This window comes from Eublepharis macularius, chromosome 6 (genome assembly GCF_028583425.1).
Source record: "Eublepharis macularius isolate TG4126 chromosome 6, MPM_Emac_v1.0, whole genome shotgun sequence".
Classification (NCBI taxonomy): Eukaryota; Metazoa; Chordata; class Lepidosauria; order Squamata; family Eublepharidae; genus Eublepharis; species Eublepharis macularius.
The window spans coordinates 124,269,726-125,376,299 of NC_072795.1; the positions used below are offsets into that span (position 1 = coordinate 124,269,726).

Below are 1,106,574 nucleotides of genomic sequence, written 5' to 3' on the forward strand. Positions count from 1 at the left end.
TTACCTGCTAGGCCAGTGGCTCCCAGTTCAGGTACCAGGGACCCCTAGGAGTCTGTGGAGTTATTGCAAGCAGTCTACGAATCCATATGTGCACTAAATATTGTTTTGATCTTTTTGTTATTAATACATAATAAATTCTCAATCAACTGATATAACTGCTATTGTGGGGAAGGGTCTGTGAAATGTTTTGATGTTAAAAAGGGATCCTCATACTCGAAAAGGTTGGGAATCACTGTGCAAGACGAGACTCACGTAACCATCTCAGTCAGGTTTCTGCAAAAAGTCTGGAGGTTGCCATGCCGTACCACTCACCTGTTTTGAGGCGTCCAACAGCATCTTGAGGAGCTGCGGACCTCGGATTTAGGCCTGTGACCTCTGAGGCGCTGTGTTCTCTACCCCGGCTAGAGTAAACATGCATACAAAATCAATCTCTCACTCTAACTGAATGAGAAAATGCACATCCTAAAACAAATGAAACCTGCTTTTCCCTTAAGCTGAAAAGACCTGTCTGAAAAGTCAATAAAAGAGGGTTCCAGCCCTACATTCAGAAAGAGTGATTGTTTTTTTCTCCCCTCTCGATTTCCAGCAAACAGATTACTATCCACAGTCAAAAATTGTGATTTCTCGAAACTTCAAAACTTTGATTTCCCCCAGCGCACACCACAGTAAGCGTTACCGGTAAGACTTCAGACACGAGGCTTCCCTAGGTAAGGTGCCTCTCGATTTTACTACTTTGCAGGTCTTGCCTAGGGCGGGTTATTTGGCCAAGCACCTGAAGCGAATGCTTGGAGCAGCACAGCAAGGCTGCTGGCACACCGTGGGGACTTGGTGCACCCCCAGCCATCAAGGGCACAAGACGTGACGGTCGTCATCTCCTGGGCCTGGGCCATTACAGGCTGGGTCCCAACCAAGACCGTGCAGGGATGCGGCAGAGGCTTGGTTTGCATCCAGGCAGTGGCTGAGGAGAGGATCGGTGTGATCATCTTACTTAGGGCAACAAAGGAGCTGGGACCAGCCCAGGCTACGGCCTTAGACCAGGACCGGCTGCGGGTCATCGTTCTCCGTGCGCATCAGACTATGACAAGACACAAGAGGCTAAAAATGGCTCATCATAATTTATTTTTATGTTAAAATGTACAGCTTGTCTTTTTCTGTTTTTTTAAGTGACTGACTAAAAAGGTAACAGATAAATACAAGAGTGTCACTGGGTCTATTTTTATACATGAATCAAGCCACTTCTTGGCCCTTACAGTCACTCTGTACAGGTACAAAGGCTACAAAAAAAGGAAGCCATATAAACAGACACAATTACCTTCTGCTTTGTACATGCGCTCTGTAAGCTTCGTTTGAGCTATTCACACCCTACTGCTGTATTTATTTCTCTTAAAAAATAACTCCAATATTTTATAAAGATAGAAAAATCTACAGATGGAATGAAAATGTAAAGTTGGAGGCGTTTCCATAAAATAGCAACTTTACACCAAATTCACTTTTTTTAAAGTCCTGCCAAGTTATTTGGACATAAATGAAAATGTTTCAAAACCTCGATAAACACTGATACGTTTCATTTAATCAATAAGGGATTGCTTTAAAAACAAAACACAAAAGCTGCCTTTTCCCCTCCTCAGGAAAAAACGAAATCTGTCCCCAGAATAGAAAAAGGAATCAACTTTATACCAGACATTAAGCGACTGAGAGTCCTCCAGGATGCTCACCTGTACCAGCTCCACCGGGGGGCGGGGGGGGGGGCGGGGGGGATGGGAGTTGCAAAAGAGCACCGCAGCAATGGAACTCCCTGGTGGACTGTATCCAAAACTCTTTGAACTAACCAAAATCTGAATAGCTTTAACAGCTTCTCTCTCTCTCTTTCTCTCTCTCATTTTTACAAGATTTTTAATATAATTAACAAAAATATAATTTTTAAAAACCCCTTAAATTGGGGTGACCTAATCAAGGCAACAAAAAAAACCCCTCAAACCCCACAAATTAAGAAATGGCTTACTGTTAAGCACAACACTTGTACAGTACTACGAAACGCACTGTCACTAACAAAGACATTAGCGGCATGCGAAAAGTGTCACCTCGAGGAACAAAACAGACCATGAAGGCAATGCCAAAAAGCATTTACATGGCGGAAGGGGAAGGGGGAGGACAGAACAGGAGGGAAAGCTCACGGTCCAGCACAACATCAGATATACTCCAAAACTATGATCCACATTTTGAATGGGAGCAGGCACATAAAAATGGCTGTGAACCATCAGCTTATTTTGTGTCTTCGCAGTACAATGAAGAAGTTCCGCCTTTCCACAGAACTTGCTATATTAAAAAATTGCAAACAAAACAAGAATTACAAAAAAGGTAATGAGAACACATTTATATAAGGCTTTCTGCTGCATACAGTTTTTCATGGTGCCAACGAATGTTTTTGCATTCACACCAGTTGCTGGTTTTGAAATCATACTCTCCGCATCTTTGTGCAGGTCAGATCCTAGCACATCAGTTTGGTATGTCCACCACCCCCACCAATCTACCTCCGCATATAAGAGCCATTCAGAGACTGTTTGGACATGCCAGTGTTCATGTAGCCATGATGCGCCGGAGGAGTGTACATCATGTTGCTGTGGGGGGTGGTCTGCATTGACTGTTGTGCATATGGCTGGCTTCCCATCATTCCCATCTGCATCTGCATAGGGTACTGGGCTGTTTGATTCATATACCCGTGATTTGCATGGTAGCCACCATTCATCATGGGCTGGGACATACTATACCCATTCATAGCATTGAGGGTGTTCATATTCATGTTCACAGAGTTGACATTGTATGCTGGGGCCGGCATTAAGTTCACGCTCATGTTCATGCCACGCTGCATGGTTAAGGTGCGCGCTGGCCCTTGCATGGTCACAGTCTGCGAGGCGCGCCCGTAAATCTGTGGCTGATGGGCCGCCGCAGCTGGTGGCAGAGATGACGACTTAGTCCTCACTGAAACATGGCCTTTGCCAGGCATCTGAGTCTGCAGTCTCTGAGCATGGGACAGGCCAATATTGGAAGCAGCCATGTTACGCTGCAAAAGGGGAGGTGGCAAGTTCATGGGAGGAGGAGTAAGGTTAGGGGGTGGAGTCATCGTAGCCTGGACTTGGGCACCCCCTGGAACCGGATGAGGGGACTGAGAGAGCTGAACAAGTCCTGTGCTACTGAGAGGGGTAGACAAAGAGGCACTATTTGCATAGGAAGTGACAGCAGCTGAATGGCTGTAAGGCAACGAATGGTCCATTAGCGTGTTGGTCAACTGCTGCAGTTTGGCAAGGCTAAAGGTGGCGGACGGCTGCGGGTAATGCCCTGCGGCAAACTCACTCTGGCCCATTCTTTCATACAAGCCAATATTGTTGTTGCCAGTCTCTGGGATTTCATTTAACTGCATAGGCGGAGTGAAATTGGCAGCCATGCTACACTGCGGGAGCTGCTGGCTGCTGCTCGGGGGCCTTTCCACCACACAGCCTTGAGGAGACTTCACATTGCAAGGGGGTGGAGAGTTGATGCTGGTGGACTGCATCATGCTGCAGCTCCCGTTCATGTTGGACATCTGCTGGGTCACCGCACAGCTACTCTGCGTCATATTACCAGACGTGAGATTGCTATAGGAGCAGCTGTTTTGCGAGGAGGTGTTTCCACAGATGCCATTGCCCATGGTGGAGTCATAGCTGCTTGGGTTCTCGTAGTTCTCTGTCGTGCTCTCAATGCTGCCCAGGTCACTAAATCCACTATCCACTACCTGCTGCGAATGGTCAGAAACAGAAGGAACATCCATCATGGGACTGGTTTCCATGTTTTGTAGAGATGGCACAGAAATGGCACTTTGATCTGGGCTTATTTGAGTGTAACTGTTTTCCAGTGGAGGCACATTTGGACTATTAACAGAGCGGACAGACTGGCTGGGATGAGAATGGACAGACGAGACTGGGCTACTGTGGTCAGACTGCTGGCAGTCATCCAGTGTGATCATCTGGGGGCTTTGGTCGGTATTGCTGTAAGTCTGCAGACTTTGACAGGCCTCTTGAGTCTCTGTACAATCCTGGAACACATCTTCTTGCTCTGTTGTTTCTTGCGTCAGAGACTTTACTGCCTGTGCTGTCTCAGAATCTATCTCCATGGTTTCCGCGTTTTCATCCTTGAACGCAGAATTAAGTTCTGCACTGTCCTTTGGGGTGTCGTTTTCTGTTTTCTCATCACCGGGCTCAGATATGGGCTCTGGAATAGCAGGAAGCTCTTTATGGTCGGTCTCACACGCAGCGGCAAGCTCAACTCCACAGTCCATTAAGTCCTCCTGATTTGAACTGCCATTCTGTTCATTTGAGTCTAAAAAAGACTCCCCATTCTCGATTACTTCTTCGAGAGCTTCTCCTGGCTCCATCTTCTTCTCCCCTTCTGTTGAACTCATGTGGCTCTCATCTTCATCATCAGCATCATGATCCTCATTGCGAGATTGTTCTTCCTCCTCTTCCTCCTCCTCCTCCTCCTGTTCTTCCAGATGCTCAGGTTCATCCTTCTCCATTTCTGTTTCCTCTTCTTGGTCTTTATCTGGACTCTTTGCATTTTCTCTCTCTTCCACTACATTGTTTTCTTCTATTTCCTCTACTTCTGTGACATCATTTTCTGTTTTTTCAAATGTCTCCTCGGGTTGCTCTGAACACTCAGATACAGGCTCTCCTGCTTCATCCTCATGTGGCAGAATGGTTTCAGGGTCTTTAATCTCATCCGTACTGACAGAAACATGAGATGGGTTTTTTTCAGCCACTTCTTTTGATTCTTCTCCCATTGCCTGATAGTCAGGTTCCATAGGAGTCTCTGGTGGAGTGTACAAATTCAGCTTAAAACCTGCTTTTCTCTCTTTGTTTTGCCGCCATTTGGACGGACATCGCTTCACTCCTTTGAGCCATCCTTGTTTATCTGTTACAGGTTCAGGATTGTCTTTACTATCATCTTCCGGAATGGCTGCATGCTCTTCTGCATTAACTACAGACATGAAGAAATGAACAAAGAGAACAAAGCAGTCAAACATTCAGAAAAACATATTCAAGAAAATGTGAACCACTTCAGATACAGCAGGATTTGAGTCCAGTAGCACGTTAAAGAGCAACGAGATTTTCAGGGTATGAGCTTTTATGAGTCAGAACTCCCTTCTTCAAATATCATTAGGAATGGAGATCCCTGAGCCTTGATATCCCAGCCAAAAGGCAGGTGTGGTGCTACAACAGAATACAAAGGTACGATGCAGCTTGATTAGATGGGAGGGGCGTAGTGACGAATGATGTCAGGATGTAAAGGTACAATGGTACAATGCAGCTTGATTAGAGCAAAACTTAGCATCTGTAGTCAACTAAGTATCCTAAATCTCTATTCAGCCCAGGAGGGTCCATTGTTCTGAATTTGTGACTGCACTTCATTTCAGCAATCTCACCTTGTAATCTTCCTTTGAAGTTTCTCTGTTTGAGAGTCACTTCTAGGTCAGCAGTGGAATGTCCTGGAAGATTAAAATGTTCTCCCACTGGTTTTTGAGTGTTGTGATTTCTAATGTCAAACAGAGAGACTTCAAGGGAAGATTACAACATGAGATTTATGAAATGTAGTTCATTCGCACATTTAGAACAATGGACTCTCCTGGGCTGAATAGAGACTTAGGATTCTTATCTCACTACAGATGCTATGTTCTGCTCTAGTCAAGCTACATTGTACCATTGTACCTTTACATCCTGATGTCTTCATTCGCTACACACCTCCCATCTAATCAAGCTGCATTGTATCTTTGCTTCCTGATGCCCTCTCTTGTAACACCTAACCCATCTTTTGGCTGAAATATAAAATCTTAGGGATCTCCATTCCTACTTGTATCTAAAGAAGGGAGCTCTGACTCTCAAAAGCTCATACCCTGAAAATCTTGCTGATCTCTAAGGTGCCACTGGACTCAAATCCTGTGGTTCTATGCAGACCAACATGACTACCCAACTAATACTATTTCAGATATACTTATTCCAGCCATATTTATGATGGCAGTGTGTGCATCCTTTCATTCTCTCTCTCTCTCTCTCTCTCACACACACACACACACACACACACACACACAAACAGATATTTCTCCCATTCTAGACTGTTGATGCAAACTCATGCTGTCCAAACACAGGACATGGAATACAAAACAAGGTTGCACCTACCTGTAACTGTTGTTCACTGAAGTCTCCTGTGCAGGTATACATGGGACTACACATGCACAGTCCTGCTGATCAGTAAGTTTCTGTAGCTTTAAGACTGGAGCCGGGGTGCCTTCCCCTTCCAGAGCACCTGCAGGGCCATTTCCCACCTGAACACCCCACGCTCTGAGGAGGGCAGCCCCCCAATGCTCAGTTTTTCCTGAGCCTCCAGACTCTCCAAGGTAAGTAGTGAAGAGAACGCAGTGGGGCAAGAGGCAGGATATGTGTGCCTGCACAGAAGACTTCAATGAACAAGTTACAGGTAAGTGCAACTCTGTTTTCATGGTCAGTCTTCTGTATAGTCCCACATGGGAGTTTAGCAAGTTGCTTACCTTAGGAGGAGGGATGAGGCTCTTCGCTGAAACAGAGATTGAAGAACTGCTTGACCCACTGCTGCATCTCTCCTGTTATTGACATCCCGGGCATAGTATCTTATGAAAATATCAGCGGACAACCATGTTGCAGCTTCGCAGATGTCTTGTATGGGAACAGCTCTGATGAAAATCACTGAACAGTCTGAGACCTGGTGGAATGAGCATGTATCTCCAATGAAAAAGGTAGGTTGGCTTGTTCATAACTTTCTCAAGAAACTCGCTTGCTTAGTTTATTTCTCGTTTCAATCTATCACTTTGAATTAGGCTTTTGGCCTGGCTAAAATAAAACATGTAGGTTTATTGCTCTCTCCTTATGGCCCTCTTTGATTTTGGAGAGAGTTATTCTTTTGAAGACTGAGGCCAAGATGGCACTGCCAGCTCTCAGTCTCTGCAGGTGCACTGCTAAATGCTCAACAGAACTTTAGGAAGGCTGACTCCGGCATTCTGGTTAATTAGCACACGGCCTCATGGGAGTGGAGTTCTTCCCTTTCACGTGTAAGGGCTGGTCACAGGTTTGGCCCCTTTTGATTGGCTGCTGTGGGCAGTTCAACTTTAAAAAGTGTCTTTTAGTCTGCTTGTTGTCCTTTCCCTCTATGGATTCCTTCTTGGTTCCTCTTGGGGTCCCTTTTGTCCTTTCATCTGGGTCCACTCTGGCCCGAAGGATCAACCTTTTGCTTTGAGGACTACACTGCAGGCAGAGTCCTATAGCTGGTGTCTCTTTGGTTTTATCTCTTGGACTTTTGGACTTGTCATCTTGCAGCCCTATTGAACTTTGTGATCTGCCTGAAGGTAACATCTGGATTAGGCTATAGGTTTCTGCTGTATGTTAGCCTAAGGATTTAGCCTTTGTTGTTTTGCCCTTCCTTTAATAAATTCTATTAGCTACAGCTTGGGTGGAGTCATTCGTGTTACTGCTTCAATATGAATCCAATACCTTGGCCAATTTGCCATATGCTACCCAATTAACTTGTCTCTGGACTCAACCTGCAGGATGCCTTCTCTACAAGGCTGACTTCTGTTTGCGTAATGCTCAGAGGGTTTGAGGCTGGCCTCTTGGTCTCGAGCTGTGGGATAGTTAGAGGGGCTGGTGGTGGCTGCTACCTTGATAAGCGAGGATTCACTTTCCAGTTTTGTATTTTCGCTCTTGCCAACTCTAGGAAAGGGTTTGAACTACCCACCTAGAAATGCTTATGATGAGGCTCTTGTTCCCTTTTTTCGGTCCTGTGTAACTGACAAATAACTGTACTTTGGATCTAAAGGAGGCAGTACAATCTATATGGAAGAGCATCGCTCTACAAATGTCTAGTATGTAGAGATCCCTCTCTGCCTCAGAGGTGGGTGTCAGAAAGAACACTGGAAATACTATTTCCTGGGAAGTATGGAACTTAGACACCACTTTATGAAGGTATTGGAAGCTTGATCTAAGTACCACCTTTTCTGGATGTGTCTTAATGAAAGGTGGGCCCATTCTCAATGCTGCCAATTCACTTATAAGTCTGGCCGACATGATAGTCACCAAAAATGCCACCTTCAAGGATAATAATTTCAAATGGCAGGTGGCTAAAGGCTCAAAGGGTCTGGTCATCAATTTGGGTAATACCAAAGACAGTGACCATTGTGGTACTATTGGCTTCACCGATGGAAACATATTATAAAGGCTCTTGAGAACTAATTTAGAAGTATAATGCGAGAAGAGTGTTTTCTCATCTACTGAAGTGTGAAATGTAGATTATAGCTGCCAAATTGACCCTAATAGCAGAAAAGGACAAATCCTCTTGCTTGAAGCTCAGAAGGTACTTTAACTCTGTGGCAATGGGACAGGACTGGGGATTAATTCCTTTGTCCCTTGCCCAACTTACAAACCTGTCCAAACCTGTCAGGAACAAAATTAACTAGTGTTAGGTTTTCCGGCATTCAGAATAACTTCTGCTACCCTTTCCAGGAAATTAGCTTCTACAAGGAAATTAAACACTGTGAGTCTCAGTCTAGGTACATTGTGATGTTTCACTCTCCCGCATTGTAAGAAGTTCAGAGCCATAGGCAAATGGAGATAACAATTCCTGGCCGGCATCAGTAACCACTGAAACCATGGCTGACATGGACCAGTGATGCTACTATGCCATAGGTCCCATCTGTCTGCATTTTGCTGTTCATGCATGGATTAAGGTTATGGGTGGGAAGGCATAAAACAGGAATCCTGATCATTTGATTTGAAAAGGATCTCCTAAAGATCTTCGGTTTGTCCCTCTTCTGGAACAGAACATTGGGGCTTTGCTGTTTTCTTTGGGGGGAAAGCACTCTATCTCCAGTGAGCCCCAATGATTGAAAACCCATGGTATGTAGCACTCCTTTAGTGACCCACTTGTGAATGACAGATGCCAGCCTGCTCAGTCAGTCCGGCATAACATTTGATGTGCTGGGAATATGGACAGCCTTGCAGAGAGACCTTGTATTGTACAGTCCAGTCTCAGATTTTAAGAGATTCCTTGCACACAGTGCCTTCTTGTTTGTTTAAGTAAAACACAGCTGTTCAGTTGTCTGTGTATTTGAACCCTTCTGTAGTTCACGATATCTACAAAGGAGGTAAGTGCATAATGTATGGCCTGCAGTTCTAGTAGACTGATAAGTAAACTCTTTCTTCCTACCAACAAGGCTCCACGGGCTGAGATGTATTGGCAATGTGCCCCGACTCCTCCAGTGAAGCATCAGTGGTAACCGTTAGTCGCATCAGTTTTGGGAGAGCCAAATTCAACTCCTCTGAAGTGATATTACAAAGCCACAACCTTAAATAATTGACTCCTGTCCTCAGGGTGGAGTATTCTCTGGCTTATGAGTGTACCGCGGGATTATGAACTTAATGGAACCAAATGTGGAGCTGCCTCATGTGTAACCCTGCTGCTAAAAGCATCACAGCTGCAGTTGCTGCCATCAAACCTAGCAGCACTTGAATTTTCACTGCTGACTGGAATCTACAGCCCGACATGGAATGCGCTAGCACCTCTATCTTTCGCACCTTATCTGAAGGGAGAAAGGCTTGGCTTTGTGAGGTGTTTAGGAAAGCCTCTCTGGACTGTACTTTTTTGGAAGGAATTAAATTGGACTTTTTGAAACTGATCACCCTACCTGTTCAAACACCCTTACTATTAAAACTATATGACTCTGCAAGCCTTCGCTAGATTGCGCTGAAATCAGCCAGTCATCTAGCGACAGGTAAATTTAGCACCCCTTTGTCCTCAAGAAAGCAACCACGACAGCTATATCTTTGGTAAAAACAATCGAAGCTCTGGCTAAGCCAAAAGGCAGTACCTTGTATTGGTAAATCTGTTCCCCAAACTGGAACCTCAAAAATCTTCCGTATGATAGATGGATGGAAAAATGAAAGTAAGAATCCTTTAAACTGAGGACTGCAAACCAGGACCCAGGCAGCAGCAGTTGTTGAACCACAGGGAGTGTGACCATTCTGAATTTCTGCATCCTGACGGGTTTATTCAGATCTCTAAGGTCAAGAACGGGCCTAAAGCCTCCATTCTTCTTATCAACCAAAAAGAACTTAGTATGGAATCCAAATCTAGATTCAGACTCAGGGACTTGTTGTATCATCTCTTTGTTGATGAACACTAGACGTTCACTTGCTAACTCTGGTGATGTGTTGCTTATAGATATATAAGGGAGACTCAGACACAGGGAATGATAAAACTCAATTTCATAACCATCCTGAATTATCTCCAGCACCCAAGCATTTGTGGTGATAAATCTCCATTCCTATAAAAAGTGGGAGAATCTGTTGCCATATGCCACTAGGCCGTCGTCCCCTGTCAGAACAGGTACTTCTGACTTTGAGGTGGATCCTTGGGGGCAGAGATTTGGCACTCTGTCTCAACCTGTGCAAGGTTTTCCTCCTCTGATGTTGTATTTGAGTCTCTGGCAAGGAATGATGGTGAGAACACTGCTGATACCGGTGGTATGGCTGGTACCTAAACTGATGCCCTTTGTATTGTTGCTGTTTGCCAAATGCTCTGGAGCCCAACTGTAACGAGGGAGCTAAAATCCTGTAGGATCTGGTTGTCTGATGGTCTTTCCTCTTTTGAGTTTGGCCCTCAAACAGCATGTCTTCCACCTTGTTTGTTGCCTCTGTTGGTAATGCAGTGGAACATAGCTAGGCTTGCCTTCTGATGACTATGGAAGATGTTGAGGAGTCTGTCACATTCCATCCTGGATGACTCTGGCTAAAGCCTTTTGGCCTTCAGGTAAGCATTTGTTATACACAGCCTTTTATTCCATAAAAAATATTTGGTTGGCTCCCATTATAGCAGCATCAGTCACTATTTTAATGCTGAACACTGCAAAAGAATACCTTCTCTTTCCAAGAACATCGAGCTTTCTTCCTTCCTTGTCAGCTGAGATCCCTGCCTGTGTCAGGATTGCATCTTATAAAGCCCTTCTGCTTTCTTCGACATAGCTGGTATGGCTGCCAGTCTCTCACAAAGAGTGGACATCAATCCTATAAAGCCTTTAATCATAGGAAAGGCAATATTAGCTGGATTCCCAGCATACAGACATTGAAGGATCTGATCCTTCAGTTTTGACTCAATGAAAGATACGTCTGTGTCAAAGGACTTTGCCATCTTTAACATTTTTCTCTGTGTATAAGCAGAAATCATCTGTCAGAGAAGCTGGCTCTCTGTTGCCCACGGTTTCAACAGGAGAAGGATCGGAAGGGACACTCGGACTCTGACCCAGGGTGCACGGCTCCGTCTCTGACTCCAACAACTGAAAGGCCAAGGAAGACTGTGGAATATAATAAGATGGGTGTTGAATGGCCATAGGCTGTAACGGATCTGATTGACTCCAGTCAGTAGACTTCCTCCCAGTCAGTCCCACTCAGTGGCGGCATGCAGTTAAGAGTACCAGGTAGGGCATTTATGCAAACAGTCTTGATGGGGGACTCACCTATGGGCCCAATGCATCAGTTCTGGACGAAGATGGACCAGCTCGCCTTCCTGCTCTGAGGAACAGATCGACAGAGACTTTAAGTGAGCCAGCAAAGTACGAGGAATCTCGATGACTTCCAGTTTACCTGCATCCAGATCGAGTGATGCATTTTGGTGATGGGAGCCGGCTTTTTGTTTGGTGGAGTGCTTTGATTTAGTTTTTTCCCTTTTCTTGGGCTGTTCAGAAGTCTCATGAGTAAACTCACTCACCACCAGTGACTTCAAACTTTTGAGGTTTGGATCCAAGTGCGAACCAGTTGGTGTCAACAAAGGGGCCCTCGAGACCTACTCTGAGGGGTGTCTGGACCTGGAGCATTGTCAGATCAGAGTTGGGACAATTGGATATCATGGGCCCGGGGCACTCAAGTTCAAAGCGCTCAATTGCGCCTGATCCAGCGAACTCGCAAGCTCCACCAGGGCAGAAGACTTTGCTGCTGGGCTGTTGGTACTGGAAAGTGCCCTTTCCCAGAGAACTGCCTTGAGCCAGGTGGCTCTCTTGGTACGGGCTTTAGGTGTGAAAACCTGGCAATGCTTGCAGGTTCCTACACTATGCCTTCCTCCCAGAGAGATGAGACAAAGAGACTGACCATATGACTTGGACATCTTAGTGCTGCATTGTATGCACTTTTTAAACAAGGCTTTACCGGCCACAATCTCACAAGTATTTCTTTTCTTCCTCTCTCTCAGGCGAACGGTGAGAACACAGAAGGCCTAAAAAAGAAGAGCTCACTACAACTGTTCCTCTCCAACCAGTGGCAAAAGGAAACCGGAGGGTTGGGACGCTGCCCTTCCCAGAAGGTGGGCTGTTCGGGTGGGAAACAACAGCACAGATGCTCTGGGAGAGGAAGGCACCCCCTTTCCAGTCTTAAAGCTACAGAAACCTGCCAATCGGCAGGGCAGTTATTGTGCCCTGCACAGCACCATGCGGGACTGCATAGAAGACTGACAATGAACTTACATTACTTTTCTGAGTGCCTCCTGCCTCCAATTATGCTTTTAACAACAGTTTAAGAAAGTTTTAATAAGGTTATGAAGGTTATGTGAGGTTTAAGAAGGTTATGTGACAGTGATATCTATTAATGGAAATAATAAACAAGCACAATTTCACTTGGCTTAGCATTGAATGTACATTTTAAAAAAGGCATTCTGGGGAAAAGACAGATCTTTTCAAAGTGTGATTAATCAAATGTATTTCTGAGACATAAAACTGGCCAGCTGACCTCTGGGCACTTTGCTTAAATGCATGTTAGACAGACATTTAGAATATTCTAAGACACAAAGATGAAGAGTGTCCCCGACATGCATCTTAAGCAAGAATGGCCAGGAAAGCACAATTATGTAAAGAAATGGGACTGAATTTTCTATAAAAATAGAAGGCAACTGTTATGTACACCTGAGAGCAGCAAGCGCAACGCTTGTGTGCATATTATGTTTCGCAAGGCTGCACGCTGCAGATCAATGAATGCTAGATTCTGGCAGCAATGCCAGAAGAACAACTTTGTGCACCAATCTGGAGTGGGGGAGCACTTGTGGGGAAAGGTTTCACAATAACTCAACATTCACAGAGGTTCCCTGCAAGAGATCTCATGTGGATCCACATTTTGAAAGCTGGTTGGATTTTTTCAAGAATAAATTAATTGGGTATTTAAGAGAAAAGGTGTCCCCCCGCCTTTCTGATGGGGATAATGGCCAGACTTTGGGTATATGCAAGAAAATATTTGTATACCCATTCCAATGTGAGAACTTGTTGGATAGGTGAGTCACAGTAAAAAAAAATGTTCTGCAGATTACAAATTAAGATAACCAATTTTGTTTTGTTGCATATGTAAATTCTTACATATGCAAGAAATAATTTTCAGTAGCATGCATACAGGAACTTGTTGACACAACAAATCCAACACAGATCACAACGAGACATGAATGACAAATTCAGCTTGAAGAATACACACTGTGCAGGCACTAAGTTGACAACAGCAGCAGCTGTCCTTTCAGCAGCTAGATCAAGGAATGTTGCAAACTGAGCAGGCAAGTGCGCACGTGCATACAAACGAACGCTAGAAGGAATGTAAGGGAAGGGGGCGCACCTCCCGTGACGCACACGACTGTCTGAGTGCTCACATGCTCTGTGGGAGGTGCATCCCCCCTTTGGAGTTCTAAAACTAGGATTCCCTCTGAGCAGCAGGCCCACACACGTGCAGTTCCTGTGTGGGACTGTACAAAAGAATGAAATCTCATAATAGTTCTGGGAACTACAAGCTGCCCAAGCTTATATTCTGGAGTTTATTAAGTGGCAAACACTGGCAGCATTTCTAGGAATAGACCTGCTCTGATTAAGTTGCTGTTATATTTCTCTTCCACAATTGCCTCCCAAAGCAGCTTACAAGCTCTTCTTCCCTCAGGCTTATTGTCTAAAAAAAGGCAAGAACCCAAAAAGAAGGAGAATGGAGGAAAATGGGGGGGGGGGGTTCCAGCTGGACAGCAAAAATTTGTGTTCAGCTGGGCCTTCTTCTCTTCCTATAGCCTTGGATGGGTGGAACTGCCTAAGCCCCTGACTTCTCTGGCTGTTGATCGAGGTCAGATCTTTTTGTCCCGGAGTTCTTTCTGGAGGAAGAAGTGCAGCCTCTCAGCAGCTTCGGACCTTTGGCCGGGGTACTTGCCTCTCTTCTGCAGTCTTAGAGCATCTAGAAGTTGGACTAGAATTTTTTTCTGGCTAGGAAGGGGGGACATGAGGACAGGACAAGAAATGGAAAGCCAGTCTGGAATGAGAAAAGTAGTGTCTGAGCCAGTATGGCAGTGTTTTGATTCTGAATCGGTCTCCAACTGAAACAAAAATGTGGAAACTCAGTAATGCAATTCTAAAAAGAACCATGCACGTTAATTGGTTAACAAAGTGTCAGGAATGATGAAGAACAAATTAGCCCACCAGAAGACATAGCCTAGTTGATCACTGCCAAAAGAGTTTCAAAGTTCTGTGTTATTTGAAATGTGATAAAAAGGAAAGCTTTCAGCAAGATAACTGCGTATCTCCATCATTACAATCAATGTAAAAAAAGAAAACCATGCGAACTAAATTAAGAGACAAACGGAGCAATCCTAAGCAGAGTTACTCCTGTCTAAACCTACTGATTTCAATGGGCTAAGACTGGAGTAGGTCTGCTTAGGATTGGACTACAAACCCAGTTCCCACTCACCTCTGCACTGAACTTCGTTTTGGTAGCAATGATTGTCTCTCTCTTGTTCCTCCTCCTGTTTCTCTGCAGGCTGACACTGGCAGGCTTTCCTAGCCCCAGGTTTTAAGTCGTCCTCTTCCCCATCCGTCTCACAAGTGGGCTCAAGCTCTGGCATCGGCTGGTCTTCTTCAGAGTTATCAAAGGGCTCGTGCAGCACTTCGGTGGTTTCAGAAATTGTCTCTGTCGTAACGCTGCTATTAATCCTTCTGCGTTTGCGACCCCTTTTCTTTTTCAACATGAAAGTTCTCTAAAAATAATAGCAAAGTATTAAAGTCAGGCAGAAAAGCTAAATATGCTTTTAGGTAAACCATCCCACTCTTACGATACGCATTCATGGCAGACTAGTTTGTTTGATGTTCCAGATGTTACTGACCTTGACGCCTCTACATACGTTCTGCTCCAGACATCCCTCTCCCCCACAAGCTGCTCCTAACATGTTTGAGGAATTACCACTGAAGGACTCAAAAGCATGAACAGTTCCACCATGCGCTTCGCTAAGTGCTCAAAGAATCTTATCTTTGGATTTGAGCACCGTGAGTTGAAATCATGCAACAGCTTGAACATTGAGGAACCGTACGGACGAAGGTAACTTCATCTATTGTGCGAATAATGCTATTATGGCCTCTGTATATTTAAGAAAATACAAATACATTTGATTTTAGAATTATAGCCATAATTTAGATTTCCCTTCTCATCTACAGGTATTATTTGAAGATTTTCACCATAAGAGAAGGACGAGTATTACGTGACCAACAAAGCAACAGAGTATACAGTTTAATGGGACTAAACAGAAAAATCATCAAATCTGACCAAGGACACTGTAGATTCTAATTTAAGCAGATTCTGCAAAATCCTTTGCTCAGCAAATTTGCATGAGGCTTGCAAGAATAAAATGGGAAGGAGAAAATGAACATATGAGTCAGCGTACTCTGATACTCCCTTTAAAAAATAATGTGGCCATTTTAGGACTCCAAAGAAAACAGATTCAAATGTGTTTGCCCTGGAGGTGTCAGAAGACATGAGAGCCATTTTTCTTTTTTCTTGTTCACCGAAATCATCTGGATCGCTTTTGTTTCTTCAGGGTCACAGAATTACAATATTTTAAAAGGGAAACATTTAGGTACACGAATTCACATGCTCCGTTTTACCCTCTCACTTTATTCATTCAGGCCCCATAGATAAGAGTCAATCATATGCTTAGCTGAACAAAAGACTTGGTGGGATCTGGGCAAAAAAAGGGCATGTGACCAGGGAATAAGTTATTTAAAATGTATGTATATCCCACAAAATGGCTTTATATGTATGCCCTGGCTGCAAAAAAAATACGGGCCAATGCTGTACTTAAGGGATAACATTAATATTGTACATTGGGGATTTTTATTGTCTTTACTGTTTTAACTGTGTATACTTTTATTGCCCTATATGAACTTGACAACTGGAAATGGTTTAATGGCTGCATCTAGTTTTAAATTTTAATGATTTGACCATGTATCTAGTTTTAAATTTTAATGCTTTTGACCATGTCACATCAATTTTATTCAAACTTGTGTTTCTGCTCTGTTGTTTGTGACTTGTAATGGCCTACGGCTGTATACAATAAACCTATCTATCTATCTATCTATCTATCTATCTATCTATCTATCTATCTATCTATCTATCTATCTATCTATCTATCTATCTATCTATCTATCTATCTATCTATCTATCTATCTATCTATCTATCAATGTATGTATTTTAAGTTTTTATAAACCTACCTTTCTCCCAGACTGTTTCTAAAATAAAATGGTAGGGATGCCCCATTTTGCAAATACCAGAAACAAACTAAAGTTATGCTTTGACATATACTGGATTATTAAAATTTAAATCCAAGTAACAATTGTGAGTTTTAGGCTAAGGTAACAAGAAGGCCCTGGAAACAAGCTGCTTAAACATACTCATCTAAAGATACAGAATACTATGATTATGCTGAAAACCCTGGTCCTAGGGCCACAAGGATGCACTGAGCTCGAAAACCTGCTCGTCCCCCGCCTCCTATCTCTGAGCACATAAGCCAGGGTGGGAAAAAAGACTGGCCACTTTCATAGTCCTTTGGAGACAACAACATATATTGCATCCTCTTTTTCTGATGGGAAAAGGACACAACACAGCACTCTCCACTGTTTTGTGTACAGAACTCAAAGGACAGCTGTGCAAAGCCCCGCAATGGGAGCTAGGGCAAAAGTCTGTTCGTCAAGGGGTGGTAGGGGAGAAATATGAGAATTCTTGGTAAGGCTTCTTAGGGAAACCAGTCCAGATTCAACATTTCATCCAAGGCCCTAACTAAATTCTTATTGCTCGTCCCACTTTAACCCCTGCCCCACCTTCTCCCTACAGTGGGAAACAGGATCCAGGTACTTAAGCCAAAATGTACCTGTTGTAAATGGAAAGTTTCTTTAAAATGTAACTTGAAAAGTGGCTTAGAGAGCCACATTCCCAAGTTTTTCTTCTCCCAGACCCTTAGCCAGGACTCCTGCAAAAACTGCTATGGATATGCTACACCCCACCCCACCCCTGCTTAACTTTTTGATGCAACTTTTCCTGACAGCAGCAAACTGATAGCCTTATGTTGGGCTGTGACCTATTCATTCAAAATCAATGATGTAGGACATTCACAGACACCATGCTCTAAAGCAGATAAAGAGAAGTGTGGAAAAAGAATGACAGCAATCAACATTGCGCTAGTCTTTACAAAATATTTCCTGGACGGAAAGAGTTGTTAACTTTGAATGAAAATCCATGCCTTTGAAGGCATCTGGAATAGAAGCTTCCAAACAACGAAAAGGAAGGCTGCCGTCTAGTTGCTTGGGTTTCCACTGCAAGCTGTGGAGATCCATTGCTAAATGACAATTCATTAAAATCAGAAACATGTTAAAATAAAGAAACAAATTGGTAGGAGAGTGGTTGCGGGGGAGAGAATCGCCACCCAGGACTTTTTGTGCTCCTGAAATCACTAGCCGGCAAAGTGGACCCTCGCTACCCCTGACTGGTGACTGTGGGTATGTAACAAGAGTGTGGCTATTTACTCTGAGCTGGCTCCTTTTCCTCGGGTGAAAGAGGGAAGAGAGAGACCCTTCTGACCACTCAAAAAGGCAATGCCATGGGATCAATATGGATAAAAGGCCTCAGGGGGTGGGAGGTTCAAGTGAAAGGGGGAATCAGGCAGGATCCAGCAGAAAACCTAGAAGAATCTAATTCTTCATGCTGACAGAGTATAATGGGGCAAGAATGTGTACAGCACAAGGGCACAGGAGGATGTCTTTGGTTCAGATTTCTGCAATCCTAATCTGACTACATTCTTACTGGATGCCCCATTTGGTTGATTTCATGGACTTACACTGTGTGCTCCTGCCTTGAGACTCAGTGAGAAAGGCAGACTATAGATAAATGAAATAAGAAAGAGACGTTGCAGCATCATTTGTGTTCGTTTATTACTGTGGCAAGGACCAAAAAGGATCACCCCACTGCTGGCTCCTAGAAAAATCTAGCCAGCTTCCCAAGGTATGCTCTCTGGCATTCAACTAAGCTGCAGATCAACCGTGATCCTGGTTACCTTCTGCAAAAGTAAACACATGGAACAATATTGGAACGATGACAAAAACATGTTAACTAATGCCACTTAATGCCAGCAGAGGGCACTATTTTGACACGGTTCTTCCTTTTAATGAAAACCATCCAACGGGAATAAAAAACAGTTATGAAATACAGGAAGAGCAGCAGGCATTTAAAATTAAAGAAAGGAAGCGTTTAAAAGCTCAGCAAACAAACAAACACTACCCCCGACGGCAGTTTTACAGGTTGGCCTAAGACTATCTCTGTGTTACAATGAAGCCCAAACACATTTTTAAACACAACTGACCTTTCTCTTTACAGCTAGCAACTGGGGTTTTGCCAGCCTGGGAGGAGAACTTTGATGATGCCCACCTCCATCCTCCTCCTCCTCCTCTTCCTCCTCCTCTTCCTCCTCTTCCTCCTTCTCCTCTTCACTGCTCTCTTTTGGTGGATCTGTGGATCTCTCTGCCGATACTGTCACGCTCTCTGGAGGTCGCAGATAGTTGTTTTTAGATTGTGCTTTTGCCGGCGACTGCCTGTTACTCGTTCTTGTGGATAACATCTCTTGCTCTTCCTTCTCCCAGCAGCTTGCTTGTTCCATCAGCCGCTCCGCCTGAGGGGCAAAGAGGTTAAACAACGATTCACTGAAGGAGTCCTTAGCCATTCTTTAAACTCAGCTAAAAAGATACAATCACAATAAGTCAGCACTGATTGGAATCAAAAGGCTACCCTAGCAATCACAGCAGATCCATCTCAATGGCTCTTTTATAAGCATCGGGATAACAAACCAAAGAAGATTGCATTTCATGGGATATTTAACACTATTAATGATGCAGCAAATTGATTTTAGTTCTTCTGCACTACATTACATGCCCTCTGCCATGGATCACTTTGAACAACTTCATATACACAAAGAATCAATTGACACCAAGAGCCTTTGAGCCTTGCACAGAGTTCACGCTAAGAGCACTTTAGAAGCAATGAAGACCAAAACAATGTCATGCATCTTCCAAACTTTTCAGTCCCTGCACGTGTGCACACACGCACACACACAAAATTCTGAACACAAAATTCTGAACACACAGAACTCTGAACCTATTCCACAAACTTTGGGGCCCAACAGACGGAAGCCACCAAATATCATTAGCTTATGCCATTTAATTTTCCTCTTCATATTAATTATACTGATTACAGGCACAATACATCGGCTCGCAATGCTCCCACGTTTTACGAGTTTTCCCTGAATAGTTCTGAATGGGCTCACAATGCACCCGATGCTGCACATGCTCAGAACGTGCTGCCGGTGTCTGTTTTGGGCCCTAACTGCCAAAGGGTGGTGTTTTTTTTAAGGCTCCACAGAACAGTGAGCAGCTCCAAGGACACTCTGAAGCCACCCAGAAAGAAAGGAAGCAGCGCAATCCCTGAACGTGCCTGACCAATTCTGAAACCAAAAGCTATTTATGCACCGTCTTTTTATGGATTTATGTACTTTCTGTATTTTTGGTAAAGGGACAGGAACTGTAGACTACCCTACTGAGTACAGTACTGTGTATAGTGTTTGATGCTATAAGTATGCTCCTACTAGATAATTACTATATTGTTTAACATGTCACATGCTTATGCTTTTGTTTCAGATTTCAGCAACCCAAACCCTCTTTCTTTGTTTATTGGATGTCCCACCCTATTGATTGTAATGACTTACACTGTGTAATCCGCCTTAAGTCTCAGTGAGGAAGGCGGACTATAAATATATAAATAAACAAAGTTTTTTCATGCTATTTTGTGGCCCCATCGGTTCTCAAATGCATCACTATGAAATGCTGCTCCTTCTGCCTGGTACGTAGCATCTACATAGTGCCCCCTCACCCTCTTCTCTCAAGCGTCAAAAAAGAGAAAATGAAGAGCCCTGCTGGATCAAACTAGCAGTCCATCTAGTCCACTAGTCCATCCAGCATCCTGTCTCACACAGCGGCCAACCAGTTGCTACAGAGGGCTAACAACAGGCCGGAGGCCAAGGCCTTCCCTTGAAGATGGTTCCTGGCTCTGGTATTCAGAAGTTTACCGTCTCTGAATGTGGAGGTATCCTTTAGACACCATGGCTAGTAGCCTCTGATGGACCTATTCTCCACGAATCTGTTTAATCCTCTTTTAAAGCTGTGTATGCCTGAGGCCAACACTACATCCTCTGGCAGTGCAATCCACATTTTAATAACTTATGTAAAAAGTATTTCCTTTTGTCTGCCCTGAATCTACTACCCATCCGCTTCATTGGATGCCCTTCAGTTCTAGAATTTTGGGAGAGGGAAAAAGAGTGTGCTCTCTCTACCCTTTTATAAACCTTTATCGTATCTTCCCTTGGTCGCCTTTTTTGAAAGGTGCCAGACTCTTCAGTCCTCCCTCCTGGGAAAGGTGCTCCAAATCATTCCATCACCTTGGTTGTCCTCTTCTGTACTATTTCCAGCTCCTTTATGAGATACAGCAACCAGAACTGCACACAGTATTCCAAATGAGGCTGTACCATGCAGATGCATGATAATGTTGGCCGTTCCCCCTACCCACCCCCCATTTCTTAATAATCCCTAACACAGAGTTCACCTTTTTCAATGCTTTGGAACACTGGGTTGACATTTCCACTGAGCTAGCCACTGTATCTCCACTTGAACCTCATCCTTTAGCATTCAAGATGTTTTGTCACTCAAATCCAATTCCAATTTTGCCCCACTTTTCCACAACCATAAACAGAACATGGGTTCGTGGCAAATAACCTAATTTGCTGGGATATAATTTCACTTTCAATTTCTCTAGCGTCTAATATAGAAGACATTAATTTATTGCAAGGGATCATAATTCTGTGATCCTGTTTCAGTTCATGAAACAGGTTCTAGCTATGAAGCTTATGTTACAATAAGGTTGAGTCCTGGAAGAAAGAATGCATATTAATGGGTGTGAACAGGGCTTTTTGGGGATGGTATTCACCATTACTGAGTACTGGCACCATTTTTCAGGGCTCGCTCAAGTCCTGAGTGGAGAGTTGATGGGAAATTGGCATAACCTTATATATGAATACTGGCATTTTTTTTTTAAAAAGCACAGGGTGTCACAATTGCTCCCTTTCTTTACCAACCAAAAATGACTATTGAATTTATTGTAGCATAAATAATTGCTCAATTAGAATTTAACAATTGATTTACTTGTATAAGCCAGGGGCTTGGCAGACTTTGCTACAGCTTTTGTGAATGGTCACTGTACTTATCTTGTATTTTTTAAGTTCTGCCCTGAAATATCGCAAACTGTACCTCTTGATTTCCCACACCCCGCTGTTCACAATTTCTACCCTCTCTAGAGGATTCACTTCATGAAACAGGTTCTAGCTATGAAGCTTCTGTTACAATAAGGTTGAGTCCTGGAAGAAAGAATGTTTCTGAGCTTGCACAGGCTGCCTTCTTTTACATCTGCTATTACCTCTTTTTCAGCTTCTCTCTCTTCCTCAGAAACTGCTGCGTTAGGAACTAAAAGGGGGGTCCATCTCAAGCTTTCTGGATCTACTTCATTGATGCGTGGATTGGTTTTCAGTTTCTCCATATGACTTGAAATCAGTTTCTCCCTTCTAATTACTACAAATCTGCAATTTAAACACATGGAGTATTGGGAGAAAAATAATACCGACACCCCCTCCCTCACCAAGTAATCAGAAAGGAGTATCCTGCGCATCTGATCTAGCTTATAAACTTTGGTCCAGGATGGAAATTGTATGGCACAGAAACCGTTTTTGCAAATCCATCATTCTTATTCCTGCAATGGCCCTTTCAAGCTGCAGGTAAGAACCAGGGGCCGAGATACAATTAACCTGGGAAGACATTATAGGTGAAGGCCATCAAGTAAAATTAGGGGAAGTTATTTAGGGCACCACCATCACCTACTAAGAGTAAAAAGATAGTTTTCAAACTTACCGATATATTTTTTCTTCTCCCTTGAGAGGCCTGAGGGCATTCTTGGAAAAGCAGGTAGGAACAAACTTGAAGATGAGAAGAGAGGAAGGGACTACAACCATCGCCAGCTAGCTACGTGCAAGCCCCTCAAGTCAAAGCAAAGGCCTCAGGTGGTGGGAGAGTCCATGGCTTCCAAACTGACAAAACCACCAGCCAGCTCAAATACTTGACAGCCCTGAGGCAGTTATAATGGCTGCTCTCTGCATCCTGATTTTCACTAAACCCCTCGTTGATTACAGGATCTTAAAGAGTATCTAAGAGTCTCTTTGGAAGGAAATCTTGTGAAGAACCGTGGGACTAGATTCCATCCCGACTGTGGACAAGAAATCTAAGTACAGGGCAACTGAAAGATCAGTTGGTGGGAAAAGACTGTTCTGTATGATTCATAGTCTGCTGTGAAATGCAGGAGGCATTTTAGATGTTCTGCATCCATCAGTAATTAGCTCCTTTTTGCCCAGAGAAGACATGGTGCTTTCTTAGCAGAAGTCAAGATCGGGCTGGCTCTCAGGTGTGGAGAAAATGTTGTTTTGCTTGGCAAGAACACAGCTAGTGTTTGAAATGCCTAGAAATGCTTTTGAGACAGATGAATCGCCAAGTTCCAAGAAACTAAGAGCCAAGCTACAAGTGACACCTGACACAAGGAGGACATGTGTCAGTTTTCCGAAAGTTTTTATGGGAAGCGTAGGCCCAACCGTTTTCTTCCTCCGACTGGCTGTTGAGAGCCCCCTGCCTCCTGCCAGATCTCACACAGCTCTCTGGACCGAGACAGGGAGGGAGGGGAACTGCAGAGGCTTCCTCTGGATGATGAGGTGCCAGCAGGCAGGGCCCACAAAGGCCAGGCGGGCTGCGGCAGGGGGCAAAGCAGGCGCAGGGCAGGCAAGGCGCAGGGTGGCTCAGGAAGCTGTGCCGCTGCTGCTAGTAGAGCATTCCCTATTGTCCCAGCTGCTGGCAGTTTTGCCAGCCAGTGGCGAAACTATGTAAGGAGGCTTGGAGCGGTGGCAACCGTCAGGGACTCCCTTGGGCCCGCAGAAGGTGAGCTCCCTGGCTTGTAATAATTGTATGTAGTAAATACTAGCAATCTCTGTGCAGGCGCTGTGCCTCCGACTCTGCAAGTTGGACAGGTTTTATGGTGCTATCTATGTGAAATCCTTGGCAAACTCCAGCCCCCAGGGGCTGGGAAGGAGCTGAGGTGGCAGCGGTAGTCAGACAAGATGCCCACACTTCCAGTCCAAACTTTCGGGAAACTGACACGTGGTGTCCTCCTCGTGTCAGGCATCACTTGTGGTTTGGCTCTGAGGCTTCTACTGTAATTGGTCTCTAACGATGTCCCCTGTGTGAAGATGCCCTCGTCATTTGTACCTTAGATCTCCAGGCTGACAGCTTTATTTGTAGCAATGGTGATTGTAAGAGACCCCAAGAAATACACACCCTCAGGCAATGTGTAGAAATCCATGATTGCAGTGAGAGTTACATTTCGAAAATGAGACTGACCTCAGGGTGATATTTCTGTGCTACGATTGCTCCTATCAAATCCCTGAAATTTGGCCGTTGGATCCTGCTTTGGAACTTGAGGACTAAGTGACCAGACTTGAAGCTTTCCGATCCCTTTCCTTCAAAAGAATAATCCTTCACACTAATGTATGACATTCTACTCGAAAATACAGGGCCTGGTGAGGAGATGGGAACATGCACTTCACCTTGCTGTTTATGAACTTACAGGTAGGTAGAACTTAAACAGTTTAGTGACTCTATGTTCTGGACAAGAAGCAGATCATGAGATCTGTTAAGCTACAGGTACACTTGGATCTTTTAAACAGGAATGTGATTTAAAGGTATGAGGGGGGCACAGGGCTTTAGTATGTATTCCTCCTTTTTTGTTGGTATAGGAAAAGCCTCCTGTTCTTAGCCTTTATCAGGACCTGGTTCAGCTTTTTTCCAAAAAGATTTCTTGAGTAAACTTGCCTAAGCTAGATTTAGACAGAAGGTAAACTCCTCAAAGACAGAGCCCAAGGTCACACCTAGCTACAACATTGGAAGCCAGTCACCACTGCCATAGCAGACAGGCTGACATAAGCAAAGAATGATGCTATGATGGGATGAGAAGCCCTTTTTGAAGCATTCTAAGGTCTTCAAGTTCAGAAGGCGCTGCTAGCTCACTGCCACAGAGGTTAACTACCCTAGTAACAACAGACGCTACGAGAGACACTTGAGAGAGTGTTTCAAAAAAGTCACAAGAGGCCATTCCTGATACAGTGATTATTCTAGTCAATGGGCATCACCCTTTTCTGTTGGGATGATTTCAGCCCTTACACTATCTGCAATGTAGACATCAACATTGAGTCAGCCAGCACATCCTGGCATAGGATAACTGAAGTGGATTTGCAGAGTGTAACAATTCCTTCTTCAGAACTGCATCAAAAGGAGATGGAAAGAGAACTTCTGGATTTACAAGTGATCTTAAAGGGCCAGACTAGCACCTGCAAGAATTAGTGCTCTTACTGATGGAAGGAGCAGACTGAGTCCTGCCAGTCAAGAGTCATTCACAGCCTAGGAACACAGACATGAGAAGTGCAGTGCTGGCAACAAGAAGTCAAGGCTTGCCTACACACTTGATCACAGCCAAAAGGCAAGCAATGGATCATGGCTTGTCTTGACAACAGCACCTACACCTTCAGTTTGATTCTCTTCTTTTTTTTTTTAGCAAGGGGGGTAGCTTTCCTTGAGTTTGGAGTTTAACTGCTATGGCAGGTTTGAGGGTCTCAGGGTGGGAAGGAAGAATCAGCCAGAGGTCACGTTGCTACTTGCTTGCCTGGAACATGTGCTACAAAATTGCTTCCCCTAGGTTGATGCCAGGGCAATGAGACCTAACCCTCCCAGGGTAGCCCCTGTGGTATCTCCTGAATGCCTATCCATAGGATCTGCTCCTAGATTTATACCTGCTCTCGTAGCTTATTGAGTTATCATGATCCATCTTATATTTCCAGTAGAGTAAGACAGGCTGACTTGCTTTGAGATTGTGACAAAAGGAAAGAGAAATCTATACGAATAGAACAGGTTAACAAGCTGGCCACCTTTTTGGAGGTCCATGCTGAGAGCTTTAGATGAAGCAGAGGTCCTTCTGTTCTTCAGCAGAAGGGGCAAGACTGATCTTTGGACTTGGGCACCATATAAGGAAAATGCAACATACTCTGGCTCCTCTGGCTCCATGGGAAAATTAACCTGCTCTTACACAGCTTTTCTGGACAGACTAAAAAGGGGCATCACTTCTGTACATACCAGGCCCTTGCTTTGCCACCTCTTGATTGATCTTCAGAATATAATCGTAGTTGCTCTGGAGGGGGAACAGCCCTCTTTTAAACCCTTCCTTCATCATAGCTTTAGGTTGGCAGCTGCATTGGTCTGCATAGAAGAGCGGAATTGGAGTCCCATTGCACCTTAAAGACCAACAAGATTTTCAGGGTATAAGCTGTTTAGAGCTTTGATTCTCAGGTTATATCCTGAAAATCTTGTTAGTCTTTAAGGTGCCATGGGACTCCAATTCTGCTGTTCCTTTATCATGTCATTCTTTAAGCTATTCTTACAGAAGGAAGATTGTAGCTTGTTCAGGGCCAAGAGAAGAACCTGGGTAGCAGCCTCTGGCCTAGATTCCCCATTCAACCCTGCCTCAGTCACCTGCGGGGAGGGGCGGGCAAAGGTACTTAGGCATCATTCTGGCTTTTGCTACTTCTCCTTCTTTCTTTCAGCACAGTAAGGTAGTGGTGGAGAGGAGAGAGAGAAAATGGACCGACAGAAAATCCATTAAAATCTTGCTTTTCTTCTTCAATGCAGAGGCGCAATGGAGGACAGAGAGCAAAGCCCCTTCTCTTTCTGGATTTTCAAACTTGTTCCTGCCTGTGCAACTTTTCCCCATCCAGAATACCATCATGCTTACACAGGGAGAATTACAAGTGTGGATGGGTGGATGATTCCTACACAACAAAGGGGGGGCCAAAAGGACAGAAATGGGCGAAACGACTAGTACGTGCAATCCTAAAGCTAGCAAGTCTGTGCAAGCAACATAACAGCTACTGACTTTTCTTCTCTCCTGTCTATCATGTTGTGCTGCTGCAGGGTTGTTGCAATGTCGTGGGGACACATCCCAGTGGCCCGGCTCATTCCCTTGATGCTGATCTGCTTCTCGTGGTGGCAATAAAGGTATTCCAATACAACACTTTTCCAGTACGCCAAGTAGGACACACGACCCAGATCAGACAGCGGCTTTTCAGGAGATCCTGCTTGTCCCTCTCTTCGAGAAAGTAAGTAACCTGCCAGAAAAAACAAAAAACACAAACATGTCAGTGATGCAGCCCTCCATTGCCAGTTAGGCCTATTCTTTAAGGCAACAGTACAGGACAATACAACGAGGAAATATTCATTTTACACGTGTCTCAAAGCATGGAACCCCCACCGAAAACTGTGAGTCAGTTCCTTAAGTTGCTTAGAAAATAGGCAAATATTCAGCAGAATAATGTCAAATTTTTTTAGAAAGACCACTTCATTTACAAAGCAGCCACACAAGTGCTACATTGCAGACATCTTTTGTTTTCACTAGATGAAAACCCAGGAACTCACAGGCAGGGTCTCTCTAAAGGGACCCATGGAAATGTCAAGCCTGCTTTATTTAAGACATTCCATTGATCTCTGTCTTGTGCATCCCTCGTAATGAAATGTCACATAATGGTTCAAATGTAACCATAAAGGTAGCTCTAAAAAGAAGAACTGAAAATAGTATCATTTACATTATTTGGCTTTACAACACTCTCGCACAAGAAAGCTGTAGCCTGACACTTTTCTAAATGTATCCCCCAAAATATCCGTCAGGCAGCTTCAGCTACTAAAAGTGTTAATCATAAAAACAGAACAAACTTGCTTGAACGTATCCAAGCTGGCGGATGACCCCCCAACTGAGAAGCACTTCAAGGGACACAGGAATGGGTGTGGAGCTTCACTTTCCATTTAAGCCCAATGCTGACTGTCACAACATAATCCCACACCATCAAACTCTTGTAAATTGTAATTACACTCAGTCCTTTCAAATGTCTTATAGGGCTAGATTTTCCTTAAAAATTTTTCCCCAAGTGGATTTTATTTCTCAGACATCTCTACGTGCACTTTGAAGATAATCTACAAATTATGACTGGGAAAAAAACCATGTTAATGAAGAAAAAAAGACACTGCTCAGCAGACTTTTTAAAAGATATCATCTTATTTTTCTGCCTATTTTAATAAATACATTCAATTATAAAATTTAAGCCCATTCTGATTCTGTGAAAGGCATCCTGGGAGAGGGCCTTCTGTCTCCCCAGAATTTGCCTGTCCCCTTCTGTTGCCATCTTCCACCAATGGCTAAATACTATTTTGTTTTGTCTGGCATTCCCTCAGGGATCCCTCCTTCCTGCCCTGTGTTTTAATTGTTTTTATGTTTTTGTATGTGTATTTTTGCATGATCTTAACAGATTTAATGGTGTTTTTTTTCTATTTGGTTTCAATGGTTTTTGTCATGTTTTTATTATGTATGTTTTTATGTTAGCCACCTTGGTGGCCTCCTGATAGGGCAGAAAGGCAGGATATAAATTTTGTAAATAAAATAAAACAAATACATACATAAAATAAACAGGAGATCTTTCAAATGGGAAATGTTTTGAACAAACTACCTACAGTCAACCCTTTCTGATTTCCAAGATGCACAACAGGCCACACTATAAACACTGGACATCCCTTTACAAATAACATGGAGAAGTACAAAGAATGCAAACAGGTGTTCTGCCAAGTCTCTTTTCAGTTGTCTGTAAAAGCTCACAAATAATTACAACTGCTGGAGTACACTGACTCTTGTCTTGATAGATTAGATTCTCTTGCTTCTAATATTGTCACAAATTCTTCCACTAGAAACTGTTCCTATATTTCCATGTGTGACATCATGTATAAGCAACTTCAGTTAAATAAATTGGTATTACTTTTTTTAAAAAAGTACACCAGAAATATCACATACACACACCTCGCCAAATACTAAGTAAGCTTACTAGTGTAGATTTTAAAAACAGTAGCCAAGGATGGCTTACCTACAGCCACCTAACATGCTCATGGCAGAGGGGAGATTGAACAGGGGACTTCCCAATTTGCAGCTCAGTCTCTGATTCCGTCCACACTAGGTTTGGGCAATATAGAAGGAATATTATAGGCTACGACTGCAGGAAATAGCACCATATGCATGCAAAGTGCAGCTATGTTGCTTATTTGTACTGGCTCAAGTTCTAGACTTCTTCAGACACAACAGAATTTAAAGCTATTAAGGAGCAGCTAAGAAGTACTACCAAAGACCTCTACAGTTTGGAAATGTTGACACAGAAAGAAAAACAAGAGACTTTATTTAAAAGTATACCACATAACGGCAAACATTAAATCAGCGGTTTTCAAAATGTGCTCTGGGGAGCCCGAAGGTTTCCAGAAAGTTTTGACACTGAGGAGATGTGAGGATTCCCAGAAAGACAGCTTGTCATTCTTTCCCTTCCATATACAGTTTCAAGGGAGCACTGGGTGGAATCCAGGGCATATAATGAGACTCAACACACCCAGACAGTTGCCCACGTGAACTCTGTGCACCCCAGAATCCTCTGCAAGGTACAAGAGTTCTGCAGCAGACAAATGTTTCCTGAATAAAGAAAATCTATAAATTGCTGCCCCCCACAAAAAGATATAAAGCTGTTTCAAAGCAGCTCACAGTTAACTACCCTTTCCACAAAATTTACTCTCCCATCTTGTGGGATTGTATTCTGTGGAAAGATCCAGACCTTCCCCATTAAGGAGAGGAAAACCTGCGGCACCTATGAAGGATGTTGTACAATGAGCTTCTGTAGGCCACAACACTTTGCAATCATCAGAAATAGGAGAAAGTCTCACAACTACTGCTCCGGCATTTCCAAATCATAAATGTAACCCAAAGTGCATGACAAGTAGTAACATCCTGTACACATCAGCTACCAGGCTCATTTTACTTACAGCAAACATGATTTAATTGGTTGTGTGATTCAAGTTACATCCATTAAATTAAACTTACCAAAAAGATTCCAAATAATTGATCTAAGTTGCAGGTAAATAAAAAACATTGATCTTGGCTGCTCGTGTATTTATCCTGAAGCATCTGAAATGAGTACAACATGCCCCCGTTAAATAGATCTCCCCAATATCTTAATATCCATCCTGTCTAAACTCTGGATAGCCTTAATCCTACAGGATCCCTAAGAACTACAACCCAAGTGGAAAATGGCCAAGCTGGTTAGGTTTTAACTGAAACCATATTTACATCTGCAGCACCCAATCACTAGAACAAACTGTGTGCTATGAGACATAGTGAAGCTGAAGGATACAGGGAAAATCCCCCATCTTCTCTTCTCAAGCAATTTATGGCACTGGCTTCAAACTATAGTCCATGAATCTTTAAAGCAGGTAGTCAAGCTATTAGCCAGACTCACAAACATTTAGCAATGCTAATCCCACCTTGCATCACAAACAAAAGCAATCCAAATCAACATGGGGTTCCTAGTTGTATAACCTAGTCAGGCAAAGGGATTTCAATCAGACCGCACCAATCCATTTAGTTTAGTACTATCAAAACTGTCTGATGGAAGACTTCAGTCTTGGATCTCTCTGGTCTCTGAGCACAGGCGTCTCAGGGTCCTGTCATCTAAAATCCTTAGATAGTGTAGGAGCCAGATTTGTGGCTTCTACATTTACAAACCGTGCATTTCTAAGAAATCACTTCCTCTCCTCTACTACCCTCCACTTCATCCATCATGCAGAATAGTTAATTTTTAAAAAGTAAATCATAGAATAGGGAGGAAACACAATTTTCTGCATCAATAATGTGAGATGGCTGACATTACCACCATTCTATTCTTTGTTTGCAGAATCTTAAGCCTCCTGAACCCTACTCTGACCTCAATGCAGGCTTTCTGTAGAACAGTTACTACACACAGCCTCTGAGGTCTAGTTTATCACATTACAATGCAATCCCGGAATCACCCTGTTCAAAGTGAGCTTGACACCCCTCCCTTTTACATTTCTGTCCTTAGAGCTATCGCAAAAGCCAAAGTATTTATGCAGAACTGTTAAAATTTGTCATGTCGCATCATTTTTCACCAAAACCACCTGCGTAGAGAGTTTGTGGGGCAGCTAATGCATGGCTTTGGCCCTCATCCAGTGATAACAACATCCCTATATCCAGCCTCTGGCATATTACGCAATTCAACTCCTACTTCCCAGTTGGCAAGGAGCCACATCCCAGGATGCACCACTAGGATGGCACGTGTGTGTTGTTTTTGTTGGGTGGGTATCAATTGATGGACATATAAGGAAAACTGCAGACATCAGTACAGCTGCTAATTTTAACAAAACCAAGTATGGGCTACTTTGAACCATGTGAAAAGGAGTGGTATAAATGTTGTAATAAATAAATAATAAATTAGTAATATACCTCATTCTTAATATTGACTGAAGGGTTACAAGCAACCCTAAAAGCACTGGTTTTCTTTTTCTACAGGCCAAAGTGTGTTATTGTACTATACCAACTCTTTCTCCCTGTTGGTTCACGTGGCTAGCCAAGCAGTTAGATCTACCAAGTCGTCATGTACCTTTACGCACAACATTCAAAGCCTGGCTGTGTTTCAGGAAATACATATAAATGCTGGATTTTCAGAATTCTTCTTGGTGTTTGCAGTACTTCCTTTATCTACGGTTATAAAATAAACTGAGATGATTCTAAGGCAGAAATATGTTGTTATATTTTAAGGATTATCATAACACTGTGAATGTGTATACTAGGTAAAATGAATCACATTTGAGGATATTTATTACATGAAAGATTTTTTCCCCCAAAATAATGCTGCCGCAAATTTTTGTGGGGTCTGATTTTGAGGGTGAAAGTTGCTGGGGGAGGGCATTTGTCGGTGACCCCAAGTGGGAAGCAAAACAATGTGTAATGTGGTCTCTCTCCTTCTCTTAATAAAGGACTGCCCAAGGAAGGAAGGATTCCCTCCTTAAAATCACCATTTAAAAACAGGCAATCTGCACTTCTACTCCTCCCCTGGAAGAGTAGAACATTTTCACTTCAATTTGTATATGCCGCTTAAAAATAAGTTTCCATGAGACAGAATCCCCATTTCATTTCAGTGCTACCTGAAATTAGCGTAGGACTCAAAACAGTCATAAGCCATGTATCTTATGAAAGACTGTTTAGTGCCTAAGGTCACAGCTTCAATAGCTGCACATGCCGATTTCCTTTTGGAATCCAGGCCATTCACAACAGAACCACTGAATTAACTGAAGCTATTCAGATCAATTAAGAGGCCACTTCACTACAGTAAGAAACTTGTGGGTTGGCCAGTGACACGGGATTATATAGGATTCCTTGGAAATCAAAACAAGGGAAGATCAGAAGAGGCTTCTAACCATCATTTGTATTCTATTACATAAGAAGGGTACAATGAACTGGGATGGGGGGGGTCCCTCCCCCAATCTTCTCATTAAATATACTTAATTGTAATAGCTCGTGCTGCAACATAAACTGTTACCACTCATTATGACAAATTGATTTATTTATTTGCATGTCTCTCTGAGACTCAAGGCAAATATTTCAAAGGCATTTCAATACACATGTAATACAGCATAGACATGCAAATTTGCAAAGAATTAAATGCAGCAGAAATCCAATACAGAGTTGAAGAAATGCTGAAACAGAGCACAAGTAATTCTAAGATGGGCATATTAAACATCATAGGATTTACCCAGTAGAATCATACTTACAGCAATAGTAGTAAAGTCTATAGTCATTCCCTATCTCTTTAATGATGCATTTCTTTGAGACAGCTTCCTTGTTTTACAGCCCTCCTATCTTGATTAATTCATCTTTGCATAGTGTGCAGAAAGACAGGAAAGTGGGAGCTTTCCTAACCTCTTCAGGTAGGCCACCATAGGGAATGCACGTATAAGTGCAGTTGCTGATTTTGCGCATGTGTAGAAGGCTCTGTTCTACCGATGTGCAGTTCAGTAATCCCTTTAAAATACCAGATTTCTGCTGATTCAGTGGAATCCAGAACTACCAAATCAAAATAATGAATACTGAATCAGATTCGGTAATCCAAACTGAAGTTTATGGAATTAGTTCGGTTTAATTGAGTAAACTTTGGTAACCATGGATGGGCTGTTCTTTTGTAAAGGAACAGAAAAGAAACATTGTTTCTTGCCTTTTTCCTAGATGGGAAGGGGGAATGAGGCAGAAGCAGGAGGGAGGGGGAATGAGGAAGGAAGGGGGGAGTGAGTGGCCAATCCTTGCAGGAGCTCTCCTTCTCTGGCCTATGGGATTCTCTAAGAAGTAGAGAGCCTTTTTCAAACTGCTGTGCAAACAGTTAAATAAGCAGGCTTTCCTGAGAGCAGCCTCCATTTTTGTGGCATGGTCTGGCCTTGAGATTTGAGACATTGCCTGTGGCTGGCTGTTCGCTCTCTTTGGTCCAACTGCCCTGCTCTTTGGAGAGGATTCCCGCTGCCTGTCCTGTGCCTCTCCTTCTGCTGCTCTGCTGAGGAAGGATTTCTGTTCTGCACCTGGAGGACTTCTATGCCATCTGCCTGGTTTGACAGTCACAGACTCACTGAGTTTTTTTCTGTCTTTGGGGGGAGGGGAGTTGGCCTGGTGTCTGGGGAAAGTTTCTTTTGCATCCTTGTTTGCCATTTTCCTGACAAGGCTCATGCAAGACAGCCAAGTAAGAGTGATGCACTAAGCAAACTATAATTTAGTAGCTGGAGGCCCAAAAGAAACAGGAATTAATAGGATATTCTATCCCTCATCATGCAGTAGGACAGAACTGCTAAGTTCCTGTGCAGATTCTTGCTCATCTAAGCCCAGAACCTCAGCAGCACAGAACAATAGCTTCCACTTCCATGTTGTATTGGAGAGTTTGGGGGAGAACAGGAATACATACCTGATGGCATGTATCTACCAACTCTAATTTCAACTCCCATTGATGTTCTGCTACCTCAGAGGGGAGGGAAGAGCAAATGTGACAGTATCAGAGGAAGCTCTTCTCTTCCAATTTGGAGCCAAGCTAAAAGTGATGAATGACCCTTGCCTGGCCAGTGAACAGACTCACGCGTGTTCCTCCCTGTTCACTTGCCATTCACTTGCTCCCCACTTGATGGAGAGCAAGTGAATGGCAAGTGAACAGGGAGGAATACGCGTGAGTCTGTTCACTGGCCAGGCAAGGGTCATTCGTCACGTGTAGCTTGGCTCTTGGATGAATCTCCCTGCTAGTGCTCCTTTCAGTTCCAGTCACTTCCCTTTCCTCCTTTCTTTGAAATGACATGCAATATCCCACAGCTTCCAGAGGACAACAAATCACTCTCAAACTTTGTTTCTCAAGCCTTTCTAGGTTTGCCCCCTTCTTTAAAACCCCTCTATAAACTACTGTACTGCTGCATACCTAGTGAGTATCCTGAGCATGTGGAAAGCCACTATCTTGTCTGAGGGTGGCCCTGTTCTGCTACCATACTGACAGGCACTCAACCATCAAGTTTGCCATTAGGAGGAATGATTTCTTTGTTTTCATCCAATTCATTTTGATTGATATTGGAACGAGGCAATATTTATTCTGTATTCAAACACTTCAATAGCTCACTATAATGGAGGTGATGTTTCAGATTGTTTCTTTACAATTGCCACCTCATTTATCTCCCTACATGCCTCACACATCCTGTAGCATACAGAGCCAGAGCAGACACATTAATGTAATCATATCATACACAATGGGCAGGCTGCCAATCTAACAGCATGGAGAGATTTATGAAAATTGTGTGGTCCATAGATATAAGGCTGGATTCAATGCAATGCCAGCTGAGGGAGCTGGCAGAGAAAGAGCTTTTCTTCCTCCCTCTTCTCCTGGCAGCTGCTTCTGAGCCTTAAAAAGGCAATGCCAAGGTGTGGGTCATGCCTGTGTAGGAAAAGCCATGCAACACAAGCAACTATTTTGAAGAAAGGGGGGACAGGGGGCATCACCCCTGGAAGCTGTTCCACCAGTGGCACTTCTGTTAGCGCAAGAGCCTCTACTGACTGAATTGACTTGCAGGAAAGAATGAAAGTTAAGGGAAAACAGGAAAGGATATTTGGTGGTACAGAAGAACTGTAGAATGAGCTGTGGTACTGAAGATAAGGTCCTGAAGTGTATATGTGCTCCTCCAAGGCATCCTGCTCTTTATTTTTAAACATGTACAGAATAAGCAAAGTCTTTGTAGGGGAGGGGTATGGGACAATAACTTGCCCAAAATTTGTCTTGCCTAAGAATTAACATTAAAAGGATTTAAATTTGTAATATGAAATTAGCAATTCTGCAGTCTTCATCAACCTGGCCTGCCCAGTTCTGCCCAAGACTCTTTTTGGTTCAGGATGGAATTTTTGAGGTCTCGAACAGTAGTACAAACCTTTCATGAGCCTGGGGATGAATTTAGTTGCTATGGCTATCAGCAGGGCAGGGTAAAAGACATATAATAATCAAGAGAGGGGGCAATCCTACCAAGCTCCAAATGATGACTTTTCTCAAATGTGTTGCCAATGTTTGTCCTCCTTGCCCATTGGCCAGTGCACCGCTCCTGTCATTGCTTTATCACAGAAATGGATGCCAGCTGAGAGCAATGAGTGGCACCATCTCCCCTCACCAGTACCAGTTAGTCTTCCTTGCCAGAGCCTCCAGTGGGGCAAAGAGAAGATATCTCCAGTATACCACTTGCTATTGCTCATGCATTTGAGATTTCATTGCACTAAAAGGTTCGTTGGCATGGTGTGTAGCTCCAAGCTACAAAAATGAGACTTCATGGTTAATAACATAACTTGCTGTTCCTTAAAAATTGAAAACAAAAAGGGATATGCTGTCATGGATTTAATGGCTGGGCATGGGCGGATCGCTTAGCCTCAATGTTCCTGGATTAATATTAATTAGAAGCCTCTGACAAGATCTGTATAGTTTTGCTGCTATTTTAGTTTTATGTTAGAATTCCTGATCTGTAGTAAGTCAAATGTCATGTTATTTTTGTGTATGTCTCCATATATAGCTTCTGGGATACAGTAGGTAATTTGCCCCTGAACAATCATTCTGTATTGCCTGGTTCTGACTGGTAAAATAAATCACTTTGCTCTATAAAAAGAGACAAGGCTATCCCTCCACCCCAATCATCCTGCTAAGTTCCTGCACAGATACTTGCTATTTTTACACTCAAGGATCTCTCACGGAAAAGAATAGGTTAAAGAAAGCTGTCTTTGGAGAAAGGTTTATGAGTCACTGCCAAGTACAGTAAGATGAAGCCCGTGAGATGAGCAAGAAGGTAAAACCTTGGTTCATAAAACCCAAATTTATAAATAATAATAATAAAACGGAATGCTGTCACACTGTATGGTAAAAGGCTCAGTACCAAGTTAGAGGACAAGGTTCTCGAAGCAAGGTGGAAGAAGGGAATATCAGAAAGCCTTCTCATTTCCCAGATTAGAGTGCAAGTTTTGTCTGGAAACTTAACATGTGGTAATGCCTTAACATGTGAACAGCCCCTTGCTATTCAGGAGAGTTCTTTGCTGGACCAAGTGGTTATCCTGTAGATCCCTCTTTGGTCAAAACTTGAACCCTCACCTGATTCAGCTCAAGTCACAGTTATGGGGCATGCAATGGGCTCAGGTCATCGTGGCACTTGTATTTCATTTACATGAATGAGGCATGTCGGTTGCTCAGTCAAGACAGAACGTGCCATTTTTGATGTCTTCAAACACCTTTGCCTCATTAAATCAAATTAAATCTACGTGATGATTTCCTAATTTTATACATTACTATTGTTTTAAAGAAAGCCACTTGGAGTACTCCACTGAGTGTTCCAGACAGCATTAATAACGTGTTCATTTATTTTCTGCAGAGAAAATGGCCACCCTTATAGTCCCAGGATTTTGTTCCACCAAGGAAAACTTGCAAAGCGCAGTACTCACACTGGAAGGCGCAATATTGCCTACTCTTGCTTTTACAACTGAAAGCTGTCTGTATACCTTGATTAGGCAAACTCTCATTCCAGCTGATCACATGTCCAGGGCTGTGAAGAGTAACATATGGATCTCAATTTGGTAGTCAATTAATGTGAGTAGCTAGAAAATGAGCTATTAGGGCAACATATGCAAAGCCACAATGAGGGCATTACCCATGTTGGTTTTCTTTGCTTCATTATACAGCTTAATGACACGCATTGAAGTTCCATGGCGTTTAGTGTGCACCACTGAAGTTCCAAGTCCACTAAATGGGAAATGGAAGCAACAATGTGATGTTTTTGAGATGCATATCGAAAATGCCCATTAGGTAATACGAGCATTGTGCCCAATTAGCTGCAATGAGTAAAATATATATTTGAAACTTTACAATGAATATTAGTTGTCATATAAATTCTGGCCATGTATTACGTGGTCCCCAGCATTCTAACTGGGGCAAGAGAGGTGGCGGGTCTCAGGGTCTTAGATTCTACTTATATGCCCTTCATAATCGGTGGTAATTAAATAATGAACCAATATATTTATTTAACAACGAAGTAGCAGAATGAGTAAACCCATTTCCTGACCCCAAACTCTCATCAGTTACAAACCAGAAAACGAACCCATCTAATGCATGAAATATTGTACAGACAGGGGAGGAACAAGGAATGATTCTGCTAGTTAGCAGCACCTGAGTAACATCTTGTTAAGTTTGCTCTACTCTCTGCACACAAGGACTTAAAAGGTTTCTGGTATGGGAGTTTGTTTCTTCTCTGGTCATAGGTCCTTAAGGCTTAGGTGTGAGGCATGAGGCAAAAGGTCACAGCCTACAGGTGGGAGGAAGATGTTCTAAGAAAGAGAAAGAAAGACCTGTTCAGTATTCAAAAGCCTTCCTACTTTGGGTTTTTTTGTTTCTGGTATTCTAAGATGTTCTGGGTCCCTAGCAGGGACAAAAATATAACTAATCAAACTGTGTGTGGCTATATTCCAAATCAGAAATTTGTCAAAGATTGGACTCTCATAGTAAAAGAGAAACTTAATTATTTTTTCCAGAGAAAAGTTGCAAATAAGGCATTTACAGTAATATATAGCAGAGCAACATCAAAACCGAATTGCTGCTCATACTTGGCCACAGCTTAAGACCTACACACTTCTGAGGTTCTATAATCCCAGGTGCATAGGTGCAATTTTCCTCTAGAACAGAAGCTTAGGGTTGTACTGGATTCACCATTACTGCTGAAGAAGCAAGTGAATACATCTGCAAAAAAAACTGTTTTACAACTTAGAACCAAACTAAGTATTACGGCAGTCACTGGTCCAACCCGTGACCATGAATATAATTTTAGAGGAGAATTTAGCCATTTAAAAATTGCTGTGAGGGTTTAATCCCACAAACTTTTCCAAGTGTCAAAACAGCCCCCAATGACTATTTTGGCAGGGGGTGTGAGAGACAAGATTGTATGGTGGGAGAAAGATAAGACTGCATGGTGCCACCATGCAGCAATATTCAAATGATTACATTCTCCTCTAAATTGGTGTTTACGGCCATGGGTTGGACTGTGGCCACTGTAACATGTAGTTTGCTCTCTGTTTAGCCCAGAAGATGGCACCCTACCTTGACTCGGCTGATATGGCTTTCTGGATCCATGCCTTGGTAACATTGAGACTAGACTATTGTAATGCTCTCTACACTGGTTTGCCCCTTGAAGTCTACTTGGAGACTCTAGTTGGTACAGAATGCAGTGGCTTGACTATTATTAGGAGCTAGCTGGAACATGCATATCACACCCATTCTGCAGTCACTTCATTGGTTGCCCATCAGCTACCAGATTTAATTCAAGGTACTGGCTATCATATAAAAAGCCCCTCATGGTCTTGGACCTTCATATCTGCAGGAGTGCCTCTCTTGCTATGTTCTGCAGGGCTTTTCTATAGGTACCACCCTACAAACAGGCAAGGTCAACAACTGCTCATACACGTGCATTCTCTTGTGCGGCCCCCATCTGGTGGAATAGCCTGCCTCAAGTAGTCAGAGGGCAGCCATTCTTCTGTCGTTCCACAAACTATGTAAAACAGAACTGTTCGGGAAGGCATTTTTATACATATAATAGGATAATAGTATAAAAAAATGGATCACACGGGTGTTTTTTTTTTTTAAAGAATGGCATTGTGAACTATACCACTATGTACAGTATGAACAGTATGATTTTTCCTGCTCTCACTGCTTGTTTTTATGCTTTTGTAATGCCATTTTCTGCACCGTTTAACATATCATGTTCATGCCTAATACTTTATGCTTTGTTTCAGATTTCTGCCATCCTCTTCTCATTACATTGCTTATTAGATGTCTTATGTTAGAGACCGCATTGACTTACACTGCGTAACCCACCTTGAATTTCAGTGAGAAGGGTGGATTCGAAATAAAGTAAACACAAAATGCAAAATACATTATCAGCTGCCCTGCTCTTGAGCTCCAAGTGGCAGTGAGGAGCAATCAGGGCACAAAAGAGAGCCATAAGAGCTTTGAGCCCACCTTTGTTCTCCCCTCCCTTTGCCAGAAGACAGAAAAAGTGGCTTGCTTAAAATAATTTCTTCTTTCTTCTGCAGGAAAAAAATTGCAGAGACTGAACTACTTTGTCCCACATCAGGTCAGATGGTGATACTCTAGTGTGCTATGACTGACCGACTGGTGAAGAATACTTGACTACCTAAAAGGAAAGAACTCTCTCACACAGAAATCTGTTCAACTGGTTTAAGTAGCTCAAAGCTATCACCACGACTTCTCATCAGAAGTATATTGCGTGGTTATGCTCTTCAATGATAAGCAGCCAAACGTATCAAGCAGACATTCCACCATCCTCGTAACACTACACGACCATCCCTTGACCAGGGAAACATAATACAGTGTTAGACAGAGTAGACTTACAGCACTCTCTGCCTGTATAGCTTTCAAGGCCATAAGATAACCACACACAGTTACAGCACTGCTTTCCTGGGTGTGGAAGTGCAGCAATTCCATAGCAACTGTATGAGCTTTATTGTCTCCTGGCATTACAGACTTCTAGCACTATCGCTAAGACACAGAAGACAGAGAATGTGGACATATGCGCTGAGACAGGAGCTGACAATGCCATGCCAGTTCATTCCCTCAGTTTTTTATTTACACACATACATCAGTGTCATGGCAGCAGAGGGCACCCACACTCGGAGACCCCAAAAAAGGGAACATTATTTTAACATCTACTAATTTTATTTGAAACGATTATATCCCATCTTATCTTCACAAACTAAAGGCAGCTAAAATAACAGCAGAAGCTGCAGGGAGAAACATCGTAAGTATCCAGCCAGAGAAAAGCAATACCTGAACACAGGTAAAAAACAATACATACAGTTAAGAGCCAGTACACTAAATTAAAACCACAACCTCAAAATGATTTACTTTGCATCAAATACCCTCTGGAATATGACAGTCTTACATGTCTTCTTGAATGGGGCAAGCAAATGTGCCCACCACATCCACTCTGGTATGCCATGACATAGAAATGGACCCACCACAGAGAACGAATAGGATCTAACTGTTGCTAAATGGACTGTCCTAGGTGATGGTACCACCAGGAGAAGGCTGAGAAACGTAACTGGCACACAGGCGTATACGGGGAGATGCTGCCAAATACAACCTTAGATTAAAGAATTCTGGTTGGGGTGACAAATGGCCCCAAATAGTAAACTACTTTATCAGGGCTGCTGCTAGGCCTCAGCTCCAATGCCTTCTGGTGAACTCAGTCATATCATGATGCAGCATATCAGAGGCCTTAAGGCACATGCTGCACAGCCTAGAGTGCCTGGCACACATTCCTCAGTGTACAGAATTGCACTGTTGGCAACATCTATGCCCCTTCCTTGCCAACACCTCAGAGACCTTCACTTATCAGTGATAAGGTTTTCTTGGGCACATTCCTAAAACCCAACAGAAGACAAAAACATATAGGTAGGCACACCAACCTCCAAACTAGGAGTAGCACTCAACATTTATTAGATCAAATCAGAATTTTTAAAAAGTCTAAAAGCTTTTAAGTTTCCCAGAACTCTTCTTCAGCCTGGACATTAACCACAAAAACCCAGCATGTACTATGAAGATCTTAAGATGAGGATTCTAGAAGCTTTTTGCAAACAAATTCAGCTTGCATCCAGAACAAAAGGACTGAAGTTGCCACAAAGGTTACTGGGACAAAGCAGTAATGGCCAGTTTCCCTCAGAAACTGTAAGACTCATCACTATTCAGATCTGCCTTTAGACTGATCCAAACTTTCAGGCATTTTGTAAGGCACACTACTTAAACTTGGAAAGCCAGCAACTGATTCGAGACAACGCACTAGATGCAGAATCAAATGGCAGACCCAAGAAGACCATCGTCCTGATTGCGGTAGAATTTCTTTCTTGCATATTAATCTCACCTTTTCTTGAAGAAGCTTAGGACAAAATTCATGCTGGCCCATTTCAGTCTTAAAAATTCTATGAAATAAGTCAACCATAGACCTGTACACATGGTTTAATAGTATACAGGGGCACGTACAAAAATACTGGAATAAAATTCTAGAAGTTATAGAAAAGATCACAGGATTCAAAAAAGGAAAATGTCCAGAAGCTATCTTGTTCAACTTATGGAACAATAACGGTGTTTCAAAACTGAGAAAAGATCTTGCTTCATTGTTGTCAGCAGCTAAGACTGCATTCGCTCAAAATTGGAAGATAGTCAAGAATAGACCCCCACTGTCAAACAGTGATTGCTGAACATTTGGGACCTGGTGATAATGGAGAAAAATAACTGACCAGATAACATCCATGAATAATCCCAATTATCAATCTTCACAGATATAGAAAAATGGTCCCCATTTCTTGAATATGAAATTAACCAACTATTCTACAATTGACAACTCTGTACCAAAAAAATTAAGGATTTTCTTTTATATTATAAAAATGGTATAAAAATTTGTATATCACGTTGCTTAGTGCAAAATCTTAAATGTTGTTATACAGATCACTTGTATGGTGTTAAAGGTTTACATTTTGTTAATGCTGAAAAAAATTATAAAATAGAAATGAAGAGTTATTTTTTTAAAAAGAGTATATAGGGCAATGCACACAAAGGAAGAATGAGAGAGTGCGTACCGGCCCTGCTCATGACTGAGCATGCTGACCCCATTCCCTCTTATATGCGTTCATCCAAAGGGGGGCACAATGTCTAGGCATATACCAGTTGTCAGTCCTATACTGAATATTGTGTATATAGGAAGACAGTTACTACCCAAGCTACACACAGAAATCCATCCATTATCTCTCTGTTGTTACACTTTTGCATTACACCCACTAGGAAGTATATTCCTCTGAAATCAGTAGGATTTCAAAGTGGATGAGTTATGCTCACAGCTATCAAAAGTTACTCATCACATATTCAGCCTTCACTGTTTTGCCCTCAGCTCTTTACAAATGGGAAATTACTTGCAATTGAAATACTGATGGACTCCGCTGGAAAAAAAACCACACACCTTCCTTTGCTTTACCGGGATTGAAATAAAGTCTGAAACAAACCAGAGTTCTTTTTCTTCATGAGAGCACGCATGCCCAGGAACTGCATTAAATGAGACAGAGTAATCGCGTCATTTGCCAGTTTTCTTTGCATCATCACAACTCTGTTCAGAGAACTCATTCTTTCAAGAAGCTAGTCATTTAAATCTCATCTTGAGAGAATGGCAGCTTATAGATTTACTCAGAAAAGGCAACTGTGGTCTTTGATCAGAGGGTACTTGGTTTTCAAGAGAGGTAGTGTTTCTGTCCAAATTCACACTGCCTACACAAAGGAGACTCCTACCATCTGTTTGGAGAACTCACAGTCTATTAGCCTCTCTATACCGCACATGGTAAATAGTCTCTCTTGGGGAGAAAGAACAAGTTGAATGAAAAACCAATGAAAACTTGAACAATACTTCAGGTTTGGGCTCACATTACAGATGTCTCTTACCTGAGCCCTTCATACTACAAATCATAGCGGGGTTTCTTTTGTGTGTGTAAGCAATAACAAGATACAGAAGCACACAGAGAAAATGAGAGTGGATAAACAGCTTTTCAGCATTTATCCACTTCCAGATAACAGTGAAATCCTAAGCAGAGTTACTCCAGTCTAAGTCAATTGCTTTCAATGAGCTTAGACTGGAGTAACTCTGCTTTGGATTTCACTGCAAGCTGTGCTTCTGCTGTATTCTAATATTACTATATAGAAAGCTGAATTTTCCTCATTTGAATCTACAAAGCCACACAATTCTGCTCCTGTTCTTTACTTGCCATTTTTCTTTGTATTTTCTTGACAGTACAAAGGACTTTACTAGCTCTGGACTATTATTCAGCGCTGCTCTATCAGCCTGCCTTCTGAAGTATAAACATGGCATCACACTCTGCCCCCCTTCCCATTGCATCAATGTGTGTGTGACAAACAGGGATCTATGCAGTAGCACAATGCTGAATCAACAGGGGCAACGTCATATCTGATACATCTTCAATGTTCTGACTTGTTCCATGTTTGAGGCAGCAGCAGTACAACTTCAGACACTGGTGAGGGAAGAAAGAGGGTCGAAACAATCCAATACACATGGATCAAAACTCAAAAAACTGTATTTCATATGAACTCAAGCTAAATTCAGTTTCAGGATCTTTTAAAGAACTGGCCTCTTAAATGCTCCATCCCTCCTCTGAAACTGGGCTCTCAATATTGTGTAAAATCTATATAAGGTGGCTGTGGCAGGTTGGGGTGGCAGGAGCGAGCACTAGTATCTTTTTTGGAGGGAAACAGTTCACCCTCTGTACAATGTTACTGACTGTCATCACAATGGTAGAGTGTACTGATCTGAGGATTATCTGAGGACTACCATCAGCACCACACTTCCCCATCACACCATCAAGCTCAGCTGAAAAAGAAGCCAAAGGAGTATTTATTTACTGGCCTACCAGTGCTTGGTACTATTTACAGCTGGTCACCCCTGAGGTAAATTATAATGAAGCTTCTGAGGCACACATTCCCCTTCCTTGGTAAAAACTCCAGTTAATCTTTTCCACTCTGGATTTACCCTGAAAGAAAATATTTTTTTAAAAAATAAGAAACATTTTTATTGTACTGGGAAGGGGAAGTAAACTACGGATGTTTAAGGTGAACTTTATACAAATACAGCTTCATGAGAAAGTGAGGAAGGGTGATTTACCAATTTTTATACACACTTGTGTCTGTTTCAGAATGAAGGCAATGCCTGTACCTGCCAGACTACTGTTGACTGTAAAAGCTGTTTTCCCACAGTTTCCCTTATCTTTTAGCATTACATTACAGCCTTTTAAGTACAGGCCTTGGCCTGCCCTGTAGCTTTCAAAATAAAGAGGAGAACTTTATAGCAGTGTGGACCACTCCAGATCACCACACTGAACAGTCATCTTCTCCAGGAAGAGACTGGAGCTATAGTCAAAATCCCTGACTTTGCCAAAGAAACCTCTGAACCCTATCTGATCAAATATCTGTTCCCTATCCAATTAAAAATCTGTTCTCTTTTGCTTCTGCCCATTCTCCTCTCCCTCTGCCTCCAAAATTTACAAATTTCCTGACTCACCATTGCTAGCTTTCTCTACCAAACCACCAGGATACAAAGAGGACTGGCAGATATGAAAAAGGGGATGGACTTGACCCTGTACATCACAGTTCAACACAAATTCCACTGGAAGAGCCAATTTCCTTCTATTAAACAAAAATTGAGATCAGCCTCTCCTGTTACCTGCATTTAAAAGAGAGACTTCAGCTACTAGTTTAGTGGACAGCGGTTCTGTCACAAAACCTTGAACTATTAAAGAGTCAGTATCAAGTAAAAAGCTTTGGTTATATTAAAACTAGATCCCATCAGTGAAGGAACACAATCAAATCATTGCTGAAGGAAAACAAAATATTAGGAATAGGAAATATTAATGCAAGGAACGGATCAAAGTTGCTAACATGCTGAGCCACAAGACAGAGGTAACTCACCAGGCATAGCAATTGACAATAATAATATTCGCCCAGCAGGAATCTTATCAAATGCAGAAACTTGACATTATCAAATCTGGAAGCTCACCCCAACTCCCGACCGCTGAGTTGGAATGGGATGTTCATAAGAAAAGTATACAAAGACATTCCCTTTACTTGAAAAAGCCCGTAAGGGATGGAGACCATTGTCATGGAAAAGACTGAACCAGTGACGCTCTCAAACATGCTACCAGCTAGAAAAGCATAGCAGCAGATATATAAATCAAAGAAATATTTAATCTTCGTTAGCCATGCATGTCATACTGAAAAAATTCAACGTGCAAAACATTCATATTTCAACAAGAAATTCCGTAGTACTTTTAAGGCTATTAAAAATATCTGTGGCAGATGCTTTTGTGAGCCACAGCCTGCTTTGTCAGATACATGTAGCAGGTAGTTACATTTCAGATTTTAAACCTTAATATTACACTACAATACAGACCATTCCTCCATGTAAGAATAAGAGGAAAGTTGAGTTTGGACATTACGGTCAGTAAGCTGTTTATTTTGTTTAAAATATTTATATCCTGCTTCTTCTGGCGTTTAAGACTGCTGACAACAGTTTTTAAATATCAGGAAAATACATAAAATAACTGTTTCCAACTCTCTGTTCAATTTTTAGATGGTTTATTCAAGCTAAACGAAAATGCAGAACAGAATTGTAACGAATTAGATGCTACTACAGAGCGGAAGAGACCAGGGCTGCTAGTACTATTCTGCAAACGCACAAGAGTTGTTGTGCTGCTATAATGAACAACAGAAGAACAAAAGCTGTTGTAATGCTTATGCAAGCAGATGAAAAAAAATTAAATTTAGGTTCACATTTCTCAAACAATAATTTTACCGCTTGCACTAAACAGCTTTCTACAAGCAGAAGGACACCAAACCCCCCTCTGAAAATAGACCAAGTGGATAAACCTCTGTTTAAGATTCCACTATAGCCTCCACGTTTTAAAAGCATTTCAAACTCTTACATTGACCTCTTGTGAGTTTAGGAGTCAAACTGACCACCACTTAGTGCAGGTTTCCCCAATATGGCACTACCCAGTAGTACTTCTCTGGTGCCCACTGAGCTTTTCAGAAAGCAGTTGGAGCCGTTATAAGGCAGGGCTTGTTACTGGCTGCCCATCTGCAAATGAAGCCGTTTTCCATGGCTGCAACAGCAGCTGCATCTACAGGAGGACGGGTAAGCACCCAGGCTCCTGGTTCCATTCCCCCTTCAGGCTTTCCTTCTTTTCATCCCCCGTTCCTTCATTTCTTTTTATTTCTTTTTTGTGATTCTTTAGCAAAACAAGGAGATAGGTATTCTGTTCGGCTCTGCCTCCTGAGGCAGCCATTTTTGTGGTAGTGCTGCTTGCCCTCTCTCAGGCTGAAAAAAGCTGGAGACCCCAACTTAGTGTAATAAAGCTAGTCGCATATGATGAAAGAGAACAAACTCCCCCGTGAAGGGCAACTCAGATTCTATCTTGTATGTTTACAAAGTAAAAACTTCAAACACAGAACTAAGAGAATACCAGTTTCAACAGAACAGGAAAGAGTAGCTCGAAGCTTGAAACAGAATCTTAAAACAGTTCAGCTGCAGAGGACTATGAATGTAGTCTACTAAACACTGCCGACGGCACTGCCATTATTTTAACTAGGCTTCTATGTCAAACTTTTACAAGCCCCATTGAAAGGAATATGCTGGACTTCTTTTACAATGTTGCTGCCAGAAAAGAGGGAAAGGAGATAGAAAGCTGTCAGAAAGATCAAGTGAAAAAAGGATAAAGCAGATTTGCTCTGACAGTGAAACGCCGTTGTATTACGGAGGCTCATTTTTTGAGCACAGTATGCAAAGAGACCACAACTAATTCCACAGCAAACAATGGCAAAGTCCCAGCTGTGAGCAAAGTACTTCCTACCTGGATCATGGCAACTAACCAAGCCTCAGCTACAGTTCCAAGATCTTCAACAAGTATTCATCATAACACCAAGTGAAAGGCCCTGATTATTTTAGTTTTAACCTTCCTCTGCCCAGAAACTTTGGGGAAATAATTATGACTGTGTGAGCCAACATGCATTATCAATATGAATTGCTCACAAATCTTCAGACAGAGATGCTAGTATGGCAGGTGGGACAGAAAGAGGAGGAAGCTTCTCTCCCTGTGCCTCATCTTCACCCAGTGAGTGAGGAAACCATAGGTCTCTCCATCCCTAGAGAGCTCTGGGATGAGTCAGTAGGAAACAGTCATATTGCCCTGTGGATCCATGGAATCTGATGGATGGCGGGGCCTTGGAGAAGTTGGCACCATAATCCCAGAAAGCTGCAGGGAACTGGCACCAGTTTCTTCAAGACTTCCTCATCTTCCATATGACGAATCTGTGAGAATGGGGGGCGGGGTGAGAGATCTCCTTGTCATTAGACAGGACAAGTTGCAAGGGCCACTTCACACACAACATTAATATATACTAGAGATGTAAGTGTACAACACCTACAAATATAACGTATGAATGCAACAAAAAGTGTGTTTCATTACAGGTATAGCTGTTAGAGGCTTTGTGATTGAATTCAAGCAACAGAGAGCTACAAGCAGTGACAAATCATGTAACAGTGCGGGACTCTAATCTGGAGAGCCGGGTTTGATTCCCCACTCCTCCACTTGAACCCAGCTGGATGACCTTGGGCTAGTCAGGGCTCTCTGGAGCTCTCAGCCCCACCCACCTCACAGGGTGATCTGTTGTGGGGATAATAATGGCATATTTAGTAAACCGCTCTGAGTGGGTGTTAAGTCATCCTGAAGGGTGGTATATAAATCAAGTATTATTATTATTATTATTATTATTATTATTATTATTATTATTAACATCTGAAGTGGCCCTACTCTCAAAAATACAGTGTTTATGGGCTTTTGCATACAGAATGCAAATAATTCCCCTGCCCAGTTTCAAACTGTGAAGTAGTCAGAACATTTTATTAAGAGCAGAGCAGATTATACCAAGTTTTATTTATTAATCCCAGAACTTCTTTTCAAAGTCATGTCAATTAAATATTACATTGGTGAAATTAAAATATTCCACTAATCCTCAGGCCACAACCAATTTTTCTCTTGTTTTTATATTCTGCCTTGTTTATCCTTTAGTCATCTTCCAAGCTCTTCTGCAGGAAAAAAAAAGGCTACATGGCCCCGTGCTCTTTCTGATGCTTTAAAATAAAGACTAACAACATGCTACATGAGAGCAGTAGCATGGCTTTCAAAACGTGAGTTTTCACAAACCCTCTCAATGTTAAAAAGCAAAGGTCAGTTCAGAAGACAATAAGAGTATTTAAGTTGCATCAATTTTCCACTAAATTATATTTAAAGCTTTATTTTTAAATGATACTGGGGGTCGTTTAGGAAATGTTGTTTGAAATGTTCGAAATAGGCCAGATGTACAACTCTGCATAACAAAGAACCAAAGATATAAAGCATGAAAACCAATTTATATATCGTATTGCAAAAGAGTGGCTTTTACTCCAGAAGCAAAGTAATGAGATTCTTTGAAGAAAAGAGCAAAAAAAAAATTGAAACATTTTTCTCCATCATAAGCATTGTTCAGCTAAAATGTACTCCATGTTAAAAGAGATTTGGAAAGTAGAGAATGCCTTGGACTAACACCTTCCTTCGCTTTAATCACAAATAATTGCCTCTCTTTGTACTAATGAGCAGCACAAAATGAATGCAATTTAGACAATTCATTCAGTGTAATAGCTTTGAGAGCTAATATTACTGCAGAGAGATCTATTCTCAATTTCCTGGAGTACAACAGAGAGGCAGTAGATTTTTCACTCAAGGGAGCTTTCCTACCACTATGCAAATAGAAACAGAAATCCCATTATCTATTGGTAAAAACAACAACAACAAAAAGCAGGTTAAATAAAGTTTTATATGTTGCTGCATCCCCATAACAACCGCCAGCTCCCAGGATCATGAATGTAAATAAAGCCCTTCACTTACTGAAATCAATGAGAAACCTTCCAAATCCTTGCCTTTGGTACTGGGGCATGATCATTATGCAGGAGACATTGTACTTCTGCTGGCAAAGCTTTTCCTGAGGGAAGGAGAAACAGATCAAGTATGTCAAAACACTGCTGAAGTGGGCAGTTCCATGCACCTGCTTCTTCTATCTTTGTCAAATATTCCAGGAAAGCACACAGGCAGCAGGTCAATATCAAAAGAGAATAATCCTGTGGAAAGTATTGTCACACTAGCAAGGTGTAACTGCAACAGAGGTTATCTTTTAACGATTTTTTGTTGTTGTTATTTTATGGGATGGCACTAAGCACCAAAAGGAAACGCACAAGCAAATTTAAATGGAGCATTGGCATGGCAGGAGGGACTGGGAAGGGGAATCTTTTCATGCTCTACTGAGGTCGCTGTCAGAAAGATACAAAGGGAAATAATGCCCACATGTTTCCTCAAGGCAGCAGGTTATGTTGGAAACAACTGCCGCATAAAATAACTTGCCGCTTTCTAGCTACGTTTCTCATCCGCCTCTGAGCAAACATCTACCTCTCAGAGCTACTGATCGGAAGTTGTATTTGAAGCACATGCAGATTTCTCACAGCCAAGAGCACCATCCTCTGAATACAGAATGAACTCCTGGCGCTCCGGCCATCGGAAACGGGCAGGCAGGGGTGAACAAAAAGTAATCACTTGCCTACAAGCACAGTAGAGGGGAAGATTAAACTGGAGAACCTGGGAAGCTGCTCTTGTGAGAGGACCTAAAGGGCAGGGGGAGGCTGTTTGGGCTTGAGATGCTGGTGCGGGCGGAGGGGGGGGCAAAGAGGCTGGCAGCTGTATCAGCAGCCATCTCAGAACCAAAGCCAGATGAGTCACTTCTGTGGCCCAGTCCTGTCTGCCCCTTGGGCTGCTTAATAAGGTGAGGAACCTGCCAGAAGGAAGAAGTCCTCACCCCTGCCTGCATCCTGACAAGCCTTGCTAAGATGGAGAATTAGCAGTTGGAACAGCACTGAAGTCCTAACTCCATCTTATAAAATCATCCAGTGTAACATTCCAAATCCACAACAGTACACTAGCAGCATGACTAGGTGTCATCATGGGTAGATTCCAGCCAAGTGTCAAGCTCTGCCTTCCAATATGGGCCCTTTTGCAAGATGTTGTTATTGGATGTTGTTACATCAGCACCCCTATAGTCAGTCATCTAGGGCCTCAGGTCACCCCAGATCATAGAAAATGGGGCAGCTAAAGGCATACCCCTCCCCAGTCACTTTTAAACCCAAAAAACAGATGCCAAAGGCCAGGTGGGGGGGATTCAGAGGAAATAGACTGACAAAATCCACTAAAACGCAAAACGAGGTTTTCCAGGCACCCTTTTGCAAGGAAGTTAATCCTAAAAACAAACAACCCTAACTAATTAACAAACAATTCTTGCTAACATCATTAGAGACTCTAGCCACATAAACCATGGTCAGTGTTTGTGACAACAGAGGACAAATATAACAGAAGATTTAAAATGATTCTCAAGACAACGTCTAACACCTCAAAGAGAGCCAACGAGTCTCCTTCCTGAATTCATGGCAAACCTCATCTCTTTTACTGGATGTTCCAACACATTTGCAAGCTAGAATTCATTGTTTGAGTTAATCATATCAACATTATAATTTTCCTCCCCACACCAGACATGAAAGAGAAAGGCTTTGTAAGAAAGACACCTCAAACAGCTGCTGAGCCAAGCTGTAAGTGGAAGGTATGCTTTTGGGAGGGAGGAGCTTATTGGGCACACTGCAGATGGCGCTCCTTCTGCACCTTCTTACTCACCCCCCTTTCTCCAAGCACTGGATGAATCCACAAGATTTATGTCCCCAAACCATCTGGATGATAATTGTATTAAAAAACTACAGATGGCATTCACTGTCCTTAGCAGGGGGCGGGGGGAGGGTTGTCTACTTTAAAAATTAATTAGAGTATCTGCATTCCAGGAAAAGTAGAAGAATCTCTCCCTTCTAACCACACTGCAAAACATAAAAGGGAACAGCTCTGTGTGGGCCATCTTGGGGGCGATGGACAATGGACAGTGGAGGAGAAGAGCACAAAAGGACAAAGGTTCAAGGTCAAGACTTATGAACAGTGGAGCAGGAAGACAGAGACCCACATTATAAGACGGTGGCTGAGGTGCAGTTCCAGCGGTGAGGGATCATCAGAGAAGGAGTAGGAGGGCCACCTAGACAAGTGGAAGAGTGGTAGCTCTGGAAAGGAGGACAGGAGGACACACAGGCCCATTAGGACAAGCAGGTGGACAAGCAGAGAGGAATCAGAACACTGGACACTCAGATGGTGACCTCTTCCTTGGGATTCACAGTGGATAGGTCTATCGATGGCCACTGGCCTTACTGACTAAAGAGAACCTACATATACAGCAAACCTCTGGATACCAATGCTAGGAGGCCGCATCAGGGGAAGACCTTGGCCCCTGTGCCGTTTGTTGGCCCTCCAGGGCAACTGGTTGGATGCTGTGTAAAATAGGATGTGCTGGACTAGATGGGCCATTGTGCTCTGATCCAAGAGGCTCCATTTATGCTGAACCATGCCCTTCTGACCTAGTCTGAGGCTCTATTGTACTACACGGGCTCCTACTGGACAACCTCTCAAATGCTATACCATGTTTATGGCGCTATAGAAAAAAGTGCTCAGGGGTGTGTACACTGTTTTGTCAGGTTGGGGAGGGGACAATAAGGATGCTAATTCAGAGAAGAATGAAAGAAATACCAAAAGAGAACCCAAAGGAGAAGAATGGTGAATAATAGGTTATTGATTTCACACCAGACACAGAACCACAGCTTCAGATTTACCTGGTTGACACCTCATTTAGTACTCCGAAATGGCACAGAGAGCCTGCAAAATGATTTTATTCGATGACGCTTTTCTGCCTTAGAGCAGCTACAAACTTGCGGTTCCAATGGGATAGCAACCACAGAGATCTTTGCCGTGTGCTAATAAGGTAGAGGGCAGAGATCAGCAGCATCTCTTCGCATAAACTGGTGCTCACCCAGAAAGGACTCCCTCTGCAGCCTTTGCTGAGAATAGGACTAGGAATGAGAAAGCTACTTTGCCCAACCCAGGGTTATTTTATGCTTATTTTTTTAAAAGAAGAGGGGAACGGATTTGGCTAGAACAGGTACAGAAACTGCCCTTCTAAAAATGTAAGGAATGGAAAGGAACCCGCAACTCAAGAGCAGCAATGGAGGCTCTAACTACTTAAAATGTCATGAGTTGTGTATGGAGCACCTAGAGTTTTTTAAATCTCACTTAAGAAGCGACCTGATTTGGATTGGGACAACGGCATGAGGGAAGGGGTTTTTGATGTCTTCCCCTCTCCCCTCTGCGGTTGTCCTGCCTGATCAAAAACAGTCTTGAGGAAGCACTATTTGCCCTATTGTGAAACCATGTACATCTGGGATCACTACATGTGCACTTCCGCAGTGGAACAGACAGCATTTTCCTACAGCCCTTTTTGATTGGGAGAACAGCAGGTGGGAAAGCCTTAAAAGCCAAATCCTTTCATGCTCCAGTTCTGATCCAAATCAGGCCCACGCATGCCTGCAAAGCAAGTTTCTGAAAATTACAAAATCCCCAGGATCTCATGAAATTAGGCCCTAAGCACTTGCAGGCCCCATACGGTCCATCAGGTTTCAAGTACAATGGTGGTTATCCTCCATGGAAAGCCAGGCAGCATTCTTCTGAAGAACCTCTACAGAGCCCATGAGGTGGTCAGGGTAGCAACACAATTAACTTGAAATCTGACCATGGCACAAAAGCAGCACTGTTTGTTTGTTTGTTTGTTTGTTTGTTTGTTTGTTTGTTTGTTTGTTTGTTTGTTTGTTTTAAACAGAACAGGAAATAAAGAGCAGGACTGGTCGGACTGTCCATGTTTTGAGTGTGGTACCCAAGAAAGTCTTGGGCATGTTCAGGTTATAAACAGCATCTTTTCTATCCCCAAAGGACCACAGTCAACAATGCCATTGACACTGAACGCTGTTCTAGATGCTATCTATGCATCTGTGGACCAAGATGAGTTGATGGACCTAAGACTCCAGTGCCTTCATGGCCATTTTTTAGTTTCTCACACATACCTCTGTAATTTTAGCCTCCGGAGTTTCAAGTTCTACAGACATCTTTTCTGTTGGCTGAGAACACCTGAGTAGCCATGGTTTCTGAATGTTGCTTTTACTGAACAGAAAGTCAAGTATTCCAGAATGGTGGGGCTAGACCTGATGTGGCATTTGTATGTCAGAGAAATTTCCAAATAATGGAATAGCACAAAGGTGATCAATATGCCAGGATACTGAATGGTGTCAACAGCTACCAGAACCTCTGGAAATGAAGTTTCAAGTCTGCTGCATCCTTAGCAAGGACTGAGGGATTGCACATCAATACCCTAAGTAGACATGGGCTGGACTCAAAATACGAATCAAATTTTGTGATGAATTGGGCTGCAGTTTTCACAAAATGCATGACTTTTTGGACCAATTCGTTCGATTCTTGAATGATTCATGATGCCAGTCTGGCACTGATCCATTGATTCCCTAGGCAACATAGGCCCGGAATATCTGCAGACCTTTTGTTGCCATTGGAAACTCCAATCTTAGCCCACATAATCTTGATAGGCAACTCTCCCTGCCAACTGGAGAGCTTCCATTCTGCCCTATACAGCAAGGAGTAGGGAGGGCGGTTAATCCCCACGGCAACTAAGGAGATGGGCCTTCTGTAGCCATAGGAACACCAATCTCATCCCTCCAAACACTGTTAGGCAGGTCTGACTGCCAACCAGAGACCTCCTATTCTGTTCTATGTGAGCATTTCTTATATAAGGCATGGCTCTCTGCCTCGTGCTTTTCAGTTTCAGTAGTCAGAGGGAGAAGGAGGACCTGTTGCTGGGATTTGGAGTGAGAGAGTGGAATTGGGAGCTTTTGGCTGGATTTGCTGCGGCTTTAAAAAAGAGACTGAAAAGCCTTTCTTATTTTCAGCTCTTGACCTTGCTGGGAAGGTCATTGGGTGAGGGTGCCTTCTTTCCTCCCACCCCACCCAACCCCAGTCACAGAGCATTGCCTGGCTCTGGGGCCTAGCTTGACTGAGGCCTACCTTTTTTCTTTAATTTTCTTTGCTTATATTCTTATTTAGAGCATTTGTTCTTGCTGGCTTGTTGGGTGAGGGTGGGTGGAGGAGAGCCTGCTGAAGTCTCTCTGCAAGTTTGACATCTCTGGGTATGAAGGGGGCCATTGAGGTCCCCTGGATTCTGATGAATCACAAAACTAACCAATTGTTTTGTGAAACGGGACAATTTCGTGAAAGTTCATGATGCATGATTCGTGGAATGCAACAAAACACAAAACACTCGCTTCAGTTTTTTCCCATTTCGTGCCAATCTCTAACCCTAAGTGGTAAGTTAGGGTATGCCTAACTTATCAATACCCTGTGGTAAGTTTTGGGAATGGAAGAGTGGGTAGGAAAGTGAAATGCTTGAAATTTTGAATGAGTTATGCAAGAAAACAATCTAATTTCCAATTATTTGGGGAAGTATCCATTTTAGCCAAGTTCTGAACCAAATCAATAGTTTTAAGATCAGATATCACTGTAACAGAGCACAGCCTAATCCCCTTTCAAGAAAATTAAGTGGGTGGTGGTAGGGTGTATGTGAAATACCTATTTCATTCCAATGTTGTGCATTCTTCAAACATGGCATAAAAATAGCAGAAACGCCAATTTCCAGAGCAACATATCCAACAATGTGCTATAAGCAAACTAATAGGAAACACCTGAATTTGCACTACAACAGTCCTGGACTTGGAACAAGCGCCTTGCTAGAACATCACAACAACTCACCCTTGTCTCACTATCCCTTCAACATTCAATCTCTTTTCAAGCTACTCAGCGAATCCATCACAGGGGCTCTCCATATGCCATCCAACCCAATGACATTTATTTTGAAGAATCACCGTTACATTCAAAGAAATGAGCCTCTTGCGTAAATTAGAATGTGCTTCTTACTGAAAAAAAGGATGCAACATCCAAATACCCCCAGCTATGTGCACACCTGTGAAAAAAGTGCATGCTTCCGTGTCAGTCTCTAACTCTGCCAGATCTCTTTCTAAACTTACTTCATCCTCTTTCCCACCCGCTCCCACCCAATACCAATACTCTGCTCCCCATGTGTAGAAATTTTCATATGCAGTAGCAGGCAGACAAATGATTCCTATGAAGATGTATATATTGGGGTACTATCAACAGATGTGTGGCAAATCTGAATCCTGAAAATTTTCTGATTCAAATTTAAATATATAATTTAGGTATTTAAATCATGTTAGCAAAATTTAAATGTTATCAAAAGAAGGGAAGACTGGACTCGTACGTGCACTGAGGTTTGTCCATACTTCATATTCCACATTTAGCCTATCTAACATGACTGATTTGCAGCACAAGAGCCCTGGCAGGTATAGATAAATAGATTGTATTTACATAAGTGGGTCAGAACATTTTCCATGGAAAAATAAAGTGCTGGAAACTTTTCTGGGAAATTTTTCACCCCATATCACTGGCACTAGCCAACACTGGCACTAGCAGAGGACTAGAACACAGCATCCTGGGACTCCCTCATCCCCTCCTCCATGCACAAAGGGAAATGGTTAGGACAAAGTAGTATTTCTTCCTGAATTTCATTTCCCACAACTCAGGTTGGAATGATAGTGCACTGAGGTCCCCTGCCCCCCACTCTCCCCCCATTTCAGGCTCCTACATCCACAAGGAGCTACTCAAGAACTCAAGCACTGAGGACGCTCATTCAAATGAAAAGCCACTTCACAGATTGTTTTCTCAAGCAAAGACAGAGTGCTAGTAGGAGGGTGTGTTATGTCTCTTTCAGGCCTCTTCTTTCAGTATGTTATATGACAGCTACTTCTTACTTTACATCTCCTCTCCATCAACCCAGTGCACAGCACACCAGTATACCTCCAAAACTTACAAATTCAGCTCAACAACAGCTGTCCTGAACAGGCACAGAATTACCAACAGGCACTGCCTAAGCAAACTGACATTTTTGTACAATTCAAAATCAAGGGCACCCTGAGCAGGATGGCCCAGGCTAGCACAATCTCATCAGATCTCAGAAGCTTAGCAGAATCAGTTCTGGTTCATACTTGGATGGGAGACCACCAAAGAAGTCCACAGTTGCTATGCACAGGCAGGTAATGGCAAACCATTTCTGTTTGTCTCTTCCCTTTAAAACCCTATGGGGTCACCATAAGTCAGGTGCAACTTGATGACACTTTACACACACACAAAACCAAGCAGAAGAGATACTACCTATTAAGCCACCCGTGGAGAAACATGAGATAGCTACAACTTTGACTCTCCTCACTGAAGTCACTAGGTGAATACAAATAACCAACTGCTAACTTATCATGCATGCTATGCATTTATCCAACGAGTAGACCTATAAGGAACTCACACTTAGGTGAAGCTGTAGATGTGGCATGTAACTAGCCCAGGAGGTAACCTTCTGAGTATACTATTTTAGCACCATCACAAACAACAAGTCAGTTCTATCCATGATAAAATAAATCAGATCTGGATAAGCAAGCAATTAGGCACCTCAGCAGCTCCAGTCCTAACCCATATGGCAAACACAACAACACATCTGAAGTCATCGTCTCCAACTTCCTATTCTGTCCAAGCAGAAAACTCCGATCTTTTAAAAGGTGACAGTCAAGACAATCTGTTTTCAAAATATCAAAATAACACGCAGATGTGTTCAGCCAGCAACATATCTGAGATTTAATTCCAATTTGGAAAGTAGGGAAAAGAGAGGCTGAAAAATAATTTTCAAAAGTAGCATCACAGACTTCTTGAAGCAGAAGAGAAGCTCAGTTTCCAAGGCTTGTGACCCACGGAAGCAGACCTCACCCCCCAAGTCAACTAACAAGTTTCCAAGAAGACGAATTTTTGTCTCAAAAATAAACTTTATCACATTTATTTTCTATTCTGCCTTTCCTCCAAGGTGCTCACATGGTTCACCCCTCCTCAACAGATCATTTGCCACAATAATAAACATATTCCATCATTCATAATTTTTACAGTGGCTAAAGAGCATGAATACATTTAGTCTTCTTTTTCACATAGGTTCCTAGTGTATATGCCTTTTGTCTATGGCCTGATGTACAATTTAGATGCCCAACCTAAATTGGCCTCAATGAATTAAAACCAGTTGACTTCAGTGGGAGAAAACATTGTCTATTGCATTTACATGGGTTGTGTTTAAAACTGAATTTCCATAAGTATGCAGCAAGCCAAACAATTAGTGTATCTAGAAATTCAATTACAGTTTTACAAGAAATAAAATTTTAAAAGTGCTAGAAAATGTGTGCCCAGAGAGAAGGAAAAAAGTGGCTTCAGCAAACACAAATCATAGGACAATCACTTAACATTAATTCAAGAATATCCTGACTTCTTACAACTGGTTTACATATTCAAAAGGCGGATCAGATTCTGAAACAAACTGAAAGTTAAGGGATTCATCTTAGTTTCTTCGCAGGCTAAATTACTGTAAATAGCAGCAGAACTATATTCAGTGAGGTATGGGAATTCCCTAGAAATGTACTACATGAGCCAAAACTTTCAGCACACAGGCCCAATTCAAACAACTTAGAATACTTTATATGCATAGACTGGGGCTATTGCATCAGGATAACCATCCTCGGAAGCCATGATATACGCAACACACTTATTTGTAAAACTGATTAATCATCTTTTTGCTGAGCAGTGATGCCTCTGTACAAAGATTAAGATACACAATCCAAAAAGAGATGAAAAGTACAATTAAAGAAATTAATTTCTTGACTTGATTTGGGAAACAAAGATTGCATTTGTTGTAACTCAGACAGACTTCCATGCAAAGCTGAATAAATAGACAAAATACTGCACTTGTTTGTAATTCAGAGAATTATATAAATATATAACAAAACAGCAATTCTTATAGCTTTGGAACAGAAGCAAGGAATTACTATAATAATATGAAAAATTTACCTTAGAGAAGTATCCAACTAAGTGGCACCCTTTCTCATCATTTTTCGTGAGAACATAGAAAAGGAATGGCTCAACATCATAATATAAGGTTTTGTGGTCCAGAAAAAGCTTTGCTAACAGGCAAAGATTTTGGCAATAAATTTTGCTCATGTTCCCATCAACCTACGAAGTGAGGAGAAGAGAATTTTCAATATCATTATTTCACCATAAGGACAGAACAAAAAATCCATTTTGCTCAAAATCCGTTGACATTTCAAATACACAATCTTCAGAAGAATCTACACATTTAGCATGATTTACCATTAGATTTTTGTCATGTATTTCCCCTCTGCAGATAATTCTGTGATCATATTATTAAGGCTGCTAAAATACTGCAGTTATATCCTAGGAGGAGGGAAAGTGAATATTTATCCCTCCCCCGCTTTCTCCATGGAACTCAGACAAACAACTTTATTATATGGTGCAACAGACCTTTCAGTAAAACATCCATTACGACAGAAGATAGAACTTGTATATGCTTGATTAACAGAGTTTTTTCAACATCCAGAATCTAGTCTTAATGGCTACATCTCAAAAAGATAAGACACTTTTAGTATGTCCATTCTCTGCTGCAAGAGTAACTAGCTGTTCTATTGAATGGCCAGAAGCTCAGATCAGTTTCCTCCTCCTTTTCATTCTCACAACAATCCTAGGGGATAATATAAGATTATTCCATATTTAGTTAAAGTTACAGAAACAAAACTTCTCTGCGATGAAAGCTTATTTTAAACTATTACACAAACAGGTCTGCACTAGCCAGACAGGAAGTCCAGTTGCCCTCAATGATCAGCAAAATGATATGCATCTATCAAAACAGTCAATCCTTGTATCAGCCTGAATGAAGTTATTGATCATTCTAAGATGGCAATCCTCTGTATACTAATCCAGGTGAGAATGCCATTGACCTCTGCAGGACTTGGCTCTGGATAAATATGCAGAGGACTGGGCTCTAACACACATTTCCTTAGCTAAGAGCTAAGGCTCTTCAACCAGCTGTAATGGTGTCTTCAGGAGGGTATTTTTACACAGGTAATAGGGCTATACTGTAATAATATGTTTCAGAAAAATGCTTTGGTATAGGGACAGGGACTGTCATCCATGCTACTATATCTAGTAGGAAGTCTGCTGCTATAAGTATGATCCTACTATGTAATTTCTGAATTGTTTAACATGTCATGTTATCGTTTATGGTTTATTTCAACTTAGTTTCGGCTCTGTTTTCAGATTTCTGAAATCCAAACCTCTGTTGTAGCATTTATTGGATATCCTGTTCCTGTTGATCTAAATTGTCTTGCACTATGGATTCCGCTTGAGTCTCAGTGAAAAAGACAAAGTATAAATGATATAAATAAAGTTAATGAACAAAATAATGCATTTCGCAATGATAATGTTACAAAGAAACATTACCACTTCAAAAGGCTTGCTGTAAGACAAACTGGGCAAGCATGTTGCTATCAGAGAGTGATCTGCCTTTGAACATTCACAAAATCAGAAGCAGGGTAAATTTCCCGTTCGTGTCCATTCATTCCGCCCCCCCCCCGTCCGAAAAGTCTTTGTTAACTCTGATTAGCAGAGGTAAGGTAAGTGGTCCCCCACACCCATATACCCACAAAGGCATCTTACAAAGATACATGCTGGGCTTCCTAGCAGTCCATGACTTTTGGATTAGAATTTTTCATCCAAACAGTAATAAAACTTGAAACAAGGGCATGAAACAAGGGCAGCCCAAGCAAGCCGGGGAAGGTTGCCTAAATTGAATAGAAAGACTAAAAAGACACACACACAGTTGTTCTCCTTCATTTTCTAAAGGGAAAGCCCACATATTCTTTTACAGGCATGCTTTAGACTACCCATTACATTTTGTGCGCCACAGTTCTCTTGCTTATTTGTCATTATGTGTTTGTTTAAAATATTTATATCCTTTCCCCAAGAAAACAAAAAGTATAAACAAAGCCAACCTCAAAACCAACAAACAAGCACATAGCTCTCAGTAAAAGGTTATGCCAACCTGTCAAACCTATCATATAGCCTAATCGGCATAATAGTAGTTTACACAGAAGCAGTTGGGGCATCCTTCACAGAGATGACTGGTCTGCAATTCTCACCTTAAAGAAACCACAGAACTCTGATGGGTTCTAATCAATTCCCGACATTGACTTGGGCTGTTTTCACATGCTCCCCGGGAGATCATGCAAACTCACAGCATGAAGCGTCTTTCTAGCATGATCTCCCGGCACGATCGCCTTTAACGGCCCAATGATGCCAGAAAAAGGGCCATTAAACGGGATTGTGCCAGGAAATCGTGCTAGGAAGACACTTTTATGCCGTGAGTTTTGCGCGATCTTCCGGGCGCGTGGCCGTGTGAAAACGGCCTTGGGTTGTGCTCTTTCTGTCTTACAATATTGTTACATATCTTTTACTTAAGAAGACAGGAAAACAGAACTAGATTTAACATTTGCCAATTTAAAGATTTAACTGATTTTTCCCCTTCCAACGTAGCTGTAAAATTAACATAGTTTATAAATTTCAGCTCTTTCAACCACATTTGGCTATAAGAGAAATTTGGGTGGAGGAATGCTGACAGTTTATACGATTGTTTTATAAAGATACCTATATGTATAGGAAAATGCTGAAGATTAATTTCTTCAGTAGACTGAAGAGGAACGGGGAAAAATCTAAAGCAGATGTTTGCATTCTTCTCTGGGAAATGCTTATCACAATGAAATGCCTTTTCTCTGACCTGTCAAGGATTTGCACAGGAGGAGATGAGTATGAAAATACGAGTTCCTTGCATCTCTCTTGTTCATTGGAAAAACAGAAGGAAAATAAGACGCAGAGGCTCTTTAGTGTCTTGTTAAGAATTCAATGAATGATAAACACTAAAGACTCTTTGAAAAATTGTAGCATGTTCTCACTGAGGGCCATTTCCCATATTACACTTTCCAATTAACATTAATAGTCAGCTACTTAAAGAAGCAGCTGTGTGAAAAGCCCCTGGAACCTGCCCAACAATTTATCTACTAGCATATTATGAAGATACAAATATGTTTGAGCTTTAATAACAAAAGACGTTTACAGAGCACACACACACACAGCTACTTAAGTATACAAGTAACCACTACCCAACCATTCGAGTGTGGATGTTTCTTTCAACATCCATCTTCTAAGCAAACCATTCTAGTGGTCTATTACATTCTGGAGCACACTCATGGACAAAAACTTGTTCTGGCTGAAGCACAGCAATCTCATGGCACTTGGTTAAAAAAAAAAAACCTCACATGGCTGCCTTACAATGTCTTTCACCTCCAAATTCCCCAAGAACATTGCTGAAGCATCTCTTCCTATAACAAGTCCACTATGACACTAGAACAAAGCCCCCCTCCCTGATGGCTCCATAATATGTATCTATCATGAGCAATCCTGGCCATCGTGAGGACGTGATCCTTGTCACCGAAGCACCCAGTAAGGGGGCATTAAAAAAGAACTCTCCATTTCTAAAAATGGGCAATACTCTATACAGAATCCTCCTAATGTTGAACCATTACCCTCCCCTTTCTCACAAGCAAAAGTGACAACAAATAAACTTAAGCAGAACATGCTTGAGATGTTAGAAAAAAATAATTTACAACATAACTAACATAACAGGTACAATATCACAACATAACAATTATAACTTGGTGAAGAACACTGGACAGGATTCAGAGAACCCTGTCCATGCTCTCATTCCACCATCTTAACCAACACTCTCATTCTTCTGTATATGTAGACCCGGCCCTAGAAAGTTAATTTTAAAATTCTTTTAAGGAAAAGGACGCAACAGGTTGGAAGAATGAAGCCAATAAGGCTTTTAAGAACCAAACGGGAGATTCCAAGTTACACTTCTGGCAACAAAACGAAAACGTGCGAGTAGATCAAAGCCTTTCAAGATGCATTTCGGAAGTACAAAACCCCCACAAAGACTTGAACTATTCATTACTATAGAGCTCTCAGTCACACAAGATTATCATGCGATAGGGCAAGCCTGAAGAAGAATGCTAACTTTTACTGTAGTCTTGCCATCCAACCAGCATGCAAAGCTTATTGAGACAAATAAAACTTTGCCTACCTCAAAAACCGAAAGGTCCTTCCTTCTGTAGATTTCACTGGCTGGAGGATGGAACCAGCCACACTTCTTTGAATGTCTTAGCAAAATATTTTTACTTTTCATATATTTAAGACAGAATTCACACAGGAAAAGCTTTGACAGTCTGTTGAAGTTTAAAAATCAAGGTAGTTAATATTGCTAATGCTTTGCGTATTATAAAAAAAATCCCAACTTCCCCCAGCCATATTTATATATTAAAAAGCGTTGCAAGGAGAAAAGTTAAATAATGCTTTGTGTTTTAAAACAGAGATCATATAGAAGCACATTGTTCTCAGTAATAAGCTTATCATTAAAAGATCAGGATCATTACAATCCTGCCAAGGAAACACAGGCATTTCAGAAAATGTCCATTATGGACCAACAAGTGACACTGGTTAACATGGCTCTCAATCTTAATCAGAGACTGAAACTGTTTTAGACAAGCAAGCACAGGTATCTTAAAAACCACATGCAACTGTACAATATTTTATGTGAATTTCTGGAGCCCCCCCCACCCCCGGCCCCAATCTGTCAAAATCTATTTATGAAAATGGATTCTAGCCATCACAGATCCAGGACAGAAAGAAAATCCTATTTTATGTGTATATTTACTGTAAATGAAATATTGTATTTATGGTTCTTTATTTTTCCTTATGTGTAACACTAAACGAAATGTCATTATTTCCTGAGTAATTACATTGGCTAAATAACCCTGAACTTTTCCTCCATTTCTCTGCAAGGGCACTTAATGGAGAAGGAGGTAAGAGTGCATTCTCCTATTGTCACAACACAACTTATTCTTATTCAGAATACTGGCTTAGACAATTACAGGATTCTTAAATTACTCCACCACTAGGTCATGATGCTGATGTGACATGCAGGTAGAGGCAGGCAGAATCGGTTTATTCCCCATGAATTTAAGTGACTTGCACAGCAATCCTAAACAGAGTCCCATCCTTCTAAGCCAGTTGTTGTTAGAGATGCTGCTGAACTCTAATTCCCTGTGCTCGGAAATTCAAGCTTTGCAACTACCATCTCATAAGATGCACCTTCAAATATAAAGGCAAGCAAATTGCAAATTTTCCCCTAGTTCATATACAGAATCTGAGCCAGAGAATAGAACCTCCTTCCCCCTTCCAACCCTTATTCTTGTGCTACAGCTCCTGGGCCAAGCTGGTGATGGCACAGTGCCTCAGGAGGACATCCAGGGAAACAAAGGATGGCTGACAATGCATTCTCTGAACTACATCCCCCAGGATGCATTGTGAAAAGCCACATCTCGGATGCCTCCAAGATACCAGAGGAAAGAAGAGAGTCTCTTTCCTCACCCGTTGGCTAGCTAATTGGTCAGTCGACTGCCTACCTGGCCACTACTAGACTTGTCCAGGCACAGCTACATCCATAAAAAAGTATGGTTGGAGAAGGAGGGAGAAGGAAGAGGCTGAGTTCCTAGCAGAGAAAAAAAATCCTGAGCTCTGTCCCAGTTTTTTTGGCAAATGTTTTTGCATGCTGATTAAGTTTTCCTGAGCTGAAACCCGAAGTGAGCTCCAAGGAGCCTGACCAACCATTATTTCTCATTACTTCCTTCTTTTCTTCCTTCTGCCCTAGCACTACACCCAATCTAAATTCTGTAAAACTCCAAATACAGAGCTCAGAATACAGCCTGCAAATTAATAGCATTTAGGGAGAAAAAACAAGCTGGCGTATCTTTAACTTGACATTTGTACAAGGAGCTTGGAAAAGCACAGTGGCCTCCCAACAGTCAGGATCAGCTGAATCATTTGCTCAAGACCACGCAGAAAGTTTCATCGGCTGAGCATGGATTTGAACCAGAGTTCTCCAACTTCCGAGCCCAACATTTCCGCCCACCACTCCACTTAATACTCAGTTTCTTTGGGAAATTATCTTGGTGTTCAAGTCCAACGCTTCACTTAAAGGCCAATAAAAAGTTAACAATAAATCATAATAATATTTTAACAAGGTTCAAAGTGTTCATAATTAGACTGCAATTAATTATTATGGGGGTATCAAACATGAGTTTTCATGGCTCAGTATTTATAGACATTTCGTCAAGGAAGGACTGCTACAATCCCGGCTTGTGTTTCTGTTGGCAATAACAGATCTCCATTTCATGACAGACGTTTTCAAAAAACTACCCCAGCTCATTGAATTTATGATCTTGTAGGTTTAATGTCAGGTGAAACTATACCCGCAATTTCTCAGCAATGCAGAAATAGTCCAAATCTGTCATTTCAGACTGTTAGCTGAACAGGCTTCTCTCTAGCTGTGGTATTTCAAACTCTCTTCATTTTAGCATGGCCAACTTCACATTAAAGTTGTCTTCAATAACAATTATGTGATCAAGAATAAAACAAGCAGGAGATTATGGAGATATGGTGTTATAATTTAATATTCCAGAAATTAGCTTGAAAGGTTTTGTAAGTATATAAAAGGGGACCACTTTGTCAGCTGTGGGAATTTTAATGAATTTTAATCTGTCATGAAATGGGCTGTAGTTTCTTTCTATCCTGTGTATTAAATATAGGAATTGCCCTCTTACTTTGCATATTCCTGCGGGTAAGGTGAGGAGTACCAGGTCTGGATTTCATATTTTCCAAATTCAATCACTGAAGGGTACCGGCCATTTGTTTCACCACCATTTTTGCATCCGATCTTCTATTATTCATATAAGGGGTTGGGGGGGGGAGGGGAGAGAAAGATTTTTATGAATGCACAGCAAGCTCTCCTTTTTGAACACTATTAGATATCCTGGTTGCCGCTAATTGTTAGAGTGCAAGTTATCTCCTCAGAGAAGAACAAACAGCAGAGAAAGCTGCTATTTTCATATCACGAAAAATATGAACTTTTCACTGATGTCCACAAACAGCTCAACCAAAAGTTGTACATGTAAAACCACCTGACAAGGCCCTAACAAATGCTCCCTCTTTGGAAAAGATCAGTTTTTACTTCAACTCTTCTTTCTTAAGCTCATGAAGGCAGTTTTAACCCACCAGTCATTAGGAAATAGAGTGGTCAATCCTGACTAAATTTTCCAGTAGCGAAATGGAACAACCCTGCCTCACTTCTGCCACTGCAGCCCAATGATACCCATAAAATGATGCCTCGGGGGAACAGGGGACCTGAGGAACAACACGAGGGAGGGGGTCCTACAACGGGGAGGGGAAATCTGTGGAATTTAGTTTGGATCCAACCCATTAACTTCAGCCGAGTTAAATAAGAAGTGAACAGGAAACATCATATCGATCAGAAACAGGATGATTCTAAGATTGAGGAAAGATTCTCTTAAACAAAGCAAACACAACTGAAAATAAGGGCACTGGGAATTTAGTTAAAAGAAAAAGTACCGATAGAACACTGCTGGAATGTTTAGTTATTTGAGAGAAGTGGTAATTAGCGCAGAACGGTTCGTTTTCCAAAAAATCACCATGGCCTAACATAACACAATGGAAGCGAAGACAAAAAAAGAAAAGAACCACCCAGTTTGCATTTCAGTATTCAGAATTTAAAAACCACATTTAGGTGATTCGGTAAAATCCCAATATTCTGGATCAAAATAATGAATACTGAATCAGGTACAGAATATCAAACTCAGTTTTACCGAACTTGGTAAAATTCGGTAATACAGACTGGGACTTGGTAAAATTCGATAATACAGGCTGGGATGTTTGCTGTTTCTCTGCAAAGAAACATCAAAAAACCCTGTAGTTCCTGCTTTTTTGCAGAGGGGGTAGGGATCTTTTTCAACCAAACTCCATCAAATTTGCAGGGAATCTACCCGACTGTTCTCTAAAGACCCTCCAAGTTTCATGAAGATTGGACCCTGGGGGCAATTCTATGAGCCCCCAAACAAGGTGCCCCCAGCCACTCTTAATTGTTCCCTATGGGGGAAAAAACTATCTGGGGGCTGTCCAGGGGCTTGGGGTGGCATTTTTCAAGCAAACCACCAAGTTTGCCAATAACCTACTCCTGATTGTCCTCCAAAGACCCCCCAAGTTTCAGGAAAATTAGACCCTGGGAATCAATTCTATGGGCAAAGCTGCCATGGCCAAGGCATACTCCCAAATGCAAACTCACCCCAGAGCAAGCCCAACAGAAGCAAACTGAAGCACGAAAATGGAATCCTCCCCAGAACTAATGTGCAGCAAGGGGGCCAACATCATACCAGAGAATGACATCCATTCCACCCAAATCAAACTGATACATGAGATACTGATGTAATTTAGCCCAACAGAAGCAAACTGAAGCAAGGGAATAGAATCCCCTCAAAACCGATGTGAAGCACGGGGACCAACATCACACCAGAGAATCATATCCATTCCACCCAAACCAAACTGAAGCAAGGTACACTGTTGCAACTTAGTCCAACAGAAGCAAACTGAAGCAAGGGAATGCCTTGTGCTTGTGGTTGGGTACTGCTTGGTTCTGCTCTGTGGTGTTCCACCACTGGCTGAACCCAGTGCTTGGCTACTGTGAATGACCTTGGGTTCCAATCTTCATGAAACATTGGGGCAAGGTGTCTTTAGAGGACAGTTAGGAGCAGATTCCCTGCAAATTTGGTGAAGATTGGTTGAAAAATGCCCCCCTTTCTGCCCTCAGGATAACCCCTGGACTGAGTTGCCCATAGGAAACAATGGCCAAATTTTGCTGAATTTCTGCTATATTACTGAACCAAACTAGAGATTCAGTTCAGTATTCAGGGAATATCGATTTTTTTCCTCTGGTTCAGTATCCCCAATTCGGATTTACCAATTTTTTTTTGTGCACACCCCAATCTTCAACCTTCTTTAACCAAAGAAGAAATGTAAAATCTGACTAGTATACAAAATCAAAGGAGAATCAACTGGATAGGACAAGTTCAAAGCCACATAGTCTAAATCAGCATTTTACTAGCTTTGTTCAAAATATTTTAAAGAAACTCACACTTACATTTGACTATCCCACAGCTGGTCGCAGACTGTAATAATAAACTTGACTTGACTTGACTATCCTACAGAGATTAGCTATCTGGTATTTAATATGACTGCATTCCTTGCTGAGGCAGAAAAAGAATTGCCAAAGGAGAAGGGCACCCCCAGCCACGGTCCTGGGTAGCTCTGGTTTGTCCCCATCTGCTCTGCCACTGGAAGGAATCACCGCTCAGTCAAGAAGGACCTCCTCTTCTGAGTGAGAATGGACTGGTCTTGGTGGATGACTTTATACAAGACACAGAGAAAGCAAGAAAGTGGACATCTCTAAACTTCAGAAAAGACACAGGAGTGCGGCGAGAAGATTCATGAGCTATTCTGCTCTACATCCAGTGTGAAATGACCCAAAACTTATTCTGGTCCACTCCATTCAAGAGATATGGGTTCCGAGATAGAGAAGTACTAGATTAAAAGCCTATCTTTAAAGAATGAATGATGCAAGCATAGAATTTTTTTTTTGCTTCTTCATCTGGCAATTTACATGATAGCAATATTATTCATTACCAAGACATTTATTTCTTGGTGCCATACTGACCTCCATGGCAAGTTCTCGAGCCTGCTTAAACATTTCCAGGTCTTCTTCAGTAATAATGTCCTTGCTTCCCACCAGAAATAAATCTGTATTTTCTTGTTTGATGCTTATTTTGATTTCAGTACCTGTTGTTTAAAACCAGCAGAGAGTTTATTCAACAACACGATGGTGACAATGTCGTATGCACCCCTACTTCTACCATATTAGCAGCTATGACTCTTCAATGGTTTTCCCCATGCTTCCCAGATGAGATAGCAAGCTTTTATCATTGTTAGGCTGTTACGACTGCCACGCTTGCATGTTTGTTTAAAAGACACACTACCATCATCATCAGATCATCATCTGCATATACTGTCCTGTCCTCACTCAGGACGGAGTTCCCTTTCTACTCCAAGTCTATAACATATGAATATTTTAAAAGAATCTCTTCCAGACGTGCCCCATCCAGAGGTTGAGGAAAACAAATTAAACCTATATCAAACAATGAAGACAGCAGCATAGATTTCTAGTATTCTGGCAAATTTCCAATGCAACCTCTATTTTAAAAAAGTAAAAAACAACCTCCGACACTAAACTAAGCTCAGACAACACTATTTATAACAAGCTAGAACAGACTACAGCTAAGAGCACAGACAATTTCTCTTTAAAAAGGAAAGATTTATTTTTAAAAAATTGGGAAGAGTAAAATTGCACAGCAGTACAGATCCAGTGTTGTGTAGCAGGATGGAATTGGTCATGGAAAAGCAATGAAGGAGAGGGAAATGAAGAGTTGAAATGGTCGTCCTGATAAACGCTGACAGCACTACGGCCAGAGAAAGGGCAAGGGACAGCATGAAGTGGCTAACAATACGGCATCACAAAGGCATAAGCAATATCATGAAGACATGGAGGGGATCTAGTGCCGCTACATATGCATAAACTGACAAACAACAAGGTGGTACAGTATTAGTTGGAAAAACACTTTGGAGATTTAGTCAGCATTAGTTACAAGGTCAGAGGTTCACTGCTTTTGTATGAGAGTGAAGTAAGAACAAGAAAAATAGCTGAGACCTATGTGACAAAATAAGAATTTGGATTTGGACGGGACGCGGGTTTGGTTGGCGCTTTGACCTGTTGCTTACCATTATCCTGATCAGGTTTAATCCTTCCGTCTGCCAAGCTCCCCTTCCCTGGTGAGGGGGTCCCCATTTGAGGGGTCACTTTATACTTTAATCTGCCTAGAATCCTGCGCTTTTTAAGGAAAGTTGTTTGCTTGAAGTGAGCAATTGCTTTAAAAGCACGTCCTCTAGACATACCCCATCCAGAGGTGGAGGAATGAGAAATAAACCTACTTCTAAGATCTTTCTTTCCATAGAAAGCAGTATTAGACTTGGATGTGGAAGAGAATGCTGCTTTACGACGCAAACGCTTGGGTGGTGCATAACTTGGGTGCCCCTTTTTTCGAGACTGTCCCTGAGTGGTATAAATATGAGAAAGTCCATCAAAAAGTCCCTTTAGCTGACTGTTATTGGGAAGACTGCTAAAGGAGGGTGCGCTTGACTGACTGGAGGAGCTTTGGGGAGAGTTAGAAGAGATGGAAGTGCTGGATTTTTGTGAACTGGGGCTCTGACCAGAGATGGGGGTTGGGGGTGGAAGTGAAGAAGGTTTTAGCTTTTGTGTGGTACCTGTAGCCAACACATGAGAAGTACATGATTGTTTCTGAGAGGCCATTTTCCTTGGTCGATAATGCTTTGAAAAGTCTATTATTTCACCTCGTGATCTGCGACCATCGGGTGACGGTGTGAAAAACTTAGTAAGGCCATCAATGAGCCCTTTGGTTTTCTTGTTAACGTTAAGTGTAGAGGCAGGTATGTAGGTGGAGGTGGTGGTGGTGATTTTGGAGGTGGTGGTGGCACCAGGCCAGGTGGGGTCTGTAACAGCCAATCTGCTGCTTGAATCCTTCACAGATGCAGCATGACCAGATGAAGGTGTGGTACAGACTTTAGTCTTTTGACCCCTACCAGGTGACCCCCTTCCTGTGAATGCATTCATGGATCCTTCATCACTGGTTACAGACCTAAGCAAAGAAATTTGGAAAATAAGAAGTCAGCGCTGAAGAACCAAGGATAAGAAATAAAAAAGGAACAGGACGGCATTCAAAATATTCATGCTCTTTAGCTTAAACCTGAAAGAACTTGTGACCAAATATCAAAGAACTGATGAATAAAGAAGGAAGCTGGTGTAATTTCGTAACAAACCCATTGTCCAACTTTTTAAACGAGGGTCTTTTTGACAATAATGACAAACTAAAAATGACAGTCAGAGTGGTCCTAGGTCAAAGTATGTCTTCAAATTGAACACGGCCATTCACTTACTTGATGCCTTAGGGCAAGCCACGTTCTGTTAGCTTTAGCCCACTAGCCATGAAATGATTAAATCACAGAACTGTGATGACAAAAAAGGCAAAAACTATCAAGCACTCTATATAATGCACAGTAACGACGACAGGTGCAATGGGCCACTGCAGATGCAATACTGGTTCTCTGCTAAGCACACTTATTCTATCAAGATCCACCAACAGAACTCTTGTTTCCTCATGGCCAAGTTAAGACCTGCTAAAGCCCCAGACTGTGTCATATTTAAGAGTGGTTACGTGGTTGGGCTGTGAATCAGCACTCTGATGTGCGAATCCAACTACTGCCGTGAGCTCAGTTGGTGGCCTTGGGTCAGCCACTCAGCCTCAGCTCAACAGCTGTAATGTGGGGATAATAACAACACTGACTTTGCTCATTGCTTGGAATGGGGCACTAATCTGTCTAGGAGAGTGGTATACAAGCATAGTTGTTATTATTACCAAAAAAATGGTAATTTAGCCGTTTTTAAAATTTTAAAGACCTCTCGTAATCTGATGATCTAAACTGTAGTTTACTTAGCTTGTGCAAGAATCCAGCTCTGTGTGCCCTTTATATAGCATCCCCTCCCCCACAACTAACTAGTGTGAGCATTAATTGGGAATAAGACTAACTGGTCTCTCCTTTAAGTCAGTCTTCAAACCTAATTTGTTCTGCAGTTTTAGATGCTGGTCTAAAGGAAGTCTGCAGGAAGGGTGTAAACATTCCTGAAAGTGACTCCTGATTTACTGACATCAGCAATAAGCTAGTGTTAAGTCTGCACTGTCCCAACACCACATACAATTAAACATTCCATACACATCCACACACCATTTCAATGAGGCGCACAATTACTGTGTTGTATTTCATTACATTAGTAACGTTTCTCTTGAACGCTGATAATAACTATGTACAACATGCTCCCAGGAGATGCAAAGCGTCATGTGAGAAAAGCATCAAAACGTTTGACATTTTCAGATTAGCAACTATGAAGGTAACTGCTACTACACTTTAACAGGAGAAAGAGATACTCAAAGGCCAGTATGGCAGGCTTGTGTATGCTTTCAAATGAGCTCCAAAATACCACTAAAAATAAATGGCATTCATAAAAGAAGAATGATGCAGTTCCTTACAGCATTAAGTCAAAATGTACACCATGGTATTTAACTTTTAAAATGTGCAAGTTTAGCCCATGGAGAATCCTGCAGAAGGTTAAAATAAAATTATGATCAAAGGAAAATAAGAACTGGGAAAGGCATGACATGGAAGATAAAGCAGATCTGAGTTTTACTGGGAAGGTGCGTAGCACATGCTGATTTAGCTAAAAGCTAATGATGACTGAAGATGCAGAATCCCAGAGGTGATAATGAAGAATGGTATTTTCTTGAAATATCAGATTGCTACAAGTGTTTTCAGTTAAAGAAAAATACACAGACCTGGGATGAGTTATCAAACTGAAAAGCACCACAAAGCTGCACAATTGGATCGAATTCTTTTCCTGTCCCTGCTGGGCATACAACTAACTTTTTAACAAATAGAATGTGTTGTAGTGGATGGATTCCTTCCATAATTTTCCTTAATAGTGAAACTAATTGATACCAATAGAATGCGTATAATTAGAAATGAAGCAGCCTAGGGCTGCCATCTGGTTTCCTGAATAGCCAACTAGTCTTAAACCTGGTCCCCACCCCATTTTCCTACTCCAACACATGACTAAACACAGTTAGCTGTTAATCTTCTCAGTCTTAATAAAATCTTTTCACAGAAGCGTTGTTATTTTAATTCTAGAAATTCATTCCTATAGCTACAAAACGTATTGCTGGGTGCCACATATGCTAATAACCTTCTGCCTGCAAAGGTTAACAAGCTCTTCATGCTATATGATTTCACACTATCATTCAGTGCCGCAAACAAAGCTCTACTAAACAGTGCTATTCCGTTATTAATGCTTATGATGTTGAAATAAATTCAGTAATAGTATTATAGTCTCCCCATTTGATTGCATTCCATCAACAAAGTTAAATTCAACTTTTCCCTTATGTCTATTGACAATTTATTCTGCAGTTGATTTAACACACTAAGGGCAGCCACTCTTGCACATCAGCAATATATTTCTATCTATGTTACATGAATTCATTATGGAAGTGCTCTCACCTAGGTCACCAATCTTTATAACACAGCATGGGAAGGATTAGAAACAGAAGCTGCTTTTTAAGAATATACAGAAACTAAGGTCCAAATTGCAGAATAGAGTTCCCTGATTGGATATCCAGATGTATTCTTGTCCCTAAGCAGCAGCCGTCGGGCCACTGTCTGAATCAGGAGAAGAGATGAACTAACTCCCACCCCACCCCCTGTGATACCAAGTTCCTCATTGCCATAAAAGAAAATAAAAGAATACTTACAACATTCGTTGCTTTAGTTTATTTTTTGGTCGTCCAATAGGTTTTGTATATCGCCGCCTTATCTGTGTTGCTTTCTCATGAAGTAACTTTCTTCCTTTTTTCTTTGGTCGGCAAACCTGGCAAATCCACATACCTGCATTGATGTTAAAAATAAATCCCATGAACTATGCTAACTCTTTACAATCATCTTTTTACCAATTGGCAGCAAGACAAAATAATTTACTGTCCACTCTCTACCTCATTCTTCCTTGGTAGAAAATAAGGTCTAATGTAACCAGGGATCATTTTGTAGAAAAAAAGCGGGAGGAACTCATTAGCATAACTCATTAGCATAACTCATTAGCATAAGCCATGACCCTTGACCTAAGTGTGTCATTAGCATAACTGATTTGCATATGCCACACCCCCTGACATCACCTATCCTGGCTGTTTTGGACCCAATCTTGGCCATTCAGGGCCGAAATTGGGCCCAAAATGGCAAAAAAGGGCTGAAAATGGCTGAAAAGGGGCCCAAAATTGTCAGGATCGGCCGCTGCTGAGTGGGAGAGTGATCCACCATACGTCAGAGGCCCGATCCAGGCCGTTTTGGTCTGATCCAGGCCATTTCGGCCCCAATCCAGGCTGAAACGGGCCCCAAATAGTCGAGAGTCAGGTGGGCGGGGCCACCTGACATGTGACCTCTTTGGGGAACTGCCTGAACTGCGTTCCAGCACATTCCCCCTCAAAATGAGCCCTGGATGTAACAAAAATTGGTTCACTGCCTAGTATCTCTGGAACCTGCTATCTACCTTTCAGTCAGGGTATGGACAGCACGGTCATGAAAATATCTGGGTCCAGGTATACCAATACAGTACCATATCACAGGAAATTTCCACCCAGGAAGAGAAGAGGGAGTACGTCCAAGAAAGCCAAAAAGAGTCATCGAGATAAAAAAAAGTGTAAGAAAACAGCCAAACATAAGCCTATCATTAGACCAGCAAAAAAGGCATGAGAAGGAAAACTATTATATTGTTATTCTGCTTTACAGACAGTCTCCCAAAGTAGATCTGCTCATTTACAATTCCATACACAAAACTGGTAGTTCTTTGAAATTATGAGCTGGAAGGAATTAATTCCATCTTAAGGCAACGAAGATCACAGGCTGGGGTCATACGTAGCATAATTTGTATTCCAACTTTCTTCCTGTTACATGATTCATTTTCACCCAAGAAGCACACAATATTTTTCTCCAAAAAGCAGCAAAAGGCTTAGTGCTAACATCGTTAATGTTCTCTGACTTCAGGAATGATTTGATTTCCGAACGAGAGTATGCAGAAGAAAGTCAGAACTACACACATCCATATAGTAAAGTTATCTCTTTTTTTCCGCACACACACTGCCAACAAGTAAGGCATTTTTAATAACACTTTGGCTTTTAAACTATTAATCATTCAGTTGAATTATTTCAATACATCTGAGATGACCAAGGATGACCAAAGATATTTGATTCTGACTAATTTGCAAATAGCTTAAAGCTGCAAACGTATTAAGAGAATCAAGAGAAAGGCAAATGAGTGCTGTAACCAAGATTATCATCGCTGGAAACTGACATTTTAATAAGTGTGCAAAAAAATAAATGCGTCACTGACTCATCTGTCATCTTGGCAGAGAAAATCAAATTAGTGGTGGCACTGCTTCGCTTCATTTAGGAAGGCGAGAAGGATGATCTCTGTTTAGGCACCTCCTGAACTTTTCAACAAGAAATCCAAAGTTCTGCCCGCCAATGAGCAAGGCTAGAGAATCATTAGGCTCTACGCTGGGAGATTCAGGTTGAAGTTCACACTTTGAGATGGATTTGGTATGTCCTTTGATACCTTGCTAGCTCAGCCCTGGCTTTTCCTCTACAAGCTCCTGCCTGTACAACGCTCGACAGACTGGAACAGAAGTAATGACTAATACACATAAAAGAGGGACTGCTTCAAAGGGCCACAACAAATACACAGTCTGACTGATGCTAACAGCTACTGCATAAATAATTCACTAAATCAGTTCATGATACTGCACTGATAGTCAAGATATATATTGATTGAGCAAGACTACCCCACCAGGCTAAATGTATTTGAAGGATATTAATTGATCACCTTTTGGCATTCGGGAAAGAGGCGGGTCACAGCATTCCATGTGGAATCCTCTGTCGCAAGAATCACAGAAAAGCATATTATCCTGGATAAAGAAAAAAGGAGGGGAAAAGTAAAGTGATCTTACATACATTTTAAATATCTTGGTTAAGTAAAAACATTAATAAAAATGAAAAATATATAAATTTCATCCATTTTAAAAGAGTCCCTGTTAGCTAATCCTATAAGTTTGGTTCAATTAGCCCTAAAAACAGTGAAAATTATACTGAACATTGTACTGTATTAAGGGATTAAAATTTACCGCATTTTTGCCTTGGATTCTACAGGCACTGCATGTCTTGCATTCAATACACTGCCATCTTAAGGCCTTCACATTTGTCGTCAACTCCAGACAAAATTTCAAACATGATGGATGTCCTACAAAAAGGTAATATTTATACATGAAGTTTTACAGTGTTCCAGAACACCTTGAAGCTCTATGACGTCTTTTCACAGTAGACCTCCCCAGTGCTGTCTATTCCCAAGAGATTCATCTCATGGGCGGGATGAGGAGTGGCTGTTCAGGTTTTTAAAAATTATTATTATTATCATTATTATTACTATTGGAGCCAACAATATTTGTGTTTACTGTTCATGCTGCATGGCAAAACTGTTACAATTGTCTGACCTTTCATTTTATGTTAAACTACTTCTGAAAATACGTACTCTGGGTCATTTTCATGAAATACACTAGTCAGCTGACACTCAACAGCACTCTTAGCTTTAATTTCTTCGAATCTGACTGCTATTGGTACATGTTTCTACAGTGCGTACAACAGGAGGGCTAGAAAACTATAAAAATGCAAGAGGAAATGGATATTGTTCTAATTTGTGCTACTTGTATGTAGATTCTTTCCAACCAACAACCTATCTGCTGTCCTGAGGATGAACATGCCTATGGAGAGAAGGTGAGAATTGAGCTAGATACATTATGCAATGCCTGTGGAAACCTATGGCATGTCAGTAAGTACCTGGAAGCAGAAATAGGCAAAGGCAATGACCCCCAACATGGAGCCCAAGGGCACCATGGCACCCACCAATGGGTTTGCTTATTCCCCAAGATAAAGATCAATTCTAGCTTTCCTCCATCTCGCTGGAACAGGAGAACCTAGACACAACTGACTTCACAGAAGGAAGGTGCTTAGCTGGCAACTTGCTAACATTTTGTAACTGGCCCCAGTACCTCGTGGCAACCATTTTGTGGTGGTGCCCATTCCCTGTTATCAAAATTGCAAATGTGGCCACAAGGCAAAACAGATTAGGAATGCTTGGTCAATGGCTTTGCAAATCTTTCAACCAATGTTTACCTGGGCTAGCCCCCCACTACAAAACTTTCATAAAATGGAAGAGGAAAATGCCTCTAACCAATGTCTGTAGTTAGAGGGGGGAAACAGAATGTAGCTTGGAACTAATTTGCACATCCATTGTTCATTTGTTCTCCTTCACCAGATGACTCACTTGCTCAATGAATGTCTTAGCTGTCGATTATATTGTATTTTCACTTGCACTATGCAATCTGCCTTGGATCTCAGCAATAAAGGCAGACAATCAAATCAGAAGAGGCAATAGGAACACAGTGCCCTGTGAGTACAGGATAATGACCATTCCAAGCCCATCACAGGTCCTTTTAAGTCCTGAACTTTGCTGTTCAACTGTGGACATATTAAAATCTTTGGTTCAGAAGAAAGGCCTGAGAAAGTTTACAGAGCTTGCTAGCAGCTTAACTACACAGCGATCCCGGAGATAAAGAGTTAGTTCGTTATCAGAGCCTCCATGGCTCAAATTTGAACCAATTAACATTCCTGAACTCTAAGCAAATCTCACACCTGTGGGAAAGAGGCTGGGACCAAAGCTACAGATTGGTTTCACTTCTGCCCACTCACGTAGTCTTGCTAGCAACTGTGACTTCAAGTCTTAGGGTTCTGATTGGCTAACAGGCCTGAGCCAATTGAGACCCCTTTACCCATAAAATAAGTTAGCAACATGGAGTGGCTAGAGGCTAAGAGAGAGAAGCTAATTTCCCTTTACAGGATGGCTGCTCCACTGCAACCATCTTTTTGTCTGCTGTCATGGATCTAACAACTAAAGTTCTGTCTGTCTCTGAGGTTATTTGCCCCTGTGCCTAACTTACGTTTGCCTTCTGGAACTACTGTGATATGTGTAGTTAGAGATTATATGCTAAGGTTTAGGTTTTTTTTATCCCTACAGCCTGTCTTGTCTTTTTTGAATATCTTTGCACCTTAAATAAATATATATATTTTTATCTTGTGTGGTTCTTGACTCTGAAACCTCAAAAGGCTAAAACCTGTGTCTTGACTAGAGATGGGCATGAACAGCAATACGAACAAAAAAAAGCCACGAACAGCCCAATCTGCTGTTCACGAACAAGCTGTTTGTGAGGCCCCATTCTAAACGAACAGGTGGTCGTTGCAAGCCTCGTTCATTGCTGTTCTGCTGTTCGTCAAGCCAGACAGTCTGGCACCTGCAATCAATTCCCTTGGCAACTTAGGCAGGGATTGCCTGAACTCTGTCTGAACTCCTGCTGTTGCTCTGGAAACCCCAATCTAAGTCCAATTTAGCTTGATAGGCAGCTCTTCCTTTCAAGTTTGGAGCTCTAAATTTGTTACAACAAGGGAGCAAAGAGAAGGGGGGAGGGGGGCTCCCAGCTCTGACTTTGCAGACAGTGGAGAGGGAGAGAGACAGTTGCTGTTGGCATTTTGATAGAGAGAGTGCACTGGAGCTTGAATTTTCTTTGTGTGTGGTGGGATAGGGATCTACCCCTTCAAGTTCCAGGGCTGGTGCCAGGCTCTGGGGCCAAGCTATTATTTATTATAGGTACCTTTCCTGGTGCCTGCTCAGGTCAGGTTTCTGGGAGTGGTGCAGTAGGGATCTTGACTTGGATGATGGCTGGAGGAGAGCTTGCTGGCCCCCACGAACAGCCAACTACAAACATGTTCGTGAACAGGGGCATGTTCGTGGTTGTTCGCAAGTCCCTGTTAACGGATGGCAACGAACAACGAACATCATGTTTGGTTTTTTTTCTGTTCGTGCCCATCTCTAGTCTTGATCCTGAACCAGCTACCAGGTAAAACTTAGCTGAGAAACTCTGCTTGCAAGTCACTCATGCAAGGTAAACCTTCTATTTAGCTTCCTGACAGGCTGGGAGGTTTGTCCTTTTTTCTCCTGGGCCTTGGGATTAACAAAAGAACTGGTGGCAGCTATTGAGGCTAATGTGAGAACAGTCTCTCATTGGCAGTTTTGTAAAATCTTGTTTAACAAAGACCCAGAACTCTGTGTGTATTCCCCCCAGCCTTGGGCAGAAGCAGCAGAGCCCTGCTGTCTTTGACAGCAGTTCACTTTATTATTCATTTGTTTATATGGCACAACTGGGGTTCATGGGGCTTTACAAAGCACAAGAGGACAACTACTTATCCCAAGGTGCATACTAGCTAAATTGGACACAATGGAGACAGAAAACATAGAGAGGGAAGGGAGACAGGGATAAATAGGGAACTAATATGCATTGATTCCCACTGCACATGCCTGGCAGAGAAGCAAGGCTAAGGGCTTCAACCAAAACATTTTACTGAAAAAATAAGTCTCAGAAGAGATTTGAAGTGAGGGATGGCATCAAGAAGGTATCCTGGAAGGCAGTATGAAGCATAAAGGGCAGCACGAGAAAAAGGGAGAAGTCATTTGAAGGATCCAGAGAACTTCAGAAGGGTAATGGGGCTGTAGGAGTTAAAAATACTGGCAAGAATTTCTCAGGGCCCAGAGAGCTTTGAAGGAATCTATGCTGTATCTAAAAGTGGATAGGAAGCTAACTAGGGCACGAGTTTATGCATAACCAGGATAAGAAAGACAAACTATTTTGGTGTAAAGAGGGCCAAAGTGCAACAGCAGAAGACCAGAGAGCAGAAGGTCCAGGGCAAGAGATGATCAGAGTATGAAGCAAATTTTCCCAGGAGAACAGAGAGAAAGGACCACATATTTTTTGCAAAAGGGTAAAGGAGGCAGCAATAGAACTTAGTGAGAGGCTGAAAACTGCTAACAAAGAGAAAAGAAAGATACAGGCTTCATGCCTGTTCTGCAGCGTGTAGACACTGTCAATGGATATGAAGAGTACACGAGCAGACAAAGGCTTAGGAAGAAACGTATCTTGAACATAATGAGTTTGGAACAGTGAAGAGCTGTCCAAGCAGAAATATCAGAAAGGCAATTTGGAGATACAGGATTGGATTCGGAGTGAACATTCAAGGGTAGAGCTGGCTGTTAAGAGAACAGAAGAGGACCAAAGACAGATCTCTCGTGATCAGGCACAGTAAGAGTTTTCCCTTGTAAAACAATTAACAGATGATCTGATAGAAATCTGCTGAAGCGAAGAGCATCAGAGCAGGTCAGAGTAATCAACTGTATCACAGGCAGCAGAGAGGTCAAGGAACGAGAGATCTTTGGATTTGACAGTGAGGAGACAATGACTTTGGTGAAGGTAGTTTCAATAGCATGCAAAAGGCAGAAGCCAGAGTTGTTATGGGATCAAGTAAACTGGAGGATGGTCCTCATGTATAAACTTCCTCCTCTTTCAATCTCAAACTCTCTATGATGGTGACCACAATTTCTATGAAGAAATTAAGGGCTTGGAGCACCTTTCTTATGTAGAAAAGATTAAGGCGGCATGGTGTGTGTGTGTGTGTCAGTTTGAAAAAAAGACAATTAAGAGGAGACATGATAAAAGAAACAAGCCTGATTTGGGCTCCACAGCAGCCCCAAAACAGGCCCGATCCAGGCTGCTGCTGCACACGGGAGCACGTATGGAAGGTGTACCCCCCCCCTTGCTGGCCAGGTAAGTGGAGGCAGGGGGTGGAGGCCCCGCTGGGGATCTGGCATCCCTAACCTGAAGGCTGGCAATCCTATGTGAGGATTATAATAACACACTTCGTAAACCACTCTGAGTGTGGCACTAAGTTGTCCCGAAGGGCAGTATATAAATCAAATGTTACTACTACTATTACTACTACAGCAAAAAGTAGATTACAAAATGCCAAAGGTTTCTGATGAACAAGTTGAAATAGATAATACTTGCCCTAACAAGGTCATTACAAAGTTCCTAAGTTATGGGAGAATACTGTAACAACAAGACACATTATTGAAGATCTGAAGATCCCTAAACAAAGGCTCCTGGTTGACCAAACACAATTTGTAATGGGATGGCCTACAAAAGATACCACAACAGAAGAAGTATGCCACTACTAACGCTAAATCCTAATTAAGCAGGACATGGCAATGTGGATTTGGTTCCCGTGGCTATGTAATACTAACAACAACCCAGGAACCCAAAGCAATATTTCTTCTGAGCAGTACTAGATTAGAAAAACTCATCATTCCTATACATTGTATAAAGAAAGCAGGAACATAGCATGAGTAATCCATTTTAAGAGAACAGTTTTTATAATAAAAGTATTTATTTTTGCACAGTACAGAATTAATTTCAAGTTAAGCTCAGAAGTTATTATATCAGATTTCAATTTTTTTAAAGTCACCTGTAGCTAAGCTTTAGCCATCTGGCAATTTGACTGCCAGTCTCAACATGTCATTTTGTATATCTAAATACATCTAAGTAACTAATTAAACATAATTTAGCTTTAATGAGGCAGAGAGAATGCATCAGTGTTAATTCAAATGGAAGCTGATCCATGAAAGTCGAGTTTTCCAGCTCTGATGTTCCTTAGAATTGAGGGTGAATTGTTATAATGGAAAAATAGCTGACATGCATTAGGCACTGATTAATGAAAAGTTGCATTTGCAAACAGCCAGAGTGTAACAACTAAATTGGAGAAAAATATTTCATATACATTTGGTATCTAGTTAAAGTGCATTTTCATAAATTAGCTGGGAAGCCAATAGAGTCTAACAGAAAGTAGAAAGAAAAAATTATGTCATGAAGATACTGGGTAGGCCTTCTTGTTTCCTGTTCATAAGCTAGTTGCAAATGCGAGATAGCCTATAGTGCCTCCATGAGAGTGAATAAAAAGAACAGTAAAAGCTAAATAACAGGGAGGAAAGAACACCTTTAGGGCACAGCTTCATTTGGTGTACTAGATGGATATTCATTCCAAGATAACACTAATAAGAATAAGAAGTGGCGTAACATTGTTTTATCCATCCTTTAACTCTTAGCCACTTAGGCCCTGAAAAACTGTTTCACTTCAAAACTTAAAGGCCACATTATGAATTACATAGATAGCTGTATGCACTAAGGAACAAAGGCCTATGATAGCTCTCTGGTACCTGGACACATTTACAAAACTTCCCAGCCCTATAGGACTTAAGAACACAGATCAAGATGGGTAGCCGGCCGTGTTAGTCTGTCTGCAGCAGTGTAAAACAGCAAGAGTCCAGTAGCACTTATAAGACTAACAAAATTTGTGGCAGGGTATGAGCTTTTGTGAGTCACAGCTCACTTCTTTAGATACAGCTAGAATGGGGGTCCATCTGTCCTTATATCTTGGTGAGTGGAGTGATTTCAGATGTCAAATGATAATAACAGGTAAGTGACAAAAGCTAGTGAATGTCAATAGCAGGCGTGATTGGATAGGTTGGAGTATGCAGAAGGAGTGGTGGGTGTGGAGAAATCAGCATTATAATGAGACAGGAAGTCTAGGTCTCGATTCAATCCAGGTGGATGCATTGTCTTAATAATGAAGCTTTTGTCACTTATCTGTTATTGTCATTAGGCATCAAATCACTCCACTCACCAAGATATAAGGACAGATGGACTCCCATTCTAGCTGTATCTAAAGAAGTGAGCTGTGACTCATGAAAGTTCACATCCTACCACAAATTTTGTTAGTCTTATAGGTGCCACTGGACTCTTGCTCTTAAGAACACAGCTTTTAAAAAATAATTTATTCATTTATTAAAATGTTTATAGCCTGCCTTTCTCAGCATTCATGGTGGTTCACAACAGCTTAAGAAAAGCTTAAGAAAACTGACTGTCTGCAGTTGAACCAGTAATCTAAGGACACCTAACAGTGCTATGGTAAGAACACTTTCCTAGGAATAAGTCCTATTGAATTGATTTGAGTAGGATTCTACTTAGACCTCCTTAAGACTGTCCCTAAGTTAAGGAGTATTTTTCCACTACTAATGCCTACCCTAAACCAAAATCAGCAGCTACAGGGACAAATTTCATAGTGAGTTGTCTACTGAGTTACAGAAAAAGCTAAGCATTGAACACTGTTTTATTTCCTATATCTCCATTGATCCATTCCACATAAAGAATGGTTTTAATGGTCTATAAGATGTGATTTTATTATGTATGTTAATGTGTTAGTGAGCTTGGTGGCCCTGATGAAGGAAGAATGGCAGGGTATAAATTCTATAAATTAATAAATAGTTTTTGCATAGCCAAGCATTGCTGGTATGAAAATATATGTACTAGGTAAAGGTAGTCCCCTGTGCAAGCACCAAGTCATTACTGACCCATGGGGGGACGTCGCATCACGATGTTTTCTTGGCAGACTTTTGTTCCGGGGTGGTTTGCCATTGCCTTCCCCAGTCATCTACACTTTACCCCCAGGAACTGGGTACTCATTTTACCGACCTCAGAAGGATGGAAGGCTGAGTCAACCTTGAGCCGGCTATCTGAACCCAGCTTCCGCCAGGATCGGACTCAGGTCGTGAGCAGAGCTTGGGCTGCAGTACTGCGGCTTGCCACTCTGTGCCACAGGGCTTACTTATATGTACTATGCATTAGGATTTGCTGATTTTCTCATTACCCATTCATTTATTTCAGCTTGATCACCTGTTATTTCAGCTTGCAACCTGCTTCACAGTTGCAATCAGCACATTCAGCCACTTGAATGTTTACCAGTGTTCAGATATGTATCTGATTGTGTTAAAAAAAAAATTATGCAAGTGCAACCTTGTACTGCTTTCCCTGCAGGAACCCCGCATACACACACACCTGAGGCTACCATCATTACTCATCTAGAAGTTCACCATGTTCTTGAAGTTTAAAAAAAAAATCACAATGATTTAACGATGCAAGTTTTTTCTGTTCTTTACAGCTGCCTAAAATGTTTGTTAATACCACAGGCAGGGAGGTACTGTGGATGTTGATGAAATCACGGAGGTATGTGCTTACACTGCCTCACGGAAATTAACGGAAATTATAGTCCCCTCCACTAGGGGTGTGCACTAAAAAAAATTCCGGGTTATCCAGATCTAAGTTTCAGGGATCCCAAAAAAATTCCAGGATCTCTGAAATCTGGGTATGATTCTCTAATCCAGTTTGGCAAGTTTAAAGAATCCCAGATTTATCTAGCCAGTATTCCCTATGGGGGAAACTATCCAGGAGGCTGGAGGGGCAATTTTCAAGCAGACTCCAACAAGTTTGCAAGGAACCTACTCCTAACTGTCCACTAAAGACCCCCTAAGTTTCAGGAAGACTGGACCCTGGGGTCCAATCCTAAAGGACCCTGAACAAGGTGCCCCCAGCCACTTTCCATTATATCCTATTGTGGGAGAGTTCCCAAGCCAGATCTCAGGAAAAATATAAAAATACTGGCCAAAGGCACACTCCAAATGCAGGCTCAATCCAAAGAAAGCCTAACAGAACCAAACTGAATTCCTTCCACAAACTCATGTGCCCACAGCCACTTCCCATTGTTTTCTATGGTGCGAAAAAGCCAAGCTGGCTCTCAGGTAGGAAACACACAGGGGCAAGGCTGCCATTGGCCAAAGGCACACTTCCAAATGCAAACTCACCAAGAGAAAGCCCAACAGAACCAAACTGAACCAAGGGAATGGAATCCCCTAGAACCAAAGTGAAGCAAGGGGGCCAACATCAAACCAGAGAATCATGTCAAATCAGTGAATTCCAAACCAAACGGAAGCAAGGGACACTGCTGCTACTTAGCCCAACAGAACCGGTGCCACTCACAGAAGCCAGGCAGAAGCCAGGGCCAGTAGGGGAATACCACATAACCAAGCAGGTACACAACCGCTCAACCACAGTGCAATGGCAAGGAAGTAGAGCTGCTGTAGCATAGTGGTTCAAATCCCTCTACTGCCATGAGCTCAGTAGGTGACCTCGGGTAAGCTACTCCTCTCAGCCCCAGATCTCCACCTGTATTGTGAGGATGGTAATAACACTGACTGTAAGCTCCCTGGAAGCGTGGAGGCCTGCTTCTGGCCATCCACCATCTTGCCCTGCAGCTCCCCAAAGGCTCCTTGCAGGCCTCAGATGTGGAAGAGTGAGGCAGGTTCAATTCACCTTAGCCCTCACTAGCTCCTGGGGGGGACTGCCTCTGGTGCACGTTTGCATGTGTTCTCTCTCACTTGCACCTTCAGCTCTCTTCCCTCTTCTCAGTCTACTTCTAAAGCACCCCTGCTATCCCTCCCCTCATCTCCTGCTCTACCCCTCAATCCCCATCCCCAGATTCCAGGTCAATCCCACTGCCAGAGGCTGAAGCGCAGCCAGTAGGAAGCTTGAGAGTTGACCCGCCCTTCTTCAGACCACTTACCACTGTAGGTGTGGAGACTAGGCCCTGCCCTGCCTCAGTGGGTCAGGACAGAGTCTCCTCAAGGGGAGAGAGGAGTTGTCCATTGGCCTGCACAGCAGCCGAGAGCCCTCACTTCTAAAGCAGAACCCTGTGGAATAGCTCCTCCACTGTCTGGGAGCACTGGGGCTTGGCCACAGGGAGACTGTGGACAGGGATAATGTGAGTGCCACCCAGCTGGGCTGGGACACTGCGGTGTGCCCGGGCTCAGCTGAGGCTGAGCACCTGGGTTGCGCTGAAGCCACCTAGCCGGGCCATGAGGAGACTGCACACCCAGCAGTGGGGCTGCTGTGGACCTGAACAGTGTTGGAGCCACCTGCCTGGGTGCGGAGGAAGCTGCATCCCTGGGCAGGGTGGGAGCCATGTGGCTCAGTCGAGTGGGGAAGACCTGTTTCAGCCATGGGGGAGCCTCCTAACTTGCCTCTGGGATGGAGTGGCTAAGGAGAGCAGCGGTGTTAGGAAGATGTTGGGCACGGATGTGTCCCACAGCTGCTGGGGCTGCTGGTATATCCCACCCCTCCCAGGGCTGTGGAGGGTGGTGTCTGCATCTCTCTGGGGCAATATTGGCCCAAGTCCAGGGTACCAGTGGCAATCAAGAGCTGAAGGATACCTGGCTCCTACAGTGCTGGCACTGTGCATAGCAGGGGTCCTTCATCCTCTGGAAGTGCTCCCAGATGTCAGATGTGTAGGGGCACACATGCTGCCCTGCAGCTGCGGGCATTCCAGGAACCGCCTTCAGTGAGGAACTCAGGGCAGACACACCATGTCTGGGAGGGCAGAAGGAGATGGGCCAGGGGGAAGAGGATGAGATGTGCCACTTCCTCTTTCCCTTCCTCCTATTCCACCATCCTCTCCTCCTGCCTTTCCCTAAAAGGCGTGCTGCTGGCCTCAGAGGAAACCAGGGAAGGCTCATCGGGATGAGCTTTCCTCCAATTCCTCCGGCGTCCTCTGGGTCCCTGGGGTGAGCTCAAGAACCAGAAAACTCTTGTCCCCAAGCCCACCCCAAAGGACACCTCATGCTGCTCCTCCTCCCGCTGCTGGGTTTCAAAAGCTTATACAAACACTAGTTCTAATTTAGCACCTCGGCTGACTTCAATGACACTAAGAGACCCAGAGCAAAGGTCAGCAGCAACTTAGTTAAATATTTCACTATGGGCTGTCTATCTATTTGAGTAGAACACTATGCCTGAAGCATTCTTAATTCCTACACAAACCTGTTAAAGGGAAAACTCTGTTGTTCCAGGTAAGCTAAAAATTCATTTTTGCTTGTTTGTTAACAAGACTTACACCTACCCTCTGTTAAAAAAATCCTTTTGAAAAGTTCACGTGGTTCTCGGGACTACCCAACTCCACTAATGGCAAAAATGAAAATAACAGTAGCACAAACTACACACCTCATGGTGAAAAACAATCCCTCTTCTCCAAAAAATCAGAATAGGAACTAACAACAAATATAAAGCAGCAACTCTGGCCTTTACACTGAAAGAGGAAGGTCAACCAACAACAAGAGAACAGTTATTTTCCCACACACAAGAACAGTAAATCTCTCAAAAATGAAAAACAGGAGATGCTCTTACTTGCCTTTAAGCCACCATGCATGGCAGCAACAATAGGAGAAAACAAATAAAATGAACACTTGTAGAACAATGCCTCTACAACCCTCCTGCACACATGCACAACGGGCTGGATCCTGTGGGTGTGTTCTGCTTACAGCAAAGCTTTCCTCTGGCACAGGATCTCCTAGTGATGCAAGAGGCTCTGCTGCCCCCAGAAGACATTCATCAACATGACGCCGCTTATGCCAGAGGAAAGTACCCACCACTAGCAGAGCAGATCTACCCCAGTATTTCCCATCTTTATTCCACCAGCATTCCTTATATTCAACACCCCATCTTCTCACACTAGCACTTAACATAACTTGCATTACCAGCGTTGAATCATCGTGTGCTCTAAGAATGGCGTCATTAAAACCAACGTTTCTGACCTCTTTCAAAGCAGAACATGTCACTTCCCCTTACTCGGTTTTAGTGTAGCGGGTTTACTTCCCACACTCATAAAGATCAGGTCGTTATCAGACAAGAACAGATGGATGATATTTCAGGCCTGTGGCAAGAACAATGAGTATGCACCTAGCTCTTGGCACCATAGGTTTCAAATTCAAGATTACAGAATTCCAGAGTGGTAACAATATCTCCCAACCAACAGCCATTCATTTGACAAAAGCTTCACGCACACACACTCTGACCAAGCCAGCAGACTTACCACTACTGCCACAGTCAGCACAGGAGAGGAGTTCTTCTGGTTTTTTCTCACGGTTTGATTCTTTTGTCCCCAAACAGAAACTACATATTGGAATGGGATCCGCTCGTGGCTAGGAAAAGAAATTAATAATACTTGTCAGTTGTCTTCCATACATAATTCTATTTCCATTTTTCTTGATAAGTAAAAGAAAGCATTTTATTCCATTTAACTACAGGACATCACAATTTTTATCTAGACCACATATATAGTAAAACCCTTTTTGTTCTAAGAATAATACATATTGCACAGCATTGCAGAAAGTTGCCAACATTCAATTATGTTTCTCACTGAGGAATAATAATAAATAACTGTGCAGACTAAAATTAAGCCAAAATCAAGGGCAGCTTCAGCTCATTTTTACCATTACTTTTAAAAGAACTGAGAGCCAAGCTACAAGTGACGCCTGACACAGGTTGGACACTTGTCAGCTTCCCTCAAGTTTTGATGGAAAATGTATGCGTCCTGGCCTTGTAGCTTGGCTCTCCATTACAGCTGCAAGACCAGGATGCCTACATTTCCCATCAAAACTTGAGGGAAGCTGACAAGTGTCCAACCTGTGTCAGGCGTCACTTGTAGCTTGGCTCTGAGTATGCTCCTATCTGTGGCAGGAAGGTGCATGAAAAGCAGAGAGATACCTATTTCCCTCCATAAGACTGCCAATGAAGCAAATAAGATTCTTCAGGTCACAGTTATTTTGCATCAGCTTCATTTGAGTAAACTCGAGTGTAGGGATGTTCCAGTTTGGTTCAAGTCCTGCAACAGGGAGCTGATTTTTCAATTATCACTTCAACTCTGTCAATCTGTTCATGGCTGTTTGGCACACAGCTTCACTATACTCCTGCCTAACCATGCCATACACTACAACTGGCTTTTCACACAAGCACATTCTTACACAGCCTGACTGAGCGCTATTTCCCCCACCCTTCCTGTGTAACTGCTCCACTTGATAGCCGACTGTTTAAAGTGACAATTAAATCAGTCATAAATAAATGCTGTGTTTGATAGAATCCTACACTCTGTGTTCATTTAAGTAGTCCCTAGTGATGCCAATGGCTACTGTTCAATTTGAATTGGAACCATCTTTGTACATGCAGTTTTACGTGCTCGGCAGGCATTTGCAGCTCTGTGGCACAAACCAAACAGGCTGTGAGATTGGCTCACATCTGAAAGGGGTCCCAGATGTTTCGCTAATGAGTTAGGAACCATAGACTTCACTTCACCATTATGTTGCCTTACATATTATCTGTTGCTTTAAATATGTACTTCTATATACTACCTGTGCTTCATGTTGTTTAATGTAAATCCTAGAATTGAATATGTTCTGTTTCAGCAATTCTTCAACCTCATATTGCATCCTTGCTAATGCTATGCCTTTGTAAACTTGTATTCATTTATCCTATGACATTGTTTATGGAAATGTTCTTGACACAGTATGGAAATGCCTGCCCTTGTCCTTGCTCCTGATTGTACTAATCTCACACTATGTAATCCGCCTTGAGTCTCAGTGAGAAAGGAGGAATATAAATAACATAAACAAACAAACAAACAGTAACTTCAATGGTCAAAAAGTTTTTGGTGACATCACAGCATTTCAAGAGCACACCTACATATTAGTTCTGTGTACAATACTGTGTATAATATCTAAAAAAAAAGACTTGAGATTTGTTATATTATTTTGCCCTTAAGTGACAACCAGAAAAACATAAATAATAGGGGTGGGTATGGATTTGTCATTCTTTCACCCTGAAGAGCAACGTTTGGCCTGCTAGTCGGAAACCAACATGCAAAAGTAAACTGGACTTTAATAATCCTTTTCTAATAGGAAAGTCACATCTCCAACATACAAAGCAGACCAGAAACTAGCATTAATATATGTACAACAGGTAGGACTAAATCCTTATTTTTGAATACAAAACACCTAATATAGACACAGCGGCCAAAACTACAAATAATAACAACAACAACAACAACATTTGATTTATATACCGCCCTTCAGGACAACTTAATGCCCACTCAGAGCGGTTTACAAAGTATGCTACTATTATCCCCACAACAAAACACCCTGTGAAGTGGGTGGGGCTGAGAGAGCTCCAGAGAACTGTGACTCTCCCAAGGTCACCCAGCTGGCTTCGTGGAGGAGTGGGGAAGCAAACCCAGCTCTCCAGATTAGAGTCCTGTTCTCTTAACCACTACACCAAACTGGCTCTGAATTGGAGACAGTGATTCTTTCTGCTAAATCTTCCTCCAAAAGAGGAATACATCATCCAGTCTTTCACCAAAGCAAGACATACAGTGAAATCCTAAGCAGAGTTAGACTGGAGTAACTCTGCTTGGGATTTCATTGTTAGTGTGTCATGGGATCCAATTCAGTGTATAAAATAACAGATCCTTTGTAATTGTCTTCATCTGGGTTACTTTTGTTCATTAAAACAGCAGTTAAAAGCACTTATGAATGTAAAAGTCACAATAGTATTTTGAAATATTAGTGTTCCTAGCAGAATTTTAAAACTAATGACTTATGTCATAACACCTCATACACCAAGTCTACAGATTTTACCCTTTCATCGGATGCTTCATAAATTCCAAACTTACTGGCATTACTCTCTTCTATATTTTTAATATGTAAAAAAATTCAACTCATTAGGAGTTGGCAATCCAGCGTCTTCTTTACTCCAGGCCACTAAAACATTAAAATATTAAGATTCATACGTATGTGTAAAATGCAGCCCAAAGCAGCATGGCTAGGTTTGAAAGCTGCAAAGAACACAAAGTAGCTTCATGCAGGATGTTAAAAGAAAGGTGTAGTGGTACATGAGGTTTACAACCAGATGCCACTATAGCACCTTTGCTAATTTAGAGACTTGTTACCTGTACACATCAGTCCGCAAGTCATAATTTCTTGGCAACTGGTTCATTATCACTGTTCCATAGAGGTAAACATCTTAAAGGGAAAGCAGGTCCCCCCCGCTCTCTCTCTCTCTCTCTCTCTCTCTCTCTCTCTCTCACACACACACACACACACACACACACACACACACACACACACACACACACACTCCTTTACACCTTTCAGTTTCAAGTAGTCTTTCACAGTGTGACGTGTAAACTCTGGTTCCCACTCAAAAATCTTTAAAAAGAAATTGTATATGGCTACCCATAGGCAGAGACAAGGAGTTTCACTAGCTATGAATCTGCTAAGAAAACAGCACAGCTTTGATCTTATTTCACAACCTTGCTATCAAATATTTTGAGCTCAACTGTACCAGTTAACAGTAATTGTCAGTTATTAAAAACAAGGTCATAAGTAAGCTTAAGCAGAAAGAGCTGAATAATTTACTATTTACCATACCCTACTTTAATACACTCACGAACGCCTTAATTTGGCCTTACTATCACTAGAGTTGTTGTTTCTCCCAGGCAGGCATGCCCAAAAGCTAAGAGTATATATGCTATTTTGCTAGCACGTCACAAAACAATAGTATCACTGGATTACTTCCAGGGACCTCTTCCTCATCAATAGAAAGTAGGCAATATCTCTTGAAAATCACACATGCCACAGTCTACATAGAAGAAAACATCTGATCCTGTATCATAAACAAAGACTCACATCACAGAACAAACTAGAGAGTAACAGTTGGGGGCAATCTTTCTGAAAGCAAAATTCTCAAGGGGTCATAAAGGAGGAATGTGCATGCCCCATCATCCATAATCCTGGCCCTTTTAGCAATTCTAATCAAAAGATGTTGTATGCATAGCAAACAAAAAATACAGAAGAAATGGCAGAAAATGTAGCTAAAAAGTACAGAGGAGTTACAGAGCTACAATAATATAGCTACAAACAAAAATCATGCAATACCTCTTATTAAGGCCAACCACAACATCACAACAATGTGCAAGCTTTCAAGTTCTGCAGAATTCTTCTTCAAGCTTGATGTAAAACTAAACTGGGGGTGGGGGACACATTTTAGGCAACTTGTACATATGCTGTGTACATCCAAGGAGGCTGAATGGGGCCAGTGGAACCACCACCACCCTTTTGAACATCCATCTTGATGACGAGTTCTGGAGAACTCTAAAGCTTGCATTCAGTTCCCTTATGCTGATTGGTCTTAATAAAAAGAATCATATGGGTTTTGTTGGTTTCCTGTCAAAACAACTGTCAAAGCAATCAATTGGAGTTTGGTTTTATGGTTAGCAGAGGCACTTAGGTCTAGGGCCTTTTTCTTTTATGCCCCCCTCCTCCCTTTGAGATCTGAGAGAGAAGAGTGTTCCTTTGAAAGCTGGGGCTGGAGGGTACCATGGCTCCCAGGCTGATATGGCATAGCCTGTCTCTTGAGGTGTGAAGGTTCCCAAGGCCAAAGGTCTTGGACAGTCCAGCTCTGGCTTTAGTGGGACTTGAAAAATGACTTCCTTCCTCACACCTGCAAGGCATAACAACAGCGGTACTGGCCTTGCAGGCTTGCCTTCTGATTGGTTAACTCTGGGCACACTCCTGGCAGCGTGCCTTTAAAAGATGGCTTGGTTCCTCTTGGAGTATCTCCACGGTTTTCCCTAAGGATCCATTTTGCCTTCTTGTCTGCCTGCTTTGCTGAAAGCCTTGTCTCTGGAAGACCACGGCCTTAGCTAATCTCTCTTTGGATTTTTGGACCTTTTGATGCTTTTTGGAACTTGCCATCTTGGAGCCTGTTGTTTTCTTGAAGGTATCTGAAAATTAGATTAGGGTTTTTAGTATATGTTAGATTAGTTCATTAGTCTTTGTTATTTTGTTTGTTTGCTGCACTATTCCATAGTTCTTGATATTTGGTTTGCACACCTTAATAAATTTTATTACCTATAATTTGTGTGGAATCCATGGTGTTGTGCTCCAGCGCAAATCCAGTTCTTTGACCACTTTGCCACATGCTACCCAGCTAATTTCTAATAGAACTCAGTCTGTGGGGTGCCTATCTCGCAGGGCTGACTTTTGTTTGTTTAGTGCCCTGAGGGCTGGAGGCTTGCCTCTCAGTTACCAAGCTGTGGGGATTATCAGAGAGACTGGCGGTAGCCGCTATCTGGCTTTGGTTGCTTTGTCATCTAGGAATTTGTGGGCTGTTCTTTCTTGGAGCTAGAGGTTCTGGGTCAAAAGTCTCTTCTACAAGGGCATAGTTTGGAATGTACCTTCCTTGCAAGACTACTGAAGCCCTCAGTCAGCGTCTAGCTGGAACAACACTTGAAGCTCCTCTTTTGCTTTCATGCAGCTTAAATGATCTTGCCTCAGACCTGGCAGTCTCTGAATAATGTTACTACGTAGATAGGATTTCCAGGTGCCCACCAGTGACGGGCAAACTCCCAGGGGTCTGCTCCCTTGCCCACTGATCCCCAGCAACTGGCAGGAGGTGGCAAGCTCCCAGAGGTTGCCTGCAAAGAGCAGGCACTCCAGGAACACGCACCCTATGCACGCTCTCCCAACAGGTGCAACACTGTCATTCCCGGAAGTGACATCATCGCGCCAGCTGCAGGAGCACTACCACGCTTCGTTTGGAGCTGACTTTGACCCCGAACGGGAGAATCGGCCTCGCACAGAGGGCGGGGGTGCGTCACTTCCAGGAGTGATGTCATAGCACAGGCGCCAGAGCGTGCACATGAAGGAACACCGTGCTATTGGCATGAGGTAAATGCCAGGTCCCTCCCCCTCCCACTGGGAGTGTATAGGAACCTGGCAACCTTACCTGTAGACCTTGGCCTTGAACAGACCAGACAAGGAGAAAATTGAGAAAATATAGTCTTGTCAATTTCATATATTCTCATTTCACTTTCCCCTTCAAAGTAATTGAGAAGTAAGGACTTCAACAATGCTTGAATGTATACACAACTTTTAAAAAAAATTACAAGGGAGGGCATGAAATGCCACAGGGCATTGAGAATGAAGAATACATGGTGATGCAGAAGACTGGAGTGTTATTTTTCTCTCTCTTCAATATGACCCCATTTTATGGTCTCAGAAGCTAGAACACGGACCTGAGAATATTCTGTTCCTCAAATACTGCATGTGCACTTACTACCAGAATGTACAAGCAACAAAATGTACAGGACTGAAGGCCTAGCCAGACACACAACTGCACATGCTGAACAGTGATTATTCTAAGTTGATTTCTATATGCAGACCATAATTTCTTTTCTATTTGTAAAATGTCGACATCAAATTGCCTTTGGAATTATCCACCTTCCTAGGATGCAACTTTTAGCCGTTTTCTTAAAAGTATGGAAATAGGACTGTGAGCTTTAAGGGGGGCAAGGGGCAATCTGCAGCCTTGGGTAATTGCTGCGAAGACCCTGGAAGACAGAGTTCTTACAAAATATTCTACTGTATTGCCACCCTCCCCACCAGTTAGGCAACTTGGTTCTGACACTGCCCTCACACTCCAAGCCAGGGAAAAACAAATGCCTTGTCTGCTATTATTCCCCTGTCCAGATATTAGCAGTTGTAACAGCTCTCCCAAGTTGGGCTCCATAATTAAACGCTAAGGGTGTTCCCACTTTGCTGTGTGCCCCAAGTCCCAGCTATCTTGTTGCAAACCCTCCCAGCATGGCCACTTTTACATGCTCTTCCCACCTGGATTGTCACCCCACTAGTTTACCACCTGGTTTTTGCCCCAGGTCCCTGGCTCTGATCCCAAAGCCCTTCTTGGGACACATACTTCTCGGTCTGTGCAGGCTGTCACAGCTATCAGCTGCCCAGATGCTTGGCATTTCCCTAAATGAAATTCCATTCAGAACGGGTACTATAACCTCCACTTTTCCTGCTACCACTTCTTTGTCTTCCCACCTACCACTTCTCTAAACTTCCTCTGAGTTTACAACACTGCACAAGTGCCACAGAAGTTTTAGCAATGGCTATCACGTTCTTGATATTATTCTGACTACACAAGTGAATGTTATATCCCACACAGTAAACTGTTACCCATTTTTCCAATATTCCAAAATTCCTTGCCCATTCTACAGGAAAGTTTATATTCCTGCTACAGTGCTAATGTATGAATTACTTAATGAAATGCTTCTACAAATAATCCATATATATATATATACAGACATCAGATTCTTGCACATCATATGTTAATTCAAATGCAAATTAAACAAGCAGTCCTCTTCTCAACAAAGCTCTAAGAATCAGGGCTAAATGATCTTTTTTAGAAGTTGAACCAGTCATGACTAGTCATGGGTATGAATCAAAAAAATTTAATGAACCAGCGGTTCGTGGTTCGGTGCCGACGACAATCCCGAGGTCGCGAACCTTAACGAACATTTTCCACTGCTGAACCGGTTCGCAGGTGCGCGGAATGGCCCCTGTGGCACTTAGAGAGCCCATATTCCCGGGGAATGTTTTGCAAGCTCTCCTACAGCCACCACCCAAGTTTGGGCAATATTACAAAAGGGATCTTGGCGTTATACCCTCTCCAATCCAAGGCCCCCAGGAAACTCCCACAAAAATCCAAACTCAATTATACTCTTAGTCTCTCTCCCCAAAGGCTAGCAAGTAGCAAGCAACAGCTCTGTCACACTCCACTGCTCGCTGAAAGTGAAACCCAGCCTGGGAGCCCACGGCTATTTATAAGCACAGGTCCCATTGAGCAATGCAGGAGGTCTGTGTTTGGCCGTCAGAGCTGCCTATCAGAGTTTGAAGGGATGAGATTGGAGTGCCCAGGGCTACAGAACATCCCATTCTCCCTCCCTCCACTGGGTGTCTACTCCCAACTTGTAACTGCTTTTTAGCTCCGTGGTTGGAAGGAAGACCTGCTGATCAAGGTAAGCTGGGCTTCCATTCGGGTTTCCAGGGCGACAGAAGGAGCGCAGACAGAATTCAGGGATTCCCCCAGCTCCGTTGCCAGGGGAATTGGTTGCTGGCGCCTCACTGTCTGGCTTCCCGAACCGCAGCTTAACGCACTGAACCAGGCCTCTCCTGAACGCTGGTTCGTTGGCCGTGGACAATCACGAACTGCCGGATCATGATCGCTTGATTGCCAATTTCGTGGGGTTTTGAAGTTCGTAATGCAGTTCGTGCCCATCTCTAGTCATGACTGTGTTGATAGGACTGTTTCGGAGTTAACAGAACAGTGGTTGTGGATGCTGTCACAAAACCTAAGCTTAGCCCCTTCACCATTTCTCATAGTTTTATTAAAGCTATGACAAAAATGATGTCGTATATAAATAAATATATAGGTGACTCTGGTTGTCATCACCACAACAATAAGCACACTTTTCAAACTTGCCTAACTCTTCCTCAATTTCTCATAATAGCATTACTCATTTCAAAATTTCCATTTAATTGATTATTGGAACCAGTATAGAAAGCAAGAAGAAATGGTTAAGAAATGAATTCATCTACAGCTACTAAATGGTGTAGTTATGTTTAGATTACACAAGCAATGAAAAGAATTTCCTGTATATTTATGTTATACAACAAAACATTATGAGTTTTGGGTTGGATCCATCCAGCTTTTTGACTTAATCTTTACCAATTCCCCTCCTTATTATAGTCCCTCTTCCACATAGCTTCTGTCCATGCAGATCCATGATCCAAAACCCCAGCCATTTTGTTGGTTAAAGGGAACCCCTTCCTCCCTTTTGAACCAGTGGAAAAGCTGACTGGATCCAACTCATTGTGCTTGCTCTAAGAATTGCTGACACTACAAGGAAATCATTGCTGAAAATATTAGGTGCAACAATGAAATTTCTAGGCACCTTGCCAACCTGATGCCTGGGATTTGTCAAGCCCTGTTATGTAGTATCCAGAAAGGAGACTGTAAGAGAGCAACAATCAATATTTATATGAATCAGATGGCCAAGTAACAATTTGTATATTTCAACCAGTCTTCATGAAATGCTTTCTATTTTAATTAATTCAGTCCAGCTCGTCTATATAGTTCCTTTCTATCTGGAAAAATTACACTTTAGCAAACTCTAAGCCTTTTAAGACAATGTGATTATATCATATGGAAATTTACTGCTTCAAATGTCCCAAGACTTCTAGGATTTTTAATATTTTAAAGTCAAGTAACATATTAATAAAAATTAGTGGAAAAGCATGGTTCTTTTTGGTTCTCATTCGCAGAATCACTGAACTTACTATAGGCTTGCCATCCTCCAGGTGAGGCCAGGAGAACTCCCAGAATTACAACTGATCTCTTGATAACTGGGATCAGTTCCCCTAGAAAAAATGGCAGCTTTGGAGAAGTCTATGGCATTATACCCCACTGAGGTAACGCACCTCTCCAACCACACCCTCCTCAGGCTGTTCCCCCAGATCTCCAGAAATTTCCCAACCAGGAGGTAGCAACCATAACTTACTATGAGTATTCCTTCTACTCAGGCATAACAACAACAACAAAAGAGAATACAAAAGAAAAAAACATTATAAAATACCAATAGTATCTAGCTAGAAATGAGCCAATCCTCCAGTTCTCTCCTGATTGAGATTTGTTTTCTCTGGAGGCTTTGCTTCAACAACTGTCCAAAAATTTCACAGAAATTTGAAGTGCAGAATTGCAAGGGGTAGAGGGAGATAAGCATAAGCATAAGCATAAGCATAAGAACATAAGCAAAGCCATGTTGGATCAGGCCAGTGGCCCATCCAGTCCAACATTCTGTCACACACAGTGGCTAGAAATCCAGTGCCATCTAAAGGACTGTCAGTGAGGCCAGGACACCAGATGCCCTCCCACTGCCTTCCTTCCAGCACCAAGACAACAGAGCACCACCTCCCCACAAAGAGAATACCATCTATCTCCTGTGGCTAATAGCCACTGATGGACCTCTGCTCCATATATTTGTCCAGTCCCCTCTTGAAGCTGGCAATGCTTGTAGCTGCCACCACCTCCTGTGGCAACGAATTCCATGTGTTTATCACCCTTTGTGTAAAGTAGTATTTTCTTCTATCTGTTCTAACCCGACTGCTCAATAATTTCATAGAGTGCCCACGAGTTCTTGAATTGTGAGAAAGGGAGAAAAACACATCTTTCTCTACCTTCTCTAACCTAGCTGCAGGAATGCTCTTGTGCTTCGCTTGGGGACGATCATTCATCTTCACTTCCTTGATGCCCATGCAAACATCAGACACTGGGAAAAATTCAAATCCTAGTGGAATGCTCTTTTGGGACCCAGAAACTGAAAGCAAAGCATATATCCATGTACTGCTATTTAGAAAAACAGACACAAATTAGAAATCCCTTCAAAAAGAGCCCTTTGTATGAAGAATCAACTAAAGGTATTTTGTCACCCCATCATATTACAATTTTGCTCTCCCTCTACTCCTCAATAAACCAGTTAGTTCTTGTACAGAACAACATGGGTTTGTGGAAAATAAGCTACAGTTTCCTGACATATAATTTTCTTTTACTTTCAATCTAACATAAAACTTAATTTGTTGCAAGAAATCACACCTCTATATCAGAATGCATTTTAATAGATACTTAATGATCTTCTTCCTTAGAGACAAGTAGTTTTTGGTTCCTCAAAGACTAATAAATAAATTCTACTTCAGTGTTTAACAATAGATTTAAGCATATGAATAGGGCTGCCAGTCCCCTGGTGAGGGCAAGGGATTCCTCTGCTCCCAGCTTCCACCCCCAACCACCACACACCTGGCCAGTGGGAGGGGCAAGACACGGGGAACAGGCTTGGGAGGCAAAATGCCTTCTGGGCAAGCCTGCAGCAGGTGCAACAACATCAGTTCCAGGAGTGACATCATCACCCCAGCTGCAGGAATGCTCTTGTGCTTCGCTTGGGGACGATTTGGAGCATTCCTGTAGCCAGCGCGATGACATCACTCCTGGAAGTGATGTCAGTGCCGGAAGCGTGTACACTATGCACGTGCACATACATTTTCAAACAGTTGAGTACAGGACTCCCCTTCCAACAGGAGGGTAAGGGGACCTGGCAACCCTACATATGAACTTGGTTTTAAGAAGAAATCTGCTGACTACGATTAATTTCATGCAACTAATAAAACAGGCTCCATCATGACAATAAGAGTGCAATCCTAAACAGAGTTACTCCAGTATGAGCCCATTGAAACTCTACTTAGGATTGCACTGTTAGTCGCAAGTCTGTGAGGCAGCCAAATATTCCTTTTTGGGTTTGCTACAACAGATTAGCATATATGTACTCCTCTAGAATTCATCTCCAGAATTAATTAAATTTGTGCCAAGCCCTCACCAAGACTTAGCTCAGGACTCAAGTGTAGTGTTCAGAATAAATAAAAATGCTTTTGAGAATGCAGAGAGTGTCTTTTCCTCAGAACAAAAACGCTGCAGTCTTTTTTCTCCCCATGCCGAAGCAGATTGCCTTTGGGAGGAGGCAGAATTTTCAGATATAAGGGTTGAGGCTCATAACAGCTCCCTGCTCAGGCACAGAACAAGCTAAATCGTGTATGATATAACAAGTAATGCTCTACATTCCACTTGCCCCATTCCATACATGAATGATCCTTCAACTGGGGCAGGGCCAGTTTCCAGTAGCAGCCAACCAACTGGGTTTATAAGAGTAATCAGATATCTAGAGTATGTGTATGCCAATTTTAAAACAATAACTGACTTGTTTCCCATAAACCAAGGTAACACTCGGTTAAATAACTTCACTAGTCTGCGGATTACGGTTTACCCATGATTCTTCCAAGGAACACCTATGGAAAAGGCTACGAACAAAACAGTATCAAACGCTCAATGCTAGACAGTAAGTAACAATATGAACATATTCTAGAATATGCAACAGTTTTCTTTTAAGAGATGGACTCCAATTAGATATATGCATGCATTAGAGGTTTAAGTTTAGAACCTCACAGTCTGCTTTGGAAAACACACTAGCAAGAAGCTGCTGCTCTCCAGGGATCGGAGAAGGCAGTCTTAGTTTCTGGGAAGCACCTCTTCTTCGTCATAGGGAAAGCAGCAATCTCAAGGATGCCCACAGGAGATTTCCCACAATCTCTCAAATCAAACCTCTCTGTAACACAGGGAACAGGGTGCCAAAATTGTTCCTACTGGAGCTTCCTCAGATACTATAAAAAAGAGACTGTCAGCTCTCCCCCTTGCCCCCTTGCCCTCTCTTCCCATCTTAATTAAGGTCGTGGACAGGAGTAGCCACTTCAGGGCCAGTTCCTTGGGCAAGAGAACATTTTTTTTAATGTGATCCCCTCTTTCTGTGTTTTCACATCCTTTTCTTTTCGCTGTCTCACCTCATCCTCTTGGGCCAGAAGAGAATGTCTGCCTGGCACCAGCATCTCGGAACAGACACACCTGGCAGCTTTCTCCACTTTCAGGATGGAAATGGGCTTTCTTTGGTGGCGAAATAACTTGATATGGAGAACAGCTGGCACAAGTTTCCCACTTTCCCTTCATGGCTACCCAATGGAACATTAAAGCAACAAGCACCATGTTGTCTGACACTCGAAGAGGGAAAGGCCTGAAAGACACAATGAGTTGCCTTAATCTTATAATAATAATAACATACGATTTATATACCACCCTTCGGGACAACTTAATGCCCACTCAGAGTGGTTTATTATTATCCCCACAACAATCACCCTGTGAGGTGGGCTGAGAGAGCTCCTTGAAGCTGTGACTGACCCAAGGTCACTCAGCTGGCTTCAAGTGGAGGAGTGGGGAAGAAAACTTGGTTCTCCAGATTAGAGTCCCATGCTCTTATCCATTACGCCAAACTGGCTGTCTTCCTAGAGCATCTTCTTCTCCAAACAGCCCGTCCTTTTAAGCCAAGCTTGCTTCCCTGGATTAAGGAGGTTATTTCCTAGGGAACTATTTCTTTCTCTGGGACTTGAATTTTGTTCCAACCTAGGAAGCGACACAAGTCAAAGCATGAGGAAAATAGAATGCCCAAGGACCAAGTTAGGCATTCTAGTGATGGGTCTGACAAAATGGACAGACAAAGGCACAGGTACTTCCTTCACCATGCTCTGAGACACCTTTGCCAATGGGGCAAGGGATATGTCCTTGAACTTCATACCGCCCCATCATCATCTCCCCAACCTCCTGAGATGATGTAGAGGTAACATGATTTTCTTATTATTAAAATGTTAAACTTTATAACATGGAGGAAAAAGGATATCTAAATATGCTAGTAGTCAGGGTTTTTTTGAGGGGGAATGCTCCGGAACAACATTCCAGAAGCTCTAGAATCTGCCCATGTGATTCCTTCCTCCTTCAGCCCCATGGGCTCTGCAGAGGAGGCTTAGCTGCTTTGAGTTCATTCTGCTTTTTCCCCATTTCTCTCTCTCTCTCTCTCTCTCTCTCTCTCTCTCTCTCTCTCTCTCTCTCTCTGTGTGTGTGTGTGTGTGTGTGTGTGAGAGAGAGAGAGAGAGAGAGATCTGGGGCCCAGCACGAGCTCTGCAGAGGAGGTTTAGCTGCTTTGAGTTCATTCTGCTGTTTTTCCACTCCTTTGTGAGTGAGAGAGAGAGAGAGAGCTGAGGCCCAGCACCAGATCTGAAGAGGAGGTTTAGCTGCTTTGAGTTCATTTTGCTTTTTTTCATTTGTGTGTGTGCGCGTGTGTGTGAGTGAGAGAGAGAGTGCAAGCAGAGCTGCTGGGGCCGGCTCTCCAGAGGAGGCTTAGCTGTTTTGAGTTCATTCTGCTTTTTTTCCATTCCTCTGTGATTGATCTTTTAATACCATCCATAGCTTTTCATGATCAATACAGTCAAGAGCTTTTCTGTAATCTATAAAACACAGGGTGATTTTCTTCTGAAATTCCCTGGTATGTTCCATTAGCCATCATAAATTTGCAATGTGATCTCTAACACCTCTTCCTTTTCTGAATCCAGCTTGAACTTCTGGCATTTCTTGTTCCATATATGGTAAGAGTCCTTGCAGTAGAATTTTGAGCATCACTTTGCTTGCGTGGGAAATTAATGTGACGGTCCAACAGCTGATGCATTCTTTGGCAGCCCGTTTTTTGGAATTAGAATGTAGACTAAGTGTTTCCAGTCTGTGGGCTATTGTTTTGTTTTCCATATTTGTTGACAGATTCTTGTTAAGATTTTGTCGAACTTAGTTTCTGTAGCTTGAAATAACACTATTGCTATCCCATCTACTTTAGGAGCTTTGTTTCACCCAACTGGTTTGAGTGCAAGCTTTCATTTCACTTTCTAAGATTTCTGGTTCTTTGTCAAAAGATTCTTCTTTGAAGGTATCTGTTATCCTTCCATCTCTTCTGTATAGTTCTTCAGTGTATTTTCTCCATTTTTCCTTTATTTTGTCCTGATAAGATACGTATTTTCTTGTTGATCATTCAGCATCCCAGTCATGGTTTGAATTTCCCTTTGATTTCCTGGATCTTGTGGAACAGATCTCTTGTTCTTCCTTTTTTGTTGTCTTCTATTTCTTTGCACTGGTTATTATAATAAACTTCTTTGTTTCTGCGTTCAAGTCACTAAAACATGCATTTAGAATTCTGACTATTTCTGTCACCTTTTGCTTTTGCTTCTTGTCTATCTTTAGGAATTTTTAAGAGTTTTCTCAGTCATCCATTTACGCTTCTCCTTTTTTTGGCTACAGGAATAGTCTTTGTACATTCTTCCTTGATAATATCTCTGGTTTCAGCCCATAATTCTTCTGTTTCACAATCAATTAAACTTAGTATTGCAAATCTGTTCTTTACATGGTTTTTAAATTCTTCAAGAATATTATTTAGATATATTTCGGCACTATGATTCTTTTAGTGTTTCTTTTCAGCTTTATTCTAATTTTTGATGGTAGCAACTCATGATCACAATCAACTCATGGTCTTGTTTTAGCAGACAGAATAGGGCTTCTGCTTCCAATTATGTAATCTATTTCATTCCTGTATTGGCCGCTCGGTGATTTCCATGTATACAATTGTCTTTTTGGTTGCCTGAAGCATGTGTTAGAAATGAACAGATTGTTGGCTTCACAAAATTCTATGAGTCACTCTCTTGCTTCATGTTGTGATCTTATTCCAAATTTTCCAACAATGTTTGATTCTGCTTTGTCTCCTACTTTTGCATTCCAGTCACCTATGATTATCAGCACATCTTGTTTAGGAGTATGATCAATTTCTTCTTGGACACTTGCATAAAAGTTTTTGATTTCTTCCTCTTCAGCATCTGTAGTCGGAGCATAAATTTGAATGATGGTTATGTTAATAGGCCTTCCGTTAAGTCTGATCATTATTAATCAGTCAGACTTAGCGCTATAGCTCTAGATTGCTTGTGCTATGTCTCACCTCACTATTACAGCAACATCGTTTCTTTTGAGTTCGTCATTTACTCAGTAAAACATTTTGTAATTTTCTAACTGAAAATGCTCTGATTTGGCCCATATTGATTATGTTTGGGACTCAAACACTCTAAACGTTCCTCTTCATTGGATCTCCAAAGACATTTAAAGTAGGGGTGTAACCCCCGTTAACTTTTTACACTTCCCTTGAGCTTCTTTTAGTGTAAAGCACTTTTACCTGTGGAATGAAGACACTGCGGGTTTCTAACCTATGTCTTCCCATTTGTAGAGTTTCACAATGTTATGTGTCCAATTCCTTACCAGGGGTTGGCTTTCAGCCTTTATGCTCGTAACACTATCAGTTGTATTAGTCATTCAGGCTCTGAGAAAGACTTGGCAGTATCCTCACACAACTCTTCCTTTGTGGGTTGGTAGAGGCTACCACACTGTTCCTAGAGTGCATGACTGTTCAATACCCTTTACCTAACATGGTTCTCTTCCCACCAGAGTGTTGTTTTTTCCTTGCTGAATTCCTTCTTGCACTTTGGTAGGGAGTTCTCAGCTTCTTTAGAAGCACCTCTGGGTTAATGTCAATGAGATACTAAGCATCTGTTGGGAAGGTGGTCCTCCATAGTTTCTTACTCGGATGACATGTGATTTGGGGAGGGGAGAAGCACCAAGGAGAATAGGGACATTCCTAGTCTTCTGGAAAGCCCTGGATATCCTCAAACACTGACTTCTTCCCATTTCAAGCAAGTGTACCCAATACCTGAGAAAAGTTTCATACTGCTGCACTCTATTCTACCATAGCACATGTATCTTAATTTTTGCCATTTAAGAGGTAGGATAAAATAAAAGTTGACAGCAGAAAGCAAAGTCTGTAGTGAATAAAATAAAGTGTATTACTTGGGCAGAGACATTGTATTTTTATTTTTAAATTATTTTTAAATATTTTATTTATTTGTGCAAAATAAAGAAAAGAAACAATTAAAAGGCTAGCAAACAAAAACAATGCTGGCAAGTCTATACACAAGTTTCAATAAAATATCTAAAAATATCCAAATATCTAAAAATAAGTCCATACACAATTGCCATATGTATGCAGCAGCAACCTTTATTGGCATTACATCCATGTTAACAAAAACACTCGACACAACCAGAACTCAGTCTACAAATACACAACTCGCCTCATAGATGCAAGATACAAAAATTTAGCTACTGTTTCAATAACTTTTTGGTTCTGAGTAGCCAATAGGAAGATAACTTTACATTTATCAGATTTTCCAGTTTGCTCTCTCAACAGCGGGTCAATGAGTGTGGGACGTATATCACAGTAATAAGTACAATACAAAAAAACATGTTCCAGGGTTTCTATGTCTCACTGATCACAAGCGCATAACCTGTTAGCATATGGCGTTTTATGGAATCTCCCATAAAGTATCGCAGAAGGTAGCACATTAAACCCAGCTAACAAATATGCTCGGCGATAATGTGGGGGCACTAAACAAGTGAGATATTCTGCCCTATACCCATGGGGTAAAACCCCCAAACCTAGGGGTGAACATCTGCCTATTGCAAGACTCCTGAGATTCTGAATCTCGATGTCAAGGAGTCTTTGTCTGATCAGTGAATAAGCTGATTTTTCTGTGAGGGAAAACAAATCTTCAATATTAACCCCTATTGAGTTAATTATTTTTTGTATGTTGTTAAGCCACATGAATGACTGAGACTCCATCAGCATGTAAAAGATGAGGCTATCCTCATTATTCTTAAAATTTAGATGTAACCAAAATTTGATAGTATTAATCCATGCTTTAGTCTCAAGGAGTATTTGATTGGTTTCAAGGCAGATGGCCGCATAAGACACACACAATGTTGATATAGTCCTCATTCCAGTGATTTACAGGAAGTGGGCTTTTGAATTTCCAATGCTATAGTATACGTTTTTTTGCAACTGTAAGGGCATGGAGGTTCCATTTCTGTTGACCATTGGTTAGGTTCCAAAAGACAGGCAAATAGTTTAAAAGTACATAAACATCCTCAAAAATACATGAGTATTCTAATACAAAATTAATATAAGTAATGACTTCCTCCCGAAATGACCAAATAACTGGACATGTTCAAAGCATATGCTTAAGAGACATCTTGTAAATTGCAATGCTAATAACTGGGCACTGTACTTAATCCTTTACTAAATAGGTGCTGTGGTGTACAATGTACCCTAAACATAATTTTTGCTGAATATGTTACAGCTTACACGATTCATATCAGCAACAGGTATAAGGCTAAAAGCCTTATCCTATTGCTTTGGCAGAACTGGATGATCTAGCTCACTATTCCATTCATCGCTGACAATGTGCACGTAATATTCATTGAACAACATCAAATATTTATAAACAAATATTGTAGGTTTTGTTATCTGTGTCGATGCAGCAAGAGTTTCCAAAACTGGGGAAGATTCTGAAGCACTCAATGTTGCAGGGCCATATTTGAACACCAACAAATGTTAATTGCAAATTACCATTAAGCAGAAGTTGGCAAATCATATCTGGACCTTAGCTGAGAAAATGACAAAAATTCATCTTTATAGCCTATCAATTGATCTAAAGTAAAAATTCCCGTCTGTCCAAGCCTACCACAAAAAAGATTTCCTCCCAATGTTTAAATCTGGATTGGCCCAGAACGTTAGTTTAGTATGTGAGAATGGATAAAATTGATCCTGTTGTGGTATTATGTACCATACTGGTCTAACTGCAGGAGGAACAGAATCCATTTTAACATAAGTAGAACCTAATAGATTCCATTTAAAAAGTGGCCCCAAGCAAGAACCAAGAGAGCCCAGGACGGATAATCCAATTGAGAGGAGCAATGTCAATAGTTTGTACAAGTTAAAAAATATGCCTGATGATAAAAACTAAGATCAGGAAAACCAAATCCGCCTTCATTAATTGAAAGTTGCATCCTCTTTTAAAAAATCCATGGCGGTGATGAACTCCACATAAATTTCCAAACTAAAGTATTAATTTTATGAATATATCTACAATGTATATGGAAAGGAATTGCACGCAAAACATATATAATTCTAGATACAATATTCATTTTGAGAGTATTTACTTTACCCCCTAATGACAGCTTAAAGTTGCCCATCTGTCCAAATTCAAGGATATATCAGCATTCAACGTATTAAAATTGAATGTACTCATGTACTTAATATTTCTTGGAATCAAAGCTCTTCACTGCCTTGGTCTGGCATACCTACAGGATTGCCTCCCTCCCTATGTTCCTCCATGGCATCTTCGCTCATCTAAACAGGTGCCACCCTGCACATGGGCAAAATCAACAGTATCCTGTACACAGAATTTCTCTGTGGTGGCCCCTACCCTGTGGGACAGCATGCCTGAGGAGGTCAGGAGAGCCCCCAATCTCCTAGCATTCTGCGAACAATGCAAAACCAAATTGTTCAAAAAGGCTTTTGTATTGTAGGGAGGAGTCTCAGATGCTCCACTAATGATTTAGGGATCATAGACTTCACCCATAGCCTTCACTACTGTGTTGCCTTACATAATATCAATTGCTTTAAATATGTGCTCCTGTCAGCCCTAGAATTGCTTAGGTTCTGTTTCAGTTTTTCTTCAAGTCTACTGGATTCTCGCTAATGTTATGTCTTTGTAAACTTGTATCTATTTACCCTATGGCATTGTTTATGAAATTGTCCTTGATACTGACAGTACTACTCTCAAACTGTATAATCCGCCTTGAGTCTCAGTGAGAAAGGCAGACCATAAATGACATAAATAAAAATAAAATAAATTCCACCACTGAAAATGTCCATCAGTAATTGCACTCCATGATGTATTGTCTCCCAGTAGCATCAACTCTGGTTTTGTCCAATTAATTGAATAACCAGACAAATCACCAAAATTATTAATCAAGATTATTAATACAGGAATGGAAGACTGAGGTTCTGAAATACATAGTAACAGTTTTTGATAACAATTTTTAAATTTTTAAGAGTTATATATAATGGCACAAGCCAGAGGTTCTAAACATAAATCAAAAATAAGAGGAGAAAGAGGACAACCTTGTCTAGTACCCCTTTCAAGAGGAAAAGGTGCAGAAAAGATGCCATTGGTCTGCACCCTAGACCTGGGCAATGAATAAAGAATTCTAATCCATTTCCAAAATTCATGAAGCAAGCCAAATTGAGTCAGTTTGGCAAAAATAATTTACAGTATATTCCATAAAAAGCATTTTCAGCATTTTGTAAGATAATAACAACTTGATCAGATCTCTTACTATTTAACGTAATCACATCAGCAACCCACCTAAGATTATCAGAAGCTTGCTTGCCTCTTATAAATCCTACCTTGTTTACATGTACCAAAGTTCTAATAGCCTTTTGATGTCTGTTAGCAAGAATAGCAGTTAATATCTTAGCAGCTACATTAATCAAAGAAGTTAGATTGAAGGATTGCAGATTGAGTATGGTCTTTGCCTGGCTTTGGAATGACAGTAGTATAAGCATCCTATGGCTATGTTGGGAACAAACCGGATTAAAATATCTCATTGTACAATGGATATAATTTTGGAATTAGAAAATCTCAAAAGACAAGCAATCCATCTAATTCTGGAGATTTGCCAGTGTTCATATTCATTATCACTACCTTAATCCATATGCAAAAGTTCAGCACTTTCAATCATAATAGATACAGCTATCAGCATTTCTGGATATCAAGGTAGATTATATAACACTGAACTCTTTAATAATGAATTATCATTAGACATATTATACCTTAGCTTCTTCTATGCAATTCCTCCACCTCTGTCCTAGTCTCAAAGGAGAGGACAGTTGACCTGAGCCAAGAATGACATCTTATGAGGACAGTGCCAAACATCCTTCTTGCTGAAGTGCCAGCGACATGCCTACCTACATTCATTTGTTACTTCAATAATGTAATAGTCGCAGTCTGTACAAGATTAACCATGGCCTTCTTATCCTTCAGTGGGTCAGAGACAAACAAAAATAGTTTCTCCCAGAGGTATAGCTGATAAGTACCCATAATTATTTGGTAGTTGCCTATTCTCAAATTTAGGGCAGACATGGAATATTGTCTTCTGCTCATTCTATCAATTTTTCTGCCCTCCCTATCAGTAGGGGCAGAGTGAAAGCCAGGATTGTGCCTCTGTTGGACCTCCTCTGTAACTAGACAACAGCGAGAGGTGCTTCACTAGAGATGTTCAAGAATTCTGTTTTATTTTGTACATGAGCTCAATCTTCTTTCAGGTTGCTGGAAGAGCTGCAGGTTTCTCCCATATATCATTAATCAAGTCCTCCAGACCCTCCAGGATAGAGAAAGCCACTACTGAAGGTGAATCAGAGTATAGTCAGCTTACAATCTTGTCTCCCTGAGGTCCGAAGAAGATACATCCAGGTCCAGTGCCTTAGCCATCCTGGATATCTGTTATGAGAATATGGAAGGTCCTCATAGGTAGAGCCCAGTCTGTGGCCCACATTGTCAGCTGGTGAAGAGTCTGACACAGTCTCAAATCTGACCTCAGATGCTACCACAGTAATGTCCTCCTCATGAGTCATATTGTTGGAACTCTGACTGGGTAGGGTAGGGCGGAGGTAACCAACGCTGTCACATCCAAGTTGACAGAATCAGATCTGATATCTTGTGTTTCCCCAGGCCCTCAGGCCACTGGCAATGGCAGGAATAATGCTGACATTGGGTATGACATGGGAAATGGGCACTCAGATCTGATAAATTGCACAGATCTGACAATGGTTGTCTGGGACTAGCTTACCTTAGATCCAATGAAGAACAGAGCAAGTAACTTCCTTGGGCGCTGAAGAATCATCTCTCAGATCCAACAATGATGCCAAAGATGAAGCTGATTCAGGTCAGACACAATGATGGTGTTTATATCCAACCACAGATATAGGTCACCAAGGCTCCTCGCCAATCTGTTCCGGGATCCAAGGTTTGGCCTTTCCATCAAGGAAAGAGCAATCCAGGGAATGTGAGAAGGGGTTCTAGGTGTTACTACGACAACATCCTCACCCTCTGTTTTGGTCCCAGACAACCAGCTCCAATGGCATGTGGATCTGGAGTGAGACTTTGAGTGTTTTGCCTTCTTAGGTTTCTTCAGTGCAAAAAGAAGGTGCCCTCAATCTCTAGACAAAACTACAATTAGGAGAAGTCCCCACCGAGGAAATACCACAATTAAAGCATATACAATTTATCAGGGAATTTTATAGACTTCATGTGCTAAAGTGCTCTTAATGCAAACCCCCAATATCTTTTCAAATAGAATAAATGCCCCAATAAATACCTAAAAATATTCCAATGTACAAAAATGTCATTCAGTAAATACAATCCAATAATATAACATTTAACATCAAATATGTCCTTTTTTACAATTTTAAACACCAGAGAAATCAAGTCCCTTTAACCAACAAGGTAGATGTGTAATAGATGAAGCAACAGGTAAGTCTTTGATAAGTGCTCTTATCTTCTTCTTTTTTATTGTTGTGGATAGACATTTTCTATTATTTTCTTTTTTACAGATGTCAAGCTTAACAATGCAACGTTCTTCACAAGAATGCCTTCTACATCCACTGTTTTACAAGCCTACAAGTTTGCTAGCTGACTGCAACCCGTTTTTCTCCATCTGGTGATTTCCATTGGCAACTAACCAGCATGGTTTTGAGAAGCAGCATTGACTGAATAATTGAAATGGATAGCCTTTTGTACAACATTCATAGCCCATGAGGAAGTAAGGCGAAATGGGTGCAAGAGCACTCCAAGGGGCAGCATGCAATGAAGTGACATCATTGCACAGCCCAGGAGCACATGTGAAGACATCAAGAAAGGTGAATGTCAGGCCTCCCACCTCCCGCCCGGAGAGTAAGGGGACGTAGCAACCCTAATCATAGGGCCATTTGGCTGGGGAAATGGGCTGCTACATGATCAGAGAAGTGGCCCCTAATGAAGCTTTAAGGAAACAAGGAAAACTTCTCCAACTGGCCAGCCTGCGCATGCATAGTCTCAATGTGGGACTGCACTGAAGAAGATGAACCTTTTATTCCATTTAATTCATTCCAAAATAATAAAAATCAGGAGTTTCTGTGCACCCCCAAATTTCCCAATGGAAAAACTGAAAAATCATCAGAAAAGGGGAGGGGTTCTAATTTTTTTGGTTTCCCCCCTGAGCATTCACATCTCTATTTATAAATTTCATATACTTATTTTATATAATGTTCTAGACCCAGGACTCCAGAAGCTCTCAGACAAATTAGATGGTATACACTGAAATATTATATCCACTGTTTGCCAAGATCCTGAGGTTTGTACTTTGAAAAGCAAACTTTCCCTCCCCCTCCCTTTGACTGGGCACCCTTGCTTTCGACAGGCTACCACAGGGGTTGAGTCTCTTGAGGGCTTTCCCATTGCTTAGCTAACTGGCAGCCAGGCCGGGGGGGGGAGTCCTGCCAGCCATTCAGCTGAGGAGAACCTTGCCCATCACTATGCTTTTTAGTTCCAACTGGTAGGGGCATGGCTGGCGCCACCATTGAGGCGGTGAAGCAGGCGCCATGACACCAGAGGGGGTGCCAGAAGCAGAGGCACGTGCCACAGAGCTGGTGTGCCTGGCCTGCAGCTGCTGCAGGCCAGGCCCTGTGCCGCCGCCGCCGCCACACGCCCCCAGCCGGGCACAGCAGCCATCCTGGGTGGCGTGCAGAGCGCAGGCAGCCTCCACGCGCCTTCCCAGCCACCCGCTGGCCAATGGGGCTGGCTTTGCTGCGTGGTGACATCCATCACGCAGTCCGCGCACACATGGGGGCAACCACGGGCCCCAGAAATCCTGGCGCCGGCAGTGGGTAGGGGGATAGTGGATGGGACACATCTTAAAATTATTGATTTATCATACAGGCATTTTGTAAGAATGGATTAGAAAAACAGTAAGTTAAGCATATCTTAATACTCTTGTTGACAAGTTCATCTGATGTATTTTCAAACATACTGGCTGAAAAACTTTTTCAGTGACCTTTTGAGAATTTTAGTCTGAGAAAACAATAAAGGTTACCTTACCTCAAATAATTCCTCATCTTTTAAATGCTAAAATAAAATAAGGAAGACGTTTCCCCGAAATAGGAAAGCTATAAGGAAGGGATTGCATTTAGAATATTACCAGAAATTTAGATCTCTAGCTTTTTAGATAAGCACCATACCAGCCCAACAAAATCTAAGCTGCAACTAAGCAATTTCATCATCTCATCAAAAAAATACATGGTTAACAACACCCTAAAAACTAAACCTACTAAAAATATTTTTAAATCTGGATTCATAATTTATATAACAAATTGTCAAAGTCTAAATCTACTAAACATACTGAATACTGCATTCTAAATTCCAATAAGGAAAATATAGTTTTAGTAAGAAAACACAAAGTAATTTGATCCAGGCTGAAAACCTTTGGCTTTAGCCAAACACATTAAAAGTATGAACAAGTTATTCCACACACAAAGCAGCATTTTATGATAAACTAATTAATCAAAAACACAAGTTTCAGACATTACATAATTTTATAGACTAGCTTCCCACCCTTGCCAAATATAACAATTTTGTACCAGCTATAAATCTGTACTTGAAAGTATTATCAATAAAATACAAGGGTGGGGAGAGAAAAACAGAAATGAAATTGTTGTTTTTTAAGAAGTAACCAATTTACTTTTATTTCAGAAAGCATATCATTTTTCTGTGATATCAAAAATATATGGTGGTGTTGTGAACCGATATTCAAAATTTACCAGCACTAAAGACAGTCAGCATCCACTAAAGGTGGATATCATCTTTAAGAATATCACTAACATTTGACAGTTTATTTTCTAAGACTGTACTCATGTACTCCAAAAGTCATGGGGTGTGAGTCCTCCTTCACATGTAGAAGCTGCCTCCTTCAGTCACATGTAGAAGCTGCCTCCCCACAGCACTATTGCACCAGGCTGTGTAACTGCTGCAGACATATAGATGGAAAAGATCACACCAGTCTTTTCCACTTAAAGCCATCCCATTAAAAAGGAGACTGCCAAGTGGGTAGGAAAGCCCACATGACTGGCCTAACCCATACGGGGTCCAGTATTCACTAACAACCATACAAAAGCAGCTCTCCCTATGGCTGCAGCCGCATGAAGAATGCCAGAGTGTCTTAGACATTATGCCCAGTGTTAAAAGAGAGTGAATAAGTACGTTGCCCAAGGCACATCTGTTGCCCAGTGCCTTGGGCTGTTGCCCAGTGTTATTTGCAGCCACCAGAGTACAATATAGCATTAACCCAAGCAGGAACCAGCAGTGCAGGCTGTGCTTCTGTGTAACAATTGCTTTTAAAGTACAGTAAAAAGGGTTCAAGTAGGATTTTTAAAAGGCAAAAACATGCACCAAAAAGACACTGTTGTGGTTAAATATCAGCCCAGGTAGCTCTAAGAGATAGGGCAAGTTTAAGAAGTGGCGAGTGTCAAGGCTTGTTGCGGCCGCCGCTGGGCGGGGCGCCAGGCGGTCTTCTCCTGATGTCAGAGGGGTGCCAGGGATGCTACAGGACCCTGCTCTGTGAAAGGAGGGGCGGTATACATCACCCAAACTCCCTCTCATTCCACTCGCTGGTCTGCTCAACCTGTGCCACTCACCCCCTTTGGCCTCTGGCCTCTCCTCCTCCATCCACTCTCTTCCTGGTCTTTGCTCTCGCCACTCGCCACCCCAGAGCTCTTCCCAGCCATCCTTTATAAGGCTTCCTCTCTCTGCTCTGCCCTCCTTCCAGCCTGGTCTTGGGCTGCCCCAAGTAGTTGCAGCTGGGGTAGCTGATCTGGCTCCACTGACCAGCACCAGCTGTGTCTTGTTCTCTGGCTGCCAAGCGTCCCTGCCTCTGCTGATTGCCAAAGGCAGGTCCAGCTGCAGCCCCCTGGCTGGCTGCCAGGCCTCCCTGGCTGAGCCAATTGCTGAAGGCAGGCCCAGCTGTGGCCCCTTGGCTGGCTGCCCAGCTCCTCCAGCAGCTCCACCTGGAGGGGCTTGGCTCTTGGCATCTCCTGGGCCAGGCTACTATCCTCTAGCTGGAGCGTGGCTCAGGGCTGTTGGGGCTGCTGCGCCTTCTCTTCAGGTAAGGGCTCTGTGTGGGCGACTGCTGGGTCCCCAAACCCGCTGTCCTTGCCCCCTTCCTGTGCTCTGCTTAGCCCCCTTTCCTCCCCCAGGGGGGTGGGACTAGCTGGGCTCCTTTTGTCTCCTCTCGCCTTCTGAGGCCTTGGGGCCTCGCCCCTTCCCCCTGGCACAGGCAGGTTCTGGCTCTGTTTGCCAGTCAGAGTGGTTGAACTGCTGTCTCCCGGCTGCTCCCTGCCGCTGCCTCCCAGCAAGTCCAGGAGCTGGGCTGCTGACCCCGGACAGCGAGAATCAAAGAAAAATCAAAGTATGGTAAGACAGGTATAACTACAATAAGGTAGGTAACAAGAACCAAATATCACACACAGAGATTTTCATTTTTAAAACTCCTTAAATACATTAGAAGTGAGACAACAGTGAGAAAACTGAGAAATTTCATTATTTGCTTCTCCGTATATGTAGCGATTTATGTCTTCTTTAATAGCCCATGTACAGAACTATAGTAACTTGACTGTGCTAGGAAGAATAGGTCAGGACAGGAGGCAATATTAGTGCAAGGCTGCCCTGTAGCATGGATGGTTTTCTTCTTGGGGTTAAAGTAACTTCTTCAGTGCCTGTGTAGGGATGCACAGGGATGCACAGGCATTATAAACAAGGAGAATTTGATTAAAAGTAATTGCCCTTCGTAATGCCACCATCTAGAATAAGAGTGCCTTAGTGTAGACCTTCAGTCTGGGTCTCTGCAAAGGAGCTTAGTGGCAGCCAACACCACTCTCCCACTCAACAAAAAGAGGAAGGTCTCCATTAGGGTTACCATTTCCCAACCGTGGCTGGAGGATCCCCTGCTCCCACCCTTCTGGCCCCCATGCCCACTTATTTGGGTGGCAGGGGGCGCGCTCCCCAGAGCTAAGCGGTGCTGCATGCCCTGAGCTGAGCCAAGCCACACCACGCAGCTCAGCTCGGGGCGCAGCAGGAAAGCAAGGGGCATGCTCCCGTGCCGCAACAGCGTGCGGCGGCAGCAGCGGCAAGAGCAGGCTGCAAATCCAAATCAGTATTCTTCCTGCACAAAAAGCAATGAAGATTGTCAAAGCACAGAGTTGAGAAAACTATTTGGTAAATGACAGACATGGATGATTAAATTTGAGTATTGTGAAGCCTGAAAAAGGAACAAAGGTTTAGTAGCTGATGGAAGGGTAAGACGCTTTGGGGGGGAATTCAGGCTCAGTATCTAAACATTAACTTGAAACTCACCCATTTGTACAAAGAAACAACTGGGAAATTGTATGTTGAAATGTAAATTCTCTCCACCCACCGCAGATTAAAGTCAGACTTCATTTTAATAGTACTGGCTTCTGAATAACCATTTGCCTAGTTACTTATGAAAGAGATGGGGGAAACCCATCTACTTCTATTGAATGCATACACTGTTTTAGAGCAATTCAGAGGATTGTTAAGAAAAATACTTCAGGCATTTTCCACCTCCGAGTTCTGTAAAAGCTCAAAGAAACTTGGGCCCATTCAGGAGCTCTCTGCTGCCCAAGGTGGCCAGGTCCCCCTGACGAAGCTCAGAATGGGATCAAGTATATTTATGAGGATAGCCAATGCTTGGCTAGCCAATATGATCTGTATTTCCAAAATGCACCCAAATTCAAAGATTGCCAGCATCAAGAGCGGCAAATAAGAATCAATCTCCATACACAGAAATCTCATGTAAACTGGAAAATGTTTTTCTTGCAGGCTACTTCTATGAGACAATGACTAACAGTGTAATCCTAAGCAGAGTTACTCCAATCTTAGCCCACTGAAATCAATGTGCTTAGACTGGAGTAACGTTGCTTAGGACTGCACTGTAAATACAGGATTCGGTTTCGTTTTCTCAGCCATGTCGGACGCTCCTCTCCGCGGGTCCGGGAGGAAGCGCCCGAGCCCCCTGACCGGGCGGCTGATCTGCAAGGATTAGCCCCCAGGACTCCCAATTAGGGAGGCAGGGTCCGGGACGCTGCGGGAAGAACCCCCCGAAATCTATGCGGGGGGGGGGAATTGCCCGTTTGTCCCCATGGAGGCCGGCAGAGGTGCGCGGCGCCTTGAGTGCCGCCGGGCAACGAGAAACGGCAAATAAAAGAAACAGGCGGAAGCCTGCAAATAAGCGAATCCCTTCTGTTCTACAAGCGTTTGTGAAGGAGTGGTGGATCTGAAGAAGAGTCGCTCTTCCCCTTCAGTGAGTTCCAGAATTTGGCTGGCGCCCCCCCCCCCTAAAATGGCTGCAAAGAAGCAAAGTCCCGCTCTGGGTAAGTCAATCTCGGCTACCTTGCAGAAGGGAGAGTCGCTCGAAGAATTGGTGCACAGGGCGGTGGTGGAAGCCATAAAACCCTTTGTTGACAAGCTGAACGAAACTGATCAAAGGGTGGGCTTAATTGAAAGCGAAGTGAAAACCATTAAGGAAGCAGCGGGGGGGGGGGCAGAGAAGTCTGCTCTGGAAAGTGTGTCACTTGTGAAAGCTACGAAAAAAGAGCTGAAGTTGGTGGAGAACCAGCTGATCGGGCTACAGGTGGAACGAACGCAGACAATTTTGCGCCTCCAAAACGTGAAAGAGGAGGAAAATGAGGATCTGTGGGGTTTGGTCTCGGAACTACTGGCGACACCCGCGAGGACAACAAAAGAAGAGGTCAAAAGCGCCATTTTGGAGGTCCATCGGGCTTCTTCAAAATATGCAATAAAGCGACAGCTGCCTCGCGAGATCATCATTGACTTTTCATTTAAAAAGATTCGGGACACTATCCTATATAACTCATACAATGCGGATTTGGACTTTATGGGCAATAAGGTCAAGATTTTGAAGGACGTTCCATTTCTAGTCCGGAAAAGACGTTTTAAGTACAAAAAGTTCGTAGCTCTTCTGAGGGACCGCGGAATAAAGTACAAATGGTTACTTCCGGAAGGAATATGGTTTGGACATAAAGATCAAGCCTATAAGATATTATCAGAAGATCAACTAAGGGATTTTGAGGAGAAAAACCCGGAATTCCAGTGCACCAAGCAGGAAGAAAGGGAGAAGTCTGAGGGGGGGGGAGGAGACGAGCACCGCAGTTGCGGCTGCTCAGAGAGAATTGCATCCGGGACCCAGAAGGGGGAGGAAAGTTTAATTAGAATTTGGAATGTGTATTCTGTATGATTAACCACTCCATCATTATCTTATCGAGCTTTTTTTTATTATGGCAGTATGAAGGAAAAACATTGAAGTGTAGTGTTGATTGTAGGTTATCCTCCCTTTTTTTCCTATTCTCCCCGCCCCTTTCCCTTTTCTCCATCTTTTCCCGTCCTCTGTGATAGTCTTGTGTAGTGTTTTGTATACTGAAAAATAAAAAAAATTATTTAAAAAAAAGGGACTGCACTGTAAATACAGTTATGAGGGACAAGCAGACCAGAGCAGTTGGATGGGCTACTTTTTTTCAGGGGAAGAAGATAACTGCAGAAGTTGTAATATTAGGTGTATAAACATAATACAGAAAAACGCTGTTATAAACCAGTATAATATTCCTAATGAAAAGGCATATAACTTCCATAGTTCTTGTATAATTTTACCAGGCCATGGGAAACCTAAAAATTACAATAATAAATTTATTTTCTTGCTCTTTCTGTATTGTTTTTGGGGGAGGGGGGAATAGAAATTTGGGAAGGAAACTGAAATCTATGGAATATTGAATGTTCTATCGTATCCAAACTTTCTCTACTGCTTTAACATAAAATGCATTGTTTGTATCTGTTTACATATAAAATACTATTCAGCATATCTATGGAATTTAAGAGTACCAAGGCCTTAGTTTTTTTCAAACAAAATTGGAAATATACCCAATAGTCAAGGGAACGCTACAAACTGCTGCATCCTATGCCACATTAGCATGTGTGTCTTAATTTTTGCCATCTGAGAGGTAGTGGGGAAGAAAGCTGAAATTAAAAAACAAATTTTCTGGTAAACAGATGAGTATATGAGCCTGTTTCTCCCTGAACAAGGAGATCTTTTCTATTACATGGTGACAGCAGCAAGAGTATTATTTGCAGCAAAATGGAAAGCAGATACCTGTCCTGATGTGTTAGCGTGGAGAGATAAGATTCATGAATGGCTAAACCCACTACCTATCTACAAAATAGACCGACAGCCGAATTTGGGGGGAAATGGAAGGATTTCTTTGACTACTTAGACAGAAATTAACTTTAATTAAGGCAACTTAGTATAAGGACAAGAATTAAAAGGAAAAAAGCTGATATTGTAGTTTGTAGAGGTGAAACTAACCAAGGAAAAGGAAGGAGAACTAGTATGCAACTATGTTTAGGTATATCAGTTTTTGAAAGTATTATTTTATTAGTTCAATGTAAGTTTAAGTGTAGTGCTTATACAAGTCTTAAAATAATTGTATACGTACTGTTTATATAAGATTGTATAAGTCTCAACTCAATTTCCAATCTAGAACTTGTAGCTTTTATTATGCACTTTCTATTTTTACATATTTTTTTAAATAAAATCTTTATTTTAAAAGAGAGAGAGACTGTTTCTGTCCCCAAAATACTGTTACAATAGTATTACCAGCCAGTGAATTTGGATATCAAATTAAACTTTATAACACTGAAAGCACAGGACTCCAGTATGTTATCAAGCACATTATAGCATAATTGTCGAAGTAAGTATAAGGAAGAAAGTCTCCTCACTTCACTCCAAGAACCTACTGGCATAGGTTTTACACCTGGTTTAAGGGAATATACTCCCAGTGTAAGCAAGCCCACACACAAACAGCTGTAAGGGCATCTTCTGAGAAAATGGGGTAAGGGAGGCAGAAGTTTAGGGTAAGCTGCAGGAGGTAGTTTTAGTTACCTCACCAAGCAGGAATTTTCAGACAAATTCCAACCAGACAAAACTGAGTTAGTATGACTAGAGAACTCTCTGTACTGACTGAGAATGCTAATGCAAGCTTTTATATCTGTTGGTGAGAAAGTTAATGAGGTCGGATCCTATGCATGTAAGTATACCATGATTACTAGATTTCTCTCTGAAGGCCATTTTTTTCCAATAAGCATGATGAGATCAAGGTGGATATACACCCAATCCTGCTGGTTTTCAGTCTTTGTCTGGGAAATGGCCTGAAATTCATTTACTGGGCCTTCTGTAACTAGCAGAGAAGAGCTGGCTAATAGGCAGGGCTTTTTTTCAGGGGGAACGCGGGGGAACGGAGTTCCGACACCTCTTGAAAATACTCGACGAGAGTGCTTGAAAATAATATGATTTCAAAGAACCCCGTGTGTTTCTTCCTCATTTCCCTCTTGAGAGTTCCACCACCTCTTTTCCCAGAAAAAAAACCCCTGCTAATAGGTATAAGCTTAATAATTCTAAAAATTCCATCAGTTTATCTGGAATAGAACTTAGCCTAACCAGCCTTTAGTTTTCTCCCTCCCCACTAAATCCCCCCTTTTTAAAAAAAATCAGCATTACATTGACTATTTTTCAACTCTGTGGCAAGGAGGCTAATTTTATCAAAAAGTTACATATTTTTGCTAAAAGATCCTCAACTTCATATCTGAACCTGTATGCCACCCTGCATCAGGCAATAATAACTTGTTAATCTGTTGATTTGCTTTAGAACTTCATTCCTTGCCTCTTATATCTCACTCTGATCTTCAGATGCATTCCCCCCAAAAAGAAGCTGTTGACGCATGAATATCTGGTCCAGCATCTTCTGCAGTAGAGATCTGTGACTGAGGGAACATTTTTATATACACCAGGGTTCCCCCCAGAGGGCTTCTCCCCACCCCTTGTTTTCAATGCAAAAAAACAAAAAAAATTGATAACACTGAAATGAAAATTATATTATTATTATTATTATTATTATTATTATTATTATTATTTTAAATGAGGAAATTGCACAACAACACTGACGTTCACTGCTCCAAGTAGAGCTCTGATCTGTCTATAAGAGCAGTATGTAACACAATCATTATTATTAAGGAAAGGGTTTTCACATTCAAAATGTATAGCAAGAAATGCCTTTTTCATTTTTTTCCAATGGAAGAACTGCCCAATTTTGGATAGCACTGGGCGGGGGGACCCTCTTTTGAAATAGTTGCTTTTTCAGTGAGAGAAGCCTTGCCTTATAAAGCATTTCACGCATTTCAAATGTATGGTATGAAAATGTCTGAAGACTTTCTCAATTTTTCCTCTTATATTCTTAATACAATAAAAATGGGGAGGACCTTTTTCACCCCTCCCCCAGGTCTTTCCCCTAACTCTTGTAATGGAAAAATTGAAAATTTAGGGAGCACTACAAAAAACCTCTTAGACATATATAATAATTTTAAAGATTTTTTTTTGTTTAAATGTATATAATGTTGACAACAATTAATAAGCTATATAATGTGTTTAATGATAATACATTATTGAAGAGTTGTGTTTTCTATATTTTAAAGCTTAGCTTAATATCCAATCATGCTTGCAGTCCTACCTAGTGGGATTCTATGAGGAAGTTTCTGTCCAAGTAATAGACTTTCTTTTGTTTAATATAGAATTTGTTTTCTACTTTCTACTTTTATTTTTTCTTACCTCTCAGATGGAAACAATTCAAGATACTTGTGCTATGCAACAGTTTGCAACTGCTTCTCAAGTACTGGGTATAGTTACAACTTTACTTGTGGGAATTGAAGGTATGTATACCTTTTAATTCCATAACTGTTCCAAATAGTACGATCTTAACACAGTAGTTAAGTGGCTAGGATACGAATCAGCATTCTGCTGGTTCAACTCTGACGACTGCCATGAGCTCAGCAGGTGGCCCTGGATAAGCCACTCCCCTCAGCTCTCAACACTGACTTTGTTCACCAGTCTGACAGGGGTACTAATTTGTCCAGAAGAGCAGTATATAAGCCCACTGTTGTTGTTGTTGTTGTTATATGCAGACAATTATAATAAGTTGACTTAAGTAATGCATTTCACGTTGTTAAATCACTATAAGTAGTTCTGGTTTTACAGGAATAGCATTGCACATATTTCAATTTTCCTCCAAAAAATTTTTTCCAATGGCTTCAGGATTTCCAGAAATTTTATATCTCTGGCAGAGAAACACATGAGCAAGGTACCCAAATGGATACAGGCAGGGCTGGCTCCAGTGTTGCCGGCACCTGAGGCAGCTTAATGCTGCCTCTCTGCGCATGCGCACACGCGCGCGCACGCGCACACGCGCGTGTTTGTGTGCATGCACCAGACTGTGTCATGACATCACTGGGTATGACATCATCACGCAGGGGCTGGCGTGTGCATGGGGAGGCCTTCCAGCCCTCCCATTCAGTTGCTCTGTGGGCCAGGCACAGCTGGCCACCGGCTGTGTCTGGCCTGCAGAGCAACTGACCGGGAGGCTGCACACTCAGCTGCCCCATGCTGCCGCCGCCAGCACACGCTCCTGGTCGGCGGTGGCGGCAGCTCCGTGGTGCGTGCCCCTGCCCCCGGGCCGGCCCCCCAAGTCTGCAGTGTCTTGGACAACCTGAAAAATCAGCAGTGGCTGAACATAGCCTAACTCAAACAGGGCACAGTATCTTATTCCAGGACACCAAAATACTGGACAACACTTCCAACTACTTTGTCAGACTGCACAGGGAAGCCATTGAAATTCACAAGCATAAGCAAAACTTCAACAGGAAAGAAGAAACCTTAAGAATGAACAGAGCATGGTTTCCAGTTCTGAAAAACACCAGGCTAACAAAACACTCTACACCCGACAATAGCCCTGCAGAGAAGATTAGCACATCAAGTACCAATCCATATGCAAAAGAACCTCCTCAGGATACAGTGAAGCCTCCCGCCATTAGCATTCCACACCCGGGGAAACTCTTACAGGATGACTCAGCTCAACCCCACCCCTCCTGAGTAGATACAAATGACCTACATCTTTTCCACACTGTGACACTGAGAGATCTCTGTCTTTTGGTGCTACACCTCTGAAGATGCCAGCCACAGCTGCTGGCGAAACGTCAGGAACTACAATGCCAAGACCACGGCAATACAGCCCGGAAAACCCACAACAACCATCGTTCTCCGGCCGTGAAAGCCTTCGACAATACATAGTAACAACTTTATTAGCTATCTTTCAAAAACAAGGGTGTCTATACATTGCCTACAAGGTGAAGTCTCAGAGGTTTGCTTGATTCTAAAGGGCCACAATTCAACCCAACTCTTTGAGTGGAAGTAGTTTTGCACCGGAAGCAGCAAGAAGCTTCTTTGAAGGATACTAACTTCTACATCAGTGGTCCCCAATCTTTTTGAGCCTGCGGGCACTTTTGGAATTCTGATACAGAGTGATAAGCACAACCACAAAATGATTACCTTCAATCACACAGAGAAGATCCTTTTGCTGTGATGGCAGCTACAGCTGAAATAATGTTTTTTAAAATCTGCACAGCCCATCAAATCTCCAATGGCCAATCAGAAGACTTGCTGGAAGAAAGCTCCACCTGGCCCTGCTCATTTTCTAAAAACACTTGACATGGCCAGGAAAGATGTCAGTGGGCACCATGGTGCTCATGGGCACTATGCTGGGGACCCCTGTTCTAGATAGAGGCAAACTGAACCAGGTGAAAGGAGAAAAAACTTACAGATGCTTACAGACATAGAAAGAAACCAGCATAATGCAAAGCCTGCATTTATCAACCATGGGCACATAATGGCATCTCTTTCTCCGCTCTATACATTCAAAAACGAAATGAAAAACCAGTTTGGTTTTACACTGGAAGTAACTATGACAACCACTTTAAGACTGTGCCTCACTGATGCCACTCAGCCACTCAGTTTCTAGGACTGAACTGTTAGTTATCAGCAACTAGTCAACACATTTTCTGGCTGGTGCTCTCAGGTGATCTGGAAACTGGTGACTAGAGACGGGCACGAACAGCAACACGAACAAAAAAAAAGCCACAAACAGCCCAATCCACTTTTCACAAGCAAGCTGTTCGTGAGGCCCCGTTCCCGGCAAACATGTGTTTGTTCCAAGCCCTCTTCGTGGCGTCCGTCAGCCGTTCGTAAAGCCAGACAGTCTGGCACCTTACAATCAATTATTCCCCTGGCAACATAGACATAGACTGTCTGAACTCTGTCTGAACTATTTCTGGCTTTCCTTCTGGCTTGTAACCAGAAGGAAACCTCAAAGTAGCTTCCAGCAGACAGTCCAGTTTTTGCCATTGTGAAAAGAAAATGACAGGAAAGGGAGGGACCGATGGATCATGGCTTTGCCAGGGTCCAGTCTCTCTGAAACTTGGGGGGTCTTGAGAGGACAGTAAGGACTATGTCCCCTGCAACTTTGGTGGGTATTGGAGATTGGGAAGGTCAGTTTGTAACCCCTCAAAGTAGCTTCCAGCAGACAGTCCAGTTTTTGCCACTGTGAAGAGGAAATGACATGAAAAGGGGAGACCCATGGATCATGCCTTTCCTGGGGTGCAATCTCTCTGAAACTTGAGGAGTCTTCAGAGGACAGTGAGGAATATGTTTCCTGCAAATTTGGTGGGTATTGGACATTGGGAAAGTCAGTTTGTAACCCCTCAAAGTAGCTTCCAGCAGACAGTCCAGTTTTTGCCACTGTAAACAAAAAATGACATGAAAGGGGGAGACCCATGGACTCTCCTTTCCCCGGCTGAAGTTCAGCTAAGTCCCAAGGGGGCCGTTCTGGCTCCCATGAACCTCCAGCTATGAACATGTTCATGAACATGTCATGTCCATCGATGTTCGTGACTCCCTGTTCATGGATGGCAATGAACAACTAACATCATGTTCATTCCCTCCCACCCCCGTTCGTGCCTCTCTCTACTGGTGACTACGAGCTCACACCCTCTGAAAGTGAGGATGGCGGATTCTGTCCCCTTCCCCTGTTCCTAGAAAACTCATAGGGTTCAATTTTCACAAATAACCAGGTGGCACAAGAAGAGCTTGCCCTCTGTCCGTACAAAGGACTCATGGACCTCCCTGGAGTATCACGTGGATTACCTAAGTTTAAGAAATTGTGGTCTAGACCATTCCTACTGCTAATGAACTGAACAATGCTTTTGCATCTAAAACCCAGAGTCTGCTGTGCACTGGTTATCATTTTCTATAATAAGCTTATTCTGCTTGCAAAATTAAAATATAGAATAAGACAAGTCAAGTTTTCAGTACTTTTACTACCAAAGGTTCTACAGTAGCAATATTCACTGGTCCAGGAGCCACTGGTTCAGGAGCTCTTTGTCATGCCACCTGTGTCATGCCACCTGTGGCTTTTCTGAGCAACATTTCCCAGTTAGGCATGTACTCAATGTTTCAGAGAAGTGGGCAAGGCCTTTGCCTGGTAGGGCTTGTGGTGGGCAGGTGGTTTCTACCTTTAAACATACTCCACTATAGTATTAGATAAACTGAGAAAGCCTTCTTGATGTACAGGCCTTATGCTAAGGATGGAGGCAAATGCATCGCTTTTGGCTGATGGCAACTTGAAATGCATTTTTTTGCAAGCTGCGGAGAGAGTACCACTGTTCTATAGGGATGCTGTTATGATATCTATTACATACATTCTCACATATACATATGTACCAATTTTCTGGGCCATTTCATAGATGTGAAAGAGTGGGATTTAGTCCACTAAAGTTTATGCTACAATAAATTCAGTACTCTTAAATGGTCATTTAGATATAGCCTTAACTACCCTGATCCACTGGGATAGGGATTATATATATGTTAATACATAATTGTCAACTTTAGTATTATTGTATCATTTTATAATTCCTGTACTTTGACCACAGTTTCTACATTCTCTTCTTTAAAAATTAGGACTTCTGGGTGCAAACTTCCACCCTGCCACAGAAAGAAAATCCAGCCAAAAAACAGTTGTCCATTATCCATGCTCTCCACAAAGACAGTAGCCTTATTACATTATAAGTGTTTGAACAAGGTCGAGCGATCGGCATTTAATACGAAGTGTTTCCAGGTATAATGCTGTCAGGTCAGCTTAAGCAAGCCAACAGAGGCCTGAAGCCTGATTAAATATTAACATAGAATCATTCACATCTGTTTTTATGCAGGAACGAAGTAACTGTACTTCAAGCAGTTCATTAATATACTGCACACACATTTTTCAAAGGTTACAGAAATAGTAATGCTTTCAGAAGCATCTGTCGAGAAATCTACACAACACAGCCAGAAGAGAGGTCACTGCATACTTCATCAAAATGTCAATATTTCTTTATTAACACAGGAGATAATCAAGCTTAGCTACCTTTCAGATTAAAGACTGGAACCTCCAGTGAAATTAAACCACTTATGTTTGATTTGAACTATGTCATCATCATTCATCTCATTTACTTCAGTAGATCACTTGATAACAAAATATTCAGCAAGAACATTTTGATCTAAACAGCAATTATTTTTTAAAAACTGAATGGCTGTTATGTTTAAACTGAAATCTATTGCCCTTTTTTTTAATTTGCAGGCATAATTTTAACCAGGCTCAGAATCATCTCTTTTTTTAAAAGCATTGTTAATTGTCCTATCATGTAATAATAATAACAACAACAACAACCGATTTATATACCGCCCTTCAGGACAACTTAATGCCCACTCAGAGCAGTGTACAAAGTATGTCATGATTATCTCCACAACAAAACACCCTGTGAGGTGGGTGGGGCTGAGAGAGCTCTAAGAGAGCTGTGATTGACCCAAGGTCACCCAGCTGGCTTCAAGTGGAGGAGTGGGGAATCAAACCCGGTTCTCCAGATTAGAGTCCCACGCTCTTAACCGCTACACCAAACTGGCTCTCATATTAAGGGTAAAAGGCAAGGCATTTAATATGTCCAGCATCTGGATATTTATCATCAATACATACAAAAATAAAGAATTGAAATACACAAATCCAGACTCTTGCCCCAAGGCACTGGCAATTACATTTTGACAGTGGCAAGGACAATGGAGAGACAATGCGTGCACTTACCTGTAACTGTTGTTTACTGAAGTCTTCTGTGCAAGCACACATGGGACTGTGCATACACACACCTGCCAATCAGTGGGTTCTGTAGCTTTAAATCTATAGATGTGGCACCTACCCTTCCAGAGCACATGCATGGCTGTTTCCCACCCAAACAACCCACGCTCTGGGGAGTGGTGGCACTTCCACCCTCAGTATTTCCTGAGCCTCCGGGCTCCCTAAGGTAGGAGGGAGGGTATGTGTGCTCTTCACGACTTACCTGCACAGAAGACATCATTGAACAATAGTTACAGATAATTGCAACCCTGTTTCCATTGTCAGTCTTCTGTGCAATCCCACATGGGAATCCAACAAGCCACTTACCCTAGGCAGAGGGATGAGCCTCTTCACGAGAAGAGAGATTGAAGGACTGCTTGACCAACTGCTGTTTCTCTCCTGCTGTAGACATTCAAAGCTTTATGAAGGTGTCAGCAGATTACCATGTTGCAGCCTTGCATATGTCTTGAAAGAGAACCCCTTTGAGGAAGGCCACTGAGGATGCATGGGACCTGGTGGAAAGAGCATGGCTCTCCAATGGACAAGGTAAGTTGGCTTGTTCGTAGCATAACTTAACAGTCTGCACTACCCACCGAGCAACGGTTTCTAAAAAGGTTCCTATCCTTTTTTTTGAGCCTGCACAGCAGACAAACAATTGTAATCCTGACCTGAAAGAGGCAGTACAATCCATATAGAGAAATATTCCCCTACATACATCTAAGGTGTGAAGGGCCCTCTCTGCTTCTGACGTAGGAGTTGGGATTTGAGAACACTGGGAGTATCAACTCTTGGAAAGTATGAAACTTAAGCATTACTTTAGAAAGAAATTCCAGACTTAGTCTAAGTACCATCTTATCTGGATGAACTTTCATAAAAGGTGGGTCCATTCTCAATGCTGCTAGTTTACTTACATGTCTGGCTAACATAACAGCCACCAAGAATGCCACCTTACAGAACAGGAATTTCAAAGGACAGGCAGCTAAAGGTTCAGAGGGTCTGGTCATTAAAACCAAGGATAGTGACCATTGTGGTACCTTAGGTTTCACTGGTGGATACATATTACAGAGATCTTTAAGGAACAATGTTGATGTGTTTTATCATCTTCTGGAGTATGAAATGTGGATATGGCCGCCGTAAGAACTTTAATGGAAGAATTAGATAGACCCTCTTGTTTAAGGTTTAGGTGGTATTCCAGAATCATGCAATGAGGCCATTACGGAGAATGAAATCCTTATAAAACAAAGGATATTGGACACTGAACACCAGCTTGATTTAGGGAGGGTCCCTACATTTTTGTCCCCTATGAACACCAGATACATAGTCAAGCTGGCTGCCTATCTGTCCCTCTTGGAGGTGCATAGTCACAGGAGGGCCTTTACACTTGCAAGGTGTGTTGTACTCCCCTCTGCTGTTTTAGATGGGCAGTTTAACAGAATTCCCTACAAGAAAAGACTTTGTCCCTACAATGAAGGAGAAATTGAGACTATAGATCACGTTTTTCTACGTTGTCCATTCTATCAAGATGCTCGCATCAAGCTTATCACCCCTTTGATCAATAGAATACCAGGAAGAACGAGCTTGGAATACGCTAGGCTACTTCTAGAAGATGGAAATCCGACAACTACAGCCTCAGTCGCAAAATTTTGTGCAACAGCCTATAAAATCCATCAGATGCTTTCATTATCGGGGTTTATGTAAATACTACCCTATATTACTGTTTTAATTAACTATTTTAATCTTGTGCTATTTTTACTAATAATTTTAACTTTGTAATTTTGTAGTATTCTCTCTATGCTGGTCTTTGACCATATAATAAATCCGAATTTGAGATCCTTATGTCTCACTCAGTTCACAAATCTGTCTCATTTCCTAGCATTCAATAACCTGGTGTTGGGTTTTCTGGCATTCAACAGTACTTCTGTCATCCCTCCAGGAAAACCTGTCTCTAAGGGAAAATTAATCATGCTGTAAGTCTCAGTCAGGGTATTCTGTGATGTTTCAGTTCTCCAAACAGGAATAATTAGCTATTTTTATGTTGAGGGCAATGGAGGTATAGAACTTTCTCCCAAGTGCATTAAGTTTTTTACCTTTCTTGTCAGCATGATTCAAAATGGACCCCTAAATGACTAGGGATGGGGGAGGGCATATAGACAAGAATGAACAATTGTCCTCTTTCGCTTTATAAAGGCCTTCGGCCTTTTTTGATGCAGCCAGGATGGACACAGATCTCTTGCAGAGGGTGTTCATGAAGCCCACAAATCCAATAGGGAAGGCTACATTAGAAGGACGGACGGAGTACAGGTCTAACAATATCTTGTTTTAGGTTTAGAAGATTTGTCAATCTCTTGGAGCCCTTGATCCCTTGTGAGTCAGATCCGATTTTGAGACTGATGGTTTCTGGGTTGAAGATGGGGCTCTTGATGCTGAATCCGAAGACTCTCTAGACCTGGAGCATTGTTGTATCATTTATTCTGTATATAAACAGAAATCACCTGTTGGTGAAATTGTCTCCCTGTCTCCAATTGTCTCACTGAGAGATAGGTCTGATGGGATGCTGGGGCCCTGATTTGAGGTACTCAGTTCCATCTCTGACTCCAACAATTGGAACGCTATCGTTGATTGCAGGAAATGGTATGGTTGGCATCGGTGCGACTTTGATTGCACTGAGTCCGGCATGGATCCAACTGACTCCAGGCAGTATACCTCCCTCCCAGTTGGAGCCACATGTAGGAGGCACATAGTTAAAAAAACCAGGTGGCACATTTGTGCATGCAAGAGTCGCGGTGCAATGTCCTTCAATGGACCCTTTGCACAGGTTCCAGACAGGGCTGCAACAGCTCACCCTCCTCCTCTGAGGAATAAATCAATGGTAACTTACAATGAGTCAATGGTGTACAGGGAATTTAAATTATTCCCAGGTTGCCTGGATTGCTACAGATTAATGAGGTTCAGCCTTCCATTTAGAGGAGTGCTTCGATTTCAACCTCATCCTTTTCTTGGTTGGTCTGGAGGCTTTTCGCATGAGTTTGCCCATTCTTGGAGCCCTTGATCCCTCGTGAGTCAGATCCGATTTTGAGACTGATGGTTTCTGAGTTGAAGATGGGGCTCTTGATGCTGAATCCGAAGGCTCTCTAGCATTGTTGGATCCCACTCGGAGCCACTGGATCTGTCTCGAAGCACTTGGATCTGAAGTGCACATCTGTGTCAGATCTCACTGGTCTGTGAGCTCCACCAAGGCGGAGAATGTTGCTGCTGAGTTGTTGTTACTGGAAGAGCTCTCTCCCAAAGAACCACCTTAAGCTTGGTGGCCCTTTTGGCATGAGCTTTAGGTGAAAAAACCTACCGATGTTTACAGCCGCCTTTACTGTGCCCTTCTCCCAAGCAGATAAGGCAAAGGAAGTGACTGGTCATCTTCATGCTGCATTGTGTGCACTTTTTTAAAAAAAATCTTTTTGAGCCATTATTTCTGCAGTTTTCTTCCTTCTTCCACACGACATGTCAAGAAGGAAGGAATGTCACCACTGACATTCCTCTCCATCCAGCAGTAAAAGAGAAATAGAGAGCGGACTTGCTGCCGCTCCTGGAGTGTGGGCTGTTTGGGCAGGAAACAGCCACACATGCACTCTGGGAGAGGTACGTGCCTCTTGTACAGCTTTAAAGTTAAAGAACCTACCAATCAGCAGGCCTACATATGCACAGTCTCATGTGTGCCTGCACAGAAGATTTACAATGAAGATATTTCTAGTGCAAACCACAGTGGCCAGGAAAAGTGAGACAAAAAGTGCTAAAACCTGTTTACTGAAACACTTCAAAGATTGTATGTTGGACCTATTTTAATACAGTGCAACTTTTCAGAAGTTAATTAATCCCTTCTATATGAGAAATTCTCTCCTGGAAAGACAAAGAAATAACTAATGGCTTTCTTGAAATCTGTTGTGCATGACAACTGCAAAGCGGTAGTAGCCATGTTAGTCTATTGACATTTATTTCAATATGAACTTTCACAGAGATATTTGCTGTATCCCTAGGCAATATGGTGCTACTTTAAAAATAGTTCATCTCTCCTGAAGTAGAACAACAGAGATAGAGAATACACAGGTTTGCTTGTTAATGGAGCCTCAAAGACAATACATTAAATTCTTCTCCAAACTCAGAATAAAAGGAAGCTTTAGCTTGCACACCTACTGCAAAAGTATCTAGGAGAAATTCTTTGTCTAATAGACAGCACTAATAGAGGACACATCCCATCCTCAGTCAATCAATACAGACTCCTACCAAAAGACTTGTTCTATGCCCACCTTCCATTATTATAGAATTCCTACAGCACAGTGAACTATAACATGCAATAAGAAGTTAGTCCACTTTGGCTTCAACCAGTGAAAATCTAATGGCTCATGGCTCAGAAGCAGAACACAGGATCTGCAAGCAGCAGGTTCTGGGTTTAATCCTAGACATCTTCCACTAAAGGATCTGAGTCATAAAATACCTTTCCCCCTCCCTTAAACCTTTAGAGCCACTGCCAGTTAGAATGAATAACACTGAGCTATCAGACTAATGGTCTGGCAGCTTCTTATATTAGGCTCATCATCTCTTCCCCTGAAAGACAGCTCCTCTAAATCAGTGTTTCTCAACCTGTGGATCTATTCAGAACCCAGAAGTATGCTGCGAAGCCTCTGAAGGTGGGTCATAGGGCCAGCCCTCCCTAATGACTGCCCCTGCCCTTTGCGTTGTTCTCTTTCTCTTCCTCCATGCCAGCTTTTCACATTCTCACTTCCCCCACCCTTTGCAACTATCATGGGTGGGGGAAAGCCATCCGGCAACTAGTAACTTTACAAGTATCTAGGATGTGATGTTCATTAGTTTCTCAAAAACATGTGGCTGTCCATTGCAGAAAAAGGACTGCTAGATTAGACGGGTCCCAAGATCATACTTTGCCTAGGGCACCAGAAAATCTCGATGGGTCACTGTACCAAGTAAATTTGGACAGGTGGGTCACATATCCAAAAGGCTGGGCACCACTGCTCTAGACAGTACTTCACTTCCAATTTCTTGCACTATCCCAAAAGGAAATGCCAATAAGTGCCAATGTTACTACCACTGCTATCCTGCTTTTACTAGTATTTCCCCCAGTGCCCGCTGAGCTTTTCAGAAAGTGTGTAAGTGGGTAGGGCCTTTATAAGGCAGGGTTTGTTATTGGCTGCCCTCATTCAAATGAAAGGGTCTTCCATAGATGCAATAGCAGCAGCTGCCAACAAAGAATGAAAAGGATGAGTAACTAAGCACCCAAGTTTGTGGTTCCATCTCCACTTCAGATTTTCCTTATTTTTATTCCCCCTTCTCTTTCTCCTTTCTTCAACCAGGTGTTCTTTCATTTATTTTTGTTCCCCTTCTACGATTTTTCAAAAAATGAGGAGAGCTATTGTGTTTGGCTCCGCCTTGTGCAGCAGCCATTCTGGATTTGGCTCCACCTTCTGTGGCAGCCATTTTGGGATGGCACTCACCAATCTCTCTCAACATTCCAAAAGTGCCTCCAGGCATCATTAAATGTAAGTTTAATTTAAATGATTTATGGGAAATGGCACATACACACCCTTTTTCTAGGTAATTTTCAGCATAAAGTTGTCATTTGTTCCATTCATTAGTCATTTTTCAACTTTAAAACATCCTCTAAGCAACTTATAAAATAGAAATATTAATAAAGTTGTGTTACTATTCTTAACAGCCTTATGGTGGAAAAGCTGTTATTACAGGGAAGACCGGTTCCCATGAGAAATAGTAGAACCCAAAGGAGGCGCCTGCAGCCCTCTCAACTGACTGAGATGGAGTGGCTGTTGCATGGTCAGGTAGCTTATCTCCTCCTGTTTCCCTGGGAATTGGTAGAAAGGGTTGATTTACAGCTTTAAGACAGACTATAGCAACTCAACTCAGATTTTTAGAAAATCTAAGAAATTCAGATAATTGCAGAGAAGCTATGCATCACAAGTTGGATCCCACCACAGCCTTTCCCTGTGCACAATAAAGTTAGTTCCCGAGTCTGGACCAAACTTTTTCAGGCCTGTCCAGCTACATGGTGCATTTGCTGTCTTCTGTCAGCGTTTAATAACAAACTGAAGGAAAACTGAAACTCAACTGTGATTACTTTTTGTTTCACTTTCCTCAAGCATACAAAGCAGTGTAGGCCTGCCAAGCCCCCTGTGAGGGAGCCCGTGCTCCCAGTCTTTGCCCCCCGCCATCACTCACCAGGCTGGCAGGGGGGAAAGGCTGAGGGAATGAGCCTGGGAGGTAAAAACCTCCCATGCCAGCATGCAGCGGGTACACTTCCACAAGGCGCAATGACTTCCTTAACTGACGACACTGCACCTGGCATGCTCCTGCACTTCACAGGGTCCAATTTTGCCCCTGTGAAGCGTGAGAGCATGTCTGTCAGGAGCAATGATGTCATTCTGGAATTGATGTCATTGCAGCCAATGGCATGCATGCTTTGCACATGCACAATGAAATCACCCCAGTAAGTACCAGCCCCCGCCCCCACGACTGAGAGGGTAAGGGGACCTGGCAGCCCTAAAGCAGTGCCTAATTTCTTCTCTTAAATTGGAGAAGATAGAAGTGTTTCCGTAAGATCTGTTAGTGCTTTTGGTTACTTTGAATTAGTAACTTGGAAGTAGTACTAGATCAGATTGGTTCAATCTGAAATGGAACTCATAAACAGTGCAGAAAACAGTAAAGCTGAAGGTGCCGCAATGATTTTATCAAAAGGAGATTAAACCCTGCCAATATAAGATCGATAGGGGCACAGCTCTTCAGGGATCCTAAAAACAGTGCATTCCAAGTTGTAGTTTTGAGTTTTCTTTTTTTCCACCTTGAATGTAAACAAGCAACGTAAGGGAAGTATATGTATTGTCTTTACAATTTGCTTTACAATGTTATGAGTGCTCCAATAAAATAATTTCCACATGAAGCTTTGAATGTGTTTGAATATAACATTTAAACTACACTGTGTGTTTATCTTACTTTCCCCCCAAACAAGTATTTCCATTCAAATGCTTTGTAGTTATTGGGGAAACGTGTTATATTTATACTGGATATAAATTGACATGTTACATTTTTAGTTCTGCTTACTGAGGGAGAATGTGTGTTGGGAGTAAAAAACGAGTCAAACAAATATACTAAATCACATTTTTAGAGCACTGGAAAAATTTCCAATTCAAACTTCCTCAGAAAATCTACATCACTGATTTAATCCTCAAACACCTGGGTCTATAATCCATTGGTTATATTTCTACAAGCAATCCAATTAACTCTCAGCGGCCTGGATAACAATCTATAGAAAGCTTAACACAAAATATACCAGAACTATTCAAAGGGTCAGGCTACAGCCAAACTTCAAGGTAATTTAACCTAGCATTCTCCACAGTTTCCAGTCTGTATGTAAGTAGATGCTAGTGGGCAGCACATGAGACATGCTAAGTCAATAATATAATAGTCCTGCTGTTACTCAAAAGTACTCAACTCATAAACAACACACATGGAGGCTGTCTTTGAAGGCATTTAGAGAAACATGCCACCGATAAGCAGGTCTGTGCAGAAGTAAGTAGCTACCCAGCACTGCAGGTCATCATCAGCCTCGCCTGAGAGAAAAAGACAATTAGCACAGGTGTCTAAATGCCCAAAGTGACCCTTCCAACTAAAAATTCCTCTCCATCATAGTAAAAAAAAATTGCTTTCATGCTTTCTTATCTTGATTTCAAGACTAAGTTCTGTAGCTTCATTGTCGCCACGCTTTTCTGAACCACATACAAATTCAATAGGCCGCAACTAATTCTTTCAACATCCTTAGCCAAGGAGGATCAGTTGGCAGTTACCAACAGATAAAAAGAAGAAAGAACAGCAATTGGTGAAAAGTGAAGAATTCTTTAATTTTATTGCAATAAGAGCACATACGGGATAGACACTAAAAGGAATTCTGAAAATTCCCCTGACAAAGCTGATGCAAAATGTGTCGGGGTTACTTTATAACTAAAGAATTCCACCAATTGCTGTTTTTCGTTTTGCCTTGGTGCGCTTCCCCCTTCTTCATTATCTGTTACCAAGAGATAGCAAACATTTTTAAAAGTATATCTTTGGTGCGTTTAGGCAATAGGAAAACCAGCAAAATATACTACAAATTTTGCATTTGACATCCAGAGTGGAACTGCAACAAAAAATCTTGTTGCACGTAGACATTACTTGTTATTTCAAAATTTTCCATAACTACCATTGTCTTGAATCCTTCACAGATGGAAGTGATTCATTGCATCCCATGTCCACCCAAAATGCTGCCCACAAAGTGCTGCTGCTGGGTGACCGGGCCCCCAGGAAGCACGGGAGGGAAGAAATCACGCCCCCTTCTGTCCATGGAAGGCTTCTATGGGATCCAACCCATTTGTTATTTAAAAAATGCCCCTCGCCTCTCCAAGTACTCTGGAATTGCCAGAGCAAAATCAAAGAGAAAATCTGCCCGTATGACACCTTGGGACAATTATTCCTAACCTGTGCGCCTTGAGAAATAAAAGTCAATAATGAAAAGAGTTCTGTGAGTCAGAATTCCCACCTTCAGTGCTGCTAGAGGTTGCCGATGCATCTCTGAGTAAATCACTGCACTAGCCGTTTCTCCTTCCAACAAGCCTCCACTGGGGATGGGCAATTCTGCCACATCTCAGCATCAGGTATAATTGAATAATTAAATCATTCATGATATAGAGACACAGCAGGAGGAAAGGAGGTATGCCCAGAACTCACTGTGCAGAAATACATTAGGTGAACTCCTCTAAAGACTGATATTTCTTATCAACCTTCTTACACACACACACTAAAAAAACCATCTTGGATATAAGAAATGAGACTAAAATTCAGAGAAAACAGTGTGTCCTTGGCTATCAAAAGTGCAAGAGAAATGTAAGAAGAAGCTACTTCACCTAAGAATTTTTCATCACAGAAATGGAAAAGCCAGCTGTAAACTGCAACCCTTAAGCTAAGGAGGCACATCCCATTCAAGCACACATACTCCGGTAAGCTAAAAAGAGTTTTACATCCTGTCAAGTACCCAAATTAGTACATTTCATAAAGCCCCAGCAGCCATTTCTTGTGACATCACAGAATAATGAAATCCACTCTTAATTTATGCAATTTTCTTACCTCTCAAAGTCATCTATTCCATTCCCATTATTCTCTCTAAAATAATTGGCTAGCTCCAGAAGCGGGCGTTCTCCTTTCATGAATACTGTACACACCAAGTGCTCTAGTATCACAGTAATCTCTCTCAAAACAATTTCATATAATATACACCACTGGGCCCAAGTTTAAGTCCTGACAAGGCTTAAAATGCTTTGCCCTGCAGCCAACACAAGTTTTATTCAAAAAGCCACTGTACGGTAATTAGATTTAAGCAGCAGAATTACTTAAAGCAACACACTGACTGGTAGACCTTTTACTGTAATAGATTAGGCAAAGGAGCAGCATGAGCTTCATTTACTACCTTCAAGTACAAGAAATTAATATATTTAGCTTCCGTGCCTGCAATCGATGAGAGCCCAGATATGAATCATGCCGGTGGCAGCTAAATCATCAGCACTGATTGATACAAAAGCTCTGCTTTATCCATTCGTAGAGGGCTGAAACTTGCCTAATTGATTAGAACATACACAGCTGTTAAGTATATCTTTTTAGAATAAAATTTCATCTCCTTTATAAAAAGAAATGATTGTTATTCATAAAAGCACGGCAAAAGCCAAGGTTGTATGATGATTACATTAGAGAACAAACCCTAGCTGCAGACTTACAATACAGAAAAGGGCAAGATCATAAAGAAGAGAGGAAATGACACAAAGGAAAGAAGAAAGAGGAAGATTCTGAGGGAAGGAGAGGCTGACATTAGAAGCAAAAGGCTATGCTTTTGTACATTTATTTTTCATTCACTTATTAAAATGTATATCCTGCTTCTCCAACATACTTAGTTTTCATTTAATCTTGTTTAGCTTGTTAGCTACTTTAAACAAAGTACAACATTGCAAAATTCTTTTTTAAAAATAGGCAACTAATGAATTCTACATCACTACACGCATAACAGAGCTGTATCACTAAGCAATTTTTAAAAACGTAAGATGATGAAATCAGCCAAAAGCACATGGAAATATACAAGTGCCAAATGCCAATAATGGAAGCACCAGCTGAACCTCACAGCCAATAGTGCTAGAACCAAAAAGGCCTTCTCCCTGTACACCTTAAATGTCACAGAACCCAAAGAAGATTCTTAAAGGAAGCTATCAGTAAGCAGATAGGTTCATATCAGGGCAAGTCGACTTTCAGATACCCTCAAGCCCTTTAGATACTCCATTTAAGACTTTATAGATTAAAGCCAAACATTTTAAACTGCATCTAGAAACAGACTGAATGTTCATGTAGATCTTGCGAGAGGGGCAAAATCTCAGTGCAGCACATCCCTGTAAACATCCTAGCCACAGTACTTTGGACCACTTGAAGTTTCCAACAGATCTTTAAAAGGCAGCTCCAAAACGCAATACAACTGTAATATATCCTTGAAACAATAGAAGTGAGGATAATCACAGTGAGCTGGTGTACCAAACAGAACTTATTTTAAAAAGGGGCTTTAAGCTACAGAAGTCACTTTGAACATCCAAAGGCAAAGCCAGAACTAGGAGATTCTTTGGGGGGGGGGTGCAATCCCATATAGAACAACGTTCTTCCTGAAGTAGGTAATTTTGCAAAAGCCTTGACTTGTCTGAGTTGAGCTGAGCTTCTTTAGTCCTCATCTGTGCACAAATGCCAGCAACGGTGTCAGCCACTCTTTGCCACCACTACCCTTGGCAAACGAGCCACTATCACCTAAACCTTCTAGATTCCAAAATGCCTTGGGGGATCTTATAATTCCAGACACATGCTCCATGTAAGTTGCTGTAGAAACATGGAACAGAAAGCTCCTTGAAGCTATAGACACCACTGCTCCCCTGGGACAGAAGCCAGCCCCATGGTTTACCATGGAGCTGGCCGACCTAAAGAAGGTTGGAAGACATCTAGAAAGACACCTGCGAAAAATTTCGCACAGAAGCTGAAAGAGTATGCTACAGAACCCACTGGAGGACCTACAAAGCAGAAATTAAGACAGCAAAGAAACGATATTTCTCAGTAATCATTGCATCAGCTAGTTCACGACCATTCCAATTGTTTAAAATATCCAAACACCTTCTAACTCCTAAATCCGAACCTTTACAGTCCCAGGAACAGGCAATGAGCTGTGTGCCCTTTGCTAAGTTTTTTTGCTGATAAAACAGCACAACTACGCTCTGATCTAGATGTTAGCTGCAGTGCAGATGAGATAGAAGAAATGCTTAATGCACCATCTGGCTTATATTTGTAGTGCCTTGAGCCAATCACAATGACAGATCTTAACAGGATTCTGACATCTATGAAAGCCACTACTTGTGTGCTCGACCCTTGCCCATATTGGCTGTTAAAATCAAGCAAGGACCACATAAGTGAACCACTGAGATCTATTGTAAATCAATCACGAACTCAGGGCACCTTCCCCTTACCGCTCAAACAGGCGGTTATCCATCCACTGATTTCAAAACCTTCCCTAGATAAAAATGATATGGCCAATTATTGCCCAGTCTCTAATTTGCCATTTCTGGGCAAAGTGATTAAGAGAGCAGTAGCTGACCAACTCCTGACTTTCTTGGATAATGCTAGCACTCTGGACCCTTTCCAATCTGGATTTAGACCAGGGCACAGGACAGAGACGGCACTAGTGGTGTTAGTAGATGATCTCTGTCGAAACAAGACAAAGGCCATGCCTCCTTGCTGCTCCTCCTGGATCTATCTGCAGCCTTTGACACAGCAGATCATGCCATCCTGTTGTGGCATCTAGAGACAGAAGTGGGCATCAAAGAATGTGCCTTGGACTAGTTTAAATCATTTCTCATGGAACGGACTCAAAGGGTTGCTGTCAGAGATCAGCTATCTCCAGAATGGGTTCCACAGGGCGCAATCTTATCTCCTATGTTATTCATCCTCTATGTAAAGCCTTTAGGAGAACTCATTTGCAGCTATGGAGTTGGATGTCATCAATATGCAGATGACACCCAACTTTATATCTCGCTATCCAGGTCCCCACAATATTCAGTAGAAATCTTGGATCACTGCCTGACAGCTGTGGTGAAATGGCTGAAAAATGAACAAATTGAAATTAAACCCAGACAAGATGGAAGTGATGCTTGTTGGGAAGGCAGAGATTCTGAAGGACATTGTACTCCCCACTTTCGATGGGAGTTCATCTGACCCTTGCAGATTCGGTTAAGAGCCTAGGGGTTATACTGGATCCAGCACTATTACTAGAAAAATAAGTTAAGGCAGCCACAAAAAATACTTTCTACAATCTCTCCCTAGCCTGGAAAATGGCTTCTTACCTCAACATGGCCACCTGGATCCATGCTATGGTAACATCAAGACTGGATTATTGTAATGCACTATACATAGGTCTCCTAAATATGAGACTCCACTTGGTGCAAAACGCTGCAGCTCAACTGTTATCAGGAGCGAGCAGGACCATGAACATCACTCCCATCTTGCAGTCACTCCACTAGCAACCTATTAGTTACCATGCACAGTCCAAGGTATTGGTTATCATTTACAAAGTTCTTCATGGTCTTCGTCCATCATACTTATGGGACCGCCTCCCTCCCTATGCTCCTCCACAGCAGCTTCGCTCTTCCAAACAGGGTCTCCTGCAGGTGCCACTCTGGACATGGGCGAAATTAACAGCAGCCCATACACAGGCTCTCTCTGTGGTGGCCCCCACTCTGTGGAATGGCCTACATGAGGAGGGGCTCTCCGGGCTTTCCACAAATGATGCAAAACCGAATTATTCAAAAAGGCTTTCTACTCAGATAAGAGGGATATATTGTAGGGAGAGGGTCTTAGATGATCTGCTAATGAGTTAGGAATCAGAGACCTCATCACGATGTTGTATTGGATTCCTACTAATGTTATGTCTTTGTGAACTTGTATCTATTTACCCTATGGCATTGTTTATGGAAATGTTCCTGATACTGACTGTACTAATCTCACACTGCGTAATCCGTCTTGAGTCTCAGTGAGAAAGGCAGGCTATAAATAACATAAATAAATAAACCTTTTTCTGCTGGAAGGAGATCCAAGCTGTCACTGCTGCTTGCGTGTGGGGACTGATGAGCAAAGTAACAACAAGCAGATAACAGGGATCCCCAGCAGGGCTTTAGAAGATTGCCCCTGTGCAGATTTTTTTTTAAGTTGCTAATCTTAAAGCTGTTGAAGTTGCCGCTGCCCCCACAGCACAAGAATCTTCAGTTACTGAAGTTTTATCCATGAAAATATTTTTAAACAATATTGACATGTTTTGCTTAAACCTTTTTAAACCTTTGACTTTGGACTTTTAGTCCAGCTCCTTCTTACTTTGGTGATGGAGAGTGCCATCAACTCATAGCAGGCTTATGGCGACCCCTGGTGGGGTTTTCATGGCAACAGACCAGCAGAGGTGGTTTGACACCCCCTTGGTCTGCTACCCTGGCCTTCACTGGAGGTCTCCCATCCAAATACTAACCAAAGCCAACCCTGCTTAGCTTACAAGATGTGATAAGAGCGGACTTGCCTGGGCTATCCAGGTCAGGGTCCTCCAACTGTACCTAAAATTTATACCTCAGGAGGGCTCTGGTCACAACCAACACTCTTAATTTCTATTCACACAGACCTTCAGATGTTCTCTACTTTATTCGTTTTTACCTCAAGAACACTTTCCTTTTTGTATAACCTATATATTGCTGCCTCCCTGACTCCCTCAAAAGGTTTTCTCTGCCACCAAAGGCTTTTGCCTTAGACCTCCTTAATTTAACCGGTAATATAGGAAGGCTTATCAGAGATGGTAATGTAACAAAACAATTAGTATGTGGGGGCGGCTGCGAGGTAAAAAAGGGATCTTTTTTTCTTAAACGAAAGTAGAATTTATTTATAAGCACGATGGCTGCGGTTTTGATAAGCGTATTGATTTCAGAATAGTTCTTAAGCTTGGTATTTTCAAAAATAATTATATCTTCTTAAAGGTATATTCACAGGCTCTGTCACACAATCTAATTTTCCACACAGATCTTCTCTAGCAGAATAAACTCTCTTCTAAGCCACACAGACATAGATTCACTCAGGCCTTTCCTCACAGCTTGCCTGACCTAGACAGAATGAACATTTTCTCTCAGCACACGGAACAAAACCTGCAGTTTACTCCACCCTCTAGGGTACAGCTGCAGTCCAATCACAGGGCACTCCATTCACCTGTCTAGTCCCCCCTTCTTTTCTCAGAGGCCTGCACTGAACTCACAGTAACAGTTTTTACAAGCCCACATCAACAAGCAGAAATAAAATCCGAATTAAATGCATTACATGCAAAACATTACAAATATGTCTACTTTAAAAAGCATCCCGTTAAACAGAAATTTGGAAGAATTACTACGACTTCCCTCTCTGACATGATGTGGTTGGATCTACCTCCTGCAGCAGCCATTTTATAGTTGTGCCCACCAACCTGCGTCAGAATTCCAAAGGTGCCCACATGCGCAAAAAGGCTGGGGACTCCGATTCAGAGTGGCTGAGAGAGGAGGAGAAAGAATGAGGAGCCACCTTACACAGCAGTCGGTGAAGCAGCACTGTCAAGGAACAATCTCACAGGAGGGACTCGCCAACTCCTTCCAGTTTGGAGACTTCCACAGCAGTGTAAGCAATCTACTGGGAAAGGCTACTTATGCCTGTGTAAGTCTAAAGTGCCAGCCTCTCTCTCTCTTGGGGGCAGTGGTTTAGGACAAAAACAGGCTAACATCAATTTCTGGGACCTGTGAATCGAAGATCTTTAGAACACTCCCACTTCCAACACGTCTTGCTGAGGTGATGGCCCCTAATACAAATCCTTGAGAGTGAGGTATTCAGAGGAGTTTCATGCAGAGGTCCAAAGGGAGGTCCTGTCAATGCCTGGAAGACTATGTGAAGATTTCAGGAAGGAAAGTGATGAATTGTAGGAAGGCATGAAAGAGCTGGTCTGTGGAGGAACTGCTTAGCAAAGAATGTCTGGAGGTGTTTGTGGTGTCTCCCAATGATCAAGAGAAGACTGACCCCAGACTTGACAAAAAAAAACTGCAAATGCACCCACCCACCCCTGCGCACTGGGATAACTCTGACATCAGGATCTATGTTGATTGGACTTGTTTCCCTTGCTGGAATTGGAGAATAGACCAGAGCCTGAAGACTGAGGTCTAGCTCTGAAGGAACTCTTATCCCTAAACCTGGGGGAACATTTGAAACTTCTTTTGAATCTGGGAAGGGCTCTCTGCATCCAAAAGGACTGGTAACAAGAGTTTTTGGGGTACTCAGCCTTCTTATCCTTGGTTTGGACCAGGATGTCATCCAAGTTATCCCCAAATATTTCACCTCCTGTGAACACAAAGGATGCTAGAGTTGTTCTAAGAAGCCTCCACTTCCCAGGTTCTAAGCCAAGGGTGCCTATGGACTGCCAGAGCCAATGCCATGGCTCTGCAGGAGAAGTTCATGGTATCTAGCCTCAAATCTGCCATGAAGGTTGCCATCTGTTCCAGCCTGTTTAATCTATTTGTCTAATGCTCAAATTCTCACACACACAAAAAAAGATTTCCTCAGCAAGAGCCACCTCAGCAAGGCTCTATCTAGCAATGAGAGAGAATTCAAAGTTGCAGCCTTGGTGGCGAAGGCAGCCTCATTAGCCATCCCAAGCCGAAGTTCCATCTTACAGTCTGTAGAATCCTTCAGGGAACCTTCCCCATCTTTGGTTACTGCTGCTTCTGAAATAAGAGCTGCCGTTAGCCTTTCCTGGGAAAAGATCCTTCCTTCTAGCATGACAAGTGTATAGCTGGTGGGATATGGGGTTGGCCTACTCCTCTTCGATTTCCTCTTCAAATAAGAACTGGAAATGCAAACATATCTTCCATGCTTTTAAATCTAGGGAAGAACTAGGAATCTCCCCAGGTGCCCTGTGTCCAGTGACTTGGAGGGGATTTGCTTCTGGAGAATAAAGTTTCAGGGAGTTCGTGCCTTTTATTAAAAGAAGGGGCAGATCCTCCTGATTGAAAAAATAGTTGCTTTGCTTGTCCTCTGCAGTAGCTTCCTCTTCAGGCAATTCATGGTCTTTGCTTTTAAAGTCCTGTTCTAATGCTCCAGGGTCCCCTGGGAAACTACAGGCTGTCCTATGAAGGTACCATGAAGGAGAAGGAGACCTAAAATTCTTTATAAGTTGCCTTAGTAGCCAAGCCCAAGACCCATTTCTAGGAGCATCAGTGGGGAGGGATGAAAGCCTTAAACGCTTACTCCCCCTAGGATCTTGGGCCTTTTTGGCCATCTACATTATTTTAGAGCCACTGCCTGGTATCTTCATGAATTTCCTGCTCATCCTTAGAGCCTTGGGAGGAATGGGAGAGATTATACATAGAAATCGCTATCTGACTCACCCCTGTAGCTTTAGATGTCGTCTTCCTCTACATCCCCTTAAAGTGTGCAGGGGGCAATTCTAATTGGGACTGCAGTACATGGAGAGAGGGGATTAAGCCTCTCTGACCCCCTCCCAGAGCCATTTTCCAACCTGAAATGGTCCCTGATGGGTTGCGTATAAGATTCCCCAAGGGGGCAAAATGCAGCCTCTAGGGCTATCTCAAGTAGGAAAAATAGTACAGGGGAAAGGCTTATCCCACCCCTCCCGGCAGACCACTGCCCCAATCCAAATTAACCTGTGCATCTGGAAATGGGGTTCCTAACATGAAACTCACAGTACACACCTGGTCACCAGGACCTCAGGACGTCACCAGGAAATTGCCTCACATATTTATATGTATAGTCCACCTTTCTCACTGAGACTCAAGGTGGATTACACAGTGTAAGTCAATACTATCAATGGATGGGACAGTCCGTAAACCACACAATAGGGGATGGGTTGCACAAATTTGAAAACAAGCAAAAATCCGATACGACAATGCTGAAGCAAAACATAAGCAATTTGACAGAACATATTAATCAATGAAGGAACTGCAATCTTATGGGCCATTCAGGCTAGTTCTGTCTACTGGGGCTGAAAGCATCTCTGCAGAGTCGCAGGCAAAGATCTTTCCAGACCTGCAATCCACACCCTTTTGCACTACGGATATCACGTATCCAAACCCTGGATGTGTAATCCATGAGGACTACCTCCAAGTTATAGGCTCTGAACACATTTTCATACTGAAAACAGCAACCTTGTCATAAAAAAATCACTGTGACATGTTTCCAATCTCACACAAATCATATTTCTCAACAACATTAGGAAAATTACTCCCTTTTGGAATAAACTTCATGTTAAGAAGAGTTCCTACAAAAAGCCACATGGATATTCACACTGCAATCAAATGTACATGCTTCCTAGCATGCCCTATTGGACAAAGTGGGAGACATACTTCTAAGTACAAAAGCATAACTGGACAACTCATTAAATTTGCTGATAACATCAAACTGGGAGGAGTAGCAAACACCTCTGAATACAGAGATAGAATTCGACGAGATCAGAACACAATGGAAAAGTGGGCAGATTTGAATAAGATGCAATTTAACATGGAAAAGTGCCATGTTCTCCACTTGGGTAACAAAAATGCAAAGCCTGCATACTGAATGGGGAGATGCTTCTAGGTAGCAGTGTGCATGAACAAGATCTTGGGGTACAGGTGGATGGGAAGTTAAATATGAGCAGTCAGTATGATGCAGCAGCAAAAAGGGCAAACACAATCTTGAGGTGTATCAACAAAGGCATAACATCAAAATCACAGGACGTCATTGTCCCACTATATACCGTATTGGTCAGGCCCCACCTGGAGAATTGTGTACAGTTCTGGAGGCCTCATTTCAAAAAGGATGTGCACAAGTTGGAACAGGTGCAGAGGACAGCAACTAGGTTGATCAGGGGCCTGGAGACCAAGCCCTAGGAGGAAAGACTGAGGGACCTGAGAATGTTCAGTTTAGAGAAAAGAGGATGAGGAGGAGACATGATTGCTCTTATTAAGTATTTAAAAGGCTGTCACTTAGGGGAGGGAGATGTTTGTATTGGCAACAGAGGATAGGACTTGCAAGAATGGATTTAAACTACAGGAGGGATCAACTGGATATTAGGAAAAACTTCTTCGTGTTAAGAGTAATTAAAGAGTGGAATTGGCTGCCTAGGGATGTGGTGGGTTCCCCTTCATTGGCAGTCTTCAAGGAGTAGCTGGACGAATAGTTGTTAGGGATACTTTAGGCTGTTCCTGCATTGGGCCCGGGGTTGGACTAGATGGTCTGTAAGACCCCTTTCAACTCTATGATTCTATTTTAGAGCAGGGATGGCCAATTAGGGGACATATTTATCTAGCCACTCTTAATCAAGATGTACTAAAGGAAAGGCTCACAGATTTACTTTTAAGCAGGGCTTTTTTTCTGGGAAAAGAGGTGGTGGAACTCAGTGGGTTGCCCTCGGAGAAAATCATCACATGGCTGGTGGCCCCGCCCCCTGATCTCCAGACAGAGGGGAGTTTAGATTGCCCTCCAGCGGTGCAGAGGGCAATCTAAACTCCCCTCTGTCTGGAGATCAGGGGGCGGGGCCACCAGCCATGTGACCATTTTCAAGAGGTTCCGGAACTCCGTTCCACCGTGTTCCTGCTGAAAAAAAGCCCTGCTTTTAAGCAATGTGGTAATAAGGCTGTGTTTCATTTTCAATCTGCCACTTGTGGGGATCTTACAGGAAGGACACTTCTTTGTTAGCTCTCAAGCCCACACACGTGCTCCATATCTGTGAAATACTGTTAGGCTCTAAAATAGAACTGGCATTGCCTGACAGGTCACCTTGTTCCATCAATACAATGCAAATCTTTACATGAGACTTAAATCTTGTGGGTTTTCCCCAGATAAAGACATGAACTAAAGACTGTTGACTAAGCAAACATACATAATGAATACATAGTATTAAGTGACGTTTCTTTCAGTTTCCAATCAGAAATTTACTGGAAACATTTGTCACTCTTCTAAAAGTAGTACTGATATATTTAATAAAATGAATCACACAAAAATGTAAAGGATATAGCAAGCACAGGTGGAACCAATAAACGGCAAAACCAGAAAACCTCTGCAGCACAAAGCACCACAAATAAAAGAAAAAGAAAGCTCAGCCTTCCATCTGTTCCAATACATTTTTCTTGGATGGAAAAATTATTTCACTTACATAGCTTGCAAATTCTCTTGAATAGGAAACATTACATGCTAATATTTAGCCAAATATTGGCATCCTTGAATCATTTTTACCAGAGTGTTAAACAACTCCTTCATTTTGTGCAAGGCTGAATACCTGGCACAAGCCAGGACACTATTTAGCATAATCTTTGTATACGGCAAATGGGATGGGGGGGGGGAGAACCCAACAGCAGCTGTTCAGTGACTGATCTGAAGAACTCAATGAATGACAAAAGGTTACCTTAATTCAATGAGATAATCAGCACCCACCCACCCACCATGAGGAGTTTTCTAACCATCTGCAAAGCGACAGGGCTAACTGCCTCTAAAACAATTGGAAGCATGCTGACATGCCCTCATGTCAGTGAACATTTATCGCTTAGCAACAGCTTTTTTAAAAAGCTGAACTTTACAGAAATTTTCAAGAGGCATCATGAGCTGATGACTTAGTAAGCAGCTTTGATTGCTTTTGTCCACCAAACAGATGTCCAGTCTCACTGGTAAAACTTGCATTCAGAGCAGAGCAAAAGTTTACACTTTAAGACAATGGAGGCATTAGAGTTGGGTAATCTTCCTCAATTGGATATGCAATGGCCTTCGCATCATAAAATGGATTATATCAGGACAGAACAACTGGGAGGAGAACGAAATTGTTTCTTTAAAAATTAATCTCACAATGCATATACCACGCCGTGGTCCTGAAAAGTACCTTTTTCTTCTCACAGCCCCTCCCTTATTTGTACTAAAGAGTTACAAGCAATTCAAAAGCATGCTCACTACATGTGACAGTTGGGCTATTCCCTTTTATAAAAATGTGAGGGAAACAGAGAAATACAGTTTTTCTAGCAAACTGACATAGTCGCCTATAAGGCCATATTATGACCACCAAGTATAGAAGTGGGAAAGTTACATTAACAAGTTAGGCCCCACATTCTTCCGTCAAAATTGTGTTTTTACAAGTGGAGGACATGCAAGGGCTTGTGGAAAGGCATTTCTTTCCTCCTCCTTTTCCTCTTTCCCTTCCCTGAAAGCACCCATAACCTCTCCCTTTTTCCTGCTTCCTTCTCTCTCCCACTCACCAGCCAACCTACCTTAATCTGCCCCCAGTCTTCAGTAAAGCAGCCTTTACCTAGGAAAACTATAACCTAGTAGCATGCTGCCAGGCCAAGCCCAATAGCACGCTGCCAAACCCACACAGTCTTACAGGGAACACCTCATTTTCCCCTGAAGCCCTTCCCCACACTATGTAACAATAATAATAACAACAACAACATTTGATTTATATACCGCCCTTCAGGACAACTTAACACCCACTCAAAGCAGTATACAAAGTGTCGTATTGTTATCCTCAAGACAATCAGGGGGTGGGGCTGAGAGAGCTCCTAGAAGCTGAGACTGACTCACGGTCACCCAGCTGGCTTCAAGAGGAGGAGTGGGGAATCAAACCGGGTTCTCCCATCGCTCTTAACCACTACACCAAACCGGGATGTCTTTTACTTTTTTTCTCCTCCTGGCTAGGGCTGCCAGGTCCCCCAGAGCCAAAACCAGGGGGGTGAGGTGGTCATGGGGAGAGCACAGGAGCGCACACTGAGAATTAGATATATCAGTTACGTGAGGCAATTATTTTGATCACAGTTATTTTAAATCCAGAAAGAATGAAGTTTTTGCTAGATGTTAAGTTTGCCTCATGAAGTTAATTAATTAATAACTAGATTACATCTTAATACAACTAGTTACAAATTAATAACTAGATTACATCTTAAATTGAAATGTGAGAAGCACTACAATACTGAATGTGAAATCTATGCCATCCAATAATACATAGCATGCTATGGTGAGGCAAAGGATTTAAAGAACACAGTACTTCCCAACTGCACCCACTTCAGTGGGATGCAGTTGATCTTGCTGACTCAAGTAAAGGATGTTGGGGTTATACTAGATCCAGCATTGCTGCTGGAGAAGTAAGTAAATACAGTCGCCAAAAACACTTCCTACCAACTTAGTCTAGCCTAGAAGTAGGGCTGCCAGTCCCCCACTGGGGGCAGGGGATCCTCTGTTCCCACCCTCCACCCCGTTCCCAGGGGCGGCGCAAGGGTTTGTGGCACTCGCGGCCAGCTGGCCGGGCACCCCTGGCCTGTGTGATGTCATCACGGGAGCGCGCACGACAACGCCAGCTTGATCGCTGCAGCGGGCGGCCTCCGAGCTCTCCCGCTCGGTTGCCTGCGCCGCCACAGATGCCTGCCCATGGCGGCTGCGCCCCACCGGGGGCTTGTGCTGGCGGCAGTGGCAGCACGGGGCGGGAGGGATAGGAGGCTGCTGCTTTGTGGTGCACACTCCTGCCCCCCGCACCTCCTCCGGCGCTCCCTCCGGCACACCGTGCCTGAGGCCACCGCCTACCTGGCCTCAATGGGCGCGCTGGCCCTGCCTGTTCCTGCTTACCTGGCTGGCGAGGGGGGGATGCACCTCCTGGGGTGCACTCCTGAGTGGCACAGCACGCTCCTGTGGACCGCTGCAGAGCACAGGAGCACTCCTGCGCTCCTCAGCAGCTCAATTTGGGCCAGATTTGCAGCAGCGCTCCGCACTCTGCAGCGACCCAATTCCAGCCGAATGTGGCCCGAATTAGCCCGCCTTCAGAGTATGGGAGGGCCAAAACACACGTTAAGAAATACCTAGGTTCAGCACGTGTTCTCTTACCTCAAGGTTTGCCGGGATCTGTAGGCGTCCTGGAAGCTTAAAGTTTAGCATTTACAGAGCAGCAAAAAGGGGAAGGGAAATACAGGCGCCTGTATTTTAAGCTTTAAGCTTCCAGGACGCCTTTAAGCTTCCAGGATGCTTACAGATCCTTTAAGCTTCCAGGACTTTAAGCTTCCAGGACGCCTACTTTAAGCTTCCAGGACACCTACAGATCCCGGCAAACCTTGAGGTAAGAGAACACGTGCTGAACCTAGGTATTTCTTAACGTGTGTTTTGGCTCTAAAACCCAGTGGCACCTTAGAGATCAACAAGATTTTTAGTGTATAACCTTTCAAGCGTCAAAGCTCCCTTCTTCAGATACAGGGAGGAGTGGAGATCTCTGAGCCTTTATATCCAGTCAGGAGGTAGGTAGAAGCAAAAAAAAAAAGGAGTCACAATGTAAAGGTGTAATGAAGCTTGATTAGAGCAGAAATTAGCATTTGGAGTAAAATATGAATCCTCTGTCTTCCATTGTTCTAATTTTTTAAATAAACTCAAGTTCAGCAATCCATTATAATCTGTCCTTGAAGCTTCTTTGTTTGAGACCTGCAGTCAGCTATGGAATGTCCTCTTAAGATTAAAATGTTCTCTCACTGGTTTTTGAGTGCTGTGATTTTTAACGTCAGAATTATTTTTTTGTGTAGGTATTGACCTGTTTGTCCAATATAGTGTGTGGAAGGGCACTGCTGACACCTGATGGTAATAACAACAACAATCGATTTATATACTGCCCTTCAAGACAACTTAACACCCACTCCAAGCGGTTTACAAAGTATGTTATTATTATCCCCACAACAAAACACTCTATGAGATGGGTGGGGCTGAGGCAGCTCCTAGAAGCTGTGACTGACCCAAGGTTACCCAGCTGGCTTCAAGTGGAGGAGTGAGGAATCAAACCCAGTTCTCCAGATTAGAGTCCCACACTCTTTAACCACTACACCAAACTGGCTCCCACCCTCCTGGCTTTCTACAAACGCTGGAGAGACAGACAGACAGACAGACAGACAGACACAGACACAGACAGAGAATACTGGAAGATGAACAAGCGAATTAACCTGAGATGGTATAACTTGTTTTTTTAGGTCCAGTGAAGGTGCTGTCAGGAGTGAATATGGGGAAAGAGTTGGCATCTTTACTGCAGGCCCTGGTCCCAGAATCCATGTCCATGTTAGAAAATATATTATTGTGGACGAGAAGTTGTTTAAGATTAGGGTGCGGTATGTGGGCAAAAAAAGGTTTACCTCCCAATACTTCTGAGAGAAGGGTATCATTGTCCAGCATAGGTTGCAAGTCATTAATGGTGCGAACTGGTTCGAGCTGAGAGCTGTATGTGACCACTAATGGTGTCCACCTGTTGTTTTGTTTGGGCCTATCTTGTACCAGGTTATCCCTTGGTATCCTTCTTGCTTTGTCAAGCTATTTCCTTAGTACATCAGGTGGGTATTACAATTCCAAAAATGTCTGTTGTTGATCTTGCAGCAACAATAAATCTCAGGTACAGAAGGGTGTTAGTGGGTTGGAGCTGAGAAAGCATTTTCCAAGAGAGCCATGAAAATGTTAGCATATTGCGGTGCAATGCAAGTACCCATGGCTGGGCCATTGAAGGAATAAATCTTTACCAAATCTGAAGTAGTTGCAGGTGAGGACAAACCAGCTGAGCTTGGTAGTGAAGATAGTGGTGGTGCTGTCAGACATGATGCTCCTAATGGTTTGAAGTTCATCTTTTGGGGGAATGTTGGTTTACAGAGACTTAACATCCCTGGTGGCAAAAATAGTGTTTCCTGGAAGACTGACCACAGATTGTATTTTTTCAGGAAGTCTGTAGTGTCTCACACATAACTATGGGGCATTGATGGCATAGGGTCTGAGAATGGAGTCCATGTACCCAGACACCTCCACATCCTAGGTTGCCCTCCAGTGACATCACTTCTGGTGTAAAACGAGATGCAACGGCATCTCTTTAAAGCCAAATTGGCCTGAAACAGTGTTTTTGCAGCATTTGGGGCTGATTTGGCCCTGCTGAGACCCCAAAGCTTCTGGCTTTACACTGGAAGTGAAGTCTCTCTGGAGTGCATGCGTGCCCCATTTTGCTGCGTGCTCCAGGGCCCCTGTCCTACCTTTTCTCTCATTCCTCCCCAGCCCCACTGGCCAGGTGAGTGGGGAAAGGGAATTCCCCAAACCCACAAGCCAGGCTGGCATCCCTAATTGCATTGTTTTTGAATGTTTTAACAAACTGTTAAATGTTTGTCCATACTATACTGTGTAATCTGTCTTGGGTCTCAATGAAAAAGAAGGACTACAAACAACACAGATAAAAAATAAATAATCTACAAATGGGAAAGCAAAGGATTAGAGAGAAAAGCAATGCAACAAACAGTTTGATTTTTAAAACATAATTTTACATTATTGGTCCAACTGAAGACGTCCAGTATTTTTGCAAGACGCCCAGTAACCAACAAGAGTGCAAGTGGTCCACCAGAAACTAGCCAATGGCCCACTAGCAGTCTGCAGCATACCTTCTGGCCAACACTGTATTCAAAAGGACGGCAATTCATTCATGTAAGAAGGAGAAGCACTAAATGGTTTTAAGTAAATGTTTTTTCTTGTCCAGATATCAGTAACTAATGAGTTTGTGAAGACATTCATTTCACAATCTTGTACTCAAAGATTAAACAGTTAAATGTGTGTTTTAGAATAAATTGTCCAACTTGCCTTGTCAGACATTGGCTGGGATCCAAAGAACTACTTTTAAGTTTGCTCAGTGGAATTTTTCTTCTTCGGATAGGAAAACCCAACCCTTCCCTCCCTGACCACCCTATCATAAATCACATTCTGTTTTTGCCAAGGAACATCTACAACAAACTTGCAATACTTGCCACAGGTTAACTACATGAATTATGTAAACTCATACTGCCTTTTGGGGGGCTGAAAGGAGAATGGGAGCTTCCAAAGAGCAACTGAAGATTAACTCCAAGCACAGAGCACAGACCTGTATTAAACGAGGTGGCCTCAGGCAGGTTCCACAGGGGCCCACCTTCCTCACAGTACTGTATCAACAAAAAACAGACAGCAGTGAGAGATCAGAAAAGAAGGGAGGAGCAGAGCTAACGTACCTGAACTTTTCTTTACAAGACTGATCTATTGGGGGGAAAGAAGGTAAAAAATGACAGTGACAGATTTTCATGTGAAAAAACAAGCACAGAAAGCTATATAAACCATGATCAAAAACAACAGTTATGAAGTCTTACTAATAAGACCAATGTTGGAAACAATGATGCTGACAGTATATTCTGTGCTTTCTTGCTTAAGTTTTTATGAAGCCAGAACAAAGCAAAGGTCAAGCATTAATATTCTACCTGTGCTAAACTGCCCAATATATATCACACCAATGCAGCTGGCAGGAGTATTTTTTCCAAATGCTCAGCACCAATGCCACCTCTCTCTCTACATGAGACACCTTATACAGGAAACTGAAGTGTAGGGAGATGCAATGTTAGCCAGGAAGTGTACTTTCATGTCTCTACACAAGCGTAGTTTAAAAAGACAGACAGAGCCAGTGGAAATTGCTCCTCAGAGGGTTTGTTAATTTCATCTTGGTTCTGGAAGGGAAATTGACAGCCTTTGGGGAGGCGAAGAAGAAATTAACAAACCCTCTGAGGAGCAAGCTCTGCTGGCTCTGTCTTTTAAAACTACTCTTGTGTAGAGAGGTGAAATTGAACTACACTTCCCAGATAACATTGTGTATCCCTCCCTATGAGCATCCCCGAGTAAAATGCCTCGTGTAGAAAGACTCTAAAAATCACATCATTATCAGAGGTTCCAAGACACAGACTACACAATTTTGCCTATGGCCACACATTTCTCCTTTTACAATGAGCTTTTAAGCCAAGAAACCGTGGCCAATTTATACCAACTCTCAGAAGTGTTAAACACAAACAGAATTATAAACGCTTTAACATACACAAAGTCCTTGTTCCATCACATTACTGAAATAGCACTATCCAGATTATATACATTTCCCTTAAACCTGATTTTATAAGGATCTTCTGAAAACATAGAAGGTCAACATTATAAATCACTTCTCCACTCCCTTTGCTCTAGATATTTTATACACACACACACACACATACACGCACACCATCATCCTACTGCAGTGGATGCGTGTCATCTTGTAGTAACGCAAGGCAAGAGTCTATATGCATGTTTTTTTCTACTAAGACACAATTATTCAAGTGGACAATATGCCAGGAATAATATTGTAAACCTAGAAGATTTTATCCAAAGATTTGTTTGGGGGAGAAGCTGAGCAAGCTCAGAAAGACACACCACACTTTTAGAACAAGCAGTATCCTAAACACCTCCCTGTACTGCACATTCAGTGGCAGCAGATGCTGGATTTAAAAAGCCTCCTGGACTTGCTAGTCTGCAAAGTTAATTTGAAGTATAAGAAAGTTTGCTTTGCCAAAAAATGGGAGTTCCATCATGTAATAGATGGCAACACTTTGCAAGTCATTAATGCTTGGAGGGTTAATAGACAATCATGATGAATTATAGGCAATAATGGACTTGCCTTAAGTATTTCTACATGGGCATTACTACTTTCTACTAAAACAGGAGGCACGCCTGCGGGCACCTTTGGAATTCTGACAGTGTGGTAGGCGCAACCACAAAACAGCTATCACGGGAAGCTGAGCCAACCACCAAATGTCAGGGAGTGAGGTTATGCGTAACTCTAATAGTAACTTTTCAACACTTCATGCTGAAGCTGTTTAACAGGATGCCTTTTAAAATGAACACACATAGTACCACAGTGAAGAGACTTGGACAGCAACTGTTGCTAAAGTGACTTTTTAAAAATCTGCACAGCCAATCAGATTTCCAATGACCAGTCAGAAACCCTTCTAAGCAAAAGCCCCCTGGCTCTTCCCACTTTCTAAAAACACTTGGTGGGCACCAGAAAAGGTACTGGCAGGCTCCATGGCACCCACAGGCATGATGTTGGGGACCCCTGCACTAAATGCATATGGAACTACAAGTTAAAGGAACTGTGTACTCTTCTCAGCAAAGTTTGAAGTTTTCCTCCAGCAGAAGAACCACCTTGGACTATCAGAAGCATAGAAGGGTTCAGAATTATCAAATGGAAAAACTGGCAGAATCATAAACCAAGCAATAAAATGATGTGAGGAGACTTCCAAAGTTTCATAATAATCAGAATATTCCAACATATGTTAACAAATCACTGACATCTTAATATACTGGTAAAAAGTGTTTTTAATATTGTAAAACATTCTCTCAAATCCTTTTGAATTTTATTCTAATACAACACTCACTGGAAACTTAATTGGCTACATACATTGCAGAGTTCTGAAAATCTGAGAATCATTTCTGAACAGATTCATCTAGCAAATGGCTGGTACTTTTTCCAGAAGAAAAAAAAGGTAATCCGTTTAAGACAAACTCAAACTAAAATGATGCTTCTCCGTCTTTAAAGAGCTTCCCAACCAGAGACTAACTTTTCATACTACATCCTGCAGTGTGAACAAAGTAACACTCTATGAAGCAGCTATACACGACTATATTAACTTCCAACTACGTTCCACACAAGCTTTGACATGTATAGTCTATAAACCAATTTTTTTAAAAAAAAAATCTAGGGAAGGGACTGCTAAACATTAGTTTCAATGATCTGACTTGAATGGCCGAGGCTAGACTGATCTTACCAGGATCCACCCTGGTTAGTACTTGGATGGGACACCACTAAGGAAGTCCAGGGTTGCTACACAGAGGTAGGCAATTGCAAACCACCTATGTTTATCTCGTCCTGAAAACCCTATGGGGTCATCATAAGCCAGCTGCAACTTGACAGCACTTCACACACAGATTCAATGACAATGAAAAAATTACATACCACTTAGTACACATATTCAAAATAACCCCCTCCACATACACACACAAACAAAATTAGAGGCTCTACTCCCTTAAAATCCCAAACATTAGAAACAACTTTTCTCTGAATAAGGCAAGCAAGCTCATGAGTATAAAGCAATGATACTCAGTGCCTCGGGAGTCAGGAGCCAGCTGTGGTTTTTTGACATGCCACCTCTTATCAGCACCATTCCTCTATGTGGAATCTGCCCCATGCTTCAGGAAAGTGGGCCAGGCCCAAAGCCCAGTGGGGCTTGAGGTTGGCACGTGATTCCTACCTTGAAACAGCCACCATCAACGGAACAAATAAGCTGCTAGCCTCCCTAAGGTGCAGACCTCATTGCCAAAGTCAGAAAGTAAATGTGACTCTTTTGGTAATCACAAACGAGGTTCTCTATGAGCTGCAGTACCATTTGTATAAAGTAAAACTCAAATGCAATTCAACCAGATAAAGCAACTTCTGCAAAGCAAAATTTTAATAACTTTACACTGATACAACATTTCACACTTACCTGATCTTTTTCATGAGGCAAAAGACTGACAGGTGGGAGAGACACTGGAAAAGAACTGTATTTAGATGCTCCTTTACCTTCCAGACTGCCATAGTTCACCCTATACTGAGGGCCATCTTTCAATAATCTCCCATTATTTACAGCACGTTTGGCCCCCAGTCGTAATCTCCGTTGAAACACAGGGTTATTGAAAATACTTGCAAGGTCATGTTGACTTCTCAGATATTTTTCAATGTTTCTGAGAGATGAGCCATTTGGCTCCTGAAGCCCTTCAATTCCTCTCCGCAGAAGCTTATTCCAGTCCACATTACGAAGTTCGTTACAGACTCCTCTAGAACCTTTTGTTGGTTTAGGTAGCTCACCAAGTTTAACAGAAGAAAAACGTCCAGGATTATCTGGATCTTTGTAGGAAGCGAGGCCTTTGTTGGTAACTTTGAGAATAGAACCATCTTGGACGCTTAATTCCAGCTGTTCTGAAACTGTCTTTTTATCTAAACCATGGGATGCGCACACAGCATGACAAATTCTCTCTTCAGACGGCCTCTGCTTTTGCCTTTTAACTTTCTGTATAGCTTCAAGAATCCACTCTGTATAAAGTGGGTTGGCAAGTTTTACCATGGTTGACCAATAATTTCTTGTGGCCAAGGGTTACCCATAGAGTTCTTCCCTAATTGTGTTTTTTTGAAGCCTTCCAAGAACTACACACCAAAAGAATGAATAACTGCTTTTCGTTCTCTGCACAAGAAATCAAATATCCATCCTTGAGAAACCAGGAATGATTACAAAGTTTAAAATAATTCCTTATTTAACCAACATGGAGAGTTGGAATAACTTCATTGTACCAACTGGAAGAAATCTCTACGATTCAATTTTGCCTTTCTGGGTAATTCAAGTATCCTGATCTTCACACGGATCTAAAAATTAAGGGGAGAAAGCCATATAGTTAGGAAATCACATTTCATTATGTAACCGAAGTCTGCTAATGTCTTAACAAACACAGCGTTTTATTCAAGTAATGACTATAAATCATGCCTAGCCACTATGTAAGAGACACTAAACTTAGCATGAGCATGCACAAGGGAGGGGAAATAGAAAGGTTTACATTCTTTAGATGTAGACTACAGACTTGATCTCAAGTAACAGCTCGAAATCCATTCGATACAATTGACTTGCGTATCTGTTCTTCAGACTTTCAGCCCTGAAGTATGCTCTGATTATACCATGTATAGAATGTCTACTTTCTAATCGTTCAATTCTAATCAGGTTTTCCTACACGTAAATTCTATTCTGTTCAGTGGGATTTAATTTGTCAAGCAGATGTACATTTTGTCAAGTAGTTGCAGCCTTCATGCAATATGTGGACCTAGGCTACAATTCTAAGCTTGTTTACACTACCAGGGATGCTTCTACATGGTAATAATTCTCCAAGTAGCTTTCCTACCCAATGCAAATGTAGAAGCATTTGCAGTAGCAATAGAGCATCCACACAAGATCTCCTCACAGATTCCTTGCCTCAGCACCATGTGTTCCTCATTCCCTTGTGCCATCAGAGGGTTTTTAAAAGTTTTTTTAAATTTGCAATTGATATACAGTACAATTGATTATCTCTTCTGAATTCCCAGATTTCATTTTAAAAAGTCTCTAGCCCCATTCATTGCAGAAATATGCCTTTCCACATCTCCTTGTCAGCAAAGAGCCCCTGAACACCCACGCACATCACAGAGTATTCTGATAAGTGTCCTAAAAAACAGGGGGAAGACATTTATTTCCCTCCCCTCAAGACCCTTTTAAAAATGTTGCTGGAAAAACTGGAAATTTGGAAAAGTACTGGGGAGGAAACTCTAACATACTCTCTCGTGGAATGAGTGAAATCCTTTTTACAATAAGGAACTCAGTCATGTGTACCATGAAGATTTTCATGTAACACAATCTACATCACTACACTGTAGACATATATTTTCAAAGATATTGTTATTGCCAAATGTGACTAATTTTGTTCACAATATGTTACAATGTGCATGATGATGCTACGCTATCAAAGAGTTCAATATTCTTATTTTTAAAAAGTGTAACTCTATATCCAAATACATTGCTAGGGCCTGAAGTTCTCCCAGAATTACAACTGATTGCCAGACTAGAGATCAATTCCACTGGAGGAAAAGGGCTGATCCACACAAGCACGCTCATCACATGCATGGCATCGACAAAACACAACACATGTCATAGCTCAAACATTATCCAAAGTCACCTCTCCAGCACAGGAAAAGTCTCTGTTCCCTCTAAAACCAACACATTGGTTGCTATTATTTTATTTGTACATTGTTATCAATTTTAAATGCAAACTGCTGAGAACTCAACTGCGAGAAAAGGATGCTAAAAACCTCAATGAATGAGTAAAAGAAAATTACAGACAGAACTTTCCTCACACACAATGTTCCACAGTATATGCAGTCTATTCACACATCCGTTTGCCAAGGCCAACATATATCAAAGGCAGGGAAGTCAAGGACTGTTCAGGTTTGTGAATCATCCCCTGAACATATAAACAATCAAGTGGTATTTACACAGAGGTGAATAACAGAGGATGTATTGAGCACACCAAAGTTACACTTTCTTTGCCTAACATTACCTCACAACAACTGTGCAAAGGTGGGGAAAGGAGGAAAGAAAACAATTCTATTCCTTGCAGGAAAATCAGGAAAATCAGGATAAAAATGTGCCACCCAACACCAACCCACCTGCAGCTTAAGAGACAGTCTAGGGTAGGGGTGAATCATAAGCTATTGTTTGGGACCGAAAATATGCCAGAATATGATGCTACCTCACTTTTTACCCTCAAATCAACCTTTTGCAGATACTAAGCTCAGGGTATACAATAAATATTTCCACAAATACTCTTCATCCCTTACCAAAACTAGGTACCTTTCTCTAAAATAATGTAATAACATTCGATTTATATACTGCCCTTTAGGACAACTTAATGCCCACTCAAAGCAGTTTACAAAGTATGTTACTATTATCCCCACAACAATCACCCTGTGAGGTAGGTGGGGCTGAGTGAGCTTGAGAGAGCCCTCAGTAGCCCAAGGTCACCCAGCTGTCTTCAAGTGGAGGAATGGGGAATCAAACCCAGTTCTCCAGATTAGAGTCCCCTGCTCTTAACCACTACACCAAACTGACTCCCTAGTGTACTCCTACACTATTAACCCCCATCTTCTTTACTTCACCTGTGTTGAATGAATAGATGCAAAGTCCACCCTCCAAAGCTACCATTTCCTCCAGTGGAACTGATCTCTAATTTCAGGAGAACTCCAAGCCCTGCCAGGAGACTGGCAACCCTAGACAAGGCTTTTCTTGTTTGTGCTACTTTGCAAAAGGTTATACAGCTTTCAGTAGATAAACAATACAGAACCTCACCCTCACACATCCATCCCTTGTATATTTCTTTCTTCATCCCTCTTTCACCTATTTCAGCATGTAAGCTTCTTGGAGATAGAGACCCATCCAATCTGTGAAATTCTGAGTACACACCCAAAGGCACTGTAGTAGACTGAAAACAACAGCCACACACCAACCATATCCCCACCCCACCCCAGTAATGAAATGCACTGGCAAGCAAGCAGGCGCCATTATTTTGGAGTGTCACAAAATTAAAATAGGTGCTTTTATTAAGGCTGGATTCAGCGACCACTGGAGGCATGTTCTGTGTTGGAGGCCGGCAGGGCTGCAGAGGAGGAGGAAGATGCTCCCGCCGGGTACCACAGACGGGCTTCGCTCACCTCAGCAGCGGGCAACAGTCGCCACCCGCCTCGCTGCTGGAGGGAGGAAGAGTAGGAAAGCGAGGAAGGGCTCGCTCCCCCTGCTGGCAACTCCTCCTCAGCCCGCCGGGGCCCCCACCCACTCGGAAAGAGCCCCCTTTCGCCTTTTTAAGCGGCCGCCATTTTGTTTCGCCGCCATGCATCCGACATGACACTTAATGACGGCCCAACCGAGGCTCATTAACGCCTCAGACAACCCCCCACCCCCGCTCCGCGAAGTCCCGCCTACCGGTTTACCAGTTGCGCTGCGACGCTCATTGGAACGAACTACCCGTCAATCATCCTCACCCCCGCCCACCGCTTCTCACGACACGCCCAGAGGGGCATAACCATTGGAAGGCGCTCCGCGTCAATCACGCTTCTCTGCCACCCCTCCTCAGGGATTAAAAAAAAAAACCGCTATAAAGGAAAAAAAATCCCGCCCCAGACAGGAGGATGACTCTTTGCCTATTCTCATTGGCTACCGATTACAAGTGGAAAGAAAATATTACACACTCTGCCTGCTTATAGGCTGCCCGTGCCATCAATCACATACTTAGCTCCGTCTCTTTTAACCTCCTGTCGGCGCCGAAGTTTGTTCGCTGGCAAAACAGCGGCGGTTGGCTAATCACAGCGGGAGAAAGGGGTGGGGGATCACTTTAATACGTTTAGAGCGGAGGGGCGCGCGGCACACACTAATAATAGGCGGCACTTTACGTATTTGAGTTTCACGCCACGTGTCATGGAGCCTTTTGCCACCCGTCCGGTCGGGCGAGATTTGAAACAAACACGTCCTCAGCGCGATTCATAAACCCTCCTCCCCAAAGTGGGGAGGACAATAGGGGCACAAGGCTTCCCAGCTGCACGACCCTATACAGCGCCAGTATATACATATATCTATAAACAAACAAACAAGCATATATCTCAACCACACACGGCTGCCCAAGCTGCAGGCAAAGCTCGCTTAACCCGCCCCTTTTCTGCAGAAACAATTACAACCTCAAGACACAGGGTGGGAGTGTGCGTTACACACCCCAGAGGAGACCGGCAGCCACCCCCGGCGCCCTCTCCGCCGAGCCTGCTGCTGCTGCTCCGCACGCCCGCCTCAGCCCCCCACATCCCTGGGACCCCTGCCATGTCATGCGAGGCAAGGAGCCGGCAGAAGGGTCTGCAAACACGTGCGCTGGCCTTCCAGCGGCAAAGACAGGGGGGCAGCGCCCCCCACCCCGCGGCGGGTCTCCAGCAGCCCCTGGCCCAGCGCGAGGGACGGGGCGGGCGGGGGGCTCTCGGGCGCAGGGCAGCGCCGCCTCGCCCCCCGGCGCCCCCCTGCGCTCGCCTGGGCGCTCCCCCCGACCCCCCAAAACTCCTGCAACTCTGACCTCTTTGCAGCGGGGCTGTCCCCCCCGCGGGGGCTTGCAAGCTGCCCTCCTCGTCCCTGTTCTCTGCTGGGGGATGTTTCTGCAGAAGCGGTTCCTGCGGAATGTTGCTGCCGCGGCTGCCCCGGGAAAAAAAAATAACAAACCAGGCAATCGCGGCAGCAGCGGCGGCGGCGGCTCCTCCGGCTGGCTTTTCCCTCCTGGCCGCAGCAACCCGAGCCAGGAGCACAACACACACACACACGCAAGCCCCTTTCCCCTCCACCCTCTCCCCCTTCCCCAAATGCACGGAGACGGAGACCCAGCCAGGAGAAGCAGACAAGGAAACGGGGCGGGGGGACAGCCACAGCCAGGGCTCCCAAAACAGGGTCGGGGGAGACCGGGGGGGGGGGGAGCGTCTTTCGCGTGGCTTTTTTTTTTAATGCATCAAAGCTTGTTTGCGAGAACACCACGACAAAAAAAAAAGGAATACCTTGTTCTTTCCCCCCTCCTCTGCTTTTGCACGGCGCCTCTCCTTAATCTCCCCCCTCCCGCCCCACAACTGCACAACACACACGCGGGGTCGCAAACAAATCGCGAGGGGAGGAAAATCAACCGCGGGGCGCGCCACGCACACCCCGGAGCGGGGCAGATCCCGTCCCTCCTCCCAGCCGCCTCCCCCGTCCCCGGCATTTAAAAAAAAAATCCTAATTAATTGCAAACCCCCCCCCCCCAATTGCAAGCCGCAAACCTTTCTGGATGCTAAATGGCCGTAGATCGCCGGGACCGGTCCTAAAACCCGGGGCTTGATAACCGCTAATTGAAAGGTTAATCTGCATAGGCTCTGACAGGCGAGGTCCCTCCCCGCTCCTTTCTCTCGCTCGCTCCCTTTTTTTCATAATCTGCTACTGGCAAGTGGGAAATTGAGCTTCTTAGAAGGGGAGGGGGAGGCGGGCGGGCAGGGTGGCCGCTAATGAGCCCGGGCACCTGGGCTGGACCCAGCGCACCTTCGGGGGGCAGGTGGGCCGGGATGGGGGGGATGGAGGGGGAAGAAATTGAGGTTTCACAAACAGCCCCCGAGGGAGACGATGAGGTGCCTCACCTCCAGGGCTTCTCTTTCTGGAAAGGATGTTTTGGGTGGTGGGTTTTTGGTTTTGGTTTTTACCTGCTGCTATCATTTGAATGGAGGGAGGGAGGAACACTGGGGCCGCTGGTTTCATTCTGGGGTAGACCGCCTTCAGTAAAGCAAATGATAGTAAGAGAAAAGAGCAAGAGTCCAGTAGCAGTTATAAGACTAACAAAATGTGTGGTAAGGTATGAGCTTTTTGTAAGTCACAGTTCACTTCTAAAGAAGCTCATACCTTACCACAAATTTTGTTAGTCTTATAGGTGCTACCGGACTCTTGCCCTTTTCTACGGCAACAGACTAACACAGCTAACCATTTTGATAGCAAGAGAGAATGTTTGCTGTTCTCCTTAGTTTTCAGGTGTTCTTCATAGGGAGAGAATCTGATTCCGCACACGTTGGATAATGCACTTTCAATGCACTTTATCAATCGTTTGAGGCGGATTTTTTGTTCCGCACACAAAAAAATCCATTCCAAATGATCTATAAAGGGGATTGGAAGTGCATTATCCAACGTGTGCGGAATCACTCAGTGTCTTCACCGGGGAGAATGTTGAGTGAAATGGAACTGAATGGAAGATCGTAGGTCCATCAAGCTCTGAAGCATCCGCTTCAATGGGAAGCAGGTTTTTTGGGCTTCAGGCAGAGACAAGCGTCTCTCCAACCCTAACATCTTCATGACTGGAAATGCCAAGAATGGAACCTGGAACCTTCTGGATACAACCCCCATGTCCTAACACAGCATCTGAAGTGCAACTGCTTTCCAGTCTTTGGACAGAGGCCCTTCTTCATGAATTCCACAAAGATGCTCTGAAGGTGGTTGCATTCTGCTCTCCAGTGGACCCCTTTTTTGTGTAGTCAAGGACCGTGTGAACCACATGAAGAAATAGCTTCACCAGCAACATCACTCTGTGATTCAGGAGCCACCTGTGGCTCCACTGAGCCATGTTCCCCAATGTGGCAACTGCCCCATGTTCCAGGAAAGTGGGCAAGGCAGGCAGGGCTTGTGGCTGGCATGTGGTTGCCACCACGAAACAGCCAGTGCCAGAAGAACAGGTAATCTGTGGACCTCCCTGAGGTGCAGACCTCACCCCGTGGATGGAACTGGCTCTCTATAAACCACAAACAGAACTACTGCCCTAACCTGAGAATCATACTAGACAGGGCTGTTTTCCTCCAGTGGCTGAGCTGTCATGCCTCTAATCCACTCGCAGAAGGATTTGACCTCAGAAGGCAGTTTTGTGGCTGGCAAATTGCTGCTTCCTAGCACTGAGATTACATGGGGTTGCCAGAAACAGGATAAGTTTAATCGCAGAAAACATGACCAGACGATGTTTTTGGATGTGCATCAAAGATGCATTTTGGAGGTCCTGCCCATCTTCCCCTGTGTTTCAGGACATGTGACAATTCCTCAGGCATGCCTGCAATTTCTAGCCATCTCACTAGTTCTAGACAGGGCGCAGGGAGCTGGCTGCAGGGCAGTGGGTCCCCCGGGGCAGCTGCCACAGATACCCATGCCCAAGAGTACCCTTGTGCTACAGGCTGGTGGGAGACTTACTAGGAGGGCCTTTTAATCAACTTAACAATGTTACACACGGACATCACTCCCCAGGCACCCAGAAGTAACATCAGCGCATCCCTGGGAATACTCTAGCATTTGAGCAAAAATCTATGATTTTGCCCAAATGCTAGAGCATCCCTGGTGACGCAGTGACATCACTTCTGGGTGCATGGAGAATGAGGTCAGCTGTCTTTCACACACACCCCATTTTGCTGCCATTTTTCTCCTGCTGGCCAGCTGAGCAGTGGTGGGAGCCTGGCAAGTCTGCATACAGGTCAAGCCCTCCTATGATCCTGCTACTCTGAGGTCCTGGGGGATGGCGGCAGTGGGGCGGGGCAGTTGCAAGGAGGAGGAGCCCCATTCCCCCAGCGTTGCTTCCCCCCTCCAAAAGACTTTTTCCTCTTTTTCTGGCACAGAGGTAGACCGAGCCTGCACCCAAAGCACACTGTTGTTTTGTTTCTGTTTTTAACCCCAAGTATGTGTCTAACTTTTAAGATTTTTTTGTAACTATTGAGGAGGGGAGGGGGTTGCAGGTTGCAGAAATCTGTTTTGTTCTGAAATGGCCCCAATCCTTGGATTTAAGGGTCCACACAGCCAGTTCAGAATTAGGCATATGATAGCAATAATATTGGGGTGGAATCTGCTACTCCACTGAGCAATGTCTGAAGCTTTCTTGAGCTGCCTTCCAATGGAAGAGCCCCTTAAGTTGGAGAACAGCTTCCAACTTTGCTGGCATCCCATAGCAGCCTACAGAACCAGTTTCCTATCCAAGCACCTGATTGAGGTACCAAGCCAGCAAGGGGGCTCTGCAGGAGGAGGTGTGGTGCATCTGTCGTCACCTCCTGCACAGCTGCTGTTGCCACTAGAAAATGGCATTTACTCTCCACTCCACCTTGACCCCTACGTGGATGGCTTGAGAAGAGGCACACACTCTCATGTTGCTGCCCATTCACCCACCCAAGATCCATCCAAGATGGAAACTCCTGGGCAGGAGATGGCAAAGAAGATGCATGCATCCTCAAGAATCATGAAGCTCAGGAACCACACCTCTTCAGGAACCATGGCATAAATGTAACCTATCACATGCACAAAACCAATCCTGGAAAGAAGCAAAGGCACCCCTCGGCATGAAATAAGATGCTTTGGTGCAGCTTCTGTGTGACCCAGGTAGCTGACACACTGCGGGGATGCCTGCTGCAAAGAAAGAGTTCAAAGCTGCATGTACACATAGCATCTGCATTTCATAGCAGGCTGTGAACAAGCGGCCTTCACCTGGACAGCCCAGGCAAGCTGATCTCATCAGATCTCAGAAGATAAGCAGGGTCGGCCTGGTTAGTAATTGGATGGGAGATCTTCAGCGAAGATCAAGGTTGCAGAGGCAGGCAGGCAAATCACCTCTGTTAGTCGCTTGCCCTGAAAGCCCCACTAGGGGTTGCCATACATCAGCTATAATAATAACAATAACAACAACATTCAATTTATATACTGCCCTTCAGGATGACTTAACACCCGCTGAGAGCAGTTTACAAAGTATGTCATTATTATCCCCATAACAACAAACACCCTGTGAGGTGCATAGGGCTGAGACCTGACTCCATCACTACCAGTGAACAAGTGACTGAGATCTTGGTGCCCCAACGTGTTCTTCCAGTTCCCATATTTCTCCCCCTTAGAGCCAAGGTACTAGTGACGAATGACACTTGCCTGGCAAGTGAACAGACTCACGTGTGTTCCTCCCTGTTCACTTGCCATTCACTTGCTCTCCACTTGATAAAGTGGAGCGCAAATTAATATATTCAACAACCCTAGTCATCTGATACATGAGTGCAGGGCTTTTTTTCTGGGAAAAGAGGTGGTGGAACTCAGTGGTGGAACTCAAGACCGCACAATGACGTCACTTTGGATCAGCTGGAACAAGGGGGGGAGTTTTTTTAAGTTTAAATTGCCCTCGGTGAAAATGGTCACATGGCCGGTGGCCCCACTCCCTGATCTCCAGACAGAGGGGAGTTTAGATTGCCCTCTGTCTGGAGATCAGGGGGTGGGGCCACCAGCCATGTGACCATTTTTAAGAGGTGCCGGAACTCCGTTCCGCTGCGTCCCCGCTGAAAAAAAGCCCTGCCTGAATGTCCATCTGCCTGGCGCTTATACACTGCTGTTGGCATGCTGCAATTGGCTGTAGAATACTGCGTAGGGTGTGTGTGTCGGGTGGGGCGTGTCGGGTGGGGTGGAGTCTTTTTTTTTTTTTGCTTTTCATTTTGTTCAACAGCAGTGTTTATTCTTCACTGGTGTAAAGCTGCACTGTTGGGGGAAGACTCTTGGGCTGAGAACGCTTGGGATACCAATTGATTCTTATTCCTCTCCCATCATGCCCCACAAAATGTCATCGTTTCAACCCCTGTGTTGGCCACAGTGTGCTGGCCTCACAGTGACGACAGATCACCATAGAACCTCCATACCTGACATATCTTGAAGATTTAGTTAGCATCTCAGTATACTAACTAAATCTACTACACTGGCATCTCTTGAAGATACTGTGTTTGGGGGGCTCTTAAATCCATTGAATCAAGTTTGGGCTAGAAGTCCTTCCGAAGTTTGAATAGTATGCAAGAATTGCATACCTCCCCAAGTTTATTTACTTATTTAATATGTTGGATTTTGCTTTTCCTATAACATTCATAGCGGCATTCATTCCGGTTGTGAACTTCTTTGTGGTAAATGCAAACCGTATGATATTATATGACTTACAGTAGAAATATAATTACAATCAAAACATCATCTAAAAATATTAACAAAACAGAAGGTATAATTAGTCCACCCCCCCATATGGGTCAGACAGTGTTATATCTCTTCTATGTTTCAGTTTTACAAAAGCGATAAATACTTGGAGCATGTTGGGTGTTGTATCAATCTTATAAAAGATCATGGTTTTCACACCAACATTTATATATGTTATTTGCTCAAAATTGCCTTTTAATTTATTGAAAATCAGTACATTGTGACCTGACATGAGTCATAACACAGCTTGAGAGAGACAGTAATTGCTATTTTCTGTCCCAGAGAGAATAAACACATTCTTCACAACACGATAATTCCACGTCTCTGACCTTGTCCAGTATATATATGTTACAGTGAAAGTTTGAAATTTGATCATTCCAGATGGATTCTGTGAATGTCCGCAAGCCCAGAGATATACTGGCAGGCTGGATATTCATATATTTTGTCTGGGATTGTCAACATGTGCTACGTTTTTGACATTTACTGTAACTTTAAATGTGTGTATATGAGCAGGGCTTTTTTTCAGCTGGAACGCGGTGGAACAGAGTTCCGGAACCTCTTGAAAATGGTCACATGGCTGGTGGCCCCGCCCCCTGATCTCCAGACAGAGGGGAGTTTAAATTGCCCTCTGCGGGCAATCTAAACTCCCCTCTGTCTGGAGATCAGGGGGGCAGGGCCACCAGCCATGTGACCATTTTTTCCAAGGGCAACCCACTGAGTTCCACCACCTCTTTTCCCAGAAAAAAAGCCCTGTATATGAGTATATATGAGTACACACATATACATGCAGAAAGAGGAGCACATTTTTAAAGTTATACCAAAAAGTGTAAAGGTGTTGTCCAGCAAGCAGGACATTAGTTTCGGAACCCAGTTTGGAAAACTGGGGGTTCAAATCTCTGCTCAGAACTGGAACGATTACATAGTCTTGGGCAAGTCCTGTCCGGCAGCAAGGATACTGGATTACCTACCAGTTCAGTTCGTGTCCTCCTAGCTTGAAGAAATGCTGCTCAGCATGGCCTTGGATTCAGTATGTGAATCCATTGTGTAAGCAATGGGTTTGATGATGATGATGATGACGGTGACGACAACAACAACAACCGATTTATATACCTTCAGGACAACTTAATGCCCACTCAGAGAGGTTTACAAACTATCTCATTATTATCCCCACAACAACAATCACCCTGTGAGGTGGGTGGGGCTGAGAGAGCTCTGAGAGAGCTGTGACTGACCCAAGGTCACCCAGCTGGCTTCAAGCAGAGGACTGGGGGAATCAAACCCAGTTCTCCAGATTAGAGTCCCGTGCTCTTAACCACTATACCAAACTAGCTCTCATAACGTAAGTTAACCTGGCGTGTAGTTTATTGGAAAATATATACACTAAACCTTTTTAATTATTATTCTAACACCTTTAAAGGTTATGATTTTGTTCTCTGTACTTTAATAATCTTTGTAGCACACAGCTTTGTTTTTCTTGTCCCCTTTCTTTATCCCTCTTTTTTCTTTATTCCCCTTTTTGTTATAACAAAATATATATATTTAAAAAGAATTAAGTTAACCTGGCCTTCGTGTCTGAGTCCTCAGCCACTTTTATTGGGTCCTTCAGGGTTCCGTTTTGTGCTGTATGCTTGTTAACATCTACACAAAACCACTGGCAGGAGTTACTCAGACATTTCGGAAGAGACAACGTCAATATGCTGACGTCCCGCCGTTCGATTTCTCCTTTTCAGCTAAATTGGATAAGGCAGTGGATATGCTGAGTCTGTGTCTGAAAGCCATATTGGGCTGGGTGGCAATCAGAACAAATGGAGCTGAACTCATATAAACCAGGTGCTGTGGTTGGGATGGCCTTCAGACCTAGAGAGTGGTCCATGACCTGTCCTAGCACTCCCTTGGAAAAAGCAGCTTTGGGATGCTGCTGGAACCCATCCTTCTCTGTGGATGCTTAAGTGGTAACTGTGACTCACAGTGTCTTTTGCCAGCTCTGGTTAGCATACCAGCTGCGCCCTTAGAAAGAGATGATCTTGCCACAGTAACCTGCCAGGGGTGCCGCTATGTGAGGCGCCGGCATGCCTGACCTTGAGCCTGAGAGGCCATCAGGGACTGCGTAGGTTGCCACTCTGTGGAAGGAGGGGGGTATACATCACCCTCGCTCCTTCTCAGTCCACTTGCAGGCCTGCTCAGCCTGACAGAGCCCTGGCTGCCTTCCCTTACTCCTTGCCTTCCCATGCCTCCAGACTCCCCCTCCTCCTCCTCCTCCTCCTCTCCATCTTCCTTACTCTTCCTCCTCCCAGCTTCTCTCTCTCAGCCATCTAAACTCCACCACACTCCTACACAACACGCCCCATCCTCTGGGTGGACTTCCCTTATATCCCTTCACCCATTCCTACCTCCACCTGCCAGCCACGCCCCCCAGTACTCTAGCCATGGCCCAGGCTGTTCTAGGCAGCCACACTTGGTGTTGCTCTACTGGCTGCTCTGGCCAGCCACACCTGTGCCTCCTTTTCTGGCTGCTGGGCTCTCTTTGCTGATTGCCTCAGGCAGTCCCACCTGAGGTTGCCTTGCTCCCAGCCTCACCTGGCCCTTGCTATTCCCTTCCACCCTGCTTGCAGGTTGGGGCATGGCCCTGTACTGCCTTTCTTCCCCTGCCGGTAAGGTTTCTGGCTGGCTGGCTGGTTGATGGCTGGCTGTCCTTGCTTCCTGGGCTTTCTCCTTCTGGTCTGGTCCCCTCCTAGCTGTCCTCACTCTCCCTGCCTGAGCTGTCAGCCTCCCACCGGAGGGTGGGGCTAGCTGGCTTCCACCTGCCCCTTCTGACCCTCTGTGGCTTGGGTGGTTCTTTCCCCTCCTCTGTTGCCGGCCTGTGTGGGGCCTGGGTGACTGTCGGGGTGGCTGCTTCCCATCCCCTCTCCCCAGTAAGTGCAGGGTCTGAGCCTCAGACCCTGGACACAACCGATGCCTTGATCACACTGAGGTTAGATTACTGTTATGCACTTTATATGAGGCTGCCCTTGAAGACCTCTCAGAAGGTCTTAGAGCAGCTTGGGGGTTGACAAATGCAGTTCTCAGTGCTCACATCACACTTCTCTTAAGTAATCTTCATTGACTTCTGAGTGCAATTCAAGATGCTGATCTTAACCTCAAGAACTCTAGAATGTTTGAGTATCTGAAAGACCACCGGCATATTCTTTAAGCTCTTCATTGAAGGCCTCGCTCCAGGTGCCCCGACAGCTGAACAGAGGCGACCTGTTAGAAGGTGGAGAACCACACGTGTAGGAAGGCAAAAATAAATCAAATACATGAAAAAGCAATGAAGGTCAAAGTGAAGGTGTATGTTGAATATATTGTTCACGCTACCTTCTATATATACACTTACACTACATGGACCATTATAAACCAATAAGCAATTCACTGAAAAATCTTTATATCATTAATTATTGACAAGAAAGTTCAACAGGTACAGTAAACAACTCAAGCTGGGAAGACATCCAACAGGTAAGCTTCCAATTCAACAGGTGCAGCATGAAACTCCAACTGAATAGAGGCAAGCAGGCGCTTGGGACAAGGCCTGATCAATAGCTGAGCTCCATTTATTGAACAGCCTTTCCTTGGAGATTTCCTTCGGCGCCATCTCTGCCGTCAGCAGGCTTTTTGGTTATGATCATGAATCTTGGTCCGGATTCCAATTTTAAAGACGTTTTGCTGGTAGATAGTTACTGCTGCTGTGACAGTTTGCTACAAACAATAATTTATCTATCATGTAGAATCATAGTGTTGGAAGGGGCTCTAGGATCATCTAGTCCAACCCCCTCCACAATACAGAAAATTCACAACTCTCTCTCCTCCCCACACCCCCAGTGGCCCCACTCTCCACGCCCAGAAGATGGCAAAACACTGTCCGGATCCCTAGCCAAACTGGCCTGGGGGAAATTGCTACCTGACCCCAAAGTGGCCTCTGCTTAAAAACCTCCAAAGAAGGAGAGCCCACCACCTCCTGAGCAAGCCTGTTCAACTGAGAGACCACTCTGACTGTCAGGAAGTTCTTCCTAATATTTAGCTGAAAACTCTTTAAATAAATGTAAATAATACCACACGTAGGCTGGGCTTGAAGGCCCAGCAGCCTGAGATGAAGGCCTGTTCCTCCTCAGGGTATCTGAGGCTGTTTTGGATGGTCTCCTGAAGCTTCAGGTCAATCCTATACATGTATTTACCACACAACTGGGAGAGGAGAAGACCCCTGTCATAACAGTGGTAATGGGTCCACTCGTTTTTTCAAATCTCCCCATGTGCATCAGTCTAGGTATCTGCCTTCACTTACATGCTTCGAAGTGGAGAAATGGCAGGATGGGGGAGGGTTAAGCACAGTCTGCTCTGAATTTGCTGCTCTCGGTGTGTTAGCAAAAAAGATATTTGGGCTAAATTCACTGATGAAAGGGTTCGCATGTCAGACTAGTATCCTAGAACCCAGGCTGAAATCTGTCAAGGAAGCTTGCTGGGTGACCTTGGGCCAGTCCCACAATCTCAGCCTAAGCTACCGCACAGGGTTGCTGTGGATTGGGCAGAGCTGGATCTAGGGGCACGGGCACCTGGTGCAACCCTTGCTTGGGTCTCTGCTTGCGCGCACACTCCCGGCGCTGCGTGATGATGTCACTTTCATGACATCATTATGCAGGGCAGGAGGTGTGCCTGCCCGCACAGCAAGCTGGCCACCCCAGCGCCTGCTGAACCATGGAGCTGGCAGCACACGCAGGACCTCCCAGCCACCCACGCAGCAAGCCAGCTGCCCCAGCACATGCCCTCTCCACCGGCACCACCGCTGCTGCCAGCTCCGCAGCACCGGCACCACCGCAGCGCCACGTGCACTGGGGCGGCTGGCTTGCCATGTGGCTGGCTGAGCGCAGGGCTAGGACGCCCTCCGTGCAGTTCACGTGCCCGCTGCCCTGTGCCGCCCGCACAGTAAGCTGGCCGCCCCAGCAAACAGTGCCCCACGGAGCTGGCGGTGGTGGCGGTGATGAGGGCGTGCACTGGGGCAGCTGGCTTGCCATCGGCGGGGCTGGCGAGGGCCTCCCAACCCTGTGCTCAGCCTCCCACGTGGCAAGCCATGGTGCACTCCTGGGCAGCTGGCAGCCGCGCCCAGCACCCCCTCTTTGGCGGTGCAGGGGGCAGACTACCCCCCTGCCCCCCTCGATCTGGCCCTGGGATTGGGAGATCAGAAATCAGCTGGATTTCTGATCCCCACACACATGCACACCTAATTCGCTGCATCACAGCAAGTATGGGAGGCAGCAAAGCTTTGAGGATAGGAGATCCAAAGAACTCAACCTCCAGGTGATCAGCTGGGAGCCAGCTTCTGATCCTGCCCCTCCGCCCAATGTTTCCTGAATACAAAGGAAATTTCTTCCAGCAGTAGGTCAGAAGCCACCTTCCAGGAAATCCCTCAAGAGCTGGGAGTTGTCTATGAATAGTATTGATAACCTTTCCTGTGAATGCACACAAGCAAGTTGTGAACAAGTTGTGAACAGTCAAATGGCTCATTAAAGCCCAATCTCTACTTTCTTCTGAAAGCACCATCCAGTTTTGAGTTCGTATTCAACAGCCAAGGTGGAGCAGGCTGGTAATGAACTTCAACTTGCATCTACTGTGTGCATTATTAAGATATTCCCCTTCCCCCCCTCCTAAATGTTACTTCCTCTAAGATCTCAGGAAATGGCTGGGTAAAACATGAACAAATGAAATTAGTCCTGTTTTAAAGCAAAATATAAACATAAAACCAGTGCAAAAGAAAATTAAAAATAAACAAAACAAGAAATCAAATACATTATGGGATATGATAAAAGCTTCAACAGGGAAAAAATTTTGTAATTAAAAGCCATATTCAGATGTAGGGCAGAATCCTGCCTGTGCTTCATTAATTCCCCACACTGAAATCAGCAAACTTAAAAGTACTTAACATTGGCTGGACAGCTCCCACAGTTGTGGCATGACTTTGCTTGAGATACAGAAGTCACATATTGTCTTTCAACATCTCCAGGGTCTTGGACAAACAGGGAATTTGCACACCAGCTCTACAAAAAGAGATATGATTTATACTCACATCCCTTTAAAAAAAATGAAAATCAAAATGGAAATTTCCTTGAAAACTCAAGTTTCTGAATGAGTTGTGTATACACAGCTCCATTAAGTCACTACCAACTTATGGCACACTTCTAGGGTTTTAAGGACAAGAGGCAGACAGAAGTGGTTTGGCATTGTCTGCCTGTACTTCTTGGTGGTCTCCCATTCAATTACTAACCAAGGCCAACCCTACTTAGCTTCCAAGATCTGACCTCGGTCAGCATCTGAGTTACTTTCTAACAAAAGCAAACAAAAATAATACTATTAAAAGTGTCTCTTGCTTTCGTACTGATGGACTTGCATAAACATTATTGCTCATTAACTCTAAGATCCCGAATATACAGAGGTGTCTAGACAGATGGGGTGAAACTCCCCTTGCTTACAGATGTTCTCCAATAGTATCTGTCAAGATCAAAAGCATTATTATACGGTGCCTGTAGAAGGAAGTTGTATGGTCCAATTCACCTTACCTTGTGAATTGTCTCCTTTCTTCCCCGCTGTGACCCCTGTTAGGAAAAAATGTTCCAGCGACCAAAGACAAAGACAATTAAGTGGAACAGTTTTCCAGTGAAGCTGGCTCTTTGCTTTCTGAAGCTGACTTCGTCTCTCAGACAAATCCAGAAGGGTCATTACTTAGGGGAGGAAATCCACACAAGTATTGCTTGAGATCTCACTCAAGGCACAAGTGACCATTGCCATATACTAGACACAACAGAAAATATAACGAAGAACTCCAAACTGAAGTACAAACCATTTAACAGATTCCATCCCGCAAAGCTAGAATGATGTCTGCAGCCACCCCCAATTCAAAAATCTTCTGCAATTTGTTCATCTTAGGTAATTGGCTCAACCCCGTCAAGATTTTCACAACACTATGAATTTAACTTTTATCAGCAGTCAGTCTTGGGCACTTTACATTTCTTAAGTGAAAATAGCAATTTGAAATGTGTTGACTAGAAGTCAGTGTGTCATGTCTGTAAACAGTCATGTCATGATTGTTTGTTTTATTGCTTGTACCACAATATGCTGAAGCTCTACTGTTTTTATTACTCAATTGATGTATACTCTCTCTGATCATTCATACCCATATTAGAGATGTCACTTGCTTGGGACCCAGAATGGGCCTCCCATGTTATCTTAGAGAAATATGCGAGTCTCGGCTAGCCGTGACCTTGGTATGTCTAGATGCCAGCTTTCCCTGCTCTCCCCAGATGCTGGGAGAACTTTATTGTATGCCTGATGTGTAGTCATAACTAAATAGATTCTCACAGAACTCTTGTAGGCTTGCGCACCAAAACCTTAACTGTCATTTTGAGCACGGGAAAATCAACTATAACACAGACTGTTTGATTTGAATTGTCACTTCTGCCAAACTCTGTGATGGAGTACAGACCTGAACTGCATGGATTCTAATAAAGCTACTTTTGCTACAACCAACATGTGTTCCCTGCAGATGGGCGTGAGGGATCTACCTGCCAGGGACTGGGTTACTCCTAGTGACTCAGGTTTTTTTTTCCTTTTAGGATGCAGCTTACCTGTTCTGAAATCAACGGAGCTTCACAATATGTATCAAAGCTGACTGAACATACAGTAGCAAATGTAGCTTGTACATTTTGGGGGATGGTGGCAAAATGCAGGGTGCTAAACAGGAACACAGAGACAGCAAATATTTTAAGAACCGAAAAGAATAGAGAGAATCAGTGGGAAATAGTTATCCTGCATATCGAAAAGACAAGGAAAGCCTTATTTGGGGGCAGGGTGCACTATGCCATACATCAAAGAGTCCAGTAAACAAGGAAACGGAAGAAGAACAAGGTGCTCCACAGAATTGCGATGCATAAAAAAACCAAGCACAACAAGGTAAATTGGCACCATGAGATCACTCGGAGGGTGATCTCGAAATGGAGGAGGAAATCAGAAGAATAGTTGGAGAAGCAAGTATCAAAACAATGGGAGACTTCCATTTCCCTTTCACTGATCATGTAAATTTGGGTCAGGTCCAAAATACAAACTTCCACAATGCCAATAATGATTGCATTTGGAACAATCGGACATGGGCGTCCTGGATGCTCGTCAAGAGCAGCCAGGCAGACAAGCTCTAGCAGAGCTGTTGACCCCACAATTGCCCAGGCATGACTGAGGCTGTTTATTGAGGAGAGCGCACACGGCTGTCACCAAAACCAGAATCTGACGGGCACTTACAGCAGGGCTTAGTTCACCATCCTGCAAAACCTCATGACGGATCTCAGTTGTCACAAGCCTAATGGTTGGAAAAGAGTCCCCAGCATCCAACCGGGCACTCCATCGTCAGATCTGAGCCTCTTCCCGGACTCTCCATCTCCTCTGCTACAGGGGCTTTAGGGGGTGCCCATAGGATCCCTGGCAAACAGCAGGTTTTGCTGATGGTTTTTTCTGTGACCTCCATGTGTGGCTCCTGTTCAGGAGTCCTGTGGATTTCTGGTGCTGCGGTCTTAGCAGATGGCCTATCCAAGTCCAGGAGCTGCGTGGTCTGCCGCAATCTTGACCTCCTTCTGAAGAGGAGAGGACTCGACAGGCCCATCCCTGACAGTGGAACTAACTAGTAGCGATTAGGGTTGCCAAACTCCAGGTGAGGCCTAGGGGTCTAGGCAATTGGATAGAAGACTGCAAAAGTTCAAGGTCATCACACAGAGGCAGGCAATGACAAATCACCTCTGTTAATCTTTTGCCTTTAAAACTCTGTTCACCATAAATTGGCTATGATGACGTGATAGCAGTTTACACACACAATAAAGGGGGTATCATTAATAAAGGAAAATGAAAGGGAAAATCAAGAGCATAAAGCCAGTTTGGTATAGGAGAGCCAGTTTGGTGTAGTGGTTAAGAGCGCAGGACTCTAATCTGGAGACCCAGGTTTGATTCTCCACTCCTCCACTTGAAGCAAGCTGGGTGACCTTGGGTCAATCACAGCTCTCTTAGAGCTCTCTCAGCCCCACCCACCTCACAGGGTGTTTTGTTGTTGGGATAATAATGGCATACTTTGTACACTGCTCTGAGTGGGCATTAAGTTGTCCTGAAGGGCGATATATAAATTGAATGTTGTTGTTATTTCCTGGATGTTTGGAAGTTATTTATAACCATGGTAGCTGCAGCTCAGATGGAATGTACTCCACAGATCAAGAAAGATTGCAACAAGTAAAAAAAATAGAGATTTGGATGCAGATGTCAACCAATCAAACTGAATACACCCTGTTTTAGTTCAGCTAGAGTGGATGCAGCAGGGTTGGATGGAAAATGAACGGGTAGGTAACATAAGCAACAAGGACTTCGTCCAACCAGCTACATGTAACTCACCACTGAAAAGAGCTGCACTGCATGCTAAGTTCCTGCGCACAGTATTTTGCCAGGTGAGGAGGTGGGTGATGGGTCAGACAGGGCGGAAGAGTCCAAAGTCCAGCCAAAGTTTAAGTAGGAAAAGGCTCAACGACAGGAAATGATTCCATAAGGCTTGGCAGCTGAGTGGTTAGGATCAGACCAAGAAGTCCATAATGGCAGAAGGAGGGGGCAAGACCAACAGCCAGAAACGAGGAGCAGCACAACTAGCCCAACTTTCATACTGTAGCCATAAAGCTCAGCCTGGAGGTAGCAAATTTAAACACACACACCCCGGGCTAGATTTATTTTATTTTATTTATTTATTTTCAATGTATATTCCGCCCTCCCCACATTTCCAGCAGGCTCAGGGCGGATCTTATTGTACCCCCATATCGGATACTTAGTTGAAAGTTATGATAGAACTTCCATTTTTCCCCCTGCTGTACTGGGGAAGGACCTGTTGAGAGTGCGCATGCATAGAAAGCAAGGGCGCCATGCCTCTCTTTGCATGCACCCTGAGAGGAGCAGCGGGACAATGCAGCAAGGCTTGCTTTCTTGCCCTGCATGTGGAGTTCAGGGGGTGGGGCATCTGTGAGGAGCAGGTTGCTGGACTGGACGAACCTTCGTTCTGATCCAGGAGAGCTAAATGTTTATGTTCTTTAGTTTACATTTCCCTGAAAGAAGGAAAAAAGATTATTCCATCCATGGATTCCTTTGGAAAATCTCAGCCACTTAACGTGATTGAGAGTGATAACCTTGTCCGCTCTAACCACTGCAACGCGCTTCTCTTTGTTTCCTGCTCACCAAACAGCAAGCAACGTGAACAGACAAGAACAAAGCCAGTTGCTTGTAAAATAATACACTTCAAAACCTTCTGAGCCTTCCGGTTTTGTAGCAATAAGACCCTTTCAAGTCAAAGCAAGTTACTCTTACCCCTGAAGCGGGAGATGAGAGCTCCAGGCCTCTAAAGAAGTTTGAATTCTGAAAAACAAAGCAAGAGAATCAAATAGGGGCTTTTATGCCTGACGCAGTTGCGTTCCTTATCCGCAAAATCTCAAAGGCCCCCTGTGCAATGCATAAGCAAATCAATTTTGTCCAAGAAAAAAAAAATCCTTCATTTGCCTCTGAGCCTTTCAGCTCATTCATTTCTTTTGTAGTTATGTTGTTTCAGAAGCTTTCCTCCAACTATCTGAAAAATATCTCTTGCTTGAAATACATCTATTTTTCAGGCTTGCTCTCTTGTGGTCGAATCCCAGAAGGTGAAACAAAAAGGCTCTTTTTCATACACAAGATGCATGGGGTGGTGATTGCGGCGTCAGGAGACCCTCGGTAGGGCCTGGGCTGTAGCTCCTCCCTAGTTCCTGGAATTCCCCTGGCCATTGGTTGGAGCAACGATGTGATGGGGAGGAGCCACAGGAGTAGGGAGGAGCTGCCAGGCCTTCTGGTGTCAGGCGGCAATTATACAGGGAAACCCCCCATTGCAAGCCGACTTACTATCCAAATTTAACAATTCTTCAAAGAGAAATTTTCAAAAGCAGTATTCTAATTAGCAATTCCGATTATAGCCTCCATAAAGTGAATAAGTGTAAACAAGAATAAAGTGCAAATAGGCAAGTTAATATACAGACAGAGGTTAGTATAAGCCACAGAGTCCCAAAGTTATATTCTTTAGACTGTCCAGAAAGTGCTGTAGTGCCTTAAATATATTCATCAATGTCCAAAACTGATTGTCTCCTTGTATAGTCCTTCCAGACAAAAGAAGGTAAAAGGATGTTCAACGGGAATGTGTTGGGAGTGCATAGAACTGCATGCACGTAAAAATTTGTCTGACATTAATTGATTCATTGGATAATTTATTTTGAGGGTGGACTGTTTGTTGGCCCCTGAGGAAGTGATCTACTCATGAAACAAGCCAGGGAGACCCCGTCTTCAGTGTTCCACCTGTAAAACAAGAGACTTAAATCAACAGTTGTAAGAGACAACATTGGGGACCACGCGATCTCACTCATCTACTCTCCGTACCTTACACGGGAGGAGGGAAGGGGAACAGCGTTCCCCTACGGTGTTTTCTTCATTTCAACTTGGTTCAACATCTCCAGTGTTCTTTTGGAACTTATAACTAATAAGTGATTATCTTTTCAGAGACTGTGAACTGTGAACACTGAGAGGGGACTTATGGCCATACGGTCTTAACAGCTGTTCAATGAAAGGTGCTTGATTTTGTGAAGTAGATATTTTTGTATTGTCTGCATTGGTTTAAGAGTTTCGTTGTTAAAACTTCTCTCTGAAAATGGTTATACTGTACCTTTAAGTGTCTTCACCTCCTGTGAACCTATACTGTGTGCACGAGTGGTTTGTTCGTTTGGGAGTGCCTCTCTATTGAGTCATCCTACAAAATGGCAGCTATTTAGGAGGAGACAACCAATTACCAGTGAAGGGTCTGAGAGAAATGGCCCCTGAGGTGCTGTCAGAGTAGCTGGGGCTTGGCCACCAGCAGCCCTCTAAGGGACAGGAAACTTCCCTGTAAGTTAAATGGCCAGTCTGCTCCTGGTAGGAGAAGGAGGAGCTCGACTGTGGCAGCTCCTACAATAGGAATGCAATGGGAGGAGAACGCCTAAGAGTTTTCTATTCACAGTGCAGAATGTGGGAGACATGCATATCTACCTGACAGTGACTGCCATAACTGCTTCCATGGGCAATAGCAAGTTTTATGTTTTATGGCCCTTTCGTTTAGATGTAGTTTACACCATTTTTTTTTACTATTGATGAATCCCTTTCCTTTTTTGCCAGCATATTTTATATTTATATCTCCCTTCAGGAAATAGCCAACTTGGAAAACAATACAGTGCTTGGTTGGCAGTGCTCCAAATAAGCCAGTCTCTTGGTATCTTTTCTCTCCGGCGGGAAGTCTTACAGTTCAGAAGAGATTCAGGAAAATTATGCCCACCAGCCACATCTTTTGGCATTGACCTTGCTCGTTTCCATGGTTCTTCAAAAGTCAGGGCATCAGCTAGAGCAATTTTTTGATGGATATAATCTGTAATGTTTTCTGGCCACAAGCCTGGGTCTTTGAAAATAAAAAAATCAGATAACGTAGAACTATTCTCCTCTGCGTTTGTAAACCTTCTGAATGTGGTGGTGGTGCTACATGACTGTCGTCAAGCATGACAATGGAGTCACATGATGCATGTTTGGGCAGCTTTTCTTGTCATCCGTTGCCAGTGCCACAGACTCAGTCTCTATACTGAGATAATTTTCATCTTGATTTTCTTCAACTACTACCACCCCAGTTACTGTATTGGATGCCTTGTCTGATCTGGAAACCTGAAGGCCAGTTTGGTGTAGCGGTTATGAGCAGCAGGACTCTAATCTGGACAACCGGGTTTGATTCCCCACCCCTCCGCTTGAAGCCTGCTGGGTCACTTTGGGTCAGTCACAGCTCTCTCAGAGCTCTCTCAGCCCCACCCACCTCACAGGGTGATTGTTGGAGGGATAATAATAACATACTTTGGAAACTGCACTGAGTGGGTGTTAAGTTGTTCTGAAGGGCGATATATAAATCAAATGTTGTTGTTGTTTTTTCCTTTCTTTTATCTCATGTTTCTGGCTGCCTTATATTGTATTTCGAGCCACCACCAAACCTGGCAGCAGGGACTATCTATGTTTGTGACAGTGAGTGAATTACTAGGGTTACCAGGTGCCTGCCAGTGGCAATCAGAGGGAGGTGGGAAGCCACCTGGCAATCACCTGCCACCAGGACTTTTTTTAGCTGGAACACGATAGAACGGAGCTCCAGCACCTCTTGAAAATGGTCACATGGCTTGTGGCCCCGCCCCCTGGTCTCCAGACAGCTGCTGAGCAGAGGGCAATCTAAACTCCCCTCTGTCTGGAGCCAGCCACGTGACCATTTTCGCCGAGGGTGATTTAAACTTTAAAAAACTCCCCCCTTGTTCCAGCTGATCCAAAGTGACATCATTGTGGAGTCCTGAGTTCCACCACCTCTTTTCCCAGAAAAAAAGCCCTGCCTACCACCACCAGCAGGCATCCTGGGCAAATGGGCATGCACACCTCTACGCCCTGTCACAATAATGTCACTTCTGGAAGTGATGTTGTTGTCAGGGGCATGAGCGTGCATGTGCCTTACACTAGAGCTGATTTCTTAAGACTTGGTCCAAAACATAGTGTTTGGGGCTTATTCTTAAGGAATCAGTCCGGGCATGAGACACACATGCATTCCTACTTCCAGAAGTGATGTCATCATGGTAGGGTGTAGAAGCACATGTACGCTTTGCACATGGGGAATAACTCAGTAACTGCTGTGACCCCTGACCCTGTGACCCACATCCCCCCAAACTCTTGATGGTTGTGAGGGCAAATAGACACTTAGGCCAAATCCACACTTCTCAAGTTTTCCGCTCCCCCCCCGCCCATTATTCGCTTGTCAGAGGGCTGTTCACATACTCTTACCTCAATCCCGCCTTTCTCTCACGTCTTTCGTGTTGCGCCTTAGAAGAATTTGTCATGCGTTCAAACGCTTCTCTTGCGGGTTTCTCACCATGGATATGGACAAATAGAAGCATTTTACAAGGAGACCGCCCCCTTCAAACCACCCCACTTCCATGTTTGCAGCATTTCCGGAACACCATCCCTCTTTGCCATGCAATTATCAAGCTTTTCCACTCTCTCCGCAGCATGCCTGCCTGCCCGCCCTTTCCTTTTTTTTTTTTAAAGGGGACTTTCCCAGCATTGTTGCACAATCCCGGCCATAAATCTTAATCGGGGTGCTCCAAAATCCCCGCAGAGACATCAAGGGGTGGCGTCATTTCCATTTCCATGTCATTTTTAGGATACCGAACAGTTGGAAATATCGGTGGCTGTTAAAATTATTTTTTTTTAAAGAGTTGAAATTACCGTTATAGCAGAAATCCGTCATTCTAACATTACATTCAAGCATCAAATAATTAGTCTGCCCGTTTGGAGAGTTTGGATCACCCCCACCTTAAATATCAGTTCAAATTAGCCCGCCAGAATAATGGTCCAATGGATTTCAATGAAGAAGGCATAGAATAACATTAACCAATCACAGGCATCATAGGGGTGTGGCCTCGCCATAACATTTTAGCAAAAAAAACGCTATAGCGGAAATCTGATGAAAAAATGGAAAAAAAATGAACGTGATGTTGTCATTGGCGATGTCGGATCTAAACCCACCCCGTATTGCGCGATTCTACCAGGGATGTGGACAAAGTATAGCGTGCGGCAGTGGCAGTAAGAGAAGGGATGTGAACACAGACTGGGACATTGCGGGATAGAATCCAGCACGATTAATGCACATGAAAAGCGGAAGGTAGGGAAGTGTGGATTCGGCCTTACATGTATTTGGGGCCTGCAAATCCACCAGAAGCAGCAGCAGCTAAGGTTGCCAGCCTCCAGGTAGTGGCTGGAGATCTCCTGGAATTACAACTGATCTCCAGGCAACAGAGACCAGTTCTCCTGGAGAAAGTGACTGCTCTGAAGGGCGAACCCTATGGCATTATACCCCACCGAGGCTTGTCCCCTCCACAAACCCTACCCTTTCTAGATTCCACCCCCCAAATCTCCAGGAATTTCCTGACCTGGACCTGGTATCCCTAGCCTCAGCGCTGCTCCCACTGTCTTATGCTGCTCTGCTTTGCCCTTCCCACCAGGTGTCCCTCCCTCCCACCTGCCTGTGCACAAGGAACTCTGGGACTTGTAGTTCTTGTTATGATAGACCCAGGAGGCCCAGCAGCTCAGCGTATTGTTTTTTTTTTTTTTTTATAAACTTTTTATTAAACGAAAACAATTACAACATACAAACTTGAACATGTACAACAAACAAACAATCAATTCAATGCATGGAATTTTGTTACAGAAGGAGAGTCAGCACATGTCAACAAAGTTATATACATTGTGGAACTTTATAGTGTAAAACCCTTTGACATAGTTATTGTTTGAAGGATTTTTGATTTCGGCTGAATGTTATGTTTTTCAACATATTCAAAAAACGGGAACCATTTCTCCACAAAATTAGAGCTCACCGGAAACTTCTCTGCTACATAGAGATCGTTGTGTGTTTTTTCCACAATGAAATAATTCCACACTTTTTCCAACCATGCTTCAATTAAGGGAGCTGAGTTTTTCTTCCAAACCAAAGCTATCTCATTCTTTGCTACTACAAGAAAAGTTGCAATCAGATCTCTTCTAATTTTAGGTATAGGTAAATCACCCCACTGATTCAAGAAGATAATCTTGGGGTCTAACGGGATTATATACTCTGTTATTACTCTGATTTCTTCAAGCACTTTACCCCAATAATTTTTAATAAGTGCACATTCCCACCAACAGTGGGCGAACGTTCCTACCTCTCCACATTTCTTCCAGCACTGTGGGGAGGCCAATGGGTATATATGTGATATTCTCTTAGGGGTAAGATACCACCTGTGCACAATCTTGAAAGATTGTAACTTAGTTGAAATAACATTTGATTTGAAAATGTCTGATGTCCAAATTTTTTTCCAGGTTTCCAAGGATTGGTCTACCTTACTGTCTTTGGCCCAGCTGGATTGACATGAAATCTGTTTTTTATTCACCGTGTTTAGAAGGATAGAATAAAGTATCGATATCATACCCTTTTTTTGCGTTGTATAGGAGCGTAGCACCATTTCAAATTCTGTCAGTGGTTCTTTCATAATTGACTTCAGACCTATTTGTTCTGACATGCTTTTAACCTGTAGATATCTGAACCATAACAGTTTTTGTTTCAGTTTACGTTCTAGTTCTAGTCTTCCCAGCAGACCCGCGGGTGACGCTAAGTCAATTAATCTTGTCAAGTTGGCTTGTCGAAAAATGTTTTGGAAAACTGGATCTTTACCTGGAGAAAACCAGGTTTGATTTATGAAGGAAGAGAATCTGGATATGTCTGGAACCAGTTTATTTTTATGTTTATCCCATGAGTTCAGTATTGCAAATAAAAACCTATTTTTATGAATGCTATTGGGCCTGTTTGTTTGCTTATTCCACATTAGATCGTTGATAGTGTATGTGTCTATAAGCGTCTTGAAGAGAGTGACCCAGCCTGCTGTATTATTTTCGGAGATAAGTTGAAGTAAATTGAGAAGCCTGATTGCTGTTTGGTATAGGTTGAGGTCTGGGAAATTAAAACCACCATCTCTGGATTTCCGACGTAGTGTGGAGAATGGGATCCTGGGGTGTTTATTTTGCCATAGAAAGTTATTAATTAATGTCTGCCATTGAGTGATTAGAGTTATGGGAATTACCACTGGGATTGCCCTAAAAATGAAGAGAAATTTGGGTAAAATGAATGCTTTTATTTGTTGGTATCTGTCAAACCAGCTAAGTTGTAATTTGTTCCAATTAGAGATCTCAATCTTGATCTGTTTTTCTATCCTTTGGTGGTTTAATTTAATAAGGTCATTTAAATTGGAGGGAATATTAATGCCAAGATATGTTAGATATTTTGATGCCCATTGGAATTTGTACTGTGTGCCAATTTGATCTTCTAAATTTTTAGCTATATTTATGGGGAGAATTTGAGATTTTGATTGATTAACCCTCAGGCCAGAGATATTACCAAATTCCGATAATAAGGGATGGAGATGTTTCAAAGAATTTACTGGATGTGATAGATAAATAAGCATGTCATCCGCAAAGAGGGATAATTTAAGGGAGTCATTTTTAATGGGAATACCATGAATGTCCATGTTTTCCCTTAATGCTATTGCAAGTGGTTCTAAGGCAATTGCAAAAAGTATGGGCGATAGTGGGCAACCCTGTCTGGTACCTCTATTTATTACAATTTTCTCTGATCGTAACCCATTAATTTTGATGTTGGCCGAGGTGTGTGAGTATATAGCCCCTACAGCATTCAAAAATTTTTCCCCAAATCCAAAAAATTGGAGGGTACTACTCAAGTAATTTTTCTCCACAGAGTCAAAAGCTTTTTGAATGTCTAAAGACAAAAATAAGGCTTCAATTTTGTTGTTTTTGCAATGTTCTATCAAAGACAGAGTTTTGTAGATATTATCTGTGATTTCTCTTTTTGGGATAAAACCTGTCTGGTTGGGGTGGATATAATTGCTTATGAATGAGTTTAGACGCCGGACTAGAATGGATGTGAATACTTTATAATCATGGTTGAGCAGTGATATCGGTCTATATGATTCTGCATTTAATGGGTCTTTCCCTTGTTTATGTATTACGATAATGTCAGCCATGTTCCAAGTAGGGGGCATTTTACATTCATTCAAAACTACATTGCATGCATTGGTTAAGTGTTGAGCTAAAAGAACCGCATATTTTTTATAGAACTCTGATGGATAACCATCCGGTCCCGTAGCTTTGTTATTTTTTGCCAAGTTGATTGCTTCTAATGTTTCCTGCAAAGAGACAGGTTTGTCTAAGAGAGTCCTATGGCAACTTTCTATTTTTTTGACATTTTTGAGGGATTGTAAGAACTCCATGATTTTAGATTGATTAGGGTTCGTTGATGAGTACAAGTTCGTGTAAAATTCCCTAAAAATGTTTAGAATTGATTTGGAATCGTGAAATTTAACCTTGTTTACATCTTGAAGAAGATGGATATCATTCTGAGTGTTCCTCTGCTTTATTCTTTTCGATAGGGTCCTTAAAGCTTTTGGAGTATTAAACCAGTATCTTTGCTTGGTCTTAATTAAACTTCTATGTACTTTATTTGTTTCTAGCGTCTCCAAGATTTTACGTTGAGCCGTTAGAGCCATGTATGTCTTTTTATTTCCTGTTAGTTTATGTTTCTCCTCCAATATTTTAATGGACTCTTCTAATTCCTTCCTTTTCCTCATGTTTTCTTTATTTATTTTTGATGACAAAGCTATAATATGACCTCTAGCCACAGTCTTGATCGTGTCCCAAAGAGTGCTAGCCCCTATTTCTTCTGACATATTCTCATCTATGGTTCTTTTTAAAATTTTACCTATTTCTTCAGCTGACTGTTGGTTATAAATCAAATGCTTAGGCAGACACCATTGTTTAGAGCCTTGAATATGTGGTTCTACTGTTATTAACACATTGACCCAAGAATGATCAGAGCATGTGCTTGAACCAATATCTGAATCAGTCACTTGATCAATCACTGAATTAGAGATCAATATGAAATCAATTCTAGTGTATGTGTTGTGTCTTTGGGAATAGTACGTATAATCTCTTTCCCCTTCGTGTAGTTGTCTCCATATATCAGTAATTTTATGCTTCATTATTATGGGAAACAGTTTGGTTTTACTATGTTTCTGAGTGGAACTTTTCCCAAAATTTGATTTGTCCCACTTATAATCCATTATGTGGTTTAGGTCCCCCCCCAGTATGAGATGACCTTCCTGAAATGTTCCCAATTTATCTAAAGTTTCTTCTATGAAGTTCAGTTGTTGACTATTGGGGGCGTATATAGATGCCAAGGTATAAGGTTGATTCCCCAGTAAACCTTTCACAAAAATGTATCTTCCTTTAGGGTCTTTAAGAGTTTTTTTGTGTTGGAAAGGAAGACCTTTGGCCAGTATTATTGCCACCCCCCTTGACTTAGAGTTACCTGCTGCACAATATTGGGATTGAATCCAGCTTGCTTTTAGTAAGCATGGAACATCGTTTCTAGCATGAGTTTCTTGTAGAAAGATTATTTGAGAGTTAGTCTTAGCTAACATTGATATCACTCTTCGTCTTTTAATAGGGTTTCCCAAACCTCTTACATTCAGAGTAGTTGCTTTAAATTTGGAAGCCATATTATACTAATTAAATTTCTACTGTTGCACTAAAATATCGTTTCAGAATTCCTGTAATATTATCAGCAGCGATGAGCTTACAATATATTACTTTATATAATTTTACAAGTTTACATACTATCAATATACGTGCAGCCAAACCTTGAATCTTGTCCCTAGATAAATACCTTATTGATCAACCTTGCTTGCTTCTGTATTTTTTCCTTCTTTTTTATTTCCCACAGTTTCAAAAACGATGTTATCCTTGCTTGTGTTTTACGTTCCTTTGGGATTTTACTACCTCCTGCACTAAACTATCCTGTACAACACTCCCCCCCTCTTTCCCTTAGTATAAAACTTCCAATAAGAATGAATACAAGCCTCAAACGTCCCCCCTCCCCTCCCCACTCCCTTACCCCTAGAATATCAAGTAACTTTATGACTTTCCCAATCAACTTTAACACTTTTAACCACTTTTTAAACTAATATATATTTTCCTCAAAATTGTTTCAAACAAGCTTAATTTTCTATAACTTGTAAATAACAAATGACTTCTTATTAGTTTAACTTTTCTTTAAACATGCAAAATTCTGCACCTCTTCCCTTTCTTCTCCAAACACTTTGAACCTTGTTCCAACAATGAATTCCCCCCCTATAAACCAACACCCCCTCCCCCTCTTCCCAAACTATCTAACAGCCCTATAAACACTCTCTATCCCCCCCAACCTCCCAATTTGTCTAATAACTCTGTAAATATTCTTATATATAAGTATATTCTAACTAGTTATCACCTGATATCAACAATTCCAGCTCAATATAGAACTTTCAGACTAGAGCGATCAATACCCACTCTAGTCTTGGACAGCCCAGCTTCCAAATGAAAAGTTCTACAAATAAGGAGCTATGCCGAGGTCACCCTTCTCCCACCCTCCAAATCCCCATTTGGCATTTATTAAAGATATTTAGTACACAACGAAAACTACTTGTTACTGAGATATCAATCCTGTCTTCCAAGGCACCTTAAGCATGTCTTATGGGAATTTTACTTCCCTTCTGCGGAGAAAGTAAGTCCGTTGATTTCCTCTTCTGGTTCTGTTTGCTTGTCTCCATAGGGATCTCCACCCCGATGTTGTTGAGAAGTTCTGTTCCATTTTCCAAGTTAGTAGCAATATGATGCTTCCCATTCTGTATTACTAATATTTTCACGTAGTTTAGCCATTTATATCTAACGTTGGCTTTCCTCAGTGTCTCTGTGATAGGCTTTAGTTCTTTTCGTATCAGTAAGGCTTCTCTTGGCAAGTCATTGAATATTTGCACAGGGGATCCATTAAATAAAAATGATCCAGTTATTTTAACCTTTTCGATTATCTTCATCCTTATTCTTTGGTCAGGAATTTCTATAATTATGTCCCTTGGTACTGATTTATTTCTATATTGCTTGATTGTTCCAACTCGATATGCTTTGGTGATTAGGGGGGCTATACCCTCCTCTAATTCAATTTGCTTTACAAGCCAGCTTGTAATCACAGATGTTAAGTCCTCCTTTTGTGTAAAAAGCTCATCAATTCCTCTTAGTTTAAGGTGATTTTGTCTGACATTGATTTCAAGATTAATTAGTCTCTCTTGTTGGGTCTCGATGGTTTCTTGCAGCGTTTTTATTTCACTTTGTGCAGCAGAGCTCATATCCAAGGCTCTGTCTGCTTTCTGATTTGCTGACTGCAGATCGAATTTTATTTCAGCAAGTTGTGAAGTTAATGGGGCAATTAATTTAGACATTTGGTCTAGAATGTCAGTTTTCAGTTTTGCAAGCTGTGGAACCAGTATAATTTCAGAATTATTTACCTTTTCAGTCCCATTTGTAAAGCTTCCGTCGGCCATTTTGGCCTGCTCCGTTTTTCCTTCTTCGCTTAGTAGTGTCTCTTTTGATGCCGAAAAGAATGATTGTAAGTTTTTCACTGCTCTAGAATCGTTTTTCTTCTTTTTAGCACTTGAATTTCTCATACTCTATTGTTTAAAAGATCCGTTGTGTTGCTTTTAATGGGGATTCAGGGGATGGGAGGATCGGAGATCTCTCAGCATGCATCCATCCCGCAGGCAGCGATGCCACACCCCCCTCAGCGTATTGTTTGAGACTGCAGCTCTAACTTTGATTCTGATTGGCTCCAGCAAATCTCACAACATCTGGAAAATAATAATAACAACAACAACAACAGCGTTTCATTTATATACCACCGTTCGGGACAACTTAATGCCCACACAGAGCAGTTTACAAAGTATGTTATTATTATCCTCGCAACAAAACACCCTGTGAGGTGGGTGGAGCTGAGAGAGCTCTGAGAGAGCTGTGACTGACCCAAGGTCACCCAGTTGACTTCAAGTGGAGGAGTGGGGAATCAAACCTGGTTCTTGCACTCTTAAGAGTCCCGCACTCTTAACCACTACACCAAACTGGCTCTCCAAATAGATATATGGATAAAAGGACGTAAGTTTCTCTAAATATCCTCACACATGATCTACAGTTTATCCTGATTTTTTTTCTCAGGGTGAAGGGATTTCACCCTCAGCTGGACCTATACCCTCCTGGTAGGAGGTGGGGGACTTGGGACTTACCCTTTGAAGTGTTCTTATGCATGGACTTTGTGCACGCACACTCCTAAAGAAGCATGATGCTGTCACTTCTGATGTCACAGCTGTACTCCTTTGCTTTCCACTTGTGCCCAATTCGATATGATTGGAGCCCAAATCAGCTCACTGCGAGGCACAGGAACACTCTTGGGGCAGCGCAATGACATCACTTCCAGGGTTACATGGTCATGCCATGCCGGGAGCATGCCTGGAAGGTCCGTTTCTACAACCTTCCCCTCCATTGGCCAGGTAAGTGGTGGCAGGGGGGTCAGGGAGTGAAAACAGGGGAATGGGATCCCTATATGACACTCATGGTCCTGGCGGATGCAACAACAGCATTTCCAGAAGTGACATCATCACATCTGTGCCGGGAGTGCTCCTGCGCTTCTTTTGGGGTCAAATGCTCCTGCACTCCTGCAGCAAACATGATGAGAATTCTATCCCAGGGTATCCGTCATTCCTATATATCCCATTCCTATCCTCAGGGCCACATAGACCCGTGAAGGAGCCTGACGCTTCGGCACATTATTAAAAGGGAAATTTAAGTTAACTATTTTGGAATATAATTCCTGGAGGCAGCAATCTACCCAGAGGGAGGAAGAAGAAAAGGGGTAAAGGCAAAATAAAACTAACTGAAAAAGAAAGGGGGTCAACTCATAACAGTACCTGTGGCCTTCTTGTGAACAATCCTCAATAGTCAATGTAGCAAGAATCCTCACATCAAGCTAAAATGATGAAACTAAGGCTGTCATACTATTGTCGTATCATGAGAAGACAACAGTCCCTGGAAAAGCAATAATGCTAAGAAAAATTTGAAGGCAGTAGGAAAAGAAGACACAATATGAGATGGATTGGCTTAATAAAGGAAGCCACAGCCCTCAGTTTGCAAGACCTGAGCACAACTATCAATGACAGGATATTTTGGAGGGCATTCATTAGTAGAGGCACCTTAAGTTAGAAGCTATTTGGCACATAACACACACACTACCGGTTCCAGAAGCTGACAACCACTTGACCAATGTGTGTGTCCTCCATCCCTGTCTATCTCAAGTGAAGAGTAAAACCAGATGAAATTTGGTGTGTGGTGCTCCTATGGTTACAAGGAAATCATAACGGAGTGCTATCTTTGGCTCAGCCCCCATTCCATCACACTTCCAAGCAGTTTAGGAGCCTGCAGCCCTGTTAAGACCAAATCACAGAAAAACTGTGACTAAATTAAGGATTGAAAGATGATAAAATAGTGGTATCTAACCATTCCCCAAACGTTTAAATTTATATAATGTGCAAGAAAGACAAGGCAATTTCCCAGCGCGTGAAATATAAACTTTATACCTTGATGATATATAAAGAGAATTCAAGATACTTCTTGGACTCGGATGGAGCACATCTTTTGCAATTGACTCTCTTGGAGATCTGGGTGAAAGGGTGTCCTAACTCTGTTCCCTATTCAGGTAAAGTTAAACTAAACATCCTTTTTTGTTTCAATAAAAGAGGAAAAGAGAAAAAAACCCAAAACGTCTCCTAGCAGAAGCCCAGGCAGTAGGAAGGCAATGCTACTCGCTTCCTGGGTTGTTGTTGGTTATCTCATATGATGAAAAAATAAAAACAGGGGAGAAGGGGAAGGGATTAATCCAAGGGAGGGAGGAAACTGCCTCCCCAGGACAAACAGTAGTGCCAGCTGCACCTTGCAAGTTGCTAAATTAGCCAGTCGGTTGTTTCCGTCCCCCCTCCCTTTTTAATTTTTGTGTGAATTCAAGAATAGGTCACAGATCTCTTGGCAAATCATGAATGGCTCCCTTTATAGAAGAATTTACCTTGCTAGGAGAGGCTGGCAGATCCACTGGGCTCTTGCCATTAATTAAGTAGTGGTGGGGGGAAACAACCTTGTTCCCCCCATCACACTCTACCCTTTCTCCCAAGTAACCAGAGCTGAAGCTGTTCCCAGGCCATACTTTTTTGTCTGCCTGCCTTTTAAATAGTTCCAGTCATCCCATTAATCCTTGGCTACCAATGGAAAAAGCAGCAGGGGTTGTTATTATCATCATCATCAACAACAACAACAGCAAAACCTTAAGCAGTTCTTAATGGTTTTGTGGGGTATTTTTGATTGTTGCATAATTCATGCACATTGTAGCTTCTAAAATTTTTGTCAGCCATCTTGTAGATCTATAGATGGATATAGATATCTATACAAAATAGCTAAATTCAAAGTAACTAGTTTAACAAATAAATAAACAAGGTCCACAAGGGGCCTCTAACCTCTAGGACTGGATCTGTCCATGTGCACAGCGCAATGTGCCCTTGAGCCCCTGCTCTGCTCTATCCTATGGGTCATTGTACTCCCCCCTTTCCAATTTGGCTTCTTCCAATATTCTCAGAAACAGAATACTTGGAGCTCCTTCACATGAGTCAAGAGAGGATTGTAATTGATTATAAGTGGCTATTGAGGGTTAACACTGATGCAGACACAGGCTGGCTTGCCAAATGCTTATGATATAAAATGTTCCAGTCTGTAAGACATCTTGTTGTTTTATCTTGTAATAATTTAGTTTCCAACACATAATTTTTAAAATTTTTTACTTCATTTATGTTCTGCCTTTCTCCCCAACGGGGACCCAAACAGCTTACATTGTTTTCCTCTCTCTTTTATCCTCACAGCAACCCTGTGAGGTAGGTTAGAATGAGAATTTGTGATTGACTCAAGGTCACCCCGCGTGTTCCACGCAGAGTGGGGAATCAAACCTGGATTGCCCAGATCCTAGTCTGCCCCCACACTACACTGAGTACCAAAGTACTGGAAGGATCAGTGACTGCAATCGCACTGGCCTCAGTCCAGAAGGAATCATGTACGGCAACTGGAAGCTCTAAAAAGGGAAAGAAATCCTCTTCAGCATACCAAATGTCACTTCTGGCCAGGTCAGTGGGCATAGACAAGCTTCAGGATGGGATAGAGAGGCACACATCTGTCTCCACATCAGCCAGGTGTACAGATGAGTGAAGGCAAGTGTGGAGCTTCCTTGTTGGATTGAGGTGACTGCTTCTACCACACAGCACAGGCACACCAATTGCAACCTGTGGGCTACCACACGGTCCCTTCCATCAGAGAAACAGCAGGGCATTTAATCCAAAAGTGGAAGCGGTTAAAAGTCACTTTGCTCATCAGCTCCGTTGGTTGAGAACGTGGAGTAGCCTGAACGAGTTCCAACGTTTTTCACACTTCATTGCAGCTGAGCTTGAATTTTTCTGACTGGGGAGCAGAAGGCAGTCCTGTAATAAATGCTTCATCTTTCCCCAATCATCCCAAATTATTCACATGAAAGATCCTGTTTTCTCTCTTGGACTCTAATGAAGCTCCTGTTGAACCAATTATTCACTCACTATTCATGTATTGTCTAACAAGGAAATCTCTGAAGCGCTGTCATTAGGAAGAAGATGTGATTGGCTCAGTCCCACCCACCCCCCATACCCATTCTGCCTTTTTTTGCTCCAAAAGTCATTGCTTTTAGCTGGCAATTTCTAGTGCTATAATCTGATAGAAAGTGATAAAATGAACCCGGCTGCAGCGCTGAAAATGAGAAAACACTTCAGATTAGTGGGAATATAATTACGCTTTTCATGACATGGATTTTTTTTTTAAAAAATTCAATGATAAAAGTAAACAACTGAGAGGGGGAGGAAGCAGTGCAGAAAAACAACATTTAGACTTCAGTGGCATAATTAACTCCGCAATTAAACGTATTTTGTATTCTGCATTTGTCTTCTAGAGCACACAGCGTATGTGAAGCATGTCCTTTATTCACAACCTCAACCCTTGCCTACATTTCTTCCAAACATGAGCGGTAGCTGGCCAGTATAGCCCAAAGATGACTTCCTTTACTGGGCATTTTTAAAACTAGCTGTTAATTGTAGCCATTTGCTAGATATACCTTATTAAATACCGCAGGCTCAGGAGAGGAAGTCTGGGTCAAACATGTACAGCCAATTCACAAGTGGAACAGTCAGGAAAGTCCAGCTGGTTGAATTTTCCCATTGTGAGTTCAGTGAGCAGAACGAACAGCAGTGGCTCAGCAATCATTTATTCATTTTCTGATGCATATTCTACTCTACCCCATGTGTTCAGAGCAGCTTACAGCAATTTTTCCAAATGGATTTCTATCCCCAAAGAATTCCCAATCTAATGAATTATATAACTCTGGGGACCAGAGCTCAGCACTAGGTGTTGTGAAGATGGTGTCCCTAGGGCTCTGTCCTGGAAGAGATTATTGTATGAAGTGGTCAGGCATTTTGCCTCCCCATTCTGTGGTTACTTCACCTCCATTTTCATGGTCCAAAGAGGTCCATGGAAGCAGCAGGAATACTCAAGAAATAACCAGGGGTGTGCAGCCCAAAAAGATTCGGGTTTCCCGCTTCGGATTTACCTGAAGCGTGAAAAAAATCCAGAAATACCCTAATTCTGAAGTGCCAAGCTTGGAATATTTGGAGCATACCTAAGTGAGAGGGGGTGGGGGGTAGGGGGCCCAGGCTGGGGGTGGGTTGATGTTTAAAGGGCCCCACCGCTGCTTGCAAGCAGTGGCGGGGCCCTTTAAACTCAGCCCCGAAGCTTTACGAAGCATTACAAATGCTTCAGAAAGCTGTGATTCGGGATTTCTGAATCTTTACAGGTCAGGTCCAAATCGAGTATTTTACCCGAATCGGAAACCCGAAGTGCACATCCATAGAAATAACAACAGCAAGAACAACGCCACCAAGGGTGCCACCTTGCAGTGGTGGTGGGGCTTATGTATTCCAATTAGGCTGAGAGCTATGCTGGTGGTAGCGTTGCTACCAGTAGGGTCACCCAAACCAGACAGGTCTCGACTGAGGAGCCAGACTAAGCGCACCCAACAACTATCAATCATGATGAGACAAAATAAATCCATACCGGATCGGTCATTGCCCGGGTCAACAAGGACTGCGGCAGGTGCTATGGCTCCTGGACACCTGTCGACAAATGGGCTATGGGGCTCAGCAGATTCATTTGAGGAACCAGGACAGACTGCTGCAGAGCTACTGGAACAAAGTAAGCGCAAAACTTGGACAACTGCCGAAAATGGAGAAATAATGAAATGTTATTATAAGGTAAATCCATCTGTCCATGGTTTCCAGAAAAGAATGATGCAAATTTGGAAAGAAAATCACCCACAATGTGGTATAATAGAGCAAAGAATAATGGATCAAAGATCGTTCATTATTCAAAATAAAGTTTTCACAGAACTGGAATTGCAAGAATAGGAGAAATTGACAAAAAAGAAACAACAAAAATAATGACCAAAGAAGGGAAAACATCATGGCTGAACAGACTGAAGCCACGGTGGAAGAACGTGCTCTACCTGAAATACAAGCTATGGATCAGCCTGATAATAATGATGTGAATGAACAGCAAAGAGTTCTGAAAGAAAAAAATCTGAGTCATGTCAGCCAAGAAAGTGAACGACAAAGACTGCCTATAATTCGCCAAATACAAAGAAAACAAGTGAAAATGTTACTGAATGTAGCCAATTATGTCATCAATACAATTCCAACCAACACATTAAAAGAAACAAATCAACTCATGTATAGTACAGCTGCTATAATAACAGCAGAGCATGGCTACAAACTGCCAAAAAAGAAAAAGCCTGGCATACCAAAATGGACAATCCGACTGGAAAAGAAGATGGAGATACATGGAGATATCCGTAACCTGAAATACCTGAAAGATGGAAAATTGAAAAATGAGAGGATAAAAGATGGACTATGCCAAAGGTATGATTTGGAAAGGAAAACAATTGCTGAAACCATAGAAGAATTAAAACAATGAGTAACAGCAACAGCAAAGAAAATAGAAAGATATGACGGGAGAATAAAGCAGTATAAAGAAAATTTGCAATTTCGAAGCAATCAGCGATTATTCTATAAGTCACTGGGAGAAAATACAGTGCAGAAGAACATGGTACTGAAAAATTCAAGAAGAAGAAAGACGAATTTGAATATAGCATGGATTGACTACAAAAAAGCATTTGATTTACCGCCACACAGTTGGAGTAATACCTGCCTGTAAATTTTTGGAATTAGTGAAAACATCAAACTGTTCCTTAAGAAAAATATGCAAAAATGGAAAACCATGTTAATGGCCTATGGTGAAGAAACTGGGGAAGTCTGTATCAAAAGAGGTATATTTTAAGGGGACTCCTTGTCGCCTTTATTATTCAACATCTCATTAATCCCCTTGACAATGGTCCTAGAGAAAACAAAAATGGGTTATTATATTTCTGATCAGGCTGGGAAAATAAACCATTTCCTGTACATGGATGATTTGAAATTGTATGCAAAGAGTCCCACTGAAGTTGAATCATTGTTTAATACAGTGAAAATGTACAGTGATGATATTCAAATGAAATTTGGCTTAGATAAATGTGCAGTACTCTCCATGCAGTGGGGAAAAGTAAAAAATATGGACGGAATAGAACTTGAAAATGGTGACATTATGAAATCATCAAACAATGAAAATTATAAATATCTTGAAATACTAGAATTAGATAACATCCTGCATGTGAAAGTAAAAGAACTGAGTCAGAAAGAATATATCAAGAGAGTACGAAAAATTCTGAAGTCAAAATTAAATGGTGGAAATACAATCAAGGCCATAAATACATGGACAATTCCAGTGATCCAGCTGGAATAATAGATTGGACCCAAAGCGATTTAGAAAAATTGGATTGAAAAACGCGAAAACTAATGAACATGCATCACTCTTTACACCCAAAAAGTGATGTTGACAGGCTCTCTCTACCATGAAAAATTGGTGGAAGAGGACTGCTACAAGTTCATCAGGTAATGGAAGAAGAGAGGCCTGAATGATTACATCAGTAGAAGTGCAGAAAAATTACTTTAGGCTGTGAAAACAGAGAACATATTAAAAACAACCAAAACGAAGGCTGAATACAAGAAGAAACAGTTTGAGAATAGATTAAATGGCTGGAAGAACAAACCCTTACATGGGCAACATCTAAAAAATATTGAAGGAAAAAGTGACAACAGCCTAACTTGGGCATGGTTGAAGATGGGTACAATCAAGAAAGAAACTGAAGGTCTGATCTTCGCAGCACAAGAACAAGCATTGTAAAGGAATGTTATGAAAGCCAAAATTCAGAAAATCAGTGAAAATCCAAAATGTCGACTTTGCCAGGAAAAAGATGAAACTGCGTCCCACCTTATCTCTGAATGCAGCAAAATTGCACAGACGGACTACAAAGCTAGACATGACAGGGTTGCAAAGCTGATTCATTGGTCATTGTGTAAAAAGTATAACTTGCCAGTATCAAAGAATTCATGGGAACATCAGGTGGAAAAGGTGCTAGAAAATGAACAAGTCAAGATCTTGTGGGATTTCAGAATTCAAACTGAACATAATATACCAGACATAACAGTTGTGTAAAATTGAAAAGTCTGGGTAATTGACATTGCAATTCCTGGGGATGCCAGAGTCGAAGAAAAAGAACAAGAAAAAATGATTAAATCTAGAGATCTGACAATAGAAACTACCCAACTATGGAAGAAGAATGCAACAGTAGTCCCCATTGTCATCGGGGGGGGGGGTAGACATGGGCACGAACAGCATTACGAACAGAAAAAACCCACGAACAGCCCAATCTGCTGTTCGCAAGCAAGCTGTTTGTGAGGCCCCATCCCAAACGAACAGGTGGTCTTTAAAAGCCTTGTTCGTTGCCTTCCGCAGCCATTTGACAAGCCAGACAGGCTGGCACTTGCTGCAATCAATCCCCTTGGCAACCGGAGGGAGGGACTGTACTCTGTCTGAACTCCTTCTGGCTTTCCTTCTGGCTTTAACCCTTCTAAGTACTTCCAGCAGAGAGTCCCGGTTTTGCCACTGTGAAGAGAAAATGACAACAAAGGGGGAGACCCATGCATCATGCCTTTCCTGGGGTGCAATCTCTCTGAAACTTGGGGGGTCTTCGGAAGACAGTGAGTACTATGTCTCTGGCAAATTTGGTGGGTATTGGACATTGGGAAGGTCAGTTTGTAACCCCTCAAAGTAGCTTCCACCAGAAAGTCCTGTTTTTGCCACTGTGAACAGAAATGGACAACAAAGGGAATGACCCATGGAACATGCCTTTTCCGGGGTGCAATCTCTCTGAAACTTGGGGGGTCTTCAGAGGACAGTGAGGACTATGTCTCCTGCAAATTTGGTGGGTATTGGACATTGGGAAGGTCAGTTTGTAACCCCTCAAAGTAGCTGCCTTCCAACAGGTAGTTCCGCTTTTGCCACTGTGAACAGAAAATGACAGCAAAGGGGGAGGACACATGGATCATGCCTTTCCTGGGGTGCAATCTCTCTGAAATGGGGGGGGGTCTTCAGAGGACAGTGGGGACTAAAGGGGGAGAGCCATGGATCATGCCTTCCCAGGGTGCAATCTCTCTGAAACTGGGGAGTCTGCAGTGGACAGTGAGGACTAAAAGGGGAGAGCCATGGATCATGCCTTTTCCAGGGTGCAATCTCTCTGAAACTGGGGGGGGGGTCTTCAGAGAACAGTGAGGACTATATCCCCTGCAAATTTGGTGGGTATTGGACATTGGGAAGATTCTCCCGGGTGCGAGAGATGTTTATCCATCATATACTCATGAGTTATATGGTCAAATTTCTTTCTTGTACTATTGTTACAATAAACATCTATTGGGACTATCAATGGTGAGGTTGGGGACGTATGACATTTATTAAAAATTCTGGCTTGTTAGTTTATATAAATACTTTGCATCCAGTTTAAAATTTCTATTCCACAATTCATATTTTGTTGAACTTTCATTAAAAATAACCAAGACACGTTGTCAAAAGCTTTCTCTGCATCCAGGAACGTAAATGCTGTTTTTTTTCTCCTTTTTTCCTTGAATATTCAATTGCATACAACAAATATCTAATATTATCTTTCATATATTTTCTTGGAACAAATCCCATTTTATCTTTGTGAATTAAATCCGGAATGTATTTTCTTAATCTCTTGGCCATAATTGTAAAAATTTTATAATCCACGTTTAATAATGAAATTGGTCTATATCATTGTGATTCTTGAGCTTTCTTGACAAATGTCAGGATGTCTTGAAATGTCTTACTGAATTGCTGATAAATACCTATGATTTTAGCACAGTTTACAAGTCGCCTTGAATATTCAGTGGAAAGGAGATTAACAAATGCAGTAAATGAAATGTCATAAATGGGTTTGTGACAGTTCAGAAACACGTTTCAGAGAATTTAATGGGACTTACTTCCTTGAGGGCATGTTTAGGGCTTTAGCTTTACTGAAATGCAATTCAGTTTACCTGTCCACTTATGTTTAGGGACACTTGTTTACAACTCAGCAACAGAAACTCCAGAACCCATAAGGTCTATCAGACTATTTGGTGTTAGCATTTAGGGTATAATTTAGGACAAACAGAGGTATCACAAAATGTTACCCTTTCATTTACTGCTGAACAAGCGTGATTTATTAGATTTTAGAGATCACAAACATTTATTAGATGGAGTAATTTGAAAATGTGTGTGATTTATGCTGATCTTATTTGGTATTTCTGGTTGCAAATTTATTAAATCTTGGTAGTAAAACATCCCAAATGATCTATCCCAGCACTCTGGAGTTCTCTTATGTTTATGTATGTTAGAGCCATGGCTTTTTTTCAGGGGGAACGCGGTGGAACGGAGTTCTGGAACCTCTTGAAGATGGTCACATGGCTGGTGGCCCCGCCCTGTGATCTCCAGACAGAGGGGAGTTGAGATTGCCCTCTGCGCCATGCGGCACGGAGGGCAATCTTAACTCCCCTCTGTCTGGAGATCAGGGGGCGGGGCCACCAGCCATGTGACCATTTTCTCCGAGGGCAACCCACTGAGTTCCACTATCTCTTTTCCCAGAAAAAAAAGCCCTGGTTAGAGCAAACATACTTGATGGAAATGGTTGATACGATCCCAAAGAAAAGGGCAGACATATGAGCCCTTTGAGTAGAAATGAGGCCAATTACAGGTCTGTTTCAAAGACAAGGGGAGAAGAAGATATGTGGCTTCCTTGGTCATTTGGGTGATGAAGACAGAACATCCAGAATGGGTACTTGCATCCACATTTTACAGGTAACAATAGAATACCTTAAGCTTATCCACAAACTCCATCATATAACCACAGAAACTGAAGTAGTGTGAAAGAACTGACGTGAAAGACCTGTGGCTCACGTTGTCTTTTAAACCATGCAAAACCCAATAGCAAATACTGCATTTCAAAGCAGTCACTGAGCGTACAACTTCAAGCAATTTTGGAGATTCATTCAGGTCTTTTTACATTGCAACAGAAGATGGTACTGAATGATTTTTCATGTTTTTCAGTTGTATTTTGTATAGTTTAAAATGCAGCATTTAATATAAATGTAACATATGTTTGTAGGTGGACTTTTATGCTAATATTGCAAAGGAGATGGTCTTTATAGGTAGGCAACAGAACTGCAAACGAAAACCTTTTGGCCTCCGTTATTTGTCACAGGAAAAAACTACTCACCTCCTACTTCCTGACACCCATGTGGACACCTGTAGTAGATAAATATACAGAACCCAAGACAATATACAATGTGCCAGCCTCCAAGCTCCAGGTCCTATTTTGAAAGGTCAGCTGCGTAGCGAACTTGGGAGATGACCTGCTCGGCAGCTCCGGCTCATTTATGATCTGCACGTTTCCAGACTGACTTGGCTCCATTTTTACTACTCATTTTCTTTTTCAGGAACCAGACTGTTCAGCAGCTTTGGCAGCTGATGGCTATTAACTGTCACACTCCAGTAACCAGGGGATAGTTAGAGCAGCATTAAATATTTGCACTGTGCAGAGAGGCCGTACTTCATCTCAGCGCTCCTGGGCTGCATAGCACTGGAAGGAGACCCACCTTATTGCTATTCTGATCTTTCTCCTTTTTATTAGGGATGTGAAATCTGTCAGCTGCCCTGGCACAATGAAAAGCTTGTGCTTTATGCCAGTTCTGTGACACCTGAATAACCAAGGACCACAAACCTTTCTTTTGGCTGCTTTCTTAGAAAGGGTTTAATTGCTTCCTCTAGATACTAAAATTGCTGCGTGCTCCCCCCCCCCCCCAAGAGGTGCAATCTCACATACTGAACACTGAGGATGTTTTGACTGTGGGATTGTTTGATGAGCACACGTAGCCTGGAGTTATGTGCAGAAAATGCACACGGGCCAGTGACTGACTGAAAGGAAGTGCTACAATGTGGCTGGCTGGCTGAGACCACAAAGCCATGCAATTTAGCATTAAAAGGACTGTACTCAATGCTAAATAAATAATTTGTCTCGAAGCAGTCCAAGTTGTGCAACAGTTATAAATCATACACAGAGAGAAAAATGTGCATGATTGCATTGCAAAAATTGCCACAGATTTATTCTGGCTTTGGGCTTCCTCCCCTCCTCAGTGGGGAAAAAAATTATCTCATGCATGGGTTAACGGTCTACAGGGAGGTTTAGAAGAAGAAGATGAAGGAGCAGCAGCAACAGCCCTTATGTATTAAATATAAAATGTCTGGGTTTCATTCATCTGTGCCAGGGGAGGGAAAGCCAGAGGGTTGGGGTAGCTAGGCTTACCAATTCCAGGTTGGGAAATTCCTGGAGATTTGGGATGCCGCCTAGGGAGTATGGGGATTGGGGAGGGATCTCAGTCGGGTATAATAATGCCATAAACCCCACCCCTCCAAAGCAGCCATTATTCTCCAGTGGAATTAATCTCCGTAGACTGGAGGTCAGTTGCAATTCCAGGAGATCTTCAGGCCCCGCCTGCGGGTTGGCAACACACTCCACCTATGGAGTGTGGCTTTCACTTCACAGCTCTCACTGTGCTTAAGTATTCCCAGTTGCCATCTTCCCAAATGTCCCATCTGTCATTCATGTAGGAAGTGGCGTACAGTGTGACTTCAGTGTTTCCATGCTTCATCCTTCCGAATCCATGTTTCTTGATCTATTTCTGCATCACTGTGTACAAAGGGAGCCATACTCCCTGTTCTTAAGAAAGGAAGGTCCTCTGCAGGAAAGACCAGAAGGCAAGCAATAAATATCATTTGACACAGGCACTAGTTAGAGCTCAGAGTAGATTAAGAACACGGTTCAAAGACATAGCACTTGTAGGGGATTATGAGTGAGGCAAAGATGCTTAGGAAGCCATTTGGGGTGCTTGAACGAAGCACTCACTACAGGCACGAGTGTCTTGCAAAATCTGATACTGCATGCATTATCTTCAGGCAGTAAGCAGGCAACTTTAAAATAAAACAATAGAGGCAGGCCCTAATATGTACCCTTTGTGCAGCACATGCTTGTCTTTGTTTAATCGGTGTGGCACTCAGACAGCAATAATCAGCGCCCCAAATTAAGAGCCTTTGATCTTTAGTACAGACCAACGAATTGTATAATCTGCAACACCTTGGAAATCTTGCCAGTGAAAGGGGAGCAGCCCTACTTTCCCAACTAGAGTCTCAAGTTTATTGCACAGGAGCTATATTTAACCACCAGCCAATCACATATCTTTGAACAGCAGCCACACAAAGCCTTAAGGCTCTTGATCTGGTGCCTGCTATCTGTCTTTTGCAGGGTGATTCCTTTGCAATTGCCCACATGTCAGCAGCACCATTCCTGAGATGAATGTCTCTTTGCATAAACTGTGCCAAGTCTCCCTATGTCGGAAGTGTTTCTCCTCCAGGCAACTATAGTATTTCACAGGGCTTTTTTTCTGGGAAAAGCGGTGGTGGAACTCAGTGGTGGAACTCAGGACCGCACAATGATGTCACTTTGGGTCAGCTGGAACAAGGGGGGAGTTTTTTAAAGTTTAAATCACTCGCGGCAAAAATGGTCACAGGGCCGGTGGCCCCGCCCCCTGATCTCCAGACAGAGGGGAGTTTAGATTGCCCTCCGTGCTGGAGCGGCACGGAGGGCAATCTAAACCCCTCTCTGTCTGGAGATCAGGGGGCGGGGCCACCGGCCATGTGACCATTTTCAAGAGGTGCCAGAACTCCGTTCCACTGCGTTCCAGCTGAAAAAAAGCCCTGGTATTTCCAGAGTTTACTTACATCTGTCCTGAAGCGGGTCGCCCCTTCCCATACCAGAAATTTTATCAAGCTCTTTTAGAGAAAGAGGCCATCAATTCTTTTGTTTAGCAAACTTGGGAGACAAAATGTTAGTCTAAGAAGCTTGCTAAGATTTCAGAGAGTGGGGGCTTCATGTCCTGAAAAGCCCCCTCATGTAATTAGGCAAAAGCAGAATGACTCAAAATTGGGAATCAGTCATGCAAAGAGAAAGCAAGAGTATGCATACTTGCTAAATGTGCATCAATTCACGCAGGCCAAAGTGTGTGTGTCGATTGCAGAATCAACTATATATATATATGTATAGTGCAGAATCCATACAGCCCTGGACGTAGGTCACATTCTGCAACTGCACATGGGGAGGGACTTAAATACTACAAGGTCAAATACTGTGAAAACTATTCTCATGGGGGAATGCCATTTGGAGTTGAAAGGGAAAGCAACACAATAAAATCATGAATGAGTTTGTGAACTACTTCATGGGGGTGCCGCTTAATACTTAAGGATAATCAGAGCAAATATGTTGCTTTGCACAAGCATATGGCACGAAAGGATGCTGGGGATATAGGCTGCACGGAGGAATGACTGGTTTTGGACTGGCCCTGGCCACTTGATTGTAACTGTAGGTTGATGAAACACACCCAGGAACACAGGAAACCAAGCCTTGGAATATGATATCAAACGAAGAGCATTGTGTGAGTGCAGTTACTATGTGAAGCCATCCGTGGCCTGTGGCAACAATCTGTATTATATCACACAAGAGATAAGAGCGAAAGACGCATGGTCTGTTTTAGTGCTGGCCATTTGACTGTATCATCATCTGCGTACGGAGAACGGTTTACCTCTTTTTAACATATGTACGTAGCCTGCTATTCAGGCCCTATGTTTTTAACTTGAACATTATGTACACTGATAATAAATACCTATTTGGAACATATTTTAATATTTTACTTTGTAACTTGACCCTGTATTTTCCTGTTTGTTTGAGTTGAGTCTGTGGGGGCCTTCCCCTCCTTCTCTTCTTCCGTTGTTTGCCGGGCCTGGGGAGGCCCCAATTCAGACCCCTACAGGCACGACGCTTGTTCAGTTACATTCATCCTGCCTAAACTACCTCACGGATTGCAGAGGAATAGCTGTGTTATAGTCAGGGCATCACTGGCGCGGAGGGCAATCTGAACTCCCCTCTGTCTGGAGATCAGTTGGCGGGGCCACCAGCCATGTGACCATTTTCTCTGAGGGCAACCCACTGAGTTCCACCACCTCTTTTCCCAGAAAAAAAGCCCTGGCTATAGTGGATGCTGCAGCCAAAACAACAAAGAGTCTTGTGACACCTTAAAAACTAACTAGTCATTAACAGTACAATGATTAATTTCAACGGGCTTAGAATGGAGTGATTCTGTTTAGGATTACACTGTAAGTGTTGTTGTAAGGATAAAATGGAAGAGGAGCAAACCATATAACCCCTCCCCAGGGCTCTTTAAAAAAAAAAAGAGTGCGGCACACGATATCAAATGCAAGTTGGAACAAACCATTTTACATTTTCTCAGCCTTACATCTTCAACTTGCACTTCACAAAGCTTTTCTTCTTACGCTATGAAGGCTCTTCTGGGGGGCGGCGGCGGTTCCCACTGAATGATGTTCGTCTATATCTCTATGTGCCTTGAGCAGCATCAATGAGCTTGGCATGGCTTATATAGTCTCCCCTGTTTTATCCTCACAACAGCCCTGCAGTGATGTGGGGTGGAACATTTTCTGATGCTGTATTTGTCTGTGGAAAAATTTCTTCCCCCATGTGTAAATATAGTTTTATAGATGTCAGGGGGGCTGTTGTGCTGAAAATCAGTCACGTTAGACAGGCTAAATGTGGGATATGCAGCATGGGCAAACACCAGGGCTTGTTCATGGGCCAGGCTTGTACGAGGCCTATTTACATTCTTTTGCTAACATTATTTATTTTATTACGTTTATGACCTGCTTTTCCCGCAAGTGGGCCCAGAGCGGGTAACATCAAAATAAAATTACAGTAAAATACGTTAAATACATTAAGCACATTTAAATACATTAAAACATAAACATCAGCGCAAGAAGGCAGCAGTTCTTCACAACAACCCATATACCAAACTCAACCTAGTACATCCCATGGGAGGGGTGATGGCGTACACATTAGGTGGGTCAGCAGGCACTCGGGAGGGCTACATTCCCTGCTCAGCAGCAGATTGGCATAAAGGAGCTCACCAGCCCCAACCTCAACCACCTCTGTAAAACGGAGATGTTCCGCCAGGCCTTTGGTTGAGGACCAGTGGGTGCCCCCTCTTATCCTATCTAAGATCGCTGCCTCTTCTATGACTGCCCTCGGCTATGTGTTCTACTCACAGCTATGACTTATGTAGGTCTTTTATTAGTATCCAAAATAGCCTATGTATAATGGCGCCGGAGAATCTTAATATAAGTTTTCAAGTGTTTTTAAAGTTGACTATTAATTTATTGTGTTTTAATGATGATGTGAGCCGCTCTGAGCCTATTTGTGGGGAGGGCGGGATATAAGTCCAAATAAATAAATAAATAAATAAAAACCATATGCCTGGCGGAACATCCCTGTCTTACATTGCCCAGCGGAAAGACAGTAAATCCTGCTGGTTTCTACGGACAGAAAGTTCCACCAGGTTTAAATTTTTAAAAATTTGAATCAGAAAAATGTCTGATTCAAATTTCCCCCAGAAAACCCACATCGCTGCAGCCTTCTGGTTCTGCTGAGAGAGACGGACGGCCCAGTGTCACCCAGTGAATTACAACACCCACACTGAATGACTCAATCACAGGACCCATTGTAATGTCAATGTGAGCCTTAGCGAGGACAATTCCAAGGTCAAACCCTCTTACAAAGACTGTCTGGTGCTTTTTATTGTTTTTCACTGACCTCTTGTCCTTTCAGGAGAAAGCTGCACAAAGAAAAAGCCAGAGAACTTCTGTATCACAATTGTTTTATTTATCAGTATCAAATTACATACTAAAGTAAATGAATGGCATTTTCAGAACATCTCCCTTGAATACTGTACTACAAATAAAATTGAGAAGATTTCTTACTTATACGAAATACATTGTCTTAAAACTGTGCGTTGAAGTCCAAGATTCCATTTTGGCATATCCTGCTGAGATCGCCTGCATGATTATTTCTGTACTTCATTTTCACAAGCATGTATCCTTTGAGATGCAACCCTCAAGTCCACCAAGACAAGAGAGTGTGTCCTATTCTGGGCTCCGCTTACACTCCAAAAATATCCTGGTTCTGCCCTAGGGGAACAGAGACCAAAGAGCCTCATCCTGACAGATGCACACAGTGAGGCCTCAGCCAACATTTTATGAAGCTGGTTAGATGCCTTCAGGCCACAAGACCTCAGATGAGGCTCATGGGCAAATTCCTATTTACTGCAATGGAAGAAAGACTGAGCCCAGCGTGTATGCGAATGTAAGATAATCAGAGGGAAAATATGGATACAAATTTGCAAAAATGTCACTGGTTTTCAAACTAGTATAATATTAACTTATACCGATTAAACTTAATTATTTCTCGCCTGGATTTGGCAAGAAAAACTGCTCATGACTGAATATACTACGGAGCATTGCTAGACCAGAGCTGGGGTATTTTTTCATATATTTCTACTCCTGAAAACTGTTCAGGGGTGGGGGGAGGAATACAAAGTACAGGGGCGGGGGGTGAATGGAGCATCACCTGGTAGTGCGACCTCTAATTTAACACATGCAAGTCACTGTTTTGTCTGGAAGAGGGAAAGGGCCATCAGCACAGAGATTCGTGAAAGATAAATGTGAATAGAAGTACAGAAGCCTCAATGCAGGATAACTAGGAAGGGGGAGAATGCGGACGAGGCAGAGAGGCCTCTTCTTGATCCCTTGGGTGGCCTAATATCAGTGGAAGTCAGGCTTCTCTGGGAAGGTACAGCCAGAACGCTTTATGATCACACTGGCGGCATAGTGTCCGGCACGGATACACTCCGTCAGCGGCCGGTCATACACGAGTTGAGAGAGGAAACCTGGAGGGATGAGAGGGAAGGAGAGCATTACTGTTGAGAGCACTGAAAAACATGTGGGAACATGTCTGACCAACTCTTTCTCGCAGGGAGGGAAGGTGCTAACCGAAAGGTCCAGGCACCCTACCCCATGGCGAATGGGGGCTCTCTCAATTGCATAATACCGTTCAAGCCCATGGTGCACTCAGGCCCTTTCTGCTTCCCAGCATTTCTGACAGAAAAGGCTGTTTATCACCTCCAAGCGAGCAACTTCATACCTGCCACTTGACTGGCTTTGACATGTTTTTATTAAGCTGGGTGCTGTGAATTTTGAAGGTAACACACGCACTTTACTGTAGGTGTCTCATCAATAACTCCAGGCAGGTTGCTCAGTTCTGAATTAAAGAACAATGCAAGGGGCTACCATGGTCAAATAAATAAATGAAATGATCATTTATTTTTTTAAAATGCAAAATTTTCAAGTCAGCAAATGGAAAATTGGGGGTACAGGGACTGAAAGTGAAAATCAAGAGCCAACACTGCAGAAAAGCAGAGGGCAAATCTTGCCATTCATTAGATTTTAAAAGGTGTGTGTGTGTGTGTTTGTGCGTATGTGCATGTTCAGAAAAAGACGGGCGCCACTTTAGCTTCCAAGGCAGCAGCTTCTAAAGTAACAGATGTATACATCCAATGGTGTTTTTGAAGCCAAAGTCTGGCAGGCCACAATAGCCAGACAAGCGTTACGATTGAAAATGGGGAAGAATATTCCCATGGGTGGTCAGAAAGACAGCATGTAAATATTTCAAACAACAAATCAATATTGGGTATCCCCCACCAGGGTTCTCAAAGTCAGGCCATGATTAATGGACTTGAGCACGTTTTGAGGTTCTTTAGCAGGCACTCTAAGAAGATACATGAGGAAAGACGACAATGCTATCAGTTGGCACTCATGCATCTGGCAAAAGTTGACAAACCCAAGAAAGCAACATATTGAGTAACGGATCACAAACATACATCTAATTTGGCCTGCATATTTCAAAATGAAATGAGAACTGGCCATTCCAATTGTATCTTTACTGCCAACCATCACCACACCGACCAGGGCAGATTTTATTCTGATAGAGTTGAGTCCCACCTGAAGACGTAAGTGGCAACTCCACCTCATTCCCCTCAAAAGTGTGCTCAGTAAACTTTTTACCAGGTTTGGGGGAGGCCTCATCCTGTTATTCCTGGGGCTGCTCTGCAAAGCTAGGGTGTGCAGAATCCTGGCTTAGGCCTGGTAGCCTTTATCCTGATGAAAGATTGTATGGAATATATGCACTATGAAATTTGGCAGAATTCCACAAAACAGTGGGTTGGATCTAAAATTTCTGTGCACAAGATTTCCAGGTTATGGTAATGAAATTCCCCCCAGATGGAAATGCCCCCCCAAAGCTGCTCCTGGGGGACCACAAGTGGAAATTGGGGGACTGCCACGGGAGGGCAGTACTGGCAAAAATGGCTCCTCTTGTATGCAAAGATCTTTTTCATAGGATCCAACCCAATCATCACCAATGACAAAAACCCTAATGGTGTGTACAAGCAAATGTTGCTCTAACATGTACTCTCTTCTTCACACATTTAGGTATTTGCTAACTAACTTCATTTATGTCCTGAGTTGGATAGCCCGGGAAAGCCACATCTTGTCAGATCTTAGAAGCTAAGAAGCGTCAGCCTTGGTTAGTAATTGGATGGGAGACTTACACAGAAGATCAGAATTGCTATGCAGAGGTAGCTGGTGGCAAACCTCCTGTTAGTTTCTTATTTTCTTGCCTTCAAAACCCCAACAGGAGTTGCCATAAGTTGGCTATGACTTGACAGCACTTGACACAACTTCATATAAAACAGTTTCTTCTCAATGGAGATAAAAAGCACCTGACATCATTCTCCTCTTTTCCACTGCATCTTCACAACAACCCTGTGAGGTAGGTTAGGCTGAGATAATGTTACTGGCCCAAAGTCACCCAGTGAGCTTCCACGACAGAACAGGGATTCAAACCTGGGTCTCCCAAATCCTAGTCGTCTGATTCTCTAACCTCTACACCAGACTGGCTCTTAGTCACCTTGAGCAGGGCTCTGGAGAGATGGCGTGTAAGTTTCCTAAATAAATAGTTAAAACTTAATTGCCTCTGATGTGTTAGCAGTTATGAACTTGGAACTGCATGGTCCCATCAGTAAGATTTAAGGCTTTGGTATTCTAGCTCTACCTCTGCTGCAAAGAGGATTGTGTGTGGAACTATTACTTACTACATGATCTTGTATATGCATTTTAAAGAACACTCAAGTTCAATACCTAATTTGTGAAGAAGAGAGATGTCAGGATGCAGGTCTGATGAATGATACCGCCCTCTGATTAAAAACCCTCTGTGGGCATTCAGTGCTGAGAGAGAAGCACTCTGCACCAGCTCAGGGGGATTTTCATCTACTCTTACTTCAAATAGTCCACAGCATTGGAAACAGAAGTGGGATCTCTGGAACCAATTGAGTCATCAGAAACTTTACCAAACCTATCCAAAGCACAAATGCTTGGTTTTGTTAATTAAACATTTTGGCTTCTGTAAATGTGGTGTAAAACAGGTCGGGGGGATGGACTATGGGCTACAACATTTTAGTGCCCCTTCATCACCCATCAAGTTACTTGCTTTCATACAATGGTTGGGTTGCTGGTGGGATTGAATGGTGTGAGGGGGGGCTATAAGGGAGTCTTTGTCTGGGGCACGTGGTCGTTCTTGGCAGCTCTGGTTTAAAAAATTCTGCAGCCCCCCAAAACTCAAAGGCATGGGAGTGGAAAACTTTTTTGGGGGGGCTGCAATTTTGCTGTTGGATTCCAAGTAAGTATTTAAGCAACTCAAGTCAGAGTTTGGTGAGGTTTTCACAGACATGCTTGATACAAGGAGTCTAGCAAAGACAGCTGGTTTCCCTGGAAAACTTTCAGACCTCAGATGGAGGAGAACAAAGAATTCCCTGGACAGATGGAAAATACTTTGGGGGTAAACACCACAAAAATCTCCACTATGCACAACCCTCTGCCTAAGGGCTGTCCAGCACCTCATAGTGCACATTCCACTTCCTGAGTACAGACACACTTTCAAAAAGGCTGGCTAAAAACCAAGAGGCTTCTCAACAGCAGGATGAAAGTAACTTGCCATCCATTAAGTTAACATGTGTTCCTACAGGACATTTCCCAGGCTGCAAAAAGAACATCAGTCATTAAAACCGAACTGTCTGGTGAGCTTTTTGGTGCTTAGAACCAAAAGCTGGTAGCGTCTGTATGTATACGAAAATTAGGCCGTTAAACACAGCTATTTCTCAGTCAGTGTGCCTAGAATGTATTAGGCTGACCTCCCAACACACAGTGAGTTTTGCACGAGTCCAAATGGGTGGGTTATAAAACGATTAAAAGAGTGTTTTTCTGTTCCAGATTGGCCCATGTGAAAGAACATGTACAACAATAGCAAGTGACCAGGAAGATCTTACAGAGTACAAAAACCAATTATTGATCATTTTGGTGCTACACCTCTGAAGATGCCAGCCACAGCTGCTGGCGAAACGTCAGGAACTACAATGCCAAGACCACGGCAATACAGCCCGGAAAACCCACAACAACCATTGATCATTATACTTGAAAACAAAACTCCTCCATGTGATCAGACTTTTAAAGTCTGATCACATTCCCAAGAGAACTCCAGGCATCCACTACAAAAATGTAGCTAAGCTGGTTTCACATCAGACCCCCTTCCTTAGGACCCCTAGGAATTGTGCTTGGGACAATGAGGGATTTGAAACGAAGACTTCTCAGTAACATCAAACTATCATTTTCGAGACTCTTTGGAGAAGCCACGGCTGTTAAACCAGTACGCATTTGGCAACGTTTATCATGCACATATACCCCAAGAATTAGGTCCAGCACTGGAGGAGCAACCTTCCAGAGGCACCTACCAACACTGTCTCGTGCTATTATTAAAAACTGCAATGCGCTCTCTGCGGAGCACACTTGCATTATAATTGCTGAAAGCCTTCCAGGACCCAAGTCCTTAAAATATTTTTTTCCGTTTGGAATGCAAGATGTAGCCATCAAGATGACATGCTTGCAAGCCCTGGCTACCCACTGCTGAAGCAAAGGGCACGGCTGCCATCGTGGTCGGAGGCTCACGATCATGATACTTTTAGTCCTTTAAGGACAAGACGAGATAAGATTGCAATTGAATCAGCCCTGAACCAGAGTGTCTGGACTGACAGGAACATATGAGTTAGGTCACCGGATATAATCACCTGCTATTATCAGCTTCTTTTGTACTCTGACTCAGCTGCGCAGAACACACAGGGGGAAAGGAAAGGGAAGCATTGCCAGGTAGCAGGTAGGCAGTGCTCTCAGAGCCACGGAGAACACGCTCCAAGTTACCGTCTGTCACTTTTCTGGATCAGTTTAATAACCCATCTGTTCTGGGTCTAACAGCAAGCACCTGAAGCAGTTGTTCTGGAGGACTCTGGTCAGACTTAATTCAGATATAGGCATGCAGTTAAGAAGTCCCGAGCGTCTCATTAGCTTTCCTACAGCAAATCATTTAACTCCTGGCCAGAGGTACACCGCAGATAACGTTTTTGGTTCCTTACCGGATCTAGTACACAAGTATACACTGATGGAGTCTCTTTTAAGCTTTTATTATTACAAAATAATTATTCAGAATTCTTGATATCCACTGAATCAACACGAAATCATACCATCCAACTACATAGATCGTTAAAGTACAGCATTTACATAAGTCCAAAAAAGAATCTTACCAAAGATACGAAGGTCACAGGCAAGGAGCCTCCCCAAAGAAGACGTTTGCTATCAGTTTATTTATAGCGTTTCAGAGCCTTTTCTTGACGATAGCTGTTTCAGAAACTCAAATTCTTGGCTAACTATTACCTGACGATTTCATACACCATACAGTATTATCCATATTTGAAACATTTTCTTGAAACATAAAACAATAGCTAGTTCATTCTTGTTACTTTTTGTGTTAACCGAGTCTATGTAGAATTAGGGATTACAAATTTCTCATACATCTAAATATCTTTTGGCCCTTCACCAGTGTGGCTGTCGTCACACAGGCATCTCTTCCGTTAAATTTACAGCATATAGCGTCCTACCTGTTATCGGCACAGTAACGTTTCTTTGGGTCACCTAACGGCTCTTCGCGCCACCAGCTGTCCACACCGAAGCACTCTGTTCTGTTCTCTCTAACCGCGCAGAAGCAGCTCCTCCCCCCCTTTTTAAAATTATTTTGGCGTTTAATTCCGCTATAACGGAATAACAGCATATAAACATTCCGTTAGAGCAAAACATTATGACCTTTTTGTTTTTCCAACTTTGAAATGATATAAATAGCCCTTTGCCCGCAGAAAACTCCCTGTCTGACGTGATCCCCATCGCTGAAGACTCTGCCATGGTGATTGAGTCATTTTTACTTCAGCAGAAAGTTTGCATTGTGTTATGTCGTTATAAGGACATAATTAAATTTAAAAAAGGGGAGTCGCAGGAAGAAATGGATTCTGGGATTGAAGGGAGGGCATAGGGCGTTGCGAGGCGAAATACATCGATGTGAGGCATTCACACTGAGGCACAAAATAGCACGACTATCAAGCACAAAGCAGAAGAGAGAAAATCGCTACAGTGTTGGAATAAGGTGGGTGTTTGCCGGGAAACAGTGCCATTTTAGCGCTAAATAAAAGCCCGTGTGACGACGGCCTATGTCTCTAATACTGCCAGCTTCTATAAAGTCAGACATTCCTGCCATTCTCAGATAATCCCTGCATCTGGGCCTTGGGACATTGTATGCATTAGTATGAGTTAGATGGCTTCTAATCTACACGTGGCAATACAATTGTGGAGATAGATCAAGATGGGTAGCTGTGTTAGTCTGTCTTTAGCAGTAGAAAAGAGCAAGACTCCAGTAGCACCTAGAAGACTAAGAGCCAAGCTACAAGTGACGCCTGACACAGGTTGGACACTTGTCAGCTTCCTTCAAGTTTTGATGGGAAATGTAGGTGTCCTGGTCTTGCAGCTCGGCTCTCCAACTTCTGTCCAATGGACTTTTCAACTGTCACTTGTCCAACATTCTGCCAAGCTGCCTACATTTCCCGCCAAAACTTGAGGGAAGCTGACAAGTGTCCAACCTGTGTCATTCATCGCTTGTAGTTTGGCTCTTTTCTACAATACAACTGAGTAACTATTGTTTTATGCCCCTCTCCAAGGCTGTTTTATTCTAGACCTCTAGGCCCTTTGTGGTCTATCTAGTTATGGGACCAGACTAGCCCTGTTTCTGTGTGCTCAGGCGTCTTGAACAATTTTCGTCATCATATCCAGCAATTGTTCGAGTTCTAGTCATATCCATGACACAGTCAAAGGAAGCCATGCTAGTAGCTGGAGGCCATGCCATTCCTCTAAAGAGAACTGAAGTCAGTAGCTGGGTGCTGGGCTCCGGGTAATAGGTAGCTAGAAGCATGCTAGCCATACAAACTGGTTGAACAAGCAGGGATCTCTGTTTAGCCCAGGGCTGAAAGATCTGGAGATCAAAAAGCCCCATCTGTTCCTGGTCTTTATTTGATCAGAGTTTGATTGAGCCCTGATCCTGCAAAGCACTATATGCATTTAGCCAGTGATCTGACTTAGTAGTTGGAACATGGGTTGCCTTGCCAGCCTAGCACTTTGGTGTCGATGAGGTGCTTCCCTGTCACTCTCAACCAGATGAGAGAACCTGGGAACTGGAAGCCTGGGATCAGGCACTACAAGGTAGGGAGCTGGCTACTCTGGGGTCTGGCATGTTGACTGCATTGTCTGAAGCTAGGGTTGTCAGGCCAAGCCTGGCAAACAGCAGGAGAGTTGGGGGCAGCAGTGTGAGTTTAATGACATCATTTCCAAGGTAAACTTGGAAGTGATGGCAGGTAGCTCTAGAAATCCAATGAGACTCTATGGTTACTGTACAGTTTTTGGTGAGTCCTAGAGTTACTCAACGTAACTTCTGGGTTTTTCTTGGAAGTGATGTTACACATGTGATGCTACTGTTTAAAAAATGCTGCCACTTGGAATACCAGTGAGCAATGGGAGCTCAGGGCAGGGGATCCCCCACCCCCAGTGGGGGTTTGACAACCCTATCTACAGCAGGTCCTTTGACTGAGGCCTTGGGATTCAGGGACTCTCGTCTGGAAAAATTTCTGGGTCTAGAAGGGGACCTGCGGTGTTGGTTGTCCCCTGAGCCACCTGGTCTTCCCTTAGGGTTGCCCCTGGATTGTCCTGTTCATCCTCTGAGGAATCTGTTCCTGAGGTTGAGTCCAGCCCAGGAGGGATTACATGACACGGTGCTCAGTCAAAGCACTTTGGGTCAGGGTTAATTCAACTGCTGCTCAGGCAATACTCTGAGAAATATCTCATTTATACTGCAGAGTCTGAGCCTCTAGCTACAAGAGCAGCATCGTGGCTAACTTGACACCACTTGCAAATAAGTCATCATTCCAATCCTTAATGTACTATTGCAACTTTTCTAGTATGCCAAAACCGATGATATTGTTAAAAGAATGGATAATACTGGTGGGAAACTGTCATACACAGAATTATAGTGCAGTGCCTAAGAGACTATGTTTCTGGTTCAAATCTTGCCAACTCACCAGGCAGTTTTAGTCAAGCCATTCAGTCCCTGCCTGGCTCCTGCCATGTAGTGGTAGGATTTCATATGTTTATATTAAGATAACGCTGAAGCTCTCTGAATGTTCAAAAACATTCTGCAAATGCTACTATTATAATTAATTCAAGCAATCCAATAAAGCATGAGATTATTGCAACTGGATCTACAAGATCCAACGTTCAATCTCTTCTCTTTTGTGAACTCAATTGGTGGTGGCTATAGACGCTATCATTTTTTTGCCTGCAGAACAGGAAGAAAAGGATCTATTACATGAAAGATTATGAAGACATTTGTACAAGTTTTACACATACACACACATTATATAATTTGTACAAGTTACATATACACACACATTATATATATAATATATATACATGCATTATATATATGTGTGTGCAGGGCTTTTTTTCAGGGGGAATGCAGGGGAACGGAGTTCCGGAACCTCATGAAAATGGTCACATGGCTGGTGGCCCCGCCCCCTGATCTCCAGACAGAGGGGAGTTTAGATTGCCCTCTGCGTCGCCAAGCGGCACGGAGGGCAATCTAAACTCCCCTCTGTCTGGAGATCAGGGGGTGGGGCCACCAGCCATGTGACCATTTTCTCTGAGGGCAACCCACTGAGTTCCACCACCTCTTTTCCCAGAAAAAAAGCCCTGTGTGTGTGTGTGTGTGTGTGTATGTGTGTGTATGTATGTATATGTATATACATCAAAAATATTCTACATAAATGATTAACATGATGTTTTGCATTTTAAAAAGTTCAGATCAAAACCCTAAGCCAAATAAATGAGATTTTAACAAGAAAAGAGAGAGCGAGAGGGCATGCCGTTGGCTGTCAAATTCAATGAATAAAACCTTCTTCCAAATTATGTGTTATTTAACAGATTCCGTAACCTTCATTCTGTTTCCTCAAAAGGATGTTAATATATTAAGAAAAATCCAAATTGTTTCATGAAATGAAGCTTTAATTTTATGTTCTTCGTAAAAGATCCCTGAAAAATTCTAGCTGCACAACGTGTACTGCATTTTTTTTCCTAAAAAGAGAGGCAATATTCTAAACAGGAACACGCCGCTGCCAACTTGTTATGGTCTTACTGGCAGTTCCCGCCATGTTGGGTGGAGACAGCTGCTCACAATAGCCAGCCATGGGACATCTGCATAGGTTTCGCTCCTAGCTTTTTGTGAATGGTGTTATGATTTCTGGAAGTCTTCAGACCTGTGGGCATGGCTGATGTGATGCCCCCCAGGTTGGTCAAGTGCAATTAAGTCAGTCTGCAAAGCAAAAACCCAGAATTCGTACCAGACGACCTACGATTACTATCAGAGAACAAACAGACAAACATCAACATGAAGCAAGTTCTCTGATTTCATTCTGTAACAGATGGTACTCACAGCAGCCAAGAACCATGGCAGACTTGTCTTTATCAATCCAAAGACTAGCTACTCTAAATGAAAATTTATTATATTAATATTACTACGGATGAAAATTGGCACCTAATTTTATATCATTGGAGCTGAGATACAACATTGAACATGCACTTTCTGTGTAAACCCCATTGAAGTAAATGGAGCTACTTTTGGGATCACAGAGAGCCAACATGGTGCAGCAGTTAAGAGCGTCAAACTAGGATCTGGTAGACCTAAGTTTGAATCCCCTCTCTGATATGGAAGCTTGCTGGGTGGCCAACCCTCCTCCAGGTCTCTGGGTATTCGCAGAAAACTGGGCAGAGGAGGGTCAGGCTTGAGAATCTCTCACTACTTTGGACTTCCCCATATAAACATTTCTATGCTGCCTTTCCACAGAAATAGGGACCCCCAAGGTGGTGTGAAGCAAGGGAGTCATTTTACAACAAGCACTGATGTCGTCAGGAGGTAATGTGACAGACCCACATTGCAGTGATATTTTCCAAAGTCCATCTTAGAGTGAAAGAGGAGGCCCTCCCAGGCTTTCAGTTCTTTGCACATGTCAAACCACAGCAGAGATGAGTAGGGACTGGTCTTTTGCACATGATCCAAAAGAAAAGCCCTCCCGCCCGTTCATGGAAAACTCAAGGAAAGAGAGATCATTCTGAGCATTTGGGGCGGCGGGGGGGGGATATCATTACATTTACAGCCACTAGGGTTGCCAGTCCCCTGCACCCACCCTCCACCCCCTGCCCCCGCTTACCTGGCCAGTGGAGGGAAAGGCAGGGGAACACATCTCCTGGGTGTGCTCCCGGGCAGCACAACACACTCCCGCCCACCACAGCTGCCCAGATTGGGCCTGGACTGGGCCCAAATCGGCCCGAACCAGGCCCCTGCAGAGTGCAGCAGCACTCCCATGCTCCCCAGCGGTCTGATCTGGCCCAAATCAACCCCCTGTGGAGCACAGGAGCGCTCCCAGGGCCTGCACAATGACGTCACTTCCCAGAAGTGACGTTATTGTGCAGGCCAGGAGTGCGCACGCAAAGAGTAGAAGGGAAGGTAGGTGCCAGGCCTCAAGCCTCCCACCCGGGGCTGGGGGGACCTGGCAACCCTAACAGCCACAGCTACCATACAGTCACAACTATCTATCATACAACTTTCATACATCTGTTTGATGGCTGTGCCTAGGCATACTGGAGTAACTTGAGAAGGATCTCTGCCCTTTGAAGACCCTGACATCCTTTCATTGGAGATGCCAGGGACTTGCTGCTGCAAAGGGTATACTCTAACCACTGAGCCATGGCGTCCCCCAAATCGCAAAGTTAAATGCGAAAAATGAACGGGCAACATAGAGTGTAATTAACCTTTGGGTTGTGTTATTCACTGCCATCAGATACGCACATGCTTTAAAACAGAATGAGACAAATCCATGGAGGGTAGTGCTCTCTGTTGCTACAAGCCATGGTAGTCACAGGGAACTGCTCTTAGAGGTGGCATGCCTCTATGTGCCATGTTCCAAGAACAGACACAGAGGATGGTCCCTATAGTCATGCCATAGGAATTGGACTGGTTAGTTCCGGAGTTCCGGAGCAGAACGGAATTCCGGAGCAGAACAACTTTTGCTCTGATTCAGATAGGAAATTCTGGAGTGAGTAAGGATTCCTGAGTCAAAGGGAATACTGGACAAGACTTCTAGTGTCTATTTCAGCTGCCTGCAACACTTCCATTTCTCGTTCCTGATCCTTGCCCCTGCCTACTGCCTCAAGTCCCCTCTCTCCACCACCCTGATTTATGCACAAACTAATAACCCCCCCCCCAACCCCACATTCTAATCTTGGGGGGAAATTAGGGGCACAGCCGTGTTCAAGCTCCCCCTCTTTATTCCTGGGCTTGTTTTCTGGTGACAAGGAGGGCCTGCCTTTTTATTTATTTATTTTTTTAATTTAGTTTATATAATTGAATAACAGTTAACATTTCAACTTTCAGACAATGTAAAAGGGAGGGCCTGCCTTGGCTACACTTGGAGTCCTAGAGAAAGGAAGAAAATGCTGTCCCCAACCCATTCTTCCCCTCAACATTTCCTCGCTCTGGAGATGGACATTAAACAGGCAACAACCTTTGTCTCGCACATAAATGCCAAGGAGAAGAAAGTTTCAGTAACGTTTAATAACAGTACTACTTTCTACCTACCCCCCACCCCCAGCCCCACTGAACAATTTGCTGATTTTAGGGGCTACGTTTTCTTGCATTTCTTCCTCCTTCCCAGCTTTGTGCATCCATGACAAACAACAATGAAAAGCTGCCGCTTAGCTCGTCCACCCTGACACCACGCTAAGGACTTGCTTCCCCCTCACCAAGTAAAATCAATACCGTGTTTGAGCAAACACATTTACAGCTTTATTAGGATGTCTGGCTTGTTCTGTAACAGCCACTTGAAGCTGTGGTAGCAAATCGACTCCGCTCAGTTAAACCGAGAGAGCTGGGTAAAGAGGCTCGTCAATACGGTTGTTATAAAAATACACTGCAGGAGATTAGAAAGCAGGAACAAACAGCCTGGAATGTGTCAATATTTTTTACTCAATATCAATATTTTTCTTTTCCAAGAACGTACAAAAACTCCCATGAGTTTGCTGCTTATCAAATGGACCACATGCTAAATATCAAATACTTCTTTCCTAGCCAAGTTTGACCCCAATTGCAATACCCACTCACTGTTAATACTGTTATTTGTATTTCCACTGTTGCCATCAAAGAGACAGTTCCCTGCCCCAAGGAGGTCACAGAGGGAGGAGAGGGAAATGAAAATGTGGGCAAATCAGGGGGAAATCATGTGTTCAGTTCAGCTGCAAGGGGTCAATGTCAGTTTCTGTTAGGAACAAGGGCTCAGGGATCGGACCAAAGGCTTTGTAGGAAAGCTGGGCTTTGAGGAAGGTTCTGAAAGAGGACAGAGGTGGCATCATGTAGAACAAATATAACTAGGAGGGAGTTCCAGGCTTAAGGGGCAGCTGCTGAGAAAGGGTCGAGACATGTGGGGGAGCAGGAGAGGGCTGGGGGTAGGATCGGGGTGGAACAGCCAGAGAGACTTTGGGACAAAAAGGGGGGCAAGGCCAGGGGGACTTGAAGGTAAGGAGGAAGATTTTGTGCTGCACCCGAGAGAGGAGAGGAAGACACTGTTGGGACTGAAAGAGGGGAGAGATGGAGAGGGGAAAGAACTGTATTTTCACCGCGTCGTACAGGTAGCCTGTGGACAATGTCCCGGGGACTGGGCCCTCTGCATGCTGATCCCCCGAGGATCAGCGAGAGGGAGGCAGGCCCAGGAAATGGGCATGGTTATGCGCTTCAGTTGATGACGTCACTTCTGGCACAATGCTGTTGTGCCGGGGCCAATTCTTTAACACTCGGCCCAACTATGTTTTCAGCTAAGTATTAAAGAATTGGACCTAGTGCTCTATTTTTCCATGAAAATTTGTCCACCTAGTTTATTTATTGCTTGTTATGCTGCAAACCAATCATGTTAAATGGACTAAATGTAGGATGTGAAGCATGAGCAATCTCCAGTGCTTGTACATGGTATATTTGCCTTCTTTTGCTAACATTAATTTTTGTGAACATTATTTAAGCCTTTAAGTTAGCTATTTAAATTGAATTGAATTTTTTTTCTCCTAGAAAACCCACATCACTGTTCAGTGCTAATCTCAGGCAACATCCAAAAGCCAAATCTGATCTGTCTTCAATGTGCATCTGAACTGCGTTACCTATGCTAGTAACATACAGGAACTGGTCTTGGGTATAATGCAACAACATGTGAACTGCACCAGCGCTTGGGCGAAAATCCAACATCCAGTTAGAAGAGAGATTCATTACATGGTACAGTTACAACTCACATTCATAGGATCAAAGATGCAAACACTAGAAGTCACAGCCATGTCTTTGCATAGTTCCATTTCATTTCAATTGCTTTGCACAGGAGATCTTTCCCGTGAATTGCTGAAATTAACACTTAGGAGTGTCCTTTTCGTTTCAGCCATAAAAGATACTCTAAGGGGAGAAGTGACTGCTCTAACATCTACTACTCTTTGCATGGGATTGGGGCTGGATCCTAACTCTGAGCAACAAGCCTTGCTGTTAGTTTCAGGTGTATCTGATGAAGGGAACCTGACTCTGGAAAGCTTCTGCCCTGGAAAAAAATCTTGTTTTTTAAGGTGCTACTGGACTCAAATCAAGCCTTGCTGTGTGTTTGTACATTATTCAGTTTTGGCCAGATGTTCCTTACTGAAGAGGACATTGTTGTGAAATGGCAAATCTTACTCTTGGGAGATTTATACTTCAAATAAACGTATTTTTCTGCAAAAGAGAAACAGGGTTTTAGTTAGAAAATTCTTTTCCAGAACACCTATCCATCCCAATCAGGGTAATACCAGTTTAGCTAGTCTTCCAGTTAATTTAGACAGTTTATACCTACCTTTCTGCTCCAAAAACCACCTAAGGAGGCTTAACAGTAAAATAGATACCAAAAGCAACCCATCTAAAAACAGCAATAAAAGTTAAAACGAATGCTGAGAGCAACTGATAGAGTGTAAGGCACAGTAAAAACTCAAGACAGAGTGGCAGAGTAAGATCCTGCTACTCATGGAAGTGGAGTAAAGTTATCTTCACAAATATGGTGAAGATGATTTTGCAAAGAGATTCTCCCAGAGAAGGAGAGAATGAATATAGTACAGAGAAACAGGGAAGTCTTCCATCTTCCCAAGGGCAATCAAGTCACAATATAAGAGCTCTTGCCTAAGAGGATTGGGGAGAAACACTTGAAGAACCTTTTTTTCCTGAGTGCTTTTAACAATGAGTGGGGTGGGGGGAGAAGAAAGGGAAGTTACTCTCCTGGCTGCCCTCAGTCACAACTGATTCGTCTGTTAGAAGTCAAATGGTGCTCTTTCCGGTCATCTGGGGGCAAAAAATAAAACATGAAGAGGTCAGAAACTGCTCATCTGATAGCAGTTTACCGGCCATAGGGGTCCAGCCACTGTTCTTGGGTACCTCTGACTGCATTTATGCAAGTTAATTAGTCTAGTAGGAAAATTCTTATTATATACTTACTCCACAATTACATCAGTACTTGAGGATGAGCCACAAATCCCCTACTGCACAGCAATATTCTCAATTACTGCACAGAACCTGTTAGCCCTTTTGCCCGCAGAGAAACCAAAAGTCAAGAGGCGATCCAGGACAATGACGGAAGGTGTGACTGAAGATGGTTTTGGGGATGCCTCGTTGAGGGAAGTCCATGCAGGCAAGATGAGGTGGCCTTAGAAACTGGTTTGAAGAAGACTGACTTCATGTCAAAAACAGGATAAGGGGAGAGAAAGGGCTAACAGCAGATGAGATGAGCTTGTGTGGAAGAAGAGGGTGGACCTTTTCAGACAAAAAAATAAAACCTGCACAAAGAAGACTGGGGAGAAGGCTAAGTTGATCCCTTACATGTAAATTTTCCATAGGCAATAAATTTCCCACAAGGAAACATTCAACAACTTAACATCTTGAAGTAGTCTAGTTGTATAGGATAGCACAAACCAGCCCTTGCTGCATGCACCTGGGGTACGAGGCTGGAAATTTTTTTCAGAACTGTAGACAGAACACTCTGAATGCCACACATACCTTGGTACTGATTAAAAGGTAGATTTTTTTTTAAAAAAAATAACTTTTACATGTCTATTGTTTCCCAGTACGGCTGGAATTTTAAATAGCAGATTTCTAAACAGCAGTAAAACCACATGGAAAAATGAATAGTGCCATACAGTTTCCGCATTTATCAGAATAAGAAGGATTCTCAAAATGTAACAGAGAAAAAATCTACTGAAAGCATATAATTTGGCAATATCTCATTTATGGAAGGCCAGTTACAGAGATAGAGTGGCCTCATAAAAATCAGGATTGAGACGCAGCATTTATCTTGGTGGGTTAGGGATGACATAAATTGCCCAGCGGCGGAGGGGGACACGGGCAGAGGTTTCCAACAGTCACTCCCTTCCAAGCAAAGACACAGATCATCTTGCTATTACACCAGCAAATGCCGCTCCGAGAATGACAGCACTGAAAAAATGAGGAAAACAGGTTGTCAATCAAATGCTGATGATATTAAATAGGAATTCTCATATCAAGACTTTACACGGCTGCAACAAACAGGCCGCTGAGAGTGAAATCAGAAGCGCACATCAAGTGGATCACTCCCATATTTATCTTCATTTGGAAAGAAAGAGATGATAGTTTAAGCATTCTCCCCTTCCCCCTCTACTTCATTCATGAAGATAAATTTTAGAACAGGATTCCAAGGCAACGTGGACTATAAAGTCAGATCTATTTAATTGATTCGCAGCGCCTCCTGACAAATAATGACGTATCTCTAAGCACTGTGATAATCTCAGGGGCATATTTCATGGCTGTGGCAGAACAATCTCCATCTAGCCACCCTTTTTTCAAACGTTTCAGGGGAAATGTGAAGAGTAGAAATGAAGATTCAGAATTCTCGCCAGATTTGGAGGTTTCGAATTATTCGACTTTTTACCAGAACAACGCTTACAGTCAGAAATGGTACTTCTTCCTTTTCTTTTAACTGAATTGGGAGACTTTTGATAAGCGCTTTTTAGTCCACCTTGGCTTCTAATTACATCTGTTTTACTCCTCCTTTGCATACTGTATCATTTTCTGCAAGAGAACTGTAACCAGGCTAAAGGCTGGTATTCGCATATGTGGTGGGAATGCGCTAGAGTGCAGACATTTTGGAAGAAAGTATTGGATAGGATAAAAGATAAGACAGGGGTATCAATACCAATAGATAACAATCTAATGACACTGGGTACCCTAAAGACTGAGAAAATAGAGAGTAAATATCAAGAGGTTCTCAAAGCTATGGTATTAGCTGGGAAAGCTGTGATAGTATTGGGATGGAAAAACGAGAACAAATGGACTATGGAGAATTGGAACAATTATCTCTTTGAATTTGTACAATCAGATATTGTGGCTTTATTTACTGAAGAGAAGACCTGGGAGGAAAATTAGAGTTCGATTAATAAGAAGTGGTCACCTTATTTTGACTGGATCATGGAGGAAGAAGCCAAGAAGGATATTGACTGGAAACTTTGGACCTTGTGCCCGTGGCTGAAGCAATGACAGAAGAAGATTAGGGGAGGGAAGGGAGGGAGGGGAGGGTAAGGAAAAAGGAAACCTGTATAACAATACCAGGAAGTTTACTTTGTAAAAATTTGTGTTAAAATAAAAGGAACAGGTATTAATTAAAAAAAAAAATTCTGCAAGAGAACACTAGCAGCACAGCAGGAATTTGAAAATAAAATTAATATTAAAAAATTAAATACAAGTAGTAAAACACTGAGGAGAAAAATGGCCACATGTCCTGAAAAGTAAAAAAAAAATCACTCAATTTGTGCTGTTCTCTGGTGTCTTGCAGCAGGAGGGCCTCAGTTAGGGTTGCCAGCTCCAAGTTGGGAAATTCCTGGAGATCTAGGGGGTGAAACCTGGAGAAACCTGGAGAAAGTGGGATTTGGGGAGGGAAAGGACCTTGACATGGCAGAATTCCATAGAGTCCACCTCCCAAAGTAGCCATTATCTCCAGGTGAACTGATCTCTGTGGCCTGGAGACCAGTTGTAATTCTGGGAGCTCTCCAGCCGCTACCTGGAGGCTGGCAACCCTAGCCTCAGTATCCTGGCACAGAGCAAAGAGGTAAAAATTAAGAAAGTAAAAGAGATGCGGGGGGGGGGGGGGGAAGAGACATCATTTCCTCAGAAGGAAAATAGGTTTATTACTTGGAGATATTTTTAAGTGCCATGGGCCAGGAACACAACAGCACTCCAACATGGAGTTCAGATAGAAAAGAAAAATAACTTCCCTGGATAAAACGGTTTACTCCTTTCAATTATTTCTCAGAGAAATAAAGATTTTTTTTTCTTTCCAGAGAAGTTTATTTTAAAATGTTTTTAATATTTTCAATCCCTACCTCCTGCAGGAAAATGACCTTTAAACTTTAAAATAGTCCTCTTCTTTTTACTGGTCACTTCTTTTATATGCGTACTAGACCCATTACTAAAATTATGACAGATGCAACAACTTATCAAAAGCTGTCAAATGCCACCCTATGCCAAACAGCAGTTATAGAGCCACTCTTCAATACTACTGCAAACAAAACATCACATACATGCAAATGCGATATATTGAGTGACCCTGAAACTATTTTCTAGGATGTCCCTGAGATTTATGGAATCTTACGATGAATTTCTTAATGAAAAGACCAGTGAGCTTTCCCACCTACTGATCTTCTCCTGCAATGCACAGCCACAGGCGTTTGTTCAAGGCCTCACCACAATGTGCAATGATGAAACTCAGCAGTTACCCCTTCCCCATGAATTAGATAGGCACCCTCAAACCCCCCCCCCCAATAATCTGCAATATGCTAATTAAAAAAGCTGGAAAACCAAAGTGACAAGCCATTGTGTATTAGCCATCAGTACTGTCCATCACAAAATGCCACTGCACATCATTTAATATCAGCTGTGCAATAACACACACACACACAGGTGCTGGTAGTGCCATTAAGTACCATCCAAAAAAGGACCTGGTCCTACCAGAGACCCACCAATTCCCCCCCTTGGGAAAAAGTACAACTGCTCCCAAACTCTATATCTATATTTAAATAAGCGACAATCCTCATATCCATTTTCAAATAAAGCAAGCACTTCTTTTCTCCAGGTTTTCATTGTGCAAGCCACACACTTAAGAGGGCCTCTTGTTATGAGAATCTACTTGTGTAGATCTCTGATCTATCTGTGATATACAACACTAACTTAGCCTCTTCCAAAGTACAGTGAGAGAATTTGCGTGTCTTTGTAGGATCTTCCAATACACGAACCATTACATTCTGTATACACAAACACACACAAAAACTCCTTGGTGGATTTGCCAAGATGACAGTAACTTTCATCCCTTCTCAGGAATGCAGCATTTGTTTCCAGAACCACGTGCTGATTATGGAAAGAGGCTACACATTTTGAAGGGCTTTGGGAGACAAGCTCCCTGCTTCTGCATCCTCTTTTTTGGGTTGCTCAGGAGCCAGGTGCAGCCTTAAGCTGCGCTCTGCAAATTTTCATCACAATAGTTTCCACCTTTGGGACAGTGTTGAGGGAGGAAGGAGTCATTCCCTAGGCTTTCGTATCAGTGTTTTTAATTTATTCTATTTTCATTAACAGCTGTGTTTTCTCTAGCGATGTTAAAAGCAACTCAGCACTGTGTACTGAGATGTGCACCTTTGCTGAGCTTATAGGCCATCACAGAATACTTTCATTACTAATCATAGCATACCTTTCTCACTTGTTTCTGCATCAGAAAATCTCTCCCCACCCTTTGCCCTGTCTAGGCAGAGCAGGTGAGGGTGCAGGGTTTTTTTTCAGCTGGAACGCGGTGGAATGGAGTTCTGGAACCTCTTGAAAATAGACACATGGCTGGTGGCCCCGCCCCCTGATGGCCAGACAGAGGGGAGTTTAGATTGCCCTCCGCACCACTCGGTGCGGAGGGCAATCTAAACTCCCCTCTGTCTGGCCATCAGGGGGCGGGGCCACCAGCCATGTGACCATTTTCGCCAAGGGCAATTTAAACTTTTAAAAATGCCCCCCTTGTTCCAGCTGACCCAAAGTGATGTCTTTGGTCCTGGGGATGTGCGTGCACTTTGCGTGTGCACATGTGATATCAGGGGCACCACCTCCCGCCAAGAGTTGCCCCCTGTGCTGGCAACCCACCGAGTTCCACCACCCCTTTTCCCAGAAAAAAAGCCCTGCGAGGGCATAAAATAAAGTGGGAACGTGCATGGAGGGTTATCAGTTCTTGAAATTCAAGCCTAGTGGATCTTGGACCACATCCAACAAAAAAAAAGCCCTTTCTTCATCTCAGATGAACAGTTGTTGCCTATGGTTATGAGTTCTTTATCACCAAGGTATCCACATGTTTCAGGCCACCACAAAAAATGTGACCAGCACGCAAGAATTAAAAGTGCAGGCAGAGCAGGTAAACCGAACAGGTGTACCCATCTGCAGACTGCTTGTCAGATCAGGTGCACAGCATGTTATACATGCAACAATAATATTGGGGAATTCAACATTTGGGAGTTAAGAATTAAGGAATTAAAATATTTTAGGAAGCATTCAACAGATGGGAAGCACAGAGAGTCGATTTGCTTGAGTGAGCTGTTGCAAAACGTTGCTCAGTAGAACTCACCAAAAATGCCAACTAAAGCAGAGAGTGTCCAAAAGATGGGCACAGAGCCCAAAAGATGACAGCATTCCCGCACGCACAGAGAACAAAGCACAGAACAGACAGACAGACTCCTGCAGACAGACAGACAGACAGACAGACAGACAGACAGACACACACACACACACACACACACACACACACACAGGTGCAGGGAAAGAAATCACGGTCACAATGTGGGGGATGTTATGACCACTGCTCCCCTCCCTCATGCCACATCATAAGCTAAGGGTATTATGGAAATCCTCAGCACAGCAATATCTGGACACGTGGCAAGTGGTACTACATGTTATGCCCTTGGGCGTATAACTACAAGTGGAATATTTCAGGTAGCCCTAACCAAAAGGTCATCACAAGCCATAAGACAGGTGTGCAAAAAGAGACCCCAGATTGGATCTGATCCTTCAGTCTGAGCTTCAGGCTCATTTTAATTTTCCCTTGATCATCTCGCCTAGATTCTGCCTGCGTCCTTCCATGCTCTTTGACCAAGTCTCCCTGCATAACCCCCCCCCCGGGGGGGTTGCCAAATCTGGGTTGGGAAATTCCTGGAGATTTGGGGACAGAGCCTCAGGATGATGGAGTTTGAGGAGGGGAGGGAACTCAGCAGGGGTGTGATGCCATAGAGTCCACCCTCAAAAGCAGCCATTTTCTCCAGGGGACCTGATCTCCATATTCTGGAGATCAGCTGTAATTTGGGGAGAACTCCAGGATGATGTCAGGATGACATCAGGATGATGTCCCACCAGGACAATGTCAGCCCTACCCCACTGATTCGACAGGAGACAGACTTCAGAAAAAAGTTCTATACAGTGACTTCAATGGCCTTAGAAGGGTATAAATTTGTTCAAGACTGCTGTGTCATAAAGTGATGTATTTTGGTGGTGGCTCCTTTTTTAAATTCATGGACAGAGGCTTCAAGGCCTTTACTCTGGACAAAGTCAAAGTGCTGCCTCTGGCATCACGAAGAGGCATACAGATACCCAGGGCTTTTTTTCTGGGAAAAGAGGTGGTGGAACTCAGTGGGTTGCCCTTGGAGAAAATGGTCACATGGCTGGTGGCCCCGCCCCCTGATCTCCAGACAGAGGGGAGTGTAGATTGCCCTCCGCGCCGCTGCGCGGAGGGCAATCTCAACTCCCCTCTGTCTGGAGATCAGGGGGCGGGGCCACCAGCCATGTGACCATTTTCAAGAGGTTCTGGAACTCCGTTCCCCTGCGTTCCCCCTGAAAAAAAGCCCTGCAGATACCACCTGTAAACCAATGGAAACCAAATGGAAGCTACATTGCCAAACCTCACCGTAAGCTGCAAAGGTTAAAGGCATGGCAAAAGAGATATCTTCCTCAAACCCAATCCATGGCTTTACTAACACATTCTGTTGTCACACCTAATGCACTTTTCTAGGGTGTAAACTGCGTCCTGGAGGTAGACACAAAAAACAAAGATATTTTTGAAAGAGCTCAGATCACATTCAACGCTCCAGAGCTGAAAACATCTTACCAGCTGAAAACAGGGTTAACATACCTGTAACTTATGTTCATCGAGTTCTTCTGTGCTGACACACATGGGACTGCGCAGGCGCAGGCCAGCCGCCGGAGAATTTTCTAGAGCTTCCATGGCTCCGAAGGGGCCGTTTGTCGCGCGCCTCAGCGACCGTTTTCCCGCCCAAACGGTCACGTGATCCTCCAGCGACCAACGGCCCCTTCCCTCAGTTCTCCCTTGCCGCCGCTTGACCAACACACTTCAGCCGTAACACCTTAAAAACACCAATATCCGTTACAGCCATCACAGTATTGTGCATTGGAGTTCACAGCGGGGTAGGAGGGAGGGTTGTGTGTCAGCACAGAAGAACTCGATGAACATAAGTTACAGGTATGTTAACCCTGTTTTCATCTTCGTTCTTCTGTGCCTCCACACATGGGAGTGTACCAAGCTTCACACAATAAGGAAGGCGGGGGTGAAGTCCAACACAATTTTATTGAACAAACAAGATCAACAATAAATAGATATGCATATATACATCTATGTAAAAATACTGTGTAAGGACACATAAATATTCAATATTTACATATATACACACCCCCAGGTACATATATACACACTTTCACTCAAGGGTACCCAACAGGTACGCCAAGAAAGTCATACCAAAACTCCCTCAGGAAAAAAGGGAGTGTAAGACAGCCTTGGCCACAGATACATCCTGCTCCGCATTGACATCAACGGCGTAATGCCTGACAAAGGTGTCTGCAGAGGACCACGTGGCTGCTTTACAAATGTTAATCAGGGGCACCCCCCTGAGGAGTGCCGAAGAGGATGCTTGGGACCGCGTGGAGTGGGCTCTGACATGAAGCGGGCAAGCCACCCCTGCCAGGGAATAGGCCTTGCTAATGGCCGTCACAATCCACCTAGACAGGGTCTGTGAGGAAGCCCTGTTACCCTTGTCCTTGGCCCCAAAACATACAAACAGGTGAGGACTGGAGCGGAATCCCTTCGTCCTATCCAGGTAATAGGCTAGGGCCCTCTTCAAGTCTAGGGTATGGAGGGCCTTTTCCCCCTTAGAGGAGGGTTGAGGAAAGAATGCAGGTAGTGAGATATCCTGCGAGAGGTGGAAGGCGGACACCACCTTGGGCAGGAACTCAAGGCAGGGACGCAGGACCACCTTGTTGGGATGAAACACAAGAAAGGGAGGGTCAGACCGCAGTGCAGACAGCTCACTGACCCTTCTGGCCGACGTGACGGCCACCAAGAATGCTACCTTGTAGGATAGCATATCCAAGGGGCATGTAGCCATAGGTTCAAATGGAGGCAACATGAGATGTGAGAGCACCAAGGACAGTGACCACCGAGGCACTGGCGCTGGTTCCGGATGGGTAAAGATTGTACATGCCCTTAAGGAACTGGCGGGATTGTGGGTGAGAAAACACCGTAGCACCCTCAACTCGGGTGTGAGCAGCTGATATCGCTGCCAGGTGGACCTTGAGGGAGGAAACCTTCAAGCCCAGGCCACGCAAGTGGCACAAATACTCGAACACAACCCCCAAGGGACTGCTCTCGGGCACCACTCCTCTGGCAAGTGCCCAGAGCTCAAACCTGCGCCACTTGGCCGCATAAGCGCGCCTAGTGGATGGCCGACGAGCATTCAGGAGGACCCTCTGTACCTCGTCAGTAAAGCCTACAGGGGAGGAACGATCCGCCAAGCCGTTAGGTGCAGCTTCCTGGGATCGTGGTGGACTAGGCTCCCGTTTAGGAGAAGGTCTTGCCGAGGGGGCAGACTGACATATGTCCGTTGGGACAGCCGCAGGAGCTTCGGGAACCAAACCTGCCGTGGCCAGAAGGGGGCCACTAGGATGCAGTCTGTCCCGTCCTCCTCTATCTTGCACAGGACCCTGGGAATCAAGGGGAATGGAGGAAACATGTAGTGCAAGCCCTGCGTCCACGTAAACTGGAAGGCATCCCCAATAGAGAGGGGGTCGCTCCCTGCCCTGGAACAGAACGTGTGGGCCTTGGTGGTCGCCGCAGTGGCGAACACATCTATCACTGGATGACCCCACATCTGGAAGATCGGCCCAACGCACTCTACGTTCAGTTCCCACTCGTGTTCCAGTAAAGGGACCCTGCTGAGGGCATCTGCCCGGGCATTGTCCGACCCAGCCACGTGTATAGCACGGAGCGACACGCCGTTCTTGATAGCCCACTGCCAAGTGAGTGTGGCTTCCCGGCACAGGGCCATGGACACTGTGCCCCCCTGCTGATTCACGTAGTACATGGCAGTCGTGTTGTCCGTCTGCACCAACACCTGACGATTTCTCAGCAGTGCTGTAAGAGACACAAGTGCGAAACGAATGGCCCTTAGTTCAAGCACATTGATATGGAGGGTTTTTTCCCTGTCAGACCAGACATCTTGCACAGCCACATCACCACAGTAAGCCCCCCATCCCAACAGAGAGGCATCAGTGGTAACCGTGATGTCATGGTGTTGATACCCGAAAGGGGTCCCTCTAAACAAGTTGTCATCAGACAGCCACCAGTCCAAAGAGGAGAGGATGACCCTCGGGATAGAGAATTTGAGGGACGGAGGGTGCAGTAGAGCATCATACCTCCGCACAAACCAGTTCTGGAGAGGGCGCATACGCAGCCTAGCGAAAGGCACCACAGAGGTGGCCGCTGCCATATGCCCTAGTAAGCACTGGATAGTGCGCACAGACTGGAACCGGTTCCTTTTAAACATGGACACTAGACCCCTTAGGGACCGAGCCCTCTCCAAGGGGAGCAGGGCCTTACCCTCCACAGAGTCTAAAAGCGCACCAATGTAGGACACCTTGCAGCTGGGCACCAGCTTGGATTTCTCCAAGTTGACCAGGAGCCCCAGGCGTTGGCAAGTGCTAAGTACCAAGCCAATGTCCTGCACCAGCCTAGACTCCGATTCAGCCACGATGAGCCAGTCATCGAGGTACGGAAAGATGGTACAGCCTTCTTCCCGTAGGAAGGAAACCACAGGGGCCACACCTTTAGTGAACACTCGTGGGGCAGTGGACAGGCCAAAGGGGAGCACCTTATACCGGAAAACCCGTTGCCGGTAAACAAAGCTCAGGTACTTCCTGTGCTCCTTCCGTATGCCCACGTGAAAGTATGCGTCTTTTAAGTCAAGAACCGCAAACCAATCCCCCTGTTTCAGCAAGGCGATCACAGCCGCCAACGTTACCATTTTGAATTTGGTCACCTTGAGGAAGGCATTAAGGCCCCTCAGATCTAAGATGGGACGTAAGCCCCCATCCTTCTTAGGGACCAGGAAGAACCTAGAGAAGAATCCCTTTACAGAGTCCTCATAGGGCAATTCTTCCACAGCACCCTTGGCCAAGAGCGACACGATCTCCGCATCCAGCTCGGCCATAGTGTTATTGACAGCTGTCAGGGGTGAACTGCATCTAGGCAGCTCAACGAACTCCAGCCCGTATCCCAGTTCAACAATAGTTAAGACCCATGAGTCAGATGTTATTGACTCCCACTCAGAGAGGAGTGGACTAAGTTTGTCCGAAAAGTTCGGGGATACGGCTGGCGTGACCCGTCAGTACTGCCTCCCGGTGCCCTGCTGATCCTTCTGCTGGGCCGGTTGTTGTGCCGGACGAGGCTTGAAGGGCCGACGCCTCCTCTGCTGTTGTGCGGGAGGGTAAGGCCGCTGTTGGTAGGCAGGATACTGCTGGTAGCCTGGCCGCTGTTGATGGTATCTGCCCTGGTAATGGTAAGGGCCAGATCGGGGAGCGTACCGTGACCTGGAGGAGGGCTTGTCCGCTGGAGCCAGACCCAAAGACCGCGCCGTCTGCCGGTCCTCTTTCTTTTTCTTCAGGGTCTCGTCGGTCGCTTTGGAAAAGAGCGAATCCCCCTCAAATGGCATGCTCTCCACTCTGGAACGCACCTCTTGGGACAGGGCCGTAGACCGCAACCAGGAGTGGCGCCTGAGGACCACCGCCGAAGCCATCCCTCTAGCAGCAGTGTCAGCAGCGTGGCTTCCAGCGTTCATCTGCTGCTTAGACAGCCTCACAGCCTCTGTCTGCAGCAGGGACACCACAGCCTTCTGCTCAGGAGGGAGGTCTCGTGTATAGGATGCCAACTTCTCCCAGAGGTACAGCTGGTACCCTGCCATGATGGTCTGATAGTTGGCAATCCTCAGACCTAGGGAAGAAACAATGTATTGGCGCCTGCCCATGGCATCCAGTTTCTTGCCCTCCTTATCGGCAGGTACCGAGGAGTGACCCGATCGCCTGGGGTTGAACTCCTCTGTGACCAAGGAGGAAGGTGGAGGGTGTTTCACCAGCGCCGGCCAGGTACCCTGCTTGATCTTGTAGAGCTGCTCAATCCTCTTGGATGTTGGAGGTTGATCGCAGGGCACCTGCCACACCTTCTCCACGATTTCCTCAAGACCCTCGAGCATGGGGAAGCCAACATATGCCGGGTTGTCTCCGTAAATGCGTTTGAGGAGCTTGTCCTTGGTCTGGGGAACCGCCGAGGAGATGTCCATCTCGAGAGCCTTGGCCATCCTCGCCATCTGGTCGGCGTAGATGCGGAGGTCCTCGAATGGCGAGTCCGCAGAAGGTACAAGCTCTTCAGCTGGCGATGGTTCGGACCAGGACTCCGACTGGTAGCCGCCAAAGCTCTCCACATCCTCCTCATCGGAACCGAGCCGGGATTCCGGACCCTGGTGCGGAGGGGGAGCCCACGTCGACCTCGATGTCGAAGGCCTCGGTTCCGACACGGAGAAACCTGCAGGTGCCCCTTCCCACTGGCAATGGTATGGCGAGGGGAGGTAGGAGGCCTGTCGATGTCGGGACGCAGTGGACCGGACCGATCGGACACTGTCCCCAGACCGACGTCGCTCACGACCGGCAGCTGGTGGAGACGGACGGGCAGGCGACGGACGGCTCCGACGAGGAGACGGGCTCGGTTCCAGCCTCGGCGACTGAAGAGCAGGCGATGTTCGGATCCGACGGCGCGGGCTCGGCTCCGGTCCCGAAGAGAATTCTGCGGGCACCGTCTCGAAGGCCATCGGATCCGGCACCGGCACGGAGATGTCCTCTGGCTCCGGGGAATCCAGATGAGGGGAAGGCGTGTGAGGAAGCACGATGACCTCTTCCTGGGGAGCGGGATGCGGCGACCGGTGATGTTTGGTCTTCTTCTTCTTCTTCGCCGGTTCCGAAGAAGACCTCGGAACCGACGCGCTCCTCGCCTTCGAAGGGGACCTCGGCCTCGATCTCTTAGGTTTTACCGGAATCGACCCGGTCGTCGGTTCCGATCGGGGACTCGGTAGACGGATCCTCGGTTCCGATGTCGGTCTCGGATCCGACCTGGTGGAAGATGCGCTACGGGGCGGCCGCACCGGTCCCTGCGCTGGAGAGGCCGCTCTCGACGCCGAGGCACTCGGGGGACGCGGTTTCGACCCCGACCTCGCGGAGGCCACTGAGCCAGCTCCGGAATGCCTTTCGGCAGAGGGGCTAGGGCCGGCCTTGGAGGAGGGCAACGGGGCGCCTCCGGACATGACCTTCTGCCACAGGGAGGAGTTAAGACGGGCCTTGCGCTCCTGTCGGGCCTTGCTGGTGAAGCCCTGGCAAATCTTACAGGCCGTTACATTATGGGTCTCCCCCAAACAGAACAGGCACAGTTCATGGCCATCGGTCTTGGCCATTTTAGTGTGGCATTGGAGGCAATGCTTGAAGAGAGCCTTTGAGGCCATCTTCAGGGGCACGCCAAAGGAAGGTCAACAAACAGTCCGAGTCAAATTACCGAGTCCACAACAAAGTCCAAACGAGATCCGAAGAATAGTCGAGGTCACGAAGTCCGAAGTCAAAAGCCAAGCAATCAGTCAGAATAAAGCACGAAGCACAAAAGCACAGAGCAACGAAGCTCACGTTCTCTCCAAGCGGCGGCAAGAAGAGAACTGAGGGAAGGGGCCGTTGGTCGCTGGAGGATCACGTGACCGTTTGGGCGGGAAAACGGTCGCTGAGGCGCGCGACAAACGGCCCCTTCGGAGCCATGGAAGCTCTAGAAAATTCTCCGGCGGCTGGCCTGCGCCTGCGCAGTCCCATGTGTGGAGGCACAGAAGAACGAAGATGAACAACAGCTTCTCAGAATGTATGAGGCAAAGCCTGTATTCATTCAATATAATATGGAGAAATGTCTCACTGATCTTAGCAGAATTTAATGCTGGTTTCTGGCAGTGTTTCCAGCAGGGTAACTGGATTAGGCAACAAAACCAAGGCAGAAAAGCGGGAACTGGGAAGAGAGAGGGTCTGCTTGCTTTGGATAGACATTTACAACTGCATGTGTCTTGGCTACGCAATATATATTTTCCCAATGGACGTCACTGACCTTTTTTGGACAGACCACCGTGCACCTAGCAAGGCCAAAAGGAAGTCTCCCCAGAGCCAGGGGAACAAGACAGCGGACTGGATGGTTTGGCCATTCATGACAGCCGATCCCATACAGACAGTTGTTGACTTAGTGTACATTCTGATGGAAAGACTGTCATCTTGGTCAGCCATGTTGCCTCGCCTTAATTTCCTGACTCTGTACATGCCCAGATGCCTTTGCTGCCATCTCCATCCTTCTCTCACGAGTCTCACTTTATCTGGAAGAGCAGCAGTTCCTCGGCTTATCAAGACCATTCCCTCCTCACTTCCAGGCCACTGCTCATTACACACTTCCTGCCTAGCCTTTCCCAGTGTCACCAGAGGCTCGCCTCTTTGGTGCTACCGTACTGCACTTGCTGAACTTTGCACTGTGCTGATGCCTGGCATCCTTCAGTGACCCCAGCCTTATCCCTTAACCTTCCACTGCATCAAGGTTTTCATGATTGAATTTGTCTTTGCTTTTGCAGTGCTGGATGATGGATGCATCTGAGATAAAAGACATTTCCAGATTGATGTGGGCTGCTTAATGAGAAGGTTACCTTGATAGCATGTCCAGTGAGACATTCTTTTCATTAGTCCCTGAACCCATTTCTGACACCAGCCTGACACTCTCCTATTGCTTTCCTTTGCTCCGAGCTCCCTCCTGCTACACGCCGGAACACTCCCCCCAAAGTGGCCACTTCCTCCTCCTTTGCTCTCGACACCTATGGGTGTATCACACTGTCACCCTGAATGCTCTCTTGCATGGCAGTCAAAAAGAGGACTCTGAAGATCCACTGGGCGTTGATGTTAAACAAGAAAAAGAAATACAGACATAACATCATCTCCCTCCACCTCAACACTAGAATTCAAGCCAAAACAACAACAGAAAAGTATGGTTGTGAATGAATATGCAGTAGTAGCAGACGTTATTCTAATTCTAACTTTGCAAAAAGTTAACTCTTTCTGTTTCCATATTTGCATATCAACAGTGCAGGAAACAGACGCATTAAGAATATATATGTATACATTTCAAATGTCATACTTAAGTTATTTACATACTCTTTAATATTCACTACAACCTGTTTAAAAGAACGGCAATGTGCTAACGTATTAAAGCCGGGAGGGATTCTTGAGCACACCGCACAGCATATTTGATGCCATTTGTTTATGCAACATTCTGACAGATATAATTAATCTTGTGAAAATGATGTAGATGTTGCATAATAGCATATTATCTTTAAAGGCCTCAAACACACTTCTTCCTGAGAGAATTAAAAGTCCATTAAAACACAATCTTGGATTGCAAATAAAAGCTTAAAAAGAACAAATTCACATTCTGTGCTTGAAATAAAAGAAAGTTCTCTGATGGGGGGAGAGGAAAACTTCCAAAGAAAGCAACAATCAAAGGATCAAATACCTCCTACAAACGCATCTCCAGCTCCATTGGTGTCCACAATCTCACTTTGGTCACTGATTAAGACAGGGAAAGTTTGCACATCAGTATCTGAAAAGGAAAAGAAAAAAATGCCTGTGAGCCATCCCGAACGGCAACGCTGCAGAAAAGAACGGTCACTGCCTAACAAACCCATCTCGGACACCAAAATTCACTCACAAAGCACAGTGTATTGACTCGAGTATAGATTAAAGCTTCAGGACATCCACGGATGTAATAAATTATGGTTTGAAATCAGCTGGGTAATGTGAAAAAAGCTGTAAAGAGCAAGGCCATTGCACTTTTCAGGAAGAAAAATGCTGTGAAACTAGATCTATTATGTACAAAAGGAACCTAGATACCAGATCCACTTGGTTTGATAGCCTTAACAGAAACATTTTCTGGCCTTGTTTCCAATTTTTTTTTTTGCAAGCCTGCTGCCATTCTACAGACCATTAAAAGAATAAAAGAATCAAAGAAAAAGCAAGTTATGCTTACACTGCATAGGTATAACAGGTTTAGAAAGCAGGGACTAAATATATGCTCCTAATTAATCAGCTAGGGTTTTCCAGAGAGAAATGTCATAAGGATGTGATAAAAACATAATTACCACCTTGTTAATGCGCAAATTACCACAGTAAGAGAAGCCCACACAAGTTCTGCCTTGCAGTCAATATACATTGAACAACATTGAACAAACCAGAAGATGGAACTAGCAGCACCCACGGCCACAGAGAACCCTCCTAAATGCTGGTTATTTAAGGAACTATCAGAAAGAGACTGGCGTCAAAGTATTTAGGAAGGTGGTATAAACTACTCTCCAGAGCAGGTTGCAAAATGTATCTATCTAGTGTAATCTGCCTTGAGTCTCAGTGAGGAAGTCGGACCATAAATAATATAAAATAAATAAATAAATAGTACATTTTCATCACACCCTTTATGCAGGGAAGCACAGAGAAAGGCAAAACCTTCTCAATCAAAACTCAGGATTCGGGAAAGCAGCACTGAATATAGAATCACCAGATAGATCTGAGTTTCTGTACGGTTCTGTTTGCCACTTGGGCTATCAGATGTACAAGCACAGAGCTGCCTCCAGAAGGGAATCACAGGTTGGCCCTATTAGTAAAGAATTGGAGTAGTTACCTTCCCCATGCTATACTCTCATTACTTCCCTGTACTCCCATTAATTACTGACTTGCTTATATCTTTGGTAATTCGCTAACACACAACCGGGGAATCAATGTTAAGTTATAAATAACCTTTACTATTTAATGCTATGCAAAGTGGTAAGTGCAAAATTGTGCAGTGAATACATCAATAAATAAATAAATAAATAAATACATGCAATAAATACTGTGTTCAAAGTCTGTCATCCTAATATTACAAAATTCAATAAGCTCCAATGAGCAATGTCCAATATATGAGGAACGGAGTACTAGGAGGCGCGTCAGGAGATGGATGTAATAGTTAGTGGTCCACAGTCCAAAGTTGGAACGAAGTTGCCAAAAGGCATATTGCCGACGGGCTTATGCGTGCAATTCCCAATTCCCGTTTCGTAGTATAACTTCTTCTCGGGCAATATTATACTGGATCACTAATCTTTGGTAATGGCAATTCAATAGACATCCATGTCATTGCTTTCAACACACAACCTGGCTGTGTTAGTTAAACCCTAAGGAGAAGAGTGACTGTTCTTTGGCTTGAGGTGGTGACTTGGCTGACGTTGCCACGGGAGCTATGGTTGCTGAAGTGCCCATGTAACTCCTTCTCAACAGATAAATGAGCTTATTTTAGTTTTGTAAATACAAGTCTCCTGTGATCTTCTCCCACTGGCCTTGCAAAAGCAACACTGAAGTCCCTCTGTGGTAGCCACAGGGTGTTAAGCATATCATGATAATAAAGCATATCATGCCCATAATACACATAGGCTGAATCCACACTTACCGGCATAGCGCTAAACAGTCGGAATGATAGTGTCTTCCTGGAGCGTTTTATGACGTCATCTCGCCACGATGCCGCTCTCATGGCACGATGATGTCATAAAATGCACAAGGAAGACGCTATCATTCCAACTGTTTAGCGCTATGCCGGTAAGTGTGGATTCAGCCACTATCTGCACATTCTTGCTGTGTGAAATTTGCACATGATTTCAGAGATCTTGCCAAGGCATATATCCTGAAGGCTGGCATAAGCTGCACTGTTAGGATCACTGTGATGGCAAGTTCAAATGCAGCCTTTGCAGTTTCATCTTGGAACGAAGACAGCCACCAGAGCATAAGGCGGCTTCACCAACAGGAGTAGCAGAATATTGGAGCTATTAACAGAGTGGTTTCATATCTATGTTCCCAGACCGGATAGCTGTATTCACGTTTCTCAACAGCAACAATACTTTTAGCCCTAAACAAAGATCATGCAAAATGGATAAGAAGGATCTTGATGGGGCTGAGATGTAAAATTTCCAGAAATTTTGAAGCCATGGGGAAAAAACCATCCCTGTGTACATCAGGGTGGGTGAAGAGGAATTGCGCAGGAAAGGTGCAACCCCTCCCACGGAGCATGTGTGATCTGATCTTGTGTCCCTGGGGGAATGGATTTTTGCATCTCCTTTGTATTTCTAAAAGTTTCCAAAATTAAGCTAGGCATGAAGTGTGATACACCACAAAGGAGTACGTTTTCCCAGTTTAACAAAACAGAATCTATCATTTACAACTTAGCTAGCATATACAAATTGCACTAATTGTCAAATTTATGGAATTTAAAAGTATAAATGATTTAGTTTTCCAGGAGCAAAACTGCCAATATGCCCCATACTTGAGCTGTAAACGGCTGCACCCTATGCTATCTTAGCACATGCATCTTAATTTCTGCCGTTTGATAAGTAGGAAAAAGAAAACATTGAAATCAGAAAACAAATTTTGTAGTAAAGAAAAGAAAGTATATTATTTGGACAGAAATGCTCTCATACAATAGATAGGAATATCAGCATATCTAGATATTGTTAAAGCTTATAATACTGGCAACAATAAACTCTAACAAGTAATTATTAAATATTAATAACATCACTAATGTTGTTGTCAAAATTATTCACATTTAAACAATAAACACATCCTTTAAAAAAGACTGTATCTATTTACAGTATACATTGGAATTATTGTCATAACTTTTTCATGCTCTGCTGTTTGAGTGAATAAAACCTTGCCTTATAAAGTATTTAACTCATTTTCAAAGACCAGTCAATCAATTAAATTATAGGAATTTTCCCCACGGTGTTCCCCCAAATCTCTCAGTTTTTCCTCTGGAAAACTGAAAAAAGTCTGTATTTACTTTCTTCCAAATTTGTCTGTTCTTTTCCCAGGCTTCACATCACTAGACAAGGGTCATGATCACTGGCAACGTTAATTACCTATATTTGGTCCACACCCACAGTGTCCATAATTTAAACAAATGTGTGAGGGGCAGCGGAGACAACACCTTCCCCTCTCCTTCTCAGCTCCCCCACAGGGTCAAGCATGCAGCTACCTGGCCAAGCAAGTGGCCTGAAGCACCTTAGAAAGAGCTGCACACCAGCCAGCCAGCCAGCCAGTGGCAGCTGGCCCTTTAAGAGTCATGCAACCACTGACAGCCGGCCCTTTGAAAGACAGCTGTCTGAAAACCAGCAGTTGGGAAGCTCCACCTTGGTGGCAGGGAATGGGAGTATCAAGGCAGAAATTGCTCAGGAGGCACTACTGGTTCCTTCTAGGCTGGGCCACCCCCTCCTTAAGGCTTCTGGGCGGAGGGAAGCCACTTGGCCATGTCCCAGGCCTTTGAAAGGCTTGAGGGAGAAATCCGAGGTGGACAGACCAACTCTGGCTCCCAGCTCAGAAGGGAGCACTGCTGGAGAGAGGAGGTGGACTAGGGTGGTATTCAACCCCCTCTCTGCCTGAGCCCAAGCGAAGGCACTTAAGCCAAACTGGGCTCTGGTGCATGAGGGCTGCAGCCAGGATTCCTACAAAACTGAATAATGTACTTTGTCTTTTATTGTGGCTCCCCCCTCTTCCTTTTTCTCAAATAAAAACCCATTGAAAAGACTAGTGCTGCTAACATAGCCTGGAGCTGATGGGGAAATACCTCTCACTATTCAAAATTTAATGAAATTAAAATCCTCAAATGCTGATGCTCCCATCTACAGTGAGAGCTGCTGATGCTGCTGGATCCCACTCCTAAATTCAACTGGAATCAAAGAGGAGGCGTCTTCCTGACATACAGCAGTAAACACCATCAAACAATGATTACATCCAATTAGGCTGAGCACTTTTCTTTACTGGGTCATTTACCAGTCACTCTTGCTTTTAAAAGTAGATTAAATTTGTAAACTTGCATTAAATTGCCCATGACAAAAGTATTTAGGGTAGGGCCATGAAATACCCTTAATGTTGGAGGCGGGGGGGCGGGGAGGAAAAAGTTCCATACAAAATCCACTTCCCAAACAACCTGCCGTGGATTCAGATATTGATAACTGAAGTTGTGGATAGCTCAGCCCATTTTACTTTCTTTTTTTGCCATTTACAAACCTGAATTTTGCACCAGGGATAAACATTTGGTTTCACACCTCCTTCCTCTAAACAGAGGGCTATTTAGAGCAAGCTTTCTAGCCAATGATACAGAAGACACACAATCACAGTTTGAAGACATGAAGCACATTGCACCAGATGTTGTCCAGCAGAAGGGATGCAACATGGGACCGGTATTCTGGGCAACAACTCTGTATTTCTTGCCACATTGACTTTTCCCTGACTGGTAAATATTGTCTTGATCAATCTGACGAAAGCCCACCTACTCCAGCATCCAGCAGCCGTCAGAGCGGGGATAACAGAGAGAGCTATCTCCCACAGAGCATCCCTGGAGGCAGCAGCATCCTCAGATTATACCTGCATGCATTTTTAGACGCAAGAACACCTTCAAACCTTTAATGTAACATGGAGCATTAAAAGAGGCTCCAGTACAGAATAGCATCGTGCCGCTTCAGCTTAACTTGGGAGAGTGAAAAAGTCCATGAAATATGTGGTGGGTACCAAGAGGGAAAATGTCCATGCATGCAACACAGCATGCACTCGTGCACACGTGCAAAGTGGCCCTGATCCAGAAGAATTCCATACATGTAACAAGGCTTCTGAAACCCCTCTTTCTAAAAGCAGTCCTCCACACTTCCCTTCTAAAATGGGGGGACGGGGGGGGGGACTTCAGAAATCAGCATGAGGAGCTGGTGTCTGGAAAAAAGTGAGAAACTGCTCAGGACACACCACCAAGGAAAAGGAAATTGATTCCTAAAGGTTCTTCTTGGAGAAATTCAGCTAAGAACCAACCCTCAGTTCTGGCCTCGCTAAATCAGCTGAATCATTCGGCTAGCCTTAGCGACATGGAATTAATTTGGAATTATCTTTGAGTGGGTGCTGAGGCTGTTTCGGGATAATTTTTCAGTTTGCATGCCTCTTTACCCTGCTAATGACTGAAGTCGTGATTATAAGGAAGTATCATATGCTGGGTTTTATCACGCTCAGTTTATGATATTCTCTAACAAGGCTTAATAGGCTGATTTGACATTTCCTTCCACCCAGTGTAACACAGGAACATTCACATGTTACCCCTCTTTCACAGTGTGTCACAAAGAATGAGAGTTGTATTTCTAATCCGATTAGTCTTGCTGTTATGTTTAATGTTTTTCATTTGAGCATGGGGATGCTGGTTATTTTGATCAAAATGGTTGTTGATGCTGCCAATTGTTTTAGCAATGCTGCTGCTATTTTTTCATTTACATTTTACATTTATGTTGTACTTTACTGTATTTGGTTTTTAATATTGTGAGCTGCCTTGGACTTATCCCAGGAAGAAGGGATAAAAATCACTTAACCAAGAAAATGCACAAAACTGCACAGGCACCACCAAGGGTTTGCAAAACAAGAGACCATGTGAAATTCAGCCCTATCTGGGTGACCACTTTGCTTCAGTAACAGTCCACAGAATGAGGCCCAGGTACAGAAGCTTCTGAGAGTGGCAAGAATGTCCAACTTCACAGGAGATACAGTTCAAAGATAACAACAACATTCGATTTATATACCGCCCTTCGGGATGACTTAACACCCACTCAGAGTGGTTTACAAAGTATGTCATTATCCCCACAACAAAACACCCTGTGAGGTGGGTGGGGTGTATTGGGAAGAGGGAAGTTTTTATCAATTTTAAGAGGATACTCAAATACAGGTATCTTTGCATGGTGTTTGAAGTTATAAGATAATTAGCTAGCCAAGAATGTGCAGCCTTACCAAGTAGAACAGCTAGCTACTGTTAGAAGAAGCTTAAAAAACCTGAAAATATAGGAAGCTGAACTGATCAGGACTTTCTTCTCAGAAGGAGCTCCTTGCTTGTGACCTGCTTATCTTTGGGTATGATTTTGTTTTGGACTCATATAACTGCTCTCCTTTCATTAACTATTTAGCAGTAATGGATGGTATTATTTTGAGTTAATCTATATCAAAAATACAAATAGCTATGTTGCAATAAAATGATACATGGAAGCAAAGATTCTCTAATAGTATTACTTGTATACTACACTCATAGTGAACTAAAAATATGTTGAGGTGTACCTCTTGCCTGGAATTAAATGATCTAATAAGGAAAGCTAACTAGATGCCTATGGCTTCTTATATGGGAACCTATATCTGATTCAGGCCTGAACAGAGTAATCCAGAACAGAATAGTATACAAAAAATTAATAAAAATTGTACAACATGGTGTCAACATTAATATGGGATGTAACTTGCCAGCCCTACCTGAAACTGTTTTGCTATCTTACTGTCCAATGTTGAATTGTGGTAGCACAGTGGTTAAGTAGTTTGGCTGTGAATCAGTACTATACTGGTTCGAATCCCATTACTGCCATGAGTTCAGTAGGTGGCCTTGGGTAAGCCACTTCTCTCAGCCCCAGCTCCCCAGTTGTATTGTGGGGATAATAATAACACTAACTTGTTCACCACTCTGGGTGAGGCACTAATCTGTCTAGAAGAGAGATATATAAGCGCTGTTGTTGTTATTATACCTGCTCGATACAAAGACTGACAATGACAAAATAGGAGACCTGTACAACCTACTGAATCCCTTTAGACTTTCATCGTTGCTAAATAAACATTGGACAGGCATTTAGGGAATTACCAAATGTCAAAAAATATCAGATCTTGAAAGTATGGATTTGCTGGAACCACTTCTTGCTCAGAAAGATAATCCACCACTGGGAGCCAAAATTCTTGGAAAGACCTTTGATATGTTTCCAAATTTAGCCTAATTGAACTACTAATAATTCTGCTTTGAATGAAATGCTCCCACAAGCCATTATGCCACATTTGTAATGTTGGGCCCTGTTTCTCCTTCCATTTTATCACAATTGCGATTCTAGCAATGGCTAGAAGAGTTGTAATTAATGTGGTTTTTATTTTGGACCAATTCAACATTGGACAAGATAGCAAAACAGTTTCAGGGAGGGCTGGCAAGTCACATCCTGTAATTTTCTTTATCGCCAATAAAGAAAATTGCTGGATAACTGGGCAGTGCCACCAGCAATGTAAAAAATCACCCACCTGACCACAGTCCTTCCAACATTTAGGGCTAACAGGTGGATGGATTCTACGAAGCCTGGTAAGTACCATTTGTTTAAAACCTTAAACAAATTAAAATGTATGCTGAAATTTTTTTTATTTATAATTTGGAGCATTCATAATTTTTGGCCATTCAGTTCCCGGGATTCTGTGTTGGCAGTCCATTTGCCAAAGCACTTGGCAATTCATCCTTTTTTCTGTTTTCTGCTTTCTGGAATAAAAAAGCAGACACCAAATTGCTCTGGCATCTTGCAGTACAGAATGTGGGGACCCCAATCCAATTCAGCAACAATCAGGGAGAATATTCAAAAGCACCAGCTTAAGATGGGTCATGCAGAAAGCACCCGAGTTTAAGCTTGCAGACTAGGACTCTCTTTAATTTTTGTACAGCACCTAGCACTTGAGGGTACTTTATAAACATAAACAAATGATGTGTGCTGTGAGGCTTTGTGAAAATAATTTGTGATAAAAGTTAAGATGCAATAAACTTGATTATGTGACATCATGAAATTGATGATATATAATCCGGATTTCCCTTCACATGTCTCAGAAACGTAACTCAAGTGATAAAGAAATTACAATCTTTAAAAAAGAATGCTGAAAATTCATTTTGTAATGTCTTATTTTTATTTATGGTTTTTTGCAACCAAGAAAGCTAGAAACGAACAAAACAAAAGCTTGGATTCTCAAAATTCTGCTAAGAGTCCCCAGGCCGAAAGAAAGGCCTGTGTGTCAGACACTGTGCTGATCTCTGCTATGGAATTACATATTTTAAAAACCCTTCATCTGCTCGTTATCACTTATATGTTAAGAAAAATTAGAGGGTTATAATCTTTTTTTGGTTGCACCAACTTCTCCCTCAGGATTTGTAGCCTTTAATTAAGATCTCCACAGTCTACTATTTTTTGCTGCTTCAAAGAACCAGAGTTTGCTTACTAAGTGGGTTTTCTTACGACTCGAGTAGCTTTTATTTCTATTTGAAACAGAAGAGGATGTGAGCACAATGAGATCTGAAATTTGCGCTAATCTCCAAGGACTAGATTCAGCTCTCAACTATATTAATCACAATATGGAGTAAATCGTACCGATTCAAAGGAATTATTTCCTGAATCATAGAGGCAATAAGAAACAGAGAAGGATCTGCCCCTCTAAATGAAAGAAATTTATTCAACCTAAATTAGTTGTTGATTGTTCCTTTGATAATTAAGTACACAAGTCTATGATCCTTTTAGGATCACCTAATTAGTATCCAAATTATTTCACTTAATTGCTGCTGTAATTGGAATGTATAGGATTTACCTCCTTTCGAAATAATTACATGCACATTTTAGTATAAATTATGTAACACTTTATTTAGTTTATAGATTATTTCCCACATATGGAACACAACTCATTAGGATTCTTGTAGTTATAATCACAGTTTTGACAGACATTATCTAGCAAGGGCTCCTTGCAAATATTTATGGATTTGCATAGCAAACCCTCTCAAAGCACGACTGTGGGATAAAGATGCTCATAAATGTAGCCCAACAGGACTTCATAGCAAACACACACAATAAAAGGCACACACTTTAAAGTAAAACTCTGATGCTGTAACAATCTGGCAGCTCAGTACAACAGCTATAAATTAAAAATGTCCATTCTTCACATTTCCAGAACATTGTCAAGTTTATGCTACTGCATGCTATTTTAATTTATTCTTTTAAAGCTTTCTCTAAAGACTATCTGTTTCTTGGTATTAAGCTTTACTTTTTGACCTTTGATGGTGTATTCTTTTTTTCTGTTAAAATACATATCAAATCTAAATAGCATATTAGAAAAACATGAGTTAGGAACATGCTGGCAAAAAGACAAACATTAAATGCTTGGGCACATTATGAACATTTTCCTGCTTGCAGCCACTAATTATTATGAATGGAAAGAAGACAGAAAATAGAAATTGATTTAGTGCATAGATAAAGGGCTAAATTATCTGTATGCTTGCACAGGGGGAGACAGCGGAAATCAATGGGGCTGTATGCATTCATTTATAGATGTGGTATATTCAGTTTGACTTGGTGTGCTATTTAAGTTATTGAGCTAGCCAGTTATTGAGTGAGTTACAAGAAGGGCTGCTGTTTTGGGCTCCAGAGACAGGTGTCATGTTGAAATCAAGAAAATGTTGCATCACAGGTAAGACTGACTAATAGAGATTTCTGGCTTCACCCCTCTAGCATGGCTCATATACTAGATTTAATTTTTGTTCTAGAGTTCACTGGAGGCAACTTCTTGTTCTGTCTGTGGAATAGCGAGTGTGAATGGACATAAATCTGATATTAAAAAATCACAACATTCAAAAATCAGTGGGAGAACATTTTAATCACCAATAGAATATTTTAACCCCCCAGGACATTTCATTGCTGACTTCTTAAGAGTAGCAGTTCTCAAGTAGAGAAACTTCAAAGAAAAATTATAATGTGAGATTGCTGAAATTGAGTTTATTTGCACAGTTGGAACAATGGATCCCCCAGGGCTGAAGTGGAACATAGGGGTTTTCTTGGATTACAGATGCTAATTTTCTTCACTTTGCACCCCAGCTCTTTCAAGCTAATTATGACATGTATTATAGCTAGCTTCCTGACACTTTAATTTACAATATCCCTCCCACCCTCTGCCTGGATTATTAAGAATCCTTTCCCATCTCCTTTTATCTGATGAACGGAGCTTTGACTCTTGAAAGCGCATACTTTGGAAATCTAGTTGGTGCTATTGGACCCTGATCTTGCTCCCCCTGCAACACACAGAGGAAACCTAAGTGTAGAGGATAAAAAGGAATAATTTTTAAAAATACACTCGGAATGAGGAGAGAGAATAACATCAACATTGTGGTGGCAGCCGCTGCCAAAACAATGTTATTTTTATCTGCACAGCCAATCAGACCTCCAGTGGCCAATCAGAAGTCCCCTGGGCAGGAGCTCCACCTTGTCCTACTCACTTCCTAAAAATACTTGACAGATGCCAGGAAAGGTATTGGCGGGTACTATGGTCACCACAGGCACCACATTGAGGATACCTGCCTTAATCTAATGCCTGATGCAATACTTTCAGTCGTCCTAAAGTAAGGGCCACTCTTTCTTCCTGGAATGCAAATAGGCCACATAGTCTGTGAATTATTCCCGTCCCCATGTCCTTGATTCTAGATTCTATCTATGAAGATAAAATTATGCAATACAAGCAAGAATGACAGCAAATTCTTAATGGGAAGACTGGCTGAAATTATCTCTCACCAGCTGCCTTTACATTTGATTCAGCAGCTGTTGCTTTTACTTGCAACAACTGTGCTTATATACCGCTCCTCTAGACAAGATTAGTGCCCCACTTAGAGCGATGAACAAAGTCAAGTGTTGGTTGTTGTGGGTTTTCTGGGCTGTATTGCCGTGGTCTTGGCATTGTAGTTCCTGACGTTTTGCCAGCAGCTGTGGCTGGCATCTTCAGAGGTGTAGCACCAAAAGACAGAGATCTCTCAGTGTCACAGTCACACTGAGAGATCTCTGTCTTTTGGTGCTACACCTCTGAAGATGCCAGCCACAGCTGCTGGCAAAACGTCAGGAACTACAATGCCAAGACCACGGCAATACAGCCCGGAAAACCCACAACAACCATCGTTCTCCGGCCGTGAAAGCCTTCGACAATACAAAGTCAAGTGTTATTATTATCCCCCCACACATACACAATGCAGCTGGGGAGCTGGGGCTGAGAGGAGTGGCTTCCCCACCGCCACCTGCTGAGCTCATGGCCATAGTGGGATTTGAACCAGCAGAGTGCTCATCTGCAGCCCAATCACTTAACTAGTATCCGACAATCTGGCAGCCCAACCCGAAAGTGAATTTTCTAAAGCCGCTAATGACATGGCCCTCAGTTTAAAAAAAGAGATGCCGTTCTTTGTTATTTCTACATTTACACACACAGAATGCCCTTTCTGATATGCATGGTGTCACTCTTCCTAAGCTTTCACGCTGGCACCTGCTTTTCCCTCCACAGGTGTTTAGCGTCTTTTGGCTCACTGTCTTCTGTCAACATCTTTTATTTTTTTAAAAAAAATCTCTGCTCTTTGTTGCTGCTTTATTCCTGCTGACTGTGGAGACAGCTACTGGAAAGCTCAGCATTCGCCAGCACTTTTTGCATGCAGTCTTTTCTTTTTAAAGCCCGCATTTTGGATCTTTCTGCCAAAATGGAAGCACTGAAGACTTTTATACAAAGCAAATGCCAACAAACCCCAATGAAATAGTCTGCTATTTTGCTTTACCAGCCTTGGTGTGAGACTAAGATATTCACTGTTGAATCAGCTTCTTGGAAAAACCGCCAATTCTCGACCTTGCCATTTTATTACTCTTGCGTCTTCGTCTCATACTTATCTGTTTGCCTGCTCTTATTTGCACAGCCCCATACTGGATTTCATTTCTATATTATTCTAAAGTGTGACAGAACCTTGGGAAGCAAGTTTTAAAATCTATCTATACATCTATAGAAAGAGAGCAGCCCCCCATACAGATGAAGCCACCCATAGCTATCATTTAGAATTTTGCAGAAAAGTTTGTTCTGTAAAACAACAACAACATTCGATTTATATACCACCCTTCAGGACAACTTAATGCCCACTCTGAGCGGTTTACAAAGTATGTCATTATTATCCCCACAACAAAACACCCTGTGAGGTGGGTGGGGCTAAGAGAGCTCCATAGAGCCATGACTAGCCCAAGGTCACCCAGCTGCCTTCAAGTGGAGGAGTGGGGAATCAAACCCGGCTCTCCAGATTAGAGTCCTGCACTCCTAACCACTACACCAAACTGGCTCTCAGGGGGTGGGGTGGGGCGGGATTAAAAAACATAGTCACTCCAAAAAAAAAATTATCCACCCTGGAGTTTGGACAGCATTTTGAGTTGCAATGCCAAACCAAAACAGTGGCAATATTATGGCAGCTGCCACAAATACCAGGAGGAGGAGGATAAGAAAAAAAGTGTTGCACTTACCTGTAACTGCTGTTCATCAAATTGTCTTCTGTGTAAATGCACATTGGGACTGCAGATGTGAAGGCCTGCTGCTTGGGAGGATTTTATAGCATAAAGCACCTAATGGGGCACCCTTTCCCCCCAGAGTGCATGTGGCACTATTTTCCCACCTGAACCATCATGTGTTCTGAGGGGATGGTGCCCCTTGCCTCAGTTCTCTTGACATGCCACGAGCCCCTCAATACAACTTCAGGGAGAACTCACAGCAGGGCAGGAGAGAAGGAATGTCTGCCTGCACAGAAGACAACTCGATGAAGAATGGTTACAGGTAAGCCCAACACTGTTTTCATCTTCAGTCTTTTATGCAGTCTCACATTGAGAGATCAGCAAGCCAAATTTCTCCCTTAAAATTGTTATTGTCATCTTTCCACCAAATAAGAGATTCAACCACCCTACATGGAACGGAAAACCTTTTGTCCCAAGAGCGTACGGCTGGATTGAAAACCCCGAGAAACCAATTTTTTAAGGGTTCACATTCATAATCTTGCCAGTGGCATCTCTGCTGTAGTAGAAGCCATAAGACCTAGTAATGTCTGTATAAGAATAGCAGATTGAAAATGAACCTTAGAAAAGTGGGCAACTAGGCCTTTGATCCTATGTGCTCTATCCACACTGGCCAGAAGACTCAGTTCACAGTAGCATTCAACAGAACTCCCACTGATGAAGCTTTTGAGATGGTGTGATGGACAGCACTTTTTAAAAGCTTAGAAGTGCTGTACAAACAGCTGAAGGACTGTGAAGCTTTTCATTTCTAAAACTGGAAGAATTCCATCAATTTTATTCTTAACACTCAAGGCTATGTCCACAGTTCTTTAATTTCCCACTCTTGATTTCTGTGTATCCTAGGAAATAAGTTCTTCCACATCTAACATACACATAGGCCAGGGAAACTCAAACTTTGTTATTGCCAGCGCTTTAAATTAAAAAAAAAAACACAACTCCTCACATCCCCCCCCCCCCCCACAAAAAAACCCAGGTATTTAAAACACACAGAAAGACACAGAGGCCTTGTTTTCGTTAAGGTGGCAAGCATCTGTCCAAGCATTATCATTTTAGGCTGAGGGCCCACACAGTGAATGTTAGATCACACTCTCTGGTTCCATAAATAGGGGGTTGGGAAGGTCAAAGGAAAGAGAAGGCTGCAGGGCCTCGTAGACCTTCCACATGCTTCAAAGATTCCAGAGAAGGAAAAGAAGTCTGTGAAAAATTAAAGGGCTGTACTTGAGTTGTGTTACTGGAATGGGGTGGGTGGGTCTTCTCCAAAGCCTATGAGAACGTGAGTTGGGGAATAGAGCCAAGGTGTTGTTTGCATCTCCCAATGTGTATCTGCAGGGCATAATGGGCCCTGCAGACATAATGCTGTTTCTGTAATAGCATTATGCCCCCAGCGCTATGGGCGTAATGCTGTTACAGAAAAGCTATCCTGGAGCTACTTCCACTGCAGTTTTCAAGCCACAAATAACACTTGTGCCATGCAGAATGTTCAGGAGACTGGGCACCATTCCGCATAGTCATTAGGGAGTTTCAGAAAATCCTCATTCTTCCATAAGCGAATCGATAGAATATATATTTTCAAGTGTGTGTTAACAGGCAAGGTACCCTCAAAGAACACGTGCAAGAATATACCTACAGTGACAACCTAAACAGGTCTATTCAGAATCCTACTCAGGTCTATTCAATGGGGCTTACTCTCAGGAAAACGTTCTTCAGATGGCACTGATACGTAGTCATTTCAGGAGGGCTGAACCCTCAGTCCAAAGCATTTGGCGCTTCAAATACAAGGCTTTTTTTTTGGTTTCCAAGTTTCTAGTTCAAAACCAGGAACTAATCTCACGTCAACTAAAACCCCAACTAAAGGTTTTGAAATTTTAAGCTGCTCATGGCATACAGAACAAAATCTGGAGCCCATAACTACTGAAAATGGGCAGGAATTTCTACTAATTGATACAAAGTGTATAAGGATAGATACGTATTTTTAAAATGCATTCTTACTCTACAGCTTGCTGAAGGGCTCATAGACAGACTGTTAAGAGAGCTGAGCAGTGTGAACTAGGCGCTCCAATCTCACTTCCTGTAATTACACAATTATTGATGAACTTGCTGTTGATAAACAATGCCAGCTTTTGGATATCATTTTTTTTACAACTAAGTGACTAAGAAAGCTGTTTATCTCCTTTTCTGCTATGCCCTCTGTTAATAAGATCGGCATTGCAGATGTTCAAGTATGCGGCATTGATGTTTAATGGTGCGTGATGCTCTAGGTGGTTCCCATAACCTCGCTTTGTCTACTATGAGCTCACTCAATTGATATGATAATAGAGAAAAGAGGTCTGAAACAAGCTGGGCTGTCCTCGCATAATTTGCATAGCCTTTAAATTTGCCATTATTTGATCGCCAACCACTTACGGAGATTCTTGTTCAGTTGTCACTGACAACAATATATAGTACCAAACATCACCGTGGAAGTGCCTGAGCAGGTTAAAATGTTGAGAGCGGGTGGTATTGAGAAGCACTGAATAAACAGTTTATCGCATTTTTAGAATCAATTGTGCAACTGAATTTGCTGTTTCTGTTGTGAATAATTGCCAGTATCAACCACATTAGGCCCAGAATTCGTTAGGCATTACACTAATACTGGAATCCACATTCAAGTATCCTCCGTACCCATGCAGGCTTATTCTTTCCCTACAATAACAGCCTGCTAGCAAAGGTAGGCCAGTCAGTGTATTAATTCAGATTAAATGGATATGAATGTTTCCCCCCCACCCCGGCATCCTGTTCTACAGACAGATTCTCTTTCAGTTTCTGAGAAAGGCAAAGTGCAAGACAGAGTTTGGAAACTGGAGCCAGCTTTTAGGAAACTGCACTCTCTTTTCTCTCCCTAGCAAAAAGTCTTCCCATTCTCCTTTCAGCAGACATTGGAGAGGATGATCAAGTTACAAAGGAATAAGAACGGAATCAGCAAATACGTTTAACATGCACGGCACTCTTCACTAGAGTGATGTCATAGCACTATAGGAGCTGTTCTTAAAGAAGAGCGACCACGAAGGCATGTTTGAGATGATCTACTGTGTTTTCCGTTTATTGCAACACCTCCCCCCCCGCCTCAATTCTGTAACTTTGCTGAAAATGTCACTGGGTCCCAGTTATTTTATTCCCACAGCTTGGGCTACTACCAAGAGATACACGGAGTGAGTCTGCACACGCTGGATAATGCACTTCCATTCCTCTTTATAGATAATTTGGAACGGATTTTTTTGTGTGCGGAACAAAAAATCCACCTCAAATGCTTGATAAAGTGCATTGAAAGTGCATTATCCAATTGGTGCGGAATCAGCCACTGTCTCAAAGGGCTACTATTCCTACTTGGCTTCCTTTAAAGAGGCTTCATGCCCCCAAATATAGTTTTTTACAACAGTCTCACAAAATAATAGTATAAAAGCCAACAGTTTTATTCAGCGTTGTTGCCGTTCAGTTAAAACACTTACACACAAATCCAGATACACAGACAAGTTGTAAATGATAACTGTAATTGTTCCCTTTATTTCTGTGTCTTTCAATTCAAGAGTTCTTGCAATTTGCACTTGACTACAATCAGAAGATAGGAGCTGCAGTAGCGAAATTAAAGATGATAGGTGATCAGAGACTCGAAGGCATTTTTGAGCAGATGGAGATGGTACTGTTCAAAAGCTATGCAGACATTTTGCTATAGATTTTGTCTACATGAAAAAGTCTCTGCTAAACAAAACACAGTTGAGCTATCAACACCCCGCCCCCAGCAACTTCTTTGCAAAACCCTACAAAGAGAATATCTGAAGACAAAATAGGTTACGAACAATTCCCTATTTCATACAGAATATTGTTTTTAGGGATCCGTAAAAAAATCACTAGATAATGTAAACAGGAGCAGCAAATGAAAAAGAGACAAATCCAGTGATGGCTGCAATTATTAAATATTAAGGACACTCTTTAATGCCAATGCATGCTGTTCTTGAACCAATGACCACTTTGTTTAATAGGATAACTATCGATCTCTGTGGATCAAATCCCAAAGGCATGAACACAAAGATCCGTGGGACTGTTCAGATGAGGCAATACTTTCAAGCTACATAAATATTTCACATCAAGGCGCCATAGTATGTTTCTGCTGCTTTGACGCATCTTCTAGCTTATGACCAAGGTATGTCAACTGCACATCTCACAAGCATAAAGAGTAGCAAATTATTACATACCAGAAGGTTGATCGATATATATAGAAGTAATTCAAGTATTCAGGAAAAGAGACACATACAAACCAGTTGCATTGCTTCAGAATAATACAGCGGCCATCAGTCAGATGTTTGTCAGGGGTGAGTGTATATTCAGAATGTTACAATCCTAGTAGCTCTCTATCATAAGGTCTCTCCGAACGTTTGATTTATTCCTTGGCAGACTATCAGTAATAGTATGTATAAGAAAGCTATACTTAACAATAACAAATAAATTTGCTCTCTCCCAAAACGTTTTTAGCAACTTTGAAGTTAAACAGCAGAAAGCCGTGTTAGGATACTGACACCTAACAGGTTTAAAGCGAACCAACAGATTTAAAAACTGATAACTAGAGTTTTAAGTTCAAAGCAGCCTTGACCTTGGGCAGTATGACATTATCAGAAAACCATTAATGGTCTGAAACAAAAAAGAAATGCTCATTAATAAAAGCAAAAGCGTACAAAGGTAAAAAGGGAAGTTTTATTAAAAGTATTGATCATGACCTTGGGGCACCATGGATATTGATCTTTCTGAATCCCTGCAAGGGAAAAAATGTTAGTGGCAACATATTATTGATCTATTAGAAAGCCAGCTACAGAAGTCGGTGTTTAAATCTGAAACATTGGGAAAACCCCCCACCATCAAACAAACATTAAAAAGAGGATATGTTTCTTATAAACTCTGTAAATAAATTTATGACAACTTCAATTCTGGAATAACAAAATGAGCACATTTTACACAATCCACACACTTTGAAGTCAATGGTAAAAGATAACCGATCGTAATGGATCAGAACTGGTCCTGGTTACTAAATATTGTTCTAATTTTTAATTTTTCTTACTAAGAATATTTGAACTAAGAATGGGCAAATGCATGATAAGGTACTAATGACATACTTTGTAAACCGCTCTGAGTGGGCATTAAGTTGTCCTGAAGGGCGGTATATAAATTGAATGTTGTTGTTGTTGTTGTTATTACTTCAAACCCCCTCCCCCTTAAAGGTAAATGAGAAGAAGCCGAGTTCTTCCCAAAGAAGTGACTTTAAGGCATGCACAAACGTTATCAGTATCTAGGCTACAGCTGAGTTATAAAATTCATCCTCCCTATAATTATTCACTCTCCTGGCAATTTTGGGAGGAACCTTCTTGTGTGAGCTGTGCAGGTGTGGGCAGTGTTGTTACGGACTCCAGTGCAGTTGCTACGCTCTCAGCTCCTTGAAGATGCATCTTATTTTCCACTTCTATTTATTCATTTAGAATATATTTATATGTTGCTTTTCTCCTGGAACACAGGACCTAAAGCAGCTTACAAATTGTGAAGTCATAAATGCGCTCAAAACTCTCAAGCTACTGATGGCACTATTATTACAAAACTTCAACAGGCAAGCAGTTCCTTCTTGATTATCACTCACAGGCTTTTCCTCCCCAGTGCCAAGTAGCAGGTCTTTATATTGTCTCTAGGAGCTCTGCAAAAGAGAGACACTATGCGGATCCCCCACTACTGACATCCAGGTCTTTAGACAGATAATGCCCAAACATTGCTGTACAATCATGCAAGATCACACATCTGCCCAGATTCTCTCTTTTAGGGTGACAAACAGCGGCAATGCTATCCTTCTGACAGCACTCCCTGCTCTGTTTACTGGAGGTGCTAACGAAATCTGTACTCTTGACACTAGTACAGTTGGTTCATATTCTGTAGTGTGTATATAGCGAGACCCTGACCTGGATAACCCAGACTAGCCCAGTCTTGCCAGGTGTCAGAAGTTAAGCTGGGTCATCCCTTGTTACTATTTGAAATGGGAGACCACTAAGGAAGTCCAGGGTTGCTACACAGAGGTAGGCCATAACAAACCATCACTGCTTGTCTCTTGCCTTGAAAACCCCCTGTGCTTGCCTTGAGAGAGAGAGAGAGAGAACTAACCTCCTACTGCAAAGCTACTACTCCTTCCATTACATGCATGCTGATATTGAGTTCGGGTTAGTGAAGTAACTCGTGAAACACGAGACAAAACAGACTTGTTGTGATCTTTCAGTAACTGGTTCAAGAAACTCCAGCTCAGTTACTGAAATGTCACACTGACACTAAGTGTAAAGTAGAAAAGAGCAGGAGTCCAGTAGCCTATAAGACTAACAAAATTTGTGGTAGGGTATCAGCTGTGGCTCACAAAAGCTCCTCCCCTACCACAAATTTTGTTAGTCTTATAGGTGCTACTGAACTCCTGCTCTTTTCTACGGCTACAGACAGACTAACACGGCTACCCATCTTGAACTAAGTGTAAAGCTTTGTCAACTATCCTGGGCAACTGCAGCAGATGAGTTTTATGTCAAAGATTTCTGAGCAACATCTTTCATGCATCTGACGAAGACACCTGTGGTTCTCGAAAGCTTATGCTACAATAAAGTTGGTTAGTCTTAAAGGTGCTACTGGACTCTTTACTATTTTGCAACTACAGACTAACACGGCTAACTCCTCTGGATCTCTCATGGTGATTCTCAGGTAAGACAATGGGATTGTCAGAAAAGAACAAGGGAGGCTGGAAGAGTGATCCTCAGTGTAACAGCACTAAAGAGCCACTGCTCTTGGCCAGCAATTATTGAATGGTTTTTGTGAAGAAGTATCTATGAATAAGATTAATCAACTTTTAACCTCTGTGTGCTCTTTGACAAAGATTATATGAAACAGGTCACATGAGGATCTAGATAACCCGTCGGAGGACCAGACCTTTGTTTTTGGATTCCATACAGCAAGTATATACAACAAGGATTGACGTTGTTTTATTGGACATTCTCACTCACTAATTGGACTTTTGCTATCCAGCACATGTGGAATAGAAATATGCTGGGTTGTTACTATGCACTTGCACTTTAATAGTTATATGTGCAATGAATTCATGTAGCAATTGGTAGCACCAGCACTTGATTATCTTGAGGTACCTGCATTTTAGCAATTGTATGAATGGTTTTCCACCTGTGAAGTATAGAATTAATTGTATTGTTTATTGTATTGATAATTGTTCATTGTACATGCATTTTACTGTGTATTGAGTTTATGTATTGCATTAGTAAATACATTGTGACTGTCAGCAAGGCTAGTACATGGTCATTGCTGCTATACCTACTTTGTAAATACTACTCTTTACTCTCTTTTTTTGCTGCTTGGCCACCTGATGGCTGAGTAAAGCCCTCTCCAACTCTCTCAGTCATGGCTGAGTAGAGTCCTAAAAGGAACCCCCTGCCCCACAATGGTCTGATTCTTTTTATTTCCCCAAGTATTTTAGAACGATCATCAAGCAGTCCACCCTTATTTTTCTCCAAGCGAAACATACTTTAGTTCCTTTAACATGTCCCTTGATTTCTTTTTTGACCTGCTAACATATCTTTCATAGTTTCTTCAATAACAATTTTTTTAAAAAAAATGATGAAAGAAGCACAGAAAAAATTAGGCTTGGGTCTTTAGGAGCAGGTTTTGCGTTTCGATGAATATTTTACACATAGTATACAATGAAGCCAAATAAAGACAGACTATTAGGAAATGGTTATATTGTTGGAAAGATTTTTGTTCCACCAAAAAGGGAAGTCATTAAAGTAGAATTGTATACTGATACGGTTTAGTGAGAATTCCTTTGAGAACAAACTCTACAAACCCATACACACACGCACAATGCTGAATCATGGCTTTTACACATTTCTGAAAGTTAGCTATGAAACCTTGTGCCAGGGAAATTAAAAGACAGTTTGCCTTTATCGAATGAGTCTCAAATACGTACGTGCAAATGGAACATTTTCTTAAATAAAGACCCAGGATAACATTTCAGCAGCGTCAGCTCCGATAGATTCCTCTCTGCTTTAGTGATAAGCTTACAAGGGCATGCTCTGCCATGTCTGGGGCATCTCAAAAGCATCCATCGGTCTCTGTGCAGACATCCTCGGCATGCCTCAAGCTCATCAACCCTCCTGATTCCCTGAGAAGACTTACAGTGCCATGCCAAGGAGATGCCATCTGAGATCCCCAAGAAAGCCAGACCATATACATGATTTTTATAAACTTTAAGTCAAAATGAAATGTATTTTAAAAAATCAAGGACGTAATGTATTTTCAGAATAGAAGCAATTGTAAGCAGGGCTAGCATGTGGCAGGAAAATCCAACTCTCTCCCTAAACATGGGACACAATTTACTGGGAAGTAAGAACTTTCCCATGTTCTTCTGCAGCTCCAATTCATTTCTATGAAAAGGGAATTCTGGACTTACAAATCAATTCTTGTTCTTCCTAGCAGATATGCAGCAGTCTGTTGTCTGGGCCTGCACCTCCCCTTGGGAGCAAACAGGATTAAAAAAGCAAAGGTTTCCATTCTGGAGGAAGAACAGTGCTAGAATAGTACAGGACACCCCCACCCCGATTTCCAGACTGCTATAAAACACTGTCTGACAACAAACTATTACAGTAACTAGAAACATAAAAGCAAACAATTAACAGAGCCAAGTCAGACAGATGGTACAGAGGCTCTTCCCAGGTGTTCCTGTCTATCACCACCCAGTATGGGAACAACTTTGGAAATGTGCTCTGAGTGCTCTTTGTCCAGAAGAAAAGGCAGGAATCTACTGCCCAGCCCCAAATTCCATTTTCTCTCAGCAGGGCACTTGGCTCTCTGTGATATATATGAGCATTTTTATCCCTACATGGAAACCTGGATACAACCAGGAACTATCCCCCGAGGATTTTCTGCAAGATTTTCTTAACCCAGTCAATTCTACAGACTCATAAAGGTGTTACTGATTCCCTCAGGGCAAATAATTTCTTCTGAAGACTTAGAAGTGAAGGAAAGGGAGGATTTGGAGTGTTCTGTTTTCATCCAAAAAATTATCCAGTTGACTCCTAAACAATTTGGTCTCAATAAAAGACTTACTAGCCATTTGGGCTCTGGAACCTGGCTCCCTAAGCCAGTAGCCACACCTTTCTTGTGACAGTTGCTATTTAAGCCTTCGTTCTTACCTCAGATGCAGATAATGAAATATGTAACTCCTCCTGATAATGCTTTAGAGGCATCTAGGAGATTGGTCCTGTTCCTGTCTAGATGGCTCAACGTCCCAGTGAGACCCGTCTTTTTGTCACAGTCTCCTATTCTTGTCTTGGTCTTCTAAAATTCCTTACACTTCACTTTGCTACATCTCAGGAAGGGAAAACAGATTTCTTTCCCTCTCTTTCTTAAAGAATATTTTTTCTAGTGTGTTTCTATTCTGCATTACAAAAACCAAAAGATGGCTGGCTGTGCCCTATAAGAAATTTGTACCTTTTACTTTTCTTATTCTGATTGTGATACTTGGTGAGAGTCGGTTACCAGCTTTGCTCATGGTACTATGATGTGGCGGCCACCTTATCCTTCTGCATCAAAGTGCCTGCCTTTGTGGATTTCATTTGCTGTTCCCAGCAATTGAGTCAGAGATATTATTGCCTTTGGCCGCAACAGACTGGGCACTGCTGTGGAGAGTGGGGAGCTGTCCAGCCAGGCATCTGGGGCCAAAGAGGCAAGTAAGAGCTACTGTAGAGAGATGTTTGCTGCTGCATCAGCAGAGTTCAGGCAGACATTGATGAAGTTTACAGCTGTCCTTGCAGTCCCACCTCTTCCTGTGCCTCTACCTTAGAACTGATCCCACTGCTACTTCTGTCAAGTCCGGTGTCCCTTCTCTCCAGTACGGCAAGCAGAATTGAGGCATTAGGCTGCCAAGGACTTACTCCATCTTCTGTTCCGGGCTTCAATTCTGGCCCGTACCTTCTCTGATCTCCGAGTGTTGGAGATGATCATGTGAGGGGGAGGGCTAAATAGGATGGTGAGTCCTAGCAGATGGTGACAGAGGCACCTCCAACTCCCGGGACAATGAAGCAGGGTCCAGAGGTTCTACTGATCAGGCAGGTGGCCCTGTGTTCTGTTGCGGCACAGACTCCTCCTGACTGTCATTGATTCAGGGGCCAGGAGGGGTCTTGTTGGGATGCAGGGGGGGTTGGCTATTATGCATCCTCCTGTGTGGCGGAACGTTCAGATTCAGGCTCTGAAAGGCCACAGAACACAAGAAGACCTTTAGCTTGTCTTCATGGATAAGAAATTTGTTACAGCAGCTCTAAGGCTTCCCATGTCTGCCTTTGTTCAGGAAAGTCTCGGTGTACTCTTACTAGGGTCTCAAGGAAGCCTGAAGCAGCAGAACAGGATTAGATACAAGTGCTACTCTAAGGCGTTCCAGGAGGCAATGAAGAGAACTTAAGGATCAACTTACGCCGAGTCTGAATTTCAGCAGGATTGCTCCATTCCTACTTCCCTGACTAACCTACAGAAAAATTTTTGTGAAGAGAACCGGAGGAATCTTAGGTAGTGTTTGAGCTCCTTTGAGAATCCTGACTGTACAGATTGCAAACTTCTTGCTTATCACTTGCCTTGAAAAAATATTTCATTCACAACAGAGGTTAAAGGCATTTTAACACAGAAACTGGCTAAGCAGATATGAGTTATCTAATTTGCTTGCTGGAGTACGATAATGCACTACAAACATTATTGATCAAAACTGTTGCTCTGAACAAACAGAGAGGCACTTTTCTCTTCCTGGGTTCGACTGATCTTTTTCTTTTTCTAGCATCTGTCTTGATGCAACATCTGCTGAAGTCACCTTCCGCTTGGCCGTGCTCTTGATGGTCCCCTACACCAAAGCAGTATTATTTTGGGTGAGATTAGGCAGAGTCTTCTTCCTCCCTGGTCTTGCAAGGATTCTCTTCTTCTTCCTCAACTGTGTGTGCCTGGGGCCGATGAGCTGCCCCAGGCTCCAGTGGCCTGGACCTGACAACTGCCATTTCACACTTCCCCTTCCCAACTGCTCCCTCACCATTATCCCAAAGTAATCACACCCACTCAGCAGTCTAGAATTCACCATCAACTTGGGCCACTACTGTCATTAAGTTCATTGTAGAAGTTCTCAGGAAGGCAACGGCAAACTTCCTGCTTATCACTTGCCTTGAAAGTCCCTTGCTGGAGTTGCCATAAGTCGGTTGCAACATGACAACCAGGGCTTTTTTTCTGGGAAAAGAGGTGGTGGAACTCAGCGGGTTGCCCTCAGAGAAAATTGTCACGTGGCTGGTGGCCCCGCCCCCCTGATCTCCAGATAGAGGGGAGTTTAGATTGCCCTCTGCACTGCTCCAGCGGCGCGGAGGGCAATCTAAACTTCCCTCCGTCTGGAGATCAGGGGGCGGGGCCACCAGCCACGTGACAATTTTCAAGAGGTTCCGGAACTCCGTTCCACTGCGTTCCAGCTGAAAAAAAGCCCTGATGACAACACATATGTATGTAGTAGTCCTCAGGGTCTTAATTGGTAGTACAAGGAAACATTTTGAGGGAAACAATCTTTCTGGGCTTCATTGCCTTAGTTCATTGGAAACACTTTCTTCATCCAATTCTAGCGGGGGCAGGTAGCCCTGTTCGTTTATTGCAGGAAAATCAAAAGAAGAGTCTAGTGGAGATGTAGCATAACCTTTTGTAGGCTTGAGCAGTCAACAATTCAGGAGCAGTCAAAAAGATGCCCTAATTCATCCAAGTGACCGGTGATACAATGGTTCCATTAAGTTCTGTCCACTCCATACTATATTTACAGATAGAAATTACATAACCTGCTTGAGAAAAGGCAACTGCACTCCCCATCAATCCTTGGGAGGACGGTCTGAGCGATCCACTAAGACTGAAAGGACAAAGGCTGGACTATGTACACACATACGGCTACTGGCATGCACCTGGGATAAACGTCTACCAGACAATGCATTTTCCTACTCCTTAAGTGGCTCTTTCATTGGAGGAAGGTTTCCAATTTTGCCCAGTGGGTAAACACCATTATAAAGTGGGAAATTCTTTTGCTGTAGGGTTCACTGCAGAAACCCTTCATTATTAAAGGGACAACCATCTTAAGACTGATAAGTGCAACTGCACAGACTTAGAATGCGCTGCAAGAGACATGCTCCTCCTCTCAGTAACCATTTTATATTTTGGCTGGGGAGGGGCAGACTGATCAATATTCAAGAGCGGTAAGCACGTGGGGGGGGGAAACAATAACAAATTGGTATATCTTTTGAGAATTGCCCCACAGGCCATGCATTTTTATGTTCTTAATCATTATTAAATGACTTCGTGTCACACGCCGGCTGGCAAATGGCTGCGTCCTGACACAAGAACGAATTACAAATGAAATGGAAGATCAAGCTGTATTAGAGTGACTGCCTCTGGGAAATGAAAATCTTTAATTCTCTTTTATTATTGACATTTATTTGGCTGCCATGAAGAACAACATGGCAAAGAGATTCAGCTACGCTTGTGTGCTGAACGGCTTATCCCAGGGCTCAAAACCGACTTAACATTTATCATGTTTGCTCATGTAGCTGACACGGCAGTACACACTTCTCTATCCATCTTGAATTTATCAGGCATATTTAAAAAAAAGAAGTGCATCCCCTAATTTAACCATTTTCATAAGAAGCAAACAGGACAGATTAGAAAATGTCAGCCCTCAAATAAGCTCCTAATTACAAAAAGGGAAATCCAAGAGTGGATTAATGGATGTATTATCATCTCCAGCTTGAAAGGAAGAAACAAATACACAGTGAAAGAAACTACGAACATATCTGTACAAATGCTACATTATTTGGGGGGCAGCCAATTGTACAAAGGAGTGAGAATTGTTCAAATTCTGAAGGAGCTTCCGTGACAGAATAGTCACAGATTCGTTTAAGTGAGGGGTAAGGCGGGGTTTGCTGCTCATTTTGTGATTCTAAAAGCTATCTTAAGAAAAATCCAACTTGACAGCAAGAGAAATAATATGAAATGGTCCTGTTACAGCAAAGCCAAACACTGTCAATGGATACTCTACATGGTCAAGAGTGAAGGGACTATCATGTATAGGGCACAAGGCATGTGCACTCAATGATTAAGGCGAGCTCTCTATCACTGCTGGGCCCTCCTCAAACCCTAACAAACAGCCATGGCACCTCACATGGTGCCAAGGTGGTAGTAGTTGCGGACAGTGTGAAGAACAGGCCCTCGAAATCTAAACCAGATAACCCAGAAAACAGGGTTGCACTTACCTGTAACTGTTGTTCATCAAGTAGTTTTTGTGCAGGCACACATTGGGGCTCTGCACGTGCAGGCTAGCCACAGAAAAGATTTCCAGAGCTTTCTAGAAGATTAGGAGTGCCCTTCCTTCCTTTGGCATTTTCCCGCCAAAAACATCACAAGACCCGGAGGAGGGGCGTTATTCCCTCAGTTCTCTTTTTGCCACTGCAGAGAGAGGCTCTCCAGCGCTCCGCTTTTCCCTCACCTCATCCGCAAGGCTGAGGCGAATTATTCCTTTAAAAGGTTTTTAACCCTCAATAGACATTCTAGAGAAGAATACGACTACATTTAAAGAAGAAAGGTTTCTGTTTTTCCCTTTGTCGTTATGGCTCAAGACAGACTTCTTCAAGATGCCAGAAAATGACAGCCTGATTAAAGGCACCTGCTCCTTCCCTGACACTCTTGATTACCAAGGGCTAAGTCCAGAGTTGTGGCCTGTTGGAGCCTCCCCACAATGGCTCTTCTCCAAGGCTGGGGGTTCATGCCAGCCTGACTGCTTCCTTGCCACTCCTGAGTACCAAGGGCTAACTTCAGAGGTTTGGCCTGTCAGAGCCTCCCCACAATGGCACTTCTCTAAGGCTGTGGTTTTGTGTCAGCTTGATTGCTTCCCTGGCACCCTTGAGTATGGTGTGGCCTTTCAGAGCCTCCCCACAACGCTCTTCTCCAAGGCTGTGGCTTCGTGCCAGCCTCATAGCAGAACCTGGAAATGTCTTTACAAGAAATGACAGGTGGTGTCAAAGTGGGTTTAGCATTATCACATGCTGGAGGAAGGAGAGGAATAACGATTGAAGCGGGACTGGCCAGTGCAAGATGGTGGCAAACAACAGAACAGAAAGATAATGTACCCGGATAAACAAGGCAGAAACCACTGCTGAAAGACAATGGAGGATGGCACATTAAGAGCAGCAGAGGCAAAAAGCCTGGAAATAAATATAGTACCCAAGCAGGACTCAGGTCAGCCTTGGCCAGTTAGGAGCCACTGGGCTGGAGCAGGTCTGTAAGCACAAAAGAGGTCATAATCTAGTGCACTGAATAGTTCTGCAGGTGTAATGTTGTCCATGGTATTCCCTTCATTTACTACAAGCCATGTCCTCTCTCACCCATCCAGACTGGCAGACTGCCTTCTTGAGATATTGTCTTGCCCTTCAGTCAATGTGCCTTACTAACCCTGCAATGAGAGGCTGGGACTCCTCCACCAGAAGACAGGAGGGAGAGCCACCTATACCTTCAAACTTGCCAGCGTGCATCTAATTTCAAATGCCCTTGATAAACATGGAGAACCCTCAATAAGTCCCCAGGCATTAAGTGAGGTCTGGATCCACTTCATAGTTCACTGTAAATTTGGATGACTCGTTTTTATCCTTCTTGCAAAGGGAGTACCACAACCTGTCTTTTTACATGTATACATTTCAGCACTGTGGAAGGGACAATACCAAACTGAACCACAAATCAATAGAGTTTGTTGCACAGAAATGAAAGACAGAAGCTTTCACTCCACTGCACAGAATAGAAAGTTACACCACTGTTCTATCAAGCAGTACAGATGGACAAAATTAAAGAGTGTGTCACAAGCAGGTAGTCACGTTTGCAGTGCTTAAATTGGTATGTCACAGATCATCATTTTGTCTCCACAAGAGCACCCCTTTTCACCTGCTCCTCAGAGAACAGAAAAGCTGCCATCTGGGAACAGCAGAATGTGGGATTTTCAGCTTTACCAAAAAAAGAAATTCAATTCGCAATATACTGGATTTTATTTCCTGTTGTCACTGAACACTTAAAAGAACTACACTGATTCAGCCGCTGCTGTAAAGCACACCCTTGTCTGTGGCAAAGGTAATTTAAGCAGATAAAAACTGAGGATATAAAAATCAGAATAAAAACTAATTAAATCAGTATTTTCAATTTGTCTTGGAAGAAACTACCTATAATACACACACACACACACACACACACACCACTGAGCTAGAAAAGAAAGCGTGTTATTTTTTTTTTAATCAAGAAATGGAGGGAAATTTGCAATCAGTAAAGTTTTCATCAGTGAAGCACACACAATTTTGAAAAAAAAAGTGGGGGTCTTCAGTGTTATTGGACTGCATCCACTAGTACAATTAAAATCAGTGAAAAGCAACTCTTTTGAGCATGACAATATGACCATAAGAAGCTTCCTTAAACCAAGTCACACTGCTGGTCCACCTAGCTCAGTACTCTGTAGGCAGAAGCTTTATGGGATCTTGGGCAGAGACCTTTCAACCATTACTAGATCCTTTCATTGGAGCTGCTCCACTCTGAATCTGGGACCTTCAGTATGCAAAGCATGGGCTCTGCCACTGAACGATGGTCTCCCTGCTCAGTTGTACTATAATTTATTTATTATTTTAATTAATTAATTAATTAACTTTAATTCTGCCCCATTTTCCTTCCCAATGGGGACACAAAGTACTTTTCATCATTCTCCTCTCCTCCAGTTTATCCTCACAACAACCTTGTGAGGTAAGTTAGGTTGAGAGCATATGACTGGCCCAAGGCCATCCAGCAACCTTCCATTGCAGAGTGGGATTCGCGATGGGGTCCGGTACTCTATCTGCTGTACCATGCTGTCTTATAATTTGTATTAATTATCCTCACTTATTGTATGATGAGAGTTCTAAGGAACTTACAGAGTGTTACTGGGTCAGACCTGTAACCACAGGATCCCCAGAGATTCAGTTCACAGATAGAAGATACTCAAACGCTCTAGGCTTCCCTCTGAAGTCCCCAAATTACCTTGACTAAATCTTTATTGTTACAACTTAAACCCATTCCTTCCACTCCCTTTGTCAATGTCCCTGGAAAACAACTCTTCTGGCAAGTCTGTTACAACACCATTTTAAGTATTTGAAAACAGCCACCCCTGCCCACTCACCCTTTCCCGCCAACTGCACATACGCATATCACTCTTTACACATGTATCACACATTCAAAATCTTTAATCATCAGCTGAAACCACAGTGTGCGGAATGGAGTGCTATCATTGTCTGTCTCTTGAAAAAAAAAATTAGGTACCTGTGGCCATGACTGTATAATCCTTCCCTTGGGTGAAGACAACAATTCGCTGTCTTTTAAGGTTGGCTTTTGGTAGGGCTTGTGCCTTTCGGGCAATCTCTTTAATGTCTTCGGTCTGGTAACAGAAAGAAAAATATAATTCTCATAAGCAGTAGAAAGTACAACAAACATAATGTCAAGGCTTATCAGGACATTACAGAATCTTTTTGAATAGAGAAAGTAGATCTCTGTTTTCAACCAACTGCCTATCAGAACTGCAAGGTTTCTTTTAGGAGAACAGCTAACAATCTGAAAATACAATTGGGGAGCAACCAAAGTGTTCCACATAGGCTTTTCAAAATTCCTACTATATATCACACAGCAAAAGATCGGAGCCTTTCCCTAACTTAAATGGCTAGGTGGGAGGAAAGTTCCTTAGGCAGCAGGAAAGCTTCCAATATGGTCAAGTGGAATGGCAGGATACAAAGGCAGGGCTCATTTCGAGGGGGGATGCACAGGAACGCAGTTCCGGCAGTTCCCCAAAGGGGTCACATGTTAGGTGGCCCCGCCCACCTGACTCTTGGCCATTTTGGGCCCGTTTCGGCCTGGATTGGGGTAGAAACGGCCCGGATCGGGCCTCTGATGGGTGGTGGATCACTCTCCCGCTCAGCAGTGGTCCGATCCTGACCATTTTGGGCCCCTTTTCAGCCATTTTCAGCCCCCTTGTGCCATTTTGGGCCCAATTTTGGCCCTGAATGGCCAGGATTGGGTCCAAAACAGCCAGAATAGGTGAGGTCAGGGGGTGTGACATATGCAAATCAGTTATACTAATGACACACTTCTGGTGATAGCAAGAGGCGTGGTATATGCTAATGAGTTATGCTAATGGGTTCCTCCAGCTCTTTTTCTACGAAATGACCCCTGTACAAAGGTATCTTTTCTGACTCAATGAAGGCTAGACTAATAGATGTAATCAAAGTTAAAAAAAAGAGTATTTCTCATATGCAAGGGCCACTAATTTTCAAAATTCACATCATCACTTTTCTCTTAACAACATTGAACGCTATCTGCCATACAGTTGCCCAAGCTCTGCTAGAATTCTGAGATTGTTCCATAACCATTCCTAACAGCCTGACTGAAGAACTATAAAGAACTTGGTGCCACTGGCAATGTTCACACCCTATTCCACATATGTTCATAAGCTTAAGTCTCTAAACATTATTTATTTTTATTTACTTTATTTATATCCTGCCTTTCTTTTCAATGGGGATGTAAAACAGCTCAAATAGTTCTCCCTGTGCCCATTTTTTCCTCACAATACAACCCTGTGAGGTAGGGTCACATTGAGAAAAAGTGACCAAGATAACCCAGCAAGCTTCCATGACAGAAGTAGGATTCGAAACTGGGTCTCCCAGATCATAGACTGACACTCTAACCACTGTATCATGCTGACTTTCTCTCACTTCTCCCCAAACAAACACAAAGTAGTCCATAACATACTGTTTCCATTTACAATGATCTATGGGTCTCTCTCTTCTTGCTCCACTGGTGCCTCTGCCCTCGTTCTCACTCTTTCCTATAGTTTTCCCTTCCTATAGCTTTTATTTTCACTGTCTGGAATTATATTAAGGCTGGCACTGAGAGACAATTGCAAAAAGGGCAGTCTCTGGACTCCAAGAATCTATACCAAGGAGGTTCAGGCAAGAGCAATCACACATAAACAAAAGCTGTTTCAGCACTTCAGATATGCAGCCTTAGAGGTAAAGCCAGCCACGGCAACACTTTATTCATTTTATCTAAGGCTGCTTTCACACACATTGGTTAATGCACTTTAATAATAATTTGCAACGGGATTTTCATGTGTGAAACAGGAAAATCCACTTGCAAATGATCATTAAAGTGAATTAAAAGGGCATTATTCAGCATGTGTGAAAGCAGCCTCTATCTTTCAGTTACCAAAGGGCCAGGAATCTATCTGTGGTTTCCAAAATCTCCATTTCTGACAGCAAGGGGCAGGAGAACAAGCAAGAAACCACTTGCCCAGCTATGGAGAGCAGGCAGAAAGGAGAATGCCCTTCTATTACTTTTGCTGAATTTAGTGGTTATGGCAGAATATGGGCTGAAGAGATCAGGAAGCTCTCTGAACTCAAAACCCAGAAAATTTACCCCCCCCCCCACAAATCTATCTCAGTTTTTGTTTGCATGTACATACGCATGCGTGCGCATCTGTGCATTTTTGCAAATCTTTAACATGATAGACGTCACAGTCTGAACATAGTCTATATACCTCCTTTATCTGAATGGGAACCCCCCTCCCAAATATTGGGATAATTAGAATTTTAGAAATGGAGAAGAGCTATATAAGTGGTATTATAAATAAACCTAGCTGCAAGACATAAGAATACGTCAAACACAATCATGTCTAACATGATCCCCATACATCTGAAGCTGTTTTAATTTGCGGGGTCCAAAGCTGGACTACATTGATTTTTATGTTATTATTTTGCTAAGTTTTAAAGTACAAAGTCTCTTAATTGTCAATCCTGAGCCAGCATGTCTTTTCAGTAAAGTGCAAACCACCCCTATCATCTGCTCTGCGCTTTTTGCTCTGCCTCCTTATCTCACTCTCCGGCACCAGGCAAGCTGTCTCTTCTCATGGCAAATTCCTGAATCTGTTTTTACAGAGGAGATTCCCCCTGCTTTCATTTTTCTTAAAGATAAATTATCCATGATGTACAGAAATGCCAAATAATTAGAACACCATGGAAGATAACTGAATAATGACTGGCCTTAAACAGTGAAAATACAATAATCATTTTACACAATCATTATTTTGTTTTCAGCATTTGCAAAAAGATACGTTAATTCAAAAAGCAAGGCATATGGGCCATTTCTGCAATATTTTGGGAAGTCATAGAAATGGTGGGCGGAAGGCCTGTGTGTTCCGCCTCCCTAATAGTACTCCCACCTCATGTAACCTTTGCTCCAATGTCCCCTTACCACTCTACTGGCTATTACTGGGAAGGACTGGGGGAATCTCTCGAAGCAATAATGTCATGAAAGACCTTTTGTATACTAGAAGTTACCAAGGAAAGAGGAGGTGGAGGAGACACAGGGTTGTCTCTCTTAACATCCCTGAGAAGTACAAAACTCCCCTCCTCCATTTACTACTGAATCTACTTACAGGTTACGCAAAACTCTTCTTCAGGTGCAAGTGGCATACCTTTCTCAAGCATTTTGTCCTCTTTCTTATCTCTCTTGAATCCACCCACCATTTCTCTATTTTCCATAATAATTTATCTTTTTATAAAGATATTTTTGGGGCTTTCTAAGTACAATACACTTCTCTGGGATATTTCTCTGAATCTCTTTCCTAGGTCCCAGATCTCCTGGGTACGACATCGTCTGCTATAAGGTATTTTCCAGGGTTTCCACCCTGTTCCACTGTGCTATTGTGCTAGTACTGAGGCGGAAGGGTATCTTTTCAGTGGGCCAATCTAGATGTTGTCAGGAGATACTTAAGTACAGGCAGCTGGTTACCAGGATGCTTTCCAGGGAACCCTTGGTAGAGAACCTCCGTGAAGGTCTAAGGGAACCCCCAGGGGGAGAACCAGCATGGCATAGTTGTTAGAGTACCGGACAAGGATCTGGTTCTAATCTCCACTCTGCTTGAAACATGCTAGGTAATCTCTTGGGCCAGTCAACTGATTTACATTTACATTTACATGACCCTCACTCCCTGCACCCTGTCCCCCCTCCCCTCCCCACCTATATATCTCTGGCCAGTTTCTTCATACCCTCCTTGCACCTGATAAGAGCTGTGGTTCTCGAAAGCTTATGCTACAATAAAGTTGGTTAGTCTTAAAGATGCTACTGAACTCTTTACTATTTTGCAACTACAGACTAACATGGCTAACTCCTCTGGATCTTGGGCTAGTCAGACTCTCTTAGCGTAATCTCACAGTGTTCGTGTGGTGATAAAATAGAGGAGAGGGAAATGATGTGAGCTGCTTTGGTCTCCAATAAGAGGAATAAAAGCACAACTAAAAGCAGAGTTGTACTATCAGCAAAACCAAGCAGTAAAGTCAGGGAAGTGTGGCTGGACTGTATTATTTTAGAGTGCAGGTGGTGGGATTTTTAATGGCTGTGCCGCGTTTCATTTAGAAAACTTGCACATCAAGGGAGATGTTTCTAACCTACTACATGTGGTAGGGCTCTTTCTTTGAAAAAAAGGGGAGTTTGCATTACAAAATGCAATTTGGTCGCCCACATTTCAGTGTGGTCCCACCCAGCAACCCCTTCGAATCCCAACATTGCACAGATAACTGTGTAGCTCTGAAGCAGACACTCCTGCTCTAGAAGAGGCTGGTTGTAAAGAACGGGAGATGATCTCTGTTTACTATTTGCTATATTCTGCCTACACTGGACTTTCAAACCACCTCTAATACTGTTCTGAACCAGCAGGCAACTGGTTATTCTTTCCATGAATAACCATTCTTTTTTCAAACAGTTTTCCTGGTCTCCCTCTCTGTTTTTTTGGCTACCTATGAGTGGACACGTATCAAATGTTCCACATCACTGTTGATGTGATATGTCACTTACTGCCAACCAAAAGGAAGAATATGGGCTAAGATCACAATCACTGTGGACTCTACCAGTGCCTGTAATCAAATGTGGCAGCTTTAGGATGCTCAGCAGAAAGCGTGCTAGAATCTCTTAAGATAGTGCTAATGGAGAGGTTAATACAAAGGTGGTGAGCAGACAGTGGCAAAACTGTTGTGTCACTCAGCGTGAATTTAAACCCAGCACATCCCAGGTTGTTAGCTCCAGGGGAAATAAAAACACAGAATGGGCAAGGCTTTTACCGCTCCACGGCCGTCCTTTAATGTTTTGATTCTCTGCAGATTTCAAATAATTTGCTTTGCTCTAAGTTAAACTGGGCAAGATTTGTGACAATGCATTACCTGACTTAAAAAAGGCATGTATTCTTATTCTAACAAAAGAGTCCGACGAAATAAGAACAGTTTTAAAAATCGCAGATTACTATAAAAGAACTTACTACAATTTATGGCACATGAAATGAAACAGTTTTTGACACTTATGGTATATAGATCAGTGTGCTCACATGTGATCTTGAACAAGCCTAAAAAATAGATGTGTAACCACCCCCTACTTTTGCCTAGACCCAGATAAAAGTCCCACATCAGCAGATCGCCCCTGAGCTGTGCTCGTCTGACTAGGGCCAATGGGAAGTGAACAGTCCAAGCATCAACTTCCCCATTGCATTTGCCCAATTAACAGAACATTTAAGGAGAAGAGCAGGCATGTACCAAAGAATAGGGAAGGCTTCCCATGTGTATATTGTATTGCAAGGACCACTAAATACCAAAGACATTTCTTCTGACATTATGCAGTTTAGTAAAAACGAAAAGAGTCCAGTGGCACCTTTAAGACTAACCAACTTTACTCTAGCATAAGCTTTCGAGAATCACCGTTCTCTTCGTCAGATGAGAGTTTAGTGCGCAGTTTAGTGTGTGCAGTATGCAGTTTAGTGTGACTTTGATGCAGGCCCTGGGGTCCTTTCGCTGTTAGTTCTCCTGGCCAAGTTTTTTGGATCGATCCAGCACACTGTTAATTTTTGAGAAGCTCAGCCACTCATAGAACAACATTCTAAAGTCAAGATGCAGTTAATGGGCTAAACAAAAGACTGGAACTCTATGCGCGTGTGTGCGTGTCTGTGTGTGTTGGGACTGCACATATGCAAACCCAGATGGAAAACACTACTTGAGTGTGTTAACAAAAGCACAGCCCATTCCTTCAAAAGAGGCTGTGTGTAAAAAAAAGGCAGGGTTTACGTTAATCAGCTCTTAACAATTCCACATACAACCTTAGTAAAAAATTCATTTGCATAACGATAATCCGCATGAGGCAGAGTTTAAGTTATTTAAAATGGTGTTATATTTCAGTATTTAGTCTTGATTTGCCACTGCTTTCGGAGCGGATCCTTATGGAGTGTAATTCAGCTAATGAGGTGGCTTTTTAACTGAACAAACTGACAGGTCCCATATCTGCAGAGGCAGCTTGAAGCCGTGCCCAGCCTTTCAGCTTCCCAAGAGGCTTTTCAAAATTCAATAAATAACATCTGTAGGCGATGTTGGGTGCAGACCTAGCAGAGTGCGTCATAACACTGAGCTGGCAGAACAAAGAAACCATGACGACTGCCAAGTTTCCATGGCAACTGCTGCGAGGCTTGGAGAGTATAATAGCACATCAATCACTGTCCAAAAGAACTTCATTATCAGCAAGGGTGGGGGGGGGGAATCCTTTAGAATCTGTTTAGCGTGCAACGTAGGTTAACTCACCTCAAAGCCTTGCTCTCTAGCAAAAGTGGCGGCTTCCTGAAATATTAATAAAAAGGAACAGTTAATTATAAAGTGCCAAATAATAAAGAAATAACACATTTGGAAGCTCATTCAGGCAGACTCTTTTTTACATAATGATCTCAATATGTCCATGTGCAAGTCGGTTCAGCTCCTTGCACCAAACAGGCTGCTCCTTCCCCAGACAAGAAGACAGCAATGCCGTGTCAACACATCTCACAAACGAAGGAAGGAAAAGGCGTGCTTTCTTCACTTCTGGCAAAGTTAGTGTGGATTAATGGCCTTTAGCAGAAAAGAGCATGGCAAGGCAGAGCACTTATTGTCATATTTACGATTCGGTGTTGGTCCTTGACTGTATTAACAAATTGACTGAAACTGACTGATACTTAGTCGTTTACAGGCCACTTCCCAAAGGCCAAAGCAAGGAGGCAGGAAACACATGTTACAGATGTCATGAGGCAGCCACCCAAAACAGTAGTTCTCTGCCTCTCTTCTATAAGGTTTAGGATCATATATGCAAGTGTCACGGCATCGTCTGCTTTGGTGCCCCTGGTGGCAACCCAGGAGAGGGCCTTCTTCATTGTGGCACCAAAGCTCTAGAACTCTTACCCAGAAAGACTCGTCTAATTCCCTTCTGTTGCCTTCTTCCGCCAGTGGAAGAAGAAACGCCTTTGTTTCATCCAGAGTTCTTTCAATGACCCCTCCTTCCTAGCCCTATGTTTTAATTGTTGTTTTTAATATACCTATATTTTACTGTATTGTAAGTGTATTTTAGCTTAGTTTTAATTGTTCTGTTAATGTCTTTTTGCTTGGTTTTAATGGTTTTAAGATGAGTTTTTATTATGCATGTTTTTAATCTGTCAGCTGCCTTCCTGGCACTGATCAGGTCATAAAGGTGGAGGATACAATGTCTAAAAAACAATCATAAAAATCATCATGCTGTCGGCTTTCCCATCCCACTTCACATCCTTGGCTGCCACTAGCAGGGAAACTCATAAACATGAAGTTACCCTAGAGGCCGTTGATCCTAAATTTTGCAGGGAACAGGGAAAATTTCACACAGGGGTGCAGTTTTGTGTGGTAGCCTGGTGTCAGCGTAACATACAGCTTCGGTCTCCCCGAAGTTCTACATACTGGATCACACTACCTTATCACACAACTTGATTTTATGACTTTAACTTTCATTTTTAACATGACATTTTGCAAGGATGAAATTTGGTGCTTAGCAGGGCTTTTTTTCTGGGAAAAGAGGTGGTGGAACTCAGCGGGTTGCCTGCATAGGGGGCAACTCTTGGCGGGAGGTGGTGCCCCTGGTGCCACATGTGCGCGTGCAAAGTGCACGCGTGCTCCCAGGGCCAATGATGTCACTTTGGGTCAGCTGGAACAAAGGGGGAGTTTTTAAAAGTTTAAATCGCGCTCGGCGGAAGTGGTCACATGGCTGGTGGCCCTGCCCCCTGATCTCCAGACAGAGGGGAGTTTAAATTGCCCTCCACACCGAGTGGCGTGGAGGGCAATCTCAACTCCCCTCTGTCTGGAGATCAGGGGGCGTGGCCACCAGCCATGTGACCATTTTCAAGAGGTTCTGGAACTCCGTTCCACCACATTCCAGCTGAAAAAAAGCCCTGGTGCTTAGACATTTTGAAAGTCATTTGTCGTCTATTTCACACTGAAGGATCCTGATCACATTTTATTTTTTAAAAAGTCAGCCAGCCACCGATGGCAGAGCCACAAGACTCCTAGAGATATTCTGATAGCTCAATCGCCGCTTTAAACAATTCAACTCTTCTTTTTCCCTGAAGGAGCACAAACATCAGTGAAGCATCAGAACATGTTTATTACTTATTTCTTATTTATATTAAATACGAATGGCTTTAATTAGATTTTCTATCTTTAAACAGAATCACCGAGCAGGGGGAAATGGAAAAATAATATTGATACTAGACAGTACACATTAGGAAGATAATTACTATATTAGATATGTGTTTTGTATTATATGTGTTTGTTTTACATATTTTTATTGTTTAAATGCTTTTAAACAATTGAACACATTTTAAATTGTAAATATAAGTCAGTTATCTACATTAATCTGTTCCATCTTAAAATGAATTAAGAAGTAACATTGCTCCCAATTAATTGCATATCAGTTCATAAGAGAAGGTAACTTCTGGCAAACATCACCATGACATGCAAGATCTATTTATTGTCCTCTCTTTGTAAAGGGATATTCTGAAAATCTGGCCAGTCACGGGATTGGAGGAAAAGACTGAACCTGTTACACCAAGCTCACATTCTGTCAGAAAGTTCTCTTTCTCCTGTGTCACTGGGAGCTATGACAGCATTGTCTTCCAACTCTTCAGTCCTAGCACATTGCATTGTTTTGTTTTAGTAGGGATCCATGTAGTTTGCTTGTTTATCATATTTTGTAATCTGCCTTGAGTATCAGTGAGAAAGGCTGACTATAAATAAAATTAATAAAATAAAATAAATAATGTTCTTTACGTGGCTCCCATGTATTTCATTGGGCTTTTATACGATTTTAATTGGAGATTTTTATCCTGTTGTGGAATTGTGTTTTAAGACTGCTGTACCTCATCCTGAGCCTGCTTGCGGGGAGGGTGGGCTAAACACCGAATAAACTAAACTAAACTTTATAAAAACGAAAACAAGAAACCGACTTCTTGGTAGGCTGTGCCCCGAACTACTTAAAGAAGCATTGTACATACATTTCTAGAATAGTTTACTTTTAAAGAAATAACTCTGGAGATCATTGCATTATTGTAACCATCAGAAAGGGGAATAAATGATTATTCAAACAGGAAGCTGAAGTTAATCAAACCAGCTAAGCTGTAAAAAGCACACGTCCTCAGGCTCATCGCTGTAGAAGCAGAAGGCCGACCAGGTTAGCTCGAGAAAAGGTTGCCAGAAAAAACTGAAGTGCAGCATTAACAACTGGGTGCCACCAAGGTTAGCCACAGTGACAATTTACTAACAAAAGATTTTTCCCCCCCTTGTACATCAGGATTGTCAGTGGCATTTGCTAGCCCAGCTGTCAAGGCAAAGTGTAAGGTTCAAAGGTATCCTGCAGTGTATTCTTAGAGCAGCATGCAATTAACATAGCCCAGGCCCACAAGGAGAGGGGAGGAGGCATGGGCAAGCACCCGCTGCAGAGTAATGCACATCCAACCAACTACCACCCAGCCCAGAAAGACTTAGGTGGAAATGGGACACAAACAAAGCAAAAGGGGAGTGATGATGTTGATGGAAAATAGAAACATGAACTAAATAAAAAGTATCTGAAAATTTATAACCACACGTTGGGGTGACAAACTTGATAAGTTAGAAACCTTTCCCAAAGGGACAGTGCCTTCAAAAACCTTGCTGTAACAAAACATTAACATCTGTGTTAAAAATACTATTTGGCTATGACATTTGGATACAACACACTCCTATGTCTGTGCACGGCAAGTTATTTTCACCTAACATAATTTAAACCCTTGAAAGCTGGACTCGGTGGGGCCGTGAGGCTGTTTCATGCATCACACAGTGCAAAGCCAGGTGTGTATCCCTGAATCAGCCAATCCAGACTTCCTTCTGAGTGTTACCTATATTTATTTGTTTATTTATTTATATCCAGGGCTTTTTTTCAGGGGGAACGGAGTTCCGGAACCTCTTGAAAATGGTCACATGGCTGGTGGCCCCGCCCCCTGATCTCCAGACAGAAGGGAGTTTAAATTGCCCTCTGCACCGCTTGGCGGCGCGGTGACCAATCTAAACTTCCCTCTGTCTGGAGATTAGGGGGTGGGGCCACCAGCCATGTGACCATTTTCAAGAGGTTCCAGAACTCTGTTCCACAGCGTTCCAGCTGAAAAAAAGCCCTGCTCTTGGGAATTCCATGAGAATGGCCCTTGAAGAAACACATCATTTCTGTACTGTAAAGTGTAAGAAACAAAGGAATGACCAAATCTCCCCTCAATTTTATCATTTATTTACTGCCATGGAACTTAGGGTGGCTTACATCAATTTATAATTGATCTGGCCACCTGGATCCGTGTCATGGTAACATCAAGACTTGATTATTGTAATGCGCTATATATAAGTCATCTAAGTTAACTAGGAGACTCCAGTTGGTACAAAATGCTGTGGCTCAGCTGTTATCAGGAGCGAGCACGAGCATGAATATCACTCCCATCCTGCAGTCACTCCACTGGCTACCTATCCGTCAATGTGATCAGTTCAAGGTATTAGCTATCACATACAAGGCTCTTCACGGCCTTGGTCGTCACTTCTCTCCCTATGTCCCTTCATGGCAGCTTCGCTCATTTGAATGGGGTTTCCTGCAGGTGCCACCCTGCACATGGGCGAAATCAACAGCTGCCCACACATGTGCGTTCTCTGTGTTGGCCCCTACCCTGTGCAATGGCCTGCCTGAGGAGGTCAGGAGAGCCCCCAGTCTCCTGGCCTTCTGCAAATGATACAGAACTGAATTATTCAAAAGGGCTTTTTACACAGACAGGAGGGCTATATTGTAGGGAGATGATTTCAAAGAGATGCTTCACTAATGAGTTAGGAACCATAGACTTCACCACTATGTTGCCTAATGTACTATCTGTTGTTTTAAGTATGTGCTGCTACGTATGACCCTACTGGGTAGTTTTATGCTGTCTAATGTCAGTCCTAGAATTCTTTATGCTTTGTTTAAGCATTTCTTCAATTTTGCATTGAATGTTTCTTATTGCTACAACTTGGTAAACTTGCATTTATTTGCCCTATAGCATTGTTTATTGAAATATCCTTGATACTGACTGTGCTAATCTCATACTATGTAATCCACCTTGGGTCTAAGAGCCAAGCTACAAGAGATGAATTACACGAGGAGGAGCACGTGAAGGGAGTTGCAGTGTTAGCGGGGAAGCTGAGTTTGAAAAGAGATCAGAAGGCTTTGTCAATCTTTCCCCTCTCTACAGAGCCAAGGATACCCTTGCTGAGAGGGTTTGTTAATTTCTTCTTTGCCTCTCAAAGGCTGTCAGTTTCACCTCCCCTTCTGTCCCAGGGTCACTCAGCAAGCTTCATGGTAGAGTGGGTCTTTGAAGGGTGTGTGTGTGTCTCCTGAAGTGCAATGCTAAGCAGAGTTACTCCAGTCTAAGCCCACTGATTTCAATGGGTTTAGATAGGAGTAATTCCACTTAGGATCGCACTGCTGGACTGAAGTCCACTATACTTGGCTGGCTCTCCCTGAAAACTCACTCCTACTTTGGAGGGGATGGAGGCTTAACTCCAGACACAATCAAATTAAACATTACCTGGACCATCTACAATCTGGTTTGGGAAGTAAAAGTGCTTAGATCACCCTAGTAAACCACCTTTGCCAGGAAGGAGAGGGGGAATATGATCCTGGTGGTTCTCCTGGCTATCTTCTAGCAGGTTTCCATACTATCCTCCATTGCATCACCTGTCTTGGGTGGCGACTGGGAGGCACTGCGTTCTGTTTGTTCCATTCCTATCATGTCAATCCATTTCAGAAGCAGATGCTAGTGGATTTGTTCTACCCCAAGGCCTTTATGATATGAAGGGAGGTGCACAGGGATCAGTATTTAGTATTGATGTAAAACCATTGGGGGAGATTATCTGGAGGCTTAGGGTGAGATATCATCAGCACATGAAGCTCTGTTTCTTTTAATCAGGTCTAGGGATAGCAGTAAACATCCAGCTTTGGGAACAGGAACCCAAATGGCATCAGTAGCCCATAATGTCTTCACTAACACCAGTGAAAGACCACTGGCACCACCTTCAGCCCTTTGTTGAAGAAGCCTGATCATGCCCTGCCTTCATTAGCTAGGCTAGACTACTGTACACGAGGTTGCCTATGAAAAGCATTCAGAAATTTCAGCTGATTATCACATTTTTAAAAATTGGATCTCATAGAACTGATCTCATGTTGCCAATACTGAAAGGTACAATACAAATTATTGTTGCTGCTGCTGCTGCTATTTCTTTTTTTTCTTTTTTCTTGCTGCTGTTATTTCTGACTAAAATTCAACAGCTGATTTTGACCTTTAAAGCCATGAATGATGAGGCCAAGATATTTCAAAGACCAGTTAAATGAGCCTGCCTACTCTTTGGGGTCTGTGAGATGAGGTTCTCCTCCAAGTGCCCCCAACATTGGAAGTGGGGTCAGGCCCTTTTTGGTTACGGCACCCAGAATATGAAATGCCTTCCTCAAGCGCATCCATTGTGCGCTTCACCTTCTGGAATCTGTTTTATTCACGGAAGCCTTTGGAAATAAATAAAATAACTCCAAGCTTAGTTCCTCTAAACTGATGTTTATCTTCCTTACTTTAAATCTCTCCTAGCTACATTCCTCATCCCAAGAACTTTCCTGCCCACCACAGAACACAGGGCTGTGTTAAGTGGTGCTGGTTGCTGCACCTCTCAGATTTCCCATCCCTTCCTGTTCTGGCCGCTGAGATTTATGTTTTTATTCACTATGCTCACTGGTGAGGAATCACGTTTGCTTCAATTTTTATAGTACCTAATGTAGGTTCGACACTTTATGTTAGATACTCCCACAACTGGTGCTAATAATGATGTTTGGCAGGTCTCAAATAGCTTGGAAAGTTCAAAGTAAAAGGCGGTCTTTCAGGGTCAGCTTACAATAAATGCAAGGAGAATAAGGCGTGCAGTTGTCCATCTGTGCTACCCCCCAAAGGCACCTCATGCTGGGCTTCACATATGTAACAAAGTGGGCAGGTTAAAGTCTAACCTTAGCAGGCAGTAACATATGGCGACTGCTCGGGTAACAGCCGCCGACCAGGGTACTCCCCAGTGCAGGTGATAATAAGGATGATGATCTCTATATTAAAGGCTTTCCATTTCTATCCGTCATCAGGACTCACAAAGGAAGAGAGATTAAAGAAATAAACAACCTTCACAGAAGCCTGACAGCTCCCTGGATAATGCAGCCTTTTCATTCATGCATGGCAAGAGACAACAGCAACAGAACAGAATTTTCTTGGGCAGCTGGATTTTCACAGCAGTTCCTCATTTGGATAGCTATTATTCAGTCCCTCTTCCTGCACCACACAAGCAGTGCAGATTTAACTTGCTGTTTCCAACTCTCAACTTTTACAGGCTGGCCTGCCTTCGCATGTGCTGCCTTTTCCTGAAGCCCTACTTCATACTGATGACACTGATTTTTTTATCTTTCACACTTCAAACGGCAGTCCCCAGCACTAGAAATTTAACCAGTTTAGCACTAACTAAGATTAACATGTACTGAAAAGTTGTAAGAGAAGTATGATAGCATAGGAGAATTCACACTGCAGGGAAAACATGTGTACAGACAGAATTACATACTGTCACAGAAGTTCACTCACACTCTCTAGGATTTAGCTTAATTGCAAAACAATTGACACAGGAAACAAGAGATAAGCTAATGAGAAAGCAATAAAAAAGGCAACTTCCTTTAGTACCCGGCATTATGGCAAGCTTTTCTTTGCTGGCTTAAAACCACTTACACTTTTGCATGGATTTTATTGCTGCAGGCTCCAGAGTATTTATTAAGTGCAACTGTCTATAGTCCAGACACTTAGATCATGGCTCGTTAATTAGATCATGGTTTGTTAAAATGCTCAGCAGTCCTTTGATAACCAGATGAAACCTGTTTAAAGAATCAGCCTCAAACAAAATCTATGGCATTTACTTTTAGCATGGGTCAGACATCATAATAAAACAAAGTTTGATCAAATGGCAGTTTGTTGTTATGCCTGAACCACTATGATTTAACAAATGATTGTTTGTCAACTGGTACCAAACTGGGGATTTCAGCCCGCTTTCCCACCTAAACGGTCATGTGATAAATGGAAGAAGCTACCCCTTCCCTCAGTTCTGCTGAGATACCACAAGTTCATATTGGATACTTAACAACAGAGAGTTCACAATGGGGCAGGAGGAAGGGATATGTGCCCGCACAGAAGAACTCGATGAACAATGGTTACAGTTAAGTACAATCCTGTTTTCATCTTCATTCTTCTGCGCAGTCCCACAATGGGAGATTACCAAGCTATACACAAAGGAGGTAAGATGAGTATCTCCAAAAAGATTTATAAGTTTATTAACAGTAATGCAACCAGAAGTGAAGTGCAATTCTAACTGTAACAACTGTGTGCAAAAAATGGAAGACCAGTGCCCAGTTTAGAGTATTAACCACACATAGTCATTGCATAATCAAGTGATTCATAATATCACAATGTATACATTTTATTATCTTATTCTATGTGAACAGGGAATGCTATACTGCCCGTCCAGCTGCAGCCTCTCGTCCTGAATTGATTTCAACAGCATAATGTCTAAAAAAAGTGTCCGCAGAGGACCATGTGCCTGCCTTACAAATGTCCAAAGGAGGAGCACCATGAAGGAAGGCTGAAGATGAAGCTTGAGACCTTGCAGAATGGCCTTTTGGTTGAACCTCCTAGGATACCACCTGAATGGCTGGGACAATCCATCTGTTTGGCAGAAGCTCGTTTGCCCGTTTTGAGCCACTATGGCAAACAAAGAGATCTGGCTCTGAACGAAACGTGTTCTGTACGAATAAAATTATAAGGCCCTTTTTATGTCTAATGAGTGTAACACTCTTTCTGCTTTGGACTGGGGGTTTGGAAGAATACAGGAAGTGTGATGTCTTGCGACAAGTGATAGGTTGAAGCCCTACTTTTTCCTCATGAAACGATGTATGGTGAGTCTGCCCTGAAAGCAGCCCGTTCACTGACCCTTCTAGATGATGTAACCACTACTAGAAAACTCACTTAAAAAGAGAGCATGTCTAGAGTGCATACAGCTAGTGGTTCAAATGGTGCTAGCATAAGGTGAGACCACTGAGGAATGACAGGAGAGATGGGAGGGTATAAGTTAAACATTCCCTTGAGGAATTGGTGAGAAATATGATGTGAGAAAACTGACTTGCCCTCTACTTATATATGACAGGCAGAGATAGCTGCCAAGTGAACCTTGACTGATGTGGTAGCTAGGCCACCTGACTTCAAGTCACATAAATATTCAAAAATGATGGGTATGGGGCAGTCCTCTAAATCTCCTTTCTCTAAATCTCCATGGCGCGAAGTGTGTCCATTTGGAGTCATATAACTTCCATATGGAAGGTCATCTGAAACTCAATAGAATGTCTTGGACATGATGAGAAAAGCTCATGGTTGAGATCGGATGTACAATACTGTGACATGCAACATCAGTGGATTGTTATAAAAACCACTCACTTGAGAAGTATATCTGATTCTTGAGGGAGAGTGGTCTAAGACTGTTTGAACAGTTCAAGAAGTTTTGGGAACCAAAACCCTGCTCAGTGTATCGGCTCCGGTGTTGTCTGAGCCAGCTATATGGATAGCCTGGATAGATACATCGTTAAGAATTAACGTTAAGAATGGCAGCTGCCTCGCAAAGGATCAAAGATGCAGGGCCGCCCTGTTTGTTGAGGTAGTATATTGCCATGGTGTTGTATGTTTGTGCCTGCTTCTCTCTGCCCTAGAGCGTAGCTGTAAAAAAATACAAGAGCATAAAGCCTTTTCAACCTCTGTTCACTCGTTTTGTATAGCAATGTCACAGCAACGAGCACCCCAACCTTGTAGTTAGGCATCAGTAATAAGGGTTATCTGATGATGTTTGGCTCCAAAGGGTACTCCCAGGAACAAATTATCATCATCTTCCTACCACTTGAGTGACCTCAAAACGTGGGATGGAAATTTTGTGATTAGGTGAATGTAATGCCACCTGGACTTTTCGCACAAACCAATTTTGTATGGTGCGCATGTTCAGCCTGGCAAAAAGAACTACTGCAGTCATAGACGCCATTAGGCCCAATAACCTTTGGATGTACCAAACGGATTGGAAATGCTTTTTTTGTGAAAAGGCATACCGTAGACTTGAAAGCATCCACTCTGTCACCCATGGTGGAGTCTAAGACTGCATAAACTTACATTACCCTCTGAGCAGATATTAACCTTGATTTCTTAACATTAATGACTAAACCCAGTGTTTGGCACATATAAGTAACCAACTCAGTGTGTTTCAACAATTGCTTCCTGGAGGGTGCCATAATGAGCCAGTCACCCAGGTATGGAAAAATGGAACATCACAGGGATCTACAACGGGTACTACACATTTGGTAAACACCCTGGATGCTGTGGAGATGCTGTGAAACACAGAATTCTGATATTTTAAACTAAGGGACTTTCTGTGACCCTCATGGATGGCCGCATGAAAGTAAGCATCCTTAAGATCCATAACAGCGAGCCAACTATCAACCTCAAAGAGGAAAGAGTCACCATATGGAATTTGGTCACCCTGAGGTAGGAATTGAGTCCTTTAAGGTCTAAAATTGGTCTGAAGCCCCCATTCTTCTTGGGGACTAGGAAACACCTTGAGAAAAATCTGTAATGTGTAGTAGTGACCCTTTGAACAGCGTCCTTGTTTGAAAGGGACTGTAGCTCCTTTACCAATTGAGGTAGATGGTTACGAACAGCTGTATCAGGTAATTGGCATACAGGCCTTTCTTTAGTCTGTAACCATTTTTACCTATGCCTAACACCCAAGAATCAGATGTTATATTCTTCCATTCAGGGAGGTAGGTGGCCAGACTGCCTCAACAGTAAAACTCTGAAATGGCAGGAATCTTGGTTCGATCAGAATTGTTTGGGAGGACCTTGTGGGTCCCTTTGCTGTTGAGACTGATGCGAGGCCTTGGGCCTGTGGGGCGCTCTCTTCTGACTTGAGACAGTGAAGGAACACTGCAGGAATACTGTGACAAGGAATGGCTCTGTTGGAAGTACCTTTGAGGCCTGCCATACTGCTGATAGGAGTATTGGTGGAGTGGAAAACAACGTGAATAATGTTATGCCAAAGGACTTTGCGGTTCGCCTCTTCTTTTTCTTTTGTGAGTGCATGTCATCAGTTTTAGAAAAAAACAGAAATGACTCCTCAAATGGCAATTTTTCTACCTTTGCCCTGGTCTCAATGGGGAGAGCAGTAGACCTCAGTTAGGAATGACATCTTATGAGGACAGCACCCCATGCAGATGTGTCCAGGGCATGCCTCCCTGCACTCATCTGCTGCTTTGACAATTTAATTGCTTCTGTCTGCAGACGGTTGACCATGGCTTTTGTCTCCTTCAAGGTCAGACACGTAAGAAGCCAACTCCTTCCAGAGGTACAATTGCTATGCCCCCAAAGTCATTTGATAATTACCTATACTTAGGTTTAAAGCAGAGACACAATATTGTCTCCTGCCTATGCGATCAATCTTTCCACCTTCTCTGTCAACTGGGTCAGAGTGAAAACCTTGATGGTGTCTTTGCTGAACCTCCTCTGTAACCAAGACAAAAGTGGAGTATGCTTAACCAGGATTATCCAAGTGTCCTGTTTTATCTTATACATGAGTTCAATCTTTTTGGATACTGGGTTTCTTCCATATGTCGTTGATAAGGTCTCCCAGGCCCTCTAGGATAGGAAAAACTACCACTGAAAGTGAATCAGTATACAGTCGGCTCAGTATTTTGTTCTTGGTCTTAGGAATCAGAGAGGACACAATGAATTCGAGTGCCTTAGCCATTCTGGACATCTGTTCAAAGAACAGATGTAAGTTCTCATAAGGTGAACCAGACCTGGGGCCTCTTTTTTTCATCCACAGAAGACCAAGCAACTTGTCCCTTACCTGTCAACCTGTGACTTAACTACAGTGATCCAGGCAACAGTCATCTCTAGGCTAGATTACTGCAACTCGCTCTATGTGGAGCTGCCCTTGAGCCTGACCTGGAGATTACAGCTGGTACAAAATGCAGTGGCGCATGTTATTACGAGAGTGCCAAATAAAGCACGTATAACACCGATATTATGTGAGCTGCACTGATTGCCAGTGGAGTACCGGATCAGATTCAAGGTTCTGCTATTGACCTATAAGGCCCTGTGTGGACTGGGACCAGCGTTTTTACAGGACCGTCTCTCCCCAAATATTCCCTGGAGGACACTCGGATCAGGGGACAAACAGCTGTTGGTGGTCCCTGGCCCCATGGAGGCCTGCCTAGCCTCGACTAGAGCTAGGGCCTTTTCAGTCCTGGCTCCCACTTGGTGGAACACTCTGTCTGCTCAGATCAAGGCCCAGCAGGACCTATTAACCTTCTGCTGGGCCTGAAAGACAGAGTTGTTCCGCAAGGCACATGGCTGAGGCTGGGCCTCCGCCGGCCTGAAAAAAGGGGTGTATAAAATTCTAACCCTCCCTGTGAAGGCTGTCCACCATCCTGTTTTTAAATTTGTAAGTCTGATTGCTGCCGCTGTATGAATAGAAATATGCTGCTGTTTTAATGATGTTTTAATGTAGATGGAATTTTTATTGTGTTTTAATAGGATGTTATCTGCCCTGAGCCCACCCACGGGGAGGGTGGAATAGAAATTTGAAATAAATAAATTAAATAAATAAATAAATAAATAAATAAAATAAACTGCACCATCCAGTGACAGAACCAAAGCTGACTCAGATTCAAGCTCAGACCGTTCTGCTTGAAATCTTTTTTCTTCTCAGTCAGGGTATTGCTGTAACTCCAGTTGAGAAGGATAAGGAGGAGGCAGCCAGGATGTCTCAGTTGAGAACAAAGGCATCAGATCCGATGCTGACTTGTGCTTTCCCTTGCCTTCAGGCCACTCACAATGGCAAGGCCAGGGAATGTAGCAGGAATACTGTTGCCTGGGCTCATTACATGGCAAGTGGAGATCTCTCCGATCCAACAGAACACATGGATCCAATGATGCATAGTGAAGGATGAACCCCCTCGGATCTGGAGAGGAGTGGGTAAGAACAACAACCCTCTGAACCGATATACTCTCTCTTGCAACTGATGATGAACCAATGGAGGGAGCCGACAAGGGCCGATTCCAGACGGCCCTCCCCATTGCGAAATGTCGCACGTCGTCGCGCAGAAAACGCGAAATATTGTGTTTTCTGCGCGACGACGCGCGACATTTTGCAATGGGGAGGGCCGTCTGGAATCGGCCAAGGATTCAACACAGTGATGCCGCTCAGGTCTGGACAAGGAGCCAGGCCATCCAGAAGGAGCAGGAAGAGGCTTGTGGTCTTCGATTTCCACCTCTGAGAACGAGCGTTCAAGGGAATTTAGGTAAGGAAAAAGGGGTCCTAGGAAGAACCGAAACAACGACCTCACTTTCTGTCTCCCGTGCTGTTGAATAGTTCTGATGAGATGTCACCTTCAAATGTGACTTAGTTGAGTGCTTTCTGCTTTTAAGTCCTTTTAGGAGGCGGTTCTGACCTGTGCTTTGGATCTGATGGAGGTTTCAGAGACTGAGATTTTTTAACCCACTGGATTCAACCTCGACATTGACCTTGACGGAACCAGCCCTGCATGGACGCTCCTTCACGGCAGGTGACTTAGCTGCCAGAGATTGAGAGCCTGTCAACACTTTCCCCCATAAAGTGGCCTTTATAAAGTGGTTTCTGGCTTTGGGGGTAAACTGCTGCGAGAATTTACAGGCCGATACGTTGTAGCCCTCACTCAAACACAGTAGACACAGTTCTGTAAATCAGTTTGGATTATTTCTGTGCAGCATTTGGCAGACTTTTTGAACAGAGCCTTCTGAGACATTTTAAACTTCGGAAAGCTAAAAAAACCCAAGTTGAAAATACTAGATAGAAGATGTAGCCACCGGAAAATCAATCAAACACGAGGAAAAGTCAGTCAGCAATGAAACAAAGCACAAAAGCAAAGTTCTTCTCCTTGCGGTGGCTAAGAGAGAATTGAGAGAAGGGGGGGGAGTTACTTCTCCCGTATATCACATGATCATTTAGGTGGGAAAGCAGGCGGCTATGTGATCAGGAGAAACAGACCCTAATAGAGCTTTAAGGAAGTGGCAGACATTTCTCTAGCTGGTTGGCCTGTTCATGCACAGTCCCAGTGTGGGACTGCAGAGAAGAATGAAGATTAACTTAGTTTATCACTTCTGGCAATGCTGATGGCAGAGAATGTCCTAATCCCTGGGAATGAATGGGGTACAGAATGAATGAGGAGGGAATAGAGCAGTTCCATTCTCTCTAATTCTCTCCCAGAATTACAACTGATCTCCAGATTACAGAAATCAGTTTCCCCCAAGGAAAACGGCTGCCCTGGAAGGTGGAGTCTATGGCATTCTACCCCGCTGAGGGCTCTTCCCTCCCCAACCCCCGCTCTCTGTAGGTTCCATACCCCAAATCTCCAGGAATTTCCCAACCTAGAGGTGGCAACTCTAGAGCCAAGAAGATCAGCAATCTCATCACAGAGAGGGGGGAAATCCTCTCTTAACAGCATCCAGCGGGCATTCTGGAGCAGAAGAACTTAAGCCTGTGAAAAGTAGGTCTGAGGCTGAAATAGAGTAAGTGGCAACAAAACCATCCATGCTTTGCATTGCATTTAACAGACAAAAAATACTATTAGCTATTGTAGTACCTAAACAAGAGAATTCATTTCGAGTTGTATGTGAAACTGTCAAAGTGTTCTTACCCCCTTGCTAGGGCTAAGGAAACTTTTGGTCAAAACAGAAGCAGACAAAGTTACAAACTTGCCAATGAGAGACTGTTCTCACACCAGCTCCGGTAGCTGCCACCAGTCCTTTTTGTCTATCCCAACAGCACAGGAGCAAAAGGACAAATCTCCCAGCCCTTCAGGGAAATTAACCAGCAAGTCCACCTCTCAAAGCTGGTTCGCAAGTAGAATTTCTCAGCAAAGTTTACCTGGTACGTGGTTTTGGGTCAAGACACTGTTTCAGCCTTTTGAGTTTAGGAAGTCAAGAACCATAACAAATTAAAAAATATATATTTATTTGGTGCAAAGATATTCAAAATGCAAGACAGACTGTGGGGGGAAATAAAAACAAAGCAATTAGCTCTAACTAAGCAATTCAACAATTCAGAAGGCAGTCACAGTCAGGCACAAATTCAAATTGCCTCAAACAGGACCATTGCTTACGTCCATATCAGTAAACAAGATGATGGCTGCACTGAGGTAGCCATCTTCAAAAAGGTCACAACATCACTCTGCAAGCTGGAAACTATTCTTGCATTGCTTAGCTTATGCTATTGCTAACTACATTTAAGGGTAAGGGTCTTAATTGGCTAAAGCCTGTTAGCCAATCACAACCTCAAGAATTGATGTAACTGTTGCTAGTAGAGAACACGTGAAATTAAACACATCTGCAGCTTAGGCCCACCTCTCTCCCACAGGTGCAAAGGTTATGTGCTCTGTTCTCAGGCATGTTAATTGGTGCTAGACACTTGAGAAAGCCTCCCCAGCAAGCAATCTTTTATCTGCAAGATCACTGTGTACTGGTCTTTACTAACAAGCCCAGTAAACTAGGCCTTCCTCCTGAACCAAAGATTCTAAGATGGCAAAAGTCTGTAACGGAAGCCATTTTCTTCACAGAAACAAAAACCCTGTTTATTTCAGAACATGCAAAAAACATTTGGGCAGAACAGGTAAGTGGCAAGCAAGGATACAAGCAGTGTGGAAGATAGAGGAGGCATAGGCATGGACAGGGCTCATTTTGAGGGGGAACGCGCAGGAACGCAGTTCCAGCAGTTCCTCAAAGAGGCCACATGTCAGGTAGCCACACCTACCTGACTTGGCCATTTTGGGCCCGTTTTGTCCTGGATTGGGGCCAAAAACGGCTGGGATCGGGCCTCTGACGAGTGGTGGATCACTCCCCTGTTCAGCAGTGGCCCGATCCTGACCATTTTGGGCCCCCTTTCAGCCATTTTCAGCCCCTTTTTGCCATTTTGGGCCCAGTTTCAGCCCTGAATGGCCAGGATTGGGTCCAAAGCAGCCAGGATAGGTGATGTCAGAGGTGTATGGCATATGCAAATCAGTTATGCAAATGACACATTTCTGATGATGTCAAGGGGTGTGGCATATGCTAATGAGTTATGCTAATGAGTTCCTCCAGCTCTTTTTCTACAAAATGACCCCTGGGCATGGAAAATGAAAAACGTTGCTTTGGATGAAGCTTGAATGTAGCTGGCGTTCAGCCATGCCAAGAGCAACACAACGACCTCAGAACAGGCAAACATTTGGCTTTCCTATCCTACTTCTGTGGCTGACCAGCAGCAAGTGACCTATGCATGAGGCAATTAGGGGTAGAATCTGGGATTTTGGAAGGAGGTCAGGGAAAATGTTGCATTTGTGTACCTTCTGCAGAAAAAATTCCTAGGATGCTGGGAGCATAAATCACAGCTTTCCTGCACACATCATGATTTGCTTTGTGTGCCTAGTGAACCAAATTTGATGCACAAACCATGGTTTTTGCCAACCATGGTTAACATCTGAATCATACTCCTGACTCTGATCTGAGGACATCCGTTGACATCTAGAATGGCCCAAAGCTTACTGGAAGAGACATGGTAGACTGTGAGAAAATAAGTAGAAGAAAGAAAAAATTGTTTCGTCTCCCCTTTGCCTTGTAATGAGTAAAGTACAATTAATAGGAAAGTTCCTAACAAAGTTTTGCTTGCCTCACAAATCTGAAAGATAAGCCTCTTGTCCCTAAGAGATGGATCCATTTCCTGTACTTAGTTTTTCCCACAATGATATAATCTCAGTTTAAGAATTAAGTATCTACGAAGCATTTCAAAAACAAGGTGAAAATATTTTTATATAGCTTTTGTGTTATTGTTTATAGTCTAAATAAAGAAAAATTCCACACAGAAAATATTTTTTTCTTCCATGAATACAAGGCTGACATATATGTTGTATCTGCATACCTACAGCAGAAAAAAATCATGCATTTCACTTCATACAATAAAGAAGCAATTTTGCACATGGAAGTCATGTTTGCACAAGAAAACAACAAGTCATCAAATAGCCTATAATGGCTTGCCAAAGACAGTCCAAAGGCTGAGCTGTAATTTGAGGGGGGACCTTGCAGGTCAAATTCCACTGGGCGACCAAACTCTCAGATTTGGCCACTGAGATCAACTGTATTTAAATCATGAACATTTTGTAAATCCAGAATCAAGCTGTTTGTAAAGCAGAAAAATCAATTACTGCACTGTCTATGCCAGTCAGATGGCAAATAGCAGAGGACCTTGAATTCTAGATATGGCCAGACAAAGGTAGAAGAGAAATGTCATAAGCAATTTTGGGGATGCTATTGGGCATCTCTAGAACTGCCCACAAAATGATTTGCCCTGGGCCAACATATTACTTCCAGACAATGCCACATGATAGCTGTCAGGTTTAATCAAATCTACCCATGTTTCTGGATTCACCTGTGACATTTATAGCATTATTTTACACCAATAAAATGACTCTCAAACAGCAGAATTAGCTGTGCTTATTATAACTCACCTCTATATTTATTTTACTTATTTAAAACATTTATTTGCTGCCTTTCCACTCAAACAGGGAGCCCAAAATCAAAACATTAAAACAGTATTTAAAATGAAGTGTATATAAAATACACAATTCATTAAACCATACAAGTAATTGCCACATCCTTTAATATGTCATGTTTGTGTAATAGCTGCAGAAATCACAAAAGCAAGAAAATACTTTTATTGTTTAGTTCAGTGTATACTCCTCTGTCCCAACTCTTACTGGCCCTCTTCTTTGATTGTATTGTTATGTGTTGTATATCTATATGTTTTAATTGAATTGTTTATTTATATATGCACTCCTACTGGGTATCTTCCGCATTGTTAAAAGATGTTATGTTTAATTACTTATGCTTTGTTTCAGCAACATTTCATCTCTGGATTCAGATTTATACTTGTTTGTTTCATCTCTGGATTCAGATTTATACTTGTTTCAAACTTCTGCAACCCATACTCTGTTATCTCTTCTCTGTGTAATCTGCTTTGAGTCTCAGTGAGAAAGGTGGACTATAAATAACAAAAATAAATGAATGAATGAATCAAGTATCTGTAAAACAGGGTAAAGCAATAGTAGTTCCCTACATGCAATTTATAAAGGAAACATGAGACTCTCTCTTTGATTGTACATATGTGCAACATACACAAAAAGTTGTAAGTTCCTTCACAATCCGTTTTATTTATTTGCCTTTCCAGTCCATACTGGTAAAGTAGAACACAAGAAGGCAGAGAGACAGATAGACTTGTAGATGCGTGGGACATTATTATGCATGACAGAAAAGTAGATATTATGACAATTTGCATTTTACTATATCATCTGAGTGATTTGTTTTTTTTTAAAGAAAGGAAACTAAAGAATGCCAGTTTTTTGTCATGTGAAATTGCAGACGTGCTAGATGCTGAGCTCCATTTAAAATGTGTCTGCAGAAACCTTACGTTCTCTTGAATATGGTGATCTAAATGGTAATCGAGATGCGAAATGAAAATTCACTTGTTTCCTTTAGCCATATTTGCTGGGCAGGAAAACAGCGGCATGAGTAGAGTCAGCTCTCTCATTGGTCATACCCTGTACAGATCCAATAGCGGCTGATTCCGCACATGTGAATCAGAGACCACCTGCTGCTTCCGATAGCCTCCCGCAGGCCGGTACGCTCCCACAGAGAGGGCCTCCTCAGGGTGCCGTCGGTCAAACAATGTCGGCTGGTGACCCCCAGGCTGGTGCGTTCTCTGTCGGGGCACCTGCCCTCTGGAATGAATTGCCCCCGGAGATACGTAGGGTCCCTGACCGACACACCTTTCGTCGTGCCCTTAAGACGTTGTTATTCCAACAAGCGGGGCTGGCCTAAATGTGTTTTAATTGAGTTGTCCTGTTCTGAGCTAAATTATCCAATATGTTTATATTTTATATTCTTACTGTTTTATATTTGTATGTTTTATTTTGGCTGCACACCGCCCTGAGTCCTTCGGGAGATGGGCGGTATAAAAATTCAATTAAAATTAAAGTTGGATAATGCACTTTCAATGCACTTTAGCTATCGTTTGGAAGTGGATTTTTTGTTTCACACTAGAAAAATTCAGTTCCAAATGATCTCTAAAGAGGATTGGAAGTGCATTATCTAATGTGTGCGGAATCAGCTTATGGCTTTAGAGGATCATTTAGAGGATCCTCTTTAGAGATCATTTGGAACTGAATTTTTCAAGTGTGAAACAAAAAATCCACTTCCAAACAATAGCTAAAGTGCACTGAAAGTGCATTATCCAACGTGTGCAGAATCAGCCATAGTCAAGTCAGTTGCAGTTGTTTGTTTTTACCTTGAAATAACTACAAAAGAACCCCCACCTTCCGGAACAGCAAGTTCTAAGCTCGGCTGCAGAACGTTTTAAAATATATTTCTTATGCCGAATATTTGTCTGTTCCATTGGTTCAATAGTTCTAAAAATGTGAATTTTTGGTTTAGTCTAAAAGACTGTTACTTTTCTAAAACACAAGCAAAAATATGGTCATTTAATACATTGGATCCTTTCCTATACAGTTTGGTGGGATGCTATAGACAGGCTCACACAGTGAATTAAACAAAAAAAGCCTTTGCATGCATGTTCAGGAAAGCAAAACATCCACTGGAGTTCCCTGCTTATAAAACGAAGTGCTAGATCAGGTTGACCTCTATCAGGAAATTCAGGACATTAGTCATTATGCGGGACCTTCTCTAACTGGGGGCGTACATTTTCTTACATAGTACATGCAAGCTGTGCTGCATTTCCTGCTTCAAGCATTGTTCACTTCACACTATTAAATGAGAACTTGGAGATGACATTATCTGAAAGCAATAGCTTTGAAGCTTTGTGTTTTAGAGTGCTATAAAAGCATTGGGAAAATATCTCTCACCCTTGACACACTATCTTAAAACAATCTTGATCTTTTAATTTGTACAATAAAGGTTGCATGTATACAGAGCCCCTTTTTTAAACAAAACTTGCCTTTGTAATTACATCCGAAATATGAGCTCGTTTAGTTCTCGTTTGGAGGGAATGGACGACCACATATAACATAACTGTCAGCAGCCAGAAGAACGTTTCATACACCACAATGGGGTCCAACAGTAAAAATGATGGTTATGTGAGTTATAACTTATATGTAAGACCAGTCACGTTCTGACAAACAAATCCAAATTCTGCAACCAGCTGACATAAATTCTGCTCTAAGGACAGAATGGGGTAGAAGGAATAGACAGGTAGAGAAATGGGACTGGAAGCAAGGAAGGCATCCAAGCAATCTGGACGCACAACAGCTTGCCTCTTTGAATTTTGGAGCTTTTGTCACATACTTATATCACAAAAGGTCCAGAAGACTGACTTGCTGGAAGGGGAGAAGTCTGGATCTCAGGAACGCATTTTCCGTATTGAAGTTTCTTCCCAAAATGAATGGTTACCTTAGCCTTCTCAGAACAGATGATATTTCTGAAAGTTATTTCAGCAAAAACAAACAAACAAACTCTAATATTGAAGCAATAAAACGATCAGGTACTCACAGATATCTTAAGAGCTTTGTATATATTTTAAAAAATCATTAAAAAAGAACGTACATAGGTCAATCCAGAGATATCTGAATGCTCTGACTATTATTAGATCTGGTACTTCAATGCAGACATGGGTTACGTTTGGATATGGATAGTCATTTGACCCAGGATTAAGATGTCATGGAGACATCCATGCACTGCATATCTGCACTGCATTGCTATTGAGCCCATTTCCAGATGCAAACGACTTCCCCGTGCAGACAGATGTGCAACTTCACTCTGCTGCTCTGCGCTCGATTGTTTTGTTTTCTGAACGGGGGAGGCAGAGCAAGAGGTTTGCTCTTGCTTCCCATGCACAAAAGAATCCCAGATGAGGTAGTTCTCACATAACAACCACTCCGTGCATCCAACATCCCTATTGTGTGTAGCAGAGGAGATGGGTGCACAATCCCATAGTCTCAGCAAAGCAGGAGAAGCAATAGAAAGTGCTCAAGTGTGGAAACAGACACACAAGAGTCCCTCAGATGGTTATGTCTCACAAGCTGTCCAGCATAGTTAAATGTTTGAAAAACTGCTCATTTGTATTCAAGTGGCTTACATATGTTCCTAATTGTGCAAAAAAAATAAAATAAAGCTGATTGCGCATGTGCGCTCTTACAGTGCTGCCACCTCCCTTTGCCATCTGCTCTTCACCAATACATAAAACATTTACATGTCTTGCTTTCTGGCTTGAGGAGCCTGCAGTTTCCCTCTCTGACCAGCTGTCCTTGTAGCACATTAAGGCAGGTAATGGTCCTCAGCTTCCAGGGCCACCAGTTTCAGCTGTGTGGCATACCTGGCAGAATTTCTTTATTAGTGCGATTATGTTTATTTCACGAGAGACGTTGTGATGTAAACTGTTGTCTGGCAAAGCTGACGTCTGTTATTAGCTTCATTTAACACAGTCCTTTATACGGAATGCTGGCCCATGAATACTTCTATTCTGCGCTAAATCAAAAAGTGCCACATTCCAAATAACATTTGCTGAGCTTGTTATCTCTCAGCTGTGGTTATTACCTATTTTTGTATTCTCTTCTTTGTACAACTAGGAAACAATATTATGGCATTATTCATATTTTTGCAAAGAAAGTTCACAGTTTGTAAGTTTTTAAATGTAGGTCTGACCCTTGTCAGCCCTGAGAGACCTATGCCTCAAGAAGGATTCTGGCCTTTACAGACATGGGAAAGCAGATTAGCTGGCCCTAACAAAAACGTTCCCATGTCACTGTCCCTAACACAGAGTAAAACACTAAGATATTCCAAGATTACAAGTAGATTATTATTTGAAAATTACAATATTTTACTATTCCCTTGAGATAAATTAGGTCAACATTTTCTTTGTCCACAGATACCTGTTTTGTAGTTTGACATTGTCAAGCTGAGACAGCATATTCTCTGGTTATGAGTAGACATGGGCATGAACAGAAAAAAAACCTGAACATGGTGTTCGTTGTTCGTTGCCATCTATGAACAGCAAACAATGAACATTGATGAACATGACCTGTCCACGAACATGTTTGTTGTTGGTGGGGGCAGCAGGCTCTCCTCCAGCCATCAAGATCCCTACCACACCACTCCCAGAAACCCTACCTGAGCATGCAGCAGGAAAGGTACCAATAATAAGTAATAGCTTGGCCCCAGAGCCTGGCAGCAGCCCTGGAACCTGAAAGGGTAGATCCCTACCGCACCACTCCCAGAAACCTTACCTGAGCAGGCAGCAGGAAAGGTACCACTAATTAATAATAGCTTGGCCCAGAGCCTGGCAGCAGCCCTGGAACTTGAAGAGGTAGATCCCTATCCCACCACACACAAAGAAAATTCAAGCTCCAATGCACTCTCCCTCTCTCTCCCTCAAAATGCCAGCAGCAACTGTCTCTCCCTCACTGTCTGCAAAACCAGAGCTGGGGGCACCCCTCCCCCCTGCTCTTTGCTTCCCTGTAACAAATTTGGAGCTCCACACTTGAAAGGAAGACCTGCCTATCAAGCTAAATTGGGCTTAGATTGGGGTTTCCAGGGCAACAACAGGAGTTCAGACAGAGTTCAGGCAGTCCCTGCCTCTGGTTGCCAAGGGAATTGATTGCAGGTGCCAGATTGTCTGGCTTGACGAACAGCAACAAACGAACCTTGCAACGACCACCTGTTTGTTTAGAGTTCGTTTAGAATGGGGCCTCATGAACAGCTTGTTCGCTAACAGCTGATTGGCCTGTTCCTGGCTTTTTTTAGTTAGTATTGCTGTTCATGCCCATCTCTAGTTATGAGCATATTACTTGGTATAAATTACTGGAAGTTTTAACAAACTTGGACAGAATTCAAAAGACACATAGGATTTGAATTCCCCCACCCTGCAACTGCACAGCATCTGAACTGTACAGAGAATAATGTCTACGTCTCCAAGATTTTAAAGGGAAAAACAAGCTTTAATGACTTCTACATCATTCTTCAACCTAGACTAGTGTTATTATCCCAGTCTCATTAACAGTTACTTCCTTTGTTGTTCTTAACAGCATTGCAGGTACCTGTCAGAATAGTCAGGACAAAAAAGAAATCACTCAGAGCTAAACACTGGTGCAAGAGACTACAACAGCTGCTGCAGTGATATTCGTCTGGGTCACATTATGACATTCTCTATTGAATAAACAGCTTTGCTTACAGCCCTATTTTATATCTTTTAAAAAACTACCTCTCAAAGATCTATTTTAAAACAAGGCAATCCATGAAGAACACCCCTCCCCCTTGACCCTTTTGCAGAAGAAACCCTGTTTTAAAAGAATTGTAACGGAAACTGGGGAGAGATATCTACAGATTCAGTTTGAATTTCCTCAAAGAAATCTAATGCAATGTGAATAATCATTAGAACTAATATCATGAGGGCCTAAATGAGCATTCAGACAGAGGAGGAAAGTTTGAAATGAGGTAGAAGCAGGAATTTTTTTCAGCTGGAACGCAGTGGAATGGAGTTCTGGCACATCTTGAAAATGGTCACGTGGCCGGTGGCCCCGTCCTGATCTCCGTGCCGTGTGGTGCGGAGGACAATCTAAACTCCCCTCTGTCTGGAAATCAGGGGGCAGGGCCACCGGCCATGTGACCATTTTCACCAAGGGCGATTTAAACTTTTTAAAAATTCCCCCCTTTCTCCAGCTGACCCAATGTAACGTCATTGTATGGTCCTGAGTTCCATCACTGAGTTCCACCACCTCTTTTCCCATAAAAAGAGCCCTGGGTAGAAGACTGGGTAGAAAGAGGAATCAAATTCAAGGGACCTAATTTCAGACGACATACATGAATCGTATCTCCTTTGACTGCTAGGCTTTTTTCTGAAGCAGAACAGTTTTTGAATGAGGGGAATTCACGTGTTTTAAATCTTTCCTCTTATCCTATAAATGCACTGGTGGATTGGGCCCTCTTTCGGTCGGCCTGATGAAGAATGGGATATGAAGACAGATTAAATATATAAAAATAGATATTAAATTAAGGAGCTTATTTAACTTTTTGGAAGATAATAATTTTATCTTTATACTTACAAGAACTATTGTGTTGGAATGTTTGGCTATAATGCCACAAATGTAATTGGTTCTACTTCCATTCAAGGTATTCCCTGAAGCTTAATACATAGACTGGATGCAATCATGAGTTTCTAAAATCTAATAATAACTTTGCATGGATTGAGTATGTCCTGAGATTAAATTTTTTAAAAATTAGTAGCTATGGATCTGAAATTAGATCAGCTGTAGAGACAAATTCTCTCTGCTTCAGAGCAATAGTACTCCTTGTGGTGCCCACAAAGAGCCACAATCACAATGATCATCGATCAAAAGAGCCACACTGGCTGCTCTATACACCAGCCAACAAGCTTACATATACAATAATAGAATATATAACTATTTATTAAATATACAACTCTAACCTTTTAAGTTGGCAGATTATTGCTGAGTTTGTAGGGTTGTTTTTCCTCTCCATAGCTGAAGACTTAGCCTCCCTCTGCAGTGAGCTTCATCAGTCTTTGGCTATAGAGACACATTCTCCACACTCAAAAGCAGCCGTACGTACTCTGTGGCCCACAAAGAGCCACATTCACAACTATCATCAACCAAAAGAGTCACATGACTACAGGATAGCCCGTGGGCCACTCCACTCTTTCCTCAGCATGAGGCACAGCAGCTCAGACCTGAGAGAGGCCTCTCAGAGAAGAGCAAGCTGGTCACGGAGAAAAGAGAGCCAAATCATCTCCACCCCACTTTGGCCAATTGGCTCTTTCCCCAGGTTGCTGCCACAGTGGTGGTGGTGGTTGTACTTCTCTACAGCCTGCTTGCTCGCCTTCTGGCTGGGTGCTAGATGAGAGTGCAGAGGTTGCAGAGCGAGTCTGTTAATGATAGGGCATTTTGGAGGTATTTCCTTCATAGGGTCACCATAGGTCAGAAGCGACACATAAGACAGACATAGTTTCTGTATAAAGCCTGCAGAACAGATGATCAGAGTGGGACTCTGACTAATGATAGACTACAATTCAAGATTGATATCAGCTGGGCATCTCTTTGATCTACCTTCTGCACACTGTTCCTTCCCACCACCTCCATGTAGGGGGTGCCAGTCTCCTGGTGGGTTCTGGAGATCTCCTGGGATTGAAACGGATTTCCAGACTACAGTGATCAGTTCCCCTGGAGAAGATGGCAGCTTCAGAGGGTAGACTCTACGGCATTATACCCCACTGAGGTCCCTCCCCTCTCCTCCCCAAAGCCCACCCTCCCCAAGTTCTACAACCAAACTTCTAGGAATTTCAGCACCCGGAATTGGCAACTTACATGAGTTCAAACTAAATGTTCTGGCCCATAAACAAAACAAAATTATTAACATGGGGGGCAGGAGAGAAGAATAAAACCAAAAGTGCAAATATAGCAAACAAATATAGTTTATTCAGATCTGAGGTTTCAAACAAACAAAAAGAAATAAAATTCACATCATTTTTTTTTTTTTTGCAAATCTGCCAAATAGAGCCTGGAATCAAAATACCCTTTCCAAGATAAATTACAGATGAAGAAAAATCACGAAGGAGTTCTAGAAGTACTGAAATGGTTCACGGAAATGGTAGGATTTATTTTTTCCTCTAGGACAGAAATCAGAAATGAAAATATAGTAACTGTGAAACAATTCTTGTTTAAGGCAGAGAAAAGAATAATTACCTCATATTAGGTCTCCGCAGGGCTTTTTTTCTGGGAAAAGAGGTGGCGGAACTCAGTGGGTTGCCCTTGTGTTATCCACAAACGCTGAGTGGCACGGAGGGCACTCTAAACTCCCCTCTGCCTGGAGATCAGGGGGCGGGGCCACCAGCCATGTGACCATTTTCAAGAGGTTCCGGAACTCCGTTCCACCACGTTCCCCCTGAAAAAAAGCCCTGGGTCTCAGGCAACGAAGAGTTCCCTTTCCCCCTTTTTCTAGTCCTGTGACTTAAGCCTCTTTTTGCTGGAGGCCCTTTGGGAGCTGGCCTGAAAGCAACAGTTCCAGTATGCCACAAATATCTTTACAAGTTTCTATTAACTTTGGCCACGTTTGGAGAAGAGGACATGCTGTGCAGCATTGTATCATATTACCAATTAATTTTTCAATAGTCCTTCCTATTATGTGATTTGATTTTATGACCATTTTACAAATTGGCTTAGGTACAAAGATAATGTAAATTCTGCCAGTAGGTTTTTATAAATCCTCAAAGGCAAAAATGAAATATTTGCTGAAGTACATGGGAGAAGGTGAGGCTCTGCTCTCCTCAGCAGAAAAGGAAATTAGAGGCCCCCTTTCCAGCTATTTTGAAATACTTCTTTCTTTCCAAGAAAAACAAGTTGTAAACGGCTGAGGCCAAAGCTCTGAATTGCTGGTTCTAGGAAAAATATGCTTGCTAACTAACTCGTTTTATGTTTCTAAAGTAGAATGCTGTTAAACTCTGTATCAAACATGGGATTCACAGTTAACATATGAGACAGTAAGTTTAGATGCCAATAAAATCAAAGGCATGAACAGCATGTATATAATAAACCATTACTGTAACAAATAGTAATCCCGGCTGGTTGAACTTCGGCATGAAAAATCTCACAAGGTGAAACATTTAAATTGTGTCTTATTGGGAATAGTGAAACATTTTAATATATGTGTTTGCTCTATGCTTGTTAGCACCCACTAGTGTGGATTAATGTTTGATCTTCTATTTTGTTTTTAGTTAATATAAGTGTTTGCAGCTTTTTTCTGGAGGAATGAAAATCTCTCTAAAATGTATCCCTTGGCTCCAGGTCCGCGTTCAAGTGGGACCAGTTGGGTGAATAGGGATGTGGGGATGGGGTACTTAAGAGTCACAAGCAGGCCATCGTCACCCTAAGGGCCGAGCTACAAGTGGCGAATGACACTTGAACGGCAAGTGGATTGAGCGGAGAGCAAGTGGAGGGCAAGTGAACAGGGAGGAATACACTTGCCGTTCAAGTGTCATTCGTCACTTGTAGCTTGGCCCTCCGTCTCAGGTGATTGGATCAGAGAGACGGAGCTCACAGTGGAAGTTCTTCTTGTGGTGGCTGAGGGAGAACTGAGGGCGGGAAACAGATTCCTATGGGCTTGGGAGAGAGAGGGCCACTAATGAAGCTCTAGTGAAATGAGCAAAACTTTTCTGAGTGGCCGGCCCTCACATGTGCAGTCCCCAATGTGAGACTGCATAGAAGTACAAAGATGAACAAGGCACGCATACACAGGGGTTTTTTTCTGGGAAAAGAGGTGGCGGAACTCTCAAGAGGGAAATGAGGAAGAAATACACGGGGTTCTTTGAAATCATATTATTTTCAAGCACTATTGCTGAGTATTTTCAAGAGGTGCCGGAACTCCGTTCCCCCGCGTTCCCCCTGAAAAAAAGCCCTGTGCATACATATGAGTTACACAACTCACCCAGGCCCAGCTGCTCGCTGCTGTTCAGTATCCGCTACCACATGAAAACCTGTGTAATGTAGGTGGTTCTGGGGGACCCAGGTTCAAATCCTCTCTCTGCCCTGGAATCTTGTTGGGTGACTTTTGGGCAGTCACACACACTCAACCTAACTTATACCATGGGGTTGTTGTGAAGATACAATTGAAAAGAATGATGTAAGGTGCTTTGGGTCCACATTGTGGAGAAAGCTGGGGTATAAATATAGTAAAAAAAATATAGTTGAAGATGGGAGGCAGATGAAATGTAGTCTGGATGGTGACTGAGAAGGAAAGAGGCAAGCAGTGAAAGGTGAGGGCATGGAGGTTGCCAGGAGGAGGGAAATAGTGTGGAGAAAGGGATACAAGGGAAACTGAGGAGCCCCTCACAAGTCCTTTCAGGGTCCCTACTTTGCCACTGGGCCTGGTCTGCTGGCTGGCACTGCACAACTTAGCCAGGCTCTTCACAAGGAATGTCTGCTAAGGGTAGGGAAGGAGGGAAAACTGAAAGTGGCGATGAAGAGAGATAAAGGTAGGTTGGCTGGTAGACGGGAAAGACAGGAGGAGGCAGGAAACGGTGAGAGGCTATGGGAGCTTTCAGTAATGGAAATAATGGAGGAAGGCCACAAGAAATGCCCTCTGCTTGCAGTTATATAAAACATTACTGTATTCCCAACAGTTGGTATGTTTCTTAAGGTGTGTGGGGTTTTTTTTTTGCACAATGCTATCTAGCTCATACTGTGCCATACTTTAGGCAGTTTTGCAACAAGGCAGTGTGTGATTTCACTTAAAACTAATGTTTCAGAGGTCACAGTAATTTTCATGTCCTTTAAAAATAGCTTAGCCAGCCGAAGTCTTTAGAAACAGAACATGCAGTTCTGCAACCTCTCCCTAAAAGACAAGTTAGTTCACTGGGAAAACATCAGAAGGTTGTGCATGTGGAAAGAGCAGGTGAGTAGATAAAAAGGGGACGTTCAAGCAGAAAACGGGAATATTGCCATACACACTGGTAGAGCCTCCTCCTTTAGCAGTGGCTGATGGGTACGAACACCTTCTGCAAGTGTCACTTGAGCCAAGACAGCTTCCTTCCTGTGATTCCTGAATGAAGCATTTGGCCATAATCACAGAATAGGTTTATTTTCCAGTTGTTTCAGCCTCACCTACAGCTCTTGCCACTGTACTTTTAGGTTGGAGATGACAATAAAAATCATGAGAGGGCCCCCTGCACGTCGAGCAGCTTGCCATCCGGGCCCCAACAGTAATGTTAGATACCCGGTACCAGAGGAATAACATATACGTTGCCAACAACAGACACAACTTAAAAAGGATTGCCTGAGCTGTATAAATACTAAAGACAACCAGGGCACAGGTGACATTCTGTAGTCATTAATAGTAACGTACTGTTTTGCATGATTTATCTGGCCGTTTTCATCACGTTGCTTCAATTGTTCCAATCCTGTGAGCTGTGATGCTATGCAGAGCATGGAAATCTCAAGCCTTTACCCCTGGAAAGGACTGTCAGCCAGCCCTCTGGCTTCAGGGCTGGACTGGTGCATGTATATTTGCACAAGGTTCAGCAGGGCTTCGCTGAGTAACGCAATTAAAGTAATCTCTGGTCTCTCTGGGGAGGGCAAAACAAGATTATGTTTCTGACAGCATTTCATGACTGTCTTCCTTTTTCTTAAAAAGGAACAAAGGCAAGACTTTCAAAACTGCTACATAATCAAAAGATAAAACATTTTCCTTCTCTCGGTGAGGGTGTAGGAAACTTCTTAGAATCCCTAGCGATGCAGCCATGTTCACTCCTGGCAGGTAAGAATCTAAAGCTTATATTTCATCTTCCACAACCACACTGAGCACATGCTTGGCTGTAAAAAATGGAGCCATGATTATTTTAAAAGATGTGCACTTCCTGTACTTCTAAGGTCCCATACAACATTCAGATGTTAAACCTGAGTTAGCCCAGTCAAGTCTGTGTGTCCCTCAAAGTCCATAGAACTGCTGTTAATTCTATAGTGTATAGCAGTTTTTGTAGCGTCATACATACTCTTATACATTGTTTACTTGTTGTAGTTACATATGGCAACTGATAAAATAATTTTTTATAATAATATTTTTTTTTAAAAAAAAGTCTGTGTGAGAAAACTTTTTTCATTTTATTTTAATCACCTTTTTTGTGGGATGTGTCTATATGCCCAGGCTTCTTTCAGGCCATAAAACACTTCACATTGATCTCAAGATGGGCTCTGTATTACTACAAAAAGAACATCCATAAAATAACTTTTAATAAAAAGAAAAAGAGATTTTGATAAGGCAGAGAAAAAAATTACATTTTTTCTCCAGTTGACTTAAAAATGCTTATCCGTTCAAAAAAAGATGATTATTCTAAAAAAATTGGATTAGCACAGAAGGAAATTCACTAAAAGTTAATAACGAAGAAAGCTTAACTTTTCCCGGAAAAACCGCAGCACATATCTATCCTGTAAAAAAAATAAATGAAACCTGAATGTATTTGTGCAAGATAAGAAAGCAGTGAATTTAAACTAATTTGCTTGCTTTGCATCATTTTATATAAGTTGAGAATTCATCTTTATTTACCTGGTACAAAATTTGATTTTTTTTCTAATGCAAGGATACACAGCCCTGCACAGCGAATCTGAGGACAGGGAATCTATTTCATGGGGCGCAATCTCGAGACCCATTACTTCAAAAAGAAGTCTTTCCCTAAGCCTTCAAACTCTTCAGTGACAGAATGCCATATAGTCAACCTCAAGATGTAAACCAGCCTTAGGCAGCCTCCCCTTTTTTTACTTTTTATTTTTAAAAGATTTTTTGTTTTTACGACAGAATTAACCAAAACATTACAAACCCAACTTTTCAATACAAGAGAAAAAGTAACAACTATATACAAGGGCAGAGGGACATATGATAGACCCTTTAATAAAGTGTTCGCCAATAAACCAAGGTTGCTAGCCTCCCCTTTTCAACTCCAAAGTTAACACCTTCGGTATTTAAAAAAAATAACTTAGTAAGTAAAAATCAAATATTTACACACTAGGTCTCTCTATGTGTGTGTATCCCACTCTTCCTGAAATGAACATGTACAAAGCTCTAAGCTCTCCCCTCCTCCATTTTATCTTAACCATGAGAGGCAGTTAAGCTACGAGCGGGACCACAAGTGACGCCTGACACAGGTTGGACACTAGTCAGCTTCCCTCAAGTTTTGATGGGAAATGTAGGCATCCTGGTCTTGCAGCTTGACTCTCCGACTGCTGTCCAATGGACTTTTCAACTGTCACTTGTCCAACATTCCGCCAAGCTGCCTACATTTCCCATCAAAACTTGAGGGAAGCTGACAGGTGTCCAACCTGTGTCATTCATCACTTGTGGTCCCGCTCTACGAGTGACTGACCCAAGGTCACCCTGCAAAGCTTTATGGCTCTCCCCAGTCTTAGTCCAACATTTTGGACACCATACTGGTACAGAAAGTGCAAACTATATTAATTTTGCAATTACACATCTTATAACAAAGAAACATCGAATGAAAAGGGGGAAGATTACAGGAAACTGCAGTAGAGAACAGCGCACAGAGGAGACTGCGCTTAAATGAGAAGGAAGGGCTTAATATGAGTGAACAAATTGATTTATTTAGGAGATTTTTAGCGCAACTCTCCAGAGTAAAAAAAAAAAGAGACAAAAAAATCCCTTGCCCCATGACTTAAACCATCCCTCTCCTCTTCGATGTACAACAAAGAAATTTAGCCACAGACTCAATGATCCCAGGGTTATGTATGGATAGTAAAAGGCGTGTCTTACTGTTGTCCGATTGACCGTCATGATTTTGAAGCAAAGGTTCTAGATAAATGGCGCGGATATCACAATACAATAAGCAGTACAGGAGAACATGTTCAGCACTTCCTATATCCCTCAAGCCACAGGCACAATATCTTGTGGAGTAACGAATTTTCTTAAACATCCCATGGAGTACCACAGAAGGAAGAACATTAAAGCGCACTAACATAAATGCTCTCTGAAGGTGAGGGGAAGTCAAACCAGAAAAATACTCTGCCAAAGAACCATTAGAGGAAATCCCCCATCTCATAGGGGAACATCTACCAGAGGCGAGGCTCCTAAGTTCTTGCATCTCAATATCTACAAGTCTTTGTTTAATCAAAGCAAATACAGGCCTCTTGGAAAGAAAAACGAATTCTCTGTAACTAGAATCTCTGTAACCTCTCCAGAGTCCTCGAGCAGGATGCTGAATATTGTATTAAAATGCCTCATCGTGTGAATCTCTATGCCAACCATACTGATAAACAGTTTCCGTCTTATATGAAACATCACATATGTCTACTTAATTAATTGATTGATTGATTAATTAATATTACATGCTTAATGGAAACTTTGTCTTCCTTTTTAGATACCATAGGTCCCTCAAAGTCCATAGAACTGCTGTTAATTCTATAGCGTATAGCAGTTTTTGTAGCTCCATACGTATTCTTATTCAACCACCACTCCAAAACTGAGAAGCTACTAAATATTTCTGTATCAGAAGCAACATGTTTTCTCCTGCATTACCAATATCGACATCACTATATGTAGAAAGTCTTACAAGACACTCGATGGCCACAATCAATAATTCTTCTTCTTTTTTTTTTGCAATAAACAGTAAATCAAGCACTGTCAAATAATTGACTTTTGAGTGTAGACACTGTTTTGACTGTTCAGGGAAAAAATTATGTTTACACCAATTTTCAGTTTTACATTTCAAAAGAGCCCCCCCGCCCCCAGTACAAGTCTGCTAGTTTCGTTGTGACTCTACTGGGATCTTGACTAATGAGAAGGTATTACAGAAATCTCACACCTTGCCTGGTTTAAAGTTGTAACATATATTTCCTACATTTTGCTGGAATATTACATCTGCTTTGATGAATACTTTTTATTTTATTGACAAGTTTGATGATGCTCCATAATATTTTTTTTAGCTTGTACATCTCAAGTTACCAAATGTCTAAGAAAAAGAGTTAATGAAACATAGTTTACATTGAACAAAGTAACTTTTGTGTGCCAAATCCTTCTGGAATATATGCTCAGAAGTCAAAGAATAAAATCGATATCCAGCAAACGGCGCAAATCACAAGCCTGGTATTCTCCCGATTCCTGTTTATTCACTGTCTTTGTTCTCAGATATTCTATAGCCCATTTGCACTAGCAAATCTGTGATACAATTTCTACAAGCCATTGTACTCCATTTCCATTTAGAAACAGATATTACTAGAATCTACAAAGGATTTTAGAAAGGTTTGAACCCTGGGGAACCTGGCAACCATAACTAGTGATAACCTTCAAAACCAGAATGAAAGTAAAACCAACACGTCTCTGTGAGCTTTCATGATGAGTCACAGACCGCTTCCTCCAATTGGTGTGTGACAAACTGGGCAGTGATTTGTGAAAGTTCACCTTTTTAGCCTTTAAGGTGCTACGGGGCTTCTGTTCTGTTTTGCTTTGAAAGACTCAACATGGCTACCCCTTTGCAATTGGAACTGAAGTATGACCCTCCACCAATATGAACACACCTGGGTTATGAGATCTGCTGGTGATATCCTGCTCTATAAAATGACATGATCTGAAATTAGACTGGCACGCAGGACAGGGCCTCCTTGGTTGTTGCTTCCAATTATGGAACACGTTACCACTTGAGGTTCATTTGACACACACACCCTTCTCCAGCAAGTTTACACCATGGTGAGGAGGGCAATCTAAACTCCCCTCTGTCTGGAGATCAGGGGGCAGGGCCACCAGCCACGTGACCATCATCTCCGAGGGGAACCCACTGAGTTCCACCACCTCTTTTCCCAGAAAAAAAAGCCCTGATTTACACTGATTTCTATTGCTGCTGATTTGATGGTTGGTTCTAGTTTTGAGACTAATTTTATATACTGTGATTTTATTGTGTTTTCCTGATTTTTTTATAGTTGATAAGAGTCTGTTGTTCGTGTCTATTTAAAACTGTTTTTATGTTGATGTTTTATTCTGGGATTGTATACCACCATAAATGTCTTTTACATACAAAGGTTGGTGGAAAGTATGTAAATTTTCATAGCACTGAGATTGCTTTGGGGAAACTCGCATGCTCTAGCCCACAGAACTGACCTGGGGTGCCTTCTTAAGCAAACAGGATTGTGCAAGAACGGATTTGACTCTGAGGCCAACATCTCTCTCCATACAAGTAGGAAGAACTTTTCAGAGATTGGGTTCATAGCTAGTTGCTACCACATTTTTCATTAATAAATGTAATGGAAATGTAAGAAAAACAAAACTCTGCAGGCAGGCAGGCGGACAGGCAAAAGATTCAGAGTTCTGGCTAGAGAGCCACACTTCATTCACACCAACATTCTCCGCAGTTGTTTAACTTTGGAGACAGAAGTTTTAAAAAGCTTTCTGTTCTTCTCCAAATGTTTTAATTTAATGTAAGATTGAAAAGTATGCCAGTAACCATGAATGTCAGGTTTAAAGCTGAACCCATTACATTAACTGTGGATGTGGTTAGAACTTTTTTTTAAAAAAAAAAAAGACCTGAAGCTTCACTCAAAATGTAAGGCTTTAAAAGGGAAGCCCCAGTAGTAACCCAAACAATGAAATCCTAAGCAGAGTTACTCCAATCTAAGCCCATTGAAATCATGTCAGCAAAACAAAAGGGAAAAGCACAATACAATTTAGAACCCCTCGTTCCGTTTTTCTCTTTCAAAATGCAATGGTCCTCATAGTTGGTTCTCAAGAGAAGTGCTTGAGCTCTACTCTTTTGGCAAGCTTCTCCTCCTGAATGCTGAAAAATCACTCTACAGGAGTGCAAAGGCACTCTTCATTATTAGTCACAGCCGGCTCTCAGGGTAGGTGCTAGCACTACAACTAAGTTCGGGGGCCAAAGCCTTCTGAAGACTCATAAGACAATCATATCCTGTACAGTACAGTACTGCAAGACTGAGGATGGAGTAGTGGGAGAGAGAGCTCTGTTAATACTGTATTACTATAATACTGTATTTAAGGTAAAGGTAGTCCCCTGTGCAAGCACCGAGTCATTACTGACCCATGGGGGATGTCGCATCATGACGTTTTCTTGGCAGACTTTTTGTTACGGGGTGTTTTGCCATTGCCTTCCCCTGTCATCTACACTTTACCCCCTGGAAACCGGGTACTCATTTTATCGACCTCTGAAGGATGGAAGGCTGAGTCAACCTTGAGCTGGCTACCTGAACCCGGCTTCCACCAGGATCGAACTCAGGTCGTAAGCAGAGCTTGGGCTGCAGTACTGTAGCTTACCACTCTGCGCCACAGGGCTCTTCAATACTGTATTAATACAGTATTAAAGCCTTAGAGTACCTACAGACTTCTGAGCTGTCAGCAAGTACTCTGTGATGTAGGTTAGTACTGATTTAATTTAGTCAGTGATCAACAGCTGCTAGGCTTGCACTGTTCAAGGATAATTTTATCCCACTGATGTTCAATATACACTTCTGTATTTTTTGTGAGTTTCCATTGAATTGGGCACCATTTTCTCTAAGACACATGCTGGATTAGACAGTATGCCCTGGAGTCTTTGCTGACATGATCTTGAGAATCTGTTCTTCAGGCAACCGGGGACCAAAGATGAGCCAAAAAACAGCCCCTTTTTTATATAAAGCACTGTGCAATGTTGCTTATTTGGCAAGGTGTGCAACAACCAAAAGCTCGACACACAGCCCTTTGCATAGAAAATAATCATAGTTCAGCTGACACATGTATTGTTTTATATCTCAAAACTAGCATTGGAATGAGATGATGTAATCATTGCTATGGTAACTACAATTCCTTAGTGAACAGTGAAGTAAATAGGCTCCTAAAACATGTACAAGTTGAACCTCCATGGAAGGGACTTGAAACTGCAATTAGACTCTTCATTTGAAATACTGAAATTCAGAAATAAATATTTGGCATGTCACACCTCGCAGCCACTTTCAGCAGGGTCAAGATATATAGAGGCTCCTCTACGTAACAAGAAACAAAGAACAGAACAAACTGTATGTAAGGGTAACAAATAATGTTGCCAGTCAAATGTATTAAATCACTAAACTATAACGTTTTAAACACCATGAAAAGTGGACATCAAACAAGCAAAATCAAAGCATAAATCAAAACATACATTCACCAGGCATAGTCAAAGCATGAATCAAAGCATACAATCACCCAAATTAAGCCGTTCTACAAAAGTAAGTCCACCAAATACATAGGTTCCAACGGAGGTCAAACAAAGAAGAGTAAACTGGTAAGTGAAGAGCTATTTTGCGTAGTCAAGCCAGCAATAGTCCTTCCATTTGATCTTGAGCAGATGTGAGGAGCATTGCAGAAGCAAACGTCCGGAGGACGAGCCTGGCCGCCGTTCTGTCTTTGCTCATTAATCTTTCGTGTTTGACTTATTGAGAGGATTGTACTTGGTGTTTCATTGGTGAGATGGGTTCCCGCCCCTGAGGAGGTATTTTGACAAAACAACAGGCAATACTGCTGGCTGTGGTTGTTGGGTTTTGATTATGCTTGTTTGATTTCCACTTTTCATGGTGTTTAAAACATTATAGTTTAGTGATTTGATACATCTGACTAGCAACTTCATTATTTGTTTCCCCCTACATACGGTTTGTTCTGTACTTTCAGCAAGGTGACATTTCATCCTCTCTCTAGTAGAGTACACATCTCCCCCTTGAGTGGGAGAAAGACAGGCTTATAAATCTTTTATATAAACTTCTGAGACTGACTGCCAGCCAGAGATATCTGAGTCTAATTGAAAGGCTTTGGTACGAAAGTTAAAGTGTAATTGTTTATTTAATATACTTTGTTTATACTCCACCTTTATCCTCCATGAAGACTCAAAGCAGCTGACCTAATTCTCCTCTCTTCTATTTTATCTTCACAACTACCCTGTGAAATAGGTTAGGTTCAGAGGTATTGACCGGCCCAAAGTCCTCCAGCAATCTTCTGTGGCAGGGTGGGGATTCAAACCTGGGTCTCCCAGATTCTAGTCTGGCACTCTGACCAGTATACTATACTGGTTCTCTGAGTATAGTGCTTGCCTTTGTGCCTCTGGGCTTTCCACACTTGATAGTGGCCTCCGCATGAACTCATTGGGAAGGCATCGGTCTGCTGGCATGCTTTTTATTGATTAAGAGCACTCAGGCTGGGGAGCCATCTTGGCTAACCAGCGCCTCTGTGCAAAGACTGCCATTTGCATGATAACAGCAGGTCAAAAAGTGTTGCCATATGAACAAAAGTAACAGGCTTCCTCTGAAGCCCTCTATAGAAATGGCTCCAGCACAAGAGCCCTTTGGCAGCCTATGTGCACGCCTGGGCTCACCCTCTGGGTCCCACTCAAGCATACATGCATAGAAATTCTTTTCACAAGCTTGATAACATTGAGACACTAGAAGGATGGTTTCTTCAATATGGAAACCTTCAGATTCTTACAATTACACAATTACTTAATAAATTATGGAAACCATACAACTGGTTAAAATATTTGTCCCTCTTGCTATTACAACCCCCAGTGGCCCTCAAAAAGCCACTTCTAATGCCTGGAAATCGTTAAAAACTAGACATGGGCACAAACCAAAAAAACCCACAAACCACATGATTAGTGGTTCGCAGCATTCCACGAAATCTCGAACCACAAACTTCTGACCTTTTCCCAGTTCGGGAATTGGTTCGTGGCATTTCAACCACCCCGCACTGGCTGCTGAAGCTGGTGTGGGGCGTTTGAAACAGACAGCCCCTTTCTTCTGCTGCCCAGGCAGCAGAAGAAAGGGGCTGTCAGTTTCATAGCCCCCGTGCCAGTTTCAGCCCATTGGCTGAACCCAGCGTGGGGGTCTGTGAAACTGACAGCCCCTTTCTCCTGCTGCCAGAGCAGAGTGTGGGGTCTGTGAAACTGACAGTCCGGGCAGCAGATAAAGAGGCTGTCAGTTTCACAGACTTCACGCTGGAACTGGTGCGGGGTCTGTGAAACTGACAGCTCGGGCAGCAAGAAAAGAGGCTGTCAGTTTTACAGACCCTGCACCAGTTCCAGCGCGGGGTCTGTAAAACTGACAGCCTCTTTCTCCTGCTGCTCGGGCTGTCAGTTTCACACTCTGCGCTGGGTTCAGCCAATGGGCTGAAACCAGCGCGGGGTCTGTGAAACTCCGAATCGGTCATGGAATGGCTGGAAAAATTTGTTTGTTCCGGAAAAACGTGGTCCCACAGAACGCATGTTTCACTTCAAATGAACCAGACGTTCTGTATGGAATTTTGTTCCGTGGTTCGTTTCATGCCCATCTCTATAAAAAACTATACAGGAATTGGTGCGGAGAACTGCAGTAGGGGAGGGGGGGAATTCAGATAATTTGCAGACACCTCCAACAGTAGAAGTCCCTTCCATCTTTGGAACATCCCCCCTCCTTGTTTTTTGTCTATTTGTACTTTTAATACTTTTTAAGGTTTGAAACGTTTCAATGTTTACTGTCTTGGGATCCTGAACCATACAACTTTGTGGAGACCTGGAGGCCTATTTTAGACGCCTAAGACTGAAAGAATTCTTCAACTACTCTGCTGAACAAAATGATGAACAAAGCACTGAACAGACACCATCACAGCAGCCCTCACCCCCCCAACCCAGCAATACACAACCTTCGTTACAAAACTCCAGGAAAAAGAATTCCACATGGACACCCCCTGAGGGCCGTAACTCCTCATTGGACTTTTACATTGAATGCTTCCGTAGACGTGCTCAGGCTGAGATAATTGACAAACAACAACACCTAAAGCAGAACCTCAGCCGTGTAGAAAGAGAGGCCATAAACAGCCTCCAAAATAATTCTGGCATCGTAATCAAGGAAGCTGACAAAGGCGGAGCAGTTGTCATCATGGACAAACAAAATTATATACAAGAAGCAGAAAGACAACTCTCCAACACAACATTCTATAAAATACTACCTTCTGACCCCACGGAGCAATACAAAAGGGAACTCAATAAAATATTAAAAACACTCCCCATGGGCATACAAGAATGCATCCATACAGACACACCCCAGGAACCACGACCAGGAAGATTCTACCTGCTACCCAAAATCCACAAAACAGGTAACCCAGGACGCCCAATTGTTTCAGGAAAATGCACCATCACAGTAGGAGTCTCGGGATACATGGACTCTATCCTCAGGCCCTATGCCACCAGAACACGCAGCTACTTACGGGACACCACTGACTTCCTCAGAAAAATACAGTCCATTGACAACCTACCAGATGACACCATCCTAGCAACCATGGATGTGGAGGCCTTGTACACCAATATTCCACATGCAGATGGACTGCAAGCCATACGGAATATTATCCCAGACAAAACCACAGCAAACCTCGCCACTGAACTTTGTCACTTCGTACTCACTCACAATTACTTCAAATTTGGTGACAACTTATATCTACAGGTGAATGGCACAGCCATGGGCACACGCATGGCACCACAATATGCTAACATATTCATGTCGGACTTAGAGCAACGCTTCCTCAGCTCCCATCCACTGGAACCACTACTATACTTAAGATTCCTGGATGACATCTTCATCATTTGGACCCATGGGAAGGAAGCCCTTGAGAGATTTCATCAGGACTTCAATAACTTTCACCCTACTATCAACCTAAGCCTAGACCACTCTACACAACAGGTACACTTCCTGGACACCACTGTACAACTACATAATGGACGAATAAATACCACCTTATACCGGAAACCAACAGACCGATACTCATATCTACATGCCTCCAGCTTCCAACCTAAACATACCACTCGGTCTATTGTCTACAGCCAAGCCTTACGTTACAACCGTATCTGCTCCAATGCTCTCGACCGAGACTCACACTTAAGAGATTTACAACAAGCATTTTTGAGACTACAGTACCCACCAAATGAAGTGAAGAAACAAATCAACAGGGCCAGACTAGTACCCAGAAACAGTCTGCTCCAGGACAAACCTAAAGGAACTAACAACAGAACACCACTGGTTGTCACCTATAGCTCCCAGCTCAAACCCATCCAACGTATCATCAGTGAGCTACAACCCATCCTGGAAAATGATACCTCTCTCTCAGAAGTCCTGGGTGGAAGACCTTTCCTTGCCTACAGACAGCCCCCCAATCTTAAACGACTTCTCACTTACAATCATGAATCGGCCAGCAGAGTCACCAGCACAGGGACCAGGCCCTGCAACAGACCCAGATGCTAGCTCTGCCCCTATATCTACCCAGGGAATACAATTACAGGACCCAATGGCATCAACTACACTGTCTCTGGCTCTTACAGCTGCTCATCCTCCAATCTGATATATGCCCTCATGTGCCAACAATGTCCTTCTGCTCTGTACATTGGACAAACCAGCCAACCTCTACGCAAAAGAATAAATGGACACAAATCTGACATTAGAAATGGAAACGTCCAAAAACCAATGGGAGAACACTTCAATCTACCAGGACATTCCACCAAAGACTTAAAGGTCGCTGTGGTTCAACAGAAACCTTTCAAAAACAAAATCCAACGGGAGGCTGCTGAATTGGAATTCATATGCAAATTGGACTCTGTCAAGCTGGGACTGAATAGAGACTATGAATGGTTATCACATTATCACAGGTAACAGATTCCCTTTACAGTGGCGTGGTCTGGGGGAGCCCACTGACGCCTGGTGTGGGCTTTCGGGGATCACAGTTCTCTTTGTCAGATGCAGCTGGCAGGGAGAGCTGTGGTCATCGAAGGCTTATACTACATAGGAATTGGAGGCTTTTACTGCAGCAAACTAATACAGCAAACTGACTACACACCAAAAGGAGATGTTTACATTTCCAAGCAAAGGAATGTTTTGACTGCCTCCACGCTAATTGCATTCTGTCACCTTGTGATATATGTCCCCTTCTTTCTCCCCTCTCATCCCCCCTCTTCTGTATTTGACCAGTTCGGATCATGCATCTGATGAAGAGAACTTGATTCTCGAAAGCTTATGCTACAATAAAATTGGTTAGTCTTAAAGGTGCTACTGGACTCTTTTTGATTTTGCTACTACAGACTAACACGGCTAACTCCTCTGAATTGGCTAGAAAGGCATCACAGAAAAGTTTTTAATAAACAAAAAAATATTTCTTTTCCTCTTGAAAAAGAGACTTAACAAATGTGAGAAAATTCTCCCATTTTTACTGCAGTGGAAATCATCCGGACCTTAACACAGTCACCAGAGTTTTGATGAGCAGAATCAATAAAAGGAAAAAGAGTATAAAGTGCTTGTGCAATTTATTTATGTCAATTTTTAGAAGAAATGTATCAGCTAAGATGGATTCTTGCTTTTGAGAAATGTGTTGTTCTTGAAGAATATCATTACAAACACTTCTCTCTATAATACAACACCATTCAGCTTAATGATTTTTTTTTCTAATTTTAAATTACTTATTTGAGAAGCTTCTAAAATATGAGGAATACACCATTAACTTGCTTTTCATTTTACAGAAAAGCCATTGGGAAAAGCTCTTTATTATTAAGAAGCAAAGCTTGCTTTATAGCACTACACTCTTCTATCGGGAATAGTGCATTTTTCATTGTGGAGCGAGCAGCTTTTAAGATAGAAGAGCATAATTCCTAAATTGCTAAAAAAATGGCTTGAGAGTGACTGAAAGTAGCATTAAGCATCTTAACAACCTGAGCTTCAGTTTTTCCTTTTCATTAACTAGGTAAACCTCCCAAATACCTATCACATGTGAATTTATTCTGTGTCAACTAAGACAACACTGAATTAAATAGGAAGATTAATTGAAACAAGTGAATCACCGAGAAATATGTTGTTATATACAGTATGATTAACATCAAAGCGATTCCGATCATTTTCAATAACAGCGTTTTTATCAATGGCCACAGCAAGCAGGAGCAATGATTTAAAAGCATTTCATCTTAGCCCAGCTGCCACAGTTAGCAGAAAGGAGGGTGAAGAAAAAGGATTCTCTCAGCAGCTGACATCGCCCTGGGCTGTCGCAGAATCCTTTCCACAGCACGTCTTTACAACACGCCATTGACATTATGAACCTCCCTGGTGCTTCCAAGGAGCTCATTTTTCAGCCAAGGACAATTTATCGGATACTCAGAGAGTACGTAGGAAGATAATTCTGTTAATTTAGCAGCAATGATGATGATGCAATAGCCTTCTGATAATTGGAAAGTCAATTCTTTCCCCAGAAAGTAATTGGTAAAACACTGTAAAGGCTCCAACCAAAATCTATCTATCTATCTATCTATCTATCTATCTATCTATCTATCTATCTATCTATCTATCTATCTGTCTGTCTGTCTGTCTGTCTGTCTGTCTGTCTGTCTGTCTGTCTGTCTGTCTGTCTGTCTGTCTGTCTGTCTGTCTGTCTGTCTGTCTGTCTGTCTGTCTGTCTGTCTGTCTGTCTGTCTGTCTTTTTCCCCACCACTAAAAGCAGCTTTCTGTAAGTGCTGCTCTACTCTCTTCCTTTGTGTAAGTTATTGCAACAAACTGTTATTTGCTTATGGTGCATTAAAAAGAAAAAGAGGCATCGGCATCTAGGGATCCAGTTTCAGTGCCAGAGTTTATTAGAGCAACACAGATTGCAAGACACATTCTTATACACATTCCTATATCTGATTGATTAATTAGAATACAAAGCTGACAGCCACAAGTCCAATGCATGCCTGATTAGCTATTTTACTATTTATCAAATCCCAATGTTTCCAAGTATTTGTTTCCATGAGATTATTAAACCACCGTAACATGGGAACTTAGACCATCTTACATCAACAGTGGTGCATGCCTGTATAGACACTGGGAGAGAAAATGGGTTCATATTTATTCAAACATGTTTACCTCACTGTGAGGCACTGGCACGAGACGCCACGCCAGACAGGCGGGGCGGAGGCAGCGGGGCGAGAGCTTCAAAAGGAAGACGCGCAGGAAAGAGGGGTGGGCGCTGGAGAATGGAGAGGTGGAAGGTGGCGAGAGAGAGAGCCGGGAAGGGTTAAGAAGTCTGTGCTGCAGAGTCAAGGCAGCAGTGAGCAGCAAGGCTCAGAGAAGAGACAGCAGGGACAGAAGGCCAGTCTCAGAGAGCCAGGGAGGAGGGAGCGGAGAGGTTCGGAGCCCAGCCCTTTCAGGCAACCCAGAACATCTTCTCAGGTACACCATTACAGCCTACCAGCCTGATAAACAAGCAGGAGAGGAACACCAAAGGAACACAGGTGAAGGGAACACTGGAAACACATGAGGTCAGAAAGTCCAGTCAGGCCTGGGATGAGCTGTAAGACTGCAGCCCTTTGTTAAAGGGGCAGCATCTACTCTGAGGCCACTGGACCAAACATCACACTCACCTTTCACTGGGGCCTAAAGGTGGCTTGTGTGTGTGTGGTGCCCTCAAGTCATAGCTGATTTATGGCAAGCCCTGGCCGGGGGTTTCGTGGTAAGAGAATATCAGAGGAGACTTGCCGTTGCCTGCCTCTGCAGCCCTGGTCTTCACTGGAGGTCTCCCATCCAGTTACTAACCAAGGCCGACCCTGCTTAGCGTCTGAGATCTGACGAGGTCAGGCTCACCTGGGCTAGCCAGGTCAAGGCTAAAGGTGGCTTACAATTTTAATTTAAAATCATCCATAACACAATAAAGCCCTATTACACCTCCAAAGAAAATGCCCACAGATCAAACCCCATAAAAAGCCCCTGCAAATAAAACAGCCTTACAGCACCTCTCAAAAAAAACTTCTATGGATGGTGCCCTCCTCACAGGAGCCCATTCTACGAGATGAGAGAGCCACTGCTGGGGGTGGGTGGGTGGGAAGTGCTCTGGTAGATGCCAATGACATCCTTAGGTAGGGGGACAACCAGAAGACGATAGCGAGACAGGGGCCCATAATGGCTACAGTATTACAGACAGCTTGGTCTTTTGTTTTTATGTATGGTCTGAGTTCTGCAGCCAAATTCCAGCACAATGTAAAAATGCATCAATGAGTAGTTCTGTGTATGATTGTTTTGGCAACTGTGCCATGTTTTCACTATTTTAATGTGGGGGAACCTGTATAAATAGCACTGTGTATGGAAGACATGTTCTCAAATCGTAGGCCAGCTGTGGAATCGCTGGTGGCCTTGAGGGGAGGGGGGGCACTCGTTCTCAGTATCACCTCCCCCTGTTTTTAAAATATGAGAATGACAACAACGTAAGTCATAGCTTTGGTCTGAAAGGGAGCAACGAAGGAAAACTAATTTCCTTGATAACCAGCAAATACTACTTTATAAAACTAATACCAATGGGGCTACAATTTCTGTCAGATACTTAGTCCTCTTTCAGTAGTAGCTTAAACAGTTTAGACTAGGAATTAATCAATGTCACAGGAAAATGGTCTATTAACCCATGAAAGCTATGTAAACAGAGCTTCCATGTACAGGGACAGTATAATTCCAAGCATTAGATGCAAGGGGTAAAAAGTGACAATGCCCATCACCTGGATGTCCTACTTTGAACACCTGGATGTCCTACTATGAGCACCTGGAGGCAACTGACTGGTCACTGATTAAAAGAAAATGCCAGGCTAGGCAGACCTTTATTTGCATTTGTACTGTATTGGAGTTCAAAGGGTGATGGAGAAGAAACACCACTTCCCGCGTGCAAAGTGAATCTGTGCCAGCTCCGTCTATAGTCTGAAGACTATGGTGCAAACATGACTAATATTTTGCTGGATCAGAACAAGGCTCACCTAACTTAGCATTCTGTTTCCAACAGTTCTCAGTCAGATGCTGCTAGGAACTCAGAAACAAGGTGTTATATTATTCATTATTTTATAAAGCTTGGTTATGTTTTTCTAAGCTAAAGCAAACCCCCTTACTTCTGCTCTCCCTCAATGGGACGATCGGCTGCTCTCTTGATCCATCGGGTAGCTCTTTTTAGCACTGTTCACTTGTTCTGTAACATTTGTTAAGTAGAGGAAGAAGGCCTCATTTAGCAAAGAAGGTACCATTGGACACAGCCCCAGCTGTTTAACAACTATAGTTATCATAAAAATTTGCTTGAGATATGCTTAATCTGACATGTCTCAGATTCCCACAGCTCCCGTGCCTTTCCTGTTACACAAACTACTTTCCAAACTTTTAGGAAGGAGGATGAGTTTAGTAATGCCACGTGGTTTTGTTTAAAAATCAGCTATTTCATATTTGAATCTTTAAAGACTTTTGGATGAATGTCCTCTAGCCTCCGTCACTTTGCTAATTCACGATTTGCCAGTTAGCATACAGCTTCATTTTCTGCGTTCTCTGTTTGATACAAATCGCCAAATGCTCTCCCTAAAAAACAATGGTTCAGATTTCATGTGGTTCTCTCTCCAGCATCTTTATCAGAGAAAGCCAAAGCAAAGACTTTGGGATGGATTCAGCAACTTGATGGTGCAAGGATCACAGATCTTCTCTACTTTCTGCCCACCCAGAATCCCGTTCCACCCCTGGGGAAATCGATTCCAGGGACTGCAGGATCAGCATGGGTTAATATCCATGCAGGCTGTGAGGAACGGGCAATGGAGTTCCAAAGATTTTTTCATTTATATGGATTGGTAACACTTGAACAGAAAGTTCAGCTTTGGTAATATATTCATTTTAACAGCAGAGATTCTTCCTAGCCATGAAATTTTCAATCTTTCCCATATTTTCAGCTCTTTAATAACATCTGTTCAAACTTTTTGATAATTACTTTATATAAATTATCATTTTGTCCCATTACATATATACCCAAATATTTGATTGGCTTTTTAGTGACAACACAATCTGTTTTTTCTCTCTTCTCATGCTCTTCTGGTTGCTGCTAATAACATGATCATAGTGATGGCTTTATTCAGTCTATATCCAGAATACAATCCAAATCTGATCATTTGTTCCATTATATATTTCAGGGAAATGTTTGGTTTTATTACTGATATAACAACATCATCCACATAGCTTTTCATCTTAGATTCTTCTTTGTCTTCTTTTATTCCACAATTCTGGTGTCTTGTCTAATGTTCGTAGCCAGTATTTCCATTGCCAAAATAAACAATAATGGTGATACTGGACAACCTTGCTGAGCAACATTTGCAATTTCAATTTTCTCCATTAGAGAGCCTTGCTGACTTCTATAGATACTTTGCACCCAGTTTAAAAATTCTGTACCACAGTTCATATTTTGTAATACTTTCATTAAAAATAACCAAGACACATTATCAAAAGCTTTCTCTGCATCCAAAAACATAAATGCCGGTTTTTCTCCTTTTCTCCTTGAATACTTAAATTGCATTGAGCAGATATTTGTTATCTCTCATATATTTCTTAGGAACAAATCCTGTTTGAGCTTCACGAATTAGATCTGAATGCATTTTCTTAATCTCTCTGTCATTATTGTTGTAGAAAATATAATCCACATTTAATAATGAGATTGGTCTATATAATTGTGATAGTAATGGATCATTCCTTTCTTTGTATATTAAGGTTATATTCGCTTCTTGCCAAGTTAGTGATATATGCTTTCTCTCTTGTATTTTATTTATTATTCTTTGTAAGGGTTTTGCTAATATATCTTCAAAACGTTTATGTTTCCATCAGTCCATCTGGACCAGGTACGTTGTCTTTTTTTAGTTTTTTAATAGCATGATTAATGTCCTGTATTGTTATTCTTTACCCAGCAAGTTTTAATGGTAGAGCAGAGATTGCCACAAGGTCCCTGTCTGACATTCCTAACAGCTACATCATGGTGACTCTAATCGGTCAATGGGATTAAAATCTGGCCCAAAGATTCAACAGGATGTGCTAGTAAATGCATTCTTAAGACAACAACAAAGGGGAGCAAACTGTAACACTTAATATCCTGGGAAAAATTACAGCCGCATTGGGATTAGAAATGTCACTTAGATGTGATTTATGCTGTACAGCATCTTGTCTTACATTGTAACTGTGAGGTATTTATATTTATTCAGTCGTGATATTATAGTAAGACGAGGAAGGATGCAGACTAGCAAAGCAGTTTTAATGCCTGTCTAAAGAGTTCAAATTCAGGACAATGGCAATGACTGCCAACAACTTTATATATCCTTGATGCTGTTCCATGTCATGGAGACAAAAAAGGAGGTGTAAGAGAAAGACAGATGTATAGTTTAGGGGATTAATTAGACATGGTGGTAAAATGTTTTTTGCCCCAGAATTCATATCAAGGTCACATTTATTTGGGTCTGCATTCATCTCAGGGCCAGAGAGAAAGTTATATGGAAACAGACATATGGAGGTAATGCAACTGGGGGCGGGGGGAGCAGTCACATTCCAGCACAAGAGCAAGCTAGTGTTATAGAAATCCAGGTGGATCCCAGCTAAGAAAAGAAAACCAGCCTAGGGTCCCACTCACAACTACAAGTCATACTTAGAGTCATAAAGTTAGGAAGACTAAAGAGATAGAAGGAAAACTTTCTCTCTGGAACAGGAAGGGATAATAAGGTGATACATTCTCTGGATACAGATAAGATGTTCTTGATTTTGCATTTTCAGGATGATGAAAACCAAGGTGGATTGTGAAGGTTCTCTCTAAACCGGGTTAGCGGGCAGCCACGTGGTAAATGAAGTACAATATTGGGAAGTGTAAGATGATGCATACAGGAATAAAAGAATCCTAATTTTAAATATATACTGATGGGGTCTGAACTGGCTGAGACTCAGATTGAAAAAGATGCTAAGGTTGTTGTGGAAAGCTCAATGAGAATGTCAATCCAGTGTGTTGTAACAGTGAAAAAGGCCAACTCCATACTAGGAATGCTTAGGAAAGGGACTGAAAACAAAACAGCCAATATTGTAATACCCTTGTATAAAGCTAAGGTGTGGACTAATTTGAATGCTGTGTGCAGTTCTGGTCATCATATCTCAAAAAGATATGCAGAACTGGAAAAAGTACAAAGGAGGGCAACTAAAATGATTTAGGGGTAGGGGCATCTTTTCTATAAGGAAAGGCAGAAGAGCCTGGGACTTTTCAGTCTAGAAAAAAGGATGGCTTAAGGGAGGCCTGACAGAGGTTTATAAAATTATGCTAGGGTGGAGAAAGTGGATATCGGGAGTTGTTTTCTCCTTCCCCCATAATACTAGAAATCGGGGGGACCCAATGAAATTGTTGGGAAATAGATTCAGAACAGACAAAAGGAAGTACTACTTCACTCAATAAATCCAGAGGAGCTAGCCTTGTTAGTCTGTAGTTGCAAAATAGTAAAGAGTCCAATAGCACCTTTAAGACTAACCAACTTTATTGTAGCATAAACTTTCAAGAACCACAGCTGTGGTCCTCAAAAGCTTATGCTACAATAAAGTTGGTTAGTATGAAAGGTGCTACTGGACTCTACTATTTTACTGTGGAATTCACTTCTGGGGAGGTGATAGCCATAAGCTCAGATAGCGTTAAAAGGGGGTTAGACAGATTCATGGAGAAGATGCCCATCAATGACTACTAGTCATGGTGGCTGGAGGGAAGCTCCATATCCAAAGGCTGCAAACTTCTGAATACCGGAGCTGGGAGGAAGCAGCGAGAGAAAGCCTAGGAGTCTATGCCCTGTTTGCCCTCTACGGTAACTGGCTGGCCACTGTGTGAAAAGGGGTGCTTGATTAGATGGATTACTGGTCTGATCCAACAGGGACATCTTATGTTCTTATCTTGCTCATGACTTGGGAGCACAAGTCACGAAGGACTAAGCCTTTATCTAGGGACTCCACCTTGTCCACATGGCAAGGGACACTGGAGAGAAGTCCCAACAAGGAGAACTAAGGTAATGCTGAAGTTGGACTATTCTTTATAAAACACTGTTTAAGGTAAGTACTGAGGGAAGGGCAAGATGACTGCATGTTTTCACCTTTTCTTTGTACCTTTCTTCAGACTGAATGCTTGAACTGACCATGAGTATTCTTTTATTCATTTATTAAATGTTCTTATATTTTAAATGCTCTAACACTAGTCCCTGGAAACAGACCACACTTTTTTGGTCGTGCTATCTGAAGTGTGGTAATGGGGAGGTAAGCTTGTCATTCCTGAAGCATGGTAGCTCAGAACTGCAAAGCTGCGATAGATTGCTTTTATTCATCTTGTATTCATCTACCCTATGACATTGTTTATGGAAATGTCCTTGACGCTGTATGGAAATGCCTACCCTTGACCTTGCTACTGATTGTACTGATCTCACACTATGTAATCCGCCTTGAGTCTCAGTGAGAAAGGTGGCCTATAAATGACATAAATAAAAATAAAGAAAATTTCTCTTATGTTAGCTTGTAGGAGTGAAGTGGGCAGGTGTGGCAACCAGGTGGAACTTCTAAATAGAAATGGAGGTACAGAGTGCTAGATGTGCAACTCTGTTCACAGGAGGTAGCTGCATAGTTGTTGGTGACATTGGGAGTTAGCCGGTTTATTTTAGGCACTTTGGGGCAGTAAAGGAAAGGGGCATCGCCACTGAGCGGAGACTTGGGGCAGCCACAGGGTTTTCTAATCTCCCAAGGACCAACCCATAGGAATTCAGAGGGTTTGCGAGTTCGTTCCTTCACAGATGTTACTGCAGCAGGATGAGAACAATTCGAGATTTGCCTGTAGCTTTTGAACTTAGCTCCCCATGGCTATGCTTCTTGGCTCTGAAGGAGACCCTTTGTTCCACTACACAGTTTACCACTATTAGCTCTATCTAGTCCCCTCATCTAGCTGAAAAAAGGCAAAACATAGAGCAGAATAACCACCAAAAATGTATTGTCGAAGGCTTTCACGGCCGGAGAACGATGGTTGTTGTGGGTTTTCCGGGCTGTATTGCCGTGGTCTTGGCATTGTAGTTCCTGACGTTTCGCCAGCAGCTGTGGCTGGCATCTTCAGAGGTGTAGCACCAAAAGACAGAGATCTCTCAGTGTCACAGTGTGGAAAAGATGTAGGTCATTTGTATCTACTCAGGAGGGGTGGCGTTGAGCTGAGTCATCCTGTAAGAGTTTCCCAGGGTGTGGAATGCTAATGGCGGGAGGCTTCACTGTATCCTGAGGAGGTTCTTTTGCATATGGATTGGTACTTGATGTGCTAATCTTCTCTGCAGGGCTATTGTCGGGGATAGAAAGTTTTGTTAGCCTGGTGTTTTTCAGAACTGGTAACCATGCTCTGTTACCAGAGCATGATTACCAGTTCTGAAAAACACCAGGCTAACAAAACTGTTACCAGAGCATGGTTACCAGTTCTGAAAAACACCAGGCTAACAAAACTTTCTATCCCCGACAATAGCCCTGCAGAGAAGATTAGCACATCAAGTACCAATCCATATGCAAAAGAACCTCCTCAGGATACAGTGAAGCCTCCCGCCATTAGCATTCCACACCCTGGGAAACTCTTACAGGATGACTCAGCTCAACCCCACCCCTCCTGAGGAGATACAAATGACCTGCCAACATCTTTTCCACACTGTGACACTGAGAGATCTCTGTCTTTTGGTGCTACACCTCTGAAGATGCCAGCCACAGCTGCTGGCGAAACGTCAGGAACTACAATGCCAAGACCACGGCAATACAGCCCGGAAAACCCACAACAACCATCACCAAAAATGTGCTTGAGCAAAATACATTTGGAAACTGCTTTCAATGTGTTTCCACGCATTGGGTAGATCTGGGTAAGTATGGCATCGCTATTATGCATCCAGCAGAGAGAAAAGACAATAGCAAGCCAAGTGACTTTACAACCTTGGGAGGCAGGCATCAAGCAGTTGGCCACCCTGGACAAAGAGAAATGCAGTTAGAAAGGCTTTTGATCTATTAGGGAGGATTCTGCATATAGCTGTCAGTGTGCATTTACTGGGAGAAACAAGGGACTAACTTCTCCTTGCCCTGCTCTCTGTCCTGCTTTCTGCTTGTTTATGGCTCAAGTGTAGCAAGCAAAAGCCCAGGGATTACTTATTCACAAGTCAACTTACTAGCAAAAGAGAGAAGGAAGACAGCTCATCCCCTCCCCTTTCTCCACTTGGGGAACTTGGATCTCTTAAGAGGAACGCAGCTTCACCCAATAGAACTTGCTGAGCGCTGGCATTGCTCCAAACTGGATTGATGAGTTGCAGAGAAAGGATATGGGCATCTCCTCCACTTCTGATTGACACAATGGCCCTTGGCAGCTTGGCTTGGGTGCAGAAGATGCCTTCCTCTTCAAGATCCATGGTCAAGGAGAAGCTTGTAGGCCAGTGCCAAATTTTGATTCTCTTTTCATCTCCTTTTATCATTGATGAGGATCACACAGAACTCTAGCGACCAACACAGTTACCCCTCTGAAATTACAAAATTCTTGTTCTCCTTTAAAGAACAAACTTCTACATATGAACACTAGGATGTGAGATGCAAAGAGTGACAGTTCATGCAATGTTATGCAAAAAGAACCAGTCGCTGATGGCATGAAACTGGTGCGCATGCGCCGTCAGAGAACCAAAAGTCTAAAATGTGCTTCTTATGAGCTACAATTATGAAATTCTCATTGAATGAATAACTGGGCTGTGGTAGAATGGTTATTGGACATATACTTTTTAAAAAATTAAAACATTTAGATCCCGCCTTTCCTCATAACTCAGCTTACAAGTCATAGTAAATGTATCACAATTCTCTCTCTTCCAAATCCCCATGTTCAGACAATCCTCAAATTTCTGAAAAACTTCCCTTGTTGTAATTTATATGGATAGTGCAATAGAGAGTTGATGTGGAATATATGTTAAGATATTCCCTCTGGTTGCCCTGAAAGGGGCAGAGTATTTTATCTGTTTTTATAATTGATTTTAAGCTGTGTTTTAATCAATGTTGTACCTTGCCCTGAGCCTGCTTGCAGGGAGGGTGGGTTAAAAATAGCTAGCTAGCTAGCTAGCTAGCTAGCTAGCTAGCTAGCTAGCTAGCTAGATAGATAGATAGATAGATAGATAGATAGATAGATAGATAGATAGATAAAGATACTAAATCGCAAGAATGCATGATCCTTCTCGGCATCAAATATCTACTTGGACAGACTTCCAGTTTGGGATTCATGGAGGTCTAACGCAGCTCCACTTGCGGAGCTGACCGGACTGCCGTTTTAACCGGCCGGTGGGGTGAAAATAGCCCGCGGCCGACTGCTCTCAGGCAGAGAGCAGGCAAAGAACGCTCAAGATCCCAGGGTGAGTTAGATCTCGGACGAGGGGGGGCTCTACACAACGGGTCCCCTCCCGATCCTTGAGGTCCCACCTTGCGACGGGTCGGCTACAATCTCTGCGGCAGTTTTGGGGCCAATTCGGCTGGCATAAGACCTACATACCCAAGCTTCGATTGGGGGAAGAAGCTGAGAGGAGAACTTAAAATCGAAACAGCGATTACAACCCGAGAAAAGTGAAGAGAAGGTAAAGATCATTATCTTCTGATACGGGACAGATTGACAAAAACAGAGAGGAAAAAAAGTAGATTTTTAAACTGCAACAGACTAGCGAAAAGGAGGGGAAGACTCGGCAGGAGTTGTATTTGAAAAGAGACTAAGTTTAAAGAAGTTATTAAAGAAATCGGACTATTGTTTTGAATACCTGTGGTTTTGGAGCTGTGAGAAAAAGACACCATCGCGAGATCTGCTGTGGGAAGACGGGAGACAGGAAGTGCGTAATAACAATAGAGCGGCTGGAGAGAAGCGGCCCTTGCTGGAGGGCAGGAAGAAGGGAATCGCCATTTTTGAAAGGGGAAGGGTCGCGGCTTCAGCGGAAAAGGAAGTAGGCCATCTTGGATTACAAAATTATAGAGAAACCATAGAGAAAAGACGCCCGACATTTTGGACTCTTTAAAATTTAATTTTTGCAAGAAGACCGGGACATTTAAATTAAAAAACGCTAAATTTTACGCCACGGAGTTAAGGAAGAGAGCGGATTCGTGGGAGCGAGCTAAAGCAAGCCCCACGATGTCAAAAAAAGAGTGGCAATCGGCAATAGAAAACCTGGATAAAAACTTGGACAAAAAACTTTTAGATGTGATTAAAGAACTTAAGGACACGAAATTGGAGCTGATTAAAGAGGTTAAAGAGGTTACACAGACAGTAAAATCGGAGCTGTCAGAAGTGAAAAAAGGTATGGAAACAATACGAAGTGAATTACAAGGAACGCAGCAGAGAGTCAAAACAGTAGAAGACGCGATGGAGAATTTAGCAGACATGCAACAAACAGAGATGAGACTGGTGAAGGGGAGAATGTCAGTTGCAGAAACTAAGCATATGGAGAAGCAGCTACGTTTTCGTGGCTTGCCAGAAGTGGAAGGAAAGTCAGCGCAAGAACAGATGACTGAGGTGTTGGCTGAATACCTGGGGAAGGAGGAGGAGGAAGTTGTGGCTATCCTAGATGTGGCATACCGTGTGAATTCGAGAATCGCAACCCAGAGGAAACTACCAAGAGATGTGATTGTGCAGTTTACAACACGAAGTATGAAAGAGAAGATTGTGACAAAGCAGTTTCAAGATCCATTGGAGATTGATGGCAAGACGATTATTATAATGAAGGAATTGCCCAGATCAGTGTTATTAGACCGGAAAAAATACAAAGTGCTAATTCAGATTTTGAAGGACATGAAAATCAGGTACAGATGGGAGTTACCAGAAGGAGTGTCCTTTGAGTTTGGAGGGGCCAAAAAACGCATCAGATCTGAGCGAGAGATGGAGCGATTTATTAAGGACAATGAAAAAGACTTACCAACAAGATTATGAGTATGGAGTGTAAAGTATTATCTTGGAATGTAAATGGACTAAATTCACCGAATAAGAGGAAAAATATTTTTCACTGGCTACTAAAACAAAAATGTGACATTGTTTGTTTGCAAGAGACCCATATTAGAAAACAGGATGTAAAATATTTAAAATCTGGAAAACTGGGCAAAGAATTTGTAGCGGCCTCTAACAAGAAAAAAAGAGGAGTGGTGCTGTACATAAAAGAGGAGCTACAGCCAAAATTTGTTATGAGAGATGTGGAAGCTAGATTTGTAGCAGTGGAATGTATTTGGAATTTAAAGAGAGTGTTGGTAGTTGGACTTTATGCACCTAACGGTGCAAAAGAAAGCTTCTTTGAGGACTTGAGGAAGCATTTAGACGATTTTTCATATGACCAGATAATTCTTGCTGGAGACTTCAATGGAGTGACAGACTTGGAACTAGATAAAAAGACTACAACGGCACAAAAGAAAAGAGGACTATTACCAAAGCTTTTTTTTGAGTTGATTCAACAAGAGACTCTTGAAGATGTATGGAGGAGAGAATATCCTAAAAGCAGACAGTTTACTTTTTATTCTGCAAGGCATTCCACATTATCAAGAATTGACATGATCTGGGCCTCAAAAGACTTAGCGTTATGGACTAAGGAGGTAGAAATAATGCCGATGGTAGGCTCAGATCACAACCCAATTATGTGGAAACTAGGAAAAAGGAGAAAAAGGAAAGCATGGAGAATAAATGAGGACTTGTTACAGGAAAGAGAGAATATGGAAATATTGAGAAGAGAGACAAAGTTTTTTATACAATACAACGTGAATAAAGAAGTACCAACCAATAAAGTTTGGGATGCTTACAAGGCGGTTATAAGGGGCATACTAATGGATTTAAATGGTAGAGCAAGAAAGAAGAAAGAGGAGAAAAGACAAGAGATTGAGGAGAAAATAAAAGCCAAAGAAATACAGCTAAAAAAGAGACCAGGGAAAAAGAAAGTATATCAGGAAATTAAAATACTTCAAGAACAGCTAACAGCAATGAGTAATAAAGAATTGGAGTGGAATCTTAAAAGACTGAATCAAAAAGCGTTTGAGGGTGCCAATAAACCTGGGAAGTACCTGGCATGGCAATTGAAGAAGAGAAGGGAAAAGAAAATAATAAATAAAATTTGTGAAGACAACAAAACGTATTTGGAGCAGACTACCATTAGTAGAGCCTTTTATAAATTCTACGCTAAGCTGTATAATAAGAAAGAAGTAAATAAAGAATCAATAGCGTTATATTTGGAGAAAACCAAACTTCCAGAAATCTCGGAAGCTTGGAGAAATAAGTTGAACAGTGAAGTAACTGACGAGGAAATAAGTAAGGCAATACAATCTGCAAATCTAGGAAAGGCGCCAGGGCCAGATGGACTTACGGCTAAATTTTATAAGACAATGGCCAATGAACTGGCACCATTCCTAAAAGAGGTGATGAATGGAGTTTTAAGGGATCAAAGGATTCCAGACACTTGGAGTGAAGCGAACATATCATTGATCCCAAAAGAGGGCCAAGACCTGACTAACGTGAAAAATTACAGACCTATATCGCTACTTAATAATGACTATAAAATTTTTGCGAAGATATTGGCGGAGAGATTGAAGGGGTGGCTCTCGGAAGTTATAGAGGAGGAACAAGCAGGCTTTTTGCCAGACAGACAAATAAGAGACAATTTAAGGACAGTGATCAATGCTATTGAATATTATGACAAGCGTTGTGACAAAGAGGTTGGTTTCTTCTTTGTTGACGCTGAAAAAGCGTTTGACAATTTAAACTGGGACTTTATGTTTGCCACTATGGAAAAGCTACAATTGGGAGAAAGATTCATCAGAGCAATTAAGGAAATTTACAGGGACCAGACTGCAGCAATTGTGGTGAATGATGAAGTGACCAAGAAACTGACGATAAGTAAAGGAACAAGACAAGGTTGCCCGTTGTCTCCACTGTTGTTCATTTTAGTATTGGAGATTCTGATGATACAAATACGACAAGATGAGGAAATTCGTGGAATAAAAATAAAGGACTATTCATATAAGGTCAGAGCATTTGCGGATGACATAATGTTAATTGTAGAGGACCCATTGGAGAACATGCCAAGAGTGATAGATAAGATCAAGGAGTTTGGAGACTTGGCAGGTTTTTATATCAACAAAAAGAAGTCAAAGATATTATGTAAAAATATGACTAAGCAGAAACAACAATTATTAACGGAAACAACGGACTGTGAAGTAACAAGCAAAGTGAAATATTTGGGAGTCGAATTAACTGCAAAGAACATAGATTTATTCAAAAACAATTATGAAAAACTATGGACTCAGATAGAGAGAGACTTGATTAAATGGAACAGACTGAATCTGTCATGGTTGGGTAGGATTGCAGCAGTTAAGATGAATGTGTTACCAAGAGTAATGTTTTTGCTACAGACAATACCAATCATCAGAGACTCTAAACAATTTGAAAAATGGCAGAGGAAAATATCAGATTTTGTTTGGGCAGGCAAGAAGCTTCGAGTGAAAGTGAAAGTTTTACAAGATGCAAAGGAAAGAGGCGGAATGCAACTGCCCAATCTGAGACTTTATCATGATGCAATCTGCCTAGTTTGGTTGAAAGAATGGATGACATTAAAGAACAAGAAACTACTAGCCCTAGAGGGATATAAAAAAATATTTGGATGGCACGCATATCTATGGCATGACAAAGTAAAGGTCAACTCGATGTTCCTGCACCATTTTATACGGAGAAGTCTGTACATGATCTGGAAGAAGTATAGAATTTATCTACAAGAAGGAACTCCCTTGTGGGTGGTTCCATATGAGGTGATAGACCCGAGAGCTGTTGATAATGAACAACAATGTTTAACGTATAAAGAAATAACTAAAATTGAAGCATCCAAACTTAGAATAAAGACGCAAGAGGAACTATCACCTAATTACGACTGGTTCCAGTATAGACAGATCAGAGACTTATATAATTCCAGCCCAACACAGGACGTTGATATTTTATATGACAGCAGCAGCTAGACTTTTGTATGTGCAAAAGTGGAAAGTACAAGAAGTGCCAACTATTGAAGATTGGATTTACAAATTGCTGTATATGGCTGAAATGGATAAGATGACAAGAAAACTGAGAGATCTGGACTCAGGGCAGTTCAACATAGACTGGGAGCAGCTGAAACAATACCTGGAGAAGAAATGGGAGGTGGGAGGAAAACTGTGGCAGTTTGAGAACTACTGAAGTACTGAAGTAGAGGGGGGAGACTTTACCGGGGGGAGAAGAGATAAATGAGAATTAATAAGCAGTTAGACTAATAGATTGACATATATATAGATATATATAGGTTAACAAACAGAATATAGATAGAAAATAATTAACTATAAGGATTAAATATAAGGATTGATTAACTAACAATATTTTCTTTCTTTGGTAAGTTTTGTAAAATGTACCAAACTGAATGTCTGAAGATACAGATGAGTCAAATTGATTGACTACGTGATGAGAGTTATACAGAATTATTACAAAAAGATAGAATGAGTAATATATAGAGAATAAGTCAAATTGTTTGATTTAAATGAATGTATGATTTACATGGTTTATGATATATAGAAATATTTGAAATTGAAAAATGGGATAAATTGTTTATCTAAGATGGAAACAAAGACTTACAGTTTGGGTATACAATGTTAAAAATAGTTAAGGGTGTACTGCTTAGATTAATGGAGAATATATATTTGTTTTAGATAGAGGAATCTAATAGAAGTAAGGGAAAGGGGACAAAGGGTCGGAAAGCTGTTGGAAGTCAACAAAAGGGGGGAAAGGGAGGGGGTTAGAGATGAAAAATTGGGGAAAATTGAATGTAAATGTAAAAATAATGGATTCTAACCCAATAAAAAATTTTTCAAAAAAAAAAAAAATATCTACTTGGACAGACATGGGAAAGTCATTGTTGGGCTGTGTACATTAAAAAATACCTTTTCAAAATAAGTGTCTGCACTGGACCCATGAGCTGTCACATTCTGTAAGTGACTCCATGTATTTACAAGCCTTTGGAGGACCCAAATGTATGCAGGAACTCGTTCTGACCACTCGCTCTTTGCCATCATTGAGACATACAAATGACCATGTCACATGAGTGTCACTCCCTGGCCCCAGGGACGTCCATCTGGCCTCTACCAGAGCCAGGGCCTTTTTGGTCCTGGATCCGACCTGGTGGAACTCTCTGTCTGAGGAAACTAGGGCCCGGCAGGATTTGTTATCTTTCCACCGGGCCTGCAAGACGGAGATGTTCCACCAGGCATTTGGTGGGGGCTAAGCTGTCCTCTCGCCAACCATACCACTGGAGACCGTCCACCACCCCTGCAGGAGCTCATAAGTATGACGCAGGGTTTGATGTAAGAGCCAAGCCCTGCGCCTAAAATGCTGTATTTTAATATTTATATCCGCCAATTGAGACATTTTTATTGTATATGGAATAGTGTTTTAATGTTTATTTATAATGCTTTTATTGTTTTTAAACTGTATGTTATTAATTGTATGTTGTCACACCGCTCTGAGCCCGTCTGACAGGGAGGGCAGTCTAGAAATGCAATAAATAAATAAATATGTAATGTGGGAAGAGGCCCTCATGGTAACTTCTCTAACAGTGCAATCCTAAACAGAGTTACACCAGTCTAAGCCCATTGAAATCAATGGGCTTAGACTGGAGGAACTCTGCTTAGGATTGCACTGCAAGTCTTGTGGCTACTGGTAGAGTGTACACCTACGAAGACTTGAGTCCCTGTTCTGGAAGAAGAACCAAACTGCACCTGCCCATTCCAAAAATGAAGTCATACCAATGGAAATAATTTCAAGTGTGGTCACAGATGCTGAAGCTACGGAGCCCACCTTTCAACAAGAAGAGGATACATCATCACTGGGCCTGATTATTTATATCCTGGTCCATTCCTAAGGCTCAGGGAAGCTCACCATTTAACATTTTTAAAAAACAAAACAAGGGAAAAGTTAACTTTCTCCTAATAATTCCACGAACTGCACCTAATCAGCCAAAGCAATCCAGAAAAAAGCTGGAAGTTCTAACGGAGTTTCTGCCGGAAAGCTGGAGCTACAGCAACTATCAATGGAGCTGGCCACTTGGTCTTTGGCCTCCCTTTATTGTTAAGCTTATTTCTGGGCGATATCAGGCTACTAGCATTTGTCTTCAAGGGTCGGGACAGGCTACTTTGCATAGCTTTGGGAAATGAGTGAGAGGGACCATTCGTCTTGCCTTTGCTGATAGACCTCTTGCCACAAGGGGTGGCCCAGGCTCCTGTAAGGTGACACAAAAGAAGGTTTTTACCAAGCCCATCTAGTAAGTTTGTGGCAGTGGTGCGGTATTTTTGTTTTTAAACTGAGGACCTCCCAGATCCTAGCTTATTCTTGATCACCACGTTACATCAGCTGCCATTATACCATTTTGCTCACTGGGCCTGCTTTATTTGGATACGGTGTTTAAAAGCTTATGGTCTCTGGAAACCCAAGCAGCTATGATTAGTGCTGAAAGTTACCTTGAGCTGTAAAACATCTAAATTAAAAAGTGGGTCCTTTTTCCGGTGGAACAAGCAGCAATTTGTGACAAAGCGGTTATCATCATGAGATAATTGACCTTAGTTGAGAGTTAAGTGTCCTGAGGCAAAGTTGATCACACTCAAATTCTGGCAGGTTAATTATTCCAGAGATTACAGTAGGCTTGGAAGTATCATGGCTTAGAAACATTTGCAAAATGATGTCATTAAAAAACTAAATTTAGTAATAATTAAAAGAAATGACAATAATCAAGTCCTTCAGTCCTGTATTGCTACAGAATGGCCCTAGCTGGTTAGGACTCAGGAGCAGTAATTACTGCTAAACTGATGTCCCATGTTAAATTTATTACACACAGTCTAGTTAATAAATGGCAGTAACCTTAGGCAAGCTATTCTGGTTATATACAAATAAGAACGCAAATGAATGAGTAGCCCCAGAAACTCCAAAGAGGTGGGCTTTTGTATCATTCGCTCAGATGTAGCTTGGTATTCAAAAGTCAAACACAGCATTTAAACCTAGTGCTGCTAATCAATGTTAATTTACTAAGAGCACCACATTTTGGATTTGCAGCACTCAGTTGCTTCTCCATGCATTACTATCGAATCCTAGCCAATATCCAGTTTTCTTGGAGCGCCACTTGAAGTGAGGCATGTTGGGCCTGGGCTCCGAAGCTCCACCCCCTAAAGCAGCCAGCCAGAAAGCTTTCTTGCCACATACCACTTTCTTCATGCATCCTACACCCTTTGGCTGGCGATCGAGGGGCCAGGTAACACTCCTCACGGGGCAGGATTCAACCCAGGCACATCCAGTTGCTACTCTATAACAAGGTTTAACAACAGAACCATACAAGCCTATCATGTGTACTCAAGGGAAGTCTGAATAAACACAACCCTACTTTGTCTGAGAAAGCACTTAGAGCCAAGCTACAAGTGACACCTGACACAGGTTGGACACTTGTCAGCTTCCCTCAAGTTTTGATGGGAAATGTAGGCATCTTGGTCTTGCAGCTGTAATGGAGAGCCAAGCTGTAAAACCAGAACGCCTTCATTTCCCATCAAAACTTGAGAGAAGCTGACAAGTGTCCAACCTGTGTAAGGCATCACTTGTAGCTTGGCTCTTAGACTATATTTGTAGAAAGCTACAAGTGAGAACTGAAGGGAAAGGCCACATGGAGCATGGTGTTCTCAATTACCCTGGTCAGGCCTGATTCAGATACAGGTGTGCACTTAAGAAACCCTAGGCTTTCCTGTATCAGATCATTTAATACCTGGCAACAGGCACATTAGGTTTGTTGTGGGTCTACTACACAAGTGATACTATTAGAGAATCTCGGCTTCCGTTTTCATCTTTTATTAAAGGATATCTATTACATTTTTAACGTTGCTTAAATCAACAAAAATATACCATCCATTATCGTTACACAGATAATTAAAAGAGAGCACTGGCACAAGTCCATAAAAATATCTTACCCCTAACATAAGCTGGTCACAAGCAAGGAGCCCTTTCTGAGAAGAAGCTCCCAATCAATTCAGCTTCCCATATTATAGGTTTTTAAAATCACCTCCTAACAGTAGCTAACTGCCCCAATAAGGATGCACATTGTTGGCTAACTAATTATAACTTCAAACATCATACAGAGAATCATAGAATAATAGAACTGGAAGGGAACCCTAGGGTCACCTAGTCCAACCCCCTGCAAAATGCAGGAAATTCACAACTACCCCAACTGCTCCAGTGACCCCCGCTCCATGCTCAGAAGATGGCAAAGCACCTTCAGGACCCCTAGCCAAACTGGCCTGTGGAAAATTGCTACCTGACATGATTATCTATACTTGATTATCTATACTTTTCATAAAATATATAAAAATTGTTAGTTCATTCTTACTACTTTATATATGAACAAAGTCTATTTAAAAATAGTGATATAACAACAACAACAACAACAACAACAACAACAACAACTGATTTATATATCGCCCTTCAGGACAACTTAATGCCCACTCAGAGCAGTTTACAACGTATGTCATTATTATTCTCACAACAAAACACCCTGTGAGGTGGGTGGGGCTGAGAGAGCTCCAGAGAGCCGTGACTAGCCCAAGGTCACCCAGCTGGCTTCAAGTGGAGGAGTGGGGAATCAAACCCGGCTCTCCAGATTAGAGTCCCGTGCTCTTAACCACTACACCAAACTGGCTCTCATATATATTCACCTTTAACCAAAACACCCCAATCTTTGAAGTATATCTTTACTTCTGTAAAGTTGGAGATTTTTTGACATTCTCAGACTTGTCTGCTCCTGGGCCTCAACAATACTATCGATTGCTACGGGTTAGAGAGAGGCTTACCAAATGCCTGCTTATGGCTCACTGGTGCCTTGGCATTGGCAGGAGGAATTGGAGAGGGGAAAGGGAAGGAAGGCCTTGCATGCCAGTGGCATGCCAGCACCATTTCTATTTAAACTGGAAGTAACGAAGGAGGCTCCGGCATTCCACAAACCACAGAGCTTTGGCAAAAGAGCACAGGTGTCATGGCCCATGCCTGCTGCCTGTGCGAGTCTGCATTGGGACAACAGGAGTTGCGTCAGCACATCAACAGCGACAGAAGCACAGTGACAGCGAAGCCAGCCCCCAGCAGTGAAGTCTCCCATCACTTGCCAGTGGGGTCTTGGCAACCCTAGCTAAATGATTTCTAATCTCAACGAGGCCATATGAATATGTTGTTCCCTTGTTTCTTGCCCCTCTCCAGGGCTATTCTATTCTGGGCCTCTAAACCTCTCCTTTCTGGCACATTTAGCTGAGAGGCCAGGCCATGTCTGCTTCTGTATGGAGATATATCCTTTGTGAACTTTTTGGTTTAGTCCAGCAACTGCCCCCCTGTATTTCTGGTCATGTCTGTGACAACAGATCACAGGTGGGCACAGGATACAACAGCAAGGTTTGAAACAGCATGCCTTTCCCTTGGGCACCTCTTCCAATCAAGTCTACTATGTGCATCCTAGGTAAACTATAGGAAACACCAGAGGCCTCTAACTATATGGGATCATACGTGCTGTGCTCTCTTTTTATACAGACAGGGCCCCTGGCCAGGCTAAAAATCAATGTAGCTAACAAATGATTAACAAACGACCAGTCTACTGAACAACAGCTGGGAGCACTCTTATCGATAAGTCCACAAATATGAATTACCCCTCAAAGTTTTTTTACTACCTTGCTTGGCCATACATATCTATGGCGGTCATTTAGCCCCAAAGGTGTGTGTGTGGGGAGGGGGGGGGACATATCAGTAGCTATAAAGAGTCCATTCTTGGTTGCCTGCACAGAAGTCTTACCTGTGCCAGGTGACTAGCTGTTCACAAGACCCTTTTTCAAGCTGTACACCCTAGATCTTGTGTTTTGTCACAAAAGTCATCCTGTACGTTAATAAAGGGCATGTTCCGAGTAGAAGTTTTACTATAATACACATCTGTAATGGAGCAACACTCACCGTCTCATTCCCGAAGAGGATGTCCACATAAGGCATAACTTTCATCATTGGCTCCTTGTAGAACTGGCTAATGAATGGTGCAGAAAGGTTTAAACTGAAGACCTTGTTGTTTGCCGAAGCCTGAGTGGCCACTTTCAGCACAGCTTCTGGTGACACAGTCAAAAAGAAACCCTGCAAACAAACACAAAACAAATTGTAAAGAAACGTTACTGCTGCTTGGGAAGATTTAAAAAAAAAAAAACCATACTCAGTTACACAGGTTACAAATTTTGGCAATACACACAGCAGTCAAGGTTAACTAACATGAGTGAGAAGGCATTTCAAAAATACCCTGGCAATGATGTAACATCTTTCCAATAATATCCAGACCTAAGTTTTTCATCCTTTAGAGAATCTCCTATTTATAACAGCCGTGTTTGGCTGCAAAATAATATTCCACTCAAAAAGACACATATCAGCAAAAACACCAACAAAATGCAAATGTCCTTACATTTGAGAATTCGTAATTCATTACAGAAAATTACCATAAATTTTTTGCACTAAAAAAAGAAAATCGACTGCAGGGTTAAAAGAAGCCAGAACATGCACAAGTAGGAGCTTGTCCAGTTTTTATGGACTCTTAACATATGCATACTCTACAGCAGGGCTTTTTTTCCGGGAAAAGAGGTGGTGGAACTCAGTGGGTTGCCCTAGGTGAAAATGGTCACATGGTTGGTGGCCCCACCCGGCGGAGGGCAATCTAAAATCCCCTCTGTCTGGAGATCAGGGGGCGGGGCCACCAGCCATGTGACCATTTTCAAGAGGTTGTGGAACTCCGTTCCACCGCGTTCCAGCTGAAAAAAAGCCCTGCTCTACAGCCATTGTTAAAACAATTAATTTAAACAAAAATACACCATAGTTGCAAAACCAAGTATTAATAAAAGAAAAACATATTACAACTGATCAATTCAGTCCACTCTCCGGGGAAGAGATTGACAGGACCCTGCAATCTGTTAGGCCCACCACGTGCCCCCTGGACCCATGCCCATCGTGGCTGGTAAAGGCCAGTGCCGATGGTCTGCGGTCCTCGTTGGAGGCCATTGTTAACACATCCTTGGGCCCGTGGGTTTTCCCCAGGCCACTAAAGGAAGCCGTGGTGAGACCGCTCCTGAAAAGACCATCACTGGACCCCACTGACCTGGTCAATTATCGCCCAGTCTCGAACTTCCCGTTTCTGGGAAAGGTGATTGAGCAGGCGGCAGTGGGACAGATACAGGGTTTTCTGAATGATGTCTCGGCCCTAGATCCCTTTCAGTCCGGGTTCCGGCCAGGACATGGGATGGAGACGCTGTTGGTCGCCCTCACAGACAACCTTCGCAGACATCTGGATCGAGGTGGTTCAGCGCTGCTGATATTACTGGATTTGTCAACAGCGTTTGACACAGTCGATTACGATCTTCTGACTCACCGCCTCGCCGATGTGGGGATACGAGGGACTGCCTTACAGTGGCTTGTCTCTTTTCTCCACAGTCGAGGACAGAGGGTGGCGCTTGGGGAGAAATTGTCACCCCGTCACCCATTGGTGTGTGGGGTCCCACAGGGGGCAATACTCTCCCCTTTACTGTTTAACATCTATATGCAACCCTTGCCCAGCTGGTATGAAGTTTTGGGCTTGGGTGCCATCAATATGCAGATGACACCCAGCTGTATCTGATGATGGACGGCCAGCCTGGCTCAGCCCCAGATGTCCTGGTACATGCATTTGCAGCCGTGACTGATTGGTTGAAACAGAGTCGACTGAAACTGAACCCAACAAAGACGGAGGTCCTATACTTGAGCCATGGGGGACTGGATTCAGGACTCCGGCTCCCGACCCTCGATGGGGCACAGCTTGTGCCTGTTCCAAGGGTTAGGAGCCTGGGGGTGATCCTAGATGCCTCCCTGAAAATGGAGGCACAGGTCACAGTGGTTGTCAGGTCTTTTTTCCCCCCATCTGCGGCAGACCAGACAACTTGTCCCTTACCTGTCTACCTGTGACTTAACTACAGTGATCCAGGCAACGGTCATCTCTAGGTTGGATTACTGTAACGTGCTCTACGCGGGCCTACCCTTGTGCCTGACCTGAAGATTACAGCTGGTGCAAGATGCGGCGGTGCACATCATTATGAAAGCACCAAATAGGGTGCATATTACACCAATATTGCGCAAGCTGCATTGGTTGCCAGTGGAGTATCGGATCAGGTTCAAGGTTTTGGTATTGACCTATAAAGCCCTGTGCGGACTGGGGCCAGCATATCTGAGGGACCGTCTCTCCCCGTATATTCCCCAGAGGACCCTCCGATTAGGAGAAAAGAAATTACTATCAGTCCCTGGCTCCAAGGAGGCCCGCCTGGCCTCGACTAGAGCAAGAGCTTTCTCAGTCTTGGCTCCTACCTGGTGGAACACTCTGTCTACTGAGACCAGGGCCCGGCAGGGTTTACTATCTTTCCGCCGGGCCTGTAAGACAGAGTTGTTCCGCCAGGCTTATGGCTGAGGCTGGGATTCCACTGGCTGGAGGATATAACATCTACTCCCCTCCCTATGAGAGCTGCCCACCACTGTTCTGAAGCTGCTGCCATGTTTCAATTGCACTGCTGCACTTTCTGTAATCGCCACTAAAAAAAAAAAAGAGTGCTGCTATTTTTAATAACTTTATACAATGCTTTTAATGTTTTATGATAATGTTTAATGAAATGTTTTAAATGTTTTTAATGCTGTTATCCGCCCTGAGCCTGCTTGCGGGGAGGACGGAATATAAATATGATAAAATAAAATAATAAAAAATAACTCAGTAAGATAACGCTGATATCATCATCATCAAGCAGGAGGGGTGTGAGGAATTAGTGGGGGCAGAACCATTTTCAACCCATCCCTGCCCAATTCCCCCTCTCCGGGATGTGTTATGCTTCTTCCTTCTTTTAATAAGATACTGTGTTGCTGTCGACTTTCTGTCCCTTCTGTAGCATTTCCATAAGATTGGTTCTTAAAGTACTTCTCTTTTGATTACTTTTTAAAAGATGTTTATTTTTTAAAAAAATAACAGGAGAGTCCAGCTGAGTACTCATATAACATCTTGTCTTGTCCAATGTGCAGGTTTCGCTATCCATTCTAAGGCTAACCAGTTTAATGTTAAACATAGTGATGATAAATCCCCACTGTTGAACTGCTTTTACTAGAAAAACGTTTCTCCTTGTGTTCAACTGAAATTCATCCTCCTACCCCACCGGTAACTTTAGCTTATTAGTTCTAGTCTTCTCCCTTGGGGCAGCAGAGAAGAATTCTTTGCCCTATACTATGTGGCAGCTCTTCACTTATTTGAAAAACATGCAATCATGTCTCTTTCTCAGTCTTCTCTTCTGCAGGCGAAACATATCCAGTTCTTTCAACTTTTCCTCCTAGGACATGCGTTTGAGACTCCTGAGTATCTTCATTGCTCTCCTCTGAACTAACTTCAATTTGTCTACTCGCTTTTAAAGGGCACTGCCCTGAACAGGATGCAATGCTCCAGATGAGATTTTGATCAGCACAGAACAAAGTAGAACTATTTCATCTTGTGACGATGGTTATATTTCTATTAATGCAGCTGAAAATAACATTAATCTTTCAGCCACATCACAGCGCTGGCTCACGTTCAGATTGTAACTGACTAATCCAGAGAACCATTTTCACTACTGTTAAGTAAGACATGCCCATCTTATACCTATACCCCATTTCACAGATTCAGACACATAAACTTTAAGAAGCCCTCTCTACTGTATTTGTTACGTCTTTTTATCTTGCCCTCCTTCCAAGCTCAGAGCGGCATACATAGTTATCTCCATCTCCATTTTAACCTTAAATAACTTTGAAAGAGAATTAACTGGTCCGTGGTCAACCAGTGTGTTCCATGGCAAGCAGGGATTTGACCCTGGCTTTCTCCAAACCTAATCCTTTCAACTAGTTATGGTCAAGCAGATTGGGATCCAACCCAAAAGTTTTAATCAAGTTTCATTAGTAAGCTGCTTTACACTTTTAGGGTAAAAGTGGCATAAAATGTTTTAAATAAATATATATATGTATTTAAAAAAGAATAAATATTAATACATACAAAGAAAGGATGAGGAGAACACAAAGGGGAATGAATGTGTATCTTATCTATAAGCCTGTCTTACACTTGAAACTTACAAACTTAATCCAGATGTCAACTGTCAGGCAGATCAGAAGCCCAAAAGACAAAGGCCCTTTTCACACTGCTTACCTTCACTTGCAACAACGTGGAACATCACGCAAAAAACGCGGAAGATTGCGTTTTCTCGCGCGAGAACGCAATCTTCTGCATTTTTAGCGCGATGTTCCGCGTCGTTGCGAGTGAAGATAAGCAGTGTGAAAAGGGCCAAAGACAAAAGGGGCACTACCCGTAGGACTCAAAACAAGGGATTGATCCTTCAGGCAGAAGTAGACCAAAAAGGACAAAGGACTAGACTAAAAGACAAATTTTAAAAGCCAGGTGCCTGCAACAGGCCTGAACAATTTAGCCAATGAAAAAGGGCCAAAGCCTATGAAGACAGGCTGTGCAGTGGCCTCTCTTCACAGGTGGAGAGGGAAGAGCTCAACATTCCGCTTCTGGGATGCCATGTGCTATGTAGATGGACTCCCTAATTGTCCCATCCTTGAGATTTAGCGCCTGTAGTGGTGCCAAGGCTGAGCATCCCAGCCCCAGTCTTCGAAAGAAAAAGCGTCTCTCTGCAAAATCAAAGGGGGGCAATAAAGGGAGGACAATAAATCTAACTGCATCTTAGCTAAGCCCAAAGCCTGAAGCAAAGTGTTTGATCTGAACAAGAAACCAACTCAACAAGTGAGTTTCTTAACAAACATGATTTACCTTTTCCACACAGTCCTTGTAAGTTCTACTTACATTTGCAAGACTTTGTGTTGAGTTTGGATGTTTGTATCATTATGACCAAATCTGATACCTGCATAATTATGGACCAGAAAAACAAACCGGGATCACAGTATAAAAAACCCAAAAAGACAAGCAGACAAACACTGTGATTTATAACTACTATATATTGTAATCAATAAAATTCCATATAGCCTTTACATAAATAAATGTGATTGTTGTTTGGAAAAGTCAAACAATAAATGTGATCCTATCCTATTTGAAAAAGTTCCATCCTTCTGGAACATATGTGATATTCTGGAACATATGTGATATTCTGGAACATATATATGAAATTTATATATTTGCATAGTTGTAATTTTAATGATTAGATGTAGTGTTTTTTAAGTTTTAGTGATATTTAATATTTTGTATCTTTGTTATTCGCCCTGAGCCCACTGAAGCGGGGAGGGCGGAATATAAATGTAATAAATTAAATTAAATATTGTATTGTCGAAGGCTTTCACGGCCGGAGAACGATGGTTGTTGTGGGTTTTCCGGGCTGTATTGCCGTGGTCTTGGCATTGTAGTTCCTGACGTTTCGCCAGCAGCTGTGTAGGTGTAGCACCAAAAGATAGAGATCTCTCAGTGTCACTGGGAGATCTCTGTCTTTTGGTGCTACACCTCTGAAGATGCCAGCCACAGCTGCTGGCGAAACGTCAGGAACTACAATGCCAAGACCACGGCAATACAGCCTGGAAAACCCACAACAACCATCAAATTAAATATTGTCACAAAGATGGGATTTTTTCAAATTTGTGATATAGGATCACATTTATTGTTGTAATTTTTGGACATTTATGTAAAGAATATATGGAATTTTATTGATTACAATATATCGTAACTATAAATCACAGCAGTTGTTTGTCTGCTTGCATAATTATGGACAACATTTATATAATGCATTCAAATAGTGGTTAAAAAGTTACATGCTTCAGGTTTCTGTTTAGTAAGAGCACAGCATGAGCTGGCTTGATTTATAATAACTTACTGATTATGAAGCAAGCATTTTTGAAAGTGTGTTCCATATGAAGAGGTAGAGTGGTGGAGGAAAAAAACCCTTTATTAAGAAAACATATGAAATGTTATACTGTATCAGGCACCTCACAGAATCTGAGATTTCTGCAACTTTTAGAATGTGCAACTAAATGTGTAATTATCCTGCTTTCCATGCACATGAGGTGCTGTAACACCTCTGAGTCACAAAAATTGCAATGGCAATGAGAAACAAAGGAGAACAGACTGATGTGTTAAATTATTTATGTGCGTGCAAAAATAACTGACAATTTCCTGTGTGTTTTCAGCCAAGATGCCAAGGTTCAGTAATTATCAGATGGATATTTCCCGGTACATTTCGCTGATCATCATGGAGATTTGTTCAACAGTTAGACAGGCGCAGATTACCGCTCCTTCTAGTGGGACACGTGGCCAAGGCATTACATGATGAGTATTACACTGCTCTACAAGGTCTCCAGTAGCATGAACCAGCCTTTGCATACCACTCGTACGCAAAGAAGGCCAGCTGCCACAGCCTGCTGTGAAGTCTGGAATTCCATCTGTACGATGGGACTTGCCACTGTGAGCCTGCTCTTCTCCTTATGCATTCCATAAATCCAGATGTGCTGTACAAAGAGGACTACGGGCAATTTAATTCATCAAAATTTCCATCCTAAAGGAAGTTAGGGAAGTGCACAGATATTTCAAGAGAATTGTTATAATTTAAAAAAATCTTGCATGGATTCTTGATTAGATCCAGTTTTCATGTCCATGGCTTTTAGCCTGTAACAACCACTCCTCCAAATGTGGTGAACTAAGTCACTGTCTCATTTGTAACCTCACTGATGGTAGTTTCAAGCGGGTTGGTCTGCAGTAGAAGAGCAAGATTAAAGAACAAGATTTCCAGGGATTCCGGTTTTGCTTAATTTTGTTATATTCCACTCCTTTACCTAGAGGACATTTTCAACCAGAGCTAATATCTTCTGGGATCTTCACTGGATTTATGGAATGCATCAGTGTAGCTCTGTCTTTTGGTGCTACACCTCTGAAGATGCCAGCCACAGCTGCTGGCGAAACGTCAGGAACTACAATGCCAAGACCACGGCAATACAGCCCGGAAAACCCCCAACAACCATAATTTGATGGTTGTTGGGGGTTTTCCGGGCTGTCTTGCCGTGGTCTTGGCATTGTAGTTCCTGACGTTTCGCCAGCAGCTGTGGCTGGCATCTTCAGAGGTGTAGCACCAAAAGACAGAGATCTCTCAGTGTCACAGTGTGGAAAAGATGTAGGTCTTTTGGTGCTACACCTCTGAAGATGCCAGCCACAGCTGCTGGCGAAACGTCAGGAACTACAATGCCAAGACCACGGCAAGACAGCCCGGAAAACCCCCAACAACCATCGTTCTCCGGCCGTGAAAGCCTTCGACAATACAACCATAATTTCATAACTGTTTTGTTTTACCTGAGGAGGCAAAGTTTAAGTTAACTTCTGAACATCAGCGGGCAGATTACATATAATTTCCCCCAAACTGTTCATTTAATACAGGAAGTTGATGGAATAAGATCTTATTTCATTATTTAATATAATGAAGGTAAAACATATGCTCCTTCACGTTATCATCCTTATTACCATCTATAAATAAAAATAACTGTGATAATTTTATATTTCTGTAATTTACTATATTTAAACTCCTATGAATATTGACTATTGCATGTTCGGGATAAAGTCCCCCTCAGTAAATTCGAGATGGGAAACTGTGTGTATAAAGCGGGGCATCCGGCCCTTAGTGCTTGTTTGGTGCTCTTAGAGCCTCGGCAATCGACTTCAGCTGCTGGCATCTCCACAGGGTATCAGCCAAGATACTGTATAATTAACGACTGAATAAAAACGACTTAAAAAATAAAAACTCTTGTATTTCTAGTCTTCTTCAGAATTCTGATAATGACAGAATTTGACAATAAGGTATTTTGCCTCGGTCTAAAAAAGGGGTCAGTTTTCTGAGCTCATTCCACAGCAGGAAAAATTGCCACTAGCTTCACTGTTTGGAGAACCATTGAAAAGTTCTTGGGATAAGACTTTACCTTTTACACTATCCCTGCAAAACCAATGAATCAAAAATGATTATGTTATGATCTATTTTCCAAATCCTCCAGTTTTAATTTCACAGACTTTTCAGATTTTTGAAGCCAACATCTTGCAGAGTTAAAAATAACTTTACAGCTGACTCAACAAAGGCAGAAGTTTGTGGGAGCATCCTTTTATTTTCAGAAAGTTATTGGTACTTCAGATAGGTAACTGTGGCCGTTTTCACATATCCTTATTGTAGCACCATAGTATTGCAATTGTTTCGCTATACACACACTTGTACACATATCCTTGTAATCTACCCATGAAAAGCCATCATCCTCCTGCAATCGTTGCACTTTCTTCGAGAACGCAGATTTCTCGTTTATTCTGCTGTGTAACGGTTCTTTAGTGCTTTTTTAGCCTGCATGAGAACGCTTGGAAATGCTTCTCCAGAGACCTCCCACTTGACCACTCCTCCTTTTTTGTTTTCTGCACCCAAGGGAGAGATTTTCCCACCCACGACCAAGAATCCCACAAGCCTTTGTGGGCTCCTCGCAACAATGATGCCAATTTTTTTTTAAAAGGACACTTTTATTGTGCTTTATTGCAAAATGGGCGGGCATTTTTATTGCAAAATGGGCGGGAAGGTGCTTTCGTCAACCGTGACGCAAGCTCCTCCACCGCCCACAATTGTGCTTTTTCTGAGGACTGTGAAATTCTGGAAGCGCAAGTCAAGGCAATGTGAATGGTGCATCATGATAGCAGGATCACAACTAACAGAATCAAAGCACAAAATTAGTGGAAAATTTAGGACATATGAAAATGGCCTTTTTATTTTTGATGTGGCTCAATTTCTCCTAATAGGTTCCACAAAACATCCTCAGTGGCAAGATTATTGCTAATCACATAGAAAGATTTTTTTTAAAAAACTGATAAGCTTTGGGAATCTTCTACCCTCACCACCATTTACTTAGCTCCACTGACATTTTGAAAAGTTAAAGCAAACTTTCTAAAGAAAGTATGTGTGTGTGGGGGGGATGGAATACGAGGTTGGGATTCACGTGACCACAGCCATCCAATGAAACCACTTTGTCCTCTTGTGTTTTTAAAATGTACTTAAAAGAACCATTTCCCCACTACCAAAAAAAGAAATATCACCTAGCAAGTTCAAAGGTTGAAGTATATGAAGGTTACATGGAAATGTACCAGGAACCTTGCTTAGAAACATTATGATTGTTTCAGGCAGCTGTGAGAGGAGGAGAAGCCCCAGTATGCATGTGGAAGCTCCCTTGGACAGCACTTTGAATCCCAGCTGGTCTTATTTATTTTCATTGCACTTTTAAGCCAGATTTTATCCTGCAATTACCAGCACAAAGAAATTGTTGCTTGAGTCTTTGCTTTTTACTTATTTGATCCAGAAGACAGTTGTTTTAAATTGGACAGAATATGGATGGCAAGATAACAAAAATGCCTGAGTAATGGTTTTGGCTTGCTCAAGTTTGCATTGTTTATTTTAATGGAAGTATGGTTTCGTAAGTGGAAAATGACTAAGGTTTAAGCTATTGTTTTATCATTTCAAGTGGGCAGTGTTCCCGTTTTTGATGAAAGCTGGATTTCAAACAGTTTTCTGAAGCAAAGCAAAAAGACTGAACTGTCAGAATATATGCTTATATTGACCGTGACATTTTCCTTTAAATGGATGCCAACATGTCAGAAGGAGAGGACTGCTTTAAGACTGGAATAGTTTCATTATTGCTAAAGCAACCTCTTAATTGCTGCCACATTGGTATTTATCATTGAAACAAACATTCAGAGAGTTCTAGAGATACAGCAATAAACTGTGGTGGCATTAAAAGTTCAACTTATGCACATCTAACAATACGATTCAGAGATGCCTATTAATTTTGAATATTCAATTACAATTCAGACAACTAGTTTATGCCAGGAAAGGGCAGTCTTTAGGCTTCTATGAGCTACTTAATTTTCTTCACAAGCTCTGGGAGCTATCAGACGCAAAATGGCTGCTACAGAAGGTGGAGCCAATCGAAATATTAAACATTGTGTTATATCCAGATGAAACTGAAGATTTCTACCCATTTCCTCTTCTGCAGACCTCCTTATATCACTCCTCAGGGTCCCCTATCATCCAGAAGCAGTATTTCATAGAGATCAGTGGGCTGCAGTGGGAGGAGGGCAGGTAGCATACTTCAATTTATATACTGCCCTTCAGGACAACTTAATGCCCACTCACAGCAGTTTACAAAGTGCGTTATTATTATCCTCACAACAATCACCCTGTGAAGTGGGTGAGGCTGAGAGAGCTCCAAGAAACTGTGACTGACCCAAGGTCACCCAGCTGGCTTCAAGCAGAGGAGTGGGGAATCAAACCCAGTTCTCCAGATTAGAGTCCTGCTGCTCTTAACCACTACACCAAACAGGCTCTTCACATTGCAATTCTGCTGTTGGAAAATTTAGTCTAGTGTCAACCTTCTGACTGGTAGCAGCTCTTCAAAATTTCCAGCAGAGGTCTTGCTGTACTTTATTTGGAGATGGAATGCACAAGAATAAACAATGTCAGTGTGGTATACTGGCTGGATTGTTGACACTGATCAAAACCCTACTTGGAAGCCAGGTGATCTGAGCCAAGTCAATGTCTCAGCCTAACCTACTACGTAGGGCTATTTTCAAAACACAATGACATAGCTTTATGTATGCTCCCCTGGGTTCCTTGGAGGAAGGGAAAAGTACACATGGAATCAATAAGAAGGGTGTCCTTCCTTTCTGTCTGACAAAAGATTGCTCTGGCATGATGGAGGAAATCTGTCCTCCATATCAGCCGAATAAGAGATTTTGGAAATGGCCTACTCAGAACAAGTACTTTTGTCATTTATGTCCCATTTAGCTGTCTTCTGGAGAAGATTACTGCTATCTCATCTGCATGGATGTTCCTAACGAAGTGACTTCCATTCTCAAACTTATTCTGAATCTGTATCTCAGCACTGGGTGATTACTTTGGCTCATTTTCTAAGATTCTTATAAAACACCTGAAGATTAAAAACAATATACCTTGCTGTTCAAGGTTCAAGTCTTGCTGTTTTTTTATCCTCTGAACTGAGAACTGCAAGCACTCAGGTGTCTAATAATGAAAGTAAGCAAATACACATTTTTTTTCAACACACAAAACAACTGATGTATTGTTGAAGGCTTTCACGGCCGGAGAACGATGGTTGTTGTGGATTTTCTGGGCTGTATAGCCGTGGTCTTGGCTATAGTTCCTGTAGTTCCTGACGTTTTGCCAGCAGCTGTGACTGGCATCTTCAGAGGTGTAGCACCAAAAGACAGAGATCTCTCAGTGTCACAGTGTGGAAAAGATGTTGGCAGGTAATTTATATCTACTCAGGAAGGTGGAATTGGGCTGAGTCATCCTGTAAGAGTTTCCCAGGGTGTGGAATGCTAATGGAGGGAGGCTTCACTGTATCCTGAGGAGGTTCTTTTGCATATGGATTGGTGCTTGATATGCTAATATTCTCTGCAGGGCTATTGTTGGGTATAGAGTGTTTTGTTAGCCTGGTGTTTTTCAGGACTGGAAACCATGCTCTATTCATTCTTAAAGTCTCTTCTTTCCTGTTGAAATTGTGCTTATGCTTATGAATTTCAATGGCTTCCCTGTGCAATCTGATGAAGTAGTTGGAAGCGTTGTCCAGTATTTTAGTGTCCTGGAATAGGATACTATGTCCTGTTTGAGTTAGGCTATGTTCAGCCACTGCTGATTTTTCCGGATGGCCAAGTCTGCAGTGTCTTTCATGTTCTTTTATTCTTGTCTGGATGCTACGCTGTGTGGTCCCGATGTAAACTTGTCCACAGCTGCAGGGTATGCGTTATACTCCTGCACAGGTGAGGGGGTCTCTACTGTCTTTTGCTGATCGTAGCAACTGTTGTATTTTTCTGGTGGGTCTGAATACTGCTTGAAGGCTCTGCTTTTTCATAAGCTTTCCCATCTGATCAGTGATTCCTTTGATATACGGCAAAAACACTTTTCCTGTGGGAGACTGTTTTTCCTTGGTTGTTTGATTTATCCTTGGTTTAATTGCTCTTCTGATTTCATTTCTGGAGTAGCCATTTGCTTGGAGTGCGTGGTTTAGATGATTAGTTTCCTCGTTGAGAAAGTGTGGTTCACATATCTGTCTTGCACGGTCTACTAATGTTTTTATTATGCCTCTTTTCTTTCGAGGGTGGTGATTGGAGTTTTTGTGTAAGTACCAATCCATGTGAATTGGTTTCCTGTAGACCTTTTGACCTAACTGAAAGTTTGCTTTGCGGATGACCAAGGTATCTAGAAATGGAAGTTTCCCCCCGATTTCTTTCTCCATGGTGAATTGTATGTTCAGCTAGATATTGTTGAGGTGGTTTAAAAACTCCATCAATTCTTCCTCACCGTGGCTCCAAATGATAAAGGTATCATCTACGAACCGGAACCAGACTGTAGGTTTGTGGGGTGCTGATTCTAGAGCTGTTTTTTCAAAATGTTCCATGTAGAAGTTTGCTACAGCTGGGCTGAGAGGGCTCCCATGGCCACCCCATCCATCTGTTCATAGAATTTGTTATCCCATTGGAAGTAACTGGTTGTCAGATAATGGTGGAATAAGGTTGTTACATCCTCTGGAAAAATCTGATAAATAATTGCGATTGTGTCTTTTACCAGAACCTTAGTAAAATTCATAAGGATTCAGTCCCACTCCGACCCATCGTGAGCGCCCTTGGTTCACTAACATATGAATTAGCTAAACATCTGGCCAATCTTCTACAGGACCACATTGGAAAAACCACGTCTTACATCAAAGATTCAGTACATTTCATCAACAAAATCAGTTATCTGAAACTCAATCCACAGGACATACTCGTCAGTTTTGATGTTGTATCCTTGTTTACTAAGGTTCTGGTAAAACAAAGCAGGCTAGGCTGAGGAAATGTGGCATTTGAATTTGGATTTCCCAGATCCTAACCCAGTGCTCTGACCAGTATACAAAACTGGCTCTTCTTAGAAAAGGTGCCATATAGGAATTACCCCAGAGACAGGATAAACACTATTGCAATAAGAACTCTCTCCTAGCTGGGGCAATTGTAATGCTGTGGAGTCTGTTTCATGTTTTATGTTAGTCCCAAGGTACTAGAATCTGAAGCCGCTCCAGTCCAGGTTTTACTTATGCCTGTGTAAACTGGCTGAATCACTGCTAGGGAAGGTTTGTGATAGACCTTGCGTTCTTTTTGTGTATCTGCTGAATAAAGTTACTCTGTGTTGACTAAAAGAGACCCTCTGGATGTCTGCTCAATCTTACAGCAATGAGACTGAAAACTCTGGGAAGAGCCAGCACCATTTTTTTATAGGGAAAAGGGAGACTGGGCATACATGGAACCAACAGGAAAATATGCCTTCAAAAAAGCATTGGGCTTAGAAGTGCAGGTTTATCATCTCAAAACAGAAGCAGCAGAGGAGCCCCAATCATTACATTGATGGTTCCAGGCATCTATTTCACTGTGTTAGCTCTATTAAACCTTGCCTCTGGAATCTCACCTTGGAACCGAGGACAGCCTGGGAGGAGAAGGGATTCCTTGAGTCGGACAGGCACATTTACAAAGGCCTTGGGGATTCGCCTCTCAGCCTCAGATCCCAGGCCCCTGTTATGCTACACATCCAGGTGTCTCCCCTCAGAGGTGACACAACCAAGGAAGGGCCTTTATCCAGGTAGGCATGCAAGCAAAGCCTTTGGGGAAAAGCCTTGGAACAGAGAGCTCTGTCAGGCCATATCTCCAGGCTTCTCCCCTTAGAACCGAGGGGTCAGGTGTCTTTAATCAGGCTGGTGTGCCACTGCAACCTTGAAAGCCATTGTGAGAAGGGTCTGATGGGCCACATCTCTGGACTTAGCCCTTGGTATTCAAGGATGCCAGGGAGGGCCACGTGATGTTTTGGGCAGGGAAGTTCCTAAGGGAGGAGGGGTGTTCCAAGTCTTCTAAAAAGCTCTGAAAATATTCTCCATGGCTGGCCTGTGCAGTCCACTCTGGCTGCTCAGGAGTGACAGTCTCCCTGCCACCACATTGCAAACATCCCTCTGTGTAAAGTGCCATAAGTCACAGCTGACTTATGGCAAGCCCTGTTGGTTTTCAAGGCAAGAGACATTCAGAGTTGGTTTAACTCAATTATTGCCACCTACCCAGGCAAACCTAATCAATTTTATTCTGTTTTCCTTTTAGCTGACTGCTGTAATAAAATTACTGCCAAGATAGCAAGATTCTGCGCCCTGGCTAGTCTAATCAGACAGAATATTATTACTTCTTTTAAGAAATTTTAACATTTTAACTATTTTATTTATTTATGTATATTGTTGAATTCAATCCATAGATATGCAAGATATGTAATCAATGTATTTCTCATATATTATTGTACATTACTGACTTAGATTCTGATCCTGGATCATCTTCATAAAACTTGACTTGAGTTGGTTTAACGTTACCTGCCTCTGCATAGCAACCATGGTCTTGGTGGTCTCCCATTGACCCTACTTCGCTTCCGAGACCTGATGAGATCCAGCTAGCTTGGGCCATCCAGGTCAGAGCTTACTCACATGTAGTAAGATTTATTTTTTTAAAGTAGGAAAATCATAGTGGGATAAAATACTGCTTTTCAAAGAGGTCCCAAAAGTGGTCTCCCTAAGATTTCCATCAAAAATGCTACGAGTCACTTGGAACCACCAATGATGGTCTGCAGATCTGTATTTTACTCCCAGTTTAACAAGGCTAGGTTAGGGAATGGTTTGCCCTAACTCAGCACAAAACTTTGGTTGACTGGCCCTATAAAGAGTTCATTGGCAGAATTTGTCCCCACATCACACAATGCAATGAGCTCCCCATGTATCCTGTCTTCCTCCAAGCAACTCTGAAGGTCCCCCTTCCAAATGATCCTATAGAGTAGGTTAGCTTGAGAACTAATGAATGTCATCAGATGAAAAGGAATAGGGATGCAAAAACATTAGCTACTGTTACCATCTTTAGCATATATTTCAAGAATTCCAAAGGGGATTATTTTCCCCCACTAGGGGGGAAGATCACATCATAGGAAACATACCATTTACAATACAGTGGTAAATATATTTAAAACAGTAGACAGGAAAACTGTAACCCTTAAAGCAAGAAAATTTGTTAATACTAAGACAACCAGTTGCACAAAAGGAAAAAAATTATAGTCTAGGAATGAACATTGCAAATAAGCAGAGGTTCAGTTGTACTGGTGAGAGAGGGAAGAGCCAGAAAGGGCAGTTATGGAGACACAAATCAGGTCTGAGCTCTGCGTTATGGCCCAGTCGTTGATTATCTGCCAGAATTGGAGCACATCTGGACTCAACCTGATTAAGAATGACACTCCTGCACTCTGCTTCCAAGGAATACAATTTTAAATGCCCAAGGTCACTCGTAGAATGTCTGTTTATACTTGCAGCCATTAGCTGAACGGGCTGGCTGGATTTTTTTTTACTGATTGACTGGAATTCCAAGGGTTTTTTTTCTCTGTACTAATAATGACCCCAGGGATTTAGAGACTGATCGGAAAAGTGGGGTGAAGGCCTTGTGAGCCTCAAGGTGGGCTCTCTGGATACCTAAACCTGAACTGTGACTGGGAAGGATTGAGTATTGTGTCTTAAAAACATAGCAATCACAGACCTGTATTGGTGTCTACCTAATGGCATTCACTGTCCTTTATCTACACTACTACATAGGCAAGGAACTAACAACAGTTTGTTTAACCATAGACTTTTGGTGGGATCCTAGAGCATTGTTCCAATGTGAAGATGTCACTTCTAGTTTCACGATGGAAGTCACATCGTGTGTCAAAACAATGCATATTTGAATGCCCCTGCTCCCAGAAACCTCCCCAAGGTTGCCATCCCTTGTTGTCATGAGGATAAAACGGAGGAAAGGAGAACGATGTAAGCAGTTTTTAGTCCCACTGGAACAAAAGGCAGCGAATGAGTGATTCCACACACGTTGGATAATGCACTTCCAATCCTCTTTATAGATCATTTGGAACAGATTTGTTTGTGTGCGGAACAAAAAGTCCACCTCAAACAATTGATAATGTGCATTGAAAGTGCATTATCCAACGTGTGCGGAATCAGCCTATAAATGAAGTAAATACATAATCTGAAGGCCTAATACAAAACGTGGCCTATGGCCATTCTTATACTATGTGCTGTAGCTCTTCTTCACACCAAGAAAGGGCACAAAAACTCCCATAAAGAGGAACACTTTCTACTTCAGTGTATGAGACACAGCTTAGAATAGCTCTGTTGACTTCTGTGCATTTCTCTGCTAAACTGAAACTGATGACTGCTTATTAACTTTGTTTCTCTCCTACGATAATTATATCCCATTTGCCTCTCTGCACAGTTCTGCATTTGAACTATTTTCAAATAATGGTATGTGGAACTGTGATAAATTCTTTAAATCCAAGGAGTCAACTGAAAAATAACAGGTTTGTCTCAATAAATATCCCACTGTTTCTGCAACAGTTAAGCTTCTGCTGTTTGTGTGTGTGTGTGTATGTGTGTGTGTATTTAAATAAAACGTAAGTGCACAAGATTGCATCCCAGTGGAAACACAGCAAAACTGACTTTAAATTAAATAAAAGTTATGAATGTAAGAAAAGCAAACTTGGATCAGACAAAAGAGCAGTCTGTCCCTGCATCCTGCTTCCTACAATGGCCAACCAGATTAGGGGTTTGCAACAAATTTAAAATTTGGGAAATCTGAATCCAGGTTTCAGAGATCTCAAAAAAAATCTGGGATTTCTGAAATCTGGGAAAAAATCTCTGATCCTGTTGACAGATCAGAGGATCCTAGATTTATTTAGCCATTATTCCTTGTGGGGGAAACTATTTGGGGACTATTTTGGGGGCTGGAGATAGCATTTTTCTAACAAGCTCCATGAAATTTGCCGGGAAGCTACTCCTTCCTATCTTCCAAGGACCATGCAAGTTTCAGAAAGATTGGACTCTGAGGACCCTCTAAACATTATACCTCTTTTATTGAGTGGGGGGTTATGGGGGTCATGATTTTCAGTGGATCTCTCCTAGTTAAACTGGTTCTGACCTACCAAACAACATTTATCTACCCATTCCATTTATATCCTATATTTCTTCCAGAGAACTCAAGGCAGTATCCATTAGTTCCTGGAAGGCTTCTGACCAGATGCAGGCTTATTTAACTTCAGCCAGGCTGCTGTGCTTTCCAACCATTTCCTGGTATCTACATCATCTATGCCAAGGCAGCATGGATCAAGAGGAACTTGAATTAATGGCAGAAGTGTCTCTGGGGAATCAACACAGAATATAGCCAGGCTAAGGGAAGGGAATTCTTTGGGGGATGAAATAGTGATGGTTACTGTTAGAAAGGAAGGCAAAATCTGGGATGTGGCTTGTAAACAAGGGAGGCATAGCAGAGACGGTTGAGGGGGGATTTTCTTTCTTTGCTCTTAGGAACTTCGGCCACCCAAGAACACACTTCTGCTTCAGCTTGCAGATTCCACAGTCTCCTACTCATAATTATACAGGAAGCAAAATGTATTTATTGTTAATCAGTTAAACTGTTAGAATTGACAAGATTAAAAAAAAAATGCTTAAGAAAATGCCACCCTCCTTCCAGGCTCCATTAAAAGTGTCAAATGTAATTATAAATTTTCACCAAAGATGTCAAATTCTTATGCTAATCTTCATACAGTCTGACACTGCCATTCTTCAACCTTTATGAATGTGAACAGTTATCACTGTTTGTATGTCACCATAGACAACATAATCAACAGTTTTCATATCTTATTGTTCATATTTTTTGTTAAGAGTGGATTTTGTGCAAGCTGTCTACTTTTGAAACTTGTTACAGCTTGAATAGAACAGTTATCTCTAAACTAAACATTATAAATACAAGATAAAGTACAAAGAAGTTCATGAGCTTAAAGCATCTCTGTTTTAAGATGCTCTGCCCTTATCAAATTAATATCTACCTCCGCTATACAAAGACAACACAGCAAGTAGCTTTGTTTGCTTTGCCTGCGTTAATTTGAGATGCAGTCACTATTTTCCCCTTCAGCGGCAGAAAGTTAACAGGCAAAGGCAAATCTTACCCCTTGAATCTTATGGGAGAAAAAATATGTTTTTAAAGCCTGATAAGAATACTTTTCCCTTTTGACACTATAATAGGATTATTTAGTGATACAGGATACAATCCTCAGGAAAATCCTTCAGTTCAACCCTTCTGAAATGACTGGGAGATACCATAAGAAATAAGATACATAACAGAATAACTATCTCAGGGGCTAGGAATTAAAAAACAAAGCTTTGGAGAGGGCTTGAGATATTGTGTGCTCTCATGAATGGAGTACAGTTCATTAAAATCTATTGTCTAAGGACAATGCAAGCCCAGAAAGGACAAAGCTCTGGACCTCTTGCAAGATATTTTTAATAAGAGGGAGTGTTTTCTTATGCCAACTAGCCAAACTATGTCTGAAAAATAACTATTTTCAGTTTCATGGTCAGATTTTGACAAATTTCAGGCATGGCCATGGTGTGCAAATTTGCTCCTGAACTGGCTAATCTGTTTATGGACAGATTAGAGTATAGCTTCATTCTCCAGAGATATTAATATTTATAGGGACAGCATCGTCCTCTATAAATGTTATTTGGATGATATTTTTCATCATTTGGGAGGGCTCAGAGGATCTCCTTATTCAGCTTGGCCAGTTTATTAATACTATACATAATCGTATTATATTTGAAATGTTTTATGACAGGTCTAGGATTAATTTTTTGGATGTACTAATAAAGAAGGTAGAGTGACATACAGATGTTTTCAGGAAACCCAAAAATGCTAATTCTTTTCTAACTGGTGATAGTTTCCACTCTTTTCATTTGAAAAAAGCCTAGCCTTTTTCTCAGACGCTGAGGAGTAGGAGTAATTGCAGTCATGGTATGGATTTTTATAGACAAACCCAACATATTTATGAGTTAGTTAAAGGACAGAGGATATTACACTAAAGTTCTCAAGAAAGCCTTTTATAAGGCAAGGAACACATTGAGATTATCTTTATTAACACCTAGGATTCATAATTATAACACAGACAGAATGGTCATCCCTTTGATCTATGATAGTACTTTTAGAAGAGTGAGAAATATAATAGAAAAACATTGGCACCTTTTGTTGGAGATTCCGCGGTGTAAGTCCAACCCTCTATTTCCTTTCAAGAGAGCAAAAAAACTTAGATACGCTTGTCAGGAGTGCACTCAAGAAACACACTTTAGATAACACCTTGACTGGGGGCAGCAGAATTCTAAAAGGTAACTTTCCATGTGGCAATTGCACTGTATGTAGTCTTTGCCTTAAAACAAACATGTTTCAAAATTGTATTGTCGAAGGCTTTCACGGCCGGAGAATGATGGTTGTTGTGGGTTTTCCGGGCTGTATTGCCATGGTCTTGGCCGTGTTTCAAAATTCTTCAAAGACCAGAACTTACTGTATTAGATTTTTTGTTAATTGTGGGAAAGAGCAAAAGTCCAGTAGCACCTATAAGACTAACAAAATTTGTGTTAGGGTATGAGCTTTTCTAAAGAAGCTCATACCCTACCACAAATTATGTTAGTCTTATAGGTGCTACTGGATTCTTGCTCTTTTCCATGGCTACAGACTAACATGGCTACCCATCTTGAGCTATCTTTTGTTAACTGTAACTCCAAAAGCATCATTTATTGTATACAATAGTCATGCAATTTGTTATATGTAGGTCTTACAACTTGTCCAGTACGGATAAGGATTTCTAAACATAGAAGCTGCTAAAGAATGAAAAAATTGCCATTGTCACTGGTGAAGCACTTCTGGGTTATAGAGAAATTGCAGGTGTACTCTTGACAACAGTTTCAATTTCCGAGGAAGAGGGAGACATTCTGGATCTTCCCACTGGAAACTTGGTGCCTGAAGGTCTAAATGAAGGAATTTGTTGGTTATGTGTATAAAGAAGATGGTTGTTATATCTTTTAATGCTCATGGAACCTTCTGGGTTTTTTTATGCATGACGTGTTTTTGGTAATTGGCTGCTAGATAAAAGGGTGAAATCCCTTTTAAACTGATGCAACCATAGATTCAGAGGTTGTCCACTGCCTCATTGTTATTCATACTATTGCATCATGCTCCCCCTTCCTTTCCCATAGTAGATAGCTGGGATGTGTGGGCGTGTTGCTGTTTCATTTGTGGTCGGTATCCAGCACTCTCTCTTGAACTTTATACTCTTGACCTGGCTATAAGAGGTAAATATTTTAGATATCATTTTCACAATTTGACATATTTCTTTCTGAAAAAAATTAGGGTTAATTTAGCAATATTCCTTTGTGTATTTTGCAAAGTAATAACAACTCGTATCTGGATGCATCGCACTTATTATATTTTATGCTGTGGGAGAATTCCAATTAATTCACTCCATGCTGTTTTATATTACATCTCAGTGTGAATAATTTTATTTAAATATAATAATTTTACATTGGTTTCCTATGAAATATCCAGATACTAATCGTCACACATTCCCTTCCCCCGTCCCCCATTACAGGTCTATTTTGTGCTGGATCATGCATTTGTGATTTATTTATTTATTATATTGATGGAGTGATGTTTATGAATTATGTATATTACTGAGGAAGACTTTGAGCCAAAACTTGCCTGGTTTTTGGTTCTGTGCATATGGAGATGAAATGTATTGATTTACCTGTACATGAATGTTTTTATTATGTGTATATACAAGATGGTTGTTGTGGGTTTTCCGGGCTGTATTGCCGTGGTCTTGGCATTGTAGTTCCTGACGTTTCGCCAGCAGCTGTGGCTGGCATCTTCAGAGGTGTAGCACCAAAAGACAGAGATCTCTCAGTGTCACAGTGTGGAAAAGATGTTGGCAGGCCATTTTTATCTACTCAGGAGGGGTGGGACTGAGCTGAGTCATCCTGTAAGAGTTTCCCAGGGTGTGGAATGCTAATGGCGGGAGGCTTCCACGCCCTGGGAAACTCTTACAGGATGACTCAGCTCAACCCCACCCCACCTGAGTAGATACAAATGACCTGCCAACATATTTTCCACACTGTGACACTGAGAGATCTCTGTCTTTTGGTGCTACACCTCTGAAGATGCCAGCCACAGCTGCTGGCGAAACATCAGGAACTACAATGCCAAGACCACGGCAATACAGCCTGAAAAACCCACAACAACCATCGTTCTCCGGCCGTGAAAGCCTTCGACAATACATGTATATACAAGGTTTTAGTACTTATACATTCAGCCATATTGTGGCTGTTTTTTAAATCTAACACATATATTTATCTGATTTAATTATATACTGGAGTTTAATTTTTTCTCTTACAATCATAGTTATATTTTATTTTTTTCTTTGGTTCCAATTGCCTTGGTTATCCTTCATTTGCAGGGTAGTTGTTTTCTCTCTCCTTTTGTTATCCTTATCAGAGGCTATCCTGTGCACTTCCCACAAAATCAACTGGATGACAGATCAGAGCCTGTTACACCAACCACAAAGTCTTGATGTTATGGGACTCTTCTAGAAATCATATGTCATGGGACCACTCTGGTTCAACTGAAATTGTCTGTAATGATTATGGTTAGAGATAGGCACGAACAGGGAAAAAAACCGAACACGATGTTTGTTGTTTGTTGCCTTCCACGAACAGGGATTCACGAATAGAGATGGGCACGATCCACATTACGAACGAAAAAACCCCACGATAATGACGATTGCGGCCTGGCGGATCGTGATCGTCCACAGCCAATGATCCAGTGGTCAGGAGAGGCCTGGATCGGGGCGTTCAGGCTCGATTCGAGGATTCAGACACTCAGGCACCAGCAATCTATCCCCCTGGCAACGGAGCCAGGGGAATGCCTGAGCTCTGTTTGCCCTCCTTCTGTCGCCCTGGAAACCCGAATGAAAGCCCAGCTTTCCTTGATCAGCAGGGCTTCCTTCCAACCCCGGAGCAGCAAAGCAGTCACAAGTTGGGAGAAGACACCCAGGGGAGGGAGGGCTAAGGGGGTGTTCTGTAGCCATGGGCACTCCAATCTCATCCCTGCAAACCCTGATAGGCAGCTCTGATGGCCAAACACAGACCTCCTGTGTTGCTGAATGGCACCCATGCTTATAAATAGCTGTGGTCTCCCAGGCTGGGTTTCACTTTCTGCGAGCAGTGGAGTGGGACAGAGCTCTTGCTTTCTACTTGCTAGCCTTTGGAGAGAGAGAGAGAGACTGAGAGAGTTGGCCGCCGCCACAACCCACCTTCCCACATAGCTGGGAATACCAGCGTGCCCCGCTTTGGCATCCACGATCCACGGTTCGGGAACGGGAGATGATCGATGTGGATTGTTAATTCGGGATGGTCACCAGCGCCGAACCACGATCCGCTGGTTAATTTTTTTGGGATCGTGCCCATCTGTATTCACGAACATTGACGGATATGACATGTTTATGAACATGTTTGTAGTTGGAGGTTCGTGGGAGCCAGAACGGCCCCCCTGGGACTTAGCTGAACTTGAGCCGGGGAAAGGAGAGTCCATGGGTCTCCCACGGGTCCATGGGTCATTTTCTGTTTACAGTGGCAAAAACTGGACTGTCTGCTGGAAGCTACTTTGAGGGCTCAAGATTGTTTCCTCAGAAACCTAACTTTTCTCAACTATCTGGTATTTATTAAGGTCCCATTTTAATTGTGTTTTATTTTTATTATTTTAATAACTGTATTTTATTCTTGTAAGATAGATTTCTATTTTTACTGTTTTTTAACTTTGTATTGTGACGGCCTTTGGCCATATACAATTAAACCTACTGCTGCTACTACTTTGAGGAGTTACAAACTGACCTTCCCAATCTCCAATACCCACCAAATTTACAGGGGAAATAGTCCTCACAGTTCTCTGAAGACCCCCCCAAGTTTCAGAGATTGCACCCCAAAAAAGGCATGATCCATGGGTCCCCTTCTTTCATGTCATTTTTTGTTTACAGTGGCAAAAACTGGACTGTCTGTTGGAAGCTAATTGAGGAGTTACAAACTGACCTTCCCAATCTCCAATACTCACCAAAGTTGCAGGGGACATAGTCCTCACTGTCCTCTCAAGATCCCCCAAATTTCAGAGAGACTGGACCCTGGCAAAGCCATGATCCATGGGTCCCTCCCTTTCCTGTCATTTTCTTTTCACAGTGGCAAAAACTGGACTGTCTGCTGGAAGCTACTTTGAGAGGGTACAAGCCAGAAGGAAAGCCAGAAGGAGTTCAGACAGAGTTCAGACAGTCCATGCCTATGTTGCCAGGGGAACTGACTGAAAGGTGCCAAACTGTCTGGCTTTACGAATGGCTGACGAACGTCACAAAGAGGGCGAGAACGGGTCCTCACAAAGTGCTTGCTCGCAAACAGCGGATTGGGCTGTTCACGGCTTTTTTTTTGTTCGTATTGCTGTTCATGCCCATCTCTAATTATAGTCTTTTCTACAGTTCCCTACGAAGCCTCTCATGGCCGATTCCATTCTTGCTTAGGATGTGGCTCCAATACCAATATAAGAGTGCTTCATCTTCAAGTCCAGTTGAGGAGCAGGTAATACCTAAAGAGACTGAAGCCAACCTGCTTCTCACTAAATTCATGCATGTCACCAAAGTGCCCAGCAGAGCTGCCATCGTATCCAACCTGCAGACACCTCTATGCTCTCACAGTGAGACCCTGGAATTTCAAGATCTGCTAATGACTGCCTTCAAACCAGGCTTTGGTTTCTCATCTCAAAAGTCTAGATGATACATTCTTACAGCTACAGACCAAACGAACAACATACTTGTAAAGAGTAAAAAATTTCAGCGTCACAATGCCATGCTTCGATAATTACATACAATTATTTTATTATTTATTTTATTAGATGTTTAGCCTGTCCTCCCCACAAGCAGGCTCAGGGCTGGTTACAACAACAATAGTCAATACATAATAAATGCAATATAAAATACCACAAATTAGTCTAAAATCAAGTCAATTAAAAATACCAAACATGGTGCCTATTCAATTTAAATGCAGCGACTGAGACAAAGGCTTTCAATACAAAGAGGCAATACAAGAGACAAAGACTTTCACAATACAAAGCTCTCAACATGAAGCTTAAAAAGTACTCTGTAATGTGACAAAAGGCAGTAATCACCTGGAGTCTCTTCACTTGAGCGATGAGAGATGTGTGGGCAGAGTCCATCCCAACATCAAAATGAATTAGGAAGTTCTTGCATACAAAAAAGGACTATAAGTACTGGGACAAAAGATTACCCCCCAAGATGTACTTTATAGGTTTTGATACTATTAAGTTAAGTATCAAAAGTAAAACTTTCCCCTCAGAAGCTCTGAACACTGAAGTGAATATTAATAAGCTCTTATAAACCTGCTTATTCATATAACGTTTCAAAAAAGGTTGATATACACAATCTCTCATGTTCCTCACCCAGTCAACCCCGGCCTTTCTAAACAAGGCATCACTAAAACATTGTAACTCTGAAAGCATAAGATCTTATGAAGCTTTTACAATATGGATGTCTAACTTAAAAAACACAAAAATCTAAGCTTCCAGAATTCTTTTTGAATAAAACCAAAGATGGGTTCACTTAAGATATTTTTATACAGACCTGCCTGTTAATTCTGGCTTTTTGGAAAAGAAAATTAAAAATGCTGGCTCTCAGTGTTGTGGGCTGTGGGAGTCAAGAGGTTTTCAACCATAAATTATTTTGTACTTCATTAAGCGTGAACATTATATGTTACTTATAATGGAGAATACTATTCACAGTACTCAAATGTACTCAGAAAATATTCTTTATTCCAAAAGAGCCATTTTGGAAAGCTTGCTTATATCCAAAATAAGTATGTGTGTGCTCTTGCTGTCTGTCTCTTAAGATCTTCAAATAAGAAATATATACATATTTATTATTTAAAGATCTTTTGTATACTGTGCACCACTAAGTGAAGATCCTTTGGATAACATGCACCACTTGCGTCCTACTTAAACCATGCATTGCTACCCAAGACTGATGTTCAAAACATAATGCCGAAGTGGAGTAAACAATCATAAGGGGTCTACTCAGAAGTAAGTCCCATTTAATTCAATGGGTCTTACTCCCAGGACTGCAGGTACAGTGAACTAAGGAGGAAAGCGTCATTGTGAGCAAAAGGGACACCAAATACAGGGTCCAAAAATACTTGACCTGATATCGTGGCAAATTTTTAGTGATTCTAACCTTTACCTCTATGACTTAGCAGAAAACAACAACTACATCCCGGAGAACTATGAGTCTTGAATCTCAGGCTTCTACTAAAAGTGCTCAAGAAGTGTGATCATAATAAAAATTGCAGTGTTTCTCATGTAAGCCTGTTTTAATGAAGACGATAAATTTCAGTTTTTCCCTTGCTAAGATCCTACATAAATGCAGGCGTTAGTGGTAGAAATAATAATAACAGAAATAAAATATGTTAAAAGGGGGCTTTTAAAGTTGGCAAACTCCAGCAAATGAAATGACCTGCTTTCTTTTGACTTTAAACCCAGCCTGAAAGTGAGTTCAGTGCCATAAATTTGATTTCAAATAGCAGATCTTGTTTTCAGCTGTTTTTCCATTGGGCATTTATAGGACGTTGTAGTGTTACAGGGGGCCAGTAAAATACAGAAGAAACCCTGCATTCCTGGATATGAAACTTGGTTATCCCCTGTTAGATTATATCCCCCTCCCCTTCTGCTGCTAAGACTTAAAAAAAAAGATATTTAAGCATAAGCTTAAACCATAGGTGTGATATTTCTCTCCACTCCCTTCCTTTTCGCTAACACTAACCAGACCTAGAAATTCAAGTGCTGAAACGAAATAATTATTTTTCTGAGCCAAAAAAGGTGGGTGCACATCTGCACTAATTGAAATCACAGCTTTGCTTTGCTAAGATGGGAATGGCTTCTAAAGCACACAGAGGATGTGGAGCTCTCAGCTGTGTGCCTGCATTCTCTGAAGCACAGAGGAAACCAGCTGTTTCCATTTATGCTCCATATCCTGCATGCCACAATATACCAATGACATAATGGGGAGCGCGCAATGATTTAAAGTTTTCTCATCCATTAATGAAAAGAACGGATTGAGCCATAAATTAAGGGGATCATGAGCACCAAATGTCATAAAACTAGGCAACTCTTTGTAGTAGAGAATCTACCAATCCTGGAAGCAAAAGGAGGCACCCAAACTAACAGAGGAAGGTTCACATTATGTGCCAGATTATTGATGAGGTTGTTAAATCAAAGCTTCTCATAGAATAAACTTTATTATGCTGTTACTGTATTAGGAGCATATTCCTAAAGAATAAATTTTACCATGGAATGTATCACAGGGAAACCTGACGGAGTCAGGGGGAAGTGGACAATAGTAAACTAGATGGAATTGAGAACATAAAAGCTGCAGCAAACACTATTTCATTGAAAATATGTTAGTAATACATATATAGTGATCAAGTTTTAGAATTTGAAAATTGAAGAACACACTACGAATGCAAAAAATTGTGCCACTCAGTATGCACGGAGAGGGAGACAAGAATGGCATTTTCCCCTTATTCCTTTCCAGCACACATTTTAGACTGAGGGGCATAAATTTTTATATTGATTATCAGTACTTGAAGTCAATGAGGAAATCCTTCATTTTCCTGTATGTTTTTTTATGCCAAATTCATTGGGCTCAGCGAAGCCTGCATTGGATCCTTAATAGTTCTGTTCTTTTTTACTTTCCTCTTCTCCTAGGTTTAAGAGCAAGAGCGCAAATGCTATTAGGCAATCCATGTGTCATGAAGGGCAGACCTGAACTTACAGTTAGCAACTATAGTTAGCAAATTGGAACCAATCTTGAGAACAAGTCTGTCCTTGTTAATTGCAGTTAACGGAAATGTGGATATCAGTGTTCACCACAGTTAAGATTAACCACAGTTTCTTAAACTCAGTTCTGAAACAGAAGTAAGTGGTTGTTGTGGGTTTTCCGGGCTGTATTGCCGTGGTCTTGGCATTGTAGTTCCTGACGTTTCGCCAGCAGCTGTGGCTGGCATCTTCAGAGGTGTAGCGGAGGTGTAGCAGAGGTGCTACACCTCTGAAGATGCCAGTCACAGCTGCTGGCGAAACGTCAGGAACTACAATGCCAAGACCACGGACAGCCCGGAAAACCCACAACAACCATCGTTCTCCGGCCGTGAAAGCCTTCGACACTACATAGAAGTAACTGGTTAAGGAATTCTCTTGAAGCATTAACAAGAAGGCTGGTTTAAGTGTCAGGCCCTTTAACAACAACAACAACAACATTCGATTTATATACTGCCCTTCAGGACAACTTAATGCCCACTCAGAGCGATTTACAAAGTATGTCATTATTATCCCCACAACAACCACCCTGTGAGATGGGTGGGGCTGAGAGAGCTCCAGAGAGCTGTGACTAGCCCAAGGTCACCCAGCTGGCTTCAAGCGGAGGAGTGGGGAATCAAACCCAGCTCTCCAGATTAAAGTCCCGCGCTCTTAACCACTACACCAAACTGGCTCTCTTTACTAAAAGGAAAGGAAACAATATATTCAATGCATGGGGGATGCTTCAGTATGACAGGTCTGACTGCAACTGCCAAAGGACAAAGTTTGAAAACTGCTATTTCAGGGATCACAAAATACGACAAGGGCCGATTCCAGACGGCCCTCTGCAATCCGAAACGTTGCGCGTTGTCGTGCGGAAAACGCGAAATATCGCGTTTTCTCACGCGAGTTTTGCGTGACCTCGCGCAAAACTCGCGCGAGAAAACGCGATATTTAGCGTTTTCCGCGCGATGACACGCGACAACGCGCAACGTTTTGGATTGCAGAGGGCCGTCTGGAATCGGCCATAATTCAGGTCCAGTAACACCTTAAAGACCAGCTACTGGACCTGAATTTTGCTTTTCTACTACAGACCAACATGGCTACCTGCCTGAAACTAAAAAATGTGATAAATCATCTTCCTTGGGGGAAAAATATAATTCATTATACACTTGAATTATATAAATTTTGGACCCTATCCTTTTATCAGTTATACCAAATTGTTCTAGGTCTAGAAGGCTTACAGATGTAGGGTCTGGGGTGGAAGACTTGTTTATCCATATGATTTTTTCCCCTTGATCTTGCTTCTACAAGGAACTGGAATGAGGACAGAATTTTTTTTCTTCCCCAAAGGTGTTTTAATGAAGCCTACTGATGGAACAAAATGATCTGGAATTTCATGCAAATAGTTTCTCTATGTAACATCGTATAACATCACGAGTCTCATTGGAAAAAAGGTGGACTATGAATAATGTAAATAAATAAACAAACTTGGGAAGATCAGAAATGAAGATCAACTATGTACTGACAGCATTCTGACTTTTAAAAAAGAATGGGGTATGAAATGATGCAACAGAAAATGATATCACTTTGGGAAAAGATAATATGAGCAACTGCACAGTCTATTAAAACAAAGCTGAAAATAAATACTCCAAAAACAGTTTCTCAAGTGCCTTGATATTTTCTGTCCCATGAGAATTGCAGGGGCCACTTTAACATCTCATTACTTTAATCTTTATTCAGGTTGTCTTCACTTCTTTTGTTTTGTGTCACAAGTTAGACACATTCAAAAAGTTTTAAAGCAAATGGGTGCTTATCTAATTAGAACATATATCACGAAACACACACACACATTGTGTCAAAGCTGTGGTTTGGTTTGCCATTTGCTGTTGGCTTGAAGCCGCAGTGTTAAAATAGCCTGGTTAGAGTTACAGACTGGCCTACAAAACTGCAAGGAATTTGTGAGATTTAAAACAGACACAGGCTTTTAAAGTTGAGAACCTTCAAATGCTATAGCTAATCCGCATAATAATTCAACCACCAACCAAAGCTTCAGTTCTTAATAGATACCATATGCAAACTTGAATAAAAGCTGCATCAAGGTATCTCTGTCAACAGTATAATTTTACTTTCCACTTAAGAGCTCAATTTAACTTAAATTAGCAAACTATGTTGGAGGCACATGAAATTTATATTATTACTACTCTGCACACAGCTCGTCTAGTGAAGAGGTTCTTCATCTTGATAAACATACTTCTTTTATATGCCATTTACTCTTTGTCTTCTATTTTGGATGATAAAACCTCTAATGGCATGAATGAGAGGACACAAGGCTTTTCAAAACAAAAATGTAACTCTAAAAGTTCTTTTTAAACATTTTCTTAAAAGAGGTAATGATATAGCACACTATATGTCCCACACTATCCCTATGGCTCCAGTCAGGTAATGATATTCTAATTTACTCTTCTAATAAGATTCGATTCAGGTTACTGTTAATCTCACTTTACAGGCAGGGCTGCCCGGTCCCCCATAGTAGGGGATCCCCAGTCCCAACCCCTGCTCACTTGGCCAGTGGGGGAGGAGGCACTGGGAAAATGATGCCCTGAAGGAAATGCATAAAATGCTTGTGCACCCACCTGCATTGTCAGAAAATGATGTCATTTCTGTCATGACGTGGAAGCTAAAGGACATGCCTGGAGCCGGTTCTCTAAAAAGCAAAAAGTTTTCAGCTGGAACACAGTGGAACGGAGTTCTGGAACCTCTTGAAAATGGTCACATGGCTGGTGGCCCCGCCCCCTGATCTCCGGACAGAGGGGCGTTTAGATTGCCCTCCGCGCTGCTCAGCAGCACGGAGGGCAATCTAAATTCCCCTCTGTCTGGAGATCAGGGGGCGGGGCCACCAGCCATGTGACCATTTTCTCCAAGGGCAACCCGCTGAGTTCCACTACCTCTTTTCCCAGAAAAAAAGCCCTAGGTGTATGATTGGGTTTCAACCTGATACTGAGCCTACAGGAAAAAACTGCTTGGGCTCTGGCCACATGGTTGTCTTTCCAGCAATCTTTAAACAGAGGCACTCCATGGGTCCCGTTTCCAGGACCTTTCTGAGACCTTATGGCACTGGGATAAAGAGCCTCTACACAGACTTAGTGGAAGCTGTACAGGATGGGACAATGTGGTTGTTACTTTCTTTATTCTTGTAAGTTTACCCTGTGCTTTCTTCAAGAAGCTCAGGACGGTATACATCATTCTCGCCTTGTCTATTTCATGATAATAAACACTATGAAGTACTAAGAAAAAGGATGACTATTCCAAGTGCACGGCTGAGCAGAGACTTGAACCTGGGTGTTCCTGAACTTAGTCTGTCAATGTACTCACTCCAGTGTGTGATTCATCTAGCGAATACTGAATATATACCAGAAAAATATATATTCAGAATGATTTGGGTATATCTAGATAATATTCAGCATACTTGGATATATCTGGATAAACCAATGTTTGTATTACCAAATTATCCAGATACAGTTGGGAATATCTGGGAATTGCATTTTAAAGATTGCAGCAGCTTTAGCTGTAGCTGTCCAATGCAGCCAAACTAGCTACCCCAGGTGCAACTGCTTGAGGCAGTCAAGGCCAATGCTAGGAGGCAAAAGAAGGGTGTGGACTGGCAGGTGGAGCCTGGAATAAGGGACAGGATATAAGGAAAGTCCACCCACAGGGTGGGTTATGTTGTGTAGGAGTGTAATGGAGTGGAGGAGAGAGGAAGAAGGAATGTGAGAACAGCAGAGAGGAGGTGGAGGAAATACGAAGAGGAGGAGGAGGAGGAGGAGTAAGAGTAAGACTGACAGCTGGGTGGGGACAATGTCAGGTTGAAGGGACCTACAAGTGGACTGAGAGGGTGTGAGGGTGAGTTATACTTCCCTCCTTCCACAGAGCAGGCTCCCGCAGATTCCTTGGAGGTCCTTTAAGGCTGAAGTCAGGCAGGTGGGCATCTCACCGGGCGACGGCCAAGGCACAATGTGACAGGTTCCATTGGGCTTGTAACAGTGTCCCTTGTTTCAATTTGTTACAGATGAGTTTCTATCATTTGGCGTTGATTCTACTGAGATTCTCAAGTTTGGCATTGGTGGTGCTGGGATTCACTGGTTTGACATTGGTTCTGTTGGGCTTTATTGGTTCTTTTTGCATTGGGAGGCTATTGGTCATTGGTTGTTGTTGTGTCTTTGGTTAAGTCTTTCTGTGTCCTGGAGAAAGCCTTGGACTTTCCCTCCCAAAGGAAATAATGGACAGTGGCTAGGGGCAGCTTGTTCAGGGTCTGAATACCCATCTGAATAATACCGATTTTTTTTTTTTAGCACACACCCCTAGTACACAAAATCAAAAAGAGTCCAGTAGCACCTTTAAGACTAACCAATTGTATTGTAGCATAAGCTTTCGAGAATCAAGTTCTCTTCGTCAGATGCAGGGAACAGAAACTGGTCAACCAGTCTCTGTATCATGCATCTGACGAAGAGAACTTGATTCTCGAAAGCTTATGCTACAATAAAATTGGTTAGTCTTAAAGGTGCTACTGGACTCTTTTTGATTTTGCTACCACAGACTAACACGGCTAACTCCTCTGCATCTATGACCCTAGTATACAGTAAAGCATAGTTATTGGCTGTCTTATACAAACTTAATCCAACCTTTTCCTACCCACTTTCAAATCTCAAGTCTATTATGTTTTCTCCTCATTGTGATACCGAATACCACATTTAAAATTTATAACATCAGTGATGCTGTTTTCCCCCCTCCCTTTTTCCTGAAAACGTATTTATCGAATCAGAGGATCTTGAAATAAGGTAATAAAATGATGGAAGCAATTTTTAAAAGCAAGATTATTGACCTATGATAATTACTATGAGTGAAATGTTTATAAAGGCTTTTAAATGTCTTGAATTTGTGAAAAACCCTACCCAGGAGACCAACAAACTCATGTCAATGCATTGCACTGTCCTAGCAAGAAGAACCTTGGCCCAAAGCCAGAAGTTGTAGAAAGAATGGACCCCACTTGGCTGCAAATTATCAAAAAGCTTAGAGAAAGAGACATGTTTGCATGGTGAGAAAAAGATCAAATATTGATCACCCAAGCTGAGGTAATTAGAACGGTTGTCAAGGAGATGAGAAGCATGTTGTTGCCCCACAAAAATGCATCTTTGTTTTACACAGAATGAATTTGCTGCCCTCCATATGGCAGGCATTGTTATTTTTTCCAGGCTTTGTGTACTGCCTGTCTGCTGGATGGGCTTGCTGCCCATCATTTATTTAAAAATAAAATAAATTCTTGTGCCTGAATTTTAAAAAGTCATGGCACACTCTTCGTGTTCTCACCTAAGCCGTTCTGGGTGTGTCTGTTAGGAAATGGAACTATGATCATACTCCTAGGATACAGTATGTCTATCCTTGTATCAATGATTTTGTATAACCAAAAACAAGTATGGTCAAAAACAAAACCCTTTGCATTTTTAGCAGACTGCTCTGCCCGTGGGTTGTTAATTTCTGAGAGAAGGCAATGATCGTAGAATACAGTTTGCCAGAAAAGAGGATTACTGAACAATCCGCAAATGAATGTGTAATCCTGAACACCACCCAAAAACAGTTAAAAAACATAGTGTAGATTTTATTCAAGTTAAGCATTTGTGCTACACAAAAGCCACAAAACCAAGTTTATACATTTATATTCTTTTCATGCAAAAATAATAATCTCAAAATGGCTCAAATTCTACTACAGACTGCACACACACACACACACACACACACACACTAAAGTCCAACAACACTTTCCCCTTGAGATCACATTCTTCTTGGGATACAAAGAGTGCAACCTCCCCAGCAGCTATTCCACATATAAACTATATTCTATGGAAAAGAGCGGATAAAGGTTTTGCAGCCATGCTTGCGCCACAGTAAGATGTGATGTGGTGTTAACATTAAAATATACAATTCAGAGAGGGGGGGCAGGAATTGCCATGCTGCCCAACATATGGGTACAGCACGGGGCTATGTAGTGCCCATTTGTTTGCTGACCCACATATGGGTTGCAGTACATTATCTGTCCGCTTCCCTTCCCCTGTATGTTGATGGGCAGGAATCTGGAATGGACCCCATCTTGGGACAGTTAGTATCTGTTGTTGATTTTATGATGAACTGTTGTTTTATGAATTGTTTTACTATTTGTATTATATTTTTATAACTGCTGTACCTCGCCCTGAGCCCGCTTGTGGGAAGGGCGAGTTAGAAATGCAGATGATGATGATGATGATGATGATGATGATGATGATGATGATGATGATGATAAGGTCCATCAATGGACCGTACAGCTTAGTTCTAAATATTCATTTATTTACGTTTTTCATAGTTCACCTTCCTCACTGAGACTATACTAATAGGAAGTTCCACAGCAGGAGACTCAGTCTGATAATTGAATTAATTCTTAAAATATCACTAGATCAGGGAAATTCTTAGGCATACCTGAAGTAGGTATTTGGAATCCAACCCCTCTCTCTGAACACACAAGGTTCTATCAATCCAGAGGAGTTAGCCGTGTTAGTCTGTAGTAGCAAAATCAAAAAGAGTCCAGTAGCACCTTTAAGACTAACCAATTTTATTTTATTGTAGCATAAGCTTTCGAGAATCAAGTTCTCTTCATCAGATGCCTGATCCGAACTGGTCAAATACAGAATTAGTGTGAAGGCTTATACTACTTATACTACATAGGAATTGTATACCTTCACTGCGGCAAACTAACACGGCAAACTGACTCCACACCAAAAGGAGATGTTTACATTTACAAGCAAAGGAATGTTTTGATTGCCTTCACACTAATTGCATCCTGTCGTCTTGTGATATATGTCCCCTTCTTTCCCCTCCCCTCCTCTTCTGTATTTGACCAGTTCGGATCAGGCATCTGATGAAGAGAACTTGATTCTCGAAAGCTTATGCTACAATAAAATAAAATTGGTTAGTCTTAAAGGTGCTACTGGACTCTTTTTGAAGGTTCTATCAAGACTTTGGTTTGATTTATCTGAAGCTTGCTACCAGGCAGCAGGTAGCAACATGATTAGTAGTTTCACTACAGTTAGAGAAATAGCTGAGGCTTTAGTTCCTGGGTCACTGATGCAGGCAGTCCAAATTTCTCAGAACAGGAATTTAAAATGAATTTAAGGAATCTTTCCATAGTAAAGTGTGTGAAAACAAGCCAAGGTGACATTACTATACTTGGGACCCTCTTTGAAGAGGACCTGGAAGCCTCCACTGGTTGGAAATTCCACAGGGATGAGTTACATTACTATAGGGGTCTTATGCATGGTGGGTTTTTTTCATCGGTTTTATCCCGATACTGCTTTGGTTTATCCCCTGGTTTTTGCACACTTTTTCTGCCTTTTATTTTTGCTTCAGTTTTTTTGGTTTTCCTCCCTCCCCCCCCCCGTTCTTTTGAGACCACTTTTACCCCAATCTTTTTCTGAAAGCTAATTTTCCCAACTACGAAAATGCAAGGAGAGCGCAGATATGAGGAAGAACCGAACCCAAACCAATTTAAATGCTTGTGGATTTAATGCTAAGAAAATCAGGAATAAGTTGAGGGTGTGGAAAAGCTTGTGTCATTGGAGTAAGATCTGAGTCCAGTCGCACCTTAAAGACCCACAAGATCTGGGTGCAAGCTTTCAAGAGTCAAAGCTCCTTTTGTCAGATACAAGTCCTTGTTCCTACTGGACTTGAATTTTGTTCTTCTACTGCAGACCAACACAGCATCCACCTGAATACCATGTCAATGTTATAAGAACAACACATGCTTCAACTCAGTTGCATGTCCAGCTAGGGGGGGAAATACAACTTGGTCTCCTTTCATGCCATTTTTTTCAATGTGTCATTAGGAAACACATCTGGTCTCAAAGATTACAAGTTTACTTTCTTGTCTCCCCCTGTGAGCCCTGTGGTGCAGAGTGGTAAGCTGCAGTACTGCAAATCCTGGTGGAAGCTGGGTTCAGGTAGCCAGCTCAAGGTTGGCTCAGCCTTCCATCCTTCCGAGGTCGGTAAAATGAGTACCCAGTTTCCTGGGGGTAAAGTGTAGATGACTGGGGAAGGCAATGGCGAACCACCCCGTAACAAAAGTCTGCCAAGAAAACGTCATGCTGTGACGTACCCCCATGGGTCAGTAATGACTTGGTGCTTGCACAGGGGACTACCTTTCCGTTTACTTCCCCCTTTCAACATTTAAATTGTAATCTCCTCAAGACAGGGAGCTGCCTTTTCTGCTTATACAGCACGAACAACAAACAACAATTAGTCAACCTAAGAACTCCTCTATTAGTTTCAATCTAGGATTTGTTTGCACAAAGAGAGGTCTATCAGAACTGAAGGTAAAGAAAAGAGCCCCAGCTAATGAGATATTATTGATTTACTGCATTCGTTTCAGAATATATATAAAAGAGAATCACAGAATCAGAACAGCAAAGAAAATACAATAGCTGTGAAAACTAAGAAAACAATCAGAAATCGTCTAAAGCTGCCTGCACACTAACACCTTGACAAACCTGGGACAATTTAAACATCAAAAGTACCAAGTCATATTTATTACATATAACAACCAGTTCTAAAAGTATTCCATATATTTATCTGAACTATGACAAGGTCAGGCAAAAAACAATCAAAGTTATATACAAAGTGCAAATATCCAATTGTTCAAAATTCCTATGTACATCTAAGGAATCTCTGATCAATAAAGTGCTGGTGCCTATTCACAAAAGGTACAATAAATAGTCAGATAAAATCGATTACATAAACCCAGTTTTTAGAAAAATGTGCTTAGAATATATTCAAGAAGGTCCATAAATATTCATCATTAGTTAACTTCTTGACTGAATGGAAACCGTTAATAGACTTTTTGCATGAAATGGATAACAAGGATTTGATGACATCTGCATTTATGGATTAAGAAACATGAACAACAGAAAAAAGAGGGGTTTGTGACTAACCTAGAATAAGTGAGACTCTAGAAATGATATATACTTGTTGTGGAGAAAATCAGAACTCAACCTGTAGTGTAATCTTTTGTTTTCTTTTTCCTTTTGATTATATAGATATATGTATTGTTAGTGTGTTATGTTTAGAATTGTGTGTTTTTTCTTATTCTCTGTGTTCATTGTTTACTATGTTATGGTGTATAGTTTATAATTTAAATAAAGAAAATTTAACCATAAAAAAGAGAAGGACCATAAATATTCATAAATGAATTATTGTATCCTAAAGAGTCCAAGTGGATTCCTAATTCCTTTTGAGATAAATCCTTCTGGTTGTGACCATGATGGGTAATCCGGTGCATGGGCTCCCCGTTTTAAACCATCTTTTTCTGAGTAGTCACAAAATAATAAATATCAGACACAATTACATGCAGCACTTCTGCAGCATCATCTATAGTAACATGTCGCACTTCTCCAATCTCTTTTCCACTTATAATATTATTAATTATAATTAAGTTAAATAAAGTTGCAACTGGCATATGGTGACCCCATTAAGTTCAGAGGTGGTTTGCCATTGCCTTCCTTTGCACAGCAGCCCTTGTGTTCCTTAGTGGTCTCCCATCCAAGTACTGGTCATGATAGACCCTTGGCTTAGCTTTCACACGCTGACAAATTTGGGCTATTTAGGTTTATAAGCTGCTTTAAAGTAATTTAAAACTGGCGTAAGCATTAATGCAAAAGCATGACAAATAATAAACCCAAAAAGTGACCACTTAAAACAACGAGTACCTCGGCAGGCTTATAAAGACCCAGTATCAATAAACCTAGTAGAGCAGTGGATGCCTTGTGGTTGTATATACTCAACTTAGATTACAACTGAATATCAACTTCATTTGTATAACCTCTTTACATTGTTGTCCCTCCAAAACAGATACACACAGCTGTTTTAGAGCTAAAGCATGCCCAGTAGGAGGTAGCTGTAGGCGGAAGCCTCCCTGTGGCACATAGAACTAAATGTGTCTTTCTTGCAAACCTAGTTTTGGTCACTGGACTCTGCTAGAGAATTCTACACTCACAGAAACAACACTATAAAAGGCACTTCTGCAATTAAGTGCTAATACTGGATATGTAGCAAATATCCAGGCAACAAGAATTGGCTTTGAGCAGTCTTACGGGGTTATAATACCATACCAGCTTAGCCACCTGACAGAAGCCCATAATAATTTGCCACAAGAGCTTATAGAGCTATGTACTAAGCTAAGCCAATTTTCTGAGCAATGTAACCCCCGGCTTCAATTAAAGTTGATCCAGAAAGGAGAAGTTACAGCTAGAATTCTAAAGCAACTCTGTAATCATTAAATACTTGCTTATTTTAATATCATTTCAAAGCCATTATACCGCTCCCTTAGGTACATGACAAATGTATGTGCTAAATTAGCTTCTTTTTAAAAGGTATTTTCAATATGCACTCTTGTTTTTCCCCGAAACCAAAGGCATATTGTAATCCATTAACATTGTTTTCAGCTAAAAGGACAAAATCTTCCACTAGTTAGGCTGATAAATGCTCTGGTGTCAAAGCTAAGCTTCTTCATCATGGTAACTCAGAGTAATGGTTTGCTGCTCCAGACCCTTTATCTCTTTTACAGATGAAAAATCAGCTTTACTTTCATGGAATTAGATTAATGCCTGAACAGGAAAACTTCTGGGGCTGAACTTACTTCATGCCTTCCAAACTGGCTGTAAATTTAAAGTACTTCCTATACTTAAAAGATAAGACGAGAGAGGAAAGAAAAGGGTAAAAAATGTAGCACAACCCTCCTTCTGAAGAAAATATTACTTCCTGGAAAAGCAGTAAAAAGTGCCTTGCTGAAGGACACAACAGCTCCAGGACATCTAGGGCAAGTCTGGTTTTCTTGAACATGATGACTCTTAAGTATATCAGGCACGGGCTATAAATCTCTTTCTTCCATAATCCATTCTGATAAACTTTTCTCTTTTAAAGTCATCCTTCTTGGGAAAAGCTAACATAAATAATTTCCTTAGCTTTCAGCAAGTACAAAACATTTGCTATTTAAGACGTAGGATTAGAACATCAGTGTTTGGGAGAAAAGATGCTTAATCTCAGGATAATGGGAATAAAATTTAGCTTTAAGGGAAAAAAGGGTAACATCTTTACAGAACACAATATGAAAAGTAAGGCTGTTGAGCATCAAAACCTCCTCTTCCAGCACATTACCAGATGGAGAGTCCTTTGATTCCTCATAAAAATAGAGTTGATAGGAGATGAAGTTCTAGGATGAACAGATATTTTATTCATTTATACTTTTCTTCCCAATGAGACCAAAAGCAGCTTACATTACCCTCTTCTCCTCAATTTTATCCACACAACAATCTTGTGAGGTGGGCTAGGCTGAGAGTGCGAGACTAGCCCAAGGTCGCCCACTAAACTTTCATGGCAAAGTAGGGATTTGAACCCAGGTCTCCCAGACCTTAGTATGAAATTCTGATCCCTACACCATGCACGCTCTCTCAGTTCTTGCAGTGGAGGGGAAAAATTAAAAACCAGTCAGTCTCCAGATGGCATATGCTCGAGGTGCCTTAACTCAAATGTGAAATTGTTCTTCTAATCTAAAGACTGGAAATTAGCAAATGTAACACTGATTATTTAAAAAGAGATCCAGAGGAGATCCAGGAAATTACAGGCCAGTTAGCCTAATGTCTGTTCTGGTTAAATTAGCAGAAACAGTTATTAAAGACAGATGTACTATGCACACAGAGGAACAAACTCTAACAAGCAAAAATCACCATGGCTCCTGCAAAGAAATGTCTTGCTTCACTGTATTTTGCCCATCTGATTTTTCCCATTTGCAGGGTGGTATCTGCAGAAAGCTGCTTAGGCAGAGCATAGGGAGAGAGGCAGTCTAGCAGCTATGAAGGACCAAGGCCATGAAGGGCTTTGTATGTGATAGCCAAGACCTTGAACTGAGCTTGGTAAATGATGGGTAGCCAATGAAGTGACCACAGACTTGGAAGTAATACACATGTTCTACCTAATTCCCGATAATAATTGTGGTGAGGATTTCTGCACCAGCTGGAGTCTCTGGATTGACGCTGAGGCCTGGCCTATGTAGAATGCATTACCGTAGTCTAGTCTCAATGTTACCACGGTGTGTGGATCCAGGTGGCCATATCGGCTGTGTTAGGAAAGGGGGCCATCTTCAAGGCTAGTCTGAGTTGGAAGAAGGTCTTTTTTTGCAGCTGCATTTACTTGTTTCTCTAGCAGCAGTGCTGGATCCTGTATAAGCTCTTAACCAAGTCAGCAAGGGTCAGCTGAATCCCATAAAAAGAGGGGAGCGCAATGTTCAAGATCTCCCCCTTTCCAGGCATGTAAATAAAGGCATTCCAGTAGACTTCATGTACTTGGACTTCCATAAAGCTTTTAACAGACTCCTGCTGATGTCTCCTGAGCAATCGTAACATTAGCTGCATAAGAGGAGAGGACCACTGATGGATCAAACAGGAAGCAGAGAACGGAAGTAAACAGGCTGTTCTTACAATGGAGGGGAGTAAACAGTGGCATCCCACAAGGATTGGTACTGGGACTGGTGCTATTTAACTTGTTCCTAAGGGATGCAGAATTGAGGGTGAGCAGTGCACCAACCAAGTTGCACTGCTGAGCCCACTCAGTTGGGGAGGGCGGACTATAAATTTAAGCAAATAAATAAATAAGTTTGCAGATGCCACCAAATTATTCAGGATGATGAAAACAAAAGCAGATTGTGAAGAACTCCAAGGGCATCTCTCCCAATTGAGTGAACGTGAAAGAATGAGGCAAATGAAGTTCAAAATAACAGTCATGCACATAGGAGCAAAAAAATCCTGGGAAAGACAGAAGTCTAGAAGTTGTCGTCTGTTGGAAAGCGCCCTCAAATCATAGCTGACTTATGGTGACCCCTGCTGGAGTTTTCAAGGCAAGAGACCAACAGAGGTGGTTTGCCATTGCCTGCCTCTGCATAGCAACCTTGGTCTTTGTTGGAGGTCTCCCATCTACTAATCAAGGCCAACCCTGCTGAGTTTCTGAGATCTGACAATATCAAGCTTGCCTGGGCTATCCAGGTCAAGGGAGAGGTAGTAGCAGACAGCATGAAAACACGGGTATGACAATGTTGAAAAAGGTAAACTGCATGTTATGGATGATTAGGAAAGGGATTCAAAATAAAATAGTCAATACTGTCATGTATAGACTACGGATCAGACCAGTTGTCCCCCTAATCCAGCACCACTTGTACAGATCTATGGTATAGCCACATTTGAAATGCTGGGTGCAATTGTGGTCATCATATCTCAAAAATATATTGCAGAGAAGAAATAACATTGCATGATATACTGAACAAACAATGGATTTAATAGGCTATAGATTCAGGACAGACAGAAGGCGGTACGACTTCTATTGATGAGTAGTCATATTGTGGCATTCACTGCCAGGGGATGCAGTGAGGACCAGCAGTATAGACAGCTTTAAAAGGGAATTAGATAGATAAATGGAGGCGAGGTCGGTCAGTGGCTAGAGCCACATCAGAAGCAGTAAACCTCTGAGCACCAGGAGGCAACATCTGGGGGGAAGCCTTGGCCTGTATTCATTTATCATTTATGCTTGATAAACCAGCTGCAACCCCAACATGGGGATGATCAGGGTTTGATTATGATGGGCTGGCCACTGTGCGAAACACAGTGCGAAACAACTGGTCTGACCAAGCAGGGTATCTCTGTCATATTCTTAAGAGCCTGTGGATTACTAATGCTGGGTAGAAATATTTTAAATAAACTCAACAGCACTCCTTTACATCACAGCATCTACCCTCTTGTACCTGTAAATGGGGTCAGATCAGCCTCTGCTGCATTCATGTGCAGCTTGCGCCATTCTTGCAACTTATTTTGGAACGGTGTTTTTGCTTTGTAAAGCATTATGATGGGCCCTTAAGGAAATTAGTTAGACTTTTCTTCCAAAAGTAAGTTGCCTCCGGACCATTACTACTAATTGTTTTATTTTCCTGTTTTCCCATTTGCACTATTCTTTTGAAAGATTACAAAATCACAAAGAAGTTCAAAACGATAAATGCATCCAACCTTTAATACCACAAACCATGATAAATTATTCAAAGTAGCACAATTATGATTTGTTCAGTTGTGTTCTGCTTCAGGATTCTATGCTACCTGTCAAATACACAAAATATTTATAGACATGAATTATATTATATTTCTATAGATCTCCAAGTAAATACAAATACTTGTGTTTCCAAAACTCAGAGACAGCAAATAGCCACTTGGCTCCCTGCTCATTTGCAATAACAAGTTAATGGATGCTATAGAAGTTTTCAAACCATAAAGCGGAGACGAGAATGCACTATTAACAAGCTCTTTGTTAATAGAAGTGATGTTCTGTCTGCTCTGAAGGTTCGGGGCAGGCAAAAGTCCTCGTGGCCCAAGACAAGGCATGCCGCTGATCCCACAACAGCCAGAGCCATATTATCAGCGTTAGTGCCTGTAGCTGTAGCAGTCACCAGGTATATGCAGTAGGACTCAGGTTAGCATCCTGTGCAGCTTCACTGGTCTTCTAATGCTATCTGAGATTCCACCCAGACTTTCTGCTCCTAAGACCACGGCAATACAGCCCGGAAAACCCACAACAACCATCGTTCTCCGGCCGTGAAAGCCTTCGACAATACATTTCTGCTCCTCCTTTCCACTCCTGGGGCTCCAGGAGATGATTAAAGAGTTCCTGGTGATGGGTGAAACTTCTCAGTGGGTTCCTCAGCTATCCAGTTTCTGCTCATGGACCACCTGGCTTCTGGCTTGACAGCCACGGTTGGCTACATGCTCCTTGACAGCTGCTAGAGTCAAAGAGGTAGGAACTTCAGGGATTTTACCTCCACAGAATCAGCCACCATTGTGTCCTCATCCTCCAACAAGATTCATCAGGCCCAGCTCTGACAAGTGGATTATTCATTCAACCTTCCTCCCTACTACAGACCGCAAACCACAACTAGGAGCATTTCTGGCGGCAAGCAGCTTATGGACTAGTGAGGATTCCACAGAGGTGCTTACTAAGTAAACTAGTGTCTTTATGTGCCTCCTGCCTTTACCAATCTGCTGCCTTTACCAATCAGGCACCCTGCCCCACAGATTTGTTGATATTGGAGGATTGTACAATATGTGCCCTGCTGTTTAAATGAATTTTATATGATGTTTCTATATTTTTATGCTACCCTGTTTGATTTTATAATCCACTCTGAGCCCGCTTGCGGGATGAGTGGAATATAAATCCAAATAAATAAATAAATTTATGCGATGGTTGGACAAAAACGCTCTTTAAAAAACAGATACTGTGATCACACAAATCACAGCTACTGCTACTTAAGCCCCTATATAGAATCACCAGTTCCTAAATTGCTCCCACTGAGATAACAGTCCCAAAAGCATCTCTATATGGTCTTCCTGAAGACTACCTCATCGTATGGCCATTTATCTGCATGACTGGCCAATAGGCTCATATATAACTATGGCTACCTGGCGTCTACGGTTTGAAGACAACAATGGGAAATAACCAGGGAAGCTAGAGAAATGGGATGCAAAGCTGATAATGACCACAAAATGCATGATGACCCCAGAGAGGTGTTTTGAGCCTTCCAGAGAAGTGTTTTGAGCCTTACGTATCCTTGAAGATTTCCAGGATTTTGGCTGTGCTGGGGATAAATACAACAGTATCAACTCTATTGATAGGGGATGTGAGTGGATAAAAGGAGACACAGAATCAAACGAGAGTGGACAGAGGGAGGTAAAGTGGATGGCCGAATCCAAAAGTGGTCATCAGAAGATGAAGACAACCAGTAGAGTATTAATTCCATTCTTTCTTTATCAAGGAAAAAGAAGTCAACTGCAGTAGTAATGAACATGCCAGAAATTGCCAATTTTTTTTGACAACTCAGATATATAAAGGGACAAGACATTCAAAAACAACAGATATGTTTCTAGCATATGGCAGTATCTCCATGTTTCTATAGCTCTATCATATTGCTGACTCCAAAGTATACTGGTTCTTCATATATATTAGGGGCAGGAAACTTGTTAGGGAAGTGGGAGATCCTTTGGATGACAAGCGAATAAAAGGATTGCTTTTAAAAGATGGGGGGGCGTGGCAGAGGAACTGAATAAACTATTTGCAATTGTTTTCACTGTGAAAAATATGGGGTGCAGAGTCACGGTTTTAGGGAAATCAAAAAGAGTCCAGTAGCACCTTTAAGACTAACCAACTTTATTGTAGCATAAGCTTTCGAGAATCACAGTTCTCTTCGTCAGATGCATGGAGGGCAAGAAGAAACTGGTCAGATATATAGGTGGAGAGGGGGGGGAGGAGTAGATGCAAACAGTAGCTTCTGATATGGAGATCAGTTTGCTTCTGTTAAGGAAGTCAGTTACTTCTGATAATGAGATAACCATTCATAGTCTCTGTTCAATCCCAGCCTGACTGAGTTTTTGGGATGAGTGTATGAAGAACTGAGTCAAATTGAGGTGACAGAAGTTCTAGGACTAGGAAAACTGAAAGCCAGTAAGTCTGCAGGTCCTGATGGCATACACTGGAGATTCTTTAAAGAACTCAAATATGAAATTGTTGATCTATATATATGTAACTTGTCTCTAAAATCTTCCTCTGAGCTGGATGATGGGAAAGTAATAAATGTCACCCAAATTTTTAAAAACAGATCCAGAGGGGATCCAGGATATTATAGGCCAGTTAGTTTAACATCTGTTCCAAGTAAATTAGTAGAAACTGTTATTAAAAGAGAATTATAAGCATATCGAGGAACAAAGTCCGCTTAGGGAAATCAACATGGCTTCTGCAAATGGAAGTCCTGCCTCAGCACGCAGCCTCTTGGAGTTCTCTGAGCAGGTTAAGAAGCATGTGGACAAGGTGATCTGGTAGACATCACAGATGTGAACTTTTACATCTGCTCTGTCCTGTAAACTGTCCTAAGTATATTAATGTAGGGGTATAAAATTAGACAAATTGCCATGAGATGTAATAGAGATGTAATAAATTGTAAGCAGAAAAGTTTTGTGGTCTGGTTAATTGCCATCCAAGGAATCCACTTGATCCTGTTGTTTTAAACTGTGGTCAAAACATTCACATCATTTCCCTGCATACGCCTGAAGCACAATATAATTAACAAGACAGTAAAGTAAATAGTAGATAGTATCTTCTTCTCACATGTCATGTTGAAGCTATACATGAAATCACCCTGAGGGTCTACTGCATTTAACTATTACTCAGAAGTGAGAACACAATATATAAAGCTCAGGGAGTAGAAACATTCCACATAAATCAGACCAGTACAACTCAGGATTTATCACACCAAACAGAGCCCACCTACCATGGACTGTGGCCAGCCAGGTGCTCAACCGCACCACATCCTCCCTCCATTTTGCAGGCCAATCCAGCCAGCAAAAACTGGAAGTTCAAATGAGAATGAAATGCTTTAAGGCAAGGTTGCGAAACGCCTGAATGCCTTAGGTGTCCTTTACTCTCTGAAAACACTATGTATGTAAGCAGGGCTTTTTTCCAGCTGGAATGCAGGGGAACGGAGTTCTGGCACCTCTTGAAAATGGTCACATGGCTGGTGGCCCCACCCCCTGATCTCCAGACAGAGGGGAGTTGAGATTGCCCTCCGTGCCGAAGCGGCATGGAGGGCAATCTAAACACCCCTCTGTCTGGAGATCAGGGGGTAGGGCCACCAGCCATGTGACTATTTTCACCGAGGGCAATTTAAAAACTCCCCCCTTGTTCCAGCTGACCCAAAGTGACATCATTGTGCAGTCCTGGGAGCATGTGCGCACTTTGCGCACATGCATGTGGTACCAGGGGCACTACCTCTTGCCAAGAGTTGCCCCCTTTGCTGGCAACCCACTGAGTTTCACCACCTCTTCTTCCAGAAAAAAAGTCCTGTATATAACCATGTAATAACTATGCCAACTTTGGGGCGCTTACACCATCATTTGACTCCTTAGCACAGTCTTTTCCTGCATCGGACAGGTGCCTTAAGACTTTTCCTTCTCCTCTCTCTGATCTCGTTCTTGAAGATCTTGTGTTCAATGTCAAAGCAACTTGAAAAAAGTATGCAAATCTGTATCTGTCCCTTTCTATCTTATCATCCCCCTCACCGCGCTCACAAGTCTCCAAAACAGTTCTTCATTTCCATCTCCAAAGAGATTACTAGAATGTAAACATGGAAGGATTCAGTCCTAATCCCAATGAACATAGCATTAGAGAGCATTTGAAAGGCTATGCCATGTTAGTAATGAAATCTCTCTCCTCTGCTACCCACCAGGCTTGCACAGAGTTGTGAAAGGGTTTGTTCAATGAAGTCCAGGGAACCTGTAACCCAGCTCAATGGAAGAGACAAGGAAATATCAACTTCCTACTATATGTTTGCAAGGTGATGTGCTACACATGGTTGAAATTTTTATGGCTGTTCGCTACTGTAAATTTTTGTGACCTTTTTTTAAAAAAGTTGCATTTTGACATTTTAATTTTTATAAAGCACCTTGTTACCTCGGTGGATGGGTGGGGTATTTGTGTATTTTTAAACGTTATGTTTTATATAATTTTTAAAATATTGTTTAAATTTTACAACGCTTTTGGCACCAGAGAACTGGGTCCAGCCCAGCCCAGGGGCTAGAACTTTGCAGAATTTTCACAGGGAAAAGGTGCCAGGAGGCGGGAAGGAGGAAAAGCTGAAGACAGGGGCCCCCAATAAAGGTAAGTTGCCTGGTGGGTGGGAAGAAGAAAGCAGGAAAGGGGGAGTCTATGGGAGTTTTCAAGGAAGGGAAAGATGAAATAGTGGGGAGGGGGAAATGAAATGTCCCCTACAAGTCCTTGCAGGTCCCTCATTTGTAACAATTAAACGGCAAACCAAAACGTAGTGCTGAAGTCTACCTTGCTTTTAATATTCTGCACCATCTTCTTCTATCTCAATAATTCTATCTGATACCCACCTCAATTACCCAGCTTTTCACCAGCTGTTATGTTTATCAATAGCCTCGGCAAAGAGCTATGAAATTAATATGACAAGAACAAATGAAATTAATAGAGAAGAAACACAGCTCATTTCAATTTGTTTGCACTTGCAGCTCTGTCCAATATATTAATTATATTTTTTTTGTAAAAATGTAAAAAAAAAAAGTATATTCCTGTGATCCCCTAAGCAGGCATTAGATAAGCAAAAGCAAAAAGAGTCCAGTAGCACCTTTAAGACTAACCAATTTTATTGTAGCATAAGCTTTCGAGAATCAAGTTCTCTTCGTCAGATGCATGGAGGGCCAACAGAAACTGGTCAAATATAGAGGAGGAGAGGGGAGCGGGGGAGGAGAGGGGAGATGCAAACAACTCCTTTGATATGGAGATGCAAACAGCTCCTTTTGATGTGGGGATCAGTTTTGTGATAGCCAAATTTAAACACAACACCACCAGCAGCAAGAACAATCACATGCTGCCAGCCAACTTTTACTTTGTATATTCACTGGGCTGAATCCAAAAGTCACTTTCTACTACCAGAGAATAATCTCGGGATCTCATTTACTGGCTTTAGTGATTCTTGGGTAACTTTAGAGGGTCCTGAGAACGACCAAGATTAATGCTTAATTCAAGGAGGCTTCACTTTCACTCAGGATTCTTGTTCTGACACTCCTAGAACATCTTTGGCTCATCTGGAAGGAGACAGTCTATTATCTCAAATAATTACAGTACCACAATGCCTGTGGATTTCAAATACAAGAAGAGTAATAAGGCGCCACTCACAATGTACAGTTCACAACAAGACCATCTCCTTCCTGCTTCCTGACTACATTACCACTCAGCAGGAATTAGATTTTCATGTAGCTGAATCCATACCGACAGAAGCAAAAGCTGAAACAGTGTTTGTTTCCAACATCTGGATTACTAATAGTCTGAACACTAAAATTCTCCACTGAATTCCTTTCTAAAGTTCTTATGCCTTTTCTGAAGACTGTCATTCCCCACAGGAGACCACAAATTCCACTATTGGCTGAGAGGGTGATAAGGAAAGAGATTCACATGGAATTTTTCAGTCTCATTCTAATTATATTATCGAAGGCTTTCACGGCCGGAGAACGATGGTTGTTGTGGATTTTCCAGGCTGTATAGCCGTGGTCTTGGCATTGTAGTTCCTGATGTTTCGCCAGCAGCTGTGACTGGCATCTTCAGAGGTGTAGCACCAAAAGGCAGAGATCTTTCAGTGTCACAGTGTGGAGAAGATGTTGGCAGGTAATTTATATCTACTCAGGCTGAGTCATCCTGTAAAGTTTCCCAAGGTGTGGAATGCTAATGGAGGGAGGCTTCACTGTATCCTGAGGAGGTTATTTTGCATATGGATTGGTGCTTGATATGCTAATCTTCTCTGCAGGGCTATTGTAGAGTGTAGAGTATTTTGTTAGCCTGGTGTTTTTCAGGACTGGAAACCATGCTCTATTCATTCTTTAAGTCTCTTCTTTCCTGTTGAAATTGGTCTTTTGGTGCTACACCTCTGAAGATGCCAGTCACAGCTGCTGGCGAAACGTCAGGAACTACAATGCCAAGACCACGGCTACACAGCCTGGAAAATCCACAACAACCTCATTCTAATTATTTATGAAAAGTCAGGCACGATGTTGTCAGTGAACCGGGGCACATACTTGGTTTCATCTGTTGCTTTCTGTGCTAAGTAATAAAGACCATGTTAACCGAACAAGATAGCAAGCTGGAATGGAGGATACCACTGCAAAACGTTACAAAGTAGAGTAACACAAGCCCCAACACAGCTTCACTACACACATCTGCACCACAGGGCTCCTACCAGAATAAATCTTGCTCCTATGACAGGTGTGCTATAACCATACCTATTTCTCCACTGACCCAACAAAGATAGGATAGAATTTCTAAGAATTTTCCTAGTGACAATGGCAGCATTTTTACAAACTGTTGCGGAACTGAATTGTAATTCAGCATGATTAACACAGATAAGTAACACATTTAGTGTGTTACTGTGATATTTCAATTTATTTAACTTAGCTACAGGCTAATACTGGCTGTCTCAAAGATATGAGCCAGTCTATTAAAAAGCTGTGTCAACATAAATTACAGCCCATATTTTTTGATATTTTTAATTATACTAAACAAATGGATTCCTCACACAAATGATAAACTGGCAAGAGGAAACACTTTGACTAACAGAAGAGAAAATTCAAATTCTAAATAACCTTAAAAGGGAAGAGAATAGGCAAATGAGCAAATAATAAAGCACTGGAGAAGGAAAAGGACTGGTTTGCTCATGAAAAACGGTGACCCCAGTACTCTTCAGATGTCAGTGTTTCATATAATCGATCACAGAAAACAACACAATGAGATTGTGTACAAGGGCAGGTCTTAGTGATTCTGAAGCCCTGGGCAAAAGTACAGGATGGGGCCCTAGAATCACTGCCACCACTACCCCACCCACCAGTGCCAAGCAGAAAGTACCCCTCTTGCCATGTGAGCTGAGCAGAAGCCACTACTGTTGCCAGAAGTCAGCTGCCTAAGCCCCAGGTGGGGCGGGCGCAAACAGTGGCAGGAACTTTTCTTCTTTTATACTCTCCTTTGAAAGGGCTATGGGAACTTGGGGCCCTCCAATTATGGGGTCCAGGGGGGCAGACTTGACCACTTGGCTCACCCTTTATGTTTCACTAAACATCTGAATTAGTGTACAATCTCTAAGTAACTTTCATGGAAAATGTAACATTTGGTTGAAGAGCATAAAGCCTTGAGTTGTGCCACACTCGGAAATACAAATAAGGAACAGGGAAGCCTTAAATTCAAAATTGCCATTTTTAAATTATTTCAAAATACATGAAATGGTGTTTTGGTGAAGACTACAGCCCACATGGGAGACAAAATACCTACGGAAATAAAATACAAATGGAGTAAACAAGTTGTGGCTACATTTCCATCCCTGGCGATACAGCACACTGAGGCATTACCTGGAAGAAATAATGCTTCTGGTTGACTTCCCAGGGTCCACAGCTTGAGCACTGCAGTGCCCAGTTTATGTACATAAAGCCCAGTAATACTTCTCCACTTTCACTGGGATGGTGGATATCCTGAACTGCTGCCTAAAGATGACAATGTGCTGGATGCAGGCAGATAAACTGTAGTTCTGTCCAGCTAGAACTGAAGTGCTACTGCTTGGGAAGACTAAAATTCAACCTCTTCTGGATGGAATGCACATCCCCTTAAGGAGCATGTTCAATGCCTGGGAATGCTGTTAGATTCAGGAGGACTGTAGGTGGCGTAACAGATCTACACTGCAGAATGAACACTTCTATCAGTTTCAGAGGGTATACCCCTTCCCTGAGAAGCATCATTTGACCACAGTTATCCGTGCCGAGATTACATTCCAGTTAGACTTCTATAATGAACTCTCTTTGGAGATTATTCAGAAGCTTTATTTGGCCCCAAATGTGGCAAATAGGCTGCAAAGTGGAAGTCGGCTATACGGGGAAGTATTATGCTAGTTTCAAAAGTTCTAGGCTCATTTCAAAGTGCTAGTTATTATGTTTAAAGTTCTAATGCAGGGTAAGAACAGAGTATCTGGAAGAGTGCCTGCCACTTAAGGTCATCCTTGAAGGCCCTTTTCTGTGTGTCCCAACTGAGGCAAGATGGATATGCAGCAAAGTCAAGGCATTTTTTGCGTTGCCAAGATTGTCAACTTGTTCCCGACAGAAGCTTGCCTGGTGCCAAACTGTCTATCCTTTGGGCACCATGCACAGATATGTTTATTCTCCCAGGCTTTTAAGTAAAATAGTTTATCAGATCCCTTGCTTTAGCTATGCTGCAAGTACTATTATTATTTTAAGAGGTTTTCTGGATTTATCACTGCTGTTTTTGCTATGTTGTGCTGCTTTTTATAGTTTTTACTAGCCTTATCTGGAATTTTATGCAGCCTTTAAAAGTTTTCACCAATTTTCTTTATTGTTTTATTTAAACAGCTTTATGGTGATTATTTTTTTCTTCTGAGAGTACATTTTGCTTTTCTTTGCTTTTCTTGTCATCATTTTTTTTACTGTTTATGTCATATTATGGAAGCCACCATGATCATTATAAATGGAGACCTTTAGGGTATAAATGTTTGAAATAAAGGATTTATGGTATGATATACCAGAGAACTGCGGAATACTGCCATGCCAAATATCTTAGATGTAAAGAAAAATAGGACTCTGTAGACTTGCTTACAGAGCATGACAAAAATGAGACAACTGTTCAAAATAATCTCATCTGAAGTATTTGAGGCTGTTTGTTTGCAGTTATGTCAGACATAGTTTGGCCAAATATTTTATATTTGATCATACTGTTGCAATGCACTAAAATGTTGCAATGCACTAAAACCCATTTCAGTATGTATATTCCTCCCTCCGAAAGACTATCCTCCTACTGAAAATGACAGAAAGACTACAAATCCTTATTCTATAAATATAAACAGTTCAGGAAATTCACCAGACATTAATCAGATTTCCTTGCAGATGATAAGCTTCCTCATCTGGAGAGAGCAAGTAAGGGCAACTTGAACTCTGAAGCTTCTGTTGCAACATCCACACCAAACTGGTCTCTCGTCTTTAATACTAAATATTCTGTAGCACCTAATTTATGGTTGTGAGAAAGCGAGTATACGCCAACAGCTCTCTGAATCCCACAGCTCTTATAGGACGACAGTTTTGCATGCTGAAAAATACGGGTCATCATGTTCAGTTCTACTTATGTTAGCTGTTAATTAGCAGTGCTTTAACTAAGTAATATTTGGGACTTTGTAACAGCAATTGCTTAAAAATTGCCTTAAAGTCAAAGCTACCATAAAAGACCAGTGCAAAGTAATACCTTCTTCCTTCCATACATTTATCAATGACTGATTTACATCGATAAATTTTCCCATCTCCCAGTCTGTTTGGAAAAATTTTGCAATTGCCAACGATACTTTCCTCAGACATATACTGCATTCTATAGACTTCTGCAGTGAGTAAGGAGTGCATTCAGTCCCATCACATGTTTTTCACTCATGTCAACAAATGACAGCTAAGTTAGACAGTGACAAATCTACAGCCCCCGTTAAATTTTTCAGCCCATTTTCAGCATTTTACAGTAGCGCTTATAAATCTTTACCTCTTCGACCTGGGTACATTACTATTTTTGTGCTCCCCAAGAACTTTATTGAAAGACAAACTAGATTTACAGTATCACTGCGTACTTTCAACATTTTACATTTTGCAAGTCTCTTTCCATAGTGATTACATTCCCCACAGGTTCATTTACACAACCAAATGCCACCTCTGTGGGCATAATACGTAAATGTCAGGAACTTGACATTTACTAGTAATTCTCACAATTTTATCAAGCCTATTGGGAAGCGTCAGTAATGTTTGCTTCATGAGGCTTTTAACATTCCATGGTCATAATTTTAAGTGTCCTTCACTGGCACATTATGGAAATGCAAATGACATTTATGCCCATATGAACCTACCTCCACACTCAATTACCAACAGGGGCTCCACTTGAGTCCCACAATCACCTGCAATACAGAGGACTGACATATGGCCTTTTCCAACGTAGTGACCATTTCCCAGAACTCGGGCTACGTCTTGGTTCGCTTTCGGATGCCACATCAAGACATTGCTATTCCAGCACACCTTTGACCTTTGTTATAGTTTATGATCTCAGTATTCTGATCTCGGTTCCATTGATATTTTAGTCTTTATTATTGTTATAAGGATCTAAATGTATTTAACTAAATGTATTTCCTGAAGGCACTCAGTTGGCTTTGAGATGTACTTGTCTATCTCAGAATTTCTTGGTGTTTCCCTCTGGGCCTCCAGGTCTCAACTACCGGGGGATATCAGCATTCACTATATTTCTGACATATAACAACCTTGAGACTGTAGTTCAGTTGTATAGTGTCTGCTTGGGATAGAAGAGGTCCTAGGTTGAAACCCCAGCACCTGCAGATAAACGGATCAGGTAGCAGATTATGTGAAAGACCTTTACCTGAGAACCTGGACACCAGGTACCATCAGAGCAGACAACAGACCAAGGTTCTGGCTCATTACAAAGGAAGCTTCATGGGCTCAGGTGAATGCATGTGACTAGTTCTACACCATGCACTGCCTACCCCAAGAGGTGTGCTATTTCCCCCGAGGCTTACGAGAAGTATCATGAAAAAGAAAACTGCATCAGTCAGATCCCAGCCAGTGCCTCTTTCTGCCTCTACAACTGGTTTAATGATTTTAAGTTTTAATTGTGAAGCCGTTTAGGTAAAGGTAAAGGTAGTCCCCTGTGCAAGCACCGAGTCATTACTGACCCATGGAGGGGACGCTGCATCATGACGTTTTCTTGGCAGACTTTTTACGGGGTGGTTTGCCATTGCCTTTCCCAGTCATCTACACTTTACTGCCCGGAAACTGGGTCCTCATTTTACCGATCTCAGAAGGATGAAAGGCTGAGTTAACCTTGAGCTGGCTACCTGAACCTGGCTTCCGCCAGGATCAAACTCAGGTCGTGAGCAGAGCTTGGGCTGCAGTACTGCAGCTTACCACTCTGCGCCACGGGGCTCCCTGTGAAGCTGTTTAATTATATTTTATTCTAAACTGCCTTGGGAGTGGTTAGGGCTGAAAGGCAATCCATAAATACAGTAAATAAATAACAAGCAAACTGCTATTCCTGTTCAGCCTCATGACAAATAAAGCACTTAGGATATAAGGAGTCACAACAGCATTAGAGATCTCACAGCAACAAACTTCCAAGGTTACTCTATGGACTTTGTCACTACAATATCATTATTGCTAATGGCCTATCTATAAAATCACCTGATGGTAACTGATTGGTACTGACTGTCAAATGAGGATATGCATCTCCAGGCTGAATGCAGGTACTGACCTTACAAAGGGAAGTAGCTCCCCTCAACATATGGGCATAACAACTTATATGGAGCACATAAACTATCTAGCTAAGCATTTCAAGGACTGAACAAGCTAAATGAATCCTTACTAAAGGCCCTTTACATTTAAGCAAGCTTTGGTAAGCAGTACGTAGAGACCATCTTATGCTACTCGCTTTTGATACTACTTATGATCTTATCATTTGTTTTAAAACTGTTATGTGGTTATGTTATATTCTACGGTGTTTTTTGTTTCTTATCACTTTATACTTGTACAGAAAATCACTGTAAAATAATTAAATAAATAGCCTAGACTCAAAAAATATTGTAGAGGTGGTGGGCTCTCCTTCTTTGGAGGTTTTTGAGCAGAGGTTAGATAGCCATCTGACAGCAATGCTTATTCTGTGAACCTAGGCAGATCATGGGAGGGAGGGCAGGAAGGGTTACCTCAGTGCTTAGTTCTCGTGGCCCCTTATTACATGCCCAGGGTAAGACTGATCACCACCTTGGGGTCAGGTAGCAATTTTCCCCGGTTGGCTAGGGATCCTGATGGTGTTTTGCCTGTCCGGGGTCTGAGCCCCAGCCCCCAGACTTGACAAGAGGGAACAGCAGGGGACAAAAGGGTGGCAGCAACTCCACCCCCCAAGCCGGCAACCAGGGCCAGAACCTACCTACTCCATGGGGAAGGGGCAAAAGGCCAGTACCTCAGAGGGGTGGAGGGGGCAAGGAGAAACCAGCCAGCCCCACCCTCCAGGGGGAAGAGAGGGGGCTAAGCAGGCCGGAGGGAAAGGGACACAGCAGGGAGAAGGTGGGTCCAGCAGCAGCAGCAGCAACCCAAGCAGAGCCCTTACCTGGCAGGGAGAGGACGCCGCCGCTGCAGCCCAGAGCCACACCATGGCTAGAAGACAGCAGCCTGGCTCAGGAGTTGCTAGAAGCCAAGCCTCTCCAGGGGGGGCTGCCACAGGCATTCTGGGGGAGGAGATGGGTAACCCTGCCCAGCATTGCTGAGCAGGCAGCGCAGAAGCTGGCTAAGGCAGCTCCTCGTGAGCAGGGCCAGGCAAGCCCAACAGCACAGAGGCTGGCTGGGGCAGCTCCTCGTGAGCAAGGCCAGGCAAGCTCAATAGCACAGAGGCTGGCTGGGGCAGCTCCTCGGGAGCAAGGCCAGGCAAGCCCAATAGCACAAGGGCTGGCTGGGGCAGCTCCTCGTGAGCAAGGCCAAGGAGCCCTCAGCTGGGGATGGCTCGCACTCAACCCCACCCTGCCAGCATGGCAAAAGGGCCCAGGAGGGATTAGTGGTTGGAGGGAAACACCTGGAGGAATGCACAGCTGGGCCCAGTCAGGAGAGGGAACAAGCCTGGAAGGAGGGCGGGGTGGAGAAAGGAAACCCTATAAAGGGTGGCTGGGAAGAGCTCTGCGGTGGTGGGTGTGAGTGAGGAGTGATGATGTGGAGTGAGAGCAGTAGGATGCAAGGGTGGAGGCTTGGAGGAAAGTTCTGGAAGGAGGAGATGGAGGACACAGAGGGTAAGCAGGCCAGGTTGAGCAGGCCAGCGAGTGGACTGAGAGGGAGTCTGGGTGAGGTATACCGCCCCTCCTTCCACAGAGCAGGGTCCTGCAGAGTCCCTGGCCCCCCTGTGACGTCAGGAGCAGACCGCCCAGTGCCACGCCCAGCGGCAGCTGTGGCAAGCCCTGACATTGCCATCCTCTGTGCATGGAGTAAGGGTGTGTGTGTATGTGTGTGTGGGGGGGGAGATATTTGTGAATTTCTTGCATTGTGTGGGGGGTTGTACTAGATAACCCTAGAGGTCCCTTCCAACCCTATGATTCTATGATTCAAAGTCATAGAAATGGGCAAGTGATTTGTTCAACGTTGATCCCAATAAACATTGTTCCCTTGTGACCAAGGCTTTTTTTCTGGGAAAGGAGGTGGTGGAACTCAGTGGGTTGCCCTCAGAGAAAATGGTCACATGGCTGGTGGCCCCGCCCCCTGATCTCCAGACAGAGGGGAGCTTAGATTACCGCATGGCGCGGAGGGCAATCTAAACTGCCCTCTGTCTGGAGATCAGGGGGCGGGGCCACCAGCCATGTGACCATTTTCAAGAGGTTCCGGAACTCCGTTCCCCCGTGTTCCTGCTGAAAAAAAGCCCTGCTTGTGACAACCACACTGCACGCTGGATATGTGACCTGGAATAAAGAGAAAAAGGCATGCAATGCAGTTCTAGTTTTATATAGAATGTGTGGCCAATTGTGAACATCATTATGTTTTGTTGCTGTTTAAAAGAGAACGATAGTTTGTAGCCTAAGTAATTCATACTGCCAAATCTTGCACAACCATTAGAGGATTTATTACTGGAAATGAATTCAACCTTACCCAGTGAGGGTGAATTAATGACTTCGAATAGGCCCGCCCAGACAATATTACTCTCCCCTTTCGCCCCACAGATCCAGAGTGAGACTCGGAGAAGGCTGATTGTTCACACAGCCTTTCCCCACTCCTCTGCCACTGCTCTTACTGCAGGGAGGAGACGCCACACAAACTTGTGAGAACAAGCCTTCAAATATATATTTATTTTCCCTGTTCACTAGATACCTTCCTGCAGTAGAAAAAGGTGTAGTGAATGCATATGCCTGAGGCTTGCTCTCAGTATCACCCAAGCTACAATACTCAGTACTGCCTGAAGGCAGCCATTGCTTCATTAATGCAATGAAAACTTGGAAACATGGAGATTGCAGTAGTCTACACATGCTCTTCTCCAACACCCCTACCTACTGAAAACAAGGCTAGAAAGTGGAGAGTCTCAATCACATGCCAGATTTTGCGAAGTATCTGTGTATTCCAAACTAGAGATGGGCACGAACAGCAATACGAACTAAAAAAAGCCAATCATAGCCCAATCAGCTGTTCGCAAACAAGCTGTTCGTCCGACCCCATTCTAAACGAACAGGTGGACGTTGCAAGTATCATTCGTTGCTGTTTGTTGCTGTTCGTCAAGCCAGACAATCTGTCACCTGCAATCAATTCTCTTGGCAACTGGAGGCAGGGACTGCCTGAACTCTGTCTGAACTCCTGCTGTTGACCAGGAAACCCCAATCTAAGCCCAATTTAGCTTGATCGGTAGATCTTCCTTTCAAATGTGAAGCTCCAAATTTGTTACAAGGAAGCAAAGAGCAGGGGGGAGGGGGGCTCCCAGCTCTGGTTTTGCAGACAGTGAGGGAGAGACAGTTGCTGCTGGCATTTTGAGAGAGAGACAAGGAGAGTGCATTGGAGCTTGAATTTTCTTTGTGTGTGGTGGGATAAGGGTCTACCTCTTCAAGTTTTAGGGCTGCTGCCAGGCTCTGGGCCAAGCTATTATTTATTACTGGTACCTTTCCTGCTGCCTGCTCAGGTAAGGTTTCCGGGAGTGGTGGGATAGGGATCTACCCCTTCAGGTTCCAGGGCTGCTGCCAGGCTCTGGGGCCAAGCTATTATTTATTATTGGTACATTTCCTACTGCCTGCTCAGGTAGGGTTTCTGGGAGTGGTGTGGTAGGGATCTTGATGGCTGGAGGAGAGCCTGCTGGCCCACATGAACAATGAACAACAAACATTTTCGTGAACAGGTCATGTTCGTCAATGTTAGTTGTTCGTGGATGGCAACGAACAATGAACACCATGTTTGTTTTTTCTATTCGTGCCCATGTCTATTCCAAACCAACCAACCAACCAAGATTATCAACTCTGGCTATGCTGTCCGAAACAGCACGATGGGGAACCACACAAGTTCTTTCACATGGCGTTTAATAAAGACTGACAAGTAGAAGGAATACTTTCCTTCAGAACTGACTCTCTCACCCCATATGCCTTTCTAGAATACAGAGACTTATTTTTAACATGCATTCAAGCCAGGTCAGACCTGGATTTTCATATTATTTTAGACTTTCTGTTCCCTATAGAAAGCAGGGCCGGATCTAGGGTTGCCGGTGCCCGGGGCAACCCTAGTCCGGCCTCGCACGCGCTCCCAGTGAGGCATGATGACATCATTTTGGTGACGTCATCACGCAGGGCGGCAGAGGCAGCATGCGGGGCTGGGAAGCCGCCCGTGCCATTCGCCTCCCCGCAGGTGAATGGCGCGGGCGGCCTCACAGCCCCCCGCACTGCCTTTTGCCTGCCCCGCGGGACAGGGGGCGGCCAGCTTGCCATGCGCCCCCTGTCCTGCAGGGCAGGCAAAAGGCAGCACGGGGGGCTGCGAGGCTGCCCATGCTGCCGCCTGCGCACTCCGGCAGCTGGCAGCTGCTCCCGGCGCCCCCTCCCTGGTGGTGCCGGGGGCAGAATACCCCCCCTGCCCCCTCGATCCGGCCCTGATAGAAAGTTGTTTATTTCTCCATCCCTGACAGAAAATGAACAACATCCCTTCAGTGCTTTGCTACACAATCTGCTGGCAGAGTCTGCACAGACATGACTTTATATGCTGAGGTTTCTTCTGCACAGTCACCTGTTTTCAGTCACTATCTTGTATAAAAGCAGTTTAAAGCAGCCTATTACCAGCCAATCTAAGTTTCTGAATTCTTCTAATGAAGCCTTTCACTTTCCCAATGTATGCACAGAATACATTTGTGCACCTATTGGGGGTTGGAGAGGATGAACAGACATGATGGATCTGGAGCCATTATACCAATAAAGATTCCATGCTGCGTTCATCTCTGTAGGTACCTGTCAAATGCAAAATAGTGCACAACAATTTTCAGAGTAATAATGATGTTTTATCATTTTAATTACAAACACATTGGGAGGAAGAAAAAAAAGATTCCCCAAAGGGTATGTGTTGGGGAGATCTAAATTAACGGTACTTTGATAGCTCAGGGGTAGCAAAAATAGAAAGAGCTACCAAATTTCAATGTAGTCACCGCAGCTGTCTTCTTGCCTCAGGGAATCTGGATATTTAACAAAGCCAACAGCTTGGCATTGGCATCTGATTACCAACATGCCAGTATGCCTGGACAAAATTTGTGGAGGCTCTATTGTTATGGTATTTGAGTAGACATCTGCAGGGCTTTTTTTCTGAGAAAAGAGGTGGTGGAACTCAGTGGGTTGCCCTTGGAGAAAACAGTCACATGGCCGGTGGCCCCACCCCCTGATCTCCAGACAGAGGGGAGTTTAGACTGCTCTCCGGGCAATCTAAACTCCCCTGTGTCTGGAGATCAGAGGGTGGGGCCCCCGGCCATGTGACCATTTTCAAGAGGTTCCAGAACTCCGTTCCACCACGTTCCTGCTGAAAAAAAGCCCTGGACATCTGGATGATTCCTATATTATATATTTCCCCCCATGCATTCCCTGGCATAAATTTTGCATGGGTTGTCACGTCTTCTTGATACTACTAGCGAGGTGTGGAGGCAGGCTCCTCCACTGAGTTGCGATAAAAATGAGAGATGGTGCACTAGCAAAGGAAGCTTTTTTAAAAAAGAAGCAAGAACAGGAAAGGATGCCCGAGAAAACTCATATTCTGTGTGGGTCATGAGAAAGCATTTCTGATTTTAAAAAAATTATGAGAACAGAAATGTGAAGTTGGAAATATATGCTACAGGAATGGCTTTTATCATTTAATCAATACACTAAGAATCTGAAAGACAATACAAGACTGCCATGGTCTTCAGCGCTGAAAAAATACAGCTCTTAGAAACGTCATCTGTAGAAATTTTATTACTCTAAGGGCAGTTCCGACAGAAACTTCCTAGTCAGTGCCCCTCCCTCTCTGTTCAGACATCCCCCCCGCCCCGCTCTTTAAGCACACATTGCAAATTATTGGGGCTGGTCGGCAGAGTTCAAAGCACTGAACTCTCTGCAAACAGCCTTCTTCATCCAGAAGTACATTCTTTTACTCTTATCAAATCCATCCCAGCTAATAAGACTTGATGTTTTATTCAACAGAGCTGAGGAAAATTGTTGCACAATAGGTTAATTCAAAATGGCAGCATAGAAAATGCATCTGTCAGTGGGGATCAAATTACAGGGCAAGCTCCTTGCAAGGCTTAGAAAAACAAGCCTGCCGTTCTGCAGATTATGTGCATGCGTGTGTTTAAAGGGGTGGGAAAGGAGCTAAATATCTGCACTAACCTCCAATTAAAGTCAATCATAAAAACAGCCTATTTAATGACTGCAGATTTCTTTGGGTAATTATAACACCAACCACTCCCCCCCCCTTTTAAATCTGTAATTCTGCCTTCTTGTTATTGCTTGCTTTGTCATTAATCGCCTCAGGACCTTGATTTCCTAGCAACAGACTCTGCCACCAAACATTTGGCTCTCGTTCAACGTTTTCTTTGTGAAAAATGGCACTGCTGTTGCTGGGCTGTTGCGGAGAGGCGGGCTCTGGAAGTGCTCTAATAATGCACTCCTCTCTAAAAAAAATCATTGCATGGGGACAGCACCAAAGCCTAGGGTGTTGCAAATTAGGAGCAAAAGGAAGTTGACCCGTAATTTAAAGCGGACACAGGAAGAGGAAGAGGGTCCGATCACTTCTCATGAATACTATTGATAATTTAATGGCAAGGATTTCAGTATCAAGAGGTTCTCGTCTGCAGAATGTTTAGGAAAAGAAGGGGCAACACTTGCTAAGTGATACATTTCGGATTTTCCTCCTTCCCTACAAAATGCCCAAACTGATGTTGAAAAAATACAGAGTAAATTTCTGTGTACAAAGCAACCCTGAAATGTTATCGAGTAAGGGTTTGTCCTAACTAGTAAGGCTTAAGTGACCATCTTAACACTAGGATGAAATTAAATAGTTTTATAGTGCACTTAAACAATGAATTCATATATCAGTCTCTAAAAATACATAAACTTGTTATGTGAAAAACTACGGTAGGTGGAGTAGCGAGGCCAAGGGAGGAAGGATGTTTCCCTGCCCATCTGTAACACCTTCCAAACTTCACCTGTAAGGTGCAATCCTGTAGGGGCAGGTTGCCTGCTATTTTTAGCAATATTACAGGGATTGTCTGAAGGTAGAAATCCTAGGTTGCCCTGCTCAGTGCCACCAGGATTCCTCGTGAGCCAATGATATTGCTCTATGTGGGCACTCAAATGCCTGTAAACAGAATACTTTCTCTGTACCCATACTATGCCTATGTCCTAAGTATATCTACCCCCCTCCATCAGATTCTTTCTCACAATCAACAGGAAAGCAAAGGGAAACACTAAATTACTAATCCTCAATACTTTTCCTGATTGCAGAGATTACTCAGCAAGGGAACAAGCTTCAAAACTTTCTTCCCGGCTTTCTTTCCCCCTTATCAGTGGAAGCACAGTGAGGTGACCCTTGGGTCTTCTTCAGCATCACTGAGTTTAGAGATGAGCAGGGCTTTTTTTCTGGGAAAAGAGGTGGTGGAACTCAGTGGTGGAGCTCAGGACCGCACAATGAAGTCATTTTGGGTCAGCTGGGACAAGGGGGAGTTTTTTAAAGTTTAAATCTTTCACCAAGGGTCACATGGCCGGTGGCCCCGCCCCCTGATCTCCAGACAGGGGAGTTTAGATTGCCCTCCGCGCTGCTCCAGTGGCATGGAGGGCAATCTAAACTCCCCTCTGTCTGGAGATCAGGGAGCGGGGACACCAGCCATGTGACCATTTTCAAGAGGTGACGGAACTCCGTTCCACCGCGTTCCTGCTGAAAAAAAGCCCTGGAGATGAGTATTAAAAAAGGAAGCTACAGCCCTCTTGTTGCACCTAGAGGTTTCTGAGTTGCTTAGATGCTTAGGTGTTGGTGGCATAGTGTCTGGTTTCTTCCAAGAATCTTTAAGAACTTGAAGCAAGGCTAGAAACATGGGATGGGCCTTGTGTAAGTGGGTCTCAGAATCTCCCAGATGGAAAATACGATCCTAAAACTTTGGTGACTGATTATTTATATTATATCAAAGGTCAAAGAATATGCCCATACCAACAAGTTATTTTATGAGCATACTCAAATGAGATGTGAGTTCAAGGATACAGTGCCTAAAGTACCTGAAGTGGAGACTTAAAGAGCCAAGGGGAGTCTACATCATACCAGTAAGACAACTATCAATGCCAACTGCCATAAAATTGCTCTTGTGTGTGACGGGACAGGGCAGAGTAAGTATCCCAGCCTCCGACATGATGTTTCTCAATGCCAGTACAGGGGATGGCAAAATGGTGAGCAGCATCTATCCAAAGGATCAGAATCCTTTTGTCTTGGAGCAAGGCCAACCAAGATCAAGGAGAGGAGTATCTTTAGGAGTCATGATGCCAATCAAGTCTAAGAGACCTAATTATTCAATATGGAGATGGCATTGGTGAAGCATGGATCGTTTCTTCTCTTAAAGGACATCCTCTAAAAAGTCAACTGAGGATTACGCTAATGAGACCTTCAGAACTTGTTCATCTACCAACTGGGAGGAGATCTGTAATCTTTTCCAGGACAAGTGGTAAGTACCCTTCTTCATGAAGCTGAGAGATGGGTCACAGAATCTGTGCCACAGGTGTGATGGGGACAGGATAGTTTAGACTGATATTTGTTCTTGTGCTTCATGCACTTATGTTCCAGAGAGTTTAAGGTGGGAAGCCATGTTGGCCTGTAGTAGAAGAGCAAGATTCCGGTCCAGTAGCACCTTAAAGACCAACCAGATTTCCAGGGTATCCAAGAGTTAGAGCTTTCAAGAGACAGAACGCTCTTCATCAGATACAGGCAAAACCAACTTCCTGTCCCCTACAGTTGCATCAGCAGAAGGATCCGAAGGTACAGTCAGGCTCCAATTTGGACCACATGGTTCCATTTCTGACTCCAAGAGATGGAAGGCTATCGAAGACTGCGGAAGAAAACTGTAAGATGGGCATTGATGAGCTCTCATTTATATTGGATCCGAGATGAATCCTACAGAATACGGGCAGTAAATTTTCTCCCAGTTGGTTTCACTTGGTGAAGTCATTCAGTGAGGGTACCAGGCAGAACAGCTATGGGAACAGCACTCTTGGTGGGGCACCCAGTTGTGGCACCGAATAGTCAGATCTAAGCAGAGGTGAACCAGTTCACCTTCCTCATCCAAAGAAGACAGCAACAATGACTTGGAGCACGCTGGTGGGTTGTGAGGGACCTCAGTGATCTCCATATCATCTGTGCCCTGCTTGAGTTCAGTGATCCGGTGATGGGACGTAGCCTTCTGCTTGGTAGAGTGCTTCGGCATCATTATTTTCTTGGGCAGTTCTGAGGCGCCACAAGTGTGTCTGCTAGCCTCCAGGGACCTCTCAGGGTTCACATCTCAATGCAATCCACTCAATGTCAGAGTCAATGATGGGCCCTCAAAGATGGCTCTGAGGGGTCCCTGGATCGAGATCACTGTCAATTCCAAGCAGTTTTCAAGCTCCATCAAACCAGATTTTGCTGCCAAGCTGCTGGAGCTGGAAGTGACCCTTCCCGTAGGACTATGTTGTACTCCACCCTGAGCCCGCCTGGTGGGGAGGGTGGACTAAAAATCTAATTAAATAAATAAATAAATAAATAAATAAATAACTACTTTGAGCTGAGTGGCTCTTTCCTCATGGGCCTTGGGAGTGAAGACCCAACAATGCTTACACACTCGAGCATTATGACCTTCTCCCAGGCAAAAAAGACAGACAGAACTGTCTTGGTTATTTTAGTGCTACACTGCATGTATTTTTAAATAAAGCTTTATTGGCTATGTTCTTGCAAACCATTTATTTCTGTAGATTAGCCACAGCAAAGATGCAGGGAAGCCCAGAGGTGACAAGCTCACTATGACCATTCATATCTGATTGGAGGCAAAAGAGAAATTGAGGGTAGGAGCAACTCTTCTCCCAGAGTGCGGGCTGATCGGACAGGAGAAAGCTGCACATGTGTTCTGGGGGTGGAAGACATCCCTCTTCACAGGTTTAAAGCTACAGAACCTACTGATCAGCAGGCCTGCACGTGCGGCTGCACAAAAGACTTCAATTAACAAAAGCATGATCATCTATCAATAAATATACGCTAATCCCTCACCTCTCTTCTTCGTCTAAATAAACTTCTGCTGAGAATCCACAAGAAGCACTTACAATAAATGACTGATGAAAATACTAGGTGCCACAATGAAATTTCTTGGTGCCATGGCACATTGGGATTTGTCAAGCCCCTGGAGCTAAGCCATCTTTGCAAATTATCACCCATGTCCAATTGCTTGGCAGTACTTAACAGATGTCATTGACCATTGGTGCTGCTTCTGCTGGAGGGGAGAAGCACTCCAAGATTAACTTACATCCAAAAATACCTATGTGGGACACTCAGTAATAGTCTCACCTGTGTGGGTGTATGCCATCAAGTTGTAGCTGATTTATAGTGACCCCTGCTGAGGATTTCAACTAGTCCATCTCAATCTGGTGTGTCTTTAAACAGGTTACCATTTGGCATGTGACTGCTTACAGAAAGTACAACATTTTCACAGTTGTCTGTGGTTGGTTATATAGGGTAACAATTAGTATGTTTGCGCCTGATTATGTTAAGTGAACATCACTTAAGGCAGAGTCAGATGAATCATGTTGTAATTTCTGAAATGTAGCAATTTATAAACTGAATTTACTTTCTTAATTATCTTCGTGTCTTTCATTTCCAGAGCTGCTTAATCACTTACATTTTTAAAAAAAAATTAATTTGGCCTCTTTTAAATCCCCAGATATTTTAATTACTCAGATTATGACCAGAGTGGAAACAGAAACGTGCATATTTGAAAAACCTGCTGTATAGCCTTCTAAATCCACAGAACAGGGTGAACCACAAATTTCAATCAATCCAACAAAGCAGGTAGTCGTTGGCAACTTCTGTCCCTTTATTGCCCTCCCATAATGCCAACAGGTAATTCTGAAATTATTCTAAGAGCGTGCAAGAGTTTCAGTGGCAAGTCCCTCTTCATAAGGTTTTGATGTCTTATAGTATATGCCATCAACACAGAGGGAAGGGTTCAGAAAAAGCAAAACCAAATCACTTCAATCAAACCAGGTGTGTTCTAAACATTGTACATGCCAGCAAAGTTGATAAGACAAGGTGGCTCAGTAGGTCATGGAAGCCCACCTCCTATTGAGTCCCAGGAATTCCCTTAGAGGGTAGTGTGAATTAGAGCACTGGAGCATAACAAGCATGAGCCCCCATTGAGAGATGAGCATTTAGCTTAATGTTGGGATAGGGGATTTGAGAGCATATTTTGATCACGGGTGCTGTGTGTTTATCAGTGAATCTCTGGTGGATGAGGAACTCGCTACCACATCTCAATATATAATATCACACCATCTTTAATTGTCATAATATGCAACTGCATTACAGCAAGGTAATTTTGTTGAGCATGTTTTAGGGAGGAGACAGCAAGAAAGCAATTTTGTTTACACTTGTAGAGTTATCACCATTTTTTTCTGAAGCAAAGAGGCACGGCTAGGTACACAACGACCTAGGGAAAGACGAGTGTGAACCAGCCATAACTGTATGCAACTGTGACAAGATAAACGAGTTCCAATGGTGCTTTTGCAGCACAGCCTTTGCCACCGTTTTACCTACCCTTCGTTATCTAATAATATTCTTAAACTTTCCTGCAATGTTTGGCTCACTGCATTTATCTCCCAGAGTGCCATTTAAAACGGACCAAGGTATAATTATTTTGAAATAAAAAACACAGGCTTTTTACAAGCATAAATTAAAAACGAAGAAGCTACTGAGGAAATACTCATTCTAGAAAAGGTTTCTTAAATGTGTGGCAGGAGCAGTGGGAGCTCCCTGCTTTGTCCAGCCTTTACAGGGTATGCGTTTGACTGTTATAACGGACTAGCTTTCACCACGTGCAAGAATCAATACCAACCATGTAAAATCTAAAGCCGCATACGCTAAACAGGCTGTGGGAGACTTATCACTTGCTGAAGGAAATAACTTTTTTTTAATGAATTTGTTCCTCCTGGATAATCAATTTTTTACACTTCTCACCAGCTGTTCCCACATAGCTCAGGTAACAGGATGGTAGCAGCTGTCAAACAGGATCCATATATTATACACATATTATGTGTTTTAATCTGTCATAGATGCTTTCTATATTTGCTAATTGACACCAGCCTTATCAACATCACTGCAAGCAGCTTGCACACACACAGAGGAAAACTCTGCCTCTTACAGCACCCCAGAATGTCATCTACATAAATATGTGGATAGGTTTCTACAGGGCTTTTTTTCTGGGAAAAGAGGTGGTGGAACTCAAGACCGCACAATGACGTCACTTTGGGTCAGCTGGAACAAGGGGGGAGGTTTTTTTAAGTTTAAATCGCCCATGGCAAAAATGGTCACATGGCCGGTGGCCCTGCCTCCATGATCTCCAGACAGAGGGGAGTTTAGATTGCCCTCCGCGCCACCTGAACTCCCTTCTGTCTGGAAATCAGGGGGCGGGGCCACCAGCCACGTGACCATTTTAAAGAGGTGCTGGAACTCCGTTCCACCACGTTCCTGCTGAAAAAAAGCCCTGGGTTTCTACATGTCTTGAATGAGGGCAAAATATCCTCAGAATTAATTCCAAACATCTTCCTCCTTAGTGGTGCTACATGAAAAAAGGTCTTGTCATTGTCATCATCCCCCACAGTACTGAATATTTGAATACTGTCTGTATTCAAGAAGCTTCTCGAGATTGTTGTTTCTAAAACACACTATGGAATAAATAGCAGCAATTAAGAAGTGCTCGTGGATCTGTTTACAGTGAATAATCACGCTAACGGCACACTTTATATAATCTAGGCATCCTTTCAAACAATTTCCTTGAAAACATGAAATGTAAATTTGACACTGGGTGAATTTTGTTCCATAAAGCTTCTTATGCTCTTTTCTCTCTAAAAAAAAACAACTTCTGCCAGCATTTGGGCATTTTATTTTTGCAGGTATGGTGTACCAGGAGAGTCAGATTTTCATCCTCTTTCATCATTCACCACATTTATTATTGTTGTTGTTTTTATTTGTCCTCTTTCTCACTGAGGTCAAAGGCGGATTTCATAGCGCAGGTGAAAATACACTCTAATCAATAGCTCAGACATTCACCGAGCAAAGTACAATAATGAACAACAGGACATTCAGTGAAAAGAGATACAATATGGTATGGTAGCAGAAAATTTGAAAAACAAGCATAAAGCCAAGCACAGAGACGAAATCTTTCTGAAACAAAGCAAACTAATTTTCATGGCATGTTTAGCAACGTTGAAAGCTCCCTCGTAGGTGTATGTTTATATCCGCAGACAGTGCGGAACACAGTAGCATATAGTCCTTGTCCCCACCAACGCGACTTCTTACAACCCCGCCCTATAATCTGAGTAGAAATCCCTCCTGAAAAATTCAGTTTTGCATAGTTTGCGGAAAGTCAGGCGAGTGGGAGCTTTCGTGACCTCTTCAGGTAGGCTATATTCCATAAGGTGTGGGCAACTGTTGATTTTACCCAACTGCAAGGCAGTATCTGCAGAAGGCCCTATCCAAATGAATGAACCTGCCATGGTGGAACATAGGGAGAGAGGCGGTTGCACAGATATGAGGGGCTGAGGCTATGAACTGAGTCCGGTAAATGATGAGAAGCCAATGGAGAGACTGCAGAATGGGAGTGATAGGCATGCTCTGTCTGGCTTCTGAGAGTTAACAAGCCACAGATGTTTGGTGCAACTTGGGCACTCACAGTTCAAGGTTTTAAAGCAACACGACTTTTGACAAGGTTACTTACTGCAATGTAATAAACTTTAGCCTTTTCCACCAACTTCCAGTTCTTATCCAGGTCAAGATGCTTTTCCTTCTTATAGCAATTAGCAGCAGCGAGGTTAGCAACAAGAGACCTAAAATGACAAATCAACATCATTGTCATAATCATCGTCGTCATCAACATGGCAAGCAGTTTTCTTGGAACAACTGCTGTCTTTCCAACAACCCTCTATGAAAAAGCTCAGAGGACTCCTCCTGAACAGCAGAATACACAGGACAGTGCATCTGGATTACACATGTGCACCAGTTATGGCAGACAGTTGCTGTGTGACAGGTAGACATTTATTACAGATGGCAATGACTGCCCACCCCCCAGCCTTAATGCTGCGCACTGCAACCACACTGCTTTGACAGCAGCATATACCAGGAAGGTACCCAAGAGAGAGAAGAGGAGCAGAGTCTCTCTCTCTCTCTATATATACACAACTAGAAGTCATCAGTACGAATACCTTTTTTGCTATTCCACAAGGGATTACCAGTGCATCATCTGCACCAACGCTGATGTCTGAAAGCTTATAATGTCTATGGAATGAAAGCTAAGGGGTTCTATATCCCTTTCTTCCACGATCGGTTTCCATCCATTCATGTATCACACAGCAGGCTGCAACAGTGCAATTATGCATTTGCAGATGGTAGCTGGGCACAGCACAGTGGTGATATTACAGGTGTGTTGACTTAACTTCCTGGGTTGGTTTACAAAGCTGGGTCTCAATCTACGAAGCAATGATTAAGTAGTGCACCATTGGGAAAGTTCTGGGCTGGCCTAAAACAGATGTCCCAGTGGGGCTATATAACTACTTGTTAATCTAGCCACACTCACCACTCTTTACACCTACCAAAAACAAACTCACATCAATGATCTAGTACAAAAGAAAAGCCACCTGAAGCTAGATGGGTAGCAATTCGAGAACCAGTCTTTGTCATAGCACCAAAACTTCGGAACTCCCTTCCGAGGGAGATTCATCTATTTCCCTCTATCGCTGCCTTCCACCAGCAGGTGAAGTCTTTTTTGCTTTATGTGGCATACCCCCCCAATAACTGTTGTTGGCCCACCTCCCTGATTGTGTTCTATGTGTTTGTGCGTTTACTGAATTGTTTAAATATTTTCTATATACTTTATTTTAAATGTTGTTTTAATGTCTCGAATTTTTAATGTAAATGTTTAAAGCCCGTTGGGGTTGAAAGGAGGCATAGAAATATTTTAAATAAATAATGCTGTATGAGAACATTTGGGCAGAGAGCTGCACCAACAAAGCGCTCTTTAACAACGCGTAAATTAACAATTAATGCACAAGCTTCTTCAGTTACAGAAAACAATTTGTGTCAAGTGAAAACAAAGTGAAAACAAGCATAATTATATTAAAATCCCATATGAACAGATAAATCCATAAAGTAAGTATATATATTGGCATTATTACAGAATTCAATTCTGTAAAATAACGGTTGTATCCAGGGCTTTTTTTCTGGGAAAAGAGGTGGTGGAACTCAGTGGGCTGCCAGCACAGGGGGCAACTCTTGGCGGGAAGTGGTCCCCCTGGTACCACATACGCGTGCGCAAAGTGCATGCATGCTCCCAAGGCCAATGGCGTCACTTTGGGTCAGCTGGAACAAGGGGGGAGTTTTTAAAAGTTTAACTGCCCTAGGCGAAAATGATCACATGGCTGGTGGCCCCGCCCCCTGATCTCCAGACAGAGGGGAGTTTAGATTGCGCGGAGGAGCAGAGGTATGAGAGACATCGGTGGCAAGGGGCCAGCTTGCCATGGAGTTTGGGAAAGATTGGTTTTAAGGGAGGGAACTCCCCCCCCCCACTTGGGAAAGGAGGGTAGAAAAAAGCTCTGCAGCCTTTGGTGGTATGGTTCAGCAGGATGGAGAACGGAGGGTCCTAAGAGCAGGGGATGCCTTGGGTATGATTTGGTAACACTCAAGGGACAGTGAAATATTAGACTTTAGGATGATTTCTTTTTTCTTTCGTTCATTAGCTGTAGCCTTATGCACTGCTCTTTCTATATCTATTCTTATGCTCTGTGTCTTTTATAGTGTACTGCAGTAAAATCTTTCTTCGGTTAAGTCAAGCTGTGTCCAATCCTCTCCTACAAACTTTCTGCTCAGCCACTTGGTAGAATTCTGCAGATGCACAGTGGCTCGCCAGCTTCTCAAACAACTAGTGAAGGGTAAAACCTGTTTCAGTTTGGGTGGTGGTGGCCTACTAGAGGAACCAAGGATAGGCAGTGTTTGCAGTTTTGCTGGTTACAGGGAGAGGCAGTTTATTTCGTCCAAGTATACCCTTCTGCCAAAACCACCTCTGGGCAAGCATACATAAGGACAGCTTGTTTTAAAGTTTTCAGTGGAATAGGACTTCCTGTTTGGGATCCATGGAGGTCTAACGCAGCTCCACTTGCGGAGCTGACCGGACTGCCGTTTTAACCGGCCGGCGGGGTGAAAATAGCCCGCGGCCGACTGCTCTCAGGCGGGGAGCAGGCAAAGAACGCTCAAGACCCTAGGGTGAGCTAGATCTCGGACGAGGGGGGGCTTTACACAACGAGTCTCCCCCCGATCCTTGAGGTCCCACCTTGCGACGGGTCGGCTATAATCTCTGCGGCAGTTTTGGGGCCAATTCGGCTGGCATAAGACCTACATACCCAAGCATCGATTGGGGGAAGAAGCTGAGAGGAGAACTTAAAATCGAAACAGCGATTACAACCCGAGAAAAGTGAAGAGAAGGTAAAGATCATTATCTTCTGAGACGGGACAGATTGATAAAAACAGAGAGGAAAAAAAGTAGATTTTTAAACTGCAACAGACTAGTGAAAAGGAGGGGAAGACTCGGCAGGAATCGAATTTAAAAAGAGACTAAGTTTAAAGAAGTTATTAAAGAAATGGGACTATTGTTTTGAATACCTGTGGCTTTGGAGCTGTGAGAAAAAGACACCATCGTGAGATCTGCTGTGGGAAGACGGGAGACAGGAAGTGCGTAATAACAATAGAGTGGCTGGAGAGAAGCGGCCCTTGCTGGAGGGCAGGAAGTAGGGAATCGCCATTTTTGAAAGGGGAAGGGTCGCGGCTTCAGCGGAAGAGGAAGTAGGCCATCTTGGATTACAAAATCATAGAGAAACCATAGAGAAAAGACGCCCGACATTTTGGACTCTTTAAAACTTAATTTCTATAAGAAGACCGGGACATTTAAAATAGAAAAACGTTAAATTTTACGCCACGGAGTTAAGGAAGAGAGCGGATTCGTGGGAGCGAGCTAAAGCAAGCCCCACGATGTCAAAAAAAGAGTGGCAATCGGCAATAGAAAACCTGGATAAAAACCTGGACAAAAAACTTTTAGATATGATTAAAGAACTTAAGGACACGAAATTGGAGCTGATAAAAGAGGTTAAAGAGGTTACACAGACAGTAAAATCGGAGCTGTCAGAAGTGAAAAAAGGTATGGAAACAATACGAAATGAATTACAAGGAACGCAGCAGAGAGTTAAAACAGTAGAAGACGCGATGGAGAATTTAGCAGACACGCAACAAACAGAGATGAGATTGGTGAAGGGGAGAATGTCAGTTGCAGAAACTAAACATATGGAGAAGCAGCTACGTTTTCGTGGCTTGCCAGAAGTGGAAGGAAAGTCAGCGCAAGAACAGATGACTGAGGTGTTGGCTGAGTACCTGGGGAAGGAGGAGGAGGAAGTTGTGGCTATCCTAGATGTGGCATACCGTGTGAATTCGAGAATAGCAACCCAGAGGAAACTACCAAGAGATGTGATTGTGCAGTTTACAACACGAAATATGAAAGAGAGGATTGTGACAAAACAGTTTCAAGATCCATTGGAGATTGATGGCAAGACGATTATTATAATGAAGGAACTGCCCAGATCAGTGTTACTGGACCGGAAAAAATATAAAGTGCTAATTCAGATTTTGAAGGACATGAAAATCAGGTACAGATGGGAGTTACCGGAAGGAGTGTCCTTTGAGTTTGGAGGGGCCAAAAAACGCATCAGATCTGAGCGAGAGATGTAGCGATTTATTAAGGACAATGAAAAAGACTTACCAACAAGATCATGAGTATGGAGTGTAAAGTATTATCTTGGAATGTAAATGGACTAAACTCACCGAATAAGAGGAAAAATACTTTTCACTGGCTACTAAAACAAAAATGTGACATTGTTTGTTTGCAAGAGACCCATATCAGAAAGCAGGATGTAAAATATTTAAAATCTGGAAAATTGGGCAAAGAATATGTAGCGGCCTCCAACAAGAAAAAAAGAGGAGTGGTGTTGTACATAAAAGAGGAGCTACAGCCAAAATTTGTTATGAGAGATGTGGAAGCTAGATTTGTAGCAGTGGAATGTATTTGGAATTTAAAGAGAGTGTTGGTAGTCGGACTTTATGCACCTAACGGTGCAAAAGAAAGCTTCTTTGAGGATTTAAGGAAGCATTTAGACGATCTTGCATACGACCAGATAATTCTTGCTGGAGACTTCAATGGAGTGACAGACTTGGAACTAGACAAAAAGACTACAACGGCACAAAAGAAAAGAGGACTATTACCAAAGCTTTTTTTTTGAGTTGATTCAACAAGAGACTCTTGAAGATGTATGGAGGAGAGAATATCCTAAAAGCAGACAGTTTACCTTTTATTCTGCAAGGCATTCTACATTATCAAGAATTGATATGATCTGGGCCTCAAAAGACTTAGCATTATGGACTAAGGAGGTAGAAATAATGCCTATGGTAGGCTCAGATCACAACCCAATTATGTGGAAATTTGGAAAAAAGAGAAAAAGGAAAGCATGGAGAATAAATGAGGACTTGTTACAGGAAAGAGAGAATATGGAAATACTGAGAAGAGAGACAAAGTTTTTTATACAATACAACGTGAATAAAGAAGTACCAACCAATAAAGTTTGGGATGCTTACAAGGCGGTTGTAAGGGGCATACTAATGGACTTAAATGGTAGAGCAAGAAAGAAGAAAGAGGAGAAAAGACAAGAGATTGAGGAGAAAATAAAAGCCAAAGAAATACAGCTAAAAAAGAGACCAGGGAAAAAGAAGGTATACCAGGAAATTAAAATACTTCAAGAACAGCTAACAGCAATGAGCAATAAAGAATTGGAGTGGAATCTCAAAAGACTGAATCAAAAAGCGTTTGAGGGTGCTAATAAACCTGGGAAGTACCTGGCATGGCAATTGAAGAAGAAAAGGGAAAAGAAGATAATAAATAAAATTTGCGAAGATAACAAAACGTATTTGGAGCAGGCTACCATTAGTAGAGCCTTTTATAAATTTTACGCTAAGCTGTATAATAAAAAAGAAGTAAACAAAGAATCAATAGCGTCATATTTGGAGAAAACCAAACTTCCAGAAATCTCGGAAGCTTGGAGAAATAAGTTGAATAGTGAAGTAACTGACGAGGAAATAAGTAAGGCAATACAATCTGCAAATCTAGGAAAGGCGCCAGGGCCAGATGGACTTACGGCTAAATTCTATAAGACAATGGCTAATGAACTGGCACCATTCCTAAAAGAGGTGATGAATGGGGTTTTAAGGGATCAAAGGATTCCAGAAACTTGGAGTGAAGCGAATATATCATTGATCCCAAAAGAGGGCCAAGACCTGACTAATGTGAAAAATTATAGACCTATATCGCTACTCAACAATGACTACAAAATTTTTGCGAAGATATTGGCGGAGAGATTGAAGGGGTGGCTCTCGGAAGTCATAGAGGAGGAACAAGCAGGCTTTTTGCCAGACAGACAAATAAGAGACAACTTAAGGACAGTGATCAATGCTATTGAATATTATGACAAGCGTTGTGATAAAGAGGTTGGTTTCTTCTTTGTTGACGCTGAAAAAGCGTTTGACAATTTAAACTGGGACTTTATGTTTGCCACTATGGAAAAGCTACAATTGGGAGAAAGATTCATCAGAGCAATTAAGGAAATTTATAGAGACCAGACTGCAGCAATTGTGGTGAATGATGAATTGACCAAGAAATTGACGATAAGTAAAGGAACAAGACAAGGTTGCCCGTTATCTCCATTGTTGTTCATTTTAGTATTGGAGATTCTGATGATACAAATACGTCAAGATGATGAAATTCGTGGAATAAAAATAAAGGACTATTCATACAAGGTCAGAGCATTTGCGGATGACATAATGTTAATTGTAGAGGACCCATTGGAGAACATGCCAAGAGTGATAGATAAGATCAAGGAGTTTGGAGACTTGGCAGGTTTCTTCATTAACAAAAAGAAGTCAAAGATATTATGCAAAAATATGACTAAGCAGAAACAACAATTGTTAATGGAAACAACGGATTGTGAAGTAACAAGCAAAGTGAAATATTTGGGAGTCGAATTAACTGCAAAGAACATAGATCTATTCAAAAACAATTATGAAAAACTATGGACTCAGATAGAGAGAGACTTGATTAAATGGAATAGATTGAATTTGTCATGGTTGGGCAGGATTGCAGCAGTTAAGATGAATGTGTTACCAAGAGTAATGTTTTTGCTACAGACAATACCAATCATCAGAGACTCCAAACAATTTGAAAAATGGCAGAGGAAAATATCAGATTTTGTTTGGGCAGGCAAGAAGCCTCGAGTGAAAGTGAAAGTTTTACAAGATGCAAAGGAAAGAGGCGGAATGCAACTGCCCAATCTGAGACTTTATCATGATGCAATCTGCCTAGTTTGGTTGAAAGAATGGATGACATTAAAGAACAAGAAACTATTAGCCCTAGAGGGATATAAAAAAATATTTGGATGGCACGCATATTTATGGCATGACAAAGTAAAGGTCAACTCGATGTTCCTGCATCACTTTGTTCGGAGAAGTCTATACATAATCTGGAAGAAGTACAGAATTTATCTACAAGAAGGAACCCCTTTGTGGGTGGTTCCATATGAGGTGATAGACCCGAGAGCTGTTGATAATGAACAACAATGTTTAACGTATAAAGAAATAACTAAAACTGAAGCATCCAAACTTAGAATAAAGACACAAGAGGAACTATCACCTAACTACGATTGGTTCCAGTATAGACAGATCAGAGACTTATATAATTCGGACTCTGTAAAGGGAGGTATACGAATAGAGAATTCGGAACTAGAGCAGACCCTTCTTAAAGAAGATAAGAAAAGAATATCCAAGGTATACCAAGTACTGTTGAAGTGGTATACCGAGGATGAGATAGTTAAAACACAAATGGTGAAATGGGCTATAAACTTTAATAAAGAAATAACAATGGAGGCATGGGAATACTTGTGGAAAACTACAATGAAGACAACGACATGTATTAATATCAAAGAGAACATTTATAAAATGATCTATCGTTGGTACATGACACCAAAGAAGATTGCGCTAGGGAATTCGAATACTTCTAATAAATGCTGGAAATGTAAGAAGCATGAGGGCTCCCTCTATCATATGTGGTGGTCGTGTGAGGTAGCCAGGCAGTACTGGGGGGAAATAATAAGAGAAATGAGTGAAATTTTACCATTTCAAATTAATAAGAACCCAGAACTCCTGCTACTGAACTTGGGAATGGAGGGAATTCCAGCCCAACACAGGACGTTGATATTTTATATGACAGCAGCAGCTAGACTTTTGTATGCGCAAAAATGGAAAGTACAAGAAGTGCCAACTATTGAAGATTGGACTTACAAATTGCTGTATATGGCTGAAATGGACAAGATGACAAGAAAATTGAGAGATCTGGACTCAGGGCAGTTCAACACAGACTGGGAGAAGCTGAAACAATACCTGGAGAAGAAATGGGAGGTGGGAGGAAAACTGTGGCAGTTTGAGAACTACTGAAGTATTGAAGTAGAGGGGGGAGACTTTACCGGGGGGAGAAGAGATAAATGTGAATTAATAAGCAGTCAGATTAATAGATTGACATATATATAGATATATATAGGTTAACAAACAGAACATAGAGAAAATAATTAATTATAAGGACTAAATATAAGGAGCGATTAACTAACAATATTTTCTTTTTTTTTCTGACAAGTTTTGTACCAAACTGAATGTCTGAAGATATAGATGGGTCAAATTGATTGACTACGTGAGGAGAGATATATAGAACTATTATAAAAAGATAGAATGAGTAATATATATAGAGAATAAGTCAAATTGTTTGATATAAACGAATGTATGATCTATATGGTTTATGATATATAGAAATACCTGAAATTGAAAAATTGGGATAAATTGTTTATCTAAGATGGAAACAAAGGCTTACAGTTTGGGCATATAATGTTAAAAATAGTTAAGGATGTACTGCTTAGAATAATGGAGAATATATATTTGTTTTAGATAGAGGAAGCTAATAAAAGTAAGGGAAAGGGGACAAAGGGTTGGAAAGCTGTTGGAAGTCAACAAAAAGGGGGGGGGAAGGGAGGGGGTTAGAGATGAAAAAATTGGGGAAAATTGAATGTAAATGTGGAAATAATGGATTCTAACCCAATAAAATTTTTCAAAAAAAAAAAAAGTTTTCAGTGGAATAGTGCAATTCCAAAGCGGGAGTTTCACCCATCCGAGTCCCTCTCCGTCTCCACACAGAAGCAACAGCAAAATTATATTATAAAATGATCAAGAAATGCCTTCTGAAGCCTTGACAGCAGTGAAAATTGCAGTTCTTGTCACCAGCTCTGGGGCATGTGGCTCGAGCCTTGTTACACGTGCTTCATGATAGCTACATTGGTACGTAAAGCATTACAACTTGCAGTGAGCCATTTTACTCAGTAGTAGGAGTGGGGCTTATTTCCATATGAGGACTTAAGTCTGGTGTTATTGCAATTCTGGGATTGTCCACATTTTGCTCAAGTAGGGGGGCCTTCTGGGGCCCAGTTCAGGCCACTACAGCCTTTCCCCCCTCCACCCTTGTTACCTGGATCCTCTCCTCACCCACACAGTTGCCCCCGCCCCCCAGGTTTCAATTCATTTCTGATCTTAGCTTTGGTCCAGCTGCCTTGGCTAGATGAGAAGAGCCGGGGGGGCTCATGTGGCCCTTTCTTATGTGCTCAGGCTCAGGGTGATGCTGATCACCACTTTGGGGTCAGGAAGGAATTTTCCTCCAGGCTGGACTGGCCAATGGATCCTGGAGGTTTTTTGCTTTCCTCTGGGGTCACAGCAGGGGTCACAGGAAGAATGAGGAAGGTAGCCGTGGGTTCATTTCATGGGGCAAGGGGTTGGCCAGATGACCCCTCTGGGCCCCCCACACCAGTTCTATATTTCTATGCCCCAGTAGTAGGCCAGCCATCATCGCTATGGGTACTAGCCTCCTCTCTTCCCGTGTTCAGGCCATAGGCAGGAGCATACGGATCTTACATTCACCATGGTCAAGGACTTCCTTGATTTCTCTCTTTTGTGGATCCTCAGGTTGGTGCAAATCGGTCTTGGTCTGGGGTCACAGGAGCAAACTGTGGGCTAGCCTCTATGCACCAACACAGGGATGAAAAGTCTCTTTGGTGGGTTGGGAGCCATCATCAGCATGCAAATCAGCTCCAGAAGGATGCTCCAGGACTCTTTGGGAACAAAGGTGCTTCACCATGCTGGCTGAATAGGTCCCTGGACATCTGGCCTAGAGGGGAGATGACTAAGGCATTCACAGGGCCTACGCTCACTTCTTGGACACTTTCCGGGCACACAGCCCTTGGGTGGGACTTGTTAAAAGGGCTTGCCCTGGCTCGGGAGCACTGTGAACAAACAGGATTGATATGGTGAGGAGGATCGTGGCCAGGGCCTTGGGGTGCCTTGAAGAAACATTGTGGGCTATGTGACCCATCACAGGGTATTTGCCCTCCTGTGGCCGGGGACATTCTGTTATTCTTGGATGCTTTCTTGGCATACAGCCTTCAAGTAGGACTGGTCAGAAGGGCTTTTCCTGAGAGGTCTGAGCAGACAAGATTGCTATGGCAAAGAAAACTGTGGCTAGGGCCATGGAGCTATGTGAAAAACTGTGGGGACATTGGGGGCCATGTGACCTGATGGGATGCACCTCTCAAGCTGGGATAGGCTTCTTGGTGGCACGGCATTCCGGCTGGACTCTGGGGTTAATTGCAGCTTTATGAACATCGGTGGGAGCCATTTTGGGGCTCTTGTGGCAGTTTTGGCACAGAGGACAGATCCTTTTGGGGGGAAACAGGGCCACTCGCTCAGTTTCCCCATACTTGGGAATCATTTTAAAGGATCTTGGGGGTAAGGCATTGTTGGGACACGCCCAGGAGGGGGCTGTCAGGACATGCTCACTCCCAGGGGGCAGGGGGATCCACGCAGAGGTGTGTGCCCATGTGAAATCCCACAACCTTTCATTCCGCAGTTTCCCTCTTTAACAGACGGACTGAAGGGTGAGGGGGGTCATCAACCAGCAGGGATACTGGGATCTGTGCCCTAGGTGGCACTAAGGCTCCATAAGCCAATACAGTCATGGCCTTTTTAATCCTGACAAGTTGTCTGTGTCTTTTGTCATCTTGTCCTCGACCCTCACCTCCCTTGACGATGGGCCCACAAATAGCTCTGCCACATTGTTCTTCCAGTGAAAATATTTGCTGAGAACTAAATAAACACACAACTAGTTCTACATGGCCAAGAGGACCTTGCCTACTGTTTCTTGGCAGTCCCTCTCCTGTGCTTCATGGAAGGGACTTTCAATAGCAGTTTAAGCTAGAGCTGACATTCAAAGAAACAAACAGCTCCAAGATTCAGCTACACACGCCCAAGTTGCTGGTGCATATCTATTGCAAACTCTGGATCCTGGTTATAATTAGGCACACAACAGATCTCTCAAAACACAAGCCCAAAGTTCCCCTGGCCACACGGAACTTAGCTATCTAGCACTTCAGTTCCCAGTCTTCAGACTACCCCCTTTGGTGAAAATATACACTACATGGCACACCCATGTTTCATTGTTTTGTACAGGAATAAAACGAAGTGCCATTAAAAAGCTCAAATTCTGAGATACAATCCAATCACGCAGATGCAGAAGTTCTGTGTAAACAGCGTCACTATGCAAGCTTTCGCTGCAGTGCTCTGTAGGAATTTTTGCAGAATTGTGTTTGGTGACAGACAGAAGGAGGGATGGGGTAATTGACTGCAAGGGCAGTAAAGAATGATGAGGAGAAAGCCCGGAAGCCCTGAGGAGGAGGAGGCATGAATGTACACAGAGCCCAAATGTCCTGTCCTCTTAACATTCAAGCTTTTTATGTTGAATGTTTTGAGGCCAGGAGTACTAGGATTTTTTTTTTTTACTTGGAAACTAAAAGGAAGGTTCCCCTGGAAAGGCGACAAAGAAATTTTCCAAATAAATAAAATAAGCTTTCTGCCTTATGTGCAAAATATCATATAAAATTCCACACTTATGGAAATGGGAAAGGCTACCAGTCCTAGCCGTATGCTCTACTGAATCCAAGAAGATAAAAATTGCTATGCAGGAAGCAGGAGGGAAACTTCTACATTAAAACAAATATCGCTATTTTTTAATATTATGGAACCTTTCAATAATTTAGCAGCAAGTTCTGTCTATTCAAGTTAATTTAACATGTAATGACCCAGCAAAGCTGAAAGGCAGTAAGAGGAGGAATAGAGACGTTTTCATTCTAGCAAGATCCAAAACAACATATGCATAATTTACAAGGGTAAGGAACAAGGAAGTTAAGCAGAAACAGCATTTTCTTCCATTTTTCAATTCAGTCCCTAGATAAATTCAATCCACTTTTGGCTGCCAAACAAAGAATCAGCGCCTTGGTGGAGACACAGCTGTCTCTTCTTGAATACAATGGCTTTAATCCATATATCCATGGCTTTTGGAAAGCTAACAGCCTTCCGCATGTGCTACTAAATTTCAACCTAATCTCCATTTTTCTGTGATGAGCAACCATCAGGGCTCCACTCTTGTTGGAGGAGAGCCACAGAACAGAGGAGTAGATAACATCTAAAATGAACCAAGCACTCAAGGTAAATGCTAAATTGTCCCCAGCCAAGGCTCCATCCATGTGATCTTGCCTAGATAATGCAAACCAACCTCTCACCCCACCTAAATGTGAAGCATTTAATTCACATTAGACGTCACTAGGAGGAAAAGAACTTAGCTCTCTACTCTACCATGCAGAAACCTGATGGTGTGGTGCCTTGTGCTGGAGGAGGCTGCGGAACCCCCGCCCCCACCCCCACCCCCACCCCCAGTTAGTATACAGACTTATGTATTTTCTTGGTGCTATATAAATATAATATTAGCCCTGTGGTGCAGAGTGGTAAGCTGCAGTACTGCAGCCCAAGCTCTGCTGACGACATGAGTTCGATCCCAGCAGAAGCCGGGTTCAGGTAGCCGGCTCAAGGTTAACTCAGCCTTCCATCCTTCCGAGGTCAGTAAAATGAGTACCCAGTTTCCTGGGGGTAAAGTGTAGATGACTGGGGAAGACAATGGCTAACCACCCCGTAAAAAGTCTGCCAAGAAAACATCGTGATGCGACGTCCCCCCATGGGTCAGTAATGACTCGGTGCTTGCACAGGAGTCTACCTTTACCTTTATATAAATATAATAATGCTCCTCTAGACAGATTAGTGCCTCACCCAGAGCAGTGAACAAGTTAGTGTTATTATTATCCTCACAATACCGCTGGGGAGCTGCAGCTGAGAGGAGTGGCTTACCCAAGGCCGACTGAGCTCATGGCAGTAGTGGGATTCAAACCAGTAGAGTGCTGATTTGTAGCCAAACTACTTAACCATTGTGCTACAGCAGTTCTCTGGCTATGAGGAGCTTAAGACTGGCGAACAAGCTGTAGCCCTTCCCTAGAGGGATCTGCCCACAGCTACATGACTTGGTGACTTTCAGGGTTGTAACGAATTCTGTACCTGGATGCCTTTGAAAAGTGTTCAGAAACCATACCAATACAGCCACGCAGTGGATGCTTGCACGGGTGAGCTTCACTGACTTCTAGATCATTCTGGGCCCCTTCAAAACGCTCGTTCTGACTAAAGCCCTAAGTGGTCTGAAGCAAGGGTACCTCAAGGACTGCCTCCTTCCAAAGATATCTACATATATGAATCCCAAGAAGGCTTGTACTGTGTGACCCCATCAGAAGTATGATAGATGGCTAGATGGGACAGGGCTTTTTCAATGGTAGCGCTAATGTGAAATTCCTTCCGTAGAAAAGCCCATTGAGCCGTGTTCTTTTCTGCTTTCAAAATCAGGATAAAACAGCCTAGTGTGAACTGGTTTATTATGGATAGTTTCAAATTGTTACTTTTGTATATTGACTGGTACCTAGTGCATTGTGTGGTAGTTTTTTTAGCTCTACTTTGTAGATCTGTTGGAGTCTAAAAATGGGACAAATATATTTCTTTGTTTTTTTAAAGTGTAAAAGGCCTCAGCCACCCACCAGTAGGGCAATGCTTCAAAGCCAAAGAGTTTCCATATCAAACATGACTACAGAAACTGATCACAGTGCAGCAGAAGAAAACTGTTGCATGAAATTGTTGCTATAGCAGCAGTTACCTGGTTGGAAGTCCTTCCTATTGAAATCAATGAGCCCTACTCCCAAGGAAGCCTAGAGTGAGGCTGTGTCACATTAACTGGTGGTAAAAAGTGGATTTGATCGCTCAGCTTAGGTCCCATATCCAACATGCTGACTCTGCTTCATATATTTCATTCACTGAAACCCAGTTTGAGAGGCTAGCTAACAGATGGCATTCTGGAAAGCCAGCTTGTGAATTCCGTTTTCTAGTTCACAAAGTACGGCACCAAACAGGCCATACAGACTGCTGCCTTCCTTAAAAAAACACAACATTCAGTGCAGTGTAGAATCAATACACAGCTTTCATTAGCGGCCACAAGAGAACATTATCATAAACTACTTTCCTTTCTACGACACTTCCTTTATTTTGAAAGTGTCCCCCTTCGGGCAACTCCTTTTGTAACAAAGTTTAACCATTAGTTTGTCTTCTCTCAACAGACACTGGCTTCAGACTGGGAGGGGCTCTCTTTTGTGTTTGGCAGATAAAGGAGTTTCTTCTCCCACTCCATCTTCCTTCACACAACTATCACTTTTATACAATCGCCTTTGTAGACAACCCTTTTTAATGTTTTCAAAGTCATCCTCACATCTGTCAGCTGTAGGAATGAGTGTGCCCATGGGCTATACACTACCTACTGACTAGAATTTTGATATATAGAAATCTCCCGATGATCCCTCACTGTGGAGTAGATCCAGAGGAGTGAGCCGTGTTAGTCTGCAGTAGCAAAATAGCAAAGAGTCCAGCAGCACCTTTAAGACTAACCAACTTTATTGTAGCATAAGCTTTCGAGAGCCACAGCTCTCTTCATCAGATGCATGAATGCTCTTCGAGAGCCCTCGAAAGCTTATGCTACCATAAAGTTGGTTAGTCTTAAAGGTGCTACTGGAGTCTTTACTATTTTAATTATGAATCAAGGGCAAGTCAGTATACCACTGGACTCTTTGCTATTTCACCGTGGAGTGCTACTTTTGAGTGCAGGAGGCGACGAAACACTTGTCACAGGATTTTAAACAAACAAAAATGCCAGACCAAATGGCATACATTTCATTAACACTGCCTTTTTATGAAAAGTTCATTTGGAAATGTTTCACATTCTATACTCTAGCAACACCTGGTGTGTTTTCAGGACCCAAATCTACCCTCTGGAAGGCTGCTGCCTGGACTTCTCATTGCAGCGTGTTGAGCAGGCAGGTGAGGACTGAAACGATCCTTCCTGCCTGCCTGCCTGCCTGCCTAGTACTTCCTGATCAGGACACAATTTCACCTCCCCTAACTCAGCCATCTCCTGCTCACCCAACCCCATCCCTGGGTCAGGCTGCCACAGCCTCTTCCATCTGTATCCCTGGGTCAGGCTGCCGCAGCCTCTTCCATCTGTATCCTACAGTTTAACATGATCCTGGATTTGCTGGGGGGAAGCAAATGGATGAAGACGGGGACTAGCAGCCAGCTAGGGTGACAAGACTAAGTTCAACAAGCCAGTTCTGTTTAGCATACATCCCAATAACTGTTATTGGCCTCCTCCTTGGTTTTTGGTGTTATATCGTATATGTTTTTATTTAATGATATACTTTATTTTAAATGTTTTTCATGTTGAAATGTTTTAATGTTTGACATTTACTGCCTTGGGGACCTTATTTGGGTAGAAAGGCAGGAGATAAATTTTTGAAATAAATAAAAATAACAGAGATGGGGTGGGCCTCTAATAATCTATTTCTCAACATAGCTTATGATGCGTCGGATATACTCATGACCAAAAGACCAGCTTCCTATCTCCTCTGCATTCATATTCTAAGGGCTCCTAGCAAAAAAGACAGTTGACCTGTTGTCACTTGTGATGCAGGCAGCACAGGTTCCAGTTGGCTGTTCACTCTGTTCATAATAATGAGCATCCACGTGGGCTTCTTCGGCTTTCTTCTTTAGAATCTCACCAAATTTGTCTGTTCCAATGCACCCAAAAAACGTTGCCACTTTATAAGGGCTCTGGATCATCCACTGCAGACAAAAAGAAAAGCAGATGGGAGACAAGATTGATTAGAATATTTGAAATCCTATTTAATGCATTTTTAATTACCTAGCACTTGATTTTCTGCAAAAAAAAATAAACAAAAGGGTGCCTGTCATAAAATATATAGATAACCACAACTATTACAATTTAAACAACAAAATTAATAATATCAGTAAGACTTTTGTCTTTCGTTCATTTTTAGGATGGAACTGACATTAAACCAAGTCTTAGCTTACCAAAAGGATGAAGACATACTGATGTAATTTAAGAAAGGACTGTACAGAATGCTGCCAATTTTACAGTTAGCCAACACATCTCTAGCAAACAAGTTATACACTCCTGTAAAGAAGAACCAGCAGTCTGGATAGCTCAAAAGTTATTTTAATGAGAAAAAAATACAAACATAATATTTAATGGAACTAGCATGGACATAATCCTCCAAGCACTCCTACTGCTAACATAAAATCTAAAGAAAATAATGGTATACCAAGAGTAGCTGAGAAACACAGTATCTATCTGCAAACAAATTCTATATTTATTTGCAAAATGAAGGAATAATTCTGTTCTTACTATTGTTGGTCATGCAAAGTAAGATCTTTGGTTTAGTCTACTTGGCATTCCATTTATTTCTTTGTTTATGACAACATCCTCTCTCTCTTGAACATTAAGATACTGGGATGAAATTTGGTACACACATTCAGGATGCCGCCTACATATCATGTACCGGCTGGACCCCTTTAGCCATTTTCAATGAGGCTAGGAAAAATTGAACACACATCAGAAGCCTTATTTCACTTAAGCACTGAGATACCATAATGGAATATGCATCTTGTTAAAGAAGCTTCCAGAAGTTGTCATCTCAGTGTTGAGCTGGTGTCTTGATATGATAGACAAGTGGTTGAGGAAGAACATGCTGAAGTCGGCTCCAGATAAAACGGAGGTGATGTTGGATGATAAAGTAAATGAGGTGAGGGATGCTGGTCATACTTCAGACTGGCTCAGATTAGGATTTATATAGCAGACTCTGTTAAGAACTTTGGGGTTCTGCTAGAATCAGCCCTTTGATTGGCATGAATTTGACGGCAAAAACTGTATTCTTCCGACTACATTTAGTGAGGAGGCCACCTCATTCCAGATTCATCTGATCTAGCCATTATCCATTTTGGTAACCTTGAGACTAGACTACTACCCTGCCCTTCTCCCCATGGAGAACCCAAAGCAGCTTACATCAGAGTCCTCTCCTCCATTTTATCCTCACAACAACCCTGAGAGGTAAGTTAGGCTGAGAGAATATGACTGGTCCAAGGTCACCTCGGTGAGCTTCTATAGCAGAGAAGGGATTCAAACCTGGGTCTCCCAGGTCCTAGTTTGACATTCTACCCACACCACCACACTGGCTTCTTGAAAATAACTTCAAAAACAGTAGCAGCCAAAACAGGTGAGGAGAGCCAACTGCTCAATTCATTCAGTTCCAGTTTTGAAACATATACATGGCAGCCTGTTTGTTTCCAGGTTCTATTAATGTGCTGGCTTTGCTCTTTAAAGGCCTTCATGATCTGGGACCCTGCAGTTATGCCTCTTCTCCTTTGAGTTGGTGCAGCCACTCCGCTCATCTCAACGATGTCTATGGCTTATCCCCACCTATAAGCTGTAAGCCGGTAAGAACCAGATGTGGCTGAGCTGGGTTTTTTTGCTGTGACTGGCCCAAATAATGGAACAGCACACCAGAAGTGGCCAGAAAGGCAGCATCCCTCATGATATTCCAAAGATTATGCAAAATAGACTTGACATTGGAGAACTGGCCCTATTCAGAAGGGTGTTTGCTGGCTAATGACTTGTCCAAAGAAATGATTCTTTTTAAATGTGTTCTATATTTTTTTGAATTCATTTTCAAATTATTATGAATAACACCTTTGGTCCACAGCAATACAAGCTTTTAAAATAAATGAGTTATTTGCAAGCTTGCTACATAAATTCTCAATTTTAAATTCAAGCATCTGCTTAGCTCTTGTACCAGTTTCCATTGAGGGAAAGATTCTAACACAGTATCTGAAGCAGGGCCTCTTAAAAATCCACTAGGATTTATACGAACCATCTTATGCCACAAGAGCTTTTAAAAACATAGCTGAATGGCGCCACTAAGCAGACGAGTTATTGTGTAACACCACTAAAAATATATGGATAGCATCAGTCAACATCAATTGCATCCCCATGCTAAAAGTTTAAAAGTTAAAACAGGAAAGCAGGACAGAATGGTAAAGCAAAACAGATAGCAGAGTGGGGAAAAACGTCAAAGAAACAATGAGACTAAAGCTATCAATGATGAGTCAGCCAACTGGCATCGTCATAATTTCTCCTAATTGCAATTACTCATCTTATCCACTCAATCTATACTATGAATTAAGGGCTAGATCAATTTACCAGCATGCTAAAAAGCTAGCTATAATTGTTTCCTAATAGAGATTTAAATAAATGATAATGTCTCCATTTCAAACCAGCATTAGTGATATCCGTGGGTTGTAAAAAGGTTAAGCGAATGAGCTTAAATGCATGCTTCGTCACAGCGTTATTTTTAGAAGCAAAAGATGCTTCATTCCACACATAACTCAGTTAAGCTGACAAGATGGGCAATGTGATTCATTTTTACTCGAGAACTCTCCTGTTTGATAAGATTCTAAGACAAATGCCCTTTTCCATGACGAGCTGGTGGTATTTCCCCTCTGATTCTCATTAAAATACTTCCACCAAGAACAGGTTAATGTTCTCTGCAGTGCTACACACTGAGAACTCACACAGCAATGCTGCCTCCTTTCTGCATGCTTCAACCATGTGCATGCCCCATCCATAAAAGTCTCATGTATGTATGTCACACTGCAGAAAAGCTAACCCAACCACTCACACGCCTAGTTCCTGCTCTGTACACTTTCCACCACCACAGATGGATAGAGATTTTTAAGTGGCCAAAAAAATTACGTGTGTCATTGTACTGAAGGAAGTAAAAGGAAAGACATGTGAATGATTGTGAGAAGTGTATCTTCCACTTTTCAAACATACACAATTAAGCCAAAGTTCATTACCTCAACATCACCACGAAGTTTTCCTTCTGGGTGTGTCCTCTGAACCCAGCACAGTCTAACTGCAAATTTGCATTTATGTATTTTAGAAATGGAGATCCTGTTGTAATGAAGCCCACACCAGTTGTAGGGAAGGGTGGTCTCAGACGGAGGGGGGGATAACTTGGACCCCTTATTGCTTTCTCCTTTAGGGTCTTGGTAAAGAGAAGCTCCAGATCACTATCAGCCTTTACGATGTCTTTCTTGTAAAGTCCAAAGTGAGTAGGTTTGTCCCTACTCACAGGTCTGGCTTCTATCAGAGATTTGGGGTAACTGGCCCCTCTAAGAGCCAAGCTACAAGTGATGCCTGACACAGGTTGGACACTCGTCAGCTTCCCTCAAGTTTTGAGGGGAATTGTAGGCATCCTGGTCTTGTAGCTTGGTTCTCCATTTAATTGAAGTTTACAGAGCGGCAGTCTATGGGAGGGAGAACATGTGGTCGGGAGGGGAATGCAGGTGTCAGGCTCTTGCCGGGCACCCCCCTTCCCCTTCGGTGTGTGTGTGTGGGGGAGGGGTTCTGTAAACTTCAGTTAAATGGAGAGCCAAGCTGTAAGACCAGGACGCCTACAGTTCCCATCAAAACTTGAGGTAAGCTGACAAGTGTCCAACCTGTGTCAGGTGTCACTTGTAGCTTGGCTCTCAGAGCCTTACACAGCCATCCCTTTAGCTGGGGGAGCAAATCACTAATGTACAGACACTCCAAGCTGCTACAATGACCCCACGTACTACCAGAGATTCTCATTGAGAGTGCCTCAGAGAGCAGCAGAAACTTCCTTCTTAGTCTCTGTCTCCCCCTCACACTAGTGGGCATTTAGCCTCACTATGCCCCAGGGAAGTGTGGGGAGACCAAGTACACTACTCCTTGGAAGAAGAGTAGGATAAAATAAATCATCATCATCATCCTACAAAGGAGACCAATTAGCACTGTGCAGATGTAATGCTTACATAAAAGTAATCTCTCTTGGCCACTACCACTGGCCCTAAAATGGATTTTTGCCTGTTTGATCAAACTAATCCCTGCTATGTCTTCACTTGAACTCCAGCCCTCGCCCTGCTGTTCCACTGCCTCAAGCTCCATGATATGCACAGGAGTCAATCTAGTCAGCAGGAAAGAAAGCCTTGAAGCTATCCTGTCCACTGCTTGATCATATCTGAGATATCTATTTATGATTTAGGACACTTTTAGACTCTCTTTATGGACTCAAGGCAAGGGATGATAATGATTAAAAACATCAAACCACTGGCAGGTACAGCAACTCCCATGAGCAATCAAGCAAACTACTGCCAATTTACCCAAATAACTCAGCCCATCTGTAGGGAAGCTTGCCTAAATAATTTTGCACAAAATGGGTGCATTCCTGACATGCTCAGGAAGCCACCTCCACAACAAAGGGCTTCCAAAAGTGAACTGAGAACAGACCCTGCATGTTCCTACCCATTTTCAGGATGAGATGACCATCAAATTGTGGTCAGGGGAACACTGCTGCCTCACAGGCAGATGCTGGGAGAAGCGGTCCTGAAGGAATTCAACAGGAGCACCAGCCACATGACCAGTCAGTATAATCAGCACATTCAGGGTTTTTTTTCAGCAGGGACGCAGTGGAACGGAGTTCTGGCACCTCTTGAAAATGGTCACATGGCTGGTGGCCCCGCCCCCTGATCTCCAGACAGAGGGGAGTTTAGATTGCCCTCCACACAGTGGCACAGAGGGAAATCTAAACCCCCCTCTGTCTGAAGATCAGGGGGTGGGGCCACCGGCCATGTGACCATTTTCGCCGAGGGCGATTTAAACTTTTAAATACTCCCCCCTTGTTCCAGCTGACCTAAAGTGGCATCATTGTGCGGTCCTGAGTTCCATCACTGAGTTCCGCCACCTCTTTTCCCAGAAAAAAAGCCCTGAGCACATTGATATGAATAAATCATTATTGCTATAGTAGCACAAGTTCTCCTACTGACTGAGTGAAGAATGCTAACTTCAAAAAGAATGTTTTCCATCTCACAGGAGCCTGTTACTGGGAGCGTGCAGAAGAGAGTTGAGGTGCTCTAGAAAGTGAGTTGCCCGTCTACCAACCCCAAGCAATAGATGTGAAAGAAAGATTTCCCACAGCCTGCACCCGTCTCCAAGCAGAAAGATTTTGAGAAATGGAAAAGACAAGTATTCAAGTTCCTCCAGTTTTTAGCTATGGGGATAGTCAGAACTTTTCATTCTCTTTCTCTCCCTCAAAACCTACTGATATGGCTGGGACATGAAGAAGGATCGAGTTCTGAGATTAAAAATACTTCGTCTTAAGAGAATTAAGGGGCATGAAAGAGCATGGAAATGGAAAGTTATGCCACTGTGTTGTGCCATGTAAGCCACAATCATGTTCAATATGCTGTTAAGCAGTAAACATGGTTGCTTACAACTCCGTTTTCAGGCATCCACGTTATTCTTCAGCCTTCCATGTTCTTCATTTATAGCTTAGGGACAACATGTTGAGAGCCATTTTGGCTTAAAAGTGATTTAGAAATATTGCTAATGAAAGAAAGGAAGAGATAAATCTCACATTTATGAGTAAGCATCCGTAAAACTGGCCTTGGTAGCAGGGTGACTGAATCGTTTCTAGTTAAATACGCATAAGATTGCACTCTACAAAATAACTTTTGCAAAAAGGTTGATTGTCAGAATTAAAGGTTTATAATTTAAAAACATGTATCTTATTAAAGTTTGACATATCACTGACCTTACCTTCAATACTGAGCTCTGCCAGCACAGAAAGAGAGTTGGGGCTGACAAACCAAGGGCAAAGGTGGCAGTTTAGAAAAATGTACCAATTCTTCTCTTAAACTGAAGGGTTTTTTTAATCCTAGAATGCCCATGGTTTTGAAAAGGAAATTTATAGAATTACATGTGCTCTCTGGGGAGAGGGGATGTGAATTTCAACCGAGGCTAAAATTAAATTGTACACTGTTTTAAGAGCAGTTCATCTAGGCTATTTTAGCGATATGCTCATCAACTATGTGAAGCAGACCATTTTATTATTAGCATCTTATCCCTATATTTATTATCTTCCCATTTTCTCAAATGGTTCAGTAATCTGGCATGCAAAGAGGTCTATTGTTTTTACACACGTAGTACCCAAAGCAGGACTAACTAAAATAGTGGCTTATGAGAGTGTTTCCCAACTTGTGGGTCGGGACCCACAGTTCTGGAGGCCTCACGTCCCAACTTGTGGGTCGGGACCCACAAGTGGGCTGCAAAGCCTCTGAAAGTGAGTTGCGTGCCAGCCCTCCCTAATGGCGGCCCTTGCTCTTTGCATTGCTTCCTGCATGCCAGTTTTTCACATTCTCACTTCCCCTATCCTTTGCAGCAATAGTGAGGGAGGGGGGAGCCTTTTCGTAACTATTTAGTTTACAGGTATACCCAGGGCTTTTTCCCCCTGACAAATATTCATCCAGCCTCTTCTTGAAAACTGCCAGTGAAGGGGAGTTCACCACCTCCCTTGGCAGCTGATTCCACCTTTAAACTACTCTGACCGTGAAAAGGTTTTTCCTAATATCCAGCCGGTACCTTTCTGCATGTAATTTAAGCCCATTGCTTCGAGTCCTATCCTCTGCTGCCTCCTTGCCCTCCTCCAAATGACAGCCTTTCAAATATTTAAAGAGAGCAATCATGTCCCCCCTCAATCTCCTCTTCTCCAAATGAAACATTCCCAAGGCCTTCAGCCTTTCCTCATAGGACTCCGTCTCCAGACCCCTGATCATTCTCATTGCTCTCTTCTGCACCCTCTCCATTTTGTCCACATCCTTTTTGAAGTGAGGCCTCCAGAACTGCACACGGTATTCCAGGTGCGGCCTGACCAAGGCAGTATAGAGAGGGACTATGACCTCCTGCGATTTCAATGCAATGGCCCTTTTGATACAAGCCAAGACTGAGTTTGCCTTTTTTGCCACTGCATCACACTGACCGCTCATATTTAGTTTACAGTCCACTCTTACTCCAAGATCTCTTTCGCATACACTATTACGTAGAAGTATATCCCCCATCCTGTATTTGTGCTTCACATTTTTGTGGCCCAGATGTAATTCTGTGCACTTATCTATGTTGAATTGCATCCTGTTCATAACCGCCCACTTCTCCAGAGTATACAGGTCTTGTTGAATTTTATCTCTACTTGGGTGTTTGCCACTCCTCCCAATTTGGTATCATCAGCAAATTTAATGAGTAGCCCATTTACCCCTTCATCCAGATCATTGATAAAAATATTGAAAAGTACCGGGCCCAAAACCGAGCCCTGTGGCACTCCACTGGACACCTCCCTCCAATCTGATGAAATGCCACTGACGACCACTCTTTGGGTGCAGTCCTCTAACCAGTTCCCTATCCACTGAACTGTTCTATATACCAGTCCGTGGTCTTCCAGTTTATCTATTAGAATGTCATAGCGAAACTTATCAAAAGCTTTACTGAATTCCAGGTAAATCATTTTGTGGAATGATAGTAGTGGAAGCCTTCTTGACCTCAGGCAGGTCAATCCACAAGATGGGAGCCACCAGAGAAAGTGTGAATGTGCAGCTGCCAATCCCGGCCGTTCGCAAGGAGGAACTTTCAGAAGGTTTTGCTCAGATGAATGAAGCAGTCGTGGTATAGCAGCAGGAGAAGTGGTATGTGGGTGAAGGGCTTTGTAGATGATAGCTTTGCCTTGAATTAAACCTGGAAACTGATTGGTAGACAATGGAGTGGGTGCAAGATGAGTATGACATGCATGTTCCACCTAGCACCCACTAGTAACCAGGCTGCTATGTTCTAGATCAACTGGAGTTTTCCAAGACAACTTTAAGAGCAATCCCAAGTATAGTGTATTACAGCAGTCTATCCTTATCCTCAAGGTAACCATAGCATGGATCCACATGCTATGGGCAAAGTCTAGGGAGTCTATGGACATAATACAAAACAACATAACATAAAATGATTTCCACAAAGCTAATGAAAGTCAAGGCTCCTGTAATGTTATTGCATTTTATTTTGTTTCACCAAAGTGTAAATTGTCAAAAGGAGAAATTAAAAATTTGCTTTTGCTGGGCATAAAATGGATCATGAAAACGGGAAGTCTTCTTTCCAAAGAAACAATTTTAAGCTGTTATATAACTCAACCAGCTTTCACTTGATTTTTCTGAAATTTGGTTAGATTCTACCTCTCAACTAGGTAATCTCTCAAGTAGCCAATGCCATACCGACGGAACAAATCATCATTGTTGGCTGATGAACAGAATTTTCAAGTGGTACAGTGACTGAAAACTGGGGAAAAAAACTTCTGTTTGCACAGGTGAATAATTGCTGTCATGTACCTCTTATGTACAGCATTGATACATCCATAAAAGTCTGATATCTTCAACCAAAAGATGCCTGGATGGTGTTACTATTTTTCAGATGGAATAAAGAACTTCTGTGTTTCATAAAATAATAAAATGTTTGTTCATGCTGTCAATTGTCGATTCTGAAAATACTATTCAACATTTTGGCATACATACAGTTCTCAAAGCACTCTTTGTCTATAGAGTATGAACACACCACTGCTTAAGCATCAAGCGATAAAGACCAAATTACAGATAAAAGCTGATTTTATTAATATTTTGGAGTGTTAAGACTTCCAGAGTATCTTAAACACACAGGCAGTTGCAGATTTTTACCACCATCAGCTGGTAGCTATATTGTCAATCAAGGCCAATTTTCCAAGGCTCAGCTACAAACTGTTCATTCCAGTTTCATACAGGCAATGGAAGACTTTTAAACTGGGATTGCTCTTATCTGTTGGGTAATTTAAAAAAAAAACTTCTGGAGCAGCAAGCATCTGTCTATCAGCGTCTATCTTCGACGGTGTATCTAAAACAGGTGACAAAAGGTCGAGTGAAAGGTCATTGACCATTATTAACTCTGACAGCCTCTATTCAATTATCTTTTCCTTCAAAGTGCGCGTGATCAAAGCGATAGAAAGATTTTTGCACAGTCACATAACAAGCTGTTTGTTGAGACTGAAACATCTGGTCAATATCCCTGAACACTGCAATTTCATGCAGAGTTAGCAACAGGGTCCGCTTCCGCTCCCCTTCCCGTTCCATAAGGGTGGCACATATGGCTGATCGTTTCATTCGGAAAGCATTCGGTGTGTGCTGCTGTATACAATTGTCTCTGTGTTTTATGGAGTTTTAAGTCTACCTGTCAAAGCACTCTGCCAGCGCTGCAGTCTGTTACCTGCTTCTGCTATAAAATCCTGAGCATACGACAGAGCACTTGCAGCTTAACAACATTCAGCTACTGGAGACAGAAAGCATTTAAGACAAGGACTCCTTAAATTGGCAGATCATCAGCTGTTGCTAAGAATTTACCACATATTGCAGAATGGTAGCTTACAGATCTACTAAGACATATTGAAGAAGTAATCCTTTATTGTCACACCAAAGTTTCCATTATGTGTGTATGAACTATTAGACTGAATTCTTTTGACTACCTTAAGATTGCTATTCAGTACATAAACACCACAATTTAGCACAGTTTACATTTAATTTAGAAAGGTGCCTTCATTAGGAGTGATAAGCCCAGAGTCTGATGGAGGGACAAGGGCAATAGCATTTTTTTTTAAAAAAAATTACATTTTTCAGAGCTTTGTAAATTTTAGCATTAATATAAAACGTTATGTAATTTAAATGGAAAGTGGGAAAGTGTTTGAGGGGATTGTGGAAAGAATGAGGTGGAGGGAGGAAAGAAGGGGGGAAAGGGAGGGGAGAAAGGGAAGGGGAAAGAGGGGGAAGATTCTAAAAAGCAGGTGGGAAGGGTGATCAGGTCTTATCCAAGGGATGTGGATGATGAACGGTGAAAGTTCAGGTGACCTACCTACTGGGCATTATGCAAATCTGTTCAGAGAGCATGGTCAGAATTTGTTCTTGGTACTCTCTGGTGGATATGTGGAAAGTAGATCCTCCATCCAGTGAGTGATAGTGAATTTCTGGCTTTCCAGTGCTGTGTATCAGCTGTTTAGCTATCAATATAGCATGCAAGACCCATTGTTTCTGTCCTGGCATCAGATTTGGAGAAAGAATGCTAACTGAGCCAAGAATTAAAGTTGAATGTTTGGCACCTAGAACTCTACAGTCCACACACACACACACACACACACACACACACACACACACACACACACACACACACCTCTCTTTCCATTCTCTCCTGTACATCAACATTTATTACTTCAATTTTACAAATTCCATACAATGTATTTTCGCCTTAAATACCAATGGGAAGTCTACAGCTGTTAATCACAGAACCATCTGTGTAGCAAGTTTAAATCCCTATTTTCTACTAAGTTTTTTGTTTCAAGGGTACATATATTAGGATATGTCCCTCTGTCTCACTTGGGATCCAGTAGAGTCTCTCTTCCAGTATGTACTTATTACTCCTTGCCCATCCAATAAATGCAACTGAAGTAGTAGGCTATTGTCTATGAAAGTTCATGCCACTGTGAGTGAAGTGAAGTTCTGCCTGTGTCTGTTTACTCAGAAATGAGTCTCACAGAATGCAACTGGCCTGACTCCCAAATAATACTGTGAACATGAAGACTGCAATCTTACAGGTCTCGTAAACAAGTTATTAGCTTGCACGAATTTTAATTAGACCACCTATGTTTTAAAGTGTTTCCATAGGTGGTCACCTGAAGGAGATTCTTACTTGCCCCAGGCAACAGATGAGAGGCTATTTATAAGCCTGCTTTAAGATGCCATAGCTCTCAGTCATTTTTGCTTCTCACTTGATAACATTTATTAGCACAAGGCTGTGACGGCTGTACAGATATCAGTGAAACTCTTCCAATCAAAATTAATTTCTGCTTTGTGGATGGTATAGCAACAGAAGGCAACTCCCAGAACTCCTCTGAGAGTTCACAGAAACACATTAGCAGCAATGATGTTAAGATTTAGCACTGCAGAAAAACAGCATCGTCATGTAGTTCAAAACTTTGCCCAAGTCACGAGTTCTATAACCTGCAAGACTGTATTCTCCCTTAAAGCCATCAAATATACTAGATACATGAAAGCTGGAAGTATTCATTAGAAATTAAAAGGTCAAAATGTTCCTCAATTACTGTCAATTACTATTAGTGGTGTCAATACAGCAAATTGTTGGCTGTGTTTATTAAAAAGCTCATAGAGGAGGTCAGAAGAGCCCCCACCCTCCTGGCTTTCCGCAAACAATGCAAAACTGAATTATTCAAAAAGGCCTTTTTTCTCAGCTAAGGGGATGTAGGAAAGGGATCCCAGATGTTTCGCGAATGAGTTAGAAAACATAGATTTCAACATTGTGTTGCCTTACATATTATCTGTTGTTTTAAATATGTACTCCTATATCCTACCTGTGCTTTATGTTGTTCAATATAAGTCCTAGAATTGATTATGTTCTGTTTCAGCAATTCCTCAACCCCATACTGGATCCTTGCTAATCTTTGTAAACTTATATTTTTTTACCCCATGACATTATTTATGGAAATGTTCTTGACACTGTATGGAAATGCCTGCCCTCGTCCTTGCCACTAATGGTGCTAACTTCACAGCTATGTAATCCGCCTTGCGTCTCAGTGAGAAAGGCGGAATATAAAATAACAAATAAAATAAATAAAAATAGATTTCTGAACCAGTCTACAAGTGAACCGAAAATTCATGGCATACACTGATTGTGTACAGACTTCAGACTTCAGATTCTAAAGTTTCAAACTAATTTGAAATCATGGGCTGACCCCTGTCTGACAACTCACAGCCAGATGTTGTGCTAACAAGCTCTTAGTTAGGAAATATATTTTGTGGCTTTTATCTATCCTTTTCTACTTTGGTACAATAGCATTGATCACATAATCAGCAGTAAAAAACACAGTTAATGCTAACCTGCTTGAGAAAAAAATGCCACGGCCCACTGAACTTCAACATGTTTAACTTCAAAGCTCAAAATCAGCAAACATTGCCAAGCTTTAGAAATGCCATTGTTCCCTAAGTAGTTAAAAAAACAGAAACATTGCATTATGTAATTTTTTTTGCTAACTACTCTACTAATATGTTAATGATATCATTACATGATTTCACAAGTACAACAACATGTAATTTCATTTATTTATTCTCCATAGAGACAGAGGGAAGGTGCAGATTAAGAGGCTGTCAAGATGATAAAGTGACAGCTAATGCAAATTTATTTTTGCAACATTGCATGGAAGGAATGCAAATGCTAGTTAAAACAAAGTAGCTTCGGGCGCTCAAGGTGTGCTTCAGGCACTGCATGAATGGATGGAAAATGCTAACAAATTAGAGTGTCAGGAGCAAAATGAGAGTAGGAGGAAATTGAGGGCTCCATTTAAAGAGTGTTCAAAAAGATAACCTGACGATAAATCAAGGCAAATGTGTAAGACCGTTGGGGTTCTGCAGCACCTCAGAGTATAATGGAAATTACCACCCGAGCTGGCCAGTTATGAGGATAGATACACTCGCAAGCTCATCTACACTCGCAAGCTTATTTTGTATCTTAGCAACTTTCAACCCGGCCTTCTTAGCTACTTCTAGCCCATTTTCCATATAGCCCTTTGCAGCTGAAACCATATGCAAAATAACCATGCAGCGCCAAGCTGAGTGAGACACACAACCCTGGATCTGAAAATGCACACAGGGGGAGCATTGCTGGGTGAGACAATCTGACATGGGGAAACAGCAGAAAGGGTTAAGCAGTCGTTTGCCCTTCTCTCGACCAAACCCTCCTGGAGCAGTTTTTCAAGTTAGAAAGAAGCTTGGTATAGCATCGCCATGTACCAAGCAGTTCAGTCTCGTAACTAAAAAGGGTTTAATTCGGGGGTTTCCCCCCATCTTTGGAATGCAATGGCTTCACCTGGCCGGCTTTGTGTCATCTGACATAGATACTAATACATGTTCCTGCTACGTACCTTGATATTATGTACAACTGAATTGCACTTGACATTTCCTAATGTGCACTGAATCCCTTAGCAATCAAAATTTAATAATGTTCTTTAAAAGACTGCCTGGTTTTCCCCTACTAAGTTTATTATCCACTCATGGGGGTCTATAGCCTTTCCTGAAAGATTTTTCCTCCATGATTGGTATGAGATACAAAGGGCTTCTTGAATAACCAAACTTCCCCTCTGTTTACCCAAAGAGCCTTCTGGGTTTCTACCCGCTTTCCCTTTCACAAGCAGTATCTGGCCCTCTATCCCAAGCCATTACAGAGGAGCTTTCAAATCCCCAGGAGCAGTTTTTGATCGGCATAGAATGGGAAGTCTGCTCATGTAAATCCACCCAGTGTGGCTAAAATCACATACTGCTCATCTCAAGGCAAGGTGGAAAGTAATACAAAAACATGCCAAAAAGCTGTAAAAGTAAAGAAAACTTTCTTAAAAAGTGGAAGTCAGGTGCAAATAAGGAAAGCAAGCAGGAGGACAACAAAAGAGAGCTGCCAACAAGGCAAGCCAAAGAGAATTAGAAGAACTTACTGTGAAAAACAATTCAAGGTTGGATTCTATGAACCATTTCCCAACATTCTTCTTCCTGCCACATTCCCAGCATCCCTCAAAAAGCAGATGCTGTGGGGCGGGAGATGTGACGTGGCACAGGGAGCTGCAGTGAGGCGGGGAAGTAGGGCAATACTACCCCTACCTCCAGCAGAAGAAGCTTGGGGGAAGAAGCTTTCCACTTATGAAGAGCAAAAGAATTTCCACTTATGCAGAGCAAAAATGTCACCGTTCCCCTCTTCAGTACACCCCCTTGCCATGTGGCTTTTTGTTATTGGGTCCGAAGGAGGAGCTTGTTCAAACTGGATAAAAATGAGCCAAGACTTTCATCTCTCTTTGTCTTGTGAAATTTTGACAAAAGGAACAAAAGTCAATCCCATGTCCCTGACCAGACAGAAGAATTAGCAGGACAGGTCATCTGTAGACGGCAGCTTAACTCCGCAGTTCTGGCACTTCTTGAACACAGCGTGACGAGAAATAGCACCTCAGGGGAAACTATACCAAGGAGCAAAACAAGGCTAGTTTGGTCAGAGTCACAGAAACTGTTCAATGCTGAAAACAATCCAAGAGTAGGCAGAGAAGCAAGACGGTGAAAACCTGACAAAGAACGTCCAATTAATGAACAAAGCTGAAGAAGAAAGAATGTAGAGAAGAAACAATCTGAGCCCAAAACAAAGGTAAGAATACTGGGGTCAAGAAACAGATTTCCCAGAAAGAAGGCCTTTTTCAATATGACTGCTTTATTGGCCAAAAAACAAATGAGCCGAATGGGGCAGCTTCACCCTCTCTGGGCATGCATGTTGCAAGGGAGTGGTTGAAGTCCATGTCAAAAATAGACCTTAGCCTTAGCGCTAGAAGACTGGATCACACAGGTTCAATGCACGGAGAAGATGAAGAAAATCTGCCTCCACAAGAGCCTTCTGCTCCGTTTGCAGGATTCAACCCTGGAAGATTTCTTTAAATATATCAGAAGCAGGAAACTAGCCAGAAAGATAGAAGGACCATTTAGAAAACAGAACTACTGAAGGAGAATATGGGGACTGCAGAAAAGCTACATGAATCCTCTGAATTAGTCTTCACTGTGGAAGATGCAGACGCTTGTCCTTGTACCTTTTTTGCCCCACTTCTTTCAAACAGAAGTGACAAACTAAGAAGGGTCTGAAGAGTTCTTATAAAGACCTTGATGTGCCTTTTTCTAGAAGACTTGAAGGTAGTCGCACCACCACCAATTTCTAAAAAGGTCTTGTTGCTAGTCTAATTTGATTATTTCATGACTATCTTCCAAAAGAATATTTTCCTGTATGAGATTACTTTTAATGTGGTCCCTGTAAAGAGCATGCACACAGAATATCCTACTATATAAAAAAGCGAGCATGTTCCAGACAATTCACTTCCTACCCTGATGCACCTCCAGAGGGTGCTGATGCAGCATGAAACCCAGGCCGGAATAAGGAGCAGAGCAGGTGGCAATGTGTGCCCTCCAACATCACTTGGCCAGAGTCAGGAGCGGAGCAGGTGGCAATGCCTGCCCCCCGCCTGGGATCAGGAGAGGAGCAAGTGGCAATGCCTGCCCCCCCCCGCCTTCACCTGGCCAGAGTCAGGAGTGGAGTAGGTGGCAATGCCCACCCTCGCCTTCACCCATCCGGGATCAGGAGTAGAGCAGGTGGCAATGCCCGCCTCCCCACCTTCACGCCGCCAGGGTCAGGCGCCAAGCAGGAGGCCATAGCCTTCCCCCCTGGTGTCACCCAGCCAGGATCAGGCGTGGAGGAAGAGGCAATGCCCGCCTGCCCCCTCTCCTTTCTAGAGCTCATTGTATTTTTTCCCACAACGGTCTTTGTTGCTAGTATCACAATAAATTAAAAAATGTTATTTTTTCACATAATATCTGAGCAGGATAAAAAAGATTCCTGTTGGTCTTTGCTTACAGAACTTCCATGGAGGAAAACATATACAGATTTTTGGGACCACACTTTCTACACATATATAGCTCATGAGGAATTATTCCCCAAATATGTGGAGAATCTGTGTTCAAACTCAATCTATGTCTCTTTCAGAAGAGTAGGTTGCCAACACACCTATATCTGATAGCCACCCTCTTAACCTTTACTGCAAATTTCAGAGGTAGGTGCTTCTAACTCTGCCATGGGAGTCTGCTGGGTGGCCTTGTGCCAATCGCACAGCCTAACCTAACTTTCCTCCTAGGATTATTGTGAATATAAAATGGAAGATAAGCGAGCAACAAAACTCACTTGGGGTCCCCACTGGGGAGAAGGGTGGGTTATAAGTGAAGTAAATCAATAAACCCCAACCATCCCAACAATTCAGAGTCAAGTCAGTCAGCACTCAGACTGTTGATTTTTCAGAGTACATATCAGTAAAATTTTGCCCCATGGCAGCACCAATTCTGTGTTATGACTGATTAGCAGAGCCTGCCCTGTGGCAAGAGGCAAACATTTTTCTTGTACCCAAGCCAAGTAAAGTACTTTGCGTTCCAAACTATATTTGTTAAATTTTTTGCTCCGAAGCAGCATTCTAAATTTTTAGAAGTTTCTACTGACACATATAGATAAACAATGTGGTTTGAACTATTGCTGTGATTAAATAGGACCTGCAACCTGATAACTTCAGCATTTGGATGTTTTCCTCTACTGAAAGCCAAAAGTAGCAATCTTTAACCCAAGAAATGTATTTAATTTCATTTTTAATCCATTATGCATTGTAATAATGTCTGGGATTTAATAAGCGATAGTGGTACTAAAAGCTTTGTAGAAACAGAAATGCATCAGTATTAATCTCTTTCTGAAAGATGTACCCCCCAAAATGTCCACTTAAGGCAGGTACCCATCTGGAAGTTATTAATCCTGAAATATTTTAAACCAAGGCAGAAAGATCACATTACATATGAAAGTTATTCAGATTTCAGAACTCTAAAGTCTGGAAACATTTGTTTAATCTGGGAAATGGGGGGGGGGGGCATGGAATACGAAATTTTAAAATAGTTATGTATTTCTAAATTTACAAAATACAAGAAAACTTACAGATTACAAAATTACACATACACACACACACCTATCCAAATCTTAGCATTTCAGCCTGTGAGACTGACATTTTACTCTGCTGATTCTACAAATTTAAATATTGGCTGATGTGTCAAAAAGTCATGATAATATAAAATATATATTTAATGGTGCACAACGTTTTCAGCATTGACAACTACAACAACTAAATATCATGTGGTTTCATGTCCCAGTTTAAGGGAAACCTTGGTTAGCCTTAATCATAGCTAATAATGAAACCAACAAGCTGCTTAACGATAGTCCAGGAGAAACGAGGAAATAAAACCAGAGGGGCAGGGCCAGAGGTCCAAACGCATTCCTAAAGCTGGCTCTTGATCGGCTAAATGGTCGTTCTGGGATCCAATGTGGCATGTACTTAAGTGTGGCGTCCTCTGATGTGTATTTTGTTGATGAAAAGGTGTCTACAAAAGAATGTTTCAGCACTGACTCATCACAGCAGCACTAGATAATTACACTTATTTTACAATGTGAAGCTGCTATGAGACTTGTTGATAACAAATCAAGCTATTACCAAACCAAATCAAAAGCATTACAAGATGGGGACCCATGAAGTAAGAGGAGATAAACTAGGAAGGAATCCCCTCAAAAATCTCCCCTCCGGGGGCTCTATAACCCTTGAGAAAACTGGTCCCCCCTCCATCTCCCTTCTCTTTTTAACTGACTCCCAAATACATTCAATATTCTGTGGGCAATGAGCCCTTATCAGGCTGCTTTTGAAGGCTCTTCCTTTATTAAAAATGGAATTATTTCGTACACCAAGGAATTCCCCCAAGAATAACCTCCCCAAAAAACCTTTTTAATACCATTGTGATAGGCACTTGACTATGATTCACTATTTAAGGCAACCACCTAGGGATCCCACAAGGAATTCTGCTATTGTGTACAAGATAGCCCCAGAAAATTTGCTCCCAAGCTCCTCCTGAAATCCTGTATTGGTTTATTTGATTGGATATATGGGACTCATGTGAAGAAAATGTCCATTCTCAGGACAATTCTGTTGTCTGAGTCAAATAATTGTCGTCTGAATTTATTGTAACTGAATACAAACTGTTTTTAAAAATAATTTCTGAAGAGCCAGTTTGGTGTAGTGGTTAAGAGGGGCAGGACTCTAATCTGGAGAACCGGGTTTAATACCCCACTCCTCCGCTTGAAGCCAGCTGGGTCACCTTGGGTCAGTCACAGCTCTCTCAAAGCTCTCTCAGCCCCACCCACCTCGCAAGAGTGATTGTTGTGGGGATAATAATAACAAGCTTTGTAAACCGCTCGGAGTGGGTGCTAAGTTGTCCTGAAGGGCGGTGTATAAATCAAATGTCATTATTGTTATAATAAAATATTTAATGAAGAAAAAACCACGCTCCCCCTTGAAAGAATACATCCATCCAAACAGATCCACAAACTGTTCTGACATAAAATGAACTTGAAATAAAGCAAGAGAAAGAAAGATGGAGGTGTTCTTTGTTCAGATTTCACACAATTTATTTCCTGTATGCCAGATGTGCAGGCATCCAGGCATTCACACAGCACTTTTCATCTGGGTCTGTTTCCATGGTCTAGCATCATACCACAAGAAGCACTTTAAGACGGGCAGGGCTTTAATTGTCACAGAAATCCACTGGTATGCACAGTTCTGTCGGAAGTGTAAAAATTACAAAATTGCAAGCTAGATTAAAAGCAATTCACCCTGATAGATATTAAAGGTGTTTAATAGAAGTGCAATGACATTTTCAACTTCATTCAAAGAAGTCATTTTACAAGATGGTGCATGATACCGAACCAATTTCTGCTCCGTCTGCAGCTGTTCAGAATGATCAAAAGCACATCTTCGGTAAAAGACTGCCTTTATATTCAGCAACATTGTTGTGAGATTAGAATTGCTTTTCATAAAACTGTAGATATTTAGAATCCTGATAAAAACCACTACGTTTATTGGTTAGTAAAATTTAAGTCACTCTAGCGGAACCTTTTCAAGAGAATTCCTTAGTAGATCATTAATACTAACTCATAAAATGAATTCCTGATCTGAATGAAAAAGAAGAAAGTCCTATTCATTCTCTGATGGTAGCTTTACATAATTCATTCTCGGGACAGGTTGAGACAAGGTGGCAAAGATAAATCTAACCTTTGTTTCTGACCTACCAGACCTCTACATGACACAGAGCTCAGAAGAAAAGAAAAACAGTGCTTAAATTATATGAATCAAACAAATGGCATCATGTCAAAATCATGTATTGGTTGCCAGACAGCACTACTACACCTGAAGTTGTTCTAATTTGCAATCACAATGGTTGCATACAAATCCCACTGTCAATCACATCTTCTCCGCACTACAAGAGTCAAGTGTAAGGTCTTACTCAATTTCCGTATCTAAGCCCCAAAAGTCCATCAAGGAATCTGACGATTAAAATGAATGTGTTTGTCCTTGGGACTGAGTGCATAGCCAGGCTTTAAAAAAAAAATTATATGAAGCAGCAACATCCTTCTTCTAGACAACAGAAACACACGCATCTTATAAGAAAGACGTTTTCCTAGTACAGATCAACAATATTTATCCTTATTTGCAATAGGAGATTTGAACAATGTACAAAGCCCTCTTAGGCTGGCTTGTCATCAGAATGCACTCTGAGGGTAAAGGGGTTTGTTTTCTCAACAAGTGGAAAGTACACTAAAAACAAAATCATATCCCAAGTAAATGGTTCTGAAAAGTACACAAGGTATAACAAAAGTAAGAGGGCATCAAAGAGAGAGAGAAATAAATAGTTGAAGAGGGCCATCATATCACCTCTCAGTCACTTCCTCTCCAGGCTAAACAAACCCAGTTCTTTCAACTTTTCCTCATAGGACTTGGTCTCCAGAACCCTCACTATGTTTGTTGTCCTCCTTTGGACATGCTTCAGCTTGTCAACATCCTTCTTAAACTGTGAAGTCCAAAACTGAACACGGTACTCCAGAACAAAGTAAAGTGAAAACATCACTTCATGTGATCTAGCCACTATACTTCTGTCGATACAGCCCCAAATCACATTTGCCTTTTTAGCTACCACATCATACTGCTGACTCATGTTCAGTGTATGATCTACTAAGACCCATATATCCTTTTCACATCTACTTCTGCCAAGACAAGTCTCCCTCGTCCGATAATTACGTCTTTGATTATTCCTACCTAAATGCAGGTATTTATATTCATCTCTGTTGAATTTCATTTTGTTAGTTTATCCCAGTTTTCCAGCCTGTCAAGATCACTTGGAATCTTGATTCTGTCTTCTACTGTCTTTGCAACCCCTCCCAATTTAGTATCATCTGCAAATTTAATTATCATCCCCTCTATTCCTTCATCTAAGTCATTTATACATATATTGAACAACATAGGGCCCAGGACAGATCCCTGAGGCACTCCACTCGTCACTTTTCTCCAAGAGGGTGAGGAACCATTTACAAGCTCTCTTTGGGTGCGATCTGTCAACTAGTTACAAATCCACCTAACAGTAGTAGGATCCAAACCACATTTTACCAACTTGTACACAAGGATATCATGCAGAAACTTATCAAAAGGCTTACTGAAATCAAGATAAACTATGTCCACAGCATTCCCCTGATCCAACAAAGTAGAAACTCTCACAGAAAAGTAGATAATGTTAGTTTGACATGACTTGTTCTTGAGGAACCCATGTTGGCCCTTAGTAATCACAGCTGTCTTTTCTAAATGTTCAAGGATAGACTAACTGATGATTTGTTTTAAAACCTTTCCAGATATGGACGTCAAGCTGATGGGTCAATAGTTACCTGGATCCTCCGTTTCCCTCTTCTTAAAGATGGGGACAACATTTACCTGCCTCCAATCTTCCTCCAATCTTCTGGCACCATACATCAGCACGTTCCTTTAGTACCCTAGGATGCAATTCATCTGGTTTTGGGAAGACTTCTGGTTGGTTTCTGTTGGGCTTTCTTTGGGTTGAGGCTGCATTTGGGAGTTGCCACTGGCAGTCTTGCCCCTGAGTGTTTCTGCCTAAGAGTCTGCTTGGAAATGTTTCCCCCATAGGAAACAATGGAGAGTTGCTGGGGGCACCTTCTTCGGGGTCCAACAGAACTGGACCCTGGACACCATCCTCCTGAAACTTGGGGGGGGGGTCTTTAGAGGGCAGTCACAAGTAGATTCCCTGCAAATTTGGTGGTGTTTGCTTGAAAAATTACGCCCCTCCCCCCGCTTCCCAGATAGCTCCAAGATGTTTTCCCTGTAGGGAATAATAGGCAAATAAATCTGGGATTCTCTGATCTCTCTTAAACAGATCAGAGAATCTTCCTGAGATTAAGTAAAAAAGCCAAATGTATCCAATCTAAAGTTTATTCAGTGTCTTGCTTCAGAATGTTTTGTTATACGATCTAAAAATAAATATGCCCGAAGTTCCCGTCATTGCTTGTTTATGGCATTCAACAGTTGTGGATGAATTTATTTTTTAGCCAGGTATTTTCTATACTGATTCCAATAATCAATTAAATCAAGCTTTTAACAGTAATAATTAATTATTTAAAATATGGGAGAAGATTGGCTAGGGCTAGAGGCTAGCTTTTTGTTGGGGCGATGACATTTATTTACATATTACAACACTTTTGTCATAGCTTCAAAATATTATGAGAAATTGTGAAAAGGTTAGGATTGGGTTTCGTGGTAGTAATAATTAGAAAAATTAGTCATTAAAATAAAGACTGATAGATTAGTCTGGCTCCTAATTGTTTGAGCTAGCTTCTGAGAAATATTCTAAAGCCTAAATTAGTTAATTCCCAAAATAACACTTTTTGAAAATATAGACCACAATTTGTTAGGTCTTGAATGGAAGATCACTTACATTAAAATGGCAGAAGAATCTGGAAAATAAAACTTCTATACATGGGAGGGTCTTTTTTGTTTAAAATGAGTATTTTCCATGAGTCCGAATATTAGAGGACTTTAAAATGAACACCGTGGCATTTACTTCATCAGAAAACAGCATGCATGTATAAACTTGATATATGTCGTTGCTAATATTACTGACGAGATAAATGTTTTTTGCCTGTGATGGTTATGTGATAGGGCTAGTAAATTTTGAACAATGGTAAAGGACCAATATTAGACCTGGTAAACATTCAACAGCCTTTAGACCTCAAGATCTTCTCACTTAATTTTATTAAGAAAATAATACCCAAGAAATGTTATGACAGCAGCTACACGACTGGTGTTTGCTAAATACAGGACAGCACATACAAAGCCTTTGGAACAGAATTGGCTTTACAAAGTAAGGGAGTTGATCTTTCTAGTAAAATTAACTGTGTATCGTAAATCAAATACTTAATTTATAAACTGATCTTTAACAACAGGGGGCTCCTCCGAGTAAATGCTACACAATAGAAAGAAAAAACCTCGAAGGTCTACAGAAATAATTATATATAAATTTTGTAATTTTTATAGAGTTCAGTGGATAATACAAAGTGCTGCAAGTGCTAATAAATAATCCATGATAAATATGCCATTCAATAATCCAATAAATATCCAATAAATAATTAAGTTCATAAAGATACATGCAATCCTGATCAAAAAGTCCAACCGGTATAGTTTCTCCAATCAGATGTTGTTTTATAAACATGTCGTATACAATGTCTCTTATCCTATGGTTCTGTTGTACAGGTGTTAATGCCGTTCAGCCCAGTTTTTGGCTTTCAGCTGTAACGCCGTTCAGCCCAATTTTTGGCTTTCAGATGTAACCACTAGACCATGTTGTCTTGTGAAGAAGGTCCAGAAGGACAATTTGTAGGAAGACAATTTGGGATTCCACCCCTCCTGCGGGCTGGAGCAGGCAGATTCCCTCCCCCCTTTCCTATTAACTGACAGTTGCTTAACATTCCTTCACCTTCTGCGCCATTTTCAGCCCCTGTAAGTCATTTAAGAGGGGGTTTCTTTTAATTAACAAAATCATATATTTTAACATACTAGTGAGACTCTCCAGCATGTAGAAATTCCTTACTGGTGTGTGGACTGACCTGCAGTGCAGTTTTCATTGTCCCACATGGGGGCCTGCCAGCTTTCTATTTAAATACAATGGTCATAGTTGAACTGAGTTTTGCTCTTGTTTTATTTGGAATGGGAAGGACTTGTTCCTTTCCAAAATTCTTGTTATATATTTTTCATTTGTAATTTCTAATGTTTGTTTACATAAAATAAAAGGGAAAAAACTAAGTAGAAAAAAAGACACAAACATTTTCATAGCCGCAGGGATTCTGACCCTAAACATCTGTGCCAACATAAACCAGCAAACTCAATACAAAAAAAAGTTATAATTCTGCAATATTGTACTGCTGCAACAGCAGGTTTGCCTCACCCAAAGTAATTATCTACACAAGTGGCAAGACGTGTGTATGTGTGTGTGTTTCTCTGTATCCACACAAACTCTCTCTCACACACACATATATACATAGTCTCACATTTTTATATATGCAGTTTTATGTATGCAAAAACCCCTCTTAATCCTTAAAAGAAATCGAAATCAGGTCAAGTTTTTGTATTATTCTGCCTCTTGTCTGAAATACTTCTAGTCTTCGATATTTTTTTAAAAAATAGATAAAATGGAAAAAACACACAATCCCTCACCCAAAATTAGTTATAATAAGCAACCAGTTGTGCTACCATTGTGTAAACAGATACACAGTATAAAGTAAAGCAAACTTAGTTTCATGTTGAATTACTGGCAATACAAGGGAGTATTGTAAACATAATTTTAGAAGTAATTTAATGTTACACTGGTTCACAACATCATTTCATTTTACTATTTACATTTTTTCTAGCCATTCATAGGAAATGAGAGTTGTAAAATGTTTTGATTACTTCCCAGAGGCACAACCAATGAGGCTAGCTCGAGGAAGGAATATAGTGTAAAGACTTGCTGTGATTTAGGAACAGAAATCCTCCTTTCTGATTCAGAGGGGAAACAGTGATTGCAGTGTTACCCAGGTATTTTTCCTGCTACAGCATTAAGCCAACCAGATGCACAAAGGAAATTTTTTTACCAATAATTACTCATCAAAGATAATTTATAAAGCAAAGCCACACCAAATGTGTATTAATTCTAAGTTGCTCTCAGCTGCAGTTAATGACTTGGCATTGTTCCATGTCAATTTCAAAGAGAGGAAACACATGGATTAAGAATGAGACAAGCTCTTACCACCAAATGCCTGCCAGACAAAAAATGGGAGGGAAGGATAAAATAAAAATTCTAACTTTAGTCATGCCTTGTATACACAAGGACACATTTTCCTCTTTAGCGAAAACAGTCAACACACATTGTCTGATCAAGGTATACTATTGACACTTATGCCTACAATGCAGAAACAACACTGATACGCTGCCTCCAACATATCAATATTCAAAGCACAGACATAATGCTGGCCATGAAAACTGTATTATGTATCGTTCTCTAAGCCAAAGCTTCTGGTACAGCTGATTACTTCATCTATTCCTAATGAAATCTATTACAATACCGGATCTGTGGAAGGCTTAACACAGCATTTTCAATTCTCCGAGGGAATTCTGTGCCAAGCTATTGTTTTCATTCAGATATAGATTTATATTTTTCAGCAACTTAGCATCCAAAAACATCCTAGTTTTATACAGACATCGAAACTGGGGAGGATACAAAATAATTAGGTTGCTGTCCTGCATATGCTTGGGCAGCTTTAATCCCACTGAAATCAATAGGCCATATAATCTGGGAAATCTGTATTTGGGAGAGAACCACCCTGTGTGCAGCAAGGTGTATTCGTGAAGGTACAGCAGGATTTTTGACTAGTGGCATAGAATCATAGAATCATAGAGTTGGAAGGGGCCATACAGACCATCTAGTCCAACCCCCTGCCCAGTGCAGGATCAGCCTAAAGCATTTCTGACAAATATTCATCCAGCCTCTTCTTGAAAACTGCCAGTGAGGGGGAGGGTGCACCCCATCTTAGAAACCAACAAGTTTTTCCAAGTGTGAGCTTTCAAGATTCAGAGCTCCCTTCTTTAGACAGCTCTGACTTGAAATCTTAGACTCTGAAAATCTTATTGGTCTCTAAGGTGCCACTGAATGAAAATCCTGGTGTTCTACTGTAAACCAACATGGCTACCCACCTAACTACCTACAGACAGTAGAGTTAATGAGAAATAAAATCTTCCTCCTAGTGCTGCAAATATGTGGTAAAATTTGGTCTAGCAACCACTCCCAACCAGTGTCATCCTTGCTTCCACTCAATGCTGCCTCAAATCCTCTTTATGTATGTATTTAATTCTCCCTAACTCCATTTTATTCTCACAACAACCTTATGAAGTAGGTTAGGCTGAGTATGTATGTCTGGGCCATGATCACCCAGTGCACTTCCATGGTACAGTGGGGATTTGAATCTGGGTCTCCCAGATCCTAATCTGGAACACTAATCAGTATACTACACTGGCTTTTGTGAGAGGTCTGCTACTGAACAGTAGCAAGCAGCCTAGGTGAGTCAAGTCCAGTGGTAGCAAATCACCTGATGGCTGCTGGTAGGCCTGGCCCCAATAAGTCCTCCCTCAAAGGCCAAAACAGCCCTGGAAAGGACCCTGCCCCTCCCTTTCCTGACAGAAACCAAGGCGTGAAGGCTGGCCTTACTGTTGTGGGCAGGGCCGGGGCGCCCATGGAGGCCAGGTAGGCGGTGGCCTCAGGGTGCGGGGTGGTGAAGGGGGCGCCGGAGGAGGCGTGGGGGGCGGAAGCGCGCGCCACGGAGCTGCAGCCTCCCAGCCCTCCTGCCCCGTGTTGCCGCTGCCGCCAGCACACGCTCCCGGCCAGGCTCAGCAGCCGCGGGCAGGCGTCTGCGGCGATGCAGGGCAACCGAACGGGAGAGCTCGGAGGCCACCCACACGCCTTCCCAGCCGCCCGTTGCAGTGATCAGGCTGGCGCGCGTGTGCACCCGTGATGACGTCACACGCAACGTCATCACGCAGGCCGGTGCGAGTGTGTGCGCGCGCACGCAGGGGCGCCCGGCTCACCAGCCGCTGCGGGCGCTGAAAACCCTGGCACCGCCGCTGGTTGTGGGTGCCTAGCAACACCTCATTTGCTAAAGCTGCAAGTGTTCCTTTTATCATTTAAGGAGTTTAACCCCACCCCCATATATTTGGGTTTCTTAAATATTTCTGATTTTTCTGCAAACCTGGGTCTTTTCTCAGGTTTATAGAAAGAGCTGTCTTGTCTGTCCATGGCCTGAGTCTCTAAATTTAAGTATCCACAGATGAGATCATGCTGAGAATTAGATATATTGATGAAGTTCTTGGTCTAATAAAACAAGCCATTGCCTAAAATTTCCTTGCTGGCATGAAGCTAAGATGATGTGCTAAGGCAGGTAAGGAAAAATTATACACAAAAGCAAAGGATGTCAGGTTAACAAAGTATCAGCATTTGTAAATCATACGTGTACTCAAGAATGTCAAATATTAAATGAACACCTTTGTATACATTATCTTACTGGCAACATTTCATGAAGATAAGTCTTACAATAGGGGGGAAAATCAAAGTATCCTTTGGAGCAGTATGTGACAACATGCAGGAGAATAAGCTATAAAATAATCATTTTAAAGTTACCCCTTGTGATGTCAAACCCTGGAATATAAAACACATCTTACAAAAGCAGGAAAGGCCATGGCTCTACTTTTTTTTAAAGAAATTGCAGGTGTATTCTCTGGCACCCTCCATTAAAGGTTTTCAGATAACCAAGTTAGGGTTGCCAAGTTCTGGTATTCTGGTTCTGGTATTGACCTATAAGGCTCTGTGCGGACTGGGACCAGCGTATCTATGGGACTGTCTCTCCCCATATATTCCCCAGAGGACACTTCGATCAGGGACAAAAAGCTGTTGGTGGTCCCTGGCCCCAAGGAGGCCCGCCTAGCCTCGACTACAGCTAGGGCCTTTTCGGTCCTGGCTCCCACCTGGTAGAACACTCAGTCTGCTGAAATCAGGGCCTGGCAGGACTTACTATCCTTCCGTGGGGCCTGCAAGACAGAGTTGTTCCGCAAGGCACATGGCTGAGGCTGGGCCTCCGCAGGCCTGAAAAGGGGGTGTATAAAATCTTAACCCTCCCTGTGAAGGCTCTCCACCATCCTTTTTAAAATGTGTATGGATTTTATTGTATTTTAATATGTTGTTTTTATTGTATTTTGTATTTTAATATGTTGTTATCCGCCCTGAGCCTGCTCGCGGGGAGGGTGGAATAGAAATTTGAAATAAATAAATAAAAAATAAATAAATAAGTGCCATTCTACTAACAGGGCATGGCCCTGGAGACAAGGACTTGAGCTTGACACAACCAAGGGACAACGTGAGGTGGGGACAATGTGGCTCTCTCCCCAACCTGGCTGGCTGACCACATAGCCCCAGTCACTGAGGCCAACAGAACCTGCCTGTGCAGCAGCTGCAAGATGTGAGGTTTGGAAAGCCTTGCTTAGAAACCAACAAGAGTGATTTCTCATCCTGAGTCTTCTGCAGCAGTGATCAAAGGAGAATTAAAAAAGGCAGCTGACCCTGTACCTGAGACCCTGGAATGCTGAGGAGGATGGTAAATGCAAACAGTAGTGGGCGAGGTGGCCTGATGGTCTAACTCAGGGTTTTTTTTCAGGGGGAACGCAGGGGAACGGAGTTCCAGAACCTCTTGAAAATGGTCACGTGGCTGGTGGCCCCCCCCCCCCCCGATCTCCAGACAGAGGGGAGTTGAGATTGCCCTCTGTGCCATGTGGCGCGGAGGGTTATCTAAACTCCCCTCTGTCTGGAGATCAGGGGGCGGGGCCACCAGCCACGTGACCATTTTCTCTGAGGGCAACCCACTGAGTTCCACCACCTCTTTCCCCAGAAAAAAAGCCCTGGTCTAACTCAACGCAAAAGCAGCATCACAGGGAAATGCCAAAAAGGGCATGAAAGCAGAGCTTCTGGTGGGAAATCCTATAGATTAACATTCTGGGTGAGTTACACAGTTACAGGCCGCTGCTATTGGGCCAGGCAGACAATTCTAACTTATGCAGACAACGTTTTACTTTACACAATTTACTAGCAGCAACAGCTCATAATAAGATATTTTCCCCATATCTACACAACATAAAGGCCTGGAATCCTTTGATGATAAACCAGTTATCAAAGCATGCAAAAACTTAAAGGCAGATAAAGAGAGTCGTTTTCTGTAGGAATGGCTCCCAGATGTTACTTGGGGAAAAGATGGCCTGGTCTAAGAAGCCTGACCAGATTTGTTTGTTTATTTACAACATTTTTCCCCTGCCTTTCTGCCTTCACAAGGTCACCAAGGCGGCTAACAAATTTAAATTAAAATATCATCTTAAAAGCCATTAAATGCATCATTAAAACAATTTTAAATAAATACAAAAGATAAAAGCAGTTAAAAACATTGGGGAGGGATCACTGAGGGAGTACCAAGCGAAACAAAAAAGTCTTCACTTGCTGGAAGAAGACAGAAACAGAGACAGATAAATCTCCTTGGGGAGAGTTGCAGAGTTTTGGAGCCACTACGGAGAAGGCCCTCTCCCAGGTTCCACCCACCTAATCTTGGAAGGCAGAGGCATGCAAGACGACTGCAATGGTTGGCTAGGTTCATAAAGGAGTAGGAGTGCTTCAGGCATGTTGGCCCTAAGCCCTATAGGGCTCTGAAGGTTAACACTAGTACCTTGAATTGTGCCTGAAAACAGATTGGGAGCCAGTGTAGATGTGCCAAGACTGGAGAGTTAGGTTCCCTACAACCTGCTCCAGTCAACATCACGGCTATAGCATTCTGCACCAACTGAAGTTTCCAAACACTTTTCAAGAGCAGCCCCACAAACAGCGCATTGCAGAAATCTAATCTAGATGTAACCAGGACATGTACCAGTGGACAGATCTTTCATGCCTAGGAAAGGCCACAGCTGGCTAACCAGTCAAATCTGGTAAACTGCACTTCTGGCCACAGCTGCCATCTGCTTATTCAGCAGTAGGCCTGGGTCCAAGAGCGCCCCCAAACTACAAACATGTTCCTACAAGGGGAGTGCATCCCCATCCAGAACTAGTGGCACCTTAAATCCTGGGTCAGACCTTCTGCTCATCAGTAGCATTTCTGTCTGGTTGACACTGAGCTTCTGTTCACTCACATCCACTCCAAAACTGCCTCCAGGCACAGGTTCAGGGTTTCTACAGGCAACCTTGGATCAGCTGAAAGCGCAAGATAGAGCTGTGTCACCTGTGTATTGGTGACAACCCAGCCCAGATCTCCAGATGACCTTGACAAGACCTTTCATGTAGACATGATGGGACCTTGCAGGACCTCAAAGGCCAAATGTCAGGGAGCTGAGCAGCGGTCCCCCAGTATCATCTTCTGAAACCTACCCTCTATGTAGGACTGGAACCACCATAGAACAGTGTCCCCCAATCCCAACCCAGAAAGGTGGCCCAGAAGGATATCATGATAGATTTGCACTGAAAGCCACTGAGAGGTCTAGGAGAATCAACAGAGTTACACTCCCTTTGTTCATCTCCCGGCGCAGGTCATCCACCAGGATCAATCAGTACCTCTCAGACCCCATCAATAAGCTTTCCGCCAGCAGAAATAATTAGCAAGGAAGGACAAGGACCATGCAAGCAAGTAGTAGGACTCAAACCTCCAAGGATCCTGTCCACATCCTCAGACAGTCTAAGGATGTCAAGAATGTAGCATAGATTTGAATGGATGAGTAAGAAATACGAACTTCATGGGTAAATAAATTATTACGTGATGTTTTATAGTAAAATAATTAGTATAGTCATAGGACATAGGACATGCCAGTAGTTATGCCACCAGGATTATACTACATCTTTATACATACACTATATCACTTGTGTACATAAACGGTTTCAATTAAGAAAAATAAGCAAGATTATGTAATAGACCTACTAGAGATAATCCTAAAAACAACACTGAGCTGAAAAATGCAAAGCAGTTTTTTCCAAATACAAAAATATGCATATGTAAAACCAGGGCTTTTTTCCAGCAGGAACGTGGTGGAACGGAGTTCCAGAACCTCTTGAAAATGGTCACATGGCTGGTGGCCCTGCCCCCTGATCTCCAGACAGAGGGGAGTTTAGATTGCTCTATGTGCCGCTCGGCAGCGTGGAGGGCAATCTAAACTCTCCTCTGTCTGGAGATCAGGGGGCTGGGCCACCGGCCATAAGACCATTTTCTCCGAGGGCAACCCACTGAGTGCCGCCACCTCTTTTCCCAGAAAAAAAGCTCTGTGTAAAACTAAAAGTACCAAATATGTAACTTTTAAAATAAAATATATATATGGCATGAGACGTGTGACAGTTAAAAACCAGACATATCTGTTTCCTACTCTTGATTACTAAGCATGCAAAGCGAATATAGCAACCAAATATAACATTATGAAGTACCACTACATATGAATTTTAACTCTTCTATTGACAAATATTATATATTCAACATTTCTCTGCTGCCCAAACTTGTCTGATATTAGCCTATTTCTCAGTATAAAAATCCTTGCTAGCACAGGAGTTACAAAATCAACCTTGTGAAGAACAATCTACACATTTTTAAAAAAAAGTTACTGAACATTTCTTTTTTATTGTATAAAGATGGAAGACCATTTATATCCCTTACTGCCTTGTGATACATTCAGGAGAATTATACTATGTGGGTTTTTTGAATACACAGCCTAGCTCACAGCAATTTGAACATTCGTATAGAAGAATCAGAAAAGCATTCTTATTTATTTATATTATCTACAAAAGGATTTATATACAGAAAATGGCAAATGCCAACAGGACATGAAGGGGCTTAGGCCAGGCAAGATGCATTGATGACAGTTTTGAATACCATCATTTTTGTGTGTATGACACACACACACAACCCAATAAACTTGACAGAAGGCATTAATTGGAAGGGATGGATTTTACAATGGATTTAACACTGCCATAGATAGGGAAACAACAATGGGAAACAAATCAAAACAGCTTAAGGTACAAAAACAGATGCTTCACTAATGAGTGAAGGACCACAGACTGCAACACTATGTTGCCTTACATACTATCTGTTGTTTTAAATATGTGCTCCTATGAACTACCTGTGCTTCATGTTGTCTATTGTCTAACATCAGCCCTAGAATTGCTTATGTTCTGTTTCAGCATTTCTTCAACTCTGAATTGTATTCTTGCTATTGTCTTTGTAAATTTGTGTTTATTTACCCTGTGACATTGTCTGTGGAAATGTTCTTGAAATTGACTGTACTAATCTGACACTGTGTAATCTGCCTTGAGTCTCAGTGAGAAAGGTGGCCTATAAATGACATAAATAAAAATAAATGAATAAATAAATAAAGTAAAATGTGCAACCCAAATGATATTTATTCCCAATTAACTCATTCTCAGTCACACAAGCAGCTAAAACTGAAAGACCAGAGGTGGAAGAAGGTTTGAAGGGGAAAAAATAGAATATATACATTTGCTGAGAAATTCCATGTTGACTTTGGGCCTTCTTTCTATCCAAAATGGCTGATCTTTTTCTCAGCTTCTGGTATTATGAATTAATCCCACCACAATATTTTCATATTATTTAATTTGAATACTTTTGAGACATTTGCTTCATTTACTGATGACTGATTACCAATTCTTGTCTCCAGGGCTTTTTTTCTGGGAAAAGAGGTGGTGGAACTCAGTGGGTTGCCCTCAGAGAAAATGGTCACATGGCTGGTGGCCCCGCCCCTTATCTCCAGGCAGAGGGGAGTTTAGATTGCCCTCCGCGCTGCTCAGCACGGAGGGTAGCCTAAACTCCCCTCTGTCTGGAGATCAGGGGGCGGGGCCACCAGCCATGTGACCATTTTCAATAGGTTCTGGAACTCCATTCTACTGCGTTCCAGCTGAAAAAAAGCCCTGCTTGTCTCTCTCAAGCAACTCTCCTAGACCAGCCTTACCAACACTTTTTCATTCTACTCCTCAGAAAATTGACTAATTGTCATTACTTGTTTCTTTTCTTCCCATTTTCTTGCACCTCCTTTAAGGAAATTATTCTGCTTATTTGCTCCTAATTGGTTTATTTCCATTTTCTCTGTACTGCTACTTCAAATTCTTCAAGTTACTTCACTATCAAGAATCTCCCCCTCTTCCATATGTATTTTTGTGCCCTTAATTCACTTGTATATTCACGATCTAAGCATTCTAATTATGGGAGCTGCCTTCCATGTGATGCATTTTATACTCTAATGACACACCGACAAATCGTGAACATTTGCCTAACGTTTTACTGTTAAGCTTGGTGTTTTGCTACACTACTTTCAACTCAAATTTTGACCAATTTCCCATGTAATCCAAAACTCAGAAATCTGCAGACCACCTGGTCAAATCTTGGAAAGCGTAACTGCTTAAAGGGCCCGAAGTTTTTACAGCAATGATGCTAACAGGCAACCCTTGAAACCATTTTCTCCCATCAAAACAGAGGGCATAGGTGTGCTAGCCATACTTGGATAATATTACTTGTCTCAATCTATCTCAGCTGCAACCTTGAATCTTTTCTTCACAAGTAAAGGAGAATGAACAGGGGTGTGTGGCTTGACACATACACATTCTATTTCAACATAATTAAAAAAAACTTTCTTCGAACTCTATCATGCAAAATAACAGCTACCTTTTTCATGGAAACTTTTCCTAATAAAAGGTTGTGTGGTAGAGGCAAAAGCAAGGAGAAGAATAATTTTGCCTTTGTACTCGGGGAGAACACACTTGTTCTCGTTGCAGCTCTGACAAGGGAGATGTGAAAGTAGTGAAGAAGTTAAGAAGATTCTAATGCATCTCTTTATGATCATTATGTCCATTACTGACCATTTCCTCTTAGAAAGCTATCCTGCAGTTTTGCTCTACTGACAGCTAGTGGGGAAAAGAGGGATATGCAACATAGAGAGAAACAGTAATTGCTCTACCCAACTCACAGGATCGTTTCCAAGCTAACACTGACCTTTCCCATGTGCCCTTATCAGGACTTACAACACATACTTGAATGACAAAGAAGATATGAACCTTCGGCTTCAGCCGGAACAAAATTCAGCATCAGTCATACTAAGACTGGGCATAAATTCAATGAACCCTATCCTGCCAGTTTGGAAACAATTGCACAGCCAGCCAGTTCAGTGCTCGCTGCTAAGGACTGCCTGCTCTCAAACAACCCTTCTGTGACGATCTACTGATACCTTGCTCTGAGTGCCTTCACCTTCTGAAACAAGGAGGCCAGCCACTAGAAGCAGCGTCACCTCTCCTTGCAGCCCTCTCTGGAAAGGCACCAAGCTCATTAAGCTTCTGGAAGCAAGAGGAGGTTCTCCTTTCCCCCCAGACCTTTTGCTGTAAACATTTGTTCTTTTTCTCCCTATCATGACTACTCTCGCCTCTTACACTTGTTTTAATATCTACCCTTGCTACTTTTCCTTTGTTAATGCTGCTACTCAGGGCTTTTTTTCTGGGAAAAGAGGTGGTGGAACTCAGTGGGTTGCCCTTGTCGAAAATGGTCACATGGCTGGTGGCCCCGCCCCCTGACCTCCAGGCAGAGGAGAGTTGAGATTGCCCTCCACGCCGGCAGTCTAAACTCCCTTCTGTCTGGAGATCAGGGGGTGGGGCCACCAGTCATGTGACCATTTTCAAGAGGATCCAGAACTCCATTCCGCCGCGTTCCCGCTGAAAAAAAGCCCTACTGCTACTTAATTTTTAATCGCTGGTATTTTACACTGTTTTTGATTTATATAGGTTTTATTAATTTAATTGATTTTTTAAAAATCCCTTGGCCCTCCAAATGCTATTATTTAATCAGCTTCCAGGCTAGAAATATTTTCTTAAATGGTCAAACTTTAATACCTTTCACTATTATTAAAAATGCCATAAATAAGAAGTGATACTGTTGTCTGCTACAATAGCCTAATAATGCATCTCTTCCGGAATTTAAAGCTTTTGGGTAGGGGCTGTTGCTCAGTAGTAGAGGATCTACTTGGCATGCAGAAGGTCCCCAGATTCAATTGTCGGGCTCTGCAGCTAAAAGGATCAGGTGGCAGGTGATGTGAAAAACCTCTGCCTGAGAAGCTAGACAGCTGCTACCAGTCAACTGACCTTAATGGACTAAGGACTTGATTCATTATAAGGCAGATTCATGAGTTCGTGTATGTGTTTACTGCCACCTAATATCACCAAGCATGGGCTGACATGCGGCTGACAACTGCCCTTGTTCACTCCCCTGCTCCAGACTTTTCATACAAACTGGGATTTCTTTTCTTTTCCCCAAGGCTTTGGCTACTATAATGTATATCAACCATACTCAAGAAGTTCCAGTGGGATAAATGACACATTGAGTATCACATCTCTCCCAGAAAGTGTCTTAAGAAATTTAATGGAAGAGGACGTTGGGGAGAAAGACTTTCTGTTTTATGTATTTTATGTATACGTAACTATCTCTGATTTACACAACTATGTTATACAATCCTTTTTTTTTCTTTCTGTATCCCCTCTTACTATTTTGTTTTTCAAGATAAAAATAAATTATGAAAAAACAAAACAAATCTAACATGGCAAAGTCTCTCCATCCCAGGGATAATGTGGGAATGCAGAAGTTACAGGAACTATCCAAGCAATGTCTAGCTGGTTTCCATGGACTGCAGTGCACAGTGCTCCCTGCCTTACGAGAGGTTAATACTAGTCCTATGCTTTGTCCTCACTCCTGAACTGCATTTTTTCACTAGTGGTTCTACTTTGCTTAGATATGATTCATTTGATTTGCCTCCTGATCCCAGACCCAGTCCTTCTGTAATGCTGAACTGCCTTCCACCACTACCTGCTGCTTAGCATATACAAGTTTATCAAACACATATGAGGTTATCAAGCCCAACAAAGGTGTGATTTTATCCTTCTGCAGATCAGCAGTGATCTGCTACAGTCAATAAAGTCTCAAGTTGCCAGGTTGCAAGGCAGACAGGTCTATTCATCTTTAATTCTGCTGCTGCAGAGAGACATATTAGTACCACTCAGCCTCCCACCTTGTGCCTTGGTAGGTCCTGCGGCTCTGTTCCTTCCACACTTGCTGTGGGTTAAGATTAGAGATGGGCACGAACCGAAATAAGAACCAAATTTAAGCATGAACCAAGCTGGTTCGTGGTTCACGAACCGCGGTTCATTAGATCCCATTTCTGACGAACCATCACAAACTTTTAGGCTGGTTCATTTGGTTCACTTTTTGGTTTGTGACTGCAGACAGCCTGGTGCGAATCAATAAATTTCCTAGGCAACAGGGGATGGACTTCCTGCAGACCTTCTGCTGACCCAAAAGTGATGATTTTCTGACCTGGATGTGACGTTTTCACGAACCAAACGAACCAGTTTGAGAACCAGGGGCAGGTTTGTGAAAGTTTGTGGTTTTGTGAAATTTGACGAACCGTGAACCACATGGTTCCGTTTTTTTCTGGTTTGTGCCCATTGCTAGTTAAGATATAGGCAGCAATTTTATGGGTATTCAGTTCTTCACACTGTTGATAATAGTAGAATAAATCATACCCTGTTATATGATCAATGCTCCTAGTGACACAAAATAAGCAATTTTCTAACAAAAGACCATGAAACCATTAATTATATCTTCTACATTTATTTTAGCAAACAAACAAACCTGGGCCACTTTAACGGAATTCTGAGTAGATCCGCCAGCATGATATTCTACTTTGAATTTTTTCACAAGTTCTTCAAATCTGTAAAGAGTCACAGGGGAAAAGCAGGAGGAAGAGAGAAGAGGGGGGAAAGAAGTTATATTTTGTACTTTTTCACACTACACAGATGTGAGCATTCAGCTCAGAAGCAGATGCAATAATAGTTTAACAGGAAATTCAGGAATATGAGTTGATTTTTACAAGGTGCTAACTTCACCAAAGAGAAACTGTGAGGCATCATGCATTTTCAGTACATGTATACATAAAGGGCTGAACCGACAAAGAACAGTATGAGCCACATTTTTTTTTACAGCTGTATCCTTCTTCCGAGAACCACTGGTCCCTCAGCCTTTCACCCTCTTTCATCTCAGCCCAATGATGCATGTTCATCTATTCCTTTCTATTATCTCAATTTTTCATCTAGCAGGATTATGCTTCAAGGATGCTTTACTTTAATATGGGAATGAAAGTTAATGTGCATATTCAGAATAATACATATTCAAGATCAAGCTTGACCCCCCCACACACATCTGTTTTCAAGAAAGTCAAGAGCTCAAACACTGTGTGTTACATGTACAATTGTGCTAAGTATACTGAAATAATTCTAAGAGTTAATCTTGCAGATATCATTGTATGATTTCTCAGAACATTTAAAATAGCATTTAGGGTTTTGATATTGTAAAAATAATATTTTGACGATGATCTTGCATGACAAAAACGGTTGGGAAAAACGGTTTAGGATTTGATTTCCACATCAAAGTAAATCTGCTTCCAAAGGGGGAGGGGGGTTGAGGGAAAAGATTCCCAGAAAGACTGACAAATAGATCAAAATTATACATACAAGCATACCAACCAACCTTGATATCTGAGCAAATATAATTTCAGAAATGTCATGATATAATTCCATTGTAAAGAATCACACATCTCAAAATCACAAGACATCAATGAAAGTTAACACAAAAATATGCCCTGAAAACTGCTACTGAAATATTTTTAAGTATTTAAACACCTGACATCTGAAAACATGAATTAAAAACACAGAGGGCATTTCAGTTCCTTAAAAGAAGACTTTAACCATGAATTTTCTAACACATGAAGAATACTTCTCCTCAAGTCACTAGTCCAGCCACAGAGAAAATGCAGGAATCCTTAGCAGTTGGTGATGAATACCTTAATGTTTCCATTCACAAGAATGCAGACTTCAAAAAAGACATCATATATTTTCCCAACCAACCTATCCAACCTTTACAACTTCTTCTGTAAAAAAATATATATTAAACACATGTTCTCCAGGGATTGCAAGACAAGGTTATTCAGAGGTAGAGATCTGGATACTAGATATTACTTATATTTATTTAGTCCTCTGGGTGCGCAACTCCACAGTTAAGCAAACCTGCCTTCCTGTTCAGGTTTCTAGTTTTGTCATGTCTTTCCAAAGGAGAAGGATTTCTTCTACACCAGTGGTTTCCAACCCTTTTAAGTAGGAGGACTCGTTTTTAACATCAAAAAATTTCATGCACTCCCAATAATAATTCTACCCAGGGCTTTTTTTCTGGGAAAAGAGGTGGTGGAACTCAGTGGGCTGCCCTCGGAGAAAATGGTCACATGGCTGGTGGCCCCGCTCCCTGATCTCCAGACAGAGGGCGCAGAGGGCAATCTAAACTCCCCTCTGTCTGGAGATCAGGGGGCGGGGCCACCAGCCATGTGACCATTTTCAAGAGGTTCCGGAACTCTGTTCCACCGCGTTCCAGCTGGAAAAAAAGCCCTGATTGTACTTATAGTACCTGTTGATTGAAAAAACAAATAATGACAAAAAGATAAAAAGGCATAGCTTAGGGCACATATGGATTTGCAGACCATGCCTTAACTCTGCAGCCACCAGGGTTCCCCAGACCCCAAGCTGGAAACCACTGCTCTACACAGTCAGCAGTGTTTAAAAAATATTTTTTACCACAGGTGCCAAGTACTGTGGCAAGCTGCGAGAAAATTATTTACACTGTATACACTAATGATTACCTGCAACTCATAAGAAACTACAACACAAATTTTCACACACACATGGGTTGTCTGTGGCATCAGATTTTGCCACACAGTAAAATCTAATTGCAAAGTGTATTGAAAGTGCATTATTTAGCATATGTGAATGTGTGACTATGGACTACTTTTTTAAAAAATGGAAGAAACCAAGGAAGAACTCGCTCTGATAGTCTCTCTACACGAGATGGTGCATCTCGTGTAGAACAATGCAGAACAATGCATTGTTCTGTAGAACAATGTAGAACACGCAGAACAATGTATTTCAATCCACTTCAGTGATTGTTTGCAAATGGATTTTGCCACACAGTAAAATCTATTGCAAAGTGTATTGAAAATGCATTATTTAGCATATGTGACTATGGAGTACTTTTTTAAAAAAATGGAACAAACCAAGGAAGAACTCGCTCTGATAGTCTCTCTACACGAGATGCCTTGGTGCATGTTCGTCAAGTGTAGGGAGATGCAACGTTAGCCAGGAAACATAGTTTAAAAAGAAAGAGCCACCAGAAATTGCCCCTAAGAGGGTTTGTTAACGCATTCTTCATGTGTCAGACATCTTGTGTAGAAAAACTCTAAGAGAAAGAATCTCACGGAGAATATGCAAGTATTACCTCAGGAAGCTGTTTGAGGCACTTCCTGCAGTACGGCAGGAACAGATGTTCTGCCTACCTCACAGGGCTGTTAGTGCAGATGAAAAATTTATAAAACAATGACACTGCATCATATAGTAAATGCTCCTAAACATTACCACAGGAATGGGAGAAATCATCATGAGGTCTGATGCCACAGACAACCCATGTTAGGAATAACACTCTTAGCCCAAACAAACTGGTTTTAGTATCACTTTGGTGTCTACACTGCCTGCTTTTTACAAGGTACTACCTGAACACTATCATGTACAACCCTCCATTTACAAAACACTCAAGCCAATTGCAGCAATACGGGCAGTCTTCAAAACCAAGCAGGAGTTTAAAGGAACCAAATTCTATCCACGTGCCATGAGCAGCTAAAGGTCCTGGTTGCCCTCATGCATGCCAGTTGCACATGCACAAAAGCAAAACATTCAAAATGCAGCTTGTTTTCAAACAAACAGCAAAATAACAGTTTCAGGTCAAGGGGGGCTTATCTTATAATAACATTTATCTTACAAGCTGGGGAAATGGTTACTGTAAGACCATTATTGGGGCAATTTGAGCAGCTGATCAGTACTTTAAAGTCAAACATTAGGCATGTCTGAGAATTAAATATATTTACCCCCTAGAAAGTTACATGTATATTTATATGTATATTTTATTTATAGAGATTGACTTTCTAGGATTTTTGTGTGTTGTCAAAATTCTTTAACAAATTTTATGCCGTGTTAAGCTACATTTCAAAGTTTATTCTCACAGATAAAATTTGGGGCAGGGTAGAGGGTTTTGTAGGTAATAGCAAATAAAAGACAGGTTTTTAATTTTAGGGCCTTTCAAAAAACACATGGATAAAGCTGGCTGACTTTAGCAAAAAGAAAAAAAGACTTTAAATCACAATCCTTAAGAGCTAATGTTTTAACCATACTTTTGTATCAATGTTACTTTTTCCATCTTGTTCCAATAATGTTTAAATGCAAACATATGTGGAAAATGCTCTTTTGGCGTCTATCGAACTGACATTTAAGTGCATTTTTCAACCTCTAACGTTTGCGGTAAAATATTTCAAAGCTATGGACCTTCAAAAATGCATAGGCAAATTGTCTCTTTCATATATTAACATTTGGTCCTCATAACATAGAACCTGTTTGGAATTATGACTTCTGATTTAGTTGCTGTTTGTTTGGATGAGGTGGTTTTGGAAACTACAGGACTAGTTTGAGATAATTTTAGTTTGCAGTAATAAATATTTCCAACAGGAGTTGTTGTTTTGAGAAGCATTCTATATGAGATTTATTTAGTTGTAGCATACACATAATCCTAAAATCTTCCTAATGCCATTAAATGCACTGTGTGGGAGGGGGCGTTGTTTGAGGAAGTAGGGTTTTTTATTTAATTCCTAGTTATTTTTCACTCTAGAAAATTATAAATTAATTGTATTTGGTTGGCAGATAGCTGCAGAATAATTTTATCTAGTAATAGCCACGGCTCCTCACTTTGCTCCTCACGTTTTCAGCTTTCTCTGGTAGTGATTAGATGGGTTAACTGGTAAGGTTGTAAAGGTTTGACTCTAACCTGAAGCCAAATAGGTTTTTTGGGGGGGGAACCCACACTGGACATGCAGAAATGCTCCATTGAGTTCATCCTATTTTAGCTCAATGTCATTCTGCATAATTATTCTTGTAAGATTTACAAATATTGCTGTGCTTTTCACCCCATTCGTTTACCCAAACAAAGGAAAACGTAACATTTGTTCTAATAGTCAAAATACCTGTTACCCATAGTGAAATGTAACATCACTTGATATATGTTTTATTGAAAATCAGCCAAGGGACCTGTTTGTCCACTGCAGAGAATGGAAAGGCAGTGCTGACACTCGATACCATATATAACATTAGACCATGAACAAGTGAATGAACCTGAGATGGTATAGCTAGTTTTGTTGATTGTGTTGAAGTGGATATGGTAACAGAGCATCTTGGTTTATTGCAGATCCTGGTCTCAGTGTTTGTGTCTTGTGTTAGGAAGTACATTACTGTGAATGAGTAGTTTAAGGTTGGGGGCACTGTCCAGCATAGGTTGCAGGTCAGCAATGATGCGCTGAACTGGTTTGAACTGAAGAGCTGTATGTGACCACTAATAGTGTTCTGTTTTGGACATATCTTGTAGCAAGTTATCATTCTGGCTTTGTCTATCTGTTTTCTTACATCAGGTGGGCATTGTGATTCCAAAAATGTCCATTTTAGATCCTACAGGTGAGACTCACTGTAAGAAGGACTGGAACAGATGAAGTTGTAATGCCGAGCTTGGCTGGAGTGTTTTTGTGAGTTTTGTGGGTGGCGACTGGATACATACAGAGGTTTCTGGTAAAAGGTGGTTCTTAAGCTTCTGTCACGTGTTTATATAGTGGTGTCTAGAAAATGTACTTCCTAGGTAGGTTGATTCATGGTCAGGTTGATGGTGGGGAGAAAGTTGCTGGTGAAATTCCTCCAGTACTTCTGTCTCATGCACCCAGATGATAAAAATATCATCAATAAATCTCAAGTGCAGGAGAGGAGTTACTGGGTAGGAGCTGAGAAAGCACTGCTCCAAGTCAGCCATTAAAATGTTGGCATATTGTTGTGCCATGTGAGTGCCACTGATCTGAAGGAACGCATCTTCATCAAATTTGAAGGACAAACCAGCTGAGCTTGGTAGCATGGATAGGGGTAGTACTGTCAGAGATGATGCTCCTAATAGCTTGTAGCCCATTTTGCAGGGGATGTTGGTGTATGGAGACTCAATATCTATGGTGGCCAAAACAATGTTACTTGGAAAATTGTCAACAAGACTGTATTTTCCTCAGAAAATCTGTGATGACTCGCACATAACTGGGGGCATTGATGGCATAGCGTCTGAGAATGAAGTCTACGTATCCAGACACTCCACCAGCGATGGTGCCTAAACCTGAGATAACAAGAGATCCTGGGTTCCCAGGCTTGTGTATTTTGGGCAGGAGATAGAAAGTGTCTGGTCAAGGTCCCTGTGGTGTGTCCATATAGATATGTTCCTGTATGTGTGTAGGTAATTCCTTTATAATCTTGTTTAGTTCTTTTTGGTATTCCTGAACAAAAATACCAAAGGTTAGTCATTTTAGTATTCAGCCTCCTGAATATCTTTGGTTTTGTCCATGGTAAGAACTGCTCTTCTGTCAGCTTCTTTAATCAAGATGTCTAGATCATTTCTGAGACTGCATATGCATTTCTTTTAGCATGGGTGAGGGCATTCATAGAAACCTTCCCTACTGCACCATGTTCAACAGAACAATGTTGATGGAAGCATGATAAACATGAACATTTTACTTGCAGATATGAGCAATCATTACCTACTAAGCACACTTGTAAGAACATGAGAAGAGCTCGTGTTCTTACAAATCAGTTTCTAATGGTGGTCAACCAGAAGTCCCTGAAGGCCCACAGCAGGCACACAGACACCAAAGCCTCCTCTTGCTGCTGCCAACACAACAACTGCCACTACACATGGATGTTCCATTCAGTTGTCATTAGTACACATCACTACTTCCTCCACAAACCTGCCTCAACCCCTTTAAAGCTAGAAGTCCATACCACAACCCGTGGTGGTATGGAAAAAGTACCTGCTTTCGTCAATCCTAAATTTACCACCCATCAATTTCACTAAATGCAGTCAACTTCCTGCATTTTTGAGGAGGGTGGAGGAGTTCTCTCTATCTACTTTCTCCAAACCACACATCATTTTATAAACCTCTACCACATCCCCCAAGCCTTGTCACTTTTTTTTCTAAACAGATATACCCATACGCCTCAGCAATAGTCCAATTTCTTCATTTCTGGTTGCCCCTTTGTGCATCTTTTATAGTAATAATAATTTTTGCAGATGTCCTTTGAGACAGGCAGCCATTGTACATAGTATTACAAAAGTTGCTATGCCATTTGGTGTGGCCATTTAAATAATTTTTGTCAGTGACTGCTAGCTTGCTACTAAGCTAGGTAATAAGAACACATTTTGATTTTATGCACAATAAAAAATGTACATGTGTAGTTTTGGTAACATGATGGAATGACTCCTCACCCGACAAGAAACCAAGATATAATTCATATTTACATTCTATGGACAGACATGAATTTAAACTTGCCTCAAGTAGAAAGAAGCAGCTGTATACTGAGTTTATACCTAGCTCAATTGCCAGTCCAGTTATGGGCAGAAACCATGGAGATGATTGGCCTGAGACACAAAAGAGTATGTAGCATCAAGTCACTTTTGACTTATGGCAACCCTGTGAATGCTGCCCAAAATGTTCTATTATTGACAGCCTTGCTCAGATCATGCCAACTGAGGGTCATGGTTTCTTTTACTGAGTCAAGCCATCTCATTTTAGATCTTCCTCTTTTCCTACTGCTTTCCACTTTTCCTAGCTTTATTGTCTTTTCCAGTGAATCTGGTCTTCTCATGATATGAGTAAAGTACGATAACCTCGGTTTTGTCATTTTAGTTTCTAGGGAGAATTCAGGCTTGGTTAATCTAGAACCCACTTATTTGTCTTTTTGGCTGTCCATGGTATCTGTAAAACTTCTCCAAGACCTCATTTCAAATGAATCGATATTCTTTCTGTCAGTTTTATTCATTGTCCAACTCTCACATTCATACATAGCAAAGGGGAATACCATTGCATGTATCATCTTGATCTTGGTCCTCAGCATCACATCTTTATCCTTAAGGATCTTTCCTAGTTCTTTCATGGCTGCTCTTCTATGTCTCAATCTCCTTTTGATTTCTTGGGTACAGTTTCCCTTTTGGACGATGATTCAGTCATGGAATAGAAAATCTTTAACAACTTCAGTTTCTTCATTATCAGCCTTAAAATTGTGGAATGCTATGGTAGATAATACTTTTGTCTTCTTGATGTTCAGCTGTAATCTTCCTTTGGCACTTTCTTCCTTAACCATCCTTAGTAGTCATTTCAAGTCTTCACTATTTTCTGCCATTATTGCGGCGTCATCTGCATATCTCAAATAGTTAATATTCCTTCCACCAATTTTCACTCCACCTTCATCTAAATCTAAACAAGCTTTCCTTAAGATACGTTCTCCATATAAGTTGAACAGATAAAGAGATAATATACATCTTTGTCTGATACCTTTGCCAACAGGAAACCACTCTGTTTCCCCATATTCTACCGCAAAATTAGCCCATCCTCCTGATTAAATGCAAAATATTACATAGACAATGGTACCCAGAGTTTCTGGAACCAAAAATACCAGAATCTTCTAGCAGGTAGAGAGGTATGCTCAAGATAACATTAATAATAATAATAACTAATAATAATAACTTTGCTTATACGCTAATCTTGTAGACAGATTATTAGTGCCTCACTCAGAGCTGTTAGTTCTTGGGGGAAGAGTCACTCTCTCTTGGTTAGCTGGAAAAGCAGAGTGAATGAAACTTGTGCTTGCTGGAGAAAATGTGACCGAAGGAGGCTGCTTTCCTAGCCATGGAAAAGGAAACTTTAGTCCTAATAACTTTGGGTTTTTTTCTCATATTTCCCAACGTTTGGAATAGGGTTTTACATTTAGGCGGAAAAAAATGTGGTTTTTCGTTCTTTGATAGTTGCTAATGAAAAATGTCTTGCCCAGTTATTAAAGTAATTAAACTCCCATGCACTTGAAATTACTAAAAAGAGCAATTATTGGTACGTTAAATGGGATTCTTGTTAACACTAATGCAGAAATGAATTATTTAGAATGTTCACTATTTTATGTCTTTTACAACATAATACTATGGTGAGTGACTGAAAAAAAATGCATGCAGAAAACAGAATTTTGCCATATCTCAAATTATGTATATCAACCACAGGAAATTTCATTATTGGTTTCACATCTGGCACAGTAATAGGAAATCCTAACTGAAGTTACAGTTTTATCTGTTCGTTCACTTAAAATAATTATTAAAACGTGTTTCATTACGAGGAACGTTTGCCAAAAAACATTTACAGGTCTTGGATCACATCTTTCTGCAGTCTGAATTAATTAAATCGATCTGCTTGATCAAAGCATCTTCAAATCTTCAAAGAATAGCCATAGAATTGCCTGCAGTAATACACCAACTTCAAAAATTACAGAATTATAAAACAGAATTTAAGAACGGGGGTTCCAACTGAAGCGCTCCCCGAAACAAAACAAAAAATTGACAGCACACTTGTAATACATCGTGAATTAATGAATCACTTCAGATTAAGACAGAAGTGAAGCTGGTTGGAAAATCAGAGATCCTGAAGGACACTATCCTTCCAACCTTTGATGGGGTTTAGTTGACCCCGGTGGACTCAGCTAAGAGCTATGGGGTTATTATACTGGAGCCAGCACTGCTGTTAGAGAGGCAAGTAAATGCAGCAGCAAAAGAGGCCTTCTCAAACTGACTCGCCTGGAAGATGGTTCTGTACCTTGACAAGGCTGATCTGGCCAAATGGATTCATGCCATGGTAACATCGAGCTTAGACATAATAATAATTGATCTTATATACTGCTCTTCTAGGCAGATTAGTGCCCCACTCAGAGTGGTGAACAAAGTCAGCATTATTATAATTCCTACAATACAGCTGGGGAGCTGGAGCTGAAAGGAGTGGCTACCTGCTGGGCTCTAGGCAGCAGAGAGATTAGAACCAGCAGAGTATTAATTCACAGCCTAACCACTTAATCACCGTGCTACCGCAGCTCTGTAATGCACTCTACATAAGTTTCCTCTCAAAGTCAACTTAGAGACTCCAGCTGGCACAAAATACCACAGCTTGTTTACTCTCAGGAGCTAGAAAGAGCATGCATATCACTCCCATTCTGCAGTGACTCCATCAGTTACTAGGTTCAGTTCAAGGTCATGATGACTATCACATTCAAAGTCCTTCGTGGCCTTGGCCCCTCATATCTGTGTGACCGCCTCTCCCCCATCTTCTGCCACAGCAGTTTCACTTAACTGAACAGGGCCTTCGGCAGTACCATGCTGAAGCTGGCAAAATCAACAGCTTCCTGTACACGCACTTTCTCTGTGGTAGACCCCACCTTACGGAATGGCATGCCTGAAGAGGTCAGGAAAGCTCCCACTCTCCTGGCTTTCTGCAAACTATGCAAAACTGAATTATTCGGGAAGGCTTTTTACTCAGATTATAGGGCTGTGTCATAAAAAAAATGGTCAAAAGAGATAACTCAGTAAGGGACAGGGACTATGCTACTGGGTACTGTCTGCTGATAAAGATATGCTCCCACGGGATAATTCCACATTGCCTAAGATGTCATGTCAATTAATTATGGTTTGTTTCAGAAAGATTTTCTCTCTCTGTTCAGCGTTATGCTTGTTTTCAACTTTCTTGCAACCATACCCCATTGTATCGGTTTTCATTGAATATCCTGTTGATCATATTATATTTTGCTCAGTTAATGTTCTAGCTATTGATTACGGTGTATTTCCTTGCAGTGTATAATCTGTCTTGGATCTCATTGAAAAGGCGGACCAGAAACAAACCAACCAACAAATAAACAAACAAACCTGGAGAATAACCTTCAAGAAATCCAGAAAAGGACACAATCGCAAAACAATGACGGATCTCAGTGTATTATGCTAATTTGGACTAAATTAGAAAAAAAGTTACAAAACTATACTAGAGTACTTCAACATATAATAGCTGTAATATCTTACTACTTGGAAATATTACAAAATAATGGGTGGTATCCTGTGCAAAATTTCCATTTGCACTGGAGCTCTTGCACAAGCATAAATGCAAGAAAAAAACCCTTTGTTAACAAAGTTCATATTCACCATAATATAATTATATTTTTTTCTAATTTTGAGTACTTTTATAATTTTAAGTACTTGAGAGACATTCATAAATACTATAGCATGGGTGAGTGCAATTGCTTCATACAACTTTATTTACATAAACAGTCAGTATTTACAAAGGTGCTCATAGCCGCTAACTTAACAGAGCTAACCTTACCATGAAGTGGCAGGATAGCTAATCTGTCATCCGGGAGCTGGGAGAAAAAGAGGCTTCTCCAAAGGCTATCTAATGAGTTCGTGGCAGAGTCAAGATGTTTACAGATCAGTCTCTATAGTAAGTATCTTATCTCATACATTCTGCCTGAAGTAATTTTCCATTTGCAGCCAATCGTTTTTTCTGAAGGCACGTGATGCCTTGTTTTTCTTCAGAAGACTCATTTACAAATATAACAGAAATAAGTACTCTAGACTGACTGTGCATGTGTGAAAAAGAAACTGAGGGCTAGGGGCATCTCCTATCTCAGAGTGCAGGCTATTACAGTGGGAAACAGCTGCACATGTGCTCTGGCAGGGGAGGAACCCTCCCACAGTATTAAAGGTAGAGAACCTACCACTTGGCAGGCCTGAACATGCACAGTCTTGTGTGGGACTGCACATACGACTAACAATGAAAAATAACATATTCCACAGGCCAGCAACAATTCTGCCCCTCTGTTTTTGTAGACTGACATGTTGACAGCTCATATTTAGAGTGTTCAAACTTCCTATCAGCAGCAAAGAGCTTTGCACAAGTCATAGTGCTATGTGGTCAGGGTTTCCCTATCCCAGTGGTGTAATCTGCACATCGTGCAAAGTAATCCAACTGATTTGGTCATTCTTTACCAACTCCACGCCCTGGGTCCAAGGTTGGGAAAGGAGCAGCTGAAGGACAGCTATTTGTTCTTGCCAGGAAAAAAGAAGAGAGTTCTCTCCTTGCCGGCCTTTTTTCTTCAAGTCTGAGAACCACAACAAACGTGATTAGGAGAGAAGTTGTAGGTCATTGCAGTCACTGATTTTGCTGCCGTGACAGAAGTAGTAAAGTTTAGGCTGCAATCCTCAGTCAGCACACCTAAGTGGAAAGACGAGATGTTGATCCCAGTAGCAGCTCAAAGAAATTGTGAACTAGTCAGTCATACATTTTAGATTAGTGATGAGTTCTATTTCCAGCTCCACTCAAGATGACACAACTTCCTATTAAATTTCAAGTTACCACCATACACTGCTCAGTTACAAGATTCTCTCTCCAATAACTTAACACCCTTTAACACTTCCAGTAAGAACCCAAAGCTGCACGGAAGGCTATAGAAGGGCTGCTTACCCTTGCTCCTTCCTGCCATTTGTCCAATTCTTTTCCCTTTTAGAATTCTACAAGCGGAGTACCCGCCACAAGGTCTTGCAGGGGCATCTCATGTTTCCCTCCAGCACCATGTCCTCTTTTCCTGCCCCCGTCCATAGCCTCTCTCCCTTCCCTGAGTCCTTTTCTCCTTTCCATCCACCGATGTCTATCTCCCTGTTTCTACCTTTCCCTTCTTCTGCAGGGAGCCTCTCCCCTATGTACCAGTTGCATGGTGCCAACTGAACCAGGCCCAGATACATGGTGGGGAACTTGCAAGGACTTGCTGGGGGTATTTCACTTTTTCCTGTATTCCCTTTCTCACACTATTTTTGCTTTCCCTCCTCCTGGCAGCCCCCATATGATCATTGCTTCCTATGGGTTTTCTTGAAACCCATTAAACAGCTCACTTTTTATCTGTCCCCCATCTTCATCTATATTTACTGACTAAGGCTGATTCCGCACATGTTGGATAATGCACTTTCAATGCACTTTATCAATCGTTTGAGGTGGATTTTTTGTTCCGCACAGGAAAAAATCCGTTCCAAATGATCTGTAAAGAGGATTGGAAGTGCATTATCCAACGTGTGCGGAATCACTATTACTTCATTTATATACTGCCTTTCTCCATAGTCAGGACCCAAAGTAGTTTACGTCATGTTTCTTGCCTCCGTATTATCCTCACAACAACCCTGTGAAGTTGGTTAGGCTGAAAATGTATGACCGGATCAAAGTCACCCAATGAGGTTACACAATAGAGTGGTCATTTGAACCGGGGGCTCCCACATCCTACTTGGAAACTCTAACTGCTACACTACACTGGCTTTAGGGGAAGATGCTTTAGAGTAGTAACAAGCACCCAGGCCTGGGTGAATCTTACAAATCATGTGATATTAAGTCATGTGGTGATTGCTTCTGGGCTTGACCCTAACGAGTCCTCCCTCAAAGGCGAAAACAGCCCTGAAAAGGGCCCTGCCCCCCCTCACCTTTTACTGAGAGAAACCAGGCCTAGAATACTGACTTAACTGTTACTTGGTTGCCTAGCAACAGCCACTGAGGACATCTGGTTAAAGTTACAGGAGCTTCTTTAATCATTTTGGGGTGTGTTTTACTCCCAATGTATTTTTTTTTAAGATTTTAGAATTTTTCTGCAAACACTGTACCATCTAAATAGCATGGAGGGTGAAGTGAGGTCTGCAGTGGAAGGGAGGAACTGGCAAAAATTATTCCCACTCCCTTCTTCTGTTACCCTTCCATCAACAGAATCTAAACAAACCCAGCTATTTTGGCAATACTGCAAATCTACATTTGGTCAGTAGAATTAAGGTTTTACAACAGTTTTACTTTCTCTTTGTTAAAAGCAACTATATAGTTTTTCTGAAATTTTTCCCCAATGTTCTAAAAAAGGCATGATCTCATTCAGCATGGAAGGTTTGGCTTATATTTATTAAGCAAGATTTTAAAAGCACTCCACAAGACAACAGATACTTGGACTGAAACATTTGATTAAGAGAAAAATAAATTAAGGTTGGTTAAAAGATTATATTTAAACAAATGTAAAGTTCTAGGTGGAAATGATTTTTGTTGGAATAATCCTTGTAAAAAATTAGAGACATTGTTTGAAGTTTAAGAAATACCTTGCAGCCACTGACAAACTGTTGACACGCTACTTTTAGACCGCCAGAGAACTGTGCATAATATGCCATGGACTTGGTTGGCCATTCATTGATCTAAAAAGATTTTCTCTCTTTCACGGGAATTGCTGGGGCACCTCATTTTCATAGTTACTATTCGCTGACTGCATTACTGGTTAGTTCCATAACAGATTCATTATTACTATATCCCTTCCACCATGTGAGAAGAGACAAATAAAGAATTTTAGAATGGAACATCAAACTCCATTTGCACACTTCTTCCTTCTTCCATTTCTGAATTCTTATAACCAGGGCTTTTTTTCAGCTGGAATGCGGTGGAATGGAATTCTGGAACTTCTTGAAGATGGTCACATGGCTGGTGGCCCCGCCCCCTTGATCTCCAGACAGAGGGGAGTTAAGATTGCCCTCTATGCCATGTGGCGCGGAGGGTTATCTAAATTCCCCTCTGTTTGGAGTTCAGGGGGTGGGGCCACCAGCCATGTGACCATTTTCTCCAAGGTCAACCCACTGAGTTCCACCACCTCTTTTCCCAAAAAAAAAAGCCCTGCTTATAACCATAGTTTGGAATGACAGCCGAACTGAGCAATTACTGTTAGCACTATCTTCTAATCTGTGGTTTGCTAACTATTGTTTCAAATCATGGTTGGAGGTTAGTACTACTCCCAGTTTGCCTGAATCAAACGGCAACTGAAGGGGGAAAGTGCAAGGAAGTGTGCGGATTAAAGAGGAAAGGAGGAAATGAGGAGCACGTGAGCCTCTAGTATGTTCATATGGGAACGCTGTGTCTGAACAGATCCAAGGCCATCAGACACATGTTCCTTATTGAGCAATTTACAGTTAGCAAAGAATTTTTAAAAAATTAAAATAGAATTCAGACATGAGTAAAATACATAACTAAAGAATTAAAAGAGATGCCTGAGCACAGCACCTAATTTAGTGCTACTTTGTTAATTAACTGTGTAAAACTAGGTCAAATCCACATTACTCATTCTAAGTCGCATGTTCCCCGCATTCCACACGCAATCCCGAGTGCCAGTCACATTACCTCATTAAACAGACGCATTTCATTCGCATTTCTCCCGAACATGTGGTCACAGGTTTTCAACGGGAGTTTCACGTTGGCCGTGAATGGGCCAATGCGCAATTTACGCGGTTTTTTTAAAAACCACCCCCCTTCCTGTCTCTCTGGCCGTTCCGAGAGTTCCTATTGGCTGATTCAACTTGCAAGTGCTCCGTAGTCTGCAAAAGACTGTTTTTGACTTCATAGCATTGGATTTATTGATTATGCTGTTTCTGAATCAAATCTGGTAGTTTGAAAAATCATTTTGGGGTGAATCCACCCTCAGAACGGACTCGCGAAACTTCCTTTTTAACTGTTTTTTATTTTTTTATTTTATATTACTGTAATATCGAAATTGTGAAATATCGAAATAATGACACTCCAAGGAAGTGAAACTTCAGTAAAATTCAGGCACTGAACTGTCCTGCATAGGAAATGCCCACGAAAGCTTCCCACATGCTTCCAAATTTCCAAAAAAGAAATGGGAGAGAGCCATCAGTGCTGTCAGTGGGGGAAAGAGAGGCATCATTATCTTCAATGATGTTTCTTTATAAGGCAAGATCAAAATAACGGAAAAGTGCGCTCAAAAATTTTTTAAAAAAATGGGCGGGAAAAAAGGTCCCGCCCAAAAAAGCGGTTTTCGAGCGGCCGTGTGACCAGAGGGACACGCGAGAAGGACGGATTGGAAGCAGGAATGTGAACAAAGAGGAAAAAATCGTGGATTGGAGGCAAACGGAAGATATCCGATAAACATGCGGGTAATGGATGAATGTGGATTCGACCCTAGATTACAATTCAGGACAGAAGTTATGGCTTCCAGCGAACCAGAGTCATGTACTCTCCAAACCTCTGCTGTATACCAAGTTATTGAGATGTCAGAATATAAGTAACCATACGCATGTGTGGCTGGTAGGGAAAACAGTTACAGAGGCAGCAGGAAAATAAGCAATGACACAAAAGCCCTTGCTGAGATCCAAAGGCAAAAATGCAATTTATGGATTGCATTAGTGACTAAAGCTTTCACATTTTGGGATATTCAAAAATATGTGCAGGTAAAGAGACTAGCAAAATTGTACAGGGGTGCCACTACCGGCCATGGGGGGGGGGGAGAACCCAGAAAAGGACAAGACTTCAAAGAGCTGCGCCACAAGAAAACTTTATTGTAAGTCCAATATAGTTTGCTCTAGAGAGAGAGAGAGTTGTCAGACTCAAAGCACTGAAAACAAATCATAATAAAATGTATCAGAAAAACTAGTGGCCTGTGTCCAACTGCTTCACTCCTTTGACAGAATGGCATTTCCGTATGTGGAAGGGGGCTGGCAATTTCTGCTGGCTTCCTTCTCTGACTGCAGACCCTCATTTTACCCCCATGCTGCTCCTGAAAATTTATACACTCTCAGGAACAAAATTCCAGGGAGTTCAGTGGGCTGCAGCAGGAGGGAAAAGAAATTTTTTTTTACTCTCTCGTGTCTGCAAATAAATGGTTGAATATACCCCACTATGCTCCAACTGAATATGTTGAAAGTAACTTTTTCTTACCTCTGATCTGCTGGTTTGAGTTTTCCTCTTAATGTCTCCATATTATTGTTTTCAAGTGTTCACTAAATTACTTTTTTAAACAATAGTTTTTAAAATATATTTTTCATATTTGGATACATATAATGTAATTAATAGCCTTACATGTTTTTGCTACTAAACTGAGCTCTGGTTTATATTCAATACGCAACAACAATAATTTTGCAAATATGTTTTATTCTAATTTTAATGTCTCTGAAGAAGAACCTTCTGAATCAAAACGTGTTGCGCTGTAACAAAAAATTGTGAATTGTGTCCCTCCTCAGTCGCAGTGTTTTACATTTTCAGTGTTTTAAATTTTAATGTGCCTTCAACAATTTTCAAGATTGTTACAGCCAACAATATAATACGCAGTATGAATTTATCATCCTTGGAGTAATTCACTCCTCTTCCCACTTCTCAGAGAAGCAACAGACAATTTTATTTAGTGTTGCTTGCTTTGTTGTCTGTTAATGACAGGACATTTTGGAGGTCTTTCATTCACAGGGTCACCACCATAAGTCAGAAGCGAGTTGATGGCACATAACATACTCTCTGTTTGCTTTATCATATGTTTTCTCATTCTCCACTGAATGATGACGCATTTTTTCTCTCAAAGAAATAATGTATCACTGCAGTTCACCGCTACCTTTTCAAAGCAACTTATATTCTCTTTTATATATATAAAAAGTATGGAAATACTGTTTAATGATTAATTTTAGATCATAATTGCACAATGGCGTTTAGAAAAGGGAAAACATGGTGTCATCTAAAATATATCAAATAAGAAAGACAAAGAACTATGAAAACTTACAAGATCATAATGAATATTTTTGTACACATAATCCACACAAAGTGAAAGTTTAGAAGTCACATTACTAATGTGGATCCCACATCTCATAAAAGTTTCTGACCATCATAGCCTAAAGTTCAAATGTCTCCCTTTTTGTTTATACAGGCAATGGTAACCTTGCTAAGTACCCCCCCGTTGATTTTAAATTTACAACTATTTTGGTCCAGAAGTTTTAATATATCAAGAACACCTACTTTTTGAACTTCCCTCCTAGGATAGAACACTCTAAAACATGTTGTAGATGCTCCCATTCCATATCATCACATTTTAGGCCTTTTTTTTCTTTGAAAACTTTAATCGCATTCAATGTATTTAATAACCTTAACAGTTAGATTACATAATGAATATCCACCATTTAAGAAGTCTGTTTAAATTGGATTTACAAACTGCATAACAACCCTGTTCCATCAGTCAGCTACTATTAAAGACCAGATTTTAGAAACTTGATTCAGTAGCAAAATTGCTTGGCAAGAACCTTTAAGAGCTGGGTACTTTAAGTTTCAGCAGCTTTGCTTTTTTCCCAAGGGGGTGGAAGTTGTTGTAGCTGAATTGATAAATTTAATCATATATGCTAATGTATTTTTAATCTTATCAATTCTAATGTGAGACTATCTGAACCACATGGTTTCTTTTCTTGGTGGCAAGCATTAGGGCCTTCATAGAATATGAATTAAAACAATTATTGAATAATAAATCATCACCTTTTGAGATACATTTTTGATATTCTTATCAGATGGCTAATCTGATTTATACCATGGTTAATAAAATGCTTTAAACTCTTTATTAGGTCTTCTTTGTGGGTTCTGAAGAGCCACCTAGCGCAGAGTGGTAAGCGGCAGTATTGCAGCCCAAGCTCTGCTCACGACCTGAGTTCGATCCTGGTGGAAGCCGGGTTCAGGTAGCCGGCTCAAGGTTGACTCAGCCTTCCGTCCTTCAGAGGCCGGTAAAATGAGCACCCAGTTTCCTGGGGGTAAAGTGTAGATAACTGGGAAGGCAATGGCAAACCACCCTATAAAAAGTCTGCCAAGAAAATGTCGTGATGCGACGTCCCCCCATGGGTCAGTACTTGCACAGGGGACTACCTTTACCTTTACGGGTTACACAAAGCTTGAAAAAAAATCTGGTTGAGGATCCCTGCTAAGAATTTTCAGCATTTATGATAAAGTTAAAAATATTCATGCTTTGTAAACTGTTAACACCTTTCCAATTTAGGAAATTCTAAAATCTATGAAATTCTAATTGAGCTTTCTGACACACAGCACCTGCTGGTCGCTAGTTTTGTTTCTGTTCTTCTTCTGACTCTTGATAAAGGGCCACACTCTTAAATTCACATGCCTTTTTAAAAAAAATGCCTCTAGCAACATATCAAATAATAGGCCAGGCTGCTTCCAGTGTTATATTACGGCTGAAAAATTCTTTACACCTTGACCCAACCACCTCAAGTACATCTTCTCTTTTTTAACAATCATGATCCCAGCTATTGTTTAACTATAGTTGGATCATGACAGGTCCATGAAATGATAACTTTGATAATTTGGCACGGTCAGAACAGGTCACAGGGCTTATGTCATAGCATGAGATGAGACTCCCACCCCAAACCGATTCTTGAATAAGAATTACATGAGGGACAGTAAAAGGTATAATCTTTGTTACTTGGAGAGCCTCCAAGTTTCTAATTGTAAATCATCCAGTGATTTGAGAAAAACTCTTAGAAAAACACCAGAACGGATGTTACTAGAGAACCCAATCCAAAATAAAAAATCTCCATTAAAATTCTCCATCCATACTGATCTTATTTTCCTCAAATTATTCTTTTTGGTCCAAGAAGGCCTTATAAAAATTTACCCACTTCTGATGACAACTAGAGATACTATTGGAGTGTGCTCCCATCTCCCCTAATCTTGAAAAAGTACACAGTGCAGTTATATGAAGTTATTCCAGTCCAACCCCATTGAAATAACTGGTCTTAAACTGGAATAACATGCATATTATTAAACAATAATTGATGCTCCTAATAACTGCCATAATTTTCTTTTATGGAATTGGAAGCCAGGAGGGTTGTCCACAATTTTACTTTTTATGTCTATTCCTTGTAAAAACAAATTATATCCACTTTTATTCTCCCAAGTGGTAATGCAGACTTTATCTTGGAATAGAGCTTTCACAGATTACATAGGTACAGGTGTTTGCAGGCTAGCATTGAAGGGAGGAGGAGAGCGAGGAGGGCAAAGTGACAAAACACACCAGACAACCGCAATGGAATTGAAAGAGGCTACAAATTTATTGATTACGGTTCATGGAGCATTAGCGTGGCACAGGGCACTGATCTGAGCATCAACTGACCCACTTGCCAGCCAATGACCCCCACACCTGCTCAGACCCTTGCTGAGGAGGGGAGCCATGAGATGACAGTTAGTGGGATACCACATGGGTGGACACCGCTGTGTGGATCCTCTGCCACCTGAGAGGTGCAAGCTGGGTATGCACTTGTCATGCCTCATTCTCCAGACCCCTTATTATTCCCATAATAGGAAACTGAGCTCATGGGTCCTGTTTCCCCCAAACGAATCAGTGCCCAATGCCCAAACCACCTACTCTACTCCAAAGTTGTGACAAAAGGGAAAGCTGGGGGGGGCGCTGGCCATGAGGCAAGTGTTGTGGGGCAGGGGTGAGCTTCCTGTAAAGAGGGCTGGTAGTAGACCTTAGAAAAGACCGTGCCTCCCAGATCCACAGCACCTTCCCCCACCCATTGCCACCCAGGCCAGCCCAGTCTAATTGGCTGGTCTCAGCTTGGGTCCATGGCACTGCGTGCTATCCCGCACCCCACCACCCTCTAAAAACAGCAGCCACCGTGTACCCTGCTTGCCTCTCCATGCAGCCTGCAACCAGACCCCTGGTGATTCTGGGGGCCAGCGTTTCTCAACTATTCTACAAAATACCTCAAGGAAGGCAATCAAACTTCTTTTCTATATCTGAAATTGTTGCCATTTCAAATGTCTAATCAGCTATTGTGCTTTCTCAACTAAACTACCCGTTATCCATTCATTCTTGAAAAACATTTAGTTTAAAAAAGGAATACTCCCATATGTTAGACTATGCAGAAAAACCATGTTTCAATAATATGTTAGGAGGATTTAAATATTTCTATCTCATGACTCAAAGCCATTTTTTCCAACCAACAAAAGGATGTTTTTGATTCTCACAGTAATAGAAGTAGCCAGGACATCTCTATGTCTGCCTAGGCACTGAACCAAGTAGTCCCACAGGGCTAAATTTTATCCCCATGTTATTTAATATTTACATGAAGCCACTGGGAGACGTCTTCAGGAGGTTTGGGATGTGGTGTCACTAATATACAGATGATACTCAGCTCTCCCCCCCACCTCTAATTCCAAGGATGCTTAATCCTGACAAGACAAAGGCTCTCTAGGTTACTAGAAAGGTTGACCAGCAATGTGAGATTTTCCCTGTCTTGGATGAGGTTACAATCCTCCTGAAAACTCAAGTTTGCAGCTTAGGAGTACTGCTTGACACAGTGGTCACCTTAGAAAGCTAGGTGGCTGCAGTGGCTCAGAGTGTTTGCTCAGCTTCAGCTGGTGCGTTCCTGTTTCCTAGCCACAATGATCCATGCCTTGGTTACATCTTGACTGGACTACTGCAATTTGCCCTACTTGGGGCTACCTTTGAAGACGGTTTGGAATGCTTCAGCTAGACTGCAGGTTTGGGCCAACTACCAGGAACACGAGACCCCAATGTTACAGCAACCCCACTTGCCATCCATCGACTCCCAAGCCCAATTCAAAATGTTGGTTTTATCCTTTAAAGCTCTACATGGCTTAGAGGAAGGTATCTGAGGTACTGTCTTCTCCCATACGTTCTTGCCCAGGAGTTAAGAGCCCTCCTCACTGTCCCATCAATCAAAGAAGCTTAGTTGGTGGGTACACAGGAGAGAGCCTTTTCAGTGACAGTGCCACGACTGTCACTGCCACAACTCCCTGTCACTCCAGGGAGATGTGCCTGGCCTCCACACTCTCTATCTTCAGGAGGCAGCTGAAGACTGTTTTATGTAGGGCACCTTTTGCCTAAACACTTTATAATGGACGATGGTAATGGAATACAGCTTCCCTGAGAATGTGTTGTACCAACAACATACCAGTAATAAGCTAACGGCTTGCTTGCATCCCACAGAGCATATGTGCAAGGTCAGGTCTTATTTTGTAACAACCTGATGAAGAGTTCCAGGAACCTTGAAAACTTGCACAAATATTTTGTGTTAATTTGGTTGGTCCTAACGAAAGGTATTACAGAGATTTCGTTCATGGTTTTGGATTTTGTGTGGACCAAGATGGCTGTAAGATTATTTCTATACATTTACAAATATACATCAGTGAATCATCTAGCACTGAAATGTCTGTTTTATATGACAGTTTCTAGCAGATAATTATTTCCAGAAACCATGGACAAAGAACACCAGTACAATGAAATAGTAGTAAAGTGCTAGGGTGTATATACATTACTACATCATAGAAGCCACAGGCAATAACATCCCTACTGATTTGCTAAAGCTAATTTGGATTGGTAGACAGGGCACCAGGTCTTGCAGTGCTATTCATGTGGATCAACCTCACAGTTTGTATTTCAAAGGACTGGGGATTGGAATGGCCATTATTTTTTTTAAAAGGTTGCAGATTTGAAACTGCCAATTTCCATTCAATCAGTTTACTGAGTTTTATTAATAAATTATACACAAGCCACTAGCACAAAAAGCTCTTAGATTAGAGCCCCGTGGCGCAGAGTGGTAAGCTGCAGCACTGCAGTCCAAGCTGTGCTCACGACCTGAGTTTGATCCTGGCAGAAGTCAGGTTCAGGTACCCAGCTCAAGGTTGACTCAGCCTTCCATCCTTCCGAGGTCGGTAAAATGAGTACCCAGTTTCCTGGGGGTAAAGTGTAGATGACTGGGGAAGGCAATGGCAAACCACCCCGTAAAAAGTCTGCCAAGAAAACATTGTGATGCAATGTCCCCCCATGGGTCAGTAATGACTCGGTGCTTACCTTTACCTTTTTTAAGCCACTAGCACAAAAAGCTCTTAGATTAGATCATGAAAATGGGATTTAGAAAAAGGGATTTAGAACCGGTTGATCAACTATTGACCAGGGCTTGACCCTTCAACACCTGATAAATACATACACCACACCAAGGGGCGGTGCCCTGTACGTGGCTTTTATTGATTTAAGTCAGTGTTTGATCTTATTCCACTATCGATTATGGTTTAGATTTGAGATCTGAATATAGACAAACAGCTATTAATTCTTATTTGATGCTTATACAAAAATACATGGTTACAGGTCAATCTGCCCATGCTGGGTATTTGTCAGCCACTGTCCCTACTTTTAACAGGGTCAAATAGGGCTTTATTCTGGTACCTACTTTATTTAATTTCTATATTAATTCAATGGTCAATAGTTTATCTGATGATCCCAACTTTCATCCCCCTACATTGGCCTCCAGACCACTTTCAATTTTACTTTTTGCAGATGATGCAGTTTTGCATATTGGTCTAAGTTGTCTATTGTGAGGGTTCTTGTATTGTGACAATGAACTTTTGATGATTAATTATTGCAAGTCTAAAGTCTTAGTGTTTACTAGAAGGAAATCTAAGAATAGATGGATGATCAATGGGAATGTTATTGAGCAGGTATTAGGCTTTAAATATTTAGTAGCTCTCTTTCGTTCTTGTGGGTCTTGGCATACTCAAATAAAGAATATGGTAGGGAATGCCTGCACAAAAGTTACAGTTTGGAAAGATTTTTTTTAATACCAGAGGCAACATATCCCTCAGTTGCTATATGGCTCTCAGTTTTATACCTATGATAATTTTAGATTTTTTGAAATTATACAGACTAAATTTCTGACAGCCAAACTAGTGGTCCCCCATTATGATCCCAGTAGGGTTCTGCATCCTGAGGAAGGCTTCATTTCTCTTGAAGCTCATGTTTGGACACCCAGGATAAATTATTGGGTAAAACTTGTTTTTTCTCCTGTAGGTCTAGCACCTTTGACATTAATAAAAAATTTCAGTCAACATGGAAAAGAACGCTTTCAGAGAAATTTTTATTGGATATTTTCCTAGCATTTTAAATTGCCGGTGGTTACTTTAAAGCTAAATCTATAATTAAACAAAGTATTTGGAATACTGGATTAGAATATCATTTAAGTCTTGCTCCAAAATGAGTTTTTCAGGGACAAGAAATTTAGCCTACCTATCTGACTAATCAATCCTAAATATAGGAAAGCTTTCACTCTAGCCTGATTTAATGTTCTTTCCTCTGCACTTCTGGAAAGGCGGTATCGTGATGTGCCACATCAAGAGCACATACATCTTTGGGCAAGGAGAGAAACCAGAACTGATGGGAATATTCTGCTGCACTACCCCTGTTATGCAGATCCTCCAAAAATACCCTGGTAGACCACAGGGATCATATACCTCCATTCCTACAGATAGAATTGCTATATTTTGTGCACCCATGACAGTATACCACAGCTCAGTGATGATTTAATGAATTATACCTGTTATCTTTTTACCTTATGTAAATACTTTTACTACTATATGTTTTATTCTGCTGGTTTATGGCCATAATAAACAATTCGATTTAATTCAATACTACATCATTTCTGCCAAACAGAGATAAAGTGCCAAGGTTTTAGAAACAAGCATCAATTCATGATGCAGAACATTAAATTCTGTAAAAGGGCTTTACTTACTAAGAAATAAGGGGAAAGTGTAGGTTAAGATAAAAATTCGTCCTAGTCTTAAAAATACAGAATTCCTTTTTTCATTACATAACCTTCTTCTTGATCTGCTTAGAGATACATCCTCAAATCAACTTGTTCGTTTGTTTGCCATGCTCCGTAGAGACAGAAGAGATAACTTAGATTTCAACCACATTAAGCTGATTCTTCAATGCCTCGTTTTATGAAATCGTAAGAATTTTAACTGCATTCCCTTTAACTTTTCTGAGGTCTTCAAGCTTAACAGACCACATAATTTTATGCAATTATCCCAGCAGAGTTTTCATTAGCGGCACTTAGACTATGCTAGCATTTTCTCTCTTGCCCAATTCCAAGGCAGCTTTGAATCATCTAGCATATTTTTTTCATGAACAGGTTTTAAAGCCTTCCTGGGACACTTACTGATATACATGGCACCACAAGAGAAAGTGTCACCATCCTGCTTGGTGTGCATGAAACAGAGCTTGGATCTCTTGGTCAGCCTTATTGCAATGGACTAGAGGATTCCCAAAAGAAGCGAACAAAACCTTTAGTGCAGTGATGGTCAACCTTCTGTACCTTACATCCCACCAAGCACTCCCTCAAAGAACCTGGGTCCCACCATAATAGAAACAAAAAAGAATACTTTTTTTGAGAAGGACATCTATATTTTTGTAGGCATTCTGTTATTATTACTAGCACACCAAAAAGTCACAGATGCAGGAGCTCTGACAAGTAAGGTGGACAGGAGATGGCACAATACACTTGCAGGCTGATATGGAGATCAAGAGAAACTAATACTTAGTAATTTTTATGAAAATCCTGCATCACATCTAGGGTTGCCAGCTCCAAGTTGAGAAATCCCTGGAGATCTGGGGGGTGAAACCTGGAGAAACTGGGGTTTGAGGAGGGGAAGGACCTTGGCATAGCATAATTCTATACAGCCCACCCCAAAAGTAGCCAATTTCTCCAGGTGAACTAATCTCTGTGGCCTGGAGACCAGTTGTAATTCCGGGAGTTCTCCAGACACTACCTGGAGGCTGGCAACCCTAATCGTGTACTACTAGTTGACAACCACTGCTTTAGCATATTCAACAAAGGAGACATGGTATATCTATCCCATACAACAGTGGTCTTCATGGGAGATCCATCATCCATTCCTTAAGTAAAGTAGCATAGTCTAGCAGATTCGGTGAACTGCGTTTGTCTGAAAAGGACAGTAATTTTGTGGTTTGCTATTCATTATGGCTTGTTTGATGTTCAAGAGTGAGCTGTTTCACAGTTCCCAACAGTTATGCAAAAACAAACTGAACAAGAATTGCTAACCATATGAACACAGATTCAATTGTTTCAATGCACAGCACGGATTTCCCCAAGAACTAACAAGTGTCAGTTACGTTTTAACTGAAGAATGAAACCTCTTAATGCAGGGCCCTATTGAATATTACTTTATTATCCTTGAATATTACTCAGCACTACAAAGTATTGTTATTTTCCTCTTAATTTAAATGCCCCAAACTAGTTAATGTGTTAAATCTGTTATTCTAAGCCTGAACCTGATTAATGATGTTCTGTAGCTAAGTAGAATTAAATTAGTGTATAATTGATTAGTGTGTAATTGGAACACTGTTGTAGATTTACCAACTTTAATTAGGATAGCTTATTACAGATAATTTATGTTAGAATATAAAACAAATTAGAAACAAAGCAGTTGATCAGAAGCTTAAACTTTAGATAAGGTAGAAACTCTTACAGATTATAGCCAGCCTACATACTAATGTCTAGCCAATTTTTTTCCAAGACAAGTCAGTCATATCAGGTTAAGCTGTTTCAATGCCAAATTCTTGATTAACCTTTTACACCGTAATTTTCTAAGCAGACTATGTTACAGTAATTCAGTGTAAATAGCATTAAAGGACTTGAATGTGCTTGCTTCTTAAATTCAAACCTATTTATCTTGAAAAGAAACAGCAAGGTAACCTCGCTGAAAATGCATACACAAGAGAATGACTTTCACAAAGCCAAGATATTTCTGTAATAAACCTTTCTGTCCATATTCTTTTCTTTAAATGATGCAGAACAAAAGACATGTAGTCTTGTGGCAAGAATGTACTGTCAATCCAAGAACTAAAGCCCAGAACATTGGGCATGATTTGCTATTTAACTGCCAAGACAAGAATAGTTATAATTATATTTCATCATCTTGCATGCTAATGTTATTGGTAATGATCTTGTGGAGATATGCAAACTGGCAGACCACATTAGGATGTTTGTTCTTCAAGATCTTTTTACAGTACAAATTGGACAGCTTCTTCCATGTTAAATCTACCACCTAAACCAATAGGAACTTGTTTAGGCTGTAAGAGTCTAATCCTTTTCACCAATAATGATGTTACCAGTACACTTTAACCAATAACTTACAAAGAAATTCAATTTTGAGGCTGAATTAGCCAACTGAAACCATAACAGAAAACCACGATAAGCTGTAACACAAAACCACAGAACTCAAAGGCCTATGTTTTTCTGAACGTTTTAATCAAGGACCATGTATTAATCTGGTTTTTATTTTTTCACAGACTCAATAAAGGTGACCCAGTATCTGTGAACTTTCAACGCGAAATATGCTTTATACAGAACCAAATGTGGTGATAAAATGGATTACACTGAGGAGTTGGTACCTTGAACTGCCATCAAACCACCGCGCAAGTAAACAGCATAACTTTCAAGTTACAAGCTGGCGCAAGAATGCAGCTCCTCCTACTCTGTGAACTGGAAAACATGTCACAGTTTCCAGTTCACAGAATCAGAACCTCAGAGCAGAACCACAAGTGACAAAAGGCACAGATTGGACACTTGTCAGCTTCCCTCAAGTTTTGATGGGAAATGTAGGCAGCTTGGCGGAATGTTGGACAAGTGACAGTTGAAAAGTCCATTGGACAGCCGTCGGAGAGCAAAGCTGCGAGACCAGGATGCCTACATTTCCCATCAAAACTTGAGGGAAGCTGACAAGTGTCCAATCTGTGCCTTTTGTCACTTGTGGTTCTGCTCTGAGTCTCACATGAGTTTTCTGCTCTGTTGTTGCACCACTCAGGTGAGTAGGCTGCCCACCTAAATAGTGATTTGCAGAAGGAAGCCATCAGCTCAACATGGGAAACTAGCCCAGGGTGCACAAACAGTCACATGTCATCAGCTTTATGGTTGGTTAACTCATTCTAAGGTAGAGCTACTTAATTAGCTAACAGCAGGGGCAATCTTCATAAACTTAGTCTACTGTTTTATCTAATGAGGAAATACTCAGCGTGTGTACAACTGCCCTGCTTATCTAGTTAGGCATTAAAGGCAACATAAAAATACAAGAGTGAGATATTGTCTCATACTAAGGCAGTACGGCATGTCAATCAATGTTCTTGGCTTCAATCTTCACCTACTTCAATAATTGTCTTTTGCTACACTTACTGCATTTAGGTTAGCAAATTTGAAACAACTGCCATTTAACCCATTTAAAATTGTTTCCTGAAGAAAAACTGCTGTAATTTGTCTCGCAGCCTACACATATTACTTTATTCTTCATGTCAACACACAATGCTCAATTTCAATCTTGCAAAAAGTCACAGAGCACTCTCTTTGCATGATATGACTAAAATGCCTGCCCTTTGGCAAAGCGAGTGCTAAAGCTATATGCATTATCTGTATAAGTGAGCAAATACAAGCTTTCATCCTCACAAACCCAGAGCCAGTGTGTGGTAAGGTTATGTAAAACAAGCTAAGGGGAAAAAAGAACTCCACAATATTATACACGATGGTTAGTGGATTACATTTCTTTATCTTGCCAGTAAGATCTGTCAAGCAAATTGGCTTCAAACCATAGCTTTTGTTATCAAACATTTTAATCACATGCTCCTGAATCCATAAATGTTTGCCATAATCCTGGGCCAGAATCCAAATGACACAATTAGTTCCAGGTTTGAAAAGCTATTGCTATTGCCCACAGCCTCAGAAAGTTCATTTGGCAGAAAACAAAGGACCGCTCTCCTTGTTACTCAACTAGTTGATTCAGTTCTCAAGGAGGTGCTATTACCAGGAACAAGCAATCGTTATAGCAAAATACGACTTTGTCTTCCCAGTAATAGATTTAGCAGGAAAGAGTTAAAAACTGGCCCCCATTGTCAGGCTTTTTAGACATGCTGCATGCCTGTAACGAGAACAGGAGAATGGAAGGCTCTCAACCATAAGCCAGCACCTGCCCAAACCTCACTCTATTCAATGCTAACTAATGAGATGGATTTTTAGAGTACTGAAAAGACACAAAGGCGCATTATTTGTGGTCACTGACTTCTGGGTTCTCTTTCCATTCTATCAATAAGCAATGCTAAAACACAGTTTGTACAGAGTCAGCCTTACAAATTAGCCATTTGCCCACAACAATTCCACCTATGCACAAGATTGTCAAAGTCCACTAGTCAGGCCACACCAAGGCTTACAGGTATGTGTGGTCAGATTAGCTACATTTTTGGAAAGCAGCTATGGTATTTTGTGGTAATGGTGACAAAGAGCGGGACCACAAGTGACGCCTGACACAGGTTGGACACTAGTCAGCTTCCCTCAAGTTTTGATGGGAAATGTAGGCATCCTGGTCTTACAGCTTGGCTCTCTGACTGCTGTCCAATGGACTTTTCAACTGTCACTTGTCCAACATTCCGCCAAGCTGCCTACATTTCCCATCAAAACGTGAGGGAAGCTGACAAGTGTCCAACCTGTGTCAGGCGTCACTTGTGGTCCCGCTCAAAGACAGTGTACCACTGTATCAGTACTAAATCATCTAGAGGAGCTGTTTTGAATGATTAGTTCAAATGGGTTCTCCCCATTTTAAAAATTAGTTTAATATTTGCTACTTTCAAGTCATCTGATACAGTGACTGATTTTAGTGATTAATTACATACGTGGGTTAGGAGACCACCAAGCTCACATTTGAGTTCCGTAAGAACTCCTGAGTGTATGCCAATAGGACCTCGAGACCTACTGGCTTTTACCACAACAGGTCTAGAACTTCACCTATTGTCACCTCAATTTGTCTCAGTTCTTCAGTCTCCTTTCATGAAAACAGAGGCTGTGGTGTGGGTACATGCCCCACACCTTCCATAATGAACACAAACTCAAAGAAGTCATTGATATCCCACCATCTTCCTTTACCAGTCCTTTTATTCCTTGGTCATCCAAAGGCCCAACTTCTTCTATGGCTGACTGCCTGTTCTGGATATGAAGAAATTTTTATTGTTTGTCTTTCTTGATGCTTTTAGCAATCTGCTCCTCAATTTTTCTTTTCACATGTCTAATTATTAACTAACACTTATTTTGCCCAACTTCATGGTCCCTTATGCTCATTTCATCAGGACAGACCTTCCACTTTTCAAAAGAAGCCTTTGTGCTTTTTATAGCTTCCTTGACTTGGGTTGTTAACCATACAAGCATTCTTTTAGACTGGGCAGTACTTTTCCTAACCTGGGGAATGCACTGTATCTGGGTTTCAGTTACGGCAGTTTTAAATAGCTTCCATGCATCCTGTAGGGATTTGACTCATGTTTCTCGTTCATCTCCCTTATAATTATTCCCCTAATTTTTGTAAAAGTTTCCTCTTTTTAAATCAAATGTTACTGTTTTGAACTTTAGGGGTAATTTTCCATTGACATGAATGCTGAACTTAATAGCATTGTGGTCACTGTTCCCAATTGGTGCAACAGTATCTACATCTCTGACTTGGTTTTGAACTCAGCTCAGTACTAAATCCAAGATCACTATCCCTCTAGTTGGCTTTGTGAAAGAGGGATGCACTTACCTGTAACTGTTGTTCATCAAGTGGTCTTCTGTGCAGGCACACATCGGGACTGCACGTGAGCAGGGCAGCCACGGAAAAGATTTCCAGAGTTTTCTAGAAGACTAGGAATACCCCTCCTCCCCTTGGCACTTTCCTGCCAAAAATATCACATGACCAGGAGGAGGGGCGCTATTCCCTCAGTTCTCCCCATGTCACTGCAAGTCACCCCCTGCCCAGAAACTAAGGTTTCAGAGAGTTCACAGCGGGGTAGGAGGAAGAGATGTGTGCCTGCACAGAAGACCAGTCGATGAATGACAGTTTCGGGTAAGTGCAACTGTTTTCATCGTCATGGCTTCTGAGTAGTCCCACATTGGGGAGGTAGCAAGCTCACTTATTAAAGGAGATGGGTGTGAAGCTCTCTAAGTAAGAGACTATGGAGGACCACCTTCCCAACAGATGCTTAGTGTCTCATTGACATTCACCCAGAGGTGCTTCGAAAGAAGCAGGGAGCTCTCTGAAAGTGTCTCCGCCCAAGTAAAAGAAGGAATGTAGCAAGGAAAAAACCGCACTCTGATGGGGAGAGCAGTGCTATGTAAAGGACATTGAGCAGTCAGGCACTTAAGAGACAGCATGATAGCCTCTAAGTAAAGGGCAAAGGTAGTCCCCTGTGCAAATACCGAGTCATTACTGACCCATGGGGGGACGTCACATCACAACGTTTTCTTAGCAGACTTTTTGTTACAGGGTGGTTTGCCATTGCCTTCCCACAGTCATCTACATTTTACCCCCAGGAAACTGGGTATTCATTTGAACAACCTCGTAAGGATGGAAGGCTGAGTCAATCTCGAGCTGGCTACCTGAACCCGGCTTCCACAAAGATCGAACTGAGGTTGTGAACACAGCTTGGGCTGCAATACTGCAGCTTACCACTCTGCGTCACAGGGCTCCTATGATCTACCCACAAAAGAAGGATTATTTGAGGATACTACCTATACAACCAATAGCATTGTGAGACATGAGGGCTGAAAACCAACCCCTGGTAGGAAATCCCAGCCAGGGGATTGGGCACATTAATATTCTAAAACACTATGAATTGAGGGGCATAGGTTAGAACCCACAGTGTCTTCATTCCACAGGTGGAAGTGCTGTACACTAAAAATGAAGCACCTGGGAGATGCAAAAGGTTAACAAGCATGCAATGTCTTTGGAGATCTAATCAGGAAAAGGAAAGTTTAGATGTTTGAGTCCCAAACAATCAATAGCACAGGAAGCAGGGTCCAAGTCCTGCTACAGTCTCAGCAGAGAGTCTTACACACTTAGAGGTGCAAGATATGGTAGTCAAGGAGCAGCAGTTGCCGCTCAGTAAAAAATACTGAGACTACCGCTATAGTGCAGGGAAAGGAGCTGACCAAAACTGCCAGCGAAAGTGAAAACATGGCAGATCTACACAAGAATAATGAAAACAGTGAAGCAGGCATAATGAAGCCAAAGAAAGGACAGAGAGTATGCACCATCAATGAACCTTGTGCTGCTAGCAGAACAACCTGCGCAGCAAAACCAGCCAGACATAAAAAAAGAGTACCTCGTCAGTGGATTAGCAAGGGCATTCCCCGTGTCGGGGGTCCCTGGCAGCAAAGGAGCAAACAAAAGGACAGATCATGCCTCCAATCAGAATATCTAGGAGGTGACGCCAGTTAGTTGAGGAAAACATAACTGCAATGCATTGCAATGACATGGAGCATTTGAAGTAAAACAAAGAAAGGTAAGGCATGTCTAGTACTCTAGGTGAAAGTACCGATAGTAGGACAAAGTCATTTTGCAGAAGACCAGGAGCCAGCTGGAGGTAAAAAAGGTAAAAGGTGTGCAAGCACCAAGTCATTACTGACCCATAGGGGGACGTTGCATCATAATGTTTTCTTGGCAGACTTTTGTTACAGGGTGGTTTGCCATTGCCTTCCCCAGTCATCTATACTTTACCCCCAGGAAACTGGGTACTCATTTTACTGACCTCGGAAGGATGGAAGGCTGAGTCAACCTTGATCTGGCTGCCTGAACCTGGCTTCCGCCAGGATCGAACTCAGGTTGTGAGCAGAGCTTGGTCTGCAGTACTGCAGCTTACCACTCTGCACCACAGGGCTCTTCCAAACTTGAAAGACTACAATACTCAAAATCAGCTGACCTAGACCTGAAATAGGCGTTTCCGTCTGTCTTCCTTAACAAGTAAGGAGCACTAAAAAAAACCCACCTTTTTCTGCCTTGGGAAATACTGAACTTGAATAGTTCAATTAATGGGAACGCAGGCAACCTCCCCTAAGAGGAGAGGGGTCTTTTGAAATCTTGGGTCTTTTGAACCCACCAAGCAACACAGATGTGTAAAAAAATTGTAGGAAACCTGTGAGTGATGGACAAGGCAGCAAGACCACTGAACTTTGACTTTCTCTTTTACAGTAAATCATCACTGAGGATAGACAAATGAATTTAAAGGATTCGACAACAAGCCTGTTCCTCCCCAAAGAGTGCTGTCTATCTGGACTGAAGAATTCAGTGTTTCTGTATGAAGTCACGGTAACATCCACTACTTAAAAAAAAAAAACACTGAATACTACTATGGACTAGAGCATACAGACTTGATTCTGGACGGGGTTCAAGACCAAGTCAGAGATGTAGACATTATTGCACCAACTGGGAACAGTGACACAATGCTTTTAAGTTCAGCATTTATGTCTATGGAAAGCTACCCCTAAAGTCCAAAACGGTAATATTTGATAAAAAAGAAAGAACTTCACAAAAATTAGAGTCCCCAGCTCTTGCTGGCTTTCCCCCTGTGATTAGTTTAAAATCTTCTCTGCCATTTTTTTTATATGAAGCACCAGAAGTCTTAGAAATCATAAATGGCTTGAAATGCACCCACCAGACGTTAAGTGACGAGACTGCTTGGAGCATATTCCAATTGTGTATCATATACTCTGGCTCCAAGCTCTTTCTGATCCAAATCAAGGTGCCAGTTCTCACTTTTAAAAGCTAAACTGCCTGGGACAGGTGACTTTAAGAATCTCCTCCTTCCATTTTTACCTGTCTGAATGTTTAGGTCATCTTTAGTGGTCCTTCACTAAGCACCTCACAGGCTGAAGTATGGAGAGTATTGAACTACCTTCCTAGAAAGGTATCTTCCCCCTGTTTTCTCTCAGAAACATAAAAGCTTGGGAAGAAAAACACTATTAAAGACAGGTCTCTGTTCACCCCTAGGATACAAACGGGTGTTTGAAAAGAGATCTCTCTTTAGGACATGGAAGGCACAGCCATAAGTAGGCTGTAGACTGTTTTTGACTGTAGCAATTTCTGGTTGCGTATGTTGCCAAACTGAATAAAAGCATTTGATTAAACAAGACTTTTTGTCCCAGTTCCTTTAAAAATATCAACTTGAGAAAGGCTAGAGCTACAAAATTTTGCTCAACGAGCAATCAAGATGAAGGAGGGGAAGCATGCATCTTAAGAAAGAGCCATCGAGGGTTTATAAACTGAGTTTTATGATTATGTCTGAATTTATTTATGCTTTTTATAGTCCGCTTTTCTCACTGACACTCAAGGAAGATTACACCGTGAATGCATTCTGAGAATTACTGTTCTTGGAAGTTCCCTTCTGAACATATGTCACCACCTCAGTCTACACAGGCAAAGAATTTTCAAGAGTGTTTTGGTCATATCTCATTCTTCACTCTCTTGGGTTATCGAGAGGTAACTGCACCTTTCTCCTTATCTCAGAAGAAAACATGCATTTATTTATATTATCATTTTTCTATAATAAAAAGGAAGCTGAGCTCATGATTGTACCACAGATTCATAACCTTCTTAATGAACTCCCTGAATATGTACATCTATCATAGAATGCAGCTTGAATAAGACAGCAAATTAGCAGAAAGATTTTTGGGTTTTTTTAGGATTGCAGTGGTGGCAATATAAGACTGAATTTGAAATTGAGCTCATTAGTTCTGCATTTTAACTATTATTTCTTATATTTAACACTTTCCCCGTATCTCATTACTGTTGCATTTATTCTAAGACATTTTTTCAAATGCTTCCCAGGTTGTCCACTCTAAAAATCTTGGCATGAAAAGCATAAATGATCTCATTCTTTGTTAATTCAAAAGCTTTATATTTAATGCTAAGTAGATGTGGCTCCAAAGAAACACAGTAAGAAAGAGCATCATATTCTAAAAGTGGTATCACATAAAAATGCAAGTTTGATTTTTTAAAATGTGCGATGCTTTTACAGACAGGAGCAAGACCACTGCTCAAAGACAGAGTAGAAACGTCCAAAATCAACCCCCAATTTCTCCAAGGAGAAGAAAATACCTGATAGTGGAAGAAAATTCTGCCCAAGACCTCTGAGATCAACTACAGTAGAAAATCCTAGTTAGGCAGTGCAGTCCTAAACAGAGTTACTCCAGTCTGTAACTCTAGGATTACACTATAAGTTTATTAATGGACTGACAGTACAAGGCAAATACATTTGATGTTTGTTCAAGGCAATACATGATTTTATTGTAACTGTACACATTTTTCTTCCAGCAACATCTTTAACTCTGTAATTTACTGTACTATCCAAGTACTCCTGTGGCCCACTTGTGCTAAATAAATCATCACTCAGTATGAGAAACCACTTTCAATTCTTAAATTATTAAATTTAGATAAATTTGCTGGCACTTTAAATCAATGTCACTAATGGACCAGTTTCAAATCAATCTGATGCATGCAATTTACTGTAAGCAGTAAGCATGTCTCATTACTGCAAAGTTAACAAAATCAGTTTATCAATGACCTCATCACTATTATTATTATTACAGGAATCTAAATCAGTTTTTCAGTTCTGGCTCCAACCCGGTAGAACTCTTTGTCAAGTGAGACCAGGGCCCGGCAGGGCTTACTATTCTTCCGCCAGGCTTATAAGACAATGTTCCACCAGGGCTTTGGTTGAGGCTGGGCTAGGCCTCCATTGGCTTGGACAGAGGAGAAAAGAAGATCTAAGCCCTCCCTATTAGAGTCATCCACCATCTAGCTTCTAGCGAACTGATTGCTGCTGTCTTGTATATGAGCTTTCATAGTGCACTGTTGCCAGAATGTCTGAATTTTTATTGCTTTTATGATGAAAGTGTTTAAATGGTTTTATCTGATGTAATCTGCCCTGGGCCTGCTCACGGGGAGGACGGAATAAAAGTCTAAAATAAATTAAATAAATAAATAAATAAATTTAAAACTCACAGATTGAAACTGCTGCCAAAAGTACCTTAAGACAAGCCCACCTACAAGCAGTAAAAGAAAGCAAAGCCTCTACACATCCCTCAGGAGAACCATATAATTTGACATTCTTAAATTACACAAAAGTAGGTCAGTTTTCATTGTCTGACACTGATATACGAGGATGTATTTCTTGAAGTTTAAATATTTTAACTAGTTGCTTAAAAGAGGTAGAGATAGTCCCCTGTGGAAGCACTGAGTCATTACTGACCCATGTAAGACGTCGCATCACGACGTTTTCTTGGCAGAATTTTAACGGGGTAGTTTGCCGTTGCCTTCCCCAGTCATCTACACTTTACCCCAGGAAATTGGATACTAATTTTACCAACCTCAGAAGGATGGAAGGCAGAGTCAACTTTGAGCTGGCTACCTGAACGTGGCTTCCGTCAGGATTAGGGGTGTGCAGGGCCAGGTTGCTTCGGGAAAAAATTTGGGAATACCATAATTCCAAAGCAGAATACCATAATTCCGAAGCAGGAAGCTGCTTTGGAATTATGGTATTTTACTCACTTCGGTATGCTCTGTAAATATTTGGAGCATACTGAAGCGTGCCCCCCCACCCTTCCCCAAGGCAACCCCTCCAACCCCCCCACTTACCTTGCGCTGGAGGGAGAGGGGGAATCAGCTGAGCGGTGGCATTGCTCATTGGTGGTGTCGCTCGTTGGCGGCCACAGTGGCAGCGGCACTCGTCGTTGCCATCATTCAGCCACGGCGGCGTTGCTTGGCCTTGGTGGCGGCTGTTGCCACAGCATCACTCGGCATCGGCAGCTGCCGCCTCGGCGACATCACTTGGCCTCAATGGCAGCAGCCACAGTGGCGTCACTTGGCAACGGCGGTGCTGCTGCTTGGCAGTGGCCGCCACAGGGGTGTTGCTCAGTGGCAGCGCTCGGCGGTGGCCTGGAGCCAGCTGGCTCCTCTGCCGCATGCACTGCCTCCTGCCGCACTGCCTCTTCCACCACTCCGTGGCCCCACGGGCGGCAGGGAGAGCCAGTGCCACCGCCAACTGCAGGGCCAAAGTAAGTGGGGGCGGGGTGGGTGGGGGCTGGTTTTTATGGTGTTTTAAAAGGCCCCACCGCTGCTTGCAAGCAGCGAGTTGGCTCATCCACTGCCCACGCCACTTCCTCCACCTCCACAGCAGCCAGCTGGGCGGCGGGGAAGGCCAGAGCAGGTGCATCCACCACTGCCGCATCCAGCACGGCTGTGGGGAAGCCTGGAACTGGCACCTCCACTGCCCACACCTCTGCAGCAGCCAGCTGGGCAGCAGGGAAGGCCGCAGCTGGTGCCTCCACTGCTGGGAAGGCCACAGCCACAGCCTCTGCCACCTGCGCCGCCACCACCAGGATGGTCAAGGTAAGTGGTGTGATGTGGGAGGGAGCTCTTTAAATAGGCCTCAAAGCAACCAAAGCAATCCAAATCGCTTCAGGAAGCTTTGATTCGATATTGGCCCCGATACTGGCCCCGATTTGGAAATACCAAATCTTTACAAAGCAGTCCTGATTCGGTTTTTTCCCAAATCGGGAACCCAACACGCACACTCCTAATTTTAACTATAGCCACCAACTTACCAACCCATCTGGTCTATTTATGGACCATTTTGACCCAGTTACCCTGATGAATGCTAGCAGGATCTTTGGATCTGTGAAAGCCACTACTTGTGCCTTGGACCCTTGCCCAACCTGAGTATTAAGATTATGTAAAGACCATGTCAGTGAGGACTTGGTGACCATCATGAATCACTAACTCAGAGCAGGTTTCCTTGGCCTCCCAAAGAGGCAGTTATCCATCCACTATTTAAAAAACCATCCCTACAGAAAAATGATGAGGCCAGTTTTCACCGAGTCTCTAATCCACCCTTTCTGGCAGATTAAAAGAGCAATAGCTGACCAATTCCAAGTCTTCATGGCAACTCCTCTGCTCTGAATACTTTTCAGTCTGGTTTCAGGACAGGCTATGGGACACAAACAGCCTAGTAGCTTTGGTTGATGACCTCCATCTGAATGTAGTCAAAGGCCATGCTTCTTTATTGCTCCTGCTTGGTTTATCCACAGACTTTGATGCAGTGGACCATATCATCTTTCTGAGGCATTTGTAGACAGAAGTAGATATCAGATGTGATCTAGACTGGTTCAGATCATTCCTCATAGACTGGACTCAAATGGTTGCTACTGAAGGGAGTTAGCAGTCATTAATATATGAATGACACCCAGCTCTGTATCTCCTTATCTAAATCTCCTGGTGATGCAGTAGAGGTCCAGAATCATTACCTGTCTGCTACAGTTAAATGGCTTGGAATGGACAAACTGAAACTAAACCCTGACAAGACAGAGGTAATGCTGGTAGGCAAGGCAGAGGAAGGACATTGTGCTTTCCATCTTTGATGGGGTTGAGCTGAACCTTGCTGATTCTACAAAGAACTTAAGGGTTATACTGGATCCAACATTACTGCTAGAGAAGCAAGTTAATGCAGCTGCAAAAGTGCCTTCCACAAACTCAGTTTGAAACAGAAGATGGCCCCCTATCTTCTCCTGGCCAATCTGGCTACTTGGATCCATGCACAGTAACATCAAGACTAGATTAGTGTAATGCGGTCTACATCAGTCTCCCCTCAAAGTCAACTTGGAGACTCCAGTTGGTGTAGAATGCTGCATCTCATTTATTAACAGGAGTTGAGCATGCATATAAACCTCATTCTGGAGTCACTTAATTGGCTGCTATCAATCACCGGACTCAATTTGAGGTATTGGCGATTGCATACAAAACCCTTCATGGCCTTGGTCTCTCACATCTGCGGAACTCTCTCTCTACCTATGCCCCACAGCAGCGTCACTCATCTGAACAGGACTTCCTGCAGGTGCCACCCTACAGATAATAACAACATTCAATTTATATACTGCCCTTCAGGACAACTTAACACCCGCTCAGAGCGGTCTCTGTGATGACCCCCCACCTTGTGGAATGGCTTGCCTGAAGAAGTCAGGAAAGCTCCCATTCTCCTGTCTTTCTGCAAATTATGCTAAACTGAATTATTCAGGAGGGTATAGTATGTACTATCTGTTGTTGTATGCATTATTCTATTATGTAATTCTGTATTGTTTCATATGCCATATTAATACTTATGCTTTGATTCAGCTTTGTTTCCAAATTTTTACTTGGTTTTAATTTCCACATCCTAATCCAATTACATTGCTTATTGGATGTCCCATCCTCTTAAACATATTGACTTACACTGTGTAATCCGCCTCGAGTCTCCATGAGAAAGGCAGACTATAAATAGTGTAAATTTTTTTAAAAAATTAAAACTAGCAAAGGGCGACAGCAGCTTGCAGTGTGGGTGCAGTAGCCAGGGTGATAAGAAACAGAACAGGAGAAAAGACTGAAAGGCCTGCCTAGTTCATCCTTCGCAAAAGGTCAAATTTGCCAATCCCTTTCAGGTAGAAAATAAATAATATACAATTGTGGGTCAACTGTTTTTAATCAGATTTAAATTTTAAAATCTTTGTCCAAGAAAAGTGGCAGACAAGCAAACTACAAATAGGAAGCTAGTAAAGGAAAAGCATCACAACAGAGCATGCGACTCTGACGTTGGAGCATCAGATAACCGCTGCTGTCTAAATGCAGAAAGAATCTCCGTCTCAGCAGCAGTTAATCAAATGGACAGCAAATGGACAGCAAAGCCAGTTTAATGGCAAGATGCAATGTAGACAGCCTTCCAAGTCATTTGCAGGAGTACAAGGACAAACATGCTTTTCTCATACATTCTACAATTTTGTGATCAGTTTCACTGCATTGTTTGCATCTATGTTATTTCTTTTAAACTGTTTGGTGCATTGTCTCAGTTGTATAATTCTCCTTGAATTTCAGCAAAAAGGCAGACTATAAACAAAAGTAAATAAAACACACTCAGAGAAACACATTTTCCTGTTAAGCATGACATGATAAACAACCCATTAGTAGCACTGCTATGGAGCATTTGAGGGTCATAAATATATTAGGGATCAAATACATGAAATACATCAACAAATGTAGCCTGGTGCAATAGAAGAGGCAGATGTCATTGCACTTTGAACTGAACAGAACGAACTGTTTCCAGTTCTTTGGGAACAACAACACTTATAAAAACTTATCCTGCAGCCCTTTACAGAGTCCATAGCCTAAGTTTTGCCCATGAAGGTAACCATGAAATTGGACTAGATGACCCGTGGGATACCTTCTAATTCTAAGTTGCACACTGTGCAGTCCTATGAAATCAATGGGCTTAGACCAGAATAACGCCATAGGATTCCACTGGTAGTTACTTTCACTTATGAATACGGCTTGGATCTTGTGTATTTCAAAGGCATATATTCTCTTTGGCTCTAGGAGCCAGCCCCCAAAGTTCAAGAACAGGCTTGTTTTTCAGCCTTCAAGTTTCATATTTTAATGATCATGTTTGCTTACTATTGCTATCACAAAACCTAATTCTAACTTCTTGTCATAATTTTATTAAAGCTATATTCTATATAAATAAATATAGGGATAACCCTAGTCATCAAAATGCTTCTCTTCTATTTCCGATCATTCTATTATTGCTTTAAAAAGCTCCATTTATTTGAATTTTGGAGCCAGTGTAGAAAGTAACTGTTCAAGAAATGAATTACCAGCTATCTCTGCAATGACAAGAACTTCATGCATGCATTTTTATACTATACAACCAGGGCTTTTTTTCTGGGAAAAGAGGTGGTGGAAATCAGTGGGTTGCCCTCAGAGAAAATGGTCACATGGCTGGTGGCCCTGCCCCCTGATCTCCAGAAAGAGGGGAGTTGAGATGGCCCTCTGCACCGCACCGCGGAGGGTAATCTAAACTCCCCTCTGTCTGGAGATCAGGGGGCGGGGCCACCAGCCATGTGACCATTTTCAAGAGGTTCCGGAACTCCGTTCCCCCATGTTCCCCCTGAAAAAAAGCCCTGTACACAACAAAGCATATTCTGATGTGAAATGATAAACTTTGCACTTCTATAGAGGACTGCCAAGAGATACCATAATAAAAATCACTGCTAAAAATATTAAGCGCCACAGTGACATTTCGAAGTGCCATGGCAACCCAACGCCTGAATTTGTCACGGACTCAAGGCAGCTTGGGGGTGGCACATATATGTAAGATGGTCGATCAAAGCAGTCTGTCTTTCTCAGGTCAAAGAAACATTATTTCTGAAGTGCCTATATCCTTTCTGCATGGACATCATTTCTGGAGCCTGGAACCAAGAGGAATTAGATATGGGTCAATACACTGTAAGCATCTAACTTCAGATAGTTTAGTATTTCTAAAGCAGATGTGAACTAATCAAAATGCGAGAAAAAGGAGCACAATCACAATATTACACTATCATGAACATCAGCTTCTGTCAAAAGTGAAGCACATCTTTATTTTTCAAATACTGAATTTCAAAGGTATTCTAATTCTCGCTCTCTATCCTATCATTAAACTCCAGATGCAAACCAACCTTTTCATAGAAATGCTTTGCTTACTTCTTGAAAAGCAAATTTATATTAACACCATATCTTTGTCCCTTAAAAAGTAGCTTTCAAAGCCTATTTACCTTCTCAATTGTACAGGGCGATGCATGTATTTCCATAGTCAAAACTTTCCACACAAAAATGTAATAGCTAGATAATGTAGCCTCTCCAGTTTTAAAAGACAGCACTTTTCTTAGAAACACAGCCCAGGTGACTTTAAGTAATAACACACCTTTATACCTGTCCTGACCTGGATAGCCCAGGTGAGCATGATCTCATCAGATCTCAGAAGCTAAGCAGGGTCAACCTTGGTTAGTAATTGGATGGGAAACCTCCAACGAAGACCAGGGTGGCAGAGGCAGGCAAGCAATGGCAAACCATCTCTATTAGTCTCGTGCCATGAAAACCTCAGCAGAGGTTGCCGTAGCTATGACTTGAGGGCACCACACACACACCTCTTTATACCTAATCAGACTTTATGTGGATATGCAAATTTTAAAGAGCAAACTAGCTGCATATTTTGGTGCTTGCTCACACTGTCCAGTGTAATTGTAGAACAGAATGGCAGTCTTCATGTCAAAATTGTTTTAAGGATTGTTTTATGGTCCTCAGCTGTGATTTGCAGATTAAATAACAAGGGATGAATGAAATTAACAATGAATGATTTTTCCTTTGGTACAATGATCAAATAACACTTGATTCCCTTTTAGCATATTCACATGGTTCATTTTTTACTTCAGCCTTATGGCGTCCCTTAACAGACAACAGAAATCAAACTGCATAGCAGTAGCTCCATCCAGTGGCAGTCTACTCGTACTTCTTCAAACTGAAAGTATTCAATTTTTTAAATATCAATGGTTTATTGATGCTCATCATTCCAAATTGGCTAGGATTAATAAACCAAAGCATCATTCTACAAAGTAGGTTGTAGATCATTGCGTAAGTTTTAACTGCCTTCTGGACATAATACAAGCCATCTTCTGGGTACCACTGTGGTCTTGTTCTTCAGGTGGCAGCATCATAAGGAACCCCAAGGCTTCTTGAAAAACAGACTAAAAACTACTACAGATGTACATTGAATGAACTCACTAGTTTGCCAGTGGCAACCATATATTTCAAGCCAGCAAATGTATCAGGAGCCAAGTAGAAAGCTGGATAAGGACTTCTGACTTCACACTGGCCAATAAAAAGACACGGGCAATTAGAGATGTAGAGGCAGGGCGGGGGGGACTAGGGGAGAAAAGGTTCCTTCCAACCTAAAGAGCATTTTAAATTTTATTTTTCCAAATGGAAAAATTTGGGGACGCTCCAAAAATGGAATGAGTAAAAATGCTTTTTACAACAAAACGTGAGTAAAGTTTCAAAATGAAAAAGGGTTTCAGAAAATGCAATCGAAGGGTGGTCCTGTTTGGCAGGTTGTCACTTTCAGCATACCACAAAAAAATGCTTTTTAAGTAATCACCCCTTGGCATTTGGTTTGGGCACTTTCCAATGATAAGCTCACCCTAACATCCAACAAATAGATTGCGCTGAAGTTCTGGTGGAAGCCGCTGACCTTTATAAAAATTATGTTATACACAGCGAGACATAAAAGTTGAACAAGACATTCTATATAGGTGTAAATTAACACAGGGCAAGACAGTGAACTCCAGTTACAAACAAATTCTGCAGAGGGAGCCAATGGTAAGGATAAGGATGGTTTGAGAAAATTAGAGAGTAATTTAAATGCACCTCTTTCCCACCAAAAACGTACGGTTTGGATCCTATACACAGCAACCTTTTAGGACATAGAGGACTCCCCCAGTCCTCCATGCCACCCCAAACTTTCAGTGGATCCCCAGGAACATCATAGGGAGAGAGGCAAAGTAGCTGTAGTGAGGTAGGTAGGTGAAATAACTTCTCCCTATTCCAAAAGCATAAAAACAGATTAAGATCCAATCCACCATCAATTGTTCACATATGAATAACCACTTGCTAAAAGTACTGTTCGTTTTTTCCACTGTTCTATGCAACCATTAGCAAAAATCTGATTCCATTAAGACATAAAGGTAGTGTGATCTGTACATCAGAACTGAAATGCTTCTAAGCCAACCAACGTGGCTTGATCCTGTCTCCTAATTTCCTTACAACCATGCAGGGTTTTTTTTCAGCTGGAACGCGGTGGAACGGAGTTCCGGAACCTCTTGAAAATGGTCACATGGCTGGTGGCCCCGCCCCCTGATCTCCAGACGGAGGGGAGTTTAGATTGCCCTCCACGTTGCGGAGGGCAATCTAAACTCCCCTCTGTCTGGAGTTCAGGGGGTGGGGCCACCAGCCATGTGACCATTTGCTCCGAAGGCAACCCACTGAGTTCCACCACCTTTCCTCCCAGAAAAAAGCCCTGCAACCATGGATGTTGTAATGATTTTAAGTCAATGTGTGCATGTGTCCTTAAATGCTTGGTGTGCTATAGGTGAAGAGTGGGGTGAAAGAGGGATGAGTGAGTGATATGATTGGTTGATGACTGAGAGTGTGGGTGGAGTCAATGCAGTTTTAGTTACTGAGGGAGAAAAAAAAATCAGTCATGGCAAGAGAGGCTAGCTGTGTGCAGCCTGAGCATGTTTAAGTATTACTGAGAGAAAAATAACCTATGTGGAAACCTGAACTGAGTATGTTTGTGAAAGAACACTCAGTCAGGGAAAGAGAGGCCAGCTGTGTGCTGCCTGAGCAGGTTTAAGCATTTCTGTGAAATATATTCAGTCACGAGAAAGCAGGCAATCTTTGTGCAGCCTGAGTAATTTTAAGCAGTTCTGAGAGAAATACATATAACCTGTGTGGAAGCCTGAACTGTGTGTTTGTAAAAAGACATTCAGTCAGGGAAAGCGCAAACTGTGTGTGAAGCCTTAGAAAAGATCTGTGTGACTGGGTTTAAGAAAGTAACTTTAAGAATTGAGAACTACTCTTTGAAACCATCAAATTTTAGAAATAATATGAAACCAATATGCTTTTTATAAAAATAAAAGTTTACTTTTTTATATATATCCCAGAGTATCTGTCATTCCTATATCCCATTCCTATCCTCAGGGCCACATAGAACCACAAAGGAGCCTGATGCTTGGGCACATTACTAAAGGGAAAATTTACTACTACTACTAACTAAAGGGAAACTTTACTACTAACAATACTACGGCAGTTTTTAATGTCCTTAAATCTTATCATAAATGATAAATATAACAGAACACCTGTAAACATAAATCTCCTTGGAAAATGTGGGCTTTCTGTTACTATCATGGTGGAATCCAAGTATTTTGATAAAGTGATTGGTGGAACTAAAGATACAAAACCACACGACTCACATAGGCCTGGCTGCTTGCAACCATTTAATAGCAAGCCAGTGCAGAGGTTAGAATTTCATAGTAGGATCCAGAAGACCCAGGTTTAAATCACCACTCTGTTGTGAAAGCTCACAGGGTGACTTTGATTCAGTGGAGAAAAGCAGTATATAAATGAAGATGGTGGGTCTGCGGTCCTCGTTGGAGGCCATTGTTAACACATCCTTGGGCACTGGGGTTTTTCCCGGGCCACTAAAGGAAGAGACCATCACTGGACCCCACTGACCTGGTCAATTATCGCCCAGTCTCGAACCTCCCGTTTCTGGGACAGGTGATTGAGCAGGCAGCGGTGGGACAGATAGAGTTTTCTGAATGATGTCTCGGCCCTAGATCCCTTTCAGTCCCGATTCCGGCTACGACACAGGATGGAGACGCTGCTGGTCGCCCTCACGGATGACCTTCGCAGACATCTGGACCGAGGTGGCTCAGCGCTGCTGATATTATTGGATTTGGGGAAGAGGAAAATGAAATGCCCCCTGTAAGTCCTTGCAAGTCCACGGAAGTATAAAAAGATGCCCTGCCATAGCATGAAAAAGAGGACAAGATGAAAGGAATATATACCATGCATGAAAACCCCTATGAACAATTTTAAAACAACTTTAATATTTAAATTGTGTTTTAGAGTATTCAAAGGGCTTCACACACCTGATCTTGAAGATCCTTATAAGCACACCGTAAAGTAGGTCAGTGGTATTCTCCCCATATTGCACACAGTGGCTTTGGGTAGGAGATTCCTGAAGGCTACTGAATTATTTCATGGCAGTGGCAACACCTGGGACCTCCTCCTCACAAATCAACCCCTTAAACGCTACATTACAAAAGATAATCACACCACTAGACTTGACTTTCACACAACACACACAGGCCTAGCTTGTAACAGCCTTCACAGATCCTATTAATAAAATACCGCAAAGGGTTCTGACATTAACAGACTAAATTTTATAGATGAAGCTGCCTGAATTAACAGAACAATCTTAATAAAACAAATTTTCTTATAAAGCACTCTAGCAAATGCAATGAAGATTAAAATTGTACACATTTTCTGATATACAAACAAGAGTCAATCTGTACCAACAAGTGGCTTGAGAACAGCTGCCTTATTTGATGTATATCGGGGCAAAGCACTGTTTAATGGAAGAGTGAAATATTTTGGTGGGCAGAACATCTCAATACCCAAAGGAAGCATGTGTTAAGTCAACAGACTGCACTTTAAATGTATGCTATGACCTCTAGTGGCATGATCAATGTACTGCAGTTTATTGGTTTCCAAATAAATTGGATTGCACTTTTTGAAACCCACTTGTGTGATTGTGCATTTGTGCAGTTAAAGGAAGGTTAAGAAAAATGTGAACTAGGTCTAAAGAAGCAAACTTTAAAATGTTAAGGAAAAAAGGCAATTTGGGAAAAAAATATCCATTTATAATTTAGCTAGCATATAAAATTTTACTGTTTGGCACATTTATGATATTTAAATTGTAAATACCTCAGCTCTCAACAAACTGATTTGCAAATACACCCAATACTTGAGAGAGACAGCTGCAAACTGCAGCACCCTGTGCTACTTTAGCACATGTATCTTTATTTTTCTTTCAACACCTCGGTCATGTGTGTTTACAGGGCTGCATATACTCTGTACTGTTTTTTTTTTTAAAAACCTGTATGATTTCTGCTAGCTACAAGGCGCAGCAAGGAGCAATGTAGTCACCTTGGTGGCCCTGTTGAGGGCAGAAAGGTGGAGTATAAATTCTGTTAAGTAACTAAGCCCCATTCCTGACCCATGAAAGTTTTCTTGTCTTCACCTCCCCACCAACATCTGGGAAATTCCACTAAGCAATAAGCATGTCTTCAAGCTTTTCCATAAGACTTTAGCTCTGATTTTTTTAAAAAAATGACCACTATCGCTTTTATTCATACCACTCAATATGGATGTTTCTTCGAACAGCATTTTCCTCGATCACAATCCATTTAAGATGTGAAACGGAAGCCAAGGTTTCCAAAAGATGGCTTGTTAGGAAAGTGTGTCTACAAAGAGTTAGGCATACATAAACTCAGTGACGTCTGCACAAGACATCGTTGCCCCATTTTAAACACTGTCCTCCCTACCCCATGTAACCCTTATTGCACTTCTCTTACAGGAACTATGGAGCCTTTTTAATTTTCAGAGCTGTACTTTAAGTTACTTTCCTCCTCCAGAACTACTGAAGTTTAGGGTTATTTAACATATTACAGTTCTCCAGGGCACCTGCTGAGAACCGCTTGTAAAGTAGACCTTGAACCTGTAAGTGAGCACAGATCACAGCTTGCGGCAAAAGCATCCAAACCCATACAGCACGCACGTGCAACAGAATATTTTGCAAGTGTTACAGACCAGTGTGGCGATCCATCATGCTGCAGGAGCATTTTGGCAGCTCTGCATACAGCTGTTACATATGAAACAGCAAGTGTGCCCTACCAAGTTCACCAATCAGAAAACAGCTGCAGCAAGAGCCTTCTTAAAAGCTCTGATAGATTTACAATTCTTGGCAAACGGCAGAAATGAAAGCATTGAAATTTAATAATTTACTGTCCCCTATTTGCACTTTGGAATTCAGCTGATCAAGTTTACAGTATCTTACTTCTTGGCACTATTCCATGGAGTCCTCCTGTCCTGACCCAGTGACCTAGTCAAGCGTTATAAGTAAAAGACCAACAAGAAAAGTCACTTTTTAAAACCTACAGCCCCACACCCCCTCTTGCCCTCTGGAGTGCCTGAGGTATTCAGCGACAGTCCAAGTCGCCCGGCACATGTCACCCACATGGTGTTCCCCCCAACCCTCAGAGGGGCTTTCACTTTCTCTCTTGTACCCACTGCCACAACTTGACCTTTGAGGAAATTGCCTATGGAGAGACTCCACACTCTGCTGGGCGGGCTTCCCACTCCGAGCCCTGCCTTGTGCCCAGTCTCCTGCTACCCAGCACCTGGTATCTACAGGGACTGTCTACTCACCTGTGCACCACTGGAGGATCAGCCAGTAACCACCAGACCACCCCCTTCCCATGGCACTTGTTTTAGTTCGCATGGTCGAGCAGTGGGTGATTATGTGGCACAGAGAACCACTACCAGTATTTAAGAATTAAAAAAGCATTTACTAAAGAAAAGGAAAAAAATGTTCACACACTTCTAAGCACAGCACCAGATCCATTGAAGAATTCTTACTATCCACTATAGGAGAGTCAGAACAGTCCAATGCAATGTATGAACGTAACGTTTACTACTACCATGGCCTACCAAAAGAAGTTTCCCTGTAAAGCATTGATAACCGACAGGAATGCAGTATTGGGTTGGGCAGGAAAGATAGTCTTGAAATAGCCAGCTTGGTTTACACTTGTAGAGGCAAGCAACAGCTGAAGAAACTCAATCCTGGCAGCCGTTAAAAAGGTAAAGCAGAAAGTTTTTTTTTAAAACTCCACCTTACAAATACCTCTACCACACGGGGGTGATGAGGAAAGAACGCCCACCTGGCAAGCAGTCCAGTTTGCCCCATTCCATTGTCCTTGCAGCACTCTCAGGAGCTAGACAAGTTTTTAAAATTTGATATTATTTGATGCCCAACACTTTCCCTACCCTATCTAGCTGTACCACCCTGTGATGCACTCTTCCCACGTGCAAAATAACATTGAAACTATACTGAAGAACAAAATGGATGCAGGGCCACACGAAGTTCACAGGAATGTGGTGGACTCTAGTTCTTCGGTACACAAAGCAGCACTCACTGACGCTTTGGCTGTGCTGATGCTCAGCTCTTGCTTCTTCATCACAAGCTTGAAAACTGAACTGTAAGAGGAAGTTTTGAAGGCTTGCCCTTCAGATGTAAAACTGATAATTATGGTAAGTGAAATCCAGGACAATCAAGCCAATTTATCTAATTTTTGTACAAGAGGAAAGGCAGCCAGAGAACTATATCCAGAGCACTTCCATGCTTTCTTAGGCAATTTATCAGCCTCATGAATTATATAAAAGCTTTGTCTGTACTAACTGTCTTTAAAATCTTTCAGTTCATGCCCTTTGGGCAGCTTTGCACACGTGAGGAAATGCAACTAAATTTGTGCTTACTCTTTTAGGGCTTCCAGAGCAAATTTAGAAAGGGGTAACTGGCAGGTTTCCTGTATGGAGCAATACTTGAGCCCCAAAAAGACAACTAACATATCTAACTAGGGAATGTAGTGTGCAGACGTACATGTAGAGTTGAGAATCATCCCCACAAATTATCTCTGAAGTGCAAAAGCTGAGTGCAATTCCCTCGTTCTGTGTTTTGACATGCAAAGCTACTGGCGTTCAGATGGCATTAGGATATATAAGCAGACTACGTGCACCTTCCCTCCACGGCAAATATGCGTGCACGTCAGCTAAGTTCCAGACACTTCTAGTACCTAAAACCTGTTGAAGGGAGAGGGAGCAATATCCCTCACTGCTAACAGGCTGATTCATTGATTAGAAAAGCTATCAAAGGTAGCTGTGACGGCACAAACAACTTCTTGATTTGTCTAAGGACTATATTCACGAACACACACAAAAATCAACAGTCTCTGTATCATGCATCTGACGAAGAGAACTTGATTTTCGAAAGCTTATGCTACAATAAAATTGGTTAGTCTTAAATGTGCTACTGGACTCTTTTTGAAAAATCAACAGGAAATCTCTCAAGGAAATTAAAAACATAGTTTGGTACTCTGACAGTAGCAATTGTATTGAGGTGAACACATATCACCTTCTCACTTAACAGCACTTTTTGCCACAGTAGGAAAAATCAGACAGAAGAGACCTGCAATGCTGTATTAATGCTGGAGGCTGTATAATCTTTTTTTATACCCCCCCCCCCGATACTGTCATTTTAGAAAATGGGGCACTTTCCAGATCATATGGATACAATTTTTATTTGTTTGTTTGTTTGTTTGTTTGTTTGTTTATTTTATTCCATTTATATTCCGCCCTCCCCACACCAGCAGGCTCAGGGTGGATTACAACAAACATACCATTTAAAATTACATTAAACACTTAATACAATTTTAAACCATTAAACATTCAAAATATCATAGCTAAAATACATACACACACACACACATATATATATACACATACAGCGGCACAATGATCCAGCCGACCACCCTTTAACAATCTCCAAAGCATTGTGGCAGGGAATATGTGAGAGATGGAGAGTGTCATTTATGCTTTGTTATGCTAGGTAAAACATGTTGTGTTAAACAGCAGTCCTCAGTCAGTAAGAAAAACAAGAAAGCAAGAGAAAAGAGGCTTTTCAGCCCCTTTTCCAGCAGTGAGAAATGCAGGCCAAAGATCCAAGTTCCAATCCCAATCCCAACACCACAGCCAGCCACTAAGCCACCAAGCCACCAAGCAGCAGGGTAGCCTGCCCCCGGCGCCGCCAAAGAGGGGGCGCTGGGCGCAGCTGCCAGCCGCCTGGGAGGCTGAGCACAGGGTTGGGAGACCCTTGCCAGCCCTGCCGATGGGGCGGCTGGCTTGTCGTGCACGCAGGACCTCCCAGCCCTGAACTCAGCCACCAGCGCGGCAAGCCAGCTGCCCCAGCGCATGCCCTCGCCGCCGCCAGCTCCGCGGCTCACCGTGCGCTGGGGCGGCCGGCTTGCTGCGCGGGCAGCACAGGGCAGTGGGGCACACAAACTGCGTGGAGGACCTCCTAGCCCTGTGCTCAGGTGGCCGCGCGGCAAGCCAGCCACCCCAGCACCTGGAGAGCCATGGAACTAGCGACAGCGAGGGTGTGTGCTGGTGCAGCTGGCTTGCCACGCAGGTGGCTGAGTGCTGGGAGGTCCTGTGCAAGCGGCAAGCCAGCCAGCCGCCCCAGTGCACGCCCACGCCGCTGCCAGTTCCATACCTCACTGGGTGCTGGAGCAGCCAACTTGCCACACAGGCGGGCATGCCTCCCGCCCCTGCGTGATGACGTCACAAAAGTGACATCATCACGCAGCACTGGGAGCATGTCCGTGCTGTGCGTGCGCGTAGAGCACCGGGGCAAGGCTTGCCCCAGGCACCCGCGCACCTAGATCCAGCTCTGGCCTGGAGGCCTCAGATTGGGGGCAAACTAAAGACTGCCACCATTGCCTGGGCGAGGGAGTATTTGGCGCCAAAAGCGGCTGAACCGGCAACAGAACAGGAAGAAAAGTTCGTTTGGTTCGGAAAAACCCGGTCCCACGGAAGGTGTGGTTCTTTGACTACGAACCAACCGTTCCATATGGAATTTTGTTCTGTAGTTCGTTTTGTGCCCATCTCTACCTGGGAAACAAGAAAAAACTGGTTTTTCTACATTTAAGTGACTCCAGTATGCATAGTTCATATGATGCAAATGGCTCGTGCAGGTTCACTTCCATGCTGGATAAAACTTCACATGCTGATTTCCATATAATTGCACAGAATCACATGCTGATTTTCCATATAATCACATAATCATATAATCATATAGTCACATGCTGATTTTCCATATAATTGCACAGAAAAGAACACGGCAGTAGAGATGGGCATGAACCGGGGGGGGAAATGAACCATGCGATTTACAAAGTGTGTCGTTATTATCCTCAAGATAATCACCCTGTGAAGTGGGCAGGGCTGAGAGAGCTCTAAGAAGCTGTGACTGACCCAAGGCCACCCAGCTGGCTTCAAGCAGAGGAGTGGGGAATCAAACCCAGTTCTCCAGATTAGAGTCCCACCCAGGGCTTTTTTTCTGGGAAAAGAGGTGGTGGAACTCAGTGCGTTGCCCTCGGAGAAAATGGTCACATGGCTGGTGGCCCTGCCCCCTGATCTCCAGACAGAGGGGAGTTGAGATTGCCCTCCGCGCCGCTTAGCACAAAGATCTGTCTGGAGATCAGGGGGCGGGGCCACCAGCCATGTGACCATTTTCAAGAGGTTCCGGAACTCCGTTCCCCCGCGTTCCCCCTGAAAAAAAAGCCCTGATCCCACCACTCTTAACCACTACATGAAACGGGCTCTCATATATACCATTCGATATTTATAACAGGGTCTCTGAACCCTCCGCTTTGATTTTTTTTTTAAGTCTCCAGCTCCATCCCTTGTGGGGAAAGGGGAAAGTTGTATCACTGCAAAGGAAGGGGCTAGAGTTTTTCGTTGTTGTAAGTGAAAGCTGGGAATCCAGAGAACCTGTTACACATATTAGAATAATGTTATATTGATATGATATTCTAATGTAGATTTTTTTTAAAAACGCCCTAGTGGCCAGGGAGGAGGAGAGGTGCTGCTGCTGAAGGGCTAGGCAAGGAAACCTGTTATGTGGAAACCTCATTGCCACTATACTACTGGCAACCAGGGCTTTTTTTCAGCTGGAACGTGGTGGAACGGAGTTCCGGAACCTCTTGAAAATGGTCACATGGCTGGTGGCCCCGCCCCCTGATCTCCAGACAGAGGGGAGTTTAGATTGCCCTCCGCGCCAAGCTGTGTGGAGGGCAATCTAAGCTCCCCTCTGTCTGGAGATCAGGGGCCGGGGCCACCAGCCATGTGACCATTTTCTCCGAAGGCAACCCACTGTGTTCTACCACCTCTTTTCCCAGAAAAAAAAGCCCTGCTGGCAACCATACCAGCAACAGTGAAACCACAGAAGCTTGTCCCCAGGTGGAAACCACCTTAGCCTTCTTTAGTAAAAGGCCTAGGGCTTGAAAATGGGAGGGGGAAAGTTAGCTCCTTTCATCTGGGACTTCTTTTGTATAGTGCTCCATTATAACAGATGCTCACTATCCAACATTATTCCATAAAAAGACAAATAGACATTTGTTTTTTCGATAGAATTGAGCACTCTCACAACACTGCATTACTGAAAGCAAGCACACACACACCCGCACACATACATACCCTCTTAAAAATTACTACAAAAAAGCCACATGACAGGACAGCTGAGGAATCAAATTTTCTTTAAAAAGGCATTCTTGAAGCAGTAATGGTAGATTATTTAAGGCAACAAAAGGCCGGAAGCTGGTCATCCAGCAAGAGGGAAGGTCTGAATTGCACATGTAAGTCAACATGATTCTGTGGCTTTTTTTAAAGCCACCAGACAATCACAGGGCATTTTCTGTCAGCCAAATTAAATAAAAACTAGAACATATTTCTCCTTTTGCCTGTTCTCTCCCTCGCCCTGAACATATTCTATTTAAGACACATGCTTTTATGGGTTTTTTAGCTGACTAACATCCATTGGAAGCCAATGGATCAATTCCAATACCACCACTTTCCTCATTTTAGCTCTGATTCATATCCATGTACTTTCCACTTTTGAGTCAGTTGTTCAGAAAGTTAGAGAAAGACAGTTTTCATTTGCTTTTGGCAAGTGCATAAAAGTGAAATTTTCCACTAAAAACACATAAGAATCGTAAGAAATGTGAGCACCACAACATCTCAGACCTAAACATGAGCATTAGGTTTGGTGACAGACACTACGGCACTAACAGCTATGCCAGTACCTTCTCTTAACCCTAAGATTAACAGGCAAATCTCCCAACGTATTAAATACAATGAGATAATACTGGAAAGAGGCACAGGACAATTGAATGGACTGTACAATAATAAGCTTGGCTGACTCGCTAAGACACTCCTATCAACCAGCTAAATTAAGCCAACTCACATGCTTCAGTACTTTTCGATCCTTTTTACAAGTGCTAACTCGTATCATCTACAATCTTTAAAATCCATGAAATCGTTTAAACTTTTTAAAAAAAATTATATTTACGTCATTTATTGTCTACTTTTCTCACTGAGACTCAAGGCGGATTACACCATGTGAATCAGTACAGTCACTATCAAAGGCATTTCACATTATCCATCAATTACTGGAGATCACCATTTCCCCTGTGCTACCCATGGGGGATTTGAAGAAGACTGAAGAACCATGCCCAGAGTCTCCTAAGTGAATCCCAAGATAGACAAATCCCGGCCTCCAAATACCAAATCTTATTCTGTATCGTGTGGACGACATACGACTACCAAGATGAGAACTTTTTAATCTACACACATTCTACAGAAGGAGACTATTGTTGTTCCCTAATGGCTGTCCTACCATTTTTTCAAGGCTCTGGCCATTGCTATCCTCAAAGAACAACCCTAAGGAGTTCAAAAGAGTAAAAGAGTATATAACTGGGCCAGTAAGAGCTCTTCTTTCATCTTTTCTTAGGCACAAAATAGATGCTTTAGTTTGCAATCAAATCTCCTTCTCCCCAATTACTTTCTGGCCAACAGATCTAACATACAAAAAGGGATTTACAAGCAAGCTTGAAGGGATTTACAAGCAAGCTTGATGCTCCTTAAGGCTTGTTTATACAGCATCGAACCATAGTTCAGCATTGTGTTCACGGAAAGGCACATTTTGACACAGGGTTTGAATTCGGGGAGGATCCAAACAAAAGTAGCTGTGGACAAGTTCTGAAGAGATTTCACAAAAGATATCAAAAATGACCTCATTTTATTTTATAAAGCATCCCTCTGATGTTGTAATTCCAGTTATATTCACAATACCAGCTAAAAGTTTTACAAGATCAGAGTTATGAAATTATATTGCTCTGAAAGTAGTAATGTATGTTTTAAAATATGTTCACTGCTCAGGCAAGTACTCTCTACATATATAGCAACATTTACTTATAAAATATGCTAGTAATATTGTCCAGGAGCAACTATTCTAATAACGGCCCCAAATTATTGGAATAGGAGCACTATTCCAATAATGACCAAAACAACTCCCTTTCCCGTATACATCCTTGATCAGAAGTTATTAACATGGGGATACAAAACATTCTTTAGTAACATTATTTTTCTGTAAGCTCTGTATTTTATTTTTTCTAAAAATATATTAGATTTTTTCCTAACAATTAATGGTAAAAAACACACTAAGTAGACCAGACAGCAATGTTTAAATCTGCAGCAGCCATGAAAAAGGGAAGTAAAGTTAACTCTTTGTAGCAAATTCTGTTTATAACAGTAGTTTAAAATGTTCTAAACACAGAAAAGTCAACAAGTCACAGATCAGAACATATTTGCAAACTTACAGCTCTTTATGTTTCTCTTCTGCCAAGATTTGGTCATTTGGCTTCAGTCCATATCTAAAAATAAAGAGGACAACATTAAAATTAAGAATTCACAGAAATCCATATAGAGCCTGAGGATGAGATTATATGAGCAACAGCCACCCTTAATATATAGACGTAGCCTGATATACTCTCAACCACACTACAAGTCCTCGTTAAATAACTGACCACAGATACACCACTGCCACCAACAGGTCATCCAAAACAACTGATATTTTCACTTGTGTAAACTCCTTTAGGGATGCTGAAATTTTACATTAGTGCAGCAATTAACAAGCCGTCCAAACTCCAGATAATACACAGATTTAGTCTCCAGGGCTTCAATGACCTAGTATTTAAAGGGCACCACTCTCAAAAGGTTCCCATGGCCCCAACATGCACCTCAACCAACAAAGTGTTCGTTAGCCAATGCACTTAATTCTATATGGTACATTAAACCTATATTTACAAGCCCATATTGAAAACTGAAGACAAAGCATAACAAGGCAAACGGGACTGTATTTTGGTTAAAAACCTTGATATTTTATTTATTTAGGCAAACGATACGATGATTTTTTTTTACTATCCAAGCCTCGGTTTGAGAACTAAACAAAATTCTGGATATTTGAGATTTTTTAAAAGCAGTCTCAACTTCAAACCCTTTTCCTATTAACAAGCAGTAATAAGCATGTTAAAGATTTATTTTTTCATACTGTCAAACAAAATTACAAGTCTGTACCCAGGGGTCATTTCACAGAAAAAGAGCTGGAGGGACTCATTAGCATAACTCATTAGCATAGCTCATTAGCATATGCCATGCCCTTTGCCATCACCAGAAGTGTGTCATTAGCATAACTGATTTGCGTGTGCCACACCCCCTGACATCACCTATCCTGGCTGTTTTGGACCCAATCCTGGCCATTCAGGGCCGAACTTGGGACCAAAATGGCAAAAAGGGGCTGAAAATGGCCAGAAAAGGGACCAAAATAGTCAGGATCGGGCCGCTGCTGAGTGGGAGAGTGATCCACCACCCGTCAGAGGCCTGATCCGTGCCGTTTCAGCCTCAATCCAGGCTGAAACAGGCCCCAAATGGCCAAGAGTCAGGTGGGTGGGGCCACCTGACATGTGACCTCTTTGGGGAACTGCGTTCCTATGCGTTCCCCCTCAAAATGAGCCCTGTCTGTACCTCTTGTACTTTTTCATTATCTTCGGCTTATGGGAACAAAATAAAAACATATTAATGTAACAGAAAATGTTTTCAGGTTAATGACCCCTTTTCAGTAACTGGGATTATGCTGTATATGACCTAGAACCCTGCAGCATCATTGTGCCAATCCAAGTTAGAAGAACAAAGGCCCAAAGGGTGAAGAATGTGCAAGGAAAAAAATGACTGGACTGAAGGTCCAATACCCAGAACAAATAAACGCCTTAGGCCCCAGCATAAGTCTACCCATATATATGGTATATATATGGAAGTAGAACATCTTAATTACTAATAAGCAAAGCTGATTTATGACTGTCTGAAAACAAGAGCTGGATAAATCCGCTTGGCTGACTGAGGCATTTTATGATAGCTTCTTACAATAGACGAATGTTGTCTCTTATCCAAGTCATTCTCTCCCACCGCGTTATGAAACAGAAAGCTTTCATTCTACTTAGGGACTTCTGATTCCCCTATGAAAACTACCCAGGTTTTCACAGTGCATTCATGGCATAACAACATGAGAGCCAGTGTGGTGTAGGAGCTAGATTGTTGGACTAGGATTTAGGAGATCCAGGTGCAAGCCCCTATTCTGCCATGGAAGCTTACTGGGTGACCTTGGGCCAGTCACACACTCTCAGCCTAACCTACCTCACAGAGTTGTTGTAAGGATAAAATAGAGGAAAGGAGAATGATGTACGTCCCTTTTGGTCCCCAGTGGGGAGAAAGGTAGAGTATAAATGAATTTTTTTTAATGAAATAAAATAAAAATAACGGGACTCAAACCAGCTTGCCTAGCACATTATCCTCTAGACCTGCCTTGTCACTCCTTCCCATAAACAATTTTTCTAGTATTTTGTGATGCACCTTATTATTAGATGCACCATGTTATATTTGATGCTCCCCCTCTCGGATTGTAACCACTTGTCACCGAAAGAAACTCAAATACACGTTTCCTCATCTCCAGTCTCGGATCAGGCATGATCTAGATTCCAAGCTGGACATTTGCTACAGCTGCTTAGTTGCTATTTGCACAAATGGAAATTTATGGCTCTTCAGTTTTCATTTTCAAGCACTTAAGAGACACTTTGGGAACTAATGAACCTTGAGTGAAGTTAGCATTCAAAGATAAGGCTTTTAATGGAGGAAACGGCTTAGACATGAAGTACCATTAGAGGCAACGTCAAAGTCAAAATTGATTCATGAACTGGACTTTCCTGAAAAGCTTTTCAAAACTTCAACTGGCATAAAGGGCAAGTAATTTAGGCATGGAAGAAAACCACAAATTCCCCCATCTAACAAAGAAAAAAGTCATCAATACTAACTTGACACAAATGCACTTGAACAAGTAATTTTCCATTGTAAACAGCACCAAGTGGTCCACCGCGTACAAGAGCACAACAGGGAGGGGCCGCAGCTCAGTGGCGGAGAATCTGCTTGGTGCACAGAAAGTCCTGTGTTCTATCTCCAGCATCTTTAGTTAAAAGATCTGACAGTACATGATGTGAAAGGGCTCGGTCTGAGACCCTGGAGAGCCACTGTCAGTCTAAATAGATAACACTATGGCCATCTTATCATGTACAAGAATTGGTTTACAAAGATATTTGGATGCTTTTTATGATTATTGTCAACTTAACTCTCTATCTATTAACTATTCCAAATCAAAAGTTGTTGTTTTTTCAAAAAGCTGGCGCCCTCAGAAATGGTCGATTGGTAACTTTCCAATTGAGCAAACAAAATTTTTTAAATATTTGGGCATTACTTTTAACTACAATCTTAGCTGGGTGTTACATCGCGAGAGGTCAATAAAGTTGGCTAAGTGCACAGCCTCCCAAATTAAACAATTTCATTTTTCTAGGGGTAACCAATGTGTCCCAGCAGCCATAAAAGTTTTTAAAGCAAACATTTTAGCTCAAATGCTCTATGGTATACCTATATGGATTTCAGCTTTTAACAGAAAGGTGGAGGATATCCAAGCAACACTCTTTAGGCAAATTTTGGGTGTCCCAAATTGTGTTTCCTATTTTGCTTTGTGTGCGGAATTGGGTCAATCTTTGATTGAGACAAGGGCTTGGATCACTACCTTTAAATTTTGGCTCAAAATTTATTTTAGAGCCGAGCCTCCTAGTCTTTTAACCTATTTGAAAAGGGATCAGTATTCCTGGGCGTGGTCAGTGGGAATACTGAGTAAACTTAAGTATATGGAACTAGTAGTGGAGGACCTATTTATGTCTGATAAGGCCTATATCCTGAATGGTGTTAAGCAGCGCCTACTAGACTGGGAGCAACAGAAGTTATTTCCAGCCTAACCTTTTGTTTGCTCCTCAGCTGCATTAGGATTGACTACATATGTTGGCAGAATTCCGCAGTACTTTTATGATCTTGAGACCCCAGGCTGTCATAGGGCCTTTATGTTGGCCAGACTAAATGCCTTTCCCTCCAATGTCCTTCAGGGGAGATACCAGTGGGTCCCCTTTTCAGAAAGACATTGTTTGTGTGGAGCCAATTGCCCAGATACCATCCAGCATATAATTTTGGGATGCCATTTATATGATAAGTTGCGGAGAATGCTGTTTGAGAGGTTGCCAAAACGTATTGAACACCAGGACAATCTATCTTTTTGTTGTTTTCTGTTAAAGGATAATGATACAGCGATTTCTAAAGTGGCTGCAGAGTTTTTAGTGGGTTCTGCTTAAGATTCATACAAGTTCTGTATAAATATATTGACTTCTGATCTTTTATGTAATTTTATAGTGACCTGTTTGCTGTCTTAGATCTTTGTATGCCATTAAAGGTATTTGAATTGAATTGAATTGAATTGATAACACTATGGATGGACCAATTCAGTATAAGGTAGCATCATGTGTTCAATAGTGCGGCAGCTCCTGCAAAACTATTTCTCTATGATGTGGTGCCATATTAACTCAGGGAGAAACAGATAATAAGCATTACCTTGAATACACAGCTACAATCCACATGGATAGCCTAACAGAGAGAGCGGTAATAAAGACTGTGATCATACAATCCAAGGTTCCACATGTCATTGTGGTAACATGGGGCCATATTCCAGGGGACATCTTACCAAGTAGCATATGAACAGTGCAAAAAGATCAGCATGGGAACTGGTGGTTTTAATGCACATTTTCTAGGGAAGTGGGCCAAAGAGATGGCATGTGAGATCATTTCCTCCCGGTTCTGACATCGTGTTACTGTGCATTTCCTCCACCTGACATTATGGGCTGCCCTGACAAGGACACATACACGAAGCCACTGCATTCCCCTGCCCTTGCATTTTATGTCCCGTGACCTAAGATACTAGCATTAATTCATGCAGTTGTGTAACCCACCATCCTCCCTGTATAGTGTTTCCAACACAGCTTATACCGTCTAACAAACTTACCCTGACGGTGCATTGGGACAACAAGATATTCAGCTGCAACTAATACTGTAAGAGATTTAAAAGGCTTTTGAACTTAACATCAAAATAATAGGTTTAAATGATTAAAAATGGATTGAGAAAGCAAGAAAGCCTAAAGCTTATTAATTACTGCGCTGAGGTAAATTTAGGGTGCTTTTTTAAAAACACAGACAGGCATGACTATGAAACGAGTGCAAAACAATGTTAAGCGTCATCTAAAAAGATAGGATAACCAAACAGAACCAAGTAACTGGAAATGCAAATAAGACACATGAAAGCATCTTCACCCAGGACAGTCTCCTGGGGGACGGGCCCCTTCAGGCTTGGGAGACACCACACTCCCTTAAAAAAAAAAAAAGCTTTGTGCACATATAGTAGCTGCCCTCAACATCAAAGTAATTTACGTCTTAGCAATCACATCACATTAATGCTTCTCTGACATTCTGTTCGTTTATTTCTGACCTGCATGAAAAATATCCGCGGATCAAAGCTGTAGCCGTCTCCTAGCCAAAATTGCCTGCAGGCAACCAGGGAAACTGCTAGCATCACCATCCCTTCTTCGGACAAGGGGAAATTATCTCTCCCCCTCCCCCTCCCAATGCATCACATTTCAAGAGTGCTTGTGGGTGCAAATTCCATAACCCAAGTCCACGCATAACCTTTTTGAGACTGATGGAAAAGAGAATTTTTGTGCTCAAGTGCCCCTCTGTTTATAGTTCACTTTCTAACACTTCCAGCGCTAGCAAACATGCCGGAATATCTACGAGTAGATTGTTTGACTGTGTGTCTCAAATGAAAAACTATGTAACTACATGAGGATCAAAAAGTCGGGCAGTATCAACATTTTCACTTTCAGTTCAGCCATAATGTATGTGTCCATACAAATGGGGAGGGGGGCATATATGTGACCATTTTATTGCATCCAAATTCTGCTGTACGAGCAGGCACCCTGGCTGAGCCTTCACTGATCCCCTGGTCTGTGATAAGCACGGGCCATGTGATCTGCATAACTGGCTGCCTACTTTGAGAGCTGGGTGGGGGTCTGGCCTTTTTACAGAGCCATGTCTGGCACTCCTGGTTGCAAGTTAAAGCATTTAATTGGGGGGTGGGTACAGAAACCTGCCACACAAGCAAATGCCCTAATCCAAACTCTGCGTGTTGTAGCCACACATGCATGTCATCAGAGCTTTGACATTTGATCATTTACAAAAGCACCCCCCGGTAGCCAAAGAAAGCCCCGAGTGTGCGCATGTTTTCTCTACACTGCAATAAGCGTTAAATATTGTCTGGACTTCACTGCACAGAGAAAGCAGATTAGCACTTTCCATGCATTAAGTACTTACATGCCTAGCATAGTGACTATGAGTACATGGGAAGAGAGAGAGAGGATGGCAAACTGCAGCCCTAGATTAAGCCCAGAATTACTACCACAAGGGAATCTGGAGAATGGAGAGAAGACAGCCAGATTTCCATAAAGTAATCCCAAACACACTGTGCCAAGAAGAGAAAAGTACCTCAGTTGTACCAGTTTGGGGAACCACCCTGAGCCCGTCTGATGGGGAGGGCGGTCTAAAAATGTAATTAAATAAATAAATCATCAGGGTTCACTTAGTTCTGAGATACAAGAGGGTCCATAAGGGCATTCCCGCCTCCATGAGTATGTTGTAGTATGTTGTAGTGGTATCAATAAAGAAAAATCTTAAAAGCAAAAATGTTTGCTTTTAAAAGCAAATGTTTGCTTTTAAGCTATCAGAAGCCAGACAGCTGAATATGGAAACTGTGCCCAGAGATGCTCAAATTCTCTAAAACCAAAAAAAGTTAAAAATAAAGCTTTCCATGTTGTCAATGTCTATCCATAAATTTCAACCGGTTTTGCACAGCATCCAGAGCCACAGTTATTTATACTGCACAGTTACACCCATGAGGCTATGTACATGCAATGTGACTTAACATTGCCTTAAAGTCATTTTCTTAACAACAGCATTAATGAGTTTCAGTTACATGCCACGTATGCCTGGAAAAGCTGGAAATTCTATTTATTATAGCAGGGCTTTTTTTCTGGGAAAGGAGGTGGTGGAACTCAGTGGGTTGCCCTCGGAGAAAATGGTCACATGGCTGGTGGCCCCGCCCCTGATCTCCAGACAGAGGGGAGTTTAGATCGCCCTCCACGCCGCAGAGCGGCGTGGAGGGCGATCTAAACTCCCCTCTGTCTGGAGATCAAGGGGCGGGTCCACCGGCCATGTAACCATTTTTAAGAGGTTCTGGAACTCCGTTCCACCACGTTCCCGCTGAAAAAAAGCCCTGATTATAGCCATCCTACAATTAACATCTACACCACAATACACATACAGAAAAGGCACAAGAGCCAGCAGCATTCCAGCTGCTATGAAACTTTCAGTTGCTTTGTGCTGTGAGTTGTTGCAGAGATGATTGAATTCAGACCTTTTAGACTGTTCCTGTTTAGTATATTGGGGTTAAATATTCATAAATCAAAGTTTCATAACAACCAACAGGAAATCCCTGCAACATGATTTTCATTCTGACTTCCCAAAGTCAAAAGGGAAAATTAGTCATAGCCCCTGCATCTGCTGCACCCTTGTCCTATTTACATAGTTTGCATCTAATATGACTTATTGGAGAAAATAAGTTAAGGGCTTCACTTGAAGTTAGACAATAAAATAAACTGCCTCTTCAAACATATGCACCTTTAAATGAAGCTATTTTCGTTCACCTTTTCCCCTTAAGAAAGTAAGCCTGCAAGCAGGAATCTTTGTATTTTTCAAACATGGTTTGCAACGTAACTTCTACAGTGCACTGAGATGCCGTAAGCATGCTGTGGCCAGACAGAAGCACCTTGATCTCCCTCCTGCCTAAGAGCAGGGTTAGAATAGGGATGCATGCAGGATCCCAAGCCTTCGGAAGAGCCAGGCAGGCAGACCTGGTGGCCAGATAAGCTGATGGGATGGGTCTACCTCAGGACTCTCAACAGGGGCTGAGGATGATTAACTGTAAGCAGCCACCATGGTGAATGAAGGAGTACTTTTAGAACTATGCCACAGCTGGTGGTGAGGGGAGACAGAGGATAGGATGGAGGCCAGAGGGCTGTTCCAGTTGTTGGCAGGGCTTCAAAGGCTGCAGTGAGGAGGAGCCAGGGGTGGACGTCGGAGGAAGAGAGCAGGGCCAGAGGGTGACATGGACCCTCAAACTCCCCACCCCCCGCCAAGCCTCCTGTATAACTTGATGTGGCAGGCACACGAGGCAGCCCCAACCACCCCTACAGTGGCCACACATGCCTTCATGATGCTGTTGGATAAACATAGAGATTGTTTCAATGGGTCCTTGTCCTGGATAGACAGGGAGCTTTGTCTACTGCTTGCTCATTATTAACCAGAGCTGAGTTCAGTTTGGGGCTAAACAATGGGAGTGGGCTGAGAGGGTTCTCCAGTGTCTGCCCAGTTGTCTTCCAGCAAAGACCTTCAGGTTCACAATCCTATCCCCCTATTGCTGCCAGAATATGAAATCTTTCAGGCTGCATGATGGCCAGGGAGATGGAAAAGCAGGCAATTATAAATTAGAAACATGGCAATTTTTTTAATGAGGAAGTGCCAGATGCAGTTACTAATACTACGCAGTCGTTTTTCTGCCAATTGTAACATTCATCTGTTATGGCACTATTTCCTCAATTATAGGTACTCTCATGTCATTTATCCAAAGGGTTTCTTGTCATTACTATTCAATTGTTTTTTCTTAGTCTCTGGTTTCAATAATAATCTTATCTAGAGCGTCCCCAAATAACCTGTCACCTTGGAATGGGCAGGCCGTAACTACAGACTTGGAGTGGGCGTCAGCTTGCCAGGCCTTTAGCCATAAGGATCTCCTAGCGGCTGCTGCAGATGCCATAGCCCTTGATGAAAAGATTAATCAATCTATGAATGAATTAGCTTTAAGGAGTCTGTTGGCTCCCTCCACTAGGCAACGGTTACTAGAATTTTTCTAGACCATATGATGGCTGCTCTAGATATTACCGAAGCGATGGCAGAGGCCTTGATGGCCACTGAAGTGGCTTCATAGGCTTTCCTTAGTGTAAAGTTATCTCAGACTGTGCCCTCACCATCTGCTGACAGCGGACTGGATATCTGCAAGGCGGCCTGAGGAGTGTCCACAAGTAGAACTTGAAAAAACTTAACAGTAAAGGATGGTAAAGCATACGGTTTCTTAATAAATGCTGGAAAATGTTTATTGGCCACAGGTTTTGTCCATTCCGCCTTTAATTGCTTTTCAACAAATTCAGGGAATGGGAAGACCCTCTCCACTATGTCAGATCTAGGGGGAAATTCTTTGTTTCCCTTGGGCCTGTTCTTCCGATAATGAGGAGCTTGTATCTTCTCCCGATGGGTTCTCTTTTAATTCCAAGGCTGCCTTGGTCTTGGATAGGAGATACTCATAGTCCTCTGATTTAAAAAAAAAACCCTTATGGACTGTTCTGAGATTTCTGTATCATCCTCTTCTTCATCTGAGAGGAACTCCCCCTCTTCCCTTTCTAGGGTTTCACTACTTTCATAGCTTACAGGTACCCATTGAGGGTTGTCCTTCTCTTTTTTTCTGGAACAGGTTTCTTTTCTAGCTGCCTTGGTGGGCCAGCTAGGTTTCTCTTTGTACGAGATCGCACTTTCAACATGCCCCTGCCTGGGAGAAGAAAGGCAGAAGGAAGAATCAGAGGAGGATTTATCTCCTCCCTCATAGTCTGTCTAATTACTTTTTGTAACTCCTGGGATACCACCATGGGCCACGAACCCATCACATTACTCATGAGTAGCCCTCCATCGTCAGCAATGGGCTCCAGGGTAGACCAGCTTGGGTGACCCACACAGGGTCTTGTGCCTCTTGGTTGGCTTATGAATGTAGGGGAAATCACTCCGCAGCCATCTCCCTGTTGGTTGGCAACGTCGCCATCATTGGCAAAGCCAGAAATGCTGTCGCATTTTCCTTAATCAGGGAAGAAGGACGCCTTTTCCTAACGCATTTGTGCTCCCGCCTTCTTCATGCTGGAGGTGGCAGGGGCTGCAATCTCCGCGCGTTCTGCGCCAAGGTCTCCGGAGTTTCAGCTGGGACCGGCGGTGAGGGGGGCTTCTAACTGTCCTTCGGAGAGGAAGCCGTCACTTCCTTCACGGTTTTCCATTCCAGTGCAACAGAGTGCGCTCTACAGGTCTGCTGATCTTGCAGGAAGTGACTGCTGCAGCCAAGGGAAAAAGAGAGGAGGGAGAGCTTCCCCTGCAATTCTCTTGAATAGGCAAATGATAGGGTGAGTTAGCTAGGATTTCAGAAGAGGAAAGAATGAAATCCTAGAGGCAAAGGAATGATTAAGAGTGAAAAGGAAAGAAGAAGAAAATAGGCAAAGCAGCGCCCAAATTGAGCTGCTGTTCCTGTTGAGGTTGGAAAAGAGTTGAAGATGAAGAGTGACTCCTGCTAGGGACAGGAAGTAGAAAGATTTGTTCCTGCCTCCCTCGTGGGAGGGTGGGAATCACCCATCAAGATGTTGTCTACTCAGAGGGAGAACTGACATGTAAAAGTTGAGACAGTGATCTAATGGCTTGTTCTCTAGACTAAGCAGTTGTAGCTGGATAAAGCTGCATACGACATTGCTTTTATTTATTAGTAACTGCAAATGCAATATATTGATGCAGCACCTGAAGCAGTGTGCCACAGTTTCAAAACCCATGGAACAAGAGAAGCCACCAAGTAGGCAGTACTATACTTGAATTTTTTTTCTCACAGTAATGCTGAACTGCAAATGATATAAGGTATCACGACACTACCTAAGTCCTGCCAATGGGAAAAGCCAACCAACAGAAGAATGTAGAGATGTATTGTCGAAGGCTTTCACGGCCGGAGAACGATGGTTGTTGTGGGTTTTCCGGGCTGTACTGCCGTGGTCTTGGCATTGTAGTTCCTGACGTTTCGCCAGCAGCTGTGGCTGGCATCTTCAGAGGTGTCGCACCAAAAGACAGAGATCTCTCAGTGTCACAGTGGTTGATGGTCGGGGACCCATAAATGCCCATTTGCTTCAAGCCCTCAGCAAAGGCTCAGTAATCTACACATACGACAAATGTGAGCCTAGTTTGCTCACGTTTTCCCAATTCAACTTTATTTGTATGAGTAGGATTAAATTTCTAAGCCCCTTGCTAACTTACTAAACATGGTAATATCTATTTAAGTATCTAAAAATGTGTGTGGTGCTGAAATACAGACAAGGCCAATCACCCCCTCATTCTCCAGCCCAGCAAATCCTTGTTGCTCCTTCCCCACAGGCAAGCAAAAGACCTAACAACGGGAATCTAATTCCATGTTATGGGTGGTGGGGCTGGATGCTGATCATGTGCTCAATTTGCATGAAATAACAAGCACAATGGTGCATGGTGTGTATTGATAACTGCTAATGTTTGCAAGGGACTGCTTATGTACATGTACATAATACATGTACAAGCAGGAATGAAGGAACTTCAGTATTGTACCACTTTGACATAAAGACATCAATTTATAGCTTGGCATATAGGATTGCATTATGTGGCACACTTAACGTAAGAACGTAACAGTGCAATCCTCAGAATACTTTCCTGGGAGTAAGCCCCATTGAATATAGGCCTGAATGAGTAGGACTGCTCTCCAAATACCTTAGTTTTTTTACAAGCAAAATTGCGATTATACCCATACCAGGGAGAGAGACATACTCACATGCTGCACCCCATCCCACCTTAGTATATGCATATGGGTGACCTTGGATCACAGCTTCTCAGAGCTCTCCCAGCCCCACCCACCTCACAGGGTGATTGTTGTGGGGATAATAGCAACATACTTTGTAAACCGCTCTGAGTGGATGTTAAGTTGTCCTGAAGGGCAGTATATAAATCAAACGTTGTTGTTGTTGCCATTTGACAGAGGGCAGGGTTGAGAATAGAAAACACAAAAGTATGGAAGTAAACAAAATGCAGCAAGTATATTATTTGGACAGAACCAATCTCTTACACTCACAATAGGACTAGCAGTATACTTGAATAATCCGGTTGAACTTTATAACACTGAACTATTCAACAGTTACTGTGGTTGTACACATTATAGCAATCTGTGGACAAAACCAGTCCTATTCAAAAATAAGCATATCCTATTTGACCAGTTAGGATCATGCATCTGAAGAAGAGAACTTGATTCTCGAAAGCTTATGCTACAATAAAAGTAGTTAGTCTTAAAGGTGCTACTGGACTCTTTTTGACCTTGAAACTATGCTGTCTAAAATATACATACACTTTATCTAATGCTATACAGATATGCTATTTCTTGCATAAAAATCTCTATAGTAATAATAATAACAACAACAACAATCGATTTATATACCACCCTTCAGGACAACTTAATGCCCACTCTGAGCGTTTTACAAAGTATGCTATTATTATTCCCACAACAAAACACCCTGTGAGGTGGGTGGGGCTGAAAGAGCTCTGAGAGAGCTGTGACTGACCAAAGGTCACCCAGCTGGCTTCAAGCAGAGGAGTGGGGAATCAAACCTGGCTCTCTAGATTAGAGTCCTGCTGCTCTTAACCACTACACCAAACTGGCTCTCATGGTTTGAGTAAGTAAAACCTCATCTTATAAAGCATTTCATTTGTTCCAAAGGTTTTTTCAGTGCTCCCCCACTGCAATTTTTTCATTGGAAAAACTGACACGCATCCCCAGCTTCAGTTTTAATGAGATGCAAGGATGCGTGCAGTTGGTATGTGTATCGCGGTCCCACTGTTGATGACTGTGTTGCTGCAGTGGATTCTTGTTTTTATTTGGATCTGGCTGCCGTAGCTGGCTCTTTTTCTTTTGCCTTGGAAGCAGGGGTCATTTCATAAAAAAAGAGCTGGAGGAACTCATTAGCATAACTCATTAGCATATGCCACTCCCTGACAGCACCAGGAATGGGTCATTAGCATAATTGATTTGCATATGCCACACCCCCTGACATCACCTATCCTGACTGTTTTAGACCCAATCCTGGCCATTCAGGGCCGAAATTGGGCCCAAAATGGCAAAAAGGGGCTGAAGATGGCCGAAAAGGTCCCCCAAATGGTCAGGATTGGGCTGCTGCTGAGCGGGAGAGTGATTCACCACCCGTCAGAGGCCCGATCCAGGCCATTTTGGCTGTAATCCAGGCTGAAACAGGCCCCAAATGACCGAGTCAGGTGGGCGGGGCCACCAGACATGTGACCTCTTTGGGGAACTGCCGGAACTGCGTTCCTGCACGTTCCCCCTCGAAACGAGCCCTGCTTGGAAGAATAAAACAGGACAACCCACACCTATGCCGCCTGACCTCCTTATTCTAACACCTCACTCCTTAGTTAGGAGGAGTAACAGTCTACTAAAGCTCTCTTTCACACTGGTAAGCTGATTGAAGTAAGCCAACTCTTATAAAAAGGCCACCTGCCATAAATTTTGTATGTACAAGCTGCAAGTCATTACAGAATGTGCCCATCAAATTTTTTTTGAAAGCATGACATTACAGATTTAGCAGAGTTCAGTAAGATTAACTTAGCCGTGTTATTTACCTTGAAGCTAAATGACTGCCATGCCAGCTCTTGCTTTTAATTCCCCACCCTTTCAAAAAAAAAAACACGAACAACTAGCTCTAGACTAGGAATAAACAAGGTAGCAAGAACATCAAATCCATCTCTCCTAGAAGAAAAAATGGGTTGGGGAAAATACAACCCCTCAAAATAACCAGTTCTGAAGCCTCTTATCTGATACTGCAGATTCAGCCAGATCCTGCCTATCTGCTCCCAAGACTGGGACTGAGAAGCAGCTGCTCCAAGAAGTTAAATTCCAACACTGAACAAACAAGGAACACAGGTTTTTCTGCTGTACAAACAGAAGGCAAGCACTTCACCACATGCAGAAGTGGTGGAGATGGAGCAAGAAGCCTGGCAGCACTCCTCAAACCGGCACAAGGTTACCCACCACCACACTCAGTACTCATGGGGGAGCCTGCAGAAACAGGCAGAATGATCTCTACTGTAGCTCTGCCCTCTTTGAGCGGAACCATTTCCTGAAGCATTCGATGACTTTATACGTAACTGACTTTTGGTTTCTCTTTGCAACTATCCAGGGCTTTTTTTCTGAAAAAGAGGTGGTGGAACTCAGTGGGTTGCCCGAGGAGAAAATGGTCACATGGCTGGTGGCCCCGCCCCCTGATCTCCAGACAGAGGGGAGTTTAGATTGCCCTCCGTGCTGCTCTGAGGGCAATCTAAACTCCCCTCTGTCTGGAGATCAGGGGGCGGGACCACCAGCCATGTGACCATTTTCAAGAGGTTCCGGAACTCCGTTCCACCATGTTCCAGCCGAAAAAAAGCCCTGCAACTATCCCAAAAGCAACAAACTAAACTCTACATTATAGCAAGAATTAATATGCTCCATTACCATTTAGGGTCTAAAAGGGCATTTAGACCTGCAGCTTCCTCTGTCATTTTTGCTGACAGTTGCTCCTAGTATCCAGTTATCCATTATCTACTGTTCTTGTTCAATGTTAAACTTCCAAGGAGATTGACAAGAAACTTTTAACCTTGTATTTTCTAAATTGGTCTAGATAGAAGCCTCATGTTGCTGCCCTCCCCCCGGTCACTGCCTTACCTATACTTCATTGCAGAAGCCCCCTCTCAACATTCAGAAGGCCAAATCCACAATTAAGGGAGGGGTTCTTTTGGCAAATTTGGACCAATGCATCCCATCACCAGGACCTCTCACTTGATCATATTAGCAGAATGCTAAACTATTTCATGGTTCTTATGCAAGATTCTCAAACACACACTTTTTTTCTGAACAGCGCATGGAATACACATCAAACACAATCATCCATATTCAGTTTGAGAATAAGAAAGAAAATACTGGTGCCTGCAGAGAGATTTTTTGAGGCCGTTTCCATGGTATTTAAGTAAAAACTCACAAGCCAACAGTAAAACAGCGTTAAAATAATGCCATGAAATAGCAGCACAATTTGTAACAACCCAAAGCAATAAAATAATGATAAAACCAGCACATATGAAGAGTACAAATAGAAAAAAAAACTAGGAAAATAATGCTGTTTTTCACCTGAAGGCTATCTTGGAACCTATCTCGAGCAGCATTCAACTCTGCCCTGAAAATAGTATTATTCACAGCAAGATCGATGCAGAAGATCTTAATGAATGGGCAGGTTTGTATGGGAGCAGTCAGTCCTTCAAATACCATGGTCTGAGACCATGTATTTTGCTCAAGAAGAAACAGAGTTTGTTTAGAAGTACATATGCATAATGGTTTCAGGGTAGTTCCAAAAGCATAATGGAGTCAGCAAGACTACTAACTTCCTAGCTGCAAGATTACAGGTTTTCTTCATATTTTCTAAACAGACCCTGTCACAAAGACTTCTAGGGCAATCCTAAGCAGAGTTACACCAGTCAAAGCCCATTGTTAATTCCCTCCGATGCCACTCTGACTAATACTATCCTTCTGCTTTCTGCACCTTCTTCCCACAGCTTCCAGCATCTCACATCTCCTGTCTCTCAGCCTCTCTGTACGAACAATTCTCCCTCAGAACCACTCTGATGACCAGGGCTCATTTCAAGGGGGAGCGCGCAGGAACGCAGTTACGGCAGTTCCCCAAAGAGGTCACATGTCAGGTGGCCCTGCCCACCTGACTCGGCCATTTTGGGCACGTTTCAGCCTGGACTGGGGCCGAAACGGCATGGATCGGGCCTCTGATGGGTGGTGGATCACTCTCCCACTCAGCAGCAGCCCAATCCTGACCATTTTGGACCCCTTGTCGGCCATTTTCAGCCCCTTTTTGCCATTTTGGGCCCAATTTTGGCCCTGAATAGCCAGGATTGGGTCCAAAACAGCCAGGATAGGTGATGTCGGGGGGGTGGCATATGCAAATCAATTATGCTAATGACACACTTCCGGTGATGGCAAGGGCGTGGCATATGCTAATGAGTTCCTCCAGCTCTTTTTCTCTACGAAATGACCCCTGCTGACGACTAAGCTACCATCCAGTTGTGATACACCCATCCAGACCTTCCTTTCTTCCTTCAGAGGCCTGCGTTTTAAACCCTATTTATTTATTTCCATTATTTATACCCCATTTTTCTCCTCAATGGGGATACAATGTGGCTTACATAATTCTCCTCTCCACCATCTTATCTCCACAATAAACCAGTATGGAAGACTAAGAGTGTGTGACTGGCCAAATGTCAGCCAGCAAGCTTCCATGGCAAATGGAAGAAATGAACTTGGGTTGCCCAGATCCTAGTATGACACTCTAAGCTCAACACCATGCTGGCTGTCTAGCAGAAATATATTCAAAACTCCACATTAATCAGCAGAAATAAAACACACAACAACACTTACATGGCAAAACATAAAGCGACCATTTAGATATTTACAATGATAAGAACCATCATGTTGAACTGTGCCCGGAATTAGACTGGCTGCCGGTGTAGCCCTTTCCGATCTGTCAACAAATTAAGAAATGGATGCCAAAAATTCCAAGATAACATGGACTGTAAGGAGTTGCCACAAACCCTTCATTTAACTTTGCAGATAAATTTGACATGGGAAAAATATTAAGACTTACTTGTCAAGGAAGTCCTTGTCCACTACTGCACAGATATCAAGGAGAGGATTTCCCATTCCAAAAAGCATATTTTCACTGCAAAATAAAATTGTCCAAATTATTAAGCTTCAGAAACTGCAGCAAATACATTGATAAGCAAAACGGCAATCAATTCTGAGAATACAAAAACACATTCTACAGTCTGATGACGATTGAGGAAGAAATGCATAACACATACAGCTGTGAGAGGGAGGGGGATAATATAGTGAACCTATGCAAGCCGCAAACGTACTGCAGCAGCATCTCAGACAGAGAAGGGAAGTATGAAGGCTGGGGAGGGGGCTGTAAATACTAGGGGAAATGCCAGTTATGTCCTATTAACTCCTGAGGAACCTCGCTCCAATTTTTCTAACTGAAAAATTGAAAATTGGGGGAGGGGACATTTATGAAACATATTCCCTTTTAAAAACAATGAAATACTTTTTAAAGTTTTCATAAACTCTTTTGTGAAATCACCCAATATTAGGCAATATGCAACTCTCAAACCTCACCTACTTTAGGATCCTCCAACTTGTTAAAGAAACTGGTTTATATTTGGAAATATACACCTTCGTGTCAAGAGACAAGCTAATATGTGAAAAACAGTGAAGAAACTTGTTTTATTCCATGCAAACCTTCTTGGGAATCAATGGAAATAAAAATAAAAGTTCAGAAACCTTTGAGAAACAGTTTCTAGCAAAGAAAAACTTTAGATGGTGGTATTTTCAGTGATATGATTTATAAAGGACACGGTATGGGTTTCAAGAAGCAAATTTTATTCTCCATTACTATGACATTTACTTCATGACAACAACATATTACAGACTGATATTACAATTAATATATAGATTTTCTGATGATCTTTAATATTTTGATATCTTAAGCTGGATGAATAATTTTTTCAGAAAGCTAGAAGCAGAGACAAAGTGTTGCTTGCGATGTGTACACCTCCCTGCCTCTGATAAACAGCATCTTGCTACTCCGCTGTTTAATTGACTGAACAAAACTAGGAGAAGGAGATGGCCTTCAAGTCATAGCTGACTTATAGAGACCTCAGTGGAGTTTTCATGGCAAGAGAACAGAGGTGGTTTTCCATTGCAACCCTGGTCCATTTCCTTTGCAACCCTGGTCTTCGTTGGAAGTCTCCCATTCAATTACTAACCAAGGCCAACTCAGCTTAGCTTCTGAGATCTGACAAGATCAGGCTCACCTGGGATACCCAGATCAGGGTGAATAAAACTAAGACTCTCATAAATATACTAATCACTACCAATTTATGTGGAAACTATCACTGCCATCCTAAACAGAGTCACACCCCCTAAGACCATTGAATGGGCTTAGAACTTCTATAACTCTATTTAGGATTGCACTGTGATACATAACACATCTGAACATCTCACAGCAAAGTAAGTTTAGACAATATATTTCGATTGCCCCCCCCCAAATTTACTATTTTGCCAAAAAAGAAAGAATACTGCCTGTTTTCCGCTGTCCCCTCCTGCACACAAGGACTTCAAAATTTCCAGAAATTCTCATAATCTAACAGGGATTCCAGGGATTCTCGTAATCTAACAGGGATTTCAGGGATTCTCGTAATCTAACCGGGAGTCCTGCTCCCCAGCATCTTTGGCTCTTTCCAAGCATCCCTTCTACTCAGGAATGAAGCGTTCTTCTCCCTCTTTCCCTTTATGTCATCTTTTCCCATCTGCTTCTCTTGCTCTCACTTCATGGTGCCCTGCCTCCAAGTAAACATTTCCTTAGATGTTGGAACTGTATTTTTAAATAACTGAGGAGTAGGGAAGTAATTGAGACTCAGAAGAACAGCAGTGAGTGAGCTAGAAAAAATCCTTAAAGATAAAGATGTCTCTCTGGGAACCGAGATCAAGATTATCCAAACTATGGCATTCCCCATTACTATGTATGGATGTGAAAGTTGGACAGTGAAGAAAGCTGGCAGGAAGAAAACGGATTCATTTGAAATGTGGTGCCGGAGGAGAGTTTTGTGGATACCATGGATTTATTTATTTTATTTTTTTATTTATATCATATTTGTATTCCGCCCTCCCCGCAAGCGGGCTCAGGGCGGATAACAACCTTAAAATCGTTTTAAAACGTTCCATATTAAAACATTAAAACATCATATAAAAATAGCAGCACTCTGTGCCTGGCAGCAGCAATACAACTATTAAGGAGCAATACAGCAGTACAACTAGATATAGCAGCACAGTAACAGCAGCTGAAAAACAAACAGTGGTGGGCAGCTTTCACAGGGAGGGGGGTAGATGTTGCACCCTCCGGCCAGCGGAGGCCCAACCTCAGCCATGAGCCTGGTGCAACAACTCTGTCTTACAGGCCCAGTGGAAAGATAGTAAATCTGCCGGGCCCTGGTCTCAGTAGACAGAGCGTTCCACCAGGTAGGAGCCAGGACTGAGAAAGCCCTAGCTCTAGTCAAGGCGTGTCTCCTTGGGGCCAGGGACTGATAACAATTGTTTTTCTCCTGATTGGAGGGTCGGAAGGTTAGGGTTTTGGATGGCCAAAAAGACAAATAAGTGGGTACTAGATCAAATCAAGCCTGAATTCTCCCTAGAAGCTAAAATGACAAGACTTAAGGCTATTGTACTTTGGTCACATCATGAGAAGTCAAGATTCTCTGGAAAAGCCAATAATGCTAGAAAAAGTGGAAGGCAGTAGGAAAAGAGGAAGATCTAAAACTAAATGGCTTGATTCAATACAAGAAGTCACGTCCTCCAGTTTGCAGGATCTGAGCAAGTCTGTTAATGATAGGAAATTCTGGAGGTCTTTCATTCCTAGGGTTGCTGTAAGCTGGAGGAGACTTGACGGCACATAACATACACAGGGAAGTAATGCTACTAGCTGCTGACGCTACACAAACATTTAATCAATGTTGTATTGATCATTTCCTGACTGGGCTTGCTGGCTTAGGGGTATGTTGAGTATTTGAAGCTTTAGTTGCTGTGGAAAAAATGCATTATATGCTTGAATAGCCTTATAAGTAAATAAAACTGTCATGCCAGATACAGAATTCTAACAAGCAGCAAGCACTTTTTAATGGTATCTTCTTGTCATGAGCTAACAATTTATAAGAAAAAGAGAAGGCTCACCATTTTCCACTGTTAAAGAGTTGTGGAAATTATACCTTCTTTCCTTTAAATATTTATATACTGTTATGTTTTGAACCAAGAAGATATAAAATTAGTAATTAACTGTGTAAAGGGGGAGAAATGTTGATTTCTCTTAAAAAGCAATTTAAGTATCAATCTAAACAATATTCAGGCAAAATTCATGGAAGCTCCGTCTTTTAGTTACTGGTCAAACTCCAACTCCTACAGTGCACCTATGAAAGTATGATTGTAAAATAACAGCCAAGGATACGACTTGCTTCCCAAAACATAATTTCCAGACCTAAACCCTTAAGTGAGCCCCACTGCAGCAAAAGTTGTTTCCATGTTATGTGTTTATGATCACTGCTTAATGTAAGCTGTTCCATAGCTTACTAAACAATAAGGAGGCAAAGCAAGCATTAATACTTTCCCGGGTTTTGCACAGTGGAACTTTAATACACTATTTGAATAACAGAAATGCCATCAGCAAAATATAAAATGCAATTATTTTTACACGAGGTAACCTTTCAGCGATTTCAGGGGGGCTAGCTTCATACAGGCTTGAAAGACATTAAAATCATCAATTCTATGTAGTTTGTAAATACCATGTCTGAATTCACTTGCAAGTGCTACAGTACTAGCTTTTCTTGCAATAAAGGCTTTTGGCAAGTGTGCCAAAACTCAGGTTTCATAATACATGCATGCTTCGATTAATACAAAATAAACAGGTCTAGTGTGATAAAGCAGAGAAAATCAGAACTGGACCAGAGAGACCAAGGTGCAAATTTCCACTCAGCGAGGAAGCTGATGGAGTATCTCTGGACCACAGTTACTCCCTGTCAATCTAATCAACCTAACAGGACCACAGAGAAGATAACTTGGGAGAAACCCCATTTAAGCTGCCCTAAGCACCCTGGAGAAATGGCAGGATGAAAACATAACAGAAAAGTCTGCTAAGCAGACAGTCCTAGGGAAATAGAACAATTCTGCTTCCGAATGCCTGAAATTGCAGCACAATAGTAAACAAGTCAGCAATATGAGGAATAGATCCAGAGGAGTTAGCCGTGTTAGTCTGGAGTAGCACAATCGAAACTAGTCCAGTAGCACCTTTAAGACTAACCAACTTTACTGTAGCATAAGCTTTCGAGAATCACAGTCAGATGCATCTGATGAAGAGAACTGTGATTCTCGAAAGCTTATGCTACAGTAAAGTTGGTTAGTCTTAAAGGTGCTACTGGATTCTTTTCGATTTAGCAAAAGAATGTTGCAAAAAAAATACAGCTGATTTTTTTTAAAAAAAACATTTATTATTGCTCTTTGGGAGTGGATTTACAATCCCAGCTCAAGTGCCTTGACCCGGAAGACCTGCACAAAAGATTAAAGGAGACGGCTGCGTAGCAATTCTGGCCAAGCATGTCCAGGCAACACTTATTTTCAGGTAAACAAGTTCAGAGTTGTAGCTCAAGTCTTACATTAAAATAAAAAAACACTGGAACTTTCAGGCAAGCACATCTAAGGTTGCAGTATAAAATCCTGATCCTGTGCATTATCGCTCAAAAGTGCTTCCTAAATTGAAAGTGGTGTTCAGAGAGCCAGGGAAGTGTGAGTACTGTTAGACTAGCAGTGAGGAAATCCAAGTTCAAATGCTTGTTTGGTCATGAAGCTCAACGGATGACCTTGGGCCAGTCCGTCCCCTATCTCTTGGCCTCACAAGATAACACAAGGGAGAGTGGAAACCACATACACGCCCCTGAGCTGCTTAGAAGACAAAGTTTTTTTTACAATACCCAATTTATTCCCTATTGTGCTGTTTTTACTCCAGTTGTCCTCATTATAACCCAACATGAGAGATAATTGCTATTCCCACTTTAAACACAGAAAGAGAACTGCTATCACATTTCACATGCTGGGAACAGAGGCAGCAATTTGCCCCACACTACTGAAGGCTGCTACAGAATGATTCCCCTACACAAATGAGTCTGTGGAGGCAAAATTTCTGTGCAAGAGCATAGTTATATGTATGCAACTTAGGGAGCTATGTCTGCAAAACTAGAGTTTTGCCTCACAAGGCACTGTTTGCATTTGACCGAAGGAGCTCAATCTTGTGAAATGAGCCAAATACAGTTTCTTGGCTTCCAGTTTCTCTACAGCAAGGACTACAGCCATTAAATCAATCAGAATGAAAGCTGTTCTATTCCTAGAGATATCGCAAGGCAGTCGAGTTGAGTCAGTGTAATGTAGTAATCTAACAGAATCGTAGTTCCACAGGGAAGCGTTGGTTTGTGCTGCTCAACTAGAGGCAGGGAGATACCTGATACAGTAGATCCTGGTGGTGGAAGGGAAAGATCAGAGAGCCATCCTTAAGAGATACTTATATAGTTTGTAACTTTAGATACCTCTTCAGGAAGTACACTATTAATCAGAATATATAGATACGGTCATCCACCACCTAACCAACTACTGGCTCATTCAAACCTACTGAATACAAAAAGTAACAATATTTTGAGGAAGTTTAGTCACAGGGTGATTTATCCATAGTGGAGAACACAATAACTGGTTACCTCTGCTATATTTATCCTGCTCACTAATCACTAAGAGTTCCCAAGTACTGCTTTACACAGTATGCTTTTAGACAGCAGTACACACACGACAAAAACATAACATTTGAGGCAGAAACATTTTTTTTTAAAAAAATGTATATTCATGGTAAAAAGGAAAAACAAGGCAAGCTTCCCCAGGTCATGACCTTACAAAAACAGCGCCTAGTTGATTTACCTAAAATGCTTATCACCTCTCTCCAGACTCCGCTCCCTCCCTCCCCTCACATAACCTCCTTTGACACATGCACAAGTAGAACCCAGTAATCTAACACAGCAAGACTTTATTAAGATTTCTTCAAGGTCTATTTCACCACCACCACTAGATTCAATAACGCAAACCTGCAAACTGTGTTTCACAAATGGGGGAGTCTGCAAGTTGTAGGTGAGATGAGCTCTAATTTAGATATATTCAAAAGGGAATTTGGCCTCACACAGGCAGGAAAATGAGATGGCAGCAAAGCCTTGAGGTGGTAGAACGGGCGGGGGGGGGGGAGGAACTAGCATAGGAGGAAGAAAGTTTGGTCCCTCTCTTTACTAGCTATGCTGGTTCTTTTTATAAGTAAAAAGGTTTTTTAAACATTGAGAAACATTCCAAAATCTAATCTTCTACTCGCAAGCTTATATGATGCAATCTGTACTACCACACTGAGCCTTTGCCAACAAAGTCTCTTACATGTGTGAATTAGGTCGTATGTGATGAGTAAAACCTCTGAAACCACAGAGAGCCACTGTCAGTCTGAGTAGACACTACGGACACTGATGGACCAGTGGTCTGATTCAACATAAGGCAGCTCCATGTGTTCATGTGTCGACCTCTGGTTTGATCAGCAGGGCTCTTCTTATGACATTACAGCAAGTTTGCCCTTTCAGAGGCTTTTAGAGGAGCGCTTGGACTGCCCAACGAGGCCCTTCTGCTTGAAAGTAAAGCCTGTTCACATACAATCTATGTATTTTTTTTTATACAATGTTAGGAGTTTCTCATGTCGCATTCAAAACATACACAGCTGAGCATGTGATTCAAACGCCATGTTTTTCCAGGTATTTGTTCCAACTTCCTTTTGTAAATGAACACGCATTGGCTGTTTCATACAAACAGATGTATGCACATACGTGCAAGATAAACATGAGTTCACTAGGACTTATCAAGTGGTTTACCAAACTGTGTTCTATTGAACTCTACTATCCCATGCCCGGTGATAAGAAAGTAAAACCCTGTATTGTAACTGAGAGATGCAGTTATATTTCATCAACCTGTCGTGAATGCCATTATGAAACATTTTAACACATTATTTTAAAGTATTCTTGTCCATTGCTGTCCATCTTTCACTGTGCTGAACAGTCTAAGGACAACTTTTAAAGAGATTCTTAGGCACATAAGACCGATGCAAACTGTGTGCGCGTCCCAGAAGCCCCTACAACGTACCAGAGTCTCTTCTCTCTATGGAAGAGGCTGGTAACCCAGAATACTGACAGTGGCATCCCAGGCCCTTCTGCCTGGCACCCATGGTTCAAGACCAAAGCTCCATTCAAGCATCAGCAGCACTGGGGTCAGCTGTGTGGCAGGAAGTAACAGGGCATAGCTTATGTGCGTGATTGCATCCCAGACTTTGCAGGCAAATGTGTTAAGTCTAAGTCAAATTCATTAGATGCTGTCAGTGTCACTGGGACTTGGCTTGCTGCAAGCCTGTCTTGCCAACTCTACCCCTTTTGGTTTACTGGTACACCAAGGACTTTCATGCAGGTAGATATTGTATTTTTTTCACATCCTAGCCAACTCTTCTTTATAGCATACTCTGCATGCACACAGCTTTATATCAAGAGCAAAAATCAACTGTCTCAGACATGAGGTGCTCACACAGCAGAGTTCAGCAACACCTTGCTGTATATCCTCCCACTGATGCAAGAGGATCTTTAGAGTAAAAACTGAACTAGTTCTCTGCAACTTTCAATCTTCCACATGTTACTGCCTAGAGAAGCCAGCCTTTCAAGACATTCAGGTAGCTTGCCCTGTATTTTTATTTTTCTCAGACAAGAACTGGCTATGGATGTGCTTTTCAGTGGTTTTTTATTAGAGACACCAAAGGAACTGACTGTTTTTGTGGTTGTAAATTAATCAACCCTGAAAAGGCTGGAAGAAGTGATGCCAAAGCACTTACTTTGAAGTACTGCACCAGTAACTTAATGGGACTTATTTCCAAGTAAACACACACAGCGGATTGGGGCATGAGTGTTAAAGGCTATCCTCTATGAGAGCTATGCCAATCTAAGCCTACTGAAACCAATTATGTTCAGACTTGGAGTCCTTCAGCAAAGGATTGCACTACAAATTCCGGGTTTGGGAGAGAACCAGTAAGAAAGGTCTTTAAAAAAATAACAGACAACCCGAATTTGGAACTGAGGCCTGAGTTCAAATCCTCACTTGGCCAGGAAGAAAGAGGAACAATAATCATTTCAAAGATTCCAATGCCCCAATCCGTGCAAGGGTTTTCTGAGACGGGGAAAAAGAGGAGGGAAAAGAAAGAAAGAGTAGAAAGACCTTGTCTTTGGCATTTGAATCATACAAATTGAAACATCTCTTCTGCAACACGAATGGGCAAAGGGAACGAAAGAGGAGCAGTGACCACACGGGGAAAGTAACCCAACCGAATGCAATCGGAGAGCACCGACACGCCACCCCTGCACCCCAGCACCCAACAGCCCCCTCCCCAGAAAAAGCAGCACCGAAGAGGCGCTGCAATGCGTTGAGGGACAGGGCTCAGCCTCGGCTCTGGAGCAGTGCCACAGCCATATTAATTTTTTTTTACCTCAGTTTGGGCATGGCGGCGGCGTGTCGGGAGATTCTCTGCGGCGGGGACCCGAGAGCCGAAAGCAGAGGAAGCGGCGCGCGAGAGGGAGAGACCGGCAGAGACTCTCGCGCTTGGCCCGCCTCGCTCCGCTCGCCCGACCGACTAAGCCGCCTGAGGCGACTCGGCCCCAGCGCCGCCGCCGCCGCCATGCCAGCCCCCGCCTCCCGCCGCCTCCATTGGCCAGAGCAGGGGAGCCGGTGGGCGGCGACGGGGAAAGGGAGCGGCCGCCTGGCTCGGGCTCAGGGCGCTTGGCGGGGCGGCCCGCGCTGGGGCCTCGCGTGCTCTGGCTTCTCGGCCAGCGGGATGGCGCTGCCGCCCCTGAAGGCGCTCCGTGCTGTGGCGGTGGCGGCCCGTGGCTGCTCCTCGGGCCGCGTCCTCTTCCCCCTCAAGTAGGATAAAGCCCTCCAAAGTGTGTCAGCCCGCTTAATAAAGATGGCTGACAGGAAGGCAAGGCCGTCGGCTTCGCGGCAACCCTGGGAGCGAGCCCGGAGCCGGAGCCTTCGTTCCGCGCCCGACCACGCGTGGCGGGCGCCGGAGAGGCCGGGTCGCTTCGACATGGATTAACTTGTCACAATTCACTGGAGCGTTCGCCTGGCTTCCTCCACAGGGCCCTGGAAAGCCTCGCCGAAAACGTCCGCATTGATTTCTTATCAAACATTTCGCAGCCCACCTCTCTCCTTCCTGGGTTTGTGATTTTATTTTGACTTTAACTGTATACATCATAGACATTAAAAGCACATTAAATAAGCCTTAGGCCGATTCCACACGCATTGGATAATGCACTTTCAATGCATTGAGGTGGATTTTTTGTTCCGCACAGGGAAAAATCCATTCCAAATGATCTACTTGGCACGTTGTCAAGTCGCAGTCGATTTAAGGCGACCCCAGCAGCGAGGCAAGGGAGAAACTGAAGTGGTTGTCAGGCAATTCCTCGGCAGAGTCTTCTGAGGGTCGCCCATTCAAGTGCTGACCCTGCTTAGCTTCAGAAATCTGGCTAGTCCATGCCGCTTTCTGGCCCCCTCCCATCACTAATAGTGGAATCCTAAATCCCACCTGCGACCCAAGAAAGACTCAAAGTAGGTCTGCTTGGGATTGGTGCTTACCCGGGTCTAATTCCCAACAGGTAAGTCAGGTTAGTCTGTGACAGCAAACTAAAACAAGAGCAACATCTTAAAGACCACTAAAATATACTCCAGTATAAGCATGTGTAATTGATGAAGCGAGCTCTGACTCAACGAGAACTTAACGCAGAAATAAATTTTGTTAGTCTTTAAGGTGCCGCTAGATTCCTATTATAACTTATCTACGAGAAAGGTTTACTGAACATGGTAGGGCTTATTTCTGAGGAGACACATACAGGACTGTGCTTTGAGAGCAGTTATATAATGGGGAGACAAGAAGGACTCGTGACGGTTCAAGTCATCTGGTTCGCCTTACAAAAAGTCAGTGGTTTCATTGCACCAAACTTAAGGCCAAGAGGTAATGTTTCTGAACCATTACTTTATCCACAGCACCAAAAATTGTGTTGCAATCATGTTATCTCTGAACAAACCCTAATGGGCAAAGTCAGAATTGCATGCACAATGCCAGATTGCATTTAAAGCAATCTCTCTCAGAAATCTTTCACTCCACCCCACCCCCTTCCAAGCCCCACAACTCAATGGCAACTATTGCTTTAGTAGGCAGTCCTTTGCACATAGCTTTGTCCTGTGTGCAAGGCAGTCCTTTGCGTCTGAAGAAGAGAACTGTGATTCTCGAAAGCTTATGCTACAGGAAAATTGGTTAGTCTTAAAGGTGCTACTGGACTCTTCGATTTTGCTACTACAGACTAACATGGCTAACTCCTCTGGATCTACTTGCACATAGCTGCACAGGTGCAGCTGAGTGCTGTGTGCATGAGAATTTACTGGAACAGAAACCCAGCACTGGCATTAAAACGGAGCCTCTTCTATGCAGAGTCTCCAGTCTAAACCAATTAAATGGAACACTGCAGAGATTCCTACTCTCTCTTTAAACCAGCCTACCAGAAAAGGAGGTAGGAATAGATTGGAGCAGCTATGGAAAGCAAACGCTCCCCTTTGCTCCCATCCTTTTTACAGGGTATAACTGAGTAATGTATTGTCGAAGGCTTTCACGGCCACAGCTGCTGGCGAAACGTCAGGAACTACAATGCCAAGACCACGGCAATACAGCCCGGAAAACCCACAACAACCATCGTTTGGTTTGCATGACTTCAGCACTAAATATCTGCTGCTGGGAGGAAAATGGCTCTGTTTAGTGCAGGATCTACTCCCTCTCACAAATTTTACTCCACTCAGTCCAGGCACCTTGCACTCATCCTTTCCAGAAAGGCTACCTTAACGGTTTGAGTACCCCTGGTTTAAAGGCTAAAATTACTGGCACATCAGAAATGATGCTTTAACATCAGATTACAAGGCACAGAAGAAAATTTGCTGCAGACTTGCCACATGCTTCTTATTTTCCCTGTTTGTGACATGTGACGAAGAAAAGCAGTCTCATATTATAGTCTGCATCATACAGAATGAAGATCTGGCAAACATGTAACACAAAAGTACGGCCATGAGATATTTACTCCCCATCACCTTGGAAAGTGAACTAAAGTAAGCAATCTGGCTCTAGTTCAGCAACTGCATTTCAACAGCAGGGTGACTGAAAGCCATGGCGGGGACAGAATTAACTGCAACAAGTAAAAAAAGACTTGAGGAAAGAACAGCATTTGTGGTTCAGTACGCCATTCATCTTTCACAATTTCCACAAATGGTGAAAATCATAGTCTCTTCCTTCTGTGATGCAACTTTCAAAAGATCCTAAAGCCACAGCTGGCTAAGATGCACAGCATAATCCAGTTAGCACCTGATTCAACAGCAATTCCCTGTATGCTCTATGGGCTCTATGGCATTGCAGAGAGCATTCTTCTCACACCACAAGCTCTTTCACCACCCCTGGAGAGTACTGCCATAGTCTGCAACCATGCAGAATGTCTGTGCAGACTGGTTAGCTCCAACAGATTCAGCGAGAATTCTGTGCCGTGTCTACCCAATGTCAAATTTAGACACAGGTAATTAAGGCAGGCGTCCCCAGCCTTGTAAGCCTGCTGGCCCCTTTGGAATTCTGGCGCAGAGTGGAAGGTGCAACTAGAAAAATGACTGCTGCAGGAGAGAAGCCAGCTACAGATGATCAAGGAGTGAGGTTTTGCATTACTCTAATAGTAATTCTTCAGTATTTCAGGCATAAGCTGTAACAGGATGCCTTTCTAAAGGAATATATTGTTTAAAAATATTTTCTTGCATAGACACACAACACAGTAAAAATCCTGTGGCAGCAGGTGTTGCTGAAGTACCTGCACAGTCAATCAGTTCTCAAGTGGCCAATCAGATGCCTTGTTGGGGGAAAGCCACACTTGGTCCTGCCTACTTTCTAAGAACATTTGGTTGATGCCAGGAAAGGTGTTGGCGGGTGACATGCCGCCCTCTGGGAACCCCTGGATTGGGGCTTAAGCACAGGGGAAGGGGAGGCTTAGTTCTTCCCCTCCATGCTACTCTCTTGATCGAAAATCACCCCTGCTTTAAGTCTTGGGTACAGGAGAAAGTCATAATATGGGTACCTTTCTTCTCTATCAAGGATAAAAGCAGCACAGGAGCAGAACTTTTTGATCTCGGAAGCAGCACAAGGACAGAGAGAACCCACTTCCTTCCTCAGCACTCATCCGTATTGGGCTCCTCCCACATCTGCTTTTTGCAATCATATTACTTGGCCAGGGGATAGGGGATCCATACTTGAATCCTCACCATAGCCTTATATGGTCAAACTGAGGTTACAGCATTGAAGCAAACGATCACAGGGTCAATATAAATACCTCTCATTTTCATCAGGGGCAACTAATGGTTAACCTGTTTCTCCCCTCACAGGCTAAAGTTATAATCCTATGTATATTTACCTGGAGTAAGTCCCATTGAATTCAGTAGTGCTTACCTACAAACATGGCTACAATCTTAACTACATTTACATGCCACATTGAAATAAATATCACTTATTTGTGAGTAAACATGCACAAGCCAGGATGAAAAAGGTCAAATTCCTCCACCCTTATCCGGCCATGGCGGGGGTGGGGGTGGAGAATATAATTCCACTGACTAACTGCATTTTGCTGGTCAAATACTTTCAACCATTCAAAGAGCTGCCGTGCCTGGACTACTTATGAATCAAATAACATCTGGAGTTCCGTTTCACACAGATTATTTCAGACTCCAAGAGACTCAGCGTCTCCTGAATTATTCTCTCACTGTTTCCATAACCATCTTCTTAATCTCCTAGCTCTTGATGCCACTGGAGGCAGAGTTACCTAGGTGTATCTGGTACCTGAATAGTTGATTTAAGGTAACGGCATCAGAAGTGTTGATTCGTCGAACGGATATCACAGAAACGTTTATGCAAAAGAGGAGGGGCGGAACCCTGGATGGACTGGCATTGGTTCGATGGGATTGCAAAATACTCACTTGCCACATGAAGCTTTAACAAATTAAATGTCTGGCCCTGAATATGTTTACTCTGAAAAGTTCCACTAAGTTCAGTATTTTGGCTGCAATCCTAAACATACTTTCTGAAAAGTGTGCCACTGAATTCTGTAAGGCTTAAGTACACATGCTTGGAATCACGCAGCACTGACAGCAGCCTGACAACTAATACTACATATACTGGGGCAGAAGGCCTATTTTCAAAAGTACTTAATCCCCAGTAAGAGCAGGGGTTAACACTATACATCCAAGCATACTTTCCTGGAAGTAAGTATCACTGAAATCAATATGAGTTGCTTCTGAGCAAACATACACAGGATTGGGAAATTAATTTCACAACTCTCGTTGATGTAAGAATCAACTGGACAGTTTTCTACATTTAAAGTACAAGGTTTTTCATTTGAGCTTCATGTGTATCTTGCTTATTAAACCTCTCTCCCTCTGATTTTGGACTGCTGAGCTGGAAATGCAAAATTAATGAGTGACTAGTGCTTAATACATGTTGTTATATCTACTCTTACCCAGTACCAACAGTGACCAAGGCACATGCATAGCATGAAAGAGGCATATCCACCACTACCTATAAAGTTTGCAGTCTTAGGGTCTTGCTACACAGTGACTTGTGACAAGAAACCATTAGAATCCAGCGTGTAGGTTCAAACATTCAAGAGAAAGGGGCAGCAATGAGGTGGCAGAATGGACTTTTCCACTTCAGAATTCCGGTGTGGAATCACATTTTTAAACTTTCCTTTATGTTAGAAAAACTTTCTGCGAATAGAAAACCAGCACAGCAAGCAAAAAGAGGAAGTCAAATCCCTTCGTTACTAGTCAGTATGATAGGTTTTCTGGAAAAAATTGAACTGGAAAATTTTCTGATTCAGCTTTAAATAAACAATTTAAATATGTAAACATTGTTAGTAAAAGAAGGCTAACACACCATTTGCAAGACTGGATCATGTACACGGACTGCAGTTTGCCCATGCTTCACATCCCACATTTAGCCCATTTCACATGATTGATTTGTTGTACAACAGCCCCCTGACAGCTAAAGATAAATGCGGGGCAGAAATTTTTCCACAGAAAAATATAGCATAGGAAACTTTTCTCTTAGGTTAGGTAGGTAAGCGCCATCAAGTCGCAACCAATTTATGGCAACCTCTGGCCCATGGGGTTTTCAAGGCAAAATTAAGCAGAGGTGGTTTGCCATTGCCTTTCTCAACATAGCAACCCATGACTTCCTTGGTGATCTACCATTCAACTACTAAACCTTGCCAACCCTGCTTAACATGTGAGCTGAGACAAGATCAGGCTAAACTGGGCTGTTTAGGCTCCATACAGATGAGAAGCTGAAAGCAATACCATCAGGAGCATGGACTCTCTCAAGAATCTCAACTCCTAGCAGAGTCACTCGAGGTGGAATGGTCAAAGCTGAGACAACAGACTTATTTATTTATTTATTTATTTATTTATAGTCCGCCTTTCTCACTGAGACTCAAGGTGGATTACATAGTGTGAGATTAGTACAATCAGTATCAGGAACATTTCCATACAGCAACAAGGACATTTCTATACAGTGTTAAGGAAATTTCCACAATGTCATAGGATTTTACAAAGACGTAGCATTAGCAAGGATCCAGTACAGTGTTGAAGAATGGCTGGAACAGAACATTATCAGTTCTAGGACTGACATTAGATAAACATGAAGTCAGTCAGTCATTTATTATTACAGCAAAAACCAGTAAAACAAAACAAATCTGCGATCAAAAACAAGTTATTACATCAGGGCACAACAATAAGATCAGAGCATTAGTGCTGAAAGAATTGATGAAATAAAAACAATGAAGATAAAAGAAAAAATTGCAAAAGCAATTATGCCACATTTTCAGCTAAAAGGAGTCTGCGTTTCCTAATGGCTAAGGAACAGAATCTGGCCACAACGTAAGTCACTGAGCTCTGAGTGTCTTTGAAAAGGACGTTGCACAAGATTTCTGGTCTAAAGTCGAGATAGGACTGCAAGGGGTTAAATTTAGACAAGAGAGGCAGTATAAGACAAGCCCTTTCCTCTTGATATATTTCGCAGAATAAGAGAACATGAGTGACCGATTCCACCATGTTGGTCATGCATGGGCAAAGGCATTCATGCATTGGCACACGAGCAAATTTACCCTGCAATACGGCAGAAGGAAGCACCTCAAATTGGGCTCTGGAGAATGCCCATCTATAAGGCTCATGAGTGATACTGGAAAGGGAAGGAGCAGCAGTAAAACTGGGGCTGGATTTTAGACTTTTGAAGTTCTTGGACAGCAGAGCTTCTTCATTTTGTAATTCAATATCAAGAAGTCTCTGTGTGATGGAAGTTCTTGCCATTTGTAGGCTTCCACGAAAGAGATCTTCTGGGACTAAACCAATCTGTTTAATCTTATTAAGAATTTGTGTAGACCAAATGGGATAGGGGTCCGAGGCCAGAAGGAAGGGTATTAGGGCCTTCGGCTTGTAGTGAATTTTTAGCCAGAGTGATATTGCTTGTTCCCAAACTTTTGTTTCTACTCTGGGTAGAACATGAAGTACAGGTAGTATAAGAGTACATATTTGAGCAACAGGCATATTGCATATGACTAGGATCATGAAAGTCGCAGGAGAGCGACTTATAGAATTTTGTGAAGTCAACAATTTATTCATTGCAACAACATGCTTCAGGCATCCAAACAGATGGTTTTATAAGTGGCAGGGGGTCACTATAAGTTAGCTATGACTTGCTGGCACTTTCCTCCACCACAGACCCTCATATACATTCACCCACTGAAAATAATTGCCCAAGAACTCCAGAACCAGAAAAAAACGTGGATTTGAATCTGAGCTGGTACTGTCCTACCTAGAAGGAAGCGATCACAGTAAAAATTTTCCCCCTATAGCTTGGATCCAAAATTATAAGGAAACTTTTCTTGGTGCACCCCCCACCCCACCCCACCCCAGTTGCCACTATACATTACAGCAGCAACCAAAACCTAAGCTCGCTGCTTCCAAATTAGAAGCCAAGTTTCACTGAACATGCCAGAATGAGGAAACCGGAATGAAGGACAGCACATTGAACTAGCGATAGTGGCAAGTTTGGGGGGAATTGACATTTTTCAGCTTATGGACAACGTTCACGGGCATCTGCTGTGCTACCCTCATGCCACCAGAGTCTGAAATGCCAACAGGACCACTAAGAACTACCACAGGCACACGCCCCAAACAAAAATTCTCTCAACTGTCCGCACATCCACCAGAACTAGCTCAAACGTCATATGAAAGCAAGTCACATGGTTTGTCCACGTCCTTGGGCTCCCTCGGTGACCAGGGGCTAGGGGATTATGCCTTTCTGGTCACCACCCCTTTAGCAGCCCTGCTGTCTTAAGACCATCAACTGCACCCATGTCCAGATCTTGGGGAAAAAACAGCGCAACAAGGAAGAGGAAAACAACAATTTTTGACTAACATCTACCTCTCATGGCAGACCCCTAACAGGTACCATGTCTACAGAGGGTGAGCTAAAAGGGACAGGTACGCACAGACAGATGAGCAAGAGCAGGGGATCCCCCCCACACACACACACACCGGCTCTCTCAGCCTCACGAGGCCAGGCCTCAGCCTCACAACGATGACCTCCACAACCACAGCCAGTGGCATGTTGGGAGTGTTGTGGCCTGAGCCCAGCCCTCTAGACACCATGCTCCCTGCCTAACAATGGGGCCGGCTCCCAGGGAAACATACATGACAGAGCTGCCCTGGAAAGGGGGGGGCAGGGATATTTGCAGCTCTGCACAGGGCTGTGGGCACACTACATTGATAAGAACCCCCTCCCCTTCAGGAGCAAGGACTAGGGAGCACTTGGGGCTGGGGTGGCGGGAGCTGGCTCTTTGTACTCCCCCGTTAAGATGTCCAAGCAACCCTGGGACCAATTCCTTTGCAGGAAGAAAGTCCCATATAGCAGCAGCAGGAGCAAACCAATCCGTTGCAGTCACAAAGCACTTCCTTGATGGATGTCATTTGGATGCCAGCAGTATCTGCCTCAGTGGGGGCTCCTGACCTCCCCCACCCCCGAATGGGGCTATGGTTCCTCCCGGGGTGCTGCAGACTGGGCTGTGGCTGATGCCAAGGCTGCACCCTTTGCCAATGCAGCACGTCTCTTTTTTCCTTCACACAGGTGGCAATACATCCGGGAGACCTGGGTGCATGACCATTACAACTCCACTCTGCTCAGGCTGTGTTTCCAGCCTGGCTCCTGGAGCATTCTTCCTTAGGCAGCAGTTTGACCAGGGATTCTGCTTCGCTCACAAACATGCAACACTAGGGACGGCTGAGCCCGCTTCCAAAATTTGGCAACCTGAGTCCTGGGACCCACATCATGATTTGCTGTTTAATAATGCCTGGCTTGTTCCACACATCTCTCCCTGTCTGTTTGCTTGGGTGCGGATGACACTAGCTCCATGCCGCTCCTTGCCCAAACTCCCCCTCTCACTTCCCCATAAAGCTGCCCCTTCACAAATCTCAGAGGGTGGGCTCTAGCTCAGAGCTGGTGGTTCTAGGGTGGCTCCAGCAGGTTTCCCAGGTGTCACTGGACCTCTGTTTTGTTCTGCTGCAGAATAGAGCCGCAGTCCAGTGGCACCTTGGAGGCTGAGCCCGCTCCCTTGTTCCCTCTTACACACACTGCAGAGGGGGTACAACTTGGAAGGGTGGTGTGTGGCTGCTCTGGGGAGGGGGATCAGAGAATTCCCCCAGCACCACTGGTGTCTGATAAGCCACATCGATTATTAGCATATGGGTGAGAGCCAGTTTGGTGTAGTGGTTAAGAGTGGCAGGGCCCTAATCTGGAGAACCAGGTTTGATTCCCCACTCCTCCTCTTGAAGCTAGCTGGGTGACCTTGGGTCAGTCACAGCTCTTCCAGAGCTCTCTCAGCCCCACCCACCTCACAGGGTGATTGTCGTGAGGATAATAACAACACATGTATTGTCGAAGGCTTTCACGGCCAGAGAACGATGGTTGTTGTGGGTTTTCCGGGCTGTATTGCCGTGGTCTTGGCATTGTAGTTCCTGACGTTTCGCCAGCAGCTGTGGCTGGCATCTTCAGAGGTGTAGCACCAAAAGACAGAGATCTCTCAGTGTCACTCGTGATCTCTCGTGACACTGAGAGATCTGTCTTTTGGTGCTACACCTCTGAAGATGCCAGCCACAGCTGCTGGCGAAACATCAGGAACTACAATGCCAAGACCACGGCAATACAGCCCGGAAAACCCACAACAACCATCAATAACACACTTTGTAAATGGTTCTGAGTTGGCGTGAAGTTGTCCGGAAGGGTGGTATATAAATCGAATATTGTTGTTATCTAAAGTGGATGCTAGAGTGCTACTAAAGCAGAAGGGGAATTGTGGAGCAACATTCTGACCAAAGTGATGGATCTCTGGTGCACCCCATTGGCTGGGTCATCTTGCTCCCTTTTTGCTCTTTTTGCTGAGGTGGGAATGAGAGCTGGGGCTTCAGCCTGCCTCTCCCTTCTGCCCAAGTGGGGGTTGAACCAGGAGCCCCAGCCATGCTATCCCAGTGCCTTTCCACCAAGCCATGCTGATCTGTGTGATATTCTCTGGCTCCCCCATGTGGCTGGTGGTGACATCATCAGGGTGTTTAGTCCCTGCTGGCAGGTCTCTTGGGGACCTCCTCTCCTGGCCCTGGGATTAGGGGGCTGGTTCGGAGTGTGCGGGGCTGTGACTTCGAGGTTCTTTTGGTCTTTTTGCCTTTCCGTTTCCCAGGGAAGGGGGTATGTGGCTCAGACCAAGAGTATTTGCAAGCGGGTGGAACTTTTGCTGCCAGTCCAGCCCTCACCAGCAATGAGGTGGGTGACCTGTCTGGTGCTGGGTTGTGTCTTCCCTCTGGGCCGGGGAGGATGCCTCTCAAGCCAAGTGCCTCTGTCAGGGTGCCACCATCATGAGATCCTTCTACCCTGTCCACTGGCTCTTGGGGGGGGGTGGCATTGAGAGGCAGTGGCCACGTTCACAGCTGGGGATTGGCTTCTCTTGTAGCTGTCACTCATGGAGCGGTCAACGGCAGCTGTTGTGTGATCAGTGGATGCTGCCAGAGTTTCTAAGGAGACCGGAGAGCTTGCTCTGATGCCCGTGCCTAGCTGGGTTCATCTCTTGGTGAAGGTCCTTACGGAGCAAACTAGTGCAGCTGAAGTTACATGAGCATCTCTATGCCTCCACCACAGTTCCCCTTAGGATCGCACTGTGAGGCACGGGAAGCTTTCTGTCAAGGTTTGTGCAGCACACTAGAACTGTATTTGTCCCATATATTGTCGAAGGCTTTCAGAACCGGAGAACGATGGTTGTCATGGATTTTCCGGGCTGTATAGCCGTGGTCTTGGCATTGTAGTTCCTGACATTTCACCAACAGCTGTGACTGGCATCTTCAGAGGTGTACTTTTGGTGCTACACCTCTGAAGATGCCAGTCACAGCTGCTGGCGAAACGTCAGGAACTACAATGCCAAGACCACGGCTATACAGCCCGGAAAATCCACAACAACCATGTATTTGTCCCGCCTGCCATTTCTCTCTTCCGATGCACTTTGAGTGCCACATGCCAAATGGTTGATCTCCACTGATCTAGAAGGAATGTCCCTAACAAAAGAAATAGCCCAGTTAACACAGCCAAATATGGAACAAGCTCAATTTCTCAGATTCCGCTTCCACTGCCAGGAAACCAAGGAGAGAATTTCTCACCGCTTTCAAGGTGTTCAATTAGCTCTGAAAAGAACAAACTTCTTTTGCATCGCAGAGACTGTTATAAGACCAAGGAGAGAGAAATTAAGACATACCTAACTATAATAGTAACTACTTCTCAGAGAACTGAAAACGAGCATCTAAGCTTTACACTCAGATTCCTTTCTTTGTCCTATAACAAAGAGCTGCAGCCCTTTTCAAAAAAGGTACCACTACCACCCTAAATCCATTACTAACACACATTTTTTTTGCACTAGAAGGCTACAATCACACACACTGTGCAGCATAAAAACCTACTGAAATCACATGCACCTGCTTTAAGGATCAGGTTCTTTACTTTCACCAAAAAAGCTGAAAGGAAACATAAGCTTTGTTTTCTTCATGCTCACATGTAAACTTATTAGAGCTTTCCTCAAAGTGAGGAACAATTCCTGGGAGAGGCGGGTCCTCATGCAGTAACTAGCATCTCATTCCCTCTGTTTAGCAGTCCTCAAGTGATTCTAATTTCCAGCAACATTACAAAGATTTTGAGTTGCTCTATTCTCCAGTTTCATTCATTCTGATATTTAAATGCATTTATACATTATCTTTAAATTCATTTATACATTACCACAATCTCAAAAGGAGAGGGATTTTGAATCCAACAATTTTTAAAAGAATAGTAACAACATTTGATGTATATACCGCCCTTCAGGACAATTTAAAGTCCACTCAAGAGTGCTTTACAAAGTGTGTTATTATTATTCTCATGACAATCACCCTGTGAGATGACTGGGGCTGAGAGAGCTGTAACTGACCCAAGGTCACTCAGCTGGCTTCAAGCAGAGGAGTGGGGTATCAAACCTGGCTCTCCAGATTAGAGTCCTGCTGCTCTTAACCACTGTACCAAACTGGCTCTTTGTTAATAAATAAAACCTGTCACTTGTGAAAGGAAAGTCCATCTTTAACAAAAAGATGCTAGTTTTTTTATGTCAGGAACACAAAAGCATTTCCCGTTTCAGTACACTGGGTATGCGACATCTTGCCACGGGGTGCAGGGTGGGGTGGGTTTGAGGGTACAAATGGGTGTGTGTGTGTGTGTGTGTGTGTGTGTGTGTGAGAGAGAGAGAGAGAGAGAGAGAGAGAGAGAGAGAGAGAGAGAGAGAGAGAGAGAGAGAGAGAATTCCCTGGTTCCCCCCAAAACCAAAAGAAGTCAAGGAACAGGCACTCGTACTGCAAATGTTGGCAGCAGAAAGCAGCGTGTAACTCTTGGGGCTGACACAGAACCTGAAGAATAGTAAACCTCTGTGATGGCTTCAGCAGAAACGGATCAAGTTTTCCACCCCAACACTATTACAGAAACGTGAAACCTTGAACACACACAGACACACACAATGAATGTGGTTTGCCCCTACCTAGGCTTCAGGGCCAAAGGAGGGAACAAGATCACCCCTCCCATCCCTTCAGCTACAATGGATTGTCACAAGCCAGAAAATCCAGCAACAAAGACTGTTTGTAGTCTCTCCACACCAACCACCATGGACTTGTTCCAAGGGTAACTATTGCACCTATCTGTGTGTGCCAAGTATTTCTTTAACAGTGGTAGCAGCTTGCTCGCTTTCTGGATCTGTGCCCCTGCAGCCATGCCCTGACAGAACACAGGCACAAGGGCTGCAAATTTTGTTTAATAAAACAACAATTTAAATGATTACAACCGATTAAACATTAACAGGCTTATAATCTATCTAGCCCACATACATATTCTTGCATACGCTACTGATTTATGTTACATAAATTTAACAAGTCAACATGCCCCAGTATTAGCCTAGTGTGCCGATGATTAACAGGAAGGCCAGAATTGGGGGAAAAAACACAATCTGCAGGCACGGGCAATCCTGAAATGCGTAAGTAACACTTTGCCAGTTTTACAAGACTTGGAAAACATTTACAGCAATATATAAACAGATAATGAATCTTGACTGTTTAATTGTTCAAGGGTTTAATGTTTAGCATCCCTACACCTGTATGAACGGGGCATCCAAGTCAAGGACTCCAGTTCCCCCCCATCCCCAAAGGATTTTTAAAAACTTTTAGAAGGAATGTTTTCAGAGAGTGGGCTGAAGAAAGGAATTGTCCCGACAAGACTCTCATCTTTTCCCTCTGACTGTGGAATTTTCCACACATCTCTAACAGTCAAAGCAAACAACACACAAGTAAACCAAAATTTGGGGGGTGGGGGGGTGGCGCAGCACCAAGGAAGCATCTGAATAAATCACAAAAATATTAACCAAATAAAAGTGAAGTGACCAATCAGTTTAGAAATATAATAAACTCTAAAAGTTCTCAAATATAAAATATTCTACACATAATATAATCTGACCATAAGGATCATAAATCTTTATTTATTGAACATATTAACCAAAAATATACTCAAGTCAAACACATTTTCACCAAAATGTCCAACAAGGGGAACACATCAAGTACAGATAGCTTCAGAAATAAAACGAAACAAAAGTCCACATTTCTGAAGAAGTGGACATGACTCACAAAAGCTCATATAAAAATATTGTCTTTAAGGAGCTACTGGACTTGTTTTATTTTGCTACAACAGATTAACACGGCAACTCCTTTGGAATCTTCAGAAAGGAATATATTCAACTCCTATCAGCATAATGGCAGCACCAGCCAGATTGGGAAAATTTAAGGAAATCTTGATTTTAGAAGAGCAAACTAACTTTTAGAACTCTGGTGTCTGAAGAAGGGCGCTCTGACTCTCGAAAGCTTACACTCTGAATACCTGGTTGGTCTTTAAGGTGCCACTGGACTCAAATCCTGCTGTTCTACTGCAGACCCACACGGCTACCCACCTAAAAGTATCAAAATCCAGTGTTTGCAGTTTCACCCAGAAATGCGAAGTTTGCTAGCAGAGAAAGGACATCTATCTTTCTGAGGGCTTTTCATATTAAACCAGACATATTTGAACTTTTTTAAACCTGCAGGCTCCTTCATAATTCTGACAAAGGGTGATGGTAAGGTTGCCAGCTCCAAGCTGAGAAATTCTAGGAGATTTGGGGGGTTGAATCTGGAAGAGACAGGGTTTAGGGAGGGGTGGGACCTCAGCAGGGTATAATGCCATAGAGCCAACTCTTCAAAGCAGCCATTTTCTCCAAGAGAACTGATCTCTGTGGCCTGGAGATCAGTTCCAGGAGACCTTCAGTTACCCTAGGTGGTAGGCACAACCACAAAATGTCTGCCATAAGAGGCTGAGCCAACCACAAAATAGGAGGGAGTGCAGTTATGCATAACTCTAGTCATAACTCTTCAGCATTTCAGGCAGAAGCTCTGCTTAACAGGATGCCTTTTAATCTGCACAATCAGATCTTCAGTGGCCAATCAGAAGCCCTGATACACAACAGCCCCACCTGGGCCCACCCACATTCTAAAAACATTTGGTGGGCACCAGGAAAAGTGTCACCAGGTGCCATGACACTCACGGCCACCATGTTTGAGGACCCTTGAATTACACTTGAGTCTGGCTACAAGCACTTTGGTAGTTATCTGATCACCTGGGCTGCTGTGTAACTGTCAGGTTCTGCCTTGGGCATCGCCCGATAAGGCGCCAGCATGCCTGACTTCAGCCTTAAAGGACCTTCAGGGAATCTGTGACATCCCGCTCTGTGGAAGGAGGGGGGTATACCTCACCCTCACACCCTCTCAGTCCACTCGCAGGTCCCTTCAACCTGACATTGTCCCAGCTGCCTTCCATGACAGCTGTCCCCATCCAGCTGTCGTTCTTGCTCCTCCCTACTCTTCATCTTCTTTCCTCCACCTCCTCTCCGCTATTCTTTCTCTCTCTCCTCCACTCCACCACACTCCTACATAACAACCCACCATGCCCTGTGGGTGGACTTCCCTTATATCCTTTCCCTCATTCCTGGCCCCACCTGCCAGCCACACCCCTCATTTGCCCTCTAGCATTGGCCTCGGCTGCCTCAAGCAGTTGCACCTGGGGTAGCTAGTTTGGCTGCTTTGGGCAGCTACAGCTGTGCTCTTGGCTGGCTGCCAAGCCTCCTCTGCTCCAAGCTTCAGGCCCCTGGGCAGCTACAACTGTGTTCTCTTGGCTGGCTGCCAAGCCTCCTCTGTTCGGAGCTTCCAGCAGCCTCAGCTGGTCTCTATTATTCCCTTCCTCCCTGTTTGCAGGTTTAGGCGTGGCACTGTGCTGCTTCTGCTGTCCTGCCGGTAAGGTTGCTGGCTGGCTGTCCCTTATTCTTCCTCTATCCTGGTCACCTTCTGGCTGTCTTTACTTCCCGTCAGGGCTCTTAGTCTTCTACTGGAGGGTGGAGCTGGCTGGCTTCCACCTGCTCCTTCTGACCCTCTGGGACTTGGGAGCTGCTCCACCTTCCTGTGGCTGGGGTGCCTCTTGCCCCCCCATTGTTGGTCTGTGCTGGCCCAAGGTGTTCATTGGGGTGGGTGGGTAGTGGTCCCCTCAACTGTCTCCCACCTCCTCTTCCTGTTAAGTCCAGGGGCTGAGCCTCAGGCTCTGGACAGTAACATTTAAAAAGCCAGGAACACCATCCGTGCAGTATCTTTTATTAGGACCATCCCAAGGACACAAAAAGTATGCAAGCTTTTGAGTTAATGAAAAGGAAGTGTATAACAGAGTAGTCCTACAGATCTCAGAGGAATGACTGAATTACCAAAATGTGGCAGTGAAGCAGAATGAGATTTTAGTTTTCTCGCAGAGCTACACAATCTACACTCCACCCTGAAGAAGCCACTTATGCCTAAAGGCAAATTCTCTTGAAATAAACTCTCTACCACTCTAATCATCTCGAAGGACTCTTCAGGGCCAATGTTCTTCCGACAGCCTCTCAAGCAATGCCTGCAACTTAATATGCAGCTGGACTAGAGATCAGAGACAGTAGAGACCTCCTGATTTGTGCGCTGAGTGCCTGTCAAGGCAGACAAAGTGGGTTGGGGTCAAGCCGTGATCGCTGAGTCACGAGAGCTGGCCTAATGCTCCAAACACCATGGCCTCCTCCAGGGCTTTTTTTCAGGGGGAACGCGGGGGAACGGAGTTCCGGAACCTCTTGAAAATGGTCACATGGCTGGTGGCCCCGCCCCCTGATCTCCAGACAGAGGGGAGTTCAGATGCGCCGCTGAGCGGAGGGCAATCTAAACTTCCCTCTGTCTGAAGATCAGGGGGCGGGGCCACCGGCCATGTGACCATTTTCAAGAGGTTCCGGAACTCCGTTCCATTACGTTCCAGCTGAAAAAAAGCCCTGGTGATGTGCCTTCAAACCCTTCCCTGCTTTGATGTCCCAAAATTATGACCCCGCCACTGCAATACTACCCTGGTCTTTTAAGACCAGGATATTTGGGAGCATTGCTCCGCTTTGTTCTCTGCAGTCTGAAAAAGAACGACTAATGCCCAAACGTATGCAGAACTAGGCATGTAAAATTCCACTGATTTCAATGAGCTGTTTCGTGCCTCATGTTGACTGAGCTGCAAGGCTATCCAGCCTGCTGTCATGTTTTTCAGCTTCAGCAGACGGGGGCAGGAACCCCTGTGCACTGGTGATGGTCTGTTGGTCTCTGATCTTTAAAGCTAGGGTATTTATTTATTGATTGATAATTACATCCTGTTTTTCTGGTGTGTGTTCCAAGCTGTTCACAACAACAAAGAGAGAAATAAAACTATAATCACATAAAATAGGAGAAAAATCAATAAATGCTTGACAAATTTAGCTAGGAACAGGGCTTTTTTTCTGGGAAAAGAGGTGGTGGAACTCAGTGGGTCGCCAGCACAGGGGGCAACTCTTGGTGGAAGGTGTTGCCCCTGGTACCACATGTGCGCGCGCAAAGTGCACACATGCTCCCAGGGCCAATGACGTCACTTTGGGTAAGCCAGAACAAGGGGGGAGTTTTTAAAAGTTTAAATCGCCCTTGGCGAAAATGGTCGCATGGCTGGTGGCCCTGCCCCCTGATCTCCAGACAGAGGGAAGTTTAGATTGCCCTCTGTGCTGCTCAGTGGCGCGGAGGGCAATCTCAACTCCCCTCTGTCTGGAGATCAGGGGGTGGGGCCACCAGCCATGTGACCATTTTCAAGAGGTTACGGAACTCTGTTCCACCGCATTCCAGCTGAAAAAAAGCCCTGGCTAGGAAGAAACCTCAAATGCTGGGGACGGGGACGGGGGATACCTTCCTTGCACAGCAAAACTTTCTCAGATCTAGAGGGACGTCTAAAGCCAATGCTTTAAAGACTCTGCCTCCAGCAGCAGCCATCCACAATGCCTGGAAAGAGGATCACTGACTCAGTGCATGAAAAAGAAAAGTAATAAACTTGACTGTCACCAGGTCAGAGACGTAAAATAGTCAATATAACCTCTATGTCTGGACAAAAGTCACATTATGGAATGCTTTCTCTTCCATGTAGAATCAATAAATGAGCAAGCTAAGCTAGAACATCATTGTGTGTACTGCCCCACGCTCACGGCCTGAAACAGTAAAGCACATTCAGCCATTTAATACTTCGAGGGATGGAAAGAAAACTGGCAAGGCGTGACAACAGACCCGCAGCTACCAACAGATTATTTAGAAAAACAGGTTTGAGTGGTGAGAATGTGAAAATCCAAATGAAATGCCAAAGCAGCCCTTCTTAAATAGAGGCGGATGTCCCTAAATCCACTGAAAACAGTAAATTAGTAGCCTCTACCTTCACAAAGGACTGCCACTGTATTTGCCACTTGTAGCTAGTTACAACACTAGTCTAAGAATATCTAAAGGGATGGTGGGGTTTGAGAGAGATAAAATAGAAGACAAGGAATAGAAATACAGAAAGGAATTGGCACCCTCAGAAAGTCAAAATAAGCAGAGGTGCATCTTGTAACATGAAAGATAAAGTCTCAGAACTGGTTTTAACAGAAAGGCCACAGAAGCTGAAAAAGTTTTGAAAACCACCAAGATGAATTTTTGTGGCATGTTTTGTGCCTCTCTTTAGAAACTGGTACATCAGCTCAAAGACTTGGATGTGAATCTCTCTGATTTCAAGAGAGTTTCCTTCTGTCTAGAGAGCTGCTGTTTCCTTTCCACGTCCCTCAGAGCCCCTCCAAGATTCCCTATGTTCCCCATTATGGGCTGTTGATAACAGCTCAGCCATAAGAGACGTGCCTGGCAAAAGTCCCACATTTCAATCCTGAATCACTGAACTGGGAAAGAATGTCTGAAATCTGGAAAGTGGCAGTCTGTCAGAGACAGATAGCACTGGAAGGAATGATTTAAGTGATGCTGGTCTTTTTAAATTTCTCTCAGCAGCTATGAAGATGTTTCCAGGCCCCTTTTCATCCCAATCAAGCTAGCATAGGGCTAGAAACTGAGAGAAATTTTCTTGCCATGTCTGGTACCAAGTTCCATCCAATCAAGGAGCTGGAGTGATTAGAACTTGGGTCAGGGCCTTTTGAGTTGTGGCCCCACAGAATCAATGCCCCCCTCCCATAAGACTGTGTGGCAACAGTACAAAAGTTGGTTTTGAAACACTTTCACAGTATTGTTTTGAAGATACCAGAGGACAGACGCCTCAATGTGGAATATGCGACTTGCCACACATGCTATGAAAAGGGTTTATCCAGCCTGTTTTCTGCCAATGAGGGATGATGGGCTATGGGAATCTGTGAATTTTTTAAAATCAAAAGGGGAGTCTCCAAAGTTGCTGAAGTTTGAGAATCATTGCCCTATATCATCACTTATGTCAAAACAACTGAAACAAGCATAATTTCTGTTTTTATTTACGAAATATCCTAGTAACCTTGAGGTGAGCCTTGCTTACAAGCAACCAGGCAAGTTCCTAAGGACATGCTTCCTTTAAACCATGACCATTTACCAAACCCCTCTCAGCTTAAGCTCCTGTCAGAAAGCCACCTTTTACATTTTAAACGAATCACTGCTCCGATTAATCCAATTTGTGGCTTCAGTTGTAATCTTCTTTTGACTTTAATCACCTCTGATTTGGCCTAATCTCTGTTGAGTTCTGCTCCTTTGGACTCGGGTACTGCAAGGCATTCCTGATTGTCCAAGTCTAACAGCGTACAAAGTTCACGCTCCTGACAGGCATTCCTCTCCATCGCTTTCCGCATACCTCAGATGACAGGGCTTCTCTCAGAGCTCCTCTTCACAATCGAATCCATTCTCTACGGCAGTGCCTAACCTTCCCCAGCCAGGAACAAACCCCCAGGGCCACATGAAGAAAGCGCTTCATGTATGGGAGGGGGGGTGTTATTGTACACCAGAAAATTGTGCATTTGCACACACACAAGAGGCAAACCCAGGGTTGCCACAAGGAGTATACTTGACAAGAAACCAGCCATGGCCGAACATGTGGCATGGGGCCTTGGCCAAGCTTGTATGCAGAAGGCCCCCAGTTCAGTCCCTGGCAGGGCCAGTGAAAAGACGAGACCCTGGGCAGCCGCAGCCTGTCAGACTGGTTGACCAGAGTAGCGTCCTCTGTTCCTGTGTGATTCACGTAGGCTTGCCCACATGCCGCCTTCATCCTCTCTCTCCTTCGATGGGGAAGATTTTAAGCCGGCTCCTTCAAACAGAATAAAGCACAACCGGCAGCGCCCCAAGCGACCCCAAGCCTGTCGGCCAAGGGCGTCCGGAGACCGCCGCAGAAACGGCGTCGCCGCCCCAAAGGCCGCCAAGCGCCCCCTCGGCCCCGAATCTCCCAGCCGCAGCGCCGCTGCTGCGCGCCAAGAGCAACCCAAGCCCAGAGCCGTCTTCGGCGCGAACTTCGGCCGGGCCACGTGGAGCCTCCGCGCAGCCACTGCCCGGGGGAAGGATCAGAAGGGGGGGGCGCACGAGCTGCGCGTGCAACGCCCCCCCCCGCCGGCGCCTGAGAAGCAACAAAGCTGCCCCCCCTTCCTAGCTCGCGGAAGAGGGATGGCGCGAGCCTGGCAGAACGCGCGCGCGCGCTCCCCCTTGCCCCTCCACTCCTCGCCCCGCGCCCGGGATTGCAGCGCCCAGCAAATCCCGAGAGCAGACGGGCGCCCCCAGAAACTGCTCGCGAGGAGGCGGCGGGAGAGGCGGCGGCCGGCGCAGCCCTGACCAGCGCGGCTGGGTCCCCGGAGGACGCCTCCCACCCCCGCGGACTTGGGGCGCCCAAACGCCCCGTCCCTCGGGCGGCGCTGGGCGCACATCTCCCTCCCCGTCGCTGCGCGCCGCGCCTGGAGCGGCCGGTGCCCCAAGCGCAGCTGCCTCGGCGGGGATCCGCTCGCCCGCCTCGCCCTCCCTGTACCTGAGGCGGGCGGCCTCCCGTTTGGGCTTCTTGGCTTGGGGCTCCTCCGCTGCCATCTTCATGCTCGGCCGGCGGGCGCTCGCCCCAGCGCCTGCCTCGCCGCCCGGTGCCTCGCAGGGAAGCCGGCCGGAGGGGGCGGGGAGGCCGAGCGGGCAGGGGAGGCTGCCCCGAACGCCTGAGCGGCAGAGCCGAAGCGCCGAGCGGCCGGGGAGGGCGCCGTGCGCGGGCGAGTCGCTGCCCACCTATGGCGCCCCTCGGAATTAACGCCCTCCCGAGCGCCCCGCTCAGCTCTCCGGGCCGCTTCCCGGCTTGAGCCCGGCCCTGCAATTCAGGGGAGGCTTGCAATGGAGGCGCTTTTCTGCAGAGGCTTCAGTGCAACGACTCCGGAGAACCGGGCCGGGCCGGGCCGGGCGCCGCCCAAAGCCCCCCGAGCTCCCCGCTCGCCACTGCGCCCGCGTCGCCGGCACCTCGCCTCCGGCGCAGGCAGCTGGGCCGGGCGCCCCGGCAGGGTGGAGCCGGAGGAGGGCTGGGCGGCGCGGGGGCTTCGCGGCCATTTTTTGCCAGCGCCGCTGCAGCCGCTGCTTTGCTCCCGCGGCCCGGAGGCTTCCCCCTCGGAGGGTGAGTGTGCGGGTGGGTCGGGGGTGGCCGCCTGGTGCCGGGGAGGGGGCGCGGGATGCTAAGAGCCCGCCGGTCCTGGCATCTGCGGCACTGATCCCCTGGCCTGTGCCCAGAGAGGGCGGGCAGCCGACCCGCCCAGGCTCCTTTCTGGGTACGTTCCGCCTTGCAACCCTTCAAGTTAGCGGGACTTACCTCGGGGTAAGTGTGCCGTGCATAACAGGGCCAGTGCCCACGTCCACACCCTTGGCATGCAGAGATGCCCGCAGCAAGAAGGCGAGTCCCTGCCCCCGGGAACTTCCACTGTAAAAAAAAACAAACAGCAGAGACTCAAAACCGAAAAGGGTCCAGTGGCTCCTTTAAGACTAACCAACTTTATTGTAGCATAAGCTTTCGAGACCCACAGGTCTCTTCTTCAGATGCATCTGACGAAGAGAACTGTGATTCTCGAAAGCTTAGGCTACAGTAAAGTTGGTTAGTCTTAAAGGTGCCACTGGACTCTTTTAAATTTTGCTGCTACAGACTAACACGCTAGCTCCTCTGGATCAGAGACTCAAACAGGGTTTTAAAAAGTTCAGGCGCAGTTAAGGCTAAGCAGTTAAGGTAAAGTCTTCACAGTGACACCTATGAACAATCACACCATAATTCCATTGATGTGCATGGTGCCTTTTAGGGCGTACAGCCGTGTCACAGTAATTTGGCCAGATTTCTGAACTGATTGGAGCATACCTGGCCATGGGGGAAAGGGATTCGTTTGACTCTGAAAATTGGATCATGTGTATCCCACTCCTCCGCTTGAAGCCAGCTGGGTGACCTGGGGTCAGTCACAGCTTCTCAGAGCTCTCTCAGCCCCACCCACCTCACGGTGGTGGTGGTGGTGGTGGTGAGGATAATAATAATAACACACTTTGTAAATCGCTCTGAGTGGGTGTTCAGTTGGCCTGAAGGGCAGTATATGAATCGAATGCTACTATTATTATTATTGTCTATCGGAGTTCTTATGTGTGAGAAGCTGTCTGGACTTTGAAAAGCAGAGATGGTAGCTCTAGGAAGGGTACTTGCTCTATCCCATGCGATCCAAAAGGAGCTTTCCTGGGCCAGCGCCTTTTCCCACCAGCTCCTAGTAAGTGACCTTGCGTGAGATCAGGTGGAACTTAGATGTAAGATGCAAAATTAGCATCCGAACATTGACGGTTGCTCTAATCATCTAATGTTTTAATTTCTCTGTGGAATGATTAGGCTCTTTTTTCCCCCTAAGTGGTAGATAGAAATCTGCAGGCCCAGAGGCTTTGAGAGGGCAGCAGGCCAGGTGAAGCGGTACTACCAGAGCTTCTCAATGGCTTCGTATTCTCAGCATGCTACCATGAAGCACATTCTGCTTCCAGATGTTGTTAGGAGGGGAAGAGGCTCCAGGCCACTTTTTGACATGGGAACATAGCAGCTCTTCTGCACAACAGGTTCCCAGCAGGAGCAGTCTGTCTGAACAGCAGCAACTTTGAATTATATCACCCAGAGTCTGTGAAGATCCACAGCTGTGGTTAACTACTGGTTGTTTTGGGGGGGGGGGGTTAAGTCATCGGACCTCTTCGTGGCCCCTCAGCCTGTCTGGGGAAACTGTTCTTGGAGAAGGAAATTTACCGTCTGGACTTGCAGCCACGCAGGAAGGATTTCTAAGGGCTTCAAAAAAGACCCAGTATGTTGACAATTTAATAATGCCGGCTGGTGGAAGGCATTCTTTTCAGTGAGGAACGAGCGTGTTTTCGGCATGATAGGTGAAAAGTCCGGTATTGGCTTGCTCAGAGGCTTACTGGGGGCAGCGAGCCAGGTGGGATGAGGAAGTCATTCATGATACAAAAGAAAAGGAAGTAATTTGCAACGCTTCATTACAGCTTGGCAGCGGCAACAAGTGTTTTGGGCAGTGTCCCTCTGGGAGGAGTATTGTATACTCTGACACAAAGTGCTGTTGACTTCAGTGGGGCTTGTTTCCAAGTAAACTTGTCGAAATTCGAGTGGTAATGAAGTACCATAAATTATTTCCCCTTCCTTTTTAGTTTAAAATGCAAAACTCTTTGTATGCATGACTTTGGAAGAGCAAGATATCTTGCTTGATATTTAAAAGAACTATGTATTTAGAATCGTTATTATCAGTAAGAATTCCAGTGAGTTGTTTGAGTTCCTGCAGCGTTGTCAATTCAAGTGGGCCTCTGTCTTTTCTGTTCTTCCAAACCATGGATCAGAAATGCACCAGAGCCATGATATTCAGTAGTGGTTCTTTGACAGGCCGCCTGTGGCTCTTACGAGCATCGTTTCTCAATGCGGGACCTGCCCCGTTTTTCAGAAAAGTGGGCAATGCCCTTGCCTGGTGCGGTTTGTGGTTGGCAGGTGGTTTGCACCTTGAAGGGGCTGGAGCTAGAGGAACGAGTAAACTGCAAACTCCCTCAGGTGCAGGGGTCATGTCAGAGATAGAAGTAAATGTGATCATTTTGAGTGATGGTAACTTGAAATGTGGCTCCAGCCAGAGTATCGCTGCGCCAGATGTTGCCTTCTCCGTTGTTGCATTTTGACTACCTGCCTGACTTGCTAGCAGTTGTGACATTTGTGTGTAGATCATAGAGTTGGAAGGGGCCATACAGACCATCTAGTCCAACCACCTGCCCAGTGCAGGATCAGCCTAAAGCATCTCTGACAAATATTCGGACGATACCCAGATCAGACGATACTCAGCTAGGGCATGTCTTTTTGCAAAAATATAAAAAGGTAACCCCTCAAAATTTCTCACATCTTGGGATGCCTAGAGACCCGTAGTGCTATACAAAAAGTATTTAACAGGGTGGTGGTCAACCAGCCAGATAACTGACAGGACAGCTTAGGTGGGACAGAGACAAAGCAAAGGGGTGTGGAGATGGGATTTCCTTCAAATCAGGGTGGATAAAAATCAGTGATTTTTTTTTAAAAAAATCAGATTTTAAAAATTTAAATCAGATTTTTAAATAAAATGTTTTTTGAGGAAAAATCTATCTAAAGATAGTTTTCTATTTAAGATATATTATAATCCAAAGGTTATCATCATGAAATAAGGATTAGTTTTTAATTATGTAGCATGAGGCTGTATATTCATGCAATGTTTACATTTTTTGGTAAACGAATTCTATTAAGCCATTCACAATGTCATGCTCAAAAAGAGTCCAGTAGCACCTTTAAGACTAACCAATTTTATTGTAGCATAAGCTTTCGAGAATCAAGTTCTCTTCGTCAGATGCATAACTCCTCTGCATCTATGACAATGTCATGCTGTTTCAGAGGTTTCTGTAAGATTATTGGGCAGTTTTTCTATCTAGCAGATGTTACCACCGATGCTTGGTTTTACAGTTCTCAAAACTGTGAATTTCTGTCTGCAGAGTTTACGTCTCTTCTTCACAGCAAAAAGGTTATAAAATAAACATACTCAGTTGAGAAAAAGACCTTAATCCCATTGTTCCTTTGCAAATCTTTGTACACAGAACCAACCCCTTCCCTCTTAAGTGCTAAGTTTCAAAAAAATGCAATGAATGGAAGATTGTTGGGAGTAGAATAGATCTGCGCAAGAAGCTAAATGTGAGGAGTCTTTATGTAGAAAACCATGATTTAAATCTAGTCTTTCTGACTAAATCATTATTTAAATCGATTCGATTTAAATCAAATCCACCCTGCTTCAAATATCAGTTCTGAAACAGAAAGCACAGTTTGGGGGCATGTGGAGTGGCAAAGGATTTTTGAGTCCATGGCTAGACCATAGCTTGGCTGTCTCATCCAAACCAGATTATGGGCTGTCCGTATAGCCTGTCTGGCTGGTAGAGTATGCTGAGAATTGAGAGGGCAAATCTGCCACATGTCAGAAGGATTTGGATGCAGTCATGGTCATTTTAAGGACTACTCAGGTCTTTAAAGAGACAAATGTGTAGGGACTTAGAGAGAGAAAGGAAATAATATAAAACAACCATGGAGCAAGATTGCCACGTACATATAGAGATGTTGGTATACGGGTCATTTGCACAACAAGTAACCATATAGAAACTAAAAGGAATTGTTGGCTCTGGTATTCAAAGGCAAACTGTCTCTATGCAGGAATATTCTTTTTAGTGGACTTGATAAGAGCAATGTCCACCCTGTCTTCTAAAGCCTTGTAAGCTACTGCATCTTGAGGCAATAAAATTTTATCCTTGTGAAGCTGGGTTCGAGATAAAGTTAAAGTCTAAAGGCATTATCTCAGTAGCTCTTGCTGTTCGTCTCTTAGCTGGAATCTTTAAAACAAGAGCAGTACTTAGATGAGTACCAAAAGAACAATCAAGGTTTATAGGCCTACTTTGTCAAGAGAACAGGGTTGGCGCCTTTTCCTTAAGGTTCAAAATTTGCAACAGAGACATTACTTCATTGCTGCGGAGTTACAGGAAAGTTCCCAATCCCGTCTTGTGGTGTAAAGCTTGTAGCTTTACTGGGGCAGGAATTCCCTCCCATGAACTGGCTGGGTAGGTGGAAATAGGCTTGCTGCCTTCCGAGGCTTGGTTGAATAATGGTTTTTTAGTTTTTTAAATTCCCTCTATAGTGGTATATTTAAAGTGATGTTAGAAAAACAGAGTTGGGGTACAGCTCTGAATACCCTTAGGTACTGCTTGGCTCCTTCACGTCTCCTTCGAAGCAGTTATCTGTGAAGGCCTGCAGAATGCAAACTGTGCAAGCAGCCTAGCACAACAAAGTGGCTTTGCACTGTGCCTAGAATTCTGGCTTGACAGATCAGCCCCAAAGCATCACAATTCACAAGCGTTTGGATATAGGAGGGAATTTTTGTGGAATGAACTGTTTGGGACAAAGGAAATAATTTCTCCGCTGTTGGATTATTTGGTTTTTGCATACTCCATATGGGAGACTTTCTGGTAACTTAAAACTTGTCCACCTATTAATGACCCCCATTGTTGGAGAGGATACAATCAAATTGGCACTTACTACGATTGCTGGAGGGAATGCCCGTGGATCAGTAAATTTTGGGAAAACATCCTTAAAATGATTAACAAAATTACAGGATATAACACATCATGTTGCCCAGAGATTGTACTTCTCAGTCTCTGGGAGACCACAGATATACCTGAGATATGCAGAGAACTAATCTCGATTATGTTAATTGCAGCAAAAACAATAATTGCAAAACATTGGAAACTGAAAGAATACCCCTCTATACAACAATGGGTTAGCAAAATATGGGAATACCCAATCATGGATAAAATATCAGATTGTATCTCAACAGCTGAAAATAAGTACTTTCATTCTAATTTCATGAAAAGATAGTCTCCTTTTCTTGATTTTATAGAGAAAAAAAGAGAAGATGAAAATAAGATTCAAGGTAGTCTCAAAATAATTGCCATGTATTAACTTACTAGCTAATTATTGTTATATCAACCTAATGTTCATCTGTATAGTTGTATTGTGACTTTGAACGTTTATCATAACTGTTCCATTTTTGTATATGTATGTAGTTTTATTTAGAACATTTAAAAAAATTAAAATTAAAAAAAAGAACTTGTCCAAATGAATGCTGGGGAGAACGCTCTGTGGTTTCCCGCTGTTTTGACAAACCATGGAGTTCTGGAGTGGGCGTGAAAAGTTGCAGACTTCAGAACTGGGTAAATATTTGTGTCTGAATGAGGAGCTTAGTAAAGACTGAGTCCTGTCCAAATAGGATGGGGTCAGTATCTTTCCATGAAGCATCCTTGGGAGATGGCTGTCTATTTTGTTCTCTTCCCAGTGTTCATTTACCAGCCGACTGCCGGTGAGAGGCTGGCTTGCTGTGGCCATACTGGTGACTTGGTATGAGTAAGGATTTCATTCCAGCATGAACTGTACATCTGTGCAGTTGCTTGAACAGTGTACGCTGTATGCAGTGCTCACTGCCCCCCCTGAGATGCAAGCGTATTGGCGATTGCATGCATCAGGGTAGCTGCAAATGTGCTACTCTCAACATGCACACAGTATTGCGCGTTTTTTAATGCCCGCATGGGATTAATGCATTCTTGACAACTGTGGTGCTGACTAACATTAAGAAAGGTAGAGTTGTTTGTAAATATTTTATTTTTTATTTATTTATGTCATTTAGAGTCCGCCTTTCTCACTGAAACTCAAGGCGGATTACACAGTATGAGATTAGCACAATCAGTATCAAGTACATTTCAATACAGTATCAAGGACATTTCCATAAACAATGCCATAAACTTGTAAATAGATACAAGTTTAAAAGACATAGTAATAGCAAGAATCCAATACAAATCCAATCCAATACTATAAATGACATAAATAAATAAAATATTCACAGCTTTAGACTTGGGCCAAATTAACACCCTTGTTTTATGTTTGATAGTATCAGTATTTATATCTGTAGAAGGTTTATGTGCCACGTCTCCAGACCTGCTAGGACAGCTCACAGCTACGACAGAGCTAAGCAACAGCAGTAGAAACAATAGAACCAGTCATGCCAATAAGAAGTCATGCACATAAAACAGCCCTGTTTAAAACAATGTTAATAAAATAGTAGAGCATCTACTGTATATAAATAATGACATGAAGAATTGCAGTCTGGGCACTTCTTAAGTGGAAAAAAATAACCTCTTTATGGTAGTTTTTAAGGTAGGGCTTCCATTGTCGTAATGCCAAGCAGCAGTTTCTCCAGCCGAGCGCGGCCCAATTTATTTTGTGGCTGGTTCCAAATGTAACCCCTCAGGGTCAGGGCCTATCCCTACTCTCCTACTTGAGATTTCCTTTCAAGACATGTTAGGATTCATGCTCAGGACTTTCAGGTGTGCACACTGCCCTTGATTTGTATACCCTCCCCTTCGCAATCAAACCGTGCTGAGAGCCAATTTGGTGTAGTGGTTAAGAGCAGCAGGACTCTAATCTGGAGAGCCAGGTTTGATTCCCCACTCCTCCTCTTGAAGCCAACTGGGTGACCTTGGATCGGTCCCAGCTTCTCAGAGCTCTCTCAGCCCTACCCACCTCACAGGGTGATATTACATACATACTTTATAATCCGCTCTGAGTGGGCGTTGAGTTGTCCTGAAGGGCAGTATATAAATTGAATGTTGTTGTTGTTCTGTTTACATACAGCCTAGTTTCTGGGGAGGGGGAGAACAGAGGGAGACCTAAACTCCAAACGGCTTTGTTTGATGCCTATTAATCTGTGTGACTGTCTCCCCAACAGAAAATGATCCACAGTTTGTTTCTTATAAACTGTTCTGGTGATATATTCTTGGAGAAGCACTGGAAGAGTGCGGTCAGCCAATCTGTATGTGATTATTTCTTTGAAGCTCAGGAGAGGGCAGCCGATGTGGAAAATGTGCCTCCCGTCATTCCCACACCTCACCACTACCTCATCAGCATCTATCGGGATAAAATCTTTTTTGTGTCTGTCATACAGACAGAGGTGCCGCCTCTCTTTGTCATCGAGTTCCTTCACCGGGTTGCAGACACCTTCCAGGTCAGTTTGTAGGACAGCCCCAGGTCAGTTTGTAGGACAGCTGTGTGACTTGTAGGTGAAAACATTGGGTTCAGACAGACAGGTGGGAGTAGGGAAAAAAGAAAGTCCTGCTGCTTGGGTGTGAGTGAGGGGTGAGGTGGGGGTTACAGATAGCATGGGGTAGGGGGAGGTCACCACGACACAAACTCGATGTTTCTTCTCTTTGCTCTGTATGTTAATAACAATACTAGAGGAAATGGCTTGGGAAATCCCACCCTCCTCAGCATTTCTAGCCACTGATACCCAACAAAGAGCCTAGACATGGTTCAAAAAGTTGCCAAAGGTTCTAACAGCCCAGAAATACCAAGGGCAACCCCAGCACAAGGGAATCGGAAACAACAGACCAGGGCTCAAAACAATCAAAGATCAAAGTATAATCCAATTTCATATATTACAAAGTGCAAAAGTGCTATAAATACATGCAAAAGTACATAATAGATTATACAATATTATTCAAAAGTGCATAAATACAGAGTCCAATCATAGGGTGATTACAAATCTTCACTGTCCGGAACAAATCCACCAGTTAAAGTGCGAATGCCAAAAATTAACAGAGAAGAATCGGCAGGTGGGGGCTTGTGCCAAATATTATTCATTAACAGTCCATGAAGTCAAAAACATGTGGAAAACAACGCCGACGGGGGTTTGCAGGCAAATAACATTAATCCGTTTCTTGAGTACCACTCCTCACTTCCTCCAGGGCGTGAAACAATTCGGACTGAACATACTGCGAAAGAAAAATTAACAATAAACAAATATCCACAAACTTTACTTAAAGCAGTAGACAAACAGAAACAACTCACAGTATGTGAGTATGTGAAGATTTGTAATCACCCTATGATTGGACTCTGTATTTATGCACTTTTGAATAATATTGTATAATCTATTATGTACTTTTGCATGTATTTATAGCACTTTTGCACTTTGTAATATATGAAATTGGATTATACTTTGATCTTTGATTGTTTTGATCCCTGGTCTGTCGTTGCCAAAGGTTCTAACAGCAGCAAGGGTACAATTGGAAAGATGAAAAGTGTCCAACTAGAGGAACCTAGAAAGATAAATCGATAGAATATGTGGCACTGGCAAAATTAACAAATTATATAAATAGAAGACCCGTTAAAGAATTTGAAAAGAAATGGGAAAATTACTTTTCTGATTATAGATAAAAATGAGAAATAAAAGATATGAATTAACAATGTAAATTTGGACATGAGCTTTGACTAACAAGAGTTTATAGAAATGCTGTCTACTTTAAGTTTCAAATTTTTCGAAACAGGGTGTAGACACACATATTATTTAATTTGATTAATAAAGTATAATTAGCATAATTTGGTATGTTATAGCATATTATTGTTAGTATTAGAAATGTTTAGATCATAATATGTTTTAAATAGTTTGGAGGTAAGAAAAGTACAACAATGAATATCATTAAATACTCTAAAATACAGTATTATATCTTCAATATTTGATTTTAAAGTGAGATATAGTAAAATAGAGGAAACATTTCTGGTTGATATAAATCCAAACAGGATAGCAAAATGATATATGATTATTGTATTCTATATTGTATTTGTAGTGGGTATGTTAATCTTCTTTTAGTATAATTTGTATTTCTCTTCCATTTTTATTTTGTCTCCTTTTTATTGTTTAGAAAATAAAAAATGTGTACTAAACAAAAAGTTGCTGAAGGCTTTAAGATGCACTGTGGCTGTTGCCAGTTGCATGATAAACGATAGCAAATGTATTCTTTCCGCAGCCCCAGTTCTTAGGTGCTGGAAGTGCTTAACCAGACTAAATTGCCTCCTTTTCATCTTCTGGTTGGCCCAGGATTACTTTGGAGAGTGTTCAGAGACGGCGATTAAAGACAATGTTGTTATTGTGTATGAGTTGCTGGAAGAGATGCTGGACAATGGCTTTCCACTGGCCACAGAATCCAATATTTTGAAAGAACTCATCAAACCTCCCACAATCCTACGCTCTGTTGTGAACTCCATCACAGGTATCCTGATGGCTTCTGAATGTAATAAGTTCTTGTGTTGTTATCGATGCAATTAAGGGTAGTTCTTGAAATCAAAGGAGGACTTTAGGAATGTGAATGCCTGGTGGGGAAAAAATGGACAATTTCAGAAATACAGGGGGGACCCCCCCACCCCCCGACTTTTTCTATTTGGGAGATTTGAGGGAGCAGTGGGGAAAAAATTATATGAAATATTTTTTCTTTTGAAACCAGTGAAATGCTTTTATAGACAAAGTTTTACCCACTTGGTGTGTAGCATGAAAGTTTAATAACCAAATATTCTTGTAACCTTGTTGTGTGATTGTATGAGATGGTTTCTGTCCAAATAATACATTTGCTTTTGTTTACTACAAAACTTGTCTTAATTTTTTCCCCTACCTCTCAGATGGCAAAAATTAATATACATCTGCTGAAGTCCTGGGTATATTTGAAAACTAAGGCATTTATGCTTTTAAATTGAATAAATATGCCAAATAGTACAGCTTTGTATGCTAAGGTATAAATGCCATGTTTGATTATTTAAGCAGTCAGATAAGTTTAGGAATGAGAGGAAAGTAAGTATTGCATAGATTTCTGTTTTCCAGAAAAAGAACCAAGGGAAAACAACTTTTTCCGCCACGGCTTCAGATTTCTGGCAATTTGACATCTCTCAGCAGACTTCTTTGCCCTCTTTCAAAACTGCATTTGTGTGTGAAGTGTTTAGAAACTATTGTTTCTGAATATCCATTTGCAAAATGTGTTAATCTTACGGGCTTGGCAACTGCATGGCCTTAATTCTTGTCTTTTGGTATCTTACTGATTTTGTCGATCTGTCCTTTGTTTCCCCCCAAGGCAGCAGTAATGTGGGTGACACTCTTCCAACGGGCCAACTGTCCAACATTCCCTGGCGGAGAGCAGGTGTGAAGTACACCAACAACGAGGCCTACTTTGATGTGATTGAAGAAATTGATGCCATTATAGACAAATCTGGTAAGGTGTTTCCCTAGCTGAGAGTAGAGGCGTACAATCCAGTACTGATATACCAAATATATACCCAGATAATGGCTAAATTAGCATTATCTGGATACATCAAATCAAATTAGAGAATGCCGAATAAAATTGGGATACCAGATAAATTAATGCAACTCAGCCAGTTTTTAAAGCTGGCTGGCTGTTTCTCCAAGCTGTTTTTATTACTTTTATTTCAGGGGCAATGCGTAGTCAATGGATGTGCATTAGAGAGATGTCTTTAAACTAACACAACCAGAAAAAGAGAGAGCCAGTTTGGTGTAGTGGTTAAAAGTGCAGGACTCTAATATGGAGAACCAGGTTTGATTCCCCACTCCTCCACTTGAAGCCAGCTGGGTGACCTTGGGTCAGTCACAGCTTCTAGGAGCTCTCTCAGCCCTATCCACCTCACAGGGTGTTTTGTTGTGGAGATAATAATGACATGCATTGTAAACTGCACTGAGTGGGCATTAAGTTGGCCTGAAGGGCGGTATATAAATCAAATGCTATTATTATTTTTAAAAGCTGAGTTGCTTGGTTTACCGCCTGCCGGTGTTTCTTTATATATTATAGTTCTTGTGGAGGGTGAGAAAGTTGCGTAAACAATTGCTGTATTTACTTGTTAGCCTGTTCTTTGCTTCCATTTGCTTTTGGTGGGATTCTTCGGTTTGATGTTTGATGTTAGTTCTGGTGGATTCTCTGGTTTGATGTTGGTTCCCTTGCATCAGTTTGGTTCTGTTGGCTCAGCTTGGATTGGCAGTAGGACTGGCTTTTGGCCAGGGGTTGCCTTTGCCTTAGAAAGCCTTGGAATGTTTTTCCGCATAGGAAACAAATGGAGAATGGCTGAGGGGCAGCTTGTTCAGGGGCCCATAGAACTGGACTCCTGGGTCCAATCTTCCTGAAACTTGGAATCTTTAGTGAATAGGAAAGACTAGGTTCCCTGCAAGTAAAGTAAAGTTTACTTGAAAAATGCCCCCCTGGCTCCCTAAATAGTCCCCCCCTGCATAGAGAATAATGGCCAAATATATCTGGGATTCTCTAATAAAACTGAATCTGAATAGAGAATCTGACCAGGATATGAGGAATACTGAGTTTTTGTGGTATTCCTGATATCCAGATCTGAATAATATGGAAAAAAAAATGCTGAGAGAGCTTTATCCTTGAAGGATGGAACTGGATGATAGGAGATTAGAGTTGGGAAAAGATCTGAATCCTATTACTGTACATGAAAATACTTCAATAATAGGGAGTAGGAAGGAGCACATACGTGTTCCGAGAATACATGTGTTCAGGGAATTTTGCACGTGTTGCCTCACGAAAGCCAGTTTGGTAGGGCATCAGTGCACTTCCCAGCCAGGCACTTTATGGTGATTAATGTTGTCTGGTGTTTTTGTGGGTTTCTGACTTAATTGCTGTTTTTAGTATTTTGACCAGTTTGCTGCTTTTGGTTTCATTATATTTGTGTGTGTGTGTGTGTGTGTGTGTGTGTGTGTGTGTCTTGTTATCGAGATACAGTTTTGAAGTAGTTTAAATAAATTCTTCCTTCCTTTCTCTCTCTTCCAGGTTCCACTGTCTTTGCGGAAATCCAAGGAGTCATCGATGCGTGCATCAAGCTCTCGGGGATGCCCGACCTTTCACTTTCCTTCATGGTAAATGGAGCTCTTCTTTCGGCATAGCTACACTTCCGCTATTAACGATCCAGACTGTTATTTGTGGAGAAGGATTAGAAGTGCCATACAATAACCTATAGCACAAGAGAAACTTTTCTTGGTTTCTCTTTGTGCAAAACAAGTGGCAATCCAGTGCCTCTCACTGCTGCACTAGCAGACCTTGGATTGCCAGGACCCCCCAAGCAAGTTCTCTGTGCTGCTTCTGCTTGGCCAACCCAAGCTTTTAGTCTCTGGGTCGTCACCGTTTGGGGGCCCTTAAACCAAGCTACTGTTTGCCAGCTATAACAACATTTGTCAACGCTATTCCTTTTTTGACAACACCCATGGTGTCCCTATAGCTGGCTTCAGTCGTCAAGACTGGGTGTTTCATTGTGATTCTGTATTGGATAGACAGCTGATTTCCTGCTACAAATTCTCCCAATGGTTCAAATTATTTAATAAGGACCACAACAGAGCATTCTATGTAGTTAATATTCTTCCTTATTACCTCAGAACAGCCTTCCTCTCCGGTTCCAAATCATGCCAACAGCGATGTTGACTAGTCATTATCGCAAAATACCTGAGGCCCTCCATTATTGCATCTGTGGAGCCTGAGTTCCGGAAGACCTACCTCATTATTTATTATCCTGTCTTTTATGTGATGAGCCTAGAACGAAATTTCTCGTGGAGTTGTTAAAGGGTTTCAACTCTTCCCTAGTTACAGAGAAGCTGATTTTCCTCCTCTCAGATACTGAACCATTTGTTTCATATAGAGTATCACTTTTTGCTGTAGCAGCCAAAAAAATTCAGGCCAGAGCTGTTTGTAGTAATGTTTTTATTTTATCAGTACCTTTCGGGTTGTTCGTTTTAAACATTGACATTTGTTATTGTGTTCTATAATTTTGTTAGGTTTTTTTACGCGTCTGATTGGAAACGGTCTTTGGCCATAGACAGTAAAATTTTATGATGATTAAACCAGGCTACTGTCCTCAAGGGCTCCGTAAGCTGCAGCCCAGGAAGAGGAAAAGACTCTTATCTTTGTGTCCTCCAGGAGAGTTGTAGCTCCTAGCTCAGGCTAGCAAGGAAAGAAATCCCCAACTCTCCTCAATGGAACACATCAACTTATCTTCTGAAGCACAGTAGCCTATAATAGAGCATAAGCTTTCAAAAACTACAGCTCTCTTCATCAGATGCATCTGATGGTGAGAGCTGTGGTTCCCGAAAGCTTATGCTACAACAAAGTTGGTTAGTCTTAAAGGTGCTACTGGACTCTACTGTTTTGCTACTACAGACTAACGCGGCGAACTCCTCTGGCCTATAATAGAGTTATAAATCCAGAGCAGTTAGTCGTGTTAGTCTGTAATTGCAAAATAGTAGAGTCCAGTAGCACCTTTAAGACTAGCAACTTTATTGTAGCATAAGCTTTTGAGAACCACAGCTCTCTTCGTCAGATGCATCTGTGGTTCTCAAAAGCTTACGCTACAATAAAGTTGGTTAGTCTTAAAGGAGCTACTGGACTCTCTACTATAATAGAGTTGGCATTGACCTAGTATTAGACTGAGTGCAAATCCCATCTTTGGGCCTAATAGATAGTTTGGGGCATAAATTGCCCAAATACATAGTTTTGGCCTTAAAATGGTAGAAGTTCAGGGGAATTTGGGAGCACTTTTTGCTTTTTCATTTTATTTATTTGTTTTGTTGTTGTTTTGCAATGATGAATGGAAGAAATGGAACCTATTGAGCAGGCTACGTATTAGTCATTAAAATGCTGTTTAAAATACATTAACTTCATTTGGTGTTCTAGCATTCCTGTGAAGCAGGATGGATCTGTCACTCCAAGATTATAGTGATTTGCTGAAGATGACTCCAACAGTGCGATCCTGTACAGAGTGAACACCTTTCTAAGTCCATTAAAGTCAACGGTCTTAGAAGGGAGTAACCTTGTTCAGGATTGGATTGTAAGTGAGCTGGATTTTGAGCACTAATCCGGGCAGATGCTCAGTTGAATGAACAGATTCTCCCTTTAGGGAAAAGCATGTTAGAAATCATCGAGGTCGTTATTCAAGGGAAAGAATTTGCCTTGTTTCACTCTCCACAGAACCCAAGACTTCTGGATGATGTTAGCTTCCATCCGTGCATTCGGTTCAAGCGTTGGGAGTCAGAAAGAGTCCTCTCTTTCATCCCTCCAGATGGAAACTTCAGATTGATTTCCTATCGGGTCAGTTCACAAAAGTAAGTCCGAAAAGGTCAGGCATATACACAGCGCCTGGTTGAGATGCCGTTCACAGACTTCTCTCTCACCTCAGCTGTTTTCACACTGCTTACTAGCTACGGAACATCGTGCCAAGCTCCTGGAATGACAGCGTCTTCCTAGCACAATTTCGCACCAGGAAGACGCTGTCATTCCAGGAGCTTGGCGCAATGTTCCATGGCTGGTAAGCAGTGTGAAAACAGCCCTCCATTACTTTCTTCCTGTGTTTAGAAAGATTTTCCATAAGTTCTGTCAGAAGGTTCTTGGTAACTTAAGTGTTGCTTTTATGCCAATAAAAATAGATACTTACAGACTTATAATCTAAAGTTGGAGCACTTCTGCTGCGAAGGAAGAGCTTGCATTTTTTCATCCTAGCACCTCCATTCCCCTAGTAAAGCCTGGTGTCCCATAGCTGGGTTCCACGGCTGAGATTAAGAGGTTGTTATCCAGAGCTGACCTCCTGAGGCAACAATCCCTGTGGTCATGGACAAGGAATTCCAGAATGATTCATCCGTATTGCTTTGCTTGCCACTGTAGGTCCTAAATTCCACCTGCTTGAAATAAGGTTCCTTTTCTTTATGTGTCTTCCATCAAATTGCAACCAACTTGTGGCGACCCCAGCAAGGGGCTTTCAAGGCAAGTGAGGAGCAGAGGTGGTTTGCCGATGCCTTCCTCTGCAGAGCAACCGTAGCCTTCTTCAGTGGTCTCCCATCTAAGTACTGGCTGTGGCTGACTTTGCTTAGCTTCTGAGATCTGATGAGATGGGGCTATACCATGCCACTTTCCCTCCTTACTTCTCTGTACATGATGGCTTATTTGTGCACCTGGAAAACCTGACACTTTGACCACTGTCTGATTCATCCTTTTGAGTAAATAATTTAGAGAGTAAACAGCATTCAGGAACTATTAAATTGCCCTTTGTTTATATACAGGAGGCCTGCACACAGTTGTGTGAAGTGGCCCAACAGGGACTTGATACGTCTCATGTGTTTGCTGTTTTCCTCCCTGGAATTCCAGGGGATAAAAAACCACTTGTCTCCTTTTCTCCCTCTTAGTTTGGTGGCTATTCCTGTGTACGTGAAACACACCATCAGTTTCAAAGAGAACTCCTCTTCCGGAAGGTTCGATGTGACAATTGGGCCTAAACAGAACATGGGGAAGACGGTGGAAGGCGTTGTCATGACAGTTCACATGCCAAAAGCAGTACTCAATATGAACCTTACGGCCACCCAAGGCAACTACACATTTGATCCCGTCACTAAGGTAAGTCGTTTCGCTGCCAGATGTGGTCTTTGGGGTGTGGTCAGCCAAGCTGTCTGCACTGAGGTAAGGGGCTTTCCCTTTGGAAGTGAGAGGAGGCCAGGGCTTTTTTTCTGGGAAAAGAGGTGGCAGAACTCAGTGGGTTGCCCTCAGAGAAAATGGTCGCATGGCTGGTGGTCCCGCCCCCTGATCTCCAGACAGAGGGGAGTTGAGATTGCCCTCCGGCAGCGCGTAGGGCAATCTCAACTCCCCTCTGTCTGGAGATCAGGGGGCGGGGCCACCAGCCATGTGACCATTTTCAAGAGGTTCCGGAACTCCGTTCCCCCGCGTTCCCCCCGAAAAAAAGCCCTGGAGGAGGCCACGGTGTTTGGAGCATTAGGCCAGCTCTCGTGACTCAGCGATCACGGCTTGACCCCAACCCACTTTGTCTGCCTTGACAGGCACTCAGCGCACAGGTCAGGAGGTCTCTACCGTCTCTGATCTCTAGTCCAGCTGCATATTAAGTTGCAGGCATTGCTTGAGAGGCTGTCGGAAGAACATTGGCCCTGAAGAGTCCTTCGAGATGATTAGAGTGGTAGAGAGTATATTTCAAGAGAATTTACCTTTAGGCATAAGTGGCTTCTTCAGGGTGGAGTGTAGATTGTGTAGCTCTGCGAGAAAACTAAAATCTCATTCCGCTTCACTGCCACATTTTGGTAATTCAGTCATTCCTCTGAGATCTGTAGGACTACTCTGTTATACACTTCCTTTTCATTAAAAATGTTTTACCCAAATAGTCAACTATTAAAACATTCTGAACTATGTCAAATTACCAAAATATATTCTTTAAGACGCATTCTTAAAAATCTATCTTGAAACTTATTGCAACTTATTTCAGTGACCATTTCTGCATTTATCTGTTATGCACAGAGCCATTTCAATAAAAGAGGAAGGCAAGATTTCTTCCAGAAAAAAAGAGGCTGTTGCCATTTTTTTCACTTCTTTGTCTGGCTTCTCTACAGCTAAATGCAGCTAGTTTAAAAATCCACCCAGAGAATCTACAGGACGGGTGTATTTATTTATGTAATCTGCCGTTCTCACTGAATCTCAAGGCAGATTACATAGTGTAAGTCAATAAGATCAACAAGATGGGACATCAGATAAACAAAACAGGACTCTTTGGGCTGTAGAAATCTGAAACAAAGTGTAAGCATTTAAGCACGACATGTTAAACAATACAAAAATTACATAGTAGGATTATACAGCGACAGCCAGTACATACTATATACAGTAATATGGTCCACAACCCTTATTCTTTTACCAGAGCATCTGCCAGAACAGCTCTCTTAGCTGTGTAAAAAAACTCTCCAGGATAATTCAGTTTTGCATTGTTTGCAGAAAACCAGGCGAGTGGGAGCGATCCTGACCTCCTTTCATTGCTTATTTCTTTTTCAGTGTATCAAGTTAAATGTACTGATAAATTAACATTGCCATGTCCCGGAAAATCCCCTGGATCCTCACTTCCTTAAGAGTTGTTTCTTAGTTTTTTGATGAGAAGATTTTGCTGTGATATCTCTTGGTCTGGACTTGTTAGGGTTTTCAGGGGATAATAATCCATCTTCTGGATGCATAAATTGTGAAAGCCATCTCAGTAAGAAAACTTAAGTTCATTCAGCAATTCTGCAAATTCACAAAAGTATAAATGGAATGTTTGAAGTGAGACGTTCTTCCAGGATCATTTTTCCCAACATTTCCCAGAGATGTGCAAAAAATACAAGAGAGTTCCGCAGCCGTGGTCAGTGTTTGGATTATTAGTCTATTGGATGTCAGATATTATTGAGGCGTATTTCTGAACAGTTTTGAGTTGGGAAAAAAACCCCAGTAGGTTGCTACAAGCATTTTTCCAGCCCAGTCACCATGTACATAATAGGTCTGTGACTTCTGGCTTCATCTCCCAACTTCTTAAAGTTGGAATTAGTATGCAGGTTTTTCACTTCTACAGAAGTACGTATTTTTTGTTGTGTCAGATCCAGCTTTCTGTTTTTGTCCTTTGTGCCCAAGGGGCCTTGTGCTTTATTCATGGACCTACTGTTACATAGACCTTTCCATGTATGTTGCGCATCTTGCATACCAGTTCTTATATGCTTAGGGCTTTTTTTCTGGGAAAGGAGGTGGTGGAACTCAGTGGGTTGCCAGCACAGGGGGCAACTCTTGGCAGGAGGTGTGTGCACGTTCCCAGGACCAATGACGTCACTTTGGATCAGCTGGAACAAGGGGGGATTTTTTAAAAGTTTAAATCACCCTTGGTGAAAATGATCACATGGCTGGTGGCCCCGCCCCCTGATCTCCAGACAGAGGGGAGTTTAGATTGCCCTCCGCACCGCTGGAGTGGCGTGGAGGGCAATCCAAACTCCCCTCTGTCTGTAGATCGGGGGCGGGGCCAACAGCCATGTGACCATTTTCAAGCAGTTCCGGAACTCTGTTCCACCACGTTCCAGCTGAAAAAAAGCCCTGGATATGCTACTGATTAATTTAGGTGTCCATGAATGAAAGTTTTTTTTATTAACCGCTTATGGGTTCCAGCGTGAAGATAAGTTATACTATGGTTGCTGTCCTCTTGATATCTTTTAAAATTATTTACATGTGAACTGTAATTTTAATACGTCTTTATAAGTTTGTGAATTCTTGTTATATTGTTGATTGTGTTTTAACTGATGTATTCTGCCCTGAGCCCTTTCGTGGGGAGGGTGAAATAGAAATATAATTAAATAAATAAATAAAATAATAAATGCCTTCATTCCACAGCAGTAGTTAGCACAGCCATTAAAAAATACTAGAAAGAGCCAAGTTTTAGAATCTTGCATAGACAACTGTGACTGCTGGATTCCTGTACATTTTAAAATCCAAAATGTCAGATAAGACAACCCCCCCCCCCCTGTTTTTAGAAGTTTCTATTATACAGAGAACAAAGCATCTTCCCCCCCCTCTCTCCGCTCCCCCCTGCTTTGCCTTCTTAAAACACTGCAAAAAGAGCAAAACTCTCAGATTGAGCACTAATCTATATAATTAATATTCAGTAATTTGGATAACTTGACTTCAGGTTTCAGCCAGCTGTTGCACTCACCCCTTTCCCCCTTATGTGGGAACAAGAACTAAGTGGTACTTGCTTCAAAATAAACAGGCAGGGGCTTGTAGGCTACAAGACTGCAATTGTAAACAAGCATTTTCTTCCAAGTGAATAGACTTTAAGTGGTCTTTCTTGCAACGAAGCCCTACTTCAGCTATTTTTTGTTCGTTCTTCACAGGGAAAACTCAGCTTAGAAGCTGTTTACTTTTCTTTCTTAACTCCTGGCCATGTACTCTTTGCTCGCCATGTTCTAATTCAAGGGAAAAATTATTTGTTCTCTAGTCCTGTTGAAAGAGCATATCTTGCATAGTAGTAGAGAACATGAGCTGCGTTCAAAAGCCAACACATCTATAAATTCATATTGGGGTGGGGGAACAAGCCCCATTGTTCGTTCTTAACACAGACACACACACCCCTTTCTGATTGCCAAAATGAGTACGTTTAGAAAAATCACCGTACTAATGTTGTGGTCTAGGTGTTAACGTGGGATGTCGGCAAGATCACCGTTCAGAAGCTGCCCAGTCTTAAAGGGATGGTGAATTTGCAGTCCGGAGCTCCCAAACCAGAAGAGAATCCCAGCCTGAATGTTCAGTTCAAGATCCAGCAGTTGGCAATCTCAGGTGAGGCAGGCATCACGTAGGCCTGGAACGATCCTAAGGTTTTTGCAGAATTCTCAGTTCTCTTCCTCGACTTCATGGCATACCCAAAAGGTTGAGAATGAATCTAGCATTTGTGTGCCTTTGGGTGTGTGTGTGGGGGGGGGGTGTCTCTGAGGTGAACTGCTTAGCCTTCTGGGAAAGCAGTCTGAGTGTTGGGCTTCATGAAGGAATTATGAGGGATGCATCTGATGAAGAGACCTGTGGCTCTCGAAAGCTGACAATGCATCTGACGAAGAGACCTGTGGTTCTCGAAAGCTTGTGCTACAGTAAAGTTGGTTAGTCTTAAAGGTGCTGCTGGACTCTTTTCTATTTTGCTACTACAGACGAACACGGATCTATGAGGGAATTAGCATAGGTTTGGCTTAACTGCCCCATCAAATATTTTAAATGTAAAATCTAGTTTCTGGCCATAGCAGGGCCATACTGATTGCTTCAATCAATCAATCAATCAGAATTTATTACAGTCTTTAGACCAGCATTACACAAAACAACAGATTTTCACTTCTCAGCATTCAGTTTAACATCTACTGCCAATATGGGTTAAAAGCAAAAAAAGAGTACATAAAAGATTAGTTCAATAATATGGTAAAAATCATTTTAAAATTATGCCCTCTAATTAGTATCCCCCCAAGTAACAGTAGTTTGATGTAAATTTACTACTATTCATTATCAGAGAGCCTGTTTGCCAACATTGTTGTGGAGAGCCATTGGAGAGCCAGTTTGGTGTAGTGGTTAAGAGCGCGGGACTCTAATCTGGGGAGCCAGGTTTGATTCCCCACTTCTCCACTTGAAGCCAGCTGGGTGACCTTGGGCTAGTCACGGCTCTCTGGAGCTCTCTCAGCCCCACCCACCTCACAGGGTGTTTTGTTGTGGGGATAATAATGGCATACTTTGTAAACTGCTCTGAGTGGGCATTAAATTGTCCTGAAGGGTGGTATATAAATCGAATGTTGTTGTTGTTATGATGATGATGTCAGGCATTTTGCCAAGCTTTACAAACAGCTGCGCAAAATTTTGCGGTTGATACTGTTACATGCTCATTTTCTCCCATAAGCAACATTTTTACATATGTTTGGTTTGGGCAGCCTGGAAATCTTTCAAGGCGGGGGGATATGTACTTTAGATGAATCAATTGGTGGAGAGGGCAGTGGATTGGTTGTGTTCCTTGTAGCCCCCATTGAATTCTATAGGACAAACTACATGGAAGCGCAGTTAAGAGGGAGCAAAACTAGGATGGAGGTTCCCCCTCCCCAATTTTCTTTCTCCCATGTAAGCGACTGCCATTCACTTCTGGAGAAAAAGAAACCGTTGTACTTGCCAACATTGTTGTGGAGAGGGCAAAAATGTTCCTCCATCTCAAAGCGCACTTCTCTTGTGCCACCTCCTTCCAAAGGTCCTTGCAATATGTAGGCCTCCTCTCACCTTGTACCTGCCACATGGGTGTTTCATGCGCATATTCAAGATGGACACCAGTTTCCAAGACTGTGTATATCCTGCAAGAGCATGGATTGTGCCCAGTCTTGGATCGCTTTATAGAATCATAGAGTTGGAAGGGGCCATACAGACTTTCTTGTCCAACCCCCTGCCCAGTGCAGGATCAGCCTAAAGCATCTGACAAATATTCATCCAGCCTCTTCTTGAAAACTGTCAGTGAGGGGGAGCTCACCACCTCCCTAGGCAGCTGATTCCACTTTTGAACTACTCTGATCGTGAAAAAGTTCTTCCTAATATCCAGCCGGTACCTTTGTGCATGTAATTGAAGCCCATTGTTTTGGGTCCTACCCTCTGCTGCCAACTGGAACAGCTCCCTGCCCTCCTCCAAATGACAGCCTTTCAAATACTTAAAGAGAGCAATCATGTCCCCCCTCAATCTCCTCCAAACTAAACATTCCCAAGGCCCTCAGCCTTTCCTCGTAGGGCTCAGTCTCCAGACCCTTGATCATCCTCGTTGCTCTCCTCTGCACCCTCTCGATTTTGTCCACATCCTTTTTGAAGTGGGGCCTCCAGAACTGCACACAATACTCCAGGTGCGGCCTGACCAAGGCAGTACAGAGAGGGGCTATGACCTCTTGCGATTTTGACACTATGGCCCCTTTGATACAACCCAGGATTAAATTGGCCTTTTTTGCCACCACATCACACTGACTGTTCATATTTAGTTTACAGTCCACTCTTACCCCAAGATCTCTTTCACATATACTACTGCCCAGAAGTGTATCCCCCATCCAGTATGAAGGCAAGTACTCTCGTCTTGACATGATTGGGGACTCCTGGCTGCTGAAATTGTAGGTGGCAGCAGGATAGCTGAAGGCACAGTGTAGTGTGTGTTACTTCTCCGAGGGCAAAACTGGAAGAGTCTCTACAAACATCCAACAAAAACTTCTCTTTTTCTTGGTGATATTGGGATATTGCATAAATGATGACAGAAGACGTCGATGGGTACCGAATTTCTGTGCTTTGAGCAGGGAATGTCCGTCTCCATCCAAACCCGCTTCCTACCCAACTTGTAAAATGATGTCTGAGCTAAAACGACTGTCTTGAGAAATGTGTTCTATTCTTTCATTCCCCACTCCAGGACTGAAGGTCAATCGCCTTGACATGTATGGAGAGAAGTACAAGCCTTTCAAGGGTGTGAAATACATCACAAAAGCGGGGAAATTCCAAGTCCGAACATGAGGCGAAAGCTCTCTGCCTTCTTGACTGAGAAGTGAGCGTGGGTTTGATTTGTTGAGGGTTTTTTATGTTGAGGGGCAAACGTGATTATGTAGCGATACACTCTTAGATGCCAGTTTAATGACTCCGGATCGGCTCATTCCTATCAAATTAAATGGTAGTTTAATATGTCTTGGTACATGGCTTTGAAATAGAGTTGCGCTTCCTGTAGCACTGTGTTCCTTTGAGTGGATCGTCTGGCTCACAAAATTGTCACAGCACCCCAAGACTGTCCACAGAACCAGCTAACACTGCACACTGCCAAGCGACAGACCAAAGCACAAGAAAGGTGCACAATCTTCTGGCAAACCCTTATTTGGACAGCACTGGAGAAGACACAAGAGCTTGGCAGCCTTGAAGAAGTTGGCATCCCCCACCCTGTTCTTTGCTAGGCCTCGTGGGAGAGAAGGAAGTTCCCTGCACTGTTTACAACACGCTGCCTTTTAATCCAAACTGTTTGCCTTACCTACTTTTCTCTTGTGTGTTCAGCAGACAATCTGAAGCCAACACTAGTTTTTCTACCAACTTGCGTTTCTTGGAAGGTGCAAAATGTATCAAAGTCTGCTTTGATTTACAGGCATCCTCACTTTAAAAGTGTCTGTTCTCATATTCGCTGTTTGTGCCATGTATACCTCAAGAGTAGCTTACTCGAGGCTGCACAGGTTATTTAAAAGGTGGTATTACTGATTTGTAATGAAATAAAAGGGTACTCTGCTAGAAGCGTCCGGTTGTCCATTCAGTTAACTGTTTGGGTTACCTGCTGCTCAGTATGTGGGAACCATTGGAGTCTGGGGCCTTTCTCCATAGGGTTACTTCTAGAAATACTCAAGATATGGGCGACAGCACAAATATTTAACTAAGACACCTCTGCGCATGTTCGTCAAGTGTAGGGAGATGCAGTGATAGCCCAGAAGGATAGTTTAAAAAGGCAGAGCCAGGGAGATCCCTCCTCAGAGGGTTTGTTAATTTCATCTTCACCTCCTGGAAAGTTCTGTCAATTTCACCTCTCCAGTCTAAAACTGTGGGGGATCACAACCAGAAGGTAGGGAGGAATGGAAAAGGGCTGGAGCTGCCTTCCAGAGCCAGGCTTGGACCTGGAAAGGTTATAATGGGCTGATGTTTTTCTTCTGGCATTTCACAGCTCTTTCACGCAGCTTGTTATAGCAAAGCCTTTGCCCTGCCGCCGGCTCTGTCTTTTTAAACTACCCTTCTCGGCTACCATTGCATCTCCCCACACGTGTTCTTCACATGTCAGATGTCTTGTGTAGAAAGACTCTTAAGTTATCTTGACTTAACACCTAAAACAGAATCCATTTGAGTCTTTACTACTTTCTCTTCCTGTTGGTAAGCCCTTTCTTCCCTCCTCTCCAATTTAGCACTGAGCCACTGTCCTGGGCAATCACTGTAAATTAGTATAGCTTTGAGCCCCCCCCCCCCCAACTACTGCCAAGCCTTTTATCACCCATCAGTTGAGTACAACCAATCTGGGCATGTTCTGTATACATACAAAAATATGGCTGGGTGCTAAGCTGCCCAGGCATTTTTCCCTGTTCATATGTATTTTACTTGGCTAAACTGAAAACAATGCACTCAAATAGATTTTTATACAAATGCATTTTTATTTTGTTTGAACAGAATAAAGAAGGTTGAAAATATTAGCATATACAACAAAAACTTCTGGTTCATAAACAAATGTATTTAGTGGCAAAATGCTTCTACCAGACATTCAAGTTTGCTTCATCTTAGGTCTGATAAACACAAGTGTTCGGGAAAGCAAAACATTGCATAAGGTGTAGAGGATATTAACTTTTATAAAAGATTGTTGAGCTTAACACAACATTCTGAAGAAATATCCAAGGCAAACATGATCCAGAGCTTTCCCTCACAACATTCCTCAACAGAAAGCAATCTTTGGCATAAACCATCATGTAGTTTAAAGGCATTTGTAATATTGCATTAATACAAGGTCAAACAATTAAAAGGGTTATTACAAAGCTCATGAGGGAAGGCTGAACAAGGAATTGGGAAGAGCCCTTTCAGAAAACTGCCTCTGCCCTCCTCTCCAGAGAGAGTTCAAGCCAAGGCTGGGACGTTCCCGTTTTGTGTGCTGGTTGTGGCTAATTACTGTCCAAGGCTAAATGAAATTCGGAGTACCATGCAGTTGGCAATCTCTAGGCACAAGCAGTCCAAGGGGGTCGGGGGGAGAAAGACGCAAGCACCTTTTTCTCCTGGCAGTGTAAGGAAGGTGGTTTTGGAATAACTTCTATACCCTTTTAAGCTGTATGCATCAGGGTAAGGCAAACACTGATAGATCCATGAAATCTTAACCAGGTAAACAAGCTTGACTTTCTAGCTCTTCCATGAAGCAAATGGGCTTTAATGTGATCACAGAGAGTTGCCTCTACCAGTCACTGAGCAGAAACTGTTGGATTGCCCTACGGAGGGTGCTGTAGCACCAGCACGTAATAAATCTGCACGTGGCTTTCAAAATTATCTCCCAAAACAAACGGGCTTTTAATGTGTCGACAGAGTCTGTGCAGAAGAGGTGCCTGGTGCAACAGGCCCCAAATTATCGGCTCTATGCAAATGGCAAAATTTGCCAGTCTGTCCTCAAACACGTTAAAGTGAGGATATACTACCTGAGCATGAAACACTCCTTCCAAACACCAATAGCCTGAACCTGACTGGGGGAAAGAAATCATTCCATTTGATGCAGCTCGCAGGTGTTGCGTTTATGTGGTATGCATTCAGGATTTCACTACAAAGTGCAGATAGACTAAAGTGATATATTTGAAAGCCCATGTTGAGCCTTCTGTTGTACCTCCAATATGGTTATCCAGATACACTGTTCAAAAACATCTCTACTGCTAGAATGAAACAAGCAGGGTAGCAAAATTCATAAGAAATGAAATACACTCTCACTGCTGGCCTTGAGCAGCTCGCATCAGAAGCAAAGACAAGGCAAGCAATAGACAGCCTGAGTGGTGAGAAGAGGTGGAAATAATCAGATCGTTTTATATTCTGGCTCCTTTGAACTTAAGTGAAGGGAAGAATTGGGGGCAGAGTTGTGCTCTTGCCTCTGAAACCAGTGATGTTCTCAATGCAAGGTGCTAGATTAATTGTTGGTAGCTATGGCAACAGTATCCTGATTTTTGATGGCCCCACCCACCCACATAGCAGCAAACAGCTTTTCAGTAAATAGCCTTTTCGCCATAGCGGGGTAAAGCTTTTGGAGGAAATTAACTTAGCGTTAGACCAACTCAAAGGGCGTTAGAAAAGGGAACAGAAAACTATGAAGTGCTGAACCCTCTCGTCTTCTGATTGTCCCTGACAATAAAAAGAGCTAAGCAGAGTGTCCCAGAATTTTAATCCATGCTAAATTGAAATCTGCATCTATTGCCTCGCAATAAAACCATTGGAATATACAGAGCATAACTGGAAAAATGTGATTCTGAGATTAGATTTCATGAAAACAGATTTTTAAAGGCCCTCAAAAAAGCAAGAGAGAAATAGCAGTAGTTCTCTGAAGACAAAAATATACAGTGAGGTTAGATACAAAAGGTAGCTCAGCACAGAGTTAAAGCCCTTTGAAGGGCCCCCAAAGGCGAGCTTTCATCTTTGCAGCACCTTTTCACCGATTACAAAATTCTCTTCTGCTTCCAAAGGGATTTTATAAAAGACAATGCTTTGGCGGGGAGGAGCAGCTCTCTACTGGTACCAAGGAGTTTTCCTGACCCAGCGTAGAGTGAATCCAGCATCTGTTCTGATCTTAATAGAAGCCGCCTCAGCTTCTCGAACAGTCTCCTTGACAGACTGCATCAAGTTCTGGGCGTTGTGAACCAACATCTCGGTGGCCTGCAGGAAAAATAAAATGGTTTTAAAAATGATTAAATGGTTTTAAAATGAATGTTTTTGGAAGAGGCACACGGATGTTCTCAAGCAACCAGCTGTTTAACAGAGCGGCTTGCCTCTACCTAGAAACAGACGTGGCTCAAGCAAAGAGGCTGATGGATGGACGCCTTGCTGAGACAAGTCAGCTGGTCCATTCCCTTCTCGTTGCATCTCATCACAAAAGGACTCCCCCCCCCCTCAAGCAATGAGGGGCTCAGCACAAGCAACGGACTTCAAGAGCACTAACCCAGGCCCGTTTAGCTAGGGATCCTGGAGGTGTTTTGCCCTCTTCTGGGCATGGAGCAGGGGTCGGTGGAGATAGTTGGGAATTTCCTGCACTGTGCAGGGAGTTGCACCCTGAAGGTCCCTTCCAACCCTATGATTCCAACCCATCCAGCGGCATCCTAGAAAGTAACAGCAAACTGCACCTGAATGTTTTTAAACCAATCATACAGCTACAAAAATGCCTACACAGCGCAAGAAAACCCTCTCATTAGGGAGGCTGAGAAAGTTTTTTTGTATTTTCATGGCATTTTCTGTTCTGTCTCCCTGTGCTCACAGATATCCGTGGACAGCTCATGGGGTGTCTCTAGACAATCCTTGTTTTCCAAAGTAGCACATGCAGAATTCTTTCCCCTGACAAAGCAATTGTCCAGGCTGATACAGCTTGACATTTGCTTGTGTAAAGCGACATACAGTAATATTAGCTGCACAGCAACTTCCATTCTGGTCCTTGAACTTGTGCCATCGAAGAAGCAAAGGACATGGAACCACAGAAATCCCAGAAAGTGCTGGGAACAAACTCGAGGCCAAGTGACACATTTTTTGGTTGGGGTTCCCGGGATTTGACTCACTTTCCCTGCAGTTACACATAAGCTCTGGGGGAAAGCATTTTTTTTAAAGTCACTAGAGACCCCATTCTGCTCAGAATTGCAGCACAGGGAGAGAACAGGCTCCTGCCTTCCCCTCCATGCCGTTTTCCTGAGCTGAAACAGCCCTGCAGGGAGTTACGTGCATAACTCTGGAGCTTCAAGTAAAGTATTCAGAGCATGTTGCTCCCTTTGCACTTTACATTTTGGGGTATATGCTTAAAAATAAATTTGATCTTCACACACAAAATGTGGCATGTGAAGAGCCCCTTAGAAACCAACACCACTCTTACCCACTTGTTATAATTATACGACAGAACTAAGCAACCATCAGAAATCTGATTTTTCAGCTTCTAACCAGAGCTTTGACTCCCTGTAGCTAATAGAGATCCCTGTACCCAGGGCTTTTTTTCAGCTGGAACACGGTGGAACGGAGTTCTGGCACCTCTTGAAAATGGTCACATGGCCGGTGGCCCCGTCCCCTGATCTCCAGACGGAGAGGAGTTTATTTAAACTTCCCTCTGTCTGGAGACCAGGGGGTGGGGCCACTGGCCATGTGACCATTTTCGCCGAGGGCAATTTAAACTTTAAAAAACTCCCCCCTTGTTCCAGCTGACCCAAAGTGACGTCATTGTGTGGTCCTGAGTTCCACCACTAAGTTCCACCACCTCTTTTCCCAGAAAATAAGCCCTGCCTTTACTAATATCCAAACTCCCAAGACAGTAATTTCCCACTTTCTCCATAAGCCAAGGCTGCTTGCTTGTGCCAGGGACAATGCCAGGTTGGAAGCACATGTCCCTCCGGGTTATTTACCTGTTCAGATTCCTCATCGCTGATGTTAGTCCGACCCAACATAGTGGCTTTGACAGTGGAAAGGATTTTGAGCTGGGTGCTGATGGTTGGGATCCGTTCGCAGACCTAGGCAAGGGCAAAAGAATCAGTTTCCTCAAACTCCGTGCTTGGCTATTTTCTAAATAAAACCCTACCTCTGCCCTTAGGACGCAGGTTCCCCCGAAGCAGATGCACACAGCAAGGCAAAAGGCATGACCGGGGCTCTGTTAATACTCCCACACACAAACTCACTGGCAGGCTTTGCAGGAATTTTAGGAACAAATCCTCATGAAACTTTGAGTGGCAGGAAACTGAACGCCACAATTTATTATATATAAGGTTTTTTCCCTCCCCTTCCACTTACACAAAAAAAGAACATTGAATAGTAGCTTTACACGAGCAAACAAAAATAGAAGCAACAACATAAAATCAATAAAACAACAATTAAGTAAACCAAGATAATAAAAACAGAATGAATGAAATCAACCAGGTAAACGTCAGCAGTTAAAATCCACCCTTCAAATTTAACTTAAAAGCCTGTAGCCTTAAAAAACACCCATTGTTAATAAATAAAAAGTCAACAGCACTAACAAAACCTTGTCCCGTCCCGTCCCCCCCAAAGGCCAAGTGGAAGGAGTGGCTCAAAACGGTCAGGCACTCAAATGAATCGAGTCGTCCCTCCAGCTTCTACGAGTGAAGCGGGCTGGTTCTTTGGTCTCTGTGCTCTGTATTAAGGACTTTTATTTCTATAATTTTGTTTTTTTGTTTTATATTTTTCTGTCCAATTATAGGTTTATTTAGATGTTGCTTTCATTTTATTTTATCTTTTTAATTTTATTTTGACTGCTTTTGTGTGGGGACTATTATCGGTAGATAGTCTGTCCCCTTTCCTCACTCCCTATTAGGTCTAACTGTGGCCATTTTCACACTACTAACCTGCTTCTGTGATGTTGCGAAACATCGCACAAAAAACGCGGAAGATAGCATCTTCTCGCGAGAGTATTGCGCGACGTCGCGCAAAACTCTTGCAAGAAGATGCTATTTTCCGCGTTCTTTGCGCGACGTTTCACAACATCACGGAAGCAGGTTAGTAGTGTGAAAACGTCAGGGTGTGTTCGGATGTCTTAAACAACTTTTGTAGTCTTTCTTTCTTTCCTTCAGTTTTCCAGATGACCTAGAGGATTTATTTGTTTATACTTTGATACTTTTTTTCTGTTTCCTTCCCCCTACCCATCATTCCCAGTCACAGGAGTGCTGGGTGGGTTAAGGCTCCAGCTGCAGGGTAGTTTTATTTTAATTATTTTCAGTTTAGTTCAGGACAGTACAGGCTGTTATTAAGTTTGTGTTTTTATTTTATTAGACAGTTATTAGTCTTATTCAGTATTTGGTATTTATTTACTCTTAGTAAGCTTGAAGTTCATTCTTAGTTTAGTTTTTCTTTTTTAAGCTGGAGAGTGGTTGACCTTGGGTTTTCCTGGTAATTTCTTATTCCTCCCTCCCCCTTGAAGATAGCAGCTTCCCCCAGCTTATCATCTGAGAGCAGAACCACAAGTGACAAAAGGCACAGATTAGACGCTTGTCAGCTTCCCTCAAGTTTTGATGGGAAATGTAGGCAGCTTGGCGGAATGTTGGACAAGTGACAGTTGAAAAGTCCACTGGACAGCAGTCAGAGAGCCAAGCTGCGAGACCAGGATGCCTACATTTCCCATCAAAACTTGAGGGAAGCAGACAAGTGTCCAATCTGTGCCTTTTGTCACTTGTGGTTCTGCTCTGAGTTCGTTTGTGAGGGGTGCTGTTTTATTTTTCTTTCGTTTGCAAAAATGAGCAAAACAACAGCACATCTGTCTGATGAAGAATCTTTTATAAAAGCTCAGCAAAATAGATTGGATAATTGAACAAATAAATCCAGAGGGGTTAGCCGTGTTAGTCTGTAGTAGCGAAATCAAAGAGTCCAGTAGCACCTTTAAGACTAACCAATTTTATTGTAGCAATAAAATTGGTTAGTCTTAAAGGTGCTACTGGACTCTTTTTGAACAAATAAATTCTCTGTGCCGCTAAAAAAATCGGTTTGAGCTTTTGGAGAATGATTTTAGATACAAATGAGAGATTTAGTATAAATTAGGATCTAGAAGATGGACCTTCACAATTAAGTGTAGGAGTGGAACCCCGAATCATAAAGAAAACAGATGACCTTGAGTTGTTAGCCTCTTAGTCTATCCTTATTGCTGAAACGAATATATGGAAAATTAGAGTTTATAACTAGCTATCCATAAAGAATCAGGATGATCCAGTTAAAATTATGGGGAGGTGCCCCTACTCTGGGGCAGCCAAAGGAAAAATTCCTGCAATCAGCAAGCCCTTGCCTGGTAACATCTTTCCCACAACTGCTCTTGAAGGAAAGGATAGATCACCATTAAATAGATACCAGGTGGTAATTATGATCTTTCCCTATCAGGGCAAGTGCATAAACTGATGGAGGAAAAGAAATAGCTTGTGTCATCTCTCCTATCTGTTGAGTATGCTTGCTCCCTATATACATTTGAGATACACAGAAAGAATTCAAGGTCCTGTTAACGGAGAATGTTATATTTTGACCTTTTTTCTACCTAAAATCTGCTCAGTGGCCGCTCATAGTTTAAACCCCTCCAATTCTATTCCATGACATGTTTTTCTTAACAGTGTCTCACTACAGAAGGGTGTTTATGCTGGCTAGGCTTTCCATCTATAGTTACAGAGGGATGTTATGCTCATATACCTTATTCAGATAGATTATGTAAACATGGAGGTGGTCAAATTAAGACATTGAGTGATTCCGCACACGTTGGATAATGCACTTCCAATCCTCTTTATAGATCATTTGGAACGGATTTTGTTGTGTGCGGAACAAAAAATCCACCTCAAATGATCGATAAAGTGCATTGAAAGTGCATTATCCAACGTGTGCGGAATCAGCCTTTGAAACATTTTGTTGTTTTGTAGTTTTGTGGAAGACGTAAGGAAGAAATATTTAGGGCAGTTTATAGTTTACTATAGTAAACTATCTCCTTCTTTGCAGAGATTAATTCAGACATTATTATTAGATAGTGGTAACCATGTTGCAAAATTTTTGCCAGCAGCAATTAAATGTAAAAAGGGATTTTTAAAAAAGGGTTGTTTCACTCTGAGTTGCTGCTTGTGGCCTGAGGCCAGTTGGCTGTTAAAGCAATATCATTTAAGTAAGTAAGTAAATTTAAGTGAGTGAAGAGGAAATATTTGGTTTGATTGGTATTAGGGCCTGACATAGGGAAAGACTGAGGACTGACAGGAATTTGTGGGACATGGAGAATGAAAGGATGGGGCAGAGCAGGACTGTGGCAGAGAAACCCAAAATGTAAAGAGAAGTGGAGAATGAGGTTTAACAGGAAGGGCAGAGAAGAGACACACACATCATAATGCTTAAAAGGCAAAAGAGGCCAAAACTATGGAGGGCCTTCACTTGCCGTGTTCTGACAGGACAACCTTACTAGAACCATGAAGGCCAGAAAGCAGGAGAACTGAATTTCTCGTCGAGCTGATTTTAACTAGCCAAGCTCTCGAACTCTCCATTCCTCTGCCTTCGCACAGCTCTATTGTGCCGAACAGGGCGGAAGTCACTGCCTACCTGCAGGAGGTTGGTTCTGATGCGCTTGTCGGTGCACTGCTTCGCCACCTCCTTGGCCAGCTTCGTCACTTCGTCCGAAGCCTTTGCGATATCCTTGGCACACTGGATCAGGGCCCGTTTGTTTCCACTGCCACCTCTCACCAAGCGGGACATCTCAGCCATCAAGAGGGCCATTCGCTTGGCAGCAGCAATAATGTCATTGCCCTGCAATCAGCAAGGGGGGGAATGAAAGCTCAAGATGGGGCTACCAAACTGTCACCCACATGACCTATAACCAAGCCCTCCAGGAAGCGATGTTCGGTACCACGGGGGTTGCTCCTCCGCAAACAACTTGATTTTTTTCAAAAAGGCTATTTGTGACACATTCTCTCTGGCAAAATCCAGTGAAATCAAGCTTTGGCCAGAAAATATATATATACTGTGGACATACAGCAGGTTAGTTTTGTTGCTGACGTGAAAGTGACTAAGTTCAGACATTGTTAACTCCTGGTTATAAATCTCTGTTTTTAATAACTGTGCCTTAAAGTATTAAGCTTAAAAGCATCCAGCTGTGACTAAATATGCTCAACATTCAAATGTGATCAAGAACACCGCGCCTAGTTCAGCCAGCGAAATACATCTGTTCTGCTGTTACGTGATGTTCCAAAGAGACAATTATGTGTTCTGAAGGGGAAGCAATATACCAAAGGGAAGGGGAGAAGCAATGTTTAATCAATCAGTTAAATTTAAAATGTGTCCCTGAATTAGTCAGGCAGCAGTTTAAAAAAAAAATCTTTTTATTAAAAATAAGTATTAGAAAAATTTCAGACGGCAGAGGCCTGCCTTGGGAGAGGCATTCTCAGTGAAGAAGGGAAATCTCTTCTAGGGTCATGAATGCATCATTTACAAAAACATTTTTCCTCTTAAAATGTATCGTTTTATTCAAACGCAAATGTAAACAGATGTAATTAATTAAAAACCTCATCCTATTAATCAGCTTATTCTACCAAAAGGACTATCGCCAGGCCTCTTACGGGTTATATGTGAAATTCTGCTTAAGAATGCAATCTATACTTCTTTAACTGTAAACACGTTTAGTGGAAATCTTAGTATAACTGTTCTCATTGTCTCATCCAGAGATTATTTAATGAGAGATTTAAAAAACTCTCAACTGGCCCTATCGCTTTCTATATTTGAATCATTCTAGTTGCCAAAATATGCAAGTGTAATTGTTAAATTTCAGCATGTGATAATTTTTGTGAACAGAACAGTTAATGTGACACAGTGACCTACTCAGGTAAACAGCAGGTATCATCTTTTGCATGCACAATGTGGCTTGTGTTAAGTAGCCAAAAGTTGGGTAGCAAAAAAGCACACTGGTTGTGTAAGGATACATGTAGTCCTTATGCATGTATTTCCAGGCCTTTTATTTTATGCAGCATGGAAAACTATGTCACATATCATGACAACGTGCACAGGTACAAAATTCTGAAGAATCATATTCCAGGACTATATCCTTGTTGAACGGCTTCTTCGCACGTTTGTTTAGCAGATACAGACACAAAAACCTGGAGGTTACGCATGTCAAAAATGTCATACACAAACACGCATGTACCACCACATTTATCACATATCATGTGCTACGGAGCTGGGGTGGTGGACATGCACTTGCTGCAGTGCTGGTGAAGCACTATGTACAGAGTTTGTGCAAAAAAGGCCAGGAACGACCCGCGCAATCAACTCTGGGAGTAAATCAAAGACCATCAGAGGGCTTCACAACATAATGCGCGGAGGGGCAACCGCAGATTCGGATTGCCATTCAGGAGACGCACAGTCCTCTGGGCAGTGCTCTTGCACGACTCCCTGGGCTTACGCAGGAGAACTTCCCAGTGCATTGAGTCCCATATTAATCAGCACATGGGGGGGGGCTTAGTTTTGTACCCCAGCTACCAAAAGATCTTGAGCTGGCACCAGGAACAATTATTGAATGCTCACATTACCTAGAAAGACAATGAGATTAAAAACAATAGAACACACTAGTTTCATTCAAACAAATCAATCTTTCCCACACATACACATCTCGTCTTAATAACTGCATAGCCACACACTTGTTTCCTTGCAGCATGCTCTATTCCAGAAGCAGAACACAGTGACCAGTAGCTGTGCAAACCCTTGGTTTGTGTTTTAGTGCTTGCAGGCTTGGGCCACATCTCCCATCCAAACCTCAGACCCAAGATCTCCATGGATATCTTATTTTTGTTTAATATAAGCAGGGAGTCTGAACTTAGCGACTAACACATTCAGCACAGCTTCTTGACAAGAACCCCCTTCATCACGGCCAGCCTTCTGCGATACAGCCCAGTGCAAATCAGCAGATCCAACTCCTCGGCAATAATGCCATACAAAGCCATTCCTCGTCCGTATGTTTTAGTGGAAGCCACTGATGAGAGGCGAAAAGCACAATTATGTGTGTTAAATGACTTTGGGGGTGATGGCAACAACTCCCTTGCCATCAAGGAAGTCATTGCAAGGCTGTCAACCATGGCTTCACAGGTCATCTGAACTCTTGGTTTCATTTTTCTTTCCTTTTTTTTTAAAAAAAAGCACACTGCCATGAAGAGACAGATAGGGCAAAGAACAACAACAGGGAAAAGGGAACCTTGTTAAGAAGCAGAGTCAAGAAGGCAGTCATGGGCCAAATGGGGAGATTTGTCCTGGCCACAGCAGGCCCAGCAAACCTTGTGAAGCCACTCTCAAATCCTCAACACAATGAAGTGCAGACAAACTGGAATTCATTCCGGCGCTAAAAAAAAACAAAAGTAAGAAAAGGAAAGAAAATGGGGACCCGGCAAGGATCAAGAGTGATGCAAATGTGTCAACGTTCCAAAACGGCTGGATGCAACGCGGATCAGTCGCCGGCGGGGGGGAAACGGAGGAAGTACCTTACTAGACCACTTGGTGGCTTCCCGGTGCAGAGACTGAGCAGCGGCCAGAATAGGCTGGTTAACAGGTTGGTTGGTTGGCATTAACAGTAGCTCAGGCTCGTAATCGTCTTCAATGTCAGAGGGGAGAGTGAATTCAACATCTGCTTCCTCCTCCTCCTCCTCCTCCTCCTGATCTACATCTACCCCAGCCTCAGGGGCTTCCTTAACCTCATCAGTCACTTCAGGCTTTGCAGGTGGGGAGCAGGGGGGATGAAGAAACAGGGACAGTTAGTACGAGAAGCAGGATTTGACCCCCAAGCAAGAACTGAGAGAGCTGGTTTAGTAAATTCCTCAGTCTAGAAGGTAATGGAAAGATAGCTGGAGGGTGGGACGGGGAAACGCTTGGTCTGAAAATGTACAACAAAGTGTTAAGTTAAAGAAACATAGTTTTAGAAAGCATACTAAGTTTTTATATATATATATATATATGAGTCACACTCTTAAGGGTCCCCTATGCATCTGCAAGGAATTTCACCACAACATTTTTGTCTGGCAAGACAATAGTGCCACTGAGACAGAAAAAGAAGCAACCACAACACTCGGGGATTTATATAAGGGTGCAAGATGAACACTTCAAGGATATGCCTCAAGTGCCAAGAGGACAGCCAGATACTGTTTTATGTTCCCTTCGGTGACATAAAGGCAAGAAGAGGTTAAGTGAGACGGCCACCTCAGGCAAATTTTAGATGCTATAAAGGATGGAAGAACATGAGACAGGCAAGGTTTGACCCACAGGGCACAGTTCTTTGGGAAATTCTGCAGAAGCCTCACTCAGATGAATGCAACCTAAGAGTATTCATCACTGAAATGAGTTCCTGTTCATGTTAACAAGGCTTGTGTGGAAAAAATTTCCCTCACAACAATGTCCCATGTGCCGTAGAGCTAAGCCACACGAGACAAATTACACAAGGATGCAATGTTAGCTGGGAAGTGTAGTTTGAATTTCATCTCTCTCTAGATCGCTCTTCCAAGGGTTTGTCAATTTTAGCTCTCTACAGAGCCCGCAAAGATCGCCTCTCAAAGGGTTTGCTAATAACTGACAGAGCCTTCCAGGAGGCAAAGAGGAAATTAACAAACCCTCTGAGGAGAGATCTAGCCAGCTCTGTAAAGAGAGGTGAAATACAAACTACACTTCCCAGCTAACACTGCGTCTCCCTTCACTTGAGCGTCCTCGTGTAATTCGTCTTGTGCGGTTTAGCTCTTAGTGGCAGGGAGCGGGAAAGAAGAGATAACATTGAGATTTACCACCTCAGGCACCAAAATGCCTTGATGCAACAGTGGGAAAGACAATTATTAAACACCACATATAATGCAGGAAGGAAGCCAAGACAGCACAGCAAGGAATTATGGGAGTGATGAGAAGGACTATTTGTTCAATGATGTCACTGAGGTGTTAACTGCTAACAGAAGGGAAGTAATGTTAGCACCATGCAACGAAGCTCGTCAGAATGTTTTTTGTTAGCATAAAGTTAATGAGATGGTGCCAAATTGTTTTGCCACAATGTTGTTCTACAAAAATCCAAAAGAGGATTTAAAATAGTTTGCTGCAGTATCCTGGAGCACACCGTAGGATGGAGGCACCTGAAAAGAGGAGAGCTGCAGCTACACCAACCCATTCCAGATAGAGAAGTCTGGGCCAACCGAACACCACTGATAAGCAACAACATAAGGAGAACATCCAAACCAACATAGTCGTATTTCATTTCTATTTTGTCTCTCGTGGTAACAGCTGAGCATTTTCTACACACCTTCTCCTTTCAGAACTACGAGCTTGCATTTGTAAACATTTTTTTCTAAACTACTACTCAGTTTGTGCAATTATAAATTTGACACAGCTTGCTAAAAAGCGTGAGGGGGAAGAGTGGGAATCAAGAGATGGGTTTATGAAATAGCTTAAGTTTTGTATCTGCTAAAAGAAATGAGCAGAGAATATTAACAAGATGTTTGGGTGAATGAGGACAACTGAGGAAATCTCTGTAGTTTTAAAAAAGGGGAAGGAGGAATTGTTTAACAAAGAAGGACAAGGGATAAGAAAATGACTGAGGAGAAGGGCAGTACTTACTTCCTCTTCAGACCAATCGTGTTAAAGCATATCCTCTGTAATGAAGTATATTTTTGGCAAAAAAGAAGTACAAGAAATTTTGGCATACATTATTAAGACGGATGGTTGGACGCACGCTAAATGATATCTCTGTACAATGTTTTGGTTTTATATACAAGGCCATTTATGGGCAAATTCTTTCAGAATGACTGCCTTCGAGGCAGCCTTTACTTCCTGAAGGAAACTGTTCAGACTTTATACAAAGAAAACCATTTTTTTAAAGTAAGTTCTCATAATCCTTCAGGGAGTAAAAAATACAGCTTAATCACATCATGGGTCAAAAAGGAAACAAGAGGTGACAGAATAAGCAGCCCAAAAGAAGGAGAATCTCGAACTGGTGTGGATGGAATGCTCCCTAATTACGATCTTACATTTTGCCTCCTGTATTTGTACTTCAATAAATGAATTTTCCATCTGCTGCAAGTCTGAGCTTTCCAGCCCTCTTCGCTTTCTTGATCAACAGAGTCATGGTGGCAGGTTGAAAGAGCATGGCCGTACCTGCCACCAAGACCCAGTTCATCCGCCCTTCTTCTCCCTGTCAACCTGCTATATTTGTTGAGACGTAAAGCCATGATGGACCAGAACAAACCGAGAAGCCGCTCTGCCATCATAGTCACTCCACCCCTTGGTCCTTATCCTAAAAACACAAACTTTGAAAAAACCTGCAGGGAAAATGCTTGAAAATTAAGATGAACGCCTTCAATAAATACAGTATTTACTCAAATGCAAGATTAGGTATTTTTCAAATATCCCATCAAAAAAAGAGGGATCATCTTAAATTCGCATAAAAGTTACAGTTACATCCAACATCCAAAAAATCTTTTTGAGTATAACATTTGGAAGGGGGTGGTTGTCTTTCATTCAAGATCTTCCTTTCAAGTAAATTCAACAGACAGAAGCAACCAGTTATGAAACTTTAGGGTTTTGGAATAACTGTAACAATCTGCAACATGTTGCAGGGAGAAGTGTTTTTATATCGTTGATTAAACCACACTCTGGCCATTAACTAGAGATATCTGAAATGACAACAACTTTTGCATGCATATACTTGATGAAGAATTCTGTGCAACTCTAAAGCTTGCCTGCTTATCACAGAGGACCTCATTCTGCAAGAGTAACATAATGGTTAACCAATGCTTGTCTTAGCAAAGGTTAAAGAAAGATTGGGAAGGATGACAGATGGAAAATGGGTCAAGGCAACCAACTGATCTTCCAATTGGAACTTTGGGGAACGGAGGAAAAATTACACTCGCCAGGTATTAAGGAAAAAAAATATCTGCACAGATCTGTGGAGGAAAATCAGCCAGTTTAAGAGTAAGATACATTGTCTGAAGTCTTCTTAAAGCAGACCTCCTTTTTCATAACTGCTCAGTTTCTGTATATCCCCTTCAGACTATCACCCAGAATCTCTACACCTAGAAAAGAATGAGGAGTTAGCAAAAGACGCCGTCTTCCCCCTCCCCTTCTTTTGGAGAGCCACACTGCATTTTAGTTAGAACAAGGAGGAGAAAAGGCTTTGCAAAAGCTGCCCAGAAAATTCCAAAAGCAGCCATGAATTCACAATGACGAGCAGATCAGTTATCCGTTTCGCTCTGTAATGAGTTTTAGCTGCTTTTCTTAAGAGTTTCAAATTGACTTTAAAACCCAGAATGCAAAAGGCATTCTGACCCTACAAAGTCAAACTAAAAATAAAAACATTAGACTAGATGGTTTTGCAGGGAAATGTAATTAGCTAGAGGACATGTTCACCAAGCACAGACGTGCAAAATTATCAGTATCATCTTGCAGTGGTGGCAACACCTGAGAAAGACCAGTACTTTGGGTGTATATTTAATGCTCCTTGCTTTCTTAATTCTGAGATTGTGAGGGCTTGGGAATCCACACGTTTTCCAGAGCATGACCCGTCAAGCACAATGCAAGGGGAAAATAATTTTAAAAGGTTTTCACGGCTTTATTATGGAACCAAGAATATCACAGAGAATACTTCCAAATGGCCACTCTTCTATCTGCACCAACTGTACGAGTATTTGTAAAACATAAATGTTCCCCTAGAATGATGCTTCCAAGTTTTCCACTTTATTTGGAAACAGATTGATTCTTTCCCACATAAACAGGACCTAAATCTACCACCTGAAGCCGTGAAATAGCTTTAGTAAGCAGAGAAGCCAAAGACTGAGCTAGTATAAACTTTAAAGCTGTATTTCTATACAACAATGATAGATGATGGTGGAGGGATTAGAACACTGGACTACTATCAGGGAAATCCGAGTTCAAATCCCTGCTCTGTCCTGGAAGCCTGCTGGGTGACCATGGGCCAAGTCACTCTCTCCCACCTGCCCTACCTCACAGGGTTGCTGTTGTGAGGATAAAAGGGAGAAGGGGAAAAGAATGTAAGCCACTTGGGATCCCCACTGGAGAGAAAGGTGGCGTATAAAAACTAAAATAAATAAATATAGATCAATATAAGAGTAAGGATACGTAGTACTGAATCTATTCTCCAAAACTGGCCTTGATCCCATAAAGCAAAGACATTGGAGTGACATTCCTGAAAAATCTGGGCAATGCTTGGCTTTGCCCTGGCTGAGCTGTCGGTGCCCAGACTGCAGCATCCATCGGGTTGTTCTGACATCATCTCATCCCCAAGATTCTACCTGGGAGAAGATCTTAAGCGGGCTTCTAACCTCTCACTGCTGCTAGAGGGCGATACATTATCTCCCCAGTTCTTCTGCTAGCAGTGACTGGAACCTGGGGGTGGGGGTAAAGTTTAAGGCCATGTCTGTTCAGGCAACGCCCCCCGCCCCCCGATACACATGCACCGAAGGGAACTGGGAGGATTACATGCAAATCTGTATTATTTACGTAATGGCCACCACCCATACAATCCAGCAGCTTGCCATTTCCATCATTGTCAATAAGGTAGTAGAAACGCAGTGGAAAAACTGTTGTTCTCCTCCAAACAATTCTGCATTTCTCACGTGCTATGGGGGAGGCAGGGGTCGACTGAGAAATGACCAAGAGCCAAAACACACGTTAAGAAATACCTAGGTTCAGCACGTGTTTTCTTGCCTCAAGGTTTGCCGGGATCTGTAGGCGTCCTGGAAGCTTAAAGTTTAGCATTTACAGAGCAGCAGGGAGGGAAATACAGGTGCCTGTATTTCCCTTCCCCTTCCTGCTGCTCTGTAAATGCTAAACTTTAAGCTTCCAGGACGCCTACAGATCCCGGCAAACCTTGAGGTAAGAGAACACGTGCTGAACCTAGGTATTTCTTCTCGTGTGTTTTGGCTCCAAGTCCCCCCTCAAAACATACGAAGAAGCTGCATGCAGGAATGACTTGGCCTTTCCATCTGAGGACTGTAAAGGCATACATCTTGACTCGTGAAGCCGAACTCTGTGGCACATGGATTAGAGCTTCCCATAGAACGAATCATTTCATGGGGATATCTGTGTGTCTGTCTGTGCACACAACGGGGAAAGGGTGGGACGGGGGCACAGGAAGGAAAGAACAACAAAGCCTATCTACTCACAAATGAAACCTAGTTACTTGGATTTTTAAAAAAACACAAAACATTTTATGTAATTAAATTATGTCAATGTAATTAAACAATGAAGCAGCAATTAACTGGCAGCTCAAAGATGCCCAGGTACCCCTTACCTTGCTTGACCACTTTCTGGCTTCGTCATGTAGCTGCCGGGCAGCCAACATCATGGGCTGGTTCAGCACCTCACCAGCCTTCTGCTCGGGGAACTCTTCGTCCTTCTCTTCAGGGGGAGGTGGTCGGGGAGGAGGAACCTCACCCTCCGGCAAAGGGGGCTTGGGGGGAGCAAGTTCATCAGTGAGCTACAGAGGGAAGGAGAGGGGTGTCAACACACTGATACAAGAGGAAAGTTGCCAACAATCTACGGAAACATTCTGTACATTGGGCTCTCTTTCAAATTCATCAGCTTTTCAACAAATTGCAACAAGGGAATTCAAAATATGATATAATTTCATCCCAAATCCATGGTAGGAACCTATTATCTTACTTTTCACAAAAATTACCTCTTCTTTCAACATCTGTTAACAGAAAAACATCCTTATCTCTCCAATTAAGAAGGAACTCAGAATTTCTGAACCACTGATCAACAGGAAATTCTGGAACAAATCTGGGACAATAACTCACATACAATGATCGATTACACTTCAGAGGGCGAGGAGCAGGGCTTTTTTTCTGGGAAAAGGTGGTGGAACTCAGTGGTAGAACTCAGGACCGCACAATGACATCATTTTGGGTCAGCTGGAACAAGGGAGTTTTTTTAAAGTTTAAATTGCCCTTGGCAAAAATGGTCACATGGCCAGTGGCCCCGCCCCCTGATCTCCAGACAGAGGGGAGTTTAGATTGCCCTCCGTGCCACTGCATGGAGGGCAATCTAAACTCCCTTCTGTCTGGAGATCAGGGGGCGGGGCCACCGGCCATGTGACCATTTTCAAGAGGTGCCGGAACTCCGTTCCACCACGTTCCAGCTGAAAAAAAGCCCTGGCAAGGAGCCAGAACTTCCACTAATCTTATATGAAGCTCCTCAAATACAAAAGCCAACATTTTATGCCAACCTTTGAAGACCTTCAGGAGTATTGTCTGAAATCTCACAGCTACAAACATTCTCATGTCTCATGTTCCTATTGATGGATTTGATTACAAATTCGTTTAGGGATGCTGAAGTACAAAATGTATATATACCTTCAACGAGTTCTAAATGGCCCACATGCGTTTTGAATTGTTGCCCTGTGGTCGGGCTACTCTTATGAGGAATACTTTACTCTGCCCTCAGTCCAAATGTCTGCTCAGCAAGTTGCAGAAGAAATGAAATTGGAAAGTACTGTCTATGCACTTCAGAAGTTTATTCTGAAGTTAGGAAAACGAGAACATTCTGCGCAGCTTGAACGGGATTCCAGTGCTATGCGATTTGAGTCTCACAAGACAACTGATGAGCTGAAAAATGCCAAACAGATGCAGATTCTATCCCTTTCAGTAGCACTTTTGCAGAGGTGTTGAAATTGTACTATACTTACGTGAAGCTGCTCAAGGTCAGGAGGAGGAGGGGGGAAGTCAGGCTCCTGGGGCTGAAAGGCTTCTCGGACTTTGGCCACGGCTCCCAAGATCCTATATCCAGAATCCAGGAAGTTCTTCTGCAAACCTGTAAAGGAAAAAACCCACACATTTTTATTTCACGTAAGGGCTAAAACAAAGAAGAACTGGCAAGTCAGTTTGGTGTAGTGGTTAAGAACAGCAGGACTCTAATCTGGAGAGCCAGGTTTGATTCCCCACTCCTCCGCTTGAAGCCAGCTGGGTGACCTTCGGTCAATCTCAACTCTCTCAGAGCTCTCTCAGCCCCACCCACCTAACAGGGTGATTGTCGTGAGGATAATAACAACACACTTTGTAAACTGCTCTGAGTGGGCATTAAGTTGTCCTGAAGAGTAGTATATAAATCGAATGTTGCTGTTGTTACTATTTATAAATGGGAACAGGACCAGATAATATAACAGAGCAAAAAAACGGAGGTAACACAGACTGAAAAGAACAAGGTCCCCAAGGCAGAACCTGGCAGGGTGGGCTGAGGTATGCCAAAGGGCTCCTAAGGGTCCATCTAGCCCAGTATCATGCGTTACAAAAGGGGTCAACCAGTTGCACTGGAGGTCCAAACAAAAAAGCTGCAGAGGCTGAGGCTTTCCCCTGATGCCGTCTCCTAGCTCCGGATTTCAGAGGTTTTCTGCTCCTGTAGATGGAGGCTCCCTTCAGTCACCAGGGCTACAAGTCAGAGATGCAGCTCCCCTCCATGGATCTGCCTAATCCCCTTTTAAAGTAATCTCTCCTTGGGGCCTTTACTACGTCCACTACCAGCAAATTCCACAATTTAGTTATTTGTCACCCAGAAGAAACGCACAAAGCTGGCCGGTGGAAACTCCAGAACAGCAACATTCCATCTTAATTCTGTACAGCAATGCGTTTTGCATTTCATGTTAGAATTAAAATTAATTTTTATTTATACCCCTCTTCTCAAACTCAAAGCAGTGTTCAACATTATTCTCTCCTGCGCCGTGTTTTCCTCACAACCACAACCTGTGAGGTAGGTTAGGCTGAGAGTTCATGACTGGCACAACGTTTCCGAGAAAGCTCCCTTGACAGAATGGGGATTCAAACTTCATTCTTCGAGTCCAGCCCTCTAACCACCACACTACAACGGTTCTCTGTCTGGCTCATCCTAGCTCTGCACGCTGCAGCGCTTCACGGTTTAGTTTCACATTAACAGAATGAATGGGGTCCAGAGTTGAAGACCAGACTCCTCGTTTTGGGCTTACCGGGATCAGAAATGTTGCCTGCCACAGCTTTAGCATCCATCACCATTGGCGAGATAGTTTTGCTCAGGTCATCAGAGGCAGCTTTAACTGCCTCCCGGAACTTGGGGTCTTCTGAGTTTTCCACCTCCTTCTTGGCCACTAACAAAATCCGGTTGGCTCGCCGGGCAATGCTGGTAGCCCCGGCTACAAGCATTTGAGGCTGGACGTTGGCCATGGCAACTTTGCATTTATCCAAGTCTTTCTTAATGGCGTCCTCTGATGCATCCAACAGAGACTTGGTATCAATGGCTTCATCCACCAGGCCTAGGGGTGTAAAAAGACGGATCAGTTAGCCTCCCTTCCGAACATAACCATGGTGAACTGTGCTTAAGAAGCAGCAATTCATCCTCAGAACCACTGTACACACTTGTGTTCAGCGACAGGGCTGTTCAAGTCCCCAATGACCTGAAGCGAAAAACCATTTGCCCCAGCCCTTCCTTTGTACCTGTCATCTTCTCAACATTGTCAATCCACTGGTTCTTCATGGTCTCAAAGTGTTCATAAGCGGCTTGATTCCCTGGGTTTCTTAGGAGAATGCGAGCAGCAGATACTACCTGCCAATATAAAAATGCAGGATTGCTTCCCAGTATCTTTTTGAGGTTGGATCACTGGAAACTTCAGTGTTTCACTCAAGGAAACTTGACAGAGGATTCAGGTGCTGTGCTGATAAACCCTGCTGCTGACTTTCAGGGACAGGACCAGTAGGATTCCAGCCTGCAATTATCAACTGTTCTCACTCAGGACTTGAGAGGCACAGGAGAATGTAGCCGGGCACCCCCTCCATCCACCATGCTAGATCCAGCATCAGTAGAGAACCCTTTGCCCCAGCGCCATTTTGTATTTATTCATTATATACTCTATTCTGATCCTACTGCATAGTAAGAAGACTCTTGAAGTAATATGCAGATTATCAAATCATATAATCAGTAAACCTGCACCAGGAACAGCATTAAAACAAGCAATAAAAGCAGCTGCATTTAATGCTTTTTAAATGTCAGAATGCAGCAGTAATGATTTCTCAATTTAGCAGCAAAAACAGGCAGTTTTACACCCAAGGCCACTGAAAAGAGTGGTCCAGATAAATGAAAATGTTCCTGTGGTCCTTGCACTACAATGAGTTGATCTGCAATTTTTTTGTTCCTGAAAAGTGATAAATAATATCACCATTTACTTTGAAGTAAGTTTATTGATTTCAATTGCTTCCAGTTAGGAGTGTGGTCAAAACAAGCCCCAGATTATGTAGGTTAAGCTTGTCCAAGTCAAGGTTTTTGGAAGAGTCCAGTGTCCTTTTCCCAGACTGAGGTTACTAGACCGAGGATATCTCACCATAAAAATGTTAACAATGTAAGGAAAGTATTCTTTGTCCATTTTTTGTGACCATATATCACTTGTTCCATCTGTTCCCGTCCCCACCTGTTCCGACAAGATATTTAACAACTTGCTGACCAGCTGGAATATCCTTGTGGACCACAGTTTGAGAAACACTGACATAAGGAATTGAATACAAACCAAATAATAATAGTTTAAAAACAAAAGTGAAAAATGTTGGATTCTCATTTTATAGGTCAGGTTAAGTTGTTCTTAGCCATTCTTCAAGTTCTAATGTAAATTCATGAGCCATAACACTTAAACGGAACTTTCAAATTCGGAGACAGTATGCCTCTCGTTATTCAAAACGGGATCAACCACAGAAGGTGCTAGCTACCTTTATGCCCTCTTTGTAAACACTGGGTTGGTTACCAGACTAGAAGGATTCTTGGTCTGACCCAGCAAAGTCACAACTAACTGCAACACCACCCTCTTTCTAAAGAAGCTCACATGAAATTTGGGTCATAAGACATTAGAGCATTTTTAGGAGAATATGATGGTAAGAGAGAAGAGGCAGAGACCTGAGGTGTGAGTTCCCTTGCTGACTTCACAGTTGCTTGTATGCCTTCCACGGTACTTTTATTGGCTGTTCCCACTGCAGCTGCCTTTTCCGCAGTGGCACCAAGCCGAGCCGCATGATTTTCAAAGTTGGCTGCCCTTTCATCAAATACCTGGGAGTTGAAATTACACCATCATCAGCAAAAATAAAGTTAGTTCAGCAGTGGATACCAAGCTATATGTACCTGAGCAATTCATACAACTTGCTCAGCCCTTTGTCCAAGGTCACTCGTCCCCCCCCCCCCGCAACACAGGATCGGGGGTGCCCCAAGAGCATCAACCCACTTCTTTCACCCACTGATTTTATGAAACAGTACACATTCACGTGACAAGGTGAGATTGCAAAGGAAAGATACCTTCCTCGAGAGCTTCAGAAGTGATTTGGGCCTGCGACGGTGGCATATGAATGCAAGGTCTTAAAAATCTAAGCATGAAGAAAGATTTGAGCTCTGCAGTCAGCGGGAATTAGGGAGCCACAAATGTGTTTGCCTTGGCAAGCAACCCTGACACGCCCCCCACCCCTCCATGGAAGCAAGGCCAACTCCAACCCATAAGCAGCTCCAGTCCTGTTCCTGACTTTGGACCTAGCGAGAGGGGTGAGTGTTTATCCTTTACAGTTGTGCTGTGCTGCTAAGAGCTCAAGAAAGACAGGGGCAATCCCCACCACTCTTCCACAGCTCCCTGCTTAGAATCCCCACTGAATTTCTAAGCCAGCTTGGAGCACCTCCAAACCATAGCCAGACAGGGACAAACTCCCCTGAGTTTGTGGTGGGGGGCACTGAACCTGGACTTCTCAAGGGCAGACAAAGCTTGTGGACTACTGACTGGAATGCTTACATTAACATTTCAGATAATTAGAACCCAACATTCTGAAGCTCAAGTGTAAAAAAAAAAAAGCTCCCAATGTGCTATTTCCACAAAGGTGAAAGAATTTCCTTTAAGACTAAGATTTAAAGACTTGTGCCTTGCACTGTTTTGGCCTAAGCACCTGTCCCAGTGTGGGCTCTGCACATCGTGGCTCCAAAGCCTTGCTTGTGGCCAAATGCAGCTGTGCGCCAGCTATGCACTCACCTCGTCCCTGTTTGGTGCATCCGGAGGAGCTGTGGCTGCTACTGCCAGCAGTTTGATGGGAGTGGTGGTGTCACTAAACACATCGGACACTTCCTGGGTCATGGCTTCCTGCATCCTTGACTTCAGATCCTTAACAGAGATTTAAAAAGTCAGCATCAAAACCCATTTTATGTCTGCAACTGGCTTTGGTAAAGAGTGGCACGTGGGGTGGAAAACCAACCATCTAGGCTCAAACTCTGCTCAACCACGGATGGATGGATGGATGGATGGATGGATGGATGGATGGATGGATGGATGGATGGATGGATGGATGGATGGATGGATGGATGGGTGGGTGGGTGGGTGGATGGATGGGTGGATGGATGGATGGGTGGATGGATGGATGGATGGATGGATGGATGGATGGATGGATGGATGGATGGGTGGATGGATGGATGGATGGATGGATGGACGGAATACCCCGCCCTCCCCACAAATGGGCTCAGGGCAGCTAACAACATTCATAAAATACAGTGAATTCAGATCAGCAACCTTTTATTGGTATTCAATAAAACAATAAAGCAATTTACAACAAGCAGGGCAGGAACCAAAAGAACAGCAAAATCAGTCAACAGAATTTACCGTATACTCCCTAACCCACATGGCAACTGAGAAACACAATGCAACCGTATATGTACTGTGGGGACAATGATCTGATAGTAAGAAAGAAACTAATCCTCTGTCAGATTGACGCTGATGATTGATCAGCAAAGGGCTAATCAAGGAGTCCTGCGCCTGAACATAAAAGTCGCAATAAAATAGAACGCGAGTTACAGATTCGGGTTGCATCCTTCCACAAGGACATAATCAATTGGGGTAGGGTGTGTTTGTAAATCTCCCAAACAGAATTTCAGAGGGTAAAACGTTAAAACATGCAAACATAAAAGCTCGGCATGGGCAAGGGAAAGAAAGCGATGAGAAATAAGCGGCAGGGCTTTTATACTTAGGTAGGATTCCGAACAGGTCTGTGTCAGAGAACAGAGGGTTTGCCTATCAATATCAAGCAGTCTTTGTTTTAGGAATCTGAAAGCTTGGTGAATTAATCACAGAACCAGGGCTCATTTCGAGGGGGAACGCGCAAGAACGCAGTTCCAGCAGTTCCTCAAAGAGGTCACGTCAGGTGGCCCCGCCCACATGACTCTCAGCCATTTTGGGCCCGGTTCAGCCTGGATTGGGGCCGAAACGGCCTGGATCAGGCCTCTGATGGGTGGCGGATCACTCTCCCACTCAGCAGCGGCCCAATCCTGACCATTTTGGGTCCCTTTTTGGCCATTTTCAGCCACTTTTTGACAGTCTGGGCCCAATTTCGGTCCTGAATGGTCAGGATTAGGTCCAAAACAGCCAGGACAGGTGATGTCAGGGGTGTGTGGCATATGCAAATCAGTTATGCCAATGATCTATTGGTACATTCAGATCTTGTCAGCCCCTCCAGTGGAACTCACTTACCGCAGGGACACTTTCCCTGCGGGCACTGCAGTGTATGCGCCCTTTCTATAGATCTTAAGGAGATGAAGTTTCCGGAATTAAAGCACCCTCTCACCTCTAGGCACTTTTCCACTTGCAATACGGGGAATGTGATTTATATCCTACAGTGTAGCTGCCCCCTGTCATATGTGGGCTGCACTACCCGGCCGGTACGACTTCGTATGCAAGAGCATGTGTCACGAGTTAAAACTCGCAGTGAGGATACACCTCTATACCAACACCTTTGGAGTATGCATGGGAGCGACAGAACTTTCAGATACTCCATTCTAGAGGTGGTACACAAATCCGGCCATAATAAACGCCTTCTTTTGCAGGCAGAAATTAGATGGATTTTTAAATTACATACGTTGGTACCGGAGGGCCTGAACAACGATGTGGATTATTCAGCCTTTCTGTAACCCCATATAGACGGTATTAATTCCCTCTCTAACTATGCCACCCTGGACACCATGTAATCGGCATGGCGCCCTTGGGCGCCCTTTCTCTTCCCCTACCCCTCCGCTTCTTCCCCCCACCTCCTAGTTTCTCTTGAGATGAACCACGTAGGTATTATACCATTTTTGAAATTCGGAATAGTTGCAATGACACATTTCCGGTGATGTCAAGGGGCGTGGCATATGCAAATGAGTTTTGCTAATGAGTTCCTCCAGCTCTTTTTCTACAAAATGACCCTGTATAGAACTATAAAATCAATAATAATCTTAAGACAATCATTAAAATAGTCTAAGCGCAGGCTATTTAAATAAATAGTTGGGAGTTCGTATACGGGCATATATATTTATTTAAAGAGGCAATTTGAAGGAACCATAAAACAGAGCCAGACTTTCCACTATGCAGAGCACACATCAAGCATCAAGATGCTGCTACCAGCATTCCCATCCCCGTGTTTGTTTACAACATTTGTATGCTGCCTCTCCAAACATCTGCTCATGGTGCCACGCAAAGTAAAAGCAAGACAATAAAATAATTAAAAAACAGCAACATGAAAATGATCAAGAATACAAGAAGCCATACAAGAAGGATCATGAAAACGGCATAACCAAGATCAGAGAAAGTAAGTGAAAAAGGACAATGTCCCCACCCTAATGTTCCCATGCCCCAATTCAACCAGCCACACCATCCAACTACCCTTTTCATCTGCTCTCCCCAAATTCAAAACCCGAGGGAAGGCAATGGAAGAGGAGAAGGGTTTTATGGAACAGGAGATGCTCAACGGCCCTGCTTGGGCAGAAAGGCGGTGTACACATTTGGTATATAAATCAAAGTAACAAACAAAGGTTAGGCAAGGTCAACATGGAGCCGGCCAACCCATTGGCTCTCCGCCAAATCCACCAAAGTACAAACCTCTAGCAAGGAACAGAAGATGCTCCCTTTATACTTCCACTCTTCCAGTTTGTTGAAGGCTCAGAATTTTAATTTCCGCAGACTTGGGGTAAGGTGAGACTGAGCTGGGGCAAGGAGAAGTTGAGATACTAAGACAAATGGGCACTGAGCTAAATGAATGGAGAACGCACAGAGGCAAAAGACGGTGTTTTGCAGCCTGAGCCCCTTATTACAGCAAGAGCCTGCCAATCAGTTCCATGGCCCCAAGCAAGAGGTACGTTCTTCCGCTTGACTGTTCCTCCGACTTACCTACATATGTGCACAGAGCAACAGCTTACTCAGGGCTATTTATATATATATATATTGTAATATTTATATATATAATATATATATATATGTAATATATATATATATATTGTAATATTTATTGTAGTATTTATTTAAGTATTTAGTATTTATTGTATATTTATTCTTGCTATCGTGGTCAAAACTGTCTCTGCGCAGGTTCATGAATGAATTATTGCAGATTTATGAATGGAATTGCTTGTGACTGAAGTTACTATTGATTTTTGTGTCTACTGGTGCCGGCTAGAGATTGAGAGCCAAGCTACAAGTGACGAATGACACAGGTTGGATACTTGTCAGCTTCCCTCAAGTTTTGATGGGAAATGTAGGCATCCTGGTTTTACAGCTGTAATGGAAAGCCAAGCTGTAAAACCAGGACGCCTACATTTCCCATCAAAATTTGAGGGAAGCTGACAAGTGTCCAACATGTGTAAGGCGTCACTTGTAGCTTGGCTCTGAGTGTACTCTTCAGACTTACTGCCGTATGTTCCCTGTTCATTATATTTGAGCACCTTGCCCTTTAAACCGCCGTAAAGACTTTGAACCCCTTATTAAAGCAAGAGCCTGCAAATCAGTTCCACGGCCCCAAACAAGAGGGATGCTCTTCCACTTGACTTTGCACGTGCCACAAGTGAGGTGGGACCTCATTCTCTGTACCTTTAACGAGTCCTGCAGCTGAGCCGCGATGGTCCTCGCTTGGGGAGATTCTCCTTCCCCTCTGGAGGCCAGATCCGACAGTTGGGCGGCAAGCTGTTCCACGCGGTCACATCTGGCAAGCAGGTCTTGGCGGTAAGGGCCCATCATGACGTTGGCAAGACGGCGACCTTCAGCCACAAGTCCCCGGATGGCAGCCTGGCCTGCAGAAGAAGTTTGGGAAATTTTACTTTAAATGAAGATACAATTCTACTACTATTCAAAAGCAAAACAGAATAATCTAGCACTCCACATGCACACTCCCCCATATGTTCCCCGGAGGTCGCTTCGATCAGCTAATAAGCAGTTGTTGATGGTCCCTGGCCTCAGGGAGATCCGTCTGGCCTCTTCCAGAGCCAGGGCCTTTTCAGTTCTGGCTCCGACCTGGTGGAACTCTCTGTCTGAGGAGACTAGGACCTGGCGGGATTTCTTATCTTTCCACCGGGTCTGCAAGAGGGAGATGTTCCGCCAGGCATTTGGTGGGGGCTAGGCTGTCCTCTTGCCGGCCATACCACTGAAGACCGTCCATCACCCATGCAGGAGCTCATAAAGTGTGATGCATACTTATTTATATTCGCCATCTGAGAAATTTTATGGATAATGTTTTTAAATGTTTATTTATAATGTTTTTATTGTTTTAAACTGTATGTTACAAATTGTATGTTGTTACACTGCCCTGAGCCCGTCTGACGGGGAGGGTGGTCTAGAAATGTAATAAATAAATGCCCTCAACAACCTTTACAATACTACTTGCTAGGCTGGATGGTACTAATATCCCCAATATTACAGCTGGGACTACAGCCAGTTGGTGAGTTTGTGGCCAAGGAAGGATTTGAAGCACAAACCATCTGGCTCATAATCCACACTCTCACACTACACAAGAAGGCAGAGCCAGTATGGTGTAGTCAGGGGTCATTTCGTAGAAAAAGAACTGGAGCAACTCATTAGCATAACTCATTAGCATATGCCATGCCCCTTGCCATCACCGGAAGTGTGTCATTGGCACAACTGTTTTGCATATGCCACACACTCTGACATCACCTATCCTGGCTGCTTTGGACCCAATCCTGGCTATTCAGGGCTGAAATTGGGCCCAAAATGGCAAAAAGGGGTTGAAAATGGCCGAAAAGGGCCCCAGAATGGTCAGGATTGAGCCGCTGCTGAACAGGAGAGTGATCTACCACCCATCAGAGGCCTGATCTGGGCCATTTCAGCCCCAATCCAGGCTGAAATGGGCCCAAAATGGCTGCGAATCAGGTGGGTGGGGCCACCTGACGTGACCTCTTTGGGGAAGTGCCGGAACTGCGTTCCTGCACATTCCCCCTCAAAATGAGCCCTGGGTGTAGTAGCTCCAAGTGTCAGACTGTGTTCAAGTCTCCAACTTGCCATGAAACTAGCTGGAGGACCTCAGGGCAGTCACACTCTCTTCTCCTTTTCTCTCTACTGCACAGAGTAGTTATGAAGATAAAGGCTCGGATCCAGCAGGGTGCAAGTGCAAAAAAATGAACTTAGCGCAATTTCACTTGCACGAGATCTTGTGCATTTTCCTCCCTATATTATACAGCCCAGAAATTGGCTGCACAAGATCTTGAGCAAGAAATGCAAGTGGGGATACAGTAAGTATAATGCAGCGCAAGCGGGCGCCATGGTCTTTTCCTTGCAGTTCTGCCTGCTCAACAGCTCTAGCATAAGCGGAGATTCTGCACTGAATCTAACCCAAAATGAGGAAGAGAGAACTACATACCCTGTCCTGAGTTTCTAAGAGGAAAAGCAGGATAATAATGTATTGCCTATATGTCCATAGTTCCAGTGGTATTCTGAGGTCCAGTATTATCCAAACTGTAGCCATTTGGTTGATTTCCTAGTCTAACCCTTTCACATTTTCCATCATATTCAAGGTACATCAGATTCCTTTGTATTTGGACCACCAGCAGAAGCAGCAACCAGCTCGAGAGCTTTGACTGTTTTAAATATGTCTAGATCTCCTTGTGACCCCTGCACAGAGAGTTTGCACAGAAGCTCCAACCTCACTTGCCTCTTGGAACGCCTTGGCAAAAGGAACACCCAGTGAGCTAAGCTGACTTCCCATGCACACTGATCTGTATTCTGCCAAAGCGGAAAGCCCTCCTGCAACATAGGTAGTTCATCCGCCAGAGGAAGAGCCACTTAAGTTTCAGGAAGGCTTTCCGCTTGGCTGAGCAGAGTGGTAGGAACTGAGCCTCCGTTATCCTTTTGGAGGCCAAGGTTTAGTGAATTCCCTCCCACCCTATTCAAGAGCTATAAAAGGAAGGAGTTTGGAAAGGGCGAAGATGGAGAATGATGGCGTATCTCGCCAGATGCAGATATTCAAGATTTCATTTGTTTCACAATTGTTTAAAAAAAGTTGCATGGTCTTTGCAACTGGGCTTAGAGGGACAGTTTAGAATCAAGGCTGCTTCCGTTTGCATTCCCGCTTCCCTTCGTTGTCAGCAAGGGGGAAAAGGGAAGACTAACCAGATTGGACCAGAGAGCAAACAGGCTATCAGTATAAGCACCCTTAACTCTAAGATCCCCCAAGAGGAGAAAATAAAGGAGGACTCTTCCTTTTGTCAATGCGCTCCCACCTCAGTCTCCCCTCCAGTCAGTCCTAAGCAGACTTACACCCTTCTGAGCTCATGGGCTTCAGGAGTCCTGGAGTGGTATAACTCTGCTTAGGACAGCGCAGCTCCACTGAAATCAATGTGCTTAGACAGCAAGATCTCTGCACAGGCTTGCTCTGTAATGCAGCAGGGGAAGCCCCCTTTGCTTGCTGCGTGCTTTGGTCTCCTTCACCCTACCCCAACCTTCAGGAACTGGAAAGGGAGATAAGAGAAAGAGGAACAGTGCAAAATCTGGGGGCAGATCACAGGGCAGTGGGATGCGACAGGAGTGACGCTGAGGCAGGCTGAACAATTCTTGGCTGAACCACCTGGGCTAGCAAAGGGACAGTGGAAAGCTTACCTACTCCACGGTCATCAACGGTAGGATTGTCTATCCATCGCTGAGCTTGCTCGATTTTGCCTTCCAGATGGACAGCTGCTTTGACAGGCCTGCTGTTGGCAACCACCCTGTTGGTTTTCGACTGCAGATTCTGGAGAGAGGTGGCTATTTGCTTGGCTAACGCACGGGCTTCAGGAGAATCCCCTTTTCCACTGCAGATCAGAGAGAAAGCATTTAACCACACTTCGCAAAACCCATTTTTAAGAAACTAGGTTGGCGTTAATTAAGAGGGTGAGGCTTACATATTCTACTTACAGGCACAACCCGCTCATTTACACAGGAGCTGTTGTTACTTACATTTCACAAAGCCCTCTGGGCTATGAATAATGATAAAGCAAAGCTCTGCTTAACGAAGGAGAGACAGCACCCCGAGGCACAAAAATAAAACTGACAGGAAAAGTTGAACTGAAGACACGCCATCAGTGCCTACATTTCATTTTATTCCACTAAGAACCGCATCCGACACATTTACAGTGCCCTCTTACGCCAAGTCACTCCAGACCAGGCCCACTGAAGTCAATGAGCTTCGGCTGGAACATATTCAAAGGGTTCTGAAAATTGTTCTTCTGAAGTGCTGAGTGATCTCAAATCCCACCTCTATTTCCTGAACTACAACTATTTGATTACTTCATTTATACCTCACCTTTCTCCCCAAAGGGAACCCAAAGCAGTTTACATCATTCTCCTCTCCAGGGCTCATTTTGAGGGGGAACGCGGAGGAAGGCAGTTCCGGCAGTTCCCTAAAGAGGTCACATATCAGGTGGCCCTGCCGACCTGACTCTCAGCCATTTTGGGGCCGAAATGGCCTGGATCGGGCCTCTGACAGGTGGTGGATCACTCTCCCGCTCAGCAGCGGACTGATCCTGACCATTTTGGGCCCCTTTTCGGCCATTTTCAGCCCCTTTTTGCCCTTTTGGGCCCAATTTCAGCCCTGAATGGCCAAGATTGAGTCCAAAAGAGCCAGGATAGGTGATGTCAGGGGGTGTGACATATGCAAATCAGTTATGCCAATGATGCACTTCCGGCGATGTCAAGGGGTGTGGCATATGCTGATGAGTTATGCTAATGAGTTCCTCCAGCTCTTTTTCTACAAAATGACCCCTGCTCCTCTCCTCCATTTTATGCTCAGATTAGGCTGAATGTCTGTGTTTGGTCCACGATCGCTCGCCAAGCTTCCATGGAAGAATGGGGAATCGAACCTGGTTCTCCCATGACACTTTTAACTGCCACACCAGGCTGTCTTTCAGTTCCCAGAGTTCTAAAGAAGAGGGAATGACTGTTCAACCAGTTTATGTCTGTAGTGCAGATATGCCCGTAGATATGCCCACCACCGCCAAAAAAAACCCTATACATGATCGGACATGCAACATAAACAGGTGACAAGCCAGTCAGGGAAACATAAAGCAAATTATATAGACATAACATTTTGAAGCTAAGTAACTTGCATGCAAACAACTTTGCCCAAGACTGTAGTTAAGAAAAGATACTGAGTATAATGATGCTAGCAGAAGCACAAAATACATACTGTTTCCGGAGGTCTGACAGTTTAGCTGTCAGAGCAGAGATTTCTCCCAGGGACCGCAAAATATCATCTCTCTCTTTGGGATCTTCACAGAGCTCTGCAATTTTCCGGGCTTCAGCCATAATTCCTCGAATGTGTTCTTCTCCTTCACTGCCCCCATGAGGATCTGCTAGCCAGCTCTTAATATTAAAGAAGTGGTATCAGTATATCACTTTTAGATCCATTTACAATATGAGTCTTGAGTGGTCCAATATGTAGTACAGTGCATTCTACCATGAATATTATCCTTCTAATTTAAGCAAGCAAAGATCGTTTTTGTCTGGTCCGAAAGGCCTCTTTTAGAATAGTCTAGATGGAAAAGGCACTGTATACTTGGAAGGGGGGAAAAGCTAAATTGATTTCTTTGTTCTTTTTTTCCAGACTTACCACCAGGTAACAGACCTGAGTTATTTTAGAATACGCAACAAGTTTTCATAAACTAGAGCTGTTTGCACACCAAGGATCTCCCAAGTTTCAACCACTCAATGTGTGTGGTTTCCCCCCATGTTTCCGCATGTCATCACCATGTACTTGTGCTCAAAAAATCTGATTCATTTTAAATTTGTTGGGGAAAAAAAAAGAAAGACGCGTCCTAGGCAGGATACTGTCACCATGAGCAGTTCTTCCTGTTTGAAGGGGAAAATGCGTAACTGAAGGACTTCAGTGAAGTGCTGGTTAGTTACTCTATAATTTTTTTGATGACCTCAAGGAACTAGTCCCTAACAGAATTAACATAATCACCCATAGCTCAGCCAGCATTTTAGAATGGGAAGGAGGGGGGGGACCATCAGAGTCGTTTGCAAACATGTGGAAGTTTAATAAAAGTATTTTAATAAGGTATTACATTATTTCTATATGGCATTTACCCATGCTGTATCCTCGAAATAAAAAAAAAATTAAAACAGGATGGGTAGAAAATCCTGAGAGTCAGATGAGAATTTGGAGGGAGGGGGAGGCTTCAATGCACATCAGGTGTGAAAGGGAGATCACAGCTAAAAACGGAGAGAAAATGGATTACTATGGGCTGTCTCGAATCTCCTATTGAAAGGAAACCACAGCTTAAAACGGAGAGAAAATGGATTACTATGGGCTGTCTGGAATCTCCAATGGCAAGGAAACCCCAGCTTAAAATGGGAGAGGAAATGGATTACTATGGGCTGTCTGGAATCTCCAACTGCAAGGGCAATTTCACAGATTCGCATCAGCAACCAGACTACCACAGAAAATCACCCTGGTACAGAAGCAGCCAGGGTAAACTGCGTCATACTTTCTGAGAAACAAATGCACCCCGGAAGTCACACCTAGAGAATATCTGTAAAGTTCAGAGCGGGAGTTTTGCTCTACAAGCATCTATTTTTCAAGACAGGCCCGGGAGACAAAAAGAGATACTTGTTGACTCAAAGAGTAATTAAACTGGGGGACTCACTGCCAGTGGATGCAGTGATGGCCATGAGTGTGAATGGCTTTAAAAGGGAGTTAAACTGATCTATGGAGGAAAGGTCCATCAGTGACGACTAGCCACGGTGACTGAGGGGTACCAGTGCTGGCAGGCAGCAGCAGAGGAGGACCTTGGCCTCTATGCCCTGTTGGTTTGGTCCTCCAGGGGAGGTGGTTGGCCACTGTGTGAAACAGACAGACCACTGGTGTGAGCAGGGCTTTTTTTCTGGGCAAAGAGATGGTGGAACTCAGTGGGTTGCCCTTGGATAAAATGGTCACATGGCTGGTGGCCCCGCCCCCTGATCTCCAGACAGAGGGGAATTTAGATTGCGCGGAGGACAATCTCAACTCCCCTCTGTCTGGAGATCAGGGGGCGGGGCCACCAGCCATGTGACCACTTTCAAGAGGTTCCGGAACTCCGTTCCCCCGCGTTCCAGCTGAAAAAAAGCCCTGGGTGTGACCCAGCAAGGCTCTTCTTACGTTTAGGTAGGACTTCCATGAATATGCTGAGCCTTGGAAAGTAAGGAAGTAGGTGTCCCTTTTTTAGAGATAAATAACGTTAACTTTTAAAGTTAAGTAACTATTATTACGTGCAGGAAACAAAGCTTCTCACTAAGCAAGAGTGGAAGACTGTTTATGAGAACAACTGGTTCCCCAACACCTGGCGCAGCTGAGCAGAATCAGAGAGAAGGCTTCCCCTCCCCCCCCTTCTTCATAACTGAGCATACCTGAGCAGCGTCGATTTTTTTTGCAATCGCCTGTTTAGAATTGGTCATCGCCTCCAGCTTCCGAGCCGCATTTTCCACTTTTGCTGTTAGTAAATCCAAGCCTTGAGACACCTGCTGCGCCTTCTGCATGGCTAGCGGGGGTAGCGCCTTGCCCTCTATTAAGAAGAAAAAGAAGACACAGAATTCCTTGTGCACTCTTGCTAACTAGACTCGACCTCATAGAACTCAGTTGAAGGCCACAGATTTATAGGGGGGCGGAGGGGGTAGCGGTATATACAAGATGGAAACTACTGAGATTTACCGAACCGTGTCTCCATCTCAGATCCTGGTTATTCCATTGTCTGGGATGGGGGACTATTTCTGCCCCTGCCTGAGCCACTTTTCTAACTGCAGTCCATTCATTTGCAAGCTACTTAGTAAATAATACATAATTATGCTTTATACATTTCCCTTGAAAAATCCAGCAATAAAGAAATTCTGCACATTTGACGTATGGGTCAGAACAATTTGGCGAGCTATTGACTCATTTCTCCCCTTGCGGAAGTGCAGCATATCCTACAATAGAGTTTCTCCAGTGATTAAGAAACCAGCCGTGGAGGACCACCCAGTTACAACAGATAAGGCACTCATTCAGTAAAAGAAGCTTTCAAATGCAAATTGAAAACGATGTTGGCTTGATTGGAAGGCAGCTTCTGGGGAAAAAAACAGGGTCTATTCCCTCCTTCTAGATCATAGCCACAGCTCATTTCGAGGGGGAATGTGCAGGAATGCAGTTCCGACAGTTCCCCAAAGAGGTCACATGTCAGGGCCTCTGACGGGTGGTGGATCAGTCTCCCACTCAGCAGTGGCCTGATCCTGACCATTTTGGTCCCCTTTTCGGCCATTTTCAGCCTCTTTTTGCCATTTTGGGCCCAATTTCGGCCCTGAATGGCCAGGATTGGGTCCAAAACAGCCAGGATAGGTGATGTCAGGGGTGTGGCATATGCAAATCAGTTATGCCAACGACACTTCCGGTGATGTCAAGGGGTGTGGCATATGCTGATGAGTTATGCTAATGAGTTCCTCTAGCTCTTTTTCTACGAAATGACCCCTGATCGTAGCCATCCCCAGATGTGAGAAGTTAAACATCTCTCTGAGCAATAGGATGAGACCTCCACAAATCTATTTGTAAGCTCAATGGGACAAGTAAGGTGCCCTTTAGTTTCAAGAAAGGTGCCCTCTATTGAAAGAAACAACTCAACAAGACAGGACATCTCTCGTTCCTTATCTTCCAACTACAGAGACAGGAGGGCTCTCTTGTATTATTCCAAATTTAGGAGCTAGCAGCCTACTCTAAGGTTTCCTTGATATATGGAGTTTTGGAACACGTAGAAGCAACTTATGGGAGCATCTCCCTCCCCCCAAGTGCTGTGGTACATACAGAGGACCTGGGGAGATGGGTCGGGGGCAATCACCATTTATGGCCAGCTAGTATGCGGAGTCAAAGTTAGTTAACCCCTCAGTAAGGATCCGGATTACTATTATGCATAATATATCTCTAAGAGGCATAGTATAGATCCCAATGAATCAAATGGGGAATGAAGCACCAACAAGAAGGTCATGATAAAAATCGAGCAGATGTGCAGCAAAACCCACTTCCCTTATTCCCAGAGCTATCTTGATTTTTGGCTGCATGTGTCCCGCCTCCCGCTCTTTCAATTACTGGGAAACAATGTCATAAGCCTTTCCAAGAACTAAAAGCAATAATTTTATGATTATTCCATGCTGGGGATTGCATGGCGCAGAAAAAGAAAAAGCCACTAAAACGAAATGCTTGGCATATTCATGCGCATAATCACTTTTGCATAAGGCGCATGACCAAAATGGAGAAAAAAGGCACATTAAAAAAAGCAATGGAACTAACTGTATGCACCAGGTCTAATCAGAAAACTCCATGTAAATTCAGAAGACAGTTTAAACAGCATGCAGAGCGGTTCCATTCAATTCTATCAATATACTGCTTGTTACTATATAAAATAAATCAGATATCTATCTTCCCAATTGCGTAATTTTAAAGAAATGCCATATTTTGAAATATCAGAATCATCATTTTGTAAACTAAGGGTTATGCATATTTGTTAGAAAGAGGGAGTGTACCTAGCTCGAAGGTCTGCCACTTGATCGGTCAACTGGCCAAGCATCTTACAAGTTCCCAGAATCTCTCTGCGTTCTTTGCCCGCACACAGCTCCCCAACTTTTCCTGCTTCATCCAAGATCTGCCGAATGGCCTGTTCACCGGAGTCACCTGGTAAGCAAGAATGTGCAAATATGGACAATGTACCCCATGCATTATTTAAGTAAAGGAAACCGCCGGCACTGAAGGAAGGGAAGCATGTTTACCAAATGTACCGTGCAAGAAATATAATCCATCGTAATAGGACAGAGTTTCCACAGCTGGGTAATGTTGCTCTAGTAATAGACATATCATTTCACAGGATTAGGCACGATACACATCACTGAAAGTCAATTGATTTTAATGCTAAGATACATTGCAAGAAGTAATTCCACGGACTTTTCAGAGTCTATTCTTGCATCTGCATAATTTCAGAACGTGAGAAAGGCAAGCACTTTTTTTTTTAAAGTTTCGGGGGAAATTTTATTTACTGTAAATTACTGTTATCCAAACTTCCTAGAGGCCAGTCTTTCTAACTGGGATTGTGCCACCACCTACTGGTTGGAAGACAGGGTTAGTCTTCTAACTTTACTGAGAGAAAAAACCAGAAATGGAAGAACAGGAAAACATCATGACATACTTGTCACCCAATGTGAATACTTGTTACCCATCAAGTGTTCTTAGAAAATGGGTGATGTCTGGTGGGTCTCTCACCCAGCAATGCTTCTGACTGGCCACTGGAGGTCTGATTAAAATAAAGTTGTTTCAGAAGCAGCTGCCAGCACACTGTTGGTTTTATTCTCCCTCATTCCTCTTCCCTAATGTTTTTTTTTTAAATTGCTCTTCTCCCCTGCACTTGGGCTTCCACTGAGTGTGTGGCCACCTACTGCAACAGCTCTTTTGTGGTTGGTGCCACCTCCCGTGGTGGCCATTTTGTGCCAACATCCACCATCTTGTGTCAGAATTCCAAAGGTGCCTGCAGGCTCAAAAAAGTTGGGGACTCCGGCACTATACAATCCTGGTGAACAGCAGATTCTTGATGTGACCCAAAATGCTCTGGATGACACCTCAAATTCCCTTTGATGGTGTCAGTTCTGTGTGGAAAGAATTCTAGAGAAACTCCCTTCCGTTCATGGTACTAATCATCATGAATGCCATAGTTCCTGACAGACACATTCATGCATGGAAACTCACAGGGCTTTTTTTCTGGGAAAAGAGGTGGTGGAACTCAGCGGGATGTCAGCACAGGGGGCAACTCTTGGCAGGAGGTGGTGTCCCTGGTACCACATGTGCACGCGCAAAGTGCACACATGCTCCCAGGGCCAGTGACGTCACTTTGGGTAAGCTGGAACAAGGGGGGAGTTTTTAAAAGTTTAAATCGCCCTCGGCGAAAACGGTCACATGGCTGGTGGCCCCGCCCCCTGATCTCGTGACGGAGAGGAGTTTAGATTGCCCTCCGCACTGCTCCAGCGGTGCGGAGGGCAATCTAAACTCCCCTCTGTCTCGAGATCAGGGGGTGGGGCCACCAGCCATGTGACCATTTTCAAGAGCTTCTGGAACTCCATTCCACCACATTCCAGCTGAAAAAAAGCTCTGGAAACTCACACCATTCTGCAGAATTGGTGGCTTGGATCCATCAGAAATCTCTGCTGATTGAAGGGGGAAGAGAAATCTGTTAAAAAAAACCCATCCCCTCCTCCTGTTGCAGAAATCCTCCATTGGATCCAACTTAATATTTTTGAGCTACAATTTTCTACCCAATAAATACACCCAATAAATTGGATGAATCAAGGGATACAACAGCAGAACTGACAGGATCCAGCCAAAGCAAAGCACTTTCTCATCGCATTGACTCCAATGGGAGACAGATAAGCTTGTTTGGCCACTGGAATTAAAGGGATGGCGGTGTGCTTAAATTGGATGGATCACACAGCACAAGATTAATTTGAATGAGCTTAATAAATGTGCAATTTCCCCAAACAACCTTTCCTACGACAGAAGTTGATGCAGAACTAATTCTCCCACTTTCAACCACAGTTATGGGTTTAAAAGTGGAAAAATGGGATCTCATCCCCTCCGTTCTTGCCTCCAATTTGGCATGAGTTTGCTAGTTAGCATACCCTGGTTATGATGAATGAATGAATTTATTTGCGGTCAGAGACCATAATGATGACAATACACCCTTATCAATCAATAAAATCATTAATTAAATCCAGCGTAAAAATGTAAAGGACATAAAAAATACATTTAGCATTTAAAACTTATCTTAAAAAGTATATAGTTCTCTGGGAACTGCAGGAATTCTAATATTTAAAACATTGACATTAAAATAGTTAAAATCACAAAAAGAGCAGGGCAGACTATGTATGGCTACTCTTTTTATTATGGAATTTAACCAAATAGAGACAGAATTTGGCTATTTGACTGGAGATAGTTGGATTTTCATCAATTAGGAGTTTCTCCAGGCAGGCGTTACTCGCCTCTGCAATTGGTGTGTCTAAGACTGGGGAAATAAACTTGTACCTGCATACCCTGGTTAGTACTAACCATGGTTAAGGACAGCACCAACGCCACCTGACATAGGAACAGTTGGGGAAATTTGCAAAGAGGGAACACCCAATTGCACAGTCCACTTTAACTTGCTTAACCATCTGGGCCGTTATATCAGCACTGACTCCCAAGTGAAACTCCTACATAGCATTTTATTTTTTAAATGCTAAATTTTAAAATTATTCTTATTTATTTAACCTAAATTGTGAAACAAATATTACATCAAGGAAAAGTTAACTGAATGTGATCTGTAGCATCTTATCCCTCGTTGGAGAAAATTAGAAAAGAGCAAGAGTCCAGTAGCACCTATAAGACTAACAAAATTTGTGGTAGGGTGTGAACTTTCAGGAGTCACAGCTTACTTCTTCAGAACTTCAGCTGTGACTCACAAAAGCTCATACCTACCACAAATTTTGTTAGTCTGAGGTGCTACTGGACTCTTGCTCTTTTCTACTGCTATAGACAGACTAACACAGCGCTACCCATTTTGGAGAAAATTAGATGGTTTAGGGCCAGAGACCATATGCTGGTATAAACAACCTTCTGCTATGATTTGATTGCCTGTTCAAAGCAGTATTTTTAGCTTAGCTATCAGAAGCTGGGAGGAAAAATAAATGTTCCAGACCCAAGAATGTTTCACAGAGCAAAGCAAAGGCAGTACTGCACATACATGATTTATAGATATTCTGGTACATGCCAGCAAGTAAACACAGGCACCATCTCTAATTAATTTGGGGGAGCCAACACACAGAGACGGCATTAATGTTATCAATTACAGAGCTCTGTTCTCTCGTTTTTATTTTAATGGAAGAAACATTTCCTTATAACAGAGGAAAGATAGGAAGGTAATAAATATGCAACATCATTCCGCGCCAAGCAACGGCAACAGAATACTGATTGAGGAAGGCTTTGAACAAAATAATTTGGATGAGCTGATAAAGTAAGCAAAGCTTTCCAAATCACTTAGCATAGAAATGATTTGCTTCACATGAATAGTCGGAGGAATTGAAATCTAAAAGCATCCATTTAAAGAAAGTGCTGCATTAAAGGAAAACTGTGCTTCCACTGTAATTCAACACGTGCACTCCATTAGCTTCAAACCTGATCTGAAGCACAGAATTCAGGCTCCTGAGAATCTCAGCTTCCCATACACCCCAAATCAATCGTTTAGCCTTTAGGGTTGGAGAGAGAGTCTCAAAGGCCTTTTGAAATTTGAAAGGGCAGAGGGGGGTAAGGGGCATAAGACAGGCTTCCATTGGTTGGAAGAGTGGGGGGGGGGATGGCTTCAGCACCCTGTAGAGAGATCTGCCCCTCTTAATAATAATAACAACATTCAATTCATATACTGCCCTTCAGGACAACTTAATGTCCACTCAGAGCAGTTTACAAAGTATGTCATTATTATCCCCACAACAAAACACCCTGTGAGGTGGGTGGGGCTGAGAGAGCTCTGGAAGAGCTGTGACTGACCCAAGGTCACCCAGCTGGCTTCAAGTGGAGGAGTGAGGAATCAAACCCAGCTCTCCAGATTAGAGTCCCGCGCTCTTAACCACTACACCAAACTGTGTTACTTTACAGGAGTAACACAGATTATGCAAAGTAAACATCTGAGGCTATACGTTATTTACGTAAGTTGAAGAATTCAGCTTTACTTGGTGCTGAACTTTTATTCTACATGCAACCCTGCATAATAGGCCAGTTGTGTCCCTTGTCAAGAAGTCTTCCTGATGACGTTTAAAGGATGTAACATTACCTGCGGGAGCATTCGGGTCCCTGAGCCACCCCTTGGCCTGGTTCATCTTGGAATCTATTAAGGCCAGCGCCCTCTTCATGGCTTCTGTATCCTTTATTTTTTTTTAAAAAAGAGAGGAGATTATTCCAATTAGGTACTACCAGATACAGATTCTGAGACAAGAGAAACTGAGAACCGCCTGCTTGTGTAAAAACAACGCACATAACAACCAGCAACTTCAATGCCAGACAAATTCCTATCACCAGGGCTTTTTTTCTGGGAAAAGAGGTGGTGGAACTCAGTGGGTTGCCAGCACAGGGGGCAACTCCTGGCAGGAGGTGCTGCCCCTGGTACCATATGCGCAAAGTGCACGCACGTTCCTGGGACCGCACAATGACATCACTTTGGGTCAGCTGGAACAAAGGCAGAGTTTTTAAAAGTTTAAATCACACTTGGTGATAATGGTCACATGGCCAGTGGCCCCGCCCCCTGATCTCCAGACAGAAGGGAGTTTAGATTGCTGGCAGCGTGGAGTGCGATCTAAACTCCCCTCTGTCTGGAGATCAGGGGGTGGGGCCACCGGCCATGTGACCATTTTCAAGAGGTGCCAAAACTCCGTTCCACCGCGTTCCACCTGAAAAAAAGCCCTGCCTGTCGCTCAAAATGCATAAGTCATAACATGCATTGTTTTATGTCTGGCCATGTACCAACATTTCCCACAGAATCTGACCACTTGAGAATGAAGGAGTAACTACCTTAATGTTAACACAATTAAAATGAAATAGCCACACCATTCCTCTGCATGCACACTCCACTTTCTGCTCATTCTCCACCAGGGGTCAGTGTGAGGTTTTCTATGTACCATAAAACAGTAGCCTTGTTCATGTTACACAGAGCACACGTACAATCCATGTACAGCATACACTTGATTTTTCTTCATCTGTGCACTGAGTAATTTTCATGTTACATTTAACACACATACAGCTGAACGTGTGATTCAAACACCTCATTTATCCAGGCACTAGTCCCCAGTTTCATTTGTAAAGAGAACACGTGTGGGCTCTTTCACAGATGTACACACAGGATGTACACATGTTCACTGTAACATGCAAAGAGAGCTAGTGTAAATGTGAGAAAAGGAAACACAGCAACCAATGTGTTAATTATTAACCAGTATGGAGCAGATTCATCAGAACATAAGCTGTCCCACAACCCCCAAATATACTGATCCTCATTCCCTCAGAGAACAAACCCCCAAATATACTGATCCCCAAATATACTGATCCATACTTCTGGGCAAAACCAGCAACGGGGGCACAAGCGAAAATACAACTGACTTTAGCCAGAAATGCACGTTCTCTGTTCATGCTATTCTTGGGACCAGAAGCAGAAGATAAAAGCTGCAAGGTCCTTCATCATTTTGCCCAGCGTGCACATTTTTCAGAAAGTACCCATTTTAACACTGTTGGAGACAAAAGGCCCTAAGCCAGCAGGGAACTTGTACAAAGTACCTTTGGGATAACAAAAGTCACACGCAGACGTCCGAAACCTCTGAGAATATATCAAGGCTGCCCCCTGCACACACAGCGGAACTTCACACACATGGAAGTGAAGAAGCGTTTCTCGCAAACGGCTTGTTTCTTTCATTATAAAAGGAAGCATCGACAGGAATGCAACAAATTCTCTTATGGGCGCCCCTAAAGATGTGGCAGGGGAGGCAGCATGATATAACCTGATCTAGTTAGATCTTGGAAGCGAAGGCGGGTTACTTGGATGGGTCACCGCCAAGGAAGACTGCAGAGGAAGGCTACAGCAAACGATCTCTGCTTCTCACTTGCCTTGAAAGTCACTTGGCTAGGGGTCATGATAAGTCAGTTGCAACTTGGCAGCACATATGAAAAGATGTAGCGGGGCAATGTGCCACACGTACACACTTGAAATCCTAGGTATTGCTCAGGTATGTTTGTCAGACTGGCCAGTTCCTTAGATGACTGAGTTGTGTGCGCAAGCTCGAAGATTGTGGAGCTCATTTATCAAATGCAGGAAAAAACCAGGGCATATAGTTCAAAAACAAGACATGGCATTATACATCAGAGGTAGAAGGGTTTGTACCCTTCTTAACAGAAGGAAGTAGGAAGTGAGGTGAAAGAAGCCAGCATGTCATTACCACATCAGTCAAGAGCAGGGCTTTTTTTCTGGGAAAAGAGGTGGTGGAACTCAGTAGGTTGCCCTCGGCGAAAATGGTCACATGGCTGGTGGCCCCGCCCCCTGATCTCCAGACAGAGGGGAGTTTAGGTTGCCCTCCGCGCCGCTGAGCAGCACCAGAGGGTGATCTAAACTCCCCTCTGTCTGGAGATCAGGGGGCGGGGCCACCGGCCATGTGACCATTTTCAAGAGGTTCCGGAACGCCATTCCACTGCGTTCCTGCTGAAAAAAAGCCCTGGTCAAGAGAAAACAGGAAGGTGGAAGACAGGCAGCATGGGGAAAAGCCCTAATCTGATATTGCTATCCAGGCAAGAAGCCGGAAGAAACAGCCACAGTTTATGAAACTATAACAAACAAATGAAATTACAGCATCCCACTGGGAGGCAAAAGACTTTGGGGAGGCCCTCTTAGTACCTAAAAGGTCCCTATCCAAAATCTAACCCTTAAATCCAACTGATGAAGGCTCATAATGTAGAGTAAAGTAATGGAACCCTTTGGAAAATGCAGCAGTAATTAAGGGGGTAACATCATTGTTTGATAACCTTGGAACTCCAGAAAAACTTCTTTCTAGCTCATTAACTAGTGAGTGCTCACTTGGAGCATCTTAACAGCAAAGCCAAGTATCAATAACAGAGTGGAAGGGAGCAGCGGAGGAATGGCCAACAGCAAGTGACATACCTATGCATTTAAGGACAGAAGCCTCATCGTGTTCCCCGGAGGTTGCTTCAGTCGGCTAATAAGCAGTTGCTGATGGTCCCTGGCCCCAGGGAGGTCCGTCTGGCCTCTACCAGAGCCAGGGCCTTTTCAGTCCTGGCTCCAACCTGGTGGAACTCTCTGTCTGAGGAGACTAGGGCCCGGCGGGATTTATCTTTCCACCGGGCCTGCAAGACAGAGATGTTCCTCCAGGCATTTGGTGGGGGCTAGGCTGTCCTCTTGCTGGCCCTACCACTGAAAACCGTCCACCACCCATGCAGGAGCTTATAAAGTGTGATGCAGGTCATTACGTAAGAGCTAAGCCCATTGCTAAAATGCTGAATTTTAATATTTATTCCCACCATTTGAGAATTTTATTGCACATGGAATAATGTTTTAAATGTTTATTTATAATGTTTTTATTGTTTTAAACTGTATGTTGCTATACTGCCCTGAGCCCGTTTCACGGGGACAGCGGTCTAGAAATGTAATAAATAAATAAATAAATAAATTTACATTTTACATGATGTTTCTCAAAGAAGCAAAAAGAACTTTAAGTTGCAGGTAGTGGCATTGCTCCAAAGACAAACCCCAAATACAAACATCACAATACCTTTTATCAGGACCACTGAGAGTCTCGCTACACAAGACATCTTATACGAGGACACTCAAGTGTAGGGAGACAAAAGGTTAGCTGGGAAGTGTAGTTAAAAAAGAGCCAAAGGCTCTGTCAATTTCACCTCTCTACACAGAGCCTGCAGAGATTGCTCCTAGAAGGGTTTGTTAATTTCATCTTTGCCTCCCCAAGGGGAGGTGAAATTGACAGAGCCTCATGGGAGGGGAAGATGAAATTAACAAACCCTTCCAGGAGGCATCTCTGCCAGCTGCATCTTTTTAAACAGGTTTTCACAAAAATGATCTCAGGTTCAATCCCTAGCATCTCCAGTTAGAAGCAAACAGGAGAGTGCTCCATTGCCAACCGGTCTTGCACAGAACGGCAGAATTAGAAAACCTCACCTGCTTTAGTGACAAAGCCAATAAATGTTACCTTTGAGTCCTGCTGTCATGGCATGTTTCCCTGTATCTTCTAGTTTCATTTCCATGATGAGGGGCAAATTCTTCTCACCCTAATCTGCTTTGCAGCAGCCCAAGACTCCCTGTTTAAACCCACCAGCCGCCAGCCTGTTCTTGCCTTGTGCGTAGAAGCACACTGAAAGGGACGGCTGGATGTTGGTCTTTCCTTCACAGGAAGGGAAGTAGGGGGTGGGTGGCCCTCTTTTTTACCTATTTTTTACCAGTAAAAGTGGAAGACTGGACAGGTTGCTGACTGCCAGTGTTCCTTTCCAACTAAAATGGTTAACCCAGAAATTGAATGAAAAGGAAAAATGAGAAAATGGGATCAGAGAAGAAACTGAACATGAGAATCTCATTGTTATGCCTGAAAATAAAAACTCTGACCAGATTCCGCATGGATTACAGATCTGGAAAGACTTGGGGGTGCATGCATGTGCGAGTGTGCACCCACGCTTGCTTTCTTTTTTTTTTATAAAGAATTTTTATTGGATGGGTCAATATATACATAAATCACCATACACACTTTGTAACAACCATCACATTATATTATTCCGACCCATCCCCCCTTTTCAGTTGACTTCCAACAGCTTTCCATTCCCTTCACCTATACTAAATCACTATCTCCTACTATATAACCTTAAATATTTCTACGTTATAATATATACTATATACTATAACATAAGCTAACCTTTAGTACAGTATAACCATGATATACTCATCTCTGTCTATCCTATTCCAAATATCTCTAATATTTATTTCAATATTACTGTATTTTTCTTAACATATACTATCATATTTCCATCACTAATTACAAACAAGTAAAGATCTATTCTCCCCTTCTAACCATTATCCAAAGACCACATTTTCCTTTCATGTCCCACTTTTTCCCCACATAATTCTTAAATTTCTCCCAGTTCTTAACATAGTCCAAAGCCCACGCTTTCTACCTCCTCGTCATTTAATGCTGTGTTAGCAGTTTTAATCAGAGAAGCCCCAAAAGCCTGAAGGCTTTCCGATGACATGAAATCCCTCCTGGCGTTCCTCAACCTGCTATCTTTGGAGGACTTCTTAAGTCACAGTGAGCGGCTGTGGGGAACCACAGCACCCAAGCGAAGGGTGGCAGCAGCAGAAGGCCACTGAATGGGCATGAACCAGCTCCACATGCCCGGGACCCTCTGGCATTCCTTTAATAATTGCTTTTTCTTTTCAGCAGCCAGGGCTCAAGAGGATGAAGGAGAACCCCCCTCCTCAAACCTATGGGTGTGTGCACACCCGCATGGATGTTGCTGGGCTGGCCTTTCCTTGCATTGTGTATAAAAGCGCACAGAAAGGGATGGCGATGCTGGCACCATGCCACTGGCTGCACCTCTCCCCAGGGCAAAGCAAACTTTTGATCCCTATGAGCCACTCCGGGCCAAACTACAAGTGACGAAAGACACAGGTTGGACCCTTGTCAGCTTCCCTCAAGTTTTGATGGGAAATGTAGGCAGCTTGGTGGAGTGTTGGACAAGTGACAGTTGAAAAGTCCATTGGACAGCAGTCAGAGAGCGAAGCTGCGAGACCAGGATGCCTACATTTCCCATCAAAACTTGAGGGAAGCTGACAAGTGTCCAACCTGTGTCATTCGTCACTTGTAGCTTGGCCCTAAGTGCTGATGTCATCACCCCATTGCACAGGAAGCGCTGGAAAAAAATGCACTCATGAGCACCACACACATCCCCTTCTCACCAACGAAATTAAGGGCTCAGACTCTTCCCTTTGGAGCCAACTGGTTGCATGATGAGAGTAAGCAGACTTGTTGATAAGAGAAACAAGATGCCGCCACACAGCCCCCGAGACTGCCTGGCCTGCTTGCGTGGTCTCTGCATGGTACGTATGGGAAACACACACACACACCAACCTTTCAGCAGGGGAGAGTCGTTGCAGCCTCATTTCCTCTTGGGCGATTTGGGAAGGAGAGGTGGTATAATACCAGAGACATAGATCCTGAGGAGTTAGCCTTGTTAGTCTGTAGTTGCAATATAGTAAAGAGTCCTGTAGTAGACTAACCAAGTTTATTGTAGCATAAGCTTTCGAGAACCACAGCTCTCTTCGTCAGATGCATCTGACAAAGAAACCTGTGGTTCTCAAAAGCTTATGCTACAATAAACTTGGTTAATCTTAAAGGTGCTACAGGATTCTTTACTATAATACCATAGAGTCCACCCTCCAGAGCAGCTATTTTCTCCAGAGGCTCTTATCTCTGTAATTAGGAGATCAGATGTAATTCCAGGGGATCACCAGAGCCCCACTGGAGGCTGGCAACCCTAACTGTAGGGTTTTCATCCATGCAGAAGCCCCTGCCTCTACTTGAGCAGGCTCTTGCTAGTACAAGTCTGTTCATTTATTTAAAAGGTGCTTTTGCTGATTAAGAGCTTTGAAATGTGATTCAAGCAAATTCATGTTAATATTGCCTTTTAAAAAAAAATCCTAGGAAAACTTTTTTTCAAATTCAACTTACCATCTAGGAACAAGCAACTGGCTGCTAAGGGACTCAACCGTGCCACAGCCTGCTATTCCCTGATATGTTCCCAGCAAAAGAAGTCTATCTCCCAGGATGCATCTTAGAGACTTTACCTGTTGGGTGGGTGGCTGAGAGCCGTAAGAAAAGGAAAGCATGGCTTCTCTCTCATCAGTGACCTGTGCCTTGGCACACCCGTGAGTCAGTTGCCTGCGGTCATCTCAAAATATGGTCCCAGTTAAAGAGGAGTTAGCTGCCAACCAAGTCCTAATACCTAGGCAGTGATCTAGTTCAGGCAGCCTGAGCCACATCTGCCTCTCTTTACCAAAGAAGGTAAGGCTGGAAGAAAAACTCCAAATCCAAATTTCTGACATAACTGCTTACTTTGTCATGGCCATATGACAAGCTCTAAGGTACCAAAATCTCCTGAGAACAAACAGCCAAACAGAGCCACACTCCTTTCAAGATTAAACAAGGAAGACCATGTGCAAATCCTCCCCGAACATTCCTCTTGATACAGGGAAACAATATTAATCTCCTATTTGCAGTTTCATGCCAGGAACAGCTCCTGGGATTTTCGGTATAGTGATCTGATCCATCTACTTTGCAAAAGAAATGGGTCCATGAAGGGCGTAGTTTGCACCCAAAGATTAACTTATTTACCTTATCTTTTTAAAGGATTCTTTTTCCAGTTGAAACCTGGCCCAGAAAGAAGGATTCCCCCGGTACAGCAAAGAGCTTCCTGCCCCCAAACAATACTAACCTCACAAATGGACAAAAAAACACTAATGATGACAACAGACAGAACACTTTCCTCTTAAATGTCCAGAGGTTCATTTTTGGACCTGAAACAAGAAGAGAATTTCTCAGTTCCACTCACTTCTGCTTTTTATGGGGAGAAAGCAAACATCTGACCCAGGACTAACAGTCAATTTCTGGGATAAAGCGGTGCGCGGGGGGAATGAATTGCAGGTTCAAAGACGTGCAAGGTGCAAATATACTATGTAGCCAGAACTGTGCCAGGCCAGGTGCCCTTTCTACCTGAAGAGGACAGACAGGCACCTCTAACTCTGTCTCCTCCAGGTACAGAAGTGAACTCTGCCATATATGGAAAGCTAAGTATCGAAAGATACACCGGTTGACTATTATAACCTTGCATGAAGGAGCACTGAGTGAGATCCAGCAATCAACACAAGCCCCACTGCTGCCCCACTGGGGGATTGTACGGGTGAGTCCATAGCAAACAACGAACAAACCCAGACTGAGCTCCTGTGGTTTGGTCACTGGACTGCAGTTAAAAATCTAGAGCTGAAAAGGATGGCTGTATTCTGTGCACTGAGCAGAAAGCCTATTTATAAGGTTTGCACAGATAAGTCAACATCTTGCTTCTAAAGAGATAAGGCCATAAACCCCCTAAAATGGGGGCAGCCCCTCACCCTGGTTTCTCCTTCTTTATTCCCTGCACCAGCAGCTTCCAAGTGCCCGTTTCTAAAAGGTACGTTTAAAATTGAACAAATACTTTGGCAGCTCAGCCATAAATATACTTCCATGTTGACATGCACTGCCAAAAAGCAAACACAGTGAGGGGGGAGATAATGTAACTAAACAGGAAATAATCTTTAGTTGTTATTCTGGGGCAAAGACCTTGAATTGCTCTAAATATGAAAAGGTGCTCCAATCTTATAATTCTGGTCAAGGAGTTAAAGTAAAGAAGGCAGCGGCCAGAGAAATCTTCAAGGCTGTTTGGTGTAGTGATGCGGCAGGACTCTAATCTGGAGAACCAGGTTTGATTCCCCACTCCTCCTCTTGAAGCCAGCTGGGTGACCTTGGGTCAGTCACAGCTCTCTCGGCGCTCTCTCAGCCCCACCCACCTCACAGGGTGATTATTGTGAAGATAATAATACCATACTTTGTAAACTGCTCTGACTGGGCATTAAGTTGTCCTGAAGGGTGGTATATAAATCAAATATAATTATTATTTTCTTAAGAGTCATCTGTTTCTCATTCAAATCTGTTCTGATGTAACTGGAGGGAAAATAGAGCCTCCGTTTTGAGAAGCCAAGAGGGAAATTTATACCACCAAAGTTGAGTCATTTTCTTGAAGGGGACATACTCATGTATAAAAGTGCCAGACACTTCTAACACATGGCATAAATTTTAAAATGCAATTTGCAGTTTAGTGTTCACTGCTACTGCTGCCAAACCTCCACTTTAGAAAGCCATTAAGTGCATATACAATGGCCAACATACACACGGCTGATTCCCTTGGCATCATGACCTTATAAGCTCTGAAGTATAAATTACTCTTTCAAAAAATTACTATTGTTGTTCAGGCCTCATTATCATACGTTTTAATGACTGATGTTCACCACCTTGGGACCCTATTTGGGTGGAAAGGCAGAACAAACATTTTAAATACAGTAATAAATATTCATACTTCCAGGAATTCCTTCTTAAATAAAAATCTACCTAAATTTGTTTTAAATTAAATTGCAGCTCCACAAACCCCCAATGCTTGCCACAACACTCCTTCTATTTTTGCGAAATGAAATGAAGAAAAGTTGTTGCTAAAAATATCCTGAAGCATTCATCAAATCATCTTTGCTTGTGGCATAAAGAGGAGACGAATGAATGCCTTTTTCTGCGTGTTAAGATGCTCATAAACTATAGAAGCCAGCACCAGAGACCATTTTCTACTGGTCACGGAACATCGCGCCAAGCTCCTGGAATGACAGCGTCTTTCTGGTGCAATTTCGCACGAGAACGGTAGTTCTCGCGTGAAATCGCACCAGAAAGACGCTGTCGTTCCGGGAGCTTGGCGCGATGTTCCGTGGCCAGTAACCAGTGTGAAAACGGCCCCAGTCTCCACATACACCAGAAAAAACTTGTCATCATTAAATTCACATTAGCAAGCCTTGGGATAATATGGACAGCTGTCAGCACCTCATCACAACTCCACACTTCATAGCCGCGTTGCTGGCAATGCTTTAAGTGCATTTTAATTCCTCTGCCTTCAGAAAGGAGTACAGCGTTACATGTAACACACAGCAAAATGCACGGCACACAGTCTGCCCACAGCACAACATCCCAGGGCCATGCTCTTCTTTTTTAGTACAAAGATCAAAACGGGAGGGTTGGGGAGGAGAGCTTACCTTCTAAAAGTGAGAAAAGAAATAGAAAAACGGAGGGGGAAAGAAAACAAAGATGCATAAAAGAAATCATGAGATGTTTTTGCATTTCACAATGATCACGATGGACGTAAATGTATAGAAAGGGGTTAGATTCAACAGAGCCCTAAAACTCCACTAAATGAATTGGGGTGCACTTGAGCCCCTTTATATACCAAATGATAGTTCAGTGCGGGAACTGCTTGCATGAGCATAGCGCATCAAGATACACTGTTTGCATGCCCCAATAAGCATTCCCTTAGCACCCCATGTTGAGAGATGCATACATTTGACAAGTGTCAAATTTGACAGGGAATGTCCCCACTAGAAGAGAGATCCATGTAGAAAGCACATCACGGGAAGTGATTTTTAGTTCACTTACAGTCAGGGCTCATTTCCAGGGGGAACGTGCAGGAACACAGTTCCAACAGTTCCCCAAAGAGGTCACATGTTAGGTGGCCCCGCCCACCCGACTCTCGGCCATTTTGGGCCCATTTTGTCCTGTATTGGGGCCAAAACAGCCCGGATCGGGCCTCTGATGGGCAGTGGATCATGCTCCTGTTCAGCAGCGGCCCAATCTTGACCATTTGGGCCCCCTTTTCAGCCATTTTCAGCCCCTTTTTGCCATTTTGGGCCCAATTTTGGCCCTGAATGGCCAGGATTGGGTCCAAAGCAGCCAGGATAGGTGATGTCAGGGAGTGTGGCATATGCAAATCAGTTATGCTAATCAGACATTTCCGGTGATGGCAAGGGCATGGCATATGCTAATGAGTTATGCCAATATGTTATGCTAATGAGTTCCTTCAGCTCTTTTTCTACGAAATGACCCCTGCTTACAGTAATGCCACTGATTACGTACAATGTGCAACAAATCTGTCAAGACTGGTTTTCAGAGCTGTGCCCAGGGAACAGGCAGCGTGATCTGGCCCGTCACACAGCTCAGCTGGGTCAAATTTTCTCAGTCTCTACCAAACTTTCTGACTGGGAATTGGGCCACAACCCTTTGGGAGAGCATGTGCTTTGCAAGTAGGTTAACTTTGGAGCATTTCAGGTTCAAAGGATATCAGGCAGAAAGCCTAACAAAGAGGTTTATCCGTCACCCGAGAAAGTTACTACAAGTCAGAATAGACTGGAAAGACAGACCACAGATCTAACTATAAAGGCAGCTTCATATATTCCACATCATTCATAGGAGCACCAGACCTGTCAGACAGCCAACCCTGAAGGGTTCTGCCAGCAACAGCTATGCCATTAAAGCGGGCACTCCTCTCTTGGCAATGTTAGCTTCAGCATTCCCACAGAGTGAAGAGCAAAGGGTGAACCTGGGAAAAGGAAAACTGAGCTTGCCCCTCTGATACACATTACTGAGTCTCTTTGTCACAGTGTTGTGTGACCAGAAGACAGCAGGCATTTCCGTATTATTTCAGCGCCACTGCATGTCTCGAGATACGGTCAAAATGTTCCCCTCTGCCTTGAAGACAGAGTAAGAGAACTATTCCTCAACAACTCGAGCGAGGATGAAGAGGGGCATAATGCCACACTTATGCCAACAGCTGTTTAAGTCTGACACACTTCAAGAGACGTCCTCTTGGCATGCTTCTGAAAAAAAAAGCCCATCTTGTTTTCTAGGAGTTGAAGAAGTGGAAACTACAAAGAGGATTCAGCATAGTTTAGCAACATGTCCTTATCTAGAGTTTCTCCACCATAGATTTCCAGGATAATCTGACCTCTAACTGGAGGAAGACCTGTGCAGGAGTAGCCCCGCCCCCCTTCCATTTCTTTACCATCATCCCCCTTTTTCACCACTCATGTAACTTTTGTTACATGAGATTCCTGAATCTTTGAATACTCTGCCCAGTTAAGTATGAAAATGCTCTGAAAAGAACTGCTAGAGAAGGATTCTACATTTTTGCAAGGAACTACATAAACGTTTTTGAAAAGAGCAGTATTCTCCCCCAACACAGATACAGATGTGTTCCTAAGAGAAAGGTAGCATGGCAAAATCATTCACCTACTTTCCAAACTTTACTTCTATACAAGGATCATTGGGAATACGTATGAAAAGAAATCTGACCTTTGTATATAATTTACTTGCCTCCAACACATCGGAATTGATCACATTTCAAGTCAGTCCTCATTGCTTTGGGACCGTCAAAAGTCAGTTGTGACTTGATAGCACCTAATTATTATTAACTGAGGGCCAAGCTACAAGTGATGAATAACGCTTGAACGGCAAGTGTATTCCTCCCTGTTCACTTGCCCTCCACTTGCGATCCACTTGCCGTTCAAGTGTCATTCGCCACTTGTAGCTTGGCCCTCAGTGTCTCAAGCCACCACTTACTTCGAAGTAAGTTCTACCAAAAAGCATTAGGACACCCCACTAACAAAGCCTCGGTCCAGACTGTTAATGAGCGACAAACTTGCACATGGCTTCAGATTCTTACTTAGCCCTACCTGCTGTCTAACCATCCGAAGCAGCAAGCTGTGGACACCTTCTATAACAGAATTAGACCCCTAACCACAACAAAGAGACCAAGAGATCACAGGAATCTCTGCTTTCCAGAGTCTGGAGAGCTGTCTGAGTTAATTTTGTGTTCAGTGTAATGCAAAATATAAAGCTGGTTCAAAGCATGGTGGTTGCAGAGCAATGTTTGGGGAATATTTTCCATACATAGAATTACTTGTCACTAAAATGAAGCAACTAACATCCATCTTGAATGCTCTTTTTCAGACGTTAAAAGGTGCACACATTAGTTAGAACATCAGCTTCAGATGCATACGAGTGCAGCATGTCTTGCTGAAAAACTCTTCGTGTGAAAATGTGAAAAACAGAGTCCTAAACTGGAATGCATGCCCACCTTGCTGGCCCACGCATCTTCGTCCCAGGATGTGAGCTGCAGCACACGGATGATTTCGTTTATTTCAGTACTCATCTTCTCCACTGTAAAGTTGCGGTTTTTCAAGGCCTCTTCTATTCCTTGGCTTTTGGAATTTTTAGTTGTTACAAAAATCTTCATAGCTGTGAAGATCACAGGGGTAGATTAGAAAGGCCTATCAAGAAGACAGAAGCTGTGCTGTCTAAAAGATGTTCACCGCATGGAATCAGGCAAAACAAGCAACATTTGCAGGAGACAGATATTATGCATGAAATCTGGAGTCTTTTCCCTCTGAATTAATCACATACATCGAAGCTGTGTATCAAGTGCCATCAAGTCAAAGCCAACTTGTAGCAACCCCATTGGGGCCAGTTTGGTGTAGTGGTTAAGAGTGGTAGGACTCTAATCTGGAGAACCCCAGCTGGGTGACCTTGAATCAGTCACAGCTCTCTCAGAGCTCTCTCAGCCCCACCCGCCTCACAGTATATAAATCAAATGTTGTTGTTATTAAGGCAAGCAACAAACAGAAGTGGTTCGCCATTGTCTGGCTCAGTATAGTGACCTTGGACTTCCTTGGAAGTCTCCCATCCAAGTACTAATCAGGGCTGACCCTGCTTAGCTTTTGATATCAGACAAGATTGGGCTAGCCTGGGCCATCCAGGGTTATGGCCAACTAAGCTAACATCTCCAAAATACCTAGTTATTTGAGACTGCCATCACAGCAACCACAAGGGGCGATTTTGTGAATGGAGGCAACTTCTTAGCCCGTGTTAGTTCCTGGGCAACTCTGGTACAGCTTTGCTCAGAGTGATGGAAGCACACCACACCCACCTGTACAAATTAGTGCCAAGAGTGGGTGGGTCTATGTCAAAAGATATGGCCCAATCCATGCAACATCATGCCACCGTAACATGGTGCAGCACTAGAACATGACACCACATAGTCATCATGGCACATTATTGGCTTAGAAACTGCACAGCGATTCTTCACAATCCTGAAAATTCTACTTGACCTTGAGAGAAGGAATGGGCTATATATGCTCAAGGTAGGGCTGTCCCAAGACATGCCACAGCATCAACACTGCGTAAGCTCAAGAGGTGCATCCAATATATCCCATGCAATATTAGAAGATCTTGAGTGGAGAGCAACTCTTTGTTTGTCCACAACTTGAGTCGCTCTCCAGCAAGAGAGCATGGTACACATCTATCCAATAATGTTTGACTCCTGCATTAGTGACTCTAAAAAAATATCACATGGGATGTTCGGAAAGTCTGGCCAGGCATGTCTCAAGAATTTTATTTTAATCACACAGCCTGTGATCAAGATACTTGAGAGAACACCTCCCCCCGCCCCTATAAATAGAGATCAAGAAAGTCCACACCATTTGAAGTTAAAATTGGCCCACCCTAGAAACAAGGCCTTTCTAGTACATTTTTATTACACACTTCTGTATCAACTAAGCCCTTGAATCTGTGTCTTCTGTCTGGTTAAGTATCGTATCCAAAGGATACATCAAGGACCTAGTTTAACATCTTCCTCCAAGCATCAGAGTATGTAACTGGTTCTCCTTTTGCCGTTTTATTTGCACAACAACCCTGAGAGGTATGTTGGGCTTCCAGTGTACGACTGGCCCAGCAAGGTTACCCAGCAAATTTTTTCCACCAGTGTGGACATTTGAACTCAGGTCTCCCGGATCCTAGTCCCACACTGCAACCATTACACCACACTGGCTCTAAAGAATCATTATGGAATTACCTCCCAAGGCAAACCAACCAAATCTAATCCCGTTGGCCCTCTGAGGTGAACAGAAGCCTCTCCTTCTCTCCAGGCTTTCGAAGGGCAAGCGACCAAGATTTTATAGTCAATTTAAGGCTGCCATCTCCTGCTTTTACGATGTTATAATTTGGTCATCACTGGTTTTCTGTTTTTAATGGTTCTCGCTAAATAGGTTGTCCGCCAAACTGTGGATCTGAAAGGGAGTGTTGGATAGCAGACAGAGTGGATGAAGGACACCTGGGACGAAATCTTTACTATGTCATGAAGTTAACAAGATGACCTTGAGCCAGTCACTCTTTCACAGTATAATCAATCTTCACAGGATTGTTTGTGAGGGCAAATGGTGGAGGGGAGATGGATGTCAGTCTCTCTGGGCTCCTCGGAAGAAAGGCTGGACAAACTAGAAAGAGTTCACTATTTCCTGGAACACCAAAACTTAAAATTAACTCCTCCTATTCTCATATTTAAGGCAACTCTTACAGAAGACTGTTTTCATTACTTGCTGATTGTAATGAGTATGTTATCAGGGAAGCACAGTACATATGGCCAAAAATAAAGATGAGGCAGGTGGGGCAGCATGGAGAGCCCACCCCTAGCTTCCCCACTGTGAGCTAAGTGAATATTCCCCTTATGTATAGCACTCGCCATAGCCTTCAGCCTATAGCTGGGGTGTATTGCTCTGAGCTACACTGTCACACACACACACACACACAAAAGATTCCCTGCATACAGAAAGTTAGGTGTCAGGGGAAAGACTAGGCTAAAACTCTTCTCCCTGACACCCTAGTTTTCCATGCATAGGGATATTTTTGTAAAGAAAAGAATGCAAGAACGTGCGTCTCCCTCTACAGTGGTACAACCCAGACATGGATCTCAGCAGGAACTAGACATTAAACAGGCCCCATTACAGACAAGCATCACAAATATAATCACATATAAATAGCCCTACAGTTCACATGTCTCTGTGAGTTCAGCTCACAGAACTTAAATAGGAGATATGCAAGGTATGCAAGCTGAGATTTGGGAGGTACAACCTCCCCTCCAAGACAGCCACAAATAAAACCACATATTTAGTATCTGTAGTCGACTTACAAGCCTATCTGCACATGATTTTCTCAAGCATGCACCATGTGACGCATTGATTTTTTAACCACGGAAGTTGTGGCAGAATTACCCGAAATGAGGACGGGCAGCAGTTCCTTCACCGTGTTCATGGAGTTCACCAACATGACTCTGTGCTCCTGGTGCGTCAGCTCTTGTTGGCGTTCGTCAATCATCTTAGCCATCTTGGTCATTCCTATAGGAGGAAAGGCGGTAAAGACCAAGCTGCATTCTCTCGGAAGTAAAGCAGCACTGAATACACATTATTGCATCACAAAAGTCAGGAGGTTAGAGAAAGGAAACTCAGTTTTCAGCACTTCGCTTCTGCATTTGCCAAGCCACCACCATAGTTTTCTAATGAGAAATCCAAAACATAATCAAAAAGAGTCCAGTAGCACCTTTAAGACTAACCAACTGTAACATAAGCTTTCAAGAATCACAGTTCTCTTCGTCAGATGCCACATCTCATGAAGAGAACTGTGATTCTCAAAAGCTTATGCTACAGTAAAGTTGGTTAGTCTTAAAGGTGCTACTGGACTCTTTTCGATTTTGCTACTACAGACTAACACGGCTAACTCCTCTGGATCTATGATCCAAAACATAGTATGTATGAATATCACCATGCTTGATGATATTATTTTTAAGGTAACTGAAAAACAAAATCAAGTAGGCAATTTAAGAGAAAATGGGCAGTTTTGCCATTTGTGGCAAAATACTTTAAATCTGTTCCCCCCCCCTCCTTCTCGATGTTTAATTAAACATACAAAGAAAAACACTATATAATCAGCTTTCTTCGGGCAAAGTTTGAAGCAGCCCTAGCTGGGAGCTGTGCCTGTTATGAAGTGCCACGTTCATACATCCCAAAGCTGGTACAGAAGTAGCTAAGAGGCTGAACTATGGAGGACAGTGGCCTCTGCCATGAACTCCCTAGCTAGCCATAGCCAAGCCGCTCAGTCTCTGCCGCAGTTTCCCACCTGCTATTCCACTGCCTTACCGTGCCAGGTTGTTGTAAGGATTACAATTAGATAACATACGTGAAAAGCTTCGAACACCTGAAAGCACTGATGGTGGTGGAGAGTGCCCTCAAATCATAGCTGACTTATGGCGACCCTTAGTGAGGTTTTCATGGCAAGAGACTAAAAGAGGTGGTTTGCCATTGCCTGCCTCTGCAACCCCGGTCTTCACTGGAGGTCTCCCATCTAATTACTATCCAAAGCCAACCCTGCTTAGCTTCTGAGATCTGACAAGATCAGGTTCACGTGGCCTATCCAGGTCAGGACACCCAAAAGCATTACAGGATGCTAAATCCAGAGGAGTTAGCCATGTTAGTCTGTAGTTGCAAAATAGTAAAGAGTCCAGTAGCACCTTTAAGACTAACCAACTTAATTGTAGCATAAGCTTTCAAGAACCACTGCTCTCTTCGTCAGATGGGAGACTGGGTATGTGTGTGTGATTTCACTTCTGGGAAGCCTAATATGGGGTTGCCAGCTCCAGGCTGGGAAATTCCTGGACATTTGGGGGAGTGGAGCCTGGAGAGGGCAGGGCTTGGGGAAAGGAGAGACCTCCCCAGGGTATAATACCATAGAATCCACCCCCAAAGCAGCCATTTTCTCCAGAAGGCTGATCTCTATGGAGATCAGTTACAATTCCAGGAGATCTCCAGCCACCACCTGGAGGCTGGCAATCTTTTTAATGAAGCCCCAAAATTCAATCCCAGGTGTTTCTGAGTTAAAAGATCAAATGTGGCATGATTTGGAAAGGCTTCCATGTGGAATCCTTAGGGACGTAGTACCAACCAGAACTAGGGTTGCCAGACGGGGTCTGGAATAACACCAGATCCCAGGGAGAGGGCAGAGTGCAGACTTTTTTTTTAAAACAATCGCACGTGCTACGTGTGCATGCTCCCATTCAACACAATGTAACGCCATTGCAACGATCTAATTCCAGACACCAGGGCTGGCAGACCACAGCTGCAGGAGGCCTCCTGGGCTGCTGGTCACTTCCCCAGGGCACCACTGGAGCCACACAGTTGGGTGGCTGTGTTGGGTGATGAGGGAAGGGCTATGTATCTGGTATGTGGGAAACATTTCTCCCAGACAGTCTCCCAAAATACCTGACTGTCCAGGTAAAAACTGGACACCTGACAACCCTAGCCAGAACTGAATTTGCTAAATAGAACAAAGGTACCTCTAATGCGTCTTCAACGGTACAGAATAGAGTTTTTCAACGGCTTGCCTTAAACAGACTGGACAAGACTGAAAAGTGATCAGGTCTGCTCGGAAAGCATTTTGATACCATAAAAAAGGCTCCTCCTTGAAACTGCTAGCGTTGGTGTATTCCTAGTTTAGTGCGTCAATTATATTTATTTTCTGACCAGTCTGCACATCGCTCAGGAGACAAAATATTATTGAGTTCCATGCCAGAGGAGGTCATGTCAAGTAAGACAGCAGCGTGAAGATCGCCACCCCCGTGATGAAAGAAAATTTCTAAATAATCCAGCAAAGCTGATAAATGAAAAATAAATAAAAATTAATGCGAACTGCACGTATAATCTGAGACTGAAATGCTGCTGTATGAAACTCATGTCTGAATCAACAGCTCAGCGCAAGAGACTTTTAAAAAGAAGAGATATTGAAATAGCATGTGATATTAGCTATTTTGTTAATGCGTGTATACCAACTGAATTTTAATCCCAAAATTAGAATGGTAATGCTTATTTCATGTAAAATAAGACCACAGATTTCAGAGATATCCAGCAACAACATACAACCAAAGAGCCAAGTTTTACAGAGCGAGCCTAAGCAGTTCAAAACCCTAATCGGGTCTAATTAATGTGGCTTACTCCCAATATCAAGAATAATGCCAGAATAATTGGCACTATCAAGAATAATGCCAGAATAATTGTGCATATAAGGTGCTATCAAGCTGCACCTCAAACACCCCAAAGTGTTTGCAAGGCAAGAGACAAACAGAGGTGGTTTGCCATTGCCTGCCTATGTGTAGCAAACTTAGACTTTCTTGGGGATCTCTCATCTAGGTTCCAGCCAGGGCCAACCCCACTGAGCTTCTGATGAGTTCAGCTAGCCTGGATGGAACATCCAAGACACGTTCCTGAATAATTACTTAAGCATATTTCTTGTGATTTCAACTGAGGAGTAGAGAGGGAGTCAGAGAAGACCTGGGGGACAGAGCCAGCACTGCTGGGTGGAGATCATGTGCCCCACCAAATTCTGAGCCAACAGCATAGCAAAAGAATGATCAGACAGCACTGGGGTAAACTATAAAATAAACTACTTAATCACAAAACCCAGAACAGCCATCAATATTGAGGTTTATTTCCCTTTTTGTCAGTTAGCTTCCAAGTCAAACATGCTTGGTGAATGAAGTTCCATCTCTCCATGTAACGAACCCCTCTTGAATGCAAGTGAACCAGCAGAAGTGCGAAACATTTACATGAGCTTTTAAAATCGTCTCAGAGAGGCAAGCTTTACCAGGAGAACGTTGCTGCTCACTGACAGAGAATGCACACAGATTTTCACCAAGAAATATACAGGGAAAAAGTCATGAGTTTAGCCAGATCTTTGATTTTTCAGACCTTCAGCAATGAAGCTAAACTTCCTGTCGCTGTAAGGGTAAAACTCCACTGCGCCTCACAATTCAAAGAGATCTCTTTAAAGCACTTCAGTTAATGTAACGTTTGACAAGTTAAGGCCAAGCTAGATGTTATGGCAGCCATCAGTCTGATTTGTGGCTGCCAATGCTTCTTAAAGGAAGAATTGGGCTGTTTAAAAATGCCCCAAAGGCTCAATAGAGCCCACAGTGTATTGGGACCAACGGATCTTATCTCCTCCCTCAAAACAATACTTGAAAAGGTGGGAGGAGGATTGCTAAGATTGCTTGGTCATGTTGCACATCTGATCAAAATTGGACCCTCGTCATATTTCTTCTCTAAAATGGCGTCAGTGACCAAGGGTCTGCGGCCACCATAACGTCTGATCTGGTTCTTAATCTATTCAGCATCTGCAGCAACTGCAGTGAACAACTCCCTACATTTTCTCTGGCCAACAAGTGTCCGTCTCATCCTTTTCTGCGCTCTTCTCCTGACTGTTGTCTCTCCCTGTTTTGTCTCAGCCCCTTCCACACAAATCTCCTCTCTCTATATTTGTCTGCCTCACACAATCTCTCTTTTCCACCTGCACTCTTACATTTTGGTTGTTGTGGGGGGAAACCCTTTGCTTTCCCATGATCAACTGGGACATGACATCAGCGGCCGTATTGATTTATTCACACCTGGTCCGTTCATATACGAAGTCGACACAAGAAGCTGCCTCATGCCCATACTGACATCGATAGACCACTGTTGTCTATCAATGTTGGTATTGTCTGCCCTGACTGGCAGCGGCTCTCCAAGCTCTCAAGCAGAGATCTTTCACATCATCAACTACCTGATCCTTTTAACTGGAGATGGGACCTTCTTCATGCGAGTGGAAGACCACATTTTACTGACAAACAGGGTGCATGGGTGAGGAGAAATACTATAAGTGAGCCAGGCTGAAAGAAAAAAAAACACCCTGAAGTGACTAACCACACATAGGTAAAACCAGGGGTCATTTCGTAGAAAAAGAGCTGGAGGAACTCATTAGCATAACTCATTAGCATATGCCATGCCCCTTGACAGTGCTAGCAGTGTGCCATTAGCATAACTGATTTGCATATGCGACACCCCCTGACATCACCTATCCTGGCTGTTTTAGACCCAATCCTGGCCATTCAGGGCCGAAATTGGGCCCAAAATGGCAAAAAGGAGCTGAAAATGGCCGAAAAGGGCCCTAAAATGGTCAGGATCGGACCGCGGCTGAGTGGGAGAGTGATCCACCATCTGTCAGAGGCCCCAGCTGGGCCATTTTGGCCCCAATCCAGGCCCAAAACGGCTGAGTCAGGAGGATGGGGTCACCTGTCATGTGACCTCTTTGGAGAACTGCATTCCTGTGCGTTTCCCCTCAAAATGAGCCCTGGGTAAAACAAGAGAACGGGGACAGTTCATCCACATGTCGTTTTTGACATGCCTCCAGCTCCTGCTTTGTGCACAAACAGGACAGGACAGATATGTGACTGAAAAAAATGGCTGCCACTTTGACCTTCAGTCCCAGTGATCAGCTTGAAACTTGGCCATTCTGACTATTTTGCGGAGTTTGCTTTTAACGGTCTCCTGTAAATCTGCAAACATGCATTTCCCCACTGTTCCAGCAAACCCACAGCTTCAGCCTTGAGAAGGATAACTTATGAATCGATGGCTTTATGCCCAGAATAAATCCCAGAACAAATGCAACAGGGTTTGCAACAATTATTCTTTGGGATGTTCAGAGGTGTCTTACGTCAAAGGAGAGCAAAGGCATCTCTCTGCCTAGTTGCTGTGGCAGGGTGTAATATACAGCTATTGCGCCAAAGAGGCACATATATGCTTCTTTCACATTACCCCACAGTATAGGGTGCTATACAAACCTGTTTTGATCCATCCCTACCTCAGCATGTTATAAAAATCCATGATTATACACACTTACAAAAACGTCTTTGTACCAAATCAAACTACTATTCCAATTACTGTCCACTGAGGTGGTTCTTATTAAACTATAAGTTGTGGTTCTCTCACAAGCAGGCCACAAGATTCAAACTCTTTCGTTGGGAGCAGAGATTCTGGGCCACTCTCTTCACGGAGAAAAGGAGGGCAGAGCAGACATTCTTTCACCGGTGTATCTGCGGGACCGCCTCTCCCCATATGAACCCCAGAGGACTCTTCGCTCCAATGGTAAAATCTGCTGAAGGTCCCTGGCCCTAGGGAGGCCCACCTGGCATCGACCAGGGCCGGGGCTTTTTCGGTCCTGGCCCCAGCCTGGTGGAACGCTCTGTCTAATGAGACCAGGGTCCGGCAGGACTTGTTATCTTTCCACCAGGCCTGTAAGACGGAGCTGTTCCACCAGGCGTATGGTTGATGCTAGGCGGAGCCCCCCATCTGGTTGAGTATGGACTGTGCCCTCCCCACTGGTGATATCTCCATCTCTTGAATACTTCCCAATGCTCTGGTGCTGACTAAAGGGTTATGCCCTGGGCCTATGTATAGTATATTTTACCGTGTTACTGTGTGATGTTTTTAATTTATGGTTTTAAATGGTATCTGATATAATTTTAACTTTGTGTGCAAATTGTGATCCGCCCTGAGCCTGCTGGTGTGGGGAGGGCGGAATACAAATCTAATAAATTAAATTAAGTTAAATACAGCCCAGTTCATTCCCAGGGGCTCAGTTCATTCCCAGTCACTCACTACCAGCATCCTTTTGAACAGCAGAGATGAGTCTAGTAAGTTTTGATGGCAGTCCTGCTTCAAAAACCACTCGGTCTCTACCTAGCAGCAGCTCTTCCAGTCTTTCCCAGATCCGCTCCCCAAGAACTTTTTAACTGCAGAGGCCAGAAGTTGCAAATGAGACCTGTAGTTCAGCAGAAAAATACAATTCCTAAACTTTTAAAAGCAGCATTAACAATAGCCTTAAGTTTACTAGCATCTAACCTGGCCCCAAGTTCTTCGTGTAGGTCACCAGGTCCTCCATCGTCTCCACCACCTCTGCCACAGTTAGGTATTCTAGAATTCCTTTGCAGACCCGGATGATTTTGCGGACCTTGAACACAACAGAAGGAAAACCAGCATTTATTCTTGCATTTATTATGCCATACATGCGGGCATGACAGCACAAGTTTCAAAAGATAGCATTAAATCACAGAGATGCAAACAAAGTGAACATATTCTAGCAATCAGCTCTCCCGAAGGTTAGATCAGGGTCGTAACTGCTCCCTGCAGGCAAATTAACAGCTCTATAATATCAAGAGCTATTATCTTGAAAGATACTAATAAAAGCACGGTAGATTGCCTGCAGAGTAATCACTAACAAAATGAGAACCAAAGCTATCCTTAGCTTAGTTTTAAAGCAAGCAGCTCACATGAGCCTCCACACAACTGACTTAAGTAGAGGAAAGAGCCCTGTAATGGGTTCTGGACAAGAATATCAAGCATTTATTCTCATCCAAGCAAGACATATCAATTCATTAAGTAGGCACAGAGGCAAAGTCAATGCAGAGCACAAACAAGGAAATCAATCTGCCGTAAACTGGTGAGAAGTTGCTAAAAAAAAGTTTCTTCATTTAATACTAACATTCCAAATATTTCAACATCTCTCCTTCAAAATACTAGACAGCATAAAGGAAGTGTTCGGAGTACACGTGTATTAAAAAGGGAAAGATTCAAAATGTGGTTTTCAGTGAACGACAAAGACGACACTCCGGGATACACCACGGTAAAGCACCAACGTAGAAATTGGTTCTGCGATTCATTTCCTTTGGTATGAAATGGGTGTTTGGCTAGCTGTTATGGAAGTAGTCAATGTTGAGAAAGCAACTACAAGGGCGAATTTTGTTTTTGTGGACATTCAAAAGAACCAATTGTTTTTGTATTGATGTTGCTTTGGGCCAACCTACATGTCACGTTTTCTGATTTTATTTTATTTCACATCATTTATACATTGCCTTCCTCCCCAATGGGAACCCAAAGCGGCTTACATCGTTCTTCTCTCCTCCATTTTATCCTCACAACAACCCTGTGAGGTAGGTTAGGCAGAGAGTGTGTGACTTGCCCAAGATTACACAGCAAGCTTCCATGGTGGAACACGGATTTGAACTGGGTCCTCCCAGATCCTAGTCTGACACTCTAATAGCTACACATCATACCAGGTTCCCTGGACCTGACTTGCTTTCCCCCACACCACATAGCAGCTGCAGGAAATAGCATTTTAAAGGTCCGCAGGGGCCCAATTTGGCTTGGGAGAAGCAGGCATCCCGCTTCTCCCCCACCCTCCCATCCTGCCATTTTCACAAGTCAGACTAGTGCCAGAGGGACATATTTGCTCAGTGTTGGAACCAGGGCTTTTTTTCAGGGGGAACGCGGGGGAACAGAGTTCTGGAACCTCTCAAAAATGGTCACATGGCTGGTGGCCCCGCCCCCTGATCTCCAGACAGAGGGGAGTTTAGATTGCCCTCCGTGCCGGCAATCTAAACTCCCCTCTGTCTGGAGATCAGGGGGCAGGGCCACCAGCCATGTGACCATTTTCTTCAAGGGCAATCCACTGAGTTCCACCACCTCCTTTCCTAGAAAAAAAGCCCTGGTTGGAACTATATTGCAGCCCCCCATTTGGGAGGAACTCATACCGGATTAGTTAAGCATAGCATGTAGTTTGGACCCAGGTGCGACTAGGAAGCCTACCTCCGCCTCATCAAACGTAAGCAGCAAGTCTGATGTCCCAGAAAGGATGCCTCTGGAGCCGTCAATGAGATAATCACGAGCAGGTACAGAATAAGGGTCTGTCTGGAGCATCTGGGCAGCCTGGACGAGTTTTGTGCACGCATTCTCCACCCTGCGGGCAATCATTAGGCAAGAGAAATTAATACCGATCCCATTACCCTTAGAGGTCATGGTGACACATGGTAGGTACCCCAGAGACACTCACATTCTCACAGATCGCCAGTGCTGCACACAGATTACTTAACCTCTAGTAACTCCTATCCTCAACCCTCACTCTATCCTAAACCTTTGATAAAAAACTACGTTAAATTTAATTCAAGGCATGCCTTACGTATGGTTTCACTACCCCACGTTTAGAGAAAAATATACTTTATCTGAACAGTTTAAAACACATGATCTTCCATAATGATCTGATAACCAAGAAAGTTTTAAAAAATCATTTAAGACACAGCTATTAAAATATTTATGGAATTACTACTGCATTTAGGCTCGTTCCGATCCAACTTCAAACAATTTGATTTATCAGCGAAATATTATTAGAGTCACTTTGTCATTTCGATTACCTCTGAAATATTTTTTACTTTTACTTTACTTTTGGGGACCCAAAGAAGTTTACACCATTATTCTTCCCTCCATTTTATCACTACAACAACCCTGTGAGGTAGCTTAGACTAAGAGTGTGTGACTGGCCCAAAGCCACCCAGTGGGCTTCCAGAGTGGCACAGAGTAAAGATTCAAACTGGGGTTTCCCAGTTCCTAACTTGACACTCAAACCATTACATCATGCTGTCTCTTTTGAAACACATCAGGACTTAACCTCTTCAATATAATGTTCCGGTTAGTTGGCCACCTATGCATGGTACAGCCAATATGCTCAATCTGAGCATCGTGCTACAAATCAGGCAGAAATTTCACACAGTGGCTGTATTCTCACGCGCCCCAAAGATCGCTCAAACTCATTGCATGAAGTGTCTTCCTAGAATGATCTCCCAGCATGATCCCCTTTAATGGCCCGATGTCATATCTGAGCCCCATCCATGCCAATGTTTCATAATGAACCACTGTTTCATACTGTAACTTGATGTCCTATTGCCAATGCCATAACTGTTTCCTTCCCAGGCTGCTTGCAGATGCTTATCTAATGGACTGCAGAAATTTTCAGTCCTCATGACCTTGCTTACTCCTGTTCATTGCTATGTCCAGTGACTCAACGTGATAGTACAAATATGCGAGAGGTTCTCACACAGAGTGCCCGCCAAAATTATATTTATTATTGGGAGGGGGAAGGAGCAAATGTATGTGTTAAGAAGAAAGATTTTTCTACAGGTTCCCATTCCTGTCAATTTCTTGCTTTACTACTTAGAGCAGAACCACAAGTGACAAAAGGCACAGATTGGACACTTGTCAGCTTCCCTCAAGTTTTGATGGGAAATGTAGGCATCCTGGTCTCGCAGCTTTGCTCTCCGACTGCTGTCCAATGGACTTTTCAACTGTCACTTGTCCAACATTCCGCCAAGCTGCCTACATTTCCCATCAAAACTTGAGGGAAGCAGACAAGTGTCCAATCTGTGCCTTTTGTCACTTGTGGTTCTGCTCTTAGATGCCTACCTTGCTTCTGAGTAATCCTATGGACATATATATGGAAATGATTTGATTTCTGAATAAAACCATTTAACCAAGAGCCTGGACTTCTTGCTGCAATGGTACAGGGATCTGTCTGCCATATCCTGTCATCTATAGCCTGATACCCGATGACGTCAGAAAAAGGGCCATTAAACAGAATCGTGCCGGGAAATCGTGCTAGGAAGACGCTTTTATGCCATGAGTTTCGCACGATCTTCCGAGCACATGGCCATGTGAAAACGACAAGTAACATTTTTTGTAATGGAAGAAATCTCCTGCACATATTACGCAAGGAGATGCTCCTGCAAGTGGCCAAGGACCTACCTAAACCAGATTTTAAAATTTGGCTCCATCTTACTACACTGATCTGGTTCTAGTCAACAAAAGGACCAGACAGAGTCTGGGCCGCCATGCAGCCAGGCATCAGAGTGTGACACCCACCTCCTCCGTGACACTCTCTCAAAGGTGGAAGACAGGAGGGTGCAGCCACTCATCTGACATGCAAAAAGGAACACTGAACACACAAACTGAGGTATAGTCCTGCAAGAGCACAGAGTACCTGGCTCTAACATTGAGATCATCAGGCTTTATTACTTTCACATCAGCAGGATGTTACAGACCCGTACAGAATGACCCATCTATGCACTGACTCACTGTGCAGTGACGGCGAGCATGCACAAGCACGTTGGCTTTGCACCCATGCAATCACCAAGTCCTCTGCACGGAGAGAACAAGCAGAGGAAGAATCTGCACATACACTCTCCTCCTTGTGATCAGCAACCCTGCTTTCCAAATCTTGCTGGTCACGGGAAGAGAGAATATGTACGGACACTTCCTTCATGTACACACCATGCAGACAACTTGGGGATCATGCAGAGATGGGCGTTAAAGCCAGTGCACTCATGCCTGTTGTCACTCCCTATACAGTCAGTCAATATACTAGGTTGCCAGGTAGTAGGGATATGGGGAGGTCGCAACACCAGCTAAAATGTCACATCATTTCCAGTAAAAAACTGGAAGTGTCAAAGGTAGCTCTAGGAATCACTAGAAACTCTATGGTAAAATCACAGTTTTTCCAGGAACCAGGAAATGGGAGTGGGGGAACGGGAATACAGGTTTCCAGAGGGGAATGGAATCCCTACAACACTTGGACAAGTCATCAAGTCCAGGTTTATGGCTTCAAAAACACTTTCCCCGGTATCTGAAGAAGTGAGCCAGTTTGGTGGAGTGGTTAAGAGTGGCAGGACTCTAATCTGGAGAACTGGATTTGATTCCCCACTACTCCACTTGAAGCCAGCAGGGTGACCTTGGGTCAGTCACAGCTCTTCCAGAGCTCTCTCAGCCCCACCCCCTCACAAGGTGAGTGTTGTGGAGATAATAGTAACAGACTTTGTAAACCACTCTGAGTGGGCGTAAGTTGTCCTGAGGGGGGTTGTTGTTGTTAGCTGTGGCTCATGAAAACTCATTTGTCCACTGGATCCTTGCCCATCCTGGCTGCTAAAATCATGAAAGGACCATATAAATGAGCCCTTGATGTATGTCATGCATAAGTCACTAATTCGTGGCACCTTCCCTTGGCCACTCAAAGGGGCGGGTATCTACTTTTAAAAAATCCCTACAGAAAAGTCATGTGACCAATTGTCTGTAGTCTGCTATTCCTGGGAAAAATGATTAAGAGAGCAGTAATGGATCAGCTCCAGATCTTCTTGGATAACTCATGTGCTCTAGCAGTAGAAAAGAGCAAGAGTCCAATAGCACCTATAAGACAAACAAAATTTATGGTTGGGTGTGAGCTTTTGTGAGTCACAGCTCACTTCTTCAGAAATCAGATATCCATTCACCAGGTATTTGAAGAACTGCGCTATGACTCACGAAAGCTCACACCCAGCCACCAGTTTTGTTAGTCTTATAGGTGCTACTGGACTCTTGCTCTTCTCTGCTGCTACAGGCAGACTAGCACGTCTACCCATCTTGATCACTTTCCCAGGAGTAAAGCCAATTGAATAAACGAGAATTTACTTGCAAGTAGACCCACTTGATCCTGTTCTGTACTTTTTGCAGCACTCCTAGATGTATGTATTGCTTTATAAACCTTACCTTTTCCATTCTTACCAGCAGTTTTGCAAAGCAGGCCTCTTTTATCTCCACTGTACAAGTCAAGAGAAAAGACTAAGAACAGCTTTCTCAAGACCACCCAGGCCATGGGTTCCCCCACGCCTTCAAGCCAGGTCTCCAAGGCCCGGAGCCAATACTCAGCCCCTCCACTGGGACCACACTGGGTGTGTGCAAGCCTTAGCTGCACAACAGATTTTCTGTATATCACAATAGGAAAGGCTTCAAGCCTCACACATAGCGGTAAGCACTAAACTCTCAACTGCTGAAGCGACACATCTACATTTCACGGTAGTTTACACAGCAATGGCAGCAGACAGCTGCTCTTCCCAGTCCCACACCATCTGTCAGCAAGAGGCAGGAACATAAATGCTGAGCCCAATAATTCAACAAGTGAAGAGGTTTTAGCGTGATGGCTGCGCCACACAAAATGCAGGTAAGAGAAGTAATGTGGTAAATGACTGGGCTTGTGGTGGAACATTCAACTTATCCTATCCCCGCCTGCAGGGCTTTTTTTTCTGGGAAAAGAGGTGGGGGAACTTAGTGGGTTGCCCTCAGAGAAAATGGTCACATGGCCGGTGGCCCCCGCCCCCTGATCGCCAGACAGAGGGAAGTTTAGATTGCCCTCCGCGCTGCTCAGCTCAGCGGCGCGGAGGTCAATCTAAACTCCCCTCTGTCTGGAGATCAGGGGGCGGGGCCACCAGCCATGTGACCATTTTCAAGAGGTTCCGGAACTCCGTTCCCCCGCGTTCCCCCTGAAAAAAAGCCCTGCCCACCTGTGAACGAGAACGTAAGGGCTAAGGAGTTGGAATGTCTCTCCCACAAAATGAGGGCACATAGCCACCGGGCAGGGCATTTTGCTAATTCTAAGGAGTGCAGATTTGGCCATCACTTATCAAACTGGATAATGTCTTCGAACTGGGACCAAGGCCCTGTCAGCATTCATTTACTTCTGCTTAGATTAACTTTTGCTTGTATGCATTTTTGTTCCTCTGATCCTTCAAGCACTTATGTGTTAGAACCACATCAAATATCCCCACGTGACTGATGTGTGGTTTCTTTCTTTCTCCTTGGCCTTTGTCCCTTCTTGGCGATGGCTTTTTGTACAGGCCTCCCTGGGCCTAGGCTTGTCACAGAATGTCCAACTATACACTTTTCTCTCAAAGGTATGATCCTGATTTTATTTTAGAAAAGGTTGCCAAGCTTTGCTCCAAAATATTACAGAGTCACACACAGCTGCCAACTCCAGGTTGGGAAAGTCTTGGAGATTTGGTGGGGGAGGATGGGGTATGATGCCATGTCCACCTCCAAAGCAGCCACGTTCTCCAAGAGAACTGATCTCTGTAGTCTGGAGATGAGTTGTAATTCCAGCAGATCTCCAAACCCCACCTGGGTATTGGCAACCCTTTAAGCAGTGTTGTGTGTGTGATATGTGCCGTCAAGTTGACTCTGACCTATGGCAACCCTAGGAATGAAAGATCTCCAAAAGTCTTATCATTAACAGACTTGCTCAGATCTTGGAAACTGGAGGAGGTCGCTTCTTTTATTGGGTTAAGCCATCTTGTTTTAGGTCTTTCTCTTTTCCTACTGCCTTCTACTTTTCCTTGCATTATTGACTTTTCCAGAGAATCTAGTCTTCTTATAACATGACCAAAGTATGATAACCTCAGTTTTGTTATGTTAACTTCTAGGGAGAATTCAGGCTTGATTTGATCTAGAACCCACTTATTTGTCTTTTTGGCTGACCATGGTATCTGCAGAACTCTCCTGCAGCACCACATTTCAAATGACTCAATTTTCTTTCTGTCAGCTCTCTTCACTGCCCAACTTTCACATCCATACATAGTAATGGATACCACAGTTTGGATTATCTTGATCTTGGTTCCCAAAGAGACAGCTTTATCTTTAAAGATCTTATCTAGCTCCCTCACAGCTGCTCTTCTGAGTCTCAACCTTCTTCAGATTTCTTCACTGCAGTCTCCCTTTTGGTTCATGATTAAGCCAAAGCATAGAAAATACAAGCAGGCATTCTAAAAATTTTGTCCCAGTGAGACCCTCAGGACAAGACAAAATTGTTTTAGTTGCCATAGGGGAGCTGAAGCATCTGTCAGCATTTCTTCCAGGCTCAAGTGGGGGTAGGCAAAGAAAACTGTCGATAGAATCCATGGCATTGTTAAGTCTTCATGCAGGGAAGACAGGCCAAGGCGACAGAGAGATCCAGTCTACTGTTCAAATCACAAGTTCAACAACCTTGTTCTTTCCAGTAACTACTGTTTTCTGTCCCTTTTTGTTAAAAGGAGGATAGATGAGCTTGTTCCAGCAGTTTATTCGGGTGCCCAGTGACCTTCTTCACCAGCATCCCTCAGATACTCATCAGGCCCCTAAAGGTACACAGTGTTCTCTCCTTTGGCACATTACAGCAACTGCAAGGGGTATGTGGATGTGTGCAGAGATCCGTTAGAGATCTGGAGCAGGTCAGAAAAAGAGACTGCAAAATCACTGGCAATTTCTCTCAAGCTGACTTACCAAATTGCCTGCCACGGCAATCTCCCATCACTGACTCCAGGCCCCTACAGCTGCTCTTCACTCCAGCAGAAGTAAAAATTAGGGGGAGTGGGAGAAGAAAGCAACAGTGCATCGTACCACTTCTGATTGCACCCAGAAATGCCATCACAGCACTCTAGGAATTTCTACCACAGAGATGGTAGAATTCCTACAACATTGCAACTAGAATGCAACCAGAAGTGACATCACAACAGTCCTGAAATTCTCCAAGTCTCTATAGTTTTTACCATAGAGGCAGGGCTGGATCAACGGGGGGGCAGGGGGGTAGTCTGCCCCCGGCGACGCCAAAGAGGGGGTGCCAGGCGCAGCTGCCAGTCCTGGGAGCGCGCTGCCAGCCCCGGGAGCACGCCTAGCGAAAGGCGAACGGCGCGGGCGGCCTCCCAGCCACCAGCGCTGCCTTTTGCCTTTCCCGCAGGACAAGGGGCGGCCGGCTTGCTGCGCGCCCCTTGTCCTGGGGAAAGGCAAACGGCGTGGGCGGCCTCCCAGCCACCTACACCATTCCCCTTTTCCCCCTGCCCCCGCAGCAAGCCGGCTGTCCCAGCGCGCCAGGGAGCTGGCAGCAGCGGCGGCAGCACGAGTGGCTGGGAGGCCACTTGTGCCATTCGTCTTTCCCCAGGACAAGGGACGTGCAGCAAGCCGGCCGCCCCTTGTCCTGCGGGGCAGGTGAACGGCACGGGCAGCGCCCAAGCCACACGCACTGCTGCCGCCACCAGCTCCGCGGCGCGCCAGGACAGCCGGCTTGCTACCGGGGGGGGGGGGCGCCCCAACGTGATGACGTCACGGGAGTGACGTCATCACGCAGCGCCAGGAGCATGCGCGCACTATGCATGCACGCTTAGCCTGACTACGGTTGCCCTGGGCGCTGGCAACCGTAGATCCAGCCCTGCATAGAGGTAAGGGAATTCCTAGAGCTTTCTTATGTCACTTTTGAATACAACTGGAAGTGACATTACACTGTCATGTGATATTGCTCTGCCACCCATTTTCGCTCCTGCTGAGTGAAAAGCCTTACCAGCAACCATATCGCTAAAGATCATTTTAAATGGATCCAGGTTGTTCAATTACCTCTTCCTCCAAAAAGTAGACAGTATTGATTTCCAAAGGATGCCAGTGTCAACTGGCATATATGAAGCATCCATTATGTACACAATTGAAAGCCAAGCTACAAGTGATGCCTGACACAGGCTGGACACTTGTCAGCTTCCCTCAAGTTTTGATGGGAAATGTAGGCAGCTGTAATGTAGGCAGCTGTAATGGAGAGCCAAGCTGTAAAACCAGGACGCCTACATTTCCCCATCAAAACATGAGGGAAGCTGACAAGTGTCCAACCTGTGTAAGGCGTCACTTGTAGCTTGGCTCTAATACAAGCACTGTTTTTTATAACGGGCAAAAACAGACTTTACTGAGCTTTCAGAGGACTATCAGTTAGGGCAGGCTGACCAAACAAAGATACTAGAAGGCATGAAATTCCCTTATAAGAAGAACCCTGTGCCTGAATGCAAATGACATCTGTGATACGATTAAGCACCTTTTATTCACAGTCAGTGTTCTGAACAGTCAAGAATGGAATCAGACAACACATTTTAGCAACAAAAACAATCACCTCATTTCTGTAATGCTAATCTGAGCATTTGGGTAGGTCAGGGACTCATATCTGTAACACAATTCTCCATTAGAGGACTTTGGGAGATGTAAGGCATGAAGCAGCATTCTACCAGAGCCAAGACCAACATGTTTATAAATCACATTTTGTGGAGTACAATACACAAGATAATTTTTGGGGGGGGGGGGATGGCCGTCTGCGGCGATCATCAGGCTCTTGGATGTGTAAACCAAGCTGCAACGCAGAGAGTGCAACACCATATTTACAAGCCAAATTTAGCAAAAGATTAAATATAATTCACTGAGCTGGTTTTAGAAGCGAGCCAAAGAACTTGTAAATGCCACTAGAGTTGAATGTGCTAGAAAACACTGACGTCCTTTCCAGATAAAAAGAGCACTCTTTTTAACATAAAGCTTCAGCATCTACTAATAAACCATTGTTCCTGTAAGAATGAATAATATACATTTCCCATGTCTTTTGTATATTAGTTCCTTCAGATGCAGCTCTATGTTTTATAATTCCATTTCTGCACTGTTCATCTGGTACTGTTTTCTTTTCGTATTGTTTTTCTAACTTTTATAATCCTAGTCCCCTTGCATTGTTTATTGGATGTGTTAGGGTTAGATGTGCTTTGGGTTGGATGTGCTTTGAATATCAGGGAGAAAAGCAGGCTATAAATGAAGTAAATAATCACTTTATCTAATTCTTAACAAGGCTAGAGCTAATTAAATGCAGAGAACATAGACAAGACAGATTTTGAAATCTGAAATCTAAAAAAAAAAATTGAAGAGTAACACATGCACACACCCATAATAGAAGCAGCACCTGTCACTTTAAGAAATGAATGCCCTCTGTGACCAGTTAAGAAATCATACGGTATAATCAGCCTCCAAACTGTGACTAGCCAAAGGTCACCTGCCATGGCAGAGTAGTAATTCAAACCTGGGTCACCCAGATCCTAGTCCAGCACTCCAACTAGTTCACCAGTCTGGCTATCTAGCCACTCATACAAAAAACTAGAATCCAGGGAGACCTCTCCGTCAAGCTAGTTTCCCACTGCCAGGGCATTGCTTTTCACATGGAAGCAATGCCATCATGTGAGCCTCCACCAGATACATGCCAGGCACTCACCCTCAGACCTCAGTGAGAATTAGGCAGCAATGCAAGAAACACAACATGAGCTGGGATCCAAAGACCTACTTAGGTTCAAAACCACAAGGGACTTCAGGCCGACTAGAGTTTTGGGATGTCCTAAGGCTGAACTCAATGCTAACACCAGTCAATTTCAAAACCAACTTGCCACCCAGGACAGCTGCTCAAGAAACATGGGAAATCACCACCCTACCCTGGATTTGAAGGCATCAAATCCTAATCGAAGAAAGATTCTGGTAAGTGTCAGCACAGTCGTGAATAACAGTGCCAATTTAACACTTAAGGTATAAGGCAGATCATAGTTCGGTGGTAGCAGACTGCATGCAGCAGGACCTAGTACCTCAGGAGTAGAGCCAAAGGTCATTGTCTGTGGCTTCTGAACCATGATTAACCATTCTAGGGGTACTGTGTGCGCACCAACCCATTTTGAAAAAAAAAACAATGTCCCTTTAAATTCTAATACTTTTCTCCTTTAGTTGCTACTTGCTACAGTTCCGAAGACATAAATCTCTGTTTGCTCTACTTTCACTCTGAAGCAATTGTATCTCGCATTGAAAGGGTGGAAACTAGCCATTGAACACATTCTCATAAACTATCTTGAAAATGAACTTTTATGGAAACTCACGACTTATTTACCTCCCTCATATCCCATTTACTTCCACCTCCAGAAAAATGCATGTATGCATTTGACCCATTACTTTCCTGTCTTTGATCTGCCTTTCCCCACAACTGCGACAGAACGCTCCACTTTCTTATCGAGCCGCAGCACATTGCTAATAAAGAATATGAAGAATTCAGGAGGCCAAGATTTGCCTTTTCAATCAGGAGGTGTTGCTTGACATTGTCAAGGAAGGTGGAGGAACGATAATGAAAAAGTGATTATTTATGCCTTCAAGACCTCAGGAGGAGAAAATCATTATGTCTTCAGCACTGACGCGTGAAGCTAATTACAAGTGTCAGTCAATTAGCCTTCAAGTGTCAAATGAAAGCTGGAAGGGTGGAGGAGTAAAGAGAAAGAGAGACAGAGAAGGAATGAAAGCAGCAGCCGGCCATGCTTATGATCAGCTCTTCTACCCTCAACTGAGAAAAGGAAAAGAGAACTTGTACATAGTTGTTCAAGAATCTAAATATTGCAACCCGCTCCCCCACCAACTTATGGGAAAGCTTGCTTTAACAGCATTATAGAAGCAATATGGTAAACCGACCCAAATGGCTGATAAGAAAGATGAGGTTTCTTTGCTAAGATAAAACCAGCTTTAAAGATTGGGATGTAGGCTTAGCGCTCACCTGCATGTGGGTTCTAGCACTTTAGTCTGCAGGTGAAAGCAGACAGGTTAGAAAGGTCTTTGTTGTATCTTGAACACCATGACATGCCAGCTTTATATACAAGAAACAGGTTTTTATTTAGCTCTCAGCCTGCATTTCTAGTCAGCCTCTTAGTCTCTCTACATAAGACTTTTTACATGAGGGTGCTGAAGCGTAGGGAGGTGCAATGTTAGCCAGGTTCAGCTGTGAATAATTGTGCTTAGCCAGGTGACAAGCTTGTGACACAAATCCTATGGGTTTCTCAGACCCATCCTCCATCCCATGAGCCAGAACTGTATAAAGTTCTTCAATTCCATAAGGTGAAGCATCACATGTCAAAACTAAGTCTCTATCTGGTTGATAATGGACCAGTACATGTGAAGTTTGCAGATGTTTTGATTTCTCAAACGCTTGTTCTTGAGATGCTCCCCAGTGCCATGTGACCCTTTTCTTACCCAATGTGTAAAGAGGCCAGCAAAGTATTAACAAGTTAGGTAAAAACTTACTATAATTATTAAGCAATCCTAAGTAACCTTTTAAGCTCAGCAACATTCTTTGGTCTGGGAGCATTCCAAATTGCTTGGATTTAGTACATCACAGGTGTAGCCCTTGAGCAGCCACTTTATATCCTAAATAGATCACCTCTGGCTTCAAAAAGAAACACTTGCTTCTCTTAAGGTACAATCCTGCCCCCTTCCGTCTGTTTAAAACTTCCACTAAATTTTGTAAATGTTCCCGTGTTACGCTCCCCATGATCAATATATGATCCATGAGGAATCCCTTGAAGTAATCCTTCCATAATCCTTTGAAAGATTGCTGGAACAGAAGAGACTCCAAAAGGTAAGCAATGATACCTGAAGAGACCTTTGTGTGTACTGATTGTAACACATTCCTTCAAATCTTTATCTAGAACAAGCTGCTGATAGGCATGACTCACGTCTGATTTTGTGAACAACCTACCTCCTGTTAATGCTGTAAAAAGATCTTCTATTTTGGAAACAGGGCATTGTTCCAGCTGTGCTACCCTGTTAATAGTCAATATGTAATCTCCACATATATGCACTGAGCCATCCAGTTTTAACATGGGTACAATTACAGCCCATTTTGAAAACTTCACTAGCTCTTTAATACCTACTTTTAATAAGCTTTTGAATTCCATTTCTACTTTTTATCTCATTGCAAAAGGAACTGATCTTGGTTTAAAATAACGAGTTGTACTGTTTGGTTTTCTATATATTGCCACCATACCTTTTAAAGCTTAAACTCAAATCAGTTAACCTTCCCCTTCTTAGTAAATTGGGGCCACTGTCTGAAACCATTACCAGTGGTAACAGTTTTACTTGACCTTTGTAGGACACAGTGACCTAAACATCGCCTAGTAACTTAAGTGTTTGTCCTGTATATGTTCTCAATTTAATTGTACTGGGCTGCAGTAAGGGTACCCTCCTGTTATAATGCCTCAAATGAGGTTTGACACATAAGAGTCACACCGCAACCTGTGTCCAGTTCAAAGGATAACTTCTTGTTTTTACATCCAATGTAATGCAAATAGGGTCCACCTTAAGAATTTTGGTTCAGTCAGATTGTAAATGGCATACGCTACATCCTCAGCCACACTTACAGGACTTTCATTTTCTACTGCATGCATCCTATGAGTTAAGGATTAATGTTCCACACTACTTTGTGTCATAGATCTGCAGACTCTTCTAATGTGGTCAATGAGACCAGAATTGTAACATTGTGCATTTTTAAATCTACAGGCTGTGGAGGCATGGAATCCAGCACAAAGATAGCAGCTGTCCCGACGTTTCCTTCTCTTTTCTGGTTCTTTGAAAACTTTCAAAGCACATTCAGGCATCCCCGACATGGGATTCTACTCCTCCTGGTATAGGAGTGGTGCCTGCAAGTCCTGTACATTTTTAGTCATCAATTCCATAGCCAGGGCCAACGTCAAAGCCAAATCAAAGGTCAAGGTGGATTCAGTCAGTAGCCTCTGGATTTTCTCATCATTTACTCCACAGACTAACTGATCTCTTAACATCTGTGTCAATGTGGCAATGCTCCACTATCTCACTAGAAGCAGGATTAAAATGGTTCTTCAACAAAAGTTTTACCACCGGGTTTTTCAGGTAGTAACAGATTTCTCATTAAGCTATAAGTGGAAGGTCCCACACTACTGAGCAGAATATTTCTTTTTCTCCTCATTTGTTACATCATTTGCAGTGAAAGAAATGTGTAATAATTTCACAGTTTGTTGCCACAGATGCAACTGCGACACAGTCTCCACAGTGGCAGCCATTTTCTCCTATCCTGAGGAATTCCTTACAGCTTCAACTAAAAAACAGAAAAATGCCCCCTTCTGAGGCCAGTTGTTTGCCAAGAAGGGGCTTCAGTTTATCCTCATCACCGTATGTTGTATCTTGAACACCTGGACACACCAACTTTCTATACTATATTTTATTCAGCTCTCAGTCTGGCTTAGCCTGCATGTTAGTCAGCCTCTCAGACAAGCCTTAGCAGCCACCAGTTTGCTACAAAAGCCCTGAAGGGCCAAGACTGAAGAACACGCAAAGCAGAAAGCTGTCCTCTCACATACAACAGTCTTTCATACAAGACTTGTACACATACGACATACACAAAGCTTGTACACATACAACAGTCTTTCATACAAAAGAGTATACAGAGGGGTGCTCAGTCATGTACCCACCCACCTGAAGTCTAAAATGCTACAGCCGAAACATGGGTTTATCCAGTGCTTTTTTTCTAAAAAAATGTTTAGGGGTACTCTCAGTTTGACTCAAGAAAATCACCATTTTATAGTTCAAATCGGAAAAAAATAAATGCAGTCAATGGACAAAATTACCAAGAACATGCATTACCTCATATTACACAGCTCACAATAACTTCCAGATTGGCATGAAACACTCGCTTCCATCTGAGACTCAGGAAACACCATGAAAGGAAATTATGTCAGAAGACTGTCGGTGATGAGAATTATGGGTATCGATATTGCCAACCAAGCCCCTCTATAGTGACACGTGCTCACAACCAAAGAGTTTCAGTATAGATAAACTCTTTGCACTCTTTGCACAAAACATACACAAATACACACATTGGTCGCCGCCATCGGGGGTAGCAACAAGACTGACCAATCACCGTGCTAGATTCCAACTACCAGAGCTCCAAGTGGCTTAGAGAAGACTTGTTTGTATTCGTCTGCACCCTAACAATCACTGATTACGCCAGCGATCTTGGTGGCGTGTTCGATGCTCAAAGACGTTCCATTTTTTGTAAGACAAACAGTGCTCCTAGTGAGTTTAAATATAACTAAACATCTTTGTTGCCAACAAACACTACATAAAACTTAACAAATCACATAAATATCCATAACAATACGTTTGGAGTACTTTCTCCCATTAGATTCACAAAATGTTTAGGGGTATGTGTACCCCTGCGTACCCCACCCCCAAAAGCACTGGGTTTATCCCCTCAGTGAGAGCTAAGCTATAAGTCTCCTAACATTACAGTCCACTCTAACAAATTTCGGTTTACTCACTTGATGAAAGCAGGCGGCATATCTCTCTTCAAAATCTGATCCTCAGTTGTCTGAACGGTTTCTTTTCCAACCTGCATGAGGGAAGTGCAAGGAAAAGAATCACCCTTTAAAAAATCTTCTGTTTTAGAATTGCAATCTAACCCTTAATAAAATGGCCAAAAATGAGTAACAGTTTTGTCTGTTGCCATAGTTGAATAATACTCCCTTAAAGCTCTAGAGAAGATGAATTAAGTTGCAATAGAATTTTAGGATTAATGTATCTAGAAAGCAGGCGAAATTGATAGCATAGTAGTACGGTTACAAACCACAGGGGCTTCCCTATCTAAAAATAGTTTTTATTCTTTGCCATTTACTATGACAACAAAATAGAATTAAACATATCCACAGCAGCACAGCAGTGAACAGACAAGAAAGAAGAATCACTGAAAAGGTTCAGACATAGTATAAAATTCTGGTTAAATTGGTGTTACTGGAATAAGCCTTTGAAAAGCCCCTGCCTCATTCACTGTCAACCACCACTTCTTCGGTGTTTCCAGGTTTTCTACAAGCCGCACCTTGTCATTACATCCCACCTGGCAAAGCCTGTGAATTCATGCTTACCCCTACACACAAGGCCAGATTAAGATATGCGGGGGGCCCAATCTCTCCATGATGACTATATCATCTAGACCAGACCACAGAAAGCACATTTTTAATACTACAAATTTTTACAACTCAGAGCTAAGCTACAAAAGACAAATTACACAAGGAGGAGCACGTGAAGAGAATTGCAATGTTAGCCAGGAAGCAGAGTTTTAAAAGAGATTGGAAGGCTTTATCAATTTCCCCTCTCTACAGAGCCAGGGAGATCCCTGCTCAGAGGGTTTGTTAACTTCCTCTTCACCTCTTAGAAGGGGAGGTGAAACTGACATAGCCTTTGGGAGGCAAAAAGAAATTAACAAACCCTCTGAGCAGCAATCCCTGGCTCTGTAGAGAGGGGAAATTGACAAAGCCTTCAGATCTCTTTTAAAACTCAAGCTTCCCAGCTAACATTGCGACTCCCTTCACATGCAAGTCTTTGTGTAATTCTTCTCCTGTAGCTTGGCTCTTAGAAGTCTTTGAACAAGAATATAGACAGAGAAAATAAAGCAGAAATCACTTCTTCCAGTTTAGGACGCAAGACTCAACTTCTAACCTTAAAAGGCAATTAGAAAACTATGGGAAGAAGGAAAAATCAGTATAAATGGCTGTTTAACACATGATCAAACAACACATTTCCCCAGTAAACAACATATCTCTATTTACTTTTTTAAAAATCCAGCATATAAAGTTGTGTGTGCTATGTGCCATCAAGTTGCTTCTGACTTCTGTTGACTTTATGAATTAATAACCTCCTAAACATTCTAGCATTAACACCCTTGCTCAGATCTTGCAAACTGAATGCCATGGCTTCTTTTATTATTGTTTTGTGTATCTCTTTTCCTGCAGCCTTCAACTTTCTCTAGTATTATTGTCTTTTCTAGTGAGTCTTTTCTTCTCATGATGTGACCAAAGTACAACAGCCTCAGTTTAGTCATTTTAGCTTCTAGTGAGAATTCAAGTTTGATATGATCTAGAGCCCACTTATATCTCTTTTTGGTGGTTTATGGTATCCATTAAAGTCTCCTCCCGAGAAGCTAAAATGACAAAACTGAGGCTATCATACTTTGGTCACATCATGAGAAGACAAGATTCTCTTGCAAAGTCAGTAACGCTAGGAAAAGTGGAAGGCAGCTGGAAAAGAGGAAGACCTAAAACAAGATGGCTTGACTCAAAAAAAGCCAAGTCGTCCAGTTTGCAGGATCTGAGCAAGTCTGTTAATGAGATGTTTTGGAGATCTTTCATTCATAGGTTCGCCATAGGTCAGAGGAAACTTGACAGCACATAACACAAACTCTCCTCCAACATCACATTTCAAATGAATCATATAAAGCTATCCATGCTCAACTAGCAATTTTTATTACAGCATTTATAATTTTTCTAACACTTAACATTAGGTCCTCAAAGTTCTAAGTTGCTGGTTCTAAGGAATAACGAAGAGCAGCTAACACCTTGCTGAGAAGAAAAGGACAGTATAGTACCTACTAGAAGAATTCTACCAACATAATATATTCCGTGGAGGACACTCCGATCAGGGGACAAACAGCTGTTGGTGGTCCCTGGCCCCAAGGAGGCCCTCCTAGCCTCAACTAGAGCCAGGGCCTTTTCGGTCCTGGCTCCCACCTGGTGGAATGCTCTGTCTGCTGAAACCAGGGCCCGGCAGGACCTACTATCCTTCCACCAGGCCTGCAAGACAGAGTTATTCCGCCAGGCATATAGATGAGGCTGGGCCTCCACTGGCCTGAAAAAAAAGGGTGTATAAATTCTTAACCCTCCCTGTGAAGGCTGTCCACCATTTTTATTGTATTTTAATATGTTGTTTTTATTGTATTTTGTATTTTAATATGTAGTTATCCGCCCTGAGCCCGCTCATGGGGAGGGCGGAATAGAAATTTGAAATTTTATATATATATATATATATATATATATATATATATATATATATATATATATATATATATATATATATATATATATATATATAAATAATCAATCCAAGCAGCTGATCTTCATATACAATTGTCATGTGCACCAAGGAAGGTGGGACTGTTAGTGGAACAGATCCATATGACCCAGCCCAATGCATGTGAAGTTCTCTACACTCTCTAAGGAACTGTACAAATACCAAGTATTTATTATATGCAACCTTGAAGATCAAAGTAGCAGCCCCGGAATTCCTCGCAGCTAGACCTCCTCCCCACATGGAAAATTAATGCAATAACTGCAGCCAATATGCAGTTCTCCAGCAAGAGACTGATTAAAGGATTAAATATTTCTTGTCTGCTTCATTAGTCAACAAACTCTGTAATACTGGGATCCAATTACCAGCATTCTGCAAACATCTTCACAATGCTTATATCTGTATCTTATGTATCAATACTCTGGGCAGGACTTTCTATGCCTGGAACAGGCTACATAACCTTCATCACACCAGCACTACATTACATACCTTGAAGAAGTATCATTATATCATTTGTTAGATAGGGGACCCACAAGGACTTGGAGGGCAGGCATCTCATTTCCTCTGTGCCCCTCCCTCAGTATTTCCTTTTTCATTTCCCTGGCAGCCCTCATAGCTTCTCCCTTTCCCTTGTTTCCTTCTCTCCTTCCCACCTGCCAGCCCACCTACATTTATCTGCCTCCCTGTCTTCAGCTTTCCCTCTTCACTCCCCTGGCAGCTTCTTCATGGGAAAAGTTAGGGCAGCTGTGCAGTGGTTGCTGGGCCAGGCAATGTGGGTAGTCCCCAGCTGTCCCCAACAAGCCTGTCCCTATAAAGTACTCCTCCATCAGGGGACATGACAGGGAAGACAGGACAGTACCCTTTCTAGTGCTGTTTTTGGCCTCCAAGTCCATCCCTGCACCCCTCCCACAGCTTTGCTTTACAAAAGTCAAGGCTTGGAAGGTTCAGCAATATTGTTGTGGTTGCCTAGCAACCTCCCAAATGGCAACTGAGAGCTCAATGGACATTTTTTTCTTAAACCTACAGGTGTTATTTCTATTATTTTGGGGGGCTTTAATCTCCCAACGTATGTTTTTTTCATATTCCAGTTTTCTGCAAACCCAGGACTTGCTTAAGGTTTATAACCTTCTTAGCTCTATTTTGCTATTCTTAGATCCATTTTGCATATCTATTAATCGACATCATATGGCCCAGTTTGGAATAAGATATATGATGTAGTACATGAAAAGGTATTTGAACAGGAATTGCCCCTAGACTGAACCTCATGGAAAGGACTGGAAAAACTTGGGAGTGAGTCAAGTTGTAACTATGCACTCTAAAGGTTACTGCTTCCAACATCAGACAAAATAAACAGAAGCCCAGTGGCACCTTAAAGACTATCAATATATATTTCAATATGATCTATCATGAGTCAGTGCTCACTTCTTCAGATGTGTATGGAAATTAAACGGAGAATACTTATAGGGCAGGTTGTGGGAGGGGGAGTTAAGGCAAAGGGTTAATTCCAGCATGAGCCTTTCAATTGTGGGTTCACAATGCAAAAAAAAGTAGAGAAAGGTGAACTGTAAATAAATAAATATGGTCCCATAATGAAAACTCAAAGTATGACATCTCTGTATATCTGAAACAGAACTAGCAATTACAAGTAACGGGTGATGAAAAAGATCAGCGGTTCAACTGAAAAAGCAAGGTGATAAGTGAAAATTAACTGATACTGATACAAGGCTATAGTTTGGAAAAAACATGCTAGAGCAGCTGATCAAATTTCTTATAAAGTGGATCCTGTAGAGCTGTTAAAGATTGTAGTGAGTAAGGAAAGCAAAGTCTCTGTATAAGCCAGGGTAGCATGTAGTGATTAGATACTCAGGGCCAAACTATAAGTGACGAATGACACAGGTTGGACACTTGTCAGCTTCTCTCAAGTTTTGATGGGAAATGTAGGCGTCCTGGTCTTGCAGCTTGGCTCTCCGACTGCTGCCCAATGGACTTTTCAACTGTCACTTGTCCAACATTCCGCCAAGCTGCCTACATTTCCCATCAAAACTTGAGGGAAGCTTGAGGGTAGCCTGGCCCTCAGACTTGTCCTGCTGCTTGCACTTTCACAGATGTCACAGAGCAAGAGACTTACTGGCTACTGCTGTCTAATCACATGTATCTAGTTTTGATTCCCTCTTCCACCACTGCCACCAATATTCAACGGCTGAATGTGCTTTACTGTGGTTGGTGGCAGACACAAGGCCTATGAGAAAATGCAACCTGTCTGTCATATTGCCCACATTAAACTTCTCGGCAAGCCGACATCTGCTTTCAATCGACTGCTTTGAATACATCTCCACATGTGATAAATTAAAAAGAATATAACACAATGGGTCAGTATCCGTTTGTAACCCTCACAGAACTCAGTAAGAGAATACATGAACTAGACCACCTTCTCTCCCTCCCTCCCTCGATTCTATAATAATGTAACTTTCATCAGTTTTTGACATTTTTAAAAGCCGACAAATGAGAGAGAACCAAAAAAAAAGCTGGAACAGAACAAGTATCTCTGATGATTACCCGTTTCAGATTTACTTCATCACCTTTGACATTTCAGACACACAACAGCTTGCTCAGGAGAGCTTTTTTTTTAAAAAAAAAAATTCTTCTAACTAGTGACCACATTACTATCTAATCTGCTCAACCATCTGCATTGCCATCTGTTAAGCTAATGGGCCTCTGCCTCCCAGGGAGAGCTTCTTAACACAATTCTGTAGAAGATACCTAACACAACACAGTTTCACAGATAATGCTTATATCTATAACTGCAGAGATATTGACACGCCTCAGTACCAGTGGACAATTTTTTCGTCTTCACATTAGCCACCAGTTCAACAAATAACCATCTTCTGCTTTCAGCTGTAAGAATCTCAGCTTGATAAAATGAAGTCATGGATGAATGGATCACGTAATAAAATAAGTTAAACACAGCCAAAATCCTACGGCAACTCAAAAGGCTGCCGTTCTACACATATTACATTTATATACCACCTGGCTATCAGTGCATTTAAATTCTAGTTTTCAGTTATTGGCTGGTGTGGCCCAGAACTGCTTCCTTCCATGCATCCACTCACAGCACACATTAGTTACCATTACCATTACCACATTAGTTACCATTACCATTAATTTTCTCACCACTAGATACAAACTGAATTCATGTTGAATTGATTGCACTAGGAAGAGGTAGCTGGAAGATTTCAAGCGTATAAAAAGAGGACTTTGATCTTATTTTATAGAATAAGGACTATATTTATGGACTATTTTATCTGAAACTTGTGGAAACTTGGATTTGTGCCTTTGGTCTTTGTACTGTATGGATGAATTTTATTCTGTGTGCCAACAGCAACAGTCGTTTATGCACAACTTCACTGTGAATCTGACTCCAGTTTAACTATCCCTTAAAACAAAATGTGTATCTGTTCCTTATCTTCCACATATCTTTATTCTACTCAAATGGAACCAAAAACAGCTCTCTCTCGCCCATGATTACACTTCCTATTCAAAATGGACTCCCACAGGTTTAGGACACACTGCATCTTATGCAGGGGTAATTTTGTAGAAAAACAGCTGGAGGAACTCATTAGCAGAACTCCTTAGCATATGTCACGTCCCTTGACATTACCGGAAATGTGTCATTGGCATAACTGATTTGCATATGCCACACCCCTTGACATCACCTATCCTGGCTGTTTTTGACCCTATCCTGACCATTCAGGGCCGAAATTGGGCCGAAACTGGCAAAAAGGGGCTGAAAATGGCCGAAAAGGGGCCCAAAATGGTCAGGATCGGGCCACTGCTGAACAGGAGAGTGATCCACCACCCATCAGAGGGTCGATCTGGGCCATTTTGACCCAAATCCAGGACGAAACGGGCCCAAAATGGCCGAGTCAGGTGGGCAGGGCCATCTGACATGTGACCTCTTTGAGGAACTGCGGGAACTGCGTTCCTGCACATTCCCCCTTGAAATGAGCCCTGATCTTATGTCAGACAAACCATGAGTATATCTTTTGTTTGCAGAGTTTGTAATACCTTTGTATCAGACAGGATGCCCTAAAGTACTGTTAAATTATAAGTGCAGTGTTCCAATGGCATTGGAAATACTATGATTTTTGTTCATTCTTTTATAGTTTTCACACAGAGCACAGACTTTTTTAAAAAAAGAAAGAAAACTGCATAATATTCTATCACCTTTGTATCCCACCTTTCTGTCAAGGAGATCAGCACAATGCTACCTGAAAAAAAGCTACCCAAAATCCCAAATACAGACTGGCTGTTCTGTTTGCACCAAAAAGATAAAATCGCAAGGCACCCCCCACCTGAGCACCATCAAGGGATTAAGTGATGCCTGTCTTTAACAAGATTAAAAATGCATCTTGAGCACATGAACAGCCCTAATTGCAAGCAGCAGAGCCAAGAAATAAATATAGGAAAAATACTCAATTATCCTTGATTAAGGGTTTAGGGCCCATTTTACATTCACATCACAGTTACACTGCAGTTCCACATATAAAAATGTAACAAAGGGAGTGGCCGCTGCTAGTCAAAGCTGTGCAGAGATCAAGGCAATTCCCTTAATAGTCACAAAATGTATTTTTCACATGTAAATTCAAGAATTATAGATATTATACAAAAGAATACATACGATACAATAGGCAAATTTTAGGCTGCATTTAGACTTGCATGGAAGGAGCCACATCTTTGAGCTTAAGACACGATTTCAGGGATTATGGAGATATTTTCTGTATACTATGTACGAGTTCATCCTGCAGGATTTGAGCATCACAGGCAGGGCTCATTTTGAGGGGGAACCTGCAGGAACACAGTTCCGGTAGTTCCCCAAAGAGGTCACATGTCAGGTGGCCCCACCCACCTGATTTTGGGCCGTTTTGGCCTGGATTGGGCCCAAAATGGCCAGGATTGGGCCTCTTACGGATGGTGGATCACTCTCCCGCTCAGCAGCGGCCCAATTCTGACCATTTTGAGCCACTTTTCAGCCATTTTCAACCCCTTTTTGCCTTTTTGGGCCCAATTTCGGCCCTGACTGGCCAGAATTGGGTCCAAAAAAGCCAGGATAGGTGAGGTCAGGGGTGTGGCATATGCAAATCAGTTATGCTAATTACACACTGCTGGTGATGTCAAGGGGCATGGCATATGCTAATGAGTTGTGCTAATGCGTTCCTGCAGCTCTTTTTCTACGAAATGACCCCTGATCACAGGTCAGCCATCATCTATGACAAGCCCTCTGCAATGGCTTTGGGGTTGGAGAAGCAACCTTCCCACCCCTTTCTTTGGCCTCAAAGCCAATTCAGGGGCTGGCACTCCCACTGCTGCAGTCACTCCGGGGGTCAAGCCCCATGATAGTCTGGGCAGGAGTAGGTGTCTTAATGCTGCTGTGAAGTCAAATCAGGTAGGAAGCATAACAGAATGAAAGGGAAGTATGATACAATTACTTGACCAGAGAAGGAGACAATGAATAAAGACTCAGATGAACTGACATTTTATAACAATGTTGAGGAGCCTTATACATTTACAAAATGGATATGTTGATCTGTGTGAGTTTTAATAACTAGGGCAACCTTGGTAACATTAGCCACATTATCAAACTTTAAACATCGCTTTTATATTTCCTAAAGGCGATGTAAATGTCTATGCATACTAATCTTTTAATGACTAGAAGTAAAAATTCTGCTTTGATTTAAGATCCGCTTTAATTTGAGACCACTTCTTTCCTCTTCAACTGGATTTTGGACCTTGTTTGATTTTTAGCACGTCTTATCATTAGTATTTACACAAAATACGTACACTCCTGAATTCTGCCCAGCCTATTAGAGATCTCTCCCCAGCTCCCTACCAAAGCATACAGAGCTTTCGGACCTGAGGCGTGACTGATCAGTCAACACAGCTGTTCTATTTTGCCTCTTGGTTAGGACATACAAAGAGTACAGTTGGAAACTCTAAGCAGGGCAGATGGGGCCCAAGCCACCTAGAACAGCAGTGAATGCAGCAGGCTACCAGGGGGGTGGTGTTGGTCCATCTTCACCCTCCACCTCCAATTCTCTCCATCATGGCTGCAGGAAACTGTATATACAAGGGTCTGTGATGCTCCCATCACTGAAGTTCCAACACTCTTCTCCCCATTCTGGCCATGCTGACCTGGCCACACCTCACTCCACCCAACCCAGGTTCTGCTAGACTACCTCCTTTAAAACCCATCCTATCACCAGCATCCACCCGGGTGTTTCCACCCCTGGTGTAATCCCAGGGGGACACTGTCTCCCCCAAGACAATGGCCAACTAGCCTCATCCCACATCACTGGTCCCAGGCCATACCCACCCCACGGGCCTCTTCTGGCTCTTTGGTTCGCCTTTCAGCATCAGCAGGCCCCCATCTGGCACCGCCTCCACCCTCAGTGCTGCCAATCCCTCCACCGCTGTAGCTGTCCCTACTTGGTTTGTTCACTCCCCCGCCCCCAACTTGGGGTTCCCCGCCACAAGCACCCTTCCATGTTGGTTCCATAGGATCACACAAGGGAAAATAGTTTTTAATGCCATAAGTAATCACACACTCTGTGTATAGTAGTTGGTTTGGCATACCACAAGCAAAAAGGCAGCGAGACTGCCAAGTTGTAGCAACGGTTTATCTATTTACTTCTTTTTTTAAATACACTTTATTAATACACACAAAAAGAAAAAAAGACATGTCAGGTTCTTCCTATCATACAGCACATTAAGACTACCACAAAGCAAAGTTTTCACTTATTTACACTCTCTCACAATCACATCTTTCAGACAACTACTAATATCTGCCTCTGTACCTCGCATGGAGTATTCCAGTATTCAACAAATATACTCCAAGGCTTTATAAATTCTGATGACGCCCCCCCCCCCCCCGCTTTTCCAAACCACCTAAATCTATAATTTGAAATTTGGTTCACTTCACTCGTGTTTATTGTCTTAGCCATAGGCCATAACAATTCAAACAGTAAACAGTAAAACAAAAGAGCTCAGCAATTGAAATTTTGTTCATGATCCAGAAAACCAGCCCTTATTCAGCCAAAGCTTCCAAATGGGGTAGACTGACTCTTCCATTCTTGTGCCCAAGCCAGCCTGGCTGCCATAATAATATTTTTTTTGCAAAAAAAATTTTTGACTTCTCCCTTATGCCTGGAAATTCACCTAAAAAGTAAGTCCAGGAAGAAAAATCAAAGGTACATCTCAAAATCACTTCAGTTTCTTGTGAATTATACTCCAACCTTTTTGTACCACAGTACAAGACCACCACAAATGGGAAAAAATGTACCCATCTCATTTCCACATTTCCTGCATCCCAGCAGGTTTTCCCCAATCTAACAGGTGTCAAGTAGTTTATTTATTTACTTCATTTACACCCCAGTTTTCTTCCCAATGAAAACTCAAACAGCTTACAACATTCTCCCCTTCTTTTTATCGTCACAACAACAACCCTGTGAGGTAGGTTAGGCCGAGTGTGTGACTGGCCCAATGCTACCCAGTGAGCTTCCATGACAGAATGGAGATTCGAACCTGGGTCTCCAAGTTCCTAGTCTGACACTCTAACCACTAAATCCCACGGACTCACCACTATCTCCTGACACATCTTCTCACCGCCCATTCCTCTACACCACTCATACTGTATTTATCTTCTTGTGCAATATGACAGTGCTGAAACAATGGAGGCCAGAACAGAGATTTTCCAGCATCTTAAGCCACACTGTTGCATCACAGCACAGAAGCAAAGACGAAGTACCAGCTAATAGCTGCTCAGTAACCAGAGCTGCAGCTGCGGTCAGAGCAAAATTGTGCAATGCACAGGTTCCTTTCAAAGACACCCCAAGAGGCTCCCATCTAGTGCTTTAACTTTAGGAGTGGGGGAGAGGCCTCCATGAAGCCACCGAGTTGCCAACTCCAGTTGGGGCCTGGAGATCTCCTGGAATTGCACCTAATCTCCAGATGACAGAGATCAGCTCCTTGTTGGCTGCTTTGGAGGGTGCTTTGTGGCATTATACCTTGCTGAGACCCCTTCTCTCCCCAAACTTCACCCTCCCCAGCCTCCACCGTCAAAACTCTAGGAATTTCCCAACTCAGAGATAGCAACTCTACATACTTCACAGATACATTCTTCCTGTATGGTTTCAAAAGGCAAAAAACCCAGATGGCGAAAAAGTTAACTCACTTCCTCCCAACATAGCACCAAACCAAGTTTCTATCACAATAGAGAATCCATCACAATGGATTCTCCCCTCCTGAGGTTCGTACGGTGTAGTTACTGGTAACCATCTAAAGGACATTACAGATGCTCTTATTTTGAAGAAGAATCAGACAGATGACCTCTGTCATTTCAGATGGTTGGAATCAAAACAGGCAAAAAGATACTAAAAGACACTTTCCTGGGAGCCTAGTGCAAATGTTTTAATTGCCAGCAGCTAAAATTATAATGTGAATTCATCGCAGAATTCTTGAGGGGGACTCCTGAGATGGCAAAGCTAACAACTCAACACACCACGTGCATGCGTAAGTTTTATAAGCAAATAAATGTCACATGAAAACAGAAATCTCTCCATGATTACTATATCTTCTGGAGCAGATCATAGATACCGCTTTTTTAAAATCTCACACATTTCTACAATTCAGAAGGCACTAAACGAGATGGTTGGGAATATGGAAAGACAAAATAAAGCAGAAATCACTTCTTCCCATTCGGGACACAGAGACTCAACTCCTCATCTTAGAAGGCAATTCAAAACTTTGGGAAGGGGTGAGTATACATGACTGTTTAACACACAACCAAACAACACTTTTCCAGCAAATAACATGTCCTTATTAACTTAAAATCCTGCCATAAAAAGCTACCTGGAAATTTTTATCACAGATTTGAAATTTTTCTAACACTTAAAATACTAGGTCCTCAAAGTTGTACATTTTGCTAGTTCTAACATAAAGCGAACAGTAGTTACTTCCTCGTTGAGAAGGAAAAGGACAGTGTAGTACCTGGAAGAAGAGTCATACCAACAGAGTCCAAGTGGCTAGTCTTCATGTCAACAACTGATGCTCACTTGGGGCAACAGACAGAATGAGCACATGTTACTCTCAGAAACCACCAGAGGAAACTCCTCAGAATGTCTGGATCTTGACTTATGAGCCTGCCATGGTGTGAGAAACTTGGCTTTCAGAATTTTAGCCCCGTGGCGCAGAGTGGTAAGCTGCAGTACTGCAGCCTAAGCTCTGCTCACGACCTGAGTTTGATCCCGGCGGAAGCTGGGTTCAGGTAGCCGGCTCAAGGTTGACTCAGCTTTCCGTCCTTCCGAGGCTGGTAAAATGAGTACCCAGTTTCCTGGGAGTAAAGTGTAAATGACTGGGGAAGGCAATGGCAAACCACCCCGTAACAAAAGTCTGCCAAGAAAACGTTGTGATGCAACGTACCCCCATGGGTCAGTAATCACTCGGTGCTTGTACAGGGGATTATCTTTACCTTTTTTTAAAAAAACTTTTTCCATGGGTTTTTCCAGTTATGACCATTAAAACCAGTCTATACTAGGGAAAAATAAACGGCCTTTGAAATAATTGTAGGTTGCTGATTTAATAGCTTCCTTTATCACTCTCTTCATGAAAAGAATCGGTTGGAAGACTTCCTCACAAATTACACACACAACCACTACATGTTCTCACATAGTGTTCTCAAAGTCTTTCTGAAGCAGACAAGAAGGTCAAGGTCATTTATTTTATTTTACCATTTACGTTGGAATAAAATAATACAGCTTTGCTGGGACATCTTATCTGTTCCCTTGGAGATCTAAATGGAACCAAGGATGCAGAGTTCAGTTGTCATACTGTAATGTCATTTCTTGCTAATTCAGTTTAGGAATATATATTACCCAAGAGTTACACATCTCCTCTGGGCAACAGCCAGGCAATTTGAAACAAAACCAACAGCACAGACTTGCCAGGGAATCTCAGAAACCAGTCTAAATCACAAACTCAAGAGCATATTTTAGTCTTATCCACATGTTTGCGGAAGTATCACAGGCTGCTGATGCTTTATCACACTTCCACACAACCAACTGTGCCAATAAACAACACCGTTTTTCCAATTAGGGCACCTATTTTAAAAAATGAGTATTATCTCACCCTCCTTATCCCAATGCTATTTTGTTTCCAAATTAAACTTGGTCAACTTTTCTCTTCCTGTGGAAGCCTGCAAAATTCATGTCTGGTGCTGAGTTTTTACGACCGTTGTTATTACCATGTTCATATTTATCTTTAATGTTCAGTGAGCAATCAGTGTACAGATATCCGTTTAATACCACTCTCATCTTTATTCTAAAGCATCACTTATTAGAAGTTAATATAACTTTCAAATTCAGGCAGCACATGTTGCAGAATGAGATACAGAAAGAGAAGCAGGGTTCTTCATCTCAGGTTACCTGAAGTAGGTAGCAAGTGGGTGCGAAGGTCCCCATGCATTTTTGTATCTCCACGTCTGGACTTTGCAGGCATGTCACAGCTCAGCCCCTTTTATCTCACTCTGAAGCAGGGCAAGCTAAATAGAAAGTGACATTCCTATCAGCAAGGAGGAAGCTGTTGACTTTCACACTTTGGATATTCATGGTAATCAAAATGCAGCGGGGAAGCTTGTTTTGTCAGCGGACCAAAAGAATATAAAGAATATTAAATAAACTTCACAGAATACTACAATTAGGGAAAACTAAGAGGGCCCTGGTTCCAGCCTAGTTTCCTTTATAAGAAACAGTAAACTGAAGATCATTTTGCAGTGAAATAAATATTTCTTAAAATGAGAAGAGTTTGTTTCTCATCTCTTTATCTAACCCCGAGTGTTGATCGATTGCACAGATCAAAAAGTCTGCTAAACAGTCTGCTGTAGCTAGAATGTACAATTCTGCAAACCCCGTGGCTGCAGAAAAAAAAGCCAATTGGTTAAAAAAAAAGATTTAAAAAAATGGAGTCTAGGAGATAGGTAAGAGAAACGAAGCCAAAGAAGAGCCAGCAGGAGGTAAAGCAGAGCTGGGTGGAAGAAGTGGGGGGGGGGGGGTTTCCCCTCCTGTATACATTTTTGCAAGTCTCCTGTTGCTACCATTAATGCAGAAGGCAATCCTCAAAGCTAAAAAGACACTCTGCAGCGGGGGGGAAAAATACAATCCTAAGCCGGGGCACACCAGTCATTACAGTTACTGAGAAAATTCCTGCTAGGCCACTGCCACGTGCCCCCTCCGCCCAGCAACATTCCCCCTCATTCTGTGGCGCACTTGGTGCCTTCATAATGTGGCAGTGTCAGCAATGCTTAACTTACAAGGAGATAACACAAATACAACATTTAATGCTAAAAATAAAATCAGAAGAAGAATTGTCTCCTTGTTATAACTGGTTTCAATACAGACAGATTAGAGATCTTTACCAATCGGACTGTTCAAGAGGAGGAATAAGAATGGAAAATTCAGAATTGGAAGAAGTAATGCTACAAGAAGACAAGAAACAAATCTCAAAGATCTATAAGATACTTCTAAAATGGTATACTGAAGATGAAACAGTGAAAGTACAGATGGTGAAGTGGGCAATAAACTTTCATAAAGAAATAGCAATGGAGTCCTGGGAGCACTTGTGGAAGAATACAATTAAGATTACAACGTGCATGAATATTAAAGAAAATGTGTATAAGATGATATACAGATGGTACCTAACACCGAAAAAAATTGTGCTGGGTAATGCTAATATGTCAGACAAGTGCTGGAAATGTAAAAAGCACGAAGGATCATTATATCATATGTGGTGGACATGTGAAGTAGCTAAACGGTATTGGGGAGAAATAATTGAAGCAATAAATGAGATTTTACAAATACAAATAAATAAGAACCCAGAATTGTTGCTACTGAACTTGGGAATGGAGAATGTTCCAATGCGGAACAGAACATTGTTATTTTATATGACAGCTGCAGCAAGATTATTGTATGTGCAGAAATGGAAAGTGCAAGAAGTACCTACTGTTGAGGACTGGATTTACAAATTGCTGTACATGGCAGAGATGGACAAAATGACAAGAAAACTTAAAGACCAAGATCCAGAACAATTTATGGCAGATTGGGCGAAACTGAAACAATATTTGGAGAAAAAATGGGATGTGAAAGGAGAACTGTGGCAGTTTGAGAACTTTTAAATTATGATACTACGAACAGAAGGGAGAAGTGACTTTACCAATAGAAGAAATGTATGTTTACATTAATCTAAGCTAGGATTATAGTTAAGTATAGGAGGGGTAGAATTTATTTATCTCTGATACTTAGAAGTGGGATTGATATATTAGAAATAGTGTTATAGCATACATATAGTTATGTAAGAGAAGATGAAAATATTTAGAGTAATAAATGTTACTAAGTTAGAATATTAACTCAAATATTATTAAATTTGGATTATGGTTAAATATAGGATATGCTAAGTATGTTGTTAATAACGGGAAGAAGTATTAGTAAAATTAATTTGAAAAGTATGCTATTAATTTTGGGAAGGAATATCAGTAAAACTAATATAGTATGTATAGAGTAAATTTGGGCTTAGAGTAAGGAATGTTATGTAGGGATGTTTGATTGTTTAATATAGAATTTGTTAAGTAATAAAGGGGGCAAAGGGTTGGAAAGCTGTTGGAAGTCAACAAGGGGGGGAAAGGGTGGGGATTAGGTTAGATTAAATTAGATAGGGTTGAACTGAAATAATATTTGAAATTATGTTCACCAATAAAAAATTTTTATAAAAAAAAAAGATAATGTGGCAGTGTCTGGCTTTGCTGTGCCACTGTCCTCTAGGGCTGGCTTCATACGAGCTCCTCCCCAGGTAGCCTAGACTGCAGTGCAGAACCCCTCCCGCCACACCCAACTGAGCTAAGGCAGGAGGGGCTCTCAAAGCCTCCGCCCAGCCAAAGCCTCTGAAAAACTGGCCGGAGGGGAAGGAGGCCACCTGCCTTCCCTCATCTCCATGGCAACCACCTGGATGAAGGGGAGGCAAACCTGCACTGGTAACAGGGCCAAAGTGCTTCTGAGGGAAGCAGTTCAGCCCAGGCAACTGCGCCTATCTTGCCTTCAGTAGGATTCCCAAGACTGCCTAGGCAAATGCCAGGCAATTTGGAGCTGGGGGGGGGGGGGAGAAAGTAGAAGATGGAGTTTGGGGAGGATGTGATGCTACTTCTGGGTGACACTCTCTAGGAAGTTCCCCTAATGTCTCTGGTAAAGACCAGAGAGACTAGGGGAAATTTCGAAATAACATTAATAATAATAATAACATTCAATTTATATATCACTCTTCAGGACAACTTAATGCCCACTCAGAGGGGTTTTCAAAGTGTGTCATTATTATTCCCACAACAACAATCACCCTGTGAGGTGGGTGGGGCTGAGAGAGCTCCGAGAAGCTGTGACTGACCCCAGGTCACCCAGCTGGCTTCAAGTGGAGGAGTGGGGAATCAAACCTGGTTCTCCATATTAAGAGTCCTGTGCTCTTAACCACTACACCAAACTGGAGGCAATTTCTTGAGGAGAGGTGACTGGACAGGAGCGATCTTCACACCTGCAGAAGATTCTTCTAATATCAACCCGTTCTGTTTTGAGCTGCCACAGTAGAAAGGGGATATTCAACAGACAATTCCACAATCATTCTGTGCGTCATCTTTACCAAGGGAAACAGAGGCCATTGCCTTATTGATGTATACCCACCTTTCTCCTCAGCGAGGAGTCACCCAAATCAGTTCACATTATCCTCTTCTTCTTCATTTCATTCTCTCAACAACCTTTCTGATGGAGGTTAGGGTGAGAGGGTGGGACTGGCCCAAGGTCACCCAGCCAGCTTCCATGGCAGAGTGGGATTCAAACCCGGGTCTCCCAGCTTCTAGTCTGACACTTTAACCACTACACCACACTGTCTCTCTGGCTTTTCACCACAAAGCCAAATTGGGCAACAGCTTCCTTGAAGATGATGCTTACCAGAGAATTTTATTTAAAAAACTTAACTGGGTGTTCATTTTTAAGACAGCAGGGTAGTAATGGGGGTACATGTATTATATTATTGTTATTCACGTACAAAGTATGTGCCACTTCAGCATACCAGTGTATTTTTCTGTGCCTGTGTTTGCTTTTAGACACACCCTTCTTGCGCCTATCATAGCCATCCCCACCCCACTTTAGGGCTCCTTCTGCCAAACACAAACAACAGAACAGAGATAATTAGAAAGACTATGTGAGAGGGGGGGAATACAAACTCCAAAGGACCTACAACTGTTGTTGCTGTTATTAGCAATGGTTCTAAAAGATTTATTACCTTGCCATTAAAGCTCACAAAGGGGAAGGGGCCTTCATTCTCTCACACCCTAGCCTACCTCGCAGGATTGTTGTTGTAAAGATAAGGTTAGGAAAAGGAAGAACAAGGTTCTAAGCTACTTTGAGTCCCCATTTAAAAGGGATAGAGACTTAAATAAATAAATACTGCGATTTTAAAAATATTCAGCTGAAGACATGGTCCTCATTTGTGTCTGAAGACCTATTTCTATAAATATATGAATACAAGTGGAAAACTTACAAGGACTTGTGGGAGGGAGGTAACTTCATTTTCCCGATACCCTGTTCCCCATGGTATTTCTTCATTCTCTCCTGGCAGCCTGCACATACTCTCCTTTTTCCTTGCTTTCTTCTCTCCTTCCCACTCACCAACCAGCAAGTTATGTTATGTCTAATGCAGACATAAGGCAAATCCTACAGGGCTACCTACCTGAAACTTCTCCACCACAGCTGTTAGAGCACTAGACCTTATCAAGGTACAACAACAAAAAAGTCCTCCATGCAGCATTAAACCTACCTCACAGGGTCATTTTGAGAATAAAAGGGACGAAGGGGGTGATATTGTAAGCCGTTGTTGAGTCTCGATTGGGATGAAATGCGGGGTATATAACTCAGTCCCCAAGAACTGCCAAACAGTGTTCCAATGGACAAAGTTGATACTGTGCAATATACTAACAGCATGAGAAAACGGCCTTCAAAAATTCAACAGCATGAGCAGCTGCCAGGTGGCAAAGAGGAGAAATTCATTTCCCTGAAAAGCTTTAATGAGACTGATGCATCTGCCGAGGAAGAAAAGGAAGAGCAGTAATGTGTCTTATGTCATGCCCCGGATTCATTTTTTACTACTAGAAGATGCTTCCAGTCTACGTGCTGAGCCATCAGTCATAAATGTCTAGGATGCAGGGCACAGCAAGACAGTCTTCTCATTGGCCAGTACTGACCCCAGATTAATGATATAGGGTGGCCACTGGTTGAGTCCATTTATAGCATGGTTGTTATATGTGGCGGTATTCCCCTCAGATATCTGCAATAATGGGTAAGCACAACAAAAAGGGAGGGGAACCAACAAAACTGGCCTGAGGCGCAAGAACATACCAGAAACAAACTCAAAACGGCAGCACAAACAAATGGCACGAGCTTGTTCTTTCCCACTGGGATTACTACAGAATATGTCTGCTTCAGCTTTGGTCACACCTCCCCACTTCATGAAAGCAGAACAAGTAGGTTTTCAATACAATCTAATAAAATCTCCTTCATAATGGGTGTGGTGGAGAGTGCACTCAAGTCAGAGTTGACTTATGGTGACCCCCTGGTGAAGTTTTCAGGGCAAGAGACTAACAGTGGTGGTTTACCATTGCCTGCCTCTGAAATGCTGATCTTAGTTGGAGGTCTCCCATCCAATTATTAACCATAATGCGTAGGGGGGAAATAATACTAACAGTTCATTTGCGTACTGTTCTTCTGGACAGAGTGGTGAACAAAGTCAGTGTTATTATCCCTACAATGCACCTGGGGCTGAGAAGGCTTCCAAACTGAATATGTGTTCTCAGTTCAATGCTTGAGCGTCTCATCTTCACTGTGTGTCCACTGGGTGGTCAACAGCTGAGATCAAGCATCTATTTGAACATGTAACCAAGATACAGTCCCCACAAGCATAATGAATGACTAAATACAAATCAGTAAACTTTTAAAAATATAACTAATTTTAAAAAGAGAGGTCCAGTGTAAAAATAAAAATCTTCCTTCGGTTTAAGGTGAACAGGAAGAGTAATGTTAGAAAGCAACTTCCTTTCCATTTAAGATTAGCAATCTTGAAGGAGCGCGTCAAAATTTTACTGACACATCGTTTTCAGCAAGGGAGCACAGCGATTCGAGGCTCTCTCTTCCTGTTCTGATATCTCAAGGAAGACTCCATTCCACAGCTGTCAAAAAAACACGGGCACGGGTGTGTTGACTGTCCCTCTTCATCGTGGGTAGTCTTGCTTCAGCTTCCATGCTACTGGGCTCCCTGCCATCTCCTCAACACCCCAGAACTTTCCCCCAAACCTCAGCATGCTGCTATGTACAGCTCTAGTTAGAGCCATACTGACTAAGCACTCTTTCCAAAGCGCTTTGTTTCCCGAGAAACGGAACTTTCCACACCAGCTCAATCTATCAGTGTCACAAGCTCCGCTGCCTGCAACGCAATACAAAAGGGGGGGTCCATGCATCTCAGACTGGCAGGGCAGAATAAATCGCATTCTCCACCCGCCACTCCCTCCTCTTGTTCCAGCTCCTTTCCCTTCCCCGTGTTTGGTCTGCCTTCCTTCCTCCTCGTTCATTTTTCCAGTCCTGTTGGAAGAGCAATGGCCAGGGGTGGGAGAGGTAAACAGGGTGGCAAGTGAAGCCAGCTCTAGGTTCTCCTCACACTGCCACCACATGTATTCTGGGTTGCAGAAATCTTACTATTATGAAGAGGTCACACACACCCTTCACCAAATTTTTAAACACAATTCAGAGTTTTTGAAAAAAACCGGGCATTTCCCCTGATTTGCAGAAATCTATATACCAGTGCTGGCTGGCCTTTTTTGTGTGGGTTGACAAAGGGATTTATCCACGGTTACAAGATAAAAGGGTAGGTATTAAAATAATTCATTTTCCTCTCTGAATTCCATCAACGATATGTTGTTTCCAATTCACCGACTACATCTATGATCTGGGAATGCAACGTTTCAAGCTTCAAGCCTCTCAGGTAGAGTATCAACTCTGGGTTAGGAAATTCCTGAAAATTTGGGGGAAGACCCCAGGAAAGGTAGAGTTTGGGGGTGAGAGGATGATCAGCAGAGATCATGTGAGGTCACAGAGTTTGCTCCAAAGCTTCCCTTTCTCCCTGGGGAACTGCCCTCTCTAGCCTGGAGATCAGTTATAATTATGGGAGAACTCCAGAATGTAACAGGCCATTAGCTAATATAAATGATTGCGGGTGTGAATGCTTAGTAAGTCATCTGTCCTCCAACAATTATCTCCCCTTCCAGTTTTGCTGGAGGCCACTGATACAGCTTGAGAGCCTACAGGCCTTCCAGTCAATGCCTCTTAGCTTTTATTCCCGTTTGAAGAAAGGCTTCACTGCAGCAAGGAAATGTAAACATTTCCTGGTTGGTAATGTGCCTTGGAATCAAGCACCATTTCAAAGAAACAGAGGAGTTAGCCGTGTTAGTCTGTAGCAGCAAAATCAAAAAGAGTCCAGTAGCACCTTTAAGACTAACCAGTTTTATTGTAGCATAAGCTTTCGAGAATCAAGTTCTCTTCGTCAGATGCCTGATCCAAACTGGCCACATACAGAAAAGGAGGGGAGAGAGGGAAAGAAGGGGACATATATCACAAGGGGACAGGATGCAATTAGCGGGGAGGCAACCAAAACATTCCTTTGCTAGTAAATGTAAACATCTCCTTTTGGTGTGGAGTCAGTTTGCCGTGTTTGTTTGGAAAGTATCCAATTCCTATGTAGTATAAGCCTTCGATAACCACAGCTCTCCCTGCCAGATGCATCTGACAAAGAGAACTGTGGTCCCCAAAAGACACAGTTTTCAAAGAAAGACAATGATTTTATTTATTTATTTAGATATTTACAATGTTCTCCCCAAAGGGGGCCCAAAGCAGCTTAGAACACTATTCCCCGAGCCTTCATTTTATCTTCACTACACCAAACCTGTGAGGTCGGTTAGACTGAAAGAGAGACAGCTCAGCTTCCATGACAGTAGGATTCATATTCAAGTTTTCCATATTCTACTCTAACCCTTTAACTACTATACTATCCTGGCTGTCAAGGATACAAGAAGATTAAAAATAAACTAGGAAGGCGATATAATTTCTGTCTCCGTACTATACTGCTTTTGCTAGAAAGAAATGCAAGCCACACATCTCTTCTTCATTACCAGCTCATTACGGACTCAGGATAACATTCAGATACCATTAATTCAAAACAGATTAACAATTGTATCAAAAGATAAAGCATCTCTACACACAGTTGCCAAATCAACCTTTCCCGCTGCACTAGACATTTTTATACTCATGTGCTTGTCAACAATTTTACCTGGACTATTTAAAAATACCCAATCGTACCTGCTTTCCCCTACAAAAAAGGAAGCTAAATCCAAAAACTACAAATTCAACACATCTGTTCCACTGTGTTTTAAAAAAAAATCCCACAGATTCTCACCAGGCAAACATTATCAAAGGATGCCTGGCTCGTCTATGAGCCTCGCCTGCATTTTGCCAAGACGGCTAGGCTTTCAAACAAAGATTGGTACTGTTTGGCTAAGTCGAACTGCTTCAGCCAATCTGTCCGGCTCTGTACTATGAAGGAAGAAAGACAACTTTGAAATTGTCCAACATAATTTACTGCAGCCTATTCATCAGAACTGGTCCTAAGAACTAAATGAACAGTGAAACAAGAGAACAGCTGCAGCGTCTCCAGACAGTCTCAATCAGCTTGCACTTAGGCTGAAGTAGGAGAAAACTGTCCACTAGCCAAAAAGAGTAGTTTGCGCTTCTGTCTCCAGTTCATCCTGCTGCACAGCAATAAGTTAACACAGCAGTCCATAGTGACCCTAAAAAACTATGTCTATGATCCTTCCTTCCTAACAGTGAAATAAAAGCCACATCGCATGCATCCTACAGAAGAGAAATGCAGCACTGGGAAATACATCATAACAGGTGATTTCCTCCTTCAGAACACACAAAGAGAAATGACATCGCGCAACAAATTCATGTTGCAAAAACCATGTGTGAGACAGACAAGGAAGTGCTATTAACTACTGCCATTTCTAAACTGTGTGCCCATTCAGATCTAACAGATCACAAGCCTGAAGAGTGCTTTGAAAAGTTACGTTGTCATGCTGGGTGCTTCCACCTCTCTATGCTGCTCAAACAGGGGAGGCATTAGGCAGCGCTGATTTTTTGCTCTCTGCTAATATACCATCAGCAACATCAACCTGTAAGGATTCCCTGGTATACCCTACGTTATAGCAAATAGGCACAGGAGAATCCCAGAAGCGCCACTCTCACCCAGCAAGTACGGGCCTGTTCCTGAGCTCCGAGAAAGTTGACTTGGATGGGAGGGGGGGCAGCACTGTTCTGCAGCACACATTATGTATTCATCAATGAGTTTCTCTACACTGGTGTGCATGCCCGGCAAGTGGTGGGAGATGCAACGTTAGCCAGGAAGCGTGGTTTTGAAAGACAGAGCTGGCGGAGATCACTCTGGAAGGGACGGATTCTCTCACAGCCCTCCACCACCCCTGACGTGCAGGACTGTCTCCTCTTCTGGAGCTTTTACCCTGCTGCCCTTGCTGCTTAAAATTTTGAATTAACTGGGCAAAGGCTCTGGAAGGGGGCTACAGAGGGCTGTGAGAGAATCCGTCCCCTCTGGAGCAATCTCCGCCAGCTCTGTCATTTAAAACTACACTTCCCAGCTAACACTGAGTCTGCAACACATGAAGAACGCATGTCAAAAGTATTGTGTACAGAGACTTAATGTGACTGAGCATATGTGCACACACATATCTATCCCTGAGTATAAACGACTCGAGTTTCCAAGTTTAAGCCTGACAACAATTTATGTATCCCAGATTAGGTGTAATCCACCCTGACTCTCAGTGAGAAAGGCAGACGACAAATAATGTAAACAAATAAAGAGGGCCCAATCTAAGCACCTAATAATTGTGGAGCACATGAGAGAAAAAGATAAGAACACATGCCAAGGTCTTTATGGGGTTAAGAACAGATGAAGTTATGAAGTTACGAGCTGTTCTAGGGTGTTCAGGTGAGAAATATAGACAAGCCCTGTTTACTTAGGGGGGCGGGGAGAAGATTGTACATGGGAGATTATAGGGGATGTACCTCAGCTAAGTGGTTAGACCGCATGCTTTCCATACAAAGGGCCCTAGACACAATCAAAAGGATCTTCAGTAAATGGATCTTAGTTAAACAGGTGATGAAATAACAAGGCCCCAGAAAACCTTAACTATCCAGACACCATAAATATCATGTGAATAAAAAACAACTTCCTCACAGAAGCTGTTGAATTACTTACAAATATTGTCTTCTAACCATGGTTTGAGGTATTCACTCAGATACTTGCTAAGACTAACCACCACTGAAAGGAAACAAATGACGACCCACCAAAACCACAAACTATTCTCACCACGTGCCAGCCATACAGCCGTATTCCAAGTTATCAAAAGCAGTCGCTTCCTCTCTCCTGCCTTCAAACCATCTTAATGGCAAAACGTCATTCATGGATGGAGAAACTGTAAATCAAATGCTTTGGTTTTTTAATGTTCCAACTTTACAGGAAATGTCTGAATACTGCTAGCCATGAGGTCTGTTGAAGGTTTATCCAGATCTGCAGTTTCAAACCAGATGCTCCATATTCCCAGATATTTATCTGTTTCCCTACATATCCACTTCCCAATACATATCATACCTTTCAGCAAGGATTCCTGGAATATGTAAAGCAACACAAATATACATGGGGTTGTCACACATGACAATCAACATGACTTCAGTCTTTTTTCTTCCATGTAGGAATGGCAGATAACATGTGTACTCCATTCCTACACGTATTAATTGGGATTTTTTACCCAAATGAGGATCAAATTTCAGCTTCAGAATGTACATAGCTCTTCAGTTTCCAAGGAATCCCTCACCATCTCTCTTACACACTGTTATGTCAGTATTATTAGCCCCAACTTGGGGGGGGGTACAGTTGGGGGCGGCTCTTAGGTTTTTAGTTTTGCTTCATGACTAGAGAGCATGTGGGAGAATCAATTCCCTCATTCTTTGCCTCTTGACCTTCCTTAATAAGATATTTCACTCCACAAAGTGAAAACATATGAACCCACATTTAAGGCATTTCGAGTGCATCAACGAATCAGTTCATTTGTCGGGCATTTCTGGAACACGACAAAATCCAGATGTTGTATAAAGTAACATGGTTTTCACTTAAGCTGAGAATGCAGTCTAACGTCCTAGAGTTGCGGCAGAGTTCATTTTCTCAAAGCAACAACCACTCTCTATCAATTAACAAATCAAAATTTCAAGGAGCAGAGCTGACAGAGCAGAGCAGGCAATCGCCTTTGTTCAACCAATGGCTTGGAGTCAAGCTTCATTAAAGGCAGATATGTCATAGAAGCAGGGGTTTTTTCTAGGAAAAGAGGTGGTGGAACTCTTCGGGTCCTCAATGGGAAGAAATGTGGGGTATAAATCAAGTAATTTTTAAAAAAATGATTAAACCACCAAGAAAGGGGAAACTCCAATTTGCAAACAAGGAGAAGTAGAGCTGAGGCAGGGAAACGAATGAGATATGAGGGAAGGGAGAATATATTTTTACACAGGCAGAACCAGACTAAAACATTCTGTGGCCTGAGGGGCAAAGTTCAAATAGCACTGTCGAAGGCTTTCACGGCCGGAGAACAATGGTTGTTGTGGATTTTACAGGCCTTATCGCCATGGTCGCAACCCAAACCCACCTTCCTGAGTAGATATAAATTACCTGCTAACATCTTCTCCACAGTTTGACACTGAGAGATCTCTGTCTTTTGGTGCTACACCTCTGAAGATGCCAGTCACAGCTGCTGGTGAAACGTCAGGAACTACAATGCCAAGACCACGGTGATACAGCCCGGAAAATCCACAACAACCTTCAAATAGCACTCTCTTCCCAATAATTACTGCAGGCCACACCTGCTGGGATTTCCTCCTGGGTGAATGCCATTTAAATGAACAGAAGCATGATAGCTCAAGATAACCTCGCAGCAGATGGCATCCCATTAGATCTGTCCCTCTCCCATTCTGCAACCTAAAATACATCATGCAAGATGCGTCTCACACATCATGCTATAGCAGCCTACCATGCCTGAACACTTCACACAGCAGTTCTTAAAGTATAACTCCAGTTCAATATGCAATGTGTGTGCTTGAAAAGCATGGATATGTTAAACGCAAATGAATGGAGGAAATGTAATTGTGTAGTTTAGGATATATTACTGTTCAACATAACCACCACCATAACATACACATTCTGTTTGTTAAGCTGCACTGGGGGCAAAGTACCCCAGGAAAAAGAACGATCTAAAAAGTTAACGTTTATGAATAACTGCTAAGGTTTCCAGGCCAATATATTCATCTTCAACCCTCTTCATTTGGGGTTTAAACCAAACATTATTTGATGCAAGGCTAATTTGATTATCAGTGGAACTGCAAGGACACTGGCTCCTTGGTTTTACAACAGATGTGAAAGACTGAAGCACTGTTGCTAATTTCCAAAGCTACAGCTCAAATAAGGATTTCTCATGAAGGGCATGATTACAAGTAAATTAACCTCCCTGGTAAAGTATGATCAGCCTATGATCGAGCGGGGGGTGGGGGGTATATATATGAAGATATACTAACAGGCTTGTGAAGCAGAGAATATAAAACTGGCTAGCAATCCCTGATTAAAATGGAATCTGGTTAACGTTCATCATGGTTAAAAGGCACTGCTGAAACAAATTTTTAGCTACAGTTAAGGTCAGCAGTAGGGTTGCCAGCTCCAACTTAGAAAATTCCTGGAGATCTGGGAGGTGAAACCTGGAGAAAGTGGGGTTTGGGGAGGGAAAGGACCTTGGCATGGCATAATGCCGTAGAGTCCACCCCCAAAAGTAGCCATTTTCTCCAGGTGAACTGATCTCTGTGGCCTGGAGACCCGTTGTAATTCCAGGAGATCTCCAGCCACTACCTGGAAGCTGGCAACTCTAGTCAGCAGAGAGAATTCGTGCTCTGAGGGCAGGGAGATTGCAACCCTGAAACCTGTTTTCGATCCCCCTAATCACAGTTAAGGAGTGGCTTGTGTACTGGCTGCACCAGCACCTTGTACTTCAGAGCAGGTTAAACGGAAATCAGTATGAATGTAGAACTTAATGGGAATGTGTATACTCACACAGCAATTTGTTGGCTACAATTTTAAAGTCACAATTTATGACTAACAGCTTCTCAATATTACCAAGTTTATTTTTAGCTTGCTTCCTGACAACAGCTAGTTTTGCAGAGCAATATTACAGCACATGAATGAGTGACCCAAACCAAAAAGGACGCTCTCCGCTGTACCCTACATCTAACCCACAGGACAGTTTCAATGCAGAAAATTTCTCATACCTGTTAATTAGCAGTGGCTCAAAGTAGACACTGGATTGTATTCCAAACACTCTTCCTTACTTTGCCCCGAACAGGAAAGGACAAGGAATTGGAGGGGAGCAGACAGAGTGAAGGAAAACGCAAGCCTGTGGAGCATTCCTGACCAGGGTTAGGATCTTTGAAATATTTTGGCCTCACCAGACCATGGAGTTAAAAGGCGGGAAATAACAGAGGAAAGTAGAGATGGAAACCCCTAAGGTTGTTAAAAGTTACAGAGAAGTTTCTTAAGTAAAAGTCTTGTAGGGACTGGGATTATGAATTATTTGGTACACTGTTATGCTGCCCTTATTTAGTGACAATGTCTCTCACAGCCAGACCAGATGAGATGGGAGCATTTTCATTTGCTGTTCATGCATCCGCCCCATTCGGGCATAAATAAGGGCTACCAACTGCCTGGATGAAAAAAAGAGTCCTGTTTCTTTATTAGAAGCTTAGTAGTATGCTATTTACCTCTTTGCCACACAAAAAAGTTCTGCTTCCCCTATCCACACATTAAGTCTCTATTAGAAAGATGGGACATTTTTGACATCCCTTGGTATAACCTTTGCAGTTGGTCATCGTCACTGCCTCATGTTCTGTTGTCCCCAGGAATTTTCTTCTAGCCCATTTCCAATATGAGATACAAACCGGGTGTAGCCTTGCTAGGTGCCCACTGATGCCAGGCAATCTCCCTGTAATTTATGCCAACTGACTGGCAGGAGGAGGCAGGATGGGGACAAATGGATGCACATGGGCCTAGTCAATGACATCACTTCCAGCACAACCCGGAAGCAATAGTGTTGCACCAGGGCTGATTCTTTTAACACTTCTGCCCCAAACATAGGTATGCTTTAGGCCAAATGTTACAGAATTAGCCCAGGCGCGAGTGCTCCTTTCTAATGATGTCATCATCCTGCCAGAACCATGTCTAATCTTGACCTGATCCCCTTCTTACACAAGTAAGAGGCTGTGAGTGGTAGTTTGAGGTGGAGGATATAGAAAAGGAAAATGGCTGTCTGAATTCTATTGGGGGTTGTGCTGGACAAGTAACACAAAGAGTTCTGGATTCCTTACTTCTGGTAACACTAAAGACAACAATCAGGTGTGCCATAACAAATGTCCAATAACATATTCATATAATTCTTTTTAAGTATTTCATAATAGTTGTTATATTTGGTTCCTGTTATCCCTTGGTCTTAGTATCTATACTCTGTGCCTAGGAAATACACCCCATTCTCTTCATAGTGGGATAGCAGTAATGTGGCCAAGGCCTGGGGGAGTAAAATGAAGTTTAAAAAAAATAAAGCCCATACCATCACCACCACCCTCATTGCCACCTATGCCTGAGACTTTTGCTCAGTTCCTTGGACTTCAGTCAAGCTGCACCAGACCAGGAGGGAAACTGCAGCTCAGCTGACGTCTCTGTGTGCAGAATGCGGCAGGTGGTTTTGCTGTCTTATGTGTAAGCCACTTGGCTTAGACTGGCAGAGATCTTGTTCAAACCCTTTCCATGGTGCCTGACACTGGGCTAGGAAGAAAAGTGCCTCTAAGGCAAATCACAGAGCACTAAAAGCTGAAACCTCCTCCCAGGTCAGCGTCCCAGGAGCGCAAGTCTAAAACAGTTCTTTCTTTACAACTCATGGAAGACCTCACCCTTTCCCACTTCCGTTGGAGACTGGATTATCTCAGCTGTTGCACAGAGACAATTTGAGTGATTAAGTTTTCTTCCAGTTGCTTATAGTCAAAGACTTGCCCCAGGCAACCATTATGTCCTGAAACCATCTCCATGTTATACTGAAATAAAGAAGCAGCATTCAACAGCAAAGACCTGGGTACCCTTAAAGAGACAGGTACCTTGTTTGTTTTTTAAATGAACTGTCTTTCGTTCCAGTCAAAGGCTAGTGTACATTTTAAAATCTTGCAAGCAGAGAATTGAAAAGTACTTAAAATGAGCCACTAAATTAAGCATAGCATTAAAACAGTTTAGACAACACATGTTCTAGTATAGAGTTGTGTTGGTTCTAATGCAAGAAAGCTACTGAAATAAAATATTGTTAAGATTTTAAAATACCACAAAACTCTTTATTTTTGCTGTGATTAACTCTGCTGCTCCTCTGGAATTACTACATACTGTAAAACTTCTGCGAACAATCTCCTGAATATTCAATGTGAATTCTTCAAGTCATTCGCACTCAAAAACTAGCTGGCAATTGTGAACTCAGTAGTCTCAGCTGTTTGAAGTTCAAAAAGTTAATGACCTGGATTCAGTTCTGCCCCACACACATAGGCATACAATCCTATCTCACACCTTTCTGTGCACACAAATGGGAGGGGGTGCTATTTCCTTATAATGGTGCTCTGGGATCTACTTCTACCCAATGTGTTTACAAATAAAAAATACAGTTAACCAGTCCTATAATTCTGTGACCATGTGGCTCCTTATCATATCCCCCCAAGAAAATAATCTCTCACCTCCATTTATCGGCTGTCAATCTACTTGACTATCAGTGAAATAAGCCACTGACTGGGTGATTTGTACATCTTACACAATACACACAGTACTAAATCACTGAATAAACACATCCCAAATGATGCCAAGAACTCTCAAATATTATCATCTACATTGAGGGGGGAAATGAATGGAAAAAAATGCAGACTGGCCCCCCATTCTCTTGCTATATCATAAGCTCTTGTGAAGAGAACTGTTTCAGAGAGAACTTAAAAACACAGACACTTTAACAGTACAATCCGAAAGTTGTAACTGTTTAGGATTGCACTGTAAATCTGGCAGGATTACTCCGATGAAACATTCTAAACGAAATTGTAACTTCGTGTAATGTTTTATATGCCACAAAATTTCTAAGTTACCTATCCATTATAGCTGATGGAATTTTATTTTCTGTCAACTACCGTCACCTCTGAACAAAGTCCTGCATCTAACATTTCAGCCATTCTAAATAATAAATGTCGTCTTCTGCCTTGAAGCATTACCTATAATATCTGGGAAACACTTTTAAGGAGAGGTTAAAATGCTCCATTACTGTTCACAAGAAGTCTATATGCAAGAATTTTTGAGCTTAGTACAAGTTAAAGCTGGATCCTAGCTTCAGTACAGTAACAGCTCAGACTGTATAAAACATTAAATTCTTCATTGGTGTATTCCTTACAACAGCCTAGTAAAGTAGATCCAGCACTATCTATGCTAATAAGAGGGCTGACCCTATTGTAATGGCTAAAATGGACATGGGGTGGGTGGAGAGATGGGAAATCCAGGTATTCACATGTCTTGCCATTCCAGCTTGGGCTGGAAGAAAAAAGTAAAAGAGTGCAGCAGGTAAAGTAATGGGAGGCAAGGTGTAGTGCCCCATCCCAATTCATGCACTTCACTGTTGCTGAACTACTCACCTTATATGTAAACGGGGAGTCATGTGTGGCTTCTCCCTTCCCATCACATCTAGTTTAGCCTCATGGCCACTGACAAGTTGTGGCAGAGGTAAGATCTGAAGTCTCAGAAGCTCGCTGTTCTAAGGGGCACAGATGCCATGGTTTTTCCAAGGGCCAGCCCAGCTGGAGTGATGCAAGCCGGATAAGAACACCATTAGAGGACAGCAATTTATTTCGCTAATGAGTTGGGGACCGTAGACTTCACCACTTTGTTGCCTTATATATTATCTGTTGCTTTAAATATGTACTCCTATGTATTACCCGTGCTTTATGTTGTCTAATGTCAATCTTAGAAGTGATTATGTTCTGTTCCAGTATTTTCTTCTACTTCGTATTGGATTCTTGCTAACACTATGTCTTTTTAAACTTGTATCTATTGACCCTATGGCATTGTTTACAGAAATGTCCTTGATACTGTATGGAAATGTACTTGATACTGATTGTATCAATGTACTTGATACTGATCAATGTATCAATGTGCTTGATACACTGTGTAGATAACTGGGGAAGGCAATGGCAAACCACCCCATAACAGAAGTCTGCCAAGAAAATGTCATGATGCGACGTCCCCCCATGGGTCAGTAATGACTCAGTGCTTGCACAGGGGACTGACTACCTTTACCTTTCTGATTGTACTAATCTCATACTGTGTAATCCGCCTTGAGTCTCAGTGAGAAAGGAAAAACTATAAATGACATAAATAAAATAAATCAATAAATCAACTATCCAAAGAACCCAGTCTTAGATATCCAGGGCACCAAATCCTCACTAAAACTGTAGATCAGAGGAAAAGGCAAACTGGATATGATAAAAACAAAAGCAACTATTTGCACCTTGTTATACTATGGAGGGAGGCCCTATCATGTCGATCTTTCTTTTATCTCCCACCTTAAATTGCTAAGATATATCACAGTGGGGGACCAAACCTGTGCCAAGGGGCTGTCTCTGGGACACGTTAGCCCTTAAAAAACGACAACACTGGGGGCCAAGCTACAAGTGACGAATGACACTTGAACGGCAAGTGTATTTCTCCCTGTTCACTTGCTCTCCACTCAATCCACTTGCCGTTCAAGTGTCATTCGTCACTTGTAGCTTGGCCCTGAGTCATGTTTCATATCGGGGGCTGAACACACATCCCTAAAACCAGGGCTTTTTTTTCAGGGAAAAGAGGTGGTGGAACTCAGTGGGTTGCCAGCACAGGGGGCAACTCTTGGCAGGAGGTGGTGCCCCTGATACCACATATGCGCGCACAAAGTGTGCACACGTTCCCAGGACCAATGACGTCACTTTGGGTCAGCTGGAACAAGGGGAAAGGTTTTAAAAGTTTAAATTGCCCTTGGCGAAAATGATCACATGGCTGTGGCCCCGCCCCCTGATCTCCAGACAGAGGGGAGTTTCGATTGCATGGAGGGCAATCTAAACTCCCCTCTGTCTGGAGATCAGGGGGCGGGGCCACCAGCCATGTGATCATTTTCAAGAGGTTCCGGAACTCCGTTCCACCCCGTCCCCGCTGAAAAAAAGCCCTGCCTAAAACACAACCCTAGCATCTGATCAGAAACAACCAACCTTAAAGTGCCACCAACTTTATACAAGCTTTAAAAAAAAAGCAAGCAACTTAAATTTCTCCCCCCCCCGTACAAACACTTTCAGAGCCAAACTGTGAACATGCAAAATAAAAGGTTTAAAAGGATCCATTTTAATGACAGAACACAAAAGGAAAAAATGAATGATGCATCCTCCAGCTATTTTAGACCCTGTGAAGAACAGAAACTTCTGCTGCAGCCACGGCCCTGTCATTTAGGTAGAATGAATAATTTAATAAAAACAGATCTGGGTACTCCGGGGTGAGAGCCAGTTGTTGCATTTGGGGCTAGCGAACAAATTAGCAGCGCATACACCATCGACTTCCAGATTTCATAGCTTGTGGCATATTTCTCTACAACATTTGCATGAGAGAACAAGCAAGGCTGAGTTGACATTGAACAGGATATAAATGGACTTAAATAAAAATAAGTGGCCCAGAACCACCCGAGCACAGCTTAAGTGAAGTGAGAAAGGTCGGGGGGGGGGGGTCAGGTCTGTTCTGCACCTCTCTCGGACGGGGGGGGAGGCGGTGACTCTCCAAAACTTCTGGGCTTCTGTGCTTTTTGCTGCAGTTGTTCTACTCACAGCATGCCTCCAGCAGATAGGAAGGAAAAACTGGAAGGCAGAAGGTAAAGGGATGCCAAGACCAGAAGTCCCCGCAGACCAAAACCATAACGGTAGCTCAGAAAAAAACAGGACACACACACAGTGCAATCCTAAACAGAGTTACTCCAGTCTAAACCCATTGATTTCAGTGGGCTTGGAGCGGTATAACTCTGTTTAGGATTGCACTGAAAATGTTGGGACACCTGGAGCCTTACATCTAAGGAAGCCACAAGGGCAGAACTTTTTTTTTAACTCGATGGGAAAACACGTTTGAGCTTTAAAAGACAGACAGAGAGAGATCCTGGAGACCACAATGGAACTTTTCAGGCAACTGAAGGAGTTCGACAACGCGGAGGGGAGAGCCAGAAAAGGAAAACTGTCAGGAAGTTGGGCTGGGAATTGTTGCTCGCTGACTTTGTCGGGGACGGGAGGGAGGAAGGCTCCGGCCCCTCCGGAACTGGGAAATGACAGGCGATCCTGCCCTCCAGCTCAGCGGGGCAACCGAGGGGCTGAATGCAAACGCTTCGATCCCCCCGCCCGCGCTTCCGAAGACCCCCTTTTAAAGGGTCCGACCGAAGTTTCTCCAGTGCTCGATCTAGTCTTTGCAAACTGGAAGAGGGGGTGATTTTTCCCCCCTGCCAGCCTTCTGCTCCGCACGGCACGCGGACCCTCGCCGACCGCCCCCGCTGCGCTTACCCGGACCAGGTTGCTGACGGCGGCTTGCACAGCGGCCACGGGAGCGGTGAGGTCCGGGATGGCCTTGCCGTCCACCTCGCCCTCCTCGTGCATAATGACCAGGTGGGAGATCTGCTGCGCCACCGGCTCCAGGATACTCTCGATCGTGCGGGTGTGGAAGACAGGCATGGTTGCGGGCAGGCGAGCGGCCGCTGAGTTCCGCGCTGCAAAGAAGAGAGGGTGGGAAGAACTTCCACAAGTGGGAGCCTGGCTTCGGAGGACACTGGCCGGGGCTGATTCGGAGCAGTGCCCGAGGCTTGAAAGGGGGCAGTGCAAAAAAAAAAAAACCCGTTGCGTAAAAATTACTAATTAAAAAAAATCCAGCGGCACCGGGACTCGAACGCGGCGTCCTCCAAACTCCTTCCCCGGCAGCGCTGCCTGCCCGGATCGAACTGACGCCCCTCTGCAGCCAGGCGGCGGCTTTCAGCCGGTGCAGCCAAACCCATTCCCAACCCTTTTCGCATACCTTCCGCAGCCTCAGCCAGAGCCACCCTCTCCTTCCCATGCTACCTTTCCAGCCAATCAGAGAGCAAGAGCCGTCACTTTCATTGGCGGAACGCCCGTGTCTGTCTGCATTCCAACTCCCTTTTCTCCTCCCCCCTTTCCCTACTCTCCAGCCCAAAAGGAGTTTGGTTGCACCACCGCCGGTTTTCCCAGTTTAGGGTGACGTCAGACATTCTGGTGTCCATATAAGGAGATTCTGAAAGCCGGAGCATTTGGGATCCGCGGGTGGGAGAGGATTCCAGAGTGGGGGAGTGCGCACGCTCACCCCACCCCCCTTTGCAAAAAGCATTGCCGCCCGATCCACTCGCAGGTTGCTCAGAAGTAAACCCTGCAGTTTGCTGTGTCTAGGGGAGAGGTGTCCTCATCAGGGTTGCCAGCCTCCAGGTCGTGGCTGGAGATCTCCCGGAATTACAACTGGTCTCCAGGCAATAGAGATCAGTTCACCTGGAGAAAATGGCTACTTTGGGAGGTGGACTCTATAGAATTATGCCATGCCAAGGTCCTCTCCCTCCCTAAACCCACTTTCTCCAAGTTTCACCCCCCCCCCAGATCTCCAGGAATTTCCCAACTTGAAGCTGGCAACCCTAGTCCTCAGACAAGTGTGTAAAGAACCACAGTCTTACCATCAACCCATCTTGTTCAGCTGGGGCATGTGCATAGGACTGCTGCCGTATCAGTTGCGTTTTCCCTCCCCGGAGGAGCAAAGGGTGGGGTGCGTGGTTTGCCCCCACCTCCATTTAAGCCTGACAACAACCCTGGGAGGTAGGCTTGGCTGACGGAAGGTGACATGGGAAGCTTCATGACTGAATGGGAATTTGAAACAGGTCACAATTGGACACTAATATGTGTGATGAATACGCCCTTCAGGGCCTTGCCCCATCTGGTGCAAGAGCAGTCATGGGTTACGTGCTAACGATGCGCCAGGCACACCTCTCACTTTGGGTCAGCTTCCTTATCTTCACTGTACCAGGCTAGAAGCCAGACTTGGTGGAGTGGGTTTTACTCGTTCAGACTGTTCGGGGTGATGCCATCCCCCCTTCTTTTACCATCAAAAACTCCCTGAACTTTTTTTTTAACGGCTGTGGGTCAGTCCACCCCTTGTTTGTGCTAAGAAGGGTGTTTTTTTTAAGGGTGGGATATGTAGAGACTCATCCAGAAGCGATGTCCTGCCCTACTGTCTGGTTGCATCCCTTGTGCTTCCGTCCCATTCCCATGTCATTCTTGCTGATGTATACACCTATGTGGTGAGTTGTGTGTGCATGACATGCAAGCATGTGTTCGACCAGTGCCTGCGATCACATTTATTTTGGTTCTTTCTTCTGTCTAAGATCTACTGACACACAGGGGTGGCCCAAGCAAGGGCAATCATCATCTGCTAAAATATACCTGTACAGGGCTTTTTTTCTGGGAAAAGAGGTGGCGGAACTCAGTGGGTTGTCCTTGGAGGAAATGGTCACATGGCTGATGGCCCCGCCCCCTGATCTCCAGACAGAGGGGAGTTTAGATTGCAATCTAAATCTAAACTCCCCTCTGTCTGGAGATCAGGGGGCGGGGCCACCGGCCATGTGACCATTTTCAAGAGGTGCCGGAACTCCGTTCCACCGCGTTCCTGCTGAAAAAAAGCCCTGCACCTGTATACGTTAATCCGTATACTCTGAAAGTTTGGGTTTGCCTCTTTCCTGAGTGGAAGACCAAGTTTGGCTTTAAGAAAAAAGAATCTGAACAGAACAACAAATTTGAACTCAGGTCCACACTGAAGGTTTCCCTTTTAGATATTTGTGTTTGGTTAGCTACAAACAGTAATTATTTGCTTCATTTATACCCTGCCAAAGCAGCTTAGGTTATTCTATCTTTCATTTTATTCTCTCAACAGCTCTATGAGATAGGTTAGATAGGCCCAAAGTCACCCGTTCAGGTTTCCATGCCAGAGTGGGGATTCGAACCTGGATCTCCCAGCTCCTAGTCCATCACTCTAACCCCTACACCACTCTGGCTCTGTCTGCTGAATGATCACTCTGGCTAATTATGCTGTCTGTTTACAAACCGCGCATGCCGCAGCAGGAAGGGAGAGGCCGACAACCGCTAACTTCTCCTTTCTGTGGCTGCCTTTGAAAAAATTGCTTGCAGCAAGTAATGAGACTGCACGGGCTCTTCCGGAAGTCCTCCTTCAATAGTATTTTTAATCTCAAAGGGTTGCATCACTTAATTTGGGCTCACTGTGGTGAGTCCCTATAGCCTATTCTTGGTACAAGGTATGGGTCTTGCAGTAGGTAAATTAAGAACAATTTTAAATTATTTTGAGCATGTGCAGAGTGTATTTCCTTACCAGTTCTGCCCACTCCCCTTCTGTGGATTAATTAAATAGGGAGCTTCCAGGGCAAGTCATGGCTTCCTGACAGGCTTCCAGCCCGGAACCCAGGGGCCAGTTTTCTGTCATGCAGCCCACTGTTGCTACTGATTTCCTGGGCAAGATTCAGTCTCTCTCGCACCTTTTTATTGCACCTGTCTTCCTCCAAAGAACTGAGGGCGGCGCACATGATTCTCCTTCCCCACTTCATCCTCACAACAGCCCTCTGAGGTAGATTAGTCTGAGAGCGATGGCCCAAAGGTCACCTAGTGAGCTTCATAGTAGGGGGATTTGAGCCTGTCTGACACCGTACAACACTGCCTCTACTGTCTGCCCCATTCATATAATTTCATTCTCCATTTGCAGTCTCTAGTAGAGATGGGCACGAACCAAAATACAAACCAAAATTAAGTATTGCAGCATAAGGATAAAGTCGCTCGGGACGCATCAGGCCTCAGGAACCTCATGCGTCTGAGTTTTGTGTAACAATCAAACTCATATTCCTTTGTATCACTGTGATTGGTGTCTTAGATTATATTTGGGTAAGTGGTAGGAGGGAAATTTATAACTGGAAACAGAGTACTATTTTTAAAACTTTCCCTTTCACTATCCAACTAGACCCAGATGGCAGGAACACCTGAAGCAGGTCCTCTGAAGATCACCAGAGTGGATGGGTAGGTTCATATGGAGAAGATGGTGTAGTGGTTAAGAGCGGCAGGACTCTAATCTGGAGAACCGGGTTTTATTCCCCACTCCTCCACTTGAAGCCAGCTGGGTGACAACTTCTAGGAGCTCTCTCAGCCCCACCCACCTCACAGGGTGTTTTGTTGTGGAGATAATAATAGCATACTATTATTATTGGGTGGGTGTTAAGTCATCCTGAAGGGCAGTATATAAATTGAATGTTGTTGTTGTTGTTACTTAATGCTAAATTGTTTACAGAACAAAATGAATCAAAAGATCAAAAAGGTTATTACAATCAGTTCACTTAGACTTCGTCTTACAGAGAATAATGGCACCATTACTTTGAGTGACAAGACACAATCAAAATACTTAATACAAATAAGAATCCATTCTGGCTCCTTGCGGTAAGGCCAGAACATAAACAATCGGCAATATGAGGTGTCCAAATTGAATGTGGGAACCCTTAATCTAGATTAAAAATTGCTTATAGTTATGTATTTACAAAGTTGTGTAATGTCATACCGACCCGCAGCATAGCAACAATCACAAGAGACATAGAATGTCCTGTTTTAGGTGTTCTCCACAACTTTCATATGCCAGGCAAAGTTTCTTGCTCACAAAACTAAAATGGTAGGGGTCTTGATTAAAAAAATCTCTAACAGATAGCAACTTGAGAAAGGGTTTTCTCTGCTCTGGGCATGATGCCAAAACATTGGAACTTCCTCCCTACTAGAGATGGGCGTGAACCGAAATACGAACCAAAGTTCATCATGAACCAGGCCAGTTTGTGGTTCACGAACCAGCAGTTTGTCAGAGCCCATTTTTGACAAACTGCCACAAATTTTAGGGCAGTTTGTTTGTTTTGTTTTCTTGTTCGTCACTGCAGACATCCTGGTGCCAATCAATCAGTTTCCTAGGCAATGGGGGCTGGGCTTTCTGCAGACCTTCTGCTGACCCAGAAGTGACCTTCTGCTGACCTGGAAGTGGTGGTTTGCTGGCCCGGAAGTGATGTTTTCATGAACCAAACAAACTGGTTCACGAACCAGGGCAGGTTCGTGAAAGTTCGTGGTTCGTGAAACGTGACGAGCCACAAACTGCGTGGTTTGGGTTTTTTTCTGGTTCGTGCCCATCTCTATTCCCGATGACGATTCATCTCTCTCCCTCTATTGTTGTGAAGGGGGACAGAGCTTCGATGAAGATGGCTGATGCTTAAACACTGAATCTCGTTGCAGAAAAAAGTCTAACAAACACTATGGAGATACTATGGAAATATCTTCATTAACTCTAGAAGTGACTGAGAACAGTTTATTGTTGTTTTCTCCCCGTGATAAAGATATTTTTGTTCCGTTTGATATACTGCCCTGTCCCCTCAGTAATCGTTATAGGCCATTCTCCCTGGTTTTTGCTATCTATTTATGTCTATTTATGTTTTTGTTGAATTGTTTTATATATATATATATATATATATATATATATATATATATATATATATATATATATATATATATATATATATATATATATATAATTTATTTTAAATGTTGAAATGTTTTAATATTTGATGTTCACTACCTTGTGGACCCTATTTGGATGAAAAGGCAGAATAGAATTTTTTTTTTTAAGGATCATTCTTTATTCACCTCTTATGCACTGTAGATCACAAATTCACAGTATGTGCTTCTGGTTAAGCAAGGACACCAAAATATTGGTAAGAACTCATTGTCGGACAGTTATCTAGTTGGGATGTATGCAAATCTTACTTGGAAGCTCTCTCCCTAACCTTCTAGAACTGGAAAAAAGAGCTAAAATGATGGTTTTTAAAAATCCTGTTTTTAAGGTTAAAAAATCATTTCGGTCTTTGGCCATTTTCACACTGTTTACTGGCCACAGAATGTCGTGCCAAGCTCCTGGAACAACAGCATCTTCCTGGTGTGAAATCGCGCCAGAAACACGCTGTCATTCTGGGAGCTTGGCACGATGTTCCATGGCCAGTAAGCAGTGTGAAAACGGCCTTCCTTGTATAGGAGTGCTGCTCTCATATAGATTCAGGTTATGGGAAACAGATGCTCTCTGGCAGTTGTAAACAGCTGTTTTATAGGGAGCTCTAGTTATGTTGCTACTGTATGTATAAAATATACAAGTACCAAGTGTGGTGCTGTGAAACAGTTTCACGTGCATGGGTGCGCATCCAGATCCACATCCTAGTATGGAAAGGCCTACTTGCACGTCATCGTTTTCAGTGGAATGCCTTCCCACGTGCGTATCCAAATGCACATTCAGTTGGGAAAAATGGACTGCAAACCAGTTCGGGGTACGCATCAAGTGTGCATTTGAACATGGATATCTATACCCATTGCGTTGAACAGCATTGAAAGCAACGCAGTGTGGAGAAATCCAGATGTGTATTCGACCGCACATCCTATGGAGGAGGGGATTTGGAGTCAGGATAAGAGAATGAACGTTGGAGAGAATGCATCTTCCCAGAGCAGTTTCCACCCTGTGGCCATTTGAGTGGCAGAGTCCACCTCACCCACCAGATGGTCTTTCCTCCCACTCAGCAGCTCTGTGGACTGAAAAAGATGGGCAAGAAGATCCCAGGAGCAGACAAAACAGGTTTTCCTAATAAGGTGATATATGACTGCATTTCCTTACCAACAACCTAAATTTTTATGCCATAGAATACAGGAATGGTATCATTTCAAACTACACAGAACTGGCACTCCCAATGAAGAATTCCCATGACTGAGGAGGAAAAACAGACTTGCTGTTTGCTGGTCAACCTTCCATTCAACATGGCTGGGCTACAAAGGCAGCTGCTTCAAAAGAGACGGCATTTCAGAGTAAATCAAGTCTATAATAGGGAGAGAATGTGCCATGCAGGGGGAGAGATGTTTGGTGCTTGAGATTGGTGTGAGAATAGGGGGACCCCAACTATCAGTCAGGAACTCTTAGAGGGCAAGTGTTTAATGTGAACCAGAGGAGTCAGCCGTGTTAGTCTGTAGTTGCAAAATAGTAGAGTCCAGTAACACCTTTAAGACTAACCAACTTTAATGTAGCATAAGCTTTTGAGAACCACAGCTCTCTTCGTCAGATGCATCTGATGAAGAGAACTGTGGTTCTCGAAAGCTTATGCTACAATAAAGTTGGTTAGTCTTAAAGGTGCAACTGGACTCTTTACTATAATATGAACTACCCACACACCACCTGTAACTCCAGAAAGAAGCCCCATGTTGGCCTTCCCTTCCTTTTGAGGCCCAAGGGCTCTGCAACCCAGAGCATTTTATGAACCCCCATTGCACGATCTATCATGGAGTAGCACAGAATATAAAAGCGCAACTACCCACCCGCATAAGGATAGATCAGTGGAATGTTTGAAGGACGCAAAACAGATGCTGCGGTGAAGCGAGGAAATCAATAGGAGGCCAAATATAAACTCCTTAGTCATTGGGAGGCTGAAGGCAGCCTATTGTCTTTGTTAATGACTCCAACCAAACCTGCTTCCTCTTGTTTGGCTCCTGCACAGCAGGACACAGCACCTATGCTGTTAAAAATACACAGTCATTGGAGAAGACAGTTTTGCTAACACCGTCCTTTTCCCCTGAGTGTGACAATCCTTTCTCTGCTTTCCTTGAAGGCTGATTCCGTTTTGTCTTTTGGGGATGTCAAAGTGCCTTTGGTGTTTTCCATGCGAGGACAGGTTTGTTTGGTTTCCCTGCTGCTGCTATGGCTGCCGATACAACACAGCAGCGACAGGAATTCCACCGGGTAGCCTTCCCCGCATTTCCCCTGCACTTGTCCTCCTAGGCAGCAGCCATCCCCACACACGGACACACACACACACACTGTGCCATTGAGGCTTTTTAATTTAAAAAAACCCATCAGTTGAATATTGTTACAACGTTAGAACAATCTGTATAAGGTTCTCTGAGTCCCAAGCTTGCTTGCTTTTCTTTTTAAAAAGTACGTTACTTGCCCCTTTCCTTGCAGAGATGTAAGAGGAAAGGCATAGCTCTACAGAATAAAAAAAACCCTGGAAATTCAGAGAATATGCAGATTGTTGTAGCATGATAATAATACTCATTTGCTGATTTAAAAATATAAAAGCCCCCCAGTAGTGGCTGGGTGTGTGTGGCCAACATGGGGACAAGGGTGTGGAAAGTGGCTAGTTTGTCGGCAGGACCGAGAAAATCTGAACTTTCCTACCCGCACAGCTGCCATCCAGGCTTTGCTGTGACCTTTTGCAAAACTCCACAACAAAGCAGGTTTGGGAAACATCAGAGAAAAATGGGGGGAGACTGGGAGGGGCACAGAAGCACCACAATGCTGGGGCAGGGGCTGCTTTCCTACCGCATCCGACCCAGGACAAACAAGCTGTGTAGGAAAGGTCTTTGTTTTCCATTTGGAACCCAACATCCCACAAATGTTGTGCCCTGAGAACATTTTCTCTAGAATGGAAGCACCTTTTCCAAATGGTCAAAGAGAGATATTTTGTGAAAGGGAACGTGAGATCCAATCTCCTAAATAACACATGCATCACCTTTGTAACTTTCTGTGTGAAGGGAACTGTAGGATCTACAGGGCAGCCATTTGCAGGCCTGACAAGTTTTCTCATTTGAAGCAGTTTTCTTTGGTGTCCTCCACGGTGTGTGCAGTGTGTTTAGCCGCTCTACACTTTTATGCACAACATACAAGTCTGTCTTGCATTTACTCCGCCAGATACAGCAGAAGAATGCTGTAGTACCAGAAAGTTGGGTTCAGTATGCATACAAAGTGGATGCAGAGGCTGAAAATCTTCCACCCGTTCAGTCAACTGTTCAGAGACCGCAAGTAGTCCCATGAAGCAAAGCAAGTTCCCCATGCAAGTTTGCAAAGGCTCCATGGGATGGATCCAGCCAGATTCTTTCACTCATTGTCAACCAGTTCCCTTCCGTACCACCCCGCCCCTGATCCTCCACGGCTTCTGTCCATGCAGGTCTTGTGATCTCCAGCTCTCCCTTTTCACTTTTTCTTCAGTGGAAAGGCCCGTTGGATCCACTTCATATCATGCGGCAATCCCTGCAAAGCTGTTGCACTTTTTTAGCCGGTACAGCACAGCCAAGGGCTACAGATTTCTGGGATGCAAAGGAAGGTTGCGTACCTGCTTTGCACAGTTTTCGGCCCAGTTTGAATGGGACTCTGAGTCCGTAAAAGCTCCATGGTATTGGGGCTGAGATGGGGACAGGAATGCCCTCCAAGATACGGGAGCAACCAAGAAAGAGCGTTCAGTGCAGCGCATTTGGAACAGCATGAAGTTCAGACTGAACCATTGCAATCTGAGCAGAAATTTGGGGAAACAAAGAGGTCCATTATGCGCATATACCTCCCCCTCATCTAAAACACAGCCTGAGGCCGAAGCAGCTTTTCTCTGGAGGGCTTCAATGCTGGCTTTTCCCTTTGCGTTGTATTTGATTTATATGAGCTCAAGGCGATGGTGTTCAACAGTGACTTTGGAATTTAAACAGGAACACACGAGGGATTTCCAACCCATCGTCCGACTTCCAAATATGGGAGCGTATAAGCAGCCACAGAGCAGGAAACCATGCTTAGGAATGACAAGAGACAGACCTCTGCGGTTGCCGGGGCTTCTAGTACACGCCCCCCGCCCCCAGTCCTGTAATGCATCTGTCAAATTTAAGGGCTCAAGAAAGCAAAATGCTGTACTGGCTTAATCACATATTAGACTTACTCTAGATCAGCAACACTTTTACCATTGGGCAGGGCTTTTTTTCTGGGAAAAGAGGTGGTGGAACTCAGTGGTGGGACTCAGGACCGCACAATAACGTCACTTTGGGTCAGCTGGAACAAGGGGGGAGTTTTTTAAAGTTTAAATCGCCCTCGGTGAAAATGATCTAAACTCCCCTCTGTCTGGAGATCAGGGGGCGTGGCCACTGGCCATGTGATCATTTTCAAGAGGTTCCGGAACTCCATTCCACTGCATTCCAGCTGAAAAAAAGCCCTGGCATTGGGGGTCCAAGTTTAATTATTTTGGCCCCAACCATGTGATTTCGGTTTTTAGAATCCAAGATCTTGCCCAGACATTTTCTAAAAACAGGAATTCTGATAAAGCTGAAATTATTTCCCCCCACAATTCTATTGGGGAAAGTCAGTTCATTGGCGGTTGCTTTTGCTTTGGTGATCTAATCCTACAAACTTGATTTGCTGGGTCTTAGGTTTTCACCTCAAGTTTTAGCCTCTTTGAGACAGGAAGAAGTAGATTCTTAGAGCAAAGGACCACAATCTAAAGGTCCAGACAATTTCCGGCTGGCTTGAGAACTTCTACTATTCACTCTGCACTCCCTTCCCACAGTGTCTTAGAATCATAGAATCGTAGGGTTGGAAGGTACCTCTAGGGTCATCTAGTCCAACCTCCTGCACAATGCAGGAAATTCACAAATACCCTTCCTCGACTGCCCCAGTGACCCCTGCTCCATGCCCAGAAGATGGCAAAACACCTCCAGGATCCCTAGCCAAATAAAGCCCACCCCAAAAGTAGCCAATTTCTCCAGGTGAACTGATCTCTGTGGCCTGGAGACCAGTTGTAATTCCAGGAGTTCTCCAGACACTACCTGGAAGCTGGCAACCCTACCAGGGCAGCTGGCTGGCCACTTTGTGAAGCAGGATGCTGGACTAGATAGACCACTAGTCTGGTCCTACAGACTCTTCTTATATTCTTTGAATGTCCATCAGCCTTTGTCCCTGAGCCACCAGGCACATCCCCAGAATGGCTAAGTGACATCTGCTACCCCAACCATGTTCCAATGGACTCACCACCCTACTAGACCTCACCCCCTAATCTGCCTAAAACCTTCCCTTAGCTCCTATATTCCATATCCTGCATCTCAGGGTCTAAATTTCAGGAGGCCGGGCAATCTAGGCCACTGTTACTTAAATGGTGGGTGCTGGTTTAAGAAACAAACAGAGGAAGGTAAAGAAAAAAAATGGGTGCTGGGAGTTTGTGAAGAGCCAACTCACAAAAACTGTAATATAACTGGCAGATGCTGAACTGTTGCAATCATTCTGTTGCATTTAGAGTGTTTGTGAGCATTCCATGGAATCCCAGCAGTCTAGCAAATTGGGGGACAGGAAGGACGGCACACAGGCAGTCAAGATTTCTGCTGTGTTGGTTTGCCGGCCTGGTTGCTGCAGAGCATGGAATTATGCCAGCGATAGAGCGAACAATTTATTATGATCTGGCCTAGGTCTGGGCTGGAAACGAGTCAAGATCTCAATCCTGTTTTGCAAACTGGATTTTAATCCTTCCATGGATGGTGTGAAACAGCATCAAGAAATCACCAAATGATGACAAAGAATGGGTATTTGAACAACTGCAAAATATTTTTCATGTAGCCAGTTGGCATATCCCCAGAATTAGAGGGCATGCCAGTTGCAAGTCAGGGGAAAAGGTAAGGTTACTGTACAGGGGCAAGTCCCCACACCATTAGAAGGAAACAAACAGGGAATTAAGCTATCGACAACTGTGAAGAGCTTTGGGGGGACTTGAAAGGCTTGTCCCCTCAGAAGTGCACAATCTATGGACAGATTCTCTCTCCAATATTTACTACCAGAGAGAAAAATTACTTGTACAGGCAAGACAAAAAGAAATGCTTCTTTAACTCAAATTTAACTTTAACTAAACTTTAACTTATTTAACTGGTTTGCCAGGACAAACCAGCACTGCCTGTAAGATGAATCCTGTAGCAATAAGAGAGGAAACAACCTCAACTAGGTTGATTACATTAACAAGCTTTTGCTGCAATCATTTAAGGTGACAAGTGCTCAAAATCTGTAAATGAAAAAAATCATCGATTGCAACCTCATTATAAACATACAAGATCCATATATTGATCCTGTATGAGGACACAACTCCAGGACCACAAGGTAAGTAGAATCCATTCATATTATAGATGGTGGCAATGGAAGCCCCTCCCTGTGATGTCATTGGCTCCTCCCTATGATGTCACTGGGCCCGGGTTCTTTTAAGGGCCAGCTATAGCAATGCCTCTGGCCCAGCCCCAGCCCCCCCTGGAGAATTGGAAAGTCTACGCCCCTGCCCCTGCATGTTCCTTTTAAAAGCAGTTCATTTTTTTACTTGTGGAGATATAAGAAAAAACACGCATGTCGGATTCTCCTTTATCGTTAACTAAGCTTATCCCCCGTCAAGGGTTCAGGGTAATTACTGACAAACACTTGACTCTAATTTTTAAATTTAACACATTCAGACAACTGACATCCTAGGCTTCCTGCATTTATGTTCTGCATCTTCTACCGCTTCCCCTACCCCCTTAGACACCCTTGCTAGAAGATACCTGGTTATAGACCAGTCTCTAGCAGGAAAAATGGAAGGTGGCACGGGGATCTGACAGGCAACATACGGAGCCCTAAGGGTTTAGGGTGATCTGTATAGTATTGCATGATATGAAAGCCGTTTCCTGTCCAAAAGGCTCGGAGTCTAGACAAAGTCCCTTGGCTATGCCAAAGAAAAATTCCTTCACTCTCCAAGCTCATTCCTCTCTAGCCCACCCCCTTCTCTAGTGCAGTACACTGTCCCAAAATGAATCAATGAATGAATGAACTTCCACCAAATCTACTTCCACCCACTCTTCCCCAACTGATTTGCTACCCTCCTCCAGACCACAGTCAGTGCAAAATGTGTCCTTAGTACCTTTCCTCACTCTAGAAGAATTTAAAAGATGGCAAATGGTGTCATGGTTAAAGAATTAGTAATGGATTGAAGAAAGGAAAGAAAAACAGCTGGAGGTAGAATGAAAAGAGAGCAGAAATGGGGGAAATAAGGCAGAAAAGGGTGTCAAGGTTAAATTGCAAGATTAAATTCAAGATTAAATTGCAAGAAGTATAATGAAACCCAGTTTTATTTTTGGAGCATAATGCACAGAGTTTTCTTTTTTTCTGCTTCATAATAATTGTAGCAAGGCCATGAACACACATGAAACTCTTCTCTTTTTAAAACAAAAATGTTTTTCCCTTGGTAGTATGAATAGTATGAATCTCCACTTAATTTTTTATTGTACACCTGGCACCAATATGGTGCCAATGAGCTGGCCATGGACACAAACCTTTCTGCCCTAGGGCTTGAAAACCACGGGACAACTTCATTACTTCTACCCTCCCTGAAAGGCACTTTTACAAACCGCTTGGAGGATTTTGGGGGGGAAGAGTGCTAGTTTATGTTGCAAAAATATAGTGCCTTTTACTCTTGTGGACTTAAATCAGCAAACATATATAGTGTAAATGTCAGCATCTCTCAGAAACTACAAATCGTTGGCTATTTTCCTTCAGAAACTGGGCCTGAGACAGCCACAGTCTCTCCCGAAAGCACAACCTGCTTTATCACAAAATTCAGACTCTGAGACATATATAACCTCCTGAGACATGTTCTCTCATACTTAACACTCTGGAAATGCAAAACCTATCTCTGATTATTCTCTGGGCCGTTTCCAGACGGCTTACCTGCACCCGGAACGTCGCGCCACGTTGCGGGGAAAACGCGATATTTCGCGTTTTCCCCGCAACGTGGCGTGACGTTCCGGGTGCAGGTAAGCCGTCTGGAAACGGCCCTGGTTTAGCCTGCATACTCACAAGGCAGACTAAGACAGGAATCCCTCCAATCTCTTTGTTGAAGGTATAGTTAGGGTTGCCAACTTCCAAATGGGGTCTGGAGATCTGATATCACAACTGATCTCCAGATTACGGAAACCAGTTCCCCTGGAGAAAAAGACTGCTTTGGGAGGTGAACTCTATGGTATTCTACTCCACTGAGCAGTAACCCCAAACCCTGCCCTCACCATGCTGTCCCAGCAAACAGACATACAATGAACTGGTAACTGAGAGCCAAGCTACAAGTGATGCCTTGCACAGGTTGGACACTTGTCAGCTTCCCTCAAGTTTTGATGGGAAATATAGGCATCCTGGTCTTGCAGCTGTAATGGAGAGCCAAGCTGTAAAACCAGGATGCGTACATTTCCCATCACTTGTAGCTTGGCTCTGACAAAAAGGGACAGAACTTTTTCCTATTGGTCACAAATGTGCGCTAAAGTCCTTCAGGTTTCAGCCTTCTTCCCATGGCCTCTAGAATGTGAGACTTTGGAGGATCAGACTAAACATGCAGGTTTTTAAAGAGTTGAATTAGGGTTCCCCAAACCCAACTGAGTTCTCCACAGGCACAGAGCAGCTGTTGCAAGTAGGTGTTTAAAAAATAAAGGAGAGCCCAAACGGCCTCAGAACGGCCGCTTCTCCCTCCCCCCTCAAGCCCTTGCGGGAAAGCAAGGAGCTGTATCTCCCCCCCCCCATGGCATTCTGAGACAGAATCACAGAGTTGGAAGGGGCCATACAGACCTTCTAGTCCAACCCCCTGCCCAATGCAGGATGAGCCTAAAGCATCTCTGACAAGTATTCATCCAGCCTCTTCTTGAAAACTGCCAGTGAGGGGGAGCTCACCACCTCCCTAGGCGGCTGATTCCACCTTTGAACTACTCTGACCATGAAAAAGTTTTTCCTAATATCCAGCTGGTACCTTTCTGCATGTAATTTAAGCCCGTTGCTTCGAGTCCTACCTTCTGCTGCCAACTTGAACAGCTCCTTGCCCTCCTCCAAATGACAGCCTTTCAGATATTTAAAGAGAGCAATCATGTCCCCCCTCAACCTCCTCTTCTCCAAACTAAACATTCCCAAGGCCCTCAGCCTTTCCTCATAGGGCTCAGTCTCCAGACCCCTGATCATTCTCATTGCTCTCTTCTGCACCCTCTCCATTTTGTCCACATCCTTTTTGAAGTGAGGCCTCCAGAACTGCACACAATACTCCAGGTGCGGCCTGACCAAGGCAGTATAGAGAGGGGCTATGACCTCCTGCGATTTCAATGCAATGGCCCTTTTGATACAACCCAAGACTGAGTTTGCCTTTTTTGCCACCGCATCACACTGGCTGCTCATATTTAGTTTACAGTCCACTCTTACTCCAAGATCTCTTTCGCATACACTCCTACCCAGAAGTGTATCCCCCATCCAGTATTTGTGCTTCACATTTTTGTGGCCCAGATGTAATACTGTGCAGTTATCTATGTTGAATTGCATCCTGTTCACAACTGCCCACTTCTCCAGAGACCACTGAGGCTCTCTTTTATTTTTTAACAGCCATTCCCCACAGCTGCTGTGTGGCTGAGGGGAATCCAAGTTGGGTCTGGTGAACCCAAACCCAACCCTTTAAAAAGCTGCACATTTAGTTTGACTCTGAGTAAGGAGAAGATGCATGTTGACAAGGGCCAGTGCCAAGGCTTCTGGCGCCTGAGGCGAGGTACCTACCTGCGCCCCTTGCCCCATGTGCCATGCACAAAGCACATGCACGCTCCGGCCCTGCACAATGATGTCACTTGTGATGTCATTGCACAGGAGCATCCCTCTCAGCGGAGGCAGGTGGCAGCAGTGAAGGGGCAGGGAGGTGGCCCGCTCCCCCACTTGCTCCCCCGCTCGCTGCCACACCGTCTGGGTGCCCGGCTTGCCAGGAGCCAAGCCAAGGCAGGCAGCAGAGGCGAAGGGGCAAAGAGGTGAGCAGGGATGCGGCCTGCTTCCGGGTCGGGGAGGGGTTGTCGGGGCCAGCACAGTGCCTCCTTCAGAGTTCAGCACTCGAGGCAGCTGCCAGCACCGCTTCTATGGATGCACCGGGCCTGATGTTCACTCTAGATTGCATGCATGCACATATGGTAGAGGAACATATAGTATTTTTTTCCTAAATGTGCTTTATACTCTGAGTACAAGAAGACCCAATGTGAGATTAAACATTCTATAGTTGAGGATTGTTGTTTTTTTTTTTTAAAAGAAACGCTTCTGGTCTGTTTAGTAGCACACTTCTTTCAGAGCTTGGTGAAGGATGAGCTACTGATGAGCAAACAAGAAAATTTAGAGCGGGTAGTTCGGTTTGCCAGGAGAGGAGCGCTGGGTGACCCTTGATGGGGCAACAGGGGAGTTCCAAATATATGATACCATCCCTGTTTTCATCTGTGAAATGCTAGAGGGCGGAAGGGCACAGAGAGAAAATGGTTGGCAATGGTGCAAAATCCTTCACCTAGGACAGCTGTGGCCAACTTACAACTAAGCCCCAGGTAGTTCCTGCCTCCACAGCATATCATGCACCAAAGACTCCATTTCTCTATCCTCGTGGAAAGCTGGTGGCAAAATACAGAGCCCTCCCCCGCTGCATTCAAAAATAGTTCTGCTAAATGTATTTCCACGCTTGATTATCACCAACAGGAAGGGTTGCTGCACTTGTTAGCGTTTGCAGCTGGGGTGAGATCCTTTGGGCACATTCACTTAAAGGAAACGTGGAAATGTAAGATTTGGCTTTGCCCAAAGACCTGAAGACTAAACTTCTGGTATCTGCTTGCACATCAGTTCTATGATCATCCCTTGGACGTCCTTGGAACTTTGTTTTGGCAGAAGTGAAATGTTTGTATGCCGTTTAAGACAAATGATGTGGCTCTGGGCTGTTCTTTCATTCTTCCAGCAGAGATGCTGCAAGACTTCTCTTGATTTTCCTCTTCATTTCAGGCCTCCAGAGTTGCAAATCAGGCGCTCTTTTAATCGAGGGGAAAGGTTATCGAGCAGGCTTCCTTGTTCAAGGATGCTTCTCCAGCCAAGCCACCCAAGCAATGGTTAAGTGAGAATGGCTCCGATCCACCTGGGGGAGGGGGAAATGGGGCCCCAGCTCTCAGCAGCACAGGAAGTGACTGGCATCATCTCCAAGGGCCCACACGGCTGCCATCTGGATCCACTAAGCCCATGTGGCAGTGGAGGTACAAGCAGTGATGGCTGAACATTGCTTGGGTCGACAAAATACCTTGAGACGGCCCTATCCACTGCAGCCCCACACCGCCTCCTGAGACAAGGTTTTGGTTCTAACCTTTAAACTCCTTAGTGGACTGGGATCAACTTACCCGCGGGACCGTCTCTCGCCCTATATTCCCTGGAGATTGATCCCATCTGCAGATAAACAGCTACTGGGGGTCCCTGGCACCAAGGAGGTTCGCCTTGCCTCAACCAGGGCCAGGTCTTTCTCGGCCCTGGCACTGACCTGGTGGAACTCTCTGTCCATGGAGGCTCAGTGTCAGCAGAACTTACCATTTTGCCAGGCCTGTAAGATAGAAATGTTCTGCCAGGCTTATGGCGGATCATCCCAACTGACCTCCTGCCAGTGGTGTGTATGTGTGTGTGTTTGTAACCTGATCCTGTAATAATTAGCTTTTGGGCATCCTACCCTACAGACCCTGAAGATATCTGAGAACTGAGATGTAGCATGCATTGTGTGCTGTCCTATAATGTTTTTTATAATATTCATATCAAATAAAATAAATAAAATCCTGGGAGATTGCACTGTTGTTACGCTATTGCATTCATTTGCTGCTGTGGGGATAAGACAATTTGGTTGTGAATGACTGCTGTAACACAATAGCACAGTGTCCAGTGATGTTTGGCTTGCTTTTTGCTGCAAATCCAAGCTGTGGGAATCACAGAAGAAGAAGAATGTGCTATCGAGTTGCAACTGATTTGCGGCAACCCCATTCACGGAGTGTTCAGGCAAGAGAGGAGGGGAGGTGATTTGCTATTGCCTTCCTCTGAGTAGCAGCTCCAGGTTTTCTTGTTGGTCTCCCATCCAAGTGCTGTTATGTTCCCAGACTCTAATGAGCCCTAGCAGAGTCCAGTAGCACCTTTAAGACTAACCAACTTTATTGTAGCATTAGCTTTCAAGAGCCACTGCTCTCTTCGTCAGATGCATCTGACGAAGAGAGCTGTGGCTCTTGAAAGCTAATGCTACAATAAAGTTGGTTAGTCTTAAAGGTGCTACTGGACTCTTTACTATTTTGCTGCTGCAAACTAACACAGCTAACTCCTCTGCTGCTCCTTTCCCCATCCTCACCACGCTATTCCCCAAACTTGCTTTTGCCCTGATCTTTTTGGAACAAACAGGAACGGTAGATGGCAGATATCAGTGACATATTATAAACCGGCCAGGAAAAGGTTAAACAAGACGCCATTTGTGACCATTGAGCCAGCTCAGCTGGCACTGAAATAAGTCCCTTCCCTGATGAACATCCAGTACATTTACACCCATGTAAACAAAATGGGTCAGTTTGGGTCACACTGTGCCGGGGAGAGCCATTTATATAGCATTCCTCAACTGCTCTCCCAACTGGTAGCAGCTGGTGAGTCAGCTCCAAGGCAGTCTGAGTAGGATCAGGTTACCTCTGGCTAGTCCAGAAGCAAGAACAATCAATTTACAGTGTCGGCAGGGCATTCACCACAAATGGAATGCTTTTCCAGTACTGCTACCATTTAGAAGTCATTTTTTTCACTCCTGAATTTGCACCTATTGTCTTCCATGTTTGTTTTAACCGTTCTGGCAGAAAATTTCCCTTGAAGCTTATGCTCCTAGCAGAATGGGTAATGGGTTACGCTACGGCAATGTTGTTACGGGCAAAAGTATTGTTAAAGTGCCCTCAACTTTTCTAAACAGCAAGTTGCTAATTTAGTTTTCAGTGATGAGAGATTACTGGAAACAGACGCTGGGATCCACCAGAGATTTCTGCACATGGAACGGATTTGCACCTGAGAAGTAGGATTTCCTTCCCTTCCCCTCCTTGCTGTAGCCCAAATGCTGCTCCTAGAGAAAGGGGACCCCGGCAAGAACAGTTTGGAGAAGGAGTCAGAAGTCTGTATCCCTCTGCTGGATGGAAGTCTTATAGTATCATTGTAATATTTGGTTTATTGACAAACACACAGGCAGACCATATTGGAAGCAAACAAGTATCTTTGCAGCAAGCAGTTGATCCACCAACAAAGCAGCGGATCCCGAGAAGGATTACTTGTTTCTTGAGGCAGTATGTGCCAACCGACAGGGCCAAGCTAGACGTACAAGTTTTTAGAGTTGGATCTGAGTTCTCCACACCCAACTCGAGTTTCCTGCAGTTACACAGCAGCTTTGGGGAGAAAGTGTTAAAAATAAAGGAGACCCCAAATAGCCTCAGAATGCCTCTGCAGGGGGAGGAGGGTCTTCTCCCTCCCCCTCTCAAGCTCTTTCCCCCTGTCAAAACAGCAGGGGAGGGAGTTTTTCATTTTTTTCCTTCTCCACGTAGAGAATTCTGGGCACGTGGAGCAGTAAAAACGGGGCACTCCTCTCATGATATTGCAACATGGGGAAATGGCTTGAGGGCAGTAGGAGGAACCTCTCCTTCTCCCTCAGAGGCATCCTGAGGCCATTTGGGCTCTCTTGTTTTTTAACAGCCATTTACTTTTTAACTGCTGTATTGCTGTGGAAACTCTTTAAAAAACTTCATGCCTAGCTTGGCCCTCAGACCCACTCTTTTGGTTCATATTTAACATTTCCAATAATGCAAAGCAGTGGCCGTTTTCACATGTCTTACTGGCTCCAGTATGTCGCGCAAAGCTCCCGCAAGGACAGCATCTTCCTGGCGCGATTTCCCGGTTCTCGTGTAAAATAGCGCCTGGAAGACGCTGTCCTTGCGGGAGCCTTGCGTGACGTGCCGGAGCCGGTAAGATGTGTAAAAATGGCCAGTGTCTTTTGAACTGTACATATTGGAATAAAATATTTGTCTCCTGCACATATCAGATTTTTTGTTTCTACTCTGTTTTGTGTTGTTGCTCCTGTGCTATGTTCAAACTGTGTTTTGTCTGGAAAAACCAGAACAACAAAGCATGGCTTGATCAGAATCTTTGTTTGCTTATTTATCTTACTACATAAAAGGTGAGCTGTATTGGCGACGACTCACTTTTTATCCTGGTGCAGGCGCACTGAGGGGCCTGCGGGTGTGCCTGCGCCAAGATAAAAATGAGTAGTTGGCGCAGTGCGGTGGGGCCCTCAGCAGTCCGTACTGGGATTCTATGCCACCTGCAGCAGGCCTCTGATGGGCTGTGGAGCTGGAGGGAAGGCGCAGCATGGCCCTGCTGCCGCAAGGGGAACCAAGGCAGGCCACTGCTGCGGTGGTGGTGGGGGGCTGAGGCAGGCCACTATGGGGGGGTCAAGGCTTGCCACCACATGGGAGGACGAGGCTCGCCACCGCCTCCACAGCTGCTGTGGCATGTCCCTCCCAATGCACCGTGGAGGCAGTGGGAAAGCCATGCGGGAGAGGTGAGGCTTGCTGCCACGGCGGGGAGATGAGGCTTGCCACTACCTCCACAGCCACTGCATCATGTCCCCTCCCAGCACTTCCCTCCCAACACACCACAGAGGCGTGGGAAGTCCATGTGGGAGTGAGAGGCAGGCTCTCCGCTTCCTCCAAGACCCTGCTGCTAGAGCCTACTGTACTTTTTCAGACAACAGGCTCTGTTGCTAGTTTAAGGTATTTATGGGCTATACTCTCCATACAAACAGCCCAAGGCCCTTTTCCAGTTGAAAGCACAAAAGACCAGGCAACTAGGTCCGCTATCAATAAAATGACCTAAAAGTATAATAAATATAAACACAAAACAGCAACAAAGAACAAATTTAAATCAGCAGACAAACCCAACAGATCATTTATTCTGATGAATATTTGAAAGCAGCAAATGAAACAATTCAATAAGCACACAACATTAGCAGATGGCATATTGTGCTAATACAAGGGCAGAGAGAAACAACAATCCCACGCTAAACGAAATGCCTGGGTAAATAATGACATTTTTTGCAAGTTAACAAATCAGTTGCCAAGAAAAACGTGGAACCACAATCAGGGTGCTACCACAAATATGGGGGGAGGGCTCATCTTGACCAGAATTCTGGGTCTCTGAGTCTTGAAAAGGAAACCACTCACGGGAGATCTGTAGCTGTGATAATGTTGTTAAAGTGCCAGCGCAGATGTCACACGGGCTTCCCGCTAATCTGTTAGCAAACAAGGCCTCAGCCTGAACAACCGTCGCCTCTTTCAGTCCTTTCACCACAGGCTACTGACAGGGCAACTCGAAGAACACTTCCCTGAGAGTAAGCCCCTCAGTACGTCCCGAGTAAAATTCTGAGAAGACCTGCTTAGGATGGCACACTAATAATTACTTTGCAAGTAATTGTTTTTATAAAGGATACAGGGCTACATTAGAACAAAATGGCCCAAAGTGGCACTTTTGTAAAGGGAATAGGACTGTGGATAGAATCATAAGAGTTGGAAGGGGCCTTACAGACCAGCTAGCCCAGCTAGGGTTGTCAGCTCCCGGTTGGAAAATTCCTGGAGATCTGAGGGGTGTGTGTGTGTGGAGCCTGGAGATGGTGGGGTTTGAAGAGGGGAGGGAGCTCAGGTGGATATAATGCCATAGAGCCTACCTTCCAAGGCTGACATTTTCTCCAGGGGAACTGAGCTCTGTCACCTGGAGATAAGTTGTAATTCCAGGAGATCTCCAGCCACCACCTGGAGACTGGCAACTCTAAGTCCAACCCCCTGCCCAATGCAGGAACAGCCTAAAGCATCCCTGACAAGTATTCACCGGCAATGAGGGGGAGCCTGCTGCATCCCTAGACAGCCGATTCCAATTCTGGATTAATCTTAACATGAAGTTTTTCCTCATGTCCAGCCAGTACCTTCCCTGCTGTAGTTTTGTTTCAAGGCTAATCCTCTGCTGCCAACAGGACCAGCTCCCCATTCCTGTTGAGAGCCAGTTTGGTGCAGTGGTTAAGAGCGCAGGACTCTAATCTGGAGAACTGAGTTTGATTCTCCACTCCTCCACTCGAAGCCAGCTGGGTGACCTTGGGTCAGTCACAGCTCTCTCAGAGCTCTCTCAGCCCCACCCACCTCACAGGGTGATTGTCATGAGGGTAATAATAAGACACTTTGTAAACTGCTCTGAGTGGGCATTAAGTTGTCCTGAAGGGCGGTATAATATAAATCGAAAGTTAATATTATTATTATTATCTCTCTCCTCCTCTAAGTGGCAGCCTTTTAAATACTTAAAAGAGAGCAATCATGTATCCCTTAAACCTTCTTTTCTCCAAACTGAACATTCCCAAGTCCCTCAGTCTTTCCTCTTAGGGCTTGGTCTCGAGGCCCCTGATCATCCTGGTTGCTCTCCTCTGCAACTATTCTAATTTGTCCGCATCCTTTTTGAAATGAGGCCTCCAGAACTGCACTCAGTACTCCAGGCGGGGCCTGACTAACATGGTGTATACACTACTGTGTGTAGTATGTATTTCCTGTTTGCTCTATGTACTATCCTGCTCTCACTCTTTGCGTTGTTTTCTGCTTATGCAATGCCATTTTCTGCATTGTTTATCATGTCTAATATGCTATGCTTTGTTTCAAATGGCTGTAATTCTAGACCCATTACTCTGCTTGTCAGATGTCTCGTCTTATTGATTGCATTGACTTATACTGCATAATCCATCTTGAGTCTCAGCGAAAAAGGCAGACTGTAAATAAAGTAAGTAAATAAATTAGGAAAGTGAGTCCCCAAAAGTTCACTGCATGTAGAAGTAGGTATCAAATAATGCTATAAAATTAGAGGTGGGTCTTACTCCAAAAAATCTGACGACTAGTGCCTTAAAAATGAAGCATATCATATCCTGATTCGAGGGAGTCTCAGATTAGCTTTTACCAGAGTTAATGCCACTGTGGACGGATTTGTTGCCAAAAGGAGAGGGCTTTAGGGAAGGGGCATTCATTCTTGACTATGGCTTTCAATTTGTTAATCTCAGTTAACAGGTATCTGCAAAGCCCCTCCTAATATTATGCATAGAGAAACAGCTCGGGAACACAGCAGCGGGGTCCTCGCTCAAAGGTACGGCATGTGCTTTGCTCTGCCAGATTCTGTGTCACGCATTTCCACTCAAAAGAAGCCCAGTTATCAAGAATGAGGAAGACAATTTTCTGCCCGAGGGACTCTTTAGAGAGCTGTTGCCATCAGAGTAGACAACACAGGCTAGAGAGACGAATGGTCTATCAGGGTAAAGTAGCTTCTTATGTTCACAAATCAGGTCGATAGAAGGGCAGGCAGTGCCAGACACCTCCACAAAGTCAAGAATGAATCAGTGAGGGTCTAGGGACAGCTAAGGCAGTTTGAGCCCCCTATGCTAGCCCCCCCCCAAGATGCCTTCCCTGCTCGCCAAGCGATGAGGAGGGCAATCTAAACTCCCCTCTGTCTGGAGATCAGGGGGCGGGGCCGCCAGCCATGTGATCATTTTCTCCAAGGGCAACCCACTGAGTTCCACTACCTCTTTTCCCAGAAAAAAAGCCCTGGTAGGGATGTTTTCAATTTTGATTAGCAGAGTAGCAGATAAGTGCATCGGATAGAATGAGAACACACACACTCCAGTTTACCTCTATAAAATAGTTTACTACGTAAAAGATAAAAGGTTACATTGGAGTAAAATAAGAAGTGCCTAACTAGGCTCCATCTTTGTTTGCTAGAGAGACTGGCTTCGTCTGAAGAAAACTGTTATATCCTAAGAGTGAGTTTAGACTGAACAAAGAGCAATAAAACTTCAGTATATCTTCCTACTTAATAGCCCCTCCAATAAACTGGTTGCTCAATAGAGAATCGTAATTCTACTTCATTAAAAATAGAGACTCCCCTTTCTATGATGAGAATCATCACTCAAAGCCTATGTGGTTACAAGCAAATAGGTTTACTAACTAAGTTACACAGACAGTTTAACAGTTTCATGACTGAAAGTAAACACTTGCTAATTCCCAACAAGAAGCCACTGCCTGGCCTCTTTGTTTCTGCCATGGGCAGATGGCCAGGTGGGGGACTCCTGGGCAGGGACTAAAAGGCCACCAGGCTAGATGGCACCCCTCTACCACTGCCACCTAGTAGATGGGCTGCCCTGTAAGGTTTTTTCTAGAACTGGGTGTAGGAATACTCCACCTGCCTGAGGGCCAAGCTACAAGTGACGAATGACATTTGCCTAGCAAGTGAACAGACTCACGTTTATTCCTCCCTGTTCACTTGCCATTCACTTGCTCTCCACTTGATCAACAGGGAGGAACACACGTGAGTCTGTTCACTTGCCAGGCAAGTGTCATTCGTCACTTGTAGCTTGGCCCTAAGAATCAGGTTCCTCAATCTTCACAAAAAGACGGACCTGTCCAAAGGTTTCTGGGGATCTTCTCCTGGTGGACCTCTTTCTCTGGAATCCTGTCCTTGTGCTAGTTTGATCCGAAGGGAGCCTTGGATATTGCTCCTATATGCCAGTTTGCATTGTGGGACCCAGCTTCTTCCAGCTGTTCTCCACCAAAGGCAACCTCCAGGCATCCACCAGTGCCTGTTCCTTCTGGCTTTATGGTACAGTTTCCCAGAGGATATAAGGAGGGCCCCATCGTTGGTGCCCTTTAAGAAATACCCACAGATTTAGCAGGGCCAGGAGAGGAATTGCTCCCACCCACAAAGCAGCATTACAGCAGGGGCATTATTCTTCCTGTTTGCCGGGTACATCATGCCATACGGTGAATGGTCTAAAGGCAATGCATTGCTGAAATACTATCCCTGCAATCACTTTGATAAAAGATTTTTAATGCCTCTTGAATGACTGGTTCTTGGTTCCGTAATTGCACTCAAATACCTCAGCAGAGTGCAAGTACTCTAGGGAATTCAATGCACGGGGGTAGGGTGGAATGACAAAATGTCTCTGAACAGATTGCACATCAGCACCATTAGTTTTGTGGTCCTCCCCCCTCCCTCAAAGAGACTGGGCTATTTTTCAACTGAATCCTTAATGGGATGTTATTTACCAGGTGCTGATATTTACCTCCATGCCAGGAAAGGCTTCAGCTTTCCTTATGCAAAGTCTTTGTTCAAGAGAAAGGGCAATTTTTTTCCTGCAGAGTGTCGCGCATCTTACGCTCTGTGGCGCTCATATTTGTGTGGTGACAGAAGGATGGTGGTGGAGAATGAGCACAGGCCGCTGTTTCCAGGCCTGCAGCGATTGATGCCCCAGTCCTTTGCGTGCTGACTTGGGAGCAGGCCCACTGAGTTAAACGAGGCTTGCACAGAGATGGGCTGCAGTTTTCTGTGATCACACAGTAGAAAGCCCCCTCTGAGTACAGCAGAACAGGCTCCCAGGTAAACATATTTAGGATTGCGCAGCATGGCAACAGTTCTAAGCATACTTACTTAGAAGTTAATTCAAAGGAAGAGTAAAATACCTTTATTCTAAGGTTCCTGGATTGCCCGCTGGTGGTGGGTAATCTCCCGGGGGGGGGGTTGCCCCCTTGCTCACTGATCGCTGATGATCAGCAGGAAGTGGCAAGCCCCCCCCCCCCGCCCCAGAGATCACCTGTCATCCGCAAGCAATCCGAGAAAGTGTTTACTAGGTGTGCTCCTGGCGGGGCACGACGACATAATTTCTTGAAATGTCATCATCATGCCGGCCGTGGACGTGCTCCCATGCTTCACTGGGGCCAATTTTGGCCCCAAATGGGCCAAAATTAGCCCCACACAAAGTGTAGGAACACACCTGCGGCGGGCGTGATGGAATCACTTCTCAGAAGTGACGTCATCGCATATGCGCCAGGATGAACACACCAGAGGCACAAGGTAAGTGCCAGTCCCCCACCTCCTACCAGGAGGGACCTGACAACCTTACTTTATTCAGAGAACCAGCCTGTTGTGGAGATACAAATTAAATCACATATACTCTAGTCATACACATGTATTCTAGTGAACTTTCTATTATCTTTAATGTAGTTTGTTAGCAGGTTACGTAAAAACACAGATGTTCCTCTTATCTTTTGATGACCAATTAAAAGTAGCTGGGCAAAGGCATATTAATTATTCTTTAATTGCTGGAATGGACTACTAATAATCTGCTCACTAACTTTTGACAACTTTAAACCTTTATACTTTAATATCTTGCTTAATTAAAAAGATTAGAGTTTATTTCAACAAAGAATAAAGATTAAACTGTGAAGAAAGTCTCTGTGTGTCTTGATGGAAAGAGTTAAACAGGAAGAAATCACACATAACACATTGTACTGGGAGGCAGGCTGTCTACAAGAGAGATTTCTGCTTTCAGACCTTATTTGAAACTTTCTGAGCTTACACAGAATTTGAGAGTCCTATCTGGACTCTTCAGAAGCTTTAATGAGGTGCAGATAAATTAGTCCATTGCAAGCCAATGTGAACAATGTCATGTGTCTACTGTGTGCTTAAAACATGGAGATAGATCCAGAGAAGTTAGTCGTGTTAGTCTGTAGTTGCAAAATAGTAAAGAGTCCAGTAGCACCTTTAAGACTAATCAACTTTATTGTAGCATAAGCTTTCGAGAACCACAGTTCTCTTTGTCAGATGCTGCCGGGGCTGGCGCCACCGTTGAGGCAGTGAGGCAGGGGCCGCGGGGCTGGAGGGGTGCTGGAGGGGGTGCCGGGGGCAGAGGCGTGCGCCCCACGCCGCCACCAGCCAGCCCCGCATCGCTGCCGGCCAGCCCCGCGCCGCTGCTGCAGCCGCCGCCGCATGCCCCCAGGCTGGCACAGCAGCGATGGGACAGGGACGGCTGGTGGTGCGCAGCGTGCAGGTGACCTCCTCGCGCTGCCTCAGCCACCCTGTGGTGGTGCAGCGCGGCACCCCCAGGCAGCCACAGCAGCGATGGGACAGGGGCGTGTGGTGCGCGGGCGGCCTCCTCACGCTGCCTCAGCCACCCTGCTGCGGGGTGGTGTGATGACATCATCGCGTGATGATGTCATCATGCATTCCGGGGTGTGCGCGTGCGCAGGGTGCACGCACAAGGCTACCTCCAGCACCAGAAACCCTGGTGCCGGGGCTGGATGCTGTCCTGGAATATCCTTTGACGTGTAGATTGCTAATCTCGGCACTTCCTCCTCATGACATGCTGTTCTTCCTCCCTTTGTCACACTTCTACCTCTTCGCTCCATCTTGTACCATGGATGCAGGAAGTGTCCTGCAATCCATGTCCATCCTTAGACTACATAGATAGATAGGAATCTATCTTCCTCCTTTCCTATCAGAGTATGGAGTTCCTGTAATAAAGAACTCTTCTTTCTTTTCTAAACCTAAGGCAAGTGTAAGTTTATTGTTCTCCCTTACACACCCATAACAGCCAACCTGTCAGACTATGGAAACCCTGTTATCTAGAGTTTGTCTCCCCCTTCTGCAAGAAGCACAGTTTCTTGGTTTCAAAAGGTTTATTGAAAGACTAGGCTCTGACACAAGTATCCATATTCCAAGGCCTAGAAAGGATCTTGGCTGAACACAGTCATTGTCGAGAATGAAAAAAGAAAGCATAACATGTGGTACATCTAACCCTTCACTCCCAGCCTCCCCCCCATCTTCCACAGCGATGAGAACTTTGCTGTGGGAAGGCTCAGCCCGTCAAGGTCTCTGGCTGTAGAAACAGATAGGAGTATTCTCTCCCATGGAAAGTGCGGTCAAAATAACACCTGGACCTGGAGGGAGAGAAAGGCTCACGACTCCAGTATTAAACACGGCATAACTCTGACCAAGGAACCACAGAACATATTAGATCCTGACACAACCACCCATCACATTTTCTCTGCAATTGATGCTACTCTGTTAAGGCCCAACTATGGATTCCTTTCAATAGGTTTCTGGAGCCGCAGTGTTTCTTTCTCTCTTTTTAAAAAACTTTTCTCTAGGGCGTGTTCCGAAATGGTCAGTGGCTGCCCCATACATATGGAACAACTCCCCAGAAGAGGTCAGGGAGGCATCTATCTTCTTGGCCTTCCAGCGAGGTCCAGAAATGGAATTATTCTGTGTTTGATATTGATTCTTTTTAGTGTTTACTCTTTCTGTCTAGTTTATATTCTAATACTATTTTAATCTATTATAGTTATTATTGTTACCTGCCTTGGGTCCTGCGTCCTTAGAAGAAAGCTAGGTTCATACATGTTTCAAATAAGTGAAATGAAACGAAACTGTAGAAACATCGGGTTCTCTTGAAGCTCTTTTTATCTGCACAGTTCATGAGCTTGCCCCAAATTCTTATCCCTTTTACATAATCTTTGGCTCATCAGAGCCATTTGCAAATGAAGAAACTGACGAGAGGAAAAGCCTTTAAAAGCCATACAAAGAAGTGACTGTTTGATTTTGCTGGAGAAATTAGGAATGAACTATGCCTTTCTTCGAGGGTGAAGTCAGTCTTTCTAAACTCTCTTTTGTACCCATTCAGAGCACTTTTTAAAAAGTCAAGTTATTCTTTTGTCTTCATTCCTTACTTGGTGCTGGGACAGAAGTTGCCACATGCTTGATGCAATAACAGGATGTTGAGCATTGCTGTGTTTGTGCGTTCCTGCATGTTTTGTGAGTGTCACTAGTAGTAAGTGGTTCTTGTTGTTTTTTAAAAAAAAAATCTCTATTTAAACTATAAACTATACACCATAACATAATAAACAATAAACACAGAGAATAAGAAAAAACACACAATTCTAAACATCACACACTAACAATACATATATCTATATAACTAAAAGGGAAAGGGAAAAGAAAACAACAACAACAAAAAACACCTAGATTACACTACAGGTTGAGTTCCGATTTTCTCCGCAACAAGTATATATCATTTTTAGAGTCACACTTATTCTAGTTTAGTCACAAACCCCCTCTTTTTTCTATTGTTCATGTTTCTTAATCCATAAATGCAGATGTCATCAAATCCTTGTTATCCATTTCATGCAAAAAGTCTATTAACAATTTCCATTCAGTCAAGGTTAACTAATGTCCTTTCTCTAATCAACGTAGTAAGTTTTGCCATTAATGCAAACTCCAAAACATTTGTCAACCATTCCTCCACTGTGGGCAATGCTGTAGTTTTCCACTTTTGTGCATAAAGTACCCTTGCCGCTGTAATAAAGTATAAAAACAGTGTTCTAAAGTTTTTTTCCAACTGGCTGTCTGTTATTCCCAACATAAAAGTCTCTGTTTTCAGCTGAAGTTTAATCTTCAAAATCTTCTGAATCGATGATTGTATCTGCAACCCAAAACTCTTTGCTTTCTTACATGTCCACCACATATGGAAAAATGTCCCTTCTTGTTTGGCACATTTCCAACATACATTTGACGCCCCATTATACATTCTAGCCAATTTTTCAGGATTCATATACCAACGATACATCATTTTGTAAAAAAAAAATTTAATACTGGAGCTTTATGTAAATTTCAGCTCTCTTATCCACATATTTTCCCATTAATATATCGTGCCCACAATTTTTCGCCCATTTAATTATACATTCTTTTATGTAAGAATGTAAGAAGACAATGTAAGAACAGTATTGGATATTCTGGAATATTTAGAAAAACATAATGAAAGATGCTTTGATTTTCCTAGACGCCGAGAAGGCCTTTGACAATTTAAACTGGAAATTTTTGTTTAAGATATTGGAAGATATGGACTTTGGGGACAATTTTATTAAATGGACTAAGTCAGTTTATACAACCCAGACTGCACCGATAGTCATGAATGGAGAGTTAACCAAACCATGTGGAATACAAAGAGGCACAAGACAAGGTTGCCCATTGTCACCTTTGTTATTTATACTGATGCTTGAAGTTTTGAATAGGGATATAAGACAAGATGAGAGAATTCAAGGTTTAAGGTAAAACAGGGGAACTACAAACTGAGAGCCTTTGCAGATGACTTGGTGTTGATTTTGGAGGACCTTTTGAACAGAATTGAAACTCTAATGACAAAGTTGAAAGAATTTGGTGTAGTGGCCAGTTTTAAGGTTAATAAGCAGAAAACCAAAGTCTTAACTAAAAATATGAAAATACAAGATCAAATAAACTTGAGAGCAAAACAGGGTTTAAAGTTGAGAAAAAGGTAAAATACTTGGGTATTACTTTGACAAATATGAACTGTATGTTATTCCAAAATAAATATATTAAGACTTGGAAAGAAATGAAAAGGGATATGCTAAGATGGGGTAAGTGGTTCTTGTGTTGACTGGAATATTTATTTCACATATGCCATAAATAGGATGGCAAGCATAGCTACATTAGTTCCAAACGTAGGAGGTGTTTTGCTGCAGAATCCAGTGTACAACGACTGTGTTTTCACAATCACACTATCTAAAGAGCAGGGTGCTTCTTTCTGACACTTCAACAAAGGCTTGAATTGCAAATTCTATGTGTGGACAGGATGGAGGGAAAGAGGTTAACCCAGTTCCTCCTTCAGTCCCCTTAAACTCACTCCTTTCCCTTATGCTGTGGAGCAGCATCGGAGAGGTGCTTGCCACAGGAAATGGTGAAGAAGGAAGGCGATGGTGCTAAAAGAGTTCTGTGTCATTTCCTGTAGCCTCATTGCTTTTTAAGGGACATCTGACATCTCCTATGTTACGTTCCTTTGGCTGTATTAATAGCCAGTGGTGGTGGTCTTCAACCTTTCCAGATCCGAGATCAACCTATAACCCCAAGTGTCAGTGTAGGAGTCAATGAATGCAAGTGTGTGAAGGAAGTTGTGTGACATCACAGTTCTGTGACAGGATGAAGGGGAGTCAGAGTTATGGCCTCACCAGTATTAAGACTAGGGTCATGAGCAACGGACTTTCAGAGCCCACAGGAAACACAAGCCTAGCTCCAGGTGATATACTGTAGTAGACAACAAGCCAAGGGTCAGACCCATGGAGGACTCCACGTCTGTATGACTTTACCTCTACAAGACCCACTTATCAGAAATTTTGGCTGGCTGCTTTAATATGTTTTATCAGACTATAATCTTTTTATCAATACCAGTTAATTTTCACTTAAAACTTCAGTCTACTTCCCCATGAGTTGACTTCATCTCCTTGCTTATCTTTTTGTAACTGCTAATCCTGTTCTAGTCATTTACCCAGAAATTTTACACTTGACTCAGGACAGAATTCACACCCACCTCTCTGTCTCATCCCTTCTCCCGCCCACTTTTGTAGTCTTCCCTTTAAAAAGAATTCCCAGTTTGACTTCCCTCCACATATCCAAGGAAGTGACTGGTGACTCATAAAAGCACAGATTGAAATATTGTTAGTCTGTAAAGTGTCACTTGACTTTTTAAAAAACGTTACCTCAACATCTTGCTGTTCCTCTTAGCATGCGCACAAATAGAGGCAGGTGGTGTGGGAACTTTGCTTGCAACAATACACTGGTACAGAGTCAGAAGTGTTAATAAGAACCATCAATGGTCAGTTTTCACACATCTTACCAGCCACACAAAATTGCGCAAAACTCCTGGAACAAGGGCATCTTCCTGGCGCAATTTCCCATCGTGACTCCGGTTTGTGGCGCGATTTGCCACCCAGGGCTTGTGAGTGACCTCTCCTTGCCTACAGATAGCCTCCCAACCTTAAAAGACTTCTCACTAACAACCATAAACCAGCTAACAGAGTCACCAACACAGGGACCAGACCCTGCAACAGACCCGGATGCCAACTCTGCCCGCATATCTACCCAGAAAATACAATTACAGCACCCAATGGCGTCAACTACACAATCTCTGGCTCTTACAGCTGCTCATCCTCCAAAGTAATATATGCCCTCATGTGCCAACAGTGCCCCTCTGCTCCGTACATAGGACAAACCAGCCAACCTCTGCGCAAAAGAATAAACGGACACAAATCTGACATCAAAAATGGCAATATCCAGAAACCAATAAGAGAACACTTCAATCTACCAGGACATTCCATCAAGGACTTAAAGGTCACCATCGTTCAACAGAAACATTTCAAAAGCAAAATCCAATGGGAAGCTGCTGAATTGGAATTCATATATAAATTTGACTCAATCAGATTTGGATTGAATACAGACTCTGGATGATTATCTCATTAAGTAACGGCCTTTCAGGCATTCCCTTCAGATTCAGCAATGGAGGGGAGGGGCCACACCCAGCCTGGATTGTGCACTCCACCTCTTTCATGATTTTTGCAACTGATTTTCATCTACTTCCCCCTCCCCTCACCACCCATATATCTCTGGCCAGTTTCTTCATACCCTCCATGCATCTGACGAAGAGAGCTGTGGTTCTCAAAAGCTTATGCCTCAATAAAGTTGGTTAGTCTTAAAGGTGCTACTGGACTTTTTACTATTTTGCAATACAGACTAACACGCTTAACTCCTCTGGATCTATGGATCAATGATGGCATTGTCTCTCAGTGAGATAACATTGGTCATATGGAGTTCAGTCATAATGGAAACTAATCTCCAGGTGCTTCCTGGAGGTGCTGGCAACCCTACTATAAAGGGGCTTCTACAGTATCAAAGTTGCAACACTCTGGGGCCTTCACAGTCACTGAGATTGTTACAATCCCTTCTTCGGAAGTCATTTGTAATTCTGGCAGATTGCCAGTTGAGTTGGCAACTTCAGTAAGGAGAGGCTTCGGAGGGATATAATACCACAAGCTCTGACCTTCAATTGCACCATTGCTTCCAAGAGAGCTAACTTCGGTCATATGGAGTTCAGCTGTGATGGAAATGGATCACAAGCGCCACCTGGAGGTGTTGGCAACCCTGCTATGGAGGAGCCTCTGTGGGGTACAGTATCAAAGGCAGTACACTTAAAAACCAACTAGATTTCCAGAGAATGAGCTTCCAAAAGTCAGAGCTCCTTTCAGTAGACTAGTGTAACACACTCCATGTAGGCTTGTTCTTGGAGACAATGAGTTTCTGGGTCAGTTCAAGGTGCTAGTTATTACCCTGTTGCTTAAGACCCCCAGACCTGCTGGACCACTACTTCAGATATGCTCAGCTGGCCACGCTCTCTGACTTGGCTGCGGCAGCATTTGAAAACACCCCTCTGCGAATGGCTGAGATCTGACACTTGCCTAAACCTGGGCATTCTCGGTGGTGGCTTTCCCCTGATGGAATCACCTGCACAAGAAGGTAAAGCAGGCGCCCACATTTCTATCAGTCTGCAGAAGGTGTAAAACGGAACTTTCCAGGAAGACATTTTCAAAATGGAATTGTTCAGAAGGGTATAATTCGAATACAGTCTGTGAAAAATTGTAGCATCTCTCACTTTATACTGCATTATTTACTAGATAGTGGCTGCTTCCACACACGTTGGATAATCCACTTTCAATACTCCTTAGTGAACATTTGAAACTGATTTTCCATGTGTGGAACAAAAAATCCACTTCAAAAGGATTGCAAAAGTGCATTGAAAGTGCATTATTCATTGTGTGTGGAAATGGCCGCAATGTGCTGTCTATTGCATGTATTACACTGTTACTACTTCATTGCCCACTAATGATATTTTCTAGTCTTATTCTATTGCTTATTGTTTGCATTTAATTAGTCTTTGTAATTTTATCCTATTTACCTGTTCTGCAATCTGCCTTGAGTCTCAAAAAGAAGGGGTGGTGGTAATAAATTAAGTAAGTAAGTAATTACGTACGTAAGTATGTATGTATGCACTACATAAGTACGTAGTGCATACATACATGCATGCATGCATACATACATACATCTTTTGCTTGCCTTACCCTGTGCTAGGATATTTAAAATGACACCTGAAGAAATTCCCTCTAGGCACCATTTTCCTGCCCCAAGTCTCCACTTCTAAGGGCCAAGCTACAAGAGATGCCTGACACAGGTTGGACACTTGTCAGCTTCCTTCAAGTTTTGATGGGAAATGTAGGCATCCTGGTCTTGCAGCTTGGCTCTCCAACTGCTGTCCAATGGACTTTTCAACTGTCACTTGTCCAACATTCCTCCAAGCTGCCTACATTTTCCATCAAAACTTGAGGGAAGCTGACAAGTGTCCAACCTGTGTCATTCGTCACTTGTAGTTTGGTCCTAAGTTTCCCATTGCTCCATTGTTTATTAATGTCTCAGTCTGGAAGTGGCAACCCTACGGTAGTATCTTGGCTAGTGTGCTAGGTAACGGCTGGTCAAGATAGTGAAGATGCCTCTAGTCTCCAGAATCAGCCCCCTGCATCCTTCAGATCAGGAGGAAAGGAAAAGTTTTCACCAGGCTGCCCCAAACAGAAGGCCATTTTCCCAAGAAAGCTGTAATGCTGGATCTGGGAGATTCCCTGTTCCTGGAAAGAAGGAGGGTACAAGCCACAGATTGCCTGAGACACAAAGGTGTATAACACCAACAATAGACAAGGGGTGGAGAAAATCTGTTTCCACCTGTTGGGATTTTATTTATTTATTTATTTATTCGACTTTTAGCCTGCCCTCCCCACAGCGGGCTCAGGGCGGGTCACAACAAGGATAAAACAGTAAATATAAATATAAATACATTTACAGCAATAAAACCAATAAAACTACATCAAACTACAATACCCCCCAAATTGCGGCTCATTCTGTTCATCTCTGCCAAAAACCCTGCAGAGGAGGGGGCTTCAGCTGTTCTGGTCATATCTTCTCATGATGGTGTATGTGTGAGGTAACTATGCACCCCCCCAAAAAAGGAGACCAGCAGGGAGGTGTATTCGATGGATACCAGGCCAGCCTCAACCATACGCCTGAAAGGTGGCCATATCAACTAAATGTTACAAGCAAAGGCAGAAGACAGAAAACGTTCTTGAGGTAAATGTCTATTAAAATGATTTGATGTGGTGAAAGTTAAGTATAAATTAGATACAAGTGATTAATTAGGTTGATCAGGATCAACTGAGATTAATTGGGTCAACCAGGGCCAGGGCCTTTTTAATCCTGGCCCTAATCTGGTGGAATGCTCTGTCTGTCGATACTTGGGCCCACCAAGATCTTTTATCCTTTCGGTGGGCCTGTAAGACAGAGATGTTCTGCCAGGCGTATGGTTGAAGACAGAATGGAAAAACCACCCGGGGATAACAGAACAATATGAAAGTGTATTCACTGAAGATACTAAATGGTGTTTAAAGTGACGGTGCTCTATGTAAATATATTCAATAATGCTCACAATAAATACAATTTACAGAAATGTAGTTCATACAACAGTATCTCTCAAAATTGTGCCAAGGTTTATTTGATCTGCGTCACCCTCCGGGCTCAGTGAAATAATGAGATTAACATGGTGGTCCTTTACAGCCCCTGATGAAGTACAAGTGATGAAATCTGCCATTCAGCTGGCCTCAGCTAGGTCTACCACCTTGAAGGATCTCCAATTTGAAAAATAGGAAGATACCTACAACAACAAAGAAAAGAAATATATTTGGAACATTGATATTATAGACTTACCTCATTTATGAATTCGGAGCTCTTTTCCCTGTTCCTAGAGTTGTTGGAACAGGGCTGTTAGTCCTCTGGCACAGTTTTGAGAGATGTTGTATGAACTACGTTTCTGTAAATTGTATTTATTGTATTTATTGTGAGCATTATTGAATATGTTTACATAGAGCACTGTCACTTTAAACACCATTTAGTATCTTCAGTGAATACACTTTCATATTGTTCTGTTATCCCCGGGTGGTTTTTCCATTCTGTCTTCAACCATACGCCTGGCAGAACATCTCTGTCTTACAGGCCCACCGAAAGGATAAAAGATCTTGGTGGGCCCAAGTATCGACAGACAGAGCATTCCACCAGATTAGGGCCAGGATTAAAAAGGCCCTGGCCCTGGTTGACCCAATTAATCTCAGTTGATCCTGATCAACCTAATTAATCACTTGTATCTAATTTATACTTAACTTTCACCACATCAAATCATTTTAATAGACATTTACCTCAAGAACGTTTTCATTTCAATTATAAGATTTTCTGAAAACCTATGTTGTAAGGGACTGTTCCCTTACTCCCTCATTTCAATCAGCTTCTCAAATGGCTGTACTGGACCTTCAGTTCAATCAAATTTCAAGACAATTGATGTTAGTGAAATAATATTCCCCAATTCAAACTAGAGAACGTACACTGGCACCTAAAAGAGGCCCAGGTATGTATGGGGGCAAGCCTGTCTATGAGTAAGATTACCATGAGGTGTTTTTGGATGTCCTTGGTGTGAGTTTAATAAACATGATTTCTGTATTCAACAACTTATTATCTAGCTTTTCTTGTCTCCCTCCTTCACCTCTGAGGAAAAGTCCTGCTGGGCCAGAGTAGGGTTCCCAGGTGCCCTCCTGTGGTGGTCAGATTCCGGCGATTTGGCCTCATGACCACCGATTCCAGTGATTAACAGGAGGTGGCAACTCATCTGGCAATTGCCCACCACGAGCAGACAACCTGAGAAAAAACAGTGTGTAGGCTTCAAATGGAGTGCGACGACATCATTTCTGGAAGTGATGTCATTGCACTGGCTGAAACGGGCTGTTTCTTGCATGCATACACTGCAGTCCCCGTGGAAGCTTTCTGAGGGACCCTGGGCCAGTCACTCATTCTTAGCTTAACCTACAATGTTGCAAGCCACTTTGGGTCTCTATTGGAGTGAAAAGTGGAATGTAAATATCTAAATAAATATATGCAAAGTCTTTTACTGAATGAGACTTTTGGTCTAATTAACACCACACTATCTGTACTGATGGAGATTGAGTCCATTTAGGCCGGCATTCCCAGAGCTTTAATATGAAATATTTTCAGCAGAAGGTGCCAAGGATTGAACCAGAGACATTCTTCATGCTTTTATCCCCAATGGGGACCCAAAGCAGCTTACACTGTTCTCCTTTCCTCCATTTTATCCTTACAACAACAACCCTGTGAGGGAGGTTAGGCTGACAGACAGTGCCTGGCCCAAGGTCACCCAACAAGCCTCCATAGCAGGGTGGGATTTGAACCAGAGTCTCTGAGGTCCTAGTCTGGCACTCTAACCGTTACAATGATCTGTGACTAGAAATGGGCACGAACCAGAAAAACCCAAAACAATGCTGTTCGTGGTTCGTCAAATTTCACGAACAATGAACCACGAACTTTCATGAACCTTTCCCTGGTTTGTGAACTGGTTCGTGAAAACATCACATCCAGGTCAGAAAATCATCTCTTCCGGGTCAGCAGAAGGTCTGCAGGAAGTCCGTCCTCTGTTGCCAAGGAAACTGATTGATTGGCACCAGGCTGTCTGCAGTCACAAACCAAACAAACCAGCCTAAAGTTCGTGGTGGTTCATCAGAAATGGGATCTGACAAACCGCGGTTTGCGAACCATGAACTGGCCTGGTTCGTGCTTAATTTTGGTTCATATTTTGGTTTGTGCCCATCTCTGTCTATGACCCTCCTGTCTCAAATGGAATAGCCCTGCCAAAGCTACACCACTTAATATATTTCACCTGTCGGAGAAACCTCCCTTAATTTTCATCATATCTGATACGGATTACTGAAAGTTCCAGGTTAACAAATCTTGCAGGGATCTGGTGCTCTACCGCTTGAGAAGCTAAACTCTATAAAACTATCTTTAGTCTGTAAAACTTGACTTGGAAACATGGTACTTTTTGCACTTGGTTTTTAGAGCGCGTTTGTACCTGTTCCACATCCCATGTTTGCAAGGTTTTCACACTTAAAAGCAGTCATGGGATGCAGTCCCGCTTTTTGTCCGCTGTATCCCCGATTTTTCCCCCTGCGGACATACCCCGATGTTTTTTTAAGTTTGCTGCCGACTGGCAGCTGGACCACATTTTGCTAATGTGAACACTTTTACCCCCTTTTTGCTTCTCTCCCCCCCTCTCCTTTTCCCTGGGAGCTGATTGGTTTGTGCAGAATTAACCACTCCCACCCTCCTCACCTCTCTGAACTCCTTGTCCACCATTTTTTTTAGTAAAGCGAGGTGAGGGTCATAAGGCTGCTTCTTCGTTGGTTTTCTTCCTCCCGGTATGCATGCGCTTTTATTTTTTTTCAAAAGCCGAGAATGATTCCTAAGCTTGCTGCTAATTCCCTGCTAGCTTTAAAAGCAAGGAAAGTGTTAAATAGCTGCTTTCTCCTTCCTCCCTTAGGGTATGCACACACATTCTTTTTTTTTTTAAAGACAAGAATGGGTTGCAACGTTGTAATGTTACTGCACTTTCTTCCTGGCTTTAAAAGCCAGGAAAGGATTAAATGGCTGCTTTTCCCTCCCTCCCAGGCATGTTTCAGACTTTGCCAAAGAGGGGGGGGGGGAAACCCAAGCATTTTGCACAGCCCATTGGAAACAAGCCTCTGCTTCCTGGGAGGAGATGAATCGGCAGCATTTTAACCCTTTCCTGGCTTGATTAAAAAAAATGAGAGTGGTACCTGTTTTCCCCCAGAACTGTGCCACCAATTGCCTCTCCAGTGGGCAGGGGACAGCCCAATCAGCAAAAAGGGGGGGAAGGGTTCCAACATTGCAACGTTGCTACGCATGCTCAATTTTTTTTTAAAAAGTGTGACGTGAATTGCAAGGCCCCAAAAGCCCGAAATTGCACCGAGGTTTTGAAATGAAGCACAGACACCAAATCGAAATTGCAGTGGACAGTGTGAAAGGAACAGGTGCAATGCCGAAGCTACTGTGATCCGGGCGAATGCTCATAAATGGCGGTTTAAACCGTAAGTGCAAAAAGGGCCATGGTGTCCATTAATTTTACAGTTGTATGACCCCATCCAAAAGCTGGTTAGAGAAAGAGGGAAGTAAGAAGAAACACAGTTAAAGCTGTTAGGAATGAAGCTGTCTAGTAACTTGTCAATGAGCACGAAGAATTGACCACAAGCTTTTTCTCAGCTCCACAACTTCCTTCTTTCTGTGGCCGGAGAATGCAGAAGCCATTGGCAGAGACCATGGAGAAGCTTTGTTGTGCATGCCTAACTGAAACGAACGTGGGGGGGGGAGTGTTTAGTCATGATGCTGCTTTCAGTCACAAACCGAGATGTTAATCGAGACTAGCACCCCATTTCCCACAGTGGCCAACCAGATGCCCCCAGAAAGCAGAAGTTCCTTTTGTGAGTTTTGTAGGGGGCAACGGGAATGAAGCATTTGGCCGACTAAAAAGAAAGCCAGTTGAGTTGTCCATGAGGCCTGTGGTTTTCCGGTAATGTTATTGCACTTGTCCCCAGCGTGTTTAATGCATGTGTGTGTCTGTGCGTGCCATCAAGTCACAACTGATTTATGGCTACCCTAGCAAGAGGTTTTCAAGGCACGTGAGGAGCAGAGTTGATTTTACTGCACGTGACCAGCATGCAGTCATAAATCTTCTAGTGTTCTTGACAGTAGACAATGGTCAAGACTGTAGAAAACCGTTGCCAAGAGGGTCTCCCCCAAAATTAAACTGTATACAAAATCCAATAGTGTCTGCTGACTGCTAAATCACCCGTCTAACATCATATATAAATCACTGCCACTTGCAAAAATTATGTTTATCTATCACAGTGAATACTTTAACCAATACACAGTCTACTTAAACCAATACACAGTCAATGAATGTAGAACTACATGTGGAATTACATATGTACAAATCAATACAAAACAATGTCTCTCTGTCTACATCCACCAGTAGTCCGGAATATGTTCTCAACTCCAAAGAATGTTCCAACCGGATAGTATACTTTCAAGATGTAGGGGAAGGTCCTCCTTCAGGTGGGGAAGAAGTAATGAAAGTGCTGTTGTGCTGTGCAAATCTGCGTCCTTTCAACCACAGGCTCGAATATGTGAAGGGATCCCCTTGCCTCCACAACAGTCGACACGTTCCAAGTTGCAATCTCTCCCCTGGAGCAACAAGGAGGATGCTGTTCCCAGCCCCACAAAACACTAGTAATTTTTGTTTCGCGTGATGAAGCTTTCTCAGGGGTTGTTGTGGATTTTCCGGGCTGTATAGCCTAGGTCTTGGCATTGTAGTTCCTGACGTTTCGCCAGCAGCTGTGACTGGCATCTTCAGAGGTGTAGCACCAAAAGACAGAGATTTCTCAGTGTCACAGTGTGGAGAAAATGTTGGCAGGTAATTTATATCTACTGAGGCTGAGTCATCCTGTAAGAGTTTCCCAGGGTGTGGAATGCTAATGGAGGGAGGCTTCACTCTATCCTGAGGAGGTTCTTTTGCATATGAATTGGTGTTTGATATGCTAATCTTCTCTGCAGGGCTATTGTAGGGTGTAGAGTATTTTGTTAGCCTGGTGTTTTTCAGGACTGGAAACCATGCTCTATTCATTCTTAAAGTCTCTTCTTTCCTGTTGAAATTGTGCTTATGCTTATGAATTTCAATGGCTTCCCAGTGCAATCTGACGAAGTAGTTGGAAGCGTTGTCCAGTATTTTAGTGTCCTGGAATAGGATACTGTGTCCTGTTTGAGTTAGGCTATGTTCAGTCACTGCTGATTTTTCAGGATGGCCAAGTCTTCAGTGTCTTTCATGTTCTTTTATTCTTGTCTGGATGCTACGCTGTGCGGTCCCAATGTAAACTTGTCCACAGCTGCAGGGTATGCGGTATACTCCTGCAGAGGTGAGGGGGTCTCTACTGTCTTTTGCTGATTGTAGCATCTGTTGTATTTTTCTGGTGGGTCTGAATACTGTTTGTAAGTTGTGCTTTTTCATAAGCTTTCCCATCTGATCAGTGATTCTTTTGATATATGGCAAAAGCACTTTTCCTGTGGGAGACTGGTTTTCCTTAGTTGTTTGATTTATCCTTGGTTTAATCACTCTTCTGAAAAGACAGTAGAGACCCCCTGAGCCAAAGCAGGGATTACATGCTTATTACCTGAGCCATATTTGGATGCAACTTCTAGGTTGTCTGGAGGAAGTTGTAATTACCGTCAGTACCTGAGAGATCGGAGCTGTTAGGAGCTCACTGACGCTGCTACAAATTTGCTGTAGGTACTTTGCTGAGGGGCGAGGAGGGCTTAACTTGTTAATTTGTTGGCCCTTTAGATTTTATTCCGGAAACTTAACAAACAAGCATAAGGAAACATAGCAGTGGGCCCCAAATTAGGAACTCCTGGCCTAGCTCCATTGTACTGGCTTCCTAATGAACTACCTCTTTCAGTTTACTTTCACATGAACCTTTGAGTGAGCATAATTAGTACAAAATCAACATCCTGTTCCTTCTCCTCAGGCCCAGCATACTAGCAATAGCAAAGTGTTGGCCATTTTCCAGGTGTTCCTAGGACTAAATGGGGTATTCCTATTACGAGATAGACTCTCAAGATGAGACAATCTCCAGGAGAAAAAAATGTACAGCCTAGGGATAAAAGAGAAAAGCTCTCCCTGAATTTTACAACATTTTATCTGGGCTGCGAGCTCCCCGGGTGGTCTTAACTTCTGCTCCCTCAGTGACATTGTGAGGTAATAATACTTATATTAATGCAAGATTGTGGCAAGGATTCCTTGGTAATATACGTGACACTCTTTGAGCATAAGAAAAGTGACATATAAAAATTCATGGTATTTTTAATACTAGAAAACAGCAACAGTAGCACCTATAATACTAACAAAATTTGTGTGAACTGAGGCTCACGAAAGCTCATACCCTACCACAATTTTGTTAGTCTTATAGGTGCTACTGGACTCTTGCTCTTTTCTACTGCTACAGACAGACTAACACGGCTACCCATCTTGATCTATCATGAATACTGTTGCAGAGTAGTGTAGTAGTTGCAGCAGGGCATGTGTACATGAATGCAGAGTGCATGCAGAGGAACAAATTTCCACATGGAGCCTGGTTTAAGTATTAGACAAGAAATACGGGTCCTTTATTCAAGGACCTTTACTGAGGCTAGGAAAGGAATAGAGATAGCATTCTACTCTATCTAGTCAACAATGCCAAGAGATGCAGGTTGGTTGTCCCGCCCTCATGGCTGCAAAACGGAGAAGAACAAAGAGAAGAAGTTACAAGGAAGAAGGAAGAAAATCTTGAGAATACCAATCTACATTTCAAAGAGATAGCATTAGGTCAGTAGAAAGGAGTGATGTGCAACCCCTGATCCTTCTATCTGTCTGCCTATTGTGTCCTTGTCTGAAACCTGAGACAGGAGTAAGGTCCTTCACATTGCAAAGACGAATAAAGATTTTAATTGTCTCTTTATCCCTATCTTTACTGGTTCTCTAGCAAGTTCTTTCCAACTAGACAAAGTGTGGAGTTTAATTTGGGAAAGACATTGAAGAGCACTCTCAGTGTAACCCTTTTACCTTTCTGTCTTATGGTACAAGATGTTTCTGTTTTTATTTTGCAAGGTAAACTATTCATAACAGGCACAGGATCAACACCTTCCGGGCACTTCTGTGTCATAATTGGAAGGTTATTGGAGTTCAAAATTTCCATGGGGCAAGGCTCAATGTGGGGGGGGGTGTGGGGGGTGAGTTGCGGCTTAGCAAAAGAACTGATGCATTTCAGAATTAGACCTCACAAGCAAATAATAAACATAATTCCCCAGACCAGAGTTACTGATCAAGTGGCAAGACTTTTTACTGTGGAAAAGCAAGAATATCCAACTCGCCGAAGACAGAGACTACTGTGCTGGCATTTCCCGTTTTTAATGGCCTGACAAAAGTTAGAAGCAGATTTCAGTATCTGTAGTCAATGTACTGCTGCATTTCCTTATAGGATCATTACATCTAGTAAATATAATTTATCATTGTTTCTTCCCCTCTTGTGGGGAAGTTTTCTGGATACACGAAGTGACGGAGGCTTTTGTGTAGTTTGCTGTCAAAGGTCCAAGCTGAATGGCATTTGATTGCTGGTGGCTCCAAGCTAGTGGGAGAAATGATTTGGCATCAGGTTTCAACAACACTCAAGATTATTGTCCCTTAATCTTGAGTGTTGTTGAGAGCTGACGCAAAGGAGCTTTGGGTGGCCTAGGCCCATTGCCTTAGAGGAACTGATACTTCTTTAAAGATAAGCTCTGCAGCTCCCGGAACAAGTTGTCTATGTATAAATAAACAGGTTACCAGAACTCTCTCTGCACAAGGAAATTGACCCTGAGGCTGCTCCAGGAATTGCTACTGTTCAGAGAAAGAGAGAGAATTAGGGGTATCCTCCTTCTCAGATAATCCTTAAAGGAAGTCCATCTCTAAGAGATTTATAGATGATTTATTGATTTAGTGTGAGACAGGAAAGGAGATCATACCTTTCTTGGAATGGATTAACACTTTATACCCTACTATAAAGTTTAGTGGTAAATTTCATAGTGTCCAGGCTACAGATCACTTATTTGGATACTATTATTTACAAGGATTCCAACAAAACATTGGCCGTGAAACTGTATAGAAAAGACACTGACCGTAATGTTCTATTACATTATTTTCTTTTGTTAAGGAATAATTTGCCCTATGAGTAGTTTTTCAGGATAAAGAAGCACTCCACTGCATTCCAGGATTATAAAAAACACACAATTAATTACGAGGGGATATCCAGTCCACATAATTAGATCAACTAAATGGAGGGTAGACAGTGTTGACAGGAAGGCGTTATTAAGAGATAAACCCCTCCTCAAAAGTAACAATATTTCATGTGCGATGGGTTTTTCTCCCTTGGCAGGTGCCATTAATAACATCATTCGTAGACATTGGCATCTAGTAACCAGCTTACTAAGTGCAAGGAGAAACCAAAAATAGGTTTTAGGTAGAACAGAAGTGTTAGAGGCTTTTTTCGGTTAAAAAATCTTAAAAACTCACGAATTCTTGAAATACTCCACACTCAGAGTTTATTTCTTGAAAAGTTGAGTATGAACAGTCAATCATATGCAGGGCTTTTTTTTCTGGGAAAAGAGGTGGTGGAAGTCAGTGGGTTGTCCTCAGAGAAAATGGTCACACGGCTGGTGGCCCCGCCCCCTGATCTCCAGACAGAGGGGAGTTTAGATTGCCACTCCAGCAGTGCGGAGGGCAATCTAAACTCCCCTCTGCCTGGAGATCAGGGGGTGGGGCCACCAGCCATGTGACCATTTTCAAGAGGTTCCGGAACTCCGTTCCCCCGCGTTCCCCCTGAAAAAAAGCCCTGCTTCTAATATTCACACCGTGGTCCAGTTGTGCTTGACTGACCTTCAAAGGTGAGCAGTTGTTATTCGGCAGCTATTAGAGCTCCATTCAAGATCATATTTTCAGAGCACAAACATTACATTTCCTCAGCAGTAAACTGAAACATATTGTTGGCTAAAAGGATCCACATAACTTAAGTAACTTCCACAAATTGTGGCCCCTCTAAAAAGATCGCCAAGTAGAGATATTTTTTCAACTGGCAGTCCTAACATTTTAATGGGCTCCTGAGGATCAGTGTTCGAATATGTACTGGGCCGGTGCATGCTTTCCGTTCTTTTTAGACCATCCCAGCCTCTGTCTTAAATGGAAAAATTGCTCCAGAAAGGTAGTAGGTGGCTTGGTAACTGTACCATAGGCCAGTAAAAAGTGCAGCGCACTGCCCGTTTCAACTGCAAGCAAGAAAAAAAAATGCTTTCTGCTATTCCCTCCAAGCTTAATATATAACAGAAGGTTGTATACAATGAAAGCAGAGTGAGGCTCACCGTGACTTCCCTGCTCATATTACACCTGCAGGCTTCAAGCATATTCGTGTTTTCTTGGGAGTAATATTACCTGGAAGGAAAAAAATACATGAATTTTGTGTCATTCTAATTCGTGATTAATTCCTTGCTTATAAGCCATGCTGTGTCGATGGCATTCATATGCCAGGTTAATTAACCTTTAAAAACGCTGCAGAAACAATTACGGTATATAAGCTCTTACGACACACTTTATTTTGCAGCAAAAATCTGTGCCATGAACAAATAGATATATCACTTTTGTTGAGAGTTGGCCTTTCTGCTCCACATAGGAGGATTTGTGCCATCTTTTCTTTTTCATACCAAATTGATAAGACAACTTTTCACTCCACTATTCTCAAAGGCGTTGTTCTCCACTATGCTAAAAAGAGTTGGGTTCTCCCTCTTCTTCCTGAATGGTTGTAGGATCCAGGGAGCAACCTCTGATAGGGTCAGTTTCTTTGAACAGATTTTTATGATATGTTTGTTGACTCTACAAATGGCCATGTTAAATTTGGGGAGTAGATAGACATCTGTTGCTAGTCTAGTTCCCCCAAAGGCAAATGACATGCGGACTTTAGAATTTTCTGAAGCTGCTTCCCCTCCCCTCCCTTCCTAACTTTTAATTGGGGGCAAATCCACACGCCCTCTGAGCATCCCGGCGTTGCGCTGAATGTTCACTAAACACCTGAAAGTATAGCATCTTTCTAGCGCGATTTCAGGAATCGCACTAGAAAGACACTATACTTCCAGGAGTTTAGTGAACATTCAGCGCAACGCCGGGATGCTCAGAGGGCGTGTGGATTTGCCCTGGGTCTCTCCTGCTGTTCCTTTAGTCTCAATTTGATCTGCTGGCAATGTGCCAGATGAAGTTTAACTCCATGCCATGAAAAGATTCAGCTGCCAAGTTCCACTCAGTAAGCCTCTATTAAAGGGACAGGGCATTTTCCTCCTCACCGATAGGCAACCTTACCTCACCTCCAAGCAGATGGGATGTGCTAGTAGCAAGTAGTCACCAGGCATCAGAAGTCATTAACAAAGCACCTTTAGCGATCAATTATACAATAGTTTACGGAGCCTAGTTATACAAGTGCACTTGAGATTCCCTTTTCAGAAGGCCTCCCACCAGGAAAAAAAAATCCACCATCATTCTAGCTCTATTCATGAATTAGGTCGTCATATCTGGAAAGTGACTTTTGGAAGTAAATTGGAGTTTGTGAGGTGAAAACAAACCAGGTTTTATAAATTAGGATTACACTGAAGTTGAGAATCCTTTACTGCAGTAGGGAAAACTCCAGTTCACCCAGGGTACCTTTATTCAAGCATCAGAGAAAACTGGAAATTGACTCCAGATTTCCCAAAAGTATACCTCCTTTTATGCTCGACAAGCAATTGGGGGCAGGGGCAAGGATAACACAACAAACAGCTGTGTTCATGCCAATCACAGGCAATCCTCTGTCATCTGTGTTGGGTTGCTAAATTTCAAGCAGTCCCTATAATATCAGTTTGATCTGCAGCAGTTATCAGGTGGTATTATTTAGCCCCATGCCATGAAATGCTGCAACTGCTCATTTCTGCATACCAAAAGAGCAGGACCTCCCCTCCCCCATCGGGCAAACCTATGCGATTCCTCCTGCTTGCCTCTGCCCCTCTCCCAGCTGCTACTTCCAGGGAAAACCACACCCAGTTCCTGACTCATATAGAACTGTGAGTCAGCAGCCCGCAGGCCTCCTGGCAGACTTGCCTCACTAGACCTGGGGCTGTCTCTGCCGAGCCACAGTCATTGCTATGCAAAATTCAGATGCACCCAGGACAAGAACAGTGACCTTTCACAGCAGTAGTCATTTGCACTCTTGCAAACTCTCCCTAACTTTGCCTGTAGTAGAAGAGAAATCCAGACAAAAAATGAATAGAATCAAACTTGCTGATAAATTCTAGTTCAGCTGTTTTAGGCTCCAGTCTCCTTCGGAAGGGGTTTGAGGTGGCAGCAGCAGAATGTCTGGAGTCTTTGAATCTCTTGTTTGTCCTGGGCTGGATTTTTTTAAACCCCAAGGCATTCACATGGCTGTTTACAAAATTTTTAAAAATACAAATGTAAAAGAAATAGAAATGACAACAAATTTTAAAGACATTAAAACTATTGGTTAAAAAAATCTTAATCCCAACGTAGTTTTAGGTGGATAGTTGTGTTGCTCTGCGATATGAAGAAATATAGAAAGATCCCATATGAGGATAGACACTGCTGTTGCTCCTTTGGTGAAGTGGAATCACTTATTCATATGTTCTTTCGTTGTCCTTTCCATCAAGTCTATAGGGACAAGTTTATTTCCCCACTCTTAGACACACCAATTGCAGAGGCAAATAAGGCCTTCCTGGAAAAACTCCTAATTGATGAAAATCCAACTATCTCCAGGCAAATAGCCAAATTCTCTCTCTATTTGGTTAAATTCCATAATAAAAAGAATAGCCATACACAGTCTCCTGCTCTTTTTACGATTTTAACTATTTTAATGTCAATGTTTTAAATATTAGAATTCCTGCGGTTCCCAGAGAACTATATACATTTTAAGATAAGATTTTAAATGCTAAATGTATTTTTTCATGTCCTTTACATTTTTACGCTGGATTTAATTATTTTATTGATTGATAAGGATGTATTGTCATTGTTATGTTCTCTGACCACAAATAAATTCATTAATTCATTTATTCATTCATTCATTCATTCGTTCGTTCGTTCGTTCGTTCGTTCGTTCGTTCGTTCGTTCGTTCGTTCGTTCGTTCGTTCGTTCGTTCGTTCGTTCGTTCATTCAATAGAAAGCAAGATTCAAATCCAGAGCACATTAAAGAGCAGCAAGATGTCCGTCAGAGCTGTCTTCATCCTCTGGTAGTTGCTACTGTGAACTAGCCTGAGTGGGTGAAAGGCAGTCTAGATGTACAGACCCCACTCGACAATACAGGTGCAAAGTTATACCTAGAGATTCCATTCCCCCAGTGGGGGCGGGAGATCCCCCACTTTCACCCTCCACCTCTGCCACCTCTCATCTGGCTGGTGTGGGGGGGAGATGCGGAAACAGCCCTCCTGGACATGCTCCAGGGGTGGCATGCCAACATCACTCCCAGGAATGACATCATTGTGCTGCCCTGAGAGCACTCCCGTGCTTCGCTGCAGGCCCAAATGGGCCCGTTTTGGCCTGTTTGAGGCCAAAACAGGCCTGCAGTCAAGCACACATGTGCCCCTGTGATGACATCACTTCCCAGAGGATCATGGGAGCAGCAGTAAGGTAAGTGCTGGGTCCCCCGCCTCCTGCTGGGGCGGAACTGTTAACTCTAGTTATACTCCCAGCTATGAACTTTCTTTCAAGGGAGAGGGTGGTCAAGGATAAACATTTCTCCAGCTAACTGAGGGCTAAACAAAAGTTGGGAGAGGAATGACAGAATCTGCTAAATATTTTATACTGGTGAATATCGGTTGGTCTCGATGGGGGTCACTGATGCTAAAATAATGCATGTTTATTTGCTTGAGGGGGTAATCGAATCCTCAGCCGCACTAAAGGTACGGTGATATTTTTAGGGTGATGTGTGACTTGGGAAAATCCAGGCAGGCAGCGGAGCATCCTCAAGCTGTCACTTCTCCCCTGATGGAAGATCCAGTTCCTGCCTGGAATGGGCCAATAGCCAAACAGAGGGGCGGGAGAATGGAATGTCTCTGAACTATAACTTGAAATATGATTGGTGAATTGATTTGTGGCAGGAATTGGAGAGCAGCCCCCTTCCATTGCTCCAAAACAACAGGGAGACAGAATCTAAGGTACAGGAGGGCACAGGCTCTTGCTTCTTTGTCAGATGTGGGGCAACAACGAGTGATTCCGCACACGTTGGATAATGCACTTCCAATCCTCTTTATAGATCATTTGGAACGGATTTTTTCGTGTGCGAAACAAAAAATCCACCTCAAACGATTGATAAAGTGCATTGAAAGTGCATTATCCAACGTGTGCAGAATCAGCCAACCTTCTCACCCACTCCCATTATGCTCTTCCAGGAAGTGATGTCATCGCACATGTGTGCTTCACAGCGGGCCAATTTGGGCCTCAAATGAGCCTGATCCAGGAACCCTACACCCACTTCACTTCTGAAGGTGGGGGCACAGAGAGCAGGGCTTGAGAGGCAGATCTTAACGGCTATATTTTCTTTCCCAGCTATTTGTGTTTCCTGCTTAAAAAGACATTTAGTGGAATAAAGCTCTTTTAGAAACCAAAGCTCTCGATCCTTGGGAAATAGAAAGGATTCCTTGCATAATTGACTCCGGCCTGTATAAGCCCACAAACCCCTGTGCAAAAGCATTGACAATACGGAAGGACTGTTCCATGTCTAGCTGAGGCAAACACCTAGTGGAGGTGGACCAGAGACAGGGTTGCCAGCTCCAAGTTGAGAAATTCCTGGCGATCTGGGGGGGTGAAACCTGGAGAAAGTGGGGTTTGAGGAGGGAAGGGACCTTGGCATAGCATAATTCCATAGAGCCCACCCCAAAAGTAGCCAATTTCTCCAGGTGAAATCTCTGTGGCCTGGAGACCAGTTGTAATTCCAGGAGTTCTCCAGACACTACCTGGAGGCTGGCAACCCTAACCAGAGATCATGTCTTCCAGCCTTAATTAGGCTGCTTTCACATACGTTGAATAATGCACTTTCAGTGCACAGTAGAAATCCTTTACAAGTAGATTTGCTTCTGCACAACCTGTTGCTCCTGCCTTTTTCCTACTTTAAGTATGTGTTTTGCTGAGTCGCCCTGACAACTCATCCCCCATGTGCAGTGCCCACAAGGTTGCAGAAAAACCTCCAAATGTAAAAAGAAAGTGATTTTGGAGGGGAGGTTGGGTACCTTTGTTATCATAGATTAAAGCACCTCTTCCCCTTTTAAAGGTTTTTTTTTCATTGCACATGTGCTATTGCATACGGCTACTGTGGTAAACAGGCTTCTGTGGCAGAACAGAAATGTAAGGAAGGGGGAGCAAGAGCTTCGGGGGAAGAACTGGGCAGAGAGAGAGAGGAATGGAAGCGTTCTTCAGAAAAAGCAAAAAAACAAACCAACAACAACAAAAATCGCAGCAAATGCAGTCCCAGTAAATCTGCAGAAAACCTGGTAAAAAACCAATATGCACATGACTGGCAAACGATAATGTGTGCATGCTTGGGGAAAAGCTGCCACAGTTTTGAAGGTGAACTGCACCGCTAAGGATGTGCGGAATCGGCCTTACACTGGGAAATCCATTTGCAAACGGTAGTGAAAATGTATTGAAAGAGCATTATCCAACATGTGTGAAAGCATTTTATACCAGGGAAATTCCAGTAACTGGACTCTCTCTGGATGTGGCATGTTACCCTGTTCTGGGCCCAAACTGGATAGACCCTTGGTCCGTCATAGTTAGTCCCGTCTCCTCTGGCTGGCAGTGGCTCTCTAGGGACTCGGTCTATTACATCACCTACTACCCCATCTGATACAATAAACCTTTTGAAAATGGATCCTTAAGAGATTTTCTGTGCTCTCTTCCCCTGCAAGCCTGATGGGGAGTAAGAGAGGGAAGAAGATGGCTTCCTTACAGAGAAAAAGAACTCACCAAGCTTCTTCAAGGTCGAGGAACGTATTCTCTCTCTTTCTCTCTCACGCACAGACACACGCACACACACAGGTTCCAGCAGTAGAAATTCAAGACTGTCCTGGATAGGTTCCATCAGTATCACAAAGAGTTACTTTTTCTCCAGGTGGTGGCACTGTTATGCGCACTGTGTGTCCCCAGTGGATCCAGCACACTTTTAATAACCTGTAGTTATAAGTAACTGACCGTCTCTCCCGATAATTTTTTTCTGGCTCTGCACTTGGTTCAGTCCTTGAGTGGAATAGTTTCTGAACACTGCCGTTTCTGAGCTCAGATTTCTGCACACTTCACCTTTTGCATAGAAAGTGGCCTGTTTGTCCTATGCCAGCAAAAGGTCATTGTTGTCAAATGATGGCGTCTAACATGTTGAAGAACGAGCAGGTGAACTCTCCCTGGCGGTATTAGATCCTGTAACCATGTTGCCTGAATAGATACTTCAGTCAGAGTTGGCATCTGAGTTTGCCATGTGGCAGAATCCCTGGGTTCATGGCATGTTGTTGCTGACAAAGGTCTTTTACAGACGACAGTCTAAGGTAGACTCACCATCTTTCACTGGCCTGCTCTTTGTGGGGTGTTTTGTGAAAGATCAACATGACAATCCCTCTGGGATTTATATTATCTGAAGTTTGTTGGTCCAAAGAATTTTCAGTCTCCTGGAAACAAGGTTGAATTTGTGGGTAATCATGGCTGGTCTGCTAGCTGCTTATTCCAAAGTCCACATTGAAAGGCAAAATTGTAACTGGAGCATTACTGGAGAGCCAGTTTGGTGTAGTGGTTAAGAGCACGGGACTCTAATCTGGAGAGCCGGGTTTGATTCTCCACTCCTCCATGAAGCCAGCTGGGTGACCTTGGGCGAGTCACAGTTCTCTGGAGCTCTCTCAGCCCCACTCACCTCACAGGGTGATTGTTGTGGGGTAATAATTACACTTTGTAAACCACTCTGAGTGGGCATTAAGTTGTCCTGAAGGGCAGTATATAAATCGAATGTTGTTGTTGTTGTTGTTGTTGTTGTTGTTGTTGTTGTTGTTGTTATTGAATCAGGTGCTAACACCTGCATCACAGCCGGAATTATTCAGACCAAACTGCTGTTCAGGCTGGCAGTGCAAGCTCAACAAAAAGGGAGCCTGCTGGAAGGGGAAGATCACGAACAGCACATGGAAAAGTAGAAGGGCACACAAAGCCACAGACCACTAACTCTCTTTTCTGCCTGCACATGATGCGCTTGTTTCTGATTCCGGCTGGTGGACTGACCCCTGTGGCACTGCTGCTCCTCCCAGTACATTCCTCTTCTGCTCTGCTTCTGTGCTGTTCGCTTGTCCCTACAGATAATCAAGAAGGGACCTTATGATGTTTGAGATCCAAAGGCAAGAGGATAACTTGCAGGCTGTTCATACTCAACTTTTCAAGAAATAAACTCTGAGTGCAGAGTATTTCAAGAATTCATGAGTTTTCCTTGACACTTTTAGGTTAGGAACATACGCCGAGCCATCCAAAGGCTCTGAAGAAATGCTGCGACCATTTTTATTATATATTACTGTTAGTATTATTATTTCTGTTACAATTATTATTATTTAGTTCATTTTTATCTCACCTTCCTCCAATGAGCTCAGTATCGTTTATGTCATTCTCCCCTTCTCCATTTTATCCTCACAACAACCTGGTGAGGTAATTTTCAATTCACTTGAGGCCAACATACTGCAATAGGTGGTATGTTGTCCCAGTTTGTCAGTTATTACAGACAATGGTTGCTATTGGCTCATCAGCTCTGATGCCACAGTCTGTCACACCAGGAGAGACCAGAGTTGCCTGCAATGCCTTAGCAAGTGCTGAGAGATTTTGAGTGCAGTGTCTAGGGAGCAGGGTGTTTCGGGAAGATGTGATATCACTTCTGGCTGACACTCTAGGATTTCCCCCAATCTCTATGGTAAAGATCATAGAGACATGGGGAAATTACTAGAGAGTCGCTAAAGAGGTAATTTTCCAGCCATATTCTATTTATTTATTTACTTTATTTTATTTATTTACTTTATTTATACCCCATCTTTCTCCTCAATGGAAACCCGCAGTGGCTTACATAATTCTCCTGTTCTCCTATGAGGTAGGTTAGGCTGAGAGTGTGTGACTGGCCCAAGGTCACCCAGCAAGGTTTCAAGGCAGATTGTGGATTCAAACCTGGTTCTCCCAGATCCTAGTCCAATACTTTTAGCCACTACAGCATTCTAGTCATCACGCTGACCTACTCGTCAGTTTCTTAAGAGCAGGGGATTGGGCCATGGGAGGGAGTTTTCTCGATGTGGGAGGGCAAACGGGAAGCCTAGGGGCTACCTAGGACTCACAGCTGGTGAGTTGGGACATGGGAAAACATTCCTTCCTGTTTTCTGAGTGTGACAAACTAAAGACTGCTTGCAGTGTGTTGACATGAAGAGCTTTAGAACTGCAAATTGGTTGAGCTGCTCAGAACCTTTTGCCAGAAATTGGCAGGTTTTCCAGGATACTGCTAAGCACACAGGTAGGCAGATGGGTCACCAGCATTTCTACATCAAATTACACAATCCTCTGCCGTGAATTATGTTGCTGGGTATAGTGAAATCTCTTAGATGTGAGTTATATTACAGCTCCACCTAGTGGATTCTTGTAAACAATATCGCTTCTTAGATCAAACTTATCACCAATTCAAAGCAACAGGTAAAAACAGCCTTATCAAACGTTAATCCTGTATCAAACCATGCAATTATGAATGGCACACGTTTTCGTAAGAGCGCATGGGAATTACCATGTTCCTCAGTGCAGTCCTGTGAGCCCCCTGAAATGCTGTTCTCGGGGATCAGCGGACCTTCACGAACCGCACAGAGGACAAGGGAGGGGGGCTTGTAGTAGAAAGTGGAATCAGAAGGAATTGCTGACCCCTTAAGAAAATTTAAGTGCCTTTCTGTCTTTGGGATGTGTGGTTGTATGCAGGCCATTGTGTTTTGGCACACTGGAACAATCCTTTGCAATGACTTTGACGAGGATCACCTGCTCCTATATGAATACGCTTGACCACTCCATTCATCATTGCAGGCCTTGCTTCAGCTGCTCAAGCCACCTGAGGCTAGATATGTGGCTACCTGAGAAATGGCCTTCTTGGTTGTGGCGCCACAATTATGGAATTCCCTCCCCAGGGATATTAGTCTGTCCTCTTCTATCATTGTCTTCTGCTAGCAGATGAATATTTTTTTCCTTTTGTCTGGCATTCTTTCACTTGTCCTCATTGACTCTTCCTCCGTTTCATGTATTTATGTGTTTTGTTTTTTAATTTTATATATATTTACATGTGTTTTTAATCTTCCTTTAATGTTTTTATTGTTTGCTACCTTAAAGACCCCAAGTTGGATGGAAAGGCAGCTTAAAATGTTTTAAATAAAATAATAATAAATGATTATAAATAAAGTCACCTTAAACCGATGGTATATTCATATATATTCCCTGTTTCTAAAAGTAAAGATATCAAGATATCAAGGTTTGGAATTGTAAAGGTATCTCTAGTTATGGGAACTTGGGATAGTTTACTCTTTATGGTTTTAGGTACAAATTGAAAATGTGAACCTGACGGCAGGTTTACAAGCCCATTAGCACTTATGTTTTCTTAAGGAGCCACTCTCCAAAGTTGATGTGTGACTGCATGGAGCAAGGGTCGGCTCCATGGAGAACTCGTAAAAGAAGTAACGTGTAGCGTGACCCTAAGTCTTGGCTCAAGTTAAGCACTGGATCTGTGCACAGGGCAGTTATGAGGCTTTTGTTGTTGACTTTTGCTAAAGGCTGTGTTCATGAGAGCTGTAAAGACTCCCCTTGTAACTATAAAGTTAAAGGATAAAGGAGATGAAAAGATAAAGTGCAGATATAAAGCATAGTTCTGTTTTCTGTCTGCTTTCGCAATCAATTCTTAGAAATCCACAGGCATGAGAACATTTGGGAATGTGCCCCATCTAGTGCTATAGAAATACACAATAGCTGCCAGGCATGTGCTTTTTCTATGGCCACCTCCATCCTTCTGCATATTCCATTCCATGGAGGAAAAGGACTATTTGCCCAGCAACAGCCTTCCACTTGTGCTTTGATGCATTAAGCTGAAAGCTTGGGGGGAAAGACCTAGAAAAAAATAAATGATGGCAATGGAGGAAACCTGGATATCCCTGACCTGGATAGCCCAGGAGAGCCTGAGCTCGTCAGATATCAGAAGCTAAGCAGGGTTGGTGAGTAATTGGATGGGAGACCTCCAATGAAGAGCAGGGTTGCAGAGGCAGGCAATGGCAAACCACTTCTGTTAGTCTCTTGCCATGAAAACCCCACCACGACTCGAGAGCAGGGTATCATTCAGTGGAGGAGACACCCTGGTTAGCCCTGCATTGTCGATGGGTGGCCAGCACCAGCTGTCAGGGCCAGCCTTCATATTACCAAGTGCCCATGTTGGTTGAGGGACAATTCAAGGGCTTTGGAGCAGAAGTGCGATGGGAGTTTCGTGCTTCCTGGGCACATACTGACCCTTTCCCACTTGCAACTGCAGCATGTGGGGAGGGGCAGCTTCAGATTTCCCCTCCACGAAGTTTCCAGGTCCTCAGACTGCCCTGTAGAGCTGCTATCGGCTTCTTTGAGAAAATTTTGTCTATACACATAAGCAATGTGATTTTTGTAATGGAGTCAATTGCAGCTCTACCCAGCGGTCTCCTTGCTCCCATGCTTTTATCGATCTGCCTGTTGCCACTTGCATCCCTCCTTCCTCTTACGATGTTAGAATGACATATTTCTGTTTTCCCAGATGATCTCTCCATCGCATCACAGGGTTAGGGTGCTTGCAGCAATAGAATTGTTCCAGAGATCCTTTCAGCTACTCTTTGGCTTTGCAGTTACCACTCGGAGGGGGGGGGGCCCTACCTCTCATCGGAACCCAACACCCCACTCTGCAGTTCTGAAAAGAGCAACCCAGATGTGAAACATGTCTAGCATGCCTTTCTTTTGATCTGGCGCTTAGTAGGGCCATCACTGGGATTTAGCCACACGGTGATCATTACATGCTAATCGTAAGAAAGGGATTCCCTACAAACTGGAGACCATATGACAGCAGCCAAAGGGCTACGAGAGATCCTAGGAGATGGTTCCTAGTAATGGGGTGCTGTGTGCCAAACACGAGTGGGAAAGTTTCAGAGGAAAAGCAGCAGTCATGGAAGATGCTGAGAAACGCCTCTGAAATTACTAAGCTCTGCTCAGCCCATTAGCAAGAACTGAGACATCTCTCCAGAGGTCAGGAGATGGGAAGTGGCATGCTTGAGTCATATTCAGTGAGTTAGTGGAGGTCAAATTTCAAAGTATGCTTGCTCGGATCTTGCCGTGTCTACAGCTATTTGCTTTCTCTCACTGGAGACTTGCGAACGTTCTTGCCCCACACATTTATGCCTATCAGGTTGGCATAACAGTTTAAGATTTGGATTCTAGCAGTGCAATCCAGAGCAGAGTTATACCATTATATGCCCAATGGATGGCTTAGAAGGGAGTAACCATGTATAGGGTGCCCCTGTAAATAACTGTTCTGCCAGTGTTAACAGCAGTTCTGCTGGTGGAATGACATTTCTGTTTGTGGAGGAGAAGAAAGGGTGATTTTGGCTGATTCCTTCTCCCACTGAGGATCCCCATTTTGCCCCACACTGTTCCCAGGGGTTCATTGTTCCTCAAAGGCACAATTTTGGAGGTATAGAAGACTCCCAGGATGGATGGGAGACCACAACAGTCATAGAAAGGGCCCCTCCCCCGCATCGTGCCTCTCTGATGGAGGGGTAGCCAAATGCCGTGTGTGACTTGCCCAAGCTGGGAGGGAGCAGGTACATGCATTTCCCCGAGGCCTCAGCAATTATACGGGGGAAACCCCACCGCAAGCCAACTTACTACCCAAATATAACAATTTTCAAAAGGAAATTTTCAAAAGCAAATAACAATGCCAACCTCCATAAAGTAAGTGTAGAGTGCAAATTGACAGTTAAATATACAGACGGTGGTTAAGTATAAACCACAAAGAGTCCCGAAGTTATAGGTCTTTAGATGGTCCAAAAGTGCTGCAGTATCTTAGATATACTCATTAATGTCCGAAATTAATGGTTTCTTTGTATATTACTTCCAACCAGAAGAAGGTAAATGAGACGTTAAATGGCTCCATCCAACGAGGAGACCGACATTTTCACTCACTTCGACTGTTCTTTCTCAGGAATGTGCCAAACAATAAAGAAACATATTCCCAACGGTATTGTCTTTTGTCTGCATAACTCGTGTAATTTTTTTTAATCATCAGAGGACCATGCCCCAGGCCCGGCAGCAACAAACTTCACCTACCTGGCCAGCCAGCCCAAAAACAACACCGTGGCCAAGCTGAGTGCTGAGGCCCCCCTCTACCTGGCAGCAGCTGGTGCTCAACTGGGCCAGTCTCTTTACCCCCTAGGCAAGCTCGGCCTGTGGTGGGGCTCAGGAAAGGAGGCCTTCCCAGGATTTTTCCCAGTGGCCATAATGGTCAGTCCACCCCCAGCGACTCCATTTATGGTCCTTAAGATTCAAGCTAAAATTGACCCAGTCTAGCCCTATGTCTTGGCCCAATATATTGTGCTCTCAAGAGTTTTCTTTGGAAGAAGGGAAGTGTCTTAAAATAAAAGAGATCTACTAACATGCGGGGGGGGGGGGATGAGGAAAGATGGCTGCTATCTTGAAACATTGAGGCTGAGTGTTTCTCTTTCTCCGGCTGGAGGTATTTATAGTCTGGGTGTGACCAGGAGCCCCGATACCAGCCCATCCATCAAAGTCCCTGACCTTTGATGGATGGATTTATCATGATGGACACCAACCTAAGAGGTCTTGTATATTTTTGGAACTTTTGCTTATTTTTTTATACTGTAGGTGATATAAATCTGTTTAAAAGCATATTTTTGTAAGCTGCTTTGAGTCCTCATTGGAGAGAAAAGTGGAATAACGATATACCAAGTAAATAAATCTTATAAACTCAACACGATGAAAAATAAAAGAAAATGGGAATATTTTATTGGCATTTAAATCCCTGACTTATAAACAATAAGTTAAACAAAGTAAAATTCTTAAATAACAATAGAGGTTCCTGCCCCCCACATATATATTACATATTCATTAAGCAAAACATACTTATAAATTCCTTACTAGTAAGAAAAAAGTAATTGCCAAACTTTATATTGAAATGTTTTTCACTGTGAAGGACATTTGCCAGACCTCATCTTTTTTGCTTGTACGTTTCAAATTCAGTGAGATGAGTGTATAGGACATTTCAGACATTATCATAAACATATGACATCCCTAAGGACAGAACTTTGTCCACTAGAGACTTTGCGTGTGTCTGCACTACCAGTTTCTACAGTTTTCATATCAGTTTAACCAGGGCTTTTTTTCTGGGAAAAGAGGTGGTGGAACTCAGTGGCTTGCCCTCGGAGAAAATGGTCACATGGCCGGTGGCCCCGCCCCCTGATCTCCAGACAGAAGGGGAGTTGAAATGCTCTCCATGCTGCTGAGCGGCACAAAGGGCAATCTCAACTCCCCTCTGTCTGGAGATCAGGGGGCGGGGCCACTGGCCATGTGACCATTTTCAAGAGGTGCCGGAACTCCGTTCCCCTGCGTTCCTGCTGAAAAAAAGCCCTGAGTTTAACTGATACAGGTTTGCTGAAAGAATTCTTAGAACTGGTTAAAGGACACTACCCACCTCACAAAATTACATTCCCCAAGTTTCCTTGGAGAGAGAGAATGAGTTAAAATTCATTTAAAACTCTGGTGTATTCATACTTGTACTGCAGGATATCAATGGGAGTATGTAACCGAATTTCGGCACCCAGTGCTAAAATGTTGATGGCTAAATGTTGGTGGGAAGTCAGACTGACAAGGTAGGATCCATCTTTAAGGGAAGAACTGGAAGCTCTTCCAGCCCTGGTTGAGTGGGGGAGGGTAGCGATGAGTTTTGTTGAAACAGACCCCTTAATTAACCATGTTGGAGTACAGCAATGTTCTCACCTATCCCAGCAGTTGTTATATAGCTCTTAGAGCACAAGCATGCACTTTGAAAGTGAGCAGCCTTTGCTTCACAACAACCAATGCTGGTGTGTGCCTCACAGAGTGAACGGTGGAGCCTCATATGAACACCCATGAAGCCACGTTACACCAAATTGCTCATTGGTCCATCAAGGTCAGTATTGTCTACTCAGACTGGCAGCAGCTCTCCAGGGTCTCAGGTGAAGGTCTATCCCATCACCTACTCTCTGGTCCTTTTAACTAGAGATGTCAGGAATTGAACCGGGGACCTTCTGCTTGCAAAGCAGAGGCTCTTCCACTGAGCCACACAACCCCTCTCTTAACTGTAGAGAATCTGGCCCCATGAACATCTCACTGCACTTTGACCTCTGCAGGCTAGAATGATGTCTTTGATACACTTGGAATGAGGACCAGCCTGGTGGTCCACCTAGTCCAGCATTCTGCCTCACACAGTGGCCAACTAGTTGCCCAGAAGGGCCAAGAAACAGGACACAAAGGCCAAGGCCCGCCTCTGATGTTCTAACACTGGGTTTCAGAGGTTTACTGCTACTGATTACAGAGATATTCTTTACTCACCATGGACCATAGCCACTGATGGGCCTGTCTTCCACATAAAATAAACGTCAGCTGCAACTGGAATGGTAGATCCTAGGGTAGTCCACCATAATTGCTTCACTAACCCTTTTGATGAAACTAGGACTAGAGTGTACGACAAGTCCCTCATAACCTTTCCCCCTTTTTAATGCCCTCAGATTTGTTTCCCTGTTCAGAGCATAACAGTTAGTGGCTTCCACCTTCAGTATGTTTTTCTTAAAGAAAAAATATTTTAGATAAAAACATTAAAATATGGTAAAAGCTGAACAGTGCGGCCCAGAGAAAGTTAAGTGCATTTAAGATACATAGAAACAAACAAATTCAAAACAATTTAGCACTTAACCCTCATTCCATTCAATTTAAAGGGACTTCAGCATACGTCACTTTCTCCACCTTGGGCCAACCATTAATATGTTAATAGCTGGTTTTAAAACCTCACAAGAACTACTGACGTATTAGAATATCCATTCCTGTAAATAGTATGACATGTAAAGTACATTGTCTGGCAATCTCTCCATATTTAAATGTTAAATATTATATAGGGTTCTTTTTCCCATCGGAGAATTTTTGTATCATTCATAGTGATGGAGATAGAGTTCTGTTTCAGATAAACTGAGATGAACATCAACCAACGAACCCTCTGATAAATCTGAAAAGGTACCCTCTAAAGAGGTAAGATCAACTCCAAAGCAAGTCTCGGAGTTTCAATGCACTGCATTGTTATTCGGCTCAGTTTTCACTAGTTTGGTGTTCTTACAAACACCGTGAATCCATGCGTCAGGTCCACGCTAGAAAGGAAACGCTGCCTTCATTGAGGAGGGTAGAAGCTTTTGAAGTGCACTCCATTCATGTGGGATGCGATCCAAGGGAGGTATCTGGTGACTCTGGTGTAGACTCCAGGCTTCCTTTCCTTAGCACAGCCATCGCCCCAGCTGACAATTCCATACAGCACCATCCTGCCATTGTAATCGCAGACCAGAGGACCTCCAGAATCACCCTGATAAGGCCAAACCAAGAGTGAGGGTTAGTATTCTCCTAACGTAGTTAAAAATGTAGTCTAGTGTCAGTCAGAGGCTGGATATGGGAAGAGGAACTCCTTTCATTTGCATGGGGAAAAGCTAATGCGTATTTATTTATTTATTAATTTATGCAGGGCTTTTTTTCAGTGGGAACACGGTGGAACGGAGTTCTGGCACCTCTTGAAAATGGTCACATGGCCAGTGGCCCCGCCCCCTGATCTCCAGACAGAGAGGAATTTAGATTGCCCTCTGCGCCAGCGGCGCAATCTAAATTCCTCTCTGTCTGGAGATCAGGGGGCGGGGCCACCGGCCATGTGACCATTTTCACCAAGGGTGATTTAAACTTCCCCCTTGTTCCAGCTGACCCACAGTGACGTCATTGTGCAGTCCTGAGTTCCACCACTGAGTTCCACCACCTCTTTTCCCAGAAAAAAAGCCCTGAATTTATGTCATTTATAGTCCGCCTTTCTCACTGAGACTCAAGGCAGATTACATAGTGTGAGTTTAGCACAGCTAATATCAAGGACATTTCCATAGACCATGCTATAGGGTAAATAAATACAAGTTTACAAAGACACAGCATTAGCAGAATCCTATACAGAGTTGAAGGAATGTTGAAACAGAGCATAAGCAATTCTAGGACTGACGTTAGACAACAGTAGAATCATACTTGACCCAATAGGATCATACGTGAAGCACATAGGAGCACATACTTAAAGCAACAGATGAAGCATCTCTTTGAGACCACCTCCCTGCAATACAGCCCTCCTACACAACAGCCTTTTTGAATAAGTTTTCCATCATTTGCAGAAAGCCAGGAGAGTGGGGGCTCTCCTGACCTCCCCGGGCATCGAGGGATTATGAAGATGTCACTGTTTATGTCCCTGCTCTAGAGACATCTTGTATCAACACAGGAAAAAGAAGGAGTCATGGCAACTTTAAGGAGCCCACTCTCACCCAACGTCTGAGTCACAACAGAAGGGTTACCCCTGACAGAGGAGTACAGGAAATTTATAAGTGACTCATAAGCGAACTTACTTGGCACGCATCAGTCTTCCAGCGTGGATCTCCAGCACAGAACATGTTGCCATTCAGACCTCGACCACTGTAGTATTCTTCCCGGCACAAGGACTGGGATATCAAATTCACGTTGGTTGATTTCAGAATCCTTGCGTATAAAATATCGCCTGCAAGGAAGAGATGTGTCATTTGATTGAGGCTGTCATTAATGAAGTCTAATGCTGTTTTCTTCACGGCAAAGCCAAAAAATGAACCTCAAAGACTGGCACCTTGGGCATCTTTCTGTTGGTTTTATTTAAAATATTCACACCCTAGTTCTTGGAACCAATATTATGCTTTCAGGAATGATGCCCACACTAATAAGTTTTCAATTAAATCATACAAACCAAATTTGCAAAATGTATTTGCAACACTGATAGACATTTGTTTGGTACAGAACCTGTCCTGGAGAAATGAATTTTGGCCCCCAATATTGGACTTCAACAAGTGCTACTCAGACATACCCTACAATAAAAGAAAGGGCATTCACTTACTGCTGTTCGCTTTCCCATAGCCAGAAACTTCGCACCGAAAATTGTCATTCAATACCAAGTTTTCAGGAGGCAAACAAATGGTTTTGGCGACATTTGACTCTTCTGCACACTGTCCTGAAGATGATCTGATCTTCAGTAGGGCTAAATCAGAAGCAAAAAGTTGATGTTACCAAGACAGCCGTCAGTCACTGACTTTTACTGAAAGCAGAAACATTAATTTTAGAGCTACTTCCATTTGTTTTCCTAGATAATTTCACATACTACTCTTTTATTCATAGCAATGCATTTGGTGACCTTTATTCTTTGTGACCCTTACCGATGTCATTGTCGAAATTTGGTGCCTCTTCTAAAAATTCCTCATGAAGAATAACCCTTTCAACCTTAAATTTTTGTTCACTCTCTTCATCAGTAGTCAGTGATGTCTTTCCAAGAATGACTGTGAACTGGGTTGGGTCAAGACTTCTAAAGAGAAAAGCAAAAGGAATACACTAAGCAAAAGTAATTTCACTAAGATTTCTACAGTGCTGTTTGCATGAAATCATTTCTCGCTACCTTTCCGTCACATTTACTCTGTTTTCTGGTTTATGGAATACTTTTTGTTTCTTTACCATTGTTAAAATACATAATTATATTTTAATTAAATAAATAATACTTCACATTTACATAGTGCTTTCAGCACACAAAGTACTTCTTGCACACACTGTGACGCCAGCACATCTGAACCTGTGACCACCCAGATCAGTTTGCTTTCCTAGCTACTAGCCTCATTGAGTTTGGAAGACACAGGGAGTGGATCCAACCATCCTCCAGGGAGCCTTTCTCCAACCTAAGGGGCTTTCATCCAACTTTAAGCGTCTCTTCCTCCAGAGGAAGGTATTTTATTTTGCAAGCTGCCTTAAGCATATCTCAGGAGTTGCAGCATATAAATGTTCGAAACAAATACAACTTGAGAAGTCCTGGATTAGATTAATTGATTTAAAAATTTCCAATTGATTTGAAAGGTGCTCTCCATGAATAGAGCAGCAGTTTTGTAAAAAAGACAGTTTAATGCAAGTGTTTACAGAAAAAGGATCATCCTAGAAGAGGCCCTCCCTCTTCTTCTCACTCACAAGAGGGAATGCCTCTTCTAAAAGATTACTGTTCCCAGGGCTCATTTCGAGGGGGAACGCACAGGAAAACAGTTCTGGCAGTTCCCCAAAGAGGTCACATGTCAGGTGGCCCCGCCATTTGGGCCCATTTTGGATTGGATTGGGGTCGAAATGGCCCGGATTGGGCCTCTGACGGGAGGTGGCTCAGCAGCAACCCGATCCTGACCATTTTGGGCCCCTTTGACGCCATTTTCAGCCCCTTTTCCCCCCCGATTTCAGCCCTGAATGTCCAGGACTGGGTCCAAAACAGCCAGGTTAGGTGATGTCAGGGGGTGTGGCATATGCAAATCAGTTATGCTAATGACATACTTCAGGTGATGTCAAGAGGCATGGCATATGCTAATGAGTTATGCTAATGAGTTCCTTCAGCTCTTTTTCTACAAAATGACCCCTGACTGTTCCTACATACATGCACCATCTAAAAAGAAAGTAAGCATATTTTTATTCCTTCAGAAAGAATATTTTATCCTTACTCTTTGTATTCATATGAAAATGCTACTAAAATATGCATTTAAGTAATTCCGATTTCTTTTATCTTAGCCCTGATATTATAGCTATGGATCAGAGCAGTTCTGAGGCTAAGGGGAATCTGTCGTTCTTAAACATTTATGCATTTCAAAAATCCAAGTCATGAAAAGACTGTATTTATGTAAAGAGCAACTGATAACAATATGAAAAGTAAAGAGATTTATCCCAGTTCCTTAAGTATCCCAGATCCTCCTAAATTATACTTGTTTCTCTTCTCCCTATCAAAGTTTTCCCCCACAGACTTTATTGCTCTGCTCTACGAAATCATCCTAGAAGAAGGTGACCAGGGCTTTTTTTCAGGGGGAACACAAGGGAATGGAGTTCCGGAACCTCTTGAAAATGGTCACATGGCTGGTGGCCCTGCCCCCTGATCTCCAGACACAGGGGAGTTGAGATTGCCCTCTGCGCTGCGTGGCGTGGAGGGCTATCTAAACTCCCCTCTGTCTGGAGATCAGGGGGCGGGGCCACCAGCCATGTGACCATTTTCTCCTAGGGCAACCCACTGAGTTCCACCACCTCTTTTCCCAGAAAAAAAGCCCTGATGGTGACCCTTTTCCTGACAAATCATGTGAAGTTACCAATGTAATGCTAAGGGTGGTAATGCACACACAAGGAAAATGCCTGGCTGTGTTTTAGCCACGTGTGCTGTGTCCCCCAATTATTATCCCATACTGTTGTGCAGTTCTGAATTTTCGTTTAATAAGACCTGACCTGGATATTGACCAAATGGTTGAGGAAATGAACAAGTCAGAATCGGAAAAAAGAAAATGGATGAGGAATTACTTACCTTCCTTTGAAACAATGGGCTGCTGTAGCAACCCAGCACGGATCTATAAGGCTTCCACCGCACAAAAACATATTGTAAGCACTTCTCTTCATATACTGGAAGATGGTTGCTATCCAGGGCTGAGACTCGATTTCTGCTTTGTTCCCACCCACAATCTTAAAGTATTTGCTAAAGCGCCTCTGGCCACATGTGGCTTCTGTGGAAGAAAGGAAGAAGACGTTTGAGTGGAAGTTTGTTTTAATAAACAGCCAAAGACAGACTTGCTTTTAGGATTGCCAACTTCCAAGTGTGGCATGGAGATCTCCCAGAATTACAGCTGATCTCCAGACATCAGCGATCAGGTTGACTAGAGAAAATGGCTGCTTTGAGGGGGGACTCTATATCCTGCTGAGGTCTCTCCTCTGTCCAAATCCTGCCCTCTCCAGGTTCCACCCCCAAATCTCCAGGAATTTTTAACTTGGAATTGGCAAGCCTACCTGATTCTGCTTTTCACAACAACATCACCTTTGTAAGTTCACAGGTGTAGGAAGACACCCCCCCAAAGAAACCCCTATTCAGTTTTGGCTGACCCTCAAGAATTTTTAAGCTAAGGGATGGTATAGCCAGTCATTAAAAAACACAGGAAATTACTTCCTGGTCTGTACCTCTTGGGATTACAGGTGGAAGACCACATGTTTCAAATGTGTCCTCTGCTTTGTAAACTTGCAATGTATAAACAATTAATGGTGAAGAAAGATGCATATTCAAGGATGAGGTCCTTTTATGATCTACTGGAATAGGGTAAAACTGGAGGAAAATGTAAAATCAGACTCATTGGTGTGTGTATAGACATAGATTTGACATTGAGAAACCCAAGGTTCTTTGAAATGCGGTTATTACAATTAACTATATGTTCCACATAGATAAACGTTCTATAATTTTTGTACACAAAAATAAACGTCCTTTAGCACACAGCAGAATGGGGTCTAGGTTTTTTGGGACAGACATGCTGTAGACAGAGTGTTTTTGACATAACAGGACATCTGTTATGATCACCAAATTGCATGCACCAAAAGCACCACCTGGGAAGAAATTGTGCCGTTTGGCTGAAAACATGGCTCGGCTCAAATCCCTTTGTTTATTCACATCCTGAAGTATGTACACTTCACTTTACGCAGGATATTGTGTTGGATCCATTCCACACATGGCAGTGCTTTCCCCTGCACAAGGGGCTCTTCCCTTGTGTGATAGGATTCCTTGCCCAAAAGGCCGTGGTAGCCCACTCACTAGGTGGACCTAGGCAATTGCCTAGGGTGCTAGAGAGTGGGGGGGGGGCAGAGGCACCAAAAGATACTTGCTGGGGTAAGTAGCAGTCCCAGTGGTGCCCCTTGCCCCTGCACCACCTCTTGGGTCACCCTGCTTGTCTTGCCCACCTTTCCCCAGAAGGAGGGAGGGAGGAAAAGCAGACGGGCACCAACTCTGCCACAGTTCCTCCCTCCAGCTTCACAGTCACTTAGGCTTGGAGTGCGCCTGGGTGGGAAAGTGCTGCCATTTGGGGATTGCATCCATGGGTTCCTTCCAACTCATTGCACTACAAGTCTATGCAAGATTATGAAGCCCTCGTGTGACCTGTCAGCAGCGCACTCACATTTTCTGCCATCTGATCCACCATGGCTCTGATATGTAGCCTAAGACAGTGGTGTAATTACAACTGTTACCAGGGGTCATTTCATAGAAAAAGAGCTGGAGGGACTCATTAGCATAACTCATTAGCATATGCCATGCCCCTTGCCATCACCGGAAGTGTGTCATTAGCATAACTGATGTGCATGTGCCATACCCCCTGACATCACCTATCCTGGCTGTTTTGGACCCAAGCCTGGCCATTCAGGGCCGATATTGGGCCCAAAATGGCAAAAAGGGACTGAAAATAGCCGAAAAGGGGCCCAAAATGGTCAGGATTGGGCCACTGCCGAGCAGGAGAGTGATCCACCACCCGTGGGCCGTTTCAGCCCCAATCCAGGCAGAAATGGGCCCAAAATGGCCAAGAGTCAGGTGGGCGGTGCCACCTGTCATGTGACCTCTTTGGGGAACTGCTGGACCTGCATTCCTGTGCGTTCCCCCTCAAAATGAGCCTGGACTATTACATATCTCCTTTTCACATTTCACATGTTTACCACAGGAAATGCCAGTTAGATACTGATATTCCTGGGCTTCCGTATGTAATGTAAAGCATGGTTACCCAGCTTCTTCTAGTTCTGTGTGTATGTGTGTGAGTGTGTTTGTGTTTGCCTTTCGCATCTACTGTTGTTCCTAAATGCTTTTCGAGGGCAACACAATGTAGGAAGCATGATCCTTACTCTGAATTGGTTTCATTTGACTGGGAAAAACATTCTGGAGTCCCAAGAAGAACTATATTCCCTGCCGTGCCGTGTTATTATCAGTGCTACTCTGCAGTCAGAATACACGTTGCAAATGAAGCCTGTATCTATTCATTTCTTGGAACAGAATTTGGATTTCTTCGATCACATCCTGGCTTGATTTTGAGATTCACGATATCTGGCATTCCAAGTAGGATATAACTTACGTTTCTGACACTCCGATAGATCACAGAAAGTTGAAAAAGTTCGATATCCCCTCCTAACGTAACACCAGGGTTTAGTGCGACCATCGGGATTTCTGTAAAATAGTAAAGCAATGGTTGTTGTGGGTTTTCCGGGCTGTATTTCTGTGGTCTTGGCTAATGCTTGTACTAATCCTTGGTAATACTGGAACCCACCAGCAGAGGGCTGTATAGTTTCTTCAATAGACAACAAGGCATTGAATTTGCTTAATAATTCTTGTTAAAGACCTCTGCAGAACATTACTTCTGCCAAATGACTTGCAGAACCACATACAAATGAGGACAGGAACCTAGTACTTTTAATACCTTTATAAAAGATAATTTTCAGCAGGTAGCTAGAGATGGGCACACACCAAACACACACACAGCAGGTAGCTAGAGATGGGCACACACCAAAAATAAAACGAACCATGAGATTCATGGTTCGTGGATTTTAACAAACCAAAACCCACAAACTGGCACGGAACTGGGGCCAGTTACGACCCAGTTCGTGGGGTTTAAATGCCCCTTTCTGGCCGCTTAGCAGCGGCAGGGAAAGCAGTATTTAACAGTATTTACAGTATTTAGCAGTATTTACTTTGTCAGACTGCACAGGGAAGCCATTGAAATTCACAAGCATAAGCAAAACTTAACAGGAAAGAAGAAACCTTAAGAATGAACAGAGCATGGGCTCCAGTTCTGAAAAACACCAGGCCAACAAAACACTCCACACCCGACAATAGCCCTGCAGAGAAGATTAGCACATCAAGCACCAATCCATATGCAAAAGAACCTCCTCAGGATACAGTGAAGCTTCCCGCCATTAGCATTCCACACCCTGGGAAACTCTTACAGAATGACTCAGCTCAACCCCACCCCTCCTGAGTAGATACAAATGACCTACATCTTTTCCACACTGTGACACTGAGAGATCTCTGTCTTTTGGTGCTACACCTCTGAAGATGCCAGCCACAGCTGCTGGCGAAACGTCAGGAACTACAATGCCAAGACCACGGCAATACAGCCCGGAAAACCCCCAACAACCATCAGTATTTAACAGTTTAAAGGGCCCTTTCCTGCCTTGCAAGCAGCAGGTTCTTTTAAACCATCAGCTGGCAGGCGGCAGGGGGGATTCCCCTCCGACTGCCAGCTGATAGTTTAAAGGGACCTGCCGGTGGGGCAGAGGAGGCCGAGAATGGCCTTGCCACCCCTCAAATGGCTGCAGCACACCGTGGCCATTTGAGGGGCGACAAGGCCATTCTCAGCCTCCTTCATTCCTCTGTGGGCCTGCACAGGGGTGGAGAAGGCCAAAAATGGCCTTTCCGCCCCTCACAGGAGGAGGGGGAGGATGCTGCGAGCCTCCTTAAGGTAAGTGTGGGGTTGGGGCTGGGGGCTGGGGGGGTTGGGGCTGGGGGGGCCTGCCTGCCAGCTGATAGTTTAAAAGGACCTGCCCTTGCAAGTCCTTTAAAGGGGCAGTTTAAATGCCCATTTGGCCATTTAAACTGCCCCTGTAATATGACCCAACGAACCAGTATAAAGGTCATGGAAGTTCCATGAAAAAAGCTTCCATGAACCCTGGTTTGCAAACCACAAACCAGCCTGTTTCGTGAGATTTTTAGGGTTATAATTAGGTTCGTGCTCATTTCTAGTAATAAACTTGCCCTGAGCCCGCTCGCAGGGAGGGTGGTATAGAAGTCGAATAAATAATAATAATAACAGTGCCTCAGCCCACATTCTGACTCTTGCATAATTTTTAAAACTATAGTTGACCTTCCCCTTGGGTTGTCAGGCAACATCTTTGCTCCAGAGGGGGCAAAAATGGGAGGCGGGGCAACATCACATGGTGCCACAACACTACTTCCAGCAGTACCTGGAAGTGATGTCATAACTCTCTAGGAATTATGTGATCTTTATGGTAAAAAACATAGAGAGTTGTGAATTCCTAGAGCATCATGATGGGTACAACTGGGAGTAACATTGTTTTGTTGGTTCCTGCCCCCCATGGGGCCTGAAGCTCAGGGGTGGGAGTTCACCTGCTCCCCGAAGGAAAATTGGCAATTCATCTCCATCTGCATCCTAAAAGCACCACATGTAGTTCCTAGTAACCTCTGTGAGAATGGAAGGAGTGGATCCTTTGAGGTTGTGAGAGTAATAAATGATTTGGTCTTGGAAAAGGCAAGGACTGCACATCCTGATTAAGGTTCTTGGAGAAAGTCAGTCTGTGGGAACCAATACTGCTTAATGTACTCATGGTGGAGTGGGGGAAATGCTAGAATAAAACACGATCAGAGGTCTGTTTTTATCGGCTCCTGTATTCCAGTACCTGCAATAATTGTGCTTGCCTAATCCGAGCTCCATGGCGTTTTCTATGCCATCATTGTAAGGCCACCTCTTTAGCAGAGCAGAGTCCCACATCAGGCATTTCTCGTTCTGCTCGTTCACTGACTTGGTCCCTCGGTAGTCCTCCCCGTTGCCTGTATAACACTGAATTTCGACATCTGGAAATGAAGGTAAAGGTGTCTTTCAACCCCAGTTGACCACTGGGTACTGGGCTGCCTCCACAAAGATATTTTGTTCAACATTTACCCCCTCCCCACAGTGCTGTGGGTTTGGAGGAGCGGGCTTTCACACAATATCATCACACGGTCATTTACTTCTGCATTTCCCCCCCCCCCCCGGTTTCACTGCCTTTTCCCCCAGTCCTGTTTGCTATGAATTTTCCAGACAAATTATACTCAAAGCAAGTTTGTGATGCACGTGGACAGGAAGGTGCAAATTTCTTCACCTCCCTGACCACATCTACCACTATTTGGTCCCCTTTTCCTCTTGTGCCCTCCATTCCTTTCTCCTTGCCACCTGCAGTTTTTTTGCTGATATTTTTTTAAAAAAAACATTAGCAATATTATTGCTATAATGGCAGGGGAGTAATGGGAAGTGTAAAGGAGTACCACAGGAAATGCTCCCATGTAGAAGTTCTTTTGCCCCTGAAAATGGGTGATTCCGCATTAGTGGTTTTCCGCTGTTCAGCTTCCAAATGACCTCGATTTTTCTTTGTGTTTCCACACGTGGGATGGCAATCCTAGCAGCAGCTTCGAAGTCACTGCAGGTTTTGTCCAGTTTTTTTCCATCCTGCTTTCCCCCGACTTATTTGTCCATTCGCAGCAGATTAGGGATTTTAATCATGCGAAATTCTTTTTCCGATGTTCTCCCCACCCTTGCCCTTTTCTCTCGCCCTTCGAATCAACTTAATTTGATTGGCCAAACATGTTTTCTAAGCCACACCCACTACCTTTCCCTTCCCCTGTCTTTTAAAAAAAAATTATAAAAAACGTTGCAACGTTTCTACAAGTCTATGCAGAAACATATCCTGTGTCACATGACAACAGCTGACCAATAACGGATCCATTTTTCAACGTGCCAGATTTGTTACTTGTTGCTCGCTGACAGTTGACAGCTTCTGAGGCAGAGGGAAAGCGGGGTCATTGGTAACAATTTTCCCTCCAAATGTCAATAGACAATACTCATTCCACGATATCGGCGGGAAATGCTCTGACCTATCAGATGTGTTTGTTTGATGCAACGTTTATATGTAGCAATGTTTTTTGGGGGGGAAACTTTTTTTAAAAATGAAGAAGACGCACGTCTGTCGACAATTCCCCCAGAAAAAGCAATGAGGAATCGATTTTTATACTGGCAAATTCCGCATGATGGACTTTGAGCATGATGAAATGAAATGTCAATGCAAAACAAAAGCCTTAATGTGGAATCGGGGAGCGGTGGATTCGTACGACTCCACTGCAGCACGACTGCTTAGAAAGTCTGATCAAAATTGATCATGCGGAATCTCCCTTTATCTGCATTTGCAGCAGCAATGAAAGCAGAAGGGGGGATCATCCCTGTGAAGAAGTGACTCCAATTATTGTCCTCGTTGAACCCACCTGCTTCCTTTAGGAAGGTTTTTCCACCCATAAATACACCATGCAAGATCCCCCCTCCCCAAATCTGATTGTAGCTGGTTATGACTCAAACATCCAGTTTACTTCCATTGCTTGTAAAATGCTCCACGATAAAATCAATCTTTAATTAATTCCTTAATTCGAGTTCAAATTGTTGAGAAAATAGTCAAGAAAAAATATCTCAAGAAGTAACGGCAACTGCCAAAAGTCAGACTACGTCAAAGAAAAGGCCTTGCAAGAAGAACTGGCTTTTTTTTTAATTCCATCAAATTAGATTTCTGAAGGGGGGGAGGCGGGGCTTTCCCTATGCAATTTTCCCGATGAAAATTCTTCCTCCCTCGGGAAGGAAAATGCAAATTTCTCTTGGGGGCCAAATAGCAATGGGTGTCTATGCTATTTCTGTCAGGGAAAATGGCATAGGTTAGGACTCCAATATAAAACACACACATTGCCTTTAATTCTTTTTTTTTTAAAGATGTGTGATCTGATTGTGGAACGCCTGCTATTCAGAGCTATTTTAAAGGAAAATTTGGAACCGCAGAGTGATATGTGATAGTAATCCAGAAAACCAGTATGGTTCAGCTGCTAGAGTGACGGACTGGGATCTGGGTTCAATTCCCTGCTCGGCCATGGAAGCTCAGTGGGCAGCCTTGGGCCAACCACATGCTCTTAGCCTAACCTACCTCACAGAGTTGTTGTGAGGAAAAAATGGAAGAGAGAAGGACAATGTAAACTGCTTTAGTTCCCCACTGGGGAGAAAGGCAAGATATAAATTAAATAATGTTTTTTTTAAAATCCACATGCATTGTATGTGTCCTTATGATGGTCTATTTTACTTCAAAACATAGTTTCTGACACTAATGCAGAAGGCTTGAATTACTGCACAAATATATGATTGGAGGCGCACACACACTCCCTTTCCCGGAACTCTACATTTTGTGTACTTTAAAAAGAAGCTTGGTCCTAATTTGGGATCAGTATAACTATGCCTCAGAGCCAAGCTACACATGACGAATGACACTTGAACGGCAAGTGGATTGAGTGGAGGGCAAGTGAACAGGGAGAAATACACTTGCTGTTCAAGTGTCATTCGTCATGTGTAGCTTGGCCCTCATTCAACTGTTTTTGGCAACAAGAAATACTGAGGGCCAAGCTACAAGAGACGAATGACACTTGAACGGCAAGTGGATTGAGTGGAGAGCAAGTGGAGGGCAAGTGAACAGGGAGGAATACACTTGCCGTTCAAGTGTCATTCATCACTTGTAGTTTGGCCCTAAGAGCCAAGCTACAAGTGATGAATGACACTTGAACAGCAAGTGAACAGACTCAAGTGTATTCCTTCCTGTTCACTTGCGCTCCACTTGTGCTCCACTCGATCACGAATGATACTTGAACGGCAAGTGAACAGTCTCATGTGTATTCCTTCCCGTTCGCTTGCGCTCCACTTGATCACTTGCCGTTCAAGTGTCATTCGTCACTTGTAGCTTGGCCCTGAGTCACATCTACTTCGAATAAAGTTCTCTTGAATTCAATTAGGCTTCTGCTTAAGTAGATTCGTATTGGGTCACATTCTTAGCCACAACCAACTTTTTGTAAATGTCATTAATTGACCAGCTAGCCCATTTAAGTACATAAAACCAGAACAGCTTACAGTGAGAATAATCCTAGTTCTGAGCAGTTTGGGGAAAGGTAAACGGTTGACAAATATCGTACCTATTTCACAGCGATCTCCACTATATCCTTGGGGACACAAGCAGCGTTTGACTCGAGAAAAGAGGTGATAGGAGATGCATGTTCCTCCATGTAAACAGTTACAGTCTGGAAACAAAAGACACAAATGCACCATTATATTGCACAAACGTGTACAGTGTGCTTTGCATCCAAATGTACGGCCCTCTCTTCTAAGGGGAAGTGGCTTTGGCAGGGAGGGATTTGGAACAAAAAAGCATTGGAGGAGGCTGGGGCTGCTTCCCTTCTCTAATGCACCTCTACCCACCACTGTTTTTCCACTAGATGTGTCTGGAATCTTGTAGATGTGTGCATAGGTAGACATTGCCCTAAGCAACAGTTGCAGGGGTAGTAAGGATTGGGGAAAGGGTTAAGTGTCCCTCCCTCCATAATTGTTTGCTCCAGCTTGCCCCCTCCCTCTCTAAGCTGCTTTTCCTTAAAAGAAGGGATCATAGTTGCCGTTGCATAGTAGCTTTTGTTCAAGCAGCAACAGACGGCAACCGAAACCAAGTCAATATTTCTGTACCTTGGCGCTCGTATTTGGTTTTGCTCGCTTGCCTATGCAGTTTCTCCGAATGCCGAGCCTAAGAGAGAACAATAATAGATGCAAATCATTTTAAACAAAGAGGGGAGTATAAAGGCAGGGCTTTTTTCCAGCCGGAACGCAGTGGAACAGAGTTCCGGCACCTCTTGAAAATGGTCACATGGCCAGTGACCCCGCCCCCTGATCTCCAGACAGAGCGGAGTTTAGAGGGCGATCTAAACTCTCCTCTGTCTGGAGGTCAGGGGCAGGGCCACCGGCCATGTGACCATTTTCACCGAGGGTGATTTAAACTTTTAAAAACTTTGTTCCAGCTGACCCAAAGTGATGTCATTGCATGGTCCCGGGAACATGCGCACACCATGCATGTGCGCGTGTGGTACCAGGGGCACCACCTCCTGCCAGGAGTTGCCTCCTGTGCTGGCAACCCACTGAGTTCCACCACCTCTTTTCCCAGAATCCAACTCCCAATCAACTGGCCACAATATGACAGAAGGGGTTCTTTGAGGGGCTAGAGCAACCTTTGAGATGCAAATGCTAGTGGATAAAAGTGGCAGGGATTCTAATTATTTTAAATTAGAACTTGCCCCTCTCCTGAATAAAAGGGATGGCATCAGATAAATTGTGAACTGCCTCCAGGAGCTAGGATTCCCAACGTCTCGCTGATCCTGTAGAGGATACAGTTTGGTGCTGATATGATGTCAGCTCTGGATGACAGTTAAGGCAGCCTTCCCTAGTATCTATGGTCTTCACCACAGAGACTAGGGGAAATTCCTAGAGTGTCACTATGTAGAGACCATTTTTTCACCTGCTCCCAAATTCCTTGGGGATGAGAAACTGGGGCTGGGGGCTGCTAATTCCCCACCCTAGGTGAGAAGGCCTACCAAGAGTGTGGCAGACTGCTTCTAAACACAGCTGAGCTTAATGTAGAAGTTAGCTATGGCATCCATTTTTATGTACCTTTAGACAATGAAAGGCTTTGTGGTGGAACTGATGGAGAAGGAATCTCTGGCAGTGGTTGGCTGAACTGCCGTAATTTCAGGACAAGTGGACCCGTGTCTGAGGTGTGGAAGGAGCTAGGGAAGGAGGAGCAGGAGAAGGAGGAGCAGGCCAGAGCCTGAAAAAACAGCACACTGAGGTACTGAGGAGAATGAGTCAAGGGGGTTGGAAGAAGTTGTGGTCTGGAGGGCTGAGGGGAGAAAGGAGAAAGGCAATGTGTCAGATCAGACAGGGGAGTAAAGAGAGAGTGAATGGGCAGAAAGGAGAGGCACAGATAGTCAAGAGGTGCTGAGATGAGGAAGGCTGAAGCCCACAGAAGGCTTTAAAAGAACCTGCCAGGTTTCCAGGTGCATATTTATATTTACATTTATTTCAAATTCCAGACTGCAGTCTTATTGCAGAACCCAATGAGCTGTAGGTACAAGTGGATATTTTTAAAGAAAGAAAGAGGGTGCAAAAATAGACTTGGGCCACTGGTAAAAGAGGAAGTGCGAAACGTATGGTCAAAAATGGAAATAAGTACAAACATGGAAGTAACTCAGAGAGTCTCTGCTGGTTGCGTAACTTACGGAGGCAAAGTCTGTGAGAAGAGCACTTAGCATTACAGAGGTGACGAAGAGCAGCTTCATCGTGTTGGGAAAGAGGTTCCTATTTTCACGGGTCTGGCGATTCACTTCTCTGCTTCCTCTTGTGATGACTTCTGAAAGTAAAAGAGCGACTTCAACCTACATGCTCACTTGGAGCATTTTGCCGTTTTTCTCAGTCTCTTGCATACAAGGCTTTTTTCTGGGAAAAGAGGTGGTGGAACTCAGTGGGTTGCCCTTGGAGAAAATGGTCACATGGCTGGTGGCCCTGCCCCCTGATCTCCAGACAGAGGGGAGTTTAGATTGCCCTCCACGCTGCCAAGCGGTGCGGAGGGCAATCTCAACTCCCCTCTGTCTGGAGATCAGGGGGCGGGGCCACCAGCCATGTGACCATTTTCAAGAGGTTCTGGAACTCCGTTCCACTGTGTTCCAGCTGAAAAAAAGTCCTGCTTGCATATCCTTACAATAAGCTGCTTTTCTCTTCTGTCTCCATCCTGAACTTCAACAGGAAACAGACAATGGACTTCAATCTTTTGTCAAGGGAGACCCACCCACAGAGGTTTGCCTCTCAGCTCTACCTGGAGATGCCAACCCCTCATCCATCTTCTTCCCCACCATCTGCTGGTCAAATGAATGATCCCCACCCACCATGTCAGAATAGCCAGCATGGCTAGAAAAGGATGGGTTGGCCATTTCGCAGAGTCGAAGATGGTGTAAGAGAGGCATTGCTGTGTGAAGTGACCACATTTATCCCACTGTCTGCTCTGGTAAAAAGATTTCCATCGTATTTCAAACTTATTTTGATGGGAGATGATGTGTGCGTATAAAATGCCATCAAGTCACAACCATCTTATGGTGACCCCCCCATAGGGTTTTCAAGACAAGAGACAAACAGAAGCGGTTTACCATTGCCTGCCCTGGAGTAGAACCCAAATACAAACTGGGGCCAACCCTGCCTATCTTGCAAGATCTGATGAGATTGGGCTAGCCAGGGCCATGCAGGTGAAGGCACTGGAGATTATAGTAGGGTCTGCATTACATTGCTTAAATGGTTACTGTTAGCAATTATAATTGAAAGAAATCAACAGAATATGCCCATAAGAAGAAATCTTGCTGTTTAAAAGATCTTATAAATTTTGTTATTTTAAATAGGAATTGTGCACTTCTTTGCTTGTGCGACTGCAACCCTATCCTTGAATGGAAGTCTTAAATACTTTCCTTCTGCTCTACTAATGGCAGAGCCTTTCACCAGCACAAAGAGCTTTCCTCTGCAGAAGAGGCATGTTCTGCCAGCAAAGGGCTCTGCCAGCAATGGAGTAGAACATAGGATCAAATGCAAAGAGCTGAAACATGGTTAGCTCAGCTAATGCTCTTAAGTACAAGATCAGAAAGGATGCCATTGATTTCTGTAGACCATTCCTCCACCTGGGTGTGTGAGGTTGCAACAAAGTGCCAGATGAGAGGAAAACAGGGTCCTTCCTGTATAAGCATCGAAGAGAAGAGACCCTTAGAGCATGTTATGGTCACTTTTCCCATCAGCAAACCATTTCCCATGCTGTTGGCAATTGAACAATTTGGCATTTTGGTTCAAAGGATCCATATAAAACTAAAGTCTTTGTGCTCAAACAATGCAATTTTAAACAGAGGTATGTCCTAATTAGGGTTGCCACTCCTTAGTTTGCAACCCCCAGGAGAAATCTGGGGGTGGAGCCTGGGGAGGGGCCATATCATGAAAGCAGTAATATTACTTCTGGCTGAACGTGTGGAAGTGACATCAAGGCATCAGCAATGCTGGAGGACTCTCTATAATCTCTATAGTAAATATCATAGAGATTCAGGAAATTCCTAGAGCATCTTCATGCCATGACATCACTTCCACTTACTCAACCAGAAGCATTGTCACAGCATGTCACCACCATCACCATTTTCCAACGCACTGCTCCACAGAGTAGGGCAGGAGCTAGAATGCGGGTGGGTGGGAGGTTGCTTACTGTGATAGGCAACCTGGAAAAGCTACTCCAAACCATTTGACTTCAGCAGGCCTAGAAGGGCATAACTCTGCTTACGATTGCAATGCTAAACTTAGAGTGATTCCGCACACGTTGGCTAATGCACTTCCAATCCTCTTTATAGATCATTTGGAACGGATTTTTTGTGTGCAGAACAAAAAATCCACCTCAAACGATTGATAATGTGCATTGAAAGTGCATTATCCAATGTGTGCGGAATCAGCCTTATGTGACAGTCTTCCCACTTATGAGCGCTTTTGGTAGTGGTTTGCTCCATTAAAAGCTATTCCTTTAACTCTTTAACATGATGCAGTCAGCGTTTGAAGCCGCCTGGGGTTCTTTAATCTCTACATGAAGCAACACAGAGCAATGTCTCAGGAAGGTGTTGGGAAACAAGCAGGCATATCCGGCGTCTGTTGCCAAATTAGGCGACCGATGGCCACAGTATTAAATCGGGCAGGATCCAGTAGGAAGAATCATAGAGGGCAGAGACAAATATCAGTTTCAACCCATCTGCTACTTGATTTTTTTTTTTGCAAAGTCAGTTAAATAGGAAAATGAGAACACAGAGAAATAAATATCCCTGCAGCCCTCTTTATTTTTCCTTTTTTTAAAAAAGAAACATTTTATTTCCATTCTATATATGCAAATAAACGTTAGTCCCGAAACCCACAAACATTCCTATAGCTGCCATAACAAAATACCAGCCTTCTAGGAATCATTTTTCCATACATGCAATTATATGTCTCCATTTGTTAGCCTTCCTTAGATGTTTAAATTTCCTTAGATGTTTAAATTTTGGTAAATAAGCCAATCTAACCACACTTGAAAAGTCTTTTTGTTTATCCAAACTTTCTCATCTTCTAGAGTTTGAGTTCTTCTTCCAATAACGGACAAAAACTAATCATGTAGCATGCAGAGAAGTTAGCCGTGTTAGTCTGTGGTAGCAAAATCAAAAAGAGTCCAGTAGCACCTTTAAGACTAACCAATTTTATTTTAGCATAAGCTTTCGAGAATCAAGTTCTCTTCTTCAGATGCCTGATACAGATGCATGGTTTCTGTATCAGGCATCTGACGAAGAGAACTTGATTCTCGAAAGCTTATGCTAAAATAAAAATGGTTAGTCTTAAAGGTGCTACTGGACTCTTTTTAATCATGTAGCAGTAACTGCATATAATGCAAAGCCTCTTAATTTACCCAGAATTTGTTTGTTACCCATCACCCAAGTCTCAGCCTCAGTTTCTCATTGTGCTACTGCCGCCATGCTGTTTTCCTGGACTCCACTGGGCAACCATACAGCTCCAGTGGTGGGCTTGATCGCTTAATACCTCTAGGCAAGTCATCCAAGACAGCAGTCCTGTGCAATAAATCGCACAGGCCACAGTGGGACAAAGTTGTCATAGGATAATGCTGTCGAAAAGGTGCAGTGCTGTCACATCAGGAGAATCGGATCACTGGAGATTCAAGGGACTAAGCTACACGTGACGAGTGACACTTGAACGGCAAGTGAACAGACTCGCGTGTATTCCTCCCTGTTCACTTACGTGATCGAGTGGAGGGCAAGTGAACAGGGAGGAATACATGCAAGTCTGTTCACTTGCTGTTCAAGTGTCATTCGTCACGTGTAGCTTGGCCCAAGGATTTGTATGATTTATTATGCTTGCATGATCCTACGCTGGGCTTCCTTGTTGGCTGTATCAATCCTGCTTTGTGGAAATTCTTTATGAATTTCCACCTTTCAGTATTTCTGATCCAAATTGTGGTGCAGAATCTTATCTGCTTTCCCCCTGGTTTATGGTTGACTAGACTTGACGTTTCGTTCAGAGCAATCCCTGAACCAGATACCTCAAGCAGTGGATGTCCTGCTCTGGCATCTGAGTCATTTCATGTCTCACTGTCAAGGGCCGGACTCCCGATGGAAACCTCTCCTTGCAGCCAACTTTGCTGCCACAATGAATGGCAGTTTTCCAAGTTTTAGCCAGGTCAAGACCGTCAACTTATTAATATCATTAACGGTAAAAAAAAAATTACACACGAGCATATGTCCATTGACTTCAGTTTTGCAAATGTTAAAAATTCTCAGTGAATATCTCTGAGGCTGAGCTATACGGCCCATGGCTAGGAGACATGCAGCAGCAAGTATCCAACCTGCAGTCTCAGTTATAGCTCATGAGCTGCATTCGCCTGTAACAGCAAAAACACCTAAAGAGTCTTGCAGCACCTGAAAGACTAACCAATTTATTACAACAGACGCTTGGCCTGGAGGGAGCCTCCCATTTGTAAGATGCATGAAATGGGTTCTTGCTCAGCAGAATATATACAAAGCATGTTGCGGGGAGGAGGGGATGCATTTAAACTGTGGGTTAAAGGCTATGAAACGCGGGAAGTAGAGCTCTCAAGACGCGACTCCTGCCTTTTCCTGGTGTAGTTCTTTTTAGGCTTGTTCCCAAGAACACGTTTGAAATCCCAGTAAGGTCTCCATAAAGTAAGAGTTGGCATTGGTGTGTCTTGTGTGGCTGGCCACATCCATGGGAAGTGTGGGCATACTGACAATTGTCAGTGGAACATTTCCCATGGCTTCACAGCGCTTTGTACCACACTACTTATTATCCTGTTCTCTTTATGTACAGCCAAGGACTAATTTCCTTGCAGAGCTTCAAATGAGTCTGAACTTTTCTTCCAGTTCAGAGAAGCTGCTTTTTCTCCTCTTAGGCACCGATCCATTTGTTTCTTATAGACTGTCACTTTTTGCTTCAGCAGCCAAAAAAACTCGGGCTAGAGCTGTTTCCAGAGAAAGTATTTGATCAGCATTTCCTGGTTAGATCATTTTAATTGTTGGTATTTGTCTATACGATTAATCGTTGATACTTGTGTATATGATTCACTTATTTATGTCAGATTGTTTTATGGACTGTAATAGCCTTTAGCCATAGACAATAAACTTGACTACTGCTGCTGCTGCTACAGCCCTCTGTGCCATGCAAATGTTTTGGTTTCCGCAGAAAGGGGACACCTGGTAGCAGTTCAGAGTCCATGCGGAACTCAGCAATACTACCCTGGCACGTCTTCTGACTGTTTCCCGGCAGCACCAGCCCAGTACTCAGTCCTGTAAGCAGTGCAGATGGATGCAGGCTGGGTATGCTCTTCGGTGCGTGCAGAACAAGATCTGCACAGAAGACGCTGCCTTCGAGCAGATCAGCCCCCATCGAAATGCCTTGCAGGGTTTAAGTTCTTGGTGCAATTTTTTAAATGTTATATTTTAGTGAAAGTTAAAAAGCAGAGCCGTTAGATTCTTGTTGCCAAGCTGGTGTTTGCTAGTTAACTGTGTTTGACTTGAAAGAGCCCTCAGATCCCTGAACTGGAAGCTGAAGGAGAGACAAATAAGCCAACAACTGGAGCCTCTTTTGTTCTTTGCGCACAGCTAAAATTGCAGAATTTGTCAGAGACATAAAGGCATATTCTGTCTGTTCACAGTGAAACAGATGTAGATCAAAACTACAAGGAGTGACAATTAGCTTGGATGGAAACTGACAAGCAAGAAGACAATGGAACGAAGTCTAAACCCAAACCACCCTCTCAAAAGCGCTGCTACTTCTAGAAATCTTAAAAAGAAGCCTTAAAACCTCAGATTATTACATCCCCCCTACCCCCACAATTTGAGCATTAAGGTGGAAACAAGTACAATTTAAAATATAATCCTTTGTACCAGCAAGCAGAAGCTGAATGATACAAAAGAAATTTCCAAAAGAATAACCTGCACATTGGAATTCATGCTTTGCACACACGCATAATTCTTTGACTGCAGTTAGTTTACAGCATGTTTCAACCAGTCTAGAACGTTCCTTGCATGAATGCTTATTTGTTTAGAATAAATGTTCTTCTTTTGCAGATACATCTTGCGAAGAAAGAAGCACGGCTTTGAAAAGTCATCCCCTTGCTGTGATTAAGCTTTGCTCACAAAACTGAGCTTTCAAATGTCGCAGTCATTTAGCTGCGGCATTCCAAAACGCTCTGTGGATCAGTGTTTAATAGAAGTAAGATTTAAAGATGTTGCACTCACCGGTCGACCAGCAATGTCAAAGCTGTGCTGGACTGTGTGCTATCCGAGTGGCTGTAATGCTGGCAGTGCTGGACTTGGCCCCGTTGATTCTCTAGCTCACTGCAGAGCGTGCTACCTTTCTGGCTGTTCTGCAGAGGAAATGCTTCGCTATATAAACTCTCGAGCTGAGCTCTGATTGGATGGCTCTTCCCAGTTGTGCATTCCAGCTTGATGACAAGAACAATGCCTCTCCGCACTGCCTGAAGCTTTGCCCCACAAGGCGAACTCAGGAAATCGGACCTTTAACTCTTTGCAGACAAAGGGCCCTTGTAAAATGATCCAGTGGGGGAATTCTACCAGGCTGTGGAGTGCAGGACTGCAGTTTCGCTAGACCAAGGGGCAACACCTGTGCTGTTGCAGGCAACTTGGCCTGGATCTTTATGCAAACTCATCTGCTTTGCTTACTGTTAATTTATATTCTTATCTCAGAACTGTCGAGATATGTCCTCTTCTGGGAGAGGAAATTATTATTGTAGCACTTTGGCCTGGATTTCTCATGCCTACCACAATCAGGACATTTTTGCTATCTCTGGGTGAAATTTACCCATTGGCGTAAACTAGCCCTAGAGTTGAAAGGAATGGTTTTGACTGAAGAAGAGACACCCCTTAAACATAACGAGGCAAGGGAACTTTCTGTTTGTCAGAGAATTTCAAGGATCCCCTTTTGCTTCATCCAAAGGCAAAATGAGCATATGTGGTTTTATCACTGGCTCAGGGCCCTTAAAGAATGTGTCCAGAAATATGGAGAACTCTTTCTGAGTAGATAACAGATAAGAGCTACTGCGGTATAGTGGTTAGATTAGTATGGGGGGGGGGACTTGGGTTCAGAATCTCCCACTCTGCTGTGCTCAGTTGGATGACTTTGAGCCAGTCTCCCTCTGCAGGCTTTTGTGAGGATAAACTGGGGCTCTAACCTCTCTGGAGGATGGCATAAAAATGATAGCTAAATAGACAGACAGATGGACCTCAGTTTCTTAATTTTTTTAAAAAAAATTCTATGCTGCCTCTCCAGGAACCTGCCTGCGGTGGTGTACAAAATAAAAACAAACAAAACATTAAAAGTTATTAATTAAAATCCAGCATGAAAAACCTAGCCCAGCATAAACACACAGACCATAAAAACTATCCACTGACAGCCTAAAATAAGAGTTTCCAGACGAACAATAGTGTTAAAAGAACAATCTGGGTGAACAGAAGCCTGGGTGAACAGAAATGCCCAAAAGAAAGCCATGTAGGTGCCAGGTGACCCTTAAAGAGAAGGGCATTCCATAAACAAGAGGCCACTGCTAAAAATCCCCATCCCTAGATACCACCCGCCTCACCTCTGAAGGCAGGGCACAGACAGCAGGGCTTATAAGGCAGATCTTAACTGGCAGGTGGACAATATAAGATGAGTTGTGACAGAATCCTTACAACATCATTGTGTTGTAGATTTCCTTACAAATTGCAAAGGAAAACAGGAGTGGTAATATTTTCACCATGCCATAATCTGAATACCAATTAACAACATTGATAATGTACCACAGATAGCCATTTTCCCAATAACAGAGCAAGGGAGAATTTGGGGTAAATCCTTCCTAGCAGGGATTTTTTTTCTGGGAAAAGAGGTGGTGGAACTCAGTGGTGGAACTCAGGACTGCACAATGACATCTCTTTGGGTTAGATGGAACAAGGGGGGAGTTTTTTAAAGTTTAAATTGCCCTTGGTGAAAATGGTCACATGGCCGGTGGCCCCGCCCCCTGATCTCTGTCTGGAGATCAAGGGGTGGGGCCACTGGCCATGTGACCATTTTCAAGAGGTACCGGAACTCCTTTCCACCGAGTTCCTGCTGAAAAAAGCCCTGCTTCCTAGAGAGTTTGGTCCACAGATGTGTCTGGGCTGCTCCTGGCAGTACAGAATAAAACCCTTTCCCACAAATCATTTAATGTAAGAGCCGATCAACATAAACAAAGTTTATTCTCGTTTATCACGGTAGCTTGCAAAATTAAATGTTAAATAATAAAATCCGTGGCAATATTAAAGACTTTTTCTCACAGGCAGAGTGCCACAAGAAACTAAGGGTTAAATTATATGTTTTATATATAGTTCTGGGACTGTTTACCAGACTTTTTTTAAAATGCAAAGCAGTTGAAGGTGGTGTCAGGTGGACTGGAAGATCTACAGGTTAATGGCAGAGTTGTTGAATCCATTTCTTACCCATTGCTCAACTTGTTCATAATCACCTCCTCCTTGGCTCTCTTCCTACCCACAGGAAATCAGATGTCAGCTGCACCTGGAAGAAAAAGTATCTTGGGGTGATTTTGAACAAAGATGGCAATTAAATGGTTAATCAGTTCCACCTTCTCAAGTCAACCTGCAGCCACTTAATAGTTTTAAAAAATCTACAAATAATCTCGGAATGGCACACACCGTGTAGCTCGGCCTTAACAGGGCAAGAACTGAATTCTGAACTACCGAGGTTATTGATTCTTGCATGGAACTCAATCACACTCCTATTACAAGAGTAACACCTTGTTGGGCTTGTACACATGTCCAGTCAGAAGATTTTGCAATTATTCAGGGCCACAACAGTGCACAATTCTGAGACTTCTTTCTTATGATCCCAGACCGGCTCCAGTGCTCCTGCAAAAACATTACATGCCAAGCTTCCACTGATCTACCTGATGTTGCTTGGCCAACTACGTGAATGCCTTAGGCTTCATGTTGGAGTAACTTGACCTATCTAGTCTGGTCCTTGCCTGAACATCTTGCTTGTATTATGAAACTAGGTTAGGTCAACGATTAGTGCTCAAATGAGCTAAAATTAGGGTTGCTAGGTCCCTATATGAGCATGCTCTGGTGCTTCATGCAGGGCTAATTCTGTCCCTGTGGGGCAAAAATTGGCCCAATGAAGTGCGGGAGCATGCCTGCAGCTGGCTTAATGATATCACTTCAGGAAGTGACATGGTCATGCCCCACCAGAAATGCACCCAGTGTTTGCTTTCCCAGGTTGCTTGCCAGTGGCGGGCAATCTCCAGGGGGATTGCTACCTCCTTGGTAGGCAATGGGGCAAACTCCCAGTTGATTGTCTGCCACTGGCAGGCAACTGGGAAGCTTAGCCAAAATGGAGAAGTTTTTTTTGTAATGAAAATGCTTATCAGAATTGATAGCCTTGGGCATCAATTAGTGTGAGATTACTGAGAAAGTTCTGGAAAACATTAATATGATATGTTGTAAATCATTTGAAACTTTAATAAAAGCCAGTTTGGTGTAGTGGTTAAAAAGTGGCCGGACTCTAATCTGGAGAACCAGGTTTGATTCCCCACTCCTCCACTTGAAGCCAGCTGGGTGACCTTGGGTCAGTCACAGTTCTTCCAGAGCTCTCTGAGCCCCACCTCACAGCGTGATTATTGTGGGGATAATAATAACAACATAGTTTGTAAACTGCTCTGAGCGGGCATTAAGTTGTCCTGAAGGACAGTATACAAGTTGAATGTAATTATTACTATTATTAAAAATATATTTTTAATTAACTTGAAAATCAATAATTTCCACATTATCTTGCTTACTAAAAGAAAGCAGCCCCAATTGTCTAAATTTCCTCTTCTATACACACGCTGAAGCTATGAGAGCCTTTGTCACCCAGTCTATTCCAAGACCTTAGTCATGTTCCCAGGACCCAGGCTGTTCCCTGAGCAGTGGTCTGCCTAGTTCTGGCTTTGGTCATGAGCATATTCTTTCAGCCAATACTTCCTCCCCAGTGCTTGACTGTGGTTTCCTCAGATGATCTGCCAAGCTCTGACCCTGCTGAATCATGACCTCAGCTTCCCATTGGGCCCATTGCTTTGCCCAGACTTTTTTCACCATTGCTTTCTGTTGTCTGTAGCCTTGCTGGTTATAGCCGAGGCCTGCCTAGACAAGGCCAGCCCTACTATTAGGCAAGCTGCATTGGCCCAACTCAGGTGGAAGGCACCATGAAAGGGCCACAAATCGCCCATTATTTAGTTTATTATTACATCTTTGCTATCCCAGAGGATGTCCAGTTGAGGATGTGAATAGATGCAAAAGGAACATTCAAAGCTGTGCGACACACATAATAGGAACATGGAACGTGAGAATTATGAAAACAGGTAAGCTAGAAATTGTAAAACAAGAAATGGAACGTTTAAACATTGCAGTTCTGGGTGTGAGTAAACTAATGTGGACCGACTTAGGACATTTTCAGTCAGAAAATCACACAGTGTTTTACTGTGGAAATGAACTCAAAAGAAACGGTGTTGCTCTAATAGCGAGGCGAGACATAACACAAGCAGTCAAGGGCTACAGCGCAAAGTTTGACCAAGTCATATCAATCAGACTTCAGGGAAAGCCTGTTAACATAACCATCATTCAAGTTTATGCTCCAACTACAGCTGCTGAAGAGGAAGAAATAGAAAACTTTTACGCAAGTGTCCAAGAAGAAATTGATCACACACATAAACAAGATATGCTGATAATCATAGGCGACTGGAATGCAAAAGTAGGTGATAAATCAGAATCAAACATAGTTGGAAAATTTGGATTAGGATCATGACGAAATGACGTAGGAGAGCAGCTCATAGAATTTTGTGAAGCCAACAACCTGTTCATTGCTAATACATGCTTCAGGCGATGAAAAAGACGATTGTATATATGGAAATCACCAGGTGACCAATACAGGAACCAAATAGATTACATAATTGGAAGCAGTAGATGGAGAAGCTCTATTCTCTCAGCTAAAACAAGACCAGGAGCTGATTGTGATACAGATAATGAGTTGTTAATATCAAAAACTAGAATAAAGCTGAAGAGAAACACTAAAAGAATCATAGTGCCAAAATACAATCTAAATAATATTCCTGAAGAATTTAAAGACCAGGTAAGGAACAGATTTGCAATACTAAGTTTAATTGATCGTGAGCCAGAAGAATTATTGGCTGAAACTAGAGATATTATCAAGGAAGAATGTGCAAAGACTATCCCTGAAGCCAAAAGAAAGGAGAAGCTGAATGGATGTCTGAGGAAACTCTTAAAATTGCTAAAGATAGATGAGAAGCAAAAACAAAAGGCAACAGAAATAGGGTCAAAACTCTAAATGCAGCTTTTCAGCGACTTGCACGCAGAGACAAAGAAATCTATTATAATAACCAGTGCAAAGAAATAGAAAAGAACAACAAAAAAGGAAGAACAAGAGATTTGTTTCAAAAGATCCGAGAAATCAAAGGGAAATTCAAGCCATGGCTTGGGATGCTAAAAGATCAACATGGAAATACAGTATCTGATCAGGACAAAATAAAGGAAAGATGGAAACAATACACTGAGGAACTATACAAAAGAGATGGAAGGATGACAGATACTTTTGATGAAGAATCTTTTGATGAAGAACCAGAAATCCTGGAAAGTGAGGTAAAAGCTGCACTCAAAGCAATTGAGAGAAACAAAGCACCTGGAGCAGATGGGATACCAATAGAGCTATTTCAAGCTACAGAAATGGAGTCCATCAGAATCTTAACAAGAATATGTCAACAAATATGGAAAACAAAACAATGGCCCACCAACTGGAGACGCTCAGTCTACATTCCAATCCCCAACAAAGGGGATGCCAAGGAGTGCAGTAACTATCGGACAATTGAGTTAATTTCCCATGCAAGCAAAGTGATGCTCAAAATTATACAGCAAAGACTCTTACCATATATGGAACGAGAAATGCCAGATGTTCAAGCTGGATTCAAAAAAGGAAGAGGCACCAGAGATCACATTGCAAATTTACGACGGCTAATGGAACATACCAGGGAATTTCAGAACAAAATCAGCCTGTGTTTTATGGATTACAGCAAAGCTTTTGACTGTGTAGATCATGAAAAGCTATGGAGAATCTTAAAATAAATGGGGGTGCCACAACATCTGATTGTTTTGATGCGCAACTTCTAGTCTGGACAAGAGGCTACTGTCAGGACAGAATATGGGGAAACAGAAGGGTTTCCAGTTGGCAAGGGTGTCAGACAAGGATGCATATTATCTCCCTACCTGTTCAATCTCTACGCAGAGTATATCATAAGGAAAGCTGGATTAGATCTAGAAGAAGGTGGAGTGAAAATTGGTGGGAGGAACATTAACAATCTGAAATATGCAGATGTCACCACATTACTAGCAGAAAATAGTGAAGACTTGAAACGACTACTGATGAAGGTTAAAGGGGAAAGCGCCAAAGCAGGATTACAACTGAACATCAAGAAGAAAAAAGTAATGACTACCAAGAAACTACACAATTTTGAAGTTGACAATGAAATTGAAGTTGTTCAAGATTTTCTATTCCTGGGCTCAATCATCAACTAACAGGGAGACTGCAATGAAGAAATCAGAAGAAGATTGAGACTTGGAAGAGCAGCTTTGAGGGAGCTAGATAAGATCCTTAAAGATAAAGATGTCTTTCTGGGAATCAAGATCAAGATAATCCAAACTATGGTATTCCCCATTGCCATGTATGGATGTGAAAGTTGGACAGTAAAGAAAGCTGACAGGAAAAAAATTGATTCATTTGAAATGTGGTGCTGGAGGAGAGTTTTTCGGATACCATGGACAGCCAAAAAGACAAATAACTGGATACTAGATCAAATCAAGCCGGAATTCTCCTTAGAAGCTAAAATGACAAGACTAAAGCTATTGTACTTTGGTCACATCATGAGAAGACAAGATTCTCTGGAAAAGTAAATAATGCTTGGAAAAGTGGAAGACAGCAGGAAAAGAGGAAGACCTAAAATGAGATGGCTTGACTCAACAAAAGAAACCACATCCTCCAGTTTGCAGGATCTGAGTAGGTCTGTTAGAGATAGAACATTTTGGAGGTCTTTCATTCATAGGGTTGCCATAGGTCGGAAATGACTTGACGGCACATAACAACATCCCAGAGGAGGTGCACCCATTGGATTTTCCAATTCAAGCACCAAAATGGAATCTCTTGTGTTCTCTCTGTCCTGGTTCCCACCTGATCTATGTAAATTTCACTCATCAGCCCAGAGGTTTGTCCCTATGAAGTCTTTTAGTGGGACTAACACCAGACGCAGAGAGATAAAACCAAAAATTTCTAGTTAGAACACTTTGGCCTTAACAACAACTAGCAAAGAATATGCTCGGTAAAGATTTGCTCTAAGAGAAAACTTTCAGGGTGAAAAAAGAGAGGGACTGTAATCCTGTTGTATGACCTGAGAGTAAGCAGTGCCTTTCTCTATGACATTTCACTTCCTGTGTGAAGATTGTGCGGTTCCTGCATGCCAGCTGGATTATCTCACCTTGAATTGCCCTCTCCTTTGATTTCAGGTGTTCACAGCAAGCTGGACAAAGAAATCCAGGTTCTAAAGGAAATGGCTTTTGATGATTCAGTGACAGGCATTCCCCCACCCCTTGCACTTTCATTCTTTGGGTGATAAAGTGGAACTTCAAAGTGGAAATGGGAGCTGGGCTCATAAAAAATCCCTTAAAGATCTGCTTTCTTTCATTCAAACAGAATGATACAACTAAAAGCAGACTTTTTATTAGTACAGCATTGAGACAACATGAATGGGGGAGGCATGTATCTTGCCACTCTGCTCAGCACAGTTTAAAGGCTTCCTTTATCCTAAGGAGCCTTCCACCAATTTGTGGATCTTCTGCCATTTGCGGAAGAGCCACTTCAATTGGCTGAAGGCTCCTTAGGCTGCAGGGAGTCTTCAAACCTTGTTGAGCAGAATGGTAGGATTTAGACGAATTTATGCCATCCTGAGCTGCTCGGCAGGACGGTAGGATCAAAATAAATCCGTACAAATATTAAAAATTTGCTTTTGGATCTTAGGCAATGCCAGCTGTTACTTTGTCTATGCTCAGTCTGTTATTGTAAACTCTTTGCAAACCACTTTCCAATTGATCCCTCCTTGGATCAAAGCCTTGACAGCATTAAGGATATAATTACTTTCAGCAGCGGCTGAAAGACAAGCTTGGCTGGGGCCAGACCCAATGGAAACGTAACCTGAATGCTGCTGCCTTGATACCCGTCCAAAAATCAGCAAACTTGACAACTAGAATTTCCAAGCAAGACTTTTTTCTGGGTGGCGCCCATCCCAAATTAAATATAGATAGCAAAAAGTGCTTTACTGAAAAGAAAAAAATAAGGGAGCAATGGTAGATCCAGCAGGGCAGCAGAACAAACATTTTATTTAGTGAAAGATTTTCAACAGGGCTTTTTTTCCAGCTGGAACGCGGTGGAACAGAGTTCCAGCACCTCCTGAAAACGGTCACACGGCCGGTGGCCCCGCCCCCTGATCTCCAGACAGAGGGGAGTTTAGATTGAGCAACTATCAGTGCCTTTCTTTGACTTCCATGGATTTAGAAGGGTGTAATTCTGCTTAAAATTCCATTGTAATTGGTTACCTTTAGCAGGCCTTGCTTCACCATAGCTGGTCAAGGCCAAGATATTTGGCACGTTTTGCTGGATGTCTACCTAGAAGAGACTGAGGTTTTCAAGAACAATGCTGTAGTTACAACAGTAAGGGTGAGGTGGAGTGTGTGTGTGCGCACGCACTCTAAAAAAAGATCAGTATTATTTGGAGCCACATGTTTAGAATACCATATGTATTTGGTATTCCAGATATTAGGGTCCAAAATACTTATTTAATATTCATGAATTTATTCAGGTTTTATTCAGGAATCCGAATATATTTAATTCCTTTATTCACTTTGAAGGAACCTATCTGCAAACTCCACCGAAATTGCAAGGAATTTAGTTCTTTCTGTTCACTACAGCCTCACCAGGTTTCAAGAAGATTTGACCAAGGTTCCCCAAACCGGAAGTTCCCCATGTAAGGAGCATGAAGTTTCTCTATTTCATATGTGGTGAACTTGCTGTAAGGCTAGGGACTTTTGGACTAAAATATGTGCTGAGATGTCTTTGATACTCCAGTATAATGTTGCTAAAAATCCAGAAATGTTGTTATTATCTTTGCATCTAGAAGATGTTAATAGAAATGATAAGACATTGTTATATTATATGATAATAGCAGCAAGAATTTTATATGCTCAATACTGGAAGAAAGAAGAAATACCTGAAATTGAAGAATGGACTAGGAAATTGTTGTACATGGCTGAAATGGACAAGTTAACAAGAAACTTGAAAGATCAAGATCCGAAAAGGTTTTTGGAAGATTGGAAAAAGTTGAAAAAATACATGGAAAAGAGATGGGATGTTAAGGGACAATTATGGTCTTTTGAAGGGTTTTAAAGATATTAAGTAAGTTAAGATGTAGTTAAGATCTTTACTAATAACAAGTTAAGAACAATTATAGTATAGTAATAATGTGCTAACAATAATGGGGGGTTGGAGTGCTGTTGGAAGTCAACATCGAAAAGGGGGAGGGGAGGGGGTGGGGAAATATGCATGTGGGAAATGAAATGAATTGTATATGTGTTTTAATTTGAATATATTGACCCATCCAATAAAATGTTTCAAAAGAAGAAGAAGAAGAAGAAGAAGATTTGACCAAGGGGACCAGTTCTATGGGCTCCTGAAGAAGGTGCCCCTAGCTACTCTTCAAGGGGGGGGAAATTCTAAGGCACTGTTTCAAGCCCAGAAACAAAAAACGGGGAACCACTTCCTCTGACAAATATTAGATCATAGGAGAGCCCAAGGCTCGAGGAAGCACACCAAAAGGCGCTACTAGGCGTATTATGTCAGCAAAAGGTATATTTCCATTCAAATCACAACTGTAGTAACAATAACAATTCATGGACTTGTATAGTCCCAGCAAATTATAGTCTCAAAGATTTTAGAACAGTTCAGAAGCAGTTTCGTGTAGACGGAAAGCCACCCTACATTCAGGCTGGCGTCTGCGAGTAGTAACGGTTGCAAAACTCCGGATGGAAAGCTGCAACCCCGCAAGAAGAAGGCGATGAGCCTTGCTGGCTTCTTTTATTGCACTCGTTTCAGACTGGTTCTTTCCTCAGGCCATTACACAAATACCGCCCGAAATATTCAATACACTTGTATAATCTGTAGAGGAACAATGTCAGTTGCGTCGGGCTGTTTCAAGCCCAACAGAACCAATGTCTCTCACAGAACCCAGGGCCCAGGTGGTAACTGAACAGAACCAAGTACCAACATGAACACCCAGCAGAACCAGCAACATGACACAAACACTGGCAGCCAGACCTGGCAATTCAAGCAAGAGCACACGCAATAACAAAATTCTTTTGCAAGAATTTGAAAAGGTTCTCCTATCAAAGACTCCCTATGACTAGCCAGACAACTGGAGTTCCTCCAACATCACATCCCATTTACTTTCTCACTCTCCCTCCCTTCTGCCTCACTCTTCCTCTCCTTTGCTGCCTGCCCTGGGGGGAAAAGTCCGGGGAAAAGAAGACGGAAGAAGCCAAGCCAGGCACCTTGAAACTGCCTGGTGAGGCAATTCCCGGATAAGCCTGTATCTGGGTAGATTTGGGGATCTAGTGTTTGGCATACCGATATATCTGAATTCATCTGGGTATGCTGAATGTACCCAAATAATACTGGTAAGGTATTATCTGGGTATGTGTTCAGCTCAGAAATACCAAATCGCACACCCTTAGAGTGAAGTTTTGGTTTCCTTCCTATATTACCAGTTAAACTGAGGATGTCTAAGGCAAAAAAAGCCTTTAGTGGCAGTGGGAATTTTTTGAGGGAGTCAGGAAGGCAGCAATATAAAGGTTACACAAACACAAAATGGAAGGTGTTTTCAATGTAAATGCTTGGGTAAAGTAGAGAACACCTGAAGCTCCATGAGTAGAAATAAAAAGAGTGTTGGTTATATGACCAGAACCCTCTTAAGGCATAAGTTTAGGGCAAAGTAAGCAGGAGATTAATTAAAGATCCAAAGGCAAAGGTTTAAAAAGGTTTTTTAAAAACCAAGCAAATAATTACAGCTACCCTGCAAACGGACAAAATCAACAACCTGCACACACTCTATACCGGAAGGATGTCAGGAAAACCTCCATTCTCCTGGCTTTCCTCACACTGAGCAAAACCAAGTTAGTCGGGAGGGCTTCCTTACACAGGTAATAGGGCTGTGTTGTAAAGAAATGGTTTGAAGTAATGGTTTTTTTTTGTTTTAAAGTGTATGAAATTTATTTACAGTGACTATAATACAAGCACTCACAAGACTGACTGACATAAGGCTCTGCCAGACTTGTGTTCCCAACAGAGGTGAAGTGATGTTTTGATAAAGCGATAGGGACTATATATACTACTGTGCACTGTCTGTTACTGTAAATATGTTCCTACTAGGCTGTTTCCACATTGTATAATATGCCATGTCAAATTGCTTATGTTTGTTTCAGCTCTGTATCAGATTTTTGTTTTCAAATTTCTGCACTCTGCACCCTGTTTTGTTTATTGAACGCCTATGCTGTTGATCATATTGAATTACATTTTGTAATCTGCATTGAGTCTCCATGAGAAAGGAGGGCTACAAATAATAGAAATAATATATGTGGGGGTACAAACCTTGAGTTTTAGATCTAGTGACAAAAGCGATCCTAAGCAAGTCTACTTGGAAGTAAGACAGTCCCATGTTATTCAGTGAGGTTTACTCCACGTAAAGTGTCCTTAGGAATGCAGCCATCAGGATTACAATTAAACTAGAACAGCATAGAAAAAAATGGATGCAGTTTAAGAGGGGCAATATTTATTTATTTCATTTACAACCCCAAAGGGGAGTCAAAGCAGCTTACATCATTTTTCTCCCCTCAGTTTTATCCGCACAACCACCCTGTGGCCCAAGTATACCCCGTAAGCTTCTGTGGAAGAGTGGGGATTCAAATTTGGGTCTCCCAGATCCTAGTTTGACACTCCAGCCACTATAAAATACTGGCTTGCAAGACTGCTATGAGTCAAGAAGCCCCAGCTCACATTTTACCTCAGAACTCATTAGAACCTTTGTCAGGTTCTACTGCGGGCGCCACGGTGCTGTATGCCAGCGCACCTGACTTCGACTCCAGGCAGCCACCAGGGATATTGCAGGGCCTTGCTCTGTGGCAGGAGGGGAGTATACCTCACCCTCGCTCCCTCTCAACCCTCTCGCAGGCCTGATCAACCTGGCTGACTCCCAGCTACCTCCTCCTGCTTCCAGCTTGTTGCTCCTTCTCTTCTTCCGCCTTTCCGCTTTTCCTCCTTCCATTGCTCTCCCTTTCTCTCCTCCTCTGCTCCTAAACAAGCCACCCACTCCTGTGGGTGGACTTCCCTTATATCTCTTCACCCATTCCCAGTTCCACCTGCCAGCCACACATCCCAGCACTCTAGCCTCGGCCCTGGCTGTCTTAGGCAGCCACACCTGGGGTTACTCTGCTGGCTGCTCTGGGCAGCCACACCTGTGCCTCCTTTGCTGGCTGCTGGGCTTCCTTTGCTGATTGCCTCAGGCAGTCCCACCTGAGGTTGCTCTGTTCCCAGCCTCTCCTTTCCAGCCTTCTCTAGCCTGCCTGCTGGCTGAGGTGTGGCCTGGTGCTGTCTTTGCTGTCCTTCAGCTACTGCTGGTGATCTTGCTGTCTGGTCATCTCTGATGCCTGTGCCCTCTTCCTCCTGGCTTGGGCTCCTCCCACAAGAGAGTGGGGCTGGCTGGCTTCCCCCTGCCCCATTTGACTCTCTGGGGCTTGGGTGTTTCTTTTCTTTCCTCTGTTGCTGGGCGTGGTAGGGTCTTGGTGTCTGTCTAGGTAGCTGAGCGGCAGACACCTGGCTGTCTCCCCTCCCCTCCTCCTGTTAAGTCCAGGGGCAGAGTTTCAGACCCCGGACAACCTTAGACTAGCAACTGTGCCTCATCCTCCCTTCCTGCTATATGAGGATATCAATCAAGTTGTTAGATGTGTTACTAAAATAATGTATGGAAACTCTTTCAGTGCTTGGAAGTTCAATGAAAAAGCTAAGCATTATATTTATTTGAAGCCTGCTTTTTTTTTTGGTTGAGATAATAGTTCATATGGAGGCTTAAAGGTACTGTGAAAACACTGCAAAATAACAATAAATAGTTAAAAGAAACTAATGGCACCATAAACAAAACTAGCAATAAAATAGCATTAGCTAAGAAGTAGGTTAATAAAAGCCAGGTTTGGTTTCTACTGGAAAGCACCATTCACTGACCTCAGAACGCCCTAGACCCCTTTTACTTTGCATTCTCATTTAATTTAGCCTCATTCACCTCTGAATTTTGAAGACTATTTTAATTTCACACCACACTTAAGTTTAAAATACTACATGGGGCTCATTGTAAGGTATGTTGGATGTCTGTTATGACTTACAGCTTTCATTGTGCATTGCAGGAAATCTCCCAGGAGGTTGGGTTTAAAGTAATATGATTCATTAACATTCATCACTAGTGACTTCTAATTATTTGTCAGGGTTATGATCAAGTGATCTCATTTCCCAGAGGTAAAAAAAGTTCACTTTCTCTGATTCTTTCTTTCTTGAAAACTATGAGCATCATCTGTTCATATCTGAGCAACTTTAATCCCATTAACTTCAGCACTTAAATATTTCCCGTTGAAAACAATGGCACATGAAAGGGTGGAACTTGACTGAATTGTGCCCTGTGTGCTCTCAAGGGAGTGATTTTAATTCTTGCGAGGTTTCCTAATTCTGTCTTCTGAGCAGGTTCCCTAGTAGCACATTGCTGATACCTTCTACGATTAGATAAAAGCAATTGCTACTGCAGGGGAGATCCTCAAAAATCTTTGTTTAGTCAAAGCCAGAAACATGCTCCTGTTGACTCAGCAGTTCTTTCCAGGTCATTACCCAGGAAGAGTAATTTTGCTGAGCAAATTCCCAAACATAGCATTGGGATATATACTTCAGCTAGGATTCAGGAGCATCTCACTAGTTAAGATTCCAATGGAACTTTTTCTTAATTCCCGTTTATCCTTAGATGTGGAATATTTTTTTTCTCTCATACTTTCTTGCTTATTTATTTATATATAATATTTTCTCCTATCTTTCTCTTGCAGGCTCAAGATGGGTCCCAAAATCAATGAGGAATGAGACTAAAGGGAGCTGCTCCACTCAAGGCGCTGCATCTCTTGTTTGGGTCTGAGGCAGCCCTCCTCAATTGCATGGATAACTGAATGCGCAAGCCCACCCACCCTGGTTTAATGTCATATTCCTTTCCTATTCTGTCAGTCCTGGCCTCTTCCCTCTTTCTGTGGCTCCGTAAAATTTCAACCACTTTCCTAGGTCCCCATGCTCTCCTTTTTTTTGGCCTTCTCTGATTTTTGGAGGTCTGTACTACCATAAAGGCTCAGAACAGAGGGACAAAGTCTCCCCTCAGTAGGTAAAGGATTGCAGAATTCTAAAAAATATGGATCCAATTCCTTAGCCCAGAGAAAGCACTCTGAGAGAGGAACTACAAGTGACAAAAGGCACAGGTTGGACACTAGTCAGCTTCCCTCAAGTTTTGATGGGAAATGTAGGCATCCTGGTCTTGCAGCTTGGCTCTCCGACTGCTGTCGAATGGACTTTTCAACTGTCACTTGTCCAACATTCCGCCAAGCTGCCTACATTTCCCGCCAAAACTTGAGGGGAGCTGACAAGTGTCCAATCTGTGCCTTTTGTCACTTGTAGTTCCGCTCTGAGAGAGAAGCAGAAATCTGTAGGTTTCCAACCACAGTTTTAAAAAAATCCAGTGTGGGAAAGTATTTACACAAACTCTCTTATATCACATGAAAATGAGCAAAGCCACAGTTTGGTCTGAATGTGAAAAATAGCTGAAATTCTTTTTGCTAAAGCAACAACAATATCATTCCGTAATCTGTCTTTGGAAATTTTCTGTCTCCTTTGAATGGGTGCCTAGAGCAAAGGAAATGGGAGGAGCAGCGAGGGAGCAAGGATTCAGCAGAAATTTGAGTGACAGGGTCATCCTCCAACCAGAAGAGTTAGGGCCAAGCTACAGTACAAAGGTTTTTTGCTTTTTAAAAACACAGGGCTTTGTAGGAAGAATGGGTGTTTTTCTGTCTGTCACTCTCTGCAAAAGGCAGCGCATGTAGCTGGGAGGCCGCCCGTGCCATTGGACAAGGGGCGTGCGGGCAAGCCGGCCACCCCTTGTCCTGGGGAAAGGCAAAAGGCAGCGTGGGAGGCTGGGAGGCTGCCCGCGCTGTTCGCCTTTCCCCAGGACAAGGGGCGCACGGGCAAGCCGGCCGCCCCTTGTCTTGCGGGGCAGGTGAACGGCACGGGCAGCCTCCGAGCCACTTGCGCTGCCGCCAGCTCCGCAGCGCACCGGCACAGCCGGCTTGCTGTGTGGGCGGGGGGGGGGGACCCATTAGCGCACGTGCACAAGAGCCTGACTACGGTTGCCCTGGGCGCTGGCAACCATAGATCCGGCCCTGGTGTGAATGTCCCCTCCCTGAGGGGAGGCGGCTCGTTGCCAGGTTAAAAACTTTTTTTCCCCTTTGCTCTAAGGGCCAAGCTACAAGTGACAAATGACACAGGTTAGACACTTGTCAGCTTCCCTCAAGTTTTGATGGGAAATGTAGGCATCCTGGACTTGCAGCTTGGCTTTCCGACTGCCGTCCAATGGACTTTTCAACTGTCACTTGTCCAACATTCCGCCAAGCTGCCTACATTTCCCATCAAAACTTGAGGCAAGCTGCCAAGTGTCCAACCTGTGTCAGGCGTCACTTGTAGTTTGGCCCTAAGTGTGTGTTTGTGTGAACATCCCCTCCCTCCCTGAGGGGAGGCGGCTCATCGCCTCCCCGTGCCCGCCGGGCCTGGTGGCCGCTGCCACCAACCACAATTCCTATATCACTGGAAACAGCGGGGCACCCTCCTGCTTTGGCTTCCCTGATTCCGGATCAGAAACAGGACTTGATTGGTTAGAATCGGTGACCTGGGATCGGCAGCGGCCTGGATCCATGAACGGCTTGATCGGTATTTTTTTTTGGATCGTGCCCACCTCTACCCACCACCACTGCAGAGGCTTTTCTGTCCTCACTGTTTCCGCTGATTACACTGCCCTCATGGGCCTTAGGAGAAAATTTGTTATTACATAAGCAACGGGCTCCTGTTTGCTTGCTCTTCAGTCCTTGGGATTGCTGAGCCTGCCTTTCTGCCAGGGTACAGACATTTTGCATGGTGCTGTGAAAGGAGAAGGTGTACTGGAGTGAGAGTGCAGAGGCAGAGACAACATCTCCGCCTCCCTACAATTGACCACCCCCACCCCCATTTGTAGGCCTGGAGAAAGGATGGAAACATACACATGCCTCCTTGTGATTTCTATGCAAGTCAGAATTTTAATGGCCTATAAAATGAAGAACGTGCCATTAATTAGCAACAAATTCAGCCCCCCCCCCCGACATTCCAGACAAGAGATGAACAGAGGTGTTTTTGCCATTGCCTTCCTCTGCATAGCAAGTCTTCTTTGATGGTCTCACGTCCAAGTACTAGTTGTCGTCAGCCCTGCTTCACTTGCAAGCTCTGAAAAGCTCGAGCTAAGCTGGGCTGCACACTTTCTTCTACCTGCCTGAAATCTGTCAGGAAGAATGTGGGGGGGGAGGGGTTAATTTCAATTAAATCAATGCAATAACAAAACAGAAATGATTTTTTTTTTAATTGCATGCCCTAATCCCTCTTAGGCAAGGTCACCAACAACCACTGGTTTGGTAATACTATAATTACCTCAATGAACCTGGAGCAAAAGCCCATTCTATAATCTTGGAAACATTTCCAGAATTCAGGCAACAGTCTGTCTGGTTGGAACCCCCCACCCACCCCGCCAGGGTTATGTGTATAGGAAGGGGTGTTCCCAATATTGATACATGTAAGGAGTGAGCTTATGGGCATGATTTTAGAACTCCGTTTAAAGGAAATCAAAGGGAATTTGGCACATGGCTGGATTTGCCTTATTTCCATTGCTCGAGTTGGCCTCAACTATTATTCATGTACTATTATAACCACACGCTGTGCTCGAACAAATAGAAATGGGGCTAAATGTTTGTCAGTATTGCATGTGTCTCTGTCAGTGTGTGATCTTTTATTTTAATTATGGTATTGCGGGTCAGTTTGAAGAACACGGAAGCACGGGTTCATGTCAAACTTGAGAAGTTATTTATGATTGCTGAGCAAGTACAATATATTTTGGGAAGTGATTATTCATGTACAGTTACAATGAAGTTCAGTGGTAGAACAGATACCTAGTGAGTGTGATATGGTGGTAATCGGCTTTTTTTCAGCGGGAACGCAGTGGAACAGAGTTCCGGCACCTCTTGAAAATGGTCACATGGCCAGTGGCCCTGCCCCCTGATCTCCAGACAGAGAGGAGGCGCAGAGGGCAATCCCCTCTCTCTGGAGATCAGGGGGTAGGACCACTGGCCATGTGACCATTTTCACCAGGGTCGATTTAAACTTTAAAAAACTCCCCCCTTGTTCCGGTGGACCCAAAGTGACGTCATTGTGCAGTCCTGAGTTCCACCACCTCTTTTCCCAGAAAAAAAAGCCCTGGTGGTAATAGGATAATAAACCAGCAGAACCAAGAGCTAGAAAGGGCAAGATGTACAGGGTGAAATGCAAAGAACACAAGACGAAAGCCTGCACAGAACTCTGCTGTTTTCTTTCTTAGCTTCCCGGACATAAAATGGCCGCTGGTGAAGATTATACTCAGTATCTCAAGTCCAGAAATGCCTATGCTAAAGTTTTTAAAACAAGGTTAACCACAATACTCATGTTCACATTTCTGGGTGTAACGTTGTGGTTTGGATGAGATTGTGCTCTTCATCCAGGCGATTCTCCCTGCCAGATAGAAGAAAGGATCTCTATTTTGTAGGTAGAGCAGGAGGAGAGAGAGGTACCATTGGTTGCCACATTCTGCAGAAACACGGTGCCATCTCTGTAGAGGGCATTGCTGGCAAAACCTCCAGTCGCCGTGCCCCTGAGCCATTAGTGTGTGACTCCCTCTCCTTGTCTCTTTCCCTGATCACTCAACAAGAAGAAAACCTGGAGAATATTGATCAGAACCACAGACACCTTTAATATTTGTCAAGAATATTTGTAGTATTTTTAATATTGTAAATTTGTAATATTTGTAAAGAAAGTAGGAGCAGGATTTGGATCAGGTTGTAGCCCTGGGGCTGTGTAGGAGGAGAGGGCAGAAATTGCCACCCAATCCTTTATTAGCACCAGAAGCGGGGGGGGGGGGTGGAATTTACAGATGGCCTTTCCACGCTTACTTAGTTTTAAGAGTGAAACTAAGACCCTTTTCGCACTTACGGTTTAAACCGCCATTTATGAGCATTCGCCCCGATCGCAGTGGCTTCGGCATTGCACCTGTTCATTTCACACTGTCCACTGCAATTTCGATTTGGTGTCTGTGCTTCATTTCAAAACCTCGGTGCAATTTTGGGCTTTTGGGGCCTTGCAATTCACGTCACACTTTTTTTAAAAAGATTGAGCATGCGTAGTAACGTTGCAATGTTGGAACCCTTCCCCCCCTTTTGGCTGATTGGGCTGTCCCCTGCCCACCGGAGAGGCAATTGGTGGCAGAGTTCTGGGGGAAAACATGTACCACTCTCATTTTTTAAAATCAAGCCAGGAAAGGGTTAAAATGCTGCGGATTCATCTCCTCCCAGGAAGCAGAGGCTTGTTTCCAATGGGCTGTGCAAAATGCTTGGGTTTTCCCCCCCTCTTTGGCAAAGTCTGAAACATGCCTGGGAGGGAGGGAAAAGCAGCCATTTAATCCTTTCCTGGCTTTTAAAGCCAGAAAGAAAGTGCAGGAACATTACAACGTTGCAACCCATTCTTGTCTTTAAAAAAAAAAAGAATGTGTGTGCATACCCTAAGGGAGGAAGGAGAAAGCAGCTATTTAACACTTTCCTTGATTTTAAAGCTAGCAGGGAATTAGCAGCAAGCTTAGAAATCATTCCTGGCTTTTGAAAAAAAAAAAAACAGCATGCATACGGAAGGAAACCAACGAAGAAGCAGCCTTATGACCCTCAGCTCGCTTTACTAAAAAAAATGGTGGACAAGGAGTTCAGAGAGCTGAGGAGGGTGGGAGTGGTTAATTCTGCACAAACCAATCAGCTCCCAGGGAAAAGGAGAGGGGGGGGAGAGAAGCAAAAAGGAGGCAAAAGTGTTCACATTAGCAAAATGCGGGCCAGCTGCCATCGGGGTATGTCCGCAGGGGGAAAAATCGGGGATACAGCGGACAAAAAGCGGGACTGCATCCTATGACCGCTTTTAAGTGTGAAAACCTTGCAAACATGGGATGTGGAACAGGTACAAACGCGCTCTAAAAACTGAGTGCGAAATGTACCATGATGCGTAGCTCTGCAATATATTTTTGTAGCCATGGATTCGACTGCTTCAGTGGAGAGAGGCTTTTCAGCATCTGTCTTGATAACTTTCTATTGGGTGAACAAATTGGAAAAATATAACAAGTGGTTATTTTTATTGAGACCAAAGAATGGCATGTGGCTGATTATACACAGTATTAAACAGACACTGCCTGGCATCCAAAGGGGACAAGCACACCATTGGCTTCTATCACCTTCCTGAATCCACAGTGCTGTCTGTGATTTAGGGGGTGCAAGCAAAATGTTCACGCCTGTCAAGTAGTACCTGAGAACTGAACAGTGTGAGCAAATGACAGCCACTACTGATGTAGAGTCAAAGCCCTCCCCAAGCCCATAAGCCGGGAATGTGATTAGTATAGATGCTTTTGAAAGACAGACCTGTCAGCACAATCTTCTGTGGGTTGCAAGATCAGCGTGATTCTGCTGCCTGGAGCTTCTTGTCATTGACATTACCTGCTTCCAAATGCTCCCCTCGCCCGTGACCTCAGAGAACTCTAAACCAGACAGTCAGGCACCAAAATCAGATTTGGCGCTTCACACTGCTGTCAGCCCTACTCAGTAACCACAGTATATTTTTAATTAAAGCTTTAGTTTATTGTTATTAAACCAATTAGGTCTCACAACTCTGCTAAAAAGCATTGCTGTGTGGATTTGAAGACGCCATTTACTGCTTCCATGCTCCTCCTAAATCCACCCAGGTTCAGTGCTAAGGTGAAAGGGAGCAGCCCAGAACCGATGGCTTGACAATTATAGTATTTCCCAGTGCAGGTGCTGGAATAACTTCACCCTCTCAGCAACTAACCAGGACTTCTTTTCCTGCCCCAAGGCTACCTCTCTGCTTTGGGTGCTGACTTAACCTTGCCAGTCCAGCTGTGCAGGAATGCAAAGCTCTCTAGCAGTCAGTGTGGGGGAAAAAATGCTTTCCTGAAGGTAGAGTCTGCTGCCAGTGGTCCGTCTATTTCACAAACACTCTAATCCTGGGTAAATAAATCCAGCGCTTTACTCCCAGTAGAACAAAATGCCAAGACACAAAGCAATCTGGAATTTTTTTCTCCTCCTCCCTACAATTCCTGATGCATGGGGATTCTCCATATTTACTGCGTGGTAAAGGAACTGTGCTCATCACCTGCTCAGAAACATTTACATTTGTTTTTTTAAAAATATATTGCAGGCCTGAGCCCTGGAACGGAAAAACAGGTGCCAAGCATGAATGTGGGCGAGCTTTTTTTCTTTTAAGGATAAAACTCCATTTTGAAGGATTGCATTTATAACAATTGTACATAGATTAGGTTGACCGCTTGTATCTAAAATATGAAGTTGGCCCTCATCTTCAAGTTCATGAAACATACCACCAGTCTGGAGGAAATTGCCTATCAATCAGTCTATCAAACTGAGTGGGCTGTGTGACCCACAAAAGCTTGGAATAAATGTGGTACATCTTTAAGGTGCCAATGGATTTTTGCTTTATTTTTCTAGGAAAGATTAACAACATGGCAACTTCTTTGCAATCAATCAAGTTGGGACATTCCAAACCAGCCAGTTTTCAAATGGCCTGCACTAACAGATACCAACAGCTTGCTCAAACATATTTAATCATGCAAAAGGCTGCAATCAGTATTTTCTTTCCAGATTTCTTCCCCTGGAACATGATGCCTCCTTATGCAAATACTAACCTTCCCACAAGTTTGAATAAGTGGTTGCTGTCTTGCTCCTCCTCCTTTGTTTTCAGACTTTTTAAAAAATAATTTGTCAGTTTGTATACTGAGAATTATTTGCTCAAAGGGAAACCTAAGGCGCTCACGTGCAATAAGAGCAGAAGCATATCAAAAGGTAAAGGAGGGTGAAAGAGGAAATCTGATCATAAGCAATTTATTTCTGCCAAAGCATTTGTGTCTGGGGGCACAACTAGGCAATACTTTTCTGCACAGGCATGCACTCATTTTAATGTGCTCCCTGAAGTCACACTGCACCTGTGGGTAACTGTGTGTTTTTAAAAAAGGAGAATTGGGATGGCACTAGGACCAGAGCTGTGAGGCGAAGAATGTCTCCTGCTCTCCCCTCAGTGCAGTTTTCTCAGTGAAAACTGTGCGCAGGGGGAGTTATTTCACCGATTTTGCTGCCCACACAGAGAATCTGTGTTATATGACTACAGGGAGCACATTAAAACAAGTGCATACGGAAAAATATTGTCTGGAGGCCCACTGAGAGACATGCAAAGCCAAAATTATATTGTCGAAGGCTTTCACAGCCGGAGAACGATGGTTGTTGTGGGTTTTCCGGGCTGTCTTGCCGTGGTCTTGGCATTGTAGTTCCTGATGTTTCACCAGCAGCTGTGACTGGCATCTTCAGAGGTGTAGCACCAAAAGACAGAGATCTCTCCGTGTCACAGCTGCTGGCGAAACGTCAGGAACTACAATGCCGAGACTGTGACACTGAGAGATCTCTGGCTTTCGGTGCTACACCTCTGAAGGTGCCAGTCCCAGCTGCTGGTGAAATGTCAGGAACTACAATGCCAAGACCACGGCTATACAGCCCGGAAAATCCACAACAACCAAAGCCAAAATTGGTGTGATTTTTAGAGGTGTGCTGAAATAGCTCAATTTTTAATATTTTCCTCAGTGCTCCTAATTTTGGCACCACCTGTGGGACTCATCCAGAACAGAGGACGAAGCAACATTGGGGTTGGGAGGAGAAAGTGGAGCTCTAGAGAGAAACCACACCATCCAACTGAGACGTTTCTAAGGAGATCATATGATACACCCATGTGGTTTTTTGGAGGGGCAAAATTTACCTCACAAAAAATTCACCACAGAATTGAAATACTGAATTGAAATATTCACTGTAGGTGGCTCGGCCAAAATGTAGGAAAAAGTTTCCCCTCACAGTTTTGCCCTGAAGCTCTCGACTTTGATGTGCATGGCAACACAGGCTGCTAAATGTTCCTCCTGCTGCCCTCAACAGAAGAAATTAGTGGCAAGCGAAATAGTCCTGACAGGGCAAATGCTGTCCCTGTTAGCCAGCTTGTTTAAGCATGTCCCACAAACATTTAATAGTATCTGTTACTGTGCATATAAAGCCTTCCTTTTTCTTTTCAGCCAGGCTTTCCCACATTGCATTTCTCCAATTTCAAGTTGTTGAGGGTTTTTTTTAAAAAAATCCCCATCTGGTGACAAAGGAAGGGTGGGGAGACCTGAGGATGAATTCAGTCAGGAGGGAAGCTGAGAGGAAGGGCCGGGGCCAGTGATTCAGAGAAAGGAAGAGGAGGAAATAGTGGCTGTGGATCTCCATGCAGCTGCAGCTAGGAAGGCCAGCCTTTGTGTGAGAGAAGACCGCTACACAAACAGTCACATCTTTCTCTTCAGAGGCACCCCATGGAATGAAATACAGATAATGTAGGTGCTTTTCAAGATTTATGCCATTTTTATCCCAGACTTCCTACAAGGAGCTCAGAGAGCAATGCATGTGGTTTGCCTCTCTGCCATTTTATCATTGCCACGACTTTGTGAAGCTATGAGAGTGTAACTGGCCCAAGATCACCCAGCAAAGTTGCCAGTCTCTTGATGGGCAAGAAAACAGCAGAGGCTTTCATGGGTATAAGCACAAAAACAAAAGGACCAAAGTCCAGTACGAGCGCCAGCCACTCTCACTCCAATTTGGCAGTCATGTACTCTTTTTATACTTAATAAAGTGCTATGTGCTGATAAGAGTTACATGCAATCAAACTCATAACCTGAAAGGTGCCATCTACTTCACACATACACCATAAATCCTATGTCAATACTTTCACAGAAATCTTGAAACTGAGTACAAACTATAAAAACCTAGTGCTGATATATAAAGGAACATTGAACAAGAGAGTCTTCATCTGAGACTACGTACCTTGACACCCGTGAGCACTTTGGACTGGCCTCCATAGAAAAGAACGGTCCTTCTTGGACATTATGTGAACCTTATTTGTATTTCCTCCTTTTGTATTTTTGGGGGTGTAGCAGTGCGTTTGCAGACTCTCTAATTGATATATGAATACCCACTTTGGATCCCGACCCACATGTTAGGAAACACTATTCCAGTTTTTAAAACATTTTGAGTCAAAGGGCAGGGCTGTAGCTCAGTGGCAACGCCTGTGCTCAGCAATGCAAAGCGTCTCTGGTTCAATTCCCAGCATCTCCAGTTAAAAGGATCAAGCTGTAGGTGATGTGAAAGACCTCTCACTTGAGACCCTTGAGAGCAGCTGCCAGTCAGAGTAGACAACAGTGACATTGATAGACCAATGGGCTGACTCAGTGTAAGGCATCTACATGCGTTCAACATCCACTTGTTGAGAAAATGTGGGCATTCCCCCTTCCTCATCCCAGCTAACATTTCCATTGCAGCATTGAGAATTGTGTGGGTTGAATGTATATCATGAATACCCAATGGCTGGTATCTGTGATTTGCCAGGGCGCGAATGACACCAATTTTCCCACCAACCTTCCATATCTATGCCACTTGGGTTTTTTTAAAGGTCACATTACATGGGTCTACAATTTCTTTAGCCATGATGCGCTCCCTTGCTCTAAAGTGTAAAATCATCACGTTGCCTTACTTGTGTGTCCCCCCCCCCCCCAGCCATTTCTAACATGCATAGCATTCCTCTAGCAATTCTAGCATTTGCAGATTTTGGTTGGATCCAGACTAAATCGGCAATTCCCAACAGTTCCCCTGCTGTAGACCCCCCCCCTTTATGGCATTCCTCAGGGACCCCTCTCCCCCAGGAGTAGCATTTCATGGAGATTGGCAGGGGGCAGGACCATTAGAAAATTCAGTCTGGGTCCAACCATCTTTCCTTTCACCTGACACTGTTTGCTGGATTTGTCCTCAGTAACTCGGTCTGGGATTTTCTCATGCGAAAAGTAATGCTAGCACTTTGGCTCTTCTTGTATTAACAGGAAGACATGTAAATACAAAACATGTAAAAACAATGCACATATACAAAACATGTAAAAACAATGCACATAAAAGGGACTGTTAGACATGCAGCTGTACCATTAAAAGATCTTTGAGTTGGATCCAGTTGGTCAGACCAGAACCAACAGGTTGAAATTAAATCAAGTTTTTGACTCAAATTCCAAAAATCAAAAAGAGATTTTGATTGGATTAGGAAGAACTTCCTGACAGTTAGAGCAGTCCCTCAGTGGAACAGGCTTCCTCGGGAGATGGTGGGCTCTCCTTCTTTGGAGGTTTTTAAGCAGAGGCTAGATGGCCATCTGACAGCAATGCTTATTCTGTGAACCTGGGCAGTTCATGAGAGGGAGGACAGGAAGGGTTACGTCAGTGCTTAGTTCTCGTGGCCCCTTCTTACACTCTCAGGGTCAGGAAGCAATTTTCCCCAGGCTAGTTTGGCTAGGGATCCTGACAGTGTTTTGCCATCTTCTGGGCATGGAGCAGGGGTCACTGGGAGTGTGGGGGGAAGTAATTTTGAATTTCCTGCATTGTGCAGGGGGGTCAGACTAGATGACCCTGGAGGTTCCAACCCTATGATTCTATGAGCCATTCCACTAGCAGAAAGTGTTTTCCTCCAGTGGAAGGAGACTTGATCTGAATCAAGAGGCTCTTCCACCTCAGCTGAGCAGATTTGCGGGCTCCAGCACTATACATGGTAGGGGGAATACCACCCACCTGGAGCACCCATTCAGACTGGCAGCTGCCCATGTGTTCTGCAGAGTAGCTCTTTATTCTGCTCCCCACTTCTGTTTCCACACTTGTCCAATCTTAAGTCACTCAGGGAAATGTACATGAGATGAATCGGCCTGTACCACGGCCTGATTCATTTGCCAGATTGAGGAGAAGCGGTGAACTTTTTCTGTTGATCCTTCTTTTGAGTTTTATTGTGTGAGAGGATTGCATTTTCTTTACTAACAGTATTCTTGTTGCAAGGATTTTGGAGTGGCAACAGGAAGCCAAATGCTTCTACTCTGCTCTGGGCCGAATCCACACTACCGTTCTTCTTGCGGCAGTTTTTCACTTCTGCAGCGCCATACTTTAATCGGTTCACACACTCATCTCCCATGACGTCATTAAACCGGCATCGCGTCGCAACAGCCCATTGCACTTTCATTCCGGTTTATCTTGTTATGAATAAACGGCCCCATTTGGTTTCCCACCCTCTCTTGATCCGCCCCCAAATTCCCTGCCCTGCCTTTTTTCCAACCCCTTTTTTAAAAAATAAAAGACTACCGTGTCGATATGTCGACATCTCATCACATTGTTCTCATATCAATTTAACGGACAGACCTCCGATATCAGAGGAACAATGAGCTCTGTTTATTAGACATCCTCGTGACACCTCATTCATGGCTTTTGATACGCTTGAAATGGCCTGTGCCACTGGACTTGGCACCGCGGTCAAGTTTCAAAAGAGAAAATCAAGCTCTGCCTTTGGATGATGTGGCCGGTCATCATGACCGATCACCCATCCCATGTTGATTTCATTCACTGGCGTTCATCGTTGACGTGCACTTGGAATGCCTTTAACATTAACACTAATGTCGTCGTTGTTCCATTGAACCGCTGTTTCGGATTGGCGTTAATTCAATCCTTGCTGTCCAAACTTGCGCATGCGGCATGCCATTTCTTGACCGTTACTTCCCGCGGAAACTTTCCCATCCTTTCCCATGATCCAATGCATGTGGTAGCATTTTATTGACAGACATTCTGCAGCGGAGCACGGAGCCTCAGCTATAAATCTGTTCTAGCACTTAGAACGAGATCTCAGGAGTTCAGGTCAGGTATTTTCAAAATTGTCGAGATGAGCGAACATAGGCATGCCGCCTCCCGTGGAATTGCTTGGAGGGAGAGGGAAATATTGGATCTCCTCTCCTTCTGGGGGGAGGAAAAAATACAGGAAGCACTGAAGAGTTCCTATAGAAATATCGATTATTTCGAGCGCATTGCAGCCCAGATGGCCCTTCGGGGACATAAAAGGACAGCTATGGAGTGCAGGTCAAAAACAAAAACGATGAGACTGGATTACAAGAAGGTAGTGGCGCACAATTCAACCTCTGGAAATGCTCCCATTACCTGCCCGTATTTCAGGGAGCTTGACAGCATTCTCCGGGGGGATGCAAGCGTGAAACCAAAACGAGTGTCAAGAAGTCTTGGCGTTGTGTCCCTGGGGCGGCAATTGAGAGACCCGTGTCCAGTGTCTGATGGCTCGGAGGAGCTTTTTTCGCACGACCTCTTCACCATAGATCATGGACAGATTAGAAGCTCCACTCCATGCCAAGTGGGTGAGTGAAAACCACTTTTACTGTGGAGGTTTGAAAAGTGCTCATTATAGAGACGCATGAAGTAATATCATGACATTCTTTCAATTGACACAGGTGTGAGAGAGAATGTACCTGAGGTTGAGGCAGAGATTGACACTGATGCCACTGTGGATGGCCTTGAAGACAAAGGTGAGTTTGATGAGTTTCATAGGAAAACATCCATATATTGCAGTGATTAACCCTTTAACCTTGATTAGTTATATCTAGTTGCAGGTGTTCTTTGATCTATCGTGGTGAAAAGACAGCTGGAGTCTAGAATCGTGAGGATATGGGACACCACTTCAACACAATTGGATCCATGTTTGGACCACGTGTTCAGGAAAACACGTTATGTTTTCAATGTTTGAGAAACTGTGCTTTGTTTCATTTGTGAAAATTGCAGAGCCTGAGACCCAAGCTACAAGTGATGCCTGACAGGTTGCAAACTTGTTAGCCTTGCTAAACTTTTGATGGGAGAAGTGGGCTTCCTTGATTTAGCGCTTGTCTCTCCAATGCAGCTGCAAGACCAGGATACCTACAGTTCCCATCAGAAATTGAGGGAAGCGGACAAGTGTCCGCCCTGTGTCAGGCGTCGCTTGCAGCTTCACCCTAAGCCACTTCCTTCCTGTGTTTGTGTGAACTTCTGTATCCTGCCAGGAATTGGTTTTATGCCAGGACATCAAATCCACCCACTTAACTCACAATTAAATCTGTGAAAACCTCTCCTTTATTTCTAGAGTCTGATGATCCGTGTCCTGACGGTCAAGAGGAAACAATTAGCAACAACAGCTCCAGCACATCTGGTCTTGGCAGCAGCAAAGGTATGTTTTCTCGGTAACGAAATAAAGGGCTAGCAATCGCATAGCATCTCTATGGTTTACCATCAGTAAGAGTTTGTTCACCAAATTTTCAAATTTGTTTCTGCAGATAAAGCTAAATTAAACTTGGCGACGTGATATGTAACCCCGGCAGCAGTGTCATGTTAACGTCATTGTGTGTTTTGGGGGGTGGTGGGTCCCCTTGGTACCAATTTTGGCTTGAGTCAAAAGGGAAGTCACCAAAGTTTCTTGGCCGGAACTATGGACCAAATGAACAGCACCCTCACATCAGCTTCACATTGATTGAATCCTTGGGTAACATCAGGCAAAAAACGTCAACTGTACAGGTTTTTTCTCCCCCCAGGGCATAGATGTAAAAACCATGTCTGTTAAACATGGCAAGGAGTGTTGATTCTCAGCAGGAGACCAAAAAAAAATCCTCAGCATGGGACTGCACACGAGATTCTGTTGATTGATCACTCAAGGGACAATAACTGTGCAGAAAAGTCAATGTCATGCTCTGGATTATGTTTGTTTTTTGATGTTTTTTTGGCTTTTTATCAATTCACAGAATCACCTTTGAAATCAGTGGCGGAGCTATCACCTGGCACACGCCTATCAGCCATTAGATCCAGAAGAAGAAGAAATGCTGGCCTGTTTTCTGTGGCGGACAAGATGATGAGTCAGTCAGGGGAAGAGCACAAGGCACAGATCAATGAATGGCGCATAGACCGCAAGGATAGCAACAAATGGCATGAAGAAGAAAGGAGGTTGCAAGTCGAGTTCCTAGAGGAGACCAGGAAGGAAAGAAATGATTTTAGGGATGTGTGGATGCAGAATCTGCATGTAATGGAATCTGCAGTAACCACTCTCCAAACACTTGGGGAAATGTTGGTGAGTCAGCACCGGGGAAGGTCAGCAAATGCTTGTGAAAAGGGTGACAGCAACTCAGAAAACATCCCACCTAGGTCTGCCACGGCAAAACGTGCATGCGTTGGAAGGGCTCGTGAAAGGCTGACTCTTTAGCATTACTGGACTAAGATGTTTCCGTTTGAATTAACGGTCCCGTTTCCCCATTTTCACTGTTACACTGTTGTTTGTATTACATTGGAGTGTTTTTCAATGCCACTACTTGTTTTACTCCTGACGGCCAAGACATCAATAAACAAGGGGACAAATGGTAACGTTAACAGTTCTTGATTTATTGAAACTAAAGAGAAACTCAAGGGGTGGGAAAGATTGATGCCTCATGCCAGGGCAACAATTACTGATTTTGTTGGCCATGAGCTTCCCTGGCTGACAAGCTGGATTCTTCCATCTCCCGTTGCCTCCTTTCGATGTTGTCCAGCCTCCGGCCAAAGCGCATCATACGACCCTCGTATGTGGCCATACGTCTCTGGATGCTGTTGACTAAACAGAACAAGAATTTTTTAGGCGGTTGCATTGTTTACTGTGGCTGCTCTCCAAAGCACATTTATAGAGTTGAACCCACGTGATGCAGAGGTGCGCCCATCCATGCTCTCCACCAAGGCAAATAGGTCATCAAGAGTTCTTCCCTGGCGGCGGGGGGCGGTCTCTGGCGCTGTACTGGTGGATGGAGCCGCTTGAGTTGAATCCGATGTACCCGGACGATCCCCAACCTCCTCTGTCACAATAGAAAAACATATCATTTTTAAGGGTGTTATCTAACCATCATCTTGATGGCCAATCAGAAATGAAACATTGTTTTCCAAATTTAAAAGAAACTTCTGTATTAAGGTTCAAGTGAGTCAAGATATGAGAACACAGTTTGAGACACGCACTCCAGTGTTGCCATGCATGTTTCTAACGCAGAGGGTCTGAAACCAGTTTAAGATTTTGAGATAATCCATGTATGGATAGGTGACCATATAGGTCTGGAGAGGCTCCTTCGTGGTTAGAGAAAAAAATTTAAACAGGAGGGATTAATTTGAAGGTGATCTACATAGAGCAAGATATCATCAGTGTGTGTGTGCCAGGAAGGGGCGCCCGGGGGAAAAAAACCTGTGAATTCAAATGCCAGCGTTTGGATTCCTGTGAAGAGATCCAATGCTGCCGTTCAAATTGCGTTTACAGTTGCATTTGGATGGACAAACAGTCAATTTCCATTATCACAGCAATGACAAAAGTTTCCTGATTCACAAATCGGTGAAATCCACATGATTTTGCGGTGTTTAACCCTGGGAGCAATAAACATTTATCCTGGAAGCGCCCTTGGGTTCAAAGTGATAAAATTGTGGAGTGCACATTCGAGAATCACAATTCTCTTAGTTTGTTGCATGGTGGTAAAAAGAGAAAAAACTCTGATATTGAGCTGGAGAGGTTATGGCAGAGTAGATTAACACCTCTGTAAACTACAATATCATGCCCTTATCTTTTTGGCACACCATGCATCTAACTATGAGAAGTACGATTTGAGAAAACTTGGGCCATCCTTAAAAATTCTCGGTCTTGACGGTGCAGGAAAATGTGGTCACACCAATGTTTACTGTAAGAAACAGTCTTTTGAATCTATGAATGGTGGACGGTAAGCACTTGTTTGGACCACGGTGCTGTGATGCTTTGGATGAGGTTGCTTCACAGGGCCAAGCTACACATGACGAATGACACTTGAATGGCGAGTGGTTTGAGTGGAGGGCAAGTGAACAGGGAGAAATACACTTGCCATTCAAGTGTCATTCGTCATGTGTAGCTTGGCCCGCAGACCACTAAGATGTCACCTTTTCGATAACTCATGTCTGCTCTAAACTTTCCTTTAAATTGGAAAATGGTCACGTTGCAGGTGATGTTGGTCTGTGGAGAATGCAAAACTGAAAGAATCTGCCACCTGACATCATGCCAGGGCAGCCTTTGGCGCAGAATGTTCTTGACACTTGGATGGCATCACCCAAAGTGGGTGGAGGGGAATGGCTATTTAGATGCTGCATAATGCAATGATACTCCTCATGACACCCACCTGCATGTGCCAACTCCTGGTGCACCACGTTGCTCACAGGGGAGGAGCCTGCCGCACTGGCGTGCTCCATCTCATCGGAGGCTTCCCCCTCTGGCTCCTCAGGTTGACTCATCGGCTCATCTCTCCTCCTAAGAGCAGCTGTGGAAATCAGGAAAATATCTTTTTTTATAAAATGGCCTCTATGAAAACCTTGTAATCATACTATCAAAACTTTACTGACACATCAGCAAATGCTTTTCCCCAATACACGCATGCATGAGGTTATGTGGAGTGGTCTGCAAATGTGAATTCTATTGTCCTACAGTATCGATGTTTTGAGAAACAAATTTGGCTTGAACATCCTGTCCATGGGGAGCTATCATGGGGCGGTTTGGCCATTCAAACAGGGTTCGGTATTGTTAAAAAAGCACAAGCATACACCCGCTTCTAGGGTGGTCAGGCACAGCAGTGAACAATGTCCAAGATCTGCGGTTTTTGGACCACCACTCACCAATTCCTCAGCTCAATGTCCTTGAAAAAAATTCAAAATCAAAACACAAGCATAATTGTCATAGGCATAATTTTATCATCGAGACCTCAACTCACCACCATGATATCGGTTCCTCCAGCTGGGTTTCCCTGCTGCCTCCCAGAGCCTCATCATTTCGGCAAAAAAGGGGGGCTTCCCACTCTGCCTTGGAATCCCTTGCCAGGACTCCAAGGCATCGTAGAAAGCCCCCTTGACGCGCTTAAACTTGGACCGGCATTGTTCGGTGTTCCTCTCAAAGCCGGCCTCACGCATACGAGTGGCTACCCGACTGAAGTGCTGCCTGTTGGGAAGGTGGGTGCTCTTCATGAGGATTCCTGCCTTTCCCGAGCTGAGCACCAGGTTAAGCAGGGCACGGACCTCGTCGTCCCTCCAAAAGACACCTTTCCCGCCTGAAGCCATGATTTCAATGAGACGGTATGTCGACACAGTAATGAATCTTCAACGCGCATGATCGGCGGCTACACGCGCCCGTTATTTGCGCGGGAGAATCTTAACGACGGAGGCTTAGAGGCGTTTTTTTTATTAAATGGACCCGTGTCCACCCCGCGCTCTTTGCTTCCCGGCTGTACCCACGAAAGCATTAAGTGGACAATGGGAATGACAGTGTCAAGTGATAAGAATTTTTTTTTTAACATATTAATGAGTGACGTGAGGGTTGGGTGATAACCCTTGTAAGGTTCCCTGAGAAATGACCACACAATAGCCTGTAGACCATCACTGGGAAGGACTTAAACCAACGCGGGGTGAACAGATTAGCTGTGTATGAGTCCACTCTGCACATTCCGGAGCAGAATTGGTTGTTCAGAGACAGGGCCATCTGTGTGCCGGTGAGTGTGATTTTGAGTGTCCATGATCTCCAGGATGCACCTCCACGAACAACAACATCGACTGGGCAAGATTGCAATATTTTTTTTAAAAATGGAAAGGGCAATGTGTGGAGCACTAAATTGTTTGCAAGAGGAATATAATGGTTTTCTGATTTGTTTTATTTATTGATTGTTCACTGGTCTTGTGATGATGTGTATTTTTTTATTTTAGATCAGGAGAAAGAAAACAGTTCAACAATGAGATCCAAAAACATATTTTTGGTTTATTTTTGAGCCAACACAGCAAGGGCTCGTGACAGGATAATAATAAAAAATCGTTTAAAGGACCACCACAATCGGATTTCTGAAACATCCATTGGTGGCATGGTAAGCTCTACTCTCTTGATCCTGCGGCGGCCATGAACCTTGCCAAGGCCTCCCGCACTACCTTTCCTGCTGCGAGATTCTCACCATTTGTGGCCATGTCATCATCCTCATCAGCCTGTATGCGAATGGGTTCTGGTGATTCCAGGTCACCCAACACCGGATGACCCCTTTCCTCACACAAGTTATGTAGGACAGCACAAGCAGTGACAACAGAGACCACATTTTGTTCTCTGACCTGCAGACGCCTGGACAAACAACGCCATCTCCCCTTATAACGACCAAAACAACATTCCACCTTGTTGCGAGCCCTGCAAAGTCTCCTATCAAAGTCTCGGTGATGTCCCGCTTCTGCTGTCCGGCCGTATGGCTTCATCAGCCAGGGACGCAAGGGGTAGGCACCATCCGCAATGATGATCGGTGGAACCACCACACCATCCAAATCCAGGCAAGGGTTCCCAGGAACCAGGGAGCCGGCATCCATGGCAATACAGAGGGCGGAGTGGGTAAAGACAAAGGCATCATGATTTTTCCCACTCCACCCTACCTCCACGTCGATGAAGCGTCCTGATGAGTCTACAGTTCCTTGAAGAAGAATGGATGAATAGTTCTTCCGATTACCATATTGATCTGGCCTTCCCCCCGGAGCGCAAATGGGAATGTGGGTGCCATCTATAGCGCCTATGCAGTGCGGAAATCCAAGGCGATCGAAGCCATCCATTATCTGTTTCGAAAAAGGAAAATAAATTAATCAGACATGTTTTGGGGTTACTCATACAGCACTCACAGAAGTTTAGGTGATTGTTATTCAAGATTATATCCACGCTCACGGGCATCTGTCAGCGTAAGGCACATCAATGCGCAAGTGTGAGATTCCTAGTTGTCCAGTCAGAACCTAGACATTTTTTGGATGGTCAAATAAAAGCAACTGATATGATTTTGGCACAATGATAAGTCGGAAGGACGACATCACATTACAAAAAAAAAAAATTTTCCACAGTGCAACCTACCTTTCCAACGTCGGGACCAATGCATATTGTTTTCGAGAGAAGTTCTAGTTCCACAGCAAAGCAGAACTCTATTACCGAGGATGCGACCGTGGACCGTCCGATGCCAAACAAGTCGCTCGCCACCTGATAGCTTGACCCGTTGGCGAGGTACCACACCGCTACGGCGACTCTCCTCTCCACGGATAATGGCACACGCATGGTGGTGGTTTGACGTTCGAGACGTGGCCGTAGAGCCTCCACCAACTCAAGAAATGTTTGCTTGGACATTCGGAAACGCTCCATCCAACAATGATCATCCCAGTAGCCCAAAACGATGGCATCCCACCAGTGGAGGCTTCGTGGGTAAACCCAGTGCTCCCGTGGCTCTTCAAGTTCTGCCAAGGCAAACCATCGCCGAAACCTGTTTCTAGGTGGTGCACGAAGGTAGCGGCGGTAAGCGGAGTGCCGGTTTCTGAAAAATAGCAATCTGGCAGCCGCACGTCTCCTCCTGCAGATGTACCTTTTATAGGAAAGGCACATGAATGTCGAGCAGCGGAGCATAATCAGAAGGACATGAGCCATCAGAAAAATGATCGTTTCCCGGGGTGCCATCCTACCCTCTCCAAGTCACCTGTAACTCCCACAGAGACAGGAATGACTATCAGTCCAATTTTAAAGCTGTTCAAATTTTGGCGCCTCCACGGGGATCCAATAACCTTTTAAGAGGCTGGTCCGAAAACTGACCAATGACAGGGAAGGAAGGGAACGCGGATTCGTTGTTTCAAGATAATTACACGTCGATATAGCGTCAAATTTGCCTTTTTTAAAAAAAAAAAAATAACCCGGGCCTTTTGGTTTTGTCCCGCCCCTTTACCCGTATTTTTGAAAGGGGATGTGATCAACGGATTGCGCAGGATAAGCGCTATTCTAAAGGTGATGTGAACAAACAAGCAAAGAACGCGCAATAGCAGATGGAGCAATCAGTGCACAAGAAAAGCGGGAGCTAAGGTAGTGTGGAATCGGCCCTGCTTTTTTGAAGGAATGCTTATGTGGGTCCAAGATTAGGATTTGTAGCATATTGTGACAGTTCTTGAGACAAAGTATGTGAAGCATGGTGTGAAGAGTGCTTGAATGACATAAATAAATAATAATAAATAAAATAAATGTGTAGTAGTAGTAATTTAATTTAATGCATTAAATTTCTTGCCCACCCTCCCCATAAGTGGGCTCAGGGTGGGTTACAACATTATATCGTGATGGAGTGGTGAAGAATGCCCTTAAGTCATAGCTGACTTATGGCGAACCCTGCTGGGGTTTTCATGGCAAGAGACTAACAGAGATGGTTTGCCATTGCCTGCCTCTGCAACCCTGGTTTTCGTTGGAGGTCTCCCATCCAATTACTAACCAAGGCCAACCCTGCTTAGCTTCTGAGATCTGATGAGATCAGGCTCACCTGGGCTATCCAGGTCACAGCTTATAAAGTGGTACAATCAGGGCTTTTTTTCCAGCAGCAAAGCGGTAGAATGGAGTTCCAGCACCTCTTGAAAATGGTCACATGGCCGGTGGCCCCGCCCCCTGATCTCCAGACAGAGTGGAGTTTAGATTGCCCTCCACTGCCACTATAGCCCGCCTGCTTCACCTCAGCAGCTGCAACAGAGCCAATGCACATGACTTGCTTTGCTCCAGAAAAGAGACATGCTGAGCCATGTTTGCCCACCTTCTCTTTTGACCCCAACTCAGCAGAGAGAAAAATATGCCTCTCAAACATGGATGGAGTCCAATACAGCTGTGTCTTAATTATTTCACGGGCCCCGCTATTCCTGAGAGAAACTCCGAGCTGCTTACTTGTGGTTCACAAGCAGTCTCTCGCCCCTGTCCTGAAAAGAAATAGAATCAGAATGGCAGTGAATATCTGCTGAACCCACTTCACTTGGCAACGTACACCCATCTTTCAAGGCCACACCTATTTATTCCCATTCATAGAAGCGGGTGATGTGCAGGGCTTTTTTTCTGGGAAAAGAGGTGGTGGAACTCAGTGGGTTGCCCTCGGAGAAAATCATCACATGGCTGGTGGCCCCGCCCCCTGATCTCCAGACAGAGGGGAGTTTAGATTGCCCTCTGCGCTGTGTGGAGGGCAATCTCAACTCCCCTCTGTCTGGAGATCAGCAGGTGGGGCCACCAGCCATGTGACCATTTTCAAGAGGTTCCGGAACTCCATTCCACTGTGTTCCAGCTGAAAAAAAGCCCTGGTGATGTGCCTTCAGACCCATCCCTGCTTTGATTTCCCAAGATTATTTTCATACAGCTCACCGAATCCTGGGATGAACAACCGGGGACATTCTATTGAAGAACACAATTTAAATAGCAAACACAAAAAAGCTGGAAGCTGTGTTAACCTGCTTTGTGATATCTGCCCCCAAAACAATAAAATCGACTGTCTGCAACAGAGTAAAGGTCCCAGAACAGAGAACCAGCTATTGGTATGTGGGATTATTTCAATGTGTTGTCAAATGACCCTTGCGTATACCGTCTTATGCGTGTTTAGAATTAAACTTGTTTTGTTGTAATTGTTTTGTGCATGTCACTTGTTGGCCTTCTGGAGAGACAGAAGATTAAAAAGGTGAAATGAATTGTCATGTTTGATTTGGCAGCATCAAGGAACAGTCTTTGCTCCTGGTATTTGAAAGGGCTTTAATCATGTAAATAAGACATAAAAGGTCTTCTGCCATTCAGTCTGACATGCTGTGCTCAGAGTTGATGACTCTTTTCATTGGGTCTTACAATTATTGGTGTTTCTTAGGGTGTGTCCTCATAATGCTTCTGAAGGGGGTGTGGGCTGATGTTCCTCTTGAACACCCATGAGATACAATAAGATTTAGTTGAAAGATGGCAGGATTAGTGGAGGACGTTCAAAAGGCCCTCAAATATTTTTCTAAACTTCTAAACGTGTTCGTACATTTGCTAGGTGACTTTTTGAAATTCCATGGAACTTTCTTCATCCTTCCTAGAACATGGGAGAAGAGAAGGAATCCCTGGGTTTCTTTTAATGAGATTAATGAGAGCTATTTAGTCAAACCCAGGAAATTCACATCAGATTTTGATGCAATAATAATAGCAGTCTGCCTCTCACGAAGGAAAGCCTTTGGGGTAATGAAATGACTGGAAATAACGGGTCATTTCTGTAGAGTTCAATGGAAAAATGTATTTAATTTATTTGGCTTTATCTAAATTTTCAGATGAAGATCTCAGAAATGATATTTTCTGAAAGACCACTTTAATAGCGTTTATTAGTTTGCACTGTACAGAGCTCCCATGGCTCGCTAGATAGAATTGGGAAGGAGGCCAGAGAGACATCTTATTTATTTATTTATTTATTTTATTTTTAACCCGCCCTCCCCGCAAGCGGGCTCAGGGCAAGATACAACATTGGTTAAAATACAACTTAAAATCAATTAAAAAACAGATAAAATACTGTGCCCCTTTTGGGGCAACCAGCGGGAGTGGACTCTCCATACCCCTTGTAGAGGGAGACCGGTAAAAGGCTCGGTAGCAACGCTACTTGACTGACTCTGGCCAATATTAAAAATGTTTTGCTTCCCCTGTCCACAGAGTAATGCCCCTCCTTTATTTTGTAGACCAAAAGGGCAAATTAATAAGAGATGAATCTGAGATTCTGGCTTGCCTCCTTCAAAGAGATGATCTCCCGCCTCATCTTTTCCCAGAACTGATACTGACTTCACAAGGCTCCTCTAGCTGATTTTGGTTTTCCACAGAGGAGTTGCCGAGGCATCAGGGTTAGATCCAGCCTGAGGAAGCTCAGATGCTGCAGCCGATTCCTCCTTCCAGACGGCTTCTTGTCTGCATCCTGATTTAGGCAGAGAAAAACAGATTCTGTGAATCCGTTGTGGGATGATCTTCCCCTTGTCTCCTAAGGGCCCACCTCAACCTGTTCCTTTCGCCCATCATGGATTTCTCCTCCTTCACTCTGTTACAAGGGTGAGGGGTAGGCTATCTGAGCCATGATGGTACTTATAGTCCACCTTTCTCACTGAGACTCAAGATGGATTACGCAGTGTGAATTAGTACAGTCAGTTTCAAGGACATCTCAATAAACTATGTAATAGGATATACAATGCAAATTTCCAAAGATTTTAAACCCGCAGAAATCCAATACAGAGTTGAAGAAATGCTGAAACAGATTATAAGCAGTTCTGATGTATTAACAATGTAGAACTATCCTGTAAGATCATACTTCAAGCACGTAGTAAAGTCTATTGTCTGTATCTTTTGACTGATGCATCTCTGGGCGAAGCTACAAGTGACGAATGACACTTGAACGGCAAGTGTATTCCTCCCTGTTCACTTGCGCTCCACTCAATCCACTTGCTGTTCAAGTGTCATTCGTCACTTGTAGCTTGGCCCTCTTTGAGACCCCTTCCTTACAGTACATCCCTCTTATCTGAGTAAAAAATCTTGTACAATTCAGTTTTGCATTGTTTGTGGAAAGCCAAGAGAGTGGAAGCTCTCCTGACCTCTTCAGGTAGTCTGTTCCATAAGGTGGGGGCCACCACAGAAAATGTATGTGTACGGGCAGCTGTTGATTTCATCTATGTGCCAGGTGACACCTGCAGAAGGGCCTGTTTAGATGAGCAAAGCTGCCGCGGTGGAACACAGGGAGAGAGATGGTCCCATAGCCATAGATATGCCATACCCATGCTGTGAAGAGTTTTCTACATGATAGCCAATACCTTGAACTGAGCCTAGTAACTGATAGGTAACCAGTGGGGAGATGGCAGAATGGATGTAATATTCATTCTTCTCCTAGCTCCCAATAATAATAACCGAGCTGCAGCGTTCTGCACCAACTGGAGGCTCTGAGTTAACTTAGCGGGGAAACCTATGTTCAGTGCATTGCAGTAGTCAAGTCTCGATGTTACCATGGCATGGATCCAGATGGCTAGATCAGCCATGTCAAGGTAGAGGGACATCTTCCAGGCTAGAGTGAGGTTGTGGAAAGCATTTTTTGCACCTGCCTTAACTTGCTTTTCTAGATGTATTGGCCCTGTGTGCACCAGAGTGATGCTAAAGCAATGGTGATTCCGTTGCTCTCTGCATTCATCTTAAGGCTAGAGTAGCCATGCAACTCTTCTTGTTTCATAAGAGCCCTGCTGGAACAGACCAGTGGTCCATCTAGTCCAGCATCCTGTCTCATGCAGTGGCCAAGGCGTTCCTTGTTGCCTTGTGGTGCGGGGATTGTCAGGCAATGGAAGACAGGATATGGTAGAAAGGTCTCTGCACCACTGCAACAAGAAGTCCAAGCTCTTGGTTAAATGGTTTTATTCAGAAATCCAATCATTTCCATATATATGTCCACAGAATTACTCTGAGGCAAAAAGCATCTAAGCAGTACACGCTTCCTTGATAGGAATAGAGACTTGAGGAAAGTACAGCTCTCAATACCCACTCATTTCCCCTTCCCAGCTAGACCACAGGTTTGAGCAGGAAAGGGTTTGGGAATGCGTGAGAGCACACTGTAACATTTCAGACAGTACAAGGTTACTTCTGTGAGCTTCAAAAAAAAAGAGAAGACAGTTGTGTTCTCAGGCTGCGAGAGAGAAACGAAAGTGATGGTTAGAGCATTTGCAAAACGAAATCGAGGTACAGAATTAGCAATGGTTCAATACAGAACAATGGCATGGATGTAGGGATACAGACATGACAGGGGTTCAAAGGTGTACTGCCTCTGCATGTGGAGGTTCTCCATGACTCTGTCTAATCCCATTTTAAAGCCATCTATACCTAGGGCCAACCCTACATCCTCTGGTAGTGATTTCCACATTTTAATAACTTTTGTAAAGAAGTATTTCCGTTTTTCTGTCTTGAATCTACTTCTCATCATTGGATGCCTTCCAGTTCTAGTATTTTGACACACAGAGAAAAAGTTCTCTCTGTTTACTCTCTCTGTCCCATGCATAATTTTATAAACCCCTTAGTAGTCTCTTTTCTCAACTGAGAATTGCCAGCCTCTTTAGACTTTCCTCATAGGAAATTTCCCCTGCTTAAACTAAATCTTGGAAGAAATTATCTGAGTTCCAGGACAGAGTAGAAATGCAAAGGATATGAAAAAGCAGAATCCCATTAACTGTGATCTTTGCACGGGACTTAATATCACTGTCTGAGATTCCCACTGGCAACCATAAACTCACACCTAAACTGGACACCTGTGAATTCTCTTGACTCCTGCTTCAGTGGATTGTAGTGGCAGCGTTTTTATAGTGTGTGCCAAGGACTTAGCCGCAGACACTCATGCTACTATGGGCCCAGCTAAACATGGTGCAGGTTATCTGTGAGCAGGATCTCCCCTACCCCTAATTTTATGGATCAAAGCAGGGGGTGCTGGAAACAGTGGCTGATTCCGCACATGTTGGATAATGCACTTTCAATGCACTTTATCAATCATTTGAGGTGGATTTTTTGTTCCGCACACGAAAAAATCCGTTCCAAATGATCTATAAAGAGGATTGGAAGTGCATTATCCAATGTGTGCGGAATCAGGGGTTTGTTTGCAAGTTTGTAGCCCAAAGTGGTTGTGTGAACAGCAATCGCTAGCTAGTGTTGCAGCTATCTCCAAGAAACCTCCCTTTTGCCTTGCTGAAGCTCATTTAAACTTAATTTTTTTAAACTAGTAAGGCAAAGGTAAATGTACAAATGTTGGTATGATACTTCAGGAAATAAAACATACAGATGAGATGAGCAGCCTTTTTGAGGTATGTGGGAAGGGCCAGTTGGACGGCTGAATCACTGTTCGGTGAAATGATACAGAGATCGGTCATCCAGAATACGAAGCTGGGCTCAGCACCCAGCTGAGAGACACACTGTGTGTTTTCTCTCTCTCTCATCTCACATCACACTTGTGTTTGCTCACAGTATTGCACTTTATGAACAGCAACGTTCACTCATATCATAAACTCACCGGTGCTAGTACCATTACATGTTCTGTCAATGCGCAAAAGAAAAACAAACTGAAAAATGCACCACCCACTGGTAACATGATAATCTCTATGTCAGAGTTACCGATAGTGCCAGCCTAAGATCACTTTCATGGGAGAAAGCTGCACTGAATAGATTTGGAGTTGACCTGCTTAGGGCTGCTTTCACACGCATATCCATGAACATTTTTGCAGTATAGTGTCAGGAAAAATAACTCTCTTGCAAACAGAGCCTCAGGTTGTTAGGGGTTGTCAGCAGAAATGGAAAATAAATTTCATTCTTTTCCAGAATCAGGCCCTTATGATGGCAATGGTAGGGCATACGTTGGTGCTCTGTGCTAACCATAACCTGGTCCTCAACCTTTCTACACTGGAGAACCACCTCTACGTGAGACATCTGACATGTGAAGAACACGTGTCGAGAGTAGACATAGGTACGAACAGAAAAAAACCAAACATGGTGTTCATTGTTCATTGCCATCCATGAACAATGAACAACAAACATTGATGAACATGACCTGTTCACGAACATGTTCATTGTTCGTTTTTCATGGGGGCCAGCAGGCTCTCCTCCAGCCATCAAGATCCCTATCCCACCACTCCCAGAAACCTTACCTGAGCAGGCAGCAGAAAAGGTACCAGTAATAAATAATAGCTTGGCCCCAGAGCCTGGCAGCAGCCCTGGAACCTGAAGAGGTAGATCCCTATCCCACCACACACAAAGAAAATTCAAGCTCCAATGCACTCTCCCTGTCTTTCTCTCAAAATGCCAACAACAACTGTCTCTCCCTCACTGTCTGCAAAACCAGAGCTGGGAGCCCCCCTCCCCCCTGCTCTTTGCTTCCTTGTAACAAATTTGGAGCTCCACACTTGAACGAAAGACCTGGCTATCAAGCTAAATTGGGCTTAGATTGGGGTTTCCAGGGCAACAGGAGTTCAGACAGAGTTCAGGCAGTCCCTGCCTCTGGTTGCCAAGGGAATTGATTGCAGGTGCCAGATTGTCTGGCTTGATGAACAGCACCGAACAGCAACGAACGAGGCTTGCAACGACCACCTGTTGGTTTAGAATGGGGCCTCATGAACAGCTTGTTCGCGAACAGCTGATTGGGCTGTTCGTGGCTTTTTTTAGTTCATATTGCTGTTCGTGCCCATCTCTAGTCAAGAGATGCCATGTTAGCCAGGAAGGGCAGTTTAAAAAGACGGAGCTAGTGGCTGGGCAAAGGCTTTGCTATTCACTTGTGGGAGCTGTGTGACAGGGCTGTGAAATGCCAGAAGGGAAATTTCAGCCCATTATAACCTCTCCAGGTCCAAGCCTGATTCTGGAAGGCAGTTCCAACCCTCTGGTTGTGATCCCACACAGTTTTAGACTGGAGAGGTGAAATTGACAGAGCCTTTGGGGAGGACAAACCCTCTGAGGAGCGATCTCCACTGGCTCTGTCTTTTTAAACTACGCTTCCCGGCTAACATTGCATCTCCGTACACTTGACGAACACACCCCAAGGTGTCTCATGTAGAGAGACTTTCAGAAATAGCAGCTTGTGAACTGCTAGCCTGCAGACACGTGATGACAGGATTAAATCCTTACTGGGGAAGGGGAGCACAGCACTGTAAGCACGTACAGAGCATTGGAGAACCAACTAGACCGGGTGGAACCCAGGAAGAGAAAGGCAGCAATGGAGAGTTTTTATTAGGAGGAGGATCTCTGGACTTTCCTGGGTTAAGGAGGAATCCTTTCCACCTGTAAGTGACCTCACTTTCCCATCCAGATGTTTCTCTGAGTGTGTGAAAAGTTACAGCAGAGGCCGGGCACCCTTGCTGTCTACACAAGTGCCAGAATCAGGTCCAGGATCCACCTGACGGGCCATGACCTGTGGTTTGAAGACCACTCTCCACGTGTCCTTATAACTCTTCCGGGAATGAGTCAAATCCTCTTTCACTCGTCTTATCTAGATGCAGATAAGAAAAGCCACGGTGTTGTCTTGGTTGGAATTTACCCCATACCTGTTGTCTCTTAAACCAAGGTGACTGGTCTTTGAGTGGGAGTTGCCTGCAGCGATTCTCTTATTCACTGAAGCTCTCGGTGCCAACATGAACTACAAGGGTGTGAGCCATGAAGCTGAGAGAGACAAGAAGGAATAGGATGTATCGAGGGAGGCGTTTCAATTAGTCATGTTTGTTCTTGATAAAATGCCTCTCAGGTTGTGTGTGTGTGTTTTTAAAAACTTTTTCTTTATTAAAGTTTGACAGTAACCACTGGTTATGTTGGTTCAAAGACAATTCCCAAAATAGATCAAGATGGGTAGCTGTATGAGTTTGTCTGTAGCAGTAGAAAAGAGCAAGAGTCCAGTAACACCTGCAAAAAAAATGTAAGAACTTAGGACCGATCAAAATATCAGAGAACCATATGCAAGCATTGGAGAACTCCAGAACTCTTCATCAGAATGGATGTTGGGAATATATTAAATGTTGGTGAGTGTCAAGCTAGTGTGGTGTAGTGATTAGAGAGACTGGATTGCTTTGGGGTAGAATACATTTTATTTCTTTAGTTTAAAAACATTTATTGTTCATCTTTCCTCGGCACAGCCCAGGTAGCTAACAAAGCACCAGTTCAATAAGATATTCTTTACTCTTTTTCAATATCATTTACAGTGCAATATTAAGAACGCTTTCCTGGCAGGGAGCCCCACTGAATAGACCTCAGCAGGGTTCTGAGCAGACCTGCTTAATCACCCTCTTTGTTGAATTTTGTATTTGTTGATGATGATTTTGACAATACGTCTATGGCTATATCTTGTTTTGCTTGCTTATTTTATTTACTGTACAGGATACCTCCTTATGATTACGTTTGGAGGTTATTTGTTTATTTTGAGGACAGATCCAACTAGGTCTGTCAAGCCTCTGGCTGGGGAATTCCCTGTCCTAGAGCTCCCATTGCCCACTATGGCTCGAAGCACTGCCGGCCTTCCAAGCATGATAACATCATTGTAGGGAAAAACTGTGACTGACAGTGGGTAGCTCTAGGAACTGCCTGAAGCTCTGTGGTTTTACCACAGAGTTTCCATCAATTCCCAGAGCTACCTGCTGTCACTTCTGGTTTTTTTGTCTGGAAGTGACATTATCACACCCATAATGTCACCCACCCACCATGTCCTGCCCCCAATCCTCCTGCCAGTTGCCAGGTAATCCTAGCTCCAGCACAACCTCAACTCCTTGAATTGCAATGAAATTCATGTCAAATCTCTTTGCCTCAACTCTTCCCCCTCTTATTCTTCCCCATAAGAACTTCCACTATGATCTTTTCTTCATATATCCTTTGAAGTGACCTGTGACTCATAAAAGCTCATATTGAAATATATGCTGTTATTCTTTAAGCTGCCACTGGACTTTCATTTTGTTTTATTTTGCTTCAGCAGAACACAGACTATTCATCAAGAGCAATTTCTCCCTTGCAGCTTTTGTCTTTCTACATTGCAAGACCAGGGAAGCAACTTTAAAGTCCCGGCTGTGTGACTCCTTGGATGATTCCACATTTTCTCAATGATAGGACTACTTGCTAGGATGCCAACTGGATCAGGGAATTCCTGGAGAATTGGGGGTGGAGCCCAGAGAAGGTGGGGTTTGGAGAGGGAGGAGCTCAACAGGGGTACAATGCCATAGAAGCCATCTCCAAAGCAGCCATTTTCTCCAGAGAAACTGTTATCGGTGGTCTGAAGATCAATTATAATTCCAGGAGATCTCCAGGCCCCACTTGAAAGTTGGCAACTTTACTACTTGTTTGTTCTGCAACATTCTTTATGCTGTGGGTGTGATATATCAGAACTGGCACAGAAGCTGTTATTGCAGTTAGAAACTTGTACTTAAAGCAGCGCCCAAAAGAAAATGTTACAATATGTTTATAGGACCATTTGTTGCTGTTGGCACAAAGGCCTCCAGTTTCAAAGAGAAAACCTGTTCTTCCCTTGCAATGACTTGTCCCAGATGCAGTAACTGCAGGATTGCTAGGCCTAGCCTGGCACCAAGTAGGAGATTGATCATTGTTTCAAATTCACCTCAGCTAATTTAGCGTAGTGGTTAAGAGTGGCAGGACTCTAATCTGGAGAGCCAGGTTTAATTCCCCACTCCTCTGCTTAAAGCCAGCTGGGTGACCTTGGGACAGTCACAGCTCTCTCGGAGCTCTCTCAACCCCACCCACCTCACAGGGTGATTATTATGAGAATAATAATGACATACTTTGTAAACCGCTCTGAGTGGACGTTAAGTTGTCCTGAAAGGCGGTATATAAATCGAATGTTATTGAATGTTATATGAACCTTAGTCAAGCCCCACAGCTCCCTTGCAAATGAAATATAAAGAGAACAAAATGTTGGCCTACTTTGCAACAGTTACCACATTGTAATATATACAAGGCAGTTCAGAATGCCTAATACTGTTAGAAAACAGATCCCAGGCTACAAGTGACGAATGACACAGGTTGGACACTTGTCAGCTTCCCTCAAGTTTTGATGGGAAATGTAGGCAGCTTGGTGGAGTGTTGGACAAGCGACCATTGAAAAGTTCATTGGAGAGCAGTCGGAGAGCCAAGCTGTAAAACCAGGATGCCTACATTTCCCATCAAAATTTGAGGGAAGCTGACAAGTGTCCAACCTGTGTCAGGCGTCACTTGTAGCTTGGTCCTCAGTCAGCTTCAGAATATAGGTACGCATATTATTTTTGTTATTGTTTTCATCCATCACTCTCTCTCGATTTCATTTGGCTCTGCATTGATTTTTCTTCCCCATTGATTTCAATGGGAAACATATTTCCAGATATAATTGCCTTGTTTTCTGTCTGAAGCTTTCAGTGACTAGAACCCAAGAGATCCTGCCTGTCAAATCTGAGACAGTTTTATAGGTAAATCTGGAAAAATCTTATCTGTTCCATGATTGATAGGGCCTTCCTATTGGTAGGCCCTCTTCCTACAAACAGCCCTGTGGCACAGAGTGGTAAGCTATAGTACTGCAGCCCAACTCTGCTCACGACCTGAGTTCGATCCTGGCGGAAGCTGGGTTCAACTAGCCGGCTCAAGGTTGATTCAGCCTTCCATCCTTCCAAGGTCGCTAAAATGAGTACTCAGTTTCCTGGGGGTAATGTGTAGATGACTGGGGAAGGCAATGGCAAACCACCCCATAAAAAGTCTGCCAAAAAAACATTGTGATGCAACGTCCCCCCGTGGGTCAGTAATTACTTGGTGCTAACAAGGGGACTACCTTTACCTCTTACCTCCTATGAAGGTTTACTGATAATCCTACATAGGTCTATTCAGTAGGACTTATGTCTAGGAAAGCATTCTTAAGATTGTACTATAGTTTGTAGATTGGAAATGTTCCCTGTCTGTTTCATTATCTCCTAATACTTCCATTCACTCTAGAGTATGAACACATCTTGACCTCCCTGAATTGGACATGAAGGCAACAGAATAACAAATATTAATGCCATTAGCTTTCCCATTCATTTTCATTATGATATAATACATAATGGGATTTTTCCATTCCTTTAATACCTTCCCCTCCTTCAGAGAATTTAAACCTAGGAGAAGCTTTGGATTTCCCAGAAATTAGGAGGTATACCTGCCAAATAGGGGGATATTTTACTTAATGGGGCTGTGGTAGGACGGAAGCCCCACTGACTTAAATGGGAGTATTCATGCTTAGAATTGCACCGTTGGTGAATTTTCATTGAAATTCATAAGGTGTACCTGTCAGTGCTTTTGCATATGATCCTGCAAGATTTTCAGTATCTAAAAGTTGGAGGTACTTCCAGCAACTGCATTCAGTTCTTTGCACAGAGAAAAACAAGATCGTTTGCAACACCGAGTATCATTACCAGCTATCGGTATACAACCACGGCTATGTTTTGTTTCTTGAGGTTCTTTTTCAGGCAGAAAAGGATTCTGTGTTAATCTTCCAGATAAACATTTACTTGATTGGACAAAGTTGCCCATTGTACACTTTAGATGTCTCTCCTCATATTTCAAATGGCAGTTCTGCAAGAACAGGTGGCATAAAATCGGTAATTTTATACACTGGGATTCATTTTTTTAAAGAAGAGGAGCTAGTAACGTATTTGTGAAATCTGCCTACAAATGCTAAGAATAGCCCTCTCTCCTCATACTTCTTATCGCATCCTCAATCTGGTATCCTTCTGTCAATCATGAGAAACTGCTTCTTCGGTCTGGGTGTGGACCGTAATTGCTCACACTAGACAAAAGAACGACTGAAAGGCACAATGCAAAGTAGCTTTGCCTCACAAGAAGGTCCTCCTCACCCTGTGAACGCAGCATAAATGAAGCAGAATTCATCCTTAACGTCTTATTGAAGAATGAAGCAATGTGAATTCAACCCCCTAATTTGGAATTTGTTTGCACCGTGAGCATTTGTGTAGATTGCATAACTGATTTTCCCATGAGACAGTCACCTCCTTGTTGGTATCACATCAGATCAGATCAAATCACGCCAGGACGCCTGACATTTTTCAAGAATACTTAAGGTTCATTCACCCAAATGGCTGAGGTATTTTTTTTCCTGAATTACAATTAGAGGCACATGTGACTCTTACACAACAAATGTTTTGAGCAAGAGAATAACGATCTGCCTTCAGAGAAGAACACACACACGCACCTCTGTTTGGGGTTCAGTACGTTTCCTGATTGGAAGAAGGCATCTCCGACCATCAACTCATACAGAGATGCAATGGCCAACTGCCTCTGAAGCCAAGTGGTTCTGCTATTTTTCTGTACTGGAAGTGACTCAAAATACATCCGGTATAGAGACTAGGAAGAACCACCCACTCCAGGAGATGCTGACTGGAAGGATACAGGTTCTGAATAATGAATTGTGGAGTTTCGCCTGTCACTCAGTACTCTGGCTCCCGGTTGCCTGGAATGATTTAACCGATTTATTCTGTGTTTGCTGTGAAATGCCCCAGTGCTTTGTTCAGGAGATACTGACCTTAGAGACACTTCCTATTTTTTTTAGGCCTGAGTACACACACCAGAGTCTGGTGCCATGCATTTAGCCTAACACATGAAAAACGTTTATCGCATTGCAGTATAATAAGGAAAGTCTTCCAGAACTAGATACGGTATTTGCTCTCTCCCCCCCCCCCCCCCAATTTATTAAGCTTCACTTTCTGTGCTGACTCGTATCAAAGGTATCATAAATGCTCTTCATTAAACGGCATTAAAGAAGGTGCAAAAATCAGCCAGGGGTTTGAAAAACTTGATAAAAATCTTTTATTGGTCTTCAACAATTCCTTTGTTAGGATGTCATTGTCCTGGGTGGTTAAAGATCCATTCTGCTTCATATTTAGTCACGGGCTTAAATTGATGGAGCACTAGAAAACTTTCTGATGTGTTGCAACTCAAAAACGGGGGGGGAAATGCCCTGAGGCGCGTAGTTCCATAGAAGGAGGTGCCAACATTTGCAGCAACGGACTTGGCTACCATCTAGAGACATGGCTCGGAGTTTCAGGGCAGGAGTGGGTTGTGAAACATGGATATGAGCCGGGGGGGCAGAAATTCTAGAGGAAAACACACCCCTTGGTTCCCAATTTGAGGAAATCCACTCAGCTAGCCCTGCTCTATGTAGCGCAGTACTAAAAAAAATGGCACATTGCGGGGGCGGAGCCAACACTGACTGGCAGGGCATGCTGCAAACTTGGCAGTACTAAGGTTATGTCATGCACTATTGATTTATTTAAAAAATGTCTTTGGGGCGGGGATTCTCTAAGGTAGAATGTTAGGACAAATAGTCAGGAATATCTACATTTGGCCAGTTTTCACAAAGTAGCCTGAACTCTGTCCTGTGAAATTAGACATGGTTGTATAAACTGGGCACTGCGTTTTTAAAACTGTATTGTTATTTAAAAGGAATTGCATAAATTTTAGCTGAATCAAGTGAGCATACTCCTTTCCACAATCCTGTGGCTTTTAAACTGATGCCCTCTAATCTATACAGAGAATTTTTCTTGTCTATCTCTTTTACAGTCTGCCTTTTCCCCTGAGACTCAAGGGGGATTATGCAGTGTAAGTCAATATGATCAACAGCTGGGACATTCGATAAACAATGCTCAAGAGAAATGCTGCATAAATCTTATCTACAACTGACAACAAACTAATAGGTCAATAAGGGTTGTCCTTATCCCCAGCTTTATGGACTGGAACAATTGTACTAGAGCACCATTCAAGGGGGAACAAACAATAAATGATAAACAATGCAATAGGGTATGCAAATGCAAATTTTGCAAAAATGTGAAAACTAGCAGATATCCAATATAGAATAAAACAATATTGAAACAAAGCATAAGTAGTTAAACATGACATTGTGACATGACATTATGCAACCGTGTCAATGGCTATTTTCTTTCATGCCCTCAACATGGCAAAACAGACTTCAACAACAGGTCAAGCTGTTGCTTGTCTATTTTGTTTTCAGTTTATTTTGTTTTAGTTTCAATATTCTCATATCACAGGGCAGAGTTTATTATTTATTTATTAAAACCCTTTTTGCCACCTTTTCACCTACTTTCCCTGAACAATTTTTTACAAGTTTTTAAAATACATAACATAAAAACAATTAAAAACAACAATCACACAATCATACTGTGTACAATTCTAACTGTACATTACATTTTTCCCAAGGCTGATATCAGGTCAGGTCAAGAAATGTGTTCAGTAGTTCCACACTTTCCAGATGTGCACTGGCACAATTTGAAGTGGGACCAAAGTATGAGAGGCAGAGGTCTTCGACCTTCCTTTCTGCACCTTTTGCCCCATTGCCCCATGGGGGAAGCCACATGTACTGATGGGCTACATATTACCTTTTCCAAATGGTGAAAACAGTATCCCCCTGAGGCAATTTCAGGTGACTAAGACCAGGGCTTTTTTTCTGGGAAAAGAGGTGGTGGAACTCAGTGGGTTGCCCTCGGAGAAAATGGTCACATGGCTGGTGGCCCCGCCCCCTGAGCTCCAGACAGAGGGGAGTTGAGATTGCCCTCTGCACCGCTCAGCGGCCACCAGCCATGTGACCATTTTCAAGAGGTTCCGGACCTCCATTCCACCATGTTCCTGCTGAAAAAAAGCCCTGACTCAGAGCCAAAACACACGTTAAGAAAAACCTAGGTTCAGCACGTGTTCTCTTACCTCAAGGTTTGCCGGGATCTGTAGGCGTCCTGGAAGCTTAAAGATCTGTAGGCGTTCTGGAAGCTTAAAGTCCTGGAAGCTTAAAGGATCTGTAGGCATCCTGGAAGCTTAAAGGCGTCCTGGAAGCTTAAAGCTTAAAATACAGGCGCTCTGTAAATGCTAAACTTTAAGCTTCCAGGACGCCTACAGATCCCGGCAAACCTTGAGGTAAGAGAACACGTGCTGAACCTAGGTATTTCTTAACGTGTGTTTTGGCTCTAAGACAGTGTGTGTCTTAGGGCCAAGCTACAAGTCACGAATGACACTTGAACGGAAAGTGGATCGAGTGGAGAGCAAGTGGAGGGCAAGTGAACAGGGAGGAATACACGTGAGTCTGTTCACTTGCCAGGCAAGTGTCATTCGTCACTTGTAGTGCGACCCTCAGTCCCAATGCATATCAGGTTCCCATGTGCCTGAGAAGTGTGGAACTCCAGAACCTTTCTCTTGCTCTGACCCTGGGATGTCCCCAGGGAAAACAATGTATATTTGAGTTTTTAAGATGCTACAGGACTCTTTGCTGCTGTTCTGTTTTTATTTTATGGAACCACATGCAGCAAAAAATCGCCACAGTCAAATGTTTGCTTCGTGGCTCAGCCTATTTTGCAAATCCAAGGAGGGCAGCTTGTTTGATAATACTATGCTTCTTATTTAGTCGCTTTCATTTTTAAACACTGGAGGAAGAGAACTGGCTGGGGTCATATCCTTTGGACTTCAGTACCTCTTTTGCCTCCTTATAAAACTACAGATGGTACTTAAGATGAATTCCCCATTTGAACCTTGCCTGGAGTTCACTACCATTTTCCTTACTGTCCCCTCAAATATCCAAGGTGATGTTGCATAAAAGTCATGATGTGACTGTGGAAAGAAGCGTGCGCTGCGCATGAGTAATGTTATGGTGCCTTGAATAATATGGAATATGGAATACAAATGGATTATCTTTTCTTCTAAATAAGGATCTGGAAGCTGGCTCATCTTGAAGAAGCTGACTCTCTTATACCTTTTTCAGCAGCGGGTTCAATGTCCTCATTTTTATAAATCATATGTTGTCACGGTTTACTGAAGACTTACAGGAACTGGAACTTCAGCTTCCTCTAGAAAGCTTGGGTCCTGTTCTCCTTATCTCAGGGGCATGGGAATCATTACAGCATAGCTGTTTCCCATGCTGATATGGCAGCGTAAGGAGGCTTATCCTGCAAGAGAGGATGTTTGGGAATATCTGTTTGGCAGCTGAATGAGATTTGGGCTAGGCATCTCTTCCTTCTTTGTTGCAGGTATTTAGCCTTGGAATAGCTGCAGGTGGGAGCCACAGGGCAAGAACTGAAGGGCAGACTTGCAGCTCTTAATTTTATTTATGTATTTATTTATTTCACATTTCTAGTCCGCCCTCCCCACGAGTGGGCTCAGGGCAGATCACAACCCATTAAAATACAATAAAATTCCATTTCCATAAAACATTTAAAAACATCATTAAAATAAAAAACATATTTCTAGTTATACAGTCAGCCTTACAAACTAAAACAGGATGGTGGACAGCCTTCGCAGGGAGGGTTAGATTTTATACACCCCTTATTGTTTCAGGCTGGTGGAGACCCAGACCTCAGCCATGTGCCTGGCGGAACCGCTCTGTCTTACAGGCCCGGCGAAAAGAGAGTAGGTCTTGCCGGGGCCCTGGTCTCAGTAGACAGAGCATTCCACCAGGTGGGAGCCAGGACCAAAAAGGCCCTGGCTCTGGTCGAGGCTAAGCAGGGCTCCTTGGGGCCAGGGACCACCTTATGGGCCTTAAATAATAGGGGCCTGGAGCTCTCCTGGAATTACAACTGATCCCCAGATTACATAAATAATTTCCCCTGGAGAAAATGGCTGCTTTGGCAGGTGGACTCTATGGCATTAAATCCTGCTGAGGCTCCTCCCCTTCCCCAAGCCCCTCCCTCTCCCTTGTGAGGATGAGCTGGTGCTGGGCTGTCATGGCCCTTTCTTATATGCCCAGGGTAAGGCATGCTGATTACCACTTTGAGGTCAGGAAGGAATTTTCCCCTAGGCCAGATTGGCCATGAATCCTGGAGGGTTTTTTGCCTTCCTCTGGGCATAGAGGAGGGGTCTCTGGGGGAAGTATTTGTGAAATTCCTGCACTGTGAAGGTGGTTGGACTAGATGATCCAGTTCCATGTTTCTATGCCAACTACAGCCGCCACCAATCCCCTCGCACCCCTGTGGCAGCCAAGCCCCCTCCCTAGTACCCAGTACACAAACCCTAGTCTGCCTTTCATAAACCCTGGCTAGCACCCCCTAGGACTCATTAGGTAGGGCATGTGGCACAGCACTCTTGTCTCAGAGCTCTGTCCTTGCACGAGGACTTAGAGCACGTGGCAGTTTGGTGATGAGGAAAGCACGGACTGGCACTTAGGAATATTGGGTGAGCAATTAGTACTAACACCCCAAGGGGAGAGCAAAGTCCAGATCATGTGGTTAACATCTTTCATTGCAGAATCCTATTCCATCTCTGGAGGCTCTACTGGAAGGGGCCAGGATGCACTAACAGATGAGCAAGAGCTGGGGATCTGACTGCTCCGGAAGGGCTGTCCACAACCACCTCCCCCCCTGGTTCCCCCTGCAGGGGGCTAGGCACAACTGAGGCCAGTGGCAAGCTCTGAGCAATGTCTACTTGGGAGAGCTGCCTTAGATGGTAAGGGGGAAGGGATGCTTGCAGCCCCACCCAGTACTGTTAGTATACTCCCTTCACAGGAAGTCCCCCCCTCCAGATCCGGGACAGGGCACAACTGGACTCCTCCATCCTGCGGGGGCTCAGGGTTGCTCTGAAAAAAACCCTAGTCGATAACAAAGCAGGAAATGGTAGCTTTAACTATTTGGTCTGGAATACACATTTTGCTACCAGGACACAGACAGGAAGTTGAGCTATGAACACAGCAGACGGGTTGATGCTTGGTGCGTGCGAGAGGAAGAGGAGACAGTGGCTTCTCCTTTAGAACAGATGAGTGGGTGAAGTTAATTGGACAGACTTCAGAAGTCCCTTCCACACTGGCCACTGTTCTGTCACACACACATGAGAAACAGCTGTGCTGCAGCAGACCCCCAAACCCTTGAGGTAACCTAAGAACAGGCGACATCGTGCAAAACTCGCACGAGAAAACGCGATATTTCGCGTTTTCCCCGCAAGATGGCGCAACGTTCCAGAGGCAGGTAAGCCGTCTGGAAACGGCCTTTAAGGGGAAGGGTTTGTCTCAGTTCTAGAGTATCTGCTTAGCATGTGGAAGGTACCAAGTTCAATGCCTGACATGTCCAGTTTAAAAGGAACAGGTGGCAGGAGAAGTGAAAGACATCCAGCTGAGATCCTGGACAGCCACTGCCAATCGGAGAAGACTTTAGACTGACTGGTTCAGCAAAAGGGAGCGTCACATGTTTATGTGACTTTTCATAATTTGGGTTGCAGTCAATTAACCCAATTCTATCTCTGTCTCGATTTATTCATCCCCAATCTCAGGAATTAAGGCGCCAGAAAAAGGTAATTTGGAGAGGGAAAAACCCAAAATGAGATGGCTTGACTCATTAAAAGAAGGCACATCCTCCAGTTTGCAAGATCTGAGCAAGTCTGTTAATGATAAGACGTTTTGGAGGTCTTTCATTCATAAGATTGCCATATATCAGAAGTGACTTGACAATACATAATACATAATACACAAACACAAAGGGGATGCTGAAGGGAGAAGCCACCTCTCTCATATTAAACCACCCCAAACAGAAACTTCTCTTTAGCTCACATTGATTTTAAACATATTTACTCTGAAGCTACGGTGATTACGCTAAGATATGTTTTCCATTCTTGACCCTCTCTAGCACCACCAGTAATTCTTACTTTGTGAAATGCCTCATTATTAGCCCTGTTGGTAAAAGAGAATATAAATGTTTCAATAAATAAAAATAGATTTTTCCTTCCACAAAGTACAGATGAGGGCATGCATGCTGTGAGAGGTGATAAGTAGCTTTTAAACCCGCCAACGACATTGAATTCTCTTGACTATTGCTGCATACCGTGATGTGGGGAGAGATATTTATTAAACAACTTGGCGACATGGCAAAAGGATCTTTTAGTTGCTATGCCATGCAAAAGATTGCCTAACCATGCAGCCAACTTGAACAAAGATAGATATCAGCCACCATCTGGCACGCCACATCAGTTATGTCAATCCCCAGGTAGAATTTGAACGTACCTCCACTGAAATCAATTATGTACCATTGTAAGTCAAGGGGAATGTATTTTTCCAAGGCCCTTTTTTCAAATTTTGGATTCACCATCCAGTTGACAGATAATATAAACTCCAGTGTTTATAAAAGGTTGGATCACATTGTTTTGTGCCTGGAATGGAAAGACAAAATGGCGTCTACCACCACCATCAAACTAATTAGCATATGGCTCAATCCACTGGGCCAGTCTCTGTGCAGGGCCCATGAAAACGAACTTCTACAAGAGTCCATCCCAGACAAAGAGACTTTGCTTTAGAAAGATGATAAGGGGGGGTGGGGGCAGTTAGGAGGGCTGTAGTGTGATGCCCATCTGTGTCTCTGTGCTTGGTATTGTCCCTGCTCCGAAAATGTAACATTCAGGTCCAGAAGCACCTTAAAGACCAACAAGATTGCCAGGGTATGAGCTTTTGAGAGTTAGAGCTCCATTCATTAGATACGAGGAGTGGAAAAAGGAAAGGGGTCCTTATAATCCACGCAGAGGGTGGAAGGAGTATTGTAAATCAGAGTTTTAGGAAGCTAGCTATAATGCATGTTGTACTTAGCTTGATAGAACCTGGGTGTGAACTACAGAAAATTAGCTTCTGTAATGTGAGAAAAATCCTATGTCCCAATTCAACCCTGGACGATCCATTGTTCCAAAATGGTGTAGACTTTGGAAGTATTATTTTTAGTTCATCAAAGAGCTCAGTGTATTCCTCATCCTTGCCTTCAGTCCCACCTGCCCAGGAAACTGAAAGGCTCGGCAGAGCTTTGTTCTCATTTCCTTATTGATTTGTCATGATACTCCTGACTTGCTGAGTTTGACAGATAAAAGGTGTGCCTCTTGACCAGTGGTGAGCAGGAAACTGGACACAAAGGAGAACAGGGCTGGCTTACAATACATCCCAAGAGGTTTCCTTCCATGAAAATGACTCATTTCTATAGTAAAAAATGCCACAAAGCTACTATAACGTTTGGCTCCATTATTGTCAGTTCTTATGATACATCTGAGAGACAGATGCAAGACTCAGCGAAGATTGGGGGACTGGCCAGAGCTAGAGAACCTTAGATGTGTGTGTCATCAACATACTGGCAGCACTGAAATTAATGGAGTTTGATGAGGTCATCCCAGGAAGCAGCAGGTTGGAGAGCTTTACCCAGTAGAAATGCTGAATGTAAGGTTGCCAATAGGCCTGGAGAAAATTGTCTTGTCCCTTTAATAGAGGCAGAAATGGGTAGCTGAAGCTTTTCATGTCATGGAGAACTTTAAATAGGAAATAACTTTCCATGGAGTGTCTATTGAAGGAACAGGACTTTTTTTTTTCTCCAGGCAGTCGGTAACCTTAGTTGAATGAGTCATCTGACAGGTAGGAGCAGAACCAGAGAAGAACAAAATCTTAGAAAGCAATCCTAAACTGGTCCACTTAGAATCCTACTGAAGTCAATTGAGGAGGACTTACTCCCTGGAAAGTGATCTTGGGACTGCACTGATGGAAAGCAGCACATGGAGTTAAGCTGGGTCACCTGTGATTTTTGCAAGAGCGCTTTCAGTGTGCAGAGGGTAAGTACTGTGATGGGGTTTAAGGGAACATTAAATCTACCTTGGTCCATCCCATTCAATAAGGATACAGGATGCAAGGGTTAATTTGCTAAAAGGAGGCAGAAGAGCAACATGGGAATGTTGAAGAGAAAGAAGCAAAGCCAAACCTCAAGACTGGATAAGCAAATTGAAAGGAAGCCAGAAGAGGAAAGGGAAAGGATATAGCACAGCAGTACAGAAAGCTGCGGGAAGCCAGAGACATATGGAATAAACTTCAAAGCTTGAGGCATAGTGAGGAATGGCAGAAAACGGTAAAACTTGACATGACTGTTGAAAGTCAAAGGGGAAAGTTCCAAACCAGGATTACAGCTGAACATCAAAAAGACAAAAGTAATACCACCAAAGAATTACACATTTTTAAGGATGAAAATGAAGACATTGAAATTGTTCTAGATTTTCTATTCCTTGGTTCAAGGAACCAAAAGGAGGACTCCAACCAAGAAATCAGAAGACTGATTATTCTTTTCACAGTAACAGAAAGCCAAGTGATTTGTTTTATTGTATTTGTTTTGGATCAGTGTCATGGGAGAGGAGAGATGAAATCGTTATCTGGGGCCCACGGGAGCTCTCGGCAGCCCTGCCAAGGAAAGAGGTAAAGTGGAAAACTCAGATCTTAGGAACTATCTCCTTCCCTTGCAACTACAACTCTGAATTCTGCCCCTGGGCTTTACACACTGCTTCGGTTAGGGTTGTCCGATGGGTCTGGCCTAATATCAGACCCCAGGGAGAGGAAGAGGGAGATTAACCTTTCATGTGAGCGCTGTATGTGTGCGCGCTTCGGGGCAGCATCATGACATCATTGTACGACGTGACGTCATAACGCCGGCCCCCGCACATACTTCCAGGTGCCATACCTGGGCAGTACTGCATAGCTGCAGGAGGCATCCCATGTGCCTCTGCTGGCTGGCTGCTCTGGGTGGCGCCACACCACCTCAAGAGGCTGCCTGTGCTTCCAGGGTGGCAGGCCACTTTCGCGGCCCAATGGCAACACCGTGCAATTGCAGGAGACTGGGTGGTCAGGCAACTGATGGGGGAGGGGCCGGGCCAGGTTTTCCTAGACAGTCCCCCCAATTACTAGACTGTCTGGGCCAAAAATGGAAACATGACAACCCTAGCTCTGGCCCCTCATTTTCTAGGCTGGGGTCTTTGGCAACCCCCAGCTCTTTCCAGACATTGAGATGCCTTGGAAATTCGGGGGTTGCCAAAGACCCCAGCCTAGTGGAGTGCAGAAGGACTTGCAAAGTGAATGTACCTGACTGACCAGATGGGCAGGTTACCTGCAGAGGAAGAGCCAAACCACATGTGACACTGGGGATCGTGGATGTGGGATTTCACCGCAGAAGCCCAATTTCAGTGATTGTGTAGGAAAGTGATTAAGTGATCTCTGTCTTTTGGTGCTACACCTCTGAAGATGCCAGCCACAGCTGCTGGCGAAACGTCAGGAACTACAATGCCAAGACCACGGCAATACAGCCCGGAAAACCCCCAACAACCAAAGTGATTAATTTCCTGCACAAATGAAAAAAGCTGTCTGAATGCCTCGTTGGTATTGACGTGTTCCGTTGGTTCAGAGCATGTTTAGGGCAAGCGTTTTAGCGGCTTGTTAAACAATTACTCCATCCCTCTATGTGGTTCAAGATTGCCTCATGGGAAGTGACTGCATTTGTTTGAGTGAGCGGACTATACTTACATCAGTTCAACACAAGAGGACAACGATGACGATTCTTCTCTTATTTACATTCAAACACCAACGAATTTAAAATGGAGTTGAGGAGATCTGACATCAGGGCCCACTTCTCCCTGAGTAGGTTGAGTTTCTAAATCAGCTTGGGGTGGCTTTTAAAAGCATTTGGAAATGAGTGGGCGCTTTCGTAGATCTGTGCTGGTTCATTTCCTTTTAAAACACAAACATATTGCAGGGTTTGGATGTAACTTTGAGAGTGGGAGGTTTGGCTGGGGGTGGGGCTGTTTGCAAATTCTGGTAACGGCATGCATCTGACGAAGAGGTTCGCAAAAGTTTATGCTACAGTAAAGTGGGTTAGTCTTAAAGGTGCTACTGGACTCTTTACTATTTTGTGAGTCGACTACAAACTAACACAGCTAACTCCTCTGGTAATGACATTCTGTCTTGTCTTTTCTCTTATGACTAAGACCAAACAAAAACTTTAATGAAGCAATCAAAGGGGCCAGTTTTAGTCAGTCTCAGGGCTATGGTTGCCAACTCCAGGCTGGGACTTTCCTGTAGATTTAGGAAGTAGAGCCTGGCGATGGTAGGGTTTGGGAAGGGGGGGGGATCTCAGCGGGGTATAATGTCATACAGTCCACCCTCCAAAGCTGCTGCTTCTTCCAGGGGAACTGATCTCTCTAGCCTGGAGATCAGTTGTAATTCTGAGAGGTGGCCAGGCTCCACCTGGAGGTTGGCAACTGTACTCTGGGCCTATCTGCACATCATGTTTTCCTCACGTCCTCCTTGGGTCCTGCCAATTAGACATGTGCTGTGAGTTCCATGCTCAGAACTGAATTCTCAGGCATGTGGGAGCCGATACAGATCAAGACCTAACTACTCAGGGAGAAGGAGCTTAAGCCGTCCCTTCCTCTGCCATTTTCCCAACTTCAAACAGCTCCCGGGAGGCACTTTTTGCCTTGTTGGAGAAACCAGGTGCACAGACATTTCTTTAAAAAGTCATTTCAGGCCAGGAAAACAGTGCAGAGAGAAGGCCTCGCTCCCTGAAAGCCACAGTTCTGAATTGGGACTGGGCACCTGGAAATGGAGTTCTGAGCACCTCAGAGAACGTGAGGTAAGTAAGATGTCAGGCCTCCTGCTTTAGCAGAAGACCTCCCAGGCTCCCTACTCTTTGCCCACTAGCTCCTCAGGAAGAACTGAGGCAGGCTGATGGAGATGCCCCAGTGTCATGTTGGAACACTGACGTGCTTCCAGTTTTTAGTGGATGATCTAGCATTTACCAAACCTCTATGGTAAAATTCTATGGTAAATGCTTGAGTGTCTAAAGACGTCACTTCCCATTTTTACCAGAAATGATGTCAGCATGGCAGCGCTATGTGTCATGCCAGGCCCTCCCTCCAAATTTCTCCCAGGGTGGCTACCTGTGGTCTGGCAACCCTAAAGGAAAACATACTGTGTAGTCAGGCCCTGCTTGGCCACATTGATTAAAATCTGCCTGCACTAATGGGCACACTTTTTGTTATTTCTTGGTTCTGGCAAGTTACTGGCACAGGACTGAAAAAACAGACAAAATGGTAGTGATTGCTGGTCACATTGTAAACGACCTCAATATGGATGCTTTGATGTAGGTTGGCAATCTTTTTAAAATTTAATCAGTCAATTAAAAGACCGGTAATTGTTTAACTAGAAAGACTTTAACTGGTGAACAATGCTAAAAAAGCGTCAGAAAAGTGGCACCTTTCCCAAGATCCTGGAATGGCAGGATTCTTTAAGATTCCACTCCAGCTCAACTGCTGCAACCTTTGTTCTGTACAGTCAGCAAACAACTAGGTTCCATGCTCCATAGGGCAGCTTTTTGATATTCCCCAAAGATAAAATTGCTATAATGAGCTCATTTTCAGTTACTTCAAAGAGTTACTCTCCGTGATCATAAAGTCACAGAACTGAATCATGTCGACATGCAAGTGGAGACGTTGGGTTGCCAACCTCCAGGTGGGGCCTGGAGATATCCTGAATGACAACTGACCTCCCTAATACAGAGATCAGTTCCTTTGGAGAAAATGGCAGCCTTGGAGGGTGGACTCTATGGCACTATGCCATGCTGAGGTCCCTCCTTTCCCCAAACTCTGCCCTCCCCAGGTACCACTCCCAACTCTCCCGGAATTTCCCAACCTGGAATTGGCAACCCTTTGGAGAAATCACTTTTTGGAAATAACATAGGGGGGCAATGCAATCAGAGGAAGGCCTTGTCCTCTCTGCCCTGATTGCTGGTCCTCCAGAACAACTTGTTGGCCAATATATAGAGCAGGATGTTGGACTAGATGGATCAAAGGTTTGATCCAACTAGTCACATGTTATGTTCTAAACAAAAAAAAACGGAACGCCGCTTTTTTACATTAAGCTCTAATATTAAAGAAAACTTTTACAAAATGATGTATCATTGGTATATGACTCCTGAAAAATAGGCTAGAATGTATAAGGGGGGCGTCAAATGTATGTTGGAAATGTGCCAAACAAGAAGGGACATTTTTCCATATGTGGTGGACATGTAAGAAAGCAAAGAGTTTTGGGTTGCAGATACAATCATCGATTCAGAAGATTTTGAAGATTAAAATTCAGTTGAAACCAGAGACTTTTCTTTTGGGAATAATGAACAGCCAGTTGGAAAAAAGCTTTAGAACACTGTTTTTATACTTTATTACGGCAGCAAGGGTACTTTATGCACAAAAGTGGAAAACTCCAACATTGCCTACAGTGGAGGAATGGGGGATAAAAGTTTTGGAGTTTGCGTCCATGGCAAAACTTACTTCACTGATTAGAGAAAGGACATGAGTTAACTTCTTGACTGAATGGAAACCGTTAATAGACTTTTTGCATGAAATGGATAACAAGGATTTGATGACATCTGGATTTATGGATTAAGAAACATGAACAATAGAGAAAAGAGGGGTTTGTGACTAACCTAGAACAAGTGTGACTCTAGAAATGATATATACCTGTTGCGGAGAAAATTGGAACTCAACCTGTAGTGTAATTTAGGTGTGTGTTTTTTCTTTTTAATTATATAGATGCATGGATTGTTAGTGTCTTATTTTTAGAATGTTGTGTTTTTTCTTATTCTCTATGTTTATTGTTTATATTTATAGCTATTACATTATGGTTTATAGTTTAAATAAAGAAAATTCCACCTGTAAAAAAAAACATGGAACATCCTCCTCCACAAGGAAGGACTGTGACTTCCTTTGGCAACCCTTGGGAGGGTGGCAAAGCTAACCTCTCCCACCAGCTTTCAAAGGCCCAATTTCAATGAGACACTGGCAAGGCAAAAGAACTTCCCAGTGCAAATTTGCATGAGCCCAGAGTCTTGTTTACACGGGGCTGCTACCCATGCATGTGGGGGCTGCCATCTTATGGTACGGCCTACCTGAAGAAATCAAGAAAGCTCCCACTTCTCTGGCTTTCTACAAGCTATGTAAAACTGAATTATTCAAGAGGGCTTGTTACTCAGCTAGGACGGCTGTACTGTAAGGAAGGCCTGCTAGAAGATGTACTGTAAGAAGCTGGCAAAGATGGGATGTTTAGGTGTTGTGGAGAAATTCACAAGTACTATTCAAGTGAACAAAGAAAGGGGACATAAGTATCAGTTTACTTGAACACGGCAACTTGGGTTGTCTTCTGGAAGACATGAATAAATGTTCGTTAATATGGATGTAGAAAGGATATTTAGTAGAATTTAATTTTTCTTTTCATCATTATTGCAGATACTTGTACCAAGCTTTTCTTTGAATTATTAGGTTCTAGGTATAAGACATAATAAAATGATGTGATGGATGTTTGTGTTAATAAATTGTACGGTATCTATGTAGAAACTTATCACATATAATTAATTGTAAGAAGAAAACTCTCAATACCTGTTGTGGTGTTTCCTTGCAGGGTCAAAAGGCCAGAACTCAAGAGGAAGGTGAGGTGGGAGGAGGAATTAAACGCTTCTCACTCCAGGCATATACATATAGCAGATACTGCAGATGGTTACCCCAGAGAGAAAGTCTAAACTGCATTCCCTCAAGAAAGACTCAGAGTCTCTCTAAACCAGACAAATTTCAAGAGGATGCTCGCGTGAAGAGAGGCGCAATGTAAACCAGGAAGAGTTCTAAAAGACAGATCCGGAGGCTTTGTCAATTTCCCCTCGCTACAGAGCTTGTAAATATTGCTGCTCAAGGGGTTTGTTTATTTCCACTTGGGTTCCCCAAAGGCTCTGTCAGTTTCACCTCCCCTTCTGGGAGCTGAAGTAGAAATAAACAAACCCCCTGAGGAGGGATATTCCAGGGCTCTGTAGAGAGGGAAATTGACAAAGCTTTTCGATCGGTCTTTTAGAACTCCTCTTTCCAGTTTACATTGCTCCTCTTTTCACTTGAGCGTCCTCATGAAATTCGTCTTGTTTAGAGAGTCCCTCAGAGACATAAGCTATTAAGAGTTGACACTGGCCCTCTCCAAGCTCCCATCCCAGCCTCTGTCTCTGGGGAAATTACAAATCCACTGATATGGATTTGAACAGGAGAGCATCTGTCATCTCTGGGGACATGGCGTAAGATCCATTCTTTCAGAGTAAATGAGCCAGGCTTAAAGCTGGAAGTCAACTGCCAGCATGCTTCTTCCCTTGGTCACACGCAACCTTACAGAAGCTGGTGTAGCCCAACCAGAACCCACCAAACACATTCCGAATTCATGATGCGAGCAATAAACAAGAACAGAGTTCTGATTTACATGTCTTTTTTTTTGACAGATTAATAATGACTGTGTTTGCATTTCTGAGTGAACAAACTGACTAACATTCCAGAAATCTACTTCCCAGGAACTAGAACAAAATCTTCATTTCCTGTTTCCTGGACTACTGATGATTCTATTTTCTGAAGGATTTTTTTTCACCCTGTCCCAATTCTACTTTACATACTTTATATAGGATATTTAAAAAGTTATCTGAACTGTTCACGTTTCACAGTTCAGTGGCTATTCCTGGAAGGGGTCCAAAAGGGATGGATTGGGTGAGCCTAAACCATCACCACAACCTGAGCTGAGAGACCCCTATGGTCAGAGCCGGCATGCCCATTGAGGCCAGGTAGGCGGTGGCCTCAGGGCGCGAGGGCACTGGAGAGGCGCTGGAGGGGGCATCGGGGGTGGAAGCACGCGTCACGGAGCTGGCGTGGCTGGGCCGCAGCTGCTGCAGTCAGTGAACCCCATGCCGCCGCTGCCGCCACACGCCCCCAGCCGGGTGCAGCAGCCACACGCTGCTGCTGGGGCGGCGTACGGAGCACGGAGCAGCCTCCGCCTGCCACCCCAGTCATCTGCTGGCCAATGCCCCCGGCTTGCACTGCATGATGACGTCATCGTGTGATGACATCATCACGCAGTCCGTGGTGCATGCATGCAGAGCGTGTGCGCCTGGGGGAGTTGCCGCAGGTGCCAGAAACCCTGGTGCGGGCAGTGCCTGTGGTATGCCAGCACTATAGGGGCCACTTGGCTCTGCTTGCTTCTGGCCACTAGTAGCCCTCCAGAGAAGCAGTCCACTAGGACTTAAAAGTTTGAGACATAACTTAAAAGGTTTGAGCAATAACCTTTGTGACAGATTCAACATATGAATGCTATGTGGAAACAAAATTTCTCCAATGACAGCCTAGGGCCAAACTAGATATTATGGTGTCCCTGGGTCCAACCTGTGATAATTGATACCATTTTAGAGAAGAATTTGGTTGTTTCAAAATGCAGCAGGGGGCTGATCTTGGTTGGACCCACAGCATCCCAAGAACAAATGCTCTTGTTCCCCTGGGCCTTTTTCAAGCTATGGGGGAAAGCTGTGCTTGATAAGAACACCCGATTCTACCATTTTGTAGGCTTGATCAGAATTGGGCCATTGCAGCATTTTTAACGGCCAAATTCTTCTCTTCAGCTTCCATGGGTCAGACCCATGGGCCCCATAACTTCAATCAGGAGGTAAAGGACTATTGGTGGTCCCTGGCCCCAGGGAGGCTCGCCTGACTTGACCAGAGCCAGGGCTTTTTCGGTCCTGGTTCCAGCTTGATGGAACTCTTCGTCTGTTGAGACCAGGGACCAGCAGGATTTACTATCTTTCCACCAGGCCTGTAATACAGAGATGTTCCTCCAGGCATATGGTTGAGGTTGGGCTAGGCCTCTGCCGGCTATTTGCACCTGGAGGCTATCCTGGATTTAAAATGCCCTTCTGCCAAAGACCAACTAATTGTAATTAGGGATGCTTAAACACCTACTGGTTCGGCTCACATTATGTTCGCCATTAGACTTGTGCATAGGCATTTGTTTCATTTTTTAAATTTTCGTTAATAATTCCAAAAGGGACTGTTTCGTTATTGGGCTGTTTTTTATGGTTTTGTTTCTTTATTGTTTCATTTTCATAATTCTAATTTGTTATTATTTGCCATTGGTTTTAGTGGAAGACACACGCGAACATGCCCTGTTGGGTTTGTACTACATGCTCTTCCATCCAAACTGTATAAAACTCAAGAGGATTGCAGATCTCCTTTAGGACATCCATACGACCAACTTTCAGACAGAGCAAAAAGGTCTCACTTTTTGAGGCCATGTAAGGTTTAACACTGAAGGCTACAGAAGAATTGATCAGAAAGTTTCCAAACACAGAGTAGCATGCAGTGAGGGAATCTGGACAGCAGCCATTCAGCTTGATGGATGGTAGCACATAGAAAAGGCAAAGTGGAAGGCCAGAGCATTTGGTGGCTGAAGGAGGGCAAGGCATCTGGGCAGGCAGGCAGCAGGAGGAGGAAGACCTTGAGGGAGATTTGCTGAATGTGTGAGAGCAGCAGGGGAGTGTACATTGAAAGGAGAGGCAGGGGAGTGCAGATTGAAAGGGAAAATTTGGTATAGGGAGGAAGCACTGGGAGGAGAGAGGAAGGCATAGTCCCACCTCATGTAAGCAATTCTAGTAGCTACATCTTGCAGACAACCAAGTTAGCCCAGCACCTCCCCACCAAGAAACACAATTTATATGCCCATATTAGGAAAATGCTGCTGACTGCTTTGTCAAAGTAAAAAAAGTTGAGTCAGAGAGGGACAAGACTAATAACTAAAGAAACAGAACAAAAATAAAGATTTTTTAAAATTATAGGCTGTTTAGATGAGTAATGTGTTTCATTTTCATATTAAGTATAATCATTACAAAACACCCTATTTTGGAATCATTTGGAATTAATAATGATAGAACTGCAGAAGTCTAATTGCCGGAGATGAGCAGAAAGTTGATTTTTTTTGTTGAGCAGTTTCGCTGTCCCGAAGCAGTTCATGCTTGTTCAGTGGGTTATTTTCTGCCTATCCAAACAGTAGAATACAGTGCAGTCAACAGCATTTCATGCCCAGGTCGGTGTCTCGTGCAGAGAGACTCTCAGTGAGAATGGCAGACGACAAACAACAACAGCGATAATATTGTTTTCTAAGTCTCATTTTTTGACATGAAATCTTGGGATTTTAGCTGCCTTCTTTTCAAGGTCTCCTGGGGTCTCCTGCTTGGCAGAAACGCTTTTGCCATTAACTTTGCCCACATGCAAAATAAATGGTCCAACTTCACCCTGAGGCACCTGGTACTGCCAGGAATTTCATATGACTGGCCTGGCATGCTCCTTTTCTACCAGACTCCTGTCTATCCCTCCAGTTTCCATGCCAGACACTGCTTTCTTAAGCTCCCTATATGTCAGGGTTGAAACCTTAAGAGACCTGGCAAGCCAATTTTTTAAGCAGCTCATATCTCTGCAACAGAGTTTGTGAAATTTTGGAGCAAGTGCTGTAAAATCCAACCCATATTTAGTCTCCCAATAATCCAGTGGCTGATTAGAAAAAAACAGGGTCTTTCCTAGAAAGAAATGATCTATCACAAGTTCAAAAAAGGGAAGCAAATGGTTTCGGCAGAAGTGGTTGCTGTTGCATTTTTACATGACAGCAAGAAATACTGAGGTTAACTTCTTGGCAGACCCTTTCAGAAGAAATTTCTCTGAAAGGAAAGAAGGGACGTTTGCTAATTGTTTTCAAGTTTAGTAGGGAATGTGGTATATGTGGAGGGGGTTTTGTACTGTAGCATTAATTGCAACACTTCTGTATGTTCCATAAGGAAACTTCAGAACTTATGATCTGAAATGAACTTTGATTTGTCCTGTACAAGCCAGTAGAGTTACAACAATTTCAGTTTATTTCAGATTGCAAAAGCTGTTCTTAAATATTTTAGCTGCTTTGGCTTCTTACCAGAATATGTTTTGATGCTGTTGATTGTTCTTATTGTTTATGTTGCATCAGGGCTTTTTTTTCTAGGAAAAGAGGTGGTGGAACTCAGTAGTGGAACTCAGGACCACACAATGATGTCACTTTGGGTCAGCTGGGACAAGGGGGGAGTTTTTTTAAAGTTTAAATCGCCCTTGGCGGAAATGGTCACATGGCCGGTGGCCCTGCCCCCTGATCTCCAGACAGAGGGGAGTTTAGATTGCCCTCTGCGCAGTGACGTGGAGGGCAATCTAAACTCCCCTCTGTCTGGAGATCAGGGGCAGGGCCACTGGCCATGTGACCATTTTCAAGAGGTGCTGGAACTCCATTCCACTGCGTTCCTGCTGAAAAAAGCCCTGTGTTGCATTTTCATTCTTCTAGTTTTGATTGTATTGATTTACCATTAATAATTTCCTATTTTTTAAAAAATGAAAGCCTGCTCAAGAACTTTTAGGAGAGGGAGGCCGGCGGACGTGCGCGGCGCCTCAAGTGCTGCCGGGCCATGGGAAACGGCAAAGAGCAGAACTAGGCGAGAGCCTACAAGTAAGCGAATTCCTTCTGTTATTACAAGCGTACGTGAAGGAGAGGTGAGATCTGAAGCTAAGAAGGCTCACTCTTCCCCTTTGCTGAGTTTCAAAATTTGGTTGGCGCCCCCCCCCCCCAAATGGCAACAAAAAAACAAAGTCCTGCCCTTGGCAAGTCAGTTTCGGCTGCCTTAAAGGGAGAATCGCTGGAGGAAATAGTACAGAGGGCGGTTGGTGAAGCTATAAAACCCTTTGTTGACAAGCTGAATGAAACAGATCAAAGGGTGGGCTTAATTGAGAGCGAAGTGAAAACCATCAAGGAAGCAGCGGGGGGGGGCAGAGAAGTCTGCTCGGGAAAGTGCGTCACTCGTGAAGGCTACGAATAAAGAGCTTAAACTGGTGGAGAATCAGTTGATCGGGCTACAAGTGGAACGAACACAGACAATTTTGCGCCTCCAGAATGTGAAAGAGGAGGAAAACGAGGATTTACGGGGTCTTGTCTCGGAACTACTGGCGACACCCGCGAGGGCAACTAAAGAAGAAGTAAAAAGCGCCATTTTGGAAGCCCGCCGGGCTACTTCAAAATATGCAATGAAGCGTCAGTTGCCGCGCGAGATCATCATCGATTTTTCATCTAAGAGGATCCGGGACTATCCAAATTTATACAATGCGGATTTGGACTTTTTGGGCAACAAAATTAAGATATTGAAAGACGTCCCATTTCTAGTTCGGAAAAGACGTTTTAAGTATAAAAAGTTCGCAGCTCTTCTGAGAGAACGTGGAATAAAGTACAAATGGTTATTCCCGGAAGGAATCTGGTTCAGCCATAAAGATCAAGCCTTTAAGATATTATCAGAAGATCAACTAAGGGATTTTGAGGACAGGAACCCAGAATTCCAGTGCACCAAGCAAGACGAAAAGGAAAAGGAGAAGTCTGAGGGGGAGGGGGAGGAAACGAGCACTGCGGCTGCAGTTGCTCAGAGAGAACTGCGTCCGGGACCCAGGAGGGGAAGAAAAATTTAACTTGAAATTAAATTGTAATTTGCATTTAGTAAGGTCAACCACTCCATCAATATAATATAAAGCTTTAACTTTTGAATAATGGCAGTATGAAGGGAAAACATTCTGTGTAGTATAGTTGTTATATGTTGTAGTTGTTGTGGTATTTTTCCCTTTTTCCCCTTGATCCCTGTCTTTCCTTTGTATTGTTAGTTAATGTAGTTAATAAAAAAAAAAGAACTTTTAGGAGAGAACACCAAAATCACACTATTGTTGCTAACAAAGTCATGTGGGGACCCTTTTCACATTACTTTGAAAAGATGAAAGTGCCTTGATGGATGAAATTACAGAAAAGAGAGTTTCTATTCTAGGAGAGACTGGAATGAACTTCTGAAAAGCAGTTTATTGGCAGCTCCCTGAACCAGGGTGTGGCTGTGGATTTAACTGTTCAACATCATGTATTCATACACTGAGGCAAAAAATGTGAAGTATGAGATCCATATAAGAAAAAATTATTATTTATTTTATTTAAACAATTTATACCTCAACTTTCTGCCCTCATCAGGGCTACCGAGATGGCTAAAAGATCAAAAACATATCTTTAAAAGCGTTAAAACGAAACACACTTCATTCAAACAATTCAAACCAAGTTAATATACACATACAGTACAATCAGGGCTTTTTTTCAGTTGGAATGTGGTGGAACGGAGTTCTCAATTTCCTTCCTCCCCACCCTGTTTTAATTGTTATTTTTATGTATGTGTATTTTATTGTACTCAGGGCTTTTTTTCTGGGAAAAGAGGTGGTGGAACTCAGCGGTGGAACTCAGGACCACACAGTGACGTCACTTTGTGTCAGCTGGAACAAGGGGGGAGTTTTTTAAAGTTTAAATCGTCCTCAGTGAAAATGGTCACATGGCCAGTGGCCCTGCCCCCTGATCTCCAGACAGAGGGGAGTTTAGATTGCCCTCCGCGCCACTCGGCGCGTCACTGTGTGGTCCTGAGTTCCACCACTGAGTTCCACCAACTCTTTTCCCAGAAAAAAAGCCCTGAGTACAATAAAATACACATACATAAAAATAACAATTAAAACAGGGTGGGGAGGAAGGAAATTAAGAAGAGATCTCCCTTCAGTCTTCATTCTTCTCTCACATCCCAGTTACAGCCAGCCAAATCACATTCAACGACAAACACTCTGCCCAAAGGCACTTCAGACAATGTCTAGCATTCAAATTGTAATCCAGAAATGCCACAATAAAATACAAATCAAAGCAGAAGCCATGACGTACTGTTATAATAGAACAAAGCAATACTACCCCCGAATAACAATAAAAGTAGATAAAACAAATCACCACAGCACTGTCAGTATTAACAGCTGATATATGGCTTCTGCAATAGGAAGGTCCACCTGCTGGTGGAACTTGCATGGAAGAAGGCCAGGCGAGTTTCCCTTGGCAAGGAATTACACACTGTGGGTCTCACAACAAAGGAAAACCCTGACCCTGCAGCAACTGTCCCCGGAACAAAGGCAAAAGTGGGTGTTGTATTACAGATCCCTCTCAGACCAGAGAAACAGCCAAGAATGCCTACCTGTCACCTGCCCACTCTCAGCAAGTCATCAAATGTGAGTGTGACAGAAATAAGGGGTAAAAAGAGTACATTTCTTTGTGGGGGAAACTCCTTTAGACAAAGGGTTCCCTGGAAAGGATCTAGTAATGGCTGCCACCACTCAAGTACCTCCTGAGAACACCTAGACTGACCCACTAAGAAGGGGACCGTTCAGTGCAGTGCTAGACCAATAAAGTACCAGACCAGGTGTGAATCCTAGAAAATACCTTATAGAAAACTATGTAGCATCCAGGCATTCTGGCATGTACGGAAGAGACTGAGAGAAACATCCCAGAGGAATATACTGTACTAGACAAAGTCAAAAATGCCTTCATAAAAAAAGTTTATTATAAAAGAGAGATAGATAGAAAAGGAGAAGGGTGTTTGGAGTCTGGAAAGGTTTGGAAAAAGGGACAAACAAATACAGGAAAGAGCAAACCATCTCACAGTACACAGACTTTAAAATAAAAACAATAGTTGATCTAACTCTGCTAAGTACACGGGGATAGATTAGGTGGGTAGCCATGTTGGTCTGCAGTAGAACAGCAAGATCTGAGTCCAGTGGCACCTTAGAGACGAACAAGGTTTTCAGAGTGTAAGCTTTTGAGAGTCAGAAGGGATCTCTGACTCTCAAAAGCTTATACTCTAAAAATCTTGTTGGTCTCTAAGGTGCCACTGGATTCAAATCCAGCTATTCTGCTAAATAGGTTACCAAGGATATAATATGGTTTTCAGAACCTGATGGACAAGTCTTTAACCCAAACTCACCATACTTGGAGTCACCAAATTTCATGCTTTTCCAAATGGAGACAAAGATCCAGATGTTTATGGGCAACGGACCTAAGCAGGCCTTCTCTGTAGGACTGACTAGCTGTTTTACCCAACCCAATGTAAAGCCCCATCTCTGATGTCCGAAGCTACTGCGACCAACAAGAAAATTATCAAAAAGATGGTCTCACCCTCCAAGTGGCAGTTAATGACTTGTAACTTCCACGACAAATAGTTGTTCTGGCCCGAACGGGTTTGTCCTTTGTCTAAAAAGGATTGAGTTTTGCAAGGTGGCCCAATGGGGAATGGGAATGAAGGGGTTATTCTAATGCAGTCCCCAGGAATCCAAGTTGCCAGGTGGTCTAGGGGGGCACTCTTGAGCCACGCTGAAGTTAGGGCGTTCTATTACCATGAGAAAAGCAAAATTCTTGCCTAATGCAACATCTTGGTCAATTTCAGGCACCTTTGCCCAGCAATACTTGCTTCTCTAGTCAATTTCAAGCAGTTTCATAGAAACTACTTTTTCTTTTCTTTTTTTACAAAAAAGCAATCTCAGTTGCATTTTTTCAGTGTTGTGCATCTGCAGAACTATTGCAAGCAAGGACTGGCAAAAACCCTCCCTCCCAGTTTATTGAGCTGCTGCTTCCCTGGCCTTTTAATGAATCTGTATTGTAATTCTACCATTCATGTTGTTGTTTTAATTGATTGCTGTCATAGAAAAGTGGAATGGCTTTTTTAAAAAAATGTCTACACTTGCAAGTCAAAACAAAGTAGAAGGTCCTGCTTCTCTGCTCCCTAAATGAAACTAACCTTTAAAATGTTTGGGGTGGTATCCTACCAGCTTTCCCACTAAATCTTTACCAATTCCCCTTCTCGTTGCAGTTGGCATATAGCATTTTTGAACAGTCCCTCACTGGCCTTTCATGGTCCACAAGGAGCTCCCTTATACCCCGCCCCAGTGAAATAGCGGGTAGGGTTCTTGATTTTATTTTTTCTTTGCAATCACAGTAGAATAGAAGTGAGAGAAAGGACCATATTGCAGGACAATTTAAAATGCAACCAGGAAATTGTTGAGCATTAACCACCACGTCCATACCCCAACCACTCCTTCCCCCAGAGGCATCACGCTCAGACTTTGCCTGTCTAAACTTTGCCAGCCCAGTGCTGTAATTTCATTCCAAGCTAAAACTACTGCCACAAAACCATTGTGACAAAAGATGGGAGAAATGGGCTACAGTAGTTTGGCAGCAACGTTAGCTGGGTCCTCAGTGGCAATTTTATGAATGAATGATGGGAGACAAAACAGCTAGTGTTGAAACAACTGAACGGAAATTAATTGGATACTTTGCTTCCTGCCCAAAGTCAGTCACCTTAGGGCACCTCCCACAAATAGGCACAAAGCCCAAGCAATGTACTGTTGTGGGAGCCTGAACTGCTCAGAAAAGCTTTGTAAGGGGCCGTAAATGCAACATGTATAATCAACAGACACCACAATGAGTCAGTCAACTCAACTGATCTGAGATGATTCATTGTAACTGACCTATTTTTTTCTTCCTTCACTCTCTCTCTCTCTCTCTCACACACACACACACACACACACCAGCAGGCTCTTTTCAAAACAGTGGAGAATCATTCCTGGGTAGGAAATGGTTGCATTTCTGCTGCATCTGTCCTGATGGCAGGTTCCTCCAAGACAGAATCAGTGGCTTTTTGGTGGTGGGCTAAAGAATCACAGTCATTATCCATAGACATTATCACATGCCTTGGGATTATCAATCAAGTACTTGTGAACACCTTGGAAAGTTGTTGGTAAACACACTGCCCTTTTGATGTATTGTCAAAGGCTTTCACGACTGGAGAATGATGGTTGTTGTGGATTTTCCGGGCTATATGGCCATGGTCTTGGCATTGCCAAGACCACGGCTATACAGCCTGGAAAACCGCAACAACCACACTGCCCTTTCCATTGCTATTTATTGGAGATGAGTCCACCTTGCAAACTCTGATTCTCCTGTAATGGGGGAGATGCCTGAGCCTCCATCTTCCTTAAAATATTTCAGGTTTTCCACCATCTTATAGTGTATATTTCTAATGGTCACTTGGTGGTTGCACACATGTATTGTGCAAGACAATAAAGTGGTATGTAGTTGGTAGCACACTTTTTGCTTGGGATAGTCCTTTTGGCAGAGAGGCAGTCTAATTTAGGAGGGTATGTTATTCAGAAGCCTATTCAGGGTTTTAATGTATTTCCAGCATACCAGAATTTAAAGCAATTCCAGATCAGGGTTTTCTTATGATAGACTGGATCTATGCAAACTGCTATGAAGGAAACTGATAGGATCTCTTTTCATAGAGTTCACTTTGAAGAAAGTTATACTTTGTTTACCTAAGAAGTTCCTCAGCATCTTTCTGAGTGAATGCCGCATCTTAAAGATGGCAGCATGAGTTGAGAGTCCCCCGGTGAAATGCTGGACGTTTCAACGCAGGCTTTTCACAGGATTGAGGTTCCACGTGAAATTGGCCCAGGATACTTTCCAGTTTCTGAAGAGCTCAACTGATTTTGAATAAGGAAGCCTAAGCCACTGTATACTGCATTTTTCCATACACTGCTAAATGGCATCCTGGAAGCCATGGACTCAGCTTCTTGGTTATAATTGTGGAAAAGATGTCATGGGTCAAGATTCAAATCAGTTCAATATGGGGTGGGGGAGTGTTTTAGTCGAGTCTCTGACTCTTGTTGCCAGCACTGGTGGAGAAGAGGGCCCTTCCCTCTTGCAGCTGCAGAGGAAGGGCTTTGCCAAGACAAGAGTGGTTGAAAATCTATTATGACTGGACTGTTGCCAAAAGTGTGCAGCTCTCAATTAGAAAAGTAGCTAGCTGCAACCTGCAGAAAATACTAAGAGGCTGGAGGGCAGAAATGAAGCGCCCAAACTGGAAAAGCAAGGGAAGTGCAGATATTTCGACAGAGGATCCCTTCACGCCCTAACCACTCACAGCCAGACCACCACATTGCTAGACAGTGAAAATATTCCCAAATCTAATGAGTCACAGATATCAGAGCCAGATGATCCAGGTGTCAGAATAACTCACTCCAAAAGGCAGAGTCAAGGGAAGCAATTGAGAAGAAACTTCCCCGAAAGAAGAAAAGTCTTCAAAAGAAACTGGGGGGGGGGGGAGAATGTGTGTGAGAAGTGTGTGTGTTTCCCAAAGTATTTGTTACTTCGCCCACCTGGGGGGGGGGAGTCTCAAGCCAGCTGGACAAAAGAGGTGCTGGTACTGGGGAAAGAGGTTCCAGTACTCTGTACCAGCGCATAACACCAGAAAAAAAAGTCCTGTGTATATATATGCGCATATATTTGTTGTGTGTATGCACATATGAATGTATGTATGAAGAAAAAAGTATAGAGAGTGGGGTGGAATGACCATGAAATACAAGAACTTCAGAGTGAGTTGTACTAATGTAAAACTCAAATATAATCAAGATATTCTATTTCAACATCTCTCTCTCTCTCTATCTAGTGATAGGGGAATTTTTCATAGTATTCTGCTGCCAATTTATAAGTTCCCCTATTGCCACTTACCCACATATATTTCAAGACTCCAAGACAGTGATTATAAAAGAAAAATGGGTTTATTGTTTATAGAATAAGCCCATGACACATATCACCTCTCTTTAGGCTCACGTATGCAAAGACCAGTTGCATTAGATCCTTATATACTCTTAACGCTAATTGTTTAAGGAAGGAAAGATCAAAAGGTTAATACCATCAGTTTTTCAGAATTACATTTCCCAGGATACATGGCACCCAGTAAGCCTGATTGACAGGACAATCAGATCTCACTGTAATATAAACACCTCAGTGCTGAAGTCATTCTTTTGACAAGGGTTCGAAATGCTTATGGGAAGTAACACATTCAAGGCTAAATATTAGTTAGAGAAACGAAAACAAGAGAAAATGTTTACAGTTAAAATGAACTTTCTCAGCTTACTGCAAGGTCGAGCTGACCTATTGTTCAGTCTCAGAAGCCAGGGACAACGAATTTGCCACTGAGGCAAATTTACCTCTCGTGTGTGCGAGTCTTTTTTTTTACTTGAATGTGCTCACACACAGATTCTATAAGAGGGCTCCTGAATGTCCCTTAACTCTATCTATCTATCTATCTATCTATCTATCTATCTATCTATCTATCTATCTATCTATCTATCTATCTATCTATCTATCTATCTATCTATCGATCGATCGATCGATAGATAGATAGATAGATAGATAGATAGATAGATAGATAGATAGATAGATAGATATGCATAATCCAAGATCATTCATTATGCATAATCCAAGATCATTCATTATAGAAATAAGTGGCGATAATTTCATATTCCTATTTTTGCTAGCCTGGTAAACACCTGTAACAATTGAGGAATCTCAGGTCCTTGTTAAGTCCTGAGGAGATGGTGCTAAACCTCTTGAAGAGTTCTAATGAATCTAGTTGCATGGAGTAGTCTCCTTTTGAAGTTCTTTTGCAGGTGACTTCTAGGTCAGCCACAGCCTGTCCTGGGAGACTGAGATATTCCCACACTCGTTTCTGAATATTGCCGTTTTTTAACGATGGATATATGTCCTTTTATTCTTTTGTCCTCAGCAGAGAGCAAAAGGTTATCAATTTATAGTGCAGTCCTAAGCAGAGTTAGATTGCAATGTTAGAGTATCAAGCTCTGTTTTGTGAGTCTGCAACGTGGTCTGCTCTGCTTACCATGTGTGTTGCATTTCTTTTGCTCTCTGCCGTCTGCTGCCCAGAATGCCTAGTTGCATTTTCCCCAGATAAGTTTCTTCTGAGAAGCTAGCTGTACTCTGTCCCGCTTGAGATTCTCTATTTAAATATTAATAAGCCAGTGGTGACCCGGCATGTCATTGTGACCTGTCTAACTCTGTTAGCCGCAGGGCACTGGAGATCCGATATAGTTACAGAGGTGGGAGGTTTGAGGGTTTCTTTTGGGCATGGGTGGGGGTTTTTTTCTACTTGGAATTCTCTCCAACATTGCATCCCTCTTTACATGACTACTCGGTAACCTAGCTTAGTTTTTTTTATTTCTTCCAAACTATAAAATGAGCATGTGTACTTCTTTTAAAAAATTGCGGTTTTGTTTCCCCTTGGTTTATGCCGTCTTTGTTCTTCTATTTCTTTCTAGTCTTGGAATCATTGGTTTTATTTCATTTCTGTACACTTAAAGCAGAGTGTTCTCTTCCTTTATTGCATGACTTGTAAGATCGTAATCTGGTTTCGGTGGTGATAGTACAGAATGTTGTTACAATTCCTTGTTTTCCCGTATTGTGTGTGCCTTCTAGCTAGTTATAAACGAAAAAGAGAGAGCGTTTTGGAACCTTGAAGACCAAAAGGTTTATTGTGCAAGAGCTTTTTATTTATCATTTCATGAATAATAAAAGATGCTTTCTTTGTAATAGACTAAGAACATAAGAGGAATGAAAGAAGAACCCTGCTGGAGCAAACCAATGGTCCGTCTGGCCGAGCGTCTTGTGTCACACAGTGGCCAACCGGTTACCCCGGAAGGCCAAAAACAGGTGACAGAGGCCTGTAGATCTTTGCAGTTTGGAGCTCAGTTGTAACCGGCAACCATAACAACAAGGCAGGATTAAGCCAGGATGTGCACATTCATACGTCACATGAAACTACAGTTAAAACTGATTGGGGTTAATAGACCAGCTTCATGGTTTTCAGTCCTGGTTCGACAGACCCTAAATATTTAGTGGGAAGACCTGTGTTCAGACAATCACACTAACTGTAGTCAGGTCAAGATGGGTAGCCATGTTAGTCTGTCTGTAGCTGTAGAAAAGAGCAAAAGTCCAGTAGCACCTATAAGATTAACCAAATTTGTGGTTGTCTGAAGAAGTGAGCGGTGATTCACGAAAGCTCATACCCTGCCACAAATTTGATTAGTCTTGTAGGTGCTACTGGACTCTTACTCTTTTCTAACTGTAGTCAGTTTAATGAAAGCATGGTTTCATGTTAGTCTGAACTGACGCACTAGCATCTTTATTTCACAGTAACTTTTTGAGGGCCCACTTTCCCTTATTGCAACTCGCTGGTGCTTCTCCTCTGCCATGAACGTCTTTTTCATCTGTATCACTTTATTAGACATACGAACATAAGAATAAAATGAAGCCTATCCTGTACACTTCTGGCTGGAATATTATTTTAATTCAAAAAGATCTTGGTCCAAGGCTGTTTTCACACGCTCTTAAAGGGATGGCCCACCCAGAGCCAAACTACAAGTGACGCCTTACACAGGTTGGACACTTGTCAGCTTCCCACAAGTTTTGATGGGAAATGTAGGCGCCCTGGTTTTACAGCTTGGCTCTCCATTACAGCTGCAAGACCAGGATGCCTACATTTCCCATCAAAACTTGAGGGAAGCTGACTAGTGTCCAACCTGTGTAAGACATCACTTGTAGTTTGGCTCTCACTGAATGCTGGCAGCTTTTCCTCAGGAATCCACACCACTCTGTTTGCAAAATAGCTGTGGGTCATTTGGCTTCCATTTAGCTTCCATGTTTTCGGCAGCTTTTTTGGGAGCACGGAAAGTGTATTCCCAGAAAAGATGCCGAAAACATGGAAGCCAAATCACCCGCAGCCATTTTGCAAATAGATCCACGTGGATTCCTGGGGGGAAGCCACCAGTATTCAGTGAGCGGGCATGTGGAAATGGCCCAATTATGGTTTTAGATTCCTAACGGCCATACAATCAGAAATCAGTCCTGTGTTTCAGCTATTAAGGCTTTATTATACAATTCTGGGATCCAAGGAACACAACTATGAACAATCAGAAATGATCAGCAATTTGATGTTTACACTAGGAAAATGATAACTTGGTTGAGAATGTAAACATGTCGAAAATGTAATTGAAAGTCAGACTTTCTGTAGCCTTCAGTCAGGGTCAGCGGGTAATGATGAGACGATCCCAATTATGCCAAAAGGATACCTTTTAGCTCAATCAGAGAGGATGACTCATATACATGTACACAGTATATGCCCCATGCGGCTTCATAATTGTGAGCTTTTGTGTCACAAAGAAAGGTTTAAGGAAAACCCTGTAATATGGGAAACTAGAAGTGGCAGTTTAATCAATTTCACGTAGGCAGTGATTCAGTTCCTACGCATTCAGTATTCCCAGTGGAAGCTGGAGCTAAATAAACCTAATTTATGTTGAAAGAAAATTCTCTTGTTTTTCCTCATAATCACCCGCTTAACTATATCTTCTCTGGAATTTCTGTTTCTTTTCATGGGGATCTATACATCTGAAAGATAACAGTGAGCCTCCTTCTTGTCTTTCCTCAATCCATGTTGAGTGATTTTTCTGTTTGTTCATATCTTATGATTTCCCCAAGCTATATGATAGTTGCTTTCTCTGACATGATTAAACTTATCAAATATTCATCAATGATACCCTATATCCAGGGCTCCTTTTGAGGGGGAACGCACAGGAACACAGTTCCGGCAGTTCCCCAAAGAGGTCACATGTCAGGTGGCCCCGCCCACCTGACTCAGCCATTTTGGGCCTGTTTCGGCCTGAATTGGGGCCGAAATAGCCTGAATCGGGCCTCTGATGGGTGGTGGATCACTCTCCCGCTCAGCAGTGGCCCGATCCTGACCATTTTGGACCACTTTTCAGCCATTTTCAGCCCATTTTTGCCATTTTGGGCTCAATTTCAGCCCTGAATGGCCAGGATTGGGTCCAAAACAGCCAAGATAGGTGATGTCAGGGGGTGTGGCATATGCAGGGCCGGCGCAGTCATGGAGGCCAGGTAGGTGGTGGCCTCGGGCGCGAGGGAACTGGAGCTGGCATGACTGGGCTGCAGCTACTGCTGTAGCCAGCCAGCCAGTCCCGTGCTGCCGCTGCCACCGCCGCTGCACACCCCAGCCGGGCGCAGCCTCCATGTGCAGCCCCAGCAGCGGCTTGTGGCTTCTGCGCCCGGCTGGAGCGTGTGGCGGCGGCGGCATGGGGTTGGCTTGCACGCTCCTCCACTCCCACACGCCCCAGCTGGGCGCAGAAGCTGCAAGCCACTGCTGGGGCGGCTCACGGAGTCTGCACCCGGCTGAAGCGTGCGGCGGTGGTGGCAGCGGCAGCACGGGGCTGGATGGCTGGCTACAGCAGTAGCTGCAGCCCAGTCATGCCAGCTTCGCTGCACACGCCTCCGCTCCCACACGCCCCAGCCGGGTGCAGCCTCCATGCACCGCCCCAGCAGTGACTCGGGGCTTCTGCGCCCAGCTGGGGTGCGTGGCAGTGGCAGCGGCATGGGGCTGGCTGGCTGCAGCTACTGCTGCAGCCAGCCATGCCAGCTCTGCTGTGCGCTCCTCTGCCCCCACATGCCCCAGCCGGGCGCAGAAGCTGCGAGCAGCTGCTGGGGCAGCATGCAGAGCACGGAGAAGCTTCTGCGTGGCACCCCATCCATCTCGCGCTGTGTGATGACGTGACGTCATCACACAGTCAGAGGTGCGCGCACGCTCATGGCCACGGGCACCAGAAACTCTGGCGCCAGCCCTGGGCATATGCAAATCAGTTATGCTAATAACACACTTCTGGTGATGTCAAGGGCCGTGACATATGCTAATGATTATGCTAATGAGTTCCTCCAGCTCTTTTTCTACGAAATGACCCATGCCTATATCTAGTATCATCTTTTAACTGAGGCTTGTTAATGATTGAAAGATGTGCCCAAATTATACAAGTTATATTATGAGCATACCAACTCATTCTCAAAGTGTTTCTCCTAAATCTGGTTCCCCAATCTTGTTGAGCCTGTGGATACCTCTTTTAAAAAATGTATCAAAAGCATATAGACACTTTTGGAATTTTGAGGATGGGGAAAGGCTGCCATCACAAAATGGCCACCAAGGAACGAACAGCCAATAACAAAATGTCTACCCTGGGGGCTGAGGCCAGTTGCTGGGCAGTTCTAAGCCATGTGTCCATTTATGATGGAGGCAGCTCTACTGAATGGTTGCCCCCTGCAGACACAAAAGCGATGCCTCACAGGTTCTTCTGAAACACTTTCTGCTACAGTGAGGTGGGGGCAGCCGCGAATGGGGGGAGTTGCTTTGTCAAAGCAGCAAATAGATGGTAGGCGTCATTTTGGAGATCACTCCTCTTAAACCCAAGTTGGCTGGATGCATAGCCAAGCCTAAATTTGAAACCTACATACATCTTGAAAAGTTTTGTCTAATTTCTTTATGGTGGAAGCAGTATTCTGGTTGTTAGAAGAGAGGGAGCATGTGTCTGGAGTAAAAATTTCAGAGTCCATATATGTTAGGGAGCTCCCAGCAGCCATTTTGAAATGATAAAATACAATGATAACTAAGTACATGCTGTAACTGACTTAGGGGTGCCAGCCTCCAGGTGGTAGCTGGACTTCTCCTGATCTCCAGACCAGGGCCGGCGCCAGAGGTTTCAGCGCCTGCGGCGGCGGGCGCGCACGCGCCCCACGGGAGGCGTGATGACGTCATCGCAGACGTCATCACGCACCACAGGGGGGCTGGGCTGCGCGCGGACCGCCGAGCGCAGAAGCTGCGGGCTGCTGCTGGAGCAGCGCGTGGAGGCTGCTCCGTGCGCTGCCCCAGCAGCAGCTCACAGCTTCTGCGCTCGGCTGGGGCGGAGGAGTGCACAGCGGAGCTGAGGTGGCTGGCTGCAGCAGTAGCTGTAGCCAGCCAGGCAGCCCCGTGCCGCCGCCGCCACATGCCCCAGCCGAGCGCAGAAGCTGCGGGCTGCTGCTGTAGCGGCGCGCGGAGGCTGCTCCGTGCGCCGCCCCAGCAGCAGCTCACGGCTTCTGCGCCCGGCTGGGGCGGAGGAGCGCGCAGCTGAACTGGCGTGGCTGGCTACAGCTGCTGCTGCAGCCAGCCAGCCAGCTCCGTGCTGCCGCCGCCGCGCGCCCCAGCTGGGCGCAGAAGCCGCGAGCTGCTGCTCGAACGGCACACAGAGGCTGCGCCCGGCTGAGGTGTGTGGCGGCGGTGGCGGCAGCAAGGGGCTGGCTGGCTGGCTGGCTGCAGCAGTAGCTACAGGCGGCCCTGCCCCCAACACCCCCTCCAGCGCCCCTCCAGTGCCCGCGCGCCCGAGGCCACCGCCTACCTGGCCTCCATGGGCGCGCCGGCCCTGCTCCAGACAACAGAGATCAGCTCCCCTGGAGAAAAGGGCATCTTTGGAGGATGGACTCTATGGCATTTCATCCCTGCTGAGCAACCCTCCTGAACTCCACCCTCCTGAAATAGGACCAGCCCCCAAATCTCTGGGAATATGTGTACAAAGAAAGTGTTCTGTTCAGACCTGCTTCCTGAACACTCCCTAAGAAGAGCTGTTCAAGTGACATTGACCTACAAGCAGCAGATCTGACTGCCATGGCTCAGCCAGGCAGGGCTGCTGCCCAAACTTGCCCAGACTTTTGCTTACTTTTCTATGTCATTATGAGTATCATCCAGCCGGTGCAGAAGACTAGCAGCCTTGCTCAAACCAGCTGAGTCTCAAATCCTACCGGGGTGGTGGTAGGGAATGGTTAGCAGAATTTAAGATTTTTTTTTGCACTGACATAACTTGAAAATTATGACGGTGGGGTAGGAGTTTATCTTGGCAAGGAATTATTTACTTGTGCTGAGCTGCACCCAGGGCTTTTTTTCAGCAGGAACGTGGTGGAACGGAGTTCCGGAACTTCTTGAAAATGGTCACATGGCTGGTGGCCCCACCCCATGATCTCCAGGCAGAGGGGAGATTAGATTGCCCTCCACACCATGCTGCAAACTAAACTCCCCTCTGTCTGGAGATCAGGGGGCGGGGCCACCAGCGATGTGACCATTTTCTCCGAGGGCAACCCACTGAGTTCCACCACCTCTTTTCCCAGAAAAAAAGCCCTGGCTACACCATTGTCTCCCCTGGCACAACACAGCCCATCTAAAGCCTTGGTCAAAGCAGCGTAGAAGACTTCTCCTGTCTTCAGCACCAAAGCTATAAGAATGTATTAGCAAGAATAACATCTTATATGCTTCAATGTACGTCCTGTTTTTCTGGAAGAAACTTTATTGCTTGTTTTATATTGTTTAGAATTTAAAGTTTCTAGAGTTGAATCGCATCATCCTCCGCAAGCTTGGGCAAGACTCGAGGAATGTATACAGCAGGGTTGGAAAGCCCCAGTAAAAATAAATGAAATAGTTCTAGAAACATCTGGCTCCCATTTCTGATTAATGTATGATATGATTACAGCAGCTTAATTGTGACTAAAAGGCCAATAGTAAATTTGCAGTGCAATTCTATGCAGAATTACTACAGTCTAAGCCCACCAATCTCATGTACAATTTTGTATTGTATTCTAGTCTAGCAATAAATAAATCACCACTGTATGGGTGGTGGTGAAGAGAAGCCCATCATAAATCACCAGTGTATGAGTATTGGTGAAAAGAAGACTCATCAACTGTAAATGTTCCCCCTGGGGACTGGGGCTGTTTTCACACTGCTTACCAGCCACAGAATATTGTGCCAAGCTCCTGGAACGACAGCGACTTCCTGGTGTGATTTCTCGTTCTTGTGCAAAATCGCACCAGAAACACGCTGTCGTTCCGGGAGCTCGGCGCAATGTTTCCGTGGCTGGTAAGCAGCGTGAAAACAGCCTGGATCACCCACTGTCAAGGATGGAGGCAGACAGAGTTCTTACCACACTGGTGTATCTAAATGTAGTACTTTGCTTCCTCATAGGGGTAAGAGTGAGGGCCAAGCTACACATGACGAATGACACTTGAACGGCAAGTGGATTGAGTGGAGGGCAAGTGAACAGGGAGAAATACACTTGCTGTTCAAGTGTCATTCGTCATGTGTAGCTTGGCCCATAGTCACTCACTGATATGGGGGCGGGGGAAGAAGGATGTAGGATGGTACCGCACAGAATTCTGTAAGCAACGACTATCCTATTAGCATATAGGCAAGGGCCAGTAGCATAAGGGACACTCAGCTGCTACTCTGAAGTTCTTGTAAGGGTGGCTCTTGAGTATGACAAACCTGCAATATTAGGCTGGGGATATTGCCTAACAAATGGGCAGCAGGGTCCATCCACCTCGAGGACCTGATTTAGTACATAGCTTGCTGAAAAGACTCGCCCTTGCTGCATACCTTTTCTCCCTTCTGATGCCTGACTCATGAGAAGTCCCAGATACCACATGCTATTAAGTTCACTGGGAGTAGACAGAGGCAGTAGTGCAGGCAGAGGGAAAGGCCGCGGCACTTCATTCTAATCCACTCTAGCTTAATTGCTGTCTGAGACTGAACAAAATAGAAATCTGAATCAGGTCTATTTGCAAGGAGTCTCATTTAATTTCTCTTTTGATTCTGATTCTGTTCAGCCTTACAGAGACACATGTATGGTTCAACGCAAATTGCAAAACTATGTGCTCTTATCCTTTTAGAGGGCATTCAGGTATGGATGCCTGCTTCCCCACATGTTTTCCATGCAGTTAAAAACCTAAGGTTTTTCTGCATTTTCTTCATTCTCACTATTTTCAAGATTTTCAGTTCCACCTACAATTGAAGTAAAGGCCTTTGAAAGAAAGGGACATAGCACCCCCATGTCACCCCCTGATTAACAGGCTGTATTGCATATATTGGATGCATTACAATGGAACAATCTGCTCCCCCCAATATATATGTGTATTGGTTCAGTTTGGTTTGCCTGGCAACTGAAAGGAACATTGGGGGGAAATGGGGAGGTGAGCTACAGTAGCTACGTTGCGAAGTCACTTCAGCAAAATATCTAGAAGTGACCTAGGGTAGCTCCAAGAATCACTGGAAACTCTATGGTTACCATAGAGTTTCTGGTGGTTCCTAGAGCTACCTCATGGGATTTCCAGGTTTTCCCCAGAAGTGACTTTGCAATGTAGCCAAAGCCCTTGCCCCCACTACTCCTATCAGTGGCAGGCAAATTAGTCTGCTGGCAGGAAGCCCGTTGTAGTGGGAAGCCTAACAATCCTAGTTCAGTTTCATGGAGTGGAGTTCCTGCTCAGGTAGTTCCTTTTGTTAGTTAGAAATTTAGACTGCATGAGCTCTCTTGTCCATTTGCTTCCATCTCTGTATCTTCTTGTTAATAAATGGGTACTGTTTTCAACACAGCCATCTCTGTTGTGTGAACCGAAGTGCAGGAATTTACCTGCACTTACCTATTCCTGACTGGCAAGCAAAAAGGAACATCCCACCGGCCTGCTTACATCTCTCCTGCCCTACTACTTTTTCTTTACCTCCCCAAATGCATCCTAGAAGACAGCAGCTGAGCCTTTCTTCTGAGGTTACATGCGGGTGAAACCTCAGAAGCTGTTTCGCCCCAGCTGTACTTCCTGGCTCTGAGTATTTTTTCAGGAATCTTTGCAGCTGAGCCACATTTGTTTTGGGTTCCATTCCAGGTAACGGCTACAGTTGTGGGAGCGGAATCCAGCTGCATTGAAATGCCCCATTGGTCACACAAGCCATTGTCTCATGACTCATCTACAATTAGTTTTGGTATTAGTTTTCTGTCTTTCAGATATCTTGCATTAGTTGTGGTGTCAAGAAGACAGCCCCTATGAGGCCTGACCTCTGCAGGGCTAAAAAGGGGAAAGGCGTTTCCTTTTACTGGAGATGAAAGTAGGCCTGTCTTGGTGGCCTGCTAATGGCACTAATTATGAGATAAGAACAGCAAAGCAGCTAAATCGGAAAAGAGTCCCAACTGTTAGGATTTTGCAAGCATTTTCAGTTGTCCTAAAATCACTCCTCTCCCTTTCAGTTATGTTTTGTTGCAAAAATATTTGCTTGTGCATTTCGATTGCCCTCACTGATGCCTTCACTTGTCCTCAATAACAACATGTAGTCAGATCTGCTGGGCTATGTAGCAACATCCTTCCACTGGACGTTCCCTCGCTGGGTGGAATCATTCTTGTGATTATTCTGGAAAGGTATAGTACAGAGTGTTTTACTGTGACAGATTCCTGCATTCTCAGGAAACGTGGAAATCGTTCATACTGTAAATTTACAATTAATATTAAGTCCTGTTGATGGGCAACAATAAGAACTAAGAAATTTTACAATTGTAACTCCAAGTGATTGATACCCATGTGAACGTTGCGATAGGAGTCAGCATGTCTTGGACACTGGGGGGCGCTACATATCTCTCTCAATCTGTGTATAAGCTGTTTCTTTTTGTCTAAGGTGGGAATATATCCTAACTCCTTCTCTCTCTGTGTTTCCTTTGAGAGATTCTTTTTCTTACCAAAGGGGAAAGATTTATTTTTCAGAGCTTCTGCCATGAAAGCCTCATCCACACACCCACATGCAGCCTAAATGCTGCACTAGGCGGATATGGTATAGGGCAAATAATGCTTTAGACTAGGTCTCCTTATTTCTCCGGCAAGATATTGCTGTGAATTGAATCTGTTTCAATAAACTGTAAGTTCTATCTTTCTACAGGTTAATTACCAGAGGATTAATTACTGCACATGAGGGGGGCACTTCTGACTGGGTAACTCTGTTACCAAACAAAATATAACTATTTCTAATAATGAAAAGTTATATACAAGGGAATTTCGGAACATAAGAGCAATATTTCCCATAGAAGAACAGGAGCACCTTTAGTTTCTCACTTTTGGGCCATTAAAAAAATGTCAGGTCATAACAGTAAGATATTATTGAAAAAGGAAACGGAGTGGATTCTCACATTCAGATCCATGGTTATTCAAGGGTTAAATGAGAATCTGGACTTCCTATATGTGACCCGACTCAAATTACACCAAGTTCTGGGCAGTTGCTCTATTTGATCAAGGTAGGAGTTGGAGAAGTTTCTGGTTAAGGTATGACATTAGGGACTCAATAGGGACTTTTCTCAAGGGTTAAACCTGCAGGTTTTTTTTACTTTGCATACAAAGATTTTAGAATGTATAGCCAATACTTTGCTTTATAAAAATGTTCATATATTCCCTATATCAGGCTCATTATGTTATTTGGAAGATTTATTTATAAGTATCTAAAAGATTCAATAAACAACTCTCCTATTGAATCTTACTCTTCTCTTTTCTCTTACTGGATATTCCACTAGTGAGAACATGTTTCCCATTCTCCTTCTTTGTTCCCTGCTGTCCCACAACAGGGTGGGGGAGTGGGGATGCCTCCAACTCCCAAACATTGTGCCTATGGTGCAACCTCACTTCTGGCAAATACCCATAAATAACATCACATCACCCACATGGTACAGACATGATGCTCTATGATTTAGGCAAAACTCTGTTGTTTTACCATTGGTTTTACCATAGAGTTTTGTCCAAATCCTAGAGTATAGCATCAACATCATACCAGTGTCCTGATGTCATTTCTGGGTATTTGCTGTAAGGAATGTTGCACTGTTGGGCAATGTCACTCCCTCCTCCCTGCCCCCCCCATAGGATTGCCAACTCTGGACTGGGTAATTTCCCAGATTTGGAGGTGGAGCCTGAAGAGGGCAAGGTTTTGGGTAGGGGGGCCTCTACCATGCATAATGCCACAGAGTCCACCTTCCAAAACATTCATTTTCACCTGGGGATCTAATCTGTGGCTTGGAGATCAGTTGTAATTTTGGAAGGTCTCCAGCCACCACCTGGAGGTTGGCAGCCCTAGTTCCTCATGGCTTTCATGACAGAATGGGGCTTTGAATCCAGATTTCCCCAGGCTGAATCCACTAGACTAATTCTTGAATTTTCAGTTGCCATCCCTGTCAGTATATTGAATATTAAGGTGGAGACCTGGCTTCCTCTTTTGTCCGTCCATTTTGGCTCATACCTCCAGGCAACAAACAGTTCTTCCTAAACAGCGGTGTGGTGTAGACAATCCAATGTCAACCTTGGTGTGAAGTTCTAGACACTTTTATCCTCCTTTATCCTCTCCAGCTCTAACAGCAATCAGATACATCACTGGGCCTCAGACTAACTCAGTGGCTTATTATACAATATACAGGGCTTTTTTTCTGGGAAAAGAGGTGGTGGAACTCAGTGGGTTGCCCTTGGAGAAAATGGTCACATGGCCGGTGGCCCCGCCCTGTGATCTCCAGACAGAGGGGAGTTTAGATTGCCGGCACGGAGGGCAGTCTAAACACCCCTCTGTCTGGAGATCAGGGGGCGGGGCCACCAGCCATGTGACCATTTTCAAGAGGTGCCAGAACTCCGTTCCACTGCATTCCAGCTGAAAAAAAGCCCTGACAATATAACTTGGGAAACTGACTCTGCTGAGGCTTTGTAAATCAGGCCTGACAGAGATGCTTGTTGGAGACATGGGAATTTCTAATTCATCTATGTTGGAGCTGCCCACTGGCCCATTTACACTATTACTGCATGGGCCTGGTCTCTCTCTCTCTCTCTCTCTCTCTCTCTCTCTCTCACACACACACACACACACACACACACCTCTTTACATTCAACAATTTAATTGTAAGTTACTCAAAACCTGGTCACACATTAATTCCTCTGTTCCTTCCAGGATCAGAATTGGTCTCTGGCTCTTCTGCAAACCAGAGACTTGGTTTTTGTCAGCCACATAAGAGAAATGTTTGCTGAGTCACAAAATCATCAGCCGCTGCAACAACAAATCCTAGGAGGTAGCCCTATTAGTCTATTGGAGCAAAAATAAAAAGGAATCTTGTGGCTCCTTAACGTCTTACAGATTAATTGTGGCAAAAGCATTCATGACCCAATTTGGTTAGATGCATCTGAAGAAGGGGGTTCTCACCTACAAAATAGGGTTGCTTCAACAGCAGCCTGTACACGGGCTTTCTCTGTGTTGGCCCCTATCCTGTGCCTAAGGAGGACCCTCTATCCTGGCTTTCCACAAACGATGCTAAACCAAATTATTCAAAAACGCTTTCTACTCAGATAGGAAGGCTGTATTGTAGGGAGAGGGTCTTAGATGATCCGCTAATGAATTAGGAACCATAAAACTCACCACTATGTTGTATTGGATTCCTACTAATGCTATGTCTTTGTGAACTTGTATCTATTTACCCTATGGCTTTGTTTATGGAAACGTTCCTGATATTGATTGTACTAATCTCACACTGTGTAATCCGCCTTGAGACTCAGCGAGAAAGGCGGACTCTAAATGACATTAAATAAATAAATAAATAAATACGTAAATGAATGAATGAATGAATGAATGAATGAATGAATGAATGAATGAATGAATGAATGAATGAATGAATGAATGAATGAATGATATCCTCCAGGGAGAGCCTGGAGTTCTCTTGGATTACAACTGATCAGACTACAGAGATCAGTTCCCCTGGAGGAAACAGCAGCTTCAGAGGGTGGACTGTATGGCCTCACATACCTCCTGAGCACCTTCATGGCATGCAGGGAAAGGAGGGTTGACAGGTCCCTATACCATCCCAGTGGGAGAGGGGGGACCTGGCAGGCACTTACCTTGTGCCTTGTTGTGTTTGTTTTCATGCACGCACTTTGCACACGTATGCTCCCAGTGCTTGCGTGATGACGTTACTCCTGGGAAGTGACATAATCATGCCAGCCATGGGCGTGCTCCTGCACTTTGTGCAGGGCTATTTCCACACTGCTTAACTTCCCTTGGAACAACCCGGAACATCGCACAAAAAATGCAGACGATCGTGTTTTCTCGCACAAGATTTGCGCGACGTTGCGCAAATGTTGTGCGAGAAAACACGATCTTCTGTGTTTTTTGAGCGACATTCTGGGTCATTCCGAGGGAAGTTAAGCAGTGTGGAAATGGCCCAGGGCTAATTGTGCTCCATTTAGGGCCACTTGGCCACTTGATTTCAATTACAGGTTGATGATACACACATCCAGAAATACTGGAAACTTAATAACAGATTGAAACACCAATTAAGAGTTTTGTCACTAGTACCCTCCACTGCCATTGCCTTTCTTAGCACAAAAGAAGGAGGAAGGAGAAAAAAGCCTACAACGCTGGTAAGCTGGTTCCGGAAGGGACATGTAGAGCTAGGTGGCAGCAGCCTAGATTGTCATCGAGGATGGTTGGACAAATTTAAGTCAGGAACCAACAAGGTTGAGCGGCCAAGAAAATATAAAATATTAAAGAAATATACTTATTTATATTTATAAATATGGGGTTTTAACTTTGTTCTATGGTTTTTAATCGTTTATGCACTGTGCAATAAATAATTATATTTCTTTAATATTTTATGTTTTCTTGGCCGCTCAACCTTGTTGGTTCCTGACTTGTTTATCAGGTTGGGAGGGTTTCTCTCTCGTTTTTGGACAAATTTAAGTGCAAGGTTTTTTCTGCTGAATCCTAGAAAGGGGCCGTTTTGCTCTACATACAACCAGTCCTGATCTATCCTGGCATGGGCAATGAAATGTCACTTGAAAACTTAGCTCTGTGCTCGTGGGACACTGCCGTATGCACCCATGGTTCTGTAGTACACACATTATGATGTGCACATGAATGCATGCCCTCGGCAATATGTAGGCAGAAGAAAAGCATGTAAATATATGAGCTGGATTCTAGGATTGGGCTAAACTTCTACAGCCATATGGAAAGAAGAAAAGAGGCCTTGAGATCCAGTCTCAAGGTGGTTTTTTTAAAAACCACTAATGGCCTATGTCCAGCTCTTAAGAAAGAGCACTTTCTTAAGAAAGCACGGTGATTTCCACCAATTGCTCATTCTGCTGAAGTCCACTGAAACACACATCCATTTTATTCCTGGGGATCAATGGACCCTTGGGAACAGCAAGGGGCAAAGTAGATGCCTGCAGTAGGAGGGGAAATCAGCAGAAATTGCTGCCCCATCTTAAGAAAAGTTGAATTCTTTAAATTCCTTTGTAAGCCTGTGGGCACATTTGGAATTCGGACAATGGGGATGAGGGGGGGCAGAACTACAAAATGGCTGCCACAGGAGGTGAAGCCAATCACAAAATGGCTATTGCAGGAGGTGGAACCACAAGTGAAAACCCAAGTACAGGGGAGAAAAGGTATAATTTTTTTTTAAAAAAACTAGAAAGAGAAGAGAAAATAAAACCAACACTGTAGTGGCAGCTGCAATCAAAATAAATGTTATGTTATTCTGCACAGCCAATCGGATCTCCACATGGATCCACACGCTTTCTAAAAACACTTGTTGGGTATCAGGAAAGGTGTCAGCAGGTGTCATGGCACCTCTGGGCACCACGTTGGGGACTCCAGCCTTAAAGTCTTTGGAATGAATTAGGAGTGTGCACCCTGGAAAAATTCAGGTTTCCCACTTCGTGTTTACCCGAAGTGGGGAAAAAATCGGGAATACCCAAGCGGCAAGCCGCTTCGGATTTGGGTATTTGAATCACTTTGGTATACTCCATAAAGATTCTGAGCATACCAAAGTGATTCAGAGGGAGGCTTTGAGCAGAACCACAAGTGACAAAAGGCACAGATTGGACACTTGTCAGCTTCCCTCAAGTTTTGATGGGAAATGTAGGCAGCTTGGCGGAATGTTGGACGAGTGACAGTTGAAAAGTCCATTGGACAGCAGTCAGAGAGCCAAGCTGCAAGACTAGGATGCCTACATTTCCCATCAAAACTTGAGGGAAGCTGACAAGTGTCCAATCTGTGCCTTTTGTCACTTGTGGTTCTGCTCTTTCTCCCAGCACCCCCACCCACTCACCCCCCACTTAGCCCCCATCCCCTCCTCCCCACTTACCTGGCCAGGCAGGGAATGCTAGAGCCACCGGAGCTGCTACAGAGCAGCTGCCTGCTCAGCCTGCATGGCCAGATGGGCAGCGGAGAAGGCCAGAGCCGCTGCCATGTTGTCACCTCTGTGGCCAGCTGGGTGGTGGGAAGGACCATAGCTGCCTCCTCCACAGCTGCGTGGCCCCGCAGGACGGTGAGGAGAGCCGGAGCAGCCTCCTCTGGCCCTTCCTGCCCCTCAAATGGCCACCGTGGTGGCCATTTGACGGGTAGGAAGGGCCTTCTCCACCTCCTCCACTGCTGTGTGGTTCCACAGGGTGGCGGGGAGGGCCAAAGCCACCACTGCTGCACTGCCTCCCACGAGCCTGCAGTGGCTTGCAGGGCAGCGTGGAAGGCCAGAGCTGCCTCCTCCAGCCCTTCCTGTCCCTCAAACGGCAGCCGCGGCAGCCATTTGAGGGGCAGGAAGGGCCTTCTCTGCCTCCTCCACCATCACGCAGCCTCACAGGGTGGAAGGGATGGCTGGAGCCACTGCCGCTGCCACTGCGCTGCCTCCTCCAAGTCCACAGCAGCCCACAGGGTGGCTGAGAAGGTCGGATCCGGTGGTACACTGCCCCCACAGGGAAGCAAGGAAGGCTGGATCCGCTGCTGCTGCCACCATCCCACCACCTCCACAGCTGCTGGGCAGCTGGCCGTCTCCACCACCACAGCAGCAGGGCCAAGGCAAGTGGGGGTTGGGATGTTTAAAGGGCCCTGCTGCTTGCAAGTGGCAGGAAAGGGGCCCTTTAAACTTCAGCTCTCAAACAGGGAGATCCCCCCGCCTGCCAGTTGAAGTTTAAAGGGACCTGCCATTTGCAAGAGGCAGGGAAAAGCCCCTTTAAACTTGGGTTCCGAAGCTTCCCGAAGCAACCTGAATGCTTCAGAAAGCTGTGATTTGGGATTTCCGAATTGGGGCCAACATGCTGGTTCCAATTTGGGAAGCCTGAATCATTACAGATCTGGTTCGATTCGGGTATTTTACCCGAATCTGAAACCCGAAATGCACACCCCTAGAATGGATACAAGCTAGGAACTGACTTTGCTTAAATAAAGTTACCTATCATCTGTCCTTTCCAGTTCCTTATCTAGAACAGCACTGAGAGTCACGAATTTCCTGCATCTACAAAGTTCTTTTATTTGAATATGCAACTGTGGGAAATCACTGAGAGATGAACCACACAATAATTCTTCACAGGTGTACTGATGACTGTAAATATGGTCCCTCCCTATAAGCAACTGACACTGTCTGCTTGTCAATCGGTGACATTTCAACCAATTGTCCTGAGCACAAAGCAATTTGATAATCTCTTTGTTTGTTTGTACCAGTTTGTTTTCCATGCCTGAGTTAAGAGGAGAAGATCCAACTGTGTTTAGTCTCCTCTGCAAAAAGCTGGTAACAGATGAGAAGAATGACTGAAGTGTTGAAGAGTTAGCAACCTCCAGCGTAAGTCAAAACTAAGCACGATTCCTTGACAGACAGTTCCAGGGGCATCCTTATTTGCTCTCCAGAAGCATCTGGTTTCTTCCACGTCCTTACATTAATTCCCAGGGAGTTTAGATATTGAGATGATGACCCTTCCAATAGGGCAGGTTCTCCGATTCTGTTTCTTTGGCACTGTATTATTTAATGGCCGCTTTATACTTTTTTAAATTGACAGCTGCCTTGAACTGATGGAGAGGTCAGACCACAAATGTTTTAAAAGAGATCAATATTTTCTTAAATTCTTTTGTCACATGCTGTATTTTAGAACCATTTCTAAGAGCCCCACAGTGTGTATGGGCAAACATGAAGCACAAACCATAGCTTCAGATCCATGCCACTTATTATTTTATTTATTTGCAGAATTTAGACATCTCCTTTCTACCATCATCAGGGTCACCAATGTGGCCAATAGAATAAAAACATACACAATACAATCAAACCTTAAAAGCCTGTTAAATCGAATAAAACCCACACACATCATTAAAACAATTAAAACCAAACTACACACACAAAACCAAAAAACAACAGTTAAAACTTTGGACATGGAGGAGGGATCACTGAGAGAATGCAAAAGAAACAAAGAAGTCTTCATCTGCTGGAAGAAAATGGCAACAGAATGGGACAGGCGAATCTTTCTGGGGAGGAAGTTCCAGAGGTTTGGTGCCACGACCGAGAAGGCCCTTCCTCAGGTTGCCACCTACCTAATCTCAGAAGGTGGGGGCACCTGAAGCAGGGCCTCCAAAGATGACTGTAGTGGCTGGCTAGGTACATAATGGAGTAGGCAGTCCTGCAGGTATGCTGGCCCCAAGCCTTATAGGGCTAATGCAGGCATAACCGCACTAAGATATTATAGATATTTACAATTCTTTCATTCCCCTCTCACAGGAAAGGCTTCTGGAGTTTCTGTATCTCTTCTAATTTAAAGTCTTCCCAGTGGGGCAGTTGTGTAAAGTGCTGTCAAGTTGCAGCCATCTATCTTATGGTGACCCCCCCCCATAGGGGTTTCAAAGCAAGAGACAGAGATGGTTTGCCATTGCCTGCCTTTGTGTAGCAATCAGGGCCGGCGCGCCCATGGAGGCCAGGTAGGCGGTGGCCTTGGGCGCGCGGGCTTTGGAGGGGCGCCGGAGGGGGTGTTGGGGGCGGAGGCGCGCGCAGCGAAGCTGGCATAACTGGGATGCAGCTACTACTGCAGCCAGCCAGCCAGCTCCATGCTGCCACCGCCGCTACCACCATACACCCCAGCCGGCCGCAGCCTCCGGGCGCCGCCCCAGCAGCGACTCGCGGCTTGTGCGCCCAGCTGGGGTGCGTGGTGGTGGCGGCACGGAGCTGGCTGGCTGGCTGCAGCAGCAGCAGCAGCTGCAGCCAGCCACACCAGCTCCACTGCGTGCTCCTCCACCCCAGCCGGTCGCAGAAGCCATGAGCTGTTGCTGGGGTGGCACACGGAGCAGCCTCCGCGCGCCACCCCAGCAGTGGCTCGCAGCTTCTGCACTCGGGTGGGGCATGTGGCAGCGGCACGGGGCTGGCTGGCTGCAGCTGCTGCTGCAGCCAGCCACGCCAGCTCCGCTGCGCGCTCCTCTGCCCCAGCCGGGCGCAGAAGCCGTGAGCTGTTGCTGGGGCAGCGCACAGAGCAGCCTCTGCGCACTGCCCCAGCAGCAGCTTGAAGCTTCTCTTCTTTGGGCTCCGTGAGCTTCCCAGCCCCCCTGTGGCACGTGATGACATCTGTGATGATGTCATCACACAGTCTGTGGTGTGTGCGCGCGTGCGCACGCAGAGCGCACGCACGCCGCCTCGGGCGCCAGCACCTCTGGCACCGGCCCTGGTAGCAATTCTGGACTTCCTTGGCTGGTCTCCCATCCAAGTCCTAACCAGGGCAGACCCTGCTTAGCTTCTGAGATCTGATGAGACTGGGCTAGCCTGGGCTATCCAGGTCAAGGCCCCAATAGAGAAGCCATGCTTATATATCAGCCACAAGAGTCCTGTGGCACCTAAAAGACTAAGAGTATTTTACACCAGCATAAGCCGACTTCTACAAAAGCTCATTCTGGAATAAAGTCTGGTTTTAAAGTGCTATTAGACTCTTGTTTCTCTTGTAAGAAAAGTTACTTGTGCTTATCAAGTAATTTTAAGATTATCTTGTTGAGATTGCTACCTGAGGTATCAATCCACAGGTAGTAAAGCTAACAAAATTATCGTGCCATCTGCTGCCATGGACTTTATTCACTTCATCACATGAAGTCCTTGCGGGTCTCCCACCCAAGTACTAACCAGGGCAGACCCTACTTAGCTTCTAAGATTTGATGAGACTGGGCTAGCCTGGGCTATCCAGGTCAGCACCCCAGTGGCCCTCATTGAAAGTGCACCCACAGCTGGCCTGGTGTAAATCTTTCATGTATCCAAGGATGCGGAATAAATGAGACTGTAGGATATCATGTGGTGTCCTCCGGGTGGTAATTAGAAGTGTGTAGACAGGTGAAGCTGTCAAAGGGTTCCAGCATAAGGTGGCACTTAGAGATCTATTGTGAAGTTGCACTGTGGTGTCCAGAAAGTGAACTTGCTGGATAGGCTAGGTTGATGGTAGGATGGAAAGTATTAGAAAATCCCAGCGGGATCTCAGAAGGGCTTCCTTCCTGGGAGTCTCAATGATGGCATTGACGTGGAGGCGAGCGATTTGAGGACCAGAACTGCTGTAAGTCAGCCATGAATACATTTGCATGTCGTAGAGAGATCCAATGCCATTGGCCTAAAGTTATGCCCAAATCTGAAGTAATTGTAAATGAAACACAAGTCATATTTCATTGCCCTTTGAACCCACTGTTTGCAATTCTTTTTAATTCATTATTGCACCTATATCTGCCAATGGAGGAAGTGCATCCGATGAAATGGGCACTAGTCCACAGCTGTTTGGCCACAACAGATGTCTTTTAAGGTGCCACAGAGTTTTGTTTTTCTCCTACGCTTCCAATAAGCAAACAAGGTCCTCCTGGCTCTCTTACGTAAGAAGTGTGTGACATCTGGTGGGACTCTGGTGTAACTACAGCAGCAGTGCCATACAGTTGTGAAAATATGCAGAATGCAATTGCGGAGGAATGGCAGAGGGAGGCTGTTTGCCCCCCTAAAATGACCCTTTCCTAGCTGCTCTTGTTCCTGGGGAAGGGAGGAGAGTTCCAAACATATCTTTTCCCCCCGCAGGTGGGAAAGCAGGGGGGTATCTCAAATGGACAAAAAGCAATGATGAGTTCCCCGACTCACTCAGAGTTCAAACAGATGAGAAGAAGAACATTATTCTAGATTACTGTGGTCAGGTCTGATCCAGATGTAGGCATGCAATTAAGCCCTAGGTGTCACCTTTCCCATACAGATCGTTTAATTCCTGGCAAGAGATACGCCTCGACAATGTTTTAGGTTCGTTGTGAGTCTTGGACACAAGTGATACTATTAGAGAATCTGCTTCCATTTCCATCTTTCATTCAAGCATAATTATTTTGCACTTTAACGTTGTCTGTATCAACAGAATATTATACCATCCATTACAGCCACATAGATAATTAAAGAAGAGCAATTACATGAGTCCATAAAAATACCTTACTCAAAGATAAGCAGATCACGAGCAAGGAGCCTCTTCTGAGAAGAAGCTCCCAATCAGTTCAGCATCCCATATGTAAAGGATTTCTTCATCATCTCCTAACAACGGCCAGCTGTCCGACTTTTCATACTTGGCTAACTTATTACATTATAACTTCACACAAGGTTATCTATACTTGAAATACATTCTTCGAGTATATAAAAACCATTCATTCTTACTACTTTTCATCTTAATAAATTCTTTTTTTGAAATAATGATTGCAAGTTTCTCATACCTAGGGATCTCTTTTGGCCCTCAACCATCTCTGAAACATATTTTTGCTTCTTAGACGTTGCCGTTCTTAGAAGTTTCTGCATCTCAGCCTCAGCATACAGTATCCATTGACATGGGTTAGGAGGTTTCTAACCTACAAAAGGGGATGTTATTGTGTTTCTCACCCCTCCCCAAGACTATTCCATTCTGGGTCTCTAGACTCCCTTTTTGGCATGTTTAGTTCAGAGGCCAGGCTAACTCTCTTTCCGGTGTGCAGAAATATCTTCCATGATCTTTTTGGTCAGTTCCAGCAACCGTTCCCATACATTCCTGGACATATCTGTGACAACGTGCATCTCAGCCCGTCTGTACAATGCAAACTGCTGTTGTGTACACCCTTTGGGCTGTGCGGGAAAGACAGAGGGGATTTAACCCTTCAACCTCCACTCAGTTTTGCTCACTGATCCTTGATTTGTTATAAAGAAGAAATATGTGACTGTTAAAAGACATGCATGTTGCATTTCCTCCCTTTCAAAAAGCTCATTGCAAAGCAGGGAGCCGGGTTTTGAATCTGCATTTTGCATCTGTGATTTGCGTTGTATGGATGGGATGGAAAGCAATGAGGAATGTGATCTTCCGCTGATCAGTTTTAAGCCCTCCTCACTCATAGCCTCAATGGGTGGATTGCATTTTTTTGGGAAAAAATAACCACCAGGGGAAAGAAAGCCACACCTCTTCATCAAACATGATTTGGTTGTTGCTGGTTCTGTTTCAACCCAGGCAATGAGCTCAAAGCTGAATCTAGCAGGTGTTGGCATCCAGCTAGAGCAGAGAGCTGGTACTGTGTATCAGTCCTAGCCAAAGGGTTAAAGCTCTGCAGCACCTAGGAGAGCTCCAATATTCAGACCTATCCAGAGCCCTTCAATTGCCTGTTGACTGCTGGAAACCTGCCTCCAGGTAACATTGCAGGGAATTTAAAGGGTTTGCAAGCTCATGCTGTGACACCTTTGAATGGTCCCAGATAACACCCGCTGCCTTTTCCACTGGGAATCCCATAGAAAAATAACCACCTTGAGCGGCGACTGGCCTGACTCTCTAGAGTCAGGCATTGCAGTTCCATTTTGAGGCAGAGATCTGGGCAGAGCACCTTGACTGGTAACCAGACCCTCGTCGCTGTGACAATTAAGCGGCCAGCACCTGGGGCTTGGACTTTTTATTGCCGCTACAAAACGAGACAAATATTACAACCACAACTCAGATGCCGAGAAGCCGTAAAAATAGATCAGGCTTAAGATCCAGCTGCTCATCTAATCCCACCGATCCGCTTTAATCTGTCCACAGTGTGACTCTGAACAGAGGGCACATCTGCCCGGCACTGCCGTGGACACTTTGCAGCTCAGCAGATGGATGACTCGCCTCCAAGTAGGATTTGGGAGATCACATTCGTAGGTTTTTCCCTACAGACTTGAACAGGGATTGGGGCCTGGAGCTTTTCTGGAATTACACCCAGTCTCCGGACTACAGAGATCAGTTCCCCTGGAGGAAAAGGCTCCTCTGGAGGTGGACTCTATGGCCTCACACCCTGTTCCCTGACTCTGCCTTTCCCAGGTTCCACTTCCAAATCTCCAGGAATTTCCCAACCTGGGGTTGGCAACCTTACTTGAGCAGCTTGTGGTTGTAGAGCAGAAATACTAACCTTAGGAAATAGTTTCCTTTGTTGGGGTAGGATCAAAATAACAAAAAACATTATTACAGCATGAATTAACAACCCGACCACCCAGAACCATCGCACAGCAAAACCGCTAAGAGATGGCATGTGGGATCTGTATGGATTTACCTGCCTTAGAAAGAAAGACAAAAATGGTGCCTTATGTACTGCCCATTCATTCCATAACTTGGGCTGACCCATAGACAAAACATGGGATTGGGCAGTGGCGGTGTGTGTAATATGAAGCAGGAGTTCACGGAATAAATGGTTACAAAGAGTGCAACCGAAACAGGTTCCTATGGGGAGGCTCAAGGTCATTGAGAACTTGGACGGTAGGAACTAGCACCTTGAACTGAGCCCATAAACAGGAACAATGACTAGTATAGCTGTTTTACAATTGCTGAAATTCCTGTGGGGAAACTGCATTCTGCACTAGCTGAAGCTTCCAATTTGTCTTCAAGGGCAGCCCCTACTTACAAGGTGCTGCAGTAGTCAAGCATGGTGCTTACTGGTGCAAGGAACAGTGTGACTAAAGCAGCAAAATCCAGAAGGGAGAATAATCTCTCAAGAACTGCACCAGCTTCTTTCTCCATAAAACCATTAGATCCAAGAGTATTCTGCACTCTTATTTTGATCTTTCAAAGATAATTGATCTCAGGCTGGTAGATCTATCACCTCTACAGCATCAGCTTTCCCAGTCAACTTCACCACCAACTTATCTGGGCTCATTTTCAATTTGTTCCCATTCAGCTACTTAATCACTGTATCCAGACACTTCTGGATTGGGCCAGCTAATAACATTTACAGCTGGGATGGTGTTATGGCTTTAAGGCTGCAGTTGATCTTATTTAACAGCTTGATGCCTAGGCAAAAGAATGGAGCCCTGAGGGACTCCACATTTAAGGTCTTTATAGAAGACTCCATAGTATCAGTGGAAAGCCAACAGAGAATTAGCTTTGAAACTCCCTGCTATTTTTTCCAGGTACTCTAATAAAACAAGATCACAATCACAAGCTTGTTCCAACCACAAAATGCAAAGTACAGGCTCATGCAGCCTCAATTTGCCTTGGGGCCATACAAGCAAATGGAAAAGGCATTGAACCCTTCAACCTCCACTCAGTTTTGCTATTTGAAATCCGTTGCCCCCCCTCTGCTATTAACATTTTAAAGGAAAAAATAGGTGACACGTGATATCTTTATCCAGCCTATTTGAGTCCCCAGCCCATGACGTGAGAGATTAGAGTGGTCCAGTGGAGACAACATGCTTCCTAAATGTAGATCCATTCTTGAAGGATCCAGAGGAGTTAGCCGTGTTAGTCTGTAGTAGCAAAATCAAAAAGAGTCCAGTAGCACCTTTAAGACTAACCAATTTTATTGTAGCATAAGCTTTCGAGAATCAAGTTCTCTTCGTCAGATGCATGATCCGAACTGGTCAAATACAGAAGAGGAGGGTGGAGAGGGGAGAGAAGGGGACATATATCAGAAGGGGACAGGATGCAGTTAGCGGGGAGGCAACCAAAACATTCCTTTGCTAGTAAACGTAAACATCTCCTTTTGGTGTGGAGTCAGTTTGCCGTGTTAGTTTGCAGCAGTAAAAGCATCCAATTCCTATGTAGTATAAGCCTTCGATAACCACAGCTCTCCCTGCCAGATGCATCTGACAAAGAGAACTGTGGTCCCCGAAAGCCCACACCAGGCGCCACTGGGCTCCCACAGATTTCCTTTACAGCGACGTGGTCTGGGGGAGCTAATTGCATCCTGTCCCCTTCTGATGTATGTCCCCTTCTCTCCCCTTCTCCACCCTCCTCTTCTGTATTTGACCAGTTTGTATCATGCATCTGACGAAGAGAACTTGATTCTCGAAAGCTTATGCTACAATAAAATTGGTTAGTCTTAAAGGTGCTACTGGACTCTGTTTGATTCTTGAAGGAGATGCTGAACATATAAAAAGCCAAAAGCAGCTTCGTCAAAATGAATCTGTACATTTAAATTCTTTTCCCCTTCCTTCTACTATGCTGTTGCTAACACTGTACCCAGCTCAAGCCTAAAACGAATTCGTTTGTGTGTTCAAATGTCTTTAATTTTCATTCAGTTAGCTAATAGTATGCAATGAATTATATGTTCATATTACTCTAGGGCCGGTTAGTTGTGGAGTGTGTGTGTTTTTTAAACTAGGCACAGTTTGACTGTTGAGTGGCTGTAATTCCACGTCCTCAGCTCCACTGCTGTGCATCAGGAAATTAGTTTTCACTGGTAAGAAGTCTTTAATTTATAGAAGCTCAAGCCAAATGATGCCATAACCTAGACCTGCCCTGCAGCATTTGAGAGGAGCAGCGAGACAGGAAAGCCATCTAAGTGACTACCTGGGGCAGCACAGCAAAGAACATGCCCAAAATCTTGGCTTGTTCTAGAGTTGCCAGGTCCCCATACCCCCTTACTGGGGAGGGACCCGGGATTTACCTTTCGGATGGCCAAACAGGCTGAATCGACCCGGCATGAAACCCAGGAGCACTCCGGGGACCTACGTGACGATGTCACTCCTGAGAGTGACCTCATCTCGCCTAAGCCATCTTTTTTCTTGACTGAAAAATCCCAGAATCTGGAGCCTTTTCTTATAGGAAAAGTACTTCAACCCTCAAATCATTCTGGTTGCCTTCTGTTGGACCTTTTTTCAGATAGGGTGACCAGAACTGCACACAGCATTCCAAATGAGGCTGCGCCATGACTTTACACAAGGGCATTACAATATTGGCTGTTTTATTTCCGGTCCCCCATGGAGTTTGCCTTTTTCACCGTTGCTAAACGCTGGGTAGACATTTTCATTGAGCTTTCCAAAGCAAACCCAAAATCTCTTTCAACCTCAGCCTCAGTCAGTTCAGACTTCATCAGCATATCTCTAAAATTAGGGTTTTTCGTTCCATTGCCTTACACTTACCCCTGTGGAAGCTCATTTGCCACATAGTTACCCACTCAACCAGTTTAGGGAGATCCTCCTGCAGCTCTTCACAATCTGCCTTAATTTTCAAGATCCAGAATAATTTAGTATTATCTGCAAACCTGGCTACTGCTCAGCCCCAGCGTTAGAAAATCCTTCTTTTCAGTACAACATTGCCGTCACAAGGGGAAAGCCAAGGTTTGGTGACTGCACCAGGGGTGTAGCCAGGGCTCATTTCGTAGAAAAAGAGCGGGAGGAACTCATTAGCATAACTCAGTAGCATAGCTCATTAGCATACGCCACACCCCTTGTCATCACCGGAAGTGTGTCATTAGCTTAACTCATTTGCATATGCCACACCCCCTGACATCACCTATCCTGGCTATTTTGGACCCAATCCTGGCCATTCAGGGCTGAAGTTGGGCCCAAAATGGCCGAAAGGGGCTGAAAATGGCCAAAAAGGGGCCCCAAATGGTCAGGATCAGGGCAATGCTGAGCAGGAGAGTGATCCACCACCCATCAGAGGCCCGATCCAGGCTGTTTCGGCTCCAATCCAGGCCGAAACAGGCCCCAAATGGCTGAGAGTCAGGTGGGCGGGGCCACCTGTCATGTGACCTCTTTGGGGAACTGCCAGAACTGCGTTCCTGCGCATTCCCCCTCAAAATGAGCCCTGGGTGTAGCCATGTTGTTAGACTTTAAGGTGCCACTGGACTTTTGCGGTGACTGTACTCCTACGTAGATCATAAGTACAAGGCTAACAAGCTTTTATATATTCATCTAACATCTGGGAAGGGTCCATGAAGGTCAAAAACACTGCTTGAGATTCTATATACCACGTCAGTTTTTGTGCATCTAACGTACCTTAGACTTGGCCTGTGTGCTGTTAAAATACAAATTCTCCACACAACAATCCAGTGATAGCAAATATTGTTTGCATTGCAGCTAGGGCTGCATACAGAAGCAGAGAACAGCTGACCTACACCAAAGGAGTACCTTACTGTACTAGATCTAATGGAAACATATCTCCAATTTCCGATCTTGTCCGGACACCGAAGACGCCTCCATTTCTGCGCAAGGGGGCTCCATCTACAGTTCAGAGTACTTCCATTTGGCCTCTCCACGGCACTGAGGGCCTTCACAAAGAATTTGATCAACCCAGTGTAAAGCTAAGGGAAAATAACCATTCATCTACACACTTACCTGGACAACTTGCTGATCAGGTTAAGCTCTGCATGCCTACAAACTTACAGTTCCTGATCAACTTACAGAGAAGTTCTTTATAATCAAACAGTGACTAGAACATCTGGAAGCCCTATTAGACACAACACACAATTCCTTCTTCCTAACTGAAGCAATGGCAAAAAAGAGAAAGGAGATGTTACAAGGTATTTATTGATGACATTTGCGAAACTGATGGGTCTCTGATTCCGAGCATTGACACCATCCAGTGAGGTCAACTACATACAAGACCCTTACAGACTTCTGAGACCCCTCCAGCTACAAATTATGAACAAGAAAGGTCTTTCCATTCAGTTCCCCTTCACCATAAAAATAAATAATAAGAATAATATTTTTTAAAAGCCTCGTATGGTGGACAACTATGACAGGCCTTCTGCAAATCTCACAGTTTGAACTAACGTATCAGGGATTGAGATAGTTTCTTAGAGTCCTTTGAAGGGAGGACGAAATCTCAGGTTCAGAACCAAGAAAAAAGTTTGCTCTGCTCTCCGGTCATTAGGCTTTAACTTGGGTCGCCACACGCTCCCAGGTCTGCCCCCGAACTCATCAAGTGCTGCCTGGTAACCCAAGCTTAGGACACGGTTCTGGGTGTGAAAGCAGAAGGTCCATATTTTTATTCAACAAATGTTGGAAGATATAGAGAGGCTCTAACAGTTAGCACTGCAGCATAGCATTGCTGATGCTTCAAATTGTTCCTGGGCAGCTGTAAATAACATTTTTAAAGGAAAATCTGGAACTGCACAGTGGTATGGGATGACATGTGCATAGCACACACTGCTACAATGCATCTGTGGAGTCTTGAATGGAGAAGGGAAAGCGAGAGTGCTTCATCAGGGTCTGCAGTAGAGAGCTATTTCTTATCAATCCTAATCTTATTTTACTGCATTAAACAACATAAAACGCATCATTGATAATCTGGCTAGATAATAAGTTGCAGCATTTGGCATATTATAGGGTTGGAAAATTCCTGGAGATTTGAGGGGTGGAGCCTGGGGAGGGTGGAGCTTGGGAGGGGAGGGGCCTCAGTAGTGTATAATGTCATAGAATCCCCCTTACAAAACATCCAGTTTCTCCAGGAAAACTGGAGAAATTGATCTCTATGGCTTAGAGATCAGTTGTAATTCTAGGAGATCTCCAGCCACCACCTGGAGTTTGGCAAGCCTACATATCTACGGAATTTAAAAGTGTGAAGTCCTTACTTTCCTACGAGCAAAATTGCAAATATACTCAGTAACTTGAAAGAAAGTTGCAAACTGCTGCAGACTGTGCTAACGTGTCTTAGTTTTTGCCAGCGGAGCAGTAAGAATAAATTGCAGGGGAGCGGAGTATAAATAAAATAAATAAATAAAAACAAATTTTGTAGCAATGGAGGGGAAAGTATATTATTTGGCCTGAAAAATGTTTATGCATCAACAATAGGCAGGACTACCAGCAAATTTGGATATCAGGTTAAACTTTATCATATTGAAAACATGAAGCTCTTTAATAATTTAAACGTTCTTTGGGGAACTACAGTTTTCCCTTCTGGAACTGCCCATTTTGTGTCTCATGTTGCAAAATTTTAAAAAACCTCTATCTAAAACCCTAGACGTCATCAGACCATAATGCTAAGAAATTTCCACAGAAGCCACGGTTATGGTCTGTTCCATCATTTTGCCAGCAGGGGGAGCCATCAACTCAGGAGATCAGGTGAACAACCTTACCTGGCACAGGACTGACCTCCCAGCCATGGAATTCTGTCAAGTGTATGTAAACATACAGGGAGGCAGTTTTATGAACTTATATTGGCAGCCATCACCTGGCAGAGTCTTTTGCAAAACCCAAAAAGAATGCAATAAAGATGCTCTCTTATAAGACAGGTGCAGTTTGCACTTGGAAGCAATTCTTCCATGAGGAACTTGCAATGTAGCAACTTGAAGGGTTTAAAGAGCAAGCTCTCTGACATGCTGCGGATCCAAGTCGGACCGGCTGGAAAAAGTGGGAATTCCAAACAAAGCTCTAGATAAGCTGCAGCAAAATATAAGTATAGCAGATCTTCTGGACTGTGGCCCATCAATATGCATTTGCAAAAATCCAGTACAACCTCAAAGGGATGATTTTTAATCACACTCTGGATGATGTAATAGTGAAAGCATGCGGATGGCGGCATGTGGCAGCTGAAGCATAGCTGGGAGAACAGAGATAAAGAACAAAACGGGCAAGAGAAAGGAAAAGAAAGTTAAAGTTGGCATAACGGGTGCCACTTTGTAACTAGTACGATCTGTTAAAGGAGAGCAGGGGACAGAGATCACATTTAAGACAGTATAGAAGCTTGGCCTACACACACACACACACATACACACAGCTGCAGATCACCTGTGCTCCTCGGTCAGGAAGCTCTAAGGTCATAATAGGCATGTGGGGGTGAGCCAGACAGGATTTTAAAAGTAGCAACTTGCTAGCAAGGTGAAACAGAACAAAAGCTAAGCTTCAGCAGTAAGAAAGAAGTCTAGCTTCAAATCCCAGATTGCCTTAAGTTACTCATCTACCTTTGAGGATTCATTGTATAAAAAAAACCTACAACTTTGTAAGGAAGCATGTGATGAGGTGATCACACCATTATTAGGTAAAATTTCTGGTTTCACTGATAAAGTTAGATTCAATTATCTCCTATCAGATCAGAATGCCAAGATTATCTATCAAATAGTGTAGGAAAATATAGCAGAGTTTGTGCAAAGATTGCGCATTGGAAGTAATGAGAATAGATTCACACGTACACTCCAGTGTAGCTCTGTAAAATTACTTTACTAAAGCATAAAAACAGGGTTACATTTGGAGAAAATAATAAATTGCTAAGCTGACTACATCTTGCTAGAAAAGTAACTTAGAGAAGACTAAAAGACGAAGAAGAAGTGAACAAGGAGCAATAAAACTTCAGTACGTAGCATCAATTAATTGCCCCCAAAAAACAAACTGCCCAATAGAAAATCCTAATCCTACTTCATTATGCTTAGAGACTCCCCTTTCTACGGCGGGCGGGAATCTTATTCGAAGCTCTAATGGTTACATTCAAAGTATGTGTACTAATTAAGTAGGTAACACAGTTTAACTCTTTCATGACTGAAATGAAAACACTTGCTAAATTCCCAACAAATAGCCAGATATTGTTTGGTGATATTCAGGTCTTCGAAATACTGTACTGTACTGTACTGTACAGTACAGTAACAAGATCCTAATTTTAAATTGTTTTATTTGCTCCATTGTATGCCTTGAATTTCTTCAGTGTAAATGTATTACATGACAGGTCAAATGACTGTAAATAATTTCAACGAAGAAACAAATGAACAAACAAACGAATGACCGAATGACCCTTAAGTGTACATTTAAATTACATGATGTTTGAAATGATCCCGCCCCCAAGGTCAGACTTTCTAGTGCACTTCCATCCTCAATTTATGCCTAATGGATGTGGATAGGATCCTGACTACATTCTACTACTGCAATGGAAGGAGAAAAGTAGAGAATTCATGCTGATATTATACCATCATTGTACTAATAGGACCAGTGGCAAAACCCCACATCAGTGGGACACTCTCAACACAAGGAGAAGATCAGAATCGGAACAAGATGGACGAGGAATGGAGCTTAGTTCAAATCCTGGGATTGCTCATGTTGCTGAGATATTACACCAGCCAAAGAGGCTGTGGAAGTAAACACGCTCCTGTTAGAGCCGATGGAGACAGCACACATGCGCAGTCAGGGAGACTCTTGCCCATACCTTCCCCTCAGTCCACAAACTCACAGCATGCACCAGAATGGCTATATAGAGCACGCATTGGTGAATACCAACCATTCTGTTCTTCTCATTGATACGATTGACCAAACACTCCTTATTCCCTTGCAAGATCAGGGTGAGGGCACATGGGAAATTGAAGAGCAAGGGTCCCCGATCTTTTAGGGGCTGTCGTTTGAGCATTTGCTCAAATGGTTGTAGATTCCCTTGGTTGGGAAGTAGTTGGATAACTTTTCCACCCCTGAAAAAGTTGTTGATATAAAACGAGTTAAGTGGGCTGGCTGCATGTTGGGGGGGGGGGCTTTGTACCCCCAGTCTGCATTATCCAACCTGTAAATAGAATACAAGAACATTATTTATAGAGTGGAGAGCTTTTTTGCACGTACCTGTCCATTCAACGACGGCGTTTGTCACCTTAAGACTTCATTCCGGAGTCTCTGTAAGAGAAAAAAGAAATTAACCCTGGACTATTGATTTGGACTAATGACCATATACATGCATTGTACCTTGCAAGAGTTTATCTCCTCTGACTTGCAACTAAATCTTGAAAAACATTCGAGATTATTTAGAGGTGCAAAGTTAAATTGACTTAAATGAGTTAATTACAGTTTTGTATTGTTATGATTACTGAACATACTTGTAACTTACATATGAATGTAAGACAACCCTCTCTTTTTCTTGACAAGATGCCTGGGAAAGCCATAGTTTTCCCTTTGGGTAAATACGGTATGTTCGTATATTAAAGAATGGGAAAGAAAACACACTGAAAGAGATTCTTTTGTTTTAAGGATTAATAAGCGTTTGTCACTCACACATTTCTTACAGTGAGGAACCTTCCACCTGTGTGCAGTTAGCAAAAGCCTGACAGCTTTCAGTGGGGAATTTGAACCAGAGAAGCAACCGAGAGGGTGAAAGGCCTTAGCCCTTCTCTTACCGCTGATTTCTCACGCCAAACAGCCTCACAGCCGGCCCTTGGAGTATTCCAAACACTTTGGGAGACACTAAACACCCCTTCCTTCCCCAAATGCCTCCATTCATTGCAAAGGAGAATTTCGTTACACATATTTGAATGAAATATGCAGTTAAGCACTGAGATGCAAATAGGGGAAGCAGTCTCTCTGGAGAAGCAGCACGTGCATTTTCTTGATTAATTAATCAGTTAAAAGGCAGGTTACTGTCGCTGGTATTGCGATGCTATGCATGGAATTTTACCATGTAAGCTGAAGAGAACTGATAGATTCCTACCCGGAGGAATTGAGAGCCTAAAGGTTTATAACCCAAGGAGTTTATAATCTAGTTCCTGGCAGTGTGCTATTTATTCCTCCCTTTACATAATGAGTGGAAATGGGCAGCTGAAACTTTTCATGGCATGGAGGTATGGCTCATTTCGAGGGGGAACATGCAGGAACGCAGTTCCAGTAGTTCCCCAAAGAGGTCACATGACAGTTGGCCCCGCCCACCAGACTCTTGGCCATTTGGGGCCCATCTCAGCCTGGATTGGGGCCGAAACGGCCTGGATCGGGCCTCTGATGGGTGGTGGATCACTCTCCCGCTCGGCAGCGGCCCGATCCTGACCATTTTGGGCCCCTTTTCAGCCATTTTCAGCCCCTTTTTGCCATTTTGGGCCCAACTTCAGCCCTGAATGGCCAGGATTGGGTCCAAAACAGCCAGAATAGGTGATGTCAGGGGGTGTCATGCTAATGGCATGAGGCATAGCGAGAGGCATGGTATATGCTAATGAGTTATGCTAATGAGTTCCTCCCGCTCTTTTTCTACGAAATGACCCCTGCTGGTAAGAAAATGTTTACCATAACACCTACATTTTTTTTTGCATGCACTCGTTTTAATTAAGTATAGTGGCAGTGTTGTGTAGTGTTGTGTAGTGGCCCAATTTCGGTCCTGAATAATGACGATTGGGTCCAAAAAAGCCAGGATAGGTGATGTCAGGAGGTGTGGCATATGCAAATCAGTTATGCTAATGACACACTTCCCGTGATGTCAAGGGGTGTGGTGTATGCTAATGAGTTATGCTAATGAGTTCCTCCAGCTTTTTCTACGAAATGACCCCTGCATGGAGGTAAATAGCATTCCATTAATAAACAGAGCATTTTTTCTGTCTTTCCCTCCTACGCATACATCTCCGTGCATGATCCCATTGATCCCCCCCTTTTTCATTTCCCATTGGTTCCTCTCCTTCACTGGCCGCCTCCCACACATGCCAGGCTGACTGTTCATAATGTTTAGGGGGAGGCCTGCATAGTTTGGCCCCTCCAATTTCAACAGCTAGGGAGGGAAAGGAAGAGAAAAAGAGGATGGGTGTGTGTCATTTGGGACAAACGTACAAATGCACTGAGTCATTGAAACAGAAGTTTAAGGGGTTAAATGAAAAGTCCGAGTCTGTCTTCTAAAATCGGTTGACATCTCTGCTTAAGACTAGAGTTTACAAAAAATGTAAAAGAACAAACATTAAATAAATATGCTTTCTTCTTTGGGGTTCACATACAGCGGTATAAAAGATCTTAATCTTTGCAAGAAGGGACAACCCGATTAGACAACGTCAGTAGAATTAGCACAAACAGTAGAAGGCATGTGCAATTTTTCGTCACGCTAACTCTCTGTATGGATGGCTGGGACATCATGAGTCAGCGGCTGGCATGAGGATTTAAACTGGGGTGGGGAACTGACATTAGTGGTGGGCAAATATTTGTGTTTCGCTGTGCTGTCGTTGAGGCTTTACTTGTTATATTTATGCAGTTATGGTTCTCACTGTTTGTAGCACCTTGTTTCCCACACTCTGTTCTTTCCCACACTCTGTATCTCCATGCTTTTCTCTATTTGACCCTTGAGCTGTTCTTTGGCATTTGTGTGTGAGAGTTGATTCCTGCCTGCAAAAGCTAAGGAGAGGGGTGCAACGGTGCCCTCCTATGCTAACAGAACAGCTCTGTTCTCACCGGTCCAAAATAGATGTGACAGCAAACGCAGGACTGCAGTCAAAAGGGAAGGGGGCCTATCTATTTTCCTGTCTCACTCCATAAAACCAAGAACTTATCCTATCATGATATGCCATGTTTTCCGACCAAGGAGAGGAAATGCAGGAATTCATAACAGAGGAACACGAGCTTATTTTGTTTTATTTGCATTATTTATAGTATGCCTTCCTCACTGAGACTCAAGGTGGAGTACTCAGTGTAAACCAATACGATCAACTGCCTGGATGTTCAATAAACAATACAAGAAGGTATGGATTGCAGAAATCTGAAAATACAGAAATCTGATACAGAGCTGAAACAATGCTGAAATGAGACATAAGCAATTTAATATGACATATTAAATAACGTGGAAACTACCCAGTAGAAGTATGCTTGTTGTAACAGACAGTACTCAGTAGTATAGTCTACAGTCCCTATTTTTTTTCCAAAGCATCTCTATGAACCATTTTCTCACAGCACAACCCTATTAACTGTGTTAAAAAAAACCACTCTTGAATAATTTGGTTTTGCAGTTTGCAGAAAGCTAGGAGAGTGGGAGCTTTCCTGACTTTTTCAGGTTGGCCTTTCCATAAGGCAGGAGCCACCACACAGAATGTGCACGTACAGGCTGCTGTGGATTTTGCCCATTTGCAGTGTGGCACCTACAGAAGGCCCTGTTCAGATGTGCAAAGCTGCCATGGTGGGAGTGAGACAGTTCCGTAGATAGGCGAGACCAAGCCTTAAAGGGATTTTTATCTGACAGCCAAACCCTTGAATTGAGCCCAATAACTGATGGGTAGCCAATGGAGCGACTGCAAAATGGGAGTAATATGCATGCTTCTAGTTCCTGATGATAATTGGGCTGTGGCATTCTGCACCAGCTGGAGATTTGAGTTGATTTCAAGTGAAAACCTATGTAGAGTGCATTACAGTAGTCTAGTCTTGAAGTTACCATGGTATGGATCCAGGTGGCCAGATCAGCTGTGTCCAGATAGGGGGCCATTTTCACTGTTTATGACTTTGGTCATGGAAAGACTAATTAAGAAGAAGATAGGGGGGCATTTTCTGAGCAAGACTGAGTTGGAAGAACTGCAGTAACTGGCTTCTCTAGAACCCCACGGCTCTCAACTGAGTCTGCAACGATCAATGGAACCACATCGGATCTGGGGAGCACAACGTTTTTCAATATTTCCAGCTTCCCAACCAGCATCAATTCCATATGGCCTAGATTCAATTTCAGTTTGTTTTATCCTGATGATAATTGGGCTGTGGCATTCTGCACCAGCTGGAGATTTGAGTTGATTTCAAGTGAAAACCTATGTAGAGTGCATTACAGTAGTCTAGTCTTGAAGTTACCATGGTATGGATCCAGGTGGCCAGATCAGCTGTGTCCAGATAGGGGGCCATTTTCACTGTTTATGACTTTGGTCATGGAAAGACTAATTAAGAAGAAGATAGGGGGGCATTTTCTGAGCAAGACTGAGTTGGAAGAACTGCAGTAACTGGCTTCTCTAGAACCCCACGGCTCTCAACTGAGTCTGCAACGATCAATGGAACCACATCGGATCTGGGGAGCACAACGTTTTTCAATATTTCCAGCTTCCCAACCAGCATCAATTCCATATGGCCTAGATTCAATTTCAGTTTGTTTGCTTTCAGATATTTGAACACAGCTGCCTGGCAATGGCTCAAGACCTCTATTGCATCTCCAGGGAATTTGGATAGAGAGATACAGAGATACAGAGCGTCATTCACATATTGTTGACATCCAATTCCGTAGCTATAATTTCATAGCTGGATAGAGGTTGAATAACGTGGGGGATAAGATTGCAGCCTGTGGAACACCACAAGATAATTCTCACATTAAAGATGTCTGGTTTCCAACAACTACCCTTTGAGTCTGTTCCATGAGGAACTGTTGAAACCAGTCCAAGGCACATCCCCTCATACCTGCTTCAGCCTACAAATCCCTCAACAAGATGGCATGATTTACGGTTTCAAAAGCAGCAGGTAGATCCAGGAGGAGCAAGAAAGAGGTACGCCCTTTGTCTACACGGATAGGGAGGTCATTTGCTCAATCCACCAGAACCGTTTCTGTCCCACAGCCAGAAAACAGTCCAAAGCACCAGCGTCATGCAAGAAGACCTGGTGTTGGTCAGCTACTGCTCTCTCAATCACTTTGCCCAGAAACAGCATATTAGAGACCGGGCAATAATTTGCCATAAGAGTTTTGTCTAGGGATGTTTTTTAAAGAAGTGGGAAGATAACCATTGCTTCTTTGAGTGGTTGAGGAAAGGCACCTTGAGTTAGTGATTGATTTATGATAGACCTCAGGGGCTCAAGTATGTGGTCTTTACATAATTTTAGCAGCCACGATGGGCAGGAATCCAGTGCACAAGTGGGAGACTTCACAGATGCCAGGATCTTGTCAATATTGTAGAACGAGCTGAGTTCTATGAGCTACTAGGGAAAGGAAGGAATCAGTGGTAAGCAGTGGAAAGCTCATTTCGAGGGGGAACGCACAGGAACACAGTTCTGGTAGTTCTCCAAAGAGGTCACATGACAGGTGGCCCCGCCCACCTGACTCTTGGCCATTTTGGGCCCATTTCAGCCTGGATTGGGGCCGAAACGGCCTGGATCAGGCCTCTGATGGGTGGTGGATCACTCTCCCACTCATCAGTGGCCCAGTCCTGACCATTTTGGGCCCCTTTTCAGCCATTTTCAGCCCCTTTTTGCCATTTTGGGCCCAACTTCGGCCCTGAATGGCCAGGATTGGATCCAAAACAGCCAGAATAGGTGATGTCAGGGGGTGTCATGCTAATGGCATGAGGCATGGCGAGAGGCATGGTATATGCTAATGAGTTATGCTAATGAGTTCCTCCAGCTTTTTCTACGAAATGGCCCCTGGTGGTAAGAAAATGTTTACCATAACACCTACATTTTTTTTTGCATGCACTCGTTTTAATTAAGTATAGTGGCAGTGTTGTGTAGTGGTTATAGTGTCAGGCCAGGTTCTCGGAAGAGCTGGGTTCAAAATCCACACTCTAACACAAAGCTCCCTGGGTGACTTTGGGCCAGCCTAACCTGCCCTGCAGGATTGTTGTGAGGATAAAACTGAGGTGGGGAGAGCCACGTCTGCTGTTCTGTGCTCCATAGAAGAAGGGTAGGATAAAAATTAGAGAGAATGTTAATGGGAGATTAGAAAAGATTGATCATTTCGTCAGGGGGAAAAGAGGGAGAAGAGACTAAGCAGGCTGAAAAGATGCTTTCCTTTGTACAACAAGAAAGCACAAGTGGCAGTACTAGGCTAATGAAAGGAGGGCAAATAGCAGCCTAGCCTTCCACCAACAGGCCATAGCATAGATCCACGTGGCAAGATCAGCCAAGTCAAGTTAAGTTTGGTGTAGTGGTTAAGAGCAGCAGGACTCTAATCTGGAGAACCAGGTTTGATTCCCCACTCCTCTACTCTGAGAGCTCTCTCAGAGCTCTCTCAGCCTCACCCACCTCACAGGGTGATTATTGTTATGGGGATAATAACACTCTGAATGGACATTGTCATGAAGGGCTGTATGTAAATCAAGTGTTATTATTATTGTTATTTTCCAGGGCAAATGAAGACTGGAGAAAGCAATTTTTGCAGCTGCGTTAACTTGTTTCTCCAGCAGTAATGCTGCATCCCATATAATCCCCATATAGCTCCATAGACTCTTAACTGAATTAGTGTCAGCTGGACACCCTCAAAAATGGGAAACACAACGTCCATCAACGTCTCAGCCATCCCAACAGCGTTACCTCTATCTTGTCAGGATTCAGTTTCCGCTTGTTCATCCTTAACCATTTAACCACGACAGTATCATTGGGCAACTTGGATAGAGAAATATAGAGCTGGAGGTCATGGGCTTATTGATGACTCCAAAAACATTAATGGCTTCTCCTAAAGGCTTTATGTAGAGATTAAATCAAGTGGGGGATATGACTGTGCCTTGTGGAACCTCTCATGGATTAAAACTGTTCTCTAACAGCAACCATGAGGCCTATCCTTAATGAAAGTTTTAAAACAATCCAAAGTACATCTCTTAACCTCTGGTCTGCTTCCAAACAAGATAGCATGGTCCAAGGAGGCACAGCCCCGTCTTTAAACGGAGATCATCAGCTAAAGCAACCAGCACTGTCCGCATCCCATAGCCTGGCCTGACACTAGATGGAAAGGGATCTAGTAGAGCAGATGAGCTGTTCAGGAAGACCTGGAGGTGTTTCACTACCACTCTTTCAAGCATTCTGCTCAGACAGGGCAAATTAGAAACTGGATGATAATTGGCCACATCATTCTTTTCTCTGTATGTAAAGTGCTATCATAGGGTTTTCAAAGCAAGACCTTCAAAAATGGTTAGCCATTGCCTGCCTCTGTGTAATCACCATGGGCTTCCTTAGCAGTCTCCCATCCAAGTGCTAACTAGGGCCACCCCTGATTAGTTTCCAAGATCTGACAAGATCCAGGCTAGCCTAGCCCAACCAGGTCAGGGCTGTAAAGTGCTGTCATGTTGCTGCCAACTTTTGATAACTTGTCATGGGTTTTTTTCAAGGCAAGAGATGAACAAAGGTGGTTTGTAGAGGTGTGTATAATGGAAAACAAAGAGCCAAAAATAAATCCAGAAATCGCCGTTTTGTTTTCTTAACAACTACAACAACTGCACTTATATATCGCTCATCTGGACAGATTAGTGTCTCACCCAGAGTGGTGAACAAGTTAGTGTTGTTATTATCCCCACAATACAGCTGAGGAGCTAGGGCTGAGGGGAGTGGCTAACCCAAGGCCTTCTACTGAGCTCATGGCAGTAGTGGGATTCGAACCAGTAGAGTGCTGATTCACAGCAGAACCTCAGCCAAACCACTTAACCATGGTTTTGTTTTCTTAAAGCAGGGGTGGGCAATTGTTTTGGCTCGGGGGCCACTTTGTGGGAGCGGAGGTTAGCGGAGGGCCGCATCTTTTAAAATGATTGCATTCATTAGTTTGCATTTCAGAAAAGGTATAAATTGTATCATAAAAATCAATAAATATAAATTAAATAAAATAGTGGTAGTTTTATTCAATTTATTTATTGTACTAATTTCATATCATCTATAACTGCAAGCACATTTAATTTTAGAATCAGTTTAATGAGACAAATGTACCCTATCACACTTTTCTACTGTCTTGGCGGGCCACAAAAAACTCTGTAGTGGGCCGCATGTGGCCTGCGGGCCGCAATTTGCCCACCCCTGTCTTAAAGCAACTTCCGGAATGTTGAACCCAATCCAGGAAACTAAATTATAATCAGTCCCTCTCACCAAAAGATTTGTGTGTTTCATTTCATCTTGTACCTTCAGCCGCAGGCAAACACTGGGCTTGCCTCACAGGGCTGCATCTTGTTTTCCACTCCCCTCCCCACCTATCAGCTTTGGAAACGTTTGGAAGGGAGAATTAAATTCATAGGCTGCAATTTGAAAGACACTTCCCTGAAAGTAAGCGCTATGGACTAACATGGGGATTATATCTGAGTAGACCTTCTGGGGTGTATCTTGGTTTTGCAGCACTACCGAGGCACTGGTTTCCCCGCACCCCCAAATCAGGGCACTGGACAAGCACTGAAAGGAAAAGTACATGGGAGGGACTGTTCAATCAAACTTGATTAAAAACCCTGGAAGATTTTAAACATACACTGCAATTCTAAAGAAACTTCCCTGGGAGTAGGCACAAGGATACATGGCATGCAAGGTAATAATTTACTGGCAGTACAGAAAAAGAAAAAAGTAAACATAAAGCAGGATTGCTTTTAATGCCACTGGCTCCCACTTTCCCATAGTGTGCATCCGATAACACTCACCTTCTTCAGGGTCTGTTGTGTGTTTGTGTAGTGTAATTGAGGAAAAACTCCATTGGTTTACGGGGAGGGCTGTTTTCTGTGCAGTTTTGGTGCCATTCAATATAACAGCAGCTACTCTGAAGAGCCTGGAAGTCCACATTACAAAGAACAGGACTGAAACTCATGATAACCAAAAAACCCTCCCAAACAAACTGATCAGATTGGAGCTGGAAACACCCCAGCTGGAAAAAGAATAACAGTGCATAGTTAGTTCAGAACCCCCAGATCCAAAACTGAGGCCGAATCCACATTTCCCTACCTTCCGCTTTTCATGTGCATTAACTGCGCTGGATTCTATCCCACAATGTCCCAGTCTGTGTTCACATCCCTTCTCTTACTGCCGCTGCCTCGCGCTATACTTCGTCCACATCCCTGGTAGAATCGCGCAATATAGGGGCGGGTTTAGATCCGACGTCGCCAATGACGACATCATGTTCATTTTTTTTTCATTTTTTCATCAGATTTCCGCTATAGCGTTTTTTTGCTAAATTGCTATGGCGAGGCCACACCCCTATGATGCCTGTGATTGGTTAATGTTATTCTATGCCTTCTTCTTTGAAATCCATTGGACCATTATTCTGGCGGGCTAATTTGAAGTGATATTGGGGGTGTGGGGGTGATCCAAACTCTCCAAACGGGCAGACTAATTATTTGATGCTTGAATGTAATGTTAGAATGACGGATTTCCGCTATAACGGTAATTTCAACACAAAAAAAAATTAATTTTAACAGTCACTGATATTTCCAACTGTTCAGCATCCTAAAAATGACACGGAAATGGAAATGACGCCACCTCTTGATGTCTCCGCGGGGATTTTGGAGCACCCCGATTAAGATTTATGGCCAGGATTGTGCAACAATGCTGGGAAAGTCCCCTTTTAAAAAAAAAAAAGGGAAAGGGCGGGCAGGCAGGCATGCTGCGGAGAGAGTGGAAAAGCTTGATAATTGCATGGCAAAGAGGGATGGTGTTCTGGAAAGGCTGCAAACATGGAAGTGGGGTGGTTTGAAGGGAGGGGTCTCCTTGTGAAACGCTTCTATTTGTCCATATCCATGGTGAGAAACCCGCAAGAGAAGCGTTTGAACGCATGACAAATTCGTCTGAGGCGCAATGCGAAAGACGCGAGAGAAAGGCGGGATTGAGGTAAGAGTATGTGAACAGCCCTCTGAGAAGCGAATAATGGGCGGGGGGAAAGCGGAAAACGTGAGAAGTGTGGATTTGGCCTGAAACAGAATTTTTTTTTCGTGCACACTTGAAGAGGTTGGTCATTGCCTGCCTTTCTGTTGTGATCCTGGACTTCTTCAGTTGTTTGCCATCCAGATACTAACCAAGGCTGATGTTGTTTAGTGGCCCAAACGTGAAGGTATCAGGCTAGCTTAGGCCATCCAGTTCAGGGCATTCTTTTTTAGCTATGATTCTTAAAGTAGTGGATGGATAACCCTGATGTTCTTAGCTTTCATTAAATTTTCTGGTCCTTTTGTGAATTCAGTTCCCTCTGTCATTGCTGTGGCATCCCCACATATCAACTCCGCACTGTGTGAATCTGACTGGGCAGATGGCTCATAAGCAGAATGACAACAACCTGTCAACAGCCATCCCGTGCTCATTGTGTGCACACTGTTTGCTCAGGGACATTGTTTGTGTGTTCCTGTTGGCAGGATTGAGTTTGCACTCATCTGGGACATTTTGAGCTTGGCAGTGGTGAAACCTTTCTCTTCTCTGGAGAAGAACTCTATGCACCCTGAAAGCTTGCTCCTTGCTTCTTGCTCCTTGCTCCTTAAATCAACATCAATGCAAAGCAACAACTTTTCGGCTAATTCCAGGCAGTAGCTCTCAGGAGTCTGCAGTCCCAAAATATGGTTCATGGATGCCAAGAAACAGGGAAGGAGAAGATGTTGCTCTTGCTTGGCCCCTTTCAGAAATCTGATAATAGCAGACAGCCTCTCTCTGACATTTGGCTTCATTGCTGGCCTTACCAGCAGGTGACCCATGCAGGTTGTCTGGGGCAGACAGGTTTTTTTTTTTAATGTGGCAAGGAGTTTTAGTCCCCATTGCTGTCCTAATGTGCCTGCTGCTGAGGAACAGCAATAAGTAATGCCAGCTATTACAGCCTAGTGCTGTAAAGTGCAAGGAAGGGCCAGGCCTAGCCCACAGTCAAGGAGTCCAGGAGGCAGCTGAGAGAGGAATGTAAAGGAATGCAGGCGGATGTGGAATTGCCAATCTTCAAAGCCAACAGGGGGGGCGCTAGAAAGTGACAAGGAGCCATCATACTCCAGAACTTCAGGTCCAGCTGTGATGCATAGACAGGCATAGGTGTAAACTACGGGGGGGGGGGGCTGAGGAGCTCGAGCCCCCCCGGATTTGGCCAGGGGAGGCTGAGCCCCCCCCCAGGGAAACTGGAGAACTACATGGGGTCTGAGGGGTCAAGTCCCCTTGAATTTGGCTGGGGGGGCAAGCAATGACAAACTCATATGAGGGACTCAGTTATAATGGCAGATGAAGCACAGGACTGTCCACCCCTCCTATGTATATTACAATTTCCGTGATTCTTTGGGGCTTTGTTCCTGTTTTTTGCTCTTATATATTTATGTGTTTATTAAGAATTTATAATTTTAAAAAGGAGTTGCAGTTTATATAAACAATTTACAAATAAATGCTACAGAAGAATTAAGAGACTCTGACGGAAGATATATGATTTTGAAAATCAGGCTCCTGGAAGGCAAGATTTACACACTAGCAACAATATCTGCGCCAAACAATGCAAGAGAAAAAATTTTAGGAAAATGTTTTCCAGTCCTTTTTCAATTTTCAAGCAGGTAATGATCTTTGGAGATATGAATGGGGGAATGGATCTAAAAAAGTGATAGGTGAAAAAAACCAAAGAAGGCAAACTTACCAAAAATGTGTTTAATTATATGGAAACGTTACAATTGGAAGATGCTTGGAGGATCAAAAATCTGAATACTGAAGACTGTACTTCCTTTTCTGACAGACGCCAAACACATTCAAGGATTGATATATACTGGATATAAAAAAACCCTGAGTTATTTATATTGTTTATTATATGTTTACTCTCTCATTTCTTTTTCTTTTGGATGTAATTATAATTGTGCTGTCATTTTTATTTTATTTTCTCTGTTCTGCTTATATTTATTAAAATAAATTTTATATTAAAAAGAATTTATACACTGCCTTAAAATGCCTATGGATATGGCCAACACTAAGAGCCAAGCTACAAGTGATGCCTTACACAGGTTGGACGCTTGTCAGCTTCCCTCAAGTTTTGATGGGAAATGTAGGTGTCCTGGTTTTACAACTTGGCTCTCCATTACAGCTGCAAGACCAGGATGCCTGCATTTCTCATCAATACTTGAAGGAAGCTGACAAGTGTCCAACCTATGTCAGGCGTCACTTGTAGCTTAGCTCTTAGTAGCTTAGGCCTTAACTTTAGGCTGGCTCCACCCACTTTCAATGAAGCAACAGTCAGATTGCAGGGCCTCAGTTGGACATAATTGCAACATAATTGCTTGGCTCCAATTTATATTTAAAAAAAAAAAAACAATGGCCCCCACACTGCAAACACTCAGTCTACATTATAATTCCCAAAAAAGGAGATGCCAAAGAGTGCAGCAACTACTGAAATATCGTGTTAATTTCACATGCAAGCAAAGTGATGCTCAAAATTCTACAGCAAAGATTCTTACCATATATGGAACAAGAAATGCCAGTTTTCAAGCTGGATTCAGAAAATGAAGAGGCACCAGAGATCACATTGAAAATTTATGATGGCTAATGGAACATATCAGGGAATTTCAGAAGAACATCAGCTTGTGTTTTATAGATTACAGAAAAGTTTTTGTCTGTGTGGATCATGAAAAGCTATGGAGACTATTAAAAGAAATGGGGGTGCCATAACATCTGAGTGTTTTGATGCACAACCTGTACTCTACAAGAGGCTACTGGAAGGACAGAACATGGAGAAACAGAATGGTCTCCAGTTGGCAAAGGTGTCAAACAAGGATTCATATTATCTCCCTACCTGTTCAACCTCTATGCAGAGCATATCATAAAGAAAGCTGGATTAGATCTAGAAGAAGGTGGAGTGAAAACTGGTGGAAGGAACATTAACAGTTTGAGATATGCAGAAGACACCACGTTACTGGCAGAAAATAGTGAAGACTTGAAACAACTACTGATGAAGGTTAAAGGAGAAAGTATTAAAGCAGGATTACAACTGAATACCAAGAAGACAAAAGTAATGACTACTGAGGAATTACACAATTTTGAAGATGAGAATGAGGAAATTGAAATTGTCCAAGTTTTTCTATTCCTTGGCTCAATCATCAACCAAAAGGGAGACTACAATGAAGAAATTAGAAGAAGATTGAGACTTGGAAGAGCAGCTGTGAGGGAGCTAGAGAAGATCCCTAAAAATAAAGATGTCTCTCTGGGAACCAACATCAGGATAATCCAAACTGTGATATTCTCCATTACTATATATGGATGTGAAAGTTGGAGAGTGAACAAAACTGACAGGAAGAAAATGGATTAATTTGAAATGTGATACTGGAGGAGAGTTTTGCCGATACCATGAACAGCCAAAAAGACAAATAAGTGGATACTAGATCAAATCAAGCCTGAATTCTCCCTTGAAGCTAAAATGACAAAACTGAGGCTATTGTACTTTGGTTACATCATGAGAAGATAAGGCTCTCTGGAAAAGTCAATAATGCTAGGAAAAGTAGAAGGCAGTAGGAAAAGAGGAAGACCTAAAACAAGATGGCTTGACTCAATCAAAGAAGCCAAATCCTCCAGTTTGTAGGATCTGAGCAAGTCTGTTAGAGAGAGAACATTTGGGAGGTCTTTCATTCATATGGTCGCCATAGGTCAGAGGCAATTTGATGGCACATAACAACAACAACAAGACTTGACTTCTAACGCTGTCCCTTTCTTCAAGTTTCAGAAGAGGAGAAACCAGAGAGTTAGAAAAATAGACAGGTCAGAGCATCTGTTTACTCCTTTACTGCCATGAACTATCCTTCGGTGTAGATTGTTAATCTCAGGAATAGATCAGTAGATAGGAATTTTCTCTCCACTTTATTATAGGAAAGCCTATAATAAAGAACTCTTACTTCTTTTCTAAAACTAAGGCAAGTAGAAGTTTGTTATTTTCTCTTTCTCTTTTACACTGACACCAGCCAGCATACTCCAACTACCCATCATCACGTTTTTCTGCAATCAATGCTACTCTGTTAAAAAATAGTTTCTGTTCCTTTTAATAGGGAAAAATGAGTCTCTGTGTTACTTTTCAGTTACTTTATCATTACATTGTATTTTGGAAATGGAACACTGGGAAGGGGTAGACCTTCTGTTTCGTTGCTAAAATAGCTTTGTTTGCTTGCTTGCTTGCTGTTTTTTTGTGGGGGGGCTGGGTGTGGAAGAACAGTTAGTTTTATCATGGTAGTGTGTGGGGGTGTTTCAGCCACTCCTAAGCCCCTCTTTCAATTTCCGTTCCATTTTTAAATGGAGAGGTGGTATCTATTGCCGAAAAAGACAATTCCTAAAATGGCAGCCTGAGTGCTGTCTCTCTGAAACAATGAAAAAGCCCATCTGCATGAACAAGATTTGTGGTGGGGGGGATGCAGATCAGAGGCCTTTTAAAAATTTCCTTATGCCCTGTGTGCAACCCGGAGAGAACATTGGCAAGGAATGTGCACTTAATTATGTGATTTTGTTAATAATGTGTTCTGAATGTCTGTGTTTTTAAGGTGGAGTTTTTAAGCAGTGTGCTAAGAAAGCAAGGTACATACAATCCTAGGTAGTATAACTGTGAGTTTTCTTTGGGGTCGTGACTAGCACTATTCTGAATTGCCTCAAAATGTGCTTGTACTCACTTAGCAGATATGAATTTGAAATGAGAAGGAGATTGCTATTACTCTGAACTCTGCACATTGCTCAGAAATCGACTGCACAGCAACTGTTTTGTATTCTGCCCTGGTTCAAACTTCAACCACACATTTACCAAGTGAAGGCATCTGCAATGCCATAATTAAGTAAATTTCAGTACTAAGTCACCCTTATGAATAAGGCAGAATCAAGACTCCTGTAAATGAACGTCCGGGAAAACTTAGATTTTTCCCCCTACAGGCTTTTCTGTGTTGACTTTCTTAGTGTCAAATGTGTGACCATTAGTTTGTCCTATACACATGGCATGTATATTTGTAAATCTTAAAGTGACTATCCTAAAAGTGAATTTCAAAAACAGGACACAGCAGGAGATCGCTGAGATACCACTATAACCACTGGCCAACTCCCACCTTTTCCAAGGTTTGACCCAGCCCGGGGGATTGTTAGGAGGGTCCTCATGGGTGCCTGGGTCCCCCTAAATTTGTGGGGAGCCCCTCCCTAAATCCTCCATGGCCCTGCCTCCATAGATGGTGGCAATGGAAGCCCCTCCCTGTGATGTCATTGGCTCCTCCCTATGATGTCACTGGACCCCAGTTCTTTTAAGGACCAGATATAGCAGTGCCTCTGGCCCAGCCCCAGCCCCCCCCCCCGGAAATTGGAAAGTCTATGCCCCTGTAGACAGGGTTCGTAGGGTTGCCAACTCTAGCTTGGGGAATTCCAGATTTGGTGGCAGTACTTGGAGAGGGTGGAGTTTGGGGAAGGGAAAGAACTCAGCAGGGATGCAATGCCATAAATTGCACCCTCTGAAGCTGCTGCTTTCTCCAGGAGGTCTGTTCTCTGTAGTCTGAAGATCATTTGTAATTCCAGAACAACTCCAGGCCACACCTTGAGGGTGGTAACCCAAGGGTTTCACCTAGGGATATCAAAGGGCCTTTCCATTTCTGACAGCACCTGAATATTCTCGATTTGGCTCACTTTGCAAACTGTTCTTGCCTCATCTCTTTCAATTTCTGTTCCTGACTTTGCCTGTTGCTTGCCCCCAAGGCCCTGGCTGAACAGCTTTGTGTCTTCTGAAGCAGCCACCCTGCTTCTAAAATACATTGAGTTTGAGCCTGCCTTGCCTCCCTCTCAGAGGCGAGGCGAGGATAAAGCAGTGACTCAGTATAAAAACCTCCGTTTATTGCTTATCAGCTGGAAATCAGAAAAGGTAAAAGCCAGTGCAGCTGACTATTCTGGCTTTGTTTGACTTGTGCCTTCCACTGTCACGTCCATGAATTATTGAGCGCCTGATAAACCGGAGAGTGCAGTTTGCTGAGAGCTGGACACGGCTTGCACTGCAGTGCCGGCTGTCCTTTAGCTCCGTATATTAGCTAAGCCTCTCTCTGCAAACAGTCTAGAGCCCTCTTTCTCCAAGACTGCACTCTGGAGCCAAATCTTTCTTTTCATGCAGAACAGGATGTGTGTTTGCTAATTAATTAATTTATTTATTCTGCTTGGGCTGCATGGCCACTGCCAAGTTTCGCCAAGGACTCTGGCATGCTGTCTCATCACACCCTCTTTGTGCTGCCTTTGGCTAGAGTGTCTTTTATTTTTTAAACAATGTATAAATATAAATTGAAGGGCCTCGCTGAGAAGGGGCTAAGCAGGTTCCTTTCAGCTCTGTTCCAACACTTATAAAAAGAACGATTGTTTATACAAAAGAGATAGGTTCCTGGACAGACATGGGAGCAATTAAAGATAATAATGTTGAACTGCTTTTGTGTTTGTTAATGTCTCCATATGGGGGTGGTCAAATGTCCTTAACTTCAAAAGCTCTCTGGCCACGATCCATTGTAAAGTTCTTCCGTAGGAGCTGTGCAAAGGAAGTCTCTTGTGCAGGAATTTGGAAATGCTTTCTGGTATATCCCTTTATCTGCAGTTTTGCTTGTTTGTCTTTTAAAACTAACTGTAGTTATTTAAACAGTCCTTTTAATAGCCCTGCATGGAGGAAATTAGATGGTTGGAGGAGATTAGAAATGAGTTCACTTGATTTACAGTGCCGGCTTTGTATCACCAAATATGTCCACAAAGTATCATAAAAAAAGACAAAAGAGCCTGATCTACGTCCCTGTTAGGCAAAAGTAACAGGATTCAAGCCAGTTCATACTCACTGACTTCAACAGAATTAAACAGTTTCTCAAGGAAGAATGTTGGCTTAAAAGGTTATGGGCCAAGCAAAATGATGGCTGTATTGCTGGATGTGGACCTTGGTTCCAATGACGGACAGGAGACTGAAAGGTAAAGCAGCCACTCAGCTGCTGCTTCATCCCTGAACCAATGGAGGTGCTGCTACAGCATCCAATCATCTTTCAGAGGGGGGGGATGAAATATTGGAGGGAAACACAGCAGTAGTTCAGTTGGTGCCTGCCTCAGCAAAAGAGCAGGCAGTGTAAAGGGTTGCTGTGCCTGGCAGTGTGGCACAGGGGTTTAATGCTACCTCTGGGAGAGGACAGAATACCCAGACATGAGGACTATTTCTGGTGATGAGCACACCTGGTACCATTTAGTCTGTCTCTTGGGAACAGGCAGGTTGGTGTAGGTGGAGTCTTGTATATGAGAAGATCCATCCTGGAAGCCAGGTAGTGAAAGCCTGTTTGTAAACTCAAGCATTAAAAGGAATTTAAATCACAACCGCAAGCCATAACTAGCTTAAGTTTAAGTGCCTCATACCGGCTTTTCTGGTGATTGTCTGGAGACATGGGCTGCTGTTCTGTTCTTGCAAAACCATCTGTACATAAATAAATCTTCTTTGTTGCTTGTTGAACTCTGCTTCAGTAATCTCTGTAGTCTTCAGGTGCGATACAAAAATTACCTCACAATGGTGAACCCAAAGTCTTTACACAGTCACTTCCATAAGAATATCTAGCCACTGAAGAGAAGGGCCGTTTCCACACGGCTTACCTGCTTGCGTTATGTCCCGGCAGATTGCGCAAAAAATGCGGAAGATCGCGTTTTTTCGCGCGAGATTTGCGCGACATCACGTGACGTCGTGCAAATCTCGTGTGAAAAAACGCGATCTTCCATGTTTTTTGTGCGATCTGCCGGGACATAATGCAAGCAGGTAAGCCGTGTGGAAACGGCCAAGGTTTACATTAGAAAACAAACCTATTTTCCCCAAATTATAAGAGGCTGTGAGGGTTGCCTCCGTTGGAAGAAAAGGCTTGTCACAGTTCCTTTTGACTTTGAAAGTTGGACCTACTGGAGAGTCTTCCATGGGATACCGTGAAGCTAAGTCCTTGCTTTGATAAGATGGAATACAATTAGGAGAAGTATAAAGGGTATTAGGAATAAGAATCGTAGAGCTTAATTTGCACTGAGTGGCTTTTAATAAGGTGCTTTAAAGCTCCAGTCCTTTGAGCTGACCAATGCAACTACATCATTATAATCTCTTTGGAGCTATTCCATTCTCAGCCTGAAAAAGCCCCAGGGAGCTGCAATTCGTCCCATTGGGGGCTCCACATGTACTAGGATTGCCAACTATGGCCTGGGAAAATCCTGGAGATTTAGGGTGGTGCCTGAGGGGTCAGAGCTTGGAGAGAGGAGGGAACAGAGCAGGGATGTGATATCATGTCCTGTGATGCACTTCCGGGAAGTGATGTCATTGTGCAGGCTGTGGGGGGGGGGAGTGTAGAAATGGGCCTCCCAAGTAGAATTGAACTATACATTAAGCTGGGGAAAATTTAAAAAATATGTGGAGAAAAAGTGGGACATGAAGGGGAAACTGTGATCTTTGGCGAAGTAGGGGAGATAGAAACTTACTTAAGTTTAAAAAGGGGGTATATTTTACGGTATTTTATTGGATTAGTATAGTAAATTTACAGGGGAGTATAATTATGAGTAATAAGGTTATAGGGAGTATATGTGAAATATAGATAATATAGTTAATTGGTATGTAAGGAATAGTATGTTACATATATATATGTAGTTTTTTTTAAGTTAGTATATGTACCTATTATTACTTATATAATTTTTATATTTCTAACTAAGATAAGCAATATAGATAGTGTAGATAGTTAAGATAAGTAAAGAGATTTGATTAGTATATATAATATAGATACACATTATAGATTTTAAGAATTTATATGCTATACTTTTTAGATTAAGTTGGGTATGGAAAACTGCTGGGAGTCACCAGAAAATGGGGGGGGGGGAAAGGATGGGGAAAATGCAATGGGGTGGATAATGATAACGATTTTTATGTTTATGTTTGTAAACCCATCCAATAAAAATTTTTTAAAAAAAGAAATGGGCCTCCCAGGTGAAGGGCCGGATCGACGGGGGGAGGGCAGGGAGGTAGCCTGCCCCCGGCACTGCCAAAGAGGGGGCGCCGGGCACGGCTGCCAGCTGGGAGCACGCTGGAACTGGCAGTGGCAGTGTAGGCAGCTGAGCGGAGGGCTGGGAGGCCGCCCGCACCATTCGCCTGCCCCACCAATGGGGTGACTGGCTTGCCACGTGTGCAGGACAGGGAGCGTGCAGCAAGCCGGTCGCCCCATCAGCGGGGCAAGCGAACGGTGTAGGCGGCCTCCCAGTCCTCCGCTCAGCCGCCCACCCTGCCGCCGCCAGCTCCTTTCCACACCATGCACTGGGGCGGCCGGCTTGCCACGTAGGCAGCACGCCCCCAGGCCCTACATGGTGACATCACAGGAGTGACATCATCACACAGTGCGCGCATGTGCAGGGAGAATGCCAGACTTGGGTTGTCCTGGGCACAACATCTTGCAAGTTCAGGGGGGGTGCGCATGTGCGAAGAGCACAATGGAAACAAGGAAAAGGTAAGTGCCGGGTCCCCCCTCTCACTGGAGGGTAAGAGGACCTGGCAACCCTAAGCTCCCGGGGCAGCACGATGACATCACTCTTGGGAAGTGACATCATAGCACTGCCCCGAGAGCACTCTCATACTTCACAGCGGGCCCCAAACAGGCCAAAACTGCCCCCTGCAAAGCATGCATGTACTCTTGCATCTGCACGATGATGTCACTTCCTCGAAGTGACATCATCTTGCAAGCGTAGGGGGGTGCGCATGTGTGAAGAGCACAACAGAAACAAGGAAAAGGTAAGCACCGGGTCCCCCCTCCCACTGGAGGGAGTGAGGACCTGGCAGCCCTAAGGTCATCCTTTTCTCTTCAATGATGACCCAAAGCAGTTTACATCAACCTCCTCGCCTCCATTTTATCCTGACAACAACCCTGTGAGGTGTTAGACTGAGAACGTATAATTGGCCTGGGTCACCCAGAAAACTTCCCTGGCAAGCGTGGGGATTGGAACTTGGATCTCCCAGTTCCTGTTCTGATACTCTAAGAACTTCACCATTCAGAGTGAGCCATAGTTCCTAATCCCTTTGCCTGCCACCCCACCCTCTTCACCCCCTAACACTTCTGGTTCATCCAGGACACTCCTTTTAACTTGCAGCTTACTTCGTTCTGTGGGCTCGGGGTTCATGACAATTGTGCATAATATGGCAAGGCTCCTTCTCACAGCCTCTCAGCTGCTTTAATATTGCAGTTGTGCACACTTTTCTATGAATTTCCGAACTGGCTGGAATGAACCTTGCAATATTTTACTCTCCTCAGGTTGGGCATTTTCAGATACATTCTTACTCCTGTGATGTTGTTTTTTTAGTGACCTGAGCACTGGGCCTTAATCTTACTTAGTGAAATTCCAGTTTACTAAACATTGATTAATTCCTGACACAGCTTACAGTACAAGGAAGTGACCACCAGGGATAGGAGAGGGGAGGGAAAGAGGCTTATGCCCCCCACCAGCTATGCCCACCCAAAGGAAGAGGGGACGGGCTGTTTGCCTGCCCCACCCACCCCTAGGAGGGAGGGCAGCAGCCTACCTTCTTAGGGTTGCATGCAGCCTCTCCCTTACCCTGCAGGGTTCTGGTGGACTGTGCACTGCTTTTCTGCCACTGGACCCGCTTGAGGTGGGGGAGGCCATTGTCCCACTGGGATTTTTCCCACAATGCCCATAATGTCCAGACTGCCCATGGAAACCACCACCATCCCTTAACTACTAGAGTTTGTACTTCTTTCTCTTGCTTAGCACGGCAGATACACTAACTGCAGGCAGCGGGTAATGCCGCAGAAAGCTACGAGCTTTCTGGGTGGCAGGAACAGAAGTCTAAAAGTCTCTTCCCTAAAACTATTTTTCTAAGTGTCCTTATGTGCCTCATTTTCCTCCCTAGTCTCTGCACCATCGTTTTAACCCAGGCATCTTTCCAACATTTACCTTTCCTGCTCTTCTGTTATTTCCCTCAGCGCAGGCAGACTCTGCTGTGTCAGAACACGTAGGCCTAGTTCTTGGAGGTGATAAGCGAATGTCTGGGCCAAGCTCTTCCGTGTTGGATGCTCCTCCAAACAAACCAGTTCCCTGCATCTAGAAAAACAGCTGTTGAGAAAAAAGAGTCCTAGCTTACATTTCTCTCTGATACATCAGTTTCCTTGCACAGGTATATTTTGTTTTTGTATAAAAGAACATTCGTTCTTGTGATTCCCCCCACCCATATATAGACCTGAATTGCCGGCGTTGCCTCAGCAAATGTGGGGATATTTTGAGGGTGGAGTTTGTGATGTCATTTCCAGATAATGCTTTAGGAATTTCCTCAAATCTCTATGGTTTTTACACGGAGAATTCTCCAGAGAATCACAACGGAGACCATTTTCTGGCTTATTTTTTTCTCCCCTTCCTCAGTTCTTTTTTCTATTTTTATCTCCCCTTCCTCAGAACCAAGAACAGAAGTTGACCTGCCACAGGTGGGCGAATGGCAAGTACACTGAGGTGGTATGTCCCCAGGCACAGGTTTACCACCTAGGTGGGAATTAAGCTTTACCAGGGCTTTTTTTTCTGGGAAAAGAGGTGGTAGAACTCAGTGGGTTGCTCTCAGAGAAAATGGTCACATGGCTGGTGGCCCCGCCCCCTGATCAGACAGGGGGTTGTTTAGATTGCCCTCTGCACTGCTCAACAGTGTGGAGGGCAATCTAAGCTCCCCTCTGTCTGGAGATCAGGGGGCGGGGCCACCAGCCATGTGACCATTTTCAAGAGGTTCCGGAACTCCGTTCCACCGCGTTCCTGCTGAAAAAAAGCCCTGATTGCTCTACTATCCTATTAAACTGGACAAGATGCTGGAACAGTCCAGGACTGAGTCTTCATAGGAATTTAAAAAGCTAAATTATAGCTGCATACAGACATGGGGTCAAATGAGGAAGGGAGAATACATTTATTTCTTGTACCCCTGCATGGCTTTGCCTATAGAAAACATCCCCTCACAGGGCTGTTAGCCTTGAGGGGGGGGGAAGGTGTGTGCCCAGCCTTTTTCCATTCCAGCACAAGGGTGAGTTTTGATGGGTCAGGTGGCACTTGCTATCAATTTGATTATCTAGGAGGCTGATTTATACATTAACTCCCACAGTGTGGGAGCCCTTTCCTGTAGGGTTGCCAAACTTGTCAAAAAATTGTCCTGCCCCTTTAATAGAGGCTTACTCTCTTGGCTTTCCACAATGGATACGAAAACAAATTATTCAAAAAGGGGTTTTACTCAGATAAGAGGGCGGTATAGGAGCGCTGTACTGTAGGGAGGAGATCTCCGATGAACCACTAATGAGTTGGGAACCATAAACCTCACCACTATGTTGTATTGGATTCCTGCTAATGCTATGTCTTTGTGAACTTGTATCTAGTTACCCTATGGCATTGTTTTTATGGAAATATTCTTGATATTAACTGTACTAATCTCACACTGTGTAATCTGCCTTGAGTCTCAGTGAGAAAGGCAGAATATGAATGAATGAATGAATGAATGAATGAATGAATGAATGAATGAACAAACTGTGTGGAAATGGGAAGCTGAAGTTTTTCATGGCATGGAAGTAAATAATATCCCATTCAGCTTTTATTAAAGGGACGGGACCCTTTTTCTTCAAGCAGTTGGCAAGCCTATATACTACGGCTTTTCCCACACTGTGATGGTAACATTTGTCATCATGACTCAAAGAAGCCGCTTCTGAGATGGGAGAACTTTTGCTGGATGTCTTTGATTCTAGAGAAGGGATAGCAATGTCGAAAGCATATACAAAACTAGTAAAGCACAGCTATCCACAAGCTGCTTGGTACTCAAATGGGTTAATATTAGAATTAATCAAGAATGGATATATTCACTTTCACTTTGCCATTCATCTGGGCCTAATTACACAAAACATTGCCCATAGAATCATAAAATCGTAGGATTGGAAGGGACCTCTAAGGTCATCTAGTCCAACCCCCTGCACAATGCAGGAAATTCACAACCCCCCACCCCACCCAGTGACCCTTACTCCATGCCCAGAAGATGGCAAAACACCATCAGGATCCCTAGCCAAACTGGCCTGGAGAAAATTGCTACCTGAGCCCAAGGTGGTGATCGGCCTTACCCTGGGCATATAAGAAGGGACCGTGAGAACTAACTTTGGGGGTTTTAACCATGCCCTACTAGAAATACTTTCAGAACATGCAGAGAAAGCTGGAGGGGGATGGACAGATTTATGGAGGACACCTCTATCATTACTATAGCCATGATAGCCAAACGAGACCATGAGTTTCTGAGATAGAATGCCAGTGATTGACAGATGTCAGGAAGCAGTCAGCTGGTGAAGGTTACTGTCTGTAGACCAGGCTTCTTTGTGGCCTCTGACTGGCCACTATTGGAAACAAGATGTATCAGTTTAGACAGGGATGGACACCCTAAGCAAGGAAATGGAACATGGAACCCAAAATAGAAGAAATCAATATGTGACAGGCAGTCCCACCTCGTCCGGCCTTCCTTGCTTTCTTTGGGTCACCGGGAGGCCATGCTGCAGGAGAAGCCGCAAGTCCCAAAGTTTTATGCTGCTCTTAAAGGAATGGCAGCCGTACCAATGCCTGAGCCACCAGCCCTCCAAAGCTCACTTATGTGTCTCCTTCTTCCTGTTAATAACACACAGCGTCTCCCAGGCCCCTTCAAAGATTTGGGCCCCAAGCCTACGGTTTCCTTGGCCCTCCCCTTTTTCACCTCTCTGTCTGCCCCTTCCATTGTTTCCCCAGGTTCTGCCTTTCCAGTCCATCTCCACCCCCCACTTCATGTCTCTCTCCCCATCCTCATAACAGACAACTCCAGCTGACCTTCAGTGATATGCCATGTCTTCAGAGACTCCTTGTTCATTTCCTCCTGGTTGCCCTCTATCCCCAACACCTTTTCCCTCTTCCCTGCGTCTCCAATGGCCTCTGCCTACTGCATCTAACTCATCATTAGCCATGCCGCCTTTGCACTCTCTGGCCTTTTGTTTCCCTGCTTCTTTGGAATTTTCCCCAGCATGTAAGTTGCACCACCAAGCTATTCTGGTCCCCAGTCCTGAGTGAGGTTTTTCAATCAGAGCTAGTGAGGCAACTTTCAGTTCCCTCACAAAAATTGAACTGCCTAAACTCTCAGCACTCAGTGCCTTGAGCTCATGGACCAGTTCAGCCAATCTAACTTGGACGCTTCACGGCCACAAGAGTAACACAATGCAGATAGGCCTAGTTGGGGTAAACAGTAGGCAGGAACTGAGGTTAGAAGAACAATAACACTGTACAGTGGGAATTTTATGTATGAGATTGAGAAACACAGAAAAACATAAGGTATTAGCAAAAGGGGACTTTGTTTGGGCTCCCCGCTGCCTGCATCGGTGCATACTTACCCGATGTTCCCTGTGCAGAAAACACTGCTAGTAGCATTTGAGAGAAAAGGTCATGTCGATACACATTCAGCAAGGTGTGGGGGGAAGCATGGAGGCCCTGGTAGTCGTCAAAGGCATGAGATCTGCCCTCCTTGTGTGGGGTTAATTCGTCGCATCACCAGTTGAAGCTGATGTTCCTATTGTTTGTGTCCTGAGGACAGAGTAGTTATCAGGTTTTGAGGTAAGTGCTTTTCCTGTATGTATGACAGTTTATGTACAATGCTCCCTAGTTAGTGCAAAGTGCCCTTTCACCAGTAACCCCTTTAAACTTTGCACTACCAAGAAGCCAGACTTGTATTTTTCATGCCATTCATCTGGGCCTAATTACACAAAACAGTGCCCATAGAATCATAGGGTTGGAAGGGGTTGCTAGGGTCATCTAGTCCAACCTCCTGCACAATGCAGGAAATTCACAAATACCTTCCCCCACCCAACACCCAGTGACGCTTTCTCCAGTGTACAGAATTCCCAGCACATACCTGGTAGACAAGGACAATATATTGCACAGTTATGTTGGTTAGTAATTGGATGGGAGACCTCCAACGAAGACCAGGGTTGCAGAGGCAGGTAATGGCAAACCACCTGTTAGTCTCTTCCCATGGAAACCCCACCAGGGGTCACCATAAGTCAACTCTGATTTGAGGCCACTCTGTACCACCACATGTACCAAGATGTACTGTTTCTGTACTGTTGTGATTGATTCATTAGTATCCTGTGTTCTGTAGTGGGTGTACAGGCAGAGAGAGAGAGTCCGTTTTTGACTCTTTATTGGTTTCCATGAGTTTGCCTTTGCTTATTGTTGCTGTCTTAACTCTATGTCTGTGGGGGAAGTGAGTTTTTTTCCTTGGGGAACTACAGGTTCAGGATGACACATCCACCATCTTCTCCCATTTCTTCCCACTTAGACCAGGGTAGTTACGGCAGCATAAGATCTGTGGCAATTTAAAGTTACAATGTTGTAATTCCCTACGCTATTGTAATGTGGAGTTGCGACACAACAAGAGATTTTGTAACAGTCCTTATCCAGCTGGCATAACTCAAGGACTGGATAGCACTATTAGTTCTTTCTTTAAAGGATTCAGGCATACATCATCTTCTACAGTGTACAGAACTGGCTTAGTATCTCCACTGTCTCCCTATGCTCCTTCAGGAATCCTTTCACATTTTTGCTGTCTGCCTCCTTGGGTGGTATCTTGCTTGTATTTAACCCTCAAATAACACTCAGGGGAATTTTCTATGGCAATTGTATTTTTCTAAAATAGCAGAATGCAGAAAGAAGTGTCTCTAGAACATTTTCCTTGTAAGATATTGGCATTTGTACAGTTGCGGGGAAAATACCCTGAGGTATTCCCCCCCCCCCAAACACAGTGCTCCAGGAAAGCCCTTTAAAGTGCTCTGGGGAAATACAGCCCTTCCTGACAAATTGATGACCCATCTTGATAAGCATTTACTTCACATCAGAGAGATGTTCTTGGTGTACAAAATAGCGGTTATCTAATAGCATAGGTTCAAAACATCATTTTTGTTTTTCAGATTGGCCTTTGGCGCATATAGAAATACATCCCAAAGGAAATATGTAAATTATTTTACAACGTTGTTAGAAGGATAAGGACATTTAGGCTGAGTTATTCCCCTATAATCCCACTGACTTCAATGGTCTTTGAAAAGTGTGACTGTACTTGACACAATGTTGGTTTCCCTGTTTTTTTACAATATGCTTCTCAAGACCCAACCCTTTGGCTTTATTTTAACTGCAAGTTGGTCAACACACTAAAAAAAATGTGTGCTTAGCACGTTTCAAGCAGTTGCACAGGAATTGGTCTTAAGATTTTCTGAAGAGGACTGACTTGAGTGCCCTATCTCACTTTCCAAAGGGAGGTAGACAACTTACACGAAATGAGGTATTTGTGGCAGTTCTCCTTCTTTTTTGAAGAGACAGCCATGTTTACCTGAGGAAGACCTGGCAGAAACAGGAGTTCTTCCAACCATCCATCCATTGAGTTACAGCCGTTGGAAGTGGAAATACTACTGCCCATGGACTAAACTTGCAGGGCAGCTGTTGTTAGCAGAAAGAAGACAGCTGTTATAGTGGACTGCTTTATTCATGCAGCCTTAAAAATTTGTTCTGATAATGTACCTTTTGAGAATCTCACACTTTCCATGAATGTCTGAGAAAACCTATGATGTAGATACACTTCATGTATATTTTTCAAGTATTTCTATAAAGAACACACAGACAGTTAAATTTGCTAGATCATTTTATTCAAGATTGCTATTGGTTAGGTTATCACAGGGTTTTCTGATTCTACAATAGTTTTTGCACCGTGACTCTCTTTTTTCTTTTTCTTTTGTTTACTCTAATGCCTGGTTCATGCATGTGGAATAAGATAACAGAGCGTGGAAGTAATAAAATGGGCAAAACTTCAACCTACAGGTGATGATTCCAGCTTTCTGTTTGCTCAAAAAACTCTGTCAACAGAAAACCAGTATTTGCAAGCAAACAGAAAGGGGCAGAAGCTTTTGTCTTAGCTTTCTTTGCAGAGTTTTTTTATTATTATTATTTATTATTAGTTTTCCTCCCCCCCCCATCATGTTTGTGGCGGTACAGTCCCATTCCACAGCCATAGCATTCTACTATCTCATCCTACTGCATAAGCCATATTTCTGAAGTGGTAAACCCATATCTAGACTGCCAGCTCTGGCTCAGGAAATTCCTGGCGATTTGGTGGCAGTACCTGCAGAAGGCAAAGTCTGGGAAAGAAGCACAGAGACTATTATTTCTTCCAGAGGAACTGGTCTCTGTAATGTAGAGATCAGTTGCAATGGATGGTAACATCTGGGGAGGGGGGATTACAGGATCGATTGCTCTTCCATATAAAAACAATTCCCAGCTGTGTGAAGGCCGGCAGTCAACCCAAACCTTTCCCATAGCTAGCTCTTATATGCAACAAAGCATGGCCATGGTTGCACAGAACAGCATTCGGTCCAGCTTCCCCAGTCTCCAAGCCACAGTTAGCAATCTCAGGGCAGTCAGAATCAGCACCACGAACCGTATTTCTTTTCGAAGAATTTAAGAGAAGTTTTAAAACCAAACCAGGCTGGACCCGGGGTATCTTCCTTGCGCCTGGTCCTTTCGGTGGAGAAGGTGCGGATTGTTTTATTCCACTGAGGCTGCTTCCACACATGTTGGATAACGCACTTTCAATGCTCTTTAGTGATCATTTGGAACTGGGTTTTCCTGTGTGAAACACAAACTCCACTTCTAAAGGATAATTAAAGCGCATTGAAAGTGCATTATTCAAGGTGTGTGGAAACGGCCACACTGTGGGGACCCGCCGTCGCCCGAAGAGTGCAAAGCGGAGAACTTTTAAAACGGAACAAGCGTCCCTTCCGCACTCACTCGAAGAAGAGCGGCTGAAAAGGAGCCCCGCGTGGGAAGCGGGCCGAGGCGCCCCCGGCGGCGTTATCCGCGGGGCCCTTCGAGGCAAGCCCAGCTAAGCGGGTTGTAAAGGGCGCGCATAGCGGCCCTCGGCGGTGCCTCTCCTCTGTCCCGCCCCGCTTCCCTTTCGGCCCTCAGAGGGGCGAGTGACAGACACTTCTCCGCTTAAGAACGGGAGCGGGCGAGGGCATCCCGTCAGCTGCGACGCGGCCGGCCTCCCCGCCGGAGCCAACGCGCGCTGACAGGGCACCAGCTCCCGAGGAGGCGCGCTCGAGGCTGGCCGGCGTCCGAGTCGCCCCGCGAGCGGGAGACAGCGCGCCGCCCGGCCGCTCTTCCGCCTCCTCGGTTCGCTCCCCCTTGGCCCCGCCCCGCGTCCCCCTGCTCGAAGGCGCCTTCCCGAAGCGGGGAGGCAGCCGCGGCCACAGCGCTCGCGGCCCGGGCGCACGCAAGCGCAGCGCCGGCCCCTCCTCCGCTGCCTGCCTTGCCGGCTGGCCGGTGTACCTTCAGTTCGTCGGCGCCCTCCGGCCACACCTCTGGGCAGGGTGGCCGGCTGGTAGGCGGAGGCCAGGAGGAGGCGGAGGCGTCTGGGAAGATCTCGCGGTGCTGGGCGCCCGCCGCCTCCCTCCGCCCCCTTCTCCCTCTGCTGCCAGCGGTGACTGTGCGCAGTGAAGCGGGCGGGGAGCGCACAGCTGGGCGGGGAGGCGCGCCGGCACCAGCTCCAGCTCCAGCTCCGGCGGGAGGGGCAGGCCCGAGTCGGCGAGCAGCGCGGCAAGTGGCAGCCGTCCGGAGCGGCGTCGGAGCCTCGCCTGGCCCAGCCCAGCCCAGCCCCATGTCCCCGCGGCGGCGCCGCTGAGCGAGCCGAGCCCTTTCCGCCTTCCGGAGCCCGAACATGGCCACCCCGGCAACGTGCACTCGCTTCACCGACGAGTACCAGCTCTACGAGGAGCTCGGCAAGTACGCCACCCGCCCGGGCCCCGCGGCTGGACGCGGCCGCGCTCTGCCGGGCTCCCGCTGCCTTCGCCCCTCGCCTCGCCGCGGGCGCTGCGCTCTTCCCGGGACCCGAGCGGAGCCTCGGCACGGATCCCCACGTGCGCAGCGTCCGGGAGCCTCCCCGCCCGGGCGCAGGCAGCCGGAGGAGTTGCGGGAGGGAAAGTGTTGGCCGCGGGGCGCTCACAGAGGACGGGCTCGGCGGGAACGGAGCCGCCTGCAGCGGGTCGGAACGGGGCCCCCGCCGGCCTGGACCCCCCGCTGGGCGGCTGCCCGCCGTGCCTGGCCGCCTCCCGGCTGCTCCTCGCCGGCCCCCGCCTGCGCGCTGCCTTCGCGGCGTCCCCCTCCCCGCCGTGGCCGCAGCCCGGAACTTCGCGGCGCCGCTTCTCTCGGCCCCCCTCCCCGTTTCTGCGCTACAGCAAAGGGACGCGGCTGCCTGTCGCCCGCGTCGAGGGAGGTTCCCGCTGCGCCCCCCCCCCATGACCGCATTGCCCCCAAATACCGCCTGGGCGCCTTCCTGCCTTCCTTGCCCAGCCTTGTGTCGGGGAAATGCCCGCCCGCCTTCAGGATGGGATGGCCAAATGTTGCGAGGCTTAGACGCAGCTGCTGCTGTGCAGTTTGGCTCCTTCCTTGCACCAACCCCGGGGGCTCCTGCTTCTGTCTCTCTCCCCCCTCTGCACACGCAATTTTTGCCTTTCAAGCCACCGCGGATGTGCTTCTTGCCAATGTGTATATCGATACAGGGGCTAGAAGTGGGTGGGAAGGGCTGGGGAGGAGATGGGTCCCTCGCCCTGAACCCGGCAGGCTGCCTCTTGGGGGGCTTGTTTCCTGGGACCTTGTCTCATTTTGCAGTTCAGGCAGGCTGCCTCGGCACGGGAGCAACACTCGGGACCTGCTTTCCCTTCGGCCAGATCTCTTGCACAGCCCCTTGGATTTTTTTTATTTTGCCAGCCTGCTTTCCAGAACCAATTCCTGTGCCTACTTTACTGGCATACCTAAGGTCTTTCCTTCATACACTTACCTTATCTCCTCACCCACTCTGGTTACTTTTGTTTCGTTATGCAGCTCTTCCAAAGTTGCATCAGTAGAAACAGATGAAGTTCGGTCATATTGCAAAGGAGAGCCCAAAGCCATCCCGCTTCTCCTGCAGGCGGGATAAAAGTTTATCCCCATTTTACAGACTGGTTGGTAAGATGCAGGAACCATCATGTTTTCGATATTGCAGCATGCAAAACGGGGGCTAGAGCTCCAGAGAGCAGGCGCCTTACTTGCTTAACCCTTTTAGAAGAACCCACGTTCTTTCCATTTTCCATACATCATCTCTTTTCTGCCACCACTTTCTGGTTTTTAGCTCTTAAAAATACTCTCCTTTGGAGATCTGGCTAAGTGCCTCAATGGTGCTTTGATGCCTTTTTGCTTTACAATTCAGTTCTTAAGTTCAGTTTCACAGGCCCAGCCTTTTTCTCTCTGTTCTAGGGGAGCCTTTTCAGTCGTCCGCAGATGCGTGAAAAAAACCTCTTCCCAGGAATATGCTGCAAAGATTATCAACACCAAGAAGCTGTCAGCGAGAGGTGAGTGCCAAACACCGGTCTAGATCAAGTCGTCTTGCCGAACTGTGATGGGAAAGGAGTGGTTTATTCACGTGGTGTGAAGTGCCACTTTTTGCATAAAGAAGCATAACATTTGTTTCCATTTAGATCTGTATCTGAGATAGGAAGCTTTTCTAGGGAGCAGAAGGGAAGACAAGCGCAAATGGCCCTGTTCTCTCAGTTAAGACTCTCTCTGTGGATCAGGCGCTGGAGCATTAGTGTGGCTTTCCACAGTGTTGTCTGTTGTGAATCTATTACTACTTGCATGTCAGTTCCAAGAGCTGCTTGCGCTTATATCAAAGTGCGTGGACTTGCCCAGTGTATGGTGGCGACTTGCTTGTGAAATAACTGAAATTGGTTGGGCTCATTTCTGATTGTTAGTGCAAACAATCTCCAAACTAGACCTCTTATCATCTGGATGTGCTGTGCTTTTGAGAGTGCATCTGCATTTTACAAGCAACTTGGGAACTGGCCTTCATGATGGCCAGTGAAAAGTAATTGTATGTGAGTGTGTCTCGTGGTGGAAGAATTTATCGGCGTTCTAACTTTGAGCAACGAGAAGCCTCCTCTCTTGTGCTTCTGGAGCCTCTTTGTTTTTGGCTGTTGTTATGGATATAATTCTTGTGTTTTAGATGCAGCCTAATCACATGGCTTATCATCGCTCCAGCTCTGCCCTGATGTGGAGTCATATCTCCATGTTGGGAAGAAATGGCCAGCCACATAACATGTGAAAGGCTCCAAGAAACATAGTGTGCTGCAAGCTGTCCCTAGCTTTCAGATTTCTCGGTTGGGAAATACAACTTGGGAAGTGGCCTTTATTTCTTTATTCTGTACTGCCTGTTCAGAGTCCTGCTTGAGGTGGTTTACAATTTAAAATGATAGTTAAACAAATACAAGCCATTAAAAAAAAAGCCATTGGATAGAAGCAGCATAAAAACTATCCATAAAGCAGCATCAGACCACTGCAAAGCTTATAAGACAAAACCATGAATTTAAAGCCTCTGTGAAAAGAAATGTATTAGCCTGGCACTTAAAAGGAAGTGAAGTAGGCACCGGTCAAGCCTCAAGGGGGAGGACATGCCAGAGGTTTGGTGCCACCTTTGGAAATGCCCCGTCTCTAGTTGCCACCTACCTCACCTCTGGAGGTGGGGGCACAGAGAGAGTCTGAGAGGCAGGGAGCTGGATAGTGTGGAAGGAGAGGATCCTTCAGGTACCCTGACCCAAAGCCGTTTAGAAAAGAGTCCAGTAGCACCTTTAAGACTAACCAACTTTACTGTAGCATAAGCTTTCGAGAATCACAGTTCCCTTTGTCAGAACTGTGATTCTCGAAAGCTTATGCTACAGTAAAATTGGTTAGTCTTAAAGGTGCTACTGGACTCTTTTCTCTTTTGCTACTACAGATAACACGGCTAACTCCTCTGGATCTAAAGCCATTTAGGGCCTTAAAGGTAAGAATCGTCACTTTGACTTTTGCCTGGAAACAGATCGGTAACCAGTGCAGATCTTTTCAACACAGGGGTGATGAAATCCCTGTAATCAATACCTGACGGTAGCTGGCTGTCGTATTTTGGACCAGTTCAAGTTTCTGAACCATTTTCAAAGGCATCCCTAGGTAGAGCACATTACAGTAATTAACTTGGATGTGATCAGAGCATGGGTCACTGGGGCCAGATCACGCTTTTCAAGGAACAAGCCGTAGTTGGCCTTCATAGCCATCTCTCCATAATGCTGAGCCAGGCATCCAGGCTCTACTGCTCATTATTTGTAGGATAGAGATACACGGTATATAAGTGTCAAGTAGCACAAAGGGAGTACCTTCCTTTGCTTATGGTAAACTGTTGCCTGCTTTGTCAAGCAAGCAAGCATCCAGTGGATGGTGGAGCCAACTTGATCTTGCTTTATAAAATGGCCTGTTTTCAGGTTTCACTGTAATGTTCTTCTAGTTGAGCAAAAGAATTTCCTCGAAGCTCTCTCTGAACAAAATGCAACTGTTTCGTTACTCTCTTTGTGCCTTTACTTCATGTAAGTGTTCCACATTTCCGCTTGGAAAGTGGTGGTTCCGTTAGGTGATTTTAGACTCTGGGTTTAAGGGTGTTTTGTGCCCCCCTCTTAAGATTGTAACATATAGTTCAAATGCAAACCTGCAACCTGCTTTGGGAGGCTCCCATTGAGCTTATGAGCTGGATCCCTGGACCTCTGCTCCCAAAGTCTAGCCAGTTGCTTTGCTTGTGTACAAAAGGATACTCTAGGCCACTGGTTCCCTAACTTTTTTGGGCTACGGCCTCCTTGGTCCCATAAACTCACCCCCACTCCCCCTTCCTATAGAACAGTGTTCAAAGCAACAGTTTACTCAACCCACTAAGGAAGAGAATAACAATAAAATTCAAAACAGTAACAATTAATTGTACATTGATTCAAAATCCAATTAAATTTCTTTAGTTTAATTAAACTGAACTGGTCTAACTAGAGCTCTAGCGGTTTGTTTATTAAAAATTCCTATATTTTCCTCCAGATTTCAGCACCAGGCAGAGGCAGGAACTTGAAGCGAAGCAGGTTCTAGCCTGGTCAATTGAACATAAGAAAACTGTGTGCTCAGAGTGACCCACCTCCAGCACCCTATGCTACCCTTTTGCTTCTTAGCAACCCCGGTTAATCCCACCGCCCCCGGGGGGGCAGTGCCGCCCACTTTGGGAACCTTTCAGACAACACCACCAGCAAAGTCTGGCCTGGTTGCATGGCTGAGTTTTTCTCCTGCAAACCTAGTAGCCTTGGGCTAGCTGCCGTTCTCTCCGTTTGGGTCTTCAGTCAGCAATATGTATGGTATATCTAACAGGGTTCTTGTAAGAATTACTGTGAAAATGTATGTGAAGCACTTGGAACATTTTGGTGGAGGGGGGAGAAGTGCTATATCAGTGCTGTCTATGACTTCTTAAGTGGGTTGCTTTAGACAGGTGATAGCTGGCGTGGTTAGTGGTGAGTGTGTCGGTCTGGGACCTGGAAGGACCAGAGATTGAGTTCCTACTCTGCCATGAAACCTGCTTTGTAATCTTGGGACAGTTTCTCTCTCTGAATATCCTAAATCACAGATTTGTTTTTTTAAAAAAACCCTCAGATCAAAATGCTGGGTTTGCCGGGGAAGGAACACAGAATCGTCATCCTCACACAGGTCAAGCAGACGTTATCTGTTCTTGTAGTCTCAGTTTCCCTTTGCAGGTGTATTGTTGACCATCTTCCACTGGTATTTTTTAAATGTGATGATTAAGTACGCCAGTAGCAATACTGTTGCAGTTCCCAGCTTCCCTTCTTTCCTCGGCAGTGTAAGGAATATGTCTAAAGTAAGGAGTAACTAGAAAGAGTACCTAGCTGCTTCGATGTAGCTTTGAGTGTCTCATTCAAAATGGGGAAGAAGAAAATATCCTGGTAGTTCAAAGCAGCGACATGTGAGAGATAATTTGAAGAACAGCGTTGTCTTTAAACTTAAAGGAGTATTCATGGACACGAGTGACAGAGGCAAAGACTTGGTAGTATCAAGGGTTGCATTAGAAATCGGGTAAGAGAGCGGAGGACAGAGGCTTGCATTAAAGGGTCTCTTTATTCTACTACTTGGTGTGAGCAGAGGAGAGACTAGAAAGAAACCAGAACTTTTGAAGCTGTTTTTGTGCATGTCAGATCTTGTGTGCAGAGATGGACTTCCTTTGCAGAGTGATGTGTGTCCCTTATGCATTTTGGAAGCTATTGTCCAGAGGTGCAGATTTGCTGTACGTTTGAGTTTGGGGAATTAATGCACTATGCATTAAAAAAGAAATTCTGGAAAGAGCTTGTGTGAGAGAACAGTACTTTTCTGGCCTTGTAAAGGACTGGGGGCACTTTGGTTCTTGTGGGGTAGTTCCAATTGCACAGAGGGTGGTGGTGTGGAAATCGACAGAGTACCTGCCACTGTAAATATTTTGTGACTGGGTTGGGGCCCGGTAGGGTTGCCAGCCTCCATGTGGTGACTGGAGATCTCCTGGAATTACAACTGATCTCCAGGTCACAGAGAGCAGTTGTTGCCCTGGAGAAAATGGCAGCTTTGGAGGGTGGAGTCTATGGCACTAAAGCTCCTCCCCTTCACAAATCCACCCTCTCCAGGCTCTACCGAGGCTGGCAACCATAGTGGGGGGGGGGGGTGAAGCAGCTTTCTGAGGAGGCAGACAGTCACACCAGTAGTGTTTCACTTATCTTGGCTCCCAGTTCATTTCTAGACTGAATTCAGGGTGTCATTTTGCCCACTGAAGCCCTGAATGTCTGTCTCCACCCATAGCAACCTTCTTCTGCTCTGGGTGAGGCCTTCCTGTGGGAACGGAGCCTTAGCTGAAGTTAGGCTGGCTGGGATGGGGGGCGGGTGTCGCCCAGAGCCTCCAGAATGTGGAATTCCCTCCCCTGGTGGCGTGATTGTCATAGTTCATGCGAGCTTTTCCACTTCCACATAATGACTTTTTTCTGTAAGATGTTCAGATTGGATTGAAACAGGGAGTGACAGTTGTTTCTGCCATATCCTTGCTGTTTTTAGATGGCTTTATACATTTGAAAGGAAATCTGTTTATTTGAACTCCCTTGTGCACTGCTTTGAGGACCTGTGGGCTGGAAAGGGAGCTTATAGATGTTATGAATAAATAAAGGAGCTGAGCAGCTTGTTGGCTGAGTGAATACCCTCTGTAGTTCAGGGCATACAGTGGCTGCCAGAGCATAGGCTTAGTGGTAAAGGCCGAAATAGTAAGGTGATGAATATTACAAATGGGAATCCTTTAAAAAACACATTCTAATCAGTTCCAATTACTACTTTAACATCTTCCGGCTGGGATATAAAAGCTCAGGGGTCTCTGTCCTTGTATCAGAAGAAGGGAGCTCTAATTCTTGAAAGCTTTACACTCTGAAAATCTTGTCGCTTTCTGAGTTGCCCCTGGACTCTAATCCTGCTACGTTAATATTGCTTAGTTTACCCTACAAAACTGTGGAGGAAAGCAAAATCATAATTTGCTTGTGATGGGGGGGCGGGATCGTGCCATACCTATCTGTTTGTGTGAATAGGGCATGGGGGAGAGAGGAACAGAACAATGCTGGCACATGAGTAGTACCATAGTCCAGCTTGTAGGATGTTTGTGTGTGTGTGTGTTCCCTCTTTCCAATACTACAGTTGAAACCCTTGTAATACGATTTGCTTCCATGGATCTTCACCATTGCAGGAGCTGTAAACAGGTTGCTGAAATCCACCCTTGGCGAATATATGGTCTGAGATAGTAGTGTCAAAACTGCAGGGCTTGGGGAAAATAAATAGCTGTCACTCAGTTGTCATGGTATCCAAAATCATCAGATAATGTGCTCACAGAAGATCTTAAGCACCCGGTCAGCTGTTGAGCTATGGCAAAACGCAGGCTGCCAGCACTTGCCAAGAAAGTAGAGGGAAAATCTAACAGGCTTGAAATAGTTGAACACAGCCAGGACAGAACAGTTTTGTCCATTCAAGCCAATGGCATAAGGATATATATTCTTTGGTGACTGTGGGCCAGCTAAATTCATTGTCTTTCAAAATCTGTACAGAACTCAGCTTTGTTGTTTTATTAAATGGGCAGCGTACCGCGAGTTGAAGGGAATAACACAGGGAGAAGTCCAAGGCCAGAAGAGTTCTGGGAGGCCCTGCTGGAATCTGGCTGTAAAATAAGGAACCTGTGCTAGAAGCCACCGGCATCTGGCAGAGTATGTAGGAGCAGATATAGCTCTGGGTGACGGCTGCTGAAGAGGTGTTTAGTTTCCGTAGTGCTGCAGGATAGCCATGCGAATTGAGTGTATGACTAAATATTAGAGTGCCTTTGAAGGCAGTGGAGTAAAAGCACTGCCAAGAAGATGGTGTTGTCAGCTGGCACCGAGAAGGGGCCCCAGTCTCCGGATCGGAGAATTCTTCTCCGTCGCTTTCTATGGCAGTGCAGTCTTTCCTTCAGAAGCTTGAGTCTCATGACACGGGGAGTTCTGTGGATGGAGGCTCCACCACTTATTTTTCTTTCATAGCAGGCACACGAGGGCCTCTTTCAGAGCAGTTAGAGCCCCCCGTGCCGTTTTCCTGACTTGAAATATCCCCACGGAGCTGCTGTTTGCCCCCCACCTATACCGGGGTCCCAGTCTGAAATGGGTACATGCATACCTGCTATTTAAAGAAGAAAATGCTGGGACCCTGCAGCGTTGCGTCTGGATTAGCCCTTCGATATCTGCTTTCCCCATTTCAGGAGTTTGCTCTGTTGTGGTCCAGGGGTCTGGCATGGTGCCATGGTGCCAAGAGCAGCTACTTGGGTGGGACCAAAGTAGCTCCTGCCTAGCAGGGCTTTTTGATTGGCCGTTGGCGATCTGATGGATTGTGCAGATTAAAAAAGTGTTTTTTCAGTGGCAGCTACCACTACCGTGTTGGTTTTATTCTTTTTCTCACGCTTTTTTCCCAGTTAAAAAAAAATTAATCCTCCTCTTGTTCCCTGAACTTAGGCTTCTTCTGAGTGTGTGTATGTGGAGGTGCCATCTCCCACAGTGGCCTTTTTGTGGTTGCGCCCACTACCCTGTGTCAGAATTCTGAAGGTGTTTAAAGGCTCAAAAAGATTTGGGACTCCTACTGTAGTCTGTTCTTCCCAGTTCTGATTCAGAAAGGGCTTGGAGCAGGGATTTCTTCAAGGCAACAGAGAGCACAGAATTTGGTTGGAAGTTCTGTTTGCTTTCTGTTCTCCTCTCAGTCCAAACCTGAAGGTCTGCTTCCTGACCCTACCCTTTGATATAAGGGCCTCAGCATGTGCATATGAGAAGGTGGTGCCTTACAGCCAAATTTTAAAGTGGATTTAGAGTGATAGCTTCAGCATTTGAATCAAAAGTGACTTTGGGACAGAACATGTTGCCGCCACCTCCCACCCAAAAAATGATGGGCAGGTTTTTCAGTCACTTCTGAAGTGTTATCCTACTTTTTCTGTTCAGAAGCTTGAAGGAGAACACCATGGTTTTCTCAGGTCTGGTTTGGCAGTAACCTCCTTCTGACAGAAGATGGAGAAGTGGCTTGGTGCAGTGGATCTGAAAGTAGTGTCAGACCACAACGGGGAACCCTCATGTTCAAATCATTGTTTGTCATAGAAACTTTGCTGAATAAGTTTGGACCTGTCACACTCTTTTAGCCTGATCCTACCACACAGGGTTGTGAGGATGAAATCGAAGGGAATGCGTATGCCACCCAACCTCCTTGGAGAAAAGATAATGATGCAAATCAAATAAATAATACAGTATCTATAAGGAACATGATTAAAATTGAGTGGAATCATAAGTATGTGTTCTCCCCTCCCCCAAGGTTTCCAGATAGTTTTACTAACTGGACCTCCTGTTGGCAGCTTGATCTCAACTTAGACCTTGTTGGCAATATCCAGTCTAGAGTGGGAAGAGTTTTCCGCTGTGATTTCTAATACAAATTGTTTCGAGCTTCCACTGTTGTGATGCCGAAGGATAGAACGACACCTCTCAGTGTCCATAGACAACTTTTTAAATTTATTTCATTTATACTCTGCCTTTCTCCCCAGTGTAGCAGCCTTGACAGACCAGACTAGCCTAAGTTTGTCAGAGCACAGAAACTGAGCAGGATCGGCCATGGTTTTAGTACTTGGATGGGAGACCACCAAAAGAGACCTGAGTGGCAGTGCAGAGGAAGACAATGGGGAATCACCTCTGCTCATCTCTTGCCTTGAAAACTCCATGAGGGGTGAACATGAGACCGGTTGTGATGCAATGGCACTTTATTATTATTTCGTCTCCCCAGTGGGGACCCAGAGTAGCTTACATCATTCTCCTCTCTTCCATTTTATTCACACAACCCTGTGTGGTAGGATTAGGCTGAGAGAGTGTGACTGGTCCAGACTTTCAGGTCAGTTAGCTAAGGTGGTGCTGCTGTCCCAAGGCCACCCAGCTAGCAACCATTGCAGAGTACAGATTGAGCCAGGGGTCCTACAGACTAACCGCTAAACCGCACTGGCTAACGGTGGCTTGCGGTCTTTCCTGGAAATCTAGCCTTTGTGTGACTGATTTTTTTCTCCTCTCTTTCTCTAGTTGCGTATTGCCTTTGTTCAAGATTTTGTTTGTTGTCTCCTCTCCCTTGTGTCTGCACTATACATTGGCTTAATTTAACTGCACCATCTCTAGTAGGCTTCGGCCTGTACTGTTTGAACATTGGTGACTTACCCAGGACGGAGCCTGTTTCATATTAAAGTTATAGCTCCTTCTAATGAGCCCCTCTCCCAGTCATTCACATCTGAGGGGGCACGCTTCCTCCTGCTTCTTTCTTCTTCTGATGCTTTCCCTGGGTGGGGCAGTGGTGGGGGAATACAGCTGTGCTGCCTCCCATGTCAGGCTATGCATGCAACTCTCCTTATTCTGCCTTTAAAAGACTATTATATCGTTCTGAGATTGCATGTGTTTTCCAGGCTGGTTGTAAAACTGGACCAGCCCTAACTTGTGATAAATGCCCAGCAGTTCTTGACCCAGACAAACGTCTAACTTCTCTCTCCTGTAGACCTAGAGAGTTCTTGCCCTTTCAGGTTAGCTACGTGCCAGGGGGTAGCTGCTGTTTGCTCTGGCACCTGGCAGCTGTGGCAAAACTAAGGAGTCAGACACCTCCCTGATAGAGATGGGCACCAACTGAAATATGAACCAAAGTTTGTAACAAACTGGGCCAGTTCATGGGTCGCGAACCAGCAGTTCGTCAGAACCCATTTATGAGGAACTGCCATGAACTTTAGGCTAGTTCATTTGGTTCGTTTTTTGGTTCATCACTGCAGACAGCCTGGCGCCGATCAATCAGTTTCCTAGGCAACAGAGAATGGACTTCCTGCAGACCTTCTGCTGACCCGGAAGTGATGATTTACTGACCTGGGTGTGATGTTTTCACGAACCAAACGAACCGGTTTGTGAACCGGGACAGGTTTGTGAAAGTTAGTGGTTTGTTTTTTTCCTGGTTCGTGCCCATCTCTACTCCCTGATAGTCTGTAGCTCCCTTTGTGGTAGAGGAACAAAGCTGATTTCTGCAGTGTATGTATTGTCTGGAAAGTGAAGAATTGTTATCTTGGACAGTCAGCAGATTAATCTTGGATCTCTTGATTATGATTTGAGAGCCTGTAGTGCTAAATATCAGAAACCTGGCATCGCTCTGTGGTTTGTCTTGCGGCTCTTCTAACTTAAGCTGTCTGAGCAAATTTAATGTTGATGCTGAAAAAGGGCAGCACTGACAATTTAGTCTTCGATATTTAGTCCCTTCCCTTTCCGGAATAGTTCAATATTTGTTTTACTAAGTGGGAACGATCGTCAGGTATCCCATATCCTGCTGTTTAGGGACTAACATGGCTTTTCTGTGGAAGAGGTTGTTTGCCAAACTTCATCTAATTTTGGAGCCGGTGGAGGCTGGAACTGCCCTAGATGTTTTTTTGAGAATTGTATGGTGCTTAAGCCAGGGGCTGGAAAACCTTGAGCTCCGTTCTGAGCCTGTCTCGCCAGAGGAAGACGCTGCTTGTGGAGGGAAGTGGAACGTTTGCCTCCTCCTTGTTCCAGAGGACTACGTTTTCAATAGAACTGTCCGTTTGTCTTGGCCTACAGATCTACTGCAAGGGTTGTAAACCAGAAGGAGTTCCAACATTGTTGGAAAACAACTTATCATAGGATTAATTTGGCTCTTCTCTGTAAAGGTGTCCACTAGATGTTCTGCAAACGTACCCCAAATGGAGCTGCTGCTATATAGTGAAGGTCCCAAGCTGAACTGGGAAGACACTGATTCAAAACTTGACCCATCAATGCATTCACTGGATGGCCTCAGGCAAGCCAGTATCTTTCGGTCTGTCCGTCCCCCCCACACATCTGCAGGGTAATAACACCCCTGCAAGGTATCCATTGACAGTGCATGAAGTCCTTTGAGCAGTTGGGGAAAGTGCTATATAACTAGGGGGTGTGCTGAGCCCCCACTGCCACCTAAGAAATTTCCTAGATTTCTCCACTTCTTTTTAAATGTATTACTTGCAATGCCTTAAATACTGTCCAATCGGAGACTTCCAAATCACTATAAAATTTTACTTTACCTGTAATTCAGTGGCAACAGATGCTAAGGTGATGGCTAGCGTTAGGTGGAGGGGAGGTTTGTGGCAACCCAGTGGCACGGCTACCCATCTCCCCTTGAGCCTCCACTGCTGCCAGCCCTTTAGTGATGGCACGGGGACTTGGCTTGGAGCTGGCTGGTGGTGATGATGTGGGTCCAGGAAGGAGTATCAGTCGCCTCTATTGCTGCTGACTGCAGGGAGCGAACTGAACCCACTAGCAGTTGGTAGGATGCTTTGGCTGAAGACGGGAACTCTTCCCCCTGGACCTCACTTGGAGGAAATGCCTGAAGGCAAAAAGTGTGACCGGAGTATTGGGAAGTAGGTGATGAAGTGAGATGGGATCCTTCTAGCTCCCCCCCCCCCCGTGCATATTTAATCTGTGTAGAGGCCGAGGCTGAATTGAAGAGTGGCAAGGGACCTTTTCTTTTCTGGACATGTTTTGCAGCCCCCCCTGCCATGTGTGAAGGCTGAGAGCCTGGGGTTTTTGCTAGAGACCAGGAGTGTTCAGCAGAAGTTGAAATCCTGAAGCGAAGAAGTTTTCCTGATCCTCTGGAGCCTGGAGCATTGCTTGGGGGCGGGGGGTCAGATCCCTTTTGCTCTCATAGGCAACTTGTAACCTGAGAGAAGACTGGCGAAGCATCCCCTGCAGGGCTTTTGTGTGTGTGTGTGTGTGTTTGTTTTGTGGTGTGATGCTTCCAGGCTGGCTGCTTCTGGCGCTGTTTCCTTCCCCTGCTGCTCATGTGTTCCTGTGTGGTGAAGCTGCTCTCGAGATGCATCCCGTTCCTGCAAGCTGGCTTTATAGTTTGCCTAAGATTTCTTTTGTGCGAGGATGGTCCATTGCTTGCATTTCTTCCTCCTCTGACCTGTCCTCTCATTCCATGTGGTGCTCTGGAGCTTGAGCGGCGGTGGACCCGGAGTGTGGAAGAGCACCCTCCCTCCCCAGCTCACACCGCTGAATTAGATGCAGACAACATTGTGCTGCAGTGCAGCTTAGCAAGCCAGTCTGTCATGGAAAAGGAGAGTGCAAGTGCAAGTGAGCAGAAGCCTGAAGCAGAGTACTGTAGGATTGGTAGCCAGAGCACCAGAATGGGGGCTTGTCTTCCTGTGCGGGGGGTGGGGAGAATGTACTTCGCCCGCTTAGAATCCACTAGTTTGCAAGCCAGGGAGAACCACATCTCAGATGGAGTGTGGTGGCCGAACATCTGTGTGGGTGGGGAGAGATCTGCTGTTATCCCCACTCCCTGCTGAACCTTCCCCTGCGTGTCTCATCAGCATGCAAGCTAATAGTTTAGGGCTATTGGACAGAACCTGACATTTCTTTCTCTCTCTCTCTTTAATAAAAGAGAAGGTTATATTGCTGTTTGGTTGCGCTCAGGTTGTTGATGTCTAGGGTCTTGTGCTTTGCGTCTTATTACATATCTACTGAGCTGGGAATCTTTGTGTGTGTGTGTGTGTGTGAGAGAGAGAGAGAGAGAGAGGGTGTGTGTGTGTTTGTGTGTGGAGAAGAGTAATATGCTGATGTCATAAACTGCAGTCTTCCTCTTGTGCCAGCTGCCGTGTGCCTTGATTCTCCCTCCCTTGTGTTTCTGCGATTGCCCGCTTATAACCAATGCTGCAGATGATGCACGTTGTAGTGATAGAATCTTTATTTATTGTTGGAACAAATCGACTTAGAAGGGATCACTGGAACAGAAGAGATTACGTGACGGAGCTCCTGACCTTGCCAAAAGCCCAGGAACATATTTAATGCCAGCTCTGTGTTGGTGGTGCAGGGAATGACTTGCTCGGGGAGCCTGGGGCTGAGCAGGGAACTACCTGCGCTGTGGTTTTTCACCACGGGAAACCGGCACTCTCCTCGTACAGTGCGTGGGCAGGGCCAGCCTGCCTTACAAGTTGCCTCTCAGTTTACATTGTATATTTTATAAATGCGCTACGGCAGGCAGGATTTCAGCCCGCTGTTTGTCTGTCCAGTCTGTGGTCATACTCAGTCTAGGATTACCTGGACCGGCAATGGTGACTGGGGAAAGGCAATTAGAGCACCTCCTTGCATTGGCATTCTTAACTGTGCCAAATTTTGTGTTGACTCCGTCTGTCCAGAGCATTTAATTGAGGGCTTATCATTGTTACAGCAGTCCTTAGGTAGGCTTCTCCTGTATGGATTAAGCTTCCCAATTTGATTTGGAAATAATTCAGAGTAAACATCGTCTGGTGGCCAGAAAATGGAATACCCTTCTCCCCTGTCAGACCTGCGTACAAAGCCTTGCTGTGTGGCTGACATTATTGTGGGGCTAATCTGGAGGCCCTAATCCTTGCTCCAGTGTATACAGCATGCGTGGTCTCCCTCTGGCATCTTCTTCTCGTGTTTATTTACTGGAGATGGGAATGATACTTTGGTTTTGCGTTGGAGGCCATAGGAGGAACAGGGTCTTCAGCACTGCATACCTTGTTTGGTGACTCCAGAGAAGGTGGGGATGATATGAAATCTAGGGTGGACACCATTCAGACTATGGATAGATTGTCATGTACGTGGCCACAGGAGTTTTTAAAGCCTGGATCTAGGTTCATTTTGAAGGGGCTTCAGGCATTCTGGAATGTGGTCTGAAATGAATCCCATGAGGGGTGGTTTTTCCAAATCCAGATAAAAAAATATTGGTTTGATGGCACTTGCTAGCTGGCCTGGTACAGTTCTGTCCCCATGCCCGCCTTTTGTAAGTGTTCCGTAAAACTTGATTGAGTCTTGTGTTTCCCAGCTGATGACAACCACAGGCACGCTGACCAATGGCAAATGTATCCTTCTACTCTGCCCTCCCCATTAACAGCAGGCTTTGGCAATGTATACTAAAGAATCTTTTATCCCACTGGCATCATTGAAGAGGCAAATGAGGAGGAAAATATCAATCTGCATGGGGTGTGGGTGGCTAGCTGGTCTTCTTCTGGGGTAAAGTCTTCCAGCTCAAGCCCTTTAGGGTTCAGCCTTCATGGAGACAGACAAACAAGGAACCTGTAAGCAAATGTGGGTCTGCTGTCTTGATGGATCCCATGGGTTTATTAGCAGAGTGACACCCTCAGCAAATCGTGATAGAAAGTTACAGTTCCAAACTGGACCTATTTAGATCCTGGCAGAATGCCATTGCTTGACAGACATCATAGCTAGGAGCAAAAATGTATCTGGGCTCCAGTAGAAGGTATCTCCTACTTAAGAGAGCAACATTCATTCCAAGGAACCCATACAAGAAGCTATTGTTGCAGAGAATAACATGTGCAACTAATAATTAACCGTTTCTGTATTTTCCTCATGACACAATGAATTGAACAACATAGTATCTAGTAAACAAGCTCTCAGTAAGAATTCTTCTCTCACTGCACCCCATCGACTTCAGCAGGGGCCTGCAGATTGTAACTAGCCTTGGTAACAAACCAAAGTTTAGAATTGCCTCTTCTCTGTTCTTCCCCTGACTTGGGAAGAGTCACATTGAGCTTTGGGGAGAGGCTGTGGCTCAGTGGTAGAGCCACATGCTTTGCATGCCAAAGGGTCCCAGGTTCAGTCCCTGGAATCTCCAGTTAGAAGTATCGGGTAGTAGTAGATGTGAAAGGTCTCTAGCAGAGATGCTGGAGGGCAGCTGCCTGTCGTAGAAGACAATCGTCACCTTGATAGACTCAGTAGATGGCAGCTTCATGTGTTCCATAGGAAGTACTTGGGGTGCACCTGAAGTTTAACACTAGGTCACTGGCGATGCCCTGCTCCCCATTTAATCTCAGGAGAAGGGGGACATATTGTGCTCCTCAGAAGCCTGCTGTTACCAGGGTTCCGTTTCATTCTCCGTTATGTTCCAGGTTTTAGTTTGTAATGGGCAAAATGCTATTGAGGCTGGTCAGCACTTATGTCATGCATAAGAGGGGTGTATACCATGTATACCATGGGTGGTCCCCCTCAAGGGTCCTTTAGCCCCCTTTAGCGCACGCACACACACACACACACACACAGGGCTTTTTTCTGGGAAAAGAGGTGGTGGAACTCAGTGGGTTCCCTCGGAGAAAATGGTCACATGGCTGGTGGCCCGCGCCGTGGAGGGCAATCTAAACTCCCCTCTGTCTGGAGATCAGGGGGTGGGGCCACCAGCCATGTGACCATTTTCAAGAGGTTCCGGAACTCCGTTCCACCGCGTTCCAGCTGAAAAAAAGCCCTGCACATACCCCTCTTCCTTCTGCTCCCTTCAGCCTAAGGCTTCCTTGAGCACTACAGGCCCAGGATCATGATAGCTTCACAAAGATGTCTTGGTAGGCAACGCCGGTTGATCAGTCATTATGATCAGTAGTTATTATATACGAGGATGGGTTGTAGTTTTTCCTCAGCTTGCTTTCTCCATGAAGCTGTCTGCCCTGTGAGACAGCAGCGCAAGGTGGATCCTGTCGAGCCTTTCTCAGATCATGTTCATAATCTCTAGAGCCTTCCGACAGAAACTCCTGCGAAACATGCTTGGTAGTTCCTGGTTCTCACAGTACCTCTCTGGGTTCTATTTGCACAACTGTTACGTGGCGCCCTGGTGTGAGTGTCATACTAGCACCTATGAGACCCATGTTTGAATTCCCACTTTGCCATGGAATCTTGCCGGATGACTTTGGGCCAGTCACATTTATTTATTTATTTTCATGTCTTTTATAGTCTGCTTTTCTCACTGAGACTCAGGGCGGATCACACAGGGTGAGATTAGTACAGTCAGTTTCAAGGACAGTTCCACAAACGATGCCATAGGGTAAATAAACACAATTTTACAAAGAAATAGCATTAGTAAGAATACAATACAGAACTGAAGAAATGCTGAAACAGAACATAAGCAATTCTAGGGCTGGCATAAGATCACAGAAGCACAAGTAGCTTATAGGAGCACATGTGTAAGGCAACAGGTAGTACATAATGCACATAATGGTGAAGTCTGTGGTCCTTAACTCATTAGCGAAGCTTCTGAGAGCCTCTCCCTACAATACAAAAGCCTTTTTGGTCCAGCATACCTACGAGACCGCCTCCCTCCCTATATTCCTCCATGGCAGCTTCGCTCATCTGAACAGGGTCTTCTGCAGGTGTCAGGCTGCAGGTGAAGTCAGCAGCAGCCCGTACATGGGCTTTCTCTGTGGTGGCCCCTATCATGTGGAATGACCTGCCTGAGGAAGTCAGAAGAGCCTCTACTCTCCTGGATTTTCATAAACAATGCAAACTCGAACTATTCAAAAAGGCTTTTTACTCAAATGGGAAGGCTGTATTGTAGGGAAGATGCTTCGCCAATGAGTTAGGGACCATAGACTTCATCACTATATTGCCTTACATATTAGCTGCTGCTTTAAATATGTACTCCTATGTACCACCAGTGCTCCATGTTGTCTAATGTTAGTCCTAAAATTTATGTTCTGCTTCAGTATTTTTTCTACTCTGTATTGGATTCTTGCTAATATCTGACCAGTTTCTTCTTGCCCTCCATGCATCTTGACGAAGAGAACTGTGATTCTCGAAAGCTTATGCTACAATGAAGTTGGTTAGTCTTAAAGGTGCTACTGGACTCTTTTTGATTTTGCTAATACTATGTCTTTTAAACTTGTATCTATTTACCCTATGGTATTGTTTATGAAATGTCCTTGATACTGTATTAAAATGTACTTGATACTGATTGTACTAATCTCATACGGTCTAATCCTCCTTGAGTCTCAGTGAGAAAGGCGGACTATAAATGACATAAATAAATAATTTGATTTTGCATCGTTTGCAGAAAGCTAGGAGACTGGGGGCTCTCCTGACCTCCTCTGGTAAGCCATTCCACAGGGTAGGGGCCACCACAGAGAAAGCCCGTGTACGGGCTGCTGTTGATTTTGCCCATGTGCAGAGTGGCACCTGCAGGAGAGACTGTTCAGATGAGTGAAGCTGCCATGAAGGAGCAGGGAGGGAGGCAGTCCTGTAGGTATCCTGGGCCAAGGCCGTGAAGAGCTTTGTCTGTGATAACCAATACCTTGAACTGAGCACAGTAGCTTGATAGGTAGCTAATGGAATGACTGCAGCATGGGGGTGATGTTCATGCTCTTGCTTGCTCCTGATAGCAGTCACGCCGCAGCGTTTTGCACCAATCGGAGTCTCCTAGTTAATTTGGATGGGCATCCATCACAGGGTGGTTGTGAAGATAAAATAGACAGGAGAATGATATAAGTTGCTTTTGGGTCCCCATTGGGGAGAAAGCCTGGGGTATAAACAGGGTTGCCAGGGGCCCAAGTGGGGGTGCCGGGGCTGGGAAGTGGGGGACAGTGGGGTACTTGCCTCTCATGCTCGAGCTATACGCACATACTTTCCTGCACTCCTCCTCCACAGAGGAATCCCAGCACACACTGATTGAAAACCGTCTCTTTGGAGGCAGTTTTCACTTCGAGCATGTGTGCATGTGCCACAGCTCCTTCCTTCATCCCACTGGAAAATGAGCAGGACAGATTCCTCTGTGGAGGGGGGAGCGCATGCATGTTCTGCCTGTGCTCCCCCCTCACCAGCCAGATGAGCTGGGCTAGGGGACAGCAGGTGAGGGCAAGGAATCCCTTGTCCCTGGCAGGTTGGTGGTGGCAAGCTTAGATATAAATGAAGTAAAGGAAATAAAACGGTATCTTTTGTTATGAAAAGAATAACCACTAATGGAATGTGTAGCAGTATGGATGCAGTATAAACTCTGCAGGATGGCAAGCAGAGAACGGGCCTTGGAGTTGTGTGCATTGCATTTAGTGGCCTCTTTAAGCACCTCTGTATGTTATTCCTGTATCTTCGACTCTTTGGAAACTATTTTTTATAGTAAGTCTGTGCGCTCTCCACTTCTGAGTGGTGAAAAGTCCTTGGGTGCGCATTTTTTTGAGTTCAGCTTCCTTTGAGAGAGAGCATTGGAGAGAGATGTGGTGTGACTTTATAATACTTTAATCTACAAATGTGCATTCAGAACACAAATGGAGGCAAACAGCCCCACCCACCCCCCGCTGCAAGAGGCAGATTTGTCTACCCTCAAGCTGCTTGAGGCAGTGCTGCTCCCCCCTGCCCCTGCTTCTGAATTCAGAATTGGCCAGTTTGGCTCCAAGCAGCTCCTCTCCTCTTCCCACAATCAAGAGGTGTTCATTTCTGAAACCTGGGAGGGAGAAGTTTTCTAGCAGCCAAGACCCACGGATGGTCTTTTGCTGAACCCCTGGGCAAGCAGATACGCCAGCAGATCATTCATGGCCATTAGCAAAAAAGAAGCCAGCCAGCCAGAAGGAATGGCCAGCCAGCATCCCTAACAAAATTATACGTCATTATCACACTTCAGAGTGGCCGTTAAAGAAGATAGGGGAGAGGATCACGCATTGAGGAGCAGGTTCTGTTCCGGAGCTGCAGTCATCGTGGCTGGAGACTTTACTTTCTCCCATTTAAGTGAATGGCTGCTATTCATTCCCGTGGGGGTATGTAATGCGCTGCCTCTCATCAAGATGATGCTGTAATGGGGACGCCCTGTGCCTGGTGGCCCTTACTGATGGAGATCTTGCTATGAATGCTTTGCCATATGTTCAGAAGAGGACCCCAACAGTCCTAGATCTAAAAGTAGTTTTCCCCATATGTACCTTTTGTCACACTGATGGGTATTTTGCTAGTTAACGCATGTAGGAGGGCTTTATTATATCAAAATGGTTCAGAGAGAGACTTCAGAAGCATAGGAACTGCAGATTATGCTACTGTGTACTGACTGTTGTTGTAACCTATCGCATTGTTTATTGGATGTTCTGCCATGGTTCATATTGACTTACACTATGTCTCACTGAGAAAGGTGGGCTATAAATAAAGCAAATAAAACAAATAAAAGTGGAATAGGAGGAGGTCTTGGTTGGGAGCTGAGGCCACAGCACAAATAGAGGTTATAAAGACGTTCTTCCTAATAGTAGAAGGCCAATATGAACTGTCTTCCTATCAGTGCTGCTTTGGATCCCAATCTGGAATGGCATTTATGACTCTTTCTAGAAAGGTCGGAAATGTTGTTCGCACAAACTTCTCTGCTGAATTGGAGAATTGGAATTGGAGAAACACACAGCAGGACAGGACGCTCGTTTTATGGCTCAGGAGCTGGACTCGCTTCTGCATTTCCCTCTTGACTGCCAAGAGAGGTTTAGCGTGTGATCTCACACAGCCTTGTAGAATAGAAGGTTTGATACATCCCGTGACATGGGTGAATAACCTACATGACTAGCTGGCTTGTCTGTTTCAGCTGTAACCTCCTTGTACCATTGACAGGATATTTAGAATTGGGGTATTTGGATGTACTAATTAGATGAAGTGATTGATCTGTGAAGGATATAAATCATGGTTTCCACGTGGAGGACAGGTGGCCCTGCAAAGATCCTTCCTGGATCAGATCAAAGGCAGTCCGACGTTCTGTTCCCCTAAGTGCCTTCCCGAAGCTTTAACGAGCATTCCCCCCCCCCCCAATCTGTCCGCTGCTCCTCCTATTCAAAGGCGGCATGACGCCGAACGTGGAGTGCTCTCTCCACTATAACTCTGTAAACCTGGCTGAATTCTGCACAACAATCTCTCTGCCAAAGGGAGGTTTAAAAGATCTATCTGAGCGGGCCAGGAATTTGTCCAGATTGCGCCATTGTTTGACCTTGAGGAAGCAGCAGCAGTGGTTGTGTGGCAGGGGCAGAAATGGGCAGAAGCCTGTTTTATGGGCTACACGAACTTCACGTGCTGTGCCTCAGTAGCCCCTTGATCTCGGTTGTCTCACAGGGACGGGAGGGGTGGTGAGTTTAGAAGCTAATTGTTGACCGTGGGATCAAATATATGTAAGTGATTCAGGTTGTTCCAAAATCCTTACAGCAAGCAACCTTGTGAGGTAGACCAGCATCCATTTTGAAGATCGAAGCGTATGGCAGAGGTGGAGATAATGGGTCATTTGGTGACGCTCCGTCGTGAGTATGGCAGAGGTAGGAGTTGAAGTGTGAGCTCTCTGTTTTATAGCTCAGCCTTTTGTCCCTATAAGGCAACATTCAGCACCCACTCTTCTCCAGAAGGGCAGGATTTCTATCAAAGAGATGCCGTTTGGTTTCTTCATAGCAGCCTGTTGTAATGGTGGGTTTTGTTGTACGTGTGCTTTAGGAGGCATTATTGTAGAGCATAAGCCTGTGTCCTCCTATGATGATGCCATGCAGGGATCAACCTGTTTGTTGAGCCTGTGCTATACAGATCTTCGGCAGAGGAGGGAGGGGAGCGGAGTGGATGGGCCTGTGGAAATGTGTTTAATCTCCAGCACTACTGAACTGTCAGCTGCCAGAAGAGACTTATCCCTCTGGATCATAAAAGAGATTCCTGAAGTGATTTTCTGTTTCCACCAAATGGCATGTCATTATCACAGATGTTCTTGAGGAAGTGATGTGTCCGGGGCTTTTCTGCCCCCTCAGCTCTGCCCACACCCTCGATAATTCCCTCCTCCCCAAGGTTTTAGTTCCCTGACTCCCTGCCAGTTGTACAATTAAAATATCTGCAGGAATATTCCATTGGCCGCAGCGACCAGGGCAAAAGCTGGCTGCCTTTGCCAAACCAAATAAAATGTGGCTCCATCTGGCTGCTTGGCCCAGGTTGCTTTGCGATGGGGATTGGGGCCCATGGGATACTACCTCTCCGCTTAAGCTATTTCAGAGGCAGGACCTTGTGGCTGCTGGTCTGTGTATGGCTTCTTGTGAGTCCCCAAACCACTTCAAGATGTGACAGTTCTTTGCATCCAGTGGTTTGCTGTGGCTTATGGCTTGGGGCCTATATATGTGGTCCAGAAGGGCTTTTACATTTATGAACACATCCACATTCGTGTGGCTGGCCAGCCTGCATGAAAAGGTGCTTGTTGGTGGTGTTCATCTAGAGAAGCAGTAGTTCGTCTAGTGGGTCATCCTTTCCCCTTGTTTATTGTCACCTTTGGCACAACCAAAACCCATTTGTAGATGTGAAGGTACAGATGGAGCGGAATTTTTTTTTTAAAGCCAAGGGTGGTGAAGTTTGGGGGCAAGAATACGGCACTAAAGATGCCAGCATGTAAACGTGTGTGGAGAGCTGATGGGTGGATAAACAGTAGAACTCATTGCTTCTTGAAAGTTGTACAGTCCTCTTCTTCCTGTTCTCTTCTGATCACATGTGTATGTTATGTGCATCCCCCTGCTTCTCGCTTGTGGGGACCCTGTGAATTAATAATGTCCAAAATGCCCTAGCATTGACAGCCTTGCTCAGGCCTTGCAGACTGAAGGCTGTGGCTTCCTTTGAGTCAATCCATCTCACATAGGTCTTCCTCTTTTCCAGTACCTTGTGCTGATCTCATACAGAGTATTGCTTCCAAGGGGGAACTATGCCTCTGCCGAAAGGCCCAAAAGCCAAGTTCCCCATGAGCATGAACAAAGTGCTTTTACCAGATAAAGGGAATGTTTCCTTGCATGACCCAGATTTTTGGAATCTGCTGTCTTGCACCTCTCCTTTTGGCTGTCTCCTTTGGGTGTCAGTAGCTTCACCGTTGGCTCACTGGTGGCAGAACATCTGCTTTACATGCAGTTAAAAGTACCAGTAGCACTTGAGAAGTGGTAAGATGGCATAGTCATTTGATATGGGGGGGAGAGGCTGATCTGTGCCCAAGTGTACGGAAATATGGATTAAATCACAATGCACTTTAGTTATACACATATATTCTAGAGAACTTTGTATGAACATCAGTGAAGTTTGTTAGCAGGTTGTTTGTTAGAGCCAGTTTGGTGTAGTGGTTAAGAGCGTGGGACTCTCATCTGGAGAACTGGGTTTGATTCCCCACTCCTCCACTTGAAGCCAGCTAGGTGACCTTGGGTCAGTCACAGCTCTTTCAGAGCTCTCTCAGCCTCACCCACCTCGCAGGGTGATTGTCATGAGGATAATAACGACACACTTTGTAAACCGCTCTGAGTGGGCATTAAGTTGTCCTGAAGGGCGGTATATAAATCGAATAAATTGAATGTTATTATAATACACAGCAGTTCCTTTTATTTTGACAGCCAATTAAAGGAAGTTGGGCAAAGGTAGATTAATTATTCTTTAATTACTAGAATGGACTGCTAATAATTTGATCGTCTTAACTTTTTTGACAACTTTAAAGTTGTCATTGCCAAGTGCACAGGATTTAGCAAAATGTTGCATGATTGAAAATCTGAAGACTCAACTAAATCGAAGACCAATCATAGTTTTCTATTATTGTCATATGTAAAAGATCTTAGAGATGTCTTCATAGATAGCACATGTTAATTAGTATAAAAGATGTCATAGGAAGTAAGGGTTCTGATGAAGGAAATCTCACGAGGAAGAGTTAGATGAAGAATATTTGTATCTGTGTATGTGTTTACAGAAAATCCAGTGCATTTCATAGAGAAATGTTAAGAGATTTATTTATTTTTTGCATGCATATAGTCATAAGTTATTGGTTTCATTTTAATGAATGGTTATATTTTAGCATCTTTATTTCAAAGATTAGAGTTTATTTCAATAACGATAAAACTCTAAAAGAAGTCTGTATGTGCCTTACTTGATGGAAGGGGTAAAAAAGAAGGACACATACACAATTTATTTGTACTAAGTAAGGGGTCAGGTTCTTTAAAGAAAGAGCTGTCTTTAGACCTTATCTTAAATTCTTTGAGCTGTTCATAATTTGGGATATAAATCTCAGAACGGGATGGTTTGGAAACTTTAATGAGGTACAGATAAATCAATCTGTTACATAGCGCTGGTAGTCTGGACTGCCTAGCAGATGGGAAAGCAAAGTACACTCTTGGTACGCTTAATGCCACCTCCCTCTGTTGACCTGCTATTAGGGATACAGTCATAGGGAGCAGGACAGCATACTTAAGTTTGCATTCAAAGCACAAGCGCACATTGCAAATAAATCCACTATGTCAGTTTCTGGCTAGCTGGCAACCCTAGGCCTTTCTTCCACTGTGAGAAAACAATGGCCGTCGTCACATGGGCCCTTATTTCATCAGTTTTGCACTAGAAATAGTTTCTTCTGTTATCATTATTAGAATGGATTCTCCCATCTTTTGACGATTGCTTGCGCTTCCCGTCAGTCACATTAAAAGGGAAAAGCGCAATTCGACGGTCAGTCAGAGTGCCTCCGGAAATGGGGCCTTAAAAATCCCGCCCGCCCCCTTTTTATTCTTTTCTCATATTTGCGCTATATCACTCTTCTATTATACCAGTGTTGTGCTGGGCCAACCCAAAAGCCAACCGTGATAGGTAGCAGAGGTTTCCTGTGCATGGCAGAATAGCGCTATAGCGCTATAAGGCTGACTTAAAAAAAATACTTTGAGGCTTAATTGCGGGTTGCGCTGGGGCTTGTGGGAGTGTAGGGCAGGAGAATCAGTGTTAGGTGAGGTAGATGATCGGGGAGAGTGAGTGTTTTGGTGTTGCAAAGCGTTCACAGTCGATCCAGGGCATTCACATGGAAGTGGATAAAGACGACATAAAGAGTCACAAAGCGTGAATTGGGGAGAATGGCGAAATCTCAAGAGAGCTGGAATAAGGTGAGCTTTCAGCAGGAGATGGTGCTGGTTTGGCACTAAATTTATGGCCGTGTGACGACGGCCAATGTGTGTGCGTGCCTGCTGCATGTCTCTTTCTGACTTCTGTCTTTGTAAAAGTCAGAGGAGGGCTCAGGAAGTCTGACTGACCAGCCCCTGATCAGATCAGGACAGACCTAAGTGAGAGGCTCCTCCAAACACCAAAACCAAATTACAAGGAGTGGAAAACCACATGCAGAGGAAATGAAATAAATGGTGCAGTGAAGAACTAGAAAATAAATTAAAGTGACAGTGTATCAGTGGAAGTGCAATAAATTTTGTAAATATCAATATACAAGAATATCACATTAGTAACTTAGAACATGCATAGAAGATTCCAAGCCATTTACAAGCATTTTCAAGGATGGTGCAGAAGAAATTTTGCCAGGAGATCGTCTAGCAGGCAAGTCTCCACAGCTAAATGAATCATAAATCTGGATGTCCTTTTAATAACTTATTTTGTCTATTGCAGGTGGTACCAGTAGATAAGGGGCGTCCAAAGAATGCTACCCAAGTGCCCATGCAGGGCTGGCAGGCATGTTTCGTAGAGAAACCTCCTCGGGGGCAAACGATGGATCCCCCAAGAAAATGCGAATAAATAGTAAAAACTCTTACAGCACCGTGAATCAATCACATGGAAATGGTGGCCGCCATTTTACTATTTATTCATATTTTCTTGGTGGATCTATTGTTCACCCCTGAGGAGGTTTCTACTGGCACCACCTGCAGTAGACAAAATAAGTTATTAAAAGGACATTCAGATTTACGATTCATTTAACTGTGGAGACTTGCCTGCTGGACGATCTGGTGAAATTTCTTCTGCTCCGTCCTTTGACCTGCTCAGATCAAGGCCTGCTTAAGCATCCATCTGTTTTGCGGAACTGCCTGCTTTACCTCAGGCTGGGCTCTGCTTGGCAGTTAAAATAGACAGTGCTAATTTTAACTTCATTTGTACCCTACTTTTCTCTAGATAGGGGACCGAAAATGGCTTACATTGTTCTCCCCTCCTCAGTTTTATCCTCAGAACCTTGTGAGGTGTAATGTGGATTGGAAAAATTTCCAGACCACAACATTTTCTAAGGCGATGTCTTTCTGTGGAAAAATGTCTACCCCACGTATGTAAATATAGTCAATTTATATTGCCACGGATGTTGTGCTGCAAATCAGTTATGTTAGATAGGCTTGATGTGAACAAACCCCAGTGCTTACATGTTGTATGTTTGCTTTCTTTGGTTAACATTATTTTAATTTGGTCAACATTATATAATTTGAATTGGAAAATTTTCCAGAAAGTGCACTTCACAGCCTGTGAGTGTGGGTGAGTGAGTGAGTGTGTGTGTGTGTGTGTGTGTGTGTGAGAGAGAGAGAGAGAGAGAGAGAGATGAGCCCAACGTGACCCAGTGAACTTCCATGTCAGGTGGAAGTCCCAGGTACTAGTCCAAAACTCTAATCACTATACAACGCATTTCCACACACGTTGGATAATGCACTTTCGATACACTTTAGCAATCCTTTGGAAGTGGATTTTTTGTTCCATACATGGAAAAGCAGTTCCAAATGTTCACTAAAGAGTATTGAAAGTGGATTATCCAACGTGTGTGGAAGCAGCCACTGTGTTGTGTGTGGCATTGCTCGGTAAAGTTAAAGATTTACAGTGCAATCCTAAGCAGAGTTACTCAGTCTAAGACAATTGAAATCAATGGGCTTAGACTGCAGTAACTCTGCTTAGGATTGTACTAAAATGGGTAGCCGTGTTAGTCTGTCTGTAGCAGTGGAAAAGAGCAAGAATCCAGTGGCACCTATAAGACTAACAAAATTTGTGGAAGGGTATGAGCTTTTGTGAGCCACAGCTCACTTCTTCAGATGTCAAATGGTAATTTGGTATCAGTCAGCACTGTGGAGCTAACGAAAGCTCATACCCTACCACAAATTTTGCTAGTCTTACCGGTGCTACTGGACTCTTGCTCCTTTCTAGAATTGTACTGTTAGTTTTCCTGGGTGTTCTTGGAGTAGTTGCATGGTTTGTATCCTTCCTAGACCTGGGTTATTTTTCAGTCCTCCTATCCTGAATATTTGTTTTCCAGATGCATTTGCAGTTGATGAATAAACCTGCAGTGGAGCAATTTCCTTCTCCCACCTGCAGATTGTGTCCTTGAGTACATAACATACTCCCTTGACCAGAGGGAGAATGTGGCTTCAGCCTGCAGGCTCCTTGCCTGGAACTTGATGCTGGGCACCTGACCTGAAGTGGGAATTGTAACCTGGGGAGGGGAAGGCTGCTCAGTGTTTTGTCTGCTGTGGGCGGGGAGAGAAGACTGAAAGAACAGCATGTTTACCTCTGAACCTGCCCCCCTCAAGTCTCCAGTGTTTGCCTGGCGCATTTTGTGTCTCTTCTTCAGATGACTGCTGCTGGGCTGTGATGCTACATGCTTATTTCAGAAGGTTATAACACTTGATGAGTGTCCTCTGGGCTGGACCGATCAGGACATGCTGAACCTATCAGGCTAGAAAATGGCTAATGTGCTTTGGAAGGCGTTTCATTTCCTGGAGCCTTCCGGAATGGTGAGGGTGAACTGCTAGACAGCTAAAGAACCTGGCTGTCCTCTCCATGTTGGTGAGGTTTAGAGGCTGCTTTGTTTTCTGTGCTGTGGTTATAAATGAAAGTAATAGTAGTGAACAACTGTGTCAGTTTGGGTAGACTGGTGTAAATATTCTTGTGCTTTTTGTACTGATGGACTATTGAGGAACAGTGCTTTACTTTACTTTATTTGGTATTTAGCCCGCCCTCCCCGCAAGCGGGCTCAGAACGGGGTACAACATTCACAAAATACATAATTATATAAATACAATTAAAATCATATCATAAAATCATGACTCAGATGGCCTATTGCACACTCCTGCCCTCAAATACAAAGAGGGAGATACCCGGACGGACGGGATGTCATTGGATGGGATGTCATTGGAACGGGAGGCTCAATGATGGTCCTAATATTGGCCGCAACCATATGCCCGGCAGAACATCTCCGTCTTGCAGGTCCGCCGAAATGATACCAGATCTTGGCGAGCCCGAGTGTCTTCAGACAGAGAGTTCCACCAGGTTGGGGCCAGGACCAAAAAAGCCCTGGCCCTGGTTGAGAGTCCATCCCAACCCTCCTGAGCATTTGGAAAGGGGAGCAGCACAGGGCTTTCTGCTGCTTTCCTCCCCCCCATAGTTAAACATGCTGGATTCCAATTCAATAGTTGGTTGACAACCGCCCCCCACCTGGCCCCATTGCTTCAGGTAGCTTCTCCTTTGCCCTTTTATTTTTTACTTTCAGAGCCTTTGGGTAGCAATCTGATCAAAAGTTTGCCTTTTTGTTTTCTCTCACAGCCTGAAACCTGTTCCAAAATCTTATTGACAAACTTGGGGGCGGGGGGGGAGCGGTGGGATGGCTTGATGACTGACACAAAAGCCATGCTTACCAGCATCATTTACAGCATTAATGAGAGAAAAGGAGGGGAGTAGTTTTGAAAACTGTAAGTTCTGGCCTTCAAAAATACAGCGTGTTTCCACAAAGAACTCAAATCAGCGCTGGAATTTTGTCTGTCTGTATGTGGTCGCACATCACCTTTTGAATTCTTGAAGAGTTTGACATATGCTGTCTTGTTATCCATACAAGAGACCTGTAAGGTAGGCCCCGATTACTCCAACAATGCAAGGAAAGGGTTGGAAAGAGTATCTAGTGATTTCAGGGTGCAGGTCAGACCCAAACCACAAAGACTGTTGTTTTAAAATTTTTAAAATCCTTCTAAAGGAGTTTTGAAGAGTGTGTGTGTTGGTTTTGCAAATATAGGAGGAGGTTATTTCTAATGCAAACAATTGATTCATAGTTTATATTTATGCGAGCTGTCTTCAACAAACTGTATACACTATTTTTAAGCATTTTTTTCTACCTGATGATTTACAATAGCAATGTATAACTTGAAAGTCTTTAAAATTGTGGTGGTGGCAGACATTTTGGAGCTCACTTTTCTTTTGTGAGCTTGAATATGAGGTCACTTTTCTTTTGCGAGCTTAAATGTAACTTCTTTTCTTGGCTGAGGAGGGTTTTTTTCCATCGGGAATTTCAGAACGAACTTTTCTGGCAAACCAGTCTGGCTGGCTCTCTCCCCCAGGGCTTTTTTTCAGCTGGAACGTGGTGGGATGGAGTTCCGGCACCTCTTGAAAATGGTCACATGGCTGGTGGCCCCGCCCCCTGATCTCCAGACAGAGGGGAGTTTAGATGGCCCTCCGCACCGCTGGAGCGGCGCGGAGGGCAATCTAAACTCCCCTCTGTCTGGAGATCAGGGGGCGGGGCCACCAGCCATGTGACCATTTTCACCGAGGGCAATTTAAACTTTATAAAATTTCCTCCCTTGTTCCAGATGACCCCAAATGATGTCATTGTGCGGTCCTGAGTTCCACCACTGAGTTCCACCACCTCTTTTCCCAGAAAAAAAGCCCTGCTCTCCCCCATGTATGGACAATGACCAGTGGTCTTGTGGTAGCTGTCTGAAGTTGCCGCATTATCTGCCCTTCCTACACCTGGCCAAATGCAAGGTTATGTGCACCATCACAAATAATCGGAATGGAGTTGAGCGGCTGGCAAGTGACGCCTCCATCCAGCTGCATGGCAAAATCTGCATATGCACAGGCAGTGAGCACAAGTAGTCATTTCAGTGTGGCCTTCTCAGGCCTGAAAATTGTATGGTTTGACTGTAGACGCCAGTGCTGTCTATGGGTTAAGCTGCTTTAGAGAGAGGAAAGAGATTGGATTCCAGAATGGGCTTTACTGAACTATAAGTTCAGTTCTGAACACATCACTAGGGAATTACTGTTCACTCATAGCAAATTCCACTTGGCTGCGGCTTGCTAAGGACAAGACTCTGGAGCCGTTCTGATGGCAGAAACTGTGTATAAATTGTAGAGCGACACCCCCTCCCCACCTCAAGAAAAGAAATTCCTAAGGTATCCTCTTTTTCTGATCATGAGTTTATGATCCTCCCCCTTTTACTCAAGCTTAGAGGCTTCCCCACTTTCTAGTAGTGGGGGAACATTTTCCCTCTTGCTTTATTGTGAGGAATCCCTGAATGTCCGCCTAGTTTTCTAAGAAGCATTATCCCTTTATGAAGAACCCTGGCCAGGTCCAATTGGGCTGCATTGCCTGTTATACATCCAGCCCATCAATGCATTATTGTACTGCAAGAAAATTTTGTAATTGCAAACTCAGCGACCTTACAACTGAGAAGCCCCTGAGAAGCTTCTGGGAACTCGGGCTGGAAAACCCTTGCTTTAAACCAGAGAACATGTAAATACATTTTGAAAACGAAAACACACAGCCCGTAGCAAATTTTATTTTAAAATCATGTTTCTTTGTTTGTTTACTTCATTTATACCCCACCTTTCTCCCCAATGAGGACACAGCGTAGCTTACATCATTCTCCTCTCCTCTGTTTGATCCCCACAACCACGATGCAAAGTAGATTAGGCTATGAGCCCAAGGTCACCCAGCGAGCTTCCATGGCAGAGCCGGGTTTCGAATCTCTGTCTCTCAATCCTAGTCTGACACTAACCGCTACACGGCACGGGCCAGTGGTTAAAATCTCTCCGCATGTCTTTCTTCTTGTGCCCCAATGCTCTGCCTGAAGCGCTCATGGGACCGCGATGGCAGGCTGCATGTGTTGGTCTGTGTCAGCACCAAATACACGTGTGGTGGGGATGCAGAGAGGTCTGGGGGCTTGCTGTGCTTGTTCCAGAGTAGGCTGCCTGTTGGCTTGGTTGTCGTTTGGTGCCCTGCTGACTAGTTTTAAGTGCGTGTGTGTCCACTTTAAGAGAGTTCATCTGCAATGCAGCTGTTAGCTGGGAAGTTCTGTAAATCAAGGAGGAGTGTGCTGTGTGCCTGCCTGCAGTTCTGGCTGGATCCTCGTTACAGCAGCCAGAGGCACTGGAGTACGCACCCGCTTTCCCTTAAAGGGGAGCATCGGGGAGGGGGCCGTTGGCACAGTAACTCATTAACTGGCGCCCTCCTTTTTGTGCCTGCATCTGCATTGGCTGGAAGGTGTCTGAATAGCACAGTGGGCAACAGCTGTGACTCTGGAAAATCACGTCATACTCAGCCCCATCCTCCTCCTTTCTGCTCTTCCCACCCTCCACCTCGCCCCACTTTTGTTCTTTTGCTGATGGGTGTGTGTTATGTGCCGTCAAGTTGCCTCCAACCTATGGCGATCCTATGAATGAATGACCTCCAAAATGTCCTATCATTAACAGACGTGCTCAGATCCTGCAAACTGGAGGACGTGGCTTCTTTTATTGAGTCGAGCCATCTCATTTTGAGTCTTCCTCCTTTACTACTGCCATTTTTCCTGTAGGGTCAGTATATCTACAGCACCTCTTTTCGGATGCCGGTCTTTGGAAGGGACTTCCTAGACGACTGGCCTCCTCGGCATCATTCATAGATTGCTGGCCTCCTACATCATTGCTGCAGTCAGGGGTCTATTTCATTCAATTCTTCCCCCTCAAGGGCTTTGAGACCTTTTGGTCGTTGGGCAGCAGTAAAAATATCATTGGCCGTCAAAAGCGACATTTCCATCATCGGTGGTTGCTGGGTTGGCTACTGGCAGATGACCCCTATTGAGTCACAGGCATGAGAACTGGTGGTTGCACCAGTAAGACTGGAAAAATACCACTTTCCCACTTGCTTTCAAGGTTGGTGAGCAATTCACAGGGTGGCTTTGCACCCTGCCTGACTGCAAGGGAAAAGGAAGCACGCGAGGGCCATGCCTTCTGTTACCCCTCCCAAAAAGAGCTGTGGACGCTGTTTCTGCATCTAGAGCTTGCAAATCTCAGGGAGGCGAGTTTGTGTAAGTTACATAAGCTGAGGAAGTACGTTTCCTTCTGTCCCCCATCCTGCCAGCCAGGTAACATGCAAAGCCACCCTGCGATGTTTTTTGTAGTAAGTCCCGTAATTACTTTCTCTTGCATGGCTCTAAAACTTGTAGCTTTTTGGGGACAAATGACTTCTCTGTTTGCCCTTTTAATAACTTCTGGTAAGTTCACGGAGCTCTATTCTCTGCCCTTGCTTTCTGCTCTGAAGATTCCTGTCTGCTTAACTCTTCCTAAATGAAAGAAGATGCCTCTTCCCCCATTTGGAGAGGATCCTTTTGGAGCTTTGGGGAGGCTGGCCTCCTTGCATTTCATCTCATATTCTTGGCAGACGTTTACTATCTTGCTACGTGTCCCTAACTCTTGATCTCTCATGAATGCCAAAGAGTACTGATTCCTCTGAAGCCTGCTTTCTGTCTCTTGTGTTGCGAATTCTCCTTGTCCTCTTGCACCACAACTAAGATGTTGGCAGCCTTTGAGGAAACTCCTGGTTAGGTAGGCTGTTGTAGTGATGAATTGTATTTCCGTTCACCCTCTGGTTTGCTTCTGAATTCACAAGCCGGTGCCGTTTGAGCTTCTTCCAGAAACTCCTGCTCTGTTTAATGCTAGGTTGCGTGGGTTCACAGGAAACCTTTTTTTCTCCTCTCAATCTTCCAGAATCTTTGCAGGTGGGAGGGGGGCGCTAAAGGGGAGGTTAGGCAGGGCTCACTTTTTCTCCCTCCAAGATAGCCGAATTTCATTTTGTCCCTTGGGCACATGAGTGGAATCTTGGAGTAGCTATGGAAGGTGGCGATATGGATTCCACACACCAGGATGTAAAGTGTGCAGGGGTTTGACAAGATGCAAGTTAACTAGGCTTCTTCTGGAGGATCTTGGGTCGGGGGAACATCACTTACTGTTCCTTCTGACTCTGTCCATGGCCAGTCGTCTGCTGAACAAGAGGGATAGAAAACCAAGGTCCCCTCGCCTTTATTAGCACAGGAACAGGAGAACTAGGGTTCATTTGCCACTTTATTTATAAATAAAGACTTGTGTGTATGTGTGTCAGTTTCCTTGGGAGGAAGCAGAATAGCTAGCCTGCCTTGCAGGACTTGTGTTAAAATAAAATAGAGCTATGAAATATGCATGTTGCTCTTAGAGCTGGAATACAACTGACGCGAAAGAAGTACAGTGCTGTATCTGTTGGATCCTATTGGCCTATTGTCTGTTTCTGAGTATAGAATTTGGGCCTGAAGGGTCTAGTTGCTGCTGGAGTACTTTACGATGGGCACCTCTTCATGCCCTTTTGTTGGGTTAAGGGGAGGCTTGCTTAAAATTGCCCCCTCTCCATTTAGTCATGCTCTGGCAATGCAGAAACAGTGTTCGCTGACCGGTCTGGGCCATGTATAAGTCACCCTGCCCCATCCCCCATGGCTTCTCTCTGTAAGAAGCTATTTTTAGGATCTTCTTCCTGGGATATGCTGTTCACAGCCGGCTATCGTGATGAAAATGTCACTGAGGCATAGGAGGGAGGATTCTTAAACCTCATGCCAATGTCCTTTTCTTCCCAAATGTACACATGTGATACTAGCACAGGAAAGAGCCGTCCGTGCTGCCAGCAGCTAGGAGCTGGAAGTGTATCCCAAGATAGTTGAGGCGCTTTGGCATTAGCAAGAGAGCTCAAATTGGGTGCAAAAGTTGCCCAGCATTACTAGCAAAATCCATATCCGGACAGAGTCCAGCACAAAGCAAACAAAACTGTATGGGAAAGAGAATTGGAGTGGTACATATGCTTAGCTCGGTGGTGCAGGAAATAACTAAATGCTTCTCTGCTGAATGTAGGAGGGCGGTATATATTATTCATAGTTGTCTTCCACCATTCCTACCGTTTTCTCTTTTCTCGGCTTATGTCCTGGCATGGTTGTGGACAGAACGACTTGTTGGATAACCACTCAGCATACTGCATTGCTAAGCAGAGACTGCAGTGTCAAGAGTTCCTGATATTGTCCCTCAAGTCACACTGGCTGTTTGGTACCCCTTATTCAGAGATGAACCAGAAAGAAGATGTAGTGTGATCTCTGTTCTGAGTCCCTGGGATTTTAGATTACAGTCCTGAGATTTGCAAAGTGAACTCTTTTCTACGACTTGTGGCTGCAGTTAAAAATTTCAAGTTGGTCTACTTCCTGCCACTTACCGGCAAAAGGAGCCCAAAGGCCCCCAGGATATGGCAAAGGCTAACGGCAATATGAAGCCGGGGTGGGGGTGGGGTCTTGGGGGAGGCAAAGATACCTACCTACACTGTCCAGACTGTTTTTGACCCTTTGCCACCCAGAAGCCTCAACATGCAAGCCTTGAAGTGAAGAAGATCCATTTCCTTTTTTCAGAAATCATGACGGCAAGAAAACCATTGCTGTGGCAGAATGCAAAAAACCGCTCTGTTTAGCTTATGCAAAGAAAAGAGGTTAAAGGAATTTGCAGCCGCTTGTCTGTGTTCGTTTGCCTGTAGCTGTTGTTGCCTTTCTCGCTGAGATCCAAGTCGAATTACATGCTGCAAGTAAATACAAAATAATCAATACCTAGGACATTCAATGACTAGGACATTCACAGCAAAAATATAACATGATCAGCAGTTGGGACATTCAGTGAAAAAAAGCGTACTGTGGGGTATGGTAGCCATAAATTTGAAAAATAGCCTAGGTTTATAACCGAAACACATAGATGAAACTTTTCTGGATTAAAGTATAAGTGATTAACATGATATCTTTAAAAATGTGGAACTACCTCGTAGGAGTTTATCTACATCACATAGTACCCAATAGTGTAATCTCTGTCCTTTACCAAGCTATCTCTTTGAGCTATTTGAAAGGACATAAAATGGTCTGAAATGATTGAGTGTCCTTGACCTCCAGTCCTGAGGAAGTACCATCTTGGTCCCAAGTGCCCTTTGGAAATTTCAGTTGTCTGATTTCTTTAAACTAAATGAATTCAAAAAAATTGTTCTGGTATTACATTTATTCAGCAGCTGCCTAATCTAACAGAGTCTAGAGGTTTTTAAAAAATCTCTTTCCAAAATTCCTTTTTTTTTAAAGCTTAGTATTAGTTAGAATGTTGGAAGCTGACGTAGTCTAATTTAACCATACCAGCAACTGAACTTTTATGCGCTAGTAGTACGTGGTGGGTGGCCTTCTGTAGTAGGTAGGCTGTCCCAAGTCAGACCAAGATGACTTGAAATGACTGACCAGCATGCAGCCTTTCTTATATTCCAAATTTGCTTTCACTTTTGTGTGTGTGTGTGTGTGTGTGTGTTTATAGAATTCAAGTGCTCAGGCGTTACTAGCGCACACGATTTTGAAGAAACTGACATCATGAAACAAATTGCTAAAGATTTTGAACCCAGAAGGCCAATCCAATGTGGACAAGTATCTAAAAGTGCTTTGAAGATCTGGCTGACCTCTTTTCTTTTTTAAAGAAAGTTCCAAATAGATTTGCAGCGATTGGGTATTTGTTGTAGTCTTGAAGTTAATCTGCAGTTGTTTGGAACTTAGACTGGATGTTATCCTGCCTGCCTTTCTTTTTTAACACTTGGGTTTGATGGTCACTTTACTTATCCCTGCAATATTCAGTCTGCCTTTTGTATTCCAGACCAACCTGGGACACACACCTGGTATTTCGGGTAGGATTAGTACAAGTGAATTTATATGAAGGGCAAAGGCCACGGTGGGAATGGGAAGCTTCTCTATAACATTGTAATCTCTGTTGGACCACTTTGCTGAATATTTCCTGCGCTTTTCAGTGAAAATACAGACTTTGAGAACGTGACTAATGTTTCACTCCGAGCTCCATTATTTCAAGCACAGTCATCGGTCTCCTGGGAATTAGTTCTGTTATGTACAGTGGTGCCTGCTTAATTTAACACAGCCCCAAAGTTGTGGCGGGGAACTCTGCTTTATGGAAGGTGGCAATTTGGATTTTGTTTAATTACTGCAGTCCCCAAAGACTTTCTCTGCAAACGCTTTCTGCCATTGCTTCCCCTAGATCATGTTGTAGCGAACGACTGCTTTTTTTGGGGGTCTCCCTTGAAGCATGGAATACCTGTGCTCTCTCCGGTAAGAGGGTGTGAGTTGCATCTACCAGCAATGTGCTTTATTTTTAGAATATGAGAAATGGCCTGGGTGTGTGCTGTGCCAACTAAGTTTCTCTCTGTTCCCTCTGGTGAACCCAGGATTCAAATAAATCTTAGCACACTGGTGTTACCCTGACCGCCGGCGCTTTGTTGTTGTAGCTTTTGAAGCAATATACCTGAGCCAAGGAGAAAGATGATTTCCTCTAAACGCACTCCCACAGCACACCTGGGTGTGTACTCATAAAAGAGATAAAATTGGTGAGAGAAAGAGGGAAAGGGTAGTTGATGAAGATTTGTTTTTTTTAATTTTCAACTCCATTTTGCATGTGTTTTTCAACGTTAATGATGGCTCATCTTCTCTTGCATAACGTTTTGTAGATTGCAGTGTATACTCTGGTGGTATTGAGGGTCATTTTAACCTTGATTATGTTGGAAGGACAACAGAACTGATTATCATTTCAATTTCTGTTTCCTTTTTTGCCTAAAGAATAACCAAATTGGTCCTCACCCCCTGGCAGCTGGTGGCATGCTTAACGGAATCCTCCTTATTTATCTTTATCTCTTTATTTTTGAATTGGGGGGGGGGTCTAGTTGACCCCCCTATCAGATTAATAAAGTACACTTTTTGTGGGAGTTGGAGACGGACATACTTGCTAGTTCCCTCCTTAGGGCTGTTGTACACATCTTGGAGCTGAATTTCACAGTTGTCAATAGGTGTATCACCTTCAGACAGAGAAACCGAATTCGTCTTATGCTACATGTGGAAACATATCCTTTCACCCCTTAGGCTTTTGCTCCCTTCCGAGTCCCAGAAACACTCTTTGCCTGCCTAAAGTTTCTGACTTCTGATTCTGACCTCTCCGAGTTGCTGTGTTGACTGACCCTATCTAATGCATTTTATTCCTTTTTTTTTTTCTTGGCACGGTCTCTTTGCTTTTATGTTATTTCCCCCTTCCTTATGCTTATTTTAAGTTGTTTTTTTGTGAATCTAGTACTGTTGTTTGGTTTTGTATTGATCTATGTTTTAAATCTGCGGTATGCAGGGCTTTTTTTTCAGGGGGAACGCGGGGGAACGGAGTTCTGGAACCTCTTGAAAATGGTCACATGGCTGGTGGCCCCGCCCCCTGATCTCCAGACAGAGGGGAGTTGAGATTGTCCTCCGCACTGGAGCGGCGCTGAGGGCAATCTAAATTCCCCTCTGTCTGGAGATCAGGGGGGCGGGGCCACCAGCCATGTGACCATTTTCTCTGAGGGCAACCCACTGAGTTCCACCACCTCTTTTCCCAGAAAAAAGCCCCGGCGGTATGTTTCCTCAAACATCTCTCTAGAGAGGTATCTAAGAAATAACTTGATAAATACATGCTCACAGTAAATTTCTGCTGACCGAAGAGGCAATTTTTGCAAATCGTCCTTTTTTGCTGCAGACTTCCAACCCCCACCATGCTGTTCATGGGCGGGGGGGGGCGCTTCCCCAAGAGCAGCATTTTGGGGATTATTTTGGGCTGCAGTGGGAAGGGGACAGTGAGGAGTCCTACTCAACTGACTGAAATGCCTTCTGTGAGCAGAGATTCACTGTTCCAAGCCATGATCCTGTTGTATGGTTATAGTAATGAATGTGACTGTTCTGTGGGAAAATGGACTCTGGAAACAGACATTCGTTGTTTGTGAGCATTTTTGATGCAGAGCCAGAAGAAAACAAGAGAGCTTCTGTAACATTTTGCCTTTTCATCATTGACTTCACAACAGATCGGTATTAATTGTGACTCTTCAACCGGAGAGAGAACCCAAGGAACTCCTGCATTCCAGAAATCTGGTCATGATAGTACTGTAGATTGCTTAGGGGAACGTTACTTTACCGAGAGATTTCCGGACAAAGTATTGAGTGATTCCACACACGTTGGATAATGCACTTCCAATCCTCTTTATAGATCATTTGGAATGGATTGTTTTGTGTGTGGAACAAAAAATCCACCTTAAACAATTGATAAAGTGCATTGAAAGTGCATTATCCAAGGTGTGCGGAATCAGCCATTGTCTGTTTCAAGAAGTAAGCTTCTGGGCGGTTTTCAAACGTCTTTAAAATAGCACAAGACTCACTGAACTCGAGTGGTTTCGTAGCGCAATTTCTGACATCACCTGGATGCAGGTAGTTATGAGGGTACCATGAAAACAGCATCATGACAGGGGACATCAGAAATTGTGTAACAAAGCCACCAGTATTTGGTGAATCTTGGCGCTATTTTAAAGACATGTGAAAACGGTCCTAAACTCTCAGTTGTTGCAGGAAAATGTCTGTGGCCCAAGAGAGCTCAGTGCCTAAAAATATCAAAGGTGCTTTGCTTGAGCTTCCAGTAGTGTGGGAGTACTCATGCTCCCATTTCTCTTACTGTTTAGTTCTTTGCTTGGGTATTCGCAATCTTTCTCCCATTCATGTCAAGGACATTCCTATTTCTGCACTCCTCTTCTACAAAGTCCCCCCATTCCATTAATTACTTATTAAATGTTCTGGATTGTAAAGATAGTTGCACAGTTAAATTATCCTAAACTGTAACCTCAAAATCCACCCCTCCTATGTAGGAACTGGAAAGAGAGGAGAGCAGCGAAGAGGTGGCTGAAACTCTAGTACTCAACGATGACGAGTAGCAATGAATTAATTGAAATAGCCTGAGAAAGGATTCTGGATTAGTGTCTAAAACTCGGTTCCTTTGATAGACAACCTGAATCTTGGAAAGTAGTTGCCATGTTTCTGTAATTAATTTCAGGAGGACTTTTGGCTGTCCAGGAACTTGATGCGCAGTGCCCAAAAATGCACCTGCTGTGATTGCAGAAAAACTTCATTGATTTATTTACTGTACATTCAATATAACTGACTGCCGTCCAAAGAGCAGGTGACATTCATAGTGAAGCTAATGCACCTGGCCACCTGGGCAGGCCGAAAGCCTTTAAGCATCTTAGTGGGTCACAAAACGTGGTTTAGGTGAGCATCACTTTCACCACATTCCCAAGAATTACCACTGTCAATGGGAACTGTTCTGTAAATGGAAATTAATAAACATATAGCTTTCCCTCTTTAACTCGGGTTTAGCAAGCAGGGAACCAGTGAATATCAGGAAATCACTGAATATATTAATCAATCAAATGACGTTGTGGCTTAGAAATTTCCCGAAGCATTTTGTCATGGATATGGCTAGAACTATAGAGGAACAATTGCCAGATATGACCAAGAAAGTTGTTCAAGAATCTGTCATGTTTGACTGTACCCATTCATCCATGCCACTGTTAAGTCTGATGTTTATTGTCCTGAGTTGCCTAAGTGTTGTACCTGATCTCATGTTGTAACTGATGCGTACGTTCCTTAGCTTTTGAAGATCACTTTCATTTTCTCCTTCTCACAGCATAGCCCGACCGCTGACAAAGCTGTGGACAATCTCTCCTGTTGATATTTTCTGAACTGACCTTGGATGTCTGAAATGTTGCATTTCTCAGTATCTTGTCTGCCTAGTGTGTGAACTCCGAAAACATTTCCCAGACTGCCTCTGAACTTGCAGTTTAGGAGGGAGGGGGTTGTTTAAGTATATAGCCTTGTAACTACCTTAAAACTTAATTCCTTTCAAAGAGAAGTTGCCATGCCCATATGCATTTTACTTCATGTAATCCTATGGACCTGTGTATATGGGAAAAGGCTGATTTTTCCGAATAAAAGTCATTTAACCAAGGACCAGTGTCTTGCTGAAATGATGCAGGGATCTACCTGCCATATCCTGTCGTCCATAGTCTGACAGAATCTTGTGCACTCCGAAATGCAGCTCTCTCGGCCCCATAACTAGACAGGCCACAAAGGGAGTCTAGCAGCCTAGAATAAAACAACCTTACAGGTGGGTGTAAAACAATAGAGTTATACAGTTATAGAGTTATACAGTTATATTGCCATGTATAGATAGAAGAGCTGTCTAACTCATACTAATGCGTACAATGTCCCAAGTCCCAGATGCAGGGAGTATCTGAGAATGGCAGGAATGTCTGACTTCATAGAAGTTGGCAGTATTCTAGACGTACTGGTGGAGGGCCAAAAAATACGTATGAGAAACTTGTGATCATTAATTCTGTTAACACAAAATGTAGCAAGAATGAACTAGCTATTGTTTTGAGATGGTGTTTCAAATATGGATAATCTTGTTTGGTATAATCATATGATAATAGTTAGCCAAAAAATGAGTCTCTGAGGCAGCTTTTGTTAAGAAAATGTTCTGAAACCCCATAAATATGACAAGCTAAACTGATAGCCAGCTTCCTCTTTGGAGGGGCTCCTTGCCTATGATCCTCTTTAAGACTAACCAACTTTATTGTAGCATAAGCTTTCGAGAATCACAGTTCTCTTCGTCAGATGCGCACGCATCTGACTAAGAGAACTGTGATTCTCGAAAGCTTATGCTACAATAAAGTTGGTTAGTCTTAAAGGTACTACTGGACTCTTTTTGATTTTGCTACTACAGACTAACATGGCTAACTCCTCTGGACCTCTCATCTTCGGGTAAGATACTTTTTGGACCCATGCGGTTGCTCTCCTTAATGGTCTTTGTATTTGCTGTAATGGATGGTATGATTTTTTTGTTGTTGATTGAGTTGTCACTAAGAATACTAAGTAGGTATGCTGTAATGATAAAGGCTTAAAAAGGTAGCAGAGGCTCCATAATTGTGTATTGCTTGTGTACTATACCCAGTAACAAACCAAAAACATTATCTGTGGTGTACCTCTGGTCATAGGGATGCTAATTAGATGCTCAGGGTTTCTTAACTGCATGCCTGTATCTGAATCAAGTCTAATCAGAGTCATCCAGAACAATTTGCTTACAGTGTGAGGATAGATCCAGAGGTGTTAGTCTGTAGTTGCAAAATAGTAGAGTCCAGTAGCACCTTTAAGACTAACCAACTTTATTGCAGCATAAGCTTTCGAAAACCACAGTTCTCTTCGTCAGATGCATCTGACGAAGAGAACTATGGTTCTTGAAAGTTTATACCACAATAAAGTGGGTTAGTCTTAAAGGTGCTACTGGACTCTTTAGTGTGAGGATACAATTGCACTGCTGGGCCTCTGTATTCCTCTTACATCTTACTGTGTTCCTCTTACACCAAGCCTGGCACACTCCTGAACTAGAATTTGGTACAGGGTAATGTAATGTTAGAATCATGGGATCATAGGGTTGGAAGGGACCGCTAGGATCATCTAGTCTAACCCCAAAGATTTAACCAGGAGTCTGCAAGTTTTGTGCTTGTTATGACTGCTATGGAAGGGTGGTGGTAGTGGGGTTGTATCTTATATCCTGCTGAATTTTGGAAACAGAAGCTTTAGAAGTGCAGCATAAAGGCACAGGGATAATCTCTTTTCCCACTCCATCCCTGTTTGAAGCCTTGGAGAAGTGTCGAGAATCATTCATGTTACTTATTTACTATATCAACTATATTTATAGTTCTCCTTTCTCGCTGAGACTCATAGCAGATTTACATGAAATCAAGGTAGATTTTATATTACATGAAACATAAAAATGAATTCATATCCCTAAATATCCACATGAAGCTGTGTTCTACTGAATTAAACCCTTCAGCCTCTCAAGGTCAGTATCATCTACTTTGACTGGTGGTGGTTCTCCAAGGTATCAAGCAGAGTTTTTTTGCATCAACAACTACCTCATCCTTTTAACTGGAGATGCTCAGAATTAAACTTGGGGGTCTTTCATAAGAAAAGCAGAATTTGATGTATTGTCGAAGGCTTTCACGGCTGGAGAACGATGGTTGTTGTGGGTTTTCCGGGCTGTATTGCCGTGGTCTTGGCATTGTAGTTCCTGACGTTTCGCCAGCAGCTGTGACTGGCATCTTCAGAGGTGTAGCACCAAAAGACAGAGATCTCTCAGTGTCACAGTGTGGAAAAGATGTTGGCTGGCGAAATGTCAGGAACTACAATGCCAAGACCACGGCAATACAGCCCGGAAAACCCACAACAACCAAAAGCAGAATTGCTACTACTACAGCCCATCTCCTTTCTTTTTATGCCATAAAAGTGTAAGGCATAACATGAAATTAAATTCCAAAATCAAGTCGTCCAGATGTATTCCATTTAACGGAGTGGCCAAATAGATAAAGATTCACAATATCTGGGAAGCTGCAGTGATTCGGGGAGGGAAGAGGCGGGATTTCGGAGAGACAGCGGCAGTTCTTCTGCACAGCTCAACAGTGTGATCAGTCTCATGACTCAGCAAATCTTCACCTTCTCTCTTGTTGCACACGTGAAGTGCTCCAGCACAAGATCGCAGAGAAAAACAGTCTCAGTGTATAACTGCGCGATGAGAATGATGGTTGCTCCAGTATACTATAGAAGAATTTGATCCAATGGCTGTTGAGAAAGACCAACAAGAGTAAAATGAGAGAAATGGCCCAATGCTGTTTGAGACTGTGAAAGATTAATATCATACAGGAGCTTCGTTTGATTATTCTATTTGTGTTGGAGGCGGGAGGGGAGGGCGGACCTCTAACTAAAGACCCTGGAGAGCTGCTGCCCGTTATAGCAGACAATACCGGCTTTGATGGACCAAAGGTCTGACTCAGGATAAGGCAGCTTCATGTGTTCATAATAGAAGTTCATAGCTGCTTTTTTGTTGCGTTTAGACTTCACTTTTGCCCAAAACCAGCTTGTTAAAATAAGTGTTTATGGTCCCGTCTGAAAGTGTTAATAGGCTCTATATGTCCCAAGAGAAAGAAATGCATTTCTTTACAATCTGGGACTGTTCATCTGGACTGTTGAGTTCCATCACTTTCTAGAAGATACAGCTGAGTGTGGCCTTGTATGTATCAAGGAAGAATAAAACATGTCCTTTACTAAATTTCTAGGTAGTTTTCTGACCAATTGCTGTGACCTGTCAGCAAGCATTAAAATTTAGAATCTTCTTGAAATACGGAAGCAAAGCAATACAGTAGCATTCTGGATGGATAAAGAGTGTCTTGAACTTCAGACAGTCTGTTGATTCTCTTTCCCACAATGTTTTAAATTTATTTCTTAGTGGGAACAACCATGGAGGGGCACTTGTACAAGTAAAGATTTTTGCAAATGCCAAGTGAGTTTTTGTGTCATCCCCCTTAAAAATATCTATTGATTGATTTTGCTTTTTCATATTTTATCTGCCTCAATGAGGAAAGTGGAATATAAATGAAGGTGATGATGATGATTTCCAATAGAGTCCCTGTAATTAGCAGCGAAAGCATCAAGTGATGCTCGCATTTGTGCGAATTATACAGATCACCCTAAGCTAACAGCAAAACTCCAAATATCCTTAAGCAATGCAGTTGACTGCTGGTATTTAGCATACAGCCCAAAATGCCACTTAAACAACTTTGGGTTTTGGGGGGGTATGACCATGTTAACAGCAGCAAAAATTCATCAGTCTCCAACACAACACACACACCCCATTTGGGAATTTGGCCTTAAGTTAGGCAACATCCTAGCTGGAAAAAACTGCCTGGAGACAAGAGGAAAGGCAGAGTATAAATATTTTAATGAAGAAAGAGAGAGAGAATCCGAAAGAACTCTCTGTGAGCTTTGCTTGGACTTTGCAACATGGGACTGTCCTTATAGAAGTTGGTCTCATGTCGTAAAATATGTCACCGGGAGTGGTTAAACATATACGTTGCTGTTGTGGATCAGGCAGCTTATATTTGCTTGGCATGGAGTGCCGTGTAAGAGTAGCTTCGTAGTATATACCCAGAAGGCCAGGAAATAAATTATGTATTTGAACAGCATTGCAACTTAGAGCACCCGGAGGTGTTTGCCTCAATTGTCTTAGCATCCAAAAGCAATCTGGTTTGATGCTTTGCTTTATTATTTAGTAAAGGAGCTTCTAGTTGAGCCTCAGTGACTCAGTACTATGCATTGGACACCTGAAGCCACCTTGCAGATTTAAAAACCTTTACTCCATCCCAAAGCCTGGCAGGCATTGCTAAAAGGGAAACCGCCAACTGCATGGTAAAAGTATTCCTGAGTATAATCAATCCAGACTAACTCTGCAATCCTAAACAGAATTTGTTCCTCCTGTTGAAGTTGAAATAATAGCCCGAGAAAGCATCAAATAACCCATAAAGAGATTTGGGAGCAACTGAGCCAATAGATCGTCCCCCCAGCCATGATCACATGACTGGGTATGCCCAATAGTGGACCTTCATCACTGGGCACCAAAATCCTGTCCAATCAGCCAATAGAACTTGTAAAGGGAGGGGGGAATGCTGGGCACCTGTTGTTGCAACGTTACAATGCATGCAGGGATCACAAGGCTGGGAAAGCCCAACAACTACACCAACGCTTCCTCTAACGTCTGGAATGAAAAACCAGACACCAAATCGAATCTGCGCCGCATAGTGCCGAAGGCAGGAAGGCAAAGCTGAATCAACATTGATTGGAGTGACTACTTAAAATTCCGGATTTAACCTCTTGTGCAGAAAAGCGCCAATGTAACAGGATAAAGCAAACATTTAGGGTCCCTTTGTTGGTGGTTTCGCTGTACACATTTCCCAGAGGGCCTGCTCTGTCTGTTTTATGGCATATTATTGGCAGAACTGCATTTACAGGGCAATCCAGCTGGAACTCGGTGGAACCTCTTGAAAATGGTCACGTGGCTGGTGGCCCCGCCCCCTGATCTCCAGACAGAGGGGAGTTTAGATTGCCCTCCGCTCAGCTCCAGTGGCGCGGAGTGGCAATCTAAACTCCCCTCTGTCTGGAGATCAGGGGGCGGGGCCACCAGCCATGTGACCATTTTCACCGAGGGTGATTTAAACTTTTAAAAACAACCCCCCTTGTTCCAGCTCACCCAAAGTGACATCATTGGCCCTGGGAGCATGCATGCACTTTGGTCGCGCACATGTGGTACCAGGGGCACCACCTCCCGCCAAGAGTTGCCCCCTGTGCTGGCAACCCACTGAGTTCCACCACCTCCTTTCCCAGAAAAAAAGCCCTGCTTATGAGTGTCTTCAAAATGCCACAAGTCCTACAAAACCTACAAAACCTAAATAAATTGCATGAAAAGTAATGTGTTATTTTTCTGGTATGCTGTGCTATTTATATATATTTTACCATAGAACATTGAATTATGCAAACTTTTGTTTACAGTTTGGTGAAAACCTGGAGCATTTCAAAGGCTCTGTATCCTCTCAAGTCCACATAAATACTCTTCCTGTTCTCTATAGGGTATGTATTCTGGGAGTGCTTGCAGCCATCTCAGCACTTAATGCAGCGGTGTGCCTTGAGAATCCCAAGACCTGAATTTATACCCAGCTCCTGGTTTTCTGCACTGCATGGCTGGTGGTGCCGTCCTGTTTGTTGCCTGATCATTTCTGGAAGCCTTGATGCTTTATTTCTCTACTAGTAAATTTTCACTCAATTTTAGTACCTGCTCCCTTTCCGCCTTTGCATTGCCCTAGATCCCAACTATGTGCAGTATCAACAGTTCAGCAGCATTTGGCCTTAGACCTACAGAACGGTTGTGTTTTGTAATCTCTGGTCACCAGTGAGCCCCCACCCCCATACTTCGTCCTAAACTAGCCTGCTTGGTCTGCTGTGCAGTTGTAGTAGATTTGATGAGGGCCAACCATCAGGGCTTTTTTTCAGCAGGAACGCGGTGGACCAGAGTTCCACCGGTGTGGCACAGAGGGCAATCTAAACCCCCCTCTGTCTGGAGATCAGGGGGTGGGGCCACCAGCCATGTGACCATTTAAATCAATGGCGATTTAAACTTTAAAAACTCCCCCTTGTTCCAGCTGACCTAAAGTGACATCATTGTGCGGTCCTGAGTTCCATCACCTCTTTTCCCAGAAAAAACCCCCTGCCAACCATAACATTCTGAACAAAGTTACAAACCACTATCTGGTGGGTATAAGTATTTAAATCTTTCAGGGTTTAGGATTTCGGTTTAAATGTGTGACTTCAACACTTTCTGCAGTGTCTGTTGAATTGTGTCAGATTATTCTGCTCTTGACAGTTACAGATACAGTTTCCTAGATTCCAACCCTGACGACAACCTTGGTGGCAAATTCCCTATCCTGGCTGCACTTTCGTTTGACAAAATGCACAGACAAGTAGATTTACAATTTTTTTCTTCGTAGGATATCATCACTTGCACATTACTAAACAATGTCCCCAGGCGACAACTATTTTCCTCTTATTGTTTTCATTCTGTAAGCATACAAAAGCAGCCAGAATACAAAAGAGCTCCAGAAATCTACTGATTTTTCCATTTGAGGTGCTTTTCTATCCTACTATGTACAATGGATTTAGTGTAAAAAAAAATAACCTGTGAGTTTTCCATCAGAAAATAGTGCTTTGGGGAAGCATACATGCTCTGAAGACTGCCTTTCCCTCATGATAACCTGTAGAACATCTCCTTTGCCACAGAGAGTGTGTGTGTGTGTCTTGGGCTACAAAAGTACCCCAGATACTAACAAAATATGCGGTTATTATTAAAAAAAGTTATTTCCACCTCATGTGAAGGTGTGCTTTCAGGCTCTAGATGTTTGGGTACTGTAAAACACAATGCCTTCCCCCCTCCCCCAAAAACCCCAAACGACTTTTTTTTATACCATGATACATAGGAATTTGGCTTGAAAATACCCTAGAAAACAATATGTATACATTTTTGCAGAGATTTACTGAGGGAAGGGGGGATACAGATTGGTTTGTAAGTGGGACATTGCTGCAGGTTGCTTGCTGCATTGGTGTTGTATGCGTTATGTTTTATACATTGAAACAATTAGCACACACACACACACACACACACACACACCCCTGTACTTTGTGTGTGGTGCTTGATTCAAAGCTTTCCAGGTTTGATCCAGTTGTAGTTCACCATGACATCTGAATGCAGGTGCCTGGGTGAACCGGAGTTCATTTACCCGTCACAAACGGGGATTCTAAACTAGGGTCAGATGAGGGTTTAAAAGCTCAGCTTGTGCAGAGTAAAGAAACTTCAGATTTGCCCAGCCATCTGCTTTTGGGCATCATGGTTGTGCTTAGCCAGGCTGGGTGAATCACTTGAGCACAGGAAGCGCATCACGTTCATGCCAGTCCTGGGTAAATCTGTTGAAACTCTTTAGAATATTTTTTTTAAATACGTTTTGCTTGTTGCAAGGTGTAAGCGCAGCTCCCTTTGGCTGCTTCCATTTCTCCTGCAGTTGGAATCCTGCGTGTGCAAAGCGGGATCTTTAATTGGACTCCTCTGGTTGTCTGGTGCAGGGCAGATTAGAAGCCCTACAGAATAGCTAGGGGCTGAAGGGGTGGATGGGGACCGTGAAATAGCACCAGCTGGCTTTGTTCCGTAGAGAAGAGGCAGATGTGATTCCACATTTCAAGCAGGTGTGTGTGTGTGTACACGAGCAAGAAGGTTTTCTTCTTATGCAATTTCTCATCTGACTAACGACATGTTTCGATGAATTACTGTATCGCCACTGCATGCGGCGTTCGCTGGGAAGGGTCTTACAGCTCTCTGCTCGTCTAAGAAATGTGAAGAGCTGGTGGCTTTTTACAGTGTCCCCCCCCACCCCCCCACCCGCCACAATGTATCCCTATCACAATGTTCTAGAAAGCAAATTTATGCCTGATACGTTGCTGGCTGATGCAAATAACTGATGTGTCCAGAGGGTCGACCTTCCTCTGTGTCCGTTCTTGAGCTGCTTTTCCTATTTTGCCTTTCGGCTTAGTGTCTGTGGTGTTCTCGCATTTCAGAAGACCTGGCTTTCCGTTTCTACTTTAACAAGTTTCTAGCCCTTGTGATTTAGATCACTGAGGAAACCTGCTACGCATAGTGCAGAATATATTTATTCCGCATAGCTCTGTGTTGCTTTTCCACCTTTGGCTGTCAAGGTGACAGTTCAGAGTTTAAAATGCAAAAGCTGCCCAGGGAAAGGAGCATGTTGAGCAGGTTGGTGCCTTCACATGCTCCCAGTTCGAGCCGTTGCAGCTTCTAAAAGGCAAAACCAGCCCCTTGAGCTGAGCCTGGAAGCAAGCATAGCAGAAGGTGTCCTTGTTTGGTTCTTCTGTTGCAATGAATCTGGATAAGCAGTAGATGAGGGGACTCGATGCAGCTCTGAGCTTACCTTCCAACTCTTCCTTCTGCGTTAATAAATAGAAAATTCCTGCCGACAGAAGCTAAAATGCCAGGTGAAGAGATTCTCCTCCCCTGTTCAATGGAAAGATCCCTGCCTGTGCTGCCCTGTTTCCCCCCTTTTATTGGAGGGCCCATGGCTCAATGTTAAGAGTATCTGCTTGGCATGCAGAAGGTCCCAAGTTCAATCCCCAGCATCTCCAGTTTAGTAGTAAGGGTAGTAAGTGATGTGAACCTTGACCAGAGACCGTAGAAAGCTGCTGCCAATATGAGTAGACAATACTGACCTTGATGGACCCTGGCCTGATTCTATATAAGGCAGCTTCATGCGTTCAGGTGTTCCCCAACAGTGCAACACTGAACTTTTGCTCCTGGGCAATAACCAGCAGATACTATTGAAGTTAAAATTTTCTGTTTCAGAATAAGGATCCTGTTTCCTAGGCTGCATTGACTTTTTTTACCTATACATTATATAGGGGTCCCCAGTCCTTTTTGAGCCTGTTAGGCCTTTTTGGAATTCTGACGTATGGTGGTGGGCACAGCCCCAAAGGGTGGCTGTAGAGCAATCAGAAATGGCTGCTCCAGGAGGTGAGGCCAACCTCAAAATGAGGAGAAAGCGAGTGAGCTTATGCATAACTCTAACAGTAACTTTTTCACGGTCAGAGTAGTTCAAAAGTGGAATCAGCTGCCTAGGGAGGTGGCGAGCTCCCCTTCACTGGCAGTTTTCAAGAAGAGGCTGGATGAATACTTGTCAGAGATGCTTTAGGCTGATCCTACACTGGGCAGGGGGTTGGACTAGATGGTCTGTATGGCCCCTTCCAACTCTATGATTCTATGAACATGTAAACTATGAAGTAACTCTCCAGTGTTTTAGGCAGAAACTCTGTTTAACAGAATGCCTTTTAATGTGAACATACCATTTAAAAATATTTTCTTGCATATACACAGCTTACCTTCAGTCACACAGTGAAGATCCTTGCACTGTGGTGGTAACTGCTACCAAAGCTGGACTTTTTGAAAAGTTTTCACAGCCAATCAGAAGCCCTGCTGGACGGAAGCCCCACCTGGCCCTGCCCACACTCTAAAAACACTTGGCAGGTACTATGGTACATTGGGCACCACGTTGGGGATGCCTGCTACAGGAAAGTGAAACAGTCTTTCCTAAAGGTGGGGTGGGGTAGTAATTAGTGTTAAAACTCTAAAATTTGTAACAAAATATATACTGTAATCTAAATTTGCAGGGAGAGAAGTTGCCACTCATGTGTGGGGGGTGGGGAAAGAACGCCTGTCAAACAGGAAATGGGCCATAATAACTGCATGGATGAGATTCTACCGTAAGGATCCTTGGGCCTCAAAGTCTCTCTACACAAGACGCCTTGGCATGTGTTGGTCAGATGTAGGGAGACACAATGGTCAAATCCACATTCACCCATTACCCGCATGTTTATCGGATATCTTCCGTTTGCCTCCAATCCGCGATTTTTTCCTCTTTGTTCACATTCCTGCTTCCAATCCGGTCATACGGCCGCTCGAAAACCGCTTTTTTGGGTGGGACCTTTTTTCCCACCCATTTTTTTAAAAAAATTTTGAGCGCACTTTTCCGTTATTCCGATCTTGCCTTATAAAGAAACATCATTGGAGATAATGATGCCTCTCTTTCCCCCACTGACAGCACTGATGGCTCTCTCCCGTTTCTTTTTTGGAAATTTGGAAGCATGTGGGAAGCTTTCGTGGGCATTTCCTACGCAGGACAGTTCAGTGCCTGAATTTTAATGTAGTTTCACTTCCTTGGAGTGTCATTATTTCGATATTTCATAATTTCGATATTACAGTAATATAAAATAAAAAAAATAAAAACCAGTTAAAAAGGAAGTTTCACGAGTCCGTTCTGAGGATGGATTCACCCCAAAATAATTTTTCAAACTACCAGATTTGATTCAGAAACAGCATAATCAATAAATCCAATGCTATGAAGTCAAAAACAGTCTTTTGCAGACTACGGAGCACTTGCAAGTTGAATCAGCCAATAGGAACTCTCGGAATGGCCGGAGAGACAGGAAGGGGGGTGGTTTTTAAAAAAAACACGTAAATTGCACATTGGCCTGTTCACGGCCACCGTGAAACTCCCGTTGAAAACCTGTGACCACATATTTGGGAGAAATGCGAATGAAATGCGTCTGTTTAATGAGGTAATGTGACCGGCACTCGGGATTGCGTGAGGAATGTGGGGAACATGCAACTTAGAATGAGTAATGTGGATTTGACCAATGTTAGCTGGGAAGCGTAGTTTTAAAAGACAGAGCTGGTGGAGATTGCTCCTCAGAGGGTTTGTTAATTTCATCTTCGCCTTCCTGAAGGCTCTATCAGTTTCACCTCTCCAGTCTAAAACTGTGTGGGATGGCAACCAGAGGGCAGTGAGGAATGGAAATGGGCTGGAGCTGCCTTCCAGAACTGGGCTTGGACCTGGAGAGGTTAATGGGCTGAAGTTTCCCTTCTGGCATTTCACAGCCCCTTCACACAGCTCCAGTGTCTAGCAAAGCCTTTGGCAACTCTGTCTTTTAAAACTAGCCTTCCTGGCTAACTTTGCCTCTCTCAACAAGTCTTCACGTGTCAGATGTCTCGTGGAGAGAGAGACTCATGTGCATGCTTTCTTCTGAAGCTAGGAATGGAGAAACTAAGTGGCAAGAACAGCAACTAGCATATTGTACTTGGGCCCACTGTGCCTGGCACATTGGCTTGAGGAGGCTTCTGTGCCAGGGCTAGGGCTAGATGACCTTCAGCAGTTCCCCCCTGAAATGTCATCGCTGAATTGATCTGTGCCAGAGGAACAGTTCTGCCCTTTGGGGGCGCGATGTCACAGGAAACAGAGAGGATTTGACAAAACCCCAGGCTGGTCACGTTCTGTACTGAGAGAGCCCAAATTTTTATTTGTTATCAAATTCAAGTTGGGTTTTTACAGCCTTATGTAAATACATGTTTAACATGCATGCCCTATCGGCATAGTTTGTTTACTTGCACAGAACAAAATGTGATGGAAAGAACTGAAAATATGGGGGTGGGTGGGATGACTTAGAGATATATATGAGAGAGCAACACATTTCTTTCAGTTTACAAAGCCTTTGATTATAAAGTGGTAGCTCAGTGGAGTCAAAATGGATGCTCTGGGTTGCAGAGCATTTTTAAAATTAGCAGTTTGAAGGAAGAACTTAAGTGGGCAGCATTATGAATTATGCAAATATTTCCTTCGCTTGGCTACTGTTTGTGGTTCTCCCACTTGCCCCTTCCCCCACTAAGGTACAAGCCATTTTGGTGTAGTGGTTAAGAGTGGTGGGACTCTAATCTGGAGAGCCGGGTTTGATTCCCCATTCCTCCACTTGAAGCCAGGTGGGTGACCTTGGGTCAGTCGCAGCTCTCTCAGGGCTCTCTCAGTCCCAATCACAGGGTGATTGTTGTTGTGGGGATAATAATAACATACTTTGTAAACCACTCTGAGTGGGCATTAAATTGTCCTGAAGGGTGGTATATACATTGAATGTTGTTATTTTATGCCGCATCTCTGCCATCTTGGTTATGATATGCCCATGCTCTGGAATGGCCTCCTTGGAGGTGCTAAAGAGGGCTCTTTGACTGCCGATGTTCTAACAGACGGTTGTGTTGTTTTGGAGGGCTTTTCGTTAATGTCTTGAAGTTGGTTGGAGATTTTTGAATTGCTGGTTTGAATTAGGGCCTTGTGATGGCTCGATCGATGTGTCCTTGTTTTAGGTTATTTTTAAGATGGTGTTAAAGATGCTGTTAGTGGTTTTTTTGGCGGAAAAACAAAATACAAATATTTTAGTATCAATAAAGTAGCTGTCTTAACTGGGCTGTCCTGCTGTTGAATGTGGATCATTCTATTCTATTCTATTCTATTCTATTCTATTCTATTCTATTCTATTCTATTCTATTCTATTCTATTCATCTTCCTCCTACTTAGGAGGTTCTTCGTCCAGCAGGAGAGCCGGTTTGGTGTAGTGGTTTAGAGCAGCAGGACTGTAATCTGGAGAGCCAGGTTTGATTCCCCACTCCTCCGCTTGAAGCCAGCTGGGTGACCTTGGGTCAGTCACCGCTCCCTCAGAGCTCTCTCAGCCCCACCCACCTCACAGGGTGATTGTTGTGAGGATGATAACAACACACTTTGTAAACTGCTGTGGGTGGGTGTTAAGTTGTCCTGATGGGTGGAATATAAGTCGAATGTTAATGCTATTATTATTATTATTATTATTATTATTATTATTATTATTATTATTATTATTATTATTATTATTATTATTATTATTATTATTATTATTAAGTTGGAGGAAGGCTCCTGAGGCTGGTAGAAAGCTTCAAACTGTGCTCAGTGAAGTGATAGGTTTGCACCAGTAACTCCCTGCCTGTTGAATAAGAAACCAGTCCAATATCATTTCTAACCAATAGTTAAGTTGCAGTAGAAAAGAGCAAGAGTCCAGGAGCACCTATAAGACTAACAAAATTTGTGGTCTGCCACAGGCTACCCATCTCGATCAATAGACAAGTTGTTAGTAGTATATTTGGATCCCACGTATCTATTCTCAATGTAGTGCCTTGTATTGGGGGAAGGTGATTCTGTTAGCAGAACAAATGTGCAGGATCTAACCTTCTGTTTTCAAATAAATGTGTGGTGTAGACTACCTCATTCATTGCCAGTGATAATGGGTCTTTTTACAGAAAAGCTGAAATCTTGAACATTTTCCAGAATGTTATCTGTTACTCTCAATTGAGCAAAGTGGATCCAGACTAAAGTGGCAGTTTTCACTGATTTCCCCCTTCCCTTGAACTGAAATATTTGATTAAGAAAAACAGGAACCAAGTGCAGTTTAAATGCTGCATTCAAACCAATTCTAAGCTTTATGTGGAAATTACTTGCATTGAAATAATACTTATAAAAATTTAAAGGCAGCAGAGCGTGCACTCCCTTTACAGTATTTCAATCTAAGAAACAAACCAAAGGGCTTGGAAACTGTTGATATGCTAACTTTTTCAAATCCAAAGAACTATGCATGATATGTCATGAATGTGGCTGTCCAGTCCTCTCTGTTTCGATACCTTTTGACTGTTCCCCCCGCAGTGTGTCCATTGATCAGGGTGACGGTGGCAAGAGTGTGAATTCCATGTTTTGAAGACAGAATGAGGTTTAAAAACCCAGCATGTAACCTTCATCATTGTACTACAGTACAAAAAGGGTTTCGGAAGAGCTAATTGGGTTATCCTAAAATGTTTGGAACCAGCAGTTCGCAATGGATGCTGTGATTCCCTGCACCACCACCACCACCCAGCAGTAAGCAATATCTTAATTTAATTTATTCAATTTATACTCCGCCCTCCCCACATCAGCGGGCTCAGGGCGGATCTTGTGTTCTTGCAGGTTGGGTTGTTACCTGTTTTGGATACAGGTGGACAAAACTACATACTTCTGTTGGTTGCTGCATTTGTTCTCCCCTCCCTCCAATTTATGTGCGATGGATTGTAGCGCCTGTCTTGCCCACAAGGCAAATAAACATCCTATCTCGGGCCATCCGTCTTTGAATTGAGTAAAATGAAAGAGATGCCGTCAAAAGAAGACAAGAGTTTATCTCTAAAGAGAATACAGGGTTTACTTGTGACAAAAAGGGTCTTTGGTTCCCATAGTGTTGTCTCTATCAAGGTGGACATGTCATCTTCATATAAGGTTGGATCCTGTTTTCTATGGAGGTAAGGAAGGATCACAGATATTTATCACATTCCCTTCAAATCCTGGGAAAGTTTTTTCCTGTAATTCCTGTAATTTTTCCTGCAAATTTGGGAGTGGGCACCATCACTTCTTTCTTTCCCATTGCCAGAGATTTCGGCCCCTTTCCTTGCTGCAGCTTCCTGACCAGGGCTTTTTTCAGCAGGAACGTGGTGGAACGGAGTTCCGGAACCTCTTGAAAATGGTCACATGGTTGGTGGCCCTGCCCCCTGATCTCCAGACAGAGGGGAGTTGAGATTGTCCTCGGCTCCGCTGCATGGAGGGCAATCTAAACTCCCCCCTGTCTGGAGATCGGGGGGCGGGGCCACCAGCCATGTGACCATTTTCTCTGAAGGTGCAACCCACTGAGTTCCACCACCTCTTTTCCCAGAAAAAAAGCCCTGTTCCTGACTCACATGATTGTTAAACTATACGGGTCTTGCTACCCCCAGGACTAAAATTTCTAGGGGTGAGAAGGGTAACATGGGAAGGATCAGCATCTTTTGCTGACAGATTGTGGGATCCAACCCAGTTATGTTCAGATTTATACAATGTGTATGCAGGAGCTGGGAGTTTCGGCTAACTCCTCTGGATCGGGGGAAGAAGCAGTGTGACAGTTGGAGTATGTGTTACAGCATCAGAGCAACCAATCTAAGCCATAACCATGATTGAAAGCTATTTGGTAAGGAAAGATAGACTTTTTTAGATCTGGTCCCCTAAAGCCTAGAGTTTTAATTGGATTCCAAACTAGACAGCAGATTCTATTGACAGCCAGAGATGAACGCCCCTCCGTATACTGGAGGTTTTTTCTGTGTTCTGCCATCCAGGTTTTTCCTCCGTTTGTACAGAAAGTGTGTGCTGCTTGGTGCCATCATTAGCTGAACTTGCAAATTGTGTCATTTGTTGGAGTGTGTATCTGTTTTTAATCATTCCGCTGTGTTACTCGAAAAGCTTCCATTAGTCCTGCCTGCAAACGGAGCATCAGTTTTAGTAATCTGATTCACACACTTGCTTCGAGACTCAGTCCTTCCCTTGTAGGGAGTTGGGCTCTAAGATGATAGCACTTTCTGTCTCCGGGAAAATATGCAGTGAATTCCTTTAAGTTCCTGCTTAGTCCATTTTAAAAGCAAATAATGGATTTGCAAATGTGTGCATATTTGCTGTATGCCAGATGGCTCTGTTTGCATTTTACTGCTTACTCATAGAGTAGCACCACCCCAAGGGAGGGTTTTCTTTCCTCTAGAGAAAAAATGTAGCCCTGTAGCCAGGGAAGGAGCAAGCAAGACATTGGTGGTATCAATAAACCTTAGCTGAAACTCAAAACAAGTATAAAGATGATAAAAAAGGAATTTGTATCTGGAAAGGGAGATAATGCCAAGGTTTGGTATGCAGTGCAAGAGAAAATGAAGGTATTCCTTTGTCCCTTTGCACTCCTATAGGCTGAAAGCTGTGGTTGTTCTTAAACAATTGTCAAGGGTGGTGCCACCTTTTCCATAGCCTGTGGCTTTTTCATGTTGGATTTCAGAGCTAAACAGAACAATTAGGTTTCGTAACATTTATGTTCCATGTAGGTTGCCAGGTCCCCCTAACCCCCAGACGGGAAGGTTGGAGGCCTGGCACCTGCCTTTCATTGTCTTTTTCCGCGCATGCTTTCATGCTCCACAGGGGGCTGAATCATGAATTGGGGCAGATTCAGCCTGAATCTGCCCAAATTGGGCCTCTGTGGAGCATGGGGTTGCATCCCCCACCCCCGCAGGCCAGGTAAGCAGGGGTGGGGTGGGGGATTCCCTGCCCCCAGTGGGGGACTGGCAACCCTAGTTCCACACATACCTCCCCAACCATATAGTGGATTCTGGAGAGGTTAGTTGGTATGAACAGGGCAATACCAAGTAAGCTTGTTGAGAAGTAAGTGTACATTTGTTCTTAAGAACTACAGCCCCTCCATTTTGGAAATTAGATGTGTGTCCAAGCTTAGAAGAATGGGAAAATAAGCTTGCCAAATATATAGTAATAGCGAAATCAACAATCTATTTGAGAAACAGACCAATCACAAGATTTGAGGAGAGATGGAACGTGTATTATGCAAGCAGGAGACATTTAGAATGAGAAACAGTTCAAAAAATTGTACATTAATGCATTGCATTGTAAAAGCAGAATGAGATTAAGTTTTAAATGTAAAAACTTGAATATAAATGTATAAGGAAGTAGATTTTGAGGAGAAACATCTTTTATTTGTTATGCGATATAATGGACTTTCCTTTTGTATTTTGATATATTATCTATCAAAGTATTTGTTAAAAGTTTGTTAAACTGTTATTTGTTAAAAGTTAGAGCGGATATGTAGAAGTAGCGGAAATATGTAATATTGAATATGTAGTAATAATGAAACCAATATTGTGGCGGCAAAACAGATTAGTTATGAAATTTGGAACTTAAAATGTTGAATATAAATGTACCCCAACACAATTAAGTACCGTTGTATTTTCAGATCAGCAACCTTTATTGGCATTACATCCATATTAATAACAAAAACACTTGACACAATCAAATCTTAGTCTACGAATACACAACTCGCCTCATAGACGCAAGATACAAAAATTTAGCTAAAGTTTCGATCACCTTTTGGTTCCAAGTAGCCAGTAGGAAGATAATTTTACATTTATCAAATTTCCAAATTTGCTCTCTCAGCAGCAGATCAGTAAGTGTGGGACGTATATCACAGTAATAAGTATAATACAAAAAACGTTTCAGGGTTTCTATGTCTCGCTGAGCACAAGTGCATAACCTGTTAGCATATGGTGTTTTATGGACTCTCCCATAAAGTATCGTGGAAGGTAGCTCATTAAACTGAGCAAACAAATAAGCTCTGCAATAATGTAGGGCCATTAAACAAGATATTCTACCCTATACCCATGGGGTAAAAACCCCAAACCTAGGGGTGAACATCTACCTATTGCAAGACTCCTGAGATTCTGAATCTCGATGTCAAGGAGTCTTTGTCTGATCAGTGCATAAGCTGATTTTTCTGTGAGGGAAAATAAATCTTCAATATTAATCCCTATTGAGTTAATTTTTTCTTCTATGTGGTTAAGCCACATGGATGACTGAGACTTCATCAGCATGTGAAAGATGAGGCTACCTCATTCTCAAGATGTAGATGCAGCCAAAATTTGATAGTATTAATCCATACTTTAGTCTCAAGAAGTCTTGGTTTCAAGACAGATGGCCACATAAGACACACACATGGGAAGGCCCAATATTTTCCGAAGAAGTTGTATTGTACTCTTTCCACTTCCTTGTTGAAAGCCATAATCCATATAGGTACACCATAAAACAGTCCTGCACTAATTTTGTGGTTGAATACTTCAATAGCTGCGGGCACAAATTGATTACCCTTGGTGAAAAAGAAGCGAATGAGCGCAAGTACGTTGCATTTCACAGACTTTATCAGTTCCCTTCTAAGCGGAACCCAGCTAGCTCTATAATTGAAATGGATTCCTAACTTAAGTAACGAAAACTTTTAACCTGCTCAATTCTGTTACCTCTTATATTCCATTTGAAAGGTTTCCATGTTTTTGCGAAAACCATGATTTTCGATTTCTCAAAATTCAGGGTCAGTTTGTTTATTTCGCAGTAATCGTGAAAGCGTGATAATCTTTTCAAACCGATTTGCAAGAGAGAAAGTAAAACTGCATTGTCTGCGTATAAAAGCAGTGGAACATGGATTGCTCTAAGTCTTGGGGCGTGGCCGTCTGTATCCTCCAAAAAGGCAGCCAAATCATTTATAAAGAGATTGAATAATAGTGGGGCTAAAATACAGCCTTGTATCACCCCAATATTTATTGGAATTTTGGGGGTTAGGTCTCCTTCACAAGAGCACCTGACAAGTGGTGTTTTGATGTAACTTTTAAATCAAAAATAACAATCTCTTATCAATCCCAGCACTTATAAGCTTCTTCCAAGGTAATTCTCTTGAAACAGAATCAAAAGTTCCCTTGAGATCTAGAAGGGCCACGAACAATCTGGAGCCCTTCACTTTCTCATAAGATGGCTCAGCACTACACAGCGATCTAGAGTAGATTTCCCATGACAGAATCCAACTTGTTCTGGTCCCAAAATTTGCCGCTCTGACACCCAAGCACTAAGTGTCCTGCATAAAGTTTCCCTGCAATAGATAGGAGGCTAATGGGTCTGTAATTACTTTGGAGTTTTGCAATACCGTTTTTTTGAATATTGGCACCAATATCGCATTTGTCCAAGCGTCCGGCATTAACCCTGTCTTGTATATTTCAGTAAACAGAGCGGCCAAAAAGAGAGCCCGCCACTCTTGCGTCAGGCCCGGGGGTCTTCCCGGGCTTTTTAAGACAGTGTCTAAAAAAATTATAATGAAAGGGATGTTGGGGGAAAATATTTTTTTTGTTTTATGTAATCTGTTATATATCATTAGTTCTGATCTATACAAGTATGTTATACAATCCCTTTTTTCTTTCTGTAGCTCCTCTATGCTATCACTTTGTTCTTGGAAATATTTTTTTTTTTAAAGAAGACCAGCCTCTCAGTTTACTGAACTTCTCTTAAATGAAGGCAACCGTACACGAGTTCTGTTCCTCAGCCACGACTAGAGATGTGAAGACCCCGGCAGAGAGGGGGAGCAGGGGAAAAATGGAGGGAACTGCCTCTTGTTTCCTCAGGACCTTTTTTGCTATTAAGTTTTTCTGAATGAAAAATTGGGAAACTTTGGAGAACTCTTTTTAAAAAAGTCCAATGAAATGTTTTTCTTCAATATGAGTAAAATGAGCCGGTGTGGGGTAATAATAATAACAACATTCGATTTATATACCACCCTTCAGGACAACTTAACGCCCACTCAGAGTGGCTTACATAGTATGTTGTTATTATCCCCACAACAACAATCACCCTGTGAGGTGGGTGGGGCTGAGAGAGCTCTGAGAAAGCTGTGACTAGCCCAAGGTCACCCAGCTGGCTTCAAGTGGAGGCGTGGGGAATCAAACCTGGCTCTCCAGATTAGAGTCCTGCTGCTCTTAACCACTACACCAAACTGGGTAGTGGTTAGCGTGTCAAACTAGGTCTGGGAGACACAGGATCACATATTCCTGGTCTGCTAGGGGAGCTTGCTGGGTGACCCTGGGCCAGTCACACAGATTCTGGCTAACCTACCTCACAAGGGTGTTATGAGGGAAAATGGAGGAGAAGAGATCAATGTCAGATACTTTGAGTCCACATTGGGGAGAAAGGCAGGGGATACATGAACTAACTAAATAATAATAAATAAAGTCTTTTAATATGAGGTTTTAATCACTGAGTGTATTGCATGAAAGTCTGAGAGCTTTCTCTTTAATTTTTCTGATGGAAATTGTAGGGAGCACTAAAAGAACTCTATGAAGTACACTTTTTTGAAAGCAAACGAAAGAAAAGTTCTGTGATAGGGTGGAGCAATTTGCAGCTTTAACTTGCTTTAACTTTGAGTGTAGTTACACAAATGTGCTTGTGGAAAAACTAAAGCACTTATACATTTAAATTCCATAAATAAGTCAGTTAATACGCTGACTTACAATTTATGCATTTTATGTTGTTCAAGCAGCAAAATAAGTTTCGGTTCAGTAGGAAACAGCATTGCATGTATTTCAATTCCCCCCCCCCCTGAGTTCTTTTTTGCCCCCAGGAAAAAAATTCCCCCACACCTTCAAAATTTCCAGAAATGTTACATTTCTAGCTATGACCCCCCCCCACCAGGAACCCAGGTGCTTCATTGGTTCCAGAGCCTTTCAAGAATATCTATGAAATGTACTGAAATTTTTTTAACCTGCATTACTTTTGTCTTCTGATGCAAATTTCCTGGTGAGATTTAAATATGGCGGGAGAACTTTGACTGCTTTGTGCTTTAAGGTGGCTCGAGAACACTGAATAAAACAGCAACGAGATTAAAGCCAGGCCTTTTATTCGAGACTTGGCCATGAGATGATTTCAAAAGGGCCCCTTGCTTGTTCCAAGAAATTTACAAGGAGGAAGTTGGAGTATAACAAGGCTGTCTACAGAGCTTCACTTTTCCAGGACTTGGCTAAGCCATGGATTCCATAGTCCTCCATACTAAAAGCATTAAACTCCATGGAAACCAATGAAAAGGAAGCTGCCAGAAGCTTGGCTCTTGGAGCTCCTGCTTAATGGAAATCTTCTCTCTTTCCTCTGTCAAAAATGGGCTGAGGCTTTATTTCCCATTTACATCTTCCCACATCTTCAAGTGGCTCATGTTATTTGCCTCTGACACTGGGCATCCTGTCCCATGTCTGTCTGTTTGCTCCTGCTGTGTGGAAGAGCACACGTATCTGACCTGCAAGCAGGAAACTCTAGGCAAACTGCTTGAGTAGATGGGATTTTAAACGGGCACCTCATTGGAGCTTTAACTTTGGGGTGAGTGTGAGTTATGATGACATCATTCTTTCTTTCTATTCTGCTCCATGGATTTTGCATCCAGGTAGGCCAGATTCTGCACCAGGGAATGCAGGATTCTGGAATCTGTGGAAATGATGCATGCCAAGCACATTTTAGCATGGTATTTTGTTGGGTAACTGCCAGCAGAAATTCCATTCCGTTAAACTGCGTACCCGGCTACCAACGCCTGCCTTTGCACAGCACAGTTACAGAATACACACCCTGCGATGGGATCTGTAGTAGCTGATCGTCCTTTGATTTGCTTGTATATCCACCTGTTTCGCCCAAATGATCCTGAGTTTTGATTTCAGATACGGTTGTGCTGCAGTGCTCTGTAGCCTCAGCAGAGCGTGGGCTCCCACTCCAAAATAAAAACAGTAAAGGAGGCTGCTGAGTGGATGGATCGTTCTCCCCTCTGCCCCCACCAAAGAAGAATGTAGAGTGGGTCTGCTTTGTGTTTTCCTCCCTCCCTTAGGAAGACATGCCCTGTGTGTCTTGCAGTGTTAGCCTCTGGCAGGGAGTAGGTTTGTGTTTGATCCCCGATAGTGTCAACACCCACACGATGAGTCACTGGTAATGCCTGTGCTCTTATTTTTAGTCCTGTTGCTGCCATCCGTCTAACCATTAGCCAGTAAGAGACTTAAGCATTGCGATAAACATGTTAATCTCCCTCTGCCTCCCCTCCTCTGTTTCTTTATCTCTAAATGGCAGTTTTCCCTGAGCTACAGTCAACAGCCTGGGCATCCGAGCAGCAAGTAACTCCGAATTCTTTGCAGCAAAGGTGTAACAGGGTCCTCCTAAATTTGCAAACAGTAACAAAGGAAGAGAAGTAGAAAAGAGAGTCCAGTAGCGCCTGTAAGACTAACAAAATTTGTGGTAGGGTTTGGGGCACCACAATTTAAGAAGGATATAGACAAGTTGGAACGTGTCCAGAGGAGGGCAACGACGGAGATGGTGAGGGGTCTGGAGACCAAGTCCTATGAGGAAAGGTTGAAGGAACTCGGAATGTTTAGCCTGGAGAGGAGACATGATAGCCATCTTCAAGTACTTGAAGGGCTGCCGTATAGAAGATGGCGCAGAGTTGTTTTCCAGTGCCCCAGAAGGTCGGACTAGAACCAATGGCTTGAAATTAAATCAAAAGAGCTTTTGGCTAAACATAAGGAAGAACTTCCTGACAGTTAGAGTGGTCCCTCAATGGATCAGGCTTCCTTGGGAGGTGGTGGATTCTCCTTCTTTGGAGGTTTTTAAGCAGAGGCTAGATGGTCATCTGACAGCAATGCTGATTCTGTGAACTTGGGCAGATCATGAGAGGGAGGGCAGAATGGGTTACTTTGGTGCTTAGTTCTCGTGGCCTTCTTACATGCCCAGGGTAATGACGATCACCACCTTGGGGCCAGGTAGCACTTTTCCACAGGCCAGTTTGGCTAGGGATCCTGGAGGTGTTTTGCCGTCTTCTGGGCATGGAGCAGGGGTCATTGGGACAGTCAGGAGAGTAGTTGTGAATTTCCTGCATTATGCAGGGGTTTGGACTAGATGACCCTAGAGATCCCTTCCAACCCTATGATTCTATGAGCTTTCATGAGCCACAGCTCACTTCTTCAGATACAGCTAGAATGTGAGTCCATCCTTATATTTTGGAGTGTAGAGTGATTACAGAAGCCAAATGATAATAGCCAGTGAATGACAATAGCAGGTGTGATTGGATAGGTTGTGGTATGCAGAGGGGTTAGAGAAATCAGCATTGGCAGTGAGACATGAAGCCTAGCTCTCGATTCAGTCCAGGTGAATGCATTGTTTTGAGCTTCGTTATCAGTTGCAATTCAGCAGTCTCTCTAATCTGTCTTAGAAATTCCTCTGCTGGATATCTGCTACTTTTAAGTCAGCAACTGAATGTCCTGGAAGTTTAAAATGTTCCCCCATAACAAGGAAGGATGCATATCCCAGCTTGCTTGTGACCACATTGCTTTCTCTGCTGGAAACATACCTTCAACTTTTGTAGCTTGTTTTGGGATGTCCCCGGAATTCCACAACCTGTTGGACAATTTCAGTATTGATCCCAAAACGGATCCCAAAAGAATGCATTCCTTCTTTATCTTTCACCCCCCTCCACGTTCATGTCCCTTTTAGAAGTCACAGTGCGTTTTGGTGGCTTAGTTTGGGAGGTGTGAGGAAAGGCTGGCTCAGTTCTTTCTAAGCAGGGGTCAAATGATATTTAGTTCCTATAGGATTGTAAATGGAATAAAGGATCCTGAGCATACGCTGTGGCTGGAAAAGTAGCCACTGGGAAGAGTAGAGAAATGTTAGAATTGGCTTTTAGTTAGTCTTGAGTGGTCCCAGGTTAGTTTTGGGTGGCCCCAGGTCACCTCAAAATCTTCCATGGCACAGTGGGGCTTCATATCAGGTGTCTCAGATATTAGTCTCTAACTAATAATAAGTTACTTTTGGAACCCCTCCTTCTTGTAATTTAACTTATCAGATATTAGTCTGACATTAACCATTACATGACCTGGCTCTTGATTGATCCCCAGGCTAGAGAGATCTCAATTGATCTCCAGTCCACAGAGATGAGTTCCTCCTGGATAAAATGGCTGTTTTGGGGGGTGGACTGTGGCATTATACCCTGTCTGAAATCTTTCTTCTCCTCAAACCCTGCCTTCCTCAGGCTCAGCCCCCCAAACTTTCAGGAATTTCCCAACCCAGAGTTGGCAACCTTAACTTGCATGCTGCTGCTTCAACCTGTTTTTAAAACAAAGCCACTGTGCGCACTGATGAAGGCTACGCAATGCAGTAGAGGTATTTAAATCCTTTCTAACTACTTCACCCTTTCCCTTCACCTTGTTCCAGTCCCCCAGTGTAGCAGCAATATGATTATTCTCTGACATGTTTGACTTTGGTTGGACAGCTGTTCTGAAGATTACAGTACTCTTTCAATTTGATAGATAACAAGAATTACGGTTTAAAAGCACACATAAGCATTCAATAGAGAAAAACAATAGAAGACCTTGGAAAACACTCTTTCCTCTCTTGGCTTTACAGATATTAAATAAGTTTTCATTAAGGTGTTGATAGTATTTGTAATCTAATTATTCCTTGGGAGTTTCTTTCATTCCAAAAAAACCTATGAATGGCTGCCATTTTCCCACAAATATATTTATAGAGCCCTGTCTGTGCAAACACATTTGAGTGAGTCCAGGAAGCTTACTCATTAGCGTAATATGCCAGGCCTTCCTACACCATTCTCCCATATGGGTTTACTATTATTTCCCCCCAATTCCTAGCTTATGATATTTTGGCAGATGATAACAAAAACAATTTGTAGTACAAACAGAAGTCTTATCTCCTATGGGGGTGAGGGGTAGAATTGTTTTTAGCATATCCATCTAATAACTTTTTAATACCCTTACGTTGCAGGGTTTTTCAAACCTTATGCCTTATGACTCCCAACATTCACTGGTAACACTGTAAATATCAAAATGAACACACACACACACACACATTTCATTTATACCCTGCCTTTCTCCTCGATGAGGACCCAAGGGGGCAACATCGTTCTCCTTTCCACCTCACAACCTACCTTGTGAGGTAGGTTAGGCTGAGAGCCAAACTACATGAGACAAATTACTCACAAACGGCACACGAATGGACTTACATGTGTCTCCCTGTTGATTTCCCGTAAATTCGCCAGCACAGCCAGACTGCACTTGATCCCATGTCCGTGCTGGCATGGGTTTCTTCCATGCTCCTCCAAGACATGGGAATGGTATCCAATCATGCATCTCCAGTTTGCGAATGCTTAAACCGTCCCCTGTCCCCTATTGCCTTTCTGTGCGGGAAAAGGGAAGCGGAAGCGAAACAGAATCGCCACTCTGCAACGGCAACTCGATGATATGGTCCATGGACTCTTGCCAATGCGACTGTACGTATAGTGGACCAGGGCTATAGGACACATGTTCACCTCGGTCAAAATGGACACGGGCAGGTAGGAACAGACACGATTCTAGACACTCGCATAGACTCATGTATTTTGTCTTGTCTAGTTCAGCCCTGAGAGTGTGTGATTGTCCCAAAGTCACCCAGTGAGATTCCATGGCAGAGTGGGGATTCAAACCCGGGTCTCTCAGTTACTAATCCAGCACTAACCACTATACAACATTGCAGGCATATACAAAAAATAGTCATATAATTACATTTGATGTTACCATAAACATTAATCGCAAAATTAAAAGATGTATATATTTATTATAGTACATTTAATAACAACAATAATAATAACAGCAACAATAACATTTGATTTATATACCGTCCTTCAGGACATCTTAATGCCCACTCAGAGCACTTTACAAAGTGTATTATTATTATCCTCATGACAATCACCCTGTGAGGTGGGTGGGGCTGAGAGAGCTCTGAGAGAGCTGTGACTGACCCAAGATCACCTAGCTGGCTTCAAGCAGAGGAGTGGGGAATCAAACCTGGCTCTCCAGATTAAAATCCTGCTGCATGTCCTTTATCTTCCAATTTTCCTTATATCTTCCAATTAGCCATCTGATTCTCTTACCTCACCGTTCTTTTTCTGCTTTTTGGCACCACACATATTTGCAAGTGCCAGTAAAATAAAGAAGCTGTTCTTTTATTTTGTTCTTCGCCTCCTTCAATGTTATGAATCTGTTCTCAATATAAGAATCTTTTCTAGGATGGCTTTTTTGCAAAATGCTGTAGTTGCTGGCATATCTAGCTATGGAAAAATCTTTGAGATAAATTGCAGGAGCCATTGGGGTGGAAGCAGCCACCAACTCCCCCTCCCATTTGTCCCAGATGCTGGGTTTTTAAAATCAATTTTCTGTCTTCTTTTTCTAACATGATAACAGTCTTCCAAAGGTAGAGGACAATCTTGCTGTTCTGTGGGCCAAGAGAAATCAATACTCATTGTTTTCCATCAGTGACACATCACACTCAAGATTGCCATCCGAAAAATATTCCACAATATTTGGCACTGCCAAAACCACCTTTCAAACCCTTGTGCTGCATAAAGCTCATTCTTCCCCTTTCAGTCTCATTTTCCAAAATGAATTTGATTAGATATGGAATGAAATTTAACTTCTGCGGTGGTTATCCTAACCACCGTGAAGGTGCTGGAGAGGAGAGAGAGGAGAGTTTTGACAGTACATTCATTTTTATCAGCACAGTTCTCTCCATTCATAATTTATAAAGCTTCAACCAAAGCCTTCAAATGTTAATGGTTCAACATTGCTATTAAATGGACTGTTCACGTCCTTAGATATGTTTACTTTCAGGTACCCAATATTTTTTTCCCTTTTTCCTTAGCATTCTCTCACTGCGTCTTTATTCTCTGCATGATGGATTCCTGACAGCTGTGGTTCCAAAGATAACTAATGGAGCTATCTGCTTCCACCCTGAAACTGTTTTTTTGTAAACCATCTCATTGATAAAAGTCATAGTTGTTCTCTGCAAGAATAGGAGGACTTTGATATGAAGTAGGGTAATGGAAAGAGCAAAATAGTTAAGGCATAAGTATAAGTGTTTGCCCAGGTGCCTTAGTTCTCAGGTTCTTGTTCCAGCTTGGCTGTCCTCTGGTTTCCCCTTTCCACAAATCTATCCGTGAAATTGTATTGACTATGAGTGATTCCGCACACGTTGGATAATGCACTTCCAATCCTCTTTATAGATCATTTGGAACGGATTGTTTTGTGTGCGGAACAAAAAATCCACCTCAAACGATTGATAAAGTGCATTGAAAGTGCATTATGCAATGTGTGCGGAATCAGATTATGTAGATTGTAGAGGCGCTGTCCCGAATTTATTACTCAGAAAGATTCTGGCACTCTCTCTGCTCATCCGTTTTGCTTGATAATGCTTTTGTGGCATTGGGTGTAGTTTTGCCTTGCAGCTCCTTCCATCTAACGTACATCTCAGACCACACAACTCATTCCTGAGCTGTGTGGAATGTTCGTTTCACTGGCTGGAGCACTAGTTCACAGACCTTTTTATTAAGGGTGTATGTGCATTTCCTTATATGCACCTCTTCTCAGTCGCTCACATGTGTACCAGGTCTCTTAAACAAGTGGCTGTTTGCTTTCACCAAACAGGGGGAGTGAGGAAAACAAAACAGAAGTCCAGTGGCACCTTAACAACTAGCAACATTTACTCCTTGTATGCGCTTTTGTGAGCCACAGCTTGCTTCCTCAGATGCAATGGAAATTAAGAAAATTGTTTACCTCATTGTTACACAGAAAATTATAGAAGAGGAGGTTGGGCAAAGAGACACCTGATACCATAAATCAGTTGTGAACTGCTTATGGAATGAGGGACTTAATTTCTTTCTGTCCATTGCATCTGAGGAAGTGAGCTCTGACTCATGAAAGCTCATGTGGGAATAAACGTTGTTAGTCTCGAGGTGCCTTTGGACCTTCTGATCTGTTTTGATACAGCAGACGAACGCAGCTACTCCGCAGGGAGAGTAGGAAAGAACTGCCTCTGGCTTCCTTCTTTTTGTCTTCGTCAGGGCTCATCTTTCTCCTAAAAGTATTTCTCAGGTGCCCGTGCAGCACATTCTGTTCCCATTGCCCAAATCTCTATTCTGAAATCCTGCTTTTCCCTTGGATAAATGCTAGTATATGGCCCTAACAGCCATTAGCAAAATGGAATCAGAGGTTTTATATAAGCGCGTTGTACAAGCTGCAGGGTTAGTGGATGGAAGCAGAGATAAGGTCCAGCCCTGTCTGATGCAAGAAACAAGGCTACACTGGGACCCAATCTGAAGATGTAGGGTGCTGTGGCACTTAAAAATCCCACACTGGATTTTATATTCCCTTCTTCACTTATTTGGTATAAGATATTCTGCTACTCATAGAAGAGCCAGGAGAGCTAACCCCATAGCCATCCCAGTATCCTGGGAATCACATTTAATGCCCCTTCTGCTGCCCCAGAAGGGGCATTAAGGGGAATCTGACACACCGTCAGATTCTGTGCTTCAGTGATACAGATACGGAGCACAGACAACTCTGACCACATTAATGTGTGTGTGTGTGGGGGGGGGGGATCTGACCTGTGCAGTCCTAGACAGAGTTGCTCCTGTTAAAGCCCATTGATTTCAGTGGGCATAGGCGGGGTATCCCTGCATAGCGTTCAATTACCCACTACTTGCTCCCTCAGCAGTGCGCGCTGCAAAACTCATCAAGGGGCGGCCAACGCTGTATCTTGTCTTTTGGGAGGATCGTTGGTTTGAATTTCACCTACAAATGCTCACTGGGTGGTTTGAGGCGAGCCGGTCTTTTAGCCCTCTACAGTATGGATAATACTGGCCTATATTACACGGTTATTGTAAGGGCTGATAAGAGGATGATAAATGCCGAGCTCTTTGATTACTGACAGTTCAGGGCCATTTTTTTTTAATTGAAGTGAAACTTTAACCAACAAACAAACACACAAACAGTAACAAAGTGCAATTTCAACATCTTATACAATCAACATAATAGTCGGTTTACGGTATGTTTAGTACATTACTGTGTCAATTTTTATGTCCCCTTAGCAATGTGAGTCTAGACAGGGCTTTTTTTCTGGGAAAAGAGGTGGTGGAACTCAGTGGTAGAACTCAAGACCACACAATGACGTCACTTTGGGTGGGCTGGAACAAGGGGGGGAGTTTTTTAAAGTTTAAATTGCCGTCGGCGAAAATGGTCACATGGCTAGTGGCCCCGCCCCCTGATCTCCAGACAGAGGGGAGTTTAGATTGCCCTCTGCGCCATTGAGCGGCATGGAGGGCAATCTAAACTCCCCTCTGTCTGGAGATCAGGGGGTGGGGCCACCGGCCATGTGACCATTTTTAGGAGGTGCCGGAACTCCATTCCACCGCTTTCCCGCTGAAAAAAAGCCCTGAGTCTAGAGCATCTTGAGCTTGGAGGAAGCTATCCATCTATTCGGTATAGATTTTGTTGTTTTTTTCAAAATTTTAGTTTCAAAAATTTTTGATATGGCATTATTGTATCCTGTGAGTCTTTAGTGGAAAGGAAGTCTATAAACGGTTGCCATTTTTCTGTGACATTGATCACCTTAGCATAGTCTGAGGGCCAATTTTGAGCACTGTTATTGTTCTCATTATTTTTCACCTCCTATGGTGTGTAGCATAGAAGTAAATGGCTTTGCTCTGTCACCCCGCTGGCCAGGTGAGAGGTGGCGGGGGCCAGAGGCTCAGAGCAGGGGATCCTCTGCCCCCACTGGGGGAATGAGATCCCTATGGGGCGATGTACGGCCAAGTGCCCTGGTAAATAAGGTGAAGCCCAGCGAGTCTGTGTACCTTTTTCCTAGTGAACTTCCTATGTGTTGTGGAGAAGTCTGAGCATGCATAGACACGAGTCACCAGTCGAGCTGTGGTCATTTGGGCAAGGAAGTGCGCCTCTGGTGGTGGACCTGCTTACCAGAGAAATCCATTGTGAGCGCTTCCTTCCGTTAGCACTGCAGCTTGCAATAAGTCACGGTTTGCACTTTCAGGCGTCTCTGTTTTTTTAATGCTGTTCTGTGGCATGTAATCCTCCCAAATGGCTGCTTGGCTTTTGTGATGAGAGTCACAAGCCTCGTCAACTAGCGATATTGCAGGCAGCTTGGGGGTGGCTTTACTTTTGGACACTCCTGGGCAGCTACCCGGGACAGCTTCATTGATGGTGGAAGGATGAGAATAGATGGTTCCGCTGGTCCTGCTGCAAGCTTCTGCTGTGGGAAGCAGCCTCGTTCCAGTCATGCAAGAAGAAGCTGAGAATACATTTAGGGAAAGAGCAGAGAGGGGAGTTGAGAGCCCTGGGTGACCAGCAGAACTAGCTGCAGCCCCGGGGGTAAATAAGAGGTCCGATGCTGCCTGGGGTGTGTGTGTGTGGATGTGTCAACTTGCCCATCTAGGGTGTTGATGCAGGGCAGCTGCAAACTTCCTAGGTGGGTTTAGGGCAGCCTGCCTAATGAGAACTCTCCCTCTACCTGCAGGGTGGGATTGACAATATGGGCCCACCTTATAGGATTGTTGTAAGGATTGCCACAAGACAATGCATATTAAGTGTTTTGCTTGGGGGAACAGGCTGGTGAGGCAACAGCAGCTTCAGGAGAGCAACACAGTCGCAGAACCTCTTCTGGGAGCCTTTGATATAAGAACAAGGAGGTTTCCTGGCAAGACATTGGCTAGATCTGCCATGCTGTACCACACAGCGTTTTTCATAGGCTGCAAATTTTGTGTGTGTTTCCCTTTGGCTGGCATCAGTGGCTGCTCTGGGGCTGTGTTGTGAAGTTGAATAAAAGCTTGTGGACAGCAGGAGAGTCCTTGACCAGCATTTGTACTTTGAGGGGGAGAGAGAGATAACGGGTTCCTCTGGTGTTAAGTGCCCAAGAGAGAAGTTAGAGGTTAAAAAGAAGTCCAGATTGCCTATAAAACTTCAGGGTGGAGAATTGCAAGTTCAAACTCTCTCCTAAGTTAAAAGCTTCCTGTCCCTTGGCAACAACTTAGACTTGAGTCAATATTCATGGTGGACACTGCCAATTCTGGAGATGCAGAAATGGTGATTCCAGATGGGCCATAATTTCCTAAAAAAGGACAGACTTGTCCTTTTGGAGTGCTTTCGGAGCCAGCCTCTTAAACTCCACCCCCCCACCCCCGATTCCCAGGGTAAGGCAGCCAGGAAGAAACGTGTTCCACCAATTCATTTGGTACGTTTACTGTATCCATTCCTGGAAATTGATGATTTGACCCCTACGGTGTGTACCCTTCTGGCTAGTCTACTGTGATATATTTTAAAGGGAGGGTTCTCTTGAAAACATATTTGAAAGCTTCAGGTAATACAGTTTGTAACTGCTAGGCTGGTACTGTTGCTGGTTAAAGAAAACTTGAAATACCAATACTTGGTGAGCTACATTGGCTGCTAGTTTTTTTTTTCCTGCTGAATTCAAGGTGTAAGTGTTCTAAAGCACTGGGATATTTTTTTATTTATTATTTTATGCACTTGCTTATACCCTACCTTTATTTTCTCCCCAGTCGGGACTCAGATCAGACTTTACATTGGCCGTTTTCACACGTCTTAGTGGCAGCGCAATCGCGCCCCAAACCGGAATCATGACGGGAAATCACGCCAGGAAGATGCCGTTGTTCCAGGAGTTTTGCACGATTTTGCGCGGCCGGTAAGACGTGTGAAAACGGCCATTGTTCTAATCTCCTGTTTCATCCTCAAAACAACACTGTAAGATAAGTTGGGCTGAGAATGTGCGACTGGCCCAAAGTCACCCACCAGGTTTCCACTGCAAGATAGAGATTCGAACCTGGATCTTCCAGGTCTTAGTCCAACAATCTGGGACTGCCTTCCCCTATAATATAGGAGACCTATATGTACTCAACTGCTGTTTGAAATCTAATAGATGTGTTGTCTCATAGGGCCTTATCTGTTACAGTGCCACAATTCCGTAACACTCCTGTAAGAAATGGTCCACGTCAGTGTGTCTTTTTTTTTTTTTGCATGAATATATAAGAAGTCATTTCCCATTTTTCTCTACAACACCTAGCATATCTTTGCAAACATTATACTTGTACTTTTGATACCTCCAAAAGTTACCTTTTCAATAATGCTCCCTTCTATTTAGTTTTCCCAGATTTATCCTCTTAGAAATCAAATCCACAAATTATCAGTTCATTTTTCCTCGTCTCATGCAGAAAGTCAATATGGGGTTTCCAATTTACTGTAAAAGTAGGCAATGTTTTTATCTCTAATTAGAGCTGTAAGTTTAGCCATCTCTGTTAATTCCATCATTTTCACAATCCAGTCATCCGTTGAAGGCAATGTTGTACTTTTCCATTTTTGCGCATATAAAAGCTTAGCTGCCATTGTCATGTATAAAAACGGCACCATGTTTATTTTCCAACTGTTTGTCCATTAGTCCCAACAAAAGGCTTCTGCTTTACGTTGTATATTGATCTTCAATCTTTTCTGTACTAACATATGAATTTGTGCCCCAGGTTTTTTGTTTTTTTTGCTTTAAGACAAGTCCACCAAAGGTGATAAAATGTTCCTTCATGTTGCACTTCAGCGTGTCTTGAGAATTTTTTACTTCAGATTAGCTTTCCATGCTGATTATGTCACTGCTGCTTGAAATGATTTGACTGGTTTTGTTTTCCTTTGTTTGAATTTTTGATTGTTTAAATTAATTTTGGAATATTATTGAATGACAGGCAGCAGTTTTTCTGAATAACACAGAAATAACCACGAGGACTCACTAGCAAGGGGGAAATCCCACCTCCACACGGTTTCTTCTTCTCCCTCTTTTTCTCTCTCTGCCTGCCCCCTTACCTGCCCCTCTTACTTCCCCACCCTCGCTGCTCCTTTCCCTTCTGTCTTCTCTCTGTCTTTTAAGTTGCCTGGCAAACTCAAAAATGGCTGCTGAGATTTCACAAAACTAGGTTGTGAGATCTTGGCCACCATATTAAGGTTGCGACATCACCAAGGCTCCCACTGTCTCAGAGCCAAGCTACAAGTGACGCCTGACACAGGTTGGACACTTGTCAGCTTCCCTCAAGTTTTGATGGGAAATGTAGGCATCCTGGTTTTACAGCTTGGCTCTCTATTACAGCTGCAAGACCAGGATGCCTACATTTCCCATCAAAACTTGAGGGAAGCTGACAAGTGTCCAACCTGTGTCAGGCATCACTTGTAGCTTGGCTCTAAGGTAGAGTATAATGTTGAATTTCCTAGTGGTGGGCTTAGAGACCCTGTTAAAATCATGAGCCTGTAACTTCAGATACCTTTTTGTTCATGCCCCGCCTCACCTGATGCTCTAGATGTACTGCACCTTTCCTCAAGGAAGCTTAACATCCATTGCTTGCCTCTTGAATTATGTATCTTCTTCCAGACCTTTTATTAGTGGTCATGAAGGTAGACATCCTGAGAAGGAAATTATGTTAATACTCCAGAGGAGTTAGCCATGTTAGTCTGTAGTAGCAAAATAGAAGAGTCCAGTAGCACCTTTAAGACTAACCAGCTTTACTGTAGCATAAGCTTTTGAGAATCACAGATCTCTTCGTAGTATATTAATACAGTGGCACTGCCTGGTTTGCCATGGGCTAGCTGGTTTAGGTATCTTTAAGCAGGTGGGCCAGAGGCTAGATTTCTAGGATGGTGTTAATGGAAGTGTTAGAATGCCCCTTCGTGGCCAAAACCAAGGTGAAGAATTACCCAACCAAGATCTCTTGTGGTGACGTAGTTTAAATCTCTTGTCAAATAACGGCAGATAAAACGAACTCTGAGCAGGAATCTAGATGAGGCTTGAGCGACATACGAAAGCACAAATACATGTGCAGAGCAGGAGTGTGTGATTTTGTTGGATAGGCTTGGAAGCTGCCCTGAACCCAAAACTTGTGGGCTGTTTCTCGTGTTAACATTTTTTAAAAGCCATGATTGCACATCTACAAGTCACGCTTGTGTCTTAAAATATGTAATGCGAGATCAGCAGTGGCTGAACCCGCTGAAAGAGGAGGCTGGTGGTGAACAATGGAGTCGCTTCCAAAATCTCACTTTTCTCAAATCTTCTCTCTGAGTGAGTTGCATGTGTGCGTGCGCACAATAATTACTGCATTGGTTTGCATTTACTTTCAAACATGGGTGTGACTCAAAAAAAACTGAACACCTGTATTTTAAAAGGTAGTGAGTAAATGGAATACCTTAGCAAAAGCAAGTCTTGGTTGACATTTGCGCTCTGTCTTTTGTGCATGCCATGTGGTGTTGGACACAGATTCCATGCTTTATCCTGCTCCTCCCCCCTCCCCTGGATCTTTGCTATGAGATGCCCCTTAAGGTGCATTGTTGAAAGAAGCACCGTTTTCCGTTGCACACAAGTTGACGCAAATCTGCTTTAGCAGCAGATGTGTGATCTCCAAGGCCTGCTGACGTGTTCTAGGCTCCTGAGACAGATCTACGGGGAAGTTTAAAGAGATTAAACTGCATTATGTTTGGAGGAGCCCGATCATCTGACATCACCCGTACTGTTTGCTCCTTCTGCTGATAGGCCAGTGTTTTTCCTAGCTGCCATCTGGCTTTTGTGCTTGGTGGTAGAGAAGGAGCCAGGTTGCCCTTTTGTCTGTGAGATCACTTCATCTGTATAGGAACTGCAAGTCTTTCCCCAAAGTCCGGGAGTCGTTCTGGAAATGTAATTCTAAGGTCTGTCACTGCCTTAGTAAAAACATGCTAACAAGTTTGCTAAGAAAAGTGCAGGATAGAAATTGAGCAAAATTGATACTCCCATAGTTTATGGGACACAGCCTTATCCAGCAATCTGAAATTCTGACTAAGCTTGTTGGCCAGCCATTGCTGCCAAGACTTGGCTTTCACATTTGCTACTCCATAGAAATTCTTGGAAGGACTGCTTCCTCCCATCTGAACTTGCCAAACTTTAAGATGTATTTACAGGACGCTCTCTGGACTCCTCCACCTCTGCACGTTAGGTGGGTGGTGGCCAGAAAGAAGGCCTCTTAAGTACCGGTGCTTGTTCAGTCGGATATTCAGATCTGGGAGGTGGGCAAAGTTACACCACTCTAAATCCATCCAAGTTAATGGGCTTAGAAGGGGTTGCACTGTACATCGACTTTTCAGTGACGCTTTAAGACCTTCCTGTTCTCCAAGGCTTTTAACGGCTGATGCACTCTTTGTTTTGCTCATTATTTTTTAGGGTTAATGGGAGAACATGTTTGTTTTAATATCTTGTAACTTTTAATTGCTTTGTTGTTTTTTGTGTTCAGTTGTTCTAAAACTAATATTGGATTTTGGTGGGGGTCTTTTTTCTTGTATGGTACTTGGATGACTCTTTTAATAGTAAAATTGCCTGTAAATTGGTGGGAGAGGGGCAATACTCTTCAACCTGTGGGTCAGGACCTGGGTCCTGGAGCCCCTCCTGCTGAATCACAAGCCTTGCCACTGGGCGAGGTCATAACTCTGGTGACCCCTCTTCTTCTCATGTGACACTGATGCTTGCAGTTTTACCGTTTAAGAATACCTTTACTGGCATAACGATGTGAACATAGATGTGAGGGCGATCTGGCTGCGGCATCTGTCACCCCATTGATCGCCAGGGTTGATTCGGCTGATCTGGCTGGCTAGGCGGGTGTCCCCTTCCTCCCCCACCGCTCCATGTGCGTCCCTCCCAAAGCCGTGCGCTTGGTGGAAGAGGACAACCATCCCAGATAGAAGGAGTGTACCGTTCTTCGGTCAAGGGATGCTTGCAGTTCATCGGCTTCATTGAAGACCACCGTAATAGGGGAGGAGGTAAAGTTTTTGAGAGAATGTGTATCCCTGTAGTTGGCAATACTTACACGGCATCCAAATACAAGATGCAGGTGTGGGATCCTTTTGAAAGAGATGCTGTGCCTCTCTGTCTTACTGGGGCCTTTTTTTAAAAAAATAAACATCTGGAGGCGTGGTCTGGAGGCTTCCCCTGCCAATGGTCAGAGTTGAAACGTCTGGCTGCCACTGGTGAGCAGGCTTTAATTTTGTTTTTTAAAGGTCTGTTGAGCGTGCAATAAATTCCTTGCTGTTGATAAGAAAGTAAATTGCTCCTGTGGCGAGACCCTTTCCCCTCTGTAGCTGATGCCTTGCGATACTGCACCCCTTGCTAGCTGTAGTTGAAGCATTAAACAGCTGTTGGCAGTGGGAGAGGCTTAACAGGTGTGGATGTATTTCTTTGAGTAAGTTCATGGCATTGTCACCATCAGGTATGGGGTGGGGCTTCATTATGAGCAATGAAGAAGTGGTTCCTTCTGCCTTGGGGGGCCTTTGCATAGTAGGGTGGAGCACGAGAGGCAAGTTAGTGACGCCTCCTTGCTCCTGCCTAGAGATGTTTCATTACAATTGCTTTAATCTTTCCTGGACCCATCATATATCAGAACGAATTCATTGTCAGTCTTCTGTGCAGTCCCACATGGGAGTATGCATGTGTGGACCTGCTGATTCCTAGGTTTTGTAGCTTTAAATCTGCAGGGAAGGTGCCTAGCCCTCCCAGAGTGCATGCTCTACTGTTTCCTGCCCCCAAACAGCCTGCAGTCTGGAAGAGACGGAGCCCCAACACTCAGTTCCTCTTTCGCCATGAGTCAGAAAGGAAAGCTGGTAGCAAGCTCTTCCCTTGGGCCTCCTGCATAGTCAGTACTGCCTATAAGATAGGGGAAGAAGGAAAAAAATGTAAGAAAATTTGTAAGAAATATTATTATTGAAGAAGTATTACTTAAGCACACACAGCGTGGCACTAAAATGACCAAGACGGATGGTCACTCCCTTTGGCTTATCTGCTTGGGAGAGGGGGGCATAATGTAGGCGCCTGCAAACATCATCAGGTTTTCACGCCGAAAGCCTGTGCCGAAACAGCCACCGGGCTCAAGGCGGTTCTTTGGGAGAGAGCTCTCTCCAGCAACAACAGTAGCCCAGCAGCAAAGTATTTCACCTTGGCAGAGTTTGCAGACTGATTGGATCTGACACAGGCGTGCACCTCAGGTCTGAGCGTACCAGGGACGTTAGATCTAATGGTTCTGACTTGGAACCAACGATGCTCCAGATCTAGAGAGTCTTTGGAGTTGATGTCAAGAGCCCTACCTTTAACAGCAACACCACCAGGCTTGCGTCAGATCCAATCTATGAGAGATAGAGGTTGCCAGGAGTATGCAAGTTTGTGCAGGAGATTGCCGAACCACCCAAGAAAAGGGTGAAGTCAGAGTAGTCCAGACAGAAAGCTGATCCCATCCCCTTCAGTCCATAACTCAGGACCCTGGAGGGTAGGTGACCTGGAAATCGTTGAGATTCCTAGCATGCCAACAGCTCACTCCAAGTCACCGTTGATCTGTCCTTTGGAGGAGGAGAGTGAACTGGTGCAGTCCCACCGGGAGCCGATGCCAAAAACCTATAGATGGAAGCCACTTCAGGAGTGTTGTGTACAAAATGTGCCAACTGGTATCCTCGCTGTGTGCCTCCACCATACAGCTCTGACAGGGGTGAGATATACTGCCCGGAGTTGGTCAGATCCATACTGGGTCCAATGCAATCAAGAACACATCAACGTCAGCCGTATCACATCCCACAAGCTATGATGTCTTCCCAACCATCAGAGATAGAGCTGTGCACCCCAGATTGGAGCCCCAGCATCCTGTCCAACCTTTCTTCTGATGAGACGGTTGGAGATAGGGAAACTGCTTCACCAACAGATGACTTGCATTATAAGGATGGCTAAGATATCTTTTCCTACAGAACTCAAACCTAAAGACAAAATACTGCAGCATCTGTATTCCGGGAATCCTGCTAATACCATCTTCCTTATGATTGAAGGATTTGTGATTTGATTAACAATCTTTTCAAGGGGCCTGCGTTCATCCCATCCACGTCAAAAAAGGTGGAAGGCCTTTTTAAGACAAAATAGGACGATTGTGCATTTTTTGTTCACCCGTCCTCCTCCCTCCTCCCTTGTCACTGAGGAAATGCAGTCCAGGCACAGGCAGGGGTCCCACTCTGCACTGGCTGATGCACTTGGGAGAAGGATCTATACCTCTTCTGGCTTCAACATCAAAATAGCAAACTGTTCCATGATTATGGGAACATACCGGGTTTTTTTTTTGTGGAATAAGATGGCTGCTTTTAATGAACACCTACCTAAAGACCAAAAGGTGTGCTGGCCAGAGATATGCAAGAGGAGGCAAACCATCTCTCCAAACAGCAAATCAATGTGGGGTGACTCCCCTACAAGGGCATCTTCTGTAGTGATCAGGAGGCATGCCTGGTTCCCTTCCACTGCACTTCTAGTAGAAACAAGTAACAAAGTGGAGCTTATGCTGTTTGAGGGCCAAACCCTATTCTCCCAAAAGACAATGAATGCTTGTCCCAAAAGAAGAAGGGTTGCCAGACCGCCAGGTTTTGCCCCTTCCTCAACAATCAGGAACCAAAACTTTTGGCAGGCAACAACCTTATAGAGGACGCAAGTTTAGATACCAGCCTTACCAACAGCACTGTCCTTCACACTGCTCCTTGTCTGGGACACAATGCCAACACTAGAGGAGGAAAACTTCACATAAGTCAGGACAGAGTACCCAAGTTTCTATCCCCAAAGACCTTGTTCAAAGCCAGAAACAGATGTTCTGACTAGAAGTTGAAACCCCAGCGGTGTTTGGCAATAGAGTTGTCCACTTTGTACAGGGCTGGAGAGCTGTCACCACAGATGCTTGGCTGCTTAGAGTAGTCCAGTTTGGCTATAAAATTGATTTTGATTGTTCCCTGTGTCTGAGTCTCCCTGGTAAATCCATAAATTCACATCACTCAACCTAGCAAATAAGCTTTCGGCATTTATCAATAAAGGGGCCATTCACAGCTTCCTAAATTGCAGTCCAGGTTTGGATTCTACTAGAGATTTTTTTCTAATGGACAAGAAAGACAGGGGTTTAGACCCATCTTAGACCTTAAAGATCTGAACAAGTCTTAAAGTGCAGAAGTTCAGATTGGACATACTTCCTATGATCCTACAACTTTTGTTGCCCGGATCCTAGTTTGCAGATCTTTATAATAACAATAACAACAACAACAACAACAACAACAATAAACATTCGATTTATATACTGCCCTTCAGGGCTTTATTTGAAGGATGCTTACTTTCATACTTCTGTCCACCAATTCCATAAGAACTATCTGAGGTTTCAGTTTGGAGGACAAATTTTCCAATACCGGGTATTATCCTTTGGCTTAATCACGGCTCCAAGGGTTTTCACTAAATGCATAGCAGTGGTGGTCACTTTCTTGAGAACCCAAAGGTGCTTGATTTACCCTTACTTGGATGATTGACTGTTTTCAGTGCAATCCAAGGAAGCCCTGCACAACCACATAGCACTGATATTATGGGTGTGTGACAGGCCAGGCTTAGTGGCTAATGTTGATCAATCCAATCTGGTTCCCTCCACGAAGGTGCAGTTCAAGGGGGCTATCCTTGACGCCTCGCAAAACCGAGCCTTTCTCTCTCTGGAGAGGGCAAGGAAGATACAGGGCATTCTGCCTCGAAGTGTAGATTCCACTCAGCACTAAAAATCCAAATGTTACTATGCTTAATGGCAGCAACCACAACTGTGATGACTCTTAACATGCAACAACTTCAGATGTCGTTCCTGTCAGTTCATAAACCTGCATTAAATTCACAGGCTAGGAGATACTCGTTCTGAGGATAGTATGGTGACTTTCGGACACTGATAAGCTGACATGTTTCCTTACACCTGAGTATATTCCGAGTGCAGGTAAGTCATAGCAGGAGAAGCAACGTTTTGTTCCACGTGGTCATGTCAGAAAGACAAAAGCCAGCAGAATCTTCTTTGGGAAGCTGCATCGATGTGAAAAAGTCATGGCACTTGGTACAGGAGCAGATGTCCTCCCCATGGTGTTAGTAGCAGCTCAAGGATGTATAACATGGTGTTCTTCACACCCTCCTCTTGTAGGGAGAAATGATGTTAAGCAAAGAAAAGATCCACATTTCATTCCACTGTGCTTGCTAGGCTGCAACCAGTCATTTCCTCTCTTGCTCTGGGAATGTTCGGCTGAAGAAATTCCGAAAGAAAGGCAGTAGTTGAACTGAGAGCGGAACTACAAGTGACAAAAGGCACAGGTTGGACACTTGTCAGCTTCCCTCAAGTTTTGATGGGAAATGTAGGCCGCTTGGCGGAATGTTGGACAAGTGACAGTTGAAAAGTCCATTGGACAGCAGTCAGAGAGCCAAGCTGTAAGACCAGGATGCCTACATTTCCCATCAAAACTTGAGGGAAGCTGACAAGTGTCCAACCTGTGCCTTTTGTCACTTGTAGTTCCGCTCTGATTCCTTGGGTTCAGTTTAAGTGTATTTTGAAAAGACCCAAGAACACTTCTTTCAGGAAAGCTTCGTAATGGAGCACTGAGGGCTAGGCGGGAGAACACAGGCAAGTCCCTGCTACATCTAAAGTTTTTCCAGTGGCTGCTCCTTTTTGATCAAATAGCCTCTATGAAGTTGTTAGGGAGGCCTCCACTTTCAAATTCATGGAAATTATATAAGGTTGAACTATTGAGGGAGGCTTTGAGTAACACCTCATTTTAAATTATATATGGTTGCAAGCTTAAATGTATTTTATTTATTTATTTATTTGTTCAATTTATTGTCCACTCTCCCCACATGCAGGCTCAGAGCGGATCACAACCAGATTAAAATACAATACAGTGTACAGTATGACAAATATAACCTGTGTAACATTAACTAGTTAAAAAACTGGTAGCATAAAAAGTTTGTAACCCACCCTCGGTAGCGCATTGCACAGTCCCGCATAATTGTTGGGTCCACGGTGGCCGATGGCAAACAACAGATAGAACAGAGGCCACCCCCTTCCAGTAGGAGACCGAAAAGGAGGCCCTCTTGTCTCACCCAAGTATAACATATTTTATTTTTGTTGTAACCTGTCTTTCGCTGCTTTCAAAGTTACAAATAGAGTTTTCTCCCGTAGTCCTGAGAGTGGGGCAGTCAGTCCTGACTCATGGGTAGCTCCTCCTCCTTCCAAGCAGGGTCGGACAAACTTGCGATCCTAGGGGGAGGGGCTCCCCTCGGCTCTTCAGTTTTTTCCGGCCCTGCTTCTGCGGGGACGCAAACTTCGTTGCTCTCTGGAGCAACCGATCCGGGGAAGAAAGAAGAAAAGAAGGCGCAGGCGCTCGCTCGCAGGGGAAAAGGAAGGACTTGTTCCTCCACCCCCCCCCCCATACCCACCACTCCGGAACCAGGTGGGAGCACGATCGGATTGCGAGCAGCAGAGCCGACGTTTTTTCCCAGGAGTGGGAACCCGGCTTCTGCAGGGGCCGAGGCTGAGTCAGGGAGTCAGCCGGGCGACCGCAGAACCCAAGACCGGGTGTTTTGTTTTTTGGCGCGAAGCTCTGCGAACGGTGCAGCCGCGGCTGAAAAAAGCCGCGGCAGAAAAGCCGCGGCTGCAGCAATAGGAGAAAAGGAGCGGCAAAGCCCTATTTAGCGCCGGAACGCCAGCTCGAGGTAAGAGGCGTTTTGAAGGGGGGGTGCTTGACGCCCACCGGTTGGGGCTCCGGAGGGGCTTCTAGCAAGCCCAAATGGGGGCTGCTCAGCTCAGTGTGTTCCCGCACTTTGTATTTTTCCCTTTTTCTATGCAGGGAAGGTTTTTGGCGGGAATGGCGGCAGAACCGAAAGCGACTGAGGGGAGGACGGTGGAATTATCCCTCAGTGGTATGGAGTCTTCCAGCCCCCCTTTATCACCTCACTTACCCCAGAAGGGGGCGCTAGATGCGGAACCTGACCTTTCTGGCCAACAAGCTAAGGCCAATATATTGGCTTGGATTAGGTCAGAAATAAAGAAAAGTGTGGAGGGGGCTGTGAAAGACCTTAGGAATCAGGCTGCAAACCCCGGTTCAGAGGGAGCAGGACCATCTATTCCAAGTCGGAAGAGACATGCCAAACCATCCTTGGCCACTAAATCAAAGAGAAAGAAGGTGGAGAGTTGGATAGAGGGAGACTCCAGTGAGTCAGAGGATTCACCTTCAGGTTCGGATTTACGTGAGCAATCCTCACAGAGTGAGGAGGGAGAGCTTTCTGATGAGGAGGAGGAAGATGTAGGTCAAATGCAGACCAGGCTTTTTCCTCAAGAGGTATACAACAAATTGCTAGCTAAGGTCCTTAGGACACTTGAGATCTCCCAGGCTCCTTCCGGGTCCCAAGATTCTGAACAATTGTATCCACAGGGCTTAGAAAGGGCACTTCCAAAAATGGGGCCCAAACAGTCAGGGGTGCCGCTTCCTGCTGCCTTTCACAGTGTCCTCAAGGCTGAATGGGACAATCCTGCGAAACCCAAAACTTATCATTCTGCCTTTAATAAGTTTTACTCTTTGACTCCTGATTCGGCAAAGCAGGTTAGGCTGCCTACTGTGGATGATCCTGTCTCGATTCTCGCTACGTCATCGATTCTACCAATGGATGCAGAAGGTGTGCCAAAAGACCCGTCAGATAAAAAGATAGAGCAAGCTCTGCGCAGAAATTATGAAGCATCATCGGCAGCACTGAGAGCCTCGGCTACAGCGTCACTTTTTGCCAGAGCAGCATACACATGGGCTTCAGACCTGGCTGCTGCAGGGAGCGAGGTTCCCAAAGATATTAAAAATGAAGCAAAGAAGATTGCTCTTACCTCGGCCTTTGCAGCGGATGCTACATTGGATGCCTTCCAAATGTCGTCCAGGGCCATGGGTTTTAACGTCACCGCCCGCCGTAACACATGGCTTAGGAATTGGGATGTAGACCCGCAAGCACGTAGTAGAGTAGCAGCCATTCCCTTCTCGGGGAGTAAGCTCTTTGGAGAGGCCTTGGATAGGTACCTGGTGGAAGATACTGAGAAGAAGAAGGTTCTACCGTCCAGGAAGAAAGATGTGAAATACAAAGGTCGACGGCCCTTTCGAGATAACAAAAGGTTCTCGAGACCGGGGCCAGATAGATCCTTTCGAAACCGTTGGCAATCGAGACAAGGGAGTGACCGGCGGTCATTCACCTTCAGAAAATCACCCTCACAGGCAAAAGGGCAAAAGAAAGGAGGTCAAGCATGACTATTGGCCGATGGTCCTACAAATCGGGGGAAGACTACAGCATTTCTCCGATCAATGGAAGCGTACGATCTCGGACAAATGGGTGTTAGAAATAGTATCCAAAGGCTATTCTTTGGAGTTCGACAAGATTCCGCGACGCCGTTTCATTCAATTGCCACGGGACACTCTTCTGCAGAAACATCTCAAGGTGAGAGAGGCTATCCGACATCTGTTGGAAATACAGGCCATAGAACCGGTACCGGTGAGACAACGGAGGCAGGGAGTGTATTCCGTGTTTTTCATCGTTCCAAAGAAGAATGGGGATGTCAGGGCTATTCTGGACTTGAAATGGCTAAATCGTCATGTGAAATCACGCAAGTTCAAAATGGAGACGATGAAGTCAACCATACAGACCATTCAAAAGGGAGACTTTCTCACTTCCATAGATCTGTCAGAGGCCTATTTACATATCCCTATAAGGAGGTCACACAGGAAGTACCTTCGCTTCGCTTACGATGGGAAACACTATCAATACAGGGCCCTGCCATTCGGCCTGAAATCCTCTCCGAGAGTGTTTACCAAGGTTCTAGTGACTCTAATAGCATTCCTCAGAACTCAGGGGATAGCTCTGTGCCCGTACCTCGACGACATCCTGGTAAAATCCTCATCCATGCGGTCGTCCCAGTCAGCTGTGAGGGTTACGATGGACTGTCTGGAAAGGCACGGATTTGTCGTCAACAAGCAGAAAAGCACTCTGACGCCTACACAGGTGATTACACACTTGGGAGTTATTGTGGACACGATCCAAGACAGGGCTTTCGTGTCGATGGAGAGAAGACAGAAAATCGTAGAGACGGTTCTGGAAGTTCAGAGGAACAGGCGAGTGGAGGTGATGTTGTTGGCCAAGCTTCTGGGAATGATGGTGTCATGCCAGGAAACACTTCAGTGGGCCCGCTTTCACTCACGACCTTTGCAAAGCTTCCTTCGCCCGTACCAAAGGATAATAATGACCAGAGGGGAGAAGGTAGTAGAGATTCCAGAGGCTCTGGCGGTGAGCCTGGAATGGTGGACAGATCCGATCAGATTCATAGAGGGCGTGCCTCTCAGAGATCCAAAGAGGATAGTACTAACCACGGACGCAAGTCTGACAGGTTGGGGTGCACACATGCAGGACAGAATGATTCAAGGTCTGTGGAACAAGTCGGAAAGGCGCTTCAGCATAAACCTTCTCGAACTGAGGGCCATAAGGAACGGTCTACTAGAACTACAGAGCTACTTAAAAGGCCATCATGTTCTCGTGCAAACAGACAACATGACAGCAAAGGCCTACGTGAACAGACAGGGAGGCACCAGGTTCAAAGCTCTGATTGTGGAGGCAGAGGAGATCTTCACCTGGGCAGAGACGAACTTGAAGTCCCTAAAGGCGGTTCACGTGGCGGGCCAACAAAACCATCTGGCAGACTGGCTAAGCAGGAACCTGGTGGACCAGGCAGAGTGGAGGCTGGACCCTCGGGTCTTCGCCCAGATATGTCAAAGGTTCGGGAAACCGGAAGTGGATCTGTTTGCACGGGCTCGAAACACTCAACTTCCGAGATTCTTTGCAAGACAGAAGGAACAACGAGCAGAAGGAATAGACGCCTTAAATGTGGACTGGCCCAAAGGTCTCCTGTATGCGTTCCCACCGTTGAGGATTATTCACAGGGTAGTGCAAAAGGTTGTGGAACAGCGGGCAGCGGTAATTCTAATTGCACCGTTCTGGCCCAGGAGGCCATGGTTCCAGGAACTCAAGAGACTGTCGCAGTCGGAACCGTGGAGGCTTCCATGCAAGAAGGATCTGTTGTCCCAGGACGGAATATATCATCCAAACCCGGAGATGTTAAGTCTGGCAGCCTGGAGGTTGAGCGCAGTCAATTGATGGACCTAGGATATGACGAGAGCGTCATAGTTACGATGTTGGCATCGAGGAAAAGTTCGACGAACAGGATCTATAATCATACGTGGCAAGTGTTCCAATCGTGGTGCATGGAGAGGAGTCTGATTCCAACGAGGGCTTCTGCCAAGAAGATTTTGCTATTCTTACAGGAAGGACTGGAGAAGGGGCTCAGCACGAGCACGTTGAAGAGGCAGGTGGCGGCATTGTCGGCAATATTGGGTTCGAAAAGAGGAATATCACTCACAAAGCACCCCCATATTAAAAGATTTTTGAGAGGCGCCATGCTGCTGAATCCGCCACAAGTCCATAGATTTCCAACGTGGAACCTTAATTTGGTACTGACAGCTCTTACGAAGGAACCGTTTGAGCCTATGGCTACCTGTTCCCTTAAATTGCTGACTTTGAAAACAGTATTCCTGGTAGGAATAACGTCGGCCAGGAGGGTGTCAGAGCTTAGGGCACTATCAGTAAATAGTGAGTTGTGTACCTTCCATAATGACAAGGTAGTGCTCAGGCTTGACCCTGCTTTCATTCCCAAAGTGAATTCTCTTTTCCATAGAGAAGAGGACATAGTTTTGCCTTCCTTCTGTGCTAATCCAAAACATGAGAGGGAAAAAGAGTGGCACAGGTTAGATGTCAGGAGAGCACTGAGTTTTTACATAGATAGGACCAGGCATATCCGGAAGGTAGAGAGTCTGTTCATATCTTTTAGAAGCTGCTCTATGGGAGACAGGGTATCATCTTCCACATTGAGTAGGTGGATTAAGGAATGCATAGTCTTAGCTTATAGGAATAGGAAGGTGGAGTTGCCCACAGGGATCACAGCTCACTCTTTAAGGGGGGCAGCTACTTCTGCAGCTTATAGGTCTTTCCCTTCCTTGGAGAGGATTTGCAGAGCGGCAACTTGGAAATCGGTGCATACGTTTACTAGACATTACAGAATAGATCAGTTGGCCTCGGCGGAGGCTGCCTTTGGGAGAAGGGTATTGCAACATGTTCTGTAATACATAGGTTAACTCCCACCCAGAACTTCACTGCTAGATGTATATCCCATGAGTCAGGACTGACTGCCCCACTCTCAGGACCACGGGAGAATGGAAGGTTCTTTTTCACTTACCGTGAATCTTCCTTTCTCTGTGGTCCGAGAGTGGGGCAGTCCAAATCCCACCCTGAGACACTGTATAGGTACACTATTAGTTTATACTATCTATTTGATAGGGAGAAGGGATATAGAACCTGTTTGAGTTCGTTTGTTCCTGTTTATGTTTGTCTTTTTGAGTGTCTGTTCGTGGCAGTTGGGTTATTGACAGGTGCAGAAATTGGAGGGTGTTCCGGGCTTGAAAACGAACTGAAGAGCCGAGGGGAGCCCCTCCCCCTAGGATCGCAAGTTTGTCCGACCCTGCTTGGAAGGAGGAGGAGCTACCCATGAGTCAGGACTGACTGCCCCACTCTCGGACCACAGAGAAAGGAAGATTCACGGTAAGTGAAAAAGAACCTTCCATTTCTGTGGAAACAACTGAGATAGACACTTTACTGATAGAAACAGCACTAGGATATTTGTCTGGGACCATATAAACATGTGATTGGCAATGTTTGATTGAGAGTTCAACTGACATCCTGACCCATAATGGTATTCTCTGACATCAGTGCTCAGTTTTGCATACTTTCTGAAGGACAGACTTCTCAGATCTTAAGAACTGTTGCATCATGCATCAGCCATGGCTTGGTTATCATGACCCCAACTATAGAGTCAAAAGTGCTCTGTCTAATGTGCTTCCCATGCCTGACTTATTGTTTGGTGTGAAGGCTGCTGTGTGGGTCTGGGGCTGGCTGGAAGAGGAGCAGCTAGCCTGCCACAGGCTGGGAGAACTGGTTCATGATGCCCACACTGAGTGGCAGCAGTGCTAATCTAAGCAAGCAAAGGGATTTGGGGTTGAGTGACTCACTGTATGAACCCACGGCGTTTGCTGTTGCAGCAGTGGCGGCGGCTGTATTTGGCTCCAGTTGGCTGTTGTTTGCTCCGAGGAGCTCTGAACTGAAAGGGAGATGTCACTTCAGTACTTCCGCTTGATTGGAAAGGCAAAAGCACCGTCTTGCAATTGTATCATTACTGGAAATCCAAGCCAACTTTTGGGGGAGCTCGCATTTTTGGAAGTCATTTGCTGCTCACTCAGTGAGGTTGGTCCTTCTCACAAGGGGAGAGTCAGAGAACCAATCAGTTGCACTTTTGTTGCCACAGCTTTGAAAGTGGTGGCTTTTGCTCACAGGGTGAACACTCTCATCTGAGTCAGACTGCTGGTCACATCTCCCCCAATAATATTTTCAGAACAAAATTCAAGTCCAGTACCACCCCAATGACCAACAAAATTTTTCAGGATATAAGCTCTCTTGAGTGGAAGCTTACTTCTATCACTGGTGCTGAACCTGGGACCTTCTGCATCCAAAATATTTTCTGCCCCTGAGCTGTAGTCCAAAGGGGTGGCTTCTGATCTGAACAAAGATTCTAAGCAGAATAATGGCTGTCTAATTTCCCTACCATTGTCCTCCATTTTCTCATAACAACAACCCTGTAAGTTAGGCAAGGCCAAGAGTTTGTGACAGGCCTAAGGTCGTGGCAGGAAGGTTCATGGCCATTCGAACTTGAATCTTCCTGGGTCGCAGTCCGACACTGTCCACTAAGCCACATTCTTGTGTGGCCCACAGGAGCAGTGTCTGGACCAAATGTGACTCAGGTTCAATGCAGTAGATCTACAGCTATTAGCCTATTTGGGGAAGAAAGCAAAAGCCTTCAGTGTCAAAGCTGGAAAAGCAAATACATAGGTATCATCCACACAGATATGACCTCAAGTACTTTTAGAAGCCCAAGTTCCATGCGTCACGTGATTGAAGGCATCTGCGTCATTCTCTGGGTTCCAAGAAATGAAAGCACTGAGTCAGGAGATCCTGTAAAGCCCCTGAGGAAGTCTTTATGACGAAATCTGCCGTTCAGCCGGCCCGAGCTAGGGCTATCTCCGTGTTGGATCCTCAGTGTAACATCTTGGAAGACACCTACAAGAAAGGAATAGGAACTGCTACAATTACTTTCATTGTATTATACTTACCTTCTTCTCTCTTTGGACCTGGAGTACCTCCTCTGTTCTTAAAAGGATTTGGAATAGGGCTTGCAGTCTCTTGTTTGGCTTTGACTTGAATTTTGTATTAATGTACCTATGGATGTTTTGTATATATGAATGCACGATATTTATGACAATTGTTGAGCACACCTATTGTATAAACCTTTGAGCTTTTTGCCTCAATATATATAAATAATTTTCTTAATTTCCCTGGGTGGTTGTCCACTTCTCTTATACCGGTTCTGTGGTGCAGGCTGGGAGGATTCCTGGTATAAGCCCCATCTTGATGTCCCACCCCCATCTGTAGCTAAAATACAAATAGGGGGAAAGTTTTAAAAGGTGTTAACCTTTTGATATTCAACCCTGGTTTTCTCTCAACATGCTAGTTGTTGACTTCGCTTCTCCAAAGTTCCTATCCGCATCATCTGGCTGCATAAACTGAAAAGAATCCCTCAAAACTGAACCGGTGGTAGCTCTGGAGTCATCTGATATATTCCCAGTGTGGCATCTTTTATCATGTTGGAAGTGGGTGATTTTTATCTGAAAACTGTTCATAGTAGACAAGGGCACTCTCTCTCACAACCTCCTGTGGGCCAAATTGGGTTAGTCCCCTCACTATTTGAAAAAAACAAACAAAACCTCATCAAGACAACCTTGGGTACATGCAGTGGGGACTGAGTATTAAAGTTTCTTTATTGCAGCCACCGCCTTCTAATATTGGCTTTAGCCTGTAATCAGTTGATTAGGCCCATGCTATTTGACTCCATCACTCGAATTGTCATCCCTATAGTTTTGCTGCCCCAAGCTTCTTCGTAAACCCAGGAGCCAGACTGACGTGAACCAGCAAGGCATGGTGTAGAGGAGTGATTCTGGCCACTTTCCAAGCAATTTCTCCATTGCAGAGATTGACCAGACTTCAACAGGTCTGCCAGCAATACCAAAGCAGTCAGGAAAACAATTCAGAACAATCAGTTTTTAGGTCTTCCAACACTGTGCAAGGACAGTTGGACAGTCTGTTTTACTAAGTCATAATTTGACCATGACAGACAAAAGAACTACTAGGAGTCCTTCCATTCCCAGATCATCGTTTCTTTGACCAGCACAGAATACCAAGGTGTAGTGTATCTTACTAAATGTATTAAAGGTAAAGGTAGTCCCCTGTGCAAGCACCGCGTCATTACTGACCCATGGGGGGATGTCACATCACAATGTTTTCTTGGCAGACTTCTTGTTATGGGGTGGTTTACCATGGCCTTCCTCAGTCATCTACACTTTACCCCCAAGAAACTGGGTACTCATTTTACTGACCTCGGAAGGATGGAAGGCTGAGTCAACCTTGAGCCGGCTACTTGAACCCAGCTTCCCCCAGTATCGAAGTCAGGTCATGAGCAGAGTTTGGGCTGCAGTACTGCAGTTTACCATTCTGCGCCACGGGACTCACTAAATGTATTGGACCATATATAATTTGAAACAGCCAGTAGTTGTCATGATAGCTGTGGAGGTCTCAGCTGCACAAGACAGGGTGCACTTGCGTGTGCATTTGCATAAATGTTGAGATCCTACTCTACTATAAACTGATAGGTCTTTAATACAACCCTGGAGATCATTACCGCTGACTGGCAGGGAGAAAGCCGAGTTGGAAGTAAACAGGATTCTCAGTATATTACTAAGACCCAACACCAGATGCAAGTACTTGAAATTTGGAGTCTATTTGGCAGAATACCCTGCAAGGGAGATGGAATCACGATAGGCCACTGTGACCCCCACCTGCCTATCTTTTTGCCACCTCACTAACAACAAGGGAACAACGCTGAGATACCCTGACCCAATCTCTCTTGTCCACCCATGTCTCCATAATTCATACCAAGGCAGCCCACTTTTATCCACAATTAATTCTTGGGTGATACATTTTTCCATTTGCTGACTTGCCATTAACTGGAAGCAGATGGATAGTGGTATGATAACTAAGGGTTTGGGGTTGGAAAGAGGGACTGGAAGAAAACCCATCAGTGTCCAAGCTGCCTTCTCTTTTACATGGTCTGTCCCACTCCTGACTAGAGATGGGCATGAACCAAAGTATGAACCAAAATTAAGCACAAACCAGGCTGCTTCGTGGTTCGTCAGATCCTATTTCTAACGAGCCGCCACAAACTTTTAGGCTGGTTCGTTTGGTTCATTTTTTGGTTCGTCACTGCAGACAGCCTGATGCCAATCGATCAGTTTCCTAGGCAACAGGGGGTGGTCTTCCTGTAGACCTTCTGCTGACCCGGAAGTGATTGTTTTCTGACCTGGATGTGCCGTTTTCATGAACCAAATGAACCAGTTCACGAACTGGGGCAGGTTCGTGAAAGTTCGCGGTTCGTAAAATTTGACAAACCACATGGTTTGGGGTTTTTTTCAGTTTGTGCCCATCTCTGCTCCTGACACCATCTCTTGTACCTCCTACAATGCTGATGGTGGCATCTCCACCCACTTTCATCTCTCTCATGGAATCCTTCCAACAACAACTACAATAACTCTTTAGTCCTAAATTTGAAGGCTGGAATGCCTCCTTTTCCCAGGTAGACTAACACAGCCCTGCTGATTTCCCCTGCATCGTCTCCTTCCCAGCTCATCCTTGAAACAGTTTTCCACCCCCTTCTCTCAAAAGGGACTAGGAGATGTTTTCTTTAGTCACTCCTCACCTGATTGCTAGAGAAAGGGACACAGTAGAGTGATTTTGCCTTGGCTGCATCTCCAAAGGGCAGATATTCTCTTCGGTGTCATTTGGGGACAGGGGCTGCCCGTGGCAACCACAGACAAAATTCTTGAATCAGAGCAGCTCAGCGACTGGATGCTATGGTCTTGGGGGCAGGTCTCCCTTACATGGGAGGCAGGCGGCTCTTTCCCCCTCGCTTCTGGAGGTTGGAGCAATAGAGGAGAAGGGAATTGATGTGAGTTGCTGTCCTTCCCACTCATTGGCTGGCTTGTCTGCAACTTCTTCTTTGCTGGCTGCTGCGTCTTGGCTGGAAAAGGGTCAGAAGGTGGGCATGTTCTCAAGAAGAATTTGACAGGGAGGTGGTATTTTTGGCTTTTCTGGGAGCGTTCATGGTAGTGGGCTCTGTGTGTGTCCAAAAGGACATTCCTATTGTAAGGCGTGTGCATGGTATGAATGTTCTGGCTTAGTGACTGCACTTGACCCGGGGGAATGTGTCCCTCTTCTCAAGTTCTCCTCCTCTTGGACCCATTTCATTTGGGATTCGTCCCTTTTTTAAATTGTGGCTTTCTATTTTTACCTGGTTCACTTTTACTAAGGTGGGATGCAGCTGCCAAGATGGATGGTTTTCCATGCCCTTTTCTCCGGTCATACTTTATGTTCTCTTCCTCCACGTGACAGCTGGTTAGGCACAGTGACCTTTTTCATCACATCTCTGCATTTGCATGGCCCAAACACTGACAGCTCTGAGGCATGCTCCAATTTGCAGATGGCCACTGCCTTGCGATATTCTGCTCCAGGCTTCCCTTTTCAAAAACAGCGATGACGGCTTGTTAAGAAACTCAGTGTGTATGTGTGCGCTATCTGTTACTTTCACCTTGGCTAAAAATCACTACATTTCTATTAGAAATGCACGGTTCCTGAAAGCTTGAATGAAAGCAGTTCAGAGCCTCATTTTGCTTGAGATGAAGGAAGTTCTAAGAGTGGTCTCTATTACTACAGTGTCAGTTTGGATTTTCATGTGTGTTTAACGGCAGTTCTTTAATACCTGTGCCTCTGTATGCAGCAATGGTAAATGTCTTCTGGGTTTGACGTTTTAGAAACCCAGAAGTTCTTTACTGTGCTATTTCTTCTGCAGTGAAGAAAAGGTTTTACTCTAACAGAAGGCTAGAAGGAGGATGCCTCCGGGCATGACTAGAAATACCATATAATCTAAATTGTTGCTTGCTTGACTGCAATTCCTTATTGTGGTCCCTCATTACATTTTTCAGAAGCACTGTAAACATTTGAACTGATAATTAAGTGGCTGTTAGAAGTTCCTGTATATTGTAGACTCTGTTTAAAAGGTAATTTGAGAAAGCTGTTCCAATTCTGATCCTAATTGTTGAGGACAGATCAACTGCTTGTAATCTGATTTTCTTAGAGCATCTCTGCTCGCTGAATTTAAAGATATTAAGAGCACATCCCCAAATTCTCTGAGGTAGGATACCATTGGTAGAGAAACCACTTGGCATTTGGCCTGTTTTGCTCCTTTATAATATCAAGCCATGTAAATCAAATATTTTCTAGGACTATATTAAATCTGTGTCTGTCATATATAAAAACAGACGTCCAGTGGCACCTTAAAGATGAAAAGCCTTTATTCTGAAATGAGCTTTTGAGAGTCAGCTCGCTTCTTCATATGCAATGGAAAGAAACAAAATGATTTTCCCTCATATTTTTCCATAAAATTACAGAACGGGAGGGAGAAAGGGGGACGGTTTGAGCAACTAGAGGCCTGGTTGTCAAATCAGGTCCCCTTCTGCAATCTTCTGGATAAATACGAAGAAAATTATTTTCTACCTTTCCATTGCATCTGAAGAAGTGTGCTCAGACTCCTGAAAGCTCGTGCTGGAATAAATGTTGTCAGTCTTTAAATCACTGCTGGACTTCCTCTTTTGTTTTGCTACAACAGACCAATGTGGTTGCCCCTCTGGAATTATCTTAGTGCAGAGGCGTTATTTATTTATTTATTTATTTATTTATTTATTTGACTTATAGTCCGCTTTCCCCGTAGTGCAGGCTCAGAGCGGATCACAACCCGATTAAAATACAGTACAATATACAATAAATGGAAATACAGCTAAAAACAATTAAAACTGGTAGCAAAAATTAATGATGCAAGTCTGGTCCTTGTCTTGTGCAGATGCCTCCTCTTGGCTGAGTGTTTTTAAGAAACAGGAAGAGAATCTGAAGTTGTACCCTAAGGTGCTCTGCACACAGGCTGTATGGAGATTTAGCTAAATTATCACAGAAGGCATCTCCATAGTGTATAGTGCAGTTCTCATTCATGCGGCGTACAATTCTGAAGAGCCACAGCCGATATCAGAATGGTACTAAGGCAATTTGCACACTCTCCGCAACTGCACAATTGAGGCACCTCTGTGCTGGGTTTGGGCATGCATCAGAGATTTGGATTCATGTTGCCCTTCTCTTGGCAATACACGTGAAAGATCTTGGGGTCTTGAAGCAGGTCTTTCTTCAAGAAAAAAACCCAATAAATGGTCATTAGGAAAGGGCACAGGCATCACAAGTCTGAGGTTTCCACTTTGAGGGCAAGGATCCATCAATAAGTTACTTTCTAGTTGGTTCCTGGACCCGATAGTAACACACTTTGTCATTCTTGCCACATAAGCAATTAGGGACTGTGGCTTGCAGCTAAGAGAATAAGCCCCAGCAATAAATCCTGGTTGGTCCCATTTCTTACCAATGCACAAGTTCCCTTGTCTGAGGCCATAGCTAGAGTGGAAACCCTTCTTTAGAAAGTCAGATTCAGAACTTTAAGACTAGTTTGGGAAGCGGCCCTCAGGTAGATTGCTTGAATCTGTTCCGAAGTGCTTAATTGTGGGGCATTCTGATGGCCCTGTGATCCCTTTGGAAGAAGCTTGCGCGGATGACGGTTTGTCTGCATTCCAAGCGAGTCAGCGATGGGGATCCCACAGCCATTTTTGCCTGACCTTTCCCTGTGCTTGGTGGCGAATGTCGTAGTGTTCCAGGAGGAGTCCCACACAACTGGAGTGAGCTGGAATTCTTTGCTCTGTGCTTGGCTCTGCCTGTTTTGTTGCCCTGGAGACAGAACAGCGTGGAATTCTTTCCCCCTGACCAGAAATAGTTTCCTGTACCTTGTGATTGGAGTGCTTTTCTTCTTGGTTTTTTGCCAGCTCTCTACAAATGTGGGTGCACGCATGCATGCGTGAGGTTGTGGCTTCTTGTCGTAAGCTGTGCGTGTGGCTATCACTTCCCCTGTCCTGCCTCTGTCTCTCGAGAGGGTGTCAGGTTTCTTGGAGCGGTTGCTCTTGATTTACATCTCCTGTGGCACTTCACCGGTTATGTCATGTCTGCTGAGGCCATGGGCTGGTCAGCTGTCAATCTTGGCTGGTTAAGCAACATGGAGGGGGTAGACTCCTGCCTTTTCTTCCATTCCTCTTCAGCCTGGTTGATCAGCTGTTGGCTTCTCTGCATTGTTTTCTCTCAGAAACAGGTTCCTTGCAAGCCTCGCTTGTGGCTCAAGTTAACCATAGGGCTTTTTAAGGAATATTAGCAAGCAAGGAACCTGAGCTGCTAAAGTGGACTTCGTCTGCTGCTCTCATGGTAATGGAGAAGGTCAAGATAAGGGCCTTTCGGTAGGGGGCGAGGTATGTGGTTTCCCAGTTGTAACCTTGCTCATTTGCTTCGGTGGGAGTTAAGTCGTATGGTTCAAAAAGCTGCTGTTGAAATGCAATGGCGGGTGTAACATGCACCACCACGACTCAGGCTACCACAACAAAGTTTGCAGTAGTTAAAAAGCTGCTGGGGCATGAAAGTAGGTCCTTTCCCATAAAGAGTTCTAAGTTTTAACGTGTGCTGTAGTTTCTAGGGTTCGCCCTTCAGCTCAACGTCTTTCCTCTCGAGACCATCATGAATTGCCCGGCTTATTTTCTGGCCTGTTATTTTTATCCTGGGAAACCTTTCTTTTAACTCATCCTGAATGGGTAGCTACATATAGCAACCATTTGGGAAACAGCGATACATAACACAGAGATATGCGCGTGTCAGGAAGTATAAATTTTACGAAGGCATTAACTTGGTGCTGATCATTTTTGTAGTTCCGCATAAAATGTGCCGCCTGGCTCTGCTTCTGTTTTAAATGATTCATCCCCCTTCCCTGAAAAGCAAATTTCTAGCCCTGATGCTTTCAGTGTTGATGTGAAATTGAGCTGGCAGCGTCAGCACAAGAACTAAACAAGGGCAGGGCTTCTGTTGGTGTGCGTGATCCATGCACTTTTTACTGCCCTTCACTTAAGACTGATCTCCTTTCTGGTGCTGCATTACCCTTGATAAGGAAGTATCCATTTGGCTGCGAGCATGGGGTGAAAGAAACCAAACCTTTAAATAAATATTCTGGAAGAATGGGGGCTGGCATTGGAGCAAAGATTGAAGGAAAAGCTGCAACCTGCTTTGCACACCACAGAATTAAAGAATTGGAAAGAAACAGGCACGTAGATTTTAATGTATGACGATACAGAAGACTGTGGGTTCTCAAAGTTTTGTGCGGCGCAGGGCTGTCCGAAATCCAAGATCACCGAAATGGGATGGGTTTTACTCACCAACAGAAGTGGAGGTGGAGGGTTTAATAAACCTCAGCCTTGCTGGACCATTCAGAAGGTCCATCTAATCAGGCATTCTGTTTCAAGTTGTGGCCAGCTGGATGCTTCTGGGAAGGCCAGATGCATGGCATCAAGGCAACAACTCTGCCCTGGTGTTTGCTCTTCGGAGGTACATTACATCTAAAGACGGATGCTGATAGCTGTTATAAGTTTGACCTCCTGGGTGCCTTGAAGATGTAAGCCTAGCTTAGAGCCAGTCTGCATGATTGCAAAGTGGTGGGGGTAAAATATTTTTACAAGGTGAAAGCATTTAATTAAAATAAAACCTCCCTACATAGAAAGCTAGCCCCAAAGGCTTAAACATAATATATACTCAAATGCAAGCCTATATTTTTTCACAACTATTTATTTTTTTTATATTTATTTTACTTCATTTATACTCTGCCTTTCTTCCCAGAGGGGACCCAAAGCGACTTACATCGTTGAGTTCACCTCCATTTTTTCCTCACAACAAACCCTGTGAGGTAGCTTAGGCTGAGTGTGACTGGCCTAACGCCACCCCAACAAGCTATGTTATAAAAAAGGAGGAGTTCATCTTACATTTGTACACAAGTTACACAAGTTTTTGTGTGTGCTTAACATCTTTTAATGGGGCCATCTTATATTCAAGTTCACCTTCCTTTCGAGTAAATACTGCTGTCCTCAATGAGAGAGTTTATTGTAGGCATGGAGCATTCGACATGATAGTAAAGAGTCCAGTAGCGCCTTTAAGACTAGCCAACTTTATTGTAGCATAAGCTTTTGAGAGTCACAGTTCTCTTCGTCAGATGCATCTGAAGAGAGCTGTGGCTCCCGAAAGCTTATGTTACAATAAAGTTGGTTAGTCTTAAAGGCGCTACTGGACTCTTTACTATTTTGCTACTACAGACTAATGCGGCTAACTCCTCTGGATCATTTGACATGAGGGAGCCATCAAAGAGGTGCCCCTGCCTGTAGTCTGGAGTGGAATAGTGTAGAATATTCCTTGGCATTAGGTGTTGGTCGGCTCTAAGCCAGGTTTGCATCTTCAGCATCCCGTGGAATGGCTCTTAGACCGTATAAAATATTAATCAGGACTTTGTTTTCCTCTTTCCGAGTCCCAGCATCGAGGGTCAAACAGGCTGCTGTGCTCATATGGGGAGAGGGTTGTACCAGTACCAGTACTTTCCAGAATTCATTTGTGCTGCTTGGGAGAGAGAACTTGGGAGTCTTGGGAGTGCATCTGGTTGGTGTGTTGAAAGGCAGGCTTTTCAGCAGCCTAGAGGGCAGCTGTCTGCCTGTGCTGAGCTTTGTTTTTGTTGAATTCTGATGTGCTTCTGACATGCTTTGTTATAGTTGCCAAGCACACTGTGTGGCCCATCCCTCCCCTTTCTTTTCTCAGGTCCTTGGGACAAATTTTGGGTATGTGAAGAAGTAGTGTAACGGGTTGAGGTAGGGAGGACCTGGAGCCATAGTGCTGGGCACCTCAGCTTCCTGCTGCATAGTTATTAAAGACAAAGAAGCACTGTATGGCATCGGAAATCTTTTGGAGCAAGAGCCGCTTGTGTGTAATAGGGATGGTCTTGCGGCTCGTCTGTTGGCCCAGACCGGCAGAGACCCAAGTTCAAATCCTCACCTGCCATGAAACTCTCTGAACAATCTTGGACCAGTTGCACATACTTAGCCAAACTTTGTCATGAGGATAAAATGGAGGGAGGGCAGAGCCATGTATGCCCAGAAACCAGCAGGCGGGTTCTTCAAGCTGTGGCAGGGCATCGGGCTAGCTTGTGCTCGAGTGTCTTGCCAGAAAGGTGGTGTATTGGTGGGGGAAATAAACAGGGCCGCTACATTTTAAAAAAAGAAATTGATTTGAACGCATCAGAGTTCACTAACTCTGTGCTTGCCATGGGCAAGGAGCGAAAATGTCCAAAGCTGTGGAAAAATTACCACCACCACCACCACCACCTCCTCCTCCTCCTCTGACTTTCAGATTTCAGATTCACCTTGTCTAGAAACCATCGTCTACTTTTTTTCCTGGCATGTGAAAGAGACCCTGTCTCTGTGTTGACAAATCACTCTTCTGTTTGATCCTTGGTGACTAGAAAGAGCCCTCCAGGAACCCTTTGCTCCCCCACCCCCTTCACGTTGGATTTTTCAGTATTACAGAGAAGCTGCTGTCTCAATGCTTTTCTCCCTCACCCACATGACAGCCCTGTGGGAACCGACATTACTTTTCTTTTGCAATGAATGTCTTTCTTAGGAGATAAAGATAAACTCGTCACGTTGCTTTTCCCCATCCCCAGTCATTCCACTATGCTGAACGGGATTGGCCTGACCCGCCTCATCTGTGAGTCTCCTCAAAGCAGTTGAAGGGGTAATTTATTTTGTCCCTTTTCTCAGTCCTGAATCATTCTCTAAACAGTGCTCTGAATTCCATTAATCCGGATAGGTAATTCACTTCGTTCTTTGCGCTAAGGAAACTCAAATTCTATACTCAAACTAAGAACGCTATTAATGTTTACGTCTCTGTGTTCTTTCCAAACCGGATATTAGAGCTTGGGATATTTTTAATGAAAGAGGAAACTTAAGTTCAGGGAGATTTCCTAATAGTTCTCCAGTGGGGAGTAGGGGATTCCCAACTCCCATTTCTGACTACTACACGGGGGGGAGGGAATGGCTGTCAGGCCTGTGGGATGGTATCACTTCTGGGGAAAACTTGGAAGTGATGTCACACCTCAAGGAATTGCTGGAAAGTGAATGGTAAAACCATAGCAGTTACCAGTAGCTGCTCCCCTGGTTTCCTGCTGGTTGTGAGGGCAGGCCTGGCAGTCCTATCATTTATCTCCCCCCACCCCACCATGCCAAATTACCAAGTATAGCTTGGTGTACATAGAAAAAATGTACTATGTTTATTATCTATCAAGGTGTAACCATAATATTAATGCTTTCTTAATTCTTGGAAATGGTTTTCAAAGCCTAAAGTAAATGCAGTTAAGAGAAATGGTAGCTGAAGGGCTGTCCAGGACAATAATGGGTCTAATTCTTTCTGAAATGGCCAACCTGTGTCTCAGCTGTAATAATTTGGACTGCAGGCAGAGGATTCTGCAATCAAGTGCTTCTCCATACGAAAATTCAAATATCTTTACTTAGAAAACTTGGTTTTTTGTGTGTAGGGAATTTCTGTTTTCATGACCCCCTGCCTGTAGTCTGAAGCGACATGTCCCGGACTCTTCCCCCGTTGAAGTTCCATACCTCATTGGCAACTAAGCTAGAAGGGTTGGAAGTGGTGGAACCATTTCCCAAGTTTTGGGCTGTATCTAATTTATCACTGAAAGGAGTGAAAAATTGCATTTTACTCTGGCACATGTCTTCTGAATGCATACCCATTTTTGAGAAATGGCAAACTCTGTAGTATCAGATTTGCTTTGTTATTTTCCTGAGATATTCCCATGAAGAAGGGCTGGTCAATAAATCTTGTCGGCTCAATAATCACTTTAAATCAGTGGTGAAATCATCCTCCTAGCCAGCCTGTTACAAAAGCAGTAATGTTAGTTGATGTCGGAAAGAAAATATGCCTGGATGCCTGGAAGAAAAGGGCAGTTAGGCATGGACAGCAGCAATGCTGCTTGCTAAACATTTTAAAAAATCTTTTGCCAGCACAGCCTCCATTGTTGTTAAGCGTATCTTGAATAGAATTGCCAGTCTCCAGGTGGTGGGTGGAGATCTCCTGGAATTACAACTGATCCCCAGGCCATAGAAATTAGTTGCCCCTGGAGAAGGTGGCTGCTTTGGAGGGTGAAGTCTACGGCATTATACCCCAATGAGGTCCCCCCTCCAAACCCACATTCTTCATGCTCCACTCCCCAAATCTCCGGAATTTCTCAGCCTGGACCTGGCAAACCTAATCTTGAACCTTGAGGCCTGTTACGAACCTGGGCCTATGTAGTGAGGCCTAGTGGCTCTGGGGAAGCCTGTACTAGATTGACTATAGGGCCTATATTTCCCAGGTCCCCTTTGGCCCCTCTGATTGGTTAAGAGGGGATTTGGAGGGAAAATTGCACCAATAGAGAAGTAGAGGGATAAAAGGCCTTGTCACAGTGGGAGGGTGTTCACACCTATGGAACAGAGCTGAGGAGTGGCTGCTGCAGTCGGAGGGGTCCCTCATCCAGAAGGAGTGAAGCAGCTTGAAGTCAATCATGAAGAGAGAACTACGAACAGTCTACTTAGACACTTTAGGGTGTATTATTTTGTTGTTCACTTATCTTTACTGTTCTCCTTATTCTACAAAGTTTTGAACACCAGTTACTACTAAATCTTTTAAATAAAGTTGTTTGTTATTCTGCCTGCATCCTCAGCGCCTCATTTGGTCACACATAATGTAAAACCTACTGGGAAAGAGTGGACAAAAGGGGTCAGTTGGGTGCTCTGGGCCCTTCCGAGGAAACCTGTACCAGAGTGGTGGCAGCCTACAGAGAGCTTCCCTGCCTCCTGCGACAAGGCCCAATCTTTTTCTGAAAGTGTCCTGCACTACGCAGTGTCCAGCATTCAGACATTGGTGGTAAATAGATCCTTCCTGGCATGACAGCTGTAATTCCAGGTGTAAGAGAGGCCAAGAATTGACTTGTATAAACCCATGCCACTCACAACCACTCTGGAAGATAGAAAGAGTCAAAGTAAGCTAATGTGGTATAGTGGTTAAAGTCTCTGACTAGGATCCAAGGTAGCCTACCATGAAGCTATCTTGAGCCAGTCAGTCTAACCTTCCTCACAGAGTTGTGAGAGGAATCGTATATGGCTCACCTAGCAAAGCTTCCATGGCAGTGCAGAGATTAAAATCTGGATCTGCAACCGAAAGAGGTAGAGACTCAGTGCTTTTTTGCAGTAGATTGTTATGATGTTATAATGCTGTGGTACTACAGCCATCACCAAATTTTTTTTAAGCGTTAAAAAAGGCCCCTGATGGCAAGGGGCAAAATGACAGACAGGTGCTGTTCAATGATCTAGCCTCTACACTGGCTCTCATAACAGAGGAGAGATTCCAACATGGCTTGCAGAGTATGCTGTTAGCTGCTATGCAACATTAGCTCTTTAAGAACACTGCCAGCTGTGGCCATATCCCTTCCCAATTTGTGTGACATTGGCATGTTCGCTGCCCCCAAACAGGTTGCATTCCCACAGGATAACTGTGTTCTGGGAGACTGCTGTTCTCAGTTGTCTGCTTCTTTCTCCTCGTGGTCTGTTAATATCGCTGCCTGATTTCCCTTTAGAGCATAGCAAAAGTTCTGGAACCGAGGGTGCCGACTAATGTCTTCTTTCTTCTCCTCCTCCAGATCATCAGAAACTGGAACGTGAGGCTAGAATCTGCCGATTGCTAAAACATCCAAATATCGGTAAGAGCCGTTGCGTGGTCAGTAAACTCTGCAACAAAGCAAGGACCAGAAGCCTGCAAGAGTTTTTCTCTCTTGGGGGTGGGGGAAGCAACCGTGTGCCAGGAGACTTCTATGGCAGCTTCTCTGGTTAAAGGTGTTGATCTCTTGGTGAAAGAGAAGGCTTTTTTCATTCTGTTGTTCCTCTCCCTCCTTTCTTCCTTCCCCCCCCCCAACTATTGCAAGCAGAAGAGATTTGCTACCAGAGTAACAGCCCAAATCCTTTGGTTTGTGTCCGGCTCCTTGTACCACTTCTCTTAATTGATGAGTTGATGCTGCTCTGGGATATATGTGAGAAATGCCATGTATGCTTTGCTAAACCAGAGCAAGGGTCATTTAGGCCAGTGACAGCAACTGGGACAATGATTTTGAAACTCACAAGCAAGGCGCATTGCTGTTGGGCTTACCCTGTTAATTCCAGAGAGAGGTTTTCTCTGAACATGGAGGTTCCATATAGTTTTCACGCAGAGTGGTTTCCTTTTGCGTGCATGTTTGTAGAATCCTTGGAATAAACATCTTGTCTCTCCAAGGGTGTCTCTTGCAGTAGGAAGCTTTGAAATGTCTGAACGGGCCCTATTGCTTTTGCTGCTCCGTGAGGTGGAGTTTCACTGGTGCTCAGAGTTCCTTTTACGGCTTCTGTGAAGCTTTCTTTTCTAATGTTCATTGGCTCAAAGATATTCTCCTGTTCTTCAGTTTGGTTTTGAGCTAGCTCTTCAGATACTGAGGTGGGCACGGATGGTGGTGGTGGGATGGTGGCTAGGTGGAATATATGCCTCCAAGGACCAGTAAATGTGTTATAAGAGGAAGGATCTCCCCAACAAAAAAGCTTAGGACAGGCCATGTCTGCTTGCTGCCATTGGGCCATCAGGACGAAATGTTGTCATGAGGTCAAGATTTGGACTCACAGGGTTTCTGAGATGGACATGCTTTTTCTTGAAATGGGACAAAGCAGCTTGAAAAGCAGCTTACCCCCCAAAAGTGGCTGGTTGGAGAAAGGTGAAGTATACATGTGTGTGCCACTGAGTCAAGCCTTCCTAGCAAACGTAACATCTAGTGGGCCCCGAGTGAGCTGCCAAAAGTGAAGAACCTCCAATGGCGAGTGTGTGTGAAACTACGGGTGGGAGACATCCCTGAACTAAAATTTAACACACACAGAGCTATTGATGCTCAGTCCTTTGCTCTCTAGCAGGGGACTTGGCACATTGAACCTCCACTGAACGCTTGAATTCAGCGGTACTTCCTCCTCTTGGCTCCTCTCCCTGTGCGTTCATTTAAAGGGTGCATTCAGAAGATCCAGAAGTCTCTAAGGCAGTGCCCATAAGCTTTTTGGCTCGTAGCAGCTGGAAACAAGGAGAGCTTGGGAGGTTTTACTTCCCCTCCTTTAAAATGCTTTTGTCTCTCGCTTGGAAGTGCCACTTGCCCTGAGTGGGTGCATTTCCAAGGTTCTCATCATGGAAGCAAGTTGATTTCTTCTGTCATGCCCCCCCTTAGGAGGGTGGGAAAATTGCCCATTTGGAGGGGTTGTTGGAAGATTTTTTTTTTAAAGCGTGGAGATCAAGGGAACAGCTTCAGCTTTAAATGAAAATAGAAAAATAAAGAGTCTGACAAAAAGCACATTATTTACTAAATCTTCAAAAGAACAGCATGGTTTTTGCTTTTCCCAAAGTCTTAGAGAAGTTTGGCCATCACGTCCTGCTTGGTTCAGTCCAGCATGGGGAGGGGGGGAAGAGCGAGAGAAGAGAACACTGCCTTTTTAGCAAAGACGTGCCGGTGTGGGTGTCTTGGGCTGCTCTGGGAAACTAGTGGCGGGCAGAGCTGTGTTTCTGAGAAAGAATGCTTCGGTTACACCCAGTCTTTGGGGGTGGGAGGGTAGAGCTGAAGCTTATCAAGGATCACAGGGCCGCCACCAAAGGCCTTGTGTCCAGTGTCCCCACTCCACCCCCAACGGAGTGCAGTTTAACTCATACCATTGCATTGTGTTTTCCCTCCAGCATCAGCAAATGATGCAGAGGCAGGGGCATGGAATGAAATCAGTGTAGAGGTTTCCAGACATGGGGACAGGTCTGCAGAATCAGGGAGTCTCAGCTGTGATTTTGTTAGGCTTCTCATAAAGGTTGTTCCACCTGCTTGATTCTTCTCAAGTGATGCATCATCATTGTAGATACAGGAGACTCTAGATTTTTAGGCTGAGGTTAAATGATACGATAAATTGAAGTTTGGGCCTTTTTTAAAAAATCAGAGGATATCATGGAAGATAGGCACCCAGAAATAACCATATAGTTGTAATTTCTCATGTAGCTCTTAAGAAAGTATGTAGCTGATGTTCTTGTAGGCTATATGTAATGAACAATACTGTTGCTCACTTACTTGAAGTGAGATCTGTGTCAACAAATAAAGATGTTAATCTAGTCTGTGCCTGATGTTTAGTAATGAATTGCTTACATAATTTTGCAAACTGCGCAAAACTTCCAAGGACCTTCGGAGAGAAAGAAAGCTTAACATCAGTTTCTTAGTTCATGAGACAAATTATAATTTATTGTTAGGCTGTTTCTGGTATTTTGTCAGGTTTAGGGGTATAAGAGTTGCCCTGCTAGATTAGACCAGTGGCCCATCCAGTCCAGCACTGGATACTGCTTGTTACAGTAACTGTAAGTCAAAATAGCTTCACAAAATAAGCAAGTTCAAGGCCGATCAGTTTTGTGAATGCTCGGGGGTTCAGAGATCGAATGGCATTGCTTTTGTCTTGGTTCTCTTGCCTGTAGTTGCTGCTTCTTTTACTGTCACTTCTGGATAGCAGCTTATGTAGCAAATATAGGCTGAAAGACCATCATCGAGTTTACTTCAGAGGATTTGGCACTGGGCAGCCCTTTCAAGATCCCCAGGTTATGTCAACTTCAGTGAAAGGGATGGCCCCTATCCTGTGGAATGACCTGCCTGTGGAAGTCAAAGAGCCTCCACTCTCCTGACTTTTCATAAATGATGCAAAACTGAACTATTCAAAAAGGCTTTTTACTCAAATGGGAGGGCTGTATTGTAGGCATGGGGTCTCAGATGCTTTGCTAACGAGTTAGGGACCATAGACTTCATCACTATATTGCCTTACATATTATCTGCAGCTTTAAGTATGTACTCCTATGTACCACCAGAGCTCCATGTTGTCTAATGTTAGTCCTAGAATTGATTATGTTCTGCTTCAGTATTTTTTCTACTCTGTATTGAATTCTTGCTAATACTGTGTCTTTTAAACTTGTATCTGTTTACCCTATGGCACTGTTTATGGAAATGTCCTTGATACTGTATTGAAATGTACTTACTTCGTACTGATTGTACTAATCTCATACTGTGTAATCCGCCTTGAGTCTCCGTGAGAAAGGTGGACTATAAATGACAAATAAATAAATACATACATACGTACATACGTATTAACATTTCATCAACAAATCACGCTGATCATTGATGAAAGTTTGCAGCTCTACCTGAGATCTTTGGAAGGGCAGGAAGTGGAAGCTTACATCTTGACTCCCCATCCTAATATCTCCCCATGGGGGAGTGATTACATGATCGTAGCTCTGAATCCAGACTACACTTGACCCTGCTCCCCAACCCCTGGGGATGCCCACTTCACAGCATCTGATGAAGTGGGCAATACTCCATGGAAGTTTGTGCAGGAATACGTTTTGTTAGTCTTTAAAGCCTCAACAGCAAACAGACTGACACAGCTTACCCCCACCCCCCGAATTGTTTATTATGAAGGCTTGTCATTAGAAGAATTGATGTAAGGAGTTACATAACATGTTTGAAACACATCTTCACAGCTGTTAAAGGGCGGTACTTTGGGGAAGGAACCGTGTAATAGAGTAAATTGCATATTGAGGAAGCTATAATCTGTGCTGGATTGTCTTTCTGTTGCTATATAGGATTTGCCCTCGAGGCAGGTGAACCTGCCACTGCGTCTATAATGAACACCTTTTATCAAAGTGATTCCTCATGGAAGATGCTGTATTTTTTGTGGCTGCCGCTGTTGGTCGACGTTACGGGTCCTTCTGCTGAAACATACATTTCTGCTTTGGGTTGGCCTTCACCAGATTTGTGCTGATAGGAAGTATGGCTTTTATTTTATCGAGGTAGTCACCCTGGCTTCCTTTCTGCTATTTTTTAAGAATAAAGAGACTTTATTTCCAGTTTTCAAAATGTTGATCATTGCAAAAATATCTTCTAGTCCCTTATCTTTCTTTTAGAATATTAAAAAAAAAAGTTATGAGGGTGGCATAAGCTCATGTACTTCATGTATGTTTGAGAGAGAGAGAGAGCAGAAGAAGAGCTCCCCTAGACCAAAATAACACCTTTGACATGTAGGGCTGCTTAAGAACTCTTCCGCAGCCACAGCCAAGGGCTGCTAGAGAAATGGCAAGGTTAGTCTGTCTTCCAAGGGTCAGCGTGCCAAGCCATTTCAACATGGCTAGACCAAGCAGATCTCAGCTCCTTTTCTTTCCTTGCTGGAAGCTGTTTTCAGAAATTACCACCAGAAAAGAAAACAAGGAAGAAAGATGATAAAAACAGGAATTTCCACAGCTTGATGGTATTGCTCATGTACACACAACACAAGCTGATCATTTTTCTTCTCTGTGTGTAAATAAATCCTGAGCAGCTGTGAATGTGGTAAAGTCTTCCAGATCCTAAGTGAGTCAGCAAATGGGAGTGGAGGCGGGGTGGGGAGTCGAGCCATAGGAAGAGGAGAGAAAAGGCAGGGTTAGGGGATTGGCAAGAAGGGAGAGGTTATGGGAGAGTAGCCTATGTGTGGCTAATTAGACAAATCACAGATAGGTAGATAGGCCCGTCTCCTGGCTGTTGCAGTGATCTGTGCTTCTTAAAATGGAATTATTACATGAGCTCATCCACTCCGGCATGAGGCCACCAGCTCCATTTAATGCATAGTTTTCCCCAAGAAGGTGAAAATACTGTTTGTGGTTTCCACTAATGGAGCAGTGCCATATATGAACCGACAACATCCATCCCAATCGCCCTAAGCAATCAACTTTTTGATCATCTCAGTACTACTTGAGCTACAAATATTTACATAGTTGCCATCCACGTCAGACCCCTCCAACAAGCAGGCTAACATGGCAAAGAAAACTCAACCCAAGCGGAGCAGGAAGATACCACACTTATTAGGGTTTCCAACCTACAGGTGGGGGATGGAAGATCTCCTGGAATTACAGCTGATCTTCAGATAATCTTAAGGAAGACCAGGCCCCCAGAGATAGAGTTTCTCAGCAATGGTCTTGACCTTAGCTTGTAGTCCACCACACTGTGAAAATTCAAATCTTGGCTGTTTCTTGTTTCCCAGCTTTCTGCAAACCTGCTGTCATGCCTCAGGCGTGGTGAGCCACCTTACGCTGCCACCACTCTGGGATTTAGGGTCCCTTGGGAAGGCCCAGAGTACCCTCCCAACCCTTCTGACCTCTGTAGCTTGGCCAATAAACAGGCGTGAGGACCCAGCAGAGTAACAACAAACAAAAGGGTTTATTTACAAGGAGGTCAGTTAATATCAAACAAACAAAGAAGCAAGGTGCCTTAGCAACAATAGATGGGTGAATGCAAAATAAACAAAAGGCCCCAGCGCAACTGAATTCCCTGTCCCTCTGTCTGCCAGGCCTGTCTTCTCGCCCTACCTGGATGAGGGCCTCTCTCCCTAGCAGAAACCTCCTCTGGCCTGCTCCCTGGGAGGAAGAACACAGGCTCCCCCCCCCCCTCCCAGGCTTATATAGCACCAGCCCCCTGTGTTCTGATTGGCCAAAAAGGGCTCCAAAATGGCCCAGGGGCTCCTGGGAATTGTAGGCAGGCCTACTCCCACTGCTAACAGGCTTCTGAGGCCTTGCTAGGCCTTCCTGGCACAGCCAGATCATGACACCTGCTGAGACTGTTAGATGCTCATATTTATCAATCAGATGCCAACAGATGAACATTGGAACATAGTTTTCCAAAGATAATCCAATTTTTAAGGCTGAACCTTGCTTTCTTACCAAATGTAAATTCCTGCTTTCACAGCAGGAAGCAATATGACCGGAAAAGGTTTGTTGTTTGTTTGGGGAGCATATAAGATCTACCATAATCATACCTGCAAGATGAGAAAGTCCTAGTCTGGAAAATGCAGGATCAGGCATGATGGCAGGTCTGTGACGAGAGGTGGGCTCCTCTACTGGCATTCTCAGAGTGTTACAAAGCTATAAGGCTGATCTCTTCGGGCCAAGTCACTGATTGCATTCTTCTTCAGTGCTTGAACCTGTTGGATCAAAGTTGTTTTCTAAAGAGGTTGAAAAGTAGTCACCAGTGGATAGGGTTGCCAGCCTCCAGGTAGTGGCTGGAGATCTCCTGGAATTACAACTGGTCTCCAGGCCACAGAGATCAGTTCCCCTGGAGAAAATGGCTACTTTGGGAGGTGGACTGTATGGAATTATGCCATGCCAAGGTCTTTTCCCTCCCCAAACCCCACTTTCTCCAGGTTTTACTCCCCAGATCTCCAGGAATTTCCCAACTTGGAGCTGGCAACCCTACCAGTGGAGTGCTTGCTCCTTCAACAAACTCTACAGAATCCTCATCTATGTGTTCACTGATGTGGCCTTTGGAGGATCTGGGTTAACTTTGTGACGTGCCTGCCTAGGCATCCTTTTATCTGCCCTGTAGTATTTACTGTCCAAGGGACAGAGTTTCAAAAGAGCTTTTCCCTTTGCACTGTAGGATTCTAGACTGCATTTGAAATGGGTTCAGAAGTGGAGGACTGTTGTGGCCGCACATCTGATTCTTGGTGTCCTTCATTTTCCCAGTCCCAGGTTCTGCCTTGGCAAAAGCTTCATTGGTAGATTTCCACGTGCTGGTTGGCCTGCCCCATGCCTTTCTCTTGGGGAGCTCTGTTTTTCCCGTGTGAGCCCACCATTGTCGGGGATGGGCAGAGGACTTCCTATTGAATAAGGCTCTTTTGGTTTGCTGTTTTCCCAGCTCCCGCTTTGAATAGTTGTGTCTTGGAATGGTCTGGCAGCTGCTGAACCGAAGATTGGGTTGTCATGGTTCCAATCGCTGTTTGCAGGGTAAAACAGTATTTATTTACTTAGAAAAAATAAGTCTTCATTCCCTTCTCCTCTGGGTATCGTACCAGCCTGTCTGCAAAAACACTTTCCAAGCAAAGCAGTGTGGCGGGAATGGGGGGGGGGGGAGGATCTGAACAAGGTGCCCAGGAAAGTATTGTCGAAGGCTTTCACGGCCGGAGAACGATGGTTGTTGTGGGTTTTCCGGGCTGTATTGCCGTGGTCTTGGCATTGTAGTTCCTGACGTTTCGCCAGCAGCTGTGGCTGGCATCTTCAGAGGTGTAGCACCAAAAGACAGAGATCTCTCAGTGTCACAGTGTTTGCTGTTTGTTTGGATCTCACAGTGTGACACTGAGAGATCTCTGTCTTTTGGTGCTACGCCTCTGAAGATGCCAGCCACAGCTGCTGGCGAAACGTCAGGAACTACAATGCCAGGACCACGGCAATACAGCCCGGAAAACCCACAACAACCATTGCCCAGGAAAGGTTTGGATTTTCCTTTCCCGGAAGGGTAGATGGTTGCTGAATGCTTTTGAGGGATTTTTTGTAGATTCATGTATTCCTGCCATTGTGGGAAAAGGGCCTTAGTTGGTATAGATGACCTCTGCAGTATAATGGAACTTGATTTCTTTGGTGCCTGCAAAAAATGGGCTACCTTGAACTGCCCATCTTTCCCTCTTCTTGGTCCCACCTCTACTTGCTGCAAGCTCTGCAGTGTTCGGCTAACACCCCCCACCCCCCGCCCCAGTTCTGCCAGGCTACATCCACTGTTGCCATTTCAACACTGGAAATAGATGCTTCCTCTGATTGGCTTCCCCTTATTTTCTGTGCTGTTTGTTTCTGTATTCTCCATGTGGGAATCGTCTTTCTCCTAATTGAGCCTTTTGGGCGCTCTGTGATGACTTAATCCAGTCCTTGCTGGCAGATACGTCTCGATGGCTCAGCATCTCTGTCCTGCTTTTGGCTGTCTTAGTGACCTTCGGAGCTTTGGCGGCTGCTTGTCTCTGCTGCCTAAAAGGAGAACTCTTGGGAGGATGAGGGCCTGGGCTGCAGAGGCTGCAACAGGATGGCAAAACCAACCCCTTACTGTCCTCTAAGTAGAAGCACAAAAGGGGGCAATGAAAATATGAAATGTCTGCTTTCCTTTGCTGGAAAGCAACAATCAGGAGAGGTCGAAGAAACAAAGTGGGACTACTATGCTAGCTAGGGTGACTGCCGACTCCTGTGTGTGTGGGTCCCTTGTGTGGGTCACTTCCATGCAGATCCCAGCAAGGAGGCCTGTAAATCTCTTCTTGCAAAAGCAACCAAGAGCACTTTGGCATATTAGACAGATGCAGGGCTTTTTTTCAGCTGGAACGCGATGGGACGGAGTTCCGGAACCTCTTGAAAATGGTCACATGGCTGGTGGCCCCGCCCCCTTATCTCCAGACAGAGGGGAGTTGAGATGGCCCTCCGCGCCATGCTTGGAGGGCCATCTAAACTCCCCTCTGTCTGGAGATAAGGGGGCGGGGCCACCAGCCATGTGACCATTTTCTCCAAGGGCAACCCACTGAGTTCCACCACCTCTTTTCCCAGAAAAAAAGCCCTGGACAGATGTATTATGGCATAATTCTTAGCAGACCACGTCACCAATCTGCAGTCTTTGCAACCCCCCCCCCCCCATTGAATCCAGCGGTGTGGCACAGAAAGTTTTCCAATGTTGTGTTTTTCCATGTAAAATTTTCTGCCCCACAATTATCTATAGCTGTCAGGGACTGTTGTGCTACAAATCAATCATGTCAGATGGGCTGAATGTCGAATATGAAGCATGGACAAATCCTAGTGCTTGTCCGTGGTCCAGGCTTGTATGTGGTGTATTTACCTTCTTTGGGTAACATTTGTTAACATGAATTAACATCATTTAAATAGGTAACATTTTAATTTATTATATAATGTAATGATATAACTTAAATATTCGATGAAAATTTTTCTAGAAGACCCAAAACACTGATGGAATATGGGGCCAACTTCAATTTCTTTTTATAATTTCTCTCTTGAGACCCAAGACAAATAAAGATAGGCCTTCTGTCTTTTTTCTTTGTTGTTGTGTAGAAGAGAGAATTTTTGGTGGGACAGCTCATCATTTTGTGAAAAGGTTAAATCTTCTATGCACAACAATCCATTGGTGTCCCCCTCTCTCCCTGTGTTGTGTGTCTGCATCTGTGTTCTTCTGCTCTTGAAAGTTTCCTTCTCCCCAGAAGGAAATAGTGGTGGCATAACTCCAGGGTGGGTTTTAAGCATGCTCCTGTTCTTCCCATTGAAGACCAGAGGAATTGATCCCACGTTGTCGAGGCACAGAGGGGTGTGCCTTGCCACTCTGCTCAGTCTTCCTGCTCTGCCAGGCCACTGAAGCTGGAAGCAGGCTCCTCCTGAGGCCCGGGGAAGGCTGCAGTCTTTGAGCCAAGCTACAAGTGACGCCTGACACAGGTTGGACACTTGTCAGCTTCCCTCAAGTCTTGATGGGAAATGTAGGCATCCTGGTCTTACAGCTTGGCTCTCCATTACAGCTGCAAGACCAGGATGCCTACATTTCCCACCAAAACTTGAGGGAAGCTGACAAGTGTCCAACCTGTGTCAGGCGTCACTTGTAGCTTGGCTCTTTGTTGAGTGGAGTGACGGGATGCAGGTCTCAGAAAAGAGGGGCAAAATGCAATCAGTAAGGCAAAATGCAAAGGGCAGCACGGGGCTTGTTGCATTTCTTGTACCCCTCACTCTTCTTGTTTTCCTTTGGGGTGTCTATTAAGTAGATACCGTGGGATATCTGTTAAGTAGGGTTGCACTTCATGTTGCCAAGGGAGTGGCCTCTGGTGCAGGAAAGTCTCAACAAAATAGTAAATCTTCAAGGAGACTCAGGATTCGTCATTGTTTTGCAGTGCTTAATGCATATTTTATGGTGTGTTCGGAGTGGTTGTTCCCTGCCCTGAGCACCCTGTTTCTGCTCATTCCAGCTGATCAGTACATTCTGTAATACCTGATTGGGACCCTCCTATGCTCCTCTGCTGCCCATAGGCAAGTGCCCCGGCAATCCCCCTCATGAGCAAGATGCCAGGATGTTTTGTGCGCTCTGCCCTTTGGAGAAGCAACAGCCAAACCCCCAGTGAAGAGAGGAAGATGTGACCTGTCCATGATAATAAAAAATGTGTGCCATCAAGTCGCAACTGACTCATGGCAACTCCACCCATGGGGCATTCCAGGTAACAGATGAGCAGTGGTGGTTTGTCTTCTTCTGCATAAGAACTCCAGTCTTCCTTGATGGACTCCCATCCAAGCACTCACCGTGGCTGATCCAGCTTAGCTTCCAAGATGTGATGGGATAGGGCTTGTCTGGGCTATTCAGGAAATCTCATCATATCCTGGAACCTAAGCAAGGTTGGCCCTAGTGTTTGGATGGGGAGACTGTCAAGGAAGGTCCAGGGTTGCTACACAGAAGCAGGACAGAGCAAACCAGCTGTGTTCGTCTCCTGCCTTGAAAACCCTAGGGGGTTGCCATGTTGGCTGTGACTTGACAGCCCTTCACACACACAACCTTGCATATGAATAAAAACAATGTTTCTGGATTTTAAAAGAGTGCTTTGTTTTTAGATTGTTTGGTATCCTCACACACTGTAGGCTCCATCTTGGAACAGAGATTGCTGCAGTATGAGACCGCAGAGAGGAATACCGAGTCCTTCAAGACTCTTCCATTGGAGGGAAGTCTCTTCGGGCTGAAAGAAGGCTTCAGACTTGGGGGAGCAGAGTGTAGGGTCGCCGTATCCAGCTTGGAAAATTCCTGGTGATTTGAGGGTGGCGCCTTAGGAGTACAGTTGGGTTTATGATTCAATACAGACTGCCCTCCAAAGCTGCCGTTTCCTCCCGGGGACCTCACGTTTGTAGACTAGAGATCATTTGTAATTCTGGGAGATCTTCAGGCTCCATAATTTAATCTTCTGTCCAGTTAATCCAGGGCACCTTTCTAATCTGTCAGAAAGTGTCAGTCAGGAGTAAGCATCACATCCAAAATGATAACAACATAGAGCTGTATCCGGCCATCTGTTTTTGCAAGGATTAGAGATTTTTCCTACTTTCCTCTATACCCAAGCATTCCTTGCTGATTTGGCATCCGGGGGGATGATACCTATGTGGAGTAATAGCCCCATGGGTTCGTGGGCTACGGCGCCAAAATTGTTCCTTTTCTATCAATGCGGCTTTGGTTCCAGGAGAGACAGGAAAAATGATTTTGCCCCTTGCTGCAGCCCTGAGGATCAACTTTCCTGATGCTAATGGATTGCTGGAGCCACTCCATATGTTAACCTAAACCTGTACCAACCAGTGCAGCAGCTGAAAGGCAGCCTGGGCAGAAAGGTCTCCATTTAATGGTTCTGAAAGGCTCTCCAACTTGAGTGACTCTTAGTTGGACATATGGAGGAGCCATAACTCTGTGTGTGTCCATTGCCAAATCATATTTTCTGAACTTCTTTCAATTACGTTTTTTTTGCTAACCGCGCCATACAGAAAGTCTCTTACTGAAAGGTTCCATTGTCACTCCGTTTGCTGCCTGCAAGCTTCACTCTGCTTTTTAAAATGGGACATGCCTGTTTTGTTCTCAGGGCTGGCCAAGCCTGCACTTGTTGCCAGAGGCAGAAAATCCACAGGGCGGCTTTATCTTCCCCCTGCATTCCTCCAAGAAGTTGTTCCTGTCCGAGTGCTATTGAAATGAACAAGAGCAGAACAAAATACCCTTTCATTTCTGTGGGGCAAAAGAAGATCCCCATGCATTGGTCTCTGAGCCGTCTCCTCCTCCTGCGTTCAGAATTCTGTAACATGTTTCTGCATCTGGTAGAGGCTGCTCTGGGTGCTTCTTGTATCTTTCTTAAGCTTAACCTACGTGATTACATTTGCTGTTCTTTCTTCCAATGGGAAGAGATCTGTGTTAGGCAAAATGAGGAAAGAGTTTCTTCCATTGGGGACCTTGAAAGGCAAGCTCTGTGTGTGTTAGGCTTGGAAGATACCATGCTCTAAGCTTCCTTTCACATATGCGGGGGTCTTGGTGAGGTGCAGGCAAGAGGTAATCATAAGGGACTGGTTAGTAAGGACACACAGTGTCCTCTTAACTTACCCTTCTGTCACTGGTTACCCCTCCAGTGGAGCCTGTCGTGAGCTGTTGGAATGGACAGCTTCCAAAGGATTATTTATATTCTGCACACCAATGCTTTCTAATAGCAAAGTTTTAATTAAAAAGAGAGTCTTTCTGGAAGCCATCGGAGCAGCTGCAGCAAGAAATGCTGCCCCTTTTAACACAACAAGGAAGAAGCTGGGGGAGGGTGGAGGCAAAGGTGAGTGGAGCTGCCTTTGAGAGTCGCTGTCTTGATGTGTCAGGAGTTGCACTGGTAGCAGCCTGTAGCTCAAGCTGCGGTTGATGCCCTGCCTTTTCCTGCACCTAGTTTGGCTATGTTGGAATAGTGAGCAGGTGGAGGGAACTATGAGTGAAGGTTGATTTGCAGATCCGTTGCGTTACTGCAGACAGTGCCTGCTGCCCGTGTGTGGAGCTTGTAGTTTCAGCATATTCTCAGCGCTGAGTCACAGTCTTGGGGCAGTTGGGTGGGAGAGAGTGACAGGAAGCAGACTGGAGCCATTCTTTCTGCAGGATCTTTGGCCATCTCCACTCAGTAGCTGCTGAGTTTAGTAAGAGAGCTGGCAATGTCACACCTGCCATGGCCAGGATGTGACGCTGCTGGGGTAGGTTGGCAAGAAAAGACTGTCAATGCTCTTGAGAGCTACTGATCTTTCCTTAATGATTGCATGGCATGTGCCCAGGGGTGTGGTTAGTGCTGACTCTGAGTGGCTGGCATTTTAATGCACGGTATCTTCTTGTGAAAAGATCCCTAGAGCAATTTTTCAGGCAGCGCCACATCGATCTCCTTTTTAAAAAGTGCAGCAATTATACGAAGAATTGTGATCTCCACTGCAGCAGCGCCTTGGCTGTGACCCGCCAGCATTTGCAGCAAAGAATGGCTTTGCTTGAGCAGCCAAAGAGACTGTAGCAGTACCGAAATTTGCCCACTTCTGGGGGTGTGGTGTGGCAGAGACTGCTTGCACACACAGCAAGGGTGGTTTTGTGGGGGCAGCTGAGAACACTGAAATGGAGGAGGAGGTGGCAGAATGCAGAGGGAAAGAGGTCCAGTCCAAATTGAGAAATGAGAAAGGAGAGGCTTGGGGGGGGTTCATTTTATTACTTATTTATAGTATTGAGCACATCTTGTGCTCACAGGCATCCACAGCAACATCGAACAATTAAAATAGACCGAAACCCTACAAAAACGAATAATGATCAATATAATGACCCCCAGATTGTAAGGGGTGGGTGGTGGTGAACTGAACTTGTTCTGTGAAAGCAGGGTCTAGTGTACGGGTGGGGTGGGGTGTGTGAAAGATTTCATGGGACAGTTTCGAAACTGCTTTGTGAAGCCGCTCCAGTTTAAGAAGGGTCAGATTGAAGAAGTCAGTTATGGAGGACAGGAGAAAGATGTAAACTGCTTTGGATCGCTGTTGGGGAGAAAAGTGAGGTATAAATGAAGTAAATACATAAATCATGTATACAGCCTTTCATTTCATTAAATTATGGGCTGTGTCATTTTTGTCCATAGGTTTGCTCACTTTAAACTGGTTTTTTTTGGTGGGGGGTATACACCTAAGTAGTGTGGTTGTAGTCAGTAATACAGGTAGCTGGCATCACCTACATAATTTGGGCAGGAGGTTTTTCTCTCACTCTCTCACTGGGCTTCACCTAGCCAAATCCACTACATAGCGTCACAGTTTCCTCCTTTTCATGTCATGTACTTCAGTTGGCCTGGACTACCCATGTGGTTAGACAAGGATGGGAGGGAGGAATAATGGCAGTGCCACAGCAGCAGAAAAGCAAAATATTTGTCAGCAAAGAGACTAAAAAAAGATCACCATAAAGTCATTTTCAGAAAATATTTCGAGCTTTCTAAGAAACTCTTTTTTCGCCCTGGGAAGGAAAAGCCTTTGTAGTGAACATTATGGGAGTGGTCATGGAGCCTGGCTTGGAGAATGGAGATCTTCTTGTACAGTACTAGTAATAGATACACCAGTCTTTATATAAGAAGATAGTTCCAATTTCCCATGTTCAGTGCATTATGTGAAAAATGGGAAGGAATTATAGGTAGAAAGCCAGAGTTGGGATCCTCTTCTGTATGCTTCAGGAAGAGGAGGTTGGAAGAGATCGTTTCATTGTAGAGAATGATGTTTAACAACATGACATGATAGTAGCCTGGCCAGGTCAGATCGGGTCCATCTGAGCTAGCATCCTGTCTCCAGCAGTGGCCAGCCAGTGGACCTTGGGAAGGCCAGAAGACAACAGATCAGGATCCAGAGGCACACTGCCACAGGTGTTCCATTTTGGTGGATACCATGGCTAACAGCCATTGACAAAGCTATCCTTACAGAGGATGTATAAATGCCGGTTAAAGTTAAGAAGGCCAGTGGCCATAATCCCATCTTGTGGTAAGTTACTCACGTACTGTGTAAATAAGTATTCTCTTCTGTATATCCCAAATCTACCATCATTTTCATTGGGTGACCCCAAGTTCTGGCTTTTTATAAGCAGGAACATTTTTTTTATCTGCTTTCTCCACATTGTGAAAAGCGTTTAAATCTCTTTCCTGCCCCCTTCAATTTTCTTCTCCTCCTAAACTAAAAGGTCTCTAACGTAGTCTTTCCTCGTAGGGTAGGTGCTGCTGCAGTCTTAAATTGTTTCCTTTCTCTCTCTCTCTCTCTCTCTCAGCTCTGCGATAGCCTTTCTGAGACAGGGCAAACACATCTGCACAGTATTCCAAACGTGGGCACAGCATAGGCTTATATAAAAACATTATGACGCTGGCTGTTTTATTTTTAATCCCTTTCCTAATAATGCCTAACATGGAATTTTCCTTTTTCACCACCGCTTGTTCTCTGACGTTTTCACTGAGCTATCCACCATGTCCCCAAGATCTCTTTCCTGGATAGTGAAAGCCAGTTCGGATCCCATAAGGATATATATGAAGTCGGATTTTTCCATCCACACGGACATCGCTTACTTACATTGAGTCTCATTTGTCATTTTGTTTCTTATGTGCCCAGGTTGGAGAGGTCCTTTTTGAGATCTTCTCAGAGCGGGACCACAAGTGACAAATGACACAGGTTGGACACTAGTCAGCTTCCCTCAAGTTTTGATGGGAAATGTAGGCGTCCTGGTCTTGCAGCTTGACTCTCTGACTGCTGTCCAATGGACTTTTCAACTGTCACTTGTCCAACATTCCGCCAAGCTGCCTACATTTCCCGCCAAAACTTGAGGGAAGCTGGCAAGTGTCCAACCTGTGTCAGGCGTCACTTGTGGTCCCGCTCTCAGTCTGTCCTGTTGGTTTTTCTTTCTCCCTCTTTCTTTGTGCATGTGTCTGGGACAGGGAGAAGTTCACATAGCTCCACCTCAATCTCAGTTTTTTTTTTAAAAAAAGCCAGGACATTTTTTTTAAAGAAAGAAATTGGATAACAAAACGGAATTGGAGGGTCGAAAAGGTAGTCATGGAAGAGGGTGGTTATATCTTACGTTCTAAAACCTCTTTTCCTATTCTGTGAGAGATCCTGGATATTTTTCTAGTGATACCAGTACTTTTCTGAACTCTTCTCTGTAATCATGAGGATTATAATTCGGTCTGTGTGCTTTACAGAAAATCACGTGATAAACTAATGTACGTTGTATGCCAAGAGAAAACTGGATTTGCCCACCTGTAAATATATATGCAAATCAAGAGAAGCTATGCAAATTGGTTTATTTTACCTTGTTTGCCAGTTTTCTTTTGCATTTCTGATTTTGCTGACAGGGAGGGAGAAAAGAGTAGTGCTGGACACTCAAGTCCTTCCCTCAGAGACTAGAAACTAGAGAAATGAACAAAACCTGCAGGTTTTCAAGCATCCCTACATATAATCTGGTACATGCGCTTCCTTCTTCAGCAGTGTGTTCCTGCCCACTTCTTGCTCCTACGCTGCAGTTCACAGGCAGAATGGTGAGAAGGCACATTTGCCAAAACATTTACACACCAATTTGAAACACTTGGAGGATGTCAGATTTTTGCTTGATTGTTCATGAAGGAAACTTGTAATTAACAGTCTAGATATGATTGTAGGTGGGGGGTTGTGTGTTGCTACGATGGAATCGCTGCCCCTCTGGCTCCTAAGGTTTTTGCAGGTGTCATCTGCAAGCTTTTTAGCACCTCTCCCCAAGAAGGGCGAGAAGGCTGGTTTTTCATGCAAGTTGGTTCCTGGAGGCTGAATTCTGTGCCATGTGCTGCACTCGGCACTTAATACGTGCTTCTGCTGAATCATAAGCCTGGTTGTAAACAGTAATTAATATGGCAGAGATGTTTGAAATGTCATTACTGTTAAGTTGTTTTTGTTAATTGGGAAAAATCTAAACTTCTGTATACTCTCTATAGCTTGCAGTGTACTAAAGCAGTTATCACAGATGTGAAGGGAAGATGTTGGCTGATAAAGGTTGTAATTTGAGCAACAAATGGCGGCACCATTTTATGCTGAAAATGGTGGTATTCATTTAAGGGGGGTGCAGAAATTCCCTCTTGTACTTGTAGAAGAGGATTCAAGGGGACCGCAAAAGTTCTAGGCACCAAAAATGAAACAAATGAGAAGATACACAGAATCATTGCCTTTTTGAACCATCATGTTTATGTCTGTAATGGTGACTTTTATGTGCATGTGTGAGATCCTGTCTGCGACAGAGAACAAATACAACTTAACTGTCAATTGTTGCAGGAACCTTCCAAGTTAACAGCAAGCCAAATAATTATTTCTAGGTAAATGTGTCCATTAAGCAAGAACTCATTCAGTGTGATTCTTGATTCTGAAGAGCTGGCCTGAAAAATCCTGTCAGCTTTAATCTAGTATTATTGTACTGAAAATAGAGAAGGCAGAGCAGGAAGGGTCACAAAAAAGGGAAGCGTTACAAAGTTATCCCAAGGCCATTTCTGTGCTTTGGGCTTAACATGAGTTAACTTCAGAGAAATAACAAAAATAAGCATGTAAAGCTCTTTGGAGGAGTTTGAAGAACTTCATGTACACCCTCAATAATATTTACAACAGCCCTGCAAGGTAGGTAAATAGTTGTTAGGGTTGACTCAGAGATTGTGGCATGCCTGTGGCTATGTAGTGAGTTCAGAGCCAGTGAGTGAGAGCCAGTGAGGTATAGTGATTGGAGTGTCAGACTAGGACCTGGGAGACTGGTTCGAATCCCTGCTCCACCATGAAAGCTCACTGGTTGACCTTGGGCCAGTCATACGCTCTCAGCCCAACCTACCTCATAGAGAGAGGAGAGAGGAGAAGGATGTAGGCCACTTTTGGTCCCCATGGAGGAGAAAGGCAGGTTATAAGTGACATTCATTTCATGTGTTAGGCCATATCTGATTCAGCAGCCCTCTGGCTTGTGCCTTTCATTGTGCTTCCATTTCATCCAGAGGTGTGAATGAACATTCAAGAAGGAGGACTTTGATTTCTCTTCTGTTTTTAGCATGGGTGGTTCTTTGTTGCCTTCTCCTCCTCCTCCTCCTCCTCCTCCTTTTCTTTTTTTGTTAGCGGCTGTCAATTGATCCTGGCATTCTGCCAGTTTGAAGCTTGAGAGACCATCTGAAAGAAGTGCACTTTCGTAGAACTTGATGATGTTTTTTTCAATTAAGCGGTATTGTGCGCAGATAAATGGCTCGCTGACTGGTTTGTTCTGGTGACAATCAGAAGTCCCCCTCCTGCATACCCGTCTCTCTCTTTTAGGATGCCCCACAGTGGATCTTGTCTCACACTCTTGCCCTCACCCAGCTTAACTCTAGCCTCATCTTCTCTCGAAGCTTTGGCATGCCAGAAACTGGCAGTGAGTTGAGTGCAGTGATAAACTCCATCCGTGTGCCATAAGAAATACCCCTCCTTGCCCCTCCTTCTTTCTCCCAGTTCTTCTTTCCCTCCTCTTCCTCCTCTTTCTTCTGTGGATGTGGAATTGCCGATTGCCACGTTACTCTTGTGTCTCCCCTTGGTTTGTGCTGCAGCGTGCCTCATGCTTCTCACAACTTCCCCTCTCCCCCCCAACATCTTTGCCTGCATTCTCCTTGACTTTACACCTCCCCTGTGCCCTTAGGGGAATCCAGCATATGGCAAGCTCTGCTGTTAGTGGCCACTTGCTTGCCTTGTTGCTGGAGCCAGGCTTCCTTGGCAAGCTTGGGGTTTATTACAGTGGTGAAAAACCTGTTGCCTTAGAAAGATTACCACGTACACCCGCAGTCTGTGTCTCAGGACTTTCATGTGCTTCCTGTCTCAGAGCCACAGCCTCAACCATGATGGACAGTAGCTGTTCTCTGTGTGGCCGCTCTGCTTTTATGCTGTATATGAAATATACCTTATACGGTGGCCCTTCACCAAGCCTTTCATTCACCCTGCCACCCATCCTAAACCTCCCTTCCCAGGTTTGGGGCTTCCCAGGCAGGTAAGGGCTGGTCACCTCAGGCCATCTGTCTAGCCTCCAACTTCGCAGGCAGAGAGAGACCTGACCCAAATCCTCATGGGGGTCCCCTTTCTCTTCTTCCAGAGGTTCCACCAAGGCAGCCAGTTCCCTGTATTTACTTCCCCTCACTCAGCTGCTGCTCAGGGCTGTTGGGCAGAGGGAATTGAGAGGTTATTTTCTTTTGGCACACCCTAACTTGAATAGCCCAGGTGAGCCCGATCTTGTCAGATCTCAGAAACTAAGCATGGTCGGCCTTGATTAGTCATTGGATGGGAGATCTCCAGTGAAGACCAGGGTTGCAGAGGCAGGTAATGGCAAACTATCTCTGCCATGAAAACCCTGCCAGGGCTTGCCATAAGTCAGCTATGACTTGAGGGCACTCTCCACTTTCCTATACCCGCTGTCACCATTTACTTCACTATTTAACATGACTGGAGCGTTTGTGTGTGATATTTTCCAAACCAGGCAGGGTTAAAACAAAACACAATTAAACTTTATTTACAATTTGGAACATAAGAGTGAATGGTTTTTAAAAAACGTAACTGAGGGAATGTTTCAGGATAACAAAATAGGTTTAACTGCCAGCTATCTCTCTGCTGCCTCCTCTCAGCAAAAGCCTTCCCTCCACCTCTCATTCTCTCCAATAGACACCAACTCTCATTGGCCCAGCATTCTACCCCCTCTCATTGGCTGATTTCTCAAGAGAGGTGGAGCAGGAGCCAGTCCTGTCCATCACATGCCCGTCCTTTTATTGTCAAAGGCAGAGGCCTATTTTGAGGTCTCTGCCTGCAACAGCGAGGGCGTTTTCTTTTATACACACACACATACGTGCACACACAGATAAATATGTACCATAAGATCTAAATTTCACTCACATATATGTTCATATCACAGCTAAACACATACTATAAAATGCGTTCACCAAGGGTCATTTCATAGAAAAAGAGCTGGAGGAACACATTAGCATAACTCATTAGCATAATGCCACACCCCTTGACATCACTGGAAGTGTGTCATTAGCATAACTGATTTGCATATGCCACACCCCCTGACATCACCTATTCTGGAGGTTTGGGACACCATCTTGGCAATTCAGGGCCGAAATTGGGCCCAAAATGCCCAAAAAAGGGACCAAAATGGTCAGAATCGGGCCGCTGCTGAGTGGGAGAGTGATCCATCACCCGTCAGAGGTCTGATCTGGGCCGTTTCGGCCCCAATCCAGGCTGAAACAGGCCCAAAATGGCTGGGGCCACTTGGCATGTGACCTCTTTGGGGAACTGCTGGAACTGCATTCCTGTGCGTTCCCCCTCAAAATGAGCCCTGGTGTTCACTATCTTACATCTACCTACAATTATTTCATTTTTTGATTTTCCTACAAAATAATCACATCAACACATTAATCAGTATAACATACTTACAACATTTCCATATTTACAAGACTTGTCTCTTTTCCCCCCTGGACAACGTCTCTGCAGTGACATTGCCTGTGTTATTCCCTGGTCACAATAAAGGCCTGGACCATAAGGCTCCAATGGAATACCATGTTGTTTCATTCTCACAACTCCCTCTGCAGGTGAGTGTGGTATAGCCCACCTGGAGATTGCCTGTTCTTCCTCCCCGTTTTCCACTCATGCTTATAGCATCAACCACTCTCTGTTATAATAGGGCTTTAACATATTTGCATTTGTTTTGGTCCTTGTTGGTATAGATTAAATAGTTCACATCATTTAGCCTTTTCTAGATCTTAGTTGGTTCCTCCCAAGTAAACAGGAGCTTGTTCCCTCTCATCAGCCATAGCACAAGGGCCTTGTCTCCTTCCTGGAACACTCGATGTTGCACACACTTGTCAAACCATAACTTTTGTTTCTGTTGAGCATTCTGCATATTCTCTCCAGCTCTCTGCCTTGCAGTTTTCAGATTGTTCTGTAAAGTTTCTGTATACTCTCTGGATCATCTGAGGTTTCTCGTTCCCATCTCTCTTTGACAATGCCCATGGGGCCCCTTACTCTTCGCCCATAGAGCAATTCGAAGGGACTAAAGCCAGTACTCTTTTGAGGGATCTCCCAGTATGCAAATAACAGGCTTTGCACTTTCACATCCCAGTCATTGGACTGATCAGCTGCATATGCTTTAAACATCTTCTGTAAGGTGCCATTAAAACGTTCAGTGAGACGGTTTCCGGGCAGTGTGGTGCTGAAGTTATATGTGTCACCCCTCAAACTTCCCACAGCCTCTTTATTAAGGCAGACATAAATGAGGTTCCCATAGCAGAGATTATTTCAGTTGGGAAGCCTAGTCTACAGAATATGTTCACTAAAGCATCAGCTACCACAGTAATGTCCGTAGTGGATAGTGCCACTGCCTCTGGATACTTTGAGGCATAATCCTTTATACTGAGGATGTATTTGTTCCCCCTCCATGTTCCGTGTTGCTCTAGGCAATGGACCCACCATGTCAACGCCTATCCGCCTAAATGGCTCCTGTATGAGAGGTGTAAAAGGCTCGGGTTTTATCCCTCCCTTTCCCTTTCTTCTGGCTGATGTCACAGGTCTACAGTAGTCTGCTACGTTCTGGCCAATATTTGGCCAGTAGAAGTTTTGAGTCAGCCTGTAGTTTGTTCTGTTCACACCCAGGTGAACTGTGAATGGTCTGACATGAGCCACCCATCGGTAAGTCTTTCTCACCACCACTAATTGCTGGTGTGCTTCAAATGCACCATGTCCCCTTTTCTTCAAAGACTCCCTGTATAATCAGCCTTGCTTATGTATGACTCTCACAGGATGTTCAGGCGACCGGTCAGGAGGGCTGGTGTTAGCTAGATCTTTTAGGGACTTTAACGTGTCAATCCTGTAGTTCGACTATAAATTCGGTGGATTCCTGTGTTTCCCCTGGAATCACACTGGTCCCCTCCAAGCAAGCCTGTTCTTTAACTCCCTCATTGAGGTTTCATTATTCTGTGAGCTTTTCTGGGTGCCCAGAAGTTGGTTTCATCTGTTCTAGCAGTAAGTGTCGCTGAGAGTTTGGTGATGGACGCTGTAGTCTCTTACACAAAACAGTAATTTATCTGTGAAACCAGATCTGGACAAGATAGTTCTGCAGACACTGGGTTGCTTAAAAGCTCAGTGGCATTGACACTCTTGCTGTACCTGTGGAGAGGACCATTGGTCTGGGCTGTACTACTTCAGGAGGGTGGGGCAATTGGGAGGTATGTGTCTTGCATGATAGAATTCTTGTCCAAACAAGACAATTTCTGTAGTGTACAACTAAAAATCAGAGGGAAGGCTTCTAACCTAGACTTCTCCCTCATGTACTAATTTTCTACATGCAGGGGGTTTGTTTTATTTGTACTAAGAAGCATTCCATCCCCTGAGCTCCCACTTGCAGACTTGAAACAATGAAGCCTGATGACTGTCTCAGCGCGGACCAAACCAGATGTGATTTAGGAGAAATGAGATTGGCGCTCCTGACATCTGTTAAAAGCAGCCAGGGCCCTCAGATTCAGCCCTGAGGGTGCTAGGTCCCCTTTTCTCCAATGCAATCCACTCTGACGCTGCTGCTGGCTCAGCAGGTAGTAAGAGGAAGAATAGGAACAATCCTAGTTATCCTGTGGGAACCCTTTGGGGCAGACGGCCAATTTCAAATTGGAGGGAAATAGTACAGGGGCAAGGGCTAACTCCCCTCTCCCTGTCGATGCTTTTAAAGATGTTGGGCATTCTCGTGACGGTTCTTCAGGATGTGAACTGATTCACTAAAAATCTACTGTGAGCGTGCCAACCGGTTCTCTGTTCCCTTGTTCGAAGTGCGGGTATTGAAAATTTGACCTCCCACACAGCGTAGTTGTCAAAATCACAGGGGACACGATAGTGTGGCATTTTGGACCTTCTAGAGCTGTGGTCTTTACCTTGTGAGTCGGGACCCTCAGATGGGTCATCATGGTCCCTAACAGAGCCACTAATTTGGAGGGTAACTTTTTGGGATGGCCTGTAAGGGCTCACCACACTGTTGTTTGCACGCATGCTTGAGGGGAACTATGGGATTGGCAGGGAAAGGTCATTCAACAAGGGAGAGGATTCTATTAGCACAGGGTGGTTCAGAGATGATGAGTGATTCCGCACACGTGGGATAATGCACTTTCAATGCACTTTATCAATCGTTTGAGGTGGATTTTTTGTTCCACACACGAAAAAGTCCGTTCCAAATGATCTATAATGAGGATTGGAAGTGCATTATCCAATGTGTGCGGAATCACTCACTGTCTCCTCTTCCTATCACATGATAAGTCAACTGCAGTGTCATGTGTCTTCCTGTCCTGTGTGATGTTCAACGAGCTCCTATGCTGCCTCCTGGGAGCGAAAGGTGTATCCTGAGGACGTAAACCATTGCTCGAAAGCACAATATAAATCATTGATGTGTTACCTGCACAGCAGTTCATTTTTGGGGTAGTTGTGCATGTTGGAAGGGCAGGCATTTTAAAAACGTGTTGCTCTTAGGGAGGGAACATTGTGGGTGATTGCAAGGAAGTGAATCTAAAAAGCCTCTGATTAGTGGGGCTGGTCCAGGTTGAAAGGGATCAAATATGCTTCACTCTTGCCTGCTCTTTTGAGTTTCCTGCTTTTGTCTATTTTTGTTGTTTGCAGTTCGGCTCCATGAGAGTATTTCAGAAGAAGGTTTCCACTACCTCGTCTTTGATCTGTAAGTGTGTTCCATTTGCCTTTGATCCTTCACCAGTGACACCAACCTGTGGGCTGTAGACTGAGTTGCTAAATAAAAGACGTGTGCCATTCTTCCGCCTTCCTCCTTCAATTCTGCTCCTTTAGTTCCTCATGCCAGGGTTGTCTCAGTTGTTAGGCCCAGGACTATGTGTGCTCCTGTACCAATGTAAATAAATAAATGCATTTTGTGTAACCTCAATTTTGCATGAAGAGAAGCTGACTTTTGCAGCCTGTCTAAATTAATGCAGGTTTACTAACTTCTTGTCTTGCAATTTTTGTGTACTTCTGTCTCTGCAAGTTATGGGGAAGCCAAAGATCTATGCAAGGGATTTCCGATACCCACAGTCTGGCCACATTTCATTGACAGCTGGTTTGGGGGATTTTTTTTTTTTTAGCCAACCGTTTCCCATTGATCTCAGGCATACATCTTCAGAGCTTGCTTTAAAGAGCTGAGATTCTCAGCTAACCAAGTTCTGCAAGCGCTACCACCTTGGCTGTGTGCTTCCCACCCTCAAGCCTGCACCAGATCTTAAGCTCACACACAGCCCTGGCTTGGGACTAAACTGGCTTCTGTATTCCATTCTAGAAACAACAGCCTACCATCCCATTCCAGCTTTGTTTCCATTTGTCCAGGGTTTTCTTAAGAGAAACAAAAAGGAATGAGAAAAAGGGGGTGGGTGGGCATCAACTACAGTGCATGAGAGATCTGTCTTTACAGTGGGACAGCCGAGGACACCTGACCTCAGGCTGCCTTGCATGTAAATTTTTGATCCAAAGCAGTCAGTTTTAAGCTGCACTTGAGAGCTAGGTTTGGAGGGTGTAGGAGTTCACTCAGTGCATCTTAGTGCTAAGCTGGTCCAGGCTGTGGGGTTGTGTTTGTACTGCTTGTGCTGTTTAACTTATTGAAGTCAGTGGTATGAACATGGGTGGTATCAAGGCCTGTGGCTCTTAGCTGTATTGCTCACCTTTTTTCTCCTTTTCACCGTGTCGGTTCTGAATCACAGAAGAGACACTAATACTACAGGGTTTTTTTTTCCTCCAGAGCAGCAGGTGTACCAAAAAAAACCCTTTTGGCACACCAAGTCTGTGCTATCGTGTGTGAATACTGTGTGTGTATGCATCTGGGGATGGCTTTGGAAATGATTTCCATTATTTCACTGGACATTTTGGTCATCACTGCAGCTGAACTCAGCTCATGAGGCTCAGTCCACCACCAAGGCAGTCGTCATAAACCAAGCTCTTTCTTCCATAGCCCATTTCGTTCAAGTTTATGTAGGAGAACATCCCCATAAATGGTGCGCTCTGGACCAGACTGGCCAGTGGTGTTCTTCTTTCCCCAAAGGCACCCCCAGTCCACCATTAGAAGAGGGGTCCCTCACCTTGCTTCCTGCTGAGGAGTCCCTCTAGGTTCATCAGCTTTGCTTGTAGCAGCTGCAGATCTAGGAGATCTTTACGCATCTGTGGTCTGGCTGGTTTTCCCGTACTCATCGTATGAAGCAACCCCCCAGAATCCAAAGTCGCCTTCTCGCTGCTTCTTAATGTCACTTGGCCCTTCCCCAGCTATGCAGGAATCATGGCTTTGTCTTGCATAGACCTTCCTTCCCCTGCCTTCTCCCCCTGCTTCCGCTCTTCTGGATGGTGTCAAGTCGCTTTGCAGGCCTTATGCCTCTCCCAGCTTTAAATGCGTCTTCAACAGCAGGTGCTCTTGAGTGTTCTGTTTTTATTTTTTGGCCCTTGCTGACATCTGTGAGGAATAATAGCTTTAATCAAGTTAAATAACCTTCTGAGTTGGCTTTGATCTAGGTATGCCTACCAGTAAGCAAATCTGGGGTGTTTTTTTTAAATGGTTTCTGGACAGCCAGAAGTGGATTATAAAAATCAATTTTTTTTCCATTTGTGTTTTATCTTTAACCCATACAGAGTATCTCACCAGCTATATCAGGAGCCCTTATTTGGGGGATGGTGTCTAAAATGTGATATATAGGGCAGTAATATGTCATATATAGTTGCCAAAGAGAGTCTGGTGGGAGAACTTCTTCTAGTTGCTCTGGATGTGTATTTTGACAGCCTCCCAAAGGAGCACGAATGCTTTACCCTCTTGGCTTATGTTTGATTCCAGGGTCACCGGTGGGGAGCTCTTTGAAGATATTGTTGCCAGGGAATACTACAGCGAAGCAGATGCCAGGTAAGGGCATGGTGCCGAAGCCCCCGTAATTTCTGCTCATCTTTGACTTTTTGTGCCATTTTCCATGCATTAAATTTAACTTGGCTTTGCATCGAGTTCTCTAGATTAGCACTACGGAGATGTATCAGGGCCTGGAAGCCACCAATCTCTGTGGCCGTTTTTTCTTTTTTGCTTTGAAAGTTTTATTATAAGTGTTGTGTTTTCTCAGTGCCTGCCGCTCAGGTGCAACACATTTGGCGTGCATGAAATGCAGGGAAGAATCAGGCCTCTGCACCCAGTAGATGCTCAGCTAGGCACTACTGTGGAAGGACAACGGAGCCTTGCTTCTTGTTCACTTCTTCGTCTCTTCTGGGTACTAGACCTGGATGAGCAGCTTAGGTAAAGGTGGAGCGAGGGAAGTGCTGCTGCGTCTTTGGTAAATCCCCGCTGGAAAAGGCCATCTCTCTGGCCTCCTGTTTCACAGCAGGGTAGTCTCTGTGGTCACAGGGAGCGATGAGTGGAGAGGAAGGCATTTGGACATTTTCTGGCCCCTTCCTGCTAGCAAGTGAGTGAAGCCACATGCTGTGAGGAAGTCCAGAAACTGGGACTATCATTAATATGATAGAAAGCAGCGTCTAGGCTTCATGGAGGCAGGGGAAGCTGTGAGTGTCTTCTGCTAAATACGTGCAAATGAGAGATCTTGGTGGGCCTTTAATAGCTGTGGGATGGGGTGCTATTTGAGTAAATAAGAGGTCCTAGGCCTTGTCCTATGAACCTAAGGATGTAACTGTCTCAATATACTCTGTGATCTCTTTGCCATTCTCTGCTTCACAAGACAAGGTAGAGTAGCTAGAGTGTCAGACTAGGATCTGGGAGAGCCAGGTTCAAATCCCCACTCTGCCATGGAAGCTTGCTGGGTGACCTTGGGCCAATCACACACACCCAGCCTAGCCTGCCTCACAGGGTTGTTGTGAGGATAAAGTGGAGGAGAACAATGAAAGCCACTTTGGGTCCCCGTTGGGGAGAAAAGCGGGGTACAAATGAAGTAAATAAATCTATTAAATGTTTATATTGGTCATTTGGATACCAGAAATGAGAGAAGCTGATAATAACGAGAGGCAAGGAAGCTAAGCAAATGTGTGTACATTGTGAAGATAAAAAAACAGTGGCCACATTTAGACATTGCGACAAAACACCCAGTTGTATGTGATGGGCATGAATGCAGCTGCTAGTTGGTCTCATGCACTGCCTTCCCTTTAGGAGTCTTCATGCTTTGGGAAGTCTTGAATCAGGTTCCCGGTCATTGTAATGTCCACCAGGAGCTGTCTGAGACAACTGGAGCTGATTCCTCCCCATAAACCACTGTTCTAATTGGGATGACACTGAAGTTTAAAACTAACTCTGGTTGTCCCGGGCAGCTGTGTTCAGATGTCACAGCAGATTGTTATTTGAATCTCAGCTTCCCAAGCAGGAAGCCTTCCTGGACACCAAGGGGGGTGGGAGCGTGACAACATGTCCCTCATGGATAGAGGTTTGTTGTGATGTCAGAAGGTGGCTTTTGACTCACAAACTCTGGTTTGCTCCTGAGAAACCTGAGTTTGTTTTATTTGTGTGTGTGGGAGTGCATGCATGGGCCTTTCCTCCCCTCCTCTTCAGGAGACTTCAGATTTGCTGGTTTGATCCAGGCTATTGTGAGATCCAAGTGCAGGAGCTTTAGGAAATTGGAGCTTTCTAACTCATACGCTGGAATTGTAAACAAGGAGTAAACCTTACTTTTTTTCTTCTTTTTTAAAAGAATCATAGCTTGCTCACCATCTCCAGTTGAGTGAAACTCCCAGATTTTGACATGGTCAGAAATCGTGGTTAGATTAAAACTTACCAAAGCAAGGAGTCTTCAAGGGTGATAGGGAGAGCGTGATGACAGCCTAGGCTGCAGCTTGTCAGAACACAAACTGTGCATCCTGTCTTCTCATGCTTCCTTAGAGAGATGTTTTGGGGAGACAGCAATACCACTTTTCCCTGTCCCTGTTGAGAAAGGTGAACAACTCTGGGCTACTTCGACTGTGGGTTTTGGGGAAGTACCTCTCTCTAAGGAGATGTTACCCTGGGCTTCCCGCCTTCCAACTTAAATCAGAGCCAAACTACAAGTGACGCCTGACACAGGTTGGACACTTGTCAGCTTCCCTCAAGTTTTGATGGGAAATGTAGGCATCCTGGTCTTGCTGCTGTAATGGAGAGCCAAGCTGTAAAACCAGGATGCGTACATTTCCCATCAAAACTTGAGGGAAGCTGACAAGTGTCCAACCTGTGTCAGGCGTCACTTGTAGCTTGGCTCTCAGTCTATTGCTGCCCTGCATGAGTCATTGCTAGCGTGTCCCTTTGCAGTGCAGAGCATTCCAGAGCAGGCCGAGAGAGTCAGCAGTCGAGAGCAGAATTTGTGCCAATCTGACTTTCCTCTATCCTCGTTGCTCTTTTGCCATTTTTGGCCAGAAAGTCTCTTGCTTTGGAGTTGTCTCTGTTCTAATTATACTTCCCGGCCCCCCTCTTGTTCTGACTGGAGTAGATAGTCACTGCCAGCCCCTTTGGCTGGTCAGTGGGGAATGGCAGGCCTTGTGCAGCTGTGTCCTTTCCCAGAGCTAACTCTGTCCTCGAAGCAGACCCTACACACATTCCCCAGGCCTTTCCTCTTGTCATCGCTGGCCCTTCAGAGAGAGGTGCTTTTTGATCAGGTTGACTTCTCTGCCTCCTTCAGAACGAAGGATCGAAGGAGAAGCTAGAAGCCTGTAGGTTTCCTCCAAAAGAAACAGCTGCAGTGCAAACACCTTCATGCATCAAAGAGATCTCCTTCCTTGCCGCAAGCCGCTTACGTGCACTAGCTGCTGCGACGGCTTCTTCCCAAGTGTCTGGGAACCTCTAAGACGTTGCTGATTGTTCCCAGAGATCTGCGTGCTGCTGCTGCTGCTGTTTTTTTTCCTGGTGCAAGCTGTGTGGGTGTGTTGTCCTGACATGATAGTTACAAATGACACGTTGCTCCTCTCTCTGCAGCGTCAGTGCGAAAACAGAGAGGGGAAGGAAGGCAGCAGATTCTTCTGCTGGCTTGGTGTGCCACACCGAACAGGGAAAAGGAGGGAACTGAAGAGGTTGACTAAGTGGGCTGTGTGCTTAAAAGGCACCCAGCCCCTCTCTTCAGGCACATCAGCCTTGGAATGGAATGGGCTTGCGTTTATTGTTCAAAGCTTTCCACGCTGGCAGGTGCCCAGTGTGCTCTTTTCCAAGCGTAATGGGGGAGGCTGGTGTTGGATTAAAGGCCCTGAAGAGTCTTGTTGGACGTAGGCCCACGCAGCCTGGATCAACCAACCGATCTGGACCATTCACCCTCCTCTTCGTGAGGTATATGGAGCTCTCTTATTTGGATACCTTTGGGCAATCGAGGCCCATGACCACAGAAATGCAAAAATAAAGACAAAAGAATGTTTACTATACTAACAAGGTTCCAATAATCCAGATTAAATCCAACTACAGAGGGGTTTTTTGTTTGTCGTGTTAAATACACTGTGCATCCTCTTTTAAACTGCGATTGGCTTCTCTGTGCTGCATTAGCACACCTGGAATTTGCCACACCAGTGTCAAATGTGCATGCATGACTGCCAATGGCCTGGCTTGAGTATAATTCCAAGCACATGAGATCTGCCTGGACATAATTTTTATTAAAGGGGACCGCTGTCAAGGTTATTAGCTGAAGCTGCCTTTGGAATTGTTGCTGTACAAGTCCATTGTGGTAGCTATTTGAGATGATGCTGCGTGAAGCATTGCAGGGCTGAGATCCTGGCTTCTACAAACACCCCCCGAATAGTGTGGGAGGATAAAGTACTGTGATCTGTAGCATCTCCTCAGAACCACAGATAGGGAAGCAATAGCTTCGTTGGACTTTATTTGAAATGTCTCTTATTGCTTAAATGTGTATCATGTATTGTTGCATCTTGCTCCCGCTGCTTTTGATTGGAAGGTACTGTCTGCCTTAGGAGTCTTGAAAGCGGTTTATAAAATAAATAATGCTCTTTTTTTCCCCCTGTTCTGCAGCCACTGCATTCATCAGATTTTGGAGAGTGTCAATCATATCCATCAGCATGATATTGTACACAGGGACTTAAAGGTAATCCTTGCTGAATGCCTTTTAGTTTTGGAGTTCAAGGCTGGTAGAAGCAGATTAAAGCAAGAGAGTCACATGGATGGACCCTTCTTTTCTGTCTCAGTTATTGGGAGGTGACTGCAGCAACTGGGGGGTGGGGGGAGAGGTGCTCAATAATAATTCATTTAACATTTGTATCCTGATCCTTCACAAGGCATCGTTTCCCATTCAGAAATTCTTGTGTTTGTATTTGCACCAGGACACAACTAGTGTACAAATTTGCATTAACTTCAGGACTCTATGTCCAAAGTTGTTGTATGCTCATAAGCCCCCAAGGGCCCTGTGTGTTCTCTTGTGTCACCCCCACCCAGTTGGCTCGTCCCCCAGTTAAAGGGGTACACCTGCACAGTAGAGTCTGCTCCCCTTTGGCTCCTCTCCCCCTTTGGTAGTGCAGTCATGGCAATTTGCAACAGTCCTAATTGCTGCAGACACAGGCAACCGTACAGTCAGTGTGAAAGGGATATTTTAGATGTTTCTCTAGTAGGTTGACAGTAAAAGCACCCCTACCTGTATGCTGGGAGAGGCAGCTAAGTGCCCAACGCAGAGCCAGAAAACAAATGCAGGCTAGATCCAAAAGCACAGGAGGCAGAAAACAGCCCAAGATGAATTTGTTGCAAGCAGAATCAAGCCAGATAGAGTAGAAGAATCTGCAGTGCAGACATAAGGTCAGTTGTGAAAATGGCTGCATCTGGTCAGGCTTTGGCCACAGACCGTGCTGAGTCGTTCTTCTGACTGGAGCATCTGCCATGTGCATTAAGGCAGGCCCAGGGAATGAGGGAGAGGTCATTGTTTTCTAAGAGGCTTGGCTAGGGTTGCTTTACATTTTGGCACTGTTATCTGGAAACTTCTAATGGTATCTGTATTCTTGGGGCTCGACAAAAGTAGTCCTTTTTGGTTGCGACACAATTTGAAAACATGCAAGCAGTGTCTGTTTGGTAAACGTTGATGCCTTTCTGACACTTGTGGTTGTCCACATCTCACCCCCCCCCCACACACACACACAAACTCCCTTTTGACCATCACTTATTCACAAGTCAGGGAAAGGCATATCTGCTCCCCATCCGCATAATCTCAAAATGTTGGGCTTAGAATAATGCGCTGCCTTAAGAAAAATTTGAGATGTATTGAGTGGTTATGATTGTTGTGTTACCAGGCCTTTAATCTCAAGCTGTTCCCTACTGGGTATGACAAGGCAGTATGATTTCTTCTGCAAATAACTCTGCATTCCCATTTGATGCCCCTTGTCCTAGAAAGGCCAGTCTCATGGGCGAGCAGCTTCTATACACCGGGAGGTTCCAGAACACTCTGACAGACATTTTGCAAGTGGAAAAGAACCCCTCACGCTTCCTAATCAGCCAGTGTGTGCACAACAGTGTTGTCTAGTGGTCGGACTAGGATCCGGGAGTCCCAGGTTCAACCCTGCCACGGAAGCTCACTGGGTGGCCTTGAGCCAGTCACATATTCTCAGCCTAACTTACCTCACGAGGTTGGTAGGATAAAACGGAGGAAGGCAGAATGATATAAACTGTTTTGGCCCCCCATTGGGGAGAAAGGTAGAATATAAGTGAAGTACATGAATGAATGAATAATGCACCTAAATGAAGTGACTCCTAGGACAAATGAACTTTAATTCACTGACGCTGTGCTGTGATTGGGCCCTGTAGCCTGCTGGGAAAAACGAAGATTTGATTCTTGGTCCACGGTGTTGTAACGAAAACAGCCTCACTCCCCATATGTCTTCCCTGTTAAATATGAGGCATTTTCTGGGTTTCTTTGGATTCAGGGGTCCTGTGATTACAAGGATGTGTTGTATCTGGATGCTAGAGTTTGTACTATAAATTTAAGCCTGTGTTCTGAGCCTTCTTGTAGTGACATCTGTATGTTTTAAGCAAGGGCAGAAGTCTTTTGTTCGCTCCTGCTCTTGATAAAAATTGTGCGTGTGCAACTGGACACATGCATTGCATTAGATCAGTTGTGAGCCCAAGTTTTTTTTTTAAATCCCCTAATAGTTATGGTCTGCCTCCAAAGGATTGCTTTGGATTGAAGGTCACTTATGAGAAGGTTAATTTTAGGTTAATTTTAGCCCATCATTGCCGAGCCTTCCACCAGTCTCCCTCTACAAGGGGTATGGAGAGTCCACTCCTGCTGGTTGCCCCAAAAGGGGCACAGTATTTTATCTGTTTTTTAATTGATTTTAAGTTATATTTTAATCAATGAGCAGAACCACAAGTGACAAAAGGCACAGATTGGACACTTGTCAGCTTCCCTCAAGTTTTGGCGGGAAATGTAGGCAGCTTGGCGGAATGTTGGACAAGTGACAGTTGAAAAGTCCATTGGACAGCAGTCGGAGAGCCAAGCTGCAAGACCAGGATGCCTACATTTCCCATCAAAACTTGAGGGAAGCTGACAAGTGTCCAACCTGTGCCTTTTGTCACTTGTGGTTCTGCTCAATGTTGTACCTCGCCCTGAGCCCACTTGCGGGGAGGGCGGGCTAAAAATTAAATAAATAAATAAATAAATAAACCTGAGACTTAGGTGATGGGTATCCCAGCACTCTGCTTGGTTCAGACCACAACTTATGATATGCACCTTGGTTAAGAGTGTGAATTCCCAAACCACCAGTCCTGTGACTTGCACAAAACCTCTACATTAACAAGAGAGTGCTTTGGACATTACCAGGAAAAACCCACTTTTGCTATAACATCCAAAGTTGCTGTGAGGTTTCTTTTCCTCTGCAGAATGTTGTACGAGCACATCTGGAGTTTGGTGCAGGTTTCTGTATCAGATGGATTGAAAGCCCAGGACAGCTTCAATTAGCTCTTCCTTGTACCATACAAAACTATTCTCAGCCTTCTATTAGATGAATGGATTGAGCTGTGAGCTGTTGGAGTTTTCTTTATAACCAGGCAACTCTGATATGCTAGCCAAAGGGCCATTCTTTCACAGCTAGAGCACACTTCCAGACAGCCTAATGTCCTTTCCAACCCAGAATCCTTTAGTATCACTGTTGTCTGTTATGAGCACGAAGCTCCTTTTAAAGCATGAAGCTGAACAGGTCAGGCGGTCTTTCACAGCAAGATGGGTAAGTGCAGTCTCTTGGATCTGAAGTCAGAACACATTTGAAGTTTAAATATTTACTTTAAAAAGACAGGCACGAAGCAGTCGTAGTGCGGAAAGCAGCGCCTTTATATATCTGCTCTTTGACTTACCAAAATGATTTACAAACCATGTTCCAGGAAACGCTGGCATTCCTTAGAAGCTCATCAGGGGGTGGTCAGTGAGATGTTAAAGGCTGACAGGCTGCCCATAAACCAGCATGTCTTGCCACTGCTGATAGTCCCCTTGTAAGGCACAGCAGTTGTGGAGGACTGGCTGTGTTCAAGGCACATTTCCTGTTTGTCTGGAGCAGCAACTTTGTCCCTCAGACTGATGAGATATCTAGAGTTGCCAAGTCCAGCTTGGGAAATTCCTGGAGATTTGGGGGCAGTGGAGTTTGGGAAAGAGAGGCAGGTCAGCAGGGACGTGATACCATAAAGTCCACCCTCCAAAGCTTCCATTTCCTCCAGGATCCACCAGGAGTTTGGCAACCCCAGTGGCATCCCCTTTGACCTGAGTGTGTTCCTTGAAGGTGCCCCGGGATCTTCTGCAACATGCAAAAATGCCAAAGCAGATGCTCAGAGGATCGTAATCAAACAAATACGTGGGTCCCTGAAGATAGGAAGTTGGAAAATCTCTGACTTACCAGGCTCTGGATTATTTTACAGTCTGGTACAAAACTAGAAAAAGATTTGGATCTTTAGTAGTAAGAGAACAAGTTCATCTCCTTTCTTGGAAAAGACCTGTGATCAAAGCAGTGACCTGACCTATGGAGCATTAACTTGTACGAATTATCTTTTGCCATAGAAGGTCCAGAAAAAGATACAGGAAGTTGTGTTTCTGTCCTTCAGTTCACCTTAGTATTCAAGGTGGGTACACATGAAGCTGCCTTAGTCCATCAGCTTACCATTAGTCCATCAGGGTGTCAGTATTGCATACGCAGACCTGGCAGTGGTTCACCAGGGTCTCAGGTGGAGGTCTTTCATATCACCGACCACCTAATTCCTTTCTCTGGAGATGTTGGGGGTTGAATATGGGACTTTCTGCACGCCGAGCAGATGTTCTAGCACTCAACCATGGCCCCTCCCCATAATGACATCTAAAATGAAAACACAGTAACAGAACCATATAATAACAACATCTAACCTATTGCCAAATAGCCATCATTGTAGGACTTCCTCTTAGGAGTGGTTAAATAATCATGCTGGATGAGGTTCAGCTGACACAGCGACAGTGGAGAAATAAGCTTTCGTAAGCCTTCCAATGCGCTGTGTAAGATTGGCCTCCGAAAGCTTTGTTAACAGTGCTCTAGACATCTCCCTAACTTGTCCAGATTGCCCAGCTCTGGAGTCAGCCATGGAGCTGATTTGCTGTCTGAAGGAGGGAAAGGACACCAGGGATCACTTCTGTCTCTCACCTGCTCGAATCTGAAATTTAAAGTCCCTGATGCATCTTGGAATCCTCGGGCGCATCTTGGAATATCATGGGGATCCATTGGCCTCCAGGAGACAGATGCCTAATTGGTCCATCATCCACACGGGACTGTGGGCAGGTTCTACCCGAGCCTTCCACATATGGTCTGACCACGCCCAGATTGAGTTTCCAACCCACTTAGCAGACCACCAGAAACCAGCTCAGCACTGAAGATTAAATCTCTTTCTCACCTGTTGGGTCAAATGGGACAGTCTTGTGGTAGTCATGAAGTATTTAGCCAAACCAGTTGAAGGAGCTGTCAAATGGATGTTGGTCGCCCAGAACCCTGTGGTTCTCCTACCAAACTAGAGATGACCCCTGTCAGCTGAGACCAGGTATCTCAAGTGGCAAGTTACGTAATGGTGAAACAATGGAATAACCAGTCTGACCCTGGTCCCCAAGGAATGCAAAATGAGCGCCAGCATTCATCTGTACTGGAAAATTTGCTGAGACTGATGGAATCACCAAAAGTTTGGGGTTACTGAAGGACCCTATACTCCAGCGGGAGCTAACTGGGACAGAATAACTTACTGTCTTATGGTCTTACTCTTATCTGACCTTGTATTGTACAACATGAAGGTCAAAGTAGTTCTTAAACGGAGAAACTTTCCAGTAGCATCCCTGGGAATGGACTGGAAGTTAGAACAACAGCGAGCCTGTCTACACCTTCCCGTACTTCTTACAAAGCAACCCCTCTGCCTGCTATCACATCTTCCCAACCTGTGCAAGGCTCTGATCTTTTTCATAGCCTTCCCAAATGACGTGTCACGCTCCTACTTCGTCCCCGAAAGGGAGTAACTTCTAGCCCGAGGAGAAAAACCATTCTCTCCGTTTCCCACCATCACCTCCCTGCAGAGGTAAAAGGTTGGAGGAGCTGAACTAAAACAGAAGCTCAGTCACTGTAGGAGTCAACCCCCTTACTTGCATAACAAATGGCTGATTGGGGGGCAATCAAGGCCAAAGGGCCATGCCACAGGCACAAAACCCCTGAGTATAACCATATTGCCTTGGAGAAAAGACCCCTCCTCTGAAAAAAAAACTCAGTTACTAGCTGCAACCCACTTGTGGGTTCATGGTCCACTGTGAGGTCTGAGTCCCTCCTCCACAGTCAGGCAGAAGTTCTAAGCACAACAGAGATAGTATCAAGGTGGAACGTTCATCGCTCTCTCTCACCAGTGCCTGGGCAGGTTGTTTTCTTCAGGCTTTCTGGGCCAAGGGAGGGACCTGGACGAGTGTTGGTTGCTCAGCCCTTAGTTGTCCAGAGAGTTCGCATGGTTCATACCTTTGAAGCTGATGGTAAGATTTTCCTGTGTGTGTGTTACACCAGCAAGTTTCTCTTTAGGCCAAAGGCATTCAATTCCTTTCTTTTGCCTCCTTCAAACGGACCACACAGGAGGGCTGGGGTAGTCCTGAATCTTGCTAATCAGTATCTATTAGCCTTGGGAAATCTTTGAGCAAGTATTACAGAGTATAACATTTTTTTCTAAGAGGAGCTTAGATTATCTGTTAAGGGGAATAAAAGGCTGCTACACGCTAGATGTAAGTGGGTTTGGAAGCAATCAGATTCAGCATTTTTAAAGGCTCTTTACAGGGGGTTTTGAATGGCCAGATGTTAGTCCAGGAACCACATTTATAATATATACAATTGATAAACCCATAACTGTTGCTGGGTTTGCCACAGGCATAAATAATACGGATTTCTAGAGTCAAACTGTGTACACATGCCATCTATATATAAATTACCTGCCAACATCTTCTCCACACTGTGACACTGAGAGATCTCTGTCTTTCGGTGCTACACCTCTGAAGATCCCAGTCACAGCTGCTGGCGAGACGTCAGGAACTACAATGCCAAGACCACGGCTGTACAGCCCGGAAAACCCACAACAACCAACATGCCATCTAGTTCATGCACCTACTCCATTCACTTATAAAGCAGAGAAGATGTCTAGTTTTAACTTTAAAAGTGGTGCTCTGGCCAGGAGAGCTGAGCCCTTTCCCCTCAAGGCCTTACCAGGCAAGGAGGTCCTTGGCAAATCCCATTTGGCCTGAAAATTACACCTTTTGCTCCTTATGCAAGAAAGAAAACGTAAAGAAACAGGACTCAGAGGATTCAAGTGCTTATTGTGTTAAAACCCGGATTTATTCAGCAAAGTGAATGTGCCTCCCCTGGTTTTGATGTTTGGGAATTCGGCTGACTGAAGAACAGTTCCTATTGGCTCCTAAATTCTGTAGCCTGCCAGGAGGAGTTCAGTGTATTTCGAGCTGGGATATTTCTTCCAGAATGAGAGTGCTTACTGCACAAAGATTAACAAAGCCTATGGATTCTTCTTTGGCTCCCATGGAAGCTAGCCACTTGATCTGTAGAGCGAAATAGCAGTTGCCCGCCAGTCTGAGGTCTGACCCCTGTGCAAGGGGAGAATGCAGGCCATCTACCTAGACAGATGCTGGGCAAGGCAGCCTGAAGATTGGGTGAAGCCGACTCTAGTTGTGGAGTCTGCTGGAAAGACATTTGCACAAGTCCCTGCACAAACGCTAATTTGCACCACTATAATCTACATGCAGGAGCTTTGCAGTCGTTCCAGGTGGTCCTGGGAGCTTTTTAAACAACAGGCCAACATCCCAGCATGTGCCAAGTAGGGGCAGATCCAACTGTTAATCCTGCAATTATCTGCTGCTGCAGATAGATCAAAAATGAAACCAGCATGAGCAGACCGGCCAGCTTTTCCTCAGCCGACCCAAGATACCCTCCGCATAATGCCTTACCAGATTGTGAAGGGAATATTTACTACCCAAGTCAAATTCTGGCCTATCTGGATGGAGGGTAGTAAAATAACACTGAATAAAATGTGTGATTATGGTGGCAGATGTCAGTGCGCTTTACAACATCCAGAGCCTGTTTCAAGCCCTTACCATTATTACTCAGTAACATTTTTGGACTTTGTGGGGTTATTCTTCTGCCCCAAGCACACAACTGGAAAACATTTACCATCACACAGTCTGTGCCAGTCTGTCGACAACTACACCTTCAGTGCTTCCCTGGATCAGTTTTCTGTTAACCCAGACAAAAAGCACCCCAAAATCAAAATTATTAGCTCTTTGAGGAGTTATTTCCTGCCCCAGGAACTTTTCTGTTGGTAGAGAGGAAAATGAAAGGGGCTGAACTTGAGGGGCAGGGCAAGTTGTCACCCACATGTTAATAAGCCACATCCTAAGAGGGCAAAGTGATTGACCTCCTTCTCTATGCATGCTGCCAAAAGCAAGCGCAGCTGAGGGTGACTTTTCATCCTTGTGTTTGTCCTTAAGAATGATGTCCTGCCTCTTGCCTAAATGAGAGCCAGGAATTGCAACTGAGATCTTTGGTCAAATGAACAGACAATGTCCTTTTCTGCTGTTATTGTAGGAAAGGCTTATGCTGAGGTTTGGAGCACTTAGGAGCATGTCTGGTGCTTGCATGGAATAAATACACTTTGCAGAGGGAATTACAACCATTGTCTGCTATAAACAGAACTTTCCCTAAAGGGTGGAAGATGCTGTTTGGAGGGTGTTGCTGCCAGAACACAGGAGCTGGGCAGTTCCTAGAAGTACTGAGGAGGGGGCATGTTTTTGCCTCCATGACCACCAGGAGCTTGTCGATAATTTGTACTCTCTGCCGGCCCTTTCCAAATCAAACCCGTAGAAATTATACTGATTTGCTTTTCATGCTTCATTGCCAATAGGGCACCATAAATACTGGCAATATTTTTGGACACGGCTTGTACAATTACGGGAGAAAAGACATGCAACTGATGGGTAATAGAGGAGTATCGGTCACTGCCTTTACGGACCGGGCTCTTTTGCACAGAATCGTTTGCATGATTTCCAGACCCAGGAGGGTAGAACGTTTAAATAAATGGATCGGAAAGAACCCGAGTAATGTGCCAGATAGATTTTGTGGCTGTTAGCCACAAACTTACATGTGGATTGTTTCAATATGGTACTCTCTTGATAGGCTTTTGTAGAAATTGTAGTGTTTTGATCCTGTCATTCTAGGTAGGTATATGCAGTTCCCGGGGTGGACTGGGAGGCAAAAAGGTCCCTGGTCTGCCCCCAGCTCTGTTCCCTAACAGAAGAGGGAGGGAAGGAGGGAGAGGATGATGGGAGTGCACCAGAATGTGGCCATCCTGGCGGGGGCAGCCCCCCCCCCAGGCCATCAGTCTACCAGGACGATCTCCAATGGCCTTAATAAGAAATCAGCCCCTGCACAGTTCTGTTCTCCTTGTATTCTCACAAGAACCCAGCCAGGTAAGCTAGGCCAAGAGAAGTTTACTCACCCAGTAAACTTCATGTTAGGAGGGGATTTGAACTTAGGTCTCTGCTGTCCTAGCCCAACCCCTACTCCATGCTGCCTCTAAATACTTACTTAGCTCAAAGACAAGGAGAATGAATTGCTTGTACAGTCCATCGTCTAGGGCCAAATCACAAGTGACAGCAGCTGGGGGTCCTGTGGCTGCCAGTGCTATTTAAGAAACACTTGTAGATCTTTTAAAATTGCCACAAGGCCCCGATCTGGTGCATGAGTGTGGTTTGGCAACCCCAGGAGCTCTTGTCTCTCTCCTCCCACCTTTTCAAGTGCCGAAACAGCAATGGGGTGCATGTTTGTCCTTGCACCTAGAAAGATGCAAGGGGGAAGAAGAGCGCCTGTGGCTGCTGTGCCGCATGCACCCTGGATTGGGGCTCATGGCAAATTTAAATGAACTACAAATTCTAAAATAGAGTTGATGGCAACGGATATACCTGTGGCCACTGTCACTCGTAGTTTGGCCACTAGGTAAGCTAGTCTAACCTGGCCACTTTAAACTTTTGAAGACTGCATAAATGATAGTATTAATTTTAAAGTATTAATTTTAAAGACAGAATATCCTATATGTGATTCTGCATTTAATGAAGTTCAGATACTATAGATACTTTCCTAATAATTCTTCCTAATGATCTTTTTTTGATATGATAGATTAATCATGAGGATTACATCCTTTAAAGATAGGAGACTGGGGTGTGGCCACTTCTTGTCCTTACCTGAGTCATAGCAGACCTGAGAGTGTTTGTACAATCTATCTAGCTCTTTGTTGGCAGAGGCCCATAGGACGGGACATGTGAGAGTCACAAAATTGCACAAAATTGTAGGTGGCGAAGACTTGCTATAAGTTGGCAAAGAGAAAGGCAGGAGAAGTCTGGAGAAAGCACGTTGTGCCGCAAGATTAGCCAGGCTCCATCCATCTACATGGCCACAGGCTACTTCAAAGGGGACAGCTTACCCTCATAATTACCAGGGCCAAACTAAACCAGAACCCAGCCCCACCTCCCTTGGTGACGGGAAATTGTGCTCTCGCTTGGGCTTGGTGTATTCTGGGATTTCTTGATGAGCCCTTGGGCCAAGAGGAGATGAGATGTTGTGGTAGTCCCTCAGGGTCTCCTACTGCCTGTCCTGGTGGTCAAGTGGTAGAGGTCCCTCTCGACTTTTTGATCCCCAGACTTTGGTTGGTTGGTTAACTGGGGCTGCCTGGGTCCTATAATAATGTATGTTCATGGTCACCTCTGAGGTCTGGGGTACAGCTCAGGTTGCCAACTCCAGGTTGGGAAATTCCTGGAGGTTTTGGGGGTGGAGCCTGGGGAGGGCAGGATCTGAGGAGGGATGTCATCATGTATAGCAACATGGAGTCCATCCTCCAAAGGAGCCCTTTTCTCCAGGAGACCTAATCCCTGTAACCTGGAGATCAGCTGTAATTCCATGAGCTTTCCAGGCTCAACACAGTACTGTTTTTTCCCTCTGAGTAAGTTAGGCTCACTGAGTGGACTGGATCTAGGTCGATCTTGCTGCTGATGGGTTGCATGTTGCAATCTGAATGCTTTTTGAGCACTCTTTGGCTTGTTTTAAATGGACTCTGTTCTCCTAGTATGTGCTCTTGCTTGCCGGGCCTTCTCCCACCCCTTCTAACTTTTAAGGGGTGTGCTTGCTCATCTTAATCCCTTCAGTTATCATTCAGCAGTGACGGCCCCCAGATGCAGGCCAGTCTTGCTATTTCACGCCTTACGGACAGCCTTCCAGAAACAATTCAGGCCATTGTTTAGAAATGTCTCCCCCAGGGACAAAGTGGTCTTGAGCAGGGCTGTTAAGCACCGTGGTTCTGGGGAAGAGAGTGGAAAGTAGAGGGCTTCTGTTCTCTGAACAACTGGTGGCAGTTAACCAGTAGCTCTTAGCAAGTACATTAACTCCCCCCATGCTCTTCATGCATGTTTGTGCCAAGGATCCTGTGCGCTGCCTTCAAGAACCTCCCAGTCTGTGCGCTTCATCAGAGCAGTTACAGTTCTAGTGTCTGCTGCTGCTCTAACAGTGATGTAGGTCATTGCTACTCCCAGAAAGAAAAACAGGAGCAAGGAGCAGTAGATATACCCGAGAGCCGTGGAAACGCTTTTTCTGGACTGTACTACTCTGTTTGTGTGTGTGTGTGTGGTTTGCACAGATGAATGCTCACTTGGACAGGGGCAAAAAAAAAAAGCAAGGGTATCTTTGAAAGGGGAGCATAGAAACATTCTGTCACATCATCGTAAGAGGTGGTACAGTCAGGGGGAAAGTGTTACTGCTCAGCTCTGATCTTTGGGTGGAGAGCTTGCCTGCAGCCACATTAGCAAATTAAGAATTGAACTTTGTCTTTACCAGTGGGCTCCATGTTCCAAGTGCATCCTCTCATTGTAGGATAGCTGGTTTGAACAGGAAAGTGCTCCAGTATATCTTATCCTTCCGACTTCACTTTGCCAGGCTTCCCGCACCCTGGAATAAAAGAGCATGGAGCCAGGGGCACGCCTTTCTCAGCATATGGGGCGATGCACCATTTCCTCGATCTCCGCAATGAACAAAACCTGAAAATGACAGGCAGTCCCCCTGTCTGATCCCCTTTTATAAAGCTTTCTGTGCTAGTGGCCATCACTACATCCACCAGCTGTGAATGCTACATCTTAGTTCCTTGTTGAGTGAAGTACTTCCTTTAGACTGTCCTTCGCTTGGCAAGTCATTAATTACACAAGGGGGGGGGGGTTGTACTGCATTGTAAGCAAGAAGGGGAAAGTAGCCCCTTTGTGGTAGTAATCCCTAGGAAAAAAGGGAACAAAGGGCTCCAAGTAATCAGTCTTGGTTCTTGGAGATTTCAGCCCAGATCTTGTATAGAAAAAGCAGAGGGAATGGTGCAGTTATGACTTCACAGCTTTCCTTCTTAGATTTCTCCATTCGGGGATACTTAAGGCATGCGTGTCTGATGATTTCTTGACTAAATACAGATTTTGTTTTGGGCACAGAATTTAATTTTCTGACAGTGTACGTTTTCTTTTTAAAAAAGTTACACTCCTGGCCTTAAAATTCAGTAAAATTAAGCTGCAAACAATATAAATAGGAACTGATCAAGGTCGGGGCTTCAGCACCTGGCCTGCAGAGTTCTTTGCCCCCACACTGTCCTTAGCAGAAGCAGAACAAATTACGCAGATCTGTGCTGCTTTGCATAAGATGGGCTGGTCCCAGGATTCGGTTTTCCTTGTTGCGTGGTTGGGTTATCTCGTTGCAGAACTTGGTGCAAATAAGTCAGTGAGTGCACATGGATGGGCGTATTAGCCTCTTGTTTACTAGTCTAGTGCCTTGGGGACCTCATGGGATATTCTTTGGGAATTGTATCACTGCAGTTTGCTGGTGTCTGCTGCATTGTTATGTCTATGCATGGCTGTGTCAGAAGCAAATCCAAAAGAGGTGTGCTTTCAGCGCCATCTGTTGTTGATGGAGGGCACTTATAATGGAAGGGACAAACTCACGGGAAGTATTGTGCGGGTTGCCAAGGAGGATTGTACAGAGCCACTGTGCTACGGTAAAGAGGTAGGGGCTTTATACCCTTCAAGTGAAATTGCCACCAGTTGGAGTTTGGCAGAGGTACCAGTGGGAATATCTCTGAGGTCAGGATGGAAGTTTGGGGGCTGTGCATTTCTGCAGAGAATGAAAAAGTTGAAGGGGGAAATAAGTTCTCCCTTTTCTTTTCTTCCCTCTCCCACCTTCTACCGCCTTCGTGCTTCAGCCTGAGAACCTGCTACTGGCCAGTAAATGTAAAAGTGCAGCTGTCAAACTGGCAGACTTCGGGCTTGCCATCGAAGTCCAGGGAGAGCAACAGGCCTGGTTCGGTAAGTGTGACAAAACATCTGCCCTCTCCCAGTTTGCCATGCATCCCCTTTCTCTCCATATCCATTTAAAACTGTCCGGGTGGTGGCAGGAGTGGGAAAGTTGTCCTTCACTTCTCAAGCTACAGCCAGAGAAGCATGAGCTTCTGGTTGCTGTCCTCTTTCACTTGTGGCTGAGCCACAGTAAAAGTGAAACCAGGGATCCACCCCCGGAAAACAAGATGCTGACGATTGTCCATGAGATCATGTGAGTCCAGACGCCTGGACCAGATCTCATTCTCATGTGCCTTCCAACACCCAGCACTAAGAACTGGGGCAGGTTGTTTCGGCGAATCGTCACTCATTTCCGCCCAGGTGGGTGAATGGCAGAACTGTTTAGACACTTTTCTATTCAAGGTGGTACGTATGGTACAGGGAAGCTCTGCTGCCCAAGAACGTCAAAAGTCTAAAATCCAGCCCCCGTTTTACTGCTGCTCCTTCCCTTTCTAATATCACTCATGAGCCTTACAGATGAGCATTCTCCGGAGCCCGATTTGAGGCACTTCCTTCTGCCATATTGCAGGGTAAATTTGCTCGTGTGCCAATGCATGAACGCCTATGCCCATGCATGACCAACATGGTGGAATCGGTCACTCATATTCTCTTATTCTGCAAACTATTATCAAGAGGAAAGGGCTTGTCTTATACTGCCTCTCTTGTCTAAATTTAACCCCTTGCAGTCCTATCTCGACTTTAGACCAGAAATCTTGCGCAACTTCCTTTTAGAAGACACTCAGAGCTCAGTGACTTATGCTGTGGCCAGATTCTGTTCCTTGGCCATTAGGAAATGCAGACTCCTTTTAGCTGAAAATGTGGTATAATTGCTTTTACCATTTTTTCTTAACTCTCTTTTATCTTCATTGTTTTTATTTCATCAATTCTTCCAGCACTAATGCATATGCCCTGATGTAATAACTTATTTTTTTATCGCAGATTTGTTCTGTTTTGCTGTAATAATAAATGACTGACTGACAGGTACAGGGGAAGGTCTATAAGCTGATGACTTTCTCTTGATTCCCAATATGTGTATAACCCAGAGAGCTGGACTAAGTGTCATTCTTTTAGAGAAGATGCTCTTAAATGTGCTCCTTCATAATTTGCACATCCAGGATGTGAGTATATCAGTCCTCTGGTGGGTGCTAGACTAAAAGAGTAGAATTGCAGCTTGCCAGAAGCAGCCTACATTTTGTTGTCCTCTTTCTTCTCTGCCCCCTTCTCCAAATAAGTCTGCTGATCCAAACTGCGCTGCGTGAAATCCAGATTTTAGCACCCCTGCCACTCATCCCACTTCCCTGTCTGCTTGCATGGATGGAGGAAACTGAGTATGGTGATGTCAGGCATTGCATTTTGGACTGTTCGCCATTACTGATGCCGCAGGGCTGGGGGAAGGAGAAAAGGGTCGGATGCCGCTTGATTTTTGCGGCATTTGTACAACTCAGGTAATTTCTGATGGCAGCCTCTTCCTGTAGCATTCTGATGCAGCACGGTGGCTCAGTGATAGTTGAAAACTTCAAGATAGATCAAGATGGGTAGCCGTGTTTGTCTGTAGCAGCGGAAAAGAGCAGTAGTCCAGGAGCACCTTTAAGACTAACAACATTAGTGATAGGGTATGGGCTTTTGTGAGCCACAGCTTACTTTTCAGATGAAAACTTGACACTGGGCACATTGTACTGCCTTTTTCAGTCCTTCCCCCTTCTCCTACCATGTTAGTGGCTGCCTCCATTCCATGTGAAGAATCTGGAAATAGAGGCATCTGAGGGGGGACAGCTGGAGTTTTCTTTGGAGCACTTGAATGTAATCATAGGATATGACCTAGAGCAAAGGTTCCAAGCCTTGGGGGCTTGGAGGATGTTCTGTTTTATTGATAGTCTCTTTCCCCCTTTGCTGGAATAACTCTTGCTCCCTTTTGAAAGTACTGAAGAGGCGTGGAGCTCAGGAATAACTCTTGCTTCCTTTTTAAAATACCGAAGAGGCGTAGACCTCTGGACATATTTTGTTGCCCGCCTTCTGGCTTGAGAAGGGCAGCTTTATTTTCAGGTGGCTGACTCCATGTGATTGTCTTTGGCAGGGTTTGCTGGCACTCCAGGCTACCTGTCTCCTGAGGTCTTACGAAAAGATCCTTATGGAAAGCCAGTGGATATCTGGGCATGTGGTAAGACATTAATCATATGCATTTCTGTTGGCTTGAAGTTATACTTACCTTCCACGGATTTGTCTGATCACTTCTAAAAAGTGGTTTAATTTCTGATGGCCGCACAGAAACTTGCAGCAAGCTCTATAAATTTAATTATGCATCCTAAGGTAATGTCAGCTACAAAATAGTTTAGTTTAGTTTATTCAATTTTTAGCTCGCCCTCTCCACAAGCAAGCTCAGGGTGGGTTACAACAACAATAATCATATACAAAAATATAGGAGATAAATGTATATAAATCAAAATCAATAAATATACCATATGAAATACAAGTTAAACAATACTAGTCCAAAGTGTGGTATCTGGCATACAAATCAAATAAGCATTCGAAGCACTGTGGGTCAGACGAGTAGAGATTTGCCTAAAACAGCAGAAGGCAGAACAGAACCAGAACAAAAAAGGGGAGTTTATTTGGCTGGTTTTGTATATATATTGTAAAAAAGGTGAGTTTGGATATGAAGACAGCAAATCACTTCGCTCATATTGACTGAGCATAGAGGAGAGACAGTCACAGAAGGGCTGTGCGTTCCTTTAGCCTCAGAATGCATAGGGCTTGTGTCTTGGTAGCCTCCAGGGTATATGAGGACAGAGGCAGCCATCAAAGTTCGGTGCCCTGGCATGTTGGGATTGAGTTGAAGGTATTCCAGAGCTAATTGCAGAAGCTTGTGGGGTGCTTTGGCAGGATGAGGCAAGCTGGCTCTGCCGACGGGAGGTGGGAGTCGAAGACAGGAAGATGATGAAGCCACCTGTAGTTATGGGACAGCGCACATCCTGCCAGTGGGCAGCAGGATTAGCTGGACCTTAGCTGGTCTAACTGTAGTTCTTCTCTTCTCCCCCCAGGAGTTATTCTATATATATTACTAGTGGGGTATCCGCCGTTTTGGGATGAAGATCAGCACAAGCTCTATCAGCAGATCAAAGCAGGGGCCTATGATGTAAGAGAATTATTTGGATAAAGATGTTTCCATTTAGCTGGCTGAAATAAGCTGGTCTGGAGACATTGTGGTTAGTATGCACTGTGCAAGGAAGTGTTGGGCAATGTGCTGAAAGTGCTCTTCTGTAGGTATTGCTGTGTTTGGGGTAAAGGTGGGAGGAAATGGGGAGGTAGAGGTGATATCACACCAGTATAATACAGCCATAGGACAAAGTGTCATTTGAGAGCGGCTGGTAACAGAAGTTTCCGATGCCTTTATATAACAATGCAGAACTGAATAAATCCCCCTCCTGGGTTGCCCATTTTCAGTAGGTATGGGCTCACGAGGCTTGCTTGCCATCATTTCCAGCATATGCTGTAGTTAGGCAGCATTGCTTTCCTGGCAACTTAACGATGTGCAGTGCGAGACTGAGAATGCTCTGTTGCTTTTCCGTTTCGATATTCAGCACCAAGACAGGAATTGCAGCATATGCTTGCCCCCCCCCACACACACACGCATCTGCCAGGTGTGTGTGTGTCTTTGTGGCTAAGATAAATTGCCTGAGTGTACCCTTAAAAATGCCAGCTGGAGAAAAGAGAAAAGAACATGTGTGCAGTCACTGCATTCCCTAGAAAGAGATACAGAATGAACGATGTAAAAAATCGGGAAAAGTCAGTCACCTAGTCACTTAAACCCTCCCCTTTCCCGTAGTCTCTCTGCCTGTAATTCTCAGCTCTGATACTGGCCATTTTTAATGTATTTCCAGAATGGCAATTTGGTTATTGCCTCTGGAAGGGGAAAGAGAATAGTGTGCTGCAGGACTTTTTTTCTGGGAAAAGAGGTGGTGGAACTCAGTGGGTTGTCCTCGGAGAAAATGGTCACATGGCTGGTGGCCCCACCCCCTGATCTCCAGACAGAGGGGAGGTGAGATTGCCCTCCTCATTGCTCGGCAGCGCAGAGGGCAATCTCATCTCCCCTCTGTCTGGAGATCAGGGGGTGGGGCCACCAGCCATGTGACCATTTTCAAGAGGTTCTGGAACTCCGTTCCACCCCGTTCCCGCTGAAAAAAAGCCCTGGTGTGCTGAACTGACCTCTTCCACCTTTGGTGGGTTAAATACTAGCCAGAGAAGCCACTAATATCTGCCCCTTTCACACAGCTGTTGCTCCAATTCAGCATTCTGAATTAGCATGACTCAGCCACTTTTTCAGTTCTACCATTAATTTGCAACCTTCATTATAGTTGCTTTTTGTGTTGCCCCTGCTGAGGTGGGAATCTCTACAAGGCCTTATTGTCTGTGTGTGTGGCAGAAGCACTGGCTTGCGGTGGGTTGCACTGTCAGGACAAACGAGAGCAGGGCAGAAGAAGTCGGCTAATTACAGAAACAAGTTCAGTGCATTCTCTGGTCTTGCTCCCCTCGTAGTTTCCTTCTCCAGAGTGGGACACTGTGACTCCCGAAGCAAAGAACTTAATCAACCAGATGCTGACAATAAACCCAGCAAAGCGCATCACCGCCGACCAGGCCCTTAAGCACCCATGGGTGTGTGTAAGTATCTCCCTTCTCAGACTCCATCCTTTGCAAAAAATGCTTCAGAGGTCTGCATAAAATAAGTAAGCATCATTCAAATTATAGGGCTCAGCCAGAATGAGAGAGGTGGGGCTCTAAACTGAGACTTCTTTAAATCGAGGCCAGGAAGTTCCGCCCTCATCAAGGCTGGTTCCTCCACTCAAGCAGTGCCTTGGGCATCAATGTACTGCAGGGGCAACATGGTGTGGGCCCCTGAAAGCTCCCCTTTCATGCTGAAAATGTGCACCTGGTGCACAGGTATTGCTCTGCTTCTCTCTGTGGATGCTGCTGCTTCTTTTTGCACATGCCATCTTCGTGTGAGATCTAACCATGCGCTCTCTTTTCCCAGCAACGATCCACTGTGGCCTCTATGATGCACAGGCAAGAGACTGTGGAATGCTTGAGAAAATTCAATGCCAGAAGGAAGCTCAAGGTGGGTTTGTGAACAGAGGGGGATGCACAGATAGTTTGTGCTTCCACCGTTCTGGAGGGTGGTGGTGACTGACACAGTTGCATGCTTTGTGCAGCTCTGTTAATGGTCTCTGTAGTTGGGGGTTGCATCTGGATTGGACCTCAGTCCTGGGCTCTCCCCTGTTTGCCTAGGACCATACCAAATGGAGGGGAATAAACTGGGCACTGTAGTGAGATGCTGTTTCTTGATTCCATTTGTGCCATAGCAACAGCGCTCATGTTTTTGACTACTGATCCAGTCTAGTGACCTGTACAAATATCCCATCTATCCAGTGAGACTGAGGGCCCACGAATGGGTCACTCTATTCAGTTCCCCCCTTTCTCCCCTCTGCCTCTTTTAGGGTGCAATCCTCACAACGATGCTGGTGTCTCGAAATTTTTCTGGTAAGTGTTCCCCCCTTTCTCCTGTTTCTTTCTTCCTTCCACACCTGGATGTTTGTGCTAAAAGTGAATCATGAAGTTCATAAAACACCTCTAAGTCAGCTTAGGAAAAATTCAAGGAGACTTGATTGAGGTCACTTTATGCATGTCTCCGATTTAGAAAAGTCCAGTCATAGTTCTCTTGAGGACATGGCCGTCCATCAGTTACTATGCTCCTATATGGGCTGGGCTGCTTGGTGTCCTGTAGCGTTCTGTTAGGAACTTGTGGTGGAGGCAAGCTCCTTTCTTTCGTCTCAGCAGTAGGAACGTGATCCCATACAAGAGCAAGGCTCGTTGTTTCAAGAGATGGTGGCTGGCAGGCCCCTTGAAGCATCCAGGCAGCTGCTGTTTGCTCTCTCCTGTGGCTTCAGAGAGGCATGCCAGTTCACAGACCGGAGCTGGCCTCTTTAAATTAACATCAAGCTGCTTGCGTGTCTCAGTGGGGGGAAGGTGGCCATCAGAACAGGTGGGAGAAGGCATGCCCCCTTTTGGCATTTGAGTTATGCCCCCAAATGCTTCTGCCCCAGCTATTGGGGTGAAGGGGTGGGGACATGGCATCATGCAGGCCATCCTACTTTTTCTGGTGAAGAACTTTTTTCCTTGATCCCCTTGCAGCTACGGGAAGGGCAAGAGAATAAAATACAATGCTTTTTCTAAAAGAAAGAAAGAGGATGTTTGTTTAGGGAGTGAGCTCAGGTCTGAGCTTCTATAAAACCTTGTTTTCATGCTGACCAGGACTGGTCTAGAAAGCTGGGCAAGCCTTCCTGGTGCCTGAGCACCTTGACCCTGCCTGTAGCCAACAAAGGTTGTAGCCCAGGTGGAACTGTCCCCCTACCTCACCCCTGTCCCTTTAAATAATGGACATTTGGCAGGTAAAGAAAATTCCTTTTCTCCAAGATGATTGTATCCATCTATTATTATGAGATCCTTGTACATTTCTTCCCATATATTCCTCTTTTTAAGTATCCCTCACCCACCTTGGGCTCTCTTAGTTCTGTTACTATAACCATCAGCTGTTGAGCCCTAGTAAGGCACCACATAATACAGTTTCCGTTCTTCTGATGAACTTCACTTGGACTGATAAAACATGGTGGTTCACAAGGCCAGAGAGAAAAATGGAATCCTTCTCTATTGTAAAATATGGCTGTTAACTGTTATTATGGAGGCTATTGGGAGGGTGGGACTACCAGTTAAGAGGAAGAACGTTCCCTGGACCTGGTTGTTGTGGCTTTTCCGGGCTGTATAGCCGTGGTCTTGGCATTGTAGTTCCTGACATTTCGCCAGCAGCTGCGACTGGCATCTTCAGAGATCTCTCAGTGTCACAGAGATCTCTCAGTGTCACAGTGTGGAGAAGATGTTGGCAGGTAATTTATATCTACTCAGGAAGGTGGGTTTGGGCTGAGTCATCCTGTAAGAGTTTCCCAGGGTGTGGAATGCTAATGGAGGGAGGCTTCACTGTATCCTTAGGAGCTTCTTTTGCCATATGGATTGGAGCTTGATATGCTCATCTTCTCTGCAGGGCTATTGTAGGGTGTAGAGTATTTTGTTAGCCTGGTGTTTTTCAGGACTGGAAACCATGCTCTATTCATGGCTGAACATAGCCTAACTCAAACAGGACACAGTATCCTATTCCTGGACACTAAAATACTGGACAACACTTCCAACTACTTTGTCAGATTGCACAGGGAAGCCATTGAAATTCATAAGCATAAGCACAATTTCAACAGGAAAGAAGAGACTTTAAGAATGTATGAACCTCCTCAGGATACAGTGAAGCCTCCCTCCATTAGCATTCCGCACCCTGGGAAACTCTTTCAGGATGACTCAGCCCAAACCCACCTTCCTGAGTAGATATAAATTACCTGCCAACAGCTTCTCCACACTGTGACACTGAGAGATCTCTGTCTTTTGGTGCTACACCTCTGAAGATGCCAGTCACAGCTGCTGGCAAAACATCAGGAACTACAATGCCAAGACCATGGCTATACAGCCCAGAAAATCCACAACAACCATCGTTCTCCAGCCATGAAAGCCTTCGACAATATTCCCTGGACCTCTTTCCACATGGATACTTCACACATTTGTGTAATTTCTTTCTGGAAGGTTGGGCATGATCTTGTCCCAGTTGGCTTTTATGTCTGTCCAGTGCTTTAATTGGGGGTGGGGAATAGGTTAAATACTGGCATTTTTTTTTCAAAAAGGAAATCTTTAAACTTCCTTGGGAATGACTGGTCATACACCTGGCAGTGTGCTTTCCCCATGCACTCTGGCTAAATTTTGCCTTTCTTAGATAAAGAATAATGCCAAGAGCTTTGGCAGTAGTGTGTCCTCTAATTGTAAAGTACCTTGAAGGCGCCATGTATATTGACTTCATAGAAATGCCCCCCTCCCAATGTGTATCAGCTTCCCCCTCTCTACATTTGGATTTTGCACACGTTTCTGGGTTTGGGGGAGCAGGGATTACTTATGGCATGAAGATGCTTTTTAACCCAGTCAGGAAATCAGACACTGCAAGGTCACAGTCTCCTAGTCACTCTTACACATCGCTTGTCATAAGATAAAATGATGCAGGCAACGGGATGCCCGTTTTGGGTGATGCTTTTCCCGATCTCGTCCAAGCCTGCAGTGAAGTTGGGAGTAGGTCTTTTGTCTGTACACAGAACGGCAACATTTGAAGGAGATGATACCTGTGTTCTGAGTTCTTCTGCGTTGGGGAATTTTGCAAAGCCTCTTGTTTGATTATACATTAAAATTACTGGGTTGATATGGTATAGAGTAAGATCCGAGGAAACTTTCTAACTCCCCTCTACCTGATCAAGCTCAGGTCTCCGCTTGGAATTGATTCTTTCTCTTCTGGCTGTAGAAGTGAATTCTGAATCTGAAAGGTGCCTCATGTATTCAGACATGGGATCTCTCTCAGTCCCCATATTTTGAACTCGTAACTCAGAGCAAATTCCCAATATATCCAAAGCTGCCTGCATTTGAACACTTGAGGAATTGAACTTCTGTTGGTAGGATTCTACCGACATGTTCTAAGCTGCGTCACCCTGAGAATGAAATCTGTGTAACCATAGAATGTTGATTGTGAAATCTACTGCTGTGTTGGTTGTATACCTAAGAACCTAATTAGAAAATAGCTGCAATTATTAGCTCGTAACATCAGGAGATTGTTGAGTATGTGCCAGTCTCTGAACTCAACGGATCTTGCATTTTTTGATAATAAGTCTTGAAGCTTGGGGTTGGGCCTCTTTTGTGTGATGATTAACACACCGTTGCTATTATGTGTTAAATAGTAAGCACTGCTCTTCTAATGAGTGGGTCTTAAGTGCACCTGACTATTTCCAGACTGCTCTTGTTATCTTTCTGTACATTTGTATGTGTGAACTGTAAATAAGGAGACTTACAAGACAAGAGAACCTTTGCATCAAGGGAAGAAATCAGGTCTGTGAAACATTAAATGTGTTTATATTTTAATCCATTCAGGTGGGATAAAAGCATCTTAAAGACCAACAAGATTTCCAGAGTATAAGCTTTTGCGAGTCAAAGCTTCCTTTTTTAGATGACTCTCAAAAGCTATACCATGGAGATCACGTTGGTCTTTTAAGGTGCTACTGGACTTGAATTTTGCTCTCCTGGGCTGAGAAAGTAATTGGTCCAAGGTCATCAAGTATAAGTGTTTGAGTGAATTACTGGCTCGCCACTCCCTTTGGTTGAGAATGACCAGGATAAGACTGCTATCCAAATGTGGGTTGAGCAAGCTCGCCGTCTTGCTCTTCCCCAGGTATAAACAAAGAGCATTGGAACTGGGGAGAGCTGGTGAAAACTTTGCCTTAAGAGTAAGCTTAAAATTGGAAAGTACAGTGGGAGAGTTCCCATCCCAAACAGACTAACCTGGGACTTTTTTTATTCCAGGATCATACATATTAAGACTGTTAACTCTCAGGGGATAGGGATTATCTCTTTTTTTTGGCATCCAACGGATGGAGCTATTGGTGAGGCAGCTAACTCCTTTGTTTTTCCATCAGGTGGGAAACGTATTTCAACCACAAAACTCTCTCAACTGCCTCTCCTCCCCATTCAGTGGTAGAGGAAAATACTCTTCCCTATTTGGTTTTGTTGACTGATAGTAGAGAGGAATTACTGTATGCAATTGAAATAGTTTCCCCATGTGCTGAGAAAACAACTCCAACCCTTTGTCTTGACATCCAAAGTTTAAACCCACTGACATTGAATAAGTATGTGAGTACCTGCCATTTTGTTTTGCATTTCTGGGTCGCCAATGAAGATTTCGTTATAGAGCTTTCTGAGCTGCTTTTCTGTTCATGTCCAATGACACAGAAGCAAGGATGCTATCCTCAAAGCAGGAAGTTTTTTTCTTTAGAGCTACCATTTGGCAGTCTGTGCTCCTGTGGTTCATTGTAATCAGGGCTTTTTTTCAGCTGAAACGCAGTGGAACGGAGTTCCGGAACCTCTTGAAAGTGGTCACATGGCTAGTGGCCCCGCCCCCTGATCTCCAGACAGAGGGGAGTTTAGATTGCCCTCTGCGCCAAGTGGCGTGGAGGGCAATCTAAACTCCTCTCTGTCTGGAGATCAGGGGGCAGGGCCACCAGCTATGTGACCATTTTCTCTGAGGGCAACCCACTGAGTTCCACCACCTCTTTTCCCAGAAAAAAAGCCCTGATTGTAATCCATGCTCTCTGACATCTGGAAGCAACTTCCAGGGTTTGGAAGCATATTATTAAAATACTGGCAGCTTTTGTCAGTAAGAAATAACAAATCAAAAATACTATAGACCCCAAAAAATTCAGTGTTGACAGCTATATAGGCATGCTGCCTAAGGAGGCTGCTATGGAATTAATATTTCTCACCAATGAAGACTGCAGGGAATGGTCTATAGGTGATACAGTAACAGGGTTCATGCAATAAGTTTGGCTCCTCCCTATGTTACAACTGAAACAACAGATGTACAAACCAGCCAGTCAGTCTTCATGATCAAAAAGAGTCCAGTAGCACCTTTAAGACTAACCAATTTTATTGGTTAGTCTTAAAGGTGCTACTGGACTCTTTTTGATTTTGCTACCACAGACTAACACGGCTAACTCCTCTGCATCAGTCTTCATGGTCATTCTTCATGGATTCTATAGGATAAAAATGTTTTGGGCTGCATTTCTGAGGGTGCTCGCTATCCTTTCCCATTCATATCTGTCTCATAGTGGCCTCTGAGTCACTCATCTGATTGTACCAGACAGCAGTAATAAGTGAGGACCCTCATGCCAATCGGGTAATATCAGAGATTGGATTTAACAAGCCGTCAAAGGTGTCCTTAGTTACACGGTGGCTTGTTATGGCAAACCCATCCCTGAAAGAGAAAAGCTTCATTAAGGACTGTCCAAAAGCTTTCAGCAGTAGTCACGTTAGAAATCTCCATGAGGCGGGCAGATACCAACTACCAAAGAATGTCTTTCACTGATGGAGCACGAGAACAGAAAATATCTTCTCCACTGTCCCTTGGAGACAAGCCTGAAAGAGTCAGTGAAGTCCAACTGGTGCAGCTGAGACCCATGGTGCTGTCCTGCTTATCTTGGAAGGCTCCATGTTGCAGTGTGGCGCTGCTGCCCAGCAAACCTGTATTTGTGCTTCTGCTGGATGAGCTCTTCGGAGACGCTCGGATACCCTGGGTCCTGGTACCCTCCAGCTCAGCTCCTGGCGTGTGTGTATGAGAGAAGCACTGGGGTTGTGGTATCTACTTCGTTACCATCAAAAGCCCTGTGCCCTCCAGCTCAGCTTCTGGTGAGAACAGCACCAGGACTGTAGAATCATCACCATCAAAAGCCTCTGGCTGGGACTTCCATCTGACAGCGGAGGCTAGATTGTGAAAGCTGCTGGGTTTATTTTAGGCTCCTAGTTGCTGAAATTGGTTTATCTCGTTCCTATGGAATTTGCATTTTGGCTAACCTGTTGTCTGTCCTCCCTCTGATGGGTTAGCTGTGTCAGGGCTGGCTTGGTTGGGTAGTGGGATTATCCACTGGTTTGTATTGCCTGGTCTAGGCTGTATTAGGATAGCCCTCTGCTGTTTATTTAAATAGGCCTGATCTGATGGGGGATTATTTAGGGAAGAGAGGTGTCTATTAGATTAGGAGGGAGGTTTTGAGAGATAAAATTAGAAAGTTAGGGCTGTTTGTTCTATATTTACCCAGGTCACATTGTGGCCAGTGTTGTAGGGTGGCTGCATGAGATGCATAGAAATCTCCAACGTGGCAGTCAGCGTGGCTTTGGGGATCCCAGTGCTTATGGGGCAAAGGAATATGGTGGTGGGGCTAGGTTTTATAAGGGAAGGAGCCGGAGATATGGTTAAGCTCAGACCCCTTCCAATCTTTGCCTCATCCCGAGGGATGCTGGTAATGGGACTAGGATTAAGAATAGCCCTCCCCCAACACTACTGTTGTCCAATGCCAGGTCCATAAATAATAAGACCACAACTCTCCAGAATTTTTTTGCAATGGAGAAGGCGGACCTGGTATGTGTGACTGAGACCTGGGTACGAGAAGGTGAAACTGTCGCCTTGAAAGAGCTGCCTCTCCCCCAGGATTCTCGGTCCTTCATCAGTCTTGGGATGGTGGCCAGGAGGGGGGATGGCAGTGCTCATTTGAGAGTCTTTCTCCATCAAGCCACTCTCCACACCAAAGATTGCCCAGCGCACTGGCAGCTGCCTTGCCTGACCTACTGGAGGTGGTAGCCGGCTGGTTTTGGAACACCCTCGACTTTTGGTCTTGGGTGATTTCAATGTCCATGCCGATGATGCTGCCTCCTCACAAGCCATGGACCTAGTGTCAACTATAGTGGCACTGGGACTCTCCTAGTTTGTTTCGGCTCCCATGCACCGAGCAGGACACATGCTGGACTTGATCAGACCATTTCTTGGTCAGACCATTTCATTCTGAGGGCTTGTCTGGGCACCGCGTCCCCCTCCCCCCGCTTGGGCAACGAGCAGATTTATGCTTGCCCACGGGGTCTAATGGATCCAATTGGTTTCCAGAACGCCCTGCAGGATTCGATGCCCCCTGGCGGCTCATTAGATGACCTGGTAGAGGACAGGAATATCTGTCTCTCTGAAGCCATCAATGATACCACCCCCTGTCGCCCTCTCCGTGCCTGGACCAAAATAGCCACCTGGTATATCGAGGAGCTTCGGCGGTTGAAACAGGAGCTGAGATGGCTAGAGCGAGTGAGGTGGCGGATCTGCAACAAAGCATCGAGAACATCTTACAGGACGCTTATGAAAGCCTATGAGATGGCACTGAAAGTTGCAAAAAGGGATTTGTAATGATTTCAAGAAATGGGTGCATGTGTCTTTAAATGTTTGGTGAGATAGGTGAAGAGTGGGGGGTGAAAGGGAGTGTGTCTCACAGCTACACTCAGTTCAGGCTTCCACTCAGGTTGCCTTTCCCTTACAAATACATGAACACACTCAGGCTGCACACAGCTCGCCTCTCTGGCCCTAACTGAATCTTTTTCTCTCCCTCAATAACTGAAAACTGCCTTCACTCCGCCCACTCTCTGTCATCAACCAATCATATCACTCACTCATCTCTCTCTTTCACCCCCCACTCTTCACCTGTCTCACCAAACATTTAAAGACACATGCACCCATTTCTTGAAATCATTACAGGATTGTTATGTGGTTTCCATTGCATCTGCAAGCTCCCACTCGGCACAATTGTTTAGGGTAATTCGGTCACTAACGTCCCTTTTGCAGGGAACAAGAAAAAATGTTAATTCGGCACTAAGCTCTGAGGCATTTATTTTATATATATATATTTTTTTTATTTTATTACAACAGATGACAAGCAAAAATTCACATAAACAAGAACATAAACATGAAAAAAAAGAATGAATGAAAAAGAGCATCGAGGGAGACATACCATTCTGAACATTTTACAAAATTTCTTTAAACTCACTGCATAATCAATAACTCTTCTGTAATACCCATATCTTTATTAAGTATATAACTTTGACTGTGTTCCGTGAAGCCTACCACATTCCCACTGGACCCATGCCTGTCATGGCTGGTGAAAGCTGGCAATGCCGGGATCCGGGCCCCTTTAGCTGACATCATTAATCTGTCTTTGGGCTCCGGAGTCTTCCCAGACTCATTGAAGTGGTATGGCCTTTATTTTAAAAAAAACCATCATTGGATCCAGTTGATCCACCCAATTACCGCCCAGTTTCGAATCTTCCATTCCTGGGCAAGTTAATTGAGAGGGCAGTGGCGGAGCAGTTACAGGTATTTCTAGAAGATTCCTCTACCCTGGACCCATTCCAGTCTGGCTTCTGGCCTGGCTGTGGTACGGAGATGGCTCTGGTTGCCCTGACAGATTATTTGTGGCGACACCTGGATAGGGGCAGGTTGGCACTGCTGATACTTTTGGATCTTACAGCAGGGTTCGACACAGTCAACCATGATTTTTTTGTCTCACCACTGTGGGGATCCGTGGAACAGCCCTGCAGTAGCTGAGCTCCTTTCTCCGTGGTCGGGGACAGACCTATGTCTGCCCATCATCCTTTGGTGTGTGGTGTCCCTCAGGGGCGATTCTTTCCCCGAAGTTATTCAACATCTATATGCGCCCCCTTGCCCAAATGGTCCATAGCTTTGGGCTGGGTTGTCACCAGTATGCTGATGACACCCAGCTCTATCTGTTAATGGACGGCCAGTTAGACGCTGCCCTGGACTCTCTGGCCCGGTGTCTGGATGCCATAGCGGAATGTCAGCATTGCCTGAAGTTGAATCCCCTGAAGATGGAGGTACTGTATCTGGGTCGTAGGGTGTCAGAATTGAGATGTCATCAGTTCCTATACTGGATTAGTAAATAACTGTTTGTATTTGTCCAGGGCTAAGAAAATCTTACACATATCACAGTGTCCTTTTTTGTTTTTTATTATTAAAGTCCTTCTTTTTACATCTGATTTTGGATAGTTCATTATTTATGAAGGTGCACTCTGCCAACCCGAAGCTGGTTTTGTGCGGCTTTCTGGCAAGCTTCTCCAAATTTTGTCTGTCTTCTGAATTCCCAGTGCCATCTAGTGTTCATTTGATATGGTTACCTATTGTAAGAGTTCCCTATAGTATTCTTGGAACACAGGGCGGTTTCAGAATTCGACTGCTTTCTTTAGGTTTTCTTTTTGTAATTTGATCAGGTGTGCAAGGGGGAGATTGGGAGAATGTACGTGGTAGTGTGAGCAGAGCTGGGTTGCATAAACGTTGTTATTCTGGCTATTTAAGATGGCCAGAAATGGTTGTCAGGCTGATAATGCCCCCATAGAAACAAGTTATTGATAAACTTTACATCTGACAAAACGGTCAGTGAAAAGCAGCTTTGGAAGTGATTAACTCCTCTGCACTACTGAAGCTTATAAAACAAAAACAGAGTTAAAATATATATATAAGAGACACATATAACAAATGAAGGTCTGCAAAGTCGCATGACGTGTTCTTATTTAGTAAAGTTGACTTGCATATTAGGATACACACGTCTGCTTACATCAGTGTAATATTAAAAACTACACGGACACCATCAGCAAATGTGTTGATTTGGGGCATCTTTTCTAGTTACGGCTTGCTGAATGAATTAAAAAGGGTAACTTTTAAACAGCTAACTTGCAAATCCACTCAGTCATAAATCCAAATAGGATCTGTTACCTGACCCAACAGACTGAATCATGACTCGATTTGGCAGTACAGGAATTAGTTACGTATTTTCTGAAAAAGACATCAAGGAAAAATGTAGCTTAGCACTTGTGCTTCATACATGGAAGCCATAGTTCCCTGGAGTCCGTTTCCTTGTTGGCCTTAAAATGTTGACTGCACAACAAGGTCAATGAGGCAGAAAGAGAAATGCTCCACCAAAGATCCACAGGATCCAACCCATAAGATTTATTTTGTGTTTTTGTGCCTATTTGGCACACATCGAAGCTGTTCCTTCCTCGTATAAAACCCTCCCTTTTTCTTATTTTTTTCTTGTTGCTGTGCAACTGAATTTTGTATTTTTGTTCCTATTGTTGCATGGAAAAGAACAAAGCATTGAACTAAACGATGGGGAGAGAAATGCCTTGTGAATGAAATGCTACGCTATTTATTCATTCCTCTCTTTATTAACCTTATTTTTTTTAAAAAGACATCTAATCAGAATTGTGCCTTTCCATCTGTTTCAACTTGGGAAACTATTTTCCCCCCATAGCTTTACCCTGGAAAAGAGGGAGTGTTTGAATGGGATGCAAGAAGGGCACCTCTGGAGCTGTCCTCCTCCCTGCTCTTAAATGTGACACCTGTCTTTACTCTTCCATAATTATCCTCTTTAGTGCAGACGACTTCCTGAGAAAGGATCCCACACAAGATTTCAAGCCTATGCGCTTCAAGCTGTGTGTGCGTATACAATCCCCACCTCCAACAAAGTAATTTTGACTGCAGTAGTTCTTTGCAACAATAAACTAGATGATTCTTAAGGTGCTACAGCAGCTTATTGTAGGATGACCACTAAGTCTAGGATGACCTCCTGCTACTTTATGGACAGAAACTCCTTGTTGGCCTTCTAAAGAAGACCCTTTCCCAAATCAGCTTCCCAGTGTTCTCTGTCTGAGAATCAACTAATAAATGAATTGCAGAGTGTTTCTGTCCTCTTCCTGCCACTGCCTTTGAGGTTTTAAAATGATATCTGCGTTTGACATGTTTTCCTCTTCCCTTAAATATACACAATGAAGACAAGTAAATATTTGATTATGTGAGTTTGTCCATTGGGGCTGGGAAAGCTATTGAGTACAGCATTATTTTCTTGCTGATACTTTGTTTACTGTTAAAATGCTCCAGTTTTCTCACTCTGCTCCTGAAGTGGCCCCTAAGGGACCGTCTCTCCCTGTATGTGCCCCAGAGAGCACTTTGTTCAACCAGAAAACATATACTGGTGGTTCCTGGCCCTGGGGAGGTTCGGCTGGCCTCTACCAGGGCCAGGGCCTTTTCGGTCCTGGCCCCAACCTGGTGGAACTCTCTGTCTGAGGGCACTCGGGCCCGCCAGGATCTTGTATCATTTAGGCAGGCCTGTAAGACAGAGATGTTCCACCAGGCATACGGTGGAGGCTAATTTCAGCCCATCATTGCTGAGCCTTCCACCAGTCTCCCTCTACAAGGGGTATGGAGAGTCCACTCCCGCTGGTTGCCCCGAAAGGGGCACAGTATTTTATCTGTTTTTATAATTGATCTTAACTTGTTTTTAATCAGTGTTGTATCTCGCCCTGAGCCCGCTTGCAGGGAGGGCGGGTTAAAAATAAAATAAAATGAATGAATGAATCACCAAAAACTAAAATTTCAACCGCTGCATATTCGATCGAGTAGAATTTACACCAAACCCCCAGATGTCACTCCTCCAGTGCACAGCCATCCAACTACCCAATCATTTTCTGATCCATCATAATCAGATGCATCCTGGTGTGTCCTGGTTGGTCCTTGGAAGACTTCCCATGGTGTAGCTGATATTGTCAAGTAAAAGCAGAGCCCTTCCTATGACAGGAATAGGCAAGTAACATACATGTCATTTGCATCTTTCATCTTGATCATTCCAAGAGATAGTTCTAGGCCAGTGTTTGATGCTCCATTGAAAGTTGTGTCTGGCATTGGAAGGATACAGACATTTTGATTGCGGCGTTAAATATGTGACTCCATACATGCAAGTTATATTTTATTTATTATTTGTTAAAACATCTAGGCCCTCTTTTTTTGGTGATCAAAAAAAAATCTCCAAGGCCATTATCAAAATTTGTTTAAAAACACAATACAAATTAAAACTAAAACAGAGAAATAAAAACCACCAGTGGCTAAATAAAGATGCAAAAGCCGGCAGAACAGGCACGGTTGGTGGCGACAGAGGTTGATTACGGATTAAAACAGGTAGCGTTTACTTTGATAAGGAGTTCCACCAGCTGTCCTTTAACCTTCCGCAAGACAGAGTATTTCCCCAAGGAAGGTCTTATGGCTAGGCTCATATGTGAGTAAGAAGTAGGTTTGCCAACCTCTTTACCTCAGAAGTGTGTGGGGGGGGGGGTCTCAAGGTGGGCATGTGTATGTGCTCCAGAGGACGCAATGATGTGGTGTCTCAGCGGGGCCAAGATTGGGCCCTCTGAGACAGCCATAACTTCCAGTTTTCCACCAGAAGAGCATTACCTGGGCCATCAGAGTACATTGTGCCATTTTGCTACTTGCTCCTGTAGCTCCTGGCCAGCCTCTCTCATCCTTTCCCTCTCACTGGCCAGGTGAGTGGAGTTGGGGGCGAAGGGTGAGGGCAGGGCATCCCTCACTTCCATGGGGCGGGGGGCTGAGTCCCTAATGTATTTTTGGCTAAGACTGACTTAGGCTTTAAAAGTTAAAACTAACAATCCATATTGCGCCCGGAAAGCAATGATGGGCCTAAGAAGTGGTCTTCACATTAGTCCAAGTGGCCTGTCTCAGATAATTGCCGGACTGCCATATTCTGAACCATAGTTTTTTGGACACTCCTTAAAGGCAGCGTCATGTAGAATGTGTTACAATAAAATAACCTAAATATCATCGCTAAGGCATGCTGTGCCATAGCTAGGTGGGGTTCTTCTCTAGGGCCATCAGTAATGAGCTTCCAAGTGTGGGGCCCCCCAGCAACTGCTTGGGTTGCCCTGAAACCATGTTCATTTCTGAGTGCAGTTGACCTTTACAGTAGTCCGTCCATGTAGGACAAGACTTGATGATAGTCTAGTATGACTGTGGAAAACGCGGCTTTTTTTCTTGTGATACATTACACAGGGCTTCTCTAGCTTGTGAGCAGCTTGTTCTCCATTTTTTGCATCATTTTGAAAACCTGCCACTGATATCAGGTATCTGTTTACTAGCTCGTCTTCTAAGCAGATGTTTACAGTTTCTGCAGAGGTACCAAGACACCAGATACTTCACCGGGCTGTGTATCTTTTCTGTGTGAAAGGGGGTTAGGGTTCCACACTGTTCTTCTTCCTCCTGTTTGAAACCTGTGGGTAGTTAACATATTGTGCACTCTGGGTTTTTTTCTTAGCCTAAATTACAACATTTCTAATTCTGCATTTATTTATTTATTTATTTTTAAAAAACTGATCTAGCTATAGGGGGAAACCCATATATCTGCAGGTGACAAAGTTCAGTAAGTGGGTATCAAAATTCTGACTGTAACCATTGTCATTTCCTCCTCTGTTGCTCCCAATAATCACCCTGTGCAAAAGTTTAGACTGAGAAAGAGTGAGTGGCCCAAGGTGTCGGAGCAAGCTTCCCCAGTAGAGTGGCGATTCAAACATGGATTGCACATTTCCTATTCTGATGCTATAACCACTACACAACGATAGCTCTCTGACAAAACTTTGTACTTCCTGTTTGAAGAACTTTAATATCCACTTAACGGAACTTCTTCCCATTAGCCACTTATTTGCGCTCAGTAGCAAGGGAAGTACCTGTGCCCATCAGCTCTGCACTACAGACTGACTGGTGACTGTGCTTTGATAACTCTTGTGTTTTGATATATACAGCCTTCACTGAAATATTCAGCTATGTTTGTAGTACCTTTCCCATCTCCTTCCTACTCTCGCCCCCAGCCTACAGCGCTGCCTCAGGAATCTTACACTATGTTAACTAGCCTCTTACCCATTTCTTCAGCTTTGCTGACCTAGAACTCTGTGCCCAGGTCTTCTCATAAAAATCATTTACAGCTAAATTTGCAGCTTTCTGAACGTTGTTCCTGACGTCCAACCTTCTGTGCTGGCTTCTATAGCTTTATTTTCATGTGTTAAGGGGAATAAATTCTCTCTCTCTCTCTCTCTCTCTCTCTCTCTCCCTCCCCCTCTCCCTCTCTCTCTCTTTCATAAATATTGTGCTTCCCCTCTTCCCACTTTTCTTTTAAAACTAATTTACTTGCACCTTGCTTTCTTGTTGCTGTTGGGCCTCTCTTGCTTTTTTACGGCTCCTCCCACTGAATGATTATGTCCAATCAGTTGGCGGCAGGCAGAGCTCCGCCCCTGCTTCGGCCACCCTGAGTGCTGCTGCCGGCCTGGCTGAGCAAGGTATGTGGCATGAGTCATATCTCCCGAGTGCCTGAACTTTGAACCACCTATCTGCCCATCAACCACTAAACCCCACTGCTGGGAAAAAACAGCATGACAATGTTTGTGCACCAAGTAAAACACCATCCATGCTTGCTGGCTGAAAAAAGGGCATGTCCCCAGGTGTCCCATCTAACCAAGAACCCATGATTATGTGGATTTTAAGTCTACTAACCAAGCATGCATGTTGGGGCAGTCCTGTGGTGAATTGGCACATGAGATTGGTGACAGGAATTTGGTGTAATGTGGAGTGTTGGTGCCTGCTGTTTTGTGGGGATTCAGAAGGTGAGTACAGCTATTCTGGCAATGGGTGTCTTGGAGTGAAGGCATCAAGGTGCCCGCAAGCTGTCCAGACAAGTGAAGGGTAGAGATTCTATAATGTAGCATCCAGTTCTGATGAAGTGACCTGTCGTGTTCAAGGAGAAAAGTGTGGAATCGGCTTACTGTTCCCCCACATAGTCTGGTATTAAGCAAGGATGGTAGAAACTTTGGTTTACTATTTCTAGTAGTATCTACATGGGTCTAGAATTCTACAATATAGAAAGCAAAATTCGACAGCTGCTAAATTTGTACTTAAGAGTACTTCATGCATTTGCTTAACCTGCAGTTATAGAGAGGGGTAGAGCAAAGAGAAGGTCTTCCACTGCTAGATACCCCTGTTTACCCTGAAAAAGGGCCTTCCTCTACCCTCCAAGACTGCCACCCTCTGAGGGGCTGTATGCAAGCACTGCCTTCAGCTGCCATGGAAAATCTCTGACACTAGAAAATAGGACTTGGGCATAAGTCTTCAGCCCTCTGGGGATGAATGTTTGAGTGGCTGGCATCCCGTTCTTTGCTTTTTTTTCAAGCTGCAGAGCCCCATAATAGGTTTGGGGCTAAAGAAGGGGATGAACCTGTTCTCTTACTACTTGCCATTTCACCTGGGATTCAGGGAATGGCTATAGCACGCCATATTAATGTGCTTTAGACCAAGACAAGCATTTACAGTGGCCTGGGAGGAGACAAGCCCACCCCCAGCCAATTGGCCTGTGTTCTTGAGAGGTGGGGCAAGCCTTCTGAGGTCTGCCCGTTTGCGTTCCCTGGACTCAGAAGAAGCCCTTGGCACGACAACCATCAGAGTTCAGAGGACATAGTAGCACCCTCCCCCAGGTTCCCCTTGCCCCCCAGTAAGGATCTGGTGGTGATGGGAGAAGAGAGAAAAAGCACCTTCTCTGCCTCCCCCTCTCTTCCCTAGTTCTTCACAGGCCCCTATTTGTTTTGCTTAATTAGCATGTTTATTCGGTGGTGTGTGCTGTTTATGTGGTGTGTCAGTTAACCTGCAGATCTCACAGAATTTGGCCTTTTTGTGATCCAGCGCATCTGTCACGGGTTGAGGAGATTGGCCTTTTTGTGAGTGATTTGGGACAAGACGATCAAGGCAACTCCCAAGGAGCAATCAGGTCTTCTGCCTACTAAAAACAACTGCTTAAATTTGTTGATGCTTTTAGACTTCACTTTGTGAGGTCAAGAAACCTTCAAGATGGTTCACAAGCAGATGAATTAGAAATAATGTTGACTGGGTTCAGGTGCTGTCAAAGGCTTCTGGTCTCCAAGAGGTACCTTGTAGAGGTAAAAAACCTGTTTGTGACAGTCCAAGGTCCTAGGAACTGCAGATAAGTAAATCAGAGAAATTTGAAACTTCATTTTTCTAGTTTCTGTTTTTCCATGCATTGGGCTCCCTTACCTCTTCTTTGTCTTGACATTGGCAAAATCTGTCATTTCTGGTTATTGGTGCCAAGACTGGCATTCAGACTGACTGGTAATTTTCGATCAGCTAAAGAGAGGGCAGATTTTGCCCAACTTGAACACCTCTTGGTATTCAACTTTAATCCCGTGGCTACCAATTTTCTCTCTTTAAAAAAATCTGGAATTTTCTTAAGACAGTCATGCTTGCTGGCTTCTCATGGCTGTGAGAGGCTAATGTGCTGCCCTTTCTTAAGAGAAAAGCATTTGTGTTAGTGCTCGGCAAACACAAAAGGAATCCAGTTGGAGAGCCAGTGACTGCCAGTGGGCACATTCTGAATGTAACACCTGAGGATATTGCAAAGATGTCTCTCTCACCAGTAGAAAACTTCAGCTATCTTTAAAGAGGAAGAGCCCCGTGGCGCAGAGTGGTAAGCTGCAGTACTGCAGCCCAAGCTCTGCTCATGACCTGAGTTCGATCCTGGCGGAAGCCGGGTTCAGGTAGCCGGCTCAAGGTTAACTCAGCCTTCCATCCTTCTGAGATCGGTAAAATGAGGACCCAGTTTCCTGGCAGTAAAGTGTAGATGACTGGGGAAGGCAATGGCAAACCACCCCGTAAAAAGTCTGCCAAGAAAACGTGATGCAACGTCCCCCTATGGGTCAGTAATGACTCAGTGCTTGCACAGGGGACTAAATTTAATTTAACTTAATTTATTAGATTTATATTCCGCCCTCCCCACACCAGCAGACTCAGGGTGGATTACAATTTACATACATTTAAAATACATCTACCTTTACCTTTTACCTATCTTTAAAGATATAGGGTCCAGAGGTTGCTAGCTGTAGACTTCAAAAGCTGGGCTCTGACCCTCTTAAATGGAACACAGATCCTAGGCCTTAAAATGGAGAAATCTGGACTCTTACTTCAATTGTGGCTGTCAAGTTTTTCAAACACACACCTTCACAATGTCAACTTTCTTCATCCTAGAAACTTTTGAGTTGTTTTTTTTTTAAAGCTTAACTGAGTCTCAGAAAAGCCCCTCTCATCCTGTGCGTTCTCTCTCCCTGTGCTAAAAATTGTGAGTAAACATTTTGGACTTGTGAATATTTTAAGGTTATTAAGCTTTTCAAAGCAGGATTTTGTCTAAGAATACTCCAAGGAAAGGGTTCAGGGGGCTAGGAAGGGATGGGCTGTGCTGCATATTACGGGCGCCAAACCATGTCTTGAACCGCAAAGAAACCTCCCAAACAGCTTTGCTGGGGTTGTCCTGACTGTTTTCTTGTGATGTGTATTGTGGCCTGTGTATGTGTCTTTCAAGTCATGTCCCAACAAGTCTTGTGCCTGTGTGCGGTGCTTGAATGGAGGGAATCCTGCCTACATCTCCTTCTTTCCTGCTTTGTGCCATCTGATCCCTGTAGGTCAAAACATTGGGGAAACGTGCATCTTTCTCTTGCCTTCGTTTGCTTGAGATGTCTCCTGTTTTTGTTGATGTGACATAAATTGATTTTCCAGAAACCCTTCCCTAACCATGTTCGGTAGCATGAGCACCCAACATCCCCCCCTCCCCTGAATAGCACTGTGTGGAGCACTGTGAATTGTGGAACACTCATTAGGGCTTGGGGTGAGTAGATTACAGTGGGTGCCAGGCCACCTTTATACACTGGATTGCATTTCTGCTTATGCTAGAGCTCTTAAGCCAGCAGAAATGCAAGGAAAAGACCACTTGTGCTATGTCAGACTTACTGTACCTCCATTTGCGTTTCTTCTTGTACAACCAAATTCTAGGCACTGCAGTATGTAAGGAGGTTAATGCTACATGTTGCACAAGATCTTGCACAAGCAAAACTGCGCAATGTACATTTATGTTTCCTCTTGTGCATTGCGGGATCCAAGCCAGAACCTTGCATCTATTCACAATGTACAGGAGATTAATGGCACACATAAGCAGCTTGCCTGGGAGGAGTCCGTGGCGTGACAACTCCCTGCCCCCGGTGCTCACAAAGAAGTGGTTTCTGATGTGCTCATGGCTGCCCCCCCCTCCCGTCTGTGAGACGTGGACCATAATGGAGACACCCATAGAGGGATCTTCGCTCAGTCTCTTGCAGATTTTTTTAATGAGATTTTGATTCCCAAGTAGGATTCTCACTTTCTTTTATAACAGAACCATTTCAGGGCTGGGAGTGGAAATGCTACTTTCTTTCTGAAAGGCTGTGCCTGAATCATACCCTCTCGGTGCATCCTGCCAATAGGCCCTGCAAAGTGAATTCCAAGTGGGAACTTTCGAATTGAGGGAGAGAAGTAGCTGGCCTCTCCTTGGAACCATGTAATTCTCTTGTGGTACGCCTGTTGCTGTCTTTCAGAATCCGGGACTAACTTGTCACTCTTAATTCTTCTGTCCAGACCAGGAGGCTCTGTGGAAAGTCAGCCGTCCTGGAGGTTTGGGGCAGTTGTAGTTTTCCAAGGGAAGATGGTTCTATATTCCAAACCTTTTTATTGTTGTTATTTGTGTCCCTTATGTGCACAGAAACCAAACCTCTTTTTCCTGTTTTTCTCTCCTGTAACGGGATATGGGAGCCGCCTAGAGAGAGACTTTTTGATTGCTGTTTTTAAAGTAATCTGTGGAGAAGAAGGGGCTGTTTTTAAAGCTTCCATACAAGCGTATGTTCAAGGCTGGCTACAATTCTAAGCGCATTGGGCGTAGTGCTCATGAAATTGAGTTTTCCAAGTGAAACTTGAGTGTGTAAATGGTATGATAATCCCTTTGGAAAAGACCTTGTCTGAATAGTTTTTCACATATTTTCCATCCTTGGTTACAGCCCCACCATGTGCTCCTACAGTCCCGTTTTAAGCCTTTTTTTTCTCATTTAGTGTGCAATTCCACACATAGTGAACGTCCTGATGGTGTCCTAGTGTTGTGTAGCCAATCAGATTTGAATACGTTGTGTTATCAAAGAGCAAAGAAAGCTCAAACATCTCCCTGACTCTGAATGAGGAAAGGGGATGTTTTGCCCAATGCCCTGTCATCTTTGACCAGCAGTTTCATTGCAAAAATGTTGTTACAAGCACGCACAGACACACATACACGTTTGTTTCAGCTTGAGATGCAGGACTTCTGGCTGACAGGCTCAGTGCATGCTTGGGGACGGGGTTAAGATACTGAGTTGGCACTTAGGACAACCACAAGGACTGTCATCTTGATCTTTTTTTAAAAAATAAGTTAATGTTCTCTGGATGCCACAGTAGCTTTCTGTGTGGCTGGGGGCTGTGATCCATGGTGCAGTCCTGGTTGTGAAGATTTCCCATTGCTCTCCCTGGTCCTACCCTTGTATCTTTCTGCAGGTGTGATCTGCATAAAAGTAACTCATGCCCCCACCAGCTCCTTAGAATCCTACACAGTCCTCAACCAACAGGTTTTGCAACAGTTCCTTTTTGCAAATGGCTCTCTGTTCAGTGTAGTTTGTTAGCAGCAGAGCGTAGAATTGCCAGCAAAAGCTTGTCTGCATAGATAGCGTTTGATGTGTGGACTCTTCCTGTGTCCCCTTTACACATCCAGTAAAGCATGCTCTGCATTTTGTATGTGTGTCCACAAGTTGATTGTTCACCCCCGGACAAGGCTTTGTCCTCCTGAAGGCAAAACAGTTGACCTCCTTCATCTTGCACAGGGTGTCTGGGCTTTTCCATTTGGCCATTGCCAGGACTGCCTCACCTCTAGCCTCACATCGATCTTTTCTTGATGGTTATCCCAGAGGGATTCTTAGAGGGTGTGTCATAGCAGTTAGAATGCTCATCTGTAAATTTCTGACATGCAGGTTGTATGTGTCATTTGCATTGTGCCCACACAGCATGCACCTGTAACTGATCACAGGATTAGTGTCGCATGACAAGCGACACATGGGATGTAATGTATTCTAATGCTGAGCGTTTTCCTTGCTGTACGTTAGTTTTTGGCGAAGTGGTCTTAAGTTACTGTATTCAAGGGATAACATTCAACATCGAGGATTTAAGAAGGTTGGGTTTTTTTTTTAATTGCCTCTTCAATATTCACTATTGGCTTTGAATATTGAATCAAAGAGAGAAGTCATGAGAGCAGGCCAAGTCTCCATTGCCCTAAAGGCCTGTTTTACTGAGCAGTGGCTTTGGGAGAGGCATGATTCCTATGTGAATGCTGCGCAGGTTTGTTGCCTTCTCTGACTTGCTGTTTTGAGTAGGCAGGAGCCTCACTGGATCTGGCTTGGCCTTTGTTGTCATCCTGATTGCTAAGGGAAACCCTCTACTAACACTTCCAGAGAGGCTGTGTTGGAGCGCAAGGGAAGTAGGGGCTCACCTTGCTGGGATCACTGACGTCTCTCCTTTCTCTCTGCAGCTGCCAAAAGCTTACTGAACAAGAAGTCAGATGGCGTAAAGGTAAGTTTCGCATTCAGGCTTGGACACGCTTCCACTGCCACTCTGTTCCACAGGAACTGGGGGCCGTCAGCCTCAGGGTCAGACTGACTTCCACAGAAGGAAATGGCTGCATGCCTCCTGTTTTCACCTCTGTACCCCTTTCCCACCTGCTGAGCCTGGCTGCTTCATTGGCTTTTCTTTTGCCCCTAAATCTTCAGAGGCAAGAAAACATTTAGTCACTCTGAAGATCTCTCTTAGCCTCCCCAGACTTATTCGGTGGGATGTGGGGTTACAGTCACGATATTCACTAGGCTTCTTCAATGAGGGGAACCTTGTGCCGAACTGTTGAGAACAAGAATTCCTTAATAGGCAAACATTCTGGATTGAGCAACGGTTAGATGTTCGTTTTACTGCTGGGGGCTCGGAGGTGGGAGATTGCCTGCAGAAATTCAAATGTACCTGTGAATCCACCATGGCCATTTGGAAACAGGGTGAGACAATAAGGAAGGTATTGTGGTAAGAAGGTGAGTTGGAACATAGTTGAAACTGCTGTTCTGCCCAGACACTTCCATTAACGCTGTCCCTGTTCTTGAATTGAGCTCATTGTCAGCTGCCAGATTCTCTAGTCTGAAGGCTATACTGTTTTCTAAGAAAACATATGAGGAACCAGGGGTGGGGGGAATCAGCTAAATGAAGACAGTTTACAAAAACGTCTTCCATGTTTTGGGTTAGGAAGGTAACCTACACGAGAACTTTCCTGTTGGGAAGGTCTGCTTAGTTCTCTTACTGCCCATGAGCCTAAAACCCTGACCCCTCCCTGCCAAGGCTCCTTGTATGCCTGCGAACTCCAGTGCATGCCCAGCGTCACTCTGAGCATAAGGGAGTTTCCGTTCAGGCAGTTGTGTGTGTGCACTAATGTCAAACAAGAGAGTCAGTTTTCACCAACAATTCTATGCACGTTGGAGCACTAGCAGAGATGCAGATTAGGCTAGATAGAAGCACACAACTGTCAGGCTTTGGAACAGCCGAGGTTGGCATGCGTTTCTGGAGCCAAGTGGTCAAGTCTTCTCTGCCTTTACGTGCTTCCACTCCAAGTTGAAAACGGCAGCTACAGACATCGCTCTTGGTTCCTTTTTTCATCTCAGCAGTCGGTCTGTATGCATTGTGGCTTGTTCCATGCAAGCCAAAAAGCATCCTTCTAAATTGATACTTCTGTGATGTATTAAAGACCACTTGACTTTTATGCACTCCACTTCCTCTTACTGGGGATGTTTTGTTTTAGGATTTTAGGAAAATACAGTTCGAGTTTGGCATCCCACAAACACGGTTGCCTGCTCTTCTTAGGATTTTAATAAGAGCTTCATCCTTTTGAAGGTTAATTTTCAAATCAGTTTCCACATTCCCTGTATCATTGATTGGCGAAAGAACTAGCGTAGTAATGAGGAAAGAATGGTGCATAGAGCGGAGGAATGTCTGCTTTGGATGCCGCAGGCCCCGGGTTCAATCCCCGGCATCTCCAGTTAAAAGGAACAGGTAATAGGCGATGTGAAAGTCCTCCTCTCCCCAAGACTCTGGAGGCTGGTACCAGTCAGAGTAGACAATACTGACCTTGATGGACCAAGCCTCTGGCTAGGGAGAAGGTAACTTTGCATGTTCATGTGGGTTACATCTCAAGAGAGGAAACACTGTGGTTTGCCCACTTCTTCCGCGGCTCTCCTGTTGTTCAGCTGGTTCTGTGGGTTTGAGGCATCAGGTTTTGTGCCGTGGCAGGGACTATCCAGCTACTGCTTAGAAGCTGCTGTGGTCTTATCCCACTACGTTTTTAATCCTATTCTGGTAAACAACTTGAACCCATTGACCTGGTTCTCCTAACTAGTTATAAAATTTGATCTGACCTAAGAAGGTGCGATTTGGCAAAGGCTTGTTTGTTTTCTTTTATGCATGTATGTCTTTTCCCCTCCCCCCTCTCTCTCCCCCTCTCTCTCTCCCCCTCTCTCCCCCTCCCTCTCTCTCTCCCCCTCTCCCTCTCCCCCCCTCTCTCTCCCCCTCTCTCCCCCTCTCCCTCTCTCTCTCCCCCTCTCCCTCTCCCTCTCCCCCCTCTCTCTCCCCCTCTCTCCCTCTCTCTCTCCCCCTCTCCCCCTCTCTCCCCCTCCCCTCCCTCCCTCTCCCTCTCCCCCTCCCTCCCTCCCCCTCCCTCCCTCTCTCCCTCTCTCCCTCTCCCTCTCCCTCTCCCTCTCCCTCTCCCTCTCCCTCTCCCTCTCCCTCTCTCTCTCTCTCTCCATCTAGTGCAATAGCTGAGCGGTCCCTTTTATTTCAAAGGTTTTCATGGAGATATTCCTTCTGATCTGCCCTAAGTGTTCACCAGGCATCTTAGATGTTTGTTAAGGAACAAGCATTTTCAGAGCAGCAGTACAGCCAATGCACACTGCATCTGTTAGAGCTGCAACCCACAAATGAGAATCTTGGAAATGGAATCAGAAAATATACCTGAGATAGGAAATATACCTGAGCTAGGCAAAGCAACCCCACCCCTGTCTGCAGTATAGGAAGATCATGCCTACCTACCCGTTACAAGGCTGATAGGAGGAGAATTTGAATATGCCCATGACTTCATATAACCATATTGCAAAGAGAGAGAAGCAATTATCCTGTCTATTGAGCAGTTATTTTAATCTCCAGGAAAGCCGAATTAGGTTTAAAAAATTCAGAAATGCTTCCTGGCTTATAAGAGCAATCCTGTTGATCGATCAATCCATGTGCATTTTGATCGCTCCCTCTCTGCAAGGAGCTTAAGGAGGCATACGTGGTTCTCCCTTCCTCCATCTTATCCTCAGAAGGTGAAATTAGGATAGGCTGAGAGGGCATGTCTGGCCCCAAATCACCCAGTGAGCCTGCATGGCAGAGAAAGGATTTGAGTTTGGGTCTCCCAGCTCCTACCGCAGCACTCTAACCACTAGTGCTCAATAATGGGAGAGGGCACAGAGGAAGTAGTCCTGCTGGAACATAATTTCAAAGGCTTGGGAAGAGTGAGAGTGACTCCCTAGGGCAATGATCTTATTTCTGTGCCCCCACCCCCCCTTCCTCCGAGTGCGGCAGTGCACAGCATGTAGAGTTTCTGCCACGTTATTCCCGGAACAAGCCAGTGACATAAGCTCGGCTAAGGGAGAATGGCTGCCGTAAGGTTGTGTAGTGGAATAATTTCCGAGAGGGAATTTGAGCCTGAATGTTCACAGTCCCAGTTCAACACAATCTTTTATGCCATACCAAAAACTGCAGACCTTTGGGTTGGCTGAGCATAAAAGAAGGTGCTCGCAAGCTGGAAAATATTTAGAGGAGAATGATAAAGACACGGGGGGGGGGGATTAGGGAAAGGATAAAGGCACCGTTTTGCTCTAAGAACAGGTAATGGTTAGTCGTTCCATGTCATTTAAGTGTTAAAGAAAAGAGTGAATCCTTCTGAATTCAGTGGATATTGATGTGAGTAGGGGTTTCAAACCATGGGAGAGGGTTGCTTAAGTGTTAAGATGAATACAGTATAGCAATGCTCTCACCTCCCCTGGGGTGGGTACGGAGCTTCACTTTTAAGGAAACACATAGGTTTTGTGATGCTTCAGCTGTAACAGGTTCTTCTGTATAGCAAGGAGTTCGGCCAAATGTCCTTGGATCCCACTTGCTCCAGAAGTTGGGTCCTCCCTGTTATTACAACAGTCCTCTGGGGTGGAGTTGGTTTGGTTAAGCCATGGTGACAGTCTTTGTAAGCTCTGTTGCCTGAGCAAAGATTTGAACGCAGGCCCTTCCAAGCCACTGTTCTTTCCACGCTGGGCATCAGAACACACCAGAAGTGTGTTTAAGTTTGAGTTGTCCTAAGTCGATGGAATAGTCTTCCTGTCCATCTGTAATGCACACTAATTATCTGAATGTGTGTAGGTCTGTGATTTGGACACTGTATATTCACAGCGTGAGCGCTGTCAAAGAGGGGACTGGTTCACAGGAGGCTGTGTCTGCCGAGCCAGCGAGCCATGGACAGCAGACCTGTCTAAAGATCAAGGCCTCAGTCTTGTTGAAGACAAAAGTGTTATCGTCTTTTTCCTGTTGCCTGCCCCATCTCAAGGGCTTAAGAGAGTAATATTCTTTTTAAAACACAAGCAAGTTTTACAAAATGTTTTTTAAATTCAGACTTGGAAGGGAATCAAGCAAATTTTTGTGGGTATATGGGACTAAAGCTGAAATGTTGCTAGTCCTTCGCTGAGTATACATCTCTGTCCACTGGATCAGGAGTGAAAAGATGTATGCTAAGAGTTCTGAGTTCAGAGCTCACAGTGATTTAAAAACGAAACAATTTCCAGGTGCCCCTGTTGGTGCTGTTTTCCTGGCCATGAACTGATTGGCTATGCAGGATGATGGCCAACCCCAGTTGACCACCAGAAATGTTACTGTGTGGGTTACCTGCTTTAGTATATAGTCATAGGGTGACATGCAGTAAAAACGTATATACTAATTTAATATTCATGACTTCGTCTACAAGATTCTGGGAACACTAATTTGATAAGGGCGCAGAGTAGTCCCTTAGCAGTTGATAGTTGGGACCACACATTCCCCCCTGGTAAGAGAGAGTGATGAAGCCTGTAGTTGTGGATGTGCAGTACACACCATGTGCAGTACACACCAAAGGGTCTCACTGGTAATTCCAGATCGGGAAGGCAAGCAAAATACATTACAGAAGGCTGACCGTTAGGGCAGCCGGAAAAGGAGGTAAGCTCACCCTTGGACTGGCAGGAGGGGACCATTGGCCCAGTGAAGAAAGGAGTACAGTTTCCTCTTAGCAAGGCAGTGGCTGAAGCTCAATGTGGGTTACAGTGTCAGTTAAAAAGAAAGAAGGAAAGATGACGTCAAGATATCGTTTGTCTTGAAAGTATGGCATTCAGGGACCTGTGCTGCTTCCACAACCTCTTCTTTTCACCCACCTGGTTGAGCCTCTTCCTTTCTTTGCAGTCCTGTGGGCAGACATTCCTCTCTTCTTGTTTGACCTCTTTTGTGTCTGTATGAAAAGACTCTTTGATACAGTTACGTCTTCTCTGTGCAAGTTGCTAGAGCTTTCCTTGTGTGGGAGAGCAAAATGTATACGTGTTTCCAATGACGATGACTGAAAAAGCAGGCCAGGGTTACGTACATTTGGCGTTTGGCACCCAGTCCGCTACTGTTGGAGAAGCGGGATCTCAAAGAAGCAGGATCTTGCACAAGTTGTGTGTGCGTGTGCACACATGCATGCAGTTCGGAGTTACAGCCCATAATCTGTAGTTCCCTCTGCAGCCATGTTCCCTGTCCAATCAAAGATGCTCCCTTTGCATGAGAAGGCATCTGTTAGGTGGCGCCAATCGCTTGTGGACCATTGGGAATGGCCCGATAGGCTGAGCCGCTGTTGTCCGTTTCTCATTGCCATTGCCTCAGGGTGGCATGAAACCTGGTGTTTTTTGCTGAGAAATGTTTGTATTTCATCACCATTGGCAAGCAAACCTTTCTCATCTTTTCTTGTGCTGGGGGATGTGTTGAAAAGAAAATGTGGCTACGGGTTTCAGTCTCTCCTGTGTCACACTGGCTGCATTTTTGAGCCTGCATTTTCACGTTTGGAATGCTGTGCCTCCTGGTTTCTGTCTCTGGCTTACGATCAGTGGCTTCCATGAGACCAGATATCAGCAGCATCTTGTTCCTTTCCTGGGGAACCGTGGATGGCAGCGGGGGTCCTTTCCGTCACACGAGTGCCAACATTTTCTCTGCTTTTCTTCTCATCTCTTCTTTTCCTTCTCTTTCTTCCTCTCAATGGTGTGCCCAGAAAAGGAAGTCAAGCTCCAGCGTGCATTTGATGGTGAGCTCCTTCCATTAAGCTGACTGTATCCCTGTGCGGTCACCATTCTCATCCCATGCACGTCCGGCTTGTGCTCATCACCCCCACATAGCATGTCTGGGCAGTGGGGTGGGTGGGGAGGCCATCTCGCACTTTGAAGGGTCCATGTCCTCACAAAAAGGATCATGCTGTCGATGCGGCCATTGGCAAGGGTTCTACTCTCTCTTTTTTCTTTCTTCCAAAAATTGGATACTTTTAAAATTCAGCTTTGAATATTGGGTGACCTGAGAAGCAATCTCCCAAACGCTGAATCTGATCCCCCCCCCTCCCTCTTCTGGACCAAGAAGGCATGGTCTGTACACTCTCGTATGGACATGGAATCTTGGGTATTCCATTGCAGAAATGCTCAAAGGGACACAGGTGCCTGCCTGCCCTAGCACTGTCTTGGTGCTGCTATCCCTGGCAGTAGGCAGCCCTACAGTTCAGAACAAACTGGCTTTTCCCAATGTCCTGGATGAAAGATGTGGTCACAGCACCATCGGTGTGCCTCCAAGCTGCAATTAGCTCCCTTTCCCCTTCCAGAATTCTACACTAAGACATCTTGGGATCCAAAAACTGCTTTTCCCCACCCACCTCTCTCCAAATTCCAAACAAATGGTGGTTGGCATTATGTCCATATTGGATGGCATTAATCACATGCCTGGTAATTCGTTCCATCCATTTCCTCTTCATAAGGATGTGTTTTCCCTGGGATGTGTTGGTGGGGGGAAGAGTAATGCAATCAAACACGAGAGAAGAAACCATCCTCCTTATCCCAGGTCCCTAGTGATGCTGAAGCCTCTGCCCCCTTACAACAAAATGGCATTTTGCCCCTCTTACAGAAGTCATTATGAATCTTTCAGAATAGCTTTTCTCCTTGGAGTAGGGAGTCAAACTCTAGATTGGCTCGTTCAAGAGCAGAGGCACCCAAACTGGCAGAGGAGCACTTGCTTGGGAGAGCTCCTTCAGAGCGTTTGTGTCTAGACGTTTTAAAAGTGTGTTTATCCTATATGGGATTATTTTTATTTACTTTATTTCTAGTCCGCCTTTTTCATTGAGACTCAAGGTAGATTACACAGAGTAAGTCAACACAGTCAACAAGATGGGACATCCAGTAAACCATACAGTAGGATTTGGAACCAACCATGAATCTTGAAAACACTACTGAAGCAAAGCATATTAACATGACATGTTAAACGATCTAAAAATTACCTAATACAGTCCTACTTTCAGCAACAGATAGTGGTATAGTATACACCAATCCCTAACTCTTCACTCAAATATCTTTCTGAATTGTTTTGTCACAGTATCGGTGTATAGTAGAGGCGTTGTAGGAAGTATGTGAGTAGCTCCAGGACCCAATGGGATAACTCCCCTCCTTCCCCCATAAAGTCTTTTCAGCGAGCAGTGAATTGTCCTGAAGAAATAGTGCAAGGCAAGCCAGAGCTGGGAATCCTCTCGTATGCAGGACTGGCAATAGAGACATTTTGGCAGGCCACAGGGAGAAGGAATAGAGATTCCCCCATTAGCAACTGCTCTTCCGCCAGATGCAGGGAATGGCTCTTCCAGGTCAAGTTTCAGCTGTGGCTTTTCCTGGTATAGGGCCCCCAACCCAGGTACTAGCAGCACAGCAAGAGGAAACTCACACCTTTATATCCCCAGCTAAAATATTTTCCCCTAGATATTAATGGGATACAGATATTGAATTGGATGACAAGTATATGAATGGGGCAGCTAATGCTGTGCCTTCAGTGACTTGGCCTCACAGGAAAAAGGTGACTTCTCAGAGAAGAAGGTAGGCCAGGCTATTTCTAGTCAGGCCCAGAACTTTTCTCTCTTTCCCTGGCAAAGAATGTAAGAAGAGCCTGGCGGGATCAGACCGGTGGTTCATCTAGCCCAGCATCCAATCTGACACACAATGGCCAAACAGTTAATTTGGGGCGCCAACAGCAGGTCATAGAGGACAAGGCCTTCCCTAGATTTTGCCACGTGGCACTGGCTTTGCATTCAAGAGAAATCAGAAGGGGGCAGGTTGGCCACAACTCATCCCAAAGGAGCCATTCCTCTCCCCCCAAGGATCGTACTGAAATCCAACACTGCACCAGACTCTGAAAGCCGAATGGTTCGGCCAGACGCTGGTGACGCTGGACAAGGAGCCCTCAGTTCTGGGGCTCCAGTGGCTGCTCCTGGGCCTGTGATCAATATCTAATCAACTCTCTCTCTCACACACACACATCCCAAAAAGGCTGAGTCTTTCTCCATCTTGGTGAGTTTTTCCTTGAATAACATGCAACGTTGACAAGAAGACCAGGGCACTTCCCATCTTGGTCGGAAGAAATGTGCAATTGAAGTGTCAGTCCAGGATCCCAAGTGTGATTGTTTAGCACTGAATTTGCTGACTGTAAAATTTTAGTAAGCCTCTTGGAAGCTGCTTGGTTGGCAACCAGAGCAAGAGGAAAGCAGTTCCAGTACCAGACGCTGCCCCTCCCCCCCCCGACCTGACTTGTGCATCCACATAGGTATTAGGTGTCTTGGTAAGAACAAGAGCTGTGCTTGTCCCCTTGCCTGGAAGACATTCTCAGTAGATCCCCATCCTCCACCCAGGGGCTGAGGTAATCTAGATTACTTGAATTGTGCCTCTAAACTGTGGGGGTTATAGTCAGCATAGAGAAGAGTTGGCAGTTCCTGGAGATTCTGGGTGTATTCCTCAATATGTGTCTAAGCGAGATGCCATTTTTGGAGTAACTTCAGCAGCAGATACGTTAGCAGTGACAGTTCAGAAAATGGAACAAGAAAAATGCGTGCTTATTGGCTCCGCTCTTGAGCACAGTGGTCTTCTGCCAAGACCTAGTGGGATGGTCCCAGTTCCTTTCCAAGTCACATCGGACAATGCTGCTTTAATATCAGAAGCTTCCGATCAGTCACATCTTTGTCCAAGTCTCCTAGGAACGCTTGAGAGTTGCTTTGACCAGCTAGTCACACAGTGCCTGTCTGCATCTAGAGGGACAACTGAACCCCCCAAGTTAGCACTAACATTCCAGAGCGAGATCTAAGAGCATCACATATTTATGATGATGGACATGTAACGGCAGAAGCAGGAAATGTGTGATTTCCTGCCTCCATTGGAATGCCCGCACCATGCTGAGCTATCTTCTGTCAAGATCAGGGAGGCTTCATTACCCAGCAATTTGACTTGCACCTTGATTGCTAGTTGTGAGCAGGGAGCTAGTTGTTTCCCAAGCTGTTTAGATGTGTCTATTTGCATGATTACACAGCTTTCTCACAGCTGCCCTCTCATCTGTCACCATCAACCTGGTCACTTGTTGGCTGCCATCACTGCTTCTTGTTAATAAAAGGCACATCGTTCAAAGATTTTCAAGTTGCGTCTTACTGCTTAGATGTCTCTGTGTGCCTTTGGTGTCTGTCACTGGTTGCATCTGACTTCGCAGGAGCAAAGAGGAGATGATATGCAGTCATTCCACACCTGGCCAATAGATCAGTTAAATGACCTCTAACTGTGGCATGCCTCTTCTCCAGTAATTGAGAAGATTTCGTTTGTGAACTGCAAGTATGAAAGCAACCACTAGTTGCAACTTATTTGTTGCTTAATACCAAGGCATGGCCTGTGCCTGTAGTACAGGTACTTGATGCTTGAGATGAATTTCGACAAAAATCTTCAACGCTATCCAATGAGGAACTCACCTCACATATAATAAGAAAGTTCAATCAAAATAAGTTAACTTGATAATCAAGTTAGCTATGATGGGGCATCTTGTGAGAGAACCTGAATTCTCTCTTCCTTGGTAGACCTTCTTGCTGATTGTATATCAGGGGTACTAGCAATAGATCTGTCTGCATCATTGGACAATGCCTCGCTGGAAAAGTTCATGTCCACATTTGTGCAAGGATGCCACAGGGACAAATTTGGTAGAAGTTGATGGGACAAACAGATATATGCTCTTCCATCCTTCCCTTCTGACCCCCCTAGTACTTCAAAGGATATAAAAGCAAAAGTCCAGACTTCTTCTAATGGTACCACATTGGCAAGCATGCTCACGGTTCCTGATGTCTGTGCAACCTCGATGGCAAGTGCTCTGTCGATGGTAGATACATGCCGCTTGCCCACTTGGAGGCTGAGCTACAGTGGCTGAAACACTGAGTTACATTGTTAGGGTTCTGGCTAGTTTGGTTTTTCTGGTGACAGTTCATGATCTAGTTATCTAGCAGTAGCTAGAACACATATGTGACATAGGGCAGGAACACAGTGCAGAATCTGGATTCTGCTGCCAAGCATCATCTAAGCCGTCAACAAAAATGAACTTGAAGCAAGAAGACATTGCTAAGCTGTGAAGGTCCAAGTTGCCCTCAGTGTCAGGAGGTTCCAAAAGAAGTCAACTTTGATTAAAGCCCTTCTGCTGTTCAGTGGTTTACCTATGACCAAATTTCCCTTAGATTTTCATCCCTACAGACAATTTTTGGCAGCTTTGTGCTAGAAGAGTCCCAAGGAGGGAGGCATTCTCTTCTTCTGTTGAGTTATGGTTGTTTCAGAGGGACAAGATAGTATTCAGGTCAGACCCTACTCTTGTCTCCTGCATGTTGTTTTCTACAAGTCACGGAACGCACCTGTACCATCCTTCTTTACCAGAAATGGCACCAACATGGTCTGAGACAGTTCTGTCTGGATAGGCATCTGAGAGTCAATTCAGGTCCTTCTGAGAGACTACAGTCGGTTTTTAAAAAATGTCTTTTAAGTCTGCCGAATGGCAACAAACATTCTGTGGGAATGGCAGTTCACTCCATTCAGGACACGATCAGGTTTTTGCCTTGCTGTCTTTAAGATGAAATTGATAAGGCTACAATGTGGGCTTCTGTATGTAACGTCGCCAGGCATCATACAATTGATGTATTCTTTGAGAGGAGGGTACTACATAGGGTACTGGTATCGGAGAGACTCCTGCCCTCACTTGGTGCTCACCCTGGAATAGCACTGCTTTTTTGCATCTTGAAGGCTGTAAAATGCCTTCCAGAAGTCAGAGGAGAAAAAGAAACTTCTTTCCATGAATTCCTCTTCTCCCTGCCTTCTGGAGGGCATACTCCCTGCTGCTGATGGATTTTGTGGAAACCAGTTTCATTTAGCCTTCTACTTCTATGCTCAGCTCGTGCAGGCAGCCTGAAACTCACCAACATCACCTGGCGTTCTGTCTCATCTTTTTCCTTGTAAGTTCGCTGTTAGCTAGTTCACCCTACTCTCTTGGGTGCGATGTGTTTTCTCCTTTGCTCATGGATTGAAAGAGCTCCAGTTTGGGGAGGGGAAGCCGTGGCCCTGCCCCCTGTCCTTTGGAGTGTTTCAGCCCTGCTTTCTGTCCCCAAAAGAGGGGCTATCCAGAAGGATTTAAAGGGCCCTTTCCAAGGTAATGGGAAAACAGGAATATATGGTAAGAAACTTCCTTTTTCTTTTGTTTAATAGAGTGGCAGAAGCTGGTGAGAAGCTGGTACAAATATGGTGGCAGCTGCTTGAAAATTCTGTGTGCTTTGCCGACATAACCTCTGCTGCTTTCCAGAGAATAAGAAACCCAGGACAGTTGCAAAGCTGATACACTATTTTAATTTTGTATAAAATAAGCAGGGCTTTTTTTCACTGGGAACGTGGGGGAACGGAGTTCCGGAACCTCTTGAAAATGGTCACATGGCTGGTGGCCCCACCCCCTGACCTCCAGGCAGAGGGAAGTTTAGACTGGCGCAGAGGGCAATCTCAACTCCCCTCTGTCTGGAGATCAGGGGGCGGGTCCACCAGCCATGTGACCATTTTCTCCGAGGGCAACCCACTGAGTTCCACCACCTCTGTTCCCAGAAAAAAAGCCCTGAAAATAAGTAACAACTTTGTTAAACATCCTGCCTGTAAGGTCGGTTCTTCATAGAAATTGTCTCTTGTCTCGCTTATCAGCACCGGTGTTTGGAATCTTTGTTTCCATTTACTGAATTAAGAATGTGGAACTTTAGTATGCAAGTGTGCACCCTTTACCTTCCAGATACCATTTTGATGGTGTGCGTGCCAGTAGCTATTTTTTATTTATTTATATCATTTATAGTCCACCTTTCTCACTGAGACTCAAGGCGGATTACACAGTGCGAGATGAGTACAGTCAGTATCAAGGACATTTCTATAAACAATGCCATATGGTAAATAAATACAAGTTTACAGAGACATAGCATTAGCAAGGATCCACTACAGAGTTGAAGAAATGCTGAAAAAGAGCATAAGTAATTCTAGGACTGACATTAGACAACATATAACAACCCAGTAGGATCATACTTGAAGCACAGGTAAGACATAGGAGCACATGCATAAGACAACATGGGTGGTGAAGTATATGGTCCCTAAACCATTAGTGAAGCATCTGAGACCCCCCTCCCTACAACACAGCCCTCCTATCTGAGTAAAAAGCCTTTTTGAATAATTTGGTTTTGCATCATTTGCAGTAAGCTAGGGGAGGTGGGGGCTCTCCTCACCTGCTCAGGCAGGTTGTTCCACAGGGTGGGGGGCCACCACAGAGAATGCTCGCAAGGAATATAAGTGTATAAGGGGCTAGTAAGGTAATGAGGAGGGAGGGAAGGCTGCATGGTATAGCCTGATCTCGTCCGATCTCGGAAGCTAAGCAGGGTCAGTACTTGGATGGGAGACTGCCAAGGAAGACTCTTCAGGGGAAGGCAATGGCAAACTCTGCAGAGGAAGGCACTGGCAAACCACCTCTACTTCTCACTTGCCTTGAAAGCCCCAGCAGGGGTCGCTATAAGTCACTTGTGACTTGATGGCACTTGACACACACAAGGTAGTAAGGAATCATGTCTGCCCGTCCTCTTCTACATGCCCTAATAGCATGCCAGGCTTTCTTTTTTGTCTTCTGTGTGGTTTGTATGCTTGTCCTGATTTCCTTGCTGCCTAGTTCAGATATTCACTTGGTGCTTAAGTTAATGGAGCCCTTTAGATTGTGTTAGAGGCACAATCCATGTGAGCTCTCCCATATTCTTTTTTCAGTTAACTTAAGATGTGGTCAGGTTCTGTCAGGGAGACTGTTTCTTGCCATATTTTGTATCTTGAATATACCGTCCTATGGGGAGATTTAATGTTGAGATAACCTGTCATTTAAAATATTCAATGTTATCTTCAGCAGAGGTCTTCTCAATTTTAATTACAAGAACCCCTGTTTGTTAAGGAGGGGGGGTGTATGGTAAAAATGGGTGAGAAACGTCCGCTTGTAAAAATCCTGCAAGCATCCACATCATAAACATGAGAATTGAGCCTCCGTTCTCAAAGATTTCACTTCTTGTTAGTGGGAGGTGGCAGGAAGGTTGGCTGCTTGCTCGTCGCTTCTGCCTGGAAACGGTTGTGTGGCTATTTGTGTCTACTGCAATGTGCTCATTTATAGCAAAGGCACAAAAATATGTTTTCTGGGTACTTTCAGTGGTGTTTCTCTTTAAGTTGCCATCTTGTATGTGATGCGAAATGCCCAACTTAACTAATGAAAATGTGTGTTCAGCAACACTTCACAGCCACCTTGTCTTTCCTCTTTAATAAAGCCATTTCATCTTGCCAGCCAGGTTCATAAGAGATCCTATGGAGACATTGTCCTAATCCGATTATCATTCCTTCCTTTACCCTTTTCCTGGTGTCTAGTGGGGCTCAAAGTTGTGAGTTAGATCACCTTTTTGCTCTAAACCAGTACAGTTTAATGGGTCTCCAAAATTCATTTCACTACAAAGTTACTGATAAAATGTTTTCCCTATGAGATGTTGTGTGCACACGCGCGCATGCATGCATGTATGTACAAGTAACTCAGGCCACAGCACACATGTGAACTTCTGTTACTTAGCTCTGCCCTACCTAAGTACTCATGTTCAGATTCAAATATAATAATAACAACAGTGTATTTATATACCAGCCTTCTAGACAGATCAGTGCCCCATTCAGAACCGTGAACAAAGTCAGTGTTGTTGTTATCCCCACAATACAAGGGGAGAGCTGGGGCTGAAAGAAGTGGCTTACCCAAGGCCGCCTGCTGAGCTCATGGAAGTAGTGGGAGTCAAACCAGCAGAGTGCTGATTTGCATCCCAACTACTTAACCACTATGCTACATCAGACAGAACCATGTAAAAGTGGTGGCAGCTACCTTGTCTTCAGTCATTACTGTGGAAGCTAATCGTCAACTCCAGACATTCCAGAACTGGGCTGAATGTTGGAAGCATACAAGTCCAACTAGACCAGCTTCTGGGCCCTATGAAATACAGATACAGGAGTTTTTTTAGGTGATCTCTCAGCCATGTTAGGAGCTCCTATGCAGCTAGGCGAACATTGAAATGACTCAACTTTGTTGGTAGTGCACAGGCACTTCCATGGGAGAAGAAAGTTTCATTGGTTTCCTTCCTCCACAGACACATTTGATTAGGTGTTTTTAAAAGTTCCACCAAACAAAAGCCTTATTTAGCCTGTATCCATCCTGCTTTCCTCCAATACTGGGAGTTCAAATCCACTTACAAATGGTATAAGAAAGACACATACGGTTTACAAAAAATGTATATCCTCCCAACATACACCAATACTCCTCAATTCAATACATGCAGTTATATAAATACCCTGGAGCGTGCCTGTTAAGTCAGATGTGAACCCTGTCTCAAGTGTGTACATCTTGGAGGGGGGGGGGGGACGGTTCTCAGAAGCTGCCATCTCAGAACAATCTGTGGGTGATTTTGTGGCATTGTGTGCTGACTTTCTGCAAATCGGCTTGGAGTTAACCATAAGGAGAAAAATCAAGGAACCCTTGACTATGCCTGGAAAGAGCAAGCCCCTGGTTCTTGTGCATTTTAAGCAGCTACTCTGTCGTCATTTCAGTCCAGAGGCTCTGTTCTTGAATATCTGGTGGCTTCTGTAGAAGTTCTTACGGGATGCTCTTCACTTGTCAATAACCTATTTACGTAGGAAGAGATGTATGCATCTGCTTCACAACAACTTCTGCTACTTTCCAAGCAAGCATCCCTTTTCACCTGCAGAGTCACTGTTCTCCTTAGTCGATCAGTTCACTATGAACACGAAGCTTGGAATGCTTTGTGCAGACTTTTCACAGTGGAGTTCTAGATGTTCTTCCATCTTCCGCTGAACCCCGTTTTGTGGTTTTGGTAGCTGCTGGGATAAAAACAGGCGGGGAACAGACCTGTTGAACAACCTGAGAAGTTCAGAGGTTGATAGGGCAAACACCTGTAACGGGAACTGGCATAGCTACCTTGGATATGGGGCACCAGGGAAAAGTTTCAGAGTATACAGCTTTCGAAAAAGAAGTACACACAAGTAACTTTGGCTTATGTTCCACACGTGTGCAGAGAAACGTGCATTTTTGGCTACAACTGGAAATCCTCTACCACCTTCAGTCTGAGAACCTGGCTCTACATTGCTCTGATGGTATAAAATGTAGGTCCTCCCTGGATATGTGCTGAAAGTTTGGTGAAAGGTCGCAGCGATTCTGTTTAAATTTTCAGTCACATGTGAGCCACTGCATCCCTGAAAATTAATATTAAAAAATCACTGGAAGCTCTCCACATGGACCTCCTGGTGCATGTCCAGTAAAGTCCGGCGTTGACTGCTGATGGTTCCCCCCAAACAGTTGGGAGGGAACAGAAAGGCACTGGCTGCCTTCCAGTGGCTCTGGTTTCTGTGCTGATTTTATCTTTCCTTATCAGCTAATTTTTCCTACAGTTGAAAAGGGGAAGAGCAGGGTCCGGCTAGCTGCTTCGGAGAGATAAGATAAGCATTGATAAGCAAAGGATCGGAGGGAGGCAGCCAGCTGCACTGTCTCTAGGGGGAAAGTCAGGCTTCTCATCCATCAAAGTTTGGCTTATTGCAAGAGTCCAGTAGACCTATAAGACTAACAAAATTTGTGGTAAGGTATGAGCTTTCATAAGTCACAGCTCACTTTTTTCTGAAGAAGTGAGGTGTGACTCACAAAAACTCATACCCTAAATTTTGTTAGTCTTATAGGCCTACTGGACTTTTGCTCTTTTCTACTGCTACAGACGGCTACTCCTCTTGCTGCTTCTCATGTGACTAGTGTAGTGTCCAACTGGGCCCTCATTGAAGCAGCCCTATCCATACAACATGACTGTGTGCAGGGAACATACATAGCGGGTTGGGGAGGGTTGTGCTGTACCTATGTGCGTTCATTCTGCACCCATTGTACATGCCTAGACTTCATCCATACTACTGGGAGAGATGGTTTTCAAGGAATCCTGACTGCAGAGAAGGGGGCCCATGTGCGTGCGTGCATTTCACATGCGTAGAGTCTACACCTCTGTTCCTGTTTATGCACTTCATTTTTGCCGTGTTCTTATTTCAAAGGACCCGGGGAGGCTTACAAGAGGGGACAGCCTCCTATTCCAAGAGGCCTTCAGGGCCAGATCTGCTGACCTTCAGGGCCACTTCTGAGAATTCTTCAGGCCAACTTTTTGCACCATGAACTGTAAACCTGCCACTGCCATTGGGCCCTTCTTTGATTTCCAGAGGGTTTCAGGGTGGATGCTGCAGGAAGGCTGTGAGGAGGTCATTTAGTTTCTCAGTCTCTCCAGCCTCCGTAGGAATAAGCTCAGGCGCCTTATCCATCCCCTTCCACCCTCAGGGCCTTTGAATATGTCCCATCACCATCTTGTGTCATACAACTTGCTGCACTTCACCAGAACGTGCTCCTGCTTCTGTGCTCCCCTTCAACTGCTTGGCTGAGTTAGCACCCTCCTCCAGGGTACTCATTGCTGCCCCCCCCCCAACTTTCCTGCTGGTTTGTCTTTAGGGGTTAGCAGTCCTTTCTGCATCTCCCTCTTCTTCTGCCGATCCTGTTTAATCTGCCGTGCATACCCAGTCGCACTCTATTTCTGCCATGGAAGGCGATGCTCCTCCATCTTCTCCCTCCCCTCCTCCTCCCCCCGGGGTGATTTTGAGCTGCTAATGTGGATTTGCAACCATAATAATGTGATGCTTTTATGACTGTTGCCCAGCAGGGCAGGGGGAAACTAAACCATCTGTTTTTCTGTCTCAGCCACAGAGCAACAACAAAGCCAGTGTAGTAAGCCCAGCCAAAGAAACGCCCCCAGTGCAGATGTCCATGGTATCTTTCCCAACCATTTCTTTGTCCTTGTTTTGGTTTGTTTTTGCTTTTCCTTTTGGCTTTTTGGCTCCTTCCTGTGCTGCTCTGTGTTTTGGCTAAGTTCTGTCTGCATCCCCTTACCCTGGGATCATCCCAGCCCTCCTTGCAAGTAAGAGGTGCTGAGCGCCATGGTGTCTGTCCATCTGTTGAGCCTGCAGCGTGTCCAGAGGTCTCTCCTCGCCTGGGTGCCTGACCCTTAACCTCAAGAAGGCTGTGATGGAGTGGACAAGGACATCCAGTCTCCAAGGAAAGAATGATTGGCAACCTGTGGTCTACTGGCTTACTAGCCAGAGGGGTGGGGGAGCAAGAGGTTCAAGTGGTTCGTCACTAGTCCTCCTCCGGCAAGCCGCATGTCCCTGTGTCTTCGGCAGTTCAACCCAAGTGCTACTCTTGCTGGTTGTCATTAAAGATGAATTGCCTGATGTATGATAGGGACTGGAGGACAGGTGGGCATGACGGTGCTGTCCTGTTGCTTAAACAGCATCTGCAGTGTCCTGGGGTGGGAGTTGAACTGGGCCTGGGCCAACAAGGGCCCGTCCCCTCCCTCGTAACCTAGGAACCAAGTGCAAATGGGAAGAGCTTCCAGACTGGAGCGACGCTTTTCACTCTGTGTAATGCTTCAAAGAGGTATTTTTTTTCTCCTGGGACATTTCATAATTTGAACCCCGCTATGCTCCCCACCCCCCATCACGACCTGGCTTTTCCAAGCTGCTGCTGTTTTGACGCTCATCGGATCACCCTTCTTTTCTTGAAAACGTCTGTCTTCGGATGTTGCGTTGGAATCAGACGTGGGACTTTGAAAGCTCTCTGCCTGAGCGGCTCTTTACAGGGGGATGCTGGGTTGCCTTGGCTGCCATTTTATTAGGGAAATTATGAATGTCCCTTTAGCAGGGCTTTTTTTCTGGGAAAAGAGGTGGTGGAACTCAGTGGGTTGCCCTCAGAGAAAATGGTCACATGGCTGGTGGCCCCGCCCCCTGATCTCCAGACAGAGGGGAGTTTAGATTGCCCTGATTGCAATCTAAGCTCCCCTCTGTCTGGAGATCAGGGGGCGGGGCCACCAGCCATGTGACCATTTTCAAGAGGTTCCGGAACTCCGTTCCACTGTGTTCCAGCTGAAAGAAAGCCCTGCCCTTTAGAGCGAGAAATAACAGCCAGAACACTTTGGGGAGGAGGGGGACATGGAGACAAAGCGTTGCCCCGAGGTGAGATTTCACCTCCACAAAAGTTGCTGTTTGGCATTTTCAAAAAGACACACAATCGCTCTTCTTGCTGAACTGACTGCTTGTCCAAGTTACAGAGGTGCCAAGGCTTTTTCTTGAGCATCCCGGCCAAGAAGCGTCCACACACAAAACCGGGACTCCGAGAGGCAAGTGTAGCTTTGTCTCCTTGTGCGTTTACTGGTTGCCCTCGCTGTTTTCTCTTTCAAACCTCCCCAGTGGCCCTGTAAGGGGTGCCTTGTGTGTATTCTCCCCATCCTAGGATAGAAGCGTTTGTGGTTTTTTCTTGTTTGTCCCTTTGCTCTCCCAACAGACGCTACGCAGAGGGAGACAAGACTTGGAGTTGGAATCTGATTCTTTATTTCTATCCTCTTTCAATTAGGAACCACAAACCACTGTTGTCCACAATGCTAATGATGGCGTTAAGGTAAGGGGCAGCTTGCAAAGGGCCTTCAGAGTCCCAAACATCCCTCCCTGTCCCCCCGTCCCCCCCAAAGTTGGGTATCTTCGGCTTAGTCTGCAGGTGCAAGAGAATGAGATGTTTGAATGGGCTGTACCGCTTCATTCTGCGCGGTGGATTGTGTAGTTGAATGCTCCTCAGTGGAGGGGTGGTGGTGGAAAGCCTTCCAGAACATGGGAAATGTACACAGCAGGGGAGAGTCAAGGTGTGCAAATGGGACCTCTCTGTGCTGATTTCCTGTTTGCAACAAGTTTTTAAACCTTTTAAAATGTTGTCACCTGCCTTCAGTATGGAGCAGTACAGTCCATTCTGCCATCTCATTGTGCTGTATGTGCTGACCTGGCCTTCGAGCGTGCGCAGACTGGCAATTTTACGTGCAGTCTGCTGTGTGACGTTGCATGGCTGTGCACTCCGATCTTGGATTCTGTGGCCTATCTTTGTGCTTTCCTCCCTGGATTTCTTGCGTAAAAGTTTGACGAAACAGAAAGATGTGTGTGCCTCTGTGTGGCTCCTCCAGGTGGAGGTCTAAGGGTGGCATTACAGGATTATGAAAAACACGCTGCTGCTGTTGAGAATGGCAGCTCTGTGCTGAGTTGTTCTCACGCTCCTCCACCAGATGTTCCAAAAATTATCCCGTGTCCTAATCTCTTCACATTGTGTGTGTTCCCTCCCCTGCCAGCAGCCGCCAGTGTTGTGGCATGGGGAAATGCACAACGTAAGTTTCGCCATTTTGCTGTCCCTGTTCCTGGCCATTATCCCTGTCGCCTCACCTTCATAGTTTCAGCCTATTTCTTTTCCTGCTACTATTAGATTTTGTGCCATTGCATCCTACAGCCTTCCTTGCCATATATGTGTGTAGGAAAATCCCATTCAGAAAAGCTTAAAGCTGATTATAGCATGATCCTCGAGCATAGTTATTTCATGATGCCATCCCAAGGTTCTTCTGCTCCCGTCCCAATAGTGCCCATTTCCTCGGTGTCAACAGTATCTAGCTGGCCTGGGTGCCATTGTTCACAATTCAACATTTATTAGAAACAAATTTAAAGATACCCATTCCAGTTTCAGGAAGGGTGAAACCCCCATGTACAGGAGGGCATGCCAGGTTTTCGTAGGGTGTGACCGAGAGAACCGTCATGAAACTGAGTCAAACGTCTTGAGTGTGGACCTGGCCGCTCTCAGCCATAGGGGTGCTGCTTTTGCTGATCTCGGCAGAACCTGCACATGCGTAGCCTGTGAAGGTAGAGGGAATTAAAACAACTGCAACTTGGCTGGTTTTGTTCCAAATAATTTTGACCAGCAGCTCTCATTTCAGGCCCATACTCCTTGCTGATCTGCCAACATTTTCTATTAAGCAGAGTTCTGGTGCTGGTTACTTTCACAGATGTAAGACTCCGCCAGTAAATGCTGCAGCAGTCAGTACAGATCTTTCCACGTTTCAACCCCCTCCCCCTTTATAGCTAGCTCCTCTTCCATTTTAATTTGTGTATTATTTATTAAAACCCATTAAAAACCTTTTTAATGTGCATGCAATAAAAAAAGCAGTAATGGGATAAACAAAAGCCATATATCATACACACAGGAGAAAATGCAGATACTCACAACTCTAATAACTTAAATTGAAATTAAATCAGAACTTAAATGAAAATGCCTGAATAAACGTTTAAGCTTCAGCTGCATGTCTGATATTAAAGTACGCTAGCAGGCCTCCCTCAGCCTGGGACATGGAGGGGAGTAATGTTAAGGAAGCTTTTTAGTCTGGCTGGTCTAGGAAATTCATTTGGAAAGAGTTCGGCTTGGGGTTCTTGTCCCAGAGAGAGATTTGAGGTCTCGGCAATACAGGATTTTAAAGATCATAACCGGCATCATGTATTGGACGTGAAAATATGCTGACAACCATTGCAACTAAGCAAGAACAGATTTAACATGATTGTCTGGGCTGCACCCCCCCCCCAATCATACAATCAGCAGGTGAGCAACCAGATGTTATGTCCACACCATCTTCAAGGGCTGCTCCAAGCAGGTTGCAGTACAGTAGTCAGTCTGTAAGAACACCAGCACCTTGGTGATAACCCCCCAGTTGTTCATAGCATTGGCCTCTTCCTTACCTTCCTTTCTCCGTTTCCCACCCCACTTTCCATGTCCCTCTGTTCCTGCTTGTCTTTGTTATGAGCTGATTTTTCCATCTACCAATGTTCTGCTTTGCAGGGTTCCACTGAGAGCTGTAACACCACCACTGAAGACGAAGACCTGAAAGGTAGGTGCCTCGACAGTAAGCTGGCAAGATATTCTAAAGCCTGTGGCAGATGCAGAACACTTTTCTTTATCAGGTTCTCCTTAACCTGTTGGCCTGCACTATGCCCCAGTTGCAGAAAGGAAGTGGCATTTACACTACAGGTAGCTGTAAGGAAATGGCTAACTTTCAGACTTCGTAGTGCTAAGCCAGGCATGGCTACCTCTCTTCCTTCTTGTATTTTCCCCCAGCTTTTCAGCTTCTCTTAAGAGCTGTCACTTGCCATTTGGGAACTGAACTGGTTCTAGTGGCTTTATAGGGAGCAAAATGGCTCTATTCATGTTCCTTGCATAGTACTCCAAGTTATTCCTCCTGGAACCATTCATAGCCTCGTTCAACCAGCCAGAAATTCCATGGGAAAAATTAGCTTCAGTGTACCAACAGTGGTCTATGGGTATGTGAACAAGGCTTATATGTACACGATGCAAGGACATTCCAGTACTGTTTTTGTAGGCAGGGGAGGAGAATATTGTAGAGGTGACACTGTTTTGCCAGAGGCAGCTTCTTCTATCAAAGCCTTACCTCCTCGCTTGGCAATGAGGTGTCAGAAGAGAAGACCTCTCCTAAGCTGCCTGAAGACTGAAATCAGAAGCCGTGTGCCTGAGGCTCAGCGGAAGAACCTCTGGTTTATATGCAGAAGGTCCCAGGCACAGTCCTGGCGTCGCCAGTTCAAAAGGACCAGGCAGTAAGTGACGTGAAAGTCCTCTCCGTGGGAGCCTGAAGAGCTGCTGCCAATCTGAGTAGAGAATACTGACCTTGAGGGGCTGATGCTTTGATTCAGTAGAAGGCAGCTTCATGTGATTCATATAAGGCCTCCTTGTGAACGTGCTTTTGTAATATTTCTCTCTTTGTCTCGCACGCACGCATAGCCCTTATGACCATATGGGTAAAGGGCATGAAACCTGCCTGGCTTCATCCCATTGGGTAGAACTGGTGTAACACATCAAACAGAACATGTCTGTGCGGGTTCACTTGGGTTTGTTAACCTGTTTCGGTAAGCCACGCAGCCTGCCCCTGCCTGCAGCCACCGTTCCTCGTCACCTAAGCAGCTTTAGCCCATGTGGCTGGACATGGTGAGTGGCAGCTGCCAGAGGGCAGGAGGCACAGCAAGACGAAGCAGGAGCTTGCAGCGCTTGGTCACAGTGCCTAGGCCTGCCAGGGCACGATGGGGCAGGGGCACGGCCAGCTGTCTCTAGAGGTTCCCCTTCGTCGAGCTGGGAAAGCAAATCCATCACCCTCCACCTGACAACAGTTGAAGCAGCAGTGGGTGGCAAAGGGGGACTGTAGTTTCCTTCAGCAAGACACATCCCAGAGAAATGGGAGAGTGGTTAGGAAGCGGAGGGGCCCCTTTCCCCTCCAGATGGCTCCTTGGCTGCGTCCAGCAGGGGCGGAGGCACCCCCCTGGCCATTCAGAAACTGCCTCCTGCTTTGGCTTCCTCAGGTGAGGAGGGTGGGAGGAAGGCATGATGATGCTCTTTTCCAGGGCGCCTTCACCCCTGGAGTTTGTATTAACTGCAAAAGGTTGACGGATCCAGAAAAGGACATCCTTCTCTGTAGGCACAAATCTCTCCTTTCTCTCACTGTGCGGTCTTAACTTTTCAACACAATTCTGACTCCCACCATTAGCTGATTCTGCCACTCTGAATGACAGGAACCACTAAGTTAATCATGAGATCAGCAACTGAGGGATCTAGACCTAAATCCAGCCCCTTCACAGGTGCCATCTGCAACGAACGAACCCCCCCCCCCTTGCTAATCACTGAGCAAAGCAAGTGATATGAACAAGCAGCAGGGCCTGGCGCTAGGCCATTGGAGAAGGGGTGCTGGTGGCTTAGGCTCCTTCTCATCCCTTTTGCCTCCCACAAAATCAGCTGGACCCAGTTGCAGAGGGTATATGCTCTCTGCTCAAAGGAAAGCGCTGAGAAGCAGGTTTGCTCATGAGACGGCACGTCTGGGTTAAGTGCTTATGGAAGTGGCTGAAGCACAGTTGGAATCTGCAGAGTGTTTTAATGGAGAAGGGGCGGGGAGAGGGCTGTGTGTGTTCTGCCTCAACAGAACCAAGGGTTCTGCATCCATATGTAGTATGCACATTTGCAAAAACTTATCCCATGTGCTGCTGTGATTTGAAATGGCGGTGTTTTTGTAGAGCACAGTTCATTCTGCAAGGAATGGGGTGGTGGCAGAAGGGGGACATATCAGTAAGGTGCTCTAATGGGGAGGCACAGTAGCCCCAGTGGCCTGGTGTGTTCTGCATTGCATGCCCAAAGTCAAAGCTCTGGTGGGGAATGACACATCCAGGTTTCTGCTGCCGATCAGAGTAGGCAACACTAAACCTAGATCAAGATGGGCAGCCATGTTAATCTGTCTAGCAGTAGAAAAGAGCAAGAGTCCAGTAGCACCTAGAAGACTAACCAAATTTGTGGCAGGGTATGAGCTTTTGTGAGTCACAGCTGTGGTAGGGTATGAGCTTTCGTGAGCCATACCTTACCACAAATTTTGTTAGTTTTATAGGTGCTGCTGGACTCTTGCTCTTTTCTAATACTAAACCTAGTGGGCCAATATTCTAACCCATAGGGTGGCTTCATCTATTCCTGAAAATGCTACTGTAGCTAATGTGCATGCTGTTCTAAATGAAGAGCGTGTTGTCATTTAGAAGCGTGTCTGGGCCAAGCTGGAACAAGGGTTGGGCTAGGCAGAGCTTCTAGGAGCAGGCCCTGCTGGGGCTTCTCTTGGGTCTGTCCCATTGATGGGAAAATAGCTTTTTCTCTAATGTATAACCCCAAACTCCAGCGTTGCCGAGGAAGGGCTGTGCCATTTCCTCACTCATTCCCTAACCAGTGTGCATTTCCCCCACCATAAGCTGTTCTTTGCTGCCAAGGTGCCCCTTACCATCCCTGCCTTCCTCTACAGCCAAGCCATTTCTCCAGCCTCATTATAGGAGTGAAGCTTATAGCTGAGCAATGGAAGACTTTTTGCTTGGGAGTACCTGGGAGCCCACAGCAGGCAGTCACAATAGGTTGTGTCTACACTATAGGCCACTGCACACATCTGGGGGAAGAAGCCGGTCCTCTTCATCCTCGGCTGTACGGATTAATTGCCTGGCAGGGTTCTCTGGCAGGACATTTGTACCAGCATTATGGCTGCTTTGACGTCCTGTTCTTTTATTTACTGAATGTGCATTCTTTTTTGTTTTGTTTTGTTTGTGTGTTATGTTTTGTGTCTTTTTTTTTTTTTTAATTCTGTGTCATACAAGCTCCCCCTCTCTCCATCGGGGATGGCAGTTCAGTGCTCGAAGGACGGAGTCTCTCTGAGAGCAAACCCCAGACTGAATCCATGCAGTCCCAGCTTTCTCTCTGTTATTCAGCCAGTAAGTCCAGGAGTTAAAGTCCTCCACATCCTCCCTTCCACACCTTAACACACACTCTGTGTCTCTCCCTTGGTTCATCTTCCTGTCTTCCTCTGCTCCTGCAATATTCTTCTGGAATATTGACTGTCATTTCCAAGGCTTCAGATGTTTAATCCAATTCACCTTCTTTCCTGGCACTGTCCCCATCCAAAGTAACACTCTTCCAAAGACTCTCCTCCTTCTCTTCTGTCCAGGGCTTTTTTTCAGCTGGAATGTGGCGGGACGGAGTTCCGGGACCTCTTGAAAATGGTCACATGTCTGGTGGCCCCGCCCCCTGATCTCCAGACAGAGGGGAGTTTAGCTTGCCCTGGAGATCAGGGGGCGGGGCCACCAGACATGTGACCATTTTCTCCGAGGGCAACCCACTGAGTCCCCCCCCCTCTTTTCCCAGAAAAAAAAGCCCTGCTTCTGTCCCTCCCCTGAAGAAAACAATCTCACCTAGCTGGCTTCATCCGCATCACTTTCCTTGGTCCGATACCGTATTATTTTTCCCCTTGTGATTTCTTTTTATTGCATGTGCTTCTTGATTATGTGAGTTCGGGCACCATTTTTGTGTTACGGAATCTTCGTTACAAGGTTTCTGTGTCTGTGCATCTCATCACCGTGGGACAGGAACATTATTCTCTCCGACTGTTTAGCAGTCTTAGATCTGCTCAGGTCTGCACTAATCGACAACCTAGAATCTCCACTGGTCAACAGGGAAAAGTTTATCAGTTAAGTCTGTTGTGAGCCGTTTCTAACACTACACTATTTCTACAAAAATCACACCTATCTAGGAAACAAAGCAATGCAGTTAGACCCAGACTAATTGCTAACCAAAGGCATTTCCATCAGCAGAATGGAACTTCCCTGCCTCCCCATATCCTTGTGCCATACAGTGATCTCGCTAAAATGCTGCTTCAGGAGAATAGGGTACCCCCTGGAACAGCTTGTGGGGCATATCTGGAATTTAGGGTGCGAGGGGAATCAGCAGAAATTCCACCCTCGTTCTATTAGCGGAAAACATAGCCTGGATCCAGCCTGTCACATCCCTTATCACTTGTGGGGACAGCCGGTACATTTGTTCTGCTCTACCTCTTGTGCAAGGGAGCCATAATCAGCTGCAGTTTCCTGGTTGTGTATCTGGGATGGCATGAACAAAATGCTGTCCATAAACTGGTATTGTCCCTTCTCTAGAATGGAAGTGTATTCTGTGCCAGAAAAGCCCAGGTAGCTAAAAGCATCAGTTTCCTTTTCTGTGTTGGCAGGCAAAAGCGTCTCCAGTTTTTGAAGCATGCTTTCAAAAGTTATAGGAGGAGGGAAAGGCAAGGCAGGGCTTGAACCGAGGGAGGTAGTGAAAAGGGGAGGAGTGGACCTCAATGCCCCGCGTAGCCAGGGCCGAGTTTCTAAACCCTTCGCTGCCTGCATGCCTTAAATTTCCTTTGCATTTGTAAGGGCTAGACGCTCCAGAGGAAGATCAGTCGTGTGCCTGGTTAAGGTTGTTTTGTTTCATTTGCATAAATACACCACTGGATGCCTGGGATATGCAGAGTCCTGACGGTGGCAGATTTTGTAGCCAGGGCAGAGTTGCAGAATGACACACTACACATCTCCACACCTCTGCAGTTTAGACTCTTCTGCCTGCCTTTAGATCTTACTTATTTCTAAATCGGCAGCCGTATTTTGTTCTGTGCAACCCAGCTGGGTTTCAAGGCAGTTTCCCAGCAAGGTGCTGGTGGCCGAGGCCCAGCCAGCTCTGTTCCACCTGAGCACGACTGCCGAGTGGGATACGTTTGAATCTCACCTCAGAGACAGCGCCCTCTGCTCAGTTGGTTACATGTAGAAGTACCAGTTTTTGCAGAAGGGGGTTCACCTTTGCCAGGTGGGACTGGATTTGAGTCATGGTACAGGGATGGTTATCTCAGTTCCAAACATTATAAATTACCTTCTCCCCTTCCAGCCCATGGAAACTCCTCCCAGGTGTAGTCAAAGGAGGTGGTTCCTTTTGCTTGCTCTGGTGTGACTGATTTTGATTGGGAGTGAGTTGTGGTTTTGTTCACTGTCCCCCTCCCTCCTCCCTCCAGCCTCACTGTGCTCCACAGTCCATTCTTGGAATGAAGGGGTGGATCCCTTTGCAGAGATGTGTGGCCTCAAAGGTATCTTTCCCGATGCCACCACTGGCCAGAATCTGGCACAAATCAAGGATGCCACTGGAGCTGGGGGGAGGAGTGTGCACATGTGCTGTGGTCTTTGTGTGTGTGTGTGTGTGTTCAATGCACTCCTTATTTTGCTTTCTGATTTTTGTTTTAACGCTTGCATTTGTTTTGCAGCGACTGCCACACAGTCTTGTGAAGAGAAACTTCTAGCCTGGGACAGCCCAGGGCAAACAGTGGAGTTGGATCGTGCTCAGTCGGAGCCTGACCTAACTCCAGTAGTTCCATTTATGCTTAACAACCCACCATGTAAGTTAGCTGTTGAATAGTTGTAGTAGCAGGAGTAGAAACCCTCAGTGCTGGTGCCCTTGTCAGTCGCTTTTTCTTCATCCTGCTCCCCGTTATTTCTTCAAAGGGCGTGTTCCTCTCCTTTCCCCCATTGTTTCTTTCTTCTGGGGTTGGCAAATTAAAGGGAGGGCACCCAGTTCACCAAGACACTCTTTCCCTCACAGGTCCCATTAATTGCAAAGGGGCTGCCGCTGAATTTCTTGGTGGGTTTTGTTTTTGTTAATGTGGCAAACAGCTGGTAGTGACTGGTAGGTACGTTGGCATTTGCTATGATGGATGTAGAGCTTGCATCTGTAACTTGAACTGAGAGCCAAACTACAAGTGACGTCTTACACAGGTTGGACACTAGTCGGCTTCCCTCAAGTTTTGATGGGAAATGTAGGCGCCCTGGTTTTACAGCTTGGCTCTCCATTACAGCTGCAAGACCAGGATGCCTACATTTCCCATCAAAATTTGAGGGAAGCTGACTAGTGTCCAACCTGTGTAAGACGTCACTTGTAGTTTGGCTCTCAGTCTCTGGAAGTGAAACTGGGAAGAGGCTGAAAAGCTGAAATTTGAAAAAACAAGATGATGAGGTTTTCGTGTATGATGGTTGTTGTGGATTTTCTGTGCTGTATTGCCGTGGTCTTGGCATTGTAGTTCCTGACGTTTCACCAGCAGCTGTGGCTGGCATCTTCAGAGGTGTAGCACCAAAAGACAGAGATCTCTCAGTGTCACAGTGTGGAGAAGATGTTGGCAGGTAATTTATTTCTACTCAGGAAAGTGGGTTTGGGCTGAGTCATCCTGTAGGAGTTTCCCAGGGTGTGGAATGCTAATGGAGGAAGGCGTCACTGTATCCTGAGGAGGTTCTTTTGCGTATGGATTGGGGCTTGATCAGCACCAATCCATATGCGTTCAGCTTGATCAGCACCAATCCATACGTTCAGCAAAAGACAGTAGAGACCCCCTCACTTCTGCAGGAGTATACCGTATACCCTGCAGCTGTGGACAAGTTTACATCGGGACCACAAAGCGTAGCATCCAGACAAGAATAAAAGAACATGAAAGACACTGCAGACTTGGACAACCTGAAAAATCAGCAGTGGCTGAACATAGCCTAACTCAAACAGGACACAGTATCCTTAAAATACTTGACACTTCCAACTACTTTGTCAGATTGCACAGGGAAGCCATTGAAATTCACAAGCATAAACACAATTTCAATAGGAAAGAAGAGACTTTAAGAATGAATAGAGCATGGCTTCCAGCCCTGCAAAACACCAGGCTAACGAAATACTCCATATCCCACAATAGCCCTGCAGAGAAGATTAGCATATCAAGCACCAATTGATATGCAAAAGAACCTCCTCAGGATACAGTGAAGCCTCCCACCATTAGCATTTCACACCCTGGGAAACTCTTACAGGATGACTCAGCTCAACCCCACCCTTCCTGAGTAGATATGACCTGCCAACATCTTCTCCACACTGTGACACTGAGAGATCTCTGTCTTTTGGTGCTACACCTCTGAAGAAGCCAGCCACAGCTGCTGGCAAAACGTCAGGAACTACAATGCCAAGACCACAGCTATACAGCCCGGAAAATCCACAACAACCATCGTTCTCCGGCCGTGAAAGCCTCCAACAATATTTTTGTGTATGCTTTGTTTTAATTTATTCCAAATGTGTCTCCAGAAGTGTAAGGCCTGGGAATCTTTTTTGGGAACCTACCCAAATTGGTGGACTATCTGTAAGTGCTTTAGAGCTCTATATTGGCTCGCTTTCTGGCAGTGGGCACACTTGCTTCTGTTGTCCGAATGTTGGTGCCTTAGCAGCAGAGCCTAGGCAATGTCCAGAACTGTGATGAATTTTGTTTTTCATTCACGTTATGATTTCTCTAAAGTTGCTGAAAGTTTATTAATGAAATTACTCTTAATAAATCAATCACTGCCATTGCAGAATTTTCTCATCCTTCCATACACAAGCTTTGGTTGCAAAGAACTGGTTAAACATTTTCTCCTCTGCTGAACCTTCCAATTGCAGGAACCTTCCGTTGTTGACTAGGCAGCATTCCCCAGGGTTCATCCCTTCTCCTGTTTCTTTCCCTTTGGAAATCTTATCTGTGTTTATCTCCCTTCTGTATTCTGGTTTGGGAGGATGCAACCAATATTTTCTCTCTGGCCAGCAAATCCTGGCTCCGTGAGCAAAGAGTGAATGGGTGGTGTTGAGTCACCCTAGGGCCAAGTAATTGTAGTGAATGGGGGGGGGTAGTCCTTTTTATGCTTGGCAAGCCATACACTGAATCGGTCTTGCAAATGTTAGTTGTCACTGAGAGTAGTAACTGACTCTCTGACTATGGATCCACACATGCATTCTACGTTGGAGGCAGAGATGGTGAGCTTAAGACTTGGCTTTTCAAAAGAATTGTAGCCCTCTGCCGCCTCTCCCACCCCCAGACTGGCTACAAAGATTGATGAAATCTCTCACCATGTTCCCAGTGGTTGGTGTGTAGCTGTATCATCTGGTATAACATTTGCCCCTCCCCATAACAATATTTATTATTTGGGCGCCTAAAAAAGACCACTGTGCAAGTTAAAACTAAGTTACTGGCCTAGAAGTGTCGAAGAGACCTGTTCGACCTAGCTGACAACTAAGCCATGAAAAACCAGTCCATTAAACAAGCCACTACAAAAACAAGTCAACGGCATTAAAGCACCCAGGATACAACAGAATCAAAGAAAGATTGAGTGACCTAAAGTGATCCTAGTGGCTGAAGAAAATAGTAAAACATTTAATTTTTTTTTTTTTAAAAAAAGCTTAGTTTAAAAAAAGCCAGGTGCAAAAAGTTATATTTTAGCCTGGCACCTAAAGGAAAGTAAGGTTGGTGGCAGGCGAGTCCCATGGGAGAGGGTATTCCAAAGGCACCGTGCCACCACTGAAAAAGCCATGTCTCTATTTGTCACCTGCTTCATGGTGTGTGTGTGTGTGCGGAGAGCAGAGCTTGGGTGGCTGATCTGAACTGGTGAGCTTGACAGTATGGGAAGAAGCGGTCCTTCAGGCCCTCGGACCCCAAGCTGTTTAGGACCTTGAAGATGATAACCAGCAGATAAAAAATCAGCACTATACATTTTCCCCTGAAACAAACGGGTGGTGAGTGCTGATCTTTCCGCACCACAGTGATACGATCCCTGTATCCTGCCCCTGTCTGCCACGTTTTGGACCAGTTTTGTTTTCTGGCCCATTTTCAAAGGCAGCCCCTTGGAAAGCCTGTTAGAATAATCTCAGCAGGATGAGATCAAGCATGGATCACTGTGCCTAGATCATACTTTATGAGGAAGGGGGTTTATCAGGTGAACCTTAGCCAAAAGTGCTGTGTACCATAGAGGGATCCTGAGCCTCCCACAGACTCTGGCTGCACCCCCAAAATGGTGTTTCTGAGACTGTTTTTACCTCAGTGATGCTTGCAGGAGTCAGTGTGATTGTGGTACAACAAATGTGTCCTCAAAACATAAACTTCATGCTCATTGGTGGTATTCCAGAAGTGTCTGGAGGGTTGTTTTAGGAAGCAGAGTTTGCTGGACTGAAATGAACCTTTTTTTGATCTGGCGAGGCACTTCTGCCGTGTGATGTACATGGGCATGCAGAAAATTTGGCAGCAGCTTGGCATGCTTGATTAGGATGCATCTGTGCCGTGACTCCTTCCCACATTGCATTTTTATTCGTTGTTGTGTCTTGGGAATCACACTGCAGAGAGAACATGAATTCACAGCTGCAGTCACCATCCTGCTGGTGAATTTATGAATGCAGGTTGAATGCAGCCAGATGTGCAACTCTGGACTGTAGAACGTGGGGTGCAGAGAAGATGATGTATAGTCTGTTGGAGGGGGGGGACGTGCTTTGTATGTAGATGGTCCCAGGCTCAGTTCCTGATGTATCTGGTAAGGTTCCTAGTAAGGGCTGGGAGAGGGAGAAACTGCAGTCAGAATAACTAGTACTAACTAGACGGACTAGTGGCGTGACTTTATATAAGCACGCTTCATATCACCTCCAGCTCTCCCCGTTCTGGGGCCTTGGTTTCTATACCGTGACTGCAGTCAAAGAGTTGGCTGTAGATGTGCTGATGTTAAAAGCATGATGTCAAAAGATCACACCTTTAATTAAAAGCCTGGATGGGAGAGAATTGTTTTGGCCTGGCACCTAAATGAAAGCAGCATAGGTGCCAGATGACCCTCAATGGGAAGGGCATTCTGTAAGTGAGGTGCCACTACTGAAAAAGGCCGTGTCCCCGGTTGCCTTCCTTGCATATCCACATCCTCTGCCTGCTACCTTGGCAGCATTTCACTCATAAGTTGAATAGATGTATCTGGCTGGAATGTCTCAGACCAGAGCTGTGCTATCATCCATATAGAAAAGTTATGAGTTCTGATGCCTGTATTCTTGCTGATGGATTTCACTTTGCCCTGGCTGAAAAGAACATCCATTGGCAAGTGCGTGGAAAATAAAGGCTGTTTTACATGGCTCTCATCAACCATCCTGAGCCTCCAACAGACTCTGCCCCAAGATGGGGGCAGAGTTGGTAGCCATCTTCCAATTTAAACAGCCCAAGAGCTGCTTAAGATGCAGGAGTGTTGAATGGGGCGATACAGTAAATCCTCTCATTTTTGGTGAGACTGTGGCTCTTAAGTTAATGAACCACTGTGTGACTAGAAGCCAGAAAAGTGGCTTCATAAGATAGCCAGTCCAGAGCTGAATCCTAAAATAGGTAGTTGCAGCCGTAGCCTGGCACCATTCAGTAGGAGCGTTGCAGAGTAACATCTGCAAATGCACAATCAAATTGCTGTTGCTTTTGTTCGTAAAAGTGGAGCAGGTCTAGAAAGTAGCTGACGTACACACAGATCACATGACTTAAGGCCATCTTTTGTTGACTAGTCCCCAACAGCAGGGGCAGTCTTGCTTACACTGACTTTACTAGCAGCCAAATTCCTTTGTGTCCACTGGGTGCATCTTCACACACTTGGGAACAAAGCATGACCCTGCTCACTTCTTTTGCTTTATCCTACTCTCAGGTGCGAGTGTTAACCAACTTGTATGGTTTCAAAAGCCATCATAGTCACCTGTGAACCACCAGTGGAAAGAACTGTCCAATTTCTGCGAACTGCCATCTATGCTAGTTGGCACTGGGACGTTTAATCTGTTGTGGTTGTTACAGAGGGAGGCTCAGACAGGCATTAAGCGCTGGGGAAAGCGGTTGGGAAGGGAGATGAAGCTGGTTGGTTGTAGCAAAGTCCGGCAGAATTTCATTGGCTCTTCCCTGAAATATCAGCATGTTATTCCTCAGGAATGAAAAGCATTTGGAGAGCTGCTGAGCCGGGGGGGCAACCCCACCAGATGGCAGGTGATCTCTGATAAGAAGTGGTGGGTGGTAAGGATGTGGGAACAAGAGATCAGCAGGATGCGGCGTGTCTCTTCCTTCTTGGATTGATGGTCAGGAATTATATGGCAGAGTGACACCTGAGCTGGGAATCTGATGAGCACCAGCCTTGGGTAATAATAGGACTCTTCTCAGGAGCTGTTCTCAAGAGTATGCCGTCGAGTCCTGCTGGGCTGTCGGTGGGCCCACCTGTTGTTATCTATGAACGCTTGTGGGACTTGGTCCCAAATCACCTTGCTTTGATAAGAACTGTACCAAGCAAACTTTGGAGGACTTTTTATATGACTGTGTTTTGTAGTCCGGCACAGAAGTGATACAGTGACTCCTTACAGGTTGGCAGTATAGCTGGCCCTGTCTTTCCCATGCAGGGAACTGCAGTCCAGGTTGCCATAAAACCATGATCCCCAGGCCCGCTTCAAACCATGGTTTGAACTACTTTTTTTTCAACAAAGGAGTCACTGTTTGCATTAACACTGGGTTGGCTCCTACAAAATGTGGAGCTTTGTAACCGTTCTCCTCTCTCACCATCACCCCCTCAACCTGCCAGCATGAAGAACTTAAGCACGTGTTCTCGCCATTCATGGGATGCAACCTAGAGATTTGTAGATTTGTAATTGAAAAATGGTGTTAATGGCAGGGAAGAGAAGGAAGGACAGCTCTGGGCGAGGGAGGGCGAAGGGAAATGGTGCTACACTTGGCATATCTATCTTGTAGCTAATCGGCTGCTTTCACACACACTGAATAATGCACTTCCAATCCATTTTCAGTCCACTTTGCAACTGAATTTTACTGTGTGAAATAGGAAAATCCACTTGCAAATGATGCTAAAGTGGATTGAAAGCCCGCTATTCGACATGTGTAAAAGTTGTCTTCAAGTTCAGTATTCTTCTTGCATGTCTTCAAGTTCAGTATTCTTCTTGCACTGAACCCTTCCTCTTCTCCCCCTGTCCCCTGCACACACCTTTGAATTGTACAGTGGCTCTTTCCTATCTCGGCAGCAGTGTACCACGTAAACCTGGCACGGATTGTTAGAGCTGAGCTTGGAGGAGGACTATGCTTGGCGCAGCAGAACTGCCGTTCACACTGTTGCTCTCTTTCCCTTCCTTTTTTTATCCCTTTCATCTGCCAGACTCCATCCCTTCCAATGGGTAACTGTCATTACAGCTTGTTCCTGAAATGCCGGGGGGGGGGCAGGCTCCACGGGTTCTCCCTAAGGGGGCCCTTGATTGCTGTGCACAGACATTCTACTGGCTGGGCAGTAAGGCTTTCCTCTTCCTTGTGGTCCACAGTGCGCAAGCAAGAGATCATCAAGATAACAGAGCAGTTGATTGAAGCAATCAATAACGGAGACTTCGAAGCGTACACGTAAGTCAGTGATCTTCCAAAGCACTTGGGTGAACTGGGCCGGAGAACACCGAGCACCTGACCAATGGCCAGCACCATCATGATGAGGAAGGGAGGTGTGCAATCTGGGTCTGGGGACCAACAAAAAACCTGGATGTATGTCAATCTGGCATAATCTGGCTATGCCAGTTCCCCAGGGCAAAACCCAGATTGGATCCAGGCACCCAGATTCACTAGGCTGGGTTATCTGGCTTTAGGCAATCTGCAGGCAGCCACAGTGGAGGCGGAGCAGCAGCAGCGAAAGGGCAGTGGCGTGAAGGGAGCTAAGCTCCATGCCGCTGCAGGAGAATGGCACGAGGCTGGCAGGGCAAGGGAAGAGGCAGCAGGCAGAGTGGATTCCCATCTCATTCTGCCCCTCCCTCCTGCCTGAACTCAAAAAGAGCTCATTAAAACTGCTGCTGCTGCTGGCCACCTTTTAAACGCTGCACTTGGCAAGCCTCACACACGCACCACTTCAGTAAAGGGATTCTCTGTGGGACATTGGGATTCTCTGGTTCCACAACAATAAGCTTGCAAGGGAGTCATGGAACCAGAGAATCCCAAGTGGCGGTGGGGGGAGCTACAGAGTGTAAAAAACTTGGAAATGTTTTCTCCGTAGAAAACAGTGGAGAGTATCTGGTGGCAACTTGTTCAGGGGCCCATAGAATCGGACTGCAGGGTCCAATCCTCCTGAAATTCAGGGTGTCTTTAGTGGACAGTCAGGAGTAGGTGCCCTACAAATTTGGCGGAGATTGCTTAAAAATGCCCTCTCCCCAGTCCCCCATACATTATTCCCCATAGGGAATACAGGTCAGTTAAACCCAGGATTCCCTAACCTGGATCAGAGAATCTGATCCCAATTTCAGGGATCCTTTTTTTTTTATCCCTGAAACCCAGATCCAGATTACTTGATCTTTTAGGTGCACACTCCTAGAGGTCATTGTGCCCAATTCTGTAAAAACTGAAATGCAGGTGGTAGCCTGATAATTTTGAAGTTGTTTCACTTAGCAGCTACATAATATTAGAATTCTTCCTGCTCATCTCTCGTCTGTCTCTGTGATTAAATGCCCTACCACTTGTGCTTGTGATTTAAAAGAAAAGATACAAAACCTGAACATTCAGAGAGGGGGTCTGGCATACCCCTGAGAATGCCAAGCCCCCACCAAGATCCTCGTGGTTCCAGCCCTGCTGTGGATCCATTCTTTGTCAGGGAAGAGAAACAGCCAGTGTGAGAGCCAAAACACACGTTAAGAAATACCTAGGTTCAGCACGTGTTCTCTTACCTCAAGGTTTGCCGGGATCTGTAGGCGTCCTGGAAGCTTAAAGTTTAGCATTTACAGAGCAGCAGAAAGGGGAAGGGAAATACAGGGAAATGTATTTTAAGCTTTAAGCTTCCAGGACGCCTTTAAGCTTCCAGGACGCCTACAGATCCTTTAAGCTTCCAGGACTTTAAGCTTCCAGAACGCCTACAGATCTTTAAGCTTCCAGGACGCCTACTTTAAGCTTCCAGGACGCCTACAGATCCCGGCAAACCTTGAGGTAAGAGAACACGTGCTGAACCTAGTGTGTTTTGGCTCTGAATGACTGATGGTTTTAAGCCCATCTTTATAGCGGATGCGGTTTGAAGGAGTATCGAAACCGAATTGGCTCTATCCCCGTTAATGCAGATTACACACACACACAATTCTCAGCACATAGAAAACAAGGTAATAAGGGAAAAGGTTAGACTAGAAACTTTCCCTAATATGTTTGGGTTTTTGTGCATGATTTTTTTTTTGAAGAATTGTTAACAAAATAATAGCCTAAAATACTAAATTACTACCACAAGTAAACAGGGCAGAAAAATGCATTAATTTCATGTTGCCCACAACATAATAAAAGAATTTATATTTTTAGCTTTACAAGAATACAATATGTCAAAGATTCAGGATATCTTCAAAGTTTCTATTTACAGACTTTCAACAAGCTATTCAAATTAGTGCACCCCCAACAATCTTGACATTCAAAATTCCCTTTCATTGACTTTGAATAGAGTTCTGGCATTATCCTCCAATTTGATCCTGTCTTCTTTACCAATAATATCTCCGTGAATGATCCAGTGGTCCCAGTGAAAATCTGGCAGGCTTCACCATCACAAGGACTGGTGACTTCCAAACATACATGTCCTTTTTTTCCGTTTGTGTGTGTAAAGTGCTGTCAATTAAAGTGCTGCTTATGGCACCCTCATAGGGATTTCAAGGCAAGAGACAAACCGTGGTTTGCTATTGCCTGCCTCTGCATAGCCACCCTGGTCTTTTTTAGGTGGTCTCCAATTACTAACCAGGGTCGAACCTGCTTAGCTTCTGAGATCTGATGAGATTGGGCTAGGGTGAGCCATTCAGGTTAGGTCATTTAACGGGCAACAGATTCTACCATCAGAGCTGTCAAGTGTGACTTCCTTTGTTTCCCAAGTGGCCAGTCGCTCTAAAAATAATGACTACTAAGAGGAAAGATGTATATATCAAAATTAATTACTTGGTTTTATTTGAATCTTTAAATGAGAAAAAAAAAGTTCCTTTTAAAATGGAGGATAATATTGCATCTCTGTAGAAAATCTGCTCGTTCGTTCGAAGAGACTTTGTGAATGCACTGATCTTGAAAGTGGTGTTCAAAGTGTGTCTGTGAAAACGGTCTTCAAAGACACAGTGGAGTTTGTTGCCCATTTCACTGTTGTTGGGAAAGTCAGTTTTCTTTTTCTGGCTGGGGAATTTATCTAGGAAGCCCTCTGCATTAGAAGTGCACAAAATCAACAGCCAATATGACACATCGGTCTCAGATGTGGGAAAATAGAGACAGGGTGTGATAGGATCATTTTCTTTTTTGCAGGAAGATCTGTGATCCGGGATTGACCTCGTTTGAACCTGAAGCACTGGGGAACCTTGTGGAGGGGATGGACTTTCACAAGTTTTACTTTGAAAACTGTGAGTGTTGGAATTCCTAGTGACACCAGCATATGTCTTTGCTCTGCCTGCCCCAGGGGAAACCACTTCAGTTGTCTAATGGTGGAACTTCCTTTTGGTGCAAGGAACCTCCCACGATAGAAAAGCACTTGCATCAGGAGAAGGTGTTTTGCACCAGAGGAATGGGACACATACAACAGAATGGATCTGCTGGACCCAACACAACAACAAAAAAATTCAGCAATATTGCTGTCCCATATGATGACTAAGGGACTCTTGCAAGCCTGCAGTTTTTTTTTTTTTAAAAAAATCTTGACTTGTGTAGCAATAAGACCTTTTGAGGATAATGTGTTGAGGAGGTAATGGAATCAAGAACTCAGCAATCTCTGCTGCGGTATTGTAGCCAACCCTCCACTGCCACGTTTTCTCTTTTGACAGTCCTTGAAGCATTAGACCCGTTTGTGACCCCTGAGACTGTTGCTAGGCCTCAGAGGTCGCTAGGCCTCAGAGGTCACTAGGCCTCAGAGGAAACAGGGAAGCAATGCTCTGTATTAAAACCACTGTTGCGTTCTAAAGAATTTTTTGTTCCGTAGGAGAATGGACTAGAAATGGCAGTTTTACTGGTTTTGTCAGGGAGAAAGCTTCTGAGTTAGTTTGCTTAATAATTTTGAAAGACAAGAGCACAGAGATGACTAGGGACAAGAGAGTTAAAGTATTCCATCGGATTTTGAGGGGCTGGAATGAGAAGGGGAGTGGATGTTATCATGGGAGGTGGACACATCCGTAGTGGTGAAAAGCTGTATTTCAGTTAGGAGACAGAATCCTGATGGAGTTACATGTCTCCCCAGTATTGTCCAAGAACAGCAAACCAATCCACACCACCATCTTGAACCCCCATGTTCACGTTATTGGTGACGACGCAGCCTGTATTGCCTACATCCGCCTGACGCAGTATATCGACGGCCAAGGCCGGCCTCGCACCACGCAATCTGAAGAGACCCGTGTCTGGCACCGCCGTGACGGCAAGTGGCTGAACGTCCACTACCACTGTTCTGGGGCCCCTGCAGCTCCGCTCCAGTGAAGCTGAAACATGGGTATGTCTGGCTTCAGAGGCCTAAAAGAAAGTATTTGTGAACTGGTTGACTGAGCTATCACAAGACAGTTTGTAGTTAGGATGGGGGAAGATGGGTCAGGAGAGATGTCAGGCACACAAACCAATCCAGCGCCTAACAAGAGAAGGCGTATGGCCTGGATTAACTCCTGCTCATTAAATCAAATGTTTGTTGTGATCAAACTGAAAACAGCCAGTTCAGAAACATGAGGCAGGAGAGTCTGTGGAAGATAGTGTCCCACTGGAAATTGGGAGATTTTGTCGTTTATGGCTCAGTAGGTTGAGCCAGATAGCAATTTTGGGGTAGGAAGCCACAGAGCAAGTAGGTTGAGCCTGTTTGCCTTCATTCACTGGCTTATAGCCAGCTCTATTGCTGTTTTCATAAGATCGAGGCTACAGCCTACCCGTGTAGCTCTGCCCCACCAGAGAGAGCTGGTGCCTGGGACAAGTGCTTTGCTCCTAAGAGTAACAGATGCCATTCACCAGTTCTCCTTTTCCTGCTCTTGTGGCTGGAGCAAAAGGTCTGAGAAGCACCACGCCCAAGTTTGGTGGTCACCCGGAGGCCGAGATCCCCGGTGAGGAGACAGAGGACCTGTTCTCTGCCTCACCAGTGTGGGTAGGGCCTACTTCTGGAGCAATTCTTGGAGCCCGTCCAGGACTTGCAGCAGTGCCTCGGATCAAGCAGGCCTTGTCCCCTCCCAGATCTAGAGCACAGATGGTTGTTCTGTACCCCAGGAAGGGGGAGTTTTGTCTCCAAAGGGCTACTCATTCCCTATCCCTGGAGGGATTTGTCCAGCCTGATTCTCAAAAACAGTCAAACCCTGTAAGGAGTTCCTTTGACTCAGCTTGAGACCCTGCTTGCTTTCCCTTATAGATGCCCATGAGTCCACGACAAAATAGAGGGAGGGGAGCAGGTGACTAGAAGGTTGCCTGGCCCTGGCTGGCTGGCTGAGCCCTTCTAAAAATTATTGGCTAAGGCTATGGATGCCCTTTAGCTGAAGCCTTCCTTTCCCTGAAGCCTTTCCCAGCCCTCCTATCTAAATCCCACAAGTCCTCATTGCCCGAAAGCCGCCAGTGAGACTTTGCTCTGGTGTTTATTCCAGGCTTTCCTCATCCTTGTGTGAAGAATGTGTTTGTTTAAAACATTTCTATGCTGCCTTTCCAACCAGGGTAGGGTCCCTCAGGCAGTGAACAATCAAAAACATCACCCACTGGCGGAAGACCATGAGACAGCAAGGGACAGACAGAGCTCCTTGGGGCAGGATTTCCATCATTTTGGTGCCATAACTAAGAAGGCCCTTTCTTGGGTCCCCACCTGTCTAGCCTCAGAAGGCAAGGGCACCCAAAGAATGGCTCGTGAAGATGGCCGTGGTGATCGGGTATAGTCCTAGGGAAGTAGCTGGTCCTGAAGAGTTGCTCTCTCTCACAGAAGAAGAGGCTTTGCTAAATTAATAGAAAATAAATGGGCGGGCGGCGGGGGGACTTCTTCAAAGTGTTGTGCCTCTCACTGGGTAAATATAGCACTTCTGTCTCAGTAGCTCCCCCAGCTAAAATCCAGGGGTGTACTTCCAGTCCCCAGGAGTTCTTCATCGAAAGTGTTTCATTAACCCAGCTGCCTTTCTCCTTCTGTCTCTCCCGCCCTCCAAATCTCTCTTTCCTCTCTAACTGCAGCAGCTTTCGGAGATACTCAGCGGGAGGGCAATATCTTCTCAGCAAGCAGCTCTGGAGTGCCTGAATTACAGCGACGGTCATGTCCGTTTTGACGTTTAAAAAACAAAACAAAAAAAAAGAATTACAAAACCGGCAGCAGCCAAATGCACGAAACCCTGCATGAATCTGATGCTCCGGGCACTGCCGCCTTTCTGTTGTTTTTCCATGGATCCATCGTGTCTGTTTCTGCTGTATGAAGGTGTCTTTTAAATCTTGAGAGAAATCCATATTGTTTGTATAGAGAAAGAGGTCATCATCCAAGATGGAGTGTCCACTGCCTCCTCTCCAGGGCTGAGGTTGGGGCAGCAGCTTGGAGCGTTTTCCAGAATCGGAGCAAAGCAGGGGGAGAGCAGGCAGCAGAGGGCTGTGCTCTGGGAAGGCATGGTGGGTTCTAACCTTGCCTCAGGCTACGCTGCAACTTTTAAGCAGTGATGTGTGGCTGGTGAGGGGGTCCTGGGGCCAGCATGGAGAAAAGGGGGGGCAAGGTGGAAGGAGGACATTTCTCCCCCCTCTGCCATCCAGCAGACTGACTTGAGCAGCGGAGACCCCGCAGCAATCAGCCGCCAGCTCCCACTGACGGACTGCGTAAAAATGAACAAGAATGTTTTAAGGAACAAGTTTGTGCTGGTTTTAAATAGCATAGGAGCTTGCTCTTCAGAGGTGCACTGATTTTTAGAAACAGCCACTCCTTGGAGGTGTGAAGTCAGTCGATAAGGAAAAAGTTTAAGAGCAAAACTACTAGGGCAAGAGTATGTGAATTGCTTCTCTTGGGAGTTTGGTTTTTTTCCCCCCTTCTATCTAGAATAGATGGGATCCCGAGTGCTGCGAAATGTGTGTTCCTTAGGAAACAGTGGAGAAAAAAATCTTAGTGTTGCATTCTGCCCTGAAGATTTGCACACGTATGTGTTTGCTTCCTGTAAGGTGTGTAACTTAGTTTGTGTTTTATACAGAAATCTATATATATATGCACCCCTCTTACTGTGGGGCTTGTTGGTGTTCCGGTTTGGCCTGTTCTCTGACGAACACGCCAGGGGAGCCAGCAACTTACGGCAAATGCTTTTTCCACTTGCCTGGTCCATCTAACATTGTTGCTTTGTTTCCTGTTGTTCCATTGAGTATGTTGATTTTTTTTTTAAAAAAAATACCCATTCAACTGGTTGGGGCTTTTCAATAATTGATTGAGTCAGAACCTCAGCTTGCCTCCAGGCATGAGGCTCTCCAGTTTCTGCTTCAGGTTTCTCTGCTAAAGAAGAACCCTTCTGCACTGAAGGGAAAGGGAAACATAACCCATTGAGGGGCTGCAATTGTGCGTGGCCCCTCTTTCTCTCCCTTGCTCCCAAGGTGTGCGATCTGTATCCTTTATTCCCAACACGGGAAATGTTTAACGATTGTGTGTCTTGGCTGTTGATTAACCCCATTTCCAAGTAGTAGGAATGGGGAATAGAAGCTTTCCTAGTAAACTTTTTTGAGTTCAGGTTTTAACACCATGGCGCGCTCTGCACACTGTCTACGTGGGGCACCCAAAAGCTTTCTGCATGTCTAGCAAATAGATCTGGGGAATGGAGCTCCCTTGCTGCCCAGATAGGACTGAGCCAGACAGCAAGCAAGGCGTCTTTGGAAAAGGAGCTGAGGGCAATAAAGAGAACTGTGACTTGGAAGGACCGCAGAAGGGGAAAGGATGAGTCTCCTGCTGTGTGCACCAGGCACCCTGGCTTCTTCTCCTGCTGAAGAGAGAGACTGCCGGCTCCGCCCCACCGCACTTAACACCGTACAGGAGAAGGGCGCAAATCCTCCTCCTGCCTCCGTCCACCTTCAGCGTTGATTGCTTGAGAGGAGGAAGAGGAAAGAGGGTGGTATCGAAAGGAGGGACGCACTCTCAACTTTTGCATACAGGACATACTTAGACAGCACTAAGCTAATGAGTGAGGTGAAAAAGAAAAGCCTTGATAAATTTTATTCAGGTTTTTTAACAATAAAGCCACGAAGTGGGGAACAGGAAATTAGTTATGCAGCTTTAAAAAAAAAAAAGACAAATTCTGCATGCTTTTAGGTCTGATCTTTCCTTGTCTCTTTATCTGAAGATGATTAATAATAAACCCTCTGTATTAAGTATCTGCATCTTTCATAACAATTTGGGGGATGGAGTTTGAGTTGGATTTTTTTTTGTCTTTGTTTTTGCACAGTCTTTATGACATGTTCTAATTTAATGAGAACCTTAGCTTGGTATGGCCTTTATCAAACACAGCTATAGACCTTTAGCATTCTTAATGTTCTCTTATGGGGTTAACGTAAGCATCTATATAATATAATACCATGTTTTAAACAGGAAATGAAAGATGTTTGATGCAAAAAATTTTGCATGATAGAGAAACAGTTGAAATTGTTAGGCTTTTTTCCTGAATGTTGGTAGAACCTTCATAGCTTTGTTATAATGAAACCTTGAACTGAAAATATTTAATAAAATAACCTTTAAATCGTGCAAAAAAACCCATGGTGTTCTTATATTTGTCTGAGTTCCTGTAAGAACTGCGTTTGCTTGCTATTCAGACACATGCTTTGCTTTCTCTCATCTCTCTGTTCTTGGTTGAAAAGAAGTAGAATATCTTATGAGAAATAATACATCATAAAATTACAGGACGTGGTAAAACAGATCAGAAGTTTAACTTACGGCTGCCTGGCCATGAGCTTAAATGTGTGGATTCCATATCCTTCCCTTCTGCTTTTATGCCAGTCTAATCATTATGGGTCTGTCTGCTAAAGGTACAAATTAGACATTATGCATAAATGTTTGTAATGAAGGCACACAAAAAATTGGCAAAAAAACAGCTATATAAGATGTTTGAACAAAGCGAGGGGGGTGGTCTTTACCCTTACAAATATTTATTTACTTCCTCCCCCACGGCTCACATCATTCTCCTTCCCTCTATTTTATCCTCACAATAACCCTTTGAGGCAGGTTAGCCTGAGAGAGTGTTACTTGCCCAAGGTCACCCAGCAAGCTTCCATGACAGAGTGAGGATTCAAATCTGGGCCTCCCAGATCCTAGTCTGGCAGTCTAACCACTATGCCACACTGGCTTTCAGCTTGAGGGAAAGAAACAACTTAGGGGAGTGCTTTTTTTAAAGGGGAGCAAGCAGGGTCAGGTAAAGATTGTCGTGTAGTCCCACCTTCCTTGGCCCAACACACTCCTATAGAAAACCAGGAAGCTCTCAAGTGGTTCTGGGAGGAGGCTCCTCTTTCCACCTGTCATCTGTTTGCTTACTCGGAGAGCCAGTAGTCAAGCAGGAGGAGGTGTGGCAGCCGTGACCTATTTATCAGCTCATTCCTTCCCTCTTTCTGCGTGTCAATGGGAATATTGAGTCCCCTGGGCCTAATCCTCACTGCTCCTGGGAGTTACAAGATGGACTGACGTACAGGCGGCAACTAAGGCTTGTATATACTGCTACTCCAAAAGCTTGGTAGCATTTTCAGAAAAGGCTTAATTTGCAAGGAAAGTAGTATAATAGAGGATTTGTACCTCAGTTATAAAAAAGGCTTTGTAGTTGTTCTTGTGCTCCTGGTCATGAGGCCCTTCCTCATAAGGAGCACCTTTCTCAACACCGTTTTGGTCACCTGGTGTGCAGGAAACTGTCATTAGGAAGATACTTCTTCATGGCAACAGAGTTCCCACGAGTTTTTCAGAGAGCAAGAAATCTTTGGTGATGGATAGCAGTGACTGAGGTGAATATTTTTTAAATTTCAGCCCTCAGGGAATCCTGTTTCACATTGATTTCTCCACCACCTAACCCCTACATGAATTTTAAATTGCGTCGTCAGCGATCAGCTTGTCTCCAGCTTTGCTGTCCCTTCAGGCAAACTGCAAGTAGATGTGCATAAAATGATCCCATTGGCTGTGCATTGTAGGGGCACGGGGAGGAGAGGCAGGAATGGTGAACGTCTGTCTTTCAGGGACATTAGACCCCATGACCTTTTCATTGAGGGCCTCCCAATAAGTATCTGAGGATGCCTAGGAACAATTTCCAAAGTTTAAGGCTAAAAACAAAATACATTATTATGAAAAAGCCCCCCCCAAAAAACCCCTAAATAATTAACTATATTGATCTGTAATGTTGAGTAATACATAGAATTTCTTTTAATGGGGTCTGAACCTGCTAATTGAAGCAATTTGGGCCAAGCCAGGTTTGTAATGATTTGTTTTTATCATTTTTGTAGAAGTTTTCAAGACTATCCTCTCTCTCTCTCTCTCTCTCTCTCTCTCTCTCTCTCTCTCTCTCCAGGGCTTTTTTCTGGGGAAAGAGGTGGCGGAACTCAGTGGGTTGCCCTCGGAGAAAATGGTCACATGGCTGGTGGCCCCACCCCCTGATCTCCAGACAGAGGGGAGTTGAGATTGCCCGCCATGGAGGGCAATCTAAACTCCCTCTGTCTGGAGATCAGGGGGCGGGGCCACCAGCCATGTGAACATTTTCAAGAGTTGCTGGAACTCCATTTCACCACCTTCCTGCTGAAAAAAAGCCCTGTGTGTGTGTGCGCGCGCGCATGCGCGCGCACGCGCGTGTATATATATAAAATAAACATGCTTTAGGTTTAAGAAAATAAATGTGGAGAAAGGAACCGGGGATTCATGCTCACAGATCTTTTCTACAGTCTTGTGTTACACAAAAGAGATTGTTATGAGCCTTTTTGTATGAAAGACCCAACAGACCATATGAAAGGCTGATAAATCAATAAAGTCCATGACGTCGAAGCGTATGCATCAGTAATGTTACCAGAATTAAATACTGCTGTGCCCCAAGGCTTCTCAATTTGGGTAATTTTACAATTATTCCTGTTTAGAATGTAAGATCCGACACTAAAGATTTAATGAGACACTTTTTGGCACATTCTCAACGGAGAGGCTTAACAAAGCAACAAGGAGGGGGAAGTAAAAAAAAAAGAAGTACAATTCAGATCTATGTTTGGAAATTCCCCTTTCACCATCAGGGAAAAGCTGATTTTTCAAAATCTAGTCCTCTATTGAATTGCTGGTTTTGATGGAATACATATTAAAAATGAATAACATGAATTTTTCATTATGTCTTAGACTGTCGTGTATAATACTGTTGGATGTAAACGATTTTATGGGATCGTAGGTGCAGGCGGTGATTTAAAAAAAAAATTAACTGCCAGTGTAGAAATGTCCTTATGCCAGTCCCTGGTGCCGTCTCATTTGGAATACTGTGTACCGTTCTGGTCACTGCATCTCAAACAGGATGTGGAGGAGCTGGGGAAAGGTACAGAAAAGGGCATTCAGACTGTTCACATGGCTGGAGCATCTGTCCTGTGAAGCAAGGGGCTTTTTCTTTTTTTTTAAGGAGTGTGATACAGAAAATTACATAGGGCACAGAGGAAGTGACCAGAGAGAAGTCTTTCCCATAATATTAGAACTCCATGTCACTCTACGAAACGGACCGCAGAAAGATCCTTTTGGAAGCCGTTGCCATTTGACTAGTGTTCTGCCTCCCTGAATAACCTGGGATTGTTATAAACATAACTTTTTGTTTATTCAGTCCAGCTCCAGAGAGTATTTCCATACCTTGGACAAACATTTCACGTACACTGCCATTTGCTTCTCTCTTTGTGGTGCTGTTTAGATAGATAACATTTGTATCTTTCATTATATATCCTTTTTCTCCCAGCGCCGTCAGGCGTTAGACCTAAGATAGGCAACAACAGTAATCATATACTAATTTATTTCTAACACATTAAAGCAAACCATTAACAGCAGAATCCTAGGCAGAGTGACACCTGTCAGGCTATGGATGACAGGATACAGCAGACAGATCTCTGACCCATTTGCAGCAAGACACAAGTGCTTGGTCAAATGGCTTTTATTCAGAAATCAGATCATTTCCATATACAGGTCCCATAGGACTACTTAGAAGCAAGGTAGACATCTACGCAGCAAGAGCAGAAGTTGATAGAAATGACATCATGTGAGAGAAACTTCTCTTTTAACATTCTAGTTTACTCCTTTCCCCCCTCCCAACCATAAACAATACTTTGGCACTCTCCTGGTGTGAGAACATTTCACATATTTGTGATATGTTGAGTTACTAGGAAGCAAGACATAGCACTGTCTGAGAATGAGCACAAGGTCATAAACCCTGGAAGCTGTTAACAGTCCAACAGATAAACACCTGTGAAAGCCTGAGAAGTAAATAAATATGACACTAGCAAAGTGGCATTGAGATATAGCAAAATTCAGCAGAACAGAATTAAAACTGGCATGGATAGGGCTCGAACATGACAACACCATTCTAAGCCCATTGACTTCAGAGGATGTAGAATGGCTGTTTAGGATTGCACTATAAAACAGATAGCTAAAACAAACTGAAACATGTTCAAGCTACCCCGTAAACTCTTCTAAATAGTTCTGTCCTACAGTCTTGCAGGAAGACCCTGTTGGGAGATGTGCGCCTCACCCCTTCCAAGAGGCTATTCCACAGTGTAGCAGTGCAGCCACAGCCTGAAGTTGGATTCTAACACGATTCAAGTGCAGGGGGACTGGTGGGGGATCTTCTTGTCAGGAATGTAATTGCTGCACAGGTTCATAGTGGGAGAGAGGTGATCCTACCAATGTGGGGGCCACAGGCCACGAAGGGCTTTAGCATTAAGCACCCACGTGCCTTAAATTTGATTTCTGAAACAGTAAAAGAGACTTTGAGAGTGTGATATTAATGTACTAGTGCAGGGCTCATTTCAAGGGGGAACGTGCAGGAATGCAGTTCGGGCAGTTCCCCAAAGAGGTCACATGTCAGGTGGCCCCGCCCACCTGACTTATCAGCCATTTTGGGCCCATTTCGGCCTGGATTGGGGCCGAAAAGGCCCGGATCGGGCCTCTGACAGGTGATGGATCACTCTCCCGCTCTTCAGCAGCCCGATCCTGACCATTTTGGGCCCCATTTCAGCCATTTTCAGCCCCTTTTTGCCATTTTGGGCCCAATTTCGGCCCTGAATGGCCGGGATTGGATCCAAAACAGCCAGAATAGGTGATGTCAGGGGGTGTGGCATATGCAAATCAGTTATACTAATGAGACACTTCTGGTGATGGCAAAAAGCGTGGCATATGCTAATGAGTTATGCTAATGAGTCCCTCCAGCTCTTTTTCTACGAAATAACCCCTGTATTAGTATATGTATTTATTTATTTTTATCCCTGGGGTATAACAATATTTTTCTGTTTATTTGTAAGTCTCTTTAAAAATAAACAGAAAAATATAATTTAGAGAAACAAAGAGAAGATGAGTCTTATGCCGCTGGCAATGCCCAAGTTTACTTCTGAGCCTTTAGTTGAGTGCCTTTGGCAAAAAGTCTTTGAAGATCCACATATAAAATGTTCGCTTGATCTTCATTCTTCTTCACATCCGGGGGTGGGGAGGGGAGGGGATGGCATCCTTTAGCAGAAGCCAGATTGATAGAACAGCCCTTGCTAAGAAATCAACATTTTGACTTTTTATAGTCCTTTCCAACAATATAGCTGGAATAAAAGTTAGGGTCAGACATACTATAGTTTGGATGATGCTTTTTCTTATCTAGTTCCTTTTAATGATCAGTGTTCCCTTGGTAACCGGAACAGGCTGTTTCTAATTATCTTTCGTATTCTTTTTTTAAAACAAACAGGTTAAGAACTCTGAGAAATGTTCCTGTGACTTCTTACTTTTAGAACTGCCACATTTCTAAAACTTCATTCTTCCCCACCTCTACTTGACATTCAAATGCGTTTCCTGAAAACAATGATTCAAGAAGGCTCTCGTGATTGTCGTTCTGTAAACTTTGCAAAGTAAAATTGCATCTTACGAAGAGAGCTGTGGTTCTCAAAAGCTTATGCTACAATAAAGTTGCATGTGACGAAGAGAGCTGTGGTTCTCAAAAGCTTATGCTACAGTAAAGTTGGTTAGTCTTAAAGGTGCTACTGGATTCTACTATTTTTCTATAAAGATAATAGGCTAATAATAGGCTAAGAATAGTTCAGAAAGGCACTTATAAAGGGAAAGGGACTGTGGACTATTCTCTGTATAGGATATATGTTTGCTGTATGGTCCTGGCATCACTGCATTATTTTCTACTGATCGAATGCCATTTTTCTTCACTCTGCACTCTGAATTGTGCCTAATATTCTACACTCGTTTCAGATTTCTGTTATCCTAGTCCTAGTGCATTGCTTATTAGATTTCTCATCCCATTCATCACATCAATTTACACTGCGTTGAGTCTGTGCTACTGTTACTGGACCAGTGCACAACTGATCTAGAAAGAGACTTCCCAGCTAACATTGCATCTCCCGACATTGGAAGAACACGTGTCAGATATCTTGTGAAGAGAGATTCCCTGTTGCAGTCAAAAGTCTGTACAGAAGCACTGACCAATTTGACCCATGGAACTTCCCAGCTGAGATCTCAATTCGTAGCAATAAATATGTTGTATCCCAGTGTCTAGTTTTTAACATACTGCATTTTATTTTATTCAAAAGTATATGGAAGAAAAATCCCAATGTTTTGTTTACTTCCTCAAAAAGTCAAAAGAAAAAAAATCAAGAATGCATCCCTTCTCCCCACCCCCACACATGTACAACTTACACACAAAAACCAGTAACATTTCCTCTTCTGCAGATACAAAATGGTTGGCATAACTTGTCCCACGTTTTGTTTGTTTCCACAAACTCCTCAGTCATGAACCTTAATTTGATGTATTGTCGAAGGCTTTCACGGCCGGAGAACCATGGTTGTTGTGGGTTTTCCGGGCTGTATCGCCGTGGTCTTGGCATTGTAGTTCCTGATGTTTCGCCAGCAGCTGTGGCTGGCATCTTCAGAGGTGTCGCACCAAAAGACAGAGATCT

At 43.7% G+C, this 1,106,574-nt stretch overlaps 7 protein-coding genes across 27 annotated transcripts; 3 read left to right on the top strand and 4 right to left on the bottom strand.

The window, feature by feature from the left end:
• Window positions 1-1,109: 1,109 nt before the first annotated feature.
• On the bottom strand, window positions 1,110-152,709 carry KAT6B (lysine acetyltransferase 6B). 2 transcript variants are annotated; one of them, XM_054983672.1, is made up of 16 exons: window positions 151,974-152,709; window positions 86,074-86,182; window positions 74,511-74,626; window positions 74,213-74,294; window positions 72,093-72,225; window positions 69,319-69,374; window positions 67,322-67,443; window positions 64,362-64,477; window positions 61,784-61,925; window positions 57,640-57,801; window positions 48,559-48,652; window positions 26,488-26,719; window positions 21,889-22,048; window positions 18,734-19,039; window positions 14,799-15,084; window positions 1,110-5,010 (listed from the first exon to the last, which is right to left on the bottom strand). In XM_054983672.1, the coding sequence occupies exons 1-16, from the start codon at window positions 152,589-152,591 to the stop codon at window positions 2,528-2,530; spliced, it is 5,217 nt and encodes a 1,738-aa protein (XP_054839647.1). In that variant the 5' UTR covers window positions 152,592-152,709; the 3' UTR covers window positions 1,110-2,527. The 2 variants fall into 2 exon arrangements, with proteins under 2 accessions (XP_054839647.1, XP_054839646.1); XM_054983671.1 differs by having other exon boundaries at window positions 68,983-69,374.
• Window positions 152,710-200,546: 47,837 nt separating this feature from the next.
• On the bottom strand, window positions 200,547-545,249 carry ADK (adenosine kinase). 2 transcript variants are annotated; one of them, XM_054983324.1, is made up of 11 exons: window positions 544,811-545,249; window positions 515,666-515,740; window positions 499,391-499,444; window positions 445,622-445,700; window positions 410,042-410,214; window positions 394,670-394,778; window positions 328,033-328,203; window positions 265,778-265,813; window positions 259,437-259,551; window positions 230,321-230,407; window positions 200,547-201,631 (listed from the first exon to the last, which is right to left on the bottom strand). In XM_054983324.1, exons 1-11 carry the CDS (start codon window positions 544,870-544,872, stop codon window positions 201,507-201,509), a joined length of 1,086 nt encoding a protein of 361 aa, XP_054839299.1. In that variant the 5' UTR covers window positions 544,873-545,249; the 3' UTR covers window positions 200,547-201,506. The 2 variants fall into 2 exon arrangements, with proteins under 2 accessions (XP_054839299.1, XP_054839298.1); XM_054983323.1 differs by lacking the exon at window positions 544,811-545,249 and adding an exon at window positions 524,210-524,406.
• Window positions 545,250-545,368: 119 nt separating this feature from the next.
• Window positions 545,369-569,134, top strand: AP3M1 (adaptor related protein complex 3 subunit mu 1). The gene is made up of 9 exons (XM_054983460.1): window positions 545,369-545,428; window positions 552,648-552,923; window positions 554,793-554,964; window positions 555,814-555,951; window positions 557,533-557,618; window positions 559,717-559,850; window positions 560,925-561,132; window positions 564,711-564,855; window positions 567,470-569,134. The coding sequence occupies exons 2-9, from the start codon at window positions 552,651-552,653 to the stop codon at window positions 567,568-567,570; spliced, it is 1,257 nt and encodes a 418-aa protein (XP_054839435.1). The 5' UTR covers window positions 545,369-545,428; window positions 552,648-552,650; the 3' UTR covers window positions 567,571-569,134.
• A 2,097-nt stretch (window positions 569,135-571,231) lies between these two features.
• VCL (vinculin) lies at window positions 571,232-678,899 on the bottom strand. The gene is given in 23 exon segments (XM_054983459.1): window positions 571,232-571,461; window positions 573,180-573,284; window positions 576,838-577,041; window positions 579,759-579,986; window positions 585,554-585,739; window positions 586,949-587,073; window positions 588,239-588,541; window positions 588,723-588,831; window positions 590,167-590,316; window positions 591,275-591,403; window positions 595,124-595,323; window positions 598,139-598,329; window positions 599,703-599,878; window positions 601,904-602,041; window positions 602,043-602,058; window positions 604,040-604,187; window positions 608,359-608,449; window positions 620,835-620,995; window positions 623,803-623,925; window positions 630,292-630,400; window positions 632,035-632,185; window positions 645,990-646,060; window positions 678,474-678,899. Coding segments are annotated over 23 exon segments (3,429 nt in total). The 5' UTR covers window positions 678,642-678,899; the 3' UTR covers window positions 571,232-571,314.
• Window positions 678,900-735,614: 56,715 nt separating this feature from the next.
• On the bottom strand, window positions 735,615-758,230 carry PLAU (plasminogen activator, urokinase). The gene is made up of 11 exons (XM_054984035.1): window positions 758,125-758,230; window positions 752,041-752,171; window positions 750,458-750,515; window positions 749,917-750,021; window positions 746,571-746,745; window positions 744,233-744,324; window positions 741,667-741,862; window positions 739,520-739,665; window positions 739,204-739,344; window positions 738,689-738,837; window positions 735,615-737,628 (listed from the first exon to the last, which is right to left on the bottom strand). The coding sequence occupies exons 2-11, from the start codon at window positions 752,098-752,100 to the stop codon at window positions 737,440-737,442; spliced, it is 1,311 nt and encodes a 436-aa protein (XP_054840010.1). The 5' UTR covers window positions 752,101-752,171; window positions 758,125-758,230; the 3' UTR covers window positions 735,615-737,439.
• A 25,687-nt stretch (window positions 758,231-783,917) lies between these two features.
• On the top strand, window positions 783,918-786,649 carry LOC129332786 (myb/SANT-like DNA-binding domain-containing protein 7). Its single transcript, XM_054984036.1, has 4 exons — window positions 783,918-784,751; window positions 784,845-784,919; window positions 785,507-785,590; window positions 786,159-786,649. Exons 1-4 carry the CDS (start codon window positions 784,271-784,273, stop codon window positions 786,611-786,613), a joined length of 1,095 nt encoding a protein of 364 aa, XP_054840011.1. The 5' UTR covers window positions 783,918-784,270; the 3' UTR covers window positions 786,614-786,649.
• A 103,851-nt stretch (window positions 786,650-890,500) lies between these two features.
• Window positions 890,501-1,100,176, top strand: CAMK2G (calcium/calmodulin dependent protein kinase II gamma). 19 transcript variants are annotated; one of them, XM_054982873.1, is made up of 23 exons: window positions 890,501-890,816; window positions 892,326-892,420; window positions 989,815-989,874; window positions 1,013,202-1,013,256; window positions 1,015,396-1,015,461; window positions 1,019,521-1,019,593; window positions 1,032,289-1,032,391; window positions 1,034,496-1,034,579; window positions 1,035,460-1,035,554; window positions 1,036,955-1,037,077; window positions 1,037,448-1,037,531; window positions 1,037,911-1,037,953; window positions 1,052,018-1,052,086; window positions 1,058,212-1,058,252; window positions 1,075,188-1,075,256; window positions 1,076,895-1,076,939; window positions 1,079,178-1,079,226; window positions 1,082,516-1,082,629; window positions 1,084,978-1,085,109; window positions 1,091,847-1,091,922; window positions 1,094,806-1,094,900; window positions 1,095,728-1,095,973; window positions 1,097,662-1,100,176. In XM_054982873.1, the coding sequence occupies exons 1-22, from the start codon at window positions 890,752-890,754 to the stop codon at window positions 1,095,958-1,095,960; spliced, it is 1,869 nt and encodes a 622-aa protein (XP_054838848.1). In that variant the 5' UTR covers window positions 890,501-890,751; the 3' UTR covers window positions 1,095,961-1,095,973; window positions 1,097,662-1,100,176. The 19 variants fall into 19 exon arrangements, with proteins under 19 accessions (XP_054838848.1, XP_054838849.1, XP_054838854.1 ...); XM_054982874.1 differs by having other exon boundaries at window positions 1,097,665-1,100,176; XM_054982879.1 differs by lacking the exon at window positions 1,084,978-1,085,109.
• Window positions 1,100,177-1,106,574: the final 6,398 nt, after the last annotated feature.

Bases quoted from the DNA above. Each gene is read 5' to 3' on its own strand.
- CAMK2G (XM_054982873.1), top strand. From the start codon at position 890,752: ATGGCCACCCCGGCAACGTGCACTCGCTTCACCGACGAGTACCAGCTC. The intron at 1,019,594-1,032,288 runs GTAATCCTTGCT...TTCGTGCTTCAG, and splicing joins TTGTACACAGGGACTTAAAG to CCTGAGAACCTGCTACTGGC. The intron at 1,037,954-1,052,017 runs GTAAGTGTTCCC...ATGTCCAATCAG, and splicing joins GGTGTCTCGAAATTTTTCTG to TTGGCGGCAGGCAGAGCTCC.
- ADK (XM_054983323.1), bottom strand. From the start codon at position 524,400: ATGGCGGCGGCGGCGGCGCTGGGGCCGAGTCGCCTCAGGCGGCTTAGT. The intron at 265,814-328,032 runs GTGAGTGTTGCT...TTAATATTTCAG, and splicing joins TCCTCTTCGGGAATGAGACG to GAAGCCGCCACTTTTGCTAG. The intron at 201,632-230,320 runs GTATTTGATCCT...TCATCCCTCCAG, and splicing joins TGGAGATGCGTTTGTAGGAG to GTTTCCTCTCTCAACTCGTG.
- AP3M1 (XM_054983460.1), top strand. From the start codon at position 552,651: ATGATCCACAGTTTGTTTCTTATAAACTGTTCTGGTGATATATTCTTG. The intron at 559,851-560,924 runs GTAAGTCCGAAA...TCTCCCTCTTAG, and splicing joins TATCGGGTCAGTTCACAAAA to TTTGGTGGCTATTCCTGTGT. The intron at 561,133-564,710 runs GTAAGTCGTTTC...GTTGTGGTCTAG, and splicing joins CATTTGATCCCGTCACTAAG to GTGTTAACGTGGGATGTCGG.
- LOC129332786 (XM_054984036.1), top strand. From the start codon at position 784,271: ATGAGCGAACATAGGCATGCCGCCTCCCGTGGAATTGCTTGGAGGGAG. The intron at 784,752-784,844 runs GTGAGTGAAAAC...CAATTGACACAG, and splicing joins CTCCACTCCATGCCAAGTGG to GTGTGAGAGAGAATGTACCT. The intron at 784,920-785,506 runs GTGAGTTTGATG...CTTTATTTCTAG, and splicing joins GGATGGCCTTGAAGACAAAG to AGTCTGATGATCCGTGTCCT.
- PLAU (XM_054984035.1), bottom strand. From the start codon at position 752,100: ATGAAGCTGCTCTTCGTCACCTCTGTAATGCTAAGTGCTCTTCTCACA. The intron at 744,325-746,570 runs GTACTGGAATAC...ACTATTTTACAG, and splicing joins GGCAAGCACAATTATTGCAG to AAATCCCGATGGTCGCACTA. The intron at 739,666-741,666 runs GTAAGTAATTCC...TTTTCTCTTTAG, and splicing joins GCCCATTGTTTCAAAGGAAG to AAGTCTTGACCCAACCCAGT.
- KAT6B (XM_054983671.1), bottom strand. From the start codon at position 152,591: ATGGTAAAACTTGCCAACCCACTTTATACAGAGTGGATTCTTGAAGCT. The intron at 86,183-151,973 runs GTAAGTGTGAAA...TTCTTTTCCTAG, and splicing joins TGCCTCATGAAAAAGATCAG to CCACGAGCGGATCCCATTCC. The intron at 19,040-21,888 runs GTAATAGCAGAT...TTTGCCCCTCAG, and splicing joins AGAGAGAAGCTGAAAAAGAG to GCGGAGCGGCTGATGGAACA.